Genomic DNA, 1,153,433 nt, shown 5'->3' on the forward strand with positions numbered 1-1,153,433 from the left:
GCTTCACTGCATAGGCAAAACACTATGGGAGACCCACTTCCTAATAATGGGAATATTGTTTTTAGGAGGCTCTCCGACCTCTACGTCTCTTGCAAGGGGCATTGGAGTTCCTCCAAATTTTTTGCAGATTTTGCATTCACTGCATAGGAAAACACTATGGGTGACCCACTTCCTAATAATGGGAACATTTTTTCATGAGGCCCTCTACGTCTCTTCCAAGGGGCATTGGAGTGCCTCCAAATGTTTGGCAGCCGTTGCTTCACTGCATAGGCAAACACTATGGGAGACCCACTTCCTAATAATGGGAACATTGTGTTTAGGAGGCTCTCCGACCTCTACGTCTCTTGCAAGGGGCATTGGAGTTCCTCAAAAATTTTTGGCAGCCATTGCTTCACTGCATAGGCAAACAATATGGGAGACCCACTTCCTAATAATGGGAACATTGTTTTTAGGAGGCTCTACGACCTCTCCGTCTCTTGCAAGGGGCATTGGAGTGCTTCCAAATTTTTGGCAGCCCTTGCAGTCACTGCATATGCAATAACAGTATAGGAGACCCACTCATTGATAATGGGAACAACAAAGCATAGAAGGCTGATGGTTCTCTAACAATAGCGAGGGCCATCTGTTGGCCCTTTAAGAATAGTACGGGCCGCCTAATGGCCCTATAAAAATAGGCTTCGTGACCTTCAGAGTCCCTCCATCTTAAATGAAACAGGATGTGTCTGATGTGTCACACACCACATGGCCATATAAGGTTGAAAAATGTCAATATGACATTTATCAGTGAATGCATTTGCAAAAGTGCAAAAACGCATCAAAAACGCTACGTGTAAACATAGCCCAAGGTGTGGAGGAGCATTTTTGTTTTTGTAGATTTATTTTGCCTTATATACAAGTCATTACCATGGAAAGGATGTTCCTTAACATATTTCCCATGAAAATCCATTTTGGTTTAGTTTTTGTATGTTTTATTGTAAGTCCGTAAAAGTGGCGTAATACCTCTGACAACGTTGTTGACAGCAGTGACCTGGGAGACAGAAATGCTTCCAGGGGTCTTCCCCATGCTGTTCCCATGTAATTTGAGCATTTCCCATCGATTTGGGCAATTTTTAGGCCCTCTGCAGACCGCCAGGGGGAAGCCGCCTGAAAAATGCTTGAGTTTCCCATAGACTAACATTGGGCTCGTTGCTCGGGTCGAGCACCCGAGTATTCCAATTTGCTCGGCCCGAGCATCGTGCACCCGAGCATTTTAGTGCTCGCCCATCATCACTACTCAAGAGGTTCCACATACTTCTTAAGTAAGGACCTATGGAACACGTTGTGGACCTTAAGGGCCTGAGAAAGTTCAAGACGAAACGTTGCTGGGTTAATGATGGCGGCTATTTTATAGGGACCAATAAACCTAGGTCCCAGCTTCCAAGAAGGAACTTTCAATCTTATATTCTTGGTAGACAACCACACAAAGTCATTCACATTCAGGTCCGGACCTGGCAAGCGTTTTCTGTCAGCTATACGTTTATAACGGTCTCCCATGATTTTTAAATTACTCAGAACACCCCGCCATACCAAGGAGAGCAACAAAGCTAACCGTTCCTCCTCAGGAACTCCCAAAGCTCCTCCCCCACTAAAGGTACCAAATTGTGGGTGGTAACCGTATGCACTGAAGAATGGAGACCTGCCAGTGGATTCTTGTCGATGATTATTAATGGCAAATTCTGCCAGCGGTAAGTAGGATGCCCAATCCTCCTGATTTTTGGGGATGAAATTCTGATTGACACGCTCAAGGCTGGAAGGCAGAGGAAAAGGACAGCTGCACCCCCACTCGAGAACAGAATGCTTTCCATAACTTGGAAACAAACTGGGTCCCCCGATCTGACACCAAATCGGAGGGAACCCCGTGAAGCTTCATGATCTCATTTATAACACCTGAGCTAGTGTCTTGGCATTAGGAAGTGCAGGTAATGCGACGAAGTGAACATTTTACTGAACCTATCTACAACCACCAAAACCACCGTTTTGCCTGCAGAAACTGGTAGGTCAGTAATGAAATCCCTGGACAAGTGTGTCCATAGCCTACTAGGGATAGATAACGGAAGAAGAGTACCAGACGGACGGGTATGCAAAACCTTACAACGCGCGCAAATACTACAAGCAGATACGTGTTCAGTCACATCCCGATGCAACCCCTGCCACCAAAAACGACAAGAGAGGAGGTCTGTGGTTGTCTTACCACCTGGATGCCCAGCAAGCACAGAATTATGATGTTCTTTAATAACATTGCGGCGCAGATTGGATGTTACAAATATCCTTCCTGGAGGGCAGGAGGCAGGGACGTCCCCCTAAGCCTCCAACACCTCACCCTCCAGTTCAGGATATGACGCCAAAATGACCACCCCCTTCTGTAATATAGGGGCAGGGTACTCATGGTCACATCCAGCAGGGAAGCTCTGGGACAAAGCATCAGCCTTGACATTTTTGACCCCGGGATGAAAAGTGACAACAAAATTGAACCTAGTAAAAAACAGGGACCATCTGACTTGCCTAGGGTTGAGACTTTTAGCTGACTGGAGATATGACAGATTCTTATGATCAGTAATAACAGTAATAGGATAGACAGCCCCCTCAGACCAATGTCTCCATTCTTCAAATGCCAATTTGATCGCCAAAAGTTCCCTATTACCCACGTCATAATTTCTCTCAGCCGAAGACAATTTTTTAGAAAAGAAGGTGCATGGACGCCATTTACCAGGGGCCGGACCCTGAGACAACACAGCCCCAACCCCCCCATCAACGTGGCAGGGTAAATGGAAGAGGCAGGGAGGGATGTCTCCAACACTGTTTTTCTGTTTTGTTTCTTTTGTTTTCTTTTACGAAACTGGCTTAAAAGAACATAGAATAAAAAAAAAATAGCAATCTTGATCTAGAAGGCGGAATTCCAAGTGGAGGAGAAGGTGGAGATATCCAACACTGTTTTTGTGTTTTTTTGTTTGTTTGTTTGTTTTTTTACACTTGCTGCAGGGCAGGCTTGCACCTCCAAGGCATAAAGGGCAAGCTGATGCCATGTGTCCCATTGGGAGACCCTGAAGTTAAATGGGGCAGACCCATCACTTAGTACATGGAGACGTGTGGACAAATACGGACTGTGTCAGATGGTGGTGCCGGATGTTGTGGCACGCTGAGAAAGTTTTGCCACATTTCAGACATGGTAACCCTGACTTCCGAGTTGGTGGCAGCGCCACAGTTGCGTTGAAGTCTTCCTCCTCCCCTGTTCTGTTTTTCCAGTGAGCCCTCGCTGTCAGGTAGGAATGCTGTCAGTAGTGGAGATACAGCAGGGAGGCCATGCAGTAATCAGCAGTGGTAGCAATCCAGGCAAGTTGGCGGTCATTTCGTAGGCTCAGCAGCATGTATTAGCGCATGGGTGCCAGGTTGCCCAGAGGCAACGACAAGCTGACCTTTGTGGGAAGTGTATGGTCTGGGTCCTCTGTATCCCACCAGCCACGTTCCAGTGATGCCCGTGAGCTGCTTGAAGTTATACCCTGCTGTGAACATGATTCCTTCTTCTCTTTCTTGTCATCCTCGAGAACTGTCCCCTGGCTGGACAGCTGTGTACCTGGCCTCTGTTGGTGGAGGAACATACCTGAGCCATGTGTGGACGATAAGCCTGATAACAGTGTGAATGGTTCCTGTTCCTCCTGCTCCGCTTCCTCCTGTGCCACCACCTCATCCATCATCGCTTAGTGTTTTTTCAAGCAGGCATAGACGTGGTATAGTAACGCTGAAGATAGCGTCATCAGCGCTGGCCATGTTGATGGAGTATTCGAAGCATCGCAACACGGCACACACATCCCGTATGCAGGCCCACTCATTGGTAGTGAAGTGGTGTTGTTCCGCAGAGGGACACCGGTGTGTGCTGCAACTCAAACTCCACTACTGCCTGCTGCTGGTCACATGGTCTCTCCAGTATATGCAAAGTTGAGTTCCATCTTGTTGGTACCTCGCATATGAGGCTGCGAACGGGAAGGCAGAAGTGAAGCTGCAGTGCAGACTGGCAAGCAACAGCTGGGTGAGAACGCCAAAAGCACGCACACACAGCAGGCACTTTCAGCAGCAGCTCTGACACATGTGGTGTGGTAGATGGACTCACTCGACATCTTAAAGACGCAGACACAGGAACCATTTCTATTCAAAGTGCCGCTGGTTTATTGCAATCTTCATAAACCACATCACCAGAAAATGTAAATACAACCTTTGTCTGGCAGAAGGTAAAACATAAAATAACAAGTCCATACAATAGTGCTGGTTAGCCCACGTGGCTTAGAGTCCAGCTTCCATGTCCTTTAGCAAAGGCATTCAATCCAGGAGACCTGCAATCTCCATACATCCAGCATGTGTGAAACAAACAGCTCTCAAATTCACCTCCAGGCCCACCCCACACCAAATGCTCTAAAAGCTGTGAATTTTATCCTCTGACCTCCTCCCTCTCTACTGGTGTTCAATCATCCTAGCACTAAACATGGCTGATTAACCCCTTCGGTACCTTGCCAGTGACTTTGTCACAGTGGGTAATTTTTAAGGAAGCCCTGCATCACCAAATTGAGCACATGCGCCAGTCAAGGGATGTGTGTCAAACCGGCTATGCCCAGAGCTGCTATGAGATTTTGCCCGTTATCGCCCACCACCAAGCTGGGCTTGAGGTTCACCGGCACCAACCACTCATCTGTCTGCTGTTTAATTCCATCCATGGCTCCTGCGTGGTGTGGGATTTGTCTCCCAAACAAATAAGTTTCATAACAGCCTGCTGTCATTTCCCAATGGCTGTGCTGAAGTTGGAGGTGCAGATCTTACTGTGACCAGATGAGGAGGCGGTGGAAGAAGCGGAGTAGGAGGAAGAGGCAACATGGACAGAGAAATGTCCAGCAATACTCGGTAGTGGTAGGACATGGGCTAGAACGCCTTCCGCCTCTGTCCCAGCCGCCACTAAATTTACCCAGAGGTCAGTTAGGGAGATATAACATCCATGGTCGTGCTTACTGGTCCACACATCGGTGGTTATGTGGACCTTACCACTGATGGTGTTGCACAGTGCATATCTATTTGGTCTGCAACATGTGTGTGCAGGGCAGGGATGGCCCACCTGTAAAACTAGTAGCAGCTGGGAACAATGTACTGTGGGACAGCCACCGCCATAATTTTTTTTAAAACTGCTGGTCTCCATCAGACAGAATGGCAGCATTTCAAAGGCCAGGAATTTCAAAATGCTGTCATTTAGGACCATGGCTTTTTTCCTCTTTCTCTCCAGGGTTTGGGGGATGGAGAGCTGAACACTTCCATGGGACGGTGTGGAGATGCTCAGTGACACTGGTGGTGGTGCTGTCACATCCTCACTTTACGTTGAAGCAGGTGGCCCTGTTGATCGTGAGTGGGGGAAAGAGGCCACGACTGCAGCAGAAGAGGGAGCAGAGGAAGGCTCAGATCTGTCATGCTTTTTAAAGTGTGTATACCAATGCACCTCGTGTTTGGTATTCAGCTGCCTCATCATGTGGGTGGTGCTCAGGTTCAGCAAATTTATGCCTCGCTTCAGGTTCTGACGGTGCAGCGTGCAAACCACCCATGTCTTGTCATCAGCACATTGGCTGAAGAAATGCCACGCCAGGGAGCTCCTTTGAGCTAGCTTTGGTTTGTTCATTTCTTCGGCGCTGTGGGCTGTAGCAGCTGACATATTGGCTACGCGCTGCCCTCTGTGCTTTTGCATCCTGCTCCCCCTTTTTCTGTGCTGTTGGGGCTGTGGGAGCATCTCCTCTTCTTCAGAACTGCGCACATCACTAGAATGGCCTTTAAACTGGAGTCCTCTCCCTCCACCAGCTACACCATCACCACCAGCAACACCACGACCACGTCCCCTATTTGATACTCTTCTCGTGTTTTTTCCTGTAAAAAAAATTCAGAGTAGAGAAGAGGCTGGATTAGGGCACACTGCACCAGCTTGTATTACGGACACGATACACCAGGCTGTATTATGGGCACACTTCACCAGCCTGTATTACGGGCATGCTACAACAGTCTTTATTATGTGCATGCCACACCAGGCTGTATTACGGTCACTCTACACCAGGCTATATTAAGGTCACTCTACACCAAGCTGTATTATGGGCATGCTACACCATGATTTATTACGGGCACGCTACACCAGGCTGTATTATGGTCACGCTACATCAGGCTGTATTATGGGAACGCTACACCAGGTGGTTACGGCACTCTACACAAGGTTGTTAGAGCACTCTACGCATGGCTGTGAGGGTGTAAGGGGGAAGACCGGGGTGTAAGTACTTTCAGAGCAAGGGATCCGGAACTGCCGGGGCCGTACCTCATGTTGCAGGGGGAAGACAGACTGCAAGCAGAAGAGTCATGTGACAGGGAAGCAGGGGGTGTGTCGAGAGAGAGAGCTGGGAGGTCAGGTGACAGAGGGACTCCTGGTGTGACGAGAGAAAGGGAGAGACGAGGACGTTTGCATGGGAAAGCGGAGCTGAGTCCTGCGGAGCAGAGCAGTGTGAGAGGGTCCAGGCTCCAGGCTACAGGATTTGGAGCAAGGGATCCGAGTGCAGTGGACCAGAGGAGTCAAACTGACTGTAGGAAGAAGAGACACAGGGTCCGTGGAGCTGAGCACGTGAGGTGCCGTGTTATGGACTAGGGGCTCAGCGGGTAAAACCGGAGACCGCCCGCTGCCGCCAGAAGATGGAGCATTGTTTGGGCGGGGAAGCCTGAAGACAGCGTCACCAGCACCAGCTGGCAAGTCACCAGGATACAAGTCAGCTAAGTGAAAAAACTGTTGTTTGTTACTGGTTTGACTCTGCTATATCTAGTTAAACTGTAAACTGTCCTGTCAGTTACAGACTAATACCTGCTATTTCCCCATATTTTCCCCTGTTACTCCCTGAGTGGAGATTCATCTTGTTATCATAAACTTTCCCTGTTTATTAACCCTGTATTGGCTGCTCTGTGTCACTGCATCTAAAGTACCTGTATTACATTTGGCGTAGTCGGCAGGATGCAGTCGTTAGACACAGACACTGCAGAGCAGTCCATCCTGGGAGCCCCTAAATCTAGCTTGCCGCTGGGGGCCATGCTCAGCAATCTCCCAAAGTTCACCGGGGACAATATGATGCTGTGGGACTGGATTGAGAGAGTTAGGAGTATGTTAGGTATGCACCCGATGACCCCAGCTATGCAAGTCGAAATAGCCCTACTGGCCCTGGACGGCGAGGCCCGACAATCCGTGATGTACCGCCCTCCCCATGACTGGGATACTGTAGAAAAAGAGGTGTGGATATTGGAGGAAATGCATGGGGATCCCACCAATGTAGGAGAGCTGAGGCTACGACTGTTTCACCAAGTGCAGCAGGAGGGGGAGACTGTGACGCAGTATGTTAATGCCTTACAGAGGGTGCATGCCTATATCACTAGAAAAGGCGACATGTGGAATTTGGGAATGGGCCCCCCTGATGTGATCTTAAGGGACCAGTTTGTGGCAGGCCTCAGGGATGTGCAGCTGAAGCAGGCCTTGCGGGAGCGCCTGCACGCCAACCCACGTATGACTTTTCTAGAAGTGGGAGCGGAGGCACGTGTGAGAGAGCAGGAGATGGGGGTGACGGCCCTGGCAAGGGTGGTCCGCCTGCAGCTGAACCGGAATGGGCTCGAGAGATGCGGAAGGAGAAACGGGAGATGCGGGATGAATGGTCCAGTCTCAAGATGACCCCTTCCCCGACAACATAGATACCCAGAACGATTGCCCCAGTTATGGAAAGAATTGAATTCAGGACCCACCCTGCAGGAAAGTTCCATAGAGGAGGGAGGCAGCCCTACACAGACAGAGATACGACCTGCTAAGTGTGGAGGCGCAGGACATTACGCCAGGGCTGTGCTAGCCGAAGGTGGCCCCTGTCGCGACAGCCGTTAAACTAGTAGGCTCCGTGTTCGGGGGACACAGCACGGAGCCTGAGGAAGGGGAAAGAAAAAGAGGAAGTCCCAAGGACCTAGTTTCCAGCAGCTCGACGGTCTGGGCCGAAATAAGCAGTCGGGCTGTTCACTGCCTGGTTGACACGGGATCCCAGGTGACTACGATGACAGAAGCCTACTTTCAACAGCGATTTCCAGAGATAGCGCGGCCTGAATGGGGACCAGTAATTAGACTCACGGCAGCTAGTCAATTGCCCATTCCGGAAGCAGGGGTGGTGTGGATGAAGATACGAGTGTGTGGAAAAGATGTGGGAAAAAAAGGAGTCATCCTGGTCGCAGGGGGAACCGGAAGTGAACCCCCGGTGACCCTTGGAATGAATGTGCTGAAAGAGATCAGGCAAATCCTGCTTAGTGAGCCGAAGGAGATTCCTCTACACCAGTGGGACCCGTGAACTCCCCAAAGGAGGGTCTTTCAACAACTAATTCGAGCTGCCCAGGCTCAGGAGACGTCGAGTGAAGGGAAGATCCTGGGGAAAATAATACTGCTAGCAGCAACGGCGATCACCTTACCGCCCGGACAAACTGTACTCACATTACCCGCACGGGCCTGCACACCTCTTGAGTAGAGTTGAGCCACCCCCGTAGTGTTCGAGTTCGGTTCGGTTCGTCGAACACCCGTATGTTCGCCGAACTGTTCGGCGAACTGTTCGTCGAATACCGTCGAACACCGTTAAAACCAATGGCAGGCAAACAAAAACACATAGAAACACACAGAAAACACCTTCAAAGGTGTCCAAAACCTGACAAACTGCTCAGAAGACACAACTAACACATGGAAAAGTGACAAGTACATATAGTCATGCGAAAAGAAAAGAGGTGGAGGAGTAAAAGGAGGGGGAGACACAGATATAGGCATGTCATGCCCTTCTAAAACCAAAAAAGTGCGAAGCTGACACGGCCAGTCCGTTCCTGCCCGTGCGACCTCCGTGTCGCCGGATTTGTGCCAGAGCTGCGGTGGACCCTGACGGCCAGCCCCCCTCTCCCAATACTGGTGCCTGTCCGCTGGTGGGTCGAGCGAGCCCTCCTGCGGTGGAGGCAGGTCTAAGCTTTTTAATTTAAATTGTCTCTGTAATTTGAATGAGTACACTTTAAATCCTTTTACAAGGATCTATTGGAGGGCAAGTCTCATGCCAGCAGCCACGGTTGCAGGAGGAGGAAGAGGTGGAGCCTGCCGTGTGCTGCTGTGTTTGGTGTGTGGAGAGAGCTCCTGGGAAGGGAGGTTTTGCCTTTACCATCTGGGACTTTTTGTCTGCCCCCTTCCCAGGAAAGGAGGCTTGCTGTGGGATTGGCCTCCGGGGCTGGGCCCCCAGCTCCTGCCCCCCGGTCCAAGCCGGCGGGGGGCAGGAGGAATACCATCGTGGCTGGGATGACCAGGTCCGGAAAAGGCAAGGCGTCCGGCATGAAGACCAGAGGGACCCCCGAGGCCACGGCCGCGGCAGCTCCTCCCCCCGGAGGTAGGCCGAGTACGTGCAGGGGTGCTGCAGCGGTGCCCCCTGATTGGGGCACCAAGGTGGCGAAGGAGTCCACTGTCATCTATGGCTCCCGCATCCATGCGCACCTCTGCGAGTATGAGGACGCCTCTAGAAAGCTAAAATCCCTCTGGGGGGAGTTGAGGGTAGCTCAGGAGAGGTCCGACAGGGCCTCTAGCAGCAAGAAGCCTGAGCTATCTGCCGCGGTCAGGAGGATTAAGAAGGCCATCCAGGAGGTGGAGAACCGGCGGTGTACCATCCTGGCCGGCAGCGGGCCATTCAGAGAAAAGTTGGAGAACGACGACCGGTTCAGAGCCATGGCCGGTGGATCTCTGGAGGGGTCACGGAGCTCCAGCCAGGTGGTGGCGGTGGAGGATGAGGAGGAAGAGGACTGTGAGGAGGAGGTTGCACCCTACCCGCCATCTGGTGGCCTGGTAAGTGATCTCCAGGCATCGCATAGCGGGATAGCCCCTCAGCAGATGGCTCTCCCGTCTGACTCTAGCCCTTCAGAGGGCAGCGGGAGCGAAGGGGAGGATGAGGATGGTGGTAGTACTAGTGAGGGGGGCTGCCTCGTCATGAAGCAGATCAGGCAGATTGAGTCCCCGGTACGTTTTAACCAGCTGACGTTCGGGGATGAGATCTGCGAGGACGAGGCAACCGGGAGGGGGATGAAGAGGAAAGCGAAGAGAGCTATGAAAAAGAAAACATCGGTAACACATAAATTTGTGTATGTCCCCCTCTCTGGGGCCCCCCGGTCCCGTTGTGCGGCACCCGCCACCCACCCCGGCTCGGGCCCTGATGTGGGTCTGCAGCGAGGGGGCGGGGAGACTATAGGCCATGGTACGCAGAGCGCCGCCTCTGTTTGTAGTAATGAAGGTGGTGTGTCGGATGTGTCTGACATGGAGCATGGCACGGAGGGCGGCCCGGCGGCGGGCAAAAACCATGGTGGTGCTCAGGCTGGGTCCCCTGTGAGAGAGGGGGCTGGCCTGGCACCTGGTGTGCCTGCTGGCGTGCGGGGGGCGGCGAGCGTAACTGCCGCTGCCACCTGCTCTGCTGGCGGCACACCGGCAGCCGGGGCCGCATCTCCGGTGGCGTGTGCTGGGAAAGTGTCTGGGTCCCTCACTCACGGATCCGTTAAATCTGGATCACTTTTGGGGACCCAGGCATCCGGTAAGGCATCTGGCGGGGCAAGAAGTGCGGGGCCTGCAGCTCCGGCAGAGCCGGTTCGTAAAAGGAAGGTGGTGGGGCCTGCTCCCCCGGCGGGGTCCGTGGCGAAGTCGGGGCCCCCGGCGCAGGGGCCCAGTAAGGGGTCGGCGCTGAGGGCTCTGCCGCCGGTGGATGCCGAGGGGGAGTGGCCTAGCCTGGGGCCGGCCGCCGGAGTTGCTGTGGCCAAGCTCTTTGTGGCTAAGGGAGTGACGGTGGGGGGAGCTGTGCCTCCGGGAATTGATGCCGCTGGATCAGGGACCCCCGAGAGTAGACCCGGCTCCGGGCCGGTTTTAGGGGTCCCGTCGCGGCCATTTTGGGGGGGCGTGGCCTCCCTGGCGTCCCCCACCCATGTGGGAGTGGCCACGGAGGGCCGCACTGTGCTGCCGGGTGCAGGGGGTGTGGCTTCACAGGTGGGGGCCGCCCATGTAGGAGTGGCCACAGTGAGCAGTACTGTGCTGCCGGGCGCTGGGGGCGTGGCTTCCCGAGCCGGGTCTGCCCATGTGGGCGTGGCCACGCCCCGGGGGCGGGGCTTAGCGCCGGCGCCGGTGGCTGCTCCTGGAGCAACAGACACCACAGCTGCGGCCAGTGCCAGTGTGGGGGCTGCCGCTGTAGCTGATGCGGGTGCCTGTGTGCCGGGGTCCGCTGTGTCTGGGGGCTTACCTGGGGCAGGGGATCCGGCACTGCGGGTATCCAGGAAAGCTGCAGCAGGGCTGGATGGTGCAGTGGGAAGAGCTACACCTGGCTCTCTTCCTGCCAGTAAATCAGGAAGCTCCAGGTATGCTGGGAGCAGTGGTGCTGCACTGCTTAAGTCCTGCAGTGTGGTGCTTGATAGGCCAGCAGCATTAAAAGTGAACCCCCTGGCAGGGAAGATGCCACCAGCAGGCGGCAGTACTGGCAACACAAGTAATATGGACGGTGGTAGTGAAACTGTGCCCAGAAAGTGTACACAAAAAAAGAAAAACATTGACCCCGGTGCACATGGGAGTGGGAGCGGGGCGAGTGGGGTGATTGTAGACACAAATGGGGATGGTGTGGGTACGAATGTGTCTGTGGCTGGGGATGCAAATGGTGGGGTGTCTGCGGTAGGGTGCGTAAATGGAGTGTCTGTTGGTAGCGGGGAGCACGGGGGGGGGACTGGTCCATCTGCTCCCCCGGCCGCGAGCCCCCGGAGTTTTGCGGGGGTAGTGGCTGGGGCCTCGGGGTCCTCTCAGGGGGTTTCCTCGCCTCTGGACCTCAGGGACGGTGACTTGCGATGCCGTTTTCTGGAGGCCCTCAAGAAGGGAGAACGGACGATCACAGTAGAGGAAAGAGAGGTGGATCTGGCCTTTTGGCTGGACAGGCATGGCCAGGCTGCCTTCCAAGATAAAAGGGAGGGGGAAACAGTGTGGTCCCTCCCGACAGCCGGGCAGGGGGTGGCCAGGAGGAATGTAGTCCGTCTTCGGTGGAGGGGTAGTGAAGCGTGCCCGCCTAGAGCGAGGGTCGTGGAGCTCCTCCTGAAGATGGACTTCAGGGCAATTGACATCTTTGCCCTGATCCATCCTTTTGGTACCTCCATCTTTGACATCAGTTTTGTTCGGCCGGAGGGCTTAGAGCTTTTCTGGTCGAATTTTGAACTGGTGAAGGGGGAGCCCGGCTGGCGAGACTTTGCCGTACAGGCGGTGTCTCGCCAAAATGGCGTAAAGAGGGTGACCGTTCTAACAAATAACGAGTCACTCTCAGGGATCGATATTATGACGTGGCTTTCTCGTTATGGGGAAGTCACAGAGGTCCCAAAGAAGAACAGGGACGAGTTCGGCATTTGGTCAGGGGGCTGGACCTTCATGATGAAATTGAAGGTTTCAGGTGGTACTGTCACTCACATCCCCTCCTCGGTATTCCTGGGGAGGGACAGGATCCTGATCTTCTACCAGGGGCAGCCGAAGGTCTGCCACAGGTGCGGTGACCCCCGCCACTTCAGCGCGGGCTGCAAGGTGCAGAAATGTGCCTTGTGTGGCGGGGTAGGTCATCTGGCCGCGGCCTGTGGTGACATTAGATGTCACCTGTGTGGTGATCTAGGTCACCCGTATAGCCGCTGCCCACATTCCTTTTCCAACACCATCTCTGGTCAGGCGGAGGAGGGCCGCGGGGTGGTTCCCAGTGGTTCATCTTCTGCTGGAACTGGAGGTGGGGACGGGAGGGGAGTTGAGGGGTCAGGGAGGAAAGGCGAGGCAAATACACCTGCCCACCAGTGGCAACAGGTGAGGCGCCGAAGGGACAGGGGGCAGGATAAGCCCCAGGCGACTGGGGTGATGACTGTCCCCTCCCCGGAGGTTGCAGCCGGAGCCTCTGAGGCCCTGGGGGAAAAGGCGGTGAGCGAGGAGATCAGGAGGATGGAGAGGGAGGAGGCGGCTGCTTCCGATAACTCCTCCCAGTATGAAAGTCTGGATGAGGAGGTGGTGGAGCAGCCAAAAAAATCAGGTGACAAAAGTACCAGTAGTCGGAGGAAAAACAACAGGAAAAGGGTAAAAAAAACTAAAGCCCCCCCCCCTTGACCACTACGGTGCCTACGGAAGGGCTCACCGGCTCCCCTCTGATCCCCCTCTCCAATCGGTTCCAAGCCCTCGATGACTCTGCTGTGTCGGAGGTTGGGGGTAAGGAGCCGGAGACAACATCTGGGGTGCCTTCAGGGGGCGGCGGGGTCTGTCCCCCGGGGGACTCGGCTGCCCCTGGGGGGGGGACTGCCCCGGGGTCTGGAGGCGAGGAAACCTGTGCTAGGAAGGAAGTGTCCGATGCTGGAGGGGCAGGCATGGACACCTCGGTATCCCTAAAGAGGAGGGGTGACTCGGGCTCCTCCTCAGAAGGCGAGAGGAAAAAGGGGGGTACGGGGAAAAAGAAGGCCATCTAACTCAATCACCCATGATGGCAGAACCTACCCCGTTGACTCTGGCGTCGATTAATGTCGCCAGTATAAAGTCAGATGCGGCCAGATTTACGGCCTTTGATTTTTTCACCCGAGTTGAGGCTGACATTTTATTTTTGCAGGAGACCAGACTAACGGACATGGGGGCCATTTATAAAGCAAAGAGGGAGTGGAGGTGTGGGCCCTCATACTGGTCTCTTGCGGCCGAGCCGTATAGCGGGGTAGCGGTCCTTTTTAAGGCCGCTTCGGTGGAATGCAGACGGGTGATTGAGGTAGAAATGGGGAGGTGCTTGGTTCTTGACGTCTTCATGAGGGGACAGGAGCTCCGGCTCATTAATATCTACGGCCCGCAATCTAAGTGGGACCGTAAATGTCTCTTCCTGAAGGTCAAGCCCTATCTTTTTACAAGCCGGCAGGTGGTCTTCGGTGGGGATTTTAACACTGTAACTAGATCCCGTGATAGGGGAGGCCCCGGAGACCGGCTGGCTTATGATAGCATAGCCCTGAATAGCATAGCAAGTGAAGCTCGCCTGGTGGATGTCCACATCCGGCACACCCCAGGTCACGGGGGTTTCACCTTTCATAGGGGTAGCAGTAGGTCTAGGATAGATAGGTTTTATTTAAAGGAGGAGGCCGTCTCTTCTGCAGTGTCCGCTGTGGAGGTGGAATTCTCCGATCACTGTTTCATTTTCTTTTCCTTGAATGTTACAGAGACCCCCCGGATGGGGAGAGGCCTGTGGAAGCTGAATTCGTCCCTGTTGGAAGAAGCTGATGTAAGACAATCCTTTGAGGAATTTCTTCAGAGCCAGGTACCTCTCTTGGGTCTCTGTAGTACTAAGTCTGAGTGGTGGGAGATCTTCAAAAGAAGGGTTGCAAGGTTCTTCCGTCAGCTCTCGAGCCTCAGGTGCCTGGACAGGCACCGCCTGTATCGGGATCTGGGGAGGAAACTCGAGCAGCTCGTCTCGACTGGAGGGGACCGTGAGGAAGTCTCTAGGGTGAAGGCCTTGCTCAAGGGGTGCCAGTATGATAGGCACACATCCTTGGTTTTTGAGAGGGATTTCGGGAGGTACCGCTCGCCCGACCCTTACAGGAACTGCAGGATGTCAGTGAGTTGTAAGGTGGTAACAGGACTGATCGACAGTACGGGGTCCCTGAACAGATCCAAATCAGGGATCCTGGAGGTGGTCAGATCCTTCTACTCGCACCTCTTGGGGGGGAGGGAACCTGATCGGGATGAGATGTCGGCTTTCCTGGCTGAAACCATCCCTGAGCCAGGGGATGACCCCTCTCTTCATGTTTTGGTGGAAGCAATCAGGGAAGAGGAAGTGAGACGGGCGGTTGATGGGCTCCGGCCCAAAAAGTCGCCTGGTCCGGATGGCTTAACATCCGAGTTTTACAAGACTTTTAGGGACTCCTTGGTCCCCCTCTTGACTGAGGTGTTTAATGAGTGTCTCTCCTCGGACGCTCTGCCCAGTTCAATGAGGAAGTCAGCCCTGATTATTCTGTCAAAGGGTAAAGACTCGTCACGTATTGAGAATTGGCGTCCCATAGCGCTTCTCAATACGGACCGAAAGGTTCTGGCAAAGGTGCTTTTTAATCGGTTGGTGAAATTTGCGCCCCGGCTCCTTTCGGGGGCCCAGCACTGCTCTGTTCCAGGCCGCAGCACATTTAGTGCTGTGCTCGGTGTCCGAGAGGCAGTGGAGCAGAGCAGGTCAGGTCACTGGAAGGGGTACTTGCTGTCCTTAGACCAGGCGAAAGCCTTTGACCGGGTTAACCACGAGTACCTCTGGTCCGTCCTTCTGAGGTACGGTCTGCCCGGGAGGTTTGTTGATTGGTTGAGAGTTTTATACAATGGGGCAGAGACTTTTCCACTTGTGAACGGTTGGGTCGGACCCCCTTTTGAGGTGAAGTCTGGTGTCCGCCAGGGCTGTCCACTGAGCCCACTGTTATACGTATTTGCGATTGACCCCCTTCTAAGGAGGGTGGAGCGTGGACCGTTGGTGGGAGTCGGGATGGACCAGGTGGAGCCAGATGCCACCTTGAGGGTAGTGGCGTACGCCGATGACGTTTCCCTTTTTGTAACCTCGAGAGGGGAGGCAGATTGGGTCATGTCTGAGGTTGAGCGCTACTCGGTGGCATCCGGGTCCATGATCAACCGGGATAAGTGTGAAAGTCTCTGGCTGGGAGGGGGAGATCCTAGTTTTGATCTCCCGGACACTCTTCCAGGGCCTCAGGCCACAGCAAAAATACTAGGCATCAGTTTCGGCCCGGGGGACTACCCCCAGCAAAACTGGGAGGGCAGACTTAAGATTGCCGCCCAGAAGGTGGATCAGTGGAAGGGCTGGTCCTTGACCCTGAGGGAAAGGGTTAGCCTGGCCAAAGGGTATTTGCTTCCTTTACTAATATACCTGGGCAGTGTCTGCATCTTGCCAGAGCCTCTTTGGACACGGGTCTACAGCCTGTTCTTTCAACTATTATGGGGGAATAGGCTGAACCTAATCAGGAGGGAGGTCACGTACCGCACGAGGAGACTTGGAGGGTTGGGTATGGTCAACCCAGTGGTGTTCCTAGTAAACACCTTTATTAAGGCAAACATCGCCAACCTCTGGTTAGAGAGGGCTCCTCCGTGGGTATTCTCCTGTAGGGGGTGGTTTCGGCCTTTCTTCCAGGAATGGGAGACAGGAGGGCAGGTGAAGGACCTTCGAACGCCTCATGGGCATCTTCCGGCTTATGCTACCCCGGTTCTGAAGGTGATCCGTCGGTGGGGTCTGGGAGTGTGGGAGATCAGGACCTTGTCAAGGAGGTTACTTGACAATAGGGTCCTGTTGACCCACTTTCAGAAGCCCCTGGCGCTCAAGGATTGCCCAAGCCGGGATCTGGAGGTAGGGCTTGGGTTATTGAACTCTAAACGGATCCCCTTGAAGTTTTGGGACTTGGCTTGGCGCTGCTTCCATGGGAGACTGTATGTGAGGGACAACCTGAAGTACAGGAACTCTGATGACCGGGATTGTCCCCGCGAGGAGTGTGGCGGCATGCTTGAGAGCATGGAGCACTTCCTGCTTCGGTGTCCCTTTAATACAGAGGTCTACAGTAGGGTGGGTGCTTCCATTGGCTGGCCCAGGCTGGCAGGCCTTTCCTATGCGGAGTGGGCCTATGGGGCATTCAGGTCCCTGGGTGGCCGAGATCGGGGCACTGTTTTCTTAGTTAGCTTAGTGACTAGGTTTTACACGTGGAACGCGCGGTGCTTAGTGTCCACCCAGCAGAAAGCCCTCCCCCGGGAAGAGGTGATTAGGAACATCCTGGGTGACCTGGCAAAAGTGCGCTCGCTGGAGTATGAGAGGCTGGGTGCAGGGAGGGCTTCCCTTCTATGGAGGGGGTTCTCATTCAATGTGCCCTAGGGAGAGTTAGGTTATGCGTGTCTGTGATAGGGTGAGTTAATCTCCTTCTATACTTTATTTTTTTTTTTTTTTTTTTTTTTTTTTGTAGGGTCAGGTCGTTGTGTAGGGTCAAGGAGGGACAGACAGGGACAGTCATCAGGGATAGGTAGTTTAGTATTAGGTTGGTAGTGAGGGTCAGTGAGGGACAGGTAGGGACAGGTAGGGAAAGATTGGTAGGGCGCTAGGGACAGGTTTTTTTTTTTTTTTTTCATAGGGAGGGACAGGGTGTTGTGTGTTAGATTAGGGTGAGAGCCTCTGTAGTCTCCAGTTTCCTGGTGGTGGGCTGCTCCCCTCACATTGTAGTTTTTTGTTTTGCGGTATTGGAATCGGAATATAGGGCTTGCAAGCACTGAACTTGGGTCTGATTTTTGATTTATGGTTGGTTCTTTGTGGTTTGAAATTATCATGTTACTGCTAAGTGTTAAAACAGACTTTTTATGTTGTGTATTGTATGTATATGTGTATTATATGTATATATATGTGTATTGCGCGTGGGGGGATGTAGTTTTAGGTTGGGTGGGGGGTTTCGGGGGGAGGGGGAAGGGGTGTTTTTATAAAAAAAAAAAAAGAAAAATGGACATCCTGCGGGATGCGGGAAAGGGACCCTTTTTGCGCGTAAATGGCCACAAACTTTCGTGGGACCTTGTTGGTGTTAAGAGGCCACAGACTTTCGTGGGACCTTGGGTGTTTAAAAATGGTGGTGGGGAAAAAAAAAAAAAAAAAAAAAAAATTCTGTGTAGAGTGTTAGTTTTGGCCAGGTGGCCCATCTCTTATTTTTTGCGGTGGGCCGGTTATTTAGTTTTCCTTTTTGGGGTTAGGTGTGAATGTGCAGGTATGAATGTTGCAGATGTTAGGGGTCTTGTGCGCTTAAGGGCGTGGCCTGGCTGGTAGGTACGGAAGGTCTTCCCTTGCTGGGGGGTCTTTTGGAAAGAACGAAGACGTTTTGTGTTTCGTGTCAAGTGTCATGTGTTAGTTTGTTGGACTCTATATAATTTTTGGATTTGGGCTATGTCTTGCTGGGGTTTTTTGTTTTTCTTGTATAATGTTTGTATTTGTGGTTTATATTTGTGTTTTGTTTTTGTGTTTTTGTACTTTTATATAAAATAAAAAAAAGAGTTCCAGCTCCAGTAGCGTCCACTAAAGCTGCTGCAGTTAAAAAGCTTTTATAAGGATCGAGCTTGGCGGTCCACCGCAAGGCATCCTACCACCAGTCCCAGCCCCCGTGCCTTGGAGTGCCTCCCCGATGTACTTCACTGAGTGTCCCGGGGGCCCGAAGCATTTCCTTTGAAAAAATTAAGTGTCCAAGCTACAGGTGGTGTAGCTTGCTTAACAGGTGGGATAATCCGCTGACTAGCAGACACTGCTACTAGGTCCAAAGTATTTCCTGGGCTAGATGCAGTTAAAAATTTGTAATTACTGTAGATCTACAGGCGGTGGCTACTCCGCTGACTAGCAGACACTGCTACTACGCCCAAAGTATTGCCTGGGCTAGGTGCAGTTAAAAATTTGTAATTAGATACTCTCGTTGGATGCTGAGAAAGCATTCCATAGAGTCTCCTGGCACGCCATATATTATTCTCTTAAAAAGCTTGGGGTATGGGTCTAGGGGACCCTTTTATAGCCAAAATCATGGCCCTGTATCGCAATCCGTCAGCTAGGCTGAAGATAAATGGAACATTTTCATCACCTTTCATAATCACCAATGGGACAAGGCAGGGATGTCCTCTGTCCCCTCTCTTATACATACTAGTGATGGAGCACCTGCTCTCATCAATTTGCGATAACCCCAATATTAGGTGGATTGAGGTGGGAGGCACCGAGTACAAGTGCTCTGCATTTGCTGATGATGTCCTAGTATATATCACTCACTCACATATATCCATTCCTGCTGTTATGGCTGAAATAGATCACTTTGTTACATGGTCAAATTTTAAAATCAATGCAGCGAAGTCTGAGGCCCTCGATGTCTCCCTCCCCAAATCCATACAGGATTCCATCCAGTCCAACTTTCCCTTTGCCTGGCCCTCACAGGGTATCAAATACTTAGGAATTCGTATTCATAGAGACCTCTCCCATCTATTTTATCTTAATTTTGGGCCGTTTATTGAACAACTCCATAAAGATCTTACTTCTTGGACGGTGAAGGATTTTTCCTTTTTCGGCAGAATAAGTATACTAAAAATGAACGTCCTACCTAAACTCTTATACCTCTTCCAAACCATTCCCGTGGTAATTCCCTCAAATTTTTGGAAAAGACTACGCAGTAGCTTTTAGTCTCCCCAGGATGACACAGGTGGGACAGATGGTGGTTGTCCCGGCCCGCTAGGCCGCATTGTAGCACAGTGAGCTTCGCACTGCAACTTTTGCTTCATATCCATGTGACAGTTCATGCATGAAGTACTCAAACTATGCATTTTTTGGCCTCTACTTAGCTTTTGGTGACAAATGTTACAGATAACACGAGTTGGGTCATCCTTAGCGATCTGAAAAAATGCACAGGCTATGCAAGGTTTAGAGCCCATGCGACTCTGCTACTAGCAATACTATCAAATGATTGGCTGGGTTAGATGCAGAGCGTGTGGATTTGGTTGGCGGTCCCCACAGTCTGCCTAGGCTAGATGCAGTTAAAAATTCTCATTAGATACACAGGCGGTGCAGCTTGCTTCGCAGCTGGGCTAATACGCCCAAAGTATTGGTAGACTCTATACTAAATAAGGAAGGATTCACTGACTGTGGTGGCCCCTCCGTGGGCCGTGGCGATTGGTGGAGATTTGGTGGATGATTATAGGAGAAAGCTCCTTAATAGAGAAAGTTGGTGGATTTATACTTTAAATACACGTGTACCAGCGGGTTTAAACATCAGACATGATTTGATGTATCATTATGAGTGATCATTTATAGATTATTATTATATATATGTTCCTTTTTTCTTCTTTTCTTTTTCTTTTTGATTATTTTCAATTATATGCATTGTTTCTATGCTATACGATTTTAACATGGTATGTGTGTTTAAATTTCTGATTAACTCAGCCTTGAACAGGTGCATAGCAGGACATGACATATAAATGCCACTTCCTTGCTGTTTTTTTGCTATGCAATGATTAAGAACTCGTACATATATTGTGCAGAAAGAAGGGTGAAAGTCCGCCTAGGCGGGAGGAAATTGGAGTTTCTTAACACATATTTGAACTGGAGAGGTATTAGAGGCCTACAATGGCCACAGGTACTAATGGAGGTAATCAAGGTAGGGAGAGAGGCAAGAGGTCCGGTCATCTTAGTAATACAGGCTGGGGGAAATGACATAGCTTATCACAAGAGCGCATAACTAATGGCAATAATGAAACTAGACACTGAGCGCTTCAGAGAATTTTTCACAAAACTAACTATAGTATGGTCAGAGATTGTGCCGAGAACTGTATGGCAAGGTGCGTGAGATATCACGGCCATCGAACGGACAAGGCAGGTAATAAATATTCGGATGGCAAAATTTATAAGAGACAGAGGCTGTGTAGTGATAAGACACCGACAACTGGAAGGAGATAAAGCAGGCCTCATACGGCCCGACGGTGTTCACTTAATGGATATTTGACTGGACATATTACTGTCAGGACTCCAGGACGCAGTGGAACAAGCGTAAAGAGTGATGGATGGGGGTCGGAGTCCTGCTTACGAGTAAGCAGGATCCTCCGTGGCCTGGAAATAGAAAGGACATGTTGGAGAGCTACACTTGTTGGCCAACTTGCCGTTGTGGAGACTGGAGACACAGGGCATGCTGCAACAAGCTGACTTATTTTAGAAATAAAATGCATTTCTAATGGAATGAGTATAAACAGTTAATAAAGCTGTGACCGATCCTCACCCATCCAGTTGTAAGAGTTACATGATTGTATTGTCAATGAAAGGGGGGCGTTAGGGGGCTGAGCGTCTGGGTTTGGTTAGGGGTCCCCACAGTCTGCCTAGGCTAGATGCATTTAAAAATTATTATTAGATACAGAAGCGGTGCAGCTTGCTTCGCAGCTGGGTTACTACACTGACTAGCAGACACTGAAGCTTTGGAGCAGACCTCTGAGTAAACAGCTCTTCAGACTCAACCATCTGTGTTACCCCAAGCCATAGTGTATGTATTTTCTTACAGTAAAAAGGGGGTGGGGGAAGACCCAACCCACCTCTAATTGATGATGGCAACGTCACATAAAACAAAGCAAGAAGACTCCAAAAAGAGTCTCCATTTTTTCCAAAAATTTGTGGCACAGACACCACTTAAGTTGCATCAATTGCCCCAGAGTTGCTTAAAACGGTTTGTTAGAATGATTACCACACACTGCTACTATGCCAAAAATTATTTTCCAGACAAGATGCAGCTAAAAATTATTAGTAATTTGCAAGCTGGTGGAGCTTAGTATAGATGGCATAATAGAATGAGTACCGCACACTGCTACAGGCCCAAAATTATTTTCCAGACAAGATGCAGCTAAAAATTATTAGTAATTTGCAAGCTGGTGGAGCTTAGTATAGATGGCATAATAGAATGAGTAACGCACACTGCTACAGGCCCAAAATTATTTTCCAGACAAGATGCAGCTAAAAATTATTAGTAATTTGCAAGCTGGTGGAGCTTAGTATAGATGGCATAATAGAATGAGTACCACACACTGCTACAGGCCCAAAATTATTTTCCATACAAGATACAGCTAAAAATTATTAGTAATTTGCAAGCTGGTGGAGCTTAGTAAAGATGGCATAATAGAATGAGTACCGCACACTGCTACTGGCCCAAAATTATTTTCCAGACAAGATGCAGCTAAAAATTATTAGCAATTTGCAAGCTGGTGGAGCTTAGTATAGATGGCGTAACAGAATGAGTACCACACACTGCTACTATGCCCAAAATTATTTTCCAGACAAGATGCAGCTAAAAATTATTTGTAATTTGCAAGCTGGTGGAGCTTAGTATAGATGGCCTAATAGAATGAGTACCACACACTGCTACTATGCCCAAAATTATTTTCCAGACAAGATGCAGCTAAAAATTATTTGTAATTTGCAAGCTGGTGGAGCTTAGTATAGATGGCCTAATAGAATGAGTACCACACACTGCTACTATGCCCAAAATTATTTTCCAGACAAGATGCAGCTAAAAATTATTTGCAATTTACAAGCTGGTGGAGCTTAGTATTAGAGATGAGCGTTGTTCGACTCGAACTGTTCGCCAATCTCAAATTCGAGCTGTTTTGGGCGGTGTTCGAGCCGTTCGGCGAACACGAACGATTTGAAAAAAATTCGGCTGTTCGAGGTTATGTTCGATAACTGTTCGTGCACCAAAATCATAACTGGATTTTTTCTCAGTAATGATGAAAATTAATGTTAATACGCAGTTTGAGTGTACAGCGGGGCGGGGGGAGGGGCAGGGGATGGATCTCTGCAGGAATAATGAAGATCTCCATTTTTTTGTCTCTTTCCCGCATTTACAGTGGGGAGGTGCAATCTGTCAGCCTATCAGCAGCGCACACACGGAGCGAAGTGCTTTTTTTCACACAAGCAAGGGCATGTGTCATTGGCAGTGTATGTCACATGTCCTTGCCCTATAAGACCCAGCCATTTTCCCCGTCGCCACCATTTTCTCACTGCTGCAGCTGCGTGTTAGACGGCACCGCTGTTGCTGTGTGCGCTATACCTTGTTAATTTCAAGCCAATTTTCGCACAAATCTACAGATAGCTTGGGAGTAGGGAATAGTTGTGATTGCAGTCCTTTTAAGGACTAGGTTACAGCATTTCCTACGACTTTTATCAGGCAGGTCTTTGCTCTTAAATAGATAGGTTGGGAGTAAAGACTAATTGTAATTGCAGTCCTTTTCAGGACTAAGTTACATCAGTTCCTATCAGTTTTTGCCAGGCAGGTCTGTGCCAGTGCTGTGCAAGTTTTTTTCACAGCATTTGGCTAAATATAGCAAAGCTAATCCTTTTTGGATTATTGCACAGTGTGTTAGTCAGTGGAGTAGCCTATCTGTGTTGCAAGCTACACCACCTGTGTATAGAATACCAATTTTTTACTGCATCTAGTGAAGTAAAACCTTTTGGGCATAGCATCATTATATTAGTCCATCTATACTGACCTCCATCAGGTTGCAAATTAAAAATAATTTTTATCTGCATCTAACTCTGAAAAAATATTTGGGCTTCCAGCAGTGTGTGGGACTTGGTCTATTAGTCCATCTATACTGACCTCCATCAGGTTGCAAATTGAATATAATTTTTTTCTGCATCTAGCTCTGAAAAAATAATTGGGCTTCTAGCAGTGTGTGGGACTTGTTCTATTAGTCCATGTATACTAACCTCCACCAGGTTGCAAATTGAATATAATTTTTTTCTGCATCTAGCTCTGAAAAATATTTGGGCTTCTAGCAGTGTGTGGGACTTGTTCTATTAGTCCATCTATACTGACCTCCATCAGGTTGTAAATTAAAAATAATTTTTATCTGCATCTAGCTCTGAAAAAATATTTGGGCTTCTAGCAGTGTGTGGGACTTGGTCTATTAGTCCATCTATACTGACCTCCATCAGGTTGCAAATTGAATATAATTTTTTTATGCATCTAGCTCTGAAAAAATATTTGGGCTTCTAGCAGTGTGTGGGACTTGTTCTATTAGTCCATCTATACTGACCTCCATCAGGTTGCAAATTGAATATAATTTTATTTCTGCATCTAGCTCTGAAAAAATATTTGGGCTTCTAGCAGTGTGTGGGACTTGTTCTAATAGTCCATCTATACTGACCTCCATCAGGTTGCAAATTGAATATAATTTTTTTCTGCATCTAGCTCTGAAAAAATATTTGGGCTTCTAGCAGTATGTGGGACTTGGTCTATTAGTCCATCTATACTGACCTCCATCAGGTTGCAAATTGAATATAATTTTTTTCTGCATCTAGCTCTGAAAAAATATTTGGGCTTCTAGCAGTGTGTGGGACTTGGTCTATTAGTCCATCTATACTGACCTCCATCAGGTTGCAAATTAAAAATAATTTTTTTCTGCATCTAGCTCTGAAAAAATATTGGGGCTTCTAGCAGTGTGTGGGACTTGTTCTATTAGTCCATCTATACTGACCTCCATCAGGTTGCAAATTGAATAAAAAAATTTTCTGCATCTAGCTCTGAAAAAATATTTGGGCTTCTAGCAGTGTGTGGGACTTGGTCTATTAGTCCATCTATACTGACCTCCATCGGGTTGCAAATTAAAAATATTTTTTTTCTGCATCTAGCTCTGAAAAAATATTTGGGCTTCTAGCAGTGTGTGGGACTTGGTCTATTAGTCCATCTATACTGACCTCCATCAGGTTGCAAATTGAATATAATTTTTTTCTGCATCTAGCTCTGAAAAAATATTTGGGCTTTTAGCAGTGTGTGGGACTTGGTCTATTAGTCCATCTATACTGACCTCCATCAGGTTGCAAATTGAATATAATTTTTTTCTGCATCTAGCTCTGAAAAAATATTTGGGCTTCTAGCAGTGTGTGGGACTTGGTCTATTAGTCCAGCTATACTGACCTCCATCAGGCTGCAAATTGAATATAATTTTTTTCTGCATCTAACCCAGCCAATAGTTTTGGTCTAATACCACAGTTTGGCCACTCAGCTCTGCTCGGTTGCCATCCATTGTTTTTTTGTGCAAACAACTCCAGAGTTGTGAATTAGTTAACCACCAAAATGAGTGGAAAAAGGCCTGCTGCTGGTGGAAAGGGGAATAGGTGTGTTGGGAAGGGGAAAAAAGGTTGTGTCCGTGGGGTAGGTGTTAAAGCAACAGTAACATCTGCAGAGGAAAGACCATCTTCCAGCCAAACTAAAATGTCTACTTCTTTTAGCGGACAATGTGATAAGATCCCTTTCTTACGGCCACGCCAATCGCTACAAATTCCAGATGAGGCACAAAAACAGCAGGTGCTTCAATGGATATCAAGTGCTCCTTTAAGTGGGCTCTCCTTCACATCAACTTCAACATCACAAATACTCCAGTCCTCAGAGGTGTCACCCCAATCGCACTTGCTTCCTCACAGCTCCCAAATCTCCAGCTGCCCGTCTGAGTATGAGGTAGAACAGATGGTTGAGTCTGCAGAGCTGTTTACTCATACTATAGCCTGGGAATCAGAGGTCGGCTCCAGCGCTTCTGTGAATCCAGACGAGGAAATGATCTGCACTGATGCCCAGAATCTTTATGAGTCGGATCCAGGACCAGACGCAGAAGGTTCTGACCATAATGTAGACCCTCATTCCCAAACTGTAACTGGTGGTGGAGACAATGAGGAAGACGATGATGAGACTCAAATACCTGATTGGAGCAACAACTTTAGTTTTTTGTCAGGGCAGGAACAGGTTGGCTCTGAGGACGACGGGTGTGATAACACACAGGGTGATGATGATGAGGTTGGAGATCCCACTTACTGTCAACCCACAGTCAGCCAAGAGATGAGGTCAGCAGAGGAGGTGGAGGAGAATGCTAGTGACGACGAGGTCAGGTTGCGCCTTCCTGGACAGAGATGTAGTACTGGAAGCACGTCAACAATTGCATCCTCAAACTCAACTCTGCCTCTCACCACAAGTCGTGGTGGCTCTTCAGGTCGCATGGGTGCTAAGCCTTGCATAGCCTGGGCATTTTTTCAGATCGATAAAGATGACCCAACTCATGTTATCTGTAATATTTGTCAGCAAAAGCTAAGTAGAGGCCAAAAAATACATAGTTTGAGTACTTCATGCATGAACCGGCACATGGACATGAAGCATAAGTTGCAGTGGGAAGCTCACTGTGCTACAATGCGGCCTAGCCGGCCGGGCCAACCACCGTCTGCCACATCTTGTGCATCCGCGGCCTCTTCATCCTCTGTGACTGGGGGGACAGCAGTCACAACTGTTTTGGGACGCAGACCTGCCACCTCTTTACCTGCAACAGCCAGCGTGATTGGCAGGTCATCATTTTCTTTGGAGGTGGTAACACCAGCTGGTGTTGAGCGCTGTCCGACATCGATAGCACCACCTTTGGATCAAGGCAACCTAACATGTCCGCCTGCATCTTCCTCACAGACCAGCAGTTTGCCGGGGACACCCTTATCAACCCCGTCTAAGCACAACAGCCAGCCCTCGGTCCCTCAGATGTGGACAAGTAAAAGACCATTTCCTCCTAGCCATGAGAAAGCTAAGAGGTTGAATTTCACCATCTGCAAGCTCTTGGCTACAGAAATGCTGCCTTTCCGCCTGGTGGACACAGAGGATTTTCGAGACCTTATGTCCGTCACAGTGCCCCAGTACCAGATGCCCAGTCGGCACTACTTCTCAAAGAAAGGTGTGCCTGCGTTCCACCAGTATGTCGCACACAACATCACCGCTTCTTTGAGAAACTCTGTGTGTGACAGGGTGCATTTCACCACAGACACTTGGACGAGTAGGCATGGACAGGAGCGTTACAGATACAAGGGGCTGCTGTCCAAGTCTTGCCGTCCCCACGAGTTGTGCGTCAATCCTCTTTATATCAAAGTTCCTCCACTGCTTCTGCCTCCTCAACCTCCTCTCGGTCCTCCACCTGCACCCAAAGCCTGTCTGGTCATGCCACAAGCTTTCTAACTGCGCAGAAGGGATCCTGCACACCTCCTTACTATGCTGGCAGTAGGGCTCAACGTCATCAGGCGGTTTTTACTTTGAAATGTCTGGGAAATGTGAGTCACACAGCTGAGGAGTTGTGGTCAGCTCTGGAGAACCAATTTCATGAATGGTTGTCTCCACTGGACCTGAAACCAGGGAAGGCCTTGTGTGACAATGCGGCAAACCTGGGTGCGGCCCTTCGCCGGGGCAATGTCACACACGTGCCTTGTATGGCTCACGTGTTGAACCTGGTTGTCCAGCAATTTTTAGCCCACTATCCCGGACTAGATGGCCTTCTGCAGAGGGCACGGTCGCTGTGTGCTCACTTCCGCCGTTCCCATCCCGCAGCTCAGCGACTTACATCTCTACAGAAGTCGTTGGGCCTGCCACTTCACCGGCTAAAATGCGATGTGCCTACCCGGTGGAATTCAACTCTGCACATGTTGCAGCGACTGTGGCCACACCGACAAGCCCTGGTGCAATACGTTCTGACGTATAGCCTGGGCCAACGAGATCCAGAGGTGGGGCAAATCACGCTGGAGGAGTGGTCTCAGATCAGGGACCTATGCACCCTTCTGCACAGTTTTGAAATGGCGACGAAGATGTTTAGTGCTGACGATGCCATTATCAGCATGACTATTCTGGTGATTTACATGCTGGAGCACATGTTAAACAGAATTCAGAGTCAGGTGGTGGGACAAGAGGAGGTGGAGGAAGTAGAGGAGGAGGAGTTGTATGCGGAAGGGCTAACATCTGCAAGGTCCAGACGGTCGGCAGCACCAAGGCGGCAGGCATGTGAGGGTGGGGGAGATGGTTTTACCAGGGCGCATGGTAGCAGCCAAACTAGTGAGGAAGGTGCAGGAGCCCAGGAAGAAGTGGAGGACGAACTGATGGAAGACTCATCAGATGAGGGAGACCTTGATCACATTTCTGTTGTGCGAGGTTGGGGGGATAGGACAGAGGAAGGAAGCATGATTGTTACCTCACCACCAACACAACAGGGAATTGGTGCTCCTGGATGCGCAAGACACATGAGTGCCTTCTTACTGCACTACCTGCAACATGACCCTCGAATTGTGAGAATTAGAAATAATCCTGACTACTGGGTTGCCACACTGTTAGATCCCCGGTACAAAAGTAAATTTGCAGAAATTATTCCTGCCATAGAAAGGGATGCACGCATGCAGGAGTATCAGCAGAGACTGTTGCAGAATCTTACATGTGCTTTTCCACAAAACACCAGTGGTGCACGTAGTGAATCTCACAGTTCCAACTTGCCAACCGTGGGACCGTCGAGTGTTCAGCACTCAAACCGTAACAGAAACACAGTATCTGCTGGTAACATCAATTTTGCGGAATCATTTCACCACTTTTTTAGTCTATCCTTTGCAAGGCCACAGGAGACAAGAAGTCTGACACATAGTCAACGTCTAGAGACGATGGTATAGGAGTATCTCCAAGTAAACATTGAAGCCATGACTGTGTCACAAGACCCTTGCTCTTTTTGGGCTTCCAATCTGGATAAATGGCCGGAGCTAGCCACTTACGCCTTGGAGATCTTGTCATGCCCCGCAGCCAGCGTTCTGTCTGAACGTGTGTTCAGCGCTGCTGGTGGTGTGCTGACAGATAAGCGCACACGGCTCTCCACTGATAATGTAGACAGACTCACGTTCATAAAGATGAACAAATCATGGATCCGAAACGACTTTTCTACCCCTGTGTCATCCTGGGGAGAGTAAAAGCTTGATGATTGGTTAAAATCACCTCACCAACCGTTTTAAGCTTTCAAATTACTAATCATGTTTATCTGTATCTTGGCTGGAAAATAATTTGGGCTTTGTAGCAGTGTGCACTACTGATTCTATTAGGCCATCTATACTAAGCTCCACCAGATTTAAAATTATTAATCATGTTTATCTATATCTTGGCTGGAAAATAATTTGGGCTTTGTAGCAGTGTGCAGTACTGATTCTATTAGGCCATCTATACTAAGCTCCACCAGATTTAAAATTACTAATCATGTTTATCTGTATCTTGGCTGGAAAATAATTTGGGCTTTGTAGCAGTGTGCAGCACTGATTCTATTAGGCCATCTATGCTAAGCTCCACCAGATTTAAAATTAATAATAATTTTTAGCTGCATCTAGCCGGGAAAATAATTTTGGGGCTCCGAGATGCGCAAGACACATAAGTGCCTTCTTGCTGCACTACCTGCAACATGACCCTCAGATTGTCAGAATTCGAAGTAATCCTGACTACTGGGTTGCCACACTCTTAGATCCCCCACACTCTTCGATCAACCTTTTCATTTTAATAAAGACCAAAAAAATGGTCATTTTTGAAATTATAAGCATTAGCAGGCTATTAGAAACTGAAATCAAACAGTTTTCAACTCAAAACTTTATTCTAGGTGATGTTACATTTGCACATAGGACCCCTTGTTCGAAAGGAGCTTCTGAACTCTCTCGTCCATTGAATTTGTCAGGTTTTGGATGGTTTCTGCTTCAATTGTTTTGCATGAGGACAGAATACCCTCCCAGAGCTGTTGCTTAGATGTGAACTGCCTCCCGCCATCATAGACACTCCTTTTGATGATGATCCAGAGGTTCTGAATGGGGTAGAGGTCAGGGGAGCATTAGGGTCACACCATAAGTTTGTGCCCTTTTATGCCCATATCAGCCAGAGATGCAGATGTGTTATGTGCAGCATGAGACGGTGCATTATCATGCATGAAAATGATCTTGCTGTGGAGTACACGGTTCTTCTTCTTGAACCATGGCAGGAAGTGCTGTTTGAGAAACTCCACATACATTATGGAGTTCATCTTTACCCCTTCAGGGATCCTAAAGGGGCCGACAATCTCTCTCCCCATGATTCCAGCCCAAAGCATTACTCCACCTCCTCCTTGTTGACGCTGTAGCCGTGTTTGCGTGGGGTGTCCATCAACCAGCCATCCTCCACTCCATCCATGTGGACCATCGAGCGTTGCACGGCACTCATCGGTGAACAAAACAGTTTTGAAATCAGTCTTCATGTAATGTTTGGCCCACTGGAGCCGTTTCTGCTTGTGTGCAGTGGATAGAGGAGGTCGACAGGATGGCGTATGCACAGCTGCAAACCTCTGAAGGACCCTGCATCTTGTTGTTCGGGAGACGTTGGAGGCACCAGCAGCTTCAAAAACTTGTCTGCTGCTATGACAAGGCTTTTTTGCCGCTGCTCTTTTAACCTGACTTAATTGCCTGTAGGAAAGAGTCCTCAATTTGCCCTTATCAGCACGCACACGTGTGTGCTGTGAATCAGCTACATACTTCTTGATTGCCAAGACACTTCATCCTGATCATCGCACAATGTTGATTGTAGTCATGCCTTGACCTAAACACTCCACAATTTGTTGCTTCTCAGCAGCCGACACATCCTTTTTCTTTCCCATTTTGACAGAAAATGTAGGCTGCTTAATAATGTGGGACAGCCTTCTTAAGTAGTCTTGCCTTTCATTGGACACACCTGCCAAACTAATTAGCACAGGTGTCTGCAATTGCTTACAGTGATATAAAGAGCCCTGACACACATCACCATCAATAAGTTTAACTGACAAACAAACAAATTCTTCCCTTATCACTCCTAAACACTTTTTGCATAATAATTTGGAACACAGTGTACATGTGCTTTTCCACAAAACACCAGTGGTTCACGTAGTGAATCTTACAGTTCTAACTTGCCAACCGTGGTCTGTATGGAGTTGTTCAATAAAGGGCCCAAAATTAAGATAACATAGATGGGAGAGGTCTCTATGAATAGGAATTCCTAAGTATTTGATACCCTGTGAGGGCCAGGCAAAGGGAAAGTTGGACTGGATGGAATCCTGTATGGATTTGGGGAGGGAGACATCGAGGGCCTCAGACTTCGCTGCATTGATTTTAAAATTTGACCATGTAACAAAGTGATCTATTTCAGCCATAACAGCAGGGATGGATATATGTGATTGAGTGATATATACTAGGACATCATCAGCAAATAGAGAGCACTTGTACTCGGTGCCTCCCACCTCAATCCACCTAATATTGGGGTTATGGCGAATTGATGAGAGCAGGTGCTTCGTCACTAGGACGTATAAGAGACGGGACAGAGGACATCCCTGCCTTGTCCCATTGGTGATTATGAAAGGTGATGAAAATGTTCTGACGCGCCCTCTGGGCCTTGGGACACCCGGAGCCGGACCCTTTTTGGTGGATGCTGGTGGTTGTAGTCTCCGTGTCGGCGACCCGTTTCCGTGGCTCAGGGCGGTCAGACTAGTGGCGTAACTATTTATGTGGTTTTGATGTTTAAATGTCCGACTACGCCACCCGTGGATTGCGGTCAGAGTGAACCGCCGCTGCAGGGAAGACCGCTGAGGCTGGTGTTGTGGGTGCAGCAGAGCGTAGCATAACTCCCCACGGGAGGAGTATAGCCTCAGGGCAGTGTATGCGGAGGATGGGTGTGATGGTGCACGGCAGCAGCAGTAACGACATGGAGTCAGTGATGCAGTCCAGGGCCTTTACTCACAGTTCTTATTATCCAGACCACTTCTGCAGGTAACGGCTGTGCACGTCGTACTGTGCTCACCAGGTGAGGGGCTCAGACAACTACCAGATAACTTTGGAGCGCTTCACAGGACCCCCTTTGTGTGTCCTTTGTCTGGCCTTTCTTACCAACCCTTCTGTCCGGCTGCCTCGGGCCTCCTCTTGGTAAACTTGGCGTCAGTTTCCCTGACCCTATGTGGTGCCTTCCTAGCAGGTGTAGCGAGGGGCTGCGCCACATAAAATGTCACAGCCTCCGGTTTCTAGCTGAGGGTTGTTTCCCGCCTCCACTAGTTTCGGGGACCAGTCTCCCCCTTTGGCCTGACCCCTCCATGCAGGTGGATTCGGGCGTGCGGTGGCGACTCGCCCGTCCGCACCCCTGGGATCCCTTCGTTCCTCGTTCCTGGAGCCTTCTCCGCTCCTCTTCCTTCCTTCTCCCTCTTCCAGGCCTGGGCCTCTGTTACTAGGCCCGCCTCAGGAGCAGAGCTCATGCAGAGCCCCTGCTCCCTGTCACTTCTGCTCAGACTTCTCTGCACTGAACTAAGATGGTGCCCACCTTTTATACTCCCTTCTCAATGCACCCAGGAACTGCTTCCTCCCTGCTCCTGCACTACAGGGTTCCCCTTCCTCGGTGTTCCCTCCCCCCACTCCAGCCAGGGACAGGGACTGTCATGCCCATCTCAGGGGCATATTGGTCACCCTGCCCCACGGCAATGTGGTGTAATGCATGCAGGTGTCGGGTCCTGATCCACACTCCATCCTTACCTGAGAGTGAGATATCACAACTCTGGGTGAGGTGCAATACCTCTGTAGCAACCGAGCCCTCAGGGTGCTACAGTTCCATTTATCTACAGCCTAGGTGACGTATTGTGATACAGGGCCGTGATTTTGGCTATAAAAGGGTCCCATAGACCCCTACCCCAAGCTTTTTAAGAGAATAAAATATGGCGTGCCAGGAGACTCTATGGAATGCTTTCTCAGCATCCAACGAGAGTATCTAATTACAAATTTTTAACTGCATCTAGCCCAGGAAATACTTTGTGCCTAGTAGCAGTGTCTGCTAGTCAGCGGAATATCACGGCTGTTAAGCAAGCTACACCACCTGTAGTTTGGACACTTAATTTTTTCAAAGGAAATGCTTCGGGACCACGGGATACTCAGTGAAGAGCATCAGAAGGCACCCCAAGCATAGGGGCTGGGACTGGCGGTAGGATGCCTTGCGGTTAGATGGCCTAACAGAATGAGTACCACACACTGCTACAGGCCCAAAATTATTTTCCAGACAAGATGCAGCTAAAAATTATTAGTAATTTGCAAAATGGTGGAGCTTAGCATAGATAGCATAATAGAATGAGTACCGCACACTGCTACAGGCCCAAAATTAATTTCCAGACAAGATGCAGCTAAAAATTATTAGTAATTTGCAAGCTGGTGGAGCTTAGTATAGATGGCTTAATAGAATGAGTACCGCACACTGCTACAGGCCCAAAATTATTTTCCAGACAAGATGCAGCTAAAAATTATTAGTAATTTGCAAGCTGGTGGAGCTTAGTATAGATGGCATAATAGAATGAGTACCGCACACTGCTACAGGCCCAAAATTATTTTCCAGACAAGATGCTGATAAAAATTATTTGTAATTTGCAAGCTGGTGGAGGTTAGTATAGATGGACTAATAGAATGCATCCCACACATTGCTACAAGCCCAAAATTATTTTCTGAGCTAGATGCAGATAAAAATTATTTGTAATTTGCAAGCTGGTGGAGCTTAGTATAGATGGACTAATAGAATGAGTCCCACACAATGCTACAAGCCCAAAATTATTTTCCGAGCTAGATGCAGATAAAAATAATTTGTAATTTGCAAGCTGGTGGAGCTCAGTATAGATGGACTAATAGAGTAAGTCCCACACACTGCTACAAGACCAAAATTATTTTCCGAGCTAGATGCAGATAAAAATTATTTGTAATTTGCAGGCTGGTAGAGCTTAGTATAGATGGACTAATAGAATGAGTCCCACACACTGCTACAAGCCCAAAATTATTTTCCGAGCTAGATGCAGCTAAAAATTATTTGTAATTTTCAAGTTGATGGAGCTTAGTATAGATGGCCTAATAGAATGAGTACCACACACTGCTACTATGCCCAAACTTATTTTCCAGACAAGATGCAGCTAAAAATTATTAGTAATTTGCAAGCTGGTGGAGCTTAGGATATGTGGCATAATAGAATGAGTACTGCACACTGCTACAGGCCCAAAATTATTTTCCAGACAAGATGCAGCTAAAAATTATTAGTAATTTGCAAGCTGGTGGAGCTTAGTATAGATGGCATAATAGAATGAGTACCGCACACTACTACAGGCCCAAAATTATTTTCCAGACAAGATGCAGCTAAAAATTATTAGTAATTTGCAAGCTGGTGGATCTTAGGATAGATGGCATAATAGAATGAGTACCGCACACTGCTACAGGGCCAAAATTATTTTCCAGACAAGATGCAGCTAAAAATTATTAGTAATTTGCAAGCTGGTGGAGCTTAGTATAGATGGCATAATAGAATGAGTACCGCACACTGCTACAGGCCCAAAATTATTTTCCAGACAAGATGCAGCTAAAAATTATTAGTAATTTGCAAGCTGGTGGAGCTTAGTATAGATGGCATAATAGAATGAGTACCGCACACGGCTACAGGCCCAAAATTATTTTCCAGACAAGATGCAGATAAAAATTATTAGTAATTTGCAAGCTGATGGAGCTTAGTAGAGATGACATAATAGAATGAGTACCGCACACTGCTACAGGCCCAAAATTATTTTCCAGACAAGATGCAGATAAAAATTATTTGTAATTTGCAAGCTGGTGGAGCTTAGTATAGATGGACTAATAGAGTGAGTCCCACACACTGCTACAAGCCCAAAATTATTTTCCGAGCTAGATGCAGATAAAAATTATTTGTAATTTGCAAGCTGGTGGAGCTTAGTATAGATGGCCTAATAGAATGAGTACCACACACTGCTACTATGCCCAAAATTATTTTCCAGACAAGATGCAGCTAAAAATTATTTGTAATTTTCAAGCTCTTGGAGCTTAGTATAGATGACCAAATAGAATGAGTACCACACACTGCTACTATGCCCAAAATTATTTTCCAGACAAGATGCAGCAAAAAATTATTAGTAATTTGCAAGCTGGTGGAGCTTAGTATAGATGGCATAATAGAATGAGTACCGCACACTGCTACAGGCCCAAAATTATTTTCCAGACAAGATGCAGCTAAAAATTATAGTAATTTGCAAGCTGGTGGAGCTTAGTAGAGATGACATAATAGAATGAGTACCGCACACTGCTACAGGCCCAAAATTATTTTCCAGACAAGATGCAGATAAAAATTATTTGTAATTTGCAAGCTGGTGGAGCTTAGTATAGATGGACTAATAGAGTGAGTCCCACACACTGCTACAAGCCCAAAATTATTTTCCGAGCTAGATGCAGATAAAAATTATTTGTGATTTGCAAGCTGGTGGAGCTTGGTATAGATGGCCTAATAGAATGAGTACCACACACTGCTACTATGCCCAAAATTATTTTCCAGACAAGATGCAGCTAAAAATTATTTGTAATTTTCAAGCTGGTGGAGCTTAGTATAGATGACCTAATAGAATGAGTACCACAAACTGCTACAGGCCCAAAATTATTTTCCAGACAAGATGCAGTTAAAAATTATTAGAAATTTGCAAGCTGGTGGAGCTTAGTATAGATAGCATAATAGAATGAGTACCGCACACAGCTTCAGGACCAAAATTATTTTCCAGAAAAGATGCAGCTAAAAATTATTTGTAATTTGCAAGCTGGTGAAGCTTAGTATAGATGGCATAATAGAATGAGTACCGCACACTGCTACAGGTCCAAAATTATTTTCCAGACAAGATACAGCTAAAAATTATTAGTAATTTGCAAGCTGGAGGAGCCTAGTAAAGATGGCATAATAGAATGAGTACCGCACACTGCTACAGGCCCAAAATTATTTTCCAGACAAGATGCAGCTAAAAATTATTAGTAATTTGCAAGCTGGTGGAGCTTAGCATAGATGGCCTAATAGAATGAGTACCACACACTGCTACTATGCCCAAAATTATTTTCCAAACAAGATGCAGCTAAAAATTATTTGTAATTTGCAAGCTGGTGGAGCTTAGTATAGATGGCCTAATAGAATAAGTACCACACACTGCTAATATGCCCAAAATTATTTTCCAGACAAGATGCAGCTAAAAATTATTAGTAATTTGCAAAATGGTGGAGCTTAGTATAGATAGCATAATAGAATGAGTACCGCACACTGCTACAGGCCCAAAATTAATTTCCAGACAAGATGCAGCTAAAAATTATTAGTAATTTGCAAGCTTGTGGAGCTTAGTATAGATGGCTTAATAGAATGAGTACCGCACACTGCTACAGGCCCAAAATTATTTTCCAGACAAGATGCAGCTAAAAATTATTAGTAATTTGCAAGCTGGTGGAGCTTAGTATAGATGGCATAATAGAATGAGTACCGCACACTGCTACAGGCCCAAAATTATTTTCCAGACAAGATGCTGATAAAAATTATTTGTAATTTGCAAGCTGGTGGAGCTTAGTATAGATGGACTAATAGAATGCATCCCACACATTGCTACAAGCCCAAAATTATTTTCTGAGCTAGATGCAGATAAAAATTATTTGTAATTTGCAAGCTGGTGGAGCTTAGTATAGATGGACTAATAGAATGAGTCCCACACAATGCTACAAGCCCAAAATTATTTTCCGAGCTAGATGCAGATAAAAATTATTTGTAATTTGCAAGCTGGTGGAGCTCAGTATAGATGGACTAATAGAGTGAGTCCCACACACTGCTACAAGACCAAAATTATTTTCCGAGCTAGATGCAGATAAAAATTATTTGTAATTTGCAGGCTGGTAGAGCTTAGTATAGATGGACTAATAGAATGAGTCCCACACACTGCTACAAGCCCAAAATTATTTACTGAGCTAGATGCAGCTAAAAATTATTTGTAATTTTCAAGTTGATGGAGCTTAGTATAGATGGCCTAATAGAATGAGTACCACACACTGCTACTATGCCCAAAATTATTTTCCAGACAAGATGCAGCTAAAAATTATTAGTAATTTGCAAGCTGGTGGAGCTTAGGATATGTGGCATAATAGAATGAGTACTGCACACTGCTACAGGCCCAAAATTATTTTCCAGACAAGATGCAGCTAAAAATTATTAGAAATTTGCAAGCTGGTGGAGCTTAGTATAGATGGCATAATAGAATGAGTACCGCACACTACTACAGGCCCAAAATTATTTTCCAGACAAGATGCAGCTAAAAATTATTAGTAATTTGCAAGCTGGTGGATCTTAGGATAGATGGCATAATAGAATGAGTACCGCACACTGCTACAGGGCCAAAATTATTTTCCAGACAAGATACAGCTAAAAATTATTAGTAATTTGCAAGCTGGTGGAGCTTAGTATAGATGGCATAATAGATTGAGTACCGCACACTGCTACAGGCCCAAAATTATTTTCCAGACAAGATGCAGCTAAAAATTATTAGTAATTTGCAAGCTGGTGGAGCTTAGTATAGATGGCATAATAGAATGAGTACCGCACACGGCTACAGGCCCAAAATTATTTTCCAGACAAGATGCAGATAAAAATTATTAGTAATTTGCAAGCTGATGGAGCTTAGTAGAGATGACATAATAGAATGAGTACCGCACACTGCTACAGGCCCAAAATTATTTTCCAGACAAGATGCAGATAAAAATTATTTGTAATTTGCAAGCTGGTGGAGCTTAGTATAGATGGACTAATAGAGTGAGTCCCACACACTGCTACAAGCCCAAAATTATTTTCCGAGCTAGATGCAGATAAAAATTATTTGTAATTTGCAAGCTGGTGGAGCTTAGTATAGATGGACTAATAGAGTGAGTCCCACACACTGCTACAAGCCCAAAATTATTTTCCGAGCAAGATGCAGCTAAAAATTATTTGTAATTTTCAAGCTCTTGGAGCTTAGTATAGATGACCTAATAGAATGAGTACCACACACTGCTACTATGCCCAAAATTATTTTCCAGACAAGATGCAGCAAAAAATTATTAGTAATTTGCAAGCTGGTGGAGCTTAGTATAGATGGCATAATAGAATGAGTACCGCACACTGCTACAGGCCCAAAATTATTTTCCAGACAAGATGCAGCTAAAAATTATAGTAATTTGCAAGCTGGTGGAGCTTAGTAGAGATGACATAATAGAATGAGTACCGCACACTGCTACAGGCCCAAAATTATTTTCCAGACAAGATGCAGATAAAAATTATTTGTAATTTGCAAGCTGGTGGAGCTTAGTATAGATGGACTAATAGAGTGAGTCCCACACACTGCTACAAGCCCAAAATTATTTTCCGAGCTAGATGCAGATAAAAATTATTTGTGATTTGCAAGCTGGTGGAGCTTAGTATAGATGGCCTAATAGAATGAGTACCACACACTGCTACTATGCCCAAAATTATTTTCCAGACAAGATGCAGCTAAAAATTATTTGTAATTTTCAAGCTGGTGGAGCTTAGTATAGATGACCTAATAAAATGAGTACCACACACTGCTACTATGCCCAAAATTATTTTCCAGACAAGATGCAGCAAAAAATTATTAGTAATTTGCAAGCTGGTGGAGCTTAGTATAGATGGCATAATAGAATGAGTACCACAAACTGCTACAGGCCCAAAATTATTTTCCAGACAAGATGCAGTGAAAAATTATTAGAAATTTGCAAGCTGATGGAGCTTAGTATAGATAGCATAATAGAATTAGTACCGCACACAGCTTGAGGCCCAAAATTATTTTCCAGAAAAGATGCAGCTAAAAATTATTTGTAATTTGCAAGCTGGTGAAGCTTAGTATAGATGGCATAATAGAATGAGTACCGCACACTGCTACAGGTCCAAAATTATTTTCCAGACAAGATACAGCTAAAAATTATTAGTAATTTGCAAGCTGGAGGAGCTTAGTAAAGATGGCATAATAGAATGAGTACCGCACACTGCTACAGGCCCAAAATTATTTTCCAGACAAGATGCAGCTAAAAATTATTAGTAATTTGCAAGCTGGTGGAGCTTAGCATAGATGGCCTAATAGAATGAGTACCACACACTGCTACTATGCCCAAAATTATTTTCCAAACAAGATGCAGCTAAAAATTATTTGTAATTTGCAAGCTGGTGGAGCTTAGTATAGATGGCCTAATAGAATAAGTACCACACACTGCTAATATGCCCAAAATTATTTTCCAGACAAGATGCACCTAAAAATTATTAGTAATTTGCAAGCTGGTGGAGCTTAGTATAGATGGCATAATAGAATGAGAACCGCACACTGCTACAGGCCCAAAATTATTTTCCAGACAAGATGCAGCTAAAAATGATTAGTAATTTGCAAGCTGGTGGAGCTTAGTATAGATGGCTTAATAGAATTAGTACCGCACACTGCTACAGGCCCAAAATTATTTTCCAGACAAGATGCAGCTAAAAATTATTAGTAATTTGCAAGCTGGTGGAGCTAGTATAGATGGCATAATAGAATGAGTACCGCACACTACTACAGGCCCAAAATTATTTTCAAGACAAGATGCAGCTAAAAATTATTAATAATTTGCAAGCTGGTGGAGCTTAGTATAGATGGCATAATAGAATGAGTACCGCACACTGCTACAGGCCCAAAATTATTTTCCATACAAGATGCAGCTAAAAATTATTAATAATTTGCAAGCTGGTGGAGCTTAGTATAGATGGCATAATAGAATGAGCACCGCACACTGCTACAGGCCCAAAATTATTTTCCAGACAAGATGCAGCTAAAAATTATTAGTAATTTGCAAGCTGGTGGAGCTTAGTATAGATGGCATAATAGAATGAGTACCGCACACTGCTACAGGCCCAAAATTATTTTCCAGACAAGATGCAGCTAAAAATTATTAGTAATTTGCAAGCTGGTGAAGCTTAGTATAGATGGCATAATAGAATGAGTACCGCACACTGCTACAAGCCCAAAATTATTTTCCAGGCAAGATGCAGCTAAAAATTATTAGTAATTTGCAAGCTGGTGGAGCTTAGGATAGATGGTGATAATAGATTGAGTACCGCACACTGCTACAGGCCCAAAATTATTTTCCAGACAAGATGCAGCTAAAAATTATTTGTAATTTGCAAGCTGGTGGAGCTTAGTATAGATGGACTAATAGAATGAGTCCCACACACTGCTACAAGCCCAAAATTATTTTCCGAGCTAGATGCAGATAAAAATTATTTGTAATTTGCAAGCTGGTGAAGCTTAGTATAGATGGACTAATAGAATAAGTCCCACATACTGCTACAAGCCCAAAATTATTTTCCAAGCTAGATGCAGATAAAAATTATTTGCAATTTGCAAGCTGGAGGAGCTAAGTATAGATGGACTAATAGAATGAGTCCCACACACTGCTACTATGCCCAAAACTATTTTTCAGACAAGATGCAGCTAAAAGTTATTAGTAATTTGCAAGCTGGTGGAGCTTAGTATAGATGGCCTAATAGAATGAGTACCACACACTGCTACTATGCCCAAAATTATTATCCAGACAAGATGCAGCTAAAAATTATTTGTAATTTGCAAGCTGGTGGAGCTTAGTATAGATGACCTAATAGAATGAGTACCACACACTGCTACTATGCCCAAAATTATTTTCCAGACAAGATGCAGCTAAAAATTATTAGTAATTTGCAAGCTGGTGGAGCTTAGTATAGATGGCATAATAGAATGAGTACCGCACACTGCTATAGGCCCAAAATTATTTTCCAGACAGGATGCAGCTAAAAATGATTAGTAATTTGCAAGCTGGTGGAGCTTAGTATAGACGGCATAATAGAATGAGTACCGCACACTGCTACAGGCCCAAAATTATTTTCCAGACAAGATGCAGCTAAAAATTATTAATAATTTGCAAGCTGGTGGAGCTTAGTATAGAAGGCATAATAGAATGAGTACCGCACACTGCTACAGGCCCAAAATTATTTTCCAGACAAGATGCAGATAAAAATTATTTGTAATTTGCAAGCTGGTGGAGCTTAGTATAGATGGACTAATAGAATGAGTCCCACACACTGCTACAAGCCCAAAATTATTTTCCGAGTTAGATGCAGATAAAAATTATTTGTAATTTGCAAGCTGGTGGAGCTTAGTATAGATGGACTAATAGATGAGTCCCACACACTGCTACAAGCCCAAAATTATTTTCCGAGCTAGATGCAGTTAAAAATTATTTGTAATTTGCAAGCTGGTGGAGCTTAGTATAGATGGACTAATAGAGTGAGTCCCACACACTGCTACAAGCCCAAAATTATTTTCCGAGCTAGATGCAGCTAAAAATTATTTGTAATTTGCAAGCTGGAGGAGCTTAGTATAGATGGCCTAATAGAATGAGTTCCACACACTGCTACTATGCCCAAAATTATTTTCCAGACAAGATGCAGTGAAAAATTATTAGAAATTTGCAAGCTGATGGAGCTTAGTATAGATAGCATAATAGAATGAGTACCGCACACAGCTTCAGGCCCAAAATTATTTTCCAGAAAAGATGCAGCTAAAAATTATTTGTAATTTGCAAGCTGGTGAAGCTTAGTATAGATGGCATAATAGAATGAGTACCGCACACTGCTACAGGCCCAAAATTATTTTCCAGACAAGATGCAGCTAAAAATTATTAGTAATTTGCAAGCTGGTGGAGCTTAGCATAGATGGCCTAATAGAATGAGTACCACACACTGCTACTATGCCCAAAATTATTTTCCAAACAAGATGCAGCTAAAAATTATTTGTAATTTGCAAGCTGGTGGAGCTTAGTATAGATGGCCTAATAGAATAAGTACCACACACTGCTAATATGCCCAAAATTATTTTCCAGACAAGATGCACCTAAAAATTATTAGTAATTTGCAAGCTGGTGGAGCTTAGTATAGATGGCATAATAGAATGAGAACCGCACACTGCTACAGGCCCAAAATTATTTTCCAGACAAGATGCAGCTAAAAATGATTAGTAATTTGCAAGCTGGTGGAGCTTAGTATAGATGGCTTAATAGAATTAGTACCGCACACTGCTACAGGCCCAAAATTATTTTCTAGACAAGATGCAGCTAAAAATTATTAGTAATTTGCAAGCTGGTGGAGCTTAGTATAGATGGCATAATAGAATGAGTACCGCACACTACTACAGGCCCAAAATTATTTTCAAGACAAGATGCAGCTAAAAATTATTAATAATTTGCAAGCTGGTGGAGCTTAGTATAGATGGCATAATAGAATGAGTACCGCACACTGCTACAGGCCCAAAATTATTTTCCAGACAAGATGCAGCTAAAAATTATTAATAATTTGCAAGCTGGTGGAGCTTAGTATAGATGGCATAATAGAATGAGTACCGCACACTGCTACAGGCCCAAAATTATTTTCCAGACAAGATGCAGCTAAAAATTATTAGTAATTTGCAAGCTGGTGGAGCTTAGTATAGATGGCATAATAGAATGAGTACCGCACACTGCTACAGGCCCAAAATTATTTTCCAGACAAGATGCAGCTAAAAATTATTAGTAATTTGCAAGCTGGTGAAGCTTAGTATAGATGGCATAATAGAATGAGTACCGCACACTGCTACAAGCCCAAAATTATTTTCCAGGCAAGATGCAGCTAAAAATTATTAGTAATTTGCAAGCTGGTGGAGCTTAGGATAGATGGTGATAATAGATTGAGTACCGCACACTGCTACAGGCCCAAAATTATTTTCCAGACAAGATGCAGCTAAAAATTATTTGTAATTTGCAAGCTGGTGGAGCTTAGTATAGATGGACTAATAGAATGAGTCCCACACACTGCTACAAGCCCAATATTATTTTCCGAGCTAGATGCAGATAAAAATTATTTGTAATTTGCAAGCTGGTGAAGCTTAGTATAGATGGACTAATAGAATAAGTCCCACATACTGCTACAAGCCCAAAATTATTTTCCAAGCTAGATGCAGATAAAAATTATTTGCAATTTGCAAGCTGGAGGAGCTTAGTATAGATGGACTAATAGAGTGAGTCCCACACACTGCTACAAGCCCAAAATTATTTTCCAGACAAGATGCAGCTAAAAATTATTAGTAATTTGCAAGCTGGTGGAGCTTAGTATAGATGGCATAATAGAATGAGTACCGCACACTGCTATAGGCCCAAAATTATTTTCCAGACAGGATGCAGCTAAAAATGATTAGTAATTTGCAAGCTGGTGGAGCTTAGTATAGACGGCATAATAGAATGAGTACCGCACACTGCTACAGGCCCAAAATTATTTTCCAGACAAGATGCAGCTAAAAATTATTAATAATTTGCAAGCTGGTGGAGCTTAGTATAGAAGGCATAATAGAATGAGTACCGCACACTGCTACAGGCCCAAAATTATTTTCCAGACAAGATGCAGATAAAAATTATTTGTAATTTGCAAGCTGGTGGAGCTTAGTATAGATGGACTAATAGAATGAGTCCCACACACTGCTACAAGCCCAAAATTATTTTCCGAGTTAGATGCAGATAAAAATTATTTGTAATTTGCAAGCTGGTGGAGCTTAGTATAGATGGACTAATAGATGAGTCCCACACACTGCTACAAGCCCAAAATTATTTTCCGAGCTAGATGCAGTTAAAAATTATTTGTAATTTGCAAGCTGGTGGAGCTTAGTATAGATGGACTAATAGAGTGAGTCCCACACACTGCTACAAGCCCAAAATTATTTTCCGAGCTAGATGCAGCTAAAAATTATTTGTAATTTGCAAGCTGGAGGAGCTTAGTATAGATGGCCTAATAGAATGAGTTCCACACACTGCTACTATGCCCAAAATTATTTTCCAGACAAGATGCAGCTAAAAATTATTAGTAATTTGCAAGCTGGTGGAGCTTAGTATAGATGGCCTAATAGAATGAGTACCACACACTGCTACTATGCCCAAAATTATTTTCCAGACAAGATGCAGCTAAAAATTATTTGTAATTTTCAAGCTGGTGGAGCTTAGTATAGATGGCCTAATAGAATGAGTACCACACACTGCTACTATGCCCAAAATTATTTTCCAGACAAGATGCAGCCAAAAATTATTAGTAATTTGCCAGCTGTTGGAGCGTAGTATAGATGGCATAATAGAATGAGTACCGCACACTGCTACAGGCCCAAAATTATTTTCCAGACAAGATGCAGCTAAAAATTATTAGTAATTTGCAAGCTGGTGGAGCTTAGTATAGATGGTATAATAGAATGAGTACCGCACACTGCTACAAGCCCAATATTATTTTCCGAGCTTGATGCAGATAAAAATTATTTGTAATTTGCAAGCTTGTGGAGCTTAGTATAGATGGACTAATAGAATAAGTCCCACACACTGCTACAAGCCCAAATTTATTTTCCAAGCTAGATGCAGATAAAAATTATTTGTAGTTTGCAAGCTGTAGGAGCTTAGTATAGATGGACTAATAGAATGAGTCCCACACACTGCTACAAGCCCAAAATTATTTTCTGAGCTAGATGCAGATAAAAATTATTAGTAATTTGCAAGCTGGTGGAGCTTAGTATAGATCGCCTAATAGAATGAGTACCACACACTGCTACTATGCCCAAAACTATTTTCCAGACAAGATGCAGCTAAAAATTATTAGTAATTTGCAAGCAGGTGGAGCTTAGTATAGATGGCCTGATAGAATGAGTACCAAACACTGCTACTATGCCCAAAATTATTTTCCAGACAAGATGCAGCTAAAAATTATTTGTAATTTGCAAGCTGGTGGAGCTTAGTATAGATGACCTAATAGAATGAGTACCACACACTGCTACTATGCCCAAAATTATTTTCCAGACAAGATGCAGCTAAAAATTATTAGTAATTTGCAAGCTGGTGGAGCTTAGTATAGATGGCATAATAGAATGAGTACCGCACACTGCTATAGGCCCAAAATTATTTTCCAGACAGGATGCAGCTAAAAATGATTAGTAATTTGCAAGCTGGTGGAGCTTAGTATAGATGGCATAATAGAATGAGTACCGCACACTGCTACGGGCCCAAAATTATTTTCCAGACAAGATGCAGATAAAAATTATTTGTAATTTGCAAGCTGGTGGAGCTTAGTATAGCTGGACTAATAGAATGAGTCCCACACACTGCTACAAGCCCAAAATTATTTTCCGAGCTAGATGCAGATAAAAATTATTTGTAATTTGCAAGCTGGTGGAGCTTAGTATAGATGGACTAATAGAGTGAGTCCCACACACTGCTACAAGCCCAAAATTATTTTCCGAGCTAGATGAAGCTAAAAATTATTTGTAATTTGCAAGCTGGTGGAGCTTAGTATAGATGGCCTAATAGAATGAGTACCACACACTGCTACTATGCCCAAAATTATTTTCCAGACAAGATGCAGCTAAAAATTATTAGTAATTTGCAAACTGGTGGAGCTTAGTATAGATGGCCCAATAGAATGAGTACCACACACTGCTACTATGCCCAAAATAATTTTCCAGACAAGATGCAGCTAAAAATTATTTGTAATTTTCAAGCTGGTGGAGCTTAGTATAGATGGCCTAATAGAATGAGTACCACACACTGCTACTATGCCCAAAATTATTTTCCAGACAAGATGCAGCTAAAAATTATTGGTAATTTGCAAGCTGTTGGAGCGTAGTATAGATGGCATAATAGAATGAGTACCGCACACTGCTACAGGCCCAAAATTATTTTCCAGACAAGATGCAGCTAAAAATGATTAGTAATTTGCAAGCTGTTGGAGCTTAGTATAGATGGCATAATAGAATGAGTACCGCACACTGCTACAGGCCCAAAATTATTTTCCAGACAAGATGCAGCTAAAAATTATTAGTAATTTGCAACCTGGTGGAGCTTAGTATAGATGGCATAATAGAATGAGTACCGCACACTGCTACAGGCCCAAAATTATTTTCCAGACAAGATGCAGCTAAAAATTATTAGTAATTTGCAAGCTGGTGGAGCTTAGTATAGATGGTATAATAGAATGAGTACCGCACACTGCTACAGGCCCAAAATTATCTTCCAGACAAGATGCAGATAAAAATTATTAGTAATTTGCAAGCTGGTGGAGCTTAGTATAGATGGACTAATAGAATGAGTCCCACACACTGCTACAAGCCCAAAATTATTTTCCGAGCTAGATGCAGATAAAAATTATTTGTAATTTGCAAGCTGGTGGAGCTTAGTATAGATGGACTAATAGAATAAGTCCCACACACTGCTACAAGCCCAAAATTATTTTCCGAGCTAGATGCAGATAAAAATTATTTGTAATTTGCAAGCTGGAGGAGCATAGTATAGATGGACTAATAGAATGAGTACAACACACTGCTACTATGCCCAAAACTATTTTCCAGACAAGATGCAGCTAAAAATTATTAGTAATTTGCAAGCTGGTGGAGCTTAGTATAGATGGCCTAATAGAATGAGTACCACACACTGCTACTATGCCCAAAATTATTTTCCAGACAAGATGCAGCTAAAAATTATTTGTAATTTGCAAGCTGGTGGAGCTTAGTATAGATGGCCTAACAGAATGAGTACCACACACTGCTACTATGCCCAAAATTATTTTCCAGACAAGATGCAGCTAAAAATTATTAGTAATTTGCAAGCTGGTGGAGCTTAGTATAGATGGACCAATAGAATAAGTCCCACACACTGCTACAAGCCCAAAATTATTTTCCAAGCTAGATGCAGATAAAAATTATTTATAATTTGCAAGCTGGTGGAGCTTAGTATAGATGGACTAATAGAATGAGTCCCACACACTGCTACAAGCCCAAAATTATTTTCCGAGCTAGATGCAGATAAAAATTATTAGCAATTTGCAAGCTGGTGGAGCTCAGTATTGATGGCCTAATAGAATGATGCTATGCCCAAAAGGTTTTACTTGGCTAGGTGCAGTAAAAAAAATTGTATTCTATACACAGGTGGTGTAGCTTGCAACACCGATACGCTACTCCACTGACTAACACACACTCCAAGAGGCCAAAAAGGATTTGCTTAGCTAGATTTAGCCAAATGCTGTGAAAAACACTTGCACAGCACTGGCACAGACCTGCCAGGCAAAAAGTCCTAGGAAATGCTGTAACCTAGTCCTGAAAAGGACTGCAATTACAACTAGTTCCTACTCCCAAGCTGTCTATTTAAGAGCACAGACCTGCCTGCTAAAAGTCGTAGGAAATGCTGTAACCTAGTCCTCAAAAGGACTGCAATTACAAGTAGACTCTACTCCCAACCTATCTATTTAAGAGCACAGACCTGCCTGCTAAAAGTCGTAGGAAATGCTGTAACCTAGTCCTCAAAAGGACTGCAATCACAACTATTCCCTACTCCCAAGCTATCTGTATATTTCTGAGAAAATTGGCTTGAAATTAACACTGAAAGTATAGCGCACACAGCAACAGCGGTGCCGTCTAACACGCAGTTGCAGCAGTAAGAAAATGGTGGCGACGGGGAAAATGGCTGGGTCTTATAGGGCAAGGACATGTGACATACACAGCCAATGACACATGCCCTTGCTTGTGTGAAAAAAAGCAGTTCGCTCTGTGTGTGCGCTGCTGATAGGCTGACAGATTACACCTCCCCACTGTAAATGCGGTAAAGAGAAAAAAATGGAGATCTTCATTATTTATGCAGAGATCCATCCCCTGCCCCTCCCCCCGCCCCGCTTTACACTGAAACTGCGTATTAACATTGATTATCAGCATTACTGTGAAAAAATCCAGTTATGATTTTGGTGCACGAACAGTTATCGAACATAACCTCGAACAGCCGGATTTTTTTCAAATCGTTCGTGTTCGCCGAACGGCTCGAACACCGCTCAAAACAGCTCGAATTTGAGATTGGCGAACAGTTTGAGTCGAACACCGCTCATCTCTACTCTTGAGGTGGTCGAAATTGAGATAGAACAAACATCGATGGACAAAGTACCCCCCGGACTCTTGGTGGCTCGGACACTGGCCACCGTCCAGGGTGGCAATGTTATTGTGCGGTGTGTTAATCTGGGCGAAGATGATCTCACACTCCCTCCCAGGGCGGAAATAGCCCAGATTCTGGGAATGCCAGAGAAGTTGGTACAGCTGTCCGCTGTACGAGGAGAACCCTGGACTCTGGCGGTCACCGTGCCGCCGGAACCCCACCGGGCTAGTGCGAAGGGGGGACGAAGAATCGTAGAACGAATGCGGGCTGAATTGACGGGACTTACACCTCGACAGGTGCAGCAGGTTGAGGATGTGCTGGAGCGGTACCAGGAAGTCTTTGCTCGCCATGAGGATGATTTTGGTTGCACCAAAGCCATTACCCACGAGATTCCTACTGGGAGTGCTGCCCCAGTGCGGGAGAGATACCGGCAGATACCTCCCCAGATGTATAAAGAGGTTAAGGAGATGCTAGCCCATATGTTACAGAATGGTGTGATACGGGAGAGTCAGAGTCCGTGGGTAGCCCTGATTGTCCTGGTCCAGAAGAAAGATGGGACCCTGCGGTTCTGTGTGGACTATAGACGACTGAATGCCTGCACAGTACGGGACTCTTACCCACTACCCCGAATCGAAGAGTCCCTGTCGGCCTTAGGGAAGGCAAGATACTTTTCCTCCTTGGATCTGGCCAGTGGGTACTGGCAGGTGCCCGTGGCTGAACATGACCGTGCGAAGACGGAGTTCATATTACCCATGGGACTGTTCGAGTTCAATCGGATGCCCTTCGGCCTGACTAACGCCCCCGGGACGTTCCAGCGTCTGATGGAGAGGTGCCTGGGCGATTTGAACTTCGAGGCGACACTGATTTACCTTGTCGACATAATTGTCTATGCCGCCACCTTCGAGGAGCACCTCCAGCGACTGGAGCAGGTACTGAGTCTCCTACAGAGTCATGGCCTAAAGGTGAAGCCCCAGAAGTGCCACCTGTTCCACAAACAGATCGAATATCTCGGTCATATTGTGTCCGGTGAAGGAGTCAGGCCCACCCAGGAAAAGGTGGTTGCCGTACAGGAGTGGCCTACCCCAAAGACAGTGAAGGACGTTCGGGCCTTCCTGAGACTTGCCGGGTACTACCGAAGATTCGTGAAGAACTTCACCCGCATAGCCAACCCATTGCTGGAGCTACTTAAGGGAGTGCCGGCGGGCTCCAAGAATTAGGCGATTTGGTGGGGAAGCAGCCAGGAAGAGGCCTTCCATGCCCTAAAAATGGCTCTGACCGAGGCCCCAATACTTGCCTATGCGGATTTCTCCCAACCCTTCATACTCCACACTGATGGGAGCCTACATGGTCTGGGAGCCGTGTTATCCCAAGTACAGGAGGGGAAAGAGCGCGTGATTGCTCCCTTCATGACTTCGAGAGGAACCCAGATAATTATAGCTCTTTCAAATTAGAGTTGCTGGCTCTGGTTTGGGCAATGACCGAGAAGTTTGCGGAGTATTTGTCTGGGTCCGAAGTACTGGTGAGAACAGATAACAACCCGCTGGCCCACCTGGAGACTGCAAAATTGGGGGCCCTGGAGCAGCGGTGGGTGGCCCGCATGGCCAGGTACCGGTATAAGATCGCCTACCAGCCTATTGCAGAGAATACTCACGCCAACGCCCTCTCCAGAGTGACATATGAACGGCCTGATCATGACCGCGATGAGACCCCTAGCTTCCGAAGTTTTGTGGGACTGCTGGCTGCGGTGCAGGGACAGATCGGAGAGAGAGGTTGTTAGGGCACTCTACGCATGGCTGTGAGGGTGTAAGGGGGAAGACCGGGGTGTAAGTACTTTCAGAGCAAGGGATCCGGAACTGCCGGGGCCGTACCTTGTGTTGCAGGGGGAAGACAGACTGCAAGCAGAGGAGTCATGTGACAGGGAAGCAGGGGGTGTGTCGAGAGAGAGAGCTGGGAGGTCAGGTGACAGAGGGACTCCTGGTGTGACGAGAGAAAGGGAGAGACGAGGATGTTTGTGCGGGAAAGCGGAGCTGAGTCCTGCGGAGCAGAGCAGTGTGAGAGGGTCCAGGCTCCTGGCTACAGGATTTGGAGCAAGGGATCCGAGTGCAGTGGACCGGAGGAGTCAAACTGACTGTAGGGAGAAGAGACGCAGGGTCCGTGGAGCTGAGCACGTGAGGTGCCGTGTTATGGACTAGGGGCTCAGCGGGTAAAACCGGAGACCGCCCGCTGCCGCCAGAAGACGGAGCATTGTTTGGGCGGAGAAGCCTGAAGACAGCGTCATCAACACCAGCTGGCAACTGCCTTGTAGAGGATACAAGTCAGCTAAGTGAAAAAAACTGTCGTTTGTTACCGGTTTGACTCTGCTATATCTAGTTAAACTGTAAACTGTCAGTAACAGGCTAATACCTGCTATTTCCCCATATTTTCCCCTGTTACTCCCTGCGTGGAGATTAATCTTGTTATCATAAACTTTCCCTGTTTATTAACCCTGTATTGGCTGCTCTGTGCTTCTGTGTCACTGCATCTAAAGTACCTGTATTACAAGGGTACGCTGCACCAGGCTCTCATGGGACTGTAAACCAGGCTGTTAGGGCACCAGGCATCAAAATGGTGGTGCAAAACTTGGCATGGCTGTGATAGGGGCGGAAGTGCCCACAGCCCTAGAGCTTTTTGACTGGCTTCGCTTCAGCCTTTCATCATGCTTTATTAGGATGACGTACCGAACATTATCATGGACTTCTGTTACAGGTGTCCGGTACGAACCATGAACTTTACCGTTTGGGTTTGCTCATGCCTAATGCTGATACTGCAGGCTCCTGCAGATGGTTTCATTACTGCTCAGTGAAGATTCCATCACATGAAGTATTGTGGAGGCATTTTCTCCTACAGCAATCCCTTCCGGAGCAGTTTATCTCTGACATGCAACACTACATGCAGCAGCATATGAGAGCACACATAGTGCTCACAGCTCTTATTCCCTCCTGTATCATCCCTAAATATTGATCTGTCACTTTTTACCTAGCAAGAATGATTGCCTTTATCATATATTTTCATTGTTACTTTGTATATTCCTCTGTCGAACATCAATATCTACTAGTCAATGTATTGCAGTATGGTTCATACTTTTCTTTTCACAGCTTATTTCAAGGAGTATATGATTTACTATTATAAGAGTGAGATTTTTCTATATTAATCCATAAACATAATAGAGAGAGAAAAGTGTGAGATTAAACATCTGGACATTTATCCGCTCCATCAAAAAATCTTTATTTTTAAAGCCACAAAACAACATTACATGAATGTGAAATCACAGCCATCATCGGAAATAAGTAGAACATAGAAGAGAATAAAACATCCATTTCTACAAGTATTTAGACAGGTATACACATCTGGCAGTCTTTATGGAGATCAAACTGAAGAGAGGACTTTGTGATTTATATAACAAGAAGGGTTTAGAATTTACTGAGAGGACCTCTGTAGACAATTAAAAAGTTCCCTCAAAAGGTTATTAAAAGGTGCCCTGGTGATAGGATCCACAACTAGAAGCTATAATCAGTAAAGCAAAAACAATGGAGTGCTGACTTCAAAAATATGATAATAACACAATTTATGGATACAAGAAATAAAACTGACAAAATAAATTTCATATGTAAGTACATTCAAAGAGAGGTGATATAAAGAAGAACAACACCCCTGTGAGAAAGCTAATGCGAAATGCGTGTCGGGGACGACCCCCTGGGAGTTTACCGTGCACTTGTACAAAGCTCTTTTTCTATAGGTAAGTTCTTTTGATCATTAAACTCACGTATTAATGGTCATTCTTGGGATATTCTCCCTATCTCTACGATAACATATCTTTGAAAGTTATAGAACATGAGTCTTCTGAATTGCACATGCACTTTATATAGATTTCTTCTACAACATATGCTCTCATAGACTGTATTGACTTGTTAATAGGACAATCAGGACTTTTTGACTTTTTGAAATTGCTGCTAATTCTCATACCCTATAAAAACATACTCATTTGCTGTATTCTTAGCCTTCTCCCTTTGGAACTTTATAGTTCTTCTTTATATCACCGCTCTTTGAATGTACTTACATATGAAATGTATTGTCAGTTTTATTTCTTGTATCAATAAATTGTGTTTTTATTATCATATTTTTGAAGTCACACTTGTTTTTGCTTTAATAGTATTATTATGTGGGAGTTTCTTCCTATGTAGTCCAAACTAATTTTGTTATTAACAAGATACTGTGATATACACATAATCAAATTATTTTGCACTTGTCATATCATATTTCCTGTGAACTTGATAAAAGAAGCTATAATCAGTATCAAGTGCTCAATTTGTCTGCACTCATCCGCATGGGAAATAAAGCATAAATCGTTATCTATTTAAAGAGGACCTTTGACCAAATTTTTCATGTTGAACTGGGCACACAATTAATAGTGGCTGCAGAGCGGAATAAAACATTTTTTTTTATTATTTTCAATTTTGCTTCTCTGTTGCAGAGATAATAATTGTCTAAGTATTTGGCAATAATAACTACATTTTCATTAAATCCATTAAATCCAAATGGGTGTTATCAAAGAATTTTCAATAAAATGTGATGCTAAGTCACTTCTCACGGACAAGCCGTGAGTCGGGATAGTTAAGGAGTCCAAGGTCAATAGCCAGAAGGGTATGTGATAAGTGGAGGGAAGAGACAAAGATGTAGTCAGGTAGCGATCTGAGGTCAAACACTGGGAGAATAACGGATCAGAGCAAAGGGTATAGACAAATGGATGGTCACAACGAGGTCCAAGGTCAGGCAGCGATAGATCAAAAAGCAAGGCACTAGGCACAGGGAAAGCAAACCACATTGAGCTGAAGCAACGGCTGGCAGCTATCTGTGACTGCCAGTCCGGTTAAATAGCTGAGTAATCAAGGGAACAGAGAGCATCTGGTGAGAGCTCAGCACCTTCCAATCTCAGATTGGATGGCCGAGCTGTCAATAAAAACCCATCTCAGCACGCCCCTGCACCAGAATGGACAACTGAGCTGTTAATCACTGCACAAACAGCTCAGCATGCCCCTACAGCAGACTGGATGAATGAGCTGTCAATTACTGCATCCTAAGGGACATGAGGGGTGGAATCGTTATATAAAGACCTTAAAAATGAAATAATAAGAGCATGACCCCTACCTCACCTAACTTAAACCCTATTGATAACTTGAGGGTCCTTCTTAAATAGGAGAATTACAAAAAACAGTACACCTCTCTGAACAGTGACTGGGATGCTGTGGTTGCTGCTACCCAAAAAGTTGAATGTCAACAGATTAAGAAACTGACTCCATGGATGAAAGACTTATGACTGTAACTGATAAAATGGTGGCTATATTGGTCACAGTTAACTGATATATTTTTTCAAATGTCAGAAATGTATTTTTGTACATTTTGAGTTGTTTGGTTAGTATTCTCACTTGAACAGGTGAAAATAATCATTTGAGATGGGAAAATGTATGTTTTTTATTTACTTTCATAATTTTGCACACCCATAGTTGCACAATAATGCTTTACACAAACAGTAGATATTCTTCTAAGAAAGATAAATCCTCACTGTTACTTTCTTAAATACTCAGGTTTATTAACCTTCTGGACTGACCAACAGCACTGTAGTTGTTCAATAATAAAACTAAGTATCAAAAAAACAAATTGCCTAATAATTGTGCACACAGTGTATGCCAGTTATGCTCAACTTGCTAATGCTCTGCAGTGAGATAAGAGCAGAGGGTCAGTACATCTGTACTCCTATGTGAGATATAATAACAGCCCTGTTCTCACTGAAGAGGGGGTACAAGTTGCTTGAGCACAGCAGACATAAGTATGATGGCTGACACACTCAGTAATCAAGAGATCTGAGGGGTTTGTAATGTTACACAGCTAAACTCAGCTGCACTGCCCCTCCTCCCACACACTGACTCATGCAGGAGGTTAGACTAGGAGGTCATGATCATAATCTGACATCATTTGTGTCATCCAGTGTGAAATCTGCTCAAATCTATTGTGGGAACATGCTCTTATTTCCTTTGGTTGTTGCTGCTTGTTTATGTTTGATTCAGCATCATACAGGCAGAAAAAGAAAAGCTATCTGATAACACCCCCTTGGACTTAACAAAAGTTAACGATTATGGGCCAAATTCTTTGATTGTAAAGGAGAGGTGAATTTGAAAAAAATAAAATAAAAAAAAAACATTTTATCTTGTGACCAGTTCAACATGAAATACTTAGTGAAAGGTCCTCTTTAAATCAATAGGTTGTTCAAATGTAACCCGGCCCACCCCCCACATTAACAGAGGCACTTTTGGAGTCACCCTTTGTTCTGATCAATAGATAAGAGCACCCTCTGAAAAAAAATGGGTATCCAAAACAGGTAACCCTTTAAAAAATGATTTTGATGATATTAACAAGAGTATTAATTAGCAGTAAGTGGTCTTTATGTACACCCAGATTTTCTGGAACATGCCTTTCATAGTGAGAGTAAGGACTTTGGGTCAAAACACAAGAATATGGACAGCCTGACTATAAATGTTTCAAGAGATCTTGGTTTTCTAGGAAGAAACTATCTCCTATGTCCAGCTTGTACATTTTTCATAGCTCAGATGATGTTACCTCATTAAGATAATGAAAAATAGCATTCACCTTGTCGGTACCAGGTAGTTACTGCCAGCTCTAGTCTTATAACAGAAAATATTTGATCAAAAATGCAATAGTAGATGGAACATGAAGAACTTGTACTCCCGTCTATCACACAGCTACTCAATAAAATAGCTTTGCTATTTAACTATTTATCTGCTTCAAGTCCTAACAATTACTACAGTTAGATGCTAGGTTGCACATGTTTTTATTGGATTAAACTAGATATATAACATACACTATATGGATAAAAGTATTGGGACACCTACACATTACACCTACAGGAGCATTATTGACACCCCATTTTAAATCTAGAGGAATTAATATGGAGTTGGTTCCAAAAAAGCTTTGAACAAAATTTTGAAGTGAGAATATTTGTCCATTCATTCAAAACAGCATTTGTAAGTTCAGACACTGATGGTGGATGAGAAGGTCTGGCTCGCAATCACTATTCTAATTTATCCCAAAGGTGTTCGATAAAGATGAGCAGATAGATCTGCGGAGGATTGAATTTGAGCTGAATTTCCTGAAATTTGCAGTTTCATGCGAATTCAAACATTTTGAGATTATTTGATTTTCAAAAAAAAAGTGCCCAGCACCATTTTCCTCATTGCTGAAGCATCAGAGAGTGGACTAATGTGACGCCCTGCAGCTGCAGGCTGCCACAGAACTCCTGGGTGTTGCACAGGCGGATTCTCCCCAGTGGCCTCAATGCATGCAGACACCTCCACCCAAGTCCACTAGATGGAGCCCTGTCAGGTATATATATACTGGGCGGTGGAGTTCAGGAAGTCAGTCAGTGGGAAGCAGTGAGTGTGACACGATGCTACAGCACCAGACAAGCTGAAGTCTGTGTGGCTGAAAGCCAGGCTAGGCCCAAGCTGCGGGCTAGTCTGGCCAGTGAGAGCCTAAAGTGGGCTAGAAGGCGAGGAGAAGAGAAGAGCCATGAGGGACAGAGGAACAGCAGAGGGTTCGTCCCCTGATGCAAGCCGGGCACTGGGCCCGAGCCTATTGGGATCTCTATGCCCAGTAGGGAATCCGGCATACTGAGAAGGATTTCATATCCCTCAGTCCACCCGTGAATACTGCACATTCAGAGGACTAGGTACCACGAAGGCCCCAGCGTCCAGGGATCGTGGTAACCAGTGGGAAAGCCCTCGCCGCCAAGCAAGACGGGTGAGAGAAACATCAAGGGAGCTAGACCCTGTTCCAGGCAGGTCAGAAGCTCAAGGGAGAGAGACAGGAAGATACAGAAAGGAGGCCTTACACCCGCTCACTGGGGAGCAAGTCCAGAAGTGCACACCCTTCTAGCAAGTACCCTGGACCGTACCTGACTACCATCTGCAGTAAAGGTACTGTAACTAGCCCCGGTGTGTGTGTCTGTTCTTCCTCTGACCCGGCTGGGTCCCCTCTTTCCTGCATCTCTTCGCACCATCCCTGCCCCGGGGGCCCGCTCCACCTGTGGGGAGCAGAAACACCTCAGCTGCCGTCCCAACACCCCCGGAGGTCTGAAGCAGCGCTGGTAATCCTTACTAGGAACCACAGGTGGCGTCATGAACTATTTACTTTATTTTTATCTCTATCCAAGTTCCAAGACCCTTTTTCAAGAGTGACCCCAGGGTACGGGCCTGGAAGCCGACCACCGCGACATCCCCAAAACCAGGCAAAGGCCCGGGTACCGAGTCGTCCCCATCCCCTGGGCGCGTCACTAACATAATTATGTATTGCTGCCCTGGCAGCCACGACATCTTCCAGAGTATCATACCTTGTACAGTGGTGGCCAGTAGCTGGGCTATCACCGATCAGCAGTTCCCAGTGGAGCACAGATTGTATAGCAGAGTCCTTTTCCATCTCCAGTGTCATTGGGTAAGTCTTTCTCTTCTGTAGTATATAAACTCCTATGATCAGCGGGGTCCCCTCGCTCTCTCCTGTAGAGTGTAAGCTCTTATGATCAACAGGGTCAGCTTTTCTGTAGTGTTTAAGCTATTATGGTCAGCAGAATTTTCTCTCTCCTTTCACCCAAGTGTATTTTCAGAGCGATTACAAGCTTTTCAGTACTGAGATTCGCACAAATTAATTAGCCGCAAATTGAATCTTTTGGGAAAATTTGGCGAACCCAGCGAATTTGAATTTAAAAAGATCCGATTAGCTGTAGTGTTCGATGGAGTTGAGGTCAGGTCTCTTTGCGGTGCTGTCAAGTTCTTTAATATAAAACTCCCCCAACCATACTTTTTATGAACTTTGCTTTTTGCATTGTTGCAGTCACACAGGAACAGAAAAGGGCCTTCCCCAAACTGTTCCCACAAAGTTGGAAGCACAAAGTTTTATAAAATGTCTTAATATGCTAAAGCATTCAGAATTCCCTACACTGGATCTAAGGAGCTTCGGGTATTGCCTATTGTTATTTATTGTGTGCCTTTGATGTGTGTTTTATTTATAACATGCCTTTATTTATTGCCTGCATTTATTCCAAAAACCAGAGACTTGGAGGTCAACAACTGTGAGTGGCCCAGTACTGTCCGATGTAGATAGTTACCCAGTTGGTTTTTGTTACATTTTTGAATTTTTCAAAGCTTGTACATACTGTATATTATCTAAGTGTTATTGCTATTATAATTGTAATTGTTGTTGTTACCTGGTTACAAAAATGCTTCATTCCAGGAGTACTGAATTGTACTAGGGGGGAATGTGGCACCCTGCTACCCACAGGTACCACAGGACCCAAAAGGGTGCATGGACGGACTTCTCCACAAGAGGCCCTCAGTACACACAGACACCTCCACCCTTCCACCTCATACCACCAGAGGGAGCCCTGTTAGGGATATATTTACTGGAGGGTGGAGTTAGGTAGGGAGAGTGTGCTGACACTTTAGAGCAGCGAAGAAACAGCACATGTTAGCTGCTGTGCTGAGGGCAAGTTAAGGCCTAAAGCATGTGCTGAAGCAAGAGGGCCTAGAGCGTGGCCGGAGGCAAGGAGAGGAGAGAGAAGTGTTGGGGGGCAGAGGAGCATGTTAGGCTCACCCCAGAACACAAGCCGGACACCGGGTCCGCGCCTACAGGGTCCTCTATGCCCAGTAGGAATAATCGGTATACCAAGGGGATTCTAGACCCCTGGTCAACCTGAAGCTGCAACCATCCAAAGAACTAGGAACCATGATGGCCCCAGCGTCCAGGGATAGTGGTAGCCAGAGGAAAGTTCTTACCACAAAGCAGACAGGTGAGAGAGTGAGAAAGAGTACAGAAGCTAGGCCTAGTTCCAAGCAGGTCAGGAGCTTCAGAGAGAGGGAGAGGAAGAAACAGACAAGGAGGCCTTATACCCGCTCACTGGGGAGAGTCCAGAAGTGCACCCTTCCTACCAAGTACCCTGGACCGTACCTGCCATCTACACCAGTAAAGGTACTGAAGTGAATCCCCTGTGTGTGTGTCTATTATTCTCCCCTGACCCGGCTGGGCCACCTCTCACCTGCATCCCTTCCATCAACCCTGCCCCGGGGGCCCGCTCCGCTTGTGGGGAGCAGAAACATCTCAGCTGCCATCCCATCACCCCGCGGAGGTCTGCAGCAGCGCTGGTACCCATTACCAGGAACCACGGGTGGCATCACGAGACAAAACTGTTTATCATCCCTTCAAGCAACAACCCCTTTTAAGAGTGACCCCAGGGTACGGGCCTGGGAGCCGATCGCCGTGACATCCCAAGAAGGTAAAGGCCTGGGTACCGAGTCCCCCATCTTCCCCTGGGCGAGTCATCTCCATGGGACCTTACTTGTTGCAATGATGGAATACAATTGCAGTTCCACACTTGAATTCAGTAAACTCATTAGACCAAACCATTCATTCACAAATGAAGCTTAAACGTTTGGCAGCAAATTTTTTTTTTTGTTCAAGGTAAATTACAAAACCAAATCTAACATTGGCGGTGAAAACATAATAGTTTTTTTTCCCACTAACATGTTGTTTTAGTCACTAAATTTTCAATTTCACAATTGGTATAAGAAGACATTTTAACCCAAGATTTGCCGCCCAATTTTTCCCAAAGGAAAGGGAAGGAGCGCTATTTAATTTTTGGAGTGAAAATTTGGCTACAGTAGATTGCAGACACCATTTCACATTTGCCAAAACAGCAAAAATCCCCCAAAATGACCACATTTTGGAAACTATACCCCTCAAGAAGTACCTCTAGGGTTTGGTAAAGTTTTTGAACGCACAGGTGCTTTGCCGTATCTTATATCTTTGAGCTGTAAACAAATGAACATTTTTTTTTTCACTAAAATGTAGTTTTTGTTTTAGTTCCAGGGTGTAGTGGCTATTCTGACCCTCACAGGTGTTTTTCAAAAATTAGTATGCAGTGGACGATGCAGAGTGAAAATTGCAAATATGCCATTTTAGTGCCCAATCCTAGTGTGCCCAGCTTATGCTTTGGGAGACTCATACCCCTGTAAATTGTTAAGAGGGCTCAGGCCACTAATAATGCAAATTATTCTATTATTATTAATTATTATTTCTATAGTGCCAACATATTCTGCAGCACTTTACATTTCAGAGGGTACTTGTATAGACAATAAAGCCACTACAGCAATGCCATATATGTGGATGCTAACTGTGGTCTGGGCATACTGGTTGGTGGGCATTTTCAGATTCGGGAGTGCAGATTTTGAGGGGAACCACGTCACTTTTCGAGAGCCTTTGAGCTACCAGGAATGTAAAAGCCCACTATTTTTCCATTAACACATGATGAACCTGAATGATAGTTTGTTTTCTGGAATGAGTTGAAGGTTTTCTTGACCCCAATTTGGGGTACATAACATTTTTTGATCGATTTTAATACTAAGTTCACATTTCTCATGTGCTCCATGCTAAGCACTTATGTCAGACTTCAGTCTATATCCCCAAAAACTGGTTCAGAAGGAAGCCCTGATGGAACCATTCACTATAATGAGGCAGATTGAGTCACTTTCGACTATCTCTGTCTTGAGGGTGTCCTGTCTTTTTTAAGCATCCACAAAACCATGGCTGACCACAGTTTTAAGGACGCCTAAAAGATGGACACAGCTGGAAAAGACGCCACATAGAGTCCAAAATGACTGTCTGTCTCCAGTGAATGGTTCTTTTAGGTATTTGGTCTGAATCACATTTTTCACAGATTATGGCACAAACCCAAACGTAAGAGCTCAGCGTAGAGCAAAGGATAAATTTGAACTTAGCCTTTTCTTATTTTTGGAGGCAAAATTAACCAATAAACAGCAGTTCAGGATTTTTTTTCAATATCGTTTTTGCGCCATTCTCTGGACAGTATAAGTGATAAGACAGTTTTATTCTTCAGATCAGTACAATTGCAGCAATACCAGATGTATATTGATTTTATGTTTTATTACTTTTGTACTCTAAAACACTTTATTACAAAAAAAATATTTTTGCATCGCATGTTTTGAGAGTTGTTACTTTTTTATTTTTTTGCTGACAGACCTGTATGAGAGGTTTTTTTTGTTGAGTGAGTTGATATTTCTATTTTTATTTTTAATTGCTTTCAATTCTGACTATTTGGTTGGTAAAATAGACAAAAAAATGGCAATTGAGGATTTTCTATTAATTTTTACACCATTCACCTTTGCAGTAAAAGTGATAAGCCAATGTTATTCTTATGGTTAGGCCTTTTTCACACGTCCAGATATTTCTGGTACTGGAAAAAACAGTACCGGAGATTTCCGTGTCCGTGTCTACCGCTGATTCCCAGGTGCCGGTACGTGTCTCACTGATCAGTGTGGACATTTTGCGGCTGTGCAGCGTGAAAAAATGGACATGTCAGCGTTTTTTGCCCATGGACACACGGTCCATGAAAACACACTGACATGTGTACAGACCCATTCAATTGAATGGGTCTACATGTATAAGTGTCACCAGTATGTGTGAAAACTGTCACCACACATACTGGAGGCACTGACATGTGAAAGAGGCCTTAGTATGATTACAGCTATAACAGGTTTAGGTAGGTTTTTTATGATTTGCTACTTTTGCATATCAACCACTATTTTTTACAAAACTAATTTGGCTTTGCATTGTCATACTGAGAGCTATAACTTTTGTTTTTCTATTTTTCTGTTGACAGAGCTATATGTGGAACATATTTTTTGCAGGACAAGTTAATGTTCTTAGTGATGTCATTTTTTTCATGTAACTTTTTGATTGCTTTTTATACTATTTTTGTGCGGCAGTGGGATAAAAAAAAACTGCATTTGTTTTTTTTGTTTTGTTTTTTACAGTGTTCACCATAAGAGTTAAATAACAGTTTTATAACAATGCTTGTTCTGGACATGGCAATACTAATTGTCTACATGTGTATTTTTTTGTTAAATAAAACTTACATTTTTAATGGCAAAACATTTTTTCTTGCTTTTTTTTCTTTTTTAACTTTTTTACACATTTTATTGAACTTTTAATACTGTTTTACTTAGACCCATTATGGGATTTGAACATTTTATATATTGTTCACTGGTCCAATTCACTGGAATACTTTTCTATTGCAATACACTAAATCTGCCGGTTTTCCCCTGACACATAGATTGTTAGACCCTGCTTATAGCAGGGACTAACAGGCTACTGCAGCTGGCAGTCCTTGAGACCATAACTTGGCCATCTGTGATGGTTTGAAAGAGGGTGCAGCCGCCTTCTGTAAACCATCAGGATGCTACTGTTGTTATTGATAGTAGCATCTGCGGGGTTAAATGACCACAATCAGTGGTAGCATCAATTGTGGCCAATAAAGCAAGGTGTCAACTGAGGTATACAGTTTTCACCCAATGGGGGGCATTATTCACATATTCCTCAGTGACATAAAATGGTGGACTGAGGAATAACGACCCTTAATGACCAACATAAAAAAGAGTATCTGCAGTCACAGAGGGGTTAAATCCCATAGTCAAATGTTGAATCTGTCAATTTCAATAAACACCATTTTTTGGGGTAGGATACAGACAATACATGCCATGCTGGGATTTTTGATGAATGCTATGTGGTACTTGCACGTGTGGCAGAATGTTTTACAGCAAATCTGCCTTTGGTGCAGAGTTGCAGCTAACGTCACCTTATACAAGTGCTTCTCACTAAATTAGAATATAATCAAAAAGTTAATTTATTTCAGTTCTTCAATACAAAAAGTTAAACGCATATATTATATAGAGTCATTACAAACAGAGTGATCTATTTCACATGTTTATTTCTGTTAATGTTGATGATTATGTCTTACAGCCAATGAAAACACAAAAGTCATTATCTCAGTAAATTAGAACAATTAGCAAAAAACATCTGCAAAGGCTTCCAAAGAGTTTAAAAAGGTCCCTTAGTCTGTTTCAGTAGGCTCCACAATCATGGGGAAGACTGCTGACTTGACAGATGTCCAGAAGGCAGTCATTCACACACTCCACAAGGAGGGTAAGCCGCAAAAGGTCATTGCTAAAGAAGCTGGCAGTTCACAGAGTGCTGTATCCAAGCATATTAATGGAAAGTTGAGTAGAAGGAAAAAGTGTGGTAGAAAAAGGTGCACAAGCAACCAGGATAACCGCAGCCTTGAAAAGGATTGCTAAGAAAGGGCCATTCAAAAATTTTGGGGAGATTCACAAGGAGTGGACTGCTGCTGGAGTCGTTGCTTCAAGAGCCCCCACACACAGACACATCCTGGACATGGACTACAAGTGTCGCATTCCTTATGTCAAGCCACTCATGACCAATAGTCAGCGCCATTGTGTTTTCATTGGCTGTAAGCCATAATCATCAACATTATCAGAAATAAACACTAGAAATAGATCACTCTGTTTGTAATGACTCTATATAATATATGAGTTTCACTTTTTGTGTTGAAGAACTGAAATAAATTAACTTTTTGATTATATTCTAATTTAGTGAGAAGAACTAGTACATTGCAATGTGAAGTCCGACTTGAATTCTAAAAAGGAAGTGACATGCAGAAGATTGAAAATTCATATTGCGTTACAGTTTACATATGGAAAATATCCAAAATGTGTACATGAAACTTGTTTAATCTTATCTACATCACTGTTATTAAATTATGTAGAGGATTTTATGCAGGAAACTCCAGACCTTGTGCATTCATTCCTGGGCTACATTTACACATATTGGTTTCACGCACTTGTTCTATCTGGGGTTTTCATGGGTAGAACATGAACCAAATAAAGTTTATGCACAAAAAAATGTAAATATGTCTATTATTGATCTAGTTTGCAGATGAAACTTGCACATTCCAGTGAATTGGTCTATGAAAAAAAAGGATGGCATACGGACGGATGCCATCTGTATGTCATCCATTGGCTGCCTGTTTCTTACTGTGTAGTTTGTAGTAGAAGCTTAGAATTTTTTTTATTTTGCATGTAAGAAAAACATATGCTACATTGACGGTAAAAAAGCACATACAAATGAAAAATAGGTTAACATTGGTTCATTTTTGTTGTATGGAAAAAAATCGACATTTGAATGAGGCCTTATTCTGCAAAAACTCAAAATTATGTGGTACTTTGTAATAAGTTGGGAGACAACTAAGGGCTCATGCAGATGTCCATGCAAATCGGTCCGATCTCGGACCACAATGCATGGAATGGCCGCGAGTCCCCCGACCGGAGAGTGACAACTTCTTGTATTTTCTACGAGATCGGACCAATTTGCACGTATGTCTGCATGAGCCTTAAGGATAAATAGATCTTCCGATCAATGAGCCCGATTCATTAAAGCTGTTACACTAGAATTCTGGTGCAAAAGCTTTGAAAAGTCACAAAATTTTGTCGCAAACACAAGACTGCACTAAAATGTTGCGACTTATGACGTTCTTACACTTTCATCGCTTCTCTCGCCAAGTCAGTGGAGCTTGGACGGGAAAGGGGGGTGGTAACCCCTGCTCATCAAATTCATAACGAGCAGTGGCGTTCCTTACATCACAGATCTTACTCCAGTCACCATCTGGAGTAAGACTAGTGGCAAAATGCACACCGAGGCATGCACCACTTTTCCAACGCTCCTGATTCATTAAGATGGGTGTGCCTCTTAATGAACCAAGAGCGTCCGACTCTGGCATGGCTCGGGGCCCATGTATCTCCAGTTCCTGGCACAGATTATAATATGGTAGCCATAGGGTTTCACTGAACATTAGTGAATTACAAAGTTTAAAATTCATTTTTGGTGAATTTTAAAAACATTATTCTATTGTTTCCTATGGAACAGCAAATGAATGAATTTCATGTGATTTATTGTTGCTCCTTACGTAGAAGACCAAGGTCATGCTGTCATGCTTAACAAGATTATGTAATATTTCATACGAACTGATTTTATGTTTCTAGGTATTTTAAATTCTAATAGTATAAAATGACAAACATATTTTAAACTTTGGACTATCATAGTACATTATGTATTTGACTCTCTTTTCCATTCCAATAACATTAATTCTATTGAGACTTCAATATACAAAGAGGATGTAGGAACGGATCAGGCTTTTTTTTATCACTGTTGATTTAAGTCCATTTAATCCCACTCTAGCGTGCACTCATGATTACAAAGTAAAGACAGCTCTCACTCTATCAAAATAAAAAAAAGCAAAGGCATAACTGTAGACGCACAGCACAGTGGTAGAACAATCCCCAGATTAAGGAACCTTCATTGCATTTTTTTTACTTTATTTTTTTTTAGGCTTAGTTGAAGCAGGAAGATGTGAGACTCTTCAGAACGGGATTGTATGAATGACTCGCTGAGCTGCAGCTTCTCTCAGATTGTCCGGGCTTACCTGCACCAGGTGGACTACTCTTTTCAGCATTTGAAAGCCAAGGGGACTTTCAAGTCTCTGCTCTTGTTAACCCCTCTTTATCTGAAGGGGCCTGCAGTGCATTTGCTTTGTAATGCATTGCTGGCCCCTTCAGGACTGAAATGGTTACTCTGAATCTAGAGGGATCTAGTTACCTTTCCATGACCAGTGTAAAGCTATAAGGCAGGACCAAGCAGTGGGAAAACACAACTACAGTATCTCTGATGACAGTGACATAGTGTTAGGGTGGTAAAAAGGGCACGATGCTGGCAGCACGTACCGGGGCTGTTGGCGGTAAAATTCAGGATGACAACGCCAAACTGAGGAAGTACTCTGTGGTTTCTTTGGGAAACAAAGCTCCAAAAAGTGTGGCAGAAAATGGGAAAGGCAAGAGGCACAGTGCAGCAGGACAGGTCCAGCCAAGGACAGGGAAGACCACTCTCCTCTATGAGCTGGAGATGAACTGGTACCTAAGAGTCTGTGAGTTATCTTATGAAAATACTGTTGCGTGCAGGACGGGGATGACGTACAGGTAAGTGAGACTATCTGCTTAGTATGTGCCAATATGATGTTCTCCTCTACATGGACCTCCTACAAGTGCTTCCTTCATCTAAGACCACAGCCCCACTATCAGTATTTGATCAGTATTTTTTCTCAGGAGTGGGAGCCACAACCAGGTGAGGAACAATCAGAGAAAAGGTATAATAGAAACAAGTCACCAATTCTGCATTTATCACCCACTCCTGGTTTTGTCTCCCACTCTTGAGAGAAAATACTGACCGAATACTGATTATGGGGCCGTGGTGTAAGGCTTACACACATCGCACACCATTGACTAATAATGTATACCCATTAGTGGTTGGTTACACAAATGATGACTACTGACAGCTACCATTACTGTGCATATTAGTACTGCACAGATGGTCACAAGGTTTTACAATAGCGAGCACCCAAAAGTGGGGAGATCGCTTTTAAGTGGCACATTGCACTGTCAATGGTGTTAATTTCAGACCGGTAGACCAGATATTATTTGAAATATTTTAGCTACATATATTTTGCTTTTTATAGAATCTAACCTTGTACATATGGGACTTTATTGGAGGCATTCTAGAAGTTAATTCAATTCTAAAAACTACAAATATATATAATGTGTGATGTGAATTGAAAATACTGCTTCTTTAGCAGGAAAATGGCATTATTGTGAAGAAAAAGTGTAGCAGAGCACAACATCTATAATCCTTCCTGTATTTCCATATGATCTTTAAACCATATACATTTGCAAGAAAGCAAGCAGCATACCTAATTGTTAGGTAATATAGAAAATGTAGAAAAACAGGAAATAAAAGGATCATAGGTAACTGACCTGTAACCTGTATCAAGAAATGAAATGTATTGTTACCAACAGAAGTCATTGTCAGAAGACACAGGGTCACAGTAAAAGGGAATGAGTCATAAAGACGCATGTAATCTGTCAGTCACTCCATACCCCAGAGCGGGAGCTGCGGATAATACTGCTGGATTAAGCCCCTGACAATAACTCAGATCATATTAACCTTTTCATTACTTGTGGATATTTCCTACAAATGTTACCTTTGCATTTGTTTGAACTGTGCACATCATGTAGGGTTAACTATAGAGTGATACATGAAGGTTAGAACTACTGAAAAGAAATGAGATGTAAAAGTCATATAAAGTGCAATAAATCATTTTATATATACCCTATTATTCCTTACATAATGTTGTACCAATAAACTATCCATTTATTTGTCAAAACAGCAAAACAAACAATTTTTCATCTCACTTCGCAATGTGTGCAATCTGATATAATCTCTGGTAAGCAAGTATATGAAAGTAAATTATTTAATTGATATATTGATACCTACTGTATGTTAGCTATTTCATATATTGCATCTTCATCATATACTTCTATTGGACATGTCAGTAGAAATATTTATCGGCACATCTGTAAATTATTAATGAATTACAAAGATAAGTGACATTACTGTACACAGGCTCGGACTGGCCCACAGGAGAACAGGTGGATCCCCTGGTGGACCGCACCTTATGAGCAGTAGTTGGCACAATAGACCGGATTCACTATGTATAGACAAAAGGCAGCATCTCATCATTCATTCAACAAACTAACTAGTTTAGAATTATATAGAAGTGAAATTTGTGAAAGAGGGTAATGTAATATTTACATACAGCTGAACAACTGGCATCATGGCTGATGTGTATGGTGAATGTCAAATCCCGTAGGAAAGCAGAATACATATTTCTGATTATTACAGACTTCCCTTTAGAAAATGCAGCTAAGCTGCATTCCCTGATCATATCTTAGCCATTAAAGCGGATCTGTCATCACAAAATGCTGCTCATTACAGGTTTGCTGGTCTAATACACCAAACAGCTCAACAAATTACATGCCGGTTAGTTTATAGCCAGTAAGACAGAGTACAACAGACTCATGGTTATCATGAATGGCCAATTTGTTCTCCACCTCTACTCACCTGCTCCTGCCCTCCTCACCAATGATTGACAGCAGCTGTGTTTTTGCTTCATGAATACGAACCATAAGGCTTCATTCAGATGTCCGAGTTTCTCATCTTAGCTAAGTTGACAGGGAAAATCCACAAATAAAATGTATATTGTGGTAGATCGGCTCACTTGGTTGCACACAGAGGTAAACAAGAAAACTGTCTCTTTAAATCTTCTGTGGTTTATTAAGAGCACTGCATAAACCACAGCATTGCTAGCAAAACAAACATCATCTTCCCAGCCAAAGAGGAAAACAAAACATAACGTATGGCACTGTTCTTGTTGCTACGGGTAACCGCCCGCTTTAGAAACAAGAACAACCCAAGGTTTAGCTTTCCTTAACATGCACACCACAGCTCAAGAGCTTGTGCCTCCAGGCCCTCCTCACACCAAATGCTCAGAAAGGCTGTGATTTTATCCTCTGAGTTCCTCCCTTTCTACAGGTGTTTAATCACCCTAGCACTAAGATGGCTGATTAACCCACTCGTGTGCTGGAACCTTTTTCCTATGTATAATTACTATAGCTATTAATCTCAGTGCTATATATCTCTCCCCCAGTGCTTTGCCAGTGATTTTGTCGCAATATTTACAAGAGAAATTGACATGTTGTGGATTTCAAAATGGCGCTGCAGGTCAGTTTCCGTAGCATAAAACAAAGAAAGCACAATGGGCATGAGATTTACCTAAATTCCATATATTTTTCTGGAATTGTTGCACTCTGACACTCCATTTTTTGTACACGCAGAAAAGATACACCGAATACAATACTGATCTTGGGAACTTTGCCGAAGGTTAAATCCTCACAATAAGTTTTTGATGGGTTTTTGACAAAGCAGGTTTTCGGGGCACAAATATGCCGCGTTTTACACTTCAAGCGGATTTATAGAAATCTCATGGCCACTGTGGCTTTTTTTATGCTGTGTACACTGACATGCGGTGCTTTTTTGAAATCTGCAACATGTCAATTTCTCACGGAGGGACGCTCAGGCTGTGTTCACGTGATGAAAATTTAATGAGTCTTTGATGTTGCAGATTTTCTACAGCATTTCTTTTACTTACATTACATTGTATCAGCTAAACTAGGTTACTTGCTTTTTTTCATTGCATATTTGAGTGCATTTTTTACATGCGTTTTTATTTCGTTTTTGGCACCGCGGTTTTTGTCTATTTTTAGTATGTTATGTTTTAAATTACACTGCTTTGTTTTTGATGCTTCCTGGTATTTGGCTTTGATAAAACTTTATTCGCTGTGGAAATATACTACACTGTGTGCAGAATTATTAGGCAAGTTGTATTTTAGAGGATTATTTTTATTATTGATCAACAACTATGTTCTCAATCAACCCAAAAGACTCATAAATATCCAAGCTTAACATTTTTGGAAGTTGGAGTGTTTTTTTTTTAGATTTGGCTATCTTAGGAGGATATCTGTTTGTGCAGGTAACTATTACTGTGCAGAATTATTAAGCAACTTAATAAAAACCAAATATAATCCCATCTCACTTGTTTATTTTCACCAGGTAAACCAATATCAGTGCACAAAATTTAGAAATAAACATTTCTGACATGCAAAAACAACCCCCAAAAAAATTAGTGATCAGTATAGCCACTTTTCTTTATGATGACACTCAACAGCCTTCCATCCATAGATTCTGTCAGTTGCGTGATCTGTTTTCGATCAACATTGCGTGCAGCAGCCACCACAGCATCCCAGACACTGTTCCGAGAGGTCTACTGTTTTCCCTCCCTGTAGATCTCACATTTTATGATGGACCACAGGTTCTCTATGGGGTTCAGATCAGGTGAACAAGGGGGCCATGTCATTATTTTTTCTACTTTTAGACCTTTACTGGCCAACCACGCTGTGGAGTAGTTGGATGCATGTGATGGAGCATTGTCCTGCATGAAAATCATCTTTTTCTTGAACGATACCGACTTCTTCCAGTACCACTGCTTGAAGAAGTTGTCTTCCAGAAACTGGCAGTAGGTCTGGGAGTTGAGCTTCACTCCATCCTCAACCCGAAAAGGTCCCACAAGTTCATCTTTGATGATACCAGCCCATACCAGTACCCCACCTCAACCTTGCTGGCGTCTGAGTCGGAGTGGAGCTCTCTGACCTTTATTGATCAAGCCTCTGGCCCATCCATCTGGCCCATCAAGAGTCACTCTCATTTCATCAGTCCATAAAACCTTTAAAAAATCAGTCTTAAGATATTTCTTGGCCCATTCTTGATGTTTTATCTTATGTTTCTTGTTCAAAGGTGGTCGTTTTTCAGCCTTCCTTACCTTGGCCATGTCCCTGAGTATCGCACACTTTGTGCTTTTTGATACTCCAGTAATGTTGCAGCTCTGAAATATGGCAAAACTAGTGGCAAATGGCATCTTGGCAGCTTCACGCTTGATTTTCCTCAATTCATGGGCAGTTATTTTGCGCCTTTTTTGGCCAACACGCTTCTTGCGACCCTGTTGGCTATTTGCCATGAAACGCTTGATTGTTCGGTGATCACGCTTCAAAAGTTTGGAAATTTCAAGACTGCTGCATCCCTCTGCAAGACATCTCACAATTTTGGACTTTTCAGAGCCCTTCAAATCTCTCTTCTGACCCATTTTCGCCAAAGGAAAGGAAGTTGCCTAATAATTAAGCACACCTTATATAGGGTGCTAATGTCATTAGACAACACCCCTCCTCATTACAGAGATGCACATCCCCAGATTTACTTAATTGGTAGTTGGCTCTCAAGCCTATGCAGCTTGGAGTAGGACAGCATGTATAAAAAGTATCGTGATCAAAATACGCATTTGCCTAATAATTCTGCACACGGTGTAAATATGCATGCAATCGACAGACATGTGTTGAATGCATGCGTATTTAGTTCATTTCCATAGCGGAAATACACTAAAAACGCAGATGTGTTTTTAACAGTGGTTTTTCAGCATCTAATGAAATGCTATGGGAAAAAAATAGCATACCTGTAGTAAAAATTGACCAATGAAAAATGAAACACAGGTCAATTTGCGCAGCGTTAAAAAAAAAAAGTACAGTACTAGGCACGAAATTTCTATGAATCCCATCCACTTTGCTGGAACTGTAACAATGCCTTTTTTTGCACAGTGAAAATACACAGCATCAAAATCTCATCGTGGGAATGTTGCTCAAAGGTTCGTTTACACATACCGACTGTCAGCGCTAAATGACCGCCGATCAGTATATTTTTACCAATCGACGGTCGTTTAATAGCCTGTCTACACAGGAAGACTGTACATATGATGCGCATTTACCGGTCAGTAATAGATTGATGTGCATAGGCTGCCATTTTTCTCAGCAGTGTGAGTCCTGTTTACACAGGATGATGTGCTGTCAAAATTAATGATTTTTAAACAAGCTTAAAAGTAATTTCATCCGATAAACAAGCATTTTACTCTATCAGGTGATCAGCAGCCTCTTTATACTGCAAGAATATTGCTAAACGTTTGTCCCTTGGAATGCTAGTTCACAATAATCTTCCAGCGAAAATACAGAAATTAAAGAAGATGGCCACTACTTTTTATTATCCCCCCAATGTATTCCCCCGGGGCCCATAAAGGTTTTTGTAAATATCTTGCTTTGCAGTTACTGCCTGTGAGCGGCGCTACCGCGGGCCGCTCACAGGCATCTCGGGACCCGCCACTGATGTCATGTCAAGTGAGGCGTGACATAAGTGACATGGTCCTCGCGGTGGCTGCTGGGTTGTGGGCGGTGTTACCCCATGCATCACACCCAGCATCCACCGAGCTCTTTCACAATGAATGAGGAGAGGGAAAGTGCGCAATGGATGCCGGGTGTGATTATGAACAAGAGGTGGGCACCACCAAAAGGTCAAAAAGGCACCACCAAAAGGAGATCAACCCAGTGCATATAAAACAATGTAAACCAACAAGAAAAAAGATTTGCAAAGAACGGGGATCTCAACAAAGAGAGAAAGATAATACACTATTTTTTAATTTAGCGTAATTAATACAGACAGCAAAGACATCTAAAAACAATTAAAAACAGCCCACAAAAATTATTGTACATACTGGCCTAACAATAAGGCCAAAATACTGCCCATGCCAAACAAAAACAGGTATAGAATGAAGTAATATTTAATACATACAGGTTGAAACGACAAACCACACTGTCCTAATGAAAAAAAATCAGAAGTTTTGTAAACTTCTGGTTTCAATATTCCAGGATGGGGCCCAGGATAAGGGACATATATACCAGGATGGGGGATATATATACCAGGATGGGATCTAGGCAGGATTAGGGACATACAGTATATTCCAGAATGGGGGATATATATATACCAGGATGGAGGACATATACAGTACAGACCAAAAGTTTGGACACACCGTCTCATTTAAAGATTTTTCTGTATTTTCATGACTATGAAAATTGTATATTCACACTGAAGGCATCAAAACTATGAATTAACACATGTGGAATTATATACTTAACAAAAAAGTGTGAAACAACTGAAAATATGTCTTATTTTCTAGGTTCTTCAAAGTAGCCACCTTTTGCTTTGATGACTGCTTTGCACACTCTTGGCATTCTCTTGATGAGCTTGAAGAGGTAGTCACCGGAAATGGTCTTCCAACAATCTTGAAGGAGTTCCCAGAGATGCTTAGCACTTGTTAGCCCTTTTGCCTTCACTATGCGGTCCAGCTCGCCCAAAACCATGTAGATTGGGTTCAGGTCTGGTGACTGTGGAGGCCAGGTCATCTGGAGTAGCACCCCATCACTCTCCTTCTTGGTCAAATAGCCCTTACACAGCCTGGAGGTGTGTTTGGGGTCATTGTCATGTTGAAAAATAAATGATGGTCCAACTAAACGCAAACCGGATGGAATAGCATGCTGCTGCAAGATGCTGTGGTAGCCATGCTGGTTCAGTATGCCTTCAATTTTGAATAAATCCCCAACAGTGTCACCAGCAAAACACCCCCACACCATCACACCTCCTCCTCCATGCTTCACGGTGGGAACCAGGCATGTAGAGTCCATCCGTTCACCTTTTCTGCATCGCACAAAGACACAGTGGATGGAAACAAAGATCTCAAATTTGGACTCATCAGACCAAAGCACAGATTTCCACTGGTCTAATGTCCATTCCTTGTGTTCTTTAGCCCAAACAAGTCTCTTCTGCTTGTTGCCTGTCCTTAGCAGTGGTTTCCTAGCAGCTATTTTACCATGAAGGCCTGCTGCACAAAGTCTCCTCTTAACAGTTGTTGTAGGGATGTGTCTGCTGCTAGAACTCTGTGTGGCATTGACCTGATCTCTAATCTGAGCTGCTGTTAACCTGCGATTTCTGAGGCTGGTGACTCAGATAAACTTATCCTTATTAGTAGAGGTAACTCTTGGTCTTCCTTTCCTGGGGCGGTCCTCATGTGAGCCAGTTTCTTTGTAGCGCTTGATGGTTTTTGCAACTGCACTTGGGGACACTTTCAAAGCTTTCCCAATTTTTCACACTGACTGACCTTCATTTCTTAAAGTAATGATGGCCACTCATTTTTCTTTACTTAGCTGCTTTTTTCCTGCCATAATACAAACTCTTACAGTCTATTCAGTAGGACTATCAGCTGTGTATCCACCAGAATTCTCCACAACACAACTGATGGTCCCAACCCCATTTATAAGGCAAGAAATCCCACTTATTAAACCTGACAGGGCACACCTGTGAAGTGAAAACCATTTCCGGTGACTACCTCTTGAAGCTCATCAAGAGAATGCCAAGAGTGTGCAAAGCAGTCATCAAAGCAAAAGGTGGCTACTTTGAAGAACCTGGAATATAAGACATATTTTTAGTTGTTTCACACTTTTTTGTTAATTCATAGTTTTGATGCCTTCAGTGTGAATGTACAATTTTCAAAGTCATGAAAATACACAAAAATCTTTAAATGAGAAGGTGTGTCCAAACTTTTGGTCTGTACTGTATATATATATATATATATATATATATATATATATATATATATATAGATAGTTGACATGCACTAAATAAAAATACACATATGCATGTTTTTCTCAATATCTGACATGAAATCAGAATAAACCTTTCCCATTTTAGGTCAATTATGATTACCGTAATTTTTTATATTTGCCAAATGCCAGAAGAGAGATAGAGAGAGAGAATGTTTTAAGGCATTTTTATCACTTTCTGCAAAGTCAAAAGTTTACATACACTAAGATTACTATGCCTTCAAACAATTCTGGACTGTCCATATGATGATGTCATGTGTTTGGAAGCTTCTCATTTTTTTTTTGGGCGACATCTGAGTTAATTAGAGACACACCTGTGGGTGTATTTTAATGCACACCTGAAACATACGGCTTCTTTGTGTAGCATCATGGGAAAGTCTAAAGAAATCAGCCAAGATATCAGGAAGAGAATTGTGGACTTGCACAAGTCTGGCTCATCCTTGGGTACAATTTCAAGATACCAGAAGGTATCTGTACAAACAATTATACGCAAGTACAAAAAAGATGGGAATGTCCAGCCATCATACTGCTCAGGAAGGAGACAGGTTCTGTGTCCCAGAGATGAACGTGCTTTGGTCCAACATGTACATATCAACCAAAGGACAAAAGCAAAAGACCTTGTGAGGATGATGGTGGAAGCTGGTCAGATTGTGCCAATAACCATAGTGAAACAAGTACTGTATCAACATGGGCTGAAAGGCCACTCTGCCAGGAAGAAGTCATTACTCAAAAAGAAACATAAAAAAGCCAGATAAATGTTTGCAAATGCACACAGGAACAAAGACCTTAATTTTTGAAGACATGTCCTGTGGTCTGATGAAACTAAAATTGAACTTTTTGGGCATAATGACCATCGTTACGTTTGGAGAAAAAAGGGAGAAGCTTGGAAGCCTAAAAAGACCATCTCAACTGTGAAAGACGGGAGTGGCAGCATCATGTTGTGGGGTTGTTTTGCTGCAGGAGGGACTCGTGCACTTCACAAAATAAATTGCATCATGAGAAAATAAGATCATGTGGCAATACTGAAGCAACATCTCAAGACATCAGCCCGAAAGCTAAATCTTGGGCGGAAATGGGTCTTCCAAATGGACAATGACCCAAAGCATACTGCCAAAATGGTAACAAAGTGGCTTAAGGATAACAAAGTCAATGTTTTGGAGTGGCCATCACAAAGCCCTGATCTCAATCCTATTGAAAATTCATGGGCAAAGCTGAAAAGGCAGGTGCGAGCAAGTCGACCCACAAACCTGGATCAGTTACACAAGTTTTGTCAGGAGGAATGAGCACAAATTCCAACCAACTGAGAAGCTTGTGGAATGATAGCCCAAACATTTGACCCAAGTCATTCAGTTTAAGGGCAATGGTACCAAATACTAATGAAATATATGTAAACTTTTGACTTTGCAGTAAGTAATAAAAATGCCTAAAAATATTCTCTCTCTCTCATTATTCTGGCATTTGGCAAATATTAAAAATTATGGTAATCCTAATTTACCTAAAACAGGAAACGTTTATTCTGATTTCATGTCAGATATTGAGAAAAACATCCATATGTGTCTTTTTATATAGTGTATGTAAACTTCTGGTTTCAACTGTATATCTATATCTAGATATATATCTGGATGGGGGAGGCCCAGATCCAAGTCTTGCAGCAGGGCCCATTGGACTCTAGTCACACCACTGCTTAAACAGTACTGTTATAAGGTATAAAGTGCACAGGCAATAGCAGTAATAGTAAGGAACAGTAAAGTGAAGCTGCACAGCCTGACTATAGATATTAGGCTACATTCACAAGTTCAGCATTAGTTCAATATTTTACATCAGTATTTGTAAGTTTAAATCAGGAGTGGAACAATCAGAGGAAAAGTATAATAGAAACACGTCAGCATTTCTGTATTTTTCACATTTTTCACCCACTGCTGATTTTGGCTTACAAATACTGATGTAAAATACTGACCAAATACTGAACGTATGAATGTGGCCTTAGGGTAAATTACACCAAAAAAGTAATCAATGAAAATGTGCATAAGGAACACAACCAGAATGACCCAATGACACAGGTAGCCCCGGAGCCCAAAGGTTGTTTTGCGCTGCTACTTTGTCAGGAGTTTTCCTATTAAAACAAACAGAACCAAAAAATGTATGCAAGTTAGTTTATAGACAGTGAGAGTATAAGGGACTGCCAGTTATTGTGGTTAATCATGGTATTTTCCTCCACCTGCTCCTTCTCACCAGTGATTGACAGCTGTTATGTTTTGCTTCATGTATGCAAACTCAGAACTAGCTATCCCAGGTACTAATTTGCATATAATTTTTTAGAGCCACAGCTGCTATTAATCATTCTTTATAGCAATACATGAAATTAATATTACAGTAATCCCCCTGTTGTTAGATAATGCTTAATATGTTAGCAAATTCTAATGTTATTATCATCTTGGAATTAATAGCTTGGCTCACAATACTAATGATAAATGATTATAAAGCAAACAGTGCAAGCTCTGAGCAAACACTACAGCAGCTGTGCCTATAGTTTGCTTCAGAGACAGCAATATGTATCTATTCAGGGAAATTGCTTGCCCTCACTACTTATGTTCGGAAAAGTAATGTGGTCAATCAAAAGGAATAATTAGTCACTTTACTGTGAAATAAGAATATACACATTCTTTATATGTTCAGTATAACCAAAATGATTGAACTCTGTAAGAAAGGTATTAATCTTCAGTCAGATATTCCATTATATCTGTGTTACACGAATATCATTTTGGAACACAGATTTTCAATTTACGCTACATTTATTTAGGGAACAGAGCTATTCGTCACCCATGTCACTCATGTGAAAAGTAAGTGCTCCCAGCTGCAAGACCTGCACACGTGAAGAGACTACTCCAAATGCTTAGACATGAGCAAATGGATTGATGTGAATTGATTTAATTTAAAATTTCAGCAAATTTGCTTGTATTGGTGAATTTGAACAATACGCTATTCAATTTGTGCAAATGTAATTGTAAAAGAATGTATCAGCCCCAGAAAACACACATGGACCTCAAGCACAGCCGTGTGCGTTTCAACATAATGCCTTGTGGCTTTCACATCATATGGTTTAGTGCAGCCAATCAGGGTGAGATGTAACAGCCAGTATGAAAGCCAATGCAGGGAATTTAGTTAATTCAGGATAATTAGTGGACATCAGAGCTCAGAAATATATATAGGGAGAGATTCAAATGATATGTTAGAGAAAGAGATGGGAGAAATGCCAGCAGTAGTGCCAGAATGAATGTAACACTATTAAATGGCTGAGGTCCTACACATGTATGATATATGTGCCAGAAATACTGAGTATTATATTTATTAATGAAACAGTCTCCTAGATACAAAGATACAACAGTACTGCCCCCCCGTGGATGTATATAAGTATGATAGTATACGACCCCAAGAACCACATGTACAGAAAAAATAGCTAACACTGCAATAGTTTCCCAAGTCACATGAAATATATTATACATAGAAAAGGATGTCATAAGAGTACTTAGATGTAGAGATGAGCGGTGTTCGACTAGAACTGTTCGCCAATCTCAAATTCAAGCTGTTTTGGGCGGTGTTCGAGTTGTTCGACGAACCCGAACGATTTGCAAAAAATTCGGCTGTTCGAGGTTATGTTCGATAACTGTTCGTGCACCAAAAGCGTGTCCTGCATGTCTGGTGCTATTTAGAGCACCAATCATGCAGGGATTGTCTGCCACTCACTGTAATGCCACAGCCATGGTGGTTGTGGCATTACAGTGATTGCCCAAATCGATGGGAACAGTGCCAACAGTGAAACATGAAAAGCCGGCAAATCAGCAGCGGCATACACCGGTACCCGACAATTTAGAACCGAAAGAATAGAGCTTCACACATAGATTAGATAGATATAAACATGTCAGCCACATATATACGAAGTACAGTGAAAGTGCTGCTTACTGTACTTGTCATTTAGCGTAAAGGATTTATCAAAAAAAATAATAGTGTTTTCATGCACCGTCTCTTTAAAAAAGCCGGCCGGCAATTCAGCAGCGGTACCCGACAATTTAGAATAGAAGGAATAGAGAATCACACATAGATTAGATAGATAGAAACATGTCAGTCACATATATATGAAGTACAGTGACAGTGTTGATTACTGTACTTGTCATTTAGTGTAAAGGATTTATCAAAAAAAATAATAGTGTTTTCATGCACCGTCTCTTTAAAAAAGCCGGCCGGCAATTCAGCATCTGTACCCAACAATTTAGAATAGAAGGAATAGAGAATCACACATAGATTAGATAGATAGAAACATGTCAGTCACATATATATGAAGTACAGTGACAGTGTTGCTTACTGTACTTGTCATTTAGTGTAAAGGATTTATTAAAAAAAATAATAGTGTTTTCATTCACCGTCTCTTTAAGAAAGCCGGCCGGCAATTCAGCATCTGTACCCGACAATTTATAACAGACAGAATAGAGCTTCACACATAGATTAGATAGATAGAAACATGTCAGTCACATATATATGAAGTACAGTGATAGTGTTGGTTACTGTACTTGTCATTTAGTATTAAAATAAAGGATTTATTATTAAAAAAATTGGCGTGGGGTTCCCCTTAATTTTAGGCTCTAGCGGAGGTTAAGCAGACAGCTGGGGCAGATGTTTGAAGCCTGGGAAGGGGGTAATACCCACGGAGCTTCCCAGGCTACTAATATCAGCCCCCAGCTGAATACACAGCCTTTACTAGCTATTAAAATGGGGGACCCCCCCAAAAAAATGACGTGGGGTCCCCCCTAATTTAATAGCTAGCAAAGGCTAGGCAGACAGCTGGGGGCTGATATTAATAGCCCAGGAAGGGAGCCATGAATATTGGCCCCCTCCCAGGCTAGAAACACCAGCCGTCAGCCGCCCCAGAAATGGCGCATTCATAGGATGCGCCAATTCTGGCACTTAGACTCGCTCTTCCACGCTGCCCTGGTGCGGTGGCAGGGGGTAATAGGGCTGGGGTTGATGTCAGCTTATAATGCCAGCTGACATCAAGCCCAGGTTAGTAATGGAGAGGCGTCTATAAGACACCCCCATTACTAACCCCATAGTCAAAGTTAAAAAAAACACAAACACCCAGAATAAAGTCCTTTAATTGAAATAAAGACACAATTCTTTATTGTTCTAAATTAAACCATACTTACCATCACACCCATTCCAGCTGAAGCCAACGATCTCCTGTAATAAAAATAAAATAATAAAGCAACCTCATCCTTACCTTTCCATGGTTCCCACGACAGCTTCAGCTCTGCTACATCGAGATGACAGGCTGGACCGCAGCAGAACGCCGCCATCCAGCCTGTCATCCCGCAGACACTGAGAAGAGCAGGCTTGCTTGCGCTCCACATTGTCTCTCTGTGACGGCATAAAGATGAGCCGAGGTCATGTCCAATGAACTCGGCTCACCTCATGCACGTCACTTACAGCGTGGGAGAATTCTCACGCTGAAGCGCTGAGTGCAGGAGAATTTTCCCACGCTGTCAGTGAGGTGCATGAGGTGAGCTGAGTTCATTGGACATGAGCTCACCTCATGCACGTCACTGACAGCGTGGGAGAATTCTCCTGCACTCAGCACTTCAGCGTGAGAATTTTCCCACGCTGTCAGTGACGTGCATGAGGTGAGCCGAGTTCATTGGACATGACCTCGGCTCATCTGGATGCCGTCACAGCGAGACACTGAGGAGCGCAAGCATGCCTGCTCTTCTCAGTGTCTGCGGCATGACAGGCTGGATGGCAGCGTTCTGCTGCGGTCCAGCCTGTCATCTCGATGTAGCAGAGCTGAAGCTGTCGTGGGAACCATGGAAAGGTAAGGATGAGGTTGGTTTATTAATTTTCTTTTATTGCAGGAGATCGTTGGCTTCAGCTGGAATGGGCGTGATGGTAAGTATAGTTTAATTTAGAACAATAAAGAATTGTGTGTTTATTTCAATTAAAGGACTTTATTCTGGGTGTTGTGTTTTTTTTAAATACTTTACTAGAAATTCATGGCGGTCATGTCTAATACTGGCGTGACCCCATGAATTTTGGGCTTGGGGCCAGCTGATAATACCAAGCTGGCCCTAACCCCTTTATTACCCAGTGAGCCACCGCACCAGGGCCCTGGATGAGTTGGGTACAGCGCCAGAAGATGGCGCTTCTATGAACGCGCCATTTTCCGGGGTGGCTGCGGACTGCAATTTGCAGCGGGGGGGGGCCCAGAAAGCTTGGGCCTCCCTGCGCTGCAGATTCCAGCACCCAGCTGCCTAGTTGTACCTGGCTGGACACAAAAATAGGGCGAAGCCCCACGTATTTTTTTTTAAATTATTTAATGAAATTCATGAAATAATTAAGAAAAAAAGGCCTTCCCTATATTGTTGTGTCCGGCCAGGTACAAATAGTCAGCTGGTGGTTGGGGGCAGCCCGTTCCTGCCTGCTGTACCTGGCTGGACACAAATATAGTGCGAAGCCCCACTTCAATTTTTTTAAATTATTTCATGAAATTCATGAAATAATTAAGAAAAAAAGGCCTTCCCTATATTGTTGTGTCCGGCCAGGTACAAATAGGCAGCTGGTGGTTGGGGGCAGCCCATTCCTGCCTGCTGTACCTGGCTGGACACAAATATAGTGCGAAGCCCCACTTCAATTTTTTTAAATTATTTCAGGAAATTCATGAAATAATTAAAAAAAAATTGACGTGGGGCTTCGCACTATATTTGTGTCAAGTCAGGTGCAGCAGGCAGGAACGGGCTGCCCCCAACCACCAGCTGCCTATTTGTACCTGGCCGGACACATCAATATAGGGAAGCCCTTTTTTTCTTAATTATTTCAAGAAATAATTTAAAGAAAATTGACGTGGGGCTTCGCCCTGTTTTTGTGTCCAGCCAGGTACAACTAGGCAGCTGGGGGCTGGAATCCGCAGCGCAGGGAGGCCCAAGCTTTCTGGGCCACCCCCGCTGCAAATTGCAGTCCGCAGCCACCCCGGAAAATGGCGCGTTCATAGAAGCGCCATCTTCTGGCGCTGTACCCAACTCATCCAGGGCCCTGATGCGGTGGCTCACTGGGTAATAAAGGGGTTAGGGCCAGCTTGGCATTATCAGCTGGCCCTAAGCCCAAAATTCATGGGGTCACGCCAATATTAGACATGACCACCATGAATTTCTAGTAAAGTATTTAAAAAAAACACAACACCCAGAAAAAAGTCCTTTAATTGAAATAAACACACAATTCTTTATTGTTCTAAATTAAACCATACTTACCGTCACGCCCATTCCAGCTGAAGCCAACGATCTCCTGAAATAAAAGAAAAATAATAAAGCAACATCATCCTTACCTTTCCATGGTTCCCATGACAGCTTCAGCTCTGCTACATCGAGATGACAGGCTGGACCGCAGCAGAACGCTGCCATCCAGCCTGTCATCCCGCAGACACTGAGAAGCGCAGGCTTGCTTGCGCTCCACAGTGTCTCTCTGTGAGGGCATCCAGATGAGCCGAGTTAATGTCCAATGAACTCGGCTCACCTCATGCACGTCACTGACAGCGTGGGAAAATTCTCCTGCACTCACCGCTTCAGCGTGGGAGAATTCTCACACTGAAGCGCTGAGTGCAGGAGAATTCTCCCACGCTGTCAGTGACGTGCAGGAGGTGAGCTGAGTTCATTGAACATGAGCTCACCTTATGCACGTCACTGACAGCGTGGGAAAATTCTCCTGCACTCAGGGCTTCAGCGTGGGAGAATTCTCACGCTGAAGCGCTGAGTGCAGGAGAATTCTCCCACGCTGTCAGTGACGTGCAGGAGGTGAGCTGAGTTCATTGGACATGAGCTCACCTTATGCACGTCACTGACAGCGTGGGAGAATTCTCCTGCACTCAGCGCTTCAGCGTGAGAATTTTCCCACGCTGTCAGTGACGTGCATGAGGTGCGCCGAGTTCATTGGACATGAACTCGTCTCATCTTTATGCCGTCACAGCCAGACACTGCAGAGCGCAAGCATGCCTGCGCTTCTCAGTGTCTGCGGGATGACAGGCTGGATGGCAGCGTTCTGCTGCGGTCCAGCCTGTCATCTCGATGTAGCAGAGCTGAAGCTGTCGTGGGAACCATGGAAAGGTAAGGATGATGTTGCTTTATTATTTTTCTTTTATTGCAGGAGATCGTTGGCTTCAGCTGGAATGGGCGTGATGGTAAGTATGGTTTAATTTAGAACAATAAAGGATTGTGTCTTTATTTCAATTAAAGGACTTTATTCTGGGTGTTTGTGTTTTCTTTTAACTTTGACTATGGGGTTAGTAATGGGGGTGTCTTATAGACGCCTCTCCATTACTAACCTGGGCTTGATGTCAGCTGGCATTATAAGCTGACATCAACCCCAGCCCTATTACCCCCTGCCACCGCTACAGGGCAGCGTGGAAGAGCGAGGCTAAGTGCCAGAATTGGCGCATCCTATGAATGCGCCATTTCTGGGGCGGCTGACGGCTGGTGTTTCTAGCCTGGGAGGGGGCCAATATTCATGGCTCCCTTCCTGGGCTATTAATATCAGCCCCCAGCTGTCTGCCTAGCCTTTGCTAGCTATTAAATTAGGGGGGACCCCACGTCATTTTTTGGGGGGGGTCCCCCATTTTAATAGCTAGTAAAGGCTATGTATTCAGCTGGGGGCTCATATTAGTAGCCTGGGAAGCTCCGTGGGTATTACCCCCTTCCCAGGCTTCAAACATCTGCCCCAGCTGTCTGCTTAACCTCCGCTAGAGACTAAAATTAAGGGGAACCCCACGCCAATTTTTTTTAATAATAAATCCTTTATTTTAATACTAAATGACAAGTACAGTAACCAACACTATCACTGTACTTCATATATATGTGACTGACATGTTTCTATCTATCTAATCTATGTGTGAAGCTCTATTCTGTCTGTTATAAATTGTCTGTTAGAACCTTGCTGTTAGGTTTTTTTTCCTTTGCTGGTCACATGACCTTGTTGGCCTATTTAATCCTGCTCCGCCCTTCTGGCTTTGCTGGACTTCATTGTATATCTACTTTCTAGCTAGCCTGTGCTCTGTATCTATCTCTGTTAGTTTGCTTGGTCTACGGACCTCTATGTTCTATCTATTTTGTTTGTTCGTCTGTCTGCTACTATTTCTGTTAGGAGGTGTCCCATATTCCTTCCAGTCCTTAGTACTTGTAGGGATTCCCTCCCCACATCTATAGGTCTTCGTACAGACTAGATTAGGACTTTAGCAGGTCTGATCGCAGGATCAGGTTCCCTGTTACATCGTAGGGATTCAGCTGAGTCCTATAGTAGGGACAGATCTCCTCTCTTTCCTTAGCTTTGGTAGCAGAACATAACAGTAAGTCCAGCCTGCAAATTCTCTAAGGAAAGATTTTTTTTGTTCCATCATGGTGTCGGTTCAGGATTTGGCTAAACACCTGCAGGGACTCTCTCTGGAAGTGGCCGAGCTCCGTCAGCACGTGAGTAACTGTCCTGGAGCATATTTCTTGGAGCCTAAGGTATGTTTGCCGGATTTATTTTTTGGTGAACATCGAGAATTTTTTTCATTTAAAAATGCTTGCTTATTGTATTTTCGTTTGAGACCCAAGTCCTCTGGGGATGAATCCCAGCGCGTAGGGTTCATAATGTCACTTTTGCGCAAAGAGCCTCAGGAGTGGGCCTTTTCTTTGCAACCTAGTGATACATGCTTCAGATCAGTGGATAGTTTTTTTTTCTGCTTTAGGACTATTATATGATGATCCTGACCGTGTGGCATCAGCTGAGACTGAGTTGAGACGTTTAAAGCAAGGATCAGGTAATGTGGAAAAATATTGTACTCATTTTCGTCGTTGGTCCACTCAAACAGGGTGGAACGATTCTGCTCTGAAAAGTCTATTTCTTGCTGGGCTCAGTGAAAGGGTTAAAGACCTGCTAATTGCTTATCCTACACCTGAGGATTTGCAACAGGCTATGCAATTAGCTATACGGGTGGATAGAAGACTGCGTGCTAGGGTTAATGAGAGCAAATCCTCTGCTATGTCAGTTTCTGGTTATGATAATGTGTGTACTAACAGTGGTGAACCGATGGAGATTGGATCGGTGGCACCTCGCTCTCAAGAAAAAGACCGTCGTTTTTCGGAAGGCTTGTGTTTCTATTGCGGAAAATCTGGTCATTTGATTAAAGGCTGTGAGCTTTGTATGAAGAAAGAAAAAAAAATGGTCAGTCACGCCCGTATTGCCTGTTTAAATTCCAAGGGTATATTTTTAGCTGCTTCCACGATTGCTCAGGAAAAATTAATGGAATTTCGGGTGTTTGTTGATTGCGGGTCTACACTAAATGTAATTGATGGGGGATTCGTGGAAAAACTCAATTTAAAACCTGAACCTTTATCATCCCCCATTGCTGTGGTTTCTGTGGATGGCTCCCCTTTGAAGAATATTACTCTCAAGGTCAGTGAATTTCCTCTCACTATTAATGGTGTTCACCATGAGAAATTGGATTTGGTAGTGTTGAATAACTTGCCTTCTCCAGTAATATTGGGTTTGCCCTGGTTAAAATTTCACAATCCTGTACTGGATTGGTCTACCAGTGAAATTAAATCCTGGAGCCATAAATGTTATGACAAGTGTTGTAATGGGCGTATTGCAGCTTTGGATAGGGGAGAATTGCCTGTTCCTATTCAGGATTTTTGGAGAGTTTTTTCTGAGAAAGAATCGCAGGTTTTGCCTCCCCATAGAGACTATGATTGTTCTATTGAATTTGTCCCTGGAGCGACTCTTCCTAAAAGTCGTTTATTTAACCTTACTATTCCTGAGAGGAAGGCTTTGGAGGAATACATACAGACAAGTTTGGCCGCCGGTCACATTAGGCCCTCTAAGTCTCCTGTGGCGGTTGGATTTTTTTTTTTTAAAAAAAAGGACGGCAGTTTACGTCCTTGTCTAGATTTTCGTGAGATTAACAAAATTACGGTACGCAATCCTTACCCACTGCCATTGATTCCTGATCTGTTTAACCAGTTATTGGGGGCCAAGTGGTTCTCTAAAATTGACCTTAAGGGGGCATACAATCTGTTGCGCATGAAGGAGGGTGATGAATGGAAGACTGCTTTTAACACTCCTGTGGGTCATTTTGAGAATCTGGTTATGCCTTTTGGTCTTACTAATGCTCCTGCATTTTTTCAGAATCTGATTAATGACATCCTTAGACCTTTGATCGGTAAAAATGTGGTTGTGTATTTGGATGACATTTTGATTTATTCGCCAGATCTGGAGTCTCATTGGCGGAGCGTGCGTGAGGTATTACAGTTATTAATGGACAATTCGCTTTTTGCTAAGCTGGAGAAATGTGAGTTCGCTGTACAGAGAATTAGTTTTTTGGGCTACATTATCTCCAGCAAAGGTTTTGAGATGGATCCGGTTAAGGTTCAGGCTGTGCAGGAATGGCCTAGGCCTATTGGTTTGAAATCGATACAGAGGTTTTTGGGTTTCGCCAATTACTATAGAAAATTCATAAAAATTTTTTCTAGTATTGTCAAACCTCTGACTGATCTCACCAGGAAAGGTGCTGATGCGGTTCAGTGGTCTTCTGAGGCCATTGAAGCTTTTGTGTATCTCAAGGAGAGGTTCACCTCTGCTCCCATCCTTATGCAGCCTGATGTTACTAGGCCGTTTTTGGTTGAGGATTCCTTCTAAGAAATTGGGTCCCAAGTTTGTGGGGCCCTTTAAGGTGCTTCAGGTTGTCAACCAATCTGCTGTTAGGTTGGAGGTTCCTACCTCCTGGAGAATTAATCCGGTCTTTCATGTCTCTCTGTTAAAAAAAGCTGTTGTGTCGGATGGTGACGCCTCTGCCTCTGTTCCTCCGGTGGTGGAGGACGGGGAATATGAAATTTCTCGCATCCTTGACTCTAGACGGTATAGAGGTAGTTTGCAGTATCTTGTGGCCTGGAAAGGTTTCGGACCCGAGGATAACTCTTGGGTGAGGTCAGATGATGTTTCCGCGTCCAGACTTATCAGAGTGATTCACAGGAGATTTCCTGATAAGCCTGGTCCTAGGGGATCCGGAGGATCCTCTTAGAAGGGGGGGTACTGTTAGAACCTTGCTGTTAGGTTTTTTTTCCTTTGCTGGTCACATGACCTTGTTGGCCTATTTAATCCTGCTCCGCCCTTCTGGCTTTGCTGGACTTCATTGTATATCTACTTTCTAGCTAGCCTGTGCTCTGTATCTATCTCTGTTAGTTTGCTTGGTCTACGGACCTCTATGTTCTATTTTGTTTGTTCGTCTGTCTGCTACTATTTCTGTTAGGAGGTGTCCCATATTCCTTCCAGTCCTTAGTACTTGTAGGGATTCCCTCCCCACATCTATAGGTCTTCGTACAGGCTAGATTAGGACTTTAGCAGGTCTGATCGCAGGATCAGGTTCCCTGTTACATCGTAGGGATTCAGCTGAGTCCTATAGTAGGGACAGATCTCCTCTCTTTCCTTAGCTTTGGTAGCAGAACATAACATTGTCGGGTACAGATGCTGAATTGCCGGCCGGCTTTTTTAAAGAGACGGTGCATGAAAACACTATTATTTTTTTTAATAAATCCTTTACACTAAATGACAAGTACAGTAAGCAATATTGTCACTGTACTTCATATATATGTGACTGACATGTTTCTATCTATCTAATCTATGTGTGAAGCTCTATTCTGTCTGTTATAAATTGTCGGGTACAGATGCTGAATTGCCGGCCGGCTTTTTTAAAGAGACAGTGCATGAAAACACTATTATATTTTTTAATAAATCCTTTACACTAAATGACAAGTACAGTAAGCAACACTGTCACTGTACTTCATATATATGTGACTGGCATGTTTCTATCTATCTAATCTATGTGTGAGGCTCTATTCCTTCTTGTCTAAATTGTCGGGTACCGGTGTATGCCGCTGCTGAATTGCCGGCCGGCTTTTTTAAAGAAAGCGTCTTCTGAGCAGTTTGTCAGCTTTTGGACACCTTTGAAGGTGTTTTCTATGTGTTTCTATGTGTTTTTGTTTGCCTGCCATTGGTTTTAACGGTGTTCGACGGTGTTCTAAGGTGTTCGACGAACAGTTCGACGAACAGTTCCTCGAACATCCCGGTGTTCGACGAACCGAACCGAACCCGAACACTACGGGGGTGGCTCAACACTACTTAGATGTTACATATGTAGTAGTGGGGAAGGACGTGGCTTCCCTATAGCACTGAAAGAGTTGAAAAGAGAATGTTCCTAATAGTTAGATCTCTCTGGGCTACAGTTAGGTCGAGTTAAGGGGTTAGCTGTGATAATCCTGCCCAGTAGAGTAAGAGGGGAATCCAGTGCTTTGGCAAGGCATAAGATGTGAATAGATGCCTTGATGGCAATATGTCTCCTTGTGAGCTGTAGTATTGGTAACCAGCCACAAGATGCCACTGTCCCGGGTGCAGATGACAGGTTGAGTCTGCCAGTAGTGTTACAGACAGTGAAGAGGGTTAACTGTGTGTGAGGACAGCCCATAGAGGATGGGCACTTTAGGAAACCTGTTGGTGAGTTTCCAGAAAGATTCAGTGAGAGTTTAGACAGAGAGCCGTACGGGCAGCCTAAGTATAGTGGCTGCTAGGGCAGACAGGAGCCCCGTACCCCAGACAGTAGGTTCACCAGAGTGAAGATTCTCTACGCAAGAGTCCCCTTAGCCGGCCGGAGAAACTCAACAAATGTATTGAGGACCCGGGGGCACATTCTGTCTGCAGGCTGCAGAAGAAGCTAAGGACGTGGAGAGATATAGGATCTGGGAATACTGTCGCTGGTGAGGAAGATTCTCTAGGGCTAGAGAATAGAGCCACAGAGATGCTTCACTTAAAGAGGGAACCAGGGCTGAAGTTGTTTCCAGTACCTGTGAGAGAGATGACAACCAGTTGTGCCTTATCCATTATATCTGCCTGTAAATATTGTGCATATTCCTCTTCCCCAAGAAAAGTCCCAGTTATGGTTAAGAACCTTGTGTCCTCTGAATTTATTGCTGCCCTGGTCCCAGAAGAGAAATTCCTGGAGACAGCCGCGACTGGATGGTCCGAAGAGAGTGGAGAGAACCACATACACTGCAGCACATCAGAGGGAAGACACACATTGTCTGTAGGGTGCAAGAGTGAGCAGGGGCCACAGCTCGCCCACGACTACCTTGCTGGGGCACCTTACACATATATGAAGAAAAGCTTACATATAGCTGGATATTGTGTAAACTACCATTTAGTGCCATTACAGCCACCGCCATCTGTATGTCCGATTGACTTGCTAAATTATGCTTACATAGCATGTGCAGGAAAAACTGGATAATAAGCATATCTAGTAGCTACCTTTAGCCTTGATGTCAATGGACCCAAGGGACACCTCAATGTGCGTTTCACCACCGAAACCGGAGCTGGCGGTTATTTTTTCTGTACATGTGGTTCTTGGGGTCCTATACCATCATACTTACATACACCAACAGGGGGGGGCAGCACTGTTGTATCTTTGTATCTAGGGAGACTGTTTCATTTAATAAATATAATGCTCAGCATTCCTGGCACATACAGTATATCATACATGTGTAGGACCTCAGCCATCTAATAGGGTCACATTCAATTAATTGCCATGTTTTTTGGTGGGCTCTTTTTGTGATTTTAGATGTTGTGCACTTTTGTGTACAGTCCATGTTATACATGCTTTTTTTTCATGGACAGGTCTTTTTTTTGCATATTTTTTGCTGTTATTTATTACTATAATTGCTGTCTATTTTTTATGTAACATTTTTCAATTAACTTATTCATTAATTGTATACGTTCACTCTGTGGTCGCTGTAGATTCTTATAATCTTTGAGGGATTTTTTCTCATTTTTCAGGAATTTTGTTGTCTTCATTTTTACTGCGGTGTTTATATTTAAGAGCTTGAAAGCGGTTCAATGCCATCCTAGGAGACCTCAAAGTGTTACACACTCCTTTTCTGGGCAATTGCACTATTGCAATTCGAAGTTAAGTGATTTGATGCAAATCAATATTTGGGGAAAAAATTGATGAAGCTGGAAAATTCTAATTTCAAAATATTTTCTTACACCTAATAGGGTCTCATAACAACTGCATGATCTACATATGTGGGCTCTCTTACGAAATTCTGGCATTTCCTTATGTTGTATGCCAATTTTCTATTCTGGTATCCTGCTGTTTTTATGTTTAGGCTTATAATTCAGTCATGGTATACAATTGTATTTTGTATTCCTGGCAAGTATGTTATAATGATACTGCCATCCATCACCCGTATCTGTTTGTCATTTGCTTGAGACAAGGAGGTTTAAGCTTCAGATTTGCATTTTTTTTTCACATACAGTTGTGGCGAAAAACATATTTTGTTTTTCACAAAGTTTGCTGCTTCAGTTTTTTTAGACCTTTTAGTCAGATGTTTCTATGCTTACTGAAGTACATACAATTATAACCATTTCATATGTTTATAAACAGTTTTGCCAAATACATTGTTTATGGAAAGACTCAATATTGTCAGTGTTGACCCTTATTTTTCAAGACTGCTGCAATTTGCTCTCGATGTGGCATACTGAATATTAGCTTCTAGGCCATATTCTAACTAATGACAACTCATTCTTGCATAAACTGTGCTTGGAGTGTAAGAGTGAGCTGTGTGGACATTGCTGCTTTACCAGCCTCCGGCCACCAGAGGTCCCTGTTGCCTCTAAAAGAAAGGAACTTTTTGGTGAACTTTTGGTGTGAGTCAGCAAAAAGAGGAGCTAGAGAAGAGAGAGGAGCGAGATGGTGGAGCTGCACTCCAAGAGCTTGGTGTGTGCAGCATGCAGAGATCGTGATAGAGCTTTGCCTGAAGGAGAAGCTTTTCCTGTGACTCTGGCCAGAGAGAAGGAGCCACCTTGAAGGGACAACCATTATTGGATGCAGAGCTGGATTCCTCCCCCGGGCATCTGAGAGACGCGAAGGACCCTCTGCTAGCCTTACAGACTGAAACCACACTCCTGTGAAAAGTGCAGGACCCTCTCCTCAGACTCCAGCTTCATCAGAGAGCAGTTACCGGCTGGTAAGATCTGAGCTCAGATATCACCACAGGATCCTGTTGGTGCATGCAAATAGCAGGAATAGTTTGGAGCCAAACTCCAGTTCTCAAAGACATTGCTTGTAGGCAGGTCTTGGGCGAACCTTAGTTAGAGACTCCCCCCTGTGGTGAGATGGTGTATAGTTAGTATAACTGTATTGTAAACATAGAGATTGGTTAAGTTTCTTAACTCTTGCGCTACACCACTGTACGGGCCGCCTTGTGCACCCATCCGTTTACATCATTCCTCTGGGTAACGCTCGGTTACTACATTAGGAGGAACCCAGTTTGTAGGCAAATTATAGTTCTGTTGTTAGTACATCCTGGGCCTGCCGGTTGTGTAGCACAAGGGTCCTAGCTATATTGAGCTAGATGTGTGTGAGATTTATTGTTGCTCCTTATTTGCATTGGCGGGGCAACCCAGTTCCAGTCTTTAGTAAAAAGGTGTTGCCCCAACAAATTGACTCTAGTATCTTTTGTCCTTCGTCTGCTGTGCTCTGTGAGAGACCCCCTCGGTACCCTGTCTACAGGAGTTTAACACAATGTCTGTGTTTTTTTTGTTTGTCTCCTTTTTTTGAGGATGAACCACAGATTCTTAATGGGATTGAAATTTGTGTAGTTTCCTGGCCATGAACCCAAAATGTCAATGTTTTATCCACTTAAGCATTTAGTTATCACTTTTACCTTGTGATATATTGCTCCATCATGCTGGAAAAAGCATTTTCCATAACCAAATTGTTCCTGAACAGTTGGGAGTAGTTGATCTTCGTGGTGTTTTTAGGCAAAATTGTGAGTGAGTCCACTCCCTTGGAAGAAAAGCAACCCCACACATGAATGGTCTAGTGATGCTGTCATGCATGAGGTTGACACATGACTGATGGTAGCGCTCACCTTTTCTTCTTTGGATATTCTTCCAGATGTCCCAAACAGTTTGAATGGGCCTTTGTTAGAGAAAGTAACTTTACTGCAGTCTTTTGCAGTTCAATACTTGTACATCCTGCAGAAGGACAGTCTGTCCTTGGTGAGGATTTTTGTAGAGAAGTGGCTTCTTCACACCAGGCCAGATTACAAAAGCCTTTGCCTCACTCTCCATGCAGATGCACTGACACCTGCCTGCTTCCATTCTTGAGCAAGCTCTGCACTGATGTTGAACCAAATCCTCTATGGGAAATAGTCCTGGCTCTTGCTGGATATATTTGGGAACTTTAAAGCCTTCTTCAAAACCATTAATTCTCACTCTTTTGAAGTCCTTGATGATCTGATAAATGATTTATTTAGGAGAAATCTTACTAGCAGCTATGTTCTTGTCTATAAAGCTCTTTTCATACAAAGCAATGATGACTGCATGTCTTTTCTTGGAAGTAACAAGAAAACAATGATTACAAGCACTATGCCACTAGATTTCTTTTAAAACTACCAGTCTACTCTTCTAATTCAATCAGCATGACAGAGCGATATCAGCTGCCTTGTCCTGGTTAACAATTTCTTCAAAGCTAACGAGTTGTCAGGACTCGAACCCAGCAGCTCTTGTGCACCAGATTGCAGCTCTTCCCATTTAGCTATTCAGCTCGCTGGACTGTTCCTGGCTAACTTAGATTCTAGTACCTGTATTGTTCCTGAGCAGCTCCACCCTATGTTGTTCCTGATTGGCCTCATCCTGATTGAACACCACATTTAAACCTAGCCTGGCACCTCCTTCTTTGCGAGATTATTGAGCTCCCAGTCTCTAGGCAAGGTCTTACTTCTCCTGCTGCTTCATACAAGATTATACTGCTTTCCTGTATACCAATCCCTGGCTTCCCTGACTACACTACTTGCTAAACCTTTCAAGATTATACTACTTACATGTGTATCAATTCCTGGCTTCCCTGACTACGCTACCTGCTAAACCCTTCAAGATTATACTACTTTCCTGTGTACCGATTCCTGGTTTCCCTGACTACTCTACCTACCGGTGCGGCCCTTGAGGTTGTAATATCACTACTCCAACCAAAGGTCAGTTCCTAACACGAGTAGATCACTGAAATTATGTAAGCAGATCATTTTGTGTCAGGATTGAAATTCAGTGGAAATTTGTTTTTCACAATTAAGTTAATTTCCATGGCAAGGAATGACTTTGCATTTTTTTTTATAATTTATCTGATTGCTCTTCATAACAATTTATATTTAATGCAAATTGTCACTATAAAAACTAAAGCAGCAAACTACCATATTTTGCGGATTATAAAACGCACCAGATTTTAAGACGCACCACAAATTTTGGGGAGGAAAATAGAAAAAAAATCATTTTTTAATAAAATGGTGGTGCTGTCAAGGGTTTACCACACCATAGAGGGGCCAGAAGACTGAGATGTCTGATTTCAAGCACTCCTGGACTGATTAGAAGCACATCACCATCATGATAAACAGTATAGGTTTCTGCTAGCAGTGCAAAGTTTAATCTGTTCAGTTGAGAGATCCTGGGGCTTTACTGCTTTGATGGTCTCCGCTGTTCAGTGTTGGCAACTCCCCTCTGCTGTATATACTCACCTATGGCAATCAGGGATCACCAGTGTTAGTTCATACTGCCTGGTTCTGGAGTTGGATCTGTTGGTAGTTGGAGGTGGCATTTGGAGAGTTGTTCAAAAGACTGTTGCTTGGTATTTGTCTGTGTGCATATCCTCATCCTCTCATATTTGGTTTCTCCTTCCTTAACTCCCTGGTGTTCCACTCTGTTGTTTGTGAGTGAATTTTTGTATGATTGGTGTTTTCATTTAACCCTGTCTGTCTTCACTTGTTTGTCTGGTTGGTATATTCTTATGCACTTCTTCTCCCCACTTCTCTGGGTGTGGGAAGGGTCAGATAAGGGTGATATAGGACCACAGCAAGGCACGTGGCCCCGGCATCTTCACCATCAGAAGTAATCCGGGGAGCAGGGATAGACTAGGGCGCCCTCTAGCCTGAGGGATAGGGAAGGAGCCCATAGCTCTGGGATATCCTGCAACAGTGCCATGACAGGTGCATCTTATAACCCCTTTTACGGTAGCTTACCTGGGGGACGGCGGTGGTGGAGTGAGGTCCCAGGTGGCAGGGTCGCTGCTGCAGGAAGCTGGCGACGAAGGCAGGAGAGGCTGCGGGCTCCATGCTGGTAGGAGGTGGTGTTCACTGGAGGTAGGAGTGGGCAGTGCTGTGGGTCCCAGGCTGGTAGGAGGTGGTGTTCGGTGATGCGGAGGCTCTTCCGACATTTTGTGAAAGCCTGAAGCTTCCTACTTCGGTGGCCATTTTCCCGGAGTCCACCGCATTGAAAAGCATGGAAAGTGCTGGGGCTCTGGACTTTCACAAAATGTTGGCGGAGCCCTTGCACTGCTGAACACCTCCTCCTAACAGCCTGGGTACCGCAGCCTTACTCCACTCCTGCTGCCACCAGAAGGTTTCTGCAGCAGAGACCCTGGGACCCCACTCAACCGCAGCTGGTACGCTATATTCGGATTATAAGATGCACCCCCATTTTCCCCCCAAACCAAAAAATACGATATGTTAAAATCTAAATTTCTGTCAGTCTCAATTTTTGGCCATGACTGTATATAAATAAAAGGTCTTCACTAGTCCTATAGAACAGATATTTGCTTTCTTTTGATGTATTTAATGGGAAAATATCTGATACTATTAAAACGACTGCCCCCCGAGGAAGCCCACCACGCGAAACGCGCGTCGGGGCGCGATCACAGGGGACATATATGGGTAAGCTTGACTTACACTGACTTATATTTAATAGCAAGCGCATAGATATACCCATACACTAATGGTTAAATTGACACTGGTAATTATGCGTATGACAGTGGTACCGTCATATGGGTCCATGCATGTTTGTGCCTTTAACGATGTACACTGTCCTTTTTTGTGCTAATTTATATAGAGGATTCATCATGCACTGCCTATTGAGCCCTTATGTCCTTCTGTGATCGTCTTTTTTATGTATTTCTCACTTTCATACCTATTGACCTTCATCTTATACTTTTGTAGTGTTTCTTGTTCTTAACATACCTAAATAAAATATATACCTTTTAAATTCATCTGTTCGCACTAATTGTATTTTCTGGGGTGTACCATCTCTCTTATAGGTTCATATATATTATAATATGGTAAAATCCCCGCTTCTCCCATGAATGGGACATTATGTGAGTTTATTACCCGTTGAGTAGGTATTATGCCTGTATAGGTCTTAGTACAACATTAAAAATGATATAGTCTAATTTGCACGTGTCTTAGCGCTGGCACACTGGATTACTACAACACAGGTGTCATTTTTAATGCTGTACTAAGACCTATACAGTCATATGTATGTATATGCATGTAGGTGTGCTACAGTACTTCCCGAGCCTCCACTTGCTAAGTTGTCCAGTGCTGTTTTATATATTTGCTGACTTTTTTACTATCAACCATTGATATAAAACATTCAGTAAGAAAGAAACTACACTGCTCAAAAAAATAAAGGGAACACTCAAATAACACATCCTAGATCTGAATGAATGAAATATTCTCATTGAATACTTTGTTCTGTATGTGGCGCCCCTGAGGGTTCGGCCGCCACAGGAATGCTGCACTTCTTTAATGGAGTGTGGTGTTCCTCCTCTGAGGTAAGGCCGGTGTGATGGTAGTTACCTAGTTTTGCATCCAACACCACATTTCCACCAGAGGGAGCTAGTATGCACTAGGTGCTGCTCCCCTGGTTACAGGGAGACTGGGGAACACAAAGTAGTAGGAACCAGTTAGTGGGTGTGGGTGGAGGAACAGTTAGTTAGTGACACTTCTAATTTCATATTTAATAGAATGCCATCTTTGATCTTGGTTCTTCGGCTGTTGTTCTTCTTCGGCTGTTCAAGTGGTCGTACTGTGCTGTCAAAATACTGTGTGTTAAGTGACTTCCCTCCGGGAGCGCAGATCCTGTGTGGGCCTGCACCGGCATGGGACACAGCCCTCGTACCCCGATCTATGGGACGAGAGGGAGGTTGCAGACAAGGAATGTCTCAACCCGGCCAAGGACCAGGATCAAGAAGGCCCGGGAGCTTTAGAGTGTGGCTCCCTAGCAAATGGGTCCCGGGGAGGATGCAGACGGAGCGGAGCACGCCACCTGTCCTCGCCTACCTGATCTATTCAGAGGGATTCCGGCTGCAAGAGGGGTACTGGCCCCCGACACCCGACCTCGTACTCTGTCCAGGACGCGAAAGCCCGGTTAGGCCCTGAGGATCCCGCCGGGCTTGGGATGGAGAGGAATTGCCTATCTACACACGCACAGACGGGAAAGGGTAAAGTCTGTAGTGCAGGAACACTCTGGTGTAGGGATGCTACCTCACACTGGATTTCCTCGGAGGTAGTCGGACCCCCGTCCCTGGTGGCCGCAGGACTCCGCGAGGAGCAGGGAGAAGCCTTGCGCTGCTTGAGAGAACTGTGAGTAAAGCCTTGGAAATTCATCCCTATGGCCTCCGGACTGTTCATTACGCGCCATACCGTGCGACGCCACGTCCCTACTCCCGCACTACTATCCCACCTTCATCCTGCCTTGCCTGCCCTGAGGCCGCGCTCCGCCTGTGGGGAGCAGCGAGAACTTTAGCCGCCATGACATCGGGCCTCAGCTGACTGTAGCGGCGCTGGTGGCGCATCACCAGACACCACAGGTGGCGTAGTCGACAATTACCACTCAACCCGGAAAGCCCTAACATCATTTTCAATGTGACGGCCCTGGGCACGGAACGGGTCGAGGCCACGACTGCATCCCCGTCCTCAACATCTGACCCGGCTCCAAGTACCCCATCTTCCCAGGGCAGGGCTTGTGAGCGTCACATGTACAAAGTTGAACGTGCTGACAACAAAATCACACAAAAATCATCAATTTAAAGCAAATTTATTAACCAATGGAGGCCTGGATTTGGAGTCACCCCGAAAATTAAAGTGGAAAAACACACTACAGGCTGATCCAACTTTGATGTAATGTCCTTAATACAAGTCAAAATGAGGCTCAGTATTGTTTGCGGCCTCCACGTGCCTGTATGACCTCCCTACAATGCCTGGGCATGCTCCTGATGAGATTGCAGATGGTCTCCTGTGGGATCTCCTCCCAGACCTGGACTAAAGCATCCGCCAACTTCTGGCGGATGCATCTGTGATGCAACGTGACGTTGGTGGATGAAGCGAGACATGATGTCCCAGATGTGCTCAATCGGATTCAGGTCTGGGGAACGGGCGGGCCAGTCCATAGCTTCAATGCCTTCATCTTGCAGGAACTGCTGACACACTCCAGCCACATGCGGTCTGGCATTGTCCTGCATTAGGAGGAACCCAGGGCCAACCGCACCAGCATATGGTCTCACAAGGGGTCTGAGGATCTCATCTCGGTACCTAATGGCAGTCAGGCTACCTCTGGCGAGCACATGGAAGGCTGTGCGGCCCTCCAAAGAAATGCCACCCCACACCATTACTGACCCACTGCCAAACCGGTGATGCTGAAGGATGCTGCAAGCAGCAGATTGCTCTCCACGGCGTCACCAGACTCTGTCACGTCTGTCACGTGTGCTCAGTGTGAACCTGCTTTCATCGGTGAAGAGCACAGGGCACCAGTGGTCAATCCTGGTGTTCTGTGGCAAATGCCAAGCATCCTGCACGGTGTTGGGCTGTGAGCACAAACCCCATCTGTGGACATCGGGCCCTCATACCACCCTCATGAAGTCGGTTTCTAACCATTTGTGCAGACACATGCACATTTGTGGCCTGCTGGAGGTCATTTTGCAGGGCTCTGGCAGTGCTCCTCCTTACACAAAGGCGGAGGTAGCGGTCCTGCTGCTGGGTTGGTGCCCTCCTACGGCCCCCTCCATGTCTCCTGGTGTACTGGCCTGTCTCCTGGTAGAGCCTCCAGCCTCTGGACACTACGCTGACAGACACAGCAAACCTTCTTGCCACAGCTCGCATTGATGTGCCATCCTGGATGAGCTGCACTACCTGAGCAACTTCTGTCGGTTGTAGAGTCCGTCTCATGCCACCGCGAGTGTGAAAGCACAACCAACATTCAAAAGCGACCAAAATATCAGCCAGAAAGCATTGGTACTGAGATGTGGTCTGTGGTCCCCACCTGCAGAACCGCTCCTTTATTGAGTGGGTCTTGATATTTGCCAATAATTTCCATCTATTGTCTATTCCATTTGCACAACAGCATGTGAAATTGATTGTCAATCAGTGTTGCTTCCTAAGTGGACAGTTTGATTTCACAGAAGTTTGATTTACTTGGAGTTATATTCTGTTGTTTAAGTGTTCCCTTTATTTTTTTGAGCAGTGTATTTCACCTCATATTGTACAGGCTTAAACTAAATACTTAAAATAATTAATTTAATAAAATTAAATTCTACTGCTAGATCATTGTGACTTTAGCATAAACTTCTAATGGATTTTATAAGCAGAATTCATTTTACAAATGGTGAAGCTTAAGTATTTTTGAGCCATTAATATGGAATAGTCCTTACAACTCACACCCCAGACCGCACTTTTAGATCCGCCCAATTTAATATAGGTCATTGTTCTTGTACCCAAGGTATTATTCTCTACTTCAAATTAACTTCTAATATAACTGTTACAAAAATAGTTAATTGATCACATCTTGATCACATGAGCCTGAAAAGGAAAACATGAAGGAATAGGTGATTTATCGCTGCATAAGTAGGTAGATTTGCATTTTAGAAAAGATTAATGCCCCTGAGGGAGCTCTAGGGTCATATTCATAGTCATCCAGAAACAGGTATAAAAGGAAAAATATGCACACTATGAACATATATATGCAGTAAATGTAAATATGAGTGTATGATCTAATGTATTGGTATCAAACAAGTGTATGTCCCTCATGTGATCTATTTATACCATATTATGGTCTTATTTTAGAGACTATATTTATGAGACTACTATGTACAATTATATAGAATGCAATTCTATATAATTCAGCCTGGTCCTAATAAAATGTGACTGTTATCAGTCCTGCACAGAAGGTTGAAATTTTCAGCTCTTTGAAATTACAACCTATCTCTAAAATAAACTTGTCATGGATACCTTCAGCAGCATGAAATAAAAGCAAAGTAATAGGAAACCTGCTTCAACATGCTAATCTGCAATGTATGTTAATCATCTGCTTCCTGGGGATTTAGTAAAGCCCAGCATTTTGCTTTTAGCATACTCCTGGAACTGCAATCCCCATCAATAAGTGGAACATGTAAAATATTCACCAAAAGCTTTTCACGATTGATTCTGACCTTTGGAAGGATAACTCATAGCTGCAACTCCAATGTACAGATGACACATATTTAGTGCTCAGCCCTTTGTCATTTTGTCAGCAACCTACATTACAGACTGAGTCAGAACATCCCTTCCTCCAGTGTTAATAATGAAGATATGCCATCCATCCCCTTAACAGCTGCCTCTGAATATTTGTGTCTTATAGTATTTCAGTGTGTTGTCATGTGGAGCTTTCAATAAGGAGGTTATGTAATTGACTCTTTAGACCTTTGTCTTCCTGCATACATTTATGTATAAACATAATCATTGTTCATGTAATAATCTTAGGCTATGTTCAAACTAGGCGTTTTTTCAGCAGTTTTTTTCTGCAGCAAAACCTGATCTCTTGACAGGAAAGAAACTGTGTCAAAAATGCAGGTTTTGGTGCGTCTTTTGGTGAGTTGTTGGTGCGTTTTTAAGGATCCCAAAGTTCAGCTTTGCTTCCACCACAGAAGCATGAACATAGGTCACCAATGCAAGACATATGTGAAACCATATTAACCAGAATTACAAATGTAACAGTGGGTGAGGTGAATTGTTCAGAAATAGTTTTTCTAAGACATTAGCAGTGCATTGAATTTGTAGGACACTATTTATTTGCACACTATGGTCTGCCATTGAGTTGCTCATAGGTTGTTAAATTTCACACCTCCGTGGGCCACAGGTATTGTTCAATCTCACACCTAGCTCAACCAATGTTTACATTGTACACATCTCTAATTTAATTAAACTGTCCTAATCCAAACTACCATCTCAGGTGACAAAGACAAGATGGTAAAATCACAAAAATAAGTGCGTTTCACATACTGTTTTACTTGCCTTTTTTTTACTAAAAATGCAGCAAAACCTGATAGCTATGTTTGTACTAGGTGTTTTTCACCACCCATTACTTTCAATGGGTGAAAATAGCTGAAAAAACGCTGAAAAAAGTGACATGCTTTATTGTGCAAAAATCATGCAAAGCACAAAATATTGATGACACAAAAACCAATGTGTGTGCATGAGATTTCTGAAATCTCATAGACTTTGCTGGTACTGAAAAACGCAGCTGAAATTTTGCATAAAAAAAGAAAAGGGTGGATGGGAACACTCCTCATATATTGGATACATAAAAAATGGAAGACTCCAAGGATCCAAAATGCCTCTCGTGATAAGAGTATAGTTGATCAATCTCTACCTCTCAAGGGTCAATTGACCGACTCATTATCTGCTACTTTCAGGTTGGATACATAACCATGAGGTCTCTCAAGGAAGTGATGGAGATGACCAAAAGGTATCCACACTGACAGTAACAGGAATGGAGGGGGTTAATAGGTCTGTGAGAGTTGGGGATTGGACAAGACATTTACTCTTTGTACGTGATGCATATTGGATCTGTTAGTATGATTTTGCTAATGGATGTGGTGATATAGCTGTGTAGTCACTGGCTTCCCAATTAAAATGATACCTTTTGATGTGCAAATCATAAGAAATCTAATTTAGAAGCCGTATGCAAATCAGGCTGAAAGTGCACCGGGGGTGTGTCAATTAACTGGAACTGTTTCTTTAAATTGCATTGATGTACCCCCTTGTGCCCCCCAAGCCTGATCTGCATATGACTTTTATATTAGATTTCTCATGACTGGCACATTGGATCTCTACAAGAAAAACATATCATTTTTATTGAGGGACAAGCACCTGTACAGCAATACAAATATCTCTATATGTTAAAATGTTCCAATAGGTTCCTGTTAACTTAAATTCTTGCGCTTTTGGGGAAGGGTGTTTATTTATAGTACTAATCTAATGCACTATTATAGAGGCACAGTTAATGGGACAGTGTGACTTTCAATTTTAAAAGGATTGTCCTACCATATGATTTTCAGGACCATAGGATATGTTAGGGGTTCAACATCTGGCCTCGATCAGCTGTTATTAGCTCTGGCAGTGGCCAGATGTGAACATTGAACAGAGCTGAACAGCACAGTTCTGTTCAATCTGCAGCGGCTCATGACACGTAATGCAGATCGGCACCTATTTAACAGTACTGCGGTACCCAGCAGTTGCTGCTACACATTGAGCTGTTCACCTCCAAGCATTGTTTACATCCTGATGCTGCCTGTGCTAGTAATATCTGATCTAATGGATAAATTATCAAATGCCTGGATACCCTTTTTATGGCCTCCACACTAGCTTCATGTAATCTGAGCTTGGATTTTGATGGAATTGGCCAACACTGTAATGTATATGGAGGTTTCTCGATTTTCCCCATAGGCCATGTTCACATGTTAAAAAAAACACAGAAAAATAGACATCCATACTTAACAATATCATATCACTACACAAATGCACAACTGGATGCAGCAAGCCCCAATGAGGACCCTTGATGTGGGTTACTAGTTTGTGTATTTTGGCCAAAATATTGACCAATACCTCATGCATTATATACTTTTTGCACATTTTTCCTTTTTTGTGCAGGGCGGGCTCTTCAGCGGTGGCTGGGTAAAGTGGAGTGACTGTCCTCTGTGTGTACATATGGTATAGGCAGCCTGCCTGATCTAATAGTAGGGGCATTAATAATAGGCTGTTATCCAGACAACGGTGCACCTTATGTAGTTGTATGAACAGCGCCCTATGCAAGTCTGTGTGCATTTAGAATACTAGACAACCGCCCCCCTGATGCACGATGGATTTGTAAGTGCTTGTTTCATTCGAATTTTTCACCTGTTCAGCCCCTGCCTATATCATGGGGGCTCGCTGCATCCGGTTTTGCATGTGTGTTGTGATATGGTATTTGTAAGTATGTTTGTCTTTTTTCTGTGATTTTTTTTGAATTTCCGTCCTTTTTTTCAGTGATATGTTCACGTTCACATGTAGCAAAAATACTGCATTTTTCTGCTGTTTTTTTGTTTAAGCAAAGTTTTTGTGATTTTATGAAACTTGAAGTCCATTGTTCATTTAAAACTGGGGCCAAACTGTGCTTTTTTGGTATGTTTTTTCCCCATAAGCTTTAAAGGATAACCCGAAAAAATGCAAGTATAAAACACAATTACAATTTTACAATATCCCCCCAAAAATGCTGAGTCAAATCTGAACCAAAAAAGCAGCAAAAAATTAGTAATAGGAGTAGATTGCCATATGCATATTTTAATGCAGGAACCTGTAGAAAAGAACATTTTTGCACCTGGGAACCATGGCCTTACAGAGGATGATGGCGGAGATAAACATTGAGTAGTTTAAATTCAAATCCTTTTGGTTTCCAGATTTTATTCTTACTGTTTATTTACTACAATTTGAAGCACCTCAATTTCTACATGAATTAAATATGATAATAATGCAATATAACATATTATATCTGCATATATCTTTGTGCCCACTGGGTGCTGCTGCATCTATTTGTTTCCATTTATGTGAAAATTCACAAAAGTACAAAGAGAGACATGTGATTTAGTTGTTTTAAAATCATCATGTAAATGCATCTATACTGTGTGAACAATTATTAGGCAAGTGATTATTTTGACCATTTCATCATTTTTATGCAGATTTTCCAACTCCCAGCTGTATAAACTTGAACTTTTATTGGATGAAGCAGATCAGGTGATGTGTATTTGTGTAATGAGGGAGGGTGAGGACTAGGGATACAACACCCTTTATCAGGGTGTACAGAATTACTAGGCGGCAAGTTTTCCTCAGTCAAAATATAAGAGAGTTAACTAACTCTGAAAGTTAAAAATTCAGAGACATGGCCAAGACAAGGAAGGCTGAAACCTGACCATTACTGAAAAAGACACATAATTTGAAACCTCGAGATTGGGCCAAGAAATATCTATAGACAGATTTTTCAAATGTTTAATGGACTGATGAGATGAGAGTGACTTTTCATGTACCAGATGGATGGACCCATTGCTGGATCAGTACAGACCACTTTGACTCCGACACCAGCAAGGTGGAGGTGGGGTACTGCAATGGGCTGATATTAATAAATATGAACTAGTTGGACCATTTCGAAATTAAGATGAACTCAAAATCAACTCTACTGCCAGTTTTTAGAAAACACTTTGTTCATGCAGTGGTACAGGAAAACATCTGCACCTTTCCAGAAAACCATGACTTTTATGCAGGACAATGCTCCACCGCATGCATTGAAGTCTCTACTGATTGTCAGCCAGTAAATGCTTTAAAAATTAAAGAATAATGACATGGCCCCTTCCTCACCTGATCAAAACCCTGTTGAAAACTTGTGGGTCCTTATTAAAGGGAGATTTACAGTGAAAGAAGACAGACACCTCTCTAAACAGTACAATGAATAAGAACTGAATTGTTTGAAACGCGTAAGGTTCATCCCGAATATGTTTTGCAATATTTTTCAAGGATGTTTTTAATCTCTAATTTTAACATGGAATAATAAAGGAGTTTGAATTTGCTTATTACCTGTGAATACACAAAACATTTGTACCTCTCTAAACAATGTCTGGGAGGCGGTGGTTGGTGCTGCCCAAAAAGTTGATCATTAACAGATTAAAAAACTTAAAGACTCCTTGGATGGAAAGCTTATAACTGTTATTGAAAACAGAAATGTATGAGAAATGTATTTTTCTACATTTTGAGTTGTTTGGTTATTATTCTCACTTTAACAGATGAAAATAAACAATTGAAATGGGAAAATTTACATTTTTCATTTAGTTGCCCAATAATTCTGCACACATAGATATTCTCCTAAGAAAGCCAAAACCTCACTTTTACATTCTTAAATATTCAGGTCTAGAAACCTTTTGGATTGACCGACAGCACTATAGTGTTTCAATCATAAAATTACCGTATTTTTGAGACCATAAGACGAACTCCCCCCCCCCAAGTTTGGGAGGAAAATTTGGGGTGCGTTTTATGGTCCGAACGTAGCTTACCGGATAGTTACGATGGTGGTGGAGCGGGATCGCTGGGCCCTCCGTTACCTCCTTCAGGAACCCGGTGGCGACAGCAGAAGAGGTGCGATGCTGCGGGGCAATGTCTGGCGGTCAGTGGTGAGGCAGAGCGGGGCGGGCGCTGCTTTCCGGTGGCCACTGCCATCTTCCTGAAGCCGTGATCTACAGGAAATTGGCTGCCCGAGCCGGCGCATGCGCAGACTAGGAGCTCAGGTGGCCCCTTCTCGCACCCAAGGTCCGCTGCATTCCTCCACTTCTGCTGGCTTCCTGAAGGACCCTGCCTCCTGTGACCCCCGCTCCACCACCCCCCAGGTAAGGTACCATACCTATTCAGACTACAAGATGGACCTCCATTTTATAAAAAATATTTTTTTTCCTATTTTCCACCCCAAAATTTGGGGTGCGTCTTATGGTCCGGTGAGTCTTATAGTCTGAAAAATACGGTAATCATTAAAAATACAAATTGCCTAATAATTCTGCATACAGTTTATAGGGAGTGACCTATGGATAAAAGTGGTTCAGCAAGAGTACAAGCGTTCACTCTGCCAAATCAGGCTGTGGTTCAGCACTTCCGTGCTTATCAGGCTATGTGCCCACGATGCAGAAATGAAGCAGAAAATTTCTGCAGCATTTCTGCATCTCCCTGGCAGAAAAAAACGCATGCAGATTGTGCATGCGTTTTTCCTGCAGAATACATGCGGATCCACATGCGGGTTCACATGCGTTTCCGCATGCAGATTGACAAGCACTTTCCAGGCGATAGCATCACTTGGAAAGTGCTTGACAACTAGGTCACACTGTATAAATCCATGCAAACAGCATGGATTTATACAGTGTGAACCGTAAAAATGAAAACAAATAAAGCTATACTCACCCCCGATGCCCCGGCGTGGCTGCAGCGCCGCTTCCTGGCTGGTTCCCGGCTGCCGGCATATCGCGAGACAGAGCGGTGAAGGGCCTGCGGTCACATGACTGTGACGTCACCGAAGGTCCTTCAGCGCTGCTGGCATTCAGAGAGGAGACGCCGGACAGGTGAGTTTAAACTTTATTTGTTATTTTATTCTTTTTTTACAGGTACAATGGTACCCAGGTCTGGAGGAGAGTCTCCTCTCCTCCAGAACTGGGTACCATCCGCACATAGAGACGCATAGAAGCCGCTTGTAAAAATGTACAGTCGCGGTTTCTGTGCGTCTCAATGCAAGTCAATGGCGGGAGTTCCGCTGCACTTCCGCAAAATGAAATGACATGCTGCGGATTTTTGTACGCAGCATAAACGCTGCGGAAAAATCCGCAGCATGTGCATAGAACATGCGGAATCCCCTTGGGGACCATGGGGAGCGGATTACCTAGCGTTTCACAAGCGTTTATGCTGCGGAAATTCCGCAGCATAAACGCTTGAAAAACGCTACGTGGGCACACAGCCTCATTCTTCTATGAGATACATTATTAATAGCTAGTGGATGAATTTATTGCTCCATTGTTATTACTGATGATTAATATAGTTTAAAATTAGAGCTCCAGAACTCTAAGAAGTCATTATGTGTGGAACAAATGTATTTATAAGATAAACAATAACATATATTTAACTGCAGCACAACTTTGGATCACTATTAGCTGGGGGTGTTGAATTGGTGCACAATAGTGGAGGAATATGGCACAGATTCTGTTTTTTAGTGATGTCCAGTATGAATTATGCTATGGTCAGTAGAGGTCAGAGTTAGTGGCTTCATCTAGGTCGTTACACTTAGGGCTTCTATTGCTAAATACGAGACTAGCAGAAATATATGCATTGAGTGACTTATGGGAGATCATACAATATTCAGTATTATTTAAAAGACTACACATCTGTCCTAGTAGGTCTTCATTGCTTTGGACTCTCTCTAGGCCTACAGATGGGTCCACCCTTAATGTTTCATGAATTGTGTTAAATTTTACAATTTGTCATGCCTCATGAATCATTGCGATGATTTGGATGCAGAATTCATTTATTGACAAATAAAGAGTAGACAAACCAAGTTTTAAGGCGACAATAGGCAGACGTTTCGGCCACAATTGGCCTTAATCATTGCGTCGCTATTGTTTATTGGTTTGTAAAGGCCCTGTCACACATAACGAGATCGCTAGCGAGATCGTTACTACGTCACGGTTTTGAGATCACTGGAGAGATCGTTGGGGAGCTGTCAAACATGCAGAACTTGCCAACGATATCGGCCGCCCCAGCGATCTAACTAACGATCTCGTTGGTCGTTGGGGCGCTTTCACACAGCAGCTATTTCAACGATCCACACCTTGATAGGAATTGTACTGTGTCACAAAGACGTGCATAAAATTACTTTTCCGCGCCCCCTCATCTCCGATTGGTGGACGCTACTGCGTTCTAATTGGCGGCAGGTTTAAAATAAGGCGACATTGCAGCAATTCCGTTCCTTTGTTCCTATCTGCGTTCTGCTTTCGGATCGCAGCAGTGTTCTCCGGGCAAGATTCGTTCATCTGGGATTTGTTAAGGCCCTGTCAGCGTCCTGATTTTTGGATCCTAGTAGCGTTCTACAGCTGTGATTCCATTCATCTGGGCTTTGTTCCTGACAAGCGTTCTGGTTTGTGGATTTTCTTCAGCTGTGACTCAACATCAATTTTTTGGTTCTTCAGGCAGCTATATTGCTTTGTTTACACGGTAAGTTATTTTAGTGGGTTTTTGCCACACCCAACAAGTATACATTTGCTTATGCATCGGAGGCCATTTTTAAGGGGGTCAACAAACAGTGTGCAGTATTTTTTACTATGTTTTAAAATGTTTCATGTATGCTCACTGTATGCTATCCTTTTTCAGATGGCTTTCAAAAGTGAAGAGTTTCTGAGGGAAATGATTGACCTCTACCGCTTCCTGCCGTGCCTTGGGCAAATAAAATCAACAGACTACTGCAATAGAGAGAAAAAGAGGGAGGCATACCAGCAATTGATTGCCCTCTTTAAAAGGCATGGCCCCAACGAGAAGGTGGATGAAGAGCTGGTGAAGAGAAAAATCCAGGGTCTACGCACCGTATATAAGAAAGAACTCAACCGGGTGGAGAAGTCAAAGAAGTCGGGTACCGGCACAGATGAGGTTTATGTGCCGACATTATGGTATTATGACTTGCTTGCCTTCACCCGTGACCAGGAGCTACCTCGGCGAATGGCGTGTACGATGCGGCCGACCCCGGAAGAAGACCCCGACATCCGGACTGACTCCCCTGTTGAAGATGTTAGTATCTTCTTTGCTTCCCTGTAAATAGCATTTATACTTTCAATGTACATGCCATAGTTTAGCCCCCCCTCACATTTGTTTTTTAGTACACGTGTACCCATGCTGGTCATAACATACCTGCTGGATGTTGTAACCAAATCTTAACTTTAATTTTGTGTTCCCACAGCACCATCGGCAAGATGACGACATCCCGGCTACGGAACGTGGTATGGAGGGGGCGAGTGTGCTGTCTAGTGTTGAGCCACCCCCGTAGTGTTCGGGTTCGGTTCGGTTCGTCGAACACCGGGATGTTCGAGGAACTGTTCGTCGAACTGTTCGTCGAACACCTTAGAACACCGTCGAACACCGTTAAAACCAATGGCAGGCAAACAAAAACACATAGGAACACATAGAAAACACCTTCAAAGGTGTCCAAAAGCTGACAAACTGCTCAGAAGACGCTTTCTTTAAAAAAGCAATTCAGCAGCGGCATACACCGGTACCCGACAATTTAGACATGAAGGAATAGAGCATCACACATAGATTAGATAGATAGAAACATGTCAGTCACATATATATGAAGTACAGTGACAGTGTTGCTTACTGTACTTGTCATTTAGTGTAAAGGATTTATTAAAAAATATAATAGTGTTTTCATGCACCGTCTCTTTAAAAAAGCCGGCTGGCAATTCAGCATCTGTACCCGACAATTTAGAATAGAAGGTATAGAGAATCACACATAGATTAGATAGATAGAAACATGTCAGCCACATATATACGAAGTACAGTGACAGTGTTGCTTACTGTACTTGTCATTTAGGGTAAAGGATTTATTAAAAAATATAATAGTGTTTTCGTGCACCGTCTCTTTAAAAAAGCCGGCCGGCAATTCAGCAGCGGTACCCGACAATTTATAACAGACAGAATAGAGCTTCACACATAGATTAGATAGAGAGAAACATGTCAGTCACATATATATGAAGTACTGTGACAGTGTTGCTTACTGTACTTGTCATTTACTGCAAAGGATTTATTTAAAAAAATAATAGTGTTTTCATGCACCGTCTCTTTAAAAAAGCCGGCCGGCAATTCAGCATCTGTACCCGACAATTTATAACAGACAGAATAGAGCTTCACACATAGATTAGATAGATAGAAACATGTCAGTCACATATATAATAAGTACAGTGACAGTGTTGGTTACTGTACTTGTCATTTAGTATTAAAATAAAGGATTTATTATTAAAAAAAATTGGCGTGGGGTTCCCCGTAATTTTAGTCTCTAGCGGAGGTTAAGCAGACAGCTGGGGCAGATGTTTGAAGCCTGGGAAGGGGGTAATACCCACGGAGCTTCCCAGGCTACTAATATCAGCCCCCAGCTGAATACCTAGCCTTTACTAGCTATTAAAATGGAGGACCCCCCCCAAAAAAATGACGTGGGGTCCCCCCTAATTTAATAGCTAGCAAAGGCTAGGCAGACAGCTGGGGGCTGATATTAATAGCCCAGGAAGGGAGCCATGAATATTGGCCCCCTCCCAGGCTAGAAACACCAGCCGTCAGCCGCCCCAGAAATGGCGCATCCATAGGATGCGCCAATTCTGGCACTTAGCCTCGCTCTTCCACGCTGCCCTGGTGCGGTGGCAGGGGGTAATAGGGTTGGGGTTGATGTCAGCTTATAATGCCAGCTGACATCAAGCCCAGGTTAGTAATGGAGAGGCGTCTATAAGATACCCCCATTACTAACCCCATAGTCAAAGTTAAAAAAAAAACACAAACACCCAGAATAAAGTCCTTTAATTGAAATAAAGACACAATTCTTTATTGTTCTAAATTAAACCATACTTACCATCACGCCCATTCCAGCTGAAGCCAATGATCTCCTGCAATAAAAGAAAAATAATAAAGCAACCTCATCCTTACCTTTCCATGGTTCCCAGGACAGCTTCAGCTCTGCTACATCGAGATGACAGGCTGGACCGCAGCAGAGCAGAAATTTTAAAAAAAAATTGACGTGGGGCTTCGCACTATATTTGTGTCCAGCCAGGTACAGCAGGCAGGGACGGGCTGCCCCCAACCACCAGCTGCCTATTTGTACCTGGTTGGACACAACAATATAGGGAAGCCCTTTTTTTCTTAATTATTCCATGAATTTCATGAAATAATTTTAAAAAAAAATGCGTGGGGCTTCGCCCTATTTTTGTGCCCAGCCAGGTACAACTAGGCAGCTGGGAGCTGGAATCCGCAGCGCAGGGAGGCCCAAGCTTTCTGGGCCCCACCCGCTGCAAATTGCAGTCCGCAGCCGCCCCAGAAAATGGCGCGTTCATAGAAGCGCCATCTTCTGGCGCTGTACCCAACTCATCCAGGGCCCTGGTGCGGTGGCTCACTGGGTAATAAAGGGGTTAAGGCCAGCTTGGCATTATCAGCTGGCCCTAAGCCTGAAATTCATGGGGTCACGCCAATATTAGACATGACCACCATGAATTTCTAGTAAAGTATTTAAAAAAACACAACACCCAGAATAAAGTCCTTTAATTGAAATAAACACACAATTCTTTATTGTTCTAAATTAAACCATACTTACCGTCACGCCCATTCCAGCTGAAGCCAATGTCTTCTGCAATAAAAGTAAAATAATTAAGCAACCTCATCCTTACCTTTCCATGGTTCCCACGACAGCTTCAGCTCTGCTACATCGAGATGACAGACTGGACCGCAGCAGAAAGCTGCCATCCAGCCTGTCATCCCGCGGACACTCAGAAGCGCAGGCATGCTTGCACTCCTCAGTGTCTCGCTGTGACGGCATAAAGATGAGACAAGCTCATGTCCAATGAACTCGGCGCACCTCATGCACGTCACTGACAGCGTGGGAGAATTCTCCTGCACTCAGCACTTCAGCGTGAAAATTCTCCCACGCTGTCAGTGACGTACATGAGGTCAGCTGAGTTCATTGGACATGAATGAGCTCACCTCATGCACGTCACTGACAGCATGGGAAAATTCTCACGCTGAAGCGCTGAGTGCAGGAGAAATTTCCCACGCTGTCAGTGACGTGCATGAGGTGAGCTCATTCATGTCCAATGATCTCAGCTCACCTCATGCACGTCACTGACAACGTGGGAAAATTCTCCTGCACTCAGCGCTACAGCGTGAGAATTCTCCCACGCTGTCAGTGACTTGCATGAGGTGAGCTCATTCATGTCCAATGAACTCAGCTGACCTCATGCACGTCACTGACAGCGTGGGAGAATTCTCACGCTGAAGTGCTGAGTGCAGGAGAATTCTCCCACGCTGTCAGTGACGTGCATGAGGTGCGCCGAGTTCATTGGACATGAACTCGTCTCATCTTTATGCCGTCACAGCCAGACACTGCAGAGCGCAAGCATGCCTGCGCTTCTCAGTGTCTGCGGGATGACAGGCTGGATGGCAGCGTTCTGCTGCGGTCCAGCCTGTTATCTCGATGTAGCAGAGCTGAAGCTGTCGTGGGAACCATGGAAAGGTAAGGATGAGGTTGCTTTATTATTTTTCTTTTATTGCAGGAGATCGTTGGCTTCAGCTGGAATGGGCGTGACGGTAAGTATGGTTTAATTAGAACAATAAAGGAATGTGTCTTTATTTCAATTAAAGGACTTTATTCTGGGTGTTTGTGTTTTCTTTTAACTTTGACTATGGGGTTAGTAATGGGGGTATCTTATAGACGCCTCTCCATTACTAACCTGGGCTTGATGTCAGCTGGCATTATAAGCTGACATCAACCCCAACCCTATTACCCCCTGCCACCGCACCAGGGCAGCGTGGAAGAGCGAGGCTAAGTGCCAGAATTGGCGCATCCTATGGATGCGCCATTTCTGGGGCGGCTGACGGCTGGTGTTTCTAGCCTGGGAGGGGGCCAATATTCATGGCTCCCTTCCTGGGCTATTAATATCAGTACCCAGCTGTCTGCCTAGCCTTTGCTAGCTATTAAAATAGGGGGGACCCCACGTCATTTTTTTTGGGGGGGTCCTCCATTTTAATAGCTAGTAAAGGCTAGGTATTCAGCTGGGGGCTGATATTAGTAGCCTGGGAAGCTCCGTGGGTATTACTCCCTTCCCAGGCTTCAAACATCTGCCCCAGCTGTCTGCTTAACCTCCGCTAGAGACTAAAATTACGGGGAACCCCACGCCAATTTTTTTTAATAATAAATCCTTTATTTTAATACTAAATGACAAGTACAGTAACCAACACTGTCACTGTACTTATTATATATGTGACTGACATGTTTCTATCTATCTAATCTATGTGTGAAGCTCTATTCTGTCTGTTATAAATTGTCGGGTACAGATGCTGAATTGCCGGCCGGCTTTTTTAAAGAGACGGTGCATGAAAACACTATTATTTTTTTTAATAAATCCTTTGCAGTAAATGACAAGTACAGTAAGCAACACTGTCACAGTACTTCATATATATGTGACTGACATGTTTCTATCTACCTAATCTATGTGTGATTCTCTATTCTTTCTGTTATAAATTGTCGGGTACAGATGCTGAATTGCCGGCCGGCTTTTTTAAAGAGACGGTGCATGAAAACACTATTATTTTTTTTAATAAATCCTTTGCAGTAAATGACAAGTACAGTAAGCAACACTGTCACAGTACTTCATATATATGTGACTGACATTGTTTCTATCTATCTAATCTATGTGTGAAGCTCTATTCTGTCTGTTATAAATTGTCGGGTACCGCTGCTGAATTGCCGGCCGGCTTTTTTAAAGAGACGGTGCACGAAAACACTATTATATTTTTTAATAAATCCTTTACACTAAATGACAAGTACAGTAAGCAACACTGTCACTGTACTTCGTATATATGTGGCTGACATGTTTCTGTCTATCTAATCTATGTGTGATTCTCTATTCCTTCTATTCTAAATTGTCGGGTACAGATGCTGAATTGCCAGCCGGCTTTTTTAAAGAGACGGTGCATGAAAACACTATTATTTTTTTTGATAAATCCTTTACACTAAATGACAAGTACAGTAAGCAACACTGTCACTGTGCTTCTTATATGCGTGACTGACATGTTTCTATCTATCTAATCTATGTGTGAAGCTCTATTCTTTCAGTTCTAAATTGTCGGGTACCGGTGTATGCCGATGCTGAATTGCCGGCTTTTCATGTTTCACTGTGAGCACAGTTCCCATCGATTTGGGCAACCACTGTAATGCTATAACCACCATGGCTGTGGCATTACAGTGAGTGGCAGACAATCCCTGCATGATTGATGCTCTAAATAGCGCCAGACATGCAGGACACGCTTTTGGTGCACGAACAGTTATCGAACATAACCTCGAACAGCCGAATTTTTTGCAAATCGTTCGGGTTCGTCGAACAACTCGAACACCACCCAAAACAGCTCGAATTTGAGATTGGCGAGCAGTTCTAGTCGAAAAACGCTCATCTCTGGTGCTGTCAAGGAATGAGGAACCTATGGCATCGGCGAATGAAGACCCTATGGCCTCTACAAGTGAAGACCTTGTGCCTCGGCGACAAAGAAAATCAAGGAAAAGAAAGGCCAGCTTGCCGCCATCGCCAGATCTAATATCTCTGGCGAACAAGATTCTACTGCTGCAGACCCAGGCCAAGCGGGACAGCTTTGCAACATTTGCTGGCGAGAGACTACAGAGGCTGGATGACCGACAGAGGGCGCACGCAGAAAGGGTTATGTTTGAGACTTTAAATAAAGCGGCAGCCGGTGAACTTAATGAAACTTCTACTGTACATACTCTGATCGACCTTGGCCCTTTTCAACAACATTCTTGAACCCATATGCCGGACCCACTTTGCAGGACACCAGTGCAGAGGATCCGGCATCCACAAAGCCTTGCCCCTCCCCCCACAGTCTCCCATGTGTTCGGATTCTTTTGTTTCCCCCAGGCATGGATACACAAATACAGGCAATCGATACGAAGAACTGTAGTGATGTTTCATTTCAATTTTTGCTATCATTTTGTAAATATTGTTAATTTAATACTTATTTAAATTGTTAAAATTGTTCACATTTTTGTTTGTTTATGAAAAAAAATGTTTTATTGTCCTCTTTTTTAACTTTACCCCTGCCCTCCGATCTCCCCCTGATTGAAATAAAAATGTTTTTTTGTTGTCTTATTTTCTGCTTTACCTCTTCCCGACGGTGGGACCCCTCACTCCTGCCCTCCGATCCCTTCCCAATCTCCGTTCCCTCCCCTCCATTCCCTACCCTCCATTCCCATCCCTGCTCTCCGCTGGTGATCACCTCCTCCCCTTCTCCTCTTCCCGCTCCAGGATTCATCACCTGTCTTCTGTCTTCTCCCTGTGTTCTCTGGTCTTCTTCACAGCTGGTCTTCTTCCCCTCCTCTTCCTACTTCCCTTGTTTAGTCTTTGGGGTCATAGTCATGGTGCACTGTATGGCAATGATCTGCCATACCATGCACTATGAGTCTGACTCTGATTATAGGTTGTATATACTAGATTCTTGATAGGGCGTTGATCCAGGGAACTAGTCTGATTGCCGTATGTGGAGTCAGGAAGGAATTTTTTTCCCCGAAATGGAGCATGTTTTTTTTTTGCCTTCCTCTGGATCAACATGTTAGGTCTTCCTTCAACTTTTCATACTATGTTCCTATTCTTTCCTATTCTTTCCTCTTCTCTCTTCTTCTTGAATTAGCTGGCATCTGTGAAAGCTGACTTCAGACGGCTTTCCTGCCCCTGCACAACATCAGCTGATAACATCAATTAGCAGGCGGCTATGAAAGCCAACTTCAGACGGCTTTCCTGCCCCCACACATCATCAGCTTATAACCTCAATTAGCAGGTGGCTATGAAAGCTGACTTCGGAGTCGACTTTCCTGCCCCCGCACAACATCAGCTGATTACATCAATTAGCAGGCGGCTATGAAAGCCGACTTCAGACGGCTTTCCTGCCCCCACACAACATCAGCTGATAACCTCAATTAGCAGGCGGCTATGAAAGCCGACTTCGAAGTCGGCTTTCCTGCCCCCGCACAACATCAGCTGATAATATCAATTAGCAGGCGGCTATGAAAGCCGACTTTGGAGTCGGCTTTCCTGCCCCCGCACTGCTCGTCAGGCAGTATCACACAGGATAGGATTAGATACACAACTCAGCAGACAGTATCACAAAGAATAGGATTAGATACACGACTCAGCAGACAGTATCACAAAGAATAGGATTAGATATACGACTCAGCAGACAGTATCACAAAGAATAGGATTAGATACACAACTCAGCAGACAGTATCACAAAGAATAGGATTAGATACACAACTCGTCAGGCAGTATCACACAGGATAGGGTTAGATACACAACTCTTCAGGCAGTATCACACAGGATAGGATTAGATACACAACTCTTCAGGCAGTATCACAAAGAATAGGATTAGATACACAACTCAGCAGACAGTATCACAAAGAATAGGATTAGATACACAACTCGTCAGGCAGTATCACACAGGATAGGGTTAGATACACAACTCTTCAGGCAGTATCACACAGGATAGGATTAGATACACAACTCGTCAGGCAGTATCACACAGGATAGGGTTAGATACACAACTCTTCAGGCAGTATCACACAGGATAGGATTAGATACACAACTCAGCAGACAGTATCACAAAGAATAGGGTTAGATACACAACTCGTCAGGCAGTATCACACAGGATAGGGTTAGATACACAACTCTTCAGGCAGTATCACACAGCTGACATCTGCGCATGGCAGTGACGTCATACGCCGCTGCGCTGGGACGCAGATGTCAGCTGCTGGCCTCTGATAGGCCGGCGGCTGGCACTGGTGTTGCTGTGCAGAGAGCCGGTCTCCGCACAGCAATACTCTGCACTACAGCACTGATGTCGGCGGCTGCTGGAAAGAGCCGCGATACTTACGGGGTCTGTGCCTGCGGGCTGCATGAAGCAGCCGGAGGGTCTGCATGCGGCCCGCGGGACGCGTGTTTGAGACCTCTGATCTATACAGATGCATACATATAATGGGTGTGAGTGATGAAACATCTTGTTTGTTTGTAACAAAGTGTAGACAACAGTGGATATAAACTTTAACTTTTTTTTATAAAAATAGAATAAATATAACAACAAACCAAAAAATATCAACAACATAAAAAAAAAATTTTATTGGCTGCCGCGACGCTCTTGGGCTGCCACAAATCTTGCCAGCATCACTCCGTGCTGGTGGATCTCTTCACTTAGTCTCCGCTGTGACGCCAGGAGATCGTGTAATGTTGGGATTTCTACGGAGGTAATTGTTAAACTTAAGTCCAATAATTCTGTACATTCATCAAATTAAGGCTATGTGCCCACGATGCACCACACCCGGGTACCATCCGCACATTAGAACGCGCTAATTACACAAGTACAGATGCAGTATTGCGGAATTGGCACATTATAATGCAAGTCAATGGCGGCGCAAAAAAAAACCCTTCTGCAAAATAATTGGTAGTGCTTCGTTTTTTTCCGCAATGATAATCCGCAGCGGAAATTTCCGCAGCATGTGCACAGCACATACGGATTATCATTGGGGAACATTGCTGCCCTTCTACCATGCGCTTTTAATGCGTTTCCACAGCTGTAAAAACGCTGCAGAAACGCCTTAAAAAACGCATCGTGGGCACACAGCCTATCAGGTACATGTTTGTTATTTAACACGGTTTTCGGTTTTCTCGGGTGATGACGAGCTGATGGACCACCCGGATCCCCTGGCATCACCGGCTAGGGAAAGACACAACACTTCATAGTACATGACAGCCCTATACTTTCCAAGTTGTATGGACCGTATTTTATGTGAAAGCATTACCGTAAGACGAAGCAGCACCTATATCACGGAGTGATGCTGGCGATCCTGTGGATGACTGCTGCTGGGGCTCCGGGGCTGCAGGTGACTCCCGCTGGGGCTCTGGGGCAGCAGGTGCTGGAAAACAAATAATATTAGATACCTAAGGTAATTGCAGTTGTAACTAATGTGCTGCCATATATTGTGCTAACGTATTTTAAAACCACTCACCACGATGGGGCAAAGTCTGTGACCGGATGCTGGTGATACGGTCGGCAGATCTATACTTCAGATCTGCCAGCTTCTTCCTGATTTGGGTAGCAGAGCGCTGCACCCCAAATCTCCAGACCAGGCCCCGACCGATCCTCTGCAGCACCGCCCGTTTATGGAGCACTTGATGTTCAGAGTGCACATGGCACTCATAATCCAGTGCATCCAGTTGTGCTACAAGGTAGCGCACCTCGGCATCGCCCTAAGGAGATGCTCTCATCCTGGATGCCATATTGCCACTGATGAGCTAGACCGCAACTATGTCGTTAAACACGCTCACGACGCATCAACGTCGGTAACCACGCCCACGAAATATTAACGTCGCCCGCGCGCTTATTATAGGACGCTACTGCGGGCTAGCTGCGACCTGAATTATTAGCATCTCTGTCAGACTGGAGACGCTGTATTGATAATGCGTCATCTGTAGAACGCAGCAGCATCTCCAGTCTGACGGTCACACAGGAACACTGGTGTCTAGGTGGTTTTATGTAGAAATATATATCTATATTTTTAGATAGGTATGCATACTTTTGTGTCTGTGACTATGTATGTGTATATCTAGTTATCTGTATATAAGTGTGGATATGGGTGTAGATTTTTATGTATCTGAATATGTATGTGTATATGGATGTATATGGATGTATCTGTATACATATGAGTACACCAGTGGCGTACCGCCATTGGCGGCAGGCCACATAACTGCTATGGGGCCCGTGGCCGTAGGGGGCCCGTGAGCCAGCGGACCCCATAGCAGTCTCCCCCATTCTGTACCCCACGCTCCGCTGTTTGATTGCCGCCGCCACCCACTGCCACTGTGTTCAGACATGGCCGCGCGCTGTGCGGCTGTGTCTTGTGGTAATGACGGCAGGGGCGACACTGCACCTTTAATTGTGCTTGTGTCGCCCCTGCTGCGTCATTACTACAAGACACAGCCGCACAGCACACTACGCGCAGCCATTACTGAGTACAGTGCCGGTGGGCGGCGGTTAATCAAACAGCGGCAACGCTGCTACGATGCACCACGCTGTGTCAGACAATGGAGCTGCCAGCTGCTGTCGTGATGAGAGAGACAGGCTGCAGAGACTGAAGCAGCGGGGAATGAGGAGTGGTAAGTATGTATTTATTTATTTTTGTAAATCAGTCAGTACTGATAATACTGGAGGACTGGGGCTGCCTTTTACCCTATGGGGGGCTGCATTATACTGTGTGGAGGACCACAGCGAGTGCATTATGTATATGTATGCATATGTATATGCTCTCCCATCCTGGTATACAAGGCTGTGGAGTCAGCAAGCCAAACCGACTCCTCAATTTCCATGACTCCGAATCCACGACTCCGACTCCCTCATACATGGCTCATGTGATACATTTCCTATAGCACAGATTCATCTCAGCTAAAAGTCCAGATCCAATCAGGAATAGAACATTTATAGGACATTTCATAAATTTCCCAAATTGTTTGGAAAAAAATATTCCACACAAACTGCATTGAACTACTGTACCCAATTTATTATATATTTTATGAGTCGGTCCTTTTTATACCGACTCCATCTCCGACTCCACAGCCCTGACAGTAGGGTCATTACACTGTGCATGTGGAGGCTAAAAAGGAGGAATTCACCATCGGGGTATCATACTGTGTTAAGGGGGACACTTTTGTTGGCATCACATTTTATGGGGCTATGAAAGAGGAATCTAGGAGTTCAGAAAGGAAGAAAGTTGCTATGCAAAGGCTGGAAGGTTGTGAGATGTGCTCTTCTGTGTCCCCAACAATTATTTACTTTTTTTTTTTTTTTGTGGGGGTCCCCAATTATAACTTCTGCTATGGGGTCCCATGATTCCTATGTACACCCCTGGAGTACACGTATGTATATACGGGCCCTTACTACTGAAACAATGAGAAACAAAGCTTTTGCAAAGTAAAACACAGTTTATTACACAAATCAGTACAAAACTGAAAGTAGTGTATAATTGTCAGTAGTTGCCCACTAGAAGTTCTGATGCTGCCAAGTAACAGCACCAGGACCGTTAAAATACTGTCAGTAGTTGTCGCGGCAGGTCTTCGCATCCTGGGTGTTTCTGCCATATCCCACTGGTTGAAGGCCTGCAATTGCAGGATCGTTTGCACGCCATTCTCCGAGCTCCACTTCCCCATTGGCTAGGTCCACAGAGTCCACGAAGCCAGGCGGACAGTACGTAATTGCATCACGTTGACGAAGAAAGTTGTGAAGCGTGCAACAGGCCAAAACAACAGAGTCTATTGATGTAAGCTTCATGTTAATTGGCGTATGAAAAACTCTGAAGCGGTTGGCCATGATACCGAAGGTATTTTCTACAACACGACGTGCCCTTGACAAACGATAATTGAAAATTCTTCTTTCCTGGGTAAGACTTTTTTGGGGGAACGGTTTAATAAGATTGGGATGAAATGTGAAGGCTTCATCGCCGACAAAAACAAAATTAAGGTTACCTGTAGTCTCTGAGTTGGGAGGCAAGTGTAGGTCACAGTTGTCCAATCGCTCTCCAAAAAGTGTGTGCTCTAAAACACCACCATCAGAAACCCTGCCGTTCATGCCAACATCTACATTTATAAATTCTTAATTGGCGTTAACAAGGGCCATCATGATGATGCTGAAATAGCCCTTATAATTATAAAAATAGGATCCGCTATTTGGTGGCTGAGTGATTCGGACATGTTTCCCGTCCAAAGCCCCACCACAGTTAGGGAACTGCCACAGCTGCTCAAAATCAGAGGCAATCTTTTTCCATTCCTCCTCCGTGTTGGGAAACTGTATGTAACTACGTAGACTGTGGTAAATCGCATTACATGTCTCCGGGATTAGAACACTGAGCATGGGCCTTGAAATGGCTGCAGAAAAATGCAAGTCTTGGAGTGAGCGTCCGGTGGCCAAGAATCTCAGTGTGACTGCCAATCTTTCATCTGCCGGAATGGCAGAACGCATCGCTGTATCCTTCCGTTGAATACGTGGCGTAACTCGTTCCAGTAACTCTTTAAAAGATTCCTCTGACATCCTCAGATAGTTGCGGAAATCATGAGGGTTCTTCTCCTGAAGCTCTCTTACAAGTTGCATGTGGGACAATTCAGACCTCTTCTGCAGCCACTCTCTGGTCCACATGCGACGTTTTCGTTTGGAACGCCTCTGTAGCTCTCGTGCCTCATCTTGACGTCGAGCTTCCTCAACCAGCAATGCAGCAACCACAATAGCACACTGCCCGTCGTCCATGATGTGCAAACTGCAAACATAACATGAAAAGATGAGAACACTTTCAACAAAACAATTAACACAAGTATTTAAACTGTACATAAAAAATATCATGGAAAACCGTGTTCCATTCTGTTAGTGAGCATGACAGAAAACGTGCTGTGTGGGTGCGTGTGCATGAGACCCCTAAAATATCTGTCCATGCAAAAGCATATATATATACAGATAGAAGCCAAGCCCTCCCTCCCTGAAGAGCAATGATAGCAGATAATTGGTAAATGTCCTATAAATGAATTAAAAATGGAAACTCTTTTGAGACCTCAAACAATTCCTACCTCGCTAAAGATGCCTGATTTCTTCAAAGCGGAGTCACAGCTGGAGAAGGCTAAAATGATCCGCAAAAATCAGCACTGGTCCAATGAACGGATATTAACAGCCCGGAGAACTCTGCTACGATCTGCAATCAAGCACGAGGTCAGAAACAAAGGACGGAATCGCTATTCTGTTGCCTTCTTTATGCGCGGCCGGAAATGAGAACGCTGTAGCGACCACCAATCGGGGACGAAGGGCGCGGAAAAGTCCAATTTATGCACGCCTACGTGTCTCTGCTCTGAATCGCTGACGAGGTCGTTGGTTAGGTGTCAAATACAGCGATGCACACTGCCCAGCGGGAGTGCAACGACCCAGGAATGGTCCAGGAAGCTTTGTAACGATCAACGATCTCACAGCAGGGGCCTGATCGTTGCTACCTGTCAAACGTAACGAGATCGCTAGCGATGTCGCTATTGCGTCACAAAACCCGTGACGTATCAACGATCTCGCTATGTGTGACAGGGCCTTAAGTGCCTAGTGTCTGAGCAGGACTAGGATAAAGTCCAGAGATAGCAAGAGCTCACTAGGGTCCCATGGGGATGCGAGGTCACAGGAACCTTGAAATTTAGCCGGTGAATAGACCTGCGTCAAAATGGGGTTCCCACAGGGGATGAATCAGTCATTGGTAACGTGGAGGAGTATAGTGGCGCTCCCGTGCCTTGCACTGGCTGTGGTTGTCAGAGCAAGGCGCGGGAACGCCGCTATACTCCTCCACGCCACCAATGACTGATTCATGTGGTACCAATTTAAAGGGGTTCTCCAAGAATGTAATAAAATGGCCCCCATCACATAATTCAAACAGCAGCCCATCCTAGTCACGAGTCAGGAGGAGATGCAGTCTACAGAAACACAGATCCCAAGATCTGTACCTCAACTGATAGAGCTGTATTATAAATACACATACCAGTAAGCTGTTGGAAAAGGGCTGTGATAGGAGAAAAAATAAATCTTCTCAGAGTCAGTTGAAGAGAAGATTTATTCTCCTGTCACAGCCATTCTCCGGAAGCTCACCAGTATGTGTGCTTACAATACAGCTCCTCTATCGGTTAACACAAAGGTCTCGAAAGCTGTTTCTTCAGACTGCAGTCCTTCCTGACACATGACTGGGATGGGCTGCCATTTGAATTCTATGACTGTGGTCATTTTACTACATAAATGGAGAACTCTTTCAGTAATATGGTTAACTAGTTCTGCCATCAACTTCTCATTGTGCAAATTGAAGTGGTCAGTGGGGCGCTAGAAACTGGATAAGGCGCTGGAAAAGGATAAAACAAACCTCTTTATTGAAGTATTAATGCCCACAACGCGTTTCTGCAGCGGTCTGCTGCCTTCATCAGGTAGAGTTATGGGAAAATGGCAGAAACAGGCACTTTTATACATAAAACAAAGGAACTCAATGGGAGGTGCCAAGGGAGAATTTGGTACTTAACCCCTTAATCACCATTAAAAAAGACAATTACAATTTAATAACAAAGGGACTTAAAAAAGCATTACAGGTCAATAACTACACATTATAAACTTACTATGAAGATGCAAGATGCAGACATTAACGGCAATGCTTTAAAAATACATACATATAAAAATGCATATATAAATGAGGGTAAATAAGCATATTACATAAAAATTGGTGAGGCATATTCTGAGTATACCCCTCAACCAGTTTTTATCCCCCCAAAAATATATAAATATTAATAATTCATCTGCACACATTATCAGTTGCTAAATTGAAACCTTTCGGATATAATGTACCCAATTTAAAAATCCAAAAATTCTCTCTCTTCATAAGATAATTAAGCCGATTTGTTACATTATCAGGTACTTGTTCTAAAATCGTGAGTTCAAGCTAATGGGATCTCTCTGGTGGGCAATCAGAAAGTGCTTAGAAACACTATGCTGCACATACCCATTCTTAATATTAGAGCGATGTTTATTAAGGCGGGCCTGCATTCTTTGTATAGTTCGGCCCACGTATTGCAAACCACATCCACACTGCAACAAGTAGACCACATAGTCAGAATGACAGTCTACTTTACAGGTGATGGGGAATTGTTCACCAGTGGTTTGCGAGCAGAAGGATACTAACCCATGATTAATGGTACTACAGCATAAACAACCAGGAGATCTGCAAGCAAAACAACCTACTCCATCTTGCCTTTGCCTCCCATATCTCCGTACTGAAGCTGCAGATTTCAATGTCGTGTTACTGGGTGATATGAAGGATCGTAAATTCCGATTCTTCCTATAAACAATCCTGGGTTTACATGGCAAATGTTTGGACAAAAGCGGATCCCCCAACAGGACGCACCAATAACGACTTAATAGTTCCTGTATGTACACTCTAGATTTATTGAAAGTAGTCACTAAACTCCAATCTTTATATCCTGTATTCGTATGCTCACAGTTAGGGCTAGAAAATCGAGCCAGACATGATGCCTGACTGAGCGGCTTAATTCTTTTATGTGCATCCCTAATCAATTTCTTAGGATACCCCTTCCTCAAGAATCTTTTTTCAAGGACATCAGCCTCCTTTTCAAAATCTTCATCCTGCGTACAATTTTTCCATATACGCCAATACTGGCCATACGGAATGTTCTTAATCCACCTTGGAAGATGGCCACTGTCAAATCTGAGGTAGCTATTCACATCCACGGTTTTGAAATGGGTGGATGTGAGAACCCTCCCCAAATCATCCAATTTCAAAACTAAGTCAAGAAACTGTATGGAGTCACTTGACATGGATACAGTAAACTTAAGACCCCATGGGTTATTATCCAAAATTTCAAAGAAATCCTGGGCTGATTTTTCCATCCCTTCCCAGATAAAGAACAGATCATCGATGTAACGACGATATAATCGTATATGGCCTTGCGTTAGAGGAGAAGACGTGATGAACAAAGATTCAAAGCATCCCATGAAGATATTTGCGTAGCTGGGAGCTACCCTCGTCCCCATTGCATAGCCCTTTATTTGCTTATAAAAATTATCTTCGAATGAGAACACATTATTATTTAATATGAATTCTATTGATTTCAAAATAAACTCTTTTTGAAAAAGGGGGATACTATCATCTTCCATTAAGTAATGGCGCACCGCTTCTGTACCTAGTTCGTGGGAGATATTACTGTAAAGAGCTGCAATGTCTTTCATGGTCACGCATCTTGTATGTGGGAAGCTTGCTTCCAGGAAGAGCTGCAGTCTTGTGGACCTGATTTCCCTTCCATGTGATATTCATGGGCACTGAACCACATGGTTTTTAACAAGAGACATTCACTTCTAAAGGATAGGAGATTGCACCATACTGATGATTTACTTGGAACTGTCCATTGAACTGGCCACGTCTGCAAGTCATATGGATATGTAACATTAGCAATTCAACGTCTTTTGTGCATCTCATGTAGATTATAATCATTTAGTGGGATTTTTTTTTTTCCATTTTTTTTTTTTTTTATTTGTTTCGGAATTGTTTTATCTGCTTTAGCCGTAACAGGTTCTCATTCTATATATTATCACGTCTGCAAGTTACATGGACATGTAATAGTAGCAATCTATTGTTATCTGTGCATCCCATGTACATTTTAATCATTTAGTGGGACTTTTTCCATTTCTTTATTTCAGAATTGTTTATCTGTTTTAGCCGTAACAGGTCCTTGTTCTATATATAGTCATACGTCCACCCTATAATATATATTTTGTGGTAGTTCCATTTACACTCACGCAGTCAATATGGACTACTTGTCCCATTAGGAGTCCAGGAGAGAGAGGCTCATCTTGGAAGCTATCACACCCCTAATAGCCCCCATGTGGAGGGGATCTGCACCACACATCTGGATACCTTGAGCGAATCAGATAAGAAATGCATGTACGATCTATTTTTGGAATTTGAAAACAGATCCAAGATCGAGATTGTTAATAAATTGGATATACTGTTTCTCAAACAATATGTGCTTAACAGAATCATGCCCAGAGGTTTAAGGGTGAAACTATCATCCTCTTTTCCCCAGGACGTTGAGTTCACTAAACATTGGGATGATTGTCTCACTGATTGCTCCATGAACCTTATGGAGCTCCTAATTAGGAAAAGAACAACCCTGGTGGATAAGGCTATGGGCGAGATGGGTGATTTAAGGAATAATTTGGAACTATACTCCTGTTATAGGGACTTCCAGGAATTTGATCCCGTTCTTAAAAGTAGATTATTGAGGTTTGAAGGTGACCTTGTGAAGAAAAAAGGGAATAAATATTTAAGAGATAAAATGGAAAGCTCCGCGCTTCCTCAGCCAGGGATCTCTTCCCAAACACGTAACTCTGTAGGTGAAGTTGACACTACAAGTAAAATGGTAGCACAGCGGGCAAAAATACCCACTACTGGTCCGTCTGGAATCTTAAAAACTAAAGAGCAAAGGGATAATTACGAGAAGCATAAGAATACCTTGCTAGGTAAGAATCGAAGTGTACCCAAAACTGCTGTATTCTCCATTCCATCAGGTGCACCATTAAATCAGCATAAGATGCAAGGCAGTGATGGCATTATGCAGACTGCAGCATTATCAAATCAGTTTGTTCCACCCTTGGATTTTGGCTGTAATGATGGTTTGGGGAATTCCATGAGGTTGGACAATGTATCCGTGCTCCCCATAGGGTCAATAACACCAGAGTCACAGGGCACTATTGCTGCATGTAATGTCAGTGACAAAGGAAAAATCACTGCCTCTGAGATTAATAATTCCATGGTTATGCTTAACAACACACCTGAAGTTGCACATAACACAATGGAACCCATCATTGTGTCATGTATAAGTAGTTCCATTACCTCCTTCCCCAACATTATACCTTTAACAAATCAGGGTGCTGGGTTGGCATCAGGTCACGAATGTTCATTTAGTAATACGAACACTGTGGATGTTTCCTAATGTCTCACAATTCACCCGACCTCGCAAGACTTTAATAGGTTAATAGGACCAGACATGAGTCAGGAATTATTTGAATCAGGAGATAATAATACTAATTTGGTCAAACCCATTGTGGATACCACATGCACCATGGACTCGCCAGCATTGGAGGTAAAAAATTCTGCCTTGTTTCTAACTGCGCCCATGTTAGATACGGCTAACATAGCAATGAGATCTACACCATTATCTGGCCCATTTAAGCCACCAATAACAATGAAAGATTCAAAAATCACTCAGTTTTTTCAAGTGGCACCAGGGCGCCACCCAAAAAGAAAAAGAGGACACGTAGATGTAGAGGAGGTAGAGGGATCTCAAGTAATAGCCGTGACCTCGGAATCCCTAATCGCCAAGAAAACAAAGCTATAGGTGAGGTAGCATCCAGCTCACAAATTTCGGAGACTAGTGATTTAAGATCCTGTGGTATATTTAATCTTTCTAGTCACATGCTTACAGAAGGTGAAACTTCCTTATTGGTTAAAGGATTATCATTTTGTCCAGATGCTGAATTAAATAGTTTTGATCTTTTCTTAGATCTGAACGAATTCTTTCGTAAATTGACTATTAAGCGACATTTTTTAATAGAGGAACGTGGCAAGAAATTACCAGCTCCCAATGCTTCCATAGGTTTTTCCAATTCACCTGATGAGGTAACCATCCCTACTGATCAATATAAGCATATGGCGGTCAGGGGAGGCTCTAATAAGTTTTACCCGATGCACCACAAGGGTGCACATATAGAATCTTTCCAACAATTGGTTCTCAGAGATCTACGCTCGATTGAGCGGCGCAGGAAACCAGACAATTTGATGAAAAGTGAAAGGGAAGCAATGCAGACTTTGCTGAACAATAATGACATTATAATAAAAAGTGCTGATAAAGGAGGAGGAGTCGTGATTATGGACATATCCTGGTACTTGAGTGAGGGTCTTAGGATACTTAGTGACGACCAATACTACCATAAATTGGACATTGATCCTTCTATCTCCATCTTTGTTAATTATAATTATTTGATTAAGGAAGGTTATGAAAAGGGCATTCTGAATAAGAATGAAAAAAGGTTCTTAGATATCTCAAGTTACCGGACCCCCATTTTTTATTTTTTACCTAAATTACACAAGGATCCTTGTAATCCGCCTGGGCGCCCCATCATATCCGGGATAAATTCCATTACCTCCAATCTATCACACTTCATCGACTTGTTTCTTCAGAAATATGTATGTGAATTGGGGTCCTATCTTAAAGACTCCTCAACTTTAATTGCCACAGTTAGAAGTTTGCCGTCTGTGAAGAACTGTATCCTTATCACAGCAGACGTTGCAGCTCTTTACAGTAATATCTCCCACGAACTAGGTACAGAAGCGGTGCGCCATTACTTAATGGAAGATGATAGTATCCCCCTTTTTCAAAAAGAGTTTATTTTGAAATCAATAGAATTCATACTAAATAATAATGTATTCTCATTCGAAGATAATTTTTATAAGCAAATAAAGGGCTGTGCAATGGGGACGAGGGTAGCTCCCAGCTATGCAAATATCTTCATGGGACGCTTTGAATCTTTGTTCATCACGTCTTCTCCTCTAACCCAAGGCCATATGCGATTATATCGTTGTTACATCGATGATCTGTTCTTTATCTGGGAAGGGATGGAAAAATCAGCCCAGGATTTCTTTGAAATTTTGGATAATAACCCATGGGGTCTTAAGTTTACTGTATCCATGTCAAGTGACTCCATACAGTTTCTTGACTTAGTTTTGAAATTGGATGATTTGGGGAGGGTTCTCACATCCACCCATTTCAAAACCGTGGATGTGAATAGCTACCTCAGATTTGACAGTGGCCATCTTCCAAGGTGGATTAAGAACATTCCGTATGGCCAGTATTGGCGTATACGGAAAAATTGTACGCAGGATGAAGATTTTGAAAAGGAGGCTGATGTCCTTGAAAAAAGATTCTTGAGGAAGGGGTATCCTAAGAAATTGATTAGGGATGCACATAAAAGAATTAAGCCGCTCAGTCAGGCTTCATGTCTGGCTCGATTTTCTAGCCCTAACTGTGAGCATACGAATACAGGATATAAAGATTGGAGTTTAGTGACTACTTTCAATAAATCTAGAGTGTACATACAGGAACTATTAAGTCGTTATTGGTGCATCCTGTTGGGGGATCCGCTTTTGTCCAAACATTTGCCATGTAAACCCAGGATTGTTTAAAGAAAGAATCGGAATTTACGATCCTTCATATCACCCAGTAACACGACATTGAAATCTGCAGCTTCAGTACGGAGATATGGGAGACAAAGGTAAGAAGGAGTAGGTTGTTTTGCTTGCAGATCTCCTGGCTGTTTATGCTGTAGTACCATTAATCATGGGGCAGTATCCTTCTGCTCGCAAACCACTGGTGAACAATTCCCCATCACCTGTAAAGTAGACTGTCATTCTGACTATGTGGTCTACTTGTTGCAGTGTGGATGTGGTTTGCAATACGTGGGCCGAACTATACAAAGAATGCAGGCCCGCCTTAATAAACATCGCTCTAATATTAAGAATGGGTATGTGCAGCATAGTGTTTCTAAGCACTTTCTGATTGCCCACCAGAGAGATCCCATAAGCTTGAAACTCACGATTTTAGAACAAGTACCTGATAATGTAACAAATCGGCTTAATTATCTTATGAAGAGAGAGAATTTTTGGATTTTTAAATTGGGTACATTATATCCGGAAGGTTTCAATTTAGCGATTGATAATGTGTGCAGATGAATTATTAATATTTATATATTTTTGGGGGGATAAAAACTGGTTGAGGGGTATACTCAGAATATGCCTCACCAATTTTTATGTAATATGCTTATTCACCCTCATTTATATATGCATTTTTATATGTATGTATTTTTAAAGCATTGCCGTTAATGTCTGCATCTTGCATCTTCATAGTAAGTTTATAATGTGTAGTTATTGACCTGTAATGCTTTTTTAAGTCCCTTTGTTATTAAATTGTAATTGTCTTTTTTAATGGTGATTAAGGGGTTAAGTACCAAATTCTCCCTTGGCACCTCCCATTGAGTTCCTTTGTTTTATGTATAAAAGTGCCTGTTTCTGCCATTTTCCCATAACTCTACCTGATGAAGGCAGCAGACCGCTGCAGAAACGCGTTGTGGGCATTAATACTTCAATAAAGAGGTTTGTTTTATCCTTTTCCAGCGCCTTATCCAGTTTCTAGTGTCCCACTGACCACTTCAATTTGCACACTGTTCACTTTTCCCTTGGGAGTTGTGGCTGGAGGCTGCAGAGAACTAGATACAATTTCAGCTGCAGGACCTGTAGGACCTGTGATGATGTCATCACCCATGTGACCCCACCCGGAATCACATGATTGGAAGCTCCATCTGCTAATCCAGAGGAAACACTGTAGGCATCGTGGCAGCGCTATCAGCGCCAGTAGCTGTTTAACCTGGGTTGTGCGGTCTGCACAACCCACTCAGGTGAGCAGACCACTGTATCGGCACGTATATTCTATTTCCATACAGGTTCACACAAGCACTGCGCTTTTCCACCCCACCCCCTTTTTTGTCTATCAACTTCTCATTGTCTGTTCCCCAGTCATAAAGACAAATCTCATCAACACTAGGGGTAGCAAAATTATAAAAAATAAATTAAGAACATCAAAACATCATGTCTGCACTGTACCGGGAGCAAGGACCTTCTTTATATATATATATTCAACATTATATAGCTAAACAATCATCTCACAAAGTTTTGTCATAATATCTACAAATAAACACTAAATTAAATAAATGACAATTGACCAACAGATGGCAGCTGTCAAGTGAAAATAATTGCACTTTAAATGTTGTTAACTGGCGTTGCCTGCATTGACTATGAAGTCCACTCCAATAGTCATGCCTAGAATTGTAATGCTTTACATGTCTACTGCTCTTTGACTCAGAACAGAGATTAGATGGTTAGGTGGACATACTTGCTCACTTATTCAACTCTTTAGAGAAGGGCGAGTGGTGATCACGTATGCACATGGCTCCACAGTGTGACTTATAAAATAACTGAGCATTTTAAAACTTTCAAATACCCCTTTATCTTGTCTCCTCTGTTCTGAAAAGCCACATTATGGGTGAAGCGACCCCCAATTCTCCCTATTTACATAAGTCCTAGAGGTGGAACCTATATGCAATAAATGTCTCCGAAAGGAATACCCCTTTAAATGAGCTATGGGTAACAATATTGCATTGTTATCTGCTTAGTAGAAGTCATGGAGGAGACTGTGCAGGACACAGTGATTCAAATAACTCCAAAAAAGGAATCTCAGCCATTAAGTGCCCGTTTAGGCCTGCACTAGGGATAACAGAATTACAGTTTTTGCTTATATTGATTAATTAAGATGAGACAGAGTGCCCCCATAATAGTCTTAGCAACAGAGCCCCTCAATATAAGCACAAACAACAATGTCCACAAGTTCCAGACACCATCGCAGCGATCCTTCGGTCATAAAAACCACGATCCTTCCCTGTAATCGTGCAGTTAGACAATGACATCCATAAGAGTGCTAGCCACATCGTACTCTCTGTAAAGAAGCACTAGCATCAAAGTTTTTATCCTCTTAATATATTGCAGCCTTCATATTATATAGCATTGTGTGCTTACAATTGCTCATTTTGCCTTTCTACCCAGCTAATTCTTCTCTTTTCTCTATGTAGAAACAGGAAGTCTCTTTTCACTGCATTTATCATTCCCCTCTTCAACTCCTGACCCAGCTGCTCCGCTCCTCCCTCCTGACAGGGACTTTTGTAGTGAATTATGACTCATGTAGGGAAAATTGACCTCCTGCTTCTACATAGAGCTTAGTCCGTTTTTAAAAGTGATGATGTCATAGGCCTAATGGAAAAGAGAAGAATTATCTGGGAAGAAAGGCAAAATGAGCAATTGTAAGTACACATCGCTATAAAATATGATGATTGCAATATATTAGGATAAAAACTTTGATACGAGTGCTTCTTTAACTGCTAGTCACATAGTGCCCCCGTGCAACAGTGTCAGACAGAAAAGACCCCTGTTAGTGCCAGTTAGTATTGGCCATTATTGATGACTATATATTGATGCCATTAAATGATACATCTAACCAGGACATATAAAAGGAAAACATTTTTATTTGGAGAAAAAAGTTAAAACATAGAGATAAAATCAGAAACCTCAGGAAAACCTGACATGTTTCAGGTGCAGAACACATCCTTAGTCATAGGATGTCTTTAGGTGCGTCCTGCACCTGAAATGCATCAGGTTTTCCTGAGGTTTCTGATTTTATCTCCATATTTTAACTTTTTTCTTCAAAGAATTTTTTTCCCTTTTATATGTCCTGGTCGGATGTGCCGTTTCTACTCTTTTTTTTCTCCATTCATGGTTTGTGATCACTGACGGGTGCGGTACCCATAGGATTTATCCAGCTGAAGTCATTCCTTCTTTCAACATGGTAAGCCTCCAACCCTCCTCCCCTCCTTCCCTATCCATTTCCATTAAATGATAGTACCCCTATCTCTACATCAGAAATGATAGTACCCCTATCTCTACATCAGAAATGATAGTACCCCTATCGCTACATCAGCTGTTTATTGCCATGTCCTGCTCTACTATTGATGTATGGGTCTCAATGGTTGGGAGCCACACAGAACAGCATAGCTGCATGTGCACAACCCTGTCTCGTACTGTCATAAAAAAATCAAGCAATATTCTTATATTGCTAATGCAATGCTCTGAATTTAAAGCAGTAGTAGAAGAAACACATTTCAATTTACAGAATATATTTAAAGAAATAACTGATATTTCCAACTGCTGTAAAAAGAATTGCAAATATATATGTTTCAGCTCAATTCTTATATTACTAGGTAACGCGAGAGTCACATAATTGAGATACACTAATGTAAGTGATAAAAATCTCCTCATTAGACCTGGATCAATGGCAGAACATGTATCAGCAGATTCTAATGACGGGCCTCCCTGTGCAGAGGCTGCTTATAAACAGGCTTTTCTGCAGATGATTTTCAGAGGTTTCCATAAATCATAAAAATAAGGATCTGTTAATGTACTGCTGAGAAGAGCATTAGAAATGGAAAATGATTAAAGTGACAGATCCAATGTGAAACATGTTGCTGTGTCTGCTCTTATCCTGTGTGCTGACACGCAGCTATTTTATATAACATTAAGTAGTTAAGGTAGTTCATCGATTGTTGGATTGATTTCCACTGCATGATCGATTTTTAGTGTTGCAGCATTAATATATAAATTGCTACACGAATGCAATTTACACGTAAAGACACATACGCACAGTGTCGGACTTGGATGACAAGGGTCCACCAATAACCAACTCCAGGGCCCCTCTTTTCAACTACATGCAAAAGTGACATTATCCTCAATCACAAATGTATATAACAATGAACCGGGTAGATTGTTACATGAATAAGATGCTGCCTTTGTCTGCACATAGTGATTCAAGTATATTGTGCCAAGTACTTCTCGTATAACAGGGTGGTGGCCCACTCTTGCACAGGGACCCACCTGAGGATTGTGATGTTCTCCTGTGGGCCAGTCCAAGCCTGCATACAGTATATAGAAATGAATACAGGACAAATAAATATTATAAAAGTATTACTCTTTATTTACTATATTTTTAAAAACAAAATCCATGGATAAAAATGAGTCAACTACGCAGGTGTAGAAAGAAATGGCTAAAAAAAATGCAACTTGAAAAATAGCAATTCAGAAAACAATATGTCCAATAAATACAAAAAATAATTGATGTCTTAGCAGATTAAAAAAGGACAAATAAGGTTAAACCACTAAAGACTCCTCCATGCACATAAGAAATCATTGATGGCTTGGCAGACAAAAATATTAATAATTTTTTCAATAACGTCAACATAACCCGCAGCATTTTACAAAACAAAAAAACGGACAATTAAGGTTTAACTATCAAAGGCTCTCATGCACACAAAAATGGCAAATCCACTGATATAGATGGGCTCGACCAATGATCTGATATGCATGGGGGTGCCGGCTAACAGTTGTCCATTGGGCATGTCCAAATTAAGACTTTTGATCACATTGTTCTCACAGAGATAAGCCACTGGTCGAAGTGTGAGCGGGCAGCTTTCTCATAAAACAAAGGAGTGCTCAGCTGCATGAGGGCTCCTATGTAAGGGGGTGTCGACAGAGATAGCTATTGGCAAACAATCGGCCAAAGCATTGGGGTATGCGCACACAATCCGTACTGTCAGCGCTTTGAATGCAGTATACTTTATGCTGCGTCCAAAGCCACGCACGCAGGTGAATCCGCATGTGTTCATTGAACCATGCGGATTCACCGCATCCTATACATTACAGTGATCTAAATTGACATTCTGCGGTCTGGAAAGACGCGCCGCATATCCGTGTCCACGGGTGATCCGCAGGTGCACAGAGACACGTAGTGGGCATAGGATTTCTACAAATCCCATCCACTTTGCTTGTAATGCAGAATGGTGCGGTTTGTGCGCTGCATATACTCCGCAGCGTTTCCGGACCGTGTGCACATACTCTTATTCGGCAGACAACCATCTGATATATGGGGGCCTTAAGGTACTGTAGGATAAGGCTAATATTATACCAAGTAATCTATCAAAAGATATCAAGCAGATGTAGATCAACACTCAAATGTATCACAGAACACAGATATCAATTATAGAGTGCAGTCAGGCAAAAGCTGGGAACCAGGGCGAAAAAACCCAATGAGCTCTTCTCGCTTTGGTGACTTCAGCATGACAAATTATTATATGCGAAAAGCGCAGTAAGGAAGTTTAGAAGATAAGCAATTAATGTTATAAATTTGAAGAATTCATGTAATGAATCATAGGCAAGAGATCATTCAGGGGCTGCTACTGTTCTCTGTGAATGTTCATTTTTGAACCATTTCACATTTTACTTATGAATAAAAACCTGTGATCCCTTACAAATGATACTATTCCCATGTATAAAATTATCTGGTCAACACACAAACTGACACATAACTTATTCATATTAAGAATTGTTCAAAGGTATTTCAGACACCAATATAGAAAAGGATTGTCCACAATTTAAGTAAGTAAAACTATGAAAAGTAATTAGAAGCACTTTTTGTAGTTCTCTCAAGAACAATGGTGGTGGAGATTGCCAGCATTATATGTACTTCAACTATCCCACCCTTAGTTCTCATGATGATGCACTGGCTGAATTTGCACTGCTGATGTGCTATAAGAAACAAGCAGGCACGTAGAGTACAAGTGGAAATTGAGCTAGGAGATATTTCCAACAAGCATCTGGTGAGAAGGAGAGAATAGAATTAATGATGTGATTTAATAAATATGTAGAGAAGTGAAAATAACAAAGAAACACTGAGAAACTCCATTATTACAGCAGTAATGTGTGTCAGATTTGGCAGAAGTTTGTAAGGACTTACCCAACCTCCCTGTATCCTTCCTGCTTGTCGGTAATCATATAGTTGAAACCAGAAGTTTACATACACTATATAAAAAGACACATTTACATGTTCTTCTCAATATCTGACATGAAATCAGAATAAACCTTTCCCGTTTTAGGTCAATTACGATTACCATAATTTTTAATATTTGCCAAATGCCAGAATCTCTACTCATAATAGTCCTCAGTCACAATTAATATAAATCTATTTGCACATACATATTCTTTGCCCTACAATACATCCAGTGCCACCTTGAATCCCTCAATACCAGACCTGGTTATTTCATTTTAGGTATTTATTAGATGCACGATAATCCAATTAAAAATATGTAGAAATGCCAAGAATAGCAAAAAATATAAAACTACAAAAATTACACACACAAATTTAAAAAAAATAAAAAAAAATATTTCATAATAAATAATTGGCTTTCAGGGCAATTCAGAAAAAATATGTTGCTGTGCCTATAATGAGGCTAGCAAGTTCCATGTGGCCTTTATTTTACATATTGAGCTCCCCTATAGTTCCCTGCAGTTATCTTTGCAGTTTGTTATTGTTCATGTTCTGGGCTTCCCGCCAGCTGTCTCTCAGACTATCCAGACTACATTCACCATGATGCATTGCATCACACACTTCTTTAAAGGTATACTTACACTGAAAGATAATCATGAATAAGAATGCTTAACAATGCTGGCTTCACAATTATCTTGCAGTGGAAACAGGTTGTTGATCACCAGATGAAAGCGTAGAATGCTCGTTTATTGGGTGAAATGATATTTTGCGCAGCACAAAAAAATCAACATTCTCAGTGGTGCATCATCCTCTGTAAACAGGTCTTACATTGCTGAAAACCATTGCAGCGTGTAGCGTCTGAGACGCCGATCCCCTCACTGCCGCGGCCCTGGTCCGGCGTCCTCCGACTCCCCTGCTGCATCTGCCCGGGGTGAGCGCACCACACGCAGTTCCCCGGGCACTGTACTTAGGGCGCGCGCGCGCGTGCTCCCTCCCTCTCAAAGGCGCCGCGCACACCGTCCTAAAGAGTCCCCGGCCAATGGCTGGAGGACTGCTCCTATATAAGGCACCTCCTCCAAAATGGAGGTGCCTGTGCAATGTTGTTGTTTGTGTGCTAACACTCTCCTTAGACCTCAGGTTCCAGTACCCGCCAGCCTGTCTTTCAGCCGTGCCCGCCCGCCTGTCTATCACCCGTGACCACCAGCCTGTCTATAACCGGTGACCACCTGCCTGTCTATCAGCCGTGCCCGCCTGCCTGTCTATCAGCCGTGCCCGCCTGCTTGCCTACCCACATCACCTGCCTGTCTACCAGCCGTGCTCATCTGCTGTGCCTGTCGGTTTCGGCCATCAGTCCCGTGGGAGTCGCCTGCTCTCACACAAGGTCGGTCCCAGAGTGGCACCTGGTTCACCTTCCCAGTCCCTTCTTGGTTCACGGAGTCAACTAAGCCGCGGTGTGGCCAGGGTCGGTCCGGGTAAGCACTTAGTTACGCCCCTCTGGTCCCTCCTTGTATCACAGCACAGAGGTTCCACCACCCGGATCCGTAACACAGCCTATCCGCACTGAGTGACCTATTACAGATCGCTCAGTGTACATTGTTTGCCTTGGTCTGCTCATGTAAACCGGCATTTAGATGGCCGCCGATCGGTAATGGTTTACCTATCAGTGGTCGTATAGTGATGCCAGTTGGTCTGTGTAAACGTAATCCAACTCCCATTCTCACTGCCCCTCCTCACTGCATCTAGATGGCTGCTAATGTATGGCCCACTCACCTTATTCCCAGATTGTGTTCTTGGACTGCTGTACAGTCTGTCTCAATATGGTAGAAATAGAGTGTGAACCACTCTGACATGTCTGCTCTCTATCAACCTCCTCCATAGCCTTACTCCTCTACTATGCCTTCTTGTAGCTTCAGCACTGTTCCCAGGTGCTCTCCCTCTCCTTTGCAGCACTTCAGAATGGCTGAATTGTCACCAGCCAGCACCAGTCTCCTCTGCATCCAGCCTCCTGTAAAGGCCCCGACTACTAACGGCGGGGGTAAGATTCCGTTTTGATACAGTAATGCCACTGACAGGACAGATGAGCTTCAAAAGAAAAACGGTGGTAAAACAATAACAAAACTCGCCCATTTGTATGGGGAAGAAAAGTGAATAAAATAAAAAGTAAAATTTTTAACCCAACCAAACTCAGCTGTACAGCTAGGCGTATTGCAACCAAAGTTCACCTAACAAGAATAATATATAAAATAAACAACCATATTCAATTCCCTTGGGAGCTTCACCACGGACTGTGGCCTTTCTGAACTTCGCACCGCGCTATCAACAGTCGTTGACAAGATGAACACAGTTCGTGTCTCATTAACACCGTCCCATAGAGACTAGTCATTTAGATTGGTCTCAACACTTAGCTGACCCTAACTAACTCGTTGGACCAGTCAGGGAGAATTTAAAATAAGAAGAAGAGCATTAGGTACCTCATCCTTGTTTAAAACATAGGGTGCTTTACCCTTCGCGGGCGCCGTGTCACACTTCACAAGATGGCCGGCTCTTTTCAATGTTATCCCACTGTTGCACTTCCCCGCGCTCTTCACCAAACAGAAATAGAGGACTATTGTCCCAGACGTCACCAATCACAGGAGCACGAAACCGCTGCACTCCAAGGGGGAACCAGGTTCGCCTACTCCGGACCTTCCTTTTTTTTCCTCAACCACCAAGAGCTCCCAGACCATGCGCGTAACGTCTCAGCTCCGTCTCCCTGGCAACCCATCCCCTCTCTCCAAACAAAACTTTATTTATGCTCAGCTTCAGTGGCAGAGCAATGATGCAATGAAAGTATATTATAAATCAAGCAGCAAAATTGCATTTTCACTGCACAGTTCGTCTATTATTTGCATCGCAGCATTCATAAAATTATTCAAGTATTGTTTTGTTAACACTTAATAAAATTTAGACCAACAGTGAGTGTCACTGACATCTAGTAGTCAGATGTCATCGTTACTGGTGTGGCCTCCACTCACAGTCATTACCAACACACATATCTTTATACACCCTCTTACACTCCACCCCACTTATAATTAGTGGTCCCCACCATCATTATTTGCACAAATTACAGTCAACACATACTGATCAGGATTATACCTATTGGGCGGAATACCAGCAGTGTCCCTCTTTGATCTCCGCAGATCGACCTCTGAGGAACAAGTGGGTAAGTCAGGTGACACCACTACCTCCGGAGGGATTTGCGGACTTTCAGGATTCTTAATCGGGTTCTCATTTCTATCTCAGGCTCATCAAAACAATCACACCAGATGTCGCCTGGTTGTTTCAGCAATACCCCTGGGCTGGGCGGCCTTGGCATCTCACCGTGCAGTTCGGGAGCAACTGACACACATCGTTTCAACCAATTCCTATGCACCGTGTGACAAGGACCATCACTTCCCTCAGGGATAATTGTATACACACTGCCTTCCGAGGAGACTTTATTCACAATATACAGTTTCCCTTTTGGCCGAGTAACTCGTACCAGAACTCAGTCCCCTTGCAGAAATGTCTCCTCGGACACCATCCCCCGGTCGTGATGGGGATGACTTATGTACCGCCTCCAGTTTACACTTATGGTCCCGCATCCACTCGTGCGGAGTTCGATACTCGAACTCTTCTGACGCTGAAAGGTTCAGTTCCACGACTTCCCTTCCAGGTCTACCAAACATCATCATGTATGGAGAGAAACCAGTTGTACCATGCACATGATTGTTGTACGCCCACATTAACTCTGGTATCAATTCAGGCCAATAACTCTTTTAGTCTTGTTCTAGGGTTCTCAACATCTGCAACAGAGTTCTATTGAACCTTTCGCAAGCTCTATTGCCTTGTGGATGATAAGGGGTAGTCCGGGACTGCGGCACACCATACAACTGGAGTAACTCCGTTATAAGTTTACCTTGGAAACAGGCTCCCTGATCAGAGTGTACTCTCTTCGGGCAACCATACACTTGAATGAAGTGTTTGCAGATGGCTTTAATGGCGGTCTCTGCAGCTTGATCCTTAGTGGGTACCACCACAGCATATTTAGTTAAATGGTCTCTCATTACTAGACAAGACGTATGTCCACTCTTTGAGGGACCCACAGACAAATAGTCGATCATCAAAACTTCTAACGGGGCGGACGTTACAATGGTTTGTACTGGAGCCCTTTCCTCACAGGAATTGTTGACTTCACAGGTACGACACTGGTTGTACACACGGCGGACCACCTCCTCTATACCAGGAGTATAAACAAACCTATGTAGCCACTTGTAAGTTTTGTCCGGACCAAAATGAGCACCCTGTACGTGGGCCTCCCGAGCCACCTCAGGGGCCAGGGACCCTGGAATCACCACTTGCCAGCGATGCCCTAATTCAGCATTAGCATACATCCAGCGATACAGAACTCCGTCGGCTACGGCAAGCCGATCCCATTGTCGCAGTAATTTCTGCCCCTCGGGCTTTAATTTGTTTTGCTCATCACCCTTAGGCCAAGAGTTATCATTCAGCCACTGCTTGATCAAGGCCAATTCTAAATCTGCATCTTGCACCTGGACCCAATCTTGTCAGGTCCTACCTAGTAAAGTGCCCATCAGAGCATCCACCCCACTTAAGCGGGCTATATCTACGAATACCGGCAACCGTCTAAGATCTGGTATTTCTGTATCTTCTAAATCCTCATCCGTTGCCATCTCCGGGGTTTTATGGGGTACCCTTGACAATGCATCAGCATTCGCGTTCTCCCTCCCAGAGTGAAACCGGATTTGGTAATTGAATTTTGACACTCTGGCCATGCACCTCTGTTCTAACGCTCCTAGTTTGGCATTACCTAGGTGGGCAAGTGGATTATTGTCAGTCATGACCAGAACTTCTGTGCCTGCCAGGTAACCAGCAAATTTTTCTGTCATGGCACACACTAATGCCAGCATCTCCAATTTGAAAGAGCTATAATTTCCGTAATTTCTTTCTGCGTCTCTTAGAGACCAACTTGCATATGCAATAACTCGCTCGCGCCCATCTTGCTCTTGGGCTAGCACCGCCCCCAATCCGTGTAGGCTGCCATTGGTATACAACCTGAAAGGACAATCGAAAGGCGCATATGCCAACAGGGGTACCTGAGTAAGGGCGTTCCGGATCTGATCAAACGCCTCTTGTTGTCTCTCAGTCCATCGAACAGGCCTAGTTTTAGGGCCCCGACTAGTACCCCTCAATAACTCATTCAAAGGTTCAGCCAGCTTGGCGAAATTCTTCACAAACCGGCGATAATAACCAGCCAATCCCAAGAAGGCCCGCACCTTCCTAACAGTCCTGGGGATAGGCCACTTTTGAATGGCTTCAATTTTACTCTCGGCTGGTCTCACTCCCTCAGAAGACACAATATGACCAAGATATTCAATCTGTCTGCGGAACAGACGACACTTTTTGGGCTTAATTTTTAGCCCTGCATCCAGCAATTTTTGGAGTACTTGCCGAAGCTTCAGGAGATGATCTTTGAAAGTATCTCCAAATATAATCACATCCTCAAGGTAAATCAGTACTGACTCAAAATTATATTCACCCAGACAATACTCCATCAGTCGCTGAAAAATACCAGGGGCATTAATCAAGCCAAAAGGCATCCGATTCAACTCATATAGGACCATAGGCAAGATGAATGCTGTCTTTGCCCTATCTTTGGCGGCTATTGGGACCTGCCAGTATCCACTGGCAAGATCCAGGGTAGAGAAGTATGTAGCCTTTCATAACGCCGACAAAGATTCCTCAATGCGAGGCAGAGGATAGGAATCTCTTACTGTGTGTGCATTCAACTTTCTATAATCTACACAGAATCGGAGAGTACCGTCTTTTTTTTGGATCTGTACCACCGGAGCTGCCCAAAGGCTCTGACTCGGGTGAGCAACCCCATTATCCAAAATTTGAGATAACATGGTTTTCACCTCTTGGTACATTGTTGGAGGAATTTGACGGTACCTTTCCCGAACCGGTGGGGTGTCTCCAGTATTGATCTCATGCTCCATCCAGTTAGTACACCCAAAATCCTCATCTCCCCGAGAGAACGCTGATTGGAATTCCCAAAAAGTCGCCTCCAGCTGTTTTATCTGCATGGGGGTGATTTGAGGAATACTCCATCTCCATCAGCTCCAGGATTTTCCTACCATTCCATTCGGGAGTAGGTTTCTCCTTTGCCACAAGCTGGTGTGCCAACATCCAGGTCGTAAGCCCGCTCGTGTCCAGAGTAAACAAATTTCGGGGAACAATTTCTTCATTACAAATATACACCTCGGCCAACTTTGTCCCAGCCAACATGGTTATCTCATGTTCCCGAAGATTCAGACATCTCACAGGCACATTCCCATCTTTCACTATGGCCACTATGCGAGCAACAAGTGACCCACTCAGGTTCTCTGCCCTACATACAGGCTCTAGGACAACCTCTACACCATTTAAGTTCCTGTCTGTTCCCACAGGCATCATCAGTACCTTTTCCTGGCCCGCCGCTATCTTTGCGTTCGCATCAGGAGGCACATACACTACTCCCACAGCTCTACCCTTGGCAGCACTTTTTTTTATGCCACAGGTATGCACCATCTGCCATAACACCCATTGGGTTTTTCTGTGAGGCGTAGCCCTCGTCCAATAACCGGGCCCTTCCCATTCAAACAACCGGGAATCAAGTTCTCTAAGAACATTCATTCGTAAGACCACCGGAAGGTCCAGTCTGGCCTGGGCTTTCATCAGCATCACCCCTTTGGTGCCCAGTTCCTGCCCACACACTTTCACACTCATCCAGGCAAACCCTGTCACCGGGATCTCCTCATTAATAGCTACCAAAAGGTTAATCCGATGCCCAGACTCTGGTTTAACCTGTTGCCCAAAGTGTTCTTCGAAGTACCCCACTGGCATAGTGGTCACTTCTGATCCCGTGTCTACCAGGCATATTACTGCCTTCCCCTCTAGACTTATTTCTAATACCGGGCTATCCGCAATCAAGTCGGTTGGGCACTTAGTAGATGGGGGATTTTGCCCTTGCCTCGCTGTATGCCCAACTACAACCAGGGCTTCCTTTTCAAAGAATCCACTGGGTTTCTTGGGCCCCGCCTTGGACAATCCCATCTCAAAGGTCCACCAGGCTCTTGGCAGTTCCAGCAGCGCCTCATGCCCTGGCTCCGATACTCTGGGCCTCTGACATGGGCCTCTTCATTCCCCACCCAAGGGGGTCTCTCCTGCCCCCCGTCTCTCCCAAGGCAAATATTCCGAAGGAGGTGAAGGTGCCGACATGCTCGGACCAAACCTCGGGCGGTCAATGTGGTTTTCCGAAGGTGTCATTCGAGTCAGCTTTTCTTCCAACCGCTCAATTGACTTCTGCATGCTGAACATCTGTTCCTGCATCATGTTCTGGGGATCCTGTCCTCTTCCTACCACTTGAACACAGTTATGAGAAGTATCCCCTCTCATTTCCATATTGCGAGCCATTGCCTCTTTCTGTATTTCCTCATAAGTTATATTAGGTTTCTTCCGCACTAGTGCGGACAGTTCACCCCGCAGGATGTCATTCTGTAATCCCTCCATAAAATGATCTCGCAAAGCATGATCTCCATCTACAATAGTCTCTACTACCAATGAAGATTTCTTTTGGACGTCTCAATATAACTCCTCTAGTGCAATAGCATATTGCACCAAACTTTCCCCAGCCCTCTGAACGCGAGCGAACAGCTTAACCCATAAGTGTTCAGCAGTGGCTAAATGGTGAAAAGAGCCTTCCAGGATCTCTATGATGTCATCCACCGTCTTACGTTTCTGCTCTGGCTTCAATAACACCGCCTTCCTGGCATCCCCCTCCACTGACAGGACAGATGAGCTTCAAAAGAAAAATGGTGGTAAAACAATAACAAGATTTATTGTAACAAAACTCGCCCCTGTTTGTATGGGGAAGAAAAGTGAATAAAATAAAAAGTAAAATTTTTAACCCAACAACTCGTACAAAAGAATTGTGTTTTATTTTTCTTACCAGGAGAACAGCCACATATCCCTGGTCCCAATAAGGGGATGTCCTCCCTTGGGCCAATAAAGCCACCACTCTCCCCTAAATATGTCCGGACTTAAACAGGGCTAGTTCCTAAGGGGAAGCCGTAATATGTGTCTTTTCTCCTGGTTCACAATCTTAATACTATTCCCAATCAATAAACTTTCTGGGATCCCAATATGACCAAACTCAGCTGTACAGCTAGGCGTATTACAACCCAAGTTCACCTAACAAGAATAGAATAAAATAAACAACCATATTCAATTCCCATTTACAGGAACACAGACAATAGCAAATTCATTTGATTAGCATGCTCTGCAGGAAATTCAATCCAGACAGGTGGGTGCCTTGGGAGCTTCACCCCGGACTGTGGCCTTTCTGAACTTCACAGCGCGCTATCAACAGCCATTGACAAGATGAACACAGTTCGTGTCTCATTAATACCGTCCCATAGAGACTAGTCATTTAGATTGGTCTCAACACCTAGCTGACCCTAACTAACTCGTTGGACCAGTCAGGGAGAATTTAAAATAAGAAGAGCATGAGGTACCTCATCCTTGTTTAAAACATAGGGTGCTTTACCCTTCGCGGGCGCCGTGTCACACTTCACAAGATGGCCGGCTCTTTTCAATGTTATCCCACTGTTGCACTTCCCCGCGCTCTTCACCAAACAGAAATAGAGGATTATTGTCCCAGACGTCACCAATCACAGGAGCACGAAACCGCTGCACTCCAAGGGGTAACCAGGTTCACCTACTCCGGACCTTCCTTTTTTTCTCATCCACCAGGAGCTCCCAGATCACATGCGTCACGTCTCAGCTCCGTCTCCCTGGCAACCCAACCCCTCTCTCCAAACAAAACTTTATTCATGCTCAGCTTGAGTGGCAGAGCAATGATGCAATGAAAGTATATTATAAATCAAGCAGCAAAATTGCATTTTCACTGCACAGTTCGTCTATTATTTGCATCGCAGCATTCATAAAATTATTCAAGTATTATTTTGTTAACACTTAATAAAATTTAGATCAACAGTGAGTGTCACTGGCATCTAGTGGTCAGATGTCATCGTTACAGGTGTGGCCTCCACTCACAGTCATTACCAACACACATATCTTTATACACCCTCTTACACTCCCTCATTCTCAGCAGCCAGCTCTGTTCTATTCTACATCCAGCCTCCCCCTCCTTCTCAGCAGCTGACTGTGTTCTATTCTGCACCCAGCCTTCTCCTCCTTCTCAGCAGCCAGCTCTATTCTATTCTGCATCCAATCTCCTCCTCCTTCTCAGCAGCCGACTTTGTTCTATTCTGCATCCAGCCTCCACATCCATCTCAGCAGCCAACTCTGTTCTCTGCATCAAGCCTCCTCTGTGGCCTGCTCCATTCTCCTCTGCATCTAGGCTCCTCCTCATTTTCAGCATGATTTGTTTTTATATATATATTTTATATATATACTGTATATATTCATATTTATATACAGTATATATAGTTGTGCATGCTACAAAACTCCCCACTGTACGAGCCCTCCTGAACACAAATTATGGTTATAGTCCACCAATGATTTTGTCCTGTTACAGGATTGGCTAGTATTTTTTAACACTTTTTTCAACTCTCCAATATTGCTATTAAGGGCATGCTTACACTAGCGTGTAACACGGCTGAGTGCTATCTGATGTTTTGTCGGATACCACTCGGCCTAATATTATATTCTCAGGCAGTGCAGAGCAGTGATTTTTTTGCTCATGCCGATTCGGCATAAGAAAACAATCGCAGTAAGATAGCACGCACTCATATAAGTCTATGGGTGCGTGTGAAACATCGGCGTGCACTCAGATGTCATCTGAGTGCAGTCCGATGTATGCATACTGAGACAATGGAGAAGATGGAGAAATTAAGTTCTCCATCTTCTCCACACCTGTGCAGTGATTCTCGCAAGCAAGATAATCAAATCACAGTAACTTGACACTTGGCTGAAACTCTGACAGAATTTGATCGGAGTGTCATTAGCATAATTGAGATCATACACCAGTGTGACCATACCCTAACACTTAATAATAACTGTGATAGTAGCCTCTTCTTCCTATAAACCTGATATTGTATCCTGTATACTATTATTAACCATATCTGTACAAGAGTATTGTTTAATTTTATATTTGACTGTTTCCAATCATATTTTGTCCCACTTTCTACTTACAAATTGTTGTTCTAAACATTTGGCTTCCATTATATATTCATTAATTTCTCTACAGTTGTGGCGAACCTGCAGAAATTGGCTTTTAGGTAAATTAGTTATCCACATAGGAAGATGGCAACAGGACATTAGTGTCAACTTCTTTATGGTAACTTTTCTTTAGACCCTTACCATTCTCTATATATTTTCCAGAGACTTTCCACTAGATTTGCTATATGTTGGAGAAAACTATAAGCAAAACCCCTTCCAAAGAAACACTATGTCATCAGTAAATCATTTCCACAAGGCCAGATTCAGATTCCCCCCGATTGGTATCACCGAAATTGTACTGACCTGGAGATTCATGTTGTTAGGTAATTTTTACAGCATAATGGACACCATAAAAAACAAATCCCCCCCCCCAACACAATGGCAGAATGACATTTCTTTCACCGCACTTGGAATTTTTTTCCTGTTTTCCAGTAGATTTCATGGTAAAATGTAAACTACCATTCGTCACGTGAGAAACAAGCCCTCCTATGTCAATGTTGACAGAAATAAAAAAAATTATGACTGACTGTGAAGAAAGGGGGGAAAAATGAAATAAACAGAATTTTAAATATTTATAGTTAAATAATTATACATCGAATGCAAAGCAGTTACAATCGGGTTTCAGCTCTAGTTGCAGTGATTTGATTAGTTGCCATAGACTTCCCATAATAATAGTGTAGTGTCAGTATTTATTATATATGTAATGTAACATGTTGTTCAGACTTGTATAATCACGGCATAGTGTCACTATTGTATATGCACAGTTCACTAATGGTGGCTTGTGTTCACCTGTTGGTTCCAAATATAATCCCCTTCTACAGTCTTAGACTGGATCCTCTGCTCTATGCTCTTGTATTTTATTGCTGCTCCTGTTTTCATCTGTAGAGCCAGACACAAGTGTAATCATAACCAACAAACCTTTTGTGATACCGAAATTAAATATCACTGGCCAAGGACAGCTTGTTTTTTCCATCTGCCATGCAGACTGCCCTTGCAAGAATTATCTGCCCTCTCAATGGCTTGTTTGAGTCAGTGCCTTAAATAGATACTATGGGAACAAGTATTTGGACTGTATCCCATAAAATTGTTTGTGCTTTACCTAAATATAAGGGCATGGGAAAACTAGTATGCCCTGAGGGGATCAACCTTATCCCTAATGTCAAAACTAGACTCGGGATAGTCTGAACATAGAAAATAAGGTCTAACTGGCTGAGGGCCACAACATGATAGCTTCAATAAAAATGTAACAGTGACAACAAGCTCCACTGGGAAAGACGGATAACAATGTATTCCCATGATATATGTCATAGGAGTTTTGCTTCCCTACATTTAGATTTGTTCGCGAAAATCAAGGCACAACACTGTCCTTCCATGCAAGTAAAGAGGCATAAAAAAATTTAGTGCACGTTCTTAATCAAGAAAATGCATCTTTACAAGCCAAGCTACGCTGATATGCCAAATCCTAAAATCACTGGTCAGAAAGGTAATGAAAATGCAAGAGCAAAGAAGCCAAATGTAGCCTCTAAAAACTGCCTTCCACTACAATGCTTAGCAATGACACTTAATGCAAGCATGGAGCAGAAGTACCTGGAGAGGTTTGCCAGTGTACATGGACTATCCCTGAAGGAAACGATCAAGGCGGAAACGGGAATGATCTACAGGTAGATAAACTTTGTACTTTGTGTTAGATTCAGACTCAGAAGCTTAATAATAAAGATGTCAAGTGAATAATTGTTTTCTAAATTTTGGCAGGTAAAGGTTAATGAGTTACTGTAGCCTGTAAGCTTGTGATCCTTAGGAGAATCTTAAAGGTCTCAGGGACTTGCATACAGAACTGCAGTTATACAGAGCTGTGAAATGCCGTAACGTTGTACAAGTGCAGAATTTTGCATCCTGTAATCTTGTTTATATGGGGACTTAGAAATGTGCCTAATTTACTAAATGATCGCATGCTCATATGCAAATTTGAGGCTGCTACTAATTATAGAAGAGTACTCCCCAAAGGCCAAATAAGTGTGTGTTATCAAATCTGTGTTTTTTTGCTTATGTATCCATTGAGTATGGTATGACTGGGTGTGAGATGTCCTAAAAATGTATCACACACTTGATTGTGACAAATTGAACATTTCTTTAACTGTATATCCAGAGAGAACATATAATGTTGTATAGTCTCGGGCAAGCCTGCTCCTATTCTTGTTTAACGCCACAATGTTAGATGAAGGCATACTATGAGACAATGTATGTCCTCATACTAAGCTGTAAACTTTTATGTAGAATTTTTATTTTGCAACAGAAGCAAATTCTTGTCATTTAAAATTATGAATGGAAAAAACAGAATCTTATGAATAATTATACAAATCACTCATGTTTCCAGCGGGCTGCATGGTGCAAAGACACAACAGTTCGGTCCTGTCATCATTAGGATAATTATAAACCGCATTGAACTTTTATTAGGCACTTGTCTTATATGAAGCAGGTGGTTGATAAGAGCACTTTGCAAGTGCTAACGTTGTCCTCTTCATTCCAAACAATGAAGGGCAGGGGTTTCAGAAAGTGATGGCATATCCAAGCAATATGCCATAGGTCTCTGGGATCAATATGCACTAAATTACTTAATTAAATATTGTTTCAGCCAGGAATTCTCACACCGACCTCATTTGATTGACAGGAGCTAAGAATAAATAATAGCCATAAAAAACAAACATGGTCAATCTAAAATTCCCTACAGTTCCGATATCAAGGATATTCATGTACCCCCAATACCAAATAGTTAATTGTTTAATACCATCAACAATGAGTAGACACACCAACATAAATTTTATAGCCATAAACAATGGAAGGTTATATTTTTTGTTATAACACAGAATAATTGTATAATATCTCTAACAGTTTTTGTAATATTAAATACTTTGTGTGCTGCTCGTAATACTCTTTTAAATGTACCTCCATCACCCTGTGTTCCTTATAATATTCTAGATAATATTGACTAGCAGAACTTTTTGGCTTGCTAAATACATTACTTGCATTACTGCGAGCTGAAACTCTTGCAGGTTCGTGATCGCTGATGTGCGTGGGCGCGCTCCGCTCTCCACTTCCCTTCCGTCATCAGGCATCTCCATGGTGTTAGCACATGCCCAGGCGCCATGGTGACGTTTCCCCACTCTCGTGCATGCGTGACACTACCATGAAGCTTTGTATTGCATTTGGGGTGTGTGTGTTGTGGAGCGAGCACTAGTCGGCGTCAGGTTTTCTTGATTGATGCCAATAGTATTTAATGCCCCACTGTGTGGATGTCCCCCCCCCCCCTGATGAAGCAAGACACATAACATTGCGAAATGTACATTGGGGACTGTTCTTTGGGTGGACCTCATTACTGGCTCAGATATCTACCTTACTCATGGGTATGAATTCATGGAGTGCATGTTAATAACTCCTTATAGCAGCTAAGACACTCATGACTGTAACATCCCTGGCGTGCTGGCATGGCTTACCATCTCCCACCATGCAAGACCGCCAACGTACCTACCAGTCCAGGCTGTGCACCGTGCTCCTCTGCTTGCTGTGTGCATGTCTCTTGTTTGCAGGCTTAGGGCGGTGGCGCTGGAACTTCCTGAGTCCTAAAAGGACAGTACGCTCATTCCTAATGCATCCCCAGACTATTGCTGTGAGTCACTGGATACTTAATGCACCTCCACCCAGTGGGAGGTGCCTGAGCAACACTTTCTCTCAGTGTGCTATGTGCAACCGCTGAGTTGCCAGGTCCTGTCTAGCTATCTTGTTATGCTACCCTGGGGGCTGTATACCTAGGCTTGTTACCTGTACCTGTGACTTCTTGTCTAGTTTTGTCACCCTGGGAGCTGAGTACCCAGGCCTGTACTTGTATCCCGTTCCTGTGAATGTTCCCATCTGTACTGTGTCTTAGTCTGTCTACCTCCTGTGTTCTAGCTATCTTTCTGAATTTTCCCGACCCTGTCTGTTCCATGTGAACAGAGCCCTTTCCCGCATGGCCTCTCTTGCGGCTCTGCTCTACCCTTCTCTGGTCCGCTTCCCGCCTGCGCCTGTGGCTCTGCTCTGCCCTGCTCAGCTTGCCATCCGTGCCTGCGACTAGGCTCTGCCTTGCTCTGCTCCGCTTCCCGTACATACCTGCGGCTCTGCTCTGCCCTGCTCTGCTCCGCTTCCCGTCCGTACCTGCGGCTCTGCTTCTCCATCCCAGTCTGTACTGGTCCCTATCCAGCCTGTCTGCCTGCCTGCTTGGATACCAGCTGTGTCCGCCAGTACCAGCCCGTTCCTGCATACAGCGGTGGGATCAACAGCTGTGTGACCGGGGTCTGCCCTGGAGTAGCACCTGGGCCACCTCCCTCGTCCCTCCTTGGTTCACGGAGTCGACTAAGCCGCCGTATGAGCCAGGGTCGGATCTGGCGAGGCCCCTAGTCAAGCTCCTCAAGGCACTCCTCAGTTCGCGGCCCAGTGGGACCACTAACAACGCTCACGCCAGAAGATCCAGGCATGAGGGTAACAATGACTATGATGTCTTATGTATGTGACATATGTTCCTGCTGCTGTAGATGTTTTTCTAATGTATATTAGCATGCTACTTTTAGTTTAAAGCACTGATATCATGATATACAACTTATGCGATATACAAATTTGACTATTGTGTCCGTGATATTTTAAGGCTGTGCGCATTAGCATTAATGTTTCATCTTATATGCTGTGACAACTGATGTGGTTTATTCTTTGTACTGGCTTTTCTCCTGTCCTTATGAGTTTTTATTTATATCACTTGGTACTTTGTAGTATATAATAAAATTTAATGTGAGCATTAACTCCTTTTGTTCTCCTTTCATCGCAATTTTCTTTTGAGTTGCTTTTGGCCAGTTAAGCACTTGATCAACGAGCTGAATGGCTCGTTTTTTCTTTTGAATTATGTATCTAATAGATCTTATGTATACAGTGGGGGAAATAAGTATTTGATCCCTTGCTGTATTTGTAAGTTTGCCCACTGACAAAGACATGAACAGTCTATAATTTTAAGGGTAGGTTAATTTTAACATTGAGAGATAGAATATCCCCCTAAAAAATCAAGAAAATCACATTTCGAAATTAGATAAATTTATTTGCATTTTGCAGTGAGAAATAAGTATTTTATCCCCTACAAACCATTATGAGTTCTGGCTCCTACAGACCATGTGTTACCAATGGTTTTCTTGGTGACTGTGGTCCCAGCTGCCTTGAGATCATTAACAAGTTCCCCCCATGTAGTTTTAGGCTGATCTCTCACCTTCCTTATGATCAAGGATACCCCATGAGGTGAGATTTTGCATGGTGCCCCAGATCGATGTCGATTGACAGTCATTTTGTATTTATTCCATTTTCTTACTATTGCACCAACAGTTGTCTCCTTCTCACCCAGCGTCTTACTTATGGTTTTGTAGCCCATTCCAGCTTTGTTCAGGTCTATGATCTTGTCACTGAAGAAAGCTCTTTGGTCTTGCCCATGTTGTAGAGGTTAGAGTCTGAGTGATTAATTGAGTCTGTGGACTGGAGTCTTTTATACAGGTGACTATGTAAGACAGCTGTCTTTAATGCAGGTAACAAGTTGATTAGGAGAGCCTAACTGGTCTGTAGGAGCCAGAACTCATAATGGTTTGTAGGGGATCAAATACTTATTTCTCATTGCAAAATGCAAATATATTTACAGTACAGACCAAAAGTTTGGACACACCTTCTCATTTAAAGATTTTTCTGTATTTTCATGACTATAAAAATTGTACATTCACACTGAAGGCAACAAAACTATGAATTAACACATGTGGAATTATATAGTTAACAAAAAAATGTGAAACAACTGAAAATATGTCTTATATTCTAGGTTCTTCAAAGTAGCCACCTTTTGTTTTGATGACTGCTTTGCACACTCTTGGCATTCTCTTGATGAGCTTCAAGAGGTAGTCACCGGAAATGGTCTTCCAACGATCTTGAAGGAGTTCCCAGAGATGCTTAGCACTTGTTGGCCCTTTTGCCTTCACTCTGCGGTCCAGCTCACCCCAAACCATCTCGATTGGGTTCAGGTCTGGTGACTGTGGAGGCCAGGTCATCTGGCGTAGCACCCCATCACTCTCCCCCTTGGTCAAATAGCCCTTACACAGCCTGGAGGTGTGTTTGGGGTCATTGTCCTGTTGAAAAAAAAATGATGGTCCAACTAAACGCAAACCGGATGGAATAGCATGCCCCTGCAAGATGCTGTGGTAGCCATGCTGGTTCAGTATGCCTTCAATTTTGAATAAATCCCCAACAGTGTCACCAGTAAAACACCCCCACACCATCACACTTCCTCTTCCATTCTTCACGGTGGGAACCAGGCATGTAGAGTCTATCCGTTCACCTTTTCTGCGTTGCCCAAAGACACTGTGGTTGGAACCAAAGATCTCAAATTTGGACTCATCAGACCAAAGCAGATTTCCACTGGTCTAATGTCCATTCCTTGTGTTCTTTAGCCCAAACAAGTCTCTTCTGCTTGTTGCCTGTCCTTAGCAGTGGTTTCCTAGCAGCTATTTTACCATGAAGGCCTGCTGCACAAAGTCTCCTCTTAACAGTTGTTGAAGAGATGTGTCTGCTGCTAGAACTCTGTGTGGCATTGACCTGGTCTCTAATCTGAGCTGCTGTTAACCTGCGATTTCTGAGGCTGGTGACTTGGATAAACTTAGCCTCAGAAGCAGAGGTGACTCTTGGTCTTCCTTTCCTGGCGCGGTCCTCATGTGAGCCAGTTTCTTTGTAGCGCTTGATGGTTTTTGCAACTTCACTTGCGGACACTTTCAAAGTTTTCCCAATTTTTCGCACTGGCTGACCTTCATTTCTTAAAGTAATGATGACCACTTGTTTTTCTTTACTTAGAATTTGTATTATGGCAAGAAAAAAGCAGCTAACAGTCTATTCAGTAGGACTATCAGCTGTGTTTCCACCAGACTTCTGCACAACACAACTGATGGTCCCAACCCTATTTATAAGGCAAGAAATCCCACTTATTAAACCTGACAGGGCACACCTGTGAAATGAAAACCATTTCCGGTGACTACCTCTTGAAGCTCATCAAGAGAATGCCAAGAGTGTGCAAAGCAGTCATCAAAGCAAAAGGTGGCTACTTTGAAGAACCTAGAATATAAGACATATTTTCAGTTGTTTCACACTTTCTTGTTAAGTATATAATTCCACATGTGTTAATTCATAGTTTTGATGTCTTCAGTGTGAATGTACAATTTTCATAGTCATGAAAATGCAGAAAAATCTTTAAATGAGGTGTGTCCAAACTTTTGGTCTGTACTGTATCTAATTAATACAATGTGATGTTCTTGATTTTTGGGGGGATATTCTATCTCTCAATGTTAAGATTAACCTACCCTTAAAATTATAGACTGTTCATGTCTTTGTCATTGGGCAAACTTACAAAAACAGCAAGGGATCAAATACTTATACAGCGTGGGAAATATGTGTATGTACAATGTCTATAGACAGTGAGCTGCTTATCACAGAAGGGGGCTGAGTCAGACTACCAGGCGCAGTGCTTCTGTGTCCCAGCAATGATAAGCTCCGGGTGCTAAAACAATCATTGCAAGTAAACAAAACCACAGAGCTTGACAAAAGAGGCATTGCTGAAATCCATGTTTTACCACCTAGAGCATGCTGTCTTCAGATTATCGTATATATCAAAACATTGTTGACAGATTCCATTTAACCATGTAGCTTTAAAATGTGGTTTGTAATAAAATATCTATTATACAGAAGTGTGTTTGTCCATATTGTATTGCCTTTTTTAATCTAGTTGTTTTTAGATGTAGCACCCTCATCATTTATATTTTGGCTGTGGCTGATTTGCAGTTTAATTACATACTGTATGTGACTCCTAGACATGGGAAAACCTACTATGGTTAGTATTGGAACCATAGTACAGGTGTACTACCTGCATAAAATGTAGGTATGACTACCCTTTGCACATTAGACATATGCAAATTGTCTGGGACCGGGATCATGCTTAGCATGTCACTCTGCACAAGGAGAAACGTTACCCCTTGGATCCCAGTTAGATGTCTCTGACCCAGCCAAACCAGATCTCACACTTTGCACTGACGAGGAGCAGTACCCCGAAACACAGTGTCTGCAAATTGAGATTCTGGTTCTGGCTTTTATCCTATGTCATGTGACAAGGCTTGTTAGAGAGTCGATATTGACTTTTAGGATTGCTACTTCCTATAGGTGGCACTAGAGTTCTAGTCCTCTTTCTCTCTGAAGAGACAATTTGCATATTTCCCAGAGGAGCATTACGGCTGAAAAGTCCCCTCACCTTGACATGCTTATCATGTCATTTTCCGCAAGGAGAAATGTTACCCCTTGGATCCTGTATCAGACATAAAATGGCATATAGCATAGGAATGCTGTAATATCCAGCTTATTTCACTGGTAATCTGTAATGAACAGTACAACCTCACTGGTGTGCCACATTCACCCTAATTACAGGCTGTGACTTAGGGTCAGTATAAGATAAATAATGCAATAATGCCACATCCTTAGAAAGTTATTCAAATTTTTATGTTGCTTATATATGTAGCTTGTGAAATGCTGAATATATCCAATGTACTAATTGTTTAAAATGCAATATGCCTCAATTTCATGTTTTTAGATAGATGCTAAAACATATCACATGTCTGTAATGCAAATAATCCTCAGAAATATACTCTAGTGAGTGCTCTCTTCTGTCGGAGTCTATTTAGCCACTTTTTAATGATAGCATTTTCAAAGAAGCTGGAACATAATCAATATGGTCACTATCACAGCTCCCAATGGGGTTGTCACTAGTGATGAGCGCAAGTGATCGTTACTCAAGTTTGCCTAGGGCACTCGGGTATGCACTGAGTTTCGCGAGTGCTAAAGTGAGATGTTCGAGTCCACGCAGCCATGTGTTCCGCAGCTGTTAAGACAACCACAAAACATGCTGGGATTTCGAAACATGTGGGGACTCGAACATGTCACTCGAGCACCCATGATACTCGGTGCATACCCGAGCACCCTAAGAAAACTCCAGTAATGAGCACTTTCGCGCATCACTGGTTGTCACCACTTTCCTAGAGTTCTGAATATCTAATTTTCTTTCTTATAGCTTTAGTTAGTTACTTATAAAATTTGAGTGATTTTCCATTTAGGAGTCTGGGAAAGCTACCGTACCTGCTGACCTCTTTGACCCAGCGTTAATAAAACACAGGAAAAAAAGTCTAAGAATCTTCTGCTGCAAAGAGCATTTCACACAAGCCACGCCGGAGCTGAGATCTTCTTTGTGACGGCTGTTTTCTCACCCTTCTCAATGAACACTGTAGGGTAGGATTCTGATCTCTGGCATGCGAGGACGCGGCATTGTGTTTAGCTGCATCACTATGGATTCCTCTTTCTGATGTAACTAAATTCTGGCTATTGCCATTGTTAGAAGGACACGAGTTTCCTTGTATACCACCTGAATAAATCATTACAACAAACATGTAATCCTTACCCATTGTACAGCAGCAGTGCACCATGGGACTCCTGGCAGCACGGTTATTACCGCTAAGCCTAGTGTGTGTATTGTTACAGCGTTCTTATACTGTGGCATCTGATTATACCGCCAGGAGAATAGCTGTTACTAATAGAAATGACATTTTATCCCTGTCAGTGAACATTACACATATCCCTATAAATAACAGAACACAATATTAGAGGCACAGCAGACTATACAAACAAGAAACCTGATAAAACCCAAGGATTATAAAAAATATAATCCGACCCAAGGTGACTGAACACATCAGAAAAAGTTTGAGATAAGGATAAACTAGAAATTTCATTGAAATGGCATTATAAGGGATAACATATAATACTAATGGCTTTGTAACATTGTGATGACAAGCTTTTTTTTATTGCAAATGTTATATACCTTCATGATTCTAAGTGGTAAGAGCCAATAAACCATAAACTACTCCATTGAACATGATCCATTGTTCCTTTAAAGAAGCACTCCTCCCATCAAAGTTTTTATCCCCTTAATATATTGCAGCCATCATATTATATAACACTGTGTACTTATAATTGCTAATTTTTGCCTTCTACCCAGTTAATGCTTTTCTTTTCCATTAGGTCTATGACATCACATGATTAAAAACTGATGAGCTTAAGCTCAGTGTAGAAATCGGAAGTGTCTTTTCCCTGTATGAGTCATCACTAGAACTACAATTCTACATCACTGCAAAAGAGACTTCTTGTTTAGGTCATTGATATCAGATCAATAAGGCCATGACACCTGTCACCCACACTGATCAGCTGTCAGAACCACTGGCAGTGGCTGCCTGTAAACACATTGAACAGCACAGATCCATTCACTGTGAAGTAGCCACTGTTGAGTACTGCGGAGTAGCTCTTATTCTTCTAAATGGTTAAACTGATCTCCAGTACGTGTCAGGGACCCCTACACATTGCTGTGCTCAATGCGTTCAATGTATATTGCCTCCACTGTTGCGGATAACAGCTCCAGTGGGGGACCCCCAGTGATCTGATATTGATGACCTAGCTTTAGGATAGATCATCAACGTCATTTGATATCCCTGGAGAAACCCCTTCAAACTTTATAATATATCTAAGGGAAATATGGTATTTTCTTCACCTTCCAACAGCCCGCGTTACTCTTTTGTCAGTATTTTCTATCTCTGTTAATTTACTATAAAATATATTAAGTGTACATACTAGACAAGAAAAAGTGGATATTTCAGCTGTATCTCTATCTCTTAAAGAGGTTGTTCACTGCTTTATCATTGATGACCTTATCATTAGGATAGGTCATTAATATCTTATCGGTCGGAGTCCGACACCCGGCACCCCCACCGATCAGCTGCTCCCGGTTACGGCGGCAGCCGCTGACCAAAAATACTCACTTGTTGAGTTGGCTGTCTTCTGATAGTGGCCACCGCAGGGTACTACACATCCGCCTCCTATTGATTTGAATAGAAGGCAGATGTGCAGTACCCTGTCTCGGCTAGTGTCAGAAGACGACTGTGGAGACACAGGGTCTCCCGTGAGCGTAATACTACTCAGACAACACAGGCTGATAGCAAAACAGTGTGGCAATACTTTATTAAACCACCAAACAGACAATAAACATATAGAACAGTCCCAGCAAATGCACAAGATGGTGCAAGTTACAGAGTCTCACCCTTCCGCTGGCCCGGCGGGAGTAGAGCAGTGAAATATGTGGCCAGGTGACCTGAGTGTCCCAATCTGGATTTCTTCATAACGTCTCTAAGAGGTCAGTGATATTCACTGGAGCAGATCTGTATTCCTCTTGATGGAGCCATGTGTTCTGGTTGCTGTCTTGAAAGTCTCTTCTTGGCTGTGTTTTTTTTAAAGTCTCTCTGATACAGAGGCAGAGAACCCTTTTATAATTCACAACTGTCCTTTTAGACATTATCCACAGGTCAGAGGGGAGGTGAGATGAGTTTAACTTACATTGTTAGAACATCTAATCGATCTGCAGTTTGTCCTCCTGTTTAGCTGGTAAATAAGCTAGCTGGCCTGGGACAATATGTAATCAGCATTTTAGTAAACATTATTGTTTCATGACCCTCAGTCCCTGTCACCAGAGAAAACAGATCATAAGTTGCAGTAAATATCAGCTCAAGTGTCAACATGCAGGTTTACACAAACAATAGTCTATCCTTCTTGACCAACCAAAGAAATACACATAAATTCAAAAGTCATTAAGAAGAACTGCTGTGTTGCCACAACGACCAGCTCCACAAGTGAATATTTCCAGCCGGCGGCCACCGCCAACACCAATAACAGCTGATCAGCGGGGGTGCCAGGTGTTGGTCCCCGGCTGATCAGACATTGATGACCTATCCTAAGGATAGATCATCAATGCTAAAGTAGTGGACAATCTCTTTAATGTCTCTGGGACTACATACCTTGACAGGTGAAAAATTGCTGCAACAGCGCTGCTCTTACTTCATGCCACGAACAGCACTGCTACCCAGCTAGCATGGTTACAGAAAAAGAGTCCATTGTCAACCTTGCAAAACAATGACATAACACACATCACCACTGGAACCAATCAACTGAGCTCAGCGGCTCTTGCCATCTATATTTGCAGAGCTGCTGAGTTCAGTGATTGGCAGCAGCAGTAATGTTTATCATTTTTGTGATGTCACCACTGCAGCTGGTAAACAATCTCCGTAGCAGTGATGGAGAGGCAGCACTAGACCTGAGGAGGGTGAGTAACAGAACATTTTATTATTTTAACCAAGTGCTAGCCGGTGGGGTGAAAAAAAACTTTAAGGTTTATATTAACATGTGTAATACATTAATAAACTAATTGGCTGCTGTTACAGCTATGTTTTGCCCGAGCTGCTGTGTGTGAGTCCGTAAAGACTTCTCACTCATTAGGGAACATTTGATCTACAAGAACAGTTCCCAAGAGAGTTCTTCACACAAATTGCATTTCAGGAACAGGCCCTATAATGTAGAGGATGAACTTAATTCAACTTTTCAAGATTGTTCTAATAATAATCAACACTTGAGAAGATTCACAACACAATCCATATCATAATTTTACTTGATCTTACAGCATTAGTCTTAATGCGCACTCTTTGTACTAATGGTTAATTATATATCTGTGATCGATTAATTTCTATTAGAATTGATGGCCATTAAATGATTCAGCTGCTTATGTAGCCAAATGTCCTCTATTTAAAGACAGCACATTTTCATTATAAAGTCTTTCTATGCTGTCACTGGACTATTAAAAGAGTGTTCCAAAACTAACATTGATTGATTTAATCCTAAATGTCAATATCTTTAATGTAATAATCGAATAGCTATTCTAATATACTTTCATTATAAAGTACCCATTGTTTCCTCTCTACTCTCTCTAACTGCTTTTTTTTTTCTTACCTACTTCCGGTTTGATGACATTATGTTTGAGAACACCCAGTGCATACCACAGCCTCTGTCCCCACCCTGAAAAGAAGTGTCATCAGTGATGTCTGTTTCAGCGGCTGGGCAAGTCCCATTTTTACTGAGCATGTGTTGGTTGTCCATTCGATGTATGCTCAATACAAGCTCCCTTGCTACTGTGCGATATCCTTTTCAATGCACAGTGGCAGTTCGCTCCCTCGTCGGCTCTGATGAGAAGTGATGAGCTGGCAAGAGAGTGCACTGCCAATAAGGATAGAACCCGGTGAGCAGCGAGAACAGAGACCAACCCCACCCCTGAAAGTGATGTCTGTTTTGCGTGCGGGACTGGTCTCTTCTTTTCCTGCATACTGATTGTGCGCTCTATTCCTGACTTTGAGAAAGCTAACGTGAAATGCGCGCTAGGGGTGGTCCACATTGTATGACATCCATTTTGATGATTCAATTCTTTCTTCCTCCATGTGTCCTAACTATAGGTTTAATGTTGTTTATATACAGTGCATTGTGAAAGTATTTGGCCCCCTTGAACTTTTCGACCCTTTGCCACATTTCTGGCTTCAAACATAAAGATATAAAATTCTAAATTTTTTTGGGAAGATTCAACAACAAGTGGGACACAATCGTGAAGTGGAACAAAATTTATTGGATATTTTAAACTTTTATAACAAATTAAAAACTGAAAAGTGGGGCGTGCAATATTATTCAGCCCCTTTACTTTCAGTGCAGCAAACTCACTCCAGAAGTTCAGTGAGGATCTCTGAATGATCCAATGTTGTCCTAAATGACTGGTAATGATAATTAGAATCCACCTGTGTGTAATCAAGTCTCCGTATAAATGCACCTGCTCTGTGATAGTCTCAGGGTTCTGTTTCAAGTGCAGAGAGCATCATGAAGACCAAGGAACGCACCAGGCAGGTCCGAGATACTGTTGTGGCGAAGTTTAAAGCCGAATTTGGATACAAAAAGATTTTCCAAGTTTTAGACATCCCAAGGAGCACTGTGCAAGCGATCATATTGAAATGGAAGGAGTATCAGACCACTGCAAATCTACCAAGACCCGTCCGTCCCTCTAAACTTTCATCTCGAACAAGGAGAAGACTGATCAGAGATGCAGCCAAAAGGCCTATGATCACTCTGGATGAACTGCAGAGATCTACAGCTGAGGTGGGAGAGTCTGTCCATAGGACAACAATCAGTCGTACACAGCACAAATCTGGCCTTTATGGAAGAGTGGCAAGAAGAAGGACATTTCTCAAAGATATCCATAAAAAGTCTCATTTGAAGTTTGCCACAAGCCACCTGGGAGACACACCAAACATGTGGAATAAGGTTCTCTGGTCAGATGAAACCAAAATCAAACTTTTTGGCCACAATACAAAATGATATGTTTGGCGTAAAAGCAACACAGCTCATCACCATCAAAACACCATCCCCACTGTCAAACATGGTGGTGTCAGCATCATGGTTTGGGCCTGCTTTTCTTCAGCAGGGACAGGGAAGATAGTTAAAATTGATGGAAAGATGGACGGAGCCAAATACCAGACTATTCTGGAAGAAAACCTGTTGGAGTCTGAAAAAGACCTAAGACTGGGACAGATATTTATCTTCCAACAAGACAATGATCCCAAACATAAAGCAAAATCTACAATGGAATGGTTCAAAAATAAATGTATCCAGGTGTTAGAATGGCCAAGTCAAAGTCCAGACCTGAATCCAATCGAGAATCTGTGCAAAGAGCTGAAAACTGCTGTTCACAAATGCCCTCCATCCAACCTCAATGAGCTCGAGCTGTTTTGCAAGGAAGTATGGGCAAGAATTTCAGCCACTCGATGTGCAAAACTGATAGAGACATACCCCAAGCGACTTGCAGCTATAATCGCAGAAAAAGGTGGCGCTACAAAGTATTAACTCAAGGGGGCCGAATAATATTGCACACCCCACTTTTCAGTTTTTAATTTGTTAAAAAAGTTTAAAATATCCAATAAATTTCGTTCCACTTCACGATTGTGTCCCACTTGTTGTTGAATCTTCCCCAAAAAATTAGAATTTTATATCTTTATGTTTGAAGCCAGAAATGTGGCAAAAGGTCGAAAAGTTCAAGGGGGCCAAATACTTTCACAAAGCACTGTATAATTTTGACATTCCCATGAGCCATGCTTTGTTTATATGACTTACATTTAACCCATTTCCGACGTGGTACGTAATAGTTTGCACCAGGCTGTCACACCCTGTTCAGCGTGGGCTCCAGCGCGAGCCCGCACTGAACCGGGCACATGTCAGCTGATTTATACAGCTGACATGTGCCCGCAACAGCCGCGGGTGGAATCGCGATCCACCCGCGGCTGTTAACCAGTTAAATGCCGTTGTCATTCTCTGACTGCGGCATTTAACTCGAGCTTCCGGGAAGCGTGCCCTAGGCTCCACCCATCGGTGACCCCGTCACTTGATCGCGGGTCACCGATGCATGGGCATGACAACCCGGGGTCTGCAGCAGACCCCTGTGGCTGTCATGTCTCGCTTGCTATGAGCGCCACCCAGTGTTCGGCGCTCATAGCAAGTGAGCATTTCTACTACATAGAGGCGATCTGCTCACCGCCTCTATGTAGCAGAGGCGATCGGACTGCTGCTGCTTCTAGTCTCCTATGGAGAAAATTGAAGCATGCAAAAAAATGTTTTTAAAAATATAAAAAAAAATAAAAAAATATAAGTTTAAATCACCCCCATTTTGCCCCATTCAAAATAAAATAATAAAAAATAAACCCCACATACACATATTTGGTATCGCCGCGTTCAGAATCGCCCGATCTATCAATATAAAAAAAGAATTAATCTGATCAGTAAATGGCGTAGCGAGAAAAAAATTCTAAATGCCAGAATTACGTTTTTTTGGACGTCGCAACATTGCAATAAAATGGAATAATGGGCAATCAAAACATCGGATCTGCTCCAAAATGGTATCAATAAAAACGTCACCCCAGCGCACAAAAAATAAGCCCTTATCTGGCCCAAGATCCCGAAAAATGGAGATGCTACGGGTCTCGGAAAATGGCTCCATTTTTTTTTTTGCAAACTTTGGAATTTTTTTTCACCACTTAAATGAAAAAGAACCTGTACATGTTTGGTATCTACAAACTCGTAATGACCTGTAGAATAATAATGGCAGGTCAGTTTTAGAATTCAGTGAACATGGTAATAAAAACAAAAACCAACTGTGGAATAGCATTTTTTTTGCAATTTCACTGCACTTGGATTTTTTTTCCTGTTTTCAAGTACACAATATGGTAAAACCAGTGAGGCATTTAAAAGTAAAACTCATCTCACAAAAAATAAGTCCTCACATGGCCATATTGAACAAAAAATAAAAAAGTACTGGCTCTGGAAAGAAGGAAAGCAAAAAACGAAAATGCAAAAACGGAAAATGCTCCGGCCATTAAGGGGTTAACACATATCGTTTTTAATGCATATGCAAACCATATAATATTGGACATAGTTATGGCTATTATTTTCTTGTCTAACTGGAGTTCTTAAGAATTATCCTCTTAGTATGTGCCCTCTTTGAGGTGGTCCCTCTAGGAATTACATAAACCATTTGACTACACTGCCCATTTAGATCTTGGGGAATTGTTGCTCTAGCATTTGTATTGTATTGGTTATTGCCTTTTTATCAATTGTATTTTTTTGTTATCGTATCTATTTACATATTTACAATATTTTCAAATTTCATGATTTGTTTATACTTTGGACACTTGCTAAACCTAATTAAAACTATGCATGTTAGGATGATTTGTACATCTATTAACCACATACAATAGGACCTTTTTCCCTTCCTGTATCGTGCACTCTTTCTAGACATTCTATATGTATTTTATATCTTTTTCATCACATAATAAAAGTTGTTATATTCTATTATACTTTGGAACAGTCTCATCTAATTATAGGTTTATATGTAGATAGAAAGAAACAGAGGGAGTGTTTGTTCAGCAGGGACAGGGAAGATAGTTAAAATTGATGGAAAGATGGACGGAGCCAAATACCAGACCATTCTGGAAGAAAACCTGTTGGAGTCTGAAAAAGACCTAAGACTGGGACAGATATTTATCTTCCAACAAGACAATGATCCCAAACATAAAGCAAAATCTACAATGGAATGGTTCAAAAATAAACGTATCCAGGTGTTAGAATGGCCAAGTCAAAGTCCAGACCTGAATCCAATCGAGAATCTGTGCAAAGAGCTGAAAACTGCTGTTCACAAACGCCCTCCATCCAACCTCAATGAGCTCGAGCTGTTTTGCAAGGAAGTATGGGCAAGAATTTCAGCCACTCGATGTGCAAAACTGATAGAGACATACCCCAAGCGACTTGCAGCTATAATCGCAGAAAAAGGTGGCGCTACAAAGTATTAACTCAAGGGGGCCGAATAATATTGCACACCCCACTTTTCAGTTTTTAATTTGTTAAAAAAGTTTCAAATATCCAATAAATTTCGTTCCACTTCACGATTGTGTCCCACTTGTTGTTGAATCTTCCCAAAAAAATTAGAATTTTATATCTTTATGTTTGAAGCCAGAAATGTGGCAAAAGGTCGAAAAGTTCAAGGGGGCCAAATACTTTCACAAAGCACTGTATAATTTTGACATTCCCATGAGCCATGCTTTGTTTATATGACTTACATTTAACCCATTTCCGACGTGGTACGTAATAGTTTGCACCAGGCTGTCACACCCTGTTCAGCGTGGGCTCCGGCGCGGGCCCGCACTGAACCGGGCACATGTCAGCTGATTTATACAGCTGACATGTGCCCGCAACAGCCGCGGGTGGAATCGCGATCCACCCGCGGCTGTTAACCAGTTAAATGCCGTTGTCATTCTCTGACTGCGGCATTTAACTCGAGCTTCCGGGAAGCGCGCCCTAGGCTCCACCCATCGGTGACCCCGTCACTTGATCGCGGGTCACCGATGCATGGGCATGACAACCCGGGGTCTGCAGCAGACCCCTGTGGCTGTCATGTCTCGCTTGCTATGAGCGCCACCCAGTGTTCGGCGCTCATAGCAAGTGAGCATTTCTACTACATAGAATCCTCTGTGTTTCTATGGGTTTTCATTACTCATTATTGTTGTCAATATTTTAGCAACATATTTTCTCTCACCATATGTGGATTTCTCTATATGTATTAATATTTTGCTCTAATAAAATTATTTTGATATTTAATACCGATCCCGCGGTTTTTTCTTTTGACAAAGAGTCCTTTGGTTTTCTCTCTTTTTGAGACTCACTTGAACCCCTAGTTAAAACTCTGATACTGTTATAATATTTTATTTTCTTCTGGGCTCAATTGTTGTTATTATTATATACTGCAGATCAGAGGTCTTTGTCTTCCCCTCCTTTTTGGTTAAGTATATATAATCGGGTCAGATTCCACCTTTAGTGGATTCGTTATAGGTTTTACATAGAGGCGATCTGCTCACCGCCTCTATGTAGCAGAGGCGATCGGACTGCTGCTGCTTCTAGTCTCCTATGGAGAAAATTGAAGCATGCAAAAAAATGTTTTTAAAAATATTTAAAAAAATTAAAAAATATAAAAGTTTAAATCACCCCCATTTTGCCCCATTCAAAATAAAATAATAAAAAACAAACCCCACATACACATATTTGGTATCGCCGCGTTCAGAATCGCCCGATCTATCAATATAAAAAAAGAATTAATCTGATCAGTAAATGGCGTAACGAGAAAAAAATTCTAAATGCCAGAATTACGTTTTTTTGGACGTCGCAACATTGCAATAAAATGGAATAACGGGCAATCAAAACATCGGATCTGCTCCAAAATGGTATCAATAAAAACGTCACCCCAGCGCACAAAAAATAAGCCCTTATCTGGCCCAAGATCCCGAAAAATGGAGATGCTACGGGTCTCGGAAAATGGCTCCATTTTTTTTTTTTTTTTTTGCAAACTTTGGAATTTTTTTTCACCACTTAAATGAAAAAGAACCTGTACATGTTTGGTATCTACAAACTCGTAATGACCTGTAGAATAATAATGGCAGGTCAGTTTTAGAATTCAGTGAACATGGTAATAAAAACAAAAAACAACTGTGGAATAGCATTTTTTTTGCAATTTCACTGCACTTGGATTTTTTTTCCTGTTTTCCAGTACACAATATGGTAAAACCAGTGAGGCATTTAAAAGCAAAACTCATCTCACAAAAAATAAGTCCTCACATGGCCATATTGAACAAAAAATAAAAAAGTTCTGGCTCTGGAAAGAAGGAAAGCAAAATACGAAAATGCAAAAACGGAAAATGCTCCGGCCATTAAGGGGTTAACACATATCATTTTTAATGCATATGCAAATCATATAATATTGGACATAGTTATGGCTATTATTTTCTTGTCTAACCGGAGTTCTTAAGAATTATCCTCTTAGTATGTGCACACTTTGAGGTGGTCCCTCTAGGAATTACATAAACCATTTGACTACACTGCCCATTTAGATCTTGGGGAATTGTTGCTCTAGCATTTGTATTGTATTGGTTATTGCCTTTTTAGCAATTGTATTTTTTTGTTATCGTATCTATTTACATATTTACAATATTTTCAAATTTCATGATTTGTTTATACTTTGGACACTTGCTAAACCTAATTAAAGCTATGCATGTTAGGATGATTTGTACATCTATTAACCACATACAATAGGACCTTTTTCCCTTCCTGTATCGTGCACTCTTTCTAGACATTCTATATGTATTTTATATCTTTTTCATCACATAATAAAAGTTGTTATATTCTATTATACTTTGGAATAGTCTCCTCTAATTATAGGTTTATATGTAGATATAAAGAAACAGAGGGAGTGGCTCATTTTTTTTCCCTTCTGCACAATAATGTACAAGAGAGAACACTATGTAATAAGGGACAAAACTATACACAACAAGAGGGGATGATATGTAATAAGGTACAGCGCTGTACATAACAAAAGGCAATGCTATGTAATAAAGGACAGCACTTTACATAACAAAAGGGGATGTTATTTACTAATGGACATAAGGAACAGTGCTATACATAATAAGGGAGCTTCTTTTCCAAACAATATTACTCCCGTTATCTCTCTGCAAGTAAAGCTGCATTTACACTGAAAGATAATCATGAATGAAAGTTCATAGAAACGTTCATTTCACGATTAGCTTTCAGTGTATTCAGAGTCACTATCACCTGAAGAACGAGCAAAATGTTCATAGGGTGAAATAATATTTTGTGCTGCACCTCTTGCACTTTAAAAACACCTATAAGGAGCCATTTATCGAATATTGGCAAAAATGATAAAAATATATCTGCTATTTCCATAAATGTAATTAATGTACATGCATGTAATATTACAGGTTTAAAAATTCAAGCAATAGAACGGGTTATCAAACCAATTTGTGGTGGAGATATGTGGGAAAATTGCTCAGTTGATAAGCAATCCTATTGGAAATGTATTCTAAAAACATGTTCCCCATGATGTCTAAACAGTAGACAGGATCCAATTTTACATTATTGACTTGGTTAGAGGGTTCCCCTTGTCTGACCCCAACCTACTTACAGTTGTGCTCAAAAGTTTACATACTCCGGCAGAATTTTTCCTTTCTTGGCCTTGTTTCAGAGAATATGAATGATAACAAAAAAAACATTTTCTTCACTCATGGTTATTGGTTGGGTGAAGCCATTTATTGTCAAGCTACTGTGTTTTCGCTTTTTAAATCTTAATGACAACCAATAACATCCAAATGACCCTGATCAAAAGTTCACATACCCCAGTTCTTAATACCGTGTATTGCCCCCTCTAACATCAATGACAGCTCAAAGTCTTTTGTGGTAGTTGTGAATGAGGTTCTTTAATTTCTCAGATGGTAAAGCTGCCCATTCTTCTAGGCAAAAAGCCTCAAGGTTCCTGTGAATTGCTGGGCTGTCTAGCATGAACTGCAAGCTTGAGATCTCCCCAGAGTGGCTCAATGATATTGAGGTCAGGAGACTGAGATGGCCACTCCAGAACCTTCACTTTGTTCTGCTATAGCCAATGACAGGTCGACTTGACCTTGTGTTTTGAATCGTTGTCATGTTGGAACATCCAAGTACGTCCCATGTGCAGCTTCCGGGCTGATGAGTGCAAATTTGCCTCCAGTATTTGCTGATAACGTGCTGCATTCATCTTTCCTTCAACTTTTACCAAATTTCCTGTGCCTTTGTAGCTCATCCCCAAAACATCAGCGATCCACCTCCATGCTTTACTGTAGGAATGGTGTTCCTTTCATCATTGGCCTTGTTGACCTCTCTCAAAATGTAACGTTTTTGGTTGTGGCCAAAAAGTTCAATTTTGGTCTCATCACTCCAAATTACCTTGTTCCAGAAGTTTCGAGGCTTGTCTCTGTGCTGTTTGGCGTATTATAGGTGAGATACTTTGTGGCATTTGCGCAGTAATGGCTTTCTTTTGGCGACTCGACCATGCAGCCCATTTTTCTTCAAGTGCCTCCTTATTGTGCATCTTGAAACAGCCACACCACTAGTTTTCAGAGAGTCCTGAATGTCAGCTGATGTTATTTGTGGGTTTTTCTTTGCATCCCGAACAATTTTCCTGGCAGTTGTGGCCGAAATCTTTGTTGGTCTACCTGACCGTGGTTTGTTTTTTACACAGCCCCTGATTTTCCATTTGTTAATCACAGTTTGAATGCCGCTGACTGGCATTATATATTCCTTGGATATTTTTTTGTATCCCTTTCCTGTGTTATACAGTTCAACTACCTTTTCCCGTAGATCCGTTGACAATTCTTTTGCTTTCCCCATGACTCACAATCCACAAACGTCAGTGGCTGGATGAAAGATACAAGAGTCTGTCTGGATCCCAGAAACTCACTTAGCTTTTATGCACACACAATTCCCCCAAACTGTCTTTTTCCTCCAATACTATCTCCTAACAATTTCCCCTATTCTGTCACCTCACACTTTTCTCCCACATACTGTCCCCTCACATTTTCCCCATAATGCCCCTTCACTCTTTTCTCTCCCATATGTTATTCTATCACTCCCCCCATACTGTCCCCTCATACTTCCCCCAAAAGTGTCTCCTCACACTTTTCTCCAATATTGTCTACTGACAATTTCACCCATACTGTCCCCTCACACTTTCCCCCTTATTGTCCCCTCATACATTCCCCCCATACTATCCCCTCACACTTTTCCCCAATACTGTTCCCTGACAATTTCCCCTATACTGTCACCTCACTTTTCTCCCACATACTGTCCCCTCACACTTTCCCCATAATGTCCCCTCACTCTTTTCTCCCGGATATGTTACTCGATAACTCCCCCCATACTGTCCCCTTACATTTTCCCCCTTATTGTCCCCTCACACGTTCCCCCTAATACTGTCCCCTCACACTTTTCCCCAATACTGTCCTCTGATAATTTCCTTTATACTGTTTCCTCACACTTTTCTCTCACTTAATGTCCCCTCACACTTACCCCCAATTTCTTCTCACACTTTACTCGCCACTACTTTCCTCTCACACTGACCCCATACTATCCCCTCACACTTTTTCCACCAATACTTTGCCCTCACAACTCTCACTCTACTGTTCCCTCACAATTTTTCCCCATACTGCCACCTCACACTCGCCCCAATACTCACACTCATCCTATTACACTTCTCCCCACATACTGTCCGCTCATACTTTTTCTCCATACTGTACCATCACACTTTCTCTCCATACTGTCCCCTCACACTTTTTCCTCATACTGTCCCCTCACACTTCCTTCCACGCTGTCTCCTTACACCTCCCCCATACTGTGCCCTAAACTTTTTCCCCCATACTATCGCCACACGCTTTTTTCCCCATACTGTTCTCTCAAACCTTTTCCCCCATACTGTCTTCTCACACTTTTCCACACCATACTGTTCCCTCACACTTTTCTACATTTGTACTGTCCTTTCACAGTTCCCCCTCATACTGTCCCCTTACACTATCTTTAAAGACGCGATTACAATTGAATACAGGAAGCGAGCCTTTTACATGTTCTATGAGCTGGAAGTCAGATTGACAACCGGCTCGAAAAACAGCCAAATTCCACTCCTTGGGCGGCGCTGCCTGGTAGACACCTTGTACTGCCCAGGGCAAATGCTCCACCTGTCACCTTCCCCTAGTTACTCTTCTGTACTATACTTAAAGAGGTATTCCCATCTCCAAGATCCTATTCCAGTATGTAGTAGGCGAAATAATAATGTTAGCAAATACCTGCAATAAGAAATGTAGTATAGTACTTATGATTCGCTATGCCACTTACTCCATGCAGGGCATTGCTGTAGGTATCCATGGTTGCGACCACTAACAGCTAACTAACTGACACTATATGAGTGGTCATAACCATGGATAGCTAAAATACTGCAATGCCCTACATGGGGTAAGCAACATAGCGAATCAGAAGAACTATACTACATTTGTAATTGGAGGTATTTGATAGTATTATTATTATTACTACACCTAATACATATTGGGATAGGATCTTAGAGATGGGAATATTCATTTAACTAACAATAATATATGTACAATGATCATCATATCTGACATCCAACACATTTTGTGAATTACGCAGATATAGCAGCTAAGGTGTGACATTGATTATCATTTATCTACCTACAATACAATGTTATGTAGAAAATTAATTGATTTAGAATAGAGTTGAATAAAACAATTTCCAGTACCCAAATGTAGTGACCACGCCAGTACTTCCCGACAGCAAAACCAAGGAACTGTGATCGTCCTCCTATCTGCTAGTAACCTGGGCACCTCTTCGCTGTGGTCCCGCTGACATCATGAATATGTCATAACTAGTGATGAGCGAACATGCTCGGATAAGGGGTTATCCGAGCATGCTCGGGTGCTAACCGAGTGTCTTCGGCGTGCTCAAAAAATAGGTTAGAGTCGCCGCAATGGCATGTCTCGCGGCTGTTCGACAGCCGCAACACATACATAGATTAACTGTTTGTTAGTCAATCCATGCATATGTTTCAGCTGTCTAACAGCCACAAAACATGCAGCTGTGGTGACTCAAACCTATTTCCGAGCACGCCGAAGATACTCGGTTAGCACCCGAGCATGCTCGGATAACCCCTTATCTGAGCACGTTCACTCATCACTAGTCATAACATGTGTTGAACCAAGATGTCACAGGGCCCACTAATCAAAAAAGGTACCCAGGATGCTGGCAGGTGTTAGGAAGTTTGCAGGGCTCTTAGTACCGACGTGGCCTCTGGACTAGAGTCCAACAAATCCTCTTGAATAGACTTAAAATGTACTGATTTATTATCCACAAACTTGGTGAAGAGGACAGAAGGGTCTGACACAGTGTGTTAAAGGGGTTATCCTTGACTTTTTAAAATTTTCCCTATGGGGATAAGCACTTATCGGCACGTAGTTGACTCCCTACGGTGTTAGGCTGAGTCGGCTGTCAATCATCATGACATTGGCAGTGCCGCCTCGTCAATGGAGAAGAACAGAAGAGAAGGAATTTCTCTGTCAATGTAATTTCACAGGAACCAACCGTGACTGCTCTGAGGCAGGAGAGATCGTCACAAAGCCGCACAGGCAGCTAGATATCAACTATCTGTCAATAAGTGTGTGGCCCCATTTTGACAATAAAAAAAAGTCCAGAATAACTTCTTTAATGCCATTGCAATGTACTGAGCATCCAGGCAGTAGATAGCTAATTCCAAACTTTTCTTCATGTAAACCCTTTATATATCCAGCAGGGGGCGCTGGATATTTATATATTGTCTAAAATATTGTTATAACTGCTTGTCTAACAAAATCTATAGGATGTTAAATACTGTTGTGTCAAAACAAGACAAAAATATCATAGAAGTGACACCTTCGTTGGCTAGCCAGTAGAAGTATATATTTGCAAAATTTCAAGCACAGAGGTCCCTATATTTGTTTACTTGCTTGACTAATGGGTCTCTGTGCTCTGAAAGCTTGCAAATATATTTTGGTCTGGTTAGCCAATGAAACCATCAATCTGACAATATGTTGTCTTTTTGACACAAAAATTTTTAACATCACACATTTTTGGCCAAACTTTCACATTCAAAATGAAGCTATTAAATTACAGTATATAAAGAAGATGTTGTGCATTGGCCTAATGATCCATGTAAAAATATAGCATAATGCACTAGTCCATTCTGTTTTACAGATCAGACTTGTGAATGTCATATTTTTGTGTGCAATTTGTGGTACATATTCATTAGCATTTGATCTCTAACATTTTTTATTTGTGCAAAAAATGCAGAAAAATCAATTCCACAGGTTTTGTTGTTTGTTTTTTTACACTAACTTAGATAAATGACCCACAATGATGAAACCCCGTGAATGGTGGATACAGTAGAATCGAAAATCTACACACACCTGTTAAAATTATTGTGTTTTATCACATTAAACAATCATACCAAGAAGAATAATTTCATAACTTTTTTTACCTTTAGTGTCACCTATAATCTGTACAAATTCATTGAGAAACAAACTGAAATCTTTTTGCGAGGAAAAAGAAAATTAAAGAACTAAAATAATGTGGTTGCATAAATATACACAACCTTAAACTAATACTTTGTTGAAGTAAACTTTGAATTTATGATAGCATTCACTCTTTTTGAGTCTATCAGCATGGTACATCTAGAACTGCCAATATTTGACTACTCTTCCTTGCAGTATCTCAAAATCTGTCAGATTGCAAGGGCATCTCCTGTGTACAGCACCCTATTCAAGTCACCCACAGATTTTCTATTGGATTCAGGTCTGGACTTTGGCTGGGCCATTCAAAAACTTTGATGTTCTTCTGGCAAAGCCATTATTTTTTTGATGTTTATATTTCCCTCTAACTTGACTAAAGACCCCGCTCTGGTCTCCAGGAAAAAAACTCCAAAAGCATAATGCTGCCTCTACCATGCTTCACTGTGGGAATGGTCTACTTTTGGTGATGTGCAGTGTTGGCTTTGAGCCAAACATACCTTTTGAAATTATAGCCAAAAAAGTTCAATCGTGGTCTCATCAGACCATAACATGTTTTCCCACTTGCTTTTCCCAGACTTGATGTACATTTTGGCAAAACAGCCAGGCTGGGATGTTATTCTATGTAAGAAAATGTTTCCATCTTGCCACAATACCCCAGAGGCAAGCCATATGAAAAATACGGGAGATTGTTGTCACATGCAGTGCACAAACAGTTCTTTCCAGGAATTCTTGATGCGCCTACTATTGCTATAGACCTCTTAGCTGCCTCCCAGACCAATTTTCTTCTTGTCTTTTCATCAGTTTTTGAGAGATGTCCAGTTCTACACTGTGTGCAGAATTATTAGGCAAGTTGTATTTTAGAGGATTATTTTTATTATTGATCAACAACTGTGTTCTCAATCAACCCAAAAGACTCATAAATATCCAAGCTTAATATTTTTGGAAGTTGGAGTGTTTTTTTTTTTAGATTTGGCTATCTTAGGAGGATATCTGTTTGTGCAGGTAACTATTACTGCGCAGAATTATTAGGCAACTTAATAAAAACCAAATATAATCCCATCTCACTTGTATATTTTCACCAGGTAAACCAATATCAGTGCACAAAATTTAGAAATAAACATTTCTGACATGCAAAAACAAAAACCCAAAAAATTAGTGATCAATATAGCCACCTTTCTTTATGATGACACTCAACATCCTTCCATCCATAGATTCTGTCAGTTGCTTGATCTGTTTTCGATTAACATTGCGTGCAGCTGCCACCACAGCCTCCCAGACACTGTTCCGAGAGGTGTAGATCTCACATATTATGATGGACCACAGGTTCTCTATGGGGTTCAGAACAGGTGAACAAGGGGGCCATATCATTATTTTTTCTTCTTTTAGACCTTTACTGGCCAGCCACGCTGTGGAATAGTTGGATGCATGTGATGGAGCATTGTCCTGCATGAAAATCATGTTTTTCTTGAACGCTACCGACTTCTTCCTGTACCACTGCTTAAAGAAGTTGTCTTCCAGAAACTGGCAGTAGGTGTGGGAGTTGAGCTTCACTCCATCCTCAACCCGAAAAGGTCCCACAAGTTCATCTTTGATGATACCAGCCCATACCAGTACCCCACCTCCACCTTGCTGGTGTCTGAGTCGGAGTGGAACTCTCTGCCCTTTACTGATCCAGCCTCTGGCCCATCCATCTGACCCATCAAGAGTCACTCTTATTTCATCAGTCCATAAAACCTTTGAAAAATCAGTCTTAAGATATTTCTTGGCCCATTCTTGACGTTTTATCTTATGCTTCTTGTTTAAAAGTGGTAGTTTTTCAGCCTTCCTTACCTTGGTCATGTCCCTGAGTATCGCACACCTTGAGCTTTTTGATACTCCAGTAACGGTGCAGCTCTGAAATATGGTAAAACTGGTGGCGAATGGCATCTTGGCAGCTTCACGCTTGATTTTCCTCAATTCATGGGCAGTTATTTTGCGCCTTTTTTGGCCAACACGCTTCTTGCGACCCTGTTGGCTATTTGCCATCAAACGCTTGATTATTTGGTGGTAACGCTTCAAAAGTTTGGAAATTTCAAGACTGCTGCATCCCTCTGCAAGACATCTCACAGTTTTGGACTTTTCAGAGCCTGTCAAATCTCTCTTCTGACCCATTTTGCCAAAGGAAAGGAAGTTGCCTAATAATTAAGCACACCTTATATAGGGTGTTGATGTCATTAGTCAACACCCCTCCTCATTACAAAGATGCACATCCCCAGATTTACTTAATTGGTAGTTGGCTCTCAAGCCTATGCAGCTTGGAGTAGGACAACATGTATAAAAAGTGTCATGTGATCAAAATACGCATTTGCCTAATAATTCTGCACACAGTGTAGGTAATTCTAGAAGAGGCAATTTGCATATTTCATTTTCCACAGGAGCATTGCACGGTGAGTAAGCCTCTTTACCTTGGCATGCCAGAGCCGATATGTCACTCTCCACAAGGAGAAACGTTTTCCCTTAGACCTCAGTCCAGAGCCTCTCACCCAGCCAAATCAGTTCTCATACTTTGCACTGACGAGGGCCAACAGTCCGAAACACTGTGTCTGCTAATTGAGATTTTGATTTGGCTATTATCCTAAGTCATATTGCACGACTCATTCAAGAGTCGATTGTGCCTTGTAGTATTGCTGCTTCCAATAGGTGGCACTATAGAGTTCAAGTCCTCTTTTTCTCTGAAGAGAAAATTTGCATATACAGTTCTAGGTAATGTCACTGTTGTGCAAAATTTAAGCTACTACTTGATGACCGCCTTCACAGTGTTCCATGGTATATCGAATGCCTCAGAAATATTTCTTCACCCTTCTCCTGACTTATAACTTCAACAATGAGATCCCTTTGCTGTATTGTAAGCTGCTTGCGGACCATGGTTTTTGAAGTAAAATGCAGCTAAGAAAATGTCAGGAAAACATAAATGATCGCAACTGTGTACTGACTACTATTTAACATGAGTTTTAATGTGATTACATAATTCTGAACACAACCATATCCCCAGTTAGATTTATGCACATTTTCATTTTATTATTTTTATTTCCCTTCTCAAAAAATTAGTTTGTTTCTCAATGGATTTGTTCAGAATATGGGTGACATTACAGGTGGAAAAAGTTCTGAAATGATTCTTCTTCGTATGATTTTTTTTTCATAACAAACACCTGGCATTTTAACAGGGGTGGGTAGACTTTTTATATCCATGTGTATGTGTAATAGTTTATATAGTGGGGAATACTGAAAAAAAAATCAGTTTTTGTCTGCACTGTGATTGGTTGTAAGTTCATGCAACAAAACCCAATGTTAGTAAGCATTAAATATATGGACACTTTATAATAAACAATTATTTAAACAAGAGCCTTAAAATGGAAAAAGAGAGAAAACCAAGAGGAAAAAAAACTTTGTGAGAGGAAAGAAAAGTGAGAGTCTATACAATGAGTACAGATAACAATGCCTAAGAAATGTGCCCATCTGTTAAAACAGAATGGAAATTAGTGAGATCTGCTAGATGGGCAGTTGAATATAAAAATGTAATGCTACTATACTTTGAACAAAACGATTTAAGATAAAAAGGGGAAGACGCTTTGGAAACTCACAGAATAAATAACTGATGGGTTTGAAGTGAAAATGGCTATATTCAGCATTCCCAGCATGGCATTCAGCAGTGGAAATGCGATTCTTTTATCTTGATGGAAATACAGATCTAGAAAATATGTTTGAAGGCTGCAGTAAAGCTCTGTATGCTGAATATTGCCCAAGGGCTCCAGTCTTTAACGGAACCAATTGTGACAGTCAAAAATTGTGTTAAAATGTTTGAGTGACAAAAATCAAATAATACACTTGAAAGCAAAGGAGTGGATTTACAATGATCACTTTATATCAAGAACATTCACAAGTGAAACAATTTGACGGAGTAGTTCATAGGGCTCGTGCAGACGACCGTTTTGACGGATAGCACTCGTACCCATAGCCGTGTGCAAATGTCCAATTTTTTCCCAAGTGATCCGAAGAAAATAATCTCAGCATGCACGATTTACCTGCGAGAATCGGATTGCACTCGCCTATTCATGTTTATAGGTCCTTGAGAAAAATCGGACTGCTGAGTTTGGTCCCATTTTCACAGACTGGCATAATGTCGAAGGTGGAAAAACTGTTTTTTTTTCACTCCACCTCTGAGAAAATTGGATCCCACAGTGATCAGAGTGTTATTAGCATAACTGGACTGATTTTCTCGGATGGAGAGAAAATGGTCATCTATATTTAACCTTATAGTGAGGGAGGTAGGTTCAGAGGAAATCAGTATCAGAATAGGGTGAACACACAATATTTAGTTTAGTTTATGATTGAAATCACACTCAGTTTTGCAGAGTTTTTCCGCTGTGTCTAATAGCTTGTTTGGGGAGACTAAAGGGTTTTAGAAAAGTGATCAGATAGTAGTAGAGATGAGCAGTGTTCAACTAGAACTGTTCGCCAATCTCAAATTCGAGCTGTTTTGGGCGGTGTTCGAGTCGTTCGACGAACGTGAACGATTTGCAAAAATTCGGCTGTTCGAGGTTATGTTCGATAACTGTTCGTGCACCAAAAGCATGTCCTGCATGTCTGGCACTATTTAGAGCACCAATCATGCAGGGATTGTCTGCCACTCACTGTAATGCCACAGCCATGGTGGTTGTGGCATTACAGTGGTTACCCAAATCGATGTGAACAGTGCTCACAGTGAAACATGAAAAGCCGGCAATTCAGCAGCGGCATACACCGATACCCGACAATTTAGAACAGAAAGAATAGAGCATCACACATAGATGAGATAGATAGAAACATGTCAGTCACATATATAAGAAGTACAGTGACAGTGTTGGTTATTGTACTTGTCATTTAGTGTTAAAGGATTTATTAAAAAAAATAATAGTGTTTTCATGCACCTATCTCTTTAAAAAATCCGGCGGGCAATTCAGCATCTGTACCAGACAATTTAGAATAGAAAGAATAGAGCATCACACATAGATTAGATAGATAGAAACATGTCAGTCACATATATAATAAGTACAGTGACAGTGTTGATTACTGTACTTGTCATTTAGTGTTAAAATGAAGAATTTATTAAAAAAAAAATTGGCGTGGGGTTCCCCGTAATTTTAGTCTCTAGCGGAGTTTAAGCAGAGGGCTGGGGCAGATGTTTGAAGCCTGGGAAGGGGGTAATACCCACGGAGCTTCCCAGGCTACTAATATCAGCCCCCAGCTGAATACCTAGCCTTTACTAGCTATTAAAATGGGGGACCCCAAAAAAATGACGTGGGGTTCCCCCTATTTTAATAGCTAGCAAAGGCTAGGCAGACAGCTGGGGGCTGATATTAATAGCCCAGGAAGGGTGCCATGAATATTGGCCCCCTCCCAGGCTAGAAACACCAGTCGTCAGCCGCCCCAGAAATGGCGCATCCATAGGATGCGCCAATTCTGGCACTTAGCCTCGCTCTTCCCACTGCCCTGTAGCGGTGGCAGTGGGGTAATAGGGCTGGGGTTGATGTCAGCTTATAATGTCAGCTGACATCAAGCCCAGGTTAGTAATGGAGAGGCGTCTATAAGACACCCCCATTACTAACCCCATAGTCAAAGTTAAAAAAAAAACACAAACACCCAGAATAAAGTCCTTTAATTGAAATAAACACACAATTCTTTATTGTTCTAAATTAAACCATACTTACCATCACGCCCATTCCAGCTGAAGCCAATGTCTTCTGCAATAAAAGTAAAATAAGAAACCAACATCATCCTTACCTTTCCATGGTTCCCACGACGGCTCCAGCTCTGCTACATTCACATGACAGGCTGGATCGCAGCCGAAAGCTGCCATCCAGCTTGCCATGCCGCAGACACTGAAAAGCGCAGGCATGCTTGCGCTCCTCAGTGTCTGGCTGTGACGGCATAAAGATGAGCCGAGGTCATGTCCAATGAACTCAGCTCACCTCATGCACATCACTGACAGCGTGGGAAAATTCTCCTGCGCTCAGCACTTGAGCAGGAGAATTCTCCAACGCTGGGATGGCATTGAGATGACAGGCTGGATTGCAGCTGAACGCTGCCATCCAGCTTGTCATCCTTCAGAGACACTGCAGAGCGCAAGCATGCCTGCGCTCTGCAGTGTCTATGAAGGATGGCAATTCAGTGGCGTACCGCCAATGGCAGCAGACCACGCCACTGCTATGGGGCCCGTGGCCGGAGGGGGCCCGTGAGCCGGGAGGGCCCCAAGCAGCATGGGAACGAGGAGGATAGGTGAGTAGGAGGTTGCGGCAGCAGAGGAGCGGGTTGCAGCAGTGGAGGAGCGGGGCACACGCAGTAGCCCCTGCCACAGCTAATACGTGTGCCCGCTGCTAAAGGGACATGAATATTCCCTCTTCTCCACTCCCATGGGTGTGGAGAAGAGGGAATATTCATTCTCTTCAGCAGCGGGCACGGAGGAGCGCTGAGCCGCGGATCCTGTCAGTGCCCGCTGCTAAACAGAAAGCATATTCACGCTTCTTCACGCCCATAGTCTTGGCGTGGAGAGGAGTGAATGTGCCGGCAGCAGCAGCTCACCTCGGCTTCTGAGAGCGCACGCAGCTCAGATGCCGACATGAGCTGCTGCAGACAGGACTCAGCGCTGGAGCAGAGGTGAGGAAGGAAGGTGAGTATAAGTGTTTATTATTTTGTGTGCAGTGATTGGGGGATGAGGGGGCCACACATACCAAAATACTTGGATTGAGGAGGCCACACATACCAGGAAGGGGGGATTGAGGAGCAGGGGCGTACATTGAAGTCATGGGGCCCCATAGCAGAAGCTCTAATTGGCCCCCCCCCCCACAAAAAATAAATAAATGTTTGTCTGTGTCACAGAAGAGCAGATCTCATAACTTTCCAGCCTTTACATAGAAATTTTCCTGCTTCTGAAGTCGTAGATTCCTCTTTCATTGCCCCATAAAGTATGATGCCAACAAAAGTGCCCCCCAAAGAGTATGATACCCCTATGGTGCATTCCTCCAAATGCACAGTATAATGACCCTATTGTACTCCACTTCAACTCCCACAGCAAAGTATGGTGACCCTAACGCAGTATAATCCCCCAACTGTGAACCCCACAGAGCCCTCCATACACTCTCATGGCCCCCACACAGCCCTCCAAACAGTATAATGGCCCCCACACAGCCCTCCAAACAGTATAATGGACCCCACACAAACCTTCACACTGTTTAATTGCTTTCATACAGTATAATGGCCCCACACATAGCCCTCAAATATTATAATGGCCCAACATAGCCTTCCATATAGTATAGTACACCACCGATAATCTTCCATATAGTATAATGCACCCCCATAATCTTCCATATAGTATAATGCTCCCCCCATAATCCTCCATATAGTATAATGCGCCCCCATAGAGTATAATGCGCCCCCCATAATCCTCCATATAGTATAATGAACTTCCCATGGTCCTCCATAGAATATAATGCACTCCCCATAGTCCTCCATACAGTATATTACACACCCCATAGGGTAAAATGCAGCCCCCATATGGTATAATGCACGCCACAGGCCTGCAGTATTATGGGCACCACGTACTCACTGATTTTAAAATACCGTATATTTTAAATAAACTGACCCGAATATAAGCCGAGGCCCCTAATTTTACCACATAAAAATGGGAAAACCTATTGACTTGAGTATAAGCCTAGGGTGGGAAATGCAGCAGCAGCTAAATTTCCCATCCTGGTATGTGTGGCCTCCTCAATCCCTCAATCCCTGGTATCTGTGGCCCCCACAATCCCTGATATGTGTAGCCTCCTCAATCCCCCAATCCCTGGTATGTGTGGCCCCCTCAATCCCACAATCCCTGGTATGTGTGGCCTCCTCAATAGTGTTGAGCCACCCCCGAAGTGTTCGGGTTCGGTTCGGTTCGTCGAACACCGGGATGTTCGAGGAACTGTTCGTCGAACTGTTCGTCGAACACCTTAGAACACCGTCGAACACCGTTAAAACCAATGGCAGGCAAACAAAAACACATAGAAACACATAGAAAACACCTGCAAAGGTGTCCAAAAGCTGACAAACTGCTCAGAAGACACTCTCTTTAAAAAAGCCGGCCGGCAAATTCAGCAGCGGCATACACCGGTACCCGACAATTTAGACAAGAAGGAATAGAGCATCACACATAGATTAGATAGATAGAAACATGTCAGTCACACATATAAGAAGCACAGTGACAGTGTTGGTTACTGCACTTGTCATTTAGTGTAAAGGATTTATTAAAAAAAATATTAGTGTTTTCATGCACCGTCTCTTTAAAAAAGCCGGCCGGCAATTCAGCATCTGTACCCGACAATTTAGAACAGAAAGAATAGAGCTTCACACATAGATTAGATAGATAGAAACATGTCAGTCACATATATAATAAGTACAGTGATAGTGTTGCTTACTGTACTTGTCATTTAGTGTAAAGGATTTATTTAAAAAAATAATAGTGTTTTCATGCACTGTCTCTTTAAAAAAGCCGGCCGGCAATTCAGCAGCGGTACCCGACAATTTAGAACAGAAAGATAGAGCATCACACATAGATTAGATAAATAGAAACATGTCAGTCACATATATATGAAGTACAGTGATAGTGTTGGTTACTGTACTTGTCATTTAGTATTAAAATAAAGGATTTATTATTAAAAAAATTGGCGTGGGGTTCCCCTTAATTTTAGGCTCTAGTGGAGGTTAAGCAGACGGCTGGGGCAGATGTTTGAAGCCTGGGAAGGGGGTAATACCCACGGAGCTTCCCAGGCTACTAATATCAGCCCCCAGCTGAATACATAGCCTTTACTAGCTATTAAAATGGGGGACCCCCCAAAAAAAATGACGTGGGGTCCCCCCTAATTTAATAGCTAGCAAAGGCTAGGCAGACAGCTGGGGGCTGATATTAATAGCCCAGGAAGGGAGCCATGAATATTGGCCCCCTCCCAGGCTAGAAACACCAGCCGTCAGCCGCCCCAGAAATGGCGCATTCATAGGATGCGCCAATTCTGGCACTTAGCCTCGCTCTTCCACGCTGCCCTGGTGCGGTGGCAGGGGGTAATAGGGTTGGGGTTGATGTCAGCTTATAATGCCAGCTGACATCAAGCCCAGGTTAGTAATGGAGAGGCGTCTATAAGACACCCCCATTACTAACCCCATAGTCAAAGTTAAAAAAAACACAAACACCCAGAATAAAGTCCTTTAATTGAAATAAAGACACAATACTTTATTGTTCTAAATTAAACCATACTTACCATCACGCCCATTCCAGCTGAAGCCAACGATCTCCTGCAATAAAAGAAAAATAATAAAGCAACCTCATCCTTACCTTTCCATGGTTCCCACGACAGCTTCAGCTCTGCTACATCGAGATGACAGGCTGGACCGCAGCAGAACGCTGCCATCCAGCCTGTCATCCCGCGGACACTGAGAAGCGCAGGCTTGCTTGCGCTCCACAGTGTCTCTCTGTGAGGGCATCCAGATGAGCCGAGTTAATGTCCAATGAACTCGGCTCACCTCATGCACGTCACTGACAGCGTGGGAAAATTCTCCTGCACTCAGCGCTTCAGCTGGGAGAATTCTCACGCTGAAGCGCTGAGTGCAGGAGAATTCTCCCACGCTGTCAGTGACGTGCAGGAGGTGAGCTGAGTTCATTGGACATGAGCTCACCTCATGCACATCACTGACAGCGTGGGAGAATTCTCCTGCACTCAGCACTTCAGCGTGAGAATTTTCCCACGCTGTCAGTGACGTGCATGAGGTGAGCCGAGTTCATTGGACATGACCTCGGCTCATCTGGATGCCGTCACAGCGAGACAGTGAGGAGCGCAAGCATGCCTGCGCTTCTCAGTGTCTGCGGGATGACAGACTGGATGGCAGCGTTCTGCTGCGGTCCAGCCAGTCATCTCGATGTAGCAGAGCTGAAGCTGTCGTGGGAACCATGGAAAGGTAAGGATGAGGTTGGTTTATTATTTTTCTTTTATTGCAGGAGATCGTTGGCTTTAGCTGGAATGGGTGTGATGGTAAGTATGGTTTAATTTAGAACAATAAAGAATTGTGTCTTTATTTCAATTAAAGGACTTTATTCTGGGTGTTGTGTTTTTTTTAAATACTTTACTAGAAATTCATGGCGGTCATGTCTAATACTGGCGTGACCCCATGAATTTTGGGCTTGGGGCCAGCTGATAATACCAAGCTGGCCCTAACCCCTTTATTACCCAGTGAGCCACCGCACCAGGGCCCTGGATGAGTTGGGTACAGCGCCAGAAGATGGCGCTTCTATGAACGCGCCATTTTCCGGGGTGGCTGCGGACTGCAATTTGTAGCGGGGGGGGGCCCAGAAAGCTTGGGCCTCCCTGCGCTGCAGATTCCAGCCCCCAGCTGCCTAGTTGTACCTGGCTGGACACAAAAATAGGGCGAAGCCCCACGTATTTTTTTTTTTAATTATTTCATGAAATTCATGAAATAATTAAGAAAAAAAGGGCTTCCCTATATTGTTGTGTCCGGCCAGGTACAAATAGGCAGCTGGTGGATGGGGGCAGCCCGTTCCTGCCTGCTGTACCTGGCTGGACACAAATATAGTGCGAAGCCCCACTTCAAATTTTTTTAATTATTTCATGAAATTCATGAAATAATTAAGAAAAAAAGGACTTCCCTATATTGTTGTGTCCGGCCAGGTACAAATAGGCAGCTGGTGGATGGGGGCAGCCCGTTCCTGCCTGCTGTACCTGGCTGGACACAAATATAGTGCGAAGCCCCACTTCAATTTTTTTAAATTATTTCAGGAAATTCATGAAATAATTAAAAAAAATTGACGTGGGGCTTCGCACTATATTTGTGTCCAGCCAGGTACAGCAGGCAGGAACGGGCTGCCCCCAACCACCAGCTGCCTATTTGTACCTGGCCGGACACAACAATATAGGGAAGCCCTTTTTTTCTTAATTATTTCATGAAATAATTTAAAGAAAATTGACGTGGGGCTTCGCCCTGTTTTTGTGTCCAGCCAGGTACAACTAGGCAGCTGGGGGCTGGAATCCGCAGCGCAGGGAGGCCCAAGCTTTCTGGGCCACCCCCGCTGCAAATTGCAGTCCGCAGCCACCCCGGAAAATGGCGCGTTCATAGAAGCGCCATCTTCTGGCGCTGTACCCAACTCATCCAGGGCCCTGATGCGGTGGCTCACTGGGTAATAAAGGGGTTAGGGCCAGCTTGGCATTATCAGCTGGCCCTAAGCCCGAAATTCATGGGGTCACGCCAATATTAGACATGACCACCATGAATTTCTAGTAAAGTATTTAAAAAAAACACAACACCCAGAAAAAAGTCCTTTAATTGAAATAAACACACAATTCTTTATTGTTCTAAATTAAACCATACTTACCATCCCGCCCATTCCAGCTGAAGCCAACGATCTCCTGAAATAAAAGAAAAATAATAAAGCAACATCATCCTTACCTTTCCATGGTTCCCATGACAGCTTCAGCTCTGCTACATCGAGATGACAGGCTGGACCGCAGCAGAACGCTGCCATCCAGCCTGTCATCCCGCAGACACTGAGAAGCGCAGGCTTGCTTGCGCTCCACAGTGTCTCTCTGTGAGGGCATCCAGATGAGCCGAGTTAATGTCCAATGAACTCGGCTCACCTCATGCACGTCACTGACAGCGTGGGAAAATTCTCCTGCACTCAGCGCTTCAGCGTGGGAGAATTCTCACACTGAAGCGCTGAGTGCAGGAGAATTCTCCCACGCTGTCAGTGACGTGCAGGAGGTGAGCTGAGTTCATTGGACATGAGCTCAACTTATGCACGTCACTGACAGCGTGGGAAAATTCTCCTGCACTCAGCGCTTCAGCTGGGAGAATTCTCACGCTGAAGCGCTGAGTGCAGGAGAATTCTCCCACGCTGTCAGTGACGTGCAGGAGGTGAGCTGAGTTCATTGGACATGAGCTCACCTTATGCACGTCACTGACAGCGTGGGAGAATTCTCCTGCACTCACCGCTTCAGCGTGAGAATTTTCCCACGCTGTCAGTGACGTGCATGAGGTGAGCCGAGTTCATTGGACATGAACTCGGCTCATCTGGATGTCGTCACAGAGAGACGCTGAGCAGCGCAAGCAAGCCTGCGCTTCTCAGTGTCTGCGGGATGACAGGCTGGATGGCAGCGTTCTGCTGCGGTCCAGCCTGTCATCTCGATGTAGCAGAGCTGAAGCTGTCGTGGGAACCATGGAAAGGTAAGGATGAGGTTGCTTTATTATTTTTCTTTTATTGCAGGAGATCGTTGGCTTCAGCTGGAATGGGCGTGACGGTAAGTATGGTTTAATTTAGAACAATAAAGGATTGTGTCTTTATTTCAATTAAAGGACTTTATTCTGGGTGTTTGTGTTTTTTTTAACTTTGACTATGGGGTTAGTAATGGGGGTGTCTTATAGATGCCTCTCCATTACTAACCTGGGCTTGATGTCAGCTGGCATTATAAGCTGACATCAACCCCAGCCCTATTACCCCCTGCCACCGCACCAGGGCAGCGTGGAAGAGCGAGGCTAAGTGCCAGAATTGGCGCATCCTATGAATGCGCCATTTCTGGGGCGGCTGACGGCTGGTGTTTCTAGCCTGGGAGGGGGCCAATATTCATGGCTCCCTTCCTGGGCTATTAATATCAGCCCCCAGCTGTCTGCCTAGCCTTTGCTAGCTATTAAATTAGGGGGGACCCCACGTCATTTTTTTTGGGGGGTCCCCCATTTTAATAGCTAGTAAAGGCTATGTATTCAGCTGGGGGCTGATATTAGTAGCCTGGGAAGCTCCGTGGGTATTACCCCCTTCCCAGGCTTCAAACATCTGCCCCAGCCGTCTGCTTAACCTCCGCTAGAGCCTAAAATTAAGGGGAACCCCACGCCAATTTTTTTAATAATAAATCCTTTATTTTAATACTAAATGACAAGTACAGTAACCAACACTATCACTGTACTTCATATATATGTGACTGACATGTTTCTATCTATCTAATCTATGTGTGAAGCTCTATTCTGTCTGTTATAAATTGTCGGGTACCGCTGCTGAATTGCCGGCCGGCTTTTTTAAAGAGACGGTGCATGAAAACACTATTATTTTTTTTGATAAATCCTTTACACTAAATGACAAGTACAGTAAGCAACACTGTCACTGTACTTCGTATATATGTGGCTGACATGTTTCTATCTATCTAATCTATGTGTGATGCTCTATTCTGTCTGTTATAAATTGTCGGGTACCGCTGCTGAATTGCCGGCCGGCTTTTTTAAAGAGACGGTGCATGAAAACACTATTATTTTTTTTGATAAATCCTTTACGCTAAATGACAAGTACAGTAAGCAACACTGTCACTGTACTTCGTATATATGTGGCTGACATGTTTCTATCTATCTAATCTATGTGTGAAGCTCTATTCTGTCTGTTATAAATTGTCGGGTACCGCTGCTGAATTGCCGGCCGGCTTTTTTAAAGAGACGGTGCATGAAAACACTATTATTTTTTTTGATAAATCCTTTACGCTAAATGACAAGTACAGTAAGCAGCACTTTCACTGTACTTCGTATATATGTGGTTGACATGTTTATATCTATCTAATCTATGTGTGAAGCTGTATTCTTTCGGTTCTAAATTGTCGGGTACCGGTGTATGCCGCTGCTGAATTGCCGGCTTTTCATGTTTCACTGTTGGCACTGTTCCCATCGATTTGGGCAATCACTGTAATGCCACAACCACCATGGCTGTGGCATTACAGTGAGTGGCAGACAATCCCTGCATGATTGGTGCTCTAAATAGCGCCAGACATGCAGGACACGCTTTTGGTGCACGAACAGTTATCGAACATAACCTCGAACAGCCGAATTTTTTGCAAATCGTTCGGGTTCGTCGAACAACTCGAACACCGCCCAAAACAGCTCGAATTTGAGATTGGCGAACAGTTCTAGTCGAACACCGCTCATCTCTACTCCTCAATCCCCAAATCCTGGTATGTGTGGCCTCCTCAATCCCCCAATCCTGGTATGTGTGGCCTCCTCAATCCCCCAATCCTGGTATGTGTGGCCTCCTCAATCCCCCAATCCTGGTATGTGTGGCCTCCTCAATCCCCCAATCCTGGTATGTGTGGCCTCCTCAATCCCCCAAACCTGGTATGTGTGGCCTCCTCAATCCCCCAAACCTGGTATGTGTGGCCTCCTCAATCCCCCAATCCTGGTATGTGTGGCCTCCTCAATCCCCCAATCCTGGTATGTGTAGCCTCCTCAATCCCCAAATCCTGGTGTGTGTGGCCTCCTCAATCCCCCAGTCCTGGTATGTGTGGCCTCCTCAATCCCCCAATCCTGGTATGTGTGGCCTCCTCAATCCCCCAATCCTGGTATGTGTGGCCTCCTCAATCCCCCAATCCTGGTATGTGTGGCCTCCTCAACCCCTCAATCCTGGTATGTGTGGCCTCCTCAACCCCTCAATCCTGGTATGTGAGGCCTCCTCAATCCCCCAATCCTGGTATGTGTGGCCTCCTCAATCCCCCAATCCTGGTATGTGTGGCCTCCTTAATCCCCCAATCCTGGTATGTGTGGCCTCCTCAATCCTCCAATCCCGGTATGTGTGGCCTCCTCAATCTCCAAATCCTGGTATGTGTGGCCTCCTCAATCCCCCAATCCGGGTACGTGTGGCCTCCTCAATCCCCCAATCCTGGTATGTGTGGCCTCCTCAACAGTGGCGTACCGCCAATGGTGGCAGACCACGCCACTGCTATGGGGCCCGTGGCCGGAGGGGACCCATGAGCCGGGAGGGCCCCAAGCTTTCTGCCGCCCCCCCCCTGCTGCAAATTGCAGTCCGCAGCCACCCCAGAAAATGGCGCCTTCATAGAAGCGCCATCTTCTGGCGCTGTACCCAACTCATCCAGGGCCCTGGTGCGGTGGCTCACTGGGTAATAAAGGGGTTAGGGCCAGCTTGGCATTATCAGCTGGCCCTAAGCCCGAAATTCATGGGGTCACGCCAATATTGGACATGACTGCCATGAATTTCTAGTTAAGTATTTAAAAAAACACAACACCCAGAATAAAATCCTTTAATTGAAATAAACACACAATTTTTTAATGCTCTAAATTAAACCATACTTACCATCACGCCCATTCCAGCTGAAGCCAATGTCTTCTGCAATAAAAGTAAAATAATAAACCAACATCATCCTTACCTTTCCATGGTTCCCACGACGGCTCCAGCTCTGCTACATTCACATGACAGGCTGGATCGCAGCCGAAAGCTGCCATCCAGCTTGCCATGCCGCAGACACTGAGAAGCGCAGGCATGCTTGCGCTCTGCAGTGTCCGGCTGTGACGGCATCCAGATGAGCCGAGGTAATGTCCAATGAACTCAGCTCACCTCATGCATGTCACTGACAGCGTGGGAAAATTCTCCTGCGCTCAGCGCTTCAGCAGGAGAATTCTCTCACGCTCAGTGCAAGCGCAGGAGAATTTTCCCACGCTGTCAGTGACAGGCATGAGGTGAGCTGAGTTCATTGGACATGACCTCGGCTCATCTTTATGCCGTCACAGCCAGACACTGAGGAGCGCAAGCATGCCTGCGCTTCTCAGTGTCTGCGGCATGGCAAGCTGGATTGCCGCTTTCGGCTGCGATCCAGCCTGTCATGTGAATGTAGCAGAGCTGGAGCCATCGTGGGAACCATGGAAAGGTAAGGATGATGTTGGTTTATTATTTTACTTTTATTGCAGAAGACATTGGCTTCAGCTGGAATGGGCGTGATGGTAAGTATGGTTTAATTTAGAACAATAAAGAATTGTGTGTTTATTTCAATTAAAGGACTTTATTCTGGGTGTTTGTGGGTTTTTTTTAACTTTGACTATGGGGTTAGTAATGGGGGTGTCTTATAGACGCCTCTCCATTACTAACCTGGGCTTGATGTCAGCTGGCATTATAAGCTGACATCAACCCCAGCCCTATTACCCCACTGCTACCGCTACAGGGCAGTGGGAAGAGCGAGGCTAAGTGCCAGAATTGGCGCATCCTATGGATGCGCCATTTCTGGGGCGGCTGACGGCTGGTGTTTCTAGCCTGGGAGGGGGCCAATATTCATGGCACCCTTCCTGGGCTATCAATATCAGCCCCCAGCTGTCTGCCAAGCGTTTGCTAGCCATTAAAATAGGGGGGATCCCACGTAATTTTTTTTGGGGTCCCCCATTTTAATAGCTAGTAAAGGCTAGGTATTCAGCTGGGGGCTGATATTAGTAGCCTGGGAAGCTCCGTGGGTATTACCCCCTTCCCAGGCTTCAAACATCTGCCCCAGTCGTCTGCTTAACCTCCGCTAGAGACTAAAATTACGCCAATTTTTTTTTTAATACATCCTTTATTTTAACACTAAATGACAAGTACAGTAATCAACACTATCACTGTACTTCTTATATATGTGACTGACATGTTTCTATGTATCTAATCTATGTGTGATGCTCTATTCTTTCTATTCTAAATTGTCGGGTACCGATGCTGAATTGCCGGCCGGCTTTTTTAAAGAGACGGTGCATGAAAACACTATTGTTTTTTTTAATAAATCCTTTAACACTAAATGACAAGTACAGTAAGCAACACTGTCACTGTACTTCTTATATATGTGACTGACATGTTTCTATCTATCTAATCTATGTGTGATGCTCTATTCTTTCTGTTCTAAATTGTCGGGTACCGGTGTATGCCGCTGCTGAATTGCCGGCTTTTTTAAAGAGAGTGTCTTCTGAGCAGTTTGTAAGCTTTTGGACACCTTTGAAGGTGTTTTCTATGTGTTTTCTATGTGTTTCTATGTGTTTTTGTTTGCCTGCCATTGGTTTTAACGGTGTTCGACGGTGTTCTAAGATGTTCGACGAACAGTTCCACGAACATCCCGGTGTTCGACGAACCGAACCGAACCCGAACACTACGGGGGTGGCTCAACACTAGATAGTAGTAAAAAACAAATGGTGTAATCACTCTCCCTTGATCCAGCGACAGCTCTCTGCTGCTGCCCCGGTGTTTGTGTTTTGGCTGCAGCGGTGACGTCATTACAACACAGCTGCAACCAAGCGCTGAGCTCATTGACTTTGCTGTTGTTGAAGGGACAAGCTGCCAGCTCAGTGACTGGCTGCAGCAGTGATGTTTACTGCTGATGTGACAGTTTACTGCAGATGGGGGAGTAGTACTCTCATTAGCCGACACCTGTGACCAGCTTTAAGCTTGTTACCGCCGGTTACTGTCACAGCTGCGGGCTCAGACTGTCAGCAGCGCTCTGACCGGGGATAACGATCTTACCGCCGATCAGAGCCCATGTCTCACGCAGATGACATCGTGGGAAACCACAGATCTTCAGGCAGCCGAACCCGAACAGCAACATGGACTTCCTGAGGAACTCTTGGTGTTTGGTACAGACCCCGAACTTTACTGTTCGGGTTCACCCATCTCTAACAAAGATATGAATACAAAGAAACTTCAAAACATAGATTAAAGAAAATCTACAAAACTAATTTCTTCATCATAGGTATCATTTTAATCAGTATGGCAGCGTCAACATGGCCCTGTCTGTATTTTACTTAGTACAATGCTGCTGACTGGTTCCCATTAAGGGCTTTGTATATGGAGTCTGCAAACTATTCTATGATAATTTGTTCTCAAAGATTCAAAGAGCGCTTCTTCCCTCCCGAGTCTCGCCATATGGCTAGGTAGTACTGTACATCCCCATAGTGGGCATTGCCACGTTCAGCAGAAATTTGTGTGACAAATTTTGGTGCCATTTTTACCCATTTTCCCATGTGAAAATGTAAAATCTGCAGCTAAAATGAAATTTTTGATGTAAAACTGTAATTATTCTTTCTTCATTGCCCAATGGTATAAAATTTTGTGACACATCAGTGATGTCAATATGATCACTGCACCCCTAGCAGAATTCATTGAGAGGTGTAGTTTGTTAAATGAGGTCACTTATGGGAGAGTTCTGTTGTTCTGGCACCTTAGGGGCTCTACCAATGGGTCATGGCACTAGCAAACCATAACAGCAAAATCAGCACCACATAATGGCACTTTTTCCCCTCTGAGCTTTTCACTGTGCCTGAAAAGTAGTTTGTGATTACATGTAGGGTATTGGCGCACGCAGGAAAAATTGCACAACAAACTGTGAGGTTCATTTTTTCCTATTAGACCTTATAAAAATTAAAAACTTGTAGCTGAAACTACATTTTAGTGGTAAAATGGTAATTATTCTTTCTTAACCGACTAATGTTATAAAATTGTATGAGGCACATGTCATGTCAAAATGCTCACTACACCCCTAGAATTCAGTGTGGGAGGTGTAGTTTGTAAAATGGGGTCACTTATGGAGGGTCCGCTGTTCTGGCACCTCAGGGGCTCTGCCAGTGTGACATGGCACCCTCAAACCATTCCAGCAAAATCTAAATCCAATATGGTGCTCATTCCCTTCTGAGCTTTACAATGTGAATTGGTGTAATTGACGCGCCCCTGGGCCTGTGTCGCGCTGCGTTGCGCACGCGGGAGCTTACCCGGAGCCGGATCTGTTGAGGGTTGTAGTCTTGTGGCGGTGATCCGGTCCGTGCCCAGGGAGTCAGACTAAGTGGCGCTGTTTTAGCGGTAGATGTTGGACGACTACGCCACCCGTTGAGTGCAGCCAGGGAGCTGCTGCTGCAGGGCAGACCGCTGAGGCCGGTGGTAGGATTGTGCAGCGTGATAGTATAACCCCCAACGGGAGGGGTATGGCCTCAGGGCAGCCGACGTGGATGATGGGGGTAGCAGGAACCACTCGGAGACGGTACTGTGTAGTTCAGGGTCTTTACTGGTGACAAAGATAGACCCTCCCGGAGTACTGGCTAGCGATTGGGGCCTGGTCAGTCCTTGAGCAGATGGGATCTCCCCTGGCCAGGCGGAGTTGTAGGCCTCCCAAACTAACGATACTCTTCTGGCTACCTTGCTAGAGGCGGGTATAAGTAGCCCACGTCCCTGAGTGTACCGTGTGGTGCTCACCCGTATGGCCGGTGACTCGGGGCCTTCTAGTAGCTTCCGCTCCACGACGGCGGTGCTGGTCCCACGCGTGTGACCGTGCCTTCGGGTTTCTTGGCCAGAGGACCTGCAATCCCCTGCCGGTCGGTTTCTGCTGCTGGATAGGAGTTAGTCCCCACAGCCTCGGACTCCGGGTCCGGTGATAACTTCTCAGTCAGGGCGAGCTCTGCAGCTGCCAGCCCCTGACTCCTTGTAACACTGCTCCCACAGAGCTCCTGTTGTTTCTTCCTATATTTGCTTCTTTTCTCTGCTTCTTCTCTACTCACTAACCCTGCCTCAGCCCTAGGTTTATATAGGGGAAGTTCTTCCCCTCCCAGGACTGGGCAGGAGGTGTGGCATGCATAGGATCCCTGACCAAGAGACCTCCCACCTGCTCTCAGACATAACATGGCTGTTACTGTGGAAACCAGACCCCTGGGGTGCCACATTCCCCCCTAGTGAAATTTAGTACTCCGGGACTAAACATATTTTAGAAAAACATAACAAGATATAACAATAACAATACAATAAAGAAACACATAAAGGTGGTCATGGCATGTCCGTAACCGGGTGCAGTCTTTGAAGAAAGCAAGGTGTCCATTTCACCAAAACAGGGAGACGTAACCAGGTAGGGGTCTGTCCTGCCCCGAGTCCTTAACAGTCTTTAGTCCGTCCTGGGTTACGCTCCAACTATGTACACAGGATTCCCGGTAAATCCACCAAAGACTTCTATAAACAACTAGAAACACATAATTATACACAAGCAACAAGAAAAACAGGTAACCACAAATAAAACAATTTATACACTTCAAGTCCTCCAACGTGCGGGTAACTGGCCTCTAGTGGCCCTAGTGGACCTACGGAGCTGACTGTCTGGCCCTGAACTACAGGGTGTAGGAGCTGTTAAGGTTAAACTGGGCAGCGGTCTACGGGCCCTTTGGCTCACTAGAGATATGGCAGGCTCACTGCAAGCAGAGGGTTGATCCTCCTGGTCTGCTGGTGTGGGGTCTTCTGCCTCCTGGACCGGCTGTTCTTCCAGCTCTACCTGTTGCTCCGTAGGTGCTTGGGATGCTGGTTGGAGGAAGGTGAGTACGGGTACCACAACTGCACCATTGACTTGAGTCCAAGACCGAGGGAAGTCTCCGAGCACAGTACTAACCATATCTTCCCTTTCCTCTACGGGTCGATGGTCTTCTTGTTCCTCTTCAGGGTTCCGTAGCTGTTCAGGACACTTCTTCAGGTGATCCCGGGATACAATGGCTGTGGTCTCCCCTCCGTCTTTACTGATGGTACAGACCTTCGGGTTGTCGTGGCTTGAGGGCAGTACGGTGTACGGGTCCTTCTCCCACTGGTCGTCCAACTTGTGGAGCCGTCTTTCTTTTTGACTAAGACTAGTGGAGCTGCCCAGGGGCTACAGCTATCCCTGATCACCCCAGCCTCCTTCATGTCTCTAAGCATCCCCTTGGCGTGTTGGTAGTGTGCAGGGGGTACGGGTCGATACCTCTCTTTTATGGGAGGATGGTCTCCCGTGGGGATGTGGTGTTCTACCCCCTTGACTCGCCCGAAGTCTAACGGGTGTTTACTAAACACTCTCTCGTACTCTTGAACCACCCGATAGACTCCCTGTTTCTGATGTGAGGGAGTGGAGTCAGTACCCAAATGTAGTTGCTGACACCAGTCCTCCATTGTTTTCTTAGAGCCGTTACCATCCTCCGGGTGAGATGGAGGCAAGGGTTCCACAGATTGTATAGCATTTTGGTTAATGGTATATAATTTGGCTAGCGTGGCATACCGGGGCAGGTACACTTCCCTCTTCCCGATATTGATTATGCGAACGGGCACCCTCCCATGGCGTACATTAACCACCCCCCGTGCTGTCAAGATGGTGGGCCTACTGTCTGAGTAAACTGGTTCTACCATTGCCTGGTAATCTCTACCTCTCAGACCAATAGCTGCCCGGCACCAAATCATCATTTCACTTTTTGGGGGCATGGCAATAGGGAAAGGGTCACACATTCTCACGCTACCAATCTCACCGCCGGAGAGTTCCACCTGTTGCCGTCGCATCAGTGCCCGGATCTCTTTTTGGAGCACTCGCTGCTCGCCGGAGCTGGCGTTCTTGGCAACCTGCTGTAAAAGGAAAATCACCTCTGCAAGACAATTTTCAATTACATTAGTTCCTAGAGTTATCTTTGGGTGACTCTCGTGTTTGTCAATGTCTACAATGATCAGTCCCTGTGCTGCCAGTTCAACTCTACCAATTTTAATGGTCACCTCTTTAAATCCGATCTGTGGCACGGGCTGACCATTGCTGGCGATGATACTCAAGTCGTCGTCAGGGTAGCGGGTAATATCCGAGTCATTCCAGTACTGCTTGAAGAGCACGTACAGGATGGTGGTGACCTGTGACCCGGTATCCAGTAGGGCACTCATAGGAATGCCATCCAGTACCACAGGCAAGACTGGACGTCCTCCCACATATTTGTCGCGCCAGTTCGATGGGCCTGATGATCTTTTTCCTAGGGGTTGGCCCTCTACCCTAGGTTGTGCCAGTTTAAAGGACAGTACCTTGCCATATGTCCGGGTTGATTACAGCGGCGGCAGATAGGTCGTCCGTCCTCGTTGTATCGGTCGCTGGGTCTTCCTCTGGCCGGTGGGGTCCTCCTTGGTCGATGCCACGGGATGTCCTCCAGTCCGGATGCCAGCTGGATCTTCCCTGGAGTGGAAACCTGTAAAGACTGCACAGTTCGGGTTAGCGCAGCAACGCTTTTAGCTAGCTCTTGGACCTGATGGTGCAGGTCTGGAGCCGAGTCATTGTTCAAAGCCTGCGCATCAGCTCCCACAGGCCCTGCCGACAAGGGCGCCGCCTCCTGGTGGTAGGTGGTAGTGGGGCGTCTGTGGGTCACAACGCCACCTGGTGCCGGTTCTCGGAGCACCTGGATGGCTCTGTCCTTGAACTGTGCAAATCCCAGATGAGGGTCCTGTAAGGCCATTGCCCGCAACTGGGTTCGGTGGGCATTGCAATATAAACCCTCTATAAATTGTTCAGTTAACAGCCTGTCCTCGTCTCCCACGCCGTCAGGGTCGGTCTGCTTAATGGCTCTCAGGGCCTCTTGTAGGTTCAGGGCATAGTCCCTTATACTCTCATGTGCCCGCTGTTTGCACCCGTAGAATCTAAGCTTGATCTCGGCTGAGGTGCGGGTATCAAAGGTGTCCCTCAGCCGGGTTAGTATCCCTGCGACAGTCCTCCCCCCAGGTGGCCAGGACTTTACCTCCCTTTGGGCTGCCCCGGTTAATTGGGCCACCAGGATGCTTACTTTTTGCTCTTCTGTGAGGGGGTACACCTGGAAGAGGCTATCCAGTTTTTCTCTAAAGTCCTGCAGGGTATGTGACTCCCCTGAGTACTGGGGTAGCCAGGCTGCCCCCGGGATATAGGGCATGGTGAAAGGCATGACCGCAACAGCGGTGGCGCTGGCGGGGGTTGGAGCGGTGAAGCTCTCCTCCGTATCCGACATCCTTCTCCCCCCTAGTGGACCGTGGCCTACCTTGCGATGGTCCTCTTCCGTAGGCCGCGGCTCCGCAGTGGATCGTCAGGGTTGAGGACCTTCCGTCGCGCTCCTGTGACGTCGGCGTCTGCTGGGCTCCTTCCAGGACCTTACGCAACGTCCGGACGTGAGGCGGGGCTTCAGTTCTCGCGCGTTTTCGGAGTCCACGCCCCTCTTCTTCCCGCGCGGCGTCCTCAAGATGGCGTCCAATGGCGGGAAAGCTCCACGGATGGCGGGAAGAAGGCCGAAGATGGCGCCGGATGGCGGGAAAACTCCACCGATGGCGGGAAGAAAGCGGAAGATGGCGCCGGATGGCGGGAATCTTCACCACGGGTAAGTTTTCACAGTCTTTTTCAGGCACGCAGTACCCGGTGGTTGCGGGCACGAGATCCTGCCGACTACGCCAAAAGTTGACGCGCCCCTGGGCCTGTGTCGCGCTGCGTTGCGCACGCGGGAGCTTACCCGGAGCCGGATCTGTTGAGGGTTGTAGTCTCGTGGCGGTGATCCGGTCCGTGCCCAGGGAGTCAGACTAAGTGGCGCTGTTTTAGCGGTAGATGTTGGACGACTACGCCACCCGTTGAGTGCAGCCAGGGAGCTGCTGCTGCAGGGCAGACCGCTGAGGCCGGTGGTAGGATTGTGCAGCGTGATAGTATAACCCCCAACGGGAGGGGTATGGCCTCAGGGCAGCCGACGTGGATGATGGGGGTAGCAGGAACCACTCGGAGACGGTACTGTGTAGTTCAGGGTCTTTACTGGTGACAAAGATAGACCCTCCCGGAGTACTGGCTAGCGATTGGGGCCTGGTCAGTCCTTGAGCAGATGGGATCTCCCCTGGCCAGGCGGAGTTGTAGGCCTCCCAAACTAACGATACTCTTCTGGCTACCTTGCTAGAGGCGGGTATAAGTAGCCCATGTCCCTGAGTGTACCGTGTGGTGCTCACCCGTATGGCCGGTGACTCGGGGCCTTCTAGTAGCTTCCGCTCCACGACGGCGGTGCTGGTCCCACGCATGTGACCGTGCCTTCGGGTTTCTGGGCCAGAGGACCTGCAATCCCCTGCCGGTCGGTTTCTGCTGCTGGATAGGAGTTAGTCCCCACAGCCACGGACTCCGGGTCCGGTGATAACTTCTCAGTCAGGGCGAGCTCTGCAGCTGCCAGCCCCTGACTCCTTGTAACACTGCTCCCACAGAGCTCCTGTTGTTTCTTCCTATATTTGCTTCTTTACTCTGCTTCTTCTCTACTCACTAACCCTGCCTCAGCCCTAGGTTTATATAGGGGAAGTTCTTCCCCTCCCAGGACTGGGCAGGAGGTGTGGCATGCATAGGATCCCTGACCAAGAGACCTCCCACCTGCTCTCAGACATAACATGGCTGTTACTGTGGAAACCAGACCCCTGGGGTGCCACATAATCAGGAGAAATTGCACTATAAATTATATCATTCAATTTCTCCTATTATCTCTTTTGAAAATGTAAAACTTGGGGCTAAACAAACATTATAGTGAAAAAAATGGTTATTTTCCATTTACTCAGCCCAATTGTTATACAATTCTGTGAATTGCCTGAGGGTTAAAAATGCTCACTACACACCTAGATGAATTCCTCAAGAGGTCTAGTTTCCAAAATGGGGTCACTTGAGATTTCTAATATTTTGGCATGTCAGGGGTCCTTCAAATGTGACATGGCATCCAGCCAAAATTGCACTCCAGATATTCTGTTTGGAAGTGACGGTCAGTCTTTTGATATTAGTATACATACAGTAGGCTTTTTGACTGAGCATTCCACCCCTAAGCTTCAGGCGGTTTTAATTATAGCAGGATACTACCTTCCCATATACATGTAGACTTCAGTCTAAGAGAGGATTCACATTAGGTAGGTTCCCAGCAATGAGAATCACATTATCGTGGCTGCCAGGTACACATGAATTGGACAATTTATGCCCTATGTATTCTCAGTTATTCCTATTTTCTAGAGGAGTAATGCAATTTAAATTTAAAATAAAAAAGTTATAGCTCTCAGAATAAAGCGATGCAAAAAAAAATATTTTTTCTATAAAATAGTTTTTATTGTGTAAAAGTGCCAAAACATAAATAAAATATAACTTTAGTATTGCTGTAAACGTACTGACCCGAGAATAAAGCTGCCTTATCAATATTACCAAAAGCAGAACGGCATTAAAGAAAAAAAAAAAAAATTCCTTAATTATTGGTTTTTGTTTATTCTGCTTCCCAAAAATCTGATTAGAAAGTGATCAAAAAATATCACGTGCCCGAAAATGGTACCAATAAAAATGTCAACTTGGCTCGCAAAACACTAGCCCTTACATGACTCTGTCGGTCAAAATATGGAAAAATTATAGCTCTCAAAATATGGCGATGAAAAAACTAGTCTTTGCAAAAAAAAACGTTTTTAGTGTGTGACAGCTGCCAAACATGAAACCCCGATATAAATCTGGTATCGCTGTAATCGCACCGACCCGAAGAATAAAGTTGTCTAATCACTTATACCTCATGATGAACGGCGTAAAAAATAAATGAAACCAATTCTTCACCTTCTGCTGATTTGCTCATTCGGCCTCCCAAAGATCGCAGTAAGGCTCAGCCCACATGCGCTCTACACTGAGCGTTTACACCGAGGTTTCCGTGTAAATCTCTGAAATACATGATTCAGATGGAACCCCCGGCGGAAGTTTCCCTGTAACAAGGCAGATGGAGGCACAGTGGGCGCCGTCTGACCTCTGATCCCACGGTGTCCATCTTTTTATTAGGCGTGCATAAAAGTGCCTTCGGCCACAGTTTCGTGAACCTCTGAAAAAAAGGAATGCTAGCAATGATTAACCCCTTTACCCCCAGGCCATTTTCCGTTTTTTGCGTTTTCGTTTTTTACTCCTCTTGTTCCCAGAGCCATAACTTTTTTATTTTTCAGTCAATATGGCCATGTGAGGGCTTATTTTTTGCAGGACAAGTTGTACTTTTGAACGACATCACTGGTTTTACCATATTGTGTACTGGAAAAAAATTCCAAGTGTGGCGAAATTGCAAAAGAAGTGAAATACTGCAGTTTTTTTTACCACGTTTATTGAATGCTAAAACTGACCTGCCATTATTATTCTTCAGGTCATTATGAGCTCTTAAACACCAAACATGTATAGATTATTTTTTATTTAAGTGGTAAAAACAAAATCCCAAATTAGCTAAAAAAAATAAATAAAAAAAGTCGCCATTTTCCGAGACCCGTAGCGTCTCCATTTTTCGTGATCTGAAGCCGGTTCAGGGTTAATTTTTTGCGCGCCGAGCTGACACTTTTATTGATACCATTTGATGTAGATGTGATGTTTTGCTCGCCCGTTATTGCATTTTATTGCAATGTTACGGCGACCAAAAAAACGTAATTCTGGTGTTTAGAATTTGTTTCTCGTTACATCATTTACCGATCGGATTAATTATTTTTTTATATTGATAGATTGGTCGATTCTGAGTGCGGAGACTAGAAGCAGCACTTGCCTGATTGGCTCTGCTGCATACAGCCGATGAGCAGATCGCCTGTATGCAGCAGATGTGCTCACTTGATATGAGCGCCGACAACAGGGCGGCGCTCATAGCAATCTGGACATGACAACCACAGGGGTCTGCTGAAGAAGAAGGAGTCACCAATGAGCGGGGTAAGTGTCACGCATCCAGTTTGCATGAGTTAAATGCAGCTGTCAGAGATTGACAGCGGCATTTAACTAGTTAACAGCCGTGGGCGGATCGCGATTCCAACCGCGGCTGTTGCGGGAACATGTCAGCTGACATGTGCCCGGTTCAGTGCAGGCTCAGCCCACGCAGAACCGCGGGTTCTGACATGGTGCGTACTATTACGTACCTAGTCGGAAAGGGGTTAAAGACCAAAGGGTCGGAAACACGTCTTCCTAGTTTCTCCCTTACCTTGGGGTCTGTGATTCATATGCTCTATGTTATCTTTTTAATCTATTTTTCAATAAACCTTGTTATTTTACGGACTTCCGAAGCTGGATCCTCCTTTCCTGATTGATTGCTTTTCCTGCTGCACTGCAGCTTTTCCAGGCATTGGAGTCCACATGCAAAGGGTAAGCTGACTATTTTTCTTTCTTACATCTGAAAAAAAGGACACCGCTAAACAGAGGCCAGACGGAGTCCAGAATAAGGCCAGTTTTACACGTCCTGATATTTCCGGTACCTAAAAAAACAGTACCGGAGATATCCATGTCTGTGTGTACCTGTGTGGCATACGTTTGCCGCATCAGGAGCACACGTACCGGCGCCTGGGAATCAGTGGTACAGTTAGCGCTGTTCCCAAGAACCGGGTGCTGAACGCTGCCTTTGTGGCGCCCCTGAGGGTTCGACCGCCACAGGGATGCTGCACCTCTTCCATGGGGTGTGGTGTTCCTCCTTCGAGGTAAGAACGGTGCAATGGTCAGGACCTCACCTCCACATCCAACACCACACTTCTCCCACCAGAGGGGGCTAGTAGGCACTAGTGTGCTGCCCCTACTGGAAAATGGGAGACTGGGGAACCAAGAGATAGGGGGAACCATTTAGTGGGTGAGGGTGGAGGATGCACATTTAGTTTACACTCAATATTTCATATTTAATAAACAGCCATCTTGGGCTCATGGTTCTTTGATTGTGATCTCCATCCCTGAACGTGGCTTCTGCGTGAACCTGCAGCGGATGGAGGCACGGCCCTCTTACTCTGGCCTTGAGTCGAGGGGCAGGTTGGAGTTAATGTATGTCTCAACCCGGTCAAGGACCATACCTAAGAAGGCCTGGAGCTTAGGAGTGTAGCTCCACCGCAAAAGGATCCCAGGGGGATGCAGACGGAGTGGTATACGCCACCTGTCCTTGCTATTCTGGCCTAGTCAAAGGGATTCCCGCTGCAAGAGGGGTACCGGCCCCCGACACCTGACTTTGCTACTCCACGTCCTAGTCAGGGAAGCCCGGCAGGCCCAGAGGATCCCACCGGGTAACGGAAGGAGCGGAGCTGCCACCCGTACCCTTTTTCTGAGCGTAGTCCAGAGGGAGACCCGGCCTATCTACACACACAGACAGGAGAGGACTCAGTCTGAAGTCTAGGAACACTCTGGTGCGGGGTCCTGATTAAGCACTTGACTTACTCAGAGGGTGTCGGACCCCCGTTCCTGGTGACCGCAGAACTCCATGAGGAGCAGGGAGAAGCCTTGCAGCTGCACTCTCTACCATGAGTAAAAACCCTGGAAGTCAACCCCTATGGCCTCCGGACTGTTTATTTCTGCACCGTACCGCGCAGCACCAGACCTCCTACACTACAACTCCCTCCATCCTCGTCTCTGCCCTGAGGCCCTGCTCCCTGTGTGTCATCAACATGGGATGTTTTGCGGCCCATGCAGCGTGAAAAAAATGGACATGTCAACGTGTTTTGCCCACGGATAAACAGTCCGTGGAAACACACTGACATGTGCACAGACCCATTCATCTAAATGGGTCTGCGTGAGTATGTGTCTCCGGTAAGTGTCACCACACATATCGGACACACTGACGTGTGAAAGAGGCCTAAGTCTGCTGCCTCATTATAGTGAAAGGATCCCTCGGGGGTTCATCTGAATTACATACTGTAGGAGCTGTATATACGGAGTCTGCATACTATTCTAGGAAAATCTGTGCTCCAGGAGGCAGATAGCGCTCCCTCCCTCCTGAGTCTCACTGTGTGTCTAAGCAGTACTGAACAGCCACATATGGGTTATTTGTACATTCAGCAAAAATTGTGTGACAAATTTTGGTGCCATTTTTACCCATTTCCCTGTGTGAAAATGTAAAATCTGGGGCTAAAACAAAACTTTGGCTGTAAAAATTTAATTATTCTTTCTTCACCGCCCAATGGTGTAAAATTCTGTGGGGCACATATGATGTCAACATGCTCACTGCACCCCTAGATGAATTAATTGAGAGGTGTAGTTTATAAAATTAGATTTCTTATTGGGGGTTCTGCTGTTCTGGCACCTTAGGGGCTCTGCCAATGTGACATGGCACCGTCAAACCAGTCCAGCAAAATATGAATGTGATTTTTTTATTTTCACAGCTCTACGTTATAAACTTTTGTGAAACACTTGGGGGTTCAAAGTGCTCACCACACATCTAGATAAGTTTCTCAGGGAACGTATCTAGATGTGTGGTGAGCACCTTGAACCCCCAGGTGCTTCACAGAAGTTTATAACATTGAGCTGTAAAAATAAAATTTTCACATTTTTTCACACAAAAATGTTTTTCAGACCCAATTATGCATTTCCATAAGGGTAACAGGAGAAATTGCACCATACCATTTGTTGTGCAATTTCTTCTGAGTACGCTGATACCCCATATGTGGGGAAAAAACACTTTTTGGGTGCATGGCAGGTCTCAGAAAGGGAAGGAGTGCCATTTGACTTTTTGAATGTAAAATTTGCTTGAATAATTAGCAGACGCCATGTCGAGTTTGGGGAGCCCCTGATGTGCCTAAACAGCAAATTTTATATTCAAAAAGTCAAATGGCGCTCCTTCCCTTCCAAGTCCTGCCGTGCGCCCAAACATTGTTTTTTCCCAACATATGAGGTATCAGCGTGCTCAGGAGAAATTGCACAACAAATTTTGGGGTCAATTTTTTTCCTGTTACCCTTGCGAAAATGAAAAAAATTGGGTCTAAATTAACATTTTTGTGAAAAAAGTTAAATGCTCATTGCTTTCTTCCACATTCCAAAAATTCTTGTGAAACACCTGAAGGGTTAATAAACTTCTTGAATGTGGTTTTGAGCACCTTGAGGGGTGCAGTTTTTAGAATGGTGTCAATTTTGAATATTTTCTGTCATAAAGACCCCTCAAAGTCACTTCAAATGTGATGTGGTCCCTAAAAAAATGGTTTTGTAAATTTTGTTGGAAAATTGAGAAATTGCTGGTCAACTTTTAACCCTTATAACTTCCTAGCAAAAAACTAATTTGGTTCCAAAATTGTGCTGATGTAAAGTAGACATGTGGGAAATGTTATTTATTAACTATTTCGTGTGACATGTCTCTCTGATTTAAGGGCATGAAATTATAAAATTTTCAAAATTTTCACCAAATTTCTGATTTTTTCACAAAAAAAGGCAGTAAATTTTACCACTAACCTGAAGTACAATATGTCACAAAAAAACAAACAATCTCAGAATCAGTAAGATCCGTTGAAGTGTTGCAGAGTTATTACCTCATAAAGTGACACTGGTCAGAATTGTAAATATTGGCTTGGTTATTAACGTGCAAACAATCTTCGGGGGCAAAGGGGTTAAGCATGGACATGTGAATGAGGTGGCCTTCCTCTTATGGGTCTGTTGGCTAGCTCTGTACTGTGAATCATTGCAGGGCTAGTCTGTGAAACAGTTGAAGAAAAGGTGTTTTAGACTGCGCAGCTGTGAAAACCCGGGGTCTTCCATGGGCAGAACACTACTCAGACAACACAGAGTGAGAGTAAAACAGTGTGGCAATAATTTATTGAACCACCAGAAAACAAAAACATATAGAACAGTCGCAGCAAGTACCCAAGATGGTGCAAATTACAGAGTCCTCACCCTTCCGCTGGCCCACCGGGAATAGAGTAGCTTCCAGGGGCTTCCAGGGCCGACTACTCCCACCAGTGGAATCCCGCTTTTGGTAGGCCCCCAAAGAGAGGAGGTACCGACAAGCTTAGGAAACTAGCCGAGAGCAGTAAGGTCTGGGGCCAGGTGATCTGATTGTCCCAACCTGGATTCTTCAAGACGTCGCTGAGGGTTCAGCAATGGTCAATGGAGCCGATCTGTATTCCGCCAGCTAGGGCCGTAGTCTTCTAAGCTGACATGCTGTAGAATGACACCAAATAGAGGCACAGACCCCCTTTTTATAGTTCACAATTGTCCTTTCAGCTATCATTCACAGGTCAAGGGTCAGTGATGAAGGCGGAAGGGACTCATCACTCCTTATTTAAGCATTTAATCAACTTGCATAGTTTGTCCTCCATTGCTCAGCAAATCAACAACTCCCTGATCTGGTATAATACGTAATCAGCATATTATCAAACAGTATTGCTCCAAGACCCTATCTTGCAAGATTTGCAGTCAATAAGTTGCAGTACGTCTCAACTCAAGTGTCAACATTCAGGATTATTGGGATTATTCAAACAATAGTCTGTGTTAATCAACCAAAGAAGAACACAAATGCTAAAGTCAACATAAAAATATAAGCATATAGCTCCTGGCTTACTGAATTTATGTCTGGCATAATTAAGAAGAAAAGCTGTGTTGTCACAACACCATGCACACTTTACTTTAAATTATTTGCATATGAATATGAAGAACATTTTATCCCAAGCTATCCCGTTTAAACTAAAGGCATTGGTTTTCTTAGTGCATGGTCTGCTACAAGGACTTGTGCTTGCTTTGATATTAAGTTCTGAGCTGACAAACTCTCTTAAAAGCACAACTATTATTATTATTATTATTATTATTATTATGCCAATGCAGATGATGTTGGGAGTCCCAATACGTATCAGCTAGTCAGCCTATCCCACTGATACCAGCAGGTTTGGTCAACTTTAGTTTAAAGTGCATTGAATACTTTAGGACAGAGGTGGGGAACCTTTTTTCTGCCAAAGGCAATTTGGATATTTATAACCTCATTAGGGGGCCATACAAAATTACCAACTTAAAAATTATCCTGCTATATTTGGTCAAGCATTTAATAAATCTCCCCTAATGTTATGGCTTAAGCAGCTTCTCTTTGGTGCGGCGTGTTATGTTAAGGGATATAGATGATATTGCTATTGGCAACTGCTTTTCCAGGTTTGCGTCAGTTTGGAGCACAGTCGACTCTTTGTGATAAGGATTTAAAGAACTCACAGCAGTAAGATGTACTGAAGCATAAGCATATTACACTGTGGGTGCTGTCTTCATCTGTGCGACGGGAGCGCATCACACACTAATTCCGCCCACAAAGAACATCCCGACTATGGCACTTGCAAAACGCGACTGCCGGTCCGGTCTCTGCAGTCCCCAAGAATCTGCCATAGAAAAGGTCATTGCAGACTGTAAACGGCCCCTGGGCCTGAGGTTCCCTGCCCCTGCTTTAGGAGCAAGATCCACTGTAAATCGCTACACAGTATGCACAGGAACAGAGAGTTTGCAAATAATGATGTGCAGAAGCAGAGAGTGATGCTGTGGTTTGACTGCTTCACAAACTTGGTATAATTATAGTTTGGCCATCATCAGACATTTTCTTGGCACCATTGTTTCTCGTTCCTGGTCCTTTTTATGAATGTGAATTTCAGCAGTAGCCTCATGTGCTTCCCTGTAGGCACCAATGTCTATAGTTATGTGAAGGCTCTGAAACTCCAGACTTGATGGAGTTAATGGTTATACCTTGTCTCTTTGGGTTTTTATTCCCAATGTCACAGTTTCCTTACTAAAGTGAGGCAATTGGATTTTATTTCTGTAATGGACATATTACTGCTTGTGCAGTGCAAAAACATTGATCCATGACCTTCTCTTGGTTTAATATTGGCAAAGACGTAAGGTTAATTGCCTAAGCCCTTTGTTCTCCATGTGCTGTAGTCTACTATCACATTAATCTCTAGTATCCGATAAATACTTTCCTTACCATGAATCAATAAACCTGAAGAGGATAAAGACACATAAGCTAAAATGACTTCTAAAAGTGGATAATACATTTTTTTTGCAGCTGTCATCCCACCATTGTTTTACACTGAGCATTAGATTCTTCAATAATCATTCTGAACCCTGTAGATTGTCTTTTCCTTGGAGATTTTTAAAATTTTAAAGACTCCACCATGTGGCTGAAATACCTGGCTGAAATCATACAGCCAGAGTCTGATACATGCTGCCCGATCCACAAGCAGCAGCTATCAGCTGTCAAGTTCCCTTTAAAACACCACTCCAGCGTTATTTGTTTATTTAAGCGCGGGAGTGGTGCCACTAATGTAAGCTCCATGCCCCTTGTATAATACTTTCCAGCCGCTGTCTTCAGCTCTTCCTGGTGCCACTCCAGTCCCGTGCTGCCATTTTGTGACCGCAACCGGAAGTCAGAGGTAACGGTTACAAGCTCTCAATGTGAGTCTATTAGAGTCTTGTTCTGGCCTCATTCTGGCTCTCATACATCTGAAAGAGTTTTGGCCTCTTAAAAACTTGTTCTTTTTGAGTTTGACTGAGTACACTGATAATTATGGATGAAGCAATGACTAGAGCTCTAATAAAAATCGAGAATTACTCCTCTGTACAAGATTAGTCCTAGCAAACTCATCAGCACAATTTCCATTTAAGCTTTAAAGCATCTTCCTTCACAATGGCTGTCTGTAAATATACTTTGACACCAAATTCAGGAGTTTTACAAAGCTTGCTTGTTTGATAATGTCCAAAGAGCTTGTGTTAGATTTTCAGTCCTGCAAATAGAAAAATACCCTCAAGCACATTTTTCATTTTTGTAAAACCTGCTGACTACACTATAAGATATTTCACCAAAATGAGTTTCTGTTCTAATCATGCCTCATATGAATTGTTTTATCCTGTAGAAACTTTATATGGATTCAAGGAATGAAATTAAAGTATGTAAATGTGTGTTATTTCTTAAGTCCCCAAACACATTAAACTAACGACAACCAAACCTGCCGATATCGTCGGTTTTTGCCATCAGTCTCATGTGTATGGAGGCCTCCCAGACAGCAGTCCGATTTCAGAGTGCCAATGCTTTTGTTATCTAAAAGATAAGCTACCGCCAAAGATGACTGACAGCGACTCTCTCATAGAGAACACAGAAGAGGGTGGCCAGCGGAACAAAAGCCTCCAAACACATTAGAATGATGTTAGCTGAACCTGATATCAATGGGTTTGGCCAACATCCTATGTGTATGGAGTGTCGGCCAACTGATCTTCACAGGAGATGTAGTTCGGACATGTCCGATTTCAGACTGCCGATTGCTTTGATTTTCCGGAGATAAGCAGCCGGTGGAGATGTCTGCCGTGGGCTATCATAGAAAGAACACAGGAATGCTTGGCTGAATGAGAGCGCCTGTGTAAGGGAAAGCCGGCTGAGATGGTTTCCTTTTTTGGTTGCTAGCCATTTAATGGGCATGTCTGGCTTTACTTGTGGCTCATTGAAAAGTTGTAGGAATGGTAAAGCCAATTGAATAAATTCTACATCTGCATGAGGCTACATGCGTTACTACTAGTGATGAGCAAGTATGCCTCATTAACCCTATCGGCGAGCACGATCGGGTGCTCACCGAGTATTTTGGCGTGCTCAGCGTTTCATTCATTGTCGTCGCGCCTGCAAGTGTCATGACTTTTAGACAGCTGTGACACATGCAGAGATAGCCAGGCGAAAAGGCTATCTCTGCATGTGTCACAGCTGTCTAACAGCCATGACACTTCCAGGCGCGGCGACAATGAATGAAATGCTGAGCGTGCTCTCAGAAAGGGTTAATGAGGCATACTCGCTCATCACTAGTTACTATCTACAAACCTAAGTTATGGAGGATAACATCTATTAACACACAAGGGGGACACCAGCATGATTTAATGAACAGAATCGACTTAGATAAATCTAAAGCCAATTCCACAGAATGATTTTGCCAATTTTGAAAACTTCAGTTATAGTCTTTAATGCATACTGTATACTTAAAGTTTCCAAAAAATAGAGGCCAGATTCCCTGAAGGACCAATTATTCTTACTCCTAACTCATTTGCCCCAGACTCTGCTCTAATAGCACATACTATAATCAAAATGAGTTTACATCAAACTTATTCAACCTGCTCCTTGTCAGCACCAGTAATAAGCATAAGGCCTTGTGCATATGACCATATTGCAATGTATCTATACAACTGTATAATAGGGAGTCGTAGGGACACCATGTGCCACCATAGAGACCTTAGTAACATAAATGGTAGATTCAGTAACCACTAGTTGTCCAGAGCATGTAGGAGTGACTCCACTCTCCTGTGCAGAAGCTGGAAACATACTTTTTTTGTTTTTATAACATTTAACATTTCTCATGTAAAAAACTAGGTAAGATATAAGTTTAATGCCAGGCAGAACACTTTTCGCCCTAAGAATCTGCATTTGTATTTTAAGCAGTCATGGTTTTATAGTGTTTAGAGCCAGTAGAACACACTCAAAATGGTGTCAATATTTTGCAATAGTATATAAGTAACGTGTATGGGCACTGTGAGGCAGTGAGCGGGATCGTATGCGAGGGACATTATATATCCCCCAGAATGTGTACAGAGACCTATTAAACCTGTTGGAGTGCATTGCAGCCACAGACACACCTGCGGCTGCAATGCAGGAATGAAGGTGAGCATTGACCTGGTCAGGCTATCTGGCTAAGGCAGATTAAGTAAAATCCGGCAGGGCCTTCATTTCTTGGGGGAGGCTACAGGAAGGCAGCGGGGCGGCCTCCTCCCTCCAACCCGGGTTTTCCAGTGGCTCTTGCCACAGGTCCTTTAAAAACCCTGCACTAAGGATTAGTGTTGTTCAGAGTTGGGGACCTGCTAGGAGCACAGCAGGAAAGTATGGCGGGCCTGTGTGTAGCTCAACCTACGCCTGGGAAGGCTCTGCACCCGTCAGCGGCCATTGCCCACGGCAACCATTGTTATGGACTTGTATTAACCCGGCTGCGAACCGGAGGACTTTTTTGTTTACCTGTGAGTCTGCTGAATAAAAGCTGCTTATGTTGGACTTGCCTGGGTCACTGCCTCAGTTACTGAACGGTGTGAACACCGCCGCCTTACAGGCACCATTAAAGGGGTTCTCCACTACAGGACATCCCTTTAATAATGGGCCTAGATAGTAAATAAATAAAAAGATACTCCCCTCTGGAATCGGTGCCGCTCCTTTGAACTCAGAGCTGCATCCTCCGCCGTTCACCTGACAAGAGCATCATGTGAGCACTGCAGGTAATTAGTGCTTGCTGATTGGCTGCGGTGTTCACATTTCATACAAGAAAAATAAATACTGTCGTTACAGCTCGGATGTAATATAAAAGCCACTGTTTAACTGCAGTGGTTATATAATGCCACAGTTATATGTTGATCCCAAGAGACCAATGGGGGGACATAGCACTGAGTTTTTTTTAGAATAAAATAATAAAGGGATGTCCAGTAGTAGGCAACCCTTTTAATATATAGTCCAAAGTGCCAGTCAAACATTTATATTCTTGCAAATGATTCAAACAGAAGAGGAGACTACATTTAGAGAAGTCATTTTATTTCTGAAAAAAAAAAAATATCTATATGTATATGACGCGCCCCTGGGCCTGTGTCGCGCAGCGTTGCGCACGCGGGAGCTTACCCGGAGCCGGATCTGTTGAGGGTTGTAGTCTCGTGGCGGTGATCCGGTCCGTGCCCAAGGAGTCAGACTAAGTGGCGCTGTATCAGCGGTAGATGTTGGACGACTACGCCACCCGTTGAGTACAGCTAAGGAGCTGCTGCTGCAGGGCAGACCGCTGAGGCCGGTGGTAGGATTGTGCAGCGTGATAGTATAACCCCCAACGGGAGGGGTATGGCCTCAGGGCAGCCGACGTGGATGATGGGGGTAGCAGGAACCACTCGGAGACGGTACGGTGTAGTTCAGGGTCTTTTACTGGTGACAAAGATAGACCCTCCCGGAGTACTGGCTAGCGATTGGGGCCTGGTCAGTCCTTGAGCAGATGGGATCTCCCCTGGCCAGGCGGAGTTGTAGGCCTCCCAAACTAATGATACTCTTCTGGCTACCTTGCTAGAGGCGGGTATAAGTAGCCCACGTCCCTGAGTGTACCGTGTGGTGCTCACCCGTATGGCCGGTGACTCGGGGCCTTCTAGTAGCTTTCGCTCCACGACGGCGGTGCTGGTCCCACGCGTGTGACCGTGCCTTCGGGTTTCTGGGCCAGAGGACCTGCAATCCCCTGCCGGTCGGTTTCTGCTGCTGGATAGGAGTTAATCCCCACAGCCTCGGACTCCGGGTCCTGTGATAACTTCTCAGTCAGGGCGAGCTCTGCAGCTGCCAGCCCCTGACTCCTTGTAGCACTGCTCCCACAGAGCTCCTGTTGTTTCTTCCTATGCTGCTTCTCTTCTCTACTTCTTCTCTACTCACTAACCCTGCCTCAGCCCTAGGTTTATATAGGGGAAGTTCTTCCCCTCCCAGGACTGGGCAGGAGGTGTGGCATGCATAGGATTCCTGACCAAGAGACCTCCCACCTGCTCTCAGACACAACATTGCTGTTACTGTGGAAACCAGACCCCTGGGGTGCCACATTCCCCCCTAGTGAAATTTAGTACTCCGGGACTAAACATATTTTTAGAAAAACATAACAAGGTATAAACAATAATAATACAATAAGAAAAACACATAAAGATGGTTACGGCGTGTCCGCAACCGGGTGCAGTTTTGAAGAAAACAAAGGTGTCCATTTCACCAAAACAGGGAGACGTAACCAGGTAGGGGTCTGTCCTGCCCCGAGTCCTTAACAGTCTTTAGTCCATTCCTAGGTTACGCTCCAACCAATTGTACAAGGATTCCCGGTAAATCCACCAAGGACTCCTAAAAATAACTAGAAACACATAATTATTTACAAGTAACAGACAGGTGACCACAAATAAAACAATTTAAACACTTCAAATCCTCCAACGTGCGGGTAACTGGCCTCTAGTGGCCCTAGTGGACCTACGGAGCTGACTGTCTGGCCCTGAACTACAGGGTGTAGGAGCTGTCAAGGGTAAACTGGGCAGCTGTCTACCGGCTCTTTGGCTCACTAGGGGTACGGCAGGCTCACTATAAGCAGAGGGTTGATCCTCCTGTTCTGCTTGTGTGGAGTCTTCTGCCTCCTGGACCGGCTGTTCTTCCAGCTCTACCTGTTGCTCCGTAGGTGCTTGGGATGCTGGTTGGAGGAAGGTGAGTACGGGTACCACAACTGCGCCATTGACTTGAGTCCAAGACCGAGGGAAGTCTCCGAGCACAGTACTAACCATGTCTTCCCTTTCCTCTACGGGTCGAGGGTCTTCTTGTTCCTCTTCAGGGTTCCGTAGCTGTTCGGGACACTTCTTCAGGTGATCCCGGGATACAATGGTTGTGGTTTCCCCTCCGTCTTTACTGATGGTACAGACCTTTGGGTTGTCGTGGCTTGAGGGCAGTACGATGTACGGGTCCTTCTCCCACTGGTCGTCCAACTTGTGGAGCCGCCTTTTCCTCTTCAAGACCTGCTCTCCGGGTACCAGGGGAACAGCGGGAGCATACTGGTTGTAAGTTTTCTCTTGTCTTTCCCTAGCTTGATAGAGACTTCGCTCCACGCTCTCCTGTACTTTCCGGTACTGCTGCTGCCTCTCTGTGTCCCAGTCTGCTTCTGGTGAAGTGTCCTCGGGTGTCAGGACTCCCATCTCCAGGTCAACAGGTAGCTTACCAGGCCTTGCCCTCATCAGGTAAGCCGGGGTACAGTTGGTGGAACCTACCGGGATGTGGTTGTATAGGTCCACCAGATCGGGCAGCTTCTCAGGCCACAGACTGCGTTCTTCCAGGGGCAACGTTTTCAGAAGATCCATTACCACCTGGTTCATTTTCTCACAAAGTCCATTAGTTTGCGGATGATAGGGTGTCGTCCTTATCTTCCGGCAGCCATACAGATTGCAGAATTCCTGGAAGACCTCCGCTTCAAAGGCAGGTCCCTGGTCCATCAGCACTTGGTCCGGGTACCCGTGTGGACGGCAGAAGTGCTGCTGGAAGGCTCTAGCTGCTGTTCGAGCTGTTAAGTCCTTGACGGGGACGACAACCAAGAACCGGGAGTAGTGATCCACGATGGTTAGTGCGTAAACGTAGCCACTTCTGCTTGGGGTCAGTTTTACATGATCCAAGGCTACCAGTTCCAACGGCTGCCGGGTGACGATGGACTGCAGGGGAGTCTTCTGGCTGGCACGGTCCTTCCTTCTTAGGTTGCATGGGCCACAGTCTCTGCACCACCTCTCGATGGTTCCCCTCATGCCTACCCAGTGGAACCGCCCGCGCAGCAGGAACTCCAGCTTCTTCCATCCGAAGTGTCCAGCCCCGTCGTGGTATGCCTCCATCACCATGGCTGCGTCTCTCCGTGGCACCACTACTTGCCAGATTAGTTCATGCGTCCGGGAGTTAACCATTCTGCGGCACAACTTCCCCTTGTAAAGGAACAGTCGACTCTTCTCAGCCCACAGTTGCTTGGCTTCCTCCGGAGCGTCTGGGTCAAGGCGAGCCTCTGGCCGAGTCAGCATCTCCTTCACCAGTCGGACGGCAGGGTCACTGTCTTGCGTTTCCTCCCAGTTGTAGTGAGGCAAGGGGTTAAACGTAGCGGCTTGCTTACTCCTTACCCGATGGGAATACTGGATAGTCCCATGACGGTGGAACGCGGGGAGTTCAACTTCTTCCAGTCCCTCTGGATCTTCTCCTACGTCCGGTAGGTTTGGCATCCTGGACAGGGCGTCCGCGTTGGTATTGGAGCGTCCTGCCCGGTATTTGATTGTGAACTCGTAGTTGGACAGACGGGCCATCCATCTCTGCTCTAGGGCACCGAGTCTTGCCGTGTCCAGGTGTGTCAACGGGTTGTTATCCGTGTACACGGTGAACCGGGAAGAAGCGAGGTAGTGCTTAAAGCGTTCGGTGACTGCCCACACCACTGCCAGGAACTCTAGCTTAAATGAGCTGTAATTCTCAGGGTTTCTCTCGGTGGGTCGCAGTTTTCGGCTGGCGTAAGCGATTACTTGTTCTTTCCCCTGCTGGATCTGGGACAGCACGGCTCCTAGCCCGATGTTACTTGCATCGGTGTAGAGGATAAAGGGCTGGCTGTAATCAGGGTACGCCAGGATTTCATCCCCCGTGAGGGCCATCTTCAGCTGGCGGAAGGACTCTTCTTCTAACTTCTCCCATCTGAAGGGTGGCTTCTGGTTCTTGGCCTTCCGGGACTGGCCTATCAGGAGGTCCTGCATAGGAGCTGCCTTTTTGGTGAAACCGGGGATGAATCTGCGGTAATAGCCTACCAACCCGAGGAACTGCCGCACTTCCTTTACACTGGAGGGACTTGGCCATTCCTTAATTGCGGTGATCTTATCAGGGTCGGGAGCCACTCCATCAGCACTCACCACGTGTCCCAGGTACTGCACCTTTGGTTTCAGGAGGTGACACTTGGAGGGTTTCACCTTTAGGCCGTAGCTTGCCAGAGCTTCGAACACTTCCGCCAGGTGTTTCAGGTGGTCCTCATACGTCTTGGAATATACGATGACATCGTCCAGGTACAACAAGACCGTCTCGAAGTTTCTGTGGCCCAGACAGCACTCCATTAATCGTTGGAAGGTCCCTGGTGCGTTGCAGAGTCCGAACGGCATGCAGGTAAACTCGCTAAGTCCCATCGGGGTGGTGAATGCGGTCTTCTCCCGGTCCGCCTCTGCTACAGGAACCTGCCAGTACCCACTAGTGAGATCCAAGGTAGAGAAGAAGTTAGCAGATCTTAAAGCAGCCAAAGACTCCTCTATCCTTGGTAAGGGGTACGCATCCTTGTGTGTGATACGGTTGATTTTCCGGTAATCTACACACATCCTCATGGTGTTGTCTTTCTTTTTGACTAAGACTAGTGGAGCTGCCCAGGGGCTACAGCTATCCCTGATCACCCCAGCCTCCTTCATGTCTCTAAGCATCCCCTTGGCGTGTTGGTAGTGTGCAGGGGGTACGGGTCGATACCTCTCTTTTATGGGAGGATGGTCTCCCGTGGGGATGTGGTGTTCTACCCCCTTGACTCGCCCGAAGTCTAACGGGTGTTTACTAAACACTCTCTCGTACTCTTGAACCACCCGATAGACTCCCTGTTTCTGGTGTGAGGGAGTGGAGTCAGTACCCAAATGTAGTTGCTGACACCAGTCCTCCATTGTTTTCTTAGAGCCGTTACCTTCCTCCGGGGAAGATGGAGGCAAGGGTTCTACGGACTGTATGGAATCTTGATTGATGGTATACAATTTGGCTAGCGTGGCATACCGGGGCAGGTACACTTCCCTCTTCCCGATATTTATTATGCGAACGGGCACCCTCCCATGGCGTACATTGACCACCCCCCGTGCTGTCAAAATGGTGGGCCTACTGTCTGAGTAAACTGGTTCTACCATTGCCTGGTAATCTCTACCTCTCAGACCAATAGCTGCCCGGCACCAAATCATCATTTCACTTTTCGGGGGCATGGCAATAGGGAAAGGGTCACACATTCGCACGCTACCAATCTCACCACCGGAGAGTTCTAGCTGTTGCCGTCGCATCAGTGCCCGGATCTCTTTCTGGAGCACTCGCTGCTGGCGGGAGCTGGCGTTCTTGGCAACCTGCTGTAAAAGGAAAATCACTTCTGCAAGACAATTTTCAATTACATTAGTTCCTAGAGTTATCTTTGGGTGACTCTCGTGTTTGTCAATGTCTACAATGATCAGTCCCTGTGCTGCCAATTCGACTCTACCGATTTTAATGGTCACCTCTTTAAATCCAATCTGTGGCACGGGCTGACCATTGCTGGCGATGATACTCAAGTCGTCGTCAGGGTAGCGGGTGATATCCGAGTCATTCCAGTACTGCTTGAAGAGCACGTACGGGATGGTGGTGACCTGTGACCCGGTGTCCAGTAGGGCACTCATAGGAATGCCATCCAGTACCACAGGTAAGACTGGACGTCCTCCCACATATTTGTCGCGCCAGTTCGATGGGCCTGGTGATCTTTTTCCTGGGGGTTGGCCCTCTACCCCAGGTTGTGCCAGTTTAAAGGACAGTACCTTGCCATATGTCCGGGTTGATTGCAGCGGCGGCAGATGGGTCGTCTGTCCTCGTTGTATCGGTCGCTGGGTCTTCCTCTGGCCGGTGGGGTCCTCCTTGGTCGACGCCACGGGATGTCCTCCGGTCCGGATGCCAGCTGGATCTTCCCTGGAGTGGAAACCTGTAAAGACTGCACAGTTCGGGTTAGCGCAGCAACGCTTTTAGCTAGCTCTTGGACCTGATGGTGCAGGTCTGGAGCCGGGTCATTGTTCAAAGCCTGCGCATCAGCTCCCACAGGCCCTGCCGACAAGGGCGCCGCCTCCTGGTGGTAAGTGGTAGTGGGGCGTCTGTGGGTCACAACGCCACCTGGTGCCGGTTCTCGAAGCACCCGGATGTCTCTGTCCTTGAACTGTGCAAATCCCAGATGAGGGTCCTGTAAGGCCATTGCCCGCAACTGGGTTCGGTGGGCATTGCAATATAAACCCTCTATAAATTGTTCAGTCAACAGCCTGTCCTCGTCTCCCACGCCGTCAGGGTCGGTCTGCTTAATGGCTCTCAGGGCCTCTTGTAGGTTCAGGGCATAGTCCCTTATACTCTCATGTGCCCGCTGTTTGCACCCGTAGAATCTAAGCTTGATCTCGGCTGAGGTGCGGGTATCAAAGGTGTCCCTCAGCCGGGTTAGTATCCCTGCGACAGTCCTCCCCCCAGGTGGCCAGGACTTTACCTCCCTTTGGGCTGCCCCGGTTAATTGGGCCACCGGGATGCTCACTTTTTGCTCCTCTGTGAGGGGGTACACCTGGAAGAGGCTATCCAGCTTTTCTCTAAAGTCATGCAGGGTATGTGACTCCCCTGAGTACTGGGGTAGCCAGGCTGCCCCCGGGATATAGGGCATGGTGAAAGGCATGACCGCAACAGCGGTGGCGCTGGCGGGGGTTGAAGCGGTGAAGCTCTCCTCCGTATCCGACATCCTTCTCCCCCCTAGTGGACCGTGGCCTACCTTGCGATGATCCTCTTCCGTAGGCCGCGGCTCCGCAGTGGATCGTCAGGGTTGAGGACCTTCCGTCGCGCTCCTGTGACGTCGGCGTCTGCTGGGCTCCTTCCAGGACCTTACGCAACGTCCGGACGTGAGGCGGGGCTTCAGTTCTCGCGCGCTTTCGGAGTCCACGCCCCTCTTCTTCCTGCGCGGCGTCCTCAAGATGGCGTCCAATGGCGGGAAAACTCCACGTGTGGCGGGAAGAAGGCTGAAGATGGCGCCGGATGGCGGGAAAACTCCACCGATGGCGGGAAGGAAGCGGAAGATGGCGCCGGATGGCGGGAATCTTCACCACAGGTAAGTTTGAACAGTCTTTTTCAGGCACGCAGTACCCGGTGGTTGCGGGCACGTGATCCTGCCGACTACGCCAAAAGTTGACGCGCCCCTGGGCCTGTGTCGCGCAGCGTTGCGCACGCGGGAGCTTACCCGGAGCCGGATCTGTTGAGGGTTGTAGTCTCGTGGCGGTGATCCGGTCCGTGCCCAAGGAGTCAGACTAAGTGGCGGTCTATTAGCAGTGGATGTTGGACGACTACGCCACCCGTTGAGTACAGCTAAGGAGCTGCTGCTGCAGGGCAGACCGCTGAGGCCGGTGGTAGGATTGTGCAGCGTGATAGTATAACCCCCAACGGGAGGGGTATGGCCTCAGGGCAGCCGACGTGGATGATGGGGGTAGCAGGAACCACTCGGAGACGGTACGGTGTAGTTCAGGGTCTTTTACTGGTGACAAAGATAGACCCTCCCGGAGTACTGGCTAGCGATTGGGGCCTGGTCAGTCCTTGAGCAGATGGGATCTCCCCTGGCCAGGCGGAGTTGTAGGCCTCCCAAACTAATGATACTCTTCTGGCTACCTTGCTAGAGGCGGGTATAAGTAGCCCACGTCCCTGAGTGTACCGTGTGGTGCTCACCCGTATGGCCGGTGACTCGGGGCCTTCTAGTAGCTTTCGCTCCACGACGGCGGTGCTGGTCCCACGCGTGTGACCGTGCCTTCGGGTTTCTGGGCCAGAGGACCTGCAATCCCCTGCCGGTCGGTTTCTGCTGCTGGATAGGAGTTAATCCCCACAGCCTCGGACTCCGGGTCCGGTGATAACTTCTCAGTCAGGGCGAGCTCTGCAGCTGCCAGCCCCTGATTCCTTGTAGCACTGCTCCCACAGAGCTCCTGTTGTTTCTTCCTATGCTGCTTCTCTTCTCTACTTCTTCTCTACTCACTAACCCTGCCTCAGCCCTAGGTTTATATAGGGGAAGTTCTTCCCCTCCCAGGACTGGGCAGGAGGTGTGGCATGCATAGGATTCCTGACCAAGAGACCTCCCACCTGCTCTCAGACACAACATTGCTGTTACTGTGGAAACCAGACCCCTGGGGTGCCACATATACGTATATATATATATATATATATATATATATATATATATATATATACACATATACACACGTGGTCAAAATTGTTGGTACCTCTCGTTTAATGAAAGAAAAACCCACAATGGTCACAGAAATAACTTGATTCTGACAAAAGTAATAATAAATTAAAAATCTATGAAAATTAACAAATGAAAGTAAGACATTGCTTTTCAACCCTGCTTCCACAGAATTAAAAAAAAAATAAACTCATGAAATAGGCCTGGACAGAAATGATGGTACTCCTGAAAATAATGTGACAAAAGGGGCATGTTAAATCAAGTTGAGTCCATTAATTAGCATCACAGGTGTCTACAATCTTGTAATCAGTACTATACAACAACCCATTTGGATCACAAACATAATGATTAGAGGTTCAAAAGTGGGAACAATGCCCCTTTTGTCCCCCAAAAGCAACTCCATATATATGCCATAATTTATAACAAAGAGAAAAATGGAGCCTTCAATAGCTTAGAACAGTTCTTAGAGTTCTAGCAGCAGACACATCTCTACAACAACTGTTAAGAGGAGACTTTGTGCAGCAGGCCTTCATGGTAAAATAGCTGCTAGGAAACCACGGCTAAGGACAAGCAACAAGCAAAAGAGACTTGTTTGGGCTAAAGAACACAAAGAATGGACATTAGACCAGTGGAAATCTGTGCTTTGGTCTGATGAGTCCCAATTTGAGATCTTTTGTTCCAACCACCGTGTCTTTGTGCAACACAGAAAAGGTGAACGGATGGAGTCTACATGCCTGGTTCCCACCATGAAGCATGGAGGAGGAGGTGTGATGGTGTGGGGGTGCTTTGCTGGTGACACTGCTGGGGATTTATTCAACAGGACAATGACCCCAAACACACCTCCAGGCTGTGTAAGGGCTATTTGACCAAGAAGGAGAGTGATGGGGTGCTATGCCAGATGACCTGGCCTCCACAGTCACCAGACCTGAACCCAATCGAGATGGTTTTAGGTGAGCTGGACCGCAGAGTGAAGGCAAAAGGGCCAACAAGTGCTAAGCATCTCTGGGAACTCCTTCAAGATTGTCGGAAGACCATTTCCGGTGACTACCTCTTGAAGCTCATCAAGAGAATGCCAAGAGTGTGCAAAGCAGTCATCAAAGCAAAAGGTGGCTACTTTGAAGAACCTAGAATATAAGACATATTTTCAGTTGTTTCACCCTTTTTTGTTAAGTATATAATTCCACATGTGTTAATTCATAGTTTTGATGCCTTCAGTGTGAATGTACAATTTTCATAGTCATGAAAATAAAGAAAAATCTTTAAATGAGATGGTTTGTCCAAACTTTTGGTCTGCGCTGTATATACTTGTTAAACAATTTAACCTTTACCAGTTGTATCAATATACAAAAATGGCACAAGCAACAAAGATTGTTTTAAATGTAACTACAATTACACTGGAGTCCTTTCCACTGGTGGGCTCTTTACCCCTTGTTCACTATGTGTTCTGATTGTATGCAAACCGCTGTTTTCTGGCACTTTCTTTAATCTCTGTTGTTAGGGTTATTTATAGAGATAAACGGAAACGGAAAATTTAATTTGTGGTGAATAAATTCATGTGAATCTCAATACTGCAAAGCCTGCAATTGAGAAAGAGTGGACCCCACAGATCATAAGAGATTACACGCTATAGGAGAGAGAAAGAGAGAGGATCTTTCTGATCATAGGAGATTACACCCTACGAGAGAGAGAGAAAACACCACAGACCATAAGAGCTTACAATCTACAGGAGAGTGAGAGAGAAAACACCACAGACCATAAGAGCTTACAATCTACAGCAGATACAGACTTATCCAGTGACTCTGGAGATGGAAAACAACTCTACTGAACATATTGTGCTCCATTGGGAACCGCTGGTCTGTGATGGCCAGGTACTGATCACCACTGTACAAGGTATGATAATGCATAAGACGTCATAGCTGCAGGGCATTATGGGAAAGCTCACATGACCTCACAAAAAGACATTAGCCCCTCTATGATGCTTCAATAGTGCTGAACAAGTTTTATTTTCATGCCAACCGTGAATCTAATCTGAATCTGTTTGAATTCACATGAAATTTCAGGATATTCAACTCGAACTTGATCCTCCGTAGTTTGATCCACTCATCTCTAGTTATTTACCAAAGCATGTTATGGTTTACCCTCCAATTTTACAAGTTACATGTCTCCCTGGTCTCCCACAATCTGCTTTAACATGATGAATGACAACATCTAAATACATCTAAAAACTACAAAAGAATGATTTGATATCGAAATGGCCATTATGGACCTTATCTCGTTTTATTCTCCTATACTCTACACACAGGGGTAGTTTTAGGTTTATGTACAGTCATTTATTGTTACCCTAGTCGCTTATCATTTGAAATACAAAGAGGAGGATTCTCTTATGCTTTGCTTATGAGTTTTCCTGAACCTATATGAATTTCTTAGGTAAATATCTGCAATATGGCAGTATCTGTCCTTGATTTTTGCATAGCTGTTTTAAATAATCCTTTATGTCAGATTGTGATGTTAATTGTTTTTCACCATATTTTTTTGTTTCTATAGTGTGTAACTGATGAAGGTCAGATGACCGAAACGTTTTGTTTGTACACTAGTTTTATTTAATAAAACTCACCAAATAGCGCCAGATTCCTCAATTTTTTACCATCCAATTTTATCATTCATTGGTGAAGATTTATAATTCCATTGTGTTCCGGTGTATTTTTTAGTGCTTTTAATACTATCTGTGTTGTTTGTGGCTTTTTGTACATTAATGAAACTATATGGACAGTGATGAATTGGAACTGGAAGTTGTAAAGGACTTCAACCTACTTGGATCATTGATCACTCAAGATTAGCGATGCCCCCAGAAGTCAATAGGAAAATTGCTATGGGTAAATCAACAATGAAGTCACTTGACAAGGTCTTCAAATCGAGGAACATTTCACTAGTGACGAAGACACGGCTCGTACATAGTTTGGTCTTTTCTGTGGAAACCTACAGATGCAAAACCTGGACTATAAAGAACAAGACAGAAGAAGAATCGATGCCTTCAAAGTGTGGTGCTGAAGAAGGATGTTATCAAGACTATGAATGGCAAGAAGAACAAATAAATCAGTTTTGGAACAAATCAAGCTTAATATGTCACTTGCCTACTTTGGACACATTATATGAAGACAGAAATCACAGGAGAAGGACATCATGCTGAGAAGAATAGAAAGAACAAGGTGAAGAGGAAGACCAACAATCCGATGGCTTGACACTATCAAGATAACGGCAGTGAACCTATCTGGGCTTGCACAAGATCGATCTTCCTACAGATCGTTCATCCATCAAATAGCCAAGGCTTGAGATCTAGCCAAAAGCCGTTAAAATAAAAAATCTATATATTTATATTTTTGATCTGCTGATATATTTCATGTTGTTTCCTTCTCTTAACATTTTGTAACAGAACCCAGCAGATTTCAGCTATACCACTGAAATAATAGCAGATTGTTTCTCAGCTATACCCAATATCTTTGGTTTTGATCACTGAAAACTCCTAATGTCATGGTAACAATAACTAACTTATGTGGAACAGACACAGTAAAAGACAAAAGGTTTCCTCTTATAAAAGCAATCATAGGCATATGTCTCATCGTCCAGACACCCATGTCATCAGAACATAGCTTAAATTACATCAAAGCCTTTATGGCATATCCATAACAGAGATGATGACAGGTCCTAATGTTTAAGTCCAAAGATCGCTCAAAGACAGAACAGGTGGCAGAGCATCACAGCATTCTTCTAGAACAAAAACTATTTAAATCACTGGTTAATGTATTTTTAATGCCATCCTATTAACACCATCTACACTTAAATAATTAGTTTGGAAAGGGTAAAAAAATTAAAACAAAAGTTGTGTTATGTAGATATAAAAACTTTTTTATATCAAACAATAAATAGGGTTTTAATCTGGTCTGCAGCATTTTTGCTGTACTTCTAAAGAGTTGTTCTTAACTTGTCTTCAGGAGTGCACTACTCCCCTTACTCCTGGCTTACTGCTTGCACGCTCAACAAGTTCAGACTGGTGGTATGATTGCACCACTGGTCCGAGCTAAGAACTCCTCTATTGCAGGACGCAGAGGCAGCTTTGCCTTTGCAGCATCAGAGAAGCATAAGGACACTGAAGGTGACCAGATCCAGCAATCCGCCCTGGTTCAATGCAGAGCTTGCAATATATAAGCAAAGATCATGTAAGCCCTTCGCTACTCGTCTAGAAAATAGACCTGATAGACTGCAACAATAACCAATATTCTAGGCAACGAGCAGTAAACTATACAATTTAGAATACCTCTGTTCTTGAGAAAAGAGAGGACTTTTAATAACAAGTAAACTGTAAAGTCCCTTGTTTTTACAAGTACTTTGCAATTGAAGTAGAGAAAATCCATTCAAAAGAGTTCCACTACTAGACAACCCTCTATTAATGGCCACAGATATATGGTTTCTAGGGTGACTATGTGGAGCCATTGATTATAATGGTGGCGACGGAACCACCAGGTGATCTATCGTGCATCATTTTCTGAGGGATACGTCTACTGGAGGAGGACACTCAGACGTCATAGACAGCTTCAGAGTCTCTGCATCCAGTAGGCATATATGCCCAAATATTATTGGTGTATGTTTGTGACGCGCCCCCTGGGCCTGTGCTGCTGCTGCTGTGCAGGGGGAATACCCGGAGCCGGATCGCTGGGGGTTGTAGTTCTCCGTGGCGGTGACCCGGTCCGTGCCCAGGGTGGTCAAACCAGTGGCAGTCTAAATGTTGTAATAAGTGTCCGACTACGCCACCCGTGGATTGCGGTCAGTGGGGACCGCCGCTGCGCTGCCGACCGCTGAGGCTGATGTTGGTTGCGCAGCCGAGTATGGGATAACTCCCCACGGGAGGAGTAATTGCCTCAGGGCAGCTAATGTGAGAGATGATGGGAGTGATGGTGTGAGGGTCCCAGTGCTAGTGGTGCTGGAGCGGCAAGGAATCACAGAGACGTGTGGTGCAGTTTTCAAAGTTTTACTCACAGTTGTTGCTCCGGTCACTTCGGCCAGCAGTGACCGCCCGAGCCGTGCTGCGTCCACCAGGTGAGGGACTCGGTCAACTCCCAAGCAATTCCAGAGTGTGGCTGAAAGCTCCCCTCTCTTCCTTTCTACTGGCCGTCCCCACCAGTGACCCACCTTTGTCCAGCTTCCTCGGGCCTTCTGTTGGTGAAACCTCTCTCCGGTCTCCCTGACCCTATGCGGTATGCCTTTCTGGTGGATGTAGTGAGGGGTCGCACCAAGATGTGGTCACGACCTCCGGTTTTGGCTGAGGATTAGTCGCCTCCACCAATTCGGGTTCCGGTACCCTGCTCTGCCAACCCTTCACCCAGTATCTCCTCTGGGAATATGGGGTTCCTTCTGCCTTCGTGTCTCTGGGCCTTTCTTTGTGTTCCTTGCCTCTTTTCTCCTCCGTTTCAGTTCCTTTCTCACTTTCCTTCCTGTTCCTTCTCCTTTCTCTTTCTGCTGTCTCAGGCCTCCACTCCAGGCTTGCCTCTGGAGCTGGGCCCAGACTGAGCCACAGCTCCCTGTCAGCCCTCTCTGGCTGAGCTCCTCTCTTCTTCTTTTCCTCTCTGAACTAACCACCGACCTAAGATGGTGCCCACCTTATATACCTCCTTCTGACACCCGAGCCCAGGTGACTAGCAACCAATGGGCTCCTACCTATGCCCAGAAACCCACCCCTATCTGCTCCTACACCACTGGGTTTTCCTCCCCCTCCCCACTCCAGCCAGGAACAGAAGCTGTCGTGCCTGCACTCTGTCTAGTGGGAGCACCGTTGGTCTGTTCCTCGGAAATGGGGTGTGTGTGGTGCATGCAGCCTACTGAGCCCCGGTCCACACTCCATCCTTACCCGGGAGTGGAATATCACACCTCTGGTTCGAGGTGCAATACCCCTGTAGCAGCCGAGACCTCGGGGTGCTACATTTGTGAAAACATACTTATAAAAAACATATATATGGTAGGAGTTAGTAGAAATTGGCTTTTCAAAGGAAGTAACCGTTAAAATGTAACCTTTATTTCAATTTTTAAAACTATCCAATATAGACAATAAAATATTAAGTGCCCAATCAAGCACAGTATAACCAAAATGGCTAAGAGAAAATGTCATACACAAGAAAACAATAAAAGTTCTCTGCATTTAGATCATATAGATATAACTCAAAGGAGAAAGTGAGTTTCACACTCGACGCCTGTCTCACTCTAGTTTGGTCCTCAACAGTGTCCCTGCCTTGCTGCGGAGGTTGGCACCCTAGCTTATACGCAAAATGGCGCCCTCGCTCAGTGATGGCTGTCCCTAGCAGGCCCTTATAAATTCATGATCTTAAACATTATAACAATAAAGGTATATGGCAAAACATGATTAGGCCACAGAAGATTTTAAGACCTATTGAAACCAAGCGTGTGACATCACCTCACTACACTTGCTGGCAAAATACCATAAATACAGGTCAATGCAAGACTGGGGTTTAGCATGTTGATTTATCTCCTATGGAGATTTTTAAACACCAATACAACTCATTTTCGGAGGTATACACCTACTGGAGGAGGACACTCAGATGTCGTAGGCTGCTTCAGAGTCTCCGCCTCCAGTAGGCGTACATGCCCAAATATTATTGGTGAATGTTTGTGAACCACACTATTTAAGCATACCATGTTGCTCTATGCTTGTACTTGATAAAGATCTTTTTGATAGGTCAAAACATTGTTCCCTTTTTTACGGCAAAATAAATTTTGTTTTCCTTTTTCACCTCTTACTAGTTACAAGTGGGTTTCTTGGAGCTATCAACTTTGCGTCTGTTGATAGAGTGCTGTTGGTTGCTTTCTTCATTCCTGAAATGACCTCAATGTCTTTCTACACTCTCATAGCACCAGTGATGTCAGACATTACCACAACTTTGTACTAGTGTGACAAACTATAAAACTAGGGAAAAAGCCATATCACTGGGTCATATATAGAATAGGTTTATTCAGTTCCACTATTCAAAGTAACTAAACATCATCTTTTATATTTGATAGTGGCTTGCACCTAACAAAAGTTTGTAGTCCTCTGTAGAGAATGGACATATCTAAATGAGTTTGCCTAATAGTATTAAGTGAGCTAATACACATTGATCAAAATTTGTGCTAAGAATCTCAAGTTCATTTCTGAAAAATTTTGTTTAGTTGCAAAAGGTCACTATAAAATGTATATGAGGGAGCAGTGGGGTAGATTTATGGAACTGCCTAAAAGAAAAACTGTCTTTATTGCCCATTGCAACAAGTCATAAAGCAGCTTTCATTTTGTATTCTGTCCTTAAAAAATTAAAGCTTTGTTGTGATTGGTTGCACTGGACTGTTTTTAGTAAAATAATTTGTCCTTTCACTAAATTGTTATATATCTCAAATACTATTTTCCTTGTACCATATGAATATATAGCATGCTTACTGTTACTACTTGTTTGTGTTTTATATAGAGATGAACATATCATTTGAAACGGTTTTCGGCAGTGTAAAGTTTGGTCAGCATGGTCAGGTTTTCTAATATCACATAGCATTGAGAAGAGTGAGGTCATGTTAAAGGGGTATCGGGACATTTGTTTTATTTTCCCTATGGTGCCAAACACTTATTGCTAACTATCTACGAGTGCGGCCCTGCAACAATCTCTCCCGGCTCAGAGTGGTTACGGTTCCTTCCCTTTCGCTCCGCTCTTTTCCACAGGACATCACTGTCAATGTCATGTTTCTTCATAGCCGACTCCACACTGCATTAGGCTAGGCTGACTGTAAATTATCAGGACGTCGGCATTCCGTCCTGTTGACAGAGCAGAGCACAAGAGAAGGAACTGCTCTGTTGACGTGATGTCACAGGAATCAAGAGAATCACCAGCAGGACCAGTCTGTGACCACCCTGAGCCGGGACAGATCATCACAAGGCAGCACATGTAGGTAGTTTGCATCTGCCTGCTGATAAGTGCTTAGTCCAACAAGGAAAAAAAGTCCCAGATAAAGCCTTTAAAACAAAAGCTCCTCTCAGAGTTAATAAATCTGAATATCACATGTCAACAGCTGGTAATAAAAATATACAAACCAATTTATAAAAAAAAAATGTCAACGTTCACTGCCAGAAAACAATACAAAGGCTAGAAATGACAGTGCGCCCTTTAGAACGAATGTAAGAAAGGATTGCTGGAATTTACATTAAAAGCTGTAATTTTCTCCTTTTCCGGCTCCTTGTGTGTAGGAGGAGAATCTAAACGGAGTAATATTAGAAGTTTTAATTACATTATAGAGGGAGGAATGTTCTATACATCTTGTCAGTGATTTAATATGTTAAACTTTGAAGACTTTTGCCTCACAGAACATTTCAAAAGTCTCTTTATTTCCTTTGACAATCTCTCCGGTGACTATAATTAAGAGCTGACTTGTTCCTCAAGAATTGTTGGAAACAGGAGGCGTATCTAGAACACGTACTGATTTATTGAATACAAGCAATTCCTACGGCAAACACAAAGCCCAATGGTTGCTTGCTCCTCATGTGAAATGAAAGGGTTGGTCAAAACAAAACACGAGATATGCAGCAAAGCTTACATATTTACTGGATAGCCCCCTGCTATATGTAGTCTAACATCGAAATCTAATATCAGACTGTAAATTTATTAAAATTCCAGTTGCAGTATAGTATAAAAAGGGTTGTTCCATCTTGTCCACCGGATACGCCATAAATGTATGATAGATGAAGGTCCCACTGCTGGGACTTGCATCTCGAGCGTCATCCCCTTTCGCACAGCGCTGTGCCAAGGTGGAAAGAATGGGGGTTAAATGAGGCTTTTCTGCAAAGAGATATGATCACTTTGCATCTCTTTCCTCAACTCAACCATTCAAGAAGTCCTGAAAGGACTAATGGGCCACACTGAGGACTCGTTAGACGTTTTCTGCTACTAGCAGCTTTGTCCCAGAACTTTCCCATCATTTTCCAACTAGGTAGAAGGAAGATTATACAGCGTTCGTTTCAGAGCTATGATTAGAAGAAAATGTTTACTGTGATAATCCTCATGATAACAAATGTCCATATTTTTATGGAAATCACTTACAGAAAACCTGCGCAGATACTGTAGCATTGTTACTAATCAGGACAGAAGGCTTTTATGTAGCCACTGGGGATGTATACGGATTTGACTTTCAACAAGAAAAGCTTCACTTCAAAACCACATGCATTGTTAGCATTATGTTGGTGATGCCTGACTGAAACAAATGTTACACTACGACTTTTCAGATCTTAGTTTTGTCATCCATTGTTTGTCTACAGTGACATACTATGGCATAATATAGTCCAGCTTGAACAGTCAATAATTAGGAAGAATGTAATTTAATTTTGCCGCAACCCCAATGCTGGCAAAATCTTTAAAATTTCTAAATAAGGACTCAGATCACACAATTCTATGTATTTAGTGATCAGTTTACTATGATTGTCTATTTTATTGACTGCCAGTTGTCCATACCAATATATTCTAATTTTCATTATTGCTCTCTTGGCAGTAAAGAAGCTGCTTACAAAAAGCAGGTTTTGCTGCGCTTTTTGATGCATTTTTGAGGTGTTTTTGATGTGTTTTATTTGCTGCTTTTTTCAGGATCCCAAAGATCAGTTTTGCTTCCACCACAGAAGCAAAAACGATGAAAGATGTTAGGTCACCAATGTACATGAGAAACCATAAAACCATTTTGGAAAAAAGGGCAATTTGATCAAATTATTTAGTGGAAAAAGATTTTTATGTCTGAAAAAATAGTGACTATTCTGAACAAAAAAGTTCACATGAGTTCATGAAAAAATACACAATTACAAATGTAACAGCGGGGGGGGGGTTAATTGGTCAGGAATAGTTTACCTAAGACATTGGCAGAGCATTGAGTTTGTAGGACACTTTGGTCGGCCTTTAAGTTGGTCAGGTATTGCTCAATTTCACACCTTGGTCAGTCAATGGTTACTTTTACATATCACTAAATTAAACTAAACTGTACTAATCCTAACTGCCATTCTCAGATGAGGAGACCAATACATTATGGTTTAAACTTGAGAAAATCACAAAAATAAATGGGTTTCACATACTGCTGTACCTACTTTTTTTCATTTAAAAGACAGAAAAAAACTGATAGCTGCATTTTTACTGCGTTTTTGCACTTACTCATTGCCTTCTATGGGTGAAAAAAACGCTGCAAGAAAGAACGCAGAAAGAAGTGACATGCTGCAGTTTTCAAAAAAGAAACAGTTTTCCAATTGAGTCAAGAAAAAAACTGTGTGTGCATGAGATTTCTAAAATCATATAGCTTTTTCTTGTATTGTGAAACATAGCTTAAAATGTTCATAAAAAACACAGCAAAAATGCAATGTGTGAACATAGCCTTACGCTAGTTCTGAACATTTTCCCTACTTTTACTCATGTGTAAAGTGTCCGAGAGCAGTAGTTGCGACAGAGCTGCTGTCCGGTTGCGCTCTGGCACTTTACAGACAAGGGGTGTCCCAGTCCTAGTGTAGAAAAGAACAATAGTCAGCTCACCCTTGGGAGATTCCAATGGACGGAGAACCTGCAGAGCCGAATGAACAGCAATCGATCAGGAGAAAATTAATCCAGCTTCGGAAATCCCATGAAATACAAAATTTATTAGACAATGTTAAAAAAGGATAGCAGTAAGCATAAATGTCACAGCCCCAGGTGGGGTGGGGGAACTGGGCAGACACATTTCAGACCGTCCGGTCTTTAGTCATTGCTAGCAATGACTTTCCAGAGATGGATTCATTTTCTCCTGATCCAGTCCTAGTGTGGTATAGGGCGTGGGGTGCACCACACTCACTTCTAGGCCACAGGCCTCCGCTACCTCCAGGCTTCTGTCCTCAGGAGCCACTGCACACAATGCATGGGACACCAAGTTTGTTGTAACAGTCAAACATTTACTATGCAGTCCAAGTTCATCAGGTAAGTACAAGTGGCATAGGGCACAGCAATTCACACTTCCTTCCTCCTTAGTACAACACCTCTTCTGTCTTGCCACCCATTCGTTCTGGACTACCCCCAAGCCTGCTGACTCAATCAGCCTCAGAGATTCGTTGTCCACTCCGGAAGTGCAGCCGGGACCAACCACTTGCCCCCCATGTAGTTTCATGTCCACCGACCTTGTGATGTCAGAAGACAAGGCCTACTACATGGTACCTGGCCCAAGCCCTAGGTACCAGACGCTGTTGGAATGTCCATCAGGGATCTCCAATTGGGATCCATCAGGGTTCTCCCACTGCCTCAAACGTTTGGCCCATGCTTCCCCTAGCAACCCAAACCACCTGAACTTGAACTCCACTGTACACTTCACAAGCTGACACTGAACTCTCTTTAACCAGGAAGTGACCCTCTTCTTATCAGCACTAGTGTCCACCCAATAGGCTAATCTTAACATTAACAATTTACTATGTTACATGCTAACCTATTATCCTTATGCTATGTTCACATTATGCATTAACACCTGATACTGTACAGCACCATAATACATTACATTACATTAGAAACACGTTACTGTTACACATAAAATAGCATGACGGTATTCACATATCCTGTCTGTTGTCTTCAGGGGCAGGGACAGAGTAAGACAGTCCACATCCCTACACATGTTAAAGGGGTTGTCTAGTCTTAAGCTACAAGTCTGCAGTCACTCTATGTGATTGCAGACTTGTTAATCTTCACATTGCGCTCACTGTGCGCTGCGATGATTCTCCGGTGCCGAGAACAGGCGATCATATCACCGCAAGTATGCAATATGCATGCTCCCGTTCATATTCTGAATAGATGGGTCGCAGTCTCACTTAATGCAAGTTCATTGAGTGAGGCCAGAAACAGTCTAGTCGGAATGTGGCTGGGAGTCAGCATATCATATACTTGTGGCCACATGAAAGGCAGGTCACATCTAGTCAGAATATGACCGAGAGTATGCATATTGCATACTTGCGGTCATATGACTGCCTGCTCTCGGCATCGGAGAATCCTTGCAGCGCACAGTGAGCGCAATGTGAAGATTAACAAGTCTGCAATCACATAGAGTGACTGCAGACTTGTAGCTTAATACCAGACAACCCCTTTAAGAAAGTGTGAAAGGTGATTTGGTATTAAATACGAAAATTTCTGCTCTGCAATGCGCTGTTTCATGTCTATGGCCAATCTATTGATCCCATGCTCAGACCTATCACTTTATTGCACTTTACTACCACAAAAATTATATAAACCTAGCAAGAATTTTGGATTAAAAAAAGGACCATGGTTTGCAATATAGGGCACTCGCAAAACCATAGATCAGACAATCAAGAACAAGAAGGGGCAAAGGACGCCCAAAGTGAATCACATGCCCAGTGTATAGTAAAAATACAAAAATTTATTGAAACAGGCATAAAAGATAAAAATCACAAAAGTCAATAAATCAAGTCAAGTCAATGTACAGGATAAACAGGCAGGCGAGGTGCAATCGTGAGGCGGTCACATGGGTTTTACATATATGTAAAAAAGGGGGTAATACTTTCAAGTGAAAATATATGTTCAATTACATTAGATGTAAATGTATGAATAACCCCAACAAGTAAACAAATGGGAAGGAAGAAATCCACCCTCAAAAGTCATAACAGAGGACAGCCGGAGTGTCTCAGAATCGTGGTAATGTCCCCAAATATACATGCAAAGGGAGGCAAAGATGCAAACAAGGGTAGAAAACTGCTTACCCAACAGTAACACAAAGCCCACGTGTCACGCCAGAGCCCCGAAACGCGTTTCGCGTTGGCTTCCTTGGGGGGTGCTCACAAAAATTATGTTCAGTTCCAGTAGTTTGCATAATGGTTCACTCTCAAAAACTTTTAAAAACTGCGGTCAGTAATATCTTCATAATAACCACTATAAAAATAATGTCTACCAGATCATAATAAACCCATCTCTACATGTAAATTCCTATAGTACAACATACAAACAACATGAGATGGGAATGACTGAGTGCTTCAACATTCAGCTAAAATGTAAGCTTTGGATAACAAGTCCAGTATAACTACAAATTCCATCCTATGGACGTCATGTGGAGTTAAGTATTTATTTTGCATCAAAAAATTCAATCAAATTGTGACTGTGGGAATAAAGTCACAAATTAAATAAATTGTAATGTTTTCTGTAAAATCTTATATTCAAACATGAAAATGATAGCTGGGTATTTTTTATTGACTCACTGACTGATAATTTTAGATTTTCCCAAGAAAGAAATGTCTAATTTAGTAGAAATGATTTGCTCCTTTAGAGCCTGAAATGACACCTAGTCAGTTGTTAACAGAAAGTATAACTATGTGTTATTTCAGACAAGTTATATTACAGTTAGGGCTCTTTCACATGTGATTCTTTGGTACATGTGCTGTCTGTTGTCCATTTTTTGTGGACCAATCGGCTCGCTGAAAAATGGAGACATGTCCTACTTTGATCCATATTGCTGGTCAAACTCACCAAAGCAAGTCAATGCTCTGTGAAGAAAAAAATGGATTAGACATGGATGCTATCCTTCTGCTGCCCATATGTTGCAGTTTAATGGACAGGGGAAGTTAACAATTGTGAAATAAATAAAATAAAACAAGGATTGTAAAAACTGACACATGGACCAAAAATGGATCCAGCTCACTGAAGTTTTGTTTCACGTATGAGATCAAAACTGATTTGCGCAACCGGCCTTAGTTGCAATATTAAGAATGTGATAGATTGAACAACATTGGTTTGCAGAGCGCCCATTAACTCTCTTATTTTAATAAATGCTCTTATTCCTCATGAAATAAAGAATCTGGAGCATCAATTCTTTGGTTATTTCTCCTAAAAAAAAATTCTGAATAAATTAACAACAGGGTGGTTTCAGTTGGGTTGTGGCCAACACATTTTGACACTCGCCAATGAGTGCTGACGTTTCAGACTGTGTAGGGACATGCTCCTTTAACAAGGAGAATAGTAACATCCAGTTGTCAAATTAATCATTCAGGAGGAATAACAGAAAAATGGCACAATGCACAGTTCTAAAAACAGGTTGAAAAATTGTTTATTCACAATGAATGCAAGTATTTCCAAAAATTTACATGTGGGAATACAGATCTTTTTTTAATGTGTATCAAAAATTCTTAATTGAATTTGCCATTAAAGGGGTTATTTAATGTATTTTATTATAGGGGTGCAGTTGTAGTTGTGTTCAGTGCTGCCTCTCCCCCACGGCTCTCGTCTTTGTTGACAGGCTCCAGCAGTGACTCTGATGAGCCCAGTGATTGGCTGCAGCAGTTCCAGTCAATCACCTACCTCATTAATCTCAAAACCATTTGTTATGCCCGTGCCAATTTGTGTATAAGAGAACAGAAATCTTATTTCATGTGAATATCCTATAGTATCTAGACTTCTGTATCATCCTTCTAACTTACCAAAGGACAGACTGTCTGCTCCTAAAATGTGCTGCTCCAGTTCTCCATCTTCCTTGTTGTTCCATAACTGCTGACCCTCTGAGTCTGTTATACAAGGTATAAGAAAGACAAAGTGCAACACAAAATGAAGGGGGAAAGGGGGGCTCAGACTCTAGGGAAAGGGGGAAAGCCTCCTAGGCTGACCTAATATAACCCTGTCTCCCCCTAACGTCCCAATATTGGTTCCGCACCAATCGCCGCAAAGGAACCTCACCCTGTCTTTCCCTGGTGTTTGGCCCTGGCTAGGGAAGGGAGGGGATGAGCAGTAGTTGATCCCCACTGACAACTAAAGACAACAAGGGGGAACAAACAAGGGAAGATAGCTTAGTTTTAGTTGACTTCAGAGAGATGAACAGATGTCCTCTTAGCACCAGAGAGGAAGTAGTAATGTACTTGCTCCAAGCCTTCACAGGGGTCATGTGAGTATCGCCGGCACCTCCCTCTAGCAAACGGCAGGTATTTATACACCCAGGCCAGGGTGTTAATTAGCAAGAGGAAAGTAGCCGCTGGGTTCTAGAGAGACAGCATCTAAGAAGGTGTCTGTAATGCCAAATGAAGGGATCTCCAGCAAACAACTACAAGGCGACTGTCTGTCACTTCTGACATACCCGTGACAGTACCCCTCCAGACACTCAGGACCGGGTTTCTCAGGATAAGAGGTGTAGAATGAACGAACCAACCTGGGAGCGTTCACCTCTGATGCTGAAACCCACATCCTCTCCTCTGGACCATAACCCTTCCAGTGCACCAAGTATAGTAGAGAATGACGTTGGAGACGCGAATCTATAATCCTCGAAATCTAGAACTCCAGATTACCATCAACCATTACTGGGGACAATGGTAGAGGTGAGGGCTCAATTGGTTCCACATACTTCTTGAGTAAGGACCTGTGGAACAAGTTGTGGACCTTAAGGGCCTGAGGAAGTTCAAAACGGAACGCTGCTGGGTTAATGACGGCGATTATTTTATAGGGGCCAATAAACCTAGGTCCCAGCTTCCAAGAAGGAACTTTCAATCTTATATTCTTGGTAGACAACCACACAAAGTCATTCACATTCAGGTCCGGACCTGGCAAGCGTTTTCTGTCAGCCATGCATTTACACCTGTCTCTTATGATCTTTAAATTACTCACAACACCCGCCATACCGAGGAGAGCGACGAAGCAAACTGTTCCTCCTCAGGAACTCCAGAAGCTCCTCCCAAACTAAAGGTACAAAACTGTGGGTGGTAACTGTATGCACTGAAGAACGGTGACCAGCCAGTGGATTTTTGTGAATGATTAATTATTAATGACAAATTCTGCCAGCGGTAAGTAGCATGCTCAATCCTCCTGATTTTCAGAGACAAAATACCTGAGGTAGGTCTCCAAATTCTGATTGACACGCTCGGTCTGTCCATTCAACTGAGGGTGGAAGGCTAAGGGAAAGGACAGCTCCACCCCCAGTCGAGAACAGAATGCCTTCCAGAACTCGGAAACAAATTGGGTCCCCTGATCTGACACCACATCGGAGGGAACCCCGTGAAGCTTCACAATCTCATTTATGAACACCTGAGCAAGTAACATAGTAACATAGTTTTTAAGGTTGAAGGAAGACTAAGTCCATCTAGTTCAACCCATAGCCTAACATGTTGATCCAGAGGAAGGCAAAACAACCCATGTGACAAACACTAAGCTCCACATTGGGGAAAAAAATTCCTTCCTGACTCCACATACGGCAATCAGAATAGTTCCCTGGGTGAATGTCCTATCTAGGAATCTAGTATATATAACCTGTAATATTATACTTTTCAAGAAAGGCATCCAGGCCCTTCTTAAATTTTAGTAGTGAATCACTCATTAAAACATCATGCAGCAGAGAGTTCCATAGTCTCACTGCTCTTACAGTAAAGAATCCACGTCTGTGATTATGATTAAACCTTCTTTCCTCGAGACGAAGAAGATGCCCCATTGTCCCCGTCTCAGGCCTCAGAGTAAAAAGATCAGTAGAAAGGTCTTTGTACTGTCCCCTCATATATTTGTACATAGTAATAAGATCACCCCTAAGCGTTCGTTTTTCCAAACTAAATAACCCCAAGTGTAATAACCTGTCTTGGTATTGCAGACCCCCCAGTCCTCTAATAACCTAGGTCGTCCTTCTCTGCACCCACTCTAGTTCAGCTATGTCTTTCTTATACACTGTACACAGTATTCTAAGTGTGGTCACATTAGTGACTTGTATAGAGGTAAAATTATGTTCTCCTCATGAACATCTATGCCTCTTTTAATACATCCGATTATTTTATTTGCATTTGCAGCAGCTGCCTGACACTGGCCACCAAACGTGAGCTTGTCATCCACCAATACACCCAGGTCTTTTTCAGTGACAGTTTTGCCCAGTGTTTTACAATTAAGCATATAACTATACATTTTATTTCCTCAGCCCAAGTGCATTACCTTACATTTATCCCCATTAAAGCTCATTTGCCATTTATCAGCCCAAGCTTCTAGTTTACATAGACCCTCCTGTAATATAAAATTGTCCTCCTCTGTATTGATTACCCTGCAGAGTTTAGTGTCATCTGCAAATATTGAAATACTACTCTGTATGCCCCCTACAAGGTCATTAATAAATGTGTTAAAAAGAAGTGGGCCCAATACTGACCCCTGTGGTACCCCACTGTTAACTGTGACCCAGTCTGAGTGTATTCCATTAATAACCATCCTTTGTTTCCTATCACTGAGCCAGTTCTTAACCCATATACATATATTTTCCCCTATCCCCATTGTTCTCATTTTATGTATCAATCTTTTGTGTGGAATCGTATCAAAAGCTTATGAAAAGTCCATATACACAACATCCACTGCATTTCCTTGGTCCAGTCCGAAACTTACCTCTTCATAAAAGCTGATCAGATTAGCTTCACAAGAACAGTCGCTTATAAACCCATGTTGATATTGGGTCATGAGGTTATTCTTCTTCAGATACTCTAGTATAGCATCTCTTAGAAAACCCTCCAGGATTTTACCCACAGAAGAGGTTAAGCTTACTGGCCTATAATTTCTAAGTTCAGTTTTTGTCCCCTTTTTGAATATTGGCACCACATTTGCTATACGCCAGTCCTGTGGTACAGACCCTGTTATTATGGAATCTTTAAAGATTAAAAATAATGGTCTACCTATGACTTTACTTAATTCCTGCAGTACTCTCGGGTGTATCCCATCCGGGCCCGGGGATTTGTCAACTTTAGTGATTTTGAGACGACACCGTACTTCCTGCTTGGTTAAGCAAGTGACATTTAATGGAGAATTTTTGTTATCACTGATCATGTTTTCTGTCATGCGATTTTCTTGTGTAAATACTGTTGCAAAAAATCAATTAGCATATTGGCTTTTTCCTCGTCCTCATCCACCATTTCACCCAGACTATTTTTAAGTGGGCCAACACTATCATTTTTTCATTTTTTACTATTTATGTAGTTAAAGAATGTTTTGGGATTATTTTTACTTTCTCTGGCAATGAGTCTCTCTGTCTCAATCTTTGCTACCTTGATTTGTTTTTTACAGAATTTATTTAATTGTCTGTATTTATTTAATGCCTCATCACTACCTACTTGCTTTAGTTCTCTAAATGCTTTCTTTTTGTTACTTATTGCACCCCTTACAGCTCTACTTAGCCATAGTGGTTTCCTCCTATTTCTAGCATGTTTATTCCCATAGGGTATATATTGTGCACAGGTCCTATTCAGGATGCTAATAAATGTCTCCCATTTGCTTTGTGTTGCTTTGTCTCAGGATATCGTCCCAGTTTATTGCACTAAGATCATTTCTCAACTGTTGGAAATTTGCCTTCCTGAAGTTTAGTGTCCTTGTAACCCCTCTACTACACATCTTATTAAAGGATACATGAAAACGTATTATTTAGTGATCACTATTACCCAAGTGACCCCCAACTCATACATGTGATATGCGGTCTGACCTGTTGGTTAATATTAGGTCTAGCAGTGCCCCCCTTCTTGTTGGGTCCTGAACCAGTTGTGAAAGGTAATTATCTCTCATAGTTGTCAAAAACCTATTACCTTTGCTGGAATTACAGGTTTCTGTTCTCCAATGTATTTCAGGGTAGTTAAAGTCCCCCATAATAACGACTTCTCCTTGAGTCGCTGCTTCATCTATTTGCTTTATGAGGATATTCTCCGCTGCTTCCATTATTTTTTTAGACTTATAACAAACCCCTATCAGTAATTTATTCTTTTTTCCCTCTCCCCTTATCTCCACCCACAGGGACTCTACATTTTCATTAGATTCACATATACTTTCATGCAAGATTGGTTTTAAGGATGATTTTACATATAAACACCCCCTCCCCTCGCTTGTTTGTACGGTCATTTCTGAACAGACTATAGCCCTGTAAATTAACTGCCCAGTCATGGCTCTCGTCCAGCCATGTCTCAGATATCCCCACCATGTCAAAATTATTTTCCAACAAAATTAATTCTAATTCCTCCATTTTGTTGGTGAGGCTTCTGGCATTAGTGTACATGCATTTTATGTATCTCTCTGTACCTCTATTCCTTCTTACTATATTGACTGTTCTAACCCCACCCCCAATTTCTTTATTTGTGCCCAGGTCACTATCTGCACTATCTTCCCATCTATAAAATGAATACTCTCCCCCCAATCCCTAGTTTAAACACTCCTCCAACCTTCTAGCCATTTTCTCCCCCAGCACAGCTGCACCCTCCCCACTGAGGTGCAGCCCGTCCCTAGCGTAGAACCTGTAGCCAACTGGGAAGTCGGCCCAGTTCTCCAGGAACCGAAACCCCTCCTTCCTGCACCAATTCCTGAGCCACTTATTTATCTCCCATTGCCTCTCTGGTGTGGCACATGGTACAGGCAGTATTTCAGAGAATACCACCTTGGAGGTCCTTGCTTTAAGCTTGCAGCCTAATTCCCTGAAATCATCTTTACGGACCTTCCACCTACATTTAACTTTGTCATTTGTGCCAATGTGCACCATGACCGCTGGGTCCTCACCAGTCACACCCAGTAATCTGTCAACCCGGTCAGCGATGTACCGGACTCGCGTGCCATGTAGGCAGCACACTGTTCGATGATCCCTGTCTTTGTGACAGATTTCCCTATTTGTTCCCCTAATAATTGAGTCCCCCACTACCAGCACCTGCCTGGCCTCCCCTGCTCTCCTATTTCCCCCCTTACTGGAGCTGACACTCCTTCGGCTTTCAGATAACATGCCTTGCTGCAGCAGTGCTACCCCTGTACTGACACACCCTCATCTGCCAACTTTGCAAACTTATTGGGGTGTGCCAGATCAGGACTACCCTCCCTAGCAATCTTCCCTCTACCCCGCTTTCTAACTATCACCCAGCTAGCTGCCTCACTGTCCTGCAGCTCCATACTACCATTCTCCCCCACATCTACCTCAGTGAGCAGCAGACTCCTTTCCATATTGTCTATGGATCTCAGTGTTGCCAGCTGCTCATTTAGATCCAGTACCTGGGCTTCCAAACGCACAATGTGCACACATCTCGCACAGCAGTATGCATTCATGACCGGCTGTTCAAGGATTGCATACATGTGGCAAGAAGTACACTGCATAGCATTGTCAATAATGAAGCTCATTTCCTATTAGGGATTGCACTAGACAGAAATGTTAAGTAAAAAGATATGTAAAGAATTAATAAGATGCAGACAGCAATTCAGTCAAAATTCCTCCCTTCCAAATTCCCTGAATCCCAAGTCACAAACTTACTTCCGTTCGCACTTACGCTCCGATCACACTCAGCTCGTTCACACTTGCTAAGGAAGAAGATTTAATGAGATTTTTGTTTTTTTTCCCTTTAGCAGCAATCCAACCTACAGCTCAATGCACTTCCAAAGAACTGGAAGCCCCAACCAGGTGCCACTTACAAATCCTTAATTATGACCCCTCACCCCTTGTGAGTATAGCTACACCTCAGGTAGAAAGGCACTCAGCAGTTCACAATTCAGCAACTCACCGCAATTCACATAGGTATTTGCTGCAGGATTCCCAAATACCTCTTCACTGAATCACAAGTCACACACTTACTTCCGCTCGCACTCACGCTCCGGTCACACTCAGCTCATTCACACTCGCTAAGGAAGAAGATTTAAAGAGTTTTTTTTTTTTTTTTTCCTTTAGCAGCAATTTAACCTACAGCTCAATGCACTTCCAAAGGACTGTGTCTTGGCATTTGGAAGTGAAGGTAATGTGACGAAGTGAACCATTTTACTGAACCTATCTACAACCACCAAAACCACCGTTTTGCCTGCAGAAACCGGTAGGTCAGTAATAAAATCCATGGACAAGTGTGTCCACATGGCCTACTAGGGATAGGTAGCAGAAGAAGAGTACCAGACGGAAGGGTATGCGAAACCTTACAATGCGCACAAATACTACAAGCAGATACATGTTCAATCACATCCCGATGCAACCCCTGTCACCAAAAACGACGAGAGAGGAGGTCCGCGTTTGCCTTACCACCTGGATGACCAGCAAGCACAGAGTTATGATGTTCTTTAATAACCTTATGGCACACATTAATGGTAAAAATAACCTTCCTGGAGGGCAGGAGGCAGGGGCGTCCCCCTGAGCCTTCAACACCTCACCATCCAGTTCAGGATATAATGCCAAAATGACTACCCCCTTCTGTAATATCGGGGCACGGTTCTTATGGTCACCGCCACTAGGGAAGCTCCAGGGCAAAGCATCAGCATTGACATTTTTGACTCCTGGATGAAAAGTGACAACAAAATTGAACCTAGTAAAAAACAGGGACCATCTGGCTTGCCTAGGGTTGAGACGTTTAGCTGACTGAAGATATGACAGGTTCTTATGGTCAGTAATAACAGTAATAGCATGGACAGCTCCCTCCAACCAATGTTGCCATTCTTTGAACACCAATGTGATCGCCAAGAGTTCCCTATTACCCACGTCATAATTTCTCTCAGCCGAAGACAATTTTTTAGAAAAGAAGGCGCATGGACACCACTTACCAGGGGACGGACCCTGAGATAACACAGCTCCAACGCTCACATCCGAAGCATCAGCTTCCACAATAAAGGGCTGGGAAACATCGAGCTGACTGAGTATAAGTGCAGTGGCAAAATAATTCTTTAAGAAAGAAAAATCCTGGAGGGAGGCCTCCGTCCATTTGGAAAAATCAGACCCCTTTTAGTCATGTCAGTAATGGAACCTACAATTACTGAGTAATTTTGGATGAATTTTCGGTAAAAATTAGTAAAGCCCAGAAAACGTTGTAGAGCCTTCAGGTTCTCAGGACGGTCCCAATCAAGAAATGCACGGATATTCTCCGGATCCACCATCCGAAAACCCGAAGATGACAACAAGTACCCCAAAAACTGCACCTCCTGAACGGCGAAAACACATTTTTCCAGTTTAGCATAAAGTTTGTTATCTCTTAATATCTGGAGCACCTGTTTAACATGCCCCCGATGTGTCTCAAAAGCTGGTGAGTAAACCAAAATATCGTCCAGATAGACCACCACAAACCTCCCCACCAAATAATGTAAAATATAATTTATGAAATGCTGGAATACCGCAGGTGCGTTGGTCAAACCAAAAGGCATAACCAGACTCTCAAAATGCCCTTCAGGGGTATTGAATGCTGTTTTCCATTCGTCCCCTTCTCTGATTCTAACCAGATTGTAGGCTCCCCTTAAATCCAACTTGGAGAATACCTTAGCTCCTACAACCTGGCTGAACAAATCAGGAATCAGAGGAAGAGGATATGGATCACGGATGGTAATTTGATTTAAATCTAAACAGGGACGTGAACCACCATATTTTTTCTTCACAAAGAAGAACCCTGCCGCCACAGGTGAAGATGAGGGATTGATGTGTCCCTTCTCCAGACTTTATGCAATGAAATCCTTCATGGCTTATATCTCAGGGCCAGAAAGATTATACAGTCTGGACTTCGGTAGTTTAGCTCCAGGGGTCAGGTTAATAGGACTGTTATATGCATGATGAGGAGGCACCCTCTCAGAAAAAACATCCCAAAACCAGACAGAAAAGCAGGTAATATTCCCGTAGCGATAGTAGCAAGGAAAAAATCTAAACAGTTCTCATGGCGGTAATCTCCCCATTCAATTATCTCCATAGCTTGCCAATCCGCCAATGGATTATGTTTCACCAGACAGGGGAGACCCAGAACAATTGGGGTGGGAAGACTGTCCAGAACATAGCAAGGGATTATTTCACAATGAACCGACCCTACCCTCAGTTTTACATTATGTACAGTCTGAGTAAATGCTTTCTGTGCAAGTGAAGAAGATGGAAATAGGTTTAGCTAAGGTACAGCAAGCAAAACCATGAGTTTTCACAAACTCAGCATCAACCATGCTGACTCTGGCTCCACTGTCAACAAACACAGAAATTTTTCTCGGTTTTTCTCTCTAGCACCACCTCTGCTGTCAGGACAAACCAGGAACTTCAGGTTGGCAACAAATGCACCACTTGCTTATTCAACTCCTGACTACCAAGAGTTAATCAAGTCTCCTTTTGTTTAGGAATTGAAGGATAGGTCCCAATAAAATGTTCCTTTTTCCCACAAAAAAAGCATACACCTTTTTTCTTGCGAAACTCCAGGGAAATGTATGATGTAAAGGCCCCCCCTAATTGCATAGGTTCCTCAACTGTACTGGCTCACTGCCAGACTGCTCTCCCGGCAGAGGCACATAACCCCGGAAAGAAGGCCCCGGAGAAGGTGGTCTCCTCCGTCTATCTCGAAGACGTCTATCAAGACGTATGGCCAACGACATGGCAGCCTCCAAGGACTGAGTGGTTTCATATACCGCCAAGGCATCTTTCCACCTTTCAGAAAGACCCTCACAAAATTGTCTTCTAAGGGCCGGCGATAATGTCACGCAAGGTGTAGGAAAGACAAAGTGCAACACAAGGGGAAAAAGGGGGTCCAGACTCTAGGGAAAGGGGGTAGTGGAGACCTCCTAGGCTGACCTTATATTACCCTGTCTCCCTTAACGTCCCAATATTGGTTCCACACCAATCGCTGCACAGGAACCTCGCCCTGTCTTTCCCTGGTGTTTGGCCCTGGCTAGGGAAGGGAGGGGATGAGCACTAATCGAGCCTCACTGACAACTAAAGACAATAAGGAGGAACAAACAAGAAGATAGCCTAGCTTTAGTCGACATCAGAGAGATGAACACACATCCTCTAAGAACCAGAGAGGAAGTAGTAATGCACTTGCTCCAAGCCTTCACAGGGGTCATGTGAGTATCGCAGGCACCTCCCTCTAGAAAACAGCAGGTATTTATACACCCTGGCCAGGGTGTTAATTAGCAAGAGGAAGGTAGCTGCTGGGTCCTAGAGACAGCCTCTAAGAAGTTGTCTGTAATGCCAAATGAAGGGATCTCCTGCAACCAACTGCAGGACGACTGTCACTTCTGACACACTCGTGACAGAGTCACACCATCCATTGTCTACACATAAATGTATTTAATTTTTAGTTAAAATTGTGAAATCGATGACAAATTCCGTTTTTATTTACAGTGTACCTTCACTGAACTTCTTGTCCACCTACATGTAAGTTTCATTTTGTCCACAAATTTCTCCTCCCTATCATTCTGTTCACCTCCTCGCACACTTCAACTATTCTCATGTCTACCTTCTTCTCTAAAAATTTTCTGTCTTATGCCATACTTCACTTGCCAATTCTCCCAACCTTTTAAAGAGGACCTGTCACTTGCCATAAATATGTAATTATTTTACCTGGTGTAAATGACACTGTTTTCCAAAATCTGCCATTTTTTATTTTTTGTTCCTCAACCTAACCATTTCTGTGATATGCCCCTTCTTCGTTCTGTGTAAATCTAGTCTTTTTAGCCAACTGGGTGTAGAAGTGAAAAAGGCTCCCTCTGAGATTAGTTAAGGACTACACCCATTTGGATAAAAAGACTATATTTATAAACAGGGAAGAGAAGACCATATAGCATGAATGGGGAGGCAAGAAACACACCATATTGAGGAGAAGAGCGGAATTTATACCAGGTAAAATAAATTACATATTTATGGCTAGTGACAGGTCCCCTTTAACATTTTCTTCACCACTGGCTCCTATGATAAGCATAAAACTGCTTACCTTATTTGCCAACCTCCTGAAACTGTCCCATATTTCTCATAGTTTGTAAACTCATATTAGAAGCACATTACATATTTGCCTTGCTTCAAGTCATATCGTTGTATAAGGATTTACTTACTTGTACGGTTTAAACTTTTAAAGAGGAAGGGAATTGGTCAGCGGGTTTTTGCCACCTAATGTGAGAGCACTGTTATGTACAAGTGGAGATACTGATTCCAGAAATGTGTCACTTGGCTGCTTAGCTTTTAAGAAATTATCAGCAGGAAATCATCACTAAAGGACTACTGGTCTGCTGCCATGTAGCCCAACCACACCCCACCATTGATGGGCAGCTTTCTGCCTATGCACAGTGTTCACTGAAAGCTACCAATTACTGGTGTGGGCGTGATTATACAAAGCTCGGCATTCAGAGAACTGGTAGATCTGCAGCAAGGAAAACCATTTTTAATCAAAACTTCAGCAAGCAGTAAAGTAAGTGATACATTGCTGGAATCAGGGTCTCTGCCTCTACATCACTGCTGCTCTCAGATTGAGTAGCAAAACCCTAGTGACAGATTTCCTTTAACATTCTACTATGCAAAGTACCATGAAATATGACAGCTAAAGTGCTGTAGTTATGACCAATCATCCCAAGAAAAAGTCATTTACCTATTGCATGTTATACATTTAAGCAGAATCATTCAGCACTCAGACACGGTGAGAGAATGAACTGTTTTATTTTGGACGTACAGCATCCATTACTTGCAAAATCACAATATGGAGTATTACAGTAAAGAAGTGACACAAAGAGATCACACAGTAAACTCTAACAAATAACACAGCGCCGATTGCTGTCTGCTCAACACAGTCCTACAGCATAAGCCTGCAGCTGTTCTGTAATCAAATATTTCAGGCTCTTTAAATTTGCACCACTTTTTAATATGTTTCCTATATAACAGGTCTCTGCTGTGATTAAACAATTATAGGATATGACATACTGAATCTGGGATGCACTGCCGAGGTGGACGAGAAATCCCTGAGACGGATAGAATCAGTGAGTTTGGGGGTAGTCCAGGATGAGCTAGCGATAAGACTGAAGAGGAGTTGTACTAAGAAGGAGGAAAATGTGAATTGCTGTGCCCTATCCCACCTGTGCCCACCTGATGAACTTGGACTGCTTAGTAAAAGTTTCACTGTTAAGAAAGAACTTGGTGTCCCATGCGTTGTGCGCGACGTTGTGTGAACGTGTGAACGTGACCTAAGAGTGATGGTAGTAATGCTCCTTACCGGGTCATTCGCACAAAGGGTGGCGGTCTTACCACATTGGTAAAATATTATGTGGTTGGATAATAAATATCTATTGGAAAACCCTTTTAATTTGAAGTGCATGCCCCAATAACTGTGCTATGCATAAAAACTTTGCAATAATCATCTTATTAAATTACTGTATGTCCTAAAATTCTGTATTAAAGAAGTTGTCCCGTACTTTATTCAATTGCCCCTATGTATTTAGCACACCCAGCATCCACCACGCTCTTTCCCAATGAATGAGGAGAGGGAAAGCGCGCGGTGGATGCCGGGTGTGACGCGTGGGGTAACCCCGCCCACAGCCCATCACTCACCGTGGAACGCAGCACTGAGTCACGCCCGGCTGCAGCCGAAACCTGACGTGACGTCAGCGGATGTCAGAGCCGGCTGCAGCCGGGGGTCACGTGATGCCTGTGAGCGGCCAGTGATAGCGCCACTCACAGGCAATAAATACAACTAAAGATAATTACAAAAACACTTATGGGCACAGGGAGAATACATTGTGGCAATTGAAAAAAGTACTGGACAACTCCTTTAACTGTAACGGATTAAAATACATATAAAATGTTGAAGCAATTATAGGCATTCATGCAAGACCAATTGAATGCGTAGAGAAGATTTTTCTAGAGTGATTAGAGATGAAGCCACGTTGAGACGTCCTTTGATCAATTTATGACTGCATAGCCTGTATCAGCAAAGCTTTGGCTCAGATCTCTACAGGTCCATTAAAATAAGCCTGGGGGCATTGCCACTGGCTGTAAACATCAGCTTCTGCTTTGCTTTGCCTAAAAAGTGCTGCTGTTGATGATATTTCTTTTTTTTTAATTGGAACAACAATCTGTGTCACTTCTTCACTTTCACATTTTTTCTGATTGGTACAACCTGCATTCATATAAATAAATCTGTTCAGTGTGGATCGAAGAAACTACAACAGCAGTTGCCAAGGAATCGGCGCTGGGTATAAATAGCTAGGAAGCATATTAGTAAAAGAAATAAAAGGTTTAATAGGTCATTCTAGTCTTTAGCATGGTAAGTTCAATAAAGCTGAATATTATTTATATCAGAAATATTTATAAAGTTTCTTTAAACTTCTTCTCTCAAGACTCCATCAAAAGAATTATCATTTTGGTAGATAAAGTCAGGGCTACTGCCTGGAAGCATTACAACTAGTGATGCACTTGGGTGCTAACCGAGTAGCTTCGGCGTGCTCGAAAACTATGTTCAAGTTGCTGCGGCTGCATGTCTCCCGTCTGTTAGACAGCCACAACATATGCAGGGATTGCCTGTTTGTTAGGCAATCCCTACATGTGTTGCGGCTGTCTAGCAGCTGTGAGATATGCAGCTGCAGCGACTCGAACAAAGTTTTCGAGCACGCCGACGTTACTCGGATAGCTCCTGAACGTGCTTGGATAACACCTTATCCGAGCATGTTCGCACAACACTAATTACAACTAAGATGTCAATGATAGAACTAAAGATTCTTTTTATTATTTAATCAATGAAAGTATAGATCAATGGAGGCCATAATTTGAGCTTGTCTATAGCCCTATCAGAGGGCAAACTGGAAGCTCTTGTACCCCAATGCACTTAGCTCCATAGTAAAAATTTCTAAAAATCCTCCAGCTAAATACATTATCATTGAGTCTTTCTGTGATGTGCTAATTGATATCATTGTTTTCATTTAAAGCATTAGATAAATGTTGGGCGAACCCGCTGATACCGACTGGTTTGTCTGACAGGCCAATGTACTGTATATGATAGCCACGGACAATACATCGTGGGATGAGTTAAGGAACTTGCATGTCCAATTTTGGGCTGCTGATCCTTTTATCCTCCCGGAAATAAGCCAACTCTAGACATATCTGGTGATGAGTCTCTCTTAGAAAGCACAGGAGCGCTTGGCTGAACGAGTGCACCAGTATATGGGAAAGCCAGCCGAGATGGCTGCCGGTCAATCAATCGGCTGAACCATCTAATGTGTATGGTGGGCTTAAAAGGGTTGCCCACTACTCAGACTACCCATTCTCAATCCTCATGTTTGACCGTTGTAAAACAATAACACTTATACTCACTCAATGTTACACAATCCCCAGCAGAACCAGTGCTAACTCCGATGGAACTGTGCCTGAACCGAAGGTGAGTATAAATGTTATAATTTTATGAGGGGAAACATGAGAATTGACAATGGATTGTCTGATTGGTCAACCCCTTTAAGTCTCCAGAATGCCCATTACACAATGGCTGCCTGTCAGTGCCCTGCAGTGCCTGGAGCACATATGTAACAGGGGGGCAGGGTGGTAGTCATGGGCGAGTGTCGCAGTGTTTTCTTTATCACCCCGGCCCGCTACAGAAATATGGGGATGTGCTTGTCCCTGGGTGTGTGTGGTGTGCTGTACTTTGGGCTGTATGTTGTAGAAGTCTTTACTCACTTTCATCCTTGGTTCAGCACGGCCTTATTAACAGGGAACTACAGGTACAACAGTTGTTGCAAAACACGGCATTCACACATGGTAAAACACAGTCTTAATCCCCACACGGTGCTAATCACGGTGTGACTCGGACCTAGGGGACACTGCCTCTGGACTTTCGACTCTAGCAGGGACTACCTTGTTTCTGAGGCTCCCTAGTCCAGGCATACCAGTTACTGCCATCAGCTGGAAGAGGCCAAGATCCACAAATTGACCTTTAGAGTATAGATTAAACTGTGGTGTGCCCGTTCCTGTTAATCCTCCTGGTTTCTCCCACACACACCCGTCTCTCTTCTTCTCTGTCTCTACTTACGCACTGCTACTTCTTAACTAACCAAGATGGCCAAATCTCACATCCAGAGATCCCTCAGTCTCCAGCTTGTCACTGAGGGCGGCCCCCAAACTAGTTAACCCTGTGTCCCACTGACATAAGGGTAATGTAGTATCAAACAGTACCTCTACTGCCATCTAATGGCCGTACCTGAAAATAACACATTTTCAGATGACTAAAACATACCTAGAATTATTAAAACAGTACAGTTCTATAGGGGAGTGGAGCAGACATTCTCCACACACCCCTCACATCGTTCCACTCTTAAAACATTGCCGTCCCGGGCCATACAGTCCTAGGAAAGAAGAGAAGGTTAGTGACATTTAAAATATTATCAAAGACTATGGTGACAATGACGTCTTCTCCACTCCGATGCCGGCCCTTCTCGGTCAAGGGCCCTGGAACTGGAAACAGCAAAAAAAAAAAAGTCCATTTGTTTTTTAGTGGGTCACACAGTCCCTTTTGAGGTCAAGCTGGAATCGGTCCTCCTTGGTGAGGACCCTGGAAACAAGTATGCAGTTCATGTTTCAGTACTTTTCCACAGGACCGGTCCTTCTTGGTAAGGACCCTGGAAATAGTGTCCAGACAGTCCTTATTTGGCGCTCCTGTGCCTTTAAATTTCAGCAGAAAAAGGCGCAACAAAGAAATAAGAAAAGAAAAACAAAAATCAAACCAGCTTGGCTATTTTGGGCTTCGTTTCAGCCCTAGATGGTAGATTATCCTCTTTGATACAGGCCCACCGGCCCTGGGGGTTTTGGAAAACTAACCCCTATTCTTCAACTGTTGATCTCCTTAACAGGACGATCCATGGGAGACCCGACTGGTCTCTTGGCCATCTCGGGGAAAACGAAGGATTAACTTTTTAACTTTTTTTAAAACCAGACTTCAACTCTCCCTTGTCAATTCCCATAACTATGGCTGTCAGCTGTATTTTTTTTCTTCATTCCTCTCCAGGCTTATCTTCAGGTTCTCTTCGGGCAGACGTTGGACCACTCTCAGCTCTCTCAGTCCCTCTTGAACTGGATTGGGGCTGGTTCACATAGACCAGGGATACAGCTCCTCGTGCCATGGTCATAGTGGTGTTGGCAGGTGGAATGCTAGGCCCCTGGGACCTACATTGAGGATTGGTTTCGCAGAACCCCTGAGAATGAGATGACCGACAGTCCCGCTGTGCATCCGTATCCGAGAAACTGTCATAGTCGTAATGCCGCCTCCTCTTGTGCCACCTTTCCTCTCTATGGATTTTCTCCTGCTCTACTTCCTTCTTCCAGATTTCCATATCTTGGGCTGAGCAGATATGTTCCACTCCTCTCTCATACACTGCAGCCAGAATGGCGGTATCTCCAGCTCCACGCTTCTCTTCCTGCGGTCGCTCTGAGTCCCGCACATGTCTCTTCCTGCAAGGGCTCCACCCCTTCTTGGGCCAGCCGGATGACACGATCCCAGCGTCACCCATCACTCCGGGCGGTCCCACCCATGGCCGCGCCCACTGTCCGCGTTGTTGCTTAGCCAGTGGGCCGGTTTTCATCTTGAACTGAGCCCTCTTCCTGTAGACGACTCCTCTTGTGGGCCGAACCTTGGATGCTGGACGTCCTCTTTTCCAGGTTGGCCTCTGAGTGGGTTGGGGGTATTTTTGCGCCTCCATGCCATGTCTCCGCCCATGAAAGATCAGTCTTTTACCGCCAATCTCCGCCATCTTGGGACCCACGTTGCCGGCCGGCATCTTTGGATCGCCTTCTTCGTCTGCCATCTTGGTTCGTACATTTTTCACTATCTTCTGTTTCTCTTCAGGCGCCTCTCTGGCGCCAGGGGCATTTTTCTTGCAGTCCTTCTTCAGTGTTCTCTCTCTTGCGCCATAGGACCTATTCACCCCGGTTTGGATGCGAGGAATTTGCATCCTGCCGACTACGCCAAATGTAACAAGGGGCAGGGTGGTAGTCATGGGCGAGTGTCGGAGTGTTTTCTTCATCACCCTGGCCCGCTACAGAAATATGGGGACGTGATTGTCCCTGGGTGTGTGTTGTGTGCAGTACTTTGGGCTGTATGCTGTAGAAGTCTTTACTAACTTTCATCCTGGGTTTGGACATTGCAGATCCTCTGCGATGTGAATAAAAGATGACACCGTTCTTTTAAAAACAAAACAGTCCAATTTACTTCTTCAGCACGGCCTTAGAAACTGGGGATTACAGGTACAACGCTTGTTGTAAAACACGGCATTCACAGATGGAAAAACACAGTCTTAATCCCCACATGGTGCTAATCACAGTGTGACTCGGACCTAGGGGAAACTGCCTCTGGACTTTCTCGTAAGGAAGCTCCTGTTTCTACCCATGGCTCCTAATACCTGACTCTAGCAGGGATTACCTCGTTTCTGAGGCTCCCTATTCCAGGCACGTCCGTTACTGCCTTTCGGCTGGAAGTGGCCAGGATCCACAAATTGACCTTTAAAGTATAGATTAAACTGTGGCGTGCCCATTCCTGTTAATCCTCCTGGTTTCTCCCACACACACCCGTCTCTCTTCTTCTCTGTCTCTCCTTACGCACTGCTAACTTCTTAACCAAAATGGCTGAATCTCACTCCCAGAGATCTCTCAGTCTCTAGCTTGTCACTGAGGGCGGCCCCCAAACTAGTTAACCCTGTGTCCCACTGACATAAGGGTAATGTAGTATCAAACAGTACCTCTGATGCCATCTAATGGCCGTACCTGAAAATAACACATTTTCAGATGACTAAAACATGCCTAGAATTATTAAAACAGTACAGTTCTATAGGGGAGTGGAGCAGACATTCTCCCCGCATCCCTCACACATACATTGAGCAAAAGGCTACATTTCAGCTTAAATAGGGCTAATAATTGCTGGCTGAAACATTGCCTTTTGCTCACTCTATGTATTCTTTTATGGATATGACATAAAAGAACTACTTTGATAATATCCTTGTGAAATCCGTGCAGTTCGGTTTTTGGAGTGCGAGACTAAGGACCATGTGTCCATCACTGTACAACTAGATGTTACTGTGTCACTGCTTTTTGAAAACTTTTCAACCTTACCTCCTTTAAACCCCATTGTCACCTGATATATCCAAATGAGGCTATTATGCTAAAAAAGACTGAAAATCTCTGCAGAAGCAGAATAATATTCTCTAAAGGCGCAGAAAAAAATAAGTGGACGTATAGCATAGGTCATCATTATTGTGTCATTCTGAATCCTATTAATGATATCTATTATCTCGATATACATGCCAGACCAATGACATGATAGCAATTTATGGCATATTATTAAATATCAAAGCTCATATTTGTGCTTTTCCTATTCAAGGGGATATTTAGGGCATAACCTTGGCGCTTAACATGTAGTACAAATACGGACATTAACTAAAATCTTTCTAATATACTTAGCTTGAAAGAGAAGTGGTCCTGACCTAAAGGGATCTGTGCAATGCTTCTCAGGCCATGAGTGAAAATCAGTTTTCTTGATGCCATATGTCCCTTTTTCAATGAACATTTTTTATACAATGTAAAACTGTCGCATTGAGAATGTTCTTCTTTGTTTTATTAGCTGTAAGGAGCAACAATTAGCTGTACCCTGTCTAGCTCGCGGTGATTTTTCATTCAATTGTGTACTCCATGTACCATTAAAATTAATGTCACATAAGATTAATTGTGGTTACAAGGATTTGAATGAAATTTAATGTGCCTCTAGGGAAAGTGAAGACGTAACAGACAGCCCATAAAGAACACAACCGTAAAAGCCAAAAACATAGCTGACAGGTACTCTGCATTTAACCTGATGGGCTTTCTTTAACACGTACAATTATTTGAATTTTTTAATCATTTTCTTGATTAAGAGACAATTCTAAGCAAGTTTTATTAATGTTTAGTATATAACAATGTTCCATGGATGAAATGAATGTTTTATGCTTTAAGCTTTAGTTTCATGGTTATGATATTAGCTTTTAAAAATATTTCTCTTATTTTACAAATTACATTTGTGAAATAAAAACAAGCCAAATTACATGAATGTCATCTAATCTAACACAATCGTTAACATTGTTCCAATAAATTTAAAGTTAATGTGTCATCAGGATATGACCTACTGTTTCAATCAGGGTTTTATCTGAAATTTATTTTCTTTTTGGGAAGTTTTTTTTTCATATCAGAATTTGTATAAAAAAAAAATACCGTATTTTGCGGATTATAAGATGCACAGGACCATAAGATGCACCTGGTGGCAAATAGGAAAAAAACTGTTTTTACATAAAATGGTGGTCTCATAATCCCTTTTAACAGTAGTTTACCTGGGGGACGGCTGCGGTGAAGCGGGGTTACTGGTGGCAGGGTCGCTGCTTCAGGAGTTCGGCGGTGGCAGGAGCGGGGCTATGCGCGGTGCTTGGGATCCCAGAAGGTGTCGGTGCAGGTGAGCGAAGTCCATTTTCCCAGTGATATTCCTACAGTGGGCTCCGGGAGAATGGCCGCCAGAGGAGGCGCATGTGTACTTTGAGATCTAGGGGGACATAGGGATATCATAGGGTAAATGGATTCTCCTCACCGCTGCAGAAACCTTATGAGATCCCAGGCACCGCAGTATCAACACCCCGCTCCTGCTGCCGCCGGCCTGCTGAAGCAGCGACCCTTTCTCCACTGAAGCCACCGTCCCTTAGTAAACTCACTTCAGATTATAAGACGCACACTCCCATTTTCCTTCCATATTTGGAGTAAAAAAGTGCACCTTATAATCTGAAAAATATGGTACATATTTTTCAGTTTTCACACTGGTCACTGGGGCTTCCAGCAGGTGGCGCTATAAAGTTCTGGTCCTCTTCCTCTCTGAAGAGGCAATTTGCATGCCTTTAATGAGTAATTCCAGGGTCACTATTCTTCAATCACGTGGGATGCTTTTGACTAAAGAACACAGTTCTTTTAAGAATAAGGGTGTGACCCAAGATGTCGAACAGCCCACGGCTTCTGACAATTAAGTCCAGTGCTTGATGGATCTCATCTCTCACCAATCAAGAAAGCCTAGGTATAAAATACGACATCATGTAATTCTAGTATTCTAGTTTTCGATTAAAAAATCCAAGCTGCTCGCTGATAAGTAAAATACAACGTCTGTGTTTTTTTAACTCTCAATTGCCATGAAGGTAATATTGTTAAAATCTCCCTGGTAGACTTGAAAAAAAAATCAAAGGGACACTAGCATCAATAAAGGTGAGATCTACATTTTGTTCATGTCCACATCCACAATCAATAAGTCTACGTAATGTTCTGCCCACAAATTTCATATTATATGAACTACATCTGGTTAATGGCAAATATGTTATTAAAATTTGTGGACTTCAAAACCTAACATTCACACTTTTCAAAAATGTTTATCTATGGCCTAAAATTTATAAAGACAACATATTCTAGCATTATATTGGAAATGTGTTTGACCAATGTATATTATGTTTTCAAAATACATAAATGTGTCACCACTAAAGCAATCTTACGTTTCCTCTTGTGTCTATAAATTACATTAAAAAAACAATTTTCTGATTGTTTGTCATTAAGTTATTAGATTATATATTGCTTTTTACTGGCTATAGCTGCGCTGGTCAGTAAACACACGATAGTCCTCTGTCTGGTTAACAGCCGGTCCTGGATTTCCTTGTACAAATGCTGCCTGTGTTTACTTACCTGCTAAGTATAGCACAGGAAATCTTACAGTCAAGAAGACGTCCTTCTCTGTAATTATCTTTTCTATTGCTCTCAGTCCTGGATATTTAAGGTCAAATGATACTCATGCATTGTGCTGCACACAGAAAACTCATGGTACACATTGCCTCTTCAATCATTCATTGGCATTCTCATCTAATATGCTCATTGTAGTGGTCATTGTGGAACAGTGTTTCAGTAGCATTGCAGGTTTCTAGCTCTGCAGCATTGTGTATTGAAGTTTAAATTTAAAGGGGTTGTCCACGACTCGGACAACCCCTTCTCAATCCCCATGCTTCCCCCTTGTAAAATAACAAAACTTATACTCACCTCCGGTGCCAGCGCCATTCCAGCAGTTTCGGCCCTAGCTTTCTCGGGGATTGTATGACATTGTTACGTCACGTGATCCCTTCGACCAATTAGCACCGACTTCACTCTCCCTGCCTTTGGACAGATCACATAAATATACATATATGATGCATTAGCACACTGCAATTAATGAATGCACAAGCTCCAATATTGCTGTAAATGTTAAAAATGTAAAGTACTTGGAGTTTTTTGATCAAAGAGTGAAAAAGCCATGCAACCACGTCAAGGTGACCTTTTAATATAGATGGTCCCTAAATCCCAAATGTCTTACCTTTCCATGTTTGAAACCAGGCCTTATCTGAATGGGGAGTGAAAAGGAAACCAGGCATAGATCGTAATTAAAACCTTGTGTGGATAAGATGGGTGGATAACGGTGCTGAGCCCTGGAGGGGGCTAAACCCCCCAATATGTACTACAAAAAGAAAAAATAGGGACCGAACACCTTTAGTATTAAATTCATGTATAGGTACACAAATAGGTTCTGCGGTCAATATACAAACATGCATGCACGATGCGTCAACACACTGCAATTAATGAATACATGAACTCCTCTATTGCTGTAAATGCTAAAAACATAAAGTACTTAGCGATTTTTTTGTATCATATACATTTGGAAGAATTGAGAGATCAGCAACATTTCTTGTTATTTTACAAGGGGGAAACATAAGGATTGAGAAGGGGTTGTCTAAGTAGTGGACAACCCTTTTAACCAGAACCGCATCTGCACGAGATTTGTTTGTTCTCCCTGTATTTCACTCTATGAAACATACTATTAAACTCATAATAAAGGGTTATATCCTGTGCCCCCTCATTTTGTAACTTTCCAATCAGGGATTCAGATCACACTGCTGTACGTCACCAAAGCAAGACTAGAAAAAATAATAAATGGAAGGAGAACAGAGGAAAAGGAAACGTTACACTTACCTAGTTTATTTATTTTACTCACTTATATAGCACTTTACATACAATATCATCACTGTTCCCATTGGAGCCCAGAATCTAGATTCCCTATCAGTATGTCTTTGGAATATGAGAGGAAACCGGAGGAGAACATACAAGCTCCTTGCAGATGTTGTCCTTGGTGGGATTTGAATCCTGGACCCCAGAGCTGCAAAGCAATAGTGCTAACCACTGAGCCACTGTGCTTGATTGTTACTACTAAAATAAAGAATATACAGTGAGTACGGAAGGTTTTCAGACCCCTTTAAATTTTTCACTCTTTGTTTCACTGCAGCCATTTGGTAAATTCTAAAAAGTTCATTTTTTTCTCATTAAAGTACACTCTGCACCCCATCTTGACTGAAAAAAGAGAAATGTAGAAATGTCTGCAAATTTATTAAAAAAGAAAAACTGAAATATCACATGGTCATAAGTATTCAGACCCTTTGCTCAGTATTGAGTAGAAGCACCCTTTTGAGCTAGTACAGCCATGAGTCTTCTTGGGAATGATGCAGCAAGTTTTTCACAACTGGATTTGGAGATCCTCTGTGTAAAGATGTGCGGTTGTGGGTTGTAAGTAATCACCTAGGTATATTAACGATGCAACAATATTTTATTGATCACAGCCATGGTAATAAGCAATTCCAGGTAAATAGCCAAAAAACAGTTCTCTCAGTCCTCAAATTCCCAATCTGGGTTCCGTAGTTTCACTGGCTTTGTATAAGGCCATACTCGCAGTCTCCATCCTCTTCGTTCAATCCTTCCACCCAACTCTCTTAAAACATGTCTGTCCTTTCTTCCACTGGTCTCAGTCTCTTCCCAGGTCAGAAGTAATCACACCCTCCCCCTTAAACATTCACTGTTCACTAAACAATGAAGAATATTCTAGAAGCCTTCATCTGAGACTGCATGTAAGACCCCCTGTGGGACGGCTCCACTGTGTCTATAATCTACATACACATAATGAGATTATTGGCTATTGGAACAATGGTTAGATACTCCTGAGATACAGATTAGTGGAATGCTGGACATTTTACAAGTGAATCTAGTGCACATACTGACAAGTTAGCAGAACTATATAAAACATAACAAGTAAATCACTAATAAAACACAATATTAATATTAACAAAAATGGTGGTCCGTTGCTGGAAAAGTATCATAGTCTTTAGAAAATGGGCAGCTCCTCACACTCTGCCATTCTTCCTTGCAGATCCTCTCCAGTTCCATCAGGTTGGATGGTGAACATTTGTGGACAGCCATTTTCAAGTCTCTCCAGAGATACTCAATTGGGTTCAGGTCAGGGCTCTGGCTGGGCCAGTGAAGAAAGGTCACAGAGTTGTTCTGAAGTCACTCCTTTATTATTTTAGCTGTGTGCTTAGGGTCATTGTCTTGTTGGAAGGTGAACCTTCGGCCAAGTCGGAGGTCCTGAGCACTCTGGAAGAGATTTCCATCCGGGATATCTCTGTACTTGACCGCATTCATGTTTCCTTCAATTGCAACCAGTCGTCCTGTTCCAGCAGCTGAAAAACACCCCCATAGCATGATGCTGCCACCAACATGTTTCACTGTTGGGATTGTATTGGGCAGGTGATGAGCAGTGCCTGGTTTTCTCCACACATACCGCTTAGAATTATCACCAAAAAGTTCTATCTTCGTCTCATCAGACCAGAGAATCTTATTTTTCATAGTCTGGGAGTCCTTCATGTGCTTTTGAGCAAACTCTATGCGGGTTTTCATATGTCTTGCACTGAGGAGAGGCTTCCATCGGGCCACTCTGCCATAAAGGCCTGACTGGTGGAGGGCTGCAGTGATAGTTAACTTTGTGGAACTTTCTCCCATCTCCCTACTGCATCTCTGGAGCTCAGCCACAGTGATTTTGGGGGTTCTTCTTTACCTCTCTCACCAAGGCTCTTCTCCCACGATTGCCCAGTTTGGCTGGACGGCCAGGTCTAGGAAGACTTCTGGTGGTCCAAATTCTTTCCATTTAAGGATTATGGAGGCCACTGTGCTCTTAGGAATCTTGAGTAATGCAGAAATTCTTTTGTAACCTTGGCCAGATCTGTGCCTTGCCACAATTCTGTCTCTGAGCTCCTTGGGCAGTTCCTTTGAGCTCATGATTCTCATTTGGTCTGACATGCACTGTGAGCTGTGAGGTCTTATATAGACAGGTGTGAGCCTTTCCAAATCAAGTCCTATCAGTTTAATTAAACACAGCTGGACTCCAATGAAGGAGTAGAACCATCTCAAGGAGGATCACAAGCAAAAGAACAGCATTTGACTTAAATATGAGTGTCTGAGCAAAGGGTCTGAATACTTATGACCATGTGATATTTCTGTTTTTCTTTTTCAATAAATTTGCTAAAATTTCTACATTTCTGTTTTTTTTCAGTCAAGATGGGGTGCAGAGTATACTTTAATGAGGAAAAAAATGAACGTTTTAGAATTTACCAAATGGCTGCAATGAAACAAAGAGTTAAAAATGTAAAGGGGTTTGAATACTTTCCACTGTAATGAATCCTAGTAGGAACACAAAACTAATACGTAAAGAGATTTTCCAGTATTTCAAAAAAAGTGCAAAAGCAATAATTCTTTATTGACAATAATTAGCTGCACATTAAAATAATATACAACAGTGAGACGTGATTCAAAACTGATAAGAGGGGGAACTGGCCAGAACATAATACATACATGTACATGCAATCAAAAAAACAACCGAAGTGAAATAATCATGAACACATACATGAAAATATAACCCTTTGTTAATAATAAAGTATTAGTGAGATTTCAAGAACAATAAATCAGTTGAATTATTAGTGACCTGGTTGCATGATAGTAGAAAAATTTCCCGCTCACAGGACTCCAAAACATGTTTCGCCGCATCAATCCCTCTGGGAGTAAGTAAGCTCTCTCTCTCAATCTCTCTCCCCGGACTTCCCCCAGAACTCCAAACATTAGAACGGACTTTGGGGAGAAGTCTGTATTCGGAGTTCAGCACCTGACACACTTTAAAGTTCGGGTTCGCTCATCTCTATTCATATACTCTCATTGTTACTTTCTCCCTTATTAGCATACACTTTGGGCACTCTATCCATCGTGTGTAATTGCTAACCTCAGTTAGGGTTATTTATAGCTCATTTAGTGCTAACATTTATCATTTATTTTCTGTATTAATTAAGGTGTATTCACAAATCCCACATTTATTTTTTATATGAGGAATTTTCTTCTAAATTGGCATTATTTTAAGAAAATTGCCTATGTGGGAGAAATAGTATAAAATAAAAAAAATAACACCTGTTTAATCCCCCGCTAGCTCCACGTCTTGGCTTATTTCTTGCATCGATATATATGGCATCCAGGCACATCATGTGATAGAAGTGTAAAGTCTACAGCTCATTAGCAAGCAGAACCTGAAATATCAATGTCGCGTGACCACCGGGGGTACGGCACCAATCAGAGAGGGAGCATGTGTTTTTCATGTACCTCGCCACTTTCGCAATTAAGCAGAGGTTGTCCCCTTTTGCCGCTGCAGCCAATCACTGGCCTAAGCGTTCACATGCTGTACATAGCAGCAATAACCCTGGGGCCAGTGATTGTCTGTATTGGCCACATGCACATTGACAGCAGCGGGGGGGCTAATCATATGAGCATAGTTTACTTATATATTTTATACATGTATTATTTCCTCTTTGTAGCTGATTTTCTTAAGATACCACATCCTTTCTTAGTGTTGTGCTTAGTTAATAATTATGGAAGTTATATGTGGTTACCTTAGGTAACATCTGATGAGAATACATAACTAGTCATTTTCACTAATTAATTGCTAAAAAATTACAGTTCAAGTTCTATAATATAGAGTTGGGAATGTCATTCTCAATCCCATCATCCTTTTAAGGGGTGCAAAAGTGAATTAATGGGAGCACAGAGAAGAGGATTCAGGGTTGTAGTAAGTAATTCTCTCATCCTTATCTAATTCCTCCTTTCACATCTGTTCTTCACCCAAACTGTTTTGTTTACTACGGTCCTGTCTCTCGGTTGGCTATTATACACTTTACAATCTACCATTCATGCTCTATAAAAAGAAATAAAACACAGCTCTTACACAGGAGTGTAACTATAATAGATGCAGGGGCGGCAATTGCACCAGGGCCCTGGAGCCTAGGGGCTTTTCCTTAGGCCCATATAAAAAGACTAATACTATTAAAGACTTGCAATAATTGGGGGCCCTGTTGGAGCTCTTGCATTGAGGCCCACAAGCTTTAAGTTATGCCCTGCTCTTACACAAACACACACACACTGACCTCTCCTAATGGAAATTCTGCGGCTCCCAATGACATTATGTTGACAGAGCAGCTGCTTCTCTTCTGCTCTGCTCTGTTGACGGGGTGTCACTGCCAATGTCATGCTGATTGACAGCCTGCTCCCCGCTACCTAACTGCAGTAAGCTGGCTTTCAATCACCGTGACGTTGGTAGTTACAAACCATAGACAGAGCAACCCGGAAGAGGAAGAGCTGCTTTGTTGTTGGGATGCAACAGAATCACTAACAGGAGTGGTCCATTACTGCTCTGAGCCGGGCAGAACAGGTTCTTAGCCCAATAGGAAAAACAAAATAAAATAGTGCCGGAAAACACCTTTAACCTCTTCACGACATTGATGTAGGTTTTTGTCATGGTTGGGAAGGGTTTATGTCATGGCAATCATGTGGGCACAGGAGCCGTGCCCTTATGATCACCGCCAGGAGCTCGGTGTAAGTTATAGCCAAGCTCCCGTTGTCACGGCTAGGAACGGTAACCGCACCGCCTAAGGCCATTTAACCCCCTGATCATTTCCATGGCAACCCAAGGTCGTAATAATGACCTCTGGGTCTGCCAGCTGCAGCAAGCCGGTTAGACCTGGCGCATTGCAATGCATTATACCAGCGATCAGAGTAATAAAAGTTAAAGTCCCATAGAGGGACTAAGTAAAAAAGTAAAAAAAAAGTTAAAAAAATTTGTAAAAATATTTAAAATAAATCATGAAATTAATAAACAAAAAAAAGTTAAACCAGTAACTACGTATATTTATGCAAGATAAAAATAAGCAAAAAAATACACATATTTGGTATCACCTCATCCGGAACGACTTGACCTATAAAACTGTAACTGTCACTCTATTCAACCCCTTAAGTGAACTCCGTGAAAAAAATAAAACGTGATCAAAAAGTCTAATGTAGATAAAAATGGAATCACTGAAATCTTGCCCCACATAAAACAAGCTGCTATACAGCTCTGTCAGCAGTGAAATAAAAAAGCTATAGCTCTCAGAATATAGCAATGCAAAAACAATACTTATTTCTATAAAATAGTTTTACTGTGTAAAAGTGGCAAAACATAAAAGAAATTATATTAATGTGGTACCGCTGTAATCAAACTGACCCAAAGAATAAAGCTGCGTTATCACTTTTACCATACAGTGACCGGCATTAAAAAAACCCTCAAACAACTATTCTTGAATTTTTGTTTTTTGTTTATTCTGCTTCCCAAAAATCGGAATTGAAGGTGATCAAAAAATGTTATGTGCCCGAAAATGGTTCTAATAAAAACGTCAACTCGTCCAGCAAAAAACCAAGCCCTCACATGACTCTGTTGTCAGGAATATAGAAAAATTATAGCTCTCAAAATATGGCTATGCAAAAACTTTTTTTGCAAAAAAAACCCACGTCTTTTAGTATGTGATAGCCAAACACACAAAAAAATATATAAATCTGGTATCCCCATCTATCAATGGAAATGAAGGGAGCTGCCACGTTACTAGTAGTGCAAAGGCTCTGGAAAAGCGCTATGGCTTTTCAACCCCCAAAAACAATACAGCGAATTCTGAGCTCCGAAATCCAAATGTCCCTCTCCTTTCAGAGCCACACAGTGTGCCTAAACCACATTTAATGTCCACATGTTTGGCATTTCTGTAGCGATGAGAGCGCGCTTAATTTATGGGTCTATGTCTCCAGAAGCATGAGCTGGGCACAATGTACGGGCACTGCAATGTACTGGGCACTACACTGGTAAATTTGGAATTTTCACTCGACAACATCCACTGCTGCTTGTTTTTGGAAAACAAACATGGAGTCAAAATCGTCACAACACCTGTAGATAAATTCACAGAGGGGTGTAATTTCCATAGTGGGGTCACTTGAGAGGGTACCCTGCTCTTCTGGCACTTAAGAGCTTTGCATATGGAGACCACAAACTATTCTACGATCATTTGTTCTCTGAGAGTCAAATAGCTCTCTTTCCCTCCCGAGTATCGCCGTGTGGCTAAGCAGGACTGTACAGCCACATGTGAGATATTTTCATGTTCAGAAAAAATTGTGTGACAAATTTTGGTGCCATTTTTTACCCATTTCTCTGTGTGAAAATTAAAAATTTGGGGCTAAAACTAAATTTTTGTGGTAAAAATGTAATTATTTTTTCTTCACTGCCCAATGGTATAAAATTCTGTGACACAACCGTGGTGTCAATATGATCACTGCACCCTTAGATGAATTCATTGAGAAGTGTAGTTTGTAAAATGGGGTCACTTATGGGGGGTTCTGCTGTTCTTGAACCTGAGGGGCTCTCCCAGTGGGCCATAGCACTCGCAAACCATAACAACAAAATCTGCACTATAAAATGGTGCTTCTTTCCTTCTAATCTTTTCACTCTGCCTGAAAAGTATTTCCCAATTACATGAAGGGTATTGACGCACCCAAAAGATATTGCACAACCAATTGTGAGATCCATTTTTTCCTATTAGCCCTTATAAAAATTAAAAACTTGGGGCTAAAAAACATTTGAGTGGTAAAAATGTAATTATTCTTTCTTCATCGCACAATGGTATAAAGTTCTGTGAGGCACATGTGGTGTCAATATGCTCACTGCATGCCTAGATTAATTCATTGAGGGGTGTTGTTTGTAAATTGGGGTCACTTATGGGGGGGGTTTCTGCTGTTCTGGCACCTCAGGGGCTCTGCCAATGTGACATGGCACCTTCAAACCATTCCAGCAAAATCTGAACTCAATATGGTGCTTCTTCCTTTCTGAGTTCCGATGTTTTCACAAATAAAAGCAAAAAATATCGGTCTAAATTTACCACAAACATGACCTTCAGGGTGTTGCAGGAAAACCTTCTCAGAATCACTGGGTTATGTTGAAGCGTTCCAGAGTTGTTTCCACATAAAGTAACACTGGTCAAAATTGTAAAATTTGGCCTGGTCAGGAAGGTGATAATAGACTCGAGGGTAAAGGGGTTAAACAGTAGCTATCATCTGACCGTGTCTGTCATTTTTATTCAAGAAAACAGTGGGAAGCCACAGAGAGGTGATTTTAATAGATAACATTAATTACAAAATATTCCCAGAAATTCCCCAAAGGACCCAACTTTCGACCAAAGTTGGGTCTGAACTTCCATTCTGTGAAATCCTGGCATTCAGAGTGGCTCCCCTCACTGTCAGAGCACAAGATCATGCGTGTTATTGCGACATCTCTTGTGTGCTCTTGACTAAACTAACTACCTAAACTCAATTAACTCAACTCAACTCTTAAAGGGGTTTTCCCACGAATGAAAGTTCATTTTAATCAATAGATCTTGGAATAATAATAATTTCCACAATTGGATGTGTTTAAATAAAATGTTCCTGTGCTGAGATAATCTTATAAATTCGCCCCTGCTGTGTACTGTGTAATGGCCGTGTCTGACCGTACAGGAACATGGTCTGATCATACCACATCTCCTGGGCAGAGGAGGAAGCAAAAGAGTATACAGACATAACAGCAGGGGATTACAACTGATTCTTTTTGTGAGGTAAAACATTTTCCTGCCTGCTTTTAAACAATGTTTTACTTCAAAGAAAGAATTATTTGCGATTCCATGCTGTAATGTCTGTATACTCTTTTGCTTCCTCACCCCCTGACGAAGGACGGCGGTCCGAAACGCGCGTCGGGGTTTACGCTACGCGGCTGGCTTATTACCTACAGGTATGAGATGACTTGATTGTTTGATATATCGACCTCTGGACCTCTGTCCATTCTCTCTTATTTTTAGGACAATCTTTATCCCTGGCACTTATATCTTTCTCGGGACATATGACTACACATATTTTTGGTATATTTTTGGTATACTTTGTATGATTTTTCATATATGAAATTGTAGCATTGCCATATTCATTTGTTATAAAGGTTATATGACCATATAGTCTATTCCAAGCATTTCTCTTGTGCCCGAGTACTTTACCAGCCCTTTCCCCTCCTCCTCCCCTTCCCCTCTCCCCCCCCTTCCCCTTTTTTTGTCCTATTTATGTATTATCTACTTCCTTATTTTCTTTTTTGCTTACTTAGAGGACAGGATGGATAGAGGACCTTTTGTCCTAACTGGTTGCTCTTATGTCTTAATTTAGAAGTTACATATATGCCTATCTGCGTATGTAATTCTCTCCTTCTATGGTGTACCACTATTTTAATAAAGGTATTTTATTATCTATAAATTGTCCCTCTATTAATTTACTTAGGGACCGGATGTTCGGTTGTTCTCTTTCCTTTTTTTCTTTTAGTGGAACTGTATAAAGTAGCTTTTAATTTGCATTAAAAAATAGACAATTTGTGAACGACAAACTTTTGTTAAGTTTTTGACGCTGCAGAATGTCTGCACCATATCTACATTTATTATTTAAATTAGGTTACTTGCGTTTTTTCACTGTGTTTTTGTGTGCGTTTTGTTAACATCTGTCTTTATAGCATGTTTGATGCTGCATTTGTCTCTGTTTGGTATATCATGCTTTAAATAAAGCTGCTTTGTTTTTGATACTTTCTGGTATCTGGCTTACGCTGAGTAAAATAAAAGCACAGTGGGCAGGAGATTTTTTATAAATCCCATCCACTTTACTGGATCTGTAAGACGCTGTGCTCCTGTGCAGCAAAAATATGCAGCATTAAAAACTCACCAAAAAGTTCATCGTGGGAACGTAGCCTCAGGCTAAGTGCCCACGATGCAGAAATGCTGCATATTTTTTCCACTTCTCCCTGGCAGGAAAAATGCATGCGGATTTTACATGCATTTTTCCTGCCAGATAGAAGCGTTTGTCAAGCGTTTTTGCATGCATTTCCGCATGCGGGTTATCAAGCGCTTTTCCAAGCGATTTTAGCATCACCGGCATGGATTTATATAGTGTTACCAAGTAATAGTTAAAAAAATAGAATAAAAATGGTAAAAAATAAAGATTATACTTACCTTCCGATGGCCCCCGGTGTTTTCTCCGCTGCGTCCGGAGTGTTGTATCGGTCGCGGTGGTGTGAAAGGACCTGCGATGATGTCATTGAGTCATGTGACAGGTCATGCGACCGCCGACATCAGCGGTCGCGTGACCTGTCACATGACTAAATTACGTCATGGCAGGTACCTTCACACCACCGCGACCCATACAACAGACCAGACAGAGCGGAGAAAACACCGGGGGCCATTGGAAGGTAAGTATAATCTTTATTTTTTATTCTAAAATCTTTTTTTAACAGGTTCTATGGTATCCGAGACTGGAAGAGAGTCTCCTCTTCTCCAGACCTGGGTACATTTCGCACATAGAATCGCATAACATCCGTATGTGCAAATGTGCTGACACGGATAATATGCATTTCAATGCAAGTCAATGGCGGCAATTACGCTGCATGTACGCAAAATTAATGCAGAAATGACTGCAGCAAATACTTAATGTGTGCACATACTGTTAAATGTTGTTGAAAATATTCTAGTTACAACATGTTGCACATACTGTAACTGTAATATTTTCAAATTAATGTTATTAATGTTATCTGTCTTTGGCTGCCAAATATTTTCTTAAATAGAAAGGACATCCACAGACAGGTGGGTACTCTGTAAATTCTTTCCTAGGTGGTTTGGCACACTTTTTACTACAAAACTTTATATTTCTCAATTGTCTGAACTATTGACATACTTAACCTATTAATGAACTTAAAGAGGATGTCCACTACTTTTACATCGATGGCCCATCCTTAGGATAGGTCGTCAATGCCTCATCCGCACACCGGGCACCCCTTAAAATCAGCTGTTATTGGTGTCGGTGACGGCCGCTGGCCGGAAGTACTCAATTGCCAAGTTGCTCTGTCTGCTTGTAGTGACTGGGGTTTGGTAATACACATCCTCCTCCTATTCAAATCAATAGGAGACAGATGTACAGTACCCTGCAGCAGCCACTACAAGTAGACGGAGCATCTCGGGAAGTGAGTATTTCTGGCCGACACCGATAACAGCTGATCGGCGGGGGTGCCGGGTGTCGGACTCTTGCCGATCAGGCATTGACGACCTATCCTAAGGATAGGCCATCGATGTAAAAGGAGTGGATAACCTCTTTAAATCCTTGCAGCTTCCATGCCTTTTCTCTTAGAATTAAGGCTGTGTGCCCACGTAGCGTTTTTCAAGCGTTTTTGATGCGGAATTTCCGCAGCGGAAACGCTTGTAAAACGCTTGGTAACCCGCACCCCATGGTCCCCAATGTGATTCCGCAAGTTCTATGCACATGCTGCAGATTTTTCCGCAGCGTTTATGCTGCGTTCAAAAATCCGCAGCATGTCATTTAATTTTGCGTTTCCGCAAGCAGAATTGCCTTTGTCCAATGCATAAAAAACGCAAGGCAATTCCGCATGTGGAAAACGCGTGATAAACGCGCGAAAAATGCGCGATAAACGCGTGCGGAATTCCGCATGCGTTTTTCCGGGAGAGGACTTGCAGAAATGAAGCAGAAATTTTCTGCTTCATAAATGCAACGTGGGCACATAGCCTAAATCACACCTTCATCCTTCAATAAGGTAATCATTACCTAAACTTCTCTTATTGACACTGCTGAGATATACAGTTAGGTCCATATATATTTGGACAGAGACAACATTTTTCTAATTTTGGTTCTAGACATTACCACAATGAATTTTAAACAAAACAATTCAGATGCAGTTGAAGTTCAGACTTTCAGCTTTCATTTGAGGGTATCCACATTAAAATGGGATGAAGGGTTTAGGAGTTTCAGCTCCTTAACATGTGCCAGCCTGTTTTTTAAGGGATCAAAAGTAATTGGACAGATTAAATAATTGTAAATAAAATGTTCATTTCTAGTACTTGGTTGAAAACCCTTTGTTGACAATGACTGCCTGAAGTCTTGAACTCATGGACATCACCAGACGTTGTGTTTCCTCCTTTTTGATGCTCTGCCAGGCCTTCACTGCGGTGGTTTTCAGTTGCTGTTTGTTTGTGGGCCTTTCTGTCTGAAATTTAGTCTTTAACAAGTGAAATGCATGCTCAATTTGGTTGAGATCAGGTGACTGACTTGGCCATTCAAGAATATTCCACTTCTTTGCTTTAATAAACTCCTGGGTTGCTTTGGCTTTATGTTTTGGGTCATTGTCCATCTGTAGTATGAAACGACGACCAATCAGTTTGACTGAATTTGGCTGGATCTGAACACACAGTATGGCTCTGAATACATCAGAATTCATTCGGCTGCTTCTGTCCTGTGTCACATCATCAATAAACACTAGTGACCCAGTGCCACTGGCAGCCATGCATGCCCAAACCATCGCACTGCCTCCGCCGTGTTTTACAGATGATGTGGTATGCTTTGGATCATGAGCTGTACCACGCCTTCGCCATACTTTTCTCTTTCCATCATTCTGGTAGAGGTTGATCTTGGTTTCATCTGTCCAAAGAATGTTCTTCCAGAACTGTGCTAGCTTTGTTAGATGTTTTTTAGCAAAATCCACTCTAGCCTTTTTATTCTTGATGCTTATAAGTGGCTTGCACCGTGCAGTGAACCCTCTGTATTTACTTTCATGCAGTCTTCTCTTTATGGTAGATTTGGATATTGATACGCCTACCTCCTGGAGAGTGTTGTTCACTTGGTTGGCTGTTGTGAAGGGGTTTCTCTTCACCATGGAGATTATTCTGCGATCATCCACCACTGTTGTCTTCCGTGGGCGCCCAGGTCTTTTTGCATTGATGAGTTCACCAGTGCGTTCTTTCTTTCTCAGGATGTACCACACTGTAGATTTTGCCACTCCTAATACTGTAGCAATTTCTCGGATGGGTTTTTTCTGTTTTTGCAGCTCAAGGATGGCTTTTTTCACCTGCATGGAGAGCTCCTTTGACTGCATGTTTACTTCACAGCAAAACCTTCCAAATGCAAGCACCACACCTCAAATCAACTCCAGGCCTTTTATCTGCTTAATTGAGAATGACATAATGAAGGGATTGCCCACACCTGTCCATGAAATAGCCTTGGAGGCAATTGTCCAATTACTTTTGGTCCCTTTAAAAACAGGGTGGCACATGTTAAGGAGCTGAAACTCCTAAACCATTCATCCAATTTTAATGTGGATACCCTCAAATGAAAGCTGAAAGTCAGAACTTCAACTGCATCTGAATTGTTTTGTTTAAAATTCATTGTGGTAATGTCTAGAACCAAAATTAGAAAAATGTTGTCTCTGTCCAAATATATATGGACCTAACTGTATATTCATTATCTACTCATTCCTTGTCTCAGCTACTCTTAACGGTTTATTAATTATCCATTATGTATCTGACCATCCTGCCTTCAGACGAGAGATTGATCTTTCTAATTTGTATACAGGTTTCTCTTAGTTATTACACTGACTGTGTCATAGAGAAAAAAGTCATCTATAAATCTCTTTCTTGCATCTTCTCCCTTATAGTTTCACCATGCTAATAATACTCCAATTATCTGACTATGACTACAGCCACCTACATCATTCACACTTCCCCATCCCTCAGTTTCCCTCTGTAAGACGTTACATCTATACTAGAAAATATACATCTTATAGCATGAGGGAATTTAATTCTAACTTACAACTAAATCTTGTTCTGTGTGAAACAAAGGGAACAAGATAAAATCACTTTTCTTGGAGTCTTTGTGGGAACCTGCAGAATGAAACCTCTTTCTTGACCATCTTCCGAGATGCCATCTTTTCTATAACAATTCCAAAGGCGGTGAAGGTAGAGATATACGTCCGCGCTACTGAAAAATCCTCAAATCTGGAACATATAATAAAATCCTTGTTTATTGGTAAATGCCTACGCGTTTCTGGGTGTTCCACACCCCTTCATCAGGGCACCAACAGATATATCAATGTATGCACTGAAGCACTCCATTTATATACAGACATAAAGTGAAAAAAAAAAAAAAAAGTGTGTTCAAAAAGGAAGAGCAGAAAACAACAACATAACCTTTGCACCTGAGGCCGTGTGCAAAAAACTTTCAACAAAACTTTATCAATGAGTGTCACCAATATAAAAAGTGAGTATAGAAAACATGTATTAAGACACGTATTACAGATAATGCAGTGTAGAGATGTATAAATAATCAATATACAGAATAGTCAAATGTATCAGTCAAATGGAGTAAATACATGAAAGGAATATTACTTACTAATAAGTAAGCGTTCACATTAGGTAAGAACAATATAAATATATATATAACATTAAAATCTCTGATGAGAATTCACCCATCAGCTGTCGTTCCATAAAGGGAGATAGAAAACGAAGGAACAAAATAAAAATAAAAAGTACCCCCATGTAAAAAATAGCCCGTAATAACCTCTATCAACGGAGGAATGGTACAAGGAACAGGTTATCTGACCTATATCATGTAGTGACATAGAGACCTAGTGTGTAGTAATAGGACCCAAAGAAAACGCCGCAATGTAGTGCAAAGGCTGTGGCACAGATAAAGAAGATACACAAACAGGTAGTGAATCACCTGATGTGCGGTGGCATAGAAGGAGAGAGGTGTGTGATTGTAGCAACCAGCAGAGCGCTACCATGTGGGTTTGAGTTGTACTGCTCCAAAAAGGAAACCATAAAAGAGGGAACATTTATAATAGCGTGCAGGATTTTAGAGGAACACAATATGTGTGTCAGTAAAAACTATGATAAATGTAAAAACACAGATTTATGTGTGTATATATAAAAAACAATATTAACTATAAAAAAACTTCAGAGACATCATTAGGCCACAGGGCTTAAGAGTATTCAGTCTGTAAATCCAATAAATTTCCTTTCTGTTTAGTTCTTGGAGTCTATTAGGATAATTCTCGGGAATTTGATCAATAGGGCTGATCTTTAGACTTAAAAAATCTTTATTATGCACCATTATGCAATGTCTAGAAAGACCTTGTTTAAGAAACCCTTTAAGAACATTATGCCTATGGGAGTTGAGGCGTAGGTGGAGAGGCTGTATCGTTCTCCCCACATATTGTTTATTACAACTGCATTCTATTAGATAGATAACAAAAGTAGAATTGCAGGTGAGATATTTATTGATCTCAAAAATCTCCATATTAGTCTTTGATTGAAAGTGAGTAAGACCATGTGTAATACTTTTACAACATAGACAATTTTTGTTGCCACATTTAAAGACCCCTTTACAGGATGTTATAGGAGTCAAACAGTTGTTCTTTGTTGTATTCCTTATCCTACTCGGAGCTATGATATTTCTTAGTGTGGGGGCACGCCTAAAAGTAATACCCGTTTTTTTAGGCAAGATCTTTTTCAGTATGGGATCATCTAGAAGAATTTTCCAATTATCTTCTAGTATTTTTCGTATTTGTCCATGAGATTTGTTGTAGGAAGTAATGAAATTCAAGGAATAATTACTCTCCTTGGTATTTTTAGTTATTTCTTTACCTATCAATAGACTATCCCTATTATCTATATTTAAAGCCTCCAGATATGCTTTTTTAATAATATTACCGGGGTATCCCTGGTTTTTAAACCTGTTAGCAAGAGTGCTAGATTGTGCTATAAAGTCGTCTTTGTGAGTACAATTCTTTCTAATCCTATAGAATTGGTTTCTAGGAATATTTTTTAGCCATTTAGAGTAATGGCCACTTTTAAAATTAATGTAGCTATTTGTGTCAACATCTTTAAAGTATGTTTTTGTGCAGATATTCTCTCCTATTAAAAATAATGTGAGATCCAAAAAATTGATAGCATCAGGATTAGCAAAGGGTGTAAAAGAGAGACCCCAAACGTTTCCATTCAAATGATTTAGAAACTCAGCCGGACCAACAAGTTCAGCATCCCAAATAATGATCAAGTCATCAATGTACCGTTTATAAAATATGATGTTCTCAAAAAAAGGGGAGTTATAGATATATATTTTTTCGAAGAGACCCATAAAAAGATTAGCGTATGTAGGTGCTATTTTTGACCCCATCGCTGTACCTGATACCTGATGATACATTTTATCTCTAAAGGTGAAATAATTATTGTTCAATATAAACGACAACCCTTCAGATAAAAAATCCCTTTGTGTAACCGTAAGCCTATTATCTAAATCTAAGAAGTGCCTAAAAGCCGCCAGACCAATTGTGTGTTCTATATTGGAATATAAAGCTGCTACATCTAAAGTGATGAAAGTATAAGTATTTTTCCATTTGATCTCTTTTATTAAATTAATCAAATGTGCGGAGTCCCTAAGGAAGCTATCCAAATGCAATACATGTATTTTCATAATTTTATCAATGTATTCGGACAATTTACTCGTTAGCGAGCCAATACTTGAAATAATGGGTCTACCAGGGGGATTTTTTTGATTTTTATGTAATTTGGGTAGATGGTAAAAAAAGGGCGTATTGGGACTCCTAATAGTCAGGAATTTCTTCTCTGTTTCATTAATGCTCTTGTTAGCAAAGGCCTGGTTGATTCTTTTAGTATATTCCTTAATTAAATCAAAGGAGGGATCAATATAAATATTTTTATAGTATTTAGTATCTGACAAAATATTGTGGGCTTCTTTGACGAATCTACCCAAATTACATAAAAATCAAAAAAATCCCCCTGGTAGACTAATTATTTCAAGTATTGGCTCGCTAACGAGTAAATTGTCCGAATACATTGATAAAATTATGAAAATACATGTATTGCATTTGGATAGCTTCCTTAGGGACTCCGCACATTTGATTAATTTAATAAAAGAGATCAAATGGAAAAATACTTATACTTTCATCACTTTAGAAGTAGCAGCTTTATATTCCAATATAGAACACACAATTGGTCTGGTGGCTTTTAGGTACTTCTTAGATTTAGATAATAGGCTTACGGTTACACAAAGGGATTTTTTATCTGAAGGGTTGTCGTTTATATTGAACAATAATTATTTCATATTTAGAGATAAAATGCATCATCAGGTATCAGGTACAGCGATGGGGTCAAAAATAGCACCTACATATGCTAATCTTTTTATGGGTCTCTTCGAAAAAATATATATCTATAACTCCCCTTTTTTTGAGAACATCATATTTTATAAACGGTACATTGATGACTTGATCATTATTTGGGATGCTGAACTTGTTGGTCCGGCTGAGTTTCTAAATCATTTGAATGGAAACGTTTGGGGTCTCTCTTTTACACCCTTTGTTAATCCTGATACTATCAATTTTTTGGATCTCACATTATTTTTAATAGGAGAGAATATCTGCACAAAAACATACTTTAAAGATGTTGACACAAATAGCTACATTAATTTTAAAAGTGGCCATTACTCTAAATGGCTAAAAAATATTCCTAGAAACCAATTCTATAGGATTAGAAAGAATTGTACTCACAAAGACGACTTTATAGCACAATCTAGCACTCTTGCTAACAGGTTTAAAAACCAGGGATACCCCGGTAATATTATTAAAAAAGCATATCTGGAGGCTTTAAATATAGATAATAGGGATAGTCTATTGATAGGTAAAGAAATAACTAAAAATACCAAGGAGAGTAATTATTCCTTGAATTTCATTACTTCCTACAACAAATCTCATGGACAAATACGAAAAATACTAGAAGATAATTGGAAAATTCTTCTAGATGATCCCATACTGAAAAAGATCTTGCCTAAAAAAACGGGTATTACTTGTAGGCGTGCCCCCACACTAAGAAATATCATAGCTCCGAGTAGGATAAGGAATACGACAAAGAACAACTGTATGACTCCTATAACATCCTGTAAAGGGGTCTTTAAATGTGGCAACAAAAATTGTCTATGTTGTAAAAGTATTACACATGGTCTTACTCACTTTCAATCAAAGACTAATATGGAGATTTTTGAGATCAATAAATATCTCACCTGCAATTCTACTTTTGTTATCTATCTAATAGAATGCAGTTGTAATAAACAATATGTGGGGAGAACGATACAGCCTCTCCACCTACGCCTCAACTCCCATAGGCATAATGTTCTTAAAGGGTTTCTTAAACAAGGTCTTTCTAGACTTTGCACAATGGTGCATAATAAAGATTTTTTAAGTCTAAAGATCAGCCCTATTGATCAAATTCCCGAGAATTATCCTAATAGACTCCAAGAACTAAACAGAAAGGAAATTTATTGGATTTACAGACTGAATACTCTTAAGCCCTGTGGCCTAATGATGTCTCTGAAGTTTTTTTATAGTTAATATTGTTTTTTATATATACACACATAAATCTGTGTTTTTACATTTATCATAGTTTTTACTGACACACATATTGTGTTCCTCTAAAATCCTGCACGCTATTATAAATGTTCCCTCTTTTATGGTTTCCTTTTTGGAGTAGTACAACTCAAACCCACATGGTAGCGCTCTGCTGGTTGCTACAATCACACACCTCTCTCCTTCTACGCCACCGCACATCAGGTGATTCACTACCTGTTTGTGTATCTCCTTTATCTGTGCCACAGTCTTTGCAATACATCGCGGCGTTTTCTTTGGGTCCTATTACTACACACTAGGTCTCTATGTCACTACATGATATAGGTCAGATAACCTGTTCCTTGTACCATTCCTCCGTTGACAGAGGTTATTACGGGCTATTTTTTACATGGGGGTACTTTTTATTTTTATTTTGTTCCTTCGTTTTCTATCTCCCTTTATGGAACGACAGCTGATGGGTGAATTCTCATTAGAGATTTTAATGTTATATATATATTTATATTGTTCTTACCTAATGTGAACGCTTACTTATTAGTAAGTAATATTCCTTTCATGTATTTACTCCATTTGACTGATACATTTGACTATTCTGTATATTGATTATTTATACATCTCTACACTACATTATTTGTAATACGTGTCTTAATACATGTTTTTATACTCACTTTTTATATTGGTGACACTCATTGATAAAGTTTTGTTGAAAGTTTTTTGCACACGGCCTCAGGTGCAAAGGTTATGTTGTTTATTTCTGCTCTTCCTTTTTGAACACACTTTTTTTTTTTTCACTTTGTCTGTATATAAATGGAGTGCTTCAGTGCATACATTGATATATCTGCTGGTGCCCTGATGAAGGGGTGTGGAACACCCAGAAACGCGTAGGCATTTACCAATAAACAAGGATTTTATTATATGTTCCAGATTTGAGGATTTTTCAGCGGCGCGGACGTATATCTCTACCTTCACCGCCTTTGGATTTATTCTGGTCCCGTGGGACACCTATTGGAGATCCGCTGCAGCTGCCTTTTATATGTTATGGTAGTTGTGTCCTCACACAACCCAACCAGGTGAGAACCACCATTTTACTATTATTCCCTATGTCTACAGGTATAACCCTATTGGGCTTTGCGCTCTCTCTCTCTTTGTATTTTATCTTTTCTAGAACGAATCATTGTTGAAGATGACTATTTATATCTTGAGAACTTCATTGTGGATTCCTAATTCCCTTTGTATTAAGTAAATTTGCTTGAAAATCAGATTGCACGTTTGATCTGCAATATTCTTGTTTTACAAAGAGCTTCCATGCATCATAGCTAAACACCTCTAATTATCTCTTCTTCGTAACAGCTTGGGGGAAGCATCCCACGTTATGGATACCACGTAGCCGACAGATGATAAAATGCTATGTAATTACGCTCAGTAGAAAGAAACTTCCTATTTTACAGATCTTTGCCTGAAAACAATGCATTCGGTTCTTGGACTTTCGTGAAATAATTATTTGAGGTAGAGAAAAAGAAAAGTTCCTGCCTTCTGTCCTCATGGAAACCATTTCTAGGTAAACATAATGGGTTTTGTTTAGTAGCAATTTGTTGCTAACCAGCCTTAGAAGTGTTGTGAAAATGACTTTGTTTTTGCTATTCTTCCATAAGATGAAACATTCATGTCTTTTTTTTTTGGATCATCTCAAATATTAAAGGGGTTGTTCAGCCTTGCGATGACCTAGGATATGTCACTAAAATCAGATAAATGGGGGTCCGACACCCAGCACCCCCATCAATCAGCTGCTTTCAACTCCAGCTCAGCTCCTATCTACTTCAATAGAAGTTGTTCTGGAAAAGTCCACTACTGTCTGTACGGAGCTGAGCTTTTTCAGCTCTTTTCGCTGTTTACATCTGACTGCCGCTAGAATTAATAACTGATCGGTGAGGGTGCGGGATAACCCCCAATGATCTAATATTGATGATCTATCCCTGGCTAGGTCATCAAAATCATAAACCAGGGCAACCAATTAAATTTCTGTTCTAATAGGCAATAACAAATATATATTTTATTCATGTCCATTGAGAAAGGTTCATATCAGAAACCATTTGATAATCAGATCTCTGATTAAAAGAAATAAAATATATAATTTTAGAAATGCTGAAGGCAGCAACGTCCCAGAAGTAGCAGTTGTGCACATGCATTGGTGCCTGAGTGAGCGGCTCTAAGTTCCCTCTACCATATAAAAAGACCCAAGCATTATGTTTTTCTAAGTCAGAAAAATCCAACGTGTATTTGTAGTTGAATTCACAGCAGCAGAAATCCAAAATCTGATTTGAAGGTTGAATTGTCGCGGGTCTGTCCCATAAAATGAGGTTAGTCAGCGTGGGGCTCTTCGCTGCAATTCACACCCAGAATTCATATGCAAACCACTTTAAAGAAGCACTCTCATCTGTAATTGTTGTATTAAATGTGTATACTGTATGTGCATGTAATGTAGTGTAACAATACTGATTTACTCACCTAGCGTACTGCTGCTTTATCTGGCGTCCAGCGGCATTCTACTCTTCTTCTCAGTGACGTCACCGCCCTTCAGACCAGCCAGCTTACTATGTGCTCTATGTGTGACTCGGAAGTCTCTTTTACAGTATAAACCTATGAAGCCTCGTTCTGGCGCTCTATAGACTTACATTGTAAAAGCCACTTCTCAGTCATGCAGAGCGCACTGTGACCCAGCCAGTCTGCAGAGAGGTGATGTCACTGAGAAGAGGAGAAGAATGGCGCTCGATCCCGGAGAGAGTAGGGGTAGGTGAATATATTTATATGCTCATAGTACATTACATGCATATATACACACATGTAATAAAAAATATAGATGAGAACACTTCTTTAATAAGTGAGATCTCAGATTTTCAGTGGTCTTTAAATAAGCACTCCTCCCATCAAAATTTTTATCCTCTTAATATATTTTTTATCATCATATTATAAAGAATTGTGTTCTTACAATTGCTCATTTTGCCCTTCTACCCATCTAATTCTTCTTTTTTCTCCTCTACATGTATAAACAGGAGGTCTCATTTACCTGCATGAGTCATCACCCTCTTTAACTCCTGATCCAGTTGCTCTGCTCCTCCCCCCTGCGAGGGTCTTTTGCAGTGATGACTCATACAGGAAAAATAGACTTCCTGTCTCTACATAGAGCTTAGAAGGATTCAGCTAGTGAACATTCCCCTATGAATTATGCGTTTGGGTTTGAAAATTGACACATGGATAAGTATATTTTACGTTTGATAGATTGCTGTTCCCTGTGTCATGATGGCAAATTAAGTCACTTTCATTATATATGATTTTCAACTTCTATTTTGAATCACAATAAAAATGTGAAAGCAGTATGGTTTCATAACTCTAAGAGCTAAGAGAATATTACCAGCATTTACTAATAATACACACAAAAATGTAAAAAAATAAATATACAGTAACTTATTGCATGGTCAGAGGTTGACATTGCTGCTTTGCAGCACTGGAGTCCTGAATTCAATCAAACACAAACATCTTTATGGAGTTCAATTATTCTCCATGTCTATGAGTGAGTTACATTAAAAAGGGAATCTGCCACCCCATGGGAGTATATAACCTATTAATATGGGCATACAGGTAATAGAAATGTAAATCTATTCATACTGGTATGCCTCATATCAATGGTTTTGATGTTTTGAAATCTTATATTATAACTTTATGGATAATGATTGCTCCAGGCTCCGGGCCCATAAGGAATCCCCACCTCCTCTCTTTATTATAATAGTACACTCCCTCCCCTGCACATCAGTGTCCTGTAACGTGTAGTTGTGGCACTATAATCTCGCGCCTGCGCGTTGAACCACCTCCACGATCCTCCCTCCCACGAGTCTCCGTGACTCACCGGCATCTGCGCAGAAGATCACAGACTAGTGTATTCCATGATCTTCTGCACAGGAGCGTCAATGCCGGCGACATCCCCTATGCTCCGCAATAGACTGTAAGCAGAGCTGGACTGACCCACCCGTCATCTTCCCGGAGACCTGTTTTACCCTATAGACGGCAGAGTGTCAGCGCATCACTACCGGCACCTGCACAGAAGATCACAAAATACACTAGCCTGTGATCTTCTGCACAGGTGCTGGTGAGCCACAGAGACTCGTGGAAGGATCGTAGAGGTGGTTCAACGCGCAGGCGCGAGATTACAGCTCCACAACTGCATGTCACAGGACAGAGACGTGCAGGGGAGGGGGGTACTATGATAATAAAGAGAGGGGGCCGGAATTCCTTACGGGCCCAGGGCCAGGAGCAATCATTACCATAAAGATATAATATAAGATTTCAAAACATCAAAACCATTAATATGAGGCATACAGGTATGAATAGATTAACATTTCTATCACCTGTACGCCCATATTAATAGGTTATATACACCCCATAGGGTGAGATTCCCTTTAAGTACTTTATTTTCCTCGCACTCTACAAATTAATATTTAGCTTCTCATGAAATTTGCCTTAAAGCCATTTTCACATTTCTGACATCAAGGTTTGAGCGCAGACCTAGTTCGGGTTTTCTTACCTGAAGTCAACAGCCTCATAGACATACAGTATACCAAGCTGTTAAATACAAGTCAAGAGACCCATGGCTGGTCCAGACATCACCATGAATGTTGGGCATGTGACCCCATCCCTACTTTGTGTGTCTGAGATAAATTGGATTGTGAGAATCTGTGAGACAAGGATTGATGTGTTTGATGCCAATCTCTGTACAGCACTGTGGCATATGTGGGTGCTACATAAGGATCAGAAATAAATAAGTAAATAACTGTAGATGTACTTAAAAATTGTAGCATCGGTGTCTCTGCCTCCTGCCGAGCAGAGACGTCGTTCCCCTCACCGCCGCGGTCCAGGTCCGACATCTCCCCACCTTCCTGCTGCTGTGGCGCGCACCGCGCGCAGCTTCCCGGGCACTGTGCTTAGGGCGCACGCGCTCCCTCCCTCTTAAAGGGGCCGCGTGCGCCGTCCTATAGAGTCCCCGGCCAATGGCCGGAGGATTCCTCCTATATAAGGCACCTCCTCCAAAATGGAGGTGCCTGTACAAGGTTGTTGTCCCGTGTGCTAACACTTGCTTCAGCCCTCAGGTCCCGCTGCCTGTCAGTTCTGCCCGCCATTCTGTCTAACAGTTCAGCCCGCCAGTCTGTCTAACAGTCCTGCTCGCTAACCTGCTGTGCCCACCAGCCAGCCTACCTGGAGCACCTGCCTGTTACCTGTCATGCCCACCAGCCTGCCTACCTAGAGCACATGCCTGTAACCTGCCGTGCCCGCCAGCCAGCCTACCTGGAGCACCTGCCTGTTACCTGTCGTGCCCACCAGCCTGCCTACCTGGAGCACCTGCCTGTTACCTGTCATGCCCACCAGCCTACCTACCTGGAGCACCTGCCTGTAACCTGCCATGCCCGCCAGCCATCCTACCTGGAGCACCTGCCTGTTACCTGTCGTGCCCATCAGCCTGCCTACCTGGAGCACCTGCCTGTTACCTGTCATGCCCACCAGCCTGCCTACCTGGAGCACCTGCCTGTTACCTGTCATGCCCGCCTGCCTACCCGGAGCACCTGCCAGCTACCTGCCGTGCCCGCCTGCTTGCCTACCCGGAGCACCCATCTGGCTGCCTGCCGAACCAGCCTGCTTATCTACCCGGACCACCCATCAGCCTTCTTGCCGTGCTCATCCGCTATACCGGTCAGTTCCTGCCACCTGTCCCGTGGGAGTCACCTGCTCTCACACAAGGTCGGTCCCAGAGTGGCACCTGGTCCACTTGCCCGGTCCCTCCCTGGTTCACGGAGTCGACTAAGCCGCTGTGTGACCTTGGTCAGGTCGAGTAGGCACTTAGTCACGCCCCTCTGGTCCCTCCTTGCACCGAAGCACAGAGGTTCCACCACCCGGACTCGCAACAAAAATCTATTCAGCCATTTCTTTTCTTTATCTGTGTTTAGTGTAAGGCTATGTGCCCACGATGCAGAAATGCTGCATATTTTTTCCGCTTCTCCCTGGCAGGAAAAACGCATGCGGTTTTCACATGCGTTTTTCCCGCCAGGTAGAAGCGTTTGTCAAGTGTTTTTGCATGCATTTCTGCATGCGGGTTATCAAGCGCTTTTCCAAGCGATTTTAGCATCACTTGGAAAAGTGCTTGACAACTTGTTCACACTATATAAATCCATGCAACCGGCATGGATTTATAGTAGTGTGACCAAGTTAGTTTAAAAAAAAAGAATGAGGATGGTAAAAATGTAAAAAAAAAAGATTATACTTACCTTCCGATGTCCTCCCGGTGTTTTCTCTGCTGCGTCCGGTGTCTTGGGCAGCTCGCGGTGGTGTGAAGGACCTGTGGTGACGTCATCGAGTCATGTGACAGGTCACATGACTCAATGACGTCATGGCAGGTCCTTCACAACAACGCGACCCATACAGCAGACCAGACGGAGGGGAGAAAACACCGGGAGGACATTGGAAGGTAAGAATAATCTTTATTTTTTATTTTAAATTCTTTTTTTTACAGTTTCTATGGTACCCAGGTCTGGGTGAGAGTCTCCTCTCCTCCAGACCTGGGTACCATCCGCACATTGAACCGTGTGATATCCGCTTGTGCAGATGCAGTGATGCGGATGTCACGCGGTCCAATGCAAGTCAATAGTGGCGATTACGCTGCGTGTTCGCAAAATTAATGGACACAGCACATGCGGATTATCATTGGGGACCATGGGGCATGTATTACCAAGCGTTTTTTAAGCGTTTTCGCTGCGGAAATTCCGTGGCAAAAACGCTTGAAAAACTCAAAGTGGGCACGCAGCCTTAGGGTTGACAACTAGTATAAGGCCTGTTGAAAGGGGTGATGTTAAATCTGTTGACATGCCACTGGAACACATGAGAAGATGCCATCAGTGAACTTTGTGACCCTTATTATCATTACAATGATGTTACTTATGTACTTTTCTCTCTATTCACTTAGGAACCCCCTATTTAATCTTTCAAATGCTATGTAATAATACATTTTCCCAGCAGCGGCTCCTTCACGGTAAATCTATGGTTGGTTGCAACTATCCTGATGGTAATGCAACATTATGTGAGGTTGCAGAAGTTAACCAATAATGACCAACTGATCTTTAATAGACAACCCTTTAACTCCTTCATGACCATTGAAGTATATTTACGTCAAAGCTCGTGTCCCTGCCTTTGATGCCGAGCCCGCATCTTTCCCGCACATGATGACTGATTTAGTGTGCCATAATGTGCCTTTAACAGCTGTGGGTGGAGCTGTTAACCAGTTAAATCCCACTGGCAATTTTTGACAGCAGTATTTAACACGCACCGGCCAGAAGCGCGTAATCAATCACACTTATCGGCGCCCCTGTCACATGATCGTGGGGTGCCAATGGGTTGTCATGACAGCCAGGGATCTGCTGATGACCCACATGCGTGTCAATACGACCCTCCTGTGAATGCCAGCCCTTGTTCATAGGAGATTGTGATTTCTGCTATACATACTGTAGCAGTGCTGATGCACTACAATGCATAGTACAAGCAATCAGATGATCGCAGCTTCCACTCCTCTAAGAGGACTATTCAGTACAGTAAAAAGAGAAAAAAAAAGTTTTTAAAAATCTGAAAAAATAAAAAAAACACAAGATCAAATCACTCAGTGATTAGCACTACAGCCTTGCAGCGCTGGGGTCCTGGTTTCAAATCCCACCAAGGACAACATCTGCAAGGAGTTTGTATGTTCTCTCTGTGTTTGCGTGTGGAGCGAGGTGGCACGGGGTGGTAGTCGTGGGCGAGTCTATTGAGCAACCTTCAGCGAGCACCCTGGCACCACGCACATGAATAAACGGATAGAGTCAGTGCTTTTAAATAAACCCAACTTTACTGCCAGATTGAAGTACAGGCAGGTGCAGCAGATATTCTCAGGTCCAGGTCTTATGCAGGGACAATAAGACGTTTCTCTACTTTCCGACTCAGTTTATCACAGCAGGCAGACTTTCACCTTCAGCACACCCTCTGTCCTGGTTGCCACTTGTCCTAGGGAAGCTGTGCTACTTGGATAAGGCTTCTATCCCTTTTCCACAGTCCTTGTTCTCTCTCGCTGTGCTACTCGGATATAGATATATATATGTACATCCCTTTTCCACAGCCTTTGTTTGGTCCTCAGCTCCTGCTGAGGGCTGTCGGCACTCTCTCTCTCTCCCGCGCACCTTCTAACCCTGGCCTGGGTCTATGGCTGCAGGACTCTGCTTTGTGCCTAGTCTCTGTCCTCGGATCCGCGCACCTTCTAACTCTGGCTCAGGTCTCTGGCTGCCAGACTCTCTGGTACTCACATGGACCCTTGATGTCTCGTGTACTGGCCTCTTCTGTGAGTGCATTTATGTAACATCCCTGGCGGCGTGCTTGCATGGCTTACCACCTCCCACCATGCAAGACCGCAATCTTACCTATCAGGCCAGGCTGCACACTTTGCTCCAGTAGCTGCTGTTTGTATGTCTCTTGTCCGCTGGCTTAGGGTGCCGGCGCTGATACTTCATGATTCTTAAAGTTACAGTGTGCGCAGTCCTAATGCGTCCCCAGCCTATTGCTGTGAGTCACTGGATACTTAAACCCCCTCCACCCAGTAGGAGGTGCCTGAGCAACACTTTCATTCAGTGTGTTTTGTGCAACTGAGTTGCCAGGTCCCGTCCTGTATCTTGTCTGTTTCCGCCCCTGGGGGCTGTATACCCAGGCCTGTTACCCTTCTGTGACTTCTAGTCTGTCTCTGCCACTCTGGGGGCTGAGTTCCCAGGCTCGTTCCTGTATCTTATTCCTGGTTCAGTTCCTGTCTGAACTGTGTCCTAGCCTGTTACCTGTTTCTTTTTATGTCCGAACCTTCCCTTTTCCTGCAGTGTCTGAACCTGCACCTAACTCCAACTCGTTGTCTCTGAACTTCTGTTTGTGAGTTTTGTGTACACTCGCTACTTCATTGTAAGTACCTTGTTTGTATCTGGTTCTGCTTGTTCACCGCACCTGCGGTTTTGTTCTGCCCTGCTTGTTCACCGCACCTGCGGTTTTGCTCTGCTCTGCTTGTTCACCGCACCTGCGGCTTTGCTCTGCTCTGCTTGTTCACCGCACCTGCGGTTTTGCTCTGCTCTGCTTGTTCACCGCACCTGCGGTTTTGCTCTGCTCTGCTTGTTCACCGCACCTGCGGTTTTGCTCTGCTCTGCTTGTTCACCGCACCTGCGGTTTTGCTCTGCTCTGCTTGTTCACCGCACCTGCAGTTTTGCTCCGCCCTGCTTGCCCACCGCACCTGCGGTTTCGCTCCGCTCTGCTTGCCCACCGCACCGGAGGTTTCGCTCTGCTCAGCTTGTTCACCGCACCGGCGGTTTCGCTCTGCTCAGCTTGTTCACCGCACCTGCGGGTTTTGCTCTGCTCTGCTTGTTTACCGCACCTGCGGGTTTTGCTCTGCTCTGCTTGTCTACCGCATCTGCGGGTTTTGCTCTGCTCTGCTTGTCTACTGCATCTGCGGGTTTTGCTCTGCTCTGCTTGTCTACCACATCTGCGGGTTTTTTCTGCTTTGCTTGTCTACCGCATCTGCGGGTTTTGCTCTGCTTTGCTTGTCTACCGCATCTGCGGGTTTTGCTTTGCTCTGCTTGTCTACCGCATCTGCAGGTTTTGCTCTGCTCTGCTTGTCTACCGCACCTGCGGCTCCGTTCCTGTGTCCCAGTCTGTACTGGTCCCTATCCTGCTTGCGTTCCTACCTGCCAGTGCCCGCCTGTCTGCATGCCAGCCGTGCCTGCCATTGCCCACCTGTCTGCATGCCAGCCGTGCCTGCCATTGCCCACCTGTCTGCATACCAGCCGTGCCTGTCAATACCCACCTGTCTGCATACCAGCCGTGCCTGCCAGTATCCACCTGTCTGTATGCCAGCCTAACCTGCCTGTTCCTGCATTCCCCGGTGTGGGTCAACAGCTGTGACCGGGGTCTGACCTGGAGTAGCACCTGGTCCCTCTGCTCGGTTCCTCCCTGGTTCACGGAGTCGACTGAGCCGCTGTGTGACCTTGGTTGGACCGAGTTGATACTTAGTTATGCCCCTCCAGGCACTCCTCGGTTCATGGTCCAGTGGGATCACTAATCATGCTCACGCTAGTCAGTCCGGGCGCGAGCGTAACAATTTACACCATCACTGGTCCTTACTCATGGGCTTACGGCCCCACTGCCTCGACCTGTCCTCGGTCCCGACCTGTCATGGGCAGGTCCCCACTCGTGGTCTTACGTCCCCCACTGTCTCGATTCCTTCTTTGCGGGGACACCCCCGTCTTCACACAAGCTCCCTTTCTCTGGAGCTCTTCTCTGACACCTTGTCCTTGGCATGGCCGCCCAGAATCTGCTCCTTGACTTCCTGTCTCCTGTCTCTAAGCTCACTGCCTCTGCTCCTCCCTGCTACACTCCTCCCCCTGGCCAGCTCTGCCATGCTGCGGTAACTAGGCAACTACTGCACTGTACAATACAGGGAGAACAGATAAATGCATCAACATTACACTCACACGGGGACAACTACTGCTGCATGTGGGAATAATAACAGGGAAAAGTCCTTCTTAAAGGGGTGGTGGCGTCCATCCCCCTTACACATGGGTTTCCTCCAGGTTCTCCGGTTTCCTCCCACACTCCAAAGACATACTGATAGGGAATGTAGATTGTGAGCCCCATTGGGGACAGAGATGATAATGTTTGTAAAGCACTGCGGAATATGTTGGCGCTATATAAAAATAAAGATTATTATTATTATTATTATGACCCCTCTTTTGCCCCTTTAAAAATAAACCCATTTAAAAAAATGCACATACTGTATTTCATATCGCTGCGTTCGTGAAAGTCCAGTCTATTAAAATATAAAGTAAATGAATCCGATCTGTAAACAGTATAATGAGAAAAAAATCAAAATGCCAGAATTACGTTTTTTTGGCTGCTGCAACATCATACGTACCCCAAAATAGTATCAATAAAAACACCAGCTCCAGGCGCAAAAAATAGGCCCTCACACAGCCCCATATCACGAAAAATGAAAATGTTACGGGTCTTGGAAAATGGCGACATAAGCAGATTTTTTTCTCACAAATTTCTGAATTTTTTTCACCACGTAAATAGAAAAAATTATACATGTTTGGTTTCTGCATACTCGTACTGACCTGGAGAATCATATTGCCTTGTCAGTTTTACCATATAGTGAACAGAACCTCTCTCTTTCTTCTGGTATCTTTCCCTCTTCATTCAAACATGCCATCATAACCCCTTTACTTAAAAAGCCATCCCTGGATGAGAACTGCACTGCTAACTATAGACCTATCTCTAATCTTCCCTTCATCTCTAAACTCCTGGAACGCTTGGCCCACTCCCGTCTCATCCGCTGTCTCTCAGATAACGCTCTTCTCGACCCTCTACAATCCAGTTTCCGCTCCTCACACTCTACTGAAACTGCCCTCACTAAAGTCTATAATGATCTACGAATAGCTAAATCTAATGGTCACTACTCCCTGCTGTTTCCCTGGATCTCTCTGCTGCTTTTGACACTGTGGATCACCATCTCCTCCTCAGTATGCTCCGCTCTATAGGCCTCAGGGACACCGCTCTCTCCTGGTTCTCCTCCTATCTCTCAGACCTCTCCTTCACGGTATCTTTTGCCGGCTCTTCTTCCTCTAATCTTCCCCTTACTATTGGGGCTCCACAAGGATAAGTTCTAGGTCCCCTCCTCTTTTCCTTCTATACAGCCCCTATTGGACAAACCATCAGCAGATTTGGTTTCCAGTATCATCTCTATGCTGATGACACCCAACTATACACCTCTTCACCTGATATCACCCCCACTCTAATACAAAATACCAGTGATTGTCTGTCTGCTGTCTCTAACATCATGTCCTCCCTCTATCTGAAACTGAATCTCTCCAAAGCAGAACTCATTTTTCTTCCTCCCTCTACTAACCTACCAATACCTGACTTTGAAATTTGCTTGGGTGGTGCCACCATAACTCCCAAGCAGCAAGCTCCTGTCTTGGAGTCACATTTGACACACAACTTTCCTTTATTCCTCATATATAATCACTCACTCACTCATGTCACCTACACCTACACATCTCCAGAATCCGACCTTTTCTCACCTTTGATACTGCAAAAACTCTTACTGTCACTCTTAGGCTGCATGCCTACTATGCGTTTTTCAAGCGTTTTTGCCGCGGAGTTTCCGCAGCGAAAACGCTTAAAAAACGCTTGGTAATACGTGCCCCATCGTTCCCAATGATAATCCGCATGTGCTGTGCACATGCTGCGGAAATTTCCGCTGCGGATTATCATTGCGGAAAAATATGCAGCATGTCCATCAATTTTGCGGACACGCAGCGTAATTGCCACCATTGACTTGAATTGAACCGCATATTATCCGTGTGAACACATGTGCCCATGCGGATATCATACGGTTCAATGTGCGGATGGTACCCGGGTTTGGAGAAGAGGAGACTCTTATCCAGACTCGGGTACCATAGAACCTGTTAAAAAAAGAATTTAAAATAAAAAATAAAGATTATACTTACCTTCCGATGGCCCCCGGTGTTTTCTCCGCTGTGTCCGGTGTGTTGTATGGGTCGCGGTGGTGTGAAAGGACCTGCCATGACATCATTTAGTCATGTGACAGGTCACACGACCGCTGACGTCTATTTTTATTTTTTACCATACTTGACGTTTATTTTTTACCATTCTTATTCTTTTTTTTTAACTATTACTTGGTCACACTATTTAAATCTATGCCGGTTGCATGGATTTATATAGTGTGACCAAGTTGTCAAGCACTTTTCCAAGTGATGCTAAAATCGCTTGATAACCCGCATGCAGAAATGCATGCAAAAACGCTCGACAAACGCTTCTACCTGGCGGGAAAAACGCATGTACAATCCGCATGCGTTTTTCCTGCCAAGGAGAAGCGGAAAAAATGTGCTGCATTTCTGCATCATGGGCACTTAGCCTAATTCATTCTCGTCTGGACTACTGCAACTCTCTTCTGATCAGTCTCCCTCTAAACAAACTCTCCCCTCTCCAATCCATTCTGAATGCAGCAGCCAGGGTCTTATTTCTATCCGGCCGCTTCACCGACGCCTCTACCCTGTGCCAGTCATTGCACTGGTTACCCATTCACCACAGAATACAATACAAACTCATCTCTCTCACCCACAAAGTTCTCCACAGTTCTGCACCGCCTTATATCTCATCCCTCATTTCTGTCTATCACCCCTCCCGTGCCCTCCTTTCTGCAACTGATGTAAGACTAACATCTTCCTTAATCCGAACCTCACACCTGTCTCCAAGACTTCTCTCATGCCGCGCCAGTTTTCTGGAATGCACGGCCCCAAACGATCCGACTAATATCTAGCCCCCATGTCTTCAAATGTGCTTTAAAAACACATCTGTTTAGACAAGTCTATCACCTCAACTCACCAATCTAACTCTCCCCTGTCCCCTCCTAAATGTTAATCTTAATGTGCCCCTATGTATTCATCTGTCTCCACATCCTCCATGCACCAAATAGCACACAATATCTTAGACAGATACTGGCTGATGACCATGGTTTAACTATTGTGTCCCGCAATTTCCATATAGATTGTAAAGTGCTACAGAATATAAATAAAAATTATTATTATTATAACATGGTAAATAAAAAACTCAAAAAATCATTGTGGAATTGCACTTTTTTTTGTAATTTCAACGTACTTGGAATTTTTTTCCATTTTCCAGTACATCACGTGAGAAAATCAATAGTGTCATTCAAAGTACAACTTGTCCCACAAAAAACAAGCCTTCATATGTCTATGGGGATGGAAAAATAAAAAAGTTATGTCTCTTGGAATAAGGGAGAAAAAAATGAAAGCGTAAAAAACAGAATATTGCATGTCATGAAAGGGTTAAAGGGCATTTACGTTAGTTCTTTAGACATTTTTATTTGTTTTTCCACTGTAAACTCCCAATATCTAATTAATATCTAGGTATTTGAAGATTGGTAGATATTAATTGATCACCCAAACTTTATAGGATAATAAAAATATAATAATATTACAAAATAATCTAGATAAGTTGGCATTGGAAAACACATGGCAGATAATTTTAGTATTGATAAATATAGAGTAGTAGAGTAATGCACCTAAACTGAAGTAATCCTATTGCTGCATAAATATTACTTGGAAATATACTCGGGGCTACAGTACAGAAGAAGGACTTGAGTATTCTAGTTACAAGTAAGTTGAGCAGCAGTACTCAATGTCAAGCAGCAGCCGCAAAAGCAAGGAAGAATTAGGGGGTATAAAATGAATATGGATTCCAGTTTTAAGATCCATATCCTAAAAAGGATATTGTAAAGAATGAGTTGGTTCAAAGGCAGAAAGCTAGATAATTAAATGGGGTGGAAGGTTTCTCATATAATGAGAGGTTAGAAAAGTTGGCGGATGGTCTGCTTAAAAAAAGATGTCTCAGAGGCAATTTCATTTATATGTTTACATGTGTGATCAATACAAAGAACTGGCACATGATTTATTCCTTCCAAGGACCTTACATAGGACCAACGGAGACTTATTGTGGGGAAAAGATGTCATCTAAACATGAAAAGGGTTCTTTGCGGTTAGAGCAGTCAGACTGTGGGATGCCCTACCACAAAAGGTAGTGATGGCAGATACCATATCAGCATTTTAAAAAAGGCTGGAAGCTTGTCTCAGAATAAATGACATTGTAGGATATGAATAATCTAGTGTTAGAAAATGTATAATTGATTGAGAAAAGGTGCAACTTGATGGACATATGTCGTCTTTCAACCTATGTAATTATGTAACTATCTTATTAATAACTAATTAAGGGCAACAAATAAAGTGTAAAAAGTTGATAATGGATCTGTCAGTGCCAGGTTTTGCTGCCAGTTTTTTTAATTATGGTTATTATTATCAGTCATCCAATATGACTCTCCATTATGTTGGTTTGTATTTCCACCTAAATAACTACATAATATGCTGTCTACCTTGAACTAAATGTTGCTTTGCTTGAAGCTTATATCAAGACTGATAGATCATGACAACCAATGTGGATAGACCTTGACTGGTTTATTTTATTGTTTTCAGGAAGAAGCATTTTGAAACCATCTTAGTGTTTATAGAAATGGCCAGAGGATAAGAATAGAGAAAAATGAGAAGCAAGTAGCAGGTGGTCAAGTTAGCTCTTTTCAGAAAGGGGTGTAAAAAAAGAAGGTGAAACTAAGGTCTGCTGATTTGTCTAAATGGTATTCTGCTCTTCACAATGAGAGGATCTGCACTGTTTTAGACATTCATTTTTCCTTCCATTTACTGTAAGCAGTTTTTGTGAACATTTTTGCAAAAAAAAAAGAATTCACCAGTATCTTGATTTTTAAAAGCAATAAGAAGAATTGAGTTTGTTACTGGAGTATTTTGTCGTGCACCTAGACTGGTGAACTGATTGCTCCTTTTCACATTTTCCAACGTGAGGCTATAGTACATGAAGAAGATATTGCATGAAGAAGGTACTGTGGTAGAATTTGTTGGTTGCATCCTCCCCGCCATCCTTGGACATGGGAGATGACGTTTGTTCATGGTCCTCACAGCTGCATTCTAAACATTTAATAGTACTTTTACAGTCTGTAAACTGTTCAGTAGAAGCACAGCATCGGAACATATCCCAAATGTCTTTAGAAGTCCCTTTCGTTCCTGGAGTGGTTTCTTTCTGAAGTTGATGCACTACTTAAGGGGATGTGACTTCTTATAAATGCGGACATAGTTGACTAGGGTTTACAACCTTTTCACCTTGGTTGCTCTTGTCCGAAACTGATGTATGTGTGGGAAGACTATGCTTTCTGTTGTTAGAAGGTGGACTCTCATACTTTGGAGGAGATAAACAAGAGACCATGCATTCTCCATAGGAAAAGATTGAGACATTCTTATACTCTGTAATATTCTTGACAGACAAACTCACAGAAATAGGAATTCGGAGGAAAGGATACTGTAACTCTAAGATTTTGAGTTTCCTTACAGGATATTTTTGGAAAATCTTGTAGTCACTTGAACAGAGTATTCCCTCTGTCTTCAGGAATGCCATAGCTTCATTGTAGTCTCTCCAAAGCAGCCAAGGAACCCTCGGGTGGATTATTGATCTGGACTGATCTGAATCTTTTGATGTGCTCTGTGAATTGTGGCCTGAGCGATCTGATAAGCAGATCTAGCTCTTCAATGACAGTACTGCTGAGGTCACTAATCATGGTTCTAAAGGCACATATCCATAGATCTCAGGTTGATTGTTGAACCTTGTGAGATTGGCCTTAGTAAGCACACAGCGCAACATGTACTTTGCAAGCAAACGCTGACATCACACGATAACTGCTGGCTGAGTAGTGCTAATCATTTGGGTTGTAGCGTTTTGGCCTAGTATGCAGAGAAGTATGTGACTGCAAAGGCATTCAGCAAAGTAACTGATTTAATGTCCATAGGTTCTGCCACATGTGGAACTGGAATTATGTGGTCAGAGATATGGTAACTTGCTGGCATATTGGCTTTTATTTGGGTATCATGTATAGAGTTTGCTGAGGTGTAGAGACCTGGTATACTCTGGTACATGAAGAACGTTCAAGATAATAAATTGGTAGTGTATTGCACTGATCTTCAATGTAGGGTGTTGTGGAAGGATCTGCCTCCTGTTGCTTTGGAGAAATGTATGTACTGTCAAGAACATTTGCAGCAAGAATCACTATTTTGGCTTAGAAATAGTCACCTGTGCACTTAAGAGGGTCTTCTGCATTTACTTCACATAAACTGATGTCACTTTGATTCCCACTGGTAGCTTGGACCTTGGATCTTGCCATGGGTATGGCATTCCTTCTCATATTCCTTTTCTAGAACCTCTGTCTCTTCCTTTCTGCGTGCTACTTCAGCTGCCGTGCTTACTTCCAAGTCTGCAATCACTTTCATCTCAATTATCTTTGCCTTTTGGCATGCTGCCTCAGCTGCTGCACTCAATTCCATCTTAGTTTTATTTGGACTAAAGGCAGATCGCATCTTAATAGCCTCTGCTTCTGCACATGCTCTTATGAGTGTTGAACACTTAGAATCACTAACTTAGTTCATGTTACTCACAACTCCAGTCCTCACAGCTCCCTAACATGTCATGTTTTCAGGATGTCCTTTGTATTGAACAAGTGATGGAATTATTAGCGAGGCATCAGAAATTAATAATTTTCTCTCTACAGGATATCGTCAATTCATGACTTGTTGGAAAGCTTTGAGGACTGAAGTTTTAAAACAATGACCTAAAATGATTGTTTTGACCAAGTGGTGGACCCAAGAAACACGAGATGACACTTTCAATATTTGTTCTTTTTTGCCTCTGTCTTAAAGTTAATCTCTCATACAAAGCTGTCTCTCTTAAAATAAAGGTGCTGGAAACTTTGTAGTTCTTCTACAAAAACCTGTGTATTGAATTTCTTCAGAGTACTAACATACTCTTGGCTTTTCCTTGTATATAATATATATTCTGCACACAGTTGTTCTACTATTTCCTCTAATTGTGGCTCATCAAATGCAAGTTCAGAGATGGTGTTGACATAACACAACATTTTTTTTCCATAAGTCTGATACTTTACAAGAAAGTAAATGTTTTATTTGGTCTGGGCTTTGGGCAGATTACCCGTGGGTTGCAGTGCTTTGGCTTCCAGCCCTGTATTTCCATATGCCGGGCCTTTCTTTTTTCTGCAGTTTTTCTTTTTTCAAGTAGTCCTCTATTGATAATCTCCTGCTCTGAAACAGTAATATTATTAAAATCTCAGCAAGCATCCCAGTAAATGATAAATTACTGGAATCAGGGACTCTGTGTCTACATTATGCTGCTTTCAGATTAGGTAGCAAAAACCTGATGACAGATTATATTTAAAGGGGACATGAATGCATGATTTTCCCCTTTTAATCTAGAAATGTATCTGACTCTTTGTAAACCTTCCTCACATGCTTTTATTTTATAAACTCATGTAAAAAAAACTTGCACAAATTGATTTTTAGAATGTTAGGGGGTACTATGACTATACATGCATGGGAGGCGTAGGTCGCCTGACTGTATTAAAGAGGCATTGCTGGTTATTGTAGCAGCATTGTTATATGGTTTTCTTTTTTATGAAAACACTTTGGTTGGCCCTATCCAGACAAACAGCGATAATTAAACATTGGTTCATTAATAAACTGAACTATAGGATTCGTTCTTATTTACTTCTGGTTATTCCTACAAAATAATAGATCCAGGTGAGTGTAGGCTTTATGCTTAAATATGCTTATCATTATGGTAGGAAATTCAACAGATAACTACATACCAGAGCCTCACCAGTGTCATACAGTACACATGTGGTGTTTCTGTTTGCATGATTTATAGCAAAGACCAGGAGAAGATTGGGCTTGGGCAAGAATCTGCAATGTACAAACAAAGGCTATAGATAAATAATGATAATGTTAGGAGCATACCCTGCACTATTTGACAAACTAATATTTGACTTGAATTATTACATTATTTTTAAATTAGATTTAAATGCAAACAACAGCCTATTTGACAGCTCAGTGCAGTATCATAATTTTTAGACTTCTTAAATTGTAAAAACAGTCCAAAAATTATTCCTTTTTGGGGGGTAGTTGAATACCTTGCTGGTGGTGTGTACAAATTTAATAGTGGACTATTACAAAAAGAATGTGTGGTAGAAAATCTATAATTATATAAATATAATATAATATATTTTTTTACCACATGCACACACTTTGTGAGATAGACAGTTGCATTTAAATCTCTGTAATGCCAAGATTTTTCATTTGTCTTTTTTTAAAAAAATTATGTCTTGTCCATCTCACAAGTAAGGAATGACTTTCTCTGACACACAAGCCTTGGTTTCAAGATTTTTCTTCAGTAACAAAATTAGATCAGAGGTTTATTAAACTGTCATCCAAGTTTGCAGTGTGCGAAAAATATAAAAATGTTCTTATTAATATGCTGTTAGTGAAGCATAGCACAGATCAATTAATTAACAGTCACAAAAAGTGACTATGCAGGTGGTATAGCACCTCCCTATATCACTTGAATCTTTGGATTATTATTCCACTACCACTCCCATTTTCAATGTGTTTAGCACTGCATTAGTACACCACAATCAGATTATTTCTGACCCTATGTGTAATCTGCTATGCGCTCTGACCTCCTATCTCTAACCTGAACAATCATAAAATTGCCTCTGTTTGGCAGGCGCTCATCTTTTAAAGTGGCTGTGATAGTCCCGCCTGATTGCCTATAGTCCATATGATGTGATAGCTACAGAGAAGGCTTTGTGGCCACCCCTGATATCATGAGCCCACTCTCTGGATGCTGCTATCTTCAGCAGTCTGTACAATGGTACCAGGTACCAGTCTTTTTTTTCCAATCCCTGCAAATCAAATCACAAATTGTTCAAAATCACGGGGACCTGACAATTTAATAAAATTCCACTCTATGTCATTTTGCATTAGATCGATCCACTTGTCTCTAGAGTAGATAGATAGATAGATAGATTAAAATAAAAACTAAAGGCAGCACAGCAAAAGAGTGTACAAAAAAGTTGATTGTTTATAAGCCCATGGTACCATAGTATGGTACCAAGGAGGATTTGCACCTTCATTTCTTATAGGTGCTGCTCTATTTTTCTAAAGATAGATAGATAAATAGATAGATAGATATTTATACAATACACTTGTCTTTTTCTCAACCTATGCTAGAATTTTATAATAAACTGAATTGATATCATCAGTGTAGGATATTAAATATATATACTGCTCAAAAAAATAAAGGGAACACTCAAATAACACATCCTAGATCTGAATGAATGAAATATTCTCATTGAATACTTTGTTCTGTACAAAGTTGAATGTGCTGACAACAAAATCACATAAAAATCATCAATGGAAATCAAATTTATTAACCAATGGAGGCCTGGATTTGGAGTCACCCCCAAAATTAAAGTGGAAAAGCACACTACAGGCTAATCCAACTTTGATGTAATATCCTTAAAACAAGTCAAAATGAGGCTCAGTATTGTGTGTGGCCTCCACGTGCCTGTATGACCTCTCTACAACTCCTGGGCATGCTCCTGATGAGGTTGCGGATGGTCTCCTGTGGGATCTCCTCCCAGACCTGGACTAAAGCATCCGCCAACTCCTGGACAGTCTGTGGTGCAATGTGACGTTGGTGGATGGAGCAAGACATGATGTCCCAGATGTGCTCAATCGGATTCAGGTCTGGAGAACGGGTGGGCCAGTCCTTAGCTTCAATGCCTTCATCTTGCAGGAACTGCCGACACACTCCAGCCACATGAGGTCTGGCATTGTCCTGCATTAGGAGGAACCCAGGGCTAACCGCACCAGCATATGGTCTCACAAGGGGTCTGAGGATCTCATCTCGGTACCTAATGGCAGTCAGGCTACCTCTGGCGAGCACATGGAGGGCTGTGCGGCCCTCCAAAGAAATGCCACCCCACACCATTACTGACCCACTGCCAAACCGGTCATGCTGAAGGATGTTGCAGGCAACAGATCGCTCTCCACGGCGTCTCCAGACTCTGTCACATCTGTCACGTGTGCTCAGTGTGAACCTGCTTTCATCTGTGAAGAGCACAGGGCGCCAGTGGCGATTTTGCCAATCCTTGTGTTTTGTGGCAAATGCCAAGCGTCCTGCACGGTGTTGGGCTGTGAGCACAACCCCCATCTGTGGACATCGGGCCCTCATACCACCCTCATGGAGTCAGTGTCTAACCGTTTGTGCAGACACATGCACATTTGTGGCCTGCTGGAGGTCATTTTGCAGGGCTCTGGCAGTGCTCCTCCTGTTCCTCCTTGCACAAAGACAGAGGTAGCAGTCCTGCTGCTGGGTTGTTGCCCTCCTACGGCCCCCTCCATGTCTCCTGGTGTACTGGCCTGTCACCTGGTAGCGCCTCCAGCCTCTGGACACTACGCTGACTGACACAGCAAACCTTCTTGCCACAACTCGCATTGATGTGCCATCCTGGATGAGCTGCACTACCTGAGCAACTTCTGTGGGTTGTAGAGTCCGTCTCATGCTACTGTGAAGCCCAGCTGTGCTTGGTATCACAAATCCTAGAAGGGTGTATTGAAGGATTCCTCCACAAGAGGCCCCCATAACCATTCACACACCTCCACCTTCCACCTCAGACCACCAGAGGGAGTCCGTTAGGGATATAAAAGGGAAGGTGGAGCTAGGCAGCAGTCAGTCTATTCTGGTTTAGCAGTGAGTCCAGTGCAGTCTGAGAAGAGTTACCTCAGAGGACAAAAGCCTGTTCCAGCTCCTACAATTGCTATCCTGCAGTGGAACTTATCCAGATCAAGACTCGGTGTAGCTCAGTGAGGTGAGCTTTAGGTGTGCCGGCGCCATAAGATCGGTGAAGTGCGGCAAGCTGCCGTTAGTGTGAGTAGCCTATTGAGGGCCCGAGTAGGCTGAAGGCGAGTAGAGAGAGTTAGTTCATAGGGGGCAGAGGAGCTTAACTAGCTCACCCCGAAGAAGCAGTTACCGGACACCGGGTCCGAAGCTTACCGGGATCTCCATGACCCAGTAGGATAAACCGGAATCCCTGGAGAACTACAAGTCCCAGGATCGCTAAAGTGCTGATACGTACCAGAGCCAGGAGACACATAGGCCCCGTTGGTTGGGAGCGTGCACTCCAAGAGAAGGCCCTACCACAAGGTCAGCCAGCGCAGGACAGAGACAAAGTTAGGCCTAGCTCCAGGCAGGTCAGAAACTTACTACGCAGAGTCAAGCAGCAGGAGGCCCAAAACCCGCTCATTGGGGAGGATCCGGACATACACCCTTCACCCTACAGTGCTCCGGGGAGTGCCTGAATTTCCATCAGTAAAAGGTACTGAAGTGACTATCGTGTCTGTCCCTGTTCTTGCTCTGACCCGGCGGGGTCTCTTCATCCAGCTTTCCCCGTTAATACACTGCCCTGAGGCCTAGCTCCACCTGTGGGGAGCTATACCATCCAGCTGCCTTATCACCAGCCTCAGTGGACTGCGCAGCGCTAGTGATCATCACCAGAAGCCACAGGTGGCGTCACGAACTCTTTTATAAACTTAACCAAAAACACCAACCCTTTTAAAGAAGAGGCCCAGGGTACGGGCCCGGGAGCCGACCACCGCGACATCCCTAAAGGCCAGGCTAAAGGCCCGGGTACCGAGTCATCCCCATCCCCCTGGGCGAGTCACTACCACGAGTGTGAAAGCACAACCAACATTCAAAAGTGACCAAAACATCAGCCAGAAAGCATTGGTACTGAGATGTTGTCTGTGGTCCCCACCTGCAAAACCACTCCTTTATTGAGTGTGTCTTGATAATTGCCAATAATTTCCATCTATTGTCTATTCCATTTGCACAACAGCATGTGAAATTGATTGTCAATCAGTGTTGCTTCCTAAGTGGACAGTTTGATTTCACAGAAGTTTGATTTACTTGGAGTTATATTCTGTTGTTTAAGTGTTCCCTTTATTTTTTTGAGCAGTGTACATACATGCTGGGAAAGGAATATCAAAATGTGCATGCTATATGATCCATGTCATAATAGGCTTCAACGTCTGCATAAGCAATGTAGAAGCCATTTCTATCACACCAGGTGCTAGATTTGACTGCCTCTGGAATAAATCAGCTTGTGTGTGCAAACACTGAGTGTCATGACTCTCTAAATACAATATCTGACCACTTTGATAATACGGCCAATTTAACATTTTATCTCTGTAATATCTTTCTTGGATGGCTTAAAAAAATATTAATTACAAATACAACAGCCAACAGTTATCACAGATCTGTTCTTATTGAAATGTGCCAATATTTTTAATGTGTTTATTCTAATTAGCTCTAATATTACAGGACACAGTTCTACTACATATATAGACATCCAATCAGATTACAGCTGACCGAACATTTCATTTTATTTTATTTTTTTACATTTCTTAATTACAAACTAATCTGTTATTGATCCAGGACTAATAGCTGATGTCACTTTGGCAATTTAATTATACTTCTGCTTTGGCATTTACTTCAGCTATCCTGCATACACGTTTTATAGATAAGAAGCAGTCACGTTATTCATCAATGCTTTTACAGTTCCACATATAGTTACAATGTATAACAAATGACTATAGGAAAAACAGAGGTTGTGTAGATGTATCTGCTCCTGTGGAAATAATGAAAGTTGTCAGCGTACAGAAAAATGGTTATTTCCAGCCTAACCGCCATAATCACAAGTGGTATATATTGTTTGTCTTGTCTCTTGAGGATGTAATGGTTTTTTTTTATTTCATAATAATAAAACTACTCAGGTCCTAGAAATCCATTAATCTGGCACAATTATGTTGATTAGCAGTATGTCTGATACAGAGCATTTTAATTTTTTGCTTTTCCCGATTGTCCTCAATGTTTAAAACAAGGAAACCAACTATAATAAATGAGACGGCAGTGTTACATAGAAGTAATTATTAGACCATGTCAACAACTATCAAAAAACTGTGCATAAAGATATACATTTTTGAGATGAAATATTTAGGTAGCATCACTTGAGAACATGGACTATGTGAGTGCAGCACTCGCCACTGACCTTTAGCTGATGAAAAACACTACAGAGATTTCATGACTTCGGCACAATTACTACAGTGCGTGAATTAATAGATTAAAATCATATTGTAGAAAATGCAAAATATGCAAAATATGTATCTGGTACAAAACATACAAGTATCTTACATGAAATCTATCAACACCCTTTTATTAAACTTCAAAACTTTATTGTCAATTACAGCAATGTACGACCCCTGGCAAAAATTATGGAATCACCGGGCTCAGAGGATGTTCATTCAGTTGTTTAATGTTGTTGAAAAAAAGCAGATCACAGACATGACACAAAACTAAAGTCATTTCAAATGGCAACTTTAGGGCTTTAAGAAACACTAAAAGAAATCAAGATTAACAATGTGGTACTCAGTAAGGGTAATTTTTTTCAGACCAAGCAGAGGGAAAAAAAATAATGGAATCACTCAATTCTGAGGAAAAAATTATGGAATCACACTGTAAATTTTCATTTCCAAAACTAAGACCTGCATAAAATTAGATCTGCTCGTTAGTCTGCATCTAAAAAGGAGTGATCACACCTTGGAGAGCTGTTGCACCAAGTGGACTGACATGAATCATGGCTCCAACATGAGAGATGTCAATTGAAACAAAGGAAAGGATTATCAAACTCTTAAAAGAAGGTAAATCATCACACAATGTTGCAAAAGATGTTGGTTGTTCACAGTCAGTTGTGTCTAAAATCTGGACCAAATACAAACAACATGGGAAGGTTGTGAAAGGCAAACATACTGGTAGACCAAGGAAGACATCAAAGTGTCAAGACCAGAAACTTAAAGCAATATGTCTCCAAAACAGGAAATACACAACAAAACAAACGAGAAACTGGACTCAATGTCTGTGACCGAACTGTAAGAAACCGCCTAAAGGAAATCGGATTTATATACAGAAAAGCTAAACATAAGCCATCATTAACACCTAAACAGAAAAAAACAAGGTTACAATGGGCTAAGGAAAAGCAATCGTGGACTGTGGATGACAGGATGAAAGTCATATTCAGTGATGAATCGCGAATCTGTGTTGGGCAAGGTGATGTTGCTGGAACTTTTGTTTGGTGCCGTTCCAATGAGATTTATAAAGATGACTGCATGAAGAGAACATGCAAATTTCCACAGTCATTGATGATATGGGGCTGCATGTCAGGTAGAGGCACTGCGGAGATGGCTGTCATTATATCTTTAATAAATGCCAAAGTTTACATTGATATTTTGAACATTTTTCTTATCCCATCAATTGAAAGGATATTTGGGATTGACTACATCATTTTTCAAGATGATAATGCATCCTGCCATAGAGCAAAAACTGTGAAAACATTCCTTGAAAAAAGACACATAAGGTCAATGTCATGGCCTGCAAATAGTCTGAATCTCAATCCAATTGAAAATCTTTGGTGGAAGTTGAAGAAAATGGTCCATGACATGGCTCCAACCTGCAAAGCTGATCTGGCAACAGCAATCAGAGAAAGTTGGAGCCAGATTGATGAAGAGTACTGTTTGTCACTCATTAAGTCCATGCCTCAGAGACTGCAAGCTATTATTAAAGCCAGAGGTCATGCAACAAAATACTAGTGATGTATTGGAGTGTTCTTTTGTGTGTTTGTTTTTCATGATTCCATAATTTTTTCCTCAGAATTGAGTGATTCCATAATTTTTTTCCTCTGCTTGGTCTGAAAAAAATTACCCTTACTGAGCACCACATTTTTTATCTTGATTTCTTTTAGTGTTTCTTAAATCCCTAAAGTTGCCATTTGAAATGACTTTAGTTTTGTGCCATGTCTGTGATCTGCTTTTTTTCAACAACATTAAACAACTGAATGAACATCCACCGAGCCCGGTGATTCCATAATTTTTGCCAGGGGTTGTATTTTCTTATAGCAACATCACTAAAAACTAGAACAGATTATGCAAAAAGAAAGCAGATAAATTATTTATATTAGATTAATTTAAAGAGCAGGTGCGAATGTACTGTATAAGCCATAGCAGTATTTGTATGTGCGGCATCTGTATTACGTAAGTGTCTACTAGACCCTAGTAGTCCCTGACGGGGTTACTTACCCTGCCTAACTGCAGAGACTGGCACCCTATTATCACAAATTGCACATATTCTGTGTCGGCTATATCGAAAATGACCCAGAAATGCCTTAAGATCTTGCAAAAAACACATTATACACAATTTGAAAATGCATCAGCTACAGATAACTGCTACCATGAGAATATGCACAACGGTGTCTACACCAGTCAATGATATGTAACATGGAGCCTATCAGTGGTTAATAGTATACCATAGATATGGTTATAACAATATGTAACATAAATCCCATCAATGGTTAACTTTATACCACATTTCAAACACAAAAGCTAATATGTCAGCATTTTCTAAAGTAGATAATTGATTATATTAAATGGGTAACATAGTAACATAGTTTTTAAGGTTGAAGGAAGACTAAGTCCATCTATTTCAACCCATAGCCTAACATGTTGATCCAGAGGAAGGCAAAAAAAAAACCATGTGGCAAACACTAAACTCCACATTGGGAAAAAAAAATCCTTTCTGACTCCACATACGGCAATCAGACTAGTTCCCTGGATCAACGCCCTATCAAGGAATCTAGTATATATAACCAATAATATTATTTTTCAAGAAAGGCATCCAGGCCCTTCTTAAATTTTAGTAGTGAATCACTCATTACAACATCATGCGGCAGAGAGTTGCATAGTCTCACTGCTCTTACAGTAAAGAATCCGCATCTGTGACTATGATTAAACCTTCTTTCTTCCAGACGTAGAAGATGCCCCCTTGTCCCCGTCTCAGGCCTCAGAGTAAAAAGATCAGTAGAAAGGTCTTTGTACTGTCCCCTCTTATATTTGTACATAGTAATAAGATCACCCCTAAGCCTTCATTTTTCCAAACTAAATAACCCCAAGTGTAATAACCTGTGTTGGTATTGCAGACCCCCCAGTCCTCTAATAACCTTGATCGCTCTTCTCTGCACCCGCTCTAGTTCAGCTATGTCTTTCTTATACACCGGAGACCAGAACTGTACACAGTATTCTAAGTGTGGTCACACTAGTGACTTGTATAGAGGTAAACTTATGTTCTCCTCATGAGCATCTATGCCTCTTTTAGTGCATCCCATTATTTTATTTGCCTTTGCATCAGCTGCCTGACACTGGCCTCCAAACGTGAGCTTGTTGTCCACCAATACACCCAGGTCTTTTTCAGTGACAGTTTTACCCAGTGTTGCAATTAAGCATATAATTATACATTTTATTTCCTCTGCCCAAGTGCATTACCTTACATTTATCCCCATGAAAGCTCATTTGCCATTTAGTAGCCCAAGCTTCTAGTTTACATATGTGGCGCCCCTGACGGTTAAGTCGCCACAGGGGTACTGCACCTCAGAATGAGGTGTGGTATCTCCTCTCCAAGGTAAGGATGGAGCACCACATAGGACCCCAACCACACGCTCAACACTACACCACTCCAGTTCTGAAGGGGGCCTAAAAAGCACCATAGTGCTGCCCCAGTCCGGAATGGAGGAGTTGGGGGGGAACCAAAGTTAGGGGGAACCATGTAGTGAGTGAGGGTGGAGGAAGCACTTTACTTTAGCACTTAATAGAATCATATATAACAGGAGGCCATTTTAATAACCGGGTCTTTGGTCGTGGGTCTTTGGGACGGCAAGTCAGCACAAAGCTGCCGCCGGCTTAGGAGTCTGCGGTTCCCGGTCTCAGGCCTCGAGACGGGGGACTCGGGCAGAGTTAAAACCGGCTCTGTCCCCGGTCAGAGTCCAATCAAGAAGGCCCAGGAGGGGAACAGAGGAGTTAGGCTCCACAGGCGAAAGGATCTCAGGGGGTGCAGACGGAGCGCAGTCGCCACCTGCATACCTTATTCTGGCCCAGCCAGAGAGACCCTGCCGCAAGAGGGGATACCGGTCCCCAATTATCTGACTTTTCACTTCACGTCTGTCGGAAAAGTCCGGAGGCTTATGTGGATCCCAGGGGGATACGGACCGAGCGGAGTCGCCACCTGTATGCCCTAATCTGAGTTTATCCAGAGGGACCCAGCCTTACGCCACGTTCTCACCACCAGTCACCAAGAAGGGCACCCAGTCGGTCTCGGAGCTAAACGCTACCCATAAAGGACATCGCAGTACCCGTACGGGACACAGTGGGGGACACAAAGCGGGAGAAGTTCACCAGGAGAGGAACACTTTAGAGCGGGGATCCTGTCAAGCGCTCCTGAACTACCTGGAGTGTGCAGCTCGCCGTGTGACAGCAGAGAGAAGCTCTGAGCTGAGAAAGCACCACCGTGAGTAAAGACTTGGATGACTTCAAATACTGCCTCTGTCTGTTCTTTCCTCCGCGGCTCTGCACCCGCCAACGCTCTATTCTGCATCCCTTCTCCTACGCTGCCCTGAGGCCCTGCTCCACCTGTGGGGAGCTGAACCATCTATAGCTGCCCTGACACCGGCCTCAGAGGACTGCCACAGCGCTGGTGATCCTCACCAGACACCACAGGTGGTGTTACGAACAATTTCCCCTTTCCCATACACCTTTCCCCCATTCCTTGCTTTTAAGAGTGACCCCAGGGTACGGGCCCGGGAGCCGACCACCGCGACATCCCCCAAAACTAACAGCAAGGCCCGGGCGCCGAGTCGTCTGCCCCCATCCCCTGGGCACGTCACATAGATCCTCCTGTAATATAAAATTGTCCTCCTCTGTATTGATTACCCTGCAGAGTTTAGTGTCCTCTGTAAATATTGAAATACTACTCTGTATGCCCCCTACAAGGTCATTAATAAATATGTTAAAAAAAAGCGGGCCCCATACTGACCCCTGTGGTACCCCACTGTTAACTGAGACCCAGTCTGAGTGTGTTCCATTAATAACCACCCTTTGTTTCCTATCACTGAGCCAGTTCTTAACCCACTTAGATATATTTTCCCCTATCCCCATTGTTCTCATTTTATGTATCACCCTTTTGTGTGGAACCGTATCAAAAGCTTTTGAAAAGTCCATATGCACAACATCCACTGCATTTCTTTGGTCCAGTCCGGAACTTACCTCTTCATAAAAGCTGATCAGATTAATTTGACAGGAACAGTCCCTCGTAAACCCATGTTGATATTAGGTCATGAGGTTATTCTTCTTCAGATACTCTAGTATAGCATCTCTTAGGAAACCCTCCAGGATTTTACCCACAGTAGAGGTTAAGCTTACTGGCCTATAATTTCCAAATCCAGTTTTTGTCCCCTTTTTGAATATTGGCACCACATTTGCTATACGCCATTCCTGTGGTACAGACCCTGTTATTATGCAATCTTTAAAGATTAAAAATAATGGTCTATCTATGACTTTACTTAATTCCTGCAGTACTCATGGGTGTATCCCATCTGGGCTCGGGGATTTGTCAACTTTAGTGATTTTTAGACACCGCCATACTTCCTGCTTGGTTAAGCAAGTGACATTTAAGAATTTTGGTTATCACTGATCCTGTTTTCTGTCATGCGATTTTCTTGTGTAAATACTGTTGAAAAAAAATGATTTAGCATATTGGCTTTTTCCTCATCTTCATCCACCATTTCACCCAGACTATTTTTAAGGGGGCCAACACTATCATTTTTTTAGTCTCTCTGTCTCAATCTTTGCTGCCTTGATTTGGTTTTTACAGAATTTATTTAATTTTCTGTATTTATTTAATGCCTCATAAATACTTACTTGCTTTAGTTCCCTAAATGCTTTATTTTTGTCACTTATTGAGCCCCTTACAGCTCTATTTAGCCATAGTGGTTTCCTCCTATTTCTACCATGTTTATTCCCATAGGGTATATATTGTGCACAGGTCCTAGTCAGGATGCTAATAAATGTCTCCCATTTGCTTTGTGTAGTTTTATGTCTCAGGATATCGTCCCAGTTTATTGCACTAAGATCATCTCTCAACCGTTGGAAATTTGCCTTCCTGATGATTAGTGTCCTTGTAACCCCTCTTCTACACATCTTATTAAAGGATACATGAAAGCTTACTATTTTGTGATCACTATTACCCAAGTGATCCCAACTTGTATATTTGATATGCGGTCTGGCATGTTGGTTAATATTAGGTCTAGCATTGCTCCCCTTCTTGTTGCGTCCTGAACCAGTTGTGAAAGGTAATTGTCTCTTTGAGTTGTCAAAAACCTATTACCTTTGCTGGAATTACAGCTTTCTGTTTCCCAATGTATTTCAGGGTAGTTGAAGTCCCCCATAATAATGACTTCTCCTTGAGTCGCTGCTTCATCTATTTGCTTTAAGAGGATATTCTCCGCTGCTTTCATTATTTTTGGAGACTTATAACAAACCCCTATCAGTAATTTATTAATTTTTCCCCCTCCCCTTATCTCCACCCATAGAGACTCTACATTTTCATCAGATTCACATACATTCTCACGCAACATGGGTTTTAAGGATGATTTTACATATAAACACACACCTCCCTGGCTTGTTTGTACGGTCATTTTTGAACACACTATAGCCCTGTAAATTAACTGCCCAGTCATGGCTCTCGTCCAGCCATGTCTCAGATATCCCCACCATGTCATAATTATTTTCCAACAAAATTAATTCTAATTCCTCCATTTTGTTGGTGAGGCTTCTGGCATTAGTGTACATGCAGTTTATGTATCTCTATGTACCTCTATTCCTTCTTACTATATTGACTGTTCTAACCCCACCCCCAATTTCTTTATTTGTGCCCAGGTCACTATCTGCACTATCTTCCCCATCTATAAAATGAATACTCCCCCCCCCCAATCCCTAGTTTAAACACTCCTCCAACCTTCTAGCCATTTTCTCCCCCAGCACAGCTGCACCCTCCCCACTGAGGTGCAGCCTGTCCCTAGCGTAGAACCTGTATCCAACTGAGAAGTCGGTCCAGTTCTCCATGAACCCAAACCCCTCCTTCCTACACCAATTCCTGAGCCACTTATTTATCTCCCTAATCTCCCGTTGCCTCTCTGGCGTGGCACGTGGTACAGGCAGTATTTCAGAGAATACTACCTTGGAGGTCCTTGCTTTAAGCTTGCAGCCTAATTCCCTGAAATCATCTTTAAGAACCTTCCACCTACCTCTAACTTTGTAATTTGTGCCAATGTGCACCATGACCGCTGGGTCCTCACCAGCCCCTCCCAGTAATCTGTCAACCCGATCAGCGATGTGCCGGACTCGAGGGCCAGGTACGCAGCACATTGATCGATGATCCCTGTCTTTGTGACAGATTTCCCTATCTGTTTCCCTAATAATTGAGTCCCCCACTATCAGCACCTGTCTGGCCTGCCCTGCTCTCCTATTTCCCCCCTTACTGGAGCTGACACTCCTCTGGCTTTCAGAGGACATGCCTTTCTGCAGCAGTGCTACCCCTGTACTGACACCCCCCTCATCTGCCAACTTTGCAAACTTATTGGGGTGTGCCAGATCAGGACTAGCCTTCCTGACACTCTTCCCTCTACCCCCTTTCTAAATGTCACCCAGCTAGCTGCCACACTGTCCTGCAGCGCCATACTACCACCCTCCCCCACATCTACCCCAGTGAGCAGCAGACTCCTTTCCATATCGTCTATGGATCTCAGTATTGCCAGCTGCTCATTTAGATCCAGTACCCGGGCTTCCAAACGCACAACGTGCACACATCTCGCACAGTAGTATGCACCCACGACCGGCTGTTCAAGGATTGCATACATGTGGCAAGATGTACACTGGATAGCATTGCCAATAATTGAGCTCATTTCCTAATGGGGATTGCACCAGACAGAAATGTTAAGTAAAAAGCGAAATGTAAAGAATTAATAAAATATAGACTGCAATTCAGTCCAAATTCCTCCCTTCCAAACTCCCTGAATCCAAAGTCACTGAATCACTTCCGTTTGCACTTACACACCAGTCACACTCAGCTCGTGCACACTCGCTAAGGATTTAAAGAGTTTTTTTTTCCCTTTAGCAGCAATCCAACCTACAGCTTGTTACGGGTCCGGGTGGTGGAACCTCTGTGCTTCGGTGCAAGGAGGGACCAGAGGGGCATGACTAAGTGCCTACTCGGCCTGACCCCAGTCACACGGTGGCTTAGTCGACTCCATGAACCAGGGAGGGACCAGGCAGGTGAACCAGGTGCCACTCTGGGACTGACCTTGTGTGAGAGCAGGCGACTCCCACGGGTCAGATGACAGGAGCTGACCGGTACAGCGGATGAGCACGGCAGGCAGACTGGCGGGTGGTCCGGGTAGATAAGCAGGCAGGTACGGCTGATAGCCAGACAAGAGCTCTGAGTAGGCAAGCAGGCGGGCACGACAGGTTACTTGGCAGGTGCTCCGGGTTGGCAGGCTGGTGGGCACGGCAGGTAACTGGCAGACTGGCGGGCAGAACTATTAGACCGACTGGCGGGCTCAACTGTAGACAGACTGGAGGGCTGGACTGCTAGACAGACTGGCGGGGAGGACTGACAGGCAGCGGGACCTGAGGGCTGAAGCAAGTGTTAGTACACGGAACAACAACCTTGCACAGGCACCTCCATTTTGGAGGATGGGCCTTATATAGGAAAAGTCCTTCGGCCATTGGCCGGGGATTCTTTAGGATGGTGCGTGCGGCCCCTTTAAGAGGGAGAGAGCGCGCGCCCTAAGCACAGTGCCTGGGAAACTGCGCGCGGTGCATGCCACAGCAGCGGGGGAGCCAGAAGACGCCGGACCAGGACCGCGGCGGTGAGGGGAACGGCATCTCTGCCCGGCAGGAGGCAGAGACGCCGATGCTACTCAGTTCAATGCACTTGCAAAGGACTGGAAGCCCCAACTAGCTGCCTCTTATAAATCCTTAATTATGACCCCTCACTCTTAATTAACCCCTTGTGAGTATAGCTACACCTCTGGATTTAAGTGCAATATAGTTAACCCTTAAACACACTGGTAGTAAAATAAGAGACTGTAAAACTGTAGAGAGAAAATAGGTTTTAAAAAGCCCAATAAAATTAAACAGGTAGAAAAACGCTCAGCAGTTCTCAATTCAGCAACTCACAGCAATTCACACAGGTATTTGGTGCAGGATTCCCAAATACCTCTACACTGAATCACAAGCCACACACTTACTTCCGTTTGCACTTACGCTCCGGACACACTCAGCTCGTTCACACTCACTAAGGAAGAAGATTTAAAGAGTTTATTTTTGGTTTTTTTCCCTTTAGCAGCAATCCAACCTACAGCTCAATGCATTTCTCAAGGCATTGAGTTGTCTGGTGAAAACAAGTTATCACCTAACCATAGGACAAGTGACAACTTGTTGACCGATGGGGGTCCAAAGGATGGAACTTGTATCAATTGGCAGAACAGGAAAATGTTATCCCCTTTAGAATGAAGTGGCAGTGGACATGTTCGATCTGCGCTCCATTAATTCCATATAGGTAAGCTGAGTGCTGCGCTTGAGTTTTTCCGGCAGCCCGTAGAAAATAAATGGAGCATTAGACAAAAATCCAACCCCCTGGTCCATTTTGTAACATGGATAAAAGTTCACCTTCGTTGATAAAAAAAAAAAATCTCCATTCTGCCGATCAGTTCTGGTCCAAAAGGTTTGATACTTGTTTTCACTGGACAACCCCTTAAATCTATACTTACTATCCTTGAAGGTACACAAGTGGGCACATACAGTTAGGTCCATATATATTTGGACAGAGACAACATTTTTCTAATTTTGGTTCAAGACATTACCACAATGAATTTTAAACAAAACAATTCAGATGCAGTTGAAGTTCAGACTTTCAGCTTTAATTTGAGGGTATCCACATTAAAATTGGATGAAGGGTTTAGTAGTTTCAGGGCCTTAACATGTGCCACCCTGTTTTTAAAGGGACCAAAAGTAATTGGACAGATTAAATAATTGTAAATAAAATGTTCATTTCTAGTACTTGGTTGAAAACCCTTTGTTGGCAATGACTGCCTGAAGTCTTGAACTCATGGACATCACCAGATGCTGTGTTTCCTCCTTTTTGATGCTCTGCTAGTCCTTCACTGCGGTGGTTTTCAGTTGCTGTTTGTTTGTGGGCCTTTCTGTCTGAAGTTTAGTCTTTAACAAGTGAAATGCATGTTCAATTGGGTTGAGATCAGGTGACTGACTTGGCCATTCAAGAATATTCCACTTCTTTGCTTTAATAAACTCCTGGGTTGCTTTGGGTTTATGTTTTGGGTCATTGTCCATCTGTAGTATGAAACGACAACCAATGAGTTTGGCTACATTTGGCTGGATCTGAGCACACAGTATGGCTCTGAATACATCAGAATTCATTCGACTGCTTCTGTCCTGAGTCACATCATCAATAAAAACTAGTGACCCAGTGCCACTGGCAGCCATGCATGCCCAAGCCATCACACTGCCTCCGCCATGTTTTACAGATGATGTGGTATGCTTTGGATCATGAGCTGTACCACGCCTTCGGCATACTTTTCTCTTTCCATTATTCAGGTAGAGGTTGATCTTGGTTTCATCTGTCCAAAGAATGTTCTTCAAGAACTGTGCTGGATTTTTTAGATGTTTTTTAGCAAAGTCCAGTCCTAGCCTTTTTATTCTTGATGCTTATGAGTGGCTTGCACCGTGCAGTGAACCCTCTGTAATTACTTTCATGCAGTCTTCTCTTTATGGTAGATTTGGATATTGATACGCCTACCTCCTGGAGAGTGTTGTTCACTTGGTTGGCTGTTGTGAAGGGGTTTCTCTTCACCATGGAGATTATTCTGCGATCATCCATCACTGTTGTCTTCCGTGGGCGCACAGGTCTTTTTGCATTGATGAGTTCACCAGTGCTTTCTTTCTTTCTCAGGATGTACCAAACTGTAGATTTTGCCACTCCTAATATTGTAGCAATTTCTCGGATGGGTTTTTTCTGTTTTTGCAGCTTAAGGATGGCTTGTTTCACCTGCATGGAGAGCTCCTTTGACCTCAAATCAACTCCAGGCCTTTTATCTGCTTAATTGAGAATGACATAACGAAGGGATTGCCCACACCTGTCCATGAAATAGCCTTGGAGTCAATTGTCCAATTACTTTTGGTCCCTTTAAAAACAGGGTGGCACATGTTAAGGAGCTGAAACTCCTTCATCCAATTTTAATGTGAATACCCTCAAATGAAAGCTGAAAGTCTGAACTTCAACTGCATCTGAATTGTTTTGTTTAAAATTCATTGTGGTAATGTCTAGAACCAAAATTAGAAAAATGTTGTCTCTGTCCAAATATATATGAACCTAACTGTAGATACCTTTTTTATAGATCCAAATTATTTTTTTCCATCTACCGCTCATATCATCCACATCATCATTTGGTTGTGAGACGGAGGCTACTGCTCATGATATCCACATGGTCCTATGGTAACCAATTTTATAAAAGGCTTTGCTCAGTACCTACTGTAGAAACTCAAGGGTGTTATTTGCTTATTACATACTCTTTCATTCTTCATATATCACTTGTAATTGTCAGTGGTCCATTGGACTGTATTCCTAAGGGCAAATGTTAGTGCATTGTATACTATATGACTTTCATGTAAAATGATATAATGTTTTTTATATAGTGTTTTTTCCAGTATGGGTTTAAAATAGATCATTACCAGCATTATGGTCAAAAAAATTATATATACATACCAAGGAGATATTATAATATAAATAACCAGACAATGTGAACTGAGGTCTAAGATGGCAGACATACAAGAAACAGAGGCATGTTCACACTAGCAAAAAAGAAGCAAGACAAAAATATATCTCATACCCTACCATAATTATATATAAATGTAAAGCAAAATTGCATAATAAATATAGGGTACTTAGTGAACTATTTTTGATCAAAAAAAGTATACAAGCCGTCCCACCAGCGGCAAGGTGACCCTAAATTGGGACGGTACCTATACTGCCTATATTAAAAACCTTACTGTATATCAAAGTTGAAGTAATGCATATAAAAGGGTAGACAAATAGGACCGGGTCCCAACTCCAGACCACCTAGGCCCGTGGTAAGCTATGTATGCAATTTTGCTTTACATTTATATATAATTATGGTAGGGTATGAGATATATTTTTGTCTTGCTTCTTTTTTGCTAATATAAATAACCAGTATTAATCGGAATAACCGTAGATATGGTTAGTTGAACAAAGCCATCAGCATCAACCTTTTTAGTATACTCATCCATTTATGATGCAAACAGTATAATGATTTAGGCTAAGTGCCCACGATGCAGAAATGCTGCTGATTTTTTCTGCATTTCCCTGGCAGGAAAAACGCATGCGGATTTTAAATGCGTTTTTCCTGCCAGGTAGAAGCGTTTGTCAAGCGTTTTTGCATGCATTTTCGACGCTGGAGTGTCTTTTAGATGCTGATATTACAAAGCTGACATCAACCTCAAAACTATTACCCCACTTGCCACCGCACCAGGGAAAGTGGGAAGAGCTTAGGTTAAGTGTCAGATTTGGTGCATCTGATGGATGCGCCATTTCTGGGGCGGCTGAGGGCTGGTGTTTTTAGTCTGGGAGGGACCCAATATCCATGGCCTCTACTCAGCCTATTAATATCAGCCTGAACCTGTCTGTTTAGCCTTTGCTGGTTAGTAAAATCAGGGTGGACCCAATTCAATTTTTTGGGGGTCTCTCCTTTACTAACCAGTAAAAGCTATGCAGGCAGCTGTGAGCTGATATTAATAGCCTGGAAAGCTTCATTGACCCCTTTCCAGAATAATAACACCAGCTTTCCCTCATCTGGTTAGGAAAATTAAGGGGGACCCCAAGCCATTGTTTTCAATTATTTATTTATTCAAAAAATGCATGTACAGTAAGCTCCAGAGCAGTATGTAAAAGAAAAATATAAAAAAAAGTGGGGTCTCCTCTATTCTTGATAAGGAGCGCAGGTAAAGCTGACAGCTGCAGGCTGCAGCCTCCATCTGTCAGCTTTATCTTGTCTGGCTTTCAAAAATAGAGGGGTCCCATGCCATTTTTTTTAATGATTTAAATAAATAACTTTAAAAAATGGCGTGGGGTCCCCCCCGATTTTGACAACCAGCAAAGCTAAAGCAGACCGCTGGGGGCTGGTATTCTCAGGCTGTGAAGGGGCCATGGATATTGGCCCTCCCCAGCCTAAAAATTCCAGCTCGCAGCCACTCCAGAAAAGGCGCATCTATTAGATGTGCCAATTCTGGCTCTATGACTTGGTGCGATGGCAGGTGGAGTAATATTTGTGGGGTTGATGTTAGCTTTGTAATGTCAGCTGACATCAAGCCCAGCGGTTAGTAATGGAGAGGTGTCTATCAGACACCCCAATTACTAACCCTGTAGTGAAAATTAAATAAAGACACACACAGAAAAAAGTCCTTAAATTGAAATAAATACACATAAAAACTCCTTTATTTGAAATAAACACTCCCCAACCTCTTTTTCCTATTTATTATTGTAAAATTAAAAGTAATAAAACACTATATTCCTCACCTGTCCGCCAATAATCAATATGTCCCATGACTTACTCCAACTCTGTTTCAACTGGTTTGCAAGGCTTAGTGATGGCATGATGCAACCGCTCAGCCGTGAATCCAGGAGACACTGAACTTAGCTTGTTGTCAAAAATGAGGGAGACCTCACTCCGTTTTTTTAAATTATTTATATAAATAATTTAAAAAATCTGCGTGGGACCCCTCTATTTTTGATAACCAGCCAATATAAAGCTGACAGCTGAAGGCTGCAGCCCGCAGCTGTCAGCTTTACTTGCACAGATTAGCAAAAACAGAGGCACTGTTCAGAGCTGCTGGCTCACACGCTGTGATCTGTCTGACAGCGTGGGAACCGCAGAGCTCTGACCGGCGGAACAAACTTACCGCCAATCAGAGCCGGTGTTTTCCGTGCTGTCACGCACATGACAGCGTGGGAAACCCTGGATGTTCGGGCCCCCCATTCATCTAAATGGGGTCTGGGGTCTGGTTCAAGTTCGGGTACTGTTCTGGTACCTGAACAGAACTTTTTTTAAATGTTCGGATGAACTCCACCGACCCGAACATCCACCGGTCCGCCCATCACTACTTAGGTAACCATGAATATACATTGTATGCAGAATTTTTAAGCAAGTGAGTATTTTGACCTTATCATGATTTCTACACATATTTTCCAATTACAAGCTGCATTAACTCGAATGCTTATTAGATGAAGCGAATGAGATGATAGGTGTTTGTGAAATGAGGAATATTGAGGCCTAAGGATATTAACATCCTTTATCAGGGTGTGCAGAATTATTAGGCAGCTTGTTTTCCTCAGGGAAAATGAGCTAAAAAAGAGGTTTAACTGACTCTGAAAAGTAAAAAATTGTTAAAAGTCTTACAGAGGGATACAGAACAATCAAAAGTTTTGTTGCAAACAATCAACAGGGTCAAAAAACATTGTTGAGATAAAGAAAAGGCACATTAACTGCCAAAGATTTGAGAAGAATCAAATGTGAAGGGACCAGGAACCAATTATCCTCTGTCATATGATATGACAGATATGGCCAAGATAAGGAAGGCTGAAACCCAACCACCACTGAACACGACACAGAAGGTGAACCGTCATGACTGGGCCTAGAAATTTCCAAAGAAAGATTTTTCAAAGGTTTTATGGACCGGTGAGAGTGACTCTTGATGGACCAGATGGATGGGCCCATGGCTGGACCAGTAAACTGCACAGACTTCCACTTTGACTCAGACACCAGCAAGGTGGAGGTGGGGTACTGCTGTGGCCTGGCAAAATACTGGTTGGACCTTTTCAGGTTGAAGTTTGACTTAAAATCAACTTCCAAACCTAATGTCAGTTTTTAGAAGACGCTTTCTTGAAGCGGTGGTAAAGGAAGAAAGTCTGCATCTTTCAAGAAATTATGCAGGAAAATTCTCCATTGCATGCAAGTGTGTATATGTATATATATATATATATATATATATATATATATATATATATATATATATATATATATATTTATATTGTGTGTATATATATATTTATATTGTGTGTGTATATATATATTTATATTGTGTATATATATATATATTGTGTATATATATATTGTGTATATATATATATATTGTATATATATGTGTGTGTGTATATATATATGTATATATATATGTACATATTTGAATTCAGAACATATATAGGAGACAAGGAACATATGAGGAGACAATATGCATAGTAGTCACATAATGCAACTTTTTCGTAGACATGGTATTGTTATGTTCTGCTACCAAAGCTAAGGAAAGAGAGGAGATCTGTCCCTACTATAGGACTCAGCTGAATCCCTACGATGTAACAGGGAACCTGATCCTGCGATCAGACCTGCTAAAGTCCTAATCTAGTCTGTACGGAGACCTATAGATGTGGGGAGGGAATCCCTACAAGTACTAAGGACTGGGAGGAATATGGGACACCTCCTAACAGAAATAGTAGCAGACAGACGAACAAACAAAATAGATAGAACATAGAGGTCCGTAGACCAAGCAAACTAACAGAGTTAGATACAGAGCACAGGCTAGCTAGAAAGTAGATATACAATGAAGTCCAGCAAAGCCAGAAGGGCGGAGCAGGATTAAATAGGCCAACAAGGTCATGTGACCAGCAAAGGAAAAAAAACCTAACAGCAAGGTTCTAACAGTACCCCCCCTTCTAAGAGGATCCTCCGGATCCCCTAGGACCAGGCTTATCAGGAAATCTCCTGTGAAACGCTCTGACAAGTCTGGACGCGGAAACATCATCTGACCTCACCCAAGAGTTATCCTCGGGTCCGAAACCTTTCCAGGCCACAAGATACTGCAAACTACCTCTATACCGTCTAGAGTCAAGGATGCGAGAAATTTCATATTCCCCGTCCTCCACCACCGGAGGAACAGAGGCAGAGGCGTCACCATCCGACACAACAGCTTTTTTTAACAGAGAGACATGAAAGACCGGATTAATTCTCCAGGAGGTAGGAACCTCCAACCTAACAGCAGATTGGTTGACAACCTGAAGCACCTTAAAGGGCCCTACAAACTTGGGACCCAATTTCTTAGAAGGAATCCTCAACCGCAGATTCCTAGAGGACAACCAAACCATGTCACCAACAGCGAACAAAACCTCCTGTCGTTTCCTATCAAAGTAGTCTTTAGATTTTCTGTTGGCCTCCTGAAGATTACCACGCACATCCGTCCAAACTCTTTCCAAATCACCGGAAAAATTCTCCTCCTCAGGCACGGCAGATCCCAACTTGGAGAACGACCCAAACGACGGATGTCTCCCAGAACAACAAAAAAAAGGCGAACAACCAGCAGAAGAAGATGTATGATTGTTCAGAGCAAATTCGGCAAGTGGCAGAAACTCAGACCACCCCTCTTGATTGTCTGCCACAAAACAACGCAAGAACTGCTCAACATCCTGGTTTTTCCTTTCTGTCTGGCCATTAGATTCAGGATGATATCCGGACGAAAACGACAAATGAATTCCCAACCTGTCACAAAAGGCACGCCAAAAACGAGCCACGAACTGAGGACCCCTATCAGAAACAATGTCAGTAGGAACGCCATGAAGTCTGACAATTTCCTTGACAAAGGCCTTAGCGAGAGTTTTAGCGCAGGGCAGTTTGACGAAGGGAACCAAGTGACACATCTTGCTAAAACGGTCCACGACCACCCAGATGACAGTAAAACCCTCAGAGGGGGGAAGGTCAGTTATAAAGTCCATAGCCAAATGTGTCCAAGGAGCACTGGGGACCTCCAAAGGACAAAGCAACCCCGCAGCAGGAGTATGTGAGGACTTAGATCTAGCACATATAGTACATTGGCGCACCCACTTAATGACTTCCTTCTGCCATCCAGGCCACCAAAAACTGCGACCCACCAGTCTCTTGGTCTCAGAGATTCTGGGATGACCTGCCAACCGAGATTCGTGACACTCAACAAACAAATCTCTCCTAAAGGTCCCAGGCACAAACAACCTCCCATGAGGAGTGTTAGATGGGGCATTCTCCTGAGCTTTAAGAATCTCATCTTCCAAAACGGAGTCTAAAGCAGCTATCACAACACCTTCTTGTAAAATGTTTTCCTCTTTCTCAGCACCGACTATGGGAGAAAAACTGCGAGACAAGGCATCCGCCTTAACATTCTTAGTACCAGGGATGTAAGTAACGGAGAAATTAAACCGCGAGAAAAACAGTGCCCACCTAGCCTGACGGGCATTCAGGCGCTTGGCAGCATCAAGATATATCAGATTTTTATGATCCGTAAGAACCTGAACGGGAAATTCCGCACCTTCCAAGAAGTGGCGCCAGTGTTCAAATGCGAGTTTAATAGCCAATAATTCCCGATTACCAATATTGTAATTCAGTTCAGTCTCCGAAAATTTTTTTGAAAAAAAGGCACAGGGATGTAATCCATCCCCGTTATCCTGAGACAATACTGCGCCAACCCCCACAGAGGAAGCATCAACCTCAACCAAAAACGGCCTAGTAACATCAGGCTGCATAAGGATGGGAGCAGAGGTGAACCTCTCCTTGAGATACACAAAAGCTTCAATGGCCTCAGAAGACCACTGAACCGCATCAGCACCTTTCCTGGTGAGATCAGTCAGAGGTTTGACAATACTAGAAAATTTTTTTATGAATTTTCTATAGTAATTGGCGAAACCCAAAAACCTCTGCATCGATTTCAAACCAATAGGCCTAGGCCATTCCTGCACAGCCTGAACCTTAACCGGATCCATCTCAAAACCTTTGCTGGAGATAATGTAGCCCAAAAAACTAATTCTCTGTACAGCGAACTCACATTTCTCCAGCTTAGCAAAAAGCGAATTGTCCATTAATAACTGTAATACCTCACGCACGCTCCGCCAATGAGACTCCAGATCTGGCGAATAAATCAAAATGTCATCCAAATACACAACCACATTTTTACCGATCAAAGGTCTAAGGATGTCATTAATCAGATTCTGAAAAAATGCAGGAGCATTAGTAAGACCAAAAGGCATAACCAGATTCTCAAAATGACCCACAGGAGTGTTAAAAGCAGTCTTCCATTCATCACCCTCCTTCATGCGCAACAGATTGTATGCCCCCTTAAGGTCAATTTTAGAGAACCACTTGGCCCCCAATAACTGGTTAAACAGATCAGGAATCAATGGCAGTGGGTAAGGATTGCGTACCGTAATTTTGTTAATCTCACGAAAATCCAGACAAGGACGTAAACCGCCGTCCTTTTTTTTTACAAAAAAAAATCCAACCGCCACAGGAGACTTAGAGGGCCTAATGTGACCGGCGGCCAAGCTTGTCTGTATGTATTCCTCCAAAGCCTTCCTCTCAGGAATAGTAAGGTTAAATAAACGACTTTTAGGAAGAGTCGCTCCAGGGACAAATTCAATAGAACAATCATAGTCTCTATGGGGAGGCAAAACCTGCGATTCCTTCTCAGAAAAAACTCTCCAAAAATCCTGAATAGGAACAGGCAATTCTCCCCTATCCAAAGCTGCAATACGCCCGTTACAACACTTGTCATAACATTTATGGCTCCAGGATTTAATTTCACTGGTAGACCAATCCAGTACAGGATTGTGAAATTTTAACCAGGGCAAACCCAATATTACTGGAGAAGGCAAGTTATTCAACACTACCAAATCCAATTTCTCATGGTGAACACCATTAATAGTGAGAGGAAATTCACTGACCTTGAGAGTAATATTCTTCAAAGGGGAGCCATCCACAGAAACCACAGCAATGGGGGATGATAAAGGTTCAGGTTTTAAATTGAGTTTTTCCACGAATCCCCCATCAATTACATTCAGTGTAGACCCGCAATCAACAAACACCCGAAATTCCATCAATTTTTCCTGAGCAATCGTGGAAGCAGCTAAAAATATACCCTTGGAATTTAAACAGGCAATACGGGCGTGACTGACCATTTTTTTTTCTTTCTTCATACGAAGCTCACAGCCTTTAATCAAATGACCAGATTTTCCGCAATAGAAACACAAGCCTTCCGAAAAACGACGGTCTTTTTCTTGAGAGCGAGGTGCCACCGATCCAATCTCCATCGGTTCACCACTGTTAATACACACATTATCATAACCAGAAACTGACATAGCAGAGGATTTGCTCTCATTAACCCTAGCACGCAGTCTTCTATCCACCCATATAGCTAATTGCATAGCCTGTTGCAAATCCTCAGGTGTAGGATAAGCAATTAGCAGGTCTTTAACCCTTTCACTGAGCCCAGCAAGAAATAGACTTTTCAGAGCAGAATCGTTCCACCCTGTTTGAGTGGACCAACGACGAAAATGTGTACAATATTTTTCCACATTACCCGATCCTTGTTTTAAACGTCTCAACTCAGTCTCAGCTGATGCGACACGGTCAGGATCATCATATAATAGTCCCAAAGCAGAAAAAAAACTATCCACTGATCTGAAGCATGAATCACTAGGTTGCAAAGAAAAGGCCCACTCCTGAGGCTCTTTGCGCAAAAGTGACATTATGAACCCTACGCGCTGGGATTCATCCCCAGAGGACTTAGGTCTCAAACGAAAATACAATAAGCAAGCATTTTTAAATGAAAAAAATTCTCGGTGTTCACCAAAAAATAAATCCGGCAAACATACCTTAGGCTCCAAGAAATGTGCTCCAGGACAGTTACTCACGTGCTGACGGAGCTCGGCCACCTCCAGAGAGAGTCCCTGCAGGCGATGAGCCAAATCCTGAACCGACACCATGATGGAACAGAAAAATCTTTCCTTAGAGAATTTGCTGGCTGGACTTACTGTTATGTTCTGCTACCAAAGCTAAGGAAAGAGAGGAGATCTGTCCCTACTATAGGACTCAGCTGAATCCCTACGATGTAACAGGGAACCTGATCCTGCGATCAGACCTGCTAAAGTCCTAATCTAGTCTGTACGGAGACCTATAGATGTGGGGAGGGAATCCCTACAAGTACTAAGGACTGGGAGGAATATGGGACACCTCCTAACAGAAATAGTAGCAGACAGACGAACAAACAAAATAGATAGAACATAGAGGTCCGTAGACCAAGCAAACTAACAGAGTTAGATACAGAGCACAGGCTAGCTAGAAAGTAGATATACAATGAAGTCCAGCAAAGCCAGAAGGGCGGAGCAGGATTAAATAGGCCAACAAGGTCATGTGACCAGCAAAGGAAAAAAAACCTAACAGCAAGGTTCTAACAGGTATACTCATAGTGACATATCCTATTGCTTTTTAAAAGGCGAAGAGCTGGCACACCAAATATTGATTTCATTTAGATTCCTCTTTTGTTCATTCACTTTTCATTTTGTTAATTAATAAAAATAAACTCTTAACACTTTTATTTTTTTAAAGCATTTTTTTCATACCTACCTAAAACTTTCACAAACTAGTGAATATAAGAGAAAAGATGCTTGAGTCAACCATTAGGTCCCTATATTAATTACACAAACACAAATTTTTAAACATGACATAATTGCGAGCTAATGCTAATTGCCAGAGAATACGCTAGTATAAAGGCGTTGTGTAGTAGAAACTGTATTCCTCTGGTTTTGAGGAAATACTCTATTGCTTTCAGGCCTACATCATGAGGGATAATGCTGTGTAACATCCAACATTTATTGAGCAAGGGCTATATTATTTACCCTGTGTTTGACAGTGGCAGACAAATTACTACATTATTAAAATTAGATGTGCTCTGACCCATGTGTCATTACTGTACTGAGTACTCGGCATTCAAAATAAAGCATATGTGAAAAATGTTCCTTTTGTATATTTATTTATAAGACAATCCAAGGCAAAGTGTGACGTTTCGGCCCAACAAATCTGGGCCTTTTTCAAACACGGATTGCGGATGTAACAAAGTGCAGTATGCGGCGCTGTGGAAGGCAATATTGACCAGGTGTATAGCGCTCCCATTTGTGATTGCTGCAATCATATGTGTGTGATAACGGTAAAATAGTCCGAATTTACCATACCTGGCATGGCTGTCTTTAGAAAAACCGCATGGACCAGGGCTCATAGCACTGAATGCTCATACTCCTTCCCCGTGGGCATAATACTACTCGGACAACACAGGGTGAGGGTAACACAATGGGTTGAGACTTTATTGGATTACCAACAGTTAATAACATATAGTACAGTCCCAGCAAGTACATAAGATGGTGCAAATGACAGTCTCACCCTTCCGTTGGCTCGCCGGGAATTAGAACATCTGCGACTTCGGGGCTTTCAGGGCAAACTACCCCAACCAGTAGTGCCCCGCTTTTGGTGGGCACCCACAGAGAGGAGGTAGCAGTAAGATTAGGAAGCTGACAGTGTCAATTCAGGTATATGGCCAGGTGACCTGATTGTCCCAACCTGGGTTCTCCAAACATCTTTATGGGTTCAGTGATAGGCAGTGTATCAAATCTGTATTCCTCCGGTTGGAGCCATGGAGCCTTGGATGCTGTCCTCCAGAGTTTGTCTGTAGAAGGAGAGAGGTTCCTTTTATACCCACAGCTGTCCTTTAGGCCATTATACACAGGTTTAGGGGGAGGTGGGAGGAGGTCATCTCTCATTCTGCGAGTGTTCAATTAACCTGCATATTTTGTCCTTCAAAGTTTGCAGAACAACAAGCTGCATGGACTGATACAATAGGTAGTCAGCAGGCATTCACCAAATTAACAAACATCAATTAACCTGCGCCTTAGTCCCTCAAGGATAGCAGAACAATAAGCTGCAGAGACTGATACAATAGGTAGTCAGCAAGCATTCAACAAATCAACAAACATCAATTCAACCTACAACAAGAGTCAGTTTTCATGCTCACATGAGTCATAGCTCATGTACTTGGGCCTACTGAATAATATATCTGGCATAATTAAGAATAAATGCGGTGTCGACACATTCCTCCCCCTTCTTAATTAGCCCGATGTGATAGGCTTCCGATCATCCTTCTCCACTTGTCGGGAACAGTCCACAGGCATTTCTTTCAGCCCAGGCACAAATATAAGAGGTTTTACCTTCATGACAACAAAACTTTGTATCATCCAATTTACTGAAAACATATTCCATGATTCCGTGAGAATAAACTACACAATCCCCATTCTGTGCTTGTGTACATCAGCATAGCAGACATCTCCAGCTTCTCTCATATGAACTTTCAGATGCTGCCAAGTCCCTGGTGAAGGAAGCCCTGAGACGAGGACTCTGTATTCAGTTTTTATGAAGAGGTCTGTTCCTCCTGCTGGGTCCTCCATATCCTTCCCCTGATCCCCGTTATGACCTGGGAAACGCCACACATAATCGACGACAACCAAATACGTATCCATTGCATCCACACACAGCGTCCTCCGTAACCCGTGGCTCCTGGAAGCTGAAGAAGGCACCACCTTCCCAGCAATTCTTCACCTCGATGGTACATATCCACCCGTATGATAGAATAACTCCTCCAGCTCTTTCTCCTGCTTGAGCCTCCGGGTACCAAAGCGATCAACAACTCCTGGATTCGGGCTGCTGGTGACTGGGTATTTGATTCCAGACTGCCACTAGATCCTTGATTTTGCAGGCAGTGCAATTCTTCTTGTTCAAACTCATCATCCTCCATGACGTTCTGAGCATCCCAAAGGACCAATTCCTTAATCAAATCCAATCGAGTGTCGGTGGCTCAGTATTCGTCAATCCGTTGAAGCTGGCAAAAATCCTGTAGATGCTGTTTCCTGTTGAGGGTGTATAACCACTCCGGTCCTCTTCTCAAGGCTGAGCTGGTGGGGTTGGACATTGTGGTGTTCGAAACCTGCTGTGTATGCCTCACCTATGGTCTGCTAGAACCTTCTATCTGCCTCCCTGGTTGTGGAGCCCTTAGATGGTGTCTATGAACAACAGTCCCCTGCAGCTCCCCCAGATCCACCGGGCTGAGTAGTATCCCACCGCTGCCACCAAGTGTGGAGATACGAGGGGTCAGTGGGTGCTCTCGTTCACTAGCCTGGCTTTCTTTAGAAATACCGAATGGACCAGGGCTCATACCAATGAACACCAGTACCACTTCCCTAGGGGCAGAATACTACTCAGACAACTCAGGATAAGGGTAACACACTACGGTAATAATTTATTGGATCACCAACAGTAAATAACATATAGTACAGTCCCAGCAAGTACATAAGATGGTGACAGAGTCTCACCCCTCCGCTGGATCACTGGATCACCGGAAATTAGAATATCTGCTATTTCGGGGCATCCAGGGCCAACTACTCCAACTAGTAGCACAACACTTTTGGTGGGAACCCACAGAGAGGAGGTAGCAGCAAGATTAGGAAGCTGACAGAGTCCATTGACGTATGTGGCCAGGTGACCTGATTGTCCCAACCTGGGTTCTCCAAACATCTTCATGGGTTCAGTGATGGGCAGTGGATCAAATCTGTATTCCTCCAGTTGGAGCCATGGTGCCTTGGCTGCTGTCCTCTACAGTCTCTCTGTAGAAGGAGAGAGGTCCCTTTTATACCCACAGCTGTACTTCAGGCCATTATCCACAGGTTTGGGTGGAGGTGGGAGGAGGTCAATTCTCATTCTTTGAGTGTTCAATTAACCTGCATATTTTGTCCTTCAATTTTTACTGAACAACAAGCTGCATGGACTGATACAATAGGTAGTCAGCAGGCATTCATCAAATTAACAAACATCAATTGTCCAATTAACCTGCGCCTTTGTCCCTCTAGGATAGCAGAACAATAAGCTGCAGAGACTGATACAATAGGTGATCAGCAAGCATTCAACAAATTAATAAACATAAATTCAACCTACAAGAGTCAACATTCAGGCTCATATGTCCTGGGGCCTACTGAATAATGCGTCTGCCATAATTAAGGATAAAAATGGTGTTGTCACAGGGCATTACCACTGTGAGACCTGTATATGAGGTGAGCAGACTATTATTCATTACATGTCTCACACTGGTAACTCCCGCTTTCGTTAAAATAAAGCTATGGAGGCAGATTCTCAGGGAGATTTGTCTCCGACCCCTAGATCTTAATTGCTCATTTAAATATTAAGAAAAATGTGGATTTCTCAGGAACCATTCACCAGATCACAGATATCAAGGTATCATTTTATTCAAATTTCTATGAATTGCATGTCCATGTAGGCGGCTTAGGAGAGTTGATCCTACTGACAGATTACTTTTAATGCAATGAATGTTATATTTCATAATTATTATTACATCATAAAAGGCCCTCAATGTGTTACTGATTAATGTTTTCACCATGCTGGGACAGGAGGGTCAGGTGCTTATTCTTCCTGTGATTCCAATCCTTTTTGGATAAAATGTTTTCTTTACTCTCTACCAATTTTACTAGCTTGTTTGCTAGCCTTGCTTAAATTGTGGAACTCTATGCCGGTTCACGCCCCTCATAGGAAAGCAGAATAGTCTAAGATACCCCTACCTATGGGTTGTCTGTATCATATGTAGAAGATCGTGACTATTTGTCCAATTATCTGCTTAGATGGAAACTAAAATTTGGTGCCAATAGGATTTGTTTTTATAATTATTATTTTTATTTAATGGCCTTTGAATTGATTTTAAGCTATGGTGACTTAATAGATGAGCTCCCAGTAGGAAGATCGATCTTGTGCAAATCTAGAATGGTACTCCAGGGTCTTCTCCCTGGTTATTTTGAGTGTATCAATCCATTGGTTTGCTGGTCTTCTTCTTCACCTGGAAACTTCTATTCTTTCGACCATAATGTCCTTCTCCAGTGATTGCTCTCTTCGTATGATGTGTCCAAAGTAGGCAAGTTATAGCTTGGTGATCCTTACTTCAAGTGACATGTCTGGCTTGATTAGTTCTAAAATTGATTTATTTGTTTTTCTTGCCATCTATCGTATTGATAACATCCTTGTCTAGCACCACATTTCGAAGGTGTCTAATCTTTTTCTGTCTTGTGTCTTGTTTCATTAACATCCAGGTTTCACAACCATATGTTACTAGTGAAATATTCCTTGATTTGAAGGCTTTGTCCAGTGACTTCATTGATGATTTGCTCATAGCTAATCTTCTACTGACCAGTGTTATGCAAGTGTGGAATGGATGGGACCTTGATCACTGCATATGAAACAAATTGTTTCCTTTTTGCTTGCAATAGAACAATGGTACCTATCATAGATTCATGCTTCGTAGTATTTCCATTATATACTTGCCAATCAGTTCAAAAATATACATTCAAAAACTGACTGAATAAGAGTAATATATTATAGATGTTTTACCTAGAACATAAGCATTTACTAGTTGTGAGAAAGGCTGATCTCTGAATTACTGCACTGTACCACAAGGAACGATGCCCTGTTACTTCCACATTAAATATGCTCTTTCACATTTAATAAGGATCTTGACATCCTTCAAAGATTACGTCATTATTAGTTGTCATGCCAATAATTGTAGGCTAAATGTGAACATTTATTGAAAGGGCACAAGTACTAACCACACTCAGGATTCCTCCTTTCATGCCCTGACATATTGCATAAATTACTGGTTTGGAGATAAAGACACTTTTCAATTAGAATAAATGACTTTGACCTCTGCACACCTAGGAAAAAAGCACTGAACATTGAATGCGTGCATTGGGCAAATCTATAATTCCTCCTATTCTTTTCAAAAACCTACAAATTTTTTCAAAGATTTAATGTAATTGTTATGTCTCCAAACTACCTAAATTAAAAGCCAGTTTTCAAGTTGGATCCTTTTTGCGTTTCTTACCTGCTGTCTACATATTGGCTACATATTCTCCAGCATTGTATAAAGAAAGTGCTTACATTGATCCCTATCCCTGATGGAGCTCACAATGTAATAACACAAAACAACAAACATCTGAAGCCAAATTACATTATTATTTTTTTTTTGTTTTGCATATGAGAGTAAGGCCACGTTCGCTTGTTCAGTATTTGGTCAGTATTTTACATCTGTATTTGTTTTTCAATATTTTTATTATTTTAACATTTTAAAGACAATCAGCATAAACACAAATACAATAAGTAAAGAACATATATGAGAATAAGGGAAGATAAGGGGGAGAAATTTGAAGAGGGGAAGAAAGAAAACATTTTTTTTATTTAAATGGTAAATGGGTAGGAAATGAGTGGAAGGGAAGAGTATTTCCAATAAAGATAGGAGAAAAAAAGACAAGCGTACAAGATAATACTTTATATATGTTTAGTGATAAAATAAAATAGAGCTTAATACTCATTAATGCAAAATATATTGTAGATAATATAGTACAGTAGTATTGTAGCTTATTAACACCTTTCCGACGTGGAACGTAATAGTACGCACCACGTCGGAACCCCCGGTACAGCGCGGGCTCCAGCGCTAAGCCCGCACTGAACCAGGCACATGTCAGCTGATTTAAACAGCTGAAATGTGCCCGCAACAGCCACGGGTGGAATCGCGATCCACCCGCAGCTGTTAACTAGTTAAATACCGCTGTCAATCTCTGATAGCGGCATTTAACTTGCGCAAACCAGATGCGCGTCACTTACCCCACCCATCGGTGACCCCGTCACATGCAGCAGACCCCTGTGGTTGTCATGTCTAGATTGCTATGAGCGCCGCCCAGTGGTCGGTGCTCATAGCAAGTGAGCATTTCTGCTACACAGAGGCGATCTGCTGATCACCTGTGTGTAACAGAAATGATCAGATAAGTGTTGCTTCTAGTCTCCCATGGAGACAATAGAAGAAAGCAGAAAGCGTAAAAAAATGTTTTAAAAATATTAAAAAAAATAAAAGTTTAAATCACCCCCATTTCGTCCCATTCAAAATAAAACAATAAAAAAAATCCACGTACACATTTGGTATCGCCGCATTCAGAATCGCCTGATCTATCAATATAAAAAAATAATTAATTCGATCGGTAAACGACGTAACGAGAAAAAAATTCTAAACGCCAGAATTACATTTTTTTGGTCGCCGCAACATTGCAATAAAATGCAATAACGGGCGATCAAAATATCAGATATACCCCAAAATGGTATCAATAAAAACATCAGCCCGGTGCGCAAAAAATAAGCGCTCACCCGGCCCCAGATCACGCAAAATGGGGATTGCTACTTCCAATAGGTGGCGCTATAGAGTACAAGTCCTCTTTTTCTCTGAAGAGGCAATTTGCATATTAAATTTCCCAGAGGAGCATTGCATAGCGAATAAGCCTCCTTACCTTGACGTGCCAGAGCTGGTGTGTCACTCTCCATAAGGAGAAACGCTACCCCTTAGACCTCAGTCCAGAGCCTCTCACCTAGCCAAATCAGTTCTCATACTTTGCACTGATGAGGGCCAACAGCCCGAAACACCGTGTCTGCAAATTAAGATTCTGATTTGGCTTTTATCCTAAGTCATATTGCACGACTCGTTAAATGGTTGATTGTGACTTGTAGGATTGCTACTTCCAATAGGTGGCACTATAGAGTACAAGTCCTCTTTTTCTCTGAAGAGGCAATTTGCATACTTATCAATATAAATTTAAAGCAGATGTTGTCCTGGTTGACTTTAAATCCATGCTGCCAGTTCTCGAAGGCATCGCAATTGTAATCCTTCTGCCTTCTTCTAATTTAGGTCTAAGTAGTTCCAATACATTAAATGCAATGTGTTGCTATGACAATTGTAACTCTGGAAAGTAACTGTGTCTCTTCATTGATTATCTGAGTTGGAATAGTAAATGGATTCATTTGCTGCTCCATTTTTATCATGTTAGATACCTGGGATCTTATAGTCCTGATGTGAATTGGGGATCTTTATCTTGTCTGTGGTCACTGTAAACGGACAGGTTTTACATTTTTTCTGGTTGCAAGGAAAGGTACCTGTAGCTGGTGGAGATGACAGGGAGCTTCTGACAATGATGCTTCTTAGATTTGGCGGCTGCCTGAAACATAGAAGTGGGGGGTCTGCAAATATGGATTGTAATCGGATATCTTTTTGTAGTAAGGGTTGTAGTTTTCATGCAGTTTATAATGACCACAGACAAGATAAAGATCCCCAATTCACATCAGGACTATAAGATCCCAGGTACTTTCAGCTGTATCACATCTAATGTAGTGTACTTAATTATATGTACCAAATGTCCAGCTGGGGGTCTTTATGTAGGGGAGACAGGGCAAAAACTTAGGACAAGGATGAATCATCATCGCCAGACAATTAAAGAAAAAAGAATAGATTTACCTGTAGCCAAGCATTTTTGTTCCCCTGATCACAGCATAAAAGACATGAAATTACTGGTATTAAATGGTAACTTCAAATCTCAAAGAGAAAGAAGAATCTCAGAATATAAACTGATGATGACCTTTAACACTTTCAGAGCAGGAATGAATGTGTCGCATTGATTTATTTCATTCTCCATCAACTAAGGAATGTGCCCCTCAGACTTGTGAGGCCATCATAACACTGGACCTAGTCACAGGACAATAAAACCTTCACACTCCTTATCTATTAACTGCTAAAATATTTACAGCCAGAACTGTTTATCTTTTCCATAATAACTCTGCTTTTCATCACCTGTCTTATCTATTGCATTATTTTTGTGTCTTATTGTGTATAAATATGTGACTCTTCAGATTTTGTGGTATACTAGCCTGATGAAGAGACCTGAGAAGTCTCGAAAGCTTGCAATTTGTTACCATCTTTTCAGTTAGCCAAATCTAAATATTTTTCTATCTACTGGCTAATACGGTACAAGAATATATATTTTCCCACTGACAAAGACATGAACAGTCTATAATTTTAAGGGCAGGTTAATTTTAACATTGAGAGATAGATTATCCAAAAAAAATGAAGAAAATCACATTGCATAAATTAGATACATTTATTTGCATTTTGCAGTGAGAAATAAGTATTTGATCCCTCTGGCAAACAACACTTAATACTTGGTGGCAAAACCCTTGTTGGCAAGCACAGCAGTCAGACGTTTTTTGTAGTTGATGAGGTTTGCGCACATGTTAGGAGGAATTTTGGTCCACTCCTCTTTTCAGATCATCTCTAAATCATAAGGATTTTGAGGCTGTCGCTTGGCAACTCGGAGCTTCAACTCCCTCCATAAGTTTTCTATGGGATTAAGGTCTGGAGACTGGCTAGGCCACTCCATGACCTTAATGTGCTTCTTTTTGAGCCACTCCTATGTTGCCTTGGCTAAATGTTTTGGGTCATTGTCTTGCTGGAAGACCCAGCCACGACCCATTTTTAATGTCCTGGCGGAGGGAAGGAGGTTGTCACTCAGGATTTTACGGTACATGGCTCCATCCATTCTCCCATTGATGCGGTGAAGTAGTCCTGTGCCCTTAGCAGAGAAACACTCCCAAAACATAATGTTTCCACCTCCATGCTTGACAGTGGGGACTGTGTTCTTTGGGTCATAGGCAGAATTTCTCTTCTTCCAAACACGGCGAGTTGAGGTAATGCCAAAGAGCTCAATTTTTGTTTCATCTGACCACAGCACCTTCTCCCAATAACTCACAGAATCATCCAGGTTTTCATTGGAAAACTTCAGACGGGCCTGCACATGTGCCTTCTTGAGCAGGGGGACCTTGAGGGCACTGCAGGATTTTAAACCTTTAAGGCGTAATGTGTTACCAATGGTTTTCTTGGTGACTGTGGTCCCAGCTGCCTTGAGATCATTAACAAGTTCCCCCTGTGTAGTTTTAGGGTGTTCTCTCACCTTACTCATGATCAAGGATACCCCATGAGGTGAGATTTTGCATGGTGCCCCAGATCGTTGTTGATTGACAGTCATTTTGTATTTCTTCCATTTTCTTACTATTGCACCAACAGTTGTCTCCTTCTCACCCAGCGTCTTACTTATGGTTTTGTAGCCCATTCCAGCTTTGTGCAGGTCTATGATCTTGTCCCTGACATCCTTAGAAAGCTCTTTGCTCTTGCCCATGTTGTAGAGGTTAGAGTATGACTGATTAATTGAGTCTGTGGACAGCAGTCTTTTATACAGGTGACTATGTAAGACAGCTGTCTTTAATGCAGGTAACGAGTTGATTAGGAGAGTCTAACTGGTCTGTAGGAGCCAGAACTCATAATGGTTTGTGGGGGATCAAATACTTATTTCTCACTGCAAAATGCAAAAAAATTATCTAATTTATACAATGTGATTTTCTTGATTTTTTGGGGGGATATTCTATCTTTCAATGTTAAAATTAACCCTTAAAATTATAGACTGTTCATGTCTTTGTCAGTGGGCAAACTTACAAAAACAGCAAGGGATCAAATAATTATTTCCGTCACTGTAGATGTCAATTCATGGAATAGCTCTGATTATCTCTCTCTAGAGGTAAAGGAGCCATGAACCAAGACAAAGAACATATGATTGGAGCTCTATAAAGGGCTCACAGTGTAGAGCTGTGGATGTCGATATATGCTGGAAGCTGTAGTTTTACAACAGCTTGTAGTTCCGAATGTTGCTGAGATAGGATCTGGGGTTTCATTTGCATCGAAAACTACCAGGCACACAGCAACAACTGGCACTTTGGACCACCATTCTTAGTAAGCCTGTTCAATCACGGTGTTAGAATGACACAGGTCATTTCAGGATCAATGTTAATAAGGATCTATCATTTGTGAGGCAGTGAGGGGAATTATATGCGAGGGATGGTATCAGGGGTGGATTAAGAGTAGCAAGGGCCCTGGGCAGTTTAGAAGGCGCGGCCCCCCCCTCCCACACACACACCTGATGTATCACGTGACATGTCACATGATCCCCTGTGATAGATCATGTGATAGTTCACGTGAAATTAATTTGGCACAATATTAATATATTAATTATAATATTTTTTTTTACATTAATTGTATGACTTAATGTTGAGCACAATTAAGTATGCTGACATCAACTATATACAGTATGAGACCCTACACACAATATGAGCTGCCACAATCCTCCCATACACAGCAGGAGGCCACACGTAGCCGTCTATACACAATGGGAGGCCGCACGGCACCATCTATACACAGCAGGAGGCCGCACGGCGCCATCTATACACAGCGGGAGGCCGCGCGGTGCCATCTATACACAGCGGGAGGCCGCACTTAGCCATCTATACACAGCGGGAGGCCGCACGGCACCATCTATACACAGCTGGAGACCGCACGTAGCCATCTATACACAGCGGGAGGCTGCACGGCGCCATCTATACACAGCGGGAGGCCGCACGGCGTCATCTACACACAGCGGGAGGCCGCACGGCGCTATCTATACACAGCGGGAGGCCGCACGTAGCCATCTATACACAGCGGGAGGCCGCACGGCGCCGTCTATACACAGCGGGAGACCGCATGGTGCCATCTATACACAGCGGGAGGTCACACGTAGCCATCTATACACAGCAGGGCGCCGCACGTAGCCATCTATACACAGCATGGGGCCACACGGTGCCATCTATACACAGCGGGAGGTTGTACGTAGCCATCTATACACAGCAGGGGGCCGCACGTAGCCATCTATACACAGCAGGAGGCCGCATGTAGCCATCTATACACAGCGGGAGGCCGCACAGTGCCATCTATACACAGCGGGAGGCCGCACGGCGCCTTCCATACACAGCGGGAGGACGGACATAGCCTTCCATACACAGCGGGAGGCCGCACATAGCCTTCTATAGACAGCGGGAGGCCGCACGTAGCCATCTATACATAGCGGGAGGCTGCATGGCACCATCTGTACACAGCGGGAGGCCGCACGGCGCCATCTACACACAGGAGGCCACACAGCGCCTCCCCAGAGACAGCGGGAGGCCGCACGGCGCCCCCCCAGAGACAGCGGTAGGCCACACGGCGCCCCCCCAGAGACAGCGGGAAGCCGCACGGCGCCCCCCAAGAGACAGCGGGAGGCCGCACGGCGCCACCCAGAGACAGCAGGAGGCCGCACGGCGCCCCCCCAGAGACAGCGAGAGGCCGCACGGCACCCCCACCAGAGACAGCGGGAGTCCGCACACAGTCACGCACACACACAAACATATACAGACATATACATACACGCATAAACACATTTGAAACACAAAAATACATATAAACAGACATCACACAATGATATCTGCCTGCACACATACACACTCTCACACACACACTCTCACACACACACTCTCTCACACACACTCTCTCACACACACACACACACACACACACTCACCATCCCCCGGCTCCCATCGTCCAGCTCCTCTCCGGTGCAGCAGTGCAGCGCACACTGCGTGACGTCACACTATCAGACACGGCCGCGCACATGGCCGTGTCTCCTAGCTGTGACGCGGCCGGGCCAGCACACAGGGAAGTTAACAGGTGCAGTGCTGGCCCGGCCGAAGAAGAAGCCGCGGACGTGCGCCGCTGCTGGGGGAGCTGTCCGGGGGCCCCCCCGCCTCTGACTGCCGGTATGTGCCACGGCACCGCACATATTATAATGAGGGCAATCTGGCCATGGACCCCCCAGAGCCCCGGACCCCCTGGAGACCCGGGGCCCTGGGCGGTAGCCCAGATTGCCCTCATTGTAATCCGCCTATGGATGGTATGTATCCCCCAGAATGTGCATAGAAGCATTTTGAACCCGCTGGAGCGCATTGCTATCACAGACACAGCTGTGATTGCAGTGCAGAGTAAAAGTAAAGTTTGAACTTAGTCAAGCTATTTGTCTAAGTTGGATTTAAGAAAACCCGGCATGGGACAGCCTTTGCTTTTGAGTTGTGAGTTCTGCCAAATAAAGCCCTTTAAGCTCGACTTTCCTTGGGTCACTGCCTCATTACTGCACAGTGTGAACACTGCCGCACTACACATACCTTTGGAAACTTCATGAAGTAAAAGGAAAAAATCTCAAGCCATTTTCAAAACTATATACCGTATGTACAAAAAGTAAAACATTTCTACTAATTTAGCAATAAAAGCTCTGCCATTTTAAGAAAGCAAGACTGGAGTTAGATATTTGACAGGTATGTAAGACTTCCTGCTACTGTGCTTGGCGAAACAACTGTGAGGGAGGAGACTGAATGCGCAGCATGATAAAACAGGGGAGATCTGTGTTACTCTTTTTTTTTCATTCTTGATATAGTTATATAAACAGCAATGTATGATGGATTCTTGTGTATTATGGAGAAGCAGGAGGGGGAGAAATCTATAAGCAGCAGAAACAGAGATAAACCCTGTCACAGCCTTCATTGTGAAGAGGCTGTTATTAGCTCTGTGCGTCTGCAATGAGAGACTTAGATTAACTCTTTCCATGGAGCTATGTCATTCTTTAGAAGACTAACCCTATAGAAGCAGCTATTAGTAGTTTAACTCTTTACGAGAAGCTGTACACTCATCTTTTGCATTACACACAAAGACATCTAATTTCTTTGATGATAATGAACAATATTCTGCAGGAAGTAAAGCTCAGGGAGGTGAGGAAATTTTGGCCTTATTGATATGTTTGTAATTTTGTTGCCTCTCCACATTTCTGATTTTGTTTTTGGCTAATTTATGAGAGGAAAAAAATCCATTTTCCAATTGAATTTTTTAGATCCACAGTGGGACAGCAGCCAGGTCTGAGCAGCACTCTATTTGTTGTATTGACAATGTATAACATCAGCAGCCCTCTCCTAATTTGTATCTCCCAGAAAAGAAAAGAATCTCCCCATACTGTAAGCTCACTTTGCTAAAATTAACATAAAGCTTTTATTCTTGAAATTCTGAGGGAAATCATTTGATTTGCTAATGTTATGTATTTGAAAAAAATGTCTTAGAATTTCATCTGCTTTCATTTTTTCTGCTTTTCTCAGAACTGGTACGTCATCTTTAACCTGTCACTCAATTCATTCTGACCAAACCACAGGCAGCATGAATTAGAGCTTGGTTGCAGTTATGCAGGTAATTACTTTTTTTTTCCTGAAACTCTCTGTCATTTCAGAGAAAACAAAGTTTGAAGATCTTTACATGGTCCATAATCAGAGACTTCTCCCTGCTCTTCTCTAGTTGATTGATAGACCTCTCTTATTGTATGCACATCCGACAGACCTATCAATCGCCTGGAGCCGACTAGGGGTGGCAATGGACTAGTCTCATCTATTCCTATGGTCCTTGGCCAGATCTTCAAACTCTGTGTCATGCAGGTGATTCGCACGGTTTGTAAGCACGGTTCTACTCACTGCATGCACCATTCTGCTGCTACCAGTGTAAGACCATCTCACTGAGCTGCCTTGTGCAAGACTTCCAGCACTGTTACATACTCCTGTTTCTGGAGTGTCTCCACCTGGGTATTGAGAGGCACAATCAGACTCTGCAGAAATGTAAAATGACTGTGTTCTGCAGGGTTTTGCTTCCCTGTCCTTTCCCCTGCCATCAGTGGATATATTAGGCAGCTCCTATATTCATCATATGGAGGAATTAAGAGCAGAAGCATCTGGAGACGATACTAAATTTGTTCGGATGTGATGAATTTCCGAGCTTATTCTCTATATAGGGGCCCCATCTGTTGGGAAGTGATCTAAGAGAGGATACAGTACCAATAATACATTGACAAACTCATTGATTACACCTTATCACCTATCCCCCACTCCCTCATCTCACACACGCCCTTTTTTCCCTCCTCTTCTCTTCCTTCTTCTCTTCTTTTCTCTGTATTTCCCTCCTTCTTTTTAACCATCTTCAGTGCTCTACTATGTCTTTGACATTATATTGGGTAAAAGATGCATATTTACTGTATTGTAAGTGAAATATATTATGCCTTAAGTGCTTGTTGTTTTATAATATATATATTATAATGGAACTCCTTATGTTGCATCGTCATACACTACTGAAAGTTTGGTTTGCAACTTAGCCCTGAGAGGCGTTTCATTCAATTTTTGACTGCTCTTTACTGTTTTTATGAAAATTTTTCTCTTAATAAAATATGATTAACCATATTAGGCATCTTCTCCCTCCACATTTTGCCGGCGTTTAGGTCCTAGCTGCAGTCTGTCACTAGTCTAAGTGCATTATTGTTTTAACTCTCAAGTTACCGACCTGGCTTGTTTACTCATTTTGTCTATTCTCTCCACTCCTGACCTCGGCTTTGTATTTTTGTATTTTGAACCTGTGCTGCCCATCCTGTCCTTGGATCATCTGACCTTGTCTCTTTTTCACTCTTTGTGCCCCATATTTGTGCCTTTGACCCGCGGGTCAGTTGATGCAGGTCCAATGACTGCCCTGGAGTAGCCCTGGAGTAGCACCTGGTGACTACCATAACAGCCAGAGCCTATCCTCATCATCTAGTGAAGACCAGGTAGTCACTTAGTTATGCCCCTCCAGAGTAAGCCCGGCCAGTGGTGAAGTGGGTCCACATCCACCGTTGTCACACTCTGGTTGATGCTGCCTGTGGTTTGGGCTACATGAATCAAGTGACAGGATCCTTTTAAGATGAATCGAGTGAATAATAAGCAAACATGGATCAGGAGAAGTGTTGGAAAATCAAAGCCAGGTGGGCAATGAAATATAAGAAAGGATTCTAAGAAACACAAGGGTTGAAATTAGTGGGTCAAGCCAGCAATAACATCTCCAGAGTGCTTGGAACTTTCCACCTCTGACAAGGATGAAGCATTAACTAGACCATAAAACCATTTCCTAGAAGTCATTACTAACCTTTTGCAAGAACCCAGCAATTTCCCTGATAGTTTCATTCTGCATTAGGGACAGATAGCCATGAAAATCAACTCTTTCACAACACATTACAGGTATTCAATAAGCTACAATTCCATTACATGCAGCTATGCATTTAATTGTTAGTAAAACAAATGGGAAAGGTCATGTACATATTTTCGAGCAATAACCAAAAATTTCTAATTTTATATTACTACAAAAACTGCTACAAAGTAATTTTCCAATTTAATTAGCATATGGCCTTCTAGCTTAAAATGATCAAGGCTAAGACTTCTTAACGCCAACTGTTATCTTATTTCAGTACCTTCGAGAGCCAGTGCTCTATTTAGTAGGGATAAGCATTAGCGGATTAACATCTTCACTGCTAGAACAAGTGCAGTTTGGTAATGATCCTGTGTCCCCTATGGCATTTAAGGATTTAAGTAGTTCTTCAAAGACATTGGCACACCACCAGATTCCCCCTAAGCGTGTTCCATGTTAACAATTGCTTTCTCTCAATCATTGACTAAGTGATTTGCTGGCCGCTGTGTCTCTACTTAAAGTTGCATTTGTACGTAAAGAGCCGTTTTCATTTTGTTTCATAATTTAAGATGCGCTTAGATGCATTGTAAAAATGGACCGTAAAAAGCTTTTCTGCCCATGTAATACACTGAGAAGTATTCACCTGGGACCTCAAACGTCAGCCTGATAATTTAGTGACACTCTATATACAGTAAGGAGTTGAGTGTTCTTCTTTTGTTTGGGCATTGAGTTTTATATATCTAACGTATCTCTTACTGTAATTCCATTTATTTTTGGATTGGTCCCAGTTTCATGTGTAATTAAGTATAACAATATATTACAATTTCTTAGCACATGTCACAACTACAAAGAAAAAATCGTTACAATAGTAAGAAAATCATATTTTTATTTAGCTCAACTATTTTGATATTGAGGCTGATTCTTAAAGGAAACCTGTCATCTGAATCATACTGTTCAAACCGTGGGCAAGATGAATCAGATCCTGTCTGCATGGTTGCAGCTAGGTACGGAATACATGTCTCTAAAACACATTGGCATGTCAGAGAAAATATTTTAAAGATTCGGTCAGTGAGCATAGACAGAGATGAGATGAGTCTAGCTCTGCCCCCAGCCTGGTCTTTCCAAGTGACACTTTAGATTATTGTCAGGTAGAGACCTGTCAATCACATCTAGCAGCTCTGGAAGAAGCTGACCAGGGACGGAACAAGACTAGTCTCATCTCTGCTTATGTTCCAATTATCAATTTTTTTGAGGAGTTACCACCACAAACCAAATTGTACATTGAAGTAGGTATTTTATAGATAGAAGTATTGAAATATCCTGCTGAATGGGAAATGGAACAAACTCTAGATTAGAAGACTCAAAGAGAACTGGCATATACGAGGTAGAGAGATAATATAAATAGGCAGTTGACAAGAATTTACGCAAACCACAGAGAAGCAAGAAAAAAGAAAAGCACCATTAGTGTGTTTGGTAAAAATTAAACATTAGTCTTTGGGGTAGTCAAAAATTGCATACCATACCACCGACAAATTTAAAAAAAGTTTGCGTATTCAACAGGTTTTCCCATTTGTAGCCAGATTAGTGTTTGACCAATGTACTACCTGTACATAAATTGCTTTAGTAATCTAGTCTCAGACAAGTCAAATAACCATAATGCTGTTTATATCTCCCACATCTGTGACATCTCCGTTTCCTGAATAGGTGATTATCTCACCTTTCACCACTTCCTGTAGTACTTGACCTCATACATAACATGCATCTTATTTCTACCGCTCCCTGCTCTACCCTTTTTAACCTGACTATGGAGGGATTGTGTCTTACATGCTGGGCAGCAGATTGCAATGTCTAGTGATTAGCAGAACCTCATCAGGAGCATGCCCAGGCGTTGTAGGGAGGTCATACAGGCACGTGGAGGCCACACACAATACTGAGACTCATTTTGACTTGTTTTAAGGACATTACATCAAAGTTGGATCAACCTGTAGTGTGTTTTTCCACTTTAATTTTGGGGGTGACTCCAAATCCAGGCCTCCATTGGTTAATAAATTTGCTTTCCATTGATGATTTTTGTGTGATTTTGTTGTCAGCACATTCAACTTTGTACAGAACAAAGTATTCTATGAGAACATTTCATTCATTCTGATCTAGGATGTGTTATTTGAGTGTTCCCTTTATTTTTTTGAGCAGTGTAATTGTACAGTTCTGGAGAATAATGATTCAGTGTGATTTTCAGCACAGAATTTACTTCGGAAAAACAAAATACAAAAAAGCATGATGGAAATGCATTTTATCATTCTCCCTTTTTTATCTGGTTTCAGTTGTGTTTTTCATATTGCCCACACCTGTTACTTGCCACAGGTGAGTTTGAACGGAGCATCACATGCTTGAAATCAAGTTGTTTACGAACATTTTTGGAAAGGTGCCGACAATTCTGTCTAGCCCATTTTACCTGGTGATGTATTCCCTTTAAGGCAATGTCACTGAAAACAAATTAAAATAGGGACAATTAAATGTCTAACTGTTGACCTACCCTTAATATCCTGCATCATCCCACTATTATGTTTACTAAGGATGTCTCTATAAAATTTTAATACTCATGTGTTCCCATTTTCTTAAAATTTTAGTGTCTCTAAGCCATATCAGTCTTGTATTTGGCAGGGTCTGTGTGATTGTAAATAAAAAGTGTCCTTATACCTGAATACCTGCCAAAATGGTGCCCAAAACCCTGGCACATTGCCATATTGAAAGTAACATCTAGGACATCATGAATGAATTTGTATACAGATCTGTATGTTGTATATGTAAAGTAACCGCAGGTGGTAGCCATGGCCAAGCTTCTGATCCATAACCCCCCCTCACTTTTACAGTTAAATCGTGATCCAGTCCAAATGTGCTGTCAGGTGGATCATATTCACTTGTAGGCTGTAGGCCGACGCTTCCTCCAGTGCTCCATTTTCAGGAACTGAGGGGACATGCAGTTTGTTTCAACAAGCAAAAATTCAGATTGTAACACACAGTATTGGGCACAACACTTCTTATTCATTGTTTCCTTAGTTCAGCACGCCCTCAGCATCACTATCTGTTCCTCCTTGACTATCCCCACATTCAATGTCTCACTCAGCCTCTGAGATTTCTCATCCAGTCCCGCAGTTCACCCAGTATCCTTTACCTTCCCTTCCCGCGGTTCCAGTTCCATCGTCAGCTGCAGGGGCGGACACAGACTGTAGTGGGCCCCTGTGCAAGAATTTTTTTGGCCCCCCCCCACCCTTCATAGGGGGCATGAAGGCCCCCCCTGTGCATCTCTCATTCCCCCGTGCATCTCTGATTCCCCCCACTCCTAGTTAATTAATTGTATTTAAAAAAAATAAAACTTGTTATACTGTACTTACCCCCAGGGCCGGCTCCAGGTTTTTGTGGGCCCTGGGCGACAGAGTTTCAGTGGGCCCCTTTAACACATACCATGATTCATGATGCACAGATACCACAGAGAAATATATATATATAGTACAAGGCCAAGGATTTCACTTACTACATTACATGAGCGATATCTATTGCAAATTCTACAATAGCTCAGAAACCGGCGAATCCTCACAGCGCACAGTGCAGACCGGACAGTATAGTCCTCCATACAGTATTATGGGCAACCTATAATGCTCCATACAGGATACTGACCCCCTTATAATGCTCCATACAGGATACTGGTCCCCATATAACGCTCCATACAGGATACTGGTCCCCATATAACGCTTCATACAGGATACTGTCCCCCATATAACACTGCATACAGAATACTGTCCCCCATATAACGCTCCATACAGAATATTGGCCCCCATATAACGCTCCATGCAGGCTGTTCCCCCCTTATAATGCCCCATTACACGAGCGATATCTATTGTAAATTCTACAATAGCTCAGAAACCGGCGAATCCTCACAGCGCACAGTGCAGACCGGACAGTATAGTCCTGCATACAGTATTATGGGCACCATATAATGCTCCATACAGGATACTGACCCCCTTATAATGCTCCATACAGGATACTGGTCCCCATATAATGCTCCACACAGGATACTGGTCCCCATATAACGCTCCATACAGGATACTGGTCCCCATGTAACACTGCATACAGAATACTGGCCCCATATAGCGCTCCATACAGAATACTGCCCCCCATATAACGCTCCATACAGAATACTGACCCCCATATAACACTCCATACAGAATATTGGCCCCCATATAACACTCCATGCAGGCTGTTCCCCCCTTATAATGCCCCATTACACGAGCGATATCTATTGTAAATTCTACAATAGCTCAGAAACCGGCGAATCCTCACAGCGCACAATGCAGACCGGATAGTATAGTCCTCCAAACAGTATTATGGGCACCATATAATGCTCCATACAGGATACTGACCCCCTTATAATGCTCCATACAGGATACTGGTCCCCATATAATGCTCCATACAGGATACTGGTCCCCATATAACGCTCCATACAGGATACTGGTCCCCATATAACACTGCATACAGAATACTGGCCCCCATAAAACGCTCCATACAGAATACTGTCCCCCATATAACGCTCCATACAGAATACTGACCCCCATATAACGCTCCATTCAGACTATTGGCCCCCATATAACGCTCCATGCAGGCTGTTCCCCCCTTATAATGCCTCATTACACGAGCGATATCTATTGTAAATTCTACAATAGCTCAGAAACCGGCGAATTCTCACAGCGCACAGTGCAGACCGGACAGTATAGTCCTCCATGCAGTATTATGGGCACCATATAATGCTCCATACAGGATACTGACCCCCTTATAATGCTCCATACAGGATACTGGTCCCCATATAATGCTCCATACAGGATACTGTTCCCCTATATAACGCTCCATACAGGATATTGTTCCCCATATACACTCCATACAGAATACTGACCCCCATATAACACTCCATACAGAATATTGGCCCCCATGTAACGCTCCATGCATGCTGTTCCCCCCTTATAATGCCCCATGCAGGATGACACCCACCTTTTAATGCCCTATGCAGGATGTCACCTCTACCCCCCATAAAATGCCCCATGCAGGATGTCACCTCTCCCCCCATATAATGCCCCTTGCAGGATATCACTTCCCCCCTTTTCAATGCCCCATGCAGTATGTCAGACCACCCCCTCCCTTTTAATGCCCCATGCAGGAGGTCACACCCCCCCTCCTTATAATGCCCCATGCAGTATGTCACACACCCACCCTCCTTATAATGCCCCATGCAGGATGTCAATTCCCCCCTCCTCCTCTTATAATGCCCTATGCAGGATGTCACACCCCCTCCCTTTTAATGCCCCATGCAGGATGTCACGCCCCCCCTCCCTTATAATGCCCCATGCAGGATGTCACTTCCCCCCTTCCCCTCTTATAATGCGCCATGCAGGATGTCACTTCCCCCCTTCCCCTCTTATAATGCCCGATGCAGGATGTCACACCCCCCCCACCCCCATATAATGCCCCATGCAGGATGTCACTTCCCCCCTTCCCCTCTTATAATGCCCCATGCAGGATGTCACTTCCCCACTTCCCCTCTTATAATGCCCCATGCAGTATGTCACCCCCCCATATAATGCCCCATGCAGTATGTCACATACCCCCATATAATGCCCCATGCAGGATGTCACACCCCCCTCCCTTATAATGCCCCATGCAGGATGTCACCTCTCCCCCCATATAATGCCCCATGCAGGATGTCACCCCCCCATATAATGCCCCATGCAGGATGTCACACCATTCCCCCATATAATGCCCCATGCAGAATGTCACACCCACTCTCCCCCCACCATATAATGCCCCATGCCCCCATACATAAAAAAAAAAAATCAAATACTCACCTCACTTCTCACCTGATGCTGATCTGGACTCCAGCATCGCCCGCATCTTCCCGCTCTGCGCTGTGACAGCCCAGGAGAGATCGCGCGCGGTGTAAACATATCACCACGCCCTCTGACCTGAGACGTCACAGTCAGAGGACGCGGAAACGCTGCGGAGGCACGGGGAGGGGTAAGTATTGTGCCGGCGCCGTCACATGACCGGAGATGTCTCTGCGCTCAGCATGGGGCCGGGGGCCCATGCTGAGCGCAGGGACATCTCCGGTCATGTGATGGCGGGGGGTCATGTGACGGCGGGGGGTCCTGCGGGGGGCCCCATGAGGAGACGCACAAGAGGGGGGCCCCAACGGGGCTCCGAGGGGGCCCCGACCGGCCGGACCCCATGCTGGAGTCAGGGCAGTCATGCCCTGATGGGGCCCTGCTGGAGGCTGGAGGGGCCCCCTCTCCCTCGGGGGCCCCCGTTCAATGAACCGGCTGCACGGGCGGTAGGTCCGCCCCTGGTCAGCTGTATGCCAGAAGATAAAGCACTCTCCATAGTACTCATACCGAGCCTTGAGCTCCAGACGTTGCAGGGATTCTAGTAAGGCCTTCCGTGCCATGAATGATATCTGCTCGCTCACTGCAACTTGAATTTGACCTTGGCTACTGTACTTCCCTATCCGACTAACTATCAGGAAGTGCCTGATTTTCACTAGCACCTACCTAATTTTAACTTTATCTTATCCTATACCTTCAGCCAGGACCTGCTCCAGGTTGTTCATGGGCCCCGGACGAAAGAGTCTCAGTGGGCCCCTTTAACACATACCACGATTCATGATACACAGATACCGTAGAGAAATATAGGTATAGTACAAGGCCAAAGATTTCACTTACATCTTACATTACATGAGTGATATCTATTGTAAATTCTGCAATAGCTCAGAAACCGGCGAATCCTCGCAGTGCACAGTGCTGACCTGGGGAGAATCCAAAGTTTTCATTTTAGATCGGACAGTATAGTCCTCCATACAGTATTTTGGGCACCACATAGTGCTCCATACAGTATTATGGGCACCACATACACTCCATACAGAATTATGGGCACCACATAGTCCTCCATATAGCATTATGGGCACCACATAGTCCTCCATACAGAATTATGGGCACCACATAGTCCTCCATACAGATTTATGGGCTCTACATAGTTCTCTACACATTATTATGGGTACCACATAGTCCTCCATACAGAATTATGGGCACCACATAGTCTTCCATACAGTATTATGGGCACCACATAGTCCTCCATACAGAATTATGGGCTCTACATAGTTCTCTATACAGTATTATGGGCACCACATAGTCCTCCATACAGTATTTTTGGCACCACATAGTGCTCCATACAGTATTGTGGGCACTACATACACTCCATACAAAATTATGGGCACCACATAGTCCTCCATACAGAGTTACGGACTCTACATAGTTCTCTATACATTATTATGGGCACCACATAGTCCTCCATACAGAATTATGGGCACCACATAGTCTTCCATACAGAAGTATGGGCACCACATAGTCCTCCATACATTATTATGGGCATCACATAGTCCTCCATACAGAATTATGGGCTCTACATAGTTCTCCATACAATATTATGGGCACCACATAGTCCTCCATACAGAATTATGGGCCGCATATAATGCCCCATACAGAATAATGAGCCCCATATATTGCTCCATACAGTATAATGAGCCCCACATATTGCTCCATACAGTATAATGGGCCCCATATATTGCTCCATTTAGTATAATGAACCCCATATATTGCTCCATTTAGTATAATGAGCCCCATATATTGCGATATACAGAATAATGAGCCCCATATAATGCTCCATACAGTATTTTGGGCACCACATAGTGCTCCATACAGTATTATGGGCACCTCATACATACAGAATTATGGGCACTACATAGTTCTCTATACATTATTATGAGCACCACATAGTCCTCCATACAGAATTATGGGCACCACATAGTCTTCCATACAGAATTATGGGCACCACATAGTGCTCCATACAGTATTATGGCCACCACATAGTCCTCCATACAGAATTATGGGCACCATATAGTCATCCATACAGAATTATGGGCTCAACATAGTTCTCTATAGAGTATTATTGGCACCACATAGTCCTCCATACAGTATAATAAGCCCCATATAATACTTCATACATAATAATGAGCCCTATATATTGCTCCATACAGTAAAATGAGCCCCACATATTGCTCCATACAGTATAATGGGCCCCTTATATTGCTCCATTCAGTATAATGAACCCCATATATTGCTCCATACAGTATAATGAGCCCCATATAATGCTCCATACAGTATAATGAGCCCCATATATTGCTCCATACAGTATTTTGGGCACCACATAGTGCTCCATACAGCATTATGGGCACCACATAGTCCTCCATACAGAATTATGGGCACCACATAGTCGTCCATACAGAATTACGGGCTCTACATAGTTCTCTATGCAGTATTATGTGCACCACATAGTCCTCCATACAGAATTATGGGCACCACATAGTCCTCCATACAGTATAGTCCTCCATACAGCCCCATAAATTGCCCCATTCAGTATAATGAACCCCATATATTGCTCCATACAGTATAATGAGCACCATATAGTGCTCCATACAGTATAATGAGCCCCATATATTGCTCCATACAGTATTTTGGGCACCACACAGTGCTCCATACAGTATTATGGGCACCACATACACTCCATACAGAATTATGGGTACCACATAGTCCTCCATACAGTATTATGGGCACCACATAGTCCTCCATACAGAATTATGGGCACCACATAGTCCTCCATACAGAATTACGGGCTCTACATAGTTCACTATACAGTATTATGGGCACCACATAGTCCTCCATATAGAATTATGGGCTTTATATAGTTCTCTATACAATATTATAGGCATCACATAATCCTCCATACAGTATTATGAGCACCACATAGTCCTACATACAGAATTATGGGCTCTACACAGTTCTCTATAGAGTATTATGGGCACCATATAGTCCTCCATACAGAATTATGGGCTCCACATAGTCCTCCATACAGTATAATGAGCCCCATATATTGCTCCATACAGTATAATGGGCCCCATACAATGCTCCATACAGAATAATGAGCCCCACATATTGCTCCATACAGTATAATGAGCCCCACATATTGCTCCATACAGTATAATGGGCCCCATACATTGCTCCATTCAGTATAATGAACCCCATATATTGCTCCATACAGTATAATGAGCCCCATATAGTGCTCCATACAGTATAATGAGCCCCATATAATGTTCCATGCAGTATAATGAGCCCCATATAATGCTCCATACAGTATAATGAGCCCCATATACAGTACAGACCAAAAGTTTGGACACACCTTCTCATTTAAAGATTTTTCTGTATTTTCATGACTTTGAAAATTGTACATTCACACTGAAGGCATCAAAACTATGAATTAACACATGTGGAATTATATACTTAACAAAAAAGTGTGAAACAACTGGAAATATATTCTAGGTTCTTCAAAGTAGCCACCTTTTGCTTTGATGACTGCTTTGCACACTCTTGGCATTCTCTTGATGAGCTTCAAGAGGTAGTCACCGGAAATGGTTTTCACTTCACAGGTGTGCCCTGTCAGGTTTAGTAAGTGGGATTTCTTGCCTTATAAATGGGTTTGGGACCATCAGTTGTGTTGTGCAGAAGTCAGGTGGACACACAGCTGATAGTCCTACTGAATAGACTGTTAGAATTTGTATTATGGCAAGAAAAAAGCAGCTAAGTAAAGAAAAACGAGTGGCCATCATTACTTTAAGAAATGAAGGTCAGTCAGTCCGAAAAATTGGGCAAACTTTGAAAGTGTCCCCAAGTGCAGTTTCAAAAACCATAAAGCGCTACAAAGAAACTGGCTCACATGAGGACCGCCCCAGGAAAGGAAGACCAAGAGTCACCTCTACTTCTGAGGATAAGTTTATCTGAGTCACCAGCCTCAGAAATCGCAGGTAAACAGCAGCTCAGATTAGAGACCAGGTCAATGCCACACAGAGTTCTAGCAGCAGACACATCTCTACAACAACTGTTAAGAGGAGACTTTGTGCAGCAGGCCTTCATGGTAAAATAGCTGCTAGGAAACCACTGCTAAGAACAGGCAACTAGCAGAAGAGACTTGTTTGGGCTAAAGAACACAAGGAATAGACATTAGACCAGTGGAAATCTGTGCTTTGGTCTGATGACTCCAAATTTGAGATCTTTGGTTCCAACCACCGTGTCTTTGTGCGACGCAGAAAAGGTGAACGGATGAACTCTACATGCCTGGTTCCCACCGTGAAGCATGGAGGAGGAGGTATGATGGTGTGGGGGTGCTTTGCTAGTGACACTGTTGGCGATTTATTCAAAATTGAAGGCATACTGAACCAGCATGGCTACCACAGCATCTTGCAGCGGCATGCTATTCCATCCGGTTTGCGTTTAGTTGGACCATCATTTATTTTTCAACAGGGCAATGACCCCAAACACACCTCCAGGCTGTGTAAGGGATATTTGACCAAGAGGGAGAGTGATGGGGTGCTACGCCAGATGACCTGGCCTCCACAGTCACCAGACCTGAACCCAATCGAGATGGTTTGGGGTGAGCTGGACCGCAGAGTGAAGGCAAAAGGGCCAACAAGTGCTAAGCATCTCTGGGAACGCCTTCAAGATTGTTGGAAGACCATTTCCGATGACTACCTCTTGAAGCTCATCAAGAGAATGCCAAGAGTGTGCAAAGCAGTCATCAAAGCAAAAGGTGGCTACTTTGAAGAACCTAGAATATAAGATATATTTTCAGTTGTTTCACACTTTTTTGTTAAGTATATAATTCCACATGTGTTAATTCATAGTTTTGATGCCTTCAGTGTGAATGTACAATTTTCATAGTCATGAAAATACAGAAAAATCTTTAAATGAGAAGGTGTGTCCAAACTTTTGGTCTGTACTGTAGTCGTCCACACAGTATAATGAACCCCATATATTGCTCCATACAGAATAATGGGCCTCATATAATGCTCCATACAGAATAATGGACCCCATGTATTGTGCTATTCAATATAATGGACCCCATATATTGCGCCATACAGTATAATGATCCCCATATAGTGCTCTATACAGTATAATGAACCCCATATAGTGCTCCATACCGTATAATGAACCCCCATATATTGCTTCATACAGAATAATGGGCCTCACATAATGCTCCATACAAAATAATGGGCCCCATATAATGCTCCATACTGAATAATGGACCCCATATAATGTTAAATACAGAATAATGGACCCAGTATATTGCTCCATGCAGAATAATGGACCTCATATAATGTTCCATGCAGAATAATGGACCTCATATAATGCTCCATACAGAATAATGGACTCCATATAATGCTCCATACAGAATAAAGAACCCCATATATTGCTCCATACAGAATAATGGGCCTCATATAATGCTCCATACAGAATAGAAGCCCCGATATAATGCTCCATACAAAATAATGGACTCCATATAATGCTCCATACAGAATAATGGACCCCATATAATGCTCCATACAGAATAATGGACTTCATATATTGCTTCATACACAATAATGGGCCCCATTTAATGCTCCATACATAATAGGCCCCATATAATTCTCCATACATAACGGGCCCCATATATTGCTCCATACATAATGGTCCCAATATAATGCTCCATACAGAATGGGCCGCATACAAGGCTCCATACAGAATAATAGGCCTCATATAATGCTCCATACATAACGGGCCCCATATATTGTGCCATACAAAATGGGCTCCATATAATGCTCCATACAAAATGGGTCCCATATAATGCTCCATACATAATGGGCCTCATATATTGCTCCATACATAATGGGCCCCATATAATGCTATAATGATGAGAGATCAGAGCTTGTACTCTACTCTATGCAGCATTTCTGAATCTAATTTTTTGTGCTAATAGTATGCTCCAGAAAGCAGGCCACATTTCAGTATATAAATATTTTGTGCTCATATTTTTGCTCCAGCCATGAGTCCACATTTCAGAATCTAAATTGTTTGTGCTAATAGTGTGGTCCAGAAACCAGGCCACATTTCAACATCTATAGCCTTTGTGTTAATTGTGTGGTCCAGACACCAGTCCACATTTCAGCATTTAAATCCTTTGTGCTAAGTGTGTGGTCCAGCCAGCAGCACACATCTCAGCATCTAAATCCTTTGTGCTAATTGTGTTGTCCAAACACCAGTCCACATGTCAGCATGGGACAGGGCTTGGATCAGCATTTCTAGCTTAAAAATTGATCAGTACCAGGTGGGTGAGTGACAGGTGCAGGCCTGGTGTTCTGAGAGCCCTGCCAAATTCAGGCAACACACATGAAGGAGACCCAGCTTACAGTCCAAACATTTCCAAAAATTCAGGGCAGACACCACTAAAGTGGTATTAATTTCCCAAGAGAAAAAATAGTATAATGGGGCTCTGACACCCCTTCCATTACAGGCAACTCCTCAGATGGAGACTCAACTCGGAATGTCCACATTTCAAAAAAATTGTTAGTAATAGCAGCAATAGCAACAGCAGGCACAGAAGCCACGGCAAAGGTGTCACAGACTGCAATAACGTGAGATCAATGCAGCACACTAAAGACTACACCATAGCCTAGTCTGCGATTGGGGTGAAAAAGTCATTGGAGATCAATGACTTGATCATCTTGATGAAAATTTGGCGGTCTACACTTTCAGAGGACAGCCGGATGCGCCAGACACCACCAGAAGTGCTGAAGACACATTATGAGATAACGCTGGCTTCTGGGCATGACAAAACCTCGAAGGCGTGACAGGCCATTTCAGGCCACTTTTTCATTCCATTCCATTCCATATTGTCATTCACTACAATACTTGGTGCACTGGAAGGGTTATGGTCCAGAGGAAAAGATGTGGGTTTCAGCATCAGGGGTGAATGCCCCCAGGCTGGTTCATTCATTCCACACCTCTTATCCTGAGAAACCTGGTTCTTAGTGTCCGGAGGCCACTCGTAGAAGGGAGGGTACTGTCAGAGGTGTGTCAGATGTGACAGACAGTCACTCTGGATCTGGCTGCAGAAGGTCACTGCGTTTGGCATTGCAGACGCCTTCTTAACCCTTGATACTTTTGGACCCAGCGGCAACCTCCCTCCTGCTCTGATTTACACACCCTGGTCTGGGTGTTTATAAACTCTCTGTCTCCTTCAGGGAGTCGCCGGTAACATTCTCATTTTCCCTTGTGAAGACTTGGAGCAATAGCAGTCGGTTATCTTCCTCTCTGGTGCCCTTGGAGGACCTTTGGTGCTGTCTCTCTTCTGTCTGCTCAAGCTAAGTTTTCCCTCCTTTGTTTGTCTCTCTTGTTGTCTTTAGTTTATAGTGGGGACTGACCAGTGCTCACCTCCTCCTCCCTATCTAGGGTCTAGCTATAGGGATATACAGGAATTAGGTTTCCTGTTCGGCGATAGATGCGGAACCTATATAAGGACGGTAGGACAGGTAGGGTGATATTAGATCTGCCTAGGAGTCTCCACTCCCCCTTTCTCTAGTGTTTGGACTACCCTCCCCTCATCCCTTTGTGTTGCACTTAGTCTTTCCCACACCGTGCATGACTCTAACCTCACCTACTGTACCCATCCCTTGTAGATTGTGAGCCCTAGCGGGCAGGGTCCTCCCACCTCCTCCTTGTTCAAGATTATTGTACTTGTTGTTTGCTATGTATACCCCTTTTCACATGTAAAGCACCATGTAATAAATGGCAATATGATAATAAATAATAATGATTACACTATTTGTACTCTGGGTCAATTGATGCCACTTTTCCTGGTGTCTGCCCCTAATTTGAGCTGTACTGGCAGCCTTTTGGGCCCCCTGAAAGTGTTGTTTTATGTATTTGTTTTTGCCTCCCATTAAATTCAATGGGGTTCGGATACGTTCGGCGAACTGTTCAGCGAATTGTTTGGCGAACATCGGGACGTTCGCCGATCCGAACTGAACTTCGAAAGTTCGTTCATCTCTAAATACAATATATGTATAAAATGCATGACATTATATACATGACGCGATTGGTGTCTTCAGGGGTAGGAACACAACAGTACAGTCCACCATTCTTACATATACAATATATGTTCTAAAAAATCGGCCTAATAGATTTTCATGATCTGTGATTTGCAGTGATTTCATTAGATTTCTCAAATACAATGCTACAATATAACTGAATCGTGCAGTAGTTAGTGATGTTGGCCCAGGATTAATCCTCTAATTAAGGATCAATTTAATTAAACCTCTGTCGCTCATATGTCCCTATAGAAACTTCACATGCTGATGTCCAAAAAATAATATTTACAACACACACATAATATTGAATTTATCAACATCAGCAGTATTTCTATGTAACTGGATGGCGCCCCTCTATAGAAGCTAATAGTTGTAGTTGAGCATGTGGGGGGTTGTCTTGCTGCAATGCTGCGTGAAAGATGCTGTTCCTAAGTATAACATAATCCACCTCTGCCTTCTGGTGCAGTGTGTGAGTTTTTAGAGGCACTAAGTAATTAGCTTGCTGTATAAAGCATATACATCACTACAGTTCATTGCAACCACTGACGTTTCTGCTCAAACATTGGCACATGGATGTACTTGGCAGTGTGCACGGGGATCTGGGGTTTGTATTCTGCAGCGACACAATAAATATGTTTAGGGTCTTGGGTATTATGTAGGAAAGAGCTGACACAGGTCCTGCATCACTTCAGTGTGTGACACTGGGTAGATGATGTTCCTCTGTTCCTTATCACCCTCTCCTTAAGTGAATGCTGTATATGATGGAGGCAGAGATGTGCCCCTCTCAGTGCAGACACCTTTAACAACTCCAGAAAAGATTTTCCTGTAAGCATGTCCTAATTCAGGGGAAGCTGACATGTATAGCTTACAGGGAACTTTTGAATAACTACATTACTGTATGTTTCTGAAGCCTGATCATTATTAATAGTCCTCTGTAATTAGTAATGCTGCAGTTGCTTGCAACCTCCACATTTCCCTTATGATGTGCTGCTAAGAAATCCAGCATGCTCTTCAGTTCTTAAAGAGCCATTCCCACCATCTGCCTCTCACTACAGAAGCTGCATACTGGAGCAGAGCAAAGCTTGGGCTAGCTTCACACTCAGCAGCACATGGAGGGAAGGCTCCTGCCTGTCACATCTCACATCATCATGCTCCTCAACTAGATGGAGATCTCCTGTCCTCAGGGAGCTTGATGTGATTAAGCCTCCTTCCAGGTCTGGGATATTGTTCATCATCTGATGCTCTGCACAGAGATGGAGACTTCTCATAGTGAGATGCACCTGCAATGATTTGTTCCTAAGACTGCACCAGGACAGAAGTGTGGACTGTGGGTGATTATGAGGGCAAAGGACTCTTCTGATTGAATTCACTGGTCCTGAAGGATTTGATGGAATGAAATACCTAATAATCTCACTGCCTGGTGGTTCCCTGACTTCTCAGAAGCTTAGTGGTGGCATCCCAAGGACACAGGACTCCCTCCCCTGAACTCTAATCCTGTCACTTGCACTCATTGATCTCTGCCAGTAGAGGAGATCCATGAGCCTCTGAAGACCACACTGCTTGATCGCTAAGAGTCCGGCAGAAGCCATGCAAGTCTCCATAGCCTGCACAGAGCACAACCTCAAGGGCCGGAATGGGGACGACAGGCACAGCAAGCAGAACTCCAGTGGCCCAAATGTGGTCAATGCAGCCAGGGCAAGGTTCCGGACAGTGGCCATCATCGCCAGGAGTCTGGGAACTTTCACCCCTCAGCACCATATCTCACTGAAGGAATCCACAGCAAAGCAAACTGGCATGAAATACAGGTACATCAGAATGCTTCTTAGATCAGATAGATAATAGATAATGATTTATAGTAATGTGATAGATAGATAGATAGATAGATAGATAGATAGATAGATAGATAATGATTTATAATAATGTGATAGATAGATAGATAGATAGATAGATAGATAGATAGATAGATAATGATTTATAATAATGTGATAGATAGATAGATAGATAGATAGATGATAGATAGATAGATAGATAATGATTTATAGTAATGAGATAGATAGATAGATAGATAGATAGATAGATAGATAGATAGACACATACATCGATAGATAGTAGCTAGGGTAGATAGATAGATAGATAGATAGATAGATAGATAGATAGATAGATAGATAGATAGATAGATAGATAGATAGATAGTAATGCGATAGATAGATAGTGATTTATAGTAATTAGATAGATAGATAGATAGATAGATAGATCGATAGATAGTGATTTATAGTAATGTGATAGATAGATACATACATACATACATAGATAGTAGCTAGGATAGATAGATAGATAGATAGATAGATAGATAGATAGATAGATAGATAATGATTTATAGTAATGAGATAGATAGATAGATAATGATTTATAGTAATGAGATAGATAGATAGATAGATAGATAGATAGAGTGTGGGTAAAATAATATTAAATTGGCTATATAAATAATAAAAGAGCATTAAATAAATAGTTGGTAAAAAGTTTTTAAAGTTGTACAGTGTAAACATGGGCAGTGCGTAGTTGCCAATATACATTAAATATCTGTTTTTTTGTTTTTTATGTAAAGTTCACACATTGTTTTAATCAGTTGATATTATTACATTTTATACAGTACTACAGTATATGCTGCAGCTATGTACATACAGTGCACTACAATCAGCCCCTGCCTTACTGTTGTTACAAATAAAGTTTATATGTCTTCTTCAACTATAGGTATTTCTTTTCACAAGGTTGAGTAATGTCAGCATGTCTTTGCACTTATAAAGTGTGCAGTATAGTGGCAATCTATTTAGATAGTATTCTCTCAAAGTGGAGCCTGTCCCTTCTGGTGCTCACAAGCTTCTTTCCTTATCTCAGCAGCGCACACAGTCTGTGGTCATTTTTAGGGGAGGACAGTTAATCTAGTGATGTTTTTGGAGTGCAATAGAAAAGAGGATTATTTAGAGAATACCCATGAAAAATGACGTTGACATACCATCTACTTGCTGATGTTGCCTTGGTCAAAATCAGACCCTTGAGCCCAGTGCTTCCACTATGTGTACACCTGTATAGAACAACTTTTCTAGTCTACAATCTATGAAATTTCTTCTGACTCCTATTTATAGATAGAAAGCAATAATGACATTTTCCATGTGCAAGGAACAGCTCTGTTTGAGGGTTGTTCTTAGCAACAGAATAAGTACAATTTCTCAGTAAGCGTCTGACTGTCAATGGCAAAATATGATATAATGATGAAAAAAATGTGAAAAGTGAGTTTTATTGCAGCATGCTGAAAATGATGGGGGTAACAAATCAGAATTAAACGCCTGTTTTTAAATGTACCGTTCAGGGCATCACTAGAACTTGCTGGGATGATGATTTAAGGAATGAAATGTTTGGGGTAATGTGGAGCTGATTTGCTGTGACTGTGATTGATAATAATTGAATGAAGCTAAAGGAAGCTCCAGTGTTAGTCATAAATCAGAGCTTAGAGTTAATGATTACTGGAAGGTGAATCCCATAAATAAGCTTTGTACTTTACACAGCTACTGTACTAGACAACGGCAATGATTTATCATACACAGCTCAGCGGAGCAGAAAGTCATGCTGCAATAATGGGGGTGATCTGAACTGGGGTGTATGTAGAAAGTGCAACATGCAGAATATACTGCTTCACATCATCACGCTCGCTCACTCTCCTCCTACACATAATGTTCTATGTAATTGATTTAACTGTTCATATGTAACGTGCGTTTTTACTTGGGTTTTGGTGACATTTTTATCTAGTGTCATTTTGTAAAAATACTAACCCTAGGAGTAAACCACCAAAATACGCCATAACGAGAGCAAGCAACATCTAAAAAAACACCACTGACCCCTTAAACCCAAATTCTATGTATGTAGTGTGGTAGATATTTCACTAAAGACTGTAATGTCATTTTGGGCCAGAAAAAAAGCCAATCATTGTGTGCGAATTCAGCCTAAAAACGAATAGAAAAAAATTGGACGTAGACATAATAAATGAATTGGCCATAAACCTAACCAGTTTTAGCTCAAACTTTTTTCACTAGTAAATGAAGCATCCAGATTTACAGATTGATGTCCCTTAAAGTGAAAGATTAATTGCAATGATTAATTTATCCATGCTAGATCTCGTGCTAATAACTCAGGACCAGTGAGGTCAATTTGCCTCTTCATAAATGATCTTTCACAGCTGATAACAAAGTATATAAAACTACATGTTTAATTCAGCCTCCTACTGCTTCAAAGGATTTCAATTGATTTTTATTCAACTGTTTTGGTAAAGTTTCATGCATCATCTATAATGCTAACAGCCATGCTTCTCACTACATGTGTTGTCTGCTTCCTGGGGGTTGCTCTGTGGCCATAGTTTACAAGCTAAGCATCTCATTGTGGGAGGGACTGCAGTATGACTGACAGCTCGATAGAGCTCATGCTATTTTTAATATCCAGGTCTATAATAGATAATATCCAAAAATGGCAGCGAGAGGAATCCTGGTGTTTATTAGATATATATCTATATAGATAGATATACACGTGGGCCATTTATATGGATACACCTAAATTAAAGTGGAATGGTTGGTGATATCAACTTCCTGTTTGGGGCACATTAGTATATGGGGGAAAACTTTTCCAGATGGGTGGTGACCATGGTGGCCATTTTGAAGTCAGCCATTTTGGATCCAACTTTATTTTTTTCAATGGGAAGAGGGTCATGTGACACATCAAACTTATTGAGAATTTCATAAGAAAAACAATGGTGTGCTTGGTTTTAACGTAACTTTATTCTTTCATGATTTTTTTTCAAGTTTATGACCACTTATAAAATGTGTTCAAAGTGCTGCCCGTTGTGTTGGATTGACAATGCAACCCTCTTCACCCACTCTTGAAACACTGATAGCAACACCGCAGAAGAAATGCAAGCACAGGCTTCCAGTATCCTTTGTTTCAGATGCTGCACATCTCGTATCTTGATTGTATGGTGGGGTACAAAGATAGTGGGGCCATTCTTCATCAATGGAAACCTCAATTCCATTGGACAGCTGAAATTGTTACATCATTATGTGTTGCCCTCTTTATGCACTGAAGATGGCACATTCCCTGAGTTTTTCCAACAAGATGGTGCACCACAACATTATGGGTGTCAGGTCCGAGCATTCCTACATGAACAGTTTCCTGGAAAGTGGATTGGTCGTCTTGGGCCAGATGAATGGCCACCAAGGTCTCCCGATCTGACCCCCTTAGACTGTTATCTTTGGGGTCATCTGAAGGCAATTGTCTATGCTGTGAAGATACGAGATGTGCAGCATCGGAAACAATGGATACTGGAAGCCTGTGCTAGAATTTCTTCTGCGGTGTTGCTATCAGTGTGTCAAGAGTGGGAGAAGAGGGTTGCATTGACAATCCAACACAATGGGCAGCACTTTCATTGTGTTCAAAAACTCATGAAAGAATAAAGTTACGTTAAAACCAAGCACACCATTGTTTTTCTTATGAAATTCTCAATAAGTTTGATGTGTCACATGACCCTCTTCCCATTGAAAAAAATAAAGTTGGATCCAAAATGGCCGACTTCAAAATGGCCACCATGGTCACCACCCATCTGGAAAAGTTTCCCCCCTCCCATATACTAATGTGCCACAAACAGGAAGTTGATATCACCAACCATTCCCATTTAATTTAGGTGTATCCATATAAATGGACCACCCTGTAGATATATATCACATGTGTGTATATATATATGTATATATATATTCTTCTACACAATGCTGCAAAGCAATACTGCTTTCAAAAGTTGAAGTGCTAATAGTTTATTTTTATCAATCAACTAATGTAAATCAAATCACAATATTTGGTGTGATCATTGACTACAAAACAGCTTCAAAGCACCAATTCTTCTAGGTACATTTGTACACAATTTTGGAAGAAACTTGGCAGTGACGTCATTCCAAACATCTTGGAGAACTAACCACAGATCTTCTATGAATGTAGGCGTAGGCTTGCACCTACATTCTTCCATCATGAAGAACCAACAAAGAGGCATCTAATTGGTTCAAAATTTATTCTGAAGCAGGACAACGGCCCTAAACATACAACCAATGTCATTAAGAACTATCCTCAGTAAAAAGAGCAAGGAGTCCTGGAAGTGATGATATGGCCTCGACAGAGCCCTGATCTCAACATCGAGTCTGGGATTACATGAAGGATTTACGCAAGTCTATCTTCACATAAGATCTGTAGTTATTATTCCAAGATGCTTGGAATAAATTCCCTGTCGAGTTCCTTCAAAAATTGTGTACAAGTGCATATAGGAGAATTGATGCTGTTTTGAATGTAACAGTGTGACAGTTTTCTGTCGAAAAAGCTTTGATGGATTGGCCGCATTCTGTTTTAACAGAAGTGGTGGCAACACATTACCTGACATGTATTCTCTTCTGTCCATTGGAAAATACCTATAGATTATTTTATTCCCCCATCCACTGGCTGTACTCATTGATTACCTGCATAAACATATATTTGTAGGGGTGGAGGGGATGGTGTTGCACCCCTTTGAAAATCATTAATATTTTAAATGTATGAAAATGAATTGTACTATATATGTTATCCTCCGGGAGGCTGCAGTTCCTAGTAGTCAGGGTTCACAGGGTTAACTGTAGGGCCAGACCATAGTTGGGGAGGAGGATTGGGGACCTGTGGGTCAGTTCCTGTTTTTGTAGTCAGTAGTTAGTAAGCGAAAAACAAGAAAGGACACCCTCAGAGAGGCAGAGAATCATTATTGGATGTGTGTGACAAGGAGCCAGTGGAAAAGGAAGCAAGTTTCTGCAATAAAGCTTGCTGACCTACATCAAGAGGTTGATAGGAATGTCTTTAAGAGACTGGTGGGAATATCCATAGTTCTGGTCAGACCTGAAAGCTGCGGTCAGTGAGACGGTGTCGCGATGTTGGGCACGTATAGGAAGGAGACAGCGGGAGAAGCTCCCTTACGTTGGTTCCCAATATGTGTAGTCAGGGTGTAGTGGTCACAGCAAAACACATTGACCTGGATGGCGCTACATCAGTATGATGGAGGTCCTCCACTTAACCTTTAAATCTACAGTAACGTTCATCACAAGTACTGCGTCACCGTCAGTAGCCACCAAGAATGTTCCTCTGTATTGTGCAGAAGAGAACAGCAAGTTTATTTTCTACTATCCTTTGTGTGCCAGTTGGATAGCCAGTAAAAAGGAATTTGTTTTTAACAACTTGTCTGGTTCCTTCAATGTGGGTTTAAAGGGGTCCGGCGCCTTGCCAAGCATGGTGGAGATGAACCTGAAGATGTCCCCAACAACAACATCAACTCACATACCTAGGGACCCTGTTTTCCTGTAGCGGACTGGGGCATGGGAGACAAGTACCTCGGTCACGGCTACCGCCCCGCGCCACGTTACATATTCACATATATCAGAAAGCAGGAAGATTTCTACGCTGCAATCTTCAAGTGTATTTACAATTACAGAGGTTTTTGCTGAGATTTCCTTGCACAATTTGAATTTGATAAGAGCTATACCTATTTTAATGCTATGATAACTGGGAAATATAGTTATTACGAGTATAAGTCCCAATTGTAAGAGGAACATGTCAGGTAATAAGTGTATATTGATGTTGTTGGCAAATAGTGAATGTTCTCCAAAGGTGAACATTCACTTGAAATAGTCAGTGTATGTGATCTCTCCACTATGATTTAGGTAAAAACTTAAGATTATAAAACCATGTCCTTGGTTAAACTTTGTCTCCTATGTACCGTATTTTTCGGACTATAAGACGCATTTTTTTCCTCCAAAATTTTGGAGGAAAATGGGGGGTGCGTCTTATAGTCCGAATGTTGGGGGAGGTGTATATATATGTGAGGTGTGGGGGGTGCGGTATGGGTGGAGGAGAGGGGCACAGGAGGCAGCAGCCACCCGCTGCAGCATACACTGTCCCCGCTGCTAAAGAAAATTAATATTCACTGCTCCCCACGCCCATGGGGCATGGGGAGCAGTGAATATTCATGCTCCTTAATAGCAGCACACAGTATAGCCACGCTGCGGCTCCTGCTGCTGCTGGAATCATCTGTGCCCGCTATTAAAGGGCATGAATATATGAATATTCAACCTCTCTCCACGCCCATGGGCGTGGGGTGAATATTCATGCCCTATAATAAGCGGGCACACGAGATAGCCGGCAGCAGCAGGAGAGTGAAGTCACTGCTCCCCACGCACACAGTTCTAGTGTGGGGAGCAGTGACTTCCGCCAGCTGATCTCTCCTTGTGAGCCGCGCATGGCAGCAGACAGGTCGTAGCGCTGGAGGAGAGAAGAAAGGTGAGTAGGAGTGTTTATTTTTTTTATGTGCAGCATGATGGGGATTAGGGGGACCATACATACTAGGCTAAGGATGAGGGGGCCATACATACCAGGGTAAGGATGAGGGGTGCCATGCATACTAGGCTAAGGATGAGGGGGCCATTCATACCAGGGTAAGGATTAGGGGTGCCATGCATACCAGGATAGGGATTAGGGGTGCCATGCATACCAGGATGGGGATTAGGGATGCCATGCATACCAGGATGGGGATTAGGGGTGCCATGCAAACCAGGACAGGGATGAGGGGTGCCATGCATACCAGGACAGGGATGAGGGGTGCCATGCATACCAGGATAGGGATTAGGGGTGCCATGCATACCAGGATAGGGATTAGGGGTGCCATGCATACCAGGACAGGGATGAGGGGTGCCATGCATACCAGGATAGGGAAGAGGGGTGCCATGCATACCAGGACAGGGATGAGGGAGCCATGCATACCAGGGTAAGGATGAGGGGTGCCATGCATACCAGGATTGGGATGAGGGGTGCCATGCATACCAGGATAAGGATGATGGAGCCATGCATATCAGGATGGAGGGGTTCCATGCATACCAGGATGGGGATGGGGACCACGTATAAAAGGAAGGGGGGGCATATATACCAGGATGGGGGATATTGTCAGAATTGGGGGACATTACCCCTACACCAGTGTCAGCAGAAGACCCCCTTCCCCTTAAAAGTGCATCATGAACACACTTTTGGCTTAAATTTTTTTTTTTTTCGTCCTCTAAAACCTAGGTGCGTCTTATGGTCCGGTGTGTCTTATAGTCCGAAAAATAAGGTATATCATGAACTTGCTTGTTGATCATTGTGTCTCTGGTACTATTACAATTCAGTTGGTCTTGTTATATTACTGAATTATTTAACTGAAAAGCAGTTTAACAAGTGCATTGATTCTGTCCTTAGAGTGCTGTGTCAGCTATTAGCAGATACTATACAGGAATTACAGGTGCCTGTGATACAGAACTGTAGGTGAACTTAGTGCACATAGTGGCAGCAGTACGTGACTAGGAAGAACGCTATATTTTTTTGTTATGCCTGTGTTGTCATTGCAGACAGAATTTTTGATGTCTTGAAAATTGCTATGCACCTAAATAAAAAGAACTTGGCACTACAAAAAGTAATGCTGAAAAATTTTAATTGTAAGCATCGAAAATAATAAATATATGACGTTTCGGTCTTAAATCGCAGCACTTCATCAGACATAAGGATTGAATGCGAAAAGAAATCAAGCGGAGAATACACGCTGAGAGACAAATGACAGCAGTGTTTATAGTGTGTCATGTAATCCCACACAGACCCGATGATATTGATATCAGGGCTCTGTGGGGCCATATCATAACTTTCAGGACTCCTTGTTCTTCTTCACTCCAAAGATACTTGTTAATGACATTGGCTGTATATTTGGGGTCATTGTCCTGCTGCAAAATAAAATTGGAGACAATCAGATGCCTTCCTGATGGTATTGCATGATGGGTAATTGTATTTTTCATCAAAGAGGACCGCATTCACCCTAACTAAATTCCCAACTTTATTGCTGAAATGCAGCCCTAAACCTTGTAAAGAACTTCCACCATGCCCCAATTTTGCCTGCAGACATATATTATCTCCAGCCCTTAGGCAAACAAACTGTCTTCTATTACAGCTAATTATTTAAAATTTTGACTCCTCAGGCCAAAACACCTGGTGGCATTTTTTTTCACCTCAGTTCTTGTGTTTTTGTACATAGTTGAGCTGCCTGGCCTTGTTTTCATGTCAAACGTGTGGCTTTTTAGCTGCAATTCTTCCATGAAGACCACTTTTGGACAGACTTTTCCAAACAGTAGATGGGTGTAGCCAGGTCCCTCTGTTTGCTGTCAGTTTAAACATATTTCAAACTATATAACTATGAAACTGTATAACTTTGTAACTATGTAAAGGCATGGTTTTTGCCCACAATTCTTCCATGAAGACAACTTCTGGTGAGACTTACAGACAGTAGATGGGTGTAGCTGGGTCCAACTGGTAGCTGCGAGTTATGAGCTGATGGCGCTACTGACCATCTTCCAATTTAGAAGGGAAGCAAGTATGATGTGATTTCATCTGGTGCTCTAAGTATCTTTAGCTGACCACTGCATCTACAGTCTTCAGCGTTGCCCATTTCTTTGTGTGTCTTCTAAAAAGCTGTAGCATTTTAGAGAAAACTCTAAAAATAAATGTCCGGCTCAAGTTGACATGTGTACTGGATGTTTTCTGTACTTCTATTCCTTCTTTTCCCTACCTGGCACCTTATTTGTTAATGAGAAACTTGAGATGTAAGCTTAGCTGGGCATGAAGAAACCATGGAGGAACCACAAAGCAGAACCTTCTCCGACGCTTGAACAATTTTAAATTTACGTTTTCTTCAAAATATTGTTGCTCTTGAGACCTGTCTTTAGTCTGTTGCAGGCTGTCTATAGTTACAGCATGCTGACAGATTCCCCTTCATGTTGCTGCTGTAGGAGTGTGACTATCTTGATGACCATGTGCTGGAAAACAATGGAAGCCATTAAAGGGGTTCCAATGATGTCGGCACTCACGTTTCCGGGGCTCACGTGAAGTTTGCATGTCACGTGAGCCCTGCACCAAATCAGTGCCAGATTCACCGTCCCCACCTTTGGACAAATTGAACTTCAACGAAAGTCAGAGAGCTGCCACAGCCCTGACTTCCTGTTGATGTTTGATTCGTCCAAAGGCGGGGGCAGTGAAGCCGGCAATGATTGGGCGCAGGACTTGTGTGAAGTAACAGCCTCACTTGAGCCCCCGGAATGCAAGTACCGACACCGCTGGAACGGAGCTGGCGCCGGAGGTGAGTATAGGTGTTTTTATTTTAACAGGGCCAAACATGAGGAATGAGAAGAGGTTGTGCTAGCAGTGGACAACCCCTTTAAGGACTGAGCCCTTTCTTACCACAGCTCAATAGTAGTGGCACGGTCTTCCCTTACAGTTACTATTATATCTAAATCGATAAGTCTGCAGTCACTCTGTGTGACTGCAGACTTATGAATGCCCCCAGCACACTCACTATGCACTGCGAGGATTCGCCGGTTCCTGATCCAAGACCGGAGGGTATATATGAGTTATACATAGTAATGACCAGAGCATGTCCCTTGGGCACGACCTCGCTCCATACACTTGTATGAAGCGAGGCTGCGCCCTCTAGTCGGCCAGGCCCACTGGACGGCCGCGTCTCTAGTTTTGGACGCTCTATACAATTGTATGGAGCGAGGCCACGCCCACTGGCTGGGAGTATGTACATCTCCGGTCCAGCTGAGAAACCGGCGAATCCCCGCAGTGCACAATTTGTGCACTGGGAGGATTCATAAGTCTGCAGTCGCACAAAATGACTGCAGACTTATCGATTTGGACCGGACAGCCCCTTTAATTAAATATTTGTCAGTGATTTATGGGGTTTTTTAGGTACAAAATGTCAAAAGGAGCACGTAGTATTTTTCAAATCTTCTCAACATCAATAACAACAATCCTCACATGGTATTAATTGGATAGAGCCACAATGACACATGTACATGTATACTGGTAAAGCAGCATTTGATATGATTTGCAATGAATACAAGCTTGCCGTGATTCATCTGTAGCCCCAAGGTTGGTTTCTGAAGAGGCTTTATGGAGCTGTTTAGAGTGCATGTACTGAACATTGAATGATCTGTAAGGTCTGCCATATTATATAATAATCATCTTTTTTTCATAGAGAAATCTGTAAAGCAAGCTGACTCTAGAATTCTAGGTGCTATACTGAAACTAATTAAAAATGAATGCGAAATAGGGATCCATGAATAAGTGCATTCATTGAAAACATGCCCATCTGGTGTAAGGCTCATCTGAATTGTGATGCAAGCCTTTCCCGTGTAAATACAGATGGCAAATCTTTTAGCTCGACTTGATTAGAAAAAAAATGTTTCATTGTTATGCAGCAGTACCGTATATATATGTGTTTGTGGAAGTTCCATGAAAAAGTCTGCAGGCATTAGTACAGCCGTCCTGTTTGTTAAGCTTCAGTAGTCTATAGCAGATATCAGTGCAGATATCATATTTTGGGATTTCTCAAGCAGTTCGACATCACATTGGATCATCTAAAAATAGGGTGCCCAACCAACCGAGTGGCATTTCATAGCACATTGCATAACATTTCATATTAGGAACTCAAATCTTTTATTTAGAGGTCCCCATTTTATTTTGTTATGGAAATATTGCGATCTGTTATTAGATTACATTTTGCTGTTTTTGAAGTACCCAGAGTAAAGACCACAAGGTCTTCTATAAACAGGTTGCAACCCATAAATTATAGAAATAAGCACTTTGTAATATATCTTCACTACCTATTTTGCCTCCGTAGTCCTGATTCCCTCTTAAGTGTGCTTGCAACTGGTATACAAAATGCGATGGTCGACAGGTGGATTCAGTCTGTACACAGTCTCCTGAGAAGTCGGGATCCGTAGAAGCTATCATAAAGCTATCCTGGTGTTTGTTGGTATTCTACTGATGTGGACCATTTGATAATTTTATATATTTGCGCATTACCCTTTTTTATGTGTAATATGCAAATATGGAAATATATAAGGGGGACCTATGATGGTTGAACGACCGTCGATCGAATGATCGTCTGGTAAAAGATTGTTAAGCCTAAACAGTAAACACACGTTTTAGTCCATATTGGTGGTTCAAACTGTACTATGACACCAAGCAAAGGAGTAATGATCTTTCTAAATATTTTGGGAATTTTTTTTCACGTAAAGATCATTAATGTATTTACGACTAGTGAATAAAAATTGTAAACATGGCTGACTTCTTTCCAAAGAATAACCCTCTGTCATAATTTTCCATATGGAACACAGCAGGCTGCTGAGACCAAGAAGAACCATGTCAGTAGTTAAAGAGAGAAAAGGAGGAGATGTTAACTCCTTAATGCTAAATTCCTGAGGTTCCTGTCTGTGGAGAAGCTTCAGGAGCTGAGCTCCCCCAGCACTGCTACATAGCTGGAACTGTGTCCAATAAGAATGGCTGGAGTTGAGCTCAAATTGCTGCTGTTAACCATTTAGTTGCTGCTGTCAATCTCTGACATTGGCTCCAATTGGCCCCTTGTGACATGATTGCGGGGCACCGATGGGATACCTTTGCAACTGGAGGTCTGCTGAAGACCTCTGTCACTGCCATCTTGGTTCTCCTGGGAAGCTCAACTCCAGGCTGAGCTTCAAAAGAGAGCACGATTTTCACAAAATACTGCAATGCTATTTGTAAAGATCTGAGGTTGTGGGTTGTAAGTAATCACCTAGGTTGGTTAACGATGCAACAATATTTTATTGATCACAGCCATGGTAATAAAGCAATTCCAGGTAAATGGCCAAAATACAGTTCTCTCAGTCATCAAGTTCCCAATCTGGGTTCAGTAGTTCCACTGGCTTTGAATCAGGCCATACTCACTGTCTCCCACCTTTTGGTTGGCCCACAGATTTCGTATCTCCAGCCTGTATGGTCTGTAGCCACAGTCCATGATCCTCTAGACGGCAGATAAAATGATGAAAGCACAGGTATCCAGTAGCAGCAGTCCTTTTAAGAAAGTTTAAATCCAAACGACATAATTCATAATGTTAACATGTTTATTCATCCATCCTTCCAAGTCCACGGTCTCCATCCTCTTCCTTCAATTCTTCCACACAACTCTTCCTAAAACATGACTCTCCTTTCTTTCACTGGGATCAGTCCCTTCCCAGGTCAGAAGTGATCACCCTCCCCCTTAAGCATTTTCTGTTAGCTAAAAACAATGAAGAATATTCTAGGAGCCTTCATCTGAGACTGCATGTAAGACCCCCTGTGGTGACGGCTCCACTGTGTCTCAATCTACACTCACCTAATGAGATTATTGGCTGTTGAAACAATGGACTCCTGAGATAAAGATGAGATTAGTGGAATGCTGGACATTTTACAAGTGAATCTTACATACTGACAAGTAAGCAGAACTATATAAAACATAACAAGTAAATCACTAATAACACACAATAATAATATTGACAAAAATGGTGGTCCGTGCTGGAAATTATCATAGTCTTTAGTAAGTGGGCAGCTCCTCACACTATTCTATTGTAGTAAACAGTAAAATCAATCAGATGATAACAAGCTCAATACCCTTAAGGAGACGAAAAAATAAAAAAAAAATCTGTAAATTCTATTACCGCTATTTTTCTTTATTAAAAATGCAGAAATTAAAAATACAATTTAAAATAAACATATTTGGTATCACCTCATCCATAAAAGCCCACACTATCAACATTTATAATTACTTAATCCATGCGGTAGACATAATAAATAGAAAAAAAATCAAAACAGCAGAAATGTGTTTTTTGCATTACCACACCTCCCTAAAAATATTAAATTAAAAGTCATCAAAATGTCATATTTACCATATTGAAAACCAATAGCTCATCATGCTGAAAACAAGCCCTCATTCAGCTCAATTGATGGAAAAATAAAAACGATAGGGGTCTCGGAAAATGGCGACACCAAGCAAATTTTTTTTTTACAAACTTATACATTTTTTAACACCATTTAAATAAAAAAAAATCTATGCAAGTTTGAAATCGCCGTAATCATACTCACATGGAGAGTCATGTTGTCAGATTATTTTTACCATACAATTAACAAGGTAAAAACAAAACTCAAAAATAATGGCAGAATTTTTTTTTTTTTTGCAGGAAGGGAAGGTAAAAATGAATGCGTAAAAAAAGAAAACAGTTTGCAGAGGCAAAAGGGTTAAAACATAAAGTGTAGAAAGAGAAAGAGGGAAGTCTAGTCTAGATCTAGTCAAGGAGGGGTTGCAGTTATATTGCAGAAAATGCTTTTGCAAAAATTACCACATTTGCCTAACTGTAGAAGAATATTGTTCGGCAGAGAAGTTGGAGAGTGAGTTGTATGAAACAGTTTATTTACACTTGGCAGACTTATTGCTGACATTTCTATGATACTCCATTGATATGAATGGGGCTTGCTGAAATTCAAGTGCTTTTCACCAAAACCTCCCCAATTAGATGAACAGAATTGATTTTCACTTGCAGAAATGTTTTCACTGTCAAAAGCAATATTGTTGCTGTGAGAACGCAGCCATCATACTGCAGGAGGGAGGGGAATGTTTGCAGCGATAATGGTAGCACAGAAAGGAAAGCCCCTCTACATTCTCATTTCGATTTTTTTTTAAGAGCCATCTTTTAACATAAAAAATAAAACAAGAATGCTTAAAAGCCCACGACAATGGCATCTATTCAAAGATATGGACTTAAAGTTTAAGTTTAATTTTAAGTTTAAAAAAGTTTAAATGTAAAACTAGATCTTCACTTTACAGGCCTTTTTCCATATTGTAAAGTTGAAATTTAATAATTCATAATCTCTGCATGTGTTCTCAGAACTTTTATTGTATGTCAAGCAGATCCTACATCATTGGTTGAGACATGGCTAATTAAAATAAGTTATTTAGCATTGGAAGCAAATAAAAATATGACAGTACTATCAATGGCATTTAAACATATTTGTACAAAAGCCAAACTTTTGGTGTTTGTGACCTGTGTGAAGGAGTGGAAGAGCTGTTAACAGCTTGACAGCCCATTTGAAGACCTTTGTATTACTATAATGCTTTGACTTGTTTTATATGTGGTTTTATCTAATTGGTGACCTTCAGGGGTTAATTAGCCTGCGGATAGGGTTAACTGCTGTGACAGTGGAAGGAGTTTAGTAGGCATGAGGAACTTTCCTGTTTGTTAGATGAGTTGTAGAGTAGTTACTGAAGGAGTAGGAAGTTTTGTTGTTGAGGGAAAAGGATACAGGTGGAGAGTGTGAGTACTCCAGAAGAATTAAAGATAGCTTGAGACCAAAGTAATCTACTAGCAACTGTTTCTCATATGACCGCAGTGCAGACATTGAATGAATACTAAGAAGATATCTACCAACTAGTGCAGTTAGTACGTCTGGGAGCAATTATAGCTATGGTAAGATAGGATCCAAGGCAGCTAGGAAGGAGTGGGCTACAGGGCAGAAGGAGTGGGCTACAGGGCATCATGTTAGCTGGTCCTGAAAGATTATAGTAATCCTATTCTGATAAGGAGGGGACACGAGGATCTGCTGCAGTGGTGGAGAAAGAAAGTGAAGGCCAGAGTTGGATAGCTTAAAAAATACTCCAGTAACCGGGTAATAATCCAGTACCATCTTAATGCCCTATGTTATATTCATAAGGAAATAGCCTCTGCATAATACAGAAGAGATATGGAAAAAGTATTGTGCTTGACATCAATTGTTGCATTTCTATTTAAACAATTCCAGTAAAAAAAAAAATTACATCAGACTCTGGTCTCTCTGAATTGTTGCATATTGTCAAGATCCCCTTACCATCTACCCACTTGTGGCCTGAATGGAAGTAATCCGCTAACACCTGCAACACCTGTTCACACTCGGAACCTGTTTCTCTAGTGTTAGGCTAAGTGCCCACGATGCAGAAATGCTGCATATTTTTTCCGCTTCTCCCTGGCAGGAAGAACGCATGCAGATTTTACATTTGTTTTTCCCGCCAGGTAGAAGCGTTTGTCAAGCGTTTTTGCATGCATTTCTGCATGTGGGTTATCAAGCGCTTTTCCAAGCGATTTTAGCATCACTTGGAAAAGTGCTTGACAACTTGTTCACACTATATAAATCCATGCAACCAGCATGGATTTATAGTAGTGTGACCAAGTTAGTTAAAAAAAAGAATAAGAATGGTAAAAAATAAAAATAAAGCTTATACTTACCTTCCGATGTCCTCCTGGTGTTTTCTCTGCTGCGTCCAGTGTCTTGGGCGGCTCGCGGTGGTGTGAAGGACCTGCAGTGACGTCATTCAGTCATGTGTCAGGTCACATGACTCAATGACGTCATGGCAGGTCCTTCACAACACCGCGACCCATAGAGCCGACCAGACGGAGGGGAGAAAACACCGGGAGGACATCGGAAGGTGAGTAAATATTTATTTTTTATTTTAAATTCTTTTTTTTCCAGTTTCTATGGTACCCAGGTCTGGAGGAGACTCTCATCTCCTCCAGACCTGGGTGCCATCCGCACATTGAACCGTGTGATATCCGCATGTGCAGATGCAGTGATGCGGATGTCACGTGGTCCAATGCAAGTCAATGGCGGCGATTACGCTGCATGTCCGCAAAATTAATGGACATGCTGCGTATTTTTCTGCAATGATAATCCGCAGCGGAAATTTCCGCAGCATGTGCACAGCACATGCGGATTATCATTGGGGACCATGGGGCACGTATTACCAAGCATTTTTTAAGCGTTTTCGCTGGGGAAATTCCGCGGCATAAACGCTTGAAAAATGCATAGTGGGCATGCAGCCTTAGATGTGATAGCATTACACCCAGACTTGTTCGGCCATTACAATCTATACAAAAACACACGATTGATCACCCTCCCCAGGGTAGAAGGGCATTTGCAACCTGAAGTTTCTTTTTCACACACATAGGCTCGAGTAAAGTGCTTTTTGTGCACAGGGATTAAAGGGTTATGTTCAATATTAAAAATTATCACCTATCAATTGTATGGGTGATAACGTGTGGATCATTGGAGGTATGACCTCTCATTCAATAGAATGTGCACTTAAAGGGAATCTGTCAGCGAGTTTTTGCTAAGTAATCTGAAGACAGCATGCTGTAGGGGTTAAAACACAGGTTTCAGCAATGATTCTCTTATCAAGCTCTGTGGTTTTATTTACTTACAATGATTGCTTTAGCTCCAGGAGCTTATCATTGCTTGGACTAGAGAAGTGCTTGGTAATCCGACACGCCCCCTCCTGTGATAAGCAGTTCTCTGTCTATAGACACAGAGCCTGGTGTGGGTGGGGTTTTCTTCCTCAGCTCTGCTTTATTGCTAAATCTAAAAACTTTGATTGTGTCAGATCCGCTGCACCCAGTAAACTAAGTGATACATTGTTGGATTAAGGGTCTCTTTGACTACATCAAGCTGCTCTCAGATGAGGTAGCAAAAACCTGCTGACAAATGCCCTTCAAAAGTCCCGTAGAAATGGATTCATTTTCTATATGATTGCTATAGGAGCATAATACTCGGCTATCTCCAACAGTCCTATAGAGAATCGATTGGACATTTGGACATGGGGCAGTCCTCAACTTTTCATAGGGCATCCATTATCTGCAGCTTCCGCTCTGGTAGACCTAGAGATTTCATATATTAAATGATCAGCCATTTATTTGAATAGCCAGCATGTAAAAATTACATTATTTTTTTATTATAATAAAACATTCATTCAAGGAAACAATAAGTTGAAGACCCCACAGGCAAAACTAAAGGGGCATTGTGGGATAGGATTCTGGCTTGTTATTGCTGAATTGGATAACTGCCCGTTCTACCTAATATGTCTTTCTACAGTAAATGTAATCCTTACTTTGATCCTTACTTCAAAAGTTTATTAGATGAATAGAAAACTGAAATATGATAAAGTTGTTATGTTTTGCTTGACTTTTTTATATCTCATCCTAATAATTTCAGCAGCTGTCAAAAGAAAAACATCAGATTTTTCATCAATCACTTTTACATTGTAAGACAGACGAAAGAAAAATATATATATTGTTTCCATCCATCTCATCCACCTTATTGATCTAAATGTAAAAAATATGGAAGAAATGCAACATCTTCTAATCTGTTATGTATAATGTCAGTCATGACAATCGATGCAGCTGGTCTCAATTTCATTGAAATAAATATCATTCAATGTGGGTTCCAAACCACAGACCCCAAAAAAAGACCATTTTTTTAATTACATCCTAAATTATACTGTCATCGCTGTGCACACAAGTCATATCAGTAGTACCTGCCTACTAGTTCTGTATGAATAGACCCACAAAAAATGCTCAATTAAATATGCACACATACAAATTAGACAATAAAAAAGAGAACTGAGAGCCACTTCAGTTCTATTAGAGTGATGAAACACTTCCCAAAATATAATAAAATGTCATTTTTATTAAGTATATTAAAATACATGAAAATCCAGACATCCATACTATCCATACTGTAACGGGTCTGGGAGGCGGAACCTCTGAGCTACTATACAAGGGGGCGGTCCTTGTAAGGGAGCGGGTGGCGACCAGGCAGGCGGTCACAGCAGGTGACCGGGACAGTCTCTAGAAGAACGGGCAGGAGGTCACGGCAAGTGACCGGGGCAGTCTCTGGATGAACGGGCAGATGGTCACGGCAAGTGACCGGGGCAGTCTCTGGGTGAACGGGCAGATGGTCACGGCAAGTGACCGGGCAGTCTCTGGGTGAACGGGCAGATGGTCACGGCAAATGACCGGGGCAGTCTCTGGGTGAACGGGCAGATGATCACGGCAAGTGACCGGGGCAGTCTCTGGGTGAACGGGCAGATGGTCACGGCAAGTGACCGGGGCAGTCTCTGGGTAAGGGGTTGGTACGACCTGTGGCGGCTGATGGTAGACGTGAGCTCCCAGGTGAGCAGGCGAGAGTCTCAGGATAAACGGGTGGTCACAGCATGTGACGGCGGAGCCTCCAGGAAGACCAACAGACAGGCGGCAGATGAGCGCTCCAGGTGAGCGGGCAGAAGTCTCTGGACAGGCGGGTGGTCACAGCACGTGACGGCAGAGCCTCCAGGTAGGCTAGCAGGCAGGTAGCAGATGTGCGCTCCCAGGTGAGCGGGCAAGCTGGTCCATAGACAGACTGACAAGAGTTGGAAGGCAGACCGTCGGACCTCAGGCAAGCAGGCAGGTAGTTGATGTGCGCTCCCAGGTGAGCGGGCAAGCTGGTCCTTAGACAGACTGACAGGAGTAGTAAGGCAGACCGTCGGACCTCAGGCTAGCAGGCAGGTAGTTGAATATCAGGCTGGCAGGAATCTGGCGGGAATCTGGCAGGTATCTGGCAGGTAACTGGCAGGTAACTGGCAACGGGACCTGAGGGCTGAAGCAGAGTGGTGAACAGTGCAACAACATTGCTCGGGCACTTCCATTTTGGAGGAGGTGCCTTATATATGGTGAAGTCCTCCGGCCATTGGCCGGGGACTCCTTAGGACGGCGCGCGCGGCCCCTTTAAGAGGGAGGGAGCGCGCGCGCGCGCGCCCTAAGCACAGTGGCTGGGAAGGAGCGCGCGCTGCCAGCAGAGCGGGAGGGGGACGCCGGGCTCGGAGCAGAGAGGTGAGGGGAACAGCGTCCCTGCCTAGCAGAGGGCAGGGACGCCGACGCTACAGTACCCCCCCCCTTTAGGCCCCCCCTTTTTTAGGCCAGACAGAAATTTAGCAAGGATGAGAGGGGCATGGATGTTCTCCCGGGGCTCCCACGTTCTCTCCTCAGGACCAAACCCCTTCCAATCTACCAGAAAAAAGGTTTTTCCTCTTACCCTTTTGGTGGCCAGAATGTTCTCTACCTCAAACTCGTTTTCAGCGGAAACCGGAGCAGGAGGCGTACCTGTAGACTTGGAAAAAGAGTTAAGTACCACGGTTTGAGGAGAGATACATGGAAGGAGTTAGGGATCCGCAAGTTGGCCGGGAGTTTCAATTTATAGGCCACCGGGTTGATCTGACTGATGACCTCCAGAGGACCGATGAACCGAGGCCCTAACTTATAGGAAGGAATCTTGAGCCGGACATACTTGGACGAGAGCCAGACCTTATCCCCTGGACGGAATTGAGGAGGATCCAGACGTTTTTTGTCAGCATGTCTTTTCATATGCTCGGATGACAGAAGGAGTGCGGACCGGGTACTCTCCCATGTGGAGGAAAATTTGTTAACAAGAGATTCCGCAGCCGGATTGTCCACCGAGGTGGAGACGGGAAACGGGATCCGAGGATGCTGACCGAAGACTACAAAAAACGGGGATTTGGAGGAAGATTCGCTCTCGTGATTGTTGTACGAGAATTCGGCCCATGGCAGGAGATCCACCCAGTCAGAATGGTGGGCATTAACGAAGTGCCGGAGGTAACTGGTCAGGATCTGATTGATCCGCTCCACTTGACCATTAGACTGTGGGTGGTAAGCGGAGGAGAAGTCCAGGGTGACGTCTAGCAATTTACAAGTGGCTCTCCAGAAACGAGAAGTGAACTGTACTCCACGATCCGACACGATGTGACGGGGCAGGCCATGAAGACGGAAGATGTGGCGGATAAAGTCTTTAGCCAGCTCGGGTGCAGACGGGAGGCCTGGCAGGGGAATGAAGTGAGCCATCTTGGAAAAGCGGTCTGCGACCACCCAAATGACCGTACAACAGGCAGAGACGGGAAGATCAGTTATGAAGTCCATCGCTATATGCTGCCAGGGGGCAGCAGGTACTGGCAGAGGAAGGAGGCGACCGGCTGGCAGGTGTCTCGGAACTTTGTTGCGGGCACAGGACACACAGGCAGAAACAAAGTCTATTACATCCTTGCGCAGGTTAGGCCACCAGTAGTGCCGGGAAATAAGCTGGAGGGTCTTTTTCTGACCGGCGTGGCCAGCTAGTTTAGACGAATGACCCCAGTGTAGGATCTTCTCCCGATCAGGTACCGATACGAACGTCTTACCGGGAGGGAGACGATTTAGACTCACGGGAGCCACCTGCATTACTCTGGCGGGATCGATGATATGTTTAGGTTCTTCCTCGAGATCAGATACCAGAAAGGATCGGGACAAGGCGTCTGCTTTGATGTTCTTGTCAGCCGGGCGAAAATGTAGAACAAAATCAAAGCGAGCAAAAAACAAGGACCACCGGGCTTGGCGCGGATTAAGTCTCTGGGCATGCTGGAGATAAGCCAAGTTCTTGTGGTCAGTGTAAATTATTACCGGATGAAGAGCCCCCTCGAGTAGGTAACGCCACTCCTCCAATGCCAGCTTGATGGCCAATAACTCTCGGTCTCCTATGGAGTAATTGCGTTCAGAACAGGAGAAGAGTTTGGAGAAGAAGCCGCAAGTTACCATCCTCCCGGAAGAAGATTTTTGAGTAAGTACAGCTCCGGCTCCAGAGGAGGAGGCGTCAACCTCCAGAAAGAACTGCTTGTTGCCGTCCGGACGATGCAGCACCGGGGCGGAAGAGAAGGCCTGTTTTAAGGAAAGAAAAGCCTCCTCTGCTTCGGGCGGCCACTCTTTGGGATTAGTACCCTTACGGGTGAGCGCGGAAATTGGGGCAGTCCGGGAAGAGAAGTGCGGTATGAAGAGGCGGTAGTAGTTGGCGAAGCCCAGGAATCGCTGAATGGCCTTCAACCCCTCCGGTCGGGGCCATTTCTCGATGGCAGACAGTTTCTCTGGATCCATTCGTAGGCCGGTCTGAGAAATAATGTAGCCCAAAAACGGAAGCGAGGTCTGCTCAAAGAGGCACTTTTCATATTTAGCGAAGAGGTGGTTCTGCCTGAGCCTGAGCAGGACCTGACGAACGTCCCTCCGGTGAGTCTGGAGATCCGGAGAGAAGACCAAGATGTCGTCCAGGTACACCACAACGCAGGAGTAGAGAAGGTCCCGGAAGATGTCATTGACCAACTCTTGAAAGACGGCAGGAGCGTTACAGAGACCAAAGGGCATTACCAGATATTCATAGTGGCCGTCCCGGGTGTTGAATGCAGTCTTCCATTCATCCCCTTGACGGATACGGACCAGGTTGTACGCCCCACGGAGGTCCAGTTTGGTGAAGACTCTAGCCCCCCTCAGGCGATCAAATAATTCTGGAATGAGCGGAAGGGGGTACTTATTCTTCACCGTGATCTGGTTAAGGCCTCTATAGTCTATACAGGGACGGAGAGAGCCGTCCTTCTTTTTTACGAAGAAGAAGCCTGCTCCCGCCGGGGAGGTAGATTTCCGGATGAATCCCCTGGCCAAATTCTCCTCAATATATTCGGACATCGACCGGGTCTCCGCAGCGGACAACGGGTAAATACGCCCACGGGGAGGAGTAGTACCGGGTAACAGGTCGATAGGACAGTCGTATGGTCTATGAGGGGGTAATGTCTCTGCCTCCTTTTTATTAAAGACATCAGCAAAAGACCAATAGGGAATCGGAAGTCCAGGTAGATTAGTTGGGGTAGGAGAAGGACGGACGGGATGAACAGGAACCAAACAAGTCTTATGACAGTCCTGTCCCCAGCGAAGGACTTCTCCGGTCTGCCAGTCAAGCACGGGTGCATGTCTCTGGAGCCAAGGTAGACCTAATAAGAGGGCGTGAGAGAGTCCAGGCAGAACATGAAAAGAGATGCTCTCAGAATGCAGCATTCCCACCTGCAGAGTTACGGATTCGGTGATGAGTTGGATGGGACGTGGTAAGAGGCCCCCATCCACAGCAGCGACAGATAATGGTACAGCCAGAGGTTTGGTGGGAATGCGGTATTTTTTTACCAGGGACTGTGAGATAAGATTCCCGGCCGCTCCAGAGTCAAGTTGGGCTAGTTCGAAATAACGATTCTCCCCGCAGATAATAGAGACTGACAGTAGCAGAGATGGAGAGGATTTATTCTTGTCTAGGTTGACCTCTCTGAGCGAACCTAGACACAGGCGTTTCCCGACCTCTCCGGGCAGGTACGGATCTGGTGCTCCTTACTGCCACAGTAGAAGCAGCTCCCTTCGGCACGGCGTAAGTCCTGACGGGTTTTGACCATCTTGGTCTGGTCGACCTGCATAGGCTCAGGAGAGTGTACCTGGGGAGAGACGGATCTCTGAAAAGTAGGAGCTAGACGTGGAAACCTCCTCTCACGGGTGACCTCTTTGGCACGCTCCTGGAACCATAGATCAATCCGGGTGGCAAGAGTTATTAGGTCATCGAGAGTGGTAGGAATGTCCCGACCGGCAAGTTCATCTTTAATACGGCCGGACAGACCCTCCCAGAAGACGGATACCAGAGCGTCATTATCCCAGGCCAGCTCCGAGGCAAGGGTACGGAACCGTATGGCATATTGGCCCACGGTGAGACTTCCCTGACGGAGGCGTAGCAGAGATGATGCGGATGAGGTCTTCCGTCCGGGTTCGTCGAAGACTTTCCGGAAAGCCATGAGAAAGGCAGGCAAGTCGGACACCAGGGGGTCTCCTCTCTCCCATAGAGGATTTAGCCAGGCCAGGGCCTCCCCGGTGAGATGGGACATGATGAAGGCAATTTTGGCCCGGTCGGAGTTAAACTGGTGGGACAGGAGTTCAAAGTGCAGGGTGCACTGATTTATGAAGCCCCGAGCCTGGGCGGAGTCGCCTCCGAAGCGAGGAGGTGCAGAAAGCCGGGGTCCGGGGTAGGATACTATGGTATTGGTGGGCAGCGGAGCTGCCGGGTTGCGAGTCATGGCACTGGCGGTGGTTGCTGGTGGAGCAGACAGAGTGTCAAGGTGAGAATTGACATTCCGCAGGTGACCCAGGATGGACTCCTGTTGGGACCTCTGACGGTACAGTTCATGACAGAGGTCCGAGAGCGAGGGAGCTTGGGTGCCACCGGGTTCCATGGCCCGAGCAAACTGTAACGGGTCTGGGAGGCGGAACCTCTGAGCTACTATACAAGGGGGCGGTCCTTGTAAGGGAGCGGGTGGCGACCAGGCAGGCGGTCACAGCAGGTGACCGGGACAGTCTCTAGAAGAACGGGCAGGAGGTCACGGCAAGTGACCGGGGCAGTCTCTGGATGAACGGGCAGATGGTCACGGCAAGTGACCGGGGCAGTCTCTGGGTGAACGGGCAGATGGTCACGGCAAGTGACCGGGGCAGTCTCTGGGTGAACGGGCAGATGGTCACGGCAAGTGACCGGGGCAGTCTCTGGGTGAACGGGCAGATGATCACGGCAAGTGACCGGGGCAGTCTCTGGGTGAACGGGCAGATGGTCACGGCAAGTGACCGGGGCAGTCTCTGGGTAAGGGGTTGGTACGACCTGTGGCGGCTGATGGTAGACGTGAGCTCCCAGGTGAGCAGGCGAGAGTCTCAGGATAAACGGGTGGTCACAGCATGTGACGGCGGAGCCTCCAGGAAGACCAACAGACAGGCGGCAGATGAGCGCTCCAGGTGAGCGGGCAGAAGTCTCTGGACAGGCGGGTGGTCACAGCACGTGACGGCAGAGCCTCCAGGTAGGCTAGCAGGCAGGTAGCAGATGTGCGCTCCCAGGTGAGCGGGCAAGCTGGTCCATAGACAGACTGACAAGAGTTGGAAGGCAGACCGTCGGACCTCAGGCAAGCAGGCAGGTAGTTGATGTGCGCTCCCAGGTGAGCGGGCAAGCTGGTCCTTAGACAGACTGAAAGGAGTAGTAAGGCAGACCGTCGGACCTCAGGCTAGCAGGCAGGTAGTTGAATATCAGGCTGGCAGGAATCTGGCGGGAATCTGGCAGGTATCTGGCAGGTAACTGGCAGGTAACTGGCAACGGGACCTGAGGGCTGAAGCAGAGTGGTGAACAGTGCAACAACATTGCTCGGGCACCTCCATTTTGGAGGAGGTGCCTTATATATGGTGAAGTCCTCCGGCCATTGGCCGGGGACTCCTTAGGACGGCGCGCGTGGCCCCTTTAAGAGGGAGGGAGCGCGCGCGCGCCCTAAGCACAGTGGCCGGGAAGGAGCGCGCGCTGCCAGCAGAGCGGGAGGGGGACGCCGGGCTCGGAGCAGAGAGGTGAGGGGAACAGCGTCCCTGCCTAGCAGAGGGCAGGGACGCCAACGCTACACATACTATAAGCTAGGTAGATCTAAAAAAAGTATGACAGGTACAATTCATGAGCCAAAATAATAAAGTTAAAACCTTGAAATGTAAACACCTAGTGGTAGATAGATAACGCTGTATGAATAACAAACAGTAGTGCAATCTCTATATATGTCTGACGATATGTCTATGCTGGAGTCTGATAAAGCATGTAAGTAATGGCTATGTGCACAATAAGTATACAATTCAATCTAATGAAAACCTTATAGGAGTAAGAGTTTAATCTGATAAAACACCAGGAATCAAAATGACTTACTATGTGAACTTATAGACATAGCCATTAAACTGTGATAGACAGCTGACATACTTAGCTCAATGTCTCAATAGTGGACCCATCAAACAAGCACCCTGTCATACATTTTTTTAGATCTACGTTGCTTGTAATATGTTGTTTGGATTTTCATGTATTTTAATAAACTTAGTAAAATTTAGATTTTATTATATTTTGGGAAATGTTTCATCACTCTAATAGAACTGAGGTGGCTCTCAGTTTTCCTTTTTGTTGTCTCCTATTTTCATAAGAGTGTTTTTCCCATCACATTAATGGATGCGCATTAGGCTTTCCTTATATTTTGACACATAGAAATTAGTCTGGACAGCCAAAATAGCATAAAAATAAGTATCTTATTAATTAAAAACTACATGGCTTGATTAAAAACATTGAAAAAATGCAAAAATACAAAAACCATGGTTCTAAATTCTACTTAAATTAGTAGCCCCACATAAATGAGTTAAATGCAAAGTTGCATTGTGGCAAACAATGCATCATCAGAATATAGTAATAGAGATAAAGTATCAATAATACCCATATAATAAAAATGCCCCTAAACAAAATATATAATGCTGCATCAAACAGTAATTGCTATATAGAGTTTATCACTTTTGTACTACCAAGTGGAAATGGCACAAGACCATGGCCGTGATTCATCAAGATCGGTGTGAAAATCGCGTGCTGGAGTCAGACGCTCCTGATTCAGATAATTCCAGCCTGATTTGCATATGACGGGGGACAAGCGCCTATACAGACAAACTACTGTTATGACTGCCAAAAGCATATTCAGACAGGTAATGTACAAACCAGGAAGACAAATACCTGAACCTGACAGATTTCTGTTCAGACTAGTAAATGCCCTTCTCTGACCCTGGTCTGTCCCTGCCTGACCACGGAGGTTGGCACCCTAAGATAACGCAATGGCGCCCCCACTCGACAGCAGCTTACCCTGAATGTCCTTAGCATGTCCTAGGATCACTAGAGTAGCAGTTCCCTAAGGAGAAAAGGAATCACACACAAAGCAACTGCAACCAACACAAACCACAGCACAGTGAATGAATCCAACCAAGTCTATCACCAGCAGGAAAACACCAGTAGGGGGAATGTGCTAAAAGCTGCACCTGAAAGGTGATAGGACAGACAAACAGAGTAAATAAAAAACATCTGTTACCCACAACCGACAGAAACCAAGATCACAGAACTTAAAAAAAAATATGATACTTAGAATCATAGAATCATAGAATCATAGAATGGTAGAGTTGGAAGGGACCTCCTGGGTCATCTGGTCCAACCCCCTGCTCAAAGCAGGATTCACTAGATCATCTCAGACAGATGTCTGTCCAGCCTCTGTTTGAAGACGTCCATTGAAGGGGAACTCACCACCTCTCGTGGCAGCCTGTTCCACTCATTAATCACCCTAACTGTCAAAAAGTTTTTTCTAATATCTAATCTGTGTCTCCTCCCATTTAGTTTCATCCCATTGCTTCTAGTCTTTCCTTGTGCAAATGAGAATAAAGATGATCCTTCTACAATGTGACAGCCCTTGACATATTTGTAGACAGCTATTAAGTCTCCTCTCAGTCTTCTTTTTTGCAAGCTAAACATTCCCAAATCCTGCAACCGTTCCTCATAGGACATGGTTTGCAGACCAGTCACCATTCTGGTCGCTCTTCTCTGAACTTGCTCCAGTTTGTCTATGTCTTTTTTAAAATGTGGTGCCCAAAACTGTACACAGTATTCCAGATGAGGTCTGACCAAAGAGGAGTAAAGACCGATAATGACTTCACGTGATCTAGACTGTATGCTTCTGTTAATACATCCCAGAATTGTATTTGCCTTTTTTGCTGCTGCATCACACTGTTGACTCATGTTCAGTCTATAATCTATTAGTATACCTAAGTCTTTTTCACATGTACTGTTGCTTAGCTCTATTCCTCCCATTCTGTATATGCTTTTTTCATTTTTATTGCCCAGATGTAGTACTTTGCATTTTTCCCTGTTAAAAACCATTCTGTTGGTTGCTGCCCACTGCTCCAGTTTATTTAGGTCTTTTTGAATCCTCTCTCTCTCTTCTCTAGTATTAGCTATCCCTCCTAGCTTTGTGTCATCAGCAAATTTAATCAGTTTACCCTCAATTCCTTCATCTAAATCATTGATAAAGATGTTGAACAATACAGGTCCCAGGACGGAGCCCTGTGGTACCCCACTTGAGACATTCATCCAGCTGGATGTGAAGCCATTTACAACCACCCTTTGAGTCCGATCACTAAGCCAGTTATGAATCCACCTAACAGTTGCCTGGTCCATTGCATACTTGGTCATTTTTTCAATAAGGGTGGTGTGAGATACTTTGTCAAATGCTTTGCTGAAGTCAAGATATACTATATCTACAGCATTTCCCTGATCCACCCAGTCAGTGATTCTGTCATAGAAGAAAATTAAGTTAGTCTGACATGACTTGTTAGTTACAAACCCATGCTGACTCTGGTTAATCACTTCATTCTTATCCATATACTTACATACATGTTGTTTAATAATTTGTTCAAAGATCTTTCCTGGTATAGAAGTCAGACTCACCGGCCTATAGTTCCCTGGGTCCACCTTCTTCCCCTTTTTGAAGATAGGAACAACATTTGCTCTTCTCCAGTCTTCTGGGACTTCTCCTGTTCTCCAAGAATTTTCAAAGATTATGGAGAGTGGTTCTAAAATTTCTTCTACGATCTCCTTCAGTACTCTGGGGTGTAATTCATCTGGACCTGGAGACTTGAACTCATTTATGTTAGCTAAATATTCCCTCACAATCTTTCTGTTTACAGATAACTTGGATTCCTCTATTCCTTTAAAAGGACAGTGAAGATCAGTTGATGTTACATTTTCTTTCTGAGAGAAAACAGATGCAAAATAGGAATTAAAAAGTTCGGCCTTCTCAACATCCTCTCTTACCATTTCTCCATTTTCATCCTGTAAAAATCCTATAGCATCTTTGACTTTTCTTTTACTTTTGACATACCCCCAAAATCCTTTTTTATTGCTTTTGACATCTCTTGCAAGCCTTAATTCATTGTCAGCTTTAGCTAACCTGATACGTGCCCTGCAGGATCTGCAGACTGCATTATAATCTTCTTTAGATATGCCTCCCTCTTTCCATTTAATAAACATTTCTTTCTTTCTTTTTAGCATGTGTTTAAGTTCTGTGTTCATCCATCCTGGTTTCCTTAAATGCTTCCCATTCTTCCTACTTTTCGGGATTGTTAACGATTGTGCTTTGAGAATCTCATTTTTAAAAATTTCCCATCCTTCCTGGACATTTTTGTCCTTAAGGACATCCAGCCATTGGATCCCTCCTATTCTCTTTCTGAGTCTCTTAAAATCTGCCTTTCTAAAATCTAACCTTGAAGTCTGAGTCTTCACATGTCTTCCTCCTCATACTTGCCTCCCTGAACGGCACCACTCCTCCATGGTGTTTCCCACCAGTCTACTCTGGTCAACATCTGGCAGGGGCGTCATATGAGAGCGCTTCAGCTAATCAGTGGATGCTAATTAGCTTCAGCATTCATATTTTGTTCAAGTAGCGCTAAGTATGATAGAGCGACATCGGTCAGGTAGGTGAGTATCAATTAATGTTATATTTTCACCTCCCTGGGGCCATTAATAAGGGGTTGTCTAGTAGTGAACAACTCCTTTAAGATGTAGTTGCTTGATTGTCTGAGCCTTACCCCAAGTGGTCTGTAGTAAGAATGCAAACACATGTATGAATCCATTTCAATGTTCAGTGATCCATGTTTCTTTCTAATCCCCATGGAAACTACTTCCTTCTTGAGAATTGTAGAATTGTGACATTGTTTACCGCTGAAGTATAAAAGCACACTCCAGAAGCTGCAGACAAAATACTCTTATACTGGGATGTAATTGTGAGATTCCATACTGAGACCTTGATCAGAGCTCTTCATAATATGTGTTCGGGAGATCACCCATGGATAGCCCACGCTGAGCCCTGCTAATTCATTCTGATAAGTTGAAATAACTTACTGATTTTCTAAGTGGGGAGTTGTCAGCATCACTGTGAGCAGAGGAGTTATTTAAAACACTATTAACAAGGTTATCACAGAGCATATGGCTCCATTGGGCTTATATTTATGGTGTGTCACCTATATAATTCCAGACAGGTAGAAAGTCGTAGATTTCTTATGCATTTGAAAATCCTTAATCCTATGGTAATGTAAAGATAAATATGTTTAACAACTCCATTTTGAATGAAAGCTGGTGTGAACATGTTATTGTCAGGAGAAGCCCTATCTGGTCACTTATTTACCCTGCAGGGGAAATATAGTATCACAATGAATGACCATGTTCATGACGATGTCTATTTACAGTTGGTATTGCTGAGTTGCTGAATGGTATCAAGCCTCCCCCTGTCCTAAGGATGTAGAAACCGTTGAATACAATGGTGGATGAGAGAGCCGAAAGCTCCCTCTTCCGCCATTGAGCCTGTGCATCTGAGATTGGACACTGCAGGTGCCATGACATCACCAGATTGTGCTTCCAGCACCGAGCCTCAGACCAGACACTGAAAAGACAGGAGCAGCGATCCGAGGAATGCAACTAGGTGAATTGATTCTTAATAATAATTTTATAAGTCCCAACTTGTAGGGGAGATGTGGGGCTCCCATACTGTATATAGGGAAGCTCTAGGGTACCCTCACAATATATATAATGGAGCTGGGGGGCTCCATAATTGTATATAGGGAAGCTTTGGGGGCAACAGATTCTATATAGAGGAGCTGAGGGGGCTCCATATTGTATATAATGGAGCTATGGAGGCTCCTTATTCAATATAGTGGAGCTGTAGGGCCATCCTACTGTGTATAGGGGAGTTGTGGGGGCCCCATACTGAATATAGGAGAGCTGTGTACAGAGAGCTATGCAGGATAACTGTATATTTGGAGCTGTTGGGGCCATTATACTGTATATAGGGAGCTGTTAGGTCATCATAGTGTATATAGGTGATTTGTGCAGGCCAGCATACTGTATATATTGAGCTGTGGGGGCCATCATACTGTGTTTAGAGTGGCTGTGAAGATTTCATACTGAAAAGGAAAAACACTGGAAAAAGAGAAGGCGCAAATTGTTTCTTATCTGGGTAACAAAATAAACAGAAATTCGCAAAATATGCTCACCTGATTTGGTTGTGTGCACACAACCACTTATAGCGCATAAGGCTGCTGCAGACCCACAAGGAGATGAATGCAGAAAAAGAACCAGCAAGTGGGTTGTTCTGCTCTGCCGTGAAAGAATGGAAGATGCCAATCCAGTAATAGGTGGTTTATTAGTCAACACGTTTCAAAGCATACAGCTTCTTCATCAGGACAACCACGATAAGGATACAAACAGCATGAGCAGATATAAATAGACAGGACATTATAGGGTGCTGTTAGGACATCATAGTGTATATAGGTGATTTGTTGGGGCCATCATGCTGTGTATAAAGGGGCTGTAGAGACTTCATACTGTGTGTAGAGGGGCTGTAGAGACATCATACTGTGTGTAGAGGGGCTGTAGAGACATCATACTATGTGTAGAGGGGCTGCAGAGACATCATACTATGTGTAGAGGGGCAGTGGGGACAACATTCTGTGTTGTTGAGGCATCAAACCTTGCTGGGGTAACTCTGGTGTCATACTCAAAGAGAGCCATGAAAGGGGTATAGCAAGGTGAAATCTCAAAGGGGCTTCTCTGGCAAATGACATTGATCTAACCCTCAGATAGATCATTTATATCGGACCATTGAGGGTCTTAAATCCTGCACCTCTGCCGATCAGCTGTAATAGTCTCTGGCTATGGCAGGTTTTAAACTTTTATGGAGCTACAATGTACAGTTCTCTCCACATTATCTCTCCAATTATCATTAGAGAGAGACCTGTCTCTCAAGGTGTGCAGGGATGAGAGAAGCCGCTGAGGTCCAGACTTTTGGACTAGTCACCCGAGCAGCATGGTCTCCAGCAGGCTTTTAAATATATATTCTTCTCTAAAATGCAGTGTTTCAGTTTCAGAGTAAAATGTACTTGGCTGAAATGACCAAGCCTGACTCTCCAGGGGCCTCCAGACTCTCCTCTAACAGATGAAGTCGGGGCAGAGAAGGCTATGGCCTGCTGGATTTCCAGTGGCCCATTCTTTTGTTCTTCTGAAGATAAGCCACTGCCAGACTCTCTCAAAGCTGAGCCGAGCGTTCCTGTGTATGGGAAAGTCGGTGGAGATAGGGGTTGACAAACTGATCGTAGGGCTGACAGATATATAATGTGTATGGGGCTTTAAGCCTCTGCCAGACTTCTCAGGTGAAGGCTTATTTCTCCAAAGACAATAGAATTGGGCAGATGAAATCCAGCGGCCTGATCTTTATTTTCCCCATCAGCGGAGAGTTAGGAGGTCCCAATGCACATTAAATAGTTATTAAAATCCAGTGGCATGGCTACTATTCATTTATTGTGTGTGGCCAGCTATAGAACCAGGTAAAAATACTTAAGGAACCAGCCAAACCTTTAGTACAGTGAGCACATTAAGGCTACGTGCCCACGATGTGTTTTTTAAGCATTTCTGCAGTGGCAATTCCGCCGCAGAAACGCTTAAAAAAATCTTGGTAAAAGGGCTGCAATGTTCCCCAAAGATAATTCACATGTACTGTGCACATGCTGCGGAAATTTCCGATGCGGATTATCATTGGGAAAAATCCCCAGCACTACCATTAATTTTGAGGAATCGCGGCGTTTTAGCCGCCATTGACTTGCATTGAATCGCATAATATCCGCATGACTACATGTGCACATGCGGATATTATGCGATTCAATGCGCGGATGGTACCGGGGTCTGGAGAAGAGGAGACTCTCGTCCAGACCCGGGTACCATAGTACCTGTAAAAAAAAGAATTTAAAAGAAAAATAAACATATACTTACCTTCTGATGGCCCTCTGTCTGCTCCCGGCGGCGCTGCTGGCTTTTCGGCGGCTCGCAGTGGTGTAAAAGGACCTTCTATGATGTCATTCAGTCATATGAAGGGTCACGCGACCGCTGACGTCAGCGGTCGCGTGACCTGTCACATGAGTAAATGACGTCATGGAAGGTCCTTTTACACCACCGCGAGCCACCCATGACACCGGAGAAGGAGACCGGGGGCCATTGGAAGGTGAGTATAATGTTTTTTTTTATTTTTTACCATTCTTATTCTTTTTTTTTTAACTAACTTGGTCACACTACTATAAATCCATGCCGATTGCATGGATTTATATCGTGTGGCCAAGTTGTCAAGCACTTTTCCAAGTGATGCTAAAATCGCTTGGAAAAGCGCTTGAAAACCCGCATGCGAAAACGCATGTGCAAAACGCTTGACGTACGCTTGTCCTTGGCAGAAAAAACGCATGTAAAATCCGCATTCGTTTTTTTCCTGCCAGGGAGATGCAGAAACGCTCAAGAAAAATTGGGAGCATTTCTGCATCGAGGGCACATAGCCTTATGGGTGCAGAGGCTACATGATATATAATAGGATTACACTGTGTTCTAAATTATTATGCAAATAATATTTTCTCAGATTTTCCCAAATTACCTATATGAATTGCAGTCATTGGAATTTTCCAGTCAAATAACTATTAGAGTACAATTGAAAGGTTTTTGTACAAACTGCCTATGATAACAGTATATTTTTAAAAAAATAAAAAACTCAAACTGCACTCAAAATGCATGTTCCAAATTATTATGCACAGCAGAGTTTTCAACCTTTTCATTTTAATAAAGAACAAAAAAATGGTCATTTTTGAAATTATAAGCATTAGCAGGTTATTACAAACTGAAATCAAACAGTTTTCAACTCAAAACTTTATTCTAGGTGATGTTACATTTGCACACAGGACCCCTTGTTCGAAAGGAGCTTCTGAACTCTCTCGTCCATTGAATTTGTCAGGTTTTGGATGGTTTCTGCTTCAATTGTTTTGCATGAGGACAGAATACCCTCCCAGAGCTGTTGCTTAGATGTGAACTGCCTCCCGCCATCATAGACACTCCTTTTGATGATGCTCCCGAGGTTCTCAATGGGGTTGAGGTCAGGGGAGCATGGGTGCCACACCATAAGTTTGTCCCCTTTTATGCCCATAGCAGCCAGAGATGCAGATGTGTTATGTGCAGCATGAGACGGGGCATTATCATGCATGAAAATGATCTTGCTGCGGAATGCACGGTTCTTCTTCTTGAACCATGGAAGGAAGTGCTGTTTGAGAAACTCAACATACATTATGGAGTTCATCTTTACCCCTTCAGGGATCCTAAAAGGGCCGACAATCTCTCTCCCCATGATTCCAGCCCAAAACATTACTCCACCTCCTCCTTGTTAGCGCCGTAGCCGTGTTTGTGACGCGCCCCTGGGCCTGCTGTGTTGCGCAGCGTCTCGCGCACGGGGCTTACCCGGAACCGGATCAGATGAGGGTTGTAGTCTCCGAGTGGCGGGGACCCGGTCCGTGCCCAGGGAGTCAAACTCGATGTGTGGCAGTCTTGATAGATGTTATTTGAGTGTCGACTACGCCACCCGTTGATTTGCAGCTATGGAGCTGCCGCTGCAGGGCAGACCGCTGAGGCCGGTGTAGAATTGTGCAGCGTGATAGTATAACCCCCAACGGGAGGGGTATGGCCTCAGGGCAGCCGACGTGGAAAATGGGGGTAGCAGGAACCACTCAGAGACGGTGCGGTGTAATTCAGGGTCTTTACTGGTAACAACGATAGACCCTCCCGGAGTACTTGCTAGCGAACGGGGCCTGGTCAGTCCTTGAGCAAATGGGATCTCCCCTGGCCAGGCGGAGTTGTAGGCCTCCCAAACTGACTGTACTCTTCTGGCTACCTTGCTAGAAGCGGATATAAGTAGCTCACGTCCCTGAGTGTACCGTGTGGTGCTCACCCGTATGGCCGGTGACTCGGGGCCTTCTAATGGCTTCCGATGGCGGTGCTGGTCCCACGCGTGTGACCGTGCCTTCGGGTTTCTGGGCCTGAGGACCTGAAATCCCCTGCCGGTCGGCTTCTGCTGCTGGGTAGGAGTTAGTCCCCACAGCCTCGGACGCCGGGTCCGGTGAGAAAGCTTCTCAGTCAGGGCGAGCTCTGCAGCTGCCAGCCCCTGACTTGTAGTAGTATTGCTCCCACTGAGCTTCTGCTGTTTCTTCCTGTGACTGTTTCTTGTCTCTACTCTCCTTGACTGACTAACCCTGCTTCAGCCCCGGGTTTATATAGGGGAAGTTCTTCCCCTCCCAAGACTGGGCAGGAGGTGTGGCATGCACAGGATCCCTGGCCAAGAGACCTCCCACCTGCTCTCAGACATAACATTGCTTGTTACTGTGGAAACCAGACCCCTGGGGTGCCACATTTGCATGGGGTGTCCATCAACCAGCCATCCTCCACTCCATCCATCTGGACCATCGAGATCATTTCTTGCATGATAATGCCCCGTCTCATGCTGCACATAACACATCTGCATCTCTGGCTGCTATGGGCATAAAAGGGGACAAACTTATGGTGTGGCACCCATGCTCCCCTGACCTCAACCCCATTGAGAACCTCTGGAGCATCATCAAAAGGAGTGTCTATGATGGTGGGAGGCAGTTCACATCTAAGCAACAGCTCTGGGAGGGTATTCTGTCCTCATGCAAAACAATTGAAGCAGAATCCATCCAAAACCTCACAAATTCAATGGACGAGAGAGTTCAGAAGCTCCTTTCGAACAAGGGGTCCTATGTGCAAATGTAACATCACCTAGAATAAAGTTTGGAGTTGAAAACTGTTTGATTTCAGTTTGTAATAACCTGCTAATGCTTATAATTTCAAAAATGACAATTTTTTTGTTCTTTATTAAAATGAAAAGGTTGAAAACTCTGCTGTGCATAATAATTTGGAACATGCATTTTGAGTGCAGTTTGAGTTTTTTATTTTTTTAAAAATATACTGTTATCATAGGCAGTTTGTACAAAAACCTTTCAATTGTACTCTAATAGTTATTTGACTGGAAAATTACAATGACTGCAATTCATATAGGTAATTTGGGAAAATCTGAGAAAATATTATTTGCATAATAATTTGGAACACCGTGTATTGTTACATTCTACATGTTGCCAATACAGTAAAGTGTTAAGCACAGACAGGAAAGATTGCTGAGAAATGCCAAGTTCTGTTTATCAGTTAAATGCCTGTCATTATTTTTTGGAGGTTGGCAGGCAGATTGTCAAATCTCAGATTAATATGGGATTCTTGCCAACATTCCTTTTGACATTGCATTGTGTGTTCTTGTTTTCCCTGCTCCATCCTTTCCTTCTCATTTTCTCCATAAATAATTGAGTCGCACAGCTGGTATTCTCCTGTACCACCTATGTCACGTAAGATGGTGATGCCACTAGTCATTTTTACAAAGCATTATGTTTTTTTAAAACCTGTTGTAAAATAAAGAATTGTTCAGTACTTCATTGTTTATATACTCGCCTCTTATTGGAGAAAATAACAGAATACATAAAAGCTGTCACATATGATATTATCCACTAACCCTATGTTTTACACTTGGCATGTGCTGTGTTAATATACATCTTTGCTATAATGAGCCTGTTGCTCGTGGTTTTTGTCTGTCACATATTATAAAAGGAGTGACAGAGCTGATTACCGCTCCGTGCCCCATAACACATATTCAGATTCACTCTTTCAAGTTGAGCGTTGATTACAGTACAACATTGCAGGGAACAGTTTTAACGTAATCTAATCTTCTTTCTGTAGACATTCCATAAAATATGCTCATTCCTGTCACCTAGAAACAAAAATTAATTGAAATTTGTTGGCACTGAACATAAACGTCAAAGCAAATGACCATGATAGTGAAAAAGACTATTACTGCTTTATGCCATAGGGAAAACATCTGGTGCACAAAGAGTTTCAGTGCTCTTCCAACAGGTAGATCTGGGACTATCTATCAATGCCAGTGTTTCAGTGTCCAGCCTTTGTAGACAAGCTTCAACGTTCAGGGCAAAACCTTTTAAATTAATTTACATAAGTAGCAAACTGTTACTTTCCATTTTTTGCACTACATACTATGATGCAGACAACAATAATGGCATGCAATCTGGGCTCTCTACTTCTGGGGACAATTTTTTTTTAATTAAAGGAACCTGTCAAGCACCCAAATGCTATTAACCTTCAGATTTGGGGTTAATCTGCAGATTAATAGCGCTCTAAAACCGTTTGCTGCACTGAAAGCCCTGCTACAGGGAAGAAATAGACCATATTCCTCCCAACAGCCTCCGGCTTTCAGTCATAGAAATGTGGCTTCAGCCAACAATCAGTACATAGTAAGTGGTAGCTGTAACCACAGCCCGGCACTGACTGACAGCTGGCTCAGCAGTGCATCAGTGCAGAGATAGCTGTCAGTCAGTGATGGGTGTGTTTACATCCTCCACTCACTATGTACTGAGCAGTGACTGAAGCTGAATTTCTATGACTGAAAGCCAGAGGCTGCCAGGAGGAATATGGTCCATTTCTTCTCTGCAGTCTGGCCTTGAGTGCAATGGTCACACGGCCTCAGAACACTATTAACCTACAGAATAACTCTTATAGAATTTTTGGACATGCCAGGCTGCCTTTAAATGAATGAATTTGAGGCAAAAAATAATTTTTTAGAATTTGGTTTCATTAAAATTGTTGTACTATTTTGCTTTTACCAGCTCTTTGTTTCCTTGCATACTCAACTTTGATGTGGTCTAGGGTCATAAATCAGCTGCGATGAGCTGAAAAAAAGACAGATAAAAAAGTTAGAAATTCTCCCATTGGACCATCAGCATGAGCTCGCTGATGAATTCTTAGTTAACACTTTCTGCAGCCAGCAACAGACAGTGCAATAGGTGTAATGGGGACGGTACATGATCACTAGTCAGGGAAGAAGGCTAGAAAATAGTGGTCAGAAAGCAGAGTCAAATCAAGGCATCCAAACAGTAACCAGAGGGTCACAAACAGGCCAAGGTCAAGGTCACTAACAGACGGTACACTAACAACACTGACGCAGCTAGCAGTAAGAACCAGTCTAACAAGGCTAAAACTGGCAGCCAGGGGCTGACTGCTGGAGCCCTGCCCTTGGGGCAGTAAAGAACTAATTACAATTAACTAATAAGCTGCCAGAAGAAACAAAAGAAACTAGCCAAAGGGAAACAAGACCCAGTAGTACTAAAGTTAAACAGAACCCGACTTGCACTGCCCAGCCGTAATCGCTACATTATTGCAGCCTATCGCTCATGACAGACGTGGCAGGAGCTTGTACAGACACAGATGTTACAAGATCTACAGAAGGTAAATGGTGCAAAAAAATGTACTGAAAATCAATTAGAAAAATGATTTGCAGCCAAAAATAGATTTATTTAAAAAAGAAAAATAAAGTTTGCATCATGTTATGTAAGACACTCCCTTAGTTGTGCATAATGTAAGACGTTAAAAATGGGCAGTGAACTGTAGGCAGAAGGGAGGTAGTTACTGGCAAGCAATTTAGAGGGATTTTTTCGGGAGTGGAACATCATTTTTTTTAATTTTAGTAATTTTCAATTTTCTATCACATTATCTATCAAATGTTATAAAATTGCATGAAAACACAGTGAACAATTAAAAAGTAAATGTAATATGAAGATAGCCGATTCTGTACAGTAAAACAATTAGAAATTTTAACAGACAAAACTAAGATTTGTTTTTTAAAGCGTGTGGCTTTTGTATAGTCAGGGGATCTATTGTCCTTAGATATACTGTAAGTGCTTTTCTCTTTTTATCTGTGATCAGCTCCTGTGTTTTTCTGCTTAGCCCTCATTATGTTGTTGAGCATTGGGGTCTGGTAAAACATCTGACTCAATGATGAATCTTAATTTTACACCACAAATGAATCCCTGGGGCGTCTTACTACCTGTGACTCACATTGCAGAGCTAAAAACTGCGGCTCTGATGCTTGCAGAAGTGAGCTCATTATCAGCCTCATTCGTTAAACTGTGCCATTAATGGCTCCGAGATTAACACCACTCCGATGTGTAAGACAATCACATGCCGCATCATCACTGCTCCACTAGTCAAAGATACACCAGAGAAGGTTGCCTGGTCCAGGTCCAATTTTCTCTCATATGAGGTCCCGTTAGTATATATAATGTATTTTTAGACTTGTCATGTTAGAAGTATACTTAGATGCTGCTTTTGCCAGTACTACATTAGTAAGGTGCAACATTAGTGAATAGAAATGTATTTTTCCCATTCACACCTTGCATTGACAGCATTATTTCTAATTCAATTTTTGATGCCTTCTGATAATCATGGAGCAAAGTGTGTGCCTGTCATGCCTATTTTATTTTATAACGTTTATATTTCTTGAATGAGATTTTTCAGGAATAATAATGTGATAACATGAACAAAGGCAGAACTAGGAGTTCTGCTGGTGCACATGCCCCGGGCACATGCACAGGGATAAATACAGGGCAAGGTTAGAGAACCGAGTCTTCTCCGCAGAAGATTGAAAGCCTATCATGGCTCTGATTTGGATATATTCTACTATGACCTCTAATTGTCTTGGATTTCTTATATATCTTTTCTTTTGTATTCACTTTGGTAAAGCACGCACCACTTATTCCAGTTGTATTTCTTTCCTTACCTATTTTTGAAATTTATGATTTTCGGTGATATTTCCATCTTGCGATCTGGTAATTTGGGGGTTTACTCCACAGCATGCTCTTGGTGACCCTTCTTTATTTTCCCAATTGATTCTATAAACATGTTATAATTTCATGTGTTATTTTTACATGGTGTCCAACAATTGTGGTCATATAAAAATGTGGTTGAGGAAGCCATTGGGATTCACTCTGACATCTACATAAGAATGATAGGGTGATGTAAAGCAGGGCGTCTTAGCGCTTGTTAACACGTCCGATTTTCTTCTACTAGTGCAATCCATGGTTTTCACAGATAGCACTCATATCTATGATATTCTAAGGGTTGGATCAAAATCGTCAATGCAAGTCTATAGGTTTGTGAATAAATCGAACCGCGAACCGATGCCGATTTTCACATTTTCACAAAAGAGAAAGTGGAGAAAAATTTTTTTCTCTCTATGTACAACAACTGATGACACTTGGACCACACTTTGATCAAACTCTGATCAAAGTCTGATCAGAATAACTGATCCCTTTTTCTCATACGTGAATAATAATGACATCTGAATGAGCCCCAACACTGAGACAGCAGAAATAGTGACTACAGAGGAGAATCTGCCAGCCCTGGGATCAGCTGTATTTATGAGGCTTAAAGAATTAGTTTGGTGACTACCCAGGAGGTAACAAGAGAGTGAACAAATCTAGCTCTACCACCAGAATCATCGGTATCATCTCCTGCCAGACGAGGAGTGGTGGAAATGAGGAACTGGGGTTGCCAGTGGGGAAAATGGAGTTAGTTTTTTTTTTTTTTTGGGGGGGGGGTAGTTGAATTTTGCTGCCAGATGTAAGAAGGCAGCAATCTAGCTGCCATTAGGAGATGAGGTTAAGAGAAGGGAAAGGGCTAAAAAGGGGGATAAAGTGCTGGCAGTGGGAAATGGATGGGAAGAGGGACAGTGCTGCTTCCAGTTGGAAGTATTTTGTACTGCACTGTTGTATATGTTTGGCATTACTGGGAGGTACAATGGTCAGTATACATAATTACAGCCAAACAGATTTGTCGGAAAACTTTTAGTTTCATCCAGAATCGACATTTTCTATGGGATGCCACACTACAAAATACTTCCACAAATGTAGGCCATTGATTGCAAACACGATTTGCTATTTGCACACTGAAAAAAGTAATTTTCCGAGCAAATTAATTTAAGAATAATGTTAAAAAAATGCGTACACCCCCGTGAAAGTCTTAGGAGCAAAGCGAAAGTTTATACTACCAAAGACTGAAGTATAAACCTAAAAAAATCTACACGAGATTTTCTTTATCCATAATGAAGTGCCGCTGTGAACACACATCTGTAACTTTATATATGAGGAAAATATTTGATGATCTGAGATAAACTACCATTTACAGGTAACCCTAATTATTTATTATTTATGTTCCAGCAGACAGTTGGCTATAAAAGGGTGGTACTTAACAAAGCGAATCCCTTCCCACTTCATGTTGTCAGCAATGGCACCACATGGAAGAGAAATGTCACAAGACCTGAGAAAGAAAATAATTTCTTTATACAAGAAAGGTGACAAGGCTAAAAGAAGATCAGCAAAGGTTTACTTATCAGTCAGAATACTGTAGCAAGAGTGATACAAAAATGTAACAAAGATGAAACTGCAACCATCTCACAGAGATGTCCAGGCCGACCACAGAAGTTATCACCTAAACAGAAGAATCTTCTGATGAGAAGGATAGAAGAAAATCAACATCCAAGTTCACTGCAGTTAGCTAAAAAGTAGAAAGCCAAACGGGTGTTTCTCATGACACAATACGGCGTACACTGCAGAGGAATGGCATGTATGGGTTTAGTCCAGAAAGGAAGCCTCTCTTAAAGCTCATGCACAAAAGCTCTGATCTAGAGTGATTGTGTCATAGAGAAAGATGCCATTAGTGTAGTTTTCAGTTTGAACATCTCTACCTTATGTCTACATGCAGTTTGACAGATCAGGAACAGAGAGACAGAGATCTGCTCCGACTACCTGTAATCTCTTGCTGGGATCTGTGGCTAGAGACCGATTATACTTGAAAACAGGCAGCGGACAGCAAGTTACACAGAAGGGAGCACCTAGTGGCTGCACTTTGTTGTGGTTTTTCAGGGATAAGACAACATCATTTGTAGAGAAAATGAAAAATATTTAGCACATTATCAAATGAGAGATATTTTTAATGGAGTTGCTCTTTAATTATGTAAATTCCACTTTGGACAGAGACAAAATTTGAGTTACTTTTTAGTACATCGGTGATGAAAATACCAGCGTTATATAAACAACTCAAGGAATAAATGCATAAAAAATCTAAATAAATGGCAACGGTAGTTTATTTCAGATCATCAAATATTTTCATCATATTTAAAGGTACAGATGTCTTTTCTTATGGTGTTCACAGCTGCACTGCATTCTGGATAAAGAAAATCTCCTGTGGATTTTTTTAGGCTTACACTTCAGACTTTTACAAAGACACAGTGCCTGCAAAATAGATGGAGCTTGTTGTTTAATTCCCTTGGCTCTGCACTAAACAGCAGGGAACTAATAGCAGGGCATGTGGTTCTGTGCCAGCGCTCCCACCAGCGCCCTATTGTGAATAGATATGGCAAGGGAATTAGGAAACATACTTGTTTTATTTGTACGTTACAGCATCAAAGCCTTCTCCATTTTTTCCTTTGTCTTGATCGCATCACAATCCTTTGTGAGTTTAAGTAGTAAATATTGACGAAATGTGCTGAACTTGACAAGATTTAATAAATGCTTGAGAAAGGCATACTACTCACTGATAGCAAACTATGTGATTACATTTTTAATTTAATAGGAGCTTGTATATATTGGGAGCATTTGAAGGGTCATTACCAGACGTTAGACGCCTGTGATTGGAATGAATTGATTGCCGGATTGTCTGGAATATTGCAATCATTGGCTCCGGAAATGTGCGAGCACCTGAATTGAAATTGAACACAAAGTTACAATGCTAAAGACATAAAACCTTACTATGCTAAAAATATTTTTTTTTTTTGCAAATGTCAAAGATGTCCTTTTTTTGTTCAGATGCAACATTCATGGAAACTCTGCATGATTGCCCAGTAGGACCATAGATTTGATTCCACCCAAGCCAACATTCACAAGGAGAGTGCAGGTTCTCCTGATGTTTGTGTGGGTTTCCTTTAGATACTTTGGTTTCCTCCCACACATCAAGAACACACTTAGGCTAATTTGATTTGAAAAGAAATGTACTTTTGAATGAGAGTGTACAGTATTTGTGTTTGTATGTATGCTTGATGTAGGGATATATTATCTTATTAATATGGGATACATATTATAAGGAGTAAAGACAAAAACATACCATGGTGATTATAAAGGGAGGGCATAACTTTGATTCTACTCATTCCCCCCTCCGATGTTAAAATATACAAAATACATCACCAAAGCCATGGCTATCTTAATGATGTGGTGGCATATCAGAAAATGATTATTTTCTGCTATGTGCACTCTCTTATTTCTAAAGAGACCTTTATTTCATAGGGAAATTGATGGGAAATGCTGCATGTATATAGGTAGAGACTAGTGATGAGCGAGCATGCTCATTTAACCCTTTTACCGAGCATGCTCGGGTGCTTGCCGAGTAGCTTTGGCATGCTCATCACTAGTAGAGACCTATCAGTCATGAGGAAAGGATGGGAAGAAACCACCGGAAACCTGCCTTGGACTAGTTATGAGAGATGCATAGCCCAAGCGGCTTTTCAAAGTATCAAGTACAAGTTTCACGTACTTGAAACGGACATAGGTCTTCTTGGGATACTTCTCCTCTTGTACACCAGATATTTATGAACAGTAATAGAAGTAGAATGGGCCTATGGTGGGTGCCATGGATTATACTGTTCTAAATACTGGACTGCTTTACAAAGTATGTTTCCTCTGAAATTCTGCAGCTAGTGTCTGTTTCACAAGGTTAAAGGGTTGTCCACTTGAAAATAAATCTGTTTAGATGCGTTATAAATATAATTACTTACAACTTACTAATGTACTTGCATTGACATAGGCGCCCCGATCTTCAGATATCAGCACCAGTCCCGGCTGCAATACTTTCAGCTTGTACTTGTAGCAGAAGAGTGTTTCTTGTGCCAGCACATTATTAGTGCTGTGTGTGAACAGGGCTAGCTGACTGGCTCAATTTAAAAGCTAAGTCAGCCTTCTTCTTTGTCATGGCTAATGCATAGGCAAAAGTAGACCAACTTGACTGTCTACAAATATGTCAAGGGCTGTCACATTGTAGAAGGATCATCTTTATTCTCATTTGCACAAGGAAAGACTAGAAGCAATGGGATGAAACTAAATGGGAGGAGACACAGATTAGATATTAGAAAAAACTTTTTGACAGTTAGGGTGATTAATGAGTGGAACAGGCTGCCACGAGAGGTGGTGAGTTCCCCTTCAATGGACGTCTTCAAACAGAGGCTGGACAGACATCTGTCTGAGATGATCTAGTGAATCCTGCTTTGAGCAGGGGGTTGGACCAGATGACCCAGGAGGTCCCTTCCAACTCTACCATTCTATGATTCTATGATTCTATGATTCTATGACTATTGAAATGAAGCAGTCATCTAGCCCCCATCACACACCGCTCTGATAACACTCTGGCATAGAAAACTTTCTACAGTGTCGAGAAGATGCCAGACATGGAGCTGCGAGGAGCAGGGATGGACTGATACTGATATATGAAAATTTAGATACTTTTACCAATACTTGTATATTATTTTTTGTGCATATATAAAATGTTTTTAAAGGGGACAGTCCATTTAGGAGCATGATTATCAGTGTTGAGCCTTTAACCATTACTCGCTTTTAAAGAGGTTTTCTGAAAATATTCAAATGTCAGGGATTGGAAAAAATGACATGTACCTACTGACTGTAGCCCCTAGAGCTCCAGCATTGGCTGCTTGACTGAGACAGGGGGCAATGATGTCCCATTCATCAGTCACCTACCTATTGATGACTCTGATTGGCTGCAGAAATTGGGGCGAAAGGGATGTCATCCGAGGTACATTGGATTACAGTAAAGTCTGTGATTTTACCTTATTTATTATTTTACACCAATTCCTGCCATTTTAAAAAACTTTTGAAAGTCTGAGAACCCTTTAAAGGGGTTGTACTAAGTTTAAAATTTGTCGCCTATCCATAAAATAGGGATTTACTTCCTTATCGCTGTAGGTTTGACCACTAGGACCACTACCGATCCCAAGAACAGGGCCCTCTGACTGAAGCAGAGGTTGAGCATTGGCACCTCCACTCCATTTATTCTGTATGGGAATGCCACAGTTAGCCAAGTACACCTATTGTATGGATAAGAGAATAAGTTACAAACTTGGTACAACCCTTTAACTGAATTGTCTGCACCGTGCACTTATTTTTTATTATATATTTTGCAGTTTCAAAAAATCAGGGATATTAATCCCACAGCATTTCTAACAATGAACCGTAGAAAAAAAAATATTTAAAATAGGTCAAATTATTTTAATACTGTAATAAAGAAAGGCCGGATATAGTTTTTTTTATATGGATGGACCAATGACCTAATTACTTTGTTTCTGCAGCCTTATTCAGGTTTTAGTAAGAGTATGGATTACAACCACATAAGATCTAATTAGTCTGTAATATATAGACACTTAAATAAGTACTTCAACTTATTTCAACAGTACAGCATGCAATATTGAACTGGAAAGTATCCATTAAATGTGATTGACTGGTTTGATTTAACTAGGCAGCACTTAACATAAAAGTCTTACATTGATATTGTAGGATGGAGATACTGTATGTCATTTGTCCGAGTAACCATGTGCTATCTATGGGAATAGACCTCTTTTGAACAATATCATGAATGTATATAGTAGCTTTCACTAAGTGGGAAACATTGATTTTAGACAGCCATTAAGTGCTAATCCTAGTATTTATTTTTACATGGCGATATGATGTTATAATGGTATTAAAGAGATATGTGCTATTATAGGCATTGAAAGTCTTAATTAAACCTGTCATGTCCCAAAATGTTATTTAACTGCAGATATAGGGGTAATTTGGAGGTAAATTGCATTTAAATCGTTCCTGTCTGACTTACTGAAGCATTGCTAAAGGGAGAAAATTAAGTTTTATTCTCCCCGTAGCCGCTTGCTTCCAGCTATCAGGAGAATGCAGGGAACTATTACAGACACCCCTCATTATACAGTAAGCGCTCTGCAATCACCACCCGGGACACTGATAGCAAGCTCTGCACACACACGCTATCAAAATGGAGGGAAGAGTAAGTCGACACTATAGGTGTCTCCTGGAAAGACAAAAGGAACCAGGCATTTAAATGGTTTTCCAGGTCTATTTTAATTTTTACTATGGACCTAAAAACTAACAGGTAGGTAGATGCTAATTACCTGCTGATTCCACCCGGCACAGGTACAGAGAAGTCACTTACCGCTCCTGCCAGCGATTCAACTGCTCCACATCAACAGAGCAGCTCTACCTCTTCCAGGCCGCTCTGTCGATGAAGCATAACTGCCGGCGTCATGATGATTATCAGTCGGCTCCCTACAGTTAGGCAGCGAAGAGCCGGCTGTCAAACAGCATGATATTGGAAGACCCGTCCGGTCAGAGCAGAGCAGAAGAGAAGCTGCTGCTCTGTCAACGTGACATCAGCGGGAGACGCTGAATCTCCGGCAGGAGAGGTCAGTGATTGTTCTGTGCCAGCAGAGATTGTCACTAATCATGACAGGCTAATATGTACAGTAACAACTACCTACCTGTTAGTTCTTGGGCCTCTAATTAAAAAAATAAATAGTCCCGAATAACTGCTTTAACTTACACAGATGATAGGTGGATGGAGACGAGCATCCTCATACATATTAGATGGCCCAGACAAAATTGGCAAGTTCAATTAACTTTATCCTAATGTGTATGCCTTAAAGGGAACCTGTCATGTAAAATAATACTATTAACCTGCAGACATGGGCTCAATCTGCAGGTTAATAACATTCTGACACTGTGCGGCTGCTGTGCTGAGAGCCCCGCAGCTGGGAGGAAATGAACTTTATTCCCCCCCTGGCAGACTCACTGGTCTGTGCATAGAGAGCAGAAGCTGTAACCTCTCTCTGACAGACAGAAGGATCAGCTTTAGAGCCGGCTTACAGTCAGGCGCTGTTTTCTATACACTGAGTGGTGACTGAAACCGGGCTCATGCCACCTCTATAACTGAATGCCTAACACTGCCGGGATGAGTAAAGTTAATTTCCTCCTGGCAGCGGGGCTCTCAGTGCAGGCACCGCACGGTGTCAGAATGCTATTAACCGTGACTTCCGGGCTCCTGCGCACTAGAACACTGCAGAGACAAGCGGGGCCGGGGGGGGGGGAAAATGCACTCCTGATGCTAGCGGCGATGTGCACATGCGCGGGAAGTGAGTGAGACGAGTGCACATCACAGGGCTCTGCGACGTGCAGGGGAGGGGGGGGATATGCTAAATAAACTGATAGGCGGGGATTTCTGGGCTTCCTAATCCAGCATGTGAAAACAGATTTTATAAAAACACATTTCTCTGCAAGCAGACCTCTACTATGGGCCATGCAGGTAAGTATAGATTTACATTTCTATAACCTGTGTGCCCATATTAGAGGTCTCATATATCCCAGGGGGTGACAGATTCCCTTTAATGCTTTGCTTGTTCTCTGGCTTTACCTCTCAAAGGACAAATAAACATGTGCTATGAATATTCTTTGCAACTCTTAGCTTTGTGAAATTTATTATGATCTTGTAATTAAAAAGGCAATTAATCAGAATACATTAAATGAATCAGTTCATTTAATCTAATTCTTAAATCTGGTGTATGCTTCGTTTTTAGGCTTTTAAATAGTAGATTCATATTTTAAGTCATTTTTCTCGTGAGCGCCATGTGAATGGAGTGGTGGTCGATCAAGTACATTACCGCTTGATTCATTCTTATGGGAGTGCCGAAGACCAGTCGATTGTAGTGCTCTGCTATGTCTGAGGGCCCATTAGCAATGAATGGAGCAGCATGCAGTCCAATCAGATGGGATTCCGCCCCTTCCAAACTTGAGAATATCTCTTTAAGGATCTCCTGATGTATACCACCAACAGAAATCATACAATGATTTACATCTTCAATAGGCATCAATTTTGAAAAAATAACAAAAAACGTATTCCAAACAATATACTTTTTTTTTTTGCAGGGTAACTGTGATATTTTTTAGACAGTAAAAACAAAAGCTAAAAGGACAAATATTTTACCTTCCGTTGGGTGATTGGGCACTTATAGACATTTATAGCTTGTGCAATGCAATTGCAACATTGCTGAACTTGTGGTATACAATATACGGAACTTAGATCTAGATGTAAATTGTAAAATGTTTTTTCCATGTAACTATATTTTTTCGGATTTTCTCATAATTGACAATACAACAGAATTAACCAAAATTAGCATTTTATTTTAGCTAGATAAAATGAATAATAATATTCAGATTCAATGAGAATGATCCTGTATCATGTAGAAGAACCGTCCTGACTATCAGGTAATCTGTGCTTGTTCTAACAAGAGATTAATTTCCTCCCAGACCTGCAATTTATCAAACAAATGCAATTTACGACCATAAATATAGCTGTAATGTCATATTAACATTGGATACTTTTCTAATGATTAATACAGCTGGGCTCAGATTAATATTTGAAGTTACCAGCTTGTGGGATGTAAATTTCAGTGAGCCCCTATGGTGTTCACATTTTGCAAACTATATTGGAAAAATTGCTCTGACACCATCATTTTCGAAAGGGCACTGGAAAAAGAGAAAGTAATGTGATTGAATATTTTATTACGACAGTAGAACCTCATCAAGATAACAACTCAAAGACGGTGTGAAAAAATCTTCTATAGTGGTGATCCTCTTAAATAAGGGGACTACTGTGCAAAGGAGTAAAGAAAGCGGTCATATCTGTGAGTTTATGCCCATTGCTGCATAAACTAGGCTTGGTCCCATCACCAGTCACTTAGTACTGTGATGGATGAATTGATGGCTGTATCTATTCATCAGAATCCTGGGCACATTAATAAATGTTCTGCTCGTACGTAATAATATGATGTCTGTGTAATATACAGTAAGACAGGAGGAAGAGACACTCTTTATAACCATTCTTCACTCTGGCCAAGAGATGAAGAACCTGCATATGTTGCAAGTGGTCATTTCTGTAAGCAGCAGATAGTTGCAGAATCCTACTAAGTATTTGTGTAAGGGGCAAGTACTGCTTTGCATGGACTGAAGGACATTTCTGTTGTACCCCTTGAAATAGTGTCAACCGCAGGCGTTATAGCAGAGCTATCCACTAACTGAAGACCATGGTGTTAGATAGATAAATAGATCGATAGATAGATGTATTTTTTGAGCAATTACAAGCATCAAATATTGACATTTCTATGAATCTATTCACCGCAAATCGAATATTTTGGGAAAACTTGGCAAAGTTGGCAAATTTGATTTTCAAAATTTTCTCTCTATCTATCTATCTATCTATCTATCTATCTATCTATCTATCTATCTATCTATCTATCTTTCTATCTATTCATCTATCTATCTATTTCCAAAAATATGGAGGCAGCACACAATTAAGGTAGAAAAAAGTGATATTATTTAATTGCCCAGGTGGCGATGTTTCGATCCAGTATTGTGAACCTTTCTCAAACGTCGCCACATGGGCTATTAAATAATATTACTTTTTTCTACCTTAATTGTGTGCTGCCTCCTTATTTTGGGAACTATATGACAGGACTGGTATGTACCAAGGGGGCTTTGCACTTAATTTCCTGATTGTGCTGTTTTTTGTCTTGTTTCATGCCTATCTATCAATCTATAATAAATAATAGACACATAGACAGACAGATAGAAAAACAGCAAGCACTTCCTAAATGGGTGCAAAGCACCCTCAAGGAATCTAGCGAAGCGTTCTATCAAAGATATAAAATTCCAAAAAACGAGGCAGCACATCCCAAGTAGTGAAAAGTAAGGATCCTTTATTCACCAACACCCGCTACATTTCAGCTCTCTCTGTGGAATCTTTCCCAAGCAGTTGAGAAAGTCTCCTCCCTGCATGTTTGGCGCCAATGAACATGCAGGGATTGCCTGCCACTCACTGTAATGGTGTAGCCATGTTGGTTGTGGCATTACAGTGATTGGCTGGCCACACAGCGTTATCAGGTCTATATCAGACCTGGCGCCGCCATGCTCGTCACAGTCACTCCAAAATCAGACAGTGTAGGGAAAGCTGCTGCTGAGCTAGGGAGAGATTTGCTTGTTTCTAGTTAGTGTAGGTGTACCAAACTATATTAGAGACACATATCCATCTCAACAAACAGTCCTTCTGAGGACTAATCCATCTGCAGAGATATCAGGCAGGCAGTGTATATAGACAGGCAGTGTATATAGCAGACTGCAGTGCACATAGCATTCCAGTTTTGTCTGGTGCTGCTGTTAGATATTTCTAGAAATAGGTACAGGTCTCAGGGGCCAAGAATAATTTTTTTTGGGATCTTAATCCTCATTATTTGCTTAAAAAGCAATCCAGAGAACACAGTTTTTCTGCGCCATTTGCTTGCTGGCACGGAATAATACAGCCAGGTCCTTTCCATATTACAGCGATAAAAATCCAGCTATTTAAAACTGCATTTTCTCCATCACACGGATCACATATACGTTTTCAGAAAATACTGCCATTTCTGACCTGCGTTAAAAATTTGTTTCAGTGTGTGTTTTTATCAGTGAAGCAATTTACACCAGTTTGCTATTCAAAATAGTTACCTACAGGCCAGGTATTTAAAACTTTGGTTTCTTCGTCACATGGATCACATATATGTTTTCAGAAAATACTGCCATTTCTGACCTCCATTAAAAATTTGTTTCACTGTGTCAGTGAAGCAATTGACACCAGTTTGCTGTTCAAAATAGACACCTACAGGCCAGGTACTTAAAACTGTGGTTTCTCCGTCACATGGATCACATATAAGTTTGCTCCAAATTCAGTCATTTGTAGTGAGTGTGGAAGATATTGTTCTCCATTTAAAATGGGCAACACACGTGGCAAGGGACGATGAAATGGACGTGATGGTGATGGTACATGCAGAGGCCGAGGCCGTGGGCAAGCTGAAATTGTGCCACAACAAACACCCACATCTTCTCGCTCAACCTTCCTGTCCCAATTAATAGGGAACCGCAGAACACCACTATTGAACACAGAGCTGTGTGAAAAGGTTATTGGTTGGATAGCAGATAATGCTCCAGTCACTTAGCCACCACCACCACATCTTCCACATGGTCAAGCCTCAGTAGCTGTGAGTCTGCACTGCATATTCCTCACCCTGATCCTCCTTTCTCCCACCATGCCGAGTGCCCGGAGACAACTGATCCCACACTTGGACACTCCGAAGAGCTGTTCACTTTTCCATTTATAGATTCAGGCCTCTCGCCCGGTCCACTTGAAGCGGGGCAAGAGGAGATCACATGTAACGATGCCCAAATATTTGAGCAGCCACGGTCACACAAGAGGTGGACGATGATGAGACACAATTGTCAGAAAGTCAGGAGGAGGACCCGAGTGCAGAAGTGGAAGATGAGGTGGTGAATGATATAGTAACTGACCCAACCTGGCAGGAGGACATGCAGAGCGAGGAGAGCAGCACACAGGGGGAGGGAGGCAGAGTACCCCAACAGGCAGGAAGAAGCAGTGTGGTGGCCGCAGAAAGAAGGCAGGCAACCGGTCCCCGTAACACCAACATGAAGGAAGTACAACTGTTAGGTCTTCCCGAGTCTGGGTGTTTTTTAAAGACTCTGCCGATAACCCCAAAAAGGCCATTTGCACCACCTGCCAGGCTAGCATCAGCAGGGGTGGCAAAACGACCTGCCTGACTACCACCAGCATGATCAGGCACATGGCAGCAAAGCACCTGACTTTGTGGGCCGAACCCCAGGGTCCAGGGACAATGTCTGCTGGTGGCACCACTGCTTCTTCCGCTGTTGTGCATGCAAGCCAATCCCCTGTCCATGGGGCATGCGAAGATGCCTCCTGCCTTGCACCTGTCATTGCGCCACTATTTCTCACGGTGTGCCGTCCCCGCATTACACAAGCATGTGTCCCAAAACATTAGCCGTGCCCTCAACAACGCAGTTGCCGGGAAAGTTCACCTAACCACGGACACGTGGACAAGTGCTTGTGGGCAGGGACGGTACATCTCGCTGATGGCACACTGGGTTAACATAGTGGAAGCTAGGACCCCGTCGGACCTTGGGATGGAACACGTCCTCCCGACGTCAAGGATTGCGGGCCCTAGGTCAGTCAGTGTTGCCCCCACAGTCTACAGCTCATGCACCTCATCCTCCTCAGCCTCCTCCTCCTCTTCAGCCTCCATCTCCGAAATGACCATGTCACAAGCTGGAAGCCCTGCAGCACTGCCTCGGCCAAGCGGCAACAGGCTGTGCTGAAGCTAATATGCTTAGGTGACAAACCGCACAATGCTGAAGAGTTGTGGACATCTCTGAAAGAACAGGCAGATCTATGGCTCACACTGCTGTACCTACAGCCAGGCATGGTCGTGTGTGACAATGGTGGCGGCTCTGAGGCGAGGCGAGCTCACACACGTACCATGCCTGGCCCATGTGCTTAACCTCATGGTTCAGCGGTTTCTCAAATCCTACCCGGAGCTGCCGGATCTTCTTGTTAAAGTACGCCGCCTGTATGCACATTTTAGAAAGTCACCTACAGCTTCCGCCACCCTTGCCATGAGAGAATTTTCTCAGCCCCTCCAATCGCACACTCCCTGAGGCACGGAGTACTCTCACAAGGAGTGCAAAGTTTGGGAAGATGATGAAGGAGTACCTTGCTGACCGTACCAACGTCCTCCGTGATTCCTCTGTGACTTTTAATTATTGGGTATCCAAGCTGGATAAGTGGAATGAACTGGCTCTCTACGCCTTGGAGGTGCTGGCCTGCCCTGCCGCTAGCGTTTTATCACAGCGGGTTTTTAGTGCCACTGGTGGAATTATAACTGATAAGCGCATCCGCCTGTCAACTGAAAATGCCGACAGGCTGACTCTTATAAAAATGAACAAGGGCTGGCTTGAGCCAGACTTCTCAACACCACCGAATGATAGCAGCGTAACATAAACTCAAATCTAGTGTCTCCTTCTCCTCATCCTCATCCTCCACCACCATATCACCAGGGTGACCGTGGTCCGTGATGCAACACCCATATAATTTTTTTAAAGGGTGTTTATGATGCCCGTAAAAAAAATTTTTTATACAGTATGTTCATGTATACCCCCCAGGGGTAAATATTTATCAGCCCATACACTTAGTGCATGGGCATTACAAGTATAGGAGACCCGCTCCTTTCTAATGGGAACATTTTTTTATGAGGCCCTCTAAGTCTCTTCCAAGGGGCATTGGAGTGCCTCCCAATTTGTGGCAGCCCTTGCATTCACTGCATAGGCCAACACTATGGGAGACCCTCTCCTTTCTAATGGGAATTTGTCATTACTGTGGCCCTGCTTTATTGTCTTTAAATTCTTAGTGGGATTTTTCCTAAATTTGGTCAGCCGTTGGACTCACTGCATACCCTATAACTGTATAGCAGACCCTCTCCTTTCTAATGGAAACATATCGTACTCATTACTGTGGCCCTGCTCTATGTTTCTTTAAATTGTTAGTGGGGTTTTTCCTAAATTTGGTCATCCGTTGGACTCACTGCACACCCTATAACTGTATAGCACACCCGCTCCTTTGTAATGGAAACATGTCATTACTGTGGCCCTGCTCTATGTGTCTTTAAATTCTTAGTGGGATTTTTCCTAAATTTGGTCAGCCGTTGGACTCACTGCGTACCCTCTAACTGTATAGCAGACCCACTCCTTTCTAATGGGAACATGTCATACTTGTTACTGTGGCTCTGCTCTATGTGTCTTTAAATTCTTAGTGGGATTTTTCCTAAATTTGGTCAGCCGTTGGATTCACTGCATACCCTATAACTGTATAGCACACCTACTCCTTTGTAATGGAAACATGTCATTACTGTGGCCCTGCTCTATGTGTCTGTAACTGCTTAGTGTGGTTTTTCCCAAATTTTAGTCAGCCTTTATAGTCACAGCATTGGCATTACCACTATAGGAGACCCGCTCCTTTATAATGGGAACATTTTTTTTACTGAGACCCTCCTCTATGTCTCTTCAAAGGGGTATTGGGTTGCATCCGAATTTTTGGCAGGCCTTGCAGTTACTGCATATGCAATAACAGGATAGGAGCCCATTGTTAATAATGGAACAACAAAGCATTGCCGGCTGATGGCTCTCTAACAATAGCGAGGGCCGACTGCTGGCCTTTTAAGAATAGTAAGGGCTGTCTGATGGCCCTATAAAAATAGGCTTTGTGACTTTCAGAGTCCCTCCATCATAAATGAAACAGGATGTGTCTGATGATGTGTCACACACCACATGGCCAGATAAGGTTGTAAAATGTTAAAATGACATTTCCCGGTGAATGCATTTGTCTTAAAAAAATAACGTGAAAAAAACAAACAGTAGGATCTTTCTTTAGTATAAAAAAACAGAGTCGCCAATGTAACCTCAATGTAACCACATTTTTCAACTCCTGCACCTCCTCCTCCATCTCCGAAATGACCAAATCAGTCACAAGCTGAAAGCACTGTAGCACTGCCTTGGCCAAGCGGCAACAGGCTGTGCTGAAGATAACATCCTTAATGCTTAGGTGACAAACCGCCCAGCACTGCAGAGTTGTTGAAAGCTGTAACACAGTAGCCTGATCTGTGGCTCTCACCGCTGAATATACAGCCATGCATGGTCGTGTGTGACAATGGGCGCAACATGGCGACGGAGAAATGACAGCCGGAGTAGATACGGTTTCCTGCTATGCTAGTCCTTTCACCGAGCTAAAGAATATGGCTGTGGTGAAATACAACTCCCACTGAGAAGCTGTTTCAGATTAAAAAAACATTGGGCCCACCAGAGGATTTGATTCTGAGGGCTCACCTTTCTCCCCCACTCAAGAGCCCCATAGCAGCTGCAAAGTTAGCGCTATCATGAACTCTCCTGATGTAGAAGCCAGGGCACACCAGACGATTCTCTGGTGGGACCGTCCAACCCTGCCGAGAAGCAGTCCTGGCTAAGAAAAGTGTGTGGGAAGGTTCCCGGACACTCTATGGCTGCTTTTTTACTGAGGTGGAAACCCATGCAAACACGGGGAGAACATACAAAATCCTTGCAGATGTTGTCCTTGCTGAGATTTGAACCCATGATCCCAGCGCTGCAAGGCTTCAGTGCTAACCACTGATCCAATGTGCTGCCGTTCACCCTCCGATATCTAACAGGCTGGAGAAACTTGCACCTACTGCCACTCTATCTTCAGCTCCTTTGTGAGAAACTAATGTATTTGGGCAGCCACTCTGTCTATCAAATAAAATTCCTGAGAAGGAAATTGGGGATTGCTTCGCTACTGGTACAGGGGGCAGTGCTAATACCGTGGCGTCGTACCATAGTTTAATGGAAATATTCCAGGCTGGTAGGAGGCAAGCAGATTCCCACAGAAAAGTACCAGCAGTAATGTTCAGGGACTTGCGCTTGTAGAAGGCGGAGACAACACCGGGAGAAATAGTGGCGGCTGGGGACCGAGTATGGACACGAGGCATGAGGTTGTGAATAGCTTCCGCCTCCACGAGCATAAAAGGCCACATTTCAAGTGCAAGTAGCTGCCCAGAAATCTGTCAGTTTAATATTGCGGCCTGTGGGTAAGTGGGTGGGTGGATGGCTGCATACTTGGGCTTGCATTCCAAGTAACAGAAAACTAAGCAGATGGTGTCCTCTATTATCATCATGGCCTCACCTCGGCACTATGAACTCTCCTGAAGGAGGAGCCAGGGTCCACCGGTGGAGTCTCCGGTTTTCTGGTGGACCCGTCCAACCCTGCCGAGAAGCAGCCCTGGCTAAGAAAAGTGTGGGGGAAGGTTTCCGGACACTCTATGGCTGCTTTTTTAATGTGGATTGGACATGCTTATGCATGTTATTTCTCAACGGCATTGCAGATCAGGCCATTGCTCAACTCTGTAGTCATGAAATTAAATGCGCAAAGAAAGATGTTTGTGTGTCAAAGCACCACTGACAAGTGCGAGTTGATGTTGGACAGGCTGCCATTGTTTCTGCAACAAGCTGCATTAGAGGACTTCCTGGGAGAAATGACACCCAGAGTAGATACGGTTTCCATCTATGCCAGTCCATTCACCGAGCTAAAGAATATGGCTGTGGTGAAATACAGCTCTCAGCAAAAAAAAGCTGTGGACTGGCTCCGTACCGTCCATGGCCACATTCACCTGTCCACGTGTTTGTGGTTAGGCGGTCCTTCCCAGTAAGTGCACTGGGGAGGGCACGGGTAATGTTGTGGGACCCGCGCTTGTGGAAGGTGGAGATGATACCAGGAGAAACAGTGGCGGCTGGGGACCGAGTATGGACACCCGTCCACCGCCGACATGAGGTTGTGAAACGCTTCCGCCTCCACGAGCCTAAAAGGCCACATTTCAAGTGAAAGCAGCTTTACATAGTAACATAGTTTTTAAGGTTGAAGGAAGACTAAGTCCATCTAGTTCAACCCATAGCCTAACTTGTTGATCCAGAGGAAGGCAAAAAAAAAACATGTGGCAAACACTAAGCTCCACATTGGGGAAAAAAATTCCTTCCCGACTCCATACGACAATCAGACTAGTTCCCTGGATCAACGCCCTATCAAGTAATCTAGTATTTATAACCTGTAATATTATACTTTTCAAGAATCCATGCCCTTCTTAAATTTTAACAGTGAATCACTCATTACAACATCATGCGGCAGAGAGTTCCATAGTCTCACTGCTCTTACAGTAAAGAATCCCCGTCTGTGATTATGATTAAATCTTCTTTCCTCCAGACGTAGAAGATGCCCCCTTGTCCCCGTCTCAGGCCTCAGAGTAAAAAGATCAGTAGAAATGTCTTTGTACTGTCCCCTCATATACTTGTACATAGTAATAAGATCACCCCTAAGCCTTCTTTTTTCCACAGTAAATAACCACAAGTGTAATAACCTGTCTTGGTATTGCAGACCCCCCCAGTCCTCTAATAACCTTGGTCGCTCTTCTCTGCACCCGCTCTAGTTCAGCTATGTCTTTCTTATACACCGGAGACCAGAACTGTACACAGTATTCTAAGTGTGGTCGCACTAATGACTTGTATAGAGGTAAAATTATGTTCTCCTCGTGAGCATCTATGCCTCTTTTAATGCATCCCATTATTTTATTTGCCTTTGCAGCAGCAGCCTGACACTGGCCACTAAACGTGAGCTTGTCGTCCACCAATACACCCAGGTCTTTTTCAGTTACAGTTTTGCCCAGTGTTTTACAATTAAGCATATAATTATACATTTTATTTCCTCTGCCCAAGTGCATTACCTTACATTTATCCCCAATAAAGCTCATTTGCCATTTATCAGCCCAAGCTTCTAGTTTACATAGATCCTCCTGTAATATAAAATTGTCCTCCTCTGTATTGATTACCCTGCAGAGTTTAGTGTCATCTGCAAATATTGAAATATTACTCTGTATGCCCCCTACAAGGTCATTAATAAATATGTTAAAAAGAAGGGGGCCCAATACTGACCCCTGTGGTACCCCACTGTTAACTGAGACCCAGTCTGAGTGTTTTCCATTAATAACCACCCTTTGTTTCCTATCACTGAGCCAATTCTTAACCCACATACATATATTTTCCCCTATCCCTATTGTTCTCATTTTATGTATCAACCTTTTGTGTGGAACCGTATCAAAAGCTTTTGAAAAGTCCATATACACAACATCCACTGCATTTCCTTGGTCCAGTCCAGAACCTGCCTCCTCATAAAAGCTGATCAGATTAGTTTGACAGGAACGGTCCCTCGTAAACCCATGTTGATATTGGGTCATGAGGTTATTCTTCTTCAGATACTCTAGTATAGCATCTCTTAGGAAACCCTCTAGGATTTTACCCACAGTAGAGGTTAAGCTTACCGGCCTATAATTTCCAAGTTCAGTTTTTGTCCCCTTTTTGAATATTGGCACCACATTTGCTATACGCCAGTCCTGTGGTATAGACCCTGTTATTATGGAATCTTTAAAGATTAAAAATAATGGTCTATCTATGACATTACTTAATTCCTGCAGTACTCGCGGGTGTATCCCATCCGGGCCCGGGGATTTGTCAACTTTAGTGATTTTTAGACGCCGCCGTACTTCCTGCTGGGTTAAGCAAGTGACCTTTACTGGAGAATTTTTGTTATCACTAATCATGTTTTCTGTCATGCGATTTTCTTGTGTAAATACAGTTGAAAAAAATCATTTAGCATATTGGCTTTTTCCTCATCGTCATCCACCATTTCACCCAGACTATTTTTAAGGGGGCCAACACTATCATTTTTTAGTTTTTTACTATTTATGTAGTTAAAGAATATTTTGGGGTTATTTTTACTTTCTCTGGCAATGATTCTCTCTGCCTCAATCTTTGCTGCCTTGATTTGATTTTTACATAATTTATTTAATTTTCTATATTTATTTAATGCCTCATCACTACCTACTTGCTTTAGTTCTCTAAATGCTTTCTTTTTGTCACTTATTGCGCCCCTTACAGCTCTATTTAGCCATAGTGGTTTCCTCCTATTTCTAGCATGTTTATTCCCAAGGGGTATATATTGTGCACAGGTCCTATTCAGGATGTTAATAAATGTCTCCCATTTGCTTTGTGTAGCTTTATGTCTCAGGATATCGTCCCAGTTTATTGCACTAAGATCATCTCTTAACCTTTGGAAATTTGCCTTCCTTAACTTTAGTGTCCTTCTAACCCCTCTACTACACATCTTATTAAAGGTTACATGAAAACGTATTATTTTGTGATCACTATTACCCAAGTGACCCCCAACTCGTATATTTGATATGCGGTCTGGCCTATTGGTTAATATTAGGTCTAGCAGTGCCCCCCTTCTTGTTGGGTCCTGAACCAGTTGTGAAAGGTAATTGTCTCTCATAGTAGTCAAAAACCTATTTCCTTTGCTTGAACTACATGTTTCTGTCCCCCAATGTATTTCAGGGTAGTTGAAGTCTCCCATAATAATGACTTCTCCTTGAGTCGCTGCTTCATCTATTTGATTTACGAGGATATTCTCCGCTACTTCCATTATTTTTGGAGACTTATAACAAACCCCTATCAGTAATTTTTTTTTTTTCCCCCTCCCCTTATCTCCACCCACAGGGACTCTACATTTTCATTAGATTCACATATATCCTCCCGAAAGACAGGTTTTAAGGATGATTTTACATAAAAACACCCCCCCCCCTTCGCTTGTTTGTACGTATGGTCATTTCTGAACAGACTATAGCCCTGTAAATTAACTGCCCAGTCATGGCTCTCGTCCAGCCACGTCTCAGATATCCCCACCATGTCATAATTATTTTCCAACAAAATTAATTCTAATTCCTCCATTTTGTTGGTGAGGCTTCTGGCATTAGTGTACATGCATTTTATGTATCTCTCTGTACCTCTATTCCTTCTTACTTTATTGACTGTTCTAACCCCACCCCCAATTTCTTTATTTGTGCCCAGGTCACTATCTGCACTATCTTCCCCACCTATAAAATGAATACCCTCCCCCCCAATCCCTAGTTTAAACACTCCTCCAACCTTCTAGCCATTTTCTCCCCCAGCACAGCTGCACCCTCCCCATTAAGGTGCAGTCGGTCCCTAGCGTAGAGTCTATAGCCAACTGAGAAGTCGGCCCAGTTCTCCAGGAACCCAAATCCCTCCTTCCTACACCAGTTCTTGAGCCACTTATTTATCTCCCTAATCTCCCGTTGCCTCTCTGGCGTGGCACGTGGTACTGGTAGTATTTCAGAGAATACCACCTTGGAGGTCCTTGCTTTCAGCTTGCAGCCTAATTCCCTGAAATCATCTTTAAGGACCTTCCACCTACCTCTAACTTTGTCATTTGTGCCAATGTGCACCATGACCGCTGGGTCCTCACCAGCCCCTCCCAGTAATCTGTCAACCCGATCAGCGATGTGCCGGACTCGAGCGCCAGGTAGGCAGCACACTGTTCGATGATCCCTGTCTTTGTGACAGATTGCCCTATCTGTTCCCCTAATAATTGAGTCCCCCACTACCAGAACCTGCCTGGCCTGCCCTACTCTCCTATTTCCCTCTTTACTGGAGCTGACACTCCTCCGGCTTTCAGGGGACATGCCTTGCTGCAGTAGTGCTACCCCTGTACCGTCACTCCCCTCATCTGCCAACTTTGGAAACTTATTGGGGTGTGCCAGATCAGGACTAGCCTCCCTGGCACTCTTCCCTCTACCACCCCTTCTAACTGTCACCCAACTAGTGACCTCACTGTCCTGCAGCTCCCGACTACCACCCTCCCCCACATCTACCCCAGTGAGCTGCTGCTCAGTGAGCAGCAGACTCCTTTCCATGTTGTCAATGGATCTCAGTGTTGCCAGCTGCTCATTTAGATCCAGTATCTGGGCTTCCAAACGCACAACGTGCACACATCTCGCGCAGCAGTAAGCAACCCCGACCGACTGTTCAAGGAATACATACATGTGGCAAGATGTACACTGGATAGCATTGTCAATAATGGAGCTCATTTCCTAATGGGGATTGCAATAGACAGAATGTTAAGTAAGAAGAAAAGTTAAGAATTAATGAAATTCAGTCAGCAATTCAGTCCAAAGTCCTCCCTTCCAAACTCCCTGAATCCAAGTCACTGAAAAACAAGTCACACACTTACTTTCGTTCACACTTGCGCTCCGGACACACGCAGCTCATTCACACTCGCAAACTAAGAGATTTAAAGAGTTTTTTTTTCCCTTTTCCAGCAATGCACCCTTCACCTCAAAGGACTTCCTGTGAGAAATGACAGGTGGAGTACATGTGGTTTCCCAAGTCCTTTCACCAAGCTAAACAATATGGCTGTGGTAAAATACAACTCAGCAAAAAAAGCTGTGGACTTGCTCCGTACCGTCCCTGGCCACATTCACTTGACCACGTGTTTGTGGGTAGGCGGTCCTTCCCAGTAAGTGCACTGGGGAAGGCACAGGTAATGTTGTAGGACCCGTGCTTGTGGAAGGCAGAGACGATATCGGGAGAAATAGTGGCGGCTGGGGACCGAGTATGGACTCCCAGCTGCCGCCAGCATGAGGTTATGAAAAGCTTCCGCTTCCACGAGCTTAAAAGGCCACATATCAAGTGAAAGCAACTTTAGAGGACTTCCTGGGAGAAATGAAAGCTGGGTAGATATGGTTTCCCAAGTCCTTTCACCTAGCTAAACAATATGGCTGTGGTGAAATACAACTCAGCAAAAAAAGCTGTGGACTGGCTCTGTACTGTCCCTGGCCACATTCACTTGACTACGTGTTTGTGGGTAGGCGGTCCTTCCCAGTAAGTTCACTGGGGAGGGCACGAGTAATGTTGTGGGACTTGTGCTTGTGGAAGGCGAAGACGACACCGGGACAAATAGTGGCGGCTGGGGACCGAGTATAGATAACCGGTCGCCGCCGCCACAAGATTGTGGACAGCTTCCGTCTCCATGAGCCTAAAAGTCCACATTTCAAGTGCAAGTAGCTGTCAAAAATTTGGCGGTATAGTATTGCAGCCTGTGGGTGGGTGGCTGGCTGCATACTTGCGCTTGCATTCCAAGGAATGGGGTAAGGACAACTTAACGCTGCACTGGGACAAGGACGTGGACAGTGATTGCAATGACAGGTGCATGGCGGGAGGCATCTTCGCATGTACCAAGGATCACTTATGATGGGCACACTTTTAGGCAGTGACCTGGGAGTCAGAGATGCTTCCAGAGGTCTTCCCCATACTGTTCCCATGTCTTTTTAGCACTGTATGCATGTGTCTGATGATGTGTCACACACCACATGGCCAGATAAGGTTGTAAAATGTTAAAATGACATTTCCCAGTGAATGCATTTGTCTTGGTTGAAAGCAATGCAAAAGTGCAAAACGCATCAAAAATGCTACGTGTGAACATAGCCCAAGGTGTGGAGGAGTATTTTTGGTTTTGGTTATTTATTTTGCCTTTTATACAAGGATGTTCCTTAACATATTTCCCAGGAAAATCCATTTTGGATTAGTTTTTGCATGTTTTATTGTGAGTCCGTAAAAGTGGCGTAATACCTCTGACAACGTTGTTGACAGCAGTGACCTGGGAGTCAGAAATGCTTCCAGGGTTCTTCCCTATGCTGTTCCCATGTCATTTGACCACTGATCCCATCGATTTGGGCAATTTTTAGGCCCTCTCCAGACCGCCGGGGGAGCCGCCTGAAAAATGCTCGAGTTTCCCATAGACTTACATTGGGCTCGTTGCTCGGGTCGAGCATCCGAGTATTGCAATTTGCTCGACCCGAGCATCGAGCACCCGAGCATTTTAGTGCTCGCCCATAACTAATCCTTACTTTTCACGATTTTGAACGTACTGCCTCCTTTTCTGGATAGATAGATAGATAGATAGATAGATAGATAGATAGATAGTGAAAAGCTTTAAATTGCTTGGAAAATACTCATGGGGGAGTTAAGAACGAGAGAGAACCTCTCTGATGCTTCAGCAGTGTTGGAAACGGTACCAGGCAAGTTTTTTTGGTTTATTTTATGATCCACTAATCGAATCTCAACATGTTCTAATTTGCATGAAACCTCAAATTTCAGGAAACTCAACTCAAACTCTATCCACTAATTTCTCTTTGGCCATGATACTAAATCTGTACGAGAATATTTCTATATGTGAAATGAGAACACATGGAGTTTGTGTATATCTCAACATAATTAACTGCTCAGCTTTTGTGTGCACCTACTTTCATGCCACCCTTAATTCTTAAGGCTGGAAGTAATAAGGACAACCATTGCACCGTCCTGTCCTTCAGCTGAAGTGGGGATGTGATCTTATGAAGCAGAATCAGAACAATACCTTTTCTTTCCTGAGGACTAAAGGTTCAGTTTGATAGTTCAGCAATTTATATAAACAACTAGGCAAAGTGACTTTTTGGTCTCTCCCGAAAACTCAACACCCAGGGAACATGCCCCAGTAGCATCAAAGCCCCTGCCCAGTATTTTGATATAAATGTTTCATTTGGCCCTATGTACCAGTATCAGTAGATTGGAAGCTTATATAATTCCTATAATATAATATTGGATGAATCTTTATTGGGCTGAGCTGTGATGCCAGATTACATTATACTTTGTGGACCGTAAGTTGAGTTATTTGGTTGTCTATTCTCTGTATGATCATTTTTTTTGCCAGTTGGTGACTAGGAATAAACATGTTCAATATTTTTGTAGACATTAATTTAGAAATTTAGCCATTAGGGCACTAACCTGTGTCTCTTTTATACGGTAATAGAAAATTGTTAATTAGCTCCCAGTGGTCTTCTGTGTTTTGTTCTTCATAAATAGGCTCTGGGGAGCTCCTCTCAATGCAAGTGTCACAACATTCAGAGAGCAGAACCCAGATCTTCCATTTAAACATGTATTCTCTGCCATAGGAATTGTTTATAAATGGAGTTTTCAATTAATTTGGCCTGTCATGGAGAACAATAGATAAAATAATAGTTTGATTTCTATCATTGGGCTGATTTTGTCACACCCAGAGTATTTGCTGTAATAAAACCAGCAAATCTCATCATAACCATAACCTATATACTAAAGTATTACCTTTATGAATAATTTCTAATTAATGTGACAAATGGATACAAGTCCACAAAGCTATCCAGTAAGCTAGTTTCCACACTTCAATATTTTGATCAGTATTTTGTATCAGTGTTTATAAGCCAAAGGCCTGGATCAGATGAACATATGCAAAATTTTCCGATTTTTGTCCTGAAAAAAAGTGACGTTTTTATATCTGTATTGTGTTCCATATGTCTGCTTCTTGTATCCGTATTGCATCCTTACATCTGTATTTTACTTCTGTGTGCCATCCTTATGTCTGTTTTGTACATGCGTATGGCATACAGTTTTTTATATGAACAATTTAATAATTAAAAGTCAGTTTCCTATCTTTTTAATTGTGAAAAACACAATATGTAAGGATTGTAAGCTGTATGTGATGTTTTTTTACGCACCCATTGACTTATAATAGGTGAATCTGATCCAGATACAGATATCAAAGTAGCGCATGTTGCGTTTTTCTTACATGTAGTCCTTCAGCCTGTGTGTGGAAATGTTCATGTAAACTATCACATTGCCTTGCATTGGTCCTTGTGCTGCCCGTGTGCTATCAGTTTTGCGTAGAGACACCACACAAGCATTTAATAATCTCGTCTGAAAGAGCCCAAATCCAGGATTGTATCTAAATGCAGAAGAAATTCAATTCTTTCCAAAATCATGCCGTGTGAAATTGTCCTTGGGTGAGTTTTTTTGGCCTGCCTGTGTGAACAGGAATTTAAGTGAGCGCTGATAAGGAACAGTTTACCGATTGGTGGTTGCATCGTACTGCTGGTCGGTCCATGTAAGTGGGCCCATAGACTTGATGCAGAGGCGTGCTGGAGTTACTCCTGACCCATGCCTCTTAATGAATCAGTACCATCAGACAAGTGGTGTGTACCTCGCTACAAACCTTACTCCAGTTGGGGACTGGAGTAAGATTTGTGGCGTAAGGAATGCTGCCGCTCATCATGAATTTGATAAATGAGGGCTTCCACGCTCCCGCCCTTTCCCAGCGCCTTACACTTTGTCATAGCTGGTCAGAAATGTCCCGAGACCTCCAGAAGTTGCAAAATTTTAGGGCAGCCTCACATTGTGCCTAAATTTTGTGAATTTTCTGAACTTTTTACACCAGAATTCTGGTTTAAAAGCTTTACTGACTTGGCCCTAAGTGTTCAGCTTTTTGCAGTGCTACCACAGGGAATGTTAGGTGTTACACAATGGCCATTCTAATATATAGGTTGTGTGATGCAGGATAGGACCGGTCCTCAAGAACGAGACTATTTGTAACTGCTCTTTTCTCTGGCAGGAGAACTGGATCTTGATCAGGGAATTGTCTCTATTTGCTTAAAATCTTCTAACAGAAGAGTGCTTGAATATGGAGTCTTCATATGGTACCATGTGTTTACCTTGAAGTAATAGATTTCTGTAGGTGGCATATTATGGATCTGTATACACCACTGTGTGCAAGACTCCTTGATGTCAAATGTCTATAGACCTCTGATACATAAGACTTTGAGGTTCACACCATGTCTTCATGCCCTCAGAAAGAAAACCCTGTTTTATATTCATTTTGATGTCCTTTTCTGTTACTGTTTTTATTTGTGGGTCTTCTGTAAGTAACGGATCAGTAAAACAATGCTACAATCCTCTACCATTTCCGTCGTTAAAGTCATTTTGCTTTATTTCTTATACATCATGTCAGCAGCTAAATGCTTGTTTATTAAAAATTCACATATCCCACTAACATTCAGCAAGGCCGTGCCAGGACTGAACCACTTCAGATCACTGTTCTGCTCTCCGAGGTCCTAATCAAACTCTCCGGCGTCTACGTATCACTTCTACGGCCTGTTTATCAATAAAAATCAACACAAATGTACTTGTCAGTTTTTATCCAGGCAGCTGCCAGAGTGCTGCTGTCTGTTCCTCCTGCACTACGACATCTAAGACTTTTCCAACATCTGTTCAGAAATTCAGTGAAGAGATTCATCTTGCCATTATAAGCAGGAGAAGTGAGTTTCTGAAATGTCAGTAGAAAAAGTTAATATAAACCATCTGCAGACCGAGCATGTCACCCTGAAACCTCACTAACTAGGTTTATTGCTGCGTTGTGATGTGATGCAGTATAATTTTGTACATCGGGTGGCTGCCAAAAGGAACACACAAAACGCCAAACTTAAAATCCTATTGACTGACAGCTCACAAATTACTTTACAGTAAAACAACCAATTAACCCATGTTGACCAGTCAGCATGGGTACTTGCCTACAATAAAACAAGTGTTTTAGTTTAGTTTAGACCAACCTACTAGGTGGTGAGTTCTCCTTCATTGGAAGTCTTCAAAGGCTGGACAGACATCTGTCTGAGATGGTTTAGTGAATCCTGCATTGAGCAGGGGGTTGGATCAGATGACCCTGGAGGTCCCCTCCAACTCTAACATAGGGGGTTGGACCAGATGACCCTGGAGGTCCCTTCCAATTCTAACATTCTATGATTCTGCTATTGGACACGAATGTTGCAACTTTAACGCAAGCACTAAAAGCCCTCATACACATTATATCATTTACTATTTAATGTTCCTTAGAGTGGTACAAGCTATTTGCATTGTTATACTTGGGTATTACCTTTTTGACATTGACCCCTGTCCCAGATTATTCCATGGACTCCTATCAGTTTGGACTACCTGACTACATTTTGCCTGTGTTTTCTGTGTGATCTAATTGACTCTGACCTGGGTAATCCAGCATTATAGCCCCAATTCATCAAGTGCAAAAATGTTTTTTTTTATGCACACTTTATTCATTATTTAATTCGCACCTTTTTTAATGCAACTTTTAGTTTTTTTCTTGTTCAACAACATGGGCCTGGTTTTTTCTTATCAAGATGTTTTATCCTCATTCATCATAATATTTTCCAAATGTTGCCAAATTTTTGCAGAATTGTACTCTAGTACATTCGTGGAGTACAAATACAGTTTTAGGCTAATGTGCGACATTTTAAAGGATCATGCGGCTTTTTGCTCAGTGAGGTTGCAAAAAAAGATAAAGGAGCATCTTTGATGTTGTGCAAAATTCATCAACCCGTGTGCAATGTTTTGAAGTATAAGGTGCAAGAGACAGCAACGAAAAAAGAAAAGTCAATTAAGAAAATGCAAATGATGAATAGGGAAGGGCACATATTTTTGGATCAGATTCTGTCTGTGTTTGCACCTCTGGTTCAGACCCTGGCATACTTAGTTTTCTCTTAAACCATGGGCAGTATGAATCAGAGCCTGGCTGCACAATACGAGCCACGTATGGTGTTTTGAAACACTCCAAAATTCAGAGAAAACATAGTTTAAAGAGCTGGCCAGAGACTATAGGAATAGATGTAACTAGTCATGTGCCACCCCTGACCAGCATCTCTCTGCACCACTTTTGCTGATTAACAAGTCTCTCTCATACGTATGTACATAAGGAGAGAGCTGTCAATCATCTGCAGCGGTGCAGGAAGAAGCTGGTCAGGGCTGGCGCAGGACTTGTCACACCTATTCCTATACTCCCAGTCCAGCTCTTCAAAGTATGTTTTTGCTGAAAGCTGGAGCGTTTCAGAAAAAAACATACCTGGCTGCAATTCGCGTAGCCAGGCTCTGAACTGACCAACAGGTTCCCTTTAAATAGCAAACTAAAAATCTAGTTACAACTCTGATATCCGGTCACTCCTGTGGAAGAACATGGAGTATGAGATTGAACAATGCCGGGATGTACTTGATATTTTTCATTGCCATTTTTCCAAAATAGAAAAGTGCTAGAAAACTTTCATAAATTAGACACACTCGATGTGTAGCTTTTTATTCCTTACTAAAACATTGCCGATTAAAATTGTTGTGTGTATAATCATCCACCAAGGCTAATTTACCTCCGAACACTGAGGCATAAAAGGCTAGAAATAATAGATCTATAAAAACAGCATGTGCATTTTAAAATTCATGTATTGGAGCAGAATATGGGCACATTGTATTGTGCCCAGTTGCAAACAGACTTCAACACAGCAGCTCTCTGCCGTGTGTCTTTGCCAGCTTTGGTTTCTATGTGAACTGCAGGGTCCCTTGGAACCGAGCGCTGTATTATTCACTAAAAGCACAATTTAAACCTCATAATGTATGCCTCCGGATGCCAGCATCCATGCAAAATAGCACAGTTGTCCGAAATATCAGTTGTAAACCGACGGAATTTTCCTTCTTAGCCCGCTTTTTCTTTACAGACCATTAATAAGAATCAGCATATTGTGCCCAAAAAAACATTATATTCACCTTAAGACTACGTTCACACATTCAGTATTTGGTCGGTATTTTACATCAGTATGTGTAAGCCTAAACCAGGTGAGGAACAATCAGAGGAAAAAAAACTTACCAAATACTGAATGTGTGAACATGGCCTAACATAGACAGCGTTAACCCAAAAGCAAGAGCCTTCAGCGAGAGAAGAACTGGAAGGAACGTGCATATCATCCAGGAAATCCAGGACAGTTTATGACACAAACAGTTATTTATTGGTGAGGATTTTATGTGGGACCTGCCACTCCCTCTTTCTTTCAGGCTGTGTTCACACTCAGCAGCCCTGTGCCACTGCAGGCTTTATGCTGTTTCTCTGCACCATCATTTAAATTTGCAGAGAAACAGCTGTGTCACCATTAAGATCGGCTGCGCGGTCTTGCATGTGAAAGGGTACGGCCACCTTTGGGGCCATTTTTTTTTTTACTTAAATACATGTATTTTGGGTTGAAAATCACTTTTGCTATTGGATTTAATTTTACTCTATTCTACTTTTACAGAATTGTTGTTTCCCTGCACATGTAACTTTAAAAAGCCCTCCATGAGCCTTTTTTTCCATAAATCTGTCTGTATGTGTATGTAGTGTACTGTGAGTGTATTACGGTAATATACTCGCCTACTGCGGTCTTCTCCGGTATCCAGCGCCATTCTGTTTCTCTTCTCAGTGATGTCACTGTTCTGCAGACTCTCCAGGTCACACAGGTCACTGATCCAGAACAAGCAAAAGGATATCGCCCCTGGCATCCTGTAATGTTAAAACATTGGTAATTCTTTATTTGTGATCTATTTAAAAAACGAGGGTAAGGTGGGAAATTAAAATACTGACGCGTTTCTGGTGCGTTAAGTGCCCTTAATCATAGCATAACACGTACATTTTATTTTTTATTTATTTATATTACTTATATAGCGCCATTAATTCCACAGCGCTTTACAGACATTATGGACACTGTCCCCATTGGGGCTCACAATCTAAATTCCCATAAAAAAAAGTCTCGTTTTAAACTAAAAGGGAACCAATCACAAGCATATCAGAAGTGATGTGTATTAACCATTTAAAGAGCATACCCAAAGATCCTAAATTGAGCAAAATACAATCAAAATGAATCTATAAAAAGAAAAAATATTTTTATATAAGTGGTCATAGCCATGTATACCAAAGCTACTGCAATGCCCTGCACATGGGGTAATCGACATTGCGAATCAGAAGAACTATACCACATTTCTAATAAGAGGTATTTGCTAATATTATTATTACATCTACTACATATTGGGTTAGGATCTTGGAGATGGGAATACCCCTTTAAGTTCAGTTGAAAGTGCTGGGATCATTTATGTACCACAAGGATATGTTCACACTGCATCTTTTTCCAAAGGGCAAAAACGTCCATTTTTCAAGCAGAAGATGTTTCAGGAATAGCTCTTTTTCTGTGGCATTTTCTATACCGGAAGCATATTTTTTAGCATTTTTGGTTGTTACTTGTGCCCTTTTTTTTTTCCCGCCATTGTGTTTTTAAATCCATTAAACAATGAAGAGAACACTTGCGCTTTTTGAAGCAAATAAACTGACTAAATATCCCAAGCATTTTTGAGGCGTCTTTTCTTTGTCTTCCCATAGATTTTTATTGAAAAGTATTGATTGTCTTTCTAGCGGAAAATGCTTGTAACATGTACACGTCACTTTTTTTTTAACCATGTGGCGTCTCTGCATACCTGAACTCTTTAAAAGACTTCAAAAGCCTGACCATGTGAACAGCAAGTCGTTTTTCCATACAAACTAATAGGACCATTCTTTTGATCGTTTTGTTATCACTTTTTCCAGCAATTTTTGGAGTGAACCTGCTAAAAAATGGCAGAAAAAGACACAGTGTGAATCTATCCTAAAGAGTCTGTAACTAGTGTAATGAGCGTCTCAGAATGAAAGAAATCTAATGGACTCGCCGAGATAATCTGTATTTTTGAATTATATGGATTGTGTGTTGTACTGCGGAGCCGGCACTAGACTCTGAGCTTCTGATAGTGAGAGACGCTACATGTAATGTTTGGTGGTCAGACGGACGAGGATTTATTTTCCTACTGTGATGTGCTTGGCTTACTGTGTATATAGATAATAAAGCTGGTAGCAGCCAGTTATGAAACTGATCCACTTCACCAGAGTAATTCCTTTATGTGCCAACCTTCTAGCTCACAAAGTACACTGGATTTCTGATAAACTTGTAATCATAGGGCATCCACCAAAGTGCCAGCTTAATGTTTGATGTACACATGTGGAAACGTGTATATACCTAGCTAATTCTTGCCTTTCCATCTCTGTAAATGAAGTGGTGGTGTGTATAACAGCCTCATAATCAACTAAGAAGTCCGGGGACTGCGGCTGGTCCATAGTAGGATTGGTTGTCTTGCAATCAAAAGACGATATCAGCGTGGTCCATGAAAGTAACACATTTTATGACAAAACTTTTGTGGGTGAGTCATATTTAGTTAAACACAATACAATATCTAATTACCTTATCAATTATGATTATAGATACACAAAATAATCATGTATCTATATTTGTATCATGTACTATATGGCACTAGCACTTTGTAACAGACAAATTGAATATTTGCATATGTTGCACAAGCTGAAATGCATTGTTTTTAATTTTATCTTGTAAATAATTTATACATTGCACAATGAGGAAACTTGCTTCACTGCTGGAAAAAGGTTCATTTGAACCGAAATGTCGCCACATGGACACTTGTTTATGTAACTATTGGAGTGCTGCTTACTTTTTCCATTTCTATACATTCTTACAAAAATATGGCAATGTTTTGGTTACATAGAACCTTTATCCAGCCATCGTTTGATAAAGGTCTTATGAAACAAAAATTGTCGCCATGCCACATGGTCTAATGAAAGTCTACTTTCTATTTCATATTTTGGAGAGATATCCATCTATCTATGTATCATCTATCTCACATCTAGAGTGCTGCCATTTTTACTGAATGTATATGGAGGATACTGGGTCAGTACCTTGATTCATGTACCCTTAGGCTTGTACCCTTTTGCTATAACAGTTTTGTACAGTGCTGCTTTCTTTTGAAGATAGATAGAAAGATAGATAGATAGATATTTAGCACTGTATACTATAATGACAATATAGAAAATAGCAAAACTAATAATATTAACACTGGAACCATGAAAAAAAAATATATACACTGCTCAAAAAAAATAAAGGGAACACTCAAATAACACATCCTAGATCTGAATGAATGAAATATTCTCATTGAATACTTTGTTCTGTACAAAGTTGAATGTGCTGACAACAAAATCACACAAAAATCATCAATGGAAATCAAATTTATTAACCAATGGAGGCCTGGATTTGCAGTCAAGCCCAAAATTCAAGTGGAAAAACACACTACAGACTGATCCAACTTTGATGTAATGTCCTTAAAACAAGTCAAAATGAGGCTCAGTATTGTGTGTGGCCTCCACATGCCTGTATGACCTCCCTACAATGCATGGGCATGCTCCTGATGAGGTTGCGGATGGTCTCCTGTAGGATCTCCTCCCAAACCTGGACTAAAGCATTCGCCAACTCCTGGACAGTCTGTGGTGCAACGTGACGTTGGTGGATGGAGCGAGACATGATGTCCCAGATGTGCTCAATCGGATTCAGGTCTGGGGAACGGGCGGGCCAGTCCATAGCTTCAATGCCTTCATCTTGCAGGAACTGCTGACACACTCCAGCCACATGAGGTCTGGCATTGTCCTGCATTAGGAGGAACCCAGGGCCAACCGCACCAGCATATGGTCTCACAAGGGGTCTGAGGATCTCATCTCGGTACCTAATGGCAGTCAGGCTATGTGGCCCTCCAAAGAAATGCCACCCCACACGATTACTGACCCACTGCCAAACCGGTCATGCTGAAGGCTGTTGCATGCAGCAGATCGCTCTCCATGGCGTCTCCAGACTCTGCCACGTCTGTCACATGTGCTCAGTGTGAACCTGCTTTCATCTGTGAAGAGCACAGGGCGCCAGTGGCGACTTTGCCAATCCTGGTGTTCTGTGGCAAATGCCAAGCGTCCTGCGGTGTTGGGGTGTGAGCACAACCCCCATCTGTGGATGTCGGGCCCTCATACCACCCTCATGGAGTCGGTTTCTAACTGTTTGTGCATACACATGCACATTTGTGGCCTGCTGGAGGTCATTTTGCAGGTCTCTGGCAGTGCTCCTCCTGTTCCCCCTTGCACAAAGGAGGAGGTAACGGTCCTGCTGCTGGGTTGTTGCCCTCCTATGGCTCCCTCCACATCTCCTGGCATCTGCTCCATGCTCTAGACACTGTGCTGACAGATACAGCTACCCTTCTTGCCACAGCTCACACTGATGTGCCATCCTGGTTGAACTGCACTACCTGAGCAACTTCTGTGGGTTGTACTGTAGACACCGCCTCATGCTATGTACCTCTAGGGGTGAGAGCAATGACAAAATGAAAAAGTGACCAAAACAACAGCCAAAAAGGATGAGAACAGAGAAATGGTCTGTGGTCACCACCTGCAGAACCACTCCTTTATAGCGAGTATCTTGCTAATTGCCTATCATTTCTACCAGTTGTCTGTTCCATTTGCACAACAGCAGGAGAAATTGATTCACAATCAGTGTTGCTTCATAACTGGACAGGTAGATTTCACAGAAGTGTTATTGACTTGGAGTTACATTGTGTTGTTTAAGTGTTCCCTTTATTTTTTTGAGCAGTGTATATACAGTTGTGCTCAAAAGTTTACATAACCCGGCAGAATTTTTCCTTTCTTGGCCTTGTTTCAGAGAATATGAATGATAACAAAAAAACTTTTTCTCCACTCATGGTTATTGGTTGGGTGAAGCCATTTATTGCCAAACTACTGTGTTTTCTCTTTTTAAATCTTAATGTCAACCAAAAACATCCAAATGACCCTGAGAAAACACAGTAGTTTGACAATAAGTGGCTTCACCCAACCAATAACCATGAGTGGAGAAAACGTTTTTTGTTATTATTCATATTCTCTGAAACAAGGCCAAGAAAGGAAAAATTCTGCCGGGGTATGTAAACTTTTGAGCACAACTGTACACTGTGTAAGGGCAAGACATATCTAGCTCTACATTTGCTGAAATATGCCACTTGAAATATAGGATAGCTGATAGAAAGCCATTACTTGGCGTATTTTAAGTGATTTTACGTGACCTATTTTTCTTTCTAAAGATTCCAAAATTAAATCCTGGCCTGTGTAAAAGTGAAAATTGGATTAAAAGAATTTACTTAGTTCCACTTGCAGTGAGCAAGTGAATGGTGTGTGCATGTTTTCAGGAATTGAACTATAGGACATCCCGAGGATTGCAAATATGTCAACATCTCAATGGCAGGAGGTAATAAATAATATTTAAAAAACCTATAATTAACAACTATGACCCCCTGACTCTAGCCCAGACAGGAATTAATGTTCTTTGGTTACATGAACACTGAGGCTCGTAATTGACAGCAGCAGTCAGGTCGCTGGAACAGGATATCATCTGAGGTATACTCAGTAATGTCCCATTCCAGACACCTGACCGCTGCAGCCAGTCACAGGCCTCAGGGATCAGGTGACCAAAGAATGGGGCATTATTACTTTTTTTTATCAGGGAGTCCACCAGATCCTAAATATTGAAAATAAATGAATAAATTATATATATATATATATATATATATATATATATATATATACATATATACAGTACAGACCAAAAGTTTGGACACACCTTCTCATTTAAAGATTTTTCTGTATTTTCTTGACTATGAAAATTGTACATTCACACTGAAGGCATCAAAACTATGAATTAACACATGTGGAATTATATACTTAACAAAAAAGTGTGAAACAACAGAAAATATGTCTTATATTCTAGGTTCTTCAAAGTAGCCACCTTTTGCTTTGATGATTGCTTTGCACACTCTTAGCATTCTCTTGATAAGCTTCAAGAGGTAGTCACCAGAAATGGTTTTCACTTCACAGGTGTGCCCTGTCAGGTTTAATAAGTGGGATTTCTTGCCTTATAAATGGGGTTGGGACCATCAGTCGTGTTGTGCAGAAGTCTGGTGGATACACAGCTGATAGTCCTACTGAATAGACTGTTAGAATTTGCATTATGGCAAGAAAAAAGCAGCTAAGTAAAGAAAAACGAGTGGCCATCATTACTTTAAGAAATGTAGGTCAGTCAGTCCGAAAAATTGGGAAAACTTTGAAAGTGTCCCCAAGTGCAGTTGCAAAAACCATCAAGCGCTACAAAGAAACTGGCTCACATGAGGACCGCCCCAGGAAAGGAAGACCAAGAGTCACCTCTGCTTCTGAGGATAAGTTTATCCGAGTCACCAGCCTCAGAAATCGCAGGTTAACAGCAGCTCAGATTAGAGACCAGGTCAATGCCACACAAAGTTCTAGCAGCAGACACATCTCTTCAACAACTGTTAAGAGGAGACTTTGTGCAGCAGGCCTTCATGATAAAATAGCTGCTAGGAAACCACTGCTAAGGACAGGCAACAAGCAGAAGAGACTTGTTTGGGCTAAAGAACACAAGGAATGGACATTAGACCAGTGGAAATCTGTGCTTTGGTCTGATGACTCCAAATTTGAGATCTTTGGTTCCAAGCACCGTGTCTTTGCGCGACGCAGAAAAGGTGAACGGATGGACTCTACATGCCTGGTTCCCACCGTGAAGCATGGAGGAGGAGGTGTGATGGCGTGGGGGTGCTTTGCTGGTGACACTGTTGGGGATTTATTCAAAATTGAAGGCATACTGAACCAGCATGGCTACCACAGCATCTTGCAGCGGCATGCTATTCCATCCGGTTTGCGTTTAGTTGGACCATCATTTATTTTTCAACAGGACAATGACCCCAAACACACCTCCAGGCTGTGTAAGGGCTATTTGACCAAGAAGGAAAGTGATGGGGTGCTACGCCAGATGACCTGGCCTCCACAGTCACCAGACCTGAACCCAATCGAGATGGTTTGGGGTGAGCTGGACCGCAGACTGAAGGCAAAAGGGCCAACAAGTGCTAAGCATCTCTGGGAACTCCTTCAAGATTGTTGGAAGACCATTTCCGGTGACTACCTTTTGAAGTTCATCAAGAGCATGCCAAGAGTGTGCAAAGCAGTCATCAAAGCAAAAGGTGGCTACTTTGAAGAACCTAGAATATAAGACATATTTTCAGTTGTTTCACACTTTTTTGTTAAGTATATAATTCCACATGTGTTAATTCATAGCTTTGAAGCCTTCAGTGTGAATGTACAATTTTCATAGTCATGAAAATACAGAAATATCTTTAAATGAGAAGTTCTGTCCAAACTTTTGGTCTGTACTGTATGTATATATACAGTACAGACCAAAAGTTTGGACACACCTTCTCATTTAAAGATTTTTCTGTATTTTCATGACTATGAATATTGTACATTCTTACTGAAGGCATCAAAACTATGAATTAACACATGTGGAATTATATACTTAACAAAAAAGTGTGAAACGACTGAAAATATGTCTTATATTCTTGGTTCTTCAAAGTAGCCACCTTTTGCTTTGATGACTGCTTTGCACACTCTTGGCATTCTCTTGATGAGCTTCAAGAGGTAGTCACCAGAAATGGTCTTCCAACAATTTTGAAGGAGCTCCCAGAGATGCTTAGCACTTGTTGGCCCTTTTGCCTTCACTCTGCGGTCCAGCTCACCCCAAACCATTTCGATTGGGTTCAGGTCTGGTGACTGTGGACGTAGCACCCCAACACTCTCCTCCTTGGTCAAATAGCCCTTACACAGCCTGGAGGTGTGTTTGGGATCATTGTCCTGTTGAAAACTAAATGATGGTCCAACTAAACGCAAACCGGATGGAATAGCATGCCACTGCAAGATGCTGTGATAGCCATGCTGGTTCAGTATGCCTTCAATTTTGAATAAATCCTCAACAGTGTCACCAGCAAAGCACCCCCACACCATTACACCTCCTCCTCCATGCTTCACGCTGGGAACCAGGCATGTAGAGTCCATCCGTTCACCTTTTCTGCCTCGCACAAAGACACGGTGGTTGGAACCAAAGATCTCAAATTTGGACTCATCAGACCAAAGCACAGATTTCCACTGGTCTAATGTCCATTCCTTGTGTTCTTTAGCCCAAACAAGTCTGTTCTGCTTTTTGCCTGTCCTTAGCAGTGGTTTTCTAGCAGTTATTTTACCATGAAGGCCTGCTGCACAAAGTCTCCTCTTAACAGTTGTTGTAGAGATGTGTCTGCTGCTAGAACTCTGTGTGGCATTGACCTGGTATCTAATCTGAGCTGCTGTTAACCTGCGATTTCTGAGGCTGGTGACTCGGATAAACTTATCCTCAGAAGCAGAGGTGTCTCTTGGTCTTCCTTTCCTGGGGCGGTCCTCATGTGAGCCAGTTTCTTTGTAGCGCTTGATGGTTTTTGCAACTGCACTTGGGGACACTTTCAAAGTTTTCCCAATTTTTCGGACTGACTAACCTTCATTTCTTAAAGTAATGATGACAACTCATTTTTCCTTACTTAGCTGCTTTTTTCTTGCCATAATACAAATTCTAACAGTCTATTCAGTAGGACTAACAGCTGTGTATCCACCAGACTTCTGCACAACACAACTGATGGTCCCAACCCCATTTATAAGGCAAGAAATCCCACTTATTAAACCTGACAGGGCACACCTGTGAAGTGAAAACCATTTCCGGTGACTACCTCTTGAAGCTCATTAAGAGAATGCCAAGAGTGTGCAAAGCAGTCATCAAAGCAAAAGGTGGCTACTTTGAAGAACCTAGAATATAAGACATATTTTCAGTTGTTTCACACTTTTTTGTTAAGTATATAATTCCACATGTGTTAATTCATAGTTTTGATGCCTTCAGTGTGAATGTACAATTTTCAAAGTCATGAAAATATAGAAAAATCTTTAAATGAGAAGGTGTGTCCAAACTTTTGGTCTGTACTGTATATATATATATATATATATATATATATTTATAAATCACTTTTTTTCTTTAATAAATCCACTGGTTACCTTGTTGGAGTAAAAAAAAATGCTAAATAAAAAAGTACTGATGTCATATTGAGGTGTAGATGAGTCGTCTATAACAGTCTTCCTTATAGGACCCCGAGTAAATATTTCTTATACTGCAATGCTATACTCGTGGGGTTATAGCTGTATTGTATCCAATTCTTGACCTATTTTCTGTCACATATTATGATCACATTATGACAAAATTTGTAGGCACTGACTTGAGCAACTGACCAAAAAAAATCACCCCGGGTGGAAAACTTAGGACTTTTCACGATGCCTAGAACTGTCAAGAGCATCTGTCACTGCTTAGTAAAGTAGGACGTCTTTTATTTACTTCTTGACATCTGAAGAGGAAAGATTGATATTAATAATGCGGCCTCCGTTCTGGAAGTTTTACTCGAATAAGCCTTAAGCATTTTGATGTTCTTTAGTTCTTTCTCAGGAAATAATGCACTTAGCTGATTTATATGCAATGTAGGAATATTAGAATTTAGCAGATAAAAGAACTAGGCACAAGGTTGAGCACTTTTATGACGATCATGGAATTTTTTGGCACGTTCTCACATTGTTATATTTCCTGCATTTTTTCATTAAAGGAATATTCCCAATACACAATGCGGTCTTACAGTAATGTACACATATATTTATTTACCAAAAAATGCCTACTTAGAGTAATAAGGAGTAAATAATCCAATATTATTTAATACATTAATTATTTTATTAAGGACGCAAAAGGACAAGACTAATTAAAAAACATGAAGGTACAATAATACATAATAAAAAAACCACAAAAATATATTTAAAAAGAAGTGGAACAACATCAGCAGCATGAACCAAATTAGGTAACAGGTGGAAAATAGATGTACATATAAAGTGCAAGTGCACAATTAAAAGTTACTCAGACACACATAACATTCAGATATATATAAAGTGCAGGTGCACAGTAAAGGTTGATTAGACATACATAACATGAAGACCTAATAGTTCATGATAGGGATCTATAGTGAATGCAAAAGGATTACAATCAGAGTTGGTCAACCAACAATAACAATTTAATCTGAAGAGGTTATGGTTTGAATTGGTAGAAGATATATCAGACAAATTACTAACCCGGGTTCATGCTGTGGATGCTGCTGTCGCTGCCCCTCACTCCAACGCGCATTTCACACGAGCTTCCTCAGGGAAAACAAACAAACATATTATTTGTGCCAATATAACTCATTTTTAAATCTGCCTCGTTTTGCACTTATCACATTTACCCCCCAAGGATGCACTTCCAGATTCTGTATATTCTCTAGTTGTTATTGGAACCGTCATCTAGTAGTTCCAGTGCTTATGGTCGATCATGCGCTATGCAGTGTCTCTCAGCTTGCTTCCTGCCACCATAGGTGTGTTGTGTCTAGATCAGAGCTTCTACTCTCAGGGCTGATGTCATAGAAAGGAGTTTCTTGATCACAGTGCCAGAACTCATACCAGGAAGCAGCAGTGTGTCTGGTTACCCGCTAGTAACTAAGAGAATCTATGTCCTGCAGGATGGGCTGTATATAGGGGACTAAGAGGAGAGATATACTGCAGGAGGGAGCTGTGTATAAATGGGCTGAGAGGAGTGATGGTTAGCAGAATGGGGCTCTGTATATATGCATCAATAAAGCTGCATTTCTAGTATCGCATTACTGATCTGTCAGCAGGAGGCAGAAAACACAGCTCTAAACTGCCAATGTGGATACATGCAAGACGGTTGAGCTCTGCTAGAACCAGCTAATGATATTAAACTACACAACAGCTATATTGATATGGATGTCATAAGATAATATTGGTCAAATAGAAAGTGCACAGAAACATAATTCTACACTTATATTATCTTAACGATAAGTCAAAAAGATGGAGCTAGTCAAGAGCACACATGAAAGAGGGTGGGTCTGCAGCACTGAAGAGAAGCAAATGCTGCTGGGAAATGTAGTTTTAGCAGATAAGAATAAGACCACCCATTCTGCTATGTGAAGCTGGATGCATAGAGGGGCAAATAGAGATGAAAAAACACAAAAGTACAAGAAAGAAACTTTCTGTTGGGCTCTAAGAAGCACTCCTATCTCTATTTTTTTTCATTAAAAGTGTGTGTGTGTATATATGCATGTAGTGTAGTATGAGTGTGTTAATATATCGACCTACCACACCTCTCTCTGATGTCCAATGCCGTTCTTCTCCTCTTCTCAGTGACGTCACCGCTTTGCAGACTCTCCAGGTAACACTGCACTCTGCATGACCCAGAAGTGGCTTTTACAATAAAGGGTAAGCCAGCAGGGGAAAACCTTACCAGGGTGGGGCTGAAGGCCTAGGCAGACAGGCAGACTGGAAGGGATGATGGACGGATAAGCCTAACTCCCGTTTCGCGTATTCCCAGTAATGCTTTCTCAAGGGCACGCTTACCCTTTTCATATCTTTGCTTAGGCACTTGCTTTGATTATCGGCCTTTGGGCAGTTTGCAATATATTTTATATTGGGTCCCATCGGAGGGTCGCTTACCATACTACTATTGGCTCATGCTATTTATTTGTTACATTATGCATTGTATATGAGGCTGAATTCTATGGTGGACGACTTTTTTGTTTATCTGTCTGTTGTAAAATTAAAAAATTATGTTGAATAAACTTTATGCTTCTTAAACCATTATAACTTTGTTTCCTTTTCACATGCAGATTTGGTCCATGAAAGAAATCGCTCATCTGCACTGCCCCTTTGAATAACATTGGTTCATGTGCTGTCCGTTGTTGACTCAGATTGAAAATATGTTCATGTGACCTACACTTAAAACATAACTTTTAGTCCATACTACAACACACCTGTGGGGTATCTACCTCATAGTGGCTTTTGCCTTCCACAAGGTCAACACAGTAGAATTAGTAGAATTATAGGATTTACTTGATGGACCTTTGTCTTGAGCTGTCTCAGCTATGAATTCCTGGTCTGGATACAAGGCTTAAAGAGAACTTGACAGCTGATTTTTGTTGCCTGAACCATGGACTGCTTGAGTCAGAGACCAGCTCATGCATTCTGGACATCTATCTTTTACAATCTGGTGATTCAGAGAAACTATAGCTGAAAGCAATCCAGGGGAATGGGTGGGGAGAAGAGGTGAGGTATCTTGTGTGAATTGCGGTTCTGTTTAGTTTTAGAGGCAGTTCCTTACAACTGTGAGTGCAATAGGCATGCAATTCTGATGGCAGTTCACTGAAAGAATAGTGCAGGCACTAAATATTCAGTGCAGTGAGTAGCTGGGAGCCCTGACATCCCGTCTGAGCCAAAAGCATATGCAAGTCCATCCCTGGAATGCTGTACTGTGACGCTAGTCACTACTTACAGCCGTAAGGTGGAGAAGTCAGGGAGTCTGAGATCAAAAGCCAGGAGGGTACGTCGTAAACAGAGGGGTTAGGCAAAGGCATAGTCATGTCACAGTCCGGTGTAAGAATTCCAAGAAGATAGCAGATCAAGAAAAAGGGGTTAGACAAACGGATGGTTAAAGGCAAACTCCAAGGTCGGTCAGCAAACGATCAATATACAGAACTCACAGCACAAAACAAACTCACACCAAGCAGAGCAGAGCTACAACTGGCAGGGACAAGAGGCAGACATCCAGCTAAATAGCCTGGCAATCATTGCAAACAGGATACACCTGTAATAAGCCAAGCATGCCCTGACTGGGCACCCTTCAAATATGAGAGACTTGGAGCAGTTTGCAAAACAAAGTGGTCCAAAACTCCAGTTAAGAGGTGGTAGAAGCTTGTTTAAGGTTATAGGAAGCGATTGATTGCAGTTGTTTTTGCCAAAGAATGTGCAACCAAATTTTAACTTGAGGGTGCCAACAATTTAGTATGGCCTATTTTGGGAGTTTTGTGTGAAATTAAATCCAATTTGCCTTTTTTCTCTGTTTTTTTTTGCGTTGTTCCAATACACACATCTTTTGGAACAATTTCAAGGGTGTCAACACTTTCAGCCATGACTGTTTTTATACCTATTTTTAAGGGGTTTGGTACTCACTTAGCTGCTTTTGAGGTAGTCACAGGAGTCAGTTTCTTTAAAATGTTCAAGGTGGGTTTATTTGGACTTCATAAACTGCACTCTCAAAGTAAATGAAACATAGCCTTGTCCGGCACAAAGTAACAAAACATCGCCTTGTGTGGCACAAAGTAACAAATCAAGAAAACAGTCCATACAGTGCTGCGGGTTCGCCCGCTCACAGTCAGTGTCTTGTAGCTCAGACACGCTGGAGGACTCCACACCTCCAGCCACTGAATGAGACACTCGGTCTCCATTTTATACACAGGCTCTGGGGTGGGGATATGTGAGCAACCAATTCTGCCCAACTCTTATGACTGCTCGTAAAAACCGGCTCTGACACGCCCTATTAACCTTCTCAGCAGTATACGTTCTGGAGCATGCTTTCTCGGTTTTACATCACCGAAGCTACCAACCTGGGTGATACATATCTCCCGTAAAGGACCTGTCCGGCGGCCATCTTACAATATATAAATATGTGGGAAAAATAAGTATTTGATACACTGACGATTTTGCAAGTTTTCCCACCTACAAAGAATGGAGAGGTCTGTAATTTTAATCGTAGGTACACTTCAACTGTGAGAGACAGAATCTTAAAAAAATCCAGAAAATCACATTGTATGATTTTTACATAATTAATTTGCATTTTATTGCATGAAATAAGTATTTGCTACAATAGAAAAGCAGAACTTAATATTTGGTACCCAAACCTTTGTTTGCAGTTACAGAGGTCAGACATTTCCTGTAGTTCTTGGCTAAGTGTGCACTCACTGCAGTAGGGATTTTGGCCCACTACTCCATACAGATCTTCTTCAGATCTTTCAGGTTTCAGTGCTGTCGCTGGGCAACATTGAGTTTCTGCTCCCTCCAAAGATTTTCTATTGGGGTCAGGTCGGGAGCTTGGCTAGGCCACTCTAGGACCTTGAAATGCTTCTTACGGAGCCACTCCTTAGTTGCCCTAGCTGTGTGTTTCAGGTAATTGTCATGCTGGAAGACCCAGCCACGACCCATCTTCAATGCTCTTACTGAGGGAAGGAGGTTGCTAGCCAAAATCTCACGATACATTACCCCATCAATCCTCCCTTCAATACGGTGCAGTTGTCCTGTCCCCTTTGCAGAAAAGCACCCCCAAAGTATGATGTTTCCTCGACCATGCTTCACGGTTGGGACGGTGTTCATGGGGTTGTACTCATTCTTCTTCTTCCTCCAAACACAGAGAGTGAAGTTGATACCAAAAAGTTCTATTTTGGTCTCATCTGACCACATGACCTTCTCCCATGCCTCCTCTGGTTCATCTAGATGGTCATTGGTGAACTTTAAATGGACCTGGATATGTGTAGGCGTGAGCAGGGGGACCTTAATGCCCTGCAGGATTTTAATCCATGAAGGTGTAGCGGTGTCCAAAGAACACCGCAAGGCAGGATTCAAGTACGGCACAGCAGATGAGAAGGCTGAAACAAAACTCCGGCTTTATTATGTACAAAGGGATTATATGCCGGGAAGTGAGAATAACAGTATTTACAATGACAATATCAATAACATGAATACAGGAAGAAATAGCTGAAGTGAGTCACAGAGCTATGCTCCAGCTATGGCAATGAAAGCTCAATACATTAGTATACATCAAGTTTTACATGCTACCCTAGGCTATTCCCCTATCTGGCTTTCTGCTAATCGGGCCACGCTGCTACAGCGTCCTATCTAAAGAAAACTACACTAAACCCTAGCACAGTTCACCACGGGTGAGTCACTCACTGTTGTGCAGATCAGACGCAGATGGCGGCCGCCTTGTTCGTGGTGTAATCGAGCAGTATCATGTCACTCGAGACCTTTCCTTTGTATACTGGATCTCTTCCTTCTGCAGGCAGGCAAACCTTGCTTCAGTTTCACTGAGGTAAAATGGCTGGTACTCTGTGTTGTGTGTTACTTCAGGTCAGCAGCCTTCAGGGAAAACGTTCTTCAAAAAGGGATGGATTTCTCTGCTCTTGCACAGTCCATTAGGTGCCTCTGCTTCCTGATTTATTTCCCTCTCTCAGCACAGACCAAGAAGCAGGGGGGGGGGGGGGGGTGACTAGTCTACAAGAAGAAAACCCAGAGGGGAGCATGGTTTCTTAAAGTGACAGTGTATTCATTGTCCGGTAAGGGCTGATCCCCTACAATGGTGTAGTGTGTTACTAACAGTAATGTTTGAGACTGTGGTCCCAGGTCTCTTCAGGTCATTGACTAGGTCCTTTCGTGTAGTTCTGGGCTGATTCTTGATCTTTCTCAGAATCACCCTTACCCCACGAGGCGAGACCTTGCATGGAGCCCCAGACCGAGGAAAATTGACAGTCATCTTGTGTTTCTTCCGTTTTCTAATAATTGTGCCAACAGTTGTTGCCTTCTCACCACTCTTTGTAGGTGGGGAAACCGGCAAAATCGGCAGTGTTTCAAATACTTATTTTCCACACTGATTGTGTGTATATATATATATATATATATATATATATATATATTTATATATATATATATATATATATATATACATATATATAGAGAGAGAGAGAGGAAAGAAAGTGTGTGTGTGTGCTTATGTATATATTTATTTTTACTTTTTTAGAAGGCTGAGCAACCCCTTTAATCAATGTTCTAATATTTTTTAGGTAGACTACTGTATATTTCTGTCATAATTATGTGTCTCTTAAAGCAAGCCATTTACCTAGTAGCAGTGAACTTGAAAATGGCAGATGTATTTGATACTTTAAAACAACATGCTGAACATATGCTGCTACAAGTAAGTGACCTAAAAGTTGGAAGCTAGTCACCTTGCTTTGAGCATTGTCATTTTTAAACCTGCAGCTATAAACATGGATGTCTGGCGAGACCCTCAAGGTAGTGCTTGCTAATCTAAATGCTATGTGCTGCCACAGACTGGGATGATGGAGACTGGAATCCTTCCCAGGAGTTTGCCTCTGGAATATTTATATGTCATTGCCCTATAACATATCTTCTTTTATTCCGTCAGATAGGAGTTGGAATAGAAATTAATTTGAAAAGAAAAGGATGGGATTCTTCTGTAGCTCCAAGCTACGCAGATTTAATATCTGTTCTCCTCTATTACTTCATTATCTCATAGGAAATACATCAGTCAATACCCTTGGATCTCTGTCTGACTTATCTAACATAACCTCTCTGTCAAGACCAATTATTCTTTCATATAAAATGTAACAATTTGCAAGCCGCAGCGGGGTTTCTCTGCTCTCTAGTATCGCAGTGTCTTCAGCATTCTTTTCCCAATCCCAAATCATGCTGAAATAGTATGTAAATATATTTCTATCGTATTGGGAGCGGATTATTACTAAAGTTTTGTCTCTTTTATTTGGAAGTTCTCTGAAGAAAACATTTTCTAGCCACTTGTATTATAATTTACTTTGCAGGAAAATACTTGCTAGCTGCCTTATAATTCTTAGTATGTACACGTTCACACATAATTTTTTTCTAAATGCAAAATTAAGCAACTTTCTAAGATATTCTTCAGTAAATTATTATATAATTTTGATGTTGAAGAATGTCTGTAAGTCCTTTTTCTAACTGAGTAATTTGCTAAAATTTTACAAATCTGTCAGCGCTCATGCTCATTTCTGACAGCTTTCTCTTCTCTCACCTCCCTCCCCTTCTCATTCTTTTCTTTTAGCAGCATGGAGGAGGAAGAGGGATTTGTATACTGATTTCCACAATGTGGAGAGGGGAGAAACCTTGTACAGTTTCAGGGAGGGCAGAAGAAAACTGGTTCTAGTGAAGGAGGAAATCACAAAAAGAGGAAATAAGTGTAGGATAGAAGCTGTTATGACACATAAGTCACTAAAGACAGCCGAACCCTGGAGTCACTCAGACCTCACTCCTAGTCTATGTTACTTGGGAGGCACTTCCACAAGAGAAAAATCTTCATACTGCATATTGGGGGTTCTGAAAATGAACGAAGGAATAAAGATTGCTGTCTGAAACTTGGTGAAATTTTATTAACATATATAAAATATTTTCTTTTCCCTTGTCAAAGGTGTCTTGAAAGAAGCTGTTAAATAGGTGGCAATTTACCTTACATGTAATTTCTTAAATAATAGTATTTAGTGAGAACATATGAATATCCCTTACAATCCTTTTGATGAAGTGACATTGGCATTCTTGGTACTGCATCCTTGCTCAGCTACTTAATCTGTCTGGAAGGTACAGCTTCTGGGGCTTAATTTAAAGGCATGGCACCCCGTGTGGTGTCACCTACATCTTCCCACACAAGTAACATTTTCCCCTGTTCTGGGGCTTAATTTGAATTCTTTTGGCATATTACTTTTGTGTTCATCATTGCCCACTATAAATCCATTAAAAGGAGCTCTGAAGGGCAATCGTGGCCCATTTGTGTTCTTATTTTATTCCTGCTGCTCTCCTGAGTATTCCGGGGGGGAAGGGTTTGTGTGTTTTTTTTTTAATCCACCATATTGCTACAGACATGTACATTTTTATTCAGTGTTAATGAAATAAACTAATAAAAATAATAAATTAGCAAAGCTTTTGTAGTCCACTTCAAGATCCTTTACAAATGTTTGTATGAGGAAGACAAGTAATAGTGTTCAGTCCATGTAAGAAAGTCTTACCAAATATAATAATAAAATTCTCCTAAGCATTTACACTGCTGTGGGTACACTTTACACTTTAGTTTTTTTTAGTAACTGCAAACTAAATGAATGGCTGTTTCCCATATACTCCAAAAAATGTATAAATATGCATCTCCCAATGGGAAGCTGGAAGAAGACAGATGTTCTGCAGATGTTTTGATGAAACATAATAATGTACAGATTATTAGTTACAATAGAAGATAAGAAGTTCTGTGTTCTGCAGTTATTATTACAGCAAGAGACACAATCAACAGTTCAAAATATGTTTGAGACAAAGCATTCGATGGAGGGGCTATGCTGTTCTAAGGGATGTAAATGTTATTTTTGTAAGCATGCTTTTTATCCAAAGCAGGAAATATAAACAGGGCTATTATTTTATTCCTGATGCAATGCGATACTGAAACTGCCAGCACATCAGTATATTCACAGTACTAAGATACACAGTGTCGAGAAAATAAAAATAAAAATGATTAGCTATCTGAAACTAGGGGGTACGAGATCGTAGGCAGATGGTCTCGTGCCTCTGCTCACATCTGAGTTGGAGGCTCTGTTGCAGGTTCCATCAAATCTAGGACACTATAACGGAAAATGTTGGATACCATAATAGTCAATCGGATCTGTTGGACTCCCTTTGTGTTCCAGATCCATCTCTGGGATGAAATCTGTTTTTCAGTTTCTATAATGGAACAAAAAATGGAATTCTTATTTCAGATGTGTACAGAGCCTTAATAAAACTTACCCACTTGCGAACATTTCAGATGAATCCTGTGAAATGTATACATTCAGTTAATATTATTAACAATAAAATAGTATTAAAGATCATTTCTTATCTAAAGCAATGTTCTTGTATGTTTTCTAGAAATCTTGGGAAATCTGGGCTTCGTGTATCCTGCCTTGGACTGGGTAAGTGAATTATTCCAATAGTCATGTATGCTTGAGGCTTGACTAATGCAAAGAATATTGCTGTAACCGGCAATACTCCTACTGGGTTGACTAGCATTAATTCAGATCACCGTCTTGCTCTATGCTTGATTCTTCTCATTCCAATTCTGATTTGGTTTGTATTGTAAGACACTGTACAGGTAAGTACAGAGAACAAACTCCAAATCTTATTGCAAACAGTTGGGCAATAAATGAAAAAGTTAAATTCTTCGTACAATGTAATGGGTATTCGTAAGAAAGGGAAATACATGTTATCCACCAAACCCTACCTCCCACAATTGTTAGAGTTGAGCACTAATATTTACAGTACCCTGGCCCGGCATCCATTACTATGTGGCAAACTTCCTCAGATGAAAGTTGAATACTGGCATCCTGGACACCTCCGGCATTTACAAGGACTCTGTAACACACAACTTGATGTTGTGTAAGATTTAGTGACTAAGTCTCACACCATTTCATTACATCGCAGAGGCCTTGATGCCATAATTCGAGTGCCGGATGATGAAGTTCATAAGACCCTGGACCTGGCTGCCGGAGACATCTGACGTGGATTCCAGAAGAAGAGTCCTGCGTTTCCTTTTTGCTCACCACTAATAATAGCGCCAATTTAGATGGTTGACTCTAAAAGGCTTAGTGATTAATCACTGTGGCTTGGGTCTTTACAATTTCTTTGGTCAACAGCTCAAAAAATGGCCACCTATGAAATTCCAGGTGTGCCAAATCAGAAGCTGTCTCAGAGAAGGTAACCACACCATAACATCCGATGGGTCCGATCTAGTATCTCTTAGTTAGCCTACCCCAGATTGCCTCGAAAGGTGGGCTTTTTTTTACAAAGCCAAAGCATGTCGCACAGAGATGAGACACTGGTGCACCAAATGCGATGTGTGCAATAATAAATCGTCCCAGAGTATCTGAATTATTCACTTTTAGATACTGCTGAAATATTTATGTCAATTTAGAAACAGAGATGCAAAACGATGCTTTAAATTATTTCATAATTCTGCTGAGATAAATAGTAAGACGTGTATGCCAAGCAGGTGTTCATAAATATGGTTATATCAAAATAGGATCCTTTCCATGGGTGATATAACAAGGGAAGAAAATGTTGTCATAGTAACAACATGCATAAAAGCTCTTCTACAGAATTGTCGGTTTGGTTCATAGCAACCAATCAGATACCAGCTCTTTTGGAAAATGATCAGTTGCTAAAGAGAGAGAGATCACATGTATTGAAACCAATAAGTGTGGTGAATTGGGATGATTTCATAATGACCCTAAAAAATTACCTACTGTCATCAATCAGCAGTTGCCAAGGTCCATTGCTTGTTATAGCTGCTTTATTCGTAAACTTTCATTCAATTACCTATTTAGGTCGTATTCACATTTGTATTTTATGGTTTTCCATGGGAGGTTTATGGAGATTGAAATATTTTTGACAGCAAAGACAAATATTTTGAAAATTGACTCCCAGATGAGACAATGGTCATACGTATTCCAATTGTTTTATCCTTATGAAGTCTATCAGAATTAAATTACTGATTCTAGAGGACCTTACCTACCAGCAGAGGCAGTAATTTAGTATGTGTATTTTTAATATAATTGTGCATAACTTATCTTAAAACCTTCTAAGTCTATCTTGACATCACGTTTTTACCACACATCAGTGGCTCTATCAGGGCTTCGGTCTAAAGTATTGGGGTGAATTTTGACACAGAACGTTCCTTTATTCCCTATATCCAATCACTCACTCACTCACTCATGTCACCTACATCTTAAAAACGTCTCCAGAATCCAACCTTTTTTCACCTTTAAAACTGCAAAAACTCTTACTCATTCTCATCTAGGCTACTGCAACTCTCTACTGATTGATCTCCCTCTAACCAAACTTTTTCCTCTCCAATCTGTCCTGAATGTGGCAGTCAGGGTTATATTTCTGTCCAGCTGCTTCACCAATGCCTCCACCTTGTGCCAGTCATTGCACTGGTTGCTCATTCCCTACAGAATACAATACAAACTTAGCTCTCCACATTTCTGCACCACCCTATATATCCTCCCTAATCTCCGTCTATCCCCCTACCCCTGCTCTCTGCTCCGCAACTGATCTAAGACTAATATCCTCCATATTCCGAACCTCCCAATTTCGTCTCCAAGACTTCTTTCATGTTTAACCTGTGTTCTGGAATGCACTACCCTGGATGATCTGACTAATACCTAACCCCCATGTTTTAAATGTGCTTTAAAAACACATCTCATTAGACAGTTCTATCACCTCAACTCACTAATCTAACTTCCCCCTGTTGCTTCTTTCTAAATTTTACTCAGAATTTGCTCCCTTCTACTCATCCTCCATGCACCCAATAACACATGGTAACTGTATTTAGACATATACTATCTGATAACCGATACATTTAGCTTAGTTGAAATGCCCTATTAAGTATAATGATGGCTGGACTGTACATGACAGCACGTTCAACCTATTGTGTTCCCCCTATTTCCTTATAGATTGTAAGCTGCGAGCAGTGTCCTCACTCCTCCTGTAACTGTTGAACTATGTGTTACTATGTGATGTCTTTATTGTTTGTACATGTTCCCACTGAATTGTAAAGCACTGTAGAATATGTTGGCGCCATATAAATAAAATTATTACTATTATTAAAGTATTGAAAAACGGGATTCAGGTGGATCCGCCCATACGACCATTGACTTTAATGAAGTAGATAGTGTCACTCTGTGCTCTGACTTACCTAATTTTTGTCAGTATCTGTACAAAAATGTGGTCAACTGTGTTTTTGTGCCCATTTCAAAAAGGCATACACTGCCAAAAATTAAGTCAGTCAATTGCACATTAAAGTCACCAAACCCAACGACTAACTTTCACTTATGGCAGCTCCCTGATTTTTAATTTCAACATGCCCGATTATTTGTTCTCCTGGGAGATAAGCTGCTTCCAGATGTGTCTGCTGTAGCCTTGCTCACCTTTCATCAATCAGAGCACATGCACACTTGGCCAAATCGAGAATGCATGTCTATGTGGCTGTCGGGAGAAATAGCTTGAAAAAGACAAAATCCCTTTTAGTATAACATCACTGTACAATGATTATTCTGTATGAGCAGTAAAAGAACACCAAAATACAAGAGACAAAGTAATAAAAACACATTTTTTTAACTATACTAAAAAAGGCCCTCTAATAAAATAGTTTAAAGCGAACAACAGAATAGGAAATATCAGCCCATATATTAGGTTAGGCAACACACGGGTGCACTTAAAATGGACTCTTAGGCTGTGTGCCCATGATACGGATTTAATGTGTTTCCGCGGCGCCATTTCCGCCGTGAAAACGCATTAAAAACGCTTGTTAAGTTGTCTGCCATGTTTCCCAATGATAACCCACATGTGCTGTGCACATGCTGTGGAAATTTCCGCTGCGGATTATCATTGCGGAAAAATCCACAACACAACCATTAATTTTGCGGAATCGCGGAAATTGCCGCCATTGACTTGTATTGGATCGCATAACATCCGCATGACTACACGTACACATGCGGACATTATGCGATTCAATGCGCGGATGGTACCCGGGTCTGGAGAAGAGGAGACTCTCCTCCAGACCCGGGTACCATAGTACCTGTAGTTAAAATTAAAATAAAAAAAAACATTATACTTACCTTCTGATGGCCCCCTGTCTGCTCCCGGCGGCTCTGCATTCTCTTCGGCTGCTCGCAGTGGTGTAAAAGGACCTTCCATTACATCATTTAGTCATGTGACAGGTCACAGCGGTCGTGTGACCTGTCACATGACTAAATGACATAATGGAAGGTCCTTTTTAGAGCACCGCGAGCCTCCGAAGACACCGGAGACACCGTAGTGGAGATCAGGGGCCATCTTTCAACATTTTTATTCTTATTTTTACTATTGATGCTGCATTTGTAGCATCGTAACTTGGTCACACAACATAAATCTATGCTGGTTGCATGGATTTATATAGTGTGACCAAGTTGTCAAGCACTTTCCAAGTGATGCTAAAATCGCTTGGAAAGCGCTTGACAACCCGCATGCGAAGTCGCATGTTAAAAACGCTTGACAAACGCTTCTATCTGGCAGGAAAAACGCATGTAAAATCTGCATGCGTTTTTCTGCCAGGGAGATGCAGAAACCCACCGCAGCATTTCTGCATCGTGGGCACCTAGCCTAACACTAAGTTCACACTCAACTTTTTTGCAGCATTTTTTTGTGCGTTTTTTCTGCAGAAAAGAAGCTACATTTTACAGTAACAGCAAAAGCTATGAGATTTAAAAAATCCCATGTACACGTTTTTTTCCTGGCTGAATTTGAGCACTGCGGCACTTTTTAAATCTGCAGCATTTTTGCAGCGTCTTTGAAACATTTTTTCACCCATAAAAAGCAATGAGAAATTTCAAAAGTGCAGCAAAAAAAAGTGTGGCACCCCAGGGGTCTGGTTCCCACAGTGATAGCAATATTACGTCTGTGAGCAGGTGGGAGGTGTCCTGGTCAGACATCCTATGCATGCCACACCTCCTGCCCAGTCCTGGGAGGGGAAGAACTTCCCCTATATAAAGCTGGGGCTGATGCAGGGTTAGAGTAGAAAAAGAGCAGAGAACACAGACAGAGACACAGTCTGGTCTGTAGTGGAGCAGGTATAGGAAAGAAAGATCAGGAGCTCAGTGGGAGCAGTGCTAAAAGAGGTCAGGGCTGGAAGCTGTAGAGCTCGCCCTGATTGAAGAATTCTTACCAGACCCGGAGTCCGAGGCTGTGGGGACTAATCCTTACCCAGCAGCAGAAACCGCCCGGCAGGGGATTTCAGGTCCTCTGGCCAAGAAACCCGAAGGCACGGTCACACGCAAGGGACCAGCACCGCGACGTGGAGCGGAAGCTACCAAAAGGCCCCGAGTCACCGGCCATACGGGTGAGCACCACACGGTACACTCAGGGACGTGGGCTACTTTTATCAGCCTCTAGCAAGGTAGCCAGAAGAGTACGATTAGTTGGGGAGGCCTACAACTCCGCCTGGCCAGGGGAGATTCCATCTGCTCACGGACTGACCAGGCCCCGATCGCTAGCCAGTACTCCGGGAGGGTCTACCTTTGCCACCAGTAAAGACCCTGAACTACACCGCACCGTCTCTGAGTGTTTCATCATCCACGTCCGCTGCCCTGAGGCCATACCCCTCCCGTTGGGGGTTATACCATCCCCGCTGCACAACCGTATCACCGGCCTCAGCGGTCTGCCCTGCAGCGGCGGTCTCATGACCGCATTCAACGGGTGGCGTAGTCGAACATTCTAACATCTACTGCTAAAGACTGCCACTCAGCTTGACTCCCTGGGCACGGACCGGGTCACCGCCACGAGACTACTACCCCTATCAGATCCGGCTCCGGGTAGGCTCCCGCGTGCGCAACGCTGCGCGACTCAGGCCCAGGGGCGCGTCAACTTTTGGCGTAGTCGGCAGGATTTCGTGACCGCAACCACCGGGTACTGCGTGCCTGAAAAAGAGACTTTTAAACTTACCTGTGGTGAAGATTCCCGCCATCCGACGCCATCTTCTACCTTCTTCCCGCCATCCGTGGAGTTTTCCCGCCGTTGGACGCCATCTTCTGCCTTCTTCCCGCCATCCGTGGAGTTTTCCCGCCATTGGGCGCCATCTTGAGAGCGCCGCACGGGAAGAAGAGGGGCGTGGACTCCGAAAAGCCCGCGAGAACTGAAGCCCCGCCTCACGTCCGGACGTTGCGTAAGGTCCTGGAAGGAACCCAGCAGACGCCGACGTCACAGGAGCGCGACGGAAGGTCCTCGACCCTGACGATCCACTGCGGAGCCGCGGCCTACGGAAGAGGATCATCGCAAGGTAGGCCACGGTCCACTAGGGGGGAGGAAGATGTCGGATACGGAGGAGAGCTTCACTGCCGCAGCCACCGCCAGCGCCACCGCTGCTGCGGTCATGCCTTTCACGATGCCCTATATCCCGGGGGCAGCCTGGCTACCCCAGTACTCAGGGGAGTCACATACCCTGAATGACTTTAGAGAAAAGCTGGATAGCCTCTTCCAGGTGTACCCCCTCACAGAAGAGCAAAAAGTGAGCATCCTGGTGGCCCAACTAACCGGGGCAGCCCAAAGGGAGGTAAAGTCCTGGCTACCTGGGAGGAGGACTGTCGCAGGGATATTAACCCGGCTGAAGGACACCTTTGATACCCGCACCTCAGCCGAGATTAAGCTTAGATTCTACGGGTGCAAACAGCGAGCACATGAGAGTATAAGAGACTATGCTTTAAACCTACAAGAGGCCCTGAGAGCCATTAAGCAGACCGACCCTGACGGCGTGGGAAACGAGGACAGGCTGTTGACCGAACAATTTATAGAGGGACTATATTGCAATGCCCACCGAACCCAGTTGCGGGCAATGGCCTTACAGGATCCTCATCTGGACTTTGCACAGTTCAAGGACAGAGCCATCCGGGTGCTCCGAGAACCGGCACCGGGTGGCGTTGTGACCCACAGGCGCCCTACTACCGCTTACCACCAGGAGGCGGCGCCCTTGTCGGCAGGGCCTGTGGGGGCTGATGCGCAGGCTTTGAACAATGACCCGGCTCCAGACCTGCACCATCAGGTCCAGGAGCTAGCTAAAAGCGTTGCCGCGCTAACCCGAACTGTGCAGTCGTTACAGGTTTCTGCTCCAGGGAAGATCCAGCTGGCATCCGGACCGGAGGACATCCCGTGGCGTCAACCAAGGAGGACCCCACCGGCCAGAGGAAGACCCAGCGACCGATACAACGAGGACAGACAACCCATCTGCCGCCGCTGCAATCAACCCGGACATATGGCAAGGTACTGTCCTTTAAACTGGCACAACCTGGGGTAGAGGGCCGACCCCTAGGAATAAGATCACCAGGCCCATCGAACTGGCGTGACAAATATGTGGGAGGACGTCCAGTCTTGCCTGTAGTACTGGATGGCATTCCTATGAGTGCCCTACTTGACACCGGGTCACAGGTCACCACCATCCCGTACGTGCTCTTCAAGCAGTACTGGAATGACTCGGATATAACCCGCTACCCAGACGACGACTTGAGTATCATCGCCAGCAATGGTCAACCCGTGCCACAGATCGGATTCAAAGAGATGACCATTAAAGTCGGTAGAGTCGAACTGGCAGCACAGGGACTGATCATTGTAGACATTGACAAGCGCGAGAGTCACCCAAAGATAACGCTAGGAACTAATGTGATTGAAAATTGTCTTGCAGAGGTGATTTTCATTTTACAGCAGGTTGCCAAGAACGCCAGCTCCGGCCAGCAGCGAGTGCTCCAAAAAGAGATCCGGGCACTGATGCGACGGCAACAGGTGGAACTCTCCGGTGGTGAGATTGGAAGCGTGAGAATGTGTGATCCTTTCCCTATTGCCATGCCCCCAAAAAGTGAAATGATGATTTGGTGCCGGGCAGCTATTGGTCTAAGAGGTAGAGACTACCAAGCAATGGTAGAACCCGTCTACTCAGACAGTAGGCCCACCATTTTGACAGCACGGGGGGTGGTTGATGTACGCCATGGGAGGGTGCCCGTTCGCATAATAAACATCGGGAAGAGAGAAGTACACCTGCCCCGGTATGCCACGCTAGCTAAATTGTTCACCATAAACCAGAATTCTGTACAGGCCGTGGAACCCTTGCCTCCATCTCAACCAGAGGAAGGTAACGGCTCTAAGAAACCAATGGAGGACTGGTGTCAGCAACTACATCTGGGTACTGACTCCACTCCCTCACACCAGAAACAAGGAGTCTATCGGGTGGTTCAAGAGTACGAGAGAGTGTTTAGTAAACACCCGTTAGACTTCGGGCGAGTAAAGGGGGTAGAACACCACATCCCCACGGGAGACCATCCTCCCATAAAGGAGAGATACCGACCCGTACCCCCTGCACACTACCAACACTCCAAGGGGATGCTTAGAGACATGAAGGAGGCTGGGGTAATCAGGGATAGCTGTAGCCCCTGGGCAGCTCCACTAGTCTTGGTTAAAAAGAAAGACAACACCATGAGAATGTGTGTAGATTACCGGAAAATCAACCGTATCACACACAAAGATGCGTACCCCTTACCAAGGATAGAGGAGTCTTTGGCTGCTTTAAAATCTGCTAACTTCTTCTCCACTTTGGATCTCACTAGCGGGTACTGGCAGGTTCCTGTAGCAGAGGCGGACTGGGAGAAGACCGCATTCACCACCCCGATGGGACTTAGCGAGTTTACCTGCATGCCGTTCGGACTCTGCAACGCACCAGGAACCTTCCAACGATTGATGGAATGCTGTCTGGGACACCGAAACTTCGAGACGGTCCTGTTATACCTGGACGATGTCATCGTCTACTCCAAGACCTACGAGGACCACCTGAAACACCTGGCAGAAGTGTTCGAAGCCCTGGCAAACTACGGCCTAAAGGTGAAACCCTCCAAGTGTCACCTCCTGAAACCAAAGGTGCAGTACCTGGGACACGTGGTGAGTGCTGACGGAGTGGCTCCCGACTCTGATAAGATCACCGCAATTAAGGAATGGCCAAGCCCCTCCAGCGTAAAGGAAGTGCGGCAGTTCCTCGGGTTGGTAGGCTACTACCGAAGATTCATTCCCGGTTTCACCAAAAAGGCAGCTCCTATGCAGGACCTCCTGATAGGCCAGTCCAGGAAGGCCAAGAACCAGAAGCCGCCCTTCAGATGGGAGAAGCTGGAAGAAGAGTCCTTCCGCCAGCTGAAGATGGCCCTCACGGGGGATGAAATCCTGGCGTACCTGGATTACAGCCAGCCCTTTATCCTCTACACCGACGCAAGTAACATCGGGCTAGGAGCCGTACTGTCCCAGATCCAGCAGGGGAAAGAACGAGTAATTGCTTACGCCAGCCGAAAACTGCGACCCACCGAAAGAAACCCTGAGAATTACAGCTCATTCAAGCTAGAGTTCCTGGCAGTGGTGTGGGCAGTCACCGAACGCTTTAAGCACTACCTCGCCTCTTCCCGGTTCACCGTGTACACGGATAACAACCCGTTGACACACCTGGACACAGCAAGACTCGGTGCCCTGGAGCAGAGATGGATGGCCCGCCTGTCCAACTTTGAGTTCACAATCAAATACCGGGCAGGACGCTCCAATACCAACGCGGATGCCTTGTCCAGAATGCCAAACCTACCGGACGTGGGGGAAGATCCAGAGGAACTGGAGGAGGTTGAACTTCCCGCGTTCCACCGGCATGGGACTATCCAGTATTCCCACCGGGTAAGGAGTAAGCAATCCGCTACGTTCAACCCCTTACCTCATTACAACTGGGCGGAAACGCAAGACAGTGACCCCGCCGTCCGACTGGTGAAGGAGATGCTGACTCAGCCAGATGCCCGCCTTGACCCAGACGCTCCGGAGGAGGCCAAGCAACTGTGGATTGAGAAGAGTCGACTGTTCCTTTACAAGGGGAAGTTGTGCCGCAGAATGGTTAACTCCCGGACGCATGAACTGATCTGGCAAGTAGTGGTGCCAAGAAGAGACGCGGCTATGGTACTGGAGGCATACCACGACGGAGCTGGGCACTTCGGATGGAAGAAGCTGGAGTTCCTGCTGCGTGGGCGGTTCCACTGGGTAGGCATGAGGGGAACCATCGAGAGGTGGTGCAGAGACTGTGGACCGTGCCACCTAAGAAGGAAGGACCGTGCCAGCCAGAAGACTCCCTTGCAGCCCATCATCACCCGACAGCCACTGGAACTGGTAGCCCTGGACCATGTGAAACTGGCTCCAAGCAGATCTGGGTATGTCTACGCCCTCACAATCGTAGATCATTACTCCCGGTTCCTGGTGGTGGTCCCGGTCAAGGACTTAACGGCTCAAACAGCAGCTAGAGCCTTCCAGCAGCACTTCTGCCGTCCACACGGATACCCGGAGCAGGTGCTGACGGACCAGGGACCTGCCTTTGAAGCGGAAGTCTTCCAGGAGTTCTGTACTCTGTATGGCTGCCGGAAGATAAGAACAACACCCTATCATCCGCAAACCAATGGGCTCTGCGAGAAAATGAACCAGGTGGTGATAGATCTTCTGAAAACATTGCCCCTGGAGGAACGCAGTCTGTGGCCTGAGAAACTGCCTGATCTGGGGGACCTATACAACCACATCCCGGTAGGTTCTACCAACTGTACCCCGGCTTACCTAATGAGAGCAAGACCTGGTAAGCTTCCTGTTGATCTGGAGATGGGAGTCCTGACACCCGAGGACACTTCACCAGAAGCAGACTGGGACACAGAAAGGCAGCAGCAGTACCGGAAAGTACAGGAGAGCGTGGAGCGAAATCTCTGTCAAGCTAGAGAAAGACAGGAGAAGACTTACAACCAATATGCTCCCGCTGTTCCCCTGGTACCTGGAGAGCAGGTCTTGAAGAGGAAGAGACGCCTCCACAAGTTGGACGACCAGTGGGAGAAGGACCCGTACACCGTACTGCCCTCAAGCCATGAGAACCCGAAAGTCTGCATAATCAGTAAGGACGGAGGAGAAACCACAGCCATTGTATCCCGAGATCACCTGAAGAAGTGTCCCGAACAGCTACGAAGCCCTGAAGAAGAACAAGAAGACCCTCGACCCGCAGAGGAAAGGGAAGAGATGGTTAGTACTGTGCTCGGAGACTTCCCTCGGTCTTGGACTCAAGTCAATGGCGCAGTTGTGGTACCCGTCCTCACCTTCCTCCAACCAGCATCTCAAGTACCTACGGAGAAACAGGTAGAGCTGGAAGAGCAGCCGGTCCAGGAGGCAGAAGACCCCACACAAGCAGACCAGGAGGACCAACCCTCTGCTTATAGTGAGCCTGCCATACCCCTAGTGAGCCAAAGAGCCCGTAGACAGCTGCCCAGTTTACCTTTGACAGCTCCTACACCTGGGAGCTCAGGACCAGTCAGTCAGCTCCGTAGGTCCACTAGAGCCACTAGAGGCCAGTTACCCGTACGTTGGAGGATCTAAGTGTTTAGACTGTTTATTTGTATTTACCTGTTTTCTGTTACCTGTAAATAATTGTGTATTTTTAGTTATTCTATAGGTGTCGTTTGTGGATTATCCGGAATCCTTTGTACATATGTTGGAGCGTAACCAGGAATGGACTAAAGACTGTTAAGGACTCGGGGTAGGACAGACCCCTACCTGGTTACGGCTCCCGGTCTCTTGGTGAAATGGACACCTTTGTTTTCTTCAAAGACTGCACCCGGTTGCGGACATTCCGTGACCATCCTAATGTGTTTTTCTTTATTGTACTGTTTCTGTTTTTACTTGTTATGTTTTACAAAAATATGTTTAGTCCCGGAGTACTAAATTTCACTAGGGGGGAATGTGGCACCCCAGGGGTCTGGTTCCCACAGTGATAGCAATATTACGTCTGTGAGCAGGTGGGAGGTTTCCTGGTCAGACATCCTATGCATGCCACACCTCCTGCCCAGTCCTGGGAGGGGAAGAACTTCCCCTATATAAAGCTGGGGCTGAGGCAGGGTTAGAGTAGAAAAAGAGTAGAGAACACAGACAGAGACACAGTCTGGTCTGTAGTGGAGCAGCTATAGGAAAGAAAGATCAGGAGCTCAGTGGGAGCAGTGCTAAAAGAGGTCAGGGCTGGAAGCTGTAGAGCTCGCCCTGATTGAAGAATTCTTACCGGACCCGGAGTCCGAGGCTGTGGGGACTAATTCCATCTGCTCACGGACTGACCAGGCCCCGATCGCTAGCCAGTACTCCGGGAGGGTCTACCTTTGCCACCAGTAAAGACCCTGAACTACACCGCACCGTCTCTGAGTGTTTCATCATCCACGTCCGCTGCCCTGAGGCCATACCCCTCCCGTTGGGGGTTATACCATCCCCGCTGCACAACCGTATCACCGGCCTCAGCGGTCTGCCCTGCAGCGGCGGTCTCATGACCGCATTCAACGGGTGGCGTAGTCGAACATTCTAACATCTACTGCTAAAGACTGCCACTCAGCTTGACTCCCTGGGCACGGACCGGGTCACCGCCACGAGACTACTACCCCTATCAGATCCAGCTCCGGGTAGGCTCCCGCGTGCGCAACGCTGCGCGACTCAGGCCCAGGGGCGCGTCAAAAGCAGCAAACAGGTTTTGCTGTGTTTTTGCAGCGTTTTTTGCTGCATTTTTGGTGAACATAACCAACTTTAGTAAACGTGTACGGTAGACAAATCACACATATCATTTCCACCAAGAATGCAGAAAAAAAAATCTCAGCAAAAACACATAAAAAAGCAGAAAAACCCAGGAAAAGCTGCATTTTGAATGTAGTGTTTTTATTGCTAAGAGATCTGATTTTGGCTGCAGAAAACACTGCAAAGTCGCTGTGTGTGAACATAACCTAATAAGATTGCTGCCAGGATTTTGTGCTGTTGCCACATGATTGAATACTCTATTTCTAGTTCCACTGCTCCACCCTGTTGCAATGTATTTATTTGTATGTTTCATTTTAATTAAATGTATTGCTGTGTTGTAAAATTGTATTCCCTTTTTATTTCTCTCCTGTATTTCTTTGATTTGGTTTGAATTATTAGTATTTAGTAGTAATGAAAATTGGAACAGCAAAAGTGGCTGGGAGAAGCACAAATGAAGAACCTGGCATAGTAATAGTGACTTCCATTATCATGTTGACAAGCAAATAAATCAACAAATGCAAAGCAATTACTGAAAAAGCAATATAAAAATTATTTACTAAAGCATTAGTGGTGCTATTTTGCCAGATAATGTTTTTAATTTTTTGTAGCTTTATAATAGTTTTGTAAGAGAGCCATGTATAAAATATCACAAATACTGCAATTGTTGCAACCTGCAGCAATTTTTAACCTTCTCTACAGATTTAGTTCAAAATAAATCTTTATCAGAGTCAGAACTTTAAATAAATACATACCGGTAGCTTTAAAAAATAAACTAATGTCAGTCTTCAGTTGCCACTAGGGGGAGCAGTTTGTTTGGTATGTTTAGTCAGATTTGCAAGGAGCCTTCTGCACTGATGTGAATATTGCCAAGATGCTAAGTTCTCCCTAGTGGTGAATGCAAGCACCAGAATTTTTATATTTTATCGCTATATCTATGCTTTGAATTTGAAGCTTCTGTATCAGAAATGAAGGTGCTTTCACTTGTTATTGTAGCATTGAACAGTTCATTTAAATTATATTTGTAATAAGTGTAATAATTGTAGTCTGTGTTTATAGTAAAAACAGATAGTATATACAATTTATACAAGATTGACCTTAGATCCACTTTAAATCATATATCAGTTTTTTTGGAATTAACAGAAATACAAGATAGAAAGCACATAAGTCTATTGATGAGACTGTAGGCTGAGGCAAACCTAGGTTTTCCCGCATCGGGGCAAAAATTTAGTTTGGTGCTTGCTCCCATACACAACTTAAATTTGGGTAGTGGTTACATGACTGCTCATATACTTATAGTCATGTGCCAACTAGCTTTTCCTCTTGATTCTCTCAATGTTCAGGGAAAATCTACAGACCCAGCCTCATTAAAACATTAAAAGAAGTAGATAGAGAAGCTATTTGACTTGTGAGGCACGTGACTGTAGGTATGAAAATCTCATATGAGTGGTCATGTGTATAATACACACTGTTAGGATTTGGCATTCTACAGTGCTTAAGTTCATAATTAACAGTAACATAGCTATACAGTGCTGGCCAAAAGTATTGGCACCCCTGCAATTCTGTCAGATAATACTCAGATTGCAATCACAAATTCTTTGGTATTATTCTCTTCATTTAATTTGCTTGCAACGAAAAAACATGAAAGAGAATGAAGCAAAAATCAAATCATTGATCATTTTACACAAAACTCCAAAAAAGGTCCGGACAAAAGTATTGGCACCCTCAGCCTAATACTTGGTTGCACAACCTTTAGCCAAAATAACTGTGAACAACCTCTTCCGGTAATCATCAATGAGTTTCTTACAATGCTCTGCTGGAATTGTAGACCATTCTTCTTTGGCAAACTGCTCCAGGTCCCTAATATTTGAAGGGTGCCTTCTCCAAACTGCCATTTTGAGATCTCTCCACAGGTGTTCTATGGGATTCAGGTCTGGACTCATTGCTGGCCACCTTAGAAGTCTCCAGTGCTTTCTCTCAAACCATTTTATAGTGCTTTTGGAAGTGTGTTTTGGGTCATTGTCCCGCTGGAAGACCCATGACCTCTGAGGGAGACCCAGCTTTCTCACACTGGGCCCTACATTATGCTGAAAAATTTGTTGGTAGTCTTCGGACTTCATAATTCCATGCACACTGTCAAGCAGTCCAGTGCCAGAGGCAGCGAAGCAACCCCAAAACATCAGGGAACCTCCGCCATGTTTGACTGTAGGGACCGTGTTCTTTTCATTGAATGCCTCTTTTTTTTCCTGTACATTCTATGTTGATGCTTTTTCCCAAAAAGCTCTACTTTTGTCTCATCTGACCAGAGAACATTCTTCCAAAACTTTTTAGGCTTTCTCAGGTAAGTTTTGGCAAACTCCAGCCTGGCTTTTTTATGCCTCGGGGTAAGAAGTGGGGTCTTCCTGGGTATCCTACCATACAGTCCCTTTTCATTCAGACGACGATGGATAGTACGGGTTGACACTGTTGTACCATTGGACTGCAGGGCAGCTTGAACTTGTTTGGATGTTAGTCGAGGTTCTTTATCCACCATCCGCACAATCTTGCATTGAAATATCTCGTCAATTTTTCTTTTCCGTCCACATCTAGGGAGGTTAGCCACAGTGCCATCGGCTTTAAACTTCTTGATGACACTGCGCACGGAAGACACAGGAACATTCAAGTCTTTGGAGATGGACTTGTAGCCTTGAGATTGCTCATGCTTCCTCACAATTTGGTTTCTCAAGTCCTCAGACAGTTCTTTGGTCTTCTTTCTTTTCTCCATGCTCAATGTGGTACACACAAGGACACAGGACAGAGGTTGAGTCAACTTTAATCCATGTTAACTGGCTGCAAGTGTGATTTCGTTATTGCCAACACCTGTTAGGTGCCACAGGTAAGTTATAGGTGCTGTTAATTACACGAATTAGAGAAGCATCACATGATTTTTCAAATGATGCCAATACTTTTGTCCACCCCCTTTTTTAGGTTTGGTGTGGAATTATATCCAATTTGGCTTTAGGACAATTCTTTTTGTGTTTTTTTCATTGAAGACAAATTAAATGAAGAGAATAATACCAAAGAATTTATAATTGCAATCATTTTCAGGAAGAAACTGAGTATTATCTGACAGAATTGCAGGGGTGCCAATACTTTTGGCCAGCACTGTATATCACATAATCTGACTAGTTATGGATGTCTACGGGTTCAGAACAAATAACAGTAGAGGAATACAGCACCAGAACTACCATCAGTACAGAAACACAGCATTGCAACCATCATCAGTACATGAATACATCACCAGAAACACCATCATTACATGAACATATTGCCAGAAGCACCATCAGTACACAAATACAGCATCACAACCATCATCAGTACAAAAATACTTCTCCAGAAGCATCATCATTACATGACCACATTGCCAGAAGCACCATCAGCAAAGGAATACATCCTTTGAAATACAATCAGTATATGAATACACCACCAGAACCACCATCAGTACATTAATACATTACCAGAACCACCATCAGTACATGAATGCAGCACCAGAATCACCATTAGAACATGAATTCAGCACCAGAACTATCTTCAACACATGAATACAGCACTCAAACCACCATCAGTACATGAATGCAGCACCAGAATCACCATTAGAACATGAATTCAGCACCAGAACTATCTTCAACACATGAATACAGCACTCAAACCACCATCAGTACATGAATACATCACCAAGCTTAGGGCAATGATCAATGCAATGACAGAATAACCCCATATACAATTGTATTTCATGAACCTTTAACTTTCAGTATGTCCTTAAAAATGGTAAGGAGATACTGGGAGTTATTGTTAAAAGACATTTTCAGAATGTGGACCATACACAAAGTACAGTACTGATGTGGCATAGTCAGTATCACAAATAAACATTGACATCCAGGTACCTTATAAGTGACATCTTCTTTGATTGGAGTTTTCCTTTCCTTTTCCATTTGTCCAGACGCCATGATGACTTTTCACATCCACAGGTCGAATTTGCAGACTTCCATCTTCTCCAGTTGTCTTCAGCGCACCCTGACGCAGTGCCCTTAAAAATAACAGTGTCATTATAATGTCCTTGAATAAAAATATCTTCCCTATGCTGTTCCCTTGTCTAGAATAATTTCTCTCCACTGTACGTCCTGCACAAATTATGACCCCCACACCCACTGTCCCTCTTATGATACATGGCCTCCACGCTGTCCTCTCCTATAAAATATTTTTGCCACACCATTTGCCCTATTGAGCGATAATCACCACACTCTTTTCCCTTATCAGCTATAACCACCACATTGTTCACCCTTATTAGCTATAACCACCACACTTCCCTCCTTTATTAGCTATAACTGCCATGCTGTCAACCCTTATTAGCTATAACCACAACACTGTCCACCCTTACAAGCTCTCACTCCCATATTGTCCACATTTACTACCCTGATTAGCCACAAGCTCCAAACTATCTGCCCTTATCAGCTATAACCGTCACACCGTCTGCCATTGTTAACTTTAACCACCATACTATACTTATCTTAAGTGTCCCTCACCAAGTTACCCCCTTTCCATAATGGGATCCTTCCTCATACTGTCCCCTAAAATATGTAATCCCTATACTGTCCAGTCTCTATTCTGTGCCCCCTTCTCACACTTTCACCTTGGCATAGTGTCCCCTCCATGTTGTGCTCTCTATGCTGTACCCCATAATTTAACCTCATACTGTGTCCCCTTATACTGTACTGCCCAGTCTTTATACTTTGTCCCCTTCTCACACTTTCCCCACTTTGCATTCTGTTCTCCCTCACTGCCATCTCTCTACACCAGGAATGTCAAACTCAAATAGACAGAGGACCAAAATTAAAAGCTTGGACAAAGCGGGCCAACCTTCATATTTATTAAAAAGAAATGTCTACAATTGTGGAAGTTTTTCCTTATAATCAAATATAACGATTAACTTTTCCATATGGGAACAAACATGTCCCACAAACAAAGTACATTTTAATTATATATAGTATAGTGCTCCTTATATTATGATGGCCCAACATAGTGCTCCATACAGTATAATGGGCCCCACATAGTGCTCCATACAGTATAATTGGCCCCACATAGTGCTCCATACAGTAAAATGCGCCCTACATAGTGCTGCATACAGTATAATAGGACCCACATAGTGCTCAATACAGTATAAGGTGTCCCACATAGTGCGCCAAACAGTATAATGGGTCCCACATAGCACTCCATACATAGTTCTCCATATAATAGGCCCCACATTAAAAAAAACCCTCACCTCTGCCTGTTTTCCTGCTGCTTCGGTCTCTTCGTGGTATCTTCAGATCCCCTGCATATCTTGGTACAGCGGGCACGTTGTAATGAAGGGATGCCGATATAGTTGAAAGTAAGATTCCCCGTGAGGAACCCACCCGGCGTTGTGGGCCAATTATACTCACCCACGGGCCAGAGTTTGACATATGTGCTCTACACTGTCCCTCCCACACTGCCCAGTCTCTATACACTGCCCCATCACATTGTTAACCCCCCTTATAAAACTCCCATGTTTATTCGACTGGATTGATGTCCTTATCTTTCCGCAGTCTTCTCCTCCTCTGTGATGCAGGAGTGATGTCAGCAAGTGATCAGGTGATCTCATCACGCCAACTAAGCTTTGATCGCTGGCATGTCCAGGGTCAAGGCGACGTACAGCTCGGAGAACAGGTAACAGTTAATCTCCCTGCATTCAACTGTACTTGTGTCTTTTACCTGTTCTCTGAGCCAACTGTCAGTTTAACAACCAGCTCAGAGAATGGCCAAATCCCACTCCAAGGGGGAGTAGAATTCCAGCCCCTGGGAGACACCTTGACCTGCCAAAAGAGGCAGCCTGACGGCGCACCCAACTGGCGACGTCAGGGGCATATGCTCCGCATGCTCCTCTCCTCCTAAGGCCACTGCCCCACTATCAGTATTTTGTCAGTATTCGGTCAGTATTTTTTCTCAGGAATGGGAGACAAAACCAGGTGAGGAACAACCAGAGAAAAGGTATAATAGAAATAAGTGCAGCAATTCTGCATTTAACACCCACTCCTGGTTTTGATTCCCACTCCTGAGAAAAAATACTGACCAAATACTGATAGTGGGGCCGTGACCTATGTGTTACCTCTGCTGCAGGATAACCAAAAGCAATTAAAATTTCTTGTAACTGAGCCTTTGAAAAACTGTCACACAGGAAAATGTAAGAGAGGACTACTCTTAGCCCCGTGTAAAGAAAAATGTTTCCATTCCTTTACTGCATAAATGTGGCTACCACCCCAATTCCACCACCTGCATCTCTGGTGATTGACAGCACTGGCTTGTCACGAGCAAGTGCTGTTTCAGGAGAAAGCTGACTCACTGTGAAGAGTTTCTAGATCCGAGTGTGCGCAAGCTACACAATGTAGTAAAGTGACTTCAGCAGAGAGTAGAGTGCTGTCTAGGAACTTTGACAGTGAGTGAGCCCACCACTGGCTTTCTACTGAGACAGTGTTGGCTGTGGGCAAGTCAGTGCTGTCAATAATCACTGAGGCAGACATGAGTTTTTTCATGAAACAGTTTTGACTCTGAGCAAGCCAGCGCTGTCAATCACCAGAGAAGGAGGCGGGGGTATTCAAAATCAACGAGTGGAGTAGTGCACTGAAGCTGCTTTGCCTCATCAAAGTTGCACTAAGCACTTTAATTAGCAAATGGGAATAAAAAGCAATTTTTTGCACAATCGAGAAACCAATTTGCAAAGTTAAAGTCTGATTTTTATAGGAGTCCCCTCTGTTTTTATGTGCTCAGTTAAAATTGTGTTTTGGGAATGACCGTCTCCCTTTAACCAGTATTTCCCTCGATGGCCTCAAATACATTCAGACTAGAATTTTGCACTCTAGTCTTAATGAAGGGAGCCCTGGAGTAAGGTGCGCCAAATTCATTAAGAAGCATGTAATGAATTTGGAGCACTTTGTAACTGCTGTTCACCACTGTTACAAACATACGCCAGTCAGAGGCTGCAATACATTCTGTTGTAATTTGCTCGACGTTTTGTAATGTAAATTATGATAAATTTTTCTGGAAGGCTTGGCCATATTTCATCTACTTTTCAAAAAGCTGGCGGAGGCTGCCAAGACTGGTGTAAAAATGCCAAGAGATTCAATGTTTTTATGAAACTTTGCCTGAATTGTCACAAAGTTATTGTACAGCTCAGTATTACATCAGAATTTTGCCAAAAATTGCTTGATGAATCAGGTTCTGTGTGTTATTACTACACACATAGGATGGGAAACAAGACTGTATGCAGGGCTGCCACTAGCAATATCAGGGCCCCATACTGGCAAAATTTTTGGGCCCCCTTTGGACTCCGCCCAGGCTCCATCCCAGCTCCGCCTCCACCCAATCACCACCTCCACCCCTCATTCTTCCACAGTCCCACCGCCCACTCTTGGAAAAACGCCACATCTGCACTATGTCCTCACCAATCACAATAACAGTTCCCATCGAACACCAGATGACATACATAGCCAGCCGCTTTTGTTTTGGCCAAAAGATTGTTTAAGCCGCCACCACAACAAGTTAGACTCTTTTGGCAGGGTCCTGTTCTACTCTAACCTATTAAACATGTATTAAAGTATCCAATACTCTTTTTTTACTGATGTTAAATACTGAATGTGTGAACGTGGCCTTAGTATGGGCGATTACTTGTTTTCACCGAAGAACCTCTGTAAGTGTAAGTGTATAATTGCTACTGTCTACTAGTCACACGACAGGGAGGGGTTAAATGTCTTAGTAATTAATCTCTATTGGAAATAAAGAATCTTTCCTTTATTGATATCAGAGAGAACAAGTGACCTCCATACTCAACATAATCCACTATACTAAGACCAATAATACCACATACAAGGGAGAAATACCACCACACCATGACCAGATCACATATTACCACCTCATAGTGACCGAATACTACCACATACAAGGGACAAATACCATCACACCATGGCCAGATCACATATTACCACCACATAGTGACCGAATAATACCACATACAAGGAACAAATACCATCACACCATGACCAGACCACATATTACCACCCCATAGTGACTAAGTAATATCACATATGGGGGACAAATACCACTACACCATAACCAGACCACATATTACCACCACACTGTGACCGAATAATACCACATAATGTCCATGTGCTGAGATAATCTTATAAATGTGTCCCTACTATGTACTGTGTAATGGCTGTGTCTGATCGTGCAGGAACATGGTCTGATCATACCACATCTCCTGGGCAGGGGAGAAAGCAAAAGACTATACAGACATTTTTATAAGATTATCTCAGCACAGGAACATTTTATTTAAACACATCCAATTGTGAAACTTATTATTATTCCAAAATCTATTGATTAAGATATACTTTGGTTTGTGGGAAAACCCCTTTAACACCTCAACAATCAATTGTCCAGGGCCCCCGTACACATGAAACGGTCGTCCCAGCCCATTGTTATCGAGTTCGGCCGACATTTGTGTGATGTGTATGGGGGCTAAAACAGCACTAATGAAAATTAGTTCAGTACAATCCGCTCCGAGCTTTCTCCCTGTATAGCAGGCAGTGCAGTAATAACTTTCGGAGTGGAATTACACGGGAGTGTTTATGTCCGCGTTGATCTCAGTGGAGGACGCCCAATAGATCACATTCATTATTAAGATAACAATACTTGTTTTTTTATTGCCCATTTACCAGGGATGCTTAGGTGGGATGTGCTGCCATATGTATAGCAAGATTGTAGATTAAAGAGTTCAAGCTGAATTCTAATGATACTGTAAATACATCAAAGGGAAGCCCCAAGGAAGCAGAAGAAGGAGGAAAATAAGAAAATTTCCATGATTTTTATGGTTTGGTAACTATGGTTACAGAATCTGTGGGTGGCTCACTCTGGGATTATTAAAGCAGAAGTACTTTGAACGCGTTCACGAATGCTCAGATACAAAAGGCAATAGGAATAGATTGCTAGAAATGTCTCCTTACGGGACGCTCTTACATAACTAGAACCATCCTCCTCTGCTGAGTATTAGATCTTCACCCAACACGACTGCGGGATATAATAATTCTAATGGTTTTGTATTGGGACAGTGTGTATTTCCTCTGTAGACATGGGTTAATAATGCAGTTATATGCAGACTGCAAATTGACCACTTATGCATTGTGCAAAAATAGCCTTAATTACTTTTACTGTTGGAAACAACATCTGCTCTATAAAATATTCACTCATCTGTATGTATTATGTTTTCATAAGATTATATATCTCTTAACCCCCTTAATCAGCACTTATTGTTAGTAAAAGCATGAGAAAAAAGTGTAGAATAGCCATAAATGCAATCTGTTAGTATTATCCATTTTACAATATTAATCGGCCACAAAAAAGAAATGGCAAGTTATTAAAAGTAATTTCAGTAAATTTCATTTGTTAATTTATTTATTTTTTTGCAAACATTAAGCTGTAATAAAACCTTTACATTTTAATAAGTTTCACAGATGCAGTACTGTGCAAAAGTTTTAGGCAGGTGTGGGTAAAATTCTGCAAAAAATGCTTTAAAAACTAAAAGTGTTACTTAATGGTTTAATATTATCAGTTAGCAATATGCAAAGTAAATGAACAAAAAAAAAATTAAAATCTTATGAATTTTGGTGTGACCACACTGTGCCTGCACAATAGCATCCTTTCTGTATTGGCAACCCATCGGCACCCCGTGATCAAGTGATGGCAGGGGTTAATGGCTGACCAAAACGGACATCGGGCAGGATCGCGGAAGTTTAATTTATTGACAGCAGCATTTAATGGGTTAAAAGCAGAGATTGGAGCTCACTCCACTTGCTACTGTTAGAGGCAGATGCTAGCTGTGTAACACAGCCATTGTCTGCCTGGAATAGGGCGGACTCTTCCTGACCCCACGCCATACACCCGTACACTTTCTAGGGTTAATCTTACATGGTTGTGAATTTACAGCAGTAGGACTAAGGCTTCTGTGACCTAGTAGGAGCAGGTTGTGTCTCTGACTACCAGACACAATCCCAGACCATGGGGAGAAGACAGAAGTGGTTTATTACAGATTCAGTTTTTTCTTTTTCAGGACACAAAGGAATCACTGTAATACCGATTCTTCTGTTGTACCTGGCTGTCATATTGCCAAATAACTGCCCAGCATGCTGAGTCTTAGCTGTTGAGTCCTTGCAGTCCCAGATCGACTCCTCAAGGGACTTCTTGACAGTAGTGATCTGGAACTTCCATGGATGTTCACTACAGTGGAAAAAAAATGAATTATAAGGCTACAAATATGTTCCACACAGATATTTTATCTCTTGGGGAAAAAATTATGAAAAAAGTGTGTATATCTATATCTATCTATCTATCTATATATATATATATATATATATATATACAGTACAGAGAATGCCAAGAGTGTGCAAAGCAGTCATCAAAGCAAAAGGTGGCTACTTTGAAGAACCTAGCATATAAGACATATTTTCAATAGTTTCACACTTTTTTGTTAAGTATATAATTCCACATGTGTTAATTCCTAGTTTTGATGCCTTCAGTGTGAATGTACAATTTTCATAGTCATGAAAATACAGAAAAATCTTTAAATGAGAAGGTGTGTCCAAACTTTTGGTCTGTACTGTAGATATATAGGTATATATAGATATATATATACAGTCATGGCAAAAAGTGTTTGCACCCTTGATATTCCAGTAAATTAAGTATTTCTCCCATAAAATTATTGCAATTACACGTTTTGTTATACACATGTTTATTTCCTTTGCATGTATAGGAGCAACACAAAAAAAAACAGAGAAAGGAAAGCAAATTGGATATAATATCACAAAAACCTAAAAATGAGCTGGACAAAATTCTTGGCACCCTCAACTTAATAATTGATTGTACACCGTTTGGAATAAATAACTGCAATCAATCGCTTCCTATAACCATGAACAAGCTTCTTACACCTCTCAACTGGAATTTTGGACCACTCTTCTTTTGTAAACCGCTCCATTCTCATATTTAGAGGGTGCATTCTCCCAACAGCAATTTTAAGATCTATCCACAGGTGTTCAATGGGATTTAGATTTCATGATGCCTTGCACACAGTCAAGGCACCCAGTACCAGAGGCAGCAAAGCAACCCCAAAACATCTTTGAAACTCCACCATATTTGACTGTAGGTACTGTGTTATTTTCTTTGTAGGCCTCATTATGTTTTCAGTAAACAGTAGAATAAAGTGCTTTGCCAAAAAGCTCTATCTTGGTCACATCTGTCCACAGGACACTTTCCCAGAAGGATTTTGCCTAACTCACGTACCTTTTGGCAAATTGCAGTCTAGCTTTTTTATGTCTCTGTGTCAGCAGTGGGGTCCTCCTGGGTCTCCTGCCATAGCATATAATTTCATTCAAATGTCGATGTATAGTTCATGCTGACACTGATGCACCCTGAGCATGTAGGACAGCTTGAATTTCTTTGGACTTGATTGAGGCTGCTTATCCACCATCTGGACTGTCCTGAGCTGCAGCCTTTCATCAAATTTTCTCTGCCATCAACTTCCAGGGAGATTAGCTATAGTGCTGTGTGTTGTAAACTTCTTGATTATCTTGCGCACTCTGGACAAAGGTACATCAAGATCTCTGGAGATGGACTTGTAACCTTGAGATTATTGGTATTTTTCAACAGTTTTGGTTCTCAAGTCCTCAGACAGTTCTCTTCTCTTTCTGTTCTCCATGCTTAGTGTAGCACACACAGACATACAATGCAAAGATTGAGTCAACTTCTCCCCTTTTTATCTGGTTTCAGGTGTGATTTTCCTATTGCACACACTTGTTACTTGCTACAGGTGAGTTTGAACAAGCATCACATGCCTGAAACAAAGTTGTTTACCCACATTTGTGGAAAGGTGCCAACAATTCTGTCTGGCCCATTTTTGGGGTTTAGTGTGAAATTATGTCCAATCACCTATTTTTCCTCTATTTTTTTGGGTTGTTCCAATACATACAAAGGGAATAGACATTGTGTATACCAATGTGTAATCGCAATAATTTTGTGGTAGAAATAATTCATTTTCTGGAACAATTTCAAAGGTGCCAACACTTTTGTCCATGATTGCATATACAGGTTTCACTAAATTAGAATATCAACAAAAAGTTAATTTATTTCAGTTTTTCAATACTAAAAGTGAAACTCATATTATATAGAGTCATTACAAACAGAGTGATCTATTTCAAGTGTTTATTTCTGTTAATGTTGATGATTATCACTTACAGCCAATGAAAACACAAAAGTCATTATCTCAGTAAATTACAATAATTAACAAAAAACACCTGCAAATGCTTTCTAAGGTCCCTTAGTCTGTTTCAGTAGGCTCCAAAATCATGGAGAAGACTGCTGACTTGACAGATGCCCAGAAGGCAGTCATTGACACACTCCACAGGGTCCCAGAGTTCCAATTTTCATTTGGAAATCAAGGTCCCAGAGTCTGGAGGAAGAATGGAGAGGCTCACAATTCAAGCTGCTTGAGGTCTAGTGTGAAGTTTCCACAATCAGTGATGGTTTGGGGAGCCATGTCATCTGCTGGTGTAGGTCCACTGTGTTTTATCAAGACCAAAGTCAGTGCAGCCATCTACCAGGAAATTTTAGAGCACTTCATGCTTCCCTCTGCCAACAAGCTTTTTGGAGATGGAAATTTCATTCTTCAGCAGGACTTGGCACCTGTCCACACTGCCAAAAGTACCAATACCTGCTTTAAAAACAACAGTATCACTGTGCTTGATTGGCCTGGTAACTCGCCTGACCTTAACCCCATAGAGAATCTATAGGGTATTGTCAAGAGGAAGATGAGAGACACCAGACCCAACAATGCAGACAAGCTGAAGGCTGCTATCAAAGCAACCTGAGCTTCCATAACACCTCACCAGTGCCACAGGCTGATCGCCTGCATGCCATGCCGCATTGATGCAGTAATTGATTCAAAAGGAGCCCCGACCAAGTATTGAGTGCATTTACTGAACATACATTTCAGTAGGCCAACATTTCGGATTTTAAAAACCGTTTTTAAGTCTGTTATTCTAAAGTATTCTAATTTACTGAGATAATGACTTTTGTGTTTTCATTGGCTGTAAGCCATAATCATCAACATTAACAGAAATAAACACTTGAAATAGATCACTCTCTAATGACTCTATATAATATATGAGTTTTACTTTTTGTATTGAAGAACTGAAATAAATAAATTTTTTGATGATATTCTAATTTAGTGAGATGCACCTGTATATATCATTGGAAAGATTAAAAAGGTATTACAAAAATAATAAGTCCCCGCCACAAAAAAATACATAAAATCATTTCATTTTCTATGTAAAATTGAATTTATTTCATACATATAACTGAAAAACAAACTACTTTACCTATGGTATCCAATTGACTATAATAAACTGGAGAATTCATTCAGCAGGTTATTTTGGATGAAACGTGAGCAGTAAAAAATAAAAACAAAAAAAGACTAAACTAAAAATAGTTTTTTTATATTTGCTCTTGAAAAAAATATATACAAATTACATCGTCATTTACATGTATTGCAAAACAGTGCTAAAAGAAAATACAATTTGTCCTACATAAAATAAAGCCTCAATTAGTCACATCAGTAAAAATGCAAAATACGGTAGTTATGGCTGCTGAAAAGCGGTAGAAAAGAAAAAACTTGGGTGCTCATTAAGGCCATTTAAGCATAAAATATCTGCTGATTAGATCAAAACTAGTTTAAGAAAAATTATTTAATATGTTGTCAACTTAAATTGGGATTTTCAGGAAACCGATGTTAAAAATAACATTTAAACTTTTAACTTAAGTAAAGCTGAGACATTTTCTAGACCTGAGCAATGGGTCAGTAATACATCTAGAATTCTGTATGTTTTATTCCATCAGAATCCTAAGGAAAAGTTTATGAAAGAATGTTTCGTGTGACAAAGTTAGACACACTACATGACATCTCATGACCTACATCTTCTCTGACTATATGGAGTTAGAAGAACACGCTGCATGGTGCTATTTTATAACTAACGGCAGTAACTATCTGTAATGTTACCCACCTGATACAGGCCATCAAAATTGTTTAATGATCTTTTTTATTTAGACGAGGTGGGATGACACACATTTACACCCAGTATGGAAAGAATAACCACAGATGGAACCTCACTATGCGCTGAAAAGGCTAATGTATTCCTGGCCTGTAGGAGACAGAAAGCAGACTTACAAAGTGCAGTAGTAAAGCCTTGTCATTGTGCTATGCTATGTTTTATTACGCTTCATAAATAAGCAATGACATCAATTTGCACGACCAAAGCACATTTTCAACTACCAGTAAATATCAGCACTTTAAATAGTAACTATACTTTTTTCATAAATCAACAATACAAGCGAAGATAAGAAACTTTGTAATATATCTTATTGCAAATACAGCGGATATAAAAAGTCTACACACCCCTGCTGAAATGCGAGTTTTTTGTCATAGTAAAAAATCTTACCAAGAAGAATCATTTCAGAACTTTTTCCACCTTTAATGTTACCCATAATCTATACAATTCAATTGAAAAACAAACTGAAATCTTTTTGGTTGGAACAAGAACAATAGAGAACTAAATAATTTGATTGCATAAATATTCACACCTTTAAATTAATACTTTGTTGAAGTATTCTTTGAATTTATGACTAGTGTTGAGCCACCCCCGTAGTGTTCGAGTTCGGTTCGGTTCGTCGAACACCCTTGTGTTCGCCGAACTGTTCGTCGAACTGTTCTTCGAACACCTTCGAACACCGTTAAAACCAATGGCAGGCAAACAAAAACACATAGAGACACATAGAAAACACCTTCAAAGGTGTCCAAAAGCTGACAAACTGCTCAGAAGACATAACTAACACATGGAAAAGTGACAAGTACATATAGTCATGCGAAAAGAAAAGAGGTGGAGGAGTAAAAGGAGGGGGAGACACAGATATAGGCATGTCATGCCCTTCTAAAATCCAAAAAGTGAGAAGCCGACACGGCCAGTCCGTTCCTGCCCGTGCCACCTCCGTGTCGCTGGGTTTGTGCCAGAGCCGCGGTGGACCCTGACTGCCAGCCCCCCTCTCCCAATACTGGTGCCTGTCTGCTGGTGGGTTGAGCCCCCCCGCGGTGGGGGGGGTAACATCTGCAGAAGAAAGACCATCTTCCAGCCAAACTAACATGTCGACTTCTTTTCGTGGACAATGTGATACGATCCCTTTGTTACGGACATGCCCATCGCTACAAATTCCAGATGAGGCACAAAAACAGCAGGTGCTTCAGCGGATATCAAGTGCTCCTTCAAGTGGGCTCTCCTCCACCTCAAATTCAACATCAGAAATACTCCAGTCCTCAGAGGTGTCACCCCAATCGCACTTGCTTCCTCACAGCTCCCAAGTCTCCAGCTGCCCGTCTGAGTATGGGGTAACACAGATGGTTGAGTCTGCAGAGCTGTTTACTCATACTATAGCCTGGGAAACTGAGGTCTGCTCCAGAGCTTCTCTTAATCCAGATGAGGAAATGATCTGCACTGATGCCCAGAATCTTTATAAGTCGGATCCAGGACCAGATGAAGAAGGTTCTGAGCATAATGTAGACCCTCGTTCCCAAACTGTAACTCCTGTTGGTGGAGACAATGATGAAGACGATGAGGAGACTCAAATACCTGATTGGAGCGACAACTTGACTTTTCGGTCAGGGCAGGAAGAGGTTGGCTTTGAGGACGACGGGTGTGATAACACACAGGGTGATGGTGACAAGGTTGGAGATCCCACTTACTGTCAACCCACAGTCAGCCAGTCGATGAGGTCACCCGGGCCTTTGCCTGGCCTTGGGGATGTCGCGGTGGTCGGCTCCCTGGCCCGTACCCTGGGGTCACTCTTTAAAAGGGTGGATAATTGTTAATTTTATAAGAGTTCGTGACGCCACCTGTGGTATCTGGTGAGAAGCACCAGCGCTGCAGCAGTCCACTGAGGCCCGTGATAAGGTAGCTCGATGGTATAGGTCCCCACAGGTGGAGCTAGGTCTCAGGGCAGCGTATGCAGGGGGAATGCAGGACAGGCGAGACCCAGCTGGGTCAGAGCAAGAACGGGAACGGACACGGTAGTCACTTCAGTACCTTTTACTGGAGGAAATTCAGGCACATCCCGGAGCACTGTAGGGTGAAGGGTGCATATCAGGATCCTCCCCAATGAGCGGGTGTAGGGCCTCCTGTTTCTTGCCTCTGCGTAGTAAGTTTCTGACCTGCCTGGAGCTAGGCCTAACTTTGTCTCTGTCCTGCGCTGGCTGACCTTGTGGTAGGGCCTTCTCTTGGAGTTCACGCTCCCAGTATGCGGGGCCTAAGCGTCTCCTGGCTCTGTTACGTATCAGCACCTTAGCGATCCTGGGACTTGTAGTTCTCCAGGGATTTCGGTTATGCCTTACTGGGTCATAGAGATCCCGGTAAGCTCGGATCCGGTGTCCGGTAAATGCTTCGAGGTGAGCTGGTTAAGCTCCTCTGCCCCTTATGTACTAACTCGCCACTCACCTTCAGCCTACTCGGGCACTCACTAGGCTATACACACTAACGGCAGCTTGCCGCGCTTCACCGATCTTATGGCGCCGGCACACCTTAAGCTCTATCTGGGCTCCCTGAATCTAGCTAGCAGGAGCCTCGTGCTCCACTGCTGAACTATTAACTGAGTTCTCTAGACTAGACTGAGCTCCACTGCAGACTGACCTCTCTCAGGCTTCTCTACTGCAGGAACTCTTCAGAGGAACAGAACTGCCTAGCTCCACCTTCCCTATTTATATCCCTAACGGGCTCCCTCTGCTGGTCTGAGGTGGAAGGTGGAGATGTGTGAATGTTTATGGGGGCCTCTTGTGGAGGATTCCATCAATACACTCTTCTAGGATCTGTGATACCAAGCGCAGCGGGGCGTCACAGATGCTATTGACGACGAGGTTAGGTTGCGCCTTCCTGGACAGAGACGGAGTACTGGAAGCACGTCAACAACTGCATACTCAACCACAACTCTGCCTCTGACCACAAGTCGTAGTGGCTCTTCAGGTCACATGGGCTCTAAGCCTTGCATAGCCTGGGCATTTATTCAGATCGATAAGGATGACCCAACTCGTGTTATCTGTAATATTTGTCACCAAAAGCTAAATAGAGGCCAAAAAATCCATAGTTTGAGTACTTCATGCATGTACCGTCACATGGATATGAAGCATAAGTTGCAGTGGGAAGCTCACTGTGCTACAATGCGGCCTAGCAGGCTGGGCCAAACACCGTCTGCCCCATCTTGTGCATCCGCGGCCTCTTCATCCTCTGTGACTGGGGGGACAGCAGTCACACATGTTTTTGGACGCAGACCTGCCACCTCTTTACCTGCAACAGCCAGTGTGATTGGCAGGTCGTCAGTTCATTGGGAAGTGGAAACACCTGCTGGTGTTGAGCGCTCTCTGACATCGAGAGCACCACCTTTGGATCAAGGCAACCTAACATGTCCGCCTGCATCTTCCTCACAGACAGGCAGTTTGCCGGGGACACCCTACTCAACCCCGTCAAAGCACAACAGCTAGCCCTCGGTCCCTCAGATGTGGAAAAGTAAAAGACCATTTCCTCCTAGCCATGAGAAAGCTAAGAGGTTGAATTTCACCATCTGCAAGCTGTTGGCTACAGAAATGCTGCCTTTCCGCCTGGAGGACACAGTGGATTTTCGAGACCTTATGTCCGTCGCAGTGCCCCAGTACCAGATGCCCAGTCGGCACTACTTCTCAAAGAAAGGTGTGCCTGCACTACACCAGCATGTCGCACACAACATCACCGCTTCTTTGAGAAACTCTGTGTGTGACAGGGTGCATTTCACCACAGACACTTGGACGAGTAGGCATGGACAGGGGCGTTACATGTCGCTGACTGGGCACTGGGTAAATATGGTGACAGCAGGACAAGGGGCTGCTGTCCAAGTCTTACCGTCCCCACGAGTTTTGCATCAATCCTCTTTATCTCGAAGTTCCTCCACTGCTTCTGCCTCCTCAGCCTCCTCTCGGTCCTCCACCTGCACCCAAAGCCTGTCTGGTAATGCCACCTGCTTTCTAACTGCGCAGAAGGAATCCTGCACACCTCCTTACTATGCTGGCAGCAGGGCTCAACGGCATCAGTGTTTACTTTGAAATGTCTGGGAAATGTGAGTCACACAGCTGAGGACTTGTGGTCAGCTCTGGAGACCCAGTTTCATGAATGGTTGTCTCCACTGGACCTGCAACCAGGGAAGGCCGTGTGCGACAATGCTGCAAACCTGGGTGCGGCCCTTGCCGGGGCAATGTCACACGTGCCTTGTATGGCTCACGTGTTGAACCTGGTTGTCCATAAATTTTTAGCCCACTATCCCGGACTAGATGGCCTTCTGCAGAGGGCACGGTCGCTGTGTGCTCACTTCCGCCGTTCGCATCCCGCAGCTCAACGACTTACATCTCTACAGAAGTCGTTGGGCCTGCCAGTTCACTGGCTGAAATGCGATGTGCCGACACGGTGGAATTCAACTCTGCACATGTTGCAGCTACTGTGGCAGCACCGACAAGCCCTGGTGCAATACGTTCTGACGTATAGCCTGGGCCAACGAGATCCAGAGGTGGGGCAAATCACGCTGCAGGAGTGGTCTCAGATCAGGGACCTATGAAGTTGATGCGCCCCCTGGGCCGTAGGGTACCCTGAGCCGGGCCGGTAGATGCTGGGGGTTGTAGTCACTGTGGCGGTGACCCGGTCCGTGACCCAGGGCGGTCAATCCAACGGTAATTTGTATATATGGATTTTATAATGTCCGACTACGCCACCTGTGGAGTGCGGCCAAAGGGGCCACCGCTGCGGAACAGTCCTCTGAAGCTGGTGGTTTTGCAGCAATGGTATTATTACTCACCACAGGAAGAGTGTAGCTTCAGGGCAGTGTGGGTGGATGATGGTGGTTGTAGTGCAGGGAGTCAGTAATGAACACAGAGTCCGTGTGATGCAGTCCCAAGATCTTTACTCACAGTTGTTGCAGTCCAGATTACAGGTACCAGAGCAATCTCACCCGTCGTGCTGTGCGTACTCAGTGAGGGGCTCAGTCCACCCCCAGATAGCTCCGGAGTACTTAGCAGGACCCCCTTCTGTGTGTCCTTTCTCTGGCCTTCTCCCTGCACCTCTCACCCAGTGACACTTCTATCCGGTACCTCGGGCCTTGGCGGGCGACTTGTGTTCCGTCCCCTGGGTCCTATGTGGCTACCTTCTTAGTGAGACTGGTGTGGACTTTTGCCTGCAGTACATGAAATGCTGCAGCCTCCGGTTTCTAGTTGAGCCTTGCTGTTTCTCCTCTAGTTGACGGACCGGTTCCCCTTATCTGGCCTGACCCCTCTACCTCCTGGTAGCAGCAGGACTACGGTTGGCCTTCTGCACGGCCCGTAGCCCTAGGGTCCCTTCGGTTCCTGGAGCCTTCCTGCTCCCACTCCTCTCTTCTCTCCTTCAGTCCTGGGCCTCCCAGGCTAGGCCCGCCTCCGGAGCAGAGCTCATGCCGAGCCTCTGCTCCTGTCACTTTTCCTCCTCTGACTGGCTTGCTCTTTCTAAGATGGCTTCCTATTTATACTCTCCCTGTCATGTGCTCCCCTAAGCTGCTCCCCTAAGCACCCACTACATAGGACCCTCCCACCAGCTAGGGACCTGGGACTGTGCTCTCCCTTAGGAGCAATCTCGCCCTACCCCCACTGCGGGTAGGTGTTGGATGCAGGTGTTAGGGTCCCGAGCCATACGCCTTCCTTACCTGAGGGTGAGATACCACACCTCTGGGTGAGATGCAGTAACTCTGTGGCGACTGAACCCTCACGGGCGCAACACACCCTTCTGCACAGTTTTGAAATGGCGACGAAGATGTTTAGTGCTGACGACGATGCCATTATCAGCATGACTATTCCGGTGATTTACATGCTGGAGCACACATTAAACAGAATTCAGAGTCAGGTGGTGGGACAAGAGGAGGTGGAGGAAGTAGAGGAGGAGTCGTATGCGGAAGGGATAACATCTCCAAGGTCCAGATGGTTGGCAGCACCAAGGCGGCAGGCATGGGAGGGTGGGGGAGAGGGATTACCCAGGGCGCATGGTAGCAGCCAAACTGTTGAGGAAGGTGCAGGAGCCGAGGAAGAAGTGGAGGATGAACTGGCGATGGGCATGGAAGACTCATCAGATGAGGGAGACCTTGATCACATTTCTGTTGTGCGAGGTTGGGGGGAGAGGGCAGAGGAAGGAAGCATGATTCTTATCTTGCTACCAACACAACAAGGACTTGGTCCTCCTGGATGCGCAAGACACATGAGTGCTTTCTTGCTGCACTACCTGCAACATGACCCTCAGATTGCAGAATTCGAAGTAATCCCGACTATTGGGTTGCCACACTCTTAGATCCCCGGTACAAAAGTAAATTTGCCGAAATAATTCCTGCCATAAAAAGGGATTGACGCATGCAGGAGTATCTGCAGACGCTGTTGCAGAATCTTACATGTGCTTTTCCACAAAACACCAGTGGTGCACGAAGTGAATCTCACAGTTCTAACTTGCCAACCGTGGGACTGTCGAGTCTTCATCACTCAAACCATAACAGTAACACAATATCTGCTGGTAACAGCAATTTTGTGGAATCGTTTCACCACTTTTTTAGACCATCCTTTGCAAGGCCACAGGAGACAAGAAGTCTGACACATAATCAATGCCTAGAGAGGATGGTGCAGGAGTATCTCCAAGTGAACATCGAAGCCATGACTGTGTCACTGGACCCTTGCTCATTTTGGTATTCCAATCTGGAAAAATGGCCGGAGCTCACCACTCACGCCTTGGAGATATTGTCATGCCCTGCAGCCAGTGTTCTCTCTGAACGTGTGTTCAGCGCTGCTGATGGTGTGCTGACAGATAAGCGCACGCGGCTGTCCACTGAGAATGTAGACAGACTCACGTTCATAAAGATGAGCAAATCATGGATTCGCAAGGACTTTTCTAACCCTGTGTTGTCCTTGGGAGACTAAAAGCTTGAGGATTTGGTAATATCACCTCACCAACCATTTTAAGCAACTGTGGGGCAATTGATGCCACTTAACCCTAGAACGCATGACCATAAAAATCTACACTTTCATATACCTGGGGCCTTTTAGGCCCGTGTGCAAATAACATGGAATAACTCAAACTCAAATGACAAATAACTATATACATGAAGAATACCTAGAGTTTCAAAATTCTAACTAAAGTAATCTTGCAGAAAATAGAAAACAATTAACAGGGCGGGACTGCGAGGCCCCAGGTATGCGCTCTAGGGTTAAGTGGTGTCTGTGCCACAATTTTAGGAAAAAATGGAGACTCTTTTGGGAGTCCCCTTGCTGTGTCTTACATGACGTTGGCATCGTCAATTCCAGGTGGGTTGGGTCACTCCCCCCCCCTTTTAACTGTAAGAAACTACATACACTATGGCTTGGGGTAACACAGATGGTTGAGTCTGAAGAGCTGTTTACTCAGAGGTCTGCTCCAAATCTTCAGTGTCTGCTAGTCAGCGTAGAATTTTTAACTGCATCTAGCCTAGGTAATACTTTGGGCATAGTAGCCCAGCTGCGAAGCAAGCTGCACTGCCTGTGTATCTAATAAGAATTTTTAAATGCATCTAGCCTAGGCAGACTGTGGGAACCCCCAACCAAACCCAGACGCTCAGCCCCCCTACCACCCCCCTTTCCTTGACAATACAATAATGTAACTCTTACAACTGGATGGGTGTAGATCGGTCACAGCTTTATTAACTCTTTATACTCATTCCATTAGAAAGGCATTTTATTTCTAAAATAATTCAGCTTGTTGCAGCATGCCCTGGGTCTCCACTCCGGCAACTTGGCCAACAAGTGTAACTCTCCAACATGGCCTTTCTATTTCCAGGCCACGGAGGATCCTGCGTACTCGTATGCAGGACTCTGACCCCCACCCATCACTCTTAACGCTTGTTCCACTCCATCCTGGAGTCCTGACAGGAATATGTCCAGTCCAATATCCATTAAGTGAACACCGTCGGGCCGTATGAGGCCTGCTTTATCTCCTTCCAGTTGTCGGTGTCATACCACTACACCGCCTCTGTCTCTTCTAAATTTTGCCATCCGAATATTTATTACCCGCCTTGTCCGTTCGATGGCCGTGATGTCTCGCGCACCTTGCCATACCACTATCGGCACAATCTCTGACCATACTATAGCTAGTTTTGTGAAAAATTCTCTGAAGCGCTCAGTGTCTAGTTTCATTATTGCCATTAGTTATGCGCTCTTGTGATGACCTAGGTTGTTTACCCCGGCCTGTATAAATAAGATGACCGGACATCTTGCCTCTCTCCCTACCTTGATTACCTCCATTAGTACCTGTGGCCATAGCAGGCCTCTAATACCTCTCCAGTTGAAATATGTGTTATGAAACTCTAATTTCCTCCCGCCTAGGCGGACTTTCGCCCTTTTTTCTGCCCAATATATATACGAGTGGCCTATCACCCACACTGTTGGCTTAGCGTCACCTGTAAAAGAAACAAACCACGTTAGGATAACAAGTCCGGTCTTATGTATCTTGCCAAACACGTGGATCGCCATCTCCCTATCCTCTGAACTTCCGCTTCTGACAGTCCTGCTCTTGCTGCTTCCGTGGCCGCGCCTATGCGGAATGAGTGTGTCCCGTAATCTTTGGGGTGGTTCCCTGCCGATGTTATGCATTTATTAAATATAGCTTGGAACTGGTATCTTGATAATGGCGTTCCATCAATGTGTGATAGGAAGAAATTACTTTGTGATCTGATGGTTAGACATGTTTTTACTATTGTTACCCGACTCAGTGTACCGTTTGTGGGTTGTAGAAGTACCCAAGTGCCCCTGCCCGCTGGAACCGTTTTCGATTTGCGTATGCGTAGACGAATTGCATTATTGGCTATGACTACGTCCTGGTGTAATAAGCCTCCACTGGTGATAATTTTGGATTGAGGGACTAATTCGCTTATGCATAGCGCCCCGAAGAAGGCGATCACAAATGCAGTAGACAGTAGTGTTGCTTCAAATTGTGAGTGTCATGTTAATGGTGTTAGGGATATGATGTGAGAAATCAGTTTTAGTGACACGGGACGTCTACACTCCTGACTTGGCTGACCCCTTTTCCACCCTTTTATGGATTGTCTGATGATGAATCTTTGTCACATCTCCCCAATTCAGTAGTTGGAAGTGAAATGCTACTCCGGTCAGACACCGCTGCGCTGACGCCCCTGATATGCCCCTCATCATTAGCTGGTGGAGAAATTCTATGGTGACTTGTGATCTGGCTTGTTCACATTGGTCAATCCGTCTGCCTGCTACTAGTGGTGTCCACTCTTCCCATGCCTTACCGTATGCTTGACACGTCGACGGGGCAACTGACGCTCTGATTAATGGCATCAACTATTCGCCACTAGATCCCATAGGGAAGGTGGGCCACCCGATGGGTGGGCGTTGTGGAAGAGCTCTGTGAAAATCTGCCAATTGAATTGTTATAAAGCGTTAGCAGCAGCTTTAGACCCCTCAGCATAGTGGCTAGCGCGGACCCATACATTGTGTTTTAGGCACAGAAATGCTAGCCTGGGTAGTAGGCCTAGCACTGGGAGAGACGATGATGCCATCTTATTAATGCAGTGCGCTAGGCTGGTGTTTTTTGTTATGAAGCGTATATTTTTGTAAGCCAGGAGCGCGCCCCATATTTCTATTGCTACCACTATTGGGAAGAAAAATTATTTTCAGGGCTAGATGCAGCTAAAAATTATTATTAATTTAAAAGCTGGTGGAGCTTGGTATAGATGGCCTAATACAATGAGTCCCACACACTGCTAGAAGGCCAAATATTTTTTCAGAGGTAGATGCAGAAAAAAATTAATTTTAATTTGCAACCTGATGGAGGTCAGTATAGATGGACTAATAGAACAAGTCCCAAACACTGCTAGAAGGCCAAATATTTTTTCAGAGCTAGATGCAGATAAAAATTATTTTTAATTTGCAACCTGATGGAGGTCAGTATAGATGGACTAATAGAACAAGTCCCACACACTGCTAGAAGGCCAAATATTTTTTCAGAGCTAGATGCAGATAAAAAATATTTTTAATTTGCAACCTGATGGAGGTCAGTATAGATGGACTAATAGAACAAGTCCCACACACTGCTAGAAGGCCAAATATTTTTTCAGAGCTAGATGCAGATAAAAATTATTTTTAATTTGCAACCTGATGGAGGTCAGTATAGATGGACTAATAGAACAAGTCCCACACACTGCTAGAAGGCCAAATATTTTTTCAGAGCTAGATGCAGATAAAAATTATTTTTAATTTGAAACCTGATGGAGGTCAGTATAGATGGACTAATAGAACAAGTCCCACACACTGCTAGAAAGCCAAATAGTTTTTCAGAGCTAGATGCAGACAAAAAATTATTTTGAATTTGCAACCTGATGGAGGTCAGTATAGATGGACTAATAGAACAAGTCCCACACACTGCTAGAAGGCCAAATATTTTTTCAGAGCTAGATGCAGAAAAAAATTATATTCAATTTGCAACCTGATGGAGGTCAGTATAGATGGACTAATAGAACAAGTCCCACACACAGCTAGAAGCCCAAATATTTTTTCAGAGGTAGATGCAGAAAAAATTATATTCAGTTTGCAACCTGATGGAGGTCAGTATAGATGGACTAATAGAACAAGTCCCACACATTGCTAGAAGGCCAAATATTTTTTCAGAGCTAGATGCAGAAAAATATTATATTCAATTTGCAACCTGATGGAGGTCAGTATAGATGGACTAATAGAACAAGTCCCACACACAGCTAGAAGCCCAAATATTTTTTCAGAGGTAGATGCAGAAAAAAATTATATTCAGTTTGCAACCTGATGGAGGTCAGTATAGATGGACTATTAGAACAAGTCCCACACACTGCGAGAAGGCCAAATATTTTTTCAGAGCTAGATGCAGATAAAAATTATTTTTAATTTGCAACCTGATGGAGGTCAGTATAGATGGACTAATAGAACAAGTCCCACACACTGCTAGAAGGCCAAATATTTTTTCAGAGCTAGATGCAGATAAAAATTATTTTTAATTTGCAACCTGATGGAGGTCAGTATAGATGGACTAATAGAACAAGTCCCACACACTGCTAGAAGGCCAAATATTTTTTCAGAGCTAGATGCAGATAAAAATTATTTTTAATTTGCAACCTGATGGAGGTCAGTATAGATGGACTAATAGAACAAGTCTCACACACTGCTAGAAGGCCAAATATTTTTTCAGAGCTAGATGCAGATAAAAATTATTTTTAATTTGAAACCTTATGGAGGTCAGTATAGATGGACTAATAGAATGATGCTATGCCCAAAAGGTTTTACTTCACTAGGTGCAGTAAAAAAATTGGTATTCTATACACAGGTGGTGTAGCTTGAAACACAGATAGGCTACTCCACTGACTAACACACTCTGCAATAGGCCAAAAAGGATTAGCTTTGCTAGATTTAGCCAAATGCTGTGAAAAAAACTTGCACAGCACTGGCACAGACCTGCCTGGCAAAAGCTGATAGGAACTGATGTAACTTAGTCCTGAAAAGGACTGCAATTGCAATTAGTCTTTACTCCCACAACCTATCTATTTAAGAGCACAGACCTGCCTGATAAAAGTCGTAGGAAATGCTGTAACCTAGTCCTTAAAAGGACTGCAATCACAACTATTCCCTACTCCCAAGCTATCTGTAGATTTGTGCGAAAATTGGCTTGAAATTAACAAGGTATAGCGCACACAGCATCAGCGGTGCCGTCTAACACGCAGCTGCAGCAGTGAGAAAATGGTGGCGACGGGGAAAATGGCTTGGTCTTATAGGGCAAGGACATGTGACATACACTGCCAATGACACATGCCCTTGCTTGTGTGAAAAAAAGCACTTCACTCCGTGTGTGCGCTGCTGATAGGCTGACAGATTGCACCTCCCCACTGTAAATGCGGGAAAGAGAAAAAAAAATGGAGATCTTCATTATTCCTGCAGAGATCCATCCCCTGCCCCTCCCCCCGCCCCGCTGTACACTCAAACTGCGTATTAACATTAATTTTCATCATTACTGAGAAAAAATCCAGTTATGATTTTGGTGCAGGAACAGTTATCGAACATAACCTCGAACAGCCGAATTTTTTTCAAATCGTTCGTGTTCGCCGAACGGCTCAAACACCGCCCAAAACAGCTCGAATTTGAGATTGGCGAACAGTTCGAGTCGAACAACGCTCATCTCTATTTATGACAGCAAACAGTCTTTTTGGGTAGAAGTCTATCAGCATGGCACATCTAGAATTCTTCCTTGCAGTAACTCTTCCTTGCAGTACCTCCAAATCTGTCAGATTGCATGGGCATCTCCTGTGTATAGCGACATCTTCAGGTCAACCCACAGATTTCCTATTGGATTCAGGTCTGGGCTATAGCTGGGCTATTCCAAAACTTTAATCTTTTCATGGGGAATCATTCTTTTGTTGATTTGGAAGTATGCTAAGGGTTGCTGTGCTGCAAGGTGAAATTAATCTTCAGCTTTTTAGCAAAGGTTTGTCTGAAGATTTTGATGCAAAATTGGCTGAAATTCGGAACTGTTCATAATTCTCTACACCAGGGGTCCTCAAACTTTTTAAACAGGGGGCCAGTTCTCGGTCCCTCAGACCATTGGAGGGCCGGAATATAGTTTTTTAAAAAAACTATGAACAAATTACTATGCACACTGCACATATCTTATTTTGTAGTAAAAAAAACAATACAGGAACAAATACAATATTTAAAATGAAGAACAAGTAAAGTTAAATCAAGCGGTATTTCAATAGGTAGGTAACTGTACCCAATAGGCAGCATAGGTCCCCAATAGGCAGGTAAATGTACCCAATAGGCAGAATCGGTCCTCAATAGGCAGGTAAATATCCCCAATAGGCAGGTAAATGTCCCCAATAGGCAGGTAAATATCCCCAATAGGCAGCATAGGTCCCCAATAGGCAGGTAAATGTCCCCAATAGGCAGGTAAATATCCCCAATAGGCAGGTAAATATCCCCAATAGGCAGCATAGGTCCTCAATGGGCAGGTAAATGTTCCCAATAGGCAGGCTGTTTCCCCCTTATAATGCCATATTCAGGCTGTTCCACCCCTTATAATGCCCCATGCAGGCTGTTCCCCCCCTTATAATGCCCCATGCTGGATGCCACCCCCCATATAATGCCCCATGCAGCATGTCACCCCCCATATAATTCCCCATGCAGCATGTCACCCCCCCATATAATGCCACATGCAGGATGTCACCCCCCCATATAATGCCACATGCAGCATGTCACCCCCCCATATAATGCCCCATGCAGCATGTCACTCCCCCATATAATGCCCCATGCAGCATGTCACCCCCCCATATGATGCCACATGCAGGATATCACCCCCCCATATAATGCCACATGCAGCATGTCACCCCCCCATATAATGCCACATGCAGCATGTCACCCCCCCATATAATGCCCCATGCAGGATGTCACCTCCCCCATATAATGCCCCATGCAGGATGTCACCCCCCCATATAATGCCCCATGCAGGATGTCACCCCCCCATATAATGTCCCATGCAGGATGTCACCTCCCCCATATAATGCCCCATGCAGCATGTCACCCCCCCATATAATGCCCCATGCAGCATGTCACCCCCCATATAATGCCCCATGCAGCATGTCACCCCCCATATAATGCCACATGCAGCATGTCACCCCCCCATATAATGCCACATTCAGCATGTCACCCCCCCCATATAATGCCACATGCAGCATGTCACCCCCCCATATAATGCCCCATGCAGGATGTCACCTCCCCATATAATGCCCCATGCAGGATGTCACCCCCCATATCATGCCCCATGCAGGATGTCACCCCCCCATATAATGCCCCATGCAGGATGTCACCTCCCCCATATAATGCCCCATGCAGCATGTCATCCCCCATATAATGCCCCATGCAGCATATCACCCCCCATATAATGCCACATGCAGCATGTCACCCCCCCATATAATGCCCCATGCAGCATGTCACCCCCCCATATAATGCCCCATGCAGGATGTCACCCCCCATATCATGCCCCATGCAGGATGTCACCCCCCCATATTATACCCCTCGCAGGATGTCACCCCCCCATATAATGACCTATGCCTCCATACATTAAAAAAAAAAATCCAATACTCACCTCACTTCTCACTTGCTGCCACTGCCGCTGCTCTACTGTGGTCTGGACTCCAGCGTCGCAGCGTCGTCGTCCCGCTCTGCGCTGCCTGTGATGCCACTCGGAAGGGCGCGGTGTAAAGACGTCACCGCACCCTCTGACCTGAGACGTCACAGGAAGCGCAGAGCAGGAAGACAGCGGATCTGCAGAGGCACGGGGAGAGGTAAGTATCCGGCTGCCGGGGCCCTGAGCATGCGGGGGAGAAGGGCGAGCGCTGACACCGCTCCCCTCTCCTCCGCCCATAGCCCGGCGGGCCAGATAAAAGTCCTCTGCGGGCCACATGTGGCCCGCGGGCCGTAGTTTGAGGACCCCTGCTCTACACTTTGACTAAAACTCCAGTTCCAGCTGCCAAAAAAAGAGCTCCAAAGCATAATGCTGCCTCCACCATGCTTCACTGTGGGTATGGTGTTTCTATTGTGCTGCGCAGTGTTGGCATTGCGTTAAACATACCTTTTGGAATTATGTGCAAAAAGTTCAACCTTGGCCTCATCAGACCACACCACATTTTCCCACATGCTTTGGGCAGACTTGATGTAGGTTTTGACAAAACATAGCCGGGCTTGGATGTTTTTCTTTGCTAGAAGAGGCTTCTGTCTTGCCATCCCACCCCACAGCCCAGACATATGAAGGATACAGGAGATTGTTGTCACATGCAGTACGCAACCCATACTTGCCAGAAATTCCTGCAACTACTTTTATGTTGCTGTAAGCGTCTTGGCAACACCCTACCCAATTTTCTTTTATTCTTTTCATGAATTTTTGCGCCAAATTGAAGCCACTTGACTGTCTTCACTGTGTTCCATGGTATATCTAATGTCTCTGAAATATTTTTGTACCCTTCTCCACACTGACAGCTTTCACTAATGAAATCCCTTTGCTGTGTTGTAAGTTATTTACGGACCATAGCTTCTGCTGTAAAGTGCAAATTGCAACTAAGAAAATATCAAGAAAATCCTACTAGAACATCTAGACTTTATAAATGTTAATCAGAATCATTTTATATGATGGCAGCCATTTACTGACTACTATTTAACATGTGTTTAATTGTGGCCACATTCCCAAATATAACAGGGTGTTCAATCTTATGCAACAAACTTATTTTAGTTTTGTTATTTTTATTTCCCCCAGCAAAATTATTTCAGTTTGTTTCTCAATGGATTTGTACAGATTATGGGTGATATTAAAGGTGGAAAACGTTTTGAAATAATTCCTATTGGTAGTGTATTTTACATTACAAAAACCTGGTATTTTAACAGGGGACTTTTTATATCCACTCGAAATGCCTCTTCCCCCACTTATCAGTCACTTCTTCTCTTCCCTCAAAAACTTCTCAAATCTATTTATATAAGTCTTTCTGCATTGAGGGATTAAATTATACCTGCTGCTATAAAACTATGGAGAGGGGTGGAGGGAGAACCTGGAGGGAAACAAATCACAAATCAGAAGAAGAAACTGCTAAAAATGCAGTCATATAATACATAATAATATAATAGTACTAGCTAGTGAGCACGTTCTATGCCCGGGTGGCGAGCATTTTTATTGGTATGTGGTTTCCCATGCTGGTATGTGCTGCCCCCATCCTGGTATTTGTGTTGCCCCCATCCTGGTATTTGTGCTCCCCAATCCTGTTCCCCCATCCTGTTATGTGCTGCCCTCATCCCTATCCTGGTATGCATGGCCTGCCTCATCCCTATCCTGGTATGCATGGCACCCCTCACCCCCAATCCTGGTATGTATGGTACCCCTCATCCCCCAATCCTGGTATGTGTGGCCCCCTCATCCCTCAATCCTGGTATGCATGGTCCCCTCACACCCAATCCTGGTATGCATGGTCCCCTCATCCCCCAATCCTGGTATGCATAGTCCCCTCATCCCCCCCAATCCTGGTATGTGTGCCCCCCTCATCCCTCAATCCTGGAATGTATGGTACCCCTCATCCCCCCAATCCTGGTATGTGTGGCCCCCTCATCCCCCAATCCTGGTATGAGTTGCCCCCTCACCTTCCAATCCTAGTATGCATGGTACCCCTCATCCCTCAATCCTGGTATGCATGGCTCCCCTCTTCCACCAATCCTGGTATGCATGGCACCCCTCATCTGCAATCCTCTTATGCATGGCACCCCCCATCCCCTATCCTGGAATGCATGGCACTCCTCATCCCCCAATCCTAGTATGCATGGTACCCCTTATCCCCCAATCTTGGTATGCATGGTACCCCTCATCCCCCAATCTTGGTATGCATGGTACCCCTCATCCCCCAATCCTGGTATGCATTGTACCCCTCATCCCCCAATCCTGGTATGCATGGTACCCCTTATCCCCCAATCCAGGTATGTATGGTACCCCTCATCCCCCAATCCGGGTATGCGTGGTCCCCTCACCCCCAATCCTGGTATGCGTGGTCCCCTCATCCCCCAATCCTGGTATGCATGGTCCCCTCATCCCTTCAACCCTGGTATGTGTGGCCACCTCATCCCTCAATCCTGGAATGTATGGTACCCCTCATCCACCAATCCTGGTATGTGTGGCCCCCTCATCCCCCAATCCTGGTATGTGTGGCCCCCTCATCCCCCAATCCTGGTATGTGTGGCCCCCTCACCCCCCAATCTTGGTATGCATGGTACCCCTCATCCCCCAATCCTGGGATGTATGGCCCCCTCACCCCCCAATCCTGGTATGCATGGTACTCCTCTGCACACATACAAAAAAAATAAACACTTATACTCACCTTTCTTCCCTGTGCTTCAGCGCTGCTGTGTCCTGTTCTGCCGGGGGCCGGGGGAGGAGTGTGGCACCGGAGCATCACGCTGTCCGGAGCCATTTTGCTGAAGACTCACTGCAAATGTGTCTTCAGTAAAATGGCGCCCGATAACGCTATGCACATGCACCGATTCCGATGCCTTGACTCCACCCCCAGTCTCCAGCCAGAAGAGAGGCGCCGCAGCAATACTCCTCCCAGTCAGGTAAGTATGTAAGTATGGCGCCGGAGATCGCGGTATCCGTTCAGTGTCTATGCATACCGCGGTAAGTATGTAAGTATGGCGCCGGAGATCGCGGTATCCGTTCAGTGTCTATGCATACCGCGATCTCCGGCACCATACACTCCTCTTACCTGTAACGGCTCCATGCATTCTTCTGTCTGGAGCCAGACTGCGCGTCGCGCATACGCAGTCTATAGAGGCTTCAAACAGAGGGACGCTTGGCTGATTATATTATAGATATTTCTCATACTCACACACAAGAAATTTTATTTTGAAAGTCACCTGAAAGTGCAGTTACACTTTAAAGGGGTATTCTCTTCATCTTTCTTCAGGAGCGCTCCCTTGCCTTCCGGATTCTTTCAGACCGGGGATGGTATGCTACTGAAAGTTGACCAGCAGCATGGTCGCTCCGTTAGTCTTAACTGTGTTCTTTGTTCGGCTGGAAACAGAGGCAGCTTTCCCTCTGCAGCAGAGAAGAGCACAGGGGGAATAAAGCTGTCCAGATTCAGCAATCTGTTGGAATACAGCATGTTATCCCTTAAATCTATTTCTATGCAGAGATTTGTAACTTTGTAACAGAAATGGAACGACTTTAAAGTGAACCTGGAACCCACGAGCAGCAAGAATCAGAGTTGTACAATTGCAGCCAATAATATTTTACTCTGAGTCACTATGGCATTTCAGAATAAATATTGTTTTAAAATCCGGTCAGGGACCATATAGAGAGACGTAACTAGTATGGTGCTGCCACCCGCTGTGTTCTCCCCACCCTGCTCCAGGTGATGGACTGGTCTCTCCTATGTGTGTACATGGGTTCATGCTGCGAGGGTGAGCATGGGCTGACAGAGCGCTCTCCCAGCAGTGGACACAGCATGTAAATATTTAAATAGTCGGCAATAGTCGAGATTTCACATAGCTGCAACCATGACTATTGCAGTGGTAGCCTAGCTGTATGTGACGCGCCCCTGGGCCTGTGTCACGCTGCGTTGCGCACGCGGGAGCTTACCCGGAGCCGGATCTCTTGAGGGTTGTAGTCTCGTGGCGGTGACCCGGTCCGTGCCCAGGGAGTCAAACTGAGCGGCGATGTAACAGCGGTAGATGTTGGACGACTACGCCACCCGTTGAATGCAGCTATGGAGCTGCCGCTGCAGGACAGTCCGCTGAGGCCGGTGGATGGATGGTGCAGCGTAGATGGTATAACCCCCAACGGGAGGGGTATGGCCTCAGGGCAGCAGATGTGGATGATGGGGGTAGCAGGAACCACTCAGAGACGGTGCGGTGTAATTCAGGGTCTTTACTGGTAACAACGATAGACCCTCCCGGAGTACTTGCTAGTGAACGGGGCCTGGTCAGTCCTTGAGCAGATGGGATCTCCCCTGGCCAGGCGGAGTTGTAGGCCTCCCAAACTGACTGTACTCTTCTGGCTACCTTGCTAGAAGCGGATATAAGTAGCCCACGTCCCTGAGTGTACCGTGTGGTGCTCACCCGTATGGCCGGTGACTCGGGGCCTTCTAATGGCTTCCACTCCACGATGGCGGTGCTGGTCCCACGCGTGTGACCGTGCCTTCGGGTTTCTGGGCCTGAGGACCTGAAATCCCCTGCCGGTCGGCTTCTGCTGCTGGGTAAGAGTTAGTCCCCACAGCCTCGGACGCCGGGTCCGGTAAGAAAGCTTCTCAGTCAGGGCAAGCTCTGCAGCTGCCAGCCCCTGACTCGTAGTAGTATTGCTTCTGCTGTTTCTTGTCTCTACTCTCCTTGACTCCAGGCTCAGGCCCCTGGACAGGGCCTGCCTGTGGAGCAGAGCCCATAGAGCAGCTCTGCTCCCTGTCTTCTCCTCTCAGAACTCCCTACCCTGCCTCAGCCCCAGGTTTATATAGGGGAAGTCCTTCCCCTCCCAAGACTGGGCAGGAGGTGTGGCATGCACAGGATCCCTGACCAAAGGACCTCCCACCTGCTCTCAGACGTAATATCTCTATCACTGTGGCAACCAGACCCCTGGGGTGTCACATATGTAACAGGTGTCTTCTGCTGCAGATGGCACTGACACAGCTTATGTGCCTGCTCCATTCTCACATTCTCCATCATACATGTATTGTGTGGTACAATAAATAACTCCTTCACGTAATCTGCAATACATATACATTATGGTGAAGTGTTAAAGGGCTTGTCTACTTTGGAAAAAGTCAGAGCAGAAAGCTGCTGTAATGAATGTGAGAGCTGTGCAATTAGCACATGTTCATGATTTTTTTGATAGAGGATATCTAAATCATACAATCCTATTAAATCCTATTAAAATGTATATGCACTTTGTCATGTGTGTACATGAAGAAAAATACTATTTGTGGTCATTGCAAAACTTGTATCCATTTTTTTAAACTATTTTCCACTCAGTAAACCCTATTGCTAATTTGCAGTTATCTTTGTACTTATGGGTGGAAGCTAACAGCTATGATATCGACCATATATAGTACATATGGACATGATGGACTCTGAATTATATACAGTAGCAGAAATGAGCAGTGTAGCTGTGAATACAGTTCTGGGTTGAGATAAAAACCTACTAGAAAGGTTGCAGTATTGTTTGTGCGTCTTTCTCTGCCTTTATCTCACTCTGGTTCTTCATCTGGCTTGCCCCTCCTCTCTCTCCCTATACTTTGATAAGCAGCATGTAATCTAATCTTTCAGTAAGCTGCCAGTCCATGTAATCTTGAGCCAGTTGGATTTTAGCAGTATTTCAGAATGAATAGTGAGTTATGGAGGTTGGGGACTGAGAACAAGATCCTCATTGTGTTACAGAGGCACTGTTCATGGTAACCTGGAAGCTTTTAATACGACTTCCGTGGACATGCTTGGCACTAGCCACCCCATCTACCAGGTCCCAGAGGTTGCTCTGGTCTTCACCCTTTAAACACTGTACAGATATCTGGACTTACACAGGGGCCTCTGGGTTGGGGCCTTGGAGTAGGCTGCTGCCTGGTGAAGCGAGCTGGCTGAGAAAGTCAGGAAGTTGTGTCAATGTGTCAATAGGTATGTCAATCTCAAAGTGGTCACAAACATTAAGAGAATTGTAAGGTTGAACGATAGTCAAAATACGAGCCAAGGTAAGACAACAGAAATAGAAATAAGCTAAGCAAGGGCTGACACTGGAATGAACCAGAGCAAGATTATCTCCTTCACAACATATGACGTACATATGACGTATATTTACGTCAAAAGTATTGGCACCCCTGCAATTCTTTCAGATAATACTCAGTTTCTTCCTGAAAATGATTGCAATCACAAATTCTTTGGTATTATTCTCTTCATTTAATTTGCTTGCAAGGAAAAAACACAAAAGAGAATGGAGCAAAAATCAAATCATTGATCATTTCACACAAAACTCCAAAAATGGGCCAGACAAAAGTATTGGCACCCTCAGCCTAATACTTGGTTGCACAACCTTTAGCCAAAATAACTGCGAACAACCGCTTCCGGTAACCATCAATGAGTTTCTTACAATGCTCTGCTGGAATTGTAGACCATTCTTCTTTGGCAAACTGCTCCAGGTCCCTGATATTTGAAGGGTGCCTTCTCCAAACTGCCATTTTGAGATCTCTCCACAGGTATTCTATGGGATTCAGGTCCGGACTCATTGCTGGCCACCTTAGAAGTCTCCAGTGCTTTCGCTCAAACCATTTTATAGTGCTTTTGGAAGTGTGTTTTGGGTCATTGTCCTGCTGGAAGACCCATGACCTCTGAGGGAGACCCAGCTTTCTCACACTGGGCCCTACATTATGCTGCAAAATTTGTTGGTAGTCTTCAGACTTCATAATGCCATGCACACGGTCAAGCAGTCCAGTGCCAGAGGCAGCAAAGCAACCCCAAAGCATCAGGGAACCTCTGCCATGTTTGACTGTAGGGACCGTGTTCTTTTCTTTGAATGCCTCTTTTTTTTTCCTGTACACTCTATGTTGATGCTTTTTCCCAAAAAGCTCTACTTTTGTCTCATCTGACCAGAGAACATTCTTCCAAAACGTTTTAGGCTTGCTCAGGTAAGTTTTGGCAAACTGCAGCCTGGCTTTTTTATGTCTCGGGGTAAGAAGTGGGGTCTTCCTGGGTATCCTACCATACAGTCCCTTTTCATTCAGACACCGAAAGATAGTACGGGTTGACACTGTTGTACCCTCGGACTGCAGGGCAGCTTGAACTTGTTTGGATGTTAGTCGAGGTTCTTTATCCACCATCCGCACAATCTTGCGTTGAAATCTCTCGTCAATTTTTCTTTTCCGTCCACATCTAGGGAGGTTAGCCACAGTGCCATGTGCTTTAAACTTCTTGATGACACTGCGCACGGAAGACACAGGAACATTCTGGTCTTTGGAGATGGACTTGTAGCCTTGAGATTGCTCATGCTTCCTCACAATTTGGTTTCTCAAGTCCTCAGACAGTTCTTTGGTCTTCTTTCTTTTCTCCATGCTCAATGTGGTACACACAAGGACACAGGACAGAGGTTGAGTCAACTTTAATCCATGTTAACTGGCTGCAAGTGTGATTTAGTTATTGTCAACACCTGTTAGGTGCCACAGGTAAGTTACAGGTGCTGGTAATTACATGAATTAGAGAAGCATCACATGATTTTTCAAAGAGTGCCAATACTTTTGTCCACCCCCTTTTTTATGTTTGGTGTGGAATTATATCCAATTTGGATTTAGGACAATTCTTTTTGTGTTTTTTCATTGAAGACAAATTAAATGAAGATAATAATACCAAAGAATTTGTGATTGCAATCATTTTCAGGAAGAAACTGAGTATTATCTGACAGAATTGCAGGGGTGCCAATACTTTTGGCCACCACTGCATGTCGTGTCCCTGCAACGCAGCCCGCATCTTTCCCTGCACATGACAGCTCATTTAATCAGCTGACATGTGCTTTTAACAGCCATGGGTGGATCCACCTGCGGCTGTTAACCAGTTAAATCCTGTTGTCAATCTCTGATAGCGTCATCTAACACGCGCCAGCTGGAAGAACATCACAAATCCCACCCATCAGCACCTCTGTCACATGATCCGGGACGCCGATGGGTTGTCATGACAGCCAGGGGTCAGCAGAAGACCCCTGTGCCTGTCATTGTGAATCTCCTGTGAACACCAGCTCTTGGCCTGCGTTCATAAGGAGATCGTGATTTTTGCAATGCATAGCAGGGCTGAAGCACTGCTCTGTAGAGCACATGTCATCAGATGATTGCAGCTTCAAGTTTCCTAAGGGGACTGTTAAAGTGAACCTGTCACCAGGTTTGGCCGATATGAGACATGGCCACCACCTTTCACCCCTGCTATACAACATTTTATAATGCTGTACATAAGCCCCTGATCCGACCTGCAAGAGAAGAAAAAGGGATTTTATTATACTCACCTGGAAGACAGTGAGGGGTGTCAATAGTCCTGGTCCGGTGCCACCCGTCTTCTTGCGATGCCGACCTTCTTCTTGCTTCGTGTGTATGATGCGTCCCTACGTCATCCACACAGTGTCCCCGGCATCGCACTCCTGCACAAGCATACTTCTCTGCCCTGGTTTATTTTACTGGGTGCAGTGGTTCAGACTCAATCAGAGTTCTTAGGTTTAGCAATACAGTAGAGCTGAGAAAGCTGTCCCCGTCCACACCACAGCTGTCCCCGCCCACACCACAGGTGACCCCATCCACACCACAGCTATCCCCGCCCACACGAGACTCTCTATGTAATTTGTCTATAGACAATGAGCAACTTATCACAGGAGGGGGCGGAGTCGGACTAGCATGCACGAGCTGCTGTAGCTGCTGTGGTAAAGGCAATGATTATCACCAGATGATAAAACCTCCAGTGTAAGTAAACAGCACAAAGCCTGACATGTGACACATCATTGAAATATGTGTTTTACATCATACTGTCCTCAGATTACATAGCAAAAACCTGCTGGCAGAGTCTCTTTAACATTATGGGAAAAATAATAACAAAGGCAGGACCTACCAGTGTGTAATAGCTTGTGTGCCAATGTATTGCACTACTTTTTAGACACCATTGAAAAGGCATTTAGAAAAGGGACTTGTACTTCTTGCTGGATCTACCGTACTTTGCGGACCATAAAACGCACCCCAAATTTTGAGGAGGAAAATAGGAAAGACATTTTTTGTTGTGTGAAATGGGGGTCCGTCTTATAATCCGAATTTAGCTTACCAGGGGGGCGGCGGTGGTGGAGCAGGGTCACAGGGGGCAGGGTACGCCACTGCAGGAAGCTAGCAGTGGGCAATGCTGCGGGCTGGGCTGGGAGGAGGGGGTGTCCCAGCAGTGGGCTTCATTAAAATGGCCACCGGTGGTGGCGCATGCACAGATTGAGATCTCAGCTCTGCTGCCACCCCCATATCCCCGGTAAGCTACATTCGGACTATAAGATAAACCACCATTTTCCTCCCAAATTTGAAGGGAAAGAGTGTGTCTTATAGACCGCAAAATACCGTACTTCTTTCTTTGACTTAAAAAATCTTATCAAAAACGGAATGAAAAATGACATGTGTGATTCTAGCCTTAATCTTCTGTTAATAAAATATGTAAATATTGGTTCTTGGGTCTTCAAGTGTGATAAAATTGTATATTGCCTAAGAGGCAGCAGATCAGTGATGTGACGAGAGGAAGTTGGCAAAAGTATTTGCCAAGGTCGATTCACCCATAGCTTGTTTGTGTGAATATGTTCATAAGGTGTGAACCTGTAATGACTGCATGTGGCAATTACATCTCGGTATTTTTATATACCTGTGCTGTTATATATAGACATAAGATAAGAAAAGGGGGGGGGTGAACAGGCAGACAATTATTGTGTAATTCAATTAATTATTTTGCTTTATTTAATTATTCATTATAAATATTGATTTCTATAAAATGAGCCTAATATCTAAGAGGGGCACCAATAATTTTCATGATGTAATGAATTTTGTGAATAAAAACTCTGGAGGACTTAGGGACATTTCAGATACAAGAACAAATTGAGCCAGTTTGAATCATAAAGGGAATCTGTCAGCAGGTTTTTGCTACTTTATCTGAGAGCAGCCTGATGTAGGAAAAGGGACCCAGAATCCAATGATGTATCACTTAATTTACTGGGTTCAGCAGTTCTGACACGATCAGAGCTTTTAGATTTAGAAATGCAACAGAGCTGAGAAAGCTAACCCTGCCCCCACCAGGCTCTCTATATAGAATGGCTAATAACAGTGAGCTGCTTATCACAGAGGGAGGGGCGTGGTTGGACAAATGTAGTCCTGCAATGCTAATCACAAGGTGATAAAACCTTCACTATAAGGGAACAACAGCACACATGGTAATAAATAACACATCATTCAACTCATTGTCTCAGCTTCTATTTCCTGCTGTCTTCAGATTACATAGCAAAAACCTGAAGACAGGTTCCATTTAAAGAGACTCTGTCAGCACAGAATGACTGTTCAAACCAAGTACAGGCTCTCTGTGCACTATGGTGCAGCCAAACATTTAAATGCACCTACCCACCTGCCTGTTTTCCCGGTATCTCCACCCCTCTCTTCTATTCTTTGATTGACAGCTATGGCTTTTTAGACCCAGAGAAGGGCGAAGATAGATGGAAACCAAGTAGGAGGGAGGGTATACTTAAATGTTTGGCAGCGCCACGATCCACCCAGTTTCTGTACTTCATTTGAACAGTTATGTGCTGACAGTCCATTTAAAGGGAACCCGAAAACTGGTACTTACCTACAGTCATAGTGGTGATCTGTAGATAAATATCATTTAAACATGTGCAGCAGTGTTTGGTAATGATCCTGTAGGTAGAAAATTAAGTTATATTCTCCCTGCAGCCGCTCACTTCAAACCATTGGGGCTGCTCTGGGACAGTGAACGAGCAGCACTCACTACATTTCCCCTTGTTTCTTCACTGACATCCTTCATTGCACACACATGCTGCAAAGCTGAATGTCAATCAAGGAGCAGTGCACTTATGTTTAAAGAGGCTGTCCACTACTTTTACATCGATGGCTTATCCTTAGTATAGGTCATCAACGTCTGATCATCCGGGGTCCAACACCCAGCACCCCCATCGATCAGCAGTTATCGGAGTCAGCGGCCGCCGCCAGCCGGAAGTACTCACTTGCCAAGCTGCTCCGTCAACTTGTAGTGGCTGGAGCTTGGTATTACACATCCGCCTCCTATTCAAATCAATATGAGGTGGATGTGTAGTTCCCTGCGGCAGCCACTACAAGCAGACGAAGCATCTTGGCAAGAAAGTACATGTGGCCGGCGGCTACCACTGCCACTGATAACTGCTGATTGGTGGGGGTGTCGGGTGTCAGACCCCGGATGATCAGACATTGATGACCTATACTAAGGATAGGCTATCAATGTAAAAGTAGTGGACAACCTCTTTAAACAGTTAAGGACTGGGCCATTTCCCTCCTGCTCCTGACCTGGCACATGTTTGGGTTTTTTCGTACTGGTGGTTTAAAGAGCTGTAAAAAAAATTCTTGCATTCAGCAACCATTAGAAGTAACACAAGCACATGAGATAGGAAGTGTTGTGCTCCAAAAGCATCCAGCAACTAGAGGGGCTAACACAGTCACAGGAGAAGGGGAGTGTTTTAGCAGAGCCCCAGGGGGATTGTGGGGAAGCTGTTTACTGTCTGGCTGGAGACAAAAAGAAAGGTGGTGTGTGTGTTCTGTATCTCACAGAAGCGCCCCTGCAAGTGAAAAGGATTCAAGTCAGGAGTGAAGCTAAACACAGGTCAGGTAGAGTTCCTGAACTAGCAGTGCAGAGTATTGTCAGGCAGAAAGATAAAGACTGGAAGAAAAAAATTGGTGTTACAAGGATCATTTCCCTCAGCAACCCCCCCACTCCATCTCACTGTGCTGTAAAGAATGCTGTGTTCATTAATGTGCATTTGCATTAGAACTGTGCTATCCTGTACTACTGGGAAGACTGTGAACTGATGTGCTGCTAAGGAGACTGTACTGTTTGTCACTGGAGCCTGTTGCTCATAAAACTTAACTTGCACTGGCTGTGCGGCTTCTTATTAAATGCTACTGTTCTACCGTTTATGAGGACTCTAGTCAAATGTGTCTGGTCAGCAAGTGAAACAACCTACGTGTCTGTGCCTGAGGGTCAATACCCCTCTGTGCCTGAGAGAAGCTGCAGCACATGGTCTATGGTCGCCCTGAGTATTGGTTCCCCCAGGATTCCAAAGAATTCATGTAACCTGTCTCACCCTTATCTGAACCTAGCGGCGTGCGTGTAACAATAACACAAAAACACAATTTAAGGGAACATAAATGGGAAAAGGAAAACAGGGGGTAGGGAATTTAGATGGGGGGGGTAAGAAAAACATTTTTATTAAAAGGGGATAGAAGGGTAGGAAGTGAGGAGGGAAAGGATTCCCTCTATAAAGATTGGGGAGAAAATAAAGACAAACATACAAAATATTACATTGGAATTGCTTAACGATAAAATATGATGACGCTTAAACCTTATTAATAATAAAATGTAAGAGTACTAAAACCAAAGGTATAGTAGCATAATGTAAAAGTCCAGTTAAAAATGAAAGAAAAAGGCATATTAGTAGACACAATAGACCTTGTTTCAACTAGTCGCTTATTGTACCCTTGTCTTGGTTGGGAATACAACCTAGACCCTATGGGGGGGAGAAAGTTTTGTTCGAATTAGCTTCAATGTTTTTAGAATGGATAGATGTTAATCCAGGAATAAAGACAAGATCCCAAGTCGAGACCTTGAAGAGGAACTAATCTTGAAGCTTTTAGTTTTTATAATAATCCTTAAACGATAAAGAAATATCCTATAGGGGGGGGGCTTAATTTTTATGACATTTTCATACTCACTTTTTTTTGTCTATATTGGACCCTATCGGTGGGAAAATAATGGAAATACAAGTCTGTTTTTCACATTTTTAATATGACCACAAAAAAAACACTAAAATACATTTGAAAATTTGTTCCCCTTCCTGTAACAATTATTTTTATATTGGACATGTTTTTATGGTGGTGTGGCTAGTAACAGCTATTTGGATTCGCTGCGGCTTTTTTACATTTATTTTAGACTTGCTTTTTATTTGTTTATTTTTTATTTATTTCATATATTGAGCCCCACATAAGGTGTTAAAAGACCTTTGGGGGTATTTCAACATTTCAACCATAGCTGGCACAATAGCAGCAGGTAAACAGGTAAATAATGTGGGGTTTGTTTTGTTTTGTTGAATTTTTTGCTGACAGCTTCCCTTTAAAATAAACTGAAATAAGTAGTAAATAGATGCATTCACTTTTTTCAACTCATGGCATGCCAAAAACTCATGATAACCACGCTCCAGACTCCACATGACAGTTTTCTTTGACTGAAGTTATCGAGAGTATAATAGGATTATGGGATTAGAGAAGTCGTGTTATCTAAGGGAATAAACATAAAAAGTAGATAAAAAAAACTTTTGGCACAATATAAAACTATTAAACATCTGGCAGTAAACATTGTAGATAAATATTATTAAAGTAAAAAATAGTACATACAGAAAAAAGGAGTTGTACAATGTTTAAAAAATTTGGCTGCTTTCTTCCAGTAACATCACTACACGTGTTCCTCAGTGATGCTTAATATTGCAGGATGCTCCATAAAAGTAAATATGTCGAAGCTGCAATACCACACAAAACCTTTTGGACCACTGTGGCACAATTTTTAGAAGTAAAACACACCTAGAAGAAAATAGTAGGGGATATACCATACCAATTTATAATGCTACATGGCAGACATGCCCGTATACTGGTGGCCTTAAAGGGATATTTTCTTCATCATTATTTTCTTATACCGTACTAGGAAGAAAGTGTTTCCAAAAGTGATAGGACAGGAGAGGTGATAGGTTATAACTTTCTGATCGGCAGGGGTCTGACTGCTGTGATCACCACTGATCCCGAGAATGAGAACTGTCCTGTCAGGATGGAATTTGGTTGCACTTGCATATTGTCTCCAGCAGTCCTATTGACAATGAATGGAACAAGAGTGCGCAGGCACAGCCGCCGTTCCATTTTCAATGTTGGGAATAACCATTTACGGGTATTTATAGGTATCCACAAGATATGGCATAAATAGCTGCTGATCCCACTTGTGGGAGCGACACTTATCTTGAGAAAGCAGTCCCATATCTTAAAGGGGTTGTCCTGTCTAAAATGAAAAGTCTGCAGTCACTCTGTGTGACTGCAGACTTTTGAATCCCCCCAGTGTACACACTGTGCACTGCGAGAAATTTCTGGTTTCAGAGTCAGGAAAGGTGGTGAAGTATGGATATGCATGCTCCCAGGCAAAAGTCGTCTAGTGGGCACGGCCTCACTCCATGTAAGTGTATGGAGCGAGGCTGTGCCCACTAGATAGCCGCACCCTCTAGACAGCCTTACCCTCGCTCGCAAATCCTCACAGTGTACAGTGTGTACTCTGAGCGGATTCAAAAGTCTGCAGTCACACAGAGTGACTGCAGACTTTTCATTTTAGACTGGAAGACCCCTTTAAAGACAGGAATGGAGGGGTAGCTGCACATGCTCTGTCCATTCACTTCCATGGAAGCTCTGAAAATAGCCAACTTGAATTGATATGCATTTTATATGCCGTAATAATTATTACGGCATATAAAATGTTGCTTTGAGACACATTAGTTACAGTGTTTTATTTTCTAATTAATGGCAGGTTAAAATCATAACAAAATGCTACACACATAGGGTCTGATTCTTTAAGATTGTCATTTAGCACAATGCACTTAATTCATTAAGAGGCGAATCCAACAACTACCAAATGCCTCCATAATACTACTCCACAGATCTGTTCATTTTGGTGAAGTTGGCCAAGACAAGGAAAAAAACTTTTTCAAGTGTTTTATGTGTGAAAACCTTCATAAATATTTAAATGAATCAGGCCCATAGACTGTTGTAATTTTTAAAAATACACTGTCAACAAAATTGAATGAAAAACTTTTATTTCAGAAATGGATTTTCATACATTTCTATTAATTTTAGTTGCCTGTATGAGCTTTATGGTTAGAACACATAAAATGCACCTATTTTCAGCTAGAATGCACAGCAATGGTGTTATTAAAGAAAAATATTATGCATTAGTCTAAAGTCTAGTCCACGGATGCACACCCTGCGATGCCATTTTACATGGCCCATAAACTGCATGGTCACTGTATGTGTGTAACATCTGTGCCAGTTCCTGTCCCCTTTGACACTGCTTCGGCTGCTAGGTGGTGCCGTGCCTTTGTTGTGGATGCTGTGTGACAACATCAGTCCTGTTTTACTCCTGGGGCTTTTGGTGCTGCTAGATCAGGGAGCTATGGGGTTAATTAGCTGTTTTTTTCATTACTCCTATCTGAGAAATCTGGGCTGGGCTGTCTGCTATTTAAACCCCTGGGTCTCTGACTTCCACTGCCAGTCAATTAGTTCTGCTACCTGGCTTGTGAGCTTTTTTGTTTTCCGGATTCCTCCTGTTTTCTGACCTCGGTATGAATTTTGACCATCCTCTTGTTTTACTATTCTGCTCCTTTTCTGACCTCTTTAATTTGACTATGTTAGGCAACCCTTCCTGCCTCTGGTTTGCTCTGGACGGCAGCCTTTCCATGGAAGCAATCCAGTGGACACAGTTGTAAAACCAGATCCCTGTACAGGGGTTAAAGAGTGAAGGTTGTGGTTCTTCTAGAACAGCTTGTACCAATTGTGTCTGAGATAGCCTTTTTAAGCCTGTGACTTCTGACACATTTGACAACTTGTCTGTATTTGGTGGCTGCTCACACACATTTTCCACTCCAGAGAGAAGACTGGTATGTACTATGAGAACAGTGTTGGGTAGACACTAATCGTACATTGTATGGCCATATTTTGGCAGAATGGGAGTCTTCTAGTGGCATTTTATGTATTAGATGGGGTGGCCATGCATGAGTTCAGGCATCTTCATTGTAGTTTATGGAAGTAATGAAAAACTTAGTTGCTTCAACAACTCACATAAACTAGAGAGAAATGTATGTGTTCATAGTCTCCAACTTTCTGGAGTATGCTCAGGGGAGATGACCACCATTCTCTGAAGTGTCTTGGAAGTGGAGCTAACACCTATAAAACATTTATGGGATGTACTTTCAATATTCTATACATGTCTCACATAGTAATACCACTTTAAGTTTATGTGCTGCCCTTGGGATTGGTTCAATCTGATAATGTAGCCCTTGGAAGAAATAGTTGTGTGTCCCTGGTCTAGTCGATTCATATGAAGTGAGATTTACAATTCCATCAATAATTCATTGTTGTACATTGCAATCTTCCATTAGATATTACATTTTTTTTTCAATTTATTTATTTCAGGAACCTGGGTGACATTTGGAGGACAGATCTCTGATGAGGTAAGATGAACCCAAAAATAAGATTTTATTTGCTGTTTTGTTGTAATTATTCCATTTAGCACCTACAATAGATCACAAAGAGAAATGTTTTCTGACAATAAAAATAGGAAACACAGGAAGATGTGCCATCTGTCGAAGAGAGGGATTGTGCACTGTAAGGCTAAGTGAAATGTTATGTCAGCCGTAGCTGGAAAGCAATGTTGTAATGTGCAATTTCAACTGGGAAAAAACTAAATCACAATTAGTAGTGAAGTATAATCACAAAAATAATCCCTGTAAATCTCATAAATCATTCATTCATCATTCATTCTGCATAGATTGTTAACAATGATTTCCACATGTTTCCAGACGATGCCGTAAAGATTATTCATTGCATGATAGAAAGTCTAACAAAAATCTATAAAACTTCTTATCACTTTCTTCACTGCTTGCCATCAGTGAAGAGGAACCATCATTTTACAGACTGTAAAGCTTTACAGCTACATCCAGCCATCTGTTTGTTCACATGACCAAAATTCCAATCCTCTGGAAGGAAACAATGACATTTTCAATTCGGTGATTACAAGCATAAGATTGTAAAAATCATAAGAAAGTATATTAGAAAATTGCATATATACAGTGGGTGGCGGAAAGTATTCAGACCCCTTTAAATGTTTCACTCTTTGTTTCATTGCAGCCATTTGGTAAATTCTAAAAAGTTCATTTTTTTCTCATTAAAGTACACTCTGCACCCCATCTTGACTGAAAAAAAACAGAAATGTAGAAATGTTTGCAAATTTATTAAAAAAGAAAAACTGAAATATCACATGGTCATAAGTATTCAGACCCTTTGGTTAGTATTGAGTAGAAGCACCCTTTTGAGCTAGTACAGCCATGAGTCTTCTTGGGAATGATGCAACAAGTTTTTCACACCTGGATTTGGGGATCCTCTGCCATTCTTCCTTGCAGATCATCTCTAGTTCCGTCAGGTTGGATGGTGAACGTTGGTGGACAGCCATTTTCAGGTCTCACAAGAGATGCTCAATTGGGATTAGGTCAGGGCTCTGGCTGGGCCAGTCAAGAACTGTCACAGAGTTGTTCTGAAGCCACTCCTTTGTTATTTTAGCTGTGTGCTTAGGGTCATTGTCTTGTTGGAAGGTTACCCTTCGGCCAAGTCTGAGGTCCAAAGCACTCTGGAAAAGGTTTTCATCCAGGATATCTCTGTACTTGGCCGCATTCATGTTTCCTTCAATTGCAACCAGTCGTCCTGTCCCTGCAGCTGAAAAACACCCCCATAGCATGATGCTGCCACCACCATATTGTTATGAACTGCTACAAGCACTAAGGAAAGAATGGAAAACTGTCCCTACAATAGGACTAAGCTGATTCCCTACGATGCAGCGGGGGACCTGTTCCTTGTGAACAGACCCGCCTAAGTCCTCGGCTAGTCTGAACGCAGACCTATAGATATAAGGGAGGGGTCCCTACAAGAACTAAGGACTGGGATATAGTTGGACACCTCCTAGCAGAAATTGTAGCAGAGCAAAGACAAACAAACAAAGTACTAGTGGTCCAAAGACCAAGCAAACTACAGAGTTAGGTACAAGGCACCTGGCTAGCTTAAGAGTAAATGTAACACTGAAGTCCAGCAAGGCCAGAAGGGCGGAGCTGGATTATAAAGGCAGAAAGTCATGTGACCAACAAAATAGAAAAAGAACTAACAGGAGGGTTATAACAGTACCCCCTCTTCTATGAGGATCCTCCGGATCCTCCAGGCCCAGGTCTATCAGGAAACCTCCTGTGAAACGCTCTGATAAGTCTAGGAGCAGAGACATCATCCGCCTTTACCCAGGAGTTATCCTCGGGACCGAAACCTTTCCAAGCGACGAGATACTGCAATCTCCCTCTATGCCATCTAGAATTAAGAATGCGAGAAATTTCATATTCACCGTCTTCCACCACCGGAGGAACAGAGACAGTGGCGTCCCTATCCGAAACCTCAGCTTTTTTCAATAAGGAAACATGAAACACCGGATTAATCTTCCAGGAGGTGGGAACCTCCAACGTAACAGCAGATTGGTTAACTACCTGAAGTACCTTAAACGGCCCTACAAATTTCAGGCCCAATTTCTTAGAAGGAATCCTCAACCGCAGATTCTTAGAGGACAACCAAACCATGTCACCAACCGTAAACAAAACCTCTTGACGTTTCCTGTCAAAGTACCTCTTAGATTTTTCGTTAGCCTCTTGAAGGTTACAACGTACATCAGTCCAAACTCTCTCCAAATCACCGGAAAAATTCTCCTCCTCCGGCACAGCCGATACCAAATTGGAGAATGACCCAAACGACAGATGTCTCCCAGTACAACAAAAAAAATGAGAACACCCAGCAGAAGAGGATGTATGGTTGTTAAGAGCAAATTCAGCAAGTGGCAGAAACTCAGACCACCCCTCTTGATTGTCAGCCACAAAACAACGCAAAAACTGCTCAACATCCTGGTTCTTTCTTTCTGTCTGTCCATTAGACTCAGGATGATATCCAGATGAAAATGACAAATGAACTCCCAACCTGTCACAAAAGGCACGCCAAAAACGAGCCACGAACTGAGGTCCCCTATCGGAAACAATGTCGGTAGGAACGCCATGGAGTCTGACAATTTCCTTAACAAAAGCCTTAGCGAGTGTCTTAGCGCAGGGCAGTTTGATGAAAGGAACCAAGTGACACATCTTGCTAAAACGGTCCACGACCACCCAGATGACAGTGAAACCCTCAGAGGCAAGAAGGTCAGTAATAAAATCCATAGCAAGATGCGTCCAAGGTGCACTAGGAACCTCCAGAGGGCAAAGCAACCCCGCAGCAGGAGCATGTGAAGACTTATATCTAGCACACACAGTACATTGACGCACCCACTTAATGACTTCCTTCTGCCACTCAGGCCACCAAAAACTGCGAACTACAAGTCTCTTAGTCTCAGAAATTCCTGGATGACCTGCCAACCGAGACTCATTTCACTCCACAAACAAATCTCTCCTAAAGTTCCTAGGCACAAACAACCTCCCATGGGGAGTGTTAGATGGGGCATCCTCCTGGGCTTTCAGAATCCCATCTTCCAAAACGGAGTCCAATGCTGCTATCACAACACCTTCCTGTAAAATGCTCTCCTACTCCTCGGTACCAACCATGGGAGAAAAGCTGCGAGATAAAGCATCAGCTTTTACATTCTTGGTACCCGGGATGTAAGTAACAGAAAAATTAAACCGCAAAAACAAAGTGCCCACCTAGCCTGACGGGCATTCAAGCGCTTGACATCATCAAGATAGATCAGATTCTTATGATCAGTGAAAACCTGAATGGGAAATTTAGCACCTTCCAAGAAATGACGCCAATGTTCAAATGCGAGTTTAATAGCCAGCAATTCCCAATTACCAACATCGTAATTAAGTTTGGTCTCAGAAAAATTTTTTGAAAAAAAAAAAAGGCACAGGGATGTACTCCATCCTTGTTTTCCTGAGACAAAACAGCCCCGACCCCCACTGAAGAAGCATCAACCTCGACCAAAAAAGGCTTGGTCTCATCAGGCTGCATAAGGATGGGGGCAGAACTGAACCTCTCCTTGAGATACTCAAAAGCTTCAATGGCCTCCGTAGTCCACTGAACCGTATTCGCACCTTTCCTGGTGAGATCGGTCAGCGGCTTAACAATTATAGAAAAATTCTTAATGAATTTTCTGTAATAATTGGCGAAACCCAAAAATCTCTGTATCGATTTCAAACCAATAGGCCTAGGCCATTCCTGCACCGCCTGAACCTTCACCGGGTCCATCTCAAAGCCCTCGCTGGAGATAATGTAGCCCAAAAAGCGATTTCTCTGCACAGCGAACTCACATTTCTCCAGCTTAGCAAAAGCGAATTGTCACTTAACAACTGCAATACCTCACGTATGCTCTGCCAATGAGACTCCAGATCCGGCGAATAAATCAAAATGTCATCCAAATACACCACCACGTTCTTACCAATCAACGGTCTTAGGATGTCATTAATAAGGTTTTGAAAAAACGCTGGTGCATTGGTAAGACCAAAAGGCATAACCAGATTCTCAAAATGACCCACCGGAGTGTTAAAAGCAGTTTTCCATTCATCACCTTCCTTCATACGTAAAAAATTGCATGCCCCCCGGAGATCAATTTTAGAGAACCACTTGGCCCCCACTAACTGGTTGAACAAGTCAAGAATTAATGGCAGTGGGTAGGAATTGCGTATGGTAATTTTATTAATTTTGCGAAAGTCCAGACATGGACGTAAACCGTCGTCCTTTTTTTTTACAAAAAAAAATCCAATAGCCACAGGAGACTTAGAAGGTCTAATGTGACCGGCGGCCAAGCTTGTCTGTATGTATTCCTCCAAGGCCTTTCTCTCAGGGATAGTCAGATTAAATAAGCGACTCTTGGGAAGAGTAGCTCCAGGAACAAACTCAATGGTGCAATCATAGTCCCTATGAGGAGGCAAAACTTTCGACTCCTCCTCAGAAAAAAACTTCCAAAAATCCTGAATAGGTACAGGTAATTCCCCTCTTTCCACAGCAGCAATGCGACCGTTACAACATTTATCATGACACTTAGGACTCCAAGACTTAATTTCATGGGTAGACCAGTCCAGTACAGGATTGTGCAATTTTAACCAAGGTAACCCCAAAACCACTGGAGAAGGCAAATTATTTAATACCGCCAAATCCAAATTCCCTTGATGAATACCATTAATGGTGAGGGGAAATTCAAAAACCTTGTGAGTAATACATTTCAAGGGAGAGCCATTAACAGCTACCACAGAAATAGGAGATGACAAAAGTTTGGATTCTAATTTAAATTTTTCCAAAAATCCCTTATCAATCACATTGAGTGTAGAACCACAATCCACAAATACCCGAAATTCAATCAACTCCTCCTGGAATGAGGTGCTTCCAGAAAGAAATACTCCTTTTGAGTTTAAACAAGCTATACGGGCGTAACTGAGCTCTTTTTTTTTTTTTGTTCAAACGAAGCACACAGTTCTTAATAAAGTGGTCAGATTTACCGCAATAAAAACACAATCCCTTAGCAAACCTGCGGTCTTTTTCCTGAGAGTGGGGTGACATTGCTCCAATCTCCATCGGTTCTCCACCTTCCGAGCAGACCCTCTGAAAACTAGGAGCTGCCATAGCAGTAGATTTCTCCTCATTAATCCTAGCACGCAGTCTCCTGTCCACACGTATAGCTAATTGCATTGCCTCCTGCAAGGTTCCAGGTTTTGGGAAGGCAATCAGCAGATCCTTAACCCTTTCACCTAGACCAGAAAGAAACAGACATTTTAATGCGGAGTCATTCCATTACACTTCGGCCAACCATCTTCTGAAGTATGTACAATAATTTTCCACATCACCTGATCCCTGCTTCAAACGTCTTAATTCCGTTTCAGCAGATGAGACTCGATCAGGATCATCATACAACAACCCCACAGCAGAAAAAAAATCTTCCACAGATCTAAAACACGGATCATTAGGTTGTAGAGAAAAGGCCCATCCCTGTGGTTCTTTATGCAAAAGTGACATTATAAACCCAATGCTCTGTGATTCATTCCCTGAGGATCTGGGTCTTAAACGAAAATATAATAAACAAGCGTTTCTAAAGGAAAAAAAATCTTGTTGTTTACGTAAAAAATATCTGGCAGTCCTACCTTCGATTCGACAAAATGCGCTACAGGACAGCTACTCTCGTGTTGCTGGAGCTCGGCCACCTCCAAAGACAGTCCCTGCAGGCGTTGAGCCAACTCCTGAACCGACACCATGCTGATATCTGGATTACTTTCCTTAGAGTGTTTTATTTTGGGCTGGACTTACTGTTATGAACTGCTACAAGCACTAAGGAAAGAAAGGAAAACTGTCCCTACAATAGGACTAAGCTGATTCCCTACGATGCAGCGGGGGACCTGTTCCTTGTGAACAGACCTGCCTAAGTCCTCGGCTAGTCTGAACGCAGACCTATAGATATAAGGGAGGCGTCCCTACAAGAACTAAGGACTGGGATATAGTTGGACACCTCCTAGCAGAAATTGTAGCAGAGCAAAGACAAACAAACAAAAAGTACTAGTGGTCCAAAGACCAAGCAAACTACAAAGTTAGGTACAAGGCACCTGGCTAGCTTAAGAGTAAATGTAACACTGAAGTCCAGCAAGGCCAGAAGGGCGGAGCTGGATTATAAAGGAAGAAAGTCATGTGACCAACAAAATAGAAAAAGAACTAACAGGAGGGTTCTAACACATATTTCACTGTTGGGATTGTATTGGGCAGGTGATGAGCAGTGCCTGGTTTTCTCCACACATACCGCTTAGAATTATCACCAAAAAGTTCTTTCTTCGTCTCATCAGACAAGAGAATCTTATTTCTCATAGTCTGGGAGTCCTTCATGTGTTTTTGAGCAAACTCTATACAGGCTTTCATATGTCTTGCACTGAGGAGAGGCTTCCGTCGGGCCACTCGGCCATAAAAGCCTGACTGGTGGAGGGCTGCAGTGATAGTTGACTTTGTGGAACTTTCTGCCATCTCCCTACTGCATCACTGGAGCTCAGCCACAGTGATCTTGGGGGTTCTTCTTTACTTCTCGCACCAAGGCTCTTCTCCCACGATTGCTCAGTTTGGCTGGACTGCCAGGTCTAGGAAGACTTCTGGTGGTCCCAAACTTCTTCCATTTAAGGATTATGGAGGCCACTGTGCTCTTAGGAACTTTGAGTAATGCAGAAATTCTTTTGTAACCTTGGCCAATTCTGTGCCTTGCCAAAATTCTGTCTCTGAGCTCCTTGGGCAGTTCCTTTGAGCTCATGATTCTCATTTGGTCTGACATGCACTGTGAGCTGTGAGGTCCTATATAGACAGGTGTGTGCCTTTCCAAATCTAGTCCTATCAGTTTAATTAAACACAGCTGGACTCCAATGAAGGAGTAGAACCATCTCAAGGAGTATCACAAGGAAATGGACAGCATGTGACTTAAATATGAGTGTCTGAGCAAAGGGTCAGAATACTTAAGACCATGTGATATTTCAGTTTTTCTTTTTTAATAAATTTGCTAAAATTTCTACATTTCTGTTTTTTTCAGTCAAGATGGGGTGCTGGGTACTGGGTACTTTATTGAGAAAAAAAAATTTACTTTTTAGAATTTACCAAATGGCTGCAATGAAACAAAGAGTGAAAAATTTAAAGGGATCTGAATACTTCCCGTACCAGCTGTAGTCATTATAAAATGAACAAGTTTTGTTTGTTAAAACTGAAAATCCTCTTTAAATCTGACAATTTCAGCAGTCTTGGTATAAAATTTGCTCAATGATTATATTAGTCTGAGCAGCTAAAGACGTTGTCTGTGATCACACTTTCACAACCTGATGTATGCCAGCGGCAAACAAATCACATGAGTCTTCCAAACAAGATTCCAGATGTTGTTTGTGTCAGTGGAATCTATAGAGGTTTGCACTATAATGGTTTGTCTTGTCTGAAATCTGTTACAAGCAAAAATATGACAAGTACTTTACCAACCCCAGGAAGCAATCATAATTCCTTAGCATCAATCAGTCATCCGCTCATAAATGTTTATTACTAGTGTCAATATCCAGGTCATCAATCATTGTTCCTAAAATCTATATACTGATTCACTAAAACACAATATATCTATATTTAGATGTATACAAACCGCATTTGTTTCAGTTAATGTCTTATAGCATTGAAAGCAGCGGTGCAAGTTTTCCAAGGACGGAGTGAAAGAAACGCTATTGACTTCTTGCTGTTTTGCTAACTTTGCTAAATTAAGGTTAAACATATTAAACTCTCAAATGGTCTGTTAACCTTTTCATGATCTGTGGATTTTAAGTATAATCTTAATCATCAGTTGAGTTTTAGAATTTATACTACATCAGATAAATGCACAATGCAAGTTGAAACTGCAATTGTCACTGGATGCTCCCAAATCCTCTGCCATATGCAGGGGGTCTGTATAGTGTGTAAGGATTCATACTCTCAGGTAGCCTCTTGGAACACAAAACCACAGGATTTTTATCTCAAAAATAGAATAATGTTTATTTCCACAGGTTGCACAGCACCAAAAACAAAACTATAAACATAAATCCCTTGCCTTGTCCAGGTGTTAACTAAACAATACAGACCCTGGCTGCTCAGACATGGCTAAGCTAGTCTCAGTTGAGCCACACAACAGCTATCATCCATAGTAACCAGTGATACTTGCAGTTTGCCGCACATGGCCTGTGCAGTCTCTTCTCAAAGAGATTCTGGCTTGTCTCTCTCCAGCTCCAACACAACTCACTCTGCTCAGCATCCCCCAGCTGACTGACCAGTGAACACATGGCCTGGTTCTAGTCATAGCTATCCAGGTGTACCTAATCAGATCTGAAGTGCTAGGATTTGGATTAACAAATATATAATAATGAGGTGAGGAATATAACCAAAATCTAACTATACAAAAAGTTCCCCCCAATAAAAGATAACTTTTATTTATCACAATTAAAACAAAATATCACACTAGTTCCTGGAATATATGATTAATGTTGGCCTGAGTGAATTTGGTTATCCACTATTATACCAAGCAAACTACAGGACTGAGTAGATCCAGTTACAGGGCAAAGGAGGACCTGATACTTTATCTAAGAAATGCCCTACCTGACCGCAGAGGTTGACACTCTAAATAAAGCACACAAGATTTGGCAACCCTGCTCACTGTCGTCTAACCCTAGAGAACCCAAGGGAACCCTGTACTCACAAAAAGTCACCATTAATCTGGATGAATTTGGGAGCTCAAAAAGACAGAATATCCATAAATATGGACAGAGTGACTATCAAAGAATAAGTCATGCGTAATTAAATGTAGATGTGATGCATGATCTACACATGTGCATAAACATACACACAACAAAAGGGCCACTAAAAGATTCCACATAATAAAGTGCCAGTGCAAATAATATATACATCACAGATAAAGTGCTGTATATCACAGCAATAGTGCTTAGATTGTGAAGGTGCCTGGTATAAAGCAAATAGTAGCTTACCAATACCCTGCCGTTCATGTTTTTTGTGTTACCTGATCCCTGCCAATCTTCCTGCTGCAGCCCATCTCAGGGAGGTTTGGCGACTGGAAATGATCAATTGCAGCAGCGACTTGCCACATCTAATGATTACCTGCAGTGGTCACATGTTTCTGTGGCCATACGTTATGGCTGTCGCAGGTGATGGTGACCAGCACACAACCCTTTTAAATTACAAAAACATTTATATGCTATCAAAATTGTTCTACTTTTGTCTTTTTGGTATTATAGAAAGCACCGGGTATAAAATATTAGCTATGATGGAGCTTTTTCCTGTATGCTTCTTGGGGATCACATGACTGGATGCCAGTGTTGGGTCATAGAACCTGGATCTAAAAGGGTATCACAATTCTAAAGTTGCTTTTTCATTGACTTCTAGTGATGCCTGACTAATTTTTAACTATTAATTTCCTTGTGCAAACAACATACAGTATACTTTTTCACGCTCTTTTTTATACCTTTTAGGTGGCTGAGCAGCTAATGACCATTGCATATGAGAATGGAGTAAACCTCTTCGACACAGCAGAGGTCTATGCAGCTGGGAAGTAAGTGTTCTTATCTGGATTCCACATCTGATTGATGGTAAAACAAGATCTTGATATGGGTTGTGTATTTTGTGCTCTTTCTCACATTTTTATTAATCAGCAGCCAATCAGATCACCACATTCATTTTTACCTAGCATAAGATTATGGCCAACACCACAGGTTTTGTTCTAGATTTTGGAAATCTTAGCCAGACTGAGGACTCTGAGCCATACGAAGTTTATATATCAAAATAGTCTAATCAGAGTGCTGCTTCTATTTTCTAAACTGTTTTAGAATAGCAAAAAATGGATTCTGATTGGTTAATATTAGAGATAAATGAATGAATACATACAAGAATAGAACTGTTTGCCATTGTTAGACATTGTATGAACTGATTATTTGAATTTAAAGGGAACCTGTCACCAGAAAAAAATGCTATCAGCCTGCAGATATGGAGTTTATCTGCAGGTTAATAGTGTTACTAACCTGCCCGGCGCCTTCACTTAGCCAAACGCTGCAGAGGGAAAATTAACTTTATTCCCACCGGGCAGCTTTCCGGTTTCATTAATGGGGGCGGCGCCAGCACGGGTTCAATCACCACTCTGAGTATACAGAGAGGCGGCTATAACCGCACCCCCGGCCCTGACAGACACTTGCTCTGCATTGGGGCCGGCTGTCAGTCAGAGCCAGGGGCATGGTTACAGCTGCTGCTCTGTATACTCAGAACTGTGATTGAACTGGAACCGGCGCCTTCCCCGTATCTGAAACCGGAACGCTGCTGGGGGGAACAAAGTTCATTTTCTCCCCGCAGAGTTTGGCTAAGTGCAGGCGCCAGGCAGGTTAATAACACTATTAACCTGCAAAATAACCCCATATCTGCAGGTTAATAGCGTTTTTCTGGTGACAGGTTCCCTTTAAGATTCTCTTTTTGGAATTTGAAGATAATAAAAGTTGAATCAATAAATCGGTAATAGGTTACCTGCACAAAATCTCCTTTTATAGTACAAATGAACCGATTAAAAATGATTCTCTAACCACAGCATCTGGTTTCATTATTAGCCTGATTTTCCATAAAAGTAGTCCTACAGAAGAGAAAATCTTTACATTAAAATGTGAAAAAGAATAATATTACTGTAAGAAATAAAAGAAGATTAATTCACATCTATCGAATTAAATGAGAAGTGTGTCAAACTAATGGTTCAACCTTTCAGGTTCCCTTGCTGTGTTCAGTTTCCCTGACACAGATGCTTTCAATCCTCTAATTCCAAGAGCACACATTGGCAACAGTACATTTGTATATTACCATATTTAATTTCCAAATTACAGATTAATTAAGTAATTTTGTTAGAATTACAAAAAGTTGTCTTATTACAAACTCTAGACGTTTACCTTTTTTGCCGTGAAACAAATGATATCCCATGCTTGGTAAAAATACACATCCTATTCCAGGAATTTTTGGCTCGTGTAGATAATTGTATGACCCTCTCCTCTCTTGTCCCCCTCAATCCATCCACTTAATCCTTCCCGGCTTGCTCTTTTTTTTTTTTGTGTTATTTTTTCGTTTTGTGTTTGTTGTGCATATTGTTTTTTTAATACAACTGAGTTGATGTTAGACAACATTGTTTTCTTTTGTGTTCGCTGTAACATGTCAAACTGAAGTTGTATGCTGAGTTTTAAACTTGGTTACACTGATAAAACATAATGAAATATCTAAAAGAGAATTAAAAAACATAAAAACAATAAAAGCTAAAAAAATTGTAAACCTCATAGGCATCTTCAGGATTACATGACTTGATTTATAGCAGTTACTGTAGTAAGAGCTTAATAATCGTTTTTCTATAGTATAACTAAAGAGAGGAACACACGAAATTAAAAAAACTAAATTTTGTCACAATTTAGTTGCTAACAGTAGTACATTTAATAGGCTAAAGCCAAAAAAATTGAGCCAGAGCAGATGTTGGTATAAGTGCGACGCATAGGTTGCATTCACACTGTGGCCATTTAGCAAACAGAACCTAAGATGAAAACAAAATGAGCAGATACCTTGTAATCAGGGCTGTACTGGGGCACCGGGACACCAGAGAATTCGAACTGGACGTACAGGGGCCCGCTGGTTAACATGGCTGCCAGTGCACCTACATTGGGGCCCAAAGGTGGAGCGGGGCCCTTGCTGTGCGCCTGATGAGGGCAATCTGGCCTGCTTCTTTGGCCCCCACGCTCAGGGGGCCCATGGCCAGATTGCCCTCTCATGTGCGGTAGCGGCGGGCAGGGAGCGATCGCTACTCTGCTGAGAGGAGAAAATGGCAGCAGAGCGGAGGGATCTGTCCTCTACTTTCTGCCCGGCGCTTCCTCCGTGACACAGACTCGCACTGCATGATGACATCATCATGGAGCGCGGGCCTCTGTCAGGGAGAAGGATGCCGGGCAGGAAGCAGAGGACAATGCTGCGGGGGAACGAGCAGACAGGTTAAGGGGGGTTTTTTTTTTTTTTTTTTAGCTAGAGCGATGGTGCTGGAGCAGGTAGGGGGATAAGAGGAAGAGCAATGGTGCTGGAGAAGGTGGTGGTAGAAGAAGGAGAGCAATGGTGCTGGAGGAGGTGGGGGAAGATATGGCAATGGTGCTGGAGGAGGTGGGGGTGATATGGCAATGGTGCTGGAGGTGGTGGGGGGAGATATGGCAATAGTGCAGGAGGATGAGGGGGTGATATGGCAATGGTGATGGAGGATGTGGGGGGAGATATGTCACTGGTGCTGGAGGAGGTGAGGGGAGATATGGCAATGGTAATGGAGGAGGTGGGGGGTGATATGGCAATGGTGCTGGAGGAGGTGGGGGGAGGTATGGCAATGGTGCTGGAGGAGGGGGGAGATATGGCAATGGTGATGGAGAGGGTGGGTGGAGATATGGCAGTGGTGCTGGATGAGGTGGGGGGTGATATGGCAATGGTGCTGGAGGAGGTGTGGGGAGATATGGTGATGGAGGAGATGGGGGGAGATATGGCAATAGTGCTGGAGGAGGTGAGGGGATATATGGCAATGGTGATGGAGGAGGTCGGGGGAGATATGGCAATGGTGCTAGAGGAGATGGGGGGAGATATGGCGATGATGCTGGAGGAGGTGGGGGGTGATATGGCAATGGTGCTGGAGGACGTGAGTGGAGATATCGCAGTGGTGCTGGAGGAGGTGTGGGGTGATATGGCAATGGTGATGGAGGAGGTGGGGGGGAGATATGGCAGTAGTGCTGGAGAAGGTGAGGGAATATATGGCAATGGTGCTGGAGGAGGTGGGCGAAAGATATCGCAGTGGTGCTGGAGGAGGTGTGGGGAAATATGGCAATGGTGCTGGAGGAGGGGGGGAGATATGGCAATGGTGCTTTAGGAGGTGGGGGGAGATATGGCAATGGTGATGGAGGAGGTGGGGGGAGATATGGCAATGGTGCTGGAGGAGGTGCGGGGTGATATGGCAATGGTGCTGGAGGAGGTGTGGGGAGATATGGAAATGGTGCTAACGGAGGTGGGGGGAGATATGGCAATAGTGCTGGAGGAGATGGGGAGTGATATGGCAATGGCGCTGGAGGAGGTGTGGGGAGTTATGACAATAGTGCTAGAGGAGGTGAGGGGATATATGGTAATGGTGCTGGAGGAGGTGGGGGGGATATGGCAATGGTGCTCGAGGAGGTGGGGGGAGATATGGCAATGGTGCTGGGGGAGGTGGGGGGAGATATGGCAATAGTGATGGAGGAGGTTGGGGGGATATATGGCTACGGTGCTTGAGGAGGTGGGCTAAAGATATGGCAATGGTGCTTGAGAAGGTGTGGGGAGATATGGAAATGGTGCTGGAGGAGATGGGGGGAGATATGGCAATGGTGCTGGAGTAGGTGGGGGAGATATGGCAATAGTACTGGTGAATGTGGGGCGAGATATGGAAATGGTGCTGGAGGAGGTGGGGGGAGATATGGCAGTAGTGATGGAGAAGGTGAGGGGATATATGGCAATGGTGCTTGAGGAGGTGGGCTAAAGATATGGCAATGGTGCTGGAGAAGGTGGGGGGAGATATGGCAATGGTGCTGGAGGAGGTGGGGAGAGTTATGGCAATGGTGCTGGAGGAGATGGGGGGAGATATGGCAATGGTGCAGGAGGAGGTGGGCAAAAGATATGGCAATGGTGCAGAAAGAGGTGGGGGGAGATATGGCAATAGCGCTGGAGGATGTGGGGGGAGATATGGCAATGGTGCTGGAGGAGGTGGGGGAGATATGGCAATTGTGCTGGAGGAGGTCAGGGGAGATATGACAATAGTGCTGGAGGAGGTGAGGTGATATATGGCAATGGTGCTGGAGGAGGTGGGGGGAGATATAGCAATGGTGCTGGAGGAGGTGGGGGGAGATATGGCAATGGTGCTGGAGGAGGTGGGGGGAGATATGGCAATGGTGCTGGAGGAGGTGGGGGGAGATATGGCAATGGTGCTGGAGGAGGTGGGGGGAGATATGGCAGTAGTGATGGAGGAGGTGAGGGGAGACATGGCAATGGTGCTTGAGGAGGTGGGCTAAAGATATGGCAATGGTGCTGGAGGAGGTGGGGAGAGTTATGGCAATGGTGCTGGAGGAGATGGGGGGAGATATGGCAATGGTGCAGGAGGAGGTGGGGGGAGATATGGCAATAGCACTGGAGGATGTGGGGGGAGATATGGCAATGGTGCTGGAGGAGGTGGGGGAGATATGGCAATGGTGCTGGAGGAGATGTGGGGAGATATGGCAATGGTGCTGGAGGAGGTGGCCGGAGATATGGCAATGGTGCTAGATGAGGTGGGGGGAGATATGACAATGGTGCTGGAGGAGGTGGCCGAAAGATATGGCAATGGTGCTGGAGGAGCTGGGGCAAGATATGGCAATGGTGCTGGAGGAGCTGGGACGAGATATGGCAATGGTGCTGGAGGAGGTGAGGGGTGATATGGCAATGGTACTAAAGGAGGTTGGGGGAGATATGGCAATCGTGCTGAAGGAGGTGGGGGGAGATATGGCAATGGTGCTGGGGGAGGTGAGGGGAGATATGGCAATGGTGCTGTGAGAGGTAGGGGAGATATGGAAATGGTGCTGGAGGAGGTGGGGGGAGATATGGCAATGGTGCTAAAGGAGCTGGGGGGAGATTTGGCACTAGTGCTGGAGGAGGTGAGGGGAGATATGGCAATGGTGATGGAGGAGGTGGGGGGAGATATGGCAATGGTGCTGGAGAAGGTGAGGGGAGATATGGCAATGGTGATGGAGGAGGTGGGGGGAAATATGGCAATGGTGCTGGAGGAGCTGGGGGAGATATGGCAATGTTGCTGGAGGAGGTGGGGGGAGATATGGCAATAGTGCTGGACGATGTGGGGGGAGATAGGGCAATGGTGCTGGAGGAGGTGGGGGTAGATATGGCAATGGTTCTGGAGGAGATGGGGGAGGTATGGCAGTGGTGCTGGAGGAGGTGGGGGATATATGGCAATGGTGCTTGAGGAGGTGGGCTAAAGATATGGCAATGGTGCTGGAGAAGGTGGGGGGAGATATGGCAATGGTGCTGGAGGAGGTGGGGAGAGTTATGGCAATGGTGCTGGAGGAGATGGGGGGAGATATGGCAATGGTGCAGGAGGAGGTGGGCAAAAGATATGGCAATGGTGCAGAAAGAGGTGGGGGGAGATATGGCAATAGCGCTGGAGGATGTGGGGGGAGATATGGCAATGGTGCTGGAGGAGGTGGGGGAGATATGGCAATTGTGCTGGAGGAGGTCAGGGGAGATATGACAATAGTGCTGGAGGAGGTGAGGTGATATATGGCAATGGTGCTGGAGGAGGTGGGGGGAGATATAGCAATGGTGCTGGAGGAGGTGGGGGGAGATATGGCAATGGTGCTGGAGGAGGTGGGGGGAGATATGGCAATGGTGCTGGAGGAGGTGGGGGGAGATATGGCAATGGTGCTGGAGGAGGTGGGGGGAGATATGGCAGTAGTGATGGAGGAGGTGAGGGGAGACATGGCAATGGTGCTTGAGGAGGTGGGCTAAAGATATGGCAATGGTGCTGGAGGAGGTGGGGAGAGTTATGGCAATGGTGCTGGAGGAGATGGGGGGAGATATGGCAATGGTGCAGGAGGAGGTGGGGGGAGATATGGCAATAGCACTGGAGGATGTGGGGGGAGATATGGCAATGGTGCTGGAGGAGGTGGGGGAGATATGGCAATGGTGCTGGAGGAGATGTGGGGAGATATGGCAATGGTGCTGGAGGAGGTGGCCGGAGATATGGCAATGGTGCTAGATGAGGTGGGGGGAGATATGACAATGGTGCTGGAGGAGGTGGCCGAAAGATATGGCAATGGTGCTGGAGGAGCTGGGGCAAGATATGGCAATGGTGCTGGAGGAGCTGGGACGAGATATGGCAATGGTGCTGGAGGAGGTGAGGGGTGATATGGCAATGGTACTAAAGGAGGTTGGGGGAGATATGGCAATCGTGCTGAAGGAGGTGGGGGGAGATATGGCAATGGTGCTGGGGGAGGTGAGGGGAGATATGGCAATGGTGCTGTGAGAGGTAGGGGAGATATGGAAATGGTGCTGGAGGAGGTGGGGGGAGATATGGCAATGGTGCTAAAGGAGCTGGGGGGAGATTTGGCACTAGTGCTGGAGGAGGTGAGGGGAGATATGGCAATGGTGATGGAGGAGGTGGGGGGAGATATGGCAATGGTGCTGGAGAAGGTGAGGGGAGATATGGCAATGGTGATGGAGGAGGTGGGGGGAAATATGGCAATGGTGCTGGAGGAGCTGGGGGAGATATGGCAATGTTGCTGGAGGAGGTGGGGGGAGATATGGCAATAGTGCTGGACGATGTGGGGGGAGATAGGGCAATGGTGCTGGAGGAGGTGGGGGTAGATATGGCAATGGTTCTGGAGGAGATGGGGGAGGTATGGCAGTGGTGCTGGAGGAGGTGGGGGAGATATGGCAATGGTGGAGGTGAAGGGAGATATGGCAATGGTGCTGGAGGAGGTGGGGGAGATATGGCAATGGTGCTGCAGAAGGTGGGGGGAGATATGGCAATGGTGCTGGAGGAGGTGGGGGAGATATGGCAATGGTGATGTAGGAGGTTGGGAGACATATGGCAATGGTGCTGAAGGAGGTGGGGGGAGATATGGCAATGGTGCTGGGGGAGGTGGGGGGAGATATGGCAACGGTGCTGGAGTAGGTGGGGGGAGATATGGCAATAGTACTGGTGAATGTCGGGCGAGATATGGAAATGGTGCTGGAGGAGGTAGGGGGAGATATGGCAATGGTGCTGGAGGAGGTGGGGGGAGATATGGCAGTAGTGATGGAGGAGGTGAGGGGATATATGGCAATGGTGCTTGAGGAGGTGGGCTAAAGATATGGCAATGGTGATGGAGGAGGTGGTGGTGATATGGCAATGGTGCTGTAAGAGGTAGGGAAGATATGGAAATGGTGCTGGAGGAGGTGGGGGAGATATGGCAATGGTGCTGTAAGAGGTAGGGAAGATATGGCAATGGTGCTGGAGGAGGTGGGGGGAGATATGGCAATAGTGCTGCACGATGTGGGGGGAGATAGGGCAATGGTGCTGGAGGAGGTGGGAGATATGGCAACGGTACTGGAGAAGGTGGGGGGAGATAGGGCAATGGTGCTGGAGGAGGTGGGGGGGAGATATGGCAACGGTACTGGAGGAGGTGGGGGGAGATATGGCAATGGTGCTGGAGGAGGTGGGGGGGAGATATGGCAACGGTACTGGAGGAGGTGGGGGGAGATATGGCAATGGTGCTGGAGGAGGTGGGGGGGTATGGCAATGGTGCTGGAGGAGGTGGGGGAGATATGGCAATAGTGCTGGAGGATGTGGGGGGGAGATATGGTAATAATGCTTGAGGAGGTGGGGGGAGATATGGCAATGGTGCTGGAGGAGGTGGGCGAAAGATATGGCAATGGTGCTGGAGGAGATGGGGGGAGATATGGCAATGGTGCAGGAGGAGGTGGGCAAAAGATATGGCAATGGTGCAGAAAGAGGTGGGGGGAGATATGGCAATAGCGCTGGAGGATGTGGGGGGAGATATGGCAATGGTGCTGGAGGAGGTGGGGGGAGATATGGCAATTGTGCTGGAGGAGGTCAGGGGAGATATGACAATAGTGCTGGAGGAGGTGAGGTGATATATGGCAATGGTGCTGGAGGAGGTGGGGGGAGATATAGCAATGGTGCTGGAGGAGGTGGGGGGAGATATGGCAATGGTGCTGGAGGAGGTGGGGGGAGATATGGCAATGGTGCTGGAGGAGGTGGGGGGAGATATGGCAATGGTGCTGGAGGAGGTGGGGGGAGATATGGCAGTAGTGATGGAGGAGGTGAGGGGAGACATGGCAATGGTGCTTGAGGAGGTGGGCTAAAGATATGGCAATGGTGCTGGAGGAGGTGGGGAGAGTTATGGCAATGGTGCTGGAGGAGATGGGGGGAGATATGGCAATGGTGCAGGAGGAGGTGGGGGGAGATATGGCAATAGCGCTGGAGGATGTGGGGGGAGATATGGCAATGGTGCTGGAGGAGGTGGGGGGAGATATGACAATAGTGCTGGAGGAGGTGAAGTGATATATGGCAATGGTGATGGAGGAGGTGGGGGGAGATATGGCAATAGCACTGGAGGAGGTGGGGGAGATATGGCAATGGTGCTGGAGGAGCTGGGGCGAGATATGGCAATGGTGCTGGAGGAGGTGAGGGGTGATATGGCAATGGTACTAAAGGAGGTTGGGGGAGATATGGCAATCGTGCTGAAGGAGGTGGGGGGAGATATGGCAATGGTGCTGGGGGAGGTGAGGGGAGATATGGCAATGGTGCTGTGAGAGGTAGGGGAGATATGGAAATGGTGCTGGAGGAGGCGGGGGGAGATATGGCAATGGTGCTGTAAGAGGTAGGGGAGATATGGAAATGGTGCTGGAGGAGGTGGGGGGAGATATGGCAATGGTGCTAAAGGAGCTGGGGGGAGATTTGGCAATAGTGCTGGAGGAGGTGAGGGGAGATATGGCAATGGTGATGGAGGAGGTGGGGGGAGATATGGCAATGGTGCTGGAGAAGGTGAGGGGAGATATGGCAATGGTGATGGAGGAGGTGGGGGGAAATATGGCAATGGTGCTGGAGGAGCTGGGGGAGATATGGCAATGTTGCTGGAGGAGGTGGGGGGAGATATGGCAATAGTGCTGGACGATGTGGGGGGAGATAGGGCAATGGTGCTGGAGGAGGTGGGGGTAGATATCGCAATGGTTCTGGAGGAGGTGGGGGAGGTATGGCAGTGGTGCTGGAGGAGGTGGGGGAGATATGGCAATGGTGATGGTGGAGGTGAAGGGAGATATGGCAATGGTGCTGGAGGAGGTGGGGGAGATATGGCAATGGTGCTGCAGAAGGTGGGGGGAGATATGGCAATGGTGCTGGAGGAGGTGGGGGAGATATGGCAATGGTGATGTAGGAGGTTGGGAGACATATGGCAATGGTGCTGAAGGAGGTGGGGGGAGATATGGCAATGGTGCTGGGGGAGGTGGGGGGAGATATGGCAACGGTGCTGGAGTAGGTGGGGGGAGATATGGCAATAGTACTGGTGAATGTGGGGCGAGATATGGAAATGGTGCTGGAGGAGGTGGGGGGAGATATGGCAATGGTGCTGGAGGAGGTGGGGGGAGATATGGCAGTAGTGATGGAGGAGGTGAGGGGATATATGGCAATGGTGCTTGAGGAGGTGGGCTAAAGATATGGCAATGGTGATGGAGGAGGTGGTGGTGATATGGCAATGGTGCTGTAAGAGGTAGGGAAGATATGGAAATGGTGCTGGAGGAGGTGGGGGATATATGGCAATGGTGCTGTAAGAGGTAGGGGAGATATGGAAATGGTCCTGGAGGAGGTGGGGGGAGATATGGCAATGGTGCTAAAGGAGCTGGGGGGAGATTTGGCAATGGTGCTGGAGGAGGTGAGGGGAGATATGGCAATGGTGATGGAGGAGGTGGGGGGAGATATGGCAATGGTGCTGGAGGAAGTGGGGGAGATATGGCAATGTTGCTGGTGGAGGTGGGCGAAAGATATGGCAATGGTGCTGGAGGAGGTGGGGGGAGATATGGCAATAGTGCTGCACGATGTGGGGGGAGATAGGGCAATGGTGCTGGAGGAGGTGGGGGGAGATATGGCAACGGTACTGGAGGAGGTGGGGGGAGATAGGGCAATGGTGCTGGAGGAGGTGGGGGGAGATATGGCAACGGTACTGGAGGAGGTGGGGGGAGATATGGCAATGGTGCTGCAGGAGGTGGGGGGAGATATGGCAACGGTACTGGAGGAGGTGGGGGGAGATATGGCAATGGTGCTGGACGAGGTGGGGGGGTATGGCAATGGTGCTGGAGGAGGTGGGGGAGATATGGCAATGGTGCTGGAGGAGGTGGGGGAGATGGGCGAAATATATTGCAATAGTGATGGAGGAGGTGGGGGGAGATATGGCAATGGTGCTGGAGGAGGTGGGGGAGATATGGCAATGGTGCTGGAGGAGGTGGGGGTGATAGGGCAATGTTGCTAGAGGAGGTGGGGGAGATATGGCAATGGTGATAGAGGAGGTGGGGGAGATATGGCAATAGTGCTGGAGGATGTGGGGGGGAGATATGGTAATAATGCTGGAGGAGGTGGGGGGAGATATGCCACTGGTGCTTGAGGAGGTGGGGGGAGATATGGCAATGGTGCTGGAGGAGGTGGGTGAAAGATATGGCAATGGTGCTGGAGGAGGTGGGGGTGATATGGCAGTGGTGCTGTAAGAGGTGGGGGAGATATGGCAATGGTGCTGTAGGAGTTTGGGTGGATATGGCAATGGTGCTGGAGGAGGTGGGCGAAAGATATGGCAATGGTGCTGGAGGAGGTGGGGGTGATATGGCAGTGGTGCTGTAAGAGGTGGGGGGAGATATGACAATGGTGCTGGAGGATTTGGGGGGATATGGCAATGGTGCTGGAGGAGGTGGGGGGTGATATGGCAATGGTGCTAGAGGAGGTGGCGGAGATATGGCAATGGTGCTAGAGGAGGTGGGGGAGATATGGCAATAGTGCTGGAGCAGGTGAGGGGAGATATGGCAATGGTGATGGAGCCGGTGGGGAAAGATATGGCAATGTTGCTAAAGGAGGTGGGTGGAGATATGGCAATGGTGCTGGAGGAGGTGGGTGGAGATATGGCAATGGTGCTGGAGGAGGTGGGGGGAGATATGGCAATGGTGATGGAGGAGGTGGGGGGGATAGGGCAATGGTGCTGGAGGAGGTGGGGGAGATATGGCAATAGTGCTGGAGGATGTGGGGGGGAGATATGGTAATAATGCTGGAGGAGGTGGGGGGAGATATGGCAATGGTGCTGGAGGATGTGGGGGGAGATATGGCAATGGTGCTGGAGGAGGTGGGGGGAGATATGGCAATGGTGCTGGAGGAGGTGGGGGGAGATATGGCAATGGTGCTTGAGGAGTTGAGGGGATATAGGGCAATGGTGATGGAGGAGGTGGGGGGAGATATGGCAGTTGTGCTGGAGGAGGTGGGGGGAGATATGGCAATGTTGCTGGAGTAGGTGGGGGAGATATGGCAATTGTGCTGGAGGAGGTGGGGGGAGATATGGCAATGTTGCTGGAGTAGGTGGGGGGAGATATGGCAATGGTGAAGGAGGAGGTGGGGTGAGATATGGCAATTGTGCTGGAGGAGGTGGGGGGAGATATGGCAATTGTGCTGGAGGAGGTGGGGGGAGATATGGCAATAGTGCTGGAGGAGGTGAGGGGATATATGGCAATGGTGCTGGAGAAGGTGGCGGGAGATATGGCAGTGGTGCTAGAGGAGGTGGGGGAGATATGGCAATAGTGCTGGAGCAGGTGAGGGGAGATATGCAATGGTGATGGAGGAGGTTGGGGGAGATATGGAAATGGTGCTGGAGGAGGTGGGGGGAGATATGGCAATGGTGCTAAAGGAGGTGGGGGAGATATGGCAATTGTGCTGGAGGAGGTGGGGGGAGATATGGCAATGTTGCTGGAGGAGGTTGGGGGAGATATGGCAATGGTGATGGAGGAGTTGGGGGGTGAGATACGGAAATGGTGCTGGAGGAGGTGGGGGGAGATATGGCAACGGTGCTGGAGGAGGTGGGCGAAAGATATGGCAATGGTGCTGGAGAAGGTGGCGGGAGATATGGCAATGGCGCTAGAGGAGGTGGGGGGAGATATGGCAATAGTGCTGGAGCAGGTGAGGGGAGATATGGCAATGGTGATGGAGCCGGTGGGGGAAGATATGGCAATGTTGCTAAAGGAGGTGGGGGGAGATATGGCAATGGTGCTGGAGGAGGTGGGAGGAGATATGGCAATGGTGCTGGAGGAGGTGGGGGGAGATATGGCAATGGTGATGGAGGAGTTGGTGGGGTGAGATACGGAAATGGTGCTGGAGGAGGTGGGGGGGATAGGGCAATGGTGCTGGAGGAGGTGGGGGAGATATGGCAATAGTGCTGGAGAATGTGGGGGGGAGATATGGTAATAATGGTGGAGGAGGTGGGGGGAGATATGGCAATGGTGCTTGAGGAGGTGGGGGGAGATATGGCAATGGTGCTGGTGGAGGTGGGCAAAAGATATGGCAATGGTGCTGGAGGAGGTGGGCAAAAGATATGTCAATGGTGCTGGAGGAGGTGGGGGGAGATATGGCAATGGTGCTGGAGGAGGTGGGGGGAGATATGGCCATGGTGCTGGAGGAGGTGGGGGGAGATATGGCAATTGTGCTGGAGGAGGTGGGGGGAGATATGGCAATGTTGCTGGAGTAGGTGGTGGGAGATATGGCAATTGTGCTGGAGGAGGTGAGGGGAGATATGGCAATGTTGCTGGAGTAGGTGGGGGGAGATATGGCAATTGTGCTGGAGGAGGTGGGGGGAGATATGGCAATAGTGCTGGAGGAGGTGAGGGGATATATGGCAATGGTGCTGGAGAAGGTGGCGGGAGATATGGCAGTGGTGCTAGAGGAGGTGGGGGAGATATGGCAATAGTGCTGGAGCAGGTGAGGGGAGATATGCAATGGTGATGGAGGAGGTTGGGGGAGATATGGAAATGGTGCTGGAGGAGGTGGGGGGAGATATGGCAATGGTGATGGAGCCGGTGGGGGAAGATATGGCAATGTTGCTAAAGGAGGTGGGGGGAGATATGGCAATGGTGCTGGAGGAGGTGGGAGGAGATATGGCAATGGTGCTGGAGGAGGTGGGGGGAGATATGGCAATGGTGATGGAGGAGTTGGTGGGGTGAGATACGGAAATGGTGCTGGAGGAGGTGGGGGGGATAGGGCAATGGTGCTGGAGGAGGTGGGGGAGATATGGCAATAGTGCTGGAGGATGTGGGGGGGGATATGGTAATAATGCTGGAGGAGGTGGGAGGAGATATGGCAATGGTGCTTGAGGAGGTGGGGGGAGATATGGCAATGGTGCTGGTGGAGGTGGGCGAAAGATATGGCAATGGTGCTTGAGGAGGTGGGGGGAGATATGGCAATGGTGCTGGAGGAGGTGGGGGGAGATATGGCAATGGTGCTTGAGGAGTTGAGGGGATATACGGCAATGGTGATGGAGGAGGTGGGGGGAGATATGGCAATTGTGCTGGAGGAGGTGGGAGGAGATATGGCAATGTTGCTGGAGTAGGTGGGGGGAGATATGGCAATGGTGAAGGAGGAGGTGGGGGGGTGAGATACGGAAATGGTGCTGGATAAGGTGGGTGGAGATATGGCAACGGTGCTAGAGGAGGTGGGGGGAGATACGGCAATAGTGCTGGAGGATGTGGGGGAGATATGGCAATGGTCTTGGAGGAGGTGGGAGGAGATATGGCAATGGTGCTGGATAAGGTGGGCCGAGATATGGCAATGGTGCTGGAGGAGGTGGGCAAAAGATATGGCAATGGTGCTGGAGGAGGTGGGGGAGATATGGCAAAGGTGCTGGAGGAGGTGCGGGGTGATATGGCAATGTTGCTAAAGGAGGTGAGGGGATATATTGCAATAGTGCTGGAGGAGGTGAGGGGGAGATATGGTGATGGAGGAGTTGAGGGGGGATATGGCAATGGTGCTGGAGGAGGTGGGCGAATGATATGGCAATGGTGGGGGGCAATATGGCAATGGTGCTGAAGGACGTGGGGGTGATATGGCAGTGGTGCTGTAAGAGGTGGAGGGATATGGCAATGGTGCTGGAGGAGGTGGGGGGTGATATGGCAGTGGTGCTAGAGGAGGTGGCGGAGATATGGCAATGGTGCTAGAGGAGGTAGGGGAGATATGGCAATAGTGCTGGTGGATGTGGGGGGGAGATATGGTAATAATGCTGTAGGAGGTGGGGGGAGATATGGCAATGGTGCTTGAGGAGGTGGGGGGGAGATATGGCAATGGTGCTTAAGGAGGTGGGGGGAGATATGGCAATAGTGCTGGAGGAGGTGAGGGGATATATGGCAATGGTGCTGGAGAAGGTGGCGGGAGATATGGCAGTGGTGCTAGAGGAGGTGGGGGAGATAAGGCAATAGTGCTGGAGCAGGTGAGGGGAGATATGCAATGGTGATGGAGGAGGTTGGGGGAGATATGGCAATGGTGCTAAAGGAGATGTGGGAGATATGGCAATAGTGCTGGAGGAGGTGAGGGGATATATGGCAATGGTGATGGAGGAGGTGGGGGGAGATATGGCAATGGTGTTGTAGGAGGTAGGGGGAGATATGGCAATGGTGCTTGAGGAGTTGAAGGGATATACGGCAATGGTGATGGAGGAGGTGGGAGGAGATATGGCAATTGTGCTGGAGGAGGTGGGGGGACATATGGCAATGTTGCTGGAGTAGGTGGGGGAGATATGGCAATGGTGAAGGAGGAGGTGGGGGGGTGAGATACGGAAATGGTGCTGGAGGAGGTGGGGGGAGATATGGCAACGGTGCTGGAGGAGGTGGGCGAAAGATATGGCAATGGTGGTGGAGAAGGTGGCGGGAGATATGACAATGGTGCTAGAGGAGGTGGGGGGAGATATGGCAATAGTGCTGGAGCAGGTGAGGGAAGATATGGCAATGGTGATGGAGCCGGTGGGGGAAGATATGGCAATGGTGCTGGAGGAGGTGGGGGGAGATATGGCAATGGTGATGGAGGAGCTGGGGGGGATAGGGCAATGGTGATGGAGCGGGTGGGGGAAGATATGGCAGTGTTGCTAAAGCAAGTGGGGGAGATATGGCAATGATGCTGGAGGAGGTGGACGAAAGATATGGCAATGGTGCTGGAGGAGGTGGGGGGAGATATGGCAATGGTGCTGGAGGAGGTGGGGGGGTGACATGGCAATGGTGCTAGCGGTGGTGGGGGAGACATGGGAATACTGCTGGAGGAGGTGAGGGGAGATATGGCAATGGTGCTGGAGGAGATGGGCGAAAGATATGGCAATGGTGCTGGAGGAAGTGGGGGGTGATATGGCAATGGTGCTAGAGGAGGTGGGGGAGATATGGCAATGGTGCTAGAGTAGGTGGGGAGATATGGCAGTGGTGCTGGAGGATGTGGGGGGGATGTGATAATAGTGCTGGAGGAGGTGGGGGAGATATGGCAATGGTGCTGGAGGAGGTGGGGGGAGATATGGCAATGGTGCTAAAGGAGGTGGGGAGAGATATGGCAATAGTGCTGGAGGACGTGAGGGAATATATGGCAATGGTGATGGAGGAGGTGGGGGGAGAAATGGCATGGGTGCTGGAGGAAGTGGGGGAGATATGGCAATGGTGCTTGAGGAGTTGAGGGGATATATGGCAATGGTGATGAGGAGGTGGGGGGGAGATATGGCAATGGTGCTGGAGGAGGTGGGGGGAGATATGGCAATGGTGCTGGAGGAGGTGGGGGGAGATATGGCAATGGTGCTAAAGGAGGTGGGGGCAGATATGGCAATAGTGCTGGAGGAGGTGAGGGGATATATGGCAATGGTGATGGAGGAGGTGCTGGGAGATATGGCAATGATGCTGGAGGAGGTGGGGGGAGATATGGCAATGGTGCTAAAGGAGGTGGGGGGAGATATGGCAATAGTGCTGGAGGACGTGAGGGAATATATGGCAATGGTGATGGAGGAGGTGGGGGGAGATATGGCATTGGTGCTGGAGGAGGTGGGGGATATATGGCAATGGTGATGAGGAGGTGGGGGGAGATATAGCAATGGTGCTGGAGGAGGTGGGGGGAGATATGGCAATGGTGCTAAAGGAGGTGGGGGCAGATATGGCAATAGTGCTGGAGGAGGTGAGGGGATATATGGCAATGGTGATGGAGGAGGTGTTGGGAGATATGGCAATGATGCTGGAGGATGTGGGGGGGAGATATGGCAATGATGCTTGAGGAGTTGAGGGGATATATGGCAATGGTGCTGGAGGAGGTGGGGGAGATATGGCCATGGTGCTGGAGGAGGTGGGGGAAGATATGGCCATGGTGCTGGAGGAGGTGGGGGGAGATATGGCAATGGTGCTGGAGGAGGTGGGGGGAGATATGGCAATGGTGCTGGAGGATGTGAGGGGATATATGGCAATGGTGATGGAGGAGGTGCTGGGAGATATGGCAATGATGCTGGAGGAGGTGGGGGGGAGATATGGCTATGGTGCTTGAGGAGGTGGGGGGATATATGGCAATGGTGATGGAGGAGTTGAGGGTATATATGGCAATGGTGCTGGAGGAGGTGGGAGATATATCGCAATGGTCCTGGAGGAGGTGGGGGGAGATATGGCAACGGTGCTGGAGGAAGTGGGCGAAAGATATGGCAATGGTGCTGGAGAAGGTGGCGGGAGATATGGCAATGGTGCTAGAGTAGGTGGGGGGAGATACGGCAATAGTGATGGAGGAGGTGAGGGGAGATATGGCAATGGTGATGGAGCAGGTGGGGGAAGATATGGCAATGGTGCTGGAGAAGGTGGATGAAAGATATGGCAATGGTGCTGGAGGAGGTGGGGTGGATATGGCAATACTGCTGCAGGAGGTGAGGGGAGATATGGCAATGGTGCTGGAGGAGATGGGGAAAAGATATGGCAATGGTGCTGGAGGAAGTGGGGGGATATGGCAATGGTGCTAGAGTAGGTCGGGGAGATATGGCAATAGTGCTGGAGGATGTGGGGGGAGATATGGTAATAGTGCTGGAGGAGGTGGGGGGAGATATGGCAATGGTGCTGGAGGAGGTGGGGGAGATATGGCAATAGTGCTGGAGGACGTGAGGGAATATATGACAATGGTGATGGAGGAAGTGGGGGGAGATATGGCAATGGTGCTGGAGTAGGTGGGGGGAGATATGGCAATGGTGCTAAAGGAGGTGGGGGGAGATATGGCAATAGTGCTGGAGGAGGTGAGGGGATATATGGCAATGGTGATGGAGGAGGTGGGGGGAGATATGGCAATGATGCTGGAGGAGGTGAGGGGAGCTATGGCAATGGTGCTTGAGGAGTTGAGGGGATGTATGACAATGGTGATGGAGGATGTGGGCGGAGATATGGCAATGGTGATGGAGGAGGTGGGGGAGATATGGCAATGATGCTGGAGGAGGTGGGGGGAGCTATGGCAATGGTGCTTGAGGAGTTGAGGGGATGTATGGCAATGGTGATGGAGGATGTGGGGGGAGATATGGCAATGGTGCTGGAGGAGGTGGGGGGGGATACGGCAATGGTGCGGGAGGAGGTGGGGGGGAGATATGGCAATAGTGCTGGAGGAGGTGGGGGGGGATATGGCAATGGTGATGGAGCTGGTAGGGGAAGATATGTCAATGTTGCTAAAGGAAGTGGGGGAGATATGGCAATGGTGCTGGAGGAGGTGGACGAAAGATATGGCAGTGGTCATGGAGGAGGTGGGGGGAGATATGGCAATGGTGCTGGAGTAGGTGGGGGGTGATATGGCAATGGTGCTTTAAGAGGTGGGGGAGATATGGCAATGGTGCTAGAGGAGGTGGGGGAGATATGGCAATGGTGCTGGAGGAGGTGAGGGGAGATATGGCAATGGTGCTGGAGGAGGTGGGGGGAGATATTGCAATGGTGCTAGTGGAGGTGGGGGGAGATATGCCAATAGCGCTGGAGGAGGTGGGGGAAGATATGGCAATGGTGCTGGAAGAGGTGGGGGAGATATGGCAATGGTGCTAGAGGAGGTGGGGGAGATATGGCAATAGTGCTGGAGGAGGTGAGGGAGATATGGCAATGGTGCTAGAGGAGGTGGGTGGAGTTATGGCAATAGGGCTGGAGGAAGTGGGGGAAGATATGGCAGTGGTGCTGGAAGAGGTGAGGGGAGATATGGCAATGGTGCTGGGTGAGATATGGCAATGGTGCTGGAGGAGGTAGGGGAAATTTGGCAATGGTGCTGGAGGAGGTGTGGGGAAGATATGGCAATAGTGCTGGAAAAGGTGGGTGACAATATGGGAATGGTGCTGGAGGAGGTGGGGAGAGATATGGCAATGGTGCTGGAGGAGGTGGGGGGAGATATGGTGATGGAGGAGGTTGGGGGAGATATGGCAATAGTGATGGAGGAGGGAGATATGACAATGATGGAGAACATGGAGCAGAGCAATTATGGTGAATTATTTGGACGCTGTATGCTGTTAATATCTGGTCTGGTCACAGTGTGGTGGTAATATGTGGTCTGGCCATGGTGTGGTGGTATTTCTCCCTTGTATGTGGTATTATTGGTGTTGGTATAGTGGATTGGGTTGTGTATGGTGGTCATTTGTTCTCTCTGATATTTAATTAGGAGAAGATTTTTTATTTCCATTAGTGATAAAATACTTGGAACAAGATGCACTTACAGGGGTTCTCCGGGGAAAACAAGTAATCACCTCTCCCACAGAATTTGCATATAGCTGTAGGGTGGGCCCTGAGGATCAATTCCCCCTGTGGGCCCCAGACACCCCAGTCCGACACTGCCTGTAATAAGTAACTAAATAGTAATAGTAGCACCCGATTAAAAGTCTTGAAAAGATAATTTCTTAGGCTCTTTTCACATTTGTGCTTAGTTTTGATCTGTTGGATTTTCATAGTTTTTGACAACCAGCATGCTAAAAGTCAATGCCATACTTCAGGATTCATCTGATCTACATAAAAACTGATCTAGCATATTGGTCAAGTGCTTTGTTATAAATTTAAGTCATGAAAATAGTGTGAATTGAGCCCTACAAGGCACTAAATAGACTTATGATGTTTTTTCTTTTTGTTTAAGCTTTTACATTTTATACCCAGCAATTTCTTACAAGCTCAGCAGCAAAGGCTAGCTTTTGCATCTCAGTGCTCTTTAAACTTTCCTCATATTTGCTGGCGAGCTCACTTCAATTATAGTTCAATAGTGGGGAGTAAAGTTAAAAATAAACCTTCCTGTTTAACATGGAAAAGATTAAGTAGAGAACCGGCTCATGGGAGATTAGCTAAGAGCCAGTGACAGAAAACAGGCAATAGCTGGAGGTGAAGTGTACCAGGATCTCAGTCTAATAGAAATATTGCTAACGATGAACAGCAAGTCTTTGCTTTTCTAGAATAGAAACTAAAAGGGCAACATTTCCAACAGATTTTCATTAACATAACACATTACATAACATTCATTCTGCTGTAAGATATCTAAATAAATTGGTTAAGAAAGACATAGTATTTTATAGATTGGGAAAATGTATTATTTCCACAGAATGAAGTAATTGGAGTCCATTTACTAACAACATGGACGGACATCAGTTTACAATTAATAGTTATGTGGTAGTGATTTTCAATAAAAATCCAAAGCTGCATTCACAATTCTGCTGCCCTTGGGTGCAAGATTTGCTGCATTCGTGTCTCGAGTCTGCAGTGTGCTTGCCCCAATGAGTGACATTCTTGGAAGTGTCAGCTATCCACCAGGCACTACATACAGTGGCATGTACAGTAGTGTTCAAAATAATAGCAGTCCAATATGACTAACTAACTGCTTTTGGTATAAATTATATTACCACATGTCAAACAATTTACAAGTTGGTGCAGTAGATTCTAAGAAAACCAACAGACTCAGCATTCATTATCTGCATGTTTTTGAGTCTGGGTATTTGAATAATTAATTGAAAGGGGTATGTTCAACATAATAGCAGTGTGGAGTTCAATTAGTGAGGTCAATCATTCGGTGAAGAAATAGGTGTGAATCAGGTGGCCCTTATTTAAGGGTGAAGCCAGCACATGTTATACATGCATTTCTCCTCGAAAGTCTGAGAAATATGGGTCGTTTGAGACATTGTTCAGAAGAACAGCGTACTTTGATTAAAAAGTTGATTGGGGAGGGTAAAACTTATAGAGAAGTGCAGACAATAATAGGCTGTTCAACTAAAATGATCTCCAATGCTTTAAAATGGAAAGCAAAACCAGAGAGACGTGGAAGAAAACGGAAGACGACCATTCAAATGGATCAAAGAATAGCCAGAATTTGCAAAGGCTCAGCCAATGATCAGCTCCAGGATGATCAAAGACAGTCTCAAATTACCTGTGAGTACTGTGACAGTTAGAAGACGCCTGTGTGAAGCTACTCTCTTAGCAAGACATCCCCGGAAAGTCCCACTGTTAAAAAAAAAGACATGTACTGAAGCGGATACAATTTGCAAAAGAACAGATCGACTGGCCTAAAGAGAAATGGAGAAACATTTTGTGGACTGATGAAAGTAAAATTGTTCTTTTTGGGTCAAAGGGTCCCTGTTCTGTCCGTCAGGCGACCCCCAAACTCTGCATTCAAGCCACAGTACACTCTGTATGAAGTATGGTGGTGCAAGTTTCATGATATGGGCATGTTTCTCTTACTATGGTGCCGGACCTATTTACCCCATACCAGGGATCATGGACCAGTTTTCATATATTAAAATACTTGAAGAGGTCATGTTTCCTTATGCTGAAGAGGATATGCCCTTGAAATGCGTGTTTCAACAAGACAATGATCCTAAACACACCTGTAAACGAGCAAAATCTTGGTTCCAGTCCAACAAAATTAATGTTATGGAGTGGCCAACCCAATTCCTGAACCTTAATCCGATAGAACACTTGTGGGGTGACATCAAAAATGTCGTTTCTGAGGCAAAGCCAACAAATGCCAAAAAATTGTGGAATGTAGTCAAAGCATCCTTGGCTGGAATAACAATTGACAGAAGTTGGTTGATTCTGTGCAACATAGATGTTAAGCAGTTCTAAAAAAAACTGTGGGTATTCAACTAAATATTAGGTTAGTGAGGCTCAGGAATGCTAAATCCTCAAAAAAAAGGGTACATATTGTGAGTTTGTAAAGACAAATGCAGACACTACTATTTTTTAGAACAGCCCAATGTTCATGTTTTTTGTTATTTTCTGTAAAGTAGTTAAAAATTATATACATTTCTCTTCATGATTTGAATTAGAGACCAGTGTGCAATGTTCCCAATGCATGGAAATAAAAACTAGTATAAAGATTTTGTGCTTAACTCATGTTTTTGAACGCACTGCTATTATTTGAACACTACTGTAAAAGTTTGGGAACTCCTGGTATTGTTATTGTGAACAGTTAAGCAAGTTGAAGATGAAATTATCTCTAAAAGGCCTAAAGTTAAAGATAACGCATTTACTTTGTATTTTAGGCAGAAAATATATATATTGTAATTTTTTTCATTTTAAAAATTACAAAAAGGAAAGTGGTCTTATGCAAAAGTTTGGGCACCCTTAGAGATTTGTGTGCTCAGATAACTTTGACCAAGGTTTCAGACCTTAATTAGCCTGTTAAGGTTATGGCTCATTCACTACCATCATTAAGAAATACCAAGTGATGCAAATTTCCCAGCTTTATGAAAACCCAGCCTCCTCTAACCTTCCTCTAAACTTGTGCCAAAAAACAGCAGCCATGAGTTCTTCTATGCAGCTGCCTAGCACTCTGAAAATGAAAATGGTGGAGGCCCACAAAGCAGGAGAAGGCTATAAGAAGATAGCAAAGCGTTTTCAAGTTGCCTTTTCCTCAGTTCGAAATGTAATTATTAAGAAATGGCAGTTAACAAGAACAGTGGAGGTCAAGATAAGGTCTAGAACCAAGCAAAATTTCAGTGAGTGCTGCCTGTAGGATTGCTAGAGAGGCAAATCAGAACCCCCACTTGACTGCAAAAGACCTTCAGAAAGATTTAGCCGACTCTGCAGTTGTGGTTCATTACCTGCACAAATAAGGCCTTCATGGAAGAGTCATCAGAAGAGAACCTCTGCTGCATCCTCACCATAAAATTCAGTGTCAGAAGTATGCAAAAGAACATCTAAACATGCCTGATACATTTTGGAAGCAAGTCCTGTGGACTGATGAGGTTAAAATGGAACTCTTTGGCCACTATGATCAAAGATATGTGTGGAGAAAAAGGGGCACAGGATGTCAGAAAAAGCACATCTCGCCAACCATTAAGCATGTGGGTGGATCAATCATGCTTTGGGGTTGTGTTGCAGTACTGGGAACATTTCACTAGTAGAGGGTAAAACTGATTAAATGAAATTTCCACAAATTTTTGATGCAAACATACAATCTATAAAAAGGCTGAACTTGAAAAGAGGATGGCTTCTACAAATGGATAATGATCCTAAACACACGTCAAAATCCACAATAGACTACCTCAAAATGTAGCTGAAGGTTTTACAATGGCCCTCACAGTCCCCTGATCTGAAAATCATTGAAAATCTGTGGCTAGACCGAAGAATAGCAGTGCATGCAAGACGGGGGGTTTCCTCTGGGTTCTCCGGTTTCCCCCCACACTCTAAAGACATACTTACAGGGAATGTAGATTGTGATCCTTAATGGGGACAGTGCAGATAATGTATGTAAAGAACTGCAGAATATGATGGCACTATATGAGTAAGCATAATAAATACATATATATCAATAGAGATGCTATCAGCTCTCCATAAATGTCTATTTTATTACATACTTGAATTCCCTGTGAAATACCAATTCTGGAGCATCTTTTCTTAGAATTCTATGTTGTGCCATGCCGCTGTAATTCCACCTAAAAATATAAAGTTTGATAATGAGGTGTAGCCATTTGTATTGTCAATACAGTATATCCATACACATGCTAGCACTGTCATTTCAGTCTAATTAACCACCTCATTCATCCATTTCCTGGTGAATATTGCAGAGGAAATTCACAATGCTGAAAAATCTAAATTCTTTGAAAAAGTGCTGGAGCGCTGTTATTTCACAAAGGTTACGATTCATGAGTATTGTCAGCGCATGTCAGAAGAGTAGACAGTTCTTTCTTAAGGATCTATAGGACAGTCTGTGTCAGTAGCAACCAGAAGAATTATGAATGCAGCTCCGGTCTATTATACAAGTTGTAACTCAGTGCAAGTCTGAAAATGCAACATATGAAAGTTAGAAAGCTACGAGTATGTGAACATACTGCCAATACGGAGTCCTTGGTATAAACACATTCACATTTTCCAGATAAGGGGTACAGGTTAATAAATACACCAAGTACAGGAACAAACTTTATTTAACTTTAAATAGGGTCCTCATTGAGTGTTTTGTCTGTGAAGAATGATGTCAGTATTATATGAAATGGCATTGTCTACCTTTGTATATCATCTTTGGCTGGAACGTCCATTTTCTTTCAAGCATGTATAATCACCGGATGCTCACTAGTATCGTACGTGTATAGAGCTGTATATCCAGCAGTGTAAGTATGTCTCTGAGGAATAAGTATGTCTGCATTTCTTCTTCCAGGAAAGCGTACTATACTTGTCAGTTCATTGCCCTTCGTATATTAGCCATATGCTTCTTCAGGTCAGGTATAGATAAAACTCTATGAATACTGAATCAAAAAGATGTTTTCTTTGCTTTGAAGCATTTTAGCTATATGCTTACTTTGCAAAAACTTTCTCTATTCTTTTTATCTATCCTAGGGCAGAAGTGATCTTGGGAAATATCATCAGGAAGAAAAACTGGAGGTGAGTTTACCTTAAATTCCCCCTCTCTCCCTACTGTGTAGATGATGGGTACTTTGAACACAGATACTGCAGGGTTTGCCTATAGAGATCAGCGTTCCATAAAAATTTCATGGAGTTTTACAAGGTTTAAATTATTACCTACCATACTACTTCATGAAGAACTAGTGTCCAGAAATGGACAAGAGCTGCAGGTCTTAGAAAATATATTTTAAAAGAATCTAACATCTTTAGATTTTGATCTAACATGTTAAACAGATGGCTTTAATATTTTAATTAATGATGTTTAATGCTAGTGAGTTCTGTCTCTAGAGCAACGATGCTCCAAAAAAAGAAAATTATGATGCTTTTATCTATTAAGGAAATAAACAAAGTGTTCATCCATTAAATATTTAGTAATATAGCAAAAGAAAAAAAAGATCACTTATCATTAGTCAGCTGACAACCAAACTGCATAAGCAATAAAGGCATATACAGTCTTGGTCAAAAGTTTTGGGAATGCCACAAATTTTGTTTTCACAAAGTTTGCTGCTTCATTTTTTATAGTAGAACTTTGCATTTTTTTTGCAATTCATCTTATCACTCTTTATAACAGGGGCGTACATAGAAATCATGGGGCCCCATAGCAGAATTTTTAATTGGGCCACCCCTCCTCCACCCCCAAAAAAGAGAAAAACAAAAATTTAAATAGTTGTCGAGGTCACAGAAGAGCAGATCTCACGACTTTCCAGCATTTACATAGTAATTTTCCTCCTGCTGAAGTCCTAGATTCCTCTTTCATTGCCCCCATAAAGTATGATGCCAACAAAAGTGCCCCCCAAACACAGTATGATACTTCCATGGTGAATTCCTCCACATTCACAGTATAATGACCCTACTGTACCCCATCTCAACTTCCGACGCAAAGTATGGTGACCCCAACGTAGTATGATACCCCAACTGTGACTCCCACAATTATAATGGGCCTTCATATAGTATAATAGCCTGCACTAGCCTTGCAAACAGTAAGATGGACCCCACACAAAACTTCACACTGTATAATTGCTTGCATACACTATAATGGCCCCTCATAGCCTTCCATATAGTATAATGTGCCCCCCATGGTCCTCCATGCAATATAATGCGCCCCCCATGGTCCTCCATGCAACATAATGCAACCCCATGGTCCTCCATGCAATATAATGCACCCCCATGGTCCTCCAGACAATATAAAATCCAGCCACAGTCCTCCATTAATATGGGCACCACATACTCACTGATTTAAAAAAATAAATAAATACAATATTCACTGCTCCTCCTTCCCCCGCTGCTTCAGTCTGTGCAGCGCGTCTCATCAGCTCGACTGCCTGACCCAGCGTGGCACGATGAAGTGACATCACGCCCGCTGCATCAGATACATAGGAATGATGGGAGAGGGAGCGTCACATGACGCTCCCTCCTCCGTCATTGCTTTCTCCATCTGCCGATACAGTTGAATGCTTGAATGCAGGTCGGGGGGCCAGCGCTGTCTGTCTGAAGGGGGTGCCCAATGACACTCTGGATTGTCATGTGTCTCCTGAGCCTGAGGAAAGTACCCAGAGTGATAAAGTTGCAGGGGTCAGGACAATACCAAGTAGATATGGGGGAGGGGTGATTGACCATGGCAGTACTGAATAAACCAATGCAGTTCTCTGCCTCTACTCCCTGTATGACACATGGCAGTATACATTATGCACTGTCATGGGTTGTACAGTAGAAGATCACAGCGTGTATTTGAATCTTCTTGTGCACATGCCTTCTACTAGAAGGGAGCCTCCCCCTGTTCTTGGACTAAATAGAGACAGATATCATGGGGTGTGCACCTAGGAAACAGCCAGGAGCAGACCATGCCTCCTGCTATTATCAAGAAACTGGCTGCTCCTTCCAGCGGAGAGCTGTACACTGGTGTGTGATGTAATATTTCAGATGGGAGGGGTGAGCAGTGAGGAACAGCTCCTGTCACACAGAATTACAAGGGTTGTAAAGATAATTAAAGTGCACTGGGCATCTCATCTTTATAGTGTATGAGTACAGGAACAGTACAAAAATATTTAATCTCCCCGGAGTACACCTTTAAGGGTGCCCAAGAAAGTCCAGCAAGTGCCAAAACCGTCTCCTAAAGAAGATTCAGCTACAAAAATAGTTTTACACCAGTGCAGAGCTTGCTCAGTTCCCGTCCACAGTCTCCAAGATGCCTGTGCTTTCCAGTCCCTTAGTTACATGTCTGCAGCTTCCAGTAACCCAGCTACCTGTCAGTGGTTTCCAGGACTTCACTTGTTTGTCTGTGGTTTCCAGTGAACCTGCAATCTGCCTGCGGTCTTTAGTAACTCTGCAATCTATCTGAGGTCTTCAATAACTCTGCAGTCTGCATGTGGTTTATAGTAACTCTTCAATCTGTTAATGGTCTTCTGTCTGCCATCCGTGTCCTGCATGCCTCACCTGCCTCACCGTTGGCCATGGTGTGTGTGCCCACCAGGACCTTGTGCTCAGAGGATCCACCTCACCCAGTGAGCCCACATTATGTAACAGTCAGCAGGTAGGCAGCTGTTCATCTGCATGCACCATTAAGAGAAGGCTTTTGGAGGCTGACCAGTTCTGAAGAAGACCACAAAAGAAGCCACTTCTCTCCAAAAAAAACATCAAGGACAGATTGACATACTGCTGTAAGTACAAGGATTGGATTGCAGGGGACTGGGGTAAAGTTATTTTCTCTGATGAAGCCCCCTGCAGACTGTTGGGGAATGATTGTCCAAAGAAGAAAATGTATCATGAGAACAATAAAGCATCTTAGGACCATTTACGTGTGAGGTTGCTTTTCAGGGAGTGGTCTCAATCACAATTTTGACTAAGAACAATGTCATGAATAAAGAATATGATCTAAACATACTCCAAGAGGAACTTCTCTCAACGATCCAGGAGCAATTCAGTGATGAACAATGATTTTTCCAGGAAAATGGAGGCCATGTCACAAGGCAAAAATGATAACCAAGTAGCTTGGTGAAAACAGCATTGAAATGTTGGGTCCATGGCCAGGAAACTCCAAAGTACCCAATTCAATTGAGAATCTGTGATCAATCCTAAAAAGTGAGTGGATAAACAAAAACATAGAAATTGTGATAAATTTCAAGCATTGACTAGGCACAAATGTATTGCCATGAGTCAGGATTTGATCCAGAAGCTGACATCCGGCATGCCATGGCAAATTGCAGAAATCTTGGAAAATAAGGGACAACACTGTAAATCTTGAATCTTTGTACAAACTTTATGTATTTCTCAATAAAAGTTTAAAAACTTTTATAATAATTATACTTTAGTAATCATAGAAACCTCTGACTAAAAGCTAAAATCACTGAAGAAGCAAATTTTGTGAAAACCAGAATTTGTGTCGCAAAACTTTTGGCCATGACTGTTGGTAAAGTATGCCAGAAATATTATTTATTTCTGATATTACAATCATTAATAAATAATAATCTGTGTGGTGTAGATCCTTATATGTCTCTTGGGTCAATGCATACAAAATTGCTTTCACAGACCATATATGGTGGCACACAGTCCTGTATCGTGGTGCTGTATAGAGCCTCTAGAACAGGAGTCCCCAACCTGTGGCTCCACGACAACATGTGGCTTGTTGGCCCAAGATGCATGGCCTGCAGCTGTCAGCCAGCTTGGGGCATAAGCACCAGGACCAGAAAATGGTTATGGTGGCTTTTGTGAATAGACCTGCACAGAACAGTAGATCTGGATGAGCATATAATGCTAGGTGGGTATAGGAGCTGGAGAATATACATTTGGTAAACTGAACATAGGATGATACTCCCAGTTAGAGGAGGATCTTGACGCTGGATGCAGTAGTGTGGTGAGTGTGCTTAATGCGAGAATACTTAATGGGGGTAAAATGGGACCCCTGGATGTAGGTGTCCTGGTATCCTGCTTATTAGGGAAGTGGGCTTTTAGGAGACACTGTTTTCTTTTGTATTTCATGATATTACTACTGGGGTTCCCTTGTTTGTGCTGCCGCTTTGCTGCTAATGGTGTCACAGAGATACTTCTCTTAGGGTTCTTATGTGCAATTATCTAAATGAACTATTGTGGTATAATTTCCAGGGAAATATTATAAAAAAATGAATGTAAATAATTTTTATCACTTAATTTCTCTTTCATAACTGTAATAAAACATTTTTTTGTTATCTACAGGAGATCAAGTCTGGTCATTACAACTAAATTGTATTGGGGAGGAAAGTAAGTTCGGTCAAATTCCTTGTGGTAATATTATAATGATATAAGTGCCTCATATTACAGAATGAATATCCCATAGTGTAAGAAATTAAAGACTTCAATTCCTTGTTTTCCCTTCCTGTGTGCTTTCGATTCTACAAACAAGGTACAGTGTATAATTTGCAAAATAGTTCTCCTCCAGAAAGAATACTGTGTTACCAATTCCATATACAGGTGGCCACCCTGTGAAGACTCCTTAGAGCTGCGTCTCTGCCATTTAACCCTGTTTGCCAGAGGCAGTGACGTATTCCACAGAACTGGTACAAACGCTTCTCCTTACTGTGAAACAGCACTGTCTACATGTAAAGGGGGTGGAATAGCTGTCGGCCCCCCTCCTGAAGATCCTATAGGAACATATTACAGTGTCCGGCTCTTCCTTTACATTACATTGATCACAGTTTGATCAAATCATGTAAGCTCATCTGTCAACGACAATACTTTTCTCAAACGATATTTTGAGACAATACAAAAAATGCAGATATGTAACAATATGGATTTTTCATGTGCATTAACTATAAAACATTATTAAATAAGTAATCAGTGTATCATAGCTTAAAGGAAACCTGACAGGCTGGCTTATGGCCATGTATGTTTGACTCTGAACCGCTGAGGTATTACGGAGAAGAACTTATTTTAAAAGCCTCCGGGACTGAGCTGCATGAAGACCAATTGCAGAGGCAGGTCTCTGCCGGCTTCTCCCTGCCCGCTCTCCTGGAGTGACACTTATCTCCCTATACATATACAGTACAGACGAAAAGTTTGGACACACCTTCTCATTTAAAGAGTTTTCTGTATTTTCATGACTATAAAAATTGTACATTCACACTGAAGGCATCAAAACTATGAATTAACACATGTGGAATTATATACTTAACAAAAAAGTGTGAAACAACTGAGAATATGTCTTATATTCTAGGTTCTTCAAAGTAGCCACCTTTTGCTTTGATGACTGCTTTGCACGCTCTTGGCATTCTCTTGATGAGCTTCAAAAGGTAGTCACCGGAAATGGTCTTCCAACAATCTTGAAGGAGTTCCCAAAGATGCTTAGCACTTGTTGGCCCTTTTGCCTTCACTCTGCAGTCCAGCTCACCCCAAACCATCTCGATTGGGTTCAGATCTGGTGACTGTGGAGGCCAGGTCATCTGGCGTAGCACCCCATCACTCTCCTTCTTGGTCAAATAGCCCTTACACAGCCTGGAGGTGTGTTTGGGGTCATTGTCCTGTTGAAAAATAAATGATGGTCCAACTAAACGCAAACCGGATGGAATAGCATGCCGCTGCAAGATGCTGTGGTAGCCATGCTGGTTCAGTATGCCTTCAATTTTGAATAAATCCCCAACAGTGTCACCAGCAAAGCATCCCCGCACCATTACACCTCCTCCTCCATGCTTCACGGTGGGAACCAAGCATGTAGAGTCCATCCGTTCACCTATTCTGCGTCGCACAAAGACACGGTGGTTGGAACCAAAGATCTCAAATTTGGACTCATCAGACCAAAGCACCGATTTCCACTGGTCTAATGTCCATTCCTTGTGTTCTTTAACCCAAACAAGTCTCTTCTGCTTGTTGCCTGTCCTTAGCAGTGGTTTCCTAGCAGCTATTTTACCATGAAGGCCTGCTGCACAAAGTCTCCTCTTAACAGTTGTTGAAGAGATGTGTCTGCTGCTAGAACTCTGTGTGGCATTGACCTGGTCTCTATTCTGAGCTGCTGTTAACCTGCGATTTCTGAGGCTGGTGACTCGGATAAACGTATCCTCCGAAGCAGAGGTGACTCTTGGTCTTCCTTTCCTGGGGCGGTCCTCATGTGAGCCAGTTTCTTTGTAGCGTTTGATGGTTTTTGCAACTGCACTTGGGGACACTTTCAAAGTTTTCCCAATTTTTCGCACTGACTGACCTTCATTTCTTAAAGTAATGATGGCCACTCGTTTTTCTTTACTTAGCTGCTTTTTTCTTGCCATAATACAAATTCTAACAGTCTATTCAGTAGGACTATCAGCTGTGTATCTACCAGACTTCTGCACAACACAACGGATGGTCCCAACCCCATTTATAAGGCAAGAAATCCCACTTATTAAACCTGACAGGGCACACCTGTGAAGTGAAAACCATTTCCGGTGACTACCTCTTGAAGCTCATCAAGAGAATGCCAAGATTGTGCAAAGCAGTCATCAAAGCAAAAGGTGGCTACTTTGAAGAACCTAGAATATAAGACATATTTTCAGTTGTTTCTCACTTTTTTGTTAAGTATATAATTCCACATGTGTTAATTCATAGTTTTGATGCCTTCAGTGTGAATGTACAATTTTCATAGTCATGAAAATACAGAAAAATCTTTAAATGAGAAGGTATGTCCAAACTTTTGGTCTGTACTGTACATGCATGCACAATGAGACCTGTCACTCAAGGGAAATGGGCGGGGAGTAGCCGCTGAGGACCCGCCTGTCTGACTAGTCTTACGTGCGGATCAGTCCCCGGAGGGTTTTAAAAGTAAGTTCTTCTCTGAAACGCCGCAGTGTTTCAGAGTCAAACATACTTGGTCAAATCGGACAGCATGTATCAGCTATCAGGTTCCTTTTAAAGGGAACCTATCGCCAAATTTAACCTTTAATTAACAATGAAATAATGTATTTACAATACATTTATTTACATACAGTATATTTGTTTTATATGGAAAGTGTCTGCATTAAAAGTTGGTATCTATCCAAAAATCTTTTATTTTTTAACCATTTTTCTTCAGGAGCCCGCCATATTGTGTATGGCACAGCTTCTCACTCATCCCTTTGTATCAATGTTAGCTCACCGTGCTCTGTTCTAAACAGCACTGACAAGATCAATCTCTTTAGTGAGTATAGGGAATGAAGGATAACGTTTGCGCTACTGTGGGGGGCTGGGTGCCATTGATTTGCTTTATTAGGACAGATGACAATGCTCCTCCGCTGTACTTCACTTTGCATGGCTATCACACTGCTCTCTGCTCTAAACAGTGTGATTTAGCGTACAGAGCAGCGTTTATAAGATTGATTGCTATGCAGAGTGAAGTGGAGCGGAAGTGACACCTGTCCTAACAAAGTGCAACTTCGGCACCCACAGAAGCGCAACAATTCACCTTTATTCCACAGCGTTGAACACGATCTCTCTGCTCTAAGCAGCGAGATCTCGCAATAATTTGCCTGCAAATTGCATGATATACCCTAATTAATGTTTAATTATATTTAGAAAGTTTCATATTTTTTCATCACTAGTACAATAAAATAAAAAGGAAGGGTGAAATTTCATGATTGGTACTCTTTAATTTAAAGAATATAGTTTTACTTTTTATTCATATCAATCTTTGTAATTTTCTAGAGCGGAAACCGAGAGAGGCTTGTCAAGAAAACACATTATTGAAGGTATCTGGATCATATTTTTATTATTTTTATAAAACTTTTCTAATATAACTTATTTTAAAGTAATTCATTGAAAAATATTATTTGATTTTTAAAAGGTATCTGTATTGTTTTTTATTCTCGTTTGGAAAGTTTTCTAACATAGTCTGTTATACAGTGATTCATTGACTAATAAATGACTAATTCATTCATTGACTAATAATTTGAGTAATAAAAAGTATCTGAATTGTTTTTTTTATTCTGTTGTTTTTGTCAGTTTTCTAACATGGTCTGCTTTACAATAATTGATCTTAAAGGGGTTGTTCACTACTTTTCCATTGATGACCTATGTTTAGGATAGATCATCAATGTTTGATCGTCCGGGGTCCAACACCCGTTACCTCCGCCGTTCAGCTGTTATTGGCAGTGGCGACTGCTGGCCGGAAGTACTCACTTACCGAGCTGCTCTGTCTACTTGTAGTGTCCGGGGCAGGGTACTACACATCCGCCTCCTATTCATCTGTTATCGGTGTCAGCGGCGGTGGCTGCCGGCCGGAAATACTCATTTGTGGAGCTGGCTGTCTTCTGGTAGTGGCTGCTGCAGGGTACTGCACATCTATTCAAATCAATAGGAGGCGAATGTGTAGCACCTTGCCACAGTCACTACCAGAGGACAGCCAGCTCCACAAATGAGTATTTCCGGCTGGCGGCCGCCAACGCCAATGTCAGCAGATCGGCGGGGGTGCCGGGTGTCGGCTATGTCTCACAGTATATGATATCACAAATGATTTCCCAAACATTGACAGTTCTGTAAGACGGGGCCCTGAAGAATGTATAGATTGTCACAGGAAGTTTTGAAACCTCGGAGTTAAGTCTTCTTCACGTGATGGGTGTAAATATTGTGTTAAAGGCTGCAAATTAAACCAGTGAATATATTAGAATTTTTTTTCCAACAGGTTGGAGGCAGCTATTTATTTAAGTGAACTGACCAATGCTATTATTTTGCTTTAATTTTTAATTAACTAATGACCTGCTGTGAAAAAAAAATCAAAGAAAAAAAAAGGGAAATATATGTATAAAAATGATTAAAAGTAGAGATGAAAGGAAGAATTTTTATTTTCTTTAGCTGATGGGCAGAGAATACATTTTTGATACATCCACTTTGAGCATCTTTGTGCCATATGTTAAATATGCCTCAGAGAGAGCATTTCAGGACAGATGAACTGATTTTGTAAAAGGTCGGGTAAGTACCTCATTTAAGCTTCTCTCTTACCGTATGTTTTCATCTTTGTTCTGCTTGTAGGATTAAAGGGCTCTCTCCAAAGGATGCAGTTGGAATATGTGGATGTGGTGTTTGCAAACCGGCCAGATAATAATACCCCCATGGAAGGTTTGTGCTGGATGATTGATTCTGATTTACAGGCTCCCATCACCTGTTGCTGGAAAATTAAACTCTGTATAAAGGGTACGAGGTGGGGAGCTTGCCATACCACACAGCAGGGGCACATTATCTCAGGACCTGTCTTATTTTCAAAAATGTATGAAACCTAATAACAGCAGAGTGGAACTGTGTCAGGAGATCGCCATCTCTTTGTATATTCTTCATAAAAGGTTTAATTCGACTGTGACCATTCTGGTTTTTCTTATCTACAAAATGTTATATTGTCCATGCTATTGTAAGGCCCACATTAAAATGTAAGGTTCTCTGCTGGAGTCACCCACTCAGCCATGCTTTATAAAGCGGCATGGATACTAATCAGAAAGAGCTGGATATTAGTCACACAAAAGACTGTTTATTTACTCAGATTCTGTTCTATAACACTGGTATGCTTAAGAAAAGAGTGATTAAGTTGAGTTAATTATATTTTATAATTCTAATTTATAAAGCCCACCTTTGGATAAAAATTCCCTCAATTACTGCCCGCCTGCCACCAAGCAGCATAAGACCCAATGGAGGCATCACTTGGCATATATATAAAAGAATATGAACAGAGCTGCCTTGACTTTTATATTTTAAAGTGAATTACCCATGATTACAACTAGTTATTATACAGCAGTTGCCACAGATCCACCTTCTTGTTTCCACCAGACCCATAGACTTTGAATGAAGTTGCATCTCACATGTTTGACCAACGTTCCATTTATACTTCTTTTCACTGCAGTCATGAATTGAAAAAGAACAGAGTGTTGGGGACCCCCATTGAAGCCCCCATGATAAGACATTTATAATCTATCCTGACAGATGACAGATTTTACTTTCATAAGCATTCAGGCCCTGATTACACCAGCATGTTGAAAAGTCACAAATTTATTGCATGCTACAGAGTAGTGCTAACATTTTGTAACTTTTGGCATTTTCACATCAGTTTTAGCCAGCTGTGCTGAAATGGTCAGAGCTGGGGAGGGACAGGGTGTGACAATACAGCTTGTCTAATTCATGATGAGCTGCGCCATTCCTTACACCAAATATCTTACTCCAGGCCCTGACTGAAGTAAAATTTGTGGCGAGGTGCATAGAGGCACACGTCACTTGTCTGATGCTCCTTATTTATTAAGAGGGGTGCACCTCTTAATAAATAAGCTGCCTTTGACTCCAAAATGCCCCCTCATCAAGACCGGCACGAACATCGTTGGTCTTGATGCATCAGGTCTACAGTTTTTTACTTTTCAGCCTTTTGCATCATAGGAAAGTTTAGGAAAGTTCAGTTTAGGAAAAGTTTCAGTTTAGGAAAGGTTAGGAAAGTTAAAGAGGTTGTCCACTATTATCAATGTGTGATCAGTCAGAGTCCGAGACCCAGCACCTCCGCCAATTAGCTGCTCTCGGTGTCGGCGGGGGCCGCCGGCCGGAAGTACTCTCTTACTGAGCTGCTCCATCTACTTGAAGTGGCCGGAGCTTGGTTCTACACACCCGCCTCCTATTCAAATCAATAAGAGGCGGATGTGCAGTACCCCGCCCGCGGAGGCCACTACAAGTAGATGGAGCATCTCGGTAAGTGAGTATTTCCAGCTGGCGTCCGACGCTGCCAAAACTGATAGCATCTGATCGGCGGAGTGGAGTTGCTGGGTGTTGGACCCCGGATGATCAGACATTGATGACTTATCCGAAAGATAGGTCATTAAAGTAAATTTGATGAACAACCTCTTTAATCAATTACCCGCGTTATCATATTCCCACTAGGTTTTTTTACCTTGGGATCAGGATATGGGCATTAGAAAAGTTTGTCCAGGGAAAAAGATGGTAACATAAGTTTTGATGGGCGGAAGGAGTGTTAGATATAAGCAGTTTTTAAAGACTAAGCCTAGAGATTATTTTAACATTTATGACTATACTATTCTATATTCCATTCAGCCAGTATATGTCATAGTAACATTTCACTTACTGACGTCGCCAATCTATTATTACTTATAACATTTGTGGTATATAGAGGGCATCTGTAGAGTAGAGAGGGAAATTATTCTGGTCACTGAATGACATTTTCAAGATACAGTATAGCCATTCTGGTTTTTCATGTATTGGTCTGGTATGAATTGTTCATACTGTTATTTATATTGCTGAATTGCAGTCTTATGAGTCTAAAGGGGGATCAGTGGCATGGAGTCTTTATTTCATTCCTATCACGCATTTGTGGGCTGAAGTGGATTGATGGTTGGGGGGGGGGGTAGTGCATAGCTTCTCATTTAAGGGCCTGCAATGAAAAATAGATAAATCTTGCTGAAATGCAATGTATTAACCAAACTCAATTATGTCAAATCCATGGTGGCTGTGAAGTATCTGTGACCTTTATTGTTTGGAAGCCTGAGCCATTTTCACTGTCATTCTCAATTATGGGGAGTTAATTTTTGCTTGCATACTCGCATCTGTGCGTCTGAATATGTCAGATTAATAGTCTTGTCTTCACAACCTGGTGAAACTTATACAAAATTGTAAGAATGTCTTAAAACATTTGTGTCACTAATATATCTTTAAGATCCTACATTCACTAGTTGCTTTTGTCAATGTAATTTTGTCTCAGAATCTCATTTTTTAGTTTGTATGAACCTCCTATCAGATTTAGGAAAAAGTACTGACTTGTCAGCTTGACCTCCTCCATCTGGCACATATTCCCTGTTTTTTTTATGCAGTAGTGGAGGGAATGGTCTTACATAGTATTTTCTTATACTGATTTACATATTTCAAGGGGTTGTCTAGGATTGTAGAAAAAAAGCATCTTTCCTTTTTTTATCAGAAACAGTCTGTTTATGGATGGTGTCTGGCATTGCTGTTCAGCCCCATTAACTTACTGTATCAGACAGAGTTTGTGCTGTTTATGGAAAAATCCTTTTCACTTATCTTGTAAATGTGAAGCAATGTTCTCCTTAAAGGGACTAGCTAATTATGGAGTCTAAAGGCCCCCATAGACATTAGACTAATGTCAGTCAATATCAGCGGACTTTGCTGACATGGCCCCACAGCTCCACTTTACATAGTATGATGGCTCCATATCTCCCATACACAGTATGATGTCCTCACAGCCCCCTATATACAGTATAATTGCCCCACTACCCACTATACAAAGTACAATGGCCCCTACAACTTCCTATATACAATATGATGGACACCAAGGATGGCAATATATAGCCCCCAAATACAGTATGATGGCACCCACAGCTCTCCAGTATAGTGTATGAAGCCCACACAGCTCTCCTGCATAGCATAATCAGTTAGACAGCGCTTACCTCTGCCAGTGTGAGGCATGTAATGTCTTCTTTCTTGATCTACATGTCTCACACTGGTAATGCCCCCTTTTCATTTAAAATAATCTCTGGAGGCAGATTCTCATGCAGATCAGTGTCCGGACCATAGATCTTAACAGCTCATTTACATATAAGAAAAACATGGATATCACTGGAATAAGACATTGGATCACAGATAGGTATCATTTTATTCAAGTCCCTATGACCTGCGTGTATCTATATAGACTGCCTAGGAGGGGTGATCCTGCTGACAGATTCCCTTTAAAGTGTATAGATTCATTTGGTCTCTTTTCAAAAGCTGTCAGACAGAAAAATTGGCCTTTTTCACCTCAGCAAACAATTAGAGCTCAGCTTTGATTTCTAAACCTGTGTGATTGCTACGAGTGACAAGGTTAGTTTCTCTGTTTGACATTTGTGATAAATGAGGCCTATTTTTCTTCATAAATCCATAAACAAGCACTATATAGTATCCATAAACGTTACTACAAGTTTTATAAATAAATATATAATCCTACTAATATTATAAATGCGAAAGTTTGTGAGTATGAATGTTTGTTACTCTTTCACAAAAAAACTACTGGACGGATTTGCATGAAACTTTACAATAATATAGATTATACATTGGAATAACATATAGGCTACAATTTGTAATGATTTTATGTAATTTTGGTCGTAATATAACGATACATGTCAATTAAGTCGGAAAAAAATCTGGCCTCTGAGAGCTATCTTGGCGTACGCTGCCTAAACCGTTGGAGTTACACAAAGATGATGTACCGTAGAATTGTTTGTCTTGAATAGTTCTAAATAAAAGTCCGCGACAGCATATATCTACCTTTAATGTGGAAGCCACTATGACCAAAATTTGTGAACCATAAATTTAATTAAATTAGATACTATTTTACAATGCACATTTTAGTATATTTATCAAACTTTTTAGTATATTTATCAAACTCTTATATACACACACACACAGGTGATATTTAAATGGCTGATTTACAGCAGTCAGAAGAGATTGATAATACAATAATTTGCCCATAATGGATCATTGTATAGTGAGGTCACAGTTGCCGCCTGTCCACAGTCAGAATACAGGGGTGATCATATACCGTGGCCAGGTACAAGTGTGGCACAGGGGGTTCACACACGACCCCCAGGGACTGACATTTCCTAGAAACTTTGGCAGCTGTCAGTCATGAGCTCACCCTGATACATTACACTCTGGAAACAGCTGAAGGGAGAAGGATAATTTATGACATTTTCTCAGACTTTAAAAAAAAAAAAAAAAAAAAAATAGCCCAGAAAACAGCCCATATGTCAGGAACAGGTTACTAGGGAACTACACGTCCCAGCACGGCCTGCCCACGCCCACAGCCCGTGGGGAGTGTGAGGCTTCCTCCTGCAGGTTGCCCGGGGGCACCGGGCCGTCATTGTCCTCACACAGGGGGTCCCCGCCGCAATTGTCCCTCCACATAACACCGTATAATAAAACATGCGCTCACCTGCGCCAGCTGCTGCAGCCGGGAATGTTCCGAGCGCCTCACCTGGGCGGAGGGGAAGTGACTCACACACGGGGAGGGGCAGTAACCTGAGCGCGGCTCCATGGAGGATGCACACACTGCAGCCTGACAGCACCGGCAGCAGCGCTACACAAATGGCGTCCTCCCCTCCTGTGTGCAGCACAGCCCTGTGTGTGTGCAGCGCAGCATGTCACCCACAGCACCAGCAGGCTGCTCTCAGCTCCCACAGAGCACTGGGAATGGTTGCTATGGGTAACCGTGCCACAGCTGCTCCTCATAGACCAGTCATATACAACTGATATCGTCTGTACAGCGATCGCAATATAACTAATTAGATTGTTTTAGTATTTTGTTTGAACTTTACTAAGTACCTATTTTGTAATTAGCACTTATAAAAATGCCGCGAAAGCGTAAGTCTAACATTTCGCAAAGCTCTAATAAAGCCCGAGCTATGAAAATAATTAGACGTGATGAGACGTCTCAACAAGCCGAGCAACGAAGGCTTGAGCAGGCGGTGCGTTGTGCGGCACATAGAGCTGCAGAGACTCCAGAACAATCCCAAGCCCGACGTGAACGGAATGCGGAGTTTTTGGCATCTCAACGGGCTGCTGAAACTCAAGAACAGTCCCAAGCCCGACGTGAACAGCATGCGGAGTATCTGGCGTCTCAACGGGCTGCTGAAACTCCAGAACAGTCCCAAGCTCGACGTCAGCAGCAAGCGACTTACATGGCGTCCCAAAGAGCCACTGAAACTTATGAAATGGCCGAATCTCGCAGACGCACTGTTGCTGAAAGGGCAGCACAGCGACGTCAAACATTTACAAGAAATACTTGGATATTGTTTCATAAAGCTGCATTTGAGTATGACGAGACTCTTGATTATGAAACTCACAAGCTTATAAAAATAGAAGCAATGACCATAGATTGCAAATATTGCGGAGCTCTTAAGTGGAAAGAGGAAGCAGCAGGTATGTGTTCTTTGGGCGGGAAAGTAGCTCTTCCTTATATAGACGAGCCAGTTCAACCTTTAAAAGAGCTTTTCTCTAATGAAACTGATGAATCTCGCCTTTTTCTAAATAATATAAGAAAATACAACATGTGCTTTCATATGACGTCTTTTGGAGCAGATCAAATTGTCTCAATGCCAGGGTTTTGCCCGACCTTTACAATACAAGGACAAGTATACCACCGTATCCGTTCTTTAATTCCTACGTCCATTTCGCAACCACAATTTTTACAAGTTTATTTCATAGGTGACGAAGAAGAACAAATCAACAGGCGTACTGAGTGCGTGCAAAGCGTAGATAGAAACATAGTTAAAAAATTACAACGAGTACTTCACGACCACAACATTTTGGTGCATGAATTTAAAACGGCTAGAGACAGAATGATCAATGATGATCATTTCAAAGTAGTGATTCACCCAGACCGTGTACCACGTGGTCAACATGAGAGACGATTCAATGCCCCTACTACAAATGAAATAGCTGCTGTAATAGTAGCGAACAAACTATGTCTCGAGACATCGTTGTGCAGCCGCGCGATGGCATGCTCACTAGGGTTCCCGATACACATAGATTCTATGACGCTCTCGAGTACCCAATAATTTTTTGGAAAGGACAAGAGGGGTACAGCATTGATATTCCTCAGATAAATCCAATTACCAAACAAGCAATGCCAAGCAAAAAGGTGTCCTGCAAAGATTTTTATGCCTTTCACTTGATGGTCCGTCGCAGCGATTTTAATTTGATGCTTAAGTGTAGGCTCCTACTTCATCAGTTTCTGGTCGACATGTATGTAAAGATGGAAAGTGAGCGCTTAAGGTTCATTTCTTTAAATAAAAAAAAACAGCGCGCAGAAAATTATATTCACTTGCAAGATGCAATAAGAAATGATGCGGATTTGGATCCAAATAACTTAGGTCAGATGGTGATTCTCCCGTCATCATTTGTAAATAGCCCGAGATACCTACACGAATACACACAAGATGCGTTCACATACGTACGTAATTATGGGAGGCCTGATTTATTTATTACAATGACTTGCAACCCCACTTGGCCAGAAATCACCAAAGAGCTTATGGCTGGTCAAAATTCAACGGACAGACATGACTTAACAGCTCGAGTATTTAGAATAAAAGTACAGAAGTTGGTAGCTCTACTTACAAAAGGTAACATATTTGGTGATATGCGATGCTTCATGTACTCGATCGAGTGGCAAAAGCGAGGTTTGCCTCATGTGCACTTACTGCTGTGGTTAAAGGAAAAATTGCATCCGAACCAAATTGACGAAATCATATGTGCTGAGATACCAAACCCAGAAACCGATCAAAAGCTCTATGATACAGTGACAAAGAATATGATTCACGGGCCATGTGGTACATTCAATTCTTCATCGCCATGCATGAAGGAAGGAAAATGTACCAAAAAATATCCGAGGAAGCTTTTAAAAGATACTCAAATCAATGACAAAGGTTATCCTTTGTACAGGCGCAGAGCACCAGAGAATGGTGGACGCACGACGATTATAAAAACCCGTAGAGGAACACAGGAAATATTGGTGGACAATAGCAGGGTGGTCCCATATTCTCCACTCTTATCAAAAAATTTTAATTCTCATTTAAATGTAGAGTTCTGTAATACGGTACAGGCGATAAAATATATTTGTAAATATATTAATAAGGGTAGCGACCAGGCTATTTTTAACATCCGCCAGCAAGGGAATGTTAACATTGACCCAAGAGATGAGGTGCAGACCTTTAGAACCGGCCGATATGTTAGTAGTAACGAAGCAGCGTGGCGGATCTTAGGTCTGCCTCTGCACGAGAGACACCCAACCGTCACTCATCTCGCGATTCATTTACCTAATGACGAGAGGGTTTACTTTACGGAAAATAATTTTAGAGAGAGATTAGAAGCACCACCTAAAACTACACTAACTGCATTTTTCCTGTTGTGCCAAAGTGATACGTTTGCAAAAACATTACTTTACATTGACGTGCCTCGCTACTATACTTGGAATGTGGCACGGAAGCAATGGAAACGTTGTTTACAAGGAACACCTGTCGATGGCTGGCCTGGTGTGAAGGCAGGAGACGCTCTAGGTCGCATTTACACGGTGCACGTTAGCAATTTTGAATGTTATTGCTTGCGTATGCTGCTGAATGTAATAAGGGGTCCAACCAACTTCTCGGATTTAAAAACATTTGAAGGTCAAGAACTTGCAAATTTTCGGCAGGTGTGTGAGAAGATGGAGTTGTTGGAAGATGATAACACTGGGATACCACCTTAGAAGAGGCCGTGCTATGTCGCTCCCCGGCGCAAATAAGAGAGCTGTTTGCCATATTGATATGCACTTGCGGTTTATCCAATCCTCTACAACTCTGGCTGTGTTATCAGAGGATATCATGCACAGATTTGAAAGAATGGATCACGTTAACGATGATCTCTGTTTCAATGAGGTGTTGGGGCTTATCGAGGACAAAATATTAATAATTTCTGGAAAGAAATTGTCCGATTTTGGTCTACCCTCACCGCGGCGTAGAGGAGAGCTGTCGAGCGAGTTGATAAAAGAGCTAAGCTATGATACCAACCAGTTAGACGCTCACGTTTGCGAAACTGAGCCACGTTTGCTACCTGATCAAAGAGAGATTTATCACAAAATAGTAGGACGAGTTGAGAATGGTGAAGGTGGACTTTTTTTCCTTGATGCCTCGGGTGGTACAGGAAAAACTTTCTTGCTTAATTTACTTTTAGCAAAAATTCGTAGCGGTCATAACGTTGTATTAGCTGTGGCTTCCTCTGGAATTGCTGCAACATTGCTAAGCGGTGGACGGACGGCACATTCAGTCTTCAAATTACCTCTTAATCTGGTGAACGAAGAAACCCCATCGTGTAATATCAGCAAGAGCAGCGCCCGTGGCCTCCTGTTGCAACAGTGCAAACTAGTCGTGTGGGACGAGTGCACAATGTCACACAAACGCGCCATCGAAGCTCTTGATCGTTGTCTACAAGACTTACACAGTAAACAAACAATAATCGGTGGTGTGGTTGTTTTATTGGCTGGGGACTTTAGGCAAACTTTGCCTGTCATCGAGCGAGGCACTGCAGCAGACTAAATTAACGCATGTCTGAAATCCTCATATTTATGGACCAAAGTTGAAAAGCTGCACCTCACCACCAACATGCGTGTCCAGGCATTCAGTGATCTAGAGTCGGGCACGTACGCTGAGAAACTGCTCGAGATCGGTGAAGGTCGAATCGAAACTGACGAAGAAGGTATAGTTCTATTCACTAACCAATTTTGTCATATTGTGGATTCGGAAGACGCACTTATTGCTCAAGTTTTTCCAAATTTGCAACAAAACATCCACAATGAAAATTGGGTATGTGAAAGAACTATACAGTCATATGAAAAAGTTTGGGCACCCCTATTAATCTTAAGCTTAATGTTTTATAAAAATTGGTGTTTTTGCAACAGCTATTTCAGTTTGATATATGTAATAACTGTTGGACACAGTAATGTTTCTGCCTTGAAATGAGGTTTATTGTGCTAACAGAAAATGTGCAATCTGCATTCAAACAAAATTTGACCGGTGCATAAGTATGGGCACCCTTATCATTTTCTTGTTTTAAATACTCCTGCCTACTTTTTACTGACTTACTAAAGCACTTTTTTTGGTTTTGTAACCTCATTGAGCTTTGAACTTTATAGCCAGGTGTATGCAATCATGAGAAAAGCTACTTAAAGTGGCCACTTGCAAGTTGTTCTCCTGTTTGAATCTCCTCTGAAGAGTGGCATCATGGGCTCCTCAAAACAACTGTCAAATGATCTGAAAACAAAGATTATTCAACATAGTTGTTCAGGGTAAGGATACAAAAAGCTGTCTCAGAGATTTAACCTGTCAGTTTCCACTGTGAGGAACATAGTAAGGAAATGGAAGAACATAGGGACAGTTCTTGTTAAGGCCAGAAGTGTCAGGACAAGAAAAACATCAGAAAGGCAGAGAAGAAGAATGGTGAGATCAGTCAAGGACAATCCTCAGACCACCTCCAGAGAGCTGCAGCATCAACTTGCTGCAGATGGTGTCACTGTGCATCGGTCAACTATACAACGCACTTTGCACAAGGAGAAGCTGTATGGGAGAGTGATGCGAAAGAAGCCGTTTCTGCAAGTACGCACAAACAGAGTTGGCTGAGGTATGCAAAAGCACATTTGAAGAAGCCTATTTCTTTTTGGAAGAAGGTCCTGTGGACTGATGAAACCAAGATTGAGTTGTTTGGTCATACAAAAAGGCGTTATGCATGGTGGCAAAAAAACACAGCATTCCAAGAAAAACACTTGCTACCCACAGTAAAATTTGGTGGAGGTTCCATCATGCTTTGGGGCTGTGTGGTCAATGCCGGCACTGGGAATCTTGTTAAAGTTGAGGGACGCATGGATTCCACTCAGTATCAGCAGATTCTTGGCAATAGTGTTCAAGAATCAGTGATAAAGTTGAAGTTACGCAGTGGATGGATCTTTCAGCAAGACAATGATCCAAAACACTGCTCCAAATCTACTCAGGCATTCATGCAGAGGAACAATTACAATGTTCTGGAATGGCCATCCCAGTCCCCAGACCTGAATATCATTGAACATCTGTGGGATCATTTGAAGAGGCTGTCCATGCTCGGCGACCATCAAACTTAACTGAACTGGAATTGTTTTGTAAAGAGGAATAGTCAAAAATACCTTCATCCAGGATCCAGGAACTCATTAAAAGCTACAGGAAGCGACTAGAGGCTGTTATTTTTGCAAAAGGAGGATCTACTAAATATTAATGTCACTTTTCTGGTGAGGTGCCCATACTTATGCACCTGTCAAATTTTGTTTGAATGCAGATTGCACATTTTCTGTTAGTACAATAAACCTCATTTCAAGGCAGAAACATTACTGTATCCAACAGTTATTACATATATCAAACTGAAATAGCTGTTGCAAAAACACCAATTTTTATAAAACATCAAGCTTAAGATTAATAGGGGTGCACAAACTTTTTCATATGACTGTACTAGCACCAAGAAATGAAACAGTTGCGAAAATCAATAAAATTATCTTGGACCAAGTAACCATCGATGCAACAACCTACAACTCCATCGACACAGTCATGTCATCTGAAGACTGTACGAGCTACCCCGTGGAGTTTCTTAACTCTTTGGAGCTATCCGGGGTCCCATCTCATAAGCTCGAATTAAAGGTCGGTATACCCGTTATGTTAATGCGCAACTTGGACGCCCCGAGATTATGTAATGGCACTAGATTGCGAGCCACTGAACTAGGCAGGTACATTGTAAAGGCCACAATTTTAACTGGAGAAGCTAAGGGTGAAAATATTCTTATACCACGCATCCCAATAATACCCAATAACTTACCCTTTAATTTCAAACGTTTGCAGTTCCCACTTAAAGTTGCATTTTCAATGACCATCAATAAATTGCAAGGGCAAACTTTGAAGGTAGCGGGGATACATTTAGGCACGCCCTGTTTTTCCCACGGTCAGCTATACGTAGCTTGCTCACGTGTTTCAAAATCGCAAAATCTACATATTTTCGCTGAACGAAAGAATTCAAATAACATAGTTTACAGGAGTATATTGCAGTAAAAACACATAGATAAATTACCTGCAGATGTCCATTATTCCAATTACATACTAATTCTTTACTAACACGAACAATATTAAACGCAAGTAACTTCAGTCCGTCCTGTTTATTAATCAGTGTTTAGTAATCCGTTTGTGATGAAATTTGATATGGATAATTTCAAGCCTGGGGAAGGACATAGGGCTACTTTTTATAAACACACCATACAGGCGAAGATTATATAAAACTGTAAACCTGATTGACTGACACACCTAGCGGTCAACGCACAGCCGAAACCACTGAACTTAGCATCTTGAAATTTGCAGATAGGTTCTATTATAGCTTAAATGAGCACTAAGAAAGGAATTTTGATAATTCCACCCTCAAGAGTTTCCCTCTTCATATTATAGGGGTTCAAAGATTGTATGGAATCCGTCAGTATTGAAGTTAGACATCTGAAACTTTGGATGTACGAGTAACTAAATAAGATTATTTTTTTTTACTATTAAGATTATTTTTTTTTTACTATTAAAATGATCTGTCACGAAACTTAATGTGGCAGACCAAATTCCACGCGAGCGAAGCCGCGGGTAAAAGCTAGTACATCTATAATTAAGGGGTTTTCCAGGCTTCTGACATTAATGAGCTATCAGCTGTTTGCAGCTATGCTTGTGGTCAGGTGAAAACAGTGATTGGAGTCAGAACAACCCCGCTCCACTGGGTAGTGGCCATTCCCTAGTACTAGCTGTATAACCACATATTAGGAGTGAACAGACCAAGAAAGGAGGGAGCATAGCTCAACTTATGAGGTTTAGAATTCACAAAACCATGTAAAGGATCGGCCCTGTCATATCATCCAACCATTGGCAACAACAATGTATTGTTGAATATTGCTGCACTCATTTTAATTTCATTGCAAAAGCAGTTTTTTGCTACTATGATATTGATGACCTACCCATGGCATAGGTCATCAATATCAGATCGGTGGGTGTCTGACAATTGGCACCCCCAACTATCAGCTATTCTCAGAATAAAAGTTGATCTGCAAAACCCAGCAATGGCCATTAAAAAATTGACGGAGCTGTGCTGTTCAGCTCTGCAACAGTTGATATCTGGCTGCCATTGATAGCTGATCGGTGGGGATGTCAGGTGATCAATATCATAGTAATAAAAGGTCATCAATATCTTAGTAGTGAAACAGCATGTAAAGCTTGTACTGCATAGACATAGTGGACCTGACTTAATGCCAATAACTAGGGTTGCATATAAGTGACAAATGTGTTTTAAAAGCTTTATTTTGTGTCTGTTTTAAATGAAACCTGTCATGTCCCCAAACACTATTTGTCAAGGATTCATTCACACGCACGATCCCGATTACTCACTATGTAGCTATTGGCAAGTGAGCAGTGAGCGTATGGCATACACACCTCCAAATTCCAACGCATGGAATATGTGGATATGCCCCCGTACGATCACTGCCAGCTTCACGATAGCCCAATTACGATTATTCGCTGCCACCACGATCAGTTTTAAAATATAATACAGACCTGATCGCCTGCTTTCTGGTAGCATATGGCTTTGGGGGAGGAACAATTACAGAGGACAAGAAACAGGACTATTGAATTTTATATTTAATCCAAAGGGAGGCAGTGTTTATGAAAAATATACAAATATTTTACAAAGGGGGACAATACAATACAGAACATACAGTTGCACAAAATAAAAAGGGATTAACAAAAGAAACTTACTAGACAGATCACAGAGATGATTCAGTTTAGCTGGAGGGGAGGTGGTCCAATGGACCGTTATCGAACGGGACCCCTATTTGTAGAGTATATACCTCCCAGCATGAGTATAGATCCATCTTCAGCTGGATCTTTTATGCCGAAGGGGGGCCCTGCCCACATACTCCCCTGTGATGACTTCACGTGGGCTCAGCTCCACCCTTCATGTTGTTATTAAAATCTCTAATTTCTGTGATAACTTCTCGCTGGTTGATCGCAGAAGTTCACAAGTGACAACATATTTTTTAATGCGAATTTACCTTTCTTAAGAGACCAGACATGACATGGCTGCTGTCCATTATTTTGGTACTTTTGCATTATAGCTCACTGGCAGGGCTCTCAGATACGAAAAAATATGCGTAATGTTCCTTAGCTGACTCTGTCGCTAAAAATATGTGTCCTATTATGATCGGAAGTATAGAACTTCCGATATTCCATATTTAGTGTCGGTGACTGCTGATTGAACACATATGCAAACGAGAGTGACCCGGCTATTGTGAGGAGTGTGGTAGATTCCCTTTGAAGTTTAAAGAGCGGTTTTCTCTTTCTTTCAATCTCTGGCCCATATGCTGAGGTGTCCATCTATCACAGGTCTATTCTATTACAAGCTCCATTTGTATGGTAATTACCACCTCTTCTGCACACTGCTAATTTGCATAGAAGCAACTGGTTAGAGTGTTAGCTCTTGCTCCTTTGAGAAATAGTATAGGGGAGGGGGAAGAGGGGCTTGGAGGAAGATAGAGAGATTTCCCAGGGAGGGAGAGGTTCATAATATTTTCTATGACACTATTACCTGCAGATATGGGTTCATTCTGCAGGTTAATAGCAATCTAAAGCTGTTCGGGCCCTGCATTGAAAGCACAGCTGCTAGGAGGAAACAAACTTTTTTCTTCCCGGCAGCCTCTGGCTTTCAGTCATAGAGGCACGGCCAGCGCAGCTAAGGTCACCATTCAGTACATAGTGGGCAGCAGCTGTAAGCACACCTTGGCACATTGACTGATAGCCGCCTCTGCAGCACATCAGTGCATAGCTGTTGCATAGATATTAGCTTGTAAAGTTTAGGTTATAATTTATACTTTAGTTCAACTAGGCATTACCAGAGACTCGTCTTGGGAGCGTGTTCTTCTTTCCCTGCATGAGGTTGACCAAACATAAGCAGGCTGCTTCATTCAGTGGAGAAAAAAAACACACCTGTAGAGATGCAGCAGAGCTGAGTTAAGTATCAAGACAAACATAGATCTTATTTCACAGAGCTTTCATCTCCCACTCTCACCCCCAAATGTATTGCTGTTTGATGAGATCCAGAAATGTTTTTAATTATTCATACTCAGTTCTCCTGTATCTCTACAAAGTAGCTCCAGAGATCAGTGAGGAGAGGAGGGTGTGTTCTTTTCTCCCCTGCATGACTCTGCCTTCTTATGATTGGTCCACTTTATATAGGGCAAGAAGTACATACCCCATAGACAAATCTTTGTTAATGCCCAGCTGAACTATGACATAAATTATAATCTAAGCTTTACAAGGTAATATCTCTGCAATGGAGAGGGGAAATAAAGTAAATAACAATTCTGTTTTACTCAGCTCTGCAGCTACTATTCCATGATGTGACCAGTTTAACCTGCTCACACTGGTGAAAGGTCCTCTTTAAATTTAATGCTTCCACAGGCAAACTTTGATCTATAACCTCCTTAAAGAAAGACTCCTGGGAAAAAATCGTTTTTTTTTCTTTTTAACCTACATTAGAGAGTAGTTCTGTTTCCTTACAAAGCTCTTTACATGTGATTTATCAGCTTCTATATGTTCCTTTAGTTGTACTACACAAATCTGAATATTCTCAATAATATAGGCTCAAATGTGGAATGGGAGTCAGCCTTTTTATGAATTCCTCCTATAAGAGATGTGAGTCTCATAGGATTGCCTAAAAAAACTGACTTTGGGTCCACTTGGACTTGGAATCACATGGTACAATTGGAGGACCGGAACAGCGTTAATAAATCACTTGCAAAGCACTTGGGAAATACGGTAATTAACAACACTACTGTTTATCTTATGTACATATAAAATGGGGAAAAAAATATATTTATTTACCAGAGTTCTTCTTCAACCCTACCGTTGAACATCTGTTTTGTTAACAAAAAGCCCCAAAACTGCTAAATCATAGATCACCACAGTACAACTGTGCATTGCATAAAATAAAATCTAAGCTTCTGCTTGACTAGATTGATCACAATACTATTGCTCAATGCTGCAACCATTTTATTTATGTAAATGTTTATTCATCAGTTGTAGATTGTATAAAATACCTTATTATATTTGCCATTCATCCATGCTGCGTACAGATATGGTCCAGCAATGCTTGGCCTTTGGGAGACTTTGAACTGGAGCCAATGCAAAATGATGTCCAGAAATCTACATGACTCCTTTATACTCTACATGACTTCAGCTTGAAGGAAGATTTTCTTTTTTTGTACATGAGTTTGGGGTGTACAGCACCTGTTGCACGATCTGCTCTTTTTTTTGTAGTTGGTACATTTCCAATGTTTTGGTTTTTTTTAAGAAGCCCCCTGTGATTCTGATATGCTTTGTGTAGTTACGTGTGTTCAAATTGAGAAAATGGGCAAATTTTTGCAGCAAGGAAAAATTTTCATATTTATTGAAATGCAAAAGAGAGAGCATTTTTTATCTGCTTAGTCTAGAACATATAATATAAATCTATGAATATTTTCTACATTAATCAGTATTCAACTTGCCATTATCTTTTTGAAACCCTGAGCGGAGAGTATGATCAGCCTCAGAAATTACAATACAGATACTTGAATAAATTAGTATCAGGTCTATTTTTCTGTTCTGCATTTATTTGTTGATAAATGTATCTTACTATCTAGCTGCTCTTTCATATTAATATCCGTAGGTTCATCTTTGTTTATTGACTCACTGTACCATAACAAAAAAGTTATTTTATATGTATAAGATACATAAAAAACCACAGGATGCCAGAGGCCATGGATATCAGCACAAAGTCCCTGAAGCTGTACTACTACAAGAGTTATTTCCCTGAGAAACAATGCTCTGTGATACTAGGCATGTCTCCATATGAAATCATAAGCGTACAGAGATACTGTATAGCAGCGTTTCTGAACAACATTTTTCCCCAAGTCTTGTTTTCTCGACTAGAGTTAAAAAACACTACAGTAAAGTCCCAGTAAGAGGCTTGTGTCCACGAGCAAGAAAGCTTATTTCATCTCTACTCAAAACCCATCCTACGATTATTGCCACGAGTGCCCGCTGTATAGACTTACTAGTATGCTCACAAATCATACCTTCGCGTTCACCTCATTACCCAGTTTTGGGGAACCCACTGTTTTCCCCTAGCTTGAATGATCCAGTATTCCTACTTTGACTGCTCTCTTGATTTATACAGCGTCCCACTTCGGGGACAGACCTGGATGGCCAACGACAAATTTCAGAAACCTCTATCTCTGACCTGTCCCCCACGAGGAATTGGAGAATAAATCAACTTATCCACTTCCTTCAGTACAACATAGATAAGGCATTTTATGAGTTGGCACGCACAGTTAACTACACTTTATCATTTTCTTATGCCTTACTTAACCCCCTGGACAAACCTGGGGCTTTCTTTATCGAGAAAACAGATGAAGCGTATCTTCACCCTTAACACGTAAGTTATCAATCAGCTTTTAAAAGGTGATTTATAATCTCTTCTACCAATGGTACTTGCCTATATATAATCTTTTCTGATGTCAACTCGTGGCGTAGAAAGGAGATGGTGTCTTCCTCCACAATTTTTGGTCATACAAGATTCTAACCCCATATTAGGAGAAGTTATAACAAGTAATCCAAAAGGTTACTGACCTAATGATAGACTTGAGGCCGGAACGACTCCTTTTCCATCATTGTGATATACCCAACTGGTATATAAGTGTTCTATTCTCAGACATCTAGTTTCTAATGCATGAGCATGCATATCACTTCTCTGGAATAAATTCAACACCTCTTACAATGGTTTTGTTAGATGTTGGTGGAATCCACATCCTCTGTCAACAACTCACACAACAGATTTTGCAACACTTGGTATTACTGGAAATAATTCCAGTATTCCTTTGACTATTAGGTCTTCCTCCGTGAGCACTAAGTAATTGTTTTCTGGAAATGTTATCCTTTCTATTCCCCCTGTACCTAATCCCCCCCACACCTTTTTTTTCTTACAACTTTCCTCCCTTTCTCATTCTCTCTTTCCTTCTTCTCATCTTTTCTCATATCTCACAGCCTTTACTTCCCCTCTCTTCCCTTAAAGAAATTTAAAATTCAAAACCTGGAGTAATGCCGAAACGTAGTACTCACACTGGCCCCACTTGTTTCCGACAATATAATATGTTTTATACTATTGGATCCATCATCTTTAAGCTTGTATTCCTGTATTATTGTGGGGAATTGGGTGAGGTTTATGCTGTGCTGTGATTTCCTCACAGTTATATCTAAATAAAAAAATAATAGAATTAAATTTGACAAAACCTAGAAACATAGCTTTTAATTTTTTGGTGCTTTTAAATCTTTTTGGGGCCAGTTTCATTTTTAGCCCAGTGCACAACATTCTAGATATGACATTTTTCTGTACAAATATATTATTCACTGATAGAAAGGAAGATATATATTTTGAATGCCCAAAATACAATGAAATAAAGTTTACTACAGATCAAAACAGTAGGAAACTAAAAGAAAGATGGAAGATAGAAAGGAAGATATACATTTTGAATGCCCATAAATAAAGTTTACTACAGATCAAAACAGTAGCAAACTAAAAGACATAAAAGTACTTTTTTAATTTATAGACCCGATACCATTAGGCATTCCTGCATGTTTTTGGAGAGCTCTTCTCCCAATTTGGCTCATTGTGTGAGTAGCAAATCCAAGTTCTTGTGGTTGAATGGTTGCCCACTCATAATTCATATAATCCTTGCTGATTGTGAAAGTACAGAGTTATAGCTGCTTTATGATTTAAAATATAATTGGAATTACCAGCCTGTGTATTGATTCTATTGCATGTTTGTCACTTAATTGTTTCAGATCACAAAACAAATTTAAATATTAGACAAAGATAACACAAGTAAACACAAAATGCAGTTTTTAAATGGAGGTCTTTATTATTAAGGGAAAAAGAAATCCAAACCTACAGGGTTCTGTGTGAAAAGGTGATTGACCCCCCCTTAAAACATAAATTATCTGTGGTTTATCACATCTTTGCGAAGCTGAGTTCAATTTCCCTAGCCACACACAAGCCTGATTACTGCCACACCTGTTCTCAATCAAGAAATCACTTAAATAGGAGCTGCCTGACAAAGTGAAGTAGACTAAAAGATCCTTAAAAGCTAGACATCATGCTGCGATCCAAAGAAATTCAGGAACAAATGATAAACAAAGTAATTGACAACTATCAGTTTGGAAAAGGTTATAAAGCCATTTCTAAAGCTGTGGGACTCCAGCAAACCACAGTGAGAGCCATTATCCACAAATGGCAAAAACATGGAACAGTGGTGAACCTTCCCAAGAGTTGCCTGCCGACCAAAATTACCCCAAGAGCACAGCGACGACTCATCCAAGAAGTCACAAAAGACCTCAGAACAACATCCAAAAAACTGCAGGCCTCACTTGCCTCAGTTAAGGTCATTGTTCATGACTCCACCATAAGAAAGAGACTGGGCAAAAATGGCATGCATTATCGCAAACGCTTGATAGCAGTTGTTGCTGCTAAGGGTGGTCCAACCAGTTATCAGGTTTAGGGGGCAATCACTTTTTCACACAGGACCCTGTAGGTTTGGATTTCTTTTTCCCTTAATAATAAAGACCTTAATTTAAAAACTGCATTTTGTGTTTACTTGTGCTACCTTTGTCTAATATGTAAATTTGTTTTGTGACCTGAAACATTTAAGTGTGACGAACATGCAAAAGAATAAGAAATCAAGATTGGGGGAAATCCCCTTGTTCACACTACTGTATATCTAGCACAAGAAAATCCAAATAAACATGAGGAATACTGTATATACAAAAAACTTTCAGAAATACCCCCTAATGTGATTCAAACCCATTTCTGGAAGTCAAAATTGTTGACTACTCCGCAGTGAGGCTGCCATTTAGTGTGTAGACACTATTACCAATGTTACTTACAATTAGTCACACTTTTCTAAAAATAATAAGACATCGCATTATCTTTGGGCACTACCCACCGTAATAACTGCAAAAATCCTTTTCATATTCTACTAAAGCACAGTATCATGCCAACTGGCATCATACTCAGAAACTGACTTTGGGAGACTTGTATCCTTTTTAAAATTATACTTGCATAAGATCTGGTGCTGGTCTAGAAATCTTAACCTTTATAAATTTGGTAGATGCTGATGTGGCTACAGAAATTGGACCTTAAAAAGGACTTTTCACTTGTCATAAATATATTTACCTGCTATCGATGTTCTCCCGAATCTGGCATTGATTTTCTTTTGTACCTGCACCTCTCCATTCCTGGCCCATGTATTGGATGCTGACATATTACTCAAGGATAATTCAGAGATCCATAATATCAGCTCTCCACAAAGGAGCAACATCTGCCTAACACTGCAGAATTTACTCCTTCAGTTCCTTCTACTAAAGGTAATTATCTTGATCTGGAGTAATGGATCCTCAGGTCCGCCTCCACCTTTAGCAAGTCTTCTGCTGTCGCTTTTTTAGACCTCCTCTCTCAGTTAAACATGCCCCCGATATTAGCAGTCAACCACCGTTCCAACCACTCACTCACCACTCTAGTCCCTGTAATTAAAAGCCACAAGTGCCAAACCATCGCAGGGTTCATAGCAATCTCACACAGACTCTCGGAGAAAAAACAATAAAATAAGTGATTGTAGGGGTGGCAGCAGAAAAAAATAGCACTTACATTTCCAGCTTCAACTTCAGCCAAAAGGATCAAGATCATACTGGTAAACTGTTCAACCCTTCCAACTATATACTCCAAGAAATCAAGATATTATTGCTCTAAAGACTCTAGACATCTTATTACCACCTTACTGCAGCTTGACCCTAGTGACCTAACATAGACCAGCTTGCTCACAGTAGATGTGTACTCAAACACTCCAAACCAGAAAGGTTTGGATTCTGTGGACTATTTATTACCCATAACTTGATACCAAAATTCTGCAAGCAAAACTGGACTTTCTATTTCAGAGTTTCTCATTCATATTAAAGGGGGTCATCCGGGGCTTTGGCTATGGGGCTAAGAACTTCCCGACTGGTAGTTCCTAATTACCTGCCTGTTCTGCCCTGCAACTATATGTTCTGGCTCAGAATGGTCACGTACAATTCTCCTGCTTTACCATAAACACATTGATGACATAGTCTTTGTATGGAAATTATTATTATTTATTATTATGCGCCATTAATTCCAAGGCGTTTTACAGGTTTAAAGTGGGTATACATAGCAAACAACAAGTACAATAATTTGAACAAAAACAAGTCAGCGACTGGTACAGGAGGAGAGAAGACCCTGCCTGGGAGGGCTCACAATCTACAAGGGATGGGTGACAATACAGTAGGTGAGGGTAGAACTGGTCATGCAGCGGTATGGTGGAGCGGTGGTTACTGCAGGTTGTAGGCTTGTGGGTCTTCAGGCTCCTTTTTAAGGTTTGCACGGTAGGCGAGAGTCTGATAGGTTGGGGTAGAAAATTCCAGAGTAGGGGGTATGCGTCGGAGAAATCTTGTATGCGATTGTGGGAAGAGGAGATAAGAGGGGAGTAGAGCAGGAGATCTTGTGAGGATCAGAGGTTGCGTGCAGGTAAGTACCAGGAGACTAGGTCACAGATGTATGGAGGAGACTGGTTGTGGATAGCTTTATATGCCATGGTTAGGGTTTTGAACTGGAGTCTCTGGGCAATGGGGAGCCAGTGAAGGGATTGACAGAGAGGAGAGGGCGGGGAATAGTGGGGGGACAGGTGGATTAGTTGGGCAGCAGAGTTTAGGATAGATTGGGAGGGGTGCGAGAGTGGTAAAAGGGAGGCCACAGAGCCGGAGGTTGCAGTAGTCAAGGCGGGAGATGATGAGGAAATGTGATGTTTTTATAGGCTACTCAGTTCACGGACTTCCTCGATCATAATACTTTTACACACCATTATTCTCCATCCTCTATTGATTTCTTAGACCTCCGAATCTCGTTTAACAGTAGCAAACACCTAATGCCAGTACCTTCTTTTTTATGTATCATGATCTGTAAAAAAAAATAATAATGATAATCTTGCAATTTCCACACTAGCCACAGAGTCAGTCTTTTTTTTTTTAGACTTTTTCACTTCCTATCCTTTCAGGAAGAGTTTACAGGAGTTTTCTTATCAGCAGAGGCAGGATTGCAATGAGAAGTAATACTTCTATACCCGGCTGATAACCCAGGATCCAACAGTCGCAATAGACAATGTCACAGTTGTCTGCTCCCCTTCACTTCATAGTGAACTTTGCACAGGCTGCTTAGATGCTTCAATACAAAATATAGGCTCAGGATCCAACTATTGTGGCTAATGTACGTGTGTTGTTTTCTGAAACCATAGGAAATTTATCTAAAAAAGAATTAATTGCCAGTGTGAAAATTGCAAGATTTCTATTTATTTAATTTTTAATACAGTTTGTAATATGTAAGAGAGAAATAAAATTAAGGGCAATATTTTTATTTTATCACATAAACCAGATTTAAAAATAGTTCATTTTCTGATGATCGCTTCCCCTTAAAGACATCCTTTTTTGTTGATCTCCACAGAATGGGTGGGGCATGGTGGTGAGTGATACTCCTTTCTTTACTACTTCAGCCATGCATATTGTAGTTCAAAGGCTTATTCTGTGTTATGGTGTTTGACCATCTTGGGCAGAAGGTAAGAAACATGGCCCCTTCCTCCTGGTGCCCAGGCATTGCTGTGCCACCACTATTGATCTATGTTTCAATAAAGTATCCTTTTTAACAAGTCAGCACATTTCTAAACTTTATCTCCTTCAGTGTCAATTCTCAACCCAAATCTATTTTTATAAACTTTGTCTTACTTTTTGCCATTTTGTACTGATCCTTTGTTATCTGGATAAGTCAATGCATTATGTTATCAATGACATGCAGAAAAGTGTTTGGATGAATGACTACAAGCCAGTAGCTGTGATTTATGAGTTCTGGTTTGTAAGAACATTGAGGTGTCCACAAAGCAGGTAAGTAAAGATAAAGAAGGGGAATCATGACTTGCAAAAGTATTCACTTCCCTTAGCATTTTTTGTGTTTTGCTACCTCACAACCTGGAATATCACTGCTTTATTTTTTGAGGGTTTGCATCAGTTCATGTATAGAACATTCCTACAACGGTGAACATTTGTTTGTTTTTTTATTGTGAAAAAAAGCAAGGACAAAATAACTGAAAACTTCAGTGTGCATAACTATTCATCCCCCTAAAGTCAGTACCTTGTAGAGCTTCCTTTTGCAGCTATTACAGCTGCAAATCGCTTAGGATAAGTCTCTATGAGCTTTCCGCATCTTGACACTGGGATTTTTGCCTGTTCCTCAAGGTAAAACTGATCTATCTCCTTCAAGTTAGATGGTTTCCTCTGGTGAGCAGCAATCTTTAAGTCTGACCACAGATTCTCAATTGGATTAAAGTCTGGACTTTGACTAGGCCACTCCAAAACATTTACACGTTTCCCCTTAAACCACTTGAGTGTTGCTTTAGTTTAGTTTTGTTGGAAGGTGAACCTCCGTCCCAGTCTCAAATCACTGACAGACTGAAACAGGTTTTACTCAAGAATATTCCTGCATTTCGCACCATCCATCTTCCTCTCTATTTGGGTCATTTTCCCTGTCCCTGCTGCCACAATACATCCCCACAGCGTGATGCTGTCACCACCATGTTTCACTGTGGGGATGGTAATCTTGGGGTGATGAGCTGTCACATGTCTTTTGGCAAACGCTAAACGAGCCATACAATTTTCGTGTATATGTAAAGGCTTTTTTCTGCCCACTCTTCCATAAAGGCCACCTCTATGGAGTGTATGGCTTATTGTGGTTGTATGGACAGATACTCCAGTCTCTGCTTGGGAACTCTGCAGCTCACGGTTACCTTTGGTCTCTGTGCTGCCTCTCTGATTAATACCCTCATTGCTTGGACTGAGATTTAATGTGCAGCCCTCTCTTGGCGGGTTTGTTTTTGCACCATGTTCTTTCCATTTGATGATAATGGATTTGATGGTGCCCGGGGGATCATTAGAGGTTGGATTTTTTTTATAACCCAACCCTGACTTGTACTTCTCAACAATTTTGTCCCTGATCTCCTTGGTCTTTATGGTGTTGTTTGATAAGTGGTGCCTCTTGCTTAATGGTGTTGCAGCCTCTGTGACCTTTCAGAAAGGGTGTGCATATTCTGACAGACCATGTGGCACTTAGATTGCACACAGGTGTCCTTCCTTTCACTAAACATGTGACTGATGAAGGTAATTGCTTGCACCAGAAATTTTCAGAGGGAGTCCGGCTGCAAGAGGGGTACCGGCCCCCGACACCCGACCTTGCTACTCTATGTCCTGGTCGGGAAAGCCCGGTAGGCCCTGAGGATCCCACCGGGTATCGGAAGGAGCGGAGCTGCCACCCGTGCCCTTTTTCTGAAAGGAGTTCAGAGGGAGACCGGGCCATTCTACACACACAGACAGGAAAGCACTCGGTCTGTAGTTTAGGAACGCTCAGGTGCGGTGTCCTGATTGAACGCTGGACTTACTCGGAGGTTGTCAGACCCTCTTCTCTGGTGACCGCAGAAGTCCGCGAGGAGCAGGGAGTCGCCTTCCTACTGCCATCTCTTATGTGAGTAAAGCCTTGGAAGTACACCCCTATGGCCTCAGGACTCTTTATTTTGCGCTACACCGCATTACGCAGCACCCGGTCTCCTCTACTACTACCCCCTCCATCCTGTCTCTCTGCCCGGAGGCCCTGCTCCGCCTGTGGGGAGTAGTAACAACGACCGCTGCCATAACACCATGCCTCGGCGGACTGCAGCAGCGCTGGTGGCCTTCACCAGGCACCACAGGTGGCGTAGTCGAGATCAGCCACTCAACCCGGATAAGCCCGTACCATCCTTTTTTAAATGTGACGGCCCTGGGCACGGAGCGGGTCCGGGCCACGGCTGCACCCCATCTCTCCATCACAGGACCCGACTCCGAGTCCCCCATCTCCCAGGGTAAACAGGGGCTTCCGAGAAGAGGCGTCACATGAGCCATTGTAAGTACACAGTGCTGTATAATATGATAATTGCAATATATTAAGAGGATAAAAACTTTGATGGGAGGAGTGCTTCTATAATATATGTTTCTCTTTAAAGAGAATGCAGTCATACTGGTCTCCGGTGAGACTTATCAACTATGATAGTTTATGAGATGCGCCAGAAGCTTATTAATGTAAGTGAAAAGAAAATTAAAATATACACATTGTTAATGATAATTTATATCATAACAATAGTAGCGGAAAAAAACAGATCTATTCTCTAGGGGCTTGCAGCTTTCTTCTTGCCTCTGTTACTTTTCAATGTGCAGAGCTTTTGCAGTGTTAAGAGATACACAAGAGTCCCCACAGCCAAGAAATGGATGCCTTTAAAGAGTTTAGAAATGAGTTTGCTATACTTTCAGACACCTCAATTAATGTATTTAGCAAAGTGTCCTTTAAGGGTTTATACAGCACAAAAACATTTTGACAGCTATTCATTGACCTTGAGACAAAAATAAGGTTCGTCTCTTGCTTTTTCTCACTTGATAAGATTTCTGTTACCCAGTGTTTACATTAGTGGAAAAATGGAAGAAATAGGACACAACATGTAAAGAGTCATCTGTACTTTAAAGGGTTATTACCGTCTTTTAATATCTGGAGCAGACTGCAACCACTGAGATGACTTCATGGTTGCTAGGTGGAAGGGCCCTCCTGCTTTATTGACAGTTCAGACCAGCAGCAAATTTACCCCTGACCATGTGGCCTCAATTGCGCTCTCCCGCTGCTGTTATATGACGCTGCTTTGCCTCTGCAGTATCAGGAGCATTGTGGCAATAAAACTGATCGGCATAGGGGGCTAACCGTGTGCTCCAGAGCTCCCGGATAGCTTTAGTGATGTACTTCAAGTAGTGATGAGCAAGTATGCTCATTACTCAAGATTTATGAGCATGGTCAGGTGTTTCCCAAGTATCTACAGCGTGCTCGGGTGTTATGTTTGAGTCACGCTGTGCACATGATTTGCAACTGTTTGACAGCTTTAATACATGTGAGGAATGCCTGTTTCTTAGGCATTCCTCACCTGTATTAAAGCTGGCAAACAGTCGCAAATCATGTGCACAAAGTGACTAAAATATAACAGCCGAGCACTCTGAAGATACTCGGTGAGCACCTGAGCATGCTCGCCGAATGGGTTAACAGAACATACTCGCTCATCACTAACTGCAAACTTAAAGAGAACCTGTCAGCACGATTTTTCAATTTAAAGGGCAGACATGGCTGTAATGGTGCTGTAATACTGATTACATTGATAACTTTGGTGAAGAAATCTGCTCTGTTGTTCTTCTGTAATCACCAGTTGATATTTTCTGCTAATTAGATTTCGGTGCACAGGGACCGGACTGTGCACTGGGTCTTCTCCTCTCTGTCTGTGATTCCCCGGCCCCTCCACTGCCTCCGGTCTATGAATGACAGGTCACTGCTGAGATTTCAAACAGATGAGGCAGGTTATTCACAGACCGAAGACAGCGGAAGGGCTGGGGAGTCAGACAGGGAGGAGAAGACCCGTCTACAGTCCCACTCCTGTGCACCGAAATATAATTAGCAAAAAACATCAAATGGTGATTATAGAAGAAAAAAAAGCTGAAGTCTTCACTAAATGTATCAATTTAATCTGTATTACAGTGCCATTACAGCCATGTCTTTATTTTACAGTACAAAATCATGCTAATAGGTTCTCTTTAAAGGGAATCTGTCACCACATTTGACTTATCTAAACTATTAATAAGGACATACAGATTATAGACTGCTGAGGCAAATGATACCTGTATGCCTTATATCAGATGTCTTGGTGTTGAGATATCATCTTTTATCACTTTATGTAAATGATCTCTTCCAGGCTATGGGGAGGACAATGCCTGGAAGATAACTCTGCCTCCAGAAATTATTCTACATGAAGGGGGGAGTTACCAGTGTGATATATCACACTGGTAAGATTGGTAACCATGATATAACAGGCATATTCAGTATAAAGTTGTTGAGTTTGGGCGAGAAGATCTGCTACTGGTCAGTACTCAGATCGGGAAACATGGATGCGTGAACCTGGCCTAAATGTAATGAGCTCTGCACCTGTATGATCATTACATGTCCAGAATAGTTTTATCTCCGAATGGAGCTTTGTATTGCATGACTGAGCACAGGTTTGGAAGCCTTGAAGAATTGCTACAAAAAGTATGTTGAATAATTCTATAACTTTTTATTACATTAAGAGTAACATTTGTTAGCTAACACCATAATACCCCTTTAAATCACCATCTTTACATTAAAAAAACATAGTGTAGTAATGCGGCTCCTTTGTGGTTTGTAGGCTAACAAGACAAAATGCTTCAATGTATTTTCTCTTTTCATTGAGGAATTCTTTACTGCAATGCAGCATTAGCGAAACCGAGACCTGCAATGTATACTGTGTTGTAATTGCAGAGTATTACATCTATAGTCTGAATTCCAGGAGCCAGGCATCCAGGGCAATCTAAAGGGAGTCTGCCAGCCCAAACAGACAGTATAAACTAAGTACATAGCCTTATAGGGGATATAGCTCCAACAAAAATTACACCTTTACTGTTGTAATCAAATATGCTAATTAGTGTACTCGGTGCACCCTTGGTGTGGCCAAGAGGTTCTATGCACCTTTCAACTCACTGGTTTTGCATGCCCCTACGTCCCTAACTGTTGACTGACAGAGCTGAATAGCCTGAGCTTTCTCTTCAGACAGCGCTTACTCCAAGCAAGCCAGTGCTGTCAATCACTAGTGAGGGAGGCGGGGCATGCAAAACCAGTTGATAGAATTGCACTGAGCCTGTTGGCCACACCCAGGGTGCTCTGAATTTCTTAAAGAGAACGTATCATCACAATTTAGCATGTTAAAGTAAAGACACGGCCATAATGACGCTATTATATAGATTTAATAGGTACATTTAGTGAAGAAATATGCTTCTTAGTTGTTCTTTAATCTGCATTTGAAGTTTGAGTGTAATAACCTTTCAGTGCATAGTGGCAGGACTGTGGGTAGGGTTCTCAGCTCTGCCCCGGCCCACCCCCTGCCTCTGGTGTCTGTATCTCCCTAATTTTTTAAAGTCGCGTCGGCGGCGTCTTATCCACGGCGTATGTGCAAATTCATCTTCCGGTGGTCTTCAGTAAAATGGTGCTGATGACGCATGCGAAAATTGAGATCTTAACTCGTCATTGAGCCGAGATCTCAATCTGCGCATCTGCCGCCACCTCTGGCAGATGAATCTGAGAAAGCGCTGCCTGCGGAAAGGACCGTGCCGGTGTGAACTTTAAAAAATGAGGCAGATAATGACACCATAGGCAGGCAGAGGGGCTGGGGCAGAGCCGAAGACCATACCAACAGGCTCGACCCTATGCACTGAAAGGTTATTACACCCAAACATTCAATGCGCATTAAGGACCAACCAGGATGTGGATTTTTTTTACTAAAGGTATCTACTGAATCTGTATAACCGCACCAATATGGCTGTGCCTTTACTTTAACATGCTAAATCGTGATTAATCTTAAATTTCTGCAGAAAGGCAACGATTAGAGCACTAAAGGTAATATTTTTACAGGGGCAATATCTCCTACAGGGCTATGCGCTTTTTATATACCGTTCCTTTTGGACTGACAGCATCCCCTTAAAATACTGATCTTTTAGGACTCCTTTACACTTCTACCTTATTCAGTCTTAAGTTTGGGATCTTTGGGATGTAAGCCCTTTACAGTGTGTGCGGTCAATCGCAGACAATTACAGTCCCAGCATTTCGGGGAGGGACGGACACATCCCAGTGGTAATCCTCTATCATCCCCCGTCACAGAATCATGAAGACCTCAGATGTAGATGAGAGAAATAATAAGCAAAGTGATGAGAATTGATTTGGTAGAAGCCGCATCTCCAGATTCGTACAGTATGTGGGTTGGTGTTGGGCTGCTGGAGATACTTTAGATCACATAATCCATAACAAGCCAGGCTCTCTGCTGTCAGACAGGAGTCGCAAGCGAGAAAACGCCAGGAGATGAGCACCATCCAAGCCTTTCTGTGCATGTGCGCTGAAGGGGACAAATTGAATCTGATAACTTGTGTCATCCCCCCCAAATGCTTACACATTCATCTTATGGCTGAAAGGAAGACAAATGATTGCATTAGTATTCCTAAATGCCGGAGGACCACTGCGTCAGGGGCTGCTCAATGACGACTTCTTCTTTATCTCTTCAGGAACAAATACAATTATCCTGACAAGAATTTTTCAGATTTATAGGTTCACTCGAATACTAAACATACAAAGGAGTGAAGTACTGGAAATGCTTACTATTGGAACATTTCCCAATCTGCGACATCAATAGGAACGGTGTAGGATGCACAGCCTCCTCTGTTTTTTACAAACACCTCTCTCCTTCTCATTTATTAATAAAATACCAGCGCATTCATCAAACCTGTTTATAGTTTGTTGTTATTTTGCAAATCTAAAAACAAGCAATTATTTATTATGCACAGGCACAACCTGACTAGTATCGCCCCCAATCAGCAACTGGGAGCACTGGGAATATGGAGAAGCTACTCGTCAGCAGTATCATGCCGAGCGATGGTGCTGACTTTTCTGTTTCTCCCGTCTCCTGGGAGGACCTATCAGTATTTCTCTATACTGTATGGAGACGATGGGGCTGATAATATCAGATAATGCCCCTGGGGAGGACAAAGAAGCCAAATCATTGGGAACATCACTGCAGTATAATCCAATCAGCGTGGCAGGATACTCTGACATTTACGCTAATTGGCTGTTATAGAATCATAGAATCATAGAATCATAGAATGGTAGAGTTGGAAGGGACCTCCTGGGTCATCTGGTCCAACCCCCTGCTCAAAGCAGGATTCACTAGATCATCTCAGACAGATGTCTGTCCAGCCTCTGTTTGAAGACGTCCATTGAAGGGGAACTCACCACCTCTCGTGGCAGCCTGTTCCACTCATTGATCACCCTAACTGTCAAAAAGTTTTTTCTAATATCTAATCTGTGTCTCCTCCCATTTAGTTTCATCCCATTGCTTCTAGTCTTTCCTTGTGCAAATGAGAATAAAGATGATCCTTCTACAATGTGACAGCCCTTGACATATTTGTAGACAGCTATTAAGTCTCCTCTCAGTCTTCTTTTTTGCAAGCTAAACATTCCCAAATCCTGCAACCGTTCCTCATAGGACATGGTTTGCAGACCAGTCACCATTCTGGTCGCTCTTCTCTGAACTTGCTCCAGTTTGTCTATGTCTTTTTTAAAATGTGGTGCCCAAAACTGTACACAGTATTCCAGATGAGGTCTGACCAAAGAGGAGTAAAGACCGATAATGACTTCACGTGATCTAGACTGTATGCTTCTGTTAATACATCCCAGAATTGTATTTGCCTTTTTTGCTGCTGCATCACACTGTTGACTCATGTTCAGTCTATGATCTATTAGTATACCTAAGTCTTTTTCACATGTACTGTTGCTTAGCTCTATTCCTCCCATTCTGTATATGCTTTTTTCATTTTTATTGCCCAGATGTAGTACTTTGCATTTTTCCCTGTTAAAAACCATTCTGTTGGTTGCTGCCCACTGCTCCAGTTTATTTAGGTCTTTTTGAATCCTCTCTCTCTCTTCTCTAGTATTAGCTATCCCTCCTAGCTTTGTGTCATCAGCAAATTTAATCAGTTTACCCTCAATTCCTTCATCTAAATCATTGATAAAGATGTTGAACAATACAGGTCCCAGGACGGAGCCCTGTGGTACCCCACTTGAGACATTCATCCAGCTGGATGTGAAGCCATTTACAACCACCCTTTGAGTCCGATCACTAAGCCAGTTATGAATCCACCTAACAGTTGCCTGGTCCATTGCATACTTGGTCATTTTTTCAATAAGGATGGTGTGAGATACTTTGTCAAATGCTTTGCTGAAGTCAAGATATACTATATCTACAGCATTTCCCTGATCCACCCAGTCAGTGATTCTGTCATAGAAGGAAATTAAGTTAGTCTGACATGACTTGTTAGTTACAAACCCATGCTGACTCTGGTTAATCACTTCATTCTTATCCATGTACTTACATACATGTTGTTTAATAATTTGTTCAAAGATCTTTCCTGGTATAGAAGTCAGACTCACCGGCCTATAGTTCCCTGGGTCCATCTTCTTCCCCTTTTTGAAGATAGGAACAACATTTGCTCTTCTCCAGTCTTCTGGGACTTCTCCTGTTCTCCAAGAATTTTCAAAGATTATGGAGAGTGGCTCTAAAATTTCTTCTACGATCTCCTTCAGTACTCTGGGGTGTAATTCATCTGGACCTGGAGACTTGAACTCATTTATGTTAGCTAAATATTCCCTCACAATCTTTCTGTTTACAGATAACTTGGATTCCTCTATTCCTTTAAAAGGACAGTGAAGATCAGTTGATGTTACATTTTCTTTCTGAGAGAAAACAGATGCAAAATAGGAATTAAAAAGTTCGGCCTTCTCAACATCCTCTCTTACCATTTCTCCATTTTCATCCTGTAAAAATCCTATAGCATCTTTGACTTTTCTTTTACTTTTGACATACCCCCAAAATCCTTTTTTATTGCTTTTGACATCTCTTCATTGTCAGCTTTAGCTAACCTGATACGTGCCCTGCAGGATCTGCAGACTGCATTATAATCTTCTTTAGATATGCCTCCCTCTTTCCATTTTATAAACATTTCTTTCTTTCTTTTTAGCATGTGTTTAAGTTCTGTGTTCATCCATCCTGGTTTCCTTAAATGCTTCCCATTCTTCCTACTTTTCGGGATTGTTAACGATTGTGCTTTGAGAATCTCATTTTTAAAAATTTCCCATCCTTCCTGGACATTTTTGTCCTTAAGGACATACAGCCATTGGATCCCTCCTATTCTCTTTCTGAGTCTCTTAAAATCTGCCTTTCTAAAATCTAACCTTGAAGTGCCATGTGCTTATGTGGCACCCCAGGGGTCTGGTTTCCACAGTAATGCAATGTTATGTCTGAGAGCAGGTGGGAGGTCTCTTGGTCAGGAATCCTATGCATGCCACACCTCCTGCCCAGTCCTGGGAGGGGAAGGACTTCCCCTATATAAACCTGGGGCTGAGGCAGGGTTAGGGAGTTCAGAGGGAGAGTTCAGCCAGGAGGGCTGACAGGGAGCTGTGGCTCCGGCTGGGCCCAGCTCCTGGGCCATGCCAGAAGTAGAGACAGAGAAGAGAAGCAGCTATGGGAAGAAACAACAGGAGCTCTGTGGGAGCAGTGTTACAAGGAGTCAGGGGCTGGCAGCTGCAGAGCTCGCCCTGACTGAGAAGATTTCTTACCGGACCCGGAGTCCGAGGCTGTGGGGACTAACTCCTACCCAGCAGCAGAATCCGTCAGGCAGGGGATTTCAGGTCCTCTGGCCAAGAAACCCGAAGGCACGGTCACACGCATGGGACCAGCACCGCCGTCGTGGAGCGGAAGCTACTAGAAGGCCCCGAGTCACCGGCCATACGGGTGAGCACCACACGGTACACTCAGGGACGTGGGCTACTTATACCCGCTTCTAGCAAGGTAGCCAGAAGAGTATCGTTAGTTTGGGAGGCCTACAACTCCGCCTGGCCAGGGGAGATCCCATCTGCTCAAGAACTGACCAGGCCCCAATTGCTAGCCAGTACTCCGGGAGGGTCTATCGTTGTCACCAGTAAAGACCCTGAACTACACCGTACCGTCTCTGAGTGGTTCCTGCTACCCCCATCATCCACGTCGGCTGCCCTGAGGCCATACCCCTCCCGTTGGGGGTTATACTATCACGCTGCACAATCCTACCACCGGCCTCAGCGGTCTGCCCTGCAGCAGCAGCTCCTTAGCTGTACTCAACGGGTGGCGTAGTCATCCAACATCTACCGCTAATACAGCGCCACTTAGTCTGACTCCCTGGGCACGGACCGGATCACCGCCACGAGACTACAACCCTCAAGAGATCCGGCTCCGGGTAAGCTCCCGCGTGCGCAACGCAGCGCGACACAGGCCCAGGGGCGCGTCAACTTTTGGCGTAGTCGGCAGGATTTCGTGCCCGCAACCACCGGGTACTGCGTGCCTGAAAAAGACTGTTCAAACTTACCTGTGGTGAAGATTCCCGCCATCCGGCGCCATCTTCCGCTTCCTTCCCGCCATCGGTGGAGTTTTCCCGCCATCCGGCGTCATCTTCGGCCTTCTTCCCGCCATACGTGGAGTTTTCCCGCCATTGGACGCCATCTTGAGGACGCCGCGCGGGAAGAAGAGGGGCGTGGACTCCGAAAGCGCGCGAGAAACTGAAGCCCCGCCTCACGTCTGGACGTTGCGTAAGGTCCTGGAAGGAGCCCAGCAGACGCCGACGTCACAGGAGCGCGACGGAAGGTCCTCAACCCTGACGATCCACTGCGGAGCCGCGGCCTACGGAAGAGGATCATCGCAAGGTAGGCCACGGTCCACTAGGGGGGAGAAGGATGTCGGATACGGAGGAGAGCTTCACCGCTTCAACCCCCGCCAGCGCCACCGCTGTTGCGGTCATGCCTTTCACCATGCCCTATATCCCGGGGGCAGCCTGGCTACCCCAGTACTCAGGGGAGTCACATACCCTGCATGACTTTAGAGAAAAGCTGGATAGCCTCTTCCAGGTGTACCCCCTCACAGAGGAGCAAAAAGTGAGCATCCTGGTGGCCCAATTAACCGGGGCAGCCCAAAGGGAGGTAAAGTCCTGGCCACCTGGGAGGAGGACTGTCGCAGAAATACTAACCCAGCTAACCGAGGAGGAGCTGCAGTACTACCAATACGAGGAAAGCCAAGAGGACCCGGACGGGTCTGAGGACTACCCTCAGGAGGGAGCACAAAGAGGACATAGCTACTGAAGGGAAGTAGCGTGAATAAAGAGCTGTGAATAGTTACCCGTAAGGGTACAAGGACTGCTGCTAATTAAAATATGGTCCCCGTTGGGATTAGTGAATTGTTCCCCATGTGCCCCTATCCCTTACCAGGCTGAAGACTGTGAGCAGCCATCCCCTATCCCTTACCAGGCTGAGGACTGTGAGCAGCCAATCCTTATCCCCACTGGCCGAGGACTGAGAGCGGCCATATCCTGTAAATAATTATGTGTTTCTAGTAATTTATAGGAGTCCTTGGTGGATTTACCGGGAATCCTTTGTACAGTTAGTGGAGCGTAACCCAGGATGGACTAAAAGACTGTTAAGGACTCGGGGCAGGACAGACCCCTACCTGGTTACGTCTCCCTGTTTTGGTGAAATGGACACCTTGCTTTTCTTCAAAAACTGCACCCGGTTGCGGACATGCCGTGACCACCTTTATGTGTTTTTCTTATTGTATTATTATTGTTATACCCTGTTATGTCTTTCTAAAAAAAAAAAATATGTTTAGTCCCGGAGTACTAAATTTCACTAGGGGGGAATGTGGCACCCCAGGGGTCTGGTTTCCACAGTAATGCAATGTTATGTCTGAGAGCAGGTGGGAGGTCTCTTGGTCAGGAATCCTATGCATGCCACACCTCCTGCCCAGTCCTGGGAGGGGAAGGACTTCCCCTATATAAACCTGGGGCTGAGGCAGGGTTAGAGAGTTCAGAGGGAGAGTTCAGCCAGGAGGGCTGACAGGGAGCTGTGGCTCCGGCTGGGCCCAGCTCCTGGGCCATGCCAGAAGTAGAGACAGAGAAGAGAAGCAGCTATGGGAAGAAACAACAGGAGCTCTGTGGGAGCAGTGTTACAAGGAGTCAGGGGCTGGCAGCTGCAGAGCTCGCCCTGACTGAGAAGATTTCTTACCGGACCCGGAGTCCGAGGCTGTGGGGACTAACTCCTACCCAGCAGCAGAATCCGTCAGGCAGGGGATTTCAGGTCCTCTGGCCAAGAAACCCGAAGGCACGGTCACACGCATGGGACCAGCACCGCCGTCGTGGAGCGGAAGCTACTAGAAGGCCCCGAGTCACCGGCCATACGGGTGAGCACCACACGGTACACTCAGGGACGTGGGCTACTTATACCCGCTTCTAGCAAGGTAGCCAGAAGAGTATCGTTAGTTTGGGAGGCCTACAACTCCGCCTGGCCAGGGGAGATCCCATCTGCTCAAGGACTGACCAGGCCCCAATTGCTAGCCAGTACTCCGGGAGGGTCTATCGTTGTCACCAGTAAAGACCCTGAACTACACCGTACCGTCTCTGAGTGGTTCCTGCTACCCCCATCATCCACGTCGGCTGCCCTGAGGCCATACCCCTCCCGTTGGGGGTTATACTATCACGCTGCACAATCCTACCACCGGCCTCAGCGGTCTGCCCTGCAGCAGCAGCTCCTTAGCTGTACTCAACGGGTGGCGTAGTCGTCCAACATCTACCGCTAATACAGCGCCACTTAGTCTGACTCCCTGGGCACGGACCGGATCACCGCCACGAGACTACAACCCTCAAGAGATCCGGCTCCGGGTAAGCTCCCGCATGCGCAACGCAGCGCGACACAGGCCCAGGGGCGCGTCACTTACATGTAGGGTGTCGGAGTGAGCGCCTGGATGTGTTAATTATCATATTGGGAAAAGGAGAAACCTGCACTTGTGCACGTTGGGGCATTGATGAGGGAACGTCAGGATGAACATCAGGACAAGTCATCAAAATCATGTACTGTACGAACTTTGCCTAGTGATCGCTCCATCTCTGGTGATACCAGTAGGGACATTTGGCCTGTGACTAAGGTCTTTTAGATGAGAAAGTTAGTGGTGCAGAACAGATAAGACTAGGGGAGCTTCTGTGGAGATATTTTGTTCTGCATTATGTTTTTTTTCTATCATTGTGGCGATACAGTATTTTGTGCTGCTTATATTACTGGTCTGATGCTTCTTTTGTGCTACAGTATGGTGTGTTGTGCTGCACTGGGGTGTTTGGCATTTTTAGGGAGGTACTCTGCTGTATTGTGGGGTGCTGTGCTGCACTGGGGTGTTTGGCTCTTTTAGGAAGGTATTTTGTGCTGCATTATTTTTTTATGCCATTTTGGAAATACATTGTGTGCTGCATTGTATTACTGGTTTGTATTTTGTGCTACATTATGGTATTTTGTGCTGCACTGGTGTGTTTGGCACTTTTAGGAAGGTATCTTGTGCTACATTATGGTATGTTGAACCGCGCCACAGAGTTTTTTAGTGTTGCTGTGGAGGTATGTTATGCTGCACTGCAGAATTTTTTAGTGTTGCTGTGGAGGGATGTTATGCTGCACTGCAGAATTTTTTAGTGTTGCTGCGGAGGTATGTTATGCTGCACTGCAGTGTTTTTTTAGTGTTGCTGCAGAGGTATGTTATGCTGCACTGCAGAATTTTTTAGTGTTGCTGCGGAGGTATGTTATGGTGCACTGCAGTGTTTTTTTAGTGTTGCTGCAGAGGTATGTTATGCTGCACTGCAGAATTTTTTAGTGTTGCTGCGGAGGTATGTTATGCTGCACTGCAGAATTTTTTAGTGTTGCTGTGGAGGTATGTTATGATACACTGCAGTGTTTTTTTAGTGTTGCTGCAGAGGTATGTTATGCTGCACTGCAGAATTTTTTAGTGTTGCTGTGGAGGTATGTTATGATGCACTGCAGTGTTTTTTTAGTGTTGCTGCAGAGGTATGTTATGCTGCACTGCAGTGCTTTTTTAGTGTTGCTGCGGAGGTACGTTGTGCTGCACTGCAGTGTATTTTTAGTGTTGCTGCGGAGGTATGTTATGATGCACTGCAGTGTATTTTTAGTGTTGCTGTGGAGGGATGTTATGCTGCACTGCAGTGTTTTTTTGGTGTTGCTGCAGAGGTATGTTATGCTGCACTGCAGAATTTTTTTGTGTTGCTGCGGAGGTATGTTATGGTGCACTGCAGTGCTTTTTTAGTGTTGCTGTTGAGGTATGTTGTTCTGCACTGCAGTGTAATTTTAGTGTTGCTGCGGAGGTATGTTATGATGCACTGCAGTGTATTTTTAGTGTTGCTGTGGAGGGATGTTATGCTGCACTGCAGTGTTTTTTAGTGTTGCTGTGGAGGAATGGTATGCTGCATTGCAGTGTTTTTTTAGTGTTGCTGCGGAGGTATGTTGTACTGCACTGCAGTTTTTTTTAGTGTTGCTGCGGAGGAATGGTATGCTGCATTGCAGTCTTTTTTTAGTGTTGCTGCGGAGGTATGTTGTACTGCACTGCAGTTTTTTTTTAGTGTTGCTGCGGAAGCATGTTGTGCTGCACTGCAGAGTTTTTTTAGTGTTGCTACGGAGGAATGGTATGCTGCATTGCAGTGTTTTTTTAGTGTTGCTGCGGAGGTATGTTATGATGCACTGCAGTGTTTTTTAGTGTTGCTGTGGAGGGATGTTATGCACTGCAGTGTTTTTTTAGTGTTGCTGCAGAGGTATGTTATGCTGCACTGCAGTGCTTTTTTAGTGTTGCTGCGGAGGTACGTTGTGCTGCACTGCAGTGTATTTTTAGTGTTGCTGCGGAGGTATGTTATGATGCACTGCAGTGTATTTTTAGTGTTGCTGTGGAGGGATGTTATGCTGCACTGCAGTGTTTTTTTGGTGTTGCTGCAGAGGTATGTTATGTTGCACTGCAGAATTTTTTTGTGTTGCTGCGGAGGTATGTTATGCTGCACTGCAGTGCTTTTTTAGTGTTGCTGTTGAGGTATGTTGTTCTGCACTGCAGTGTATTTTTAGTGTTGCTGCGGAGGTATGTTATGATGCACTGCAGTGTATTTTTAGTGTTGCTGTGGAGGGATGTTATGCTGCACTGCAGTGTTTTTTAGTGTTGCTGTGGAGGAATGGTATGCTGCATTGCAGTGTTTTTTTAGTGTTGCTGCGGAGGTATGTTGTACTGCACTGCAGTGTTTTTTTAGTGTTGCTGCGGAAGCATGTTGTGCTGCACTGCAGAGTTTTTTTAGTGTTGCTACGGAGGAATGGTATGCTGCATTGCAGTGTTTTTTTAGTGTTGCTGCGGAGGTATGTTATGATGCACTGCAGTGTTTTTTAGTGTTGCTGTGGAGGGATGTTATGATGCACTGCAGTGTTTTTTAGTGTTGCTGTGGAGGGATGTTATGCTGCACTGCAGTGTTTTTTTAGTGTTGCTGCGGAGGTATGTTGTGCTGCACTGCAGAGTTTTTTTAGTGTTGCTACGGAGGAACGGTATGCTAAATTGCAGTGTGTTTTTAGTGTTGCTGCGGAGGTATGTAGTGCTGCACTGCAGTTTTTTTAGTGTTGCTGCGGAGGTATGTTGTGCTGCACTGCAGTTTTTTTACTGTTGTTGCGGAGGTATGTTATGATGCACTGCAGTGTTTTTTTAGTGTTGTGGCGGAGGAATGGTATGCTGCATTGCAGTGTTTTTTTAGTGTTGCTGCGGAGGTATGTTGTGCTGCACTGCAGAGTTTTTTTAGTGTTGCAACGGAGGAATGGTATGCTGCACTGCAGTTTTTTTAGTGTTGCTGCGGAGGTATGTTGTGCTGCACTGCAGTTTTTTTAGTGTTGCTGCGGAGGTATGTTGTGCTGCACTGCAGTTTTTTAGTGTTGCTGCGGAGGTATGTTGTGCTGCACTGCAGTTTTTTTAGTGTTGTTGCGGAGGTATGTTATGTTGCACTGCAGTATTTTTTTAGTGTTGCTGCGGAGGAATGGTATGCTGCATTGCAGTGTTTTTTTAGTGTTGCAGCGCAGGTATGTTGTACTGCACTGCAGTGTTTTTTTGTATAAGTTTCCAAATTTAAGTTTAAAGAGCTCTGATGTGATACACTCCTACATCCCTCGATGTCTGGTATCATGTAGTGGATTGCTATACACAGTTCTTTACCAATAGTAATCATGTGCTTATTGCAGGAGATCAGTGTGAAGAGTCATCACATTTTATATAGGTCTGGACGGGGGCTTTGTGAGTACAGTCTTGGATGGCATCAGGTCTCCCAGCACAGACTTTCACAGTAAGCTGTAATGTGATAATGTGAACAGACATGATAACGGGAATAGCCAGAGCAATAAATTGGCCAGGGATCAAGCACAGGGTTTACTACATTTCTCAGCCGGCTGTTCTTAGCAAAGCATGAGTGACAGCTACAAAACCTTTCTCTCACAAGGGCATCTCAGCTACTCTGACTGCAAGGCTGGACTGATAACAACTCTTTTGTTAAAAATCAGGGAGGCCAGAGTGGAGATCAGGAAACCAAGAGCAGTGGGGAATAACAGCCTGTGTACAGTACTTTGTGTTACATAAGGCATGCTTGAGAGCAAATAACCGGTAGGTGATCTAAACCATGCGTGCACGCTACATATGCTGCAATTGGATAGAGGAAAATATAACTGTTACCGATTGCTGATATTGGCGTCCGACTGGTCCACTAGCTGGGCTGGTTTTAGACAAAGTGGGGCCATGGGCAAAAGTTTAAAGCGGGGCCCTAAATGCTTACATATTGCACCATCACAATGTCAAATATTTAGGTTGAATTTACATGCTCTGAGTTCAGACCGTTCACTGAGCGCGATCAACAATATTGAAGTACTTCTGTGCTTGTTTCTCGGCCTCTTTACACAGATTGAGGAACAATGATGGGCACAGAACGATCACCAATAGATAAATCTGTCCCCATAGAGTATCATGTTATCGGCAGCACATCTGCAGTTCACACCAAGATGATGTGCTGCTGAGAACAATGATTTTTGTTCAGCCATAAACAATCCAGTCACCCGATGAATGAGCAGCATTTTACGCTTTCTTTGGACAATTGCCAACATGTTTACACCTATGAACTCTCGACTGTGCAGCCACGATTTATAAATGGATGCTACATACACACATACATTGTATGTTACACACACCTATGTATACACACATAGCACACAGACATTTATACACCAAGCACATATTCACATGTATAGACAGAGCACATACATATACATGTGTAATGCAGGTGTCTGATATGCAACGCGCAGAGACACGAAGTGAGGGCAGTCAGAGATGTGTAAAAACAATATATATTTATATATATATATATATATATATATATATATATATATATATATATACAGTGGTGACCAAAAGTATTGGCACCCCTGCAATTCTGTCAGATAATACTCAGTTTCTTCCTGAAAATGATTGCAATCACAAATTCTTTGGTCTTATTATCTTCATTTAATTTGCTTGCAAGGAAAAAACACAAAAGAGAATGAAGCAAAAATCAAATCATTGATCATTTCACACAAAACTCCAAAAATGGGCCAGACAAAAGTATTGGCACCCTCAGCCTAATACTTGGTTGCACAACCTTTAGCCAAAATAACTGCGAACAACCGCTTCCGGTAACCATCAATGAGTTTCTTACAATGCTCTGCTGGAATTGTAGACCATTCTTCTTTGGCAAACTGCTCCAGGTCCCTGATATTTGAAGGGTGCCTTCTCCAAACTGCCATTTTGAGATCTCTCCACAGGTGTTCTATGGGATTCAGGTCTGGACTCATTGCTGGCCACCTTAGAAGTCTCCAGTGCTTTCTCTCAAACCATTTTATAGTGCTTTTGGAAGTGTGCTTTGGGTCATTGTCCTGCTGGAAGACCCATGACCTCTGAGGGAGACACAGTTTTCTCACACTGGGCCCTACATTATGCTGCAAAATTTGTTGGTAGTCTTCAGACTTCATAATGCCATGCACACGGTCAAGCAGTCCAGTGCCATAGGCAGCGAAGCAACCCCAAAACATCAGGGAACCTCCGCCATGTTTGACTGTAGGGACCGTGTTCTTTTCTTTGAATGCCTCTTTTTTTTTCCTGTACACTCTATGTTGATGCTTTTTCCCAAAAAGCTCTACTTTTGTCTCATCTGACCAGAGAACATTCTTCCAAAACGTTTTAGGCTTTCTCAGGTAAGTTTTGCCAAACTCCAGCCTGGCTTTTTTATGTCTCGGGGTAAGAAGTGGGGTCTTCCTGGGTATCCTACCATACAGTCCCTTTTCATTCAGACGCCGACGGATAGTACGGGTTGACACTGTTGTACCCTCGGACTGCAGGGCAGCTTGAACTTGTTTGGATGTTAGCCGAGGTTCTTTATCCACCATCCGCACAATCTTGCTTTGAAATCTCTCGTCAATTTTTCTTTTCCGTCCACATCTAGGGAGGTTAGCCACAGTGCCATGGGCTTTAAACTTCTTGATGACACTGCGCACGGAAGACACAGGAACATTCAGGTCTTTGGAGATGGACTTGTAGCCTTGAGATTGCTCATGCTTCCTCACAATTTGGTTTCTCAAGTCCTCAGACAGTTCTTTGGACTTCTTTCTTTTCTCCATGCTCAATGTGGTACACACAAGGACACAGGACAGAGGTTGAGTCAACCTTAATCCACGTTAACTGGCTGCAAGTGTGATTTAGTTAATGCCAACACCTGTTAGGTGCCACAGGTAAGTTACAGGTGCTGTTAATTACACGAATTAGAGAAGCATCACATGATTTTTCAAACAGTGCCAATACTTTTGTCCACCCCCTTTTTTAGGTTTGGTGTGGAATTATATCCAATTTGGCTTTAGGACAATTCTTTTTGTTTTTTTTTCATTGAAGACAAATTAAATGAAGATAATAATACCAAAGAATCTGTGATTGCAATCATTTTCAGGAAGAAACTGAGTATTATCTGACAGAATTGCAGGGGTGCCAATACTTTTGGCCACCACTGTGTGTATATATATATATATATATATATATATATATATATATATATATATAACCAGGCTTTAAACAAGGGATTAGTAACAAGAATGAACAGAACAGGTAATTTACAATAACAATGAACAATCTCCCAAAATAATGTGATGCGCCCTGGTGTGGGAGTCACCACGTTAGTTCGTTAACTCCGTGAATGGCCCTAGCGGGGGTCACCGGTTATTCCCGCTAGGCCGCAAGTCTTTTTCTCACAAAGTCAATTAAATTTAGTTTGGCTCTTTCCACTTCGCCCGTCCCCCTCCCAACCTGACATCCTAAACCCAGTGCCCCCAGTACCGTGGATGATCATTTGAAGTGTCGGCCCTGTTCAGCGATGCAGCTCCTCTATTTCTGCTGGCATGACTCCTCTGACACAGTTCTCTCTTATTCTCTCTTATCTCCTCTTTGCTCGGCCTTTGGAGGCGGTCTCTCGCGCCTTGGATAGCGGGGCCCGGACCTTGTCGGTTGACGGGCAATGTCGGGTACTGTGAAGTCACTCAGTACCACAAGCAGATCCCAGCTCTCCTCAGCGGCCGCGATACTGGGGGACCTCTGCCGTGAATCCGGCATTTGTTCACCGGCGTCCGCCTGTGCTGCCTCATAGGTCTCTGATTCCGACCTGTCAGGCTGGTTTCCTTAGCACATCCCACGCGCGTCTCCTTCTCTCTGCACCTCAGGTTTGGCGCGCTCGACCGTTATATTTAAAAACTCCTCACTGGACGTCATCTCACCGGGTCTCACGTTCAAATCTGTTCCCCCTTCAACATTCCTAAGGCATCTTGGTTCCGTTTGATTGCGGTCAACCAGCAGATGACAATAAGGCTTTTTGACTTCTATTACACATATATACAGAGCACATACATAGACATACAGTACAGACCAAAAGTTTGGACACACCTTCTCATTTAAAGATTTTTCTGTATTTTCATGACTATGAAAATTGTACATTCACACTGAAGGCATCAAAACTATGAATTAACACGTGGAATTATATACTTAACAAAAAAGTGTGAAACAACTGAAAATATGTCTCATATTCTAGGTTCTTCAAAGTAGCCACCTTTTGCTTTGATGACTGCTTTGCAAACTCTTGGCATTCTCTTGATGAGCTTCAAGAGGTAGTCACCGGAAATGTTCTTCCAACAATCTTGAAGGAGTTCCCAGAGATGCTTAGCACTTGTTGGCTCTTTTGCCTTCACTCTGCGGTCCAGCTCACCCCAAACCATCTCGACTGGGTTCAGGTCTGGTGACTGTGGAGGCCAGGTCATCTGGCGCAGTACCCCATCACTCTCCTTCTTGGTCAAATAGCCCTTACACAGCCTGGAGGTGTGTTTGGGGTCATTGTCCTGTTGAAAAATAAATGATGGTCCAACTAAACGCAAACTGGATGGAATAGCATGCTGCTGCAAGATGCTGTGGTAACCATGCTGGTTCAGTATGCCTTCAATTTTGAATAAATCCCCAACAGTGTCACCAGCAAAGCACCCCCACACCATCACACCTCCTCCTCCATGCTTCACGGTGGGAACCAGGCATGTAGAGTCCATCCGTTCACCTTTTCTGCATCGCACAAAAACACGGTGGTTGGAACCAAAGATCTCAAATTTGGACTCATCAGACCAAAGCACAGATTTCCACTGGTCTAATGTCCATTCATTGTGTTCTTTAGCCCAAACAAGTCTCTTCTGCTTGTTGCCTGTCCTTAGCAGTGGTTTCCTAGCAGCTATTTTACCATGAAGGCCTGCTGCACAAAGTCTCCTCTTAACAGTTGTTGAAGAGATGTGTCTGCTGCTAGAATTCTGTGTGGCATTGACCTGGTCTCTAATCTGAGCTGCTGTTAACCTGCGATTTCTGAGGCTGGTGACTCGGATAAACTTATCCTCAGAAGCAGAGATGACTCTTGGTCTTCCTTTCCTGGGGCGGTCCTCATGTGAGCCAGTTTCTTTGTAGCGCTTGATGGTTTTTGCAACTGCACTTGGGGACACTTTCAAAGTTTTCCCAATTTTTCGGACTGACTGACCTTCATTTCTTAAAGTAATGATGGCCACTCGTTTTACTTTACTTAGCTGCTTTTTTCTTGCCATAATACAAATTCTAACAGTCTATTCAGTAGGACTATCAGCTGTGTATCCACCAGACTTCTGCACAACACAACTGATCGTCCCAACCCCATTTATAAGGCAACAAATGACACTTCTTAAACCTGACAGGGCACACCTGTGAAGTGAAAACCATTTCCGGTGACTACCTCTTGAAGCTCATCAAGAGAATGCCAAGAGTGTGCAAAGCAGTAATCAAAGCAAAAGGTGGCTACTTTTAAGAACCTAGAATATAAGACATATTTTCAGTTGTTTCACACTTTTTTGTTAAGTATATAATTCCACATGTGTTAATTCATAGTTTTGATGCCTTCAGTGTGAATGTACAATTTTCATAGTCATGAAAATACAGAAAAATCTTTAAATGAGAAGGTGTGTCCAAACTTTTGGTCTGTACTGTATATGTATACACAGCACACATACACACATGTATACACAGAGCACATACATACATATAGACATATGTGTATACACAGAGCACCTTCATACAGACACATGCATGCAAAGAGCACATACATACGTATAGATATATGTGTATACATAGGCACAGAGCACCTTCATACAGGCACATGCATACAAAAAACACATACATACAAACACATGTATACCTACCAGGAGCCCATACATTCTGATGTCTTTAACAATATAATTTGGGACCTGGCACCATTGCAGCAGGAGATAACTACAGGTTTGAATACTTAGGCCACATGTATTATTTCCCCTACTATGTATTGATCACAGTTTGGATATCTATTCTCGGACTATGGCTATTATAGCACTTTACCCTTCATATATATATCCTGCATATTGTGATCACATACTAGCTTTTATTCATCTCATCTCCTCCTTCTGTTATGTGTTGCTCCCTCCCCCCTTTTGTGTACTCCTCTTATTTTTAACCTTTTGTTTTATTTAATATAACTAATATATATCATTTTTTATACCTCTATCTTGGCTATATTGTTTGTGAATAGGTTTTGGCTTAGCTATTTATTTATGGCCATATGTGCTACCATTATCCAAACATTCTTAAGGTGCTTCTACTGACACTATGTATTTTAAATTATGTGACTTTTTCAAATACATTATATATATATATAACTGCAAAACGACCGTTATCCACAACAAGTATTCCGCTCATTCCTGCAACATGCTCTTTTAATATTTTTTGAATAAAGAGAAGAATTTTAAAGCGATGGAGAGTGCAGCCTCATTTCCTATACTTTTCATGTATTCCCTGTCTGAGACTTTTGGCTCACACCCAGAGACCCTATCGTTTGGCTTCCTGTATTGTTCCAAAGTGTCAGGACAAGCAGCATGGTTGGATTTCAGATAGTGCCGGTACGCCTCTCTCAGCTTTTTTTCACAAAACAAGATCTACTCACCCGGGAAATCCACTCCACAGTCCCTGCCAATGTGGGAAGTTATGAAGTCCCAACCACAAGTCTCCTGATCTGGCAGCCAATCAGTGGCTGCAGTGGTCAGGTGACTGGTGGTGGTGACATCATCACTAGAGGTCCCACGAGGGCCGTCAGAACAGAAGCTCTGGAGAGGGGAGCATATTCCTGGTCTGTGTATACCTTCCTTTTCTCTTTTATCACCATGACTTGCCACTGTCAGTATTTTAATAGACCAAAAAAAAACACTTTCACAAATTAATAAAACCTTTAAAAGAAACTTTGACTAGCACTGGTTTGAGGAGGGTTATGAAAAGCACTTTATCACTAATGGCATTTCCTAAAAGTAAGGATCAAAAATAAAAATAATTTCATTCACAGACTTCAAAAAGGTCCAGTGTTCACAAATGTATGGAAAATGAATTACCGTAGGTTTTCTGCTAAGAATTAAACAAATCATCATGTGGGTAACTCCAAGAGTCCGCCTGATGAAAGCCTGGGCTCACGCCATAAGTTAAAGCGCTGCATGCAGGAATTCAGTCCCTTTTCTTAATCTTCTTTGCCACTTGTGCTTACATTTGCTTCTTTGATGTTTGCAATTATAAATTCATAAGAATGGGCTGACAGTCTAAACAGAAGTAGCTGGCATAGTGCCTATGACAGCACGAGGGGCAAGAATGACACCATGTCCGCTGCAGTCAAAGCACATTATTAAATGCGGCTAATGTATTTAATAATGTATGTAACCCTACATTGTAATGATAAATCTTGGACAATTGATGTTAGAGCAGATCAGGAGTTAAAAGTAGGAAAATTGTTCGTAAATGTATTTATTTTACTCTCTTATATAGCGCCATTAATTCCACAACAATTTACAGACATCATCATCACTGTCCCCATCGTGGCCCATAATCTAGATTCCATATCAGTATGTTTTCTAACATACTAGTCACCATTGAGTGAAAATGGCTGTAAAGTTTGCAACTTGCAAAATCTAGAATGTCTGAAAAGTTTCTTTATCAACATAAATAAGACTCCCACTCCCCTTTATTAAAGAGTTGGGCCTCATTCAGACTTCTGTTTTTTTTTCTTGTACATATTCTATTTGTGTTTTTCATGTCTTTTCTTTTCTGCTTACAGATTATCCACAAATAAAAAAGCCATTTCTGTCCTTGATCAAATTTGTAGTTCAAACTGAATGGGACCATGTAAAATATGGACATCATTATCATTATAATGGCATCCTTGTGTCATCTGAGTGCTATCCATTTCTCATGTGTAAAGGGTAGGAAAAGTTTAGGGGGAGGATTTTTTCTGTATTTTTTTGCAGGTGATTAATTAGGGTGATGACGGTGTTGGACCCTCACCTATCTGATATTGATGACATATCTTGAGGATAGGCAAACAGATAAATTATCAGTAAGCAATGATGGACATAGATCCTATCACCGGGACAGTAGCAGCTCAGTGACAAGTGCTGAATTTAAGCAGTGAGTATATCAGAATTGTTGAGAGTTCGAAAATCCCGTCAACCTGATTCTTCTAAAATTGGAAAGAGAAGCTTTTTAATAGAAAAAAATTGATGATCGATATATTTATCTAAATTATTGTGTATACAGAATTTTTAGCATCACATCTGACCACATAGAAGTGATTCATATCAAGTTAAAATAAATGATTAAAAAAAAACATATATTACAATAAGCTCAGCTGCACATTGCAGAGTTCCCTTTATAACAACACTGCCCCCTGGTGTTCAAATGAGCAGCAATGTTTTCATTTATTTTCTTTTTTTCATTTATTTTTCTTGCATATATTACCCCATCATATTCCGCTGCACTTTACAGACATAAACATCACTGTCCCATTGTCGCTCACAATATACATTCCCTGTCTGGGAGAACATACAAACTCCTTGCAGATGTTGTTCTTGGTGGGATTTGAACACAGGACCCCGGTGCTGCAAAATAACAGTGCTAACCACTGAGCCAGTAGCTACAGAGAAGCCAAAACAATTAATAAATGAGTAGATTATGGTAATTAATTAATTAAGGACAAATGCAAACTGGTTGTAGAAGCCAATATTTGCCATGCAGGTCTCATAACTTTAATATGTTACACAATACTGATTGTCCTTATTTAGATCATGCACGAATATGTAAAACTTATGAAAGGTAAATATTACTTCTGCACATTTCATGGCGGACACATTTTTTATGATGTTTAAACTACAATGAGGATAACTATGAGCCAACTAAAAATAATCATTCATCACCTTATCTGATGAATGAATTGTTGGTTCTTGAAAACTTGAGTTTGTATCTTCTACCATTTAATGCAAAAAATTAATGGTTTTAATCATTGTCTGCTTTTTTCATGCCTGTGGTTTGTGTCAACCCTTCACCCAATTAAGGTAGAGATGAAGCCCCAGTTAAAACCTATGGAAAAAAAGTGGAAAAGTCATATTTTACTAATCTCATTCAACCCCAGCGAACAAATCTTAGTGACTCTGTGACTTTTTGGAAACTTTATGTATATGTACATGATAAAAAACATAATTTATGTACTATAACTAGCAAAATAAACCATGAAAATACAATCGTCCTAAGCCAAGTAATTTTCTTTCCCCAATCTTCTCCCTAGTGATTTTTAAACAGTCTATAAGGCAAGGTATTGGGTAATAAAATGATGATGTCTTCTTCTCAAGTCTACCCAAGGTTATAATGGTGTTCTCTTCTCATAGAGCGATCTGTTGTTTGTACAATATCGACATCAACCATAAATCAGATATCACATTTATATGGAACTGTTTTTTGTCTTTGTTACTTAGAAATTGTCAGAGCAATGTCCCACGTAATTAACCAAGGGATGGCCATGTACTGGGGGACGTCACGCTGGAGTGCCATGGAGATTATGGTACAGTATACACATATCATTACTTTAAAACAACTCGCAGTTCAAATGGTCGCTAAAAGTGGGATATAAACTAGAGTTAATATTACTAGCAATGTATGATAAAATGTTGGGGTTAATACAAGCGATAGAAGTTTACAAACAATTTGGTGATACTACTAGTTACTATTACATGTTCTAGGATAGGTCTGTACAGTAGGTGTAAGGTTGTAGTCTTGTTTGTTGTTATTGAAGTCACACAGGAGTTGAAGGTAATTTAGTGTTAAAGGGAACCTGTCACCAGGTTTGGCCGATATGAGATATGACCACCACCTTTCAGCCCTGATATACAACATTCTATAATGCTCTATATCTGCCCCCAACCTGACCTGAAAGAGAAAAATGGAGCTTTTATTCTACTTCCCTGGGGGGGGCGGTCTGGTCCGATGGGTGCCGCTTATCTTGGTCCGCCACCTCCCTTCTTCTTATGATCGGCATCCTACTTCTTGCTTCGTGTGGATGACGCATCCCTATGTCATCCACACAGTCGTCCCAGGATCACGATCCTACACAGGTGTACTTCTCTGCCCTGTTAAGGACTGAGCAAAGTACTGCAGTGCGCAGGTGCCGGGAAAGGTGAAAGAGCCCCGGCACCTGCGCACTGCAGTACTTTGCTCTGCCCTGTGCAGAATCGCGATGCCGGAGAGACTGTGTGGATGACGAAGGGACGCGTCATTCACACGAAGCAAGAAGGAGGACGGTGATCGTAAGAAGATGGGATGCGCTACCAAGATGAGCGACACCCATCGGACCAGACCGCCCCCCAGATGAGTATAATAAAAGCTCCCTTTCTTCTCTTTCTTCTCTTTCTTTGTCGGGTTTATAGAATGCTGTATATCATGCCTGAAAGGTGATGGCCGTATCTCATATTGGCCAAACCTGGTGACAGATTCCCTTTAACCCCCTTTACCGCCTTGGACATATGAGTATGTCCAAGGTGGTATCCCTGCACTCCATGCTCCGGCGATTAGCCCACATGTTACCGGGCACATGACAGCTGATCTGAAAAACGAAAAAATCGAAAGTCACGAAGGGGTTAATTTAGTTCCTAAGAACTTAAAGTCTTAGGGCATTACTAAAAATAAGGGTTGAAAGTTGAAGTAAGGGAAGGATAAGCTTCAAATAACAAAAAAAAATAAAGGTCATACTCACCTTACTGATCTTCTGTCACTCCGGTGCTGATGCTTCCATGGTTCCATGCTGGTATCTACTTCCTACTTTAACAAGGTAGAGACCTATGGCGGACCTAGGGAGAGTGGGAACTTGAGTGATAGGGAATTAGTGGAGTAAGTTTGATTCTTTTATTGTTATTTCCTAACCTTATTAGACGTTTTCAAAAAAAGTTTCTTACAAAGTCCCATTGAATGGAGTGTAAATTTTCAAACTTAGATAAATTTCAGTTGCTAAAGGGAATCTGTCAGCAGGCTTTTGCTATATAATCTGAGGACAGCATGAGGTAGGGGCTGAGACACTGATTTTAGCGGTATGTCACTTATTAGGCTGCGTTTGTTGTTTATGTACAATGAGTGTTTTATCACCAGGAGATTATCACTGCCCAGACTAGCTCCCTCCTGCCAAGTGGTCCCACCACACTGTGGTGTGGGTATGGTTAGCTTTCTGAGCTCTGCTACTTGCTACATCTAAAAACTCTCATAGTGTCGCAACTGCTGCACCCACTAATCTAACTGATACATCACTGGGAATCAGGGTCTCGTTTCCTACATTATGCTGCTCTCAGATGAGGTCCAAAAACCTGCTGACAGATTCCCTTTAAATGGGTATTCCTATAATTGAAAGTTATCCAGTGTTCTTTGGATAGGAGACTTACTGATCTCTGTGGATTCTATAGCTGAGACCCTCAGTGATTTTCAATAATGGGGCTCTACGGGAAATAGCTGAGCACTATACTCGGCTTTCTCTGGCAATCCCATAGAAAATATAGCAGAGGTCCAGTCTGTACACCTACATACCATTTGAGACAGACTGTTCTAGGGATCCAGAGCTTCCATATCACAATTACAGTGGGTCCAAGTGGTCAAACGCCCAGCGATCAGTAAGTTATCACCCATTCTACGGAGATCTTGGAATATCCTTTAAAGGAACTCTGAATTTTACAAGATGCCAAAAAATTCATAAGAGGACTATCCAGGGAACTTCACCTAAAGCAAGTTAACTATTCGAGGCATTTAACTGTAACCTTTATATCTAAATGGGAAAGGTGGTGCAGCCAAATATTAGGTATTAGGTGGAGTTACCTTCTCACTTGAGTTATATAGGTGAGTTATAACTGTGTACTTTACATGCTGTAATCATTTGGAAAACCTGTGTTATATTTTATAGGTAAAATATGAAAAATATAGGTCATATTGAAAAGGGAAGACTTCTGTGTCATAATATTTCTCATAATATACAATCACAATTCAAAAAAAAGTTGGGACATTGCGTAAAATGTAAAGAAAACTTCAATGCAATGGTTTGGAAATCACAAACCATATTTTATTTACAGCACAACATAGAACACAAATCAGAAGGTGATAATTAGACATTTCTCCATTTCATTTTAAAAAAATAGCTCATTGAGAAATTAATGGGAGCAACACATCTGAAAAAGAAGTTGGGGCAGGGCCACATGTACCATTGTGTTGGATCCCCTCTTCTTTTTACAACAGTCTGCAAATACATGTGAAGTTAGGAGACAAATTGATTGAGTTTTAGGTCAGGAATATTGTCCCATTCTTGTCTGATGTAGGATTCTAGATGCTTCACAGTCCTGGGTCTTCTTCGTTGGATTTTTATTTCACAATGAACCAAATGTTTTCTATTGGTGAAAGGTCTGGACTGCAGGTGGCCGGTTCATAATCCGAACTCTTCTTCTCCTGCAAAGCCATGCTGTTGTGATGGATGTAATACATGGTTAAGCATTGTCTTTTTGAAATATGCAAGTTCTTCCCTGAAATAGATGTAGTCTGGAAGAGAGCATATGTTGTTCTAAAACCTCCAAATCATGCTCAGCATTGATTTGTAAGCTGTCCATGCCATAGGCACCAATGTAACCCCATACCATTAGAGATACAGGCTTTTGAACTGTGCGGTGACAACAAGCTGGATGGTCCTTCTCCCCTTGAGTCAACAGGACACAGCATCTGTGGTTTCCATAAAGACGTTCATATTTTGATTCATCGGACCCTAGAACAGTTTTCCGTTTTGCCTCACTCCATTTTAAATGAACTTTTGCCCAAAGAAGACGGTAGTGTTTCTGGATTGTGTTGATATAGGGCTTCTTCTTTGCATGATAGAGCTTTCCCTTTCATTTGTGGATTGCACAGCAAAACGTGTTCACAGACAATGATTTCTGGATGTATACCTGAGACCATTCAGCAATTTGCATGACCAAATGATCCTGTTTTTAATGTAGTGCTGCCTGAGGGCCCCTAAATCATGACCACAGGTTATTGACTGTCGGTTTTGTCCCTTGTGCACATGAATTTCTCCAGAATCTCTAAATATTTTGATGATATTATGTACTGTGGATAGTGGGATATTCAAAGTCTTTCTAACTTTATGTTGAAAAATATTTTTCTGAAATTGTTCTATAATTTTCAGTTGCAGTCGTTCACAGATTGGTAAACCTCTGACCATATTTGCTTCTGAGAGACTCTGCCTCTTTAACATACTCTTTTTTTTATATACAGTCATATGATTTAGTTGAAAATTTACCCTCCTGCTGTTTTCCTTCAATACCAATTACTTTTCCAGCTTTTTTTTTATATATAGCGGTGACCAAAAGTTTTGGATTTTTTTTAAAAGTGTGGTTACTTCTGTTTGGTTGTTGTGAAGCCATTTTCTTGGTGATTTTAGTAAACCAGAAGCAAATGGTTGTCAGCTATAAGGATGAAAATTGTGTTTGACATTGTTTTATCCCTTTATGTGTTAGTTTTCAATATTTGCTGGGCCAAATGGTTTGCATATTTTGTCATGGGTAGTTGAATTTTGCCTAAAAAAAATAATTTATGTGTGTGTTTTTAGGTTAAAGCATGGCAAAGACAAAGCCAAATTTATCACTAGATGTCAGGAAGCTTAATATTCTGAGACTGAAGCTAGGCAAAAGCCAAAAAGAGGTAGCTATGGAATTCAACTGTTCAACTGTTCTCAGAGTCAAGTGTCACATATATTAAAGAAAGAAAAAGAAGGTTATGGAACAGCTGACAAACCTAAAAGTGGACAACCACAGAAAATTTCCTCCAGAGTTGATGACATTATTAAGAAAAAATCAGTATCTGATGTCCATAAAAGTGCTGCACAGATTTCACACGAAATGAATGAAGAATATGGGGTCAAAGTGAGTGACCAAACTGTGGTGTGACGGCTAAGAGCAGTAGGGTTGAATGCATGAGTTCCAGTCAAGAAGCCTTTCATCTCTGCAAAGAACCGGAAAGTCCGACTTGAGTTTGCCAAAGAACACAGCCAATGGAAATAGACAGATTGGTGTTGTAGTCGGATAAATCCAAGTTCAATCTTTTTGGTAGTGATGGCAAGCACTATATATACAGCCCAATTGGAAAACGTAATGATGTAAGGTACCAAACACCTATAGTGCAACATGGTGGTGGCAATGTCATGGTTTGGGGCTGCTTTTCTGCATCTGCCATTGGCCCTCTGCATAGAATTAATGGAAATATGAATGTTACCATGTACAAGGATATACTGGAGAATGTAATGCTGCCACATGAGAAAACCAAAGTAGGCAGGGATGGAAATTCCTGCAAGATAATGATCCTAAGCACACATCCAATTTAGTCCGAAAATTGGTTAGCAAAGGAAAATGTTCTCCTGTTGCATTGGCCAAGCCAATCACCTGATTTACACCCTATAGAGCACCTTTGGGATGAGTTAGGGCGACGAGTTGGGGCCTGTACCTATAGCAATAAAGATGAATTATTTGCAGATTTGCAAATGGAATGGAGAAAGATCCCTCAAGATGTCTTGAATACCCGAGTGGCTTCAGTGCCCCATCGGTGTAGTTCAGTAATTAAAGCAAGAGGTTATGCTACAAAATACTAAGTTATGGCATTGTAAACAATGAATTACTCCCTATGTTGTGATCAATAAATAGTATATACAAAACTTTTGGCAGTCCGTTTTCTTTAATTAAATGACCATACCCGTATTCAAAAGCATTTTGGTTAAAATTAAGGTCTTGCATGATGACAACTTCATGCACTTTCAATTCATCACCAGGGAAATGGCTTCATAACAACCAGACAGAAGCAATGACACTTTTAAAAAAAATGCAAAACTTTTGGTCGCCACTGTATATATGCTGCCATCACTTTCTAACGGAGTTAATTTATTGAAATTAAATGGAAAAATGTCTAATATTCAACTTCTAATTTGTTTTCTATGTTCTGTTGTGAATACAATATGGCTATAAGAGATTTCCAAATCATTACATTTTTGTTTTTATATTTTACACAGCATCCCAGCTTTTTTTAAATTGATGTTGTAGCATATTTACGGATATATTGCAGTATGATGAACACACTATGCACTGTATGTTTGCAGGAAGCTTACTCTGTAGCACGACAATTCAATATGATCCCTCCAGTTTGTGAACAAGCAGAATATCATCTTTTCCAAAGAGAGAAAGTTGAAGTCCAGTTGCCTGAGCTGTACCACAAAATAGGTAAATCACACTAAATCTTACATCCACAAGAAGCCTCCAGTTTTGTGCAGCTTTTCTGCATGTAACACCTTCACATCAAATGTACACAGTTTATAATATGTATGAGGAGGCGCCATCTGCTACCACAGCAGGCTTTCAATCATTGAGTTATTTTTCTACAGAATGTGAGAGAACTGCAGGTGCTAATCCACTTGAGATTTGTAGTGGATTATATAAGGCTGATTTATGAGAACATGTTATGTAATATCACACTGTAGTCAGATATACCAGAAAAGCCACAACTTCATTCCGAATGATGCAGTAGCTGAACAATAAAGTGTAAAAACAAAAACACTGTGAACATGATTTCTGCACTCACCAAAGAATACAATGGATCCTAAATATTTAAAAGTGTAAACTAAAAACCTTCTTATGGACCCCGTCCTTATTCGTGCTCAGTTACCTCAGTACACATGTGGCTGTTCCTCATGGGCAGTTCAGTGATTTTTGCTATTGTTTACAAAAAAGAAAAATAGTGCCTACACACCTTTAGTATTAAATTAATGTACAGATGCACAAATATGGTATGTGGCCAATATACAAACATATAAATACATGATGCATCAGTACACTGAGATTAATGAATGCATGAATTCCAATATTGCTGTAAACATTAAAAACATAAGGTACTTAGTTACCATTTTTTAATCAAAGAGTGCAAAAGTCATTCAACCACGTCAAGGTGACCTTTTCATATAGATGGTCCCTAACCACTAAATGACACATAGAGAGGTAGGACATTTAGTTTTTAATGTTTACAGCAATATTGCAGTATTGGAGTTCATTAAGTGTGCTGACGCATAGTGTATTTATATGTTTGTACATTTGCCACATAGTGTATTTGTGCACCTGTACATTAAATTAATATTAAAGGTGTGCAGGCCCTATTTTTCTTTTTTATAGTACATATCGGGGGTTTGGCCCCCTCCAGTGCTCAGCACCGTGATCCACCCATCTTTCCCACACAAGGCTTTAATTGTGAGCTACGCCTGGTATCCTATTCACTCGCCATTCAGATGAAGCTGGTTTGGCTCATGGAGAGGTAGAACATTTTCTGGTTAGGAACCATCTATATTAAAATGTAAACCTTGACGTGGTTGGATGGCTTTTGCGATATTTGATCAAAAAACGCTAAGTACCTTACGTTTCGAACGTTTACGGCAATAGTGGAGTTCATGTATTCATTAGTCGCAGTGTGCTGACGCATCATGTATGTATAGTCTTGCTATTGTTTAGATCAGCCGCTACCAATGTGCGCACCAAAAGTAACTTCTAGTTATTTACAATGAAGGTTATTAAAATTTGTTTGATCGACTAGTCTGAAAATATTTATTTAAGGGGTGTGGAGACACGAGGGTAAGTGGTGCTCTCGTCCGCTGGCCTGGCTGTCTTTAGAAAGACTGCATTGGCCAGGGTTCATCCCACTGAACATCCGTACTCCTTTTCTGTGCATAGAATACTACTCAGACAACACAGGGTGAAGGTAACACACTGCGGTAATACTTTATTGGATCATCAACAGTCAACAACATATTGTACAGTCCCAGCAAGTACAAAAAATGGTGCAAATTACAAAGTCTCACCCTTCTGCTGGCTCACTGGGAAGTTGAACCTCCGCGACTTCGGGGCATCCAGGGCCAACCACCCCATCCAGTAGCACCTTGCTTTTGGTGGGCACCCACAGAGAGGAGGTAGTGGCAAGCATAGAAAGCTGACAGAGAACAGTGAAGTATGTGACCAAGTGACCTGATTGTCCCAACCTGGGTTCTCCAAACGTCTTCATGGGTTCAGTGATGGGCACTGGAGCAGATCTGTATTCCACCAGCTGGAGCTGTAATTCCTTGGGCTGATGTCCTGTAGAGTCTCACTGGAGAGAGAGACAAGCCCCTTTTATATCCCACAGCTTTCATACAGGGCATTCTCCCACAGGATTGGGGGAAGGTGGGGGGAGGTAATCCCTCATTGTTTGATTGTTCAATTAACCTGCATATTTATCCTCCCAAGATGTGTAGACTAGTAAACCGCGGGGGGCTGATACAATATGTAATCAGCAGGCATTCCACAGATTAACATGCAACAAGAGTCAACCTACAGGCTCCTATGAAACAATGGCTCATGTCCCTTGACCTACTGAACAAAGGAACAATACGTCTAGCATAATCAAGGATAATTCACCCCTGCATCAGTGGCCAGGGTGACACTGTGTCGTCACAAGGGGGAATTTCTTAAAGGATATGGACACTTTCGAGGGCAATTTTCTTTTACTTAAATGCTTATATTTTGACTAACAATAAATAATTGTTATAATTGGGTATCATTAAACATTTGCACCACTTGGCTTTTAAGATTGTTAGTTTCCTGCTCAATGCTGGATACAGAATGAAATTAAGGCCTGATTCAGACATTTAATTATTTATTTTACTTACTTAAATAGCGCCATCATATTCCGCAGAGTTTTATAGACATCAGCATCACTGTCCCTATGGGGGCTCACAATCTAAATTCCTTATCAGTATATATTTGGAGAGTAATGATGCAGAGCAGCCTAAAGACATGTGCCAGAGAATCCTGTGAGCAACACCCATTTGTAAAGACTAGAAAACTAATCACTAAATAAAAAGGCCCATATCTCTGTAACAGATTTAAAAAAAGCATAAACTGAATTTCTCAGGGGAGCAGGGGGGGATAAAGCGAGAGCAAAAACTGGACACTTATGACCTTGTGGCAGGTTCTCTTCAATGGGAAGGTGCTATCCCCAAAAATTGTTCAACAATTGAAAAAAAAGTAAATTATTAATGGTTTAATTTTAAAATATATATAATCATTTGCTTTTAATGGAGTAAAATATGAAAAATCATTTCAAAAGTTTTGATATTTTCCAATTTTAAACATTAAGGGGAGCAGCTGCTGAAATTTGCCATGAAAACTAAGTGTACAACTAGCTTGAATTACGACTGCAGTAAATGTTGGTGGGATCTGCTCACATGTGTTTGCCATCACTCCTCTCCTCCCCTTCTGAGCGATTGCAGAAGGATAAAATAGATTGAAGTTTAGGATCACAGTGTGGAACCATTTTGTTGATGACTGCAAAGAGACACTGCAGTGTGGAAAGTGTCACCAAAGATGGCTGGCAGCTCTGATTCTGTTACTTGGTGCTGCTCACCATATCATGCGCTGGGATTGAATGCGTGGAGTGTATCACGTGCTGCGATTAGATACGCGGATTGTAACACGCACTGGCATTAGATGCAGGGCTCAGTGTAGTTTATCATATCATGGGATTAGATATAGGGCTCAGAGGAGTGTATCGCACAAGATGGGATTAGATACGCAAAATCTAATGTATGTAATATGTGACCCCCCTCTGTCCATTTCTATGGTAGCATTGTTGTCATGTGTGATGTGTGACACCTCTCCTTACACTTTTATGGGAGCAGCGGTGTAATGGGTAACACCACTCTGTCCACTTCTATGGGAGCAACAGTGTACTGTGTGACACTGCTCCATCCACTTCTATGCAATGTAATGGGCATTAGATACATGATTCTGGGCACATAACGCTTGATCGGCATTAAATACACTCTCTGGGATGTACCACACATGATGGCATAAGATATACTCTCTGGAGCGTACCACACATGATGGGCATTGGGATACACTCTCCGGACCGTAAAACACATGATTCATGATGGGCATTAGATGCACTCTCTGGGGGACACCACATGTGATGGGCATTTGATGCACTCTCTGGGGCATACCAATTGCATTATAGACCCTTGTCCGTACAGCCCCTCATCATTATCATCACCCCCTTCTCTGCACAGCCCTCATCATCATCATTACCCCCTTCTCTGCAAAGCCCCTCATCATCATTACCCCTTTCTCTGCACAGCCCCTCATCATCATCACCATCATCCCCTTCTCCGCACAGCCCATCATTATCATCACCCCCTTCTCCGCAGAGCTTCTCATCATCATCACCTTCTCCACACAGCCCCTCATCAGCTTCATCCCTTTCTCCGCACAGCCCCTCATCATCACCATCACCCCTTCTCTGCTTAGCCCCTCATCATCACCCTTTCTATACACAGCCCCTTTTCAATATCATCCCCTTCTCTGCACAGCCTATCATCATCATCACTCCCTTCTCTGCACAGACCCTAATCATTATCACCCCCTTCTCTGCACAGCCCCTCATCGTCATAACCCCCTTTTCCACACTGACTCTCAACATCATCACTCCCTTCTCCGCACAGCCCCTCATCATCATCCCCTTATCCGCACAATCCCTCATCATCACCACCCCCATACAGGTAGCAGCACCCATTTCCCTATGCAACCCTCCAACATACATCCTCAGACCACTCTCACTTAGTCCTATGTCCTCATTCCCATCTCCACACAGCTCCATTGTGCATCCCCTCAGGCTTCTCAGGATCTCCTCCACACAAGCCTCATCTCCAGCAGCCTCAGCACAACGCTGCTTCCTGTTATTGGGTCTGCATTGGATGGAGGAGGCCCCTTACAGGAGCAACTCCATTTTAGATACTACCCTCGCAAAATAGCTGCGGGCTTAAAAAAAAATGGCGCCGATCTTCTCTCACAGCTGTGACCTGGAAAGCCTAGGGAGTGTGCCCGGGTCACAGCCAGGGCTGCCATCAGGAATTTCAGGGCCCTACCCTATACTGGCAAAATTTTGGGGCCCCCTTGAGACTCCACACCAGCTCCAACTCCACCCAGCTCCGCCTCCACCCCTCGAATCTTCCACAGTCCCACCGCCCACTCTTGGAAAACTCCACTACTGTACCACATCCTCACTAATCACACATTAACAGTTCCCATAGAACACCATATCACAAAAATAGCTAGGAGCTTTTGGTTTGGCCAAAAGATTTTTTAAACCACCACTACGACAAGGAGACTTTTCTGACCGGGCCTTACTCTACCCTATTAAATATTTCTTAGAATACCCAATACTCTTTTTGATATATTTTTCTTTATGGGAATGTGTCACATACATTTTTTAAGAAATGACCAATAATACCACATACAAGGAACAAATACCGCCACACCATGACCAGGCCACATAGTGACCGAATAATACCACATAAAAGGAACAAATACCATCACACCATGACCAGACCACATATTACTACCACATAGTGACCGAATAATACCACATACAAGGAACAAATACCGCCACACGATGACTAGACCTTATATTACCACCACTTAGTGACCGAATAATATCACAAACAAGGAACAAATACCGCCACACCATGGCCGGACCACATATTAGAATCACATAGTGACTGAATAATACAATACTGATCATTAATAAAAAAACACAATACTAATATTACCATAAATGCCATTATACACAGGAGCTCTGTACATGGTATACAGTGTATAGTGTAAGTGTACAAATAATACAGGGCTCACTAGTGACATTATGCACAGGAGCTCTGTATATAGTGTCATTGTACTGGTAATACAGTTATCACCAGTGACATTATACACAGGAGCTCTGTACATAGTATATCGTGCATAGTGTCAGTGTACAAGTAACACACCGACTAACTGGTGACGTCTCTAGTTGAAGTCCTTCATCTTCGCTTTTCTCCTTCATCCAGCACAGACCGCCATCACTTCTTCCAGCCAGGGACTCATCTCTGCAGAATTCCCCAATTTTACACTATACCAGATGAAGAACAAAGAGACATATTGTCGCCCTGCACAGTAACAGGACCACCCCCCTCACTGAAAACAGTATCCTCAAAAATAGAATCCATCCTGCCCCCATGTGTCTCATCATCACCGTCCTGTCCCCATGTGTCTCATCATCACCATCCGGTCCCCATGTGTCTCATCATCACCATCCTGTCCCCATTTGTCTCATCATCACCATCCTGACCCATGTGTCTCATCATCACCTTCCTGCCCCCATGTGTTTCATCATCACCATACTACCCCATGTGTCTCATCATCACCATCCTACCCCCTTGTGTCTCATCATCACCATCCTGTCCACATGTCTCCTCATCATTCTGCCCCCATGTGTCTCATCATCACCATCCTGTCCCGATGTGTCTCATCACCATCTTGCCCCCATGTCTCTCATCATCACCACCCTGCCCCCATGTGTCTCATCATCACCAGCCTGCCCCCATGTCTCATCATCACCAGCCTGCCCCATGTGTCTCATCATCACCATCCTGTCCCCATGTGTCTCATCACCATCTTGCCCCCATGTGTCTCATCATCACCAGCCTTCCCCCATGTGTCTCATCATCACCTTCCTGCCCCCATGTGTCTCATCATCACCAGCCTGCCCGCATGTCTCATCATGACCATTCTGTCCCCATGTGTCTCATCATCACCATTCTGTCCCCATGTGTCTCATCATCACCATCCTGCCCCCATGTGTCTCATCATCACCATGCTGCCCCCATGTGTCTCATCATCACCAGCCTCCTCCCATGTGTCTCATCATCACCATCCTGCCCCCATGTGTCTCATCATCACCAATCTGTCCCCATGTGTCACATCACCTTTCTGTCCCCATGTGTCTCATCATCACCATCCTGCCCCATGTGTCTCCTCATCATTCTGCCCCCTATGTGTCTCATCATTACCATCCTGCCCCCATGTGTCTCATCATCACCATCCTGTCCCCATGTCTCCTCTTTACAAAAAAGTAAAAAAAAATTTAAAAAAAGTTACTCCTTACCTTGCCGCCGCTATAGCGGCGGCTCTCCTTCATCATCTGAGGCGCTGATGCAAGCCAATCACAGGCCGGCAGTGACGTCATACGCCGGCGACGTGCGCACTGACGTCAGCTGTCGGCCTGTGATTGGCTGGCGACTGTTAACTACGGGAGCTTCCCGCACGGTAATAAATTTAAAGTGAACCTGCGTCCGAGGACGCCAGTTCAGTTCACTGGGGCCTGGTGAGCAAAGGGGGGGCCCTGTCTGGGCCCCTCTGCTCACCAGGCCCCATACGACAGTAAGGGCAGTAATGCCCTAATGGCGGCCCTGGTCACAGCTGGAGGAAGCCACAGTGCAGGAGATGCAGTAAAAAGTCTCCTATGTACAGGTTCTACCGTATTTGAGGTGTGTAAGTGTCATGCACAGACACTTACCCCACAGCAAATGCAAATAGCAGCCCTCAGTAGCTGAAGAAAAGTTAATAAATAAAAAAAACAGTTAAACTAGTGCATTTAATTTTGTATTTAAAAATAACTGATAATAACTGATTTTTTTCCTCAGGTGTTGGTGCAATGACGTGGTCTCCACTAGCTTGTGGTGTCATCTCTGGAAAATATGAAAATGGAGTCCCAGAAAATGCGAGAGGATCATTAAAGGTAGGTCTAAAAAGGTACTAGATGCTGTGATGGTGAAACAAAAGGAAAGGAGAGCATACTACAAAGGTATATAGGAATGTTCCGACCTTAATGCAGGACTATACAGCATAAATATTATAGCTATACATGTATCAATATACCCCTAGACCAGTATTGTACCCCTTGGTCCATTTCTTGATTAATAATGAGATCCTATCTACCACCCATGACTGTTGAGTGTCTAGAGATATATGGAATAAACTGGCATTGTAGCAACCTGTTAATAGAAAAGAGTGGAAACCTGAAGATACAAAAGGGAAGCCCCACGCGTTACGCCTTTTTATGCTTCCTCAGGGGTCACACATGTGCTGTGTATTTTGAATGCATGACAGTTATACTTACATGCCCTTTTTAACATGTTATATGTACCTTAATATGTATGTTTGTTATACTTGTATGCTGGAGGCATTTGTTATAAAAAACCTGTGAGCACAACCAACTTGTCATTTGTACTTGCAATCTTGTGATTAGTGGCTTACACAGAGGTGGAAACTTCACATGTACTCACACTTCCTCAGTGAGGTTGTTGTTTGTTTTTAATTGTTTTTTAATGGTGTCCATATGTTTACCTAATAAACTTTGTATATACTTTTTATTCATTTCATGGTTTTATGGGCTACATTTAATGGTACTATAGAAATATTTTATGTTCCGGTGCTTCATATTGCGCTATAGTAGGTTACAGTTCAGGAGATGCTGTGATGGGACACTGATGAAGGGAACTAGTCTGATTGCCGTATATAGAGTTGAGAAGGAATTCCCCCCCCCCCCAATATGGGGCAATTATCATCTGCTCCATGGGTTTTTGCCTTCCTCTGGATTATGTTATATGCTGAACTCGATGGATTTCTGTCTTCTCTCAATCTTAAAAATGAAAACTATGAAAACATACAATAGATACAAAACAGTTCAGTAAAACACACCTTCTGTGACTTTTTGCTGCAAATATATATATACAGTATATATATGTATTTTTACACATTGTTATCATTGTAGATTTTATTGTCTGGATTACTGTGTTTTCCTTCAGTAACCATATTATCAGTTACATATGGTAAGCGGGAATGAGGACGATCACCACCTTCATGTAAAACTTAGAAGATGTGTGCAGAGAGCATGTAGAGTGCCACAGTGACTTGATTTTCTCATATAATAGTGCCCTAGGCACATCATGTGTTGCCTTATAGATTTTCCACATGACTACGTATTCTTTTCTTGAAGCAATGCACTTAGGGCAGAATATAACTATAGTACAACATGCCATAATTCTTTTCTTGAAGATTCATATGAATGGAATCAGAGGAACACAGAAGTTTTATATAGGCCCATAAATGGAAGTGTTGTATTAGAGATGCATCTAACACAAACTTGCTATACCGTCAAGTGTTTGGGGATTAAAAGGCAGCCAGTCTGCACAAAATCACTGTTAAAACCAAGCACAGCACCTTTCAGAAGACATAGCCCTAATGAACATCGTACCTGTAGTGTCCAGATCAGCTGGTGGGTTTGCCAGAAATAGCCACCCTGCAACCCGGGTGTGGCCGAGCACTTTAGTGCATCTGCTCATCTACTTGTTTTCTATCTCCTCCCCCACTTCAGTGATTGACAGCACTGGCTTTACAGGAGCCAGAAGAGGGTGAAGATAGATGGAAAACAAGTAGGTGGAAAGTATATCAGTCTTCAGTCCTCTAATTTTATTTTTTTATGAAATTCAGGGATATTTTGGATGTCTTTTATAAATCCTTAAAATGTATATACTATATTGTATTGTGTATAATTTACTCAGTGTCTGTGTGTGGCTTTTTTTACACCTAATATGTGAAAAAAAAAAATTCTATCCCAATTATATTTAATTATTTATATAATTAACGACATATTCAGGATTCAATTTCTTCTTTTTTCCTCTTCCTCTGATTCTTTGATCTATCAGTGTTACCAGTGGTTGAAGGACAAAATACTGAGTGAAGAAGGACGCAAACAGCAATCTAAACTGAAAGATTTATTACCAATTGCAGAACGACTTGGATGTACTCTGCCCCAGCTTGCCGTAGGTAAGAAAATATATGTTCACACATGGTAATTAATATAAGCTCTAGCTTTGGGATTTAAATTAACTTTAGGTCTACTATTTCATTATATTACAGAGAAAGTGTCATATATATGTTCATATAGTACAGAACAGTGTGCATGTATAACATACTGTATAGTGGTCACACTGTGCCTGTGTCTAGAGTGCCATACAATGTGTGCATAATGTCAAACTGTGCCCAAAATTGAATATTTTCAGCATTTTCATCAACAATTCATAGATTCTAAAACATTACTGTCATTATGCCACTACATATACTTTCCTTTATATGATCGTTTCATGGACTGACAACAATCAAAGTACTATGTACTGTAAACTGATAGGATCAACAATACATGTGACCATAAGGAAGTTAATAGTCACCCGTAGTGCTGACATAAAGACAGTAATAGCAGGTTTTGGCTCCTGTACTATTTTACAATGAGTTTTGTAATCATTTTTCTTTTAGCTTGGTGTCTGCGGAATGAGGGAGTGAGTTCTGTTCTTTTAGGATCATCTAATCCAGAACAACTAATAGAAAATCTAGGAGCTATACAGGTAATGTGTGTTTTTTTCCCAGCTATATAGAAATGACAAGTATTTACACCTAATACATATACAGTATATACATGTAAAACATTGATAAAGAAAATATTCAGTACAAGTATTGTAATCACAAATTGTCAATATGTCATATTACTTGTTATATGCCCGCATTCTCCACGGCTTGAAAAGAAATCTGAGCTAGCAAAGACTTTGGTCTTCACAGCTGATTTAAATAAAAAAAATAAATGTATTTAGAGTAAGCATTACTATTAAAAAGATAAAAAAATATATATTTTCTCACATATTCATTAAGGTCTCATTATAATTTTTTTTATCTCATCTTTATTAGTGTTGAGCGAGCATGCTCGACACTGCTCGGTACTCGCCCGAGCATCTCACTACTCGGGATGTTCGGCGAGCACCGAGCATTTTTGGGTTACTCGGGCGAGAGCTCGGGTCTCCGCCCTGCATGTTTGGCGCTCTTTACAGAGCTAATGAACATGCAGGGATTGCCAGCCAGTCACTGTAATGCCGCAGCCATGTTGGTTGTGGGCATTACAGTGATTGGCTGGCCGCACAGCGTCACCTCGAGTATTTAAAACAGGGCGCCGCCATCTTGGACACAGTCGCTCCGGATCAGAAAGTATAGGGAGAGTGCTGCTGAGCTAGGGAGAGATTTATACTGCGAAATAGGTAGTGTAGGGTCTCTAAAGCCTGCAAAATCAAACAAACAGTCCTTCTGAGGACTAATATCCATCCCAGATATCAGGCAGGCAGGCAGGCTGTATAGGAGACGCAGTGGTTATACCAACAAACTCTGCATTACAGTCCTGTGTGCTGCTGCTGCTCAAATTGCTAGACTTAGCCCCAGGTCTTAGGGGCCAGGAAAAATCCTTTTTTTTTCATCTAAATCCTCTTTTCTTTTTTTTTTTTCCCCTCAGTCAGACTGTACAAATACCCATCTTATTAACCTTTTGGTATCCCCCCCCCCCCCCCCAAAAAAAAAAAAAATTGAGTGTGTCTGTGAGTGTTCAGACACAAATATATCTGTTTAAAAGAGTCTGGTTTTGGCCAGATAACTAGAACTGTGGTTTTCCTCTTCCACGGTTCAAATCTGGGTGTTATCCACTTTTTTGCCTTTTTTCCATAAAAAAAAACAGTTTGAGTGTCTCGCTGACTGTTCAGACACAAATATGTCTGTTTAAAAGATTCTGGTGTAGGCCAGAGAACCTGGAACTGTGGTTTTCCTCTTCCACGGATCAAATCTGGGTGTTATCCACCTTTTTGCCTTTTTTACATAAAAAAAAACAGTTTGACTGTCTCGCTGACTGTTCAGACACAAATATATCTGTTTAAAAGATTCTGGTGTAGGCCACAGAACAAGAACTGTGGTTTTCCTCTTCCACGGTTCAAATCTGGGTGTTATCCACCTTTTTGCCTTTTTTGCATAAAAAAAAACAGTTTGAGTGTCTCACTGACTGTTCAGACACAAATACAGTTATATGAAAAAGTTTGGGCACCCCTATTAATCTTAAGCTTAATGTTTTCTTAAAATTGGTGTTTTTGCAACAGCTATTTCAGTTTGATATATGTAATAACTGTTGGACACAGTAATGTTTCTGCCTTGAAATGAGGTTTATTGTACTAACAGAAAATGTGCAATCTGCATTCAAACAAAATTTGACAGGTGCATAAGTATGGGCACCTCACCAGAAAAGTGATATTAATATTTAGTAGATCCTCCTTTTGCAAAAATAACAGCCTCTAGTCGCTTCCTGTACCTTTTAATGAGTTCCTGGATCCTGGATGAAGGTATTTTTGACCATTCCTCTTTACAAAACAATTCCAGTTCAGTTAAGTTTGATGGTCGCCGAGCATGGACAGCCCTCTTCAAATGATCCCACAGATGTTCAATGATATTCAGGTCTGGAGACTGGGATGGCCATTCCAGAACATTGTAATTGTTCCTCTGCATGAATGCCTGAGTAGATTTGGAGCAGTGTTTTGGATCATTGTCTTGCTGAAAAATCCATAGCCTGCGTAACTTCAACTTTATCACTGATTCTTGAACATGATTGTCAAGAATCTGCTGATACTGAGTGGAATCCATGCTTCCCTCAACTTTAACAAGATTCCCGGTGCCGGCATTGGCCACACAGCCCCAAAGCATGATGGAACCTCCACCAAATTTTACTGTAGGTAGCAAGTGTTTTTCTTGGAATGCTGTGTTTTTTTGCCGCCATGCATAACGCCTTTTTGTATGACCAAACAACTCAATCTTGGTTTCATCAGTCCACAGGACCTTCTTCCAAAAAGAAATTGGCTTCTCCAAATGTGCTTTTGCATACCTCAGCCGACTCTGTTTGTGGCGTGCTTGCAGAATCGGCTTCTTTCGCATCACTCTCCCATACAGCTTCTCCTTGTGCAAAGTGCGTTGTATAGTTGACCGATGCACAGTGAGACCATCTGCAGCAAGTTGATGCTGCAGCTCTCTGGAGGTGGTCTGAGGATTGTCCTTGACTGATCTCACCATTCTTCTTCTCTGCCTTTCTGATGTTTTTCTTGGCCTGCCACTTCTGGCCTTAACAAGAACTGTCCCTGTGTTCTTCCATTTCCTTACTATGTTCCTCACAGTGGAAACTGACAGGTTAAATCTCTGAGACAGCTTTTTGTATCCTTCCCCTGGACAACTATGTTGAATAATATTTGTTTTCAGATCATTTGACAGTTGTTTCGAGGAGCCCATGATGCCACTCTTCAGAGGAGATTCAAACAGGAGAACAACTTCCAAGTGGCCACTTTAAGTAGCTTTTCTCATGATTGCATACACCTGGCTATGAAGTTCAAAGCTCAATGAGGTTACAAAACCAAAAAAAGTGCTTTAGTAAGTCAGTAAAAAGTAGGTAGGAGTATTTAAAACAAGAAAATGATAAGGGTGCCCATACTTATGCACCTGTCAAATTTTGTTTGAATGCGAATTGCACATTCTCTGTTAGTACAATAAACCTCATTTCAAGGCAGAAACATTACTGTGTCCAACAGTTATTACATATATCAAACTAAAATAGCTGTTGCAAAAACACCAATTTTAAGAAAACATTAAGCTTAAGATTAATAGGGGTGCCCAAACTTTTTCATATAACTGTATATCTGTTTAAAAGATCTGGTGTAGGCCAGAGAACTAGAACTGTGGTTTTCCTCTTCCACGGTTCAAATCTGGGTGTAATCCACCTTTTTGCCTTTTTTATATAAAAAAAACAGTTTGAGTGTCTCGCTGACTGTTCAGACACAAATATATCTGTTTAAAAGATTCTGGTGTAGGCCAGAGAACTAGAACTGTGGTTTTCCTCTTCCAAGGTTCAAATTTCCTTTTTGTTACCCTTTTGCCATTGATAGTGCGAGTGTAAGCTATTTTACTTCATTTACAATAGGCAAGGCGCGTGGCAAGGGACGTGGAACTGGACGTTCTGGTGCATGCAGAGGATGGGGCCGTGGCCAAGGTGAAAATGTGCCCCAACCAACAGCCACATCTTCTCGCTCCCAGTTCTTGACCGAAGTACTATAGAAGCACACAACAACACCACTATTGCAAACTGATCAGTGTGAACAGGTTATTAATTGGATAGCAGATAATACTTCCAGTCACCTGGGCACCACCACCTCTGGTCTGTCTTCCACACGGTCAAGTCTTAGTAGCCGTGAGTCTCGACTAGAGATGAGCGGTGTTCGACTAGAACTGTTCGCAAATCTCAAATTCGAGCTGTTTTGGGCGGTGTTCGAGTCGTTCGACGAGCGCGAATGATTTGCAAAAAATTCGGCTGTTATGTTCGATAACTGTTCGTGCACCAAAAGCGTGTCCTGTATGTCTGGCGCTATTTAGAGCACCAGTGATGCAGGGATTGTCTGCCACTCACTGTAATGCCACAGCCATGGTGGTGGTGGCATTACAGTGGTTGCCCAAATCGATGGGAACAGTGCTCACAGTGAAACATGAAAAGCCGGCAATTCAGCAGCGGCATACACCGGTACCCGACAATTTAGAACAGAAAGAATAGAGTATCACACATAGATTAGATAGAAACATGTCAGTCACATATATAAGAAGTACAGTGACAGTGTTGCTTACTGTACTTGTCATTTAGTGTTAAAGGATTTATTAAAAAAAATATTAGTGTTTTCATGCACCGTCTCTTTAAAAAAGCCGGCCGGCAATTCAGCATCGGTACCCGACAATTTATAACAGAATGAATAGAGCATCACACTTAGATTAGATAGATAGAAACATGTCAGCCACATATATAATAAGTACAGTGATAGTGTTGATTACTGTACTTGTCATTTAGTGTTAAAATAAAGGATTTATTAAAACAAAAAATTGGCGTGGGGTTCCCCATAATTTTAGTCTCTAGCGGAGGTTAAGCAGACGGCTGGGGCAGATGTTTGAAGCCTGGGAAGGAGGTAATACCCATGGAGCTTCCCAGGCTACTAATATCAGCCCCCAGCTGAATACCTAGCCTTTACTAGCTATTAAAATGGGGGACCCCCAAAAAAATGACGTGGGGTCCCCCCTATTTTAATAGCTAGCAAAGGCTAGGCAGACAGCTGGGGGCTGATATTAATAGCCCAGGAAGGGTGCCATGAATATTGGCCCCCTCCCAGGCTAGAAACACCAGCCGTCAGCCGCCCCAGAAATAGCGCATCCATAGGATGCGCCAATTCTGGCACTTAGCCTCGCTCTTCCCACTGCCCTGTAGCGGTGGCAGTGGGGTAATAGGGCTGGGGTTGATGTCAGCTTATAATGCCAGCTGACATCAAGTCCAGGTTAGTAATGGAGAGGCGTCTATAAGACACCCCCATTACTAACCCCATAGTCAAAGTTAAAAAAAAAACACAAACACCCAGAATAAAGTCCTTTAATTGAAATAAAGACACAATTCTTTATTGTTCTAAATTAAACCATACTTACGATCACGCCCATTCCAGCTGAAGCCAACGATCTCCTGCAATAAAAGTAAAATAATAAACCAACATCATCCTTACCTTTCCATGGTTCCCAGGACAGCTTCAGCTCTGCTACATTCACATGACAGGCTGGACCGCAGCAGAATGCTGCCATCCAGCTTGCCATGCTGCAGACACTGAGAAGCGCAGGCATGCTTGCGCTCTGCAGTGTCTGGCTGTGCCGGAATAAAGATGAGCCGAGGTCATGTCCAATGAACTCAGCTCACCTCATGCACGTCACTGACAGCGTGGGAAAATTCTCAGCGCTCAGCGCTTCAGCAGGAGAATTCTCCCATGCTGGGATGGCATTGAGATGACAGGCTGGATGGCAGCTGAGCGCTGCCATCCAGCATGCCATCCTTCATAGACACTGCAGAGCGCAGGCATGCTTGCGCTCTGCAGTGTCTCTGAAGGATGACAAGCTGGATGGCAGCGCTCAGCTGTGATCCAGCCTGTCATCTCAATGCCATCGCAGCGTGGGAGAATTCTCCTACGGCTGGTGTTTCTAGCCTGGGATGGGGCCAATATTCATGGCACCCTTCCTGGGCTATTAATATCAGCCCCCAGCTGTCTGCCTAGCCTTTGCTAGCTATTAAAATAGGGGGAACCCCACGTCATTTTTTGGGGGGGGTCCCCCATTTTAATAGCTAGTAAAGGCTAGGTATTCAGCTGGGGGCTGATATTAGTAGCCTGGGAAGCTCCGTGGGTATTACCCCCTTCCCAGGCTTCAAACATCTGCCCCAGCCGTCTGCTTAACCTCCCGTAGAGACTAAAATTATGGGGAACCCCACGCCAATTTTTTTTTTAATAAATCCTTTATTTTAACACTAAATGACAAGTACAGTAATCAACACTATCACTGTACTTCTTATATATGTGACTGAAATGTTTCTATCTATCTAATCTATGTGTGATGCTCTATTCTTTCTGTTATAAATTGTCGGGTACCGATGCTGAATTGCCGGCCGGCTTTTTTAAAGAGACGGTGGATGAAAACACTATTATTTTTTTTAATAAATCCTTTAACACTAAATGACAAGTACAGTAAGCAACACTGTCACTGTACTTCTTATATATGTAACTGACATGTTTCTATCTATCTAATCTATGTGTGATGCTCTATTCCTTCTTGTCTAAATTGTCGGGTACCAGTGTATGCCGCTGCTGAATTGCCGGCCGGCTTTTTTAAAGAGTGTCTTATGAGCAGTTTGTCAGCTATTGAACACCTTTGAAGGTGTTTTCTATGTGTTTTTGTTTGCCTGCCATTGGTTTTAACGGTGTTCGACGGTGTTCTAAGATGTTCGACAAACAGTTCCACGAATATCCCGGTGTTCGACGAACCGAACACGAACACTACCGGGGTGGCTGAACACTAGTCTCGACCGCATACTCCTCCTCACCCTGATGCTCCTTCCTCCCACCATGCCGAGTGTCGTCAGACAGCAACTGATTCCACAGTTGGACTCTCTGAAGAGCTGTTCACTGGTCCATTTCCATATTTGGGCCCCTCGCCTGCTCCACTTGAAGTGGTGGAAGAGGAGATCCCATGTAGCGATGGCCAAATATTTGAACAGCCACGGCCCCAGGAAGGCGACGCTGGCAATTTGTCACAAGAGGTGGATGATGACGAGACACAATTGTCACGAAGTGAGGAGGAGGACCGTGGTGCGGAAGTGGAAGAGGAGGAAGTGGTAGATGATCTAGCAACTGACCCAACGTGGCAGGAGGGCACCCAGAGCGAGGCCAGCAGCACACAGGGGGAGGGAGGCAGAGTACCCCAACAGGCAGGAAGAAGCAGTGTGGTGGCCGCAGACACCAACATGAGGGACGTTGCCAGTACAACCGGTAGGTCTTCCAGAGTCTGGAATTTTTTTAAAGACTCTGTTGATAACCCCAAAAAGGCCATTTGTACCACCTGCCAGGCCAGCATCAGCAGGGGTGACAAAACTACCAGCCTGACCACCACCAGCATGATCAGGCACATGTCAGCAAAGCACCCGACTTTGTGGGGCGAACCCCAGGGTCCACGACCAGTGTCAGCGGGTGTCACCACTGCTTCTTTCGCTGTTGTGCGTGTAAGAGAACCCCCTGTTGTGCGTGCGAGGCAATCCCCTGTCCATACTGCATGCAAAGATGCCCCCTCCTCTCAGTCTTCACTTGTTATGGCAGTTTCTCAAGAAACAGCATCAACGTCCACGTCCCACCGCAGCGTTCAATTGTCCATATCCCAGACCTTTGAACGAAAGCACAAATTCGCAGCCAACGCCCCACATGCCACAGTCCTAAATTCACACATTTCACGACTGCTTGCGTTGGAATTGCTGCCTTTTAGGCTGGTGGAGACGGAATCTTTCCACAACCTTATGGCAGTGGCCGTCCCTCGGTTCTCGGTCCCCAGCCAACACTATTTTGCCCGGTGTGCCATCCCCACACTACACAAGCACGTATCCCAAAACATCTGCCGTGCCCTCAACAACGCAGTTACTGGGAGAGTCCACCTGACAACGGACACGTGGACAAGTGCTTGTGGCCAGGGACGGTACATCTCCCTGACGGCACACTGGGTAAACATAGTGGAAGCCGGGACCCAGTCGGACCTTGGGATGGAACACATCCTCCCCACACCGAGGATTGCGGGCCCTATGTCAGTCAGAGTTGCCCCCACAGTGTACAGCTCCTGCGCATCCTCCTCCTCCTCCTCCTCATGTTCAGCCTCCATCTCAGATATCACCACATCAGTTACAAGCTGGAAGCACTGCAGTACTGCCTCAGCCAAGCGGCAACAGACTGTGCTGAAACTCATAAGCTTAGGTGATAAAACTCACACTGCTTGTGAGTTGTGGACAGCTGTGAAAGAGCAGGCAGATCTGTGGCTGAGACCGCTGAACCTACATCCAGGCATGGTCGTACGTGACAATGGTCGTAACCTGGTGGCGGCTCTGATGGGAGGCGAGATCACACACGTACCATGCCTGGCTCATGTGCTTAACCTCGTGGTTCAGTGGTTTCTTAAATCGTACCGCGAGTTACCAGATCTGCTCGTCAAAGTACGCCGCCTGTCAGCTCATTTTCGGAAGTCGGCTACAGCATGTTTTTAATATGCTGTACTGCATGGCTCTTGTAAGGGGCATTGCAAGTAGTGTTGAGCCACCCCCGTAGTGTTCGGGTTCGGTTCGGTTCGTCGAACACCGGGATGTTCGAGAAACTGTTCGTCGAACTGTTCGTCGAACACCTTAGAACACCGTCGAACACCGTTAAAACCAATGGCAGGCAAACAAAAACACATAGAAACACATAGAAAACACCTTCAAAAGGTGTCCAAAAGCTGACAAACTGCTCAGAAGACGCTCTCTTTAAAAAAGCCGGCCAGCAATTCAGCAGCGGCATACACCGGTACCCGACAATTTAAACAAGAAGGAATAGAGCATCACACATAGATTAGATAGATAGAAACATGTCAGTCACATATATAAGAAGTACAGTGACAGTGTTGCTTACTGTACTTGTCATTTAGTGTAAAGGATTTATTTAAAAAAATAATAGTGTTTTCATGCACCGTCTCTTTAAAGAAGCCGACCGGCAATTCAGCAGCGGTACCCGACAATTTAGAACAGAAAGATAGAGCATCACACATAGATTAGATAGATAGAAACATGTCAGTCACATGTATAAGAAGTACAGTGACAGTGTTGGTTACTGTACTTGTTATTTAGTGTTAAAATAAAGGATTTATTAAAAAAAAAATTGGCGTGGGGTTCCCCGTTATTTTAGGCTCTAGCGGAGGTTAAGCAGACGGCTGGGGCAGATGTTTGAAGCCTGGGAAGGGAGTAATACCCATGGAGCTTCCCAGGCTACTAATATCAGCCCCCAGCTGAATACCTAGCCTTTACTAGCTATTAAAATGGGGGACCCCCCAAAAAAAATGACGTGGGGTCCCCCCTATTTTCATAGCTAGCAAAGGCTAGGCAGACAGCTGGGGGCTGATATTAATAGACCAGGAAGGGTGCCATGAATATTGGCCCCCTCCCAGGCTAGAAACACCAGCCGTCAGCCACCCCAGAAATGGCGCATCCATAGGATGCGCCAATTCTGGCACTTAGCCTCGCTCTTCCCACTGCCCTGTAGCGGTGGCAGTGGGGTAATAGGGCTGGGGTTGATGTCAGCTTATAATGCCAGCTGACATCAAGCCCAGGTTAGTAATGGAGAGACGTCTATAAGACACCACCATTACTAACCCCATAGTCAAAGTTAAAAAAAAACACAAACACCCAGAATAAAGTCCTTTAATTGAAATAAACACACAATTCTTTATTGTTCTAAATTAAACCATACTTACCATCACGCCCATTCCAACTGAAGCCAACGATCTCCTGTAATAAAAGAAAAATAATAAAGCAACATCAGCCTTACCTTTCGATGGTTCCCAGGACAGCTCCAGCTCAGCTACATCGAGATGACAGGCTGGACCGCAGCAGAAAGCTGCCATCCAGCCTGTCATCCCGCAGACACTGAGAAGCGCAGGCATGCTTGCGCTACTCAGTGTCTGGCTGTGACGGCATCCACGTATTTTTTTTTTTAATTATTTCATGAAATTCATGAAATAATTAAGAAAAAAAGGGCTTCCCTATATTGTTGTGTCCGGCCAGGTACAAATAGGCAGCTAGTGGTTGGGGGCAGCCCGTTCCTGCTTGCTGTACCTGGCTATACTCAAATATAGTGCGAAGCCCCAATTCAATTTTTTTTAAATTATTTCATGAAATAATAATAAAAAAAAGGGCTTCCCTATATTGTTGTGTCCGGCCAGGTACAAATAGGCAGCTGGTGGTTGGGGGCAGCCCGTTCCTGCCTGCTGTACCTGGCTGGACACAAATATAGTGCGAAGCCCCACGTCAATTTTTTTAAATTATTTCAGGAAATTCATGAAATAATTTCAAAAAAATTGACGTGGGGCTTCGCACTATATTTGTGTCCAGCCAGGTACAGCAGGCAGGAACGGGCTGCCCCCAACCACCAGCTGCCTATTTGTACCTGGCCGGACACAACAATATAGGGAAGCCCTTTTTTTTTAAATTATTTCATGAAATAATTTAAAAAAAATTGACGTGTGGCTTCGCCCTATTTTTGTGTCCAGCCAGGTACAACTAGGCAGCTGGGGGCTGGAATCCGCAGCGCAGGGAGGCCCAAGCTTTCTGCCCCCCCCCCCCCCCCGCTGCAAATTGCAGTCCGCAGCCACCCAGGAAAATGGCGCGTTCATAGAAGCGCCATCTTCTGGCGCTGTACCCAACTCATCCAGGGCCCTGGTGCGGTGGCTCACTGGGTAATAAAGGGGTTAGGGCCAGCTTGGCATTATCAGCTGGCCCTAAGCCCGAAATTCATGGGGTCACGCCAATATTTGACATGATCACCATGGATTTCTAGTAAAGTATTTTAAAAAACACAACACCCAGAAAAAAGTCCTTTAATTTAAATAAACACACAATTCTTTATTGTTCTAAATTAAACCATACTTACCATCACGCCCATTCCAGCTGAAGCCAACGATCTCCTGCAATAAAAGAAAAATAATAAAGCAACATCATCCTTACCTTTCGATGGTTCCCAGGACAGCTCCAACTCTGCTACATCAAGATGACAGGCTGGACCGCAGCAGAACGCTGCCATCCAGCCTGTCATCCCGCAGACACTGAGAAGCGCAGGCATGCTTGCGCTCCTCAGTGTCTGGCTGTGACGGCATAAAGATGAGCCGAGGTCATGTCCAATGAACTCGGCTCACCTCATGTACGTCACTGACAGCGTGGGAAAATTCTCCTGCACTCAGCGCTTCAGTGTGAGAATTCTCCCACGCTGTCAGTGACGTGCATGAGGTGAGCTCATGTCCAATGAACTCAGCTCACTTCATGCACGTCACTGACAGCGTGGGAGAATTCTCACGCTGAAGCGCTGAGTGCAGGAGAATTTTCCCACGCTGTCAGTGACGTGCCTGAGGTGAGCCGAGTTCATTGGACATGACCTCGGCTCATCTTTATGCCGTCACAGCGAGACACTGAGGAGCGCAAGCATGCCTGCGCTTCTCAGTGTGTGCGGCATGGCAAGCTGGATGGCGGCTTTCTGCTGCGATCCAGCCTATCATGTGAATGTAGCAGAGCTGAAGCTGTCGTGGGAACCATGGAAAGGTAAGGATGATGTTGGTTTATTATTTTACTTTTATTGCCGGAGATCGTTGGCTTCAGCTGGAATGGGCGTGATGGTAAGTATGGTTTAATTTAGAACAATAAAGAATTGTGTGTTTATTTCAATTAAAGGACTTTATTCTGGGTGTTTGTGTTTTTTTTTAACTTTGACTATGGGGTTAGTAACGGTGGTGTCTTATAGACGTCTCTCCATTACTAACCTGGGCTTGATATCAGCTGGCATTATAAGCTGACATCAACCCCAGTCCTATTACCCCACTGCCACCGCTACAGGGCAGTGGGAAGAGCGAGGCTAAGTGCCAGAATTGGTGCATCCTATGGATGCGCCATTTCTGGGACGGCTGACGGCTGGTGTTTCTAGCCTGGGAGGGGGCCAATATTCATGGCACCCTTCCTGGGCTATTAATATCAGCCCCCAGCTGTCTGCCTAGCCTTTGCTAGCTTTTAAAATAGGGGGGACCCCACATCATTTTTTTGGGGGGGGGTCCCCCATTTTAATAGCTAGTAAAGGCTAGGTATTCAGCTGGGGGCTGATATTAGTAGCCTGGGAAGCTCCGTGGGTATTACCCCCTTCCCAGGCTTCAAACATCTGCCCCAGCCGTCTGCTTAACCTCCGCTAGAGACTAGAATTATGGGGAACCCCACGCCAATTTTTTTTTAAATAAATCCTTTATTTTAACACTAAATGACAAGTACAGTAATCAACACTATCACTGTGCTTCATATATATGTGACAGACATGTTTCTATGTATCTAATCTATGTGTGATTTTCTATTCTAAATTGTCGGGTACCGCTGCTGAAATGCCGGCCGGCTTTTTTAAAGAGACGGTGCATGAAAACACTTATTTTTTTTAATAAATCCTTTACACTAAATGACAAGTACAGTAATCAACACTATCACTGTACTTAGAAACATGTTAGTCACATATATAATATCTATCTAATCGATATGTGATTCTCTATTCCTTCTATTCTAAATTGTCGGGTAACGCTGCTGAATTGCCGGCCGGCTTCTTTAAAGAGACGGTGCATGAAAACACTTATTATTTTTTTTAATAAATCCTTTACACTAAATGACAAGTGCAGTAATCAACACTATCACTGTACTTATTATATATGTGACTGACATGTTTCTATCTATCTAATCTATGTGTGATGTTCTATTCTTTCTGTTCTACATTGTCGGGTATCGGTGTATGCCGCTGCTGAATTGACGGCTTTTCATGTTTCACGGTGAGCACTGTTCCCATCGATTTGGGCAATCACTGTAATGCCACAACCACCATGGCTGTGGCATTACAGTGAGTGGCAGACAATCCCTGCATGATTGGTGCTCTAAATAGCGCCAGACATGCAGGACACGCTTTAGGTGCACGAACAGTTTTCGAACATAACCTCGATCAGCCAAATTTTTTGCAAATCGTTCGGGTTCGTCGAACAACTCGAACACCGCCCAAAACAGCTCGAATTTGAGATTGGCGAACAGTTTTAGTCGAACACCGCTCATCTCTAATTGCAAGTTCCTCCGTCCTAATTTTTGGCAGCTTTTGATTGGAAGGCATATGCAAAGACTATGGGAGACCCACTCCCCAAAAATGGGAATAATGTTTTTACTATGCTGTACTGCATGGCTCTTGTAAGGGGCATTGCAAGTTCCTCCGTCCTAATTTTTGGCAGCTTTTGCTTGGAAGGCATAGGCAAAGACTATGGGAGACCCACTCCCCAATAATGGGAACAATGTTTTTAATATGCTGTACTGCATGGCTCTTGTAAGGAGCATTGCAATTTCCTCCGTCCTAATTTTTGGCAGCTTTTGCTTGGAAGGCATAGGCAAGGACTATGGGAGACCCACTCCCCAATAATGGGAATAATGTTTTTAATATGCTGTACTGCATGGCTCTTGTAAGGGGCATTAAAATCGTCTTGTTAAGCTACTGTGACCTCCACGTCTCTTCCAAGGGCCATTAAATCCGTATTGTTAAACCACTCTGAACTCCACGTCTCTTCCAAGGGGCATTAAAATCGTCTTGTTAAGCTACTGTGACCTCCACTTCTCTTCCAAGGGTCATTGATATTGTCTTTTTATTCCACTGGGACCTCCACCACTCTTCCAAGGGTCATTGATATTGTCTTTTTATTCCACTGCGACCTCCACCACTCTTCCAAGGGGCATTGATAATGTCTTTTTATTCCACTGGGACCTCCACCACTCTTCCAAGGGGCATTGATATTGTCTCTTTATTCCACTGGGACCTCCACGTCTCTTCCAAGGGGCATTAAAACCGTCTTGTTAAACCACTCTGAACTCCACGTCTCTTCCAAGGTGCATTAAAACCGTCTTATTAAGCTACTGTGACCTCCACGTCTCTTCCAAGGGTCATTGATATTGTCTTTTTATTCCACTGGGACCTCCACCACTCTTCCAAGGGGCATTGATATTGTCTTTTTATTCCACTGCGACCTCCACTACTCTTCCAAGGAGCATTGATATTGTCTTTTTATTCCATTGTAACCTCCACCACTCTTCCAAGGGCGAATTGATATTGTCTTTTTATTCCACTGGGACCTCCACGTCTCTTCCAAGGGGCATTAAAACCATCTTGTTAAACCACTCTGACCTCCACGTCTCTTCCAAGGGGCATTAAAACCATCTTGTTAAGCTACTGTGACCTCCACGTCTCTTGCAGGGGGCATTAAAACCGTCTTGTTAAGCTACTGTGACCGCCACGTCTCTTCCAAGGGTCATTGATATTGTCTTTTTATTCCACTGGGACCTCCACCACTCTTCCAAGGAGCATTGATATTGTCTTTTTTTTCCACTGCGACCTCCACCACTCTTCCAAGGGGCATTGATATTGTCTTTTTATTCCACTGTAACCTCCACCACTCTTCCAAGGGGCATTGATATTGTCTTTTTATTCCACTGGGACCTCCACCACTCTTCCAAGGGGCATTGATATTGTCTTTTTATTCCACTGGGACCTCCACGTCTCTTCCAAGGGGCATTAAAACCGTCTTGTTAAACCACTCTGAACTCCACGTCTCTTCCAATGGGCATTAAAATCGTCTCGTTAAGCTACTGTGACCTCCACATCTTTTCCAAGGGTCATTGATATTGTCTTTTTATTCCACTGGGACCTCCACCACTCTTCCAAGGGGCATTGATATTGTCTTTTTATTCCACTGCGACCTCCACCACTCTTCCAAGGGGCATTGATATTGTCTTTTTATTCCACTGTAACCTCCACCACTCTTCCAAGGGGCATTGATATTGTCTTTTTATTCCACTGGGACCTCCACGTCTCTTCCAAGTTTCATTAAAACCATCTTGTTAAACCGCTCTGAACTCCACGCCTTTTCCAAGGGTCATTAAAACCATCTTGTTAAGCTACTGTGACCTCCACGTCTCTTCCAAGGGGAATTAAAACCGTCTTATTAAACAACTCTGAACTCCATGTCTCTTCCAAGGGGCATTAAAACCGTCTTGTTAAACCACTCTGAACTCCACGTCTCTTCCAAGGGGCATTAAAATCATCTTGTTAAGCTACTGTGACCTCCACGTCTCTTCCAAGGGTCATTGATATTGTCTTTTTATTCCACTCGGACCTCCACCACTTTTCAAAGGGTCATTGATATTGTCTTTATATTCCACTGCGACCTCCACCACTCTTCCAAGGGGCATTGATATTGTCTTTTTATTCCACTGGGACCTCCACCACTTTTCCAAGGGGCATTGATATTGTCTTTTTATTCCACTGGGACCTCCACCTCTCTTCCAAGGGGCATTCAACCATCTTGTTAAACCACTCTGAACTCCACAGCTCTTCCAAGGGGCATTGAAATGTTGTTTTTAATTACCTCTAACCTCCACGACTCTTCCAACGGGCATTGCATTTCCTCCTAATTTTAGTCAGCTTTTGCTTTTCAATGCATAGGCGAACACTAAGGGAGACCCACTCCCCAATAATGGGTAGAAGGTTTTTAGTATGCTGTAATCCACGTCTGTTTCAAGGGGCATTGCAGTTCCTCATAATTTTTGGAAAGCCTTCCATTCACTGCTTAGGCCAACAGTGTACAGGAGACCCAGTTGCTATAAATGGAAAAAACGGTTTAGTAAAGGCCCTCTGACCTCCATGTCACTTCAAAGGGGCATTGGAGTGCCTCGAAATTTTTGGCAGGCATTGCACTCACTGTATGCCCTATAACTGTGTAGCCGAACCGCTCCTTTTGGTACAGAAACATATCCTACAAGACATGTGTGGTTGACTGGCCTGATATTGATGTGAATGGTCCTGTTCCTCCTGCTATTTCTCCTTTGCCACCACCTCATCCATCATTCATCACCTGAAGCTTTGTTTTAACGGGAGTCATAGAACTGGGATAGTAGCAGGAAAACATCCAGCAATCCTCGGAGGAGGTAGGATATGCGCCAAAACACTGACCACCTCAGGCCTAGCCGCTACTTCATACATGCGCTTGCATTCCAAGGAACAGAAAGGTAAGGAGATGGATGGCCTCATGATCATGAATAATTTACTCGTTGTGTAGGAGGCCGACCACTGCTGCTGTCTACCTTCTGAACTTTGTGTTGAAGCCTGATTGACCCAGGACCTGCAATCCTCTATGTCTGGAGGACGTGTTGTATCCCAGTGTCCAACTGTGTCCCGGCTTCCACAACATTAACCCAGTGTGAAGGCGTCAGTGAGATGGACCATCCCTGGCCACATTCACTTGTCCACGTGTTTGTGGTTAGGCTGTCCTTCCCACTAAATGCACTGGGGAGGGCACAGGTAAAGTTTTGGTATGCGCGCTTGTGTATAAGGCGCACTGGGTCAAATAGGGGTGGCTGGGGACCAAGTATGGACACCCGGCCGCCCCCTGGTGGCTGGGGACAAAGCGTGGACACCCGGCCGCCGGGCGGCTGGGGACTGAGTATGGATACCAGGCCGCCGACGCAGCCATGATGTGGTGGCCAGATTCCGCTCAATTTCAAGTGCAAGCAGTATGGTATTGCTGCCTGGGGGTGGGTGGGTGGCAGGCTGCATACTTGCGCTTGCATTGCAAGGAATGGGGGAGGTACAATTGAACACTGCCCTGGGACAAGGACTTGAACGGGGATAGTTGCAAGTCTGCAATGACAGGTTTAGGGCGGGAGGCATCTTCGCATGTGCCATGAACAGGGGGTTGGTGTGCACACACTACAGCAGAATAGGCTGTACTTCCCACTAAATGCACTGGGGAGGGCACAGGTAATGTTTTGGTATGCGCGCTTGTGTATAAGGCGCACCGGGACAAATAGGGGCGGCTGGGGACCGAGTATGGACACCCGGCCGCCCCCTGGCGGCTTGGGACCGAGTGTGGACACCCAGCCGCCTGGGCGGCTGGGGACTAAGTATGGATACCAGGCCGCAGACGCAGCCATGACATGGTGGCCGGCGTCTGCCTCCACAAGCCTAAAATGCCTCATTTCAAGTGCAAGCAAGCTAGCAGTATGGTATTGCAGCCTGGGGGTGGGTGGGTGGCAGGCTGCACACTTACGCTTGCATTCCAAGAAAACAAAGCAGATGCTAACTTTTATCATCATCATCATGCTCCTCACCTTGGCACTCTCAACTCCTCTGATTGAGAAGCCAGGGCCCACTGGAGGAGTCTGGTTGTCTGGTGGGCTCGTCCAATGCTGCCCTAAAGCAGGCCAGGCTAAGAAAAGTATGAGAAAGGTTACCGGGACAAATAGTGGCGGCTGGGGACTGAGTATGGAGACCTCACTGCTGAAGCAGCCATGAGGTAGTGGCCAGCTTCAGCCTCCTCCAAACTAAAAGGCCCCATTTCAAGTGCAAGCTAGCAGTATAGTATTGCTGCCTGTGGGTGGGTGGTTGGCTGCATATTTGCGCTTGCATTGCAAGGAATTGGGGAGGTACAATTGAACACTGCCCTGGTCCAAGGACTTGCACGGGGATAGTTGCAAGTCGGCATCTTCTGATGCGGCAAGGATCACTTCTGATGGGCACACTTTTAGGCAGTGACCTGGGAGTCAGAGATGCTTCCAGGGGTCTTCTCCATGCTGTTCCCATGTCTTTTCAGCACTGTATGCATGTGTCACACAGCACATGGCCAGATAAGGTTGCACAATGTTAAAATGACATTTGTCACGGTTGAAAGCAATACAAAAGAGCAAAAACGCATAAAAAATGCTACTTGTGAACATAGCCCAAGGTGTGGAGGAGTATTTTTGTTTTTGGTTATTTATTTTACCTTATACACAAGTCTTTACCCTGGAAAGGATGTTCCTTAACATATTTCACAGGAAAACAGTTTCAGTTTTGTTTTTGAACGTTTTATTGTGAGCCCTTAAAAGTGGCTTAATACCTCTGACCACGTTGTTGATAGCAGTGACCTGGGAGTCAGAAATGCTTCCTAGGGCTGTCCCCATGTAATTTGAGCACTGTCACTATCGTTTTGGGCACTTTTTAGGCTTTCTACAGACTCCTGGGGGTGCCGCCACAAAAATGCTCGGGTCTCCCATAGACTAAGATTGAGCTCGTTGCTCGGGTCGAGCACCCGAGTATCACAGTGAGCTCGGCCCGTGCTTCGAGCACCCGAGCATTTTAGTGCTCGCTCAACACTAATCTTTATCTTTTTTGTTGTGATGCGGAATCAAGCATCTGCACAGTGATCTTAGGCTTGTGCAGATGTTCAAATCAACGGCTCCTCTATAGAGGCATACTGCTTCACAATAACATCATAGCTCATAGAGCAAATCAGAAATGTCACAAACTGGCTCTTATCAAAGGTGGCATTCTATGACAGTGCCATGTTTAAAGGCATTGCGATCTTCAATATTAGTCATACAATTACCAATGTGTGTCTATGCAGATTGCATATCTATCTATATGCATGATTTTATGCACATATAAACAGAAATTGTGGCAGAACCATGTGAATAATTTTTGCCACTGATTTCATTGTGACACTTACCTTTTAAAGACTATTCTATGTTTCTAATATATACTATATTTTTCATACCACAGTGTAAAAAACAAGAAATCAAAAAAATCAGCATTTATTGAGAATTGTAATAAAAATAGCTGCTGGCAAACACAAATTTTACATTTACCTGCCATTCGGAATATCAGACACTGTTAGATTATATCTGCACAGAGTGCATATAGAGAAACTGCAAATGGCCACAAGGGAATAATAACATTAGATGAGATAATATAAAATGTTTCTGATCGTCACCGTTTTGTAGTATTATTTGGATTATCCATATAAGAGAAGTTTAGTTTTCCCTAAAGGAGCAGTAAGCAGTTAGAAGAGCTAGTGATAAATCAGAATAACTGAGTACAACCTCTTTGAAAGGTAAGATTTTAATCAATATCTCATTGAAGATAAGAACAATTTCCAACATTTTGACAAGATTGAGTTTCACAGAACAATTTTTAATCCATGATATGAAAGTAAGAGTAATAATATAACTTCCATTACAAAATCTTCAGTTTTACTCAAATTAGTTGATGCAAAAATTCTCCATCAGCTCTATAGGAAGAATTCAAGCGCAGGCAGATGGGGCGAGAGGGAGCAATCAAGTAATCAATGCATATTTTGAATACATTGGACCACTATCCACAATCTTAGAATTTGGTGCTGTGGAATAATAGAACTTGCATCCTGAGACAACACTAAAATCAGAGGCTAGATGAAGCATTGTATAACGCAAAATGGCCGTCACCGTCTCATCTGTAACTTCTGTTCCACTGATCAGCTTGTTTGCAATGCAGTACAGTTAATAAATAACGCATTAGAATATGATTGCAGCACATTTTTTTTAAAGCACCACTCCAGCTTCTTTTTTTTATTGCAGCACTGGAGTGGCGCTACTAATGTAAGGTCCCTGCACCTAGTCGTATACTTACCCGCTGCTGTCTTCACCTTCTGTCGCCACCACATCTGTCTCCAGCAGTTTGTGCCCTGCCTGATCTATCCACTATTTGCTGGAACGAGATGAAGGTCACTTTTCAATTCAAGTCTAGGAGATCTTCGTTCTGGCTCTCATAGACTTACGAGACTCGTACATTGAGCGCTAGTGACCGTTACCTCTGACTTCTGGCCAGTCAGAAGTTGCTGTCACAAAATGGAGCCGCTGGAGCAGAGCGGTGCTGAAAAAAGGTGCAGACAGCGAGTAAGTATAAGACTACGGTCAGGGACCTTAAATTAGAAGCACCACTCCAGCGGTGAAATAAAAAAAAACACTGGAGTGGTGCTTTAAAATAAGGTCTCTTCAATATGTCTATGTTTGGAGTTTGAACATCTCTGCTACTATAAAGTCTGTACCTTCCACAATAGGTTTGTCTTGAGCAGTAAGAGTAGTGTCGTCTTTTAGGACTCGTCTTGTAGGACTCTTGAATGTTTTATTCAAATCATTGTATCTAGTTGGATGAAAACGTAGGTGGGCTGCGCTGCTGGAGTAAATCAATTCTTCAGAAATGGTAATGAGAATAAGGTTTTTTATTCACAATGCGTTTCAACGCTGCATCGGCGTCTTTATCAAGTGAAAAAACCAAATGTGCAAAACATGACAACAGATGGGTTTTTAAAGGCCCCAAATGGATGCCCATTATATAGGGAACACCCACTGGAATACTTAAACCAATAGGGAAATTGGGAAGGGGAGGGAAGTTCAACTGGAAATTTCAAATTGAAAAGGGGAGAGCATACTTTTTGATGTTAAAATATAAGTAGAGGACAAAGTATTCAGGAGAAATGATTGTAGTGTAGGAAAAGTACCAAGGATGGGCCAGTGAAGAGAAGCCAGAAAGGCAATATTTAATGAAGGAGTCACACAGGCAGATGAGGGAAAGGAGACAGAGGAAAGAAGGGAACTATGCATATAAATGATAACACATACAGTTATATGAAAAAGTTTGGGCACCCCTATTAATCTTAAGCTTAATGTTTTATAAAAATTGGTGTTTTTGTAACAGCTATTTCAGTTTGATATATGTAATAACTGTTGGACACAGTAATGTTTCTGCCTTGAAATGAGGTTTATTGTACTAACAGAAAATGTGCAATCTGCATTCAAACAAAATTTGACAGGTGCATAAGTATGGGCACCTCACCAGAAAAGTAACATTAATATTTAGTAGATCCTCCTTTTGCAAAAATAACAGCCTCTAGTCGCTTCCTGTAGCTTTTAATGAGTTCCTGGATCCTGGATGAAGGTATTTTTGACCATTCCTCTTTACAAAACCATTCCAGTTCAGTTAAGTTTGATGGTCGCCGAGCATGGACAGCCCTCTTCAAATGATCCCACAGATGTTCAATGATATTCAGGTCTGGGGACTGGGATGGCCATTCCAGAACATTGTAATTGTTCCTCTGCATGAATGCCTGAGTAGATTTGGAGCTGTGTTTTGGATCATTGTCTTGCTGAAAGATCCATCCCCTGTTTAACTTCAACTTTATCACTGATTCTTGAACATTATTGTCAAGAAACTGCTGATACTGAGTGGAATCCATGCGTCCCTCAACTTTAACAAGATTCCCGGTGCCGGCATTGGCCACACAGCTCCAAAGCATGATGGAACCTCCACCAAATTTTACTGTGGGTAGCAAGTGTTTTTCTTGGAATGCTGTGTTTTTTTGCCGCCATGCATAACTCCTTTTTGTATGACCAAACAACTCAATCTTGGTTTCATCAGTCCACAGGACCTTCTTCCTTAAAGAAATTGGCTTCTCCAAATGTGCTTTTGCATACCTCAACCGACTCTGTTTGTGGCGTGCTTGCAGAAACGGCTTCTTTCGCATCACTCTCCCATACAGCTTCTCCTTGTGCAAAGTGCGTTGCATAGTTGACCGATGCACAGTGACACCATCTGCAGCAAGTTGATGCTGCAACTCTCTGGAGGTGGTCTGAGGATTGTCCTTGACTGATCTCACCATTCTTCTTCTCTGCCTTTCTGATGTTTTTCTTGGCCTGCCACTTCTGGCCTTAACAAGAACTGTCCCTGTGTTCTTCCATTTCCTTACTATGTTCCTCACAGTGGAAACTGACAGGTTAAATCTCTGAGACAGCTTTTTGTATCCTTCCCCTGAACAACTATGTTGAATAATCTTTGTTTTCAGATCATTTGACAGTTGTTTTGAGGAGTCCATGATGCCACTCTTCAGAGGAGATTCAAACAGGAGAACAACTTGCAAGTGGCCACTTTAAGTAGCTTTTCTCATGATTACATACACCTGGCTATGAAGTTCAAAGCTCAATGAGGTTACAAAACCAAAAAAAGTGCTTTAGTACATCAGTAAAAAGTAGGTAGGAGTATTTAAAACAAGAAAATGATAAGGGTGCCTATACTTATGCACCTGTCAAATTTTGTTTGAATGCAGATTGCACATTTTCTGTTAGTACAATAAACCTCATTTCAAGGCAGAAACATTACTGTGTCCAACAGTTATTACATATATCAAACTGAAATAGCTGTTGCAAAAACACCAATTTTTATAAAACATTAAGCTTAAGATTAATAGGGGTGCCAAAACTTTTTCATATAACTGTAAATAAAGGACAAATCGTTAAGGAGAAGTGATTGGAGCGTAGGAGAAATGGGATTAAAACGGGATTGGAACCTGGGATAAGCCAGTGAATAGAAGCCAGAAGGAGAATATTTAATGGAGGAGCCACCTAGGCAGATGAGGGAAAGGTGATACAGAAAAGGGATAGTAAAGTCATTAACATCGCTACACTCAATTTGTCCAGAGTTATTATTTGGTGTCCTCAGATTGAGCACCAAATTTCAGTTGACAGGTTCCCTTTAACTTTACTGTTGATTGTGACTAATGCATTTCTAACATGATTTGCCCGTGCATTGACGTTGGTAGCGGTAGATCAATAACTCCAGTCATGTTTGTGTCTGCACAGGTCCTGCCAAAGATGACATCACATATCGTGAATGAGGTTGACAACATTTTGGGAAACAAGCCATTCAGCAAAAAGGATTATAGATCGTAACCTACCGCATGAAGCGCAGTCTGCATGGTTTTACTAGTGCCCTTTATATAGTACTGGATGACATGTTTAATGGACTCCCCGGATACCTGCTCCAGTACTTGCTACTACTATACCTAAAAGCACATAAGAAACAATGTATATTCTTTGTATCCGTTTCTTACCATTTGATTTCATGCGTACTGCTTATGCTGAGATAAAATGAACGCCATTTTTAAGAATACAAGGACTTTCAACGGAAGAAAGAATTTCTAGGACAGACATATAATATGCAATATGTTTTATCACATCTTTGCTGTTCTGTGGGGTGAAAGGGGAACTCTGTTCTGTATTATACTGGGTAATTAGGTCTGGATACTATGCATTAGCCTCACACATTACTGCAGCTCTACATACAAGATATCTATATGTGTGGAAGGTAAGAGCTGCAGAATGGCTCCTAGGAAATAGCAGTTCACTTTTATCTACATTCAGAATTTTTTAGAAAATAATGGCTTTACTATAAAGAGGGTCAGTATGGCCCAACAATTTATTACCCATCTATGGGGCTATTTTGGGGATTGGGGCACAGTGAGTGAAAAGTTTACTTTAAAAACAGTCAGACTTCTTTCTTTTTTTTATAGAAATGAAGGCACTTTAACCATTAAAGACTGCACTGTTTTCATAAAAGTACATTATTTTCTTTATGTAAAAATATTTATTTTTTATTTATTTTACTCACATATAGCGCCATTAATTCCACAGATCTCATCATAGTATTTCAAACCCAGTGTTACATACACTGTCAGGGTATTTAATGGGGATTTTCTCATTCAGGACCCTTATACATGGGCTGCAGAAGAAAGACATTAGAAAAGGTGTCTTTTCTGAAGGACCCAGCCTATTTATTATAGGACCCCACTCAAGAGCCCCATAGCAGCTGCAAGGTTTGCGCTATGAACTCTCCTGAAGGAGAAGCCAGGGCCCACCAGAGGATTCTCCAGTTCTCTGGTGGGCCAGTTCAACCCTGCCTCCAGGTTCTCTCGTGGATCACAACTGATTCTGGGAGTCCGGAACTCAAGCAGCGAAATGCTCCATGTTCACCTTATTTAAGGGGGAAATCAAGCAAAGCTTTGGGAGAAAAGTGGACAACCCCAGTAAATTAGGAATCAAGGTATAGGTATTTATAGGTTCTAGAAACTAGGGCTATGACATGCATGCCTTGCACAGCTAAGCCATGGCTTGACATTTGGTTTGCCATGTTTTTAAATAACGCTGAATAAAAAAAAGGAAAGAAAAAAAGATTTCTAGGGATCACTGGGATCATTTATTGAAAAATGTTACATATGTTGGAGCTTTTGATTTGAAAACTTTTGCATGTATAGCTTTTATCCTTTATTATATACCTTCATTTGTAGCAACCATGCTTTTACATAAGCAGAATATTATTGTACATTTTATAGGCAACCAAAGTGAAACAGAGCTGCAATTATTCGTCTTCTATTTATACCTGCCACTGATACTTTGCATGAAATTATTATTAATAATTCTAGTGCTGTTAGGCATAAAAAGCCTGTATGTATGTCCTTCTTGCTCCACACATGCTTTGTATGCAATTATCTTGTGTCAACCTCAGATCTCTTCTACTGATTGAACATTATTTCAGCCGACTCTTCCAGCCCAGTGTTGGGCAATCAATTATGTTGCCGCATTTTACAGTTTACATAAAAAATTAATCTACTGTACTCTGCACTACATGTGCCCCTTTTATAGTTTAGAGCTGCAATTACAATACTTCAGAGCTGAAATCCTCCAGCATGCCGAGCCAACTCAATGTGTATAGGGCCTGTTGGGTTGATTTGCATTTTGGAAACCGGACCCTGTATTGTAATCTCACATTGTAATGTAGTACATCATCCTAGCTCTTAGGGATGTGTCTTCTTATATAATGTTGACTGTTTCCAATAGCATCCAGCAAAACTGTGACTGTAGTTCTGAGCTACAAGACAGGTATCGCAGAGTTCCTTAACTTTTTACGTAGACTCTCATTGTATAACAATAGGTCTGAAAGGTGGATATACCCTTTATATACAATTTTTAGTCTCCATAAGGGTCATTGAGAAGGAAAAAAGGATAAAGGGCAAGTCTGCTAATGGAAATAAATTCCAGCGCTGGTGCCATGAGCTACCTTATACACATGGATGGGCACCATGCTGTACTTGGGCTGCTGGTAAGACATAAACGCACCTGACATCTTTTGAATTCAATTATTCTTGAATATGATGCGTACTTGCCGAAATAGGAGCAAACTAATCAATAAGGAATTAAAGTTAATGTCTGATACCCAGGTCAAAGGACGCTTGAGGCCGGTTTATCAATTATAATTCTACTAAATGTCTGTGTACGAGGCCAAGAAAAAATGCAGATAGCAAGTCCTCATTTGGGATTAGTAATCAGTCTATGGCCTTTAAAGGGAATCTGTCACCAGGTTTTTGCTAGGTCATTTGACAGCAACATAATGTAGGGGCAGAGACTCTGATTCCACCAATGTGTCACTTAGTTTATTGGGTGCAGCAGTTGGGATATACAGTAATCACAGTTTTCTCTTCTGTGCTCTGATCTCTGTACACTCTCACCCTCACCACTGATTGGCAGCTTTCTGTGTACACTGTAGAAAGCTGCCAATCAGTGGTGGGGGCGGGGTTACACAGTACAGTTGACTAGGAGGCAAGAAACACCTAGTCCTGTAGTGATAATCTCCTGCTGATACAACACTGATTTTATTGAAACAGTAACACACAGCCCAGTAAGTGACACATTACTGGAATCAGGCTCTCAGCCCCAAGAGCATTCTGCTCTCAGATTACATAGCATAAACCTGCTGACAGTTTCTGTTTAATGACCAGGAACTCAGATCATTCACATCCCTGCTTAAGCCTATGATGAAAGTCTCCACTTTGGTCTTGATCTACTCATCCCAATGTCAATGTCTTCCTATAAGCCTGTGACAATAGATGGGCATGAAGTATAATCTTGCAATGTTCTTATGGAAATGCTTTATCCTTTCTCCATGCACCAAATTAAAACAGCAGAGAAGTTTTCATATAAAAACAAATTAATTATCTGCAGCTTACTCAACGTTTGGAGCATATCTATCCAAGGTGGTGGTATGGTGGGAGAAATGTAGGTAGGCGCAATGACACAATACACAGACATTCATGGATACCTTGTATTCATATGAAAAATTTTCCTTACTAAACCTTTATTCTTAATAGGTGATACAAATATTGTACATTATTATCATGATTGCTGGTTGTATGTGTGCTGAAAACACTAAAGGATCTTGTTTTTTATATATTTTTCCTAAATGTACCTAATCTGTAAAAAATTGAGAGACTTTGGTTGTACTGAATAATGTAAAGACAACAGTATGGTATTTTTGACCTTGTATATTTTATAAAAAAAAGGTTATTGGTGTAATTTCTAAGTAAAATGTAATGCTCACTAAGACTGCAGGTAGCTCTTTTCTATAATGAAATCCAGGTGTGTAATATGGTTTGTAACAAGTTACATGTGTTTTAAGATGAAGATTCTAGTAATAATTACAAATTAATTTAAAAGAGTTCTACAAAAAAATAAAATAGCTCAAGGGGGATTAACACACTATTTATTTTAATGCAACTGCAGTTTTGGTTCAGTTTTCTTTAGCCAAAGTCATGAGTGGAATCAAAAGAAATGGAAAATATAAAGTGAATTCTGCTAGATTCACTTCTGGCTTTGGCTCAAAAAACTTGTTTAAGATTTTTTCCTAAAAACTCCACTGTGTGTGAATCCATCCTCATAATGCGTCATTCACACATCGGTGTGTTCTGTGTGTCATGGTTAGAGTGTGGATGGTGATCCATCGACCGCCTGCGGGTCTCTTGACCCGAACATGATTGCTCCATAAGTATATATGAGGCTGTCAAGTTTAGATCACGAGATCCACCGACAGTCCATACATGATAGTCCATACTCAGACTGTTATGCATGGAGGTGTGAATGCGGCGTAAAGTTTGGGAACTAATTGTGAGCACTTAGGGCTCCTGTTTACGACCATGTTTTCGGTCTGAGTGTGATTTAACAAAACATCGGATCGCCCTCAGACCAATGTTATTTTATGGGGTCGTGCATATGTCTGATATTTTCCTTGTCGTAAGAAAAAAAAAAATCACTGTACACCCAAGTTTGATCCAATATTCGGATCGCATTCGGCCATTCAAGTCAATGAGTTCGTGGAAAACATTGGACTGCACTCAGATGACGTCTGAGTACAATCCGACTTCCGTGCATTAACACAATGGAGACATTTTGTTGTCCATCTTCTCATCAGACAGAATCAGAGCACACTATGATCACACTCTGATCAAACTCTGATCGAAGTGTCATTTACATTATCGACCCGATTCTCTCGGATGAGATAATCTACGGTCGTCTGCACCTGCCCTAAAGGTGATCTAATTTAAAGGAACACAACAAGCAAAGCTTAATCAATGTGTAATGCTTAGTACAGAGCCTGAAGGAGTGCTACACGGAACCCAAAAACACCAAAAAGAAAATTCCTTTATAATGCACCACCCTCGGAAATTTTGAGATAAAAAATTGTACAAACTTTCTTATATGTAAAGACAGACGACTTATTGTCCCGCTCACTTTCTGGTGAGCTTGGCACACTCATTCTTTCTTTTTGGCACAATAAGGTTAAAGAATGTAGTTAATAAAGTAATCTAAATCCATTTCTGGCAGAACTTTGGTGGAAATAGCGAGACTACTTAGGTGCAAGGCAAAACATAAGTAAGCCCCAGTATATGTGTTTTACTTAATTGTTTCATTAAAGCAGTTGCACAATATCCAACTTATACAAAATGTTTTGAAAGCAGCTGGGGAAGAACTTAAAATAAAGCACTACTCACCTATTTCCACTGAGGATCCACTGCTGACTCTGCAGAAGTGATAGTGGTCTTTTTTCTGCATTCGGCGGCATCGGATCACTGCAGTGGTCATGGCTCCCATTACTGAACATTGATGCCAGTAGGATGGCATGTGACCTCTTTGGCCACTGATTGGCAGTCATGTGCTGGCTTCATGTAACCAAAGACTGGGAGCAGCACTGGAGGGGCAGTGCTGGATTGTTAAGGGAAAGAATAGGTGAGCTGTGTTTCATCATGTGTTGCTTTTTTGTTCTCGAACTGGTTTTCCAAGAGTGTTGACTCACCCTAGTGCTTTCCAGGCTGATTTGCATAGGGCTTCTACCCTATATTTCTCATGCCTGGCAAATCGGATCTCTACAAAAAAAAATACAATTTTGACCCTTTACATAGTTTTGATATTTTGCTAATAAAGCAAGAGGGATGCAGGCATGGACAGATCTCTCATTGAGTTTATCAGTGGATTATGTGGCTAATTATTCAGGAGTTAAATGCTTTCAGAAGTTGGATGGTAATGACCACATTCGATTTGCATTACTGTTTTGTGAATCAGACAATCACCACTATACTTCTTTCATCACCACTTTCAAAAAAATAGTCAAATCATTTCTTTTTTAATATGTGCATATACATAGCCAGCAGTACAACCTCTTGTTTCCTTACGCAGCAGTATTGGTCCAGTTATAGATAGATTTTTCAGTATACTGTTGCTCTACTAGTAGACATTTTATTTTTTCTTAAGTTTTTCCTCTCTAAGAAAATACTTTGGTAGTGAGAAAAAGTAGTCTTAGTATAAATTAATGTCCAGTATTGTAAACCATGTTTCTGAAGGAGCTCTTCTATATATTCCCGCATGATGTCATTCATTTAATTGCTGCATGTAGACTTCAATAATCAACCCACAGGCAGGAGTGCAATATTCATTCAGTAGTTATCTGCAATATTCCTGACCCTTCCAGCCATGCCATAGCTTTCAGTATCTATCCGATAAGCAGGTATCCACCTCATCCCATCTGTCCACCCAAAAACGTAATGTAATGGGTAATACTGGAGCATTTCAATCAATATCAGGGTGTAATATAAGGATTCATTCTTGTCTACGATATTAATGCTGTTTTTTAACATTGTCTTCTGGTCGAAACCAGAATTAGAGCCCAGGTCCTTTTTCTTGATACTTTTCCTTTCTTTAGGATCTACTCCTAGTTTTTACTGGAAAAATATGCATCGAAAACTGCCACAAAATAGCTTAGTTCTAGGAAGATCAATTTTATGATCATCTGGTGCCCTCCAAGACAGCTGACACTAAAGTGTTTTATAATATACTCCTCTATAGCCAAGACCATGTGCAAAAAGTGGTAATTGTATTATATATACGGTATATATAGTATTTCTATATACAGTCCCACAAACAAGTCCACAAAAGGGGTAGTTTTCTAAAAACAGTCCTATGGGGACTTAAATGTTCTAATTTGCAAGTATCTATTAAGCTGTAAGGCTCCATTCATTCGTTCAGTTTTCTTGAATGTGTTATACACATTTATTTTACTGTTAGAACACTTACACATTATAGTCTATGGGGCTTTTCATGTCCTTTTTTATGTAGACCAAATGTCCACAAAAAAAACCATGTCCATTTTTAATCCTTGTCATGGATCAAACTCAGCCATAAAAATCTATGGGTTGGTCAATGAATAAGGGCCCTTTCACACTGCATTCTTCTCTACGTTTGATGGTCCCGCCGGGGCTTACATCCTGACCCCCCGCAAAATGGGATTCGGGAGTATGCGCCAACAGAGTCAACGTATGCTCTGTCATGAATCATTTTTGGGTATATACACCTACTGGAGGCGGACACTCAGATGTAGTAGACTGTGTCTGGGTGTCCGCCTCCAGTAGGCAGTTACACATGAAAATGATGCATGACATGTTTGCTCTGCGGGTACCATTATAGTCAATGGCCCCTACGGTGCATACGCCCGAATCCCATTTTATGGGGGGTTCAGACATAAGCCCCAACGGGACCAACAGACACAGGGCATAGCACAATGTGAAAGCACCCTAACTCGGACAGTACGTTGATGACACCCTAGTTACATCCCAGGGCTGTCCGTTTTTCACTGACGACTTGACAATAGAAGCTAGACAATATTTTTTTTGGCATACAAGAAAAACTCTAACACTGATTGTAAAAGCTGACACATTGACTAAACACTGATGAAGATCTGATGAAAAAAAGTCAATTTTTTACATACGCAAAAAAAAATCCGTGTGATACCGGCTTAGGACTTTAGGTCTGTTTACATGGACCAATCTGCAGCATGAGATGACCGTCAATCGATACACCGATTACCAGTTTAAATGACTGGTTACACAGGCAGACCAAAGTAAACAATGTGCACTAAGCAATCCGGCTAAGATAGCTGTAGGCAGTCCGAGTCCTGTTCACACTGGACAATGCACCACCAAGAACGATGATCTTTTACACTGTGCAACAGATCAATTCATCCAATGAACAAGCGTTCTGCTTGTTAGCCGGGTGATTGGCAGCCTGTTTACATGGAAATATCATTGTGAAACGAGCGTTTATAACAACGCTTGTTCACAATGATGTTGCAGTGTAACTGCCATTTTAGATTTAGAGGGGAACTTACCTCTCAGTTCTCCTACCATGACTATTTAAGAAAATAATTGTATCCACCCTTCCCCAAAAAAAGACTGAAATGTCTTGTTAAAATTCTAAGTTGTACCTCTAGTATTGATTTTGGTGGTTTAGATGCCAGAAAAAAAAACATTTTGACATAAAAACTCTGACGATACAGCCTATTATCTTAATAAGCCAGACATATAGATTGTTAATCCAAGAGAAATACACTATTATCTTTGTGTATTTATGTGTCTGGTCAATAAGAACAGACCAGTATTTGTATAACCCTGATAGCTGTCTCCTCTTTGATTCTGAAACAATAATGTTGATTTAAAGAGCCCACTGTATGTCAACTCTGAAAATTGATTAACCTTTGTTGACCCTGTGGCTTATTAACTCACAAGACAGGAAGACAAACTAAGCAAATTCATTAAATGCTCAAACAATGAGACATGGGGCTGCCCTCACCCCCCCCCTCCAACCAACCTGTGGATGTGTACTTAAAAAGGACATGTGCTTTTGTAGCAGACAGACTTGGAACAAACATTGGAAAGAGACTTTACTGGGAGAGTCAAGGATCACATTCTCTGAGAACATCAGCTTGGAAGTATGGCTTTGCCCAAAGAGACACAAATTTGGATTCTATATGATTGTAGCCTAAGGGTATATAGCCCTGACCAGAAAGATACGGATCTGCTCCATTAACCATCAGAGAGACCATTGATACATTTGGGGAGACCAGGTTGGGACGATGAAGTCACCTGGATATGTTGTTTGGGGTTGCCAGGAGGGACCCACCGATCGCCTGTAACTCATGGAGACATTCGGAGAAGCCAGATTGGGACCCGCCGGTCATCTGGCCCCATGAAAACTATCGGAGAGGCCAGGGTGGGACCCTCGGGTCTCCTGGTCTTGTACCTCGATGGACTGCTAGCTTCCTAAGCTTGCTGCTACCTTCCCTCTGTGGAGGCCCGCCAGAAGGAGGGGGCCACTGGTTGACGTAGTTGGTCCTGGAAGTTCCAAAGTCGCAGCTGTTCTATCCCAAGCGGGCGGAGCGGAAGGGTGAGACTGTGTAATGTTGTACCATCTTGGGTATTTGCTGGGTCTGTTCTATGTGTTTATTGTTCACTTTGTGGTTCAATAAAGTATTGCCATGCTGTTTTACCCGCACCCTGTGTTGTCTGAGTAGTGCTATGCCCATGGATGACCCCGGGTCTTCTCAAAAACTATAATTTTTTTTAAATTTTGAATGATAGTGAGGGGGCTTTGGTGCACCTTTTGGCATGGTCAAGGGCTCAGTGCATCGTTACCTTCTCAATTTGCACACTGAGCACTTTGCCATACCTTGATTGATAGCGTTTAAGCGAGCAATGCCTGACCTCAATCTGCGGCTCCGCACCTCCGCACAGACACTGCAGGAGCCCAGGGACACTCCCATAGTATCATTGCAAGCTCTCATCATTTGCTCATGTCTGCGGCCACTGATCAGCACAGCATACTAAATAATCTATTTTTCCACTAAGCCACTAAAATCTGTACTGCAAGTATGATTTTACAAGGTCTAAGTCCGCTACATACCTGTACAAGTGATTTAAGCAATGTTTTGGGGGTGACAGATAATTTTAACACTTAAAAGAAGTCTAATTCCAAATATAATCAAGAACAATGAAAACAAGTCAATTATATTTTAAGCTTACAACCCATTAAAACTATTATATGATGCTGGCACATGACTTTATTCCACTATTGATTTCATATATAGCTCATGTTCCCTTTAAAAAAAAAAATAATGTGGACAGCACTCCTTCAAGAAAAGGTGATTTATTAGCTCAAAAAGAGCTGTAGCAATGTTTTGGCTCCAATTGTGAGCCTTTCTCAAGCATGTTCCCTTTAGCTATATTTACAGTATATTTTGTGACAATTGTTTGTTTTACTCTTACAGATGAAAGTTTACTATCCTTACGAAGTCATTTTACTTATAATAAATATTTATCTATATATTTAATTGGTTGAAAGCAGATGAATCTATTACTGCATTTATATTGCCGAGTGTATACTAAAGGAGCTGCTTATTAAAGAAAATATGTCAACTTTGAGCTGATATCTTTATTATATCTTGTCCTGTGCTCCCTGGGTACAAGAAATCAATGTATATTCCTGTTAAATTCTCTTTGTTACTGTACCAGTACCCAGCTAAATATTACTGCTTAAACAAAGCTTTTACTTGTTTGTCTAAAACCAATACAATCTCTACATATATATAACCTATATTACTGATCAGTATTGCAAAGGTACGGTGTAATTTACTATCATACCTTGGTTTGACGTCTCTCCCAAACACAATGCCGCAGCGCTGTTTTAACTACTTAGCTCAAGCTCCCTAAGAATCTGCCGCTCAGTAAGATCTGCACCCGATTTACAAGGAATCTACTTATGGGAATGTTCATGTCGGAGGAGCAGAGAGGCTCAGGCAGGGGAAGTTCCTTTACCCTAATGGGAAATAGAGAACCGATTGTTTCTGAGCACCAGCTGGAACCAGATTCTTAGGGAGCAACATTGCGGCATTGGTGTTTGGGAGAGAAAGAGGCAAAATAAGATAATGAAGCATGTTACAAAAATTCATAACTTTGCAACAGCTAAACAATAATTGAATAAATAAAAAAGTTTACAAACAGACAACAAACATTGGTCAATAATTAACGTATGTGCCATTTTTGGATTATCACCATATTGTACACACAAAGTGATACTACTGCTCCACAATGGATCTACTCCTTTTCTAGACTCATTTAAATGGATGTTTAATCTTCTTCATATTCTAATCCCCTCGCCAAAAGATATATTTTTAAACAAACACCTACATAGGGTCATCGAGGCACAACAGATTCACAGATCACTTTTTCTAAACCAACTGGGCCTCCTTTTGTAAAAAGCTCTTTTCTCAATCACAGGGTCTGGGAGATGTTCAGAAAACCTTTTCCACGCCCTTATGTCACCTCCATGTTTTACTGAGACATGAGAGGACACTGGTGAGTTTCTCTTGCGTGCCTGCCACATCTCCATCTCTCAGATGCTTGATGAAACAGAGATCTGGGAAAATTGGAGGCCAAGTTAACACCTTTGTCATTTACCTAACACCATTTCTGAACAATTTTCAATACTTACAATGTAGCATGGCACATTATCCTGCTGAAAAAGGACATTGCCAATAGGGAACACAGATTACATGAAAGGTTGTACTTAGACTGCAATAAAGCTTAGGTGGTGGTACAAATTATCCCTTTATTGACCGGTGACATACATTTACTTTGTAAGTCGCATTCTGGGTTTATAGAGCAGGTTCAGGAGCTGAGCCCGCTTTATACCAGGCAGATGCCGTCTGTGTTAGGCCAGCATCTGCTTTTATCAGCAGCAACCATAACTCGCTTAGAATGCTGCTATTTAATCCTTTTGATGGCTCTGTCAATGACCGACAGCATGATTTAAATCATCTGCTTTCAATTGCACGCCATCGATGGTTTACCATTTCAGCCGAGAGTCTATGGAAGGTCCAAATGGTTGCCATCTTAGTTTTATGAAGCTCATCCACAAGTTGGGCTTCACAGAAGAATGTCAGTTACACTATCTACTGCATACAGTATATACGAATCAGTGATCAAATTTTGAAGTTCCAAATTCCCTAGAGGGACTAAAAAATACAAATTAGAAAAATATTCAGTAAAAAAAAAATTATATATATGTATACAGTACAGACCAAAAGTTTGGACACACCTTCTCATTTAAAGATTTTTCTGCATTTTCATGGCTTTGAAAATTGTACATTCACACTGAAGGCATCAAAACTATGAATTAACACATGTGGAATTATATACTTAACAAAAAAGTGTGAAACTATTGAAAATATGTCTTATATGCTAGGTTCTTCAAAGTAGCCACCTTTTGCTTTGATGACTGCTTTGCACACTCTTGGCATTCTCTTGATGAGCTTCAAGAGGTAGTCACCGGAAATGGTTTTCACTTCACAGGTGTGCCCTGACAAGTTTAATAAGTGGGATTTCTTGCCTTATAAATGGGGTTGGGACCATTAGTTGTGTTGTCCAGAAGTCAGGTGGATAGCTGATAGTCCTACTGAATAGACTGTTAGAATTTGTATTATGGCAAGAAAAAAGCAGCTAAGTAAATAAAAACGAGTGGCTATCATTACTTTAAGAAATGAAGGTCAGTCAGTGTGAAAAATTGGGCAAACTTTGAAAGTGTCCCCAAGTGCAGTTGCAAAAACCATCAAGTGCTACAAAGAAACTGGCTCACATGAGGACCGCCCCAGGAAAGGAAGACCAAGAGTCACCTCTGCTTCTGAGGATAAGTTTATCCGAGTCACCAGCCTCAGAAATCGCAGGTTAACAGCAGCTCAGATTAGAGACCAGGTCAATGCCACACAGAGTTCTAGCAGCAGACACATCTCTTCAACAACTGTTAAGAGGAGACTTTGTGCAGCAGCCTTTCATGGTAAAATAGCTGCTAGGAAACCACTGCTAAGGACAGGCAACAAGCAGAAGAGAATTGTTTGAGCTAAAAAACACAAGGAATGGACATTAGACCAGTGTAAATCTGTGCTTTGGTCTGATGAGTCCAAATTTGAGATCTTTGGTTCCAACCACCGTGTCTTTGTGCGACGCAGAAAAGGTGAATGGATGGACTCTACATGCCTGGTTCCCAACGTGAAGCATGGAGGAGGAGGTGTGATGGTGTGGGGGTGCTTTGCTGGTGATACTGTTGGGAATTTATTCAAAATTGAAAGGCATACTGAACCAGCATGGCTACCACAGCATTTTGCAGCGGCATGCCATTCCATCGGGTTTTGCGTTTAGTTGGACCATCATTTATTTTTCAACAGTACAATAACCCCAAACACACCTCCAGGCTGTGTAAGGGCTATTTGACCAAGGAGGAGAGTGATGGGGTGCTATGCCAGATGACCTGGCCTCCACAGTCACCGGACCTGGACCCAATCAAGATGGTTTGGGGTGAGCTGGACCGCAGAGTGAAGACAAAAGGGCCAACAAGTGCTAAGCATCTCTGGGAACTCCTTCAAGATTGTTGGAAGACCATTTCCGGTGACTACCTCTTGAAGCTCATCAAGAGAATGCCAAGAGTGTGCAAAGCAGTCATCTAAGCAAAAGGTGGCTACTTTGAAGAACCTAGAATATAAGACATATTTTCAGTTGTTTCACACTTTTTTGTTAAGTATATAATTCCACATGTGTTAATTCATAGTTTTGATGCCTTCAGTGTGAATATATAGTTTTCATAGTCAAGAAAATCCAGAAAAATCTTTAAATGAGAAGGTGTGTCCAAACTTTTGGTCTGTACTATATATATATATAATTATTCATTTATATAGAGCCATTGATTCCATGGTGCTGTACATAAGAAGGGGTTACATACCAAATACGGATATCACTTACAGTAAACAAACTAACAATGATAGAACGATACGGAGAGAAGAGGACCCTGCCCTTGCGGGCTTACATTCTACATATACATAAATTAAATATGTAAAAATATGCCTACCTCTGGTATTGTCACATCGGTAGAAGCCAGATGTATCAAAGTATAAAAATGTTTAAACCGTACAACAAAGTGAAAAAAAATTGAACTGCCAGAATTGTTATTTTTCTGCAACTGCACTTCCCTCAAAAAATGCTATCAAAATTTCATAAATACCCCAAAATGGTATCAATAAAAAAAAATACAGCTCAGCAAGAAAAAAAGCAGGCGCTCACACAGAACAATCAATGAAAAAATAAAAAGTTATTGGACTCAAAAAATGGTGACCCAAGAATTTTTTTTTATTATTATTACTATTACAAAATTCAGAATTTCTTTAACCAACAAAATCTAAATAAAACCTTGGATCACGTTCACATATTGAGTATTTGGTGAGTTTTTTACCTCGGTATTTGTAAGCCAAAACCAGGAGTGGGTGATAAATACAGGAGTGGTGGCATGTTTCTATTATACTTTTCCTCTGATTGCTCCCCTCCTGATTTTTACAAATACTGAGGTAAAAACGTTACCAAATACTGAATGTGTGCACGGGGCCTAAAAGATTGGAATTACCATAATCGTACTCACCTGGAGAATTATGTTTCCAGGTCATTCTGGCAGCAAATTGAACACCAGTAAAAACAAAAAAAACTATGGCGGAATTGTGTTTGCTTTTTTTCCACCATTTCACCCCACAAGGGATTTTTTTTTCTGTTTCCCAGTACATTATAATGGTAAAATTAATGGTGTCATTCAAAAGTACAACTCACCCATTAAAAAAACAGCCTTATATGGCTATCAATAGAAGAATACATTTTTTAAAAAAGTTATCGCTATTGAAAGAACAGGAGAAACGAAAGTGAAAAGACAAAAACAACCGCCAAGTGTTGAAAAGGATAAAGTGACATTCAAATTGCTTGCCTCATTGCCATACTCCATCATGGTGCCATCTCTTCCCCATGTAACTAACACTTATGCACCTGGCATTGGCAGGCACGTGATGAAAATGTGATCCATTAGACCTGACCATGCTCATATGTGTTCTAATACTTTTCTGTTATAGCTAACGTTACCTTTTTTAGCAATTTGTGGTAGGGTTGCTCTACTTTTGGATCAGTCTAGGTGGGCTTACTTTCATGCCCACGTGCATCAATGAGTCTTGGGTGGCCGTAACTGTGTTGCAGATTCCCTGGTTGTCCTTTTTGGCCCTTATCATAGGTCAAACCACTGGGCACTAAGAGTCACACACACAACCTGCTGCTTTGAAAATGTTTTGACCCAGTCACCTAGCCATCACAAAATGTCCATTGTCAGTCACTCATAACATTATACTTGACAATTTTTTTAGCTTCCTAGGCATCAACCTAATTGTTTGTTCACTTGGTTTATAATATATCGCAATCTTTAAAAAATACAATCTTAATGAGAAAATCAATGTTCTTTACTTCACTTAGCAGAAATATTAATGTTTTATATGTATTTCGCAATCATCATATAACAAAAAGCCATGAGAAAAAAAAAATTACTGCAGAGTCGTGTGCAGTAGACGGCATGGATGGACACAGAAACCAAATATTATGGAACCAAAAGGTACTCCCATACACATACGGGGTCTTTGTACGCCATTGTTTTACAGATATATTCTCCGCTAGATGCATTGGATACCTACATAATATGGCATGTAAAAAAACATCAGATTCGACAGGGAACAATACTATAAGCCACTAGATGAATTCGGAGGCATACAGAGATGTTGTAGACCCAAGAATCAGGAGGTCTGAGGAGAAGGCTGGGGACTGAGTTATAGTAGGTTATTGACTGTCTGTATCTCCACCAGAAAACCAAAAGGTTGTCATGTACTTTGGGTTTCAGTTCCTTTCAAGATCACCTATTGCTGTCTGTTAATGGAAACCTTGGTGTATGTTCACACAGAGTGTTTTTAGAGGGTTTTGATGTGGCTCTGCTCCAAAATCCACACATCAAAAGTTGCTTTCAATATGTTTGAAATACCCTTCCTATTCATTGCAATGGAAAATCCACTTTCCTGTTCATACTTCTTTTTTTTTTTCATGATAAGGTTTTGAAAAGAAAAGTAACCAGACATTTCTTTGCAATGGATTCCTTGTGGGATTTGCTCCAAACTTGACATTGTCATATCAAAGACGCAAATCACGATATGGAAAAAGGCTTCAGGAAAAAATGCACCTCCATATAACCTGAACAACTAGTCTGTTCTCTCTGTTTCCAAAACAATGTGTGAATATACTTATTGTTTTAATAAATTGATAAAGAGATGCCAATTCTGAATCGGTAGCTTTTATCAATTTTTTCCCTTGAATTTCTCATTGTACAGCCTGCAAATGGGCCGGGTGCTGCACCACAGACCAAGGAAGCCTCCTCACTACATGTGTGCACTTAGGAGCTGCTTCTATGCGTCAGCAAACAGTGCATGACCCATGGGCAGGTTTACATCAAGTGAGTAGAGAGAATTTTGCAATGGTTTTTCTTCCATTTCACAATCAAATGACCCATTTTTTAATCCATTAAAAATACATAAAAAATATATACATACATTTGGTATCTTCCTGTCCAAAAAATGTCCAATCTATCAAAATCTAAAATTACTAAACTACAAGTTAGGCTGCGTGCCCACTATGCATTTTTCAAGCATTTTTGCCGTGGAATTTCTGCAGCGAAAACGCTTAAAAAACGCTTGGTAATACGTGCCCCATGGTCCCCAATGATAATCCGCATGTGCTGTGCACATGCTGCGGAAATTTCCGCTGCGGATTATCATTGCAGAACAATAGAATGTCAATTAATTTTGCGGACATGCAGCGTAATCACTGCAATTGACTTGCATTGGACCGCGTGACATCCGCATCACTGCATCTGCATATGCGAATATTACACGGTTCAATGTGCGGATGGTACCCAGGTCTGGAGAAGAGGAGACTCTCATCCAGACCTGGGTACCATTGTACCTGTAAAAAAGAGAATTTAAAATAAAAAAAATAAAGATTATACTTACCTTCGGATGGCCCCCGGTCTCCACAGCTATGCGTGCATTGTGTTGGGCGGCTCGCGGTGATGTGAGGACCTGACATGACATCATTGAGTCATATGACAGGTCACGCGTGTTTGCGTGAGCCAGTTTGTGTGAGCCTGTTTGTGTGAGCCTGTTTGTGTGAGCGTGTTTGTGTGAGCGTTGTGTGAGCATGCTTGTGAGAGAGTGTTGGTGTAAGCTTTTTTGTGTGAGAGTGTTTATGTGAGAGTGTTTGTGTGAAACTGTGAGCAGATTTGTGTGAGGAGGTTTGTGTCAGCGTGTATATGTCAGCGTGTATGTGTCAGCGTGTTTGTGTCAGCATTTTTGTGTCAGCATTTTTGTGTCAGCGTGTTTGTGCTAGCGTGTTTGTGCAAGCGCGTTTGTGTCAGCGTGTTTGTGAGAGTATGTGTCAGCATGTTTGTGTCAGCGTGTTTGTGCGAGCATGTTTGTGTGAGCTTTGTTTCAGCGTGTTTGTGTCAGTGCGTTTGTGTCAGCGCGTTTGCATCAGCGTGTGTGTTTGTGTGAGAGTGTTAGCGTGTTTGTGTCAGTGTGAGCGTGTTTGTGTGAGTGTGAGCGTGTTTGTGTCAGCATGTTTGTGTGAGCGTGCTTGTGTTCAGCATGTTTGTGTGAGCGTGTTTGTGTGAGTGTTTGTGTCAGCGTGTTTGTGTCAGCGAGTATGTGTGAGCGTGTTTGTGTCTGCGTTTTTGTGTCAGCATGTTTGTGTGAGCGTGTTTATGTCAGCGCGTTTGTGTGTTAGTGTGAGTGTGTTTGTGAGCATGTTTGTGTGAGTGTTTGTGTCAGCGTGTTTGTGTCAGCATGTTTGTGTGAGAATGTTGGTGTAAGAGTGTTTATGTGAGCCTGTTTGTGTCAGCCTGTTTGTGTCAGCCTGTTTGTGTCAGCATGTTTGTATGAGTGTGAGCATGATTGTGAGAGAGTGATGGTGAGAGCGTGATTGTAAGACCGTGTTGTGTGAGCGTGTTGTGTGAGTGTGTTTTGTGAGTGTGTTGTGTGAGCGTGTGTGTAAGCGTGTTTGTGTGAGAGTGAGTGTTTGTGAGTGTTTGTGTGAGTGTGGTTGTGTGAGAGTGTTGTGTGAGCGTGTTTGTGTGAGTGTGTTTGTGTGAGTGTGTTTGTGTGAATGTTTGTGTGTGCATGCTTGTGTGAGTGTGTTTATGTGTGTGTTTGTCAGTGTGTTTGCGTGAGCGTGTTTGTGTCAGCGCGTTTGCATCAGCGTGTGTGTTTGTGTGAGAGTGTTAGCGTGTTTGTGTGAGTGTGTTTGTGTCAGCATGTTTGTGTGAGCGTGCTTGTGTTCAGCATGTTTGTGTGAGCGTGTTTGTGTGAGTGTTTGTGTCAGCGTGTTTGTGTCAGCTGTTTGTGTCAGCGTGTATGTGTGAGCGTGTTTGTGTCTGCCTTTTTGTGTCAGCGTGTTTGTGTGAGCGTGTTTGTGTCAGCGCGTTTGTGTGTTAGTGTTAGTGTGTTTGTGAGCGCGCTTGTGTGAGCGTGTTTGTGTGAGCGATTTGTGTCAGCGTGTTTGTGTCAGCGTGTTTGTGTCAGCGTGTTTGTGTCAGCATGTTTGTGTGAGCATGTTGGTGTAAAAGTTGTTATGTGAGTGTTGTGTGAGCCTGTTTGAGTCAGCCTGTTTGTGTCAGCCTGTTTGTGTCAGCCTGTTTGTGTCAGCATGTTTGTATGCGTGTGAGCGTGATTGTGAGAGCGTGATTGTGAGAGCGTGATTGTAAGACCGTGTTGTGTGAGCGTGTTGTGTGAGTGTGTGTGTAAGCGTGTTTGTGTGAGAGTGTTTGAGTGTTTGTGAGTGTTTGTGTGAGTGTGGTTGTGTGAGAGTGTTGTGTGAGCGTGTTTGTGTGAGTGTGTTTCTGTCAGCATGTTTGTGTGAGTGTTTGTGTGTGCTTGTCAGTGTGTTTGCGTGAGCGTGTTTGTGTCAGCGCGTTTGCATCAGCGTGTGTGTTTGTGTGAGACTGTTAGTGTGTTTGTGTCAGTGTGAGCGTGTTTGTGTGAGTGTGAGCGTGTTTGTATGTCAGCATATTTGTGTGATCGTGCTTGTGTTCAGCATGTTTGTGTGAGCATGTTTGTGTGAGTGTTTGTGTCAGTGTGTTTGTGTCAGCTGTTTGTGTCAGCGTGTATGTGTGAGCGTGTTTGTGTCTGCATTTTTGTGTCAGCGTGTTTGTGTGAGCATGTTTGTGTCAGCGCGTTTGTGTGTTAGTGTGAGTGTGTTTGTCAGCATGCTTGTGTGAGCGTGTTTGTGTGAGCGTGTTTGTGTGAGCATGTTTGTGTCAGCATGTTTGTGTGAGAATGTTGGTGTAAGAGTGTTTATGTGAGAGTTGTGTGAGCCTGTTTGTGTCAGCCTGCTTTTGTCAGCGTGTTTGTGTCAGCATGTTTTTATGAGTGTGAGCGTGATTGTGAGAGCGTGATTGTGAGACCGTGTTGTGTGAGCGTGTTGTGTGAGTGTGTTGTGTGAGCGTGTGTGTAAGCGTGTGTGTAAGCGTGTTTGTGTGAGCGTGTTTGTGTGAGTGTGGTTGTGTGAGCGTGTTTGTGTGAGTGTGTTTGTGTGAGCATGTTTGTGTGTGTGTTTGTGTGTGCATGCTTGTGTGAGTGTGTTTATGTGTGTGTTTGTCAGTGTGTTTGCGTGAGCGTGTATGTGTCAGCGCGTTTGTGTCAGCGCGTTTGCGTCAGCGCGTTTGCATGAGAGTGAGTGTGTTTGTGTGAGAGTGTGAGCGTGTTTGTGTGAGTGTGAGCGTGTTTGTGTGAGAGTGTGAGCGTGTTTGTGACAGCATGTTTGTGTGAGCATGCTTGTGTTCAGCATGTTTGAGTGAGCGTGTTTGTATGCTTGTGTCAGCGTGTTTGTGTCAGTGTTTGTGTCAGAGTGTATGTGTCAGAGTGTGAGTGTGTTTGTGAGTGTGTTTGTGAGTGTGTTTGTGTGAGATTGTGAGCTTGTTTGTGTGAGCATTGTGTCAGCGTGTTTGTGTGAGCCTGTTTGTGTCAGCATGTTTGTGTCAGCGTGTTTGTCAACGTGATTGTGTGAGCCTGTTTGTATGAGTGTGAGCATGATTGTGAGAGCGTGATTGTGAGAGCGTGATTGTGTGAGCATGTTCTGTGACAGTGTTTGTGTGAGCGTGTGTGTAAGCACGTTTGTGTGAGAGTGTTTGTGAGAGCGTGTGTGCGTGAAATTGTGATCGTGTTTGTGTGAGTGTTTGTGTGGGCATGCTTGTGTGAGTGTGTTTATGTGAGTATTTGTGTGTGTTTGTCAGCGTGTTTGTGTGAGCGTGTTTGTGTCAGCGTTTTTGTGTCAGCGTGTTTGTGCGAGCGTGTTTGTGCGAGCGTGTTTGTGCGAGTGTGTTTGTGTGAGCGTGTTTGTTTGAGTGTGAGCGTGTTTGTGTGAGAGTGTGAGCATGTTTGTGTGAGAGTGTGAGCATGTTTGTGTGAGAGTGTGAGCGTGTTTGTGTCAGCATGTTTGTGTGAGTGTGCTTGTGTTCAGCATGCTTCTGTGAGCATGTTTGTGTGAGCATTTGTGTCAGCATGTTTGTGTGAGAGGGTTTGTGTCAGCGTGTTTGTGTGAGAGGGTTTTTGTGAGCGTGCTTGTGTGACCGTGTTTTTGTGAGAGTGTTAGCATGTTTGTGTGAGCGTGTTTGCGTGAGCGTGTTTGTGTGTGAGTGCTTGTGTGAGAGTGCTTGTGTGAGTGTGTTTGTGTGGGTGTTTGTGTGAGCGTCTTTTTGTGAGTGTTGTGTGAGTGTTTGTGTGAGCGTGTTTGTGTCAGCGTGTATGTGTGAGCGTGTTTGTGTCTGCGTTTTTGTGTCAGCGCGTTTGTGTGTTAGTGTGAGTGTGTTTGTGAGCGCGCTTGTGTGAGCGTGTTTGTGTGAGCGATTTGTGTCAGCGTGTTTGTGTCAGCGTGTTTGTGTCAGCGTGTTTGTGTCAGCGTGTTTGTGTCAGCGTGTTTGTGTCAGCATGTTTGTGTCAGCATGTTGGTGTAAAAGTGTTTATGTGAGTGTTGTGTGAGCCTGTTTGAGTCAGCCTGTTTGTGTCAGCCTGTTTGTGTCAGCGTGTTTGTGTCAGCATGTTTGTATGCGTGTGAGCGTGATTGTGAGAGCGTGATTGTGAGAGCGTGATTGTAAGACCGTGTTGTGTGAGCGTGTTGTGTGAGTGTGTGTGTAAGCGTGTTTGTGTGAGAGTGTTTGAGTGTTTGTGAGTGTTTGTGTGAGTGTGGTTGTGTGAGAGTGTTGTGTGAGCGTGTTTGTGTGAGTGTGTTTCTGTCAGCATGTTTGTGTGAGTGTTTGTGTGTGCATGCTTGTGTGAGTGTGTTTGTGTGTGTTTGTCAGTGTGTTTGCGTGAGCGTGTTTGTGTCAGCGCGTTTGCATCAGCGTGTGTGTTTGTGTGAGACTGTTAGTGTGTTTGTGTCAGTGTGAGCGTGTTTGTGTGAGTGTGAGCGTGTTTGTGTGTCAGCATATTTGTGTGATCGTGCTTGTGTTCAGCATGTTTGTGTGAGCATGTTTGTGTGAGTGTTTGTGTCAGTGTGTTTGTGTCAGCTGTTTGTGTCAGCGTGTATGTGTGAGCGTGTTTGTGTCTGCATTTTTGTGTCAGCGTGTTTGTGTGAGCATGTTTGTGTCAGCGCGTTTGTGTGTTAGTGTGAGTGTGTTTGTCAGCATGCTTGTGTGAGCGTGTTTGTGTGAGCATGTTTGTGTCAGCATGTTTGTGTGAGAATGTTGGTGTAAGAGTGTTTATGTGAGTGTTGTGTGAGCCTGTTTGTGTCAGCCTGCTTTTGTCAGCGTGTTTGTGTCAGCATGTTTTTATGAGTGTGAGCGTGATTGTGAGAGCGTGATTGTGAGACCGTGTTGTGTGAGCGTGTTGTGAGTGTGTTGTGTGAGCGTGTGTGTAAGCGTGTTTGTGTGAGTGTGGTTGTGTGAGTGTGTTTGTGTGAGCGTGTTTGTTTGAGTGTGAGCGTGTTTGTGTGAGAGTGTGAGCATGTTTGTGTGAGACTGTGAGCATGTTTGTGTGAGAGTGTGAGCGTGTTTGTGTCAGCATGTTTGTGTGAGTGTGCTTGTGTTCAGCATGCTTCTGTGAGCATGTTTGTGTGAGCATTTGTGTCAGCATGTTTGTGTGAGAGGGTTTGTGTGAGAGGGTTTGTGTCAGCGTGTTTGTGTGAGAGGGTTTTTGTGAGCGTGCTTGTGTGACCGTGTTTTTGTGAGAGTGTTAGCATGTTTGTGTGAGCGTGTTTGCGTGAGCGTGTTTGTGTGTGAGTGCTTGTGTGAGAGTGCTTGTGTGAGTGTGTTTGTGTGGGTGTTTGTGTGAGCGTCTTTTTGTGAGTGTTGTGTGAGTGTTTGTGTGAGCGTGTTTGTGTCAGCGTGTATGTGTGAGCGTGTTTGTGTCTGCGTTTTTGTGTCAGCATGTTTGTGTGAGCGTGTTTATGTCAGCGCGTTTGTGTGTTAGTGTGAGTGTGTTTGTGAGCGTGCTTGTGTGAGCGTGTTTGTGTGAGTGTTTGTGTCAGCGTGTTTGTGTCAGCATGTTTGTGTGAGAATGTTGGTGTAAGAGTGTTTATGTGAGTGTTTGTGTCAGCCTGTTTGTGTCAGCATGTTTGTGTCAGCATGTTTGTGTCAGCATGTTTGTATGAGTGTGAGCGTGATTGTAAGACCGTGTTGTGTGAGCGTGTTGTGTGAGTGTGTTTTGTGAGTGTGTTGTGTGAGCGTGTGTGTAAGCGTGTTTGTGTGAGAGTGAGTGTTTGTGTGAGTGTGGTTGTGTGAGAGTGTTGTGTGAGCGTGTTTGTGTGAGTGTGTTTGTGTGAGCATGTTTGTGTGAGTGTTTGTGTGTGCATGCTTGTGTGAGTATGTTTATGTGTGTGTTTGTCAGTGTGTTTGCGTGAGCGTGTTTGTGTCAGCGCGTTTGCATCAGCATGTGTGTTTGTGTGAGAGTGTTAGCGTGTTTGTGTCAGTGTGAGCGTGTTTGTGTGAGTGTGTTTGTGTCAGCATGTTTGTGTGAGCGTGCTTGTGTTCAGCATGTTTGTGTCAGCGTGTTTGTGTCAGCTGTTTGTGTCAGCGTGTATGTGTGAGCGTGTTTGTGTCTGCCTTTTTGTGTCAGCGTGTTTGTGTGAGCGTGTTTGTGTCAGCGCGTTTGTGTGTTAGTGTTAGTGTGTTTGTGAGCGTGCTTGTGTGAGCGTGTTTGTGTGAGCGTATTCATGTGAGCGTTGTGTGAGCGTGCTTGTGTGAGTGTGTTTGTGTGGGTGTTTGTGTGAGCATCTTTTTGTGAGTGTTGTGTGAGTGTTTGTGTGAGAGGGTTTGTGTGAGCGTGTTTGTGTGAGCGTGTATATGTGAGTGTGTGTGTGAGCGTGTTTGTGTGAGCATGTTTGTGTGAGCGTGTTTGTGCAAGAGTGTTTGTGAGTGTTGTGTGAGCGTGTTTGTGTGAGCGTATTCATGTGAGCGTTGTGTGAGCGTGCTTGTGTGAGAGTGTTGGTGTAAGCGTGTTTGTGTGAGATTGTGATCGTGTTTGTCTGAGTGTGTGAGCATGCTTGTGTGAGTGTGTTTGTGAGAGTGTTGTGTGAGATTGTTGTGAGCGTGTTTGTGTGAGCGTTTGTGTGAGCGTGTGTGTGAGATTGTGATCATGTGAGTGTTTGTGTGTTTGAGTGAGTGTGCTTGTATGTTCATGTGAGTGAGTGTGTTTGTGAGAAACAGTATGTGAAAGAGTGTGTGTGTGTGTAAAGTTAGTATTATCAAATCCTTCCCAAATTTACACCTCCAGGAAATTTAAATTGGTTGCAAAACTATTTTTCCTATTTTGTTAGTAACTAAACCTGGGGTGTGTTTTAAATTAAGGTGAGTTCAATAGTTAGAAAAATCTGATACTTTCCATAAATTATTAGCAAAGTGTTTAAATTACACCTATCAAAAAACAGCCTCCTTCATATCCGCTCAAGCTGTCCTATCTATCACCCAGATAGATGCGTTTTCTGCCATTTAGGTAGAAGTAATCTTCAAACAATTTGCTTCTAATTTAGATTAAGAAGCTGGAAGGTATATCTTGCAAACTCTACATGTGTTGTTTGCCTATCAAACAATCGTTTGTGCGAGAGGGTTTGTCTGTTTGTGCGAGCGTGTTTGTGCGAGGGTGTTTGTGCGAGCGTGTTTGAGCGAGTGTGTTTGAGCGAGCGTGTTTATGTGAGTGTTTGTGTGAGCGTCTTTTTGTGAGTGTTGTGTGAGCGTTTGTGTGAGCGTAAGTGTTGTGTGAGCGTGTTTGTGTGAGTGTTTGTGTGAGAATGTGAGATTGTTTGTGTGAGCATTTGTGAGAGTGTTTGTGTGAGAGGGTTTGTGTGAGAGTGTTTGTGTGAGAGTGTTTGTGTGAGAGTGTGTGTGAGCGTGCTTGTGTCAGCGTGCTTGTGTCAGCGTGTTTGTGAGAAAGTTTGTGTGAGCGGGTTTGTGTGAGCGTGTTTGTGTGAGCGTGTTTGTGTGAGCGTGTTTGTGTGAGCGTGTTTGTGTGAGCGTGTTTGTGTGAGCGTGTTTGTGTGAGCGTGTTCATGTGAGCATTTGTGTTTTTGTGTGAGAGTGTTGTGTGAGTGTGCTTGTGTCAGTGTGTTTGTGTCAGTGTATTTGTGTGAGAGGGTTTGTGCGAGCGTGTTTGTGTGAGCATGCTTGTGTCAGCGTTCTTGTGTGAGTGTCTTTTTGTGAGTGTTGTGTGAGAGTCTTTTTGTGAGTGTTGTGTGAGTGTATGTGAGATTGTTTGCGTGAGAGGGTTTGTGTGAGTGTGTTTGTGTGAGCGTGTTTGTGTGAGCATTTGTGTTTTTGTGTGAGAGTGTTGTGTGAGTGTGCTTGTGTCAGCGTGTTTGTGTCAGTGTGTTTGTGTGAGAGGGTTTGTGTGAGCGTGTTTGTGTGAGTGTGTTTGTGTGAGCGTGTTTGTGTGAGCGTGTTTGTGTGAGCGTGTTTGTGTGAGAGGGTTTGTGTGAGAGGGTTTGTGTGAGCGTGCTTGTGTGAGCGTGCTTGTGTGAGCGTGTTTTTGTGAGTGTGAGCGTGTTTGTGTGAGCGTGTTTGTGTGAGCGTGCATGTTTGTGTGAGTGTGTTTGTGTGAGAGTGCTTGTGTGAGCGTGTTTGTGTGAGAGTGCTTGTGTGAGAGTGCTTGTGTGAGAGCATTTTTGTGTGAGAATGTTGTGTGAGTGTGCTTGTGTCAGCGTGTTTGTGTCAGTGTGTTTGTGTGAGAGGGTTTGTGTGAGAGGGTTTGTGTGAGAGGGTTCATGTGAGCATTTGTGTTTTTGTGTAAGAGTGTTGTATGAGTGTGCTTGCGTCAGCGTGTTTGTGTCAGTGTATTTGTGTGAGAGGGTTTGTGCGAGCGTGTTTGTGTGAGCATGCTTGTGTGAGTGTTCTTATGTGAGTGTCTTTTTGTGAGTGTTGTGTGAGTGTATGTGAGATTGTTTGTGTGAGAGGGTTTGTGTGAGCGTGTTTGTGTGAGCGTGTTTGTGTGAGCATTTGTGTTTTTGTGTGAGAGTGTTGTGTGAGTGTGCTTGTGTCAGCGTGTTTGTGTTAGTGTGTTTGTGTGAGAGGGTTTGTGCGAGCGTGGTTGTGTGAGCATGCTTGTGTGAGTGTGCTTGTCTGAGTGTCTTTTCGTGAGTGTTGAGTGAACGTGTTTGTGTGAGCGTGTTTATGTGAGTGCTTTGTGAGTGTTTGTGTGTTTGTGTGAGTGTTTGTGTGAGCATGTATTTTTGTGAGTGTTGTGTGAGTTTCTTTTTGTGAGTGTTGTGTGAGCGTTTGTGAGATTGTTTGTGTGAGCGTGTTTGTGTGAGAGGGTTTGTGTGAGAGGGTTTGTGTGAGCGTGCTTCTGTGAGCGTGCTTGTGTGACCGTGTTTTTGTGAATGTGAGCGTGTTTGTGTGAGCGTGTTTGTGTGAGCGTGCGTGTTTGTGTGAGTGTGTTTGTGTGAGAGTGCTTGTGTGAGCGTGCTTGTGTGAGAGTGCTTGTGTGAGAGTGCTTGTGTGAGAGTGCTTGTGTGAGAGCATTTTTGTGTGAGAATGTTGTGTGAGTGTGCTTGTGTCAGCGTGTTTGTGTCAGTGTGTTTGTGTGAGAGGGTTTGTGTGAGAGGGTTTGTGTCAGCGGGTTTGTGTGAGAGGGTTTGTGTGAGCGTGCTTGTGTGACCGTGTTTGTGTGAGCGTGTTTATGTGAGCGTGTGTGTTTGTGTGAGCGTGTTTGTGTGAGAGTGCTTGTGTGAGCGTGTTTGTGTGAGAGTGCTTGTGTGAGAGTGCTTGTGTGAGTGTGTTTGTGTGGGTGTTTGTGTGAGCATCTTTTTGTGAGTGTTGTGTGAGAGGGTTTGTGTGAGCGTGTTTGTGTTAGCGTGTTTGTGTGAGCGTGTATATGTGAGTGTGTGTGTGAGCATGTTTGTGTGAGCTTGTTTGTGTCATCATGTTTGAGTGAGCATGCTTGTGCAAGAGTGTTTGTGAGTGCTTGTGTGAGCGTGTTTGTGTGAGAGTGCTTGTGTGAGAGCATTTTTGTAAGTATTGTGTGAGTGTGCTTGTGTCATCGTGTTTGTGTCAGTGTTTTTGTGTGAGAGGGTTTGTGTGAGAGGGTTTGTGTGAGTGTGAGCGTGCATGCTTGTGTGAGCTTGTTTGTGTGAGCGTGTTTGTGTGAGAGTGCTTGTGTGAGAGAGCTTGTGTGAGTGTTTGTGTGGGTGTTTGTGTGAGCGTCTTTTTGTGAGTTTTGTGTGAGAGTGTTTGTGTGAAAGGGTTTGTGTGAGCGTGTTTGTGTGAGCGTGTATATGTGAGTGTGTGTGAGCGTATGTGAGCGTGTGTGTGAGCGTGTTTGTGCAAGAGTGTTTATCTGAGTGTTGTGTGAGCGTGTTTGTGTGAGCGTTGTGTGAGCGGGCTTGTGTGAGAGTGTTGGTCCAAGTGGGTTTGTGTGAGTGTGAGCGTGTTTGTGTCAGCGTGTTTGTGTGAGCGTGTATATGTGAGTGTGTGTGTGAGCATGTTTGTGTGAGCTTGTTTGTGTGATCATGTTTGAGTGAGCATGCTTGTGCAAGAGTGTTTGTGAGTGCTTGTGTGAGCGTGTTTGTGTGAGAGTGCTTGTGTGAGAGCATTTTTGTAAGTATTGTGTGAGTGTGCTTGTGTCATCGTGTTTGTGTCAGTGTTTTTGTGTGAGAGGGTTTGTGTGAGAGGGTTTGTGTGAGTGTGAGCGTGCATGCTTGTGTGAGCTTGTTTGTGTGAGCGTGTTTGTGTGAGAGTGCTTGTGTGAGAGAGCTTGTGTGAGTGTTTGTGTGGGTGTTTGTGTGAGCGTCTTTTTGTGAGTTTTGTGTGAGAGTGTTTGTGTGAAAGGGTTTGTGTGAGCGTGTTTGTGTGAGCGTGTATATGTGAGTGTGTGTGAGCGTGTGTGAGCGTGTGTGTGAACGTGTTTGTGCAAGAGTGTTTATCTGAGTGTTGTGTGAGCGTGTTTGTGTGAGCGTTGTGTGAGCGGGCTTGTGTGAGAGTGTTGGTCCAAGTGGGTTTGTGTGAGTGTGAGCGTGTTTGTGTCAGCGTGTTTGTGTGAGAATGTTTGTGTGAGCATGTTTGTGTAAGAGTGTTTATGTGAGTGTTGTGTGAGCGTGTTTGTGGGAGCCTGTTTGTGGGAGCCTGTTTGTGTGAGACTGTGAGCCTGTTTGTGTGAGAGTGTGAGCCTGTTTGTGTAACCGTGTTTGTGTGAGCGTGTTTGAGTGAGTGTGTTTGTGTAAGCATGTTTGTATAAGCGTGTTTGTGTGAGGGGGTTTGTGTGAGCGTGTTTGCCAGCGTGTTTGTGCGAGCGTTTGTGCGAGCGAGTTTGTGCGAGCGTGTTTGTGAGAGCGTGCTTCTGCGAGCGTGCTTGTGTGATCGTGCTTGTGTGAACGTGTTTGAGCGTGTTTGTGTGAGAGTGCTTGTGTGAGTGTGCTTGTGTGTATCTTTTTGTGTGTTGTGTGAGCGTGTTTGTGTGAGCGTGTTTTTGTGAGTGTTGTGTGAGCATCTTTTTGTTAGTGTTGTGTGAGCGTTTGTGAGATTGTTTGTGTGAGAGGGTTTGTGTGAGCGTGTTTGTGTGAGTATGTTTGTGTGAGCGATGTGTGAGCGTGCTTGTGTGAGAGTGTTGGTGTAAGCGGGTTTGTGTGAAAGTGTGAGCGTTTGTGTCAGCGTGTTTGTGTGAGCGTGTTTTTATGAGTGGGTTTGTGTCAGCGTGTTTGTGTGAGCGTGTTTGTGCGAGCGTTTTTGTGCGCGTGCTTGCGAGCGTGTTTGTGCGAGCGTGTTTGTGCGAGCGTGTTTGTGTGAGCGTGCTTGTGTGAGCGTGTTTGTGCGAGCGTGTTTGTGTGAGTGTGCTTGTGTAAGTGTGCTTGTGTGAGTGTCTTTTCGTGAGTGTTGTGTGAGCGTGTTTGTGTGAGCGTGTTTTTGTGAGTGCTGTGTGTTTGTGTGAGTATTTGTGTGAGCGTCTTTTTGTGAGTGTTGTGTGAGCGTCTTTTTGTGAGTGCTGTGTGAGCATTTGTGAGATTGTTTGTGTGAGCGTGTTTGTGTGAGCGTGTTTGTGTGAGCGTGTTTGTGTGAGCGTGTTTGTGTGAGAGTGCTTGTGTGAGCAAGTTTGTGTGAAGGTGCTTGTGTGAGAGTGCTTGTGTGAGAGCATTTTTGTGTGAGAATGTTGTGTGAGTGTGCTTGTGTTAGCGTGTTTGTGTCAGTGTGTTTGTGTGAGAGGGTTTGTGTGAGAGGGTTTGTGTCAGCGTGTTTGTGTGAGAGGGTTTGTGTGAGAGGGTTTTTGTGAGCGTGCTTGTGTGACCGTGTTTTTGTGAGAGTGTGAGTGTGTTTGTGTGAGCGTGCATGTTTGTGTGAGCGTGTTTGTGTGAGAGTGCTTGTGTGAGTGTGCTTGTGTGAGTGTGCTTGTGTGAGAGTGCTTGTGTGAGAGTGCTTGTGTGAGCGTGTTTGAGTGAGTGTTTGTGTGAGCGTGTATTTGTGAGCATGTTGGTGTGAGCGTGTATATGTGAGCGTGTTTGTGTGAGCGTGTTTTTGCAAGAGTGTTTATGTGAGTGTGTTTGTGTGAGCGTGTTTGTGTGAGCGTGTTTCTGTGAACTTTGTGTGAGCGTACTTGTGTGAGAGTGTTGGTCTAAGCGGGTTTGTGTGAGAGTGTGAGCGTTTCTGTCAGCGTGCTTGTGCGAGCGTGTTTTTGTGAGTGTTGTGAGAGGGTTTGGGTCAGCGTGTTTGTGTGAGATTGTGAGCGTGTTTGTGTCAGCGTGTTTGTGTCAGTGTGTTTCTGTGAGAATGTTTGTGTCAGAGTGTTTATGTGAGTGTTGTGTGAGCGTGTTTGTGGGAGCCTGTTTGTGGGAGCCTGTTTGTGGGAGCCTGTTTGTGGGAGCCTGTTTGTGGGAGCCTGTTTGTGGGAGCCTGTTTGTGGGAGAGTGTGAGCCTGTTTGTGGGAGAGTGTGAGCCTGTTTGTGGGAGAGTGTGAGCCTGTTTGTGTAAGCGTGTTTGTGTGAGCGTGTTTGTGTGAGTGTGTTTGTGTGAGCGTGTATTTGTGAGCATGTTGGTGTGAGCGTGTATATGTGAGCGTGTTTGTGCAGTGTTTATGTGAGTGTTTATGTGAGTGTTGTGAGCCTGTTTGTGAAAGCGTGTTTGTGTGAGCGTGTTTGTGTGAGCATGTGTGTGTGAGATTGTGTTTGTGTGAGTGTTTGTGTGTGCATGCTTGTGTGAGTGTGTTTATGTGTCAGCGTGTTTGTGTCAGCGTGTTTATGTGAGCGTGTTTATGTGAGCGTGTTTGTGTGAGATTGTGATCGTGTTTGTCTGAGTGTGTGAGCATGCTTGTGTGAGTGTTTGTGAGAGTGTTGTGTGAGAGTGTTGGGAGCGTGTTTGTGTGAGCGCGTTTGTGTGAGCGATTGTGTGAGCGTGTGTGTGAGATTGTGATCGTGTGAGTGTTTGTGTGAGCGAGTGTGCTTGTATGTTCATGTGACTAAGTGTGTTTGTGAGAGAAAGTATGTGAAAGAGTGTGTGTGTGTAAAGTTAGTATTATCAAATCCTTCCCAAATTTACACCTCCAGGAAATTTAAATTAGTTGCAAAAGTATTTTTCCTATTTTGTTGCTATCTAAACCTGGGGTGTGTTTTAAATTAAGGTGAGTTCAATAGTTAGAAAAATCTAATACTTTCCATAAATTATTAGCAAAATGTTTAAATTACACCTATCAAAACACAGCCTCCTCCATATCCCCTCAAGCTGTCCTATCCATCACCAAGATAGATGAGTTTTCTGCCATTTAGGTAGAAGTAATCTTCAAACAATTTGCTTCTAATTTAGATTAAGTAGCTGGAAGGTATATCTTGCAAACTCTAGATGTGATGTTTGCCTATCAAACAATCGTTTGTGCGAGAGGGTTTGTCTGTTTGTGCGAGGGTGTTTGTGCGAGCGTGTTTGTGCGAGCATGTTTCTGAGAGCGTGTTTATGTGTTTGTGTGAGCGTCTTTTTGTGAGTGTTGTGTGAGCGTTTGTGTGAGCGTAAGGGTTGTGTGAGTGTGCTTGTGTGAGTGTTTGTGTGAGAATGTGAGCATGTTTGTATAAGCATTTGTGAGAGTGTGTGTGAGCGTGTTTGTGTGAGCGTGTTTGTGAGCATTTGTGTTTTTGTGTGAGAGTGTTGTGTGAGCGTGCTTGTGTCAGCGTGCTTGAGTCAGCGTGTTTGTGTGAGAAGGTTTGTGTGAGAGGGTTTGTGTGAGAAGGTTTGTGTGAGAGGGTTTGTGTGAGAGGGTTTGTGTGAGAGGGTTTGTGTGAGAGGGTTTGTGTGAGCGTGCTTTTGTGAGCGTGTTTTTGTGAGTGTGAGTGTGTTTGTGTGAGCATGTTTGTGTGAGCGTGCGTGTTTGTGTGAGCGTGTTTGTGTGAGTGCTTGTGTGAGCGTGCTTGTGTGAGAGTGCTTATGTGAGAGTGCTTGTGTGAGTGTGTTTGTGTGGGTGTTTGCGTGAGCGTCTTTTTGTGAGTGTTGTGTTAGAGTGTGTGAGAGTGTGTGAGAGTGTTTGTGTGAGTGTTTGTGTGAGTGTGTTTGTGTGAGCGTGTTTGTGCAATAGTGTTTATGTGAGTGTTGTGTGAGCGCCTTTGTGTGAGCGTGTTTGTGTGAGCGATGTGTGAGCGTGCTTGTGTGAGAGTGTTGGTGTAAGCGGGTTTGTGTGAAAGTGTGAGCGTTTGTGTCAGCGTGTTTGTGTGAGCGTTTTTGTGTGAGCGTGTTTGTGTCAGCGTGTTTGTGTCAGCGTGTTTGTGTAAGGGGGTTTGTGTAAGGGGGTTTGTGAGCTTGTTTGTGTGAGCGTGTTTGTGCGAACATTTATGCGATCGTGTTTGTGCGAGCATGTTTGTGCGAGCGTGTTTGTGTGAGCGTGCTTGTGTGAGTGTGCTTGTGTGAGCGTGTTTGTGCGAGCGTGTTTGTGTGAGCATGATTGCGTGAGTGTGCTTGTGTGAGTGTATTTTTGTGAGTGTTGTGTGAGCGTGTTTGTGTGAACATGTTTTTGTGAGTGCTGTGTGAGTGTTTGTGTGTTTGTGTGAGTGTTTGTGTGAGCGTCTTTTTGTGAGTGTTGTGTGAGCGTTTGTGAGATTGTTTGTGTGAGAGGGTTTGTGTGAGCGTGCTTGTATGAGCGTGTTTGTGTGAGCGTGTTTGTGTGAGCGTGTTTACGTGAGCATTTGTGTTTTTGTGTGAGTGTGCTTGTGTCAGCGTGCTTTTGTCAGTGTGTTTGTGTGAGAGGGTTTGTGCGAGCGTGTTTGTGTGAGCGTGTTTGTGTGAGTGTTTGTGTGAGCATGTGTTTTTGTGAGTGTTGTGTGAGCGTATTTTTGTGAGTGTTGTGTGAGCGTTTGTGTGAGTGTGTTTGTGTGAGCGTGCTTGTGTGACAGTGTTTTTGTGAGAGTGTGAGCGTGTTTTTGTGAGAGTGCTTTTGTGAGCGTGTTTGTGTGAGCGTGCTTGTGTGAGAGCATTTTTGTGAGAGTGTTTGTGTGAGCGTGTTTGTGTGAGTGTGCTTGTGTGAGAGCATTTTTGTGAGCGTGTTTGTGTGAGTGTGCTTGTGTCAGCATGTTTGTGTCAGTGTGTTTGTGTGAGAGGGTTTGTGTGAGAGGGTTTGTGTGAGCATGTTTGTGTGAGCATGTTTGTGTGAGAGGATTTGTGTGACCGTGTTTTTGTAAGAGTGTGAGCGTGTTTGTGTGAGCATGCGTGTTTGTGTGAGTGTGTTTGTGTGAGAGTGTTTGTGTGAGCGTGTTTGTGCGAGAGTGCTTGTGTGAGTGTTTGTGTGGGTATTTGTGGGAGCGTCTTTTTGTGAGTGTTGTGTGAGAGTGTGTGAGATGGTTTGTGTGAGCGTGTTCGTGTGAGCGTGTTTGAGTGAGCGTGTATATGTGTGTGTGAGCTTGTTTGTGTGAGTATGTTTGTGTGATCGTGTTTGTGCAAGAGTGTTTGTGAGTGTTGTGTGAGCATGTTTGTGTGAGCGTGTTTATGTGAGAGTGCTTGTGTGAGAGTGCTTGTGTGAGAGCATTTTTGTGTGAGATTGTTGTGTGAGTATGCTTGTGTCAGCGTGTTTGAGTCAGTGTGTTTGTGTGAGAGGGTTTGTGTGAGAGGGTTTGTGTGAGAGGGTTTGTGTCAGCATGTTTGTGTGAGAGGGTTTTTGTGAGCGTGCTTGTGTGACCATGTTTTTGTGAGAGTGTTAGCGTGTTTGTGTGAGCGTGTTTGTGTGAGCGTGTTTGTGTGAGAGTGCTTTTGTGAGAGTGCTTGTGTGAGAGTGCTTGTGTGGGTGTTTGTGTGAGCGTCTTTTTGTACGTGTTGTGTGAGTGTTTGTGTGAGCGTGTTTGTGTGAGCGTGTTTGTGTGAGCGTGTTTGTGTGAGCATGTATATGTGAGTGTGTGTGTGAGCATGTTTGTGTGAGCATGTTTGTGTGAGCATGTTTGTGTGAGCGTGTTTGTGCAAGAGTGTTTGTGAGTGTTGTGTGAGCGTGTTTGTGTGAGCGTGTTCGTGTGAGCGTTGTGTGAGCGTGCTTGTGTGATAGAGTTGGTGTAAGCGTGTTTGTGTGAGATTGTGATCGTGTTTGTCTGAGTGTGTGAACATCCTTGTGTGAGTGTGTTTGTGAGAGTGTTGTGTGAGATTGTTGTGAGCGTGTTTGTGTGAGCGTTTGTGTGAGCGTGTGTGAGATTGTGATCGTGTGAGTGTTTGTGTGTTTGAGTGAGTGTGCTTGTATGTTCATGTAAGTGAGTGTGTTTGTGACAGACATTATGTGAAAGAGTGTGTGTGTGTAAAGTTAGTATTATCAAATCCTTCCCAAATTTACACCTCCAGGAAATATAAATTGGTTGCAAAAGTATTTTTCCTATTTTGTTGCTATCTAAACCTGGGGTGTGTTTTAAATTAAGGTGAGTTCAATAGTTAGAAAAATCTAATACTTTCCATAAATTATTAGCAAAATGTTTAAATTACACCTATCAAAAAACAGCCTCCTCCATATCCCCTCAAGCTGTCCTATCCATCACCAAGATAGATGAGTTTTCTGCCATTTAGGTAGAAGTAATCTTCAAACAATTTGCTTCTAATTTAGATTAAGTAGCTGGAAGGTATATGTTGCAAACTCTAGATGTGATGTTTGCCTATCAAACAATCGTTTGTGCGAGAGGGTTTGTTTGTTTGTGCGAGGGTGTTTGTGTGAACGTGTTTGTGCGAGCGTGTTTCTGCGAGCGTGTTTATGTGTTTGTGTGAGCGTCTTTTTGTGAGTGTTGTGTGAGCGTTTGTGTGAGCGTAAATGTTGTGTGAGCGTGCTTGTGTGTTTGTGTGAGAATGTTTGTGTAAGCATTTGTGAGAGCGTGTGTGTGAGCGTGTTTGTGAGCATTTGTGTTTTTGTGTGAGAGTGTTGTGTGAGCGTGCTTGTGTCAGCGTGCTTGAGTCAGCGTGCTTGTGTGAGAAGGTTTGTGTGAGGGTTTGCGTGAGAGGGTTTGTGTCAGCGAGTTTGTGTGAGAGGGTTTGTGTGAGCGTGCTTGTGTGAGTGTGTTTTTGTGAGTGTGAGTGTGTTTGTGTGAGCATGTTTGTGTGAGCATGCGTGTTTGTGTGAGCGTGTTTGTGTGAGTGCTTGTATGAGCGTGTTTGTGTGAGAGTGCTTGTGTGAGAGTCCTTGTGTGAGTGTGTTTGTGTGGGTGTTTGTGTGAGCGTCTTTTTGTGAGTGTTGTGTGAGAGTGTGTGAGAGTGTTTGTGTGAGTGTTGTGTGAGCGTGTTTCTGTGAGCGTGTTTGTGTGAGCGATGTGTGAGCGTGCTTGTGTGAGAGTGTTGGTGTAAGCGGGTTTGTGTGAAAGTGTGAGCGTTTGTGTCAGCGTGTTTGTGTGAGCGTTTTTTTATGAGCGTGTTTGTGTCAGCGTGTTTGTGTGAGGGGTTTGTGTGAGCGTGTTTGTGAGTGTGTTTGTGCGAGTGTTTTTGTGCGAGCGTGTTTGTGCGAACGTTTATGCGATCGTGTTTGTGCGAGCGTGTTTGTGCGAGCGTGTTTTTGTGAGTGCTGTGTGAGTGTTTTTGTGCTTGTGTGAGTGTTTTTGTGAGGGTCTTTTTGTGAGTGTTGTGTGAGCATTTGTGAGATTGTGTGAGCGTGTTTGTGTGAGCGTGTTTGTGTGAGCATTTGTGTTTTTGTGTGAGAGTGTTGTGGGAGTGTGCTTGTGTCAGCGTGTTTTTGTCAGTGTGTTTGTGTGAGAGGGTTTGTGCGAGCGTGTTTGCGTGAGCATGCTTGTGTGAGTGTGCTTGTGTGAGTGTTTTTGTGAGTGTTGTGTGAGCATATTTTTGTGAGTGCTGTGTGAGCGTTTGTGTGAGTGTGTTTGTGTGAGCATGTTTGTGTGAGAGGGTTTGTGTGAGCGTGCTTGTGTGACCGTGTTTTTGTGAAAGTGTGAGCGTGTTTGTGTGAGCGTGTTTGTGTGAGCGTGCTTTTGTGAGCGTGTTTGTGTGAGAGTGCTTGTGTGAGAGCATTTTTGTGAGAGTGTTTGTGTGAGCGTGTTTGTGTGAGAGCATTTTTGTGAGAGTGTTTGTGTGAGCGTGTTTGTGTGAGTGTGCTTGTGTCAGCGTGTTTGTGTGAGAGGGTTTGTGTGAGAGGATTTGTGTGACCGTGTTTTTGTAAGAGTGTGAGCGTGTATATTTGAGTGTGTGTGAGCGTGTTTGTGTGACCGTGTTTGTGTGAGCATGTTTGTGTGAGCGTGTTTGTGCAAGAGTGTTTAGGTGAGTGTTGTGTGAGCGCGTTTGTGTGAGCATATTTTTGTGAGCGTGCTTGTGTGAGCGTGTTTGTGTGAGAGTGCTTGTGTGAGAGTGCTTGTGTGAGAGTGCTTGTGTGAGAGTGCTTGTGTGAGCATTTTCGTGTGAGAGTGTTGTGAATGTGCTTGTGTCAGCATGTTTGTGTCAGTGTGTTTGTGTGAGAGGGTTTGTGTGAGAGGGTTTGTGTGAGAGGGTTTGTGTGAGCGTGTTTATGTGAGCATGTTTGTGTGAGTGCTTGTGTGAGCATGGTGGTGTGAGAGTGCTTGTGTGAGAGTGCTTGTGTGAGTGTGTTTGTGTGGGTGTTTGTGCAAGTGTTTATGTGAGTGTTGTGTGAGCATGCTTGTGTGAGAGTGTTGGTGTCAGCGTGTTTGTGCGAGTGTGATTTTGTGAGTGCTGTGAGAGGGTTTGTGTCAGCGTGTTTGTGTGAGATTGTGAGCGAGTTTGTGTCAGCATGTTTGTGTGAGAATGTTTGTGTGAGCATGTTTGTGTAAGAGTGTTTATGTGACTGTTGTGTGAGCGTTTTTGTGTGAGAGTGTGAGCGTGTTTGTGCCAGCGTGTTTGTGTGAGAATGTTTGTGTGAGCAAGTTTGTGTAAGAGTGTTTATGTGAGTGTTGTGTGAGCGTGTTTGTGGGAGCATGTTTGTGTGATAGTGTGATCCTGTTTGTGTGAGAGTGTGAGCCTGTTTGTGTAAGCGTGTTTGTGTGAGAGTGTTTGTGTAAGCGTGTTTGTGTGAGTGTGTTTGTATAAGCGTGTTTGTGTGAGGGGGTTTGTGTGAGCGTGTTTGCGAGCGTGTTTGTGCGAGCGATTTTGTGCGAGCGTGTTTGTGTGAGAATGCTTGTGTGAGTGTTTGTGTGGGTGTTTGTGTGAGCGTCTTTTTGTGAGTGTTGTGTGAGAGTGTTTGTGTGAGATGGTTTGTGTGAGCGTGTTTGTGTGAGCGTGTATATGTGAGTGTGTGTGAGCGTGTTTGTGTGACCGTGTTTGTGTGAGCATGTTTGTGTGAGCATGCTTGTGCAAGAGTGTTTAGGTGAGTATTGTGTGAGCGTGTTTGTGTGAGCATATTTTTCTGAGCGTGCTTGTGTGAGCGTGTTTGTGTGAAAGTGCTTGTGTGAGAGTGCTTGTGTGAGAGTGCTTGTGTGAGCATTTTCGTGTGAGAGTGTTATGTGAGTGTGCTTGTGTCAGCATGTTTGTGTCAGTGTGTTTGTGTGAGAGGGTTTGTGTGAGAGGGTTTGTGTGAGCGTACTTGTGTGCGTGTTTTTGTGAGAGTGTGAGCGTGTTTGTGTGAGCGTGTTTGTGTGAGCGTGTTTGTGTGAGCGTGTTTGTGTGAGCGTGTTTGTGTGAGTGCTTGTGTGAGCGTGCTTGTGTGAGAGTGCTTGTGTGAGTGCTTTTGTGAGTGTGTTTGTGTGGGTGTTGTGTGAGCGTGCTTGTGTGAGAGTGTTGGTGTAAGCGGGTTTGTGTGAGTGTGAGTGTTTGTGTCAGCGTGTTTGTGCGAGTGTGTTTTTGTGAGTGTTGTGAGAGGGTTTGAGTCAGCGTGTTTGTGTGAGATTGTGAGCGAGTTTGTGTCAGCGTGTTTGTGTGAGAATGTTTGTGTGAGCATGTTTGTGTAAGAGTGTTTATGTGACTGTTGTGTGAGCGTGTTTGTGTGAGCGTGTTTGTGCCAGCGTGTTTGTGTGAGAATGTTTGTGTGAGCATGTTTGTGTAAGAGTGTTTATGTGAGTGTTGTGTGAGCGTGTTTGTGGGAGCCTGTTTGTGTGAGAGTGTGAGCCTGTTTGTGTGAGAGTGTGAGCCTGTTTGTGCAAGCATGTTTGTGTGAGAGTGTTTGTGTGAGCGTGTTTGTGTGAGCGTGTTTGTGTGAGCATGTTTGTGTAAGTGTGTTTGTATGTTTGTATAAGCGTGTTTGTGTGAGGGGGTTTGTGTGAGCGTGTTTGCGAGCGTGTTTGTGCGAGCGATTTTGTGCGAGCGTGTTTGTGCAAGCGTGTTTGTGCGAGCGTGTTTGTGCAAGCGTGTTTGTGCGAGCGTTTGTGCGAGCGTTTGTGCGAGCGTGTTTGTGCGATCGTGTTTGTGCAAGTGTGCTTGTGTGAGTGTGCTTGTGTGAGCATGTTTGTGTGAGCGTGCTTGTGTGAGTGTGCTTGTGTGTGTCTTTTTGTGAGTGTTGTGTGAGCGTGTTTGTGTGAGCGTGTTTTTGTGAGTGTTGTGTGAGCATCCTTTTGTGGGTGTTGTGTGAGCATTTGTGAGATTGTTTGTGTGAGAGGGTTTTGTGAGCATGGTTGTGTGAGCGTGTTTGTGTGAGCATTTGTGTTTTTGTGTGAGAGTGTTGTGTGAGTGTGCTTGTGTCAGCGTGTTTGTGTCAGTGTGTTTGTGTGACAGGGTTTGTGTGAGAGGGTTTGGGTGAGAGGGTTTGCGTCAGCGTGTTTGTGTGAGAGAGTTTGTGTGAGTGTGCTTGTGTGACCGTGTTTTTGTGAGAGTGTGAGCGTGTTTGTGTGAGCGTGTTTGTGTGAGCGTGCGTGTTTGTGTGAGAGTGCTTGTGTGAGCGTGTTTGTGTGAGAGTGCTTGTGTGAGTGCTTGTGTGTGTTTGTGTGGGAGTTTGTGTGAGCGTCTTTTTGTGAGTGTTGTGTGAGAGTGTTTGTGTGAGAGGGTTTGGGTGTGCGTGTTGTGTGAGCGTGTTTGTGTGAGCGTGTATGTGTGAGCATGTATGTGTGAGTGTATGTGAGCGTGTTTGTGTGAGCGTGTTTATGTGAGCATGTTTGTGCAAGAGTATTTATGTGAGTGTTGTGTGAGTTTGTTTGTGTGAGCGTGTTTGTGTAAGCATTGTGTGAGCGTGCTTGTGTGAGTGTTGGTGTAAGCGGGTTTGTGTGAGATTGTGAGCGTGTTTGTGTCAGCGTGTTTGTGTCAGCATGTTTGTGTGAGAATGTTTGTGTGAGCATGTTTGGTTTGAGTGAGCATGTTTGTGTAAAAGTGTTTATGTGAGTGTTGTGAAAGCGTGTTTGTGGGAGCCTGTTTGTGGGAGCCTGTTTATGTGAGAGTGTGAGCCTGTTTGTGTGAGCATTTGTGTGAGTGTGTTTGTGTAAGCGGGTTTGTGTAAGCGTGTTTGTGTAAGCGTGTGTGTGAGCATGTGTGTGTGAGATTGTGATCGTGTTTGTGTGTGTGTTTGTGTGTGCATGCTTGTGTGAGTGTGTTTAAGTGAGTGTCAGCATGTTTGTGTGAGCGTGTTTGTGAGAGCGTGTTTGTGTGTGAGATTCTGATCATGTTTGTGTTTGAGTGAGTGTGCTTGTATGTTCATGTGAGTGTGTTTGTGAGAGACAGTATGTGAAAGAGTGTGTGTAAAGTTAGTATTATCAAATCCTTCCCAAATTTACACCTCGAGGAAATTTAAATTAGTTGCAAAAGTATTTTTCCTATTTTGTTTCTATCTAAACCTGGGGTGTGTTTTAAATTAAGGTGAATTCAATAGTTAGAAAAATCTGATACTTTCCATAAATTATTAGCAAAATGTTTAAATTACACCTATCTAAAAACAGCCTCCTCCATATCCCCTCAAGCTGTCCTATCCATCACCAAGATAGATGCGTTTTCTGCCTTTTATGTAGAAGTAATCTTCAAACAATTTGCTTCTAATTTAGATAAAGTAGCTGGAAGGCATATCTTGCAAACTGTACATGTGATATTTACCTATCAAACAATCATTTGTGTTTGTGCGAGAGTGTTTGTATGAGCGTGGTTGTGTGAGTTTTTGTGTAAGAGTGAGTGTGTTTGTGTGAGCGTGTTTGTGCAAGCATGTTTATGTGAGCGTGTTTGTGTGAGCGTGTTTGTGTGAGCGTGCTTGTGTGAGCGTGCTTGTGTGAGCATGTTTGTGTGAGCATGCTTGTGTGAGTGTGTTTGTGTGAGCATGCTTGTGTGAGTGTGGTGTGTGAGCATGTTTGTGTGAGTGTGGTGTGTGAGCATGTTTGTGTGAGCGTGTTTTTGTGAGTGTTATGTGAGTGTTTGTGTGATCGTTTGTGTGTGTTTTTGTGAGTGTTGTGCGAGCGTTTGTGACTGTTTGTGTGAAAGGGTTTGTGTTAGAGTGTTGTGTGAGCGTGCTTGTGTGCCCGTGTTTTTGTGAGAGTGTGAGCGTGCTTGTCTGAGCTTGCTTGTCTGAGCGTGTTTGTGTGAGTGTGAGCGTGTTTGTGTTAGCGTGTTTGTGTGAGCGTAAGTGTTTGTGTGAGCATGTTTGTGTGAGCGTAAGTGTTTGTGTGAGCATGTTTGTGTGAGCGTAAGTGTTGTGTGAGCATTTGTGTTTTTGTGCGAGTGTTGTGTGAGCGTGCTTGTGTCAGCGTGTTTGTGTGAGAGGGTTTGTATGAGCATGCTTGTGTGACCGTGTTTTTGTGAGAGTGTGAGCGTTTGTGTGAGCGTGTTTGTGTGAGCGTGCGTGCTTGTGTGAGTGTGTGTGTGTGAGAGTGCTTGTGTGAGAGTCTTTGTGTGAGCGTCTTTTTGTGAGTGTTGTGTAAGCATGCTTGCGTGAGTGTGTTTGTGTGAGTGTTTGTGTGAGCGTCTTTTTGTGTGTTGTGTGAGCGTGTGTAAGGTTTGTGTGAGTGTTGTGTAAGCGTAAGTGTTTGTGTTTTTGTGTGAGCATGTTTGTGTAAGCATTTGTGTTTTTGTGTGAGTGTTTGTGGGTGCTTCTGTCAGCGTGCTTGTGTCAGCGTGTTTGTGTGAGAGGGTTTGTGCGAGTGTGCTTCTGTGAGAGTGTGTGTGCGAGAGTGTGTGTGCGTCAGCGTGTGCGTCAGCGTGTTTGTGTGAGCGAGTTTGTGTGAGAGTGTGAGCGTGTTTGTGTGAGCGCGTTTGTGTGAGCGTTTTTGTGTGAGCGTTGTGAGCGTGCTTGTGTGAGTGTTGGTGTAAGCGGGTTTGTGTGAGAGTGTGAGCGTTTGTGTCAGCGTGTTTGTGCGAGCATGTTTTGTGAGTGTTGTGTGAGGGTTTGTGTGAGCGTGTTTGTGTGAGGTTGTGATCGTGTTTGTCTGAGAGTGTTTGTGTGAGCATGTGTTTGTGCGAGCGTGTTTGTGCGAGCGTGTTTTTTTGAGTGTTGTTAGAGGGTTTGTGTCAGTGTGTTTGTGTGAGATTGTCATCGTGTTTGTCTGAGAGTGTTTGTGTGAGCGTGTTTGTGTGAGCGTGCTTGTGTGAGTGTTTGTATAAGTGAGTTTGTGTGAGAGTGTGAGCGTTTGTATCAGCGCGTTTGTATGAGCGTGTTTTTGTGAGTGTTGTGTGGTTTGTGTCAGCATGTTTGTGTGAGATTGTGATCGTGTTTGTCTGAGAGTGTTTGTGTGAGCATGTGTTTGTGTGAGTGTGTTTGTGTGAGTGTGTGTTTGTGAGAGACAGTATGTGAAAGAGTGTGTGTGTGTAAAGTTAGTATTATCAAATCCTTCCCAAATTTACACCTCCAGGAAATTTAAATTAGTTGCAAAAGTATTTTTCCTCTTTTGTTACTATCTAAACCTGGGGTGTGTTTTAAATTAAGGTGAGTTCAATAGTTAGAAAAATCTGATACTTTCCATAAATTATTAGCAAAATGTTTAAATTACACCAATCAAAAAACAGCCTCCTCCATATCCCCTCAAACTGTCCTATCCATCACCAAGATAGATGCGTTTTCTGCCATTTAGGTAGAAGTAATCTTCAAACAATTTGCTTCTAATTAAGATTAAGTAGCTGGAAGGTATATCTTGCAAACTCTAGATGTGATGTTTGCCTATCAAACAATCGTTTGTGCGAGAGGGTTTGTCTGTTTGTGCGAGCGTGTTTGTGCGAGGGTGTTTGTGCGAGCGTGTTTGTGCAAGCGTGTTTGTACGAGCATGTTTATGTGAGTGTTTGTGTGAGCGTCTTTTTGTGAGTGTTGTGTGAGCGTGTTTGTGTGAGCGTAAGTGTTGTGTGAGCGTGTTTGTGTGAGAGTGTGAGCATGTTAATGTGAGCATTTGTGTGTTTGTGTGAGAATGTTGTGTGAGAGTGATTGTGTCAGCATGTTTGTGTCAGCGTGTTTGTGTGAGGGGGTTTGTGCGAGCGTGTTTGTGCAAGCGTGTTTTTACGAGTGTGTTTGTGCGAGCATGTTTCTGCGAGCATGTTTATGTGAGTGTTTGTGTGAGCGTCTTTTTGTGAGTGTTGTGTGACCGTGTTTGTGTGAGCATAAGTGTTGTGTGAGCGTGTTTGTGTGAGTGTTTGTGTGAGAGTGTGAGCATGTTTATGTGAGCATGTTGTGTGAGAGTGATTGAGTCAGCGTTTTTGTGTGAGGGGGTTTGTGCGAGCGTGTTTGTGCGAATGTGTGTGTGTCTTTTTGTGAGTGTTGTGTGAGCGTGTTTGTGTGAGAGTGTGAGCGTGTTTGTGTCAGCATGTTTGTGTCAGCGTGTTTGTGTGAGAATGTTTGTGTGAGCATGTTTGTGTAAGAGTGTTTATGTGAGTGTTGTGTGAGCGTATTTGTGGGAGCCTGTTTGTTGGAGAGTGTGAGCCTGTTTGTGTAAGCGTGTTTGTGTGAAAGTGTTTGTGTGAGCGTGTTTGTGCAAGCGTGTTTTTGCGAGCGTGTTTATGTGAGTGTTTGTGTGAGCGTCTTTTTGTGAATGTTGTGTGAGCGTGTTTGTGTGAGCGTAAGTGTTTTGTGAGCATGTTTGTGTGAGCATTTGTGCGTTTGTGTGAGAGTGTTGTGTGAGTGTGATTGTGTCAGTGTGTTTGTGTGAGGGGGTTTGTGCGAGCATGTTTGTGTGAGAGTGTTTGTGCGAGTGTGTTTGTGTACGCATGCTTGTGTGAGTGTGCTTGTGTGAGTGTGTTTATGTGAGTGTGTGTGTCTTTTTGTGAGTGTTGTGTGAGCGTTTTTTGTGAGTGCTGTGTGACTGTTTGTGTATTTGTGCGAGTGTTCGTGTGAGTGTTTGTGTGAGCGTCTTTTTGTGAGTGTTGTGTGAGCATCTTTTTGAGTGTTGTGTGAGCGTTTGTGAGAGTGTTTGTGTCAGTGTTTGTGAGTGTTTGTGTGAGCATTTGTGTTTTTGTGTGAGAGTGTTGTGTCAGCGTGTTTGTGTCAGCGTGTTTGTGTCAGCGTGTTTGTGTCAGCGTGTTTGTGTCAGCATGTTTGTGTGAGAGGGTTTGTCTGAGAGTGCTTGTGTGAGAGTGCTTTTGTGAGTGTGTTTGTGTGGGTGTTTGTGTGAGCGTCTTTTTGTGAGTGTGTTTGTGTGAGAGGGTTTGTGTGAGAGGGTTTGTGTGAGTGTTGTGTGAGCGTGTGTGTGTGAGCGTGTTTGTGTGAGCGTGTTTGTGTGAGCGTGTTTGTGCACGAGTGTTTATGTGAGTGTTTATGTGAGTGTTGTGTGAGCGTGTTTGTGTGAGCGTGTTTGTGTGAGCGTGTTTGTGTGAGCATGCTTGTGTGAGAGTGTTGGTCTAAGCGGGTTTGTGTGAGAGTGTGAGCGTTTCTGTCAGCGTGTTTGGGCGAGCGTGTTTTTGTGAGTGTTGTGAGAGGGTTTGTGTCAGTTTGTTTGTGTGAGATTGTGAGCGTGTTTGTGTCAGTGTGTTTGTGTCAGCGTGTTTGTGTGAGTGTGCTTGTGTCAGCGTGTTTGTGTGAGTGTGCTTGTGTGAGTGTGTTTATGTGAGTGTGTGTGTCTTTTTGTGAGTGCTGTGTGAGTGTTTGTGTATTTGTGTGAGTGTGAGTGTGAGTGTTTGTGTGAGCGTCTTTTTGTGAGTGTTGTGTGAGAGTCTTTTTGTGAGTGTTGTGTGAGCGTTTGTGAGAGTGTTTGGGTGAGTGTTTGGGTGAGTGTTTGTGTGAGTGTTTGTGTGAGCATTTGTGTTTTTGTGTGAGAGTGTTGTGTGAGCGTGCTTGTGTCAGCGTGTTTGTGTCAGCGTGTTTGTGTGAGAGGGTTTGTGTGAGAGGGTTTGTGTGAGAGGGTTTGTGTGAGAGTGCTTGTGTGAGTGTGCTTGTGTGAGCGTGTTTGTGTGAGAGTGCTTGTGCGAGAGTGCTTGTGTGAGAGTGTTTGTGTGGGTGTTTGTGTGAGCGCCTTTTTGTGAGCGTGTTTGTGTGAGAGGGTTTGTGTGAGAGGATTTGTGTGAGTGTTGTGTGAGCGTGTTTGTGTGAGTGTGTGTGAGCGTGTTTGTGCGAGCATGTTTGTGTCAGCGTGTGTGTGTGAGCGTGTTTGTGTGAGCGTGTGTGTGTGTGAGCGTGTTTGTGTGAGTGTGTATATGTGAGCGTGTTTGTGTCAGCGTGTGTGTGAGCGTGTTTGTGTGAGCGTGTTTGTGCAAGAGTGTTTATGTGAGTGTGTTTGTGTGAGAGGGTTTGTGAGTGTTGTGTGAGCATGTTTGTGTGAGTGTGTGTGTGTGAGCGTGTGTGTGTGAGCGTGTTTGTGTGAGCGTGTATATGTGAGCGTGTTTGTGTCAGCGTGTGTGTGTGAGCGTGTTTGTGTGAGCGTGTTTGTGCAAGAGTGTTTATGTGAGTGTGTTTGTGTGAGAGGGTTTGTGTGAGTGTTGTGTGAGCATGATTGTGTGAGTGTGTGTGTGTGAGCGTGTTTGTGTGAGCATGTTTGTGTCAGCGTGTGTGTGTGAGCGTGTTTGTGTGAGCGTGTGTGTGTGAGCGTGTGTGTGTGAGCGTGTTTGTGTGAGCGTGTATATGTGAGCGTGTTTGTGTCAGCGTGTGTGTGAGCGTGTTTGTGTGAGCGTGTTTGTGTGAGCGTGTTTGTGCAAGAGTGTTTATGTGAGTGTTTATGTGAGTGTTGTGTGAGCGTGTTTGTGTGAGCGTGTTTGTGCAAGAGTGTTTATGTGAGTGTTTATGTGAGTGTTGTGTGAGCGTGTTTGTGTGAGCGTATTTGTGTGAGCGTGTTTGTGTGAGCGTGCTTGTGTGAGAGTGTTTGTGTAAGCGGGTTTTTGTGAAAGTGTGAGCGTTTGTGTCAGCGTGTTTGTGCGAGCGTGTTTTTGTGAGTGTTGTGAGAGGGTTTGTGTCTGTGTTTGTGTGGGATTGTGAGCGTGTTTGTGTCAGCGTGTTTCTGTGAGGGGGTTTGTGTGAGCGTGTTTGCGAGCGTGTTTGTGCGAGCGTTTTTGTGCGAGCGAGTTTGTGCGAGTGTGTTTGTGTCAGCGTGTTTGTGTCAGCGTGCTTGTGTGAGTGTGCTTGTGTGAGCGTCTTTTTGTGAGTGTTGTGTGAGCGTGTTTGTGTGAGCGTGTTTTTGTGAATGCTGTGTGAGTGTTTGTATGAATGTTTGTGTGAGTGTTTCTGTGAGCGTCTTTTTGTGAGTGTTGTATGAGAGTGTTTGTGTGAGAGGGTTTGTGTGAGAGTGTTGTGTGAGCGTAAATGTTTGTGTGAGATTTCGTGTGAGAGGGTGAGCATGTGTGTGTAAGCATTTGTGTTTTTTTGTGAGTGTTGTGTGTGGGTGGTGGGGTCAGCGTGCTTGTGTCAGCGTGTTTGTGTCAGCGTGTTTGTGTGAGTGTGTTTGTGCAAGAGTGTTTGTGCAAGAATGTTTATGTGAGTGCTGTGTGAGCGTGTTTGTGTGAGCGTGTTTGTGTGAGCGTTGTATGAGCGTGCTTGTGTGAGTGTTGGTGTAAGCGGGTTTGTGTCAGTGTGTTTGTGCAAGCGTGTTTTTGTGAGTGTTGTGAGAGGGTTTGTGTCAGTGTGTTTGTGTGGGATTGTGAGCGGGTTTGTGTCAGCGTGTTTCTGTGAGGGGGTTTGTGTGAGCGTGTTTGCGAGCGTGTTTGTGCGAGCGTGTTTGTGTCAGCGTGTTTGTGTCAGCGTGCTTGTGTGAGTGTGCTTGTGTGAGCGTCTTTTTGTGAGTGTTGTGTGAGGGTGTTTGTGTGAGCGTGTTTTTGTGAGTGCTGTGTGAGTGTTTGTATGAATGTTTGTGTGAGTGTTTCTGTGAGCGTCTTTTTGTGAGTGTTGTGTGAGAGTGTTTGTGTGAGAGGGTTTGTGTGAGAGTGTTGTGTGAGCGTAAGTGTTTGTGTGAGTTTTCGTGTGAGAGGGTGAGCATGTGTGTGAAAGCATTTGTGTTTTTTTGTGAGTGTTGTGTGTGGGTGGTGGGGTCAGCGTGCTTGTGTCAGCGTGTTTGTGTCAGCATGTTTGTGTCAGCGTCTTTGTGCAGGAGTGTTTGTGCAAGAGTGTTTGTGCAAGAGTGTTTGTGTGAGAGTGTTTATGTGAGAGTGTTTGTGTGAGTGTGTTTGTGCAAGAGTGTTTGTGCAAGAATGTTTATGTGAGTGCTGTGTGAGCGTGTTTGTGTGAGCGTGTTTGTGTGAGCGTTGTATGAGCGTGCTTGTGTGAGTGTTGGTGTAAGCGGGTTTGTGTGAGTGTGAGCGTTTGTGTCAGCGTGTTTGTGCAAGCGTGTTTGTGTGAGTGTGCTTGTGGGAGCGTGCTTGTGTGAGCGCGTTTGTGAGTTTGTATAAGTGGGTTTGTGTGAGAGTGTGAGCGTGCTTGTGTCAGCGTGTTTGTGTGAGCGTGTTTGTGCAAGAGTGTTTGTGCAAGCGTGTTTGTGCAAGCGTGTTTATGTGAGTGTTGTGCAAGCGTGTTTGTGTGAGCGTGTTTGTGCAAGAGTGTTTGTGCAAGAGTGTTTGTGTGAGTGTTGTGTGAGCGTGTTTGTGTGAGCGTGCTTGTGTGAGTGTTGGAGTAAGCGGGTTTGTGTGAGTGTGAGCGTTTGTGTCAGCGAGTTTGTGCAAGCTTGTTTTTGTGAGTGTTGTGAGAGGGTTTGTGTCAGCGTGTTTGTGTGAGCGTGCTTGTGTGAGCGTGCTTGTGTGAGCTCGTTTTTGTGAGTGTTGGTATAAGTGGGTTTGTGTGTGAGTGTGAGCGTGCTTGTGTGAGCATGCTTGTGTGAGCGTGCTTGTGTGAGTGTTTGTATAAGTAGGTTTGTGTGAGAGTGTTGTGTGAGTGTTTGTGTGAGCTTGTTTGTGTGAGCATGTATATGTGAATGTATTGTGAGCGTGTTTGTGTCAGCGTGCTTGTGTGAGAGTGTTTTTGTGAGCGTGTTTGTGTGAGCATACTTGTGTGAGCGTGTGTAGCGCTGGCGTCCCTGCCCTCTGCTAGGCAGGGACGCTGCTCCCCTCACCGCTCTGCTGTCAGCGCGCGCTCCGTCCCGGCGTCCTCTCCCCGCTCTGCTGTCAGCGCGCGCTCCGTCCCGGCGTCCTCCTCCTGCTCTGCTGTCAGCGCGCGCTCCGTCCCGGCGTCCTCCTCCTGCTCTGCTCTCAGCGCGCGCTCCTTCCCGGCCCCTGTGCTTAGGGCGCGCGCGCGCGCGCTTCCCTCCTCTTAAAGGGGCCGCGCGCGCCGCCCTAAAGAGTCCCCGGCCAATGGCCGGAGGACTTCATCATATATAAGGCACCTCCTCCAAAATGGAGGTGCCCGAGCAATGTTGTTTGCACCTGTGTCTCACCTGTGCTTCAGCCCTCAGGTCCCGTTGCCAGTTACCTGCCAGTTTCCTGCCAGTTTCCTGCTAGTTACCTGCCTGATTCCAGCCTGAATACTTGTTACCTGTCTGCCAGCCTGAGGTCCGACGGTCTGCCTTACTACTCCTGTCAGTCTGTCTAAAGGACCAGCCTGCCCGCTCACCTGGGAGCGCATATCAGCTACCTGCCTGCTTGCCTGAGGTCCGACGGTCTGCCTTACTACTCCGGTCAGTCTGTCTATGGACCAGCTTGCCCGCTCACCTGGGAGCGCTTCTCCGTTATCTGCCTGCTTGCCAGCCCGGAGGCTCCGTTGTCACGTGCTGTGACCACCAGCTATCTCAGAGACTCTTGCCCGCTCACCTGGGAGCGCATCTCCGTTACCTGCCTGCTTGCCAGCCCGGAGGTCCCGTTGTCACGTGCGGTGACCACCAGCTATTCCAGAGACTCTTGCCCGCTCACCTGGGAGTGCTTCTCCGTTACCTACCTGCCTGCCAGCCCGGAGGTTCCGCCGTCACGTGCCGTGACCACCTGCTATTCCAGAGACTCTCGCTTGCTCACCTGGGAGCACACATCTACCATCTGCCTGCTAGCCTACCCGGAGGCTCTGCCATCACAGGTCGTACCTACCCCTTACCCAGAGACTGCCCTGATCACTTGCCGTAACTCCCTGTCCGTTCACCCAGAGACTGCCACCCGCTCCCTTACAAGGGCCGCCCCCTTGTATAGTAGCTCAGAGGTTCCGCCTCCCGGACCCGTTACAGCGTGCTTGTGTGAGTGCGTTTGTGTGAGTGTTTGTATAAGTGGGTTTGTACGAGTGTGAGTGTGCTTGTGTGAGCGCATTTGTGTGAGTGTTTGTATAAGTGAGTTTGTGTGAGAGTGTTTGTTTAAGCATGCCTGTGTCAGCCTGTTTGTGCGAGTGAGTTTCTGCGAGCGTGCTTGTGTGAGAGTTTTTGTGAGAGGGTTTGTGTGACTGTGCTTGTGTGAGCGTGTTTGTGTGAGAGTCTTTTTGTGAGTGTCGTATGAGCGTGTTTGAGTGAGATTGTGATCGTGTTTGTCTGAGTGTTTGTGTGAGCATGCTTGTGAGAGTGTTTGTGTGAGAGTGTTTGTGTGAGCGTGCTTGTGTGAACGTGTTTGTGTGAGCGTGTTTTGTTTTGGTTATCTTGCAAACTCTACATGTGATGTTTGTCTATCAAACAATCGTTTGTGTTTGTGCGAGAGTGCTTGTGCGAGCGTGCTTGTGCGAGCATGCTTGTGTGAGATGGTGTATTCGTGCGTGATAGTGAGTGTGTGAGAGAGGATGTGTATGTGAGAGTGTGTGTGCATGACAGTGTTTGATAGACAATGTGTGTGTGTGAGAGACAGTGTGAATTAGAGTGTTTTGTGTGAGTGAGTGTGCGCGTGTGATAGTAAGTTTGTGTGAGAGTGTGTCTGAGAGTGTGTGTAGGAGAGTGTGAGAGAATGGTTGTGTGAGTGTGTGCACATGATAGTGAGTGTATGTAGGAGAGTGTGAAAGAATGTTTGTGCGTGCAAGACAGAAAAAGAGAGTGGGAGAGTGTGTGGAGGGGAGTGTGTGCATGTGTGTGTCAGTGAGTGAGTTATGCACACACAAAGGACGCAGACGTGATGTACGGTACGCAAACATGCACGCATACAGAAGGTAGACATGCACTTATACACAGACATGCACACATACAATACGCAGACATGGACACGGAGACACGCACATATACAAAAATGTACACAGATAAGTACACATACAGGCATAAGTACATATACATATTTGAAGACAAATTTACAGAAACTCTGCTGTGAACTCCCTAAAGTTAATGCAGTTCACAGCTGGCCAGTTCACAAAGAGGCAAACAGTGGAAACCCCCCCACGAATGACACCATTTTGGAAACTAGACCCCTCAGGGAACTTAACTAGATGTGTGGTGAGCACCTTAAACCCCAAGGTGCTTCACAGAAGTTTATAACATTGAGCCGTAAAAATAAAATTTTCACATTTTTCCCAAAAAAATGTTTTATAGCCCCCAATTTTGCATTTTCATAAGAGTAACAGGAGAAATTGCCCCATGCCATTTGTAGTGCAATTTCTCCTGAGCAAGCAGATACCCCATATGTGGGGGAAAAACACTGTTTGGGAGCATGGCAGGGCTCGGAAGGGAAGGAATGCCAGTTGACTTGTGTGCATGTGTTTGTGTGAGAGTTTGTGTGAGTGTGTTTGTGTGAGTGTGTTTGTGCGAGTGTGTTTGTGTGGGGCAATTTCTACATTTCTACTTTACATCAGCACAATTTTGAAACCAAATTTTTTTTTTTGTTAGGAAGTTATAAGGATTAAAAGTTGACCAGCGATTTCTCATTTTTCCAACAAAATTTACAAAATATTTTTTTTTAGGGACCACGTCACATTTAAAGTGACTTTAAGGGGCCTTTATGACAGAAAATACTCAAAAGTGACACCGTTCTGAAAACTTCACCCCTCAAGGTGCTCAAAACCACATTCAAGAATTTTATTAACCCTTCAGGTGCTTCACAGAAATTTTTGAAATGTGGAAGAAAAAAATTATAATTTATTTTTTTCACAAAAATGTTACATTTAGACCCAATTTTTTTATTTTCACAACAGTAACAGGAAAAAATGGACCCCAAAATTTGTTGTGAAATTTCTACTGAGCATGCAGATACCCCATATATGGGGAAAAAACACTGTTTGGGCACATGGCAGGGCTCAGAAGGGAAGGTGCGCCATTTGACTTTTTAAATGTAAAATTTGTTGGAAAAATTAGGGAACACCATGTCGCGTTTGGGGAGCCCCTGAGGTGCCTAAACAGTGGAAACCTCTGACAAGTGACACCATTTTGGAAACTAAACCCCTCAGGGAACTTATCTAGATGTGTGGTGAACACCTTGAACCCACAGAAGTTTATAACATTGAGCCATAAATATAAAATTTTCACATTTTTTCCACAAAAATGTTTTTCAGCCCTCAATTCTGCATTTTCATAAGGGTAACAGGAGAAATTGCAACATGCAATTTGTTCAGTTTCTCCTGAGTAAGCCGATACCCCATATATGGAGTAAAACCAGTGTTTGGGCACACTGCAGGCCTCGGAAGGGAAGGAGCGCCATTTGACTTTTTTGAATGCAAAATTTGCTTGAATTAGCGGACGCCATGTAGCGTTTGGGGAGCCCTGATGTGTCTTAACAGCGTAAACTCCCCACAAGTGACACCATTTTGGAAACTAGACCCCTCAGGGAACTTATCTAGATGTGTTGTGAACACCTTGAACCCCCAGGTGCTTTACAGAAGTTTACAACATTGAGCCGTAAAAACAAAAATTTTTACATTTTTCCCACAAAAATGTATTTCAGCCCCAAATTTTGCATTTTAATAAGGGTAACAGGAGAAATTGCACCATGCAATTTGTTGTTCAGTTTTTCCTGAGTATGCCGATACCCCATATGTGGGGGGGAACCAGTATTTGGGCACACGGCAGGGCACGGAAGGGAAGGAGCGCCATTTGACTTTACGAATGTAAAAGACGGATTTTGGTAAGAACTTACCTGTAAAATCCTTTTCAGCGAAGGAAGGAAGGGAGACACAGATCCATTACTAGTGGGTAGGCGGAGCCCCACAGGGATAGATCACCTCAGATTTATAAAAAAGTGACGACCGGCCCCTCCAGCTTAAGCTCCTCCTACTCCCATGTTCTGCAGTCCGTACACAAGCTAAGGAAGAGCAGACAACACCAGCAGAACAGTACAACCCCTTCTGAAAAATTCAGAAAAGTGAGAAAACAGGTTATGCAAATAACAGCAAGAAAAAACACACAGTCCTAGGCACAACTCACTGGACCTGACAACTGCGATGAGCTGGTGATGCTGGAAAAGAGCCCTAGTGCGCTAACCCCAGACCAGATGACCGCCATCAGGAAAGGGTCGCGCCGCATCTAGAAACAAAAAAAAATACTTCTGCCATGGGAGGGTGCTGGGTCTCCCTTCCTTTCTTCGCTGAAAAGGATTTTACAGGTAAGTTCTTACCAAAATCCGTCTTTCAGCAGCAGAAGGGAAGGAAGGGAGACACAGATGCATTACTAGTGGGACGTCCCAAAGCAGTCCAAAACTCTAGGGTGGGAACTAGTGGCAGAAACTTCAACACCCCAACAGCTTAGGTAAGTGCGCAACCAGCGCCGAACAAAAAATAAAATAAAATAAAGAGGTAACTTAAACCACCGCCGCCTGCAGGACCCTGCGTCCCAAGGCTGCATCGGCGGAAGCACTCACGTCCACTTTATAAAATTTAGTAAAGTTGTGAACGGAGCGCCAGGTAGCCACCTGGCAGAGCTGCGCTGCCGAGGCCCCCTGACGAAAAGCCCACGACGAACCAACAGCTCTCGTGGAATGAGCTCAACTTTAACCGGACAAGGCTCGCCCTTGAGCCGGTACGCTTCCAGGATAGCCGAACGTATCCACCGAGCTATAGTGTCCTTGGAAGCACGCTGACCACGTCGACGACCAGCAGGAATCACAAAAAGAGAGTCCGATTTCCGAAAACCTTGCGTGATTGTAAGATAGAACTTCAATGCCCGCACCAAATCCAACGAGTGCAAGGCCCGCTCCTTTGGACTCTTCGGCTTCGGACAGAGAGAAGGTAACACGATGTCCTGATTGACGTGGAAATGCGACACCACTTTAGGTAAAAAATCTCCACGGGTACGAAGCACCACACGATCCGGAAGAAATTCCAGAAAAGGTGGCGAGCAAGACAGTGCCGCCAACTCCGAAACCCTTCTCAAAGAGGTGACCGCTACCAGGAAGGCCACCTTCCAAGAAAGCAAGTAAAGCGTAGCCGAATCCATAGGCTCAAAAGGCCCATGCTGAAGAGCTTCCAGGACTAGATTAAGCCGACAAGGAGCCACAACCGCCCCCCGAGGCAGAAACTGACGAGCAACCCCACGAAAACAAGAACGCATGTCCCTACGTGAAGCAATAGCCCTTCGAAAAAGCGCGGATAGTGCAGATACCTGACCTCGTAAGGTACCAACTGCTAGACCCTTGGCCAAACCATATTGCAGAAAAGCCAAGAAGTTGGGGATGGAAAAACCCTCGGGTTCCTTGATGATCCAGAACACCAAGAATAAAAGACTCCCAAGTTCTGTGATAAATCCTAGTCGTAGCTGGACCTCTGGCCGCCCGCAAGGTAGAAATAACCTCGGACGAAAAACCACGACGGTTCAAGATCTCGGTCTCAAGTGCCACGCCGTCAAACAAAGTGACTTCAGGTCCGGATGACGAATAGGCCCTTGGATTAACAGGTCCGGGCGAAGAGGCAGTGGAAACGGAGGTGCCGCCAGAAGAGACACCAGCGTCGAATACCAAGTCCTCCGTGGCCAATCCGGCGCTACAAAAATTGCTGATACTCGTTCCAGTTTGATCCGCCGATCAAAGGAAGTAAGGATACTGGCAGAAACACATAGATCAGCTCGAACTGGTCCCACGGGGCCACTAGAGCATCTACCGCCACAGCCTCCGGGTCCCTGTACCTGGACATGAATGTCGGAACCCTGGCGTTCAGCCTGGATGCCATCAAATCCACCTGAGGAGTCCCCCACCGGGAGCACAGCAGTGCAAACACTTCCGGATGGAGACTCCATTCCCCCGGATCCACCTGCTCGCGACTGAGGAAGTCCGCCGAGATATTCAGCACACCTGGGATATGAATCGCGGAGATGGCTGGAACCCTGGACTCGGCCCAAACCAGGATCCAAGAGACCTCCATCATGAGTCTGGAACTCCTCGTCCCGCCCTGATGGTTGATATACGCGACAGCCGTCGCATTGTCCGACTGAATCCGGACCGGCAGACCGCTCAAAAGGACCGTCCAATGTCGGAGGCAGAGAAAAATTGCTCTCAACTCCAGAATGTTGATCGGTCGAGACGACTCCTCTGACGACCAGACCCCCTGAACCCAGAGGTCGTTCCAACCCCCCCCCCAGCCAGTCAGGCTGGCATCGGTGGAAATCACCAACCACCTTGGGAGAAGAAAGGATTTCCCCAGGGATAGAGTTTCCGGACATAACCACAATCCAAGAGACTCTCGCACCCTGCGGGAGATAACGACCGAGCGATCCAGTGAAGTCGGCGATCGATCCCAACTGGTCAGAATAAGATTTTGGAGATCCCGGGAATGAAATTGTGCAAACGGTACGGCTTCCATTGCCGCCACCATCAGACCCAGAAGGCGCATGCATTCCCGAAGGGACATTGCCATCGCCGACCTCATAGCCTCGACATGGCGACGAAGGTTCGTTTGTTTGTCCGGAGGCAGAAACACCACTGCCCGTACTGTGTCGAAATACATCCCCAAGAACAGGATTGACTGCGTCGGTTTTAATGACGACTTCTTCCAATTGACCAGCCACCCGAAGTCCTCCAGGTGCTGGAGGGAGAGATCGCGAGCAGTCATCGCCTCCTCCGCTGTGGGTGACACAATCAACAGGTCGTCCAGGTAGGGTAGAATCGTAACTCCTTGTTTTCGAAGAAGCGCCATGAGTGGTGCCAGAATTTTTGTAAAAACCCTGGGTGCCGAGGCCAACCCGAATGGTAGGGCCTCAAACTGGTAATGGGCCTGACCTATGGCGAAACGCAGGAAACGCTGGTGAGCCCTGCCGATAGGGACATGCAAATAGGCGTCGCGGATGTCGATCGACACCAAGAAATCGTACTGCGACAGGGCCGCTACGACGGAGCGGAGAGACTCCATGCGGAATTTCCGGGTCCGGACATGAAGATTCAAATCTTTGAGATCCAGTATGAGGAGAAACTTGTCCTCCTTTTTGGGGACCACAAAAAGGTTGGAGTAAAACCCCCTTCCTCGGTCCTCTGGCGGAACCGGGACCACCACACCCTGCTGCAGAAGAGTGTCTACCTCCCGCGGCAGTGCTGCAGCCAGCTTGGGCTCGGACGGGGTGCGTGACTGACGAAACCTGTCCGGTGGACGAGAGTGAAACTCTATGAAATAGCCTGCCAACATAACCCGTGTTACTCAGGCGTCTGAAATGTGGGACGCCCAAATCGACCTGAATTGTAGCAGACGACCTCCCACCCGAGAGCCCTCGAGCGGAATCCTGGCGTCAGTCCGCCTTAGCGGGCTTCTTGTCAACCTCCCGTTTGTCCTGAAGGAAATGTTGCTTCCAGGGAATACGGGATTTCTGGGTGGACTTCTTACCAGAAGCCGAGGGACGACCCGATCCCCAAGAAGGCTGACCGAACTGCCCCATGGTCCGAAAGGACCGACGACCTCCACTGGCACTTGACCTGCCAGACGTGGAAGCCGCCGCCTTCCGCTGAGGCAAGGCAGCATCCTTAGCCTTGGCCTTAGCAATCAGCTCCGTGAGGTCCGAACCAAAAAGATGACCGCCTTTGTACGCTAGACTAAGCAAACCTTGTTTGGATACTGCGTCTCCAGTCCACTGTTTAAGCCACAGTGCTCTCCTGACTGTGACGGCCGAAGATTGAGCCCTGGACAGAACGGAAGTAGTATCCAGTACTGCGTCTCTGCCATAATGTGTCGCCTCTTCCAACAGCTGGAAAAGCCTTTCCACTTCCGACAGCGGAGTTCCATCCTGCCATGCCGTCCGCAGCTGGTCCAACCACCACAGAGAAGCCTCACCGGCCCACATGGCCCCCAAGGCCGCACGGAATCCATGACCCGCGGCCTCGTAGATGGACTTTGCCGCTAACTCCGTTCTTCTGTCCAGAGGTTCCTGAAGACTGGCCTTCCCTTTAACAGGAAGCGAGGAAGATTTGCTAAGCTGAGACAGAGGAACGTCCACTTCAGGGGAGGGAACCCAATTAGCGATCGTCTCCGTGGCGCAGGGATACAAGGCATCAAAAAAACGCATCCAATGGAAGCGTTTATCCGGACACCGGCGTTCTTTCTCCACTGCCTCGTTAAGTTCATCATGTGCCGGTAATGTTGAACGAGCCCGACGCGACTGCTGATACAGCCGGGCTGACTTGCCAGGCTTTGTCGGCTCTTCAGACAGCTGTAACGCTTCCCGCATGGCTCCAATAAGAGCATCCACGCGGCCCGAAAGTGAAGTAGAACGACTCTGCCGATCCTCATCCTCAGAATTGGAGATTTCACCAACCGAGCTTGTTGGTGAATCCGAAGCCTCCAATGCACTGCGCGGAGGAGACAGCGCCACCCTGTGGCGCTTCTTGCCTCGTGGTGTCGGTTGCGATTTAGCTGACACCCAATGACCCAGGAGGTTAGAAAGACTGTCAATGGAGCGGGTGAGAGCCTTCACTTTAACATCACTAAGGGTCGAACTCGACGCCGTCGAAGACCTGGGTGTATCAGAAACGCGAGACCGATCCTGAAACGGATCGGGAGAGAGGTCCGCGCCCCCTGGTCCCTGATCCGTCATGCCTCCCACATCAGATGCCAGCATGTTAGAATGAGTATGGTAACCTAGGGTGTGCGAAAATAGCTAACACAGCCTGCTTCCACAAAAAATTCCTTTTTTTTTTTTTTTTTTTTTACTTTTAAAGGCACTGAAGGGTTAAAACTCTCCCCTAGAGAGAGTTACCCCAGCCCTGCAGAGCAAAAGTTAACCTAACAAACTGGGGAGAAGCGCCCTCTGAAACAGAAGCGTGCACCCCCCGAAAGAGTTAACAGCCCTGTTGAGCAGACCCCTTCAGAAGGGGTTAATGCTGCTGACACACTAAATACCTCACTACCTTAAGAGGTCAGAGAAGTGAGAGTGTCCAGAAAAGCGGTAGCAGCAAATAGCACCTTGCCTGCCTTAGTTGGTCAGCCAAGGTGCTCTGCAATGGAAAGAACAAAAAGGGAGCTTCTGCCTACAGGCAGAAACGACTCACCAGTGCCGCGGTGACTGCTCCTTCTGAGCTGTGTGGGCGGTGAACGGGGAGCAGAGAGCAGGAGGTGCACGTGGAGGGAAGCCGGAAGGAGGGAGAGGGGCGGAGAGCTCAGCGCGCGCTAAGCCAGGAGCTTCCTGTCAGAACTACAATGACAGGAAGCCGAACGACGCGAAGCCCCGCCCCCCGAGCTCACTCACAGAACCCGCGCTTAGAGAGAAAGCGCGCGCTCTCCTGAAGGCTTCCTGCCTAAAAGTGACGGCAGGAAGCCAAGATAATAAAGCCACGCCCCCCCATTCCAATGAAGCCGTGCTCCTCCGTCCCTGCTCCCCAGCCCCCAGGGTCAGAGAATGCAGCGGTGATCCTCATACACCGTCTGCAAATACAGAAAAGCAGAAAATCACCACATGAAATAACGGCGGCTGCCGCAGCAGCCGCTGAAGCACTCATACACAGAGCACTTACCCCGCTGTGCGCCACAGGGACCCCCAGGGATGTGTGGCGCTGTGGCCCTTGCTCCCCCCACGGCAGAGCACGCAGGGACCCCACAGGCGGTGTGCGTCTCCGCCAGGAAGCGCCCTATGTCCCTCGGGGCCGGCAGGTTACTGCGGGGACCTCCTTAAGGGGTACGCAGGTCTGCCAGGGGAGGGCAGGGGTCCCGGCAGCGCCGAGACCCCCTGAGACCTCTAGACCACGGGGGGTCCAGGTCTCCTTTGATAAAAATAAAAAATCTTCTGAGGAGCTGCAAAGGCAGCGACTATCCTCTGCGACCTCAAATTTCAGACTGGAGAACATGGGAGTAGAAGGAGCTTAAGCTGGAGGGGCCGGTCGTTACTTTTTCATAAATCTGAGGTGATCTATCCCTGTGGGGCTCCGCCTACCCACTAGTAATGGATCTGTGTCTCCCTTCCTTCCCTTCTGCTGCTGAAATTTGCTTGAATAATTAGCGGACGCCATGTCACGTTTGGGGAGCCCCTGATGTGCCTAAACAGTAGAAACCCCCCACAAGTGACAGCATTTTGGAAACCAGACCCCTCAAGGAACTTATCTACAGTTGAAACAAGAAGTTTGCATACACTATATAAAAAAGACACATATGCATGTTTTTCTCAATATCTGACATGAAGTCAGAATAAACCTGTCCCGTTTTAGGTCAATTAGGATTACCATAAATTTTAATATTTGCCAAATGCCAGAATAATATACAGTATTCTATAATATAATAAAAATATTATGTACTCCAAAATGTTACCAATAAAAAAAAACAATTTATCCCGCACAAAACCAGCCCCCACTCTGGTCCGTCATCTGTCTCTGGAACTACAGGAAGACTCTGGAAAAGCGACATGGCCTCCACAAATAAAATCCAGTGAATTCTGCGCTCCCAAATCCAAATGCCCCACTGCTTTTAAGCCCCACTGTGCCTAATTCACAGTAAGCGGCCACATGTTTGGCATTATTGTAGTGTGGAGAGAGCACTTAACAATTTACGGGGTGCGTGTCTCCTGAATCATAAGCTGGTCACAATGTATGAGGGCGCTACAATATATGGGGGCACAATGTATGGGCACTAAACTGGCATATTTGCAATTCTCCAGAAAAATAGCCTGGCGTGAATGTCACAGAATAGTAACTGCAGCGATAGATGAATTAATTGAGAGGTGCAATTTCTACAATGGGGTCACTTTTGTTTTTTTTCTGCTGCTCTGGCAACTTCGGGGCTCCGCAAATGTCGCACGCAAACTATTCTAGCAAAATCTGTGCTTTCTTAGGCAGTAAAGTTTCTAATATGGGGTCACTTGCGGTGGATTCTGCTCTTCTGGCACCTCAAGGGCTCAGCTAATGGAGCCCACAATCTATTCAAACAAAATCTGCGTTCTAAAAGTAAAGTAGCGCTCCTTCCCATCCGACCCCTGCTGTGTGCTCAAACAGTAGTGTACGTACAACCACATATGGGGTACTGCTACATTCGGGAGAAATTGCATAAAAAAAATATGCAGTCCAATTTCTCCCATTAACACTCACGTAAATTATAAATTTGGTGCTAAAACAGTATTTTAGTGGAAAAAAAACTATTTTTTGTTCTCTCATCTAAATGTTAGAAAGTTTTGTGAATCACTTGTAGAGTAAAACTGCTCAGTATACCCCTAAATGAATTTCTTGAGGGGTCTAGTTTCCAAAATGGGGTCACTTGTGGGGGGTTTCCGCCAGGGCTGTGGAGTCGGTAAGCCAAACCTCCGACTCCAACTCCGACTCCTCAATTTTCATGACACCGACTCCGACTCCCTCATACATGGCTCATGTTTAAGTGATAAATTTACTGTAGCACAGATTCATCTCAGCTAAAAGTCTAGACCCTTAGATCAGAAATAGGACAGACATTTATAGGACATTTCATAACTTTCCAAAATTCTCATGAAAAAAATATTTCCCATAAACTGCATTGAACTACTGTACCCAATTTATTATATATTTTAGGAGTTGGAGTCGGTCCGTTTTATACCGACTCTGATTCCGACTCCACCAAAATGTACTCCGACTCCACAGCCCTGGTTTCTGCTGTTTTTGCATGTCAGGGGCTATCCAAATGCGACATGGCATTCACATTTTATTCCAGACAAATAGCCCTTTCCTAGCCCTGCCATGTGCCCAATAAGAAGTTTTTGACCACATATGGGGTATCATCATGTTAGGGAGAAAATGCGTAACAAATTATGGAGTCCGTTTCACCTATTATCCATTGTGAAAATTACAAATTTGGGGCTAAAACATTTTCGTAAAAAAAATGAGAATTTTCCATATGACGACCTAATGTTATCAAATTCTGTGTAGTATCTGTGGGTTCAAAATTCTCACAATACCCCTGGATAAAATCTTGAGGGGTCTAGTTTTCAAAATGGGGTCACTTGTGGGGGGTTTCCATTGTTTAGGCACATCAGGGGCTCTCCAAATGCAACATGGTGTCTTTTCTCAATTCCAGCCTTTTTTGCATTCAAAAAGTCAAACAGTGCTCGTTCCCTTCCGAGCTCTGCCGTGCGCCCAAACAGTAGTTTTCCCCCTACATATGGAGTATTGGCATGCTCAGGAGAAATTGCACAACAAATTTTGTGGTCCATTTTCTCTTGTTACCCTTGTGAAAATAAAAAAATTTCGGTCTGTAGTAAAAAAAATTTGTGAAAAAAGTTAAATGTTCACATGAACTAAAGCAATGTGGAAGGAAAAAATGAAGCACCTGAAGGGTGAATAAACTTCTTGATCTGTGAGTCATCTATGCTAATGACACACAGATCTACCACTCTGGACCCGATATCTCCTCCCTACTAACCAAAATCCCATAATGTCTGTCCGATATCGCATCCTTCTTCTCTGCTAGATTTCTAAAACTTAACAAGGATAAAACAGAATTCATCATCTTTCCACCATCTCATTTATCCCCCCCATCTGACCTATCTATCAACGTCAATGGCTGCTCACTCTCCCCAGTCCGCAAGCTCGCTGCCTTGGGGTAACCCTGGACTCTGATCTCTCCTTCAAACCACATATCCAAGCCCTTTCCACTTCCTGCCGACTCAAACTCAAAAATATCTCCCGGTTCCGCACATTCCTCAACCACGAATTTGCAAAAACACTAGTGCACACCCTCATCATCTCCCGCCTCGACTACTGCAACCTCCTTCTCTGTGGCCTCCCCTCTAACAATCTTGCACCCCTCCAATCTATCCTAAACTCCCCAGCCTCACCTCTCTGTCAATTCCTTTACTGGCTTCCCATTACCCAGACTCCAGTTCAAAACCCTAACCATGGCATGCAAAGCCCAAAGCCATCCACAACCTGTCTCCTCCATATATCTGTGAACTAGTCTCCCGGGACATATCTGCACGCAACCTCCGATCCTCACAAGATCTCCTGCTCTACTCCCCTCTTATCTCCTCTTCCCACAATGCAATACAAAATTTCTGCCATGCGTCCACACTACTCTGGAACTCTCTACCCCAACATATCAGACTCTTGCCCACCTTGGAAACCTTCAAAGGGAACCTGAGGACTCACTCACCTCTTCCAACAAGCCTACAACCTGCAGTAACCATTGCTCCACCATACACGACTAGCTCTACCCTCACCTACTGTATCCTCACCCATCCCTTGTAGACTGTGAGCCCTCACGGACAGTGTCCTCGCTCCTCCTGTACCAGTCGCCGTCACATTTTGTTAAAGATCATTGTAATTGTTTTTGTAGGTATACCCCTTTTTTCACATGTAAAGCGCCATGGAATAAATGGCACTATAATAATAATAATAATATTAATGTGTTTTTTGCACATAGGACCGCTTGTTCGAAAGGAGCTTCTGAACTCTCTCGTCCATTGAATTTGTCAGGTTTTGGATGGTTTCTGCTTCAATTGTTTTGCATTAGGACAGAATACCCTCCCAGAGCTGTTGCTTAGATGTGAACTGCCTCCCGCCATCATAGACACTCCTTTTGATGATGCTCCAGAGTTTCTCAATGGGGTTGAGGTCAGGGGAGCATGGGTGCCACACCATAAGTTTGTCCCCTTTTATGCCCATAGCAGCCAGAGATGCAGATGTGTTATGTGCAGCATGAGACGGGGCATTATCAAGCATGAAAATGATCTTGCTGCAGAATGCACGGTTCTTCTTCTTGAACCATGGAAGGAAGTGCTGTTTGAGAAACTCAACATACATTATGGAGTTCATCTTTACCCCTTCAGGGATCCTAAAAGGGCCGACAATCTCTCTCCCCAAGATTCCAGCCCAAAACATTACTCCACCTCCTCCTTGTTAGCGCCGTAGCCGTGTTTGCATGGGGTGTCCATCAACCAGCCTTCCTCCACTCCATCCATCTGGACCATCGAGATCATTTCATGCATGATAATGCCCCGTCTCATGCTGCACATAACACATCTTCATCTCTGGCTGCTATGGGCATAAAAGGGGACAAACTTATGGTGTGGCACCCATGCTCCCCTGACCTCAATCCCATTGAGAACCTCTGGAGCATCATCAAAAGGAGTGTCTATGATGGCGGGAGGCAGTTCACATCTAAGCAACAGCTCTGGGAGGGTATTCTGTCCTCATGCAAAACAATTAAAGCATAAACCATCCAAAACCTGACAAATTCAATGGATGAGAGAGTTCAGAAGCTCCTTTCGAACAAGCGGTCCTATGTGCAAATGTAACATCACCTAGAATAAAGTTTTGAGTTGAAAACTGTTTGATTTCAGTTTGTAATAACCTGCTATTGCTTATAATTTCAAAAATGACCATTATTTTGTTCTTTATTAAAATGAAAAGGTTGAAAACTCTGCTGCGCATAATAATTTGGAACATGCATTTTGAGTGCAGTTTGAGTTTTTTATTTTTATAAAAATATACTGTTATCATAGGCAGTTTGTACAAAAACCTTTCAATTGTACTCTAATAGTTATTTGACTGGAAAATTACAATGACTGCAATTCATATAGGTAATTTGGGAAAATCTGAGAAAATATTATTTGCGTAATAATTTGGAACACAGTGTAGATTTACTTTTCTATACCCTGTATGCCCATAGTAGAGGTCTGATAACTCCAAAGTGGTGACAGATTCCCTTTAAAAAGTGGATGTGTGAAGGTAGCTTAACACATACACTTCACATACTGTGTGTAAATAGACAGCACATCTACCTATACTACAGATATGCAACCACCACATATACTCTATGGATTAAATCAGTATTTTTAAAGAGAAAACCAGGAGTGAAACAAACAGATAAAATCTATCTTGGAGAGACCTGCACCTCTTTTGCACCGACTCCTGATTTTGGCTTACAAATTCCTGACCCAAATCCAGGCCAAAATCTGTCTGTGAATGTGTCCCCAGGATGGCGGCAGTAATATGGGACAGTGTCTTTATGATTTCTCCCACAGTCCCTGCAGCAGGTTCAGCCGCACAGTAACAGATGTGATACCAGGGGTGAGGGGAGACACCTGCTGCAATCCTTGTATCCTGCAGTTCTGCGGCCATTGTACCGGGGCCCTAGAAAGTTCTACCACAGGGAAGACAGTGGAGGGAGGAATACAGACACGGATCATTAATACTTATCTGTCACTTTGTGCGGAGCCTGAGATCAGTAAATCACAATCTTCCATCTGTGGCCTGGAGAGAATGCTGCTCTTGTTTGGCGTCTAAGGGGAGGACACATCTGCCGGTGAGACGACTGCTCTGCTCAAGTGATCGGCTGCAGCTGGTGTGAGTGGAGGATCGAGCGATGTGAGTCGGTCGACAGCGGTAGGGGTACTCGGATACCGGGATGGATGGGTTACTTCTGTGGAGATCACAGTTGGTCGGTTCCCGGTTCCGTGCCCTGGACCGTCAGTAAAGGGATGGGGGTGAGGATGATGGGAGTATTGTGTCCTGACGCCTCCTGTGGTAACTGGTAAAATCAGTTACCAGCGCTGTGTATGGTTGCTGAGGTGATCGGCATATGGCTTGTACGAACGCTATAGGCAGTAATGACAAAGTAGGCACACACACACATTAAGTCTTTGTTTCAGTACCTTTCTTTTACTGATGTCCGGTAACAGGTACAGTTCAGGAGGGTAACCAGGTTTTCGGGGCAGGTAGAGATATTCACTCTGGAGATTTGTGAGGCCTCCTCTAACAATGTGTGTGTTGTTTGGGATCAGTCCTGCCTTAAGCTGAACCTGCCACCTTTTACTTTCTTTGGGGTCCTTCTCCACAACTGACAATGAGGACCTTTCCTTGGGGCTACCAATTCTCTTTCTGGGCCCCTGGTCCTATACTTGGTCAAGTTTGGCAACTCTTTCCCCTTCTTCTTCAGGGGGAGTAGATCCTCCTGATCTGTCCGGGTTTTCTATGCTATTCCTGAATTAATAGCAATCTCGGACTCCGGTGTCCGGGTGAGCTAAAGGGATAATCATTTTATCTCTTTCTTTCTCCTTCTAGCCTCCGTCCCTCTCTCTAGGGCGCTTCACAACACAGACCAGTTTCCTAGTTCAGGGCTTAACTGGTCCTCAGCCAACAGCTCTCTGTCTCTCCTCCTTCACCCGTCTGTAGACTAACTGCCGCTTTGCTGTCTCCCTGGAAACTGACTCCTCCCCTCAGACCTGGGGTGGAAGGTGTTGTGTGTGCCCAAGTGTACATCTCTCCCTGCACCTATGGATCCTGTGGTAATCCCCCGCAGGGGTTCCACATTCCCTCCTAGTTAACTTCAGTCCTCCGGGACTGAAACATTTTTTTTTTTTAACAAAGATAACATAACATTAACATTTATATTTGTAATTTGAACACAGTCTCAAAAATAAAATTTGCAATAACCAGGGAAAATGGGAAAAATGGATAACCAGTCCATACAACGCTAGTCGATCTGCTGCAGGCTGTTAAAGGGAAAGTGTTTTTGCTACCACCAGTCCTGTGGCTTCGGTCCATTCTTAAAAATTTTCAAACAAAAAAGTTTCAGACGTCCAAACAGGTAAAGTCTCTTTAGGCTTAAAGATTCAAATAGACTTAATAATTCACAATACACAACAAAACATTTACTACGTGTGCCTTGGCGCAAGGGTCCTAGGTACTGCAGGGGCCTCTCCCGGTCATAAGCACTGTAGGCCCTTTGGTCCTGGGGTCACCTATTGGCCAAGATTTTGCTCTCCCTAGACAGCTTCTTAAGCCAACTCTACTCACCCCTTTTTTATATTGTCTACCTGGTGTAACCTGTTTTGGTCTACTCGTCACTAGTGTTGAGCATTCCGATACTGTAATATCGGGTATCGGCCGATATTCACGGTATCGGAGTTCCGATACTGAGTTCCGATATTTTTACAATATCGGATACCGGAATCGGAAGTTCCCATAATGCCTGCGCTCTGCAGTGTTTCTGAAGGATGACAAGCTGGATGGCAGCGCTCAGCTGCGATCCAGCCTGTCATCTCAATGCCATCCCAGCGTGGGAGAATTCTCCTGATTGTTTAAAAGCCGGCCGCTTTTTACCGCCCGCCGGCTTTTAAACAATCACTCAGCCCCATACTCGCTTCCCCGCAGCCTCCCACCCCGATCCTCCGCTCCCCTCGCCACCTCTCATCCCGATCGTAAGTTAGGACCGGGCTGGGAGCGCAGCACCAAGGAGCGGGGAGCGAAGGACCCGGGCGGGGAAGCCGGCGGTGAAAAGACTTCACCGCCGGCTTTCCCGTTCTGTGCTGCGCTTTCCCGCCGGTTATTTCGAATAAACAGCTGAGGTATCAGGTGATGCTGATCAGCTGTTCATTTGAAGTCGCCGCGGTGCCCTCAGAGGGTTCATGTGAGTTCATGCTTGACTGCATTGCATGAACTCACATGAACTTTCCCACGGCCGCACAGGTCAGCCTCACCTCCCAGACCATCAGCCCGTCATGATTGGTGTCTGCGTGCAGGCAGACATAAGCCGATGTGACACTACTACTCCCATCGGCCTATGTCTGTCCCCCGTCCACTCGTGCCAGCAGGATCAACTCGATGGGAGCAGTAGTTCCCATCAGCCTGATCCTGCTATTTAAATTGCCCTACTGTGTCCCCAATAAATTTTAAATACATGTCATTGGTGGCCAGTGGTTGCGTAAAATAAATTAGTTTATGCATTACCTGTCCCCGCCGATCGCCACCTAAAATAAAGTAAAAAATAAAAAAATACACCTATACTCACCTAGACACCTAATTCCCCGAAGCCATCGATCTCCTGTAATAAAATATAAAATAATAAACCACAACCTTATCCTTACCCCTCTGTAGTAGTCCACGAGTGTCCCACGATGATCTCCAGTTTAGAGCAGCCACATAGAATGTGACCGCTCTGAACCGCTGCCGCCGCTAGAATGATGGGGCCGTAAAGCGTCCCCGTCATTGCATAAGCAGGTTCGCCGGAGTTCAGGCAGCGCTGCTCCGGTCAGCTCCTTTACGGCCCTGCTGTACCGTGAGAAATTCCCACGGTACACTAGTGCCGTAAAGGAGGTCTCCGGAGCTGCGCTGCCTGAATGCACTCCGGTAACCTCAGTTAAGGCTCACGCTGCCGGGGGCGGACGTGTTCCCGGCAGCGTGAGCTTACAGCAGCCATGCACAGCTGTCACCATCTCCAGATGTGACAGCTGTGCATGGGAGATCAGCGCAGGAACGTGGACAGGTAACTATTTTTTTTTAGTAAACTAAGAATTAAATAAAATGGTGTGTTTTATTTCAAATAAATTATTTTTTTCTGGGTGTAGTGTGTGTTTTTTCTTTTTAACACTTTGTAGGTTAGTAATGGGGGTGTCTTATAGACGCCCATCATTACTAACCTGGGCTTCATGGCAGCTGGCGCTGACATGAACCCCACCACTATTACCCCCTGCCACCGCACCAGGGCAGCGTGGAAGAGCGAGGCTAAGTGCCAGAATTGGTGCATCCTATGGATGCGCCATTTCTGGGGCGGCTGACGGCTAGTGTTTCTAGCCTGGGAGGGGGCCAATATTCATGGCACCCTTCCTGGGCTATTAATATCAGTCCCCAGCTGTCTGCCTAGCCTTTGCTAGCTATTAAAATAGGGGGGACCCCACGTCATTTTTTTGGGGGGGTCTCCCATTTTAATAGCTAGTAAAGGCTAGGTATTCAGCTGGGGGCTGATATTAGTAGCCTGGGAAGCTCCGTGGGTATTACCCCCTTCCCAGGCTTCAAACATCTGCCCCAGCTGTCTGCTTAACCTCCGCTAGAGACTAAAATTATGGGGGATCCCACGCCAATTTTTTTTTTAATAAATCCTTTATTTTAACACTAAATGACACTTGAGGGGTTAATAAAGATGCAGTCCCTAAATTATTATTTATTTTTTAATTAATTTTTCCCAAAAATTTTGACGTGGGCTTTGCCATATTTTTGTATGCCAGCCAGGTACAGAATCCAGGAGCGGGCTGCCCCCAACTCCCAGCTGCCTATTTGTATCTGGCTGGACACAACAATATAGGGAAGCCCTTTTTTTAATATTATTTCATGAATTTCATGAAATAAGTTTAAAAAAAAAAAATACGTGGGGCTTCGCCCTATTTTTGTGTCCAGCCAGGTACAACTAAGCAGCTGGGGGCTGGAATCCACAGCGCAGGATGGCCCAAGCTTTCTGCCCCCCCCCCCCCCCGCTGCAAATTGCAGTCCGCAGCCACCCCAGAAAATGTTGCGTTCATAGAAGCGCCATCTTCTGGCGCTGTATCCAGCACATCCAGGGCCCTGGTGCGGTGGCTCACTGGGTAATAAAGGGGTTAGGGCCAACTTTGCATTATCCGCTGGCCCAAAGCCCGAAATTCATGAGGTCACGCCAATATTAGACATGACCGCCATGAATTTCTAGTAAAGTATTTAAAAAAAACACAACACCCAGAAAAAAGTCCTTTAATTGAAATAAACACACAATTCTTTATTGTTCTAAATTAAACCATACCTACCATCACGCCCATTCCAGCTGAAGCCAACGATCTCCTGCAATAAAAGAAAAATAATAAACCAACATCATCCTTACCTTTCGATGGTTCCCAGACAGCTCCAGCTCTGCTACATAGAGATGACAGGCTGGATCGCAGTAGAAAGCGCCATCTTCTGGCGCTGTACCCAACTCATCCAGGGCCCCTCGTGCGGTGGCTCACTGGGTAATAAAGGGGTTAGGGCCAGCTGATAATGCCAAGCTGAAAGCTGCCATCCAGCCTGTTATCCCGCAGACACTGAGAAGCGCAGGCATGCTTGCGCTTCTCAGTGTCAGGCTGTGACGGCATCCTGATGAGCCGAGTCTCTCACGCTCACCGCATGCACAGGAGAATTCTCCCACGCTGTCAGTGACGTGAATGAGGTGAGCTGAGTTCATTGTCGGCTCATCGGGATGCCGTCACAGCCAGACACTAAGGAGCACAAGCATGCCTGCGCTTCTCAGTGTCTGCGGGATGACAGGCTGGATGGCAGCGTTCTGCTGTGGTCAAGCCTGTCATCTCGATGTAGCAGAGCTGGAGCCGTCCTGGGAACCATGGAAAGGTAAGGATGATGTTGCTTTATTATTTTTCTTTTATTGCAGGAGATAGTTGGCTTCAGCTGGAATGGGCGTGATGGTAAGTATGGTTTAATTTAGAACAATAAAGAATTGTGTCTTTATTTCAATTAAAGGACTTTATTCTGGGTGTTTGTGTTTTTTTTTTAACTTTGACTATGGGGTTAGTAATGGGGGTGTCTTATAGACGCCTCTCCATTACTAACCTGGGCTTGATGTCAGCTGGCATTATAAACTGACATCAACCCCAGCCATATTACCCCACTGCCACCGCTACAGGGCAGTGGGAAGAGCGAGGCTAAGTGCCAGAATTGGTGCATCCTATGGATGCGCCATTTCTGGGGCGGCTGACGGCTGGTGTTTCTAGCCTGGGAGGGGGCCAATATTCATGGCACCCTTCCTGGGCTATTAATATCAGCCCCCAGCTGTCTGCCTAGCCTTTGCTAGCTATTAAAATAGGGGGGACCCCACGTCATTTTTTTTGGGGTCCCCGATTTTAATAGCTTGTAAAGGCTAGGTATTCAGCTGGGGGCTGATATTAGTAGCCTGGGAAGCTCCATGGGTATTACCCTCTTCCCAGGCTTCAAACATCTGCCCCAGCTGTCTGCTTAACCTCTGCTAGAGACTAAAATTACGGGGAACCCCACGCCAATTTTTTTTTTAATAAATCCTTTATTTTAACACTAAATGACAAATACAGTAATCAACACTGTCACTGTACTTCTTATATACAGTACAGACCAAAAGTTTGGACACACCTTCTCATTTAAAGATTTTTCTGTATTTTCATGACTATGAAAATTGTACATTCACACTGAAGGCATCAAAACTATGAATTAACACATGTGGAATTATATACTTAACAAAAAGTGTGAAACAACTGAAAATATGTCTTATATTCTAGGTTCTACAAAGTAGCCACCCTTTGCTTTGATGACTGCTTTGCACACTCTTGGCATTCTCTTCTTGAGCTTCAAGAGGTAGTCACTAGTGTTGAGCCACCCCCGTAGTGTTCGAGTTCGGTTCGGTTCGTCGAACACCCGTGTGTTCGCCGAACTGTTCGTCGAACTGTTCGTCGAACACCGTTAAAACCAATGGCAGGCAAACAAAAACACATAGAAACACATAGAAAACACCTTCAAAGGTGTCCAAAAGCTGACAAACTGCTCAGAAGACACAACTAACACATGGAAAAGTGACAAGTACATATAGTCATGCGAAAAGAAAAGAGGTGGAGGAGTAAAAGGAGGGGGAGACACAGATATAGGCATGTTATGCCCTTCTAAAATCCAAAAAGTGAGAAGCCGACACGTTCAGTCCGCTCCTGCTCGTGCCACCTCCGTGTCGCCGGGTTTGTGCCAGAGCCGCGGTGAACCCTGACGGCCAGCCCCCCTCTCCCAATACTGGTGCCTGTCCGCTGGTGGGCCGAGCGAGCCTCCCTGTGGTGGAGGCAGCTCTAAGCTTTTTAATTTAAATTGTCTCTCTAATTTGAATGAATACACTTTAAATGCATTTACAAGGATCTATTGGAGGGCAAGTCTCATGCCAGCAGCCGCGTAATTCCAGCTCCAGTAGCGTACACTAAAGCTGCTGCAGTTAAAAAGCTTTTATAAGGATCGAGCTCGGCTGTCCACCGCAAGGCATCCTACTGCCAGTCCCAGCCCCTATGCCTTGGGGTGCCTCCTGATGCTCTTCACTGAGTATCCCGTGGTCCCGAAGCATTTCCTTTGAAAAAATTAAGTGCCCAAACTACAGGTGGTGTAGCTTGCTTAACAGCCGGGATAATCCGCTGACTAGCAGACATTGCTACTAGGCACTAAATATTACCTGGGCTAGATGCAGTTAAAAATTTGTAATTAGATACTCTCGTTGGATGCTGAGAAAGCATTCCATAGAGTCTCCTGGCACGCCATATATGATTCTCTTAAAAAGCTTGGGGTAGGGGTCTAGGGGACCCTTTTATAGCCAAAATCACGGCCCTGTATCACAATACGTCACCTAGGCTGAAGATAAATGGAACTGTAGCACCCTGAGAGCTCGGTTGCTACAGAGGTATTGCACCTCACCCAGAGGTGTGATATCTCACTCTCAGGTAAGGATGGAGTGTGGATCAGGACCCGACACCTGCATGCATTACACCACATTGCCGTGGGGCAGGGCGACCAATATGCCTCTGAGATGGGCACGACAGTCCCTGTCCCTGGCTGAAGTGGGGGGAGGGAACACTGAGGAAGGGGAACCCTGTAGTGCAGGAGCAGGGAGGAAGCAGTTCCTGGGTGCATTGAGAAGGGAGTATAAAAGGTGGGCACCATCTTAGTTCAGTGCAGAGAAGTCTGAGTAGAAGTGGCAGGGAGCAGGGGCTCTGCATGAGCTCTGCTCCGGAGGCGGGCCTAGTAACAGAGGCCCAGGCCTGGAAGAAGGAGAAGGAAGGAAGAGGAGCGGAGAAGGTTCCAGGAACGAGGAATGAAGGGATCCCAGGGGTGTGGACGGGCGAGTCGCCACCGCACGCCCGAATCCACCTGCGTGGACGGGTCAGGTCAAAGGGGGAGACCGGTCCCCGAAACTAGTGGAGGCAGGAAACGACCCTCAGCTAGAAACCAGAGGCTGTGACATTTTATGTGGCGCAGCCCCTCGCTACACCCGCTAGGAAGGCACCACATAGGGTCAGGGAAACTGGCGCCAAGTTTACCAAGAGGAGGCCCGAGGCAGCCGGACAGAAGGGTTGGTAAGAAAGGCCAGACAAAGGACACACAAAGGGGGTCCTGTGAAGCGCTCCAAAGTTATCTGGGAGTTGTCTGAGCCCCTCACCTGGTGAGCACAGTACGACGTGGGCAGCCGTTACCTGCAGACGTGGTCTGGATAATAAGAACTGTGAGTAAAGGCCCTGGACTGCATCACTGACTCCGTGTCGTTACTGCTACTGCCCTGCGCCATCACCCCCATCCTCCGCATACACTGCCCTGAGGCTATACTCCTCCCGTGGGGAGTTATGCTACGCTCTGCTGCACCCACAACACCAGCCTCAGCGGTCTGCCCTGCAGCGGCGGTTCACTCTGACCGCAATCCACGGGTGGCGTAGTCGGACATTTAAACATCAAAACCACATAAATAGTTCCGCCACTGGTTTGACCACCCTGAGCTACGGAACCGGGTCGCCGCCACGAAAACTACAACCACCAGCATCCACCAAAAAGGGTCCGGCTCCGGGTGTCCCAAGGCCCAGGGGGTGCATCAGAACATTTTCATCACCTTTCACAATCACCAATGGGACAAGGCAGGGATGTCCTCTGTCCCCTCTCTTATACATCCTAGTGACGGAGCACCTGCTCTCATCAATTCGCCATAACCCCAATATTAGGTGGATTGAGGTGGGAGGCACCGAGTACAAGTGCTCTCTATTTGCTTATGATGTCCTAGTATATATCACTCAATCACATATATCCATCCATGCTGTTATGGCTGAAATAGATCACTTTGTTACATGGTCAAATTTTAAAATCAATGCAGCGAAGTCTGAGGCCCTCGATGTCTCCCTCCCCAAATCCATATAGGATTCCATCCAGTCCAACTTTCCCTTTGCCTGGCCCTCACAGGGTATCAAATACTTAGGAATTCCTATTCATAGAGACCTCTCCCATCTATGTTATCTTAATTTTGGGCCCTTTATTGAACAATTCCATACAGACCACGGTTGGCAAGTTAGAACTGTAAGATTCACTACGTGAACCACTGGTGTTTTGTGGAAAAGCACATGTACACTGTGTTCCAAATTATTATGCAAAAAGTGTTTAGGAGTGATAAGGGAAGAATTTGTTTGTTTGTCAGTTAAACTCATTGATGGTGATGTGTGTCAGGGCTCTTTATATCACTGTAAGCAATTGCAGACACCTGTGCTAATTAGTTTGGCAGGTGTGTCCAATGAAAGGCAAGACTACTTAAGAAGGCTGTCTCACATTATTAAGCAGCCTACATTTTCTGCCAAAATGGGAAAGAAAAAGGATGTGTCGGCTGCTGAGAAGCAACAAATTGTGGAGTGTTTAGGTCAAGGCATGACTACAATCAACATTGTGCGATGATCAGGATGAAGTGTCTTGGCAATCAAGAAGTATGTAGCTGATTCACAGTACACACGTGTGCGTGCTTGATAAGGGCAAATTGAGGACTCTTTCCTACAGGCAATTACGTCAGGTTAAAAGAGCAGCGGCAAAAAAGCCTTGTCATAGCAGCAGACAAGTTTTTGAAGCTGCTGGTGCCTCCAACGTCCCCCGAACAACAAGATGCAGAGTCCTTCAGAGGTTTGCAGCTGTGCATACGCCATCCTGTCGACCTCCTCTATCCACTTCACACAAGCAGAAACGGCTCCAGAGGGCCAAACATTACATGAAGACTGATTTCAAAACTGTTTTGTTCACGGATGAGTGCCGTGCAGCGCTCGATGGTCCAGATGGATGTAGTGGAGGATGGCTGGTTGATGGACACCCCACGCAAACACGGCTACAGCGCCAACAAGGAGGAGGTGGAGTAATGTTTTGGGCTGGAATCATGGGGAGAGAGATTGTCGGTCTCTTTAGGATCCCTGAAGGCGCTAAAGATGAACTCCATAATGTATGTGGATTTTCTCAAACAGCACTTCCTGCCATGGTTCAAGAAGAAGAACCGTGTATTTCACAGCAAGATCATTTTTTTGCATGATAATGCACCATCTCATGCTGCACATAAAACATCTGCATCTCTGGCTGATATGGGCATAAAAGTGGACAAACTTATGGTGTGACCCCCATGCTCCCCTGACCTCTACCCCATTCAGAACCTCTGGAGCATCATCAAAAGGAGTGTCTATGATGGCGGGAGGCAGTTCACATCTAAGCAACAGCTCTGGGAGGGTATTCTGTCCTCATGCAAAACAATTGAAGCAGAAACCATGCAAAACGGAAGACAATACGGCGCCGGACTACTGGCAGCCCATTGCAGCAGCAGAAGCTTCTACTTTATTTTAGTTACAGTTTTGTTACAGTTATTTTATTTTATTACCTTCTCTGGATTGCAACGTTCCTGTATACTCGTCTATTGGGGATGGAAGATACAACACTTCCCACACTATCAACTGCTGCTGGGCACACAGCACGAGATCTGCACCTGGATCTTCTTCCACCACTTACAAGTCTCCTGCAGGTACAGACACTCTGGGGCAAGCAATACGGACCATCTCAGCTAATGCTACTGAAGGATGCATGCTGCTACCCACAGCCTGTGACAGGGATACAGCCATATGTGAGCGGTGGAGGTCACTGTATACGATTTGCCATGGAGAGGACTGGTGTGACGGGTGGGAATAATGACGGGATGGTGGACCCTAGGTCTGTTGCTAAACGAGCAGTGTATTCTAGGGATCGTCTTCTGGAACTGCGCAGGATAAAGTCTTCTCCAGCAGTGGCAATACTGAATGTTCCACGGGAAATAAGGAGACCTTTCAGAGGCTGCAGAGCAGGCAAGAAGATCAAGTCCTGGAGGAGAAGGTTTAAACCAGTGGTCCCATCCATTATCATGGGTAACGTACGATCGCTGGGAAATAAGTCGGATGAACTGCTGGCTCTGAGTAAGACCCAGAAGGAGTTTAGGGAATGCAGTCTCATGTGCTTTACAGAAACCTGGCTGCATGAGGAGGTCCCAGATTCATGTGTCTCGGTACCAGGGTTTCAAATGGTTCGGGCTGATAGAGAGAGAGTTAGATGCGGCAAGAAAAAAGGTGGAGGAGTGATACTCTACATTAACAACAGATGGTGCAATCAGGGGCATGTAACTGTTAAGGAGAAACATTGCTGTCCAAATATTGAACTGTTAGCAGTGGGCCTCAGGCCTTACTATCTGCCTAGAGAATTCACTCTTGTTATTGTAGTTGTGATGTATATACCACCATCTGCGAACCCAGAGGCTGCTGGGGATGTGTTGTCAGGGGTGATGGCCCGGCTTCAGACTAAACACCCAAACTCTCTAACTGTAATTTCTGGGGATTTCAATCGAGTAAAGATCTCATCTGCAATACCAAAGTTCTATCAATATGTCAAATGTCCTACACGGGACAACAACACACTGGATCTCCTCTTTGCTAATGTTAAGAATGCTTATTCATCGGCTGCATTACCCCCCCTGGGGAAATCTGACCACAACCTCATACTATTGTCTCCTGCTTACCAACCAGACGTCCGCAAACAACCAGTGACAATTAAAAAGATAAGGAAGTGGTGTCCAGCAGCAGAGGAGGCGTTACAAGACTGCTTTGACTGTACAGACTGGGAGGTGTTGTGTACCATGAAAGAGAAATGTAATGTTAATGAGATTACTGGCAGAGTTACTGATTACATCAACTTCTGTATGGACATTGTAGTACCTGTTCAAGAGATTCGGTGTTATGCAAACAATAAGCCATGGATTACAAAAGAGTTGAAACATTTACTAAACATGAAAAAACTGGCTTTTAAAAGGAAGGACAAGGAGGCATTGAAAATTATACAGCGAGACCTAAAGGGGAAAATTAAGATTGCCCGTGAGGCATTCAGAGTTAAATTAGAAAATCAATTTGCACAAAAAAGCTCCAGAGAGGTGTGGGCTGGAATGAAGCTAGTGACTGGGTTTAAGGCAAGGTCGGAGCAGGGGGGTGGTGGACTTACAATGGCTAATGAAATGAATCAGTTCTTCAATAGATTCAGCAATAAAGGTGCGGTAGCAGCAGGGAAGGGGGAGGAGGCCGGGGAACAACTAACTAAATTAACAGGGGGTGAAATAGATCATTTCTCGGTCTCCAAAAATGACGTGAGGGACCAGTTTAGTAAGCTGGCCATTGGCAAAGCAGCAGGGCCTGACGGTCTCAGTCCACGTGTCCTCAGAGTGTGTGCAAATGAGTTATGTACTGTCTTCCAGCATCTCTTTAACCAGAGCTTACAATCAAAGAGAGTACCAGTGCTATGGAAGACTTCCTGCCTGGTGCCGATTCCCAAGACTACCTTCCCGGCTTCCCCGGGGGACTATAGACCGGTGGCCTTAACATCGCATGCGATGAAGTCCTTGGAGAGAATAGTACTTGCTCACTTGTGTCCGAGGGTGATGGCGCATACTGATGCTCTTCAGTTTGCGTACCGGCAGGGACTGGGTGTGGACGATGCTGTAGCGTCTCTGCTACAAACAGTACATTCCTTTTTGGACAATGATGGAACCACAGTGCGTGCTTTGTTCTTTGATTTCTCTAGTGCGTTCAACACATTACAGCCACTCTTACTGCGAGGAAAGTTGATTAAAATGGCGGTGGATGAGGGACTTGTGAATTGGATAATTGACTACCTGTCGGATAGGCCACAGTTTGTTAGGTGGGGGACGGCTACATCAGATAGTGTACTGAGCAGTGTCGGAGCCCCGCAGGGAACAGTGCTGTCGCCATTCCTCTTTACATTGTACACAGCTGACTTTCAGTATAAATCAGACCGTTGTCACCTCCAGAAGTACTCGGATGACTCTGTGATAGTTGGCGGTATTGGGAAGGACCAGGACGAAGAGGAATATAGAAGGGTGGTTGCGGACTTTGTAGTATGGTGCCAGGCTAACCATCTAGAACTAAATGTTAAGAAAACCAGGGAGTTGGTGATGAGCTATGGAAGGTGCAAGAAGGTATGCCTACCTGTTACCATTGACGGTCAGGATGTGGAGATGGTGGACAGTTTCAAATATTTGGGGGTTTACCTGGATAGCAAGCTAGACTGGAAGTGCCACATGGAGAAGGTCTACAAGAAGGGGATGAGTAGATTGTACTTCCTAAGGAAGTTAAGGTCTTTTAATGTGTGTGGCAAAATGCTTGAGGTGTTCTACCAATCCATTGTGGCTAGTGCCACCTTTGCGGCAATAATTTGCTGGGGTAACAGTGTGCGTGTTGCTGACGCCAACAAGCTCAACAAACTTATAAAGAAGGCTAGCGCGACGGTGGGCCTACAGCTTGGGACTTTTGAAGAGGTGGTAGAGGATAGGATTAAGAAGAAGTGCAGAGCTATAATGGGCAACAACACACACCCGCTTTATGAACTGTTTGCGAAACAGAAGAGCACATTCAGCAATCGCCTAATACAACTAAGGTGTAAAAAGGAAAAATACAGGAGATCGTTTGTTCCAACAGCTATGGGGGTGTTTAACAAATGTCTGAAAAGCAATGTCTAAAGCATTCCAAATGTTTTGTTATTATATGTGTCATGTTCGAGATCTGTGTTCTGCTGCTGTGATACCGCAATTTCCTCCGGGATAAAATAAAGTATATCTTATCTTATCTTATCTTATCTTATCTTAAAACCTGACAAATTCAATGGACGAGAGAGTTCAGAAGCTCCTTTCGAACAAGGGGTCCTATGTGAAAATGTAACATCACCTAGAATAAAGTTTTGAGTTGATTTCAGTTTCTAATAACCTGCTAATGCTTATAATTTCAAAAATGACCATTTTTTTGGTCTTTATTAAAATGAAAAGGTTGATCGAAAAGTTTGGGGGATCTAAGAGTGTGGCAACCCAGTAGTCATGATTACTTCGAATTCTGACAATATGAGGGTCATGTTGCAGGTAGTGCAGCAAGAAGGCACTTATGTGTCTTGCGCATCTCGGAGCCCCAAAATTATTTTCCGGGCTAGATGCAGCTAAAAATTATTATTAATTTTAAATCTGGTGGAGCTTAGTATAGATGGCCTAATAGAATCAGTGCTGCACACTGCTACAAAGCCCAAATTATTTTCCAGTCAAGATACAGATAAACATGATTAGTAATTTGAAAGCTTAAAACGGTTGGTAGGGTGATTTTAACCAATCATCAAGCTTTTACTCTCCCCAGGATGACACAGGGGTAGAAAAGTCGTTTCGGATCCATGATTTGTTCATCTTTATGAACGTGAGTCTGTCTACATTATCAGTGGAGAGCCGCGTGCGCTTATCTGTCAGCACACCACCAGCAGCGCTGAACACACGTTCAGACAGAACGCTGGCTGTGGGGCATGACAAGATCTCCAAGGCGTAAGTGGCTAGCTCCGGCCATTTATCCAGATTGGAAGCCCAAAAAGAGCAAGGGTCCAGTGACACAGTCATGGCTTCAATGTTTACTTGGAGATACTCCTGTACCATCGTCTCTAGGCGTTGACTATGTGTCAGACTTCTTGTCTCCTGTGGCCTTGCAAAGGATGGGCTAAAAAAGTGGTGAAATGATTCCGCAAAATTGATGTTACCAGTAGATACTGTGGTTCTGTTACGGTTTGAGTGCTGAACACTTGACGGTCCCACGGTTGGCAAGTTGGAACTGTGAGATTCACTACGTGCACCACTGGTGTTTTGTGGAAAAGCACATGTAAGATTCTGCAACAGTCTCTGCTGATACTCCTGCATGCGTGCATCCCTTTCTATGGCAGGAATAATTTCTGCAAATTTACTTTTGTACCGGGGATCTAACAGTGTGGCAACCCAGTAGTCAGGATTATTTCTAATTCTCACAATTCGAGGGTCATGTTGCAGGTAGTGCAGCAAGAAGGCACTCATGTGTGTTGCGCATCCAGGAGCACCAAGTCCCTGTTGTGTTGGTGGCGAGGTAACAATCATGCTTCCTTCCTCTGTCCTCTCCCCCCAACCTCGCACAACAGAAATGTGATCAAGGTCTCCCTCATCTGATGAGTCTTCCATCAGTTCGTCCTCCACTTCTTCCTGGGCTCCTGCACCTTCCTCACTAGTTTGGCTGCTACCATGCGCCCTGGTAAAACCATCTCCCCCACCCTCACATGCCTGCCGCCTTGGTGCTGCCGACCGTCTGGACCTTGCAGATGTTAGCCCTTCCGTATACAACTCCTCCTCCTCTACTTCCTCCACCTCCTCTTGTGCCACCACCTGACTCCGAATTCTGTTTAACATGTGCTCCAGCATGTAAATCACCGGAATAGTCATGCTGATAATGGCATCGTCAGCACTAAACATCTTCGTCGCCATTTCAAAACTGTGCAGAAGGGTGCATAGGTCCCTGATCTGAGACCACTCCTCCAGCGTGATTTGCCCCACCTCTGGATCTCGTTGGCCCAGGCTATACGTCAGAACGTATTGCACCAGGGCTTGTCGGTGCTGCCACAGTCGCTGCAACATGTGCAGAGTTGAATTCCACCGGGTAGGCACATCGCATTTTAGCCGGTGAAGTGGCAGGCCCAACGACTTCTGTAGAGATGTAAGTCGCTGAGCTGCGGGATGCGAACGGCGGAAGTGAGCACACAGCGACCGTGCCCTCTGCAGAAGGCCATCTAGTCTGGGATAGTGGGCTAAAAATTGCTGGACAACCAGGTTCAACACGTGAGCCATACAAGGCACGTGTGTGACATTGCCCCGGCGAAGGGCCGCACCCAGGTTTGCAGCATTGTCGCACACGGCCTTCCCTGGTTTCAGGTCCAGTGGACACAACCATTCATGAAATTGGTTCTCCAGAGCTGACCACAACTCCTCAGCTGTGTGACTCACATTTCCCAGACATTTCAAAGTAAAAACCGCCTGATGACGTTGAGCCCTACTGCCAGCATAGTAAGGAGGTGTGCAGGATCCCATCTGCGCAGTTAGAAAGCTTGTGGCATGACCAGACAGGCTTTGGGTGCAGGTGGAAGACCGAGAGGAGGTTGAGGAGGCAGAAGCAGTGGAGGAACTTTGACATAAAGAGGATTGACGCACAACTCGTGGGGACGGCAAGACTTGGACAGCAGCCCCTTGTCCTGCTGTCACCATAGTTACCCAGTGCCCAGTCAGCGACATGTAACGCCCCTGTCCATGCCTACTCGTCCAAGTGTCTGTGGTGAAATGCACCCTGTCACACACAGAGTTTCTCAAAGAAGCGGAGATGTTGTGTGCGACATGCTGGTGGAGCGCAGGCACACCTTTCTTTGAGAAGTAGTGCCGACTGGGCATCTGGTACTGGGGCACTGCGACGGACATAAGGTCTCGAAAATCCTCTGTGTCCACCAGGTGGAAAGGCAGCATTTCTGTAGCCAAGAGCTTGCAGATGGTGAAATTCAACCTCTTAGCTTTCTCATGGCTAGGAGGAAATGGTCTTTTACTTGTCCACATCTGAGGGACCGAGGGCTGGCTATTGTGCTTACATGGGGTTGATAAGGGTGTCCCCGGCAAACTGCCGGTCTGTGAGGAAGATGCAGGCGGACATGTTAGGTTGCCTTGATCCAAAGGTGGTGCTATCGATGTCGGACAGCGCTCAACACCAGCTGGTGTTACCACCTCCAAAGAAAATGATGACCTGCCAATCACGCTGGCTGTTGCGGGCAAAGAGGTGGCAGGTCTGCGCCCCAAAACAGGTGTGACTGCTGTCCCCCCAGTCACAGAGGATGAAGAGGCCGCGGATGCACAAGATATGGCAGACGGTGGTTGGCCCGGCCGGCTAGGCCGCATTGTAGCACACTGAGATTCCCACTGCAACTTATGCTTCATGTCCATGTGCCGGTTCATGCATGAAGTACTCAAACTATGTATTTTTTGGCCTCTACTTATCTGTAACATTTGTCAGCAAAAGCTAACACGAGTTGGGTCATCTTTATCGATCTGAAAAAATGCCCAGGCTATGCAAGGCTTAGCACCCATGCGACCTGAAGAGCCACCACGACTTGTGGTGAGAGGCAGAGTTGTGTTTGAGGATGCAGTTGTTGACGTGCTTCCAGTACTACGTCTCTGTCCAGGAAGGCGCAACCTGACCTCGTCATCACTAGCATCTTCCTCCACCTCCTCTGCTGACCTCATCTCTTGGCTGACTGTGGGTTGACAGTAAGTGGGATCTCCAACCTCATCATCATCACCCTGTGCGTTATCACACCCGTCGTCCTCAGAGCCAACCTGTTCCTGCCCTGACAAAAAACTAAAGTTGTCGCTCCAATCAGGTATTTGAGTCTCATCATCGTCTTCCTCATTGTCTCCACCAACAGGAGTTACAGTTTGGGAATGAGGGTCTACATTATGGTCAGAACCTTCTGCGTCTGGTCCTGGATCTGACTCAAAGATTCTGGGCATCAGTGCAGATCATTTCCTCGTCTGGATTCACAGAAGCGCTGGAGTCGACCGCTGATTCCCAGGCTATAGTATGAGTAAACAGCTCTGCAGACTCAACCATCTGTTCTACCTCATACTCAGACGGGCAGCTGGAGATTTGGGAGCTGTGAGGAAGCAAGTGCGATTGGGGTGACACCTTTGAGGACTGGAGTATTTGTGATGTTGAAGTTGATGTGGAGGAGAGCCCACTTAAAGGAGCACTTGATATCCGCTGAAGCACCTGCTGTTTTTGTGCCTCATCTGGAATTTGCAGCGATTGGCGTGGCCGTAAGAAAGGGATCTTATCACATTGTCCGCTAAAAGAAGTAGACATTTTAGTTTGGCTGGAAGATGGTCTTTCTTCTGCAGATGTTACTGTTGCTTTAACACCTACCCCACGGACACAACCTTTTTTCCCCTTCCCAACACGCCTATTCCCCTTTCCACCAGCTGCAGGCCTTTTTCCACTCATTTTGGTGGTTAACTAATTCACAACTCTGGAGTTGTTTGCACAAAAAAACAATGGATGGGAACCGAGCAGAGCTGAGTGGCCAAACTGTGGTATTAGGCCAAAACTATTGGCTGGGTTAGATGCAGAAAAAAATTATATTCAATTTGCAACCTGATGGAGGTCAGTATAGATGGACTAATAGAACAAGTCCCACACACAGCTAGAAGCCCAAATATTTTTTCAGAGGTAGATGCAGAAAAAAATTGTATTCAGTTTGCAACCTGATGGAGGTCAGTATAGATGGACTAATAGAACAAGTCCTACACACAGCTAGAAGCCCAAATATTGTTTCAGAGGTAGATGCAGAAAAAAAATATATTCAGTTTGCAACCTGATGGAGGTCAGTATAGATGGACTAATAGAACAAGTCCTACACACAGCTAGAAGCCCAAATATTTTTTCAGAGGTAGATGCAGAAAAAAAATATATTCAGTTTGCAACCTGATGGAGGTCAGTATAGATGGACTAATAGAGAAAGTCCCACACACTGCTAGAAGGCCAAATATTTTTTCAGAGCTAGATGCAGACAAAAAAATATTTTTAATTTGCAACCTGATGAAGGTCAGTATAGATGGACTAATAGAGAAAGTCCCACACACTGCTAGAAGGCCAAATATTTTTTCAGAGCTAGATGCAGATATAAATTATTTTTAATTTGCAGCCTGATGGAGGTCAGTATAGATGGACTAATAGAGAAAGTCCCACACACTGCTAGAAAGCCAAATATTTTTTCAGAGCTAGATGCAGACAAAAAATTATTTTGAATTTGCAACCTGGTGGAGGTCAGTATAGATGGACTAATAGAGAAAGTCCCACACACTGCTAGAAGGCCAAATATTTTTTCAGAGCTAGATGCAGATAAAAATTATTTTTAATTTGCAACCTGATGGAGGTCAGTATAGATGGACTAATAGAGAAAGTCCCACACACTGCTAGAAGGCCAAATATTTTTTCAGAGCTAGATGCAGAAAAAAATTATATTCAGTTTGCAACCTGATGGAGGTCAGTATAGATGGACTAATAGAGAAAGTCCCACACACTGCTAGAAGGCCAAATATTTTTTCAGAGCTAGATGCAGACAAAAAATTATTTTTAATTTGCAACCTGATGGAGGTCAGTATAGATGGACTAATAGAATGATGCTATGCCCAAAAGATTTTACTTCACTAGGTGCAGTAAAAAAATTGGTATTCTATACACAGGTGGTATATCTTGCAACACAGATAGGCTACTCCACTGACTAACACACTCTGCAATAGGCCAAAAAGGATCAGCTTTGCTAGATTCAGCCAAATGCTGTGAAAAAAATTGCACAGCACTGGCACTGACCTGCCTGGCAAAAACTGATAAGAACTGATGTAACCTAGTCCTGAAAAGGACTGCAATTACAATTAGTCTTTACTCCCACAATCTATCTATTTAAGAGCACAGACCTGCCTGATAAAAGTCGTAGGAAATGCTGTAACCTAGTCCTTAAAAGGACTGCAATCACAACTATTCCCTACTCCCAAGCTATCTGTAGATTTGTGCGAAAATTGGCTTGAAATTAACAAGGTATAGCGCACACAGCAACAGCGGTGCCGTCTAACACGCAGCTGCAGCAGTGAGAAAATGGTGGCGACGGGGAAAATGGCTTGGTCTTATAGGGCAAGGACATGTGACATACACTGCCAATGACACATGCCCTTGCTTGTGTGAAAAAAAGCACTTCGCTCCGTGTGTGCGCTGCTGATAGGCTGACAGATTGCACCTCCCCACTGTAAATGCGGGAAAGAGAAAAAAAAATGGAGATCTTCATTATTCCTGCAGAGATCCATCCCCTGCCCCTCCCCCCCACCCCGCTGTACACTCAAACTGCGTATTAACATTAATTTTCATCATTACTGAGAAAAAATCCAGTTATGATTTTGGTGCACGAACAGTTATCGAACATAACCTCGAACAGCCGAATTTTTCTCAAATCGTTCGTGTTCGCCGAACGGCTCGAACACCGCCCAAAACAGCTCGAATTTGAGATTGGCGAACAGTTCGAGTCGAACAACGCTCATCTCTAGTAGTCACCGGAAATGGTCTTCCAACAATCTTGAAGGAGTTCCCAGAGATGCTGTCACGGGTGTGTCGCCACGAAGATCGTTACGATTACACAGCCTGACTTTTCGCAGCTGAGTTTTTGGTGTTTTGTGTTTTTCGGCAGTGAGGGAGTTAACTCTCTCTCTCTGTGCTAGACGAGGTCCAGCCTCGCCCAGCTGCAATCAATGCTGCAGTAGTGGGACTCCTTCAAATGCCTGCCGGTCTGTTAGGGAAGTGTCGGTGAAAGCATTTCAAACAGACAAACAGAGCGGATTGTGGTATTTTGGAGTTCTGAGCTAAGTGTATTTGGTGTGGTTTTTCCCTTCCTCGCTTTATCATTTATCTCCTTTCCTGTTGGTGTTCCCTCTGTAGTTGTGGGGAAGTTTTTTGCAAGCTGTGCATAACGTAAAACTTCAAGTGGGGGCGATACATAAGGAACTGTTGTCTTGCTACGTGTTGGAGGGTCTTCCCACTCCTATAGTGTTGGGCCTTCCTTGGTTAACTAAGCATAACCCGGTTATTAATTGGCAATCTAGAGAGATAAGCCAATGGAGTAAATTCTGTAATAAAAACTGCATGAATACGGTCATCGGTGCGGTTACTCCTAGGGTCTTACCTCCATTTCTGGCGGACTTTGAGGATGTATTCTCGGAGAAATGGTGTCAGGAACTACCTCCTCATCGCGAGTATGACTGTTCTGTAAAACTGCTCCCTGAGGCCAAGTTACCTAAAGCTAGGTTGTATAACCTTTCTGGTCCTTAGAGGCAGGCCATGAAGGATTATATTTCTGAAAGTCTGGCTAAGGGGCATATTAGACCTTCATCTTCACCGGTGGCCGCGGGGTTCTTCTTTGTGAAGAAGAAAGATGGAGGCCTACGCCCTTGCCTGGATTTCCGTGAACTTAATCGGATAACGGTCCGAGATCCGTATCCGCTCCCACTTATTCATAGAATCATAGAATCATAGAATGGTAGAGTTGGAAGGGACCTCCTGGGTCATCTGGTCCAACACCCTGCTCAAAGCAGGATTCACTAAATCATCTCAGACAGATGTCTGTCCAGCCTCTGTTTGAAGACGTCCATTGAAGGGGAACTCACCACCTCTCGTGGCAGCCTGTTCCACTCATTAATCACCCTAACTGTCAAAAAGTTTTTTCTAATATCTAATCTGTGTCTCCTCCCATTTAGTTTCATCCCATTGCTTCTAGTCTTTCCTTGTGCAAATGAGAATAAAGATGATCCTTCTACAATGTGACAGCCCTTGACATATTTGTAGACAGCTATTAAGTCTCCTCTCAGTCTTCTTTTTTGCAAGCTAAACATTCCCAAATCCTGCAACCGTTCCTCATAGGACATGGTTTGCAGACCAGTCACCATTCTGGTCGCTCTTCTCTGAACTTGCTCCAGTTTGTCTATGTCTTTTTTAAAATGTGGTGCCCAAAACTGTACACAGTATTCCAGATGAGGTCTGACCAAAGAGGAGTAAAGACCAATAATGACTTCACGTGATCTAGACTGTATGCTTCTGTTAATACATCCCAGAATTGTATTTGCCTTTTTTGCTGCTGCATCACACTGTTGACTCATGTTCAGTCTATGATCTATTAGTATACCTAAGTCTTTTTCACATGTACTGTTGCTTAGCTCTATTCCTCCCATTCTGTATATGCTTTTTTCATTTTTATTGCCCAGATGTAGTACTTTGCATTTTTCCCTGTTAAAAACCATTCTGTTGGTTGCTGCCCACTGCTCCAGTTTATTTAGGTCTTTTTGAATCCTCTCTCTCTCTTCTCTAGTATTAGCTATCCCTCCTAGCTTTGTGTCATCAGCAAATTTAATCAGTTTACCCTCAATTCCTTCATCTAAATCATTGATAAAGATATTGAACAATACAGGTCCCAGGACGGAGCCCTGTGGTACCCCACTTGAGACATTCATCCAGCTGGATGTGAAGCCATTTACAATCACCCTTTGAGTCCGATCACTAAGCCAGTTATGAATCCACCTAACAGTTGCCTGGTCCATTGCATACTTGGTCATTTTTTCAATAAGGATGGTGTGAGATACTTTGTCAAATGCTTTGCTGAAGTCAAGATATACTATATCTACAGCATTTCCCTGATCCACCCAGTCAGTGATTCTGTCATAGAAGGAAATTAAGTTAGTCTGACATGACTTGTTAGTTATAAACCCATGCTGACTCTGGTTAATCACTTCATTCTTATCCAGGTACTTACATACATGTTGTTTAATAATTTTTTCAAAGATCTTTCCTGGTATAGAAGTCAGACTCACCGGCCTATAGTTCCCTGGGTCCACCTTCTTCCCCTTTTTGAAGATAGGAACAACATTTGCTCTTCTCCAGTCTTCTGGGACTTCTCCTGTTCTCCAAGAATTTTCAAAGATTATGGAGAGTGGTTCTAAAATTTCTTCTACGATCTCCTTCAGTACTCTGGGGTGTAATTCATCTGGACCTGGAGACTTGAACTCATTTATGTTAGCTAAATATTCCCTCACAATCTTTCTGTTTACAGATAACTTGGATTCTTCTATTCCTTTAAAAGGACAGTGAAGATCAGTTGATGTTACATTTTCTTTCTGAGAGAAAACAGATGCAAAATAGGAATTAAAAAGTTTGGCTTTCTCAACATCCTCTCTTACCATTTCTCCATTTTCAGCCTGTAAAAATCCTATAGCATCTTTGACTTTTCTTTTACTTTTGACATACCCCCAAAATCCTTTTTTATTGCTTTTGACATCTCTTGCAAGCCTTAATTCATTGTCAGCTTTAGCTAACCTGATACATGCCCTGCAGGATCTGCAGACTGCATTATAATCTTCTTTAGATATGCCTCCCTCTTTCCATTTAATAAACATTTCTTTCTTTCTTTTTAGCATGTGTTTAAGTTCTGTGTTCATCCATCCTGGTTTCCTTAAATGCTTCCCATTCTTCCTACTTTTCGGGATTGTTAACGATTGTGCTTTGAGAATCTCATTTTTAAAAATTTCCCATCCTTCCTGGACATTTTTGTCCTTAAGGACATCCAGCCATTGGATCCCTCCTATTCTCTTTCTGAGTCTCTTAAAATCTGCCTTTCTAAAATCTAACCTTGAAGTTTGAGTCTTCACATGTCTTCCTCCTCTAGTTATCCAAAATTCTATAATAGCATGATCGCTGCCTCCTAGGGTCCCAGCCACTTTTACCTCCTCAACCATTTCCTCCTTGTTTATAAGGATTAGATCCAAAGTAGCAGATCCCCTTGTTTTCTCCCCTACCTTTTGGAAGATAAAGTTGTCAGCAAGAGAGGATAAGAATTTGCTTGACCTGTTAGTTTTACTTGAGAGAGATTCCCAACAAATGTCTGGATAGTTGAAATCTCCCATGACCACTACGTCATATTTTTTTGAGAACTTGGTCATTTGATACATAAAGAGTTCATCCATATCTTCAGCTTGCCCAGGTGGCCTGTAGTAAATGCCTACAATGGTGTCCTTTCCGTTGTTCTCTCCTTGTATTCTTACCCAAACAGTTTCCACAGAACTCCCAGTCTCTGAAGCTTCAATCTCTGTGCAGATATACGCTTTTCTAACATACAATGCGACACCTCCTCCTCGTTTATCAAGTCTGTTTCTTGCAAATAAGTTGTATCCTTTTAGCCTTTTATTCCAATCATGTGTATCGTCCCACCAAGTTTCAGTGATTCCAATGACATCATATTTCTTTTCCTGCGTTAGTAGTTCTAATTCTCCTTGTTTGTTGCCCATGCTTTGTGCATTTGTATAAAAACATTTTAGTTTGTGATTGGTTTCTCTTCCTCCCATATTTTTATTATTTAAATTGTTTTGTCTTTGTTCTTCCTTTCCACTTCCAGTAGCAGAGATCTCAATAGTATTTGTCAGCTGTATGGCTTTTTCTGGCCTTTTGCTTCCCTTCCCACATTGTTCTAGTTTAAAGCTCTCCTGATGAGTAGTGTTGAGCCACCCCCGTAGTGTTCGAGTTCGGTTCGGTTCGTCGAACACCCGTGTGTTTGCCGAACTGTTCGTCGAACTGTTCGTCGAACACCTTCGAACACCGTTAAAACCAATGGCAGGCAAACAAAAACACATAGAAACACATAGAAAACACCTTCAAAGGTGTCCAAAAGCTGACAAACTGCTCAGAAGACACAACTAACACATGGAAAAGTGACAAGTACATATAGTCATGCGAAAAGAAAAGAGGTGGAGGAGTAAAAGGAGGGGGAGACACAGATATAGGCATGTCATGCCCTTCTAAAATCCAAAAAGTGAGAAGCCGAGACGGCCAGTCCGCTCCTGCCCGTGCCACCTCCGTGTCGCCGGGTTTGTGCCAGAGCCGCGGTGAACCCTGACGGCCAGCCCCCCTCTCCCAATACTGGTGCCTGTCCGCTGGTGGGTCGAGAGAGCCCCCCTGTGGTGGAGGCAGCTCTAAGCTTTTTAATTTAAATTGTCCCTCTAATTTGAATGAATACACTTTAAATCCATTTACAAGGATCTATTGGAGGGCAAGTCTCATGCCAGCAGCCGCGTAATTCCAGCTCCAGTAGCGTCCACTAAAGCTGCTGCAGTTAAAAAGCTTTTATAAGGATCGAGCTCGGCTGTCCACCGCAAGGCATCCTAGTGCCAGTCCCAGCCCCTATGCCTTGGGGTGCCTCCTGATGCTCTTCACTAAGTATCCCGTGGTCCCGAAGCATTTCCTTTGAAAAAATTAAGTGTCCAAACTACAGGTGGTGTAGCTTTCTTAACAGCCGGGATAATCCGCTGACTAGCAGACACTGCTACTAGGCACAAAGTATTTCCTGGGCTAGATGCAGTTAAAAATTTGTAAGTAGATACTCTCGTTGGATGCTGAGAAAGCATTCCATAGAGTCTCCTGGCACGCCATATATGATTCTCTTAAAAAGCTTGGGGTAGGGGTCTAGGGGACCCTTTTATAGCCAAAATCACGGCCCTGTATCACAATACGTCACCTAGGCTGAAGATAAATGGAACTGTAGCACCGAGGGCTCGGTTGCTACAGACGTATTGCACCTCACCCAGAGGTGTGATATCTCACTCTCAGATAAGGATGGAGTGTGGATCAGGACCCGACACCTGCATGCATTACACCACATTGCCGTGGGGCAGGGCGACCAATATGCCCCTGAGATGGGCACGACAGTCCCTGTCCCTGGCTGGAGTGGGGGGAGGGAACACTGAGGAAGGGGAACCCTGCAGTGCAGGAGCAGGGAGGAAGCAGTTCCTGGGTGCATTGAGAAGGGAGTATAAAAGGTGGGCACCATCTTAGTTCAGTGCAGAGAAGTCTGAGCAGAAGTGGCAGGGAGCAGGGGCTCTGCATGAGCTCTGCTCCGGAGGCGGGCCTAGTAACAGAGGCCCAGGCCTGCAAGAGGGAGAAGGAAGGAAGAGGAGCGGAGAAGGCTCCAGGAACGAGGAATGAAGGGATCCCAGGGGTGCGGACGGGCGAGTCGCCACCGCACGCCCGAATCCACCTGCGTGGAGGGGTCAGGCCAAAGGGGGAGACCGGTCCCCGAACTAGTGGAGGCAGGAAACGACCCTCAGCTAGAAACCGGAGGCTCTGACATTTTATGTGGCGCAGCCCCTTGCTCCACCCGCTAGGAAGGCACCACATAGGGTCAGGGAAACTGGCGCCAAGTTTACCAAGAGGAGGCCCGAGGCAGCCGGACAGAAGTGTTGGTAAGAAAGGCCAGACAAAGGACACACAAAGGGGGTCCTGTGAAGCGCTCCAAAGTTATCTGGGAGTTGTCTGAGCCCCTCACCTGGTGAGCACAGTACGACGTGGGCAGCCGTTACCTGCAGACGTGGTCTGGATAATAAGAACTGTGAGTAAAGGCCCTGAACTGCATCACTGACTCCGTGTCGTTACTGCTGCTGCCCTGCACCATCACCCCCATCCTCCGCATACACTGCCCTGAGGCTATACTCCTCCCGTGGGGAGTTATGCTACGCTCTGCTGCACCCACAACACCAGCCTTAGCGGTCTGCCCTGTAGCGGCGGTTCACTCTGACCGCAATCCACGGGTGGCGTAGTCGGACATTTAAACATCAAAACCACATAAATAGTTCCGCCACTGGTTTGACCGCCCTGAGCCACGGAACCGGATCGCCGCCACGAAGACTACAACCACCAGCATCCACCAAAAAGTGTCCGGCTCCGGGTGTCCCAAGGCCCAGGGGGTGCGTCAGAACATTTTCATCACCTTTCACAATCACCAATGGGACAAGGCAGGGATGTCCTCTGTCCCCTCTCTTATACATCCTAGTGACGGAGCACCTGCTCTCATCAATTCGCCATAACCCCAATATTAGGTGGATTGAGGTGGGAGGCACCGAGTACAAGTGCTCTCTATTTGCTGATGATGTCCTAGTATATATCACTCAATCACATATATCCATCCCTGCTGTTATGGCTGAAATAGATCACTTTGTTACATGGTAAAATTTTAAAATCAATGCAGCGAAGTCTGAGGCCCTCGATGTCTCCCTCCCTAAATCCATATAGGATTCCATCCAGTCCAACTTTCCCTTTGCCTGGCCCTCACAGGGTATCAAATACTTAGGAATTCCTATTCATAGAGACCTCTCCCATCTATGTTATCTTAATTTTGGGCCCTTTATTGAACAATTCCATACAGACCACGGTTGGCAAGTTAGAACTGTAAGATTCACTACGTGAACCACTGGTGTTTTGTGGAAAAGCACATGTACACCGCGTTCCAAATTATTATGCAAAAAGTGTTTAGGAGTGATAAGGGAAGAATTTGTTTGTTTGTCAGTTAAACTCATTGATGGTGATGTGTGTCAGGGCTCTTTATATCACTGTAAGCAATTGCAGACACCTGTGCTAATTAGTTTGGCAGGTGTGTCCAATGAAAGGCAAGACTACTTAAGAAGGCTCTCTCACATTATTAAGCAGCCTACATTTTCTGCCAAAATGGGAAAGAAAAAGGATGTGTCGGCTGCTGAGAAGCAACAAATTGTGGAGTGTTTAGGTCAAGGCATGACTACAATCAACATTGTGCGATGATCAGGATGAAGTGTCTTGGCAATCAAGAAGTATGTAGCTGATTCACAGTACACACATGTGCGTGCTGATAAGGGCAAATTGAGGACTCTTTCCTACAGGCAATTACGTCAGGTTGAAACAGCAGCGGCAAAAAAGCCTTGTCATAGCAGCAGACAAGTTTTTGAAGCTGCTTGTGCCTCCAACGTCCCCCGAACAACAAGATGCAGGGTCCTTCAGAGGTTTGCAGCTGTGCATATGCCATCCTGTCGACCTCCTCTATCCACTTCACACAAGCAGAAACGGCTCCAGTGGGCCAAACATTACATGAAGACTGATTTCAAAACTGTTTTGTTCACGGATGAGTGCCGTGCAGCGCTCGATGGTCCAGATGAATGGAGTGGAGGATGGCTGGTTGATGGACACCCCACGCAAACACGGCTACAGCGCCAACAAGGAGGAGGTGGAGTAATGTTTTGGGCTGGAATCATGGGGAGAGAGATTGTCGGCCCCTTTAGGATCCCTGAAGGCGCTAAAGATGAACTCCATAATGTATGTGGATTTTCTCAAACAGCACTTCCTGCCATGGTTCAAGAAGAAGAACCGTGTATTTCACAGCAAGATCATTTTTCTGCATGATAATGCACCATCTCATGCTGCACATAAAACATCTGCATCTCTGGCTGATATGGGCATAAAAGGGGACAAACTTATGGTGTGACCCCCATGCTCCCCTGACCTCTACCCCATTCAGAACCTCTGGAGCATCATCAAAAGGAGTGTCTATGATGGCGGGAGGCAGTTCACATCTAAGCAACAGCTCTGGGAGGGTATTCTGTCCTCATGCAAAACAATTGAAGCAGAAACCATCCAAAACCTGACAAATTCAATGGACGAGAGAGTTCAGAAGCTCCTTTCGAACAAGGGGTCCTATGTGAAAATGTAACATCACCTAGAATAAAGTTTTGAGTTGAAAACTGTTTGATTTCAGTTTCTAACAACCTGCTAATGCTTATAATTTCAAAAATGACCATTTTTTTGGTCTTTATTAAAATGAAAAGGTTGATCGAAAAGTTTGGGGGATCTAAGAGTGTGGCAACCCAGTAGTCATGATTAATTTGAATTCTGACAATATGAGGGTCATGCTGCAGGTAGTGCAGCAAGAAGGCACTTATGTGTCTTGCGCATCTCGGAGCCCCAAAATTATTTTCCGGGCTAGATGCAGCTAAAAATTATTTTTAATTTTAAATCTGGTGAAGCTTATTATAGATGGCCTAATAGGATCAGTGCTGCACACTGCTACAAAGCCCAAATTATTTTCCAGTCAAGATACAGATAAACATGATTAGTAATTTGAAAGCTTAAAACGGTTGGTAGGGTGATTTTAACCAATCATCAAGCTTTTACTCTCCCCAGGATGACACAGGGATAGAAAAGTCGTTTCGGATCCATGATTTGTTCATCTTTATGAACGTGAGTCTGTCTACATTATCAGTGGAGAGCCGCGTGCGCTTATCTGTCAGCACACCACCAGCAGCGCTGAACACACGTTCAGACAGAACGCTGGCTGCGGGGCATGACAAGATCTCCAAGGCGTAAGTGGCTAGCTCCGGCCATTTATCCAGATTGGAAGCCCAAAAAGAGCAAGGGTCCAGTGACACAGTCGTGGCTTCAATGTTTACTTGGAGATACTCCTGTACCATCGTCTCTAGGCGTTGACTATGTGTCAAACTTCTTGTCTCCTGTGGCCTTGCAAAGGATGGGCTAAAAAAGTGGTGAAATGATTCCGCAAAATTGATGTTACCAGCAGATACTGTGGTTCTGTTACGGTTTGAGTGCTGAACACTTGACGGTCCCACGGTTGGCAAGTTGGAACTGTGAGATTCACTACGTGCACCACTGGTATTTTGTGGAAAAGCACATGTAAGATTCTGCAACAGTCTCTGCTGATACTCCTGCATGCGTGCATCCCTTTCTATGGCAGGAATAATTTCTGCAAATTTACTTTTGTACCGGGGATCTAACAGTGTGGCAACCCAGTAGTCAGGATTATTTCTAATTCTCACAATTTGAGGGTCATGTTGCAGGTAGTGCAGCAAGAAGGCACTCATGTGTGTTGCGCATCCAGGAGCACCAAGTCCCTGTTGTGTTGGTGGCGAGGTAACAATCATGCTTCCTTCCTCTGTCCTCTCCCCCCAACCTCGCACAACAGAAATGTGATCAAGGTCTCCCTCATCTGATGAGTCTTCCATCAGTTCGTCCTCCACTTCTTCCTGGGCTCCTGCACCTTCCTCACTAGTTTGGCTGCTACCATGCGCCCTGGTAAAACCATCTCCCCCACCCTCACATGCCTGCCGCCTTGGTGCTGCCGACCGTCTGGACCTTGCAGATGTTAGCCCTTCCGCATACAACTCCTCCTCCTCTACTTCCTCCACCTCCTCTTGTGCCACCACCTGACTCCGAATTCTGTTTAACATGTGCTCCAGCATGTAAATCACCGGAATAGTCATGCTGATAATGGCATCGTCAGCACTAAACATCTTCGTCGCCATTTCAAAACTGTGCAGAAGGGTGCATAGGTTCCTGATCTGAGACCACTCCTCCAGCGTGATTTGCCCCACCTCTGAATCTCGTTGGCCCAGGCTATACGTCAGAACGTATTGCACCAGGGCTTGTCGGTGCTGCCACAGTCGCTGCAACATGTGCAGAGTTGAATTCCACCGGGTAGGCACATCGCATTTTAGCCGGTGAAGTGGCAGGCCCAACGACTTCTGTAGAGATGTAAGTCGCTGAGCTGCGGGATGCGAACGGCGGAAGTGAGCACACAGCGACCGTGCCCTCTGCAGAAGGCCATCTAGTCTGGGATAGTGGGCTAAAAATTGCTGGACAACCAGGTTCAACACGTGAGCCATACAAGGCACGTGTGTGACATTGTCCCGGCGAAGGGCCGCACCCAGGTTTGCAGCATTGTCGCACACGGCCTTCCCTGGCTTCAGGTCCAGTGGAGACAACCATTCATGAAATTGGTTCTCCAGAGCTGACCACAACTCCTCAGCTGTGTGACTCACATTTCCCAGACATTTCAATGTAAAAACCGCCTGATGACGTTGAGCCCTACTGCCAGCATAGTAAGGAGGTGTGCAGGATCCCTTCTGCGCAGTTAGAAAGCTTGTGGCATGACCAGACAGGCTTTGGGTGCAGGTGGAAGACCGAGAGGAGGTTGAGGAGGCAGAAGCAGTGGAGGAACTTTGACATAAAGAGGATTGACGCACAACTCGTGGGGACGGCAAGACTTGGACAGCAGCCCCTTGTCCTGATGTCACCATAGTTACCCAGTGCCCAGTCAGCGACATGTAACGCCCCTGTCCATGCCTACTCGTCCAAGTGTCTGTGGTGAAATGCACCCTGTCACACACAGAGTTTCTCAAAGAAGCGGTGATGTTGTGTGCGACATGCTGGTGGAGCGCAGGCACACCTTTCTTTGAGAAGTAGTGCCGACTGGGCATCTGGTACTGGGGCACTGCGACGGACATAAGGTCTCGAAAATCCTCTGTGTCCACCAGGCGGAAAGGCAGCATTTCTGTAGCCAAGAGCTTGCAGATGGTGAAATTCAACCTCTTAGCTTTCTCATGGCTAGGAGGAAATGGTCTTTTACTTGTCCACATCTGAGGGACCGAGGGCTGGCTATTGTGCTTAGACGGGGTTGATAAGGGTGTCCCCGGCAAACTGCCGGTCTGTGAGGAAGATGCAGGCGGACATGTTAGGTTGCCTTGATCCAAAGGTGGTGCTATCGATGTCGGACAGCGCTCAACACCAGCTGGTGTTACCACCTCCAAAGAAAATGATGACCTGCCAATCACGCTGGCTGTTGCGGGTAAAGAGGTGGCAGGTCTGCGCCCCAAAACAGGTGTGACTGCTGTCCCCCCAGTCACAGAGGATGAAGAGGCCGCGGATGCACAAGATATGGCAGACGGTGGTTGGCCCGGCCGGCTAGGCCGCATTGTAGCACACTGAGCTTCCCACTGCAACTTATGCTTCATGTCCATGTGCCGGTTCATGCATGAAGTACTCAAACTATGTATTTTTTGGCCTCTACTTAGCTTTTGCTGACAAATGTTACAGATAACACGAGTTGGGTCATCTTTATCGATCTGAAAAAATGCCCAGGCTATGCAAGGCTTAGCACCCATGCGACCTGAAGAGCCACCACGACTTGTGGTGAGAGGCAGAGTTGTGTTTGAGGATGCAGTTGTTGACGTGCTTCCAGTACTACGTCTCTGTCCAGGAAGGCGCAACCTGACCTCGTCGTCACTAGCATCTTCCTCCACCTCCTCTGCTGACCTCATCTCTTGGCTGACTGTGGGTTGACAGTAAGTGGGATCTCCGACCTCATCATCATCACCCTGTGCGTTATCACACCCGTCGTCCTCAGAGCCAACCTGTTCCTGCCCTGACAAAAAACTAAAGTTGTCGCTCCAATCAGGTATTTGAGTCTTATCATCGTCTTCCTCATTGTCTCCACCAACAGGAGTTACAGTTTGGGAATGAGGGTCTACATTATGGTCAGAACCTTCTGCGTCTGGTCCTGGATCCGACTCATAAAGATTCTGGGCATCAGTGCAGATCATTTCCTCGTCTGGATTCACAGAAGCGCTGGAGTCGACCTCTGATTCCCAGGCTATAGTATGAGTAAACAGCTCTGCAGACTCAACCATCTGTTCTACCTCATACTCAGACGGGCAGCTGGAGATTTGGGAGCTGTGAGGAAGCAAGTGCGATTTGGGTGACACCTTTGAGGACTGGAGTATTTGTGATGTTGAAGTTGATGTGGAGGAGAGCCCACTTAAAGGAGCACTTGATATCCGTTGAAGCACCTGCTGTTTTTGTGCCTCATCTGGAATTTGTAGCGATTGGCGTGGCCGTAAGAAAGGGATCTTATCACATTGTCCGCTAAAAGAAGTAGACATTTTAGTTTGGCTGGAAGATGGTCTTTCTTCTGCACCTACCCCACGGACATAACCTTTTTTCCCCTTCCCAACACGCCTATTCCCCTTTCCACCAGCAGCAGGCCTTTTTCCACTCATTTTGGTGGTTAACTAATTCACAACTCTGGAGTTGTTTGCACAAAAAAACAATGGATGGTAACCGAGCAGAGCTGAGTGGCCAAACTGTGGTATTAGGCCAAAACTATTGGCTGGGCTAGATGCAGAAAAAAATTATTTTTAATTTGCAACCTGATGGAGGTCAGTATAGATGGACTAATAGACCAAGTCCCACACACTGCTAGAAGCCCAAATATTTTTTCAGAGCTAGATGCAGAAAAAAATTATTTTTAATTTGCAACCTGATGGAGGTCAGTATAGATGGACTAATAGACCAAGTCCCACACACTGCTAGAAGCCCAAATATTTTTTCAGAGCTAGATGCAGAAAAAAAATATTTTTAATTTGCAACCTGATGGAGGTCAGTATAGATGGACTAATAGACCAAGTCCCACACACCGCTAGAAGCCCAAATATTTTTTCAGAGCTAGATGCAGAAAAAAATTATTTTTAATTTGCAACCTGATGGAGGTCAGTATAGATGGACTAATAGAACAAGTCCCACACGCTGCTAGAAGCCCAAATATTTTTTCAGAGATAAATGAAGAAAAAAATTATTTTTAATTTGCAACCTGATGGAGGTCAGTATAGATGGACTAATAGACCAAGTCCCACACACTGCTAGAAGCCCAAATATTTTTTCAGAGCTAGATGCAGAAAAAAATTATTTTTAATTTGCAACCTGATGGAGGTCAGTATAGATGGACTAATAGACCAAGTCCCACACACTGCTAGAAGCCCAAATATTTTTTCAGAGCTAGATGCAGAAAAAAATTATTTTTAATTTGCAACCTGATGGAGGTCAGTATAGATGGACTAATAGAACAAGTCCCACACGCTGCTAGAAGCCCAAATATTTTTTCAGAGATAAATGAAGAAAAAAATTATTTTTAATTTGCAACCTGATGGAGGTCAGTATAGATGGACTAATAGACCAAGTCCCACACACTGCTAGAAGCCCAAATATTTTTTCAGAGCTAGATGCAGAAAAAAATTATTTTTAATTTGCAACCTGATGGAGGTCAGTATAGATGGACTAATAGACCAAGTCCCACACACTGCTAGAAGCCCAAATATTTTTTCAGAGCTAGATGCAGAAAAAAATTATTTTTAATTTGCAACCTGATGGAGGTCAGTATAGATGGACTAATAGACCAAGTCCCACACACCGCTAGAAGCCCAAATATTTTTTCAGAGCTAGATGCAGAAAAATTTTTTATTCAATTTGCAACCTGATGGAGGTCAGTATAGATGGACTAATAGACCAAGTCCCACACACTGCTAGAAGCCCAAATATTTTTTCAGAGCTAGATGCAGAAAATTTTTTTATTCAATTTGCAACCTGATGGAGGTCAGTATAGATGGACTAATAGACCAAGTCCCACACACTGCTAGAAGCCCAAATATTTTTTCAGAGCTAGATGCAGAAAAAAATTATTTTTAATTTGCAACCTGATGGAGGTCAGTATAGATGGACTAATAGACCAAGTCCCACACACTGCTAGAAGCCCAAATATTTTTTCAGAGCTACATGCAGAAAAAAATTATTTTTAATTTGCAACCTGATGGAGGTCAGTATAGATGGACTAATAGAACAAGTCCCACACGCTGCTAGAAGCCCAAATATTTTTTCAGAGATAAATGAAGAAAAAAATTATTTTTAATTTGCAACCTGATGGAGGTCAGTATAGATGGACTAATAGACCAAGTCCCACACACTGCTAGAAGCCCAAATATTTTTTCAGAGCTAGATGCAGAAAAAAATTATTTTTAATTTGCAACCTGATGGAGGTCAGTATAGATGGACTAATAGACCAAGTCCCACACACCGCTAGAAGCCCAAATATTTTTTCAGAGCTAGATGCAGAAAAAAATTATATTCAGTTTGCAACCTGATGGAGGTCAGTATAGATGGACTAATAGAATGATGCTATGCCCAAAAGATTTTACTTCACTAGGTGCAGTAAAAAAATTGGTATTCTATACACAGGTGGTATATCTTGCAACACAGATAGGCTACTCCACTGACTAACACACTCTGCAATAGGCCAAAAAGGATTAGCTTTGCTAGATTCAGCCAAATGCTGTGAAAAAAACTTGCACAGCACTGGCACAGACCTGCCTGGCAAAAACTGATAGGAACTGATGTAACCTAGTCCTGAAAAGGACTCCAATTACAATTAGTCTTTACTCCCACAATCTATCTATTTAAGAGCACAGACCTGCCTGATAAAAGTCGTAGGAAATGCTGTAACCTAGTCCTTAAAAGGACTGCAATCACAACTATTCCCTACTCCCAAGCTATCTGTATATTTGTGCGAAAATTGGCTTGAAATTAACAAGGTATAGCGCACACAGCAACAGCGGTGCCGTCTAACACGCAGCTGCAGCAGTGAGAAAATGGTGGCGACGGGGAAAATGGCTTGGTCTTATAGGGCAAGGACATGTGACATACACTGCCAATCACACATGCCCTTGCTTGTGTGAAAAAAAGCACTTCGCTCCTTGTGTGCGCTGCTGATAGGCTGACAGATTGCACCTCCCCACTGCAAATGCGGGAAAGAGAAAAAAAAATGGAGATCTTCATTGTTCCTGCAGAGATCCATCCCCTGCCCCTCCCCCCGCCCCGCTGTACACTCAAACTGCGTATTAACATTAATTTTCATCATTACTGAGAAAAAATCCAGTTATGATTTTGGTGCACGAACAGTTATCGAACATAACCTCGAACAGCCGAATTTTTCTCAAATTGTTCGTGTTCGCCGACCGGCTCGAACACCGCCCAAAACAGCTCGAATTTGAGATTGGCGAACAGTTCGAGTAGAACAACGCTCATCTCTACTGATGAGTGCAGCAAGGCAATTTCCAAATACATGTTTTCCAGTCTTCGTAAGGTGCACCCCATCTCTAGCAAGTAGTCCATCGTATAGGTAATTCATTCCGTGATCCAGAAATCCAAATCCTTGTTGACGGCACCATCGACGTAGCCAGTTGTTCACCTGTAGAATCTTATTCCACCTCATTGTTCCATGGCCATCCACTGGGAGGATGGATGAGAAGACCACCTGCGCTCCCAATTCTTTCACTTTCTTGGCCAAGTCTTCAAAGTCACTGCAGATGGTTTCCAGGTCCTTTCTTGCGGTGTCATTTGTCCCCACATGTATTAGCAGGAATGGGTAGTGATCTGTAGGTCTGAAGAGTCTTGATATCCTGTCAGACACATCTTTAATTTTTGCTCCTGGAAGACAGCACATTTCTCTTGAGGTTATTTCTGGTCTGCAGATAGCAGCCTCTGTTCCTCTTAACAGGGAATCCCCCATGACCACCACTCTCCGTTTTTTCTTCACAACATTCTTCTTTCTCCATCCAGGAGGATTCTGAGGGCTTACAAGGTTATTCATTGCTGGCAAAGTCTTATCTTGCTGTATTTCTTCATGGTTCTCCTGCGAGAGAGCCTGGTACTCGTTCCTGAGCAGTATAGGTGCTGACTGCCTCTCTATCCTCCTGCTTCTCTGGGTCACATGCTTCCATTCCTCTGTTTCCTCAGGTGCAGTTCGAATTTCTTCTCTTTCTGAATCATGAAGAGATAATTCTGCTCTGTCTAAGAACTCTTCACCTTCCTTAATGATTTTCAAGGTAGTTAACCTCTCTTCTAGATTTCGCAACTTTTCCTCCAACAGGGACACAAGCTTGCATTTCTGGCATGTGAAGTTTGGCTTTTCCACTGGCAAGTCTGTGAACATGTAGCAGGATATTCCCGATCTCTTTAATCAGATCGTGGGCGCCAAATGGTTCTCTAAGTTGGATCTCAGGGGGGCGTACAATCTGATTAGGATGAAGGAGGGGGATGAGTGGAAGAAGGCGTTTAAACACTCCGAAGGGGCATTATGAGAACCTTGTCATGCCATTCGGTCTGACTAATGCCCCGGCGGTGTTCCAACACTTTGTTAATGACATTTTTCGCCACCTGGTGGGACAGTTTGTTGTCATATATCTGGATAATATCTTAATTTACTCGCCGGATCTGGTGTCTCATCAGGAGCATGTTAGGCAGGTGTTACAGATCTTGCGGGATAATAAACTGTATGCCAAATGGGAAAAGTGTGTGTTCGCCGTACAGGAACTCCAGTTTTTAGGCTTCCTGGTTTCAGCGTCCGGTTTTCGTATGGACCCTGGGAAAGTGCGGGCAGTTCTTGAGTGGGATCTGCCAGAGAATCTTAAGGCACTACAACGTTTCCAGGGGTTTGCTAATTATTACCGGAAGTTCATTCGTAATTTCTCGTCCATGGTTAAACCTCTCACAGACATGACAAAAAAGGGGACGGATTTTTCTAGGTGGTCTGACAAGGCTTGTCAAGCTTTCTCCTCCTTGAAAAAATGTTTTGCCTCGGCACCCATACTCATTCAACCTGATGCATCACAGCCATTCATTGTAGAGGTAGACGCTTCCGAGGTAGGGGTGGGAGCAGTATTGTCACAAGGTTCGTCCCCTGGTAAGTGGCATCCGTGCGCCTTTTTCTCTGAAAAATTGTCGTCCGCTGAGAGGAATTACGATGTCGGCAATAGGGAACTCTTGGCCATTAAGTTAGCTTTTGAGGAGTGGCGCCATTTTTTAGAGGGGGCAGTCCATCCGGTCACCGTCATCACCGATCACAAGAACCTGCTATATCTGGAGTCCGCTAAATGTCTGAATCCCAGACAAGCTAGGTGGTCATTGTTTTTTACCAGGTTTAATTTTGTCGTTACATATCGTCCTGGGTCAAAAAATGTAAAGGCGGATGCCTTATCTCGTAGTTTCCCTGGGGCCGGGAATACGGACGACCCGGTTCCTATCCTTCAGGAGGGGGTGGTGGTTTCGGCAGTATGCTCTGAGCTTGAGGAGGAGGTATTGGAGGCTCAGGGGGACGCCACTGTTGGACCTCCAGGGAGACTGTTTGTTCCAGATCAGTTGTGACAAAAGGTGATCGAGGCACACCATAACTCAGTTTTTGCAGGACACCCGGGGAGTAAAGCAACGGTGGATCTCCTCTCGCGTCGGTTTTGGTGGCCTAACTTACATAGGGAGGTGGTAACTTTTGTCGCGTCCTGTGGGGTTTGTGCGCGCTCTAAGACCTCACATACCCGTCCATCTGGGGCCCTCTTACCTTTGAAGATCCCGGAGCGTCCTTGGACTCATCTGTCTATGGACTTTATTACGGACCTCCCGCCGTCTTCGGGTAAAACGGTCATACTCGTTGTAGTGGACAGGTTCAGCAAGATGGCACATTTTATCGCTCTTCCTGCTCTTCCTAATGCTAAAACTCTTGCGCAGGTGTTCATTGGGGAGATTGTGAGGCTTCACGGGGTACCCTCCGATGTGGTGTCAGATCGGGGGTCTCAGTTTGTGTCCAAATTCTGGAAGGCATTTTGTACACGGCGGGGGATGCATTTATCGTTCTCATCGGCTTTTCATCCTCAGACCAATGGTCAGACGGAACGTATGAACCAAAGCTTGGAGACATATCTCCGGTGTTTTGTGTCAGAGAACCAGGAGGACTGGGCTTCTTTCTTACCTCACGCGGAGTTTGCTCTTAATAATAGGCGGAGCGAATCCACTGGTAAGTCCCCGTTTTTTGGGGCATATGGTTTTCACCCCCAGTTTTGTACTTTCAGTAGAGGGGGCTTTTCGGGGGTTCCTGAGGAGGAACGATTTTCGTCATCACTCGCTTCAGTATGGAGTGGGGTGCTGAAGAATCTGAATACTATGGGGAACCGATACAAACGTATGGTTGATAGGAGGAGACTGTCTGGTCCGGACCTAAGTGTGAACGATCGGGTATGGTTGTCTACCAGGAATATAAAACTTAAGGTTCCCTCCTGGAAACTGGGCCCCAGGTTCATCGGGCCGTACAGGATCAGTTCTATAATTAATCCGGTGGCATTCCGTCTTGACCTCCCCCCTACACAAAATTCACAACGTGTTCCACAGATCGTTGCTTAAGAGGTATGTGGCGCCGGTGATACCGTCACCTTTACCTCCCCCTCCAGTGGTGATCAATGGTAACTTGGAGTTCCAGGTATCGAAGGTCATCGATTCACGCTTTAATCGCCGGTCCCTTCAGTACCTGGTTCATTGGAAGGGGTATGGTCCTGAGGAGAGGATGTGGGTTCCTGCGTCGGATATTAACGCAGACCAATTAGTTCGGGCCTTCCACAAGACTCATCCGGATAAACCTGGCCCTGAGGGTCCGGAGGCCCCTCGTAGAAGGGGGGGTACTGTCACGGGTGTATCGCCACGAAGATTGTCACGATTACACAGCCTGACTTCTCGTAGCTGAGTTTTTGGTGTTTTGTGTTTTTCGGCAGTGAGGGAGTTAACTCTCTCTCTCTCTCTGTGCTAGACGAGGTCCAGCCTCGCCCAGCTGCAATCAATGCTGCAGTAGTGGGACTCCTTCAAATGCCTGCCGGTCTGTTAGGGAAGTGTCGGTGAAAGCATTTCATACAGACAAACAGAGCGGATTGTGGTATTTTGGCGTTCTGAGCTAAGTGTATTTGATGTGGTTTTTCCCTTCCTCGCTTTATCATTTATCTCCTTTCCCGTTGGTGTTCCCTCTGTAGTTGTGGTGTAGTTTTTGTATGCAAGGTGGTTTTTGGTTTGACCCTTGTACTGTCCCGTTCGTCTAAGTACTGTGGGTTGGCATATTATTTCCTGTCCCCTATTGTTGTGATCGGGGTCCTTCTCAGGACTAGATTACTGAGGTGCAGGGATCCTCAGGAGGTAGGGGTTACGCTGGCGGCCTGGACCTCTGTATCTTTAACAGTACCTCCAGGTAGAGGGATTAGTCAGGGCCCCAGCTTAGGGTCAGCTTAGGCCCCTGACCTCCTGTACGCAGTGTCAGTGTGACAGATGCTTAGCACTTGTTGACCCTTTTGCCTTCACTCTACGGTCCAGCTCACCCCAAACCATCTCGATTGGGTTCAGGTCTGGTGACTGTGAAGGCCAGGTCATCTGGTGTAGCACCCCATCACTCTCCTTCTTCATCAAATAGCCCTTACACTGCCTGGAGGTGTGTTTGGGGTCATTGTCTTGTTGAAAAATAAATGATGGTCCAACTAAACGCAAAACCGGATGGAATAGCATGCCGCTGCGAGATGCTGTGGTAGCCATGCTGGTTCAGTATGCCTTCAATTTTGAATAAATCCCCAACAGTGTCACCAGCAAAGCACCCCCACACCATCACACCTCCTCCTCCATGCTTCACGGTGGGAGCCAGGCATGTAGAGTCCATCCGTTCACCTTTTCTGTGTCGCACAAAGACACGGTGGTTGGAAGCAAAGATCTCAAATTTGGACTCATCGGACCAAAGCACAGATTTCCACTGGTCTAATGTCCATTCATTGTGTTCTTTAGCCCAATCAAGTCTCTTCTGCTTGTTGCCTGTCCTTAGCAGTGGTTTCCTAGCAGCTATTTTACCATGAAGGCCTGCTGCACAAAGTCTCCTCTTAACAGTTGTTGAAGAGATGCGTCTGCTGCTAGAACTCTGTGTGGCATTGGCCTGGTCTCTAATCTGAGCTGCTGTTAACCTGCGATTCCTGAGGCTGGTGACTCAGATAAACTTATCCTCAGAAGCAGAGGTGACTCTTGGTCTTCCTTTCCTGGGGCGGTCCTCATGTGAGCCAGTTTCTTTGTAGTGCTTGATGGTTTTTGCAACTGCACTTGGGGACACTTTCAAAGTTTTCCCAATTTTTTGGACTGACTGACCTTCATTTCTTAAAGTAATGATGGCCACTCGTTTTTCTTTACTTAGCTGCTTTTTTCTTGCCATAATAAAAATTCTAACAGTCTATTCAGTAGGACTATCAGCTGTGTATCCACCGGACTTCTGCACAACACAACTGATGGTCCCAACCCCATTTATAAGGCAAGAAATCCCACATATTAAACCTGACAGGGCACACCTGTGAAGTGAAAATCATTTCCGGTGGCTTCCTCTTGAAGCTCATCAAGAGAATGCCAAGAGTGTGCAAAGCAATCATCAAAGCAAAAGGTGGCTATTTTGTAGAACCTAGAATATAAGACATATTTTCAGTTGTTTCACACTTTTTTGTTAAGTATATAATTCCACATGTGTTAATTCATAGTTTTGATGCCTTCAGTGTGAATGTACAATTTTCAAAGTCATGAAAATACATAAAAATCTTTAAATGAGAAGGTGTGTCCAAACTTTTGGTCTGTACTGTATGTGACTGACATGTTTCTATCTATCTAATCTATGTGTGATGCTCTATTATTTCTGTTGTAAATTGTCGGGTACCGCTGCTGAATTGCCGGCCGGCTTTTTTAAAGAGACAGTGCATGAAAACACTAATATTTTTTTAAATAAATCCTTTACACTAAATGACAAGTACAGTAACCAACACTGTCACTGTACTTCATATATATGTGACTGACATGTTTCTATCTATCTAATCTATGTGTGAAGCTCTATTCTTTCTGTTCTAAATTGTCGGGTACCGGTGTATGCCGCTGCTGAATTGCCGGCTTTTCATGTTTCACTGTGAGCACTGTTCCCATCGATTTGGGAAACCACCTCCCCCAATACATTCTACATTATTGTTAGTTGTTTTCCTTCATGTAGAATTAACCTACAAGGAAAGAAAGGGTTTATTTTCATTCCGATATTTGTGTCCCATTGACTTGCATTGGTTTCCGGTATCGGAATTGGCGATATCCGATACTTTTTGGGTATCGGCCCGATCCAATCCGATCCGATATTTCCTGATATCGGAAGGTATCGCTCAACACTACTCGTCACCCTTCTATATACTGACTTTAACTACATATTTACATTTTTGAACCTATTTACATTTCCCTTTTGTTATGGTTTACTCCCTGTATCTGATTGGTGGGTCTCCAAAATTAATACGTGATGACCTCCGTAAAACTGGTATCCCACTGGTGCGTAAGCTTGGTGTGGAGTGAACACTACTTACTGACTCATGTGTTGGTCTAGGTAGCACAGGTATGCCAGAGTGTCTTCCCACTCCCCTAGTCGGAATGGCAGGTACACCGATTGCAGGATTCCCTAGCTCGGCTGCAGCAGGTGGTTCTTCTGCTCTTAATTCTTCTACTGGTTGTGGGAATGTCAACACGGGAATTAAATATGCTCCTTCTATTTGGGGCCAATCTGCGGGTAACTCTCCTAAGATTGTCTTAATTGTCCTTGGCGTCTCTTCTTCTGGTATGGGACAAGGGATATATTCTTTTTGTTGTAAGGGTTGAGGACACTTCTTTAAGTGGTCTCGGGACACTGTTGCTGTTGTTTTTCCGTTATGCTTGCTGATTAGACAGGTTTTTTGGTTGTCAAAATTGGATGGAAATACAGTGTATGGTTCTTCTTCCCATTGATTATATAGCTTATGAAGTCTCTTTTTCCTTTTCAAAACCAATTTTCTGGGGGTTAACGGGATTCCTTGTGCGTTTTTATTGAAATTGGTTTCTTGTCTTTCTCTGGATTTTGCTAGACTTTTCTCAACACACTCCTGTATTTTCTTGTATTGTTCTGTTCTTCTAGTATCCCAATCTGCACTAGAGTGGTCTTCCTCAGGAACTACAATGCCCATTTCAAAGTCCACTGGCAATTTTCCTGGTCTCGCTCTCATCAAGTATGCTGGGGTACAATTATTTGAGCTTACTGGGATGTTGTTATAGATGTCAATCAGATCTGGTAATTTCTCTAGCCATCTGTTTCTGTCTTCCAAGGGTAGAGTCTTCAGCAATTCTATTACCACGTGATTCATTTTTTCGCACATTCCGTTAGTTTGGGGATGGTAAGGCGTGGTATGAATTTTCTTGCATCCATACAAGCTACAGAACTCTTGAAATATTTCCGCTTCAAAGGCAGGACCCTGATCTGTCAATACCTGTTCTGGATATCCATGTGGCCTGCAAAAATAAGCTTGAAAGGTTCTTGCTGCTGTCTGAGCTGACAAATCCTTCACAGGAGCTACCACTAGGAATCTGGAATAGTGGTCCACCATGGTAAGAGCATAAGTATAGCCTGATCTACAGGGTGTGAGTTTGACATGATCCAAGGCTACTAGTTCCAAGGGCTGCCTGGTTATGATAGACTGGAGTGGTGCTTTCTGGTTGTTACGATCTCCTCTTCTTAATGAGCATGGGCCACAATTTTTACACCATTTTTCTATGGAAGACCTCATGCCAATCCAATAAAACCTCTCACGTAACAGTATTTCCAGTTATCTCCATCCAAAGTGTCCTGCTCCATTATGGTACGCTTCCAATACCATTTGGACGTCTCTCTTTGGAACTACAACTTGCCATACCATTTCATGTGTCCTTGGATTGATATACTGTCTGCACAATTGGTTTTTATAGATAAATAACCTGCTTCTTTCTTTCCACAGGTATTGGGCCTCTGGGGGAGCATTCTTCTCAATTTTGGAATCCGGTTGGGTTACCAGCCTCTTCACTAGGCTCACTGCCGGATCGCTATCTTGGGTTTCTTTCCATCCATAATGAGGCAGCGGGTTTAGTGCAGCATCCTGACGGTTCTGGTAGATATGGGTTTCTGTCATTTTCCATTTTCTACTTTTATGGAAAGCTGGAAGTTCTATTTCCTCCAAGTCATCTGTTTCTTCTTTAAGCCCTTGCAAATGTAGTTGAGGGTTTCAGGAGAGGGCATCAGCATTTGCATTTCCACGGCCTGTTCGGTACTTGATGGTAAAGTCGTAGCTCGATAGCCCAGCCATCCAGCGCTGCTCCAATGCACCAAGCTTTGCAGTATCCAAGAATGTGTTAGCGGATTATTGGTAAATTTTGAAGCTGCTAAGTAATACTTGAACCTCTCTGTGACTGCCCAGACCAAGGCCAGGAACTCCAACTTAAAAGAGCTGTAATTTTCCGGGTTCCTCTCGGTAGGTCGAAGTCTTCTACTGGCATAGGCAATTACTCTTCCCTTGCCTTCTTGTATTTGGGACAGTACTACTCCCAGGCCTACATTACTTGCATCCGTGTAGAGGACAAATGGTAGGTTATAATCTGGGTACGCCAAGATTTCCTCACCGGTCAGGGTCTGTTTCATTTGTTGGAAGGAGTCTTTTTGTTTCTTTCCCCATTCCAACGGCGGCTCTGAAGACCTTCTCTTCTTAGCTTGGCCTACCAGAAGATCTTGTAGGGGTGCTGCCATCTTCGTGTAGCCCTTAATAAATCTTCTGTAATACCCAACCAAACCTAAGAACTGACGTACCTCTCTGATGGTGGTCAGCCCCTGCCAGTCCTGGATAGCTGTCACTTTTCCGGATCTGGTGCTACGCCATCCGCGCTGACCACATGCCCTAGGTATTGGACTTTTGGCTTCAGCAGGTAACATTTAGATGGTTTGAGCTTCATTCCATACTTTGTTAGACCTGTAAATACCTCCACCAGGTGTTCCAGATGTTCTTCATAGGTTTTGGAATACACTATGACGTCATCCAGGTATAAAAGTACTGTCTCAAAATTCCGGTGTCCCAGGCAGCACTCCATGAGTCTCTGAAATGTCCCCGGTGCATTGCATAACCCAAATGGCATGCTATTGAATTCGCATAGGCCCATTGGTGTTGTGAATGCGGTTTTCTCCCGGTCTTCTTCTGCACCGGAGACCTGCCAGTACCCACTAGTGAGATCTAATGTGGAGAAATACTTAGCTGTCTTTAATGCAGCAAGAGACTGCTCTATCCGGGGTAACGGGTAAGCATCTTTGTGAGTGATCTTATTTACCTCCCTGTAATCCACACACATTCTAATAGTGCCATCCTTCTTTCTGACTAAGACTAAGGGGGCCGCCCAGGGACTACAGCTATCTCTTATAACCCCGGCCTCCTTCATGTCCTGCAGCATCTCTTTAGCACACTGGTAGTGGTTTGGTGGGATGGGTCTATGTCTCACTTTAATCGGGGGATGATCTCCTGTGGGTATGTGATGGTGTACCCCTTTTATCCTCCCAAAATCTAATGGATGCTTACTGAATACTTGGCTAAACTCTTGCACTACCCGGTAAACTCCTTGCTTCTGGTGGTCGAGAGTGGCATCAGTCCCTATGTGCAACTGCTGACACCACTCCTCCAGCTGTCCCTTGGGGTTGTTGTCCTCCGCCTGACTTGACGGGGGCAAGGGCTCTAGTGTCTGTATGTTGTTGTTATGTTCTGCTACCAGAGCTAAGGAAAGAGAGGAGATCTGTCCCTACGATAGAACTCAGCTTAATCCCTACGATGTAACAGGGGACCTGATCCTGCGATCAGACCTGCTAAAGTCCTAAGCTAGTCTGTACGGAGACCTATAGATGTGGGGAAGGAATCCCTACAAGTACTAAGGACTGGGAGGAAAATGGGACACCTCCTAACAGAAATAGTAGCAGACAGACGAACAAACAAAATATATAGAACATAGAGGTCCGTAGACCAAGCAAACTAACAGAGTTAGATACAGAGCACAGGCTAGCTAGAAAGTAGTTATACAATGAAGTCCAGCAAAGCCAGAAGGGCGGAGCAGGATTAAATAGGCCAACAAGGTCATGTGACCAGCAAAGGAAAAAACCTAAGAGCAAGGTTCTAACAGTACCCCCCCTTCTAAGAGGATCCTCTGGATCCCCTAGGACCAGGCTTATCAGGAAATCTCCTGTGAAACGCTCTGATAAGTCTGGACGCGGAAACATCATCCGACCTCACCCAAGAGTTATCCTCGGGTCCGAAACCTTTCCAGGCCACAAGATACTGCAAACTACCTCTATACCGTCTAGAGTTAAGGATGCGATAAATTTCATATTCCCCGTCCTCCACCACCGGAGGAACAGAGGCAGAGGCGTCACAATCCGATACAACCGCTTTTTTCAACAGAGAGACTTGAAATACCGGATTAATTCTCCAGGAGGTAGGAACCTCCAACCTAACAGCAGATTGGTTGTCAACCTGAAGCACCTTAAAGGGCCCTACAAACTTGGGACCCAATTTCTTAGAAGGAATCCTCAACCGCAGATTCCTAGAGGACAACCAAACCATGTCACCAACAGCGAACAAAACCTCCTGTCGTTTCCTATCAAAATAGTCTTTAGATTTTCTGTTGGCCTCCTGAAGATTACCACGCACATCCGTCCAAACTCTCTCCAAATCACCGGAAAAATTCTCCTCCTCAGGCACGGCAGATCCCAACTTGGAGAACGACCCAAACGACGGATGTCTCCCAGAACAACAAAAAAAAGGCGAACAACCAGCAGAAGAAGATGTATGGTTGTTAAGAGCAAATTCAGCAAGTGGCAGAAACTCAGACCACCCCTCTTGATTGTCTGCCACACAACAACGCAAGAACTGCTCAACATCCTGGTTTTTCCTTTCTGTCTGGCCATTAGATTCAGGATGATATCCGGACGAGAACGACAAATGAACTCCCAACCTGTCACAAAAGGCACGCCAAAAACGAGCCACGAACTGAGGACCCCTATCAGAAACAATGTCAGTAGGAACGCCATGAAGTCTGACAATTTCCTTGACAAAGGCCTTAGCGAGAGTTTTAGCGCAGGGCAGTTTGACGAAGGGAACCAAGTGACACATCTTGCTAAAACGGTCCACGACCACCCAGATGACAGTAAAACCCTCAGAGGAGGGAAGGTCAGTTATAAAGTCCATAGCCAAATGTGTCCAAGGAGCACTGGGAACCTCCAAAGGACAAAGCAACCCCGCAGCAGGAGTATGTGAGGACTTAGATCTAGCACATATAGTACATTGACGCACCCACTTAATGACTTCCTTCTGCCATCCAGGCCACCAAAAACTGCGACCCACCAGTCTCTTGGTCTCAGAGATTCCGGGATGACCTGCCAACCGAGATTCGTGACACTCAACAAACAAATCTCTCCTAAAGGTCCCAGGCACAAACAACCTCCCATGAGGAGTGTTAGATGGGGCATTCTCCTGTGCTTTAAGAATCTCATCTTCCAAAACGGAGTCCAAAGCAGCTATCACAACACCTTCTTGTAAAATGTTCTCCTCTTTCTCAGCACCGACTATGGGAGAAAAACTGCGAGACAAGGCATCCGCCTTAACATTCTTAGTACCAGGGATGTAAGTAACGGAGAAATTAAACCGCGAGAAAAACAGTGCCCACCTAGCCTGACGGGCATTCAGGCGCTTGGCAGCATCAAGATATATCAGATTTTTATGATCCGTAAGAACCTGAACGGGAAATTCCGCACCTTCCAAGAAGTGGCGCCAGTGTTCAAATGCGAGTTTAATAGCCAATAATTCCCGATTACCAATATCGTAATTCAGTTCAGTCTCCGAAATTTTTTTTTGGAAAAAAGGCACAGGGATGTAATCCATCCCCGTTATCCTGAGACAATACTGCGCCAACCCCCACAGAGGAAGCATCAACCTCAACCAAAAACAGCTTAGTCACATCAGGCTGCATAAGGATGGGAGCAGAGGTGAACCTCTCCTTGAGATACACAAAAGCTTCAATGGCCTCAGAAGACCACTGAACCGCATCAGCACCTTTCCTGGTGAGATCGGTCAGAGGTTTGACAATACTAGAAAAAAAATTTATGAATTTTCTGTAATAATTGGCGAAACCTAAAAACCTCTGTATCGATTTCAAACCAATAGGCCTAAGCCATTCCTGTACAGCTTGAACTTTAACCGGGTCCATCTCAAAACCTTCGCTGGAGATAATGTAACCCAAAAAACTAATTCTCTGTACAGCGAACTCACATTTCTCCAGCTTAGCAAAAAGCGAATTGTCCATTAATAGCTGTAATACCTCACGTACGCTCCGCCAATGAGACTCCATATCCGGCGAATAAATCAAAATGTCATCCAAATACACAACCACATTTTTGCCGATCAAAGGTCTAAGGATGTCATTAATAAGATTCTGAAAAAATGCAGGAGCATTAGTAAGACCAAAAGGCATAACCAGATTTTCAAAATGACCCACAGGAGTGTTAAAAGCAGTCTTCCATTCGTCACCCTCCTTCATGCGCAACAGATTGTATGCCCCCTTAAGGTCAATTTTAGAGAACCACTTGGCCCCCATTAACTGGTTAAACAGATCAGGAATCAATGGCAGTGGGTAAGGATTGCGTACAGTAATTTTGTTAATCTCACGAAAATCCAGACAAGGACGTAAACCGCCGTCCTTTTTTTTTTACAAAAAAAATCCAACCGCCACAGGAGACTTAGAGGGCCTAATGTGACCGGCGGCCAAACTTGTCTGTATGTATTCCTCCAAAGCCTTCCTCTCAGGAATAGTAAGGTTAAATAAACGACTTTTAGGAAGAGTCGCTCCAGGGACAAATTCAATAGAACAATCATAGTCTCTATGGGGAGGCAAAACCTGCGATTCCTTCCCAGAAAAAACTCTCCAAAAATCCTGAATAGGAACAGGTAATTCTCCCCTATCCAAAGCTGCAATACGCCCGTTACAACACTTGTCATAACATTTATGGCTCCAGGATTTAATTTCACTGGTAGACCAATCCAGTACAGGATTGTGAAATTTTAACCAGGGCAATCCCAATATTACTGGAGAAGGCAAGTTATTCAAAACTACCAAATCCAATTTCTCATGGTGAACACCATTAATAGTGAGAGGAAATTCACAGACCTTGAGAGTAATATTCTTCAAAGGGGAACCATCCACAGAAACCACAGCAATGGGGGATGATAAAGGTTCGGGTTTTAATTTGAGTCTTTCCAAGAATCCCCCATCAATTACATTCAGAGTAGACCCACAATCAACAAACACCCGAAATTCCATTAATTTTTCCTGAGCAATCGTGGAAGCAGCTAAAAATACTCCCTTGGAATTTAAACAGGCAATACGGGCATAACTGACCATTTTTTTTTCTTTCTTCATACGAAGCTCACAGCCTTTAATCAAATGACCAGATTTTCCGCAATAGAAACACAAGCCTTCAGAAAATCTACGGTCTTTTTCTTGAGAGCGAGGTGCCACCGATCCAATCTCCATCGGTTCACCACTGTTAGTACACACATTCTCATAACCAGAAACTGACATAGCAGAGGATTTGCTCTCATTAACCCTTGCACGCAGTCTCCTATCCACCCGTATAGCTAATTGCATAGCCTGTTGCAAATCTTCAGGTGTAGGATAAGCAATTAGCAGGTCTTTAACCCTTTCATTGAGCCCAGCAAGAAATAGACTTTTCAGAGCAGAATCGTTCCACCCTGTTTGAGTAGACCAACGACGGAAATGAGTACAATATTTTTCCACATTACCTGATCCCTGTCTCAAACGTCTTAACTCAGTCTCAGCTGATGAGACACGGTCAGGATCATCATATAATAGTCCCAAAGCAGAAAAAAAACTATCCACTGATCTGAAGCATGTAACACTAGGTTGCAAAGAAAAGGCCCACTCCTGAGGCTCTTTGCGCAAAAGTGACATTATGTACCCTATGCGCTGGGATTCATCCCCAGAGGACTTGGGTCTCAAATGAAAATACAATAAGCAAGCATTTTTAAATGAAAAAAATTCTCGGTGTTCACCAAAAAATAAATCCGGCAAACATACCTTAGGCTCCAAGAAATGTGCTCCAGGACAGTTACTCACGTGCTGACGGAGCTCGGCCACCTCCAGAGAGAGTCCCTGCAGGTGTTTAGCCAAATCCTGAACCGACACCATGATGGAACAGAAAAATCTTTCCTTAGAGAATTTGCAGGCTGGACTTACTGTTATGTTCTGCTACCAGAGCTAAGGAAAGAGAGGAGATCTGTCCCTATGATAGAACTCAGCTTAATCCCTACGATGTAACAGGGGACCTGATCCTGCGATCAGACCTGCTAAAGTCCTAAGCTAGTCTGTACGGAGACCTATAGATGTGGGGAAGGAATCCCTACAAGTACTAAGGACTGGGAGGAAAATGGGACACCTCCTAACAGAAATAGTAGCAGACAGACGAACAAACAAAATATATAGAACATAGAGGTCCGTAGACCAAGCAAACTAACAGAGTTAGATACAGAGCACAGGCTAGCTAGAAAGTAGTTATACAATGAAGTCCAGCAAAGCCAGAAGGGCGGAGCAGGATTAAATAGGCCAACAAGGTCATGTGACCAGCAAAGGAAAAAACCTAAGAGCAAGGTTCTAACAGTTGTTATTACTGACAGTGTACAGCTTTGCTACAGTAGCATACCGCGGTAGTTTCACTTCTTCCTCACCACAATTCAACACATGGATTGGTACTCTTCCCCTGCGTACATCCACCACCCCTCTAGCTGTCAGCAGTGTAGGTCTATGCTCTGAATATACTGGTTCTACAATTGCCTGGTATTCCTTTCTTCTGATACCCATAGCTGCTCGACACCATATCATCATTTCACTGTTTGGTGGTAATACAATGGGAAACGGGTCTGTTACCCGCGCACTGCCAATCTCCCCCCCAGACAGATTTACCTGTTGCTAGTGAATTAAGGCACGGATTTCTCTTTGAAGGACTCTCCTCCGCCCAATGCCAGCAGTCTCTGTAATCTGTTGGAGTAAAAACATCACTTCTTCAAGGCAGTTTTCAATCACATTAGTACCAAGCACCATGTAAGGACATTTGTTATTGGGGTCATCTTCTACCACACATAACCCTTGGCCTCTCAACTCCACCCTCCCCAGCTTTATTGTCACTTCTCTAAACCCCACCTGATTCAGTGGTTGACCATTAGCTGCTAAAATGACAAGACTAGAGTCTGGGGGGCTAAGATCAGCATCAGACCAAAATTGCTTGTACAGGATATGTGGGATGGTGGTGACTTGTGACCCAGTGTCCAATAGGGCCGATGTGGGGATTCCTTCTAGCGTAATGTTGAGGTATGGGCGGCCTCCCACATACCGACTACGCCAGTCATATGGGCCCTGCCGTTTTATTCCTGGGGGTTGGCCATGGGACCCAGGAATCTCGGGTTTAAACGACATCTTCTTGCAAAGTGGCTCGGTTTGTTGCAACGAAGGCAAACGGGTTGTCCTGAAGAATCCGTGTGGTCGGTGGCTCTGTGTCGGAATGGTGCGTTGGTCCCCTGAACGGGCGACTTGTTGATCCCCTCCACGGGCGACATGGCTCTCCGTTGGAATGATGCATTGGTCCCCTGCACAGGCGACATGAGCTTTCCCCTCATCCACAGAACATCCTCAGGGGATTCAGCTAACTGGATTTTGCTTGGTGGTTGTGCCTCCAGTCTGGCTTGCAAGAGTTTTAGCACGTAGTCCATGTTTTTGGTTAGTTGTAACACCTGATTACGTAGGTCATCAGCAGATTCGGGTACGACAGCTTGTCCTACCGCTATTACAGAGTCTTTCGGGGTAGGCTCTAAGTTCATGTGAGAGCTATTAACCTGCCAGGATGGGATTGCAGGTTTTGCAGGTAATGGGTCTCGTAGTACAGTTATAGCACGTTTCTTTAAGGTATTGAAATCCACATCTCGATCTAGGACTCACATGTGTACCTGCTGACGGTGAAAGTCTGATCTCAACACATTCATAAACTGTTCTGCAAGCAATTTATCTTCATCTTGCACACTTGCTGGATCTACCTGTTTTATGGACCGGAGTGCCGCTTGTAAACGTAGGGCAAAGTCTCTGATGGTATCTTGCGGTCTCTGCTTGCATTGGTAGAATTGCATCCTTAGTTCAGACTGTGTGTGTTTTTCAAAAGCAGCTTTGAGCTTATCAAACATATTTTCTATAGAGTCTCCATCAGCATCGCTCCAAGTCTCAGCTTCTAGCTCCGCTGCATCTATTAATTGTCCCTGCACAACGGAGGCTCGCTGCTTTCCTGTCATTGCATACATGCCCAGCACCGCACACATTTTACGTCTGAAAGCTGCTAAGGTACCGGGTTTACCTTAATACGTCGGTAACCATTTGGCTCCCGGTATATACGGCAAGGCAATTGGCATTATCTGGGCCATCGCTCCAGATGCTGCGGCTCCCTCACCAGCTGAGGAACTGGCTGCTGCTGCATCTTGGGCATCCTCTCCGTCAAGGTCTCGGATATTGTTTGCTTCACTCATGACGGTGCCTCCCTAGTTAACCGTTGCCAGCCGCTACGATCAACTCCTTCGGTCACCATTGACTCTAAAAAAAAAAAAATGGCGGGGTTATCCTCACACTTCTTTAGCCGCACCACCGCGACTCTCTCCCCGCTCTATGACGCAGCTCAATTTCTCTATGACGCAATAAGGACGGCCCGTTTTACAGTACACAAACTTTCTATAAAGTCCAATTTAAGTACACAGCACCCGGCTCTACCGGGCCCGGTATCCTGTTCGTGACGCCAAACTGAGTCGGTCGACAGGGGTAGGGGTACTCGGATACCGGGATGGATGGGTTACTTCTGTGGGAATCACGGTTGGTCGGTTCCCGGTTCCGTGCCCTGGACCGTCAGTAAAGGGATGGGGGTGAGGATGATGGGAGTATTGTGTCCTGACGCCTCCTGTGGTAACTGGTAAAATCAGTTACCAGCGCTGTGTATGGTTGCTGAGGTGATCGGCATACGGCTTGTGCGAACGCTATAGGCAGTAATGACAAAGTAGGCACACACACACATTAAGTCTTTGTTTCAGTACCTTTCTTTTACTGATGTCCGGTAACAGGTACAGTTCAGGAGGGTAACCAGGTTTGGGTGCAGGTAGAGATATTCACTCTGGAGATTTGTGAGGCCTCTTCTAACAATGTGTGCGTTGTTTGGGATCAGTCCTGCCTTAAGCTGAACCTGCCACCTTTTACTTTCTTTGGGGTCCTTCTCCACAACTGACAATGAGGACGTTTCCTTGGGGCTACCAATTCTCTTTCTGGGCCCCTGGTCCTATACTTGGTCAAGTTTGGCAACTCTTTCCCCTTCTTCTTCAGGGGGAGTAGATCCTCCTGATCTGTCCAGGTTTTCTATGCTATTCCTGAATTAACAGCAATCTCGGTCTCCGGTGTCCGGGTGAGCTAAAGGGATAATCGTTTTATCTCTTTCTTTCTCCTTCTAGCCTCCGTCCCTCTCTCTAGGGCGCTTCACAACACAGACCAGTTTCCTAGTTCAGGGCTTCACTGGTCCTCGGCCAACAGCTCTCTGTCTCTCTCCTCCTTCACCCGTCTCTAGACTAACTGCCTCTTTTGCTGTCTCCCTGGAAACTGACTCCTCCCCTCAGACCTGGGGTGGAAGGTGTTGTGTGTGCCCAAGTGTACATCTCTCCCTGCACCTATGGATCCTGTGGTAATCCCCCGCAGGGGTGCCACAGATGTCATAAGGCAGAAGGCGATGAGGTCATAAGAGAAGAGAGAAGCCCAGGACCAGCACAGCAATTCATTATTGTCACTGCTTTCTTCGTTTTCTTTGTAATCTGGAATAAATATTTATTTAGAAACTTCTCTGTGATAGAACAACCACCCCCAATATACCCAGCACAGGATGTGCCCCGGAATCTCTACTATAGTGCACATGATATAATCCATATATATATATATACTTCATGGTACAAATGGTGACAAGAGCACTACCTGCAGCCACCAGTAGAGGGAGGAGCGAGCTGCATGAAGCCGCACATTACATGTCGTGTCAATACATTTACCGGGTGGTAGATGGCGCAGTTTTAAACAAAATCACCAACTGTCGCAGCCAGCGCTGACCGCCAGGCTCCTTCCTTCGGCTCCAGCACAGTGACAGCCGGGGGGCAGGCACCCTCTGCCTGCCCCCCCCGCCGTCGGTACCTCCCTGCGGTGTCAGCGTCGCCTGGGACAGAAGCTGAGGGCCTCGTCTGTCACTTCAGCAAGACGCAGGGAATCCGGTGGCGCGCAGAGACACGTGATAGCAGGGGAGCCGGAGGCTGCGGTGCACCCTGAGGCTGGATCAGGGTTGTGGCTATATCCCAGTGCGGTAAAGGGCCTGGTCCTTCTGGCCACTGGCATTCTGCTGTCACACAGAGCCGGCTATTCCCTGCTGGGCAGAGGGACCAGGCCCTTCTGGCCACTAGAATTTATCCTGCCCTATATAACAATGCTGAATCTCACTGGGCTGCAGGACACTTATTGTATGTACAGTGCTGGCCAAAAGTATTGGCACCCCTGCAATTCTGTCAGATAATACTCAGTTTCTTCCTGAAAATGATTGCAATCACAAATTTTTTGGTATTATTCTCTTAATTTAATTTGCTTGCAAGGAAAAAACACAAAAGAGAATGAAGCAAAAATCAAATCATTGATCATTTCACAAAAAACTCCAAAAAAGGGCCGGACAAAAGTATTGGCACCCTCAGCCTAATACTTGGTTGCACAACCTTTAGACAAAATAACTGCGAACAACCGCTTCCGGTAACCATCAATGAGTTTCTTACAATGCTCTGCTGGAATTGTAGACCATTCTTCTTTGGCAAACTGCTCCAGGTCCCTGATATTTGAAGGGTGCCTTCTCCAAACTGCCATTTTGAGATCTCTCCACAGGTGTTCTATGGGATTCAGGTCTGGACTCATTGCTGGCCACCTTAGAAGTCTCCAATGCTTTCTCTAAAACCATTTTATAGTGCTTTTGGAAGTGTGTTTTGGGTCATTGTCCTGCTGGAAGACCCATGACCTCTGAGGGAGACCCAGCTTTCTCACACTGGGCCCTACATTATGCTGAAAAATTTGTTGGTAGTCTTCAGACTTCATAATGCCATGCACACAGTCAAGCAGTCCAGTGCCAGAGGCAGCAAAGCAACCCCAAAACATCAGGGAACCTCCGCCATGTTTGACTGTAGGGACCGTGTTCTTTTATTTGAATGCCTCTTTTTTTTTCCGGTACACTCTATGTTGATGCTTTTTCCCAAAAATCTCTACTTTTGTCTCATCTGACCAGAGAACATTCTTCCAAAACGTTTTAGGTTTTCTCAGGTAAGTTTTGGCAAACTCCAGCCTGGCTTTTTTTATGTCTCGGGGTAAGAAGTGGGGTCTTCCTGGGTATCCTACCACACAGTCCCTTTTCATTCAGACGCCGACGGATAGTACGGGTTGACACTGTTGTACCCTCGGACTGCAGGGCAGCTTGAACTTGTTTGGATGTTAGTCGAGGTTCTTTATCCACCATCCGCACAATCTTGCGTTGAAATCTCTCGTCAATTTTTCTTTTCCGTCCACATCTAGGGAGGTTAGCCACAGTGCTATGGGCTTTAAACTTCTTGATGACACTGCGCACGGAAGACACAGGAACATTCAGGTCTTTGGAGATGGACTTGTAGCCTTGAGATAGCTCATGCTTCCTCGCAATTTGGTTTCTCAGGTCCTCAGACAGTTCTTTGGTCTTCTTTCTTTTCTCCATGCTCAATGTGGTACACACAAGGACACAGGACAGAGGTTGAGTCAACTTTAATCCATGTTAACTGGCTGCAAGTGTGATTTAGTTATTGCCAACACCTGTTAGGTGCCACAGGTAAGTTACAGGTGCTGTTAATTACACGAATTAGAGAAGCATCACATGATTTTTCAAAGGGTGCCAATACTTTTGTCCACCCCCTTTTTTTAGGTTTGGTGTGGAATTATATCCAGTTTGGCTTTAGGACAATTCTTTTTGTGTTTTTTTCATTGAAGACAAATTAAATGAAGAGAATAATACCAAAGAATTTGTGATTGCAATCATTTTCAGGAAGAAACTGAGTATTATCTGACAGAATTGCAGGGGTGCCAATACTTTTGGCCAGCACTGTAGATCTATATGAATCCTGTAATGTTATTTTTCGCAGTAATATTGAGCCGTGGACTAGATATGGCTCATATCTATTTTTATGGTACGTTTATACGCAGGAATTTTCACCCTGATTTCGGTCTGTACAATATCCTGCTTTGATCACATCCACGTCCATTTCATTTACTGGTAATCATTTTTGTGGATCACAGGACCACAGATTTCTTCCATGCTTGCACCTAGGGGTGTTTTAACCCTCGGGCGATTTTCAGTTTTATCATTTTTTTACTTTTTTATTTTTCTGTCCACATTGTTGTTGGGAGCTTTTTTTTTCTTTTTTGGCGGGACGTTTTTATTGATACCATTTTGGCATGGATACCATGTTTTGATCGCCTCTTATTGCATTTTATTGCAATGTTGCGGTGGCCAAAAACACGTAATTCTGGCCTTTCAATTTTTTTCTCGTTATGCCGTTTAGTGATCAGATTCATTTATTTTATATTTTGATAGGTCAGACCTTTCTGAACACCTCAATTCCAAATTTGTGAATTGTTTATTGTTTTTTTAATGGAGCAAAAGGGATATTTTGTATTTTTTTTTCTTATATTTCTATGAGATATGACGTAACTGCATCATATGTTGTGAAGGGGTTAATACTATAACTACTGGCCCAATGTACCAGTTCCTTCCTCCCTCTAGGATTTAGCCTGCTTTATATAAGAAAGCTAAATCCCAGTGGATGATTTCATGGTGTTTTTATTTGAAGTAAATTGATTTTTTAAAGGGAATCTGTCACCCCCTGGGAGTTATCAGACCTCTAATATGGGCATACAGGTGATAGAAATGTAAATCTATACATACGTGTATGGCCCATATTAGGTCTGCTTGCTTTGAAATATCTTTTTATAAATCAGGATGCCGGGAGGAAGTGGAGACCAAACCTTATTGTTGTGCACACCGGAGGTCACTGGAGCGGAAGTCACAGTGACTCCCCGGCGCCTGCGCACTAGAGCCCAGCAGTGTAAAATAGGGAATGGAGAAAAAAGAACGTGCCTTGCATTATATTCAACTTTTGAGGAATGTAACATAGTAACATAGTTTTTAAGGTTGAAGGAAGACTAAGTCCATCTAGTTCAACCCATAGCCTAACATGTTGATCCAGAGGAAGGCAAGAAAAAAACCCATGTGGCAAACACTAAGCTCCACATTGGGGAAAAAAATTCCTTCCCGACTCCATACGACAATCAGACTAGTTCCCTGGATCAATGCCCTATCAAGGAATCTAGTATATATAACCGGTAATATTATACTTTTCAAGAAAGGCATCCATGCCCTTCTTAAATTTTAGTAGTGAATCACTCATTAAAACATCATGCGGCAGAGAGTTCCATAGTCTCACTGCTCTTACAGTAAAGAATCCGCATCTGTGATTATGATTAAACCTTCTTTCCTCCAGACGTAGAAGATGCCCCCTTGTCCCCGTTTCAGGCCTCAGAGTAAAAAGATCAGTAGAAAGGTCTTTGTACTGTCCCCTCATATACTTGTACATAGTAATCAGATCACCCCTAAGCCTTCGTTTTTCCAAAGAAAATAACCCCAAGTGTAATAACCTGTCTTGGTATTGCAGACCCCCCAGTCCTCTAATAACCTTGGTTGCTCTTCTCTGCACCCTCTCTAGTTCAGCTATGTCTTTCTTATACACCGGAGACCAGAACTCTACACAGTATTCTAAGTGTGGTCGCACTAGTGACTTGTATAGCGCATCCCTTTAAAAACAGGGGGCACATGTTAAGGAGCTGAAACTCCTAAACCCTTCATCCAATTTTAATGTGGATACCCTCAAATGAAAGCTGAAAGTCTGAACTTCAACTGCATCTGAATTGTTTTGCTTAAAATTCATTGTGGTAATGTCTAGAACCAAAATTAGAAAAATGTTGTCTCTGTCCAAATATATATGGACCTAACTGTATATAGTGTGACCAAGTTGTCAAGCACTTTTCCAAGTGATGCTAAAATCGCTTGGAAAAGCGCTTGATAACCCGCATGCAGAAATGCATGCAAAAACGCTTGACAAACACTTCTACCTGGCGGGAAAAACGCATGTAAAATCCGTATGCGTTTTTCCTGCCAGGGAGAAGCGTAAAAAATATGCAGCATTTCTGCATTGTGGGCACATAGCCTTAAATGCCGAAAAGAAAAAAATCATACTTCGTCCCAAAAAATAGGATAAAAAGCGATCAAAATATCATATGTATCCCAAAATGACATTGAAAAAACATACGCAAAAATCATGCCCTCTCCCAGCTAAATGGACAAAAAAAATTAAGTTACAGGTCTCATAAAATTGCAACACTAAAATAGAAAAACTTACCCGAGGAATCATGGTGCCAGGTAATTTTGACTGTAAAATGAACAATGAAAAAATAAAACCCAAAAAAACTTCTTTTTTCGCAGTTTCACCATCATTTGGAAATGTTTTCATGTTTTTCAGTATATTGCTTGGTAAAATGAATAGGGTAATTTAAAACTACAACTTCTCCCACAAAAAGAAACCGTCTTGGAACAAGGAGAGGAAAAAATAAAGCAAGAAAATTCCAATTGTTCAGGGGATAAACAGTAGGTCATTCTCTGATGACATTCTCTTTCATATATTTGCAGATAAGATGGCTTTTTTGGAAGCGACAGATTCTCTTTAAAGGGGTTATCAACTACTCCGACAACCCCTTCTCAATCACCATATTCACACATGCAAAATAATAACAGTCTGTACTCTCTGAGCTGCTGGAGACGTTCCAACGCTATCAGCGATGGGTCCCCGTGGCTTGCGTCACGTTATGTCATGTGAGCCCTGCAGCCAATCGGCGGCAGTTAATGGGCCACTTCACTCTCACTTACTTCGGATATAACTGACACGGAGGAAGTCAGAGAGCAACACAAATGTAAGTTTTGTCAGAAGGAAGTTAGAGTGGAGCATCCCATTAGCAGCTGCTGATTGGCTGCAGGGCTCACGTGACTTAATAATGTCCCGCAAGACCCAGGAGATCAGTCACCAATATCCCTGTTGCAGTGTCAGCACCACAGGGGAGTACAGGCTAGTATTAGTTTATGTGGTGGAATATGTTGGCGTAATTGGACAACCCTTTTAAGCTTTTACATAAAACTTTAAAAATGAGATATTAAGAGAACAAATTCCCCAATCATTAGAGACAGGCTAGATGATATGTAGATGAATCCAGTGTTATCTTTCAGCGTGTAACCTTAGTCGTTCCATCTTATAGCAGTGTATTTCAGGTTACTGAGATTTCCTTCAGTCTTCTGTGAATTAATCTGAGAGTCAATTTTGATATTGCTCTGCTAAGTAGAAAACAGATTGTAATCTTAAAACCATTCATTCCATCTCTTCTATTCCACTGAGTGCAATACTAAAAATGCCAATAAATGCTGGAGGTAAAGAAATTACTGAACTGTTCTGCTACTGAATCACTAGAAGTGGAGGAAGAAATACGAAGAAAATGAAGTTATTATCCCCTAGACACATTCAGATATATGCTGTGTACCGAAACCATAAAATTCATAAACTATACCCAGTATAAACATCAACCAAACAAAAGTGAAGTTAGCAGTACAATGCCATTAGTGTTGGTGTCTATGCGTTAAAAAATAGCTGGGCTAATCTGCAAAGAAAAAATAAACTGAATTTAAAGGGAACCTGAGAGCTGATACATGCTGCTGTGGAGCATACAAATAAATCATACAGCCAGTGCTGCCTGGTCCGCTGCAGCATGTATCAGCTGTCAGGTTCCCTTTAACACTTGCAAATCCCAGTATAAGTACAGTTGTGCTCAAAAGTTTACATACCCCAGCAAAATTTTTCCTTTCTTGGCCTTGTTTCAGAGAATATGAATGATAACAAAAATATTTTTTTTCCACTCATGGTTATTGGTTGGGTGAAGCCATTTATTGTCTGTGGTTTGGTTTTTATAGAGCCCCTGATTTTCCATTTGTTAATCACATTTTAAACGCTGCTGACTGGCATTATCAATTCCTTTGATATTTTTTTGAATCCCTTTCCTGTGTTATACAGTTCAACTACCTTTTCTCGTAGATCCGTTGACAATTCTTTTGCTTTCCCCATGACTCACAATCCAGAAACGTCAGTGGCTGGATGAAAGATGCAAGAGTCTGTCTGGATCCCAGAAACTCATTCAGATTTCATACACATGCACACACACTGATTACAAGCAAACAGGTCACAGGTGAGGATGTTACGTTTAGTAGCCATTCAAACCCATTTGAGTCAAATTCTGTGCATGTTATCAGGCCAAAATCACCAGGGTATGTGAACTTTTGATCAGGGTCATTTGGATATTTTTGGTTGTCATTAAGATCTAAAAAGAGAACACCCAGTAGCTTGACAATAAATGGCTTCACCCAAAAAATCACCATGAGTGGAGAAAAAGTTTTTTTGTTATCATTCATATTCTCTGAAACAAGGCCAAGAAAGGAAAAATTCTGCCGGGGTATGTAAACTTTTGAGCACAACTGTATGTGCACACAGAGGGCCCGATTCCTCAAGACCGGCATTGTTCACACTGGTCTTGATAAGAAGGCGGCTGGAGTCAGATGCTTCTGATTCATGAAGAGGTGCATGCCTCATCATCAATCTGGAGCATCTGACAAGTGTCGCGCACCTCAATGCGCTACGCCAGAGACCTCACTCCAGTTAAGTACCAGAGACTTTTGGCATAGGGAACGCCACAACTCATAAAGAATCAGACAAGCGATGGTTTCCCACCTCAAGTCCACGAATTTCAATGGAGCTGTGAGAAACATCAAAGGTCGGACAATTTAGGGGCAACTCCGTGCTACAGCTAAATTTTGCGACTTCCAAAGCTTTCACACCAGAATTTTGGCATGATGAATCTGGCCCAGAGTCTTTTTTTGCAGAACCTCAAAGTTTTTGAAGAGTTTTGAGAGATGAGGTTTTGGAGAGTTTCTCATCCTAATCCTCCTCAAAAAATTGTGTGCACATACCCAAAATCAGTTAAACTTTGAATATATTAATCTCTCCAGGTAGGAAGCGATTGTGAATCAACGTCAAGTACTTTGGCGCAAATAAAAGTGGTGACATGTACACTGAGTGGGTAACAGCAAAAGGAAAGTTTCTAGAGGTGAAGCCCTCACACAATCATCTACTTTTCCTTCCTATCCTTCTCTAGTTTTGCTAGTGTTAGGGTGACTACTGGTGGTAGCATGAGGCGGTACCTGCACAGACATCAGCCCATCAGGTTGCACACGTCATCCAGCACTTCCAGGGTTGCACTTAGGGGCCGCTTCACCATTGTATTTGCACTTATTTTGTCTAGGTTTTGGTGGTTGTTGCCCGTTTTTCACTTGAGTCTTATTCTTTTAATTTTGGTTGTTAAAGTCTTTTCTAAATGTGGTCACCTGGTCTTTCTTTTAGTTTGCAGAATTTAAGGTTTTCAGGTGTTTTCATCCAATTCATCTGTGACTTTTTGAAAGTTGCAAAATTGTTACAAATGTACTACAGTCCACCCCCCCCCCACTGAGTGATTTTATGTAAACCAACTATTTTTGGTGAATTTTTTTGAACTATTCTGTAAAACATGCAAGTCGTAAAAAGGGAAAGAAAAGACTAATTTTGACTTTGCACAAAATTTATAAACAGCATGGTCATTCTGAAGAATTTGCTGCAAAAACAGCAATGGATACCACGACACAAAAAAGAAAAGGGACTAAAAAAAAAAAAAAAAAAACTATGATGAATAGGGCAGCATGGTGGCTCAGTCGTTAGCACTGGTGCCTTGCAGCGCTGGGGTCCTGAGTTCAAATCCCACCAAGGACAACATCTGCAAGGAGTTTGTATGTTCTCCCCGTGTTTGCGTGGGTTTCCTCCGGGTTCTCCGGTTTCCTCCCACACTCCAAAGACATACTGATAGGGAATGTAGATTGTGAGCCCCAATGGGGAAAACAATGATGATGTCTGTAAAGTGCTGTGGAATTAATGGCGCTATATAAGTGAGTAAAATAAATAAATTAGGGCATTGACGTGTAACTGCAAGGTTTGCAGTGTCTCAAAAGAACATGGTGTAAATACCAGGACTCAGGTGAGTACACAAGGAGATGGGGCCTGAATTGTGGAAATGCAACAACCCAGCAGTAGGATCAGTATCTACTTCTTTGGGCAAAGGGGGACACTGCCAGAACCTACAAGATCAATACTCTGCTTAATCAAGTCTGAATATGAACAAATACATGGTCAAGGGACATCCTCTAGCATGTGCATGCTCCCGACTGCAAACACATGCACAATAGTGTCTCAGTGCATAAGTGACCATCAAAGCAGTTTCCTTTTCAAAGCTCAAGGATGCCATGCTGCTTTTAGGGAAACCTTCGTGGGAGGAAAGGGATCCTGTCCTGCCATCTTCAATGAGCGGCTGTGCATTGCCAATAAGCAGACCAGGAACAGCTAAAATTCAGAAAGGGAAAAGTAACAGGGATCTGATTGTGCTCCAGAAAGAATAATGACTCCCGGGCTTTTTTTATTCTAAACTTACAGTGTAAATAATTTGGGGAGGATTTCTTTGGCAAGATGCCTTTTTTGTAAGTGCATGTCTATTGGTTCAGGTAAAATACTAAAACTCTTACTTTGTAGACCACCCTACTCAAATGGAGCAAATAGGAATAAAGATCTCAAATATTCTTCATTTTTAAGCCTATGCAAATACATATACAGTTGAAACCAGAAATTTACATACACTATATAAAAAGACACATATACATGTTTTTCTCAATATCTGAACTGAAATCAGAATAAACCTTTCCCGTTTTAGGTCAGTTAGGATTACCATAATTTTTAATATTTGCCAAATGCCAGAATAATGAAAGAGCGAGAGAATGTTTTAAGGCATTTTTATTACTTACTGCAAAGTCAAAAGTTTACCTACATTTCATTAGTATTTGGTACCATTGCCCTTAAACTGAATGACTTGGGTCAAACGTTTGGGATATCCTTCCACAAGCTTCTCACAATAGTTGGATGGAATTTGGGCCCATTCCTCCTGACAAAACTGGTGTAACTGATCCAGGTTTGTAGGTCGCCTTGTTCGCACCTGCCTTTTCAGCTTTGCCCATAAAATTTTCAATAGGATTGAGATCGGGGCTTTGTGTTGGCCACTCCAAAACATTCACTTTGTTATTAATGATGAGCGAGCATGCTCAGGTGTTTTCCTGAGTATCTTCGGTGTGCGCGAATGCTATGTTAGAGTCACTCGTCTGCATGATTCGCGACTGTTTGACAGCTTTAATACATGTGAGGAATGCTAGTTTGTTAGGCATTCCTCACATGTATTAAAGCTGTCAAACAGTCGCAAATCATGCACACACAGTGACTCTAACATGAGCACACAGCAAATACTCAGCGAGCACCCGAGCATGCTCGCCGAAAGGGTTAACAGAATACACTCGCTCATCACTATTTGCTATCCTTAAGCCACCGTGTTACCATTTTGGCAGTATGCTTCGGGTTATTGTCCATTTGGAAGACCCATTTCCGCCCAAGCTTTAACTTCCTGGTTGATGTCTTGAGATGTTGCTTCAGTATTGCCACAGTCTCCTTTTCTCATGATGCCATCTATTTTGTGAAGTGCACCAGTCCCTCCTACAGCAAAACAACCCCACAACATGATGCTGCCACCCTCGCGTTTCACAGTTGGGATGGTATTCTTAGGCTTCAAAGCTTCTCCCTTTTTCTTGCAAATGTAACGAAAGTCATTATGCCCAAAAAGTTCAATTTTAGTTTCATCAGACCACAGGACATGTCTCCAAAAATTAAGGTCTATGTTCCTGTGTGCATCTGCTAACATTAATCTGGCTTTTTTATGTTTCTTTTGGAGTAATGGCTAGTTCCTGGCAAAGTGGCCTTTCAGCGCAAGTTGATACAGTACTCGTTTCACTGTAGATATTGACACAATCTTACCAGCTTCCGCCATCTTCACAAGGTCTTTTGCTTTTGTCCTTGGGTTGATATGCACATGTCGGACCAAAGCATGTTCATCTCTGGAAAACACAGAACCTGTCTCCTTCCTGAGTGGTATGATGGCTGGACATTCCCATCTTGTTTGTACTTGTGTACAATTGTTTGTACAGATGAATGAGGCACCTTCAGGTATCTTGAAATTGTACGCAAGGATGAGCCAGACTTGTGCAAGTCCACAATTCTCTTCCTGACATCCTTAGACTTTCCCATGATGCTACCCAAAGAAGCAGTATGTTTCAGGTGTGCATTAAAATACATCCACAGGTGTGTGTCTAATTAACTGAGATGTTGCCATAAACCTATCAGAAGCTTCCAAACACATGACATCATTATATGGGCAGTCCATAATTGTTTAAAGGCATAGTAATCTTAGTGTATGTAAACTCTTGATTTTGTAGTAAGTAATAAAAATGCCTGAAAACATTCTCTCTCTCATTCTGGCATTTGGCAAATATTAAAAATTATGGTAATCCTAACTGACCTAAAACAGGAAAGGTTAAGGCTGAGTTCACACGATGCGTTTTTCATGCGTTTCCGCGGCGTTTTTGCAGTTGCGTAAACGCCGCGGAAACGCATGAAAAACGCATGGAAGAAGGGCAGCAATGTTCCCCAATGGAAATCCGCATGTGCTGTGCCCATGATGCGGATTTTTCCGCAGCGTAAACGCTGCGGTCAAAAATCCGCAGCATGTCAATTAATTTTGCGGAAACGCTGCTCTTTTGCCGCCATTGACTTGCATTAGACCGCATTGAATCCGCATCACTGTATATGTTGATGCGCTTTTCATGCGGTCTAATGTGCGGATGGTACCCGGGTGTGGATGAGAGGACTCTCATCCAGACCCAGGTACCATTAAAAAAAAAAGAATAAAATAAAAAATATATATATTCTCACCTTCTGACGGCCCGCGCTGCGTCCTGCCGGCTTCCCGCGCACTTCGCGGTTGAATGAAGGACCTTCGCTGACGTCAGAGTCATGTGACGGGTCACGTGACGCTGACGTCGGAAAGTCCTACAGTCTTCACTGCCGGCAGCCGGGACCGATGAAGCAGGACACCGGGGGCCATCAGATGGTAACGTATAGATTTATTTTTTATTTTTTGACATCACACACTATATAAATCCATGCCGGTTGCATGGATTTATATAGTGTGAAGTTGACAAGCACTTTCCAAGTGATGCTAAAATCGCTTGGGAAGCGCTTGTCAACCCGCATGCGGAAATGAAAGTGAAGACCGCTTCATTTCCGCATGTCCCTGGCAGGAAACCGCATGTACAATCCGCATGCGTTTTTTCCTGCCAGAGAGATGCAGAAACGCTCAGGAAAAAATCCTGAGCATTTCTGCATCGTGTGCACATACCCTTATTCTGATTTCATGTCAGATATTGAGAAAAACATGCATGTGTGTCTTTATATAGTGTACTAGATGGTGGCCCGATTCTAATGCATCGGGTATTCTAGAATAGGTATGCGGCCGACGGGGCGCAATTAGCAGAGCGGTGTTTAAATTTGGCGCCAAAATCGCAACCGCGACCAATCAGCAAAGCGGTGTATAAATTTGGCGGCAATATTGGTGATTGGTCGCGGGCGGCGGCCGTGACCAATCAGCAAACCGTGTTAGTGAGGACTGGAGAGCATGTTTAAATTTGGCACCAAAATCACTGATTAGTCACGACCAATCAGCAGAGCGGTGTTTACATTTGGCGCCAATACTGCTGATTGTTCGAGGCCGCCGGCCGCGACCAATCAGCGATTTTGGCGCAAAATTTAAACAACGCTCTGCTGATTGGTCGCGGCCGTCAGCCGCAACTAATCAGCGACTTTGGGGCCAAATTTAAATCCCGCTCTGCATCGCTCTGCTGATTGGTCGAGGACGGCGACCGCGACCAATCAGCAGAGCGTTGTTTAAATTTGGCGCCAATCTGGCTGATTGGTCGCGGATGGCCGCCGCGACCAATCAGCAGAGCGGTGTTAGTGAGGAATGGAGAGCGTGTTTAAATTTGGCACCAAAATCGCTGATTAGTCGCGGCCGGCGACCAATGAGCAGAGCGTTGTTTAAATTTTGCACCAATCTCGCTGACTGTTCGCGGCTGACGGCCGCGACCAATCAGCAGAGTGGGGTTTAAATTTTGCGCCAATACTGCTGATTGATCTCTGCCAGCGACCGCGATCAATCAATTTGGCGCCAAAATCGCTGATTGGTCACGGGCGGCGGCCGCGACCAATCAGCGAACCGTGTTAGTGAGGAATGGAGAGCGTGTTTAAATTTGGCACCAAAATCGCTGATTAGTCGCGGCCGGCGACCAATGAGCAGAGCGGTTTAAATTTGGCGCCAATGTCGCTGATTGTTCGCGGCTGACGGCCGCGACCAATCAGCAGAGTGAGGTTTAAATTTGGCGCCAATACTGCTGATTGGACGTGTCTGGCGTCCGCGACCAATGAGCAGAGCGTTGTTTAAATTTGGCGCCAAGCTCGCTGATTGGTCGCGGCTGGCGTCCGCGACCAATTAGCACAGCAGTGTTTAAATGTCGCGGCAAGATCGGTGATTGGTCGCGGCCGCTATTTAAATGTGGCGCCCAAATCGGTGATTGGTCACGGTCAGCGTCCGTGACCAATCAGCACAGCAGTGTTTAAATGTGGCGCTAAGATCTGTGATTAGTCTCGTGCGGAGAGCGCGACCAATCAGCGAATCGTATTGGTGAGGAGCGGGGAGCGGAATCGTATTAGTGAGGAACGGGGAGCGCCGCTGCCTGTGCGGATACTTCCACTCCGAGAAGCCGGGACATGAGTGACTGCTCGCAGCAGAAGTATCCCGACCCGCAGCGCCGCTCCCCGGTCCTCCCTTCACACCCTAGCCGCTGATGTCTCCACAGTATCCGCATAGTGTTACAAAGGTCCGGACATTTGTGTGAAAAAACGCTGATTGGTCGCTGGCGCTGCCCGCGACCAATCACCGATTTCGGCGCCAAATTTAAATATCGGCCGCGACCAATCACCGATCTTGACTCCACATTTAAACACCGCTGTGCTGATTGGTCGCGGCCGATATTTGAATTTGGCGCCCAAATCGGTGATTGGTCGCGGGCAGCGCCAGCGACCAATCAGCGATTTTTAACACAAATGTCCGGACCTTTGTAACACCATGTGGATACTGTGGGGACATCAGCGGCTAGGGTGTGAAGGGAGGACCGGGGAGCGGCGCTGCGAGTCCGGATACTTCTGCTGCGAGCAGTCGCTCATCTCCCGGCTTCTCGGAGTGGAAGTATCCGCACAGGCAGCGGCGCTCCCCGGTCCTCACTAATACGATTCCGCTCCCCGCTCACCAATACGATTCGCTGATTGGTCGCGCTCTCCGCACGCGACCAATCAGTGATCTTGGCGCTAAAGTTAAACACCGCTCTGCTGATTGGTCGCCGACGCTGTGCGCGACCAATCACCGATTTGGGCGGCACATTTAAATAGCGTCCGCGACCAATCAGTACAGCGGTGTTTAAATGTGGAGCCAAGATCGGTGATTGGTCGCGGCCGATATTTAAATTTGGCGCCGAAATCGGTGATTGGTCGCGGGCAGCGCCAGCGACCAATCAGCGTTTTTTTTAACACAAATGTCCGGACCTTTGTAACACCATGCAGATACTGTGGGGACATCAGCGGCTAGGGTGTGAAGGGAGGACCGGGGAGCGGCGCTGCGGGTCCGGATACTTCTGCTCCGAGCGCCCGCTCATGTCCCGGGTTCTCGGAGGGAAGTATCCGCACAGGCAGCGCCGCTGACATCCATGCGGCTAGGGTGTGAAGGGAGGACCGGGGAGCGGCGCTGCGGGTCCAATTGGTCGTGGCCGCTATTGAAATGTGCCGCACAAATCGTTGATTGGTCGCGGACTTGGCCCGCGACCAATCACTGATCTTGCGGCCAAAGTTAAACACTACTGTGCTGATTGGTCGCGGACGCTGCCCGCGTCCAATCACCGATTTGGGCGCCAAATTTAAATATCGGCCGCGACCAATCACCGATCTTGGCTCCACATTTAAACACCGCTGTGCTGATTGGTCGCGGCCGATATTTAAATTTGGCGCCCAAATAGGTGATTGGTCGCGGGCAGCGCCAGCGACCAATCAGCAATTTTTGACACAAATTTCCGGACCCTTGTAACACCATGCGGATACTGTGGGGACATCAGCGGCTAGGGTGTGAAGGGAGGACCGGGGAGCGGCGCTGCGAGTCCAGATACTTCTGCTGCGAGCGCCCGCTCATGTCCCGGGTTCTTACAGCGGAAGTATCCGCACAGGCAGCGGCGCTGACATCCAATTGGTCGCGGACGCTATTTAAAATTGCCGCACAAATCGGTGATTGGTCGCTGTCTTGGCCCGCCACCAATGACTGATCTTGGCGCCAAAGTTAAACACTATTGTGCTGATTGGTCGCGGACGCTGACCGCGACCAATCACCGATTTGGGCACCAAATTTAAATATCGGCCGCGACCAATCACCGATTTGGGCGCCAAATTTAAATATCGGCCGCGACCAATCACCGATCTTGGCTCCACATTTAAACACCGCTGTGGTGATTGGTCGCGGCCGATATTTAAATTTGGCGCCCAAATCGGTGATTGGTCGCGGGCAGCGTCGGCGTCCAATCAGCACAATAGTGTTTAAGTTTTGCGCTAAGATCAGTGATTGGTCGCGGTCTTCGGACCCGACCAATCATCGAATCGTCTTGGTGAGGACCGGGGAGCGGCGCTGCCTGTGCGGCTACTTACGCTGCGAGAACCCGGGACATAGCGGGCGCTGGCAGAAGTATCCCGACCCGCAGCGCCGCTCCCTGATCCTCCCTTCGCATGGAGGTCAGCGGCGCCGGCGGTCCTTCCGCTGCTACCGGCCGGGAGATGAGCGCCTCGCGCCGCTCATCTCCCGGCTGCATCTCCGTCCCGCAGATGGGTCCGGCGGTCAGGTTCCTTCTGCTGTTGCCGGCCGGGAGATGAGCGCCTCGCGCCGGTCATCTCCCGGCTGCATCGCCGCTCAGCTCCGTCCCGCAGATGAGCCGCTAACGGCCGCCATCTTTTTTTAGAAATCCCCCGGCGCTGATTGGCCGCTGCCGGACCAATGAGCGACGCGGGATTTCCTGGACAGACAGACACACAGACAGACAGACAGACAGACGGGATAAGACGATTATATATATATATATATATATATATATATATATATATATATATATATATATATATATATATATATATATATATATAACTTCTAGTTTCAACTGTAGCTATTAGAGGTTGAAAAAAAAAAAAAAAAAAAAAAGACACAGGTCCATCAAATTCATTCTTTCTCCACCAATTACACACTCTCTATCGCTAGATTATTTATAAACCACAATATTTGTTGTGAAAAAAAGCATCCTGCCCTTTTTAAATGTTGTTATAGTGTCTGCCATTACTACCTCTTCTCATGGAGTATTACACAGTCTGACTGCTCTAACTGTAAAGAACCCTTTCCTATTTAGCTGACGTAATTGACTTTTCTTCACACATAATAAATGCTCCTTGGTCCTTTGTAAGGTCTTCGGAAGTCATGTGCTAGTCCTTTGTATTGACCACACATATATTTATACATGTAAATGAGATCTCCTCTGAGGCGTCTTTTTCTAAGCTAAACAAGCCCAACTTTTCCAACCTCTCATCATATGAGATGCCTTCCATCCTTTGTAATAATTTAGTTTCCCGCCTTTGAACTAACTTCCAAATATCCTTTCTAAAATGTGGAGTCCATATTCTAGATGTGGCCTCACCAGTAATTTATAATGGGGTAACAATACCTTGGGATCGCGGGATTTTATTTCTCTTTTTATACACCCTAAAATCTTGTTTGCTTTTGCGGCTGCTGCTTGACATTGAGTGCTGCTGCTCAGCTTACTTGTAACCAGAATACTCAAGTCCTTCTCCTCTTCTGTAGCCCCGAGTATATTTCCAAGTAATGTTTATGCAATAGGATTACTCTGTCCTAGGTGCATTACTCTACATCATTAAAGCTCATCTGCCAAGTGTTTTTTCATGCAGACATTATCTAGATAATTGTGTAATATTATACCTTCTAGCTCAGTTTTGATATCCTACATAGTTTTGAGTCATCAAAGACTGACTTTACTCTCAATCCCATTCTCGAGGTCATTAATAGATTAAAAAGAATCGGCCCTAGCACAGATCCCTGCGGCACCCCACTGCTGACTATATTATTTAGAAAATGTACCCTTTATAACAACTCATTTCCTGTCCCTTAATTAGTTTTTTACCCATCTGCATATAGTTACCCCAAGTCCTTGCTTCTGTAGCTTCAGTATAAGGCTGCTATGTGGTACAGGATCAAATGCCTTTGCAAAATCCAGATAAATCACATACCTCCCCATTGAGATGCAGCACGTCCCGACTGTAGAGCCGGTAGCCGATTGAAGTCAGCCCAGTTCTTTGTGAACACAAATCCCTAATTTCTAAGTAATTTATCTGTGTAAGCTCACGATGTCTCTCTAATGATGCTCATGGCAGCTTCTCTCCTAGTTCCCTATAATAACATTTTTAAAGGACCTTCCACCTCCCTCTAACTTTGTCATTGGTACTAATGTGTATCATTACCACTGGGTTTTCCCCAGTCCCACTCAGCAATCTGTCTATCCGATCTGCAATATGCCAAACTAGAGTACCCAGTAGAACACAATGTTGGGCATTCACAGTGGTGGCGGCAGAAGACCCTGTCTGTCATCCTAATTAGAGTCCCCCTACCACAAACATCTGTCTGGCCTTCGCTGCACTCCTATTGCCCTCCTTCCTACAGCAGTGGTTTTCCTGGTTGGTAGGAGCAATGTCCTACTGTAGTGATCCAAATCCTGGGCTTGCAATGCTAATATGAGAGAAATAGGCATATTTATTAGGGTGTGTTGGAATAGGACTAGGCTCCCTGGCACTTTTTCCCCTACACCTTCTCCTAGCTGTTACCTACTTATGGATCCTGATATTGCCCACCTCCATATCACTGGCCCCAGCCAGAGCTGCTCAGTGAGCTCTAAACTCTTCTCCAAGTTTGCAATGCTCCTGAGTGTTGCAAGCTACATATTTAGATCCAGTATCTGGGCTTCCAAATATACGATACACTAACAACCAGAGCAAATATATTCACTCTTAAAGGGCTGTTCAAGGCATGCATACATCCCACAACATACACACCTGGTAGCACAGTACAGATAATAGCAGAAAAACAAACTTACATACAAGCCACAAGCCTATAAAACAGTGCTGAAGTTTCTGCCGATGAAACTGAAGATATAAAATGCCATTATGCTTGGCAAATTGTGAAGAAAATGTAAGTAAAAACAGAAGAGAAATCCAACCCAATCTTTATTGTACATGTTGTCTATTACAAAAGAAAAATGCATAACACTTTGTTGCACCAAACTGTTTGTCCCTTATTGGAGCTTTTACTTTGATCCAGTAGACAGCAGTGCAATAAGGCCGGAAGAAGCACTTATAGACAGGATGTAGTTTCTGGAATAGAAAGTTAAGGAAAACTAAGGGAGAACAATCAAAACAAATAATGAAAGGCCAAAAACAAAGAAATGAAATAACAAATCTGTTAATACAGCATAAGTACATATTCACTGAACCACTTCAAACCCTTAGGCTATGTGCCCACGATGCAGAAATGCTCAGGATTTTTTCCTGAGCGTTTCTGCATCTCCCTGGCAGAAAAAAAATGCATGCGGATTGTACATGCGGATTGTACATGCGTTTTTCCTGCCAGGGACATGCGGAAGTGAAGCGTTCTTCACATGCATTTCCGCATGCGGGTGTCAAGCGCTTTCCAAGCAATTTTAGCATCACTTGGAAAGTGCTTGACAACTAGGTCACACTATATAAATCCACACCATTTGCATAGTGTGACCCGAGAGAATGGTTAAAAATAAACCTATACTTACCTTCTGATGTCCCGTGAGTCTTGCTGCGCTCCTGTGCTGGCTGCCGGCAGATCGCGGTACGCTGTACTGAAACATCTGCCGTCACATGACTGACGTCAGCGCAGGTCCTTCAGTCCTGCGCGATCTGTCGGCAACCACAGGGAAGGAGTCCTGGGGCCGTCGGAAGGTGAATATAATTCTTTATTTTTTATTTTATTCTTTTTTTTACAGCTTTTAATGGTACCTGGGTGTGGAGGAGAGTCTCCTGTCCTCCACACCCGGGTACCATCCGCACATTAGAACGCGCCAATTACGCAAGTACAGATGCAGTCTTGCGGAATTGGCGCGTTCTAATGCAAGTCAATGGCGGTGAAAACGCAGCGCTTCCGCAAAATTAATGGACATGCTGCGGATTTTTGAGCGCAACATAAACGTTGCGGAAAAATACACAGCATGGGCATTGAAAGTGCGGAATTGCATTGGAGACCATGGGGGAAGGTTTACCAAGCGTTTACGCTGCGGAAATTCCGCAGCGTAAACGCTTGAAAAACGCATCGTGGGCACACAGCCTTAAAGCAGTATCAAAAACATGTACGTGACCGCATGACCGCACATGGCAGATACCTTCTGTCTCTATTAGACGCGGCCTGAAATGAGCTCTGGGCGAGGCTGTTAACCATTTAAACATTGTCCTGTACACGGACTAGACATTAACTCTGTGCCCCTCATTGGGCATTTTAGAATATGGTGTGGTCAAAATATATATTAAAAAGAATTGGTTTCTTCAGCCTTCAGCCGTGCGGCAGCTATAACAGAACACCGCTTCAGAATTGATAGGTACTTGCAAGTGATATCACCAGCTGGTCCGGTCGGTTCCTCACCATTCATAGGAGCGTATTTAAAAAAAAAAAAAAATCAAAGTGTTTCATTCAAAAACTCAGACGAGTCCCCCCCCCCCCCCCATTTGTCATCCGTATGGAATCCGTTATTATGCATCAGCAATGATTAAAAAGTTAAAAACTAAATAGTTTAGAATTGCAATTGATCTGTAAAAATCGAATGCTATACGGATGATCTGTATGGAATCAGATTTTTGTGCACCCATAGAGTTGATTGGGCTTGTGCCATCTGACAAATGGAAAAAAACTAGTGCATGCTGCAATTTTTTTTTTTTTTTTTTTAAAGTGCAGAATTGGTCCATTAAAGAAAAAAAAATCCCTCATCTGTACCGTCCCATTGAATAACATTAAACTGAGTGCTGTTAGTTTTTTCATGGACAGCACCCGGACCCAATATACAAATATAAGAACGTGGCCTTATAGTGTGTAGGCACTAATTAAAGAAGTACAGCGACATCGGCTAGAGCTCTTCGTTGGAGGGAAGAACTGGTCTAAATGGCAGGTCCATTCCAGAGAAGAGTCACTAGTGTGATCCTATTCATGGAGGAACATCAGGGCCGAGTATATGGCTTAATCAGTCATTACATGTCTAAAGCGACTGTCACCAAACGCAAAGCATCGCTGGAGGCACTCTTCTCCTAAATTCACTGATGTTGAATACATTCAAGTATTACACAGTTTTACTCCCAACGAGATCATGGAGCTATAAAGGCAACTAAAGCTAACACAAGCTACCCAGGGATGCAAACCATAAAAAAAATTAAAGGGACAGTCCATAAAAATAGGACCTTTTTTTGTCCTGTACGTAAAATTTTTTCGAGCCTTCTGATTTTTTTTTTTTAAAGCTGAAGAAACTTACATTAGATTTTGATTGTAGTTATTTTACAGATTATGATGGATGCAGATGATATGTACAGCTCATAATTCTGATGTAGACATGGATCCCTTATAAATCATAATGATTTATAATGGTTTTACAATGTGTCCACAAAAAATATTGTCCACTCATGATTATTTCATCAGTTGCCCAGAAAGAAAAAAAAAAAAGGAAAAAAAAATAAAGTCAGGTTGGCAAGCCTGCAGCTACAGGTCTCAGATATCCCAAGATTTATCATACGGTACTGTCAGAATGGAAGGATACACTGTAGGGTTGAAGTTCTTCAGCAGAAAGAAGGAAGCAACAATGACCAGGACCAGGAACAACGTGTTGTTGTAGAAGATGGAGAAGGTGGTGGCCTCATAATCAGCAACCTCATTCTTCTTCCAAAGTATCCTTTAATCAGAGAAGAAAAAAAGAAAATGTCTGGACAGAATATGACACTTATATTCATTACTTTTTCATCACAGACATAATTTGCATAATCCAGAGTTTAGAGACTACATCAAAGGTAGCATCTGGCACCTTCTTACATTATTAGCACAGGCAGTTCTGATTTATACAGGTATTCAAGAATTACTGTCACTTTTTTTTTTTTAAATTAAATAAGAAACTTTCCAATTTGCTTTGCTTAGCAATTTGATTGTACTTTCTCGTCACTACTTGTAACCCGCCATGTATTCGGATGAGTCATTACAACACTGATGACGTCTCCGCAGGATAGGTCATGAATGTCTGATCAGTGGGGGTGCAGCACCCAGCACCGCCGCCGATTAGCTGTTCCCAGTGTCAGCCGGAGACGCAGAGCTCTGTCGACAGAATAGTGTCTGTGGTGGGGTACTGAGCAGTTCCGGCCTCCACTGACACTGGGAACAGCTAATTGGTGCCGGGTGTCTCACACCCACTGATCAGACATTGATGACCTATCCTAAAAATAGGCCATCAATGTTGACATCCCGGACAACCTATTTAATAGTGACAGCATGTCAGGCAACCGCAAATGTCACCAATGTATGCGAGCAAAACATGGGGTCAAAAAGAGCAGTGCAACCCCCAGAGAGCTGGTGAGGAATCGATTAGGAAAATATGCTGGAAGGGTAATTGATGAGAAAAACCTTCAAGCTTCATTGAAACTACCATGAAACACGGCCGAGTATAGACCGATGCACTAACCGGCAGCGATTCTACTGGTCCAAACTTGACAGCCTCAGACACACGAGTCCGCTGAGTTTAGGTCTGGAGACCACAGCCAGTCCATACATCAAGCTCTGTACACCGTGTTTTATGGGTGTCTGAATGAGGGTTTAAAGTAAGCCAAATCACAAAGCCCTATCTAAGGGAAGCACGAAGAGATGGTCGAGCTGCTCCCATATGTCAGACTGCTGCTTGCCCATCCACATGCAGACACTTGAAGTCTCATACCGTTCATCCTTCTCCTTACGAGACATCTTCCTGTTGTCAGCTTCAGAAAGCTTGCGGGTTACTTCCCTGGAGACAGCATCTTCACGCTTCTGGGCCACTCTGAAAAAGAAATAATAATGAACTCCAAGGACGACAAGCTCAAGTCATTTTTAAAAATTGGGTATAGGTACTTTATGCCATTTCAAGTCTATGGGTGCTCCAAAAAAAATAAAAAATCTGATCTGATCCCACACGGATCAACCATATAACATCTGATTTTTACAGATACATTGCAGTTCTTTAAAATAGGAAACTGTATTTCGTCTTATAAATTTTATTCACTGCTGATGTACAAAAACAGAGGCCATGAGAATTGCATACGGACCCCCATACAAATGAAAAACTGACAATTGTTTGTTTTATTTTATGCTCGTGTGAACTTAGACTTATATGCCATATTTTGAGACATCAGGAGCTTGTACCAGTACAAGTCCAAGAGCTGGAAGCACAGAAATGATGGAGCAGCTCAATACATTTGTGACCAATAGCTGCGGCCATTGAAATCACAGGGGTTACCAAAGGGGCTTAGCCCATCCTTTAATGGCCAATCAGTTGATTTAAGGAGCCAGAGTGTGTTCACTTCCTTGGTTACCAGGCACAACTCCATACAGTTTGTAGTGGAAGCACCTGGTACGTCCTTGTGCCTGTACAAAAGTCAGACATTGTTGGGAAAACAAAAGAGACCCCACAAATGGGATCCATTTGAACCCTCTGTAAGTGTGATCTATAGCTTCATTGGAATCAGTTTTTTGGGGAAAAAGACAGAGCCCCAAATGTACAGCCTTAACTTAAGTACAGGACAATTTTTCATTTTTTCTTCCGTTCCAAGAAACATAAATTAAAATAAATTAAAAAAGTTAATAAAACGTAGCCATGTGAGGGCTTGGTTTTGGTTTTTTTTTGGAGTGGTTTCAAATAACACTCATGTTTTCATATACTGTAGTGAAAAGCGAGAAGAACATTCCAAGTGGAATGAAATGGTGAAAAAACATTTTATTTTTTATTATTAGTCCAAAACCAGCAATTCTGGTGGTTCACTTTTTTTTCTCTTTACTGCGTTATGTTGTGGGTTAATTAATTGTAGATTTTAATAGATATATATAAAATTTATTTATTTATTTTTACAGACGTGGCGATACTGATTATGCTCATTTTTTCATTTCATTATTTTTAAGCTGAGAAAAGGACAGGCTATTCAAATTCTTTTCCACATAAATAAGAACCACCTGATGGATAAGGACTGCGGGGGTAGGTAGAATAATATTGCTTACATTTTTTTGATACTTGGGCGTTTTCTACTTCCTTTTCTCTTGGGTATTTTAATAACTTTATAATATTGTCAGAACTGGAGACAACAAAAATCTGGATTTATTCTAAAGTTCAAATCTGGCTTGTGGCACGTTACAAAGTAATAACTTTGCCGAGCCTTTACTCATTGCCTTGGTCAGAGATGTACTTCATATTAATAGTAAATTTAGAACGATGGTTTATTTAATAAATTCATAACTTTTTTTTTTAAAGTTGTACTTAAAGTTTTTGAACTACCAAAAATCTATTTTTTAGGAGACAATTCATTTCTTAAAGGGGTGCTCCTTACAGCCTAACCACTTTTGTAATTTCCTTTATTACACAATTCCCTTAATTTTTGCCTTTCCTGCTAATCCCTATATGAGTTTTTGTTTTGCTTTTTTTTTTAAAACTGTACTTTCCTGTGATGTTTCATTTGAGAGTAGTCTCAAACATGACGTCACAGGAGGCTGGGGCTGCACTCACTTCCCGCAGCATCCATCGCCCCTCCTAGAACAGGGCGTCACTGCAGTTACTCACTAGCTTCTTGCATCGCTGTCCCCTCTGAAGATGTCCTGGATTCTGGGTGATAGACGCTGCGGGAGATGCGAGTGCAGCGCTCGCACTCTGCTTCTAGCTCCGATGTCATCAGGGGAGATAGAAGAAGTGTCTGACACCACAGCCACCCCCTGATGACGATTTGAGGGTGGTCCTAGAAGCTACAGTATGTCAGCCTACTACATACATATCCCTGGGGCCACATGTCACTGTATACAGCGAGCCCCTGATAGACGGTGTAAGAACAAAACTCTACACTTCTATATGGCATTGCTATTTAGATAATGCCATTATAAATTCGGATTCACTATCTGCAGCTGTAGTGAAAACTAATGTAACATTACTTACTTGTGCTTAAGAACAAATTTAACATTCTTGTAAGCGAAGGCCACGAGGTATGTGCTGACCAGCGTCATGACAGCGTAGAGGACAGCGGACTGGACCAGATCCATGTGCCATATCCTCCAGTACAGCCCTGAAAATGAACACGAGTCGCTAAGACGTACCAGACACTAGATCATTACTGTGATAGGGAGATATCCAGCCATTGTTACTGACCGCAGACATACACTTATCCCGCACGGTGCTGTGCATGGCAGCACACCACTTACCTGAAGGATTTATCTAACGGTGCCCTAATACAGCTGATCCCACTAATAACGGGCATTCAATACAGCAGGGGTGACAATGATTTGGTCCAGTTTAAGGATCTTTCAGACAACTGATGCTCTGTGCTGTACTTTCCATAGCTTCCCCTCACCTAATGTGTCTCCTCAACATGTGCACTGCAGGCGTGGTACGGAGCCACATGTACCAGACTGAGATCCCAGCCCAATTACATCTCTAAAAGACGTCACTGAGACGATTCGAAATTTCAAACAGGAGGTAAGTCACCGAAAAAGCCGTGTCCTGTTATTCACATCCTGGAGGCAGCTGGGGCCCGGAATCACAGACAGGGAGGAAAAGACCCAGTGCACCGAAATCTGATTAGCAGAAAACTTCAAATAGAGATTACAGAAGAACAGCAAAGTGGATTTCGTCACCAAAGGTATCAATGTAATCAGTGTTACAGCACCATTACAGACATGTGTTTTACAAAATCCTGCTGACAGGTTCTCTGTAAACTGTGATGGAAGGATCATTTATAAATAATCTTCTAGGACAACTCCGGTCAGTCACCATCATCTCTGCCTCCGCGATCAGCACCACATTGTAAAGTGATAATTACTGACAGCAGTAAGAGATCAGTGCTGGCGGTATACAGTGACATGTAAAAGTTTGGGCACCCCTTGTCAAAATTACTGTTATTGTTAACAGTTAAGCAAGTTGAAGATGAAATGATCTCTAAAAAGGCCTAAAGTTAAAGATGACAGATTTCCTTTGTATTTTAGGCACAGACAAAAGACATATTTTCATCTTTTACGTTTTTAAAAAGTTACAAAAAGGTATATGGGCAGATGCAACAGTTTGGGCACCCTGTATGATTAGTACCTAGTAGCACCACCTTTTGAAAGTATCACAACTTATAAATGCTTTCTGTAGCCAAACAAGAGCCTTTCAATTCTTGTTTGACACATTGCAGTCAAGCGGGGGTTCTGATTTGCCTCTCTAGTAATCCTACAAGCAGCTCTCACTGAAATTTTGCTTGGTCTTCCAGACCTTATCTTGACCTCCACTGTTCCGGTTAACTGCCATTTCTTAATTACATTTTGAACTGAGGAAAGGGCAACTTGAAAACGCTTTGCTATCTTCTGCTTTGTGGGCCTCCACCATTTTCATTTTCAGAGTGCTAGGCAGCTGCTTAGAAGAAGCCATGGCTTCTGTTTTTTGGCACAAGGTTAGAGGAGGCTAAGTTTTTATAAAGCTGGGAAATTTGCATCACCTGGCCTTTCCTAACGATGATAGTGAACAAGCCATAACCCTAACAGGCTAATTAAGGTCTGAAACCTTGGTCAAAGTTATCTGAGAGCACAAATCTCCAAGAGTGCCCAAAGGAAATGTGTCATCTGTAACTTAAGCCCTTTTACAGATTATTTCATCTTCAACTTGCTTAACTGTTCATAGCACGGCTGTGTTCCCACGGAGCGTCTTTTAAGCGTTTCCGCAGCGGCAATTCCGCTGCAGCACTACCAATTATTGAGCGGAAGCGCAGCGTTTTCGCCGCCATTGACTTGCATTGGAACGCATGGATTCCACATCACTGCATCTGTACCTGCGGAATCCGAGCGTTTCAATGTGCGGATGGTACCCGGGTCTGGAGAAGAGGAGACTCTCCTCCGGACCCGGGTACCATAGTACCTGTAAAAAAAAAAAAAAAAAAAAAAAAAAAAGAATAAAAAAGAAATATATACTTACCTTCTGATGGCCCCCGGTGTCTTTGTCCTGGCAGATCGCGGTGGACTGAAGGACCTGCGCTGACGTCAGTCATGTGACGGGTCACGCGACCGCTGACGTCGGCAGGTCCTTCAGTGTACCGCGATCTGCCGGCAGGCAGGACTGAGAGAATAAAGACACCGGGGGCCATCAGAAGGTAAGTATATATTTATTTTTTACCATTCTTACAGTCACACTATATAAATCCATGCCGGTTGCATGGATTTATATAGTGTGACCAAGTTGTCAAGCACTTTCCAAGTGATGCTAAAATCGCTTGGAAAGCGCTTGTCAACCCACATGTGAAAATGCATGTGAAGAACGCTTCACATCCGCTAGTCCCTGGCAGGAAAAACGCATGTACAATCCGCATGCGTTTTTTCTGCCAGGGAGATGCAGAAACGCTCAGGAAAAAATCCGGAGAATTTCTGCATCGTGGGCACATAGCCTAAGGCTGTGTGCCCACGATGCATTTTTTAAACGTTTCCACAGCGGCAAAAATGCTGCAGAAACGCTTAAAAAACGCATGGTAGAAGGCCTGCCATGTCCCCCAATGATAATCCGCATGTGCTGTGCACATGCTGCGGAAATTTCCGCTGCGGAAACAAACGCAGCACTACCAATTATTTTGCGGAAGTGCTGCGTTTCCGCCGCCATTGACTTGCATTAGAATGCGCCAATTCCGCAAGACTGCATCTGTACTTGCGTAATTGGCACGTTCTAATGTGCGGATGGTACCCGGGTGTAGAATAGAGGAGAGTCTCATCCCCACCCAGGTACCATTACCTTCTGGCGGCCCACGGTGGGCTCCTCCTTGCTTCCCGGCACTTCGCGATGGAATGAAGGACCTGCGCTGACGTCAGAGTCATGTGACGGGTCACGCGACGCTGACGTCGGCAGGTTCTTCACTCTACCGCTGCCGGGACCGAGCGAAGCAAGACAGCGTGGGCCTTCGGAGGGTAAGTATATATATTTTTTTTTTTACAATCTCTCGGGTCACACTATATAAATCCATGCCGGTTGCATGGATTTATATAGTGTGACCAAGTTGTCAAGCACTTTCCAAGTGATGCTAAGATCGCTTGGAAAGCGCTTGTCAACCCACATGCGGAAATGCATGTGAAGAACGCTTCACTTCCGCTTGTCCCTGGCAGGAAAAACGCATGTACAATCCGCATGTACAATCCGCATGCGTTTTTTTCTGCCAGGGAGATGCAGAAACGCTCAGGAAAAAATCCTGAGCATTTCTGCATCGTGGGCACATGGCCTAAGGCTGCGTGCACACGATGCGTTTTTCATGCGTTTATGGCAGCGGAAACGCATCAAAAACGCATGGTAATCCACACCCCATGGTCCCCAATGGCATTCCGCAATGTCAATGCACATGCTGCGGATTTTTCCACAGCGTTTCTGCAGCGCTCATAAATCCGCGGCATGTTCATTAATTTTGCGGAAGCGCCGCCATTGACTTGCATTGAGACGCATATAATCCGTGTCAGTACATTTGTACAAGCGGATTATATGCGTCTCTATGTGCAGATGGTACCCAGTTCTGGAGGAGGGGGGGGTGGGGAGAGACTCTCATCCAGACCTGGGTACCATTGTACCTGTAAAAAAAAAGAATAAAATAAAAAAAAAAAGTTTATATTCACCTGCCCAGCGGCTTCTCTCTGAATGCCGGCAGCGCTGAAGGACCTTCAGTGACGTCACAGTCATGTGACCGCAGGCCCTTCACCGCTGTGTCTCGCGATATGCCGGCAGCCGGGAACCAGACAGGAACGAGCGCTGCAGCACACGCCGGGACATCGGGGGTGAGTATAGCTTTATTTTAAGCATTGTTTTACGGTCACACTATATAAATCCATGCCGGTTGCATGGATTTATATAGTGTGACCTAGTTGTCAAGCACTTTCCAAGTGATGCTAATCGCCTGGAAAGCGCTTGTCAATCTGCATGCGTTTTTTCTGCCAGGTAGATGCAGAAATGCTGCAGAAATTTTCTGCTTCATTTCTGCATTGTGGGCACATAGCCTAACAGTAATTTTGACCAGGGGTGCTCACACTTTTACATGCCACTGTATATACTAGTGACTACACTATATGCAGTCAGTGTATAAGCTCCAATGCTATATACCGTCAGTGCACACACCACATAATCCTATACGCTATATACAGTCAGTGCACACACCACATAATCCTATACGCTATATACAGTCAGTGCACACACCACATAATCCTATACGCTATATACAGTCAGTGCACACACCACATAATCCTATACGCTATATACAGTCAGTGCACACACCACATAATCCTATACGCTATATACAGTCAGTGCACACACCACATAATCCTATACGCTATATACAGTCGGTGCACACACACCACATAATCCTATACGCTATATACAGTCGGTGCACACACACCACATAATCCTATACGCTATATACAGTCGGTGCACACACACCACATAATCCTATACGCTATATACAGTCGGTGCACACACACCACATAATCCTATACGCTATATACAGTCGGTGCACACACCACATAATCCTATACGCTATATACAGTCGGTGCACACACCACATAATCCTATACGCTATATACAGTCGGTGCACACACCACATAATCCTATACGCTATATACAGTCGGTGCACACACCACATAATCCTATACGCTATATACCGTCGGTGCACACACCACATAATCCTATACGCTATATACAGTCGGTGCACACACCACATAATCCTATGCGCTATATACCGTCGGTGCACACACCACATAATCCTATACGCTATATACAGTCGGTGAACACACCACATAATCCTATACGCTATATACAGTCAGTGCACACACCACATAATCCTATGCGCTATATACCGTCGGTGCACACACCACATAATCCTATGCGCTATATACCGTCGGTGCACACACCACATAATCCTATACGCTATATACCGTCGGCGCACACACCACATAATCCTATGCGCTATATACAGTCAGCGCACACACCACATAATCCTATACGCTATATACAGTCAGTGCACACACCACATAATTCTATACACTATATACCGTCGGTGCACACACCACATAATCCTATACGCTATATACAGTCAGTACACACACCACATAATCCTATACACTATATACAGTCAGTACACACACCACATAATCCTATGCACTATATACAGTCAGTACAGGCACTATATACAATCGGTGCATACACTCCTATGCTGTACACACGGTATCTGCCTGTGGACCCGGGGCTGGGATGCCACGTCTATGGAATGAATGAGCGGAGACCCGGGGCAGGACGCCAGCGCCTCTCACTTACAGATCGGGATAGCGGACACGATGAACGCGTTGCCGAAGAACAGAGCGGAGGACTTGGCGGACAGGTTTCGGCTGAAGTCCTGGAGGAGCAGGTCTTCCTCTGACTGCTGCTTGTTGCCGCCTTTAGGAGCCATGATCGGAGAGTAAAGAGAAGTAGCGACACGTCTCACTCACTCACTGACCCTGCCCGGCCGCCGTCACACCTCCACTACTGATTTGTCAGCATTAGAGACCGGAAGCGGAAGTATCACTGATCGGTGGCAAGCGACGTGTTTGCCAACCAAGCATCCGGGCCTCCTTACACTCGTTAGTGGGTGACGGATGGTGTGAGTTACTGCTGGGCCTGTGCGTGGCGCTATGTCCCCTCGGCAGGAATCATCTGGCACAGAGCGCTCGCTCCTGGTTGTGGCGCTTCTCCGTATTCCAGCAGCCATGTCTGAGCCTTTAACCCCCTCGGGACTCCTTTTTGCTCTTTGTTTCTTCCCCCCCAGTACAGGCTCCGCGCCTGTTTATGTTTCCGCGGATAGCAAATACACAAATCTGAGACGACCCAGAACAATGTTAAATAGCCGCCCATCTCGGGGGGCTTCATCAGACTGGTTGTTTTGTCCTCTGGGGTCCGGTGCGTCTATTAATGACTATGGCGCCTCCTACAGCTGCCAGTGATATTCTCCCGTCACTGACCTCTGGACATGTCTGCTAGTATCTCCCGCCCTCTTGTACCATACTGAAGGTGGTTTCTTATTCGGCAATTTTTTTTATTTGTTTTTTTTCACAGGTTTAACAATAAAAATAAAACATTTTGATGTGAAAACACTTAAAAGCAGCTACAAAAATTATGAATGTGACACAAAAAAGGCACCAAAGACCGTTATTGAAAGGGTTAAATGACTTTGGGCCACTGAGCTCACATTGCAGACACAGATTGTGATGCCCATCTAATCCAGGTCACTCCAGCTGAGACCAAGCGGGCATCAGAACTGGCATCAAAGTGGGCAAATAGCCAATTCTCCCAGATTTGAATAAATGTTTTTTATTTTAAGGGATAAATCACTTTGGGCAAGGCTGGAGTGACATGAATTTGATGTGGGCATCACTATCTGTGTAGTGGTGGCATGAGATTAGTGGCACAAAGTAATTTAACTCCTTGAAAACACCAGTTACTTATTCAAATTGTTAAAGTCGACTGCCCACGTATTTGCATTTTGCACCCGACGAGCGCTGAAGTCAGTGTGGGGCGCTTGCGCCGTATGACATGACCGGGCAGTAAAGCTTGCAGCGCTGGGAGCCGCGTGTGCGCAGTGAAGTTCCCAGCTTCACTGGGTGCGGCCGGAGCTGCTCGTCACTGCGCACACGCGGCTCCCAGCGCTGCAAGCTTTACTGCATGGCCACGTCATACTGCGCAAGCGCCCCACACTGACTTCAGCGCTCGCCGGGAGCAAAATGCAAATACGTGGGCGGCTCCAGCCCGGACTGAATGCTGGGATCACACCCCTATGACTGAACGAGCAGGTAGGACATAAGTATAGAAAATGTTATATAGTCATTATATTTGCACCAATTTTAATGACAAAAGCGTGTTAGTAACATAGTTTTTTTTTTAAGGTTGAAGGAAGACTAAGTCCATCTAGTTCAACCCATAGCCTTACATGTTGATCCAGAGGAAGGCAAAAATAAAACGTGGCAAACACTAAGCTCCACATTGGGGAAAAAAAATCCTTCCTGACTTCATAAGACAATCAGACTAGTTCCCTGGATCAACGCCCTATCAAGGAATCTAGAATATATAACCTGTAATATTATACTTTTCAAGAAAGGCATCCATGCCCTTCTTAAATTTTAGTAGTGAATCACTCATTACAACATCATGCGGCAGAGAGCTCCATAGTCTCACTGCTCTTACAGTAAAGAATCCGCGTCTGTGATTATGATTAAACATTCTTTCCTCCAGGCGTAGAAGATGCCCCCTTGTCCCCGTCTCTGGCCTCAGAGTAAAAAGATCAGTAGAAAGGTCTTTGTACTGTCCCCTCATATACTTGTACATAGTAATAAGATCACCCCTAAGCCTTTGTTTTTTCAAACTAAATAACCCCAAGTGTAATAACCTGTCTTGATATTGCAGACCCCCCAGTCCTCTAATAACCTAGGTCGCTCTCCTCTGCACCCTCTCTTGTTCAGCTATGTCTTTCTTATACACCGGAGACCAGAACTGTACACAGTAATCTAAGTGTAGTCACATTAGTGACTTGTATAGAGGTAAAATTATGTTCTCCTCATGAACATCTATGCCTCTTTTAATGCCTCCCATTATTTTATTTGCCTTTGCAGCAGCTACCTGACACTGGCCACTAAATGTGAGCTTGTCGTCCACCAATACATCCAGGTCTTTATCAGTGACAGTTTTGCCCAGTGTTTTACAATTAAGCATATAATTATACATTTTATTTCTTCTGCTCAAGTGCATTACCTTACATTTATCCCCATTAAAGCTCATTTACCATTTATTTGCCCAAGCTTCTAGTTTACATAGATCCTCCTGTAATATAAAATTGTCCTCCTCTGTATTGATTACCCTGCAGAGTTTAGTGTCATCTGCAAATATTGACATACTACTCTGTATGCCCCCCTACAAGGTCATTAATAAATATGTTAAAATTAAGCGGGCCCAATACTGACCCCTGTGGTACCCCACTGTTAACTGAGACCCAGTCTCAGTGATTTCCATTAATAACCACCCTTTGTTTCCTATCACTGAGCCAGTTCTTAACCCACATACATATATTTTCTCCTATCCCCATTGTTCTCATTTTATATATCAACCTTTTGTGTGGAACCGTATCAAAAGCTTTTGAAAAGTCCATATACACAACATCCACTGCATTTCTTTGGTCCAGTCCGGAACTTGCCTCCTCATAAAAGCTGATCAGATTAGTTTGACGGGAACGGTCCCTCGTAAACCCATGTTGATATTGGGTCATGAGGTTATTCTTCTTCAGATACTCTAGTATAGCATCTCTTAGGAAAGCCTCCAGGATTTTACCGACAGTAGAGGTTAAGCTTACTGGCCTATAATTTCCAAGTTCAGTTTTTGTCCCCTTTTTGAATATTGGCACCACATTTGCTATACGCCAGTCCTGTGGTACAGATCCTGTTATTATGGAATCTTTAAAGATTAAAAATAATGGTCTATATATGACGTTACTTAATTCCTGCAGTACTCGCGGGTGTATCCCATCCGGGCCCGGGGATTTGTCAACTTTAGTGATTTTTAGACGCCGCTGTACTTCCTGCTGGGTTAAGCAAGTGACATTTAATGGAGAATTTTTGTTATCACTAATCATGTTTTCTGTCATGCGATTTTCTTGTGTAAATACGGTTGAAAAAAAATCATTTAGCATATTGTCTTTTTCCTCATCCTTATCCACCATTTCACCCAGACTATTTTTAAGGGGGCCAACACTATCATTTTTTAGTTTCTTACTATTTATGTAGTTAAAGAAGATTTGGGAATTATTTTTCTTTCTCTGGCAATGAGTCTCTCTGTCTCAATCTTTGCTGCCTTGATTTGATTTTTACAGAATTTATTTAATTTTCTGTATTTATTTAATGCCTCATCACTACCTACTTGCTTTAGTTCTGTAAATGCCTTCTTTTTGTCACTTATTGCGCCCCTTACAGCTCTATTTAGCCATAGTGGTTTCCTCCTATTTCTAGCATGTTTATTCCCATAGGGTATATATTGTGCACAGGTCCTATTCAGGATGCTAATAAATGTCTCCCATTTGCTTTGTGTAGCTTTATGTCTCAGGATATCGTCCCAGTTTATTGCACTAAGATCATCTCTCAACCGTTGGAAATTTGCCTTCCTGAAGTTTAGTGTCCTTGTAACCCCTCTTCTACACATCTTATTAAAGGATACATGAAACTTATTATTTTGTGATCACTATTACCCAAGTGACCCCCAACTCGTATATTTGATTTGCGGTCTGTCCTGTTGGTTAATATTAGGTCTAGCTGTGCCCCCCTTCTTGTTGGGTCCTGAACCAGTTGTGAAAGGTAATTGTCTCATATAGTTGTCAAAAACCTGTTACCTTTGCTTGAACTCCAGGTTTCTGTCCCCCAATGTATTTCAGGGTAGTTAAAGTCCCCTATAATAACGATTTCTCCTTGAGTCGCTGCTTCATCTATTTGCTTCATGGGGATATTCTCCGCTGCTTCCATTATTTTTGGAGACTTATAACAAACCCCTATCAGTAATTTATTATTTTTTCCCCCTCCCCTTGTCTCCACCCACAGGGATGCTACATTTTCATTAGATTTACATATATTCTCACTTAAGATGGGTTTTAAGGATGATTTTACATATAAACACCCCCCCCTTGCTTGTTTGTACGGTCATTTCTGAACAGACTATAGCCCTGTAAATTAACTGCCCAGTCATGGCTCTCACCCAGCCATGTCTCAGATATCCCCACCATGACATTGCATCACTAACAACACAATGGGGGCAGTTTACATAGTAGACTGGACATGACAGGTTCCCTTTAAGTATATTCACATCAGGGCACCTCGCTGCATTGTATTTTATCATTATGATGTTTGTTGTTAATTCTGTAAAAAACAGGAAAAAAATTGGCAAATAAGGAACCAACTTCAACGTCATATGTGCCTATGTGTATACAGTGGTGTGAAACAGTGTTTGCCCCTTCCTGATTTCTTATTCTTTAGCATGTCTGTAACACGTACATTTTTCAGATTGCAAAACAAATTTAAATATTAGACAAAGATAACACAAGTAAACACAAAAAGCAGTTTTTAAATGAAGCTCTTTATTAGTAAGAGAAAAATTAATGCAAACCTACAGGGCCCTGTGTGAAAAAGCGATTGCCCCCTAAACCTAATAACCCTTAGCAGCAACAACTGCAATCAAGCCTTTGTGATTACTGGCAATAAGTGTTTTACAACGCTCTGGAGGAATTTTGGCCCACTCATCTTTGCAAAATTGTTGTAATTCTGCCCCATTGGAGGGTTTCCGAGCATGAGCCACCTTTTTAAGGACATGCCACATCATCTCAATCGGATTAAGGTCAGGACTTTGACTAGACCACTTAATGTTGTTTTTCTTAAGCCATTCAGAGGTAGACTTGCTGGTGTGTTTTGGATCATTGTCCTGCTGCATAACCCAAGTGCGCTTCAGCTTGAGGTCACAAACAGATGGCTGGACATTCTCCATCACAATTTTTTTGTAGACAGCAGAATTCATAGTTTCATTTACTACAGCAAGTCTTCCAGGTCCTGAAGCAGCAGAACAGCCCCAGACCAACACACTACCACCACCATATTTTACTGTTGGTATGATGTTCCTTTTTTGAAATGCAGTTTTACTTCTATGCCAGATATAATGGGACATACATCTTCCAAAAAGTTTAACTTTTGTCTCGTCAGTCCACAGAGTTTTCTCCCAAAAGTCTTGGCGATCATCAAAATGTTTTCTGGCAAAACTGAGACCAGCCTTTATGTTCTTTTTGCTCAGCAGTGGTTCTTGGAACTGTGCCATGCATGCCAGTTTTGCCCAGTCTCTTTCTTATGGTAAAGTCATGAACACTTTTTATTTTATTATTATAGCGCCATTTACTCCATGGCGGTTTATGTGTGAAAAAGGGGTATACATAGCAAAAACACAATAATCTTAAACAAAATGAGTCAGTGACTGGTACAGGAGGAGAGAGGACCCTGCCCATGAGGGCTCACATTCTACAAGGGATGGGTGAGGATACAGTAGGTGAGGGTAGAGCTGATCGTGCAGCGGTATGGTGGAGCAGTGGTTATTGCAGGGAGTAGGCTTGTCGGAAGAGGTGGGTCTACAGGTTCCTTTTGAAGGTTTCCACAGTAGTTAAGAGTCTGATATGTTGGGGTAGAGAGTTCCAGAGTATAGGGGGAATGCACGGGAGAAATCTTGTATGTGATTGTTTGAAGAGGGGAGTAGAGAAGGTGATTTTGTGAGGATCGGAGGTTGTTTGCATGTAAGTACCGGGAGACTAGGTCACAGATGTATGGAGGAGACAGGTTGTGGATGGCTTTGTATCACAAGGTTAGGGTCTTGAACTTGAGTCTCTGGGTAATGGGGAGCCAGTGAAGGGATTGACAGAGGGGGGAGGCCAGGGAGTAGCGGGGGGACAGGTGGATTAGTCGGGCAGCAGAGTTTAGGATAGATTGGAGGGGAGCAAGAGTGGTAGAAGGGAGGCCACAGAGCAGGAAGTTGCAGTAGCCGAGGTGGGAGATGATGAGGGCATGCACTAGTGTTTTTGCAGAGTCTTTGCTGAGGAATGTGCGGATCCAGGAGATATTTCTGAGTTGGAGTCGGCAGGAAGTGAAAAGGGCTTGGAGGAGAGATCAGAGTCCAGGGTTTGATGGATAGGTCAGATGGGGGGTTTGAGTGAGGTGGAGGAAAGATGATGAATTCAGTTTTATCCATGTTTAGTTTTAGAAATCTGTCAGAGAAGAAGGATGGAATAGCAGACAGACATTGTGGGATTCTGGTTAGTAAGGAGGTGATATCAGGACTAGAGAGGTAGATCTGTGTGTCATCAGCATAGAGGTGATACTGAAAGCCGTGAGACTCTATGAGCTGTCCCAGGCCGAAGGTGTAGATGGAGTAGAGCAGGGGCCCTAGAACTGAACCTTGGGGGACACCGACAGATAGGGGGCGAGATGAGGAGGTGGTGTGTGAGTGAGAGACGCTGAATGTCCGGTCTCTTAGGAATGAAGAGATCCATAATAGGGCCAAGTCTGTGATGCCAAGAGAAGAGAGAGACTGTAGTAAGAGGGAATGGTCCACTGTGCAGATGACAGGTCCAGGAGGAGGAGGACAGAGTAGTGGCGCTTGGATTTGGCGTTTAGTAGGTTGTTGGTGACTTTAGTCAGGGCAGTTTCCATGGAGTGGTGCGGTCGGAAGCCTGATTATAAGTGGTCAAAGAGGAAGCAGGAGGAGAGGTGGGAGGACAGTTAAAGGTGGACGTGTTGTTCCAGTAGTTTTGAGGCATAGGGGAGGAGTGATATGGGGCACTAGACAGAGAGGATGGGTCAAGGGAGGGCTATTTGAGGATGGGTGTGATTGAAGCATGTTTGAAACATGAGGGGAAGATACCAATTGTTAATGACAGGTTGAAGAGGTGGGTTAGGGTTGGGATGAAGACTGTGGTAAGGTTAGGGATGAGGTGGGATGGGATTGGGTCGAGTTCACAGGTGGCGAGATGTGATTTGGAGAGTAAAGAGGAAACTTGATCTTCTGTAATGGTGGAGAAGCTGGTTTTTGGAGGACGAAGGTTGGGTAGATATGAGGCAGGGCTGTGGGGACTTAAGGCAGAAGCTTTGTCTGATGTCAATCTTCTGCTTGAAGAACGAGGCAAAGTCTTTTGCTGAGATGAGAGGAGAGGGAGGAGGCGCTGGGGGACAGAGGAGAGAATTGAAAGCTGTTTAGGGTTGTGAGACAAGGAGGGTATGAGAGATATGAAGTAGGTTTATTTTGCTGCGGTGAGTGTGGACTTGAAGATAGTAAGGGACTGTTTAAATGCGATGAAGTGTTCATTGGAGTGGGACCTTTTCCATCTCCTTTCAGCAACCCTGGAGGCCCATCGCAGTTCTTTAGTCAGGTTGGTGTGCCAGGGTTGCCTATTGATTGTGCGAGCTTGGTATGTGTGAGAGGGGCGACCGAATTGAGAGCTGCAGCTGTTGTGGTGTTATATAAAGCAGCAGCAATGTCTGCATCATGTATGACAAGGTTCCCCAACTCCAGTCCTCAAGGCCCACCAACAGGTCATGTTTTCATGATTTCCTTATTATTGCACAGGTGATGGAATTATTACCTGTGCAGGTGATGTAATTATCACCTGTGCAATACTAAGGAAATCCTGAAAACATGACCTGTTGGTGGGCATTGAGGACTGGAGTTGGGGAACCCTGGTGTAAGGAACTTATGTCTGCAAGAGGGAGCAGGGATTCAAAGAGTGAGTGTAGGTCAAGGTGTTTGAGATTTCTGAGAGGGTGTGCAAGTTTGTAGAGTGGGGTTTGTGGATCTGGAGAGGAGAGAGCAGAGAATGTAAGTAGGTTGTGGTCAAAAAGAGGGAGAGGTGAGTTGGAGACGTTAGATAGGGAACAGCGGCGGGTGAAGATGAGGTCCAGTGTGTGGCCATCTTTGTGAGTGGCTGTGGAAGACCACTGCACAAGGCCCGAAGGAGGAAGTGAGGGATAGATGCTTAGAGACAGATGAGTGGGAAGTGTCAATGTGGATGTTGAAGTCGCCCATGATGGTAATGGGGATGTCAGCGGAAAGGAAGTGAATTAGCCAGATGGTGAAGTGGTCGAGGAAAGTGGTGGCTGGCCCTGGGGGACGGTAAATGACAGCCAGTTGGAGGTTGGAGGGGGAGTAGATGTGCACACTGTGCACCTCAAAAGAGGGGAGAGTAGCGGAGGGCGGCAGTGGAATTTGGGTGAAGGCACAGGCATCAGACAGGACAAAGCCTACTCCTCCACCATGTTTACTGCTGGAACAGGGGGTGTGGGAAAGGTGGAATCCACCGTATGAAAGTGCAGCTGGAGAAGCTGTGTCAGAGGGGGTGAGACAGGTTTCGGTGATGGCGAGGAAGGAAAGTTTGTTAGTAATGAAAAGATTATGAATGTAGGAAAGTTGTTGCAGACTGAGCGAGGGTTCCATAGAGCTCCTGTTAGTGCGACTGGGGAAGTGGGGACTGGGTGAATGGGTATGAGCTTAGAGAGGTTGCGAGAGTTTGTGACAGATCGTGGGTAGGAGGTGGAAGTGACTGTGGGGATGCGGTGAGGAGGACCAGGATTTGGAAAGATGTCGCCGGCAGTGAGGAGGAGCAGAGAAAGTTTTAGTAGGTGGGAGCAGGAGAGAGCATGAGGTGGCTTTCTGTGTTTGGAGACACAGGATTGAATGTTGAGGAATAGTTCTGAGGAGGAGGTGAGATGGATGTAGGGAGAGATGAAGAGTTCCTTACTTGGATTAGGGATTAGAGGGGTTAGTAGAAAGTGAAGGATTATAGAGGAGAGAATGAAAACTAACAAAAACATGGTTAAAAGAGTAAGCAGTCAAAGTGTGAGTTTCCTGACTCCTGCCCTGAATAACTGCCTCTGAAGTAACTGCCCACACTTGGCGACGAAGACACACTTTGCCGAAGAAGACGCGTACATCCACCCCACACGCGTGCACCCCTTATGCAGCTTCTAAATATATAGGTCAGACTAAACCATCAGGTGAGGGGCATTGTGGGAGCTGCTTGTGGATAAATTAGCAGCTGGCCAGGTCACCAGGACATGGCTGGGTGATCAAAGACAGAGCTAGGGCTATGTGGGGATATGCAGTTTATGCACCTTTAAACATCTGATAAAGTCTACAGTGGGGAAAAGACAGACATATATTAGTGAGTATTGAATGGAATGTAATATATAACAAGGCAGAAATATCAAGCAGAGATATTGTACCATTAGATTGTTTCAAGGGGGAAGTAGTAGATTACAGACAGCAGTGATGACAGACAGATGACCCTAACTGAGCCAATTGAGGTCTGCAGTTCTTTGGATGTTGTTGTGGGGTCTTTTGTGACCTCTTGGATGAGTCATCGCTGCGCTCTTGGGGTAATTTTGGTCAACCGGCCACTCCTGGGAAGTTTCACCACTGTTCCATGTTTTCGCCATTTGTGGATAATGGCTCTTACTGTGGTTCGCTGGAGTCCCAAAGCTTTAGAAATGGCTTTATAACCTTTTCCAGACTGATAGATCTTAATTACTTTGTTTCTCATTTGTTCCTGAATTTCTTTGGATCACAGCATAATGTCTAGCTTTTGAGAATCTTTTGGTCTACTTCACTTTGTCAGGCAGGTCCCATTTAAGTGATTTCTTGATTGAGAACAGGTGTGGCAGTAATCAGGCCTGTGTGTGACTAGGGAAATTGAACTCAGCTCCCCAAAGATATGATAAGCCACAGTAAATTTATGTGTTTTTTTTGGGGGGGGGGGGGTAATCACCTTTTCACACAGGGCCTTGTAGGTTTGGATTTCTTTTCCTCTTAATAATAAAGACCTTTATTTAAAAACTGCATTTTGTCTTTACTTGTGTTATCTTTGTCTAATATTTAAATTAGTTTTGTAATCTGAAACATTTAAGTGTGACAAACATGCAAAAGAATAAGAAATCAGGAAGGGGGCAAACACTTTTTCACATCACTGTAGTATGTTCCTGTGTGTGTATATGTTGTAACATACCTGGCGGCGTCCTTGCAAAGTGGTCCATCTCCCACTGTGCAAGAGCGCGCACTTGATCTCCAGTCCAGGGTGTCTCTCTGGCTTCCCTCCATGCTGTCTGTTTGCTTCTGTGTCTGCTGCTTAAGGGCGGCGGCGCCCGATCACTTCCTGCTTTTTGTACCTGCTGCAGGCACACCCCTTGTGGGTCCTCAGCCTATTGCTGTCTATCACCTGGTATTTAAACCAGCTGCCCCAATTAACTGAGGCCTGAGCATCTTGCCCTGTCAGTTGGCTTTTGTCTCTGACATGCCAGGTCCTGTCTATGTTACCAGTCTTGCAGCATCTGTTTCCATGTCTGTACTGTGTCCTATCTGTGTACCTTAACCTGCAGTCTGTACTCGTTCCTTGCCTGTTCGTTCCGCCTTCCTGGAGGCTGTATTTCCAGGCCAGTCTGAACATGCTCCTTGCCTGTTCGTCCTGCCTCTCTGGGGGCCGTATTCCCAGACCCGCTCCTGTATCCCGCTGCAGTGTCGGTCTTCTCCGTACACTCAGTTCCAGTCTGAACTCTCTCCTATCTTTTACCTGTTTTTTCTCTATGTCCGTTCCTTTCCTTTTTCTGCAGAGTCTGTACTCGTACCTAACTCCTGCTCATTGTCACTGTACTTCCGTTTGTGAGTTTGTGGTCCACTCGCTACTTCTCTGCAAGTACCCTGTGGGTATCTGGTTCTGCCTTTCTCTTCTAGTCTGTTCTGTGTGAACAGAGCCTTGTCCACCGCGTCTGCGGTTTTCGCTTTGCTCAGCTCTGTCCACCGCGTCTGCGGTTTTCGCTTTGCTCAGCTCTGTCCACCGCGTCTGCGGTTTTTGCTTTGCTCAGCTCTGTCCGCCGCGTCTGCGGTTTTCGCTTTGCTCAGCTCTGTCCGCCGCGTCTGCGGTTTTCGCTTTGCTCAGCTCTGTCCGCCGCGTCTGCGGTTTTCGCTTTGCTCAGCTCTGTCCGCCGCGTCTGCGGTTTTCGCTTTGCTCAGCTCTGTCCGCCGCGTCTGCGGTTTTCGCTTTGCTCAGCTCTGTCCGCCGCGTCTGCGGTTTTCGCTTTGCTCAGCTCTGTCCGCCGCGTCTGCGGTTTTCGCTTTGCTCAGCTCTGTCCGCCGCGTCTGCGGTTTTCGCTTTGCTCAGCTCTGTCCGCCGCGTCTGCGGTTTTCGCTTTGCTCAGCTCTGTCCACCGCGTCTGCGGTTTCGAATTTGTCTCCCAGTCTGTACTGGACCCTACCCAGCCTGCGCTCTAGTCTGCCTGTCTCTGTATTCCCCGGTGTGGGTCAATAGCCGTGTCCGGAGTCTGACCTGGAGTAGTCCCTGGTTCCTCTGCTCGGTTCCTCCCTGGTGCACTGGCGTCGTATGCCGTCGTGCGACCTTGGTCGGATCGGGCAGATACTTAGTTACGCCCCTCCAGGCACTCTCCGGTTCATGGCACAGTGGAATCACTACATAAACACGCACACGCCAGTCAGTCCGGGCGTGTGCATTACAGCATGCTCAGGCCATGGTTCCCGTTGAGCCCCACGGCCTTCGCTCTCTGAGACTTTTTTCCAGCGAATACGTGCATTAAAAATAAATAATTTTTTTTTTTTTCTCTAGCTGAGTTCCAGGCGAATTACGCACCCGTCCAGATGGATCTATCAGCTCTCGTACCTGCGGATCCGCCACGTTACTATGGGGATCCAAGACAGAGTCGGGCTTTTGTGGAGCAATGCATGCTACACTTCAAGGCTTACCCTCTCTATTTTCCTTCCGATTGGGCTAAAGTGGCCTTTATGATTGACTACCTAGCGGGTGATGCCTTGAAATGGGTCACCCCCCTATGGGAAGCATGGGATCCTGTCGTCCTTGACCTGCAGGCCTTCCTGGTGGCCTTTCGTATGGTCTTCGAGGACCCTAACCCTGAAGCCCCTGCTGAAGCTTCACTTCCCAATATCCCGGAGCAGCCCCGACGGGTAATGTGTGTGGGTAGCGCACTAGTCCTCCTGCCCGAAGAGACTACTGCCCACCCAGAATCCAGACAGGATGACTACGCTCTCCGGAATACTTCTCACGATCTCAAGAGGCAGTCCAGACGTGTTAGGCGTAGAGGCAAGCCGTCACGCCAGGGTCTGTTCTCCCAAAGACCTCCTGATTCCAACCTTGAGGTTCCTGCTGAAGCTTCATTTCCCGGTATCCCGGAGCAGCCCCGACGGGTAATGTGCGTGGGTAGCGCACCTGTTCTCCTGCCTGAAGAGACTACTGCCTACCCAGAATCAACACAGGAGGACTTCCTGCATCCGGTATCTGATGCTTCACCCACTTTAACCGGTGAGCCTGTCCAAGGGTACTCTGAAGCAGTGATTACCTCTGAGTCTGTGCATCTCTGCTACCTGGCGGAGGACCCCCTGTTGCCTCCTGAATCCTCCGATACCACCTGATGACAAATGGAGAGAGACTTCCCTACACCCGGTACCCGATACTTCGTCCGCTCCGTCCTGTGAGCCTGACAATGGGTACCTCAAAGCAGTAGTTAATCCTGAGTCTCTATACCCCTCCGACCAGGCGAAGGACCTCCAGTTGTCTCCAGAGCCCTTCGGGGTGCTACCTGGTAGCGAATGGACAGAGCCTTCCCTATACTCTGTACCTGATACTTCGTCCAGTGAGTCCGACCTAGTGTACTCCGAAGCAGAGGTTATCCCCGAGTCTCTACACCCCTCCGACCAGGCGGAGGACCTCCAGTTGTCTCCTGAACCCTTCGGGGTGCTACCTGATAGCGAATGGACAGAGACTCTCCTATACTCAGTACCTGATACCTCGCCCGCTTCATCCAGCGAGTCCGACCTGGTGTACTCTGAAGCAGAGGTTACCCCCGAGTCTCTACACCCCTCCGACCAGGCGGAGGACCTCCAGTTGTCTCTTGAACCCTTCGGGGTGCTACCTGATAACGAATGGACAGGTACTCTTCTATATTCGGTACCTGATACCTCGCCCGCTTCATCCAGCGAGTCCGACCTAGTGTACTCCGAAGCAGAGGTTACCCCCGAGTCTCTGCACTATTCCGACCCGGCGGAGGACCCCCAGTTGTTTTCTGAATCCTCCTGGGTACCACCAGATAACAAGGTAACAGGGACTTTTCTACACCTTGTACCTGATACCTCGCCCATTTCATCCTGTGAGTTTGACAAGATGTACCCCGAAGCAGAGGTTACCCCCGAGTCTCTGCACTCCTCCAACCCGGCGGAGGACTTCCAGTTGTCTCCTGAACCCTCTGGGGTGCTACCTGATAATAAGTGGAGAGAGACTTCCTTGTGTGCTGTTCCTGGTACTCCACCCGTTTCGTCTGTTGCTGAGGATGGCTGGATAGGAGGTAGCATCCTAGCTACCCAGATGAGACCAGTTTCTCCAGTGGACAGTGGAAGTGATCTCCTTGAAGTAAAGGATTGGCCCTCGAATTCCCTGCGGAACATTCTGGCAGGCCTGAAGAAGAGGGGGCGTAAGGGGGGGGGTACTGTAACATACCTGGCGGCGTCCTTGCAAAGTGGTCCATCTCCCACTGTGCAAGAGCGCGCACTTGATCTCCAGTCCAGGGTGTCTCTCTGGCTTCCCTCCATGCTGTCTGTTTGCTTCTGTGTCTGCTGCTTAAGGGCGGCGCCCGATCACTTCCTGCTTTTTGTACCTGCTGCAGGCACACCCCTTGTGCGTCCTCAGCCTATTGCTGTCTATCACCTGGTATTTAAACCAGCTGCCCCAATTAACTGAGGCCTGAGCATCTTGCCCTGTCAGTTGGCTTTTGTCTCTGACATGCCAGGTTCTGTCTATGTTACCAGTCTTGCAGTATCTGTTTCCATGTCTGTACTGTGTCCTATCTGTGTACCTTAACCTGCAGTCTGTACTTGTTCCTTGCCTGTTCGTTCCGCCTTCCTGGAGGCTGTATTTCCAGGCCAGTCTGAACACGCTCCTTGCCTGTTCGTCCTGCTTCTCTGGGGGCCGTATTCCCAGACCCGCTCCTGTATCCCGCTGCAGTGTCGGTCTCCTCCGTACACTCAGTTCCAGTCTGAACTCTCTCCTATCTTTTACCTGATTTTTCTCTATGTCCGTTCCTTTCCTTTTTCTGCAGAGTCTGTACTCGTACCTAACTCCTGCTCATTGTCACTGTACTTCCGTTTGTGAGTTTGTGGTCCACTCGCTACTTCTCTGCAAGTACCCTGTGGGTATCTGGTTCTGCCTTTCTCTTCTAGTCTGTTCTGTGTGAACAGAGCCTTGTCCACCGCGTCTGCGGTTTTCGCTTTGCTCAGCTCTGTCCACCGCGTCTGCGGTTTTCGCTTTGCTCAGCTCTGTCCGCCGCGTCTGCGGTTTTCGCTTTGCTCAGCTCTGTCCGCCGCGTCTGCGGTTTTCGCTTTGCTCAGCTCTGTCCGCCGCGTCTGCGGTTTTCGCTTTGCTCAGCTCTGTCCGCCGCGTCTGCGGTTTTCGCTTTGCTCAGCTCTGTCCGCCGCGTCTGCGGTTTTCGCTTTGCTCAGCTCTGTCCGCCGCGTCTGCGGTTTTCGCTTTGCTCAGCTCTGTCCGCCGCGTCTGCGGTTTTCGCTTTGCTCAGCTCTGTCCGCCGCGTCTGCGGTTTTCGCTTTGCTCAGCTCTGTCCGCCGCGTCTGCGGTTTTCGCTTTGCTCAGCTCTGTCCGCCGCGTCTGCAGTTTCGAATTTGTCTCCCAGTCTGTACTGGACCCTACCCAGCCTGCGCTCTAGTCTGCCTGTCTCTGTATTCCCCGGTGTGGGTCAACAGCCGTGTCCGGAGTCTGACCTGGAGTAGTCCCTGGTTCCTCTGCTCGGTTCCTCCCTGGTGCACTGGCGTCGTATGCCGTCGTGCAACCTTGGTCGGATCGGGCAGATACTTAGTTACGCCCCTCCAGGCACTCTCCGGTTCATGGCACAGTGGAATCACTACATAAACACGCACACGCCAGTCAGTCCGGGCGTGTGCATTACATATGTGCATGTGTTTGTGTATACAGGGTGGGCCATTTATATGGATACACCTAAATTAAATAGGAATGTTTGGTGATATCAACATCCTGTTTGTGGCACATTAGTATATGGGAGGGGGGGAAACTTTTCCAGATGGGTGGTGACCATGGCGGCCATTTTGAAGTCAGACATTTTGGATTCAACTTTATTTTTTTCAATGTTAAGAGGGTCATGTGACACATCAAACTTATTGAGAATTTCATAAGGAAAACAATGGTGTGCTTGGTTTTAACGTAACTTTATTCTTTCATGAGTTTTTTACAAGTTTATGACCACTTATAAAATGTGTTCAAAGTGCTGCCCATTGTGTTGGATTGTCAATGCAACCCTCTTCTCCCACTCTTGACACACTGATAGCAACACTACAGAAGAAATGCTAGCACAGGGTTCCAGTATCCATTGTTTCAGGTGCTGCTGCATATGAAGTGGGATCTGCTACATAGTCGGTTTCATTGAATACAAACACATGGGCCATGCACACAGTGAACAAGTCTGTAGGACAGTGTTCACACCACCAAAAGACTGAAACACACAAGGACACAGTAAAACAAACATATAAAAATACTCTGTTGTAAAAAAGTAACAGTAAACAGCAAGTGCTAGTTAGGAAGTGATAAAAAACGGGTATTAAGTTGACACGTTTTTTGCAAAAAAAAATACTAAGCCGCTCTACCAACATCAAGGTAACCCAGATCAGAGCATTCCCTATCTGATGTATTTAAAAACTGATCATGTGTATAGTACCTATATTAGCAGATCTATCAGGTAATGTCCATGTGGACATGCTGCAGAGAACTGCATTTTATGTGCATGGCCCACAAGGGAGGGGTGGAGACCTCCCTATAAATTATCTGAAAACTTGGCTAGATATTACATTTTTTTAATGTATTTATAATAAGCCATTAATATGTGAATTACTCATACAACTATCAGATTAAGGCCACGGCCCCACTATCAGTATTTGGTCAGTATTCGGTCAGTATTTTTTCTCAGGAGCTGGAGCCAAAACCAGGTGAGGACAATCAGAGAAAAGCTATAATAGAAACAAGTGCAGCAATTCTGCATTTATCACCCACTCCTGGTTTTGGCTCCCACTCCTGAAAAAAAAATGCTGACCGAATACTGACCAAATACTGATAGTGGGGCATGGCCTAAATCTATTTAACAGTGTCCCGACCGCCCACTGTATATAAACGTCCACGATGCCTGGGCTCTCTGGATCAGGTCCCAATGATGTTAACCCTTTGCTATCTTCTAGATGCCGCGATCTATAGCGATCGCGAAATTTAGAAGATAGTGAGAGGAGAGGGGGTCGTCCACTTACCTCTCCGACGGCCCCCTGATGTCTGAGAGGACCTGCCGTTGTCATGGCAGCCTGTGGTCACATCACCGCCTCCGGGTCTGCTATGTATGGTGTCCTGCTAGACTCAGCCTGCAGCTGAAGTCTAGCAGGAGACACTGACTGTGAAACTGTCAGCAAAGCTCTCATGCAATGCAATACATGTCTATTGCATTGCATGAGAACAGTGATTAGAAAAATAAAAATTAATGTCCCTTACAGGGACTAAGTAAAGATTTTAAAAAAAGTCTAAAAAATGTTTTCAAACTGTTTAAAAAAAATCTCAAAATAAATAAAAATAAATAAATAAAATATTAAACCAATAAATCCGTATATTTATGCAAAAACAAAAAAAGTACACATATTTGGTATTGCCGCGTCCGAAACAACCCGATCTATAAAACTGTCACACTAATTAACTCCTTCTGTGCACACCGTAATAAAAATAAATAAAAAATGGAGCAAAATGTAAATAAAAATGGTACCGCTGAAAACGTCATCTTGTTCCGCAAAAAAAAAAGCTGCCATACAGCTCCATCAGCCGAAAAATAAAAAAGTTGTAGCTCTCAGAATAAAGCGATGCAAAAAAAATATTTTTTCAATAAAATTGATTTATTGTGTAAAAGTGCCAAAACATAAAAAAAATATACGGTAAGTGTAGTATCGCTGTAAACGTACCGACCCGAAGAATAATGCTGCCTTATCACTTTTACCACATGCAGAACGGCATAAAAAAAAAACTCAAAAAACAATTCCTGAATTGTTGGTTTTTGTTAATTTTACCTCCCAAAAAACGGAATAGAAAGCGATCGAAAAATGTCACGTACCCAAAAATGATACCAATAAAAATGTGAACTCGTCCCGCAAAAAACAAGCCGTCACATGACTCTGTCAGCGGAAATATGGAAAAATTATAGCTCTCAAAATATGGCGATGCAAAAACTAGATTTTGCAAAAAAAGCGTCAGTCACAAAAACCCGATATAAATCTGGTATCTCTGTAATTGCACCGACCCGAAGAATAAAGTAATCTCATCACTTATACCGCACGAGGAACGGAGTAAAAAATAAATAAAACCTATTCTTCACCTGCTACTGATTTGTTTATTATGTCTCCCAAAGATAGCAGTAAGGCTCCGCTAACATTTATCCTGCGCTGAGCACTTACACCAGAGTTTCCGTGTAAATCTCTGAAATACGTGATTCAGACGGAACCCATGACGTAAGATTCCCTGTAATGAGGCAGATATAGGCCACTGTGGATGCCATCTGGCCTGTGATCCCACGGTGTCAGTTTTTTTAGGCGTGCATAAAAGTGCTGTTGGCCACAGTTTTGGCCTCATTACAGTGAATGGATCCCGCGGGGGTTTCATCTGAATTACATCACTTGGAAATTTAGATGGAAACCCCGATGTAAGTGCTCAGCATAGAGTGCCGGATAATAATAATAATAATCTTTATTTATATAGCGCCAACATATTCCGCAGCGCTTAACAATTCAAAGGTTCATGTACAACAGTCATAAGTAACATAGCTAAAGATAATACAATAATTACAGCAAAAATAATGACGACCCTGCTCCTAAGAGCTTACAATCTACAATGAGGTGGGGGTGACACAAAGTACAATGGCTTATTTACAAGGATGGTCCAGCCATCTTGAGGGGATGAGGGATAGATAAAGGCTGCATGAGCTTATCACCAGCCAGTATCTGTAGTGCTTTTTGGTTCGGTGGAGACTTATGTTTGGAGAAATAAGGAATGGGCTATAAGAATATAAAAGTACTTTGATGAGGGAACATGATAGGCCGCCCTAAACAGATGTGTTTTTAGGGAGCGCCTAAAACTGTGTAAGTTGTGGTTCATCCTAATTTCTTGGGGTAGAGCATTCCAAAGAATAGGTGCAGCTCGGGAGAAGTCTTGAAGCCGGGAGTGGGAGGTACGGATTAGTGCGGATGTTAGTCGAAAGTCGCTTGCAGAGCGTAGAAAACGGGTAGGCCGATAAACAGAGATGAGGGAAGAGATGTAGGGGGGTGCCACACTGTGGAGAGCTTTGTGGGTGAGAACAAGCAATTTAAATCGTATCCTATAATTCATGGGCAGCCAGTGCAATGACTGGCACAGAGCGGAAGCGTCTGAGTAACGATTAGCCAGATAGATGACCCTGGCTGCAGCATTAAGGATGGACTGGAGGGGGGAAAGTCGAGTGAGGGGGAGGCCAATTAAGAGAGAGTTAAAGTAGTCAAGGCGGGAGTGGATCAGGGCAACAGTGAGGGTTTTTGTTGTTTTCAAGGTGAGAAAGGGGCTTATTCTAGAGATGTTCTTCAGGTGCAAGCGACAAGAGCGGGCAAGAGATTGTATGTGGAAGGTAAAGGAGAGATTGGTGTCAAACACAACAGCCAGGCAACGCGCCTGCTTGCTCGGCATTATTGTGGTGCCACACACGGAGAGAGAGATGTCAGATTTGGAGAGGTGAGTAGACGGCGGGAAAGAAGAAGTTCAGTTTTTGAGAGGTTGAGTTTCAGATAGAGAGCGGACATGATTTTAGAAATTGCGGCCAGACAGTCACTGGTGTTCTGTAGTACAGCGGGGGTAAGGTCAGGGGATGAGGTGTATAGTTGTGTGTCATCAGCATAAAGATGATACTGCAAACCAAATTTGCTGATTGTCTGTCCAATTGGGGCTGTGTAGAGAGAGAAGAGAAGAGGGCTAAGGACTGAACCCTGAGGAACCCCAATAGTGAGAGGAAGAGGGGAAGAAGTGGAGCCAGCGAACGATACACTGAAAGAGCGGTCAGATAGGTAGGAGGAGAACCAGGAGAGAGCAGTGTCCTTTATACCAATTGAGTGGAGCATAGAGAGTAGGAGGTGGTGGTCAACGGTGTCAAAGGCTGCAGAGAGGTCAAGAAGAATGAGCAAAGAGTGGTCACCATTACGTTTTGCTGTCAGAAGGTCATTGGTTACTTTGATGAGTGCAGTTTCTGTAGAGTGTAGAGGGCGGAAGCCGGACTGTGATGGGTCTAGAAGAGAGTGAGTGGAGAGGTAGCTGGTAAGGCGGGAGTAGACCAGGCGCTCCAAGAGTTTAGAGATGAAGGGAAGATTGGATACTGGTCTGTAGTTGTTTGTGCAGGAAGGGTCAAGAGAGGGCTTTTTTAATAATGGAGTGATGATGGAGTGTTTGAAGGAGGAGGGGAAGATACCAGAAGAGAGGGAGAGGTTGAAGATTTTAGTTAGGTGAGTAGTGACGACTGAAGAAAGAGACTGGAGTAGATGTGAGGGGATGGGGTCAGTGGTGCATGTGGTGGGATGAGAAGAAGAGAGGAGCCTGGAGACTTCATCTTCTGTGACTGGGTCAAATGTGGAGAGGGATCCAGAGGGGATGTGGGGGGGGATAGGAGTCACGGCACTTTGTGGCTGGGAGCTGATTTCCTGATGGATGGTGTCTATTTTCTCTGTGAAGTAGGAGGCCAGGTCCTCAGCACAAATGTCCGTGGTGGGGGCCTGCGCTTTAGGACTGAGGAGGGAGTGAAAGGTATCGAAGAGTTTTTTGGGGTTGTTGGATAGTGGGGAGATCAGGGTGGTGAAGTAGGTCTGTTTGGCGAGGTGAAGGGCAGAGTTATATGTTTTCAACATAAATTTGTAGTGGATAAAGTTTTCTGGTGTCCGAGTTTTCCTCCATAGGCGTTCGGCACTTCTAGAGCATCGCTGGAGAAATCGGGTTTGCAGTGTGAGCCAGGGCTGTTTTACTCTGTGTTTAGAGGTTCTGAGGGTGAGGGGCGCTAATTGGTCCAGCATGCTTCTGAGAGTGTCATTGTAGTGGTTTACAGCCAGATCAGGACAGGAAAAGGAGGAGATTGGGGACAGTGATGAGTGAAGGGAGTCTGTAAGTGTATGAGGGTTAATGGCTTGTAGATTTCTGAATGTGTGATAGGTAGGAGTGTGCTGGGGCGGGCGAGGATTTGTGAGCGTGAAGGAGAGAATGTTATGATCAGAGAGGGGAAGAGGAGAGTTATTTAGGTGGGGGATTGAACTAAGCCGGACAAAGACCAGATCAAGGGTGTTTCCATCTTTGTGTGTCTCAGAGGTTGAAAGCTGTGAGAGGCCGAGAGAAGTGGTTAAAGATAGAAGCTGGGATGCGGATGAGGAGGTGGGGCTGTTTATGGGGATGTTGAAGTCTCCCAGGATAAGGGTTGGTAAATCTGAGGACATGAAGTGCGGCAGCCAGGCAGCAAAGTGGTCAAGGAACTGGGTGGGTGAGCCTGGGGGACGGTATACGACCGCTACTCTGAGGGAGAGGGGATGGAAGAGCCTGATGGTATGTACCTCAAAAGAAGGGAATGAGAGTGATGGCACTGGAGGGATGACCTGGAAGGTGCATTGTGGGGACAGGAGTAAGCCGACTCCACCACCAAGTCTGTTCGCAGGTCTCGGGGAATGGGAAAAATGCAAGCCGCCATGAGAAATAGTGGCAGGGGAGACCGTGTCAGAGTCCTGGATCCAGGTTTCAGTGAGGGCCAGCAGATTGAGAGAGTTGGACAGAAAGTAATTGTGCAGGAAAGGAAGCTTGTTGCATACAGACCGTGGATTCCACAGTGCGCAGTTGAAGGAGGGAGATGAAGGAGTACAGCTGATGTTAATTAGGTTAGCAGGGTTTCGATGTGAGGTAAGGGAGAGGTTGAGGTTGGTGGAGGGTGGTCCGGGGTTAGGAGAGATATCCCCTGAAATGAGTAGTAGCAGTAGAAAGAGAAAGAGCAGATAGTTTTTGGATTTGTGACATGGTTTCTTGTGCAGTACCTTAGGATGGGACAGAGTGAGATTTTTCAGGAAGTTCAAAAGAGCATGGGAGCTGTACATAGGAGAGGGAAAGAGAGAGGGGCAGATGTGGATGAGTGGTGATGGAGGGGGGATAGGGCGGTGAATGTGGATGAAAAAAGCACATAGAAATAAGGACGCAGGAATAAAATACATAGATAGCAAAGAGTACAAAGTGTGGGTTACCTGACTCCTGCCCTGAATGACTGCCATTGAAATGACTGTCAGAGGCACTTGTCGAATAGGACACTTTGCTAAATAAGGACACGTGCATGCACCCCACACCACGTGCACCCCTTACAATGCATCTAGATTTATAGGAAGGACTATAGCATCAGGTGAGAGGGATTGTGGGAGCTGCTTGTGACTAAATTGCCAGCTGCTCAGCTCACCAGGGGAGTGGAGGCCTGATCAAAGACCCAGGCCTAACACTACTATGCCTGACACAGTATAACACCTTTCACCATCAGATAAAGCCTACAATGATGGCAGGACAGACAGTGAATACTGAATACAATGCATCAAATGACCGAGCACAGATACAGCAAGCAGACACATTATACCATAGAATAGTTTCAACATGAGGGCTCAGCAGATGACAGATACAGCAAGCAGAGATTGTATACCATAGAATAGTTTCAACATGAGGGTTCAGCAGATGACAGATACAGCAAGCAGAGATTGTATACCATAGAATAGTTTCAACATGAGGGTTCAGCAGATGACAGATACAGCAAGCAGAGATTATATACCATAGAATAGTTTCAACATGAGGGTTCAGCAGATGACAGATACAGAAAGCAGAGATTGTATACCATAGAATAGTTTCAACATGAGGGTTCAGCAGATGACAGATACAGCAAGCAGAGATTGTATACCATAGAATAGTTTCAACATGAGGGTTCAGCAGATGACAGATACAGCAAGCAGAGATTGTATACCTGTGTGAAGATAGAAGAGATGGATGTTCCCAATAAAAGCTTCAACTCAGTCCTCAAAAAAATCTAGTCCCCACTCAGGTCCGTTATCTGTTAAAAATATAAGGGACTTCCAAGTTACTGGTAGCAGAAAGGCTCTGGAAAAGCGAAATGGCCCTTGCCCCCCAAAAGAAATTCAGAAAATTTTGTGCTCCCAAATCCAAATGCCTATTCTACAATAATTTGTTCTCCAATTGTCAAATATCGCTCCGTCCCTCCCAGATCTCGCCGTATGGCTAATCGGTACGATACAGCCACATATAGGGTATTGCCACTTTAGAAGAAATTGTGTGACACATTTCGGCACCATTTTTACCCATTGTCCTGCGTGAAAATGTAAAATCTGAGGGTAAAACATTTTTTTGTGGTAAAAATATAATTATGTTTTCTTCACTGCCCAATGGTATAAATTTAAAAGTTAAAAAATACTCACTACTTCCCTAGATGAATTCCTTGAGAGGTGTAGTTTACAAAATGGGGTCACTTGTGGGGGTTTCTGCTGTTTCGGCATGTCAGCGACTCTTCAAATGTGACATGGTGTCTGCAACCTATCCCAGCCAACATAGCGCTCGTTTCTCTTCCAAATCCTGCCGTACACCAAAGCAGTGGTTTTCCCCCACATATCGGGAATCGGCGTACTCAGGAGAAATTGCACAACAAATTTCATGGTGCAATTTCTCCTGTTATCCTTATGATAATGCAAAATTAGTGGATGAAAAACATTTTTTGTGGGAAAAATGTGAAAATTTTATTTTTACGGCTCAATATTATACACTTCTGTGAAGCACCTGGGGTGCAAGGTGCTCACCACACATCTAGATAAGTTCCCGTAGGGGTCTAGTTTCCAAAATGGTGTCACTTGTGGGGGGGTTCCACTGTTTAGGCACATCAGGGGCTCCCCAAATGCAACATGCCGTCCGCTAATTATTCAAGCAAATTTTACATTCAAAAAGTCAAATAGCGCTCCTTACCTTCCAAACCCTGCCGTGCGCCCAAACAGTGGTTTTCCTCCACATATGGGGTATCATCGTGTTCAGGAGAAATTGCACAACAAATTTCATGGTGCAATTTCTCCTATTACCCTTATGATAATGCAAAATTAAGGGATGAAAAACGTTTTTGTGGGAAAAATGTGAACATTTTATTTTTACAGCTCAATATTATAAACTACTGTGAAGCACCTGGGGGTTCAAGGTGCTCACCACACATCTAGATAAGTTCCCTAAGGGGTCTAGTTTCCAAAATGGTGTCACTTGTGGGGGGTTTCCACTGTTTAGGCACATCAGGAGCTCTCCAAACGCAACATGGTGTCCGCTAATTATTCAAACAAATTTTACATTAAAAAGTCTAATGGCGCTCCTTCCCTTCCGAACCCTGCAGTGCTCCCAAACAGTGGTTTTCCCTCACATATGGGGTATCAGCGCGCTCATGAGAAATTGCACTACAAATTGTGTAGTCCATTTTTTCCTGTTACCCTTGTGAAAATAAAAAAATTGGGTCTAAAGTAACATTTTTGTGAAAAAAAGTTAAATGTTCATTGTTTTCTTCCACATTCCAAAAATTCCCGTGAAACACCTGAAGGGTTAATAAACTTCTTGAATGTGGTTTTGAGCACCTTGAGGGGTGCAGTTTTTAGAATGATGTCACTTTGGGGTATTTTCTGTCATAAAGGCCCCTCAAAGTCACTTCAAATAAGATGTGGTCCCTAAAAAAATGTTTTTGTAAATGTTGGAAAAATGAGAAATCGCTGGTCAACTTTTAACCCTTATAGCTTCCTAACAAAAAAAAATTTTGGTTCCAAAATTGAGCTTATGTAAAGTAGACATGTGGGAAATGTTATTTATTAACTATTTTGTGTGACATATCTCTCTGATTTAAGGGCATGAAAATTCAAAGTTTAAAAATTGCAAAATTTTCAAAATTTTCGCCAAATTTCTGATTTTTTCACAAGTAAACGCAAGTGATATTGAAGAAATTTTTCCACTATCATGAAGTACAATATGTCACGAAAAAACAGTTTCAGAATCGGGGGAATCCGTTGAAGCGTTGCAGAGTATTTACTTCATAAAGTGACAGTGGTCAGAATTGAAAAAATTGGCCTAGTCACGAAGGCAAAAACAGGCTCTGGCGCGAAGTGGTTAAGGCCATGTTAACCCAGAGTAAGGTGAAAAATTCCTTCCTGATCCCAAATATAGCGATCGGGGGGAATCCCAGGATCAAGGGCTCATAGCTAATGTGTGATACATAAGTGTCATTTTTTTATTTAAATATTTAATTATTTTGTATTTTTGGACTCATTTATTTTTATATTTATTTTAACTATTTTTTTTTTAAACCAAAAAATAAATTCTATTTTTTTTATATATTGTTTCGTTTTAAATATGAGAACCTACTTATTTATTTTATTTTACCTATTAAACTATAATTATAGGCCGTGTTGTTCCAGAGGAAGATGAAAACCCCACTTGAGAAATGTGCTAATTGTTCTCGTGACGGGGGAAAAATTCCTTCCTAACCCCAAATATGGCGATCGTGATGAATCTCAGGATTGTACCTAACCGGTGATTAGTGGAAGTGAGATTTAGACTAAAAATGTTTCTGTTTTGTGCAAAATAAACTATTTTTGAAAAAAAAAAAAATGTAAAAAATTTTGCGCTACCTATGTGTGAATCTTACTTATTGATATATTAATAAACCTATTTAAGGCTGTGTAGATCCAGAGGAAGGCGAACCCCACCCCCATGAGGTATGGGCCAGTTGTCCTCATATTAGGGGGAAAAATTCTTTCCTGACCCCAGATATGGCTATCAGATGAAATCCCACGATCAAAAGCCAAAATCTCCATTTACGTGCTATGTGTCTATGTGTGTGCGCCTATACCTATAGCGTAGTGTGGGGCATATACTTATCATGTAGTGGGGGTCTATACCTATAGTGTCGTGTCCAGCCTATATCTATCATGTAGTGTGGGTGATGTGGATGTGATGGGTGATGTAATGTACAAGTATAATGATCAGTGTCCTGTGTGTACAGGGGTCACTCACCAGATGGTTGTGGATTCTTTCACAGCCCAGATATTCTCATCCACCTAAGAATTACAGAGACATAGTCATTGTCAGAAACAGTGGGAGAAGACAAGGATGGCGATAATGGCCACAAGGTGAGAAGAACATTTGATGGGATTTTTCCTCAGAGAAGGATGATCTTACCGGGCCAAGCTTGGTGACACGTAATTAAATCTGGCCATGGGGTTACGGGCTTTCTTTTCCTCTGGCCACTGAATATGATGGTTCTCCAGAACTGGCAGGAATGGTATGAATGGTGGCCGTGCTCTCCTTTTCTCCAGATCCTCTCAGCTGACGGTGGTAAAGAATGGATGCTCTCTGATGTTCCCACACACACCCAATCGATGCTGAGGATTTTTGCACAGCAGCTTCTTGATAAGATGTTTCACGTCACCATCAAGCCAAGATGGAATTTCCGGCTTTCCTTTGGTTATATCTCTGTGAGATATTTTGCTGACGGAGCCGGTGTAAAGTGGGGAGCGTCCTGTTGTCATCTCGGAAACCGCAATCCCCAGGCTTCATCAATCCACTACTGTGCCATATCCTTTTTTGCGAAGCACCTCAGGGGCCATGGAATGGAAAGTGCCCAACACTCTAGAGATGTTATTGGAGGAGGTGACTCCATCTTGGGCGAGCCCCAGGTCGATAATACGGAAGTAGCTATCTGCATCCAACATGATGTTTTCTGGCTTAAGATGCAATGAAATAAGACATCAGAGTAAGAAATCTTCCTGGTGATACAGGGTCACTGCAAGGTCAGGTAGAATAGGAAGACATGAGCCTTGGAAAGTTGGGTGCAATATTTCTAGCATGTAAAGGGGACAGAGAGAAGGAGGAAAGTTCTGCTTACCGATGGACGATATTGTGTCCATGGAGGAACTGGAGGCCACATACAATCTTTGCTGTGTAGAATCTGTTGGAGAGAACAGAGTATAGTATCAATGCCATCGCAGCCACCTCCTTCCCACTTGGGCTATATTCCCTGTCAGCCCTCTCCCAGCTACATCCCAACCTCAGCTTTTATTTCCATTCTTCTCCTCACTTTTTAGTATATCTTCCTCTTTCTCACCTTACGTTGTCGATGTTCAAGCAGCGGCACATCTCAATCAAAGCCTCCAGGCTGCCACCAGACAGATACTCCGTGATGAAATAAGCGTTCTTCCGAGACTGGTGTGCGGCATAGAGGTGACATAAGAATGGGCAGTCTCTGGCCGCCAGCAGTATCCGCCGCTCTCTCATAATGATGTTTTCATTGACCTTCTTTTTCTTGGTCATCTTTACAGCCATATAGATGTTTCAGCTGGGGATTGATGTCAGGGTGACACAGCTCCACATTCTAAGCAGAAGAGAAGGCTTTCTTTCTAGGTCTGTTTGCAACAGCCCATGAACAGTACTGTTTGGGTGTGTTAGCCAATGATTACAATTGTAAAAAGACAAAAAGCGCAATAGGTTCTCATCAGGGTATTAAGGTTGGAGATTTGTTTGAAAGCTGCCCACCTGTAGGGGTTGTGTGTGACACAACCACTATCATATAATAGTTGCCAGCCGCTGCAATGTCCACAGATTTGTACATAATAGAAAGCCAGAGTAGATGGACTTCAAGTGCGCTGCTGATTCAAGAACGAATCCTAGAACAAGTTAATTAAAGGTGGTTTATTTGTCAACGTGTTTCAGAGTCAAATCTGACTCCTTCCTCAAAACAACCACATGTGGAGATAGATGTCCTGGCCCCATGCCCCTGTTCCAATGTCTTCTATAGAAGAAAAAAAAAAAGATTCTTCTTACCTGCCTGCGCTCCCGGCGCCACGCGGCATCCTCTCCCTTTAGATCCAGTGCAGTCGTGTTCAAATGGCCGCCGAACTATCAGCCGCCTGCCTCTGGTAGGTCGGCGGCCAAGTTAACTATTGCGGTGCAGACTTTCTGCCCCGCAATACATTTCAACTGAATGACGCACTTTCATTTGAAACCAGCTGGCCCCCTCTACTTCCTGCTCCGGGTCCCGCCGAGGATCTGGGCCCACCGGTGTCTGTCTATCTATCATTCTGTCTCTGCCTATACTGTATGTATAAAGGTATACATATGTGAGTGCCTTATCTAGCTGTTATTTGTCTGTCTGTTATTATATAATCTCATAGCTATCATTTTATCTCCATCTTCTTTTATATATATATGTACAGCATATATTAATATTACTGTGTACATATATATGAATTTTTGATGATTATATTTGTGTTTATGTGTTTAAAAATATACATATAATGATTGTGTCTGTAAAGCGCTGTGGCATACAATAGCGCCATATAAAAGAGTGCAATAAAAATAGTATACACTACAGTGGCATGTAAAAGTTTGGGCACCCTGGTCAAAGTTAGTGTTATTGTGAACAGTTAAGCAAGTTGAAGATGAAATGATCTCTAAAAGGCCTAAAGTTAAAGATAACAGATTTCCTTTGTATTTTAGGCAAAAAATATATATTTTTTAATCTTTTACATTTTAAAAATGACGAAAAATGAAAATGGACCAATGCAAAAGTTTGGGCATCCTGCATGGTTAGTACCTAGTAGCATCCCCTTTTGAAAGTATCACAGCTTGTAAAAGCTTTTTGTAGCAAGACAAGAGTCTTTCAATTCTTGTTTGAGGGATTTTAATCCATTCTTACTTGGAAAATCCTTCCAGTTCTGTGAGATTCCTTGGTCATCTTGCATGCACTGCTATCTTGAGGTCTAGCCACAGATTTTCATTGATGTTCAGAAGAGGGGACTGTGAGGGCCATTGTAAAACCTTCAGCTTGCACCTTTTGAGGTAGCCTATTGTGGATTTTGATGTTTGTTTAGGTTCATTAACCATTTGAAGAAGCCATCCTATTTTCAACTTCAGCTTTTTTACAGATGGTGTGATGTTTGCATCAAGAATTTGTTGAAATTTAATTGAATCCATTGTTCCCTCTACCCGTGAAATGTCCCCTGTACCATCGGCTGCAACACAACCCCAAAGCATGATTGATCCACCCCCATGCTTAATAGTTGGCGAGATGTTATTTTCCTGAAATTTGGTGGCCTTTTTTCTCCACACATACCTTTGATCATTGTGGCCAAAGACTTCTATTTTAACCTTTTCGGTCAACAGAACTTGTTTCCAAAATGTATCAGGCTTGTTTAGGTGTTCTTTTGCATACTTCTGATGCTGAATTTTATGGTGAGGCTGCAGGAGAGGTTTTCTTCTGATGACTCTTCCATGAAGGTCATATTTGTGCAGGTGTCTCTGAACAGTAGAACAATGAACCACAAAACTAGAGTCTGCTAAATCTTTCTGTAGGTCTTTTGAGGTTAAGCGGGGGTTCTGTTTTGCCTCTCTAGCAATCGTACGAACAGCTCTCACTGAAATTTTGCTTGGTCTTCCAGACCTTATCTTGACCTTCACTGTTCCTGTTAACTGCCATTTCTTAATTACATTTCAAACTGAGGAAAGGGCAACTTGAAAACACTTTGCTATCTTCTCATAGCCTTCTCCTGCTTTGTGGGACACCACCATTTTCATTTTCAGAGTGCTAGGCAGCTGCTTAGAATAACCCATTGCTGCTGTTTTTTTGGCATAAAGTTAGAGGAGGCTTGGTTTTTATAAAGCTGGGAAATTTTCATCACCTGGCATTTCCTAACGATGGTAGTGAACAAGCCATAACCCTAACAGGCTAATTAAGGTCAGAAACCTTGGTCAAAATTATCAAAGCACACAAATCTCCAAGGGTGCCCAAACTTTTGCATAGGCCCATTTACCTTATCGTAATTTTTTAAAATGAAAAAAAAAGACAATATATATATTTATTTGCCTAAAATACAACTGAAATATGTCATCTTTAACAATATGCCTTTTAGAGATCATTTCATCTTCAACTTGCTTAACTGTTCACAATAACAGTGATTTTGACCAGGGGTGCCCAAACTTTTACATGCCACTGTATGTACATACACTGTACATAAAGGGTATATTCACATGGGGTAGGTTTGCAGTAGATTTTTGTGTTACAAATCTATGGGATATACTGTATATGTGGAAAAATCCACACTTTTTACATGTAGTTTTGGCTTTGCTGCAGATTTCACCCGAAGAGCAGGTGCAGACGGCCGCAGGTTCTATCACCCAAGAGAATCGGGTCTATTATGCAAATCACACTCTGATCCAGCTCTGATCTCAGTGTGATCATAGTGTGATCCGATTCTCTCGGATGAGGAGAAGATGGAGAAAAAAATGTCTCCATCTTCTCCATTTTGTCAGTCCATGGAAATCGGGCCACACTCATTGGTGAGTCTCCGCCGCCGCTGCTGTCAGCACAACATCCAATCAGTGAGCTCATCGGCTCTGAGCCGGGGGTTCCGTTAATACAGGCAGAGCAGCTGAGATAACTGATCCACTGCGGCGCTGTCTCCTTGATGTCCGTGCCGCAACCAATACTAGGAGCAGGAGTAGCGTGGAAGACTCAGCGGTGACTCGTGGATGGGAAGCAAAGTGCGGTTTGTTTTTTATAGCAAACTGCGCATCTATACCAAGATTTTCTGACAGGGACAAGATCTTTAATCTCATTCTTTAATAGTTTCTGTGCAGTGTTAAATGTGCTCATTCTGTGCTCGATTCCCTTCCCCCACTGCAGATTGACACCTTCCTATTGCTGCACATAGAGAGAATTCTACCAATGGCTCTGTGCAGACCATGTCTTTTACACTCAGGCAAACCTGATGAGTTGTTTAGGCAGAAGATACTTCAGGAAACTCTGGAGATTTTTTCTGAAGCATCTTTTGTGTCATTTTTTCAGTTGTTTCCTGAGCATTTTTTGGACGGTTTTAGGTGTCTGCGTTTTTTAGGAGGGTTTTTTCATGATTTCTATGAAGTCATTTTTAGGGCTCGCTCACACGAGCATATAACACAGCCAAGTGCTATGCTATGTTTTATCAGATAGCACTCGGACTAGTGTTATTCTGTGGGGCAGCTCAGATCGGCGATTATTTTCTCATGCTGAGAATCGGATTGCATGTAACCTACACAAGTCTATGGGTATGTGTGAAACATCGGACTGCACTCGGATGTCATCCAAGTGCAGTCCAATTACTGCGGACGCCGGCAATGGAGGATATGGAGAAATGACTTTCTCCGTCTCCTCTGCACCTGGGCTGTGATCCTCTCCTGCAGCAGAGTTTGAACCAAGTGTCATTCACATAACAGATCCCGGTTCTCTCGCATGAGACAACATACGCTCGTGTGAACCCGGCCTTACTGTTGCTCTCCGGTCAATTTTTTTCACTCTGTTGAATAATGAAGAAACCACTAGCATTTTTTTAAGCAAAAACGACAACAAATGCTCCAAAAAAACATCCAATTGTCTTCTGGACATCTTTTCAGCTTTAATAATGACTTGTATTGTAAAGTAACAGAGCGTTGTCCGAGCAGTAAACTCCAGAACAACGCTCAGGTCACTTCTTGGTGTTTTTAGATATTTTAAGTGGTTAAAGCCTGTGCCGTATTAGTACGCACAGGCTGTAATCCCCCGGTTCAGTGAGGGCTCCGGCGCTGAGCCCGCACTGAAAAGGGGACATGTCAGCTGATTATTACAGCTGACATGTGCCCGCAACAGCCGCGGGTGGAATCGCGATCCACCCGCGGCTGTTAACATGTTAAATGCCGCTGTCAATCTCTGACAGCGGCATTTATCAGCGCCGCGCCGGAAGCACGTCACTTACCCTGCCCATCGGTGACCCTGTCACGTGATCGCGGGTCACCGATGGGTGGGCATGACAACCCTGGATCTGCAGTAGACTCCAGTGGTTGTCATGAGCTCGTCGCTATGAGCGCCACCTAGTGGTCGGCGCTCATAGCACAGGACTATTTCTGCTACATACATATGATCTGCTGATCATCTGTATGTAGCAGAGGCGATCAGACAAGTGCTGCTTCTAGTCTCCTATGGAGACTATAGAAGCAAGCAAAAAGTGAAAAAAAAATGTTTTTAAAAATCTTAAAAAAAATTTAAAAAATATAAAAGTTTAAATCACCCCCCTTTCGCAAATAAAATAATAAAAAAAAAAAAACATACACATATTTGGTATCGCCGCGTTCAGAATCGCGCAATCTATCAATATAAAAAAAGAATTAATCCGATTGGTAAACGGCATGACGAGAAAAAAATTCTAAATGCCAGAATTACGTTTTTTGGTCGCCGCAACATTGCAATAAAATGCAATAACGGGCGATCAAAACATCGGATCTACCCCAAAATGGTATCAATAAAAACTTCAGCTCGGTGCGCAAAAAATAAGCCCTCACCCGGCCCCAGATCCCGAAAAATTGAGACGCTACTGGTCTTGGAAAGTGGCGCCATTTTTTTTTTTTTACCAAACTTTGGAATTTTTTTTCACCACTTAAATAAAAAAGAACCTATACATGTTTGGTATCTTCGAACTCGTAATGACCTGGAGAATAATAATGGCAGGTCAGTTTTAGCATTCAGTGAACGTGGTAAAAAAAAAAAAAAAACATCTGTGGTATTGCACTTTTTTTTGCAATTTCACCTCACTTGGAATTTTTTTCCCGTACACGATATGGTAAAACTAGTAATGGCGTTGAAAAGTACAACTCGTCCCGCAAAAAACAAGCCCTCACACAGCCATATTGACCAAAAAATAAAAACGCTATGGCTCTGGAAACAAGGGGAGGAAAAAACGAAAATGCAAAAATGGAAAATCCCAGGGTTGCGAAGGGGTTAAAAGACGTTCAAAAGCCTGAACATGTGCGAAGCAAGTCACTTTACATAGAAATGAAGATGGTCAGTCTTTTGAACATTTGTTGAGAGTTTTTTCAGGCAGTTTGAGTGAAATCCGCCTGAAAAGATGCTGTGTGCACAGAACCACTCAGTAACATTTCCTGGATTGTCAGGATTCCCATAGTATTTATTTTTAATTGGGCAACAATATGGCGGTATTATTCAGTCTTTGTTGGGTAGTGTTATTCAGTCACAGTATGGTGGTAATATAGTGGTAATATTCAGTCTTTGTATGATGGCTGTCCAATCCTAGGAAGGCAGTGGTCATATGACAGGACTATTTAGTCATGGGATGGGTGTGTTACTCACAGTATGGTGGTGTTATTAGGAAATTATATACTGGTATTATTCAGTCTCTGTATAGGAATAATATTTAGTCTCAGCATTTATTACTATGTGCTCAAGAAGACCAGATGATTGGGGACACAATCCACACCACTGACCACCAGAATCAGGCTGCTCGCTGGGCAGATCAGGCTTCTGGAAATGGTGCAACTGGTACCAATTATTTTTACATTATCATAACTAGTGATCAATTATAAACAATAGTTTCATTATTGAGGTTCTCCTTTGTTATCATTGACCGATTAGCATTGCGCTTGACTAGACATGACATTACCATATGAATAATTGGTATAAATGTGCCTTTAATCACGGGGCATTTATGACCAGTGCCTAGGGCAGCATGAACTGTTAATACGGCCCTGGGTATCACTGAATTCAGGATAAATTATCTAACAATATACGGGGTCCATTTTATCCTGTTATCCCTTGTGGAAATTGGAAACTTGGGGCTAAAACATTATTTCAATGAAAAACATTTATTTTTTTGTTTTCACATCTAATTGTTATAACATTTTGTGAATCACCTGTGGGTTAAAAATACTCAACGCACAGCTATATTAATTTCTTGATGGGTCTAGTTTCCAAAATGGGGTAATTTGGGACAGTTTCTGCTGTTTTGACATGTCAGGGGTTCTGCACATGTGACATGACGTTCACAATCTATTCTAGCCAAATTTATGCTCCAAAAATCAAATAGCGCTCTTTCCACTCCAAGCCCTGACGTGTGCTCCCACAGCAGTATTTGACCAAACAGGGGGCATCATTACATTTGGGAGAAATTGTGTACTAAATTATGGGGTCTGTTTTCTCTTATTATCCCGTTAAAATTACAAATTTGGTACGAAAACTACATTACAGTCACCTCCCACATTGCTGAGAGTGGTGGTTGTGAGCACTGCCTGGCACTGATTGCACTGCCCGGGGTATGCTTACAGCCGTCACTCAGTCCTATGAGCCGTGACTATGATTGCTCTGGGCCAAGCCTGCATGACTGAAATACAACGGCTCCCGGGATAAATAAAGTTAAATTTCTCCCGGGTGCCGCTCCTACGGTAACCTGCAGATTAACATATATATTCAGCGTTAGCAGAAAAAAAGGTTCCCTTTAAGTAAGAATGATTTTGAGGCTGCCCCTTAAGATGGGGGTGCAGCTCCCATCTGGTGGCAGGGATGACCCTGTCCTCACCTACCAGGATAAAGAAGCTTCTGTGTAGCCTCTGTTCCCACAGACCATCTTGCATGCAGCCTTCTCCATTGAAGACAACGGGAAATACAGGAATAGACAAGTAATCTGTTTATAATACTGCTATAATACAATTGTTTATTCCAATGATGAGAGCACACGTCCACGAGTTGTGCTGTAACGCTTGTCTCCTCTTCTCCATCGTCATCATAATCATCAGAGCAGGGGCGACCCCTGGGGCAAAATGTGCTTACTGTGTTCTGTGCGTCCGGAAGATGCCCAGCCGTATGTGATGGACCCAGACCCCCGAACAAAATGAATCAGACAGAAGCACACAGAATAAATACACAAAGCATTGCAATTAGGTGTCAAATGGTCCAAATTTTATTTCAATTTACATGACACTGAAAATAGCACAACCCTCGACTCACGAAGATTCACCCTCCAGCACTCAGGAGAGGAAAACCCCCTGTGGAGGAAATCTCTAGGGAACCATGGCTGGAGGATTTCCCTTCCCTTGGGCTTAGAGAGTTAGTGCCGATATATAACAGGTGTAACTGCAGAGTTTTACAATTTATACATTTTACCAGATTTACAGAGAATGACATATCAAATATAGACTATAAATGTGATAAAGTAAATGTGGGAGAGATCTGGCTATGATGTCTACCACCACATTGACCGCTAGAACGAATTTGGTTGATCTGATTGCCCAAGTGGATCTACCATCTCTCTGACAGGAGAATTTCACCTACCAAGTGGAGATAGGACAACACCTGAATTCAGGAAGGAGATCTCTGCTTATTTACTTGATATTCTATGTGTTCCCACCTTTGTCCAGTGAAGGCCTGTAAAGGACGAATATGACAACACGGTGTAATTAGTAAGAAGGGGCCCCAAGGAGTGGGTTCTTGATGAAAAATGTAGTCATTTCTATGAAAGAGGTAAATCCGTTCACAGGGACTTGTGACTAGGATAACAGTACAAACACTATTCATAACAACTTTCACAATCAGTGGACAAACCGACATGCATGAAGACATGTGAACCACAGAATATTAACAGACAAGAGAAACGTATAAGACAAAAGTTCCCTCGTATTCCTAGACCTGAAGTGCTGAGATACAGTCTATCGACACCGTCTCTTTGCAGAGTCTCTTTACATATCCAGAGACGTTCTCGTTCTTAAAATCAGGTATTCAGAACACCACCGTCGCGGACTCTACTAACTCCACAGTGATCGTGACAAGGTCTCACTCGACCGCCACAGGTTTAACCCTGTGATCACTTTTGAAACGTCGAGGTTTCAGTCACTCAGTGTTATTATAAGAAATATACATAGAACAATACAGCTTGTATACTGTAAGACACTACGAAATATTAACTATTTGGGGACCAGGTGACGTGTACCTTGGTGTTTAAACAGTTATAATAACCTATCATTTGTCTTCAGTCCACAAATGACTGTCAACCACACCTAATTGGCCTCCCTTATACAGTCAGGATTTTATATTTAATCCTTATACATTCACTCAAGAAATCATTCAAGGAGTCTCATGTGTATACATAAAACATATATTTTATGGCCTTTTAGTTTTACGATATAAAAAGACAGACGAATGACAATGACACAAAAGACACCATTTAACAAAATACCGGTATGAAAACAAATCCCAATTGTGGCAACTTACAGGGGTCAAAACAAACCCCAATTGTGGGAACTTATAAATACCATAAATACTGGACTAACCATATTACCTAATTAATAATAATAATACATTTTTTTTTTACCCAAATTCAGATGTAGTCGACTCTCAATTCTCCAATCCGTCTCTCCTCCTCAGTCAGGAAGAACAATGGCCTCTTTTGATGTCAATTCAGGCGGAGGACTTATTCCACATATGGTATTTCAATCCCTCCCCGTGCGCGGTATCAGCACACGCCTATCTCTACTATCCCTTACCTATTTACTATCTCTACCTAATCTCTACTAATGAACACATTGTATATTATATATACAAGATGGATGAAATAATATACTCATTACAAAAATTATTATAACACTCTCCCTTACACATCCAGGTCCAAGTCTCTTGGTTACAGGGGCTGTTTGTTATGGATAACCACTAATAGGATAAATACCCCCTCTCTCCATACTCCTGCCCCTCCCCTCACAGCACCTATAAAATTCATAGGTCTGTCCATGTTCACCCAAAGGCGAGTGGCTCTATGTAGAGGGTCTCCTCTGCTGGGGGAATCTAAAGCAGACAACCCCTTTCCCTGCTAGAACCTCCAAATTACACCTAGGTCGGCACATTATGTGGGGTGGTCAAGGTCCTCAGGCGCATCAGTAATGGCGCTGGTCGTGGCAGCGCACCCTTCTTTCATGGAATCTTCTTTATGACATGTGTTTATGACCTCATAACAGTTGTCATGGTGACTACAGGGGCTATTACTGATGCAAGGAACAAGTATTAACCCTTTTACCACAGGCAGTTCACTTCACTGTAGCGGCAATTAAACTGCACTTGTTACCAATCAGGTGCCTTATCATTATGGCGTCCCTTATTATGACAGCCTAAAAAATACAGGTTACAGATTCCCTGTAAGGGTTTTTTAGGTGTTACATGTAACTCTGATGTCCAAAAACTGGGCTTATAACTACCACCAGGATTGACCAGAAATTCCAGGACAGTCCATAAAAATAGGGCACTTTTTTTGCCCTGTCTGTAAAAAAAAATTTATTTTTTTTGAAACTGAAGAAACTTCTGCAGATTATTGTGACTTTAATTATCATCACTTTACAGATTACAGTGATTGCAGCTGATGTGTAATGTCGTGGTAGCCCTTCCTAGAAGAGCTAATTTGGATTGAGATAATTATCTCTAAATCTGTCTGCCATTTTTGGTTCTAATTGGATAAATAGAATCAATACGATGCATCGGAGAAAAGAAAAAGAGTGTACAATTCTTGTCTGAGTCTCAGAAACCCAGTCACTTATATTTACTACAACAACGGAGATATGAAAGGGGAATGACTTTACAGGCTTTACATTACTTCACGCTGCAGATATTTTAATTGGGGGAAGAAAGCATTTTAATTGGAAATAAAAAAATCGTAAATTATGGAAACTGATGCACATGTCCTTGAAACTAAAACCAGGTCTGTCCAATTAACTATACTTAAAAAAAAAACACAGAAACACAGCTCTACACCCTGTGTTATCGCTTTTATGAATAACAATTATAAAGCTAATATTAAATTATCAAATATATAGGTAGATTTAATTGTCTAAAATAATAGTCAAAGCAAAGTATAAATATTTATCACAACACTACGTATCAGAATTATGGGCTATAGACATTTATCATTTATAATCATAGGGATTTATTATGGTTTTCCAATGTGTCCGTAAAAATATTGTCTGTCTGTGATTTTTTGATAAACTGTCCAGAAAAAATAAAAAATCCAGTTTTCAATGCTGCATATTGGCATTGTGATTCTGTTGTTATTTATCCTTTTGGTATCATTAAAATCCATCACAGCTTAACTTTACAGTAGACCGGGGTACCTCTAGCAGCTATATTAGCCGCCCATCACTTTCAGGACTCCTTGTTCTTCTTCACGCTGAAGATATTTCTTGATGACATTGGCTGAATGTTTGGAGACATTGCTGCAGAATAACTTTGGAGGCAATCAGACGCCTCCCTGATGGTGATGTTGTCACTCAAGGTGTGGGAAAGACTTAGTGCAACACAAAGGGAAGAGGGAAAGGGAGCCCAGACTCTAGGAAAAGGGGGGGAAGTGGGGACCTCCTAGGTTGATCTAGCGTCACCCTGTCTCCCCTAGCGTCCCTGTATTGGCTCTTCACCAATCGCCGCACGCGTTCCTCGCCCTGTCTTTGCCTGGTGTTTGGCTCAGGCTAGGGAAGGGAGGAGATGAGCACTAGTCGATCTCCACTAAAACTCTATAGACAGCAAGGAAGGACAAACAGGTGGAAATAGCTTAGCTTTAGATGTCTCCAGACAAATGCGCACGTGTCCTCAAGCTCCAGAGAGGACAAAGTACTGCTCTTGCTAAAGCCTTCACAGGTAGTAATGAATATTGCCGGCACCTCCCTCTAGAACACACCAGGTATTTATACACCCAGGCAAGGGAGTTAACTAGCCAGAGAGAGGTAGCTGCTGGGTCCTAGAGACAGCCTCTAAGAAGATGTCTGTAATGCCAAATGTAGGGATCTCCTGCAACCAACTGCAGGGCGACTGTCTGTCACTTCTGACACACCCGTGACAGATGTAGGATGGATAAGTATCAGCCTGCATTTCTCAGCATTGAGGAGTGGGTAAGATTGAGGATGGTAGACGCTGTGATTGGCCAAGGAAGCGGTGCAGCAGATGAAAGATACATCATGTGTAATACAGCCAACGCGTTTCAGGGTGAACCCCTTTATCAATAATACATTTCAAATATGCTAATTTTACTTGATCATTGGGTTCACCTAGAAACGCATTGGATGTATACACTTTTTTTTTGCTAAATTAAGTTTAATAATTTTAATAATTTTTTTTTATTAAACTACCATTTTTTTTTTATATGGTTCATGTTTGCTGTCTGGAACAAAGGAGCTGTCTGGACTGCGTGACTTGAGAAGTGCTGCTCCAGGAAAAGAGTAGAGCGGGATGTAACTTTTTCTATGTTCCCATATTTAAACGGGATCCTCATTGAGTGGATTTTGGTGTGGATTGAAGCAGATGCCTAGAAAAAAAGGAAAATAAGCGCCCTGGAATATTTGTGGTGGTAATTTGCCACTTACAAAGAGTAAGTGCTTTAATTTTTATATATGCTTTTTTTTCATTCTCTTTTTTTCACTCTGTCACTGTAAAGCTAGGTAGGTGTGAGTGTCCCTATAAGATTTAACTTTTTTTTCTTTACCTTGCATATATACAGTGCCTACAAGTAGTATTCAACCCCCTGCAGATTTAGCTGGTTTGATAAGATGCAAATAAGTTAGAGCCTTCAAACTGCAAACGAGAGTAGGTTTTATGAACAGAAGCATAAATCTTACAAACCAAAAAGTTATGTTGCTCAGTTGAATTTTATTAAATTTTAAACATAAAAGTGTGGGTCAATTATTATACAACCCCTATGTTTAATATTTTGTGGAATAACCCTTGTTTGCAATTACAGCTAATAATCGTCTTTTATAAGACCTGATCAGGCAGGCACAGGTCTGTGGAGTTATCTTGGCCCACTCCTCCATGCAGATCTTCTCCAAGTTATCTATGTTCTTTGGCTGTCTCATGTGGACTTTATTCTTGAGCTCCTTCCACAAGTTTTCAATTGAGTTAAGGTCAGGAGACTGACTAGGCCACTCCAACACCTTGACTTTTTCCCTCTTGAACCAGGCCTTGGTTTTCTTGGCTGTGTGCTTTGGGTTGTTGTCTTGTTGGAAGATGAAATTACGACCAATCTTAAGATCCTTGATGGAGGAGCGGAGGTTCTTGGCCAAAATCTCCAGGTAGGCCGTGCTATCCATCTTCCCATGGATGCGGACCAGATGGCCAGGCCCCTTGGCTGAGAAACAGCCCCACAGCATGATGCTGCCACCACCATGCTTGACTGTAGGGATGGTATTCTTGGGGTCGTATGCAGTGCCATCCAGTCTCCAAACGTCACGTGTGTGGTTGGCACCAAAGATCTCGATCTTGGTCTCATCAGACCATAGAACCTTGAACCAGTCTGTCTCAGAGTCCTCCAAGTGATCATGAGCAAACTGTAGACGAGCCTTGACATGACGCTTTGAAAGTAAAGGTACCTTACGGGCTCGTCTGGAACGGAGACCATTGCGGTGGAGTACGTTACTTATGGTATTGACTGAAACCAATGTCCCCACTGCCATGAGATCTTCCCGGAGCTCCTTCCTTGTTGTCCTTGGGTTAGCCTTGACTCTTCGGACAAGCCTGGCCTCGGCACGGGAGGACACTCTCAAAGGCTGTCCAGGCCGTGGAAGGCTAACAGTAGTTTCATAAGCCTTCCACTTACGGATGATGCTCCCAACAGTGGAGACAGGTAGGCCCAACTCCTTGGAAAGGGTTTTGTACCCCTTGCCAGCCTTGTGACCCTCCACGATCTTGTCTCTGATGGCCTTGGAATGCTCCTTTGTCTTTCCCATGTTGACCATGTCTGAGTGCTGTTCACAAGTTTGGGGAGGGTCTTAAATAGTCAGAAAAGGCTGGCAAAAGAGATCTTTAATCCACACATGTGAAGCTCATTATTCTTGGTGCCTGAACTACTTCTTAATACTTTAGGGGGACCAAACAGAATTCTTGTGGTTTGAGGGGTTGAATAATAAATGACACTCTGAATTAACTTTTAACGTTTAAAAAAAAAAAAAAAAAATTTGCTGCAGTGCATTTCCCACTTCCAGGCTGATCTACAGTACAAATGTCACAATGCCAAGTTAATTCCGCATGTGTCTGACGCGCCCCCTGGGCCTGTGCTGCTGCTGCTGTGCAGGGGGAATACCCGGAGCCAGATCGCTGGGGGTTGTAGTCTCCGTGTGGCGGTGACCCGGTCCATGCCCAGGGTGGTCAAACCAGTGGCAGTCTATTTGTATTGTAATAAGTGTCCGACTACGCCACCCGTGGATTGCGGTCAGTGGGGACCGCCGCTGCGCTGCCGACCGCTGAGGCTGATGTTGGTTGCGCAGCTGAGTATGGGATAACTCCCCACGGGAGGAGTATGGCCTCAGGGCAGCTGATGTGGATGATGGTGGTAGTGATGGTGTGAGTCTCCCAGTACTGATGGTGCTGATGCAGCGATGAAACACAGAGACTTGTAATTGCAGTTTCCAAAGCTTTACTCACGGTTGTTATTCAGGTCAATGCTGCAGGCGATGACTGCCCAAGCCGTGCTGCGTCCACCAGGTGAGGGACTCGGTCAACTCCCAGGCAATTCCAGAGCGTGGTTCAGAGCTCCCCTCTCTTCCTTTCTACTGGCCGTCCCCACCAGTGACCCACCTTTGTCCAGCTTCCTCGGGCCTTCTGTTGGCGAAACCTCTCCCGGTTTCCCTGACCCTATGCGGTATGCCTTTCTGGTGGATGTAGTGAGGGGTCGCACCAAGATGTGGTCACAACCTCCGGTTTTGGCTGAGGATTAGTCGCCTCCACCAATTTGGGTTCCGGTACCCTATTCTGCCAACCCTTCACCCAGTATCTCCTCTGGGCATATGGGGTTCCTTCTGCCTTCGTGTCTCTGGGCCTTTCTCTGTGTTCCTTGCTTCCTTTCCCCTCTGTTCCAGTTCCTTTCTTATCTTCCTTTCTGTTCCTCCTCCTCTCTCTCTCTGCTGCTTCTGGCCTCCACTCCAGGCCTGCCTCTGGAGCTGGGCCCAGACTGAGCCACAGCTCCCTGTCAGCCCTCTCTGGCTGAGCTCCTCTCCTCTTCTCCTCCTGACTGAACTGGCTGAACTCGACTCTGTTCTAAGATGGTGCCCACCTTTTATACCTCCTTCTGACACCCGAGCCCAGGTGACTTGCAACCAATGGGCTCCTGCCTATGCCCAGAGACCCACCCCTATCTGCTCCTACACCACTGGGTATTCCACCCCCCTCCCCACTCCAGCCAGGAACAGATGCTGTCGTGCCTGCACTCTTGTCTCGTGGGAGCACCGTTGAGCTGTCCCTCGGAAATGGGGTGTGTGTGGTGCATGCAGCTAAACGAGTCCTGGTCCACACTCCATCCTTACCCGGGAGTGGAATATCACACCTCTGGTCTGAGGTGCAATACCCCTGTAGCAGCCGAGCCCTCGGGGTGCTACATTCCCCCCTGGTAAATCACAGCACGTCCTCGGGCTGGAAAAGAGCAAAGACAATTTAAACATACAAGTTTTTAGAAAGCATTCATATATAAGACAATAACTTTTCACTCATCCCTTTATGGGAGGTATTCTTCTCTTTTTAACGTTACTGGTACTCCTTTTCATAAAACATCTTGCTAATGCCACTGGAACTCTTTTAGCATATAAAACATCACATAAAACATTTGCATTATTATTCTAGCAGCATATAAAACTTTTCAATATAAAACTTTTTCAAGTGGAACATTCTTGAGCTCTGGCCGCTGTGCAACTTGCGACCAGGTAAAGGTGCAACAGTCCATTTAATCCGTCTTGAGGTAGGCGTTGCGGTTTTTGTATAAAACCAGTAGGGGGCGCTTTAAGAAGCGCAACTATTTACAAGGGATTGGCCGCTCTCAGTCCTCGGCCAGTGGGGATAAGGGAGTGGCTGCTCACAGTCCTCAGCCTGGTAAAGGATATTGGGGTAACACGCACACAGGAAACTTTTTATCAAGAAACAGTTCCACACTAGTCCCAACGGGGACCACACTTCAATTCGCAACAGTTCCTGTACCCTGACGGGTAACTATATACAGTTCCATTTTACCGTTTACTGGTAACGGTGTCCTCCTCGCTCTTCCGGGTAATCTTCTGGTCCTTCCGGATCCTCTGTGTATTCCATGTCTGGGCGGTACTGCAGTTCCTCCTCTGTGAGCCGGTGAACGTGGAGGGCGTACAGTCCCTTTGCGCCCTTGTGCCGGGTGTAGGTGACCACGTCGCCGGGGTACAGGTCACGTCCGTGATGTCCCTCTGGCAGGTGGCTTTCAACGTCCCTTCTAGTGACGAAGACGTCGGTGTCAGCCTCCGGGTCTCTGATGAAGCCCCAGCCATGCTCCAGCTGGAACTTGACTACGGTCCCGGTGGCTCTGGGTCCGCGGATGGCGTGGGTGTCTTGTCGGGCCCTCCTCTTCTGTTCCGCGCTCCTGGCCTGGAGTCGCTGCTCCCTGATGCGCCTCTGCCGCCGCTCTCTTTCATAGGTGGCTAGCTGCTGACGGCAGCACTCCAGGCGCTGGGCTTCTTCCGCCCGGGTCTCCTGGGTGAAGCCCATGAGGTTCTCGCCAGTGGGGTCCCATGCAAACTGGGCATCCTCCGGCAGGGGTGGAGCGATGTTGGCGGGCTCCGGGGCCGGGATCAAAGGCTCACTCAGGGGTCGCTCTTTCCTGAGACGGGGGTTGGCAAACTCCGGCGGCCATTCAAAGGGTAGCCCGTCTGGGCTGGTATATTGGGCATACAGGTCCGCGCCCAAGGGTGGCACTGTGGGCTTCGGACGGGTGGCAGCGCCCGGGGGCACTCGGCCTTGCGACCAGGCCGGTGGTTGCTTGTTGGTCGCGCCCGGGGGTGGCACCACCAAGGTAGGGGGCGCTGGTGAGGCAGCGGCGCCCGGGTGTGCTGGGTCTTGCGTCCTGGCCCGTGACGTCTCACGCTGTACGGCGCCAGGGTTCAGAGGGCACAGCGCGGGGCGGGGCGTGACGACGGTGCTTGCTGCCTGAGGCCTAGCTGATGGCGGTGGAGGCGTGGTGTCAGGTACGGTCCCCGGGGCTTCGGGTCCCGCAACGGAGGGTGAGGGCAGGCTGGTGTTCCCAGGGCTTGGGGTGGTGGTGTCCCCATTACCTGCCTCGGTCTCCGTGGCCTCCTCCGCGGCATCATCTGCAGCTGCCGGTCCCTCTTCTCCGCGCCCAGTGGCAAGCGCGCTGCCTGGTTCTGGCGGGGTCCTCTGCTGGTCACCTCCGTGCTGCCGGGCCATCTCCTCTCTCCACCCGGCAAACACATCCCGCTGCGCCCGGACCATTCTTTTATTCAGATCTTCCAGCGCTGCGCGCGCACGGTCCGGGTCTCTAGGCAGTTGGGCCAGCAGTTCTGTCAGGCTGCAGGGTGGCTCCGCTTGCAGCAGGCTGCGGGCCAGGGTGCTGGTGGATTTTTCTGCTCCCTCCATCTCCGGGTGCAGCAGGTCCAGACTGATCCAGGCCGCACCCAGCCCCTCAGTTTTCTTTCCTATCCGCCCCCATGGGGGTTGGTCTTGGGGGCATCTGCTGACAATCACCTTCAGGGGCAGCCCCCCCACGTTGATGGACATCTCCATTGCTGCATTCATGGCTGGTGGGGGCGGGCTCCTTCTTTGGCGCCACTCTGGGACCTGGCCCACGATGGGAGGTGGCTTCCTGCTGTCCTTTGGTGCGCACATAATGGCGTCCGCTCTGCCAGGGCTGGAAAAACGGATGAAGATGGCGGGAAACGGTCCAAAATGGCGTCTGATGGCGGGAATCGGCTCCGGATGGCGGTAAACTTCTGGAAATGGCGGGAGACTTATTTTTAAGGTACATGTGCAGTTTTCTTCAGGCACGCAATACCCGCTTGTGGCGGTTTGGTAATGATCCTGCCGACTACGCCAAAGTTGACGCGCCCCCTGGGCCTGTGCTGCTGCTGTGCAGGGGGAATACCCGGAGCCGGATCGCTGGGGGTTGTAGTCTCCGTGTGGCGGTGACCCGGTCCGTGCCCAGGGTGGTCAAACCAGTGGCAGTCTATTTGTATTGTAATAAGTGTCCGACTACGCCACCCGTGGATTGCGGTCAGTGGGGACCGCCGCTGCGCTGCCGACCGCTGAGGCTGATGTTGGTTGCGCAGCTGAGTATGGGATAACTCCCCACGGGAGGAGTATGGCCTCAGGGCAGCTGATGTGGATGATGGTGGTAGTGATGGTGTGAGTGTCCCAGTACTGATGGTGCTGGTGCGGCGATGAAACACAGAGACTTGTAATTGCAGTTTCCAAAGCTTTACTCACGGCTGTTATTCAGGTCAATGCTGCAGGCGATGACTGCCCAAGCCGTGCTGCGTCCACCAGGTGAGGGACTCGGTCAACTCCCAGGCAATTCCAGAGCGTGGTTCAGAGCTCCCCTCTCTTCCTTTCTACTGGCCGTCCCCACCAGTGACCCACCTTTGTCCAGCTTCCTCGGGCCTTCTGTTGGCGAAACCTCTCCCAGTTTCCCTGACCCTATGCGGTATGCCTTTCTGGTGGATGTAGTGAGGGGTCGCACCAAGATGTGGTCAAAACCTCCGGTTTTGGCTGAGGATTAGTCGCCTCCACCAATTTGGGTTCCGGTACCCTATTCTGCCAACCTTTCACCCAGTATCTCCTCTGGGCATATGGGGTTCCTTCTGCCTTCGTGTCTCTGGGCCTTTCTCTGTGTTCCTTGCTTCCTTTCCCCTCTGTTCCAGTTCCTTTCTTATCTTCCTTTCTGTTCCTCCTCCTCTCTCTCTCTGCTGCTTCTGGCCTCCACTCCAGGCCTGCCTCTGGAGCTGGGCCCAGACTGAGCCACAGCTCCCTGTCAGCCCTCTCTGGCTGAGCTCCTCTCCTCTTCTCCTCCTGACTGAACTGGCTGAACTCGACTCTGTTCTAAGATGGTGCCCACCTTTTATACCTCCTTCTGACACCCGAGCCCAGGTGACTTGCAACCAATGGGCTCCTGCCTATGCCCAGAGACCCACCCCTATCTGCTCCTACACCACTGGGTATTCCACCCCCCTCCCCACTCCAGCCAGGAACAGAAGCTGTCGTGCCTGCACTCTTGTCTCGTGGGAGCACCGTTGAGCTGTCCCTCGGAAATGGGGTGTGTGTGGTGCATGCAGCTAAACGAGTCCTGGTCCACACTCCATCCTTACCCGGGAGTGGAATATCACACCTCTGGTCTGAGGTGCAATACCCCTGTAGCAGCCGAGCCCTCGGGGTGCTACATGTCAACCAGCTAAATCTGCAGGGGGTTGAATACTACTTGTAGGCACTGTAGCCTATAGGTAATTAATTTTCAAAGTAAATACACCAGAGTCATCAAGTCTTTGAGATCTATTTAACCCCTTCACAACATATGATGTACATTTACGTAATTTGTCGGGTTCCTGCCATTGACAAAATAAAAAAACACAAAAGTTCAAATCCCTTCTGCCCCATTGAAAATAAAACAATAAAAAAAAATACACACATTTGGTACCGCTGCATTCAGAAATCTCCAATCTATCAAAATATTTAATTAATTAATGCAATTGGTAAACAACGTAATGAAAAAAAAAATTCAAAACTCCAGAATTACATTTTTCTGACCGCTGCAACATTACAATAAAATGCAATAAGAGGCGATCAAAACATCGTATCTATCCCAAAATAGTATCAGTAAAAACGTCAGCCCTCACCCAGCCCCAGATCCTGAAAAATGAAAACAATACGTGGCATGACTATAGTCTGATGGCCCCGGTGCAAGATTTGGACTGGGTACCCCCCATCCTGATATATATATGTATATATATTCCTCCTTATAGTATAATGCACAGTCCATAGTCCTCCTTATAATATAATGCACAGCTTATAGTCATCCATGTAGTATAATGCACAGCCCATAGTCATGCATGTAGTATAATGCAGTTCCCATAGTCATCCATGTACTATAATTCACAGCCCATAGTCATCCATGTAGTATAATACACAGACCATAGTAATCCATATAGTGTAATACATCCCATAGTCTTCCACATAGTATAATGCACAGCCCATAGTCCTCTATATAGTATAATGCACCCCCCATAGTCCTCCTTATAGTATTAAGTACAGCCCATAGTCCTCCTTATAGTATAATGCACAGCCCATAGTCATTCATGTAGTATAATGCACAGCCCATAGTCACCCATGTAGTATAATGCACAGCCCATAGTCATCCATGTAGTATAATGCACAGCCCATAGTCATACATGTAGTATAATGCACAGCCCATAGTTATCCATGTAGTATAACACACAGCCCATAGTCATCCATGCAGTATAATCCACAGCCCATAGTCATCCATGCAGTATAATGCACAGCCCATAGTCATACATGTAGTATAATACAGAGCCCATAGTCATCCATGTAGTATAATGCACAGCCCATAGCCATACATGTAGTATAATGCACAGCCCATAGTTATCTATGTAGTATAATACACAGCCCATAGTCATCCAGGCAGTATAATGCACAGCCCATAGTCATCCATGCAGTATAATGCACAGCCCATAGTCCTCCATGTAGTATAATACACAGCCCATAGTCATCCATGTAGTATAATGCACAGCCCATAGTCATCTATGCAGTATAATGAACAGACCATAGTAATCCATGTAGTATAATTCACAGCCCATAGTCATCCATGTAGTATAATGCAGTTCCAATAGTCATCCATGTACTATAATTCACAGCCCATAGTCATCCATGTAGTATAATATACAGACCATAGTAATCCATATAGTGTAATACATCCTATAGTCTTCCACATAGTATAATGCACAGCCCATAGTCATCCATATAGTATAATTCACCCCCCATAGTCCTCCTTATAGTATTAAGTACAGCCCATAGTCCTCCACATAGTATAATGCACCCCCCCATAGTCCTCCTTATAGTATAATGCACAGCCCATAGTCATTCATGTAGTATAATGCACGGCCCATAGTCACCCATGTAGTATAATGCACAGCCCATAGTCATCCATCTAGTATAATGCACAGCCCATAGTCATCCATCTAGTATAATGCACAGCCCATAGTCATCCATGTAGTATAATGCACAGCCCATAGTCATACATGTAGTATAATGCACAGCCCATAGTTATCCATGTAGTATAATGCACAGCCCATAGTCATCCATGTAGTATAATGCACAGCCCATAGTCATACATGTAGTATAATGCACAGCCCATAGTTATCCATGTAGTATAACACACAGCCCATAGTCATCCATGCAGTATAATGCACAGCCCATAGCCATACATGTAGTATAATGCACAGCCCATAGTTATCCATAGACCGCAGAGTGAAGGCAAAAGGGCCAACAAGTGCTAAGCATCTCTGGGAACTCCTTCAAGATTGTTGGAAGACCATTTCCGGTGACTACCTCTTGAAGCTCATCAAGAGAATGCCGAGAGTGTGCAAAGCAGTCATCAAAGCAAAAGGTGGCTACTTTGAAGAACCTAGAATATAAGACATATTTTCAGTTGTTTCACACTTTTTTGTTAAGTATATAAATCATTACCTGTCTTCCAATATCTTGTTCTGGAAGACTTCAAGATATCATGTATTACACATATTATTTTGAAAGAGCACCATGTAATACCACATGTGTCCTGGAGAGGCCACTACTTCTTCCAGCAAAAAAAAAGCTGATTGCTGAGGTGTTCACTGCCAGACCCGCGACTATCAACTGATCGCCATCAAGTCCTCATATGGGGACAAGAGTTGTTCACACTAGACATATTTTGTGATTCATGAGGGGAGGACAGTAGCCGGATATGGGCTTTTTCTATAAAGTCAGGTTAAAGGGGTTTTCAGGAATATTTTTTTTAATATATAGGACGTTACCAGTGGTAGAAAAAAACACACAGAGCTCTGCTTTCTCCATGCTGCTCCAGCTCTGGATCTTCAGCGCTTCCTGTGGTTTATTTTGACAGGCTGCAGCCGTGATGGCTCAACTTCAGCGCCCATCATTGCTGCTGCCAATCACTGAGCTTAGAAGCTCTATTGGCATGGGCCACTGAGCCAAGTGATTGGCTGCAGAACTGCAGTCATGATGTCACCCTTGAAGCCAGTGACTAAAGATCAGCGGCAGCAGTTGAAGTGCTGGAACTGGAGCAGGAGGTAGTTAAGCTTCATTTGTTAAAATTAAGATGATTTATATGATTTATATTTAAGTGATGAAAAAAAATTCAGAAATTTGTAAAAAAAAAAAAAAATTTGCTTGTGTAGCCACTTTCCAAGAACCATAACGTTTTCAATTTTCGGGAATGGGGCTGCGTGAGGGCTTGTTTTTTGCACCATATATATGTGTTTTGATCGTTTGTTATTATATATATATATTAGATTATTATAAATTTTTTTCTTGTTGCAACAACTGAAAATCTGTAATTCTGGCATTTTATTTAATTTTCTAGTTACACCGTTTACTAATTGGATTAATTTATTTTGTATTTTGATGGATCTTACTTTTACAAACACAGCGATACCAAATATGTGTATTTTTAAAAATGTTTATATTTCTTAAATTTTAATGGGGGAAAAACTTTGATGATTTGAACTTTTATACTTTTTTCAGATTGAACCTGCAATCATCTGACTACTTGTGCTATATACATCATTGCCACAGCATTGTTATATATAGCAGAAATCACGGCTGTCACAGGAGTACAGTGATGACAGACACAGGAATCTTCAGTGATCAAGTCACAGGTGCGCCGATGAGGAGATAGAATGGTGCGCCCCCCGCTGGCGCAAATTAAATGCCGCTGTCACAGACTGATGGCGGGATGTAACAGGTTAACAGTCGTGGCCAGAGATCCGCTCAATCCGCGACTGTTAGAGGCATATGATTGCTGAATAACACAGCCATCATCTGCCGAGAAAGGTGCAGGGTCGGCGTGTGAGCCCGCAAAAAATGCGGGGAGTCGACTTATGACGGATATAGTCCGTCATAAATTGTTAAGAGGTTAAGATGCATTTCTTAGTTAAAGAGTGGTGATTTTGTTCCCAGGTCCCTTAAAGGGGTTATTTTGGTTTATCTGTTACAGATAAACCCAAACAACCCCTTTAAGGGACCTGGGAATAAAATCACCACCAAGGCACCAACAGAATAATAAAATATGTCCTTGTATAAACTGTTGCTTCATTATAAGCTCATTTTCTACACAATGCAGAAATGGACGATTTATACAGGGGCATCTCTATAAACTCATTACACAGTGGTATTCCACAATGGTGATGGTTTAGGAGCCTGAAATGAAGTGATGGGTCACCTTTAATACATACATGAGCACTCATACACATATACACACTCATCTCAACACACACATACATACACACACACAGACACAAATAACAGTCACCTCAGCACACACACAATAAACACACGTGCACACAAACCTTCAGTGCTGAGTACACAAACACACACACTGTTAGACCAAAGGATACACAAACCATCACACAGCCATCCCCTTTATTGAGGGGGTCACACACCACTTCAGTGCTGGGGTCATAGACACACATCCCTTTGGTGCTGGGGTCATCCAAACACACACACACCTTCAGCGCTGGGGCCACACACACAGCCCTTCAGTGCTGCATTTCAGAGGACATGTACACGTGTGCCTACACACACAATATACACACGTGCACACACCCCTTCAGTGCTGCAATGTTGAGACACAAACATACACCCTGTTAGTGCAGGAACACATATCCCTTTAGTGCTGGGGGTCAACCTAAAACACATACACACCCTGTCAGTGCTGGGGCCAAACACACAGCTCTTCAGTGCTGCACAGACACACATCCCTTCACTGCTGGGGTCACAAATACACATCCCTTCAGGGCTGCATTTCAGGGGACATGTACATGTGTGCCTACACACACAATAAACACACGTGCAGACACCCCTTCAGTCCTGCAGTGTTGAGGACACAAGCACACACCCCTTTAGTGCAGGGACACACCAACCATCACACAGCCATCCCCTTTATTGATGGGGTCACAGACGCACATCCCTTTAGTGCTGGAGTCACACACACACCTTCTGTGCTGGGGCCAAACACACAGCCCTTCAGTGCCGCATTTCAGGGGACATTTACACATGTGCCTACACACACAATTAACACACGTGTACACACGCCTTCAGTGCTGCAGTGTTGAGGACACAAACACACACCCCGTTAGTGCAGGGACACACAAACCATCACACAGCCATCCCCTTTCTTAGCCAAACACACAGCCCTTCAGTGCTGCATTTCAGGGGACATGTACACGTGTGCCTACACACACACATGCACACACCCCTTCAGTGCTGCAGTGTTGAGGACACAAACACACACCCCGTTAGTGCAGGGACACGCAAACCATCACACAGCCATCCCCTTTATTAATGGGGTCAAAGACACACACTCCTTCAGTGCTGGGGTCACAGACACACATCACTTTAGTGCTGGGGTCACACAAATACACACACACCTTCAGTGCTGGGGCCAAACACACAGCCCTTCAGTGCTGCTTTTCAGGGGACATGTACATGTGTGCATACACACACAATAAACACACGTGCACACATCCCTTCAGTGTTGCAGTGTTGAGGACACAAACACACACCCCGTTAGTGCAGGGACACATAAACCATCACACAGCCATCCCCTTTCTCGATGGGGTCTCAGACACACACCTCTTTAGTGCTGGAGTCACAGACACACATCCCTTTAGTGCTGGGGTCACACAAACACACACATATACACACCTTCAGTGTTGGGGCCAAACACACAGCCTTTCAGTGCTGCATTTCAGGGGACATGTACACGTGTGCCTATGTAATAGTGGGGGAGGACGTATCCTTCCTTTGGCACTAATGTAGTTAAAAGAGAATTTTCCCGGAGTTAGACCTCTCTGAACTGTTGTTAGGCCAAGCTAAGGGGTTAGCTGCAGTAGTCCAGTCAGTAGAGTAGGGGGGAACTTAGTGCCATGATCAGACATTGAGTGTGTCTGGAGCTTAGTGTAACATAATTCCTTGTGGGCTGCAGTACTTGTAACCAGCATCAAGATGCCACTGTCGGGTACAGCTGTTAGTGAGAGTCTACTAGCAGGATGGCAGTGAAGAGTTAATTGGGTAAAAGGACAGCCCATAGACAGTGGGCACTCTAGGCAACAAGTAGTGAGTTTCCAGAAAGATTCAGTGAGAGTTTGGACAGTGAACCTCACGGAAAGCCTAATATAGTGGCTGCTAGGGTAGACGGCAGCTCGTACCCTCAGACATTAGGATCACCAGTGTGAAGATCTCCCTATGCAAGAGTCTGGTTAGCCGGCTGGTGAGACTCAACGAAGGTATTGAGGACCCAAGGCACTTTCAGTCTGGAGGCAGCAGAGGAAGATAGGACTCAAGGCTAAGACGTGAGGGAGATATAGGATCCGGATAAAATGTTGCTCGTGAGGAAGATTCTTTTGGGCTAGAAAATAGAGTCATAGAGATCACTTAAAGAGGGAACAAGGGCTGAAGATGTTTCCAGCGCCTGTGAAGGAGATGACAATCTGTCAGGCCTTTTCCATTATATCTGCCTGCAAATACTGTATATATTCCTCTTCCCCAAGTAAAGTCCCAGTTATGGTTAAGAACCTCGTGTCCTCTGAATTTATTGCTGCCCTGGTCCCAGAAGAGAAATGCCTGGAGACAGCCGCAATTGGATGGCCTGAAGTAAGTGGAGAGCACAACATACATAGCCACATATCAGAGGGAGGACACTTATTGTCTGTAGGGTGCCAGGGCGAGCAGGGGCTACAGCTCGCCCACGACTACCTCGCTGAGACACCTTACACCTACACACACAATAAACACACGTGCACACACTCCTTCAGTGCTGCCGTGTTGAGGACACAAACACACACCCCATTAGTGCAGGGACATACAAACCATCACACAGCCATCCCCTTTATAAGCCAAACACACAGCTCTGCAGTGCCCTTTATGGATGGGGTCACAGACACACATCCCTTCAGTGCTGGAGTCACAGACACACACCCCTTCAGTGCTGGAGTCACAGACTCACATCCCTTTAGTGCTGGGGCCACACAAACACACACACACCTTCAGTGCTAGGGCCAAACACACAGCCCTTCAGTGCTGCATTTCAGGGGACATGTACACGTGTGCCTACACACACAATAAACACACGTGCACACACCCCTTCAGTGCTGCAGTGTTGAGGACACAAACACACACCCCGTTAGTGCAGGGACACGCAAACCATCACACAGCCATCTCCTTTAATGGAGTCTCAGACACACACCCCTTCAGTGCTGGGGTCACAGACACACATCCCTTTAGTGCTGGGGTCACACACACACACCTTCAGTGCTGGGGCCAAACACACAGCCCTCCAGTGCTGCTTTTCAGGGGACATGTACATGTGTGCCTACACACACAATAAATACACGTGCACACATCCCTTCAGTGTTGCCGTGTTGAGGACACAAACACACACCCCGTTAATGCAGGGACACACAAACCATGACACAGGCATCCTCTTAATTGATGGGGTCACAGACAGACAACCCTCAGGGCTGGGATCACAGACACACATCCCTTTATTGCTGGGGTCACACAAACACACACATCTTCATTGCTAGGGCCAAACACACAGCCCTTCAGTGCTGCATTTCAGGGGACATGTACATGTGGGCCTACACACACAATAAACAAACGTGCACACAGCCCTTCAGTGCTGCTGTGTTGAGGACACAAACAACATGCAGAGATTGCCTGCCACTCACTGTAATGCTGTAGCCATGTTGTTTGTGGCATTACAGTGATTGGCTGGCTGCATAGCGTCATCGGGTCTATATATGATCCAGTGACCCTATGCTCATCACAGTCTACCCTTCAGACAGGCAGAGTAGGGAGAGGTGCTGCTGAGTGAGGGACAGGATTGGCGGTTTTACAGTTAGATATAGGTATCCCACAGCAAGATACCATATTTTTCAGACTATATATTTTGGAGGAAAGTGGGGGATGCATCTTATAGTCCAATATACATAAATATTGTGGTGGTGGGGGATGTGGGGGAAGCGACAGTGGCCGAGTAGCAGTGCACAGGAGGCAGCAGCCACCTGCTGCAGCCTACACTGTGCCCGCTACTAAAGAAAATGAATATTCACTGCTCCCCATGCACATGGGCGTGGGGAGTAGTAAATATTATTTTCCTTAATAACCGGCACACTGTGCCCGCAGCGCGGCTCCTGGCATGTATGGCACCCTTCATCCCTGTATGTATGGCCCCCCTCATCCCGGTATGTATGGCACCCTTCATCCCTGTATGTATGGCCCCCCTCATCTAGGTATGCTTGGCACCCCCTGATCCCTGTCACGCTGCACAGAAAAAAAATAAACTTTCATGCTCACCTCCTCTCTCCTCCAGGGCTGTGTCCAGCTCTGTGCCGGAATAGTCACTGCTCCCCACGCCAGTACTGCATGCGTGGGCAGCAGAGACCATTCATTCTCCCTAATAGCACACATGCTGTAGCCGCAGCGTGGCTCCTGCTGTGCTCAGAGGCCAGTGTGCCCACTATTAAAGATCATGAATATTCACCACTCCCATGGGTGTGGTGAATATTCATGGCCTTTACTAGCGGGCATGCTGACCGCCAAGCGCAGCAGGATGAAGGGGGCCATACATACCAGGATGAGGGGGGCCATACATACAGGGATGAAGGATGAGGGGGGCTATACATACAGGGATGAAGGGAGCCATACATACCAGGATGAGGGGGGGCATACATACAGGGATGAAGGATGAGGGTGGCTATACATACAGGGATGAAGGGGGCCATACATACTGTAAAGATGTGCGGTTGTGGGTTGTAAGTAATCACCTAGGTATATTAACGGTGCAGCAATATTTTATTGATCACAGCCATGGTAATAAGCAATTCCAGGTAAATGGCCAAAAAACAGTTCTCTCAGTCCTCAAATTCCCAGTCTGGGTTCAGTAGTTCCACTGGCTTTGTATAAGGCCATAGACAGTGTCTCCATCCTCTTCCTTCAAATCATCCCACCCAACTCTCCTAAAACATGTTTGTCCTTTCCTCCACTGGGCTCAGTCCCCTCCCAGGTCAGAAGTGATCACACCCTCCCCCTTAAGCATTCACTGTTCACTCAACAATGAAGAATATTCTATAAGGGTTCATCTGAGACTGCATGTAAAACCCCCTGTGGGGATGGCTCCACTGTGTCTGCAATCTACACACACATAATGAGATTATTGGCTATTGGAACAATGGTTAGATACTCCTGAGATACAGATTAGTGGAATGCTAGACATTTTACAAGTGAATCTAGTGCACATACTGACAAGTTAGCAGAACTATATAAAACATAACAAGTAAATCACTAATAAAACACAATAATAATATTAACAAAAATGGTGGTCCGTTGCTGGAAAAGTATCATAGTCTTTAGAAAATGGGCAGCTCCTCACATACCTCCCCCACTTTTTCAGCACGGACACGAATGTAAGAGGTCTCGCCTTTATGAGAATGAAACTTTGTATCATCCAGTTTCCTCAAAGCATATTCCATGTCGTCCTTGCGAATATACTCCACAGTCCCCATTCCACCCTGGTATACGTCAGTGTAATAAACATCTCCAGCTACTCTCATATGGTCTTTCAGATCCTGCCACCTTCCTGATGGGTTAAGCCCGGAGACAAGGACTCTGTATTTAGTTCGCTGGATCAGGGGTCTGTCCTTTCCGCGGGGTCCTCCATACCCCCCCTGCTCCCCAGTTTGTCCTGGGACACTCCACACGTGCCCAATGAGAGCCAAACTTGTATCCATTGCGACCAACCCCAGAGTGCTGACACCCAGTTAGGGGGGTGGTCACTTGGCAGCCTGGTAAAGGGAGCTCTGGGGGAACAGTATCTGGGCTGACATGGGTGAGGGTAGATCCAGTGTCCCGAAGTCCCTGGGCCTCCTCCCTGATGTAATTTACCTCCCCCAGATTACATTCCTTGATTGTGACAGTCATGGCATTTTGTGTATTACTCACCACAGGTGGGGGGTTAGTCTGCAGATAGTGCCGCTCCCTCTCGGCTGAAGCAGTGAGAACTGGTCTTTGGCTTTGGGTTACGACATTGGCCCAGTGGCACACCAATCCTTGTCCTAGGTTGTGATCTGGGCTAGAATGTTCCCAGCATTCCCTGGGAAACTGTCCCATGCGTCCACAGTTATGGCAGTTAAGCCTTCCTCGCCCCAACACGGGCCGTACTTGGGGGCTTGGGCAACCTCCCCCTCTTTGTGAAGTCTGAACTCCCTGCCGTTCCTCATCTGGCCGATCCATGGGTCTCGATGGCCTCCCTGTAAAATGCTGTTCCTGACTCACTGGGGCTAGACTTCCACGTTGCCTTGGTCGATTAGCAGACCAATCATCAGCCAATTTTGCAGCCTCATCCAGGCTGAGTGGTTTTCTATCTGCCACCCATTCTCTCAAATTACCTGGGAGCTTTGACATAAATTGTTCCAGCATGATTATATCCATTACATGTTCTGCTTCCTGAGCCCTCAGTCCTTCTATCCACCGAGTACATGCCGTATGTAGTGTGTTGGCAAACGCCCAATGTGTGTGTGCAGCAGGCTTGTCAGTCTCCCGAAACTTCCTCCGGTAGGTTTCCGGCGTGACGGCATACCTCTCTAGCAATGCCCTGCGAATGGTAGAGTAAAATCTCTGATCCACCGAAGACAAGTTATTAAAAGCTTCTCTTGCTTTCCGGTCAGGCCAACACTCAAATATCTGGGCCAGTCACTGACTGACACCTCATGCAGCATACAGAGGTTCTCAAATAACCGGAGATGTTCATCAATATCCGAGGTGTCCTAATTGAACTGTAGTATATCCCGGTACCTTAAAGATGTAAGCCCCTCTCTCCTGTTATCCATTGTCCTCTGCACTGGGGCGGGTGGGGGTATCGCTACATGCACACCCAGCAATTTGTTTAACACTGCCGCCCGCTCCATCTCCGTGGCCCGCTCTCCTAGCGCGTCCAGCATCCTTCTCAACTCAGTCGGTCCATCCTCCGTCATCTCTTCTGCCAAGTCACCGCTCGGTAACTTTCCCTGGTATGCTCTCCAGAGATAGGTGATCCCACCGCTTGCCACCACTTGTAAAGATGTGCGGTTGTGGATTGTAAGTAATCACCTAGGCAGATTAACGATGCAGCAATATTTTATTGATCACAGCCATGGTAATAAGCAATTCCAGGTAAATGGCCAAAAAACAGTTCTCTCAGTCCTCAAATTCCCAATCTGGGTTCAGTAGTTCCACTGGCTTTGTATAAGGCCTTAGACACTGTCTCCATCCTCTTCCTTCAAATCCTTCCACCCAACTCTCCTAAAACATGTCTGTCCTTTCTTCCACTGGGCTCAGTCCCCTCCCAGGTCAGAAGTGATCACACCCTCCCCCTTAAACATTCACTGTTCACTTAACAATGAAGAATATTCTATAAGGGTTCATCTGAGACTGCATGTAAGACCCCCTGTGGGGACGGCTCCACTGTGTCTGCAATCTACACACACATAACAAGATTATTGGCTATTGGAATAAGTGAATCTAGTGCACATACTGACAAGTTAGCAGAACTATATAAAACATAACAAGTAAAGCACTAATAAAACACAATAATAATATTAACAAAAATGGTGGTCCATTGCTGGAAAAGTATCATAGTCTTTAGAAAATGGGCAGCTCCTCACACATACCATGATGAGGGGGGCCATACAAACAGGGATGAAGAGTGCCATACATACCAGGAAGAGGGATGAAGGTGCCATACATACCAGGATGGGTGTGAGGGGGACTATACATAACAGGATGAAGGGTGCCATATATACCAGGAAGAGGGATGAGAGGGCCATGCATACCAGGATGGGGGACTGGAGTGCCATGCATACCAGAATGGTGGATTGGGGTGCCATGCATATCAGGATGGGGATGAGGGCAACATATAACAGGAAGGAGGGGCCATATATACCAGGATGGGTGATATTAACAGAATTGGCAGACATTACCCCTATAACAGTGTCAGCAGCAGACCCCCTCCCCCTTAACAGGGCATCATGAGTACATTTTTTTTATTACATTTTTTTTCTATTTTCCTCCTCTAAAACCTAGGTACGTCTTATGGTCCGGTGCGTCTTATAGTCCGAAAAACACGATATATATTCATCTGAACTAACAGTCCTTCCGAGGACTAATCCTGCTGCATATATTACGGGTGATGGCAGGAGTTAGGCAGGGTTTGTGGACAGTGCATACAGCACAATAGGGTCCATTGCACGTTCTGTATGCTGCTGTTGTTACATACACACATGGTCAAAATTGTTGGTACCCCTCGTTTAATGAAAGAAAAACCCACAATGGTCACAGAAATAACTTGAATCTGACAAAAGTAAGAATAAATTAAAAATCTATGAAAATGAACAAATGAAAGTCAGACATTGCTGATTCAACCCTGCGTTCACAGAATTTTAAAAAAAATTAAATTCATGAAATAGGCCTGGACAGAAATGATGGTACCCTTAACTTAATATTTTGTTGAACAACCTTTTGAGGCAATCACTGCAATCAAACGATTCCTGTAAATGTCAATGAGACTTCTGCACCTCTCGACAGGTATTTTGGCCTACTCCTCATGAGCAAACTGCTCCAGTTGACAGTTGTCTTGTGTTTGAAGGTTGCCTTTTCCAGACAGCATGTTTCAGCTCTTTCCAAAGATGCTCAATAGGATTTAGGTCAGGGCTCATAGAAGGCCACTTCAGAATAGTCCAATGTTTTCCTTTTAGCCATTCTTGGGTGTTTTTAGCTGTGTGTTTTGGGTCATTATCCTGTTGCAAGACCCATGACCTGCGACTGAGACCAAGCTTTCTGACACTGGGCAGCACATTTCTCTCTAGAATCCCTTGATACTCTTGAGATTTCATTGTACCCTGCACAGATTCAAGACACCCTGTGCCAGATGCAGCAAAGCAGCCCCAGAAAATAACGGTCTCCACCATGCTTCACAGTAGGGACAGTGTTTTCTTGATATGCTTCATTTTTCCATCTGTGAACATAGAGCTGATGTGCCTTGCCAAAAACTTCCATTTTTGTCTCATCTGTCCATAGGACATTCTCCCAGAAGCTTTGTGGCTTGTCAACATGTAGTTTGGCAAATTCCAGTCTGGCTTTTTTATGATTTTTTTTCAACAATGGTGTTCTCCTTGGTTGTCTCTCATGAAGTCCACTTTGGATCAAACAATGACGGATGGTTCGATCTGACACTAATGTTCCTTGAGCTTGACGTTCACCTTAATCTCTTTAGAAGTTTTCCTGGGCTCTTTCGTTACCATTCATATTATCCGTCTCTTTGATTTGTCATCAATTTTCCTCCCGCGGTGACATCCACGGAGGTTGGCTACAGTCCTATGGATGTTAAATTTCTGAATAATATGTGCAACTGTAGTCACAGGAACATCAAGCTGCTTGGAGATGGTCTTATAACCTTTACCTTTAACATGCTTGTCTATAATTTTCTTTCTAATCTCCTGAGACAACTCTTTCTTTTGCTTCCTGTGGTCCATGTTAAGTGTGGTACACACCATGTCACCAAACAGCATAGTGAGTATCTGTAGCCATATTTACAGGCCCACTGACTGATTACAAGATTGTAGACACCTGTGATGCTAATCAGTGGACACAACTTGATTTAACATGTCCCTTTTGTCATATTATTTTCAGGGGTACCATCATTTCTGTTCAGGCCTATTTCATGAGTTTAATTTTTTTTTTTTAAATTTTAAAAAATTCTGTGGAAGCCGGGTTGAAAAGCAATGTTTAAGTTTCTTTGTTCATTTTCATAGATTTTTAATTTATTCTTACTCAGATTCAAGTTATTTCTGTGACCATTGTGGGTTTTTCTTTCATTAAACGAGGGGTACCAACAATTTTGACCACGTGTGTATATACATAGCTCTGCATATCAGTGTTTTTAGGGGTTTTTTGCTCTTAGTCCTAATTATTTGCTTAAAAAGCTATAAAGTACACCATTTTACTGCTCCATTTCCTTTTAGCAGAATACAGCCAGATTTTTTATATTTTATTTGCATTGCTGTATTGTAGAAGCAGAGACACTTTTCCATCATCAGACGTGATCCCATATTACTGCTGTAATAATCCAGAGATTTTGTGGAGTGTGCCAAATATTACACTCCATTTAAAGTCAGCCAGCTGTGTTTTGTTGAACCTATTCACACTTTGTCACTGACAAATACCATACCACAAGGCCAGAGCCTAAAACTGTGGTCATCAGACATGATCCCATATTTCTGTTGTAATAATCCTGAAATTTTTTGGAGCGTGTCAAATATTATACTTCATTTAAAGTCTGGCAGCTGTGTGTTGTTCCAAACTATTCACACTTGGTCACTGACCAATACCATACTATTAGGCCACTGCCTAAAACCATGATCATCACATGTAATCCTATATTACTGCGGTAATAATCGTCACATTTTTTGGAGCGTGTCAAATATTATACTCAATTTAAAGTATGGCAGTTGTATGTTGTTCCAAACTATTCACACTTGGTTGCTGACAAATACCATACTACAAGGCTAGTGCCTAAAACCGTGGTCATCAAACGTGATCCCATATTACTGCCGTAATAATCGTGACATTTTGTGGAGCGTGCCAAATATTACACTCCATTTAAAGTCAGCCAGCTGTGTTTTTTTGAACCTATTCACACTTGGTCACTGACCAATACCATACTATTAGGCCACTGCCTAAAACCGTGGTCATCAGACGTGATCCCATATTACTGCGGTAAAAATCGTCACATTTTTCGGAGCATGCCAAATATTACATTGCAGTTAAAGTCTGCCAGTTGTGTGTTGTTCAAATCTATTCACACTTGGTTGCTGATCAATATCATACTAATAGGCCACAGCCTAAAACCATGGTCATCGGACATGATCCAATATTACTGCGCTAATAATCCATAATTTTTTGGGAGCATGCCAGATATTATGCTCCATTTAAAGTCTGGTAGTTGTGTGTTGTTCAAACTTATTTACAGTTGGTCGCTGACCAATACCATATCTGTGAACAATGTTGTCAGAGTATTACGCCACTTTTACGGACTGACAATAAAACATACAAAAACAAAGCTAAAATTGATTTTCCTAGAAGAAATGTTAAGAAACATTATTTGCAGGGTCATGACTATGGCCAAATAAAAGAAAAAAAATATATATATATATGGACTGTGGAAGAGATTTATATGACCAGAATGAACACTCATCTCGAGCTGATGATACCACTTAGCAGCACCTGTCCCAATTGTAAATGCATCTAAAAGCGGTATTGATAGGGAATAGAATAGTTTTTTTTTTCAGCAGCACACAGTATAAGGCAATAATACTTGTCTGGATCGGTGTAATACGCTATCCATATTGCGATAGCTCACCCGTAAACGAATTTCATATAAGACAGGTAATATTCTAGAATATAGAATCTATTTGAATTGTCCTTCCCATTATTAAAGAGTGGGTCGCCTATACTGTTATTGCGTATGCAGCAATTTCAAGGGCTGACAAAAATTAGGACACACTCCAATACACATTTGAAGAGACGTAAAAAAAAAAGAATTTCAAAACACAACAGGATCTTTAGTATAAAAACCAGACTCGACAAAGTAACCTCAATGTAATCACATTGTACAGCTCCTCTTTGGCCTACCTCTCTGAAATGACCACATCAGTCGCAAGCTGGAACCACAGCAGCACTGCCTCGGCCAAACGGCCACATGCTGTGATAATATGCTTAGGTGACAAACCGCACACCGCTGCAGAGTTGTTGAAAGCTGTTACACAGCAGGCAGATCTGTGGCTCTCACCTATGAACATACAGCCAGGCATGGTCGTGTGTGACAATGGCCGGAACATGGTGGCGGAGAAATAACAACCGGAGTAAATACAGTTTCCCTCTATGCCAGTCCTTTCACCGACCTAAAGAATATGGCTGTGGTGAAATACAACTGTCACCAAGAAGCAGCCCTGCCTAAGAAAAGTCTGTGTGAAGGTTCCCGGACACTCTATGGCTGCTTTTTTACTGTGGATTGGCTCCAGCAATCTATAAGACTTAAGATCTGCAATCTGGCACCTTGGCAAAGCCCAATTCTGTCCTCCCTCTGATATCTAACAAATAGGTCATGCTGGAGAAACTTGCACCTACTGCCACTCAGTGTCTTCAGCTCCTTTGTGAAAAACTAATGTTTGGGCAGCCAGTCTACCAAATAAAATTCCTGAGATATGGAAATTGTGGATGGCTTTGCTTCTGGTACTGGCTGCTAATACCAAACCATGGCATACCATAATTCACTGGAAATATTCGTGGCTGGTTGGAGTCAAGCTCATCCCCACAGAAAATTACCAGCAATCTAAGGAGATGGTGACCTCTATCATCATGAAGAATATGCTCATTGTCTAGGAGACCGACCACCGCTGCTGTCTACCTTGTGTCCATTTCAGAAAGTGAGCTATGCCACCCTGGCCGTGCTTCAGCAGCATTTGCAGCTTCCAGCTCACTGACTGGTGTGCGATGTGACCACACGTTAGAAATCAACATTGCAGATGTTGGGAAGGATTTGTGAGCCGCAGAGGGCAGTTGAGTACCAGCTTCAACACCCCCGTTGGAATTCAGGTCAGCCTCCGCACATAAGAGCTGATGAGGGGGCATGGATATCTGACATCTGTGCCATACTCCAAAACTTTGAGGACTCCACCAAGATGGTGAGAGACGATGATGCCAAAATAAGCGTCACCATCCTGTTTCTCTGTCTACTGAAACGCTCGCTGCTCACAATAAAAGAGGAGGCATTGCAGGCGGATCAAGGAACTCTTCAGGGTGATGCTACTCAGTCCAGCCTCATCTCATCTAAACGCGGATTGGGTGATAATGAGGAGGAGGAAGATGAGGAGGAGAACATGGACAGTCGTCTTCTTGGTCAGAACAGGGAAGTCTTGGCTGTCTTGGAAGTCTTGATACCCCTCTTTCAGTCTGTGGGAAAGCTGTATGAGTTTCGCTTAATGATGACCTTCAGTGGCCTAAACCGTGGCTTTTCTTATGCACGTTATTTCTCCAAATGCATTGCAGATCAGGCCATTGTGTTAGAACCCTCCTGTTTGTTTTTTCCATATTGTGTTTTGCGGTAACGTGACCATCTGCCTTTATATTCCAGCTCCGCCTTTTTGGCTGTGCTGGACTTCAGTGTTATTTGACTGTTTTGCTAGCCAGGTGCTTCTGTGCCTCTCTCTGTCTGTTCGCTTGGTCCTTTTGGGACCTCTAGTATCTTTTTGTCAGTTTATCTTTTTGTTTTCTGCAACAACTTTCTCAGTTTAGGAGGTGTCCCATTTTTGTTCCAGTCCCTAGTTCTTTTAGGAACCCCTTCCCTTTATTCTATAGGTCTTCGTTCAGACTAGCCTAGGACTAAGGTGGGTCAGTTCGCTAGGAACAGGTAGCCTGCTACATCGTAGGGATTCAGCTTAGTGTTATTGTAGGGACAGTTTTCCCCTTCTTTCCTTAGTACTTGTTGCACATCATAACAGTAAGTCCAGCCCCCCCCAAAAAAAGGAAGAAATATTAATACGGGGATCAGTATGGCTTCCGTCCAGGATATGGCTCTACGCCTGCAGGGGTTGATTCTGGAGGTGGCCGAGCTCCAGCAACACGTGAGTAGCTGTTCCGGAGCGCATTTTGTGGAACCCATGGTAGGACTGCCGGATGTTTTTTATGGTAAACAGCAAGATTTTTTTTCCTTTAAAAATGCTTGTTTGTTATATTTTCGTTTGAGACCAAGGTCCTCTGGGAATGAATCACAGCGCATTGGTTTTATTATGTCACTTTTGCGCAATGAACCACAAGGGTGGGCCCTTTCTCTTCAACCTAATGATCCATGCTAGAGGTAAGTAGAAGAGTTTTTTGCTGCTATGGGTCTATTATATGACGATCCTGATCAAATCTCATCTGCTGGTGTTGAACTCAGACATTTGAATCAGGAGTCAGACGATGCTGAGATTTATTGCACACACTTTAGAAGGTGCTCTTCCGAAATCAGATGGATGTTCTGAAATGTCTATTTCTTGCTGGTCTGAGTGAAAGGGTTAAGGATTTGCTAATTGCATTCCCCGCACCTGAGACTCTGCAGGATGCCATGCAATTAGCTGTTCGTGTGGATAGGAGGCTGAGATCTAGGCAGAATGAGGTAAAGACTCCTGTAATGCCAGGTCCTAGTCCTCAGAAAATCTGCTCAGACGGCGGAGAACCGAAGGAGGTTGGGGCGATGTCGCTCCGCTCTCAGGAAAGAGACCGGAGGTTCGCCGAGGGATTGTGTCTTTATTGTGGTAAAGCTGATCATTTGATTAAGAATTGTGAGTTTTGTTTAAGTAAAGAAAAAAAAAAGGTCAGGTACGCCCGTATAGCTTGTTTACGCTCTGCAGGAGTATTTCTTTCAGGGAGTACTACTTTGCAGGAAAATTTGATTGAATTTCAAGTATTTGTGGATTGTGGTTCAACACTTAATGTGATTGATAAAGGGTTTTTGGAAAAACTTAAATTGAAATCCAAACCTTTGTCATCACCTATTTCTGCGATTGCAATTGATAACACTCCCTTGAAATGTATTACTCACAAGGTTGCTGCATTTCCCCTCACTATCAATGGACTTGACCAAGAAATTTTGGTGTATTGGTTGAACTTGGTTGTATTAGATAATTTACCCTCTCCGGTCGTTCTAGGATTGCCTTGGGTAAAACTGCACAATCCTTTACTGAACTGGTCTACTAATATGATAAAGTCATGGAGTCCGAAATGCTATGATAAATGTTGTAATGGTCGAATTGCGGCTGTGGGAAAATGGGAATTACCTGTACCTATTCAAGATTTTTGGAGGGTTTTTTCGGAGGAGGAGTCGCAAGTTTTACCTCCTCATAGGGATAATGATTGCGCCATTGAGTTTATTAGGGGAGCTACTCTTCCCAAGACTCGCTTGTTTAATCTATCCCTGAAAGAAAGGCCTTGGAGGAGTACATACAGACCAGCCTGGCTGCTGGTCACATTAGACCTTCTAAGTCCACTGTCACTCAGTGTCTTCAGCTCCTTTGTGAGAAACTAATGTTTGGGCAGCCAGTCTACCAAATAAAATTCCTGAGATATGGAAATTGTGGGTGGCTTCGCTTCAGGTACTGGGTGCTAATACCAAACAATGGCGTGCCATTCACTGGATAATCCTGGCTGGTTGGAGACAAGCTCATTCCCACAGAAAAGTACCAGCAAGCTAAGGAGATGTTGGCCTCTATCATCATGAAGAATTAGCTCGTTGTCTATAAGACCGACCACCGCTGCTGTCTACCTTCTGAACATTGTGTTGAAGCTTGATTGACCAAGGCCCGCAATCCTCTGCATTGGGAGGATGTGTTCCGTCCCAGGGTCCGACTGGGTCCTGGCTTCCTCAATATTAAGTGTGCCGTAAGTGAGATATACAGTACCTGGCCACAAGCACTTGTCCACGTGTCTGCGGTTAGGTGGTCCTTCCCAGTAAGGGTACGGGTAATGTTCTGGGACCCGTGCTTGTATAAGGCGGAGACGGCACACAGGGAGAAATAGTGGCGGCTGGGGACCGAGTACTGAGGGACAGCTGCTGCCATGAGGTTGCGGAAAGCTTTCGCCTCTATGAGCCTAAAAGGCTAAATTTCTAGTGCAAGAGAAATGTGGAAGTTTAGTTATTGTGGTCTGTGGGTGGCTGCGTATCTGTGCTTGGATTCCAAGGATTGGGGTAGAGACAACTGAAAGCTGAGATACAACTGAGGAATATGCCAACTCAAAGTAAAAAAAAAATCTCCCAGATCCGCACATTCCTCAAAAAGAATCTGCAAAAACACTAGTTCATGCCCTCATCATCTCCTGCCTCGACTACTGCAACCTCCTGCTCTGTGGCCTCCCTTCTAACACTCTTGCACCCCTCCAATCTATCCTAAACTCTGCTGTCTGACTAATCCACTTGTCCCCCCCGCTATTCCCTGGCCTCTCCTCTCTGTCAATCCCTTCACTGGTTCCCCATTGACTCCAGTTCAAAATCCTAACCTTGGCATGCAAAGCCATCCACAACCTGTCTCCTCCATATATCTGTGCAGGGCTGCCACCAGGAATTTCAGGGCCAAAAGATTTTTTAAGCCGCCATCACGACAAGTATGAGTATGGCCGGGCCATACTCTAATCTAACCTATTAAACATTTCTTAAAATATCCAGTACTCTTTTTAGGTATATTTTTATTTATTTTTCTTTAACCCCTTCGCAACCTTGGGATTTTCCATTTTTGCATTTTCGTTTTTTGTTCCCCTTGTTCCCAGAGCCATAGCGTTTTTATTTTTAGGTCAATATGGCCCTGTGAGGGCTTATTTTTTGTGGGATTAGTTGTACTTTTGAACGACATTACTGGTTTTACCATATCGTGTACGGGAAAATGGGAAAAAAATTCCAAGTGCGGTGAAATTGCAAAAAAAGTGCAATACCACAGATGTTTTTTTTATTTTTTTTACCACGTTCACTGAATGCTAAAATTGACCTGCCATTATTATTCTCCAGGTCATTATGAGTTCGTAGACACCTAACATGTATAGGTTCTTTTTTATTTAAGTGGTGAAAAAAAAATCCAAAATTTGCTAAAAGAAAAAAAATGGTGCCATTTTCCAAGACCCGTAGCGTCTCCATTTTTCGGGATCTGGGGTTGGGTGAGGGCTTATTTTTTGCGCACTGAGCTGAAGTTTTTATTGATACCATTTTGGGGTAGATCCGATGTTTTGATCGCCCGGTATTGCATTTTATTGCAATGTTGAAGCGACCAAAAAATGTAATTCTGGTGTTTAGAATTTTTTTCTCGTTACGCCGTTTACCGATCGGACTAATTCTTTTTTTAAATTGATAGATCGGGCGATTCTGAACGCGGCGATACCAAATATGTGTATGTGGGCGGGTTTTTTTATTATTTTTATTTTGAATGGGGCGAAAGGGGGGTGATTTAAACTTTTATATTTTTTTTATTTTTTTGATATTTTTAAAAACATTTTTTTTCACTTTTTTGCATGCTTCTATGGTCTCCATAGGAGACTGGAAGCAGCAATTACCTGATCGCCTGCTACATAGAGGTAATGAGCGGATCACCTCTATGTAGCAGAAATGCTCCTGTGCTATGACCGCCGACCACTAGGTGGCACTCATAGCGATCAGCACATGACAACCACTGGGGTCGGTTGCAGACCCAGGGTTGTCATGCTCACCCATCAGTGACCCGCGATCACGTGACGGGGTCACCAATAGGCTGGGTAAGTGACTCGCTTCCGGCGCGGTGATGTTAAATGCCGATGAGATTGACAGTGGCATTTAACATGTTAACAGCCGCGGGTGGATTACGGCACACCATGACTAGACCACATATTACCACCACATAGTGACCAACTAATACCATATACAAGGAACAAATACCGACATACCTTGACCAGACCACATATTACCATCACAGTGACCTAATGATACCACATACATGCTACACCAGCAGAAACCCAGGACCTGGCTGAGGTTCACTAGGGGGGAGGAAGATGCCCAACCTGGGAGAGGATTCAGTCACGGGCGTGGCCGCCGCTACTGTAATGCCGTTATCAATGCCATATATACCAGGGTCGGCGTGGTTGCCCCAGTACTTAGGGGAGTCGCACAACCTGAGCGACTTTGGGTAGAGACTGCACAGTTTGTTCCAAGTGTACCCCCTGTCGGAGGAGCAGAAAGTCAGCATCCTCATAGGCCAGCTAATCAGTGCAGCCCAGAGGGAGGTGAAGTCCTTGCCGGGCAGGGACAAAGGCACTGTTAAGTAAATACGGCCAAGTTGAAGGATACCTTTGACACCTGCACAGCAGCAGAGATTAAAATGAAGTTTTATGGGTGCAAACAAAGGGTGCAGGACAGTGTATGGGACTATGCTCTAATCCTGCAGGAGGCCCTGCGGGCCATTAAACAGGTAGACCCCGACAGTGTGCGAGACGAGGACAGATTGCTAACTGAGCAGTTTATTGAGGGGCTCCTGTCTAACGCTCACTGGACACAGCTGCGCATTATGGCTCTGCAAAACCCTGATCTGGACTTTGCGCAATTTAAGGACCGAGCCATCCGGGTGCTGCGAGAACCAACCCCAGGTGGCACTGTACCCCTCCGGCACCCAGCTATCACATATCACCAGGAGGTGGTGTCCTTTTCCCCGGCATCTGTGAAGGCTGACGCACAGACCCTAGATAATGACCTGTCTGCAGACCTACGCCTTCAGGTCCAAGAGCTGACCAAAAGTGTGGCTACACTAACCAAAACTGTGCAGGCCATGCAAGTGTCTCCAAAGGAAAGAATCCAGCTGGCTTCCAGTCCAGATGACGTCCCGTGGCGACTGCAGATAAGAATTCCACTGCCCAGAGGGTGGAACAGCGATCACTACGACCAGGACGGACAACCCATCCGCCGCTGTCAAAAGGCGGGGCACTTCGCAAGATTCTGTAATTTAAACGAGCAACCCCTGGGGCAGAGGGCCAACCCCCAGGAGTAAGACGACCAGGCCCACAAAGCTGGCGAGACAAGTACGTGGGAGGACGACCGGTCCTACCTGTCGTGCTTGATGGCATCCCGATGAATGTATTGCTGGACACTGGTTCCCAGGTGACAACGATGCCATATATCCTTTTCAAATGATACTGGACTGATTCAGACATTACCCGCAGTCCAGATGAACATTTTAACATCTATGCCAGCAAAGATCAGCCCTTGCCTCAGGTGGGGTATAAAGCGGTGACCATAAAAGTTGGCCAAGTAGAATTGCCATCACAAGGAATGATTATTGTTGATATTGATCGCCAAGAAAGTCATCCTATGATAACTACAGGCACCAATGTGATAGAGAATTGTCTTGGGGAAATTATTGTTTTGTTGCAACAGGTCGCAGAGACTGCCAGTTCCAGTCAGCAGCGAGTTCTGCAGAAAGAGATCACAGCCCTGATGCAAAGACAACAGGCAGAGCTGTCTGAAGGAGAAGTTGGCAGTGTCAGAATGAGTGATCCATTCCCCATTGCAATGCCCCCTAGGAGTGAAATGTTAATATGGTGTCGGGCAGCAATAGGTCTCAGGGGCGAAAATTATTAGGCCTTGGTAGAACCCTTGTACTCTGATAGTAGGCCCACCGTCTTGACAGCCAGGGGGATAGTCGATGTCCGCAAGGGGAAAGTACCGATACGCATCCTGAATTGTGGGAAGAAAGAGGTCCATTTACCCCAGTATGCCACCCTTCACTGTCAGTAACAATGCAATAAAGGCAGTGGAACCCTTGGTGTCTGAAGCTACAAGTAGGCACTGACTCCACCCCTTTGCACCAAAAGTATGGGGTGTACCAGGTGGACCAAGAATATGAGCGAGTCTTTAGCAAACACCCACTAGACTTTGGGCAGGTAAAAGGGGTCCAACATCATATCCCCACAGGAGATCATCCGCCCATTAAAGAGAGGTACCGGCTTGTACCCCCAGCTCACTATTAATGTGCCAAAGGAATGTTACGGGAGATGAAGGAGGCTGGGGTGATCAGAGATATTTGTAGCCATTGGGCAGCTCCATTAGTTCTCGTTAGAAAGAAAGATGGTACAATGAGGATGTGTGTTGATTACAGGCAGATTAACTGCATTACACATAAGGACGCCTACCCATTACCCAGAATTGAAGAATCATTAGCAGCACTGAGATCCGCTAACTATTTCTCCACTTTGGATCTCACCAGTGGGTATTGGCAGGTTCCCGTGGCAGAGGCGGACAGAGAAAAGACCGCATTTACAACACCAATGGGCCTCAGCGAGTTCAACTGCATGCCATTCCGGGAACTTTCCAGCGGTTAATGGAGTGCTGCCTAGGACACAAAAACTTCTAAACCATTCTGCTGTACATAGATGATGTAATTGTCTATTCAAAGATATATGAAGACCACCTGGAGCACCTGGCCGAGGTGTTCAAAGCCCTATCTGGTTATTGCCTAAAGGTAAAGCCGTCCAAGTGCCACCTGTTGAAGCCCAAGGTGCAGTACCTAGGTCATGTGGCAAGCGCCGAAGGTGTAGCACCAGACCCCGAAAAAGTCACAGTGATCAAGGACTGGCCAAGACCCTCCACTATCAAGGAAGAGCGGCAGTTTCTCGGGCTGGTAGGCTACTACAGGAGATTCATCAAGGGTTTCACCAAGATAGCGGCATCCATGCAGGACCTCTTAGTAGGCCAGTCCAAGAAGGCCTAGCACCCGAATCATCAGTTCAAGTGGAGTAAAACAGAAGAAGAATCCTTCACTCGACTGAAAGTGGGAGGCGAAGTCTTGGCCTACCCCGACTATGACCAACCCTTTATACTCCATACGGATGCCAGCAACGTGGGATTGAGAGCGGTGCTGTCCCAGGTACAGCAAGGCAGAGAGAGAGTGATTGCCTACTCCAGCAGGAAGCTCCAGTCCATGGAAAGGAACCCCAACAATTATAGTTCCTTCAAGTTGGAGTTTTTAGCCATAGTCTGGGCTGTAACAGAGCGCTTCAAACATTACCTCGTCTCCTCCAGATTTACTGTCTTCATGGCTAACAACCTGCTGATTCACCTAAAGACTGCGAAGCTTGGTGCCCTAGAACAATGATGGATGGCTCGACTGTCTAACTACGAGTTTACCATCAAGTATCGGGCGGGGCATAAAAACGCTAATGCTGATGCGCCGTCCAGGATGCCCAACTTGCCAGATGGGGGAGAAGACCCGGAAGAGCTGGAGGAGATAGAGATACCCGCTTTCCAGGACCCAGTGCTCCCACTATGTGAGGAACATGCGCTCAGCCAACAGAGTGGCCACGTTTAACCCATTGCCCACCATGGATGGGTAGAGATGCAGGATAGTGACCCAACTGTCCACCTAGTCAAGGAGTTGCTGACACAAGCTGAGTCGCACCCTGAACCAGATGCTCCACCAGAGACCCAACAGTTGTGGAAGGAGAAGGGCAAGCTGTTCATCTACGAGGGAAAGCATCAACTCAGGGACACACAAACTGGTCTGGCAGGTGGTAGTCCCGAGGCGGGATGCGCCAATGGTCTTAGAAGCGTACCACGATGGAGCAGGGCACTTCGGATGGAAGAAATTGGAAGCCTTGCTACGTGAGCGATTCTACTGGGCTGGCATGAGGAAAGCAATCGAGAGATGGTGTCGAGAATGTGGTCCATGCAACCTGAGATGGAAGGACCGTGACAGCCAGAGGGCTCCCCTACAGCCCATAATCACCAAACAACCACTTGAACTGGTAGCCTTGGATCACGTGAAGCTAGCTCCAAGCCGGTCAGGCTATGTCTACGCTCTCACCATAGTAGACCACTACTCCCGATTCCTGGTAGTAGTGCCAGTGAAAGATCAGACGGCAGCCAAAGCGTTTCAACAACACTTTTGTTGCCCGCATGGTTACCCTGAATGAGTGCTTACCGACCAAGGTCCAGCCTTTGAAGCAGAAGTGTTTCAAGAATTCTGTAACTTGTACGGCTGCAAGAAAATAAGGATGACGCCGTATCATCCCCAGACCAACGGGTTGTGCGTGAAGATGAACCAGGTGGTAATAGACCTGTTGAAGACGTTGCCCTTTGAAGAACGCAGTCTGTGGCCAGAGAAGTTACCAGATTTGGTGGACCTATATAACCACATCCCGGTGAACTCCACCAACTGTACACCCACCTACCTGATGAGAGCAAGACCTGGCAAGCTAGCCATTGACTTAGACATGAGAGTTTTAACACCTTAGACGACATCACCATATGCAGATTGGGATACGGAGCGGCAGCAACAATACCACAAGAATGTGTGGAGAGAAGTTTGTCCCAGGCGAGACAGAAGCAGGAAAGAACTTATAATCAGCATGCACCTGCAGTTCCCTTATCACCTGGAGAACAGGTACTCAAAAGGAAAAGACGAGTTCACAAGTTAGATGATCAGTGGATGATCAGTGGAGCCATACACCATCTTACCTTCAAATTTTGACAATACCAAAGTATGCCTCATCAGTAAAGATGGAGGAGAGACTTCAGCGGCAGTCTCAAGAGACCACCTGAAGATATGCCCTGATCAATTAAGACACAAGGAGGAAGACCAAAACAGCCCCCAGCACACAGAAAAGGTGGAAGAAATGGTTCAAACCATCCTTGGAGAATTTCCCAGGTCTTGGACACAGGTGAACCAAGCAATCGTGGTACCTGTCCTGACCTTTCCCCAAGTAGCCTCACGGAAGCCGCAGAGACTCTAGAACAGCAGAGAGACCAGTCGGCCCCAGAAACAGATGCTTCATCAGCAGCAGATCAGGAGAATCTACCCTCTGCTAGTGGTGAATCTGTCATACCCATGGTGAGTCAAAGAAGTCGTAGAAGACTACCAAGCCTACCTGTGTTACCTCAGACTAACAGTAATGTAGTCCACACTGAGCCCACCAAACCAGCGGTAGACACTAGAGACCCGGGTAGGTCATTGGCAACCAATGTACTGCGTAGATCAGCCCGTAATACCATAGGTCAGCTCCCTGCCCGTTATAGGGACTAAAGTGTAATAGAATAGAAATGTATGTTATATAGTTGTAACCGTTAAGTAATCCTGAGTGTATATATAGTTATTAAATTTATGGACAAATGGACCACAGGACTAGGTGTGGTCAGGACAATGCCCAGGGACGATACACGAAGTAGGTTGAGGTGGTTCCCACCAACCAACCTTCAGAAAAAAAGACAATTCCTGGATTGTGGCATAAAGACTAAGCGCTGCAGTGACTGCTACCAATTTTTCTTGAGTTTTTGTGATTTTTGCCTTTTGAGACTTTGTAAACTATTTGTAATGTGAATTGTTATTGTTGTTAATTGTTTAATTCAAAAAGGTACCCTTAGTCTGGGAGTACTGAATTTAACTAGGGGGGGATGTAGCACCCCAGGGGTCCGGTTGCCACAGTGGCATTGCCTCCCTCACAAGGGGTGATGCCATGCCTGGAAGCAAGAAGGGGTCCCCTAATCAGGTTTACCAGCATGCAACACTTTCCTGGCTCCAGACCAGAAAGGGGAGCCCCTCCCCTTAGCAACTGGAATCTGGAGGCGGGGTTAGTAAGAGTGAGTTGAGAGGAGTTGAAGACAGGACAGCGACGAGGAAGGACCTGGGGAAAGGAGCTACAGGTATGTACAAGCTCACGCCAGAGGAGAAAAGCGCAGAAGAACCGGACACCGAAGTCCGAGGTTGTGGGGCACTGAAGGCCCAGCAGCAGAAACCGGAGGGCAGGAAACTGCAGGTCTCCTGGCGCCATCAGACGCCCGGCGACACAGCAGCACCATAGGGCCCAGCACCGCCACGTGGGAGCGACACATAAGGAAGGCCCGAGCTGCCTGCCATACGGGTGAGGAACAGACGTTTTACTCAGGGACGAGGGCCGCAGCATAGCTACAAGCAGCAGTGCCAAAGAGATTAGCACAGAGGGAAGGCCTACAACTTCACCTGGTGAGATTGATTCCCAACTTGCTTCCAGGCAGCCCGGACCTCTACTACCAGCTAGTACCCGTGCCCCGGTCTGCTTAAGAACCGCAAGTAAAGATAAGAGGAAACCGCCATTAAGTTGTGGACTGGACATTTTCTGCGCCATCACCTGCATTGCACTACACCAGCAACTTCTATAAAATCACCACTTACTGCCCTGGAGCTTAGCTCTGCCTGCGGAGAGATGTACCACAGGTGGCGTCACAAACATTATCTCTAAAAACTTTATTCCCCTTTTTCTTTCCCTTTAATTGACCGCCCTGGGTCACGGATCGGGTCACTGCCACCGTGACATCCCCCAGCATCGACCGGCCTGGCTACCGAGTACCCCACGGCCCAGGAGGCACGTCAAGAGCTCCAAGGCAGAAGCTCCCTGCGCCGAGATGTGCGCCTCCGTGGCACGCCAGCATGCCCGATGAGCAGAAGCAAAAGAGGGGGGGCCCTGGACTGGGTCCGGGCCCCCACTCTTTACTGCTGTTCACCATGCCCCATACAGCAGTAAGGGCAGTAATACCCTGATGGCAGCCCTGTATCTGTGACCTTTTCTCCCAGTACTTACCTGGACGCAACCTCCGATCCTCACAAGATCTTCTTCTCTACTCCACTCTTATCTCCTCTTCCCACAATCGCATACAAGATTTCTCCAGTGCATCCCCCCTACTCTGGCACTCTCTATTCCAACATATCAGACTCTCGCCTACTGTTGAAACCTTCAAAAGGAACCTGAAGACCCACCTCTTTCGACTAGCATATAACCTGCAGTAACCCTCGCTCCACCATACTGCTGCATGACCAGCTGTACCCTCGCATACTATATCCTCATCCATCCCTTGTAAACTGTGAGACCTTGCGGGCAGGGTCCTCTCTCCTCCTGTACCAGTTGCCGTCAAGTTTTTGTTCAAGATATTTGTAATTGTTTTTGCTACGTATACCCCTTTGTCACATGTAAGGTGCTCTAATAATAAATAATAATAATAATGTGGTCCAGACTCACGGCTACTGATACTGGACTGTGTGGAAGACAGGGTGGTGGTGGCAAACTGACTGGAAGCATTATTTATTTATCTGCTATCCAACCAATAACCTTTTTACACTGGTCTGACTTCAAGAGTGTTATTCCGCGGCCCCCTGGAAAGTGGGACAGGAAGCTAAGTCGACATAATGTGGGTGCTTGTTGTGCTCCCTCAGCAGGCACAGTTTCATCTTGCCCACAGCTTCGGCCTCTGCGTGCACCATCATCATTATTACGTCCACTTCCCCATCCCTTGCCACACACCTTGCCCATTTTAAATGGAGTTTAATATTTGTCACGTTGCCAAAAATGTCTGTGTTATTACCGCAGTAATATAGGACCAAGTCTGATGAACACGGTTTTAGGCAGTGACCTGGGATGCAGAGATGCTTCCAGGGGTCTTACCCATGCTGTTACCATGTTATCTCAGCAATGTATGGATGTGTCTGATCATGTCTCACACACCACATTTCCTGACAATACGCTTCAACCTGAATTGAGGTCATAGATATTGCACTTTGCCCTCAAATATTCATAAGTAATATCATTACCTAATAGCAGGCCTGGCGTCAGCACATGGCGGACCCGGACATGTGACGGGGCCCTGAGCAAGCGGGAGGGGGGCCCACTCGCCGTCAGGGACACCGGCACGCTATGGGGTCCATGACTTGGGGAAGCGCCGTGCCAGAGCCCGCAAGTGGGGCTCCCCCCGCTTGCTCAGGGCCCCGGCACTTGCAATACTTACCTCTCCCCGTTCATCCTCAGGTCCTGTCTCTTCCACGTCTCATGACTGTGATGTCTCAGGCCAGAGGGCACGAAGACAGTGCGCCCTCTGCTGAGCAGTCACAGTGCAGAGAGTAAGTGGGAAGACAGTGACGCTGAAGAGTCCGGAGAAGCAGCCAACAAGGAGAGGTGAGCATTTGATTTTTTTTTCTGTATGGAGCCATATATGGGGCGCATTATATATGGAGCATTATATGGGGCCTATAAAATATGGAGTATTATATGGGGCCCATACTGTATGGAGCATTATATGGGGCCTCTAATGTATGGGACGTTATATGGGGCCTATAATGTATGGAGCATTATATGGGGTCCATTATTCTTTATGGAGAATTATATGGGGCCCATTATTCTGTATGGAGCATTATATGGGGCCCATAATGTATGGAGCATTATATGGGGCCCATAATGTATGGGGCCTTTTATTCTGTATTGAGCATCATATGGGGTCTATAAGTCTATATGGAGCATTATATGGGGCCCATTATTCTGTATGAAGCATTATATGGGGCCCATTATTTTGTATGGAGCATTATATGGAGCCTATAATGTATGGGGCCCATTTTTCTGTTTGAAACATTATATGGGGACCATTAGTCTATATGGAGCAATATATGGGGTCCATCATTCTGTATGTAGCAATATATTGGGTCCATTATTCTGTATGGAGCAATATATGGGGTCCATTATTCTGTATGGAGCACAATTTGGTGCCCATAATACTGTATGGAGGACTATACTGTGTGGTCTAAAATGAAAACTTTTAAACCCCCCCAGGACACGCACTGTGCACTGCGAGGGTTCGCCGGTGTCTGAGAATTTACAATAAATATCACTCATGTAATGTAAGAAGTAAGTGAAATCTTTGCCGTTGTACTATACCCGGGGTGGAGGGGGGTCGCTAGCGTGAAAGATCCTTGGCCCCAGCCATGTCCTGCCAGGCTGCAGTGGGGGCGACAGTGAGTCAGGTGAAAGTTACCCTGTGCACTGACCGCTGCTACCCCTCTACCGTGATCCCTGTCTGGCATTATCTTTCCCTTGCTGTGGGGGAGAGGAACGCGGTTGCCCGCAAAGAGGAGAGAGGAGGATGCGTGTGCAGTACAATGCATCCTCCTTCCTCAGTGACTGATCAGCCTCTGGTATCAGCTCAGGAGAGAGAGGGGCTCAAGTTGTGGGAGATCAGAGATCAAGAGGATGAGACAGGTGGCTGTGATCTGCCCAGTGTGACAGGTCTGATTTAGAAGGTGAGTGTGTGTGTGTAAATGAGTGTATATCAGTGTGTGCATCTATATGAGTGTGTTTTTCTGTGTATGAGTGTATATCATTGTGTGTTTTTATATATGAATGTGTGTATTTCTATGTGTGAGTGTGTGGATTTATAGTGGCATGTAATGGGCTGAAGCTCATGTAACATGTGTAAACACCAGTCCTTAACAACCGCCAATACATCTTATTACGGCGGTCATTAAGGGACCTTAATGAGTATCAAGTGTAATGCGCCCAACAGTGGGTGAAAATCCCACGGTGACAGCCCTATATGACAGCTGACACCCGGGGGCAAATCCTTAAATGTTGCTGTCAATCGCGACCACGACATCTAAGTTATCAAAAGGGGGTTAAAACACCTCCTTTAAGGCTGCGTGCCCACTATGCGTTTTCCAAGCGTTTTTGCCGCGGAATTTCCGCAGCGAAAATGCTTGGTAATACGTGCCCCATGGTCCCCAATAATAATCCGATTATCATCGCAGAAAAATACGCAGCATGTCCATTAATTTTGCGGACACACAGCGTAATTACCACCATTGACTTGCATTGAATCACTTAATATCCGCATGACTACATGTGCACATGCGGATATTAAGCAATTCAATGTGCGGATGGTACCTGGGTCTGGAGAAGAGGAGACTCTCCTCAAGACCTGGGTACCATAGTACCTGTAAAAAAAGAATTAAAGTAAAAAATATACATTATACTCACCTTCCAATGTCCCCCGGTCTCCTATCCTGTACGTCTTGGCTCCCCTGCGGCTCGCGATGGTGTAAAAGGACCTTCCATGACGTCATTTAGTCATGTGACAGGTCACGCGACCGCTGACGTCAGTAGTTGCGTGACCTGTCACATGACTAAATGACGTCATGAAAGGTCCTTTTACACCACCGCGAGCCATACAAGAGACTGGACACACCGGAGAAAAGACTGCGGGCCATCAGAAGATGAGTATAATGTTTTCTTTTATTTTTTACCATTTTTATTCTTTTTTTTAACTATTAACTTGGTCACACTATATAAATCCATGCCGATTGCATGGATTTATATAGTGTGACCAAGTTGTCAAGCACGCATGTAAAATCCGCATGCGTTTTTCCTGCCAGGGAGATGCAGAAAAAAATCTGCAGCATTTCTGTATCCTGGGCACTTAGCCTTACACCATCATTCCTCTGCGATCTTAATCGTGGGTGCTGATAATTGCCATGGTACCCCGAGGTCATCTGATGACCCCAGGATACGGTGGCCTGTTAGACCCAGCTATAAGCCGGTTCTAACAGGCTGAATCAGTATAGAACTGACAGATCTCAGGCATTGCAGTATACAAGTACTGCAGTGTATGACACCAGCGATCAAAGTAAAAAATATTCATGTCCCACTGTGAGACTAAGTGAAAAAGTAAAAAGAAGTTAAATAAAGTATGAAAAAAGTTAAAAAAACCTGCACAAAAATCATGAAAGCTCACCACTAAAAACGCAGCCTTTGTGTTAAAATAAACAAAAAATGTACATACAATTGGAATTGACACGTCCGAAACGACCCCACCTATAAAAGTGTCATGTTATTTATTCCATATGGCGAAAAAGTTAACAAAAAAACATTTCAAAAATGTCACTTTGTCATCATACTGACACACAAAAAATTTTATAAAAAGTGATCAAATAGTCAGTCATGTGTAAAAAAAAAAATGGTATAAATGAAAACATCAAATTGTCCTGCAAAAAACAAGCCCCAATATGGCTCATTCAGCAAAAAAAAAAAGTTACAGCTCTCAGAATATGGTGATGCAAAATCAAATTCATTTTTGTAAAATATTGTTTTCAGTGTGTAGCAGTTCAAAGCATAAAAAAAAACTATGTAAATCTGGTATCGCTGTAATTGCACCAACCTGAAGAAGAAAGCAGCCTTATCACCTTTACCGCATGGTGATCCATGCAAAAAAATAAATAATTAAAAATAATAATTGAATTGCTGGTTTTTATTAATTGTATGTCTGAAAAAATCTGGATAAAAACTGATCAAAAAATGTTATGCGTTGCATAACATTTTTTGATTGCTTCTTATTCAGATTTTTCAGACGCACAATGGTACCAAAAGAATCTTCAACTAGTTGCGAAAAATAAGCTCTCATACAAGTCTGTTTACCAAAAAAATAAAAAAGTTTCAGCTTGCAGAATATGGCGACGAAAATCCTGATTTTTATTAAAAAAAAGTATTTTCACTGTATGATAGTAACAAAAGAATATAAATCTGGTATCGTTGTAATCGCATCAACCTGAAGAATAAATCCGCCTGATCACTTATACCGCACGGCGTGCAAAAATATTATATACCCCCGAATGTTACCAATAAAACCCCTCATTTATTCAACACAAAACCAGCCCCCACTCACATGCGTTATCAGGTATCATGTTCGTTTTAACCCCTTCCCAACATTCATCGTACATGTACGGTGTAAGTTTGGAGCAGGCTCTCAGGCTGAGCCCGCGTTATAGTGCAGGCTCAGTTCAGTTGTAGATGTCCAGTCTTATGCTAAAAGTCTGTAGTCACTCTATGTGACTGTAAGAGGGTGACTGGGACAGTCATGTGCTTCTTCCTTGAGTAGAAAAACGGTTATAACTTGTGTATTAGAAAGTGTTATTCATTCTGCATAGAACCTTATAAGCACTAAGTTGCATAGTTAAGGTATTAGTTTAATATGCATTCTGATAAATGTATAATGTGTTTATATGTAGGGAAAGGATAGAGATTAGTACGTAAGACCTAGGTTAAGATATAGCTAAAAGTTAGGTATGGGATAGTGCAGAGGTGGGCACTATAAGATAGGAAGTATATAGTTATAAGTTAGGAAAGAGTTAAGGGGTTTAGGAGCTGCTCCAGTGTGGGAGAAGCAGGTTGAGTTAAGAACTGGGACACTTCCTGTTCAGAGTTAGTTAGAGTCAGAGGGATAGATAAAACATAGTGCACTTTTTGAACTGTGTGCTGTTGTGAATACAAAAGATTAATGTGTCTCACAGATGACTGATTTATCCTTCTGTATGTAAGTATTGCAGTGTGAGGAAGAGCTAGATTAGAGCCCAAAACATTGTTTTTTTATGTGAATTGATACATATACGGTACAGACCAAAAGTTTGGACACACCTTCTCATTTAATGATTTTTCTGTATTTTCATGACTATGAAAATTGTACATTCACACTGAAGGCATCAAAACTATGAATTAGCACATGTGGTATTATATACTTAAAAAAGTGTGAAACAACTGAAAATATGTCTTATATTCTAGGTTCTTCAAAGTAGCCACCTTTTGCTTTGATGACTGCTTTGCTCACTCTTGGCATTCTCTTGATGAGCTTCAGGAGGTAGTCACCGGAAATGGTTTTCACTTCACAGGTGTGCCCTGTCTGGTTTAATAAGTGGGATTTCTTGCCTTATAAATGGGGTTGGGACCATCAGTTGTGTTGTGCAGAAGTCTGATGGATACACAGCTGATAGTCCTACTGAATAGACTGTTAGAATTTGTATTATGGCAAGAAAAAAGCAGCTAAGTTAAGAAAAACGAGTGGCCATCATTACTTTAAGAAATGAAGGTCAGTCTGTCCGAAAAATTGGGAAAACTTTGAAAGTGTCCCCAAGTGCAGTTGCAAAAACCATCAAGCGCTACAAAGAAACTGGCTCACATGAGGACCGCCCCAGGAAAGGAAGACCAAGAGTCACCTCTGCTTCTGAGGATAAGTTTATCCGAGTCACCAGCCTCAGAAATCGCAGGTTAACAGCAGCTCAGATTAGAGACCAGGTCAATGCCACACAGAGTTCTAGCAGCAGACACATCTCTTCAACAACTGTTAAGAGGAGACTTTGTGCAGCAGGCCTTCATGGTAAAATAGCTGCTAGGAAACCACTGCTAAGGACAGGCAACAAGCAGAAGAGACTTGTTTGGGCTAAAGAACACAACGAATGGACATTAGACCAGTGGAAATCTGTGCTTTGATCTGATGAGTCCAAATTTAAGATCTTTGGTTCCAACCACCGTGTCTTTGTGCGACGCAGAAAAGGTGAACGGATGGACTTTACATGCCTGGTTCCCACGGTGAAGCATGAAGGAGGAGGTGTGATGGTGTGGGGGTGCTTTGCTGGTGACACTGTTGGGGATTTATTCGAAATTGAAGGCATACTGAACCAGCATGCAGCGGCATGCTATTCCATCCGGTTTGCATTTAGTTGGACCATCATTTATTTTTCAACAGGACAATGACCCCAAACACATCTCCAGGCTGTGTAAGGGCTATTTGACCAAGAAGGAGAGTGATGGGGTGCTACGCCAGATGACCTGACCTCCACAGTCACCAGACCTGAACCCAATCGAGATGGTTTGAGGTGAGCTGGACCGCAGAGTGAAGGCAAAAGGGCCAACAAGTGCTAAGCATCTCTGGGAACTCCTTCAAGATTGTTGGAATACCATTAAAGGTGACTACCTCTTGAAGCTCATCAAGAGAATGCCAAGAGTGTGCAAAGCAATCATCAAAGCAAAAGGTGGCTACTTTGAAGAACCTAGAATATAAGACATATTTTCAGTTGTTTCACACTTTTTTGTTAAGTATATAATTCCACATGTGTTAATTCATAGTTTTGATGCCTTCAGTGTGAATGTACAATTTTCATAGTCCTGAAAATACAGAAAAATCATTAAATGAGAAGGTGTGTCCAAACTTTTGGTCTGTACTGTATATGACTTGAGTAAATCAATAGTTTTAATCTGCAGAATACTGTCATCTAATTTTGACTTATTTTGGATTCTGACAATAATTAGCCAGTGAAAATTTGAAGACTTGATGTTTTTACTAGATTTGAAGTATTTTGATTTCTCTATTATGGCAGACCCCCACCATACTAATCAAAATATGGAAAAACAAACATTCAGCCAAAATGTGCTATCTCAAAATAAATACATGATATCATTCATAGAAAATGTATTATCAGTAACTTAACTTTCAGTAACTTTTAGTAGTAACTTTTTCAGTAGCTTAACAGTTAAGACAACAATTCTAAGAAAAAATATTTAGCTGCGCTCTAAAATGTTTAGAATAGCAAATTTAGAAAATTGGAACTGCATTGCTGCCATGAAAAATAGATAAGTGCTACATTATATACATATGGAATATTGAAAAATTGGAACCAAAATATTGCTCTAGAAAAATTTACAGTAAAAAGAAGGTACTTAGCACATATACTGGCCAGTGTACATGAGCCCAACAGCTATCGTCAAAGCGTACCTTGTTGTTGGGTCCCTGTCCTGATAAGACACCTCTCTTGGATTGAAAAGCCTACAATTTATGGGGCAGGAAGGAACCAGGTAATTAAAACCACCTAAGGCTGATGGGAGTCGGAGTACACATGTGACAGGAGTTTATTTCAAACAGAAAATGTACTATTCTATGCATTTTAGAGTGCAGCTAAATATTTTTCTTACCATATTTTATAGGCACACAGTATTTGGCAAAAGTCCAATTGAACTAAAATACCCTATTCATCTAGGACAATTAGCCATGAATAGATTATAGAAATACTTTAACAATTACATGAAAAGGTTAAAAAAGAAGAGGGTTTCAGAAGTGGTAAAGGGCGACAAAACAGCAGGAGGAAACACAGCAATATAGAGCATATACAACGACATGGACATCAGATGACATAGAAGCTCAGGTAATGCATCAGTGTGAGTCAAATAGCGCTATAAAATGTCAGCATATGCAATAAGCAGGAGGAGTCAAGAAGGTTAGTATTTCCCATGTGGTTCTCCTCCTGCTTGAATGGCGCCAGACCTCGACGCGCACTTCGGCGCTAACCTTCAATTGGTGACCTCCCTCTTCCCTAATAATCTGAGCATTTCATGGTCACAGCCGACCCACTTATCACTAGTGGTCTCTTTTTCTCACATTAAAAACCCCTCCAGCTCACTCTGCTAAAACCGTCCACACACTATAGATACTCGCCGTCCGGCAGTTATCTCACCCAACTACTGGTAGTTCCTGTGCTTTGTATAGGAGAGCCGCTGCCAGACATCTCTGGTGGCCAATCTCTTAGAGAACAAAATGATTGTCAGGATGCTTGATCCTTATCAAAACGCAAACGTTCACGGAGAAGTTCTGTGGAATACACCCATTGAAAGGAAAATTTGCATCTTTATTTCCAGGGAGTGTGGGGCAAATTTGGGATGGAGGGGCACAAAAGAAAAGTACTGTTCCAGAACCCTAAAAATTAAAAACTGTGAAAAACAGCAGGGTCACAACAAAGAAACTGATGTTCCCCCTTTACCTCACAAAGTAGGATATCGCACGCACTCCTCCTAGTAGTCATCGTAAGGCCTCCACATCTCTCCCACAATGTCCCCTCTGCTAGCAGGAAGCTGCATGTAAGGAGTACATTTCTGTCATAATTTACACCACTTTTTATGATGATTTTTTGGGGCTAAGCTCCACCTACTTCCGAAAGTGTTTCAGAGCTGATTAGGGCTGATTTGAGTTGAGTAAATTTGAGTAGCTCTGAGATGTGCTAAAATTTTGCCCAATTTCAAACACATTTACTCCAAAATTCTTGTGAAAACTGATGTCTAAGGCCACATGAGTGAGTTTTTTTTATCTCAGTATTTGTATGGTGTAAAGCACACCGCAACTGGACTCTGGAGTAGAGAAAACATGTACCTGTCTGACGACTATACTGTGCTGACTGTAAAGTTGTTGGAGGAAGGATAATGTTATGGTTTTTTTTTTCAGGAGTCTCTAGTTCCAGTGAAGGGAAATATTAATACTTCTGCGTACCAAGATATTTTACAGTAGCCTATGCTTACAATTTTTTTTAAAACAGTTTGTAAAGGCTCTTTTCTGTTCCACCATGACTGTGCCCCAGTGCACAAAGCAAGGTCCATAAAAGCATGGCTGGCAGAGTTTCATGTGGAAGAACTTGACCGGTCACATATAACCCTTACCGCAACCCCATCGAACACCTTTGGGGTGAACTAGAAGGAACTTTGTGAGCCTGGCCCTCTCTTTAAATGTTACTGTCTGACTTCAATCTAAGGGGTAAGGTTTCTCCATGTGGAGAGTGACAAGCCAGGCTTGGCATTTCAGAGTGAGGAGACTTAGACCCCATGCATGCTCCTCTGGAAATTAAATATACAAATTTCCTCTTCAGAGAGGAAGAGGATTAGAACTCTAGTTCCACCTATTGGAAGTAGCAATTTTAAAAGTCATTATCAACCCTTTAACAAGCCTTGCCATATGACTAAGGATAAAAGCCAAACCCCAGAGGAGCATGGATGACATATAAATCTCCTCACTCTGGCATGCCAGGCCAGGCTTGTCACTCTCCACAAGGAGAAATGTTACTCCTTAGATCCCAGTCTTAAGCCTCTCACCTAGCCAAATAAGATGTCCGACTTTGCACTGACGAGGGACAATACCCCGAAACACCGTGTCTGCAAATTGAGAATCTGGCTTGGCTTTTTTCCTAAGTCATATTGCAAGGCTCTTTAAAGGGTCAATAATGACTTTTAGGATTGCTACTTCCAATGGGTGGCACTAGAGTTCTAGTTCTCTTTCTCTCTGAAGAGGAAATTTGTACATCTGACTTCATAAATGATCTTTTCGATAATTATTCAAACATTGCCAAAGACATTCCAAAATCTTTCCAGAAAGAATGGAAGCTGTTATATATGCAAAGGAGAGACCATATTAATGACTATGGGTTTACAAAGGGATGTCATCAAAGCTCCTGTAGGTGTAATGAGTATATAATTTTGTCCATATAGTGTATTTCTGCAACCCTGTAATAGATCACTAGGTGGCACGAGAGCTGTTCTTTTGATATTGCATCCTCAAATGTTGCGTATACAAACTTTACAGTTTTCTCATTTTCTTCATATAATAGGGTTACCCAGAGTTGCTTTAAAGAAAATGTCATTATTTTGCACTATTGTGTTAATAAAAAAATGTGTTTTTTTCTTAAATTACTTTAATATCAGTTGACATCTGCTATTGGGGGAAATTGAGGACATACCCATACACAGGTGATGGTCAGCCAGCTTCACTGAAATAGGCAGGTTTCTCCAAAATGTATCCTGTGTGGATGGCAATATTTAGCATATTCCTGCTCTTCCTCATGGTAGAGTGTCCATATACCATATTACAGAAAGCCTGTATGGGTTGTTCTGAATGAAAAACACCATTGTTGTGGAGTCAGAAATGTTCAGGCCAGTAAGCTAATGATACAACCTATAACAGCCCATTAAAGACCAAATAATACACTAGAAGTAAGTAAAGTAAATACTTAATTTGGAAAAATCATTGACCAAATATGAAAAAATTACTTAAAAGACATGTAATCGACAACTAGACATTGAAAACACATGAGGTGGAGGGATACAACCTATGCATAGCGTAATTGTTCTGCCTCAGAATGCACATATTATCTATCGAGTTTCATGCAATAAATAGAAAAGTCTGATAAATGTACAGTGGGGAAAATAAGTATTTGCTACACTGATGAATTTGCAAGTTTTCCCACCTACAAAGAATGGAGAGGTCTGTAATTTTTTCTCATAGGTATACTTCAACTGTGAGAGACAGAATCTTAAAAAAGAATCCAGAAAATCACATTGTATGATTCTTGCATAATTAATTAGCATTTTGTTGCATGATATAAGTATTTGATACAGAAACCTTTGTTTGCAATTACAGAGGTCAGATGTTTCCTGTAGTTCTTGACCAAGTTTGCACACACTGTAGCAGGGATTTTAGCCCACTCTTCCATACAGATCTTCTCCAGATCTTTCAGGTTGCAGGGCTGTCGCTGGGCAACATTGAGTTTCAACTCCCTCCAAAGATTTTCTATTGGGTTCAGGTCTGAAGACTGGCTAGGCCACTCCAGGACCTTGAAATGCTTTTTATGGAGCCACTCCTTAGTTGCCCTGGCTGTGTGTTTCGGGTCATTGTCATGTTGGAAGACCCAGCCACGACCCATCTTTAATGCTCTTACTGAGGGAAGGAGGTTGTTGGCCAAAATCTCTCGATATATGACCCCATCCATCCTCCCTTGAATACAGTGCAGTCATCCTGTCCCGTCTGCAGAAAAGCACCCCCAAAGTATGATATTTCCCCCACCATGCTTTACAGTTGGGACAGTGTTCTTGGGGTTGTACTCATCCTTCTTCTTCCTCCAAACATGGCAAGTGGAGTTAATACCAAAAAATTATATTTTGGTCTCAAAATGACCTTCTACCATGCCTCCTCTGGATCATCCAGATGGTCATTGGCGAACTTCAAATGGGCATGGACATGTGCTGGTGTGAGCATGGGGACCTTGTGTGCCCTGTAGGATTTTAATCCATGACGGCGTAGTGTGTTTAGTAACATTTGAGACTGTCGTTCTAGCTCTCTTCAGGTCATTGACCAGGTTCTCCAGTGTAGCTTTGGGCTGATTCCTGACCTTTCTCCCACGAGACGAGAACTTGCATGGAGCCTCAGACTGAAGAAAATTGACCGTCATCTTGGGTTTCTTCTATTTTCAAATAATTGTGCCAACAGTTGTTTCCTTCTCAACAAGCTGCTTGCTTGTTGTCCTGTAGCCCATCCCAGTCTTGTGCAGGACTACAATTTTGTCCCTGGTGTCCTTAGACAGCTCTTTGGTCTTGGCCATGGTGGAGAAGTTGGAGTGTGATAGATTGAGTGTGTAGACAGGTGTCTTTTTCAGGTAACGAGTTCAAACAGGTGCAATTAATACAGATAATGACTGCAGAGTAGTAGGGCTTCTTAAAGAAAAACTAACAGGTCTGTGAGAGTCAGAATTCTTGCTGGTTAATATGTGATCAAATACTTATTTCATGCAATAAAATGCAATTAAATTATTTTAAAATCATACAATGTGATTTTCTGGTTTTATTTTTAGATTTTGTCTCTCACAGTTGAAGTGCAACTACGATAAAAACTTGCAAACTCGGTAGTGTATCAAATACTTATTTTCCCCACTGTATATAAGTAAACTGACACCGTAGATGTGTTGAATACATAAAATGCAAGTGCATAAGCATATACCAGGAATACATAAAAAAGAAAAGCAATTCATGTAGTATAATAAATAAAGAAAATTAATATATTTCATATGATACATAACCTGAATACGGCAATGGCCCTAATAGTGTGCATAGTGAAAAAGTCAATGGTCCACATGTAAATATAGATCAGGATATACTGTGAAGATAAACATGGGGTTAACTTAATACAGACTCAGTTTGGCATGTACAGATCAGGGTTGTGTGGCCTCCACCTTACACTCCGACTCGTGTTTCACTCATGCTTCTTCAGAAATAATAGGCTGATGATATTTGTGAATCAGGGGCTGCAAGAGAAATTTTATAACAGGAAAAATTTCAATTTATGCTAATTATTTTTGATTATTAAAAAGGTTGGTTGACCATGTGAAGAAAATAACTAATATATCTGATAGGATAAATCTCATAAAGGGAATCTGTCAGCAGTTAACCCACACATGGATGTTCTTGTATCAGCAGGACAAAGGAAAAGAAGTTTTAATCCGGCTTGCGCTCGAATGCCAATGCAGTCAAGATTTCTGTTGCCCTTGTACAGTTTGACCCCTAGTGGCCGCTGTTGTTCACTTTAATATTGTGCTGCAGTTTCACTCCTTATCACTGTAAGCTGCTGTTGTGTTCTGCAATTGATCTTTACCAAGATGGTGGATTCTGAATCTATGGAATCCATCTTGTTTCCTGTTTGGGCCTACTTAAAGCCAAATGGATCTATCACTCATTGCTTGAGTATTGTGTCTAGCTGTTAGCCTAGTTTCAGTCTCCAGTTCTTGAACATTCTTACCCAGAATGTTCTATTCATCTACGAATTGTTTCCTACAACTCCATTTGCTATCTCCAAGAATTTTTACTATGGAAAAAATAGGAGATGCAAACAAATAAAAAAATCTCTAAGAAAAACAGTGATAAATTCTGGCATTTGCTTTCATATTTTAAGTGAAAACCTTCCTTAAAGGGGTGTTATGGTACCACATGCCTCCAGGAAGGTATATGTAAACGTGACGTCCTCAGTGCCATTGACCTCTAATTGCAGAAGTGAGTGGTAGTGGAAAATACCTTTAAAGGGTTATTCTTCAAGATAGCTGGTCACTGGTGCATAAATGAATTATTATTAATTATGCCAGATGTACTGTTCCTTTGTTCAGTAGGTCAAGGAACATGAGCCATTGATTCATCTAAGACTGTCAACCCTTGTTGTATGTTAATTTGTGGAATGTCTGCTGATTACGTATATCATCAACCCCCTGTGTTGTACTAGTCTGCACAACTTGGAAGACAAATATGCAGTCTAATTGAACAATCAAACAATGAGGGATTACCTCACCCACCTTCTCCCAATCCTGTGGGATATAAAAGGAACCTGCCCCTGTCACCGGGGTCATTCTACAGGACATCAGCCCAGGAACCACCTAGTGGAATACAGATCAGTTACACTGCCCATCACTGAGCCCACAAAGTCATTTGGAGAACCCAGGTTGGGAAAATCAGCTCACCTGACCACATACCTCGCTGAGCTGGGTCAGCTTCCTAAACTTGCTGCTACCTCTTCTCTGTGGGTGCCTGCCAAAAGCGGGGTACTACTGGTTGGGGTAGTTGTCCCTTGATACCCTGAAGGTGCAGAGGTTCTAATCTCCAGTGAGCTAGCGGAAAGGTGAGACTGTCATTTGCACCATCTTGTGTACTTGCTGGGAATGTACAATATGTTGTTGACTGTTGAGGATCCAATAAAGTCTTACCAGAGTGTGGTACCCTCACCGTGCCGTGTGTTGTCTAAGTAGTGTTCTGCCAACAGGAAAGGAGTACTGGGGTTGAGTGGGATGAGCCCTGGCCAGTGCAGTCTTTCTAAATACAGCCAGGCCAGTGGATGAGAGCACCCACTGACCCTCGTGTCTCCACAATAGCAATAGGATATATAAGTAGCCCTCTATCCATAGGAAATGGAATAATGTGTTGATCTCGGAGCGGGGGGCGGAGTCTAACCAATATGATCCCTCCAAATATTCTCAAGAACGGGCCCCATCTTAAGTGAAGCAGAGGTGTGCATGATTTACGTACGCTCCATCTATTATCAATGAGACTGCCTGCACTTCTACAGAGAATGAATGGAGTAGAGGTCGAGTGTGAACAATTCCACGCGATTCAAGTGGGCCCCATTCTCGGGATGTAAATTGGGTGTTCTACTGTTTCACCTAGATCTGCTATATTGCAGATATCGTGGGAGTTCTACTGTTTCACCTAGATCTGCTATATTGCAGATATCGTGGGAGTTTAAATATGCTCTTCCAAAGAAACCCCCTTGAAGTCACCACTATTTTTGGCAGAGGCAAGCTTATATTTCATATTAGTGTATGATCCCTTTAAGGCTTGAGTTATATTTACTTCTCAGATAATCTGCTCTTCACGGCAATGCTTACCCTTCCTTGACACCATGGCATATGTCAGATGACAGTGCTTATCCCCATAAATATAAAGTCCAATGTAATTGTCATTTTAGCTGTGGCTTTAACAAGATAGTATGAGTGACAGCGATACTATGAGCATACTTTACAGTCCTACGCAGCAATGTTGTGTCATGTGTAACCTGATCTAACTTCATGATGATAATCTAAATTCTTACTTGTCCAATTGGATGCGCCGGGAAAGACTATGAGGTAAGTGACATAGCATGATCTGTTAGCAACAGAAAGCCACACAGCCACATAAACATTTTCACGGCCATTTGTTTAGTCTTTTCCCGCTATGGTATCAAATCTAAATCTCACGGCATGGTCACCATAATAAGCATAAACACTTCTCATATAGCAGTGGTGCTGCTCATGAAAACATATGGTGGAGGGTTCTGTGCCCTGCTGGAGGTACCTTATTAGGGGAGGTATAGATATAAGAGATCATCCACATAATCATGGACCATGCATACAGATGTCAGACCAACCGGCATGTAAAAGACATGAGGTCTATATCACCCCTCTAGATCAAACAGGTTTAAAGCGTAATTTATCATTTGCATTTTTTTCCAAGTCACCTTTCTATTTTTTTATTTTGTTGTATTCGCTGATGTTATTTTGCTCCAAACTGATCAAAACGAAAAAGCAATTTTTTTTAGAACAAAAACTCACTAAAATTGTTAAAAAATTTCTGGTGTACATAAAATCACTATAGGTGTGGATTAACACTAATGTAGAGTATATTTGAAACAAATATAATGACTTTCTGAAAAGTCGCAAATGATCAGGCAGGTGAAAACATCTGGAAACTCTTATCCACACCCACATTGGTGAATTAAAAAAATATACTGTATATACACTGCTCAAAAAAATAAAGGGAACACTTAAACAACAGAATATAACTCCAAGTAGATCAAACTTCTGTGAAATCAAACTGTCCACTTAGGAAGCAACACTGATTGACAATCAATTTCACATGTTGTTGTGCAAATGGTATAGACAGTAGATGGAAATTATTGGCAATTATCAAGACACCCTCAATAAAGGAGTGATTCTGCAGGTGGGGACCACAGACCACATCTCAGTACCGATGCTTTCTGGCTGATGTTTTGGTCACTTTTGAATGTTGGTTGTGCTTTCACACTAGTGGTAGCATGAGACGGACTCTACAACCCACAGAAGTTTCTCAGGTAGTGCAGCTCATCCAGGATGGCACATTAATGCGAGCTGTGGCAAGAAGGTTTGCTGTGTCTGTCAGCGTAGTGTCCAGAGGCTGGAGGCGCTACCAGGAGACAGGCCAGTACACCAGGAAACGGGGAGGGGGCCGTAGGAGGGCAACAACCCAGCAGCAGGACCGCTACCTCTGCCTTTGTGCAAGGAGGAGCAGGAGCAGCCCTCCAGCGGGCCACAAATGTGCATGTGTCTGCACAAACGGTTAGAAACCGACTCCATGAGAGTGGTATGAGGGCCCGACGTCCACAGATAGGGGTTGTGCTCACAGCCCAACACCGTGCAGGACGCATGGCATTTGCCACAGAACACCAGGATTGGCAAAGTAGCCACTGGCGCCCTGTGCTCTTCGCAGATGAAGGCAGGTTCACACTGAGCACATGTGACAGAGTCTGGAGACGCCATGGAGAGCGATCTGTTGTCTGCAACATCCTTCAGCATGACCGGTTTGGCAGTGGGTCAGTAATGGTGTGGGGTGGCATTTCTTTGGAGGGCCGCACAGCCCTCCATGTGCTCGCCAGAGATAGCCTGACTACCATTAGGTACCGAAATGAGATCCTCAGACCCCTTGTGAGACCATATGCTGGTGCGGTTAGTCCTGGATTCCTCCTAATGCAGGACGATGCCAGACCTCATGTGGCTGGAGTGTGTCAGCAGTTCCTGCAAGATGAAGGCATTGAAGCTATGGACTGGCCCGCCCGTTCCCCTGACCTGAATCCGATTGAGCACATCTGGGACATCATGTCTCGCTCCATCTACCAACGTCACGTTGCACCACAGACTGTCCAGGAGTTGGTGGATGCTTTAGTCCAGGTCTGGGAGCCACAGGAGACCATCCGCAACCTCATCAGGAGCATGCCCAGGCATTGTAGGGAGGTCATACAGGCACGTGGAGGCCACACACAATACTGGGCCTCATTTTGACTTGTTTTAAGGACATTACATCAAAGTTGGATCAGCCTGTAGTCTGTTTTTCCACTTTAATTTTGGGGGTGACTCCAAATCCAGGCCTCCATTGGTTAATACATTTTATTTCCATTGATGATTTTTGTGTGATTTTGTTGTCAGCACATTCAACTTTGTACAGAACAAAGTATTCAATGAGAATATTTCATTCATTCAGATCTAGGATGTGTTATTTGAGTGTTCCCTTTATTTTTTTGAGCAGTGTATATAATAGACTTCAAAAAAGGTGCAAATAGAAAGATGAATTTGGTGGAAACAAAAATAAAAAAACTCTCAATAAAAAACAGGCGCAAATGCAATAATAAATTGGCTGATTCTACGATTTTGGGCTGATTCATTTTAAACTGAATTTGTTTAATCTTAACACATCACATGTACAGTCTGTTTCTGCAAGAAAGTGCACTTTCTACCTCTACTTAATCTCAGATCATCCCCAGAGTCACATGCTAATCAGAGAAAATACATTCATGGCCATATGGAAGCGAATTATGTATGGCTTAAGACATTTCACTCCCCACAAAGAAGTTGTTTTGACCGTACTTTCAATCTCACTTCCATCTTTACTCATTAAGGGCATATAATTTGTGCGCTCCACTGGTCTGAGGCGCAGTACCGTCACACATACTATATTCACTATACCAGAATATTTTCTTTTGTCTGATTATTGCGGGATTAAGAAAAGCCACTTGGTGTCACTATAAAACTACTGTGTCTTCCATGTCGTAAGTTTCTGGTGACTGTCTAAAGCAATCTGTGATTTCTGACTGATCGCCAACAATTTTACTTTCCTTGACAGAAAAAATGTTTTTGCTGATATAACATCAATTTTTTGGTGTTTTTTTTTCTTTATTCCTCTTGTGATCAGTACAATTATATTTCTATAATACAAAAAAGTAGGTATAGATAACAAGATGACAGTAGAGAAAGGAAACCATTATCTGAGATATCTAAAAGTCCCCACTGCTGCTGAGTTATCAGACTTGTGTGCTTTAAATGCTCACACCAAATTTTTTGTGTGCCTTAAGTTACTTTAAAAGGGTTCTCCACTATTTTTATATTGATGACCTCTCAGTGATATATTAATGACCTAAGATCATCTGGGGTCCAACACATCTATAGATCAGCTTTTCTTAGCTCCTGCGGCGGCAGGATGTAAAAGGTGTATGGAGTGGAGCAGCCTGGCTCTGTTTTTAGTGGCCGTAGCAGAGCTGTGTGTCTAATGACCCAAACTAACAACATCATATATTCCTATGATGCTGTTGGTGTAGTTTATTACACACTGTCTGGCTTGGACTTGCTGTCGTAAAACACACCCATATTACCATCATGTGGAAATGACCTTGAGTTGAAGCTCAACAGCCATTTTTTGTGACATGTGTCCAGTTTTAACAGTCTACAGATGCAGTCCAAAGCGCCGCTGTCGGGTGCATGCACAACCGCACGACTGTGGACTGCAGCTGTTACTCAGTTTAAGGCTGGGTTCAGACATATGTAAGAAGAATCATTCATTTTTCACCCAGAAAAAAAAATAATATTTTTCATCTCTGTGTCATTCCGATGACATTCGTTTTATACATCAACAATTTAAAATATAATAATGGATACACAATTTTCTATGTTAATAATTGCAATGGATCCACAAAAATCTATGCTGTGCAGATGTTGTCTGTAATGACATCTGTTTTTTTAATCTGTTGAGTTTAATAGGCGAGTCCGATCTGAAAAAAACGGATTTTGACTAGTACATGGTCTGATTGTTTACACGTGGTCTGTGTGTAACAAAGTTTGTGTGATCTACCCAATTCTCCTTCACTGTTCCTTATGTTATGTGTTTTGCATACGGACAGCACATGGATGTAATAAATACATATATAAACACACTGTGCGTCAGCACACTCCGATTATTGAATACATTTATTCCACTATTGCTAAAGATCTAAAAACAAGGTACCTAGTTAACATTTTCTGATGAAATAGTGTAACAGCCATCCAACCACATCAAGGTGACCTCATATGGATAGTCCCTAATTCTAGTGACTCGTTTCTCCATGTGTCCAAAGAAGCCTCAACTGAAATGGGAAAGATATAGGAACCAGGGTTAGCTTGTAATGAAACCTTTTTGGGAAAGATGGATGGATAAGGGTACGCAGTCCGTAAGGGGGCCACATTCCCGACACAAAGTACTAAAAAGGGCTCACGCACCTTTAGCATTAAATTAATATGTAGGGGCACGAATGCGCTGTGGCCAATATACAAATCTGTATGGAAAACCCATTTCCAAAAAAATTGGGATGCAGTGCAAAATATAAAGAAACCCAGAATGCAAAGATTTGGAAATCTCTTATAGCCATACTTTATTCACAAAACATTGAACACAGATTGATTATTAGACATTTTTCCATTTCATTTAAAAAATTAACTCATTTAGAAAGTGATGGCAGCAACACATCTCAAAAAAAGTTGAAACAGGGCCATGTCTACCATTGTGTAGCATCCCATCTTCTGTTTACTACTGTCTGTAACCGTCTGGGAAGTAAGGACACCAATTGCTGGAGTTTTTGGAAATTAATATTGTCCCATTCTTGTCTGTTGTAGGATTCCCGCTGCTCCACAGTCCTTGGTCATCTTTGCCAGAGTTTTAATTTCATATTGTTTCATATTGCGCTAAATGTTTTCTATTGGTGAAAGGTCGGGACTGCAGGGGACCGATTCATCACCCAAACTCTTCTTTTGCAAAGCCAGACTGTTCTGATGAATGTAGTATGTTGTTTAGCATTGCCTTGCTGAAATATGCAAATCCTTTCCTGAAATAGAAGTCTGGATGGGAGCATATGTTGTTATAAAACCTCTATATAATGCTCAGCATTGATGATGCCTTTCAAGATGTGTAAACTGCCCCTGCCATAGGCACTAATGTAACCCCATACTATCAGAGATACAGGTTTTGGAACTGTGCACTAATGACAAGCTGAATGGTCCCTTTCCTTTTGAGTCCACAGGACCCGACAAATGTGGTTTCCGTAAAGAATTTCACATTTTGATTTGTCTGACCACAGAACAGTTTTCCATTTTGCCTCAGTCCATTTTAAATGATTTTAAACAAGCTTTGACCTAGAGAAACAGCAGCATTTCTGGATTGTGATGATATACAACTTTCTGTTTGCTTGATAAAGCTTTATCTTGTATTTGTGGATAGCACAGCAAACTGTGTTCACAGACAATGATTACTAGAAGTATTCCTAAGCCACGTGAGGGTCCGTAGATCACAAGCATCTAATATTGACCATCGACCTTGTCTCTTTTCCAGAATCTCTGAATGTTTTGGTAATATTACATACTGTGGATGGTGGGATATTCAAAATCTTTGTCATTTTACATTGATGAACATTTTTCTGAAATTGTTCCCCAGTTTTTAGATGCAGTTGTTCACAGATTAATGAACCTCTGACCATATTTGCTCCTGAGAGACTCTGCCTATCTTGACAAGCTCTTTTTATACAGTCACGTGACTTAGTTGAAAATTGATCCTCCAGCTGTTTTTCATTAAAACCATTTACTTACCTCCATCCTTTTGTTAACCCTGTTCCAACTGTTTTGAGTTGTGTTGCTGCCACCGATTTCTAAATTAGTAATTTTTTTCAAATGAAATGGAAAAATGTCTAACTTTCACCTTCATGTTACATGTACGCCGCTAGGTTCAGGCGAGATGGATTTCATGAATTCTTTGGAATCCTGGGGGAACCATTACTCAGGGCGACCATAGGCGGCAGCTTCTCTCAGGCACACGATAGATTCAATTGCTGACCAGACACATATGACATATGACAAGTCTTTTTCAACAGTTTAACAGTGGAATTTAATCTGAAGCACGGCCAGTGCAATTCAGGGATATTACAGCAACAATCTTCATTACAGTACAGTCTGAGTTTCTTGAGCAACCGACTCCAGTAACAATACGGTAGTTTCTTAACAAGGCACAGTATTACAGTCTCTTCAGTAGCATAAGTCAGCACAGATTAGATCTCTTAGTATCACACTTGTATGCATACACGACCACAGGCTTTCCCTTCACAAGGACACAATAGTACACAGCATTCTTTATCCTGCATGGAGATAGAGGGGGGATGTTTGATGAGGGAGATGATCCCTGTGACACAATTCCTTCCGGTCCTTATCTTCCTGCCCGATAATACGCTGCACTGTTAGTTCAGGGAGTTTATCTGACCCGTGTTTAGTTTCTCTCCTGATCTGAATCCTGTTCAGTTGCCTTCTGTCAGATACAGATAACACACTACCTTTATTTTCAGCTTCAGCCAGACTACAATGACAAGTTCCCCACAATCTCCCTGGGGCTCTGCTAAAACACTCCTGTCTCCTGTGACTGTGTTAACCCCTCAAGTAGCTGGGTGCTTCTGAAGCAACAGCACTACTTCTGCATGTCACACTCTTCCCTCCTTTTTGAATGTTGTCCTCAACATTCGTCTTAATTGGTCAACCTGACCAATTCTGAGACAGTGGTGAAAGCTGTATAACTTTATATACAAATTGGCATTGTCAAATTGACTTAACATTTATAAACATTTAAAACAACCTATTCTGTGACCTTTTTCTTGTAGTACTCCTGTAAGAAATAAACAATTAACACAATTAAAACAATCAGCATATCTTCCACTGGAGCTTTTCGTACATCTTCAACCCGCTCTCTCTCTCACTACGCCAAAACAAGTCTTTCCACCAAGTAACATTGTCCATACTGTTTCTCGGTGGGGAATACAACTCAAGTGGGTTTACCTGGTCTGCAGGCAGAGATACCTGTTTCCAGTCGACAGTCCTTGGCACTTGACTCAGTTCTCCAACTGTCTCGTACGTCAGCATCACAGGCCTCCTCACTTCTCGAGTCGACATCCTCCTGGTGGGTTGTTCCTCAGATACCACGGGTTCTTCGGTTACAGGAGTTTCTTCTGCCGCACTCATTTCTCGTACTTCCTCAGATGACCTTGGAACTGCCTTTGTAAGTTCCTGTACTTCTCTTGAATCGTCCGTTTCCACCTGGTCTGGTAATTCTGCTACTCCTAAGTGTCAATCGGTCTCTTCAGTGACTGTTGTTCGATCATCAGATCTGAATTGGACTTCATCTGTTCTCGTTGGTACAAACTCTGGAGACTTGGGACTTAGTTCACTCTCTTAAGGATGGTACGTCCCTCTCCTTGCCGGTCCGAGAAATACAATGGTGTGCTCTTCCTCATCGGAACTTTCAAGGTCACTATCCACATCTGGAGCTTCAGTCTGTGGTGGTCCCTTATTCGATATTGGTCGATGTCTGTCTGCTTCTGGGAAGTCTTGTTGTGATGGGAGATAATCACAAGGTAATAATAAATTCCGATGGACTATTCTGGTTTTCTTGTCCCCTCTTTCCAATCGGATTTCATGCACTGGACTGTCATTGACTTTCCTCTTTACGACCACATACACCTTGTCTTCCCAATACGAACGAAGTTTTCCTGGACCACCTTTCCCACATACTAGCACCTGGCTTCACAGTGCCAATCTACTCCATAACATTTTCGATCATAATACTCCTTACTCTTGCTCTGTCCTTGCGTAACCACTTTGGACGCTATGTTGTATGCCTCTGCCATCTGTTCCTTCCATTTCCGAACGTACTCCAGAAAAGTTCTGTAAGTCTCTGACACCGGGAAATCGAACATGATGTCGATTGGCAGTCTTGGTGATCGTCCATACAATAGGAAAAAGGGTGAGTAAACCGTTGCATCGCTCTTTGTACAGTTATAGGCATGTACCTCTTCTGACAGAGAACTCTTCCAGTCTTTCTTCTCGTCAGCTGTTAAAGTGCGCAACATCGACAATAATGTCCGGTTAAAACGTTCCACTTGTCCATTACCCTCTGTGTGATAGGGCGTTGTGTGGGATCTCTGAATCCTACAGTACTTTCCTAGCTTGGCAAAGAGCTGGTTCTCAAATTCTCTTCCTTGGTCGTGATGTAACCTCGTAGGAAACCCAAACCTCAAAGCAAAATCATTGAAGATCTTCTCTGCCACTGTTCGACCAGCTTTATTGGTGGTGGCATATGCTTGGGCAAAGCGAGTAAAATGGTCCATCACCACCAATATGTATTCGTAACCACCCTTGCACGTCTCGAGATGTAGAAAGTCTATTGAGACCATCTCAAACGGATATGTAGTTTGGATGTTGCCCATATGAGCCCGGATTGATGTATTGGGACATTTATCTTTCAGACACCCACACTCCCTGGTCACGTACCTCTCAATATCTCTCTGCATGTACGGCCAGAAGAGACGTTCATGGATCAAGTTGGCTGTCCTTTCCACTCCCAGGTGTCCCATGTTTTCATGGAGTTCTTTGAAGACCAACCTACGCAATACTCTGGGTAGTACCAACTGCCGATTTTGTCCTCCTATACTATACAGGATACCATCTTCACTAAGGTAGAGCTTTGTCCATTCTTTAACTAAAACAGATACTGCTGGTGACTCATCTCTCTCCCATTTACTTGGAAACCAATTTTAGTCCACACAAAGTAGTGTTCTACCAATTATCTGATCCTCCCGTTGTGCTCTACGGATTTTTCCTTTTGGTAGTTGTTGAATGGACAGGGCGTGATCTTGTTCTCTCACTTTTATAGTGGTTTCCACTGTCTTCCTTTTGATAAGCTTGCACTGCTTGGGTAGTGCTCTCAATTGCTTCCAGACTGACTTCCTCCGAGCATTCTTGCATGAACTCCTCAGGCTCTAGTGACATTCTCGACAATGCGTCAGCATCCGCATTGCATTTTCCTGGCCTGTACTTGATGCTGAAATTGAAGTAAGCTAGTTCAGCGACCCATCTCTGACTCGTTTCATTCAGTTTGGCTGTAGTGAGGACATAGGTCAAAGGGTTGTTGTCAGTGTATACCTCAAACTCTTTGCTGTAGTAGAGATAATCTCTAAATCGTTCACAGCCCATTTCAATGCCAGGAACTCCAATTTTCCAGAATGTAGATGGTAATTTTTCTCACCATCTGTCAACTTTCTAGAACCATAACCAATGACTCTCAATTTTCCATCTTGATGCTGATACAGGGCAGCTCCCAGTCCAACTTGAGAAGCGTCACAATGAACAACAAACGGTAAATTGAAATCAGGATATCCCAAGATGGGTGGTTTTACCAGGTAGTCTACTAGTTCTTCCAATACCTCCTGGTGGTCGGCTGTCCAGAGAATAGGCTGTTGGGATGCAATGGCGTTGTTTCTTTTAAGCCTGGTCCTATCCACGTTCTTCTTTTTCTCCGTGGGTGTTGTTGACTCTGTAGCCCCCCCATGAGGAGGTATAGCGTGGCGGCAATCCTGATTAAGTTCCGAATGTAAGTACGATAGTAGGAGAGGAATCCTAAGATCTGCCTCAACTCCAAAACAGTAGATTGTCGCTTGTCTTTTAAGGCCAGTACCGGGGCGATTTCTGCTGGGTCCATGGTATATCCTTCACTGGAGAAAATTTTCCCTAGAAATCGGACTTGCCTTTTGAACAGTTCACACTTCTTTGGGGTCAACTTAACTCCATGTTGTTGATACCTCTGTAATATGGTCCTCACGTGTTCAACATGCTCCCGGAAGGTTTTGCTGTGTACCACATTGTCATCCAAGTACGGCTGGCAGATATCGTCCTTAAATCCTTCCAAACAGGTCCCCATGCTCCGCTGAAATTCTGCTGGAGCTGAACTGAGCCCAAACGGTATGCGGATCCACTCATATAACCCCCACGGTGTGATGAATGCTGTCAAGGGTCTTCTGGACTCTTCAACAAACCCTATGGTATGCTTTATCCTGATCGAGGACAGAGAACCAGGTACTTCCTGATAGGCTATCCAGCATATCTTGAATCTTTGGTATCGGGTGCCGATCAGGTACTCACTTTTGGTTTAGTTCCCAGTAATCACAGCAGAGTTTCAACGTACCGTCATTCTTCATAGCACAAACAATAGGAGAGGAATAAGACGACTTCGACTTTTGGACCCAACCTCTGTTGATTAGATCTTGTAAATACTTTTTCACTTCACAGTGTATTGCTTTCGGCACAGACATGTAACTTCTGGTTACTGGGGTCGTGTCATTCAAATTGATTTTCAATTGCAACGACGAGATACAGCCTATATCAGAGTCATCTTTAGAGAATGCATGACACTCCTCTCTCAGCATCTGTTTTGCTATCGCTATATCTTCAGCACACAAGTGTTGCAGGGATACTGGGGGATCCCAGGACCCTGAGGTGGGTTGTGCTATTTCCTCCCCTGGGCAACTCCTGGTCCTTGGTGGGGAGACTGAATTCACGGTAGACCCCTAGGCTGGTCTCACACTTGCTGGATATACCGTTTTAACGGTATCAATGTGACCTAACACAGTCTTTGAATCCAGTCTAATTTTGTGTTTCGTAGTATTCATCACCGGTACTGTCACTTGAGCAAACCCACTAGTAGGAATCGTGAGCACAGTCTCACCTTGAACTAGGCCTTCCAGAAGTTCTGAGGATTCTTTTGGCACGAACAGTCTTTTCTGGACTTTTCTTACCAGTTCTACCCGGACTCCACACCTCACCCCCACCATTTGGTTTGCAGGGATGATGGTTGGGTGCCAGCCTACCTTGCATTCTTTTAGGGCCATTGTATTCTATGCTTTCTTTACTCTATGAATCACATTTTCCGCCACGGCGTTGGGTATGGCAAGTGATATGGCAGTTGCATCCACCACCAGTGTCCCTGACTTGTTTTTCGTGATGACCTCACTGATTACATTATAACCCAGGATAGGATCCTCTGCCACGTTCTGATCACTGGTCACGAGAAAAGGTACCAAAAGCTCAATGGTGTTGCTATTCTTCATGGCCCTCAGTTGGAAAGTCACTTCCACCCAGCCTATGAAAGGGATTCCAGTCTGGTTGACGTGGAGTTCCACTGGTCCTAATAGTTCTTTTAGCGACCGAAGGCAGATATGTGGCAGGTAGCGCCTTCTCCATTCTTCATTTAAAAGGCTCGCTTGGGCTCCTGTGTCCCACAGTGCTTTTACCAGGAGTCCATCTACCTGGCACTGTTTAAAGCACCTTTCACCGATTAGGCTGATGAGGCTATCTTTACTGACCGAGGAATCCTCCTCCCAGGAGTACATCGTTTGATCTCCGCTCTGGGCATTAAGTAACTGATGCCCCTGTCTCTCTTGCAGCTGTTGTAGACGAGAACAGAATTGGGGATAGTACTTACACAGCCGTTTTACCTCAAGCGCTGTTCTGGGATTTGGTGAGATTTGGATTTGCTTCTGGGGCCTCATCCGTGTCGCAGTTACAAGTCGCACCGCACTGGCAACCTCCTGTCTTTTACCGAAACGACCGTGACCATTGGCATTCCTTGGCATAATATCCTTCCTGACCACATCTTAGACAGTGGACACACACCGTACTCTGATTTGATGAACGGCATGCTTCACAAGCTGGGTATATTTTGTTTTGGAACCCACTCCTGGGGCTCAGGAATACAGGTTCTGGCCTGGAACGAATCAACTTTTTCACCTCAATCAACTTGGCTCACAGTTCTCCTATTACTTCCATCCAGTCAGCGTGGGCGGTCCTCTCTTTTGTTGGTGATTTAAGGTTCCCTCTCAGAATGAGCTGACTCATTTTGGTGATTTTAGGAGCAGAGCCTTTCTTTAACTTCTGTTCGCTCTCTGACCCCAAATTAGCTGCCTCATTCATTTTTTCAATTAGGACTTCATCCAGAATGCCAGGATCTTCTAGGTACTGTTTCAGCTGCAACTTGATGTCTTTGCTGATTAACCCCATTCCCAATGATCTCAAGAACTTCTTCTGGACTAGTCCAGCATCAAACTTCTTTGGATGCAAACAACAGTCTATCCTTCAGTTCAATTGCTCTGAACCAGAAACTTTGGGGTGATTCATTATTTTTCTGTGAGAGTTTAATGAGTTGGTGGAACAATTCTGAAGTACTCTCTTCTTTATAGTGCCCTTTTAAAATCATCTTCAGCTGCCACAGAACACCAGAATTGGCAAAGTTGCAACTGACGCCCTGTGCTCTTCACAGTTGAAAGCAGGTTCACACTGAGCACATGTGACAGATGTGACAGAGTCTGGAGACGCCATGGAGAGTGATCTGCTGCCTGCAACATCCTTCAGCATGACCAGTTTGGCAGTGGGTCAGTAATGATGTGGGGTGGCATTTCTGTGGAGGGCCGCACAGCCCTCCATGTGCTCGCCAGAGGTAGCCTAACTGCCATTAGGTACAGAGATGAGATCCTCAGACCCCTTGTGAGACCACATGCTGGTGCGGTTGGCCCTGGGTTCCTCCTAATGAAGACAATGCCAGACCTCATGTGGCTGTAGTGTGTCAGCAGTTGTTGCAAGATGAAGGCATTGAAGCTATGGACTGACCCGCCCGTTCCCCAGATCTGAATCCGATTGAGCACATTTGGGACATCATGTCTCGCTCCATCCACCAATGTCACGTTGCACCACAGACTGTCCAGGAGTTGGCGGATGCTTTAGTCCAGGTCTGGGAGGAGATCCTACAGGAGACCATCCGCAACCTCATCAGGAGCATGCCCAGGCGTTGTATGGAGGTCATACAGGCACGTGGAGGCCACACACAATACTGAGCCTCATTTTGACTTGTTTTAAGAACATTACATCAAAGTTGGATCAGCTTGTAGTGTGTTTTTCCACTTTAATTTTGGGGGTGACTCCATATCCAGGCCTTTATTGGTTAATAAATTTGATTTGTTGTCAGCACATTCAACTTTGTACAGAACAAAGTATTCAATGAGAATATTTCATTCATTCAGATCTAGGATGTGTTCTTTGAGTGTTCCCTTTATTTTTTTGAGCAGTGTATATATATATATATATATATATATATATATATATATATATATATATATATATGCCTATATTGTATTTTATTCCCACACCAATCTTATTTATGGGATTTTCCCTGATTTACTTGCAATATACGTCAGAATTAAGAAGGATGTGCTACTGATACATGCGCAACTAGCATTTGGATGTGGAAGTATCTTTGATTAACAGCAGTGGAAACAGATTAACTGCTAACGATGGGACCAATTAAGAAGTTCTTCCTTGGAAATAATGAAATGCATTCATTCTGGTACATATATGTTGGGTTCAAGATCGGTTCTTCAGTCAGTAAGTGTGTGGTCAGCTTTACGCATGGTATAAATCCAGCTCTCCATTTAGAGACTAAATTCCTACTTCACGATCTGAGCCATAAGTAAAGCATCGAGGTATGGTTTTGTGACTTGCGTTTCTTTTTTCTGTTCTTATTTGTCTCTTATGACAACATAGAAACTGAACAGTTTCTTCTTCAGCTCATCTAATGATGTAGCTATTCATTGCCCAGGATGTCCATGGATTCATACAGTATGACTCATCATGATCACAATGCCTGTGTTGAAACCAATGGTTTATGCAGTCTGTATGACACTTCGATTTGTGCCAACATTATTTGGGTGATTTGTACACAAATTTGCAAAAGGAACAATAGAACAGTAACAGGGATATTGACTATACTAATTCCCGATATCTTTAAAATTAAAATGTTGCTCTACCCCAAGATGTTGACCACCAACATGAATGGTCAAAGAAACATAGTATTCCAGAGATAGTCCAGCTCTGATTAAAAAAATCCTCGAACACTTAAATGTTGTAAAATAAGGAAATAAATAATGCATTGCCAGATCTGTTATTCCATCATTCTCTTTACTTCCTGTTCTGTCCAGATGGACATGTGATCACAGCAGCCAGTGACTGGCTGCAGCAGTGGAGCATTGGTCACTGCTGCTGCAATCACATGTCTGCCTGAACTAAGAAAGAAGTATAGAGACCTACTGTATGCAAAAAAAATTCACCCTAAGGCCTCATTCACACGTCTGGTATGGTATCGGTGTCATCAGTGTTTTGGATCAATGTGTGGTCTGTGTGTCCATTCTTGCCATCAGTGTTTTTCACGAATGGATAAAGAAATGACTAAGCTTCTTCTATACTTTGCAATGTTAAATATGGACGTGCTGACCGATGCCATCTGTGTGCGGTACGTGTTTTAACGGATTCATAGACTTGTATTCGCCCTTTTCATCCGTGATACCGGGAAAAATGTACATGTCTCCATGAGTGTTGCATGGACACACAGTCCGTGAAAAAACACTAACATGTGAATAGCACCATAGATTATAATGGGTGCATGTTGTATCCATGAAAATACGGATATTACACGTATGTACAACACGGACATCTAAATGAAGCCTATGTCTGATATGTAAGAGCTTCTCTATCCATTATTTTCTATTTCATTGTGGAATTATACATGTACAGTAAATTTGTTGTGCCCCTTTTAGTAAGCTCTGTCCACTTTTTAATACCCCTTATCTCAAATTTAATGATTTTGACTGCAGAAATCTGAAAATGAGATTGATAAATCCCACTCCCCAGTAATGTTTTTGAGAGCAGTGTTACTGGAAGTGCATTGCACATACCTCTCTGTAGTTACCATTTAATCACTTGTTACCTGTTGCCCATGATTGACAGGGCTTTGCTATACAATTTGTAGATACTTTTTAACTATTTGTTACCTGTCATTTGTGATTGATAGGGATTCGGTACATAATGTAACTGATCAGATGGGATCAGTTATGGAGAATTGATGTTTTCTTTCCCAGGCTTTACAATGAGAATCCTTAATAATACAGTATACCTAATACTATAGACAATCCCCCCATCTTTTGTTCTGAGTGATCCAGATCCTCCACCGGTCTTTGCAATACCCACTTTCCAGCCAGTCACTGCTTGGCTGCAGAGCTCACATGCTTAGATGGCATGTGATCAGCTGCTGAGACGTCCAGAGACTTCATGTTCCTCTTTCGCATGTTACATGATTTTGACATGTCTTTACCATTCGCTTACAGTAATCATAGTGTAGATACAAATATGTTTTCCTTCTAAAGTGTAACTGTCTGGTTCAACATGTGGCTCTAGCTTTCTATAGTGAAAACCTCAGAGGTGCGAGAAAAACAAGTGGTTTTGCATAGATAAAAGGAAGTATGAGTATAGTATTGAACTCCCCATTAAATACTCATCTTCAGTGTTATTTAAGCATTCTTAGCCCACAAAACACATTATTAAATGTATACATTAATTTGTGCCGCTCTTATGCCAGATCAGACTATACAGTGAGCAGTGGTGTAATTGAATTATAACAGTATTATTATTGCAAGTGCCGTGACTCCCATCCCTCCCCACATCTCCTCTGGCTCACTCTCCACATTTGACCCAGTCACTTAAGAAGACGTCTCCAGGCTCCTCTCTTCTTCTTGTCCTACCAACCCCATTCCCTCAAACCTACTCCAGTCTCTCTCTCCAGTTGTCACTACTCACCTAACTAAAATCTTCAATCCCTCCCTCTCTTCTGGTTTCTTCCCCTCCTCCTTCAAACACTCTATCATTACTCCATTATTAAAAAAATCCCCTCTCTTGACCCTTCCTGCACAAACAACCACCGACCAATCTCCCTTTCTCTAAACTCTTGGAGGACCTGGTCTACTCCTGCTTAACCCGTTACTTTCGACACTGTTGTCCACCATCTCCTTCTCTCTACGATCCATTCAATCGGCATAAAGGACACTGCTCTCTCCTGGTTCTCCTCCTATCTTTCTGACCACTCCTTCAGTGTATCATTCTCTGGCTCCCTTCTCCTCTTCCACTCACTATTGGGGTCCCTCAGGGTTCAGTCCTTGGCCCTCTTCTCTTCTTTCTCTACATGGCCCCAATTGGACAGACCATAAGCAAATTTGGCTTTCAGTACCATCTTTATTCTGATGACACACAACTATACACTTCATCCCCTGACCTCACTACCGCTGTACTACAGATCACCCGTGACCATCTGTCCGCAGTGGCCTACATCATGTCCGCTCTCTATCTGATACTCAACCTTTCCAAAACTGAACTTCTTCAGCTCCTACCGTCTACTTACCTCCCTATATCTGACATCTTCCTCTCCGCGTGTGGCACCACAATAATACCGAGCCAACAGGCTCGCTGTTTGGATGTTGTGTTTGACACCAATCTTTTCTTCACCTCCCATATACAATCTCTTGCCCGCTCTTGTCGCTTGCACCTGAAGAACATCTCTAGAATCCGCCCCTTTCTCACCATTGAAACAGCAAAACCCCTCACTGTCGCCCTCATCTACTCCCACCTTGACTACTGTAACTCTCTATTAATTGGCCTCCCCCTCACTCGACTTTCCAATCTTCAGTCCATCCTTAATGGAGCAGCCAGGATCATCTATCTGGCTAATCGTTACTCTAACGCTTCCACTCTGAGCCAGTCATTGTATTGGCTGCCCATACATTATAGGATCCAATTTAAATTTCTTGCTCTCACCTACAAAGCTTTCCATAGTGCAACACCCCCCTACATCTCCTCCCTCATTTCTGTTTATCGGCTTACCGATTCTCTATGCTTCTCAAGCGATTTTTGACTAACATCCACACTAATCCGTTCCTCCCACTCCCCGCTCCAAGACTTCTCCCAAGCTACACATATTTTTTGGAATGCTCTTCCCCAAGAAATTAGGACTAATCACAACTTACATAGTTTTAGGCACTCCCTACAAACACATCTGTTTAGGACGGCCTATCATATTCCCTAATAGAAGTCCTTTTTATATATAGCCCATTCACTATTTCCCCGAACATAATTCTCCATTAAGCTCCACCGCACCCAAAAGCACTACAAATATTGGATGGTGATGAGCTCATGCAGGCTTTATCTACCCCCCCACCCCCTAAGATGGCTGGACCATCATTGTAAATATGTACCTGTACTTTGTGTCACCTCCACCTCATTGTAGATTGTAAGCTCTTACCAGCAGGGTCATAATTATTTTTACTTTAATTATTGTATTATCTTTAACTGTTACTTATGACTCTTGTATATGAACCTCTGAATTGAAAAGCGCTGTGGAATATGTTGCCGCTATGTAAATAAAGATTATTATTATTATTATTATTATTATTATTATTATTAAAATGAAAAATACTATTTTGATAAACTGTCTCTATAAATTAGTCACAGTTTTCTAAATATCAGTCTACAGTTATTCAGTAGTAATCTTTATAGTTCACTTTGAGCTATGATAAGCCTCGATACAGATTAGGTATCTGTCGACTGAATGATCTTTACGCTGTCAGATGTCTCTCCCGACTCCTCCATACACAGGGATGCAGGGCTTGGCTGAGCGCTCCTGTGTTCTCGATGAGAGAGCTATTTGCAGCCATTTTCTTGAAGCTCTTTCATGCAGTGGAGCCTTCCTCATTATGTGCACTCTAACTATCTCGTGATATTCATGAGCTGCCCACCAGCTGCTGATTGACAGCATCTTCCAATACACAGTATATGGATGAAGCCGCCGGTCATCCATGGTGAAGCAGCTCCTGAATATTCTGGACTCTAGTGATGCCGAAGTAATGCAGTGCTAGGATAAGAGTCTCAGATAGGGCACCATAAACCTGGCACAGATTCCATTTAGGGAAAATGATAAAGAGAGACGAATGTAATTCCCAAAGCAACTTCATGTTCTGTTTGCATTGTAATTCTAGGTAAAAGTGAGAGACTGTTATTTTTGGAACATGAAGAAAAAAGAAACAAACTGATGTGTAAAATAACATGTACATAATGAACGGACCTTGAGTAAACTCTACAAGTTCTGATAAAAATAGCACAGAGGACAGACAGAGCCCATGTCAAGGCCGATCCCATTGTACAGCTGGTTTTCTGTTCTGCATTTCAAAAACTAATCTTTCAACAACATTGTAACAAGCCGCGGTTTACTCAGCAGGAATCCTTGACTCAAGTCAACAATTATTTCCGCATAGAGATTCTCCAGCTGAACCATTGTTCTTAAATTTAAACATTATATTGCATACAATGGGCTATGGGCTAGGTAATGTAAGAAGAGGTAGGAAATCACATGGGAATTGGTGATGAAATGCTGCATATTTTTTCCACTTCTCCTTGGCAGGAAAATCGTATGCGGATTTTACATGTGTTTTTCCTGCCAGGTAGAAGCGTTTGTCAAGCATTTTTGCATGCATTTCTGCATGCAGGTTATCAAGTGCTTTTCCAAGCGATTTTAGCATCACTTGGAAAAGTGCTTGACAACTTAGTCACCCTATATAAATCCATGCAACTGGCATGGATTTATATAGTGTGACCAAGTAATAGTTTTAAAAAAAGAATAAGAATGGTAAAAAATAAAAAATAAAGATTATACTTACCTTCCGATGGCCCCCGGTATTTTCTCAGCTCCGTCTGGTCTGTTGTATGGGTCGCGGTGGTGTGAAAGGACCTGCGATGATGTCATTGACTCATGTGACAGGTCACGCGACCGCCGACATCAGCGTTCTCGTGGCCTGTCACATGACTAAATGACGTCATGGCAGGTCCTTCACACCACCGCGACCCATACAACAGACCAGACAGAGCGGAGAAAATACCGGGGGCCATCGGAAGGTAAGTATAATCTTTATTTTTTATTTTAAATTCTTTTTTTAACAGGTTCTATGGTACCCGAGTCTGGATGAGAGTCTCCTCTTCTCCAAATCCGGGTATCATCCGCACATAGAATCGCATAATATCCGTATGTGCAAATGTACTGACACGGATATTATGCGTTTAAATGCAAGCCAATGGCGGCAATTACGCTGCGTGTCTGCAAAATTAATGGACATGCTGCGTATTTTTCCACAATGATAATCCGCAGCGGAAATTTCCGCAGCATGTGCACAGCACATGCGGATTATCATTGGGGACAATGGGGCACATATTATCAAGCGTTTAAGCGTTTTCGCTGCGGAGATTCCGCAGCAAAAACGCTTGAAAAACGCATAGTGAGCACGCAGCCTAAGGCGAATATATTGTACATTTCCACAATATTTTTCTTTGCTTATAGTTGAGTGTTAGGTCTTATTCAGACATCTGTTGTTTTCTCGTACATGAAAAGCTGATCTATTTCCGAGTGTGCTGGGTCAGATTTTCCTCAGTGTTTGGTCCTTGTGTTGGTTTTTACTATTGGTGTTTTATTAGGTTTTCTCATATGCAAATGTTAAAACTGCTGGACGTTAGGAATGTGGAAGTTCGAGTTCTGGTACCCTACCCAAACTTTTTTCCAATGTTCGGTTCAGGTATTAGAACTATACGTGAACTTGAACCAGAACCCAAAGCTCATTGAAAAAATTGGAGACCAGAACTTTGGGTCTGGGTAAGAAAAAAAAAATCTCTCTCTTCTCTTGGAACTCCGAACATTGCAACGGACTTCCAGGTAAAGTCTGTGTTCGGCGTTTAGCACCGGACACTAAATGTCTGCTACAAATGCCGAACTTTTAAGTTCGGGTTCGCTCATCTCTACTGGAGGTTTCTCCAGCCTCTCGTTTTAGTCAGTGAGAAATAGGCAGTACTAGGATGCTATTTATGTGCTGTCCGAGTTTTTCACAGACCCATAGAATTATGTGGGCGAGTTTGATCATGACCAAATTCACTGACTAAGGTGGATTACAAAATAAATAAAATAGTGTCTATTTAATAGAACGCTGCGTACAATTACTGTTCATTCACAGCTCCTCATAGATTGAGGGACAGAGTATTAGTGCTTTATAATGAATTTGAATTTATTTTCATTCATTATCTGTCCCTCATGCGTCCATCACCCCTCATATTCATTCAGCGGTTCATAAACATATGCTAGCATATATACTGAATTGTCAATATACACTATTAAAGTACTGTAATGCAACGCCTCGACGCGTTTCGCCCATTTAATAACATCAATGGACACATCAGGAGGCTATGTTTGTACTATTTATGCTAATGAAAGTACATAGGAGCTTGTACTCTTGGCCATGATATGTTCACCGAGTTTGATCATGACTAGGATCAAAGACAAAAGATGTGCAATTGTCAGCAATACTGCTGTAGAAAGTCCACGCTTTTTAGGACAATAGTCCTATTATGTCGTAGAAAAGTAACCTCAGAATTAAAGAGAACAGAGACTTGCGTTGCCCAAATGTGGCACATACAGTACTGTCTCTATACATGGCACCAGGGACGGACCTACCGCCCGTGCAGCCGGTTCATTGAACGGGGGCCCCCGAGGGAGAGGGGGCCCCTCCAGCCTCCAGCAGGGCCGCCATCAGGGCATGACTGCCCTGACTCCAGCATGAAAGGCCGGTCGGGGCCCCCTCGGGGCCCCCCTCTTGTGCGTCTCCTCATGGGGCCCCCCCGCAGTCACATGACCGGAGATGTCTCTGCGCTCAGCATGGGCCCCCGGCCCCATGCTGAGCGCAGGGGCATCTCCGGTCATGTGACGGCGCCGGCACAATACTTACCCCTCCCCGTGCCTCCGCAGCGTCTTCCGCGGCTGCTGCACTGTGACGTTTCAGGTCAGAGGGCGCGGTGATGTCTTTACACCACGCGTGCTCTCTCCTGACCTGTCACAGTGCAGAGCGGGAAGACCCGGAGCAGCGCCAGCAGCAGGTAAGAAGTGAGGTGAGTATTGGATTTTTTTTATTTTTTTAATGTATGGGGGCATGGGGCGTTATATGGTGGGGGGAGAGTGGTTGTAACACCCTGCATGGGGCATTATATGGGGATGAGTGACATCCTGCGTGGGGCATTATATGGGGGGAGGTGACATCCTGCATGGGGCATTATATGGGGGGGGAGTGACATCCTGCATGGGGCATTATATGAGGGGGGGTGACATACTGCATGGGGCATTATATGAGGGGGGTGACATACTGCATGGGGCATTATAAGAGGGGAAGGGGGGAAGTGACATCCTGCATGGGGCATTATAAGAGGGGGAGGGGGGAATTGACATCCTGCATGGGGCATTATATGGGGGAGGGGGGAATTGACATCCTGCATGGGGCATTATATGGGGGAGGGGGGAATTGACATCCTGCATGGGGGCATTATATGGGGGTGGGGGGGTGTCACATCCTGCATGGGGCATTATAAGAGGGGAAGGGGGGAAGTGACATCCTGCATGGGGCATTATAAGAGGGGAAGGGGGGAAGTGACATCCAGCATGGGGCATTATAATGGAGGGGGGGTGTGACATCCTGCATGGGGCATTATAAGAGGGGGAGGAGGGAATTTACATCCTGCATGGGGCATTATAAGGAGGGTGGGTGTGTGACATACTGCATGGGGCATTATAAGGAGGGGGGGTGTGTGACCTCCTGCATGGGGCATTATAAGGGCGCGGGTGGTCTGACATACTGCATGGGGCATTGAAAAGGGGGGAAGTGACATCCTGCAAGGGGCATTATATGGGGGGGAGAGGTGACATCCTGCATGGGGCATTTTATGGGGGGTAGAGGTGACATCCTGCATAGGGCATTAAAAGGGGGGTGTCATCCTGCATGGGGCATTATAAGGGGGGAACAGCCTGCATGGAGCGTTACATGGGGGCCAATATTCTGTATGGAGCATTATATGGGGGTCAGTATTCTGTATGGAGCGTTATATGGGGGCCAGTATTCTGTATGAAGCGTTATATGGGGGACAGTATTCTGTATGGAGCGTTATATGGGGGCCAGTATTCTGTATGGAGCATTATATGGGGGCCAGTATTCTGTATGGAGCGTTATATGGGGGCCAGTATTCTGTATGGAGCGTTATATGGGGGTCAGTATTCTGTATGGAGCGTTATATGGGGGTCAGTATTCTGTATGGGGCATTTTATGGGGGCCAGTATCCTGTATGCAGTGTTATATGGGGACCAGTGTCCTGTATTGAGCGTTATATGGGGACCAGTATCCTGTATGGAGCATTATATGGGGACCAGTATCCTGTATGGAGCATTATAAGGGGGTCAGTATCCTGTATGGAGCATTATATGGTGCCCATAATACTGTATGGAGGACTATACTGTCCGGTCTGCACTGTGCGCTGTGAGGATTCACCGGTTTCTGAGCTATTGTAGAATTTACAATAGATATCGCTCGTGTAATGGGGCATTATAAGGGGGAACAGCCTGCATGGAGCGTTATATGGGGGCCAATATTCTGTATGGAGCGTTATATGGAGGTCAGTATTCTGTATGGAGTGTTATATGGGGGACAGTATTCTGTATGGAGCGTTATATGGGGGCCAGTATTCTGTATGCAGTGTTATATGGGGACCAGTATCCTGTATGGAGCATTATATGGGGACCAGTATCCTGTATGGAGTGCTATATGGGGACCAGTATCCTGTATGGAGCGTTATATGGGGACCAGTATCCTGTATGGAGTGTTATATGGGGACCAGTATCCTGTATGGAGCATTATATGGGGACTAGTATACTGTATGGAGCATTATAAGGGGGTCAGTATTCTGTATGGAGCGTTATATGGGGGACAGTATTCTGTATGGAGCGTTATATGGAGGTCAGTATTCTGTATGGAGCGTTATATGGGGGACAGTATTCTGTATGGAGCGTTATATGGGGGCCAGTATTCTGTATGCAGTGTTATATGGGGACCAGTATCCTGTATGGAGCGTTATATGGGGACCAGTATCCTGTATGGAGCGTTATATGGGGACCAGTATCCTGTATGGAGCGTTATATGGGGACCAGTATCCTGTATGGAGTGTTATATGGGGACCAGTATCCTGTATGGAGCATTATATGGGGACCAGTATCCTGTATGCAGCATTATAAGGGGGTCAGTATCCTGTATGGAGCATTATATGGTGCCCATAATACTGTATGGAGGACTATACTGTCCGGTCTGCACTGTGCGCTGAGGATATCGCTCATGTAATGTAGTAAGTGAAATCCTTGGCCTTGTACTATATATATATATATATATATATTTCTCTGCGGTATCTGTGCATCATGAATCGCGGTATGTGCTAAAGGGACCCACTGAAACTCTGTCGCCCAGGGCCCACAAAAACCTGGAGCCGGCCCTGGGAGTAAGTATAACAAGTTTTTTTTTTTTAAATACAATTAATTAACTAGGAGTGGGGGGAATAAGAGATGCACGGGGGGGTGAGAGATGCACCGGAGGGGGGGGCCTTCATGCCCCCTATGAAGGGCAGGGGGGGGCCCCAAAAAATTCTTGCACAGGGGCCCACTACAGTCTGTGTCCGCTCCTGCATGGCACTATCCACATACAGATGTCCTTTAAAAAGACTGCCATTCAGGTCGAAATGCTGGATAAAATCTGTTCTTGTGTCAGATCCCAAAAAATGTTTTCACTTGAGCAAGAATTATAGTCAATTACAGATAATTAGTTATCAATAAAACATAAAAGGTGGATGGTACAAGAAGTAAAACTATGAAGCCACCGTAGAGATGCTGATAGACATTAATAACGCTGTCCGTTGTGGATCCTTTTCAAATGGAAGAAAAATGGATGACTATTTAATGGATCCATTTTCCATAGACTTCAATGTTAAAAAAATAGATCCAGTTGAAATCTAGTTATTTCTACACAATTTTTTTGTCAATGGATTTCTGCTGGATCCGTTTCAATAGATGAGTACTGGATATATGAACATAGCCTTAGGCTATGTGCCCACGATGCAGAAATGCTCCGGATTTTTCCTGAGCGTTTCTGCATCTCCCTGACAGAAAAAACACATGTGGATTGTAAATGCGGATTGTACATGTGTTTTTCCTGCCAGGGACAAGAGGATGTGAAGCGTTCTTCACATGCATTTCCACATGCGGGTTGACAAGCGCTTTCCAAGCGATTTTAGCATCACTTGGAAAGTGCTTGACAACTTGGTCACACTATATAAATCCATGCAACCGGCATGGATTTATGTAGTGTGACCTTAAAGAATGTTTAAAAATAAAAAAATAAAACTATACTTACCTTCCGATGGCCCCCGCAGTCTTGCTTGGCTCCGTCCTGGCTTCCGGCAGATCGCGGTACACTGAAGGACCTGCCGTCACATGACTATGACGTCAGCGCAGGTCCTTCAGTCCACCGCGATCTGCCGGCATGGGAGGACGAGCGCAGCGGGGGCCATCAGAAGGTAAATATAACATTTATTTTTTATTTTATTCTTTCTTTCACAGGTTCTATGGTACCCGGGTCCGGGGGAGAGGCTCCTGTCCTCCAGACCCGGGTACCATCCGCACATTGGAACGCATGGAATGTGCATCTACATATACAATGCAAGTCAATGGCGGCGAAAACACAGCACTTCCGCAAAATAATTGGTAGTGCTGCGTTTTTTTCCGCAATGATAATCCGCAGCGGAAATTTTCGCAGCACGTGCACAGCACATGCGGATTATCATTGGGGAACATGGCAGACCTTCTACCCAGCGTTTTTTATGCTTTTCTGCAGCGTTTTTGCCGCTGCGGAAACGCTTAAAAAACGCATTGTGGGCACACAGCCTTAGTAATACTGCATATTCAAATTATTTAGTTATAGTTAGTTAGATTTTATTTTTTCAATGCTATGCAATGATGAATATTTTATAATGGATTTGAAGATGCAGGAATCAATGGATTAACACACACAATGGCTACATGAAATAATACACTTTACTGAAGTGAATGAAAAATAAATAGAAGAGAATGTAAAACACATACAAGAGAACAAAAAATATACAATATATCAAAGATATTATCAGCAGCTAACCAGACAAGATATCAAGACATATACAATAGCAATAAACAAGTATTATTCACAGCCTCCTTACTTGAGGAAGCGCCCTACCGCAGGGGACCTGAAGGAAATTAAGGAATGCGATGAAATCTATTACCGATGTGTATACGGTATTTCTATGCTGCATATTACAATATATATTTGCTCTCTTTTTTGTGATTCCTGATGCCGCGTGATTTCATTGGAATAGAAGATCCTTCAGGTATTTCAGTTCTGAGTTCTCATAAAGGTTCCAGCTACACCTTTTGCCTGTGGCTGTTTGCAGACTAAAGCGAGCGCATCCATTCACATTAGTTAGCATGTGTTTCGTGTTTCTATGAACACCTTCATGTGCTGTATGAGTCCTCATACTGCATTTTCATAAGGAAAGTAAAGATTATGGTTTCTGAAGCGTGATTTCATGCTTAATGATTTACTATTTAGGAAACTGCATGTAAAATTATGTAGATATGAGTTAAAAGGGTCATCTAGTTACATACAAAAATTGAGCCAAGGCTGCTTATGCATTTTTTTTAAAAAAAGAAAAAGCATAATAAAATAAAATAAAAATCAGTATTTACCTATTAAACCGTTTGCTAATTTAATGCCACCAATTCACTGCTATCTGACACTTTGTTGGCACAGCAGCAGCAGTGTTGTCACATATACAACATGTGACAACTGCAGCCAATTACTGAGCAGTACTGTCCAGGTAAACCGGACAACTGAGAGCAGTGATTGACTGCAGCGGTCACATGTTGTAGATGTGACCTCACTCCTGCAAAGACCTATGGGGAGCAGTGCAGAGATTGCACTCATACTGTAAAGGCTTTATTACGTAAGTAGAGAAGAGCCAATAAATTTGCAGGACCCTGGTCCAATACTCTGTGGCCGCTAGATGGGAACCCTGTGAACTGTCTCCTATCAGCTGTCATCTGTGACACCACCACAATGATCTCACGGTAGGCCATCTAATTAAAAGAGGAGCCACGGATGATGTCAGGTAGGAGGCCATTCACATTCCTGTCCAGTGAGCATAGAGTCCTGACCTGGCTGTTGCACCCCGGGAGCTGTAGATCTATCTCTATAGGTAAGTAATGCATATTTTTTTATGAAAATTCATAAGCCTTATGGTTTAGAATAAAGCTTAAGGGGGTTGTCCACTACTAGGACAACCCCTTCTTGATCAAAATGTTTGGCCCCGATAAAATAAAAAAGCCAATGCTCCCCTCCTGTGCCAGTGTCGTTTCCGTGGCGTCAGCACTCGTGGTCCCGGGGCTCCCGTGCTGCTGTTGTGACACGTGACGCCGGTGCCCAATCGTCATTACGATCGTGGCCGGCATTCATAGGAGATCTTGATTTCTGCTATACCAGGGATGTCAAACTCAGACACACAGAGGGCCAAAATGAAAAACTTGGACGAAGTTGCTGGCCAACCTGTATACAGCATAATGGGCCCCAAACAGTGCTCCATATAGAATAATGGGCTCCACACAGTCCTCCATACAGAATAATGGGCTCCACATAGTCCTCCATACAGAATAATGGGTCCCACATAGTCCTCCATATAGAATAATGGGCCCCACATAGTCCTCCATACAGAATAATGGGCCCCACATAGTCCTCATTACAAACTAATGGGCCCCACATAGTCCTCCATACAGAATAATGAGCCCCACATAGTCCTCCATACAGAATAATGGACCCCACATTGTCCTCCAAACAGTATAATGGCCTTACATAGCTTCTCAAACAGTATAATGAGTCTCACATAGTCCTCCTTATAGTTTTATGGGCCACACATTGCCTTATACACAGTATAATGTGTCCCACAAAGTCCTCCATACAGAATAATGGCCTCACATAGGGATGGTGATTCTGGTGTCACGGGCTAAATATAATCACTCTGCCGGCCAGATTTTGCCCTCGGCCCAGGGTTTGACGTGTGTGCGCTATACATAGCTTTGCTGAAGCCCTGCTATGTATAGCACAGGTGATCAGACGATTGCAGCTTCAAGTCTCCTTCGGGGACTATTGAAGTCAGTTAAAAGTGAAAAAAAGCGTTTTGAAAAATATGAAAAAAATGTAAAAAAAAACTCACAAAAGTTCAAATAACCCCCCCGTTTGCTTGCCCATTGAAAATAAAACAATAAAAAAATACTCGTATTTGGTATCGCTGAGTTCAGAAAAGTCTGATCTATCAAAATATAAAATAAATTAATCAGATCGGTAAACAGTGTAACGAAAATAAAAAATAAAAAAACGCCATAATTAAGTTATTTGGCCGCTGCAGCATTGCAATAAAATACAGTCATGGCCAAAAGTATTGAGAATGAGACAAATAGTAATTTTTCCAAAGTTTACTGCTTCATTTTTTGTAATGGCAATTTGCATATACTACTGAATGTCAAAGAGTGATCAGCTTAACAGCAATTACTGTTCTTGCAAAGTCAATATTTGCCCAGAAAATGAACTTTAACCCCCAAAACACATTTCAACATCATTGCAGTCCTGCCTTAAAAGAAGCAGCTAACATCGTTTTAGTGATTGATCCATTAACACAGGTGTGGGTCTTAATCAGTCATGATTAAGTAAGAATGACATCACTGGACACTTTAAAATGAGGCTGGTTCTTGGTATCATTGTTTCTCTTCAGTTAACCATGGTTATCTCTAAAGAAACACGTGCAGCCATCATTGCACTGCACAAAAAATGGCCTAACAGGGAAGAGTATCGCAGCTACAAAGATTGCACCTCAGTCAACAATCTATCGCATCATCAAGAACTTCAAGGAGAGAGCTTCCATTGTTGTCAAAAAGGCTCCAGGGCGCCCAAGAAAGACCAGCAAGCGCTGTTTCAGCTGCGGGATCGGACTACCAGCAGTGCCGAGCTTGCTCAGGAATGGCAGCAGGCTGGTGTGAGTGCTTCTGCACGCACTGTGAGGCGGAGACTCTTTGAGCAAGGGCTGGTTTCAAGGAGGGCAGCAAAGAAGCCACTTCTCTCCAGAAAAAACATCAGGGACCGACTGATACTCTGCAAAAGGTACAGGGAGTGGACTGCTGAGGACTGGGGCAAAGTCATTTTCTCTGATGAATCCCCTTTTCGATTGTTTGGGACATCTGGAAAACAGCTTATTCGGAAAAGAAGAGGTGAGCGCTACCACCAGTCTTGTCTCATGCCAACTGTAAAGCATCCTGAAACCATTCATGTGTGGGGTTGCTTCTCAGCCAAGGGAATCGGCTCACTCACAGTCTTGCCTAAAAACACAGCCATGAATAAAGAATGGTACCAGAATGTCCTCTAAGAGCAACTTCTCCCAACCGTCCAAGAGCAGTTTGGCGCCCAACAATGCCTTTTCCAGCATGATGGAGCACCTTGCCATAAAGCAAAGGTGATAACTAAATGGCTCATGGAACAAAACATAGAGATTTTGGGTCCATGGCCTGGACACTCCCCAGATCTTAATCCCATTGAGAACTTGTGGTCAATCATCAAGAGACGGGTGGACAAACAAAAACCAACAAATTCTGGCAAAATGCAAGCATTGATTATGCAAGAATGGACTGCTATCAGTCAGGATTTGGTCCAAAAGTTGATTGAGAGCATGCCAGGGAGAATTACAGAGGTCTTGAAGAAGAAGGGGCAACACTGCAAATATTGACTTGCTGCATTAACTCATTCTAACTGTCAATATAACCTATTGGTACTCATAATATGATTGCAATTATATTTCTGTATGTGATATAAACATCAGACAAACACTAATAAAAACCAGAGGCCAGCCGATCATGTGAAAATATAATTTTGGTGTCATTCTCAAAACTTTTGGCCATGACTGTACAATAACAGGCGATCAAAACATTGTATCTACCCCAAAATGGTTTAAATGTCAGCCCCAGAGCCCGAACATTGGAAAAGCTTCGGGTCTCGGAAAATGGCGACAAACGTCAAAACTTTTTTTCATGCAAATTTTAGAATTTTTTTTCACCACTTAAATAAAAAATAAGCTATACATGTTTGGTATTTGCCTACTCATACTGACCTTGGGAATCCTATTGCCTGGTCAGTTTTACCATATAGTAAACATGGTGATTAAAAACCCTCAAAAACTATTGTGGAATTGCACCTTTTTTGCAATTTTACCACACTTGGAATTTTTTTTACCATCTTCCAGTACACTATATGGTAAAATCAATACAGCCATTCAAAAGTACTTGAGGAAAAAACACAAAATGGCCATGGTGTGAAGGGTTTAAGCACCAAAACTCATGCTGGCCATGCATTAAAGGGCTGCCCATTTATGTAATATATAGGATCCATACCCATGGTGATCAGTTGATCCAAAAGGTAGCTTCATTTTAAGCAGAAGCAGTCATTTTACCACTAGATCCTATATTTTGAGGAACCTAAAAGAACTTTGGGGAACGATAAAGAGATGCAAGGGAGTGGCATATGAAGTGTTGAATTGGGAGACAAATTATTAAGAACTAGGCTCAGTCAGATCAAACATATATTTCATACAGTCATCATATACACATATATCAAAACATAGGAAAGAGAGAAAAGGAGGATCCTACTAAAATATTCCAACGATTGTTTCTATTGCACAATAACGCATGCTACACATAGTTTCAGCCTGCAGGGTATAAAATGAATGACAACCCAAGTTAAAGGTCTCACCTGTCAGTGTAAAGAGGACAGAATTTAGCTGAATTACGCATTTCCTTTTTACACTATTGAGTTCTCATTTTGAAGGTCTTCAAGAGAAAGCAAGCAATTATTGCTCAGAGTAGACAGAGCTAAAAAAAAAATTCTAGCCCCAAGTTCTTGTTACTAAGAATCAGTCTGTAAGGCATCTGAAGTGTAAATGTTTTAAATTCTGTACATACATAGTGATAAGGAAAGAGAGAAGGTCTCACACAGCATCAGATAATCTCTTACATTTGAAAGCGATAAGATCTGTTTGCATGAAATGATCTTGTCAAATGTAAAATAAAAATAAAATCTAAACAGGAACCTACAATGTAACAAGGGTGACAAATGGAGTTGAGCAAATAGATTTGCAGGACACATCATTTGTGTGTTGCGCAGGGGCGTACATAGATATCTTAGGGCACCATAGCAGAAGTTCTAATTGTGCTCCCCCAAAAAAAGAAGAAAAAAAGAAAATAATTAAATAATTGTCGGGGTCACAGAAGAGAATATCTCACAACTTTCCAGCCTTTACATAGTTATTTTCCTCCTGTGAAGTCCTAGATTTCTCTTTCATTGCTCCCATAAAGTATTATGCCAACAAAAGTGACCTCCAAACACAGTATGATACCCCCATGGTGAATTCCTCTACATTAACTTCCACATGCACAGAATAATGACCCTACTGTACCCCACCTCAACTCCCAGGGCAAAGTATGGTGACCTCAACAAAGTATAATCCCCCAACTGTGACTCCCACATAGCTCTCCTTGCAGTATAATGGGCCTACATATAGTATAATGGCCCCACACTGTATAATGGCCCACAGGAGCCCTCCAAACAGTAAGATTGACCCCACACAAAACTTCACACTGTATAATTGCTTGCATACAGTATAATGACCCCACATAACCCTCCAAATAATATAATGGCCCCACATAGCCTTCCATACAATATAATGCACCCCCCATGGTCCTCCATACAATATAATGCACCCCCCATGGTCCTCCATACAATATAATGTAACCCCATGGTCCTCCATACAATATAATGCATCCCCATGGTCCTCCATACAATATAATGCACCCCCATGGTCCTCCACACAATATAATGTTCACCCCATAGTCCTCCATACAGTATAATGCAGCCCCCATAGAATATAAAGCAGCCCCCATAGGGCATAGTGCAGCCCACCATAGGGTAAAATTCAGCCACAGTCCTCCAGTAATATAGGCACCACCACGTACTCACTGATTTAAAAAAATAAATACAATACTCACCGTTCCTCGTTTCCCCGCTGCTTCAGTCTCTGCGGTGCATCTCCTCAGCTCCACTACTTAACCCAGCGTGGCGCGATGAAATGACGTCATCATGCCCGCTGCGTTAGACGCATAGGGGAAATGATGGGAGAGGAAGTGTCATAGTTGAATGTGGGTCGGTGGCGCTGGTTGTCCGGAGGGGGGTCCGATGTGGGGGGGCTCTATGCGGGCGCTGACACCGGGCCCCCCCCGGCTCATGGGCCCCATAGCAGTCGCGTGGTCTGCTGCCATTGGCACTGTTGCGCCTCAACAAAATACTGTTGCAGAGGCCTGTTGATCAGAAAAGGAACTCAGGATGTCGCTAGTAGTAGGATGTTCACAGTGCTCTGGTAGTCCTTCAAATCTTTTTTGCTCAACTCTAGTGACACATGATGTTGGGAATGAGGGGAAATAATTTAGTGGGTATAAATAATAGATGTTAGTGAGTGTTTCTTGTCTCGTCGTGAGGCATGTCTTATAGGAGTTGCGGCCTATCCAGTATGCATCCCAGGGCTCCCAAATAAGGTCCATTAAATGTTTAAGAGTGCAAATTTCTTGCATCCTAGTCATCAAGTCCATCTTAGAGGGGGGTTGAACCAGTCCCAACATCTAGCCATTAGAATTTTAGCTTCACGGAGGAAGTGCTGAAATAACCTGACAATCTTTTGCCCCGTCTCTTTATGCAGCAATGAGAAGCTTTATGTAAGCACAAAAATGTACATTCTGTAAGTCAGGTTCCTTATTTCTTTCTAAAACCTCTTTATTAATGGACTGTCAAAAAATGTGAATAAAAGAATCATCTGATTCCTGGCATCTTAAACAGGTGGACAGGTTACTTATTGATTGTATGGAAAAGTGCTGGGTTGTGATTCCAAAATTAGTATTTATATATATATATATATATATATATATATTTATTTATTTTTTAAAGCAATGCATGCGGATGTATTAGAAACCATAGATCATTTGATCTGATATAATTTAGGCCATGAAGGACGGCATGGGTCATCTGTGCCACTGCCGCAGTAGAGTAATTAGTCTCCAAGGTGGTCTGACGCCATACTATATGGCCCAGTCACCTTGTGTCAGGCAGCAGTAGGCTGTAATCAGGCTTGTAGATGTCAAGGGTAACCGAGAGTTTGCAGCAGGGCTTTTCCTATCAGCAAGCAGCCCCCTAGGACTGCATAATGTCTCTTCTCTAACTGCATTGATTCTTTGCTGAGGCTGAATGTATCACTGGGTGGTAAGAGTGAACTTGCTCTATGTGGCTATGTATTAGCTCGGGACAGTGCTGGGGGGGGGTCTTCAGCTATTTGTACAATGAGGAGCTGGCATGATACTCTTCACCTCCCAATCAGTCAAGTGCTGAATTGTACTGTATATTGTCGTGTTAACTGTCATTCTGCCGAGGCTCCATGTGAGTGAGTTATTGCAATTGCTTGGACTTTTATGGAGATCAGATAGTGCTCTCATTGTGAGTTCATTAATTTCAGTGTGACGCAATGTGTACGAAAGTTCAATCTACTGCTATAACTCACATCGACCCTGTTATAATATTTGATGTTCTGTAGTCATAGTATACTATAGTGATGGCCAAAAGTGTTGGCACCCTTGAAATTGTCCAGGAAATGAAGTATTTCTCCCAGAAAATGATTGCCATTACACATGTTTTGTTATACACGTTTATTTCCTTTGTGGGTATTGGAACAAAAAAAAAAAATGCAAATAGGACATAATTTCACACAAAACCCCAAAAGTAGGCCTGATAAAATTGTTGGCTCCTTTCCAAAATTGTGGGTAAACAACTTTGTTTAAAGCATGCGATGCTCATTCAAACTCACCTGTGGCAAGTAACAGGTGTGATATGAATATGAAAACCACACGTTTAACCAGATAAAAAGGGGAGAAGTTAACTCAGTCTTTGCATTGTGTGTCTGTATGTGACACGCTAAGAATGGAGAACAGAAAGAGAAGAGAACTGTTTGAGCACTTGAGAACCAAAGTTGTTGAAAAATATCAACAATCTCAAGGTTACAAGTCCATCTCCAGAGATCTTGATGTTCCTTTGTCCACGGTGCGCAACATAATCAAGAAGCTGTGGCACTGTAGCTAATCTCCCTGGACATGGATGGCAGAGAAAAATTGATAAAAGGTCTCTTCCGCTGCCCCTTACTGGCCAGAGAAATAGGAAGTCCCCGAAGGGACCAATAAAGTGAAAGGGACGGCCGTTACAAGTCGTCCCATAGGTATATAAACACGGAGATGTCCCACCCTCCTTCCTTTCCCCGGTGGTCCTGGAATAAGGAAGTATAAGGTAAAAGAGGTTTAAGGTGGCCATGGGTATTCATGGAAATGAGAGACTTCACAAGAGAGTCAAGTGGTCCAGTGGTGTTGGTCATACACACCGGGGGCAACGACCTTTGATCTTACAAGGTTGCGGAGTTGCATACAAGGAAGAGATCGGATATGGAGAGATTCAAAGTATTTTTTTTTTCCGAATTGATATTGGTTTGGTCAGAGATGAAGCTGCGATTGGTTTGGCAAGGAGCCCGAGACGGAATGGCTATCGAAAAATCTAGGTGAAAAATTAATGCACGAATGTCTAAATTGGTGAGAGAAAGAGGTGGAGTGGTGATATGACATAGGTGATGAGAATGAGATAATGCAAACCTGTTAAGGTCAGATGGAGTGCACCTTACCGACATTGGAAACGACATAATTCTGGTCCAGGTTACAAAATGGAATCGAGGGGACAACGCAAAGCTTCTGCCCGATAAAGGGCACCTCATGGACATGTAACTAGAAATATTAGTGCCAGGGTTCCAAGACGGAGTCGAGCAAGCACTAAACGAGATGGGTGGAGGTCGGAGTCCTGCGTACGAGTACACAGGATCCTCCGTGGCATGGAAATGAAGAAAGAACATGTTGCAGAGTTCCGCTTGTTGGCTAACTTGCCTGTGTGGAGACACAGGGCATTTAGCAACGAGCTGTTTTTGAAAAACGTTAAATGCCTTTCTAACTAAATAAATGGAGAATTTAATAAAGCTGTGACCGATCCTCACCCATCCAGTTGTAATTGGTACATTATTGGCAAGAGAAAGGAGGATGGTAGGGGAACTAAGCATGCATCGGGTTTGGTTGGGGGTCCCCACAGTCTGGCAGGCGCTGCACTAAATAAGGAAATTGCCTCTGACTGTGATGGCCCCTCCCCAGGCCGTGGCGATTGATGGTCCCTTCCACTGCCCCTTACTGACCAGAGAAATGGGAAGTCTCAGAAGGGACCAATAAAGTGAAAGGGACGGCCGTCACAAGCCGTCCCATAGGTATATAAATACGGAGATGTCCTACCCTCCTTCCTTTCCCCTGTGGTCCTGGAATCGATTGTCCCACCCTCCCTCCCCTGTGAGAACACAGAAAAATGGACAATTTGAGACTCTACAAGTCACAGAGGCCTGGAAATAAAGAAAGGACTTGTTGGAGAGTTCCGCTTGTTGGCTATCTTACCTGTGTGGAGACACAGGGCATTTGGCAACGAGCTGTTTTTGAAAAATGTTAAATGCCTTTCTAACGAAATGAATGGAGAATTTAATAAAGCTGTGACCCATTCTCACACATCCAGTTGTACCTAGTACATTATTGGCAAGGGAAAGGGGGAACGGTAGGGGAACTAAGCATGCGTCGGGGTTTGGTTGGGGGTCCCCGCAGTCTTGCTGGAGCCATGTGTTTTGCTACACTGAGTTTGCAGAGTCTCATTTTAACCTTGTATTTAATAATGTCCTATTGTGCCTCATTGTGATCTGAGACCTACTGTGACTATGACACAGTTGCAACTCCTTTAAGACTGGACAACCCTTGAAAATATGAAGTCAATTAATAGTTTTATATCCATTATATTAGAAATTTCATTCATCTAAAGCAATAATACATTAATATATTTGTTTCCTGAAAAGGACAACCGCAACCTCCGTGTATGAACTTGCCCAATTAGATTTTTTGTTCATTTCACTAACCTGAACCAATCCAACCAAAACAAATGATTGTTCCCTGGCTTACTTTCCATGCAGGTATATATATCCCTTCCAAATAATACCATTCATTGTAAGCAATGAGCTGAAACGAATGTTGCAAAATTCTGAATACTTGATATGAAGAAGTTACATTGAACTGGAGTATACCTCATAATGTGTTCATTCAAGCAAATAAACAAATTGATAAGATTAGAGCCGACTACAGTCCAGCTGATAAATATAAGTTCTAATGGCTTTTCACACATGGCACGCTCATTCTTTGATCCCCTTAGGCTTAACATCATTAATTTATCTTGAAGATACTGTCAGATCACTTTTTTTTCTTATACAGAAATTGCTCATTATCAGTACAAGAGAAATTCAGTATTCGCACGAAATAGCCAGCCACAATCAAAGTACTAATGACAAGATATTAAACTGTTTCTTAAAGAGCCTCTGTCAGTAGGATTAATTTTCCTGTGCCGTCTCTATGGACATATAAGTTATAGAAAGTTGAATAAAATGATACCTTGATATCTGTGATCTGATGTCTTATTCCAGAGAAATCCACATTTTTCTTGATATGTATAAGAGCTGTTAAAATTTATTGGCCAGACACTGATCTGCATGTAATGACTCACAGGCTGCTCTCCTGATCTATACGTACAGTACAGACCAAAAGTTTGGACACACCTTCTCATTTAACGATTTTTTTGTATTTTCATGACTATGAAAATTGTACATTCACACTGAAGGCATCAAAACTATGAATTAACACATGTGGAATTATATACTTAACAAAAAAGTGTGAAACAACTGAAAATATGTCTTATATTCTAGGTTCTTCAAAGTAGCCACATTTTGCTTTGATGACTGCTTTGCACACTCTTGGCATTCTCTTGATGAGCTTCAAGAGGTAGTCACCGGAAATGGTTTTCACTTCACAGGTGTGCCCTGTCAGGTTTAATAAGTGGGATTTCTTGCCTTATAAGTGGGGTTGGGACTAGTGATAAGCGAGTTCCGAGTATGCTCAGGCGAGCACCGAGTATTTACAGCTGCTCGGTGATATGTTTGAATCTCTCCCGTGTGCATGATTTGCAACAGTTTGACAGCTTTATTACATGTGAGGAATGTGTAAGAAATAGACATTCCTCACATGTATTAAAACTGTCAAACAGTCGCAAATCATGCACACGGGAGCGATTCAAACATATCAAGGAGCAGCTGTAAATACTCGAATACTTTAAGAAATGAAGGTCAGTCAGTGCGAAAAATTGGGAAAACTTTGAAAGTGTCCCCAAGTGGAGTTGCAAAAACCATCAAGCATGTAGCATCGGCGTCTCTGCCCCCTGCTAGGCAGAGACGCCGTCCCTCTCACCTTCCCGCTCCTGGCGCGGTGTCCTCCAGCGCTCCTCTCCCCGCTGCTGCCGGCGCGCGCTCCTTCCCTGGCACTGTGCTTAGGCCTCTCTTGAAGGGACCGCGCGCGCCGTCCTAAGGAGTCCCCGGCCAATAGCCGGAGGACCTCCCATATATAAGGCACCTCCTCCAAAATGGAGGTGCCCGAGCAAAGTTGTTGCACAGAATACTTACCTCTGCTTTAGCCCTCAGGAGTTCCCAGAGATGCTTAGCACTTGTTGGCCCTTTTGCCTTCACTCTGCGGTCCAGCTCACCCCAAACCATCTCGATTGGGTTCAGGTCTGGTGACTGTGGAGGCCAGGTCACCCCATCACTCTCCTTCTTGGTCAAATAGCCCTTACACAGCCTGGAGGTGTGTTTGGGGTCATTGTCCTGTTGAAAAATAAATGATGGTCCAACTAAACGCAAACCGGATGGAAGAGCATGCCGCTGCAAGATGCTGTGGTAGCCATGCTGGTTCAGTATGCCTTCAATTTTGAATAAATCCCCAACAGTGTCACCAGCAAAGCACCCCCACACCATCACACCTCCTCCTCCATGCTTCACGGTGGGAACCAGGCATGTAGAGTTCATCCGTTCACCTTTTCTGCATCGCACAAAGACACGGTGGTTGGAACCAAAGATCTCAAATTTGGACTCATCAGACCAAAGCACAGATTTCCACTGGTCTAATATCCATTCCTTGTGTTCTTTAGCCCAAACAAGTCTCTTCTGCTTGTTGCCTGTCCTTAGCAGTGGTTTCCTAGCAGCTATTTTACCATGAAGGCCTGCTGCACAAAGTCTCCTCTTAACAGTTGTTGTAGAGATGTGTCTGCTTCTAGAACTCTGTGTGGCATTGACCTGGTCTCTAATCTGAGCTACAGTTAACCTGCGATTTCTGAGGCTGGTGACTCGGATAAACTTATCCTCAGAAGCAGAGGTGACTCTTGGTCTTCCTTTCCTGGGGCGGTCCTCATGTGAGCCAGTTTCTTTGTCGCGCTTGATGGTTTTTGCAACTGTACTTGGGGACTCTTTCAAAGTTTGCCCAATTTTTCAGACTGACTGACTTTCATTTCTTAAAGTAATGATGGCCACTCTTTTTTCTTTACTTAGCTGCTTTTATCTTGCCATAATACAAATTCTAACAGTCTATTCAGTAGGACTATCAGCTGTGTATCCACCTGACTTCTGCACAACACAACTGATGGTCCCAACTCCATTTATAAGGCAAGAAATCCCACTTGTTAAATCTGACAGGGCACACTTGTGAAGTGAAAACCATTTCCGGTGACTACCTCTTGAAGCTCATCAAGAGAATGCCAAGAGTGTGCAAAGCAGTCATCAAAGGAAAAGGTGGCTACTTTGAAGAACCTAGAATATAAGACATATTTTCAGTTGTTTCACACTTGTTTGTTAAGTATATAATTCCACATGTGTTAATTCATAGTTTTGATGCCTTCAGTGTGAATGTACAATTTTCATAGTCATGAAAATACAGAAAAATCTTTAAATGAGAAGGTGTGTCCAAACTTTTGGTCTGTACTGTATGTCTCACACTAGTGACTCCCACCTACATTTAAAATAATCTCTGGAGACAGATTCTCAGGGAGATCTATGTCCAGCCCATAGATCTTAACAAGTCTATTAAGTCATATTGAGAAAATGTGGATTTCTCTGGAATTAGATATCAGATTGCAGATTTGAAGGTATAATTTTATTAAACTTTCTATGACCCACATGCCCATATAATCGGCTTAGGAGGGTTAATCCTACTGACAGACTCCCTTTAATTGGAGATGGGACTTGATAAAGGCCATGTTCATTCCAGTGATGCGGTTACTCATATATCATAGAATGAGCTGTCAATGTTATTAACCCTTTCGTATCAAAGCCGGTTTTCGGCTTCGTGACCAGGCCATTTTTTTTTTTATTCTGACCAGTGTCACTTTATGAGGCAATAACTCTGGAACACTTCAACAGATCCCAGAGTCTGAGATTTTTTTTTTATGACATATTGTACATCATTATAGCGGTAAAATTTGTTTGATATGACTTACATTTTTTTCTGAAAATATCGGAAGTTTGGCAAAAATGTTGAAAATTTTTTCAATTTTCAAACTTTTAATTTGTATGTCCTTAAACCAGAGAGTTATGTCACACAAAATAGTTAATAAATAATATTTCCACATGTCTACTTTACATCAGCACAATTTTTGAAACATAATTTTTTTTTTGTTAGGAAGTTAGAAGGGTTAAAAGATGATCAGCAATTTCTCATTTTTCCAACAACATTTACCAAACCATTTTTTTTAGGGACCACATCACGTTTGAACTGACTTTGCGGGGCCTATATGGCAGAAAATACCCAAAAGTGACACCATTCTAAAAACTGCACCCCTCAAGGTGCTCAAAACCACATTCAAGAAGTTTATTAACCCTTCAGGTGTTTTACACTAATTAATGCAATGTGGAAGGAAAAAAATGTTACTTTAGCCCCATTTTTTTTATTTTCACAAAGGTAGCAAGAAAAAGTAAACCCCAAAGTTTGTTGTGCAATTTCTCCTGCTTACGCCCATACCCCATATGTGGTGGAAAACTACTGCTTGGGCACCTGGCAGGGCTCAGAAGGGAAGGAGCACCATTTGACTTTTGGAATACATAATTGGCTGCAATCGATAGCGGACGCCATGTCACGTTTGCAGAGCCCCTGAAGTGCCTAAACAGTGGGAACTCCCCATAAGTTACTCCATATTGGAAACAAGACCCCTCAATGAACGTATCTAGATGTGTGGTGAGCACCTTGAACCCTCAAGTGCTTCACAGAATTTATAGTGTTGAGCCGTGAAAATAAAAAAATCACATTTTCCCCACAGAAATGTTGTTTTAGCCCCAATTTTTAATTTTCACAAGGGTAACAGGAGAAAATGGAAGACAAAATTTGTTGTTCAATTTCTCCAGAGTACGATGATACCCCATATGTGGTGGAAAACTACTGCTTGAGTGCATGGCAGAGCGCTATTTTGGCTGGAATAGGTAGTGAACACCATGTCACATTTGAAGAGCCCCTGAGGTGCCAAAACAGCAGAAACCCCCACAAGTGACCCCATTTTGTAAACTACACCTCTCAATAAATTAATCTAGGGGAGTAATGAGTATTTTTAACCCCCGGGCGATTTACAAACTTGTATAACATTGGGCTGAGTAAATGAAATATTACTATTTTTTTCCACTAAAATGTTGCTTTGACCCTAAGTTTGCAAAATTTCAAAAGGGGTAATAGTAGAAAATGAACAGCACAATTTGTTGCACAATTTTTCCTGAGTACAATGATACCCCATAAGTGGTCGAAAACTACTTTTGAGGCATAGTGCAAAGCTCAGAAGTTAAGGAGTGCCATATTACCGTTCAAATTTTGCTGTTATGGTTTGTGGGTGCCATGTCACATTGGCAGAGCCCCTGAGATCCCAGAACAGCAGAAATCCCCCATAAGTGACCCCATTTTACAAACCACACCTCTTAATGAATTCATCTAGGGGTGAAGTGATTATATTGACACCACATGTGACTCACAGAATTTTATTCCATTGGGCGGTGAAGAAAAAATAATTGAGTTTTTACCCCCCAAAAATTGTTTTAGCCCCACACTGTACATTTTCACTCTGGGCAATGGGTAAAAATGGTGCCAAAATGTGTCACACAATTTCTGCTGAACATGGCAATACCCCATATGTGGCTGTAAAGTCCTGCTTAGCCACATGGCAAGGCTTTGGAGGGAAGGAGAGCTATTTGACTCTTGGTAGAACAAATTATTGTAGGATAGTTTGCGGTCTCCAAATACAGAGCCCCTAAGTGACCCCATTTTGGAAATTATACCCATTTGGGAACTTATCTACAGGTGTAGTGACATTTTTGACTCCATGGGTGTTTCCCAGAAACAAGCAGTAGTGGATGTTACTGAGTGAAAATTGCAAAATGCCATTGTAGTGACCAGTACGTTTTAGTGACCAGTACATTATGCCCAGTTCATGCTACTGGAGACATGCACAGAATTCATTGACTTTCTTTTGGCGCTTTTCCAGAGCCTTTGTACTACCAGTAACAAGGAAGCCCCTATATTCCCAATGACAAATGACAGACCTGAGTGGGGACTTTTTTTTTGTGGATTGAGTTGAAGCTTTTGTTAGAACCATTTTACCTAACATTTCGGATCATATTTATCTAACGCTCTACGCTGAGCACTTACATCGGAGTTTCCATCTAAATCTCCAAGTGACGTGATTCAGATGAAACCCCCAAGGGATCCATTCACTATAACGAGACAGCAGGGTCACTTTGGGCTGCATCTGACCTCTGTTCAAAATTGTCCTGATCAGAAGTGTACAAAACTGTGGAGGACTGCACTTTTATGCACACTGCTGGATCACAGGTCAGATGGTGTACACAGTGCCTCCATCTGCCTCATTACAGGGAATCTTCCGCCGGGGGTTCCATCTGAGTCACGTATTTCAGAGACTTAGGCTATGTGCCCACGTTGCGGACCTGAAGCATATTTTTTACGCTTCTCCCTGGCGGGAAAATCGCATGCGGATATTACATGCGGTTTTCCCGCCAGGTAGAAGCGTTTGTGAGGCGTCTTTGCATGCATTTCCGCATGCGGGTTATCAAGCACTTCTCCAAGCATCACTTGGAAAAGTGCTTGACAACTTGTTCAGAATGGTAAAAAATAAAAAAATAAACTTTATACTCACCTTCTGATGCATTCTCTGCCTCGTCCGGAGGCTTGAGCGGCTCACGCTGTTGTGTGCAGGACCTGCGGTGACGTCATTGAGTCATGTGGTGGGTCACATGACTCAATGACGTGGCAGGTCCTTCAGACAACAGCGCGATGGAGGGAAAACATCAGAAGATAAGTATAAACTTTATTTTATTCTTTTTTTTACAGGTTCTTTGGTACCCAGGTCTGGATGAGAGTCTCCTCTCATCCAGACTTGGGTACCATCCGCACATTGATTCCGCTGCGCTTCCGCAAAATTAATGAACATGCTGCGGATTTTTGACCGCAGCATATACGCTGCGGAAAAATCCGCAGCATGGGCATTGACATTGCGGAATGCCATTGGGGACCATGGGGTGCGGATATACATGCGTTTTTCAAGCGTTTAGGGTATGTGCACACGATGCAGAAATGAAGCAGAAAATTTCTGCATCATTTCTGCATCTCCCTGGCAGAAAAAACGCATGCAGATTGTGCATGCGTTTTTCCTGCAGAATACATGCGGATCCACATGCAGATTGACATGCGTTTCCGCATGCAGATTGACAAGCGCTTTCCAGGCGATTTTAGCATCACCTGGAAAGTGCTTGACAACTAGGTCACACTATATAAATCCATGCAAACAGCATGGATTTATATAGTGTGACCCGACAGAGTGTATATACTTACCTCTGATGGCCCGCGCTGTCCTGCTTTACAAAGTTCCCGGCTGCCGGCAACTTTGAATTGAAAGACCTGCCGACGTCAGCGTCACGTGACCCGTCACATGACTCTGACGTCACCGCAGGTCCTACAACTCACTGCAAGTGCCGGGAACCAAGCGGGAGAGCTGCGCGGGCCGACAGAAGGTAAGAATACATTTATTTTTTATTTTATTCTTTTTTTACAGCTTTTTTAATGGTACCTGGGTGTGGATGAGACTCTCCTCTCCTCCACACCCGGGTACCATCCGCATATTAGAACGCGCCAATAACGCAAGTACAAATGCTGTCTTGCGGAATTGGCGCGTTCTAATGCAAGTCAATGGCGGCGAAATCGCCGCGTTTCCGCAAAATTAATTGACATGCTGCGGATTTTTGACCGCAGCGTTAACGCTGCGGAAAAATCCGCATCATGGGCACAGCACATGCGGATTTCCATTGGGGAACATTGCTTCCCTTCTACCATGCGTTTTTCATGCGTTTCCGCGGCATTTACGCAACTGCAAAAACGCCGCGGAAACGCATGAAAAACGCATAGTGTGAACTCAGCCTTACGCTGCGGAAATTCCGCAGCATATACGCTTGAAAAACGCTACGTGGGCACACAGCCTTACACGAAAACCCCGGTGTAAGGCTATGTGCCCACATAGCAGATTTGATGCAGAGCGGTTTTGCCTCTCTCTGGCAGAAAAAAACGCATGCAGATTTACATGCGTTTTTTCTGCCAGAGAGAAGCGTTTTTTCCAGCGTTTTTACATGCGTTTTTTCAAGCACTTTTACAAGCGATTTTTAGCATCACTTGGTAAAGTGCTTGACAAGTTGGTCACACAATATAAATCCAGGCAACTGGCATGGATTTATATTGTGTGACCAACTTAGTTGCTTTAAATAAAACATCAATAGTAAAAAAAAAAAATAATTAAAAAGTTAAAAATAAATGAAACCTGTATACTCACCTCTCCAGTCTCCTCCCGGCGGCGATCCTCTCTTCTCGGCGTCCCGCGGTGTACTTGCAGGACCTGCGGTGACGTCATTTAGTCAGCTGATGATCACGCTCCGCCGGGAGCAGACCGGAGAGGTGAATATACAGGTTTTATTTATTTTTAACTTTTTTATTTCTTTTTTCACAGCGTGGTAGTTGGAATGAAGAGGAGTTGTAGTCTCCTCTTCATCCCGGGTACCACACGCGCCGCTATTACGCTGCAAATTCGCGGCCATTGAATTTAATTGAAGCGCAGCAAATCCACATATACCTGCGGGTTTGCTGCATTTCAATGTTCCTCAATGCCCGCGAATTTGCAGCGTAATCGCGGTAGAAATGGTCATGCTGTGTTTTGCAACGCAATGCGAATTGCACATCCAAATTCACATTGCTTTGCATGGCAGACGGTTTGACAAGTGTTTTTGCAGCGTTTTCGCGGCCTCAAAAACGCTGCAAAAATGCTACAAAAATACTACGTGGGCACATGGCCTAAGCGCTCAGCATAGAGCGCAGGATAAATGTGAGCCAAGCCTTACTGCGATCTTTGGGAGGCAGAATGAACAAATCAACAGCAGGTGAAGAATTGGTTTTATTTATTTTTACGCCGTTCCCCGTGCGGTATAAGTGATTAGATGACATTATTCTTCGGGTCGCTGCAATTACAGCGATACCAGATTCATGTTGGGTTTTTCTGTTTGGCTGCTGTCACACACTAAAAGACGCTTTTCTTTACAAAAACAAGTTTTTGCATAGCCATATTTAGACAGCTATAACTTTTCCATATCTCTGCAGACAGAGTCATGTGATAGCTTTTTTTTTTAGGGACAAGTTGATGTTTTTATTGACACCATTTAAGGTCACATGACATTTTTTGATTGCTTTCTATTCCGATTTTTGGGAGGCAGAATGAACAAAAAACAGCAATTCAGGATTTTTTTTTTATGCCGTTCTGCTTGTGGTAAAATTGATAAGGCGCTTTTATTGTTTGAGTAAGTACGATTACAGCGATACCACATTTATATTTTTTTTATGTTTTGTCTCTTTTACACAATAAAAACTATTTTATAGAAAAAAGAATTGTTTTTGCATCACTTTATTCTGAGAGCTATAACTTTTTTATTTTTTCCCTGATGGAGCTGTGTGGCAGGATTTTTTGTGCGGGCCAACATGACATTTTCAGCAGTACCATTTTTATTTAAAGTTGATTTTTTGATTGGGTTTTTCTGGAAGCGGCGATACCAAATATGTGTACTTTTTTTGTTTTTATATAAATATACGTATTTATTGGTTTAAGATTTTTTCTTTTCCTTTTTTTTTATTTATTAAATAGTTTTAAAACATTTTTTAACTTTTTGTTTACTTTTTTACTTAGTCCCTGTATGGGACTTAAATTTTTATTTTTCTGATCACTGGTCTCATGCATTGCAATAGACAAGTATTGCATTGCACGAGACCTGTCAGCTTTTCACTGGCAGATTGCCTGTCACTGGCTGAGCCTAACAGTCCACCATAGCTAGCAGACCCAGAGGTCATCCTGTGACCTCTGGCTATCATGACAATGCTCGGATTCCCCGTGATGTGTTCAGATCACATCACGGGGGTGTCGGAGAGGTGAGTGAATGACCTCTCTCCCTCTCACTATCTTCTAAATGCCGCGATCACAGCATCTAAGAAGATAGCAAACGGTTAACATCATTGAGATCTGATCCAATCAGGACCCAAAGATGTCGCCTGTCAGAGCTGTCACTCTGAACTGGAATCGCAGCTCTTGCAGGACCCAGGGGGTTCTGAGCGCTGCGAGGCCGCCGGCCATAGACAAACATCGGCACTGCACAGAGCCCTGCAAGTGCGGACATTTATCTACAGTGGGCGGTCGGGAAGCGGTTAAAAGGGGAGAAGGGAGAATAGAAGTTATCAAATCGATCTGCGTTGAATCAACTTTGAGTCACATTTCCTGAAATTCCCTGGGCCCTGCAAATTTAAACAGTTTGTGATTTGATTTGCACGGATAGACCCCCAAAAATGCCAATCATTATTTCACATGCTTCTGAAGAGTTGCAAAGTGGGCTAATGATGTCAGGCGCAGTCAGGAAGGCTTATCCAGAATGCCCTGCAGCCATCAAATCACATGGTCTAGCAAAGCTTATCAGGAGGGCTTATCATCACCAAATTAGGATTTTTCAACCCAGGAAAAGGAGGTCAGAGCACAGCTCATTCCACATATGGACAGAATAAAGGCTAAAATTGGATTGTTTTGTACTACTGCACTAGGAGTGGTAGTCAGTCTGTGAATATTAATCCAAAGATTCACTTGAGATAGGGAGGTGTTGTACCAATGTAATAGTGAGGAAGGGTGTAACCTTCCCCTTGGACTGAAGTATTTAGAATTTTATATACCCATAGTTAGGAAGAAGAGCAAGAATTGTCAAGTACTAAAATGTTTAGTAATTTGATATATGTTAAACATGTTAATTGTGGTTTGTTGCATGGTACGGTCGAGGACGACCATCATTAAAGTGTGGGGGAATGTAATAGTGAGGAAGGGTGTAACCTTCCCCTGGGACTGAAGTAGTTAGAATTACATATCTCCATAGTTAGGCACTCTCTGAACTGCTATTAGTTCAAGTTACGGGGTTAATTTCAGTGGCGCAGTCAGTAGAGTAAGGTGGAGATGTAGTGACAGGGATAGACATTGGGCTTGTCTAGAGGTTAGATATAATTCCTTGGGGGGCTGCAGTACTTTTTATCAGCCACAAGATGCCACTGCTGGGCACAGTTGTCAGTGAGAGGCAACGCAGTTGCTAAGCAGATGGCTTAGTGGGTGGAGCCTTTGGGTGTGCTAAAAATAGCTGCAGCCGTTATTTTTGAGTCAGTTGAAGCCCTGTCAGGGACGTGACAGGAACTCTTATGTACGGGCAGTCAGGGAAATTGGCTGCTAGGGTAAATGGGGGCTCTCTACCCTCAGACAGTGAATCCATAGTGTGAATATCTCCTCACGCAGGAGTCCCATTAGCCAGCCAGAGAAACTCAATGGAGGTATTGAGAACCCAGGGCACTTCTAGTCTGCAGGTAGCAGAGGAAATTTGGACTCTAGGAGATAAAGGGAGATAAAGGATCTGGGCACACTGTTGCTGGTGAGGAACCTGTTAGAACCCTCCTGTTAGTTTTTTCTATCTTCTGTTTTGTGGTCACGTGACCATCTGCCTATATATTCCAGCTCCACCCTTCTGGCCTTGCTGGACTTTAGTGTTGTTTGACTGTCTCTCTAGCCAGGTGCTTCGGTGCCTATCTCTGTCTAGTTCGCTTGATTCTATGGACCTCTAGTACTTTTTGTCAGTTTGTCTTTTGGGCTCTGCACCAACTTTTGTTTAGGAGGTGTCCCATTTTTGTCCCAGTCCTTAGTTCATTTAGGGACCCCTCCCTTAATTCTATAGGTTTTCGTTCAGACTAGCCAAGGACTAAGGGGGGTCTAGTCACAAGGAACAAGCAGCCCGCTACATCATAGGGATTCAGCTTAGTCTTACTGAAGGGACAGCTTTCCCCTACCTTTCCTTAGTTTATGTTGCAGATCATAACAGTCCAGGCCAAAAAAAAAACTAAAAGGAAAGAAATTCGGGGATCAGTATGGTTTTCGTACAGGAGTTGGCTCAACGCCTGCAGGGATTGTCTCTGGAGGTGGCCGAACTTCAGCAACACGTGAGTAGCTGTCCTGGAGCGCATTTTGCCGAACCCAAGGTAGGACTGCCTCATGTTTTTTATGGTAAAAAGCAAGATTTTTTTTCCTTTAAAAATGCTTGTTTGTTATATTTTCGTTTGAGACCAAGATCTTCTGGGAATGAATCACAGCGCATTGGTTTTATTATGTCACTTTTGCGCAAAGAACCACAGGGTTGGGCCTTTTCTTTCCAGCCTAATGATCCGTGTTTAAGTTCTGTTGAAGAATTTTTTTCTGCTATGGGGCTATTATATGATGATCCTGATCGAATCTCATCTGCTGAATCAGAACTTAGACGTTTGAATCAGGGGTCTGATGATGTTGAAAATTATTTCACACACTTCAGGAGATGGGCCTCAGAAGTTAAATGGAATGATTCTGCGCTGAGATGTTTATTTCTTGCTGGTCGGAGTGAAAGGGTTAAGGATTTGCTAATTGCATTCCCTGCACCTGAGACTCTGCAGGAAGCTATGCAGTTAGCTGTTCGTGTGGACAGGAGACTGAGGTCCAGGGTGAATGATGTAAAAACTCCTGTAATGTCAGGTCCTAGTTCCCAGAAAATCTGATCTGACAGCGGAGAACCAATGGAGGTGGGGGCAATGTCACTCCGCTCTCAGGAAAGAGAATGGAGATTTTATGTCTTTATTGTGGTAAGGCTGATCATTTGATTAAGTATTGTGAGCGTCGTTTAAGTAAAGAAAAAAAAAAGGTCAGTTACACTCATATAGCTTGTTTACGCTCTGCAGTAATATTTCTTTCTGGGAGTACTACTGTGCAGGGAGATTTGATTGAATTTCAGGTATTTGTGGATTGTGGTTCAACACTTAATGTGATTGACAAAGGGTTTTTGGAAAACCTTAAATTGAAATCCAAACCTTTGTCATCACCTATTTCTGTGGTTGATAACACTCCTTTGAAATGTATTACTCACAAGACTGCTGCATTTTCCCTCACTATCAATGGAGTTCACCAGGAAATTTTGGACTTGGTTGTTTTGGATAATTTGCCTTCTCCAGTTGTTCTAGGATTGCCTTGGTTAAAACTGCACAATCCTTTATTGGACTGGTCTACTAATGTGATTAAGTCTTGGAGTCCCAAGTGCTATGATAAATGTTGTAATGGTCGCATTGCGGCTGTGGAAAAAGGGGAATTACCTGTACCTATTCAAGATTTTTGGAGGGTTTTTTCGGAGGAGGAGTCGCAAGTTTTACCTCCTCATAGGGATTATGATTGTGCCATTGAGTTTGTTCCGGGTGCTACTCTTCCCAAAAGTCGTTTGTTTAATCTGACTATCCCTGAAATAAAGGCTTTGGAGGAGTACATAGAGACTAGCCTGGCTGCTGGTCACATTAGACCTTCTAAGTCGCCTGTGGCAGTTGGATTCTTCTTTGTTTATAAAAAGGACGGCGGTTTACGACCACGTCTGGATTTTCGTGAAATTAATAAGATTACCGTACGCAATTCCTACCCATTACCGTTAATTCCTGACTTGTTTAACCAGTTAGTGGGAGCCAAGTGGTTCTCCAAAATTGATCTCCGGGGGGCATACAATTTGTTACGTGTGAAGGAGGGTGATGAATGGAAAACTGCTTTTAACACTCCGGTAGGTCATTTTGAGAATCTGGTGATGCCTTTTGGTCTTACCAATGCACCTGCATTTTTTCAGAACCTTATTAATGACATCCTGAGACCTCTGATTGGTAAGAATGTGGCTGTGTATTTGGATGACATTTTGATTTATTCACCAGATCTGGAGTCCCATTGGCAGAGTGTACGTGAAGTTTTGCAGTTATTGGGTGATAATTCACTCTTTGCTAATCTAGAGAAATGTGAGTTCGCTGTGCAGAAAATTAGTTTTTTGGGCTACATTGTCTCCAGCGAGGACTTTGAGATGGACCCTGTGAAGGTTCAGGCTGTGCAGGAATGGCCTAGGCCTATTGGTTTGAAAGCTATACAGAGATTTTTGGGTTTTGCCAATTATTACAGGAAATTCATTAAGAATTTTTCTGTAATTGTTAAACCTCTAACCGATCTCACCAGGAAAGGTGCGAATACGGCCCAGTGGACTACTGAGGCCATTAAAGCGTTTGAGTAGCTCAAAGAGAGGTTCAGTTCTGCCCCTATCCTTATGCAGCCTGATGAGACCAAGCCTTTTTTGGTCGAGGTCGATGCTTCATCGGTGGGGGTCGGAGCAGTTTTGTCTCAGGAGAACAAGGGTGGAGTACATCCTTGTGCCTTCTTTTCGAAAAAAATTTCGGAAACCGAACTGAATTATGATGTTGGAAATCGGGAGTTGCTGGCTATTAAACTCGCGTTTGAACATTGGCGTCATTTTTGGGAAGGCGCTAGATTTCCTATTCTGGTTTTCACAGATCATAACAATTTGATCTATCTGGATGCTGCCAAGCGCTTGAATGCCCATTAAGCTAGGTGGGCACTTTTTTTCTCTCGGTTTCATTTTTCTGTTACCTATATCCCTGGTACTAAGAATGTTAAAGCCGATGCTTTATCTCGCAGCTTCTCTCCTACGGTCGGTGCCAAGGAGGAGGAGAGCATTTTACAGAAAGGAGTTGTGGTGGCGGCTTTGGACTCCGTTTTGGAGAATGGGATTCTGAAAGCTCAAGATGATGCTCCATCTAACACTCCCCATGGGAGGTTGTTCGTGCCTAGAGCCTTTAGGAGAGTTTTGTTTGTGGAGTGTCATGAGTCTCTGCTGGCAAGTCATCCAGGAATTTCGGAGACTAAGAGACTGATCAGTCGCAGTTTTTGGTGGCCTGGAGGGCAGAAGGAAGTCATCAAGTGGGTGCGTCAGTGTACTGTGTGCGCTAGGTCAAAGGCTTCACATACTCCTGCTGCGGGGTTGCTTTGCCCTCTGGAGGTTCCTAGTGCGCCTTGGACGCATCTCACTATGGATTTTATTACTGATCTTCCTGTGTCCGAGGGTTTTACTGTCATCTGGGTGGTCGTGGACCGTTTTAGTAAGATGTGTCATTTGGTTCCATTCATTAAGTTGCCCTGCGCCAAGACACTCGCTAAGGCGTTTGTTAAGGAGATTGTCAAGCTCCATGGCGTTCCCACAGATATTGTTTCTGATAGAGGACCTCAGTTTGTGGCTCGCTTTTGGCGTGCTTTTTGTGACAGGTTGGGAGTCCATTTGTCATTTTCGTCTGGTTATCATCCTGAGTCTAAGGGACAGACTGAAAAAAAGAACCAGGATGTTGAACAGTTTTTGCGTTGTTTTGTGGCAGACAATCAAGAGGTGTGGTCGGAGTTTCTGCTTCTCGCAGAATTTGCTCTTAACAGTCATACATCCTCCTCTGCTGGGTGTTCTCCTTTTTTTTGTTGTACTGGGAGACATCCGTCTTTTGGTTAGTTTTCCAAATTGAGGTCGGCGGTGCCGGAGGAGGAGAATTTTTCCGGTGATTTGGAGAGAGTTTGGACTAATGTACATTGTAACCTTCAAGAGGCTAACAAAAAGTCCAAGAAGTATTTTGATAAGAAACGTAAAGAGGTTTTGTTTACTGTGGGTGACATGGTTTGGTTGTCCTCGAAGAACCTGCGGTTGAGGATTCCCTCTAAAAAACTGGGTCCTAAGTTTGTGGGTCCATTTAAAGTGCTTTAGGTTGTTAACCAGTCTGCTGTTAGGTTGGATGTCCCTACTTCCTGGAAGATTAATCCTGTGTTTCATGTTTCCTTGTTGAAAAAGGCTGACGTATCTAATAGGGACGCCACTGTCACAGTTCCTCCTGTGGTGGAAGACGGCGAATATGACATTTCACGTATCTTGAATTCTAGATGGCATAGAGGGAGATTACAGTATCTTGTCTCCTGGAAGGGTTTCGGTCTCGAAGACAACTCCTGGGTAAGAACGGATGATGTCTCTGCTCCTAGGCTTGTTAAAGCTTTCCACAGGAGGTTTCCGGATAGGCCTGGTCCTGGAGGATCCGGAGGATCCTCATAAAAGAGGGGGTACTGTTAGAATCCTCCTGTTAGATTTTTCTATCTTGTGTTTTGCGGTCATGTGACCATCTGCCTATATATTCCAGCTCCGCCCTTCTGGCCTTGCTGGACTTCAGTGTTGTTTGACTGTCTCTCTAGCCAGGTGCTTCGGTGCCTATCTCTGTCTAGTTCGCTTGGTCCTCTGGACCTCTAGTACTTTTTGTCAGTTTGTCTTTTGTGCTCTGCAACAACTTCTGTTTTGGAGGTGTCCCATTTTTGTCCCAGTCCTTGGTTCATTTAGGGACCCCTCCCTTAATTCTATAGGTCTTCGTTCAGACTAGCCGAGGTCTGTTCACAACGAAAAGGCAGCCCGCTACATCGTAGGGATTCAGCTTAGTCTTAGTGTAGGGACAGCTTTCTCCTATCTTTCCTTAGTTTATGTTGCAGATCATAACAGAACCGTCTCTTAGGCTAAGGAATAGAAACAGAGACCCTTCACCTTAAGAAGGCACCAGAGCTGAAGATGATTTTATCACCTGTATGGGAGACAAGAACCTGTTGGGCCTTATCCAATCTACCAGACTGTAAATATTGTAATTACTCCTTTCCCCCAAGTAAAACCCCAGCTATGGTTAATAACTTTGTGTCCTCTGAAATTATTACAGCTCTGGTCCCAGAAGAGAAATGTCTGGAGACAGCTGCGACCGGATGGTGTGAAATAAGTGAAGAATGTCACATGCACAGTCACACATCAGAGGGACGACACGAATTGTCTGTAAGGTGCCAAAGCGAGCAGGGGCCACAACTCGCCCACGACTACCTCAATGGGGAACCTTAGATTTGGCGTAGTTGGCAGGATGCGAGTTCCTCGCATGAAGAAAATGGGGAAGAGCCGATGCAGAACACTGAGGAGAAAGTGTTGGAAGACATGCAGCACAAGATAGCGGCCAGAAGCATGGATTCTAAGATGGCGACAATGGCGGTAAAGTATAGAAGAACAGCCTATCATGGGAGTGGACGGCGCCGGAGAGCGCAAAAAGGTGTCCAGCCTCTGCGAGTTGCAGCCCAGAGAAGAATGGGCCCAGCAGTAAAGACGCGTCCCAGGATGGAACGTCCAGTAAAAAAGAGGGCGCGGCACAGAGCGAAACCTGGCCCAGTGAGAATCAGCGCGTCAAGAGAAGGGGCGTGGCTGAAGGCGTAGCTGCCGGGATTGATTTGTGATGCGGCGGTCACTTTGGGAGCCCGGCCTAGAAAAAGGTTGAGTCAGACGCACAGGATGCGCGTCATTAGCAAGACACCTTCGCCATTTGCTGTTCAGCACATGAGGAGAAGATGGCAACCGGAGGATCAGACAACGCCATGGAGGTTAGCGACGAGGAGGAAGTCCTCGAGATCATTATCCCAGGGGCCGCAGCCGCAGAATACCCACACACGAGTGCTGACCGTGAGCCGACACCGCTGCCACCGATGACCGTCCAGTGGTCCACCAGGCCTCAGCCTGAGATAGGCCTACTCATCAATGAGGTCAGAGTGTGGTGCTGGAGCCGGATGCCGGAAGACGTTCCCCCATCGGATGAAGGCGTAGAACATCCCGGCGAAGCCGAAGCAGCAGCCACAGCACAGCCAGCAGAAGGAGAGCAGCGTGAACCCCTGCGGCTAAACCCGCTCGCAACACCCATGGCAACAACCTTCGGGTGCGCGGCGGGAACCCCCAGGCCCGAAGGTGGTGCGACGGAGGCGAGGCCCCCAAAGAGAAAAGTCGCACGCATCAACTGGTGGCAGATGGCGATGGAGGCCCTAAACACACCTCCAGCGAAGCGCCACTCTGAGCCTAGTTACATACGGTTGACAAGGCGCAATTCCCCAATGATGCCACGGGAGCACCGACAGTGGACTGATTACTTTCTTGCGAGGCTGTCTGGAAGGGTCTAACGCGGCGCAGAGGGAGTCGGTAGAAGCTTCCCAGACCCGGGGGCGGTTGACGGAGTTCAACCTGGTAAAAGCCTACGGTTTCCTGGAAGAAGTGAGCACTTCTACCCAAAAGATCAGTTGACCTTCCTGTTGCCTTAAAAATAGGACCCCCTGGTGGTGGTTGCTACCAGGGACTGTTTCCCAATGAGGGCAGATCGTCCTATTTTAGCCTAAGGGCCAGAAAAATAGGAGGACTGTTTCCCTACCTCCCAGGCCAAGGAGGCCATAAGCAGCACCAAGTTGTGTGCCGATAGGAGCTGCTCTCTTTATTTCTATTTTTATTGTTCATTTTTGTTGCGCCTCTTGCGCCTTTTTCTGCTGGAATTTGCAACGCTGAGGCATACCTGGAGGATTGATGTCCTCTACTACTAAGAGACTTGCGGCCTAGCGGGAAGAACCGGTGACCCACACTAGGGCCAGGAAGAAAGAAACTAATGGGGCGTTTCCCTGTGATGGTGTGCCTCAGAACGTAGTCCTTGAAGGAGATTGAGGGCTATTGGTGTTTGACCCGTTTTAAAAATATGGACATGGACACTGTGCTTCCAGGGTCCTTACCAAGAAGAACTGGTACTCGTCAATGCTGTTGAAGGCTATAACAATGGACTGGCTTTGTTGCTGTTCCAGGGCCCTTAACCGAGAAGAACCAGTATCCACCTGAGAGGAAGATTTCAAGAATCGCCAAGTACTAAAATGTTTAGTAATTTGATATATGTTAAGTATGTTAATTGTGGTTTGTTGCCTGGTACGACCATCATTAAAGTGTGGGGAAATGTAATAGTGAGGAAGGGTGTAACCTTCCCCTGGGACTGAAGTAGTTAGAATTACATATCTCCATAGTTAGGCACTCTCTGAACTGCTATTATCTCATGTTACGGGGTTAATTTCAGTGGTGAAGTCAGTGGAGTCAGGGGGAGATGTAGTGACAGGGATAGACATTGGGCATGTCTAGAGGTTAGATATAATTCCTTGGGGGGCTGCAGTACAGTACTTTTTATCAGCCACAAGAAGCCACTGCTGGGCACAGTTGTCAGTGAGAGGCAAGGCAGTTGCTAAGCAGATGGCTTAGTGGGTGGAGCCTTTGGGTGTGCTAAAAATAGCTGCAGCGGTTATTTTTGAGTCAGTTGAAGCCCTGTCAGGGACATGACAGGAACTCTTATGTATGGACAGTCAAGGAAATTGGCTGCTAGGGTAGACGGGGGCTCTCTATCCTCAGACAGTGAATACGTAGTGTGCCACACATCAGAGGGAGGACACAAATTGTCTGCAAGGTGCCAAATCGAGCAGGGGCCACATGACTACCTCGCTGGGGCACCTTACACCTGTGTAGTCACTCATTGTGTCTGTAAATTTATTGATCGGTGATACTGCAGTATCAAAACAGCACCTTATTAACAGCATCTTTTTATTTCTCACACACTGCAATTGCAGACTAGGGGGGCAGTTTAATATCGTGTGTTCTAATTTTATTAGTAAAGAAGAATCCTGAAACCTAGGCTTATGTACCACACGTGGGAAAGCTACAGTGCCTACAAGTAGTATTCAACCCCCTGCAGATTTAGCTGGTTGACACATGCGGAATTAACTTGGCATTGTGACATTTGTACTGTAGATCAGCCTGGAAGTGGGAAATGCACTGCAGCAAATTTTTTTTTTTTTTTTTTTTAAACGTTAAAAGTAAATTCAGAGTGTCATTTATTATTCAACCCCTCAAACCACAAGAATTCTGTTTGGTCCCCCTAAAGTATTAAGAAGTAGTTCAGGCACCAAGAATAATGAGCTTCACATGTGTGGATTAAAGATCTCTTTTGCCAGCCTTTTCTGACTATTTAAGACCCTCCCCAAACTTGTGAACAGCACTCAGACATGGTCAACATGGGAAAGACAAAGGAGCATTCCAAGGCCATCAGAGACAAGATCGTGGAGGGTCACAAGGCTGGCAAGGGGTACAAAACCCTTTCCAAGGAGTTGGGCCTACCTGTCTCCACTGTTGGGAGCATCATCCGTAAGTGGAAGGCTTATGGAACTACTGTTAGCCTTCCACGGCCAGGACAGCCTTTGAAAGTGTCCTCCCGTGCCGAGGCCAGGCTTGTCCGAAGAGTCAAGGCTAACCCAAGGACAACAAGGAAGGAGCTCTGGGAAGATCTCATGGCAGTGGGGACATTGGTTTCAGTCAATACCATAAGTAACGTACTCCACCGCAATGGTCTCCGTTCCAGACGAGCCCGTAAGGTACCTTTACTTTCAAAGCGTCATGTCAAGGCTCGTCTACAGTTTGCTCATGATCACTTGGAGGACTCTGAGACAGACTGGTTCAAGGTTCTATGGTCTGATGAGACCAAGATCGAGATCTTTGGTGCCAACCACACACGTGACGTTTGGAGACTGGATGGCACTGCATACGACCCCAAGAATACCATCCCTACAGTCAAGCATGGTGGTGGCAGCATCATGCTGTGGGGCTGTTTCTCTGCCAAGGGGCCTGGCCATCTGGTCCGCATCCATGGGAAGATGGATAGCACGGCCTACCTGGAGATTTTGGCCAATAACCTCCGCTCCTCCATCAAGGATCTTAAGATGGGTCGTAATTTCATCTTCCAACAAGACAACGACCCAAAGCACACAGCCAAGAAAACCAAGGCCTGGTTCAATAGGGAAAAAGTCAAGGTGTTGGAGTGGCCTAGTCAGTCTCCTGACCTTAACCCAATTGAAAACTTGTGGAAGGAGCTCAAGAATAAAGTCCACATGAGACACCCAAAGAACCTAGATAACTTGGAGAAGATCTGCATGGAGGAGTGGGCCAAGATAACTCCACAGACCTGTGCCGGCCTGATCAGGTCTTATAAAAGACGATTATTAGCTGTAATTGCAAACAAGGGTTATTCCACAAAATATTAAACATAGGGGTTGTATAATAATTGACCCACACTTTTATGTTTAAAATTTAATAAAATTCAACTGAGCAACATAACTTTTTGGTTTGTAAGATTTATGCTTCTGTTCATAAAACCTACTCTCGTTTGCAGTTTGAAGGCTCTAACTTATTTGCATCTTATCAAACCAGCTAAATCTGCAGGGGGTTGAATACTACTTGTAGGCACTGTATATATATTTTTCTTGCATAAATATTTTTTATAAATATATGTACATTTTAAATACAAAATCACACATCTCCAGAAGCCAGAAATTTTAAATCAACTGTATACCTCATTAAGTGTGCATGTTGGTTGTTAACCCCTTCATGACATTCGCCGTACATGTTCGGCGCAAGAAATAAGTGGGTGTATAGAGCGGGCTCACGGGTTGAGCTCGCCCCATACCTGGGGGGTCATGGCTGTGTGTTACAGCCAGGACCTGCATCTGAGTATCGTGGGTGGAGCTGTTATCTGCCTGCTATTGTTAACCTGTTAAATGCCGCTGTCAATCTCTGACAGCGGCATTTAACGCGCGCCAGCATGTGTGCACGTCATTCTCTCCGCCCATCGGCGCACCTGTGATGTGATCGCGAGTCGCCAATGGGTTGTCATGACAGCTGATGACCCTCGTGCCTGTCATTACGGAACTTCTTTCCCCCGAATCCTGTTTTCACATTCCTGACCAAGCCAATTTTTTCAATTCTGACCAGTCTCAATTTATGAGGTAATAACTCTGGAATGCTTAAACGGTTTTCTCAAGACACATTGTACTTCATTATAGTGGTAATATTTGTTCGATAGAACTTGCGTTTTTTTGTGAAAATATTTGAAGAAAATTTAAAAAATTTAGTTTTCATTTTTATGTTCTTAAACCAGAGAGTTATGCCACACAAAATAGTTAATAATTAAAATTTACCACATGTCTACTTTACATAGGAACAACTTTCAAAGCATATTTTTTTCTGTTAGGAAATTAGAAGAGTTAAAAGTTGATCAGCAATTTCTAATTTTTCCAACACAGTTTATAAAACCATTTTTTAGGGAGCACATCACATTTAAAGTGACTTTGAGAAGTGTGACAGAGAATACCCAAAAGAGACACCATTATAAGACTGTACTACTGAAAGTCCTCAAAACCACTTTCAAGAAGTGTATTACCCCTTCAGGTGCTTCACAAGAATTAATGCAATGTGGAAGGAAAAACTGAACATTTTACTTTTTTTCACAAAAATTTTACTTTAGCCCCAATTGTTTGATTTTTGCAAGGGTAACGGGAGATAAATTACTCCAAAATGTGTAGTGCAATTTCTCCTGAGTACGCCGATATGCCAAACGTGGGGGAAAACTACAGTTTAGGCGCACGGCAGGGCTCGGAAGGGAAGGAGCGCTAATTGTCTTTTGGAATGCAAAATTGGCTGAAGTAGATCGCGAATGCCATGCCGTGTTTGCAGAGCCCCTGATGTGCCTAAACAGTGGAAACACCCCACAATTGACCCCATTTTGCAAACTACACCCATAAAGGAACTTATTTAGAGGTGAGTTGAGCACCTTGAACACACAGATGGTTGGCAGAATTTTATATATTTGAGGCGTGAAAACAAAAATGGTAACAGAAAAAATGGATCATACAATTTGTTTATCAATTTGTCCTGAGTACACAGAAACCCTACATGTGGTGGAAAACTACTGTTTGTGCACACGGCAGGGCTCAGAGGGGAAGAAGTGCCAGTTGAAATCTTGAGCCCAATTTTGGCTGCAACAAATTGCAAATGCCCCTGACATGCCAAAACAGCAGAAACCCCAGCAAGTGACCCCATTTTGGAAACTACACGTCATGAGTAATTCATCTAGGGGTGTAGTGAGCATTTTTTAACCCTCAAGAGATTATATAATTGGGCTGAGTCAATGGAAAATTACCATTTTTCCACTAAAATATTACTTTGGCCTCAAGTGTTCAATTTTCAAAAGAGATCATAGGAGAAAATAGACCAAAAAAATATGTTACCCAATTTCTACTGAGTGCACATCATATGTGGTCGAAAACTACTTTAGAGGCACAGTTCAAAGCTCCGATTGGAAGGAGCGTCATATTGTAGTGCACATTTTGCTGGAATGATTCTGAGAGTGCCATGTCACATTGGCAGAGCTCCTGAGGTGCTAGAACAGCAGAACCCCCCCCATAAGTGACCTCATTTTACAAACTACACCACAATTAATTCACCTTGGGGTGCAGTGATCACATTGACGAGATGAGTGTGACACAAAACCTTACACCATTGGGTAGTAAAGAAAAAATAATTACATTTTTACCACAAAAATTTTGTTTTAGCCCCAGATTTTACATTGTCACGTGGGGAAATGGGTAAAAATGGCACTAAAACTTGTCACACAATTTCTGCTGAACGTGGCAATACTCCATATGTGCCTGGACAGTACTGCTTAGCCACACTGCGAGGCTCGGGAGGAGTGCTGTTTGACTCTTGGAGAGCAAATTATTGTAGAATAGTTAGTGGGCTCCATATACAGAGTGATAAGACAACTTTATTCCTCGGGTCAGTATGAATACAGCGATACTACATTTATATAATTTTTTTATGTTTTGACGCTTTTACACAATAAAACAATTTTATAGAAAAAGAATTGTTTTTGCATCGCTTTATTCTGAGAGCTATACATTTTTCATTTTTGTGTTGATGGAGCTGTATGCCATCTTATTTTTTGCGGATAGAAGATGATGTTTTCAGCAATACTATTTTTATTTACATTTGACTTTTTGATCGCGCTTTATTGCCACGTTTTTTTTTTATTTATGGTGTTCATTGAAGGGGTTAACTACTGGGATAGTTTTATAGGTCTGGTCCGTTCTGGACGTGGCAATACCAAATATGTGTACTTTATTTGTTATTTTTGTTTTTACATAAATAAATGTATTTATTGGATTAATATTTTTTCATTTTTTTTGTTCTTTATTTTGTGATTTTTAATATTTTTAAAACTTTTTTTTTACTCTCTTACCTTGTCTCAGGGTGGAACATCAACTTTTACTGCCCTGATCGCTGATCTAATGCTCTGCAATACTTCTGCATTTCAGGGCATCAGATCAGCTTCTCGCAGGTAAGGAAGAGGCGTGTCAGCTCCTGCTCTGAGCAGGAGCTTACAGGCCAATGTCCATTGCGGCCATCTTTCGGCCCAAGGAAACCATGGTGACCGTTCGTGTTGTGCCAATTTGAGCAGAGAGGGAGCTCCCTCCCTCTGCAATGCTCTTCAATTTCACTGTCACTATTGAAAGCTGCATTAGCGGGGTTAAATGTCCCCGATCGGTGCTAGCGTTGGCATTGCTGCAGGGTGTCAGCTCTCATATAGAGTTGACATTTGATCGCAGCGGCTCTCGGCGTGAGCCCGCACAATCATCATGCAGTATCTGTACGGCAGTTTGCGGCAACACAGCTCTTGCAGTGCCATAAATATACGGCGCATGTCGGAAAGGGGTTTAAAACGTGCCTATGGCCAGTCTTCAAGACCGTGATTTCTGCTATATGCAGCAATGCGCTGTATATACTACAAGTGATCAGATGATCGCATCTTTAAGTCCCCTAAGGTGGCTACGAACAGTGAAAAGTACAAAAAAGGTTTAAAAAAATATGAAAAAAATAAAAAACTAAAAAGTTCAAACCATCCCTCTTTTCCCCCATTGAAAATAAAGATATAAAAAAAATACACATATGTGTATGACCACTAGCAACTAGCTAACTAACTGTGACTTTATCAGTGGACATAACCATGGATACCTAAGGTCCTGCGATGCCTACACATGAGGTAAGAGAGATAGCAAATCAGAAAAAATATACTACATTTCTAATTGGAGATACTTGCTAATATTACTATTATTACACCTACTACATATTGGGATAGGATCTTGGAGATGGGAATACCCCTTTAAGGTTTCTATCATTTTTTGTGATAGAAATAACACATTATGCAGTACTGTTCTTGATGTCAAAATATTGGAAACCCTGAGAGTACCTAGCCAAACTTCATTATGATTCAATATAACCCATTATATTGTGTTGGGATCGGTCGTACAATGGATCTGGCACATCATTGTCTTTTCCATTATACACAAAATTCTAAAAGCACAAGTGAAAAGAGCCTACCCGCAGGAGAAATCTCTGAGCAGGAGCAAAGGAATTAAAAGGAGTTACCTGGCACCACTTACTGGTACTTCTCCATCAGAGGAGTGACTGTAGATTCTGCTGTGAGTCATTTATCAGCCATTAGTATAATATACACTGCTCAAAAAAATAAAGGGAACACTCAAATAACACATCCTAGATCTGAGTGAATGAAATATTCTCATTGAATACTTTGTTCTGTACAAAGTTGAATGTGCTGAAAACAAAATCACACAAAATCATCATTGGAAATCAAATTTATTAACCAATGGAGGCCTGGATTTGGAGTCACCCCCAAAATTAAAGTGGAAAAACGCACTACAGGCTGATCCAACTTTGATGTAATGCATTAACCCCTTAAGCCCCGAGAGTGGTTTGCACGTTAATGACCAGGCCAATTTTTACAATTCTGACCACTGTCACTTTATGAGGTAATTACTCTGGAACGCTTCAACGGATCCCCCTGATTCTGAGAATGTTTTTTCATGACATATTGTACTTCATGATTGTGGTAAAATTTCTTCGATATCACTTGCGTTTATTTGTGAAAAAAAACAGAAATTTGGTGAAAATTTTGAAAATTTTGCAATTTTCAAAATTTGAAATTTTATGCCCTTAAATCAGAGAGATATGTCACACAAAAGAGTTAATAAATAACATTTCCCACATGTCTACTTTACATCAGCACAATTTTGGAACCAAAATTTTTTTTTGTTAGGGAGCTATAAGGGTTAAAAGTTGACAAGCGATTTCTCATTTTTCCAACAAAATTTACAAAACCATTTTTTTAGGGACCACATCGCATTTGAAGTCACTTTGAGAGGTCTTTATGACAGAAAATACCCAAAAGTGACACCATTCTAAAAACTGCACCCCCCAAGGTGCTCAAAACCACATTCAAGAACTTTATTAACCCTTCAGGTGCTTCACAGGAATTTTTTGAATGTGGAAGAAAAAAATGAACATTTAACTTTTTTCACAAAAATGTTACTTTAGACCCAATTTTTTTTATTTTCACAGGGGTAACGAGAAAAAATGGACCCCAAAATTTGTTGTGCAATTTCCCCTGGGCACGCAGATACCCAATATTTGGGGAAAAAACACTGTTTGGGCGCACGGCAGGGCTCGGAAGGGAAGGAGCGCCATTTGACTTTTTGATTGTAAAATTTGCTTGAATAATTAGCGGACGCCATGTTGTGTTTGGAGAGCCCCTGTGTGCCCAAACATTGGAGCTCCCCCACAAGTGACCCCATTTTGGAAACTAGACCCCCCAAGGCACCTATCTAGATGCATAGTGAGCACTTGGAACCCCCAGGTGCTTCACAAATTAATTCGTAAAAATGAAAAAGTGTTTTTTTTTTCACTTTTTCATTTTTATGAATCAATTTGTGAAGCACCTAGGGGTTCCAAGTGCTCACTATGCATCTAGATAGGTGCCTTGGGGGGTCTAGTTTCCAAAATGGGGTCACTTGTGGGGGAGCTCTAATGTTTGGGCACACAGGGACTCTCCAAATGCAACATGGTATCCGCTAACAAATTGAATGGAAAATCGGCTCAAATTGTTAGCGGACACCATGTTGCGTTTGGAGAGCCCCTGTGTGCCCAAACATTGGAGCTCCCCCACAAGTGACCCCATTTTGGAAACTAGACCCCCCAAGGCACCTATCTAGATGCATAGTGAGCACTTAGAACCCCCAGGTGCTTCACAAATTGATTCGTAAAAATGAAAAAGTGAAAAAAAAAACACTTTTTCATTTTTATGAATCAATTTGTGAAGCACCTGAGGTTCCAAGTGCTCACTATGCATCTAGATCGGTGCCTTGAGGGGGTTTAGTTTCCAAAATGGGGTCACTTGTGGGGGAGCTCCAATGTTTGGGCACACAGGGACTCTTCAAATGCAACATGGTGTCCGCTAACAAATTGTCGGCTCAAATTGTTAGCGGACACCATGTTGCGTTTTGAGAGCCCCTGTGTGCCCAAACATTGGAGCTCCCCCACAAGTGACCCCATTTTGGAAACTAGACCCCCCAAGGCACCTATCTAGATGCATAGTAAGCACTTGGAACCCCCAGGTGCTTCACAAATTGATTCATAAAAATGAAAAAGTGTTTTTTTTTTCACTTTTTCATTTATATGAATCAATTTGTGAAGCACCTGCGGGTTCCAAATGCTCACTATGCATCTAGATAGGTGCCTTGGGGGGTCTAGTTTCCAAAATGGGGTCACTTGTGGGGGAGCTCCAATGTTTGGGCACACAGGGGCTCTCCAAATGCAACATGGCGTCCGCTAACAATTTGAGACAATTTTCCATTCAATTTGTTAGCGGACACCATGTTGCGTTTTGAGAGCCCGTGATGTGCCTAAACAGTGGAGCTCCCCCACAAGTGACCCCATTTTGGAAACTATACCCCCCAAGGATTTTATTAAGGTGTATAGTGAACATTTTGAACCCAGAGGTACGACACAGAATTTGTTTACATTAGGTCATCATATTGAATAAGTTGTCATTAGTCTTGAGCGCAAGTGCTCGCTACTTGAGTTTGCATGGGTACTCAGGCATGCACCATGTACAGCATGTGCTCGAGTGACATGCTCGATTCCCTGCTCCGCATGTTTCACGGTTATTAGACACCCAAAAAAAAACATGCGGGGATCGCTCGTGCATGGCAGGCAATCCCGGTAAAGTGTTTTTGGCCGCGAAGCATATGGGGCAGAGACTCGAGCATGTCACTCAAATACCCACGATACTCAATGCATACCAGAGCACCCGATGCAAACTCAAGTAGCGAGCACTTGCGCTCAACACTAGTCGCCATATCGTCATCTTTTTTTCTTACTTTTGAAAAAAATCCCAACCCCATCACAACCCTAACCCCAACCCCAGCCCTAACCCTAGCACAACCCTAACCGTAGCACAACCCTAACCCTAGCACAACCCTAGCCCTAGCACAACCCTAGCCCCAAACCCAGCCCTAACCCTAGCCCAATCCTAACCCAAGAGATTATTTTTGACGCCGTTCCTTGTGCGGTATAAGTGATTAGACGACTTTATTCTTCGGGTCGGTGTGATTACAGCAATACCAGAATCATATGGGGTTTTTATGGCTGACAGCTGTCACACATTAAAAGACGCATTTTTTGTAAAATCTAGTTTTTGCCATATTTTGAGAGCTATAATTTTTCCAGATTTTGGCAGACAGTCATGTGATGGCTCGTTTTTTGCGGGATGACTTGACGTTGTTATTGGTGCCATTTTCAGGCACGTGACCTTTTTTGATCGCTTTCTATTCTGATTTTTGGGAGGCAGAATAAACAAAAAACAACAATTCAGGAATTGTTTTTTTTGTTTTTTTTTATTCTGTTCTGCGTGTGGTAAAATTGATAAGGTAGCTTTATTCTTCGGGTCAGTACGTTTACAGCGGTACCACATTTATATTGTTTTTCTATGTTTTGCACTTTTACATAATAAAAGCAATTTTATAGAAAAAAATATTTTTTAGCATCGCTTTATTCTGAGAGCTATAACTTTTTTATTTTTCGGATGATGGAGCTGTATGGTGGCTTGTTTTTTGTGGGACGAGATGACGTTTTCAGCGGTACCATTTTTATGTATATTTGTCTTTTTGATCGCGTGTTATTTCATTTTTTGTTTGGCGGTATGGTGATAAAGCATTGTTTTTTGCTTCGTTTTTTTTTTTTTTTTTACCGTGTTCACTGAAGGGGTTAACTAGTGGGACAGTTTTATAGGTCAGGTTGTTCCGGACGCGGCAATACCAAATATGTGTACTTTTTATTGTTTTGTTTTTTTTAATATTTATTGATGGGTACATTAGATTTTTATTTTTGGTGGATTATTTTTTTTATTTTTTTTTTATATTTTTGCAATTTTTTATTTTATTTTTCTTTTCACTTTCTGGAAGCTTATATAGTTTATTACTTTGTCCCACTCTGGGACTTTCACTTTTTTTTCTCTGATCGCCTGCTTGGCACAGGAATGCAGCACCATCCCTGTGCCATGCAGGCTGTCAGAGCCGGACAGGGAGAAGATTGTTTGGAGATGCACTGCGCATGTCCAAACAATCTTCCTGCTGTCTGGTGACCCGGATGTTGTCATGACGACATCGGGTCGTCATGGCAACACCCGGGAAGCCTTTGCAGACAGCGCTGGAAGCCGGAAGAGGAGGTGAGTATCTGCGATCACCTCCCCTTGCCCCCGCAATGCTGCGATCAACTTCGATCGCAGCATTGCGGGGGTTAATGTGCTGGGAGCGGTGCAGGACCACTCCCTGCTCATAGTATCGGGTGTCAGCTGTGACAATCAGCTGACACCCGGCGGCGATCGCGCCCGCACAGCCTGTGTGCGCGCGCGATCGCCATGACGTACTAATACGGGTCTGGCTCTTAAGTGACAGGGCACAGACGCGTATTAGTACGTCAGATGTTGTTAAGGGGTTAAAACAAGTCAAAATGAGGCTCAGTATTGTGTGTGACCTCCACATGCCTGTATGACCTCCCTACAACGCCTGGGCATGCTCCTGATGAGGATGCGGATGGTCTCCTGTGGGATCTCCTCCTAGACCTGAGCTAAAGCATCTGCCAACTCCTGGACAGTCTGTGGTGCAACGTGACGTTGGTGGATGGAGTGAAACATGATGTCCCAGATGTGCTCAATCGGATTCAATTCTGGGGAACGGGCGGGCCAGTCCATAGCTTCAATGCCTTCATCTTGCAGGAACTGCTGACACACTCCAGCCACATGAGGTCTGGCATTGTCCTGCATTAGGAGGAACCCAGAGCCAACCGCACCAGCATATGGTCTCACAAGGAGTCTGAGGATCTCATCTCGGTACCTAATGGCAGTCAGGCTACCTCTGGCGAGCACATAGAGGGCTGTGCGGCCCTCCAAAGAAATGCCAACCCACACCATTACTGACCCACTGCCAAACCGGTCATGCTGAAGGATGTTGCAGGCAGCAGATCGCTCTCCACGGCGTCTCCAGACTCTGTCACGTCTGTCACATGTGCTCAGTTTGAACCTGCTTTCATCTGAGAAGAGCACAGGGCGCCAGTGCCGACTTTGCCAATCCTGGTGTTCTGTGGCAAATGCCAAGCATCCTGCACGGTGTTGGGCTGTGAGCACAACCCCCATCTGTGGACGTCGGGCCCTCATACCACCCTCATGGAGTCGGTTTCTAACCGTTTGTGCAGACACATGCACATTTGTGGCCTGTTGGAGGTCATTTTGCATGGCTCTGGCAGTGCTCCTCCTGTTCCTCCTTGCACAAAGGCAGAGGTAGCGGTCCTGCTGCTGGGTTGTTGCCCTCCTACGGCCCCATCCACGTCTCTTGGTGTATTGGCCTGTCTCCTGGTAGCGCCTCCAGCCTCTGGACACTATGCTGACAGACACAGCAAACTTTCTTGCCACAGATCGCATTGATGTGCCATCCCGGATGAGCTGCACTACCTGAGTAACTTCTATGGGTTGTAGAGTCCGTCTCATGCTACCACGAGTATGAAAGCACAACCAACATTCAAAAGTGACCAAAACATCGGCCAGAAAGCATTGGTACTGAGATGTGGTCTGTGGTCCCGACCTGCAGAACCACTCCTTTATTGAGTGTGTCTTGATAATTGCCAATAATTTCCATCTATTGTCTATTCCATTTACACAACAGAATGTGAAATTGATTGTCAATCAGTGTTGCTTCCTAAGTGGACAGTTTGATTTCACAGAAGTTTGATTTACTTGGAGTTATATTCTGTTGTTTAAGTGTTCCCTTTATTTTTTTGAGCAGTGTAGTACAAGTAGTAATTGTCACGGGTGTGTCAGATGTAATAGACAGTCGCTCTGGATCTGACTGTAGAAGGTCACTGCGCTTGGCATTACAGACACCTTCTTAATCCTTATTCCTTTAGGACCCAGCAGCGACCTCCCTCCTGCTACTGATTGACCGACCCTTGCCTGGGAGTTAAAACACTCAGTTTGCTCCAGGGAATCGCCGGTGATACTTCTATGAAACTTTGTGCAGGCTTGGAGTACTAGCAATCGGCTAGCTTCTTCTCTGGTGCCCTTGGAGGACAGTTGACGTTTCTCCTCTGGTTTCTGCTCAAGCTAAGTTTATCTCCTTTGTTTGTCTACTTTGTTGTCTTTAGTTTGTAGTGGGGCCTTACCAGTGCTCCCCCCTCCCCCTCCCTATCTGGGGCCAAGCTCTAGGTTCATCCAGGGTTTAGGGTCCTGTTCAGCCATAGGTGTGGAACCTACGGTATATAGGGACGGTAGGGTAGGCAGGATGATATTAGATCTGCCTAGGGGTCTTACACTCCCCACTTTCCCTAGTGTTTGGGCTTCCTCCACCTCTTCCTTTTGTGTTTCACTTAGTCTTTCCCACACCTTGCATGACTGTAATATAGTATTACTACTCGAATTACATTGCAGCATAAATGAATATATAAAATCATCCATGATTTCCCAGATTCCTTGACATGTCAACGTCCAAATGCATAGCTTTCTTTCTTATGTGAATTGCTGTGAGGAATGACATCACGGTTCTAACCCAGGGGATCATATTATCATGGGAACAAAAACTTGGCAAATCCATTCCCAAGGAAAAATAGAAAGAATTCCTTTTTCTGACTCATGAGCGCTTCATCTCCTGCAAATTACAGGAAACCAAATAAATAATCTAAGCCAAGCAATACATCACTCATTTTCCTGGAGTTCTAAGAGACCTATTGGTGAAAAGCATGGTGCCATGATACACATCAAATGGTCTTGCTGCAGTCTGAACAGCAAACGAGAAGACAAATTCTGTTCACAAAATCAATTACGTTCCAGAGCTGGCCTCCTTGTCCTCAAAATTTTGGTATCATTTGTTATATCTGGCAATTTGTAAAGAAAGGATTACCACATTATATTAAGATGACAATGACGGTAGCCATCTGTAAGTTCTGGAGATTTTCCTGAACCTTCTACATGGACTTTCGAATAATATTATTTTATTAGTATTCCTTGAGTATTATTATGAAGGATATGATGATACCTAGGCATAACTCTAATCCAGTTTCTCTTTCCACTCACTTCACCGTGTGGCTATCAAATATGATTTTCTTACTCTACCTTGGCCATTTCTACTCTACAGTGCCCTCGTTTTCCCACTATCTAGATTCTCTCATCCTTATCGATGGACACAAACGTATACTGTTAATACCCATATACATATTATGCTCACCTGTGCAACAATGCCTTATGGTTTGTATATACCATTTTAACTTTGCTAAAATGAATTAAAATCTCACATTATTGGTTGTTATTGTACAGTGGAATGTACTGAGATGTGGTCTGTGGTCCCCACCTGCAGAATCACTCCTTTATTGAGGGTGTCTTGATAATTGCCAATAATTTCCATCTATTGTCTATTCCATTTGCACAACAGCATGCGAAATTGATTGTCATTCAGTGTTGCTTCCTAAGTGGACAGTTTGATTACACAGAAGTTTGATTTACTTGGAGTTATATTCTGTTGTTTAAGTGTTCCCTTTATTTTTTTGAGCAGTGTAAATATATCATTTTTTTTCTACATTTTAAAAATTACAAAAAGGAAAGTGGACTGATGCAAAGTTTTGGGCACCCTTGGAGATTTGTGTACTCAGACAACTTTTCAGATATTAACACCTTCATCCCGAAGCCTGTTTTGACCTTCCTGACAGGCCAATTTTTTTAATTCAGGTCAGTATCACATTATGAGGTGATAACTCTGGAACGCTCCAACGGATCCCGGTGATTCTGAGATTGTTTTTTGATGATTTACGATTTACGTTTATTTGTGAAAAAAATCTGAAATTTGGCGAAAATTTTTGCAATTTTCAAACTTTTAATTTTTATACCCTTTAATCAGAGTCATGTCACAAAATAGTTAATAAATAAAATTTCCCACATGTCTACTTTACATCAGCACAATTTTGGAAACAATTTTTTTTTGTTAGGAAGTTATACCATTGACATTGAAGTGACACCATTCTAAAAACTGCACCCCTCAAGGTGCTCAAAAACAGGTTCACCCTTCAGGTGCTTCACAGAATTAATGGAATGTGGAAGGAAAAAATAAACATTTAACTTTTTTTCTCAAAAATGTTACTTTAGACCCAATTTTTTTTATTTTCACAAGGGTAACAGGAGAAAATGGACCCCGAAATCTGTTGTGCAATTTCTCCTGAGCACACCAATACCCAATATGTGGGGGAAAAACACTGTTTGGGCACACGGCAGGGCTCTGAAGGGAATGGGCGCCATTTGACTTTTTAAATGTAAAATTTGCTGCATAGCAAACGCCATGTCACGTTTGGAAAGCCACTGATGAGCCTAAACAGTGGAAACCCCCACAAGTGACATCATTCTGGAAACTAGACCTCTCAAGCAACTTGTATAGATGTGCAGTGAGCACCTTGAACCCCCAAGTGCTTCAGAGAAGTTTATAATGTTGAGCCATGAAAATAGCAAAAAAAACATATTGTTCCCACACAAATGTTTTTTAGCACCATGCAATTTGTTTTGCAATTTCACCTGAGTAAACGGATACCCAGTATGTGGGGGAGAACTACTGTTTGGGCGCACGGAAGTTAAGGGGCGCCATTTGACTTTTTGAATGTAAAATTTGCTGGCATAATTAGCGAACGTCATGTCACGTTTCGAGAGCCGCTGATGAGCCTAAACGGTGGAAACCCCCCACAAGTGACACCATTTTGGAAACTAGACCCCTCAGTGAACTTATCTAGATGTGTGATGAGCACCTTGAAACCCCAGCTGCTTCACTGAAGCTTACAGCTTTGAGCCATGAAAAAAAAAATTACATTTTTCCCCAAGAATATTTTTTAGCCTCAAATTTTGCATTTTCACAAAGGTAACAGGAGAAAATGGACCCCAAAATTTGTTGTGCAATTTCTCATGAGTACGCAGATACCCCATATGTTGTAGAAAACTACTTTTGAGGCATAGTGCAAAGTTCAGAATGGAAGAAGCACCATATTGGAGTTCAGATTTTGCTGTTATGGTTTGAGGGTGCCATGTCACATTGGTAGAATCCCCATAAGTGACTCCATTTTACAAAACTACACCTCTCAATGAATTCATCTAGGGGATCATATTGACACCACAGGTGTGTCACAGCATTTTATAACACTGGGCAGTCAAGAAAAAATAATTACATTTTTACCACCAAAATTTTGTTTTAGGTCCAGATTTTACATTTTCACACTGGGAAATGGGTAAACATGTCACCAAAATTTGTCCCATAATTTCTGCTGAATGTAGAAATACCCCATATGTGATTGCAGTACTGCTTTGCCATATGGCGAGACTTGGGAGGGACGGAGAGCTTTTTGCCTCCTGGAGCGCAGATTTTCCTAGAATAGTTTGCAGACTCCATAAACAGAGCCCCTACGTGCTAGAAGAGCATAATCCCCCTCAAGTAACCTCATTTTGGAAATTATACCCCTTTGTGAATTTATCTACAGGTGTAGTGACGATTTTGACTCCATGGGTGTGTTCCAGAAACCAGCAGCAGTGGATGTTGCTAAGTGAAGATTGCAAACTTCCGTTGAGGTGACTAAAACATTGTAGTGACCAGTACGTTGTAGTGACCAGTACGTTATGCCCAGCTTGTGCTTCTGGAGACTTACACCCTTAAATTAGGCTGGCTCTCATCGCTACAGGAATGTCAAACATATGGACGCTAACTGCGTTTTAGGCACACTGTGGAGCTCAGAAGGGAGGGGGGCATTTGGATTTGGGAAAGCACAATTTGCTGAACTTCCTTTGGAGGGCGAGGAGCCATTTTAGTTTTTCAGAGCTTTTATGCTACCAGTAGCATGGAAGCCTCATATATTTCCATTAAGAGATGACGGACCTGAGCACTTGCTTTTTTTGTGAATGGAGTTGAAGCTTTTATTGGGAACGTTTTACATAATATTTGGGATCACATTTATCCTGCGCTCTACGTTGAGCACTTACATTGGGGTTCCCATCTAATTCTCCGAGTGACGTGATTCAGATGAAACCCCCGAGGGATCCATTCACTATAATGAGGCAGCAGAGTTACTCTGGACTTCGTCTGTCCTCTGTCCTTTTCAGAAGTGCACAAAACTGTGTCTGACGGCACTTTCATGCACGCCTAATAAAAAGACCGACACTGTCGGATCATAGGCCAGACAACGTCCATGCTGCCTCCATCTGCCTAATTATAGGGAATCTTCCGCCAGGGTTTCCATCTGAATCACGTATTTTAGAGATTTACACGGAAACTCTGGTATAAGCGCTCAGCGCAGAGCGCAGGATAAATGTGAGCTGAGCCTTACTGCGATCTTTGGGAGGCAGAATGAGCAAAATCAACAGAAGGTGAATTAGTTTTATTTTTTATGCCATTCCTTCTGCAGTATATGTGATTAGGCAACTTTATTGTTTGGGTTGGTGCGATTACAGCGATACTAGATTTATATTGGTTTTTTATGGTTGGCAGCTGTCACACACTAAAAGAAGATTTTTATTGTAAAAACAAGTTTTTGAATCGCCATATTTTGATAGCTATAATTTTTCCAGATTTCGGCCGACAGTCATGTGATAGCTTGTTTTTTGAGGGACGAGTCGATGTTTTTATTAGTACCATTTTAGGGCAACTGACTTCTTTTGATCTCTTTCAATTCTGTTTTTTAGGAGGCGGAATGAACAAAAACCAGCAATTCAGAAATAGTTTTTAGGGGATTTTTTTTATGCCGTTCCGTGTGTGGTAAAATTGATAAGACAGCTTTATTCTTCTGGTTAGTACGATGCAAGCGATACCACATTTATATAGTTTTTTTATGTTTGGTGCTTTTACACAATAAAAACCATTTTATAGAAAAAATAATAATTTTCACATCGTTTTATTCTGCGAGCTATAACTTTTTTATTTTTCCACTAACGGAGCTGTATGGTGGCTTGTTTTTTTGGGGGACAAGATGATGTTTTCAGCAATACCATTTTTGTTTACATTTCTCTTTTGGATCACATTTTATTCCACTTTTTGTTCGGGGATACGTTGATAAAGCATAGTTTTTTGCCTTGTTTTTCATTAATTTTTTTTACAGGATTCACTAAAGCAGTTAACTAGTGGGACAGTTTAATAGGTGGGGTCGTTCTAGATGCGGCGATGCCAAATGTGTGTACTTTTTTTGTTTATTTGTTTATAAAGATAAATATATTTATTGGATTAATATTTTTTCTTTTTTTTATTCTTTATTTTGTGTTGTTTTTTTTAAAAATATTTTATATTTTTTATTAACTTTTTTTTTACTGCTTCACATTAGCCCACTATGCGACATCAACTTTCCCTGCCCTGATCGCTGATCTAATACTCTACAATGCATCTGCACTGCAGAGCATCAGATCAGTGTCTGACAGGCAGGAAGGAGGCGTCTCAGCTTCTGCTCTCTGAGCAGGTGCCCATATGCCACCTTCCTGCAGGACCCCGTGGCCATCCTGGGACCGGGGGTCACCATGGAGAACATCACCTCAATGCAATTGCATTGTGCTGATGGGAGCAGACAGGGAGCTCACTCCCTGTACGATGCCCTGCGATGTCGTTGTCACTATTGACCGTAAAAGCTATCCCGTCGCGACAAGTACCCAATCAGGGTAAAGAACAATGCAAACTAAGAGGGCACGGCTAATAAGGAGATCACCCTAAGGCATGCTTAGGGATTAACCATTAGGACAAAAAGAAAAAAGAAGTATGCAAGTGAGAAAGGGATCTCCGTAAGTACAAATAATTTTATTATACACATATACAAAAAGGGCAACGATAAAAACATTTAAAAAGCCAATATTCAGCAATAAGTACAATGTGCCCTCAATAAGGAAACAACCTACCCCCTCTGCCAAAAATGTATCACATGAGTACACTTTAAAATGAAACAAGAGTATTGACCCAAAAGACCTGTAAGTGCCAGTTCCAAACAATGTATAGACTATCAAGCAATAAACAAAAATCTGGTTCTATCAGAACACTTGAATATAACAAATAATATAGTTGGTGTAATAAATAGAATATCAGCGGTAACAACAAGTACATGTAACACAATGGTAAAAATAAACCCAGTAATGGGGAAATATGCATAAAAAACTGTAGTGAAAAAAACAGCACAGTTGACCATGAGATAATAGGAATATGAGGGACCTGTAAGTTGAGGCAGAGGAATTAGGGAGAAAGCCCCACGCGTATTGCCACTAGACCTGTGGCTTCATCAGGGGTAAAGTTGATTGGGTCTGAATGAGCTTTACACCTGCCTGTGGAAAGCTAAATAGACATGGTGCACAGCTCAAGGGAAGGGGGAGCACCCCCCCCCCCAAATGTACAAAGAACTAAGGCAAAACCAAAAACATGGGACAGCACATCTGTTGGTATAAGATTAATGTGTAGGTGCACATTCACACTGTGGCCATTAATAGACAACCCCTTTGGGCTATGCACTTTTTTTATTTAGCTTTCTACAGACAGGTGCTAAACACATTCTGGCTCACGTCCTCGTCGGCCTCCATCTACTTTGAGGCCTGCTGTCACATAGCAAGGTGAATTACTAGAGAGATCATCCTGATTGAGTTTTTCAGGTGGATCCAAAGTCTGAGTGTCTGCAGTCTTTCATGATAAACCTGGACAACCCCTTTAACTAAAAGTAGTTTAAGACTTTTGTTGTTCATTATTTTCATTAGAAATTCACTAGACAAACTCTATGTGATATAACCGGACCACTAAACAAGCCCTATGTGTGATATAACTGGGCTACTAAACAAGCTCTATATGTGATATAACCGGGCCGCTAAGCAAAATCTATGTGTGATATAACCGGGCCACTAAACAAGCTCTATGTGATATAACTGGGCCACTAAACAAGCTCTACGTGTGATATAACCGGGCCACTAAACAAACTATATGTGTGATATAACTGGGCCACAAAACAAGCTCTATGTGTGATATAACTGGACCACTAGATAAGCTCTATGTGATATAACCGGGCCACTAAACAAACTCTATGTGTGATATAACCGGGCCACTAAACAAGCTCTACGTGTGATATAACTGGGCCACTAGACGAGCTCTATGTGATATAACCGGACCACTAAACAAGCCCTATGTGTGATATAACTGGGCTACTAAACAAGCTCTATATGTGATATAACCGGGCCGCTAAGCAAAATCTATGTGTGATATAACCGGGCCACTAAACAAGCTCTATGTGATATAACTGGGCCACTAAACAAGCTCTACGTGTGATATAACCGGGCCACTAAACAAACTATATGTGTGATATAACTGGGCCACAAAACAAGCTCTATGTGTGATATAACTGGGCCACTAGATAAGCTCTATGTGATATAACCGGGCCACTAAACAAACTCTATGTGTGATATAACCGGGCCACTAAACAAGCTCTATGTGTGATATAACTGGGCCACTAGACGAGCTCTATGTGATATTACCGGGCCACTAAACAAGCTCTACGTGTGATATAACCTGCTTTGATTGACGTGTGTCAATCAAAGCAGGTGGGAGGTTACCACTGGGTCCAGAAGTCAGAAGGATTAAGAAGGCGTCTGCAATGCCAAACGCAGTGACCTTCTGCAGCCAGATCCAGAGTGACTGTCTGTTACATCTGACACACCCATAACAATAACCGAGTAATTAAACAAGCTCTACGTGTTATATAACCGGGCCACTAGACAAGCCCTATATGTGATATAACTGGGTCACTAAACAAGCTCTACGTGTGATATAACCGGGCCACTAGACAAGCTCTATGTGTGATATAACCGGGCCACTAAACAAGCTCTATGTGTGATATAACGGCCACTAGACAATCCCTATGTGATATTACGGGGCCACTAAACAAGCTCTACGTGTGATATAACCGGGCCACTAAACAAGCTCTATGTGATATAACTGTCACGCACAGTGTGGGAAAGACTAAGTGCAACACAAAGGGATGAGGGGAGGGTAGTCCAAACGCTAGGGAAAGGGGGAGTGGAGACCCCTAGGCATATCTAATATCACCCTACCTGTCCTACCATTCCTATGTAGGTTCCGCACCTATCGCCGAACAGGAAACCTAATCTCTGTATATCCCTAGAGCCAGGCCCTCGATAGGGAGGAGGGGTGAGCACTGGTCAGTCCCCACTATAAACTAAAGACAACAATGGAGACAAACAAAGAGGGGAAAACTTAGCTCGAGCAGACACCAGAGAAATAACACCAAACATCCTCCAAGGGCACCAGAGAGGAAGCAACCTGACTGCTATTGCTCCAAGCCTTCACAAGGGAAAATGAGAATATCACCGTTGACTCCCTGAAGCAGACTGAGAGTTTATAAACACCCAGACCAGGGTGTGTCAATCAAAGCAGGAGGGAGGTTACCACTGGGTCCAGAAGTCAGAAGGATTAAGAAGGCGTCTGCAATGCCAAACGCAGTGACCTTCTGTAGCCAGATCCAGAGTGACTGTCTGTTACATCTGACACACCCGTAACAATAACCAAGCCATTAAGCTAGCTCTACGTGTGATATAACCGGGCAACTAGACAAGCCCTATGTGTGATATAACCGGGTAACTAAACAAGCTCTACGTGTGATATAACCGGGCCACTAGACAAGCTCTATGTGTGATATAACCAGGCCACTAAACAAGCTCTATGTGTGATAAAACCAAGCCACTAAACAAGCTCTATGTGATATTACCAGGCCACTAAACAAGCTCTACATGTGATATAAACGGGCCACTAAACAAGCTCTATGTGTGATAAAACCAAGCCACTAAACAAGCTCTATGTGATATTACCAGGCCACTAAACAAGCTCTACGTGTGATATAAACGGGCCACTAAACAAGCTCTATGTGTGATATAAACGGGCCACTAAATAAGCTCTATGTGTGATATTACCGGGCCACTTAACAAGCTCTGCATGTGATATAACCGGGCCACTAAACAAGCTCTATGTGTGATATAAACGGGCCACTAAACAAGCTCTATGTGATATTACCGGGCCACTACACAAGCCCTATGTTTGATATAAAAGGGCCACTAGACCTGCTCTATGTGTGATATAACCGGGCCAATATTACCTCCCAAGATATGCAAGGTCTGTAGGTTTTTCTTTCAGAATCACAGTGATATGAAAGTCACCCTCAGCAAATATATGCAGCCAATGAAAATTATACTAAAAGCCAAAGCCATAATTCAATTTTATTATATTGGCCATGCTTATAAACATCACTGAGGAATATTTCATTCTCTAATGAATGTTTTATCAAGCCACAGTGATGATACAAAATTGGTTACCACATTATACATGAGAATGACATAATGGTCACCATAGATACCCAACAACAAGTAATAAACAAGAACCGCGGCACAAGCCCTGGGCAACAGATGAAACGATCCAACATTTATTGTGCAAATGCTGTCTTTCCTTCTGTAAACATGTCACCAGAATACAAATACATTCTGCTACATTCTGGCCCTTGAAAAGTAAAAGGAATTATATGTGATAGGAATAGATTCATAATTGCACATAAAATTGAATTTACAAATGTACCCATGTCCAAGCTCAGACTGGCCCACCGGGGAGCCGGTGAATCTGTCTCACCCAGGGGGAATATATGGGGGAAGACTCAGTACCCGGGCCTTTACCTTCTTTGCAGGATATCACGGCGGTCGGCTCCCGGGCCCGTCCTCTGGGTCACTCTTTAAAAGGGGTTTTTAGTGTACAGTTTGTCTCGTGATGCCACCTGTGGTTTCCGGTAATAGTTACCGGCGCTGCTGCAGACCTCCGGGGGTGATGGAATGGCAGCCGGGATGTTTCTGCTCCCCACAGCTGGAGTGGGCCCCCGGGGCAGGGTTGATGGATGGGATGCAGGTGAGAGATGGCCCGGTGGGGTCAGGGGGAATGACGGACACGCACACAGGGGATTCGCTTCAGTACCTTTACTGGTGTAACGGCAGGTATGGTCCAGGGTACTTTCTAGGAAGGGTGCACTTCAGGACTCTCCCCAGTGAGTGGGTATAAGGCCTCCTGATCCGTGTCTTCCTCTCTCTAAGCTTCTGGCTAGCCTGGAACTTGGCCTAGCTTCTGTGTTGTGTTGCTCTCTCACCTGACCGCTTGGTAGTAGGACTTTTCTTTGGCAACCACTATCCCTGGACGCTGGGGCCTTCGTGGTTCCTAGTCCTGTATCTGATGGTAGCTTCAGGATGACAAGGGGTCTGGAAGCCTCCTGGTATGCCGGTAGTCCCTACTGGGTATAGAGGACCCTGTAGATGCGGACCCGGTGTCCAGATTGTGTCTTGGGGTGAGCCTGGGATGCTCCTCTGCCCCCTTCACTCCTTTCTCCTCTCTCCTTGCCTCGGCCACACTCGGGGCCTTCAATGCACAGCAGCTCACGTGCTGCTTCTTCACTGGTCTAAGCACCAGCATGTTCTGACTGAACTAACTACTGACTGAACTGCCTGACTCCACCCTCCATAAATATATCCCTAACAGGGCTCCCTCTGATGGTATGAGGTGGAAGGGTGGAGGTGTTTGTTTGTAGTGAGGGCCTCTTGTGGAGAAGTCATGCACCCTTTTGGGTCTTGTGGTACCTGTAGTAGCAGGGTGCCACAATTCTCTCTGTGGGCACCTGTACCAACAAGCTTCCCACATGCTATGCCGCTAAACTCAGTCCCCATGAATGGCACTCAAGCAGTTATTAGTTCTTTTTACATTGGCATAAGATCTTGCTTGTCTTTCCATCTTCAGTCTGCCCTGCCCTTCTGACCATCTACCCTAGTGTGTGTCCTGGGCTGCCCACCTGACTATGCTTGGTACCATGTATTGGACTACTCTGTGGAAAGTGACTGGGGGACTCTCAAGTTTGAAAGTTATCCTTTATCAATGGGACAAAGGAAAAATTCCTGATTCCAGGGGGTCTGACCACTGGGACCCCCACTGATCCCTTCCAGAAAACTAGGGCTCTGAAGACCCCCTTGTGGGTGGATTGGAGGTTGATCATGAGCACAGCTGCTCCATTCATTCTTATGCAAATGTTGAAGACCTGCAGAGGGCGGTGCTCAGCTATCTCCGGTGGCAGTCCCATTAAAAATGAATGGAGTGGCGGTGCACGTGATCAACTACTGCTCCCAGTTCTCAAAATTGGTCCCATAGGTCAGACCCCCGGGAATTAAATTATCTCCTATCCTATTGGGTAAGGGTAAATACTAGATATTTCCCTTGGACTATGCTCCCCAGTTTAACACATTAAGTCATTATCAGCCCAGAGGGTCCACATCTTCACAAGTAGGTCTCATGACAGCATTACTGTAGCGTAGCTGCATTGGATGAAATTAAGATTAGGTTCTTTGGTCATTTGCTTTGTTTAATATAATTTTAGGGGGCGAGTGCTACAGCCAAAAAAATCCTTCTGTAGTATAGCTGCACAAAACCATCATTTGCAGTTTGTAATCTGAAGTCTAAATGAAACAAATCATTGCTCATCCATCATATATGACACTGTTATTTTAGATTACTTTTTCTTCCTTCAATGTTGATTCCAAAAATATAATTTCTGGTGTTTTAATATTATGACTACAGTATTGTTTCACCTTAAGAAGTATATCTTGTGTACACAGACACGATATGAAGAAGGTGATGATGACCTTGCGCTATTGATTTTCTAATGTCTACATGCCCAGTCGTTCTCCGCTATGTCTTTCATTGTCCAAGAAACAAAGGTTAATCCCAGAAACCAGATACTTTATTTAACCAATTGAAATCTGGCAAGACATGCATTGTTTAGTGTAGATGCTAAAGCCAGATAGCATTCAGCTCATAATATAACACAGCTATGAATGTGGACACATATCCGCGTCCCTGTTCTTGCTGCCAGGCACATCATCTCTGTAGGGGGCTGCTTGCCCTGGAGACACTAACATATACAAGGATTACTGCTTTCTGTCAGCAAACCTATGAAGCCACTGTTGTATCCTTGACCCTTTCCAAGGGTAAAAAGCAAACAGAGAACTAGTTCAAAAACAGCAAACTAGATTTTAAAGCCAATACAATATTTTTACGTATTTTATCTTCATAGTTCATGCATACTTAACTGCAAATTTGAAGTCATTTTATTTCAGCTTTTTGCTTGCTGGTGTTTCTTTGGTATTTTTATATTATATTGACATTCGAGCACAGTTTCAACATTTTATAGCATTGTTACTGTTAGAGTAATCACAAAAATGGAAATAACCCCTTCCCGCCCCAAGACGTAGTATTATGTTACGGGCTGTAGCGAATTGGGTTGTCCACTACTTGGACAACCCCTTCTAAATACTTACAGTTTGTTTCCCCCTTGTAAAATAACAACACTTATACTCACCTCCGATGCCGGCGCCAATCTAACGGTGTCGATCCTGGCTCTCCCGGGGATAACATAACAATGTCACGTGATCCCTGCTGCTAAAAAGTGCTGGCTTCACTCTCTCCGGGTTTGGACTAATCACATACATCCGGAGAAAGTGATAAAGCAGCAGCTCTCACTTCTTCCGGATGTTTATAATTTTCCGAAGGCAAGAAGAGTGAAGACAACGCTCATTGGCCGCAAGGATTGTGTGACATAACAATGTCATGCAATCCCCAGGAGAGTGAATGCCGACACGGATGGAATGGCGCCTGCACCGGAGGTATTAGTGTTGTTATTTTACAAGGGGGAAACAGAGATTGAGAAGGGGTTGTCTGTGTAGTGAACAACCCCTTTAACATGTCTATTGACAAGGAGAGAGAGCAGTGATGGCTGCAGTCATGGACAGTAGCCTATCACTGCTAATTGCGAGGGGTCCCATCAGCGCCCCCATTGGCGATCGCTGAAATCGCTCAATCAATACTCACTGAGCAAGTGCAGCCTGTATACACATTATCCCGTGATAACAGCATTTGACATAAGCAGGCATTTAATGGAGCAGCCAATCAGGACACATTGCTAAGGGACCAATCACAGCGCTTCATCATCTGCGATTGCTATGATTGGTTAGTCAATTATGAAAGACCAATCATAGTATTCAGGCACCATGTTAAGCTCATAATCCTGCTCTGCCCACTTACATTGTTGAGGCAAGCAGATCAGTTGATCAGAGCTAGGGCAAAGAAGAGAAAAGTGAAATGAACACATACTACTACTCCCATCTTCTTTAATTACCTCCAGTGATCACCTGTTCTGCCCCATATCCACAGTATTGTGCCCTATGCTGTTATAACTTTTTTTCTTCATGATCACCTTCCTTTAGATTTTTTGTGTGGGTGTCCATTATATATTTTTTAATTTGTCAAAAATTACTACTCCCACCCTCTCTTGATTGCCCTGCAGTCATGTGTGCTGTCCCTGTGGCTTATCAGTGACTAAGTACTTACTGATCAGTAATCCATAACTTGCTTCAATCCTTTTTTTTCCTTTACTACATTTTTTTCCTTTCATCCAATTTTTTACGTTTTTTTTCCATTAAAAATGTCCCCCCAAAAATAGTACTTTAGGTCAGTTTAGTTTACTTTAGTGATACCAATTTTTGTTCCGCATAATTGACGGTTAGCTGATCGGGTCCTTACTCCAAGTCTTTTTTCAGAGTTTTTTTAGCTAACAAAAATATTAAAAGTATAAAAAATAGGTATAGTTTTGTTAGATTAATGATACCAATTTCAGTACTGCTTATGTGAGTCTGATTGGTGACATTGCCATCACTGATTTGCTGAACAGACCCTTGCTCTAGGTTTTTAAGGCCTTAAAGATGTTATCCAGGACTAATTAATTATTTTTACTATCGAACTAACAGGTAGGTAGTTGCTAACTACCTGCCTGTTGTGCCCGGCACTAATATCTGCCAGCACAGTGCAGTCACAGACTGCTCCTGCCGGTGATTCAGTTGCTTCCTGTTGACATCACGTCAGTAGAGCGGTGGCTTCTCTTCTGCTCTGCTCTCTCGACAGGGCGTGTCTGCTGACATCATGTTGATTGACAGCTGACTACCCGCTGTCAAGTACAAAAAATATAATTGTCCTGGACAACCCCTTTAACTCCATGTTCTAATTGTCTTCCAGCCCCAGATTCCTGAATTTTTGGGAAAGTTAAAGGCAGTGTTTCCCAAATTCCAGTCTTTGCGGCCCCCAACAGGTCATGTTTTCAGGATCTCCTTAGTATTGCACAGGTGATGGAATTATCAAGACATCAGGAATTCTGTCACCTGTGCAATATTATGGGAATCCTGAAAACATGACCTGTTGGGGGCAGTGAGGAGTTTGGGAAACACTGGTTAAAGGGGTTTTCCCAGGATCAAAGTGTGGTCCCATGCTGTAATGTCTGTATACTCTTTTGCCTCCTCCCCTGCCCAGGAGCTGTGGTATGATCAGAACATGTCCCTGTACGGTCAGACATAGCCATTACACAGTACACAGCAGGGGCACATTTATAAGATTATCTCAGCACAGGAACATTTTTTTAAACACATCCAATTGTGGAACTTATTATTCAAAGATGTGTGCTCAGGAAAAATTGCTTGAAAAATTTGGGATGCATTTTATTGTTTATTCCTTATTGAAATGGTGAAATTAGAGAATAGCCATAAATATATTGGAAAAAAAATGTTCTATTTTTAAGTTCTTCAAATGTTAAAAAATTCTAATGGCTAATAAGTCATAATGATAACAAATTTGGACTGAGGATGATTTATTTTTGCACTGTAAAGAGCTATTTTACTTGGTAGATTCTTATACATTAATGCCTTTTTTAATGGCTTATTTTTAGAGAAAATACTGTAGGTCTTGGCTGTCTTAAAAAATCCTGTTTCTACAGGCCTACAATTAATACAGATAATTATGGGTTGTTGCCTGAGTTTCCGTATTTTATACCATAAATAAAACATTGTCAGATTCAGTTTTTTCAGCATACTATATCCTATTTTAAAATAGCCTAAAATTCTACATTTTACATAAAAAATACCTTATAAAGCTACACATTAAAAGCTGAGTATTGCTTCCTATCTGAATTACAGCCTGTACAATAGTCAGAGCTTTATTAACAGTTCTGCAACCTTCACAGCTGAAATCTCTGGGAACAAATGTTATGTAGGATCAACTAACTATCTCATTGCATAAAAGGGGTTGTCCACTACTTGTATAGTGTACTGCAAAAGGTATTCTTTCTAGCATTTAAAGGGGTTATATGGGACTATTTTTTTACAATGTGTCTAAGAACTAATAGACAGGTAGATGTTAACTACTTGCCTGTTGTGCCCAGCACTGATCTCTGCTGACACAGAGCAGCCGCTTCTTTTCTGCTCTGGTCTGTTGACAGGGTGTGACTGTCAAAGTAATGCTGATTGACAGCTGGCTCCCCGCAGTTGGGAAGCAGTGAGCCGATGAACCATCAACATGACATCAGAAGTCACGCCCCATCGACAGAGCAGCCCAGAAGATGAAGAGCTGCTTTGTTGACATGGAGCAGCTCAATCGCTCGAAGGACCACACAAAGATGGGGCTAGGCACCACAGGCAGGTAGTTGCTTCTATTAGTTGCTTTTGTTTGTTTGTTTTTGTACTATAGGCCTAAACCTACCATATTTTTCAGATTATAAGATGCACTTTTTCCCAAAAATTTTTTTGGGGGAAAGGGAGTGCGTCTTATAATCTGCGGTGGAGCGGGGTCCCAGGGTCACTGCTGCAGGAAGCTGGCGGCCACAGGAGTGAGGCGATGCAGTGTGTCCCAGGCTAGTAGGAGAGGGTGCCCCTGCCCCACGGACATTTTGTGAAAGCCCGGAGCCCCTCACTTACCATGGTTTCCAATGCTTTGGGAAAATGGCCGCTGGAGGTGGCGCATGTGCAGATTGAGATCTCAGGAGCCGAGATCTCGTGAGATGAGATCTCGGTGCCGAGATCTCAATCTGTGTATGTGCTGCCTCTGGCAGTCATTTTCCCGAAGTCCATCACATTGGCAACCATGGAAAGTGCGGGGGCTCCGGACTTTAACAAAATATCAACAGAACCCCCATACCGCCAAACACCCCCTCCTACCAGCCTAGGACCCGCAGCACTGCACCGCTGAACACCCCCTCCTTCCAGCCTGGGGCCCACAGCATCGCCCCACTTCTGCCTCTGCCGCCAGTTTGCTGCTGCAGCGACCCTGCCTCCTGGGATACCGCTCTACCGCAGCTACCACCCCCGGTAAGATACCGTATAAGATGAACCACCATTTTATTAAACTTTTTTTCCTATTTCTCTCCTAAAAATTTGAGGTGTGTGTTATAATGCGATGCATCTTATAATCTGCAAAATACTGTAAGCCCTGGACAACCTCTTTAAGAAGACTAGTTTGTTCTCCATACTCCTAATAAACTGCAGGATATAAGCAGGGTTTCCAGGAAGGGAAACAAATATGTATTTGCTCTCATGTAAATAATGCATATCTTTACACAATATGAAAACAAAATACAAAGTTACCAATAGCCGGACGATGCCCACAGGATGAATATTTATGCACAGATACATAGTGACAAAGCTCTTTGTAGATACTGTATATACTCACTGCAAGGTCTAAAAATGCGCATAAATCACATCAGTAATCTACTCATGCATTTATTTATTGCAGTTTACTCACCATTACCTCCAGATAAAATAAGGGGGGCAGTTTATGACTAGAGCTGGACTGATACAACCGAGCAGACTATGTATCTCAAATTCCAAAAGAATTTGCTTTAAACTGCACAAAGCCATGAAAATAATACAGCATGTCTGTATTTTTTATTTTTAAATTAGAAGTCAATGTAAAAGGGAATATCCAGCCAAATGTAACTCCTTTAGAATTGGGCAATTTTTTGTTTTTGAACTTTTGTTGTTTCTGCTTCATCTTCCTTTTCTTCTTACAAGAGCAATAGCTTTTTATGAGGGCTTGTTATTTGTGGGATGAGTTGTAGTTTAGAATGTCACAATAAGGCTATGTGCACACGTAGCGTTTTTGATGCATTTTCGCGGCGGTTTTTCTGCCGCGGAAACGCTGCGAAAATGCTTGTTAATAGGTCTGCCAGCTATAGCAATGGCAATCCTGATGTGCTGTGCACATGATGCGGAAATTTCCGCTCAGGATTACCATTGCAGTAAAAACTGCAGCATGACCTGTGGACGTTTCCGCCGCGAATTCGGGCCCATTGACTTGAATTGAACTGCAGCAAAACCGCAGGTATAACTTTTATACCTGCGGATTTGTTGCATTTCAATTAAAGCCAATAGCCGTGAATTTGCGGCGGAAACACGGTGTGGGTGGTACCCGGGTCAGGAGAGGAGGACTACTACTCCTCTTATCCGATAACAGCGAGAGTTGGTCGGCTGGGGGGGAGCAGTAGTCTTCCCAGCGCAGCCGGCGTGCCCGTGCTAAAATAAAATAAAAAATAAAGTAAAAATAAAAAAAAACCTTATACTCACCTGTCAGGCACCCCTCGGTGTCCTCCTGGTCCCCAGCGATGCTCACCTCCCGGCAGCCGTCGGTGCACTGCGGGGATCGTGCTCGCTCCAAGCAGTGTACCGTGCTTCCAGGACCTGCGGTCACGTGAGCGATCAGCTGATCGCTCACGTGACCTTAAGAATGTTCCCATGGTGGTAGCTCACCGGGGCTCATCAGCTGATCTTCAGCTGATGAAACCCAGTGACCTCCTGCAGCATGTATACTGACAGGAGTGATTTTACACTCTTATAGACGCCCTTCATTACTAACCTGGGCTTCATGTCAGCCGCCAATACAAGACTGATGTGAACCCCAACCCCATTACCCCACTCGCCACCGCTACACAACAGTGGGAAGAGCAGAGGCTAAGTGCCAGATTTGGCGCATCTTATGGATGCACCATTTCTGGGACTGCTGAGGGGTAATATTAATAGCCACGGAGGGGGCTAGTATTCATGGCCCCTTCCCTGGCTATTAATATCAGCCCACAGCTGTCTGTTTAGCCTTTTCTGGTTAGATTTTATAGGGGAGAACTACATAAATGTTTTCCTGTGGTCCCCCTGTAATCTATGCAGTAAAGGCTAAACAAACAGCTGTGGGCTGATATTAATAGCCACTATCCCGACATAGCAGTGCTTTGGATGCATATTTTTTGCTGCATCCAAAACGTTGCATTATATTGAACGCAGGTAAATCCACATGTGTTCACAGAACCATGCGTATTTACCACATTCAATACATTCTAGTGGTCAAACTTCTGTTGCAGAGACTAGCGACTCTGCAAGAGAATTTGACATGCTGCAGTCCCGAAAGATGTGCCGCATGTCAGTGTCCACTGGTGATCGGCAGCCTCTGATGCACGCATAGTGGACATGGGATTTCTAGAGATCCCATCCACTATGCTGTAACATCTGGACGCTGCGGGTTTGACGATGTATAAACATGCAGCGTCAAACCTGCAGTGGCTCCTGATCGTGGCGATGTACCCAAACTCACCCTCAGCATGTCAATTTCTGAAGAGGACATACCAGTCTCCGCTGCAGATTTTGACTGATTGAAGTGTCATTATATGCGGTGGATTCACATATACTGCCAACAAAAATTCGCCATTAGAACACCGCGTTTTGGATGCAGCAAAAATACGCTGTGTCCAAAGCGCTGCTGAGTGATGATTCGACTAACGAAACAGCTGTGAGCAGTAAATAATGGCCAGGGACCATGTTTGCCTAATGGCACCTTCCTAGGCTAAAATAGCAGCTCACAGCTGCCACATAAGCTACGTGAATAGAAATGTTAATGAAGATTGGGTGAATGGGACTATGGGTGTCAATCAGATCCTTTCATGACCAAACCTGATGAGTTAAATAAACACACAGACACAGAGCAAACACTTTATTTGAAATACAACAAGCACATTCTTTAATCATTTAAATTAACCAATACAGTGGTGGCCAAAAGTATTGGCACCCCTGCAATTCTGTCAGATTATACTCAGTTTCTTCCTGAAAATGATTGCAATCACAAATTCTTTGGTATTATTATCTTCATTTAATTTGTCTTCAATGAAAAAACACAAATAGAATTGTCCTAAAGCCAAATTGGATACAATTCCACTCCAAACCTAAAAAAGGGGGTGGACAAAAGTATTGGCACTGTTTGAAAAATCATGTGATGCTTCTCTAATTCGTGTAATTAACTGCACCTGTAACTTACCTGTGGCACCTAACAGGTGTTGGCAATAACTAAATCACACTTGCAGCCAGTTAACATGGATTAAAGTTGACTCAACCTCTGTCCTGTGTCTTTGTGTGTACCACATTGAGCATGGAGAAAAGAAAGAAGACCAAGAACTGTCTGAGGACTTGAGAAACCAAATTGTGAGGAAGCATGAGCAATCTCAAGGCTACAAGTCCATCTCCAAAGACCTGAATGTTCCTGTGTCTTCCGTGCGCAGTGTCGTCAAGAAGTTTAAAGCCCATGGCACTGTGGCTAACCTCCCTAGATGTGGACGGAAAAGAAAAATTGATGAGAGATTTCAATGCAAGATTGTGCGGATGGTGGATAAAGAACCTCGACTAACATCCAAACAAGTTCAAGCTACCCTGCAGTCCGAGGGTGCAACAGTGTCAACCCGTACTATCCGTCGGCGTCTGAATGAAAAGGGACTGTATGGTAGGATACCCAGGAAGACCCCACTTCTTACCCCGAGACATAAAAAAGCCAGGCTGGAGTTTCCCAAAACTTACCTGAGAAAGCCTAAAACTTTTTGGAAGAATATTCTCTGGTCAGATGAGACAAAAGTAGAGCTTTTTGGAAAAAAGCATCAACATAGAGTGTACAGGAAAAAAAAAGAGGCATTCAAAGAAAAGAACACGGTCCCTACAGTCAAACATGGCGGAGGTTCCCTGATGTTTTGGGGTTGCTTTGCTGCCTCTGGCACTGGACTGCTTGACCGTGTGCATGGCATTATGAAGTCTGAAGACTACCAACAAATTTTGCAGCATAAAGTGTAGCCCAGAGGGCCCAGTGTGAGAAAGCTGGGTCTCCCTCAGAGGTCATGGGTCTTCCAGCAGGACAATGACCTAAAACACACTTCCAAAAGCACTATAAAATGGTTTGAGAGAAAGCACTGGAGACTTCTAAGGTGGCCAGCAATGAGTCCAGACCTGAATCCCATAGAACACCTGTGGAGAGATCTCAAAATGGCAGTTTGGAGAAGGCACCCTTCAAATACAGGGACCTGGAGCAGTTTGCCAAAGAAGAATGGTCTACAATTCCAGCAGAGCATTGTAAGAAACTCATTGATGGTTACCGGAAGCGGTTGTTCGCAGTTATGTTGGCTAAAGATTGTGCAACCAAGTATTAGGCTGAGGGTGCCAATACTTTTGTCTGGCCCATTTTTGGAGTTTTGTGTGAAATGATCAATGATTTGATTTTTGCTTCATTCTCTTTTGTGTTTTTTCCTTGCAAGCAAATTAAATGAAGATAATAATACCAAAGAATTTGTGATTGCAATCATTTTCAGGAAGAAACTGAGTATTATCTGACAGAATTGCAGGGGTGCCAATACTTTTGGCCACCACTGTACACTCCCCCCAGTTCTGATGGTAATCCAATGTTTAAAGCAATGTCCCACCAAATAACTTTATTTAGCTCCTAAAAGCATTCATTGATGTACAAAAACGCTTAAAAAAATGCTTGAAAAAGCCGCATCAAAAACCGCATCAAAATCGCAGCAAAACCACACATCTTTTTCCGCAGCATTTTTCCTGCCAAGGAGATGCAGAAACACTCAGGAAAATTGTGCTTCAAATCCTGATCGTGCGCACATAGCCTTAGTCGTACCATAACATGTACTGAAAAAAAAACAAGAAAAAAAATTTCTTTATTTGTAATGTGGCAGATGGAAGGTGATTCAAGTTTTTATACTTTTTTTCATATATTTTTTGGTACCCTTAGGGATCAATCATCTGTACGATTATACTGTACAGTGGGTGCAGAAAGTATTCAGACCCCTTTAAATTTTTCACTCCTTGTTTCATTGCAGCCATTTGGTAAATTCTAAAAAGTTCATTTTTTTTCTTATTAAAGTACACTCTGCATCCCATCTTGAATTAAAAAAACAGAAATGTAGAAATTTTTGCAAATTTATAAAAAAAAAAAACTGAAATATCACATGGTCATAAGTATTCAGACCCTTTGCTCACACTCATATTTAAGTCACATGCTGTCCATTTCCTAGTGATCCTCCTTGAGATGGTCTACACCTTCATTGGAGTCCAGCTGTGTTTAATTAAACTGAAAGGACTTGATTTGGAAAGGCACACACCGGTGTATATAAGACCTCACAGCTCACAGTGCATGTCAGACCAAATGAGAATCATGAGGTCAAAGGAACTGCCTAAGGAGCTCAGAGATAGAATTGTGGCAAGGCACAGATCTGGCCAAGGTTACAAAAGAATTTCTGCATTACTCAAGGTTCCTAAGAGCACAGTGGCCGCCATAATCCTTAAATGGAAGAAGTTTGGGACCACCAGAAGTCTTCCAAGACCTGGCCGTCCAGCCAAACTGAGCAATCGTGGGAGAAGAGCATTGCTGAGAGAGGTAAAGAAGAACCCCAAGATCACTGTGGCTGAGCTCCAGAGATGCAGTAGGGAGATGGGAGAAAGTTCCACAAAGTCAACTATCACTGCAGCCCTCCATCAGTCGGGCCTTTATGGCAGAGTGGCCTGACAGAAGCCTCTCCTCAGTGCAAGACATATGAAAGCCCGCATAGAGTTTGCTCAAAAACACATGAAGGACTCCCAGACTATGAAAAATAAAATTCTCTGGTCTAATGAGACGAAGATAGAACTTTTTGGTGATAATTCTAAGCGGTATGTGTGGAGAAAACCAGGCACTGCTCATCACCTGCCCAATACAATCCCAACAGTGAAACATGGTAGTGGCAACATCATGCTATGGGGGTGTTTTTCAGCAGCAGGGACAGGACGACTGGTTACAATTGAAGGAAACATAAATGCGGCCAAGTACAGAGATATCTTGGATGAAAACCTCTTCCAGAGTGCTCTGGACCACAGACTTGACCGAAGGTTCACCTTCCAACAAGACAATGACCCTAAGCACACAGTTAAAATAACAAAGGAGTGACTTCAGAACAACTCTGTGACCATTCTTGATTGGCCCAGCCAGAGCCCTTGTAACATCTCTGGTGACGTGGTTTCATAGTGCACCACCTCCCACTATGCAAGACCGCAATCTTACCTGTCAGTCCAGCCTACAAACCTTGCTCCAGTTCATGCTGTGTGCATGTCTCTTGACTGACTGCTTAGGGCGGCGGCCCGGTTACTTCCTGATTCTTATAGCCGCTGTGGGCGCACCCCTAATGCGTCTCCAGCCTATTGCTGTGAGTCGCTGGATATTTAAACCCCCTCCACCCAGAAGGAGGTGCCTGAGCAACACCTTCACTCAGTTAGTCTTTGCTACTGAATTGCCAGGTCCTGCCCTGTTTCTAGTCTGTTTCCGCCACTCTGGAGGCTGCATACCCAGACCTGTTATCTCTGACTTCTAGTCTGTTTCCGCCACTCTGGGGGCTGTATACTCAGGCCTGTTACCTGTGACTTCTAGTCTGTTTCTGCCACTCTGGGGGCTGTATACCCAGGCTCGTTCTTGTATCTCATTGCAGTAGCAGTTTCTGTCTGAACTGTATCCTAGCCTGTTTCCTGTTTTTCTCTATGTCCGTACCTTCCCTTTTCCTGCAGTATCTGAACCTGCACCTAACTCCAACTCATTGTCTCTGTACTTCTGTTTGTGAGTTTTGTGTCCACTCGTTACTTCATAGGAAGTACCTTGTGTGTATCTGGTTCTGCTTGTCCCTTTTCCCTTCCTCCGTATCTTCCTGTATTTTCCAGTCTGTTCTAGGTGAACAGAGCCCTGTCCTCTCTGCCTTGTCCACCGCACCTGAGGTTTCGCTCCGCTCTGTCTTGCCCACCGCTCCGGCGGTTTCTGTCTGCTCTAAATTTCCCACCGCTCCGGCGGCTTCCCTCTGCTCTGCCTTACCCACCACTCCGGCGGCTTCTCTCTGCTCTGACTTGCCCACCGCTCCGGTGGCTTCTCTCTGCTCTGCCTTGCTCACCGCACCAGCAGTTTCTCTCTGCTCTGACTTGCCCACCGCTCCGGCGGCTTCTCTCTGCTCTGCCTTGCCCACTGCTCCGGCGGCTTCTCTCTGCTCTGCCTTGCCCACCACTCCGGTGGTTCCGCTCTGCTCTGCCTTGTCCACCACACCTGCAGTTTCTCTCTGCTCTGCCTTGTCCACTGCTCCGGCGGTTCCGCTCTGCTCTGCCTTGCCCACCGCACCTGCGGTTTCACTCCGCTCTGTCTCGCTCACCGCTCCGGCGGTTTCTCTCTGCTCTGACTTGCCCACCGCTCCAGCGGTTTCCCTCTGCTCTGCCTTACCCACCGCTCCGGCGGTTTCCCTCTGCTCTGACTTGCCCACCACTCCGGCGGCTTCCCTCTGCTCTGCCTTACCAACCGCTCCAGCGGCTTCTCACTGCTCTGACTTGCCCACCGCTCCGGCGGCTTCTCTATGCTCTGCCTTGCTCACCGCACCAGCGGTTTCTCTCTGCTCTGACTTGCCCACCACTCTGGCGGCTTCTCTCTGCTCTGCCTTGTCCACCGCTCCGGCGGTTCCGCTCTGCTCTGCCTGGCCCACCGCACCTGCGGTTTTCACTCCGCTCTGCTTGCTCACCGCACCAGCAGTTCCTCTCTGCTCTGCCTTGTCCTCCGCTCCGGCGGTTTCGCTTTACTCTGCTTGTCTACCGCATCTGCGGCTTTGTACCTGTCTCCCAGTCTGTACTGGACCCTATCCAGCCTGCGCTCCAACCTGCTAGTACCTCCCGGTCTGCACTCCAGTCGTGCTTGCCAGTATCTCCCTGTCTGCATACCAGCCGTGCTTGCCAGTGCCCACCTGTCTGCATACCAGCCGTGCTTGCCAATACCCACCTGCCTGTATGCCAGTCTAACCTGCCTGTTCCTGCATTCCCCGGTGTGGGTCAACAACTGTGACGGGGTCTGACCTGGAGTCGCACCTGGTCCCTCTGCTCGGTTCCTCCTTGGTCCACGGAGTCGACTAGCCGCCGTGCGACGTTGGTCGGATCGGGTTGATACTTAGTTACGCCACTCCAGGCACTCCTCGGTTCAAGGTACTGTGGGATCACTAATCACGCTCACGCCAGTCAGTCCAGGCGCGAACGTAACAGTTTGCTCAGGCCATGGTTCCCGTTGAGCCCCACGGCCTTTCGCTCTCAGAGACATTTTGAATCCTTGTCTGGCGAATACATGCACCAAGAAAAAAAATTTTCTCAAGCTATGGCCCAGGCGATTTACGCACCAGTCCAAATGGATCTATCAGCACTCATTCCTGCGGATCCACCACGGTACTATGGGGATCCAAAACGAAGCTGTGCATTTGTGGAGCAATGCATGCTGCATTTCAAGTTCTATGCTCACTATTTTCCTACTGATCGGGTTAAAATAGCATTCATTATGTCCTACCTAGCGGGTGATGCCTTAAAATGGATCACCCCCCTATGGGAAGCATGGGATCCTATCGTCTTTGACCTGCAGGCCTTCCTGGTGGCCTTTCTAATGGTCTTCAATGACCCTAATCCTGAAGTCTCTGCTAAAGCTTCCCTTCCCAATATCCCGGAGCAGCCCCGATGGGTAATGTGTGTGGGTAGCCTACCAGTCCTCCAGCCCAAAGAGACTGCTGCCCACGCAGAATCCACACAGGATGACTATGCTCCACAGAATACTTCTCTTCCCAACCTCAAGAGGCAGTCCAGACGTGTAAGGTGTAGAGGTAAACCGTCACGCCAGGTTCTGTCCTCCCAAAGACCTCCTGTTCCCCAGCCTGTAGAGGCAGCTTTCCGCACAGAATCCATGAAGGATGACTATGTTCGACAGGCAAAGCATAAGCCAGAACTCGGTCACAAAATCGGATTGCGGTCCTGCTGCGGTAGTTTGGGACCCCCTGATGGTCTTTGGCCAGCGAAGGTTGGAGAATCCCAAGACATTAGGCCTGTAGGAGAGGCAGCCCTTGGCGTTAGTGTTTCCTCTCCACAGATGACCATGACTGTCTCCGTGGCAAGTGAAGGCCTCGGATTAACCGGAAGTTTCGGGCTTAAAGCCTTGAAGAGTTGGTGTCTGGTTCCCGTCCGACAACTCCAGAAGCCGGTTTGGGCATTGTCAGCAGAAGGACGAGCCCTACTCAGAAACAGTCAAAATATGTCTGTACAAATTAAGCTCCAGATTGGAGCATTACACATGAAGAAGTTCACATTCCAGGTGCTGACTGGCTTACCCACAGGTCGTCCAGAGCCGAGAGATATAGTGCCCGCTCAGGTCTGGAGATCCTGCATGGTGTATCCTGGGGGACTGCTAAGGTACAAGGGGTGTCCAGTCCCCACATCTTCAGGATAGTCAGCAGTTTCTTCTTCTTCTTCACCAGATCTGCTAATCGCTGACTCGCTGTGCGCTGAAGTCTCCGAAGGAACAGAAGCGGAGGCGATGTCCTCACACAGTCTCGACAATTGTACCAATGATCTAGCTTCAGGTACCGTCCCGCCTTATAGACATGTCATCTCTGAAACCAATCTGAAGATGGTCCTAAAGCAAGGACCCTCCGTCTCTAATAAATCTGGTCCTACGTCCATCAAGGCGGTGTTTACCCCCGAGTCTCTGCACACCTCCAACCAGGCGGAGGACCTCCAGTTGTCTCCTGAATCCTCCGGGGTGCTACCTGATAACAAAGGGAGAAAGACTTTCCTACACCCTGTACCTGGTACTTCGCCCACTTCATCCAGTAAGCTTGGCACAGTGTACATCGAAGCAGTGATTACCCCCGAGTCTCTGCACCCCTCCAACCAGGCGGAGGACCTCCAGTTGTCTCCTGAATTCACCGGGGTGCTACCTGTTAAACGGAGAGAGACTTTCCTACACCCGGTACCTGTTACGCCGCCCACTTCATCCAGTAAGCTTGGCAAAATGTACTTCGAAGCAGTGATTACCCCCGAGTCTCTGCACCCCTCCAACCAGACGGAGGACCTCCAGTTGTCTCCTGAATTTCCCAGGGTGCTACCTGATAAACGGAGAGAGACTTTCCAACACCCGGTACCTGGTACGCCGCCCACTTCATCCAGTAAGCTTTGCAAAGTGTACGTCAAGGCAGTGGCTATCCCCGAGTCTCTGCACCCTTCCAACCAGGCGGAGGACCTCCAGTTGTCTCCTGAATCCACCAGGGTGCTTCCTGACAACAAATGGAGAGAGACTTTCCTGTGTGCTGTTCCTGGTACTTCACCCACTTCATCTGTTGCTGAGGATGGCTTGATAGGAGGAAGCATCCTAGTCACCAAGATGATGAGATCAGTTAGGTTTCCTCTAATGAACAGAAGAGGTAATCCTCTTGAAGAGAAGGATTGGCCTCCAAATTCTCTGCAGAAGACCCTTGCAGGCTTGAAGAAGAGTGGGCGTAAAGGGGGGGGGTACTGTAACATCCCTAGCGGCGTGCTTGCATAGTGCACCACCTCCCACTATGCAAGACCGCAATCTTACCTGTCAGTCCAGCCTACAAACCTTGCTCCTGTTCATGCTGTGTGCATGTCTCTTGACTGACTGCTTAGGGCGGCGGTCTGGTTACTTCCTGATTCTTATAGCTGCTGTTGGCGCACCCCTAATGCGTCTCCAGCCTATTGCTGTGAGTCGCTGGATATTTAAACCCCCTTCACCCAGAAGGAGGTGCCTGAGCAACACCTTCACTCAGTTAGTCTTTGCTACTGAATTGCCTGGTCCTGTCCTGTTTCTAGTCTGTTTCCGCCACTCTGGGGGCTGCATACCCAGACATGTTATCTCTGACTTCTAGTCTGTTTCCGCCACTCTGGGGGCTGTATACCCAGGCCTGTTACCTATGACTTCTAGTCTGTTTCCGCCACTCTGGGGGCTGTATACCCAGGCTCGTTCTTGTATCTCATTGCCGTAGCAGTTCCTGTCTGAACTGTATCCTAGTCTGTTACCTGTTTTTCTCCACGTCCGTACCTTCCCTTTTCCTGCAGTATCTGAACCTGCACCTAACTCCAACTCGTTGTCTCTGTACTTCTGTTTGTGAGTTTAGTGTCCACTCGCTACTTCATAGGAAGTACCTTGTGTGTATCTGGTTCTGCTTGTCCCTTTTCCCTTCCTCCGTATCTTCCTGTATTTTCTAGTCTGTTCTATGTGAACAGAGCCCTGTACTCTCTGCCTTGTCCACCGCAACTGCGGTTTCGCTCTGCTCTGTCTTGCCCACCGCTCCGGCGGTTTCCCTCTGCTCTGACTTGCCCACCGCTCCGGTGGTTTCCCTCTGCTCTGCCTTACCCACCACTCCGGCGGTTTCTCTCTGCTCTGACTTGCCCACCGCTCCGGCGGCTTCCCACTGCTCTGGCTTACCCACCGCTCCGGCGGCTTCTCTCTGCTCTGCCGTGCCCACCGCTCCGGCGGTTCCGCTCTGCCCTGCCTTGTCCACCGCACCTGCGTTTTCTCTCTGCTCTGCCTTGTCCACCACTCCGGCGGTTCCACTCTGCTCTGCCTGGCCCACCGCACCAGCGGTTTTCACTCTGCTCTGCTTGCTCACCGCATGTCACGGGTGTGTTGCCACGAAGATCGTCACGAGTACACAGCCTGACTTCTCGCAGCATTTCATTCAGACTGACAGAGCGGATCGTGGTGTTTGGAGTTGCTGAGATAAGTGTATTTGGAAGTGTTTTTTCCCTTTCCTCGCTTTATCATTTATCTCCTTTCCCGTTGGTTTTCCCTCTGTTGTAGTTGAGAAGTTGTTTGTATGCAAGGTGGTTTTGGTTTTTCCCTTGTACTGTCTCGTTCGTCTAAATACTGTGTTTGGGCATATTATTTCTTGTTCCCTTTGGTTGTGATCGGGGTCCTTCTCAGGACTAGATTACTGAGGTGCAGGGATCTTCAGGAGGTAGGGGTTACGCTGGCGGCCTGGACCTCTGTACCTTTAACAGTACCTCCAGGTTGAGGGATTAGTCAGGGCCCCAGCTTAGGGTCAGCTTAGGCCCCCTACCTCCAGTATACAGAGACAGCGTGACATTTTCACCGACCCACTTAGTTTTTCCCCAGCTACTATGGATCCAGTAGCCAGTCTAGCTCGGCAATTGCAGAGTTTGTCCATGGAGCTGGCGGACGTTAGGTCCAAGGTTTGGCATCCTCAGGAGCAAGCCGGACCAGAACCTAAAGTAGCTCTCCCTGATAGGTTCACTGGGGGGCGGGACAAGTTTTTTGTTTTCCGGGAGGCATGTAAATTGTACTTTCGGCTGCGGCCTCGGTCATCGGGGAGTGAAGAACAAAGGGTGGGAATTGTCATCTCGCTCCTACAAGGGGACCCACAATCTTGGGCGTTCTCTCTTCCCCCGGGTTCCCCGGCTCTCCAGTCAGTGGATAGGTTTTTCGCTGCCCTGGGACTCGTATATGATGACCCAGATCGGATCTCCCTTGCTGAGTCTAAGTTACGTAGGATCCAGCAGGGAGATCGTCCGGCGGAGGAATTCTGTTCGGAGTTCCGTAGGTGGGCCACGGACACCCAGTGGAATGACCCGGCTCTTAGGAGCCAGTTTTGTCATGGTTTATCCGACAAATTACAGGATGTGTTGGCACAGTATGACTCTCCCGTGTCTCTGGAAGCCGCTATGGCCCTCGCTATTCGCGTGGACAGACGGCTTCGGGAGAGGTGTGGGATAACTCTACCCCCTGTGATGACTCCACCTCCTACAAGGTCCCCTCATATGGTGGTTCCCCTGGTCAGTCCTGAGGAGCCTATGCAATTAGGAGGGACATCATTTCGGGGGAGGGGACCGGTGGTGCGCCATAAGGCAGGAAGGTGTTTCTTCTGCGGGAGAAAGGGACATTTTATTGGGGGGTGTCCATCCCGTCCCTTGCAGAGTGAAGAGTCGTCGGAAAACTGTTGATCCCAGGTTGTGTGGTGGACGGCAATCTGGGAGTAGGTATTTCGTCCCTAGGTTCGTCTCAGTTTCTCGTACCGGCGGAGGTGGTGGTGGGTACGAGAACTGAGAGGATTTCTGTTCTTCTGGATAGTGGGGCCGGGGCTAATCTGGTTGATGCTCGGTTTGCCCGGGTTCAAGGTATGCGGTTGAGTGAGTTGGCTAAACCCATCCCCATATTCTCGATCGATGCCAGGCCTCTCGGGCAGGGAAGTTTTTTGCAAGTTGTGCATGACGTAAAACTTCAAGTGGGGGCAATACATAAAGAACTGTTGTCTTGCTACGTGTTGGAGGGTCTTCCCACTCCTATTGTGTTGGGCCTTCCTTGGTTAGCTAAGCATAACCCGGTTATTAATTGGCAAACCAGGGAGATAAGCCAATGGAGTAAATTCTGTAATAAAAACTGCATGAACACGGTCATTGGTGCGGTTACTCCTTGGGTCTTACCTCCATTTCTGGCGGACTTTGAGGATGTATTCTCGGAGAAAGGGTGTCAGGAACTACCTCCTCATCGCGTGTATGACTGTTCTGTAAAACTGCTCCCTGAGGCCAAGTTACCTAAAGCTAGGTTGTATAACCTTTCTGGTCCTGAGAGGCAGGCCATGAAGGATTATATCTCAGAAAGTCTGGCTAAGGGGCATATTAGACCTTCATCTTCACCGGTGGCTGCGGGGTTCTTCTTTGTTAAGAAGAAAGATGGAGGCCTACGCCCTTGCCTGGATTTCCGTGAACTTAATCGGATTACGGTCCGAGATCCGTATCCGCTCCCACTTATTCCCGATCTCTTTAATCAGATCGTGGGTGCCAAATGGTTTTCTAAGTTGGATCTCAGGGGGGCGTACAATCTGATTAGGATGAAGGAGGGGGATGAGTGGAAGACGGCGTTTAACACTCCGGAGGGGCATTATGAGAACCTTGTCATGCCATTCGGTCTGACTAATGCCCCGGCGGTGTTCCAACACTTTGTTAATGACATTTTTCGCCGCTTGGTGGGACAGTTTGTTGTCATATATCTGGATGATATCCTAATTTACTCGCCGGATCTGGTGTCTCATCAGGAGCACGTTAGGCAGGTGTTACAGATCTTGCGGGATAATAAACTGTATGCCAAGTGGGAAAAGTGTGTGTTCGCCGTACAGGAACTCCAGTTTTTAGGCTTCCTGGTTTCAGCGTCCGGTTTTCGTATGGACCCTGGGAAAGTGCGGGCAGTTCTTGAGTGGGATCGGCCAGAGAATCTTAAGGCACTACAACGTTTCCTGGGGTTTGCTAATTATTACCGGAAGTTCATTCGTAATTTCTCGTCCATGGTTAAGCCTCTCACTGACATGACTAAAAAGGGGACGGATTTTTCTAGGTGGTCTGACAAGGCTTGTCAAGCATTCTCCTCTTTGAAAAAATGTTTTGCCTCGGCGCCCATACTCATTCAACCTGATGCGTCTCAGCCATTCATTGTAGAGGTAGACGCTTCCGAGGTAGGGGTGGGAGCAGTATTGTCACAGGGTTCGTCCCCTGGTAAGTGGCATCCGTGCGCCTTTTTCTCTAAAAAATTGTCGTCCGCTGAGAGGAATTACGATGTCGGCAATAGGGAACTCTTGGCCATTAAGTTAGCTTTTGAGGAGTGGCGCCATTTTCTGGAGGGGGCTGTTCATCCGGTCACCGTCATCACCGATCACAAGAACCTGCTATATCTGGAGTCCGCGAAACGTCTGAATCCCAGACAAGCTAGGTGGTCATTGTTTTTTACCAGGTTTAATTTTGTCGTTACATATCGTCCTGGGTCAAAAAATGTAAAGGCGGATGCCTTATCTCGTAGTTTCCCGGGGGCCGGGAATACGGACGACCCGATTCCTATCCTTCAGGAGGGGGTGGTGGTTTCGGCAGTATGCTCTGAGCTGGAGGAGGAGGTATTGGAGGCTCAGGGGGACGCCCCTGTTGGACCTCCAGGGAGATTGTTTGTTCCAGATCAGTTGCGACAAAGGGTGATCGAGGCACACCATAACTCAGTTTTTGCAGGACACCCGGGGAGTAAAGCTACTGTGGATCTCCTCTCGCGTCGGTTTTGGTGGCCTAATTTACATAAGGAGGTGGTAACTTTTGTCGCGTCCTGTGGGGTTTGTGCGCGCTCTAAGACCTCACATACCCGTCCGTCTGGGGCCCTCTTACCTTTGAAGATCCCGGAGCGTCCTTGGACTCATCTGTCTATGGACTTTATTACGGATCTCCCTCCGTCTTCGGGTAAAACGGTCATACTCGTTGTAGTGGACAGGTTCAGCAAGATGGCACATTTTATCGCTCTTCCGGCTCTCCCTAATGCTAAAACTCTTGCGCAGGTGTTCATTGGGGAGATTGTGAGGCTTCACGGGGTACCCTCCGAGGTGGTGTCTGATCGGGGGTCTCAGTTTGTGTCTAAGTTCTGGAAGGCGTTTTGTGCTCGGCGGGGGATGCAGTTGTCATTCTCATCGGCTTTTCATCCTCAGACCAATGGTCAGACGGAACGTATGAACCAGAGCTTGGAGACATATCTCCGGTGTTTTGTGTCAGAGAACCAGGAGGACTGGGCTTCTTTCTTACCTCTGGCAGAGTTTGCTCTTAATAATAGGCGGAGCGAGTCCACTGGTAAGTCCCCGTTTTTTGGGGCATATGGTTTTCACCCTCAGTTTTGTACTTTCAGTGGGGGGGGCTCTTCGGGGGTTCCTGAGGAGGAACGATTTTCCTCATCACTCGCTTCAGTATGGAGAGGGGTGCTGAAGAATCTGAATACTATGGGGAACCGATACAAACGTATGGCTGATAGGAGGAGAGTGTCTGGTCCGGACCTAAGTGTGAACGATCGGGTATGGTTGTCTACCAGGAATATAAAACTTAAGGTTCCCTCCTGGAAACTGGGTCCCAGGTTCATCGGGCCGTACAGAATCAGTTCTATTATTAATCCGGTGGCATTCCGTCTTGACCTCCCCCCTACGTTTAAAATTCACAACGTGTTTCACAGATCATTGCTTAAGAGGTATGTGGCGCCGGTGGTACCGTCACTTTTACCTCCCCCTCCAGTGGTTGTCAATGGTAACTTGGAGTTCCAGGTATCGAGGGTCATTGATTCACGCTTTAATCGCCGGTCCCTTCAGTACCTGGTTCATTGGAAGGGGTATGGTCCTGAGGAGAGGATGTGGGTTCCTGCGTCGGATATTAACGCAGACCGATTAGTTCGGGCCTTCCACACGACTCACCCGGATAAACCTGGCCCTGAGGGTCCGGAGGCCCCTCGTAGAAGGGGGGGTACTGTCACGGGTGTGTTGCCACGAAGATCGTCACGAGTACACAGCCTGACTTCTCGCAGCATTTCATTCAGACTGACAGAGCGGATCGTGGTGTTTGGAGTTGCTGAGATAAGTGTATTTGGAAGTGTTTTTTCCCTTTCCTCGCTTTATCATTTATCTCCTTTCCCGTTGGTTTTCCCTCTGTTGTAGTTGAGAAGTTGTTTGTATGCAAGGTGGTTTTGGTTTTTCCCTTGTACTGTCTCGTTCGTCTAAATACTGTGTTTGGGCATATTATTTCTTGTTCCCTTTGGTTGTGATCGGGGTCCTTCTCAGGACTAGATTACTGAGGTGCAGGGATCTTCAGGAGGTAGGGGTTACGCTGGCGGCCTGGACCTCTGTACCTTTAACAGTACCTCCAGGTTGAGGGATTAGTCAGGGCCCCAGCTTAGGGTCAGCTTAGGCCCCCTACCTCCAGTATACAGAGACAGCGTGACACCGCATCAGCAGTTCCTCTCTGCTCTGCCTTGTCCTCCGCTCCGGTGGTTTCGCTTTACTCTGCTTGTCTACCGCATCTGCGGCACTGTACCTGTCTCCCAGTCTGTACTGGACCCTATCCAGCCTGCGCTTCAACCTGCTAGTACCACCCGGTCTGCACTCCAGCCGTGCTTGCCAGTATCTCCCTGTCTGCATACCAGCTGTGCTTGCCAGTGCCCACCTGTCTGCATACCAGCCATGCTTGCCAGTGCCCACCTGTCTGCATACCAGCCGTACTTGTCAATACCCACCTGCCTGTATGCCAGTCTAACCTGCCTGTTCCTGCATTCCCCGGTGTGGGTCAACAACTGTAACCGGGGTCTGACCTGGAGTCACACCTGGTCCCTCTGCTCGGTTCCTCCTTGGTCCACGGAGTCGACTAGCCTTGGTCAGATCGGGTTGATACTTAGTTACGCCCCTCCAGGCACTCCTCGGTTCATGGTACAGTGGGATCACTAATCACACTCACGCCAGTCAGTCCGGGCGCGAGCGTAGCAGCCCTGACCTAAACCCAATTGAGCATCTCTGGAGAGACCTGAAAATGGCTGTCCACCAGCGTTCAGCGTCCAACCTGATGGAGCTGGAGAGGATCTGCAAGGAAGAATGGCAGAGGATCCCCAAATCCAGGTGTGGAAAACTTGTTGCATCATTCCCAAGAAGACTCATGGCCGCCCAAAAGGGTGCTTCTAATCAATACTGAGCAAAGGATCTGAATAGTTATGACCATGTGATATTTCAGTTTTTATTTTTTAATAAATTAGAAAAAAATTCTACATTACTGTTTTTTTCAGTCAAGATGGGGTGCAGAGTATACTTACAGTAAATGAGAAAAAAATGACATTTTTAGAATTTACCAAATGGCAATGAAACAAAGAGTGAAAAATTTAAAGGGGTCTGAATACTTTCCGTACCCACTGTATACTACAATACTGCAGTATTGAAGCATATAGTGTAATTTCTGATCTTTTATAAAGCTCAGCCTGTGACTTAGCTGAACAAGAGTACCAAGATGGCAGCAGACCCCTGACTGCTATAGTGAGCCATTGGTGCCCTGTGATTGTATAGTGAGGGCCTATGGGAGAGATTGATAGCAGCATCTAAATGGGTAATAGCAATCATATATTAGCTCTGCTGCTGTTATAGACTGATGTAACACAGACGCATACGGATGGAGTTCTGCTACTGAGCCCTCTCCACACACATTCACCCCATCGCAAAACCTACAGCTGCACCCATATACGCTACACAGTTTAATGAGTACTCGTCATGTCCAGAAACACTATTTACCTGCAGATATATGGTTAATCTGCAGGTAAATAGTGTTATAATCATGTTTGGCTGCTAAAACCTTTTTTAAAAGCTTCTTTAAGAACACTATAAAATGTAGCAACAATGATAATCTTGTTAAAATAAATTTCCTATAAATATGGGAAACGGGATTGTTTTGTTATCATAGACATGCTAAGTATTGGAACAAAAAATTGTTATCAATTGTATCAGCTAAATTATCCATTATGATATCACTCAGTATATAACTATTTCCATCCATTATCCCCTATTCAGTATGTCATGTCCCGATACATGGAGCTAAGCCTGCTCCATACATAATGCATGCCAGCTATGTTACACAGTTAACACCTGCCTTTAACTGTAATATTTTGGGCTAGCTTTGATCACCACAGATTAACACCTTAGGTGCCACATTTCCTAGCAACCACAGCATCTAAGTCATTAGGCAGTGGAGAGGGCCCTTCTATCACCCAATCGCCTTCACCCAATAGTGCATTGCTCATGGTGTTGTTATAGGAGTGGTGGAGGTGATGTCCTGTTTCCTGAAACTCAAAGGGGTTAATTGTATTTTATTGTATATTAATGTGTGTTTTCTAAAGTAAAACCCTTTTGGACTGCAATTTAGCCTAGACAGGGTTAAGTGTAACGGCCGGCCCAGAAAAGGGAGGGGGGAACTGAGAGTTAGTGCCAAGTTCAGGAAGTGACAGTCTGTCAGGAGAAGTGTGATGAAGTGAAATCAGTGGTCACAGGCAATAGGCTGCTAGGGACAGCGTGAGCCTGTTACTCGGGGCAGTGGATTGCCAAAGAACCTTTCCGTGCGAGTCCGTCTGTCTGCCTGGGAACCTCGAGATGGACGTTGAGGCCCTTGGGCCCACTCAGCCTGCGAAGCTCACCTATGACTATCTTGTTCGGGCACAATACATTGTCATGGCAGCTGATGACCAACAGTAGGCCACAATGTCTGTCTGGAAATACAGTGAAATGCCCGCTTAGCCATTAACTATCTGAAGTGGGTATCCTCCTCAGCAAGTGATTCACTGTGAGACATTTCCTAGATATCCCGTGTCTAGATGAGACCAAGAAGTAGATATCACACAGGTCCCTGGCAGCATTGGAATAACAGCAGGGAGATAGGTGAAGTCATTAATGCTTTTTAGTTTATGAACCTCTGGTAAAATAGGGGACATCCAGTTGTAATAATATGTACAATTTTTACATAAGTATGATGTAGCTGCAGGAGACAAGTCTAGACGTGACCTGGGAGACATCTCTAGGGGCATGGGCTAATGCCGTCACTTGGTCACATGGTGGTTGGCATAATAATACTGGTCAACATGTCACTTGCAGACACATTGCGTGTAGTAAGGGGATTTTTCAAGTGTAGGGAATGGGGGAAGATTTAAAGAAAAGATTGCATTCATTTACTTTTGGTAAATCCCTTAATTTTTAAAAAGCTGTCTGATTAGGACTTTATTAAAAATATGTAGTCTCAGAAAATCTGAGCAAATTAAAAAAAAAATATATATAGAAAAGTTCACAACCCCGGTTTACCTCTGCTGTCTAAATAAAAGTCTGTCTTGTCTAGCGTCCGCTTTTCTCCTCTAATTGGCATTGTGCTACGGTAACGTCACCATTCTTGAAGTATATTATTAGTATAAGATGTATCACTGCTGTACAAATAGACCGTAGTTCATAAGAATTGTCACTGGAGGAGCTTTGCTGAGCTGTACTTGTCACTTTAGTTCAGTGTGGGAGGGATATTATCACGTTACTACAGCTTAATAAAACCGATTATTTCAACCATGATGCTAATACAAGTTGAAGAGCAGATTCCAGCACGAGTTCAGGGCACTGTTTTATTATTTTGGCATAATTTCTCTCGGCTTTGATCATAGGTTACTGCACTATGCATGTTTACCAATATGACTTTTTATAAAAAGGGAATTTAGACGACAGAGACTGCAGGGCATAGGAAAATTCCCCTTGTTAGAAGTTATATATGTGTTTTATGCTCATTTAATAATACATTTAATCTAGGGCTTAACAGGTCCTAACAGGGTCAGGAGTCTCACATATTGTGAACTGAATCCTATATCTTCTTGTTGTTATGAGGCTCACCTGGTGAGATACAGTGGTGTGAAAAAGTGTTTGTTCTTATTCTTTTGCATGTTTGTCACACTTAAAGGGTATCTGTCACCCCCTGGGAGATATCAGGCCTCTACTATGGGCATACAGGTGATAGAAATGTAAATCTATACTCACCTGTATGGTCCATATTAGAGGTATGCTTGCTTTGATATATCCATTTTCCTGTTCTTGGCGACCGGGGGACGCCAATAAATTATCCTTAGGCCTCATTCACATGTCTGTGTTTAAACACATACGTGAAAAAATTGTACCTGTGTCATTAGTGTTGAACATCAATGTGTCCGTTTTTACTAGTATTTTTCCGATATGGAAAGAAAGAAATTAAAACGTTTCTCCTATACTATACAATGATACATATGGACAGCACACGGATGGTACATGTATGTCATCCATGTGCTGTATGTATTTTTCACGGAGCCATAGACTTGTATTGACACTTTTAATCAATGCTGAAGGATAAAAACAAACATGTTTCCTTTTGTTTTGCATAGACACACGGTTCATGTAAAAACACGGACATGCGAATAGCACCATATGTTATAATGCAAAAACAGAGGGGAATACAGGGTAAAGGAATAGTCAGCATGGAGACAAATAGCAGAAATACAAGAAAATACTCCAGCAGTAGCCAAAGATATAAAAAGTGAAATTTATTGATCACATTAAAAACTGTAGAAGCAGGTCACCAAATGAGATCCAAAAGACATAGGAAAAACAGACCAACTAGTTTCAGCTTAACGCCTTAATCATGGTTTTTATGCTAGGTTATAATGGGTACGTGAGGGATCCAAGACAAAAAAACGGATTCCACGCATACTGGAAACACAGACATGTGAATGAGGCCTTACACAATCCAGTGTCATTTGCAAAGCAGTATTTCAAAGTAGAGAGATTACAATATGTCTACAATATTCTAGAACATGTTAAGCAATGGGAAACGATGAGTTGTAATTGCTGCCCTCGGTTATGTTATTGTCACCTTCAGACCTCTTGTCACATACCAACTCCTAATAGGAAACCACAGAATGTATGTGAAATTAGACCAAAGAAGAAAAGTGTCAATCTGCAACTATCCATTAACTTGTCATCTTTTGGACTTGTGGATTGCCTTTTTTCATTTTTTTTATGATAAATCAGTTGTTACTAAATAGTAGATGCAGTAGACCTCACAGTGGTGACCAATGGATCTTGAGATTCGGACACAATTTGGTTCTCTTTCAATATTACCAAGTTACATCATCATAGGCTCATGCTTTAGGGCTCATTCAGTTGTCAGTTTTTCTTGTACAAGTTCTATCCGTGTTTTTCCCTAATACAGTATATGGAGCTGTTTACATGTATGTGTATTGTTGCAGACTCAGTGGTCCCCACAAAATCAAAGAGAGTCCAATTTCGATTCGAGTTTCAGATCAAACTCGCCAATGAAAGTCTATGGGTCTGTAAAAAAAAAAAAATCAGACAACATTCAGACGTCATCCACGTGTTGTCTGTTTTTCATGGACAGTTTTCATAGAAGCTTAAAAAACCTCCATGAGTTTTTTTTTCTATCTGATAATACTGATAAAATGTTGACCAAACTCTGATGGTAAAAACTGAGACTAACCAAACTCTGATGACACTCTGATCAAAGGTAAGGCGCTCATGAAGCTTGAAACGTTTTTTGCACATATGTCAATGATTTTGTTCTTACAGCAAAACTAATCCAAATTTCATCAGTGTTTTTGATTGGTGTCATCACAATTTGGTCAAGGTGTCAGTTTTTACCATCAGTGTCAGTTTTTCCTGGATAAAAAAAAATTGATGGAGGTTTCTCAAGCTTCTACAATCAAACAGATAAATGCCATCCGTGAGCCGAGTGCTGTATGTTTTTTTTTATTTTACAAACCCATAACAATTTTACAAACTCATAGGCGATTTTGATCCGACACTTATTAACATAGGACTGTCTCTGTGCCTTCCTGCAGATCATTTGATTCGAGGAAAAACGTATCATAGGTACGAGTACAAAACACGGAGAGTACTCGTACGAGAAAAAGTGATGTCTCAATGAGCCCTTTGTCTTTATTCTGCCACATTTTACCAGTGAAATACATCAATCATATAAGATTGTGAGCCTTGGTAAGTGGTATTATTTTGTGCTTTGTCACAGCATGCCTCTTGCATTTTCTTCTATTCGTTTAATTTTGCATATATTTTTACCAACAAATAAACTTATCTGGAAAGAAACAGAAAAAAGCAGCACCACCCTATGTATGAACCACACAACGATTTCTATGATAACAGTTCTATTTAGCAATGTTAACATGACCAGAAATAGTTTCTTCTATACAAATAGAAAATGGATTAAAGCACCACTCCAGCGCTGAAATTAAAAAAAAACTCGCTGGAGTGAAGCTACTAATCTAAGTTCCCTGCCCCCAGTATTATACTTACCAGCCGCCATCTTCAGCTGTTCTCAGGGCCATTCCAGTCCCGCGGCGCGATCAAGTAACTGCAACTTCTGATTGACTAGAAGTCAAAGGTAACGGTCACAGGCTCACAATGCAAGTCTATGAGGGCCTTGTTCTGGCCTCGTTCTGGCCCTCATAGACTTACATTGGGTAGTGACATCCAAATAGCCCAGCAAACACTGCAGCGATCTGGCAGCTCACAAACTGTTGTAGACCGACCTGAGTGGCGCCAGGAACAGCTGAAGGCGGTTGTCTGGTTAGTATGAGACTAAGTGCAGGGAACTTAGATTAGTAGCACCACTCTAGCGCTTCCAATAAAAAAAATGCTTGAGTGGTGCTTTAAAATAAAAATGTTCAAACCCATCTTTGTGTAAACATCTAGTTTTTCAGGCTGTACCCAGTGGTTTTCCTTTTGGTTTATTTTTGACACATCGTGGTTATCAGATCTTTGGGCAGTGATAACACTAATAACAATGTAAGAGTCATCTGTGTATGTACACTGTGTCAGGAACAGGAAGGATGTTTGTAATAATTTTGTTTCTTTTCTTCATACATTTGTAGTACTACTTGCATTCTCGTTATGCGCATTTGCAGGCTTATGACTAATGTCAGCAGAATTACTGTTTTTACCTCCCAACGAAAATGCCCATAGTTTTTCAGACTGTGGTTAATTCAGATAAGCTACCACTTACTGCCAATTCTCTTGTGTTGATGTGATGCTGACCATGTAGCTCCGATATATTCAACTTGAATCAGTTCCATTGCATGAATCTCCCATTACCTATCTTTGTAGATAAATACATTTATTTGTGAAGTTCCTATTTATTGAAAAGCATAGTTGACTATAAAGGTTAGCCATTGCATACCAGCAATATAAATATGGCAAAATAATACTATTTTGCCATAAGTTAGGTCCATAGAAGTCTATAGAACCTTCCATGTATGCACTGGTAGCTCCTTCCAGCACATAAGGATATGATAAATCTTTAACGTCTCTAAAAATATTTTTCAACATTTTGGAAAATTATCCTATCTGACAATCTTCAATCTCTGGAGGATTGAAAATGTGATTTGTTGCTTCATATTCGTGTGTGTTAAAATTAATAATATGCAAATATATAGGCATGAGATGGACATAAAATTCAGGTACTGGACACAAAAAATGCATTGGTAATTTTCAGACAACTTTTGATAACATAATAGATCGATGTTACCAAATGCTTTTTGCCTATTGCTGCAAACATGGCTTGATCTATAAAAACCCCATCTGTCTCACAGTTCAGAAGGAGGCAGGTTGTAAGGGTTCCATATATCCAGACAGAGAAAGATTCTGACAAAACTGTTATACTAATGTAACACCCCTCTAAGTCGCCTCCTTGGGCAGGGTGTCCGGTAGTTCTTACCTCAATATGGCGCAGCTTCTCCACCTGAATACTGCTGGAAGCGGTAGTGGAATGCAGGAAGGTCTTCCTTTTCTGCCAGGGCTCGACTCGGGAAATCCCTGTCCACGCTCCATACACACTCACAAGAGATGAGGTTTAAAAAATTAACAGGTTTTTTACAGATTGATAAATGGTGTTAAATTCAGAGGACATAACAAGGAACAGCAAAACATATACCGGATTTTTCGGACTATAAGATGCACTTGACCATAAGACGCACCCAGGTTTTAGAGGTGGAAAATAGGGGGAAAAAACTATTGTAGCAAAAAATGTGGTAAAATATACTATAACTCCTAGAATGTCCTTCAGCTTCTATGGCATGCTGGGAGTTATAGTTCACCCTACATTTATTTCATGTGATTTCCCTGAGGAGAACTATAACTCCCAGCATGTACTGCAGCTTCTATGGCATGCTAGGAGTTATAGTTCATCACAGTGGTAGTGTTTTGCTGTATGTGCTTTAACTAGGGTAATGCTTGCCTCACTGTTTCTTGTTTGGAGGGAGCTGGGTCGCACTGCAGGGAGAAGATCATCAGGGATCAATGGCGCTGTTATGAATTCACTATGGCAGTGTTAGACATGAGTTAGTGGGCGGTCCTGGGCCAGATCACTTGCTGCAGTGACAATACAAAAGAGGTATGGCTGCGGGGGACTGCATGCTGTGCTGTTTTGTGTTGCCCAGGCCCTGCAGCACGTGATCTGGCCCAGGACCGCCCACTAACTCCTGTCTAACACTGCTATAGTGAATTCATAACAGCGCCGTTGGATTCACTATGACAGGTCCATTGGACTACGCAGGGAGAGGTATCACACACAGCAAAATCAAAAACAACTTTGCTCGGGCACCTCCATTTTGGAGGAGGTGCCTTATATATGGGAGGTCCTCCGGCTATTGGCCGGGGACTCCTTAGGACGGCGCGTGCGGTCCCTTTAAGAGAGGGGGAGCACGCGCGCGCCCTAAGCACAGTGCCGGGGAAGGAGTGCGCGCCGGCAGCAGCGGGGAGAGGAGCGCTGGAGGACGCCGCGCCAGGAGCGGGAAGGTGAGAGGGACGGCGTCTCTGCCTAGCAGGGGGCAGAGACGCCGATGCTACAGTACCCCCCCTTTAGGCCCCCTTTTTTTTAGGCCTGAAAGAAATTTTTCAAGGAGAAGCGGGGCGTTGATGTTCTCCCTGGGTTCCCAAGTTCTCTCCTCAGGACCAAACGCCTTCCAATCTACTAGAAAAAAGGTTTTTCCTCTTACCCTCTTGGTGGCCAGAATACTCTCTACCTCAAAGACGTCCTCAGTGGAAACCGGAGCAGGGGGAGTACCTGGATTGTTGGAAAAAGAGTTAAAGACAATGGGTTTGAGAAGAGATACGTGGAAGGAGTTAGGAATCCGTAAGGTGGCCGGGAGTTTTAGCTTGTAGGCCACTGGATTAATTTGCTTGAGGATGAAGCGAGGACCCAACTTGTAGGAGGGTATCTTGAGCCGCACATGTCTGGAGGAGAGCCAAACTTTGTCTCCCAGACGGAATTGAGGCGGATCCAGACGTCTCTTATCAGCATATCTCTTCATCCGCTCGGAGAACTGAAGAAGTGCGGACCTAGTACTCTCCCAAATGGTGGAAAATTCGCAGACAAGAGACTCTGCGGCAGGGTTGTCCACAGAAGCGGAGACAGGAAACGGAATCCGGGGATGTTGGTCATAGACTATAAAAAACGGGGACTTGGAGGAGGATTCGCTCTCGTGGTTATTATAAGAGAATTCGGCCCAAGGTAGGAGGTCCACCCAATCAGAATGGTGGGCATTAACAAAGTGCCGAAGGTAGCTGGTAAGGATCTGATTGATCCACTCCACTTGACCATTGGACTGAGGATGGTAAGCGGAGGAGAAATCCAGGGTGACATCCAGCAGTTTACATGTGGCTCTCCAGAAGCGTGAGGTAAACTGAACCCCTTGATCCGACACGATGTGGAGGGGTAGGCCATGGAGACGGACGATATGGCGGATAAAGTCCTTAGCCAGCTCAGATGCAGACGGGAGACCAGGCAGGGGAATGAAGTGGGCCATTTTAGAAAAGCGGTCCGCGACCACCCAAATGACTGTACACCCGGCAGAAACAGGGAGATTGGTAATGAAGTCCATAGCGATGTGTTGCCACGGGGCAACAGCTACGGGAAGAGGCAGGAGATGACCAGCTGGTAAATGTCTGGGAACTTTGTTGCGGGCACAAGATGAACAGGCAGAGACGAAGTCTACCACATCCTTACGCAGGGTAGGCCACCAGTAATGCCGGGTAATGAGCAGGAAGGTCTTCTTTTGGCCAGCATGGCCAGCTAGTTAAGAAGAATGACCCCAGCGAAGAACCTTCTTACGGTCTGGAACCGCTACCATTCTGCCGGAAGAAGATTTTTGGGTAAGTACTGCTCCGGCTCTGGAAGAGGAGGCATCAACCGCCAGGTACAATTGTTTATTGCAGTCTGGACGGTGCAGAACTGGGGCAGAGGAGAAGGCTTGCTTTAAGTAAAGGAAGGCCTCCTCGGCTTCGGGCGACCATACCTTGGGATTTGCCCCCTTACGGGTGAGCGCAGATATGGGAGCAGTCCGGGACGAGAAGTGTGGAATGAAGAGATGATAGTAATTGGCGAAGCCCAGGAATCGCTGTATCGCCTTCAACCCCTCCGGACGGGGCCACTTTAGGACAGCAGAGAGCTTCTCGGAATCCATTCGCAAGCCTGTCTGGGAGATAACATAGCCCAGGAATGGAAGAGAGGTCTGCTCGAAAAGGCACTTCTCGTATTTAGCACAGAGGTGGTTCTGCCTGAGCCTAAGCAGGACCTGACGAACATCCCTCCGGTGTGTGGGGAGATCCGGAGAGAAGACCAAGATATCGTCCAGGTATACCACTACGCAGGAGTAAAGAAGGTCACGGAAGATGTCGTTGACCAGTTCCTGGAAGACAGCGGGAGCATTGCAGAGGCCGAAGAGCATCAGACGGTACTCATAGTGTCCGTCCCGGGTATTAAATGCCGTTTTCAACTCGTCTCCTTGACGGATACGGACCAGGTTATACGCTCCACGTAGATCCAGCTTGGAAAAGATCCTGGCACCTTTAAGGCGATCAAACAACTCGGAGATGAGCGGCATGGGGTATTTATTTTTAACGGTGATCTGTTTGAGTCCTCTATAGTCAATACAGGGGCGTAGCGAGCCATTCTTTTTTTAGACAAAGAAGAATCCGGCTCCAGCCGGGGAGGTAGACTTCCGGATGAATCCCCTAGCCAGATTCTCCTCTATGTACTCTGACATGGCCCAGGTTTCGGCCGCAGACAACGGATAAATACGCCCACGGGGTGGAGTGGCGCCAGGTACCAAGTCGATCGTGCAATCATATGGCCTATGAGGTGATAATGTCTCTGCTTCCTTTTTACCGAAGACGTCTGCATAGGGCCAGTAAGGAGCCGGAAGACCGGGTAAATTAGCTGGAGTGGGTAGTGGACGAACCGGGCGAACCGGAACCAGGCAGGTCCTATGGCAGTCCGGACCCCACCGGAGTACTTCACCGGATCGCCAGTTCAACACGGGTTCATGTGTCTGGAGCCAGGGCAGACCTAGCAGTAGGGAGTGAGAGAGTCCGGGGAGCATATGGAAGGAGATCTTTTCAGAGTGCAGCATTCCCACCTGCAGGGTTATGGATTCAGTGACGAGCAGGATGGTCACCGGAAGGAGTCTTCCATCCACGGAGGCGACTGACAGTGGTTCAGCCAGAGATTTGGTGGGAATATGGTATTTTTCCACCAGGGACTGGGAAATGAGGTTTCCAGCAGCTCCAGAATCCAGGTGGGCGAGTTAAAAGTGACGGTTCTCTCCCCAAGAGATAGAGACAGACAAAGTCAGGGACGGAGAGGGTTTACTTTTGTCTAGGACGACCTCTCCGAGCAGTCCTAGACACTGTCGTTTCCCGGCTTCTCCGGACAAGAACGGATGAAGTGCTCCTTACTGCCACAAAAGAAACAGCTTCCCTCGGCTCGGCGTGAGTCTTGGCGAGATTTGACCATCTTGGTCAGGTTGATCTGCATAGGTTCAGGCGAGTGCACCCGGGGAGTGACTGGTTGAGAGGCAGGTCGCTGGTAATTAGGAGCAAGGCGTGAAGACACTCTCTCCCGGGTAGACTCTTTGGTACGTTCTTGGAACCGGATGTCAATCCGGGTAGCTAGTGACACCAGGTCATCCAGGGTGGTAGGAATGTCCCGACCGGCTAACTCATCCTTAATCCGACCGGAAAGACCCTCCCAGAAGACGGACACCAGGGCCTCGTTCTCCCAGGCAAGCTCAGAAGCGAGGGTACGGAACCGTATGGCATATTGGCCCACAGTGAGACTCTCTTGTCGGAGACGTAGCAGACAGGAGGCAGAAGAGGTTCTCCATCCAGGTTCATCGAAGACTTTACGGAAAGCAGCGAGGAAAGACGACAGGTCAGACACCAGGGGATCCCCTCTCTCCCACAGGGGATTTAACCATGCCAGTGCCTCCCCAGTGAGATGGGACATGATGAAGGCCACCTTGGCCCGGTCGGAGATGAACTGGTATGCCAAGAGCTCAAAGTGCAGAGTGCATGGGTCTATGAAACCCCGAGCTAAAGCAGGGTCGCCGGCAAAGCGTGGAGGTGCCAGGAGCCGAGGTCCATAGCTGGGTGCCATAATGGGACTGGATTGCGGTGCCGCAGGAACAGGCACGGCTGGGCCAGAGATAGACATAGACGATTCAAACAATGCGCCTAGACGAGAGTTAACGAACCTTAGATAGGACAGCACCACTTCCTGCTGAGTTCTCTGACGTAAGACTTCCTGGTGCAGATCGGAGATCTGGGGGCCACCGGGTTCCATGGCCCCATAGACAGACAGGCGGAAGACTGGAGGCAGACTGTCGGGCAGGAGGGAAGAGAAGCTGGCAGACAGGACTGGTAGTCAGGCTGGCAATGGAACCTGAGGGCTAAAGCAGAGGTAAGTATTCTGTGCAACAACTTTGCTCGGGCACCTCCATTTTGGAGGAGGTGCCTTATATATGGGAGGTCCTCCGGCTATTGGCTGGGGACTCCTTAGGACGGCGCGCGCGGTCCCTTCAAGAGAGGCCTAAGCACAGTGCCAGGGAAGGAGCGCGCGCCGGCAGCAGCGGGGAGAGGAGCGCTGGAGGACACCGCGCCAGGAGCGGGAAGGTGAGAGGGACGGCGTCTCTGCCTAGCAGGGGGCAGAGACGCCGATGCTACATGCTTGATGGTTTTTGCAACTCCACGTGGGGACACTTTCAAAGTTTTCCCAATTTTTCGCACTGACTGACCTTCATTTCTTAAAGTATTCGAGTATTTACAGCTGCTCCTTGATATGTTTGAATCGCTCCCGTGTGCATGATTTGCGACTGTTTGACAGTTTTAATACATGTGAGGAATGTCTATTTCTTACACATTCCTCACATGTAATAAAGCTGTCAAACTGTTGCAAATCATGCACACGGGAGAGATTCAAACATATCACCGAGCAGCTGTAAATACTCGGTGCTCGCCTGAGCATACTCGGAACTCGCTTATCACTAGTCCCAACCCCACTTATAAGGCAAGAAATCCCACTTATTAAACCTGACAGGGCACACCTGTGAAGTGAAAACCATTTCCGGTGACTACCTCTTGAAGCTCATCAAGAGAATGCCAAGAGTGTGCAAAGCAGTCATCAAAGCAAAAGGTGGCTACTTTGAAGAACCTAGAATATAAGACATATTTCAGTTGTTTCACACTTTTTTGTTAAGTATATAATTCCACATGTTTTAATTCATAGTTTTGATGCCTTCAGTGTGAATGTACAATTTTCATAGTCATGAAAATACAGAAAAATCTTTAAATGAGAAGGTGTGTCCAAACTTTTGGTCTGTACTGTACCTTAGTTTGTAATTTCAGAGGTCAGATGTTTCCTGTAGTTCTTGACCAAGTCTGCACACACTGCAGTATGGATTTTGACCCACTCCTCCATACACTGTCACTGGGCAACTTTGAGTTTCAGCTCCCTCCAAAGATTTTCTATTGGGTTCAGGTCTGGAGACTGGCTAGGTCACTCTAGGACCTTGAAATGCTTTGGGCCACTCTGTAGTTGCCCTGGCTGTGTGTTTCGGGTCATTGTCATGTTGGAAGACCAAGCCATGACCCAACTTCAATGCTCTTCCTGAGGGAAGGAGGTTGTTGGCCAAAATCTCACGATACATGACCCCATCCATCCTCCCTTCAATACGGTGCAGTCGTCCTGTCCCCTTTGCAGAAAAGCACCCCCGGGGTATGATGTTTTCCCCACCATGCTTTTGGACGGTGTTCTTGGGGGGGAGGGTTGTACTCATCCTTCTTTTTCAGTGGAGTTGATACCAAAAAGTTCTGTTTTGGTTTCATCTGACCACATGACCTTCTCCCATGCCTCCTCTGGAGACTGTGGTCCCAGCTCTCTTCAGGTTATTGACCAAGACCCCCCGTGTGGTTCTGGGCTGATTCCTGACCTTTCTCAGAATCATCCTTACCCCACGAGGCGAGATCTTGATGGAGCCCCCAATCAAGGAAGATTGACAGTCATCTTGTGTTTCTTACATTTTCTAATCATTGCACCAACAGTTGTTGGCTTCTCAACAAGCTGCTTGCCTATTGTTCTGTAGCCCATCCCAGCTTTGTGCATGTCTACAATTTTGTCCCTGGTGTCCTTAGACAGCTCTTTGGCCTTGGCCATGGTGGAGAGGTTGGAGTGTGATTGATTGAATGTGTGGACAGGTGTCTTTTATACAGGTAACGAGTTCAAACAGGTGCAATTAATACAGGTAATGAGTGCAGAGTAGGAGGGCTTCTTAAAGAAAAACTAACAGGTCTGTGAGAGTCAGAATTCTTGCTGGTTAGTAGGTGATCAAATACTTATTTTATGCAATAAAATGCAATTTAATTATTTAAAAAACATACAATGTGATTTTCTGTTTATTCTTTCTAGATTCTGTCTCTCACAGGTGAAGTGTACCTACTATAAAAATTACAGACCTCTCAATTCTTTGTAGTTGGGAAAACTTGCAAAATCAGCAGTGTATCAAATACTTATTTTCCCCATAGTATGGCTTCTTAGGACATATGGTCATATATTATAGGGGATTCCCCACTGTGAGCCAGAATGGAGAGCTGATCTATGAAAGTGGCTTTAGCTGTCTTTGTATTACACGGATGTCCATTCATCTGAATTATGACCATGTAATACTGCATTTCCATTTTTGCACATGCAGGGGTATGGCTGTCCTTTCTGAGCTGTGCATAAGTTTATATAGCTTTCCATGGGCAGGTGTTTTGAGCAGTCTTGCCAGGATCCTGCTCCGTCCCATCCATTGAGGCCTACTGGCACTTAGAGAGGCAAATGACTAGCGATAGGACTATCCTGACTGGGTACACCTTGTCATGGTGGGATGGTTTTCATGCCTTTTTGATCAAAATAGTGTTAACTAAGTACTCTATGTTTTTTACATGTGCTATTGCTATTTACTCATTTACTTACTGCAGGGTATTTTCTCATTTTGTTTTTATAGAATCATAGGAAAATCATAGAACGTTAGAGTTGGAAGGGACCACCAGGGTCATCGTGTCCAACCCCTTGCTCAATATAGGATTCACTAAACCAGTTTCATTCCATTGCTTCTCGTGTTTCCATGTGCAAATGAGAATAAGGATGATCCCTCTACACTGTGACATCAAGTTAGATATTTGTAGACCGCTATTAAGTCTCCTCTTAGACTTCTTTTTTGCATGCTAAATATTTCCAGATCCTTTAACTGTTCCTTGTAGGACATACTTTGTAGTCCGCTCACCATCCTGGTAGCTCTTCTCTCAACTTCCTCCAGTTTTTCTATGTCTTTTTTAAAATGTATAGAAAGAAACGCAGCACTACTGGACCTGGGTGCTTGAGTTGGGTCCAAAGCCTTGAAATGTCGCGATAACCTCAGCACACCAAATGATATAAAAAGATACTTTTATTCGCAGTCCACAGTAAAGACGTTTCGGTCGACAAGACCTTCATCAGTGTACTGCATGTAAACAAAATGAACAAATATAGAATAGAAACATTATAGTGATTATAAAGTTACAAATTATATATATAGTACATATGAATAGAGGTCTATGTGTCTATGTAACCTTTTGTCCAGCAGATAAAGCAAGAAAACAGGGCAACCTACCAAGTTACTGGGATAGGAGCAGGAGAAGAGAAGGAGATGGGACCCAATTCAGGGATTCCTATGGAAAAAGTACATACTATGAAGTGATGTGGGGTTATAATAGGGTGAGGGCTATAGGGGAGGTAGACATACCGTTTATGCCATTTAGGTTGAGGAGAGGTGCTGCCTAAATCGCGGTATCCACCGCTGGATGTATGCAGGGTGCACGGTAGGGGGACTGGCTATATATATAGGTGGAGAAGAGGAGGGTTTGGCTTCCAGCCAATGAAGGGGATTAAATGTACCGGTAAATCGCGCTCAATGCGGTGACGTCACCGGAAGTGACGTGAAAGAGGGAGGTGCCGGCCTATGATTGGTTCGGCGCCGCGCATGCGCGCGTGCGTGCGTGTCAGCCGACGTGTAGGTGCGTTCCAGGGACCAGGAAGTGGTTTCTGTATCGGAGTGATGTGTTCCACTGCCGGAAAAGAGAGGCAAGGAGCGTTCCACCATCAGGAGAGGGGCTTGCAGAGTGCAGGAGGGAATAGGAGAATGAGGATGAGTATGGATCCTTCATCTGTAATATGAAATAAAGCGTCAAATCAAGTTATAAGACACAGTACAGTCAAAACACCTGGGAATACTGCTATGATATCCTTGTACAGCCAGTCACCATATTATAAATAAACATGCAAGAATCTAGGTCCTTATAATGAATGGTATATGAAAATCAGATTCCGGGTATTAACTCCTTGTAGAGTGAGAGGGATATACATACATAAACCTAGGTCCCTATTGGGACAAATTGGGATCAGGTAGGTTTAAATGAATGAGTGAAGGTCATAGTCCTTGTTAAGTCCTTTGGGATGAAGGGACTGTAGTTCATGAATCCAGAATGCCTCTCTCTGCTTGAGGGTCTGGATTCGATTACCCCCACGGCGGGGCGGTCTGATTTGCTCAATAACCTGAAACCACAATTGGGACACATTGTGTCCTGCTGCTGTGAAGTGTTGGGGGAGAGGTAGAAGTAAATTTTTACATCTGATGGTAGATTTGTGTTTTGAGATTCTGTCTTTAATGGGTTGGGTCGTTTCCCCCACGTAGACAAGGCCGCAAGGGCATTTAACTAGGTATACGACAAAATTAGTGTCACAGGTGTAGTAATCCTTGATTGTATATTTCCTGCCTGTTTGGGGATGATGAATGGTATCACCTCTAAGGATGTTATGGCACTGATGGCAATGGAGGCATGGGAAGGTTCCTTTCTTAGGAGTTTGTAGAAATCTTTGGCTGGGACCGAGGGACGTTGTCCCTATGTCAGCCCGGACTAGTGAGTCTCTGATATTTGGTGCTCTTTTGAAGCATGGTAGGAAGGGTTGATGAAAGGATTTGATGGTGGGGTAACCTGTTTGGAGAATATTCCAATGTTTGCGTATCGTACGGTGTATAGTGTAAGCTAGGGGGTGATATGTATGGACAAATGGAATGCGATCAGATGTGTCTGGTCGTGGTTGTGTGCGGTTGTGCTGTGACTCACGTAGAAGATACTGAGGGTATCCTCTTTCTTCAAATTTCCGTGTCATTTCTTGTACTCTGACTTCACGTAGTGCTGTATCTGTCACAATGCGTTCAACCCTTTGGAATTGCGATTTGGGGATAGCATGTTTCATAGGGGTTGGGTGGTTGCTTGAGAAATGTAGAAGTGTGTTGCGATCTGTGGGTTTCTTGTAGATGTCAGTGGTCAGTAGTCCTGAACCATCTTTGATAACTAAAGTATCTAGAAAGTTGATCTGATGTGGGTGATGGTTCAGGGTGAAATGTAGACCAGGGCAGGTGGTGTTGAGAGATCTGAAAAATTCATCTAATGTGTCCTGGGAACCTGTCCAGATGCAGAAGATGTCGTCTATGTAACGCTTCCATAAAATGGAATGTTCTTGAAACAGTTGATTCTTATATACAAACTGTGTCTCAAAGGTGGACATGTAACAGTTTGCGTAAGGGGGGGCTACATTTGAGCCCATCGCGGTCCCCTTAGTCTGTACGTAAAATGTATCTTGGAAGAGGAAGTAATTGTGTGTCAGAACTATTGTTAATAGTTCGATGGATAGATCAATTATTGATGGATTGGTGTTTGAGTCCTTCAGCATTTGTGTAACTGCTTGGATACCCCGGTCATGGGGAATCGAGGTATAGAGACTTGTGACATCTAGGGACACTAAGATGGCTTCTGGAGGAACTTGTTTAAGTGTTTTCATAATCTCTAGAAAGGCACCTGTGTCTAATAGATAAGATGGACTTTTTTGGGTAAGTGGTGTAAGAATCTTTTCTAAGAAAATTGCCAGAGGTGATAGAATGGAATCCGTGGAGGCCACAATAGGGCGCCCAGGGGGTTGGGAAAGACTTTTGTGGATTTTGGGTAGGACATAGAATACCGGTATGATTGGATGTGGATTGATTAGGTACTCGTACGTTTTCAAGTCAATCACATTGGCTGTCAAAAACCGTTGTAGTGTCGAGATAATGAGTGTTTGTGTTTTTGTAGTCGGGTCCGTAGAGAGTTTGCGGTATGTGGACTCATCGCTAAGTTGTCTCAAAATTTCTGTGATGTAATCGCACTTGTTCATGACTACTATCGCTCCACCTTTGTCAGCTGGCTTTATAATTAAATCTTTGTCCTCTTGCAGGCTTCGTAGGGCCTGTCGATCAAGGGGAGAGAGATTGGTCTGGTAATGTGCCCTGCCCTTATCGATATTGGAGCGTAATTTTTGAAACGCCCCATCCACGAATCCTATAAAGGTTTCAAGTGGATGTGTGCCTCGAGGAGGCCTATATTTGCTCTTAGAGCGGAGACCTAAGTCTTGGGCTGTGATATCGGCCATGATTACTGGGGGGAGTGACGCTGAAAGGATTATTGGCAAAATGGGTTTTCAAGCGTAGGGTACGGTAAAAGCGTTGTAGTTCCATATCTAATTTAAAGGTGTTATATTTGTATGTGGGGCAGAAAGAGAGTCCCTTTTGTAAAACTGAAGTTTGTGCAACGCTGAGAGTTTTGGAAGAAATATTTACCACCAGTTGTGGGTCTGCGATCGGGTGATTCGTGTGGAGTCCAGATTTCCTCTTGTTCCTGTTGCCTCGCCTCGTCTTCTTCTGTTTGGTCGTCTTCGTGTTTGGCCTAAAAAAGGAACAGACTGAATAGTAGGATGTCTTTGGTCCATGTCGGACCCGGAGGATGAATAGTCGGTTGATGACTTGGCTGTGCGGTGGGTATATCTGTTTGTAGAGGGATTGTCCCGCCATCTGTATACTCGGTTCTGTTCGTAGTCCTCAAGATCTCTTGCAAATTTATTCCTCTTTCTTGTTTCGGTATCACGCTTGTGTAGATCGATATTGGTCTGGATTTTGCTTTGAAGTGCCTGGAAGTCTTCAGGGCTAATCGATGTGGTCAGTTGGGATTCGATGTTCTTGATCTGTTCCTTCGTCGTGGTGATTGCCTTATGTAAAAAGTCCACTGTTAGTAGCATCAAATCAAAAGAGCATTTATTAAGGATGAGTTCAAATTTACTACGATAATCGGGGATGTCAGAAAAGAGAGTAGGACGGATTGGTACCCTCAATCCCCTAGGGATCCTCTGGACTCTTAAATACTCTGTGAGTGTTGCGCAGTGTAACTCAATGTTAGTGAGATGTCTGGTTCTTTTTCCAAGTCCCGCCCACGTGTTTCACTGGGTGGTACCCTAAGGAACTCGCTGGAAAGGTTGGTTTGGGCAATAATGCTTGACGCTTCATCTGCGTTTTTTAAAATGTAGTGTCCAGAACTGGACATAGTATTCCAGATGAGGTCTGACCAAGGAGGAGTAGAGGGGGATAATTTCTTCACGTCATCTATACTCTATGCTTCTCTTAATACATCCCAGAACTGTGCTTGCCTTTTTTTGCTGCTGCATCACATTGTTGACTCATGTGCAGTGTGTGATCTATTAGTATACCCAAGTTTTTTTCACACGAGCTGTTGCCTAGTTCTATTCCTCCCATTCCGTAGATGTAATTTTCATTTACAAAAAAGGTTGTGTTTGTTAATAGCCAAATTGTGAACGTAAACCACCACGTTGAACTTGTACTAATATGTGCTCCAGCTTATGTCTTTTGTATCTCCATAGTTGGCCATAGCTGGCTATGCAAAATTAGCTGATAGCTGCAGCGGGCTCACAGAAAGAAAAAATATACAAGGAGTGTCAAAAGTTAATCAGTAAATCAGATATGTTTTAAAAGGATTTATTGTATCTTTTTCAAGATATGTTTCATAAATACAGGACGACATATCACAAATAAATAATTTAAGACGAAAAAATAATGCAAAAAGTCCCTCCAAAAATAATTGGAATAGCGATTTGAGTAAGAAAAATAGCTCAAATCAAAAAGAATAGCACCTAGAAAGTCCCTAGTAGGCCCTAGGTAGTTACTATTGCTGCCTAAGCTAAGGGAGTTGGCACGCTAGTTAATGTACGTGAGAGACAAGCTGTAATAAGTGGTCACCACTCTGCATCAACTCACTACATACCAAAACTATTTATACTCGGAGGATAACCAATAAAAATCCAGCAGAAACACTAAAAAGGCTATACACAAATCAGCGCTGGGTATGCCAAAAAGTGTACAGTATATATGGCCATATCCCGCCTGCTCTGCTGATAAATAGTAGTAGTCCGACCATTAAATACTAAGTCTAATAAATACAAATCACCAAGTAGTTATCATAAAAACTGGCTTGAACAGTGTCAGAACAAGATTATAACAAAAAGATAAAATATTACCAAATAAATAAGGTAATATAAAATAAATAACAGACTCCAGTATTGACAGGCACGTAGACAATGTGGTAATATTTATTCATCCTGTCCATTATTATCTTGTCCAAATATATAAAATACCACCCAGTTCTAAAGTGTGAGATAATATATAATAAATAGCAAGTGATAAAGTGCAAATCTATTGTGTCAGTACACAGATGAAGATAAATAAAAGAAAACATTTTGGAAAAAATAAATGATGTGAAACAAAGATCATTCAATTAACAATCCCATGAATCCAATGAATGGGCTGCCAAAATGTTTAGTGAGCCAGGGAGGACAAGCAGAACCAGAAGGTGGTAATGCAGAGCAAGGATGGAACCCCACACATATTCCCATCTCGATAGTGGCTTCCTCACAGGTTAAGTATCTACCTGAAAACAATACTGGTTTATATAATAGCAAGAAAAAGGAGGAGACACCAGTGGGACCTGTGTCAATTGAAAGAATAGGAATTGATGAGGATTTATGGTGATTGCACAGAAGGCGAAATGACCTTACTTTGACCACCTCAATTATCTCCTAGAGGCCAATGAACTTGGATCCCAACTTAACAGAGGGGACCTTGTGTTTGACATTTCTGGTGAATAACCACGCACTGTCTCCAACAGCAAAACTTAGACCATCCATGCGCCTCTTATTAGCAGAATAGGTCTGTCTACTCTATGCCCTTCTCAGGTTTTCTCTGAATTCACACCAGACAAGCTTCAAATTGTCTATGAATTTACTAGTCTCTTGAGTGTCAACTTAAGAGGTCATAGAGGAACCAAAACATGGATGATACCCAAGATTACAAAAGAACTGATATGTTTTAATGGATTCTTGATATTTATTATTAATGGCAAAACTTAGCTAACGGCAACTGTTCTACCCAGTCAGAATGATGGTCAGAGACATAACACCAAAGAAATTTCTTGAGTGTTTGGTTGGCACATTCAGTCTGACCAATGGTCTCTGGCTAATAAGTTGATGAAAATGACAATTCAATATTAATCTAACTACAGAACGTCCTCCAGAACTTAGAAACAAACTTAGTTGCTCCAATGCAGTGATGTCAAACTTAAACACACAGAGGGCCAAAATGAAAAAATTGGACAAAGTAGCGGGCCAACCAGTATAATGGGCCCCACATAGTCCTCCATACAGAATAATGGGCCTCACATAGTCCTCCATACAGAATAATGGGCCTCACATTGTCCACCATACAGAATAATGGCCCTGCATAGGGGTGGCGGTTTTGGTGCGGGGGGGGCAAATATAACCACCCTGTGGGCCAGATTTGGCCCACGGGACGGAGTTTGAAATGTGTGATCTAATGGGAACAATATTTTCTGGTATCCCTTGTAAACGCACAATGTGTTTGATAAACAATTTGCATAAGGTTTTAGAGTTAGGCAGCCCAGACAAAAGGAACAAAACAACACCGTTTGCTAAATCTGTCTACTACTATCCAAATAACAGTCTTCCCTTCTGAGGGTGGAAAATCAGTAATCAAGTCCATGGAGGACTTTTTGGAGTGGGTAAGGACTGAAGAAGTCCAGAGAGATGAATTTGGGGCAGTTTAATTTGGGCACAAATTTTGCAAGCATTAACACACTCTCGAATGACAGTTGACCACCAAAAAATTCCTTGTTATTAGTTGGATTGGGTTGTTAATCACAGGGTGACTTGCAAGGACAGAATCATGAAACTTATGGAGTATTTGTAGACAAAACTGGGGAGGAGCAAATAATTTTTGTAAAGGTGTATGGTAAGGGCCTAATAATTGATTTTTATGTATCTCCTCAATAAAATCTTGAGAAACCGGGGTCACAATTATACGCTTAGCCAGAAGAGGGACTTGTTCTGAGCCCTCGATTTGGGATGGGCAGAAACCTCAGGAGAGAGCATTGGCTTTAAAGTTTTTTTCACTACATTTAAATTTCTCTGCAAAAAATAAACATAGATAACAACAACTTTCTTACAGGAAATTAATCCAAAGAAAGAAATTAGTATATTAGATTATAAAAATTAAGTTTTATTTGAACAGTCATGATTAAAAACATAATAAAAATCCAGAAGCTTCAAATACTTGGCGGGTATCGTCAGTACAAACATGGATCCAAGCTCCATTAGGGAAATGATATGAGGTAAGTAAATAATGTTTAGGATAGGATATGTACACATATACACATGCACAAAGTGGCTGCATTAAACCAGTAATAAAATATGCACACAATGTATAGTATATATGCGGTTGATTAAATAGCACACTTAGATCTCAGAAGACCAAATCCTATGAAAGTGCAGTGATATACAGTACAGACCAAAAGTTTGGACACACCTTCTCATTTAAAGATTTTTCTGTATTTTCATGACTATGAAGGCATCAGAACTATGAATTAACACATGTGGAATTATATACTTAACAAAAAAGTGTGAAACAACTGAAAATATGTCTTATATTCTAGGTTCTTCAAAGTAGCCACCTTTTGCTTTGATGACTGCTTTGCACACTCTTGGCATTCTCTTGATGAGCTTCAAGAGGTAGTCACCGGAAATGGTCTTCCAACAATCTTGAAGGAGTTCCCAGAGAGGCTTAGCACTTGTTGGCCCTTTTGCCTTCACTCTGCGGTCCAGCTCACCCCAAACCATCTCGATTGGGTTCAGGTCTGGTGACTGTGGAGGCCAGGTCATCTGGCGTAGCCCCCCATCACTCTCCCCCTTGGTCAAATAGCCCTTACACAGCCTGGAGGTGTGTTTGGGGTCATTGTCCTGTTGAAAAATAAATGATGGTCCAACTAAACGCAAACCGGATGGAATAGCATGCCGCTGCAAGATGCTGTGGTAGCCATGCTGGTTCAGTATGCCTTCAATTTTGAATAAATCCCCAACAGTGTCACCAGCAAAGCACCCCCACACCATCACACCTCCTCCTCCATGCTTCACGGTGGGAACCAGGCATGTAGAGTCCATCCGTTCACCTTTTCTGCGTCGCACAAAGACACGGTGGTTGGAACCAAAGATCTCAAATTTGGACTCATCAGACCAAAGCACAGATTTCCACTGGTCTAATGTCCATTCCTTGTGTTCTTTAGCCCAAACAAGTCTCTTCTGCTTGTTGCCTGTCCTTAGCAGTGGTTTCCTAGCAGCTATTTTACCATGAAGGCCTGCTGCACAAAGTCTCCTCTTAACAGTTGTTGTAGAGATGTGTCTGCTGCTAGAACTCTGTGTGGTATTGACCTGGTCGCTAATCTGAGCTGCTGTTAACCTGCGATTTCTGAGGCTGGTGACTCGGATAAACTTATCCTCAGAAGCAGCGGTGACTCTTGGTCTTCATTTCTTGGGGCGGTCCTCATGTGAGACAGTTTCTTTGTAACGCTTGATGGATTTTGCAACTGCACTTGGGGACACTTTCAAAGTTTTCCCAATTTTTCGCACTGACTGACCTTCATTTCTTAAAGTAATGATGGCCACTCGTTTTTCTTTACTTAGCTGCTTTTTTCTTGCCATAATACAAATTCTAACAGTCTATTCAGTAGGACTATCAGCTGTGTATCCACCTGACTTCGGCACAACACAACTGATGGTCCCAACCCCATTTATAAGGCAAGAAATCCCACTTATTAAACCTGACAGGGCACACCTGTGAAGTGAAGACCATTTCCGGTGGCTACCTCTTGAAGCTCATCAAGAGAATGCCAAGAGAGTGCAAAGCAGTCATCAAAGCAAAAGGTGGCTACTTTGAAGAACCTAGAATATAAGACATATTTTCAGTTGTTTCACACTTTTTTGTTAAGTATATAATTCCACATGTGGTAATTCATAGTTTTGATGCCTTCAGTGTGAATGTACAATTTTCATAGTCATGAAAATACAGAAAAATCTTTAAATGAGAAGGTGTGTCCAAACTTTTGGTCTGTACTGTACATCCCCTTGTACAATATACTCAGTATATAGGGATAAGTCAGAATAATCATTACCTGGCAGAGTAAATATGTGAACCACAGGAAGACCCGACGCGTGTTTAGTCAACCTTCTTCAGGGAATCCTCAATTGTTCTGAGTCCTCGATTTGGGATGGGCAGAAACTTTGGGAGAGAGCATAGACTTTCAAGTTTTTTTTCACTGCACTTAAATTTCTCTACAAAAATAAAACCTAGAGAAAAATAAACCCCATCTAGCTTGCCTAGGATTTAGTTTTCTGGCTGATTCAAGATATGTAAGATTTTTGTGGTCCATGATAACAGTAATATTTTTTTTGGCACCTTCAAGGAAGTGGCGCCATTCCTCAAAGACCCATTGCCAACAATTCACAATTGGCGAAATCATAATTTTTTTCAACAGAGAGTTGAGTGAGAGACGGTGAACCCTGTGACAACAGTGCTCCCACTCCAATCTCTGAGACATCAACCTCCACTACAAAATTATGTCAAGATCAGGCTGGACCAATAAGATCAGGTGAGAAACGCTCTTTTAACTCAGTGAAGGCACATATGGCACCAGGCTTCCAATTAGCTACATCTGCCCCCTTCTTAGTCAAGTCATTCAATTATATGGTAATCTTGGAAACATTTTTAATAAATTTGCGATAGTAGTTGGCAAACTCAAGGAAATGTTGCAAGGACTTCAGAGACTTGGGTTATACCTACTCCTTAACAGCTTGGACCTTAAAGGAGTCTATTCAGAAACCTTTAGAGTACAAGATATAGCACAGGAAATCTACTTGTTGAACCAAGAACACACATTTTTCAAGTTTAGCAAATAAAAAATTGTCTTTGGCGTATAGTACATACCTGTAGAATGTGTGATTTAATATCAGATGAATAAACCAAGATATTATCCAGGTAGACAAACACATATTGACCAGTTATACAGTTGTGCTCAAAAGTTCACATACCCCGGAATAATTTTTCCTTTCTTGGTGAAACCATTTATTGTCAAACTACTGTGTGTTTTCTCTTTTTAAATCTTAATGACAACCAAAAACATCCAAATGACCCTGATCAAAAGTTCACATACCCTGGTGATTTTGGCCTGATAACATGCACAGAATTTGACACAAATGGGTTTGAATGACTACAAATGGTAACATCCTCACCTGTGACTTGTTTGTTTGTAATCAGTGTGTGCATAAAAGTGGAGTGAGTTTCTGGGATCCAGACAGACTCTTGCATCTTTCATCCAGCCAATGAGGTTTCTGGATTGTGAGTCATGGGGAAAGCAAAAGAATTGTCAACGGATCTACGGGAAAAGGTAGTTGAACTGTATAACACAGGAAAGGGATACAAAAAAATATCCATGGAATCGATAATGCCAGTGAGCAGCGTTCAAACTGTGATTAACAAATGGAAAATCAGGGGCTCTGTAAAAACCAAACCACGGTCAGGTAGACCTACAAAAATTTAGGCCACAACTGCCAGGAAAATTGTTCGGGATGCAAAGAAAAATCCACAAATACCATCAGCCGAAGTTCAGGACTTTCTGAAAACTAGCGGTGTGGCTGTTTCAAGATGCACAATAAGGAGGCCATTACTACGCAAATGCCACAAAGTATCTCGCCTACAATACAACCAAACAGCACAGAGACAAGCCTCAAAACTTCTGGAACAAGATAATTTGGAGTGATGAGACCAAAATTTAACTTTTTGGCCACAACCATAAACATTACATTTGGAGAGAGGTCAACAAGGTCTATGATGAAAGAGGATATTTTGGGGATGTGTGAGCTACAAAGTCACAGGAAACTTGGTAAAAGTTGAAGGAAAGATGAATGCAGCACGTTATCAGCAAATACTGGAGGCAAATTTGCACTCATAAGCCTGGAAGCTGTGCATGGGACGTACTTGGACATTCCAACAGTTGACCTGTCATTTTGTTACAGCAGAACAAAGTGAAGGTTCTGGAGTGGCCATCTCAGTCTCTTGACCTCAATATCATTGAACCACTCTGGAGAGATCTCAAGCGCGCAGTTCATGCTAGACAGCCCAGGAATTTACAGGAACTGGATGCTTTTAGCCAAGAAGAATGGGCAGATTTACCATCTGAGAAATTAAAGAACCACATCCACAACTACCACAAAAGACTTCAAGCTGTAATTGATGTTAGAGGGGGCAATACACAATATTAAGAACTGGGGCATGTGAACTTCTGATCAAGGTCATTTGGATGTTTTTGGTTGTCATTAAGATTTAAAAAGAGAAAACACAATAGTTTGACAATAAATGGCTTCAGCCAACCAATAACCATGAGTGGAGAAAATTTTTTTTTGCTATCATTTATATTCTTTGAAACAAAGCCAAGAAAGGAAAAATTCTGCCGGGGTATGTATTGTGAGCACAACTGTATATCTAAATATGTCATTAACAACATTTTGAAAAACAGCCAGCGCATTACTTAGACCAAAAGGCATCACAAGATACTCATAGTTACCCTCAGGTACAGTACAGACCAAAAGTTTGGACACACGTTCTCATTTAAAGATTTTTCTGTATTTTCATGACTTTGAAAATTGTACATTCACACTGAAGGCATCAAAACTATGAATTAACACATGTGGAATTATACTTAACAAAAAGGTGTGAAACAACTGAAAATATGTCTTATATTCTAGGTTCTTCAAAGTAGCCACCTTTTGCTTTGATGATTGCTTTGCACACTCTTGTCATTCTCTTGATGAGCTTCAAGAGGTAGTAACCGGAAATGGTTTTCATTTCACAGGTGTGCCCTGTCAGGTTTAATAAGTGGGATTTCTTGCCTTATAAATGGGGTTGGGACCATCAATTGTGTTGTGCAGATGTCAGATGGATACACAGCTGATAGTCCTACTGAATAGACTGATAGAATTTGTATTATGGCAAGAAAAAAGCAGCTAAGTAAAGAAAAACGAGTGGCCATCATTACTTTAAGAAATGAAGGTCAGTCAGTGCGAAAAATTGGGAAAACTTTGAAAGTGTCCCCAAGTGCAGTTGCAAAAACCATCAAGTGCTACAAAGAAACTGTCTCACATGAGGACCGCCCCAGGAAAGGAAGACCAAGAGTCACCTCTGCTTCTGAGGATAAGTTTATCCAAGTCACCAGCCTCAGAAATCACAGGTTAACAGCAGCTCAGATTAGAGACCAGGTCAATGCAACACAGAGTTCTAGCAGCAGACACATCTCCACAACAACTGTTAAGAGGAGACTTTGTGCAGCAGGCCTTCATGGTAAAATAGCAGCTAGGAAACCACTGCTAAGGACAGGCAACAAGCAGAAGAGACTTGTTTGGGCTAAAGAACACAAGGAATGGACATTAGACCAGTGGAAATCTGTGCTTTGGTCTGATGAGTCCAAATTTGAGATCTTTGGTTCCAACCACCGTGTCTTTGTGCGACGCAGAAAAGGTGAAAGGATGGACTCTACATGCCTGGTTCCCACCGTGAAGCATGGAGGAGGAGGTGTGATGGTGTGGGGGTGCTTTGCTGGTGACACTGTTGGGGATTTATTCAAAATTGAAGACATACTGAACTAGCATGGCTAACACAGCATCTTGCAGCGGCATGCTATTACATCCGGTTTGCGTTTAGTTGGACCATCATTTATTTTTTGAACAGGACAATGACCCCAAACACACCTCCAGGCTGTGTAAGGGCTATTTGACCAAGAAGGAGAGTGATGGGGTGCTACGCCAGCTGACCTGGCCTCCACAGACACCAGACCTGAACCCAATCAAAATGGTTTGGGGTGAGCTGGACCGCAAAGTGAAGGCAAAAGGGCCAACAAGTGCTAAGCATCTCTGGGAACTCCTTCAAGATTGTTGGAAGACCATTTCCAGTTACTACCTCTTGAAGCTCATCAAGAGAATGCCAAGAGTGTGCAAAGCAGTCATCAAAGCAAAAGGTGGCTACTTTGAAGAACCTAGAATATAAGACATATTTTCAGTTGTTTCACACTTTTTTTGTTAAGTATATAATTCCACATGTGTTAATTTATAGTTTTGATGCCTTCAGTGTGAATGTACAATTTTCATAGTTATGAAAATACAGAAAAAAATTTAAATGAGAATGTGTGTCCAAACTTTTGGTCTGTACTGTATATAATATATAATATATAATGTAATCAGTGAGGTCAACATACCCAACGCCGTGGCGGAAAATGTGATTCATAGAGTAAAGAAAGGTCAGAATACAATGGACCTAAAAGAAGTCAAGGTAGGCTGGTGCCCAACCATCATCCCTGCAAACCAAATGGCGGGGGTGAGGTGTGGAGTCCAGGTAGAACCAGGATGAAAAGTTCAGAAAAGACTGTTCGTGCCAAAAGAATCCTCAGAACTTCCGGAAGGCCTAGTTCAAGGTGAGACTGTGCTTATGACTCCTACTGGTGGGTTTGCTCGAGTGACAGTACCGGTGATGAATACTACGAAACACGAAATTAGACTGGATCCAAAGACTGTGTTAAGTCACATTGAAATCGTTAAAACGGTATATCCAGCCAGTGTGAGACCCGCCCAGGGGTCTACCGTGAATTGAGTCTCCCCACCAAGGAACAGGAGTTGCCCAGGGGAGGAAATTACACGACCCACGTCAGTGTTCTTGGATCCCCCAGTATCCCTGGAACACTTGTGTGCTGAAGATATAGCGGTAGCAAAACAGATGCTGAGAGAAGAGTGTCATGCGTTCTCTAAAGATGACTCTGATTTAAGCTGTATCCCGTCTTTGCAATTGGAAATCAATTTGAAAGACTCGACCCCTGTAACCAGAAGTTACATGTCTGTGCCGAAACCATTACACCGTGAAGTGAAAGAGTATTTACAAGATCTAATCAACAGAGGTTTGGTCCAAAAGTCGAAGTCGTCTTATTCCTCTCCTATTGTTTGTGTTAGGAAGAAGGACGGTACGTTGAAACTCTGCTGTGACTACCGGGAACTAAACCGAAAGTCAAGTACCTGATCGGCACCCTATACCAAAGATTCAAGATATGCTGGATAGCCTATCAGGAAGTACCTGGTTCTCTGTCCTCGATCAGGGTAAAGCATACCATCAAGGGTTTGTTGAAGAGTGCAGTAGACCCTTGACAGCATTCATCACACCGTGGGGGTTATATGAGTAGATCCGCATACTGTTTGGGCTCAGATCAGCTCCAGCAGAATTCCAGAGGAGCATGGAGACATGTTTAGAAGGATTTAGGGACGATATCTGCCAGCCGTACTTGGATGACAATGTGATACACAGCAAAACCTTCCGGTAGCATATTGAACATGTGAGGACCGTATTACAGCGGTATCAACAGCATGGAGTTAAGTTGACCACAATGAAGTGTGAACTGTTCAAAAGGCAAGTCTGATTTCTAGGGAAAATTGTGTCTGGAGAGGAATATACCATGGACCCAGCAGAAATCGCTCCGGTACTGGTCTTAAAAGACAAGCGGTCCTCTACTGTCGGGGAGTTGAGGCAGATATTAGGATTCCTCTCCCACTATCGTACTTACGTTTGGAACTTCTCCAAGATTGCCGCCCCACTATACCTCCTCATGGGGGGGGGGGACAAAGTCAACAACACCCACGGAGAAAAAGAAGAACGCGGGTAGGACCGAACTTAAAAAAAACAACGCCGTTTTGTCTCATCAGCCCATTCTCTGGACAGCAGACCACCAGGAGGTATTGGAAGAACTAGTAGACTACCTGGTAAAACTACCCATCTTGGGATACCTTGATTTCAACTTACCGTTTGTTCTTCATTGTGAAGGTTCTCAAGTTGGATTGGGAGCTGCCCTGTATCAGCATCAAGATGGAAAATTGAGAGCCATCGGTTACGGTTCTAGAACGTTGACGCCGAGAAGAATTACCATCTACATTCCAGAAAATTGGAGTTCCTGGCATTGAAATGGGCTATCTGTGAACGATTTAGAGATTATCTCTACTACAGCAAAGAGTTTAAGGTATACACTGACAACAACCCTTTGACCTATGTCCTCACTACAGCCAAACTGAATGCTACGGGTCAGAGATGGGTAGCTAAACTAGCTGACTTCAATTTCAGCATCAAGTACAGGCCAGGAAAATGAAATGCGGATGCTGACGGATTGTCGAGAATGCCACTAGAGCCTGAGGAGTTCAGGCAAGAATGTTCGGAGGAAGTCAGTCTGGAAGCAATTGAGAGCACTACCCAAGCAGTACAAGCTTATCAAGAGGAAGACATACCATTGTGGTGTCCGTTGACGGTTGAAACCACCATAAAAGCAAGAGAACAAGATCACCCCCTGTCTATTCAACAACTACCAAAAGGAAAAATCCATAGAGCACAACGGGAAGATCAGATAATTGGTAGAATACTACTTTATTTGGACCAAAATCGGTTTCCAAGTAAATGGGAGAGAGACAATGAGTCACCAGCAGTATCTGTTTTAGTTAAAGAATGGACAAAGCTCTACCTCAGTGAAGACAGTATCCTGTATTGTAAAGGAGGTCAAAACCGGCAGTTGGTACTACCCAGAGTATTCCGTAGGTTGGTCTTCAAAGAACTCCATGAAAACATGGGACACCTGGGAGTGGAAAGGACAACAAACTTGATCTGTGAACGTTTCTTCTGGCCATACATGCAGAGAGATATTGAGAGGTACGTGACCAGGGAGTGTGGGTGACTGAAAGATAAACGTCCCAACACATCAACCCAGGCACCTACGGGCAACTTCCAAACTACGTATCTGTTTGAGATGGTCTCAATAGACTTTCTACATCTCGAGACGTGCAAGGGTGGTTACAAATACATCTTGGTGGTGATAGACCATTTTACTCTATTTGCTCAAGCATATGCCACCACCAATAAAATGGGTCAAACAGCGGCAGAGAAGATCTTCAATGATTTTCCTTTGAGGTTTGGGTTCCCTACGAGGTTACACCAAGACCAAAGAAGAGAATTTGAGAACCAGCTCTTTGTCAGCTAGGAAAGTACTGTAGGATTCAGAGATCCCACACAACTCCCTATCACCCAGAGGGTAATGGACAAGTGGAACGTTTTAACCAGACATTACTGTCGATGTTGCGCACTGTAACAGCTGATGAGAAGAATGACTGGAAGAGTTCTCTGTCAAAAGTGGTACATGCCCATAACTGTACAAAGAGCGATGCAATGGGTTACTCACCCTTCTTTCTATTGTATGGACGATCGCCAAGACTGCCAATCGACATCATGTTCGATACTCCGGTGTCAGAGTCTTACAGAACGTATCCAGAGTACGTTCGTAAATGGAAGGAACGGATGGCAGAGGCATACAACATAGCGTCCAAAGTGGTTACGCAAGGACAGAGCAAGAGCACGGAGTACTATGATCGAAAATTTTATGGAGCAGAATTGGCATCGGGAAGCCAGTTGCTAGTCAAGAACGTACGTGAGAAAGGTGGTCCAGGAAAACTTTGTTCATACTGGGAAGACAAAGTGTATGTGGTCGTAAGGAGGAAAGCCGATGACAGCCCAGTGTATGAAATCCAATTCCCAGAAGTATACCGACATTGTCCGAGATCGACTAAGGGACCACCACAGACTGAAGCTCTGAAGTTGGATAGTGACCTTGAAAGTTCAGATGGAAGAAGAACACACCGTTGTATTTCTCGGACCGGCAAGAAGAGGGATGTACCATCCTCAGGAGAGTGAACTAAATCCCAAGGCTGCAGAGTTTGTACCAAGGAGTACAGATGAAGTCCAAAAGTCCAATTCAGATCTGATGATCGAACAACGGTCACTGAAAAGACCGATCGACACTTAGGAGTAGCAGAATTACCAGACCAGGTGGAAACAGACAATTCAAGAGACGTACAGGAACTTACAGAGACAGTTCCAAGATCATCTGTGGAAGTACGAGAAATGAGTGCGGCAGAAGAAACTCCTGCAACCGAGGAACCCGTGGTATCTGAGGAACAACCTACCAAGAGGATGTCGACTCGAGAAGTGAGGAGGCCTGTGATGTTGACGTATGAGGCACTTGGTGAACCGAGCCAAGCGCCAAGGACTGTCGATTGGAAACAGGTATCTCTGCCTACGGATCAGGTAAGCTCATTTGAGTGGTATTCACCACCAAGAGACAGTATGGACAATGTTACCTGGTGGAAAGACTTGTTTTGACCTAGTGAGAGAGAAAGCTAGTTGAAGATGTACGAAAAGCTTCAGTGGAAGAGATTCTCTTTGTTTTAATTGTGTGTTTCTTACAGGAGTTCTACAAGCAAAAGGTCGTAAGAATAGGTTGTTACCAATTTCACAATGCCAATTTGTATATAAAGTTATTCAACTTTTAGCACGGTCTCAGAATTGGTCAGATTGACCAATTAAGATGAATGTTGAGGACGACATTCAAAAAAGAGGGAAGAGTGTGACATGCAGAAGTAGTGCTGTTGCTTCAAAAGCATCCAGCAACTAGAGGGGTTAACACAGTCACAGGAGACAGGGAGTGGTTAGCAGGGGGATTGTGGGGGAGTTGTTTACTGTTCTGGCTGGAGCCATAGAGAAGATGGTGTGTGATCTGTATCTCACAGAAGACAAGGGAACAGAATTCAGGTCAGGAGGGAAGCTAAGCACAGGTCAGACATACTCCCTGAGCTAACAGTGTGGAGTATTATCGGGCAGAAAGATAAGGACTGGAAGGAATCGTGTCATGGAGATCATCTCCCTCATCAAACCCTCCCCCCCTCCATTTCCATGCAGGATAAAGAATGCTGTGTACTAGTGAGTCCTTGTGAAGGAAAAGCCTGCTGTTTACGCATAGAAGTGTGCTGCTAAGAGATCTATTCTGTGCTGAATTATGCTACTGAAGAGACTGACATCACTGTGCCTGCTTTATGAGACTGTACTGTAATGAAAATTGTTGCTGTAATATCCCTGAATTGCACTGGCCATTGTTAAACTGTTGAAAAAGACTCTTGTCAGATGTGTCTGGTCAGCAACTGAATCTATCGTGTGCCTGAGAGAAGCTGCAGCCTATGGTCGCCCTGAGTAACGGTTCCCCCAGGATTTCAATGAATTCATGAAACCTGTCTCGCCCTATCTGAATCTAGCGGCCTGCGTGTAACATATGTAAAATGCTGTCTTCCACTCGTCGCCTTCTCTTATGTGGATTAGGTTATACGCACCCCTGATATCAAGCTTTTTGTGGATCATTTCTCATCTTGACCGTGTTAGAAAGGTGCTGCTGTATTCTACAAAATTAATGCATAATTTATTACATAAACCAAAGGACAGTTGCAGGTAAGTGTGTAAACCACATTGCCTGTGTGACAGTTACTATACGACAGTGACAGTTATGGCCTCTAGTCTTGGTTCACTCAGAAGGATTTTCCACTTTTTGTGTAAAAATTGTCCCTCTATTGGTGATGAGGTTAATCCCATGATGGTCTTTTTTTAGGTCTGTTTTAATAGTTCCCTTCTGTTCCTGCCCAAAGACTGTTGGAAAGCCATCACTGTAATTATGTGAGTTTATCTCCAGACCTTGAACTTTGCAGTTGCATCTCAAAGGGGAGAACTGACTTTTAGGAGTGCGGTTTCGTAGTGATGTAGATTCTTACAGGACATATTTTGGCGAAAATGCGTAGCATTAAGCCAGTCTTTTGTAATATAGATCTTCAGGTCCAAGAAGTCGAAGATGAAGATGAAAAATGAGAGGTGAGATGTTTAAATTCCAAGGAATGGTGTTCAAATAAGAAATGAAGGTCAAGCAATCAGACTCTGGACCCTGACAGAAAAACAGTATGTCATCAAGATAGCAAAACCATTTAATGACATGAAATCAAGGCAATGTGTACACGTACTGTATGATTCCTCCCACCAAGCGAAACCAAAAAAAGGTTGGCGTGGGAAGGAGTGCTATGGTTAATGTACATGGCGCCCTCACTCCATATCACCTGGACCCTTGTTTTCCCCAGAATTCTCTAAACTGCACAAGAGCCCCCTAATATACTAAGCCCTCCAATTAAAAAAATAAAAAGTAATCCAAACCTATCCATGCTGTTAAAGTAGCTGCTGTTTAATATCACCACAAAAGCTGGCTGACAAAGATAGAGTTTAATGATAGGAATACTTACTCAGATGGAAAAGACAGGATTGTTAACAGCATATATACTGTAGATTTGGGCCACTATTTTTGGAGGACCTGTTGTGTTATATATTTTTTTGTGCATTTTAGGGAATTTTTGACCAAACAATGGTCCAGCCGAAGTAGAGAGGAGGGTGGTCATGTACCTTAACTAGTGTATCAACCCCTGCGGCTCAGGCAGTGAATGTACCTACCTAGGGCCTACTAGGGACTTTCTAGGTGTTTTTCTTTTTTGGATGAACTATTTTACTTTCAACCACTTTTTTCCAGTTATAGGAGGATTTATGATCCCACTTTTTGCATGATTTTTTATGTCCCAAATATTAATTTGTGAAGTGTCGTTTGTAGGCTGTATTTTTCAAGATATAGTTAATAAATTTATATTTTAAGTGGATTACCGCAGCTGCTTATAACCTCTTTACGTGAACACCAGTTGACCATGGCAGGTCCGGCAGCTGGAACCACCCAGCAGATGCCTTGGCTTTGCTGCAATTCTCCATTCATGTGGGTCCAGGGCAGAAGATAGGTTTGGTCTATTTCTCTTAAATCTCAAGAGAGGTGAAGAAAACAAAAACAAAGAAAAAGAAAGGTCTTACTGGAAACCAATCTCAAGTTTGACTTAGGAAAATTGAGATGATGAAAGGTTTTCAACATGAACAATTAAAAATCAATTTTGTAATTAGAAATGTAATACTGTAAATGGGACCGGTTAATGTTATTGTGAATGTAAAAAGCGGACATATAATTACAGTTTTACGATAACATTACAGATCCCAGGGCAGACATCTGTCTTTTCTCCTGTGTTGTAGATTTACACTCATGTTCCATTTATTACCTTTTGCAACTCCATCTTCAAGAGATGTTTTGACAGTGACCTATAAAATACATGGCATGTTTTAGAAGCCATGTTCTGGTAAGGACTCTGGGTATGAAATGTCAGTTTGAACCGGCTAAAAGAGCAGATTTGACCTGAAACCAAAAGAATGCATTGTAATTCTTCGCAGCCCAGGGACCTCTTTTATGTTGCAAGATTAACCCTGCGTACATAGGACTAATATTGTTTCTGTTGGAGAGATTTGCAGTCACAAAGTTTTTGTGTATGGACAAATAATAAATAGATTCTATAATTATATTTGTTTTATTTCATCCTTTCATACATTAGGACTGTTATGACATTATTTTATCTACAGCTTTCAGAAAACTATGATAAATACTTTAGATGGAAAAATTGATGCTAGCAAAATAGTTTAGCCATTTGTCCTAAACTTGGGGGGGGGGGGGGTTCAAATTGCAGCTAGAAATCTAAATAAATTCTTGCTCTCTCCCATTGCAGGCATCACATGGCCCTGTATAAAGCTGACCATACTATTAATGGCTTAGAAAGATTCTTTTGGACTCTACCATAAACATGCATGGTTATTTTAAAGGGGACAATAGGAAAAAGGAGATGCCAGACCCCTCGGGTTATTGTACACTCACTTATTTTTTCAGGAAATCCACATGTACATTCGCAGCAATAGACTGACTCAGATCCTATTTTTTGTACTAAAGCATTAAATGAGAATGTGCTAAGGTTATTGTGAAGGGAGATACAGATATAGATTGTGATTTGAAAAATAAAATAAAAATGCCAATTTTTAAAAAAAAATACATATTATACAAAGACATTATTAAAAGTCATTTTTGAGGATTCATTACATTTAGTGTGGGGTGTTAATTAAGGGAAACATACAGTATCTGCGTGTAATCACTGAATAGTGAACCTTCTTTGTGTACTACAATAGTTATTGTTAACCTCTTAAATGCTGTTGTCAATCTCTGACATTGTTAACACTAGGACTACTGGACTCGTGACCCCGCCTAGAACTACTGAAAGGAGTCATTTTGACTCCTTGCTTGTTTTTGTTTATTTTTAGAGTTTTATTTGTGGTTATTTATTAATAATTATATTTTTTGTAATGTATTATTATTGTGAGATCCAACAGTAATGCTTTTGATTGTTTTTTTTCTGCTTTTCTTATTTTTCTACAGAAAATAACAATAATTATAATAGACGTTTTTCAAACATTTTTTTTTATTCAAGTGCACACATATAAACAACAACTGAAGAACAAAAAGCAGAGAAAATGTAGGTGGAGGAGCATAAAAATGAAAATATGGCGCAGAATTCACCTTCTAAACATTTGGTGTTTCGCATTTTAGGCATTGCCTTTGATTTATGGCAGTACATTGCCCACACAAAGACTTACCACAAGTCTTACAATTTCCGACAGATCTATTTTTCTTGCACTTTTCTTTGATCTGGCAAAATTTTGTTTGAACCATCACTTCTGAGCATGTAGAAACTTGGGACGTGGAACCCTTTTCCCTATCTGTGACATAAGGACCACTCAACTCTCTCACAAGCGTTTGCAAAAATGCCTTGCGTGACATTTTTTGGTGGGTAATCTCCTTGAATATTATCCATGCATTTATACCCGCAAAGTCTAAGGCATTTTCAAATGCATGAACAGGCCATCTCCTTGTGCATGTTCGTGTGGTATATTTTCGTGCCATCTGATCCACTACATCTACTCCATATTTTGTTTCATTGTAAAACTTTACCGTTTCTGGAGTTTTTTTAGCGGAATCAGACGCAACAACAACATCTGGATGGACGGAACTCAAAATGACAACATTTTTGTTGGGCTTTCCTTGATATACTGTAAGTGTAAAATTGTCTTCATTTCTAAACACTTTAGTGTTGTACAATTCCTCTTTCATGGATTTTATTTCTTTAGGCACTTCTCGCCTTATCTTGTTCAGTGTTCCCACGATGGTTGTTCCTTTGCTTTTTAGCTGTTTAGCTAATTTTACTGAAGTAAAATAATTATCGGTTGTAACATTGCGACCTTTTTTCAAAAACGGGTCCAATAACTTCATTACCACATGGTCAGCTAAACGGTCCTCAGCACGGCGTGTGTCATCTTTGCCTAGATAAGGGAAGCCATTTGCCAGATATTTGCTCCTCTTATCAACAGCTAGCCAATATTTGTGGCCATATTTATCTGGTTTGAAGGCATGTACTGCGTGAATGGACACCTAGTTTTGCTTGGGAAAAGTTGCTCATCCACCGTTATGTATGGGCCAGGTTTGTAACACGCAATACAATTTTCAATAAACCTGTCCCACACAGTAGAAAATAAAGCAAACTTGTCCGTTTGCAGTCTCTCCGATCGAGTAGATTTCTCATCAAATCTGAGAAACCTCATAATTTCAACAAAGCGGTCCCTAGACATTGTCGCTTTGCAAAACGGTATTCCCCAGTCATTACACCAAATACTGCTAATCGAGTGACGGTTCATGCCAGATATTCCACGAGCATAGAATATCGCAATGAATGCATCTAGCTCCTCATCAGATAGAGTAAACTGTAAATTATTGTTCCTGCATGCTTCTGCAAGCGTACAGTTCTTTATATGTGTCAATATATATGACTCAAAAAATAAACGCCATGCGCTCAAAGGACTATCGATAATGATATTTCTTCTGGCGTATCCTGTAGGGCCAGGTGCTTCTCGAAGAATATTTTGGCTGTCACGCCTACCAGGCAAGTGTTCTCCAATTTCAACAGGTTTCCATTGAATACCATCCGCTGAAACTAGTATTCCTTCAGATTCGCCTTCTCTGGTGTTTGTTGTTGCATTACCTTCGCCGCCATCGTTATCTGTTGTTCTTTCATTTCTGGGACGTTTTGCTGATTTTTTCTGTCCACGACCAGGAGGATGGTCACGAGGCAACATAACTGCATGAGCCCGATCCCCAGTTGATGTGCTTGGAATATCTGTAAAAAAGTTGATGAATATTTAGAATTTTTGTTTTGTAAGGGTCCGTGCACACTGGCTGGATTAGCGGCGCAATATCCGACCGGATATTCTCACCACAATCCGGCCCGTACCTGCCTGCTCAGGTACAGAGCGGAGTTTCATACCTGAAGCTCCGCTCCGAACCCCGGGCTGGAGCCGCTGTCTGGGACGGAGCCGTGCTCGCGCGTAAGCAAGCGCTGCTCTGTCCCTGACAGCGGCTCCAGCCCAGGGTTTGGAGCGGAGCTTCAGGCATGAGCGGGCAGGTACGGCCTATATTGCGGCAAGAATATCCAGATGGCTATTCAGCCAGAATTCTGCTAGTGTGCACAGGCCCTAACTCAGTGTGTGGAAGAACAAATAAATACACATAACTACTTACCTTCTGGATTTGTTCCTTCTGAGTCTTCAGATTCACTTGATATGTTCTGAGGAATGAAATCTTCATCACTGTCAGAATCAAATGCATGTTCCTGCAATTCGGATTCCGATTCATCCTCCGGTATGGATTGCAAAGTAGCCAGAATATCCTGAGGCTTTATCAAACGTCTTCTCTCCATATTCCTCACAAATTCCATAATTCTATATAGTTCCCTGCTGAAAAATAGAAATGAAATGAAAACTAAAAGAAATAATAACTGTTCTGCCACCTTCAAAAGTAGGTGGGCTGAATCAGTTGACAGACAGCTAAACTATTTCATAACAATTCATACCTGTATGAGTCTTCAGAGCTCGTATGTCTGCGTCTGTTCTCTTTGTCTCTTCAGCTGAACTGAAAGTAAAGTTACTATCCAGAATACTGTCTCCTGCTAGGACCTTAGAAAAACACCACCCTTCATTAGCATAAGATAAGAGCCTAGAGTAAACAAGATATTTTGTTCAGCATTACACAGTAATACAAGCAGGTAAAACACAAGGAAAATGTGAAAAGTTGACATGTAAATTGAACTACATCTATATGAACATCAGGGTAAATAAGACAGAGTGAAAAAATTATGCACAAAACTTTATAGCAACATTTAGTGACAAAAGGACCTCAAAATATAGTAGGGAGTCAAAATGACTCCCTTCAGTAGTTCTTGGTAAATTTTGAAAAAAATGCGCAAATTTTTCACCAAAATTATTTATTCTCACAAAATCTTTTTTCACATCATATTTGAGGAAAAGTCACCGAGTTTCAAGCCGGAATTCTGAAAAATGTAGTCACAGAAGAGAAATAAAAAACGAAAGGAGTCAAAATGACTCCATCAGTAGTTCTAGTGTTAAAGTGCGCGGTTCCAGGGGCACACCATTCTGAGCTTGCTGAAGACCCTCATGGCTGCCCTGTTGGTATTCCCGGGAAGCCCAGGTATAGGTTGGGCTTCGTAGAAAACCGTCATTTTAGCTATATTCTGCAATACACAAGTATTTCAGTTTATATAGTACAAGCAATCAATCGCAGGTTCAAGTCTCCTGAAAAGAAAAAAGTAAAAAGGAAAAAAAAGTTTTAAAAATCTAAAAAAATAAATAAAAAAAATGTAATCATCCTCTTTTCCAACATTAAAAATAGTGACATTGAAAAATGTAAATCTATTCGGTGCACCCTTAACAGTCGGATATATTGAAATATATAATTATTTAACCTACTGTATTTTTCAGACTATAAGACGCACCGGACGATAAGACACACCTAGGTTTTAGAGGAGGAAAATAAAAAAAAATGTAAGCAAAAGATGTGGTCATGATGCCTTGTTAAGGGGGAGGGGGTCTGCTGCTGACACTGTTATAGCGGTAATGTCCCCCAATTCTGTTAATATCCCCTATCCTGGTACATATTGCCCCCTCCTTCCTGTCCATCCTGATATGCATGGCACCCCAATCCACCATCTTGGTGTGCATGACACCCCAATCACTCATCCTGGTATGCATGGCCCCCTCATCCCTCTTCCTGGTATGTATGGCACCCTTCATCCTGTTATGTAGGGCCCCCCTCACACCCATCCTGATATGTATGGCACCTTCATTCCTCTTCCTGGTATGTATGGCACTCCTTATCCCTGTATGTATAGCCTCCCTCATCCTTCATCCATGTATGTATGACCCCCCTCATCCTGGTATGTATGGCCCCCTTCATCCCTGCATGTATAGCCCCCCTCATCCTTCATCCCTGTATGTATGGCCCCCCTCATCCTGGTATGTATGGTCCCCTTCATCCCTGTATTTATGGCTCTCCTCATCACTGTATGTATGGCCCCCTTCATGCCTCATCCTTGTATGCATGGCCCCCCTCATGCCTCATCCCTATATGTATGGTCCCCCTCATCCTTGTATGCAGGGCCCCCCTCATCCCGGTATGTATGGCCCCCCTCATCCTTGTATGCATGGCCCCACTCATCCTTGTATGCATGGCCCCACTCATCCAGGTATGCTTGGCACCCCCTGATCCTCGTCACGCTGCACAGAAAAAACATAAACAATCATACTCACCTCCTCTCTCTTCGAGCGCTGTGTTCCGCTCTGTGCCGGAATAGTCACTGCTCCCCACGTCGGGACTGCATGCATGGGGAGCCATGAATATTCAACACACCCATGGGAGTGGTGAATATTCATGGCCTTTAATAGCGGGCACATTGACAGCCGAGCGCAGCAGAAGCCACACTGCGGCTATAGCGTGCGCGCTATTAGGGAAAATGAATGGTCACTGCTCCCCACGCACACAGTCCCGGCGTGGGGAGCAGTAACTATTCCGGTACAGAGCGGGACACAGCACTGGAGGAGAGAGGAGGGGAGTATGAAAGTTTATTTTTTTTCTGTGCAGCGTGACGGGAATCAGGAGGTGCCAAGCATGCCTGGATGAGGGGGGGCCATACATACAGGGATGAAGGGTGCCATACATACTGGGATGAGGGGGCCATACCCACAGGGATGAAGGGTGCCATACATACCAGGAACCGCTCTGTGGGCACAATGTACCAGTTATTAAGGAAAATTAATATTCACTGCTCCCCACGCCCATATACGTGGGGAGCAGTGAATATTCATTTTCTTTAGTAGCGGGCACAGTGTAGGCTGCAGCAGGCAGCTGCAGCCTCCTGTGCACCTCTACTCCGCCACTGTCGTATTTTTTACATATATTATCATCATGTTTGCGTGGGTTTTATCCAAATGCTCCGATTTCCTCCTACACTTTAAAGACATACTGATAGGGAAGATAGATTTTGAGCCCCAATAGGGAAGCAAGTGATGTCAATCGGGGGTGTAACGATCCATTCTCTGTGACCGCGATCAGGCCCAGAGTATCAGCAGTCCACCGGTGTCAATGTTATTTTCAGCTGGGTCTGCCTCCTTGGAAACACATTCAAATGAAAACTATTGCGGTGCAGAGAGTCACCGGCTCTCTGCCTCATAATAGCTATATAACCCACCGGCCTACCAGAGGCCAACAGCAGCAGCTGACTTCTGGTGGATCTGTTCTTCTTTTCATTTGAGAAGATTTTTTTTTAACTTTCAACATAAAGACAACCACAATGGGGAACAGAATTGGGAAACATTATAAGTGTATAGGGGTCAGAATGGGAACATAATCACCGTTTTGTGTGGCAAGAATTGGGGGATATTATAAATGTAAAAGGGCCATAATGGGGGATATTATAGATGTATGGGGGCCTAAATGGGAAACATTACTAGTGTATGGGGGCCAGAATTGGTGAATATTATTAGTTTATGAGGCCGCAATAGAGGACATTATTAATGTATGACATTTCAAAGGGAGACATTATTAATTATTAATTTATCAATTATAGTGGCCCCATATGTTAATAAGTTATGGGGTCAAAATTGGGGATGGGGCATAAAAGGTGGACGCTATTACTGTTGGGGGCATAGAAGGTGTACGTTACTACACAAGTGTATAGCATCATGGGTACGTGCTGTATTCATGAAAAAAAAAAGAGATACAACATGGATGTGTGAATGAAGCCTAAGACACATTCTGCTTGGGAAACAGATGCCTAGTTAGGCCACGTTCACACGTTCAGTATTTGGTCAGTATTTTACATCAGGAGGAACAATCAGAGGAATAGTGTAAGGCTACGTTCCCACAATGAGCTTTTGGTGAGTCTTTGATGCTGCGTATTCTTGCTGGGTCAAACACAGCATCTTACAGTTCAAGCAAAGTGGATGGGATTTATAGAAATCTCATGCTCACTGTGCTTCTTTTTAACGCAGCATAAACTGACCTGCGGTGCGTGTTTCAAATCCGCAGCATGTCAGTTTCTTTCGCGGTTACACTGAGTTTTCTGTGTAGAATTTCCCTATAGACTTGCATTAGGTGCGGAAATTCCGCAGGTAAAAAACACACATGCATCTTAAGTCTGGTTCCGCAGCTGGAAACACATTAAAACTCATGTAATCTGCAACTATATCAATAAAGTTATCAAAGCCAAATACCAAGAAGTGTCAAAAACAAAAAGCTTTTTTTTAAAACATGACGCACCAAGAGACAAAAACGACAGCATCAAAAACACAATAAAAACACATGTGAAAAAAACGCACACAAAAACTCAATAAATGCAAGTAACCTAATTTAAATTATAAGCGCAGAAATTCTGCAACATCAATCGTGAGAACGTAGCCTGATAGAAACACGTCACAACTTCTGCATTATTCACCCGCTCCTGGTTTTGCCTTACAAATACTGATGTAAAATACTGACCAAATACTGAATGTGTGAAGATGCCCTTAAACTGTTTTTTTCCCCATAAATCTAATTGCCCTTAAACAGCTTCCATATTCTTGTGTTAAAAATATTGGGTTGATACAGTGTTAGAACTGTGCCCGCATTCCACATCCCCACAGGTTTGCCAACTTTATTTTATTTTTTCATGGACAGTTTCTCAAAAAAAATGAAGTACAGACAACATTTTTACGCACACATTAGATGACCATAATAAATAATTAAGATTATGTGATAAAGGTTTACAGACCATAACTCCTATATGAAGACATTCGCCGCAAACTGTAAAAGGATGATAAATACAGTAATAAAATCTGTACAAGTCTCTCCAGATTCAGAAAAATCATGGAAGCATCAATTTTTTTACTGACAGGGGAAAAAGTGCTTTATTTTTATGCACTATCCAGGAATTTCTGGACGGTTGTCCACGTGCAAGGAGTACAGCCGACTGACTGCGCCCTTAATCTCAGTAAATAGTGATTGTCGTAGCAATTGCAGGAGAGCCATCACATCAGGGAATGTACATGGCCTGCTCGCGTTTCCAATACAGAACAAAGAAGGGAAGCCATTTTGATGCTGAAGGCACTTTTTGCTGCAAATATCAGACCCAGTTTTTAAATCTGGAGTAAGATTTTTCATGCAGAATCAGTAGTGCAGCTACTGGGAGGCGGAGGTGCCCACCCAGAGCTACCCTACTCATAACTTTATAGGCTTGTGCAGTTAAGCTCCACGGTAGACCAGGGACACATGGCCTCCCTGCACTACCACTCTCCATTCTGTAGATCACAGGTCACTTTAAGCCTGCGGTCTACAGAACGGCTGAGGTGCCAACGCATGAGCAGGACTTCAAAGTCCCGACTCCCGAAGTGGCGACGTCATCATCAAAATGTGCCGGAAATCTGACATCATGTGCGTGCGTCAGCGCTATGACAGTGCGTTGATCCGCCCAAGCCTCGCCGGTAAAGGCATCAGGATCCTGGATTCAGTGAGTATATGACGTTTTTTTTATTTTAGTTAAATTGTGGGGGCATCATACAAAATGGAGGATCCCGATAAAGTGTGGGGGGGGGGGGCTCATACATTATAGCGACTTGGGTGGGGGCCTTTATAAAGTGAGGCCCATTATACAGTTTGGGGGCTAATGTGGGGCTTATTATACAGCATGGACGCTAATGCGGGAGCAATTATACAGTTGGGGGCTAATATGAGGGCCTTTATACAGTTTGAGGGCTTACTGTGGGGGCCATTATACAGTGTGGGAGCTAATGGGGGGGGCTGTGGCTAGTGTGGGAACTACTATGGAGGCCATTATGCAGTGTGCAAGCTTCTACGAGAGTCAATATATTGTGTTTTGGGGGAGCAAAGGGGACATCATACTGTGTATAACAGAGCTGTGGGCCCACAATACTGTATATAGAGAAGCTGTGGGGACATCATACTCTGTATAAAGGAGCTGTGGGGACATCATACTCTGTATAGGGGAGCTGTGGGCCCATCATACTGTGTATAGGGGAGCTGTGGGCCCTTCATACTGTGTATAGGGGAGCTGTGGGCCCATCATACTGTGTATAGGGGAGCTGTGGGCCCATCATACTATGTATAGGGGAGCTGTGGGCCCATCATACTGTGTATAAGGAACTGTGGGCCCATCATACTGTGTATAGGGGAGCTGTACATTGGGGAACTCAGTGGACATTATTAAATGTTACGTGGGCACTTAAGAAGCATTATTGTTATAGGGGCACCCAGAGTATTGTGGGCATCAAAGGGGCACAATGTGGATACAGTTTTCTGGTGCATTTGTACAGGACAATAATATTTTCTAGGGGGCAGTTTTATCATGTAGAAGGCTCAAATGAGGCATTATTATCATGTAAGGAGCACAGTGTGGGCATTATTATGTGGGGCAGTAAGAGGAATGCTGTTATTGTGCCAAACAGCAGGTGCAGTAATAGGGACACATATGGCAGCAGTGGCTCAGTATTGGTATCAGCAGGATGAGGCGTTTGTGCAGGTTGGGAATAGATGGGGACAGTGCTGGAAATGTGAGAAGTCAAATGTGAGTGTTTGTTGTAATCTCTGCACACGAGTCTTGGCTGGAGAAGTTGTCATGTTGGTCTGGGCCAAATGGAAAAGACATGAAAAACTAATTACTTCATCAGTAAGAACGTTATCTGTAAGTCACAATATATAACTCTACTGTAATCACTTGTATGTTCTGCAGGACTGGTATGTCACCATATGGTGATTATATCAGTGCTCCACCATAGTTGTAATCAGGGTTACCGGTTAGGGGCCCACTCAGATATTTCAACCCCCACTGAGCTGAACCCTTAGCTAAGCCTTTATGCAGAGTTCATTATGATAGGAGAGGGATAATAAGGATGACCCAAGCATGGTGACAATGCATGGACGGAAAGACCATTGGTGCTACCTGTGCAGCTGCACAGGGGCCCAAGAAATAAAGAGGTCCACTTCCACCTAAAAAGCAGCAAGCAGCTTTTGTTACAGAGCCAAAGAGGGGCTCATTACAATGGTTCTTGCACCAGGACCCTCTTCTGTCTGTCTCAGCCACTACGACAAGGTGTGCTGTAATGTTTGCAATATGATTTACTATTGTCCCTGTGAGCGGGGTTAGCATTATGTACTGTACATATAGTGTCTCTTCTGTAAACGGCTCCTATGTTATCATCCAGTTCTGAAGAGGAAGGGTAGCATATGACCAGCAGACAGTTCATTATGATTAGTAATGCTGTGCTTGGGTGACTTCTGTGTGACTTTAGGTACAATACATGAGTTACCATGTCTGTGACGAGCATTCCCTGCAACTCTGGTATTACTCACGAGAATAGGCAGAAAATGGCCATAACATGGATAAAACGTTAATGCAGATAACTTTGATATTTTGTAATTAGTCATACCCTATGGGCAGTAAATATGGAGTGCTGTCTAATTGTGGTCTATGCAGCTACGGCAACGACTGCACAGACAATGTGTCTACATATCCATGTTGTCTAATTGTATTTGGGAGCTTGAAGGAGATGTCCCCTGGAGATTATATGGTTGCCAGGATTCATGTAAACCAGAGCGAGATGACCTTTCTGACTATGTGTCAGCCCTGAAGCTGAGTGCTAATCAGTGACCTTGCACCGCGCAGAGGAGCTGCTGAGGCAAGTTGGTTTCGGGAGAAGGATGTGACTGCAGTTCTCACACCGGGTACTAACCGCGGCAGGAAAACATTAGAGCTGCGCAGTTCCCAGTACAATGGTTTGCCCAATGCCAGTATTACTGAGTCATCGTGAATTTAAGAAGGAACTTCTGTGTTATGTGACTAATGCACATCCGACAGTGCACTAGCAGCAGATCTGCAAGCCTTTCACCCACATGGGCCGCCTATTTATAACAAGTTAATTATATCCTAAAGCAAAGATGTACAATCTTTTCCGATCTGGCAGCCACATTGTCATACTGAACCCACCACCAGGCGTACTACTATCTGAGACATTTATGGAACATTGAAAAATATGCCACAAATGTCTGATAGGCGTCTTTTCAATTTTTAGGCCTCCCACCTATTAGGAGAATAGGGGTCTCCATTACCTTGATCCTCGGTTGCACTCCAGAGTAGAAAAGAGCATCATGAATTACACGCTCTCCATTGTAGTTTATGTACATTTACTAAAACAGACGAGCATTTCATTACCCCCATAAACTGCAATGGAGACGCTGCATTCATCGACTTCTTTTTAGGATATGTGCACACAATGCACGGTATTTTTCAGGTGGGTCTGCTGTAATGCAGACATTTCTGCATCAAGAATGTGTCTCTTGGCAGGAAAAATGCTACATAAAAAATGCATAATTATAATAGAATGAAAGAAGCTATACTCACTATTTATAACCCTTACTCATCCGCCAATCCGGGGGACTCCTCTATGACAGGAAGTGATGACAGCCTTTTCTTTGATCTCCTAGCTGCTGAGCCCTATGATTGGCTGCAAGAAAACAAAAAAACCTGACCAGCACCTCCATATAGTGTGAACAGGAGCACGCTGTAATGACTGCATAACATACAAAAAGAGAATAAAGCAGCACCGTCTATGGGACAAGATATATGCAAACATTGTTCACACTATATGGAGGTGCTGGTCAGGTTTTTTGAGGTTTGTCATTGGAGGTTGTGACTGCCTCCTTTCTTGACTGTGCACTCCACCCAACAGCCCAAAGGTGCTTCTAATTAGTGCTGGTTCCTACCTGCCTGTTTAAAATTGTAGGCTTATAGCTTGAGAGAGGCATGTTTACCAATTTTAAATTGTAGGTTTATAGCCCAAGAGTGGCATGAAGATAGGGACCCATCAGAAAGAGGCCACCTTGCAGTGGTTGATGGGCATACATTTATGAGCTAAAAACCTTCATTTTTTGTAAGTACATTTTATTTAGCAACAATGTAGTTAAGATCTCATGTTTCCAGAGTTTGCATATATCTTGGCCCATACAGGGTGCTGCTGTATTCTCTTTCCCTATGATTGGCTGTAGCGATTAGGTGACTGGAACAGGATGTCATCAGATATGTCTCAGATATTGCCTCGCTCCAGTCACCTGACCACTGCAGACAATTAGAGACCTCAGAAATCAGGTGACTAAATAGCAGGACATCATTGAATCCAGTCCTAGGTGAGACCACCGCAGCAGTCTGCACTGGAGTAAGGGGGTAACAGCAGGTGAATGTAAGTAATCGATTGAACAAGTCCTGTTTACACAGCTGAGAATCTGCTATGAGTTTGCTCTTGTTCAGATGAGCGTATGTGCTGTCGATGTGTGTTACATACGGCACACAGAAAGTACATGGACCCTTTATAGCCAGTGTGGGCCACATAATGCATGTAAAGTAAAGGCAGCTCCAATTTGGATATGATATCAGAATATGACCCTATGATCAGCTGAATGAAGGGGCAGACACATCCCCTTCATTATTTACGATAAATCAGTTAGTCATGCTGTGCAAAATAGTTAATAAATAACATTTCCCATATGTCTACATTACATCTGCATCATTTTTTCAAACGTCATTTTATTTTGTTAGGATGTTAGAGGGTTTAAAAGTTTAGCAGCAATTTCTCATTTTTTTAACAAATTTACAAAACCTGTTTTTATAGGGACCTTTTCAGTTTTTAATGGACTTTGAGGGTTTTATATATATTGGAAACTCCCCAAAATTAAGGCCATTTGAGAAAGTGCACCCCTCAAATATGTAAACTGTTGTCAGGAAATGTTTTAACCCTTCAGGTGCTGCACAGAAATGAATGCAAGATGGAATGAAAAACAAAAATAAATTAAAATTTTACCTCTAAAATGTTGCTTTAGCCTCAATTTTTTCACTTTTGCAAAAAGTGGACCTCACAGTTTGTTATCTACTTTTTTAGAAGCGTGGCAATACCCCACATGTAGTCAAAAGTTCTATTTGGTCAAACGGCAGGGCTTGGAACAGAAGGAGCAATATTTGGATTTTGGAACACAAATTTGGGTGAAAGATGGTGGGCGCCATGTCGCATTTGCAGAGCTCCTAAGGTGCCTAAACAGCAGAAACTCCCCTCAAGTGACCACATTTTGGAAACTAAACCCATCAAGGGATTCATATAGGGGAGTGTTGAGCTTGTTGAACTCGTAGGTGATCTACACAGAGCTTTTTAAAAATGTGGATGTGAAAACAAAAATTATATTTTTTCGACCCAAATTGGTAACTTTCACCATAGATAAGAGGAAAAACTAGACCCCATAATTTGTTACGCAATTTCTCCTGTACACAATAATATCCCATATGTGGTTAAAAACTGCTGTTTGGGCACATGGCAGGACTCGGAGAGTAAAGAGCTATTTGATTTTTGGAATATATTGTGACTGTCATGTCGCATTTGCATAGCCCCTGACATACCAAAACAGCAGAAACCCCCCACAAGTGACCCAATTTTGGAAACTAGACCCCTCAATACATCTAGGGGAGTACTGAGAATTTTTATCCTACAGTTGATTCATTAAACTTCATAACAATTAGATGTAAAAACAAAAAATTACATTTTTTTCCACTAAAATACTGTTCTAGCACCAAATTTATAAAATATCGTAAGAGAAAAGAAACATGAAATAAACACAGATCATCTAAAAATAATATTTTATTAATACAAAGAAGCCAGATTAAAAATAAAAACATTTAAAAAGTCAATATAGGACATAAATACCATCAACCAACAATAGGGTTACACCCTGTTTATCCAAATGAGACCCTGTATAAAGTAAGCAGTATACAATTCACTAATATAAATCTAATACAGGTACCAGAAACTGCCCATGAAAAATGTATATACAGTCAGCACTAAATATAAATAATAACAAGCAAATGTCTTTGCAAAACAATTTACTCATAAGAGCAAGTAAGGGTTATACTCATACATAAGTAGGTATACAAGATCAGGGTATACACAAATAACCTCATGTCCTGTAATAAGCTATGCATAATGCATGCTGAAATAACATGCTAATGATAGAGAGAATAAGAACAATCTACTTTATACGAATATGCAAGATAAACACCAAAGACTATGTTTCCTATAATAAACTATATAAATATTAAGCTATTAATCAAGGACACATAAGTAAGCTAGTCATGTACTCATAATATATATATATATATATATATATATATATATATATATATATAAAGAAAAAGCTTCAGGTAAAAAATACCCTATTAAAAAGAAATGAAAATAGACATAAAATAATGTGAAAAAAAGCAGACTGATTATTTCTCACATAAATAGTGCAGTGAGAGCCTAGACCAAGTGGAGGTCATTGGATACATCAGAGGAAGCAATTTTTACCGAACAAGGCAGTACTCCATATGTGGCTGTACACTACTGTTTGAGCACATGGCAGGGATCGGATGGGAAGGAGTGCTACTTGGCTGCCATGCTACTGGATTCGATCCATTGAGTTTGTGTTCTGTGGTCAGCTTCTCTTTCTGCTGAGACACAGGAGATACAACTTTTCTCTGGATGTTTGGGTCCTGCTCTGATGGCTGCAGTCTGCTTAGTTTAAAATTTCATGTTTTCATTTCTCATCCTATTATCATTTGGGTGCAGCTTTATATTCTGTCCCACTGTTCCTGCTGGTGATAGATTAATTTGGATGTTCTGGCATTCTATTGATGTTTGGAGCCAGTCTGTGAGATTCCAGCTAAGGATTTTTGCTTTGCTGTTTCTTTGCTATACTTTGCACCTATCTTATGCTTAGCATTAGGAAGTAGGCAATATATTTGTTAACAGTACTGGCTTTACGCTTGTTTAGTATTTTGTTATTTATTTTACTTACTCTGGGATCTTTCCTTTGTTCAGCACACTCCTCTTCTTGTAGGTAATTCACACTCTGCTCTGCCCTCCGGGTTCTTTAGGAGTGACGTGAAGCAACTCGTGGGCCTTTTAGGCAGTTTAGACCAGAGTTGCCATCTTCTAGTCTGTGGTTAGGCTTATCTCTGCACTCGCAGGCTCCACTAGGGACTGCAGAGTCAGGATACCTAGTCTGTACAGGAACCGTCAGGGTCAGTTGCAGTTTTTTCAGTGTATAACCTATTTTCCCTAGTGAGTTGCTACACAGGCATAGCTATTCTAGGAGCTGTTAGGTTGCATTCAGGGTGCGCCTCCATCGAGTGGCGGCACCATTTCATTATCTTAGGGTGCCAACTTCCGTGGTCAGGTAGGGCCAGACGAGTGAGAGTAGGGCTTTTACCAGTCTGACAGGGATCTGTCAGGTTCAGGTTTTTGTCCCCCCTGGTTTGTTCACTACCTGTGTGCTTGTCAATGTGCAGTCATAACATTGGCTTTTAGAACACAAATTCCATTTAAATAGATTGTGGGCTCCATTGGCTGAGCCCTTGAGGGGCCAAATCAGCAGAACACCCTCTTCCCCCCAGGAGCCCCATATTTGAAACTTCATTGCTTAAGGATTTTATCTGGGGGTGAAGTGAGTATTTTGAACCCACAAGTGTATCACAGAATTTTATAACATTAGGACATTTTTGGGATTTACACAGAAACCACGACGTAAGAGTGCAGGATAAATGTGAGCCAAGCATCCTTCTGATTTTTTGGGGGAGATGGAGTGAAGAAATAGACAGCAGTACGATAATAGTTCTTATTTTTATTTTTCCATGGTTCACCGAGTGGTATAGATAATTAGGCTGCAGCGCAGAAAATCAACAAGCTTTAAGGCTGTGTGCACTTCCGGAGCCACCACCTGTATAAAGGCCAGATCACCTCCATTCTATTCTCAGCCTGGTGCAATGTGTCCACAACAGCCTGGTGCAGAGTGCCCAAATAGCCTGGTGCACACTGCCCTTACAGTCTGCTGCAGAGTACCCTATGAGTGTAATAATCTGCTGGGCACTTTCTCTTCTCCACTGTGCACTTTTTTGGGGAGCAAAAAAATCGGAGAGCATCAAATAGGGGAAGTGGCCATAGTGTTACTGGTGGTGGAGTAGCTGCTGCAGGCAGAGGGCGTGGTCATTGTGTGCCTGCTACATGCTCAAATGAAACACCTTCCTCTGATGCACGCAGGCGACAGGACATTCTGCGTAATTTTGTAGGCCCGAATACCTCTGGCCGAATGTTGAGGCCAGAACATGTTGAGGCGGTTTTAGATTGGATGGCTGAGAGTGCCTCCAGTTCCTTCGCATTGTCTTCTACCCGATCTACTGCTGAAAGCGCAGATTTGGCACTTGCAGACCATGAGCATCTGTCTTCCACCTCAGAGGAAATAAGCCTAACAGTCTGCTTTTTGTTAACTCTGCTGGCTGTGGTTCTGTGGGCCATCCACCAGGCCCTGCCCCACAAGTGGTAGAGATTGAATGCACTGATGCCCAACTACTTATTCAGTTTGATGATGAGTACATGGGAGGGCTAGTGCACACGGTCAGCTTAGCATTAGGAAGTAGGCTATATATTTGTTAACAGTACTGGCTTTACTCTTTACACACACAAATGAAACACCTTCCTCTGTTCCACGCAGACGACAGGACATTCTGCGTAATTTTGTAGGCCCGAATACCTCTGGCCAAATGGTGAGGCCAGAACATGTTGAGGCGGTTTTAAATTGGATGGCTGAGAGTGCCTCCAGTTCCTTCACATTGTCTTCCACCCGATCTACTGCTGAAAGCGCAGATTTGGCACTTGCAGACCATGAGCATCTGTCTTCCACCTCCGAAGAAATAAGCCTAACAGTCTGCTTTTTGTTAACTCCGCTGGCTGTGGTTCTGTGGGCCATCCACCTGGCCCTGCCCCACAAGTGGAAGAGATTGAATGCACTGATGCCCAACCACTTGTTCAGTTTGATGATGAGTACATGGGAGGGCTTGAGCACACGGTCAGCGGACCACCGCAGCACATCTCTGATGATGACGAAACACAGATGCCAACTGCTGCGTCTTTCTGCAGAGTGCAGACCGGCAAAGGGGGCAGGGGTGAGGAGTGGGAGGAAGATGATGTGAGAGATGAGGTCCTAGATCCCCCATGGAGTAAAGGCCATCCATGTGATGTGCGCAGTTTGGAGGAAGAGGACATGGTCATGCTGTCCTAGCTGCACAGCAAAAGAGGAAGCATGGTGCAAAAGAACAGTGGCTGGCCCCTAGCAAGTACTTTGGCTGCTACTGCCCACCGCGCCGACAAAATGAGCACACCAAAACCAGCTCCAAAGAGCTCCCTGTTGTGGCATTTCTTCGGGCAATGTGCTGACGAAAAGAGACAGGTGTTTTGCAGGCTGTGCCATCATAGCCTGAAGCGAGGCATACATTTTCTAAATCTGAGCACAACCTACATGACAAGGCATCTGAATTTAAAGCACGAGCTGCAGTGGAGTACATACCTGAAAAACCAGGAAAGATCTGAGGCTCCTCCTGCTCCCTCTTCTGCTGTGGTCTCGGCCTCTTCCTCCTGCTCTCAATCAACAGGGCCACCTGGTTCACTGCAAAGAGAGAATGTGACACCACCAGCAGTGTCACTGAGCATCTACACACCATCCCATGGAATGCTATCAATCCTCCAAAAACATGAGAGAAAGACAAAGCACCCCCCACCCGCCCACAAGCCCTGGTCCTGAATGACAGCATTTCAAAATTCCTGGCCTTTGAAATACTGCCATTACAGCTGGTGGAGATGGACAGTTTTAAAAAACTGATGGCGGTGAGTGATCCACAGTACGTGGTTCCCATTCCCAATCGCCACTACTTTTCAATGTAGGCCATCTCTGCCCTGCACACACAAATTGCAGACATAATCAGGTGTGCATTGTGCAATTCCATCAGTGGCAAGGTCCACATAACCACCGATACGTGAACCAGTATGCATGGGCAGGAACATTACATCTCCCTAACTGCCCACTGGGTAAATGTAGTGGTGGCTGGGCCTGAGGCTGAAGACGTTCTGGTGCATGTTCTACCACTACCGAGAATTGCTGGACATTTCTCTGTCCATGTTGCCTCCTCCTCCTACTCCGCTTCCTCCACGGCCTCCTCATCTGGTCAGCGGAACACATGCACCACCAACTTCAGAACAGCCAGGGGAAAACGACAGCAGGCTGTCCTGAAACTCATCTGTTTGGTGGTGGGGGGGGGGGATAGTGGAGTTTCAGCTACGGGTAAGTTGCTCTGTGGAACAACACCACTTCACCACCAAGTGGGCCTCCATGCGGGACATGTATGCTGTGTTGCGCTGCTTCGAGTACTCCACCAGCATGGCCAGTGTTGATGATGCTGATGAGGAGGAACAGGGACCATTCACACCATTATCAGGCCAGTCGTCCACACATGGCTCGGAGGGTGGGTCCCTGTACCAACAGCGGCCAGGTACACAACTGTCCAGCCAGAGGACAATTTTGGAGGAGAGGAGGAGAAGGAGGAACCATGTTCAAAGCAGGATGGCACTCAAAGCAGCTCATGGTCATCACTGTATTGTGGCTGGGGGGTACAGAGCACCCAGACAATACACCTTCCACCGAGGACAGTTTGTCATTGCCTGTGGGCAGCGTGGCACACATGAGCCAATACATGCTGCTGTGCCTGCACAATGACTGCCGAGTTGCTCAGATTGTTACCAGTGCTGAATACTGGGTGGCCATCCTGCTGAGTCCCCGCGACAACGTACCAACCCTACTTCCATCACTGGAACGAGATCAGAAAATGCTGGAATACAAGTGCATGCTGGTAGACGTACTACTGACAGTACTCCCACCTGACAGCAGGGGCTCAGTGGAAGAACAAAGCATAGAAGGAGGAAGTCGCCAACTCTGCTAGGGCTCCGCCAGCATCTTAAAAAGGAGAGTTAGCCTGGCCGAAATGTGGAAAACCTTCCTCAGCACGCCACAACATCCGGCACCACCATCTGATACGGTCCATATTAGCAGGAGGCAGTGTTTCAACAACATGGTGGAAGAGTCTTGTCCATACGTCTCCATGTACTGAGTGATGGGTCTGCCCCATTTAACTTCTGGGTCTCTAAATTGGACACATGGTCTAAGCTTGCCCTTTACGTTTTGGAGGGAGGTGCTGGTCTTCCCTGTGGCAAGTGTACTGTCAGAACGTGTGTTTAGCATGGCAGAGAATGTGATCACAGACTTGCGCATCCGCCTATCCACAGTCAAAGTGAGCAAGCTCACATTCATTAAAATGAACCAGGAGGGGATCCCACATGACTTGTCAGTATCTTTGTATGACTAGAGAAGTATACAAGCTGCACCCAGCCATTGTTATAGCAAAAAAACAAGAAAATCCTCCAGTGGTAGCCAAAAATATAAAAAGTGAAATTTATTGATCACATTAAAAACTGTAGTAGCAGGTCACCAAATGAGATCCAATAGACATAGGAGAAACAAAACAACTAGTTTCAGCTTAACGGCTTAATCATGGTACTAATAAATTTCACTTTTTATATTTTTGGCTACCGCTGGAGGATTTTCTTGTTTTTTTGCTATTTGTCTCCACGTCCTGGGATGGCTCCGTGCTGTGCCTAACAGATGAAGACTGCTAATCAACGTTTGGTGAGCTGACTATTCCTTTACCCCGTATTAAAAAACAAATAAAAAAAAACAAAAGACAAAAATAAAAAAAATAAAAACCAAAAACAGTGTTGGCTACCTCCTCCGTCTCTTCTACCTACACCGACATGTCCACCTCCTCCTCCACTTGGACTTCCGCCTCCTGGTTCAACATTGTTGTTGTTTTTTTTTTATTATTCTGTTTTTTAAGTCATTTTCCTATCCACATTGTCCTGCCCTTACTTCGACCATTTTACAGCCATCTACAAGTTCGGGTCCCCATTGGCTTCTATGTGGTTCGTGTTCAGGTCAAGTTCTGGTACCCGAACCAAACTTTGGACTACAGTTTGACCAAACCTGACGAACCTGAACATCCATGGGCTGGTACAGAGGCTTGGCAGTTACAGTGTATTGGCAAAGATGCTTGGTGGTCACAGCCTATAGGCATGTATAGTAAGATTGGTTATTTCAAATAATTTACAAAAACTCTGGCACATGCTGGCTGCTGCAAGCTCGAGTCCAACATTGCAACTGGCCATATGGAGGGAAAATGGGGTTTTGAGAACGAGGCTCTGGAATCCCAAAAACAGAGCTCTGAAAAGCTCTGTTTTGAATGGAGGAGAGTTGTGTATGCTTGACCTCTGCTCCATTCACTTTGTATGGGTCTGTCACAGACAACTGAATATGGCACTCAGCTATTTCCAGCTGTCCCATTGACAATAACTGGGGGTCTCATTGGTAGGATCCCCAGCAATTAGCAAGTTTTCCCTATCATATCAGTAGAGGGTAATTTGCAATTTTGTAAGATTTAACAGGCACATAACCTGACAAGCACAATGTGTTAACAGAAATGGATGTACTGACCACAATGTGCGTTAGCATAACAATTCAGAATGACTTTGCTTTCATCTTAACCTCACAGGTGCCAAATAATAGTTTTAAGGTACATAAACATGAATGTGCTGCGCGTACCACCCCTCCACATATCTGCAGTCCCATGTAAAACCACACTTAACATACTGTATCATGATTATATTGAGTGGAGATGAGTTAAATGGCTGATTATGGGAAAACACAACCTAATGTATGAAATAAGAACTAACTAAAAAAAAACTGGTGTCTTATTATGGATCTGTATTATCGTTTTGTGCTGCTGCATGGTGACTAGTGTTGAGCCACCCCCGTAGTGTTCGAGTTCGGTTCGGTTCGTCGAACACCCGTGTGTTCGCCGAACTGTTCGTCGAACACCTTCGAACACCGTTAAAACCAATGGCAGGCAAACAAAAACACATAGAAACACATAGAAAACACCTTCAAAGGTGTCCAAAAGCTGACAAACTGCTCAGAAGACACAACTAACACATGGAAAAGTGACAAGTACATATAGTCATGCGAAAAGAAAAGAGGTGGAGGAGTAAAAGGAGGGGGAGACACAGATATAGGCATGTCATGCCCTTCTAAAATCCAAAAAGTGAGAAGCCGAGAGGGCCAGTCCGCTCCTGCCCGTGCCACCTCCGTGTCGCCGGGTTTGTGCCAGAGCCGCGGTGAACCCTGACGGCCAGCCCCCCTCTCCCAATACTGGTGCCTGTCCGCTGGTGGGTCGAGAGAGCCCCCCTGTGGTGGAGGCAGCTCTAAGCTTTTTAATTTAAATTGTCCCTCTAATTTGAATGAATACACTTTAAATCCATTTACAAGGATCTATTGGAGGGCAAGTCTCATGCCAGCAGCCGCGTAATTCCAGCTCCAGTAGCGTCCACTAAAGCTGCTGCAGTTAAAAAGCTTTTATAAGGATCGAGCTCGGCTGTCCACCGCAAGGCATCCTAGTGCCAGTCCCAGCCCCTATGCCTTGGGGTGCCTCCTGATGCTCTTCACTAAGTATCCCGTGGTCCCGAAGCATTTCCTTTGAAAAAATTAAGTGTCCAAACTACAGGTGGTGTAGCTTGCTTAACAGCCGGGATAATCCGCTGACTAGCAGACACTGCTACTAGGCACAAAGTATTTCCTGGGCTAGATGCAGTTAAAAATTTGTAAGTAGATACTCTCGTTGGATGCTGAGAAAGCATTCCATAGAGTCTCCTGGCACGCCATATATGATTCTCTTAAAAAGCTTGGGGTAGGGGTCTAGGGGACCCTTTTATAGCCAAAATCACGGCCCTGTATCACAATACGTCACCTAGGCTGAAGATAAATGGAACTGTAGCACCGAGGGCTCGGTTGCTACAGACGTATTGCACCTCACCCAGAGGTGTGATATCTCACTCTCAGATAAGGATGGAGTGTGGATCAGGACCCGACACCTGCATGCATTACACCACATTGCCGTGGGGCAGGGCGACCAATATGCCCCTGAGATGGGCACGACAGTCCCTGTCCCTGGCTGGAGTGGGGGGAGGGAACACTGAGGAAGGGGAACCCTGCAGTGCAGGAGCAGGGAGGAAGCAGTTCCTGGGTGCATTGAGAAGGGAGTATAAAAGGTGGGCACCATCTTAGTTCAGTGCAGAGAAGTCTGAGCAGAAGTGGCAGGGAGCAGGGGCTCTGCATGAGCTCTGCTCCGGAGGCGGGCCTAGTAACAGAGGCCCAGGCCTGCAAGAGGGAGAAGGAAGGAAGAGGAGCGGAGAAGGCTCCAGGAACGAGGAATGAAGGGATCCCAGGGGTGCGGACGGGCGAGTCGCCACCGCACGCCCGAATCCACCTGCGTGGAGGGGTCAGGCCAAAGGGGGAGACCGGTCCCCGAACTAGTGGAGGCAGGAAACGACCCTCAGCTAGAAACCGGAGGCTCTGACATTTTATGTGGCGCAGCCCCTTGCTCCACCCGCTAGGAAGGCACCACATAGGGTCAGGGAAACTGGCGCCAAGTTTACCAAGAGGAGGCCCGAGGCAGCCGGACAGAAGTGTTGGTAAGAAAGGCCAGACAAAGGACACACAAAGGGGGTCCTGTGAAGCGCTCCAAAGTTATCTGGGAGTTGTCTGAGCCCCTCACCTGGTGAGCACAGTACGACGTGGGCAGCCGTTACCTGCAGACGTGGTCTGGATAATAAGAACTGTGAGTAAAGGCCCTGAACTGCATCACTGACTCCGTGTCGTTACTGCTGCTGCCCTGCACCATCACCCCCATCCTCCGCATACACTGCCCTGAGGCTATACTCCTCCCGTGGGGAGTTATGCTACGCTCTGCTGCACCCACAACACCAGCCTTAGCGGTCTGCCCTGTAGCGGCGGTTCACTCTGACCGCAATCCACGGGTGGCGTAGTCGGACATTTAAACATCAAAACCACATAAATAGTTCCGCCACTGGTTTGACCACCCTGAGCCACGGAACCGGATCGCCGCCACGAAGACTACAACCACCAGCATCCACCAAAAAGGGTCCGGCTCCGGGTGTCCCAAGGCCCAGGGGGTGCGTCAGAACATTTTCATCACCTTTCACAATCACCAATGGGACAAGGCAGGGATGTCCTCTGTCCCCTCTCTTATACATCCTAGTGACGGAGCACCTGCTCTCATCAATTCGCCATAACCCCAATATTAGGTGGATTGAGGTGGGAGGCACCGAGTACAAGTGCTCTCTATTTGCTGATGATGTCCTAGTATATATCACTCAATCACATATATCCATCCCTGCTGTTATGGCTGAAATAGATCACTTTGTTACATGGTAAAATTTTAAAATCAATGCAGCGAAGTCTGAGGCCCTCGATGTCTCCCTCCCTAAATCCATATAGGATTCCATCCAGTCCAACTTTCCCTTTGCCTGGCCCTCACAGGGTATCAAATACTTAGGAATTCCTATTCATAGAGACCTCTCCCATCTATGTTATCTTAATTTTGGGCCCTTTATTGAACAATTCCATACAGACCACGGTTGGCAAGTTGGAACTGTGAGATTCACTACGTGCACCACTGGTATTTTGTGGAAAAGCACATGTAAGATTCTGCAACAGTCTCTGCTGATACTCCTGCATGCGTGCATCCCTTTCTATGGCAGGAATAATTTCTGCAAATTTACTTTTGTACCGGGGATCTAACAGTGTGGCAACCCAGTAGTCAGGATTATTTCTAATTCTCACAATTCGAGGGTCATGTTGCAGGTAGTGCAGCAAGAAGGCACTCATGTGTGTTGCGCATCCAGGAGCACCAAGTCCCTGTTGTATTGGTGGCGAGGTAACAATCATGCTTCCTTCCTCTGTCCTCTCCCCCCAACCTCGCACAACAGAAATGTGATCAAGGTCTCCCTCATCTGATGAGTCTTCCATCAGTTCGTCCTCCACTTCTTCCTGGGCTCCTGCACCTTCCTCACTAGTTTGGCTGCTACCATGCGCCCTGGTAAAACCATCTCCCCCACCCTCACATGCCTGCCGCCTTGGTGCTGCCGACCGTCTGGACCTTGCAGATGTTAGCCCTTCCGCATACAACTCCTCCTCCTCTACTTCCTCCACCTCCTCTTGTGCCACCACCTGACTCCGAATTCTGTTTAACATGTGCTCCAGCATGTAAATCACCGGAATAGTCATGCTGATAATGGCATCGTCAGCATTAAACATCTTCGTCGCCATTTCAAAACTGTGCAGAAGGGTGCATAGGTCCCTGATCTGAGACCACTCCTCCAGCGTGATTTGCCCCACCTCTGAATCTCGTTGGCCCAGGCTATACGTCAGAACGTATTGCACCAGGGCTTGTCGGTGCTGCCACAGTCGCTGCAACATGTGCAGAGTTGAATTCCACCGGGTAGGCACATCGCATTTTAGCCGGTGAAGTGGCAGGCCCAACGACTTCTGTAGAGATGTAAGTCGCTGAGCTGCGGGATGCGAACGGCGGAAGTGAGCACACAGCGACCGTGCCCTCTGCAGAAGGCCATCTAGTCTGGGATAGTGGGCTAAAAATTGCTGGACAACCAGGTTCAACACGTGAGCCATACAAGGCACGTGTGTGACATTGCCCCGGCGAAGGGCCGCACCCAGGTTTGCAGCATTGTCGCACACGGCCTTCCCTGGTTTCAGGTCCAGTGGAGACAACCATTCATGAAATTGGTTCTCCAGAGCTGACCACAACTCCTCAGCTGTGTGACTCACATTTCCCAGACATTTCAATGTAAAAACCGCCTGATGACGTTGAGCCCTACTGCCAGCATAGTAAGGAGGTGTGCAGGATCCCTTCTGCGCAGTTAGAAAGCTTGTGGCATGACCAGACAGGCTTTGGGTGGAGGTGGAAGACCGAGAGGAGGTTGAGGAGGCAGAAGCAGTGGAGGAAAAATGACATAAAGAGGATTGACGCACAACTCGTGGGGACGGCAAGACTTGGACAGCAGCCCCTTGTCCTGCTGTCACCATAGTTACCCAGTGCCCAGTCAGCGACATGTAACGCCCCTGTCCATGCCTACTCGTCCAAGTGTCTGTGGTGAAATGCACCCTGTCACACACAGAGTTTCTCAAAGAAGCGGTGATGTTGTGTGCGACATGCTGGTGGAGCGCAGGCACACCTTTCTTTGAGAAGTAGTGCCGACTGGGCATCTGGTACTGGGGCACTGCGACGGACATAAGGTCTCGAAAATCCTCTGTGTCCACCAGGCGGAAAGGCAGCATTTCTGTAGCCAAGAGCTTGCAGATGGTGAAATTCAACCTCTTAGCTTTCTCATGGCTAGGAGGAAATGGTCTTTTACTTGTCCACATCTGAGGGACCGAGGGCTGGCTATTGTGCTTAGACGGGGTTGATAAGGGTGTCCCCGGCAAACTGCCGGTCTGTGAGGAAGATGCAGGCGGACATGTTAGGTTGCCTTGATCCAAAGGTGGTGCTATCGATGTCGGACAGCGCTCAAGACCAGCTGGTGTTACCACCTCCAAAGAAAATGATGACCTGCCAATCACGCTGGCTGTTGCGGGTAAAGAGGTGGCAGGTCTGCGCCCCAAAACAGGTGTGACTGCTGTCCCCCCAGTCACAGAGGATGAAGAGGCCGCGGATGCACAAGATATGGCAGACGGTGGTTGGCCCGGCCGGCTAGACCGCATTGTAGCACACTGAGCTTCCCACTGCAACTTATGCTTCATGTCCATGTGCCGGTTCATGCATGAAGTACTCAAACTATGTATTTTTTGGCCTCTACTTAGCTTTTGCTGACAAATGTTACAGATAACACGAGTTGGGTCATCTTTATCGATCTGAAAAAATGCCCAGGCTATGCAAGGCTTAGCACCCATGCGACCTGAAGAGCCACCACGACTTGTGGTGAGAGGCAGAGTTGTGTTTGAGGATGCAGTTGTTGACGTGCTTCCAGTACTACGTCTCTGTCCAGGAAGGCGCAACCTGACTTCGTCGTCACTAGCATCTTCCTCCACCTCCTCTGCTGACCTCATCTCTTGGCTGACTGTGGGTTGACAGTAAGTGGGATCTCCGACCTCATCATCATCACCCTGTGCGTTATCACACCCGTCGTCCTCAGAGCCAACCTGTTCCTGCCCTGACAAAAAACTAAAGTTGTCGCTCCAATCAGGTATTTGAGTCTTATCATCGTCTTCCTCATTGTCTCCACCAACAGGAGTTACAGTTTGGGAATGAGGGTCTACATTATGGTCAGAACCTTCTGCGTCTGGTCCTGGATCCGACTCATAAAGATTCTGGGCATCAGTGCAGATCATTTCCTCGTCTGGATTCACAGAAGCGCTGGAGTCGACCTCTGATTCCCAGGCTATAGTATGAGTAAACAGCTCTGCAGACTCAACCATCTGTTCTACCTCATACTCAGACGGGCAGCTGGAGATTTGGGAGCTGTGAGGAAGCAAGTGCGATTTGGGTGACACCTTTGAGGACTGGAGTATTTGTGATGTTGAAGTTGATGTGGAGGAGAGCCCACTTAAAGGAGCACTTGATATCCGTTGAAGCACCTGCTGTTTTTGTGCCTCATCTGGAATTTGTAGCGATTGGCGTGGCCGTAAGAAAGGGATCTTATCACATTGTCCGCTAAAAGAAGTAGACATTTTAGTTTGGCTGGAAGATGGTCTTTCTTCTGCACCTACCCCACGGACACAACCTTTTTTCCCCTTCCCAACACGCCTATTCCCCTTTCCACCAGCAGCAGGCCTTTTTCCACTCATTTTGGTGGTTAACTAATTCACAACTCTGGAGTTGTTTGCACAAAAAAACAATGGATGGTAACCGAGCAGAGCTGAGTGGCCAAACTGTGGTATTAGGCCAAAACTATTGGCCTGGTTAGATGCAGAAAAAAATTATTTTTAATTTGCAACCTGATGGAGGTCAGTATAGATGGACTAATAGACCAAGTCCCACACACCGCTAGAAGCCCAAATATTTTTTCAGAGCTAGATGCAGAAAATTTTTTTATTCAATTTGCAACCTGATGGAGGTCAGTATAGATGGACTAATAGACCAAGTCCCACACACTGCTAGAAGCCCAAATATTTTTTCAGAGCTAGATGCAGAAAAAAATTATTTTTAATTTGCAACCTGATGGAGGTCAGTATAGATGGACTAATAGACCAAGTCCCACACACTGCTAGAAGCCCAAATATTTTTTCAGAGCTAGATGCAGAAAAAAATTATTTTTAATTTGCAACCTGATGGAGGTCAGTATAGATGGACTAATAGAACAAGTCCCACACGCTGCTAGAAGCCCAAATATTTTTTCAGAGATAAATGAAGAAAAAAATTATTTTTAATTTGCAACCTGATGGAGGTCAGTATAGATGGACTAATAGACCAAGTCCCACACACTGCTAGAAGCCCAAATATTTTTTCAGAGCTAGATGCAGAAAAAAATTATTTTTAATTTGCAACCTGATGGAGGTCAGTATAGATGGACTAATAGACCAAGTCCCACACACCGCTAGAAGCCCAAATATTTTTTCAGAGCTAGATGCAGAAAAAAATTATATTCAATTTGCAACCTGCTGGAAGTCAGTATAGAAGGACTAATAGAACAAGTCCCACACACTGCTAGAAGCCCAAATATTTTTTCAGAGCTAAATGAAGAAAAAAATTATTTTTAATTTGCAACCTGATGGAGGTCAGTATAGATGGACTAATAGACCAAGTCCCACACACTGCTAGAAGCCCAAATATTTTTTCAGAGCTAGATGCAGAAAAAAATTATATTCAGTTTGCAACCTGATGGAGGTCAGTATAGATGGACTAATAGAATGATGCTATGCCCAAAAGATTTTACTTCACTAGGTGCAGTAAAAAAATTGGTATTCTATACACAGGTGGTATATCTTGCAACACAGATAGGCTACTCCACTGACTAACACACTCTGCAATAGGCCAAAAAGGATTAGCTTTGCTAGATTCAGCCAAATGCTGTGAAAAAAACTTGCACAGCACTGGCACAGACCTGCCTGGCAAAAACTGATAGGAACTCATGTAACCTAGTCCTGAAAAGGACTCCAATTACAATTAGTCTTTACTCCCACAATCTATCTATTTAAGAGCACAGACCTGCCTGATAAAAGTCGTAGGAAATGCTGTAACCTAGTCCTTAAAAGGACTGCAATCACAACTATTCCCTACTCCCAAGCTATCTGTATATTTGTGCGAAAATTGGCTTGAAATTAACAAGGTATAGCGCACACAGCAACAGCGGTGCCGTCTAACACGCAGCTGCAGCAGTGAGAAAATGGTGGCGACGGGGAAAATGGCTTGGTCTTATAGGGCAAGGACATGTGACATACACTGCCAATCACACATGCCCTTGCTTGTGTGAAAAAAAGCACTTCGCTCCGTGTGTGCGCTGCTGATAGGCTGACAGATTGCACCTCCCCACTGCAAATGCGGGAAAGAGAAAAAAAAATGGAGATCTTCATTGTTCCTGCAGAGATCCATCCCCTGCCCCTCCCCCCACCCTGCTGTACACTCAAACTGCGTATTAACATTAATTTTCATCATTACTGAGAAAAAATCCAGTTATGATTTTGGTGCACGAACAGTTATCGAACATAACCTCGAACAGCCGAATTTTTCTCAAATTGTTCGTGTTCGCCGACCGGCTCGAACACCGCCCAAAACAGCTCGAATTTGAGATTGGCGAACAGTTCGAGTAGAACAACGCTCATCTCTAATGGTGACTTCTGTGTTGAGATTCCACACCCGAGAGGTTGTTAGAGAAGTGGTTGAATATGTGCTTATCCCTCCATTATAGGTTAGTCTTCTAGATTGGCTGACATCCAACTCCCACCAATTAGAAGCCAGAAAAGTTAATTAAAGGTCAACTTTTTTTTAAAGGATACTTTTGCTATTTAGATAAAACAACCCACATTGACAAACTGTATGACCTAGCAATGCAAAAGCAAATGAAAACTGCCTTCTGTTTGTCTGTCTCACTCGTCAACTCCTTAGCACTAGACTGTAAAGACGTGAATTCCGAAGACGTGAGAACCACATACAAAAGCCATTCATCTCTGCTCTATTATTGCTTCACTGATCCATAGTGAAGTGGTCAGGACTAGTCATTCCCCTTTTTTGCCCACCCACATACTTCTTACTCTATTGAATTGAGAGGCATGGTAATTCTTTTGTCAATAGGCAGGTTTTCTTTTCATTATTCAAAGCCAGCCTTAGTGTTGGGGACCTCCTTAAGAAAGTGCCCATCCAGCCATGTTGGATAACATTATGACTGTACTTGGCTGTATGTTCTCCTGACTCTAAACCCTTAGATGCTGTTAAGATGCACTTTGTAGCATACCATTGTTTCTAGCGAATTTGCACTCAAGGAAAACCGGAAACATCCATTTATCAAGAATATGCTATTCGTGAAATGTCTCTTTTCCTGAGACTGGCATTTACACGTACTTAGAAAATTCATGACTGCCTGTTGTCCCTTGCAGGGAACCGATTTTGATACTACATTTAGTTCAAATTAAAGTAAACAGGTCACATTATTATCTGCCATTCCCCTAGTGGTGGTAATAAGCAGTCAAAATTTCTATGAGTATTACACTACATAATAAAGTGTAATTATGAAAATCATAGTCATATCAAGTATTAACGGAGCTGTCTCATGAAGGCATCCCTGGTCCATAAACCCTGCTCAATCATATAGACCAAACAACAAAGAGATCTCTTGCACCACCCCGGAAACTCTGAGCTTTCCTGTTGTGAGTCTCCAATCCGTTGTCAGTATAGTCCAAAGCAGGGAAATTCCAAGGTAGCAGAGAGTCTCCAAGTAGATTTTTATTCGACCAGAAACAACAGTAAGGCATATTAAGCAATATTTCGGTCACAAATGGGCTATATGAATCCAAAATGAAAAAACAGACCAATTGTTATTTACATTTTTGCCTTCACAAAGGTTGCTTGTGGCTAAAGCATCGCTTAATACGCCTTATTGTTGTTTCTGATCGAATAAAAATCTACTTTGAGCAACTATAGTGTCTTGAAATTTCCCTACTTAGGACATATGGACATTATGAGGGGGTCCACTGCTCAGGAGTGCCCTCATTCAGTCAGCATGAAGATCTGGACTGTACAAGTGGCTCTTGTTCTGGCGGACTCAAGTTGTTCTTGTATTTAAAGGATGGTTTATCCTATTTGCCAGTGGTGCTGGGAGAGGGACCCGCAGCAATCGGCCACATTCTAAAAAAGGTTTGCTCTTTATGGAAATAGTTTTAAAATTCTTAAAGCTGTATTACCATTTACTGTTATGGAATGTCACATGGATATGACATATATTATGATCTGTGGGGGCAGATCATTCAGACCCCAATATTCTGTAGAATAAGAAGGTGTGCTTCCTTCTCTCCCTTTTGCCAGGAATTAAAACACAACTTCACTCAAGTTAATGCCGTGGTTAGTTTCCATGCACAGCGATAAACCCAGCCACTATAGCAACCACAATGCCCAGTCAGTGCTGCAACTTCCTCCCAAGAACTAATCTCCGTAAATTAGTAATAGTGTTTGGTAACAAAATTTGCAGGACTAGCTCAGCAGACACTGTGAATCTCCTTCTCCCTGTGGTATCCACAGCGCCTCTTCTTAGAAGCACAGTAGGCCACATAACGTCCTCAAGGTGACCTACTAAGAAGAGCCACTGGAGAAGGTAGGAGGAGGTACTGATGTAGCCGCAGGACCAGAGTCCTGCAAATCTTTTTGCTCAACTGTGATAGCGTGTTCCTTTGATATGCCATCACAAGCTCACTGCTGGTAAAATGTACATTTTAAGATTCTAGGTACACATACAATAAGAAAGCACAGCAGCACACTGTAAGGGCCAAGTCATATGCAAACACTGAGAACATAAGAGCTAAACCGCATCATTGCTAAATAAAATGTACTTACAAAAAATGAAGGCTCTTAACGCATAAATTGGCCAATTCATGTATGCCCATCAATCATGACAAGGTAGCCATGATGGGTATCTATCCTCTCTTGGGCTAGAAGCCTACAAATTTAAGCGGGCAGGTAGAAACCAACACTGCTGGTAAAATGTACATTTTAAGATTCTAGGTACACATGTCTATAATAATTCTATGAAATGTAATAGAATCATCTCATGGTGTTATAGCCTTGGGAAACGTGCTAGTGTTAAACTAACTGCAAATAATAGCTAAAAGGAAGATACAATAAATACTGAAAAAGTCTGACAAGGCTTATTATATATAGTGTGGTATTACTTCCTTATAAAATATTCATTTCACAAATCAGATTGTGCTGCAGATGTTTAGTACATGATGCAGACACTGTGAACTTCTGTTGTATGCTGCGTCCTGGTCAGTACCTTCAACAATGGAATTTTCTTAAAATTTGGACATTAGCCGCAAAGCACTTAGACAATAAATAAAACACAAGTGGGAAATGAGGTGCTTTGCGTGCGGTAGGATTGAAATACTTTATTGCATGTGCTGCGTTTTGGCTAAACCATGTCTGTGGGTTTTAGACCCAAACTGTATATACACAAGTGCCAATTAAAATGTCAACTCCACTTACAGAAAACATCCATGTCAAAAGGAAAAATGTAGAAGTTATTGATATACAAAATTAAATAATTGTGCCCTTAAAGGCTATGGAAGCCTTTGACATAGTAAAATGATTTTTACATATCAATGGTTACCTTGAATTAAAAATGTTGCACTAAGTTCAAACTGCAATCTTCATTCCTTAATTAATTTTCTAACCTTCAAATATGCAATTTGTACTTGATACTTTAGTATAAAACCACTAAGTTTTATATACTTCTCTCAAATGCGCTTATCGTTCCCATGTGGGTCCCCAACTAGAGGATGCCACCTTTACCAGCTCTCATGTACTAGCACAGCTTTATTTATGTATTTTTTTACCCACTTACAATTTTTTTTAGCCCCTGTGCTAACAGACACTGTAGTTGAGAAATGTACTATTTTGTCTTTACTACTCCTGTAGTATATACCATGGGTGCTCTCCTCTCTCTACACAGAGACACAACCTACAGTGAGGAAAATAAGTATTTGATACACTGACTATTTTGCAAGTTTTCCCACCTACAAAGAGGAGAGGTCTGTAATTTGTATCGTAGGCACACTTCAACTGTGAGAGACAGAATCTAAAAAGAAAAAAACAGAAAATCACATTGTATGATTTTTACATAATTAATTTGAATTTTATTGCATGAAATTAGTATTTGATACAATAGAAAAACAGAACTTAATATTTGGTACAGAAACCTTTGTTTGCAATTAGAGGTCAGACGTTTCCTGTAGTTCTAGACCAAGTTTGCACATACTGCAGCAGGGATTTTGGCCTACTCCTCCATACAGATCTTCTCCAGATCTTTCAGGTTTCAGGGATGTCGCTGGGCAACATTGAGTTTCAGCTTCCTCCAAAGATTAGCTATTGGGTTCAGGTCTGGAGACTGGCTAGGCCACTCTAGGATCTTGAGATGCTTCTTACGTAGCTACTCCTTAGTTGTCCTTACTGTGTGTTTCAGGTCATTGTCATGCTGGAAGACCCAGCCACGACCCATCTTCAATGCTCTTACTGAGGGAAGGAAGTTGATGGCCAAAATCTTGTGATACATGACCCCATCCATCCACCCTTAAATATGATGCAGTCGTCCTGTCCCCTTTGCAGTAAAGCACCCCTAAAGTATCATGTTTCCTCCACCATGCTGGCGTGAGCCGGGGGACCTTGCGTGCCCTGCAGGATTTTAATCCATGACGGCATAGTGTGTTACTAACCGTAATGTTTGAGACACTGGTCCCAGCTTTCTTCAGGTTATTGACCAGGTCCTCCCGTGCAGTTCTGGGCTGATTCCTGACCTTTCTCAGAATCATCCTTACCTCACGAGGCGAGATCTTGCATGGAGCCACAGACAGAGTAAGATAGACAGTCATCTTGTGTTTCTTCCATTTTCTAATAATTGTGCCAACAGTTGCTGCCTTCACACCAAGCTGCTTGCCTATTGTCCTGTAGCCCATCCCAGCTTTATGCAGGTCTACAATTTTGTAGCTGGTGTCCTTTAGATAGCTCTTTGGTCTTGGCCATGATGGAGAGGTTAGAGTGTGATTGATTGTGAGTGTGGACAAGAGTCTTTGATACAGGTAACGAGTTCAAACAGGTGCAATTAATACAGGTGATGATTGCAGAGTAGGAGGGCTTCTTAAAGTAAAACTAACAGGTCTGTGAGAGTCAGAATTCTTGCTGGTTGGTAGGTGATCAAATACTTATTTCATGTAACAAAATTCAATTTAATTATTTAAAAATCATCTACAATGTGGTTCAATCCATACCCAACAAAGACTGCTATATGATTAGCTCTCCCTGAGCATTTGAAAGATTTCCCTTCTCTCCATACTCTCACGGGTGTGTCAGATGTGACAGATAGTCGCTCTGCAGTTGGCTCCAGAAGATCTCTTCGTTTGGCATTGCAGACGCCTTCTTAAATCTGTCTTACTTTGGGACCCAGCAGCTACCTCCCTCCTGCTCTGATTGACTCCCTGGCCTGGGTGTTTAAATATTTTCAGTTTGCTACAGGGAGGCATCGGTGATATTCACATGTTCCCTTGTGAAGGCTTGGAGCTTTTGCAGTCGGCTTACTTCCTCTCTGGTGCTTTCAAGGTCGTTTGGTGTAATCTCTCTGAAGTCAACTCCAGCTAAGTTTCTCCCTCCTGTGTTTGTCTCCCTTGTTGTCTTTAGTTTACAGTGGGGACTGACCAGTGCTCACCACACCTTCCCTATCCAGGGCCTAGCTCTAGGGATATACAGGGCTTAGGTTTCCTGTTCGGCGATTGGTGAGGAACCAATATAGGGACGGTAGGGGAGACAGGGTGGTATTAGATCAGCCTAGGGGTCTCCACTTCCCCTTTCCCTAGTGTCTGAGCTCCCTTCCACTTATCCCTTCGTGTTGCACTTCGTCTTACCTACACTGTGCTTGACACATACTCTATAACACTAAAAGAAGGAAAATGGGTAGCAGAGAGAACCTACAAAGCATTGTGTATATCTCAGAACTGCTGTATACAAAAGTAGCATAGACTTTACAACAGCGAGACTGAAATTTTTGATGAAGACTCTTTAAAACCTTTTAGAAAACTGTACCCCAAACATTTCCCGTAATGTATAATAATAAAAAAAATCAGCTAGTAGTACTCAATCTTACTGAGTCCAGCGCTGGCTCTCCGCTGCTTAAGTCTCAAAGTCTCCATCGGTGACTTCATGCTGACAGCTCACATCACTGCTTTAGCCTTATTGTGCCATTTACATTGGCATGACCACTGAGCCTAGTAACTGGCTGCAGTGGTTATGTGCTGTACGGTTGACATTACTGCTGCAGCAGTATCAACAAAGACTGGATGGCAAAAGCAAAGAGACATTGCTGGAGTAGCAGTAAGTAAAGCTCATTTTGTTATCTGCAAACTGTGCAAGCCTGTGGACTAAAAAGGTAAACCTGGAAGACCCCTTTAAAGGGAACCTGTCACCAGTTTTCCGTCTTATAAACTATTCCTATCACCTTTAAGATTATAAGAATGGGGTTCCTGCAACCCCCTTATATCCTCAGACATGCCCCTGCATACCTCAGAAAAAGTGTTTTATACTTGTCCCGCCCTGTATGTAAATTGCGCGGTCCGATAGGTGTTTTCACATTGTTATCGGCGCCGCCCCGGTTCCTTTAAACGCCTCCTCTTATAAGTGCATGTCAGTGGATGACGTCTCTCTCCTAGTGCCCGAGGTCTCGCGCCAGACAGTGGAATAGGAGAGCAGCACAGGCGCACCTTACTGTGCCCTATTGAACAGCCAGTGACAGTGCCGTAACTATAAACTTCGGGGCCCCGGGGCAAAACTTCATAGTGGGGCCCCTCAACATTTCAATCACTAGAGGTTGTGCGGAACGTGGTGAAGCCTGCTACACATTGTTATATACAACACACAGGCTTCACCACGTTCCGCAAGACCTTTAATAGATTTTGTTGTTTATGATACAAGTTTTAGAAGTTAAATATTCAGTGAATTTGTTTGGAAAATTAATAAGGTGAATAATTCAAAATATTGCACAATTTTCAAATAACTGTATATGTTTATTAAATAGCAGGGCTTCTCACAGTTTATCACAGAGATATTTGTGTCTGCTGAGACTGTCTCCTCTCAATGATGCTGAGAGTTTGTTACAGTCAGTGTGCACTGTGCCTGCCTTGCCAACTCTCTGTGATCTCCAGACTAACATATTGTTACACATCTTGTGCTATGAGACTCTCCAGGCCAGTGCAGGTTTCCATTCATTGACAGCTGGCAGAGCTCCTGGAAATTATTGAAATGATAGTCTCTCCTGTCCTCCGGGTGACATTGTCTGACAGGAATATAGGAGCTGGGTTTTTTATGAGAAATTAAAGTATTAAAATACAATTTTTTTACCATCAGTTTGGGGCCCCTTGGGTGGTTGGGGCCCCGGGGCAGTGCCTCGGCTGCCCCGGTTGTAGTTACGGCCCTGGCCAGTGATTCCTCTGCACAGGCGCAAGACTTCGGGCACTACGTGGGTGTTGGAGAGACGTCATCCACTTACTGTACATGCACTTATAAAAGGAGGCATTTGAAGGGACCGGGGCTGCGCTGATCACAATGTGGAGCCACCCATCGGACCAGACCGTGCAAATTACAGCGCAGGACAAGTATAAAATACTTTTTCTCAGATATGTAGGGGCATATCTGAGGATATAAAGGGGCTACAGGAACCCCATTCTTATGATTTTAAAGGTGATGGGCAGGGAGTGACAAGTTCCCTTTAAATTTGCATTTAAGATAAATTTCCTAATTTTTCCTTGGCAAATGTTTCCCTTCTTCTTTGTTTCTAGTTTCAATGTCCTTTTGTAAAATAAAGGGGTCTTAGACCCTTTTGAAACGTAATCACATTTTGAAACATAATATTTTCTGACACAGAATATCAATTTGTGACACAAAATATAATTTTGTTGCAACTTATATTTTTGTGACATACATTGTAATTTTTCTGCAGAACGTAAAGGGAATATGTGATCAACTTATTGCTGCCCCATCTGATAGCAGCATAATGTTGGGGTAGAGACCCTGATTCCAGTCATGTGTCACTTACTTGGCTGCTTTCTGCAGTTTTTATGAAATCACAGTTTTAACTTCAGCTGATCTACCAGTTCTCTGAATGTTGAGCTCTGTATACTCCCATCCACACCACTGATGGTGTATATATAGCTTGCATATATGCTGTGCATATTCAGAAAGCTGCCAAACAGCGATGGTGGCGAGATTATATAGAGCCCATAAATATGAAGGACTACTAGGCCGCAGGTTTACTAGTTCTATAATGATAATTTCCTGCTGATTAAAAGAATGATTTTATCAAAACTACAGCAAGCAGCCCAGTAAGTGACACTTCACTGGAATCAGGGTCTCTGTCTCTACATCATGGTACTCTCAGAATATGTGGCAAAAACCTGGTGACAGATTCCCTTTAATTCTGTATCACTTGTCTTCAAATGTTCTTTTACACAAACGTTCTGTTTACAAATGACTCCCCATAAAAATGATCAAATTTCTTTGTCACTTCTACAAAACAAGCAATGTCTAGTTCATTCCAGGCAGGCCTTTGTTGAGAATTTTGTATAGTTGTGGCTTTCTGCAAATTGGATGCATAATTGATCATTCTTAGTAATTTACTGGAGTTCAAATTCGGGTTACATTAATTACACAAAAAAAAAAAAGATACACTTTTTTGCTTCAGGCCTAAAATACCAAGTGTCGTTTTGCAGTGTGAGTCCTCACAGGTGAACTCTCTTCAACGTATCTCAGCAGTTTTCTCATTCTAGCAGTAATCGCTAAAGAATTTGCCCCCAGCTCCTTGCTCTTATTGTCCTAATGTGGGGTAAGAGAAGAACATTGCAGGTCTGGAGTGAGGAAGGCTTTACATGTCAATAACACTTACCTTTAAAGGTTGAATATACTTATAATAAAAAGTTTGTTTCAATTTCTGCATGGGCATTCCCCTACAATCTAAAACATCATCCTATAGAAATATTCTGGTATGTGGTTAAAAGCCATATTCAACCATATTTTAGTTACTGTCATCTGCTTCTGGGAGAGCTTGCGAAAGACGATTTTGACTGTCATTGCAATTTGCAAGTTGTCACCCAGCTTCTTAGTCTCCTGTATGGCGTATGCCTAGTTACTCTTCAGCAAACAGTGCCAGATTAAACCCTGTGGAGGCCGCTGTGCAGTCAAAATATAAGGACCCCTCCAGTAAATTATTTACTAATCCATTTTGATATTTACTGAAGACAATTTTAATACTCAATTTAAATTTTATCAAACAGAACAAAAATTAAAGGGGTTTTCCTATGAACAAAAGTTAATTTTAATCAATAGATCTTGGAATAATAATAATTTCCACAATTGGATGTGTTTAAATAAAATGTTCCTGTGCTGAGATAATCTTATAAATGTGCCCCTGCTGTGTACTGTGTAATGGCTGTGTCTGACCGTACAGGGACATGTTCTGATCATACCACAGCTCCTGGGCAGGTGAGGAAGCAAAAGAGTATACAGACATTACAGCATGGGACCACAGCTGATTCTTTTTGTGAGGTAAAGCATTTTCCTGTCTGTTTTTAGACAATGTTTTACTTCAATGGAAGAATTATTTGCGATTCCATGCTGTCCTGTCTGTATACTCTTTTGCTCCCCCCCCCTGCCCAGGAGCTGTGGTATGATCAGACCATGCTCCTGTACAGTCAGATACAGCCATTACACAGCACACAGCAGGGGCACATTTATAGGATTATCTCAGCACAGGAACATTTTATTTAAACACATCCAATTGTGGAACTTATTAATATTCCAAGATCGATTGATTAAAATAAAATTTTGTTTGTGGGAAAACCCCTTTAAGTTTATCAAACTTCATTATAACCCAGAAAAGATAATTAATAGTGTTGAGCGAGCACTAATATGCTCAGGTGCTCGAAGCTCGGGCCGAGCTCACCGTGACACTCGGGTGCTCGACCCGAGCAACGAGCCCAATGTTAGTCTATGGGAGACCTGAGCATTTTTGCGGCGGCACCCCCGGCAGTCTGTAGAAAGCCTAAAAAGTACCCAAAACGATAGTGACAGTGCTCAAATGACATGGGGACAGCATGGGAATCGCCCCAGGAAGCATTTCTGACCCCCCGGTCACTGCTGTCAACAACGTGGTCAGAGGTATTAAGCCACTTTTACGGGCTCACAATAAAATGTTCAAAAACGAAACTGAAACTGCTTTCCTGTGAAATATGTTAAGGAACTTCCTTTCCAAGGTAAAGACTTGTGTATAAGGTAAAATAAATAACCAAAAATAAACATCCTCCTCCACACCTTGGGCTATGTTCACAAGTAGCATTTTTTATGCGTTTTTGCACTTTTCTATTGCTTTCAACCGTGACAAATGCATTCAACGGGAAATGTCATTTTAGCATTTTACAACCTTATCTGGCCATGTGCTGTGTGACACATGCATACAGTGCTGAAAAGACATGGGAACAGCATGGGGAAGACCCCTGGAAACATCTCTGACACCCAGGTCACTGCCTAAAAGTGTGCCCATCAGAAGTGATCCTTGCCGCATCAGAAGATGCAGACTTGCAACTATCCCCGTGCAAGTCCTTGTCCCAGGGCAGTGTTCAATTGTACTTCCCCCATTCCTTGCAATGCAAGCACAAGTATGCAGCCTGCCACCCGCCCACCCCCAGGCTGCCATACCATACTGCTTGCTTGCTTGCACTTGAAATTGGGCCTTTTAGGCATGTGGAGGCGGAATCTGGCCACCACGTCATGGCTGCATCGGCGGCCTGGTATCCATACTCGGTCCCGAGCTGCCCCGCGGCTGGGTGCCCACACACTGTCCCCAGCCGCCTGGGGGAGGCCGGGTGTCCATAAACGGTCCCCAGCCGCCCCTATTTGTCCCGGTGCGCCTTATACACAAGCGCGCATACCAAAACATTACCTGTGCCCTCCCCAGTGCATTTAGTTGGAAGGACAGCCTAACCACAAACACGTGGACAAGTGAATGTGGCCAGGGATGGTCCATCTCACTGACGCCTTCACACTGGGTTAATATTGTGGAAGAAGGGACACAGTTGGACACTGGGATGCAACAAGTCCTCCAGACATAGAGGATTGCGGGTCCTGGGTCAATCAGGCTTCAACACAAAGTTCAGAAAGTAGACAGCAGCAGTGGTCGGCCTCCTACACAAAAAGTAAATTATTGATGATCATGAGGCCATTCATCTCCTTAGCTTTCTGTTCCTTGGAATGCAATCGCATGTATGAAGTAGCGGCTAGGCCTGAGGTGGTCAGCGTTTTGGCGCATATCCTACCTCCTCCGAGGATTGCTGGATGTTTTCCTGCTACTATCCCAGTTCTATGACTCCCGTTAAAACAAAGCTTCAGGTGATGAATGATGGATGAGGTGGTGGCAAAGGAGAAAGAGCAGGAGGAACAGGGACCATTCACATCAATATCAGGCCAGTCAACCACACATGTGTTGTAGGATATGTTTCTGTACCAAAAGGAGCGGTTCCGCTACACAGTTATAGGGCATACAGTGAGTGCAATGCCTACCAAAAATTTTGAGGCACTCCAATGCCCCTTGGAAGTGACATGGAGGTCAGAGGGCCTTAACTAAACAGTTTTTTCCATTTATAGCAACTGGGTCTCCTGTACACTGTTGGCCTAAGCAGTGAATGGAAGGTTTTCCAAAAATTATGAGGAACTGCAATGCCCCTTGAAACAGACGTGGATTACAGCGTACTAAAAACCTTCTACCCATTACTGGGGAGTGAGTCTCCCTTAGTGTTCGCCTATGCATTGAAAAGCAAAAGCTGACTAAAATTAGGAGGAAATGCAATGCGCGTTGGAAGAGTCGTGGACGTTAGAGGTAATTAAAAACAACATTTCAATGCCCCTTGGAAGAGACGTGGAGGTCAGAGTGGTTTAACAAGACGGTTTTAATGCCCCTTGGAAGAGACGTGGAGGTCACAGTTGCTTAACAAGACGGTTTTAATGCCCCTTGGAAGAGACGTGGAGTTCAGAGTGGTTTAACAAGACGGTTTTAATGCCCCTCGGAAGAGACGTGGAGGTCAGAGTGGTTTAATAAGACGGTTTTAATGCCCCTTGGAAGAGACGTGGAGATCACAGTAGCTTAACAAGACGGTTTTAATACCCCTTGGAAGAGAGGTGGAGTTCAGAGTGGTTTAACAAGACGGTTTTAATTCCCCATGGAAGAGACGTGGAGGTCACAGTAGCTTAACAAGACGGTTTTAATGACCCTTGGAAGAGACGTGGAGGTTAGACTGGTTTAACAAGATGGTTTTAATGCCCCTTGGAAGAGACGTGGAGGTCACAGTAGCTTAACAAGACGGTTTTAATGCCCCTTGGAAGAGACGTGGAGTTCAGAGTGGTTTAACAAGACGGTTTTAATGCCCCTTGGAAGAGACGTGGAGGTCAGAGTGGTTTAACAAGACGGTTTTAATGCCCCTTGGAAGAGACGTGGAGGTCACAGTAGCTTAACAAAATGGTTTTAATGCCCCTTGGAAGAGATGTGGAGTTCATAGTGGTTTAACAAGACAGTTTTAATGCCCCTTGGAAGAGACATGGAGGTCACAGTAGCTTAACAAGATGGTTTTAATGCCCCTTGGAAGAGACGTGGAGGTCAGATTGGTTTAACGAGACGGTTTAATGCCCCTTGGAAGAGACGTGGAGGTCACAGTAGCTTAACAAGACGGTTTTAATGCCCCTTGGAAGAGATGTGGAGTTCAGAGTGGTTTAACAAGACGGTTTTAATGCCCCTTGGAAGAGACGTGGAGGTCACAGTAGCTTAACAAGACGGTTTTAATGCCCCTTGGAAGAGACGTGAAGGTCACAGTAGCTTAACAAGACAGTTTTAATGCCCCTTGGAAGAGACGTGGAGGTCAGAGTGGTTTAACAAGACGGTTTTTATGCCCCTTGGAAGAGACGTGGAGGTCAGAGTGGTTTAACAAGATGGTTTTAATGCCCCTTGGAAGAGACGTGGAGGTCACAGTAGCTTAACAAGACGGTTTTAATGCCCCTTCGAAGAGACATGGAGATCAGAGAGTGGTTTAACAAAACGGTTTTAATGCCCCTTGGAATGACGTGGAGGTCACAGTAGCTTAACAAGACGGTTTTAATGCCCTTTGGAAGAGATGTGGAGGTCACAGTAGCTTAACAAGACGGTTTTAATGCCCCTTGGAAGAGACGTGGAGGTCAGAGTGGTTTAACAAGATGGTTTTAATGCCCCTTGGAAGAGACGTGGAGGTCACAGTAGCTTAACAAGACGGTTTTAATGCCCCTTGGAAGAGACGTGGAGGTCACAGTAGCTTAACAAGACGGTTTTAATGCCCCTTGGAAGAGACGTGGAGGTCACAGTAGCTTAACAAGACGGTTTTAATGCCCCTTGGAAGAGACGTGGAGGTCACAGTAGCTTAACAAGACGGTTTTAATGCCCCTTGGAAGAGACGTGGAGGTCACAGTAGCTTAACAAGACAGTTTTAATGCCCCTTGGAAGAGACATGGAGGTCACAGTAGCCTAACAAGACTGTTTTAATGCCCCTTGGAAGAGACGTGGAGGTCAGAGTGGTTTAACAAGACGGTTTTAATGCCCTTTGAAGAGACATGAAGTTCAGAGTGGTTTAACAAGACGGTTTTAATGCCCCTTGGAAGAGACGTGGAGGTCACAGTAGCTTAACAAGACGGTTTTAATGCCCCTTGGAAGAGACGTGGAGTACAGAGTGGTTTAACAAGATGGTTTTAATGCTCCTTGGAAGAGACGTGGAGTTCAGAGTGGTTTAATAAGACGGTTTTAATGCCCCTTGGAAGAGACGTGGAGGTCACAGTAGCTTAACAAGATGGTTTTAATGCCCCTTGGAAGAGACGTGGAGGTCACAGTAGTTTAAGAAGACGGTTTTAATGCCCCCTGGAAGAGATGTGGAGGTCAGAGTGATTTAACAAGATGGTTTTAATGCCCCTTGGAAGAGACGTGGAGGTCACAGTAGCTTAACAAGACGGTTTTAATGCCCCTTGGAAGAGACGTGGAGGTCACAGTAGCTTAACAAGACGGTTTTAATGCCCCTTACAAGACCCATGCAGTACAGCATATTAAAAACATTATTCCCATTATTGGGGTGTGGGTCTCACATAGTCTTTGCCTATGCCTTCCAAGCAAAAGCTGCCAAAAGTTAGGACGGAGGAACTTGCAATGCTGGCAACACGGACCACGGTCACCCTGGTGGTATAGTGGTGGTGGAGGCTGAGGATAAGTAGAAGAGCAAAAAAACAGCCGAAATGAGGAAGCATATACCCATGTGTGGGTGTGAAGCGGTGCATGGGAACACACCTCCCGAAATAACACAGTGGATTTGACTTTATGTTACTCTGCTGTCATTTGGTGGTAATGAGAAGTCTGGCCCAATCTAGCCCTTGTTCATTTTGATAAGGGTCAGCTTGTCAGCATTGTCAGTTAACAGGCGAGCGCGCTTATCAGTTATAATTCCCCCAGTGGCACTAAAAACACGCTCTGATAACACGCTAGCGGCAGGACAGGCAAGGACCTCCAAGGCGTACAAAGCGAGTTCATTCCAAGTGTCCAGCTTGGATACCCAATAATTAAAAGGCACAGAGGAATCTCGGAGGACGCTGGTACGGTCGGCAAGGTACTCCCTCACCATCTTTTGAAACTTTCCACTCCTTGTGAGAGTACCCCGTGCCTCAGAGCCTGTAAGCTGGGCGGGTCTCAGAAAACTGTCCCATAACGTTGACAGTGTTCACCTGCCTCTGCTGGATTGGAGTTGCGTCTCTCTCGCCTGTACGCCTAGATTGGGCAACGAACTGTGACCTCTGCCGCTAGCGTGTTCAGATGGGAATTTTTTTAACAGTTCTGCAGCAAGGGCCTTTTGGTACTGCCCCATTTTTGTAGACCTCTCCTCCTCAGAAATAAGAGAGTGAAAGTTCTCCTTGTAGCGGGGGTCTAAAAGTGTCACCAACCAGTAATGACTGTCACCCAACATTTTGACAACGCGAGGGTCATGGTTAAGGCAGCGTAACATAAAGTCAGCCATGTGTGCCAGACTGGTAACGGGCAAGACTTCCGTGTCCTCACCAAGATGACGACTGACCATGCTCTCCTCCTCCTCCTCCTCCTCCCCCCTCTCCTCAGGCCACCCACGCTGAACCGATGGTATGACAGTTGTACAGGTACTACCATCTACAGCACATGATACCAGCTCCTGTTCTTCCTCCTCCTCCTCCTCCTCTCCCTCATTGTCCCCCAATGCACATTGGGATGAGATGAGGCTGGGCTGTGTGTAATGGCCCACTATGGCTTCTTGATCCATCTCATCATACTCTGGCTGCAATGCCTCCTCTTTAATTCTCTGCAGAGAGCATTGCAAAAAACAGACAAGTGGGATGCTGACGCTAATGATGGAGTCATTGCCACTCACCATCTTGGTGGACTCCTCAAAGTATGTCAGGATGGTACATATGTCAGACATCCAGGTCCACTCCTGAGGTCTTATGTGTGGAGTCTGACCTGAATATCGACGGCCTTGTTGCAGCTGATTCTCCACAACTGCTCTCTTCTGCTCACAAATCCTTTGCAACATGTGGAGGGTAGAGTTCCAACGTATGGGGACAACACACACCAGTCAGTGTGCCGGAAGCTGCAAACGCTGCTGCAACACAGCAAGGGCGGCGGAAGCTGTAGCCGACTTCCGAAAATGAGCTGACAGGCGGTGTACTTTGACGAGCAGATCTGGCAACTCGGGGTACGATTTAAGAAACTGCTGAACCATGAGGTTAAGCACACGAGCCAGGCATGGTACGTGTGTGATCTCGCCTCGCCTCAGAGCCGCCACCAGGTTACGGCCATTGTCACAAACGACCATGCCTGGATGTAGGTTCAGCGGTCTCAGCCACAGATCTGCCTGCTCTTTCACAGCTGTCCACAACTCACAAACAGTGTGAGGTTTATCACCTAAGCTTATGAGTTTCAGCACAGCCTGTTGCCGCTTGGCTGAGGCAGTACTGCAGTGCTTCCAGCTTGTAACTGATGTGGTGATATCTGAGATGGAGGCTGAACATGAGGAGGAGGATGATGCGCAGGAGCTCTACACTGTGGGGGCAACTCTGACTGACATAGGGCCCGCAATCCTCAGTGTGGGAAGATGTGTTCCGTCCCAAGGTCCGACTGGGTCCCGGCTTCCACTATGTTTACCCAGTGTGGTGTGCCGTCAGGGAGATGTACCTTCCCTGACCACAAGCACTTGTCCACGTGTCCGTTGTCAGGTGGACTCTCCCAGTAACTGCGTTGTTGAGGGCACGGCAGATGTTTTGGGACACGTGCTTGTGTAGTGCGGGGATGGCACACCGGGCAAAATAGTGTCGGCTGGGGACCGAGTACCGAGGGATGGCTACCGCCATAAGGTCCGTCTCCACCAGCCTAAAAGGCAGCATTTCCAACGCAAGCAGTCGTGAAATGTGCGAATTTAGGACTGTAGCCTGTGGGGCGTTGGCTGCGAATTTGCGCTTTCGTTCAAAGGTCTGGGATATGGACAATTGAACGCTGCGGTGGGATGTGGACGTTGATGCTGTTTCTTGAGAAACTGCCATAACAAGTGAAGACTGAGAGGAGGGGGCATCTTTGCATGCAGTATGGACAGTGGATTGCCTTGCACGCACAACAGGGGGTTCTCTTACACGCACAACAGCGGAAGAAGCAGTGGTGACACCCGCTGACACTGGTCGTGGACCCTGGGGTTCGCCCCACAAAGTCAGGTGCTTTGCTGACATGTGCCTGATCATGCTGGTGGTGGTCAGGCTGGTAGTTTTGTCACCCCTGCTGATGCTGATGCTGGCATGGCAGGTGGTACAAATGGCCTTTTTGGGGTTATCAGCAGAGTCTTTAAAAAAATTCTAGACTCTGGAAGACCTACCGGTTGTACTGGCAACGTCCCTCGTGTTGGTGTTACGGGGAACGGTTGCCCACCTTCTGCGGCCACCACACTGCTTCTTCCTGCCTGTTGGGGTACTCTGCCTCCCTCCCCCTGTGTGCTGCTGGCCTCGCTCTGTGTGTCCTCCTGCCACGTTGGGTCAGTTACTAGATCATCCACCACCTCCTCCTCTTCCACTTTTGTTCCACGGTCCTCCTCCTCACTTCGTGGCAATTGTGTCTCGTCATCGTCCACCTCTTGTGAAAAATTGCCAGCGTCGCCTTCCTGTGGCCATGGCCATTCAAATATTTGGCCATCGCTACATGGTATCTCTTCTTCCACCACTTCAAGCGGAGCAGGCGAGGGGCACAAATATGGAAATGGACCAGTGAACAGCTCTTCAGAGTGTCCAAGTGTGGGATCAGTTGCTGTCTGACCACACTCGGCATGGTGGGAGGAAGGAGCATCAGGGTGAGGAGGAGTATGCAGTCGAGACTCACGGCTGCTAACACTTGACTGTGTGGAAGATAGACCGGAGGTGGTGGTGCCCAGGTGACTTGAAGTATTATCTGCTATCCAATTAAAAACCTGTTCACACTGATCAGTTCGCAATAGTGGTGCTGTTGTGTGCTTCCCTAGTAATTTGGTCAAGAACTGGGAGCGAGAAGATGTGGCTGTTGGTTGTGGCACATTTTCACCTTGGCCACGGCCCCGTCCTCTGCACGCACCATCACCAGAACGTCCAGTTCCACGTCCCTTGCCACACGCCTTTCCCATTGTAAATGAAGTAAAATAGCTTACACTCGCACTATCAATGGCAAAAGGGTAATAAAAAGGAGATTTGAACCGTGGAAGAGGAAAACCACAGTTTAGCTATCTGGCCTACACCAGACTCTTTTAAACAGCTATATTTGTGTCTGAACAGTCAGCGAGACACTCAAACTGTTTCTTTTATGCAAAAAAGTGGATAATACAGAGATTTGAACCGTGGAACTGCAAAACCACAGTTCTAGTTATCTGGCCTACACCAGACTCTTTTAAACAGATATATTTGTGTCTGAACAGTCAGCGAGACACTCAAAATGTTTTTTTTATGCAAAAAGGTGGATTACACCAAGATTTGAACTGTGGGAGAGGAAAACCACAGTTCTAGTTATCTGGCCTGCACCAGAATCTTTAAACAGATATATTTGTGTCTGAACAGTCAGCGAGACACTCAAAATGTTTTTTTTTTATGCAAAAAGGTGGATTACACCCAGATTTGAACCGTGGGAGAGGAAAACCACAGTTCTAGTTATCTGGCATACACCAGAATCTTTTAAACAGATATATTTGTGTCTGAACAGTCAGCGAGACACTCAAAATGTTTTTTTTTATGCAAAAAGGTGGATTACACCCAGATTTGAACCGTGGGAGAGGAAAACCACAGTTCTAGTTATCTGGCCTACACCAGACTCTTTTAAACAGATATATTTGTGTCTGAACAGTCAGCGAGACACTCAAAATGTTTTTTTTTATGCAAAATGGTGGATTACACCCAAATTTGAACCGTGGGAGAGGAAAACCACAGTTCTAGTTATCTGGCCTACACCAGAATCTTTTAAACAGATATATTTGTGTCTGAACAGTCAGCGAGACACTCAAAATGTTTTTTTTATGCAAAAAAGGCAAAAAAGTGGATAATACAGAGATTTGAACCGTGGAACTGCAAAACTACAGTTCTAGTTACAGTATCTGGCCTACACCAGACTCTTTTATACAGATATATTTGTGTCTGAACAGTCAGCGAGACACTCAAAATGTTTTTTTTTATGCAAAAAGGTGGATTACACCCAGATTTGTACTGTGAGAGAGGAAAACCACAGTTCTAGTTATCTGGCCTACACCGGAATCTTTTAAACAGATATATTTGTGTATGAACAGTCAGCGAGACACTCAAAATGTTTTTTTTTATGCAAAAAGGTGGATTACACCCAGATTTGAACCATGGGAGAGGAAAACCACAGTTCTAGTTATCTGGTCTACACCAGACTCTTTTAAACAGATATATTTGTGTCTGAACAGTCAGCGAAACACTCAAAATGTTTTTTTTTTTCATGCAAAAAAAGTGGATAATACAGAGATTTGAAGCGTGGAACTGCAAAACCACAGCTCTAGTTATCTGGCCTACACCAGACTCTTTTAAACAGTTATATTTGTGTCTGAACACTCACAGACACACTAAATGGTTTTTTTTGGGGGGGGGAATACCAAAAGGTTAATAAGATGGGTATTTGTACAGTCTGACTGAGGAAAAAAAAAAAGAGCATTTAGATGAAAAAAAAAGGATTTTTCCTGGCCCCCTGACACCTGGGGCTAAGTCTAGCAATTTGAGCAGCGGTAGCACACAGGACTGTAATGCAGTGTTTGTTGGTATAACCACTGCGTCTCCTATACAGCCTGCCTGCCTGATATCTGGGATGGATATTAGTCCTGAGAAGGACTGTTTGTTTGATTTGGCAGGCTTTAGAGACCCTACACTACCTATTTCGCACTATATATCTCTCCCTAACTCAGCAGCACTGACCCTACACTGTCTGATCCCAGGCGACTGTCCAAGATGGCGGCGCCCGGTTTTAAATACTCGAGGTGACGCTGTGCGGCCAGCAAATCACTGTAATGCCCACAACCAACATGGCTGCGGCATTACAGTGACTGGCTGGCAATCCCTGCATGTTCAATGGCTCTGTAAAGAGCGCCAAAGATGCAGGGCGGAGACCCGAGCTCCCGCCCGAGTAACCCGGAAATGCTCGGTGCTCGCCGAACATCCCGAGTAGTGAGATGCTCGGGCGAGTACCAAGCAGTGTCAAGCATGCTCGCTCAACACTAATAATTAACTGACGTCGACCTCGGGTGTAGGTCCATATATACTGGTCTGTGTTCCCGAAGCTTTTACTCATGAATGCTCTATTGTGATCTAGAGTCGGCGAGAGCTCGCCACATCCAGTTGCCACATCAATAACATAGATGCCCCTTCTCTACTACTTGTGAACTCTTGAACATACCCAACATAGCCGAAACATCCTTTCACTGCAGCTTGCTGCAATGTTCACATCGGAGCTCCGTTGCTCCGGCTTGCCTCCTAAGTCAGGGGATCGTGCCGACACGCTCTTTCTAAATTTCTTTCAATATTATTTTTCATCATTGTGCAGGGCCCCCACAATTCTTGGAACTCATAGACCAGTGTCTACCATGCCTAATTGGGAATTCGGGACCGTCAACACATTAGGACATATTTAGTATCACTGCCAAAGTTAACCGTTTTACCATAAAAATGTGCTCATACAAATGGCTGTAATGCACCACCCATACTAATTAAGATGGAGAATATGTATGGTACCCATCCTAGGAGAATATGTATGGTACCCATCTTAGGGGCTTCATGCCCATTGAGAAATGGGTAACTAATAGTTAATGCACATGGCAAAGCTGTGTGTACCCACCAGAGACAAGAGCATACAGTCACTAGGGCTCTTTATTATGTCTCAAAGTGTCACCATATGGTGCTTCCAAGGGAAGAATACACGCTTGCCATTATACAACAGGACATGTCACAATTGTTTATATAGCATCTGACTCAAAGGCACATTGGCATAAAGCCATGTGTACGAGGCTTTTGAATGGACATTTGATAAAAGAGGTCAATGTCTTAAATTTACTTAAATTTCCATAAGGAGAAACGCTACCCCTTAGACCTCAGTCCAGAGCCTCTCACCTAGCCAAATCAGTTTTCATACTTTGCACTGACGAGGGCCAACAGTCCGAAACACCGTGTCTGCAAATTGAGATTCTGATTTGGCTTTTATCCTAAGTCATATTGCACGACTCGTTAAAGGGTTGATTGTGACTTGTAGGATTGCTACTACCAATAGGTGGCGCTATAGAGTTCAAGTCCTCTTTTTCTCTGAAGAGGCAATTTGCATATTAAATTTACTGGTGACTTTTAATTTTAGGGAAAATCTTCTTATTAACACGCAACTTGTATATGGTGAAAATCCGATTTACAGAGACAGAAATTGCAGACACTATTGAGTGACATTACCAGACACGTCAGAGCCTGTTCTCTCAGAAACTTGTTCACGTGGTAGAATATTTACTTGTCACTTGTCAGCGGGCAAATCATTTACACTATTTACCAGCTAATATGACAAGATTATGGGTTTTACCCAAAGCATGGGGCAATTACATTAGACATTGTCATATAATATGATTTTAATATACAACTTTTAGTCTGAAGCCAGAACCATGGTTAAATAATGCAGAATTTATTGAACGCAATGACCCTTTTCCAGGAAGCTAAAAAAATTAAATGTCATACATGGCCCAAGATGTGTCAGTTGTAAATTTGCACGCAATTAAAATGGATTTATGTCCATCTTTATGTTTGTAAAGTATCAGGAATTTTAGTGGCACGTGAAGAATATAGACGAATAAAGGAAAATTCCAATCAAAAAAAAATTTTGCATGTGTTCTCTAAGGGCCTGATTCATATTTATTCATATTTTTTGTATGCTGCTGAAGTAAGATGTTTGAATTAGGCACGACTTGATGGCCATCATACTGTGCATAGGGAGCTGTCGAGATACCATACTCTATATAGGGTACTGGGTGACCATCATACTTTATATAGGGAGTTTTGAGGGTCATCATACTGGGTATAAGGAAATGTGAGGACTACTGCATATAGTGGGGCTGTTGGGATATCATACTTTATATAGGGTTCTGTGGGGGTCATCATGCTGTGTATACAAGGTCTGTGGGCCATCATGCTGTGTATAGGGAGGTTGCAGGGACATGATATTGTATATACGGAGCTGTGGGGCAATTATATAGTATATCGGGAGCTGTGGGACAATTATATTGCATATAGGAAGCTATGAAGCAATCCTACTATATAGGGAGCTGTGGGGACTATCATACTTTATATATAGGGGTCTGTAGCGGCCATCATACTGTGTGTAGAGGGTCTTTGGGCCATTAAATTGTGTATAGGGGCTGTGGGGACATCATATTTTATTGTTAGAGCATCAAAGTTTTCTGGAGTTACCATACTTTACCTGTGTGGGGGAATTCACTGTAGTTTATCGTACTGAATGGAAGGGTGGGTGGGGCACATGATTGGGGATATCACACTGAAAGGGAGCCATGAAACCAGAATTGTAGCAGTTTAATATAATAGGGGGCTTTTCTGGTTAAATTAGATTGATCATCAATATTGAATCGGTGGTGGTCTGACACTTAAGATCCATGAAAATCAGCGGTAATAGCTTCTGGCAGCGGCTGGATGTAAAAATGTACAGTTTCACAGCACAGCTCTCTTTAATGGGTCATTCTGCATTATCCTTAAAGGGGTTTTCTAGGCCAAAGCCAATCTTCTCCAGGAACTGTATCATGCTGAATCCTAACAGTGTGTGTTAAACTCACTTTTAGGATTCGGCTTTCCGTGCCGGTTCAATTGGTCATCATGTGACCACTTAAATATGATTGATCCATGGTTCTCTCTATCCTTTAACAGTCAGATAAGCAGGAACAGAAGCCAGTCAGCAACTGACCACAAGAATGCAAATCACATACAAGCGATCACATCATGGCCAATCAAACAGGCAAGCAGAACTGAATCCTCACATTGTGTATCTTCTTATGGCAATACTTTAAGTTACAGTGCGTGACGAAAATTAGCCCTGATAAGAAAAAAAACTTTCGTGATAATGCATTGATTTTGCATAGATGAAAGGTGGGCTTTAAGAATTGGGTAACTCTGTTGAGCCCAATGTTCCCCAGCAGAACACTGATGGAATATGTCAATGGTATAGAACTGTGATTTGGAATAACATGAATGTGACATTTTTACTAGTGGACAATATTTGTGCCTTTTTTATTCAGTGACCTAAACCTCTTCTCAACTCAGACCATGTGTCATGGGTTTACCGCGACAGAGAGGCGCCAGAAGACCACAACGTCTGAGTTCACAAACTCCTGCATTGAATAGAAGCACTTCTCCCTCTTATTAAATGGTGCTGGTTTCTTTCAGCAGAGCACGTGTTAAACTGCTCTGCTTTGAGTCTCTGTAGCTTCCTTCTTGGAAGTTCTCAGTTGTGCAATATCAGCCACTCTCCTCTCCTATATAGTCTCTGCTCTGGCAATCTGGATTGCCAGTGTTAAATCTTGTACTGCCTGTTGAGGAGTGGAGGTTTCGGTGTTCGGTTGGGGCTTTTAAAGAGAGTTGTTGTGCGACTGTTGCTTGGAGTTTTGGTTGTGTGCATAGTGCCTTCCTCTTCTATTTTTGTTTACCTTCGTAATCCCTTTGGTGTTTTCCCTCTGTTGTCTGTGAGTGCATATTTTGTATGTTTGGTATTTTCATTTATCCCTGTACGTTCTTTCCTTGTTTGTCTGGTTTCTGTATTTACATGCACTACTCCTGCCCACTTCCCCTGATTCAGGAGAACAGTAAGGTACGTGGCTCCAGCATCTTTACCATCAGATGTAACCTGGGGAGCAGGGATAGCTAGGATGCCCCTAGCGTTAGGGACAGGGTAAGAGTCCCTGGTCCCAGGTTAACAGACAACAGTATCGTGACACAATGCCTAATTTTGTAGTCCCTTTTCAAATTTAGTGACTGATGTAAACTAAACCAAAAATTACACACCAGTAACTGATGTAGATTGCTTTGTAAATATAGTAAAGTGATTTGAAACATAACATCAAGTCTTGATCTATATGTCGTAGGTTAAATAATTGTGAAATGCAGAAGTCCTGACTTGAACTCAATAAAGATGTTGTGACAAGAACTGAAATAAGCAGTCCAGGCACAGAAACCTGAATGACAGCAGTTTTGCTGTGAGCAAACATTCCTTAGTATTAGTATGGAAGTCTGATATTAAACCACTGGATCCATTGTTTGCTCTGACGGAGATACAAGACAAAGCCAATATACAAGAATGGCACTGTTTCGATATTTTCAAACTAAAAATAATGTTACTTTCTCATATGGTTAAAATAGATATTGATTAACTTTGTTAGTAAAGCTGCAATAATTAAAAATTCGTGTTTACTCATTGCCTTGTCTAGTATTGGATTTGTATAAAGATTAGTGATGGGCGAGTACTAAAATGCTCTGGTGCTTGATGCTCGAGTCCAATGTAAGTCTATGGGAAACTCGAGCATTTTTCAGGCGGCTCCCCCAGGCGGTCTGCAGAGGGCCTAAAAATTGCCCAAATCGATGGGAACAGTGCTCAAATGACATGGGAACAGCATGGGGAAGATCCCTGGAAGCATTTCTGACTCCTAGGTCACTTCTGTCAACAACGTTGTCAGAGGTATTACGCCACTTTTACGGACTCAAAATAAAACATACAAAAACGAAACCAAAATGGATTTTCCTGGGAAATATGTTAAGGATCATCCTTTCCAGGGTAATAACTTTCTCCCAGAACTTTCACAGTGTTCCCCTGCCTCTGCTGGATTGAAGTTGTGTCTCTCTCACCTGTACTCTTGCCTGTACTCCTTGGTTGTCCAATGAACTGTGACCTCTGCCGTCTGCGTTTTCAGATGGGAATTTTTTGAATAGTTCCTCAACAAGTTCCTTCTGGTACTGCCCCATTTTTGTAGACCTGTCCGCCTCAGGAATAAGAGATATAAAGTTCTCCTTGTAGCGTGGGTATAGAAGTGTCACCAACCAGTAATGACTGTCACTCAAAATTTTGAGAATGCGAGGGTCATGGGAAGGGCAGCCTAACATAAACTCAGCCATGTGTGCCAGACTGCTAACAGGTAAGACTTCGTGTCCTCACCAAGAGGATGACTGACCATGCTCTCCTCCTCCTCTATGTCCTCTGGCCATCCACGCTGAACAAACGGTATGACAGTTGTGCAGGTAGTACCGTCTATAGCGCATGAAACTAGCTCCTGCTCTACCTCCTCCTCTTCCTCATTGTCACCCAATCTACGTTGGGATGAGATAAGGCTGGGCTCTGTGTAATCACCGTGTATGGTTCCTTGCTCCATTTCATCCTGCTCCACCTGCAATACATCCTCTTTGATTGTGAGCAGAGAGCATTTCAGAAGACAGAGAAGCGGGATGGTGACGCTAATTATGGCGTCATTGCCGCTCACCATCTTGGTGGAGTCCTCAAAGTTTTGGAGGATGGTACATATGTTTGACATTCATGTCCACTCCTGAAGTCGTATGTGTGGAGTCTGAACTGAATACCGTCGGCTTTGTTGATGCTGGTACACAACAACTGTCCTCTTCTGCTCACAAATCCTTCCCAACATCTGCAGTGTAGAGTTCAAAGGCGTGGGGACATCACACACCAGTCTGTGAGCCGGAAGCGGCAAACGCTGCTGAAACAAGGCAAGGGCGGCGGAAGCTGTAGGTGACTTTCTAAAATGGGCACACAGGCGGCGTACTTTAACAAGCAGATCCAGCAGCTCCAGGTAGGATTTGAGAAACCGCTAAACCACGAGGTTAAGCACATGGGCCAGGCATGGTACATGTGTGAGCTCGCCTCGCCTCAGAGCTGCCACCAGGTTCCGGCCATTGTCACACATGACCATGCCTGGCTGTAGGTTCAGCTGTGTGAGCCACAAATCTGCCTGCTCTTTCAGAGCTGTCCACAACTGTTCAGCATTGTGCAGTTTGTCACCTAAGAATATTAGCTTCAGCACAGCCTGTTGCCGCTTGGCCGAGGCAGTGCGGCAGTGCTTCCAGCTTGTGACTGATGTGGTCATTTCGGAGATGGAGGCTGAAGAGGAGGAGGAGGCTGAGGAGGATGAGGTGCAGGAGCTGTAGACTGTGGGGGCAACCCTGATTGACATAGGGCCCGCGATCCTTGGTGTTGGGAGGATGTGTTCTGCCGTCCCTGCCCACAAGCACTTGTCCACGTGTCCATGGTTAGGTGGACTTTCCCAGTAACTGCGTTGTTGAGGGCACGGCTAATGTTTTGGGACAAGTGCTTGTATAATGCGGGGACGGCACACCAGGAGAAATAGTGGCGGCTGGGGACTGAGTACCGAGGGACGGCCGCCGCCATCAGGTAGCGGAATGCTTCCGTCTCCATGAGCCTAAAGGCTAAAGGCTACTAAATGTGGGAATTTAGTAGTGTGACCTGAGGGGCGTTGGCTGCATATTTGCACTTGCGTTCCAAGGACTGGGGTATGGACAACTGAACGCTGCGCTGGGACAAGGACGTGGATGTGCTTCCTGATGCTGCTACTTGAGAGTGTGCAATGACAGGTGCAGGGCAGGAGGCATCTTTGCATGCACCATGGACAGGGGATTGGCTTGCATGCACAACAGCGGAAGAAGCAGTGGTGCCACCCGCAGACACTGTTCCTGGACCCTGGGGTTCGGCCCACAAAGTCGGGTGCTTTGCTGCTTTGTGCCTGATCATGCTGGTGGTGGTCAGGCTGCTAGTTTTGCCACCCCTGCTGATGCTGGCCTGGCAGGTGGTGCAAATGGCCTTTTTGGGGTTATCGGCAGACTCGGGAAAGCCTAACAGTTGTACTGGCAACTTCCTTCGTGTTGGTGTTACGGGAAACGGTTGCCTGCCTTCTGTCTGTGGCCACCACACTGCTTCTTCCTGCCTGTTGGGGTGCTCTGCCTCCCTCCTCCTGTGTGCTACTGTCCTCGATCTGCATGTCCTCCTGCCAGGTTGGGTCAGTTACTATATCATCCACCACCTCGTCTTCCACTTCCGCACCCTGGTCCTACTCCTGACTTTCTGGCAATTGTGTTTCATCATCATCCACCTCTTGTGACACTTTCCCACCGTCGCCTTCGTGTGACCGTGGCTGCTCAAATATTTGGGCATCGCTACATGCGATCTCCTCTTGCCCCGGTTCAAGTGGACCAGGCGAGAGGCCCGAATCTATAAATGGAAAAGTGAACAGCTCTTTGGAGTGTCCAAGTGTGGGATCAGTTGTCTCCGGGCACTCGGCATGGTGGGAGGAAGGAGGATCAGGGTGAGGAATATGCAGTCCAGACTCATGGCTATTGAGACTTGACCGTGTGGAAGACAGGGTGGTGGTGGCAAAGTGACTGGAAGCATTATCCGCTATCCAACCAACAACCTTTTGACACTGCTCTGGGTTTAATAATGGTGTGCTGCAGTCCCCTAGGAATTGGGACAGGAAGGTCAGGCGAAAAGATGTGGGTGCTTGTTGTGGCACAATTTCAGCTTGCCCACTGCCTCGGACTCGGCCTCTGCATGCACCATCACCATCACATCCAGTTCCCCTGTCCCTTGCCACGCGCCTTGCCCATTTTAAATGGAGGACAATATCTTCCACGCTCACTACAAATGGCTGAATTTGGAGCGAAGTTATATGTGATCCGTGTGACGGAGAAACCACAGTTTTAAATAGCTGGCCTGTAGGTAACTATTTTGAACAGCAACCTGGTGTCAATTGCTTCACTGACACACTGAAACAAATTTTTAATGGAGGCCAGAGATGGCAGTATTTTCTGAAAACGTATATGTGATCCGTGTGATGGAGAAAACACAGTTTTAAATACCTAGCCTGTAGGTAACTATTTTGAACAGCAAAGTGGTGTCAATTGCTTCACTGACACACTGAAACTAATTTTTAATGGAGGCCAGAAATGGCAGTATTTTCAGCGCAATTATATGTGATCCGTGTGATGGACAAACCACAGTTTTAAATAGCTGGATTTTTAGCGCTGCTATATGGAAAGGACCTGGCTGTATTCTGCAGTGCCAACAAGCAAATGGCTCAGAACAACGGTGTTCTCCGGATTGCTCTTTAAGCAAATAATGAGGATTAAGATCCCCAAAAAAATTATTCCTGGCCCCTGAGACGTGGGCCTATTTCTAGAAATATCTAACAGCAGCAGCCGACAGAACTGGAATGGAGCCTCTTGTGCTATGTGCACTGCAGTCTGCTATATACCCTGCCTGCCAGCCTATATACACTGCCTGCCTGATATCTCTGCAGATGGATTAGTCCTCAGAAGGACTGTTTGTTGAGATGGATATGTGTCTCTAATATAGTTTGGTACTCCTACACTAAATAGAAACAAGCAAATATCTCCCTAGCTCAGCAGCACCTCTCCCTACACTGTCTGATTCCGGAGTCACTGTGACGAGCATGGCGGTGCCAGGTCTGATATAGACCTGATGACGCTGTGCGGCCAGCCAATCACTGTAATGCCACAACCAACATGGCAACGGCATTACAGTGAGTGGCAGGCAATCCATGCATGTGACTCGCCCCCTGGGCCGTGGGGCACTCAGATCCGGGCAACAGGGCACTAATGGGGGTAGTAGTGGCAACCCGGTCCGTGGCTCAGGGTGGTCAGACCAGTGGTAGTCTACTATGTGCTTTGCAATGTCCGACTACGCCACCCGTGGATTGCGGTCAGGGCTAACCGCCGCTGCAGTGCAGACCGCTGGGGCTGATATAAATGTGCAGCACTGAATAGTACAACTCCCCACGGGAGGAGTATGGCCCCAGGGCAGTATATAATGGATGATGGAGGGGATGATTCCGACCGCGACAGCCAGGAAACGGAGGCCTCTTAAACAGCTCAGGGTCTTTATTAGGACAGGTGAAACGACCCAAAAACAGGCCCGGCTAGGAGGGGGCCTGGATGTCTGAGAACAAGTGGGAAGCTGGCCCTGATCAGGGTGAGGGTGTAGGCCTACCGTGCTCTCTGCTCTCTCTCTGGCTATTTCCCTCCTTGTGGTGTAATAGCCCACGTTCCTGAGCTTGCCGTGTCTTCTCGCCCGTATGGCTGGCGACTTGGGTCCCTTTTTACTCTTGGCCTGGTATGGCTTTGCTGGTCCCTTCTGCTGTGGAGGAACCTCCGGGCTTCTTAGGCCAGGGAACATACAATCCCCTGCGGACTGGTTATTTGCTGTAGGACTTGGAATCCTCACAGCCTCAGACAACAAAGTCTGGTAGGTTAGTTTCTCTATCTGCCAGGACAGGCTCGCTTCGCCTCTTGTCCCTGGTAGAGATGAGCGTTGTTCGACTCGAACTGTTCGCCAATCTCAAATTCGAGCTGTTTTGGGCGGTGTTCGAGCCGTTCGGCGAACACGAACGATTTGAGAAAAATTCGGCTGTTCGAGGTTATGTTCGATAACTGTTCGTGCACCAAAATCATAACTGGATTTTTTTCTCAGTAATGATGAAAATTAATGTTAATACGCAGTTTGAGTGTACAGCGGGGTGGGGGGAGGGGCAGGGGATGGATCTCTGCAGGAATAATGAAGATCTCCATTTTTTTTTCTCTTTCCCGCATTTACAGTGGGGAGGTGCAATCTGTCAGCCTATCAGCAGCGCACACACGGAGCGAAGTGCTTTTTTTCACACAAGCAAGGGCATGTGTCATTGGCAGTGTATGTCACATGTCCTTGCCCTATAAGACCAAGCCATTTTCCCCGTCGCCACCATTTTCTCACTGCTGCAGCTGCGTATTAGACGGCACCGCTGTTGCTGTGTGCGCTATACCTTGTTAATTTCAAGCCAATTTTCGCAAAAATCTACAGATAGCTTGGGAGTAGGGAATAGTTGTGATAGAAGTCCTTTTAAGGACTAGGTTACAGCATTTCCTACGACTTTTATCAGGCAGGTCTGTGCTCTTAAATAGATAGATTGTGGGAGTAAAGACTAATTGTAATTGCAGTCCTTTTCAGGACTAGGTTACATCAGTTCCTATCAGTTTTTGCCAGGCAGGTCTGTGCCAGTGCTGTGCAAGTTTTTTTCAAAGCATTTGGCTGAATCTAGCAAAGCTAATCCTTTTTGGCCTATTGCAGAGTGTGTTAGTCAGTGGAGTAGCCTATCTGGGTTGCAAGATATACCACCTGTGTATAGAATACCAATTTTTTTACTGCACCTAGTGAAGTAAAATCTTTTGGGCATAGCATCATTCTATTAGTCCATCTATACTGACCTCCACCAGGTTGCAAATTGAATATAATTTTTTTCTGCATCTAGCTCTGAAAAAATATTTGGGCTTCTAGCAGTGTGTGGGACTTGTTCTATTAGTCCATCTATACTGACCTCCATCAGGTTGCAAACTGAATATAATTTTTTTCTGCATCTAGCTCTGAAAAAATATTTGGCCTTCTAGCAGTGTGTGGGACTTGTTCTATTCGTCCATCTATACTGACCTCCATCACGCTGCAAATTCAAAATAATTTTTTGTCTGCATCTAGCTCTGAAAAAATATTTGGGCTTCTAGCAGTGTGTGGGACTTGTTCTATTAGTCCATCTATACTGACCTCCACTAGGTTGCAAACTGAATATATTTTTTTTCTGCATCTACCTCTGAAAAAATATTGGGCTTCTAGCAGTGTGTGGGACTTTCTCTATTAGTCCATCTATACTGACCTCCATCACGCTGCAAATTCAAAATAATTTTTTGTCTGCATCTAGCTCTGAAAAAATATTTGGCCTTCTAGCAGTGTGTGGGACTTTCTCTATTAGTCCATCTATACTGACCTCCATCAGGTTGCAAATTAAAAATAATTTTTATCTGCATCTACCTCTGAAAAAATATTTGGGCTTCTAGCTGTGTGTGGGACTTGTTCTATTAGTCCATCTATACTGACCTCCATCAGGTTGCAAACTGAATATAATTTTTTTCTGCATCTAGCTCTGAAAAAATATTTGGCCTTCTAGCAGTGTGTGGGACTTTCTCTATTAGTCCATCTATACTGACCTCCATCAGGTTGCAAACTGAATATATTTTTTTTCTGCATCTACCTCTGAAAAAATATTGGGCTTCTAGCTGTGTGTGGGACTTGTTCTATTAATCCATCTATACAGACCTCCATCAGGTTGCAAACTGAATATAATTTTTTTCTGCATCTACCTCTGAAAAAATATTTGGGCTTCTAGCTGTGTGTGGGACTTGTTCTATTAGTCCATCTATACTGACCTCCATCAGGTTGCAAACTGAATATAATTTTTTTCTGCATCTAGCTCTGAAAAAATATTTGGCCTTCTAGCAGTGTGTGGGACTTTCTCTATTAGTCCATCTATACTGACCTCCATCAGGTTGCAAATTAAAAATAATTGATATCTGCATCTAGCTCTGAAAAAATATTTGGCCTTCTAGCAGTGTGTGGGACTTTCTCTATTAGTCCATCTATACTGACCTCCATCAGGTTGCAAATTAAAAATAATTTTTTGTCTGCATCTAGCTCTGAAAAAATATTTGGCCTTCTAGCAGTATGTGGGACTTTCTCTATTAGTCCATCTATACTGACCTCCATCAGGTTGCAAACTGAATATTTTTTTTTCTGCATCTACCTCTGAAAAAATATTTGGCCTTCTAGCTGTGTGTGGGACTTGTTCTATTAGTCCATCTATACTGACCTCCATCAGGTTGCAAACTGAATATAATTTTTTTCTGCATCTACCTCTGAAAAAATATTGGGTTTCTAGCTGTGTGTGGGACTTGTTCTATTAATCCATCTATACAGACCTCCATCAGGTTGCAAACTGAATATAATTTTTTTCTGCATCTACCTCTGAAAAAATATTTGGCCTTCTAGCTGTGTGGGACTTGTTCTATTAGTCCATCTATACTGACCTCCATCAGGTTGCAAACTGAATATAATTTTTTTCTGCATCTAGCTCTGAAAAAATATTTGGCCTTCTAGCAGTGTGTGGGACTTTCTCTATTAGTCCATCTACACTGACCTCCATCAGGTTGCAAATTAAAAATAATTTATATCTGCATCTAGCTCTGAAAAAATATTTGGCCTTCTAGCAGTGTGTGGGACTTTCTCTATTAGTCCATCTATACTGACCTCCATCAGGTTGCAAACTGAATATATTTTTTTTCTGCATCTACCTCTGAAAAAATATTGGGCTTCTAGCTGTGTGTGGGACTTGTTCTATTAATCCATCTATACAGACCTCCATCAGGTTGCAAACTGAATATAATTTTTTTCTGCATCTACCTCTGAAAAAATATTTGGGCTTCTAGCTGTGTGTGAGACTTGTTCTATTAATCCATCTATACAGACCTCCATCAGGTTGCAAACTGAATATAATTTTTTTCCCCATCTACCTCTGAAAAAATATTTGGGCTTCTAGCTGTGTGTGGGACTTGTTCTATTAGTCCATCTATACTGACCTCCATCAGGTTGCAAACTGAATATAATTTTTTTCTGCATCTAGCTCTGAAAAAATATTTGGCCTTCTAGCAGTGTGTGGGACTTTCTCTATTAGTCCATCTATACTGACCTCCATCAGGTTGCAAATTAAAAATAATTTTTATCTGCATCTAGCTCTGAAAAAATATTTGGCCTTCTAGCAGTGTGTGGGACTTTCTCTATTAGTCCATCTATACTGACCTCCATCAGGTTGCAAATTAAAAATAATTTTTTGTCTGCATCTAGCTCTGAAAAAATATTGGGTTTCTAGCTGTGTGTGGGACTTGTTCTATTAATCCATCTATACAGACCTCCATCAGGTTGCAAACTGAATATAATTTTTTTCTGCATCTACCTCTGAAAAAATATTTGGCCTTCTAGCTGTGTGGGACTTGTTCTATTAGTCCATCTATACTGACCTCCATCAGGTTGCAAACTGAATATAATTTTTTTCTGCATCTAGCTCTGAAAAAATATTTGGCCTTCTAGCAGTGTGTGGGACTTTCTCTATTAGTCCATCTACACTGACCTCCATCAGGTTGCAAATTAAAAATAATTTATATCTGCATCTAGCTCTGAAAAAATATTTGGCCTTCTAGCAGTGTGTGGGACTTTCTCTATTAGTCCATCTATACTGACCTCCATCAGGTTGCAAACTGAATATATTTTTTTTCTGCATCTACCTCTGAAAAAATATTGGGCTTCTAGCTGTGTGTGGGACTTGTTCTATTAATCCATCTATACAGACCTCCATCAGGTTGCAAACTGAATATAATTTTTTTCTGCATCTACCTCTGAAAAAATATTTGGGCTTCTAGCTGTGTGTGAGACTTGTTCTATTAATCCATCTATACTGACCTCCATCAGGTTGCAAACTGAATATAATTTTTTTCCCCATCTACCTCTGAAAAAATATTTGGGCTTCTAGCTGTGTGTGGGACTTGTTCTATTAGTCCATCTATACTGACCTCCATCAGGTTGCAAACTGAATATAATTTTTTTCTGCATCTAGCTCTGAAAAAATATTTGGCCTTCTAGCAGTGTGTGAGACTTTCTCTATTAGTCCATCTATACTGACCTCCATCAGGTTGCAAATTAAAAATAATTTTTATCCGCATCTAGCTCTGAAAAAATATTTGGCCTTCTAGCAGTGTGTGGGACTTTCTCTATTAGTCCATCTATACTGACCTCCATCAGGTTGCAAACTAAAATAATTTTTTGTCTGCATCTAGCTCTGAAAAAATATTAGGCCTTCTAGCAGTGTGTGGGACTTTCTCTATTAGTCCATCTATACTGACCTCCATCAGGTTGCAAATTCAAAATAATTTTTTGTCTGCATCTAGCTCTGAAAAAATATTTGGCTTTCTAGCAGTGTGTGGGACTTTCTCTATTAGTCCATCTATACTGACCTCCATCAGGCTGCAAATTAAAAATAATTTTTATCTGCATCTACCTCTGAAAAAATATTTGGCCTTCTAGCTGTGTGTGGGACTTGTTCTATTAGTCCATCTATACTGACCTCCATCAGGTTGCAAACTGAATATAATTTTTTTCTGCATCTAGCTCTGAAAAAATATTTGGCCTTCTAGCAGTGTGTGGGACTTTCTCTATTAGTCCATCTATACTGACCTCCATCAGGTTGCAAATTAAAAATAATTTATATCTGCATCTAGCTCTGAAAAAATATTTGGCCTTCTAGCAGTGTGTGGGACTTTCTCTATTAGTCCATCTATACTGACCTCCATCAGGTTGCAAATTAAAAATAATTTTTTGTCTGCATCTAGCTCTGAAAAAATATTTGGCCTTCTAGCAGAGTGTGGGACTTTCTCTATTAGTCCATCTATACTGACCTCCATCAGGTTGCAAACTGAATATATTTTTTTTCTGCATCTACCTCTGAAAAAATATTTGGGCTTCTAGCTGTGTGTAGGACTTATTCTATTAGTCCATCTATACTGACCTCCATCAGGTTGCAAACTGAATACAATTTTTTTCTGCATCTACCTCTGAAAAAATATTTGGGCTTCTAGCTGTGTGTGGGACTTGCTCTATTAATCCATCTATACAGACCTCCATCAGGTTGCAAACTGAATATAATTTTTTTCTGCATCTACCTCTGAAAAAATATTTGGGCTTCTAGCTGTGTGTGGGACTTGTTCTATTAGTCCATCTATACTGACCTCCATCAGGTTGCAAACTGAATATAATTTTTTTCTGCATCTAGCTCTGAAAAAATATTTGGCCTTCTAGCAGTGTGTGGGACTTTCTCTATTAGTCCATCTATACTGACCTCCATCAGGTTGCAAATTAAAAATAATTGATATCTGCATCTAGCTCTGAAAAAATATTTGGCCTTCTAGCAGTGTGTGGGACTTTCTCTATTAGTCCATCTATACTGACCTCCATCAGGTTGCAAATTAAAAATAATTTTTTGTCTGCATCTAGCTCTGAAAAAATATTTGGCCTTCTAGCAGTATGTGGGACTTTCTCTATTAGTCCATCTATACTGACCTCCATCAGGTTGCAAACTGAATATTTTTTTTTCTGCATCTACCTCTGAAAAAATATTTGGCCTTCTAGCTGTGTGTGGGACTTGTTCTATTAGTCCATCTATACTGACCTCCATCAGGTTGCAAACTGAATATAATTTTTTTCTGCATCTACCTCTGAAAAAATATTGGGTTTCTAGCTGTGTGTGGGACTTGTTCTATTAATCCATCTATACAGACCTCCATCAGGTTGCAAACTGAATATAATTTTTTTCTGCATCTACCTCTGAAAAAATATTTGGCCTTCTAGCTGTGTGGGACTTGTTCTATTAGTCCATCTATACTGACCTCCATCAGGTTGCAAACTGAATATAATTTTTTTCTGCATCTAGCTCTGAAAAAATATTTGGCCTTCTAGCAGTGTGTGGGACTTTCTCTATTAGTCCATCTACACTGACCTCCATCAGGTTGCAAATTAAAAATAATTTATATCTGCATCTAGCTCTGAAAAAATATTTGGCCTTCTAGCAGTGTGTTGGACTTTCTCTATTAGTCCATCTATACTGACCTCCATCAGGTTGCAAACTGAATATATTTTTTTTCTGCATCTACCTCTGAAAAAATATTGGGCTTCTAGCTGTGTGTGGGACTTGTTCTATTAATCCATCTATACAGACCTCCATCAGGTTGCAAACTGAATATAATTTTTTTCTGCATCTACCTCTGAAAAAATATTTGGGCTTCTAGCTGTGTGTGAGACTTGTTCTATTAATCCATCTATACAGACCTCCATCAGGTTGCAAACTGAATATAATTTTTTTCCCCTTCTACCTCTGAAAAAATATTTGGGCTTCTAGCTGTGTGTGGGACTTGTTCTATTAGTCCATCTATACTGACCTCCATCAGGTTGCAAACTGAATATAATTTTTTTCTGCATCTAGCTCTGAAAAAATATTTGGCCTTCTAGCAGTATGTGGGACTTTCTCTATTAGTCCATCTATACTGACCTCCATCAGGTTGCAAATTAAAAATAATTTTTATCTGCATCTAGCTCTGAAAAAATATTTGGCCTTCTAGCAGTGTGTGGGACTTTCTCTATTAGTCCATCTATACTGACCTCCATCAGGTTGCAAATTAAAAATAATTTTTTGTCTGCATCTAGCTCTGAAAAAATATTGGGTTTCTAGCTGTGTGTGGGACTTGTTCTATTAATCCATCTATACAGACCTCCATCAGGTTGCAAACTGAATATAATTTTTTTCTGCATCTACCTCTGAAAAAATATTTGGCCTTCTAGCTGTGTGGGACTTGTTCTATTAGTCCATCTATACTGACCTCCATCAGGTTGCAAACTGAATATAATTTTTTTCTGCATCTAGCTCTGAAAAAATATTTGGCCTTCTAGCAGTGTGTGGGACTTTCTCTATTAGTCCATCTACACTGACCTCCATCAGGTTGCAAATTAAAAATAATTTATATCTGCATCTAGCTCTGAAAAAATATTTGGCCTTCTAGCAGTGTGTGGGACTTTCTCTATTAGTCCATCTATACTGACCTCCATCAGGTTGCAAACTGAATATATTTTTTTTCTGCATCTACCTCTGAAAAAATATTGGGCTTCTAGCTGTGTGTGGGACTTGTTCTATTAATCCATCTATACAGACCTCCATCAGGTTGCAAACTGAATATAATTTTTTTCTGCATCTACCTCTGAAAAAATATTTGGGCTTCTAGCTGTGTGTGAGACTTGTTCTATTAATCCATCTATACAGACCTCCATCAGGTTGCAAACTGAATATAATTTTTTTCCCCATCTACCTCTGAAAAAATATTTGGGCTTCTAGCTGTGTGTGGGACTTGTTCTATTAGTCCATCTATACTGACCTCCATCAGGTTGCAAACTGAATATAATTTTTTTCTGCATCTAGCTCTGAAAAAATATTTGGCCTTCTAGCAGTGTGTGGGACTTTCTCTATTAGTCCATCTATACTGACCTCCATCAGGTTGCAAATTAAAAATAATTTTTATCTGCATCTAGCTCTGAAAAAATATTTGGCCTTCTAGCAGTGTGTGGGACTTTCTCTATTAGTCCATCTATACTGACCTCCATCAGGTTGCAAACTAAAATAATTTTTTGTCTGCATCTAGCTCTGAAAAAATATTAGGCCTTCTAGCAGTGTGTGGGACTTTCTCTATTAGTCCATCTATACTGACCTCCATCAGGTTGCAAATTCAAAATAATTTTTTGTCTGCATCTAGCTCTGAAAAAATATTTGGCTTTCTAGCAGTGTGTGGGACTTTCTCTATTAGTCCATCTATACTGACCTCCATCAGGCTGCAAATTAAAAATAATTTTTATCTGCATCTACCTCTGAAAAAATATTTGGCCTTCTAGCTGTGTGTGGGACTTGTTCTATTAGTCCATCTATACTGACCTCCATCAGGTTGCAAACTGAATATAATTTTTTTCTGCATCTAGCTCTGAAAAAATATTTGGCCTTCTAGCAGTGTGTGGGACTTTCTCTATTAGTCCATCTATACTGACCTCCATCAGGTTGCAAATTAAAAATAATTTATATCTGCATCTAGCTCTGAAAAAATATTTGGCCTTCTAGCAGTGTGTGGGACTTTCTCTATTAGTCCATCTATACTGACCTCCATCAGGTTGCAAATTAAAAATAATTTTTTGTCTGCATCTAGCTCTGAAAAAATATTTGGCCTTCTAGCAGAGTGTGGGACTTTCTCTATTAGTCCATCTATACTGACCTCCATCAGGTTGCAAACTGAATATATTTTTTTTCTGCATCTACCTCTGAAAAAATATTTGGGCTTCTAGCTGTGTGTAGGACTTATTCTATTAGTCCATCTATACTGACCTCCATCAGGTTGCAAACTGAATACAATTTTTTTCTGCATCTACCTCTGAAAAAATATTTGGGCTTCTAGCTGTGTGTGGGACTTGTTCTATTAGTCCATCTATACTGACCTCCATCAGGTTGCAAATTGAATATAATTTTTTTCTGCATCTAACCCAGCCAATAGTTTTGGCCTAATACCACAGTTTGGCCACTCAGCTCTGCTCGGTTCCCATCCATTGTTTTTTTGTGCAAACAACTCCAGAGTTGTGAATTAGTTAACCACCAAAATGAGTGGAAAAAGGCCTGCTGCTGGTGGAAAGGGGAATAGGCGTGTTGGGAAGGGGAAAAAAGGTTGTGTCCGTGGGGTAGGTGTTAAAGCAACAGTAAAATGTGCAGAAGAAAGACCATCTTCCAGCCAAACTAAAATGTCTACTTCTTTTAGCGGACAATGTGATAAGATCCCTTTCTTACGGCCACGCCAATCGCTACAAATTCCAGATGAGGCACAAAAACAGCAGGTGCTTCAACGGATATCAAGTGCTCCTTTAAGTGGGCTCTCCTCCACATCAACTTCAACATCACAAATACTCCAGTCCTCAAAGGTGTCACCCCAATCGCACTTGCTTCCTCACAGCTCCCAAATCTCCAGCTGCCCGTCTGAGTATGAGGTAGAACAGATGGTTGAGTCTGCAGAGCTGTTTACTCATACTATAGCCTGGGAATCAGAGGTCGACTCCAGCGCTTCTGTGAATCCAGACGAGGAAATGATCTGCACTGATGCCCAGAATCTTTATGAGTCGGATCCAGGACCAGACGCAGAAGGTTCTGACCATAATGTAGACCCTCATTCCCAAACTGTAACTCCTGTTGGTGGAGACAATGAGGAAGACGATGATGAGACTCAAATACCTGATTGGAGCGACAACTTTAGTTTTTTGTCAGGGCAGGAACAGGTTGGCTCTGAGGACGACGGGTGTGATAACGCACAGGGTGATGATGATGAGCTTGGAGATCCCACTTAGTGTCAACCCACAGTCAGCCAAGAGATGAGGTCAGCAGAGGAGGTGGAGGAAGATGCTAGTGACGACGAGGTCAGGTTGCGCCTTCCTGGACAGAGACGTAGTACTGGAAGCACGTCAACAACTGCATCCTCAAACACAACTCTGCCTCTCACCACAAGTCGTGGTGGCTCTTCAGGTCGCATGGGTGCTAAGCCTTGCATAGCCTGGGCATTTTTTCAGATCGATAAAGATGACCCAACTCGTGTTATCTGTAACATTTGTCAGCAAAAGCTAAGTAGAGGCCAAAAAATACATAGTTTGAGTACTTCATGCATGAACCGGCACATGGACATGAAGCATAAGTTGCAGTGGGAAGCTCAGTGTGCTACAATGCGGCCTAGCCGGCCGGGCCAACCACCGTCTGCCATATCTTGTGCATCCGCGGCCTCTTCATCCTCTGTGACTGGGGGACAGCAGTCACACCTGTTTTGGGGCGCAGACCTGCCACCTCTTTACCCGCAACAGCCAGCGTGATTGGCAGGTCATCATTTTCTTTGGAGGTGGTAACACCAGCTGGTGTTGAGCGCTGTCCAACATCGATAGCACCACCTTTGGATCAAGGCAACCTAACATGACCGCCTGCATCTTCCTCACAGACCGGCAGTTTGCCGGGGACACCCTTATCAACCCCGTCTAAGCACAATAGCCAGCCCTCGGTCCCTCAGATGTGGACAAGTAAAAGACCATTTCCTCCTAGCCATGAGAAAGCTAAGAGGTTGAATTTCACCATCTGCAAGCTCTTGGCTACAGAAATGCTGCCTTTCCGCCTGGTGGACACAGAGGATTTTCGAGACCTTATGTCCGTCGCAGTGCCCCAGTACCAGATGCCCAGTCGGCACTACTTCTCAAAGAAAGGTGTGCCTGCGCTCCACCAGCATGTCGCACACAACATCACCGCTTCTTTGAGAAACTCTGTGTGTGACAGGGTGCATTTCACCACAGACACTTGGACGAGTAGGCATGGACAGGGGCGTTACATGTCGCTGACTGGGCACTGGGTAACTATGGTGACAGCAGGACAAGGGGCTGCTGTCCAAGTCTTGCCGTCCCCACGAGTTGTGCGTCAATCCTCTTTATGTCAAAGTTCCTCCACTGCTTCTGCCTCCTCAACCTCCTCTCGGTCTTCCACCTGCACCCAAAGCCTGTCTGGTCATGCCACAAGCTTTCTAACTGCGCAGAAGGGATCCTGCACACCTCCTTACTATGCTGGCAGTAGGGCTCAATGTCATCAGGCGGTTTTTACTTTGAAATGTCTGGGAAATGTGAATCACACAGCTGAGGAGTTGTGGTCAGCTCTGGAGAACCAATTTCATGAATGGTTGTCTCCACTGGACCTGAAACCAGGGAAGGCCGTGTGCGACAATGCTGCAAACCTGGGTGCGGCCCTTCGCCGGGGCAATGTCACACACGTGCCTTGTATGGCTCACGTGTTGAACCTGGTTGTCCAGCAATTTTTAGCCCACTATCCCAGACTAGATGGCCTTCTGCAGAGGGCACGGTCGCTGTGTGCTCACTTCCGCCGTTCGCATCCCGCAGCTCAGCGACTTACATCTCTACAGAAGTCGTTGGGCCTGCCACTTCACCGGCTAAAATGCGATGTGCCTACCCGGTGGAATTCAACTGTGCACATGTTGCAGCGACTGTGGCAGCACCGACAAGCCCTGGTGCAATACGTTCTGACGTATAGCCTGGGCCAACGAGATCCAGAGGTGGGGCAAATCACGCTGGAGGAGTGGTCTCAGATCAGGGACCTATGCACCCTTCTGCACAGTTTTGAAATGGCGACGAAGATGTTTAGTGCTGACGATGCCATTATCAGCATGACTATTCCAGTGATTTACATGCTGGAGCACATGTTAAACAGAATTCGGAGTCAGGTGGTGGCACAAGAGGAGGTGGAGGAAGTAGAGGAGGAGGAGTTGTATGCGGAAGGGCTAACATCTGCAAGGTCCAGACGTTCGGCAGCACCAAGGCGGCAGGCATGTGAGGGTGGGGGAGATGGTTTTACCAGGGCGCATGGTAGCAGCCAAACTAGTGAGGAAGGTGCAGGAGCCCAGGAAGAAGTGGAGGACGAACTGATGGAAGACTCATCAGATGAGGGAGACCTTGATCACATTTCTGTTGTGCGAGGTTGGGGGGAGAGGACAGAGGAAGGAAGCATGATTGTTACCTCGCCACCAACACAACAGGGACTTGGTGCTCCTGGATGCGCAACACACATGAGTGCCTTCTTGCTGCACTACCTGCAACATGACCCTCGAATTGTGAGAATTAGAAATAATCCTGACTACTGGGTTGCCACAGTGTTAGATCCCCGGTACAAAAGTAAATTTGCAGAAATTATTTCTGCCATAGAAAGGGATGCACGCATGCAGGAGTATCAGCAGAGACTGTTGCAGAATCTTACATGTGCTTTTCCACAAAACACCAGTGGTGCACGTAGTGAATCTCACAGTTCCAACTTGCCAACCGTGGGACCGTCAAGTGTTCAGCACTCAAACCGTAACAGAACCACAGTATCTGCTGGTAACATCAATTTTGCGGAATCATTTCACCACTTTTTTAGCCCATCCTTTGCAAGGCCACAGGAGACAAGAAGTCTGACACATAGTCAACGCCTAGAGACGATGGTACAGGAGTATCTCCAAGTAAACATTGAAGCCATGACTGTGTCACTGGACCCTTGCTCTTTTTGGGCTTCCAATCTGGATAAATGACTGGAGCTAGCCACTTACGCCTTGGAGATCTTGTCATGCCCCACAGCCAGCGTTCTGTCTGAACGTGTGTTCAGCGCTGCTGGTGGTGTGCTGACAGATAAGCGCACGCGGCTCTCCACTGATAATGTAGACAGACTCACGTTCATAAAGATGAACAAATCATGGATCCGAAACGACTTTTCTACCCCTGTGTCATCCTGGGGAGAGTAAAAGCTTGATGATTGGTTAAAATCACCCTACCAACCGTTTTAAGCTTTCAAATTACTAATCATGTTTATCTGTATCTTGGCTGGAAAATAATTTGGGCTTTGTAGCAGTGTGCAGCACTGATTCTATTAGGCCATCTATAATAAGCTCCACCAGATTTAAAATTACTAATCATGTTTATCTGTATCTTGACTGGAAAATAATTTGGGCTTTGTAGCAGTGTGCAGCACTGATCCTATTAGGCCATCTATACTAAGCTCCACCAGATTTAAAATTACTAATCATGTTTATCTGTATCTTGACTGGAAAATAATTTGGGCTTTGTAGCAGTGTGCAGTACTGATCCTATTAGGCCATCTATACTAAGCTCCACCAGATTTAAAATGAATAATAATTTTTAGCTGCATCTAGCCCGGAAAATAATTTTGGGGCTCCGAGATGCGCAAGACACATAAGTGCCTTCTTGCTGCACTACCTGCAACATGACCCTCATATTGTCAGAATTCGAAGTAATCATGACTACTGGGTTGCCACACTCTTAGATCCCCCAAACTTTTCGATCAACCTTTTCATTTTAATAAAGACCAAAAAAATGGTCATTTTTGAAATTATAAGCATTAGCAGGTTATTAGAAACTGAAATCAAACAGTTTTCAACTCAAAACTTTATTGTAGGTGATGTTACATTTTCACATAGGACCCCTTGTTCGAAAGGAGCTTCTGAACTCTCTCGTCCATTGAATTTGTCAGGTTTTGGATGGTTTCTGCTTCAATTGTTTTGCATGAGGACAGAATACCCTCCCAGAGCTGTTGCTTAGATGTGAACTGCCTCCCGCCATCATAGACACTCCTTTTGATGATGCTCCAGAGGTTCTGAATGGGGTAGAGGTCAGGGGAGCATGGGGGTCACACCAAAAGTTTGTCCCCTTTTATGCCCATATCAGCCAGAGATGCAGATGTTTTATGTGCAGCATGAGATGGTGCATTATCATGCAAAAAAATGATCTTGCTGTGAAATACACGGTTCTTCTTCTTGAACCATGGCAGGAAGTGCTGTTTGAGAAAATCCACATACATTATGGAGTTCATCTTTAGCGCCTTCAGGGATCCTAAAGGGGCCGACAATCTCTCTCCCCATGATTTCAGCCCAAAACATTACTCCACCTCCTCCTTGTTGGCGCTGTAGCCGTGTTTGAGTGGGGTGTCCATCAACCAGCCATCCTCCACTCCATCCATCTGGACCATTGAGCGCTGCACGGCACTCATCCGTGAACAAAACAGTTTTGAAATCAGTCTTCATGTAATGTTTGGCCCACTGGAGCCGTTTCTGCTTGTGTGAAGTGGATAGAGGAGGTCGACAGGATGGCGTATGCACAGCTGCAAACCTCTGAAGGACCCTGCATCTTGTTGTTCGGGGGACGTTGGAGGCACCAGCAGCTTCAAAAACTTGTTTGCTGCTATGACAAGGCTTTTTTGCCGCTGCTCTTTTAACCTGACGTAATTGCCTGTAGGAAAGAGTCCTTAATTTGCCCTTATCAGCACGCACACGTGTGTACTGTGAATCAGCTACATACTTCTTGATTGCCAAGACACTTCATCCTGATCATCGCACAATGTTGATTGTCATGCCTTGACCTAAACACTCCACAATTTGTTGCTTCTCAGCAGCCGACACATCCTTTTTCTTTCCCATTTGGGCAGAAAATGTAGGCTGCTTAATAATGTGAGACAGCCTTCTTAAGTAGTCTTGCCTTTCATTGGACACACCTGCCAAACTAATTAGCACAGGTGTCTGCAATTGCTTACAGTGATATAAAGAGCCCTGACACACATCACCATCAATGAGTTTAACTGACAAACAAACAAATTCTTCCCTTATCACTCCTAAACACTTTTTGCATAATAATTTGGAACACAGTGTACATGTGCTTTTCCACAAAACACCAGTGGTTCACGTAGTGAATCTTACAGTTCTAACTTGCCAACCGTGGTCTGTATGGAGTTGTTCAATAAAGGGCCCAAAATTAAAATAACATAGATGGGAGAGGTCTCTATGAATAGGAATTCCTAAGTATTTGATACCCTGTGAGGGCCAGGCAAAGGGAAAGTTGGACTGGATGGAATCCTATATGGATTTGGGGAGGGAGACATCGAGGGCCTCAGACTTCGCTGCATTGATTTTAAAATTTGACCATGTAACAAAGTGATCTATTTCAGCCATAACAGCATGGATGGATATATGTGATTGAGTGATATATACTAGGACATCATCAGCAAATAGAGAGCACTTGTACTCGGTGCCTCCCACCTCAATCCACCTAATATTGGGGTTATGGCGAATTGATGAGAGCAGGTGCTCCGTCACTAGGATGTATAAGAGAGGGGACAGAGGACATCCCTGCCTTGTCCCATTGGTGATTGTGAAAGGTGATGAAAATGTTCTGATGCACCCCCTGGGCCTTGGGACACCCGGAGCCGGACCCTTTTTGGTGGATGCTGGTGGTTGTAGTCTTCGTGGCGGCGACCTGGTTCCGTGGCTCAGGGTGGTCAAACCAGTGGCGGAACTATTTATGTGGTTTTGATGTTTAAATGTCCGACTACGCCACCCGTGGATTGCGGTCAGAGTGAACCGCCGCTGCAGGGCAGACCGCTGAGGCTGGTGTTGTGGGTGCAGCAGAGCGTAGCATAACTCCCCACGGGAGGAGTATAGCCTCAGGGCAGTGTATGCGGAGGATGGGGGTGATGGTGCAGGGCAGCAGCAGTAACGACACGGAGTCAGTGATGCAGTCCAGGGCCTTTACTCACAGTTCTTATTATCCAGACCACGTCTGCAGGTAACGGCTGCCCACGTCGTACTGTGCTCACCAGGTGAGGGGCTCAGACAACTCCCAGATAACTTTGGAGCGCTTCACAGGACCCCCTTTGTGTGTCCTTTGTCTGGCCTTTCTTACCAACCCTTCTGTCCGGCTGCCTCGGGCCTCCTCTTGGTAAACTTGGCGCCAGTTTCCCTGACCCTATGTGGTGCCTTCCTAGCGGGTGTAGCGAGGGGCTGCGCCACATAAAATGTCACAGCCTCCGGTTTCTAGCTGAGGGTCGTTTCCTGCCTCCACTAGTTTCGGGGACCGGTCTCCCCCTTTGGCCTGACCCCTCCACGCAGGTGGATTCGGGCGTGCGGTGGCGACTCGCCCGTCCGCACCCCTGGGATCCCTTCATTCCTCGTTCCTGGAGCCTTCTCCGCTCCTCTTCCTTCCTTCTCCCTCTTCCAGGCCTGGGCCTCTGTTACTAGGCCTGCCTCCGGAGCAGAGCTCATGCAGAGCCCCTGCTCCCTGCCACTTCTGCTCAGACTTCTCTGCACTGAACTAAGATGGTGCCCACCTTTTATACTCCCTTCTCAATGCACCCAGGAACTGCTTCCTCCCTGCTCCTGCACTACAGGGTTCCCCTTCCTCAGTGTTCCCTCCCCCCACTCCAGCCAGGGACAGGGACTGTCGTGCCCATCTCAGAGGCATATTGGTCGCCCTGCCCCACGGCAATGTGGTGTAATGCATGCAGGTGTCGGGTCCTGATCCACACTCCATCCTTACCTGAGAGTGAGATATCACACCTCTGGGTGAGGTGCAATACCTCTGTAGCAACCGAGCCCTCAGGGTGCTACAGTTCCATTTATCTTCAGCCTAGGTGACGTATTGTGATACAGGGCCGTGATTTTGGCTATAAAAGGGTCCCCTAGACCCCTACCCCAAGCTTTTTAAGAGAATCATATATGGCGTGCCAGGAGACTCTATGGAATGCTTTCTCAGCATCCAACGAGAGTATCTAATTACAAATTTTTAACTGCATCTAGCCCAGGAAATACTTTGTGCCTAGTAGCAGTGTCTGCTAGTCAGCGGATTATCCCGGCTGTTAAGCAAGCTACACCACCTGTAGTTTGGACACTTAATTTTTTCAAAGGAAATGCTTCAGGACCACGGGATACTCAGTGAAGAGCATCAGGAGGCACCCCAAGGCATAGGGGCTGGGACTGGCAGTAGGATGCCTTGCGGTGGACAGCCGAGCTCGATCCTTATAAAAGCTTTTTAACTGCAGCAGCTTTAGTGGACGCTACTGGAGCTGGAATTACGCGGCTGCTGGCATGAGACTTGCCCTCCAATAGATCCTTGTAAATGGATTTAAAGTGTATTCATTCAAATTAGAGAGACAATTTAAATTAAAAAGCTTAGAGCTGCCTCCACCACAGGGGGGCTCGCTCGACCCACCAGCGGACAGGCACCAGTATTGGGAGAGGGGGGCTGGCCGTCAGGGTTCACCGCGGCTCTGGCACAAACCCGGCGACACGGAGGTGGCACGGGCAGGAGCGGACTGAACGTGTCGGCTTCTCACTTTTTGGATTTTAGAAGGGCATGACATGCCTATATCTGTGTCTCCCCCTCATTTTACTCCTCCACCTCTTTTCTTTTCGCATGACTATATGTACTTGTCACTTTTCCATGTGTTAGTTGTGTCTTCTGAGCAGTTTGTCAGCTTTTGGACACCTTTGAAGGTGTTTTCTATGTGTTTCTATGTGTTTTTGTTTGCCTGCCATTGGTTTTAACGGTGTTCGAAGGTGTTCGACGAACAGTTCGACGAACAGTTCGGCGAACACACGGGTGTTCGACGAACCGAACCGAACTCGAACACTACGGGGGTGGCTCAACACTAGTCCCTGGCTCGTGGCTCTCCTACTGCCACACGGTCTCTTAGGCTGCAACACAACTGTCTGTCCCTGCTCTGGGACACCTCTCAATCCAGAGACAGGTTGTCCAGTTCTCTCTAACCCTGCCCCCAGTTCCAGCTTTTATAGGGGCAGCCTGCTCCCCTTACTGGCCTAGGACAGGAGTTATTGCTTGCTAATGGTCCTTGACCAGAGAACCTCCACCTTGCTCTCAGACACAGCTTTATTATACATTTGTGGCATCCAGGCCAAGGTGACACACATGTTCATCTAAAGAGCGCCAAACATGCAGGGAGGAGACCCGAGCTCCCGCCGAGCAACCCCGGAAATACTCGGCGAGCGCCGAGCATCTCGAGCAGTGAGATGCTCGGGCGAGCACCGAGCCTTAGCGAGCATGCTCGCTCATCACTAATAAAGGTCAAAAATATTTGAAAAATTGATAACAGTGGATAAAAATAGTTTGTAATCTTATAAAGACATGCTTATGCCTAAATCCAAAAGTAGATCCAATTCTTGCACCTTTTATTGCCCTTACATTACGGTCACAAGACCGTAATTCCAATCCATGTGGTGTTCGTGGAAAAAACTAAATTCACATAGACAGTTGAAGGACCAATGTTATTGAATAGGGCTGTACAGGTGACTTTTTTATACAGAACCGAATGTCCACGCAAAAAAAATTGTAGCATGCACTAGTCTCTTTCATATTTCAGAGGAGACTTGCCAGTTCAAGTCTATGAGGGCACCAAAAATCGGATCCCACATGGATCAACCGTATAGCACCTGATTTTTGCGGCTACATTGCCAATTTTAACATAGAAAACTATTTTTGGTCTTGTAATTTGAATTCACTGCTGATTGAATGAATAAAAATGAATGCCATACTGATGAAATACAGATGAAAATCACCATTTTTTTTTCTAGATGGAATTGGACACTTTTTATTCTTATATGAAATTAGCCTCAATGTAACAATGCTGGGGATTCTTTTCTTAAAACTATTCACCATGCTCTCTGGTATTCCTTCAAGGAATTTTTGAATATATTGGAATGGGTGTTACCAGTTGGGGGTGGTGTCCCTGTATACTCTGACACTGTCCAATCAGAGCTGATAATACCAGGCAGTATAGTGACACCCCTTTGGACAAGGGTAATGGTAACACCCAGTTGTCACTTTATTCGTAAATTACTAGGGGTAATACCAAAAGAATGGCACAATGCAAGGTTTTAGGGAAAGATGCTCCAGCTTTGCTGAATTATAAGACATATCCAGAGTGATACATACTGTACATGATGCATCAGAACACTATGATTAATGAATACATGAGCTCCAATATTGCTGTAAACGTTAAAAAACGTAAGGTACTTACTTAGCGTTTTTTGATGAAAGAGCGTAAAAGCCATCCAACCACGTTAAAGTTTACCTAATTATGGATGGTCCCTATCACTAATGTCCTATCTTTCCATGTGCCAAACCAGGCCTCATCTGAACTGAAGAAGTGAAAGGAAACTAGGCATAGCTCACAATTAAAACCTTGTTTGGGAAAGATGGGTGGATAAGGGTGATGAGCCCTGAGGGGGCCACACTCCCCAATATGTTGTGACCCCCCCCCAGGGCTCATCACCCTTATCCACCCATCTTTCCCCAGTTCAGATGAGGCTTGGCTTGGCACATAGAGGGGTAGAACATATAGTGGTTAGGGACCGTCCATATTTAGGTACACCTTGACGTGGTTGGATGGCTTTTATGCTCTTTAATCAAAAAACGCTAAGTACCTTAGGGGTTTTTAACGTTTATAGCAATATTAGAGTTTATGTATTTATTAATCGCAGTGTGCTGATGCATCATGTATGTATGTGCTTTGTACATAGGTTCTGTGGCCAATTTCTGTACCTATACATTAAATCAATACTAAAAGTGTGTTGGCTCTATTTTTTATTTTTTCCTTATTTTTTTTTTATAATATCAAGAGTGATGTCAGGTTCCCTTAAAGGGTCACAGTGAAAAACATCTGAATGTCCATATTCTGAATGTGTTCTGCCGTCATGTGATCTACATGTTATCTCTATACAGTGTGCTTCGCACATACACGAGTCAATCTGTGGATGCTATTCTCAGCCAGAGCTGTTAAATTCCAATAGCTTAGTTGTCATGGGAGCAAATGTTTTATTTTTTAGCGGCCAAGATGAAGTCCATTAATTAGAACCTTGTCTTCCCTGGATATCTTCTCCGAGTTTACAGAAGAGAAAGCTTTCTTTTCTTCTATTTATACTATAAACATGACTTTTCTTATCATCTGATGTGTTAAACTTTAATGGTTGTAAAAGATCTCAGTTTCAGGCATTCACAAGGTCGGGCTGTGAAAATGCTATTTTTTACAATTATTGTTAACCGTAGTATCATGAAGCACACAGGGGTAAATACATGACTACAACAGTAAACTGATATTACAAGAGGATTTTTAGGGGATTACATTCTCTATGCTATGGTTAAAAATCAGCCCTTGCTCATTTAGGCTAGCGTCCCAACCCCCCACTAAATGGGATTCGGACAAATGCGCCGACGGGGCCATACACTATAATGGTGAAGGCAGAGTGAACGCGTACTCTGACGTGCACCCTGTGCATGGCTAAGAAGTTCAGTACAGCTTCCCACCTATACCTACCCTTCTCTAGCTCCTGTAAAGCCACATCTGTCAAAGAAGAGGGTTGCGGATGCAGATGGAAAACAAGTAGGTGGGAAGGTGCAGTGAACTTCTTGGCCTAAGGGTGCACTGAGCACTTGTGCTCAGTTTGAACAGTCATTTTGTGCTGACAGATTCTGTTAAGCATCAGTCTGGTGCTGGATTTGAAATGGGTCCAGGACCTTCTGTGGTCTCCCATTTCAGTCCAGCTGGGGCTGATGCTGCTCAGCATCACCATCAGCCTCAACACCTAGCTGGTCCATGAGCACTGTTTATCTCCCAGGTAGTTGTGCCTAGCAATGTTAAGCCTGGGTTGCAGATGGAGACAGGGCTTGTGGAATCTAAGTCCAGGATTTGCCGTACTGAGCATGTCCGTGACCTGGCGGATCATGATTGGTGGGTTGGCACCCACCTGACCCGGTGACCTGGCACCGCCTGATTGGTCCATGGGTAACATCACCAATGGCGCGTCGGTGGGCAGGGCTTAGTCTTTAAAAGGCCCGCCCACAAACATGGCGACGCGCTCTGATCATTTGAGCAAGTGATGCTGTTGTGTGGACAACTCTGTTCCACGTGCTCTCTAGCTGTTCACTCCGTGACCTGCCGATGCCAGAATTCGCTCGGCTAATTAGCACAGGTCGCTGAGGCAGGTTAGCTCCATAGAGGCAGGTTAGCTCCATAGAGGCAGGTAGCTTCGTCTAGCAGTCTGGCTCAGCCAAAGGGGTCACCTATCACCCCGAGCAGCCTGCAGGCGTCCTGTTCACGGCTAACGCCTGTCAGCCACGTGGAGTTGAACCCGTCAGTCCGGTAGCACGCCGGCTGGAGGCACGTGTACCCGTTGGCGTAGTCATACACGCATCCTAGCGCTGCCACTGTAGTCCCTGTGCTGTAACAGGGCTACAGATAGTTTTTCTCTGCCTATCTCTCGTGCAGCTAACGGAGATAGTGCGAATTGCTATACCCGTTCCAGTGTGCAGAAACACGGAAGGGTTTTACATTTAAGTTGGTTGCTTTCCTTTCCACCCGGAAAGTGTTCGGCAGCAGTCCACCAGGCTGCATCGCGGACCCCGGGGTCGGTTGCGTTCCATTATATTAAAGTTGTCTGTAACCGCCCTCCTAACAGATTCCCTTTCAGACCTTTGAAAAGTAGAACTAAGGACATTATGCTTTTTAGGATTTTACTCAATGATGTACAGTATCGAAGTATGTTTATATCTACAGAGGAGATGGCAAAATGCCGACCAACTTCTACATGTTCTAAATGAAATATTTTACATTGGAAATAGTGTTGAGCGAGTATGTCTCATTAACCCTTTCGGCGAGCATGCTTGGTGGGCCGAGTATTTTGGCGTGCTCGGAATTTCTTTTACTGTCGCCTCAGCTGCAAGTGTCAGTGCTGTCAAACAGGCAATCCCTGCATGTGTCACAGCTGTCTGACAGCCATGACGCTTGCAGCCGCACCGACCGTAAAAGAAATGCCGAGCACGCCAAAGTACTCGGCGAGCACCCGAGCATGCTCGCTGAATGGGTTAATGAGACATACTCGCTCAACACTAATAGGGAACACTAAAGGTTAAAGTAATATCTGAAGTTAGCACATGGATTCTCAATCTGTCTGGACATGGCAATACTCATCAGCCTCATCATAGAATGATGAATGTTTATCATAGACGGCGGCTTATGTGAAGAAAGGTGTAAAACTATGCATTGTACAGCTCAGTCTAATCTGTGTAAAGTGACTGGCAAAGAAGAGCTAAAAGGGGTTGTCCGGTCAATACCGATAAGTCTACAGTCACTCACCGGTTTCATGGAGGGTATGTATGAGTTATACATACCCTCAGCCAGTGGGTGCGGCTTCGTTCCATACACTTGTATAGAGCTGAGGCAGCGCCCCGTCTACTGACGCGGACCACCAGTGGGTGTGGCATACTAGAGGGCACGGCCTCGCTCAGTACAAGTGTATGGAGAGCGAGACCGCGCCCATTGGCCGGGGGTGTGTATAAAGCACACGTACCCTCCGTTCCCGGGTCTGAAACCAGCAAATCCCCGCAGCACACAGTGCGCCTGTTGGGGGGATTCATAAGTCTGCAGCCACACAGAGCGACTGCAGACTTATCTGTTTTGGCTGGACAACCCCTTTAAAAATGAATGGGGCTTGTGGAAGCCTTAAAAAAACAGAGCCTATGGCCATTAGCTAGAGATGGCACATTCAGACTCACACACAGACATTGGCGATTGGGCTAAATATTACATTTTTGCAAACCAAAGAGCCAAGCAGCAAAACAAACAGATGGAGTTGTGGCTGCAGTTATCAGTCAGTTGGCACATGGAACAACACAACAGAAAATCCACCTCGTAGCAGCAGGTTATAGGGGAACATGTTTTTCTGCCACAAGATGTTATCAGATGTTCTTTTCGGCCAGTAAGTGACCAGTTGCAGCAATGTATAGAGCCAGGCAGACAGAAGCTGTTACAGCCAGCTGAGCGGAGCCTTTCACTGCACAATTTGCTTGTCAAAAGTTATTGCACAATGGTCACATTTACCATACCGGACCGTGCTGCACTGTCTGATAGAGGATCCTGCAGAACAAGTGCTCACCCATAAAGCAGGCTAGAACTGGCAGGCCACAGCCTGTGCACAACATGTAAGGGCATTTTCTCTATGAACTAAAAGAAAAAAAAACATGTGGCAATAATTACTACTTAAAAATGGTCATTGCTGTATGTTTTGTGGCAGAGGAATCAGAGCTGCAAAGTTTCTTCTCAATCACTATTATCGCGGTGCTGAACTGCAGAAATTGTATTCCCAGAAGGAGATTTCTTTTCTTAGAATTTTTCTTATATAGTTGTTAGGTTGTGTGTCTGATTTGGGCCTTGTCCTGACTTAAGACATAAAAATTAAAAATAAATTCTTCTGATTAATTGGGTCACAGAGTTACCGGAAGTAAATAAACAGCACATATAACTGATCAGTCAGCTTTATACATTTTTGGTGCTGATTTTCCACAGGGTTTGGTCTACAGTAAAATAAAAATCACATTTCCACAAAAGAAGGGGCATTCTAAAGATTTAAAAATCTTCATTTTGCATTAAATTCCATTTGTTTTTCCACTTGTAGATGAGGCTTTTATACATAAACCACGTGTATAGAGAGGTCGTACTGGGAGCCTGGCAATAAAGGGAGACTGACATGACAAGGTTGGGGCGGGAATATAGTGAACAGGAGGATTCAGGGTTATGAAGGGTTAACGCAAAGAGTGTGAGTAAGGGGTGACATCAGAGTGGGAGGGCCACTGGGGGGAGGAAGGAGTTTAAAAGGTCAGGACTGCTGTAAGGGGGGCAGCCATTTTAACGGAAAGCCTGAGGGAAGCAATTTCCCACCTACACTCCCTTTTTTGTTAATTGGGTGCGTTTCAACAAGGGGTGGAAGTTTATTTCATTTTGGTCAAACAGAGGAATTCTGATCTCTCCGTCATACAGGGGGGGGGTCCTCGAAGTTGGTGGGTGTGGTTAGTGGCGGATCGGTGGGTGGGAGCCCACAGGGTTCTAGACCCCCCAAGTGGACTTAATTAAGTGGTGACATTTAGTAGAAATTCCAAGTTAAGAGACCGAAGAGTCCGCGGGTAGTGGATTGTATTTAATTGCCAAGTTGGTTAACAGATGTCTCTGAGCTGGTGCCTAAATGGCTAGAGAGAAGATACAACCTGAGCAGAGGTGGATATATTCTACCTGTTATAATAATGGAGCTTCGAGGACCACCCCCATTTCTCAATATGGTTTGTTTGGTTATTTACGTTGTTTGACTATTAAAAGACTGTTGTGGCCAATTTAATTCATTTTTTGTGAGTAATCTGGTTATTTCAAGGGGAGGGGTTAGATATAGGTTAATCACACGACTCGTCAATATCCTTTGTCATGTACTAGTAATTGTCGCAGAGGTTTAGAGTGTAATCTATCACAATTTCATTACATCTCAATTTACCCTATGGGTAAACTATATACACAACACCTAATTTTCCAGAATTATAGCTCCTAATGTTGCAATGCTTTGTACAGACTACATCAGTTTATATATGCCACAATACCATATACAGTAGTCAAAATGTATCATGTGTAAGGTTGCAGCTGGACAGGTCGTGGATGGGAGGTATGTGTCCCCGAGGTACCAAGCCTCAGTGATGTACGACCCGGAGAAGCAAGCCCCAGCAGACATAGTGCTTAGAGGTATTTACACTGTGTTCCAAATTATTATGCAAATAATATTTTCTCAGATTTTCCCAAATTACCTATATGAATTGCAGTCATTGTAATTTTCCAGTCAAATAACTATTAGAGTACAATTGAAAGGTTTTTGTACAAACTGCCTATGATAACATAAAAAAATAAAACACTCAAACTGCACTCAAAATGCATGTTCCAAATTATTATGCACAGCAGAGTTTTCAACCTTTTCATTTTAATAAAGAACAAAAAAATGGTCATTTTTGAAATTATAAGCATTAGCAGGTTATTACAAACTGAAATCAAACAGTTTTCAACTCAAAACTTTATTCTAGGTGATCTAACATTTGCACATAGGACCCCTTGTTCGAAAGGAGCTTCTGAACTATCTCATTCATTGAATTTGTCAGCTTTTGGACGGTTTCTGCTTCAATTGTTTTGCATGAGGACAGAATACCCTCCCAGAGCTGTTGCTTAGATGTGAACTGCCTCCTGCCATCATAGACACTCCTTTTGATGATGCTCCAGAGATTCTCAATGGGGTTGAGGTCAGGGGAGCATGGGGGCCACACCATAAGTTTGTCCCCTTTTATGCACACAGCAGCCAGAGATGCAGATGTGTTATGTGCAGCATGAAACGGTGCATTATCATGCATGAAAATGATCTTGCTGCGGAATGCACGGTTCTTCTTCTTGAACCATGGCAGGAAGTGCTGTTTGAGAAACTCAACATACATTATGGAGTTCATCTTTACCCCTTCAGGGATCCTAAAAGGGCCGACAATCTCTCTCCCCATGATTCCAGCCCAAAACATTACTCCACCTCCTCCTTGTTGGCGCCGTAGCCTTGTTTGCATGGGGTGTCCATCAACCAGCCATCTTCCACTCCATCCATCTGGACCATCGAGATCATTTCATGAATGATAATGCCCCGTCTCATGCTGCACATAACACATCTGCATCTCTGGCTGCTGGGGGCATAAAAGGGAACAAACTTACGGTGTGGCCCCCATGCTCCCCTGACCTCAACCCCATTGAGAACCTCTGGAGCATCAGCGGTGTTCGCACGCTGCGTAATTCCAGCGCTTTTTTACGGAGGTGCAGGAGAAATAAAGGATGTGACGTCACACGGGGGCAGCCCTAGGGAAAACAGGAACCGGAAATCCCACTATTTTGGGATTATTTGTTCCTGGTTCCCCGCCGCTGCTCACGTGTGACGAGCATGGACACCTTCAACAGAATGCCATCAATGTCGGTGTCCTCATCGAGTAGAGAAGACAGGAAATGACATCAATGACACTTTTTTTTTCTCTTTTTTTTTTTTTTTCAACAAACTTTGTCTGTCTTTGTAGTGTACACTGCAGGAAAAAACGCATGCGTAAAAAAACGCAGCAAAAAACACAGGTAAAAACTGCAGGAAAATACCCACACGTAAAAAAAACCAGCAAATACGCAGTGTGTGAACGTAGTCTTAGACTGGAATTCAGCCTCTGCAGGGAGACCTTATGCAATGCTACCTGTAAAAAATGTGCATATATCTTCCAGAGTGCCATGCACATGTAACATGGGCAAGGTACACGTCTCTTACTCGCATGATACCAACGACTTCGGCTGGCCAGGACCAGATGTTGGGAAGTTCAATGAGGGAGACCACGGCACAAAGATAAACAGTCTTTTACTCAACATTAACTTGGTTGGGACTATATACAATAGATAGCGGGTGCATAACTTCATGAACATTTCACAATATGGAGCATCTTCACACACAGTCTCATTACCTCTTCAACTTTACTTGTTCCTGCCTCAAGTTTCTCTGTCTTCACCACCACCCAGCACACTACACCAGTCCAGTTAGTGAGAGTCCTATTCTCAACCCACGGTTCCGCGTCCTCTTCCCTCTTAAGGGAACTAGTTTGCCAATATGGCCAGTATTTAGCTTCTCCGCTTGCTGTCGCCTTGAAACTCCCACCCAGGGCACTCTCTTCATCTCACGTTCTCTGTTCTGTCCTTGCCCATTATCTCTGCGTTATAAACTTGGGGCTGTTCTGCTAGGTGTCCTGTCCCAGGACCCATCTCCAGTTATCACTCTGTCCTTTGGCCACTTCTCCTTTCTTTACTCCGGATCTCGCTCTCCTATGTCTCGGAATCCACTAACGTCAGGGATACCATGTGGCTCTGCTGACTGGTCAGACTTTAAATAGGGCCCTGCATGTGCCAGAAGCAGACCTTACATCCTGACTGTCACAGTCCCTTCATTTTCCCCCTCTCACTCTGGGCTAGTCACAAAAATTAACCATAACTCTGCCTACTGTCGGTCAAACTACAACACCCCCATTAACAACTCATGTCACAATACACATTACATATTAAAATACACTGCAACAATACATGCGTTTTCAAGGGGGAATGTGGGAAGTATGTCCATCACTTTATACACATATATCTGCTCTGTTATCAATTGTCTCATTCCAGAGACATTAATATCTTTATATCATACAGTCTGGATGTTTCTGAGATTCACATCCTTGGAGAAATGTTTAACCCATTAATGGGCCCCATACACAGTATATCACTATTCCGGCAGTTTTCTCCCAACTCCTCCATACACAGGAGTGCTCACTCTGCCAAGCGCTCCTATGTCCTCTCTGAGAAAGCCGCTGCCAGACTCCTCTGGTGGCGGCTTATCTCTGCAAGAACAAAAGGATCATCAGTCTGAAATTGTACAGGTGGAATCTTCCCCAACATCATTTGTCAGGGAAAATTTGAGAGGCCACCATACACATTAGACTGTTGCTGAACCTATTTATTTCAGTGGCTTCAATTGACATTAATCTGATTCAGGGGTTGGCAGTTAATTTTCTCAAGGATCCACATTAGAGACTGAGTGTTGTAGAGGGCTGAACGAACAGACCGCACATTTTTCTCCTCTTATTATTTTATGACTTTAATATTGAGCAGAATTAAATATGTTGACTAAGTCCTACCGCTAATACATGTTATGATAGGGCTTATTGTAACAACTATTCTCACCTGTAGCAGCTAATCAAAACCATATAACTTACTGCTTTTTACAAAATGTATAACTCGTGCTGCTCCTGTTATCCAGTCTTAAGAATATTTAAAAAGTATAGATGTACCTTGATCAACAGCTCCCCAACACAGTATAATGGAGACCCCACAGCCTCCCACCCACAGTATAATGGAGACCCCACAGCCTCCCACACACAATATAATGGAGACCCCACAGCCTCCCACACACAGTATGATGGTACCAACAGATCCCTGCACAAGGTATGATGGATCCCACAGCATAATGCCCCCACCCTCCCAAAAAATGGCCCCACACAGTATGATTTTCCCACAAAAATTATCCTCATCCCCAAGCACAGTATTATGGCCACCACACAGTGTAATAGCCCCTGCAGCCTTCTCACACAGTATTATGGCTCCCACACAGTATACGGCAATTGTCTCAACAGTCCGCCAAGTATTATGTCCCACATACAGTACAGACCAAAAGTTTGGACACCGGAAATGGTCTTCCAACAATCTTGAAGGAGTTCCCAGAGATGCTTAGCACTTGTTGGCCCTTTTGCCTTCACTCTGCGGTCCAGCTCACCCCAAACCATCTCGATTGGGTTCAGGTCTGGTGACTGTGGAGGCCAGGTCATCTGGCGTAACACCCCATCACTCTCCTTCTTGGTCAAATAGCCCTTACACAGCCTGGAGGTGTGTTTGGGGTCATTGTCCTGTTGAAAAATAAATGATGGTTCAACTAAACGCAAACCAGATGGAATAGCATGCCGCTGCAAGATGCTGTGGTAGCCATGCTGGTTCAGTATGCCTTCAATTTTGAATAAATCCCCAACAGTGTCACCAGCAAAGCACCCCCACACCATCACACCTCCTCCTCCATGCTTCACGGTGGGAACCAGGCATGTAGAGTCCATCCGTTCACCTTTTCTGAGTCGCACAAAGACACGGTGGTTGGAACCAAAGATCTCAAATTTGGACTCATCAGACCAAAGCACAGATTTCCACTGGTCTAATGTCCATTCCTTGTGTTCTTTAGCCCAAACAAGTCTCTTCTACTTGTTGCCTGTCCTTAGCAGTGGTTTCCTAGCAGCTATTTTACCATGAAGGCCTTCTGCACAAAGTCTCCTCTTAACAGTTGTTGTAGAGATGTGTCTGCTGCTAGAACTCTGTGTGGCATTGACCTGGTCTCTAATCTGAGCTGCTGTTAACTTGCGATTTCTGAGGCTGGTGACTCGGATAAACTTATCCTCAGAAGCAGAGGTGACTCTTGGTCTTCCTTTCCTGGGGCGGTCCACATGTGAGCCAGTTTCTTTGTAGCGCTTGATGGTTTTTGCAACTGCACTTGGGGACACTTTCAAAGTTTTCCCAATTTTTCGCACTGACTGACCTTCATTTCTTAAAGTAATGATGGCCACTCGTTTTTCTTTACTTAGCTGCTTTTTTCTTGCCATAATACAAATTCTAACAGTCTAGTCAGTAGAACTATAAGCTGTGTATCCACCAGACTTCTGCACAATACAACTGAAGGTCCCAACCCCATTTATAAGGCAAGAAATCCCACTTATTAAACCTGACAGGGCACACCTTTGAAGTGAAAACCATTTCCGGTGACTACCTCTTGAAGTTCATCAAGAGAATGCCAAGAGTGTGCAAAGCAGTCATCAAAGCAAAAGGTGGCTACTTTGAAGAACCTACAATGTAAGACATATTTTCAGTTGTTTCACACTTTTTTGTTAAGTATATAATTCCACATGTGTTAATTCATAGTTTTGATGCCTTCAGTGTGAATGTACAATTTTCAAAGTCATGAAAATACAGAAAAATCTTTAAATGAGAAGGTGTCCAAACTTTTAGTCTGTACTGATCCACCACAGTCCCCCAAAACAGTATGATGGCTCATTTCCCCCACTCTAGTACTGATCGATAACTAGAACAAAAACAAAATTCTCGCCTATCTGCTCTCCCCCGCTGCTTCACTCTGTGCGCTATGTACCAAAGGACCAACAGTAAGAGTGAACTAGTGACGCCATCGCTCCTGCTGTGCAGAGAGACTAAGATGCACAGGCTGAATGATGGAACTAGGTGCTGGTGGCTCCCTCCACCATCATTTTATTCACCGGTATCCGAGTCCTGAGGATAGAGATATCAATGAAATTGAGACACCGCACAGGGGGCGTCCGCAAGGTGCCGTACATAGCTGTATCCAGACTTTTACCTGTCTTGGTCTGTGGGCCGCACCAGGACAACCAAAGAACTGCACTTTGTCCAGATCTGGTCCAATGTGCATGGGGGCCTCAAGTCATACAACATAAATGCCCCTTTGGTAGATTTTTGTTTTGTTTTGTAAAGAAGCTTTGAGACACCATGACAATAACTGAGAAAAATGACAATAACTACTCAGTCTTTTAAGGTGTTTAATAAAAATGCATTAGAAACTTGCATGTAATAGACAACCAGTCTACAGTCAGCGTATGTGAACTCGCACAGATTTGAAGCAGTGATGAAGCTACGGCCTTCTGCTCAAGGATAGACCACTTTTGTCCATTATCGAATGGTTTCCTAGATACACTGGAGAATGCACTCAACACATGAGCAGCACGGTTCTTGGAAGATGGCAGATGATGACCTCCTTGTACAAAATGAGGAAATCCCAGGAAACTGCACCTGCTATAAAACTTCAAGGATGCTTCCAAAGTGCTGTCATGAGCACCATGAGGGACATTCAGAGGAACAAGGAGGGTGAGGTTGGTAATGAGGAGAGGGGCTGAGAGCTGCCAGGAGGGATTTAAAAGGGTTGTCCACTACTATTCAAAATAGCCCAATGTGTTTTTATGATGAAAATAAGCTTCTTTCTAATTACCTCCTGCTGCTGTTTCTGCCTGTGAGCAGCGCTATCGGTGGCCGCTCACAGGCAGCACGTGACCCCCTGCTAACGTCACGTCAAGTGAGGCCTGACTCAGCGCTGGGGTCCCCGCGGTGGCTGCTGGGTTGTGGGCGGGGTTACCCCGTGCGTCACACCCAGCATCCACCGCGCACTTTCCCAATGAATGAGGATAGGGAGAGCGAGCGGTGGATGTTGGGTGTCACGCGGGGGATAACCATGTCCACAACACAGCAGCCACTGTGGAACGCAGAAGAGGGACCCCCGGCTGCATCTGGAATCATGACGTGACATCAGCGGATGTCAGAGCCGGCTACAGACGGGGGTCATGTGATGCCTGTGAGCGGTCAGTGATAGCGCCGCTCACAGGCAGTATCAGCAGTGGGAGGTAAACAGAAAGAAGCCTCTTTCCATCATAAAAATTCATTTGGCTATTCTGAATAGTAGTGGACAACCCCTTTAATAGTTCAGGATATCATCCTGTAGCTCATAGAAAGTCAGATACTTCCTGACCAAACTGGGGAGCCTGTGCTGGACTGGTTGTCAGCATGGGATCACGTCAGTTATCCATAATGAAAGGTTCAAAATGTATAGATGCAACCAATCTGGGGTAAAACAAGTTACACAGCTAGAATATTGCTGACGAGTTGTCATTTTATGGGAAAAACAAAGTGGCTGGAGTGCTACTTTAATAGTACCAGTTAATAGAAGTCACACAACCTCCTTCAGATGACAAGTTCCGATATGCAGGATGCAGCAGATGCACTATATTTAGGAAAAAGCATTGCAGGAGACTCATCTTACAGTATGTATGATATAGAAGCTGGCACCTCTATGCTACAAACAAGTAAAACTGATCATACATATTGGATAGTTGTCAGCCGAATGATCGTCCAGTTGACAGCTACCTCTCCGAAAAACATTTGTCCAAGCATTCCTGTGTTCTCTATGAAGGAGTCGCTGCCAGAATCATCTGGCAGCAGCTTATATCCCAGCAGAACAAAAGTATTGGGTGATTGAATTCCAAGCGCCTGGACCTTATGGTCCCCCAACATAATTAGTTGGGGGACAGTCAGGTGGCCGTGGCCCTCTGACACTTTAGGTGGTTGGCCAAAAAAAATAGTAGGTTGGGTTGACTTTTAACTGTGTATGGGGGCCTTAAAAGGAAGCTATTATCACAAAATGACCTGTTGTTTAAATCAGGTTTTTGTGTTGCGCGTATTTAAAAAAAAAACACTTTTGTTTCATATTAAGATCTTTGTTAAAAAATAAAATTATTAAAGGGAATCTGTCACCACTTTGGAGTTATCAGACCTCTACTATGGCCATACAGGGTATAGAAAAGTAAATCTATACTCACCTGTATGGCCATAGTAGAGGTCTGAATGCAGAGAAAAGCACTTTAACCAATTCTATTTTATACAGGCTTGGCGTCAGGGGGATGCCAAGCAATCCCTGCCTATGTGCTTATTATCCCCCAAATCCCCACCTATATGCTTAATTATCATATCCTCCCCCCTCCCCTGTACGTCACAGGGCCCTGTGATGTGCACTGTGCTCTCTGACTTCCGGGCATGCTCACATAGAGTGCGCTTTGCTTCATCCCGGCCCCGTCTGCCTGTGCTCTGCGCTGCAGGTTTTTATTGCGCAGGCTCCGGGAACTGACAGTGATGCCCATACTATTAGATTAGGGGGGCTGCCTGGTACTATCCAAATGCACCCCATGGGGACAGACACCCCAGTTTACAATGCCCGCACTGATGGGCCTGGCTGCACCCTGGAATAAAAAGTGCAAAAATACATATATAAAATATATGAGGTATTAGTTGACATTTAGGGCCAAAATACGCAAGCTCGTAACACGCGTCAAGGATTGTGACACCCCAGGGGTCTGGTTGCCACAGTAACGTAATGTTATGTCTGAGAGCAGGTGGGAGGTCCTTTAGTCAGGGATCCTGTGCATGCCACACCTCCTGCCCAGTCTTGGGAGGGGAAGAACTTCCCCTATATAAACCTGGGGCTGAGGCAGGGTGAGTGAGTAGAAGAAGAGAAGAAGTAGAGACAGCATAGGAAGAAACAGCAGTTACAAGGAGTCAGGGGCTGGCAGCTGCAGAGTTCGCCCTGACTAAGAAGACTTTTTACCGGACCCGGAGTCCGAGGCTGTGGGGACTAATTCCTGCCCAGCAGCAGAATCCGTCAGGCAGGGGATTTCAGGTCCTCTGGCCCAGAAGCCCAAAGGCACGGTCACACGCGTGGGACCAGCACCGCCATCGTGGAGCGGAAGCCATTAGAAGGCCCCGAGTCACCGGCCATACGGGTGAGCACCACACGGTACACTCAGGGACGTGGGCTACTTACATCAGCTCCTAGCAAGGTAGCCAGAAGAGTACAGTCAGTTTGGGAGGCCTACAACTACGCCTGGCCAGGGGAGATCCCATCTGCTCAAGGACTGACCAGGCCCCATCCGCTAGCAAGTACTCCGGGAGGGTCTTTTGTTGTTACCAGTAAAGACCCTGAACTACACCGTACCGTCTCTGAGTGGTTCCTGCTACCCCCATCATCCACGTCGGCTGCCCTGAGGCCATACCCCTCCCGTTGGGGGTTATACTATCACGCTGCACAATCCCACCATCGGCCTCAGCGGTCTGCCCTGCAGCAGCAGCCCCCTGGCTGCACTCAACGGGTGGCGTAGTCATCAACCATTTACTACTAATGGACTGCCGTCTAGTTTGACTCCCTGGGCACGGACCGGGTCACCGCCACGAGACTACAACCCTCCACAGATCCGGCTCCGGGTAAGCTCCCGCATGCGCAGCGCAGCGCGACACAGGCCCAGGGGCGCGTCAGGATCCTCATGCTTACGAGCCGCACTCTAAACACAAAAAGCAAAGCCACACTAACAAGAAACTTGGGAGTCTGTTCCCATGGGGTGCACTTGGATAGTACCAGGCCGCCCGCCTAATCTTACAGTATGGGCGTAACTAATAGGCTGTAAGCCGGATACTGTGCACTACCTTAGTGTGAACAGCGCCCTATACAAGCCTTTTTATATGCAATTCAAATACTAAGCAGTCACCCCCTCCATGAAATGGTAGGTTGTGAGTGATTGTCTCATCAGTATTTTGCACCTGTGTGGGTTTGCTGCACCCTGGTAGTGCATTTGGTTTTGAAGATCTGGGCAGGTAAACACTGCTGCCCTTTTTTGCTGTGTTTTTTTCTTCAGTTTTTGGGGGAATTCTTCTTAGTGTGGCTTTTGCTTTTTGTGTTTAAAAAAACACATTGCCAGAAAGTTTGAAAAAAATACTGGTGACATATTCCCTGTAAGACATAGAACATATACTAAACTCATGTGAACGTCTACTATAATGCAATGTTTACGCGAGCAAACCATTGAAAGGGAATCATAATAAAATGACCTATTGTTTAAATCAGATATTGTCTTTTTTTCACATTACAATCTTTATTTAAAATAAAAAAAAAACTAAGTATCTTACAATATTCACACTGATCACAATTGACCTTTACGCTCACACATTGGATACTTCAATACAAAAAATAGGGTTGAGGGCTGACCATGGTGGCTATTTACTTGTGTTATTTCCTGAAACAATAGGAAGTTAAAGTATAAAATATCCCCAGTGGTCAAGGTGAAAATTGCAAGATTTCTCTTTTATTATTATTTTTAATACAAGTTGTGGCAGTTAAAAAAAAAATTGCCAAAAACTTTGAAAATATATATTTAAGACAAAAACCTGATTTAAAAAATAGGTCATTGTCTGATGACACATTGTCTGATCAGTGTCCGGCCCATAGCCTGTTACACCTCATTTACACATTCCAGAGAAATCCACGTTTTTCTTATAAGCCATTGAATTGCAGATATCAAGGCATTCATTTATTCAGCTTCCTATGATCTTTGTGACCATATAGACGGCTTAAGAGGGTTGATCCTACTGACAGATTCCCTTTAACTGTAGACAAATAATTAATATGGGTAATACCTGTAAAGTGCTGTTGAAATTAATAGTGTTATATGAGCAAGTAAAAAAAATAAAATGTTCTGACATTAATGGCCCAGCAGTATCTATCCTGAGACCAGAAGCGCCATCAAGAGGGAATGGGGTACAGAGCAGAACCCCTTCATTCAAGTAAGTGAATGGAATATCAGTCCCCCATCAATTGGCTACATAACATGTCAGACTATAGATGTGTGCACATGGAGAGGCAACTCTACTTAAAAACACTGAATAAAGCTGATAACTGGACCCATGATATCCTTGAAATTGTTCCAGAAAATGAAGTATTTTTCCCAGTAAATTATTGCAATTACATATGTTTTGTTACACACCTGTTTATTCCCTTTGTGTGTATTGGAACAACACAAAAAAAACCTGAGAAACATAGGCAAATTGGACATAATTTCAACCAAAACCACAAAAATGGGCCGGACAAAATTGTTGGCATCCTCAACTTAATATTTGGTTGCACACCCTTTGTAATAAATAACTGCAATCAATCACTTCCTATATCCATCGACAAGCTTCTTACACCTCTTAACTGGAATTTTGGACCCCTCTTCTTTGGCAAACTGCTCCAGGTCTCTCATATTTGAGGGGTACACACAGACACACAATGCATAGATTGAGTCAACTTCTCCCCTATTTATCTGGTTTTAGGTGTGATTGTCATATTGCTTACACCTGTTACTTGCCACAGGTGAGTGTGAACAAAACAATTTTGTACGGCCCATTTTGGGGGTTTTGTGGGAAATTGTGTCCATTTTCTTTTTTTCCTCTGTTTTTTGTGTTGTTCCAATACACACAAAGGAAATAAACACGTGTATAACAAAACATGTGTAATTGCAATTATTTTTCTGGGAGAAATACTTCATTTTCTGGAACAATTTCAAAGGTGCCAACACTTTTGGCCATGACTTTATATACGAGATTAGATATGTGGTAATAAAGTGCCCTAGAGAATAGTACCAGGAACTGTGCACTTATATGACCTGTCACGTGCAAGAAACCACGGCACATAGTGTAGACTCACACTTTGCCTGTTTCTGATGGCTCCTGTACGAGGTGCACACTGCCCCTTGTTCTTTTCTAATCTTGTTTCATGTTCTGGAGGAAATCACAGGGCACTTAGGTGTGTTTATGAAGTGAGGTCTCTGTGTGCACACATGCGGAAGGAAATGTCAGGTTTCTGCACATTTGTCACATGCATAGGCACAACATGTACAGAGAGAAGAACTAATCTGTGTAGACTGAACTGGTTATTCTTCCTCTAGATTCCTCAGAGGTGCAGAAGCTGCGAGGCTAATAATGCCTAACTAATATGATGAACATATATGTATATCTGCAAGCACCTGAGATGTAGTAAAGTATTGGTGGTCAATGTCCACATTGATACCAGAAATTGTCTGCCGTTGTTGTCAGTTCACCAAACCTCACATGAAGATCCCAGTTAAAGTAAGATATCACTAGGTAGCGGTGTTGTGGAGGTATAAAGCCCATTTTAGAAGCTATGGATCAATATTTTCAAGTTCTTCATAGAAATGACTGTTTTATTCTTTTTAATTTCTCTTCCATGTCTCCGCCGTCTGTGGCTGACCATAAAAGCAACACGTTTTAATTATAATACTTTTAAATTTCAGCCCGTCCTGCCAACATACAGTAACTTCGGGGCCTGCTCGATGATCAGGTCATTTCTCACTTCTGTGGGAGCAACGTTTCCACCTGATCTGTCTGCTCTGTTCTCATTTACTTTTTCCTGTGCATTCCTCATACGAACTGGGAATCCCTAAGTATGTATAGGCACCTATTCCCCTGATGTGGGCCTAAAGATTGTCAATTTGGCCTTTGTCAGGCTAATATGGGCATGTATCCTTCAGGTAAAAATCAAAACATCATCCTGTTCTTTTTCCATTTGGTGTCATTCTCCTACACTGACAACTTTTATGTTTATACTGTACAGCTTGTTTCCATGGAGAGTGTGTAGTATCTACATTCCAGTAGAGGAGTTAACTCTTAACATTGCAGCCATCTCTATCCAGCCCAGTGATTTCTATACAGCAGTTAGCTGCTCACCTCCCTTCTTCTTCTGAAGAGATGCAGCTATGCAGTCTTGTAAGTATGTATAGACACCTATTCCCCTCATGTGGTCCTAAAGATTGTCAATTTGGCCTTCGTCGGGCTAATATGGGCATGTATCCTTCAGGTAAAAATCAAAACACCATCCTGTTCTTTAAAGGGCTTGTCTGCAGGAGCCCACCACTCCCCAGCCTCCCCTTTTCCTTGTTGCCTGGGGTCGTACACTTCTGCTTGATTGACAGTTTTGTTGTGCTGCTGGCCTGAACTGTGCTCTCTCTGATGCTGTAAGTAGAAGCATCTTTGCCTCTGCAGCATCAGAGACTGGACAGGATCACAAGCTAACAGCGTGCTCCAGTGATCTTACAAGCTCTATTGGAAAGAGTTTTGGAGCAGTATTCCTACGTTCTTAAATTGCTTTAAAGGGTCTGTAAGCACATAATGATTGTTCAAACCAAAGAACTAGGTGCATCATGGGACGGCCAAACATTTCAGTGCATCTTCCCACGTGCTTGGTTTCCATCTATCTCTGCCCTTCTCTGGCTCTAAAGCCAGAGCTTTCAATCAAAGAAGAGAATGGGGGCAGAGATTGAGGGGAAAAAAGTAGATGGGAAGGTGTACTAAAATGTTTGGACAAGCCATGTGCGCTGAGCGCTTTACTTGGTTTGAACAGTCATTCTATGTGGACAGAGTCCCTTTAATTAGAGAGCATGAAAATACGCAAGTTTGCAACTGACTTGCTTTTTCTATTTGGTGTCATTCTCCTAAACTGACAACTTTTATCTTTTATACTGTACAGCTTGTTTCCATGGAGCTCGGTCTCCAGAGTGTGCACTATTTACATTCCAGTAGAGGAGTTAACTCTTAACATTCAAGCCATCTCTATCCAGCCCAGTGATTTCTATACAGCAGTTAGCTGCTCACCTCCGTCTCTTCTTCTGAAGAGATGCAGTTATGCAATCTTGCAAAATCACCAGCCCTCAAATTTCACATTACGTCTCCTAATCACGGCTCTTTGCTCTTGCTCTCTGCAAAGGGGCTTGTGGTGCTAAATGCAGTGTAGACTCAGAACCAACCACTGATAGCTGACTGCGTTACAGCAGAACTTGTGCTGAGCTTTTGGCCCTCATTCAAATATCAGTATTTTTGCATCAGTATTTGTATGCCAAAACCAAGAACAGGCGTTAATCTTTCAATTATATTTCTTCTCTATAAGTTTCACTCCTGGCTTTGGCATACAAGCACTGATGCATAATAATGAGGTGTGAATGAGGCCTGATAGTTGTACAGCTCTACTACTCAGCAGAGCTGTCACTCAAGGAGGAAAGCCCACCCTGCTGGAAACCAGGAGGAAAGGAGACTGCATTGCTCTGAGCTGCTCAGGAGACTTCAGAATACGCTTCAAGCACTGCACATATTCAGCCACTGCTGCTAGACTACAGAGGTGGGTGTAACCTAGACAACAAGCCATGAACAAAAAGATTATAAATCCCTTCCCTTCCAGTATGGCACAAAGTGGTAATTGTGGGGCCTTGACCCTCAGGTTTCTCATGCACACAGGTCAGATGTGGATGTAATGTGACAACTGCCTCTGCCTCTGCTTAATAAGCCCGGCCATCCAAGCTGAGCGTGCACACACAGGACAGCGGAGGGATACACTGTCACCCAGAAGTCAGCGGAGGGATACACTGTCACCCAGAGGTCAGCGCAGTGTCGGGTCTATAGGCTGCATACACTACAGAGCGCAGACATTAGTGTGGTAATGAGTAGCTGTAGATCTGCCAGTGAGTGCAAGCCTGGGCTATGACCGGCCTGTGGCTGCCGCAGATGTAGGAAGCAGTTTAGGACGCACATCTTGTCATAGTCTGCTCTCCCCTTCCTGTGCCATCACCTCCATGTTTCCTTGTACATTACAGGCCAGTGTAATACACGCACGTGCAGTGACTGGGGCTATGAGGTGACGCTCCGCGCCGTGTCCACCAGGTGGCGCTGAAGCCTGTGCTGTACTTGCTGTAATGAGGCTCCGCCCTGAGTCGTGCACAGCCGAGGTGGGCGGGGCCACAGGAAGCGATATTTAATGAAACATGTGAGGACGCGTCGGCAGCGCACACAGGACACAGCGGGATGGGGCGGCTGGCACGTACTGAGCAGAGAGCCGGGTAGGAGCCTCCCACCTCCCCGTACAGCGGACACCAGGCTGCTGCCTGCTCCGGAGCGACCCTCCTGTTCTCTGGCAGGTAGGTGACCCTGCTGGCGCCCTGTCCTTACTTCTCCCAGAACCTGGAACTTTGTGCGGAGCGGGCGCAGGAGCTGCCGGTCCTGGGATCACGTAGTGTGGGGCCAGGAACCGGGGGGGGTTTCCTGCAGATAGTGCTGGAATGTGCCTGTACAGACAGGACGTGTGCGGGGCACGGACCGGCCTCAGCCCCCCGCAGCCTCTCCGCTCCGGCGGCCCCTCTGCAGCAGGACGGCAACTAGTGTGATAGCAGCAGGTGGGGAAGCTGGTGCTGCTGGCATTGTCTGCACCACCTCCTGAGTGTTCCTGCAGTGCCAGTCCTGCACGGGGACCGTATCCTACATGATACAGGGCTGTATACACCCTACAGTGCCATATCCTACACGATACAGGGCTGTATACACCCTACAGTGCCATATCCTACACGATACAGGGCTGTATACACCCTACAGTGCCATATCCTACACGATACAGGGCTGTATACACCCTACAGTGCCATATCCTACACGATACAGGGCTGTATACACCCTACAGTGCCATATCCTACACGATACAGGGCTGTATACACCCTACAGTGCCATATCCTACACGATACAGGGCTGTATACACCCTACAGTGCCATATCCTACACGATACAGGGCTGTATACACCCTACAGTGCCATATCCTACACGATACAGGGCTGTATACACCCTACAGTGCCATATCCTACACGATACAGGGCTGTATACACCCTACAGTGCCATATCCTACACGATACAGGGCTGTATACACCCTACAGTGCCACATGGACCATATCCTACATAATGCAGAACTGTATTTTCTATGAAGGAACAATATCCTATATAATGCAGAATCTACACAACCAAGATCATCTGATATGAAAAGCTGAAAGTTGTGTTAGTTGTTCCTGATCGGTGACTGTCGGCACAGGCGATGGCGGCTGATCCTGGACTCCGTATGTGGACAGAACATTTCCTATTGTCCCGGTTGCTCCTTCTTTTTAGGGCTGATCAGTGCTGGTTACTGTGACGTCCATGGTGACTGTATATTTGCAGCTTGTCATTGTTGATTGTTGCTGGTGCGGTGTACTTTGTGAAGAATGTGTACTGTGCACGGAGATAGCAGCACAATAGACAATGATTCCTCATTATTTTATCATGTTACCCTGGAATGTGGACTTTCTGCCCCGGACCCAACATGAAATAAGTCCTTCTCCTGTACTGGTGACCAGGGGATATAATGACCTGCCTTATATACTGGCCTATGGCCCAGCAGAACATGGGTGCTGTGAGGAGGGGCGCACCTACTGTAGGGGGCTCATGGGACCTGCCTGTGAGGCTTTAATGAAGTCTTATGTGTCGGGGTTTTTGTTTTTTTTTTCTTGATGCAATTCCATGAAAATATCACTGAGAATTGCCTCATAGCTGTTTTTGTCAGAAGCCCCATCTGTAACATAGTGACCACTATTACCGTAGTGCAATTCCAATATGAAGATTTCCTCATTCATATGACGCTCGGATCTCTGTAGAAAATCTCCCTTAGCCGTATAGTGACAACTTGTACTTGTGGTGCGGAGCGGACATCGTATAGGAAAATATACTGTATTCCCGTTTATACACACTTCACTTCATACAATAAGTCGCCTAGTGACCCTTTTTTTTTTTGTTTTCCAGTCTTGTGCTTTTTAAAGGGACAGTAATACCCTAATCTGCAAGTAGCTATAACATGCACTACAGTAGAATTATCTATTCCCTGTGAGCTGCCACGGCGGGCATGGAAATGAGTGCATTGTATAAGATAAGGAGTGAATTATATTGGGGGCTTTTCTTTAGGGTTAGTGGCCCTTTAGATAGATACAATGGGGAAAATTCCCAAATGTCATACCTGCTACCCTGCTGACACTTCCTCTATAGTTCACACTAATCCCTCCCCTCCCCCAAGGTGCATGTGATGAACAATGCCTTATTGTACCTTCTTTTGTCCTGACTTTCCTAAATCCCTGGTACATGGTGTACCCAGGAAGGCACTGGTTTACATGGGGTAGTGTCCCCAATATACATAATTATTGTATAGGATGTCCTTGTAGTTAATAACAGAACCTGACCATATGCCTGTACTTCATGGCTAGACGTTATTGTCTGCTGTTATCCGATGGTTTTCGTGTTTATTATTCAGTAGTGATGGAAATAAGGAAAGTGTGCATTTGTCTTTTTTTGTCAGAACTTTACATTGCTTTCAGTAAAGCTAGAAAGATGTTTCACTTATTAGCCCAATGTTGGACCTTGGTGGTCCAGAAGTCTCTCTCATTTGCTTGATGGGACTTTTTTTGTATAATGTATATGGTCTTTGGTTGTATAACAGTCTTGTACTGGTAGCTAACCACCACACGTGAAGGGTGGCACCCTACTGGCAAGGCTTGCCATTTTATGGCCAATCAGCAGGGAGTCGGTGTATATTACGGCCGGCGGAGATCTTCTTACACCACTTTGAGTTGACCTAGTTGCAATGACCTGATCCTTCCTATTTGGATGTCTCGTTCAGCGTGATACAGGCTCTGCTGTGTTCACCACATTGGTCAGATCTGCCATGGATGTGCGCTTGGAAAGACAGCTGAGGATTAGCGTACCAGCCATTCAGATGAGATTTGGACAAATCCCCTCCACAGGCCGAGGAACTTTCCGCATCGTGCGGATTTTGGTCTCTGGTGGATGGCCATTTCCGTTGTGGATTTCACCCCCTTTCAGTTCACAGAATTGCACATATATGTAGATATGGTGGATAGAACCTGGTTTGAGAGGGATCTTTCTTTTTTCCCCTCTGAACAGTAAATTAATTTCAACATCTTGTCCTCTTCCATAAGGTGATGAATAAACTAATTGCTTCCAGTATGACTAACTGTGGTTCCTGCGAAGCCTCCTCAAAATTAAAGCAGCGTTCTTCCCACTGATGTGTGGTTTTTGGGTGTGTGAGGCACCAATTTTTGCACTTGGGAATGAAAAACTGTCCATGTGAATGTGTCAGACTGGGTGTGTCAGAGTGCAAGATAGTGAGCGACACGGGGTGTGTGCACACGCATGTGACCTTATGTGCGCAGCTTGTGCCAGTGTGTCTTGCTAGGCCTGCTTGTGATACACTGCAGTGCAAATAAAAGGTAAGATGTGTGCAAAAATCTCATGAAGCGATGAGCTCAAGGTATTTGTGGCTTTACATACCAAGAAGCAAACCACTGCAATGTGCTGTGTACATTCCTTCATGTCTGCTTCCATATGTGCGGATGATAATGGATGGTGGCGTCATCTCAACGTTAGGTCATTTATGGTTGTGTACTTTAAGGAGTCTGGTTTTAAACATACATCTTGCTGTGTAGTTATATTATGTCTTTGTGTCCATGTTTATAGGACAGACTGGAGACTGGGGAGCAAAATGGAAGGCTCATTGCAACTAGTGGACTCAGAAATAAATAAAGACTGTACGTTAAAGGTTTCCGAAGCATCTAGTGTGGATTGTTCCAGACTGTCGGAGAAAATTCCTCCAGTGAAACCATGTTTCAAGAAGAAACCGGCCCCCAAAATCTTAAACCCGGAGACCCTTCAAGCTCTACGGCCAATCTTTACTAGTTTCTTAGGATCTGGGACTCTTAATGGAATATTTGTGTCCAATGATCAGGCTGGGAACGCTAGTAACTTGTGTGAACCTCTCGTTAAAAAGGCACTAGACATAGACCAACATTGCCCTCAGAACAATGCACTAATATCTGGAGATCCCAGTCTTAGGCCGGTGACTGCGCACACAGCATCAGTTCACGCAACCCAAGATCTTGATGAAGACCAGACCAGTGTATTGGAGAGCACCGAACCAACATTTCCATCAGAAAGCACTAGTGGACCCGCTCCTACCACTGCCAACAGTTCCTTCCAGGATCCTCTCTTACAAACAAATTCTAGTGATTCCACCAACTCCTTAGACAAAATGTTAGAAAGTTACTCATCTGGGTTATTCCAGGACACCAGCTGTCTGGACCAATACAATGTGAGCCAAAACGGTAAGGTCGGGATATTTGAGGACAAAACTGAGGAGGCGTCTCTTCTTCTTGTGTTTGAACTCTTAAATCAGCTGCAATATCACGTCCATCAGAAGGATGGAGTCGACATTTGTGTGGACTTTTTACAAGGATTGTGTTTTTATGGTAAAGATTGCCAAAAGCATCACACGGTATTGCCCTATCACTGGCAAGTTAGGAGGCAAGCCACAGGCACGTGGCAAAGTGTAAATGACGATTCCCAGGAACATATGGAAAGACTTTATTGTAGCCCAGAGAGTGACAGGATCAAATTGCGATATCAGTAAGTATTTCATTATTCATTATACTTGATGTCTTATTTTTCTTGCCTAGAGTAATGGTGTATAAGAATGTGGCTACAAGCCGCACAGGACTTTCCAAACTTTGTTTCGCCCCAAAGTGTAATGTTACACGTGAAATATGGCCATGTCCTTCTCCTAATAATTCCTTTTATGTAAGTATTCTGATAACTCGAGCCTCGGCGATTAAGGAGGGATCGTGTTGGCTTAGGTACTTAGAATATTTCAAAACACTTTATTTGATGTGATTTGCTAAATCACATAACCCTATTTAATTCACAAAGCTGCTATTGTGGCTCCGCAGTCTCATAGCAAATAATGCAACTATACAAGTGTCACTGTGAAGCAAAATGGTGAGGAAAGCCTACCTGGGGGTAAATTTTTATAAAAAAGTCAGATATTGTGAATCCGTTCTACAACTGGCTAATTACACTGATACTACCATATACTAGCTTAGTTTGTCTTTGCTTGAACTAAGGTTAGGCAATATTTTGACTTTTTTTTGGCCTTCAAGAGTTACAAGTGCCTGGAGATCAGGTAAATGTGTTCAGGCCCCCGTACACATTAGACTAATGCCGGCTGGCTAGGTGGACAATCAAATTAGCAAGCGTACCAATATTGTAGAGAACATGAGAGCGATCGGCAGATCAAGTGCTCTGGTGTATGTCGGAGACGGGAGAAATGGCTGCTGGCCAAACTCTGCCAGCCGACAGCCATAATGTCACTGGCCAGTGATTTGCTATAGTAGTCATGTAGGTACATGAGCCTTAGACCTGTTTGTGTGTAAAATATATATTCCTAATGTGATCATGAATGATCCCAGGAGCCCAGTGGTGATTTGCTTCAGGTTGTTTTCTGTCAGTGTTACTGTTGACCTTTAGTCAATCAATAAGTTCCTTGGTCACCTCAACCTCTGTCTCCAAGTGAACACAAGGCGATGCTGAGTTACCTGGTGACAGGATACAAATAATGGCGTGTTGATCCTTCCTGAGAGGCTCCCAGGCAAGCCAACGCGTCACATTACTTGCATCGTCGCCACATTACTTGGCCGGAGCTATTAATCTCCTGTAGATGGATGAGCTGAGCAATATACTGAACCAGGAAAGTGCCGGCTCAGCACTTTACTTGGTCAAGAGTCCAAGGACGAGGTGGCTTCACTGGTGACCAGTGGGTAGGATTAGATTGTTCCTCTTGGGTTTTAAATCTCGTTTCCTCGGCACTGCAAGAAAGTAGTGTCCCATCATCCATAACACTATCCATTGTTCTACCTTGATAACTTAGAAAAACAGCCTCCCAGTTTGCCACCGCCGCTTTATTCAGTTTTCACAATTTAGTAATCATTTCTTTTCTGGAGTCACCTGGAGCACGTCCTGCAATAACCTGCCCATTGTCAGAGTCAGCAGCAATGTACATAATGGATTAATCAGACCGGAGTGCAGGTACACAAGTCATGTGAGTTAATTGAGGTTGCGGTGCAGCATATATTAGGGATGTGTGATCTCTGCACAGGAGCCTCCTCTCCATAGCTGAGCATTTCTCGCTCTGGAGGACCGTCTATCCTGCATTACTCGGCTCTTTCATATAAATGGGCACGTGTAAAGCTTTTTCTCCTGTGGTGCTGTAGGGAACATTTAGCAGCACGATATGACCATTGATCTGTAAACTTACCAGTTGGCAGTCACTTAAACAGCTAAACGATGCGCTCTTAGCGATGTATACTAGATCGCTCCATGCACAGGCTGCCATAGTTATCGGCAGCGAGTCCTGACTATACAGAACTGTGCACTGTCAAGAATGTTTTGTTTTTTTTTTTTCCTTTGCTGCACAAAAGATCCTTTCACCCAATAAATGAGCATTTTGATTGTCATCGGGTGATGGGCAGCCTGTTTACACTGTAAGATAATCATGAAATGAGTCTTCCTGATTATCTTGCAATGTAAATGCCCCTTTCACCGTTTCTCCACAGATCCCCTCTGACTGCTGGAGTGGTAATCAGCCTATTCTCAAAGGGTTTGTAAAACTGCTGCATACAAGGACTTTTCCAAAGAAATGGCACCACACTTACCCACAGGCTGGGCCTGGTATTGCAGCTCAGAACCATTTTAGTTGATTAGGGTTAAGCTGCAATAACTCACAATTTGCAGACAAGAGCAGAGCTTTTTCTGAGGGGAGGGAGGGGGAAAAATCTGATCCTTTATTTGTACTCTCATAAACCCCTTTAAGATAGTTGCGATTGGTTACTTTATGGCAAACCCTGGCTATGATTACCAGATTTGTTATTTTCTGAATTTATCCTATTTCATGTTGTGTAATGGCCGTCTCTAGACAAAGCCCAAATAACAAGCTGTCTATCTAGCTGTGAACTGTAATTTAGGGAAGGGGTGCTGAGTGAGTGCTGAATATTTTTACATTTAATTACCTTACCATTAAATTACATTGTGACATCAGAGAAATCTTGCAAAACAAACCTGTGATTTCTGTCCCATCCTATTTGCAATCCTAAAATGTGGAAGGGGGGAGATGTTTGTTCCCGGTAATTACAGTCTGCTGCCTAAATGATTGTTCCCACTGGAAGGAATGCACATCTGTGTAGCGTGACCCTACAGCCCTCCAGTGTGCCAGATCCGCAGTATGGGTGTCCTCTTCAGTCTTAAACATGCTACTTTATAAGAGAAAATCCTATTATAAGACTAATTCATGCTTGTTTATGGAGATAAAAAAAATGACCATAGGGGTAGACATTGTTCTTTCCTTTAAGTAATCCCATAGCCAACGGTCCGTTTTAAAGGAAACCCTAGACTATGCTCACCTGCAGAACAATTGTGACCTTTTTTTTCAGGTGTCTTTTTAACGAACTTCTGTAGTATCCATGTCTTGTAAGATGGTTCATTACAAGTTTCCTGTATGTACACAAATTTTTCTGCTTTCATTTTATGCATGTCCTTTTCTCATTTCATATCTTTCCATTGACCTCCGTTTCCTTTTATACAATACTAGCATTCAACTGAAAAGGACATCAGAATGGTCTGCTGACGGCTACTTTTAACCTTTTGTTTCTGAGAATGTTCCTAATTGGGTGGCAGCTTACTCTGTATAGCTCCGGGGTCTTATTCCTAAACATCCCTCTCACTTGGTTGCTAGACAATTGTTGTTACCCCCCCCCCCCTGTTGTGTACTAGTACCCTATACATACCCACTTATGCAAGGATATAGATATAGATATAGATATCTCCATCCTGACAACTAGACAGATCATGAGAGTAAAGTAGTCAGTGTGGTGTTTTTTTTTGTTTTTTTCTTCTATAGAGGTCTGTAAGGGCATGTCATTTTGATCCCCAGACTGGGGTTTTCCTGGCTCTTGTGGTTTATAGTATTTTTATATACCATAACTTGGACCACACATCCAAATACTATACATTGATCTATTGTGGCTGAGTAAAATCTTGACAACTCAACACATGGTGCTTTAACACTTTGATCAGAATGTATAAGCCCACTGCCACGTCATGGTGAAATTCTTCTTCATAGGTCTCTAATCTATTAGCACCCTACACTGCTGTGCCAGCAGGAAAGAGGAGCCATGCTGCCAGGCAAAGTCCCCACAGTTTGGGGTCACTTGGCCACAGCACCATCGCCAAGTGAACAAATCTAAAATCTCTCCTTTCATGTCACTGCAGATAAAAAGCTGAACACAAAGTAGATTAGCACACTGCAAGAGAGGTCCAATTTCAGAACTTCTGTGCCAAATGGGTTAGTGCTCATACCAAACAAAATAAATGTGGGGCAGACTATGCAGTAAAACATAACTTAAGGCGGGGGTGGGGTGGAGAGACCTGGTCTAGATTACCCTAACTGCGGTAAAGTCATCTATTGTGTCTACAGGGATCATGGTGCAGTACAGGGTAGGACACAATACTACAATATACTGTATATCCTCAGCACGGCAGGTGATCTCAGGCTGTAGCAGGTAACCACTGTCTAGAAAGAGTAGATATATTGTTATCGTGCTGCAGAACAGTCATGGTCGCTGCAGACCACGATATGTACAAGTCCTACATTCAATTATCTTCATTCTCTCCGGGACTTGGCAACACCAGTGACAAAGCCGCAGTGTAGAGGGCATGTCGTGGGGGCTTTAGATGCATGCCTTCAGCAGTCTGGGTCCTATCGGCCTCACGTTTTGTCATTTCCATATGAAATCAGAGTAATTGGTTTCTACAGAGGATCCAAGAAGCTGGGGCTCTTTGAAGTGTCGTCCTGGAGATTCTGCAACCACAAATGGCTTCATTATTTGTTTAATAATCAGTTCACCGTTTTGGGAGCGCCTGGCACCTGTAAGTTGGTGGGGCTCTGGATCTAGTTATTTAACCCTTTGCTTAGCGCTGATGGCATAGCGTTTCGTGCGTCGTTGCCTGCACGGCAGTCTTTTCCTCTATTCCCCAAGAGGGCTATCCATTCATGAACAAGTGCTTCTGCTTCCTGCGCCTGTGTAAATGCGCTGTAATGCTGTGTTAACAGGCACAGCTGAGCTCTCCGGTCCTTTTGACCCATCTCATGTTTTGTGTCCTATACTCTGTCTAGAAGCTACAGCTTTTTTATTTCTTTGTTTCCCCACTTCCATCTGAATCATTGGTACAGTGGAATCTGTGGAGCTTCACACTTGACCTACGCCATATGTATACCGCCATATACAGCAAAAAGAGGAGCCGCTCTTGTGATGTTTACTGAGGGCGGTACGAGATAACATTCCTGCTCTCGTGCTATCAGCACACTTTATGGGCTTGTACAAAGCAGCTTACTCATTCCTTCCTGCTGATTACAGAAGATGAGAGCGATCGGCCCGATGACACATTACCTTTAATGATGTTCCAAAGCAAAATGCTCCTTTATTTTTATCCACCTCTTCTGCAAACACAGCACTTTTCTGAGGTTGTTTTTTGATGTTTTTTTTGCTAAAGGATATGGTTTCCAGTATTGCTCATTACTATTCAGTAGTTGTGTCTCAGACGGGTGTCCAATAGCGTCATGTCCACCGCCCCATTATCCCTAGTGGCAACCCTGGCTGGCTTCATCTTGGACCAGAACTTGCTGACCATGGTCTCTCAAATTCTACTTTTTAGTGTTTAATCCCAAGAAATCCACAAAACTTGCAGTGGGGGTCTTCCCATTGAAATGAGCAGGAGGCTTATTTAAAAATGATTTGAAGTGAATTTTGGAGCAGAATTTTAGCTCTTGTATGAATATACCTGAACATTTCTGCCTTTCACTAATGCCCAAGGATAATGGGGATTCCCTCACAACATCTCAATGAGACTTTCCATATAAAACGTTTTGTCTCAGTTAATTCCTGAATATAGAGTAACTGGATATAAACCTGAAGACTTTGGGAAAGTTTTTCATACTGGGTAACTAGTGCCCACTTTATTAAAAGCAATGGGTTTGTAGCTAGGAGTCTACTGACTTTAGGAGGGTATGTCATCCAAATGAAGCTAAAAACTGATTATATTAATGCGTTTAGGGCTCATAACTAGACTGCCCAGCCGGTCATCTGCAGATGGCATGCACTGTGGCTGACCTGCATTTTACATAAGAGACTTACTGTATGTAGGTTAGCTCTGCAGGCAAGTGCTACGTGTTAATGCCCAGTCTGATCTCAGCAAGCCCCTATGGCTTCATTTCTTAGTGCACAAGTCAGTGTGTAGGGGTCTGTCTGCAAAAAATACAACTTTGTATAGTTAAATGGACCAAGGAACAAAGCCATCAATTAGAGAAGTGCAAACAATCTTTAATGGATTCCACTTTGCTTATCAAAAAGTCCTTATCAGTAAAGCAGGATGTAGCACAAAAGCAACTCCACCAGATGTGAACTTTTTAGTGGTGCCGCGCCTATCTAATATGGGCATTTCTCTATTCCATATTTCTACATAAACCTCAGACTGTAGTGAAGCACAGCGCCATAGATTAAGCGGTTCATGTAAGGGCTGTTTACCTTCGATCAAGTTTATTACTCTAATTTCTTGATTGGATTGTCTCCTATGAGATCATGAAGCTTGTATAAGCCAGTTATACTGCAGGATAGTTTGTAGAGCATTGTCTCACATGGACTGCAGTGGAAATCACGTTCAACCTATAGAATGCAGTTTCACACTCGGTATAAGGGGTGTGTTGTGGTTTGTTTGTTTGTTTTTTTTTTTAAATTGCGTTATGCCTCGAAGTTGTCCATAAAGCAGCAGAGCTGCTCCTTCGTTATCGGGATTTGTGTGGATCCAATGGGATCATTAGGCTATGCCAAATCCTAGAGATTTGCCATCACTTACTATCAGTATCAATTTTTATATAATATTGATTGAACCTTTTTTAAACAGGTCATGACTTGAGTATCCTATAGAAAACCTGTGAGAAAAGTCTGATTCTTTAATTCCATTATTCCTGCAATACTAAGGAAATCTTGAAAATATGACCTATTGTGAGCCTTGAGGACTGGAGCTGAACCACTGCTGTTGACTCCAGATCAGTTGTAGGTGGATAGCTGTGTATTTCAGAGAACACTGTAGCAATTTTCTATTGGCACTACTATTGTTAGACTTTAATATCCTATGACAATTGGTCCCTCGTCTTGTAGACCATACTTTAGACAGGTTATGTTGACCTTAGTTGTCCACATGTGCCTACCAATGAGCTGAGGTTTACTGTACTACTGGGTGACCTAACGTTCTACTCCATGTGAAGATGTTATCCATGTGGCTATCCCTAAAGCCCCCATCACACTAAGCGATATCGCTGATGAGTCACAAGTTTTGGTGACGCAACAGCGACCTCACCAGCGATCTCGCTACGTTTGACACTTAGCAGCGACCAGGCCCCTGCTGTGAGATCGCTGGTCGTGTCGGAATGGTCTGGACATTTCTTTGATCGTTGAGGCCCCGCTGGGTAGCATGTATCGGTGTGTTTGACACCTTACCAACGACCTTGTTGACGACTCAGACACAGAAACACATAGGCGTGCATCGTTATACAGAGCGTTACGGGTCGCCGCATCACTGCTGCGTCGTTGGGAAGATCTGACTGTTTGACATCTCACCAGCGACCACATAGTGACGCAGCAACGATCCGTGACAGGTCGTATCGTTGTCGGGATCGCTGTAACGTCGCTTAGTGTGTCGGGGCCTTAAGCACTACTACTATTAATGGTGTGTGTGTATACACATTCTCTTAACAGGAGTTACACAAGTATCGAAGTAAACAAAGGAAGTGATCATTGTCTCAGGTTTAGTATCTCTAATGTGCTTAGAGAACAATGAAAAAAACAGAATTCAGGAACTGAAAACCTCTGCTGTGCACACCCCTATGCACGACAAGGTACCTCAAGACTTCACAAATTTGACTCTCCACATTACTTTCATGTGCTGAAAAACAAAATAAACAGTGAATATGTAGAAGCGATAGAAAAAAAACGAGAAATTGCCAGCTCACCTGGGGCAGTCCCTGGGATGGTAGCACGGACAAGCTTCCTGACCAGACATGAGTCTAGTATGAAGAGAAGAAATATCCAGCTCCAGTTAGAGTAGCATTTTATTGATTTCAAAATAGGTTTAAAAAGCTTTGACAAAAAATGCCAAGGTTGCATTCAAAACACGTTGCTAGATGTCCTAACTATTGTGACGTGTCCTTTCCACAATCCTATGCACTGAATATTCTCTATTTACAGAAGTTTTTCAAGTAATCTTTAACTTTTTTTTTTTTTTCTTTTAAACTGTATATTTCTTCTCTTCGTTCTCAATATATAGAAGTCCTGGAGTTGCCCTCTTCTGGTGTTTCAGTTGAGTGAGCATCCGTATAGCCACCCTTCTCTCAGCTTTACTAGGCGTCTAATAGATCTTCCTAGCCAAGCAATGACCAAAAAATGGGCTACATTAGAAAAAGGTATGGTATCCATAAATACAGTATGAGTACAGACCACGATACTCAGACTGGCCATTGTTCACTTGTCTTCCTCGTAGGCATATTTGGGGCCAAGTTCTGTAGACCAGCAGCTGGTCCTTGCATAAAGGTCCATACAAGGACTGTGCGTTATGGACGTTTGTTACTTTATTGACATGTTGATTACCGGTCACATCATATTGCTTAGCATAAGGGACATATGTATTTTATACAAGTAATTGCAACTGCTGATCTGTATCTCGTCCTTCTTGCACGTTACCAGGCGTTCCCAGCCTTGTGACACTTGCAGTAATGAAATGGTGCGGTCTGATTAGTCTCTGAAAGCTCTGCAGTACAAATGCTTTCTGCTACAAAGCATGGAAAAAAGCACATTGCGTGTGTGTCAGTCTCCTTACACTCTGTCCTAAATAATCCCTTAATCCAGGCTGTATCTTCTCGTATTAGTCTATATTTTGTTTGCCTCCACAGTCACGGTTGGAATTTGTGTTACTTTGTTTAGTTGCATTTTATTAATTATGATTACACAACCTGAAACTGTTTCTTGGTTTAATGTGCAGTGTCTGTGGACATTATGCATGGGGGGACGGGGTGCAGACATGCCCCAAAAGATGTAATGGACTGTGTATACTGCACAGCACGCTTGTTTGTGGGATGCCTGTGTATGGAACGGTGCAGCATGTAGGCGTTATGTCCGTTTTTCTGTACAGAGAGCGTGGCAGATAATACTTATCCAATACATTCATGGGCAGCAAAGACTTTCTCCTAAACTTTTCGTGAATGTAACTCATTTTGGTTTCCCTTTTTTTTCACCGTTTTGTGTGCAGCAATTTTTGCAAAATCAGTGTGGGGGGAAAAAACAATTTGCCACAATATTCCAAAAGGTGTTGGAGAGGAATGTCAACTTTTTTCTACTCCCAATTTGTCCCCAATCGCTGTCTGACAGCCCATAAGACGCGTAATTGCTGGTGAACCCTGCCAAAGTGATTGGGATCTGTTAGTGTCGGGATTGTATCGTGATTGTTCACAACAACAATCGTGATCAGTCTTCTTATTGGACCCCAGAAATAGATGAATTACTAGTGCTTGTTGGCCTCGCCATATGCGACACCTCCATCTCGCGTGCCTGTATAATGTAATCTAATTACTCTAGGCTTTTCTTTCTCTGGAAATCTGTAGAGCAAGTTTTATAAAAGGTACAAGGAGCATGACCATCTATTAAACTTCAATCAGTGACCCCCTCTCCCACACTCTTCCACACCCTCGCCGCCTTCCTTGCTGCTCCTGCTTTATATTCATCTGTCCTTTTCTACTCTCACGCAGCAGCCTGGGTAATTACGGGCTGAGGATCTGAATGTGATCTGTAGGTGTAAGTGCAGTGCCGTGATTAAAATATGCACTATAATATCCGTTCTAATTAGCCAGTTTCCCACAGGGTAGGAGGCAAGCAGCACATCAGCGCAGTACAAGGCTCGAAATGAGGATACAGCTTGAGCCAAGTGACATGGAATGTATAAAGAATGGAAAAGTGATTGATCTGCAGGTCAGCGGTCACCTTGATTAACTAGGACACCAAGTTGAAAGCTGTGCTAACAATCCTATACATAAATAATTGTAATACGTTTATTGCAACCAATAATGGCACCATTACTGGGCTCCTGGACAGCAAATATACATAGAAACTGCCCTTTCCACCTACATCTTCCTTTAGCACCAGATTCTTGTAGTTACAATATTTTTGGCCATCGTGTGTTTGTTTTTCGTGTGTGGGTTTTTTTTTTTTTTTTTTTTGTTTTTTTTTTCACTGCCGCCTGAAAAGGGTATTACTAGAGTGCAAATCGATTTGTGAAACCTGCTGGTCCATCGACCAAATAATTATTCTGTAGTCGGGAGCACTAAGAATCGCCTCCTGCCTCCCGGCATCCGTGGCTCTTTTTAGTAGCCAGTTTGCCGCAAAATCACACTGCATCACTCTGCATTGATGGTGGGCACTCTAGATTTGTAGCAGTTCATGTAATACATGAATGGCTCATATACAAATGGCTACCATGTAGTGCGATATTTGCTGTTCTGTGGTAACAGAACCTGGAAAATTTCTGTGGGTTTTCCCAATAAAACCGGCTGTGTGCAGTGGGTCCTGGACACTGTGCAGCATATAAGTAAATATATTATTTTCACTGACCGTAAGCAGCAAAATGAGGAAGGAGTAACAAACTGTGTTCATTAAACAATATTTGTGTAGTCATTGCATGAGAATATACAGTAGATTATCTCCCTCTAGCCCCATCATCTCGCCTCCATAGAAATCTGAGCACCAACTGTTTTATGTCCTACTTCAGTAATGGGATAATCTGTATTCGCCGTATCCAGATTTTACCCATGAATGAGGTAGAACCATCATTCCAGGAGGTGACAGGGGATTTCTCTGATCAAATATTACAAAGTTTCTTATTTCCAAATAAAAATGATACCAGCAGTTGCTCTTTAAAAAATGAAATAAAACCGGAAAACTTCTTTGCACATACACAATTTTGTGCTGCTCATAGAAGTCTTGATGAATATTTCCATTGTAGCTGCCAGCCATTGCAGACTTCTGACTTGAATTCTAAAATCTGCGTGTGACCATAATTATCACTGATTTGTTAATTGTTTAGTGCGATTGTTGCATACCCGTATATTGTACATTGGGGTGAGAGGTCACTGTTGGTTCGCCATGTCCCAGGTAGGTTGCTCATGCTGTGTTTAATCAATCCAGGGAATGCTGAACACTTACTGAGCCGAGTCTGTGTCTGGGCACTTGTACTGCTTGCATACAATGCATAATGGCTGGTTTATCTAAAAATACACCTGTGCATTGGTATTTTATCAATCCACACCTTAATGGCTCTACCTCTGTGCCGAGTACAACCCCCTGATGTTAGAGCAGTCAGGACACCTAGTGGCTCTCGGTAGGAACAAGCTGTACCGCTGTACTGTGCACGGTACTAAGGGATATGTGGCCAAATGATACCATAGCAAACAAAGTTGAGATCCAAGTTGACTGGAAAGATATGACTCTTGAGAAACGGATGACAAAACTAGAAACTAACGAAACCGGGCTGTTCAACAACATTGTGGTGATAACAGATGTGCCCATGGTGTCTTATATGAAGGTGTCTAGAGATTACCATCACTTAACAGTTGTGACCACATCATGGATGTAAACTTGTCAGGCTTCCTGTCACAGATCAGCCGATTGTGGCTGCTATCGGGCAGCTGACAATGTTACATTCTGGATGTATATTCTAATTTTGGGGCTTCTCAACATATTTAAAGGGTATGTCCAATTATAAATGTACTTTTATTCAACATCTGTATTTATACCAAGATACTGATTGAGTAGCTATACTAGTCCAGGACCAGCTTCTCTTACCTTACTGTCATGTACACAGCCTGTGCATGGTGTGACAATCCTATCATGGAGAACTATTTTTTTAATGGTAATCGGCAGCCACTGGTTCAGATGGTATGGGGCCCTACCCAGTTAGATCTGCTCCTTAATGCAGATCTAATATTACCCACATGTCTGAAATTAGCTATTTACACACTGGGAGTGACTGGTTGGTCATTGTAGTGTAATGGTCCATTTAGACTAGCCAGTAATTGGGAGATGCTGTTTCCCAATAAGCAGACAGTGTAAACAGGTGAGCAAACACCAGGTGCCATAATTTTTAAACTTTCTTAAAAATTATCAGCAGCACATTGTTCTGTGTAAACAGATGTACTGCTGATAACCTGACAATCTGTGGATCATGTGGACTATTCTGTGCACATAGAAAATTCATTGGCCCGTGTAAAAGGGCTAGTAGACCACCGTGTGTGTGTGTGTATATAGTAAACTGGCTGTCATTTAAGAGCATGGATTGTGCCAGGGAAACCTGGCATAATGCATCTGATATATTCTGAATTTTTTTGTCATTTAATACTTAGGAAATAATAGGGCTATCGCTCTTTATATCCTTTCTAATCAGATGGAAAGCTTTCTTCTAACATAAATGATGTGATTCTTAGACACATACTGGATAAACTCCTCCGACGTAACTTAGGTTGGAGGCTGACGTACTGCAGTGAAGTCACGGTTAATGACACCTATTCTAAGAAGTCTCTGTATTGCAAAACGTTCAGCCTGAGCGAGCTAGCGTGAGAGGAACTGTTGCAGCCTCAGTCTTTCTCATGCAAATTATTATTTATAGTCGTGCTAAGCACATATTTAGATAGCAGTAGTCTGCCCAGTTACGCTGAAGCCAGAAATTCCTTCCTAGCATGCACAGATCACATACGTGCCGTGTTGTATAGGGTTTGACAGTACTTACTGGGAATTCTGCCGTAATATGCAGTGTATTTCTTTTCTATGGTCTGCATGCCTTTAGATTTGCACGAGCTGCCGCTTCCTTTGTTTCAATGTCGTTACATTCTATGTTGGATATATTACCGGTTAATAAGGATATGGGGTACGCGTTACCTTGGAGATGGGTGAAGGTTAACTAGTTGGGCTGTATGTGTTAGACAAGCACGATTAGCACACGGGAGGGCTGAGCATTTTCAGTTCTCGAAAAAAAGACTTGTGTTTAGGAACGGTGCCCAGTTTCATTTTTTGTTCACGTTTCTGCTTCCAGCTGTCGAACAGATGATCCCATTTATATCATTAATTCCTCGCTTTTCATTCAGATAGGTTTGTAGAGGAAAATCGCACATGAATTTCAGATCCCAGCCTTGGTTCTGTGCAGTCTTTGGTTTACCCAGTCATTGGGGAATTTTTCAAAGATTTATTGAGCAATTATGGAGAGGGGGAAAAAAGTGTGGAATTGAGTGATCACTGCAGGGTTCTGGATATATACACTCTGGATATAGTCTCTTTAGGAGAAAACCCATTCTGTACATATCATAGGGTTGTCTGGATTTCTGCAGTACCCATTCACTTGAAGGGCTCTGCCACAAACTTCTGCAATAAACCTCCCTATGACTATAGGACTGACGACATCCCAGCACAGCTCTGCTGAACCCTTCATGAGTCTCTCTCTCTCTCGTGCCATCTCCATTTGCAGCCCGTAGGTTGCCACTAACTTTTCTTATCAGTGTTAAAGCTCTGCCACAAAAAGTTGGCATGATGGTCGCACTTGCACACCACCGCTCTTTGCCTATGGCACTGACTAGGAGAGGAGCGCTGTACTCTATCTATCTACGACAGTCCTGTAGACCATGAACTCTGCTGTGTATGACCAACATTCAAATGGGGCACTCTAGAGCGCCATCTTCAGGATCTGTGGGGATCCCAGAAATGATCACCTTTCCTGTGTACAGGCGATGACTGACTTTTGTGGTACAACTCATTTAAGTGTATGACATGATACTAAAGGAACTTGTAAATTACGGTGAAATAAAATGTATGTATCGCTACTAGAGAATTCTGGCCCCATAGTTTTTAGGGGGTCTTTAGCCACAGCAGAGCTTATGTATGTTTAGAAGCACAAAGCCTAGATGTAACTTTCTGCTAGAATTTTTACAGTTTGAGGCTATTTTACTGTTGGTCCTAACTAATAGCGCCTCTGTGCAAGAGCAGCAGCAGGGTTAATGATGTAATGTAGCCATTTACTACTAAACTGCTATGTGGACTCTCCAGATGATGTCCACCATAGTCCTACTGGCACTTGTCACCAATGATTTATTGCCATGGGTTATGTCCTATCTATATGTAAATTGGGATTATGAGATTATACATGCAGGTAGGAACCCTGTGGATGTCTGTCTACTAACCAAGTATTCCTTTTTTTTTTTTTTTTTTTTTTTTTTTTTTTTTAGGGCACATGACTGTGTAGTAAACTTGGACTCCATGACTATTTTTGAAAGTCTTGAATTTGACCAAATCCGACGACTGTCTACTCCTTCTACCTCCGGCACTGCCTCAAATTACCATACAGTTTGGAAATACTATTGCAGAGATCACTTTGGGTGGCGAGAGTATTCAGAGGTAAACTAAGGCATTACAGTAATATGTACTGTCCAAAATGACTTGTGTTTCTATGGTGCTGACCGTGTCTTTTTTTTTTTTTTTTTCTGTATGACAGCCTGTTGTGAAGCTGATCGAGGAAGCCAACTGTCGTGGACTGAAGGAAGTCCGATTTGTTACATGGCACAACCAATATATCCTCAACATTAAAGATGGCTTCCAGCAGAACTCTTGTTTTCGAAAGGAGATCAAAAGGCGGCCATTGTTCCGGTCTTCTGTCCTGTTATTGCCACATCTCCAGTAAGTGGAAGTCATTTAGTCTTTTTTTAAGCACTCAGATTTAGAATTGGGAATCCCATCTCCTCTATATGTTTTTGTAATGGATCACTTTAAATATTGTTGATGTGGTGGGGGCCATATTTTAATCTATTTTGCCAGTTGTCCTCTAGATGTGCACTTGTTTCTTCACATTTATGTAGGTAGTTGTACTCCTATCCCTTCTCATTGCCTGGCTGTACTCTTATCATTTTCCATGACCTCAGTGTTACGGTAGTGCACAGAGGTAGGACGGTACAAATTCTGTGCTGTTCGGTTTCCACAAACACAGCTGGGTCTGAACCAGAATATTCCTGACCGCCGGTAACATCCTACACTGTGAACCTTGTCAGGGTATTTGTCATGTTCCACGGCTGTGATGACTTGAGCGGATGTCTACGCTTATCTGGTGCGTCCCACGGTGTAATCTGTTTTGATTTGAAGCTGTATAAAAGCTGTTTACGGCATTTCATGCACAGCTGGAGGCAGGATTGCACAGTCCTGTATTTAGGAACATGCTGTCCTCCCAGGGCATGGCGGGAAGCCGTTATCCTGGAGGCCTGACATGCATGGTCTAGTAAGGGCCCCAGGTTACAGAAGGAGACTTTGTGAGCAGTTGCACATTATCAGAGTTCTTAGAATCTCCATAGATTCTGCAGCAAGCTGCACGTAGGAGGTGAATGAAAGGCAAAAAAATGCCAAATGTTTTGTCTGCTATTTTTAGTTTGGAGGTATACGCCATAGTCTGACATGTTTAGGCTTGATCGCCTCTAGCTATGAGGAGGTATTGCAGTGGAGGCAGCAGGGCTGGGGTCCTGATTTCCGGCAGCATTTACAGGAATGTGTGTTGTGTTCTTTAAAGAAATCAGTTTTGCAGCATATAAAGTGTCTGTATAATTCCCTGGCATTGCCCTGCGGTGGCCGATCACATGCCCTGTACTGAAGTGGCGGATCACTTCTGTTTATGCCGCACAATGTGACACTGGACTTTGTTTGTATTGACAACTGGGCACCCTGCTAGGAGGAAGCTCATGATTCATTACTGGGTCATAAATGGCAGTTTGTTGTGTTGCTGATGGAGAACATTGCTTTTATCTTCCTGTTTATGTTCTGTTATGTCCGTAGCTCGGTGCCATTACTAAGGCCCTTGTTGGCAGTTATGCCTTACACTTCTCACGCCTCTCCTGGCCCTGAGCTTTTAGTGTTTAGATAGATAGAGAGATAGAGATAACTGGTTTATCACAAAGCCAGCGGGCCATATTCAGGGGCTCTAAGCCTTGGCTTGGATGGACATTGTGAAAAATGCAGTTTAGTCATAACCAACATTATGTACAGCATTTGGTTGGCTCTCCTCTCCAGCAGGCCTACAGAAAATGAATGCAGCAGTGGCAAGCATCCACAGCCATTGCTCCATCCCAACTGGGCACTTCAGAGCCCACTTCTCAGATCAGTAGGGGTCCAAATGTTTAGTAGGTCATCCTGCTGTGGATAGGCAATACCTTGTTGGGACCGTGCCTTTTTTAAAGGGACCTGTCACTTGCCTTAAATATGATATAATAGAACTCCTTCTTTTTTTTTTTTTTTAACCTTGCATTTTTTTTTACCTTTTTGATCTTGTACACTTATTGCTGGGATGTGGGCCCCCTTTTCCCTGTATATAAATAGTTGTTAGCCAAGTGGGTGTGGCCCTCAACTTTTCATGGTAGTCCCCTTGAGGACAATACCCAGTTTGCTAAGAATAGGGCTCCATTTTATCAACACTGTTGTTTTGTATACCAGCCTTAATTAAAAGCATCTTACTCAATCATAAGCCTAAGGCCACGTTCACATATTAATTTTTTTTTTTTCCCACTCCTGATTTTGGCTTACCGATACTGATGTATAATAGAAACAGGTCCGCACTTCTGTATTTTTCACCCACTCCTGGTTTTTGCTTACAAATATCTGGACTGGAGCACACTTCTGTAGAAATTCATCCAAATTGGCAGCTGTGCTCCCCTCCAGCTAAGCTCTGCCCACTTCACAAAAATTTGTAGAGACTGGCACAAATTCCAGAAGTCACACACACGCATAGAAATTGCTTAATAAATCAGGCCAGCCTAGTTTTATATACAGCTGAGGACGGGGGGGGCGGTGAGAATACTGAATAAAGTGGCAAAGGGTTAACAAAAAACAAAAAAACAGGAAGCAGCACCATTTACACCAGGTAAAATGACACATTTTTGATAAGTGACATGTCCTCCTTAAGTATCTCCCCCATGCATCTTTTTTAGGAGCAAAGCAGAAAAGAATCTTAAATTAACACTTGAGATAAAGAAGCCTAATTCTAATAGTCAGTACTAGGCAGCCACTATAAATGGATCTTATCGTATAATAGTATATATTGAACACGTAAACCATATAAAAGGTGACTATATTAAAGCCTTATCTAAGAGTAGTATTGTAAGTAGAGGATTAAAAGCCGGCATAATCTCCAGAGGGGTCCATCATTTTTCAGCAGACTTTATGCTCGGGGGCGCTCCTGGTATTGATGAGATGAATGGGTTACAGTAAGAGCAGGGTTGGTTACTCAGTAATTTTGTGTGCCGGGCACAGCTCGTCTGTCCTCGCCACCCCATACCATTTCAGAGCTATTTCAGAATGAATGGTTTTACAATTAGTGTTGGCTCAGCTTGAAATCAATTCCCCCTGTAAAATGTAAAATGTATTCTGTCCACTCTTACAGAATAAACTAACGGGCTCCATTCAAGACTGCTCCATTTCTGACAGCTTCTAGTTCCAGTTTGCCATTTATTTTAAGGCTGTAGTAAAAAAAAGTTTGCCTTATTTTGGGATTAGGTAAAATTTTCCTCTTCTGAAGAGGGTAAAAAAAAAATGCACCATACATGAAATGACAAGTCTTTGAGTTGCTCATCATATTATGTCGATTACCACATAGAACTTGACAAGGCTCCCCACCTCCAGCTTTCCTTACTGCCCTGATTGGGAAGGCTGCCTAGACTTACAACCATACATTCCTCGCTCCCATATGAATGCTTTGCCGTTCAGGATTGTAGGAAAGCTGGGTGACTGCTCCTGATAGTTGCCGCATTGCTTGTTAACATCTTGATTTGCAGTTTTTTTTTTGTTTTTGTTTTTTTTGTTTTTTTTTGTACAGTGGTACTTTACAATATTCTCTTCAGTGTCCTATAAAAGTGTATTGAATGTTCCTTTTTGTTTCACCCTAGGACACTGAGCGGAGTATCCCCAGCTGCCCCTGCAATAGCTGATTCTGCAGCTCTGCAATTCTTATCTCCTGTTGGTGTCACAGCCCCAAATTTCTACCCTGAAACCTGGATTCCCATGGACTCATCTCAGGAGTTTGTCCAAGTGCCTATGCCAAAGGAAGATAAAAGTTACAGAACAGTTTATTCTTTATTTCACAAAACTGTCCCTGAGACAAAGTACCGAATATTAAAAATAATCCGAGTTCAGAATCTCTTCCTGTGGGAAAAATATAAAAGGTAAATGTCTGTGTGATGAGAATCTTGCATTACTAGTAGCTTGTGTCCCCTGGTTGTAGCCTTTATCCTGCCCTCTGCACCCCTCCCCACTCCAGTTACGTCCTCCGAGCTGCATTGCAGAGGGCACTTCTTGGATAAATAAGCGGACAGGCAGAATTACACTTGGGGGTTGGGGAACTGAGGGCACAATAGTTTAAATTCCTTTTTTTTTTTTTTTTTTTTCCTTGCACTTCAGCTTACTAAATCACATTCTTGTGAGAGGTCGATAACGGGCTGGGTAGATTACATATTACTTTTTACTAGCCGGCTCTAGAAAGCTCAGGCATTGTAACTTCATGGGTTATATCTGAAGGTTGCGGTTAGTGTGTTTTTGTGGGGTTTTTTCCACCTTTTTGAATCCATGTATGGTATTAACTAAACTGAACTTAGAGTTCAGAAAATACTGCTCCGGCCATTCATTTTCACCTAACTTGTAGATAACTGATAAGTTGGTTTAGGGGGACACTATCTTTTAAAGAGGACCAATCAAAAGTGACCTCTAACTTTATTTCTGCTGCTCTGTTAAAAAGTCCAAAATAAGTTTATTGCCTTTTATTAAGGGGACATTGCTCATTGGAATCATTAGGGGCTTATCTATAGGCTTGCACTACATAGTTCCACTATGAGCAATGACCCCTTAGTAAAGATTATAAATACTTGTATATTCGAGGCACTAAATTAAAAAGCCTCATATCTCCTGGAACTGTATGACTTGTGGGGGGTTTCTGGTGTCAAGTGGGAATAAAATAAAAACAAAAACTAGTCACTTTGGACCTGGTGACAGCCTTTCAGAGGAGCTGTCACTTGAGGCGCAGTAGAACAATGGTCAGTTTTGTCATCGTCTCCACAAGCTCAGACCTGTGATGTAAGATCCAGTCCTCCTTGAGCCATAATTATGTGTTATCACCTTTCTCCTAGAAAAAAAGAATTCATGGCCAGGAAGATGACCGGACTGGACAGGATTATGAACGAGAGACATCTGTTTCACGGGACCTCCCAGGACGTTGTTGATGGGATTTGCAAACATAACTTTGACCCCCGAGTCTGTGGGAAACATGCCACTATGTTTGGACAGGGCAGTTACTTTGCCAGGAAAGCAAGTTATTCTCACAATTTCTCAAAGAGGTCACAAAAAGGAGTTCACTACATGTTCCTGGCAAAAGTTTTAACCGGAAGATACATCGTAGGGAATCACACCATGAGGAGGCCTCCTCCACTCAACCCAGGAGACATAACCAGCGACCTCTATGATTCCTGTGTGGACAACTTCTTTGAACCTCAGATCTTTGTCATATTTAACGATGACCAGAGCTACCCGTATTTTATTATTCAGTATGAAGAAGTTGGTAACACTGTTTCCATCTGAATGAAAGGTTGCTGCTACAGTCAGGCCTAGGAATCCTTATTTAAGTTGACAAAGAGACTAAAGAAACGCCTCCCTGAAACTTCCAAGCTCTGTGATAATGACCAACAGTGCACTTGTTAATAATTTATGTGCATATTGCAAATATTTTTCATTGTTAACAGTTTCATTGTGTGCCTTTTTGTTAATAAAATGTTTTATTTATGTGAGTAAATATCCTCCTGTTGAAAGACTAATTTGTTCTGGTCTGGATGCTTTTATTTCCCTTCCCTCTAACTTTTGCAGAGTGTGTACAGTGAGCGGGGACCACAAATGGCAGAGGCACACCTTGTGTGAGTGATCCTCTTTTCCTGAAAACTGCCATGCCAACTCTTGTCAATCTATAGTTTTACTCAATACAGCCTGCTTGATCTGCCCTACCTGAAAACTTGGATGCTTTCCTTCTCTACACACTTGCTTTTACACTTCCTGATATCTTTAGAAGGGAGGAATAGATCAGAGAACAGCCAGTGCATTGTTGGTCCTATAGCGGAATGAACAGGACAAAACTTTGTGTACGGGCGCCTGCTGAGAGCGTATCCATCGGATATGTGCTATAAGTTTTTGTTTGTTTTTGTTTTTTTGCAGCATGTACTACTTTCATCCAAGTCTCAGATGAAACTTGCCCATTCAAGTCTAGGGTTTTGAGGGGGGGGGGATCAGATTCCACACTCAGTATCCAATTTTTACGGAATTCTATTATAAACAGAGGAGACTGATCATGTACATGTGTTTAATTTACTTGTATGAAAACTGAGCGAACACTGACGTAAAAAAACACACACGGAAAGCACGTGGATGAAACTTAAAGTCCGCTTGTCTGCACGTACTCTTCAAGTAACAGACTACACAGCAGCAAAAGCGTTTCCAAATTAGTCTAATTTCAATGTGCTGAATTATACATTTAGAAACTAAGATTAAAGGCTATAGACATCACAGTACTGTTATTTTATTAAGGGGAATCTGTCAGTGGGATCAATCCTCATAAACCATCTATATGGGCCTGTTGGTCATAGGAAGTTTAATAACTTGATGCCTTGATATCTGCAATCTGATGTAGTATTCCAGAGAAATTCACTTTTTTTTTTTTAAATATGTAAATGAGCTGTTAAGATCTATGGGCCGGACATGGATCTCCCTGAGAATCTGCCTCCAGATATTTTAAACCAAAATGGGGTGTTACCAGTGTGAGACATGGGATGGCAACAGCCTGCTCTACATATCTCACACTGGTAACTTCCCCTTTCATTTAAAATAACCTCTGGAGGCAGATTCTCAGGGAGATCTATGTTTGGCCCATGGATCTTAACAGCTCATTTACATATTTAAGTTAAAACGTGGAGTTCTCCGAAATGAGAAAACATCGGATTGCAGATATAATTTTGTTCAACTTCTTATGACCTGTATAGACAGCTTAGGAGAGTTGATCCTATTGACAGATGCCCTTTAACTACTCGCTACAATCCACAAGATTATTACATTTCATTGCATTGCTTTGGACTGCATCTGTACTGTAGCTTCATAGTTGAAATCAAATTAAGTGTCACGGTAGCCCTACACTAGGGAAACTTACACGTGCTGTTTTTATGTAGTTTTTTAAAATCGTAACTGGAAGTGGATTAAACAAAAAAAAAAAAAATTCCTGTATAATTTTGCTTGCTTTATGATCGGCTCCTAGCACTGACTTGAATAAATATGCATACGAATGCAGCAAAATGGCATGTTTACATGTCAAATGGCTAAAAGATCCAATAGTCATAGAACATAAAAAGAAATGACAAATGAGGCCGGTGTGCAATATGCAACCCATAACTGAGTGCGAACTTAAAGAAGCTTGTTTGGATAAAGCTATGATGTACAATTTCTGATCTTAACTAAACACTGAGCCGTGCCATGAGAGCCCCACGGCAGGAGCTCATAGAAGTAGATGATCATTCAATTTGGATGACTTATGGAAATTTATCAATAGTTGTTTATAAGCATAAGTAAAATTGACCTCTGTATTTAGGTGGGATCATAAATTGGTGACTAACTAATCAAGCAAAACTTCTTTAAATCACAACGTGGTTACTGGCTGTATGTTGCATAGATTTCTCATTGTTTAATTTGTTTTTGTTGCGTGATATTGCAATCTGAATGGAATAAAACTTTTTTTTGATTCTTTTGAAAGTTGTGCTCTGCTTTCTACTGTACAAGATGGCTTTATCCAAAAGCATGTTCAGTGTGACAGGTTCTCTTTTACAGCATGCTAATATATATAAATATTTAAAAATTACCAACTATTAAAAGTGAAAAGTAATACCCATGGGCAAGTATCAAACTCCTATCCACTTTTATGGTTATCAGGAGTGTAAATCATTAAAACTGATTTCATATTGACAATCCAGTTGCATGTGCCCGATTGTGGCATTTGGATGCGAGTTTTGGGCCGTTCGTCTGACCATATAGCGTCCATATTACAGAAAATCTCAACCCAATTCTGGATCTCATTGGTTGTTCATTTAGGTTACAGGGTATCCACTGCTTTATTTTTTCTTATAAATCAATTGTACATGTGAAAATGGTACACTGTAATTTATTATGGAAATCTTCTTTCCTCAACTGATCATTCTCAAATCATTGGTAAAATCTGTCTTCAATTCAGATTTGGCCATTACTGAGAGAGGAGATGATAGTTTATGCTTTCAAAATTGTATGGAGACAGGAGGTAGAGTGGGAGAAGAGGAGGAGACCTTAACAGACATCCTGCTGCAAGTTCTCCTGAATTAGTTACACTTCTCCATAGAACTGTAACTGTCACTTCAGGAGAACTTGCAGCAGGATGTCTGAAGGTCTCCTCTTCTCCCACTCTCCATACAATTTTGAAAGCACCAAGTATCATCTCCTCTCTCAGAAAATGGTAATATCTGGCTTCACTGAATACGGATTTTACCCATGTAATAACAATTTTGAGAATAAAAGATTCTCCCTGGTAAAGATTAATAGCGAAGTTTATTCTTGTGTACTAGTGATTTATGAAATAAAGGTTAAGACGACTGTTACTCTTAAGAGGCTCATCCACCTCCCCCAGGAATTGGGGTTGTAACACAGACCATAAAATACAGCAGTTATGCACTTGTGTGAATACACCCTTACTTTCAAGACTCTTCTGAGCCACAGCGAAGAGCTGCTCACCCGCACCAGCTCTTGCACTGCAGATCTGATTTTCTGCTGAATTATATGATAAGCAATTCAATGAATCATGGCAGATTACGGTAATGGCCATTCATGGTTTGAGGTAATGGTTACACCCATGTCCTATTGTCTAAGCTTGGAAGACAAATGCACCCACTGAGTTAGTTTTATTTCATTAGTTACTAGATGAGTAAGCTTGTGCATAATTACTTGTTCTCCAGGAAAGGAAACTCCACATCTGTTCCTGCAGTTAGGTATACTTTCCAAACAATGCAGAAATACAGCATAAAATGTGCAGGGCTCATAGCCTGTGCTGCTAACACTGCTAATAGTTGGTGCCTTAATGTTGCTCATTAAAACCACTTTGCAAGAGTGTTTTTATTTCCTCTCTGCTTCTAGGTGGTCTCCATGAGTGAGATGCCTGGGGTTATGTCCTATAGAGGGCAAGGAGCATACCTGTACAGGCGGACAGGATGGATATAAGCAATCCTTATCCAAACATCCCTGCTCAGGGGGTTTAAGAGAGACTACAATTTGCCCTGTTTAAGAGTAACCATATTTTTTTATTTCATCAGTAGTGCAACTGAAAATAAACAACTTGTAATGTATATTATCAGAAACAATGTGCATCTTTCACTCTCAATTCATGGATGAAATCTGTGTTCAGTGAAGACAGATTTTTCTCATTACGGAGATAGAAAATGACAATTGGTGCTTTTAAAGTTCTATGGAGAGGGGAGAAGCTAAAGGTAGACAGATATTCTGCTGCAAGTTCTCCTGAAATGCCAGTTACAGTAGTTCTCCATAGGACTGACAGTCTATTTCAGTAATACGATAATCTGTGTTCACTGAATACAGATTTTACCATAACTTGAGATTTTGAAAATGATCAGTCCAGGAAGAGAGAGAAGCAGATTTCTCTAAGATAGATTACAAAGTTTCTTCTATTTATATGGTTTTGAGTTACAAAAAAAACTAAATTAAAGCAAACTGTATTGCTGTGCAAGGTACATATGAAATAAAAGGGCACCAAAACTGGTATAATGAATTTTTTTGTAGCACTTTTGCCTCTGGTGAGACATGTTTTAGCTAAAGTTGTAGTGTCCCTGTGGTCTGAATCCCAAAGTAAAATGTTTCGCCTACCTTCAGGATTCGTTAGGTGTTAATGGTTTGAAGAACATTATTATGTAACAGGATGCTGTAGTTTTTGACAAAATGTATGGAAAAAAAACCCAACAAAATGCAAAGTAAGACCAACCAAAGCCTCGCTTTATTTTATAGCTTTGCATTTAGCCAGCGTGGAGTCATGGCATGAACAGCGGGAGATGAAGATGATTTTCTTACGAGCTGTCACTCTTATTTTTAGTTTACTCCATTAGGTAGAAACAGATGGAGAGGGCACAAAGGAAAGAGGAACAGACATAACATCACGCTTCTGCCAGTATCACAGGGCTAATCTAGACGGCAAAGCAAGGTGGCAGAATCTGCAGGATCGTCTTCTGTATCATGCCCTATGTGTTAGCCTGGCAACGTCACTTTAGTCAGAGAAAATATATTGTCCCTTTATGATCTGGGGATATTTTCTGTAAAACTCAAGGTTTCAATATCTCAAAAAAGATTCTGTCATGTGCAGGAGATATTTAGTTAATTTAAAAGGAATCCGATAAGGCGTTATCTCGTCTCCACAGCAGTGCTGGGCTTTGGCGCAGTAGAAATTTCCAGATTTTAGCTCAACCTCACAGAATTAACCTTTAGTATCCTGAGTGTAAATATAAAGCCATCTGTGTTGGGGCTGGCGCAGATTATCGTATTTGCGATCCGGTGAAACATCTCAGACCAATGTTATTCTATGGGGCCTTGTACATGTCTGAGGAAAACAATTGCAGCATGCACGATTTGGATCGTACTCTGCCATGTAAGTCAATGGGTCCGTCAAAAAAAAGAAATAAATCGGACCACACTCGGATGACATCCAAGTGTGCACAGATTTTTCCACATTCGAGAAAATCAGATCAGAGTCTGATTATCTGACCGATTTTCTCAGATGACAGAAAATATGGTCGTGTGACCTTAGCCTAGGGCAAACTAGTATTAATAATGAGCAAACATGTCTTATTACGGCTACATGTAAAAAGAAAAGATATTACCTAAAAAGCTGTATTACTGCTCAAGAAACAGACGACCCACACCACTTTGGATCACTCTCAGTCCAAAAGTAATGGCAGTGAGTTATTTTTTGTTATCGGTCCTTCAGGTGACACATTGTGATCCATTGAAGTGCGTGAAAATTTGGCATCTGCTGTGAAGAAATGGTCTTCATCAAGGAGTATGATAGCAACTTAATCAGTTATTACAATAAAGGCAGCTAGTGTGTCCTTTCTCAATGGACTCTTAACCCCTTGGGTTTTTCTGTTTTTGCGTTTTTGTTTTTTGCTCCCCTTCTTCCCAGAGCCATAAGTTTTTTATTTTTCCATCAATATGGCCATGTGAGGGCTTGTTTTTTTTTGCAGGAACGAGCTGTACTTTTGAACGATACCATTGATTTTACAATGTCATATACTGGAAATCGGGAAAAAAATTCCAAGTGCGGTGAAATTGCGAAAAAAAAAAAAAAAGTGCAATTCCATAATTTTTTTTTTTTTTTTTACCATGTTCACTAAATGCTAAAACTGACCTGCCATTATGATTCTCCAGGTCATTATGAGTTCGTAGATACCAAACATGTACAGTGAAATAAAACAATTAAAAAAAAAATCAAAAATCCACATATTTGGTATTGCCGCGTTCAGAATTGCCAGATTGATTAATATATGAAAAGGATTAATCCAATCGATAAACGGCGTAGCGATAAAAAAAATCAAAACGCCAGAATTACGTTTTTTTGGTTGCCGCAACATCGCACTAAAATGCAATACCGGGCGATCAAAAGATCGTATCTACCCCAAAATGATATCAATAGAAACGTCAGCTCGGCATGCAAAAAATAAAAGCCCTCACACAGCCGAAGTCCCGAAAAGTTTTTACAAATTTTGGATTTTTTATTCACCATTTAAGTAAAAATGAACCTATACAGTGAAGGAAATAATTATTTGATCCCTTGCTGTTTTTGTAAGTTTGCCCACTGACAAAGACATGAACAGTCTATAATTTTAAGGGTAGGTTAATTTTAAGATTGAGAGATAGAATATCCCCAAAAAAATCAAGAAAATCACATTGTATAAATTAGATAAATGTATTTGCATTTTGCAGTGAGAAATAAGTATTTGATCCCCTACAAACCATTAGGAGTTCTGGGTCCTACAGACCAGTTAGACGCTCCTAATCAACTCGTTACCTGCATTAAAGACAGCTGTCTTACATAGTCACCTGTATAGAAGACTCCTGTCCACAGACTCAATTAATCACTCAGACTCTAACCTCTACAACACGGGCAAGACCAAAGAGCTTTCTAAGGATGTCAGGGACAAGATCATAGACCTGCACAAAGCTGGAATGGGCTACAAAACCATAAGTAAGATGCTGGGTGAGAAGAAGACAACTGTTGGTGCAATAGTAAGAAAATGGAAGAAATAGAAAATGACTGTCAAATGACTACTTCACCGCATCAATGGGAGAATGGATGGAGCCATGTACCGTAAAATCCTGAGTGACAACCTCCTTCCCTCCGCCAGGATATTAAAAATGGGTCGTGGCTGGGTCTTCCAGCAAGACAATGACCCAAAACATACAGCCAAGGCAACAAAGGAGTGGCTCAAAAAGAAGCACATTAAGGTCATGGAGTGGCCTAGCCAGTCTCCAGACCTTAATCCCATAGAAAACTTATGGAGGGAGTTGAATCTCCAAGTTGCCAAGCGACAGCCTCAAAATCTTAATGATTTAGTGATGATCTGCAAAGAGGAGTGGACCAAAATTCCTCCTGACATGTGCGCAAACCCCATCATCAACTATAAAAAACGTCTGACTGCTGTGCTTGCCAAAAAGGGTTTTGCCACCAAGTATTGTGTTGTTTGCCAGAGGAATCAAATACTTATTTCTCACTGCAAAATGCAAATACATTTATCTAATTTATACAATGTGATTTTCTTGTTTTTTTTTGGATATTCTATCTCTCAATTTTAAAATTAACCTACCCTTAGGCTGCGTGCCCACGATGCGTTTTTCATGCGTTTCCGCTGCAGAATTTCCGCAGCGGAAACACATCAAAAACGCTTGGTAATCCGCACCCCATGGTCCCCAATGGCATTCCGCAATGTCAATGCACATGCTGCGGATTTTTCCGCAGCGTTTCTGCAGCGCTCATAAATCCGCAGCATGTTCATTAATTTTGCGGAAGCGCCGCCATTGACTTGCATTGAGACGCATAGAATCCGTGTCTGTACATTTGTACACGCGGATAATATGCGATTCAATGTGCGGATGGTACCCAGTTCTGGAGGAGAGGAGACTCTCATCCAGACCTGGGTACCATTCTACCTGTGAAAAAAAGAATAAAATAACAAATAAAGTTTATATTCACCTTTCCGACGGCTCTCTCTGCATGCCGGCAGCGCTGAAGGACCTTCGGTGATGTCACAGTCATGTGACCGCAGGCCCTTCACCACTGTGTCTCGCGTTTGCATGGATTTATATAGTGTGACCTAGTTGTCAAGCACTTTCCAAGTGATGCTATCGCCTGGAAAGTGCTTGTCAGTCCGCATGCGGAAACACATGCGTTAACGCATGTGGGTACGCATGTGAATCCGCATGTATTCCGCATGTATTCTGCAGGAAAAACGCATGCACAATCTGCATGCGTTTTTTCTGCCAGGGAGATGCAGAAATGCTGCAGAAATTTTCTGCTTCATTTCTGCATCGTGGGCACATAACCCAAAAATTATAGACTATTCATGTCTTTGTCAGTCGGCAAACTTACAAAAACAGCAAGGGATCAAATAATTATTTCCTTCACTGTATAGGTTCATTTTTACTTAAGTGGTGAATAAAAAATCCAAAATTTGTAAAAACTTTTCGGGACTTCGGGCTGTGTGAGGGCTTTTATTTTTTGCATGCCGTTTATCGATCGGATTAATCCTTTTCATATATTAATCGATCTGGCAGTTCTGAACGCGGCAATACCAAATACCGGTATGTGGATTTTTGATTTTTTTTTTAATTGTTTTATTTTGAATGGCGCAAAAGCGGGGTGATTTGAACTTTTATATTTTTAAAATAGTTTTAAAAATATTTTTTTACTTACTTCAATAGTCTCCATGGGAGACTAGAACCTGCGATCATCTATTCGTTGCAGAGACCAGAGCATCGGGGGAGTACTGTATTTTTTCTTTTTATTTAAATCAGTCAGTACATTGTGGTGGTCAAAATACTGTATGGAATACTATGGGGGTTTGTTATACTATATAGAGGACTATGGGGCTGCATTATACTATATGAAGGACTATGTGGTTCACTATACTATATGGAGGACTATGGGGGCGCATTATACTATAAGGATGACTGTGGACGGTGCATTATACTATATGAAGAACTGGGGGGATGCATTATACTATACTGAGGACTATGGAGGGTGCATTATACTAAATGGAAGACTATGGGGAGTGCATTATACTGTATGGAGGACTGTGGGGTGCCTTATACTGTATGGAGTACTGTGGGGAGTGCATTATACTGTATGGAGGACTATGAGGGGTGCATTATACTATATGGAGGACTATAGGGGTGCATTATACTGTAAGGATGACTATGGGGATGCATTATACTATATAAAGGACTAATGGTGGGTGCATTATACTATATGGAGGACTATGAGGTGCATTATACTATATGGAGGACTATGTGGGTGCATTATACTATATGGAGGACTATGAGGGACATTATACTATATGGAGAACTATGGGGTGAATTATACTAGGATTATTGGGAGTGCACTCTATCCTATATGGAACGCAATGTGGTTCCCATTATACTTTAAGGAGGGCTATATGTGCCCATTATACTATATGGAGGGTTATTATAATATTTGGAGGGCTATGTGGCGGCCATTATACAGTGTGGAGAGGTGTGGGGGCCATTAAACTCTACATAGGCCCATTATACTGCAAGGAGGGCTGTGTGGAGGTCACAGTTGGGGGATCATACTGTGTTGGGGTCACCATACTTTGCCAGGAGAGTTGAGGGGGTTTATGGTAGGGTCATCATACTGTGCGTGTGGAGGGCACTGTGGAGGAATTCACTGTGAGGGTATTACAGTGTTTATGGGGCACTATTGTTGGCATCATACTTTATGGGTGCAATGAAAGGTGTATCTAGGGGCTTCAATAGAAGGAAAATTACTCTGTAAGTTCTGTAAAGTTGTGAGATATGCTCTTCTATGCCTCACCAAATATTTTTTTTTTTCCTTTTTTTTTTTTTTTTTTGAGGGGGAGAGGGTGCCCTATTAGAACTTCTGCTATGGGTCCTCATGATTTCTCTGTACGCCCCTGCTCATGCCAACTGTGATGTTTTTTTATTCAGCATAAACTGACCTCCGGTGCTTGTTTTAAATCCGCAACACGTTGGGTATGCGCAGATTTCCCCCATAAACTTGCATTACATACAGAAAATCTGCAAGTAAAAAACACACATGCGTTTTTAGTGTTTTTCTGCTGGTGAAAATATGCATCAAAATACATGCAATTCTCACATGACTGTATCAATCAAGTTTTGTCAAAGCCAAATACCAGGAAGTATCAAAAACAAAGCAGTTTATTTAAAAAAAAAGATATAGCAGAAAGAAACAAAAAACAAAACGACAATAAAAACATGTATAAAAAAACACACTCAAAAAAGAAATGGAAAAAAAGCAAGTAATTTATTACTTAATAGGTGCAGAAAATTTGCAACATCAACAACTCACCAAAACTCATTGTGGGAACGTAGCCTTAGGTAAATTGGGTTACTTGCAGCTTTTTTTATTACCTTTTTGAGTGTGTTTTTTAACATGCGTTTTTGAAACTCACTTTTGGTCTTTTGTTGGTATGTCATGCTTTAAATAAAGCTGCTTTGTTTTTGATACTTCCTAGTATTTGACTTTGTGAAAACTTTATTGAACAGTCATGTGTGAACAGTGTCAGACAGGGGTGGCAATGGCCCACCAGTATCACTGACTCTGGAGTCCCACTGTTTAGCTACATGCAAATATTACCTTGCCCTCATTCACAAATTTACTTCTGCTCCTATATAATAATAATAATAATAATGTATAATAATAATAATGTAGTATGTTGGACGAATGATGAGATGCTGCTTTTTTCTGTACAGAATCAAATGTATTGAGCCAACTTCTGCTCATGTTGGTGGGTAAGTTGTGTTTACTCCTACACAGTGGGCCCACCAGGGGATTCACCTGTTGCCCCTTGGGCCAGTCCGAGCCTGTGTGTGAATTACATGCATTTTTAATGCATTTCCACAGCGGAAAAGCACTACAAATACATATGCCTTTATTTTAGCTGCAGATTTTCCGCACGTAAAACTCAGGGTAATCGCAAGAGAGATTGACCTGCTGACCATTTCAAACATGCACCGCAGGCACAGTAGGCAGGAGATTTCTATAAATCCCATCCACTTTGCTGAAACTGTAAGACGCTGCGTTTTCTGTGCAGCAGAAATACAGAGTAAAAACTCAGTAAAAAATAATCCTATGAGTTTAACCCTTTGGTGTCTGGGCCAAATTTTTGAAATCTGACCAGTGTCACTTTATGTGGTAATAACTCTGAAACGCTTCAACATATTCCAGTGATTTTGAGACTGTTGTTTCATGACACATTGCACTTTGTGATAACGTTACATTTAGGTCGACATGTTTTGTGTTTATTTACAAAAACATCAGAAATTTGGCAAAAATTTCAAAACATTTGCAATTTTCAAACTTTGAACGATTATCCCTTTAATCTATATAGTCACACCTCACAAAAACATTAATAAATAGCATTTCCCACATGTCTGCTTTACATCAGCACCATTTGTAAAATGTTCTTTTATTTTGTTAGCATTTTAGAAAGTTTAAAAATGCAGCAGCAATTTTTCATGGAAATGTACAAAACTTACTTTTTTAGTGACCTATTCTGTTTTGAAGTGACTTATATATTGGAAACCCCCCCAAAAGTGATACCATTTTAAAAACAGCACCCCACAAAATATTCAGAACTGCTGTCTGTAGTTTATTAACCCTTCATATGCTTTTCAAAAATTAATGCAAAATGTCATGACAAGAAAAAATATACATTTTTACCGCCGAAATAATGCTAACTTCTGAACGGGTCTCTACGGTCGGCAGACTCTAAGACTGTTAATTGGCTGTAAATTGCCAAGGCAAACATCAGTAGCACACATTCCTAATCTCTGGGTGCTGATGAGCTTAAAAATGGAGCCCCCACACTCTATTAACCATCTAGATGCTGTAGTTACTATTGACAGCAGCATCTAAGGCTTTAAACGGCCATGGTCGGTGCCAACACTGATCATGGCTGTTGCAGCAAGTTGTCAGCTATAGTGTACAGCTGACAGCTGCTGGATTGTCGCCTTTCGGGGATGCTATTCACTTATATTTCAGGTGAGTAAAAAGAGGTATTGGTGGTCATTAAGGGGTCAAATCCCAGGAAAAAGCTTATAAATTTATGAAATAGCCAAAACAAAAACTGCAAGTGGAAAATAAAGTAAAATCCCTGTTTTTCATTTTTGTTGTGAACCTAACCTGACTTTAATTTCCGACTCGTCCTTAATGAAGTAATAGATCAGCCCAGTCCTGTAAGAAACAGAGCACGCAAGCAAACAAATGAGCTGGTTCCAGGTACATCAAGCTGGGAATGTGGATACTTCCAGTGCTGACTTGGAATATCTTTATGACTGCTGTTTGCAACCTGAATCCAGTTCCACAAGTGTGTCATAGAACAAACTGTTCTGATCCATGAGTCACGTGCTGAGTTTTCATTGGTGTGGCTTGTACAATGCCCGGGCAAGAGTCCTGGCTGGTGAGTGCCTCATCTATAAGAATGTTTTAGGAAAGCAAGTAGAACAAATTGTGTTCATTTGTATTCATGTTCCAACACCATTGCAGCTGCTCTGAGCACCGCATTGTTCATCACAGAAAGACATCCTGCTGAATTGTGTTCCACCCAGCTGAACTATGCTTCACTAAAAAGGGATCAAACTGTACAAGTCTGGATTTAGAGCTTCACCCAAGACAACGCTTAATATCCTGCTTTCTTTTTTAATCACGCTGTCTGGAGAAATTTCTTTTTGACTTTTCTACTTGCTCTGGTTCATTTAAATTTGTTTAAGGAAATGTATTACAAACAGCAGTACTAAAAACAACAATACGTATGTTAAAAAAAAATTAAATATGCCTATAAGAAAAAAATGCTTAATAAAAAAATTTTAAAAAATGTTGCCAACCGTTGTGCAATTTGCTTTTTCAAGACTGAGAAAGTCACATTTTAAGAAATTCTGTAGGAGCTGTTTTGTGTACCTGGCTGTAGTTCCCACACATTGAAGGAGATGCAGAACCCAACAGATCACATATTATGATATTAATGACCTGTCCTACCTTATGGATAAGTAATCAATATGGTGTGACAAGACAACCCCTTTAAAACAAAGCAGAAGAGGATAGTAATAGTGGCCCCTGTTCAGATTACACTGTACAAAATAATCATCAGGACACAAAACTTCTCAGGCCAATTTTATTTTTACATAATGAAAAAATTCTGACTTAGGGCAGGTGCAGACGAGTGTATTTTCGGTCCTAGTGGGATCGCACTCAGACTAATGTTAGTCTATGGGACAGTGCACATGTCCGATTTTTTTTCTATCTCTGACAGTGACTCAGATATCATCTGAGTGCGGTCCGCGGCCTCGCAGAATGGAGAAGATAGAGACTTTTTTTCTCCATCTTCTCCTCATCCGAGATAATCGGGTCAGAGTCCCAATTCTCTCCAATGAGAGAGTCTTCACACATCTGCACCTGCTGTAATATTGCAGACTGAGGTTGCAATCCCAAGATGAGTATTTGGTGAGTTTTTGATGTGGCAGATTTTATGCAGCATTTCTGCACCTATTAGATAAATTAGTTTTTTGCATTTTTTTTGTTCATTGCATTAAGTGTATTTTTATAGTGTTTTTGACGCTGTCGTTTTTGTCTCTCTAATGCCGGGTTCCCACTAGCGAATCACATCTGTTACGAGAGCATCGGATGCTATATGCTAATGACACTCGGCTCCTGCTCTGCTGCGAGTGTAAGCCGAGTGTCAGTGCTCTGTGCTCCAATCCTCTCGCACGAGAGAAGCACAGCTGAGGAGGAGACGGAGAAAGTAATTTCTCCATCTCCTCTGTTGCCGTGTCGGCGGGAATCGCACTGCACTCGGGTGATATCCGAGTGCAGTGCGATGTTTCACTTGCACCCACAGACTTATATGGGTGCATGCAATCCGAATTCCGCATGCAATGGCAGCATGCTGCGTTTATTTCCCATCCGATCGCGATCTGATCGGAGCAGGAAAAAAATATGCCATTGAGAACACAAGCATAGGATTAAATTGATACAAATGCAATCCGATTCTCAATAGGATTGTATTCGTCCAATTTAATCGCAAGTGGGAGTAAGCCCTAACTCATATCAACCAAACCAGAGAGACCCATCTGATATGAGCTTCTTTGATATTTTGTTCCTGTGGTGTACGTCTCCATACACAGGTAGGTCTCTTCAATGAGAGGCTGTGTCCTCACAACCTTGAGATACAAAAAACAACTATTCATATGTTAATAGATACAGGCCCGGCCTGGCAATCTGCCCTGCCGGTCAGATGCTCGCTGGGCTGCTGGTACACTGGGCCGCTTGGGCCATTTATGTATAGACCGGGTACAGTCCCGCATGCGGTCCTCGGAGCTGTGCAAGAGATTCTGACTTTCTTCTTCCTATATTCAAATGTATTTGCGTCTTTTGGACGCAAATATATTTAAGCACTGTGAGCCAGAGCAAAGGAGTGCTTGTCAACCTCCGACCCGATGTGTAGCAGTGTGATGAGGTCAGCACGCTGCTGACGTCATCACACTGCTGCCGGCGCAGAGGAGCCGAGACACCAATGGCAGTGGTAAGCGATCCAGGAGGAGCTGAAGATTTTAAATGCTTTATCACGGTGGATGGGGGAGACAATTGTTACAGGAGGCACAGTTTTGCTAGAGGCAGTGTTGAGTGATGAGGGCTACTTTATTCAGAGGGACAGTGTGTGTGTGTGTGTGTGGGGTGCGATATTTTGCAAAGGGGCAGTGTGTGTGTGGCGGGGTGGATATTTTGCAGAGGGGCAGTGTATGTGGGCGGATATTTTGCAGAAGGGCAGTGTGTGTGGGGGGATATTTTGCAGAGGGGCAGTGTGTGTGGGGGGATATTTTGCAGAGTGGCAGTGTGTGGGGGGATATTTTGCAATTTTTCAGAGGGGCAGTGTGTGTGTGGGGATATATTGCAGAGTATGAGTGTGGGGAAGATATTTTGCAGAATGGCAGTATGTGGGGGGGGATATTTTGGAGAGGGGCAGTGTATGTGTGTGCGTGGGGGGGGGAATATTTGGCATAGGGGCAACGTGTGTGGGGGATATTTTGCAAAGGGGCAGTGTGTGGGGGGATATTTTGCAGATAGGCAGTGTGTGAGTGGTGGGGAATATTTTGCAGAGGGGCAGTGTAGGGGGATATTTTGTGCAGTTAGCACAGCAATTATTTATTCAGGGGTGCAGCATGGGAGAGATTTATATTTATGGGAGAGTATAATGATACTTTTATTTTTAAGGGCACTGTGACGGAATATGCTGCTGAAGACAGAGAAGAGGGCAGTCTGGAGAAACGACCTCTGGGCGTGAAATCTCATCATAGTGTCTGTGCTACATGGTGACAAAAGGGATTGGAATTACTTCAGCGAAGATGTCACCTATATGGTACCTGGATCTAAATGTTTACATGTGATCCTATTTGTGTCTCATCAGTATTGTGGTTCCTTTGTGTTCTACAGTCTGATAATGGCTGCATTTATGTACTGACAGTTCTGGTGTGGCATTCATGTACTGACAATGGGTCTGGCACTGCATTCATGCACTGACAATCGTTCTGGCACTGCATTCATGTATTGATGGTGGTCCTGGTGCTGCATTCATGTATTGATGGTGGTTCTGGTGCTGCATTCATGTACTGACGGTGAGTCTGTGGCTGCAGTCATGTGCTGATGGTGAGTCTGTCACTGTAGTCATTTGCTGACGGTAGTTTTAGCACTGCATTCATGTGCTCACGGTGGTTTGGGCACTGCATTCATCTGCTCACAGTGGTTCTGGCACTGTGTTAATATGCCAACGGTGGTTCTGATATTGTACACATGTAGCAATCCAAAATGTGATTCATGGTTAGGTTAAAACTTAAAGTCCTCAAAACTTAGCGTTTTGACATTATGACATTTGTTTTTTACTTCAGTTTTGGCAAAAGAAATGCACTGTTGCCATAATTTTCAAAGATTGCAGCAAAAAAACCTGCAATGTGTGAATGATGCAGAAAGTTGCTTGCATCGAGAAGTGAGTAGTGCTGGTAATGTCATGTTCGCACATATATGCAAGGACACATGAACAATAGGCATGTCCTATTCTGAGGAAAAGGATAGGTAAACTATACCTGCCGAATGAGCACACTTCCTAACAGGTATGTGTAGATGTGATGTGCTGTGTACCTCCCAATTCAGAATTGTCAGACAACTCCTTTAGCAAAGTGGTGGGCGGTGTGACAAAGAAACTGATGCGATGGGAATGTTACACTTTATTTTTGGGATTACGAAAAAGTTATATTGTATATGGGCTCGTGAGGTTGCTGTGGCTGGGCTATTTTTTAGTCCCAGTCCGGCTCTGGCATTATATCAGACATTTTATTTGAAGGGGTTCATACAGTAGGTTACAGTCACATCCAGCGCCTAGGCCCGAGCAAGCCCACAGTCCCTTTGACCTGTATTGTAGATAGCTGGTGTTGGGGGCCCTGACACAGACTTTCCACAACATAAATGCACAGGGGCCCAAGAGCTTAGATTTTGACATAGAAATGTATTAATTGATATTAATATCTACAGGACAATTGTAATATTCCCAGCAGTATGCTGTTAGTGACTGCTATTTACATAAAAAACCACTGCTGGAAACATTTTTTGTACAGTCAGCTGCCCCTGGCCGGATAGTAAGTGGAGATATACAGCTGTTTTTTTATGGGTGTGCATCATTAGCCTCAAAGTACTTTTGAGCATAACAACTATACACCCGATGAATCAAACTAATCCCTGGTGTACCCAATTATGCCCGCATGACGGCACTTATTTTTGCCAAGCCCTGCTGTTTTGAGGGGAAAAGCTTGGTATGGCTGAACGTTAGTTCATGCAGCTCACCCAGGGTGTCCCTTGTTCACGGCAGCCACCAGAATGTTCACAGTGTCTCCTGTGAGGATGGTAATCTTGTGTGAGGCAGTGACCTGTCCATAATGTGATTATGTTAGTGAGGACAGGGCTACATGTGACAGGGACAATGTCACAATGTGAGAAAAGAGGAAGTAAACAGAGTCACAGTCTGAGAATACTATAGTGAAAGGGACAGGATATAGAAGGAATGGATAAAAGACACAAAGCAATTTGTGTTAGTACATTTTGGAGACACAACGAGTTTTCCTTGAACAACTGTGACTTTTAGAAAGTAAAAGTGATAGTGAAAAGTGTGACACCACTCAAATCCTAAAAACTATGGTCCAACTGCAATACAGCACAATATCTACCAAAATCGGAGTAAGGCCCACTAGCGCATCACATCCGATGCGATATACTAATGGCACTTGGCTCCTGCTTTGCTGCGAGTGTGAGCTGAGTGTCAGTGCTCTGCGCTTCGATCCTCTCGCGTGAGGGAAGCACAGCTGCGAAGGGGACGGAGATAGTAATTTCTCCATCTCCTCTGTTGCTGGCATCTACGGGAATCGTATTGCACTCAGGTGATATCCAAGTGCAGTGCGATGTTTCACACGCACCCATATTCTTATATATGTCCAAGGGGTGTTCTTTGGACACCAGTTCTCTCCTTGGGTAAATATATAGCTCCCAACCGTCCCGGTTTCCACAGGACTGTCCCTCTTTGAGGGCTCAGTCCCGTGTCCAGTCACGGGTCAGCTGTTCTCCCGGCTGTGGAGGGTGGTGGGGCAGGTTGCGGTGGTGGAGCAGCAGGCACAGGTAGTAACCAAGTAACCAGCAGCTGCAGCTACCACTAAAGAAAATGAATATTCACTCCTCTCCACGCCCATTCGAGTGGATTGGAGTGAATATTCACTCTCCTTAATATCGCATACTGTCAATCGCAGCCGCCGGCTTCCTACTGCGGCTCCGCGATCCTGTGTGCCCGCTATTAGAGAGAATGAATATTCACTCTTCTTCTCTCCCAGAGGAGTGAATAAACATTCTCTTTAGTAGCGGGAACAGAGGATCGCAGAGCCGCAGCAGGAGTGTGGCCGCTGATGTGTGCGCTGTTAAGGAGAAATATTCATTCCTCTCCACGCCCATAGTCCCGACGTGGAGAGCAGTAAATATCCTCGCAGCTCACCTCGGCATCTGAGGGCGCATGGCAGTGATGTCATGCGCTGCTCAGATGCTGACATGAGCTGCTGGCAGACAGGACGCAGCGCTGGAGCAGAGTAGAGGAGAGGAAGGAAGGTGAGTAGAATTGTTTTTTTCATGTGTGCAGTGATAGGGGTGCCATGCATATCAGGACTGGGGATGAGGGGCCATGCATACCAGGATTGGAGATGAGGAGGCCATACATACCAGGATTGAGTCTGGGGGGGCCATGCATACCAGGATTTGGTCTGAAGGGGCCATGCATACCAGGATTAGGTCTGAGGGGGCCATGCATACCAGGATTGGGTCTCAGGGGGCCATGCATACCAGGATTGGGTCTGAGGGGGCCATGCATACCAGGATTGTGGATGAGGAGGCCATGCATACCAGGAATGGGGATGAGGGCCATCTGCTGAATGCCCCTCATTACCAGCGGCCCTCTGACAACTCTTCCAGCCAGGGGAGAAAGAAATGGTAAATGGGCGTGGAATGGGGTGTGACCAGGGGCGTGGCCAAAATTTGCCGTGACGCGCTGCATGATCTGTCCCTCTTTCTCTTCTTCAAAAGTTGGGAGGTATGGGCAAATATGCCACTCTGGGACAATTCTGGGGCTGAACTCTGCATTTACTAAGAATGATCATGGAACGCATATGCATTACTAATGATATTGAACAGAGCTTTATTATGTACCATAGACAGCATAACAGCATTTTTGTGCAATAATTCCTGACTTGAAAATGCTAGTATTGTTATGTAGGATTTTTTTTATCCACATGTGATATAGATATGTATTTAAATGGTTGCAATTTTTGTTCTTCTTTTGAAGCTCAATGGAAACTTTTTCATTTGCTTTCTGTGTGTTGCATACCCATAAATGATATTGATCATATGCCCCTTGTGTGTAGATGGTATATAAACTTATACATATATATTGATATACTTTTTTACTGAATCAAATTTGAATATTATTCTACCATTTATACAACAGTATACTTGGTTAGATTCATTCTGTTTCAACATCTCCCCCCCCCTTTTTAACTCGTTTGCTATTTGTTGTGTACGTCCAACGTACAAGTGTGCAGGTCCGAAGTAGTTCAGCGTTCCCCGAATCCGGCCTCGGCGACTGTGAATAGCAGTAACGCTACTCACCTAACCCACGGTCCCACAGGGTCTGCTAGCACACTCACAATCGCAGCACAGGTGAAGCAACACAGTGACATTATTGCGCCACCAGTGCCAGGACTATGGCGTCTTGTGCATGCTCCGGCTGTTCTACAGGCTTAGAGTTATCTGTGGCCTGCAGAACAGAGAGCGGTAGGGCAGAGAGACCAGGTTTCTGTTTTCTACTGAGAGGTTTACTGCATCGGCATGCTGTGAAGCAGATACAGGTAAGAGTGGAAGTTGCTCTGGGTGGAGTTCACTGTGTGATTGGGCTAGGGGTGACTGCCCAAATGTCTTGTGCTATAACTTAGAACAAGGGTGGGGAACCTTTTTTCTGCCAAGGGCCAATTGGATAATTATACCATCCTTCGGAGGCCGTACAAATTGCGCTAACTCCACCCACATAGTACATCCTGACGCTGGCACTGGTGTAAGGACGTAATCTTTCATTGCACGTGCCTCCGTGTTCAGAAGTGAACAATGTGTGTGCGTGTGATCACAGAGCAAAAAGAAATTAATGGGCCGGCAAAATACAGCTACCCACCCAAGCACTGAGGGCCATGAGAATCTGCCCACCCCATTAAAACACCTCAAAAGTGGCTGGAATGAAGGGGTAGATTTCTTAAAGAGCTGGTCTGACAATAATATTGATTTTCATCCTAAATTACTTTTTATTTATTGTAATAATCTAAGGCTATGTGCCCACGATGCAGAAATGAAGCAGAAAATTTCTGCAGCATTTCTGCATCTCCCTGGCAGAAAAAACGCATGCAGATTGTGCATGCGTTTTTCCTGCAGAATACATGCGGAATACATGCGGATTCACATGCACACCCACATGCGTTAACGCATGTGTTTCCGCATGCGGACTGACAAGCACTTTCCAAGTGATAACATCACTTGGAAAGTGCTTGACAATCACTTGGAAAGTGCTTGACAACTAGGTCACACTATATAAATCCATGCAAAAGGCATGGATTTATATAGTGTGACCGTAAAAATAAAAAAATAAAGCTATACTTACCCCCGATCCCCCGCCGCGTGTGCTGTCGCGCTCGTCCTGGGTTGCCGGCATCTCGCGAGACCGCCTGCGGTCACATGACCGCGACGTCATCTCAGGTCCTGGAAGGAGAAGCGCTGCAGGGACCGCCGGACAGGTGAATATAAACTTTATTTATTATTTTATTCTTTTTTTACAGGTACAATGGTACCCAGGTCTGGATGAGAGTCTTCTCTCCTCCAGAACTGGCTACCATCCGCACATAGAGACGCATAAAATCCGCTTGTACAAATGTACAGACACGGATTCTATGCGTCTCAATGCAAGTCAATGGCGGCGCTTCCGCTGCGCTTGCGCAAAATTAATGAACATGCTGCGGATTTATTTGCGCTGCAGAAACGCTGCGGAAAAATCCGCAGCATGTGCATTGACATTGCCGAATGCCATTGGGGACCATGGGGTGCGGATAACCATGCGTTTTTGATGCATTTCCGCTACGGAAATTCCGCAGCATAAACGCATGAAAAACGCATCGTGTGCATGCAGCCTAATAGGGACTTTTTTATTAACGCATATTAGAAAAGTTATCGTTCCCTCTTTAATCTAACCGCTTTATCTATTTTACCTATTTCCATTTTTAATGACGTTCTGTTTGAGAATCCCCAGTGCATGCTGGGAAACTCAAACAGGATGTCATCAGGGGGCAGAGGCTGTAGTCACTGCCACAGCCTCTGTCCCCACACTAAAATGAAGCGTCATCAATGACGTACGTTTCAGGCGCTGGACTAGTCCCTGCTTTATTGAGCATGCGTTGGCTGTAAATTCCAATGTATGGTTAATACAAGCGCTCCTCTTCCTGTGAGATTCTCTTCTCAATGCACAGTGACAGCACGCTCCTTCGCCCGCCCTAATGAGAAGAGATGAATCGGCAACAGAGTGTACTGTCAGTGCGGATTGTACAGAAAGAATGTGGGAAGCGGGGAGAGCCGGGACCAGCCCTGTTCCCGAAAAGAACATGTGTTGCAGGCGTGAGGCTGGTCTCTGCTTGCCGTATTCTCACCTTAAAATGCGCACTGATAGTGCGCCCTGTTGCCAGCTAATCACTTCTCATTGGAGTCGGCGAGGGAGCGAACTGCCACTGTGTACTGAGAAGACTGTTGCACAGTCCCGCATGCACTGTGGATTTTCAAACAAAATTTCATCAAAATGGAAATAGGTTAAAAAATAAAGAAGTCAGACTATAGGACACATGTAGAATATGTGACTTTATATATAAATGTATTGATAAATATATGGTACTTCACACCAAAAGTTTAACCACTTTTTCTCACCATTAATTTGTTTTTTAACTTTTTCTTAACATTTTTACATTTCTGCTTAGGTACGAAAAATGGTGTATAAAATGGTGAAAAACATTGATAAATTTGGCGCACTCATTTATGACAAGGAAATGTGGCAAACTTTATTAGATGTTTGACACAAACGCAATGATAGATATCCCCCAATGTGTGTCCCCTTAGCTGCTAAGGACATAGCACACTTTCCTTGTCCTCAGTGATTCTTCTCAGCTGGTCAGCAGCTCTGATTGTGATTTTGTGACACACGCTCGTATTCACTTGCAGCAAAAAGTTTAGATAAAAAGGCAATGATTTCTGACAATTCATCTGAAACCTATTTAAACGCATTTCATAAATTCCAAGCAATTTTGTAATAAAGAAGAATTTTGTTTCATTAGTCCGTGTCTGCATTATATAAACAATAGTTTCAGGAACAATATAAAGTGACTCACCGCAAACACTGAATGTCAGTAAAATACATGAAAGTGGATGGATGCCGCAAGCGAAGACAAATGTGCTTTTAATGAACATCTCTATTCCCACATTACATGGATCCTGTTTCATTGTGTAAGTACAATTTGTCCTCATCTAGTTCTGTCTTGCATCTCACCAGGTTAATTCGGACAGCTCTGGTGAGATAATAAGCAGGCTACTGTTTCCTTAAGTAACCAGAGCTTTGCGGTGTCACAATTAATCCTTTCATTCGTGTTTCTATTACATGTACGAGGCAGGGAAGAGCGAGAAGAGCGCAGTGATGTAATGTATATGAGGGGAAGCATAATACAGTCTGGACACTCAGAAAGAATCTTCCAGCAGCTTGTTCAGACTTGTCACTTCACACAGTATGGCTATATCATCCACGACTCACAAAAAACCTATGCACCCAAGCCCCAAGGTTGTGTTTCCAGTTTACCGATTTGTGTAGAAAAGCATCATTCTGGGAGACATTGATTCCACAGCTGCCCTTATCGAATGACCCCTCTTTCAGCTCTTGTAAGCACCAGCTACAGTATCTTCACCTGGAAAATTCAGGGGGCAGAACTGGCAGTAATAAGTCAAAAATAAGGATCCCCAGTATTTCAGCAGCTGACGAGGTCCCTCCGTGCCCTCCTCCAGAGCAAGGAGATGCAGAACAGCAGACATTGACCACAACGGCCTCCACCAGAACATGGAGATCCAGAAGAATAGGGAAGATGACTGAATGGCCTCCACCAGAACATGGAGATACAGAACAACAGGGAAGATGACCGCAATAGCCACCATCAGAACATGGAGATACAGAACAGCAGAGAAGATGACCGCAATGGCCTCCATCAGGACATGGAGATACAGAACAGCAGAGAAGTTGACCACAGTAACCTCCACCAGAACATAGAGATTCACAGCAGCAGAGAAGATGACTGCCGAGGCTTCTATCAGAACATGGAGATTCAGAACAGCATAGAAGATGACCACCATAGCTTTCACCAGAAAATGGGATGCTAGAGTAGCAGAAAAGGTGACTGCAATGGCCGCCACTAGAACACGGGGATCCTGAAAAACAAGGAAGATGAACATAATGTCCTCCAACAAAATATGAACATAGAAAACAGCAGAAAAGTTGAATACATGGGCATTCACCAGAACATGGAGATCCAGAGCAGCAAAGTAGGTAACCAAAGTATCTTCCACAAAAACATGGGGATCGGGTACAGCAAAAAAGATGACCACAATGGCCTCCACCAGAACATGGAGTGCCTGAAAAACAGGGAAGATGGCCACAATGGCCTGCATCAGAATATGGAGATACAGAACAGCAGAAAAGTTGACCACATTGACCTTTACTAGAATATGGAAATCGAGAGCAGCAAAGGTGACTGCCATGGCTTCCTTTAGCATAATGATATACAGAACAGCACATAAGATGTTGGTGACTTTTATATATTTCTTTTATTGAGCTCCACTCAGGTGATTTATGACAACTACCAAGGTGAGCTGAGCTTTCATGTGGACATAAATCAACAGAGGAGGCTGTGTAGAACACAGATAAAAGAGTTACAAACTCTCCATCAGACCACGCTCACTGACAGATACTTAGTTACATCATTAAGCAGCCTACACTGTTCAGAGAAGCAAGGAGCTTGTAAAACCCAAACAGTGCACAATTTGTAATGAAAAAAATGTTCCCTGAAGGTGTTCATATCCTTTAAAAAGATTCTATCAGTTCTCCTCAAGTGTGTGTTTTAGTTAATACTTGTATTCTCTCAGGAATAAAAATGCAAGTGTATTTTATTTTGTGTGTGACATTCCTGTTATTCCTACTGCAAATGTACAAATACCTAGATAGCTATTGCCATTCTTCTTATCAAAGAAGTGACACTGCCTGACAATGTCCAACCAGCACTGACAGTATCAGACTGTGTAGCTGTCAATTTACATTTTATGGAGGAATAACACAGGAACACAAAACAGAGCTGTAAGAAAACATACATCAGAATTATTATTTCAAAGGAACTATATGCATTTTCTAAAATGGACCTATCAGTAGAACTAACAAGTTCCACCTCTTTGCTAAATTCAGTTACCATCAAAAGAATACAGGAATTCTGATTTCTAGCAATTGACTACTGAGATTGGCTATTCTGATGTCTCTAAGGAAATTAATACAACTCCCTGATCAAACTATTGGCATAATATATGCTATATGTAAATGGTGCCAGTATAGTGACACCGGCAGACATTCCCATTAAAGTATAAGGTTTTATCAGAGTACTCTTGCCTTTAATCTTTTCCCAACAACTTTTTCTTATTTCTGTCAACATAGACCTACGATGTCCTGTTTTTTGTAGCAGCATGAATTGTAATTTTGAATAACACCATTCATTTTTATCATTCAATGAACTAAAATCAAGAAAAAATTTCAAGTGCGGTTAATTTTAAGTTTTGGTTCTACATTATTCATTGCATGGTACAAATGACGTGTGAACATGATGCTCCATGTCTGTATGATTACGACGATAAGAATAAAGAGAAAATTTCAGCTCACCCCTGAGATGTAATCCCAGTCTGGCATGGAGCACGGAGTCCTCGCTGCTGCACTGCGCCTGGGTCAATGAGGAAGTGAAGATGGATCCAGCTCAACACACCGGGCAATTGATTAAAATTCAACAATCTATTGGCAAATCCTTTTAAAAATTAGCCAGTGTTCAAGAGTTTTTTACTCGAAACGTGTATGGCATTTTTTATACACAACACCCCATAATATATGCTTTGTCGTCTGAGATGTCCATTTTTTGACTTTTCTACAAATTTTTAAAAGGATTTGCCAATAAAGATTGTTAAATTTTAATCAATTACCTGGTGTGTTGAGCTGGATCCATCTTCACTTCCTCATGATTACGACGATGCCAAGTGGTGAAAAAAATGTCAGAAATTCATAAAAAAAAAAGTTTACTTCTGTTTTTTCTTGTTACGTCATTTACCAATTGGATTAATTAATGGTATATTTTGATAGATTAGACTTTTATGGACACAGTGATACCAAATATTTTTTTAAATTTTTGTTTTTCTTATGTTGTAAAATATTTAGTCCAATTGCTTACACTATATACTGCAATACTACAGTATTCAGCAGGCCCCCGGCTGCCATGCCAATCCATCAGCACCTCGCAATTGCATCGCAGGGGTACTGATGGGTTTGTTGGACGGCGCGTCCCCAGTATGTGCCCTAATTGCTGCTGTCAGAGATTGACAGCAACATTTAAAGAGTTAATAGAAGCAGGTGGAGCTCTGCTCTACTCAATGCTTTTAGAGGCAGATGATGGCTGAGTAATCATATGCCGGTAATGATACAGGCTCAGCTCCTGAGCCTGCATCAAAGCAGGGAACTAACATATTTCGTAATAGTCATATATATGGAATGAGTTAAAGGGAACCTGTCAGCTTTAGAAATGCTATTTACCTGCAGCTATATGGAGAGGTGTATCTAGGTTTTCTGGCACCCGGGGCAAGAATTCAGTTTGGCGCCCCCCATCCCAAGCACATATGCGATCTGCACATTTAAAGTCATGTGCTGTTAAGCTGCTCTCCCTAGTTCTCTCAATGTTCAGTGAAATGCTGGGAGAAGCAGGAAGGAAAGCTAGTTGTCACGTAACCATAAGTATGAATATCGCCTATGAGTGAAGTGGCCATGTGATGACTGCTGGAACCTGCAAGCAGAGCTGATTCCTGACAGTGAGTATATTACATGCTGTTAGGATTGGCTACAAGGCTTCATTTTATAATTAAAGGGCTTGTCCAGGTTTGAGATGAAAGTCTGCAGTCACTCTTCTGACTTTTAGGATTCTCCCTTACCGTTGGCAAGAGTGGACGGTCATGTGACCACAAGTATGTGATTTGCATACTTCTGGCCACATTCTGACTCGACGTGTCTGGCCTCGCTCAATTCATTTTCATTAAGTGAGGCCACGCAAGTCTAGTCAGCATGTGACTGCATGTACAGTGCCTACAAGTAGTATTCAACCCCCTGCAGATTTAGCTGGTTGACACATGCAGAATTAACTTGGCATTGTGACATTTGTACTGTAGATCAGCCTGGAAGTGGGAAATGCACTGCAGCGAATTTTGTTTTTGTTTATTTTTTTTGTTTTTTTTAAAAACGTTAAAAGTTAATTCAGAGTGTCATTTATTATTCAACCCCTCAAACCACAAGAATTCTGTTTGGTCCCCCAAAAGTATTAAGAAGTAGTTCAGGCACCAAGAATAATGAGCTTCACATGTGTGGATTAAAGATCTCTTTTGCCAGCCTTTTCTGACTATTTAAGACCCTCCCCAAACTTGTGAACAGCACTCAGACATGGTCAACATGGGAAAGACAAAGGAGCATTCCAAGGCCATCAGAGACAAGATCGTGGAGGGTCACAAGGCTGGCAAGGGGTACAAAACCCTTTCCAAGGAGTTGGGCCTACCTGTCTCCACTGTTGGGAGCATCATCCGTAAGTGGAAGGCTTATGGAACTACTGTTAGCCTTCCACGGCCAGGACAGCCTTTGAAAGTGTCCTCCCGTGCCGAGGCCAGGCTTGTCCGAAGAGTCAAGGCTAACCCAAGGACAACAAGGAAGGAGCTCCGGGAAGATCTCATGGCAGTGGGGACATTGGTTTTAGTCAATACCATAAGTAACGTACTCCACCGCAATGGTCTCCGTTCCAGACGAGCCCGTAAGGTACCTTTACTTTCAAAGCGTCATGTCAAGGCTCGTCTACAGTTTGCTCATGATCACTTGGAGGACTCTGAGACAGACTGGTTCAAGGTTCTATGGTCTGATGAGACCAAGATCGAGATCTTTGGTGCCAACCACACACGTGACGTTTGGAGACTGGATGGCACTGCATACGACCCCAAGAATACCATCCCTACAGTCAAGCATGGTGGTGGCAGCATCATGCTGTGGGGCTGTTTCTCTGCCAAGGGGCCTGGCCATCTGGTCCGCATCCATGGGAAGATGGATAGCACGGCCTACCTGGAGATTTTGGCCAAGAACCTCCGCTCCTCCATCAAGGATCTTAAGATGGGTCGTAATTTCATCTTCCAACAAGACAACGACCCAAAGCACACAGCCAAGAAAACCAAGGCCTGGTTCAAGAGGGAAAAAGTCAAGGTGTTGGAGTGGCCTAGTCAGTCTCCTGACCTTAACCCAATTGAAAACTTGTGGAAGGAGCTCAAGAATAAAGTCCACATGAGACACCCAAAGAACCTAGATAACTTGGAGAAGATCTGCATGGAGGAGTGGGCCAAGATAACTCCACAGACCTGTGCCGGCCTGATCAGGTCTTATAAAAGACGATTATTAGCTGTAATTGCAAACAAGGGTTATTCCACAAAATATTAAACATAGGGGTTGTATAATAATTGACCCACACTTTTATGTTTAAAATTTAATAAAATTCAACTGAGCAACATAACTTTTTGGTTTGTAAGATTTATGCTTCTGTTCATAAAACCTACTCTCGTTTGCAGTTTGAAGGCTCTAACTTATTTGCACTTATCAAACCAGCTAAATCTGCAGGGGGTTGAATACTACTTGTAGGCACTGTATGTGACGCGCCCAGGGGATGGGGACGACTCGGCGCCCGGGCCTTGTTGCCTGGTTTTGGGGGATGTCGCTGTGGTCGGCTCCCGGGCCTGTACCCTGGGGTCACTTTTAAAAAGGGGGTAGGTTATTGGGATAGGGAAATGATCGTGACGCCACCTGTGGTGTCTGGTGAGGATCACCAGCGCTGCGACAGTCCTCTGAGGCCGGTGTTCAGGCAGCTTAGTTGGTGCAGCTCCCCACAGGTGGAGCGGGGCCTCAGGGCAGTGTAGAGAGGGTGCAGAGTAGAGCGTCGGCGGGTGCAGAGCCGCGGAGGAAAGAACAGACAGAGGCAGTAGTTGAAGTCATCCAAGTCTTTACTCACTTTGCTGTTTAGTCAGCTCAGAGCTTCTCTCTGCTATCACACGGCGAGCTGCGGCCGCCAGGGTGGGGTTCAGCACTCTCCAGCTAGTTCAGGAGCACTTGTCAGGACCCGCGCTCTAGTGTGTTCCTCTCTTGATCAACTTCTCCCGCCTTGTTTCCCCCACTGAGTCCCGTACAGGTACTGCGATGTCCCTTGTGGGTAACGTGTAGTTCCCGGACCAACTGGGTGCCCTTATTGGTGACTTGTGGTGAGAAGGTGGCATAAGGCCGGATCCCTCTGGATAAACTCAGATTAGGGCATACAGGTGGCGACTCTGCTCCGTCCGTATCCCCCTGGGATCCACATAAGCCTCCGGACTTTTCCGACAGAGACGTAAAGTGCAAAGTCAGATAATCGGGGAAAGGTACCCCCTCTTGCGGCAGGGTCTCTCTGGCTGGGCCAGAATAAGGCATGCAGGTGGCGACTCCACTCCGTCCGCACCCCCTGAGATCCTTTCGCTTGTGGAGCCTATCTCCTCTGCTCCCCTCCTGGGCCTTCTTGCTTGGACCCTGACTGGGGACAGAGCCGGGTATAACTCTGCCCCGCTCCCCCGTCTCGAGACCTGAGACCGGGGACCGTGGACCCTCAGCCGGCTGCAGCCTTGTGCTGACTTGCCGTCCCAAAGACTCACGACCAAAGACCTTGTTATTAAAATGGCCTCCAGTTATATAGAATTCTAGTAAAGTTCTTAGGTATATGCTTCCTCCACCCTCACTCACTACGTGGTTCCCGCTAACTTTGGTTCCCCCCAACTCCTCCATTCAGGCCCGGGGCAGCACTATGGTGCTTTAGGCCCCCTTCAGAACTGGAGTGGTGTAGTGTTGAGTGTGTGGTTGGGGTCCTGTGCTGTACTCCATCCTTACCTGGGAGAGGAGATACCACACCTCGTTCTGAGGTGCAGTAGCCCTGTGGCGACTGAACCCTCAGGGGCGCCACATATGCAAATTTCATACTTGTGGTTTCGTGACCTCCCACTCTCACTGCAGCAGCAGAGAATCCTGACAGCATTCAGTGAGCTATGTGAGAATTCAGAAGTGAGCAGTTACATAGAATGACTGTAGATTCATCAAAAACTTGGACAACCCTTTTAATGCTCCCAACATAAATCCAAATATGAGAGTTAGTCAGTATCACAAAAAAAACACATTCATCCAGGTACCTTATAGATGACGTCTCTGGTTGGAGTCTTTCTCTTTCTTTTCTTCTTCATCTTGTCCAGACTCCATGATGATTTTTCACATCCACGGCTCGTCTCTGCTGTCTTCCATCTTCTCCGGTCTTCTGCAGCACATCCCCTCATGAAGCCCTTAAAAATATCAGTGTGATTATGATGCTCCTGAATAAAAATATCTGCCCTACGCTGAGCCCCTGAATAAATAATTGCCCCTTACTATATTCCCTGCACAAAATATGACCCCCACACTGTCTCTCTTATGGTACATGCCCTCCACAAAGCCCCCTCCTTTCCATACTGGGCCCCCTCTTCACACTGTCCTCTCACACTGGGTCCCCCCTTTAAGGCCCAGTCTCTACATTGTGCCCCCTCATCACATTTACCCTTCTTGGTTCACTTTCCCCTCCTGGCTGTGCCCTTACACTATCCTCCCCATGCTACTCCCCCCCACACACACACACTACTCAGTCTCTATTCTGTGCCCACCATTCTGTGCCCACTCACACTTTTCTCTCCCCCATACTGTCTCTCCACACTATTCCCCTCAATAGTCTACTCAAACATTTCCCCCTCCCTCCTCATACTGTCTCCTCTCACATCCCCCTGCTAATCATACTGTCTCCTCACATATTTAACCCCTCCATCTCCATGCTGCCTCCTCACACATCCCACCATACTGTGTCCGCCCTATCCCCCCACTCACCATACTGTGTCTGCATCCATCCCCTCCCTCACTCCCCATTCTGTGTCCTCATAAATTCCCCCCTTGATCCTCATACGGTGTCCTCACCCATCCCCCCACTCACCATACTGTGTCTGCATCCATGCCCCCTCATACATGCCCTCCATCTCTCCCTTACTTTTGATATTGTGTCCTCAAATTAATCCCAATTCCCCTTCCCATATTGTGATCACACTCATACCTTCCTCATTCCCCAAACTGTGTCCTCAAATCTTATTTCTTCTCCGCCCCAAACTGTCCTCAAATCTTATTTCTTCTCCACCCTAAACTGTGTCCTCAAAACTTATTTCTTCTCCCTCCCCCCAAACTGTGTCCCTAAACATTATTTCTTCTCATCTCCACCCCACCCCCGTTACAATAAATCTTCGGTGTCTTCAGCTCCACTGGAGCACTTTCCACCGTTCATGCCTCTGCAGCGCCAGCAGCGTGATCACATGACCTGATTATGCTGCTGACGTCACCCGGCGGTCAGGGCTTCAATTCTACTCGTGTCTGAAAGATGCGAGTACAATTGATCACTGCACCTTCTCTGAGCCGCCTGTCACTTTGACAGCTGGCTCAGAAAATGGCCGACTCCCGGTCTGGGAGGCAGCAAAATGAAACTGCTGGGGAGATACCTCAGACCGCCGCCCCCCCTCTGCGGGGCAGATGCCCTGTATGCCCCCCAGATACGCCTTTGGATATATGGGTAAGCTACACGTAAATAGCATTGAAACGTTACTAAAGCAGCGACTACAGGGAGAAAATTATGTTACATTTTCTTGCAGCTGCTCACTTCCAGTCATTGGTGTGGTGCAGAGAGCTGTTACAGTCACCACTCACTCATCAGTGACCATGACTAAAATCACTCCACAGTACACTCATTGACAGCCAGCTCTGCAGCTTATGTGTGCAGACCTAGCTTTCAATCAATGTACCGGGGAGTGATTACAGCCACGCTGATTGTGTAGAGTGTGGTGACTGTAACAGTCATCAAAATAACTGTTATTGTGAATAGTTAAGGAAGTTAAAGATGAAATGATCTCTAAAAGGCCTAAAGTTAAAGATGACACAGTTCCTTTGTATTTTAGGGGAAAAAAATAAAATCATATATAAAAGGTTTTTTTTCATCTTTTACATTTTAAAAATGACAAAAAGGAATATGGGCTGATGCAAAATTTTGGGCACCATGCATGGTTAGTACCTAGTAGCACCCCCTTTTGAAAGTATCACAGCTTGTAAATGCTTTTTGTAGCAAGAAAATAGTCTTTCAGTTCTTGTTTGAAGGATTTTCATCCATTTTTCCTCTGAAAATTCTTCCAGTTCTGTGAGATTCCTGGGTCGTCTTGCATGCACTGCTATGTTGAGGTCTAGCCACCGATTTTCAATGATGTTCAAATCTGGGGAACTGTGAGGGCCATTGTAAAACCTTCAGTGTGCACCTTTTGAGGTAGTCTATTGTGGATTTTGATGTGTGTTTAGGATCACTATCCATTTGTAGAAGCCACCCTCTTTTCAACTTCAGCGATTTTACAGATGGTGTTATATTTGCATCAAGAATTTGTTGAAATTTTATTTAATCCATTCTTCCCTCTACCTGTGAACTGTTCCCCGGTGCCATTGGCTGCAACAAACCCTAAGGCATGATTGATCCACCCCATGCTTAATGGTTGGCGAAATGTTCTTTTCCTGAAATTCTGTACCCCTTTTTTTTCATTGATCATTGTGGCCAAAGAGTTCTATTTTAACCTCATCCTAACCTTACCAAGAATGGTAACTTATGGTAGTTACCTATGTTATTTATATGCACTTTTACTTTTTAGTTATTTAGTTACAGCAGGGTTTATATTCATTTAGTATCTTGTAGGTTTTGTCTGTTTTATGGCCAATGTGAACATGCGTTTATATTTGCATGTATACCAACTCAAACTCCAGCTCAATGTGTGTGTTAAATCTTTATGAAAGTCTTCTGCAGTCAAGCGGGGGTGCTCATTTGCCTGTCTAGCAGTCCTACGAGCAGTTTTCACTGAAATTTTGCTTGGTCTTCCAGACCTTATCTTGACCTCTACTGTTCCCGTTAACTGCCATTTCCGAATTACATTTCGAACTGAGGAAAAGGCAACTTGAAAATGCGTTGCTATCTTCTTATATCCGTCTACTGCTTTGTGGCCCGCCACCATTTCCATTTTCAGAGTGCTAGGCAGCTGCTTAGAAAAACCCATGACTGCATTTTTTTGGCACAAGGTTAGAGGAGGCTGAGTTTTAATAAAGCTGAGAAATTTGCATCACCTGGCCTTTCCTAACGATGATAGTGAACAAGCCATAACCCTAACAGGCTAATTAAGGTCTGAAACCTTGGTCAAAGTTATCTGAGCACACAAATCTCCAAGGGTGCCCAAACTTTTGCATTGGCCCCTTTTTCCTTTTTGTAATTTTTAAAATGTAAAAAATTACAATATATATCATTTTTTTGCCTAAAATACAAAGGAAATGTGTCATCTTTAACTTTAGGCCTTTTAGAGATCATTTAATCTTCAACTTGCTTAACTGTTCACAATAACAGGAATTTTGACCAGGGTGCCCAAACTTTTACATGCCACTGTAGACCACATGTACCACATACCCTCATTCTGCAATTTGCTCGTTCCAACTATTTTTATATTATTTTTTTACACTGTCTGGATCTTACAATGGAGGTTTATTGGCGTACGGTTTATTCTGTTTTATTCTCTCCAGGGTAAAGGACACATGGACAAGCACAATGGTGACATCTGCTTGCAGAGTCTCATCTTTCAGGAAGATTTAGTTTTATTACTGGTAACTGTGCTTTGGAAACAATACTTGCTATATCTATCTAAAGGTAAGGAAAATAAACGCCGCAGTTTGTAGGTAATATAAGGTAACCTTGTACAAAGGTGCCACCCACACCCGCTATTCAACAGCTGTTCCTTTTATTGTACTTCATTGCATGGTATTACCTCTATCACAATTCCTAGGTACCAACAAGGTATTTAGACTCCATTTGGGCACTTCCATGTAATTGTTGCTGTTAACCCATTTGGCTAAATATTCATTTATAAATGCTGGTATACAGCACATGAATATGAAATCAGATGGTGCCATCAAACGCGCGATGCAAATGGTCACTCGAATTCAGGGATCTGGTCTTAGCCAAAGGGTACGTATAAATAGGGCTTTTTGACCACAAGGTCAAAAATTCATGTGGCGTTACTGTTTCCTTGGTTTTTGCAATGCATTTTTCAACCATGCAGTTTTTTCATGGGAAAGGTAAAATAAATGTGTTTCATATGTAAAAAACACACAGCCAAAAACTGTATTTCAAAACTGCAGCAACGTGTTGTAAGACAGCAAGTGGTTTTGATTCTGCTTCTAATTCAGTTTTGGGCTCCAGTGTATAAGAAGGACATAGCTGATCTAGATCGGGTGCAGAGAAGAGCGACCAAGGCTATTAAGGGAATGGGTGGACTGCAATACCAAGACAGGTTATCAAACTTGGGGTTATTCAGTTTAGAAAAACGAAGGCTTTGGGGCTGTAAAGTGACTGAGGCCGGTGGCCGTGGATGAGCTGCTGCCTCATAACTTCCTGGCACTTTACAGGAAAATCATGTCCCAGTCCCAATGTGCTGTCAAGTGTGGGGTGTATCACGGTCTGGGGTGTATCACACTCACTTGTAGGCTGCAGGCCTCTGCTGACTTCAGGCCTCCATCTTCAGGAGCCGCCGCACATAATTCAGGGGACACGCAGATTGTTTCAATAACCAAAAGTTTACTGGACAGTTCAAGTTTATCAGATTGTAACACGCAGTATTGGAGACTGTAACGGGTCTGGGAGGCGGAACCTCTGGGCTACTATACAAGGGAGCGGTCCTTGTAAGGGAGCGGGTGGCGACCAGGCAGGCAGTCACAGCAGGTGACCGGGACAGTCTCTGGGTGTACGGGCAGGAGGTCACGGCAAGTGATCAGGGCAGTCTCTGGAAGAACGGGCTGGAGGTCACGGCAAGTGACCGGGGCAGTCTCTGGAAGAACGGGCTGGAGGTCACGGCAAGTGACCGGGGCAGTCTCTAGGTAAAGGGTAGGTACGACCTGTGATGGCTGAACCTCCAGGTAGGCTAGCAAGGCAGATGGAGGATGTGTGCTCCCAGGTGAGCAAGCGAGAGTCTCTGGAATAGCAGGTGGTCACAGCACGTGACGGCGGAGCCTCCAGGTAGGCAAGCAGGCAGGTAGCGGAGAAGCGCTCCCAGGTGAGCGGGCAAGAGTCTCTGGAATAGCTGGTGGTCCCAGCACGTGACAGCGGAACCCCCGGGCAGGCAAGCAGGCAGGTAGCGGAGAAGCGCTCCCAGGTGAGCGGGCAAGAGTCTGGAATAGCTGGTGGTCACAGCACGTGACAGCGGAGCCTCCGGGCAGGCAAGCAGGCAGGTAGCGGAGAAGCGCTCCCAGGTGAGCGGGCAAGCTGGTCCATAGACAGACTGACCGGAGTTGTAAGGCAGACCGTCGGACCTCAGGCAAGCAGGCAGGTAGCTGATGTGCGCTCCCAGGTGAGCGGGCAAGTTGGTCCTTAGACAGACTGACCGGAGTTGTAAGGCAGACCGTCGGACCTCAGGCAGGCAGGTAACAGGAAATCAGGCAGGATTAGGACAGCAAGCTGGCAGGAATCTGGCAGGTAACTGGCAGGTAACTGGCAACGGGACCTGAGGGCTGAAGCAGAGTAGAACGGTGCAACAACATTGCTCGGGCACCTCCATTTTGGAGGAGGTGCCTTATATATGGTAAAGTCCTCCGGCCATTGGCCGGGGACTCCTTAGGACGGCGCGCGCGGCCCCTTTAAGAGGGAGGGAGGGCGCGCGCGCGCGCCCTAAGCACAGTGGCCGGGAAGGAGCGCGCGCTGCCAGCAGAGCGGGAGAGGGACGCCGGGCATGGAGCAGAGCGGTGAGGGGAACAGCGTCCCTGCCTAGCAGAGGGCAGGGACGCCGGCACTACAGAGACAACACTTCTTAGTTCCTGTTTCCTTAATACAGTGCGTCTTCAGCCTTACTATCCGTTCCTATAATGTCATACAGAATATTCAAGTGAAGCTCTTTCTGAATTGCATAAAAAAACAATTGTTTATACAATGTTATACTTTAAGTGCAATATTCATTTGTATGTATTCACTCATGCACCCCTGCGGACACCTTCTGGGATGACAATCCTAATAGAAGATGTATACACTGCATGGCACACACAGGCAGGGTGCAGAGCATTCCTGTCCTCCCTGGTATAGCGCTGTGCTGAGAGAGAAGCAGTACAAAGTACAAGCTGGTCCCATCTTACATTCTGGAATGTGGACAATACAGCTGTTGTGCGTAACCCTGCATTCTCATACTGTTATGCATTATGTGCCATGGGGCAGTCATTTTCATATCTATTACCTCAATACCACGCTCCTCAGTGTCTTAGTGAGATTTAATTGTCAAATAGTTTCTGCAAGACTGTGACATGACATCTTTGTGACATCCATTGTCTTCATAATTTTAAGCTTTATCTATTCTCAATGTTAAAGGTCCATTTTTGTGAACGAGTGTTTTTAGGAATGCACATTTAACACCATAAACAATACGTCTTTTAATGGCGGCCGCTAGGGGGCCTCATTCCTTAGCGCCACTTTTTAACAGCGCTGAGGAATAAGAGTATAGCGCCGCCCCGTGGCTAAAATTCCTGCTGATCACAGCTGTGGTATCTAAGTGGTTAAAAGGGGGTTAAAAGACCCCATATGGCAGGATCAACCCCCCAAAGTCATCTTCGTGGGTGCCGACCATTGCCATGGCACTCTAAGGTCATCTGATGACCCCAGGGTATAGTGGTCTATAAGACACTGCTATAAGCAGGGTCTTACAGGTTGTGTCAGTGAGTCACTGACAGGTCACATGTGCACTCATGTACACGAGTACTGAACTGTATGAGACAAGAGATCAAAGTGAAAAATATACATGTCCCGCAGTGGGACTAAGTGGAAAAATAAAAACAGAGTTACAGAAAATATGTAATAAAGTTTAAGAAAAAGAAGTGCACACAAATCTTGAAAAGCCGTTAAGTCACTAAAAACGCAGCCTTTGTGATAAAACAAACAAACAAAAAAAAGTACACATAATTGATATTGCCGCATCCGGAACGACCCGATCTATAAAACGGTCATGATGTTTATTCTGTAAGGTAAACACCGTAAAAAAAAAAAACACGCCAAAAATGTTGCTTTTTTTATCGTACTAACACACTGAAAAATGAATAAAAAGCAATCAAAGAGTCATAGGTAGTAAAAACTGGTATAAATGAAAACGCCAAACCGTCCCCCTAAAAACAAGCCCTAATATGGCTCATTCAGCAAAAAAAGAAAAAAGTTACAGCTTTCAGAATATAACGATGCAAAAACAAATTAATTTTGGAATCTCCTTCTGAGCCCCAGTGTGCCTAAACCACAATAAGCGGCCACATGATTGGGCACTCCCCACTACAATAATGCCAATGAACAATTTACAGGGTGCGATTCTCCAGAAGCTCAAGCTAGGCACATTGTATGGGGGAGTTACAATTTATGGGGGCACTACACTGTATGGGGGCACAATCAGGCTTGGACTTGAACAAAGGAGAATAGAAGAATCCTCTAGTTGGCCCTTATGCAGAAGTGGGCCACCACCCTGTTATACGAGAAGTACTTGGCACAATATACTTGAATCACTATGTGCAGACAAAGGCAGCATCTTATTCATGTAACAATCTACCCGGTTCATTGATATATACATTTGTGATTGAGGATAATGTCACATTTGCATGTAGCTGAAAAGAGGGGCCCTGGAGTTGGTTACTGGTGGACCCTTGGCACCCCAGTCCAATAAATCGATATAAATAATCAAAAATCTATAATTTAATAATCAATAAATTGTGCGGTCCAGTTTCACCTATTGACCCTTATGCAACTGACCAATTTGCAGCAAATAAGTAAAATTACATTTTTACCATTAAAATGTTATATTTCCATGTCCAAATGTTATAAAATTATGTGAGGCCGCTGTGGGATCAAAATACACACTACACCCCCAGATAAAATCCTTAAGTAGTTAAGTTTCCAATATTGGGTCACTTGTGGGGGTCTCTCCTGTTTTGGTACCTCAGGGGCTCTGCAAATGAGACATGGGGTCTGCAATCTATTCCAACCAAATTTACTGCACATTCCAAATACCAAATGTCGCCTCTTCCCTTCCGAGCCCTGTCGTGTGTCCAAACAGAACTTTTTGACTACATCTGGGATATCACTGCGCTCAGAAGAAAGTAGGTACTAAACTTCTGGGTACACTTTTTCATGTTACCTCTTTTAAAAGTGAAAAATTTGGGGCTAAAGCAACATTCTTATGAAAAAAATGAAAATTTTCAATATGACGACCTAATGTTATCAAATTCTGTGTAGTATCTGTAAATTCAAAATGCTCACTATACCCCTGAATAAAATCCTTGAGGGGTATCATTTCCAAAATAGGGTTACTTGTGTTTTTTTTTGGGCTGTTTAGGTACATCAGGGGCCCTGCAATTTTGACATGGTGCCCGCAATCTATTTCAGCCAAATTTGTTTTCCAAATTTCAAATGGTGCTTCTTCCCTTTTGAGCCCTGCCGTTTGTCCAAACAGAGGTTTCTGACCACATGTGTGGTATCAGCACACTCAGAAGAAACTAGGCAACAAATGTTGTGGTCCATTTTGTCATGCTGTCCCTTGACAGTGAAAAAGTTGGGGCTAAAGCAACATTTTAGAGGTAAAATTTAAAAATATTTTTTTTTCATTCCACTTTGCACTAATTCCTGTGTAGCACCTGAAGGGTTAAAGTATTTTAGGAGTGCGATTTTTAAAATGGTATCACTTTTGGGAAGTTTCCAATATATAGGCCCCTAAAAGTCCATTTAAATGTGAATAGGTTCCTAAAGAAACAGGTTTTTTACATTTCTTGAAAAAATGGGAAATTGCTGCTAAACTTAACACCTCTAACAAAATAGTATGACGTTTGAAAAATGATGCTGATGTAAAGTAGACATGTGGGAAATGTTATTTATTAATTATGTTGTACAGCATAATTAACTGGTTTAAGGATATCAAAATTGAAAGTTTGAAAATTGTGAATTTTTCCAAATTTTCACCAAAATTCCAATATTTTCACAAATAAACGCAAAACATATTGACCTAAATTTACCACTAACAAAGTACAATGTGTATGACAAAAAAATTCAAAATCACTAGGATACGAAATATGGCCTGGTCATTAAGGTTTAAATAGTCTGTCACTAAGGGGTTAACAATAATTGTTCAATCAAAATAGGCTGCCCATCACCCAATGATTTGTCGGGTGAAATTATCTTTTGTACTACACAAAATATCTGTCACATCTCCACCAGAACTTGCTACTGTGACGCCTGCCTCTGTCGCCAGGTGCTGCAGTATTCACTCTGTGGGCGGTAGTGGTAATAGAAGAGATGGCGGATTCAGAAGCTCTGTACGGAGCAGGCTGTGTACAGTCACTAAGGTTAGGGTGGCTGGTGTCATGGTTTCATCACTCAATATGGCCTAGGGACACTGTGAGTGACAGCTCAGCCGCCCTATAGGAACTGGAGTGTGCTGGACTGTCAGTAATGTGAGTGACAGCTCAGTTGTCCAATTTGAGGCTGCGGTGTGCTGGGCTGCGCTGGGCTGCATTTTGATTGACAGCCCTGCTGCTCAATCTGGCCTAGCCTGCGGCCTTTCCTCTAGTTTCTTCCCATTCTTTTTAATTTGCTAGTTATTTAGCTGGCCAGCTATGAGCAGACCATTGTCAGCTATAGCTTTGCTCAGTGATGTGTCTGCTTTGCTCTATGTCTGATCTCCTGATCTTATTACCGGACCTTGGATTTGTCTTGACCATTCGTGTGCATTATCCCTTTTGCTCTTGACGCTCTCTGACCTCAGGCACCTGACCCCGGACTTAGCCTCTGACGATCCGTTTGTCTTATCCCCTTCTCTTTACATATCTCCTGCCATTTGACCCCGGACTGTTACTTAACCATGCCTTTGTCTTGCTCCTCTGTACTATGAGCCTTCCTGGTATATGACCTTGGACCTCCTGACTACGCTGTCTCATGGCTTTTCCATGAGTAGTTACTAAGTGTCACAGCTGGGACCTGCAGTGCCATCAAGTCTGACAGTATGGGTGGGTGTTCTGTCCAGCAGAAGTGATCAGCTTCTTGATTCAGCCAATTGAAAAGCACCACACCCTAATAAAGCTTCCAGCTTACTGCTGGAAGCTGCCAGCTATAGCTTTGTGCTTTGCTGGTTTAGGTCTATGGTTTCTGCTCCTGTTTAGTATTTGTGCTTTACTGTTTTGACCTCAGCTTGTTTATTGACATTTCTCCTGCCTGACCATTTTGTACCTTTGCTGCCCTCTTTTTTTTGACCTGGCCATCTGACTATCCTTCTTGCCAGCTTGCACCATCGATCAGCAGCTGGCTCTGTGGCCCTTGCCCTGGAAACTCTTTGTAAGTCCAGATCTCTGTATAAGGGGTAAAGGATGAAGGCTAGGGCAATCCCTGGGCAATGGTGTAGCTTATACCAAGCCTGTTCGTGGTAGCCATTTTAGAGTTGCCAAGAGACCACCAAAAGAGCCGCGTTGGATTATCATCATTCTTGGCAGCACATCATACTGTGTAAACAGCATTCGCGCTGCCGAGAATAATTAGAGCTTATATGCACTGAATGATCTATTACAGATCATTCAGTTTGCATCTGAAGCAGAATCAACCTGTGTAAACAGGCAACTAATCAACCACCAAACATTGTTGCCGGTCAGCGGCAGTTTAACGCTGAAAATCTTGTACTGTAAATAGACCATTGATTGCATAGACCTCTCATACACTATGGTCAACCGATCCATTTAATTTCCGTGGGACTGACTGAATATTTTATGTGTATGGGGGCATCCCTATTCTCCCCCAACAGATGAAATGAGAGGATAAAAAGAGCCTTAAGGGCTCCCATACACATTGGATTAAAGTTTAGGCTGGATTGGCCAACCTTCTAATATGAATGGGGATCTCACAACTCTCAACTGTTAGAACTCTCCTGTTAGGTTTTTTCTATTATGCTGGTCACATGACCGTTTTTGCCTATTTAATCCTGCTCCGCCCTTCTGGCCTTGCTGGACTTCATTGTAATTTCTACTCTTAAGCTAGCCAGGTGCTTTGTTACCTTTCTCAGTCAGTTTAGCTAGGTCTTTTGACCTCTATGTTCTATGTTGTTTGTTTGTCGTTTTACTGCTACAATTTCTGCTAGGAGGTGTCCATCTTTCTCCCAGTCCCTAGTTCTTGTAGGGATCCCTCCCTCACATCTATAGGTCTTCGTTCAGACTAGCTGAGGACTTTAGCGGGTCTGATCGCAAGATCAGGTTCCCCGTTACATCGTAGGGATCTAGCTTAGTTCTATTGTAGGGACAGATCTCCTGTCTTTCCTTAGTGCTTGTAGCAGATCATAACACCAACTCCAATACATAATGTCAGTGTGAGATAAGGATTGGGCTTGCAGTTTGACTTACAATTCCATGATGCTGACGATGGGATGCCTTTCACAATAATGTGAATCATTACTTAACATTTGGAGAAGCAGACAAATCTGCTTCAGTCCATGCTTGGCATATTTGCAATTTTGTTACAAAGAGAGCGGTTCCGTTAATAATCCAATGTTTGTTGGGACAGCCCATCCGTCTCACTGGGAGCTTGAATTGTTTTCGTTCTCCTCACTTGTCCTTTTATACGTCACTTTCCCTTTTGGATGAGCTGTTAATCCAGGTTAAAGAGTGAAGTTGTGAAGATCAAATATATCTAAATTATGTGTATGGATATGGATATGGATTTTCATTTAAAAAAAGAATTGCGCTTGTTTTACTGTTAGTTGTTTTACTAAAACTACTTGCATACCAGTTAACTGACCCTGTCTGTGACCCCCGCATTCCCTTGATTGCAATATATGTGGGATGGTAGAATGTTTTTATAGTGTGGCTGTTCAGTTATATAATAACATGAAAACAATAGTTCTGGTGAAGTGAACAAAACATGAAGATTCTCTCGCAGGTCTTGATCAGAGGGCGTTTTGGAGCAGACGCTCCTAATTTATTAAGAGGCTCATGCCTCTTAATGAATCTGGTGAGGTACGTAGTGTCGTGCTCCGCTATGTGTGCCTTGCCACCAATCTTACTCCAGTTCCTAAATTGGACAAGTGGGGGTGGCCAAGCCCACCCCAGCTCCAACAGAATGGTTGTGAGAATGGCGTGAAAATGCCAAAAGTCGCTTTTTGTGTGTAACCTCGTGTTTGCGCAAAGAAATGCAACTTTTTAGGGCTTTTTTTTTCATCAGAAATATGGCGAAAAACTTTGGTGAATTGTTCATTTCAAAAAAGTTAGGACAGGGTCATGTCTACCATCATGAATCATCCCCTATACTTTTTACAACAGTTTGTAAACATCTGGGAAGTGAGGAGACCAATTGCTGGAGTTTTTGGAGAGGAATCTTGTCCCATTTTTGTCTGATATAGGATTCTAGCTGCTCTACAGTCCTGGGTCTTTGTCAGATTTTTCATTTGCACCAAAACATCCAACATAAAAAAACAATGTTTCTAGCTGGAAAAGATGGCTACATAGATAGGCAATAAGGCAAGATGATATGCTACCGGCATAATACCAAAGATCATATGACCGCAGACTTGTAGAGCTGAAAGCAAACATGAGGTGAACTATAAGAGGTCATGCATGCAGGCAAAATGTATATATAAAGGAGGGAGAACCCCAAGCATATCGCCACTGGCGTTGTTGCTTCCTCAGGGGTAATGTTACAAATGTGGTCTATCAGGTTACAGTATATATTTACAGTGGGTACGGAAATTATTCAGACCCCTTTTAAATTTTTCACTTTTTCATTTGGTAAATTCTAAAAAGTTCATTTTTTTCTCATTAAAGTACACTCTGCACCCCATCTTGACTGAAAAAAACAGAAATGTAGAAATTTTTGCAAATTTATTAAAAAAGAAAAACTGAAATATCACATGGTCATAAATATTCAGACCCTTTGCTCAGTATTGAGTAGAAGCACCCTTTTGAGCTAGTACAGCCATGAGTCTTCTTGGGAATGATGCAACAAGTTTTTCACACCTGGATTTGGGGATCCTCTGCCATTCTTCCTTGCAGATCCTCTCCAGTTCTGTCAGGTTGGATGGTGAACGTTGGTGGGCAGCCATTTTCCGGTCTCTCCAGAGATGCTCAATTGGGTTTAGGTCAGGGCTCTGGCTGGGCCAGTCAAGAATGGTCACAGAGTTGTTCTAAAGCCACTCCTTTGTTATTTTAGCTGTGTGCTTAGGGTCAATGTCTTATTGGAAGGTGAACCTTCTGCCAAGTCTGAGGTCCAGAACACTTTGGAAGAGGTTTACATCCAGGATATCTCTGCAAGTGAAAGAAACATGAATGCGGCCAAGTACAATCAGCCGTCCTGTCCCTGCAGCTGAAAAACACTCCCATAGCATGATGCTGCCACCCTCAAGTTTCACTGTTGGGATTGTATTGGGCAGGTGATGAGCAGTGCCTGGTTTTCTCCACACATACCGCTTAGAATTATCACCAAAAAGTTCTATTTTCATCTCATCAGACCAGAAAATCTTATTTCTCATAGTCTGGGAGTCCTTCATGTGTTTTTGAGCAAACTTTATGCGGGTTTTCATATATCTTGCACTGAGGAGAGGCTTCCGTCGGGACACTCTGCCATAAAGGTCTAACTGGTGGAGGGCTGCAGTGATAGTTGACTTTGTGGAACTTTCTCCCATCTCCCTACTGCATCTCTGGAGTTCAGCCACAGTGATCTTGGGGTTCTTCTTTACCTCTCTCACCAAGGCTCTTCTCCCACGATTGCTCAGTTTGGCTGGACGGCCAGATCTAGGAAGACTTCTGGTGGTCCCAAACTTCTTCCATTTAAGGATTATGGATGTCACTGTGCTCTTAGGAACCTTGAGTAATGCAGAAATTCTTTTGTAACCTTGGCCAGATCTGTGCCTTGCCAAAATTCTGTCTCTGAGCTTCTTGTGCAGTTCCCTTGAGTTCATGATTCTCATTTGGTCTGACATGCACTGTGAGCTGTGAGGTCTTATATAGACAGGTGTGTGCCTTTCCAAATCAAGTCCTATCAGTTTAATTAACCCTAGAACGCATACCTGGGGCCTCGCAGGCCCGCCCTGTTAATTGTTTTCTATTTTCTGCAAGATTACTTTAGTTAGAATTTTGAAACTCTAGGTATTCCTCAGGTATATAGTTGTTTGTCATTTTTGTTTGATTTATTCCATGTTATTTGCACACGGACCTAAAAGACCCCAGGTATGTGAAAAAGTAGATTTTTATGGTCATGCGTTCTAGGGTTAAACACAGCTGGACTCCAATGAAGGAGTAGAACCATCTCAAGGAGGATCACAAGGAAATGGACAGCATGTAACTTAAATATGAGTGTCTGAGCAAAGGGTCTGAATACTTATGACCATGTGATATTTCAGATTTTCTTTTTTAATAAATTTGCAAAAATTTCTACATTTCTGTTTTTTTCAGTCAAGATGGGGTGCAGAGTGTACTTTAATGAGAAAAAAATGAACTTTTCGTAATTTACCAAATGGCTGCAATGAAACAAAGAGTGAAAAATTTAAAGGGGTCTAAATACTTTTTGTACCCACTGTATATGTATATACAGTTGAAGCCAGAAGTTTACATACACTATATAAAAAGACACATTTGCATGTTGTTCTCAATATCTTACATTAAATCAGAATAAACCTTTCCCGTTTTAGGTCAATTAGGATTACCATAATTTTTAATATTTGCCAAATGCCAGAATAATGAGAAAGAGAGAATGTTTTAAGGAATTTTTATTACTTACTGCAAAGTCAAAAGTTTACATACACAAAGATTACTATGCCTTTAAACAATTCTGGACTGCCCATATGATGATGTCATGTGTTTGGAAGCTTCTGATAGTTTTTTGTCAATATCTGAGTTAATTAGAGACACACCTGTGGATGTATTTTAATGCACACCTGAAAAACACTGCTTCTTTGTGTAGCATCATGGGAAAGTCTAAAGAAATCAGCCAAAATATCAGGAAGAGAATTGTGGACTTGTACAAGTCTGGCTCATCCTTGGGTACAATTTAAAGATACCTGAAGGTGCCTCATTCATCTGCACAAACAATTATACGCAAGTAAAAACAAGATGGAAATGTATCATACCGCTCAGGAAGGAGACGGGTTCTGTGTCCCAGAGATGAATGTGCTTTGGTCCGACATGTGCATATCAACCCAAGGCCAAAAGCAAAAAAACTTGTGAAGATGATGGCGGAAGCTGGTAAGTATGTGTCAATAACCACAGTGAAACGAGTACTGTATCAACATGGGATGAAAGGCCACTCTGCCAGGAAGAAGCCATTACTCCAAATGAAACATAAAAAATCCAGATTAATGTTTGCAAATGCACACAAGAACAAAGACCTTAATTTTTGGAGACACGTCCTGTGGTCTGATGAAACTAAAATTGAAAATTTTGGGCATAATGACCATCGTTACATTTGGAGGAAAAAGGGAGAAGCTTGGAAGCCTAAGAACACCATTCCAACTGTGAAACCCAGGGATGGCAGCATCATGTTGTGGGGTTGTTTTCCTGCAGGAGGGACTGGTGCACTTCACAAAATAGATGGCATCATGAGAAAAGAAGATTATTGTTAGAACCCTCCTGTTAGTTTTTTTTATCTTGTGTTTTGCGGTCATTTGACCATCTGCCTTTATATTCCAGCTCCGCCCTTCTGGCTGTGCTGGACTTCAGTGTTGTTAGACTGTTTTGCTAGCCTGGTGCTTCGGTGCCTATCTCTGTCAGTTCGCTTGGTCCTCTTGGACCTCTAGTACTTTTTGTCAGTTTGTCTTTTGTGTTCTACAACAACTTCTGTTTAGGAGGTGTCCCATTTTTGTCCCAGTTCTTAGTACTTTTAGGGACCCCTCCCTTATTTCTATAGGTCTTCGTTCAGACTAGCCGAGGAGTAAGGCGGGTCTGTTCACAAGGAACAGGCAGCCCACTACATCGTAGGGATTCAGCTTAGTCTTACTGTAGGGACTGCTTTCCCCTATCTTTCCTTAGTACTTGTTGCAGATCATAACAATTATGTGGCAATACTGAAGCAACATCTCAAGAAATCAGCCAGGAAGTTAAAACTTGGGTGGAAATGGGTCTTCCAAATGGACAATGACCCGAAGCATACTGCCAAAATGGTAACAAAGTGGCTTAAAGATAACAAAGTCAATCAAAGCCATCACAAAGCCCTGATCTCAATCCTATTGAAAATTCATGGGCAAAGCTGAAAAGGCAGGTGCGAGCAAGGCGACCTACAAACTTGGATCAGTTACACCAGCTTTGTCAGGAGGAGTGGGCCCAAATTTCGACCAACTATTGTGAGAAGCTTGTGGAAGGATATCCCAAACGTTTGACCCAATTCATTCAGTTTAAGCGCAATGGTACCAAATACTAATGAAATGTATGTAAACTTTTCACTTTGCAGTAAGTAATAAAAATGCCTTAAAACATTCTCTCTCTCATTATTCTGGCATTTGGAAAATATTAAAAATTATGGTAATCCTAATCTACCTAAAACGGGAAAAGTTTCTGATTTCATGTCAGATATTCATAAAAACATGCGTATATGTCTTTGTATATAGTGTATGTAAATTTCTGGTTTCAACTGTATATATAAATTAATATATATCTATAATATAACCGGCCAAGCGTCCCTCTGTCTGAAGCCTCTATAGACTGCGCATACGCGACGCGCAGTCAGGCTCCAGACAGAAGAACACATGGAGCAGTTACAGGTAAGAGCAGTGTATGGCGCCAGAGATCGCAGTATGCGTAGACACTGAACGCATACCGATCTCCGGCGCCATACTTACCTGACCGGGAGGAGCGTTGCCGCAGCGCCTCTCTTCTGGCCGGAGACCGGGGGTGGAGTGAAGGCGTTGGAATTGGCGCATGCGCATAGCACTATCCGGCGCCATTTTACTGAAGATACCAGGATTGTATACACATAATGCAAATAATAATTATAAGATAGTTACCAGCTGTGAAGAGCGGCTGCCATTGAACCGACAGATTCCATTAGGTGTACGTGCAAGCAAAATTGTGTTCATATATGTATCTTGTGCATAAAGTTTGGTGAGAGCATAGACTGCACACGCGCATGTTTTGAGTATCAATAGAGCGTGATCAAAGCACCCACTGTGCATGCGCGAATGTCAAGATGATTACTGCGCATGTTCAAATGTACATATGTAGAATACTATGACGACAATAAGGTTCACTTAGACACACAGTAAAGCGCCTGTGTTGGATGACAATCATAGACACAGGCCGATCAGTACCATACCCGTATAAAAAGGCAAATATTTTACAGCCACAGTACAACATCACGTTTATATGAATATATAAATGTTTCACAACAATGGTACAATATTTCGACTGTACAAACATCTCATAGCAATGGATCACAACCATGCTTTTGTAAATGTGTGAATGCCACACAGTGATAGCACCATCATCGTTTCATTATTGTTGGTATATATTAGGGCATCAATGAGGAATATCATAGCAATGGATCAGAACTGTGCTTATGCGAATATGCGAATGTCACACAGCCAAATGGCTATGGTTTGGTCTCACCTATCTACAAACATGGTTCCAAAAGCCTTCTAGCTTGTCTAGGTGATCTTTTGCACACTGCAGACTGGCAGCAATGGTTTCTTTTTGGAGATCAGTACTTTCTCGTTGCAATCCTGACAAGCACACTATGGTTGTTTAGTGTTCTCCTTTTTGTGGACTCATGAACATTACCATTAGCTAATGTGAGACAGGCCTTTAGTTATTTAGATGTTATCTATGTACAGTATATGCATCATTTATCTATACAGTGGAAATGTTTTATAGGGAAGCTATCATCAGAAAACCTGACCTATTGTTTAAATCAGGTTTTTGCAATAAAAGTATTTTTTAAAATATGTTTGGCAGTTTTTTTGTTCATGTCATGACACTTATTAAAAATAAAATCAGTAATCTTGTAATTTTTGAAATGGCCACTGTCCTATTTTTTTTAATCTAACTTCCTTTTTTGTTTCAGGAAAAAATACATGTACATTGCCACAATGAACAGATTTAAACCCTATATTTTATATTTAAGTGTCTAAAGAGTATGTGCAAAGGACATTTTGAAGGGAGGGAGAGAAGTGTCAGCTGTGACATCACCTATTGTGATTGGTGGATCCTGTGTTATCAGCTTTGTATAAATATATTACCTGCCATTCTAATCCTGCCTCTGATAATGTGAAGCCTTGCTAAAAACTTTAAGTATGAGTCTAAAAAAAGATTACTAATTTTGTTTCCCTAATAATGATCATGATATGAAAAAAAAACACGTTAGACAAAAACCTGATTTAAACAATAGGTCATTTTTTGATCATACGCTCCCTTTAACCGTAGTTCCTGACACATTGCCTCCAACAGAAGGCTGTAACGTATGACACAGTATGGTCATAGATTGTTACCGCATTTGTTGCTAATTGACTTTATTTCTAAAAAAAACACACTGAGCGCTAGACTATCCTTTTTTCTTTGCAATGTGCTTTCCTATACAATAGTATAAATTCTTATGTATACCAAACTGGCAGAAGAAAAAAGGACACTGGCATAACCTCTCTTGGGTTAATGGAGCCTAGATGTACACACTGGAAGCATGTACACACCAAAGATAGGGCTCAAAACTAATCCTGGCAGGGAGTAAATTGTATATTCCGTGAATTATTTTGTATTTGCACTTCTTCCTTCCTGGATTTATGTGTATGAGGTCTGAATGTTTATTTAGTTTCCCTGGAACGTACTTGTTCTCCTGTTGTATTAATGATGCAATATCTGCTGTCTCTTACACGTCTTCTTAATAAGATGTGTGCTACTTACAAGCATATTAATGGCTCTTCAGATATGTATTACTGTTCCAAAACAAATCTTTATGTAGTACTCTTGACAACATAAGCCAAAATTGAAAGTTCATGCCAAAATTAAAAATGTTGCCTAATTTGACTCTCATTTGTCTTCTGAACCCATTTTAATATCCATATCATGATATGGCAATAACTATCTCCTGCTGTTGTGCTGACCACAGAGGATATTACTTATGACTAAGGGTCTAGCATACCTCCCAAACAACCTGGATCCAGTGGGACATTTTCGAATTTGGGAAGCTGAGCTGCTTTTTTGGGAGCTATCTTGTAAAAATGTCCCCCATTCTGGCCCCATCAGGTAATAATGTCCTCCATCCTGCCCCCATTCTTTAATAATGTCCCCACTTGGCCCCCATCCTATAATAATGTCCCTTGTCAGGTGCAGACATACAATTGGTGCAACTTGTTCAGCCACACAAGGGCCTAAGAGGTAGTTGGGCCCACTTCCACCTCCAAAGCAGGTGAGGTTGTGCTTTATGATGAACTACTAGGCTGCAAATGGCCTTTATAGCATTCTTGCACATGTGCCCTCTTCTGTATGTGTCTGGCCCTATTCCAGATCCTGACCCCTATCCTATAATAATGTCCCACATCCTGGCCCCCATCCTGTAATAATGTCTCTCATTCTGTAATAATGTCCTGACGCTCTTCACATACATATTAAAAAAAATAAAAACCCATAACGATTTTCCTCACCTATCCCCACTCCCACAACGAGCTGCAACCTATTTCTCCTCCATAGCTGTTGCAGGGGAGCAGGATGGCACATTGCAGTGATGCAGGACCGGCTCCAGGTTTTTGTGGGCCCTGGGCGAAAGATTCTCAATGGGCCCCTTTAACACATACTACGATTCATGATGCACAGATACCGCAGAGAAATCTAGATACAGTACAATGCCGAAGATTTCACTTCTTACATTACATGAGCAATATCTATTGTAAATTCTACAATAGCTCAGAAACCGGCAAATCCTCGCAGCGCACAGTGCAGACTGGACAGTATAGTCCTCCATACAGTATTATGGGCCCCATAAATTGCTCCATACAGAATAATGACCCCACATAGTCCTCCATACAAAATAATGACCCCACATAGTCCTCCCTACAGTATTATGGGCACCACATAGTCCTCCATACAGTATTATGGGCCCCATATACCATATATTGCTCCATACAGAATACTGGTCCCCATATAACGCTCCATTCAGGCTACTGGTCCCCATATAACGCTCCATTCAGGATACTGGTCCCCATATAACGCTCCATACAGAATACTGGCCCCCACATAATGCCCCAATGCAGGCTGTGCCCCCACATAATGCTCCATGCAGGGTGTCACTCCCCCCAAATACTGCCCCATGCAGGATGTCACTCCCCCCCCATATAATGCCCCATGTGGGATGCCATCACCCCCCCCATATTATGCCCCATGCAGGATGTCATCACCCCCCCCATATAATGCCCCATGCCTCCATACATATAAAAAAAAAAATCAAATACTCACCTCACTTCTCACCTGCTGCCGCTGCTCTGGACTCCTCAGCGTCGCCGGCATCTTCCCGCTCTGCGCTGTGACGGCTCAGGAGAGAGCGCAGTGTAAAGACGTCACCGTGCCCTCTGACCTGAGAGGTCACAGTGCAGCAGGCGCAGAAGAGACCGAAGCTGCTGCGGAGGCACGGGGAGAGGTAAGTATTGTGCCGGCTGCCGGGGTCCTGAGCAAGCGGGGGGGGAGCGGGCGCTGGCACCGCACCGCTCACGGGTCCCATAGCATGCCGGGGTGCCCGACTGTGATTGGGCCCCACCGCCTGCTCAGGGCCCCAGCACTTGCCTGGGTGCGCCGGGTGCTGACGCCGGGCCTGCAGTGATGTTATGTGCTGCCCGTGATGAGCACACCGATGTCAGCTGCTGGCCTAGTTGGGCTGTAAAGCTATTCTGGAATATATTTCAACTGAATGTGCATCCAACTGAGTACGCACATCCATCTGAAAATGCACTGGTGACAGAGCGCCCCCTTCCTCCACAGGCACTCTCTGCAACTGCGATTATTACATCCATGGCCCTCAGTAAGCAGGAAGCTGGGAAGCAGGGGAATAGTGTGCTCCTGCACAAAGATGATACAATCTCTTTAAAGATATGTCCATAGCGATTTTTGTTCTTGGCCATACCAGCAAAATATGTTTAAGGTTTTATCACTTAAATCTGACTTGGAAACTATTTAAGAAAAAAACAATTAACTAAACAGTGTGTCATTTCTTCATGTCAATCAAACCACCATCAAGAATCAGAATAACGCATTTATTTGGGGCTGTAAATAAAGTATTAATCAGAATAATGCATTTATTTGGGGTTGTAAATAAAGTATTAAAATCATATAATGAAGTGATGCCTCATTTTAACCCACTCCTAAATATCTCAGCTTACTGTTAGTGGATAAAAACATCCCTCTTTACACGAAGATGGACAAAATTCCTGCTGGCTTAGCCCTTTCCGACAACTAAAGAGTTGATATAATGTAGCAGTTTGGTGTAGTTTAAGGATTTCCCTATCTCCTGTCATGGACTCAAAGCTGATAGCTCTCACCAAGGCTAAGCACATGATCGTATAAAAAATCATCCAATTTTCATCCAGAAAAAATGGAAAATTTTTCATCTGTATGGTCATCTGTATGCTATTCACGTCATCCGCTTTTTCTACATTAGAAGTTATTAAAATTTTCAAAACCAAATACCAAATTTCTTATGTTAAGGAATGTACTCTTTAAAATTGGATGCTATACAGTTGATCCGCATGGGATCTGCTTATTTTTAATTAAACCATAGACTTGAGTAGGAGCATCTTATCCAACATTCAGAAGAAACTAGTGCATGCTGCGATTTTTTTTCAAGCGAATACTCGGTCCGTGTAAACAAAAACAAGGTCATCTGATCAGTTCTTTTGAATAACATTGGTCCTACTGCTGTCAATTTTTTACCACAGGCAGCACTCCGAAATTACGGTGGCATGGACGTAACGTTTGTGGTCACAGAGGTCGCCACCGCAACCAGGCCCAGTGGGACTGAGGACCCGCCCTGCAGAGAAGCAGCCGGCTCCTCTCAGTGAGAGAGGAGCTGCGCTGCTCCTGCACTTTCAATGGAAACAGCCAGGCAGCGCTGGGCTCCTCCCCCTCCAGCCTCTGCCTGTGACTCTCGTCTGAGGCTGAGCTGTTCTTCTACAGGTAGAACAGTGCACAGAAAATATGGGGTGAGGCGCAGGGGCGGACATACCGCCGATGCAGGGGGGCCCTGCTGCCCTGAGGCCTAACTCCACCTGTGGGGAGCTATACCACGCAAGCTGCCTTAACACCGGCCTCAATGGGCTGCCTCAGCGCTGGTGTTCCTCACAAGACACCACAGGTGGCGTCACGAACTTAGTAACATAATCATCCACCCATTTTAAAGAGAGGCCCAGGGTACGGCCCCGGGAGCCGACCACCGCGACATCCCCCAGGGTCAGGCCACATCAAGGCCCGGGTGCCGAGTACTCCACATTCCCCCCCTGGGCTCTACATAAGGGACGGTGCTATATGTGACACCCCAGGGGTCTGGTTGCCACAGTAATAGAGATATTACGTCTGAGAGCAGGTGGGAGGTCTCTTGGTCAGGAATCCTATGCATGCCACACCTCCTGCCCAGTCCTGGGAGGGGAAGAACTTCCCCTATATAAAGCTGGGGCTGAGGCAGGGTTAGTGAGTAGAGTAGAGTTGAGAAGAAGAGAAGCAGCTTAGGAAAGAAAGATCAGGAGCTCTGTGGGAGCAGTGCTAAAAGGAATCAGGGGCTGGCAGCTGAAGAGCTCGCCCTGATTGAAGAGTTACCACCGGACCCGGAGTCCGAGGCTGTGGCGATTAACCCAGACCCAGCAGCAGAAACCGCCCGGCAGGGGATTTCAGGTCCTCTGGCCAAGAAACCCGAAGGCACGGTCACACGCGTGGGACCAGCACCGCCGTCGTGGAGCGGAAGCCACTAGAAGGCCCCGAGTCGCCGGCCATACGGGTGAGCACCACACGGTACACTCAGGGACGTGGGCTACCTTTACCCGCCTCTAGCAAGGAAGCCAGAAGAGTACAATTAGTTGGGGAGGCCTACAACTCCGCCTGGCCAAGGGGGATCCCATCTGCTCAAGGACTGACCAGGCCCCGACCGCTAGCCAGTACTCCGGGAGGGTCTATCTTTGTCACCAGTAAAGACCCTGAACTACACCGCATCGTCTGAGTGGTTCCTACTACCCCCATCATCCACGTCGGCTGCCCTGAGGCCATACCCCTCCCGTTGGGGGTTATACCATCCACGCTGCACCATCCTTCCACCGGCCTCAGCGGTCTGCCCTGCAGCGGCAGCTCCATAGCTGCATTCAACGGGTGGCGTAGTCGTCCAACATCTACTGCTAATACTCAGCCACACAGTTTGACTCCCTGGGCACCGACCGGGTCACCGCCACGAAACTACTACCCCCAACTGGCCCGGCTCCGGGTAGTCCCCGCGTGCGCAACGCTACACTAAGTAGGCCCAGGGGCGCGTCATATACATAACAAGAGAGGGCACTGTGTAATAAGGGACAGCAATATACATAATAAAGGAGGCTATGTAAGAGGTATATATGTGTGTGTGGCTATATATACATCTGTAGCTTTGTCGCCATAAAAGGAGGGGGGCCCAGACACATTTCTTGCACAGGGGCCCCAAGCAGTCAGTGTCCGCCCCAGGTGAGGTGCAAATCCAAGTGTGATGAGGCAGAAGAGTGCCTGGTCCCAGCACTGCAGCCTCTGCCTGCTCACTCTGGCTCCGGAGGTCAGGGATGGAGCTTATCTTTGGGATGCTATTGTGGACATTAAGATATATTATTGAAGAGCGCAGCCAGAATTCCAAGCTGTGCAGCCGGCTGCCTGTTCTGCAATATATCTTAGTGTTAACTGTAAAAAGATTGATGTCAGCTCACCTACCGGGGGAACACTTTATAAGCTAAGGAAGATGGGGGGAGGAGGGAGGCTGGGAGATGGGGTGGTGGGGGGTCGCCAGCTCACAGAATCACAGTGTGCGGTGAGGGGGGAGCATTTGGATCAGTTCACATTTGTTGAAAGGGTCTTTATTGTGCTAAATACATCAACTACTTTATCATGCTCACTACACAGTTACAGTAAAGTAGATTTGCTACACCATGGGAGGGGGCTTTTACTTTACAATGCCTATGAGCAGCCATAAGTTGCTGGAGTGGGTGAGGGTAAGAGCACAGAAGCACTGTGCAGAAAGGAGACCGGGAGGGAGCTTGGACATTATACCAGGAGGGGGCCCAGTATGGGTGACATTGATACACGATGGGGGGCATGATTACATTATGGGGGAGAGCAACACATATGTCTTTATAAGATATAGAATGCTACAAAGGCTAATACATCTGACCAACATGCAGATGGTGGCCCAGGTCCAAATCTTGCACCAGGGCCCATCGGACTCTAGTTACGCCACTGTACGGTGGAATGGAAGTAGCCTAAGGTTAAGTGCACACGTAGCGTTTTTGATGCGTTTTTGCCGTGGTGTTTCGGCATTGAAATGCATCAAAAATGCTTGGTAATCGGTCTGCCAGCTATTGCAATGGCAATCCTGATGTGCTGTGCACATGATGCGGAAATTTCCGCTCAGGATTGCCATTGCGGAAAAAAACACAGCATGTCCTTTCTATGCAGCGTTTCCACAGCGTTTCCCACTCATTGACTTTAATTGAACCGCAGCAAATCCGCAGGTATAATATTAATACCTGCGGATTTGCTGCGTTTCAATTAAAGTCAATGAGCAGGTAAACTCTGCGAGTGGTACCCGGGTCGGCAGAGGAAGACTACTGCTCCCCTCATCCGACCACCGCTCCCGCTGATAACAGCGAGAGCGGCGCAGCTGAGGGGAGTAGTAGTGCCTGCGTGCACGCGGTGTAAAAAAAGAAAAAAAAACACTATTCTCACCTGTCCGGCGCCCCCCGGTGTCCTCGCAATGTCTCCCGGCGATGTCATCCTCCCGGGGGCTGGCAGTACACTGCTGGGAGCGTGCTCGCTCCCAGCAGCATACATCGCTGCACTGCCAGGACCTGCGATCACGTGAGCTCTCGGCTGAAGATCAGCTGAGAGCTCACGTGACCTCACATTCCGGCACCGGTGCTGCGAGGGAACAGTCTCAAGACTGTTCCCACCAGTACTGTTGCGGAGGTCACCGGGGCTGATCAGCTGCTTCAGCTGATAAACCCCAGTGACCTCACTCCTGCAGCAGCATGTACATTGATAGGAGTTATTTTACACTCCTGTCAGTGTACATTGCTGTCTTCTACAGCAGTGACATCAGTGATTGCTGAAATCACTGCTGTAGAAGTGACACGGATTGCTGAGGGACAATCCAATGGACTACGTCATGACGGCGGACAGGTGAGGGATATGGTTGTTTTTTATTTTACTTTTTTTCAGGAGACGAAGGCTTCGGGGAGAGTATAATAAAAAAAATTATTAAAACCGTGTTTATTTTAATTTCATTAAAACACTTTATTCTGGCCATGTATTTATTGAAAAAGCGGTGACAACTTTACTACGTGGTTAGTAATAGTGGCGTCTTATAGATGCCCTCCATTACTAACCTGGGCTTCACGTCAGCCGCCAATACAAGGCTGACATGAACCCCAACCGCATTACCCCACTCGCCACCTCTACAGGGCAGTGGGAAGAGCGGAAGCTAAGCGCCAGATTTGGCGCATCTTATGGATGCGCCATTTCTGGGACTGCTGAGGAGTGATATTATTAGCCACGGAGGCGGCTAGTATCCACGGCCCCTTCCCAGGCTATTAATATCAGCCCGCAGCTGTCTGTTTAGCCTTTTCTGGTTAGATTTTATAGGGGGACCCTACATCAATTTTTTTCTGGGGTCCCCCTGTAATCTAGCCAGTAAAGGCTAAGCAAACAGCTGTGGGCTGATATTAATAGCCAGGGAACATTTTGGGCTAATGGCCCCTTCCCTGGCTACTAATATCAGTTCCCATCGGTCGGCTTTCCCTCCGCTGGTTATGAAAATGACGCGGAAGCCCACGCCATTTTTTTAAAAAAAAATGTAGGCTCTGTGCCCACGATCCGGACGTAGCAGCACTTTGGACGCATATTTTTGCTGCGTCAAAAACACTGCATTCTATTGAACGCAGGTAAATCCACATGTGTTACCACATTCAATACATTCTAGTGGTCACATTTCTGTTGCGGAGATTAGCGACTCTGCAAGAGAATTTGACAAGCTGCGGTCCTGAAAGACACGCCGCATGTCAGTGTCCACGGGTGATTCGCAGCCTCTGATGCACGCATAGTGAACATGGGATTTCTAGAGATCCCATCCACTATGCTGTAACATCTGGATTCTGCGAGTTTGACGCTGTATAAACACGGAGCATCAAACCTGCAGTGGCTCCTGACCGTGGCCACGTACCCAAACTCACCAGCAGCATGTCAGTTTCTGTAGCGGACACACTAGTCTCCGCTGCAGATTTTGACCGATTGAAGTGTCATTATATGTGGTGGATTCACATGTACCGACAACAAAAGTGCGGCATTAGAACACCACATTTTGAGCGCAGCAAAAATACGCTGCGTCCAAAGCGCTGCTGAGTGCTGTTCGTGGGGATGTAGCAGCTAATGAAACAGCTGTGAGCTGTTAATAATAGCCAGGGACCATGTTTGTCTAATGGCACCTTCCTAGGATAAAAATAGCAGCTCACAGCTGCTCCAGAAATTACATGAATGGAAATGCTAATGAAGATTGAGTGAATGGGATTAGCTGACACCTAGCTCTTTTGTTTGGTGATGACAAGGTGTCAAACCCTTTCATTACCAAACCTAATTAAAGTAAAGAGTTAAATAAACACACAGAGTAAACACTTTATTTGAAATACAACAGATACATTCTTTAATCATTTAAATTAACCAATATACTCACCCCAGTTCTGATGGTAATCCAAGGGTTAAAGCAATGTCCTACCAAATAACTTTATTTAGCTCCAAAAAGCATTCATTGATGTACAAAAACACTTCAAAAAACGCATCAAAATGCGGCAAAAATACACGTTTTTTCGGCAGGGTTTTTGATGCCAAGAAGATGCAGAAATGCTGCAGAAATTTCTGCTTTAAACCCTGAACGTGCGCACATAGCCTAAGAAAGGTATTTCCCAAGACCTCTACTACATCTTTGCTTGTCTGAACACCAGAAAGCCAAACCCAAGCCGGAAAAATGACAAAAATGGCTTATATATTTTTACAGGGGGGGCACCAAAGTGTAGACACAAACTAATTTCTAAAGATATGTAAAGTGTCCAAGAGCGGTAGTTGCGACCAAGCTGCTGTCTGGTTGCGCTCTGGCAATTTACAGACAAGGAGTGTCTCAGTGCCAGTGTGCTGTAGGGTGTGGAGTGCATGACACTCACTTGTAGGCCTCATGCTTATGCTGCCTCCAGGCTTCTGTCCTCAGGAGCCGCCTCACACAATGCATGGGACACCAGGTTCTTTGTAACAGTCAAACTTTTACTAAACAGTCCAAGTTCATTAGGTGGCTACAAGTGGGATATAGGGCACAGCAATGCAGACTTCCTTCTTCAGTACTACTCCTCTTCTGTTCTGCCACATGTTCATTCTGGACTACCCCAAAGCCCTCTGACTCCATCAGCCTCAGGGGTTCGTTGTCCATTCCGGCAGTGCACCTGGGCCCGGCCTCCTGCCACCCCCATATAACTCCATCTCCACTGAACTCGTGATCTCAGAAGACCAGGCCTGATCAATGCTACCTGGCCCGAGCCCTAGGCTCCGGATGCAGTTGGAATGTCCATCAGGGAACTCCTTTTGGTCGCCCACTGCTTTGAATGTCTGGCCCATGCTGCTCCTAGCAACCAACCCCACCTGAACTCTCCTTCACACTTCACTGGCTGACACTGAACTCTCCACAACCAGAATGTGCCACCTTCTTATCAGCACTAGTGCCCCCCCACTGGGCTAATCCTAACCTTAACCATTTCCTATCTACATACTAATCTGTTCTATATTCTATGCTGTCCTAAGCCCATCATTATGCTATATTCACATTATGCTCTAACACTTTATATACTGTACATCACCATAATACATTATATCTAGTGATGAGCAAGCATGCTCGCCACTGCTTGGTACTCGCCCGAGCATCTCAGTACTCGAGATGCTCGGAGCTCGCAGAGTACTTGCGCGATGCTCAGGTGGGAGCTCGGGTCCCCGTCCTCCATGTTTGGTGCTATTTAGAGCACCAATCAACATGCAGGAATTGCCTGCCACTCACTGTAATCCCACAGCCATGTTGGTTGTGGCATTACAGCGATTCCCCAAATCGATGGGAACAGTGCTCAGTGAAACATGAAAAGCCGGCAATTCATCAGCGGTACATCAGTACCCGACAATTTAGAACAGAAAGAATAGAGCATCACACATAGATTAGATAGATAGAAACATGTACAGTGTTGGTTACTGTACTTGTCATTTAGTGTTTAATAAAGGATTTATTTTAATAGCTAGCAAAGGCTAGGCAGACAGCTGGGGGCTGATATTAATAGCCCAGGAAGGGTGCCATGAATATTGGCCCCCTCCCAGGCTAGAAACACCAACCCTCAGCCGCCCCAGAAATGGTCATCCATTTGCCGGCACCGCATGCACAGGAGAATTCTCCCACACTGTCAGTGAAGTGCATGAGGTGAGCCAAGTTCATCTGGATGCCGGTCACAGCGAGACACTGAGGAGCGCAAGCACGCTTGAACTTCTCAGTGTCTCTGCAGCATGGCAAGCAGGATGGCAGCGTTCTGCCATGATCCAGCCTGCCATCTCAATGTAGCAGAGATGGAGCCGTCGTGGGAACTATGGAAATGTAAGGATGAGGTTGATTAATGATTTTACTTTTATTGCAGGAGACATGGGATTCAATTGGATTGGGTGATATGGTAAGTAGAATTTAATTTAGAATATTAAAGTATTGTGTGTTTATTTCAATTAAAAGATGTTATTCTGGGAGTTGGTGTTTTTTTTCACTTTCACTATGGGGTTAGTAATGGGGGCGTCCCCATTACTAACCTGGGCTTGATGTCAGCTGGCATTATAAGCTTACATCAACCCCAGCTCTATTACCCCACTGCCACAGCAGTCATTTTTTTTTTGGGTCCCCCATTTTAATAGCCAGTAAAGGCTAGGTATTCAGCTGGGGGCTGATATTAGTAGCTTGGGAAGCTCCGTGGGTATTACCCCCTTCCCAGGCTTCAAACATCTGCCCCAGCCGTCTGCTTAACCTCCGCTAGAGACTAGAATTACGGGGGACACCACACCAATTTTTTTTTTTTTATAAATCCTTTATTTTAAAACTGAATGACAAGTACAGTAACCAACACTGTCACAGTACTTCATATATATGTGACTGACATGTTTCTATCTATCTAATCTATGTGTGATGCTCTATTCTTTCGGTTCTAAATTGTTGGGTACCGATGCTATAACTGTATGCGGCTGCTGAATTGCCGGCCTTTTTAAACAGACGGGTGCGTGAAAATCGGAGGGCACTACTGTGTTCCGAGTGCCCTGCTATTTTTTTCATGCACCCTCCTATATACCCTGCCTGCCTGTCTGCCTATACGTTTAATTGAGCACTGTTCCCATCGATTTGGGCAATTTTTGACCTTCTGCAGACCGCCGGGGGGGACCGCCAGAAAAATGCTCGAGTTTCCCATAGACTTACATTGGGCTCATTGCTCGGGTCGAGTACCCGAGTATCACAATGTGCTCAGCCCGAGCTTCAAGCACCCGAGCATTTTAGTGCTCAATCAACATTAATTATATCACATTACATTAGACACACGTTACTTCACATATAAAACTGCACGACGTTATTCACACAGTGTGTCTGTTGTCTTCAGGGGCAGGAACAGGGTAAGACAGTCCACATCCCTACAGATACACTTCCAGCCTTTTGTTACTATAAACACAATCTAGTTACTAGGGATATACTTCCAGTCTTTTGTTGCTATAGAAACAGGCCAGTTGCTAGGGTTATACTTCTAGCCTTAGATGTAGACTAGTTGCTAGGGATACAGTTCCAGCCTTTAGTTGCTATAGAAACAGGCCAGTTGCTAGGGTTATACTTCTAGCCTTAGATGTAGACTAGTTGCTAGGGATACAGTTCCAGCCTTTAGTTGCTATTGACATATAGACACAGACTAGTTGCTATGGATATGCCCTTTTTATTTGGACTGTCATTCAGTGTTTCCCAAAAAATCAGCCTCTATGACTCTTGTCTACCAAATAAAGGCAGAGTTCTTTCTCCTTATTTCGTTACTCATTTTATATGTCTGCCACTTCACCAATTCTAAAGCACTGGAAAATAAATTAATACTATATAAATACAGTAAGGGTTATCATAATTATTTTTCAGGTCACATTGAGACACCATTGTTTTGACTCCATCCATAGGTGTAAGAACGGCTGCAAAGGAAAATATCAGCCTTGGAGGCCTAGTCTGGACCCTACAGAGCCTTCTTTTATTGAATGTACCACACCTCAATCATTTTGCTATTAGTGTCCGGCCTTGCCGACCAAGAATTTTTTGTTTTTCATCACTGAAATCTTGTAACATAAACTTTACAATTTCTGCTAAATATAGGCAGTGGCGACTGGTGTATTGTGTTTAGTTTTCAGACTGTCTTTCCCTTGACCCGTCTGATCTCTTCGTGAGATTAGGCTCTTACAGATACACTGTACTGAATAAATGTTTGGAAACCATACAGGCTCATTAAAACATAGGGGGAGATTTGTTAACGTGTTTCGTACACCAGTGTAAAACTAGAGATCGGTGGAAAAAAAGTGCTCAAGATGTATTGAGAGGCGCATCTACTATATAATTGTCTTATCCAGTCTGTCTGTCTGTCTGTCTGTCCAGGAAATCCCGCGTCGGTCATTGGTCCGGTAGCGGCCAATCAGCGCCGCGGGATTTCAGAAAAAAGATGGCGGCCGTTAGCGGCTCATCTGCGGGACGGAGCTCAGCGGCGTTGCAGCCAGGAGATGAGCGCCGCGAGGCGCTCATCTCCCGGCCGGTACCAGCAGAAGGACCCCGACCGCCGGACCCATCTGCGGGACGGAGATGCAGCCGGGAGATGAGCGGCGCGAGGCGCTCATGTCCCGGCCGGTAGCAGCGGAAGGACCGCCGGTGTCGCTGACATCCATGCGGAAGGGAGGACCGGGGAGCGGCGCTGCGGGTCGGGATACTTCTGCTGCGAGCGCCCGCTCATGTCCCGGGTTCTCGCAGCGGAAGTAGCCGCACAGGCAGCGCCGCTCTCCGGTCCTCACCAAGACGATTCGATGATTGGTCGCGGTCTTCGGACCCGACCAATCACTGATCTTAGCGCAAAAGTTAAATACCGCTGTGCTGATTGGTCGCGGACGCTGCCCGCGACCAATCACCGATTTGGGCGCCAAATTTAGATATCGGCCGCGACCAATCAGCACAGTAGTGGTTAACTTTAGCCGCAAGATCAGTGATTGGCCGCGGGCCAAGACCGCGACCAATCACCGATTTGTGCGGCACATTTAAATAGCGGCCGTGACCAATTGGATGTCAGCGCCGCTTCCCGGTCCTCTCTTCACACCCTAGCCGCATGGATGTCAGCGGCGCTGCCTATGCGGATACTTCCGCTGCGAGAACCCGGGACATGAGCGGCCGCTCGCAGCAGAAGTATCCCGACCCGCAGCGCCCCTCCCCGGTCCTCCCTTCACACCCTAGCCGCTGATGTCCCCACAGTATCCGCATGGTGTTACAAAGATCCGGACATTTGTGTTAAAAATCGCTGATTGATCGCTGGCGGTGCCCACGACCAATCGCTGATTTGGGCGCCAAATTTAAATATCGGCCGCGACCAATCACCGATCTTGGCTCCACATTTAAACACTGCTGTACTGATTGGTCGCGGCCGCTATTTAAAGGTGGCGCCCAAATCGGTAATTGGTCGCGGGCAGCGGCCGCGACCAATCAGCACAGCGGTGTTTAACTTTAGCGCCAAGATCACTGATTGGTCGCGTGCGGAGAGCGCGACCAATCAGTGAATCGTATTGGTGAGGAGCGGAATCGTATTAGTGAGGACCGGGGAGTGCCGCTGCCTGTGCGGATACTTACACTGCGAGAAACCTGGAGATGAGCGACTGCTCGCAGCAGAAGTATCCCGACCCGCAGCGCCGCTCCCCGGTCCTCCCTTCACACCCTAGCCGCTGATGTCCCCACAGTATCCGCATGGT

The 1,153,433-nt window shown here is 44.0% G+C and overlaps 4 protein-coding genes across 7 annotated transcripts; 2 read left to right on the plus strand and 2 right to left on the minus strand.

Moving 5' to 3' along the window:
- Positions 1-63,928: 63,928 nt before the first annotated feature.
- Positions 63,929-616,316, plus strand: KCNAB1 (potassium voltage-gated channel subfamily A regulatory beta subunit 1). 3 transcript variants are annotated; one of them, XM_073674769.1, is made up of 14 exons: positions 63,929-64,282; positions 423,973-424,016; positions 480,964-481,001; positions 490,560-490,639; positions 514,468-514,512; positions 518,722-518,766; positions 522,148-522,191; positions 523,471-523,557; positions 571,141-571,226; positions 576,825-576,945; positions 584,253-584,347; positions 586,317-586,437; positions 586,924-587,012; positions 609,113-616,316. In XM_073674769.1, the coding sequence occupies exons 1-14, from the start codon at positions 64,014-64,016 to the stop codon at positions 609,200-609,202; spliced, it is 1,254 nt and encodes a 417-aa protein (XP_073530870.1). In that variant the 5' UTR covers positions 63,929-64,013; the 3' UTR covers positions 609,203-616,316. The 3 variants fall into 3 exon arrangements, with proteins under 3 accessions (XP_073530870.1, XP_073530871.1, XP_073530872.1); XM_073674770.1 differs by lacking the exon at positions 63,929-64,282 and adding an exon at positions 142,501-142,846; XM_073674771.1 differs by lacking the exon at positions 63,929-64,282 and adding an exon at positions 338,169-338,969.
- Positions 616,317-739,718: 123,402 nt separating this feature from the next.
- On the minus strand, positions 739,719-751,330 carry SSR3 (signal sequence receptor subunit 3). The gene is made up of 5 exons (XM_073674772.1): positions 751,088-751,330; positions 745,724-745,850; positions 743,492-743,590; positions 742,334-742,465; positions 739,719-739,883 (listed from the first exon to the last, which is right to left on the minus strand). The coding sequence occupies exons 1-5, from the start codon at positions 751,218-751,220 to the stop codon at positions 739,817-739,819; spliced, it is 558 nt and encodes a 185-aa protein (XP_073530873.1). The 5' UTR covers positions 751,221-751,330; the 3' UTR covers positions 739,719-739,816.
- Positions 751,331-956,317: 204,987 nt separating this feature from the next.
- Positions 956,318-977,026, minus strand: LOC141258520 (uncharacterized). The gene is made up of 8 exons (XM_073673506.1): positions 976,915-977,026; positions 976,584-976,798; positions 975,508-976,182; positions 972,758-972,907; positions 968,006-968,052; positions 956,785-956,970; positions 956,546-956,651; positions 956,318-956,445 (listed from the first exon to the last, which is right to left on the minus strand). Exons 2-8 carry the CDS (start codon positions 976,777-976,779, stop codon positions 956,318-956,320), a joined length of 1,488 nt encoding a protein of 495 aa, XP_073529607.1. The 5' UTR covers positions 976,780-976,798; positions 976,915-977,026.
- A 91,569-nt stretch (positions 977,027-1,068,595) lies between these two features.
- On the plus strand, positions 1,068,596-1,092,487 carry TIPARP (TCDD inducible poly(ADP-ribose) polymerase). 2 transcript variants are annotated; one of them, XM_073674773.1, is made up of 6 exons: positions 1,068,596-1,068,769; positions 1,072,169-1,073,113; positions 1,086,906-1,087,074; positions 1,087,172-1,087,353; positions 1,090,596-1,090,871; positions 1,091,829-1,092,487. In XM_073674773.1, exons 2-6 carry the CDS (start codon positions 1,072,194-1,072,196, stop codon positions 1,092,274-1,092,276), a joined length of 1,995 nt encoding a protein of 664 aa, XP_073530874.1. In that variant the 5' UTR covers positions 1,068,596-1,068,769; positions 1,072,169-1,072,193; the 3' UTR covers positions 1,092,277-1,092,487. The 2 variants fall into 2 exon arrangements, with proteins under 2 accessions (XP_073530874.1, XP_073530875.1); XM_073674774.1 differs by lacking the exon at positions 1,068,596-1,068,769 and adding an exon at positions 1,071,900-1,071,921.
- The last annotated feature ends 60,946 nt before the right edge of the window (positions 1,092,488-1,153,433 follow it).

The sequence above is a fragment of the Phyllobates terribilis genome, unplaced genomic scaffold, assembly GCF_046119375.1.
Source record: "Phyllobates terribilis strain yellow unplaced genomic scaffold, ASM4611937v1 Scaffold_3__8_contigs__length_932513732, whole genome shotgun sequence".
NCBI lineage: Eukaryota > Metazoa > Chordata > Amphibia > Anura > Dendrobatidae > Phyllobates > Phyllobates terribilis.

Excerpts from the sequence above, each read along its gene's own strand:
- KCNAB1 (XM_073674769.1), top strand. The coding sequence starts at position 64,014 with ATGCTGGCAGCACGTACCGGGGCTGTTGGCGGTAAAATTCAGGATGAC. Across the intron at positions 518,767-522,147 it reads AAATTGTATTGGGGAGGAAA|AGCGGAAACCGAGAGAGGCT; the intron begins GTAAGTTCGGTC and ends GTAATTTTCTAG. Across the intron at positions 576,946-584,252 it reads TGAGCTGTACCACAAAATAG|GTGTTGGTGCAATGACGTGG; the intron begins GTAAATCACACT and ends TTTTTTCCTCAG.
- SSR3 (XM_073674772.1), bottom strand. The coding sequence starts at position 751,220 with ATGGCTCCTAAAGGCGGCAACAAGCAGCAGTCAGAGGAAGACCTGCTC. Across the intron at positions 743,591-745,723 it reads AAATTTGTTCTTAAGCACAA|AGTGGCCCAGAAGCGTGAAG; the intron begins GTAAGTAATGTT and ends TTTCTTTTTCAG. Across the intron at positions 742,466-743,491 it reads CGTAAGGAGAAGGATGAACG|GATACTTTGGAAGAAGAATG; the intron begins GTATGAGACTTC and ends CTCTGATTAAAG.
- LOC141258520 (XM_073673506.1), bottom strand. The coding sequence starts at position 976,779 with ATGGAATTTGTGAGGAATATGGAGAGAAGACGTTTGATAAAGCCTCAG. Across the intron at positions 968,053-972,757 it reads AGAGGTTATAAGCAGCTGCG|GGCAGCTCCCAATCCAACTT; the intron begins GTAATCCACTTA and ends ATGCTGATACAG. Across the intron at positions 956,971-968,005 it reads TTCACAATGAAGAACAAACG|GCAATCACCACGACGAAGGA; the intron begins GTAAGTTGAAAT and ends TTTTTACATAAG.
- TIPARP (XM_073674773.1), top strand. The coding sequence starts at position 1,072,194 with ATGGAAGGCTCATTGCAACTAGTGGACTCAGAAATAAATAAAGACTGT. Across the intron at positions 1,087,075-1,087,171 it reads GGTGGCGAGAGTATTCAGAG|CCTGTTGTGAAGCTGATCGA; the intron begins GTAAACTAAGGC and ends TCTGTATGACAG. Across the intron at positions 1,090,872-1,091,828 it reads CTGTGGGAAAAATATAAAAG|AAAAAAAGAATTCATGGCCA; the intron begins GTAAATGTCTGT and ends CCTTTCTCCTAG.